The 1,153,433-nt window shown below is 47.4% G+C and overlaps 3 protein-coding genes and 1 long non-coding RNA gene across 7 annotated transcripts; 3 read left to right on the forward strand and 1 right to left on the reverse strand.

Annotated features, from left to right (window-relative positions):
- The first annotated feature begins 153,441 nt into the window (after positions 1-153,441).
- Positions 153,442-213,504, forward strand: LOC138488359 (uncharacterized). Its single transcript, XR_011274645.1, has 3 exons — positions 153,442-153,595; positions 208,089-208,135; positions 212,936-213,504. It is a non-coding gene; the product is annotated as an uncharacterized lncRNA (long non-coding RNA).
- A 201,517-nt stretch (positions 213,505-415,021) lies between these two features.
- Positions 415,022-922,916, forward strand: NUFIP2 (nuclear FMR1 interacting protein 2). Of its 3 annotated transcripts, none has more exons than XM_069615277.1 (4): positions 415,022-415,241; positions 555,723-557,417; positions 768,537-768,569; positions 911,033-922,916. In XM_069615277.1, exons 1-4 carry the CDS (start codon positions 415,124-415,126, stop codon positions 911,083-911,085), a joined length of 1,899 nt encoding a protein of 632 aa, XP_069471378.1. In that variant the 5' UTR covers positions 415,022-415,123; the 3' UTR covers positions 911,086-922,916. The 3 variants fall into 3 exon arrangements, with proteins under 3 accessions (XP_069471378.1, XP_069471379.1, XP_069471380.1); XM_069615278.1 differs by lacking the exon at positions 415,022-415,241 and adding an exon at positions 417,952-418,266; XM_069615279.1 differs by lacking the exon at positions 415,022-415,241 and adding an exon at positions 417,952-418,255.
- Positions 922,917-1,044,029: 121,113 nt separating this feature from the next.
- CRYBA1 (crystallin beta A1) lies at positions 1,044,030-1,073,260 on the reverse strand. Of its 2 annotated transcripts, none has more exons than XM_069615281.1 (6): positions 1,063,363-1,063,402; positions 1,059,990-1,060,054; positions 1,057,313-1,057,431; positions 1,055,661-1,055,802; positions 1,053,458-1,053,600; positions 1,044,030-1,044,376 (listed from the first exon to the last, which is right to left on the reverse strand). In XM_069615281.1, the coding sequence occupies exons 2-6, from the start codon at positions 1,060,032-1,060,034 to the stop codon at positions 1,044,229-1,044,231; spliced, it is 597 nt and encodes a 198-aa protein (XP_069471382.1). In that variant the 5' UTR covers positions 1,060,035-1,060,054; positions 1,063,363-1,063,402; the 3' UTR covers positions 1,044,030-1,044,228. The 2 variants fall into 2 exon arrangements, with proteins under 2 accessions (XP_069471382.1, XP_069471381.1); XM_069615280.1 differs by lacking the exon at positions 1,063,363-1,063,402 and adding an exon at positions 1,073,111-1,073,260 and having other exon boundaries at positions 1,044,157-1,044,376.
- Positions 1,046,292-1,094,304, forward strand: LOC138488363 (beta-crystallin B1-like). Its single transcript, XM_069615282.1, has 6 exons — positions 1,046,292-1,046,431; positions 1,086,659-1,086,732; positions 1,088,941-1,089,059; positions 1,089,657-1,089,789; positions 1,090,762-1,090,904; positions 1,093,299-1,094,304. Exons 2-6 carry the CDS (start codon positions 1,086,667-1,086,669, stop codon positions 1,093,465-1,093,467), a joined length of 630 nt encoding a protein of 209 aa, XP_069471383.1. The 5' UTR covers positions 1,046,292-1,046,431; positions 1,086,659-1,086,666; the 3' UTR covers positions 1,093,468-1,094,304.
- The last annotated feature ends 59,129 nt before the right edge of the window (positions 1,094,305-1,153,433 follow it).

Genomic DNA, 1,153,433 nt, shown 5'->3' on the forward strand with positions numbered 1-1,153,433 from the left:
TGGGAGAGAACTGCCCCTACTGCCACGTCAGACGCATCGGCCTCTACAACAAACGGTTGTTTGACATTGGGATGTTGAAGTACCGGAGCTGAAGTAAAGGCTTCCTTGAGAGTCTCAAATGAATTCTGTGCTTCGGGATTCCATTGAAATGGATGCTTATTGCTTGTTAAAGCAGTAAGTGGAGCCACAATGCTAGAGAAATGCCTGATGAATCGCCGATAAAAGTTTGCGAACCCCAAAAAAGACTGCAAAGCTTTTAGTGTACCTGGGACGGGCCATTCCAATACAGCCTTGACCTTGGTTTGGCTCATCTGAACACCCTGGTTAGTAATGTCATAGCCCAGGAATTCAACTGAAGTAGTATGAAAAATGCACTTCTCTAGTTTTGCGTATAGATTATTCTTACGCAGACGTTGTAGTACCTCAGTAACATGTTGAAGGTGTAGTTCAAGAGAAGGGGAATATATCAAGATATCGTCTAAATAGACGATCACAAACCGATCAATCATGTCCTGAAAAACGTCATTGATGAAATGTTGAAATGTGGCAGGGGCATTACATAGCCCAAACGGCATGACCAAATATTCAAAGAGGCCGTATCTGGTTTTGAATGCCGTCTTCCATTCGTCCCCCTCTCTTATCCTCACTAGATTATAGGCACCCCTGAGGTCCAATTTGGTGTATATCACTGAAGAGCCTAGCTGGTCCAAAAGTACTGAAATCAGTGGTATGGGATACTGATTCCGTATTGTGACTGCATTCAGGTCCCGATAATCTATACATGGTCTCAGGTCCCCCTCTTTTTTCGGAACAAAGAACAGGGGAGATGCAGCAGGAGAACGGGAGGGGCGAATGAAACCAGAAGCCAAAGCCTTGTCCAAATAGTCCTTTAAAACTGCATCTTCCTTTAAAGTAAGAGAGTAAATCCTCCCAGAGGGGATCCTAGCTCCCTCCTTAAGGTCTATGGGACAGTCATAAATACGATGAGGCGGTAACTTTTCTGCCTCACCTTTGTCAAAGACATCTGCGAAAGACTTGTATTCTGGGGGTAAAACAGTATTGACAATACCACCTACCATTGAAACAGATTCCAATAAGGCTTGACAGGGGTTGTTTTTCTCTTGAGTCGTTGGGCCACACTGTCCTGAACAATAAGTTGAGGTAAACGAGACAGACCCTGCAACCCAATCAACCAAGGGGTTATGGAGCCGAAGCCAAGGTAGGCCCAGAATTAGTTGAAATTGAGGTGCAGTAATGACATCAAATGAAATGACTTCGCTATGACAACCGTCTATGAGTAAATTCAGGGGCACTGTCGACTCCGTTACCAACCCTGAGAGTAATGTGGTACCATCAACTGCGTTGACCACCTCGGGTTGTTCCTTTGGTACTAGGGGAATGTTCCAGTCTTTCACATACTGGAGATCAACATAATTTCCGGTAGCCCCAGAATCCAAAACCGCTTCAGAGGACCAGGTTTCGCCGTCCGGGGAAGCAACACGACCTTAATAGTGAAAGGAACTGAGAATTTGGAGCCCGGAAGATCAATGCTCGACATAGGGGCTCCCTCTATTGTCGGGCTTTGGAGTTTCCCGACTTCGCAGGTTTCTTGGGACAGAGACTCAAAAAATGACCAGAAGAACCCCAATAAAAGCATAACTTGTTCCTTTTACGCTTCTCCCTTTCTTCGCTGGATAATGGTCCTCTTATCGCCCCTATTTGCATGGGTTCCCCATTGCCTGAAGCCGAACTTGTCAGACTAACAGGGACCGGGGGTAAAATCCTCTTTTCCCCCTTCCTTTCCGCTTTACGGGCATCGATCTGAAGAACTAGATCCAAAAAGTCAGGAAAGGAGACGGGGACCACAGGTACCGTAGCAATGACATCCTTGAGGGTATCCGACAAACCCTTATAAAATAAGGCTGCCTTCTTCTCGTCTGGCCAGTTGGTTTCAGCAACCAATTGGTTAAACTTAGCCAGATACGTCAATAGAGTAGAATCGCCTTGATGTAAATTCAATAACTCCAAATCAGTTGCCTGAGATTTGTATCGGGTGTCAAAAACTCTGGTAAGCGCCTCTATGAGAGCATCACAGTCAAATAACAAATGACTACCTTGCTCCAAGAGAGGATTCGCCCAGACGGCAGCAGTACCCCCTAGGTTAGATAATATAAAAGCGGCCTTAGTGGTTGAATCGGGAAATGATGTTGGTCTACAAAGTAAATGCAGTCTGCATTGATTGATGAACGTTCTGAAGGTTTTTGGATCGCCCAAGAAACGTTCAGGAGGAGCCAACGGGAATTGTGTCATAACTACCGGAACCGGGTCTGCCCTGGCCTGAGCACCGGCCGTACCAGACCCGGAAGCCACTGCGACTGATGGAGGTTCAATGGCGCTAACCCTTAATCCCGCTTGAATATCATCAATACGGCGATGAGTAGCATCATGGGCGGTTTGCATGTCAGCACGTAAATCAGCCACTTATTGAACCAAGGTAGCCAAAGGATCATTGGCTGTGTCCATTTTATGGCTTCTGATTCTGTCAGAGCACTGAACCTTAACAGGGTAAAGCTCCTGGTGACCGAAGAGAAGCTGTTGAACCCGTAGTGCAGTGGTATATTCTTCCCACCAATGTAACACTCAGTTGTATATAAAAACAGTCTGAGCGGTCAATTGGTTGAAAGATGTTTGAAGGATGAACAGGACCCTCTGGAACTCCTGATGACTGCAGGTTCCTTCCCGATGAATGGTAATTTCGCAAGATAGACTGAAAACTCACTAATTGTCAGTAGGGTAAGGTATGGTACATCCCAACAAGAAAATGACAACAGATTGGAAGTAGACAGCCTCTGTAAAGATAGCAAAAGAACCAATAACTGGAAAATGAACGGGAAATAAGGACTCTTACTTGTATATCCGTGAGACGGGAAGCAACGAGGAAAGTAGGATGAATTTGATCTCCCCGGATCCACAGAAGAGTCCGAAATGAGCCCAGACTCACGGAGTTGAAGAAATCCTCAGTCCGGTGCAAGACCTATCCCCGCCGGCACGCGTACGCCTAGAGAGAAGAATCCCAGAGTGCTACAGGCAGTCTCTAGTCCAGCACTCGTATCCTATTCCCGCCGGCACGCGTACGCCTAGGATGAAGGATCCAAGAGTTCCGGGTCAGAATCAGGTAATCAGACAAAACTAGCATAAGACAAGAATCGAAGTCAAAAGGAAGTCCGGGTCGTAGCAGGAGTTCGTAGCTGAAGTTCGAAGCAGAAGTACCGAGGGCAAGACAAGAGCAAAATCCAATAGACAGGCCAGAGGTCAAGAAGAGACAAGATCCAAAATAGCAAGCGCCACTGTAGTAATCCAAGGAAAACAATCAGAAGCACCGAAACAGCAAACTGGGCGGACTTAAGATTGCGTGACCACAACGCGGGAGTCACGTGACCGGGAAACCGGAGCAACACGTGACTGTAGACGTAGTACTGGCCATCGTCGCCATGGCAACCCCCAATGCCTTCGAAACAAGCCTTTAGAGGAATAGAAGCGCTTGTTGCTGTTCCTAGCTATTTTGACTCCCGTAAGTCTGTCGGGTAAGCGGGAACGTGTAGTAGGAATTGGCGTTCTGACAAAGGGTTTATGTCTTTACTGCGCCTCTGATTCTCACCTGTTGAGGGATTGTCCTGAGGTTCCTCCACGACGTCGGGGAAACGACGGACCCCGGTCTTAGAAGGAGCCGCTTACCGGGGTTCAGTCAAAGGCTCACCTTGTGCACAAACATCAGGAGAGGACTCTCGCCTCATGGTTCTTCAAGCAACCATATCCAAGAAGAACCAACAAAAAAAAATGTTTTAGCCCTTATTGACAGTGGAGCTGCAGGAAACTTCATTGATATTCATTGGGCCAAACAAGAAGGCATCCATCTTGTGGATAAACCGGAAGAACAGAAGGTAGAAGGTGTGGATGGCCGTCCGTTAAGTTCTGGACCCATTGTTCAGGCTACAGTGGACCTTCGGCTTTGTATCTCCCATCATCATGAAACCCTCACTTTTGATGTTATAAGAGCAGCTCACTTCCCAATCATTCTGGGAATTCCGTGGCTTCGGAGACACAACCCGACGATCAACTGGTCTCTTAACACCCTGAAATTTGAATCCGAGTACTGTGATCAACGATGCGGAGTTTTCCGAAGCGAGGTTTCCAACAAGATGAAAGAAGCTGTGGTGACTTTTCCGTCCTTCTCATCAGATTCACTTTCAGTCCATAATATCCATTCTATCTTCCAAGAGTTTGTCGACGTATTCGAAGACAAGTTACCTAAAACTTTGCCTCCACACAGACCCGAGGACTGTGCAATTGACATTCTGCCTGGCTCTTCGGTCCCATTTGGACGCATGTTTTCTTTAACCATTCCTGAAAAACAAGCACTAAGAGAGTATTTAGACCAAAACCTTCCAAACGGTCTCATCCGACCATCTAAGTCTCCAGCTGGGGCGTCTCTATTTTTCATTTCCAAGAAAGATTCAAAAGAATTACGTCCTTGTATTGACTATAGGGGCCTGAATAAGATCACAGTGAAGGATCGCTACCCAATGCCTCTAATAAGGGATATATTGGAAGCCGTAGAAGGATCACGCTTGTTCAGCAAACTTGACCTCAGAGGTGCCTACCACCTTCTCAGGATTAAAGAAGGGGACAAATGGAAGACGGCGTTCCGTACTTCCTTTGGACTGTACGAATACCGGGTGATGCCCTTCGGCCTAGTCAACGCCCCGGCAGCCTTTCAGAGGTTTATGGACCACCTTTTTGCTGACCTTCTATTTGTCTCAGTTATTATATACTTAGATGACATCCTGGTTTTTTCGCGAAACCCTCACCAACATCAGGCTCATCTCACGGAGGTCATGCAGCGATTAAGACGTCATCAGCTGTTTGCAAAACCGGAGAAATGTCTCATTGCAGTATCTTCAGTACCCTATCTAGGTTTTATACTATCCAAACAAGGAGTTGAGATGGATCCCAAGAAGGTTTCCGCAATTCTTGCCTGGCCCTCTCCTTGCAATGTGAAAGAGGTACAAGCCTTTTTAGGTCTTTCCAATTTTAACAGGAGATTTATCGCCAACTTCTCGGAGCAGGTACTACCTATTACAGCCTTATTAAAGAAAGATGTTCGGTTCGAATGGAATTCTTTAGCTGAACAGGCATTCTGCGGGCTTAAGCAAGCCTTTTGTTCTGCACCCATCCTGAAACAACCCGATCAGAGTCGACCTTTTATTGTTGAGACTGATGCCTGTGCTGGAGCCCTAGGAGCCGTGATTAAGCAAGAACATAATGGAGTGGAACATCCGATCGCATATCTCTCTCGCACTCTATGTCCTAGCGAGATCAATTACTCCGTAATTGAAAAGGAATTGTTGGCCATTAAACAAGCCTGCTCTGAATGGAGACATCTCCTCCAAGGATCAAGACATCAGTTTGAGATACGCACCGATCACAGTAATCTCAAGGTGCTTCAAAACATGGAGTGCAGGAATCCCCGCCAAGCCCGATGGGCATACTTCTTTGCTCAATATGATTTTTACATAACATACCTTCCAGGAAGTAAGAATATCCTAGCCGACAGTTTATCTCGCAGTCCCAACACCTTCAATAATCCACCTTTTGAAGGCGAGGTGTTGTTTCCCAGAGTCCGTTTTATACAGGTCATTTCAAAATTTTTGATAGACGTCAAGAAGGCCTCTCCAGAAGCCCTACTTCCGCTTCCCAGAAGCCTATCAAGCCGATTAACTACCAAAGAAGATCTATGGTTTTACCAGGGGAGACTTTTCATTCCAGACGCTAGGTTACGAGCACTAATCCTGTATTGGGGTCACGATTCTAAGATAGCGGGACACAGGGGTGTCACCGCCACATCCGAACTCATAAGTCGGATGTTCTGGTGGCCGAAAATGCTTACTGACATCAAACTTTATGTACATTCCTGCCCTATCTGTGCCAGAAGTAAGGGATCCACATCTAAACCGGCGGGTTTGTTACATCAACCAAGACTACCTTTGACTCCATGGTCTCATGTCTCTACTGATTTTGTGGTGGATCTTCCCAGGTCAAAGGGATTCACAGCGATCATGGTCACAATCGACAGTTTCAGCACGATGTGCCATTTTTCTCCCTTAAAGGGGATTCCCTCTGCTCCCGAGATGGCACAAGTGTTTTTGAGAGATGTGGTACGTCTCCATGGTCTACCAGAAACGATCCTGTCAGACAGAGGTTCACAATTTACCTCAGCATTTTGGAAGACTTTATGTGCTCTTTTAGGAGTAGAACAAGCTCTTACTTCCGGATACCATCCTCAGTCCAATGGCCAAACAGAGCGACTCAACGCAACCATGGAACAATATCTGCGTTGCTTCGCCAATGAACAACAGGACAATTGGGCATCTCTCCTCCCCATGGCAGAATTTTCGTACAATAACACTGTTCATTCTGCTATCAAGATGTCGCCGTTTTTCTGTGTTTTTGGTCGTCATCCTCGTTCTTTCCCTTTGAGTAACATCCCCAGTTCTTCTATACCTTCGGTGGACTCTCTTCTGGATGATATTGCTAGGATACAAAAGAATTCCATCACTAATTTACAGGAAAGTCGTCTCCGATATAAGCTCCAAGCAGATGCTCACCGCACTCAGACTCCAGGATGGCAAGTGGGAGATAAGGTATGGCTATCAACAAGATACTTACCTAGATGGACTCATCCCTCCAAGTTGAGCCCCAAATTTTTGGGTCCCTTCCCCATCACGGCCCGCATCAATCCGGTGGCTTTTCGACTGAGACTGCCTTCTCAGCTAGGCAGAGTTCACCCAGTCTTTCATTCCTCCTTGTTAAAGACCTATCTCCCGGATCCCCACCATCGGAAGGTCTGAAAGTTGCAAAATAAGAAACCGGAGCCAGAAGTCTATGAGGTGGAACGTATTCTGGACTCTCGTTACCATAGAGGTAGACTACAGTACTTGGTGCATTGGAAAGGATACTCTCACGCGGAAGACTCTTGGGAACCCGTAACCAACATCTCCGCCCAGATGTCTACGACAGTTCGATGCCCTTCACCCAGGCAAACCCGGGCCCGTCGCCCCAAGAAGGGGACATACTGTCATGAAAGGAGGTTCATGGAAGATGTGGTCCCGGTGGAAACTCCGCTAATCCTGTTTCTATCTCTCTGCAACTATGTATCTCTTCCCCTTTAAATGCAGGGAAACCACGCCCCCTCAGGGCGTTGCAACTGTGTTGGGGTTTTCTCGCTCTGTGGTTCTCTCGTAGTTCCAGCCCTCCTTCGTTTCTTCCTGAAAGCCATCCGTAGCGTTCCTTCCAGAGCTCATTTCTTCCTGCCTATCTGTCTACTGTTATTACCTTTATCTGCATGCAGTAATTCGAGGGTTTCTCACATTGTTTACTTTCACTTTCAGTCGCGGCGCTCGCAGCTTTTCTTACTCCGCCTCTTTCTGTCCCTTTTGATTACCTTACCTTCCTTACAGGAGTTCCCAGGTATCCTGACCACTTTGCTCCCGTTTCGGTGCCTTCATTCTGGGGGTAATAAGTTTCCCACTTGTAGGGGCTTCTTTTTTACACGTTAGTACGGTGACCTTATGCGCTTGTACCATTCTCTCTTTCTTAAACCAACTTAACCTCCTTCTATCTTTTCCCCCTGATATTTTCCTTGGTTTCCTTTCTCCTTCTATTTTTCCACCGAAGTTTCATCTTCCTGTTTCTGGTACTCTTCCGCCTTCCATTTTTTCTTCAGAACCACAATTCCCAGTTTGCATCTTGCCTTCAGAGTTTCGTATCTTCTTCGTCCGCTGGACCTCCATCACATCAGCCTTCAGGATCAGAATTGCAGAAAGAAAAGTTACTTTTCAACTTACCTGATTTATTCAAGTCATTCTACTGGATCGGACAAGCCATCACCTCCACACCTTCTTGCCATTCCATCTATAGGGGTTTTTTGTGCCACAGGCTTTTTCCCCTCTGTGGTCTGCACAGGGGGATTGTCATTTCTGTCTGTGACTGTTACTCAGCACGACAATTGTGGCGAGCTCCCGGAACAGACCTTACCTCTTCACAAAAAAAGGAACGCCTGATCTCTCGGCAACGACTCTTTCCGGATCCGACCTCTCCTCCGGCGAATCGGATCTCGAAGCACAGGTGAGCCCCACTTTTGATGGCAGCCTGCTCATAAAGCTGCACTATACATCCTCCTTGAGGCCGAAACACCTTTGTGTCGATGATATCACCATTTGAACTGTGCACATTTGAAGCATTGTTAATGTTCTTTTTGTATATATGTCCATTGATGTGGGTTTATGTTTATTCTTGTGACTGCACAATTGAAATGATCAACCAATAGTAGCAGTTATCTGTTGTTGTTATTGCATTGAGATCCAGCCTGTCTTACTGGATCATACCTATATGTATTGTTTTTTCTAAACATCTCTGGGTGCTCTATCCCCACCAATGTTATCCAGATGTCATTAAATACATTTTGTGAAGAATAATGCAGTAAGAAGTGACTGTTATATTTGCTAAAATATGCAATATGTGACCTCTCACCCTGAAGTTTTTGTTAATTGGAGATAAAGGTGGCCTTTGGAAAAATGGATGGTTGGAGGATAGGTTGAAAGAGAAGGAGAAAGAGACGAGTTGTGGGGCTCTGGTCTTGGACTCAATATTGTCACTATAACTAAACTAACTATAGCTAAAGAAGTAATTATGTCACAAAGTCCCCTGCCAAGGTTTGGTAACCACTGGCTGGGTGACCCAAGGAGCTAGGCACCTCCCCAAGACTACAGATGATGGACTCACATGTCATCATCCCACAGTCCCCGCTGATTGGCAGGGGTCTACTGCACAGCAAAGCACCCTCCCAACTCTTCTCTAACTGAGACTCAATTTGAGGAACTCATTAAAACCCCTTACCACCCAATGGAATCCAGATCCGCTCTAGAGGCCCATTAAACCGTGAGCTCAGCATGGGCAGGACCCCTGTGAGCCCAAGAAGCAGTAAACCCATTTTTCACATATTCTGTTGGATTCAAGGAGCCATGCGGTCCATGGATCCGCTTATAAAGTCCACGTGTCTACGAACTTGGCAACATGCCTTGAACAATGCACGGAACCTAGAAACAGTTCTAAAATACCTCTAGAACTAGTTTATTGTGCTTACCTGCTGAGCAGCAGCACATCAGCTTTCCCTTTGTAGAGGCAGCTCTCACAGCCCCACCGCATATATACAGACATTTTAAAATTACTGTCAAGGCTCTGATAGATTTAGACCAGACCCTTCAGCATTTGTCTGACCATTAGCAGGCGAAAGCTTAGCCAATCACAACCCTCACACAGCTTCAGACCCTTACTTTGAGTCCCACCCAAGAGGTGTGGGGGAATGTTACTACATAACTCAGGCAGCTGTTACGCTCACCTGGTCTCTGCAGAGGTCTTGGGGCACGGTTGCACCCTCCCAGGAGTTAGCTCACCCCCGTCCGGTCTTTCCCTCTGTGAATAAGTTGTAAGCGGTGTAATTGGTGACACTGCTACTGCGTGGATATGAGAAAATGTGAGTGCTGATCAGTGATCACTGATCAGTGATTATTGTGCCGCTCAAACCCTTCTACCCAAGGTGCGATTTCTGTGGGCATGTACCGGCGCATAGGGCTCACCTGTTAATTATTGTTCGTAAGCTCTCTGTCCTGCTACTTCTGGCAGGGGCGCTTGTCGATGGGATCTAGTTCCTTCACTGATCCCTGGTAAGTAATAGTCCAGTCGAGCTACGACTATGCTTCTCCTCTTGTCTCTTTCACTTTCTGTTTTCTCTTTGCCTCTTCTCTTTTTCTGTCTTGGTATTATTGCTCTCAATATTGCTGTTAATTCCTGACTAACGTTTCTCTTCTGTTTTCTTCCCAATAGATAGAAATGCGGTTCAAAAGCAGCCGTGGGGGAGCGGAACGCCGCCAGGAAGAAGATGGTTGAAACTGCAATGTTGACAACAGGTGAGTTATGGTTTAAGGGCAAGCGCAAGGTTCGGTGGTAGCGCAACCTTAAACTGAATGTCTTTTAAGTGTCTAAACTTGCCTTTTGTTTTTACTTGCAGGTGTTGCTGTCGCTGGCGAGGCGTGTGTTGCGGTGCCAAGATGAAGATTTCAGCGTCCCAGAAGATGTAAAGATGAGCTGTGGTGCCAGGATGAAGATGTCGGCGTTCCGGAAGGCTTGAAGATGAACTGCAGTGTAAAGAAGAAGATGTCAGTGTTTCGGAAGCTTTGGAGAAGAATGTCAGGTTCAATGAAGATGTGCATCAGTGAGAGCAGGTTCCCCAGTTGGTAAGTATGAAAGCTGGAAGCAGGATTTCCAAAGGTAAGTTTAATCCCAGGCGGCGGTGTGCGTTACGCTGCATGGAAGGGCAGAATAACGCGAAGCGTCTGCCTCAGGGATCGGGGCAGCTTATATAGCTGTGATCGTGGGCACGCCCACTAGGCCTGGCTTGCCTGCCACACCCTGCCACTCCCAGAGAGTCAGCACGTGCAAGGCAATCCAATAGCAGCAGCAGCCCCACCCAAGAGTACACGTGGGGCTGCTTTAGTGATGAAAGTTCCCATGTTAAATTCACCTTGCACCCAAAATAAGGTGTTATGTCCCAAAATAAAAGCATTCTTGTCCCAAATAAATGTTCTTGGTTATTGTTATTCATGAGCCTGGCGCCAAAGGCACCAGGACTGTGCACATCCGGGGCCCCTGTGTATGTGGCCCTTGCATGTTTGCGTTCTTGGCCCGATGACCATGACAGCAGCCCAGTCCAGTGATGTCAGTGACAGCAGCAGGAAGCTGTTCTCTGGAGAAGCCTGGAGAATGGAGACTGCTGGAGAGTAGAGAGGCTGGACAAACCTTGGAGAAGAATAGAGACCGGAGAGAGCTGAAAAGGAGGGCTGGCGGTGTGGCATCAGGAAAAAGGAAGAAGTTAGAACCACCAGAGAACAGGAAGTGTCGAGAGTTAAGGGAGTGTGTGAGGAGGGAGTTATATCAGAGGGATGGAGGGAAGAAACAGAAGCAAACTTCAAAGTTGAGTGGAAGGTGGTAATAAGAACAGAGAGAAGGTGGCAGGAAGTCAAATCTAGAATGAACCTGAAGGAGGTTAAAAGAACTGAGGGAAGGATGGAGGGAGTAAAATCATGAGTGGAAGGTAATGAGAGGAGAGGAAATTAGTGTGGAAGTAAAACTGGGGGTGGGGTAGAAGGAGGTAATAAAAGCAGACGAGAGCAGGGTGGAACTAAAATCCAGAGTGGAGTATGTAAGGAACTTATGTTGGCAACAGTAAAGACAGACGCAAGTGATCACAGTTCAAGGGTATTTATTGAATCGTATATGTAGGGTGGTAAAAACGCAAACTAAACCGAAATCTAAGATGGAAACGACCATCAACTAATAACAACCCATTCTTAGTGGCGTTTTGTCAAAATAAAAGGGCCTATACTAAAAAAAAACGATTGCCAATCCTTACAACTAAATACAAAAAGAGTGTGGAATAGTGTTCACAAGAAAGAAAGAAGTGTTCACAAATGATAAATCAGGATGTGGAAGCTGAGGGTCTACGTTCCCAATGTTTTGAGCACAGGACAAGGCGGGACTCCTGAGCACAGCACACTCTCGAGCTTTCCCAGCACGAGATAACAGTTCCGTTCTCAGATATCAGGCTCTTCGGTGGTTAAGTCTCTTTTCTACAAAACGTCTCTTGCCTCCGAGGACCTGATGTGTTAAAAAAAATAAGCAACAAAAAGTTCCTTTCTAATGTACGTTGGGTGGTGTTCCTTCTCCCTGTTCCCTTCTCAACTGTTTGCCTCCCTTCGTTGGGTTCACTACAGCATTTACCCATGTCGTGGCCACCTGGATGACAGATCACCGAGGACTAGTATATGAGACACCTTCAGGCAGGGGTGTTGCTAGGGGGGGCTAAGGGGGCTATAGCCCCTAATCTTTTGGTTGTAGCCCCGGATAGAATCTCAGGAGCTACAGCCACAAGACTAGCTAGCCCCCAGTCCCAACAGTTCCGATATCAGCTTAGCCCCGGGTCTTTTCCAGACCTAGCAACTCCCCTGCCTTCAGGTGTCTCATAAGTGGAAGGATGCAATAAGAGCAGAGGAAAGAAAGGAGGCAGTAAAACCCAGATTGTATACAAAGGAAGGAGTAGCATCAGAAGACAGGAGGGAGAAAGTAAAACCCAGAGTGGAGTGGAAGGTGGTGGTAGTAACCAGGAGGAGCTGAGGTGGTGGTATGAGTTAAAGAGAAGGTGGGCGAGGAGGTGGCAAGACCACGTGGGAAGAAGGCATTAAGATCAAGAGAGAAAGTGGAGGCAACAAGAACAGGCCATGGTAGAAGGAAGGGGAATGTGAAGGACAGGAGAAGGAGGTGGGTAATAGCAGAGTGAGAAAGATATTTCTTCAGATGGGTCGAGTTGAAGTTAGGAAGAGGAGAGTCCAGAGGAGGTGCCATATGTTGATGGGTGATGGAGGGGCAAAGAGAGATATAGGGAAAAGAGATTGAGCCTTTGTCAAACTATTGGTTCTAGAGGCTAAGGGTATGATTAAGATCAATCAGCCAGAAGCAGGAGGTTCAAGTGTGCCAGGTCAAACCTAGAAAAGTCTAAAAGGCAGGAGCAGGTTCCATTGGGGGACCAAAGATCAAGTGCTAGTGATGAGCTGGGAAGAATAGACTCCTGAACCGTATTACTGATAGCACTGCCTCCCGGCTTTAACACTTGTGATGAATCAAGAGTGTTCGTCCCTTCTCCCCAAGGATGTGCCAACCCCTTTGAGGCTAGGGAGGTGAGCCTGCTCTGAAAGACTCTTCCTAGGGATCTGGGCAAGTGGGACCTCACTGGGAGTAACTCCCCCTTAGGGCACAAGGACTCTCAATTCCACAAGGAACTCCCTAGACCAAACATCCTGTCTGCATATATCGGACTGAGCAACAAACAACGTTCCCACAGTGGGGGAACTCCCGTCCCCTGCACACTATCAATTGCTAAGATAGCCAAAACATTATATGAATGGTAATCAGTTCAAAGGACTTGTGGACAATTCAGCATACACAGTTCAAAATGATTTTATGCTGTAGTTATGTACATCACACATCATTATATAACATTAGTTGTCTTTTCACCGCTTCAACTTAGTCATGAATCCTGCAATGTTCATTAATTTCTTCTTCTTTTATTATTGCAATGGCCAACTCGTTTCGAGCTATCAAGCTCTTCATCAGGGGATCAACATTACTTCAAAATAATCTTCGTAAATCTCAATACCATCTCGGCTGTCTGAGCCATGTGGGTGGTTGTACAATAAGATCCTTCTATCCACAAGCTGTCCTTCTTGAATAGGTGCACGGTGGAGTCCTATCTATCAAGGATCATCAATACGCTTTGACATCATATCGAATGCACACGTTTTCAATGTTTGTCAAGCTTTTCCAGGCACTGTGTGCTTGTCTGCGGTTTGACTCCACGTACATGGCTGTGGAGATGTGTGAAACACGGTCGTGCACTCCTGCTTCAGTTATCTTGTGGAGTCTAACTGTTCCGTGTATAGCCCTCGGAGTGCAGAGCCTCTAATATGTGGCTCCCATTAGTTGTCTATACTTGTTGCTATGGCGATCACGTTGCATATATGGGACTGCCTTCTATGATGAATGATGGATCCTCCTATTTGCATTCAGACATTGTTGAATCAAACCAACCATACAAAGGAAAAGAAGATATCTGCGGAGCCCATGACTTTCAGGGAGGAAAAGAACACCAAGTAGAGATGCCGGAGGGCTGGCTATACCAGCAATGGGAAATCCGTTGGATGAACGGGGAAAGAAGACCTGTACAAAGTGGTGGGTTGACCATGTCGTACCATGGTGGACAAGATGTCCGTCTAATGGCGCCGAGACCACACAGCAGCAAGGAGCGCTGACAGGCCCACCCGCCCACACCCATAGACGGCAACATCCTGCAGTGAAGCCAAGAATGAGACATTGGCATGGTCTGAGATCAAGACACAAGAAGGCAAGGTCGATTACCCGAGTGGGTGCTGACACTGCGATGTTCCCCTGCAGAAACAATGGTACCAGACAGAATGGGAGAAGTGGGAGGCCACCGGGGCAGCATGATGTGAGGAGAGAAGCTCTGAAGGTGAAATAGAAACTATAAACCAGTATAGTTGGGGATATGTGAAACCATTGAAGAATGTGGCAAATAAGTGTGTTTGGAAAACTGAAAAAAGTGGACACAAATACCCTGGGAAGAAGGAAAGGCCACGAGGAACTCAGGGTTGAAAAGGGGAGAGAACACTCCATAAAAAAGTGCATTACGTGTTGTAGAATAAGACTGTCAAGTGACATGAATATTAAGAGGAATAGTCCAGTAGAGAGAATCTAGGAGAGATGGATTCCTGATCTGGATAAAGTCATAGGAAAACCAAGAAAGGGATGAAACTCCAGAAAGTGAGAGACATAAAATCAAAGGCAAGAACGTGAGAGACAGTCTCAAGGAAAACCGCTATAAGCATTAGTTTAAAGAGGATATAGTACCCAGATCTATTTGGGAGGAACCACAAGAGTTCATGAACCTGAGAGAGGGCCAAAGAAGACCATCAAAAGAAAACGTAGTTCTAAATAGAGACCAATTTTGAGTTGTTCAAGTTACGGGTAGGGTCAGTTAGAGATAGGTTTGGAGTGGTGGCATTTGCTTTGGACTTCCTGATGACAGACAACCACCTTTGGTTATTTCAGTTAGGCTGGAAAATCCCCTTTAGCAATAGGGAAACATAGTTATTTTTTCTATAATTTGATTAAACCATCATTGACATGCCCAAAGTATGTGCGACTCCTCCTTCCGACCCATCACAGCTCTGCCAACGCCATAAGCAAAACCTAACTTTGAACCTTGACTTGGCAACCTTTGTTTGCTTAATTTATTATTTTACTTCACGGCTAAACCACCACCCACATCATCTGAGGTGTGTTCTGTTGTACTGCTTACTACCTGCCAGCTGCTGTCTCACTCTTTTCTCCTGACAGCTAGTCCTCACCAGCCCTCCTCCCACTAAAAAGAAACCCAACCTGCACATTTATCCCTGTTCACCTGCTTTATCCATTTTCACTATCAATGTTCAGGGCACAAAGCTTAGTCATTCAAACAAAATGCACAGCACCAGAAGTACAGTTGAACAAGATTTATTGGAGTATTTAAAAGTTTGGGTAAAAGAGAACATGTAAAGAGGAGAACTAAGACTAAAATATTTCTCAGATCTCTCCACCTCTGGGATTTATTGTGGCTCCTTCCCATCTGTGAGGGGTCAGAAATGAGAGGTGGACACAAAGTTGTAATGTTTTTAACATTCGCCATTTTTATTAAACGGATTTGGATGAAAGGCCTATCTGTCCCTATCCCAAAAAGAGTGTCTCTGCCTGTGAAACTAAACCTAAAGCAAGCTGACCTTGTGTCCAAAATATATCTGACCCCCAGACTAACATACACAACCAAAAGGTGCAAGGCAAATGTGTCATGGCCATTGGGCAAGGGCCCAGGCCTTCCTCACCCTCAGGGTCGAAATGGACCCAGTGGACCCTATGGCGCCAGGCTCATAGAAAAGTGTGCTTTGCACACTCGGTGCCTAAGGCACGTGCCTCAGGGCATGGCCATAGAACATCATTGGGAGGCACGTGCAAGAATCCCTGGGAGTGTCGAGGTGGAGCCACAAGGCGGGGCCAAAGGGAGGGGCCAGAGCGAGCCTATTTAAGGCCAGACCAACCACATGCCCCTGCTTCGTGTTATTCTGCTTTGCAGCGTGACGCTTACTGCTGTTCCTCAGCTCGGTTCCTGTTACTCCACCTCTGAAGACCATCTTACTTGAAGCCTGCAACTCCATCGCGGAAGGCGCAACTTACCAGATATCAGCCGCTCCATCGCTGAAGGCGCATCTTACCTTACTCCAGCCTCTCCATCGCTGAAGGCGCACCTTACCTGATTTCAGCCGCTCCATCGCTGAAGGCGCATCCTACCTTATCCCAGCCCCTCCATCGCTGAAGGCGCACCTTACCTGATTTCAACCGCTCCATCGTTGTGCGCGCACTCTACCTGCTTTCCATCACCATCGGAGTCGGAGCCTTTCCTCACCCGATACGGAAGTCCAGCTATGCAGAGCTCCTCTTCTTTTCTTCATCTTTGCGGTATCTTCATCCGGGGCCACAGAACGGCCTTCGGGCATCCAGACTCTGCTCCACGCCGCCAGACCGCTCCTGCAAGGGAAAAAGAACACAACAGGTTAGAAATCTTATAAATAACGAACACTTGGCCGCTCCATACCTGAGTTTAGAACTCCATTATAACGGTCAACTTACCTGCTGACTTGAGAGCTCCATCATCCTCAAGGGAATCCCCGGAACCACTCCACGATTCCAATCTACCATCTTCACACCTATTGGGAAGAGAAGTGACATTGCAAGAATTATTTTATTATTTTACAATCAAGGCAAAAGACTCACTGCCAAAGACATTATAATAAACGAACAATAATCACAACAAAAGACTTACCTTCCAAGTGGATTGGTCGCAGCCGGTCCACTCTACGCGCCTCTGCTGAAGGAAGCAGGACGGAGAGCTCAGCATTACAAAACAACAGGTGCGCTTGCATGGGAAAACTCTTGCGCACTACATTTTGGCACGAAAGGGTCGAGGGAATTCACGACACACCCACGCCATTCTCATTGCCTCTCATCTTCTCCCAGGGGCAACACCAGCATCCAGAACAGTCTACACCGCAGCAGCAGGGGAAGATAGCCAATACAGGGGAACCAAGTCGAGGGAGGGCTCCAACCGTGCCCCCGCAGAGACCAGGTGAGCGTAGCAAAATGTTTCTGTTTCCAACTCAACAAAAGTATGTAAACGTTCAAAGTTCTAATTCCAACAAAGCAATCCTTGTGTCCAAGAGTTGGTTTCTTTCCCCTGAACTAATTCAGGAAAACTGTTGAAATTGTTTGCTTCCAACAATGTTCTATTCAAGTCAGTGAAAATGTCTATTTCACAAAATACTTTCCTCAGATTAGCAGAGCAAATGTCTCTTTCAAAGAATACTTTCTCAAGATGGCAAAACAAATATATTTTCATAGGACACTTTCTCAAGATGGCAAAACAAATGTCTTTTCCATAGAACACTTTCTCATGATGACCAAACTGTTTAACTTCAACAATTGCTTCATGATAATGTATCTCTTTCACATAACTGTCCAAAATCATGATTTCATGGTATATTCTCCTGCCTGCAATTTTCCAACTGTATCTCTAGATATCCTAGTGTACTCTCCTGCCAGGCATTTTTCAATGTGTATTGTGGAGAATCCTGTGGACCCCCCACTAAAACCCTGCCTAAAATCTCCTAAAGTCTCCTCCCAGGTGGACAGAAAAGGGCAGACGCTCCCTGATCCCAATCCTGGCGGCCCTGTACTGCGGGAGGATCACCTGGATGGAGACAACGCCCAGGGCGGTGGGGTGATTTCACATGGTGAGACACGGTACTTTTCCCTGGAGAGGGACACTTTTGTTACAGGGTTAAAGGAGAAATTGGCATATTATCAATGTAAAATATCTCAACCGCCAGATAAAGATAGGGAGGTAAACTCCCAGGGTATTACCCAACTAAGTGCCATATTGGAAGAACCAATATTTTTCCTCCCAAAAATATATCCTATATATATGAGGGTCTGCACCTAAAACCAATTAACTCAGCTGAGGGGCATAAAAGGTTGCTGCAGGAGGGAGTCACAGAGAGAAGCATGAGCAGGAGCAGGAAGGACGGCAGTAGGAGAAGAAACAGAACTGGAGGCTGGCAGTTTGCAAGGAAGTGTGACCATGGAAGGGATGCTTGAGCAAAGAACAAGCGCATGCTTATCCTCAGCGGGCTTCGAGTTAGTCCTGTGCTCACAAACACTGTATGGCTGTGGCTGCATTGGAAGAGACTGGAGAAAGCTGTCAGTCTTTCCTGGTGCACCTAATTGTCGTGTATGCAGAGCTGAAGTCCTGTGTTTCACCTGAGGTCCGTGTGCAGAACCAAGCTGAGGGAAGCTGGAGAGTGGGAGACTCTCTTTTAATGAGGCCCGATCCAAAAAACACTTGTGCTGAGAAGAGGTGTGGATCCTGAGAGTGTAAATGAAATACCATACTCCAAAGCAGCAGAAACTCCTTGCCGGTAACTGTAACCACTGAAATTCATTTGCATCGAAGGTAAAGCGAATTAACTAATTCGTAGTGGTTGGAAGTCTAATCAAACAAAGGGAAATGTATCACATGCTTATCCTGCAATAACTGAACTGCTTGTGTGTGAAGAAAGTCTTTCTTTTCCCGTTGTTAATATAAAATCATTGACCGGTGTGAGACATGCATAGTATCAAGAGAGACACAGACTCAAAGAGGTTAATTTCATAACCTTTATTTACTCAAGTTCCTAGGTTGGTGTAATGCCTACTGGCCCTAACTCTAAAATGGTGGTTCCCTTAACTGATGTTTCTAAAGTCTGTCCATGTGTGATAGTCCAAAGTAAAAGTATTTCTGTGTCCAAACCTATGCTTGCCCTCACTCCCTACAAACATGTGATAGGAGGTCTTTAAAAAGGAAAAACAGTGGCTCAGCAAAAATAGGAAACCAAGGTGGGTTTCAGGTGGTCTTCTTACAAACTGTAGCCTGGTCATTGTCACATAAATTGAGTGCAATCAAAAAGGGCTGTTCTTAAGACCTTCTCCACACCCTTGCAATATTATCTAATACTTTCAGTGTCTTTGATTCCTTGGGGCTCCCTTCCATAAGCTTCAACTTGTTCAAATTCCAAACACCACAAAGGAAATATAACAGTTCCTATAGAAGCTTTTCAGGATTCCCTTCCCTAAGCTTCAATCTTTTCAACACTGAAAAACAATTAGGGCCTCATTACGATTTTGGCGGTAGCCATACTGCCAAAATTGGGTCCGGGTTCCCAGAATGGGGAATTACCGGGCCATTCTGAGTTTGGAGGGCCCGGTAATTCCTCCCTCCAGGAACCCGGGCCTGGACCTTCCCCATTCCCATTTCAGCCCCCACAGTTCTGAATGGGAATGGGGGAGGGAGCTAACAACGGGCCGATTACGACCGGCCAGTTGTAAGCTCCCTCTTCCCCTCGTGGGACCCGCTCTGCACGTCTGGTGAAACCAGACGTGCAGAGCGGGTCCCACGAGGGGACCTCGTAATGTGGTGGAATGGTGTGGCACCCGTTAACCCATTCCGCCACTCTTGTAATGAGGCCCTTAGTCTCCAACTTGATCAGGCCTCTCAGGTTCCCTCAGGTTACTTTCCTCAAGCTCAGGCCCCTTTTCAGTTTCCAACACAACTTCAGTTCTGTCAGCATGTGCTTTTCTTTTCTTTAAATGTCACAAAAACAATAGGTATTCTTCCACTTTGTTAGGCAACTCAGGGTTCCCTTCCCCAACCTTAGGTGCCTCTTGGTTTCACACACAAGTTCAGCTTGTCAGCATGTACATTTCCTTTTTTATTTACAATTCTTTCACACACACACACTTCACTTGTGGGGTACAATCAGAGACTTTCTAAACCACTTGGTTCTTTGCGCCTCCTAGGCGTGACCACTCCGATCTGTAACCCCCCTCACTTTATTCCTTTTAAACATTTCACCTTCAGGTGCTTCCTGCACCCCTTCCTGGTCTCCTTTGCTTCTTTCCTGTGCACACCTGCACCTTCCTTCTGCTGTTCCTTACTTGTGCACATTTGAACTTTCCTTTTACTGTTCCTTCTTTTCACCATGCACACTTGCACCTGTACAGGAGGGCGCAGAGTCCTCTGACGGGCCCATAGGTCAGAGCACACTCTCTAGTAGCTGTAAAACAAGATAGCTGCACCGTGAGGAGGTTGGGGTGCAGGATTCACATACTCCAACACAATTCAATAAGGACAACTCAATGGATCAGCACAGAGACTGTTAAGTTCAAAAGGGTTTATTTTATGCCACTGCTGACACACTGCACACCTATCCCCGGTAGTCAAGTTGCCTCACTCAACCACCACCCCAGCATTACACAGAGCTCATTTTATAGCAAAATGTGAGGGAGCAATCTGCCCCCACCTTTTCCTGCACAGTCCTAAGCAACTTCATTGTTAAACATTAGCTCATTGGGCAATTATTTTTAATTGGACTAGCCCTTCAGAATGAAATGCACTCTAGCATGTATTCCTGACTCTTCTTCGGTGCTCTGTTCAATTTATAATTTGTGCAGCTGGATTCTTCAGATAAGGTTTTCAGACACGGCCTAATTAAAAGTCTAGGTTCTGCCCATTCATCAAGTTTCTGACAGTTTACCACCCTTGAATGTTTCAACTTTAAAATGATCTCATTCTACACTTTCTGCTCATTTTAGCCACATTTTCAGTACATGCATTTTCATTAAAGGCATTTAGCCCAGGCGATTTTCTGTCTATATACAGAAAATGTTATTGTCTATTCTGTGCCTTGCCACCCTACTACATCATGGTAATGACATGTTTCTACCTTATAAATACGATGCTTTTTTGAATACTTGTATATACTAACATTATGAATACCAATTTCACATAATTACAACATCATATTAACCCGTACGACATTCCCTGCTTAGTTTTAAGTGGGGGGGGGGGCTCCACTTCATTCAGCTGTTGATTCAATATATATTTAATTTGGGTCCTCCATTACACTCCCTCGTCTTGAAAGTTCAGTTCTTTGTAAAACAACAACTTTAAACATATTTGATGTCTATTTCTCCTCAATATTTATCTAAACACATCTTAACACAATCTTCTACTTTGGCACTTACTAAAGTATTGTCATTCTTAAAACAAACATGTGTGTGTCATCTCCTTCCATGTAAGCCCTACTTCCTGTAATTGTGTGCCTTTAATCTAACTGTATGCCTTGGACGATTCACAGCCATTGTGAGACTCGAGAGGTTTGGTCAAGCTTTGAGGTAACCCCTTAGCCCATTGTCCCTTCGTATTCCACACCTTGTCTGCAACTCCCACCCCAACAAATTATAGTCTCTCCTTGATCACCTTCTCCTGCCCATGCATATTGTTTTCACTTTGTCCTTCCCTCTTTTCCGCACTCTTTCCTTTTCTGTATCTTCGGTTGTAGTTGTCATGAGTTTGGCGTTAGTGGACCGTCTGCGTCCCATAGCCTTTTCCTTTCCATTGTGCTGTTTTCACAGTCTGTCTCCCAGGTTCTTTTGATGCTTAGACCAGAAGCCCATTGTTTTTTTAATTTCACAAGAAGTTCACTTTTTTCCAGAGTGTTTCCCTTTCAAAAGGGTTAATTATTCAATAGGTTCACAAGAGGGGACTGTTTAGCATGGGGATGCAGGGTTGGGAGAGTCTTTTTTGCAGATGCACTTCAGCGTCGGGCTTTCACTGGGTTCCTCTACGACCTCACTCTCTCCTCACGCGGTTCAACGTTAATTTCCCAAGGCATACAGGACCCTCAACGTGTAACTGTAATAAAAACAGAATGAGTTTCTTTTGTAAAATAAACAGGTCTCTACTATTTAACACATTTCATGTGGGCATTTGCAAGGGGTCAGGATTTCTTCCCGACTTTAACCCCCTTCTTCCTTTTCTGCTAGCAAAAAATACTCTCTGGGTCATTCTCCCCTATTCGTTGGTGCACATAAACAACTATTTTCCAACCACCCCACAGGGATACTTAATGTCAGCTTGGTTCTTTGCTCAGCTTAGCTGCATTCTTCCAGGTTAGAAGTAAATTCTTGCTGGTTAGCTGCACATACTTCCTCAGCTTTGCTGACATTCTTCCTATTCCTTTATTGCCGTTAGTTGGACCATGGTCTATGCTTGTGCTTTGTGTTCCTCGTAGGGAGATAAAACAGAGACGTTTCGCTGCACACCGTCCCTGTCTAACTTGATCTAGCCTACCGCTGTCTTCTAAGACTATGGCACCAATTTTTACTACGTGCCTCCATCTTTATTGTTCCCATTAATGTTTGCCTTTTCGAATGCTTGCATACCTCTATCATATCAATCCTTTTGACATTATGAACATGAAAAATGATTACTCACCTTCAATTTTACTTCTGTTTTCTGTGGGTGTCTGAAATGGCCATATTGACATCTATTTCTCTACTCTTTCCACACCTGATTATACCTATCTTGGGGAAAACAGCTAACTTTTGAAGACCTTGTGTCTCTTACTCCCTTTTTCCTGTTACTCACCTGGATCCTCTTACCTTTAGTGTTGATCAATTGCGTGCCCACGTCCGTTTGGCGTGAACTAGTACTTACATTTTTCTTTTTCTCCCTAGTTTAAGGCCATGCAGACAATTTCTTGTGCTTTCACGCAAGAGGTCCATAACTTGTCTGTAAAATAAATCAAAATTGTTACTGGCATTCACAAGTTGTTTTGCTTACTTCACCATATTTACTTTAAAATGGTTTGTGCGGGTTTCCTTCGTTTAATTGACCCAATTTTATCAGCCATACTTCTTTTCTTGGTCTTCATGGTCTCCTGATGTTTTTTATTGCCCAACGCTCCTTTTATTTTTCTGTTAGCCAGGAAACCTCATAAGTTCTATTTGTTTTCCACTTTTTGCTTTTTTTTTGCTTTATGCTTTTGAGTGTATCCCTTATCCTTTCATTCATTTGCCCAATTGTTCCCATTTCTCAATTTTCCCTTTATTCATTTTTTATTCAAGATAACCCCTCATTTTCAGTATTTCCTGATTTATTTATTTATTTATTTCTGTGACCAATCCTTTTGCGCTTCCTCACCTCTTCTCTGACCCTATCTTCTTCCTTTACTCTTTATCTCTACATTCATTTTTCCTTTGAACTTCCTCATCCCTTCTTTCACGTACCTTTTGCTTTTCTTCTAACCTTTGCTGCTTCTGTCTATCACGTTCATTGGCTGCTCTCTGGTTTGCGATCGAGCTGCCTTTCTTGCTCTTCGCGATAAAGCTGTTCTCGCCTTAGCCTAACTTTCCTTCTTATCCTTCTGTCCCTTAACTCCTCTTTCTTCTTCCTCTGTGCCTCATCTAACTTCTCTTTAGGCCTCTCATCATCACTTTCTTTCCCATCGAGTTTCAATGAGATTTGTTCTCCCATCCATTGGTCCTTTGTAAATGCTATCTCATCAGTTCTGTCTTCACTTTCTTTCCTGTTCTTTCCCTCTCTCCCCTTGTTGAGAGAGGCCCTTGTCTGTTCCTGATCCCCTCCTTCATTAACGCATCATTGTGTCTCCCCTTGTCCCTTGGCTAGGGATGTGAGATTCCTGTCTTTAACCTTCCCTTGATTTTTGCTACTATTGTATGAAGGTGACTCATAAGCAGAGTTACTATACCCTGTGGCTGCTTTTAGCTCTCTTTAATAGGTAGAGTCCCTCAGGCTTACTTCCCTCAGTTCCTGTTTCAGGCGGGGCAGGCGTTGCTGCAGGTGTCTCACCCCCCTTAGTGCATATATATATATATTTTTGGTTTTATTATTTTTTTTTCCCAAGCTGCTGGAGGCTCTTCCTCCTTTCCTTGTTCTTATATTTTTACAATTTGAGAACAGCATAGCGTTTTCTAACTTATTTGCTTCTATGTGCGGCATGCAACTAAGTTGCCATGCGTTGTAAGATGGCTTTAGGTGAAGACTCAAGTTGTGGCCGTGGCATAACCATCTTGTGGGCGGTACCTTTAACCCACTCCTCCACTTGGAGTAATGTTTTCCGGGCTTAACTCTGTTTATAACGATATACTTATGTGAGTCCAACACTCCCATTACTACGAGCGAGCACCAAATACTGCAAGCTCCAATCCAGTCTCTTCCCGCCAAATTATTTATACCGCCAATTTACTCAACATCAATCTGTGTGCGATTCCTTCTCAACTATGGAATTGCATAAAACCCTTACTTGATTTCAACCAACAAGGAGACAAAATTCCTTACATGTGACATACAATAGGACATGTATAACAGACACTTGACAGACTAGACAAACACCTGCTGGACACACATATACCTGCTAATTAATACCCCAACATGGGGTGTAAACGAACCCCATTTGTGCCGTCTTTAATCGTCACCGTAGCCTAGTCGTCCCCCCTCTGTGGGCTCTGAGTTCACATTTCTTCTGACAACTCTTTAGAGCGCAGGAACAAGGCGAATCCATACGTTTTTATCTCAGGTGCCCCCCTGGTAATCCTTATGTTTTTATCTCAGGTGCCCCCCTGGTAATCCTTACGTTTTTATCTCAGGTGCCCCCCTGGTAATCCTTACATTTTTATCTCAGGTGCCCCCCTGGTAATCCTTACGTTTTTCTCTCGGGTGCCCTCCCCCCCCCGGAATCCTTGCATTTTTATCTCAGGTGCCCCCCTGGTAATCCTTACGTTTTTCTCTCATGTGCCCCCCCGGAATCCTTACGTTTTTCTCTCGGGTGCCCCCCGGAATCCTTACTTGAACCCCTACGGTCCTTCATGATTCTTATTTCTTTCTGCTTGCTCTTTTATTTATTTGCCATATTTCCCTATTTTATGGCTGCCTGTATTTTCCTGGAGGCCATCTGTTTCTACCTCGTGTCTACAAATGTTCATAATTCGCAGCCTGCGCCTGAATTTCTAAAAATATGTCATTATTTCTCTGCCAGGTCATACCGCTGGCTATATTCATTATGCTGCAAAAATACTAAGATTTTTTACTTCTCACTCACCCAATCTCATTGGCCTTCTGCCAAGTACATGCCTTCAAAATTGCTTGTGTTTAACTAAGGCATGCCCTAAATAATCATGCTTTCCTTGGTAGCCACAACACTGTCATCATGCTTTCCCGCTTTGTCATTCAAGTCTTTCTTCATTCATCTAATTCCTACGATACCAGAATCTCAACCGCCCGTCTCAAACCAAAAGTTTTTCCCTATTTAATAAAAATGTTCTCCACTCCGGCTAACAAGGCCTCAAAAATGGAAACTACCACCCCTGGTATGACTCCATGCAGACTGTCCTACCAGTCACGGTGGAGCTCCTAGGAAAAGCCTTTAGCAGCACCCCAAAAACCCCCTTCACTACATGTGTGCTATCCCCACAATTCCCCAAAAGCAGGTCACAGATGATCCAGTAACCTCTTTTAATTTCAGGGGGCATTCTAAGTCAAAAATGATAGAACGCATGAATGGCAATGGACCATTCAGCTACAGGGCAGTGCCTGCTCCTGCCTGCACGTTGATTTAAAACCCCATGTAAAATCACTTGCTCCTCATCTCATGAAGTTTATCACTACCTCTTTTAATTCTAACACAACTTCTGTAGCTGTAAAATAACACTTGCTCATGCCATGTTAAATGCTACACTCTGTTTATTGAAATTTATCGTTAGAGTGCCATTGCAGGGACGTAATTTGGGGGTCGCGGCTGCAGCCCCTGAGGTATCCCTTGTTGCACCGCGGTCTCCTTTTCTACCCTAAAATAAAAAATGTTTAAAACTTTTCATACAGATATGTCATCAGAGGTCACGGGTCATGAGATGTCGCTTCCGCTACCGCTATCCTTTCGGTGGGACGACGTCCCTGTGTCATTACTTCCCTTTCAATATCATATATGATAATGCCTCTGGCCCTTTGCTTTCCCCGCCATACTTAAGGAAACCCTGCTCATTCATTTCTCGTGTCCTTATCAGTGTTAAATTGTATTACTACACTGCCATCTTTGCAGGCATCTCACAAAAATCCTCACAGGCTCTAAAAGTGCAGAGTGCCGCAGTATGCAACTCTCAGTATTCTTTGAAAGAATACACATGACTTTGCGCCAGATGAGCTGCTCACTGGCTATCCATGGAGGAAAGTCTACTTTTTGACAGTCACAAATGTAAGTCTTACACAGCACTGGCATATTTAACTGATGCTGCTGCTAGGGTCAGTTCAGCCCAGTGGTGGCTGGTGACTTTGGAAGTTGGTGAGACATACACATCTTGGTGGGAATTTGGGAGCGAGCTAGGCCACCTCACACCAGTCAGTGTGCCGGTAGCTTCTCCCTCTGCAAGGCATTTGGAAGAATGGCTTCCAAGATGTGCAATTTACTGTCCAAGCCCACAGAAATATGACATCACAAATCCTGGCCTAATTATGAGTCTAAACAGCCTGGAATCCACTGAAATGTCGGCAATGGTTTTTTCCCAGCTCATGGAGCATCTGGACTGGACTAATGTGAAGGCATTAACAAATAATGCATACAAATACAATTTTCTAAAATAAAGCACCTAAACTGGGAACACTGTGCCCCTGTCATACAACGCACATACACAATAGACTTAACTAAAAGTTCACGTATCAGAAATACAAAGCAATATCTGAGCCAAGGTGTCTGCAACCAAAGGGTATGAAAGCCACGTGTCCAAACAGCACACCATTGAGTGACATGTATGAGGCTGGTGGCATTCACAGATATGCACAGACACACACTCTGCCCTTTAAAGGATCTCTGCTAGACCAGAAAGGGGTTGAGAGCGAGGAGACAGCTAAATTAGACTATGACCTCCATTCTCTAGCTCCTTCAAAGCCACGCAAAGCCACGCATGCTATAGCAAGCAACATTCATACACTGATTGCCATATTCCATTTGCCTAAGTTGCTGGCAGTCCTGCATGTATGTGCCACTGGGACTGCTGGCACACTGACCCAGCCAATGGGCCTCATTACAACTCAGGCGTTAAGGGTTAACGCCACCGTTAACCCTTAACGCCTGATTCTGATTTTAACGCCTGCTTTTAGCAGGCGTTAAAATCCATGGTGCTAACCTGCCATGGTGCTAATTACGCCACCGTAATTTACGGCGGCGTAATTAGCGCCTTCCCCACTCCCATTATGCCCTATGGGGCAAAAATGGGAATGGGGAAGGGAAAATGGGAAATGGGGATTTACCGCCCACTCACCTTGGAATGGGGCGGTAAATCCGCCATCCACCATGGTGTAAACGGAGTTTACACCATGGTGGTAAAGTTGGTGCACTTAGCACCAAGGTTGTAATGAGGCCCAATATCTTCTGTGATGCTCAGCCAGGGTCAGGTTGCCTACCTGCACCAGGCTTGTAGCCACCCCACAATATAAAGAAATAGAAATGGAGCTAAGACCTGTTTCATTGTCATCACTGGTTCCCTATTGGGTGTGCAGGATGGTCATACACAGCCTTGAATTCCCCTCCCCATGGAAGGATTAAAATCCCAGTTTAACAAGTCGATTAGAAGCGCTCACCCTGCAACCTTAGCGGTTAAAATTCACCACTACTGCTAGCATTCTGTTTCCATACAGCACTTAACAATACATACACACACGTCGCTGCAGGGCCTACCTAGGTGAGAAGCTTTTCCGACATGCAATGCGAGAGGCAAGCATTTCTTAAACCCTGCGCTACTCCCCAGTGCTCTTGCTGATGGACTCCTTGTTACCCACTGCTGTCCCCATTAACCAAAGGGGTGAATGCCACAGAGCTATGCTCCCCCGTCTTGTCCCCAAATCATGGAATGCTTTTTCTAGTGAACTTGGCGCAGAACCATCCCTTCTCATTTCTCGCAAAATTCTCATCCCTGTTTTGGTTACCTACCTCTATCAGTTCCCCCAGCAGTGTCTGTACTTATTCCCCTTTTGCTAAATTAACCACTATGTTGTGTTTTACTTAATATACTCTATCCAGTGTGAGCTTAACATGCAGCTCATTCATAGTAACTTCAATATAAATCTATTTGTCCTATAACCACAGGCGATGCTTCATCACGCAGCCCCTTGTGTATGCCTTTTACTGTAATCTGCAAGCCCCTTCCTTTTAATAACACCACAATGCCTACAAGCTTCTGCATGCTCCATGCTACTAGGATTCGCTCATTCCTTGCCAGACGTCAGTAGACCCCAGAGACGTTTTTATTGGAGGGCACATGGGGTGGCTGCCTAGGGCCCCCCAAGATGCTGCCTGGTCTAAAGCAACATTCCAGTTTACATTAGGCTTAAATAGCACATGCCAGGAAAATTTGATTGCATGCTGCTGAGGCTCCAAACCCATTGCCTGTCGATTTTGACAAGTACATTCTGCCTTGTTCAATTAAAACATGCAATGCCTTTCGTTTTCATTGTGGAATATATAGTTTGGGTAACACGACCTTTGTAGTGTTACTTCCCCTCTGTGGGAATGTTGCTGATCGTGTGCATTAGCCAAAGTTGAAATCCATATTCATCCACGGAGGTTCAGAAGTTGTCTCAGTGTGTTAAGCACTTATTGTAGGGATATGTGTTCATGTGAAGGATCCGAAGGGCACATCCCAGTGAGGCTGGCTGAGCCGTTTTTAAATCTGAAGTTCACAAATATACCTGCACAATTACTTGGGTTTGCAGCACAAGCGGCGCGATTAGCAGCACTGTTCCTGCACCAGATAGGGGTTAAAATTAGTTTGCTCAGCTGGGCATTCTTAAAACCTAAGCAGTCCCTTAAAAGATGTGCATAGAATATCTGTCCAAGCGGCAAACAAGTATGCACATTTGAGACTGTGCAGCAAAAGTGTTCATGCTTGTATCCTGGCTATGCCAGCAGACGGCACAGTGATCCTGGTCAAATCATATAGGATCCCTTGCATTACTGTGCTGTTTTCTGCGAGGTTTTACCTACTTGCATGCTGGAACTTCCCTTGATAATTGAGAACTGATGCTAAAATCATTCCCATGTTGTGTAGCCCCCGTCTGTAATATTTTGGGTTCTGGAATTGTCAGGTTTGGAAATACGGGTTGCGTACTCTTGCAAGTCAGTTTTATAACATTAGATTGTTTTAGTTCATGTTGAGAGCTGGAAGAGAAAGTGCTCAACTGCTTGGAATTGCAATATTGGCACAAAACCCAGCTTCACCCCTTAAATGCTGTGAGATCCTGGGCATCTCATTTAATCTTTTATACATTTTAAATGCTTGTCTTAAATGCTGCACGGCCGCATAGTATGTCTCACAGAGAGTAATGCCTCTAGGCAATACTGAATGTTCCAAGACAGATGCCTCTCATAAGCCGGGTGAGACGCGCACAGGCTATCAGAAAACAAATGCATTTCTTTGCCAAAACTCATTGGCACCACGCAAAGATGTCTTTTTGCCCATGCCTGTTCATACTTATCAGCATGCATCACTCTTGTTGGCCCTACGGACCCTTCTTGTCAGTATTATTTTCAAAAAATACATGCAATGTATAAGACGCATTCACTCGAGCGTTTTCCAGATCACTGAAATAGCCTAACAATTACATCGGCTGTCAGCCTGTCTTTTTTCATACAGCTTTGCAAGGCAGGGTCATTTGCCGGGCAGTGTTTATCTCAAAAACTGTCTTTGCACATTCCTTTTTTGACAAATCACTGCTTACTTTTGTGGGCCATAAAGCAAGCATGTTTTTATTTCTCTTGTCGCGCTCTTAACGCACGAAAACAGCACTTCCCTAAATCACTATAACTCAGTCATTTTAATGCGAAAATCCATTGTTCTTAGCACGATTTATCAGTTATGTTGTCTTCTACGAGGACATCACACATTTAACTCCATAGCTGCTGGTTTGAAACAAAATATGTTTGCTTAAAGTGTACCAGCTTTTTTACACTTTGCACATGCTATTTAACTCTTTTTGGGCTACAATCACCACAAATGTGTGTGCTTTAAACTATAATATCTGATCACCTATTTTAATGCAATTTTTCGCAATTTCCAAACCTTGGCTTGACGCCAATTTTTTAATTTAGCTTAAAATATCATTTTTATACTAGTTCCAATATTTTTACAGTGCACATTCAGTTATGCCCTAAGATAAATCACATGATCAGCCGTAACATACAACAATTAGGCAACATAACGTGACATGTCAAAATCAGACACGATCTGGTCGGCTGCATTCAAGCCCCTCATGAATATTTTACTCTTGTTATTGATTTTTAAATGCAGTTAATGTTTTTGGTTTGTTCCCAAATCTTGACTGCCATTATTCTTTTTCCCTGTGTCCCTGTCTCTGTCGGCTAGGGCAGCTTTCACTCACCTTTTGTTCTTCTGCCGACCCTTGCGATCACTGCCTTCTTCAGGTTTTCGTCTGGTCTGCTGCCCGTAGAAATGGAAATGGATTTGTTCATAAATACGGGCTCCTTCAGGTCCCGTCTGCAGTCTCAATTACACTACCAATGTCTACGGGGAGCTTCACAGTCTAATCAGCCCGAAATGGCGAAGGACTCGTGATTTTGCCAAAGACCTAAAGTTACTTTGTGTCAACGGCCATTAAGTGCCTTATTTTAATCAATAGTTGATGGTCAAGAACCATCCTCTTTGCTACCAAATGTACAGGAGGGCGCAGAGTCCTCTGGCGGGCCCATGGGTCAGAGCACACCCTCTAGTACCTGTAAAACAAGATAGCTGCACCTTGAGGAGGTTGGGGTGCAGGATTCACATACTCCAACACAATTCAATAAGGACAACTAAATGGATCAGCACAGAGACTGTTAAGTTCAAAAGGGTTTATTTCATGCCACTGCTGACACACTGCACACCTATCCCCGGTAGTCAAGTTCCCTCACTCAACCACCACCCCAGCATTACACAGAGCTCATTCTATAGCAAAATGTGAGGGAGAAATCTGTCCCCCCACATTTTCCTGCACAATCTTAAGCAACTTCATCGTTAAACATTAGCTCATTGGGCAATTATTTTTAATTGGACTAACCCTTCAGAATGAAATACGCTCTAGCATGTATTCCTGACTCTTCTTCGGTGCTCTGTTCAATTTATAATTTGTGCCGCTGGATTCTTCAGATAAGGTTTTCAGACACGGCCTAATTAAAAGTCTAGGTTCTGCCCATTCGTCAAGTTTCTGACAGCTTACCACCCTTGAATGTTTCAACTTTAAAATGATCTCATTCTACACTTTCTGCTCATTTTAGCCACATTTTCAGCACATGCATTTTCATTAAAGGCATTTAGCCCAGGCGATTTTCTGTCTATGTACAGAAAATGTTATTGTCCATTCTGTGCCTTGCCATCCTACCACATCATGGTAATGACATGTTTCTACCTTATAAATACGATGTTTTTTTGAATACTTGTATATACTAACATTATGAATACCAATTTCACATAATTACAACATCATATTAACACGTACGACTTTCTCTGCTTAGGTTTAAGTGGGGGGGGCTCCACTTCATTCAGCTGTTGATTCAATATATATTTAATTTGGGTCCTCCATTACACACTTTCCTGGCATACTTTCTTTTCCTTAATGTGCACCCTTGAACCTGTCTGTTTCTTTCTCATGCTTCATGCACACTTGTCACTCTACACGCTTTGCACTCTGTTAATGTCTGTCCATCACATTACTTCTGTTATGGGCTGCTTGCACAACTTCATATGCCTTTCTTTCACTTTGCTTCTGTTGCTTACATCATTTCATACTCTTTCTGTCCTTCGTACACTTTTTCCCCCTTTCTGCTCCATCCCACTTTAAACTGTCTTTCTCCCGCTCTGCTTCAGTCAAACGCACGCTCCTGAGTTTCTCTCTCTTTAACTCACCAAGCAGCGTCACATTGACAAGCAGTCCCTCAGGATGCACAGGGTTGAGGTCAGGGTCTCACCACCTGCCCGTCAGACACCCTTGGGACCGGCACTCGTCCCAAGGGAATGAGCATTGCACCAAACGCCACCAGTAGGATACAGGCTGTCGAACTCCAGCTACTTGGAGGCACGGCTCCCTCGCCACATGGCAACCTCTAACAAACACCGGGCTAGCGTCTCGGCATGCCATTCTCCTCCAAGCTTCACTCCTTCCTGCTGCTCTCTGCTTCTTGGCTTCTCCGGTCTGGACAGCATTCCCAGCTCGCTCAATTACTTGTAAAAAAACACACCTTTAATAGTTGAACAAACAATCAAGTGGAGTCAGGTGTGAATGGTCATTATTAAATGCCTGACCCTGCCTGACATTATTAGTGGGACAACTTGAGTTCTTTCTATAGTAGGTCTCCCTTATTTCCCCCATGTTGTTTCTATGGGTAATCTTCACTACTCTTAGTTGCCTCATCCTCGGCTCAGTATTTGTTGGAAATGGGAGGGGGATATGGGGTGAGATTGAAAATACCCCTTGAAGGCTGAGGGAGAGTGGGTTGGGGAATTACCGGTAATGGGGGAATACTAGGCCTTGCCCTTGGGTATCCTCCTCCCAATCCCTTCTGACCCTCCACTCAGGCAATCCTCCCTCACTTGTCCAGCCTCAGGGTCAGGATCCAAAAGCAATGGCCCTTACCTGGCCACCTGAATGGAAGATCCTGAGGGAGTAGGTGGGACAATACGGTCAGGTTTTTCACACCGGAGAAGTCGTGGGTCTCCTATTAACAGGGAGAATGGCAGCAGTAATGATCTCAAAAGCCGTCGCAGACTTTCCGATTTGGTTACAAGAAAATATCACTTCAGAGAGGCCTCATATGCAATATTTTGTTTCCACATCATTGTTAAAGACGAATGCTGTCTTCATTAAAGGGAACGCAAGTTGAAGTTTACCATCAAGAAGCAATCGTGTGTACCAAAATTTGATTTTGAAGTGAACCTTAACTCTTGTAACATCCTACATTCAAGTGTTGCAGAAGTTGTTCAACTCAGAAGTACAACAAGCTTTGCCCAAGCCAGTACACAGAACTTTCCAAAGAGGAAACCAGCCAAAGTAAGAACTGAAGCTCATTGTCTTGAAGTTGTTGAAGCTGAAACTACCACAGGGTCCTCTGATACAAGGATGACAAAGTCATATAACACTGGGAGAGTGGCATTGCAATGTTGGGGTACACCCTGGAGACACAGAAATACATATGAAGTTGGGTAAGGGAGCTGGATGCTCGTAATAATAAATAATTACTGTAAAGCTGACCCTGTGACAGTTAGAAGCTGAAGCAGATTCTGTGGTAGCTACAAGACTTAGAGGAAAGGCAAATGGGCTTCCTTTTCTGGTAGGAGTGGAAATGAGAGTGCCTTGCCAACCTGTAAATGTTAAAGAGTCTTGTTTAAGTTGCCTAAAAATATTCCCACAATATCAAGCTGTAGCAGCAGAAGTTAAATTGTGCTTGTCTAAAATCTTGTCAGAGCTGTCCTGTCACAAGTTGAAGAAGTTGAAGCAGAAGCAGTCTGTGGGGCAGAGACACCTGCTCTCACAGTCACACTGAGAAAAGGAAGTTGTCACAGGGAGAGCAACTTTCGTAAAAGAAGCATCTTCACAGATTCCATTCAAGACACTGCAGAAACTAAAGTTGTTATTAAAGTGGAAGTGGCATTTCTGTTTTTTAACATTATCCAGGATTACCATTGGTGCTGTTTCTTCGTGGAACTTTGAAAAGGTAGCTTTTCATCCAGAGAAGAAGAAACTGTTACCTGTGGAATTTTGTTTGAGTGACTTTTTTTTTATTTCTTTGGAACTTTTCAAGAATTTATCTGAGACTTTGTTTTTCTGTGGAAGAAATTGACTTTGGACATTTCTGGGGGAGCGGAATCCGCCCAGAACAAGTAGAAGTCAACCAAGGCCTTAATTGTTTGGTAATATTTTATTTATGTTGTTATTGCTTTACTTGGATTGTTTGGTTGTTTAGTGTGAGGGTTAGTTTTGTGTATGCTAGGAGGTTTTCCCTTAGATCGTAACATAGGTAGGGAATTCCCTGGTAGAGTAGGTTTAGTTAGGTTTATTTATTGTTTCTTTTCGAAATAAAATGTCAAACCTTGAGAAAACTAAACTCAGTTTTGAACCTCATATTTGTGACCCCGAACAGTATCTTTCCCTTTTCCTCTACTTTGTCAATTCCTGGTGTAATCTCCTGCCAGGAATTGCCCCCTTCTGTTTCTCGCAGATCCCCTGGTTTACTATCCTGCCAGGTATCTCTTTCCAAAAAGGGCTCACTGCCTGATGCGTAGCTTTCACCGGGTCCTTTCTGCAATGTTCACTTTCCTTTAAAACAGTTGACTTCTTCACTGGTTATACATTGTTGACTCCAGGTATCACTGCTCCAACTTCCCCCTTAGTGATACCCCACATATGAGGGTTTGTTCAAGTTCTGTCTGTCAACTTCTTTCTTAATATCTTTTGGCTTTTAGCATTGCGTGTTCCAAGTTTCTCCAAATTGAAATCTCATATCAGGAGACTTGTACAACTTTTGCCCTTTAGTTTCTTCTTTAGTGTCTCTTAGCTTATGGCAATGCGGGTTCCAAATTTACCCAAATTAACATCTCATATAAGGAGAATTGTACCACTTTTACCCTTCAATTCTACTTGGACGATATTCAAATTAATGACCAAAGTGTTCATTAACTTCTTGGCACATCCCGGGCCCCCCAACTCTTCTGGGTTGACTCACCGGTGTAAATTGCAGCTGCAGCAAAGGGTTTTTGTTGGGCAGGCTTCCCCTGTCAGTTCTCTCTGGTTCCTGCGTCAGCTTTTCACTGCTTCGTCGATGGAACCATTGCCACTCCAAGGGACTGCATCTCCTCTGGACCCGCAGTGACCGTCTCACTTCATGCGGTCCCTCCAGGGCACCTGCTATGCCTGTTTCAGAGTTCCTCTCCTCCAGTCTGCTATGCTTCCATGCAGTTGATGTTAAGCATTTTCTTCTTCCTGCTCTGTGAATCTGCCTCTCTCTCTGGGTTCAGAGACATCTTTATGGGAGGGCAAAAGGGGCACTTGCCCTGGGCCCCCACCATGGAGGGGGCCCCAAGAAGAAGTCTTATTTATTTTTTTTAAGTCAGTTTCCCCAAGTCAACAAAATTAAGTATTACACATGAGGATTTTCTATGTTGTGCTGCTATGGCTAAACCTATTTTCTGTCTGTTGTTGACAAGCACATTTTGTTCTGATCTTTTCTTCCTCTAATGCTGTGTTCACTGTGGTATACATAGTTTGCTTGGCACAACACCTGTAGCATTCTCACCTTTCATTAAATTGATCATGTGCAATAGCCAAAGTTGAAATACATATTGATAAATGTGAGTGCCCCGATGGTTCAGAGGATAGCTCAGTGTGTTAAGCACTCATTGCAGAGATCTGTGTTCATATGCAACATTACAATACCAAATTCCAGCAAGGCCGACTCAGTGTTTCGAATGTATGAAGTTGTTAAGCCTGCATGTATATGTACTTTGTTATATAGCACTCCAGGTGTTATCATCACCAATGTACCTGTTCTAGATAGCAGTTGCTATATAACCTAACATAGTGTCAGTATGGTGAAGGTCTAGAAATTGGTTTGCTTAGATGAGGAGTTGTAAAACCTGGGTAGGCACCTCCATTGATGACAATAAAGTGTTAGAGGTGTTTATGTATCCGAATTCCAGACTGTGAAACCAAAGCGCTCATGCTTGGATTCTGGCTTTACCAGCAGATGATACAGTGATCCTGGACAAATCTCATATCACTGACAGTACTGTACTGCCTTCTATGAAAAGGTTTGGTTCTCATATACTGTTGGCATTGTTTGGCCAATTACCTGATCTTTCCTATCATGTAGGCCATTTGATTGGAAGGAGTTCTAGACAGACGAGAGAAGACCAGATATTGCAGGCTTCTTACAAGCATATTTTAAGGTCTGCTTATGTGACAAAAAACGGTTTGCTTTTTTGTACAATTCAAAGGTTTAAATACCATTGCACACGCCTGTGTTTGGGGTGTATTTAAAGCTTTCAATACAAAAGAGAAACCTATCTGAAATCTTTTAAGATCTCATCCATTAGTATGCTGGTATTTATATACTTTCCTTGATGATGGAGACAATGAAGCTAGAATCATTCCCATTTTGCATAATATGTTTCTATAACGTTTTGTTTTGTAAATTGTTAATATTGGGTTATGTGATTTTCATATTTTCCAAGTCAGTTCTGTAAAATGGGTTTATTTTAGTTTAAGATAAAAACTAGAAAATAAATTGGGAAAGAGCAGAAATTGCAGAGTAGGTACGAATCCCAGCTTCACCTCTTAATGAATGTGAGATCCTGGGTATCTCATTTAATCTTGTATTTCCTTACCTGTCAAAATTGCAAGCCCCTAAACCTTTTAAAATTGTCAGCCCTTCAGAGTGATTTCGTTCTCAGGGTATGATCTTTAAAAAAGACTCACCCATGGTTTCACTGGCCATATATGGAGTTTTTTTCTCTATAATGATAGTGCACATTGATATATGACACACCACAGCCACCTGTTCCTTTGCTCTCGAATGGCAACACTGCTTGAAAACCATGTCCCACTTCTAATTTCAGTCTGTCTGGATACAGACACCTTCCTGGTATCTTCAAATCGTCATCCACTCTCTATGCTATGATATGTGTAGTTTTATCCTTGCTTCCCTTGGTCGCCTGTATCCATGCTTGAGCACTTTTGCTGTCTCTGAGGCAGCTAATCTGAGACAATTCTGGATTATGTGTACTTTTGTAATAACATCTGTGTCCTGCAGTTATACTATGTCCATTATACCTTCCACGTGGCTGCTATTGATGAAATGTTTGCTTTACCTATGCTTGAACAAGAGGACCCTCGTTGGAGACTGCTAATGTTGCCTTTGACATGCTACTTGTGATTCACTCTGATTACAACAAGAATGAAGAGGGTAAGATATCTGAATGGGAGTTTACCATGCTTATTTTGATCTCTGTGATGCAGCATATCAAGATATGGGTTGTTATCGTGATACGGGGTGCGGCACACTAGATATTCCTTATCCATGAATACCTTTGGTCTCTTGGAGGGGGGCCCAGATGTGTCCGTGCCCCGGGCCCGCGAAGTTCTTAAAATGGCCCTGTCTGGCTTTGCTTCCCACTGCACACTCTCTGCAGCTCTCCTTCTCTCTTCTCCTCCTACCTGCTTGCAGATTATTTTCAAGTTTCAATGTCCCACGCAGCTGATTGTGAACCTGACAACTAGACAGCATATTGTTCTTGGGATCACATTCATTCCATATTGACTTCTTGCTCCATGTCTTCATCTCAGTACTTGAGGTGTTCTGGGACTTGGAGTCCAAAAGATTTTTAGATAGTTTTAAGTTACATTGTTGGACTCTTTCATTTACATCACAACCATCATAAACATTAGATGTTAAATGTGTTTTAGATGTGTTAGATACATATAAAGAGTAAATAGATTTCTGTTTAGTTGAAGTGGATTTCAGGGCTTTACCACTGAAGAGTTTGGAATAATAACAACAAATTCTGGGATTAAAGAATTTTCTTCACTGGATAGGGAAGAATACAGCATCCCTCCTATTGGAACCACCACTTCTCCCCGATAGCCATCTCCTCCCACGTGATCCACCCCCCTGGATACCACCCCAAGGGTCAGGATCAGGGAGCGACTGCCTTTCCCTGGTCCCACAGAAGGATATTTTAAACTAGGGATCAGTGATGACTCCACAGGATTCATCACACATCACTCACAGACTTGGCATGATGCATGTCCTTTTTTCTTTCACAGGTTCAAAGTGATGCTCTCTCACTAGATCTGTGTCAACATTATGGGTATGAGTCAGTCTCTCAAGTGCCCAGAATCATAGGCAGACAGAAGATCACCCATGAACCTCCATTGGTATTCACATAGGCCTCTCAGCACCTCCCTTTCCCAGGGTCCTGCCTCACCACAGCACTTTCTCACTAGATGACCCGCCATATTCTTGTACCTATGGGCTTTTCTCTCCTCCATTCTACTCCTCTTCTCTGGGCACTGGCTTCACACACCGCTCCTTGATGCCCCACCACATACACTTTCACCCACCCTTCCCAGGGTTATTGTTTTTAAACTTAGGGTTCACTTCCATACCCACTATCTCCTCAGCTTCCTCTGGGCCAGACATTACCTGCTGTTCTCTTAGGCTCTTACTCTCCTCCTCTTTTCTCGAGAATGGATTTTCCTCCTCTTACCCTGTACTTTCCTCGCTCCCTGTACTCCTCTTTTCTCCAGCTCCTGATGTTCCTCCTCTCCTCCCCTGAATTCTCATCTGCCTCCTCCTCTTCTCTCTTCCCACCCACCTCTTCTTCTTTCTTCCAGCACCAGATGTTTGTCCTTTCCACCTCTGCTTTCCTTTTACCCATCTCCTCCTTTCTCCAACAGCTGATATTTCACCTCTTCCCTCCTCTGCTTCTGCCCTGCTCTCTCTCTTCAATTCTATCTCCCAACCGACTTGAAAACTTTAAACCCACAGCATTCTGTGTTTCCCCTACCCTTTTATGTAACATTAGCACCGCCATTGGGAACGCTCCTCCTCATAATGGGTGCGGGTGACTGATTTGTGCCAGAATTGTTGGATACATTAGGTTTCCATTCTGGGCTTCTCTCTTGCTTGTCTCTGCTTTGTGTGATGAATCAGCAATGATTCCCCCAGAAAACCTGGCCCGGGACCCTTGTCATGTGGCCAGGGAAAGGCAGACAATTTCTAATTCAGATCCTGGGGGGGGTGTTCTGCGGGAGGGTCACATGAGGGGGGAAGCAGGTCAGGAGGAATGTGAAAACCCCTTGTTCAACTTTCCCCAGAACCCCTCCCTTCTAATGACTTATTGTAAAACAGAAGAAGTAAGAAAAGATAATTTTGTCATAAGGGACTTCAATTCCCACAATTTTCTAAGTAGTGGAACGAAGAAGAGGGCTATACATGTACAATGTTGCAGGAGTGTTCAGATTGTTAGCTCAGATGACCCACACCTGAGAGAGACTGAGAGGCTTAAAAGGCCCCCTCAGGTGCAGGCCATTAGCAAAGGCAAGAAGCAGAAGCAGTGTGATTTGTGTAGGCAGCCAAGGCAGAAGCTGGAGTAGAGTGAAGATGCCCCAACCACTGTTCGGCAGATATCAGCTACTGGTCCTGAGTGGGTCTGTGTCTCCCGAAACCTGAAGGGCAGAGATTGCGCAGCGGGAAGCGTGCAATAGGGAAGCTTGCCCTCTGGAGACCTGTTCTGCAGAGGCTTGCGCAGTTGGAAGCAAAAGCGAAGAGAAGCTTTCCTTCCCAGGAGGCTGTCTCCGGTGGCTAGCATGCACCAGAGGGCCTCAAGGCTGTCTCCAGTAGCTTGCGTGCACTTGATGGCCTCAGGTGCAAGTGGAGCTCCTATTGCAGGTGACGCAGGTGACGTCTAACTAAAAGAAGCGGTTTGACGGTTGACAGGTCGCGAAGCAGAAGTCCTGCGAGGAGATTGGAAGCTCACACCTTACCCAGTGAGTTCACAAGCTGGTAGTGACCCTGGAGCACCCCGCACACGCTTGCGTGTTCAAGGCAGGTGTTCAACAAGTAAGCAGCACACGCATATGAGTGAAAGCGGTTCTAAAAGTAATTATGAATACCAAACTATTTAAAAGCAGCAAAAGCCTTATGTAACCTGTGAGGAAGGCATGGTATCAAGCAGTAGACACGTACACAATGGATAAACGTTTGAAAACCTTTATTTATGAATTTGGTTGGGTTGGTGGAACTCCTAACTTGCCTTAACTCTAAAATGGGAGTAATCTCGACCATTAAACAATAATAAATACGTCCAAGTCAGTCTGGTGAAAATAAAAGCCCTATTCTAAGAAAGCCTAACCTTTCCCTCCTTCTCAAGATAACAAATGTGTTCAGGGAATACAAAAAGGAAAATAGTGCATCCAAATTAAATATCAGAATGGCTTGAGCGCCAACTTCCTTCCCCAGGTTCAACCACACAGGGTCTAGAGATTTTCTCAATAAACAAAGGGTAGGTGGATGGCACAGTCCTGTCAGTCTTGCACACTGTGGGCCTCATTACGAGTATGGAGGTAGCCATGGTGCTATTAGCACCATGGCTACCCCCATACCGCATACTCGGGTCCGGTTTCTCGGTATGGGGACTTACCGGGTCATTCCAACCTTGGAGGACACGGTAAGTCCTCATTCTGAAAACCATTACCCATTCCCATTTGAGCACCCATAGGGCTCAATGGGAATGGGGAAGGAGCTAATAACGGGCCTGCAAATAGCAGGCCCGTTATTAGCTCCCTGGACGCTTAGCGGCTCCCGCTAAGGGCGGCTGGTAAAACCAGCCAGCCTTAGTGAAACCCGCTAAGGGACCTCGGAATGCGGCAGTAAGGGGTTAACGGCACCGGCATCCTTACTGGTGCCGGTAACCCCTTATCGCCGCACTCGTAATGAGGCCCTTTGACTTACTGGTATAGTTCAACAGTTCAATCTCAGGCTTTTAACTCTTGGTAGTTCAATCACTTCCTTAGGCTTCAGCCGCCTTACCATCAAATCTTAGTTCATATGCTTTAAATTTCTCACAGTTCTGCACAGGCTTCCCTCTGCCAGGCTCAAGCCTGTCTTTTCGTGGGGGTTGCCTTTCCCCAATTTTATCCAAGATATCTTTCACTATCAAAGACCTTTGCCCTCCTGGCATATTCCACAATTCACATATTTAATTTTCCTCTTATTCAACTTTCTTTCATTTAACCGCTCTCGTGGTTCTGCTTTTCGAACACTCAAGGCTTCCCGAAAGCTTGGAAATATCATCTGGCTTACTCTTGATCCTTTCAATTGTTGATCAGCCCGTTGATTCAACTCCCACAGCCTGGTTCGCATCAGCCTCGGAAGAGCTGTTCCTTCACGTACCCAGCCTCGCTCAAAGTGTGCTTGTGTGTGCACCCTTTTATTTTCACATGTAGTCTTAATAAGTGGCAAGTGTACATTATCAGAGCTAAACACTTAACTCTGCCTGGCCTCATTACAGGAACAAGGCCACTGCAAGTCAGGGGAGGTAATCCTTCTGACCTCATTCCTCATCTTCCTTGGTGCAGTACTTTTGTCAAAACAAAGTGGGGAAGAATTATGGGAGTTGTAGTTTCCCACAAAATAAAAAGGGATAGAGTTAGATGGGTTGTGGACAAAGGGGGATACCATGTCTCACCATTGGGTGTTTCTTCCAAACTCTCTGAGGATCCCCTACACAGGTGATCCTCCCTCCCTTGTGCACCCCCAGGGTCGGGATCCAAAAGCGCAAAAGCAATAGCCTTTCCCTGGCCATCGGAGTAAGGGATCCCCGTGGACTAGGTTGTGAAACATCCTCTTGTTTTTCACAAGCCTTATATAGCAAAACCAAATGACTGTAACATTAAACGTGTGAGTTTGTGGGATTCCCAGCAACCCGATGGGGCGATATTGTTAAGAACTAATACCTACAAGCATTGCCCAAGCCAAGAGAGACTAAAATCAAGGCAAATACAATCCAGCAGATATTGCCAACGGTAGAAGGGGCTATTGAAAGGTCCATATTTGTGGAACCTGTTGCCCATACTTTGTACAACATATAGTAAAAGCTGGTATATATTCACATTGCCAAAGCCAAGGGAGAAGCAGAATAAGACCCCATCCTTGTCAGTACTTAGTCACTTGTGCAGTGGGAAACAAGAGTGGCAAAAAAGCTGCCCTCCCGGAAAAGGGTATTCAGAAGCAGAGGAGCATTATTTACAGAAGAGTATTAAAGAGCACCAATGTGAATCTTGTTTTCCCTGGAGAGTTGATAATGTTTGAAGCTACAAAGCTGTCAAGCTATTGTGAACCTCTTGTCGGGCACTTGTTATTGTGAAATGCTGTTCGGGCAGGGAAGTATACACGGATGGCAAACCTTTGGAGGAGTAGGCCTGGCATGGGAGTAAACCAAGTGTGAACTGAGGTAGTAGGCCTGGCATGGAAGTAAACCAGGAAGTGCTATGAAGTGATCCTGACAAAGACAATTTATGTTGTGTGTGGTGCTGAAGGAAGAACTATGCAAAGCTGTTACAAAGAAGGTATATTTCTTTAGAATGTATCAGTTGTGGCAAATAATCCTGACCAAGACAAATATTGTTGCTATTGATGAGCGGAGAAAATTTCCTTTATCTAATGAGGATACATCGTAATTCAGGGAAGAGGAAGAGCCTTCTATTTTCTTTGTTGAATCACTGCAGTGTTAGAACTTTCTGTTGACAATTGGAAGTTGCAAAGAACTGTGCTGGAACTTTGTTGCCAATCATGATTTCCTTACTTTCTTTTTTTGGAACTGTTAAGCAGAGTTCTACTTAAATCTGTCAAAGGGGGAATTTGCCCAGGTTATAAGGAGAGACTGTGGTTAAATTAGGAACTCAATTATTATAATATTTTGTTGTCTTTGAACTGCCATTCATTTCCTTATTTATTTATTGTATACATAAGTCTTAGGGACACATATCCTTTGGTAGAGAGTTTCCTTTAGTTTATTTTAGGTAGGAAAATCCCTGTCAGGGTAGGGATCGTGAGGCGTTTATCCAAATTTCTAATTGAATAAAATGGCGTTTGTTGAAAGAACTTCGCAAAGTTGTCCACCTCACATTTCCGACCCCTCACATCTGCTAGCACTAGTATAACTCCCTTCTCTCCTGCGTACCAAGTCTTAATATAGGCCATCCACCATATTTCATTTTCAGACTGTGGTGTGGGAAAAGTCTGCAGTGCAGGTACATAGCAGCTTGCATATCTCTCGCTCCCTTGGCTCCGATCCAGGCCTGGCCTAAAAGGATCTTTCTGGCTTCTATGGCACTTAGCATAGCACCTCGGGGAATAAAGATGCAGAGAATACTACCTTTCCTGGCAGCCTGTAGCGGCATCAGCAGTCAATTTACGTGATAAGCACCTGATAGGCCATAAAGACCGCATATGGAAACTAAGGCACAATAACCATATACTAAAATGACACGTCAGACGCAAGGTTCATTTTCCAAACAAGTCTGGTTTATTTCAAAGTATTCTCAGTCGGCCGACTGGGTCTCAATGCCTCACGACGTGTGTTCCCAAACACTGTGAGATGCGAGAGAGAGCGAACAGCGCTCAAGCAGCAATATATATACATTAGACATATCCTTTGTTAAGGCAATTTGATCCGCCCTCATAGATGTCATAGAGGCTAGGGTTCAGTGATTGACAATTATGACAATTGTGACACGTTATGACAAGTCTTCATTCAGCCTAAACATAGTTATTTTAGCAAAGGCAGCAAAAACAGCTTTCTGTTATGAGGAACATGGAGCTCTGGCTCGGCAAGGATATCGTGTTCTTAGCAGGGAAATATTCCTTACTACGTTATCTGTGTGTTTCGGCTCATGAGCTAAGGGTCAGATAGTTCTGAAGCAGAAAATACCACTCTCCGCGAAGGAGCACCGTTAAGAGAATATAATTCATGTTTAACTACATTTTACGACAGCACTTGCAAGACAAACCAGCACCTGGACTACTGATTAGATGCGGCTTCTGCTCGACTTCAAGGACTTAGTGAGAGAGAAAAACAATGTATTTCTGCACAGTTTGACATTCCTGTCTGTGTGAGTATTTCAGCGTTCAAGCCGTGGCCTCTAAAACATAAAATACATTTGCAAAGCGTTTTGACAAAAAAGAAAAAAGCAAATGGCCGACATTTCAGAAAATGGACGCCCTTTGGTTACATTGACGATTCTAGGATTGCGATCTTTGTCACATGATGCGATTGGCTTCTGGCTAACATATTATACATATCATTCGAGTATAGGGTTGCTTTTTTGGTCTAACACGCCGGTCACGTATTTATCTACTGTCGCGTTAATAATGAGAAGCGGAACATGGAAGCACTTCTCAATATTCCGACATTCGCCCGCGAGCACTGTTCTGTCAATTTTCTTAATTTTTCTTGTTGGGATTCACTGCTGACCCTGGCTTACCTTCTGGTCTGATCTTTGGATCTTCCCTGTTGAATTTTGTGCATGATCTTGTTGTGGACGAATAACCCACAGACTCTTCAGGGAGATTGGTGAGTGCATTTAATGGCAATCGCAAAGTAGCATACAGAAACTTCATAGGACAGAGAACCAATGACTGTACCCACCTTCCTGGTTGTGCAGGGTTTTTATATAGTAAAACACACACATTATTCTATAGAAGGGGAGGTTCAGGCATCTCATGGTATTAACAAGCAACAATGTTTCAGCACAATATTCATGGTTCTCAGAATACGGAAGACATTCTATGCTACATTTGAGTAATTCTGCAGTGCAAGCTACTTTCATGGTTCTCACACAGTTCAAACTGAGGCGTTCTGCCTACTGTTGCTAATCCCATACCTGCTGAAGGCAGTTCCTCTTGGTGAGCTGGCACTCTAAAACACACTTAGTTGTGCCAAATAGGAAATAAATCAGAAGTGAGGACTATAGAAGCGGGAAGCATCTTGCAATACTCTATGAGTGTCTCTTCAGTAGGACATGAGCACAATGGCATAGGTCAATACAGTTATGGCAATATGGCAACGATTAACATAGCTGTTGTAAATGACTACGTCTGTTCAGCAAACAGATTATTGAGCACATAACAAAAATGTAAATTTCTGCCACGAAAACCCCCTCCTATGACACCTTTACTCCAGTCCCATCGATTATACCTTTGAGGGAACACACTGCGCATATCATGACAGTGTACTTATTCAGTGGTATTCAAGTACAGTATTTTAGTCATAGAGGTTTTCTGGCACTAAGTATGAATAAGTTTGTAAAACCATTTACCAATCATCATGCAGTAATATAAACTTAGGAGCAGAATCATCATAATGAGAATTATCAGCGCAATTGAGGTTCTTAGGTATCACAGAATGTTTGTGACCCAGGATGAGATCGCCCAACCTTTATCGTAATTTTCATGAAGGGCATTTATAATGTGGCGGATGTGGGTAACAATACCAGTAGTGTTTCAGGTGTCATTTGGAATGTACATGAAACATTACGTCTTTACAATTGAACACACACCACACACCTCTTTTGGATGATAAGACAGTATTGTGCAAGGTCAGAAGAAGGAGACAGTCTCTGAACTTCCATATTGAACAAATTCTTTATTTTAAAGAAAATGAAAAATGCCTGACTATTCCCAGGCCATGGGGTTTCCCTGCCTAACCAAACTAAATAGGGTGCTGGTCAGTCGCCGGTGAGTCCAAAACAAAGTCTGCCTACTGTCCAAAAACAAATCTAACCTGACCCCTACCACTATCAGAACAACTAACGCACAGGGGAATGACTCCCTTTCGCTGTAAACTGCTTTCTCAGCACATTCCGTTAGTAACTGTCACACCGCTTCCTAGACCGCGGACACACCATTCCGCTCGCCCCTCCTTGTCTACCCATTCCCGCACTCCCCGACACTCGTGCTTTATGCTCCCCACTCACGTCGCACACAGCAGGGCACGGCATGACAGGTTTGGGGTAACGGGTGTTTATCGCCCTTCACGGCGGTGGCAGGTCAACTGGAGGCTCCGTCATCTCAGGAACTCACATCCCTTGCGGAGGCCGGCGCTTCCCGGCGCTTCACGGATCACGTGACTTCTGTTGCCTAGCAGCATGGCAACGCTTTCGGTTCGCATCACACGTGACTCTACGTACGACCCTTCCGAGGATAAAAGGAGTCTGTGAACCGAGGGCGTTGCTTCACAGCTGCCTTGTTTTGGATCACGTGACGTTCTCTCTTCGTTCAAGGACCTGCTCTGATTCTGACCTCGGCTCGCTCCACGGATTGCTCCTTCTCAGCCCTTCAAGTACTTTTGGATTTGCCTGTTACCGACCCACGCCGACCCACGCTTGCTCCACGGATTCCTCTTGCCTACCCCTTCAAGTACTTTTGGATTTGCCTGTTACCGACCCACGCTTGCTCCACGGACTCCACTTGCTTAACCCTTCACTGGCTAGGGCCTCAGTCCTACAAATAGGTGGTTTACCTGTTCTACCCTACAGCTTGTTCCAGCTACAGCTAGGAGACCCACGCCTTGACCCAAGACCTCACAGGTATTCAGGTATTTTGGGGTTATGCACATAAAAGTATTCGGGCCCTGTTTCTTTACTTAACCACTGTACCTTTCCTTACAGCGCTCAAGGGGTTCTTCCGGCTGTTCCCGCGTCCTGGTTTTCCGGACTTCCACCTGTGGCCTTAATATTCACACTGACGATATTTCTGAACCGTCAGGGTGTTTCTTGGGGACAGAGGGGTTGTTCATACTCTACACGACCAACGAACTTCGTAACAGACTGTGAAGCCTTTTTTTGGTCGTCCAGAGTATGAATCCCTCCGCCGGGGATCCAGTGACCGCCTTGTTACAAGCAGTGGCGGCCCTTAGGACCGACATGACTACCGCCACGGCAGCAATACACCACCGTCTGGATGCCCTTCAAAGCACACATTTTCCTTTACCCACGGATGCTGAATTCGGTGACACAGTCCCCTCAGACCAACCAGCCCCGGTTATGGCTCCTGCACCCACTCCCATACTGCTTCCTACGCCTGTTCCCCTTGCTGCCCCCGAACGTTACCAGGGGGACCCTCGGAAGTATCGTACTTTCATTAATCAATGTAAGTTACACTTCTTGTGTAGACCCTTAGCGTTCCCCGATTCCGTTACAAAGGCCGCATTTCTTCTATCCCATTTGTCTGGGGTAGCGGCCACCTGGGCCAATCCGATGCTAGAGAACGACCATCCCGCCCTCTATGACTTCGATCTTCTTGTATCAGAGATGGCCAAAGTCTTTGATACACGATATAAAGCCCACTCCAGAGACCTCGAACTCCTAGATCTAACACAAGGCAAACAAACTTTGATAGAGTACATTGCTAAGTATAACCAACTCGCTGCTGAGACATCCTGGCCAGAGGAGAAAAAAGCAATCGTATTCTATCGTGGCCTATGCAACTCCATGAAAGATGCTCTCTCAGTGGTTCCTGCCCTTCCCTCGGTATTCTCGGATTTGGTGGATCTTGCGTTACAAGTAGACGCAAGGAGATCCGAGAGAAGGGCCGAAACATCTTTTTCTGCCCACTCTGGACATCCCATATCCACCGCCCCTGTTGAACCCATGCAAATAGGAGGTGTCCGTAGTCCGATAACCCTATCCGAACGAGAACGCCGGAGAAATGACAATGCCTGCTTTTATTGCGGGTTAAACGGACACTTTGTAAGGGAATGTCCCAGACGCCCCAAGAACAAAGCATCGGGTTTTCCGAGGGCTCGCCCATGATACAGGGGGCACCGGCGAGCCTATCTTTGACCCCCTCCGAACCTGCCTTTGGCCCTGTCAGACCGATAGTGGTCCATGCCCTGCTAAAACCCACTGGGGAGATCAAACACATAGTCCATATTGTGATCGATTCTGGGGCCACTGGTTGTTTCATCGATATTTCCCTGGCCCATCGTCTCAACCTGCCCCTGGTTAGGAAGGAACATCCAGAACCAGTACATGCTGTGGACGGTACTTCGCTATCTTCCGGCCCGATCAGGTTCCAAACTGCTCCTATGGAAGTAGTGATTCAAAACACCCATAGAGAAACCCTGGTGTTTGATTTGATTAATACACCACTGTTCGGCATCATACTGGGAATCCCATGGTTACGGCAACATAATCCATTGATCGATTGGGGCAACGGACAGGTCACGTTCGAGTCAGAGGTGTGTCAACATTTCTGTCTCGTCGACACAGATTCACTGTCCACTCCTGCCTCGATTCTTGGTGCCATGGCCGCCACCCATCTCAACGACACAGTTTCGGACCCTGTGCCTTCACACACTGTGGGGGCTGTCACAGCCAACATACCTGCGGCCTATCACGATTTTCACATGGTGTTCGATAAAGCCACTGCTGAGGGCCTTCCCCCTCATAGACCGTACGATTGTCCGATTGACCTGGTTCCGGATGCTCCTATTCCCAGGGGTAGGATTTATTCGTTGTCACGGTCAGAGGAGCAAGCCCTTAAGGATTACATACAGAAAGCTCTGGAGTTGGGTCATATACGTCCTTCTTGTTCTCCAGCTGCTAGTCCGATCTTCTTTGTGCCGAAAAAGGAGGGTGATCTCCGTCCATGTGTGGACTACAGACGGCTAAATGCCATCACTGTAAAAAACAGGTACCCTCTTCCGCTCATATCCACGCTACTGGACAGGTTGACTAAAGCATCCGTTTTTACCAAGCTGGACCTCAGAGGGGCGTACAATCTGTTTCGTATGCGGCTTGGGGATGAGTGGAAGACGGCGTTTTGCTCCCGACAGGGTTTATTCGAATACACTGTAATGCCCTTCGGGCTTTGTAATGCTCCTGCCACGTTCCAACGTTTTGTCAATGACGTATTCTCGGACATCCTGGATACGTTCGTGGTGGTTTATCTGGATGATATACTGATCTATTCATCCTCCCTGGAGGAACACGTCGGGCATGTTAGGGAAGTGCTCTCACGCCTTAAGGCTAATGCCTTGTTTGCCAAACCTGAAAAATGTCTATTTCATTCCAAGGAAGTGGAGTTTCTGGGCTTTCACATATCCCCTGGAGGCCTGTCCATGAATTTATCTAAGGTCCATGCCGTCACTGAATGGCCGACTCCCGTTACTCTGAAACAACTCCAGTCTTTTCTCGGCTTCGCGAATTTTTACCGGCGATTCATCGTCGGCTTCTCTTCTATTGTTTCTCCACTGACCGCTCTGACCAGTCCCCTGGTCCCGTTCACTTGGACCTCCACTCATCAGAAGGCTTTTGAGGAACTCAAGGCCAGGTTCGTGTCCGCCCCTGTTTTGCAGCATCCTGATCCCGATCTCCCCTACGTTCTGGAGGCAGATGCCTCCTCGTTTGCTCTAGGCGCAGTGTTGTCTCAACCATGCCCGACCACGGGTTGTCTTCATCCAGTGGCCTATCACTCACGTAAGTTCTCGGTGGCTGAATCACACTATACGGTAACCGAAAAAGAGTTATTGGCCATCAAGGATGCTTTACAAACGTGGCGTCATCATCTCATGGGAGCAAAACATCAGACAGTGGTATATACGGACCACAAAAACCTACAGGACCTGGCCTCTCTAAAATGTGCAAACAGCAGACAGGTGCGTTGGCATTTGTTTTTTGCCGCATTCGATTTTGTGGTCAAGCACAGACCAGGACGCATTCATGGCAAGGCTGATGCCTTATCCCGTTCTCCCGGAGGGGAGTCCTTGTCCGTGTACCCCGACACACTGCTAGGCAAGGGCCATGTCATCTGTACATGTACTCCATCCCCCACCATGCTTATTGACATCAGGCGTTGGGTTTCCCAGAACCCTCAGGCACTCAACGAATGGGACATTGCCCTTCACGAGGGGTTACCTTTTATTCACGATAAATTGTTCCTTCCTACGTGTGACGTACGCAACCAGGCGTTAACATGGTCACACGATGCTGCGGTAAACGGCCATCCCGGGCAACAGCGTACTCTGGACCTATTGCAACGCTGGTGCTGGTGGCCTTCCATGAGAAAAGATGTCGAACATTACGTTAACACTTGTTCCATATGTGCCCAATGTAAAACACGCAAAGGACGGCCTTTAGGGCTACTCTTACCACTACCCGTACCTCCCAGACCATGGCACACCGTCTCGATGGATCTCATCACTGACCTACCCCGCAAACAGGGCTACGATACCATATGGGTTATTGTCGATTCGTACACCAAAATGGCCCACTTTATCCCCTGTACTGGTATACCATCTGCTCCAGCCCTGGCTCGCTTATTCTTCAGATCTGTCTTCTGTCTCTTTGGTTTGCCACAGGTCATCATATCAGACCGTGGGTCACAATTCACGTCCTGTTTCTGGCGCGCTCTCACCAGACTTCTGGGGATCGATGCTCGCTTCTCTTCGGCTTATCACCCCGAAAGCGACGGGCAGACCGAGCGGGTAAATCAGGCTCTGGAGCAGTATTTGCGGTGTTTGTCCCTCCAGTACCAGGACTCTTGGCCCAAACTACTGTATATTGCTGAATTTGCATATAACAACTCCCGTCATTCGACCACTGGTTTCTCGCCCTTTTATGCTCTATACGGGCAGCATCCACGTGCCCTTCCACTTCCTGATTTTCCCTCTGCTACTCCCGCTGCTAATGACTGTGTTCGTGATCTGGCCGGTGTCCATGCACAGACCTTGGTCCATCTCCGTGAGGCCCAATCAGTTATGAAGACGAAGGCTGACCGCAAACGGGCTGCAGCCCCGGAGTATCGGGTGGGTGACCGGGTGTGGCTTTCAACCAGGCATTTGCGGATCCCTGGTTGTCGCAAGTTGTTGCCTCGTTTTGTGGGCCCTTATAGGATCTCCAGGATCTTGAATCCCGTGGCTCTCAAGCTTTCGGTTCCCCTTTCTTGGAGGATTCACCCGGTCTTCCATACTTCTCTCCTGAAACCTTACCTTGCTCCTACCCGTGTCCTGGTCCCGCCCGCTCCTGTCTCGGTGGCTTCTCAGGATGTTTATGAGGTCAGTGCCATCCTTGGGTCCCGTTTCCATCGGGGTCGGCTTCAATACCTGGTGGACTGGCTGGGCTATGGTCCCGAGGATCGCTCTTGGGTTCTCTCCCGGGATGTCCAGGCTCCGCTTCTGGTTTCTCGTTTTCATAGGGACAACCCTGCTAGCCCACGGGGTCGTGGGCCTTTGCGGGGGGATTCTGTCACACCGCTTCCTAGACCGCGGACACACCATTCCGCTCGCCCCTCCTTGTCTACCCATTCCCGCACTCCCCGACACTCGTGCTTTATGCTCCCCACTCACGTCGCACACAGCAGGGCACGGCATGACAGGTTTGGGGTAACGGGTGTTTATCGCCCTTCACGGCGGTGGCAGGTCAACTGGAGGCTCCGTCATCTCAGGAACTCACATCCCTTGCGGAGGCCGGCGCTTCCCGGCGCTTCACGGATCACGTGACTTCTGTTGCCTAGCAGCATGGCAACGCTTTCGGTTCGCATCACACGTGACTCTACGTACGACCCTTCCGAGGATAAAAGGAGTCTGTGAACCGAGGGCGTTGCTTCACAGCTGCCTTGTTTTGGATCACGTGACGTTCTCTCTTCGTTCAAGGACCTGCTCTGATTCTGACCTCGGCTCGCTCCACGGATAGCTCCTTCTCAGCCCTTCAAGTACTTTTGGATTTGCCTGTTACCGACCCACGCCGACCCACGCTTGCTCCACGGATTCCTCTTGCCTACCCCTTCAAGTACTTTTGGATTTGCCTGTTACCGACCCACGCTTGCTCCACGGATTCCTCTTGCCTACCCCTTCAAGTACTTTTGGATTTGCCTGTTACCGACCCACGCTTGCTCCACGGATTCCTCTTGCCTCCCCCTTCAAGTACTTTGGATTTGCCTGTTACCGACCCACGCTTGCTCCACGGACTCCACTTGCTTAACCCTTCACTGGCTAGGGCCTCAGTCCTACAAATAGGTGGTTTACCTGTTCTACCCTACAGCTTGTTCCAGCTACAGCTAGGAGACCCACGCCTTGACCCAAGACCTCACAGGTATTCAGGTATTTTGGGGTTATGCACATAAAAGTATTCGGGCCCTGTTTCTTTACTTAACCACTGTACCTTTCCTTACAGCGCTCAAGGGGTTCTTCCGGCTGTTCCCGCGTCCTGGTTTTCCGGACTTCCACCTGTGGCCTTAATATTCACACTGACGATATTTCTGAACCGTCAGGGTGTTTCTTGGGGACAGAGGGGTTGTTCATACTCTACACGACCAACGAACTTCGTAACAGTAACAGAATCTTAGGTAGTTCTTGGTTATCACTTTTATCAAATCGTAAAGTTCAGACTGTTGGCTGTTCCACTTTTCTTTTCCTCTCCTGTCTTGTTCTCTCATAATCATGTTCCTTTGGTTCTCTCTTTTCCTCTTGTGACCTCTTGTTACACAAACTTGAGAGTCTCTCTTGTTTCAATGTCCAATCCTTATCTAATATAGGACAGCCAGCACTGTTTCAATTACAAATCTCACTCTTCTCTAACCCTTCTATGTCACTGGGACGAGTATGACTAGCCCAGTAATGATTTCCACTCTTCCTCCAAACTTGTACCTCACTGGGACAAGTATGAGTAGTCCAGAGATGATTCTCACTCTTCTTCCATCCTTGTACCTCGCTGGGGCGAGTATGAGTATCCCAGTAATGATTCTCACTCTTCTTCCAAACGAGCACCTCACTGGTACGAGGATGAGGTAGCCCAGTGATCGTTTTCACTCCTCTACAACCCTTATAACTCACTGTAATGAGTATGAGTATCCCAGTAATGATTCTTACTCTTCTTCCAAACGTGTGCCTCACTGGGAATAGGAAGAACACCCCAGTGATGACTCTCACTCTTCTTCCATCCTCGTTTCTCATTGTGACGAGTATGAGTATTCCACTGGTTATTTCTGATGCCCTACACGGGTCTCCCGCTCTCCCCGTTACCTTTCGGACTTGGGGATCGCATCACCAGGCCTGCAGTTCGAATAGGGCTTGTTTCTTGTCTTGTCAGGACGGCGTCTTCGCTAGTCTCTCTCTCTCTCCTCTTTCAACACGCTCTGTGGTGCCTGTAGGTAAGTGGTCTTGGCATCCTGGAGGCACCCCCTTGTATCTTCAGTCATGCCACCACTTCTCATTAGGTCCCTCCTGGGACCTTGTTTCAGTCCATCAGTCGCTCGCCACCTAAGCATCTTGGAGTGCAACTCAGCCCTTCCTTCCAGCATTGGAAATTGTGCTTCCCTGTTTCTTTCAGCTACACTCCAAAAGCTGATTTGGAACTCACAGGCTTCTCTCTCTCATGCTTCTCCTCCTCCCAGATTTATGATGCTGCACTGGGACTTCCCCAGAGTAATGTTAAAGTCTCTCTTCTGCACTCGGTATTACTCTAGTGGTTTTCCTCGTCTCAGTACCACCTAAGTAATTTTCTTCAGGTTTACTTAAGGGTTCAATATCACAATAACAAATGTCCACTGATTGTTCCTGCATTCTTCGAATATGGTTTGCCAACAGTGGTGTATAGGTGGATTGGGCAGAGAGTTCCTCATCAGAACAGGAGTTCTCCTCCCCAAAGGGAAGTCTCTCCGGTGAGGTCCCACTTGCCACTATCCCTAGGGAGGGTATCGTATAGGGGGCTCACCTCCTTAGCCTCACAGGGAAAGACCCCCGCTCCCCTGAGGAAAAGTGACTGAATCCAAGATTCATCACAGTGTCCAGTGCCATTCAGTTCTGGAGGACCTTTGTCCAGGTGGCCACTTGTTCATGGGATAGGAAGGTCAGGGATGTTTCTGTGCCATTTGCAATATCCTCAGTTAGGTGTGACAGTTGGGGCAATTGGATGCTTAGAAACACAATTTCTTGCTGGATAAGTGCCTTACAAATGCCGAGTCACAATAAATAAATAAATTGATCCTGGTTCAGTTTAACCCCGGGGGCAGGAATGAGATAACCCATCCCTGTGTCAAAGCCTTCCCACCTGAGCTCCTCTTTTGTCGTGAATGGGACAGGAATTTGTGGGCGTGCCGAATGGCAGGCAGAACATAACCCATGTAATGACTTACTCTCCAGGTAACGGGTAACCAAGGACATGCTTTGTCTACACAGATGAAATGAGTCTTGTGATATGTGGCATACCCGGATTGGGGGAAGAGAAATCTGGGGTTAAGGTAAACGTGACATTCTTGATGACTATTTTTGAAAAAAAGATTTAACCCTATCGTGCCCCTTCTTTTTCTTTTTACTGAACACTTCAGAGAATTATAGAAAATGTATTTTTTGGCAAACAAACTTCGTTTATTCACCTTTCATGCCTTACAAAAAATATTCCATTCTCAAATCTAGGTCTCCAGATTTCAGGAATGGTAATTTTAATTCCATGTGTCAAGATTCATCGAAGGAAATAATAGTTCATATAGGGAACAAATGTTTGGTTAAAGTAGAAAGATGGGCATCATTACAACCGTGCCGGTCCGAAAACAACGGTGCCGGTAAGCTTACTGGCACTGTCGTTTCCGGACCGGCAAAGCACAAGTCAGCGGCCGGGTTGCCTTTCTGCCCACCAGGTCTGCCCTGGCGGAAGGAACCGCACCCGTCCGCAGACTTTCATGGAAGCAACGGCACCGTTATTAACGGCACCAGTGCTTCCATGGTCCCCATTCTCATTGAGTCCTATCGAACTCAATGGGAATGGGGTCTAACAATTACTGCCGCCTGACGTACCAGACTATCTGCTGCTGTAATGCCCCCGTGTTTCTGGAAAGTCAGGTGGTGGTAAATCATCATGAGTCCGGCGGCAGCCTGCCAAATTTACCGGCACGGCTGCCACCGGACTCGTAATGAGGCCTGTTGTCTTATCAGTCTCTTGTTAAAGAGTCAAAATACCCCTCAAAGGGTACTACTATATGGGGTGTCCAGAAAACAGTAAGTAATTGTCAGAGAAATGCACAATATCTGAGGGTTTAAGTGACTTATCCAGCAATAAATTCTGGCAAAAGTAACCATAGTACCAGAGTCACAGAAACACTAAGGTCATTAGAATGAAGAGAATGACTAGTAAGGGATACCAGCATGGTGCGAATCCAACTGGAAATGGCTTATCAACAGATGCAACCCATCATTTTTGCCACTGAACTCCCATTGTTGCAAATTGGACAGGTTCAAGTGTGAGTGGCTGGTCACACAAACACCATTATTAAGGTTACCGACCCTGAGGAGGACCTCTCCAGTGCTGTAGTGTGTATTTTCTTAGCACTGTGTTCTGAGGGCCATTGGGGTCAAGTGTTGGATTCATCTATGACGAGTGGGAGACCAAAGTGGTGTATGAATTCAGCTAACAGTTTCTTTGCAACAGTGAAAGCATCAGCTTTCTTATAAGGGTAGGCTTCAGTCTAACCTGAGAAAACATAAAGTAAAAGAAGACAATATTCAAAGTTCATACATCCGGAGAATTGTATAAAGTCATTCTGTATGTTCAGGAACAGACTTTCCGGTACCGGACCTGCAGACAGCTTTGTTTTCAACGCTCGGCCCACATTTTGTGATAAGTATACAGTGCAGTTTTCACAATAGGCGTCAGCCTTCACAGCAAAGGTGGGGACATACCACTTGTGTCTCACACAGAGAGTCATAGCTCTTTTACCTGAATTTGCAATGGAATGTGCCAATTGAGCTAGGTAGGGCAGGAGGGCTTTGGGTGCCACCAGGTGGCCGTCTGGGAAACGCCAAAGAGAATCGTTATCCAATTTACAATTTCGACAGGACCAGCACTCTTTTTCCGGCTCATGTGCTAGATCTTGGAGCACAGCCAGGCAGGAAAGGGAAGCAATCAGTGTCTGTTGGACTGAAATACAAACAAGCATTTCATTAGAGTCAATGTTTTGTCTATAGCAGTAAAGCACTGTGAAGGATTGTGCCATTGGCACCTGACTATAGCCACAGTTCACAGCAGTTGCAGGGCATGTAAAACAGCAGACAAATATTTTCCATTGGAAATGGGTGCACCTGTCGAGGTTAGTATAGCGGGATTTGGTATAAATAGTAGCCGACTTATCTTTTGCTAAGATGCAGGCTTCAGTGAGAGCCACAAGTTCAGCTATAGTTTACAATAAGCTTTAAGGACTGTCTAGGGAGTACACACAGAATACCCTAATGAAAGTCCGCCCTCCACCTGACTGTGGAGACATGATCCATCTACAAAGAGTATCATTTCCGGGTTATGCAATGGAATGTACTTTAAATCAGTTTGTGGGGAAAGTAAAGTTTCAACAACCAGCAGACAATCATGGAGACCCCCGTCTTGCAGGGATGGCAAGAAGGAAGCAGAGTTTAAAACAATAGCAGCTGAAATGTGCCATTTTTCACACTTGGGTTGTCAGGAATCTGACACATGCTGTGTCTTTCCTTTGAGTAAAAGCTCTAACAATGAATGAGGTACAGCAACTGTGACAGGATGCCCTAAGATTAATAGATCTGCCTTTTCAATCAATAATGCAGATGCTGCAACAGCGCGCATATGAGCTGGTAAACAGCAGCCAACGGGTACAAGACCCCACTGTGATATGACATGTGCTGGTGCTTATCCCCGTGCAGCTGAGTTAACACTCCTTGGGCAAACCCATCATGTTCATCACAATACAACAGAAAGAGATTCTGATAATCTGGTAGCCCTAACAACAGTGCTGATGAGATCTCTTGCTTTATGGTGACAAAGGCATTTTCGGCTTACTGGGACCATGGAAGGGGCTCAGAGTCCGAAATGTGCGTGATAACCTGGAGGGCTTAACTATGGTGGCATACCCTGGTATCCGTTGCCTACAGTAACTGACCATTCCAAGAAATTGCATCCTTCGCTTTCTAGTCCTGGGTTTAGGGACCTGTTGAATCGCCTTAATGCAATCATGGGACATTTCTCTGGCCTGAATAGTGATGCCGAGGTAATTCACCAGTGAAATGAAGTCCATTCGTTCATTGTCAAACTCCACAGCAACATGTCTGCAGCACCTGTATCAGAATTTGCTTGTCAAGAAACCTGCGGGCTAGAAGGGAGGTTCTTGTGTGCTGCTGCTCAGCTAACCTTCCCACGTGCGCCAGCATATTCGGCTCACTGTTCTGCCAACTGGGTGACATTAAGGGGTGCAGCAGAAGAAAGGGCCGAAGGAGGGCAGACAGCATCGCTCCCTCCCTCTGGATCCGCCCCTTCAAGACAGCATTGTAAACTGTACTCTGGCTGCTAGTCGGATGGAAGTTTTATTTCAAGGTCCTTTGTATCGCCGAATGGACCTTATACTGTAGAGGGATGGAATACATGCAACAAAAGATCATACTTTCTGAACCGAAATGGAGGCTAAGATCTAGCAATGCTTCTTTCCTGATGGTGTCACATCACAACAAGTAACCTTAGAGAGGCAACTCATTCACAGTTTTGACCCACAAACTGTGGGCCTCAATACCTAAAGGAACACACACATTTCAAGACCTTTCGCATTTGGAGAGTGCTCAAGCCCTGGTTTTTCACAAGACCCAAGGAAAACACAGACGGTTGCCACCCAAACATGAAGGCAAACAGTAGCACTGAAGTCCATCTCAAATGGCTAACCCCACGCAAGGACTCTCAACCCATGTACACAGGTGTAGCATCACATTTTTAAAGTGCCCTATGACTACAACAAGACCACAAAGACATCTCATACAAACAGGACGCTGATTTATTGCAACACCAAATCAAATAATCAGCCAACACAATTCAACAAAGGGAACCAAAACCTTGACCCCCAGGAATGCAACAGGCTACACCAAACCAAAGTGTCCTATAGCCCTGGTGACCATTCCAGACAGGCCTAGTTTTAGTCTATCGCCCACCTACAGACTCTAGGACAGACTCGTGGGGAAGTGGACCCTATCTTGGCTCTGACATGACCATTGACTAGAAGTTAAAGTCTAACTCTCGTATTAGTAAACTAATCGACACCAGGGTTGCTCTTCATCAGCCCACTGCAGAGACCCAGTACCCATCATCCAGCTCATACACCACACTACCCTTAAAATATAACGAGCATCTTCTCAAACCCAACACGGACATCCCCACCTTGACCTTCACACCACACACTGGCATCAGGAAGCACGACCACTCTGAGAATCCCAACCTTGCAAACACACATCATCACAGTTGCCATGGTAAATTGATGCTTACTTGCAAACAGAGCACACTTTCTCCCAACACTTGCAACACGACTTTTGCAACAGAAGCTTGTTCGCCTCCTGTGGTCCCACTAAAAACCCCTCTAAGTCCCTTTTATTACGAAAACCAAAGAGAGGTAGAGCTGCTACTGACCAGGTTTGTCCCCAATATTTGTCAATAAATGAAACAACTGTATCATGACATTGGGAAACCTGGTGTTGTAGGTACTAATAGGTGAGATGTCTGAGTTTGTGACCCATGGGATTGTCCAGAAAGAAAAGGAGGGTTGAACAAGGAAACTCACATACAACAATGATTGTGAATAAACGTGATTTGTATTAAAATTAGAACCATTCAAAAAAGAGAAAGAAAGCATTTATGAACAACTTACATATGACAAAATCCAATAGTTTTAGCATGAATAAATAATTAAATCAAAGATTAAAGCTTTTCTTCAGTACATAGGTAAATTTGAAGTCCTGACCCTGTGACCAAATCCAATAGTCATGGCATAAGTAAATAATGAAATCAAAAATTAAAGTTTTGCTTCAGTACATGAGTAAGTTTGGAGTACTAACCATGCACTGTACAGGCTTTTTTGGTGCTTGCTAGATACAAAATACATAGCCCGTAAGGAAGAGGTACACAAATGATTCTAAGTGTACGTCATGACCCATGTGTGACACATGTGGAGATCAACTTGTGTTCAATGAAATAGCTTATATTCAATAAAGCATCTCATATTACAGGTGCCAACGTGACAGGGGGAACGTGGTCAGATTCTCGGTATCGAGTACTGGCCTGACAATAGGTAGTTCATAGACCCCAAAGGCACTTATTGGTGCAAATGTCTCCCTTGCACATGGTACACATTTCAGCGGAAGAGTTATCCAACTCCAAATACATCAGTCGAATAAGTATTTTTCTACAAGAACCGCCTTCATCAGGGAAAATGGGTGGCCCCTGCAGTAACAAAATCAAAAACAAGAAAAGAGTAATAAATAAGAGATTCTTGTGTATCAACACCTTAGTTCTTTCTGGACATAACTGGGTTAGATAGTACCCACAACGGTGTTGTGCATGGGGAACCGTATAGTCGGTTCTGTTAAAAAACACTAAATAAAGTGGAAGGCACAGTAATGCAGTAACAAGGGTGCAAGTACATGCTATTGAATTTACATGTGGTGGTGGAAAAACATGCCTGACTCACCACTGAAACCTTGTCATGAATCTCGCTGTGAGGCAGGCTCCCTGGACAGGTCGGACCAAACAGTCAGCACTGTTTTGTCGCTGAATGTGATCAAGTGTGGCTGGTCCTAGTCCATACACGCGAGTAGCCAAACAGCTGGCTTGCTCTGAAATGGAGGCAAGGAAAGAATCAAAATAGGCACGTTGGCACTATGTGTAGTTCTGGTCACAGGTGGGTGCAGTCGGAGCTCAGTTAGAACCGCGGGCTATATTGAGAACCCTGCACCCGCAGGGTCATAGTGAAAGTCTCGTCTAGAGAGAGCCTATATGACCCCTGCTTTTAAAAAACCAATCATTTTAGCATATAAATGTACCTTGGCTCGAAAGTAGATGGCTCCTTGGAAATGGATGCCAATCACAGGGAGCGGTGAGGCGGAACCATGCCGTCAACGTGTCCGGAGTGGAGCTCTAGAAGCTGAACGGCGGTATCCCGTGTATCCTGTTGTTGAGGGCAAAAAATAGAACAGGACATGCCTCTGAATATTCAGATGGAATATAGTCAGATAGATAGTACTAGGCTGGAAAACAGAGTGCCAATGTTACCTGGGACATACTCCGTGAAGCACTGTTCTCGTTGTGCTCTCTGGACGGGAGTGTCTGTTCACAGGCGCACGTACGTTGTACTTTAGCGGGTGTCTGTTGGCCGGCGGCGGCTGCATCCCTGGCATATGTCGTTCGGGAGGGTGTGTGTGTTTAAAGGCCAATGGGAGCGCGCCACGTGTGAATGCCGGATTGGTTGCCGCCACAGGAATGCGGAACCAAGTGCATAAAGAACGTAGAGCCAGTGGGGGCGGAGTCCCCCATTCATGCAGGCCCTGGACGTCCTGTGGGAAAGAAGGATCTGGGAAGGTAAGGGGAACACGGCCTGTTGAAATTGTGCCCCCGCGGTGAGGTACCACGTAACGTTATGGTGCTTCGGCGGGGATGACGGTGCCGTGACTCCGAGCCTCCATCAGTGAGATGGAGACGGTGGGTGTGCGAAGACGGACCAATCGTGGCGGACCTAAACTACACCCGATTGGAAGTCCGTGCCGAGAGGGCACGGACTAGAAGCTGCATGAGTCTCAATGTAAAGCAACAAGCATATGTTGTGAAACAACAAAGAGTGTTAGTGAATTGTGGTAGTCGAAAGAAAATAAGCCCCAGTGTATTACGAAAGTGGAGGAGGGATCCTCACATTCTATGGTCGGCATGCTGTGTGCCGATTTGTCCCATCCCCAGGCTCGATCCTATTCGTTGCAGAGTGAAAGCCCACCTGAGGGCTGCAACACAAGAATGGGCGGAGACCCTCTTTGACATTTGGAGGTGACGGACGTACTCACGGAAGGTGAATAACACATATTGGTGGGGCCTGCAAGGAACTAATAACTCTCATTAAGATGGAAAGATTTGTTGTTCGTTGAGGCCCTATTTCACCGAATCTAATCTGTGAATCCATCTACATTCTAGGCTCAACAGTCGTCCTTGAATATTGGGAACATCCCGCACTCTTTCAAGAACCCACCATCTAATGTCTTGTGTGGTGTGTTTTTTATCCAAATAATGTTGTACCAAGGGGGATGTAAGGTTTTTGCACCTGATCCGTGACCGATGTTCTGAGATCCGTGTGCCTACGTTGCGCATGGTTTGCCCTACGTACCGGAGTTTGCAGGGCATTCTATGCAATAAACCACTTGGTTAGTCTTGCAATTGGAAATATCGTTAAGAAGCCAGGTTTTTTGTCCCACTTGGAATTGTTGTGTTTTTTATTACGAGACACAAAGCACCAAGAGGGCAAAAAGCAGATGCTCTGCTATATAACACCCAATAACAAAACATAACGTAACGTAACATAAAGTTCTTGATACTAACACACCCATATGCTAACTGTGCGCTTCTAGTGAAAAGCTCTCTGTACTAATCCAACACAAAGTTCTCTTTACCAATCGAATCGGAACGTTTCCTGTAATCCAATAGGAAGCGTTTGTTATTAATTCAACTAGAACCTCTTTTGTTAACCCGAAGGGACTTTCTATAGGCGAAACCATGTGTTAACTATCTGCACAAAAACAAGAGGAAACACTTTGAACCAATTCAATGTGAGGCTCTGCTCCAGCCGTGTGTAACCCATCCAGTGCTGAATTCTTTATGCCTATTGCCTTTTAACGGTGGGACTATAAATCCCAGAATTCAAAGAAAAAAACAGAACTGAAATGACTATACCCGTCTAACAGGATCTAGTTGTGAGCTCTGACCCTGTACTAAGCCAGCAGCAACCTCTCCATACGAATCCACCATGAAAATCTCCAGGTTATCCTAGATGTACTCCGGTCAGCAATGCAAGAGGCTGAAAACGCCATTCAAAAGCCCCCTGCATCCATCTCCTCTCCATGTGGATCTAGCGCCTGTGACAATCCCACGCGTCAAGCGTTCGTCTCTTGCTCGTTAGAGTAAGTGCATTGTGCAGGAGACAAAAGGTGCAGATGTGCAATTCTTCATCGAATGCAGATATTACAAGGCCTCTAATTAGCAAAAAGAAAAGTCCGTTTTTGCTAAATTGGTCCAGCTGTGGAGTGTATGGGAGCGGTAATCAGCACCATAACAATTTCCTGTGACAAGGTTAGTGTTTTTTTCATTTTGATTTAAATGCTGATAAGCTGTAGTTGGCTCTCTGGTGCTTTCATTTTTCAATTGGAAGACACGTGTTCTGCTGTTTCCAAATCTCCAGGCCTTCTTGTGATGAAGTGACTACTGCTCTGAACAAGCCCAGGGATGTTTAGTGGCTAAAGCAAATGCTCGGCCCCACACTACTACTAAAGCAGAAGTGATCCCAATCAGAAAGGTGAAACAGGCAAAGCCTGACAGGTATACAAAACCCGTTTGCCTCCTTTGGTGACGTGAGCAGAGAGCAGGTACTGCAGTGGTGTGAGCTGGTACAGATGCAACACACACAATTGTATGGTGGTACCAAAATAAAAGAGTATTTAACCAAGGATCTATAAAAATAGGAACTTTAATAAAACTAACAATGAACATAGCTAACTAAAAACATTAAAGACTCGCCCCTGTAAAGGAAACACAGAGAATCCATACATTGAGATTGAGGGCAAAGACGGCACTCTGGGTGAAGAAAGGGGGTGCAGGCAATTGCTTTGAGCAGCAAATGTTAAAGGTACTTGCACAGACACAAGGTGGGGCTTATAAATCACTAGGGCCCTTTCAGGCAAACTAGAGAGACACGTCGCACATTCCCAGTGGTGAGTAGGCATACAAAATGGGGCTCTTTGGCGATTAAGTCGATGTTCAAGAGAGGCTGAGTCGATGGTTTCCAACAGGGTGAGTCAGCATTTGGTCAAGTTAAGACGATACTTCCACTTGGTCGAGTTGGCATTCAAGATGGGTGAGTTGATAGCCTTCAGCAAGTTGAGTCTCCCTTCTAGTCGAGTCAGGACGGTGCTTCTGTTGGGTGGAGTCGGCGCTCGGGATGCAGCAAGTTGGGTGATTCCACAGCGGCTAGCCGGTGGTCGAGTCGCAGTAGCGATGCCCTTCACTGGGTTGTGTCAGTGTCTAGATTGCTCAAAGGAGCAGGTAAGTGTTTATACATTATTTGAGTGCCAAAAGCAGCAACACATGACCTGTAGCGGTTTGAAGTGAGTCGAGTACAGACCAGCCAGCTCAAAAGTGTCTTGCGGCAGTAAAAGGTTCTAAGCTACTTCTGGAACTCTGAGTTACTGCAATGACCAGTCCAGGGTATCCAGGGGCAAGATGAAGCCTTTGTTCCACACTTCCACTCTAGGAAGATTCTCTTCCTAGAGTGGAAGTGCTAGCACCTGTTGGGGTCCTTCACCTCCAGTGAGCCAGAATCATGGTTCCTTTGCACGATGTGATGGATCGAGGGTTTCAGTTACTTCTCCCCAGGAGGGTGCCTTTCAATTCAATTCAATTTAGCTTTGTTCGGCATTGCCATAAAAGCACATCACACTGCATCATTCATAAAACGCAATACAGAAGAAGACATCAAATTACACATGGATAAAACATTCACAATACAAAGAATAAAAGTGATTTGTACAGTCAAGCAATTATCAAATTCAGATACGCAATTAATATAACACAGTTAATCCCTTACAAGAATAAAAACAGTGCACAAGTCAAATCCAGAGTTCTTTAAGGACTTCTATAATTATAACAAGCCTTTCCTTGTGAGGCTAGGGAGGTGAGCCCGCTACACAACATTCATCCTAGGGGTGAGGGTAAGTGGGACCTCACAGGAAGAGACCCCCCTACTGGGGACAAGAACTCCCTTTCCATCACACTCAGAAACCCACTAAGGCAATATCGGTTGAAAGAAAACCAGAATCCTCCTTCATCTGCTATTGCTTCACCTGTGCAGTAGGTAAGTATCTGCCTGATACTGAGACGAGTAAAAACCTAGGAGTAAGAAAGAATACATAATTGCCTGACACTGGGACGAGGAATCCCAAAGGAGTTATGTTAACCCTAACTTTGACACAAAGAAAGGACAGCTACTGAAAACTGAAGAAGCCCCAGAGCAGCATCATAAAAGTAAGAGGAGCAATAGAACCAGCGTGAGAGACCCGGGAGTTTCGAACCAGCTGGATGGAAGCTGGTAATCTGGAGAGAGCGGTGTTCCCTGCGCAGACTAACAGCTGGAATCAAGAAGTGCCTGAGCCACACTGTACGAGGGGCAGACCCGAGGAATTTTGCCAAACTAATAACCGTCCCTGGAGGGACATTGGAGAAACAAGCACAGAGGAGAGAAGCTGTGGCTGGGGAGTGTCTGAGCCGCAATAGGACACTGAGAGTGTACCTAGCTGGTGTTGGCTGGGAAGGATAAGGCAAGACAACACCTTTCCATGCCGAGACCACACTGGGACAAAGACACTGAAACGTGTTAGAGCGAGGAGACGACGCAAACGCAGCAGCCATTCTGACGAACCATGGAGGAACGCCAAAGGCAAGTGCCGACCCGGTGAGACAGCACTATTACACTACAGGTAACAGGGAGAGCGGGAGAGCTGGGGGACAAGACACACATAACAAGAGGCAGAATAATATGCCTCATAATAGTAACGGAAGCGAATATAAAGATTCAAGTAAGTCTACTTGTCAGAGTGAATGTGAACACCTTAAGAAGAGTGAGAAACATAAAGGAACTCAACCTACTTGTCCCAGTGATTTTAAATACCTTAAGAAGAGTGAGAATCACAAAGGGACTCAGCCCACTCATCTGAGTAAATGTGAATACATTGAGAAGAGTGAGAATCATACATGTCCCAGTGAGTGTGCATCTACTAAGAAGAGTGAGAATTACACATGGAAGCGTTATACTCGTCCCAGTGATTGTATAAATAATAAGAAGAGTGAGAACTGTTCAGAAACTCAACCTACTTGTCCCGGTGAATGGAAAGCTTATAAAAGAAGTGAAACTGGTCACTAGGTACATCACACAGAAACCAGTGTGAAGACAAGTATACAACAAGGGATAATAAGCAATAATCAAGGTACTACGAAATTGGAGGAACTGGTGTCAGGAAAAGAACAGTTTCCAACAATAGTGGGAGGAGCAGAGTTGTCACGCTATATTATGCAGCACAAGCAAGACAGGGATCTTTTTCTCTTGCAATGGGTGTGTGCACAATCAAACCACCTTTAATTATTACAATCACAAAATGTTTTTTTAAGGAGGCCTCCAACCCGTCTCGCACCTAACCTCCACCAGCACCCTTTGTCTCAATAGACCAAGAACCAGGCCGGTGTGTTGTCAATGAACACTTTATTAATTTATTATTTTAATATTCAATCAGAACAAAATATGACAGCAGCCACTAATGAGGTGGCAACACAATGCACAGGTTTCTAAAACATCACCAGATTACGATAGACTTTAATGCCACACCAAATTTCTGTTGTGAAAAGCAATGCAAAATAATTTCTCTAAACCAATTGCAGGAAGGTTAAGCTCTCTTCCCTGATACAATGGAAAACTTTGTTTTTCTATGATTCAATACTACTACCATGGGACAGTGCACACGGGTATTTTGGGCTGCTTACACTAGAGAACAAATAGGGCTTCAAAACAGACTAGCTAGCACACATAGGAAATTCGATTTTAACACAGGCAGCACATGAGAAATAAAAGTCAAAAATAAAAGGGAACATAATTTGAATCCGAGATCCGGGTATGATAGAAACAGAAGGATTGAGTTGGAAAAGCAAGATTTAGAAAAACAAAAATGCAAATCATGCTGGGTTTTACTGGGGCTGGAAGTGACAGGCAAGCTCAAAACCATAAAATAAAGGAAAGGCAATGCTAAATCCAAGCTCAGAACATGATAGGGGAAGGGAAATACTTTAGGAAAATCACTGTTTAAAGGATGAAAAGAAATATATGGAAAACGAAATTGTAAATCACACTGAATTTGGCAGGAACTGAAAATGACAAGCAAGCTCAAAACCATCAAAATGTAAGAAACTGCAATGCTAAATCCGAGCTCAGAAAATGATAGAGGAAGAAGGATTGAATAGGAAAATCACCTTTTAAAGGAGGAAGCAAATGTTCTGGAAAAACAAAATTACAAATCGCATTAATTTTAGCTGGAGCTGAAAATGACACACACGCTTTCAACAAGGGGAACGGCACATAGGAACCATAGTTCTTAGTGAAAATGACAGGGGCAACTCACAGGGATGTTTTGGGCAAAGAGATTCTCACAGTGGGAACAACATTTTGGGTTTATTATGACAGATGCAAATGGGGATTTGTTTTTAGACACACAATTTACACAAGGACAAATTCGATTTTAGCTCATAATGGGAATAACAGTTTTGGGGCAACACTTTAAGGACTATCACCATTAAATAACCTCACTGGGCACAAGATGGTTGATTTCGAATTGCAACAATCTTGCTCTGTGAATTTCAATGGGGGAATTAATTGATTTACTAAGCAAAATACTAGGGAAATAACTTACTTAACCATGCAAACAGACAAAGGACTTTTCAGGGGAAAGAGAACTATGATCAACAGATAAACAAGGGATGATTTTGTTCCATAGGAAAAATGACTTAAATGCACAGACAAACACAGTATTTGTCAAGGGGAGAGTTGCCAAATTGCACAGACAAATAAAAATACTTTTCAATAGAAAAATGACTAAATTTCACCAACAGAATAGAGGATTTTTCCTTATGGACACTCTAGGCTAGTGCTTACATAGATAGGACTTGTTTAATCTATGGCTGGGGAGATCTATACTTACAGAAGAAAAGGAGTGTTGGCAGAGTGTTGGCAGTTGTGTATGTGGCATGTTATTCTGCTGACCCTCCAAACAACTTTACTGATTGATTTCCCTGGAGTCACTGTTTTCCGTGCAGAGCCAACGTAACGCTGCTGGAGCTAGTGTTTGCTGTGCAGAGTCAGTGTTATGCTGCTGGAGCAGTGTTTCTTCAAGTTCCATTACAAGTCGGAGGTGCTTAATCCACAAACACTCCACTCCCAAAGTGGAGCGTCGCAGAGTGTTGGCAGAGTGTTTGCAGAGAGTGCAGCGAGGTGCATGGAACCCCATGCAGCTGTGGACTGTAATCAAATACAGAGGACCCGGAGCCAAGCGCGCGTGGCCTAGACTGAAAGTCCGAGGAATGAAGAAGATGACGATGCCCAGCCTAGGCAAGCAACTTCAACAGATCAGCACGCCAGTAAGAAAGGTATTGTTTTGTGAGCCATCCCCACCTAGAACCGCCTGAACGCCCTCCTCTGTTACACAAGTCGGATTGCGGCCGGGGCTGAAATCTCATTTACCTGCTACGCCGTCCTTAGATGGTAGCTGTAAAAAGGCTGAAAAATAAAGCATCCAGAAAAGGACGGACGCACGCGCCAACCGGAGTAGCCCAAAGGCATGTGATACAACTGAGTAGCTAAATGGGGCAGTGGCACTAGAGTCCCAAGACATGTTTGAAAAACCAAATGAAGATCAATTGATAAATCAAAGAGATCCTCCACACACGTGGAAGGTAGTAGGGATCGAAAAGGGAGCAAATTGCACAGAGAACATATCAAACGAGGCCAGAGGTATGCAAGACAGTCCTGGAGAGACCGAAATAGAGGACATTGACCAAATGGTGTGGGAAGGTGCCCAGGACCAACAAATATCGGGAGAAAAAAAAACCTTCACCGAAATTACAATCAAAAATGCATGCCAAATGGTTGAGATCAAGCCCTGCAAAAAGAACGGTTGGAGCAATTACAAAAAAGAGAAGTAAATCAATGATAGAGGGAAAGACGCATAAATGGCATTTTAGAGAAAAAGAGCCATGAACGTTCCAAAACCAAGAGAACGCACTGCAAAGGAAGAGCAATGAAGAAAGTCGAGCAAATGGAAATCAAGAAAATGCTTGGCTTGATATATCAGATCTGGATTTACTAGGCAGCGTAAACCAGAAGGGTCTGAAAAATGATCTGATCCCTCTGTCGGTGCTGGAAAAACCGCAAACAGAGCTGCCAAGTAAAGAATTGGAGAAGGTTTGCCTATCAATGGATGGGTCCCAGAGTGCCAACTCGGCCTGGAAGATACCTGCTTCAAAAGAACGGAGCTCAGCAGTTGAATCGCTGGAGAAGCAGAACAAAAGCAGAACAGCTGAAGAGTCCCAGAGTATTGAGAGAGGGGCGAAGATAGCTGACCGAAAAGAGAAGAGCACAACAGACAAAATGCTGGAAATACAAAATAGTAGCAATATGAAGAAATTGCTAGCAAATACACAATTAGGAGAAGAAAGGGAGGACGTGGATATAGCCCAACTACTAAGGCAGCGGAATGTGTTGAATACGATGTCCAAATCGCCAAAGGCATCACAGAATTTACTGTCAGAAAGACAGCTGGGTACCTTGCGGCCTATGGAATGTATGGAAGGCCGGTGCCCTAGTAGAGGAGAGAAAAGAGTGATTGAGCAAGTGGTTGGAGAACAACGCTGGAGTGAAGAGACAATCTAAAAAAAACATGAAAAAGGTGACAAAGATGAGGAAAGAAGGGCAGATTATTCTCAGCCTATGCTTGGATTGAGGAAGAAACAACAAAGAAAGAAAAGACGTTCCCCAACACCAGATGGGCATTAGGGGAGCTTGTCATAAATCTAAAGGATGAAAGAGACCTAGAGTGTGAGACCGCCTCTAGTGATATAAGAAAATTAAGAGAATGATTAGTCAAAAGATAGAATAGAGTAGGAGCGTGCCCCTTGTCAAAAGAACAGTGCGCGGGGCCCAATCACAACTTAGAAGATCACTGTGCTAAACTGCAAGCTGCTCTTAGCTCAATGATGTGAATTACCCTATCACCTTTTCTTAAGTTATATGAAGCCCTAAATTAAAATTATAGAGACCACGCTACACTTATGGCTCTGATGCAATCCAAGTTAATCTTCATCGAATCCCATATGGAAGCGGTGCCAGAAAAAAAGAGCAAAAGAAAAGGAAGCTGAGGAGATTATCATCAAAACTTTGATTGACCTCATAGAAGATGCAAGGGAGGATACAAAATCCTTCCTGACATGCTTCAGAGACACTATACGTCTGATGAAATCCCAAGAGGCGGGGGAAAATAAAATAAATGATGTAGCATTGGGAAAGCCAGCAGAGGCGAAAAAAGTGCCCAGTGATGAAGAAACATCGATGGCCGGCCCAAACTTGAAGAGGGTAGGGCCGACAGACAATCAGCAACCCACATGCAAGAGTGTAATAGAGGCTGGACCCTTTATTGATAGGAATGATATCAAATAAATACAAACTCACACCGAAATTACAGGGAAATGTAATTAAGGAGCATTGACTTCTGCAGTTGCTGTAAAAGCAAAAGAAAGCATAGAATATCTGAAGGCTAAACCCGACTTGCACCTCAAGAAAACTGCCAGACTTCCACAATGTGGGAAAACAAGCCGGTTTCCCATCTTTTTTTTTTAAACTCTTTATTAACATTTTACATAACACCCCAAAGTTCCAGTATGCCCCCTCCCCCCTCCTCTCTTCTCCCTCCCCTTTCTTCCCTAACACAGTCAAACTTTAATATTGATAACAACAACAACTCCCCAACCCCTACCTCCCCTTCCCCTTTCCAGAGTCCGGTCCCATCCCAGTTTCCCATCTTTGCAATTCAAGGACCAAAAGAAAAAAAAAAACACGGAGGAAAAAGGAAATGGCAAAAGCGAAATTAGCGGAAAATGCTTCAGAAAAGTATTGAAAAGTAAAGGACCTCTAGAGATGAGTCCCAGCAGCCTCAACAAGCACAAGAGAACAGTAGTTGCAGCATCCACTTCCACTGCAACGGCGCAACCTAATCAGGGAGGCTCCGGATCCAAAGGAATGGCAGTGACAAATCCAAAATCTGCAAAGATTAAAAACAGATCGCTAAGAAGTCAAAGAGAAGATTCTGACTGGGAGGATGATCCATTACTACAGTTGTCAATTTATGAGGATAATGGGTCGGACATAGATGAAGCCTCTGAAGTGACTGTTTGTTCAACGTAAGATGAAGTAGAAGTGCCGACAGAGGCTGTAAAGATTAAGGACTCAGTAGAATTTGGAACCCTAATAGAAAATAGGGCTTTACTTGGACAAAAAGCAAGTATATCTGCTAAACAAGCAAGTGTATCCACTAAACAAGCCAATATGATGGAAATCCTGGCGGAACGATCAAGACAAAATAGACAGCCATGCCTAGGAAGAAAAGAGCCTGGGAATAAAAACAAAAGGCGGATATCATCGAGGCAAAAACAGCAAGAAGGGAAGCTTAATAGAGACAGAGAAGAAGAAAGGAGCGGAGACCCCAAAGTTCTGCTGGAAAGAGTGCTAAAGGCAAATGATGGCCTGCTATTAAATAGTGCTAATATAATGGGACTCTTGCACAACATTCCACAGTTGAGAGTAATCGAACCAAAGGACATCTAAATTGTGGATTTTTGCAACGAGGACGAAAACGATACAGTCTGCTTGCACTTGACTTCCCATGCAGTAAGATCATTGATGTTAAATGCAACGGATGACATGAGAGTCTTGGGATTTGATTTAAAAGAAAAAGTAGAGCCGGAGAAAGAAGCAAAAAGACTGAGAGAAAAAGAGCAGAAAGAAAGAGGTCGAACCAAAGAAAGTGTTGTTCAACAGTCAGATGAGGAGTCCTCAAAACCTTACAGATACTCTCCAAGCAATTGTCAGGCCCAGGGGCATTGAAGATCACAATAAATGGAAGAAAGGGGGAAAACAATACCATCAGCCTTGGATACAGGGAACCTAGAATGTAGAATATCAAAAGAAAAAATCCTGGGATTGGTTGGCCAGAACATTCACTTCACCCGACAGAAAATAGACTGACTGCCATGTTATACAAAGGAAGATGAAGATAGGATCTTGGAGCTCCAGAGGGTTTGTGCACTTGTTCCAACATATAGACTCTTGATTAATTGCATTAGACGTGCTGTGTTTGCAGAAAACCTGGTTACTAGAGATGCCTTACTTACATGGATACACAGGTTTCGTGAATAAAGCAATAAAAGGAAACTCTGGAAGATCAACCTCGGGTCTCCTTACCCGGGTTAAGAACAACAGAGATAAGAAAGTGATTAGAGTGCTTCACCCTAACCACTTGATACAAATTATTCTAATTAAATCACAGGCATTGAAAAACACAAAAGAAGGGTCTGTGGCTATCTTCAACCTGTATTGGAATGCTAAAGCTGCAGGTGGGAAGTGATTTCTAGACTTGATCACAAAATGGATTGACGTGCTAAGAGCTGAGTTGTATAAACCCAAAATAATCATATGCGGCAATCTGAATATTGATGGTCTGACAAATAATCTTGAGACAAAAAATAAAAGTCAGCCAGTAAAAATCCAAAGGAGTCGGAAATGGCTAGAAGAAGTGGAGTGTAGAGGACTGCACATAGCGAATGGTCAAGTAAAAGGAGACCTGCTAGGAGCTAAAACATGGTACTCGGGAAGCCATAGTGCAATGCTAGATTACTACTTTGTTGATGAAGTAACTTTCTATAGAGCGACTACATTAAACATTCTAGCTACAGAACTCAGCGATCATCGGCCAGTGATATTATCTTCAATGTGGCCAACGTGCAAATCTTGTGATTCAAAGAAAGCGAACTGCTGGGGATTTAAAGTACGGCATGAGAATAGAGGAAATCGAGGAAAGATTGATGCAAGATCGATCCCAGCATTATCTGAGAGCCTGACAGCTTGGCAGGCCAGACCTGAAAAAGAATTGGAGTATGACTCCGGCTTGATCATTTTTAAAGAAAGCCTTGGAGACCCAGTAAAAGGCACCATAAAGAGAAACACCTTCATGATGCAGAAGTAGCCGAATAAAACGCCAGCTATTCAAGGATATGAGATCATTAAAAACACTACCACTCATCCCAAGGAGACATTTCTGGACCCTTCTCAACTGAAAGGAGAGTGACACAGGAGAGTGCCAACTAAATCCTATTCAAGAAAGAACGTGGGTGGAACATTTTGAAGAACTGTATAGGCAAAAATAAACTAAAGTACCGAAGAAGGATGAAATGCCTCTAAAATCTGTACCATGGGCCATTAACATCGCCGGAGAGGAAATAAGAAACATCATTGCCAAAGCCAGCTCATCAAGAGCCCCAGGGCCATATGGGCTGTCAAATTGTACACTTAAACTAGCGCCCGATTTATGGACGGATTTCGATCTAGAATTATTTTGTCAAATTACACAACAAAGGCAAACCCCTGCTTCCTGGAAAAAGACGATAGTCATACAAATTTATAAAAAAGGGGACAGAAGCAGCCCTAACAACTATCGTCCAATCTCCTTATTAGATTATTTAGGAAAACATTTAGCTGCTATTCTGAAAAGTTTGAAAGAGTGCATACTGAAAACTGAAAACTTTGATCCAAGGCAAGCTGGCTTCGTCAACAACGTTGACTGTGGCCCGAATCTCCTCCTGATCAGTCTCATAAAAAGAGAAATCTTAAAAGCAAAAGAGAAATTGTACGTGGTATGTATTGATGTGGAGGCAGCATTTGACTGTGTGGAAAGAGAAAAGTTGTGGTTAAAATTGAAAGATAAAGGTTGCCCTGATGTAATCATAGTCCCAATAATGGAGCTGTATAGAGGAACAAACTTACAAATACGGCTACATCCAAGGGGAAACCTATCAAAGGAAATTGAAAATAGTAGAGGGCTGAAGCAAGGATGCCCTCTGGCTGCAATCCTCTATAACTTCTTCATAAACGACATGAAGGAGATTTTGGAACCACCAAGAGATTGTTCACCTAAGATAAATAGATCTGCAGTAGGGCACCTGCTATATGCAGATGACTTAGTCCTGCTGGACCTCACACCAGTTGGGTTCCAGAGAAAGTTGGACGCTCTACAGGTATATGTCGAAAGAAATGGCCTAAAAAATAATATTAGCAAATCAGAAATACTGGTGATAAAAAATCCAAGAGGCAAGGAAAAAAGATATTTCCATTGGACACTTGGCTCAGACAGGCTAACTACAACAACATTGACGCGATCCCTAGGAATTATGATCAGCACAGATCAAGGTGATATTGCATAGAGAGAAAGTCTACTGGCAAAAACAACACAGATGACAGCTCTAGGGATGGTCATAAGAAAAAAATATGGTACATTTTCCCTGCAACCTTTGATTACCTTCTACAATTTAAAGGTCGTACCAACGCTCACATATGCTGGTGAAGCAAGTTTGAATTTTCCGAAAGATTTCTTGGAAAAACTGGAAAACAAATTCTGGAAGCAAATCTTGAGGCTCCCAAACGGAGTCCCAATAGGAGTGGTTAGGCACAAGCTTGGCCTTTATTCACTAAAGGTTTGAATTTAATGGCGATCGTTAATGACCTTTCGGAACATAATAGGCAGAGTGCCCTCCCAATATCGGATTATCAAGATCAGGGAAGAAGGTATGCCTTTCTGGCGCTTAAATCAGTGGAGAGATACATGCCAGGAGATATTATCTAAATTGGGATTATCAGTCAAAACTCGGTATGACAACCCAAAGACAGTAAAAGAAGCCTTACTAGCAGAAGACTGGGCAGCCTCAGAAGCAAAGCGGGCGGTGTCAAAAAACCATTCATTGTCCAGGCTGATCACAAGCATGCCAGGCACTACTCCAGAGTACCTTAAGAAATTTCCCTGCCCGAAGTATCCAGAGTGGATTCTGAGATTTCGTTTAAACATACTAAGAACCAACAAAGTGCTTTTTAAGTATGGTCTTATAAAAGACGATAAATGCTGATACTGCCAGAATCAAGGGTAATCTCTTCGTGATTTGACACTGTTCTGTCGGAACCTAAGAAAAGAAAGAACAGCCATGTTTCTCTAGAGTGCAGTAACGAGAGGCTTTGGCCAGTTTCTGGAATCGATATTTGGAAACAAAAGAGCGCAAGAAGAAACCCTTAACTAATCCAAATTTAAAAAGTGCTGGAGAACCAGGGACTTTTTACCCTAAAAGACGAACCCAAAGAACGGTGTGATGGCACCAAGAGATAAAATAATGTGGACTAATATGATTCAGAAATGGGAGGGTTAAAGGGGAGGGTGATTATGAATAACCGAAATGGACTGAGAACGGGTTTTGATGATGTTGGTGGTGGGGTTATGATCTATGGGGGATCTCGAGCTTGAATGTAATAGCATTTCTTGGCTTAGCAACTTCGGAGGATTTCAACAAATGCAAAAGATTGTATAATAACTATGTGCGTAATAATACAAATAAAAAAACAGAAGAAAAGTACTCTATAGTCATCAATGGCGCTAGTTCTCTACTGCCAGGACCATCAACAGGGTCAGTCAAGGCCTCCCAACCAGTTACTCCAGGTCCCTGCTTGACTCCAGGATTAGGCCCAATTTCAGCAAGTATAGCTCCAGATCTCCTGTCAGCTGCACAGCTCAGATTTTTTAGAGAGAATCTACAGTTGAGGAGGAGTAACCTATTTATATGCCAAATGACATCACTGCTGTGTCATCCTCCTCGCACAACTGATTGGGCAGTGATCAAGGGTTCCTCCCCCTCCATAAACCGGTAGGCACAGTGAAAGTAGGCGTGATTTGAGCAGTCAGGGGAGGATACCCCATCAATCATATGACACAGGCATAGGGTTGGATCTGGCTTTTGTACCTAGAAATCTCACATTTTGAAAAATACCCTTTCTCATCAGATTACGCCATAGATGCCTGCATATTCAGACATTACATTTTTTTGTGAATTGCATTAACCTTGTTTGATGACTGTGCGACATATTGCGGCGAAGCTACCATATTTTCTTGTTTACGCCCAAACTACATTACTGAAAAATATAGCATTCGGTGGGCAGAGTACCTATCAGCTACTTCACCTTTTCTCAAATGTTTATGATTGTCAGATGTATACAGAGAACACAATTAATATTTGTTTGATAACTTTTGATATTTTGGTGTCACCAAAATCGTTTTGGACCCACCGGAAGCAGCTCACTGACAGCTTTACATAAATCCGAACATGAAAAATGTACGATTAATTTCCCGAGTTATTCCAAAAATTGCATATCTCCCCTTGTGTGCAATGGGTCTAAAGCTCTGCCTTCACTCTTGCCCCTCTGTAATCAGAGATCTGGTTCTTAGTCAAGAGGGACCCTTTTGTTCAGGTTAGCCTACAGCTTCAAAGGCTAATAGCTAAATTTAAGACGGCCTGATTGCTTTCGTCGTAAAACATGAAGATCCACAGAACGCCTCAGCTCATTCCCATGGTAACACAGCTTAGGAAGGCTGGTTTCACACCTGGGGTTCATTTCTAGGAAGTGAGACTTAAGAGTTGCCTTTTTCCAGCATTTTACATTTGATCCAACTTTAGCTAATCCACACAATCTAACATGTAAACCCTTGCAACAGTACTTTCCTTAAACAGTGATTACAGAAGGCAACATAATACGTTTAAAAACTTTAGCTGTACATTTGAATACTTAAAGTGTTCATTTTTAAAACCCAATTGCAATGTCACTGGGGTTAGTTTTAGCCGTGAAACCTTTCATGCTGTTATAGTTCCACATTTCCTTGTAGATTCTGGTTACTTAAAAGATTCTCTGTGATGGGCTCATGATAAACAAAATTACAGTTCCTTGATGGCATTCCTGCACATATTTTGAAGAGCAGTTCTTTAATTGAAAATGGGAAGGAAAAACTGATTTTTGAAGACAATCATTCTTGTTACAGTAAAAACCCCAGCCTGTTGTGCAGGCTTGCACACATTTTGGCCCTTTCATTTAAATGCTGGACGTTGACAATTTTGTCAAGGGGGTCTCATCCTTTCCAGACCTTCCTCAACAGTATCATGGGGTCTTCCCCTCATGTGTAGCAAGGAATATTTTCAGGCATCCCCATGCTTAAATGCCTACATTTGCTCCTTGGTGTTTGGGCAAGGGCCTCATTTTACATGTACTCCAGCGCAGGCCTTTTGCTGAAGGGCATATCTCCCCCTCTGACTCTGGCCTATAGTTATGGCACTTTAGCGCTATTTCAACCCACAAGAGTAAATATTCAGAGATCAGACGCCTAGAGAGAGAAACCTGAGAGCTAAAACAGAACTAAAGAAAGAGGTGTGGAGAAATCCCTTGAAAGTACTCAATGAACTGGTATAAGAAATAGCAAGAAGTTGTGTGAAGATCCTATATTGAGAAATATGTGCTGGCAAAGCAACCTCAGGTGAAGGGAGTCATTCTCCTGGTTTTAAGTTATTTAGCATTAGTAGTAGGTCAGTAAGGATTAGCTTTTGGATGGAGGACAGACTTACTTTGGACTTTAGACCAGACGACGAGCACCCTAGTTTAGTTGTGTTAGGTAGGGAAGCCCTTAGAATAGGGAAAGGAAGGCATTTTTCTATTGTTTTCAATAAACAACCTTCAAAATGGAAGATATTGGTCTGCCTCCTTCTTCTGACCTACCACAACAGGCTGCAGAGAGGCCTTGGTTCTCAGCAGTTTCACCCTAAATGTGCCATCGGGATGGGTAGGGAGAAGAGCGTTCCTCTTTCTTGGAGATTTCTGTATTCATCTCTATAGCAGAGGAATTTGGAATATACTGTAGCTGCAACAGGGCTCCAGGAGAATCCTTCTTGTCTTGAAGTCCAAAGACATCAACTAAAGCTAGTGTTTACCCCCCAACTCCCTTATAAAGGCAAGTGGTTTGGTCAGCAGCAAGCCTATCATCACGGATCCCATCCAGGTTGCGGTAGCAAGTGTCCTTTGCCTTCTGATGTCATACCCAGAGTGAGATAGTGGTTTGTCTGCAGGAAGTGGGAAGGAGGCAGGACGTTTGGGAAGGCCCAGTAAAATCCAAGATAGTGGCACACCTCCATGGACTAAAACTTTCCTCTGGACGGCTCTAAATTGAGCCCTTTATCTGTCTGCCAACATGAAAAGGACTCCAGTAATCAGAGCACCGGTGTGAGAGGGCCTTTGCCATGTTAGGAATCTCTTTGAAGCACCGGTTCCCAAGGGACCTACCAAGGAGGATTCCCATTTCCTAGAGGAAGGTGTCAACCTCCTCAGGGTAATCAAAAGAGAATCTTCTTGAGCAGGGTCCCACATTGTTGCTGTGGGTACACCCTTGCCAGACAACTAGCACACAGCCAGGTCTATCATGAGTGGGTCACCTCACTGACAATAATATGATATCAAAATGCTTCTGGCTTCATAATTGTGTAATCTCAGTAGCTACCATGTCATAATCAGACATAGCTTATTTCTTTAGAGATTAACTTGTCACCATGCTGCTGGGGTACTGTAAGAAATCAGGTGTAAGACTTGGACACAGAGGCATTGTGATGGTTGCTATAGAGTTTTATTTAAATAAAGAGAGGTTTGGAGAAAGACCTATATCACCCTATTGCTACAAGGGGTTTCCCTCAAGCGAAACTAAAGGATGTCAGTGTCAGAATGTCCAAAAGTAAAGAGTTCTCTGCCCTGTGTCCAAATTCTTAACCTGGCCCTTACATGCTAAACTCAAAATTAAGTGTAAAGGGCAAAAGTCCTCATTACGAGTTTGGTGGTATTTCGGAAGTAAATCCACTGAGATAACACCAAACGGATTTACAGTTACCACCACTTGGACCCGTGGAATTACCACAGGATGACAAGTGGTTGTAGGTGGTGTAAATCCCCATTTTCTGGAGTCCAAAGGACTTAATTGGGGATTTTTGGTGGAATCACCACTGTTGGAATTACCCTGGGGTAATTCTGCCAATCTTTGGAGGAAAAGTGGAGGATTCACCCCCAGCATTATGTTGGAGGTACATCCTCCACTTTTTCTCCAAAAATAATTGGAATTACCACTCAGTAATTCCACCTGTGGTAATTCTGCTAAAACGTCTAATTTGGCGGTGCAGAGAAAATTGAGGCAACTGAATTAGCAAATTGAGTGGTATCCTGGCAGTAAATGCACTGGAATACCACTCAACTGAATTATCATTACCACCACTTGGTCAGGTGGAATTACTGCTGGATTACAAGTAGTGGTGGCAGTGTAATTCCCCATTTATTTTGGGTCCATTGGACTAAATGGAGCTCATAATTTGGCATAGTGGTAAATTTGGCATAGTGGTGAGTTACAGCCAATTCAGGTAGTGGCTGCCCTTCCATGGCCATATGGGAGGAGAGTTTCCCCAGAGAGGGAGTGAGGCCATCGCCATATTCACCACATACCCTTACGTCACTGGTTTCTTCTACACCTATTGGAAAATGGGAAGGGTAATCCACATTAACTTGATATTTTCCTTTCCTGTGTTCTATACTAAAACAATAGGGCTGTAGGTCTAAAATCAGCACATGACTCTAGCATTTGTGTCTTTCTGGAGACGAATCCATATTAAAGGAGAGTGATCTGTTATCAACCGGAACTTCCTGCCTGTAAGGTAGTACATAAGTAAGACACAGCCTATTTTATAGCTAGGGCCTAGAGTTCAGTTAGGGCATAGTTTCTCGCCTGTGGGAGGAGCTTCCAGCTAATAATAATAATAGGATGTTCAGGGAGGATAGCTCAGTGGCAACATGCTCGCCTTGGAAGCAAGACAACACAGAGCAACACAGGTTTGATCTCCGGGTCTGTGCTTAGAAACCTCTGTGTATTAAGCATGTTATAAATAACCAATCATATCATATCAATCATATCATATCACATCATATCAATGCCGTTATATTCATGGGAGAGAACTGCCCCTAACCCAACATTGGATGCGGCTGTGTGTAATATGAACTCCTTGTTGAAGTTTGCTACTTTTAGGACTGCCTCACTACAAAGGATCTGCTTGGGTGTGTTAAAACAAGCTTGGTCTTTCTGATTCCACTTAGGGGTTTGGGGTCAACAGTTTTAAATTTGTCAGTAAAGCAAGCTGTAATAGAAGAGTGAGAATACATCTTCTATAATACCCCACTAACCCCAGAAAAGCTCTCAGATCCCTTTTTGTCTTTGGGGTTGGGGTTTCTTGGACAGCTTTTACATTTTCTGTTTGCGGTTGTACAAGACCATTTCCAACAAAGAACCGCAAGTACTTTACTGCAGAGTGGGCAAGGTGGCCCTTTTTCAGGTTTGCAGTAAGTTTTGGCTTTCTCAGGGCCGTTGTTATTTGATAAAGATGGCACATGTGTTAATTCCAAGTCTTACTATAGATGACTATGTCATCCAAATATGCTCCACAAAATGCTGAATATGGACGAAGAATTTGATCCATGAGCCTCTGGAATGTGGCGGGTGCCCCATGAAGCCTGAAAGGTACTACCTTGAACTGAAACAGTCCCACAAGGATGGCTGGATTCACTGGTACGTGCCAATAGCCCTTTGTCAGATCAATCGTGGACAGGTAAACAGCAGATCCCAATCGATGCATCAAGTCATCATCCCTTGACATGGGCTCATTGTCAAATTGATACACTGCATTTATCTTCTAAAAATCAAAGCAAAATCTCCACGATTGATCAAGCTTTGCGACAAGGACGATTGGAGAGGACCAGGGACTTTGTGATGGTTCTATAGTATCTGAGGCTAAAATCTTCTCCACTTCCTTTATGACTAGCTACCTTCTGGTCTTGGGAATTCTAAAGGCTTTCAGGTTAACAATTGTCCCTGGGGTGTACACATTTAATGAAAAACCCCTTTCACTCTTCCTGGCACATGACTGAAAACATAGGAAATTGCTTGCTCTAGTAGGTCGTGGAGGTCTTTTTTTGATTCTGTGGAAGACTTGGAGGAATTAGGCTGTTCTCTGCCAGTCCTTCAGTTAGAAGGCTAACCATTACCACAGTTGTGGATGCTACCGGGTCCTCACTCCATTCTTTTAACAGGTTAATGTGATATGTTTGTGTCTTAGCCCGTCTATCCGGCTGAGAGACCCGGTAGTTACAAGGACCTATCTGTTCTAAGACTTCATAGGGTCCCTGCCATCTCAACAGCATTTTGTCTTAAGAAGTTGGTAACAACACAAGCACTGTCTGTCCCACAAAACAAGTTGTAAGGTTGGCATTTTGATCATTAATACATTTCTTTTGTTCTTGGGTTTTGACCAACTCGGAGTGGACTATAGATCTTACAGTTGCCATGTGCTCTTTCAGACATTGGGTAGTCTGACAGAGGGGTAATAAAGCGTCTTCTCTTTCCTCCCACGTCTCCATCAACATGTCTTGGACATCCCGTGGCTCCTGTGAGGTGTCAGAAATGTGAGGCAGACAACTTTGTGAAGGTTTTTCAAAAGATGCCATTTTATTAACTCAAAAGGCAAAATAAATGCCTCACTATCCCTACCCTGACAGGGGTTTTTCTGCCTAAAATAAACTAAGGAAAACACTCTAACAAAATGGGTTTCTGTCCCTCACACGTGTACATTCACCAACTCAACAAGGTAATACATGGCTGTTCAAAAGCAACAAAATATAACAGTTAATTTTACAATATGGTAACCGTCTCTCCTTATAATATGGGTGAATACCCCAGATTCAAGCAGGATCCTGTTCAACAGTTTCAAAAGAATACAGAAAAAAGTCCAACACAGTTCTTTGTGATACCAACTTGATAACAAAAGTTCCAACACTTATAGATTGTTCAACAAAGGTTCCTTCTCTTTCACTTGTAATTGTAAGAACTCAAACAACCATCTTCACTAAAACCAAGAACACTTCCTTAGTTCATCAACATCAACATAAATCTTCTTGGACAGGGTTGTTCTGTAACAACATATTTGTTTAGAAACACTTATATACTTCTGCAGCAGTTTATATAAAACTTTCTTCAGCAATGAAAGTTTGTCAGGATGATTTGTTAACACCACTTCAACAGCTTCCACCTCGTTTACTTCCATGCCAGGCATACTACTTCAAAGTTCTCTGTTCGGTATACTCCCCTACTCGAGCAGCATAAAGTGTTATTACAATCTCTGATCTGGTATACTCCCCTGTCATGTCAGTAAATTACAAACAACAAGTGACTCTGTGGTGGAGATCAGCTTACAACAACGTTGCAATGTCTCCTGCTTTACAACACCAGGTTTTAAGCAATTCTTCATGGAAAACAAGTTTCACATCGGTGTTCTTTATTACACTTTTGTGCCTTCCAAAACCTCTGCAAGTTGGGCTGCTCTCCTTCTGAATAACCTTTACCAGAAGGGCAACCTTCTGGTAAAGGTTGACTTCTTCATCATCCAAACACTGACAATGCTATGGTCTTATTGTGTTTATTCCATGGTTTTGGCAACATGGGTTTATATCACCATCTGTTAAGCACTTCTTTAAACACGGGCAATAAGCTTTACAAAACCTGGGACTTCCATTTGTCCCCTTCTGACTTTAGCAATGTGTGTTGGTTTTAAATTGCTATGCTTTAAATTTATTTTGGCTTGGGTAATGCTAGTTTGTATTGGATTCTGAAATTATGACCCCTTCTTGTTACTGGTTTTCAAATAAACTTTCGTGCTGAATGTTACAGTCAATTGATATTACAAAATAATGTTTTCTCTGCTTTCTGTCAGTTCAATATTCAAAGTTGCCTCCTTTCGTGTTTCCCTCTCTAAGGCAATTGTTTTCTGATGTTAAAGTACATGCTACAAGCACGCGAGCGGTCACAGATCTCTCTGGTGTCACAGCAGCTTGGTGAACTCACCGGGTATGATGTGCGTGTCTGTTTCCCTCGCTTCTCCCATGTCTTATGCCACAGCTGCTCCTTGCTGTCAGGCAATCTGCTGCTTCTAGTCTCCCGCTGCCCGCACAACTCGCATACAGAGATTCCTCTGCTCCGAAGGCTCTACAGTGCTCGCATGCCACAGGAAACAGCCTTGTTAAGGGGGAAGCTTCTCAAACCTTTGCTTCCTGCTGCGCAGCCTCTGCAGTCCAGGTCTCCAGGGGACAAGCTTCCTTCTCCGACGCTTCCCGCTGTGCGACCTCTTTAATTAAGGCTCATGGAGGTAAAGTCCCTCTCAGGACCGGCTGCTTCTTGACACTTGACAACTTCTCTCTCCTCCGGTTTCTGCTTCTGCTGCAACGTAGAGAGTTCACAACTCATCCACCTAAGACTACTGCTCTCCTCATTCTTCCTACTGATGGCCTGCACCTCAGAGGGCCTTTTATGTCACGAATGCTGGCAGCTGGCGAGTCTGGCGGAGGTGGAAACTCGGACGCCATTAGAATGTTCTGCCACGTTTTCCCTGAAATGCTACACTGCGGTCTAGTCTTTTTCCAACATGGCCGCCATCAGATATATAACCTTCATTCACTCAACGGATCAGCGCGTTGCAACTGTGCTTTCACGTGTTGCGTGCGCTCTATTCTCTTGTAAATCAGTAGTCCTTGTTTCACCTTCCTCCCTTTTTCCTCCCTCTTCCATTTCCTTGCTCTAGCCTATCAGTTGTTCTTGCCGCTTCCTCCTGGATCCTCTCCTTCTTTTTTGTTTTCCTTGCTTGTGTATCTATTACCATCATCACTTCCATCTTGGAGTACCTTCCGGAGAAGAATACCTCTCATCGGATCCGCCTATTCGACAGCCTTCTTCAAATCATCGTGGGGTTTTTTATGCCTTCGTTGCTTTTTCCCCGGAAATATATCTGGCTGTCGCGGAGAGGAGTCACTGTGAATTTCTCTATATAGAGTCACAGTGGCTTCCTTTCGAGGCAGACCGTATCTGCTCACAAAGAAGAAGACTTCAGCACGGCAATCCCGAAGAAATAAGCTAAACTATTCTACCTCATCAGGTGAGGAGGAGGAAGGGTTTTTGGGGCTGTGCAGTAATTCTAGCAGTGAAGAGGATATAGCAGATTCTGAGATCAATCCGGTAAAAGATTCTGCTAGTCTTGACAGCTTGCAACGCCAAAGTGAAGACATGGCCACACCTCAGCAGTTACAAGAGCTGGTAGCAGCAGTTCAGACCCTCCAGGTTGAGGTCCAGACACTCAAGACCGATAACGCGGCTCTCCAGCATAGAGTAGCCGCTAGAGAACAACAGTCTACAGATCTACCCCCTTTACCCCTGGTGTCAGGGAAGTTTGATGGCTCCAAAAGGAAGGTAAAGGAATTTCTTGAAGCCTGCAATATACATTTTACGTTCAGACAAAATGCCTTCTCCACGGACCATGCTAAGGTGGGTTTTATGATTACACACTTAACCGGAAACGCCTTGGCATGGGCAACCCCGTTGGTATCCCAGTCCGATCCAGTCCTACAAGATTACACTGCCTTTAACGACCTTCTGAAACAGACCTTCTTTCGGACGGAATGTGCCCACATAGCCTGTGAGGATTTGCTGGATGTTCGTCAAGGTAACTCCGATTTACTCACCTACATTTCAAAAAATTGGCTACTGAGGCGGGTTGGCAAGAACAAGCCCAGTATACGATTTTCCACAGGGGATTGCGAGAAGAGCTTAAAGACGATCTTGCCAGGATTCCTCGCCCTGATACCTTCTCGGATCTACTAGCGGCAGTTCTACGAATTGATTTCCGTTTAACTGAACGAAAGAACGAAAGGAAGAAGAGTCGTAGTTCAACCTCATTCTCAGACACCCACACTCCTGCCTCCTCACCTGCTACTAGGAATGCCCGAGAGGAACTCATGCAAATCAGTACTACCAGATCTCCTTTGACCGCAGAAGAGAAGAAGAGGAGACGAGCTGAAAATCTTTGTTTGTATTGCGGTTCAGCGAATCATCTATTGAGAGATTGCCCGGATGTGCCTCCAAGAAGGTCGGGAAACGAACGCCCTCGGTAGTTGGTGGGACAGACTACCGAGGGGCTCTCCCTTGTTCCTACACTACTCTTTCAGTAACCTCAGCAAAGTCATCCGAAGATCAGCGACTAATGGTATTAGGAATCAGACTTTGTTTCAGAGATAAGGAAATCGATACTCAGGCACTATTGGATTGCGGAGCCGGAGGTAACTTTCTGGACACCCTGTGGGCAGATAAGGTGGGTTTACTCAGAATTGCCAAGAAAGAAGATCAGAAGGTGGAAGGTGTGGATGGTACTCCCTTATGTTCAGGGCTCATAACCCACACCACCGAGATGGTCCAAGTCTCTATTCAGCAACACAAGGAGCAGTTACAGTTTGACATTATCTGTGTTGCGCATTTTCCTGTCATCTTGGATATCGGTTGGCTTCGGAAACACAATCCTACTGTGGATTGGACTAACAATCTATTGAGCTTTCACTCCGAGTACTGTCAAAGGGAGTGTTTACCAGAACCATCACATGAAACTGTTAAAACGGTGAGCCCTACAGAGAAGGGTTCCTTTCATTGTATTCCAGGATGTTTTTTCTGAATATTCGGAAGTATTTCAGGAACAGGTACCCATTGCACTTCCTCCGCATAGACCTGAGGACTGTGGTATTGACCTGGTCCCTCAGGCCTTGGTTCCTTTCGGACGGATGTATCCTCTATCTTTATCAGAAAAGGCAGTACTCAGGCGTTACCTCGATGACAATTTAGCAAATGGTTTTATCGGTTCTTCTAAATCACCTGCAGGAGCCTCATTGTTTTTTATCCCTAAGCGAGACAGCAAGGAGTTGAGGCCATGCATGGACTACAGAGGTCTTAACAAAGTAACCATCAAGGACCGATACCCGATGCCCATCATATCTGAAATTTTGGAAGCAGTCCAAGGCTCAGTAGTCTTCACTAAGCTCGATCTACGGAATGCCTACCATTTACTTCGGATCAGAGCAGGAGATGAATGGAAGACGGCATTCCGCACACCTTATGGCCTGTTTGAATATCGATGCCGTTTGGCCTGGTTAATGCACCCTCAATCTTCCAAAGATTCATGGACCGTTTCATGCACGGCAATCCCGAAGAAAGAAGCTAAACTATTCTACCTCATCAGGTGAGGAGGAGGAAGGGTTTTTGGGGCTGTGCAGTAATTCTAGCAGTGAAGAGAATATAGCAGATTCTGAGATCAATCCGGTAAAAGATTCTGCTAGTCTTGACATTTTAAGCCTCCCAGTTTCTATTAACAAGCTTCACTTTGCAGTTTTGTTCCTCTTCAGCCCCCTTCTTCGTCCCAGTACTTCGGAATTATGGGACTTTTGGGACTTGGTGTTAATAATGGAAGAATTAGTTTTTCTAACTTCTATTTTGCAATAGGCCTTTAAAGGTTTGGGGAATATAAAAGTTGGAAAGGCGAGAAGCCTAGGGAGGATTGGAGGGTCTTCCAGATGGCAAATAGAGCCCAAGGAATCAAAACGTCCAAATTCCTCCAGTCTGCTTCCAGCAATTGTACAAGAACACTCTTCAGGGTTTTGTTTGAATGCTCGACTAATCTGTCAGTCTGTGGATAGTACTGAGGTTCAAAGCATTTTAATTTGTAAAACTTGTTTCACCTCCACCATTAACTTACTCATGAATTGGTCCCTAGATCCGTGAGGATCTCTTTAGGGAAACCAACTATAGAGAAAAAAGGTATGAAATGTTTTAGGATCTGCTGTTGCTTCTTAAAGATGTACTGATTCTCTAACTCAGATGTTTCAAGAGGTTCCACTATGTCCATACCAATACAGGAGAAGGGTTGTGAGGGGTCAGAAATGTGAGGGGGACAACTTTCAGATGATTTATCAACCAATGCCATTTTATTAAACTCAAAATGTCAACCAAACACATCACTTGCCGAACTCTAATGGGGACTTCCCTGCCTAAATAAACTTAGGGAAATATTCTAACATAACATTTCTGGCCCTCACACGTGTACATAAACACAAACAAGAAACTATAGGGCAATTAATAATGTCAGTATTTATAGTCACAGCATTTCCACAGTCTCTGATTGTAACCTGAGCAAATTCCCCTTCCCCAGGTTTTAAGTCAAAGTAACTTCTGTGGATGAATACAAAACAGCAAGGAAATCCGGGGTTGAAACAGAGTTCCAACACAGTTCTTGACAAAGTCAGGATGTTAAAGAAAAAACTCCCACTACTCCACAGTACAACATAGAAAGGATGTCTCTCTTCAGGAAATATAGGTAGTTTAAAGTTTCTTAAACAGTACCAAAGGGATTCCTGGTCAGGATGATTTCTGTTGAAACCTAAATGCTTCACAAAATACAAGTATGTTGAAATTGTCTTCTCTGCATAGTGCTGCTCCCTCAGCACCATGAAACAAAAACAACGTCTTCTGTTTGGGGAATGCCACAATGTTTCTTTTTTAGCACCATAAACACCATTGCCATCTCTTTACAGTGTTTCCCTCTCAGCACCATGAAACAAAGAATCTTTACAGTAAATTCAACCTCTGCCAGAGTGGTCCACACTCACTCCTCTACTTCCACTTCTGTCTGGTCCACTCTCCTGCCAGACCCAAGTCCTACAACGACACATCATGTAATTTTGCTTCTCTGCTTCACAGTGTTTCAATTGTACTGCTTCTAAAGTCTCAGTGCCACTGATACTTCTAATGTTTATCACTTCTTTAACTTTAAACAGCTTTAAACAACTCTTCACAACTTTGTAGCAAAGACAAGAATTATACCAATTCCCCTTTAACTCTGCCAGACAGGCAATTTGAGCCTCATCACAAGTCCGGCAGTAACCCTTAAAAGCAGCAGTAATGGTATTAGCATTACCAATACCGCTCTGTCGGATCATGAGCCGGCACAAATAGCACTGACTCAAAAGCAGCCGGCCCTTTTTACGGCAGCGCTATTGCAGCTGGACAAACGTGATGCAAACACAGCCGCATTACAAGTTCATGTTCGGCGCAATTAACTCTGAAAACTGGCGCTAATACCACCAAAAACATGGTGCAGTTACCTCCAGCTTCTAACTGGAAGTAACTGAACACAGGTGCCTGAAAGGAAGCCACAGGTGAACACACTCTACCCCATAGGGTTATATAAGGCACACCCCTACCCCAAACACTGTTTCCAACACCATGCTGCCACTAGCCACTATGAGCTGGGACAGGCAGCTGCTCATGCTGCACCTGGAAGTATAGAGGCAGGACAACCAGGCCAGGGCACAGGCAGTACAGGGTGTGTGGGGATGGGGGGTGGAGGAGGAGAGCTATAAAGAGGAGCGCTGTAAGGATCTCATGGTTGGTGGCAACAGTGAAGACAGACACAAGTGATCACAGTTCAAGGGTGTTTATTACTATATAATGGTTGAAATAAATGCTGAATCTAACCCTAAATCTAAGATGGGAACAAGCTGCGACCATCAAATAATAATAAGGCAGTTCTAGTGGCATCTTGTCGAATAAAAAGGGCCTATACTAAAAAAAACTATTGCCAATTCTTACAGCTAAGTTACAAAATAGTGTGGGATAATGTTCTCCAGAATAGAAAGAAGTGTTCACCAAATAATAAGTCAGGATGGTATGGCTGGGTCTCCCTTACCCACATTTGTAGCACAGGAAAAGGCAGGTCCTTTAAGCACAGCACACTCCTGTGCCTCGCCAGCACGAGGTAACAGTTCCATTTGACAACGCCAGAACCTTCTGGGGCCAAGTCTCTTTTCCTGCAAAAGTCTCTTGCCTTAGAAGGCCGGCTGTACCAAAACAATAAACAAAAGTTCCTTTGGCAATCTTTTCACCTTGGGCAACTGCTCCTCACCGCTTGAATCCCCCTCAGCCGGGCTCTGATCCTTCTTGCAATGTCAGCCTCCCTCAATCGGGTTTACTACAGCCTTTCACTCATGAACGCATTGCTTGACAATCTCAGTATCCTTTGTACCAACTGCCCATTGTGGACATCCCTCAGCCAGGTTCACACTTGTCAGTTCACAATTCTCTATTCGCAGGCATCCATCTGTCGGGTTCACATTTGCCACAGTTCAACAAAAAAAACGTTTGTGTGTCGAAGACTTTCCAGTGTACAAGAGGTTTTGCTCAACCCTCCTAGGATCACTTTGTCACTTTACACTAGCCTCTCCTAAGGCTTCAGTCAGAGTCCTTCGAATAAGCGCCCACAATGCCTGACCACTCTGCTTCTGATCCTTTTCCTTGGGTTACTTTAAAGGTCAATTACAGGGATTCTTTGTTCAAACAAGGTTGCTGCCTGCAACCTTGGGCCCAGCACAGTTTGGTTTCACTATCTGCCTTCTCCGTCTCACCGGCTGTGCTGAACTGTTGGAGTCTCTTGTCTCGGGAGTCAAGGACGGCACCACAGTGACAAGCGCTTCTCCCCGTTTTGACTATCAGCACGGGAGGGCCCTGTGTGCCATTAACATCTGTCACAAAACACGCCAGCTGGACTTCCCGGTCTTATGATTTCCCTTTTGGAGGCTTTGCGGGTCATAGATGAAAAGGGCAAGGGTTATTCCCTCCTCGTCGTCCTTCCAGGTCTCTCTCACATTTCTTCTCCTTTTGAACTCACTGGCCCGGAATGACTGGTTCCTTGTGCGTTCGGCCTTTTATCAAAGTGTGCTGTAGTGCTACGCCTTTTATCCCTGTGAGGAAGGAAAAGGCCCGTCAGGAGTGCGTAGTTTTTGTCAATTGCCTGACTCTGCCTGAACCTTGTGTTGGAACATGTCAGGTAAATGGCTCAGGTGTTAGTCCGTTGTCTGTCACAGTTTAGGAAAGTGTTCGTGTTGGAAAAGGGGGATATAATTTCTAAATATCCTACGGGGTAGGATGGGGAAAAGTTGTTATAGGGAAGGGGGTACTGCGTATCACGGGTTTGTGTCCCACTTCCGATCCCCGAGGACCCCTCACCCAGGTGATCCTCCCGCATCGGTCCACCCCCAGGAACTGGATCCAATAGCAATGGCTGTGTTCTGGCCACCTGGATGAAAGATGTCCGGGGACTACCGGGTGTGGCACCTTCAGGTTTCTCACAGTTCCCTTCCCCAAGAAGTCAGTTCTTCCAGCTTCAAACCAGCTTCAAAACCTATAATTAGTTCAAATCTCTTGGCTTTCAAAAACAGTTCCATTCCAACTTTATAATCCTTCAGGCTTTTCAAGAGTTCACACTGTTCACCCATTACAGGTCACGCAACCGATAACCCTTTGGCACTCTGTTATCCTTCTGTATTCTATGGGTTTTGTTACCAACACAGTTGTCCTCGCTCTGCACCTGTGCCATGGATTTACATTCACTTCTGATTCTCCTTGCCAGTCTCTTGGCTTTGCCACAACGTGTTTTCCACACAACTCACTGTGTGGTGTTCAACCTCGTCCACAACCTTGCTTTCACAGTATTCATAAGTGCTCATCACTAGCTTTTCACTCTGTTCATAAATATTCATCATTTGCTTTTATTTTATTTATTTATTTTATTTTGCATTTGGAAGGTGCATATACAGCAAGAAATTGTGTTTCAAAGCGCCCACGGGGCAAAGGGAGGGAACTTGGGAGCAAGGCAAGAGAATGCAATGATGGACAGGATAGAGGAGGTCGTACTAGGCCTTGTGAGCATTCAGACCGTGCAAGTGCCAAGAGAGAGAAGCAATAAAGTGCCAGGGAGTGGGTTGCCGAGAGCCAGTAAGTGCCTGGCAGCGGTCACATAGTAAAAGTGGTAGCCTGCCAATAGTGCAATCCTGTGAGTGAACACAGGCCAGTGGGGGCCCAAGCGCAAGTGCTGGGAGCAGGTGGAGGCTGCAGGTGATTGGGAGGACGGCCAGGACACAGAAGGGCACATAAGGGCCCAGGCCACCAATCTCAGCGACTGATGGGTTTAGAATGGGAGGGGGAGAGGGAAGGAGGAGGTGAAGAGGAAAGTCTTCAGGCGCTTCTAGAATTTGAGGAGATTCGGCTCAAGACAGAGAGAGAGGGGGAGGCTGTTCCAGAGGAGGGAGCAAGCCGAGGAAAGAGATCAGACCCCAGCTTGCTGTTTAGAGAAGCACTTGACAAACACAGAGTTAGAGCCAGAGGAATGCAGAGGTCTGGATGGAGAGTATTTGGTGAGACAAAGTTGTAGATAACGTGGTTGCTGGCCCCAGACAGCCTTATGGATAATGCAGAGGGATTTGAATTTGATCCTTGCAGCAACCGGGAGCCAGTGGAGAGATTTCAGGACTGGAGAGATACGGTGCCTGGGCTTGAGGCCAAGGATAAGTCTTGCAGCCCTATTTTGGATAAGCTGAAGGGGGCGGAGAGAGGAAGAGGGTAGATTAGGGAAGAGGCTGTTGCACTAGTCCAGCCTAGAGAGTACCAGGGCTATCGAGACATTGAGCTTCCGTGTAAAGGTGAGGAAAGGAAGGATGCCTCTGAGGAGCTGGAGTTGGAAATGGACCTTCTTGGCAAGGTCCACGATGTGAGAGAGGAAAGAGAGAGAGGAGTCGAAAATGCCTCCAAGGTTTCTAGCTTCAGATTAGGGAGAGGGGGGGGGGGCATAGAGAGTGGTCAGAGTGAGGGAGGAAAGTGGGAGCAGGGGTGCCGATACGAAGGATCTCAGTCTTGCTGGCATTGAAGCAAAGATCATTAGAGGCCCACCAGGACTGGATAGCAAATAGGCAGTTAGGAATGGTAGAGGAGATAGCGCGAGGGTCAGAGGGAAGTTTGAAGAAGAGTTGGGGTCTCATCTGCGTAACACTGGAAGTGAGGGGAGAAAGTGGAAATAAGGTGAGTGAGTGGCGCGGGGAAGACGTTAAAGAGCCAGGGTGAGAATCTGGAGCCCTGGGGGATGCCACAGTGGAGATAGAAGTGGGAGAGGAGAAAGAGCCCAAGAGAACCTGGGAGGGATGGTCAGTGAAGAAGGCGGTGAGCCAGTCCAGTGCCCGCTCTGAGATGCCAAGGGAATCATGGAGCCGTTTTATGAGGATGGAGTGGATGATCATATCAAATGCAGAGGAGAGATCAAGTAGAATGAGAACAGCAGGAGAGTTAGAGTCCAGCGATACAAGCAATTCTTCACAGGTGTTCAGGAGAGCAGTTTTCATGCCTCTGGATGCATGGAATACAGATTGATGGTCGCGTAGGCAACCAACCAGCTCAGTATGCTAGGTCCATTTTGCGAAGACATGTTTTTCCAGTTTTCCAAGGAAGGCATTTATAGAGATGGTGTGATAGTTAGCCGGACATGAGGGGTTGGCGGAAGGCTTTTTTAGGAGGGTGCACACAAGAGAGTATTTCAGGGAAGAGTGGAAAGATCTGGTAGCAAGAGAGTGATTCCAAATATCAGCAAGTGCAGGGGCAAGGGAGCCAATGTTGTCCTTAATAGTTGTGGAATAACAGGAGGGACCTGTTTGGAGGAGACCTTAATAGAGCGGGCAACCCTAGAGACCTCATCTGCTGTGAAAGGAGAGAAGGAGGAGAGGAAGGCTGAGGGAGGATGGGAGGCCAGCGGTGGCAGGGCTGGTGGGAGGCAGGGGGAAAAAGGGGAGGAGAGAGGGCTCAGGATGTCCTGAGTTTCTGCAGTGAAGTGGTTAGCCAATGCAGTGCAGAGGGCCTGAGAAGGAAGAGGTGTGGTGGAGACTGCATAAGGATTCACTAGTTCCTTGCAGATTTTAAAGAGTTCAGCCATGTTGTTGAATGCACCAGAGATGCAAGCTTGGATGTGGGCCCTCTTCTTGGAGCAAATGGAGAGACAATATTGCCTTTGGAGAAAGCGACGAGCCAGTTTGTCAGAGGATGAGCTTGAGGTCTGCCACTTCCGTTCCACAGCTCTGTACTTGCGCTTTAGGGCTTCTAGATTGGAGTCGTACCAAGTGTTACGGTTGGTGGAATGTTTCAGGTGGATCCTCATGATGGGGGTAAGGATGTCACGAGTGTTGGTGATGGAGAGATGGAGGTTGCTGAGAGCAACATTAGAGGTAGAGTATGCAGTGGGAGGAGAAGGGGGGATGATGGTGGATGCAAAGGCAGTAGCTGATACTCGTTTCATCGGGCGGATGTCTGAGAACGAGGTTGGCAGAGCTGGGGAAGGTGAGGTTAGGGGGCTGAGAGGGCCCAGGTGAGAGGAGAGGAGGGAGTGGTCTGACCAGGAGAGCGGGGAGGCCAGAGGGGGGAGAGCAGAAGATCAGTGTAGATAATGGCATTTAGAGTGTGTCCAGCCGAGTGGGTAGGACCAGAGGGGAGAATGGAGAGGGAGAGTGAGGTACAAAGGTCACGTGATTGTGGAGTCAAGGTGAATGTTGAAGTCACCGAGGAGAAGGAGTTTAGAGGTAGATTTCACAAGAGAGGAGGAGAAATCAGGCCATTCTGAGAGGAACAGAGTGATAGAGCCAGGTGATTGTTAGATAGTGGCAATGGTCAAGGAGATAGTCGAAGAGAATACCAGCTTTAAAAGAGATGGCCAGCTTTAAGTGCTCATCACTTGCTTTTTCATGTAGCTCATATGTTCATCATAACTAGTTCGGTATTCAATATCACTTTTTCATAACTTTCCTTTAGTTCGGTATTCAATATCACTTGTGTCACCTTTAAATGCATTCATAAGAACTTGCAGCTGGTTGGACATTAAAAACCCTTCGATCTCGGTTCCATGATCAATTGTCACAGGTTTCAGTTTGTTCTGCATTACCATATGCCCTTTTGCAGCCCCAGGTGCGCCCCGGGATGAGTGTCACCTTTATTGCACTCACCGGTATGCGGTCGCTCCTCCGGGTATCCTCACTCTCTCTTCTTTCTGGATTCCTTTTCATTCCATGTACACTTTTCGGGAGCCCGGTGGCCAGTGCTCGCCTTCTTTGAACCTCGCTGCTTTCTGTAGGTGTCTCCGGTCTTCCCTCGCAGGCACTACCAGTGGCCTCTAATGCTTGGGTGCCTACAGTGCCCCACAGCTCCGGCTGTGGGCACAAGGCAAAGGAAATTGCCGGTATCTCAACCCTCTCATAGTCTGCTCAGGCCCAGGCGTCCCTTTCTCCGTCTGCAAGAAGCCGGCATCCTTCCCGTTAGCCGCGTCCTGGCCAACGGGAAGGATGCCGGGTTCTTGCCGCGTCCTGGCCTGCTCCACCGTCAGCCGCGTCCTGGCCTCCAGGTAGTTTTCTCCTCCTCTGTTGGTGGTCCCACCTTTTATGCACCTGTGACCAGTTAACTGGTTGCAGGTTCAAGGCCTTGGTTTCATTTGCCTGGCCATAATTAATCCTTTCACTGGGTATACCTGATTCTTGCAATGGTATTCCTCTGTGGGCCTCTTCCTCGTCTCAGTACCAGAGTGGTGTGAATGAATGGAAGTGTGCACAACTCCTAGCCGCCTCTTCCTTGTCCCAATTTTAAAGGGAAATGGTTGTGTGTAGGAAAGAGGAAATGACTTTCGGTTGGAGGGTAGGGTTCATTCTTACAAGGGAAAGGGGGATACCATGTCTCACCCAAAGGCAACCTCTCCCCACTACCCAAGCTCACTCTACCCAGATGTTCCTCCCTCGCATCTTCACCCCCAGGGTTATATCCAAGAGAGATTGCCTTTCACTGGCTACCTGAGAGGATGATACAGGGGGAGTAGAAGTGAGGGTGCTGTCCTCGGGAGCAGGCATCCAGACATTTATTGAGACCCCAGCAGCCCCGGCTGGGCGCTATCTGGGTTCAGTCCTGGTGCCTTAGGCACCAGGCTCATAATAGACATCAGTCCTGGCGCCATAGGCGCCAGGCTCATAGACATTACTTACCTCCTGCAGACCATGCTGCAAATGAATCAAAGCCCACGTGAGGCCTGGATGGGACTATTTTATTACAGGGACTATTTTTTACTCGGGTGTGGTTCTGGGGAACTTCTTACCTGGAACTACTTTGCAGGCTATTTAAACCACGCCCGAACAGCAGCCCATGCTTCGCGTTATTCTGCACTTCAGCAGCGTGACGCTCACCGTGCCTGCAGCATCCAGTCCTCAGCCACGCCCGCCTCGAACCTGGACACCAACCTAGAAGAGAGAGAAATAAGAACAAGAACTTACCTTTTAATCTTCATCTGTTCCCGAATTCGCCGCACTTCAGAATTGGAAAAGACACGTCGGAAATAAAAGCATTGCATCGCTAGCTGGTGCGCCGCGCCATACTTACCAATCTGCATCTCCCCGGTTCAGCGCTGCAGCCATCACTTCATCAAGGCATCCGTGGAACCTGGAAGGAACAAAGAGAACAAGGTGAGCCGGGTGCCAACAAAGACAATCAAAGCAACCATATTATACTCACCAGAGTTACCTCTCCCCTAGGCATCTTTCATCGGCGTACCACCTCTTTAACGCCGCACCTGTGGGAGGAAAGAACACTTGTTAAAGACATTTATTTCGCTTTTACCGGACAACGCTGGGTAATACAGACTCTTACCCACGCGCAACCGCAGCACTTCAGGTGAACTCTTATCGGATTAAGCTGCAATACAAAAGGGATAAAAACGAGTGAATAACAGACAATTGAACTCTATAAACATTATACTTACGGCACCTTGCCATTTACCACAGAGTCCAACACGTCTGTAACTCGCCCAAACTCTTCAAACCAGTGAAACAACTGGGATTCTACACGCCCCTGCGCTCGGTGCAGGATGGAGAGCTCATCATTACAAACAATATGGTGAGACAGCAAAAGGGGAATATCGGGCTGCTTAGAGGGAACGAATTAAACAAGTGTTTCCTTGCATCCACTGGGTGGCTAATTCCCCTCCTCCTGCTTTTAGGAAACTACTTTTACGAATCAAGCAGACGAAGCTAGGAAGGCCGGTCCAGTCAGCCGTCTCTGCACTACGAATAACGCTGGTGGAGACCTTAGCAGTCCAGTTCCGACCAACGCCCCCGTGGGAATCAGGTGAGCGTTACAGGTGCCCTGAGGTTCATCACACTTATAGGTCTTGGGGAAAGGTTTTCCCTTTTCTTCATAGGAGGATGAAAAGATGCATGACAATAGGCCATGAGGGTCTTAGATATGGGAGGGTTATCTTCAAAAGGGAAATGGGGATACCATGTCTCACCCCTTGAAGCCATGACATCTCCCTGGCGGTTGTCTCCCCCCATGTGATCCTGCCTTATATAGCCGCCGCAGGGTCAGGATCAGGTAGCGGCTGCAGTCCCCCAGATTGAAAGATGTCAAGAATGGAATTTGCCTCGAGGTAGCTCTGGAGCTGTACAGTTACAGCTTTTTCCAGAATCTTTGATGGCCAAGGCAAAGTTGTAGTTGCTTGGTATACACTCCTGCCAGGGCTTCTTGTATCATCGCACTTGTAATTGCCTGGTATATGCTCCTGCCAGGGCTTCTTGTATTCACACACTTACAATTGCCTGATATACTCTCCTGCCAGGGCTTCTTGTATTCACACACTTGCAATTGCCTGATATACTCTCCTGCCAGGACTTCTATTCGTACGGGTTCTCTGCCCTCTCCCGAAGTTGCACATGTACTTTGTTTGATAATGTATCTTCTAATATATTATCTTATTCGGGTTTCCCACATGTTTGCACTGTGTACATTGTGATGAATCCTACAGAGTCCTCACAGAAACCCTGCCTAAAGTCTACTCCCAGGTGACCAGGGAAAGGCGACCGCTATCTAATACTAACCCTGGGGGTGGCATTAGCCAGGAGGATCACCTGGGAGGAGAACGGCCCCAAGGGAATAGGATGGCTCAGTTAGGAGAGATGCAGTATTTATCGTCTTCAGAAGGGGAGATTTCCATAATGCCAGAATATTTAACGGCTTGCTGTCAGAGTAAGGCTTCCCTTCTCAAAACTACCTGCCTTGTTAGTAGTGAAAACCGTTGTGATCAGCATGAGAATAATATATATGGGAATCAGAGCATGAAAACCATGGCTTCTGATAAATATGATTCTCCCTTAAGTTTAAACCAATCATTAATCCCTCCAAAATCCTACCCTAAAGGTGTGTTTAATAAACAGAGTCAATTAAATAAAGTTGATGACTGTATTTGTGATACAAACAGAAACCAGAACATTGGGGACTTCAAGTCCCACAATGCTGTAAGTACTGTGGCGAGGAAGAGGGACTCAGAGGCATCAAACTGCAATATGCAGTTTAGTGGTTTTAATGACCCACACCTGAGGGGGACTTTTGAATATTTAAGCCCCCTTAGGTGCAGGCCATTTGAACAAAAGGATGAAGCAGCAGCAGAAGTTGTCAGCCGCAGTTGCAGCAGCAGAAGCAGTGGAACGAAGATGCCAGAGCCGCCCCTATTTCTGAAGCAGAGTATGGTCATGAGAGGGTCTTCAGTGCTGAAAACCTGAACTGAAGAGGCTGCACAGCTGGAAGCAGTGTCCAAGCAGGCTATCCCGTGAGAGATCAAAACTCTCTTTATCGTGGACCTGGTCCCGTTGGCTGGCGAGCACCGGAGTGCAGTAGGAGCAAGACAGGATCCATTCCCAAGTGGCGTGGGCTGCAGTAACGCAACCAAAGTGGTTAAACATTCAGGAAAGCACAGAAGATGCAGCGGCAGTGGTTCAAGTAGATATGTGTGGAGAAACTGGTGAATTGGCCTATGCTAGTTGTGAGAAACGGTGTCTTCCTAGCTAGTCCCCGGGGATCTGTCATCCAGGTGGCCAGGACACGGCCATCGCTATTGGATCCAGTTCCTGGCAGTGGACCAGTGAGGGAGGATCACCTGGATGGGGGGTCCTTGGGGAGTGGGACACCGACGGGTGAGAGGCCGTATCCTCCTTCTTTCAACACCTTTTCCCCATCCTACCACGTAGGATATTCCAAAATACTGCCCCCACCCCTTTTCTGACACAAACACTTTCGCACAACACGAAAGACAACGTACTAACACTAGAGCCGTTTACCTGACATTTCCCAATACAAGGGTCAGGCAAAGTCAGGCAATTGACCAGAATCCCACACACCTGACTGCCCTTTCCCTTCCCCATAGGGATAAAAGGTGGAGCACGAGAGCACAGGTCGAGCAAGACAGAACGCATGACGCGAGAGCTAACTCAGTACGGCAGTTCAAGAGGAGGAGAAACAAGGCGCATACCGAGAGGGTGACAAGAAAAGGAGCAACCTTGCCCTTTCTGACCGAGGCCCGTGAAACCTCTGCAGAAAGAATCATAAGATAGCCAGCGTGTGTTGCAGCAGATGTTAACGGTACACAAGACCCTCCTCTGCTGATTACCAAGCCTGGGAGAGACAATTGTCTCTGTGGTGCCTACCTTACTCCAAAGGCAAAGAAAGCCAAGCGGGTCATCACAACCGGTGAGTCGAGGGGAAAGTCGATAGAAAACGGAACTGTGTTGAACGAAAAGTGGCAAGCGGCTAATTTGAACTGTGAAAGGCTTAAAGAAATATTAATTAAAAAAGGGGGAAAACCAGCAACAGAGAAGCCCGGCACCAGGAGGGTGCTCACGCAGGAAACTCTGGGTGATTACCCGATGGTAGAAACTACCGTAGCCAGAAGGCCTTAGGAAAAGGCAAAGGGGGTCAACGTGGTCATACGGGGGTCTTGTAAAATCCTCTGTACAGTCAAAAGTCTTTGGCCAACAGATTTGTGTGAATGGAAGGGAAGTGAGTACCGCATGACAAGAAAGGAATGAGAAAGGTTTGAATGACAAGTTGACAGGAGTGAACCCGACCGAGGGATGTCCACAGTGAACTGTTTAGCAATAGTTGGCAAGAGTGAACCCGGCAGAGGGAGGCCGACAAAAAGGTGCTAAGCCTGGGGAGGTGTTTAAAAAGACATTTAGATCCGTGAGCGCAAGAAGGAGTCTAAGACCAGAGGATGTGGATTGTCCCCCTTGGCATTAGGAACCAAGCCCCATGGAGGGAGATCCCAGGGTGAAAATTCATCGCCCAATTCCACTTTTGTTGAACACATCAGGCCCTCTAAGGAAAGAGTCTTTTGATTGAAAGGAAACGTATCCATCAAATAACCTGATACGTGAAGCTGGGAAAGCTCGAGCATGTACTGTGCTCAGGAGATCCACTTTATCCCGTGATCAAAATGTGGGGAAGGGGGACCCCTGGCAAACACATCCTGACTTATTATTTGTGAACACTTCTTTCTTTATGGGAAACTCTATCCCACATTTATTTTGTAATTATTTGTAAGGATTTGGCAATAGGTTTTTTAGCATAGGCCTTTTACTTTGACAAGATGCCACAAGGACTGCCTTATTTTTCATTTGATGGTCAAAGATTGCTTCCATGTTAGATTTAGGTTTAGTTTAGGCATTTTTCCACCCTGCATTTACAGTTTAATAAACACCCTTGAACTGTGATCACTTGTGTCTGTCTTTACTGTTGCCACCATGAGTTCCTTACATAGGTAACCCCGAAACGCTCTGTAGTCGAACGATGCCCGCAAAACAATATTATGAATATCGAACTAATGCAAAGAAGTTACATGAACTTTATACTCACTTTAAAGGAAAGCCAGAACCAAAATGTTACAATTTCTATTGCCAAGACCAAGAGGGAGCAATATTAAAGCAAGATAAAGACCCGCATTGCCAAAGTAAAGAGGGGGCAATACTGAAGGAAAACTATAACCACCATTGCCAAAGAAAAGAGGGGGGCAATACTTCAGTTGAGAATTTTAATATTGTTGGAACTGAAAGACTTTCTAAAAGCGTGAAGCAAGCCTTGCCACAGAGTACTTGTAGCAGTGTTATGAGTTTTTGTACTGGCAGGCGAGTATACCAGGATAGGGATTGTTAGCGGTAGTCCTGGCAGGTTAGTGGACCAGGAAGAAGACATTGAAGTACTGCATTGTGGTTGAAGTGCCATGTGAATGATTTTTGGAGTAAGAACTTTATGAATAGAACTTGGCTATTGTGTGGAACCCGAGGGCATCCTCACTTCTACTCCCCTATTGTCCTCCTCTCAAGTGGCCAGGGAAAGGCAATCGTTCTTGGATCCCGACCCAGGGGGTGGAGATGTGAGGGAGGATCGCCTAGTTAGAGGGAACTTAGTGAGTGGGGAGAGGGTGTCTTTGGGTGAGACATGGTATCCCCCTTTCCCTTGTAAAAAGGAAACCTATAGTCCCCCTGCCTTTATAGGCTATCAGTCTTTGGCCCTTTCTGTTTGGCCCTTTCTGTCACCTATAATTGTCCCATAGCCATTTCCTTTTAAGACTGGGATGAGGAAGAAGCAACTGGGAGTAATGCAAACTTCCATTCATTCACACTGCTTTGGTACTGAGATGTGGAAGAGGGCTGTGGAGGAGTACTGTTGTAAAAGTCAGGCATGTCCAGCTAAATGGCTTAATTATGGTCAGGCAAATAAAGTGAAGGACCTGCACCTGAAGCAACTTAACAGGTCCCATGTGCATAAAATGAGTGACCACCCAGCAGCTAGAGAGAACGATCCTGGAGAGAACCATCATGGGGTGAGCCATCCAGGAAAGAACGCAGCATCCTGAGGCGGAGAAGGCTTGAGAGGAACCAGCCTGGAGCAAAGCCCGGTTGAGAAGGAGTGCAGAAAGGATGACCGGGCCAGCGCAGGCTGTGAGAAGGTTATGATGCATGCTGTCCCCTTTGCCCAGTGTTCACAGCAAGAGCTGAGTGACACCGAAGGTCCCCGACCTCTGCAGGTCACTGGTAGCCTCCGCTAAGGAAGAGCGGGGCTACGTGCAGCAGAAACCGAGGACGGCGAGCGATGCTCGCAGGAGCTCACGTGAGGAACAGGCGGAGCTGAAAGAAGCGGAGAAGCCGAATCGACAGGCCCACAGTTAGTGTAAAAGAAGGGACCAGTCATACCGGGGCGCTCCAGTGCTGGAAAGAGGCATATTGGAATAGCGAACAAACTAAGAATCATTACAATTGCTATGGAAGATTGAATCCAATGTTGTTAAATGCTGAACAAGCTGCAAGATGTAGAGGTACTTTTAAGAGTGCTAAGAGCATTACTGAATACTGGATAAAGCTGAAAAGGGTCATAAGTACATTTGAGACCTGCAAGCATTATTGAATGCTGGATAAAGATGCAAAGTATTAGAAGTACTTTTGTGAATGCTACAAGAATTGTTGAATACCAAACTAACTGAAAGGTGTGATGAGCTTATGTGAATACAGCACGAGATCAAAGAAAGTGATGAACACTTCTGAGCAAAGTGAAAGCAAGGTGGTGTAAAAAGGTGAACACTACGGAATGAGTTATGTTAAATACACGTTGTGGCAAAGCCAAGAGAATGCCAAGGAGAATCTGAAATCAGTGTTGATTGATATATCTGAAGAATACAGAAGCATAACAAAGTGCCAAGGGTTATCAGTTGCATGACATGGAATGGGTGGTCCGTGTGGTCCGACAACTGTGCCTAGACCGAGTGAGCCCTATTTGAGCCAAGGAAAGCAAATGTGAAGAAGCTTGCATCTGCCACAGTTACTTGTGCGTGAGAAATACAGAGAGAGAAAAAAGAACCGTTGTGAACTGTTGAAAAGCCTGAATGGTTAAGGAGTTGAATTGGAATTTTTTTGTAAGTCAAGAGACTTGAACTGGTTGTTGTTTTAAACCTGGCCTCTTGGGGAAGGAAACCCTGGGACATTGTGAACTGTGTTGAACTCTTGGGGAAGGAAACCCGAGGCCTTTTTGGAATTGTTCTGAACTTGGGGAAGGGAAGCTGAACTGAAGCCACGAGCTGGAAGAAGCTCAGAACTTTGTTTTGACCACTATTTCTTTTGATGCTGACATCCTTAGACATTATATGTGTTTAGTTGTGAGAGCAAGTATCAGTTTTGGACGCAGACAGACTTTTAAATTGAACTTACTGACACAGACTATCCTTAGCTTTCTTTATGTAGAGAAATCCCACCTTAGCATAGGGCAAGTTAGGCTTTACTCCATTCTGACATTTAAGAAAAATAAAACATTTACTTAAAAAGTTGAATCTGTTGTCTGTGTCTTACTTCATGATGCCTTCACACTATACAAAAGAAAAACATTCCTATTTGGAACTTTTATTGGAAATCCTGCTTTTGAGCCTGGGGAAGGGGATCTGACCCCGACTGCAAGGATATAAAGTTATCAAGTTCATGTTGAGTATAGCTGCTAATTCTGTTTAATATGAAGTGCAATATTCTACCGTTATACATTGAATGTATGTATAAGTGTAAGGGACAGATTCCTTTTATTAGAGTGTTTTCCTTTAGTCTTGTTTTGGTAGGTAGGGAAGTCCTCTTTAGGTTAGGGATAGCGAGGTGTTTGTCACACCCTTTTGAGTTAATAATATATCTACTTGTGACAAACCTTTACCAAATTGTCTTGCTCGCATTTCTGACCCCTCACAACATTCCCATAATTATAAAGGTTTTGTTCGTAGTTCAATTCCCCCTTTAACAACAAGTCATTGGGCCTCATTACAAATCAGGCGGTCCGGAAATAACGGTGGCGATAAACCCGCCGCCACCGTTGTTTCCGGACCGCCTGATCCCGACTCCTGCAGGCGGGAGGTGATGTTCCGGCCAGGTTTGACCTGGTGGGTTTAACACCGCCCGCCTGCAGGCGGACGAGGAAACACCGGCAGCATTACGAGATGCTGCCGGTGTTTCCATGATCCCAATTCCCATTGAGTCCTACAGGACTCAATGGGAATGGGGATTAACACCATTCCGCCTTCGTGATTCCCGGAAAACCGGGGTTGTAATGCCCCAGTAATTCCGGGAATCACGGAGGCGGAATGGTAATACAAGTCTCGCGGTAACCAGGTGGATTTACCAGCTCGGTTACCGCCGGACTCGTAATGAGGCCCATTGTGTTCTTTCTTGCTTTGTGGCTTTATTTACAAGTACTTTCATTTGGTGTGGCTGCTGAAATGCTGCAGTGTCTCCACTGTCTCTGGGTGGCCTCAACAGCTCTAGTTGGTGTTCCTGGATTCTCCCGGGGTCAGCCGGTGAAGTGTTTCTGTCTGCTTCCTTCACACGTTCACTTCGTCTTGGTTTTACCACCTCTTGCAGCTTCCACTTGACACATCTGCTTCTTTCCAGGCTCTGTTAAGTGGAGTACTGCTCTCTGTCACCTGCAAATGCCCAGGAGTCTCTCGTCCACTCCTAAGGTTCCCACAGTATGTTGTTCTCATGCAGCAGCTTCTTTCTCCTTGGTCGGTCAACCGCCTGGTTCCACCATGCCGGTCTCAGCCCTTCAGTACTTCAATTCTCTCCCACCAGAAGCAGACATTCATTTTCTTCCTCTACTCTTTAAATTTCCCAGGCACAGGTGTATGCGAGCAACAACTAGAGCGCTCACTGGGCTTGTGGTCTCCTTTGCTCTGCATTGCTCGATCCTTCTTCCTCGTCCCAGTATTTTTGTAATTCTGGTAATGGAAGACAATTTTTTACAATTGCCTTGAAAACCCTGGATAAATATTCTCAATGGTTTTCAATGACAAGTTAGTCCTGGATGATTGATAGGTGGAACTGCAGAAGGCAGTTTCATACATTTCACAAGGCAGACCAAAATTGGAAGGTTGGCCATGGGTCTTGGGGAAAGGTTTTCCCTGTTCTTCATCGGAGGATAAATAGATGCATGACAATAGGCCATGAGGGTCTTAGATATGGGAGGATTATCTTCAAGGAGAAACAGGGGATACCACGTCTCACCCGATGAAGCCATTACATCTCCCTGGAGGTTGTCTCCCCCCATGTGATGCTCGCTCATATAGCCACCACCAGGTTCAGGATCAGGTAGCGATTGCCGTCCCCTGGCCACATGGGAGGAGTTCACCGCCGGGGTATCAGTGATGACTCCACCAGATTTATCACAGGAGACACTATAATAAAATTAATAAATATACGTTGTTAGAATGCCTACTGAACTGGGAAGCGGCCGAAGACTTAGGCCTCATCGAGTTCATATACAAAATATCCACAGCTGATGAGATCCACGCCCTGCTCGCCAAGCACCCAAAAATGTTACAGGGCATTGGATGTCTAAAAGGGCGACTAGTGAAACTCTACACAGCTACATCGGTCCAACTCAAGCCGGTGAAGCACAGAAGAACTCCATTCCACATGAGAGAGCTGGTAGCCAAAGAACTACACAACCTTGAGAAAGCTGGCATCATAGCAAAGGTAACAGGACCTACATCATGGGGGGTCTCCTCCATGGTGGTTACATACAAACCCAAGCAACCAGGGAAAGTGAAAGTATGCGCCTCCCCAACAGAGTGGTTATCAGGGAATGACACGTCACTCCCATGCTCGATAAGATCATCGCAGATCTAACAGGCTCACAGGCATTCTCAAAGCTTGACCTCAATGCGGGATATCACCAGCTGAAGCTAGACAAACAATCCAGATATATCACCACCTTCTCAACACACCTCGGATTACGGAGGTACAAACGCTTACATTTTGGCATCTCCTCTGCAGCTGAAGTGTTCCAAAAAGGTATCCAAACAGTACTAGAACGGCTTCCTGGGTTTCTAAACATCAGCGATGACATCCTGATATTCGCCACAGACAAGACCAAGCACCTCTTGCTACTAGAAGCAGTAATGGATCGGCTGGATGACGCAGGCCTCTCTCTTCACAGCGACAAGTGCAAATTCATGAAAGAGGAACTCATGTTCTTTGAATATGTGTTCAACAGCAGCTGAGTATTAGCGGACCCTATCAAAGTCACAGACATCAAAGCAGCATTGCCCCCCACAGCACCCACAGAGGTCAGGAATTTCTTAGGCTTGGCGACCGACTGCAGTCGATTAATTAACAATCTGGTCACCTTCTCTGACGCCCTCCATGAAATAACAAAAGCAAACGCGAAGTGGGCGTGGGACAACCAATGCCAAGAAACATCACAGACTACTTGGGGGCAGAGACCACAATGGCACACTACGACACCACACTGAAAATGGAACTGTATGTAGACACCAGCGGAGTGGGGTCAGGGGACATACTGTTGCAAAAGTCCCCAACAGGAGTCGTGAAGCCAATTGCCTATGCCTCCAGAGCCTTCCCCCCAACCAAACAAAGATATTCTCACATAGAGAAGGAGGCAGTCGCAGTATTGTGGGGATGCTGCCATTTCCACCTATACCTTTACGGGTGGAAGTTCACCGCATACACTGACCACAAACTACTAATTCCCATCTTCACAGGGTCAGCACCACACCCTCCTGCAAGGATAATGAAGTGGCTCCTACACCTGCAGCAATACGAATTCGATCTGGAATACCAAATCGGGGCTGATAACCCCACCGACTTCCTCTCACATCACCCACGACCAGCCACCACAGCAGAGGCCCAGGTGGTCGCAGAACGGAAGAGCACATTTGTCAGGTGGTCCATCCCACAAAGCCAAAGGCCATCAGCCTCACTGACATTACAGAAGCAACCCTCCAGGATCAGTGCTGCAAACTTACAAAGAACGCAATACTGTTGGGAGATTGGAATTACTTCCTAAACAACAATCAGAACTGCATGAAAAAATGCCTGAGATTTCCTGACAGGCATGTACACAGCTCACCACAAACTCTCAATAACACCCGAGGGTCCTCCCAGACAGCCTACAGGACACAATCATCACCCTCTCACACAAGGGCCACCAAGGCATTGTCTACACCCAATCCAGGTTAATGAGCAGAGTTTGGTTCCCAGACATAGACGGAAAAGTGGACGAACTTGTATCCTCCTACCTCCCCTACCAAACAGCGGGGACAACCCCAAGGCTGGAGCCCATCTGCTCCTTACCAAGAGGAAAATCCTGATGTGAATCGATAAGTGGAGATTTCTGCACATTTCAGGAAGGCCTATACCTGTTAGTCGCCATTGACAACTACTCAAGGTACCCCGAAGTGGAAGAAGTGACATCAACAGCTGCCGAAGCAGTACTTGCCACCTTAGAAAAGATATTCGCTACCCATGTTCTTTCCCTATCAATGGTCCACCCTTCCAGGGGAAAGAGTTCAAAAGGTATCTAGAGGATCTACAAATACACCATCACTGCAGAACACCCCGCTGACCCTAAGCGAATGGGGACGCCAAGAGGTTCATGTCAACAATAGACAAGGTTCTGCGAATCGCAAAGATACAAGAAGCCCCATGGAAAATTGATCTATACCGGGTTCTGAGAAACTACCGGCTTCCCCCACATGCATCCACAGGCACCTCCTCCTCTGACCCCATGTAGAGCACAGTGCTGCAGTCATCCATACCTCACCACAGATCCATCCACGACAAGTACCATCAACGATCAGCAAGTCCAATCCAAATTGGTCAGTTCAAATGAGCGCATGAGCATCAAGAGACATGCCAAGAAGGCAAGGTTTTGAGCAGGGGACCTCGTGATAGTACTCAACAATGCCAGCAGGACCAAACTAACACTGCCATTTGACATCAGCCCCTGGACAGTAGTAGAGAAACCAGGCACCCATGTAAAAGCACGTTGAAGCACGTAAGTGATAGCTAGGTATGCATTGTGGTTCAAGTGGTTGCCGAAGTGAGTGTGGACTGAGGAAGCAGGGCACACCATCCAAAGAAAGTGAGGGTCAAGTAACACACATGGAGCTAACCGGAGATGAAGGGATAACACACTGAGAAAAAAACAAGGGAACAGGGGACACCGCAAGAACATAGAGGGAATTGCCCCCAGAAGAAGCCAGGCCTACGAGAGAACCAACCAGACACCATGATGGGTACTCGCCGAGAGGAGCTCCAGCACCGTCGATGAGACTAAGGGCCTCATTACACGGTAGGCGGTGGACCAAGGTGCTATTAGCACCTTGGTCCATGCCGGTAAAATACCGGCACCGCCTTGGCGGAAAGGGGATTTACCGCCCCATTCCAAGGTTGGAGGGGCGGTAAACCCCCTTTCCGCCATTGCCCTTCCCCATTCCCATTTCTGCCCCATAGGGCTCTATGGGAATGGGGAAGGCGCTAATTACGGCACCGCAATTTTGCGGTGCCGTAATTAGCTCCGAGGTCCCTTAGCGGGTTGGATATTAACGCCTGCAAGAAGCAGGCGTTAAATCCTCCAACCCGCAAAGGGACCTCGTAGTACGGCGGTAAGGGTTAACGGTCACCGTTGCCATTAACGGTGACTGTTAACCCTTACCGCCGTCCGTGTAATGAGGCCCTAAGAGATGAAATAGGGCTTCATTATGAGTTGGGTGGTATCTGTGCAGGTTTACCGCCCAGATACCACCAAACTGTATTAACCTTACCGCCACTTGGTCTGGCGGTATTACCGACGGATTGCAAGTGGCAGCAACGGTTGTAAATACCGATTACATGGAGTCACATTGGACTCAATGGGGGGATTTGCTATTATTACCATGCCGGTAATACTAGCGATTTAGGAATTTTATCGGTAAGGAGCCTGACTAACCTTCAGCTCTTGGCTGGAGGTAATTCAGGTGCCACACCAGCAAATTTGTAGTTGGCGGTGCAGTAACGCGCCGGTAAACGTTATTACCGGCACATTATTACTGCACTGACCAACTTGTATTGCGTCCTGTACTGTAGTGCCAGCATGTCAGGTGACATGGGCACGCATTGTTGCTGGAGGGTTATGTGATCCAAGTTGGTGAGGCTGCGCATCGCACAGCAATAAAGTTAGTTATCCCCTGGCAACCTAATATGTGGGTGTCTCATTATTCCTGTGCGCGTTAATGGGGGCGCGCATAGCCCCAGGTTATAACCTAACATTGGTGACGAAGGGGAACCGCCGTACCTGCGCTAGCGGTTCTTTACCCTGTCACGTCACACAGAGTCCACCAGCAGGGAGGCCTGCTCGCCAACACAGTGGCGCTTCACAGGCCGGCGTCCCGTAACCTGCTGGCACGTCACAAAGGAAGCTCTGGCGCTGCTTGGCCCACCGAGGGAAGCAGTGTGCATCTGCTGTCTAGCCGGAGACCCCCGGAGGAAGACCAGCAAATTGCAACAAGTGCCGCTGAAGTGATATCAACGTGCATAATCAGGAAAGTAGCCCAACAGCACACCCGCTGCATGTGCTGGGTCTCACAGCAAGCAGGGGAAGTGTCGGTTCACACAAAACAAGGCGGTAAGCAAACATAGCAGCCCTCTATACAACAAGGAAAGGTGTTTTGGAAGCTATCGAGAGCCAGCAACCTAGTGGATGTATATGGGCAGGATTGCAGTGGAATACAGAACTTCCGCCCAAGGGAAGAGAGCAAAAAAGTACCTGCTTCAAGTGCAGACAACACACAGGTGGAACAAGAAAGAAAGTGCAAATATTATAAAGGAACCCTAATCCACCCATCAAACAAGGGGAAGCAGGTTCCGGCGCCCACAGGGTGGCAGCGCCCCAGAAAGTAGTCGGCTGATTAGTGGCCAAAGGCATTTTGAGAGTCTTCCACGCCAAATCACTGGCAACAAGATGGGTGAGCCAGCGTCTGACCCAGCCCCAGTAGCACTAGCACATCAAGTGAGGTACTCATTGCCCATACTGACACTGCTCCCATTCGATATGACAGACAACTCCAACCTGAGCCCCAGGTAGTCATGATGGATGAAAGGATCTTTTGTTCAGGTGGCCAGGGCACGGCCTTCACCTTTTGAACCAGACCCTGGGGGTGGACCACTGCGGGAGGATCACCTGGACAGGGGGTCCTTGGGGACTGCAGGTGGAATGCCCTCAGGACCTCAAGAGAGACGTGATATTCCCCCCTTTCTGACACACCCCTACCTGACACCCCCTCAGTCTACATAGGATATGTTAAACCCAATTTCCCCATAATTACCAGAAGACACTATGAGCCTCATTATGAGTGTGCCGGTCCGGTAACAATGGTGCCGGTAAGCGTACCGGCACCGTTGTTACTGGACCGGCACACTCTGAGTTTTGTGAGTGGCTGCCGTCCCGCCTGCCAGGTCAGAGCTGGCGAGCAGGACGGCAGCCGCTCATAGACTTTGACGGAAGCACCGGCACTGTTGCACACAGTGCAGGTGCTTCCATTCCCCGCATTCCTATTTAGTCCTGTGAGGAGTAACATTTTCCGGCACCTGACTTCACGGACTTCTGGGGCTGTAATGCCCCGGTGATTCCGTGAAGTCAGGCGCTGGAAAAAATGACAACACTGGCGCAGCCTGCTGGTTTTACTGGCACAGCTACCGCCAGAGTTGCAATGAGGCCTATGACTCCCCCCACCCTTTTCTATACAAACACTGAGATGAAGAAGAGAGGGATTGCGAGAATTAAGCTCACTGAGAAGAAACACACTCAGACACAGAAAACAGACTCTTCCATTTTGACAACAAGCTGTTCCCTTAACAAGGACCGACAAGGTCAGACCTCCCTTGACAATCAGTCTCACCTGAGACCTATTAAGCCTCCCCCTCACTATAAAAGGCAGAGCAGAAAGACACACTCTCCGCGGGCTGGGGATGCTGGATGGTGCACGGAAGCCATAGGGAGAAAATTCTAGCTGTAGAGACCCTGGAAGGCTTGGAGGAAGAAGGACTGCCTGATTGCGGGGCCTGCAAGTATAGGGGAGGCTGCAGTGTGGAAAGGGAACTGCACCTCCAGGAAGCCAAACCAGGGGCAGCTTGGGTTACCTGGCGGTGCCCACACCAGAACTCGTCCCCTGGGCAAAACAGGCAAGCCCAGGCCTTTGAGGGGCAGGTGGCGAGACCCTAATCTCAACAAGAATCCCCACAAACTCCTGCAGCTCCCAAAAACGCTAGAGTGCCATAAGGAGGAGCTAGCAAAGTGGGAGCAAAATTAGAATGAAGGATTCTGGGACTGGAAGTCCAACGTCATTGATTTTGTGAATTATGATTTTTTAAGAGGGGTCTGAGTCCAGCTGAGGGAGACCATCTGTGAACATTTGTAGGGGTCCGAGCCTGACTGAGGGAGACCTGTGTGTGAACTTTAAGGATGAGGTCCAAGCCTGATCGAGGAAGACCCCTAGAGAAAACTAGGAAACTAAATTGTGCTTCAAGGACGAAAGCAACCCTCCTGGGTGAATGGCAGAGTTGGGGAGGTGAGGCCAAGCCTGTGGTATTAACCTCGTCTCGTAGAAAACTGCAGAGTCGCACACATCCAGTGAGTTGGCAAGTGACCTGAGAGACCGGTATGTATTAAAGAAGGTTGAACTTTGTGCTGTTAGTCTAAGCGGTCCTGCGGAGGTCTGTAAAGAAAGCCACGCACATTCGAAAGTCTTTGACACCCGAAAGTGGCCTGAGCCCAGCTGAGGGAGACCCAAAGTGTAATACAGCTTGCCGAACGGAGCACCCTTACAAGTCTTGTTGAACATTGTTTGAAGAGGTCTGAGCTCGACAGAGGAGGACCTATGTGAATTTTGTTTTGAGGTCTGAGCCTGATAGAGGGGGACCAAAGTGAACTTTTGAACTTTGAAAGGTCCGAGCCTGGCTGAGGGAGACTGGCGTGAACTTTGTGTTTTGAAACGGTTTGAGCCCAACAGAGGGAGACCGGTGTGAACTTATTGTTGAATTATCTAGGCGGGCCTCAATCCACGTTATGAACTGCCTTTAATTTTGAAGAACCTGAGCCAGAGTGTGTCATCATGTCTATGGGGACTGCCTTTCCCGTGCTGTCCAACGTGGGGAGGAGTGCTGACTTAACCACATTAATTATTTTTATTTTTGCACATTATTCCTTTTGCATACACATTTCTTCCCACACACATTTTGTTACATTAGAGTAACGGTTGGCATTAGGTTTTTTTAGCATAGGCCATCTTGTTTTGACAGACTCCACTAGGACTGTGTTATTTATTATTTGTTACTGGTGGAGCATGCGCTCATCCTAGACGTAGGGCAAGATGGGCATTCTTGCAACCAGAATCCATTAAGATCCAATGCCTTACACCTAGGATCAGGACAAAAATCAAACAACTGTAGTTTTCTCCAGGGTAATTCTAACTCTCTTTACCTAGAGGAAAAACCATATACTTCGGCCCCTTTTTCCATTAATGGGGTAAAATCTATGGAACCCCCATTTTCCAACTACTCAAGAGACTCCCTTTATAAAACATGGATTTGCTTTCATCCACTAACCCCTCAGGCAACTCCTCCTGAAAGAAAGGTGGTAGATGGTATTATATACCATATTTTATCCCCTCAAGTGTATGTGATACCAGGGAGAGATAACATCTTGATCTCTGTGAGTTTACAGGTAAACCTTGCCACTAGTTTAGCCATCTATGTAGTGCCCCCCAGGAAAAGAGACCTGAAAATACTACCCCTTCTTTCTTGTGGAGATGAGCTGAGGTTTGTGTTGCTCAACTTTTCTTCTGCTCCTACAAATATACATAGAGGTGAGATACTGGGAATCTTGTACATGAGAGTGTGTAGGAACTGTGAGAAACCAGAAGGTGTCTTACCCGCTAGTCCCCTTGGATCTCTCCATCAGGTGGCCAGGGCACAGCGATTGCCTTTGTATCCAGACCCTGGGGGTGGGCCAGTGCACGAGAAATACCTCGGTGAGGGGTCTTCGGGGAGTGGGACACCGGATGGCGACATGCAGTATCCCTCCCCCTTTAGCACCTTTTTCCCATCCTACCAGATAGGATACATTACAATGGGCAGGTGATTACATGTCTTATATCGAAATATTTTATATTGAAAGCTTTTATAGTGAATGCAATTTTTTTTGGGCCGGGGGTGGTTTCCAACCCCTAAAAACCAACTCTGACTGTTTCCCAAAAATATTTAACCCTTTATCCACACCCCGAAATGCATTCACTATAAAGGTTTTCAATGTAAACAATTCGATATATGGGCATTCATTATAAACACTGTATAAATGGTCAAGCAAGGTCAGGCAATTACTGGTGATTACTCACACCTGACTTCCATTAAGCTTCTCCACCCAGATAAAAGGCGGAGCAGGAAAGCACACTCTGAGCGAGGGAAAGCACACGAAGGAACAGCAGTTTTGAATCAGCAGCTTCACCATGGGAGAAAGAAGGCAAACCACAAAGTGTTCGCAAGGAGGGAAATACCCTTGACCTTTTCGGCAAGAAACCGTTACTTTCAAGAAACCTTCTACAGTGAAAGCATAAGGCCAGGAAACCAGACTGAAGAATCCTGCATTGTGTTTTGGAGATATCGGAGGTACTCCCGTGTAATTGACCTAGGAGAGGAGGAGCAGCAGCAGCTGTGGGATCGTCCATGGCCCCAAGAACAAAGTAGCGCCAGAGAGATCAACACAGCCGGTGAGTTGGGGAGACCTATGCAAGACTGCTCTGTGTTTAAGTCAAGGTTGCAAGCGGCAACATTGTATAACGAGAGCAGGAACGAACATTGGTTTTTTTTTATAACATATACAATGGGGGTCATTCCGAGGTTGGAGGTAAGGGATTACCGGCACCTGTAAGGGCACCAATGGCGGTAATCTCTTACCTCCGTATTCCGAGTTCCCTTTCCGGGTCCCTCTTTACCTCCTGCTTTCAGCAGGAGTAAATTACGGGACCCGCAAAGTGACCTTGGAGTAAATTACGGCACCGTAATTTACGGTGCCGTAATTACCTCCTTCCCCATTCCCATTGAGCCCTATGGGGGCAGAAATGGGGATGGGGAAGGGCTATGGTGAATGGGGAATTACCGGTCCATCCAACCTTGGAATGGACCGGTAATTACTCCATTCACCATGCCGGTATTCCATGGAGTAAATAGCTCCATGGTTGCTAACCATGGAGCTATTTACTCCATGGTGTAGTCCTAACTCGGAATGAGGGCCAATAACATGTAAACATACAAACATACAACTGTGCATACATGTGTTAGAGCTACATGAGGGACTGCTGCATATATGTGGACCAATGTAGAAACACAAGTGAGGATAGAAATGCAGGAGACATTAACCATATCAAGTGTCCATTGACATTTCACGTTCAGTTCCTTCAGGTGAATAGAGATATTAATGTCATAGCTATTACGCCCAGAGGCGGCGAGGGTGCTATTCTTCGAGCTGGATTAATTCAGATTGTACGGATCTCACAACATTAATTCCCACTTTCCCCATATTTTGTCTGCTTTGCCCGGGCACCCTCTTGCTTGGTAAACACGTCGTTCCATTAGGATAATTGCGTCTATGTCTGATTTCCATTGATCATACTGTGGAGTGATTTCAGAGCCCCATAGCTGCGCTATGTTTCTTTTTGCTATACCAGTGGACGTTGAAATTAGTAGCTTTTCATAGCGCGATAGGTCCTGTTCCGCGTCCACACCCAGGAGAAGGAGTTTGGGGTCAGTAGGGATTGGACGGCCTAAGACTCTGAAGAGTCTATCGCAGCAGCTTCGCCAGAAGTGTTGTACTTGTGTCCATTGCCATAGAATGTGATAGAATGTCCCCTCTTCTTGCTTGCAAACTAAGCATTTTGAGTCAGATATCGTGCTCCACCTGTATAGCGCCACTCGGGGCTAATATATTCTGTGAAGTATTTTCAGCTGAATGAGTCTGATTCTTGCCGAGATCGCTGTTTCCCTGGGGTACATCAGGATCTCAATCCAGTCTTCGGGTAGTATCGGGCCCACGTCCCCCTTAGATTTCAGTTTCAGGCTCGACAGCTCTTTTGTGGCAAGCGAGGAGATAGCGTTATACATGGTGGATGCGATCTTGGCTTTCACACTGTCGATAACTATATTTCTCTCTATAGGTGTGCACTCGGGCATTTCCAGCAGGCGGGCTCTCTGTTCCATTAGTGCATGATGTAGCTGATTGTAGTGGAAACTTTCAGTGGGAGGAAGACTGTATGTAGTTGAGATTTCAGCAAACGGGGTTATTTGGTTATTTGCATATATTTGTTTGATGGTATGGATATCAGCTGCTGCCCAAGCTGACCATTTAGGGAGATTGTCGAGACCTACAAGATGGGCGTTGTTCCAGATGGGCTGGACAGGGCTGAGAGTGTTGTCCCAACCTATGTACTTATGAGTATCTCTCCATATTTGGGCTGTGTGAGCTATAATCGTACCCCCAGGATGACGGTTCACACTAGTGTATAGACTTTCGATCGGGGTCATTTCATATCGGGCAGCAATTTCAGCCTGTATGTGGAGGAGTTTTGGGTTCCCGTGCAGGATGTCATTTATTGTCGCCATCTGCGACGCCCAGTAGTAAGCCTGAATATTCGGGAGCCCTATTCCCCCCTCCCAGACCGAGCGTTGGAGGGTTCTAAGAGCTATTCTCAGGTGTTTCCCTCCCCATAGGAGCCTATGTGTTGTTGTGTCTATCATATGGAACTCTATGGCGGGAATACTGAGAGGGGCGTTCTGGAGGATGTAGAGGAATCGGGGCAAGGCCAGCATTTTGAAGAGTGCAGTGGCAGTGATGCCCAGTGAACTATGTCTTGCGTGTATCTTTTTATCAGGGGATGTAGGTTTTGGGTTACATAGTTGTCTAGATTATTTTCTATTAGGATGCCAAGATATCAGAACTGTGTGGGTTCTATACGATATGGGGAGCCGAATGGCGGGATGCAATCTATCCCTTTAACTGGAAAGAGCACTGATTTCAACCAGTTGAGTCTTAGTCCGCTAAAGACTCCATAATCTACCGGTATTTGGGTTACTACGGGGCAGGAGACCGCCGGATCTCCCAGGTACCCTAGAAGGTCATCGGCATACAAGGACACCTTGTCCCCCCACTCTGAGTTCCAGTGGAAGCCAGCACCACGTGGATGTGCTCCGTAGGATGACTGCTAGTGGTTCTATTATTAATGCAAATAGCATAGCCGAAAGTGGGCAGCCTTGCCTGGTACCCTTTCCCAATGGGAATACTCGCGAAGGCCAGTCGTTCACCCTTACCTCTGCCAGTGGGCAGTTATAGAGGAGTTGGACCCATTTTTATAAAGGAATCACCAAATTGGATCTTCCTCATGATCGGCCATAAAGCCTCCCAGTAGACTGAATCAAAGGCCTTCTCAAAGTCTATGGCCAGTAATGCTAACGATTGTTGTAGCACATGTGCTCGCTCTAGTGCCAGATGGAGTCTACGAATGTTCATTCTCGTCGACCTTTGGGGCATGAAGCCACACTGATCAGTGTCGTAATGACAGCTTGGAGTCTATTTGCTAGTACTTTGGCCAAGATTTTGGCTTTGCTGTTGATTAGGGATATGGGCCTATATGAGCTGCACTCATCCGGGAGTTTGCCTTTTTTGGGGATCACTATTATGGTGGCCTTCCGGAGGTCTGGTGGGAGCTTACCCTTTGTTAGGGAGTGCTCGAACATGTTGAGCATCTGCGTGGATATGTCCAGATGGTTCAGTTTTTCAGATATCGATCGGGAACCCGTTGGGTCCTGGAGTCTTGCCTGTTTGTAGCTGGGAGATGGCCGCAGATATTTCATCCACTGTTATTTTGTTATCTAACATAGTGGCCTGTTCCGTGGTGAGTATTGGGAGATCAGAGTTGTCGAGCATGTCACTGGCTGGTGTGGTGGTTGGGGGCTTGTAGAGATTTTCGTAGAAATTCGCAAATCACTCTGCTATCTCCGCATCAGTGAAGACTGGTTCTGTGCTCGCTGTCTTAATACATTTCACCTTTCGTTGCCCCTCTTCTCGTCTCTTCAGCCATGCGAGCATTTTCCCAGCTTTTTCCCCCGTTTCATAAAGGCGTGCCTTCATGGCGCGATGCGCCTTTTGGGCGCAGTCAAGCAATAGGTTGTGAAGTTTCTTTTGCGCTAGCGTTAGCGCTCGATTCGTCTCAGGGGTATCGTTGGCAAAGTGCTCTGCTTCCCTGGTCACAACCTCTTTTTCAGCTGACTTGATCAGTTCACAGTGTGCTTTTTTCTTTGCTGACGTCCACAAAATGATTTCGCCTCTCAGGACTGACTTGTAGGCTTCCCATAGCATGGTGGGGTCCTTGACCGAGCCTGAATTTAGCTCATAGTAATTGGAAGTGGCTGTCTCTATCTTCTCCTCTATCTCTGGGAACCCCAGGTAGTAGGAGTTCAGTCGCCATGTAGGTGGGGGACACGGCCTCTCTGTTTCTAATTCCAGGATCAGCGGGGAATGATCCGAGATACCCCGTGGGAGGAAGGATGCGTTGCATATTTTGTGCACATTCTGGTTTGGCAGGAAGAAATAGTCTATTCTGGACATGGAGGCGTGCACTCCAGAGTGGAAGGAATATTCCTGCACATTCTTGTGTATGTCCTGCCATGCATCTCGTAGCCCCAGTGCAGACGCAAATGCCGCCAGCTTGGTGGTGGCGGCGGGATTTCTTGCCCTCAAGTGTGAGCAATCTGAGACATTGTTCATGACTTTGTTGAAGTCCCCTCCCATCACCCATGTATCTGCAGCATTTTCTGCTAGGATGGGTGTAATGTCTGCTAAGAGAGCAATGAGTAGAGATGGGGGGGACGATATTGCCAAGATCGCCAGGGTTTGATTCCAGAGTGTTGCCTGGATGTGTACATAGTGGCCACCTTTGTCTTGTGTGGTGTGCGTGATTTCCATAGGGAGCCTTTTATGGATGAGAATCAGCACTCCTTTCACACCCATGGAGAAGCCTGCATGTACAGCTGTGCGGTAGTTGGACCTTTGGAAGAACTTGCATGAGGTCCCCGCCAGATGGGTTTCGGTCAGGAGAACTATGTCTGGGGAGTGGCGATTCAAGTATTGTAGTATCAGCCTTCTCTTGATGCTGGAGCCTATCCCATTGACATTCCATGTCATAAGCGTTAGGCGTCTAGTATTTGGAGCTGCTTCAGGTGTCATCTGGTGTGTAAAGTATAGTCTCACAGGTGTGTTTCTTTGGATGCTTTTGCAGCGAAATGTCGGCATGGGCCATGTTCATGTTGCTCTTAACACCATTGTATGCTAAACTTTGTAGACAAAAGTTGCTTCCAACTCCCGCCTCCCTACACTCCACCCCCAAGTGAAGCATCTGTCGACCCAACATAACACGTGAACAGTTGAACTTTACAGCACCTCCGTGTGGTGCTGGAGATTAAGTTTTGGTCCAGGGTGCGGGTGTTTGGTTAGCCACCGGCCTGGTTGTGCTCTGTGATTAGACTGTTATAGGGAGCAAGAGCTCTGTAACGTTACATATCCTGGTGACTCTATCATTTTGCTCAAAGCTGCTCTTACTTTATACATCTTTCTGCTGCAGATTTTCTGGTTGTGGTTGCTGCTGCCGTTCCGGTTCCGGCGGCTGCTCTGGGCGAGGACTATTGCGTTCCCTCCTCTTTCTCCCCTCGGTGTTCCAGACCCCTTCTATGTGTCGCTCAGCCCAGCTCCACGCTTCTCTAGGGTCAGTGAAGCGCACGGTTGTGCCCTTGTGGAATATCTTGAGTTGGGCAGGGAAGATTAGCCCATATTTGACACCAATTGAGTGCAAACGTTTCTTAAGCGAATCAAATGACTGACGCGCTTTCTGTACCTCCCTGGTGAAGTCAGGGAAAAAGGCTTTCCTTGATCCGTTAAATGTGACCGTGCCTTTCGATCTCGCCAATTGGAGAACAGTGTTCCTGTCCATATAGTTCAGAAATCTGGCGATGACTGTGCGTGGTGGAGCTCCTGGTGTAACCTTGCCGGTTGGGATACGGTGGGCTCGCTCGATAGAGAAGAACCTGGAGAATGACTCCACGTCATAGGTGTTCGCCAGCCATTGTTCGAGAAACAGTTCCATGCATTCCCCTTCTGCTTTTTCAGGAAGGCCGATTATACGGATATTGTTGCGTCTGGATCTGCCTTCACTGTCATCAGCTCTTGCTTCCAGGGTTTTAATGCGCGCTAGCATGCTCGACACTTGCCCATTCACTCCTCGGAAGCCATCTTCGGTTTCTGAGATTCGTGTCTCCGCTTCTCCCATAGGGGAGGTCAGCTTTTGTAGGTCGAGGCGCAACAAGGACACGTCCGCGCCAATTCTGTCCATCTTTTTTTCCATTGAGGTCCCGGACCTGGCAATGGCGCTCATTATGTCTCTGAGGGAGATATTTTCTTCCGCCTGATCTAGATCGGCCGATGAAAGCCTCTCTGGTGAGCGAGGTGCCGGTGTAGATGCATATTGATCAATTCTACTCTGTGTAGATGCTTTCCTGGGCTTATCTTTACCCATTTTTGCTTATGAGGATGTTGGTGCAGGAAGCTGGTGTTCAGCCCCAAAGGGGGGGGTGGGAGTGCTGGCCGATAGGATAGGACGCTGTTGCTGGGGTATTGGTGATGGTTGCAGTGGCGCTTGGCGTGGTGTGAACGGTAATTACTTATATCCGTGCTAACTTTGTGTGCACCGTTCCCTCAATGTCCGTTAGCCATACAGCCAACAGCCGCGACTCTCGCCCTGCGAAACAGTCCGGCACAGGTGGGCAGCAGTATGAGTTGTGATTTATTGCGGAGGCCTTATGTCGTGCACGGGAGCCCTTTGGTTCTCTCCCTTGCTGCCAGGTTCCTGAGTTGGTCGGCAATTCGTGGAGGCAAGATATCACGGGTATGGCCCCGCCGGAGTGTCTCTAACACACGTTATGCTCCAATGGGTGCTTCTCCCCGAGGGAGCGGGCAGTTCCTGATGCTGTAAAGTGGGATTGCTGTGGGCTATATTAGTTGATCTGGAGGGGTTATGCACAATCACACGTGTTGCTTCACTGCGCGGCTCACGTGTCCGGCATCGACGCTGTGGTGGGGCCTTTTGGGTTACCCCCTGGTGTTGTCGGTGGACTGCTCCTCTTTAGTGTTGCTGGATTGTCTGTTGGGCACTTGGATGGTAAAGCAGTATCCAACCCCAGTCACAGGCGAGAACCGGTGAAATTCAGGACCCCAACTGGAGGGCCACCAATTGTAGGGGAAGGAGGGGGGCCAGCTCTCCCTATCCCACCATCTCCCACTCCTTACTGCTGTGTTACACGCCTTGGAGTTGGGTTGTTGGATCAGCGTTTCCGTATGCAGGGGGTTCAATGCAGGTGCTCTACGCCATGCGGTGTGCCCGCTGTCACGCTGCGGATCCTCCTCGGTTGCTGGCTCTCAGTGCGCACCACTACAGAGTCCACCTGGGCTCTCCTTCCCCCTCTCGCTCGCAGAGGGGAAGGTCCGCAGGACAAGGGCGCCCCTCCTCAGCCCAAGTGCCGTCACTCCGATCTCCACTCTCCAAGTCTGCGCCGGGCTCGCAGACTTAGTGTGTCCTCGCCGACTGGGGCGCTCTCACAGCGGTTGTCAGCAGGGCCAGCACACACCTCGGGGGAACGGGCAGAGCTCATCCTCGGCTGTCGCACAGCTCCTCCGCAAGGATTAGTACACTGGTCGCGAAGCCTCTGCCTCACATGAGCTCGCAGTCTCCGCGGCTGGCGTCCGGCTACACTTCAGGGGCTCGCTCTCTTCTGCTGCGGTCGCTGACTATTGCACACACGCAGCGGCCATCTTGGCAACGCATTCGTTTCGGGTCCCTTGACTTTCACTCGCTCGGGACACCGATCCACGCTCCGATTTCACGCCGTTTCAGTGCGGTTCAGTGCAGCAGAGTTTCATACGCCGATGAGATAATTTGGGGCTTGTCACAGACACGTTTTATGGAAGATTCATTACAGGAAAAGGCCAGTGCATGGGAGCAGCAAAGCTCACGTCCTCATTGTTCGGCTGCTGGCCACGCCCCCCGGAACGAACATTGTTAAACGCGTGTGATGAAAGACGCGAGTAGAGCTAAACTATTAATGAATGCTTGAACTTGAGAAGGAAAGATTCGATACCATTGACAGAGTGGTCCGGCACCACGAATGTGCTCAATCGAAGGTCTCTGTAAAGTATCAAGCCAAGAAGTGAGAAATTAAAGTAGAGGATTCATACAAACATTGTATGAGTGAATCGAAGTAGTCCTGCGATGTTTTAAGCAAAACCCATTGCACATTCAAATGTTTTCGATTTTGATATCAACAGGAAAATGTCGAAAGTAAAATGTTATGGTCCAAGCCCGAACGATGGAGACCAAATGTGAATATTGTGCTAAAGGGATCCAAGCCCGAACGAAGGAGATCCATGGTCCGAGCCCGAACGAGGGAGACCAAGAGTTAACATTGTGGTATAAAGGGGTCCAAGCCTAAAGGAGGGAGACCCATAATGAACATTGAAAGCAAGGACTTGTGCATGGGAAAATCCTGAGAAGAATGGAACTTTGATATTTGTTTGCAATTTTTCTCAAAATGAATACCAGTAGAAACTGAACATTATTTGTGACCATCAGGGTAAGTGCCAAGCAGGCCTTTTATTCAGTACCACGGTGTTATACCATCACTATTTTCTTATGGGCCGCTCTAACTCTCGTCCCTTTATCATGTGATCCACAGGTCATTTTAAGACGCAAGCATTGGTAAGTCTGAGTCATGATTTCCTAGCACCTCATTATATACTGAGCACTTTCCTCCTCACATAGCAACTAAAAACATTCAAGATGACAGTCCAAAGTTCTTCTCACCATAATGCTAAAGGTATTTATCACATGTGGCACCAGGACACTTCACTTCCAACTAGTCAACATATCGATTTGGGGCTTTTGGGTGCTTCTTCGGCGCCACCCTTCTTCGTAAGGGGAACATAACTGATTACTTATGGCCCCAGCCCATAATAGTTAACGCATACTTTAGACTCCAAAAAATTGTCAACAGTTGAAATATGCTGTTTGTCGAATTTATAATTTATGTTTTTTATCCCAGTGTCTTTGTTTGCTTTTCTTTCCCTCCCCTTCTATAACCTTGACCATGGTATGTATTGATCATTTCTATATACGCAATGCTATTGTTTTATACCATAGTATGACTGATTTCACTTGATTACTGTCTAACTGTCAGCTTTGAAAAAGACTCAGTGTTGAAACACGTGTTGGCTGAACCGTTCCGTCCGTCAAGTATACAACAATAAACCAAGCTTTGTGTTGATCAAATATACAATTAATGTAATCATAATTACTACTGAGGCTAGCGCGATCAACCAGAACCAACCTGCCAATCCTCTGCAGTAAGAAAGAGGCTTTGCTAGAAGGCCCTAAACCTGCGTTCTGAACTGTTTCCTCATGGCCACAAAGCCAGAGTGTGTGAGGCTCGACGTGCCGCCTTGTCCCGTGCTGAAAACATGGGGAAGGGGAAGCTAAGTGCTCAACTATCCTGACATATTATCCTTTCCTTTTTGCATACACAATTGCCTTTTGTATTTAGAAATAAGAATTGGCAATAGATGTATTTGTATAGGCCCTTTTATTTTGACAAAGACTCCACTAGGACTGCAATATTATTATTTGATGGTCGTGGCTTGCTCCCATCCTTAGATTTAGGTTTAGAGAGGCGTTCTACCAACCCACTGATGTTTGATAAGCACCCTTGAACTGTGATCACTTGTGTCTGTTTTTGTCACGATCCACTTCCTAAAACTCCCCTGGCAGGTCCATGGGCCAGGAGGGGTCTCGGCTCAGGCCCCCAACAAGCTTAGGCATCCTTTGCCTAGGCCCTTTGGGCGCCAGACTCATACTTAATGAAGACTTGTGCTTGGGGACTACTTTATTTCAGTGCCAGTCAACATGGAGGTATCCACATAGCTTGGCTCCTTGGAACCAAGCTATGCGGTATAGTGTTTTGGGTGTGGTAGCCTGGGGACTATTTTACCTGGACTACTTTCTTGATGCTATTTAAACCACACCCGACTTGGATAACACGCTTCGCGTTACTTTGCAATCCTGCAACGTGACGCTCATGGTGTTCAGCTGCATCTGCGAACCTCGGAAGAACAGCATCTGAAAAACAAAAGGACATTGTTAATAGCAGCAGCTTACCTATGATTCCACAGCAAGCTGCCCTCCGCTCCTGCAACCAGCATCCAAGGAACACCGAGCCTCCCGGACTGTCGGATCTGCAAAAAGGAGAGAAAAAGGACATTAGACATTTTACAATTGTGCTGGCAGCTTACCTCACGAGTCGCCCATTGACCAGCATCGCCTTGGGACTTCTTGCTTCGGGTGAGCACCGCAACCTACGGGGACAAAAGACAACAGGTTAGCAAAGGCAAGGCATCATAGCGCTGTGCAAAGCTCCTAGTTACCGCATCAAGGCGCTCTCGAAGCACCATCACCTGCCGGCGAGTCTCAATTCAGCCGACTTTCCACAGCGAACTTCCACGCACCCCAGTTGCCCAGTCTTGAACATTGCCCACCTGTTTTCCAGGCAGAACTTCTCTGCTGATTATACCTGGGAGCGGCTGAGAAGGGCACCACAGTACCCACAGCTGAGTGGTGTCCCCGTGGATACCAGGTGAGCGTAACAGAACACAAAGCCTGCCAAACCAATCCACCTGGCCGCCATGGAAACATCAGAATTAGACCAATTGGCCCAGTTATTGGGAGAACTTCGTGCCGAGGTTCACTCTGCCAGACAGGAGACTAAAGCTCTCCGGAGAGACTTATTGGTGACTAAAGAGCGTACCAAAGATATCAGCAGGCAAGTCTTGCAATCACAAGCGGGTCAGACGCCTCTACCTGGGAACAACCCACCGATGCAAAATCCTGGCATGTCATCCACTGTCTCTACTCCGGTACAAGTTGTGTTACCAAGTACAGTTCCTTTGGCACCACTGGAGAGGTTTGCTGGTGATCCATGAAAATACGCAGCTTTCATGAATCAGTGTCGCATTCATTTTCTTTGCAGGCCGGGAGCATTCCCAAATGACCAAGCCCGAGGAGCCTTTGTTTTATCATATCTAAGTGGCAGCGCCGGAGATTGGTCGGTACCATTGGTGTCCCATGATGATTCTTTGTTACATAACTTTGTGGACTTTCAGAGGGAAATGGAAAAATCTTTGCTCGCCATACCCGACAAAAAGCTGTGGAGAATGAACTCCTTTCCCTCCAACAGGGGAATCAGGATTTGTTAACGTACATCGCTACTTTCAACCGATTGGTTGCTGAAGCTAGGTGGCCTGAAAACAAAAGAACCATGTTCTTTCATCGGGGCTTACGAGGCGAATTAAAAGACGTCCTAGCTCAAGTGGTTAATCCTCCCAGAGATTGTTCTGACTTCATAGACTTGGTTGTGCAACTGTTCCACCGGTTGCAAGACTGAGAAGCAGACCGTTCTAAAATGGACCCTCGGCTAGTGTATGTTCGACCTAGAGACAATGTAACTCAGGTGCAAGAAAACACTGTGGAGCCCATGCAAATCGGAGGGGTATGACCCCCGCTAACAAAACAAGAGCGAGATAAAAGGAAACAACAACAACTATGTCTGTACTGCGGGAAGTCAGGGCATTTCCTGAAGGAATGCCCAGTGAAACCTCTGAGGAAGATCGTTGGAGCCACGGAAAAAGATGAAGAGAAGGAGTGTCAGTCGGGAAACTACCCAGCTCGGCAAACATAGAGGTCAGTTTGTCGAATGAGGGAAAAGAGCCACCGACCTCACACTTTGCAATTCCGGTGATCTTAATTAATAACCAACGGTCGTCAAGAATGCATGCCATTGAAGCATACATCGACAGCGGAGCAGTGGGGAATTATATAGATCAGGATCTGGCTACAGAGATGGGGCTTCCCCTGTGTTCCAAGTCGACTACAGACAAGGTAACCACGGTGGATGGGACAGAAATCGCTTCCGGACCCGTAACCCAGCGCACAGCCGAGATAACCTTGCTGTGTCAGGGCGGACATCGGGAACTTATTTCGTTCGATCTCATCCAGGCACCTCAATTCCGGCTCATACTAGGGATGCCATGGTTAGTTGCTCACAACCCTTTGATCGACTGGCGGGCAAGAAAATTAACCTTTCCCAGCGACTGCTCTCCGGCCTGTTATTACCAAGAATAGAAACCTGCTTTCAGTATCTCTACGACTCCTGAAGTGGCAACTTTGGGAGTGACTAGTACCTTGCTTGAGGAATACCACGATTTCCAGGATGTATTCCAGAAGGACCAAGCAAACACGCTGCCACCGCACAAGCCCTATGACTGCCAGATCGACCTAGTTCCCGGGGCTCAAGTTCCTTGCGGCTCAATCTATGCTCTCACGGAACCCGAAAACCTTCATCTGAAGGCTTATTTAGACCAGTACCTCGCAAATGGATTCATTCGCCCATCCAAGTCCCCTGCAGCTAGTCCTTTGTTCTTCGTACTGAAAAAAGAAGGGGACTTAAGAACATGTATTGACTACCGGGCATTAAACCAGATCACTGTAAAGAACCGTTACCCCTTGTCGCTCATTCCAGAAATGCTGGACCAGGTCAAAGATGCCCAAATTTACACCAAACTGGACCTTCGAGGAGCATTCCACCTGGTGCGGGTCAGAAGCAGAGACGAATGGAAAACTGCTTTCCGCACCAAGTATGGTTTGTTCAAATATCAAGTCATGCCCTTTGGGTTATGCAACGCGCCTGCAGCGTTTCAGTATTTCATGAATGACGTTTTGAGAGAGTTAATTGATGTTTGCACCCTAGTGTACATAGATGATATTTTAGTGTACTCAACTTCAAAACAGGATCATATCAAGTACGTCCGTTCCGTCCTCTCCAAGCTCTGGGAACATCGTTTATATGCAAAGCTGGAGAAGTGCTTTTTTCACGTCACCGAAGTTGAGTTTCTGGGTTTTATTCTTACTCCAGGAGGCATCAGAATGGACCTGCATAAAGTGGACGCCGTTTTGAAATGGCCATCACCAACATCAGTAAAAGGGGTACAGAGCATGCTGGGCTCTGCAAACTTCTATCGCCGGTTCATACCAGACTTCTCACATGTCGTACACCCGATCACCATATTGCTAATAAAAAATAACAAAAAATGTGCCTGGACCGAAGAAGCCGAGAAAGCTTTTCAGGAACTCAAGAAAAGGTTTACCTCTGCGCCAATCCTGCGACATCCTCGCCCAGATCTTCCTTATATCGTGGAAACAGACGCTTCCAGCATAGCGATGGGAGCTGTCCTCTCACAAAGAGACCCAGTAACAGGCCAACTACATCCAGTGGCCTTTTGGTCGAAGAAATTCTCTCCCCCGGAGTTGAATTATGCCATCACGGACAAAGAACTCTTAGCGATCAAATCCGCCTTTAAGGCCTGGCAGCACTACCATCTGGGGGCTAGACACACCATTAGAGTTATCACGGACCACCGAAACCTGCAATACCTTAAGACAGCTAAGGCCCAGTCTTCACGCCAATTGCGGTGGGCCCTTTTCTTCGCCGAATACGACTATGTCATCACTTTTCGAACAGGGGTCAAGAATGGAAAAGCTGACGCACTCTCTCGTACAGGCACTGATGACTGGGTATATACGCCCCCAGATCCAGTCCCCATCATACCGGAAGACAAGCTCTTGGGCCTCACTATGGCCTTAAACCAAGTTGAACTGAGAGATAAGATTCAACAAACCATGAACCCGGATGCCTTCCTCGCATGGCAAGCGCAAGGAGAACAATATTCCATCAAAGATCACTTACCCTTTTTTAAGGATCGGTTGTATGTACCCACCAAAGACTTACAACAACAAATTGTTTCAGGTTATCATGATTCCCTGATCGAAGGGCACCCTGGAATCACCAAGACCCTAGCCAAGGTAAAACAGAATTTCTGGTGGCCTGTCTGGCGTAAAGATGTCATCCAATATGTTCAGTCCTGCGGAGTCTGTGCGCAAAGCAAGTCGCAAAAACAAAAACCATCCGGTCTTCTGCAACCTTTGGATATTCCTCCCGCTCCTTGGCACACTCTTTCCCTCGACTTCATCACTGACCTACCTCCCAGTCAAGGGTTTAACACCATCCTGGTAGTCGTGGACTTGTTCTCAAAGATGGCACACTTTATTCCACTCAAAGGCCTCCCTGACGCACCCACCCTAGCCAAAGTGTTCCTGGATGGTATTGTAAAACTACATGGCTTCCCATCAGTCCTGATCTCCGATTGAGGTAGCCAGTTCATCTCCAACTTCTGGAAAAAATGTTGTGCAATGGCACAAATTGACGTCCGGCTATCCAGTAGCCATCACCCCCAAACGGACGGTCAAACCGAGAGGACCAACCAGACCCTCGAACAATACCTACAGTGCATGTTACACCATGAACTAAGAGACTGGAAAGATTTGTTATGGATAGCCGAGTATGCATATAACTCCTTGCACTCCAGTACTGGACAAACATCATTTTATACCCTTTATGGTAGACACCCACGTACCTCAGAAGTAGATGTCCCAACAAGTTTGCAAATGCCAGCAGTAAAACTCTTCACCCCAACATCACTCAGGCTTTCAAAAAGGCCAAAGAACATCTTATTTTTGCCAAAGAAAAACAAAAGCAATTTTCCGATCAACACCGGAAAAAGGCCCCAGACTATCAGGTAGGAGACAAGGTTTGGCTGGCTGCCAAGTTTGTACCCATCAAGGGAACCCAGACTTTTCAACCCAGATACTTAGGACCTTACACCATTAAGGCAATTATCAATCCAGCGCCCGTCAAACTAGACTTACCACCTAACCTACAGATTCACCCAGTATTTCATGTGTCCCTATTAAAACCAATGCAGCATGGTACACGGATTGGGACACCACCAAAACCCATACTTATTGACGGAGAACCAGAATTCGAAGTCAGAAGTATCTTGGATTCCAAGTATTCGAGGGGAAGGCTATACTACCTAGTTGATTGGAAAGGATTTGGACCCCAAGACAGATCCTGGGAACCCTGTGAAAACATCCATGCACCACGTCTGATCAGAACATATCATCGCAACTTTCCAACTAAACCAGGGCCGGACAGAGGGAACACCTTGAGAGGGGCCTTGGGGGGGAGTGCTGTCACGATCCACTTCCTAAAATCCCCGGCAGGTCCATGGGCCAGGAGGAGTCTCGGCTCGGGCCCCAACAAGCTTAGGCATCCTTTGCCTAGGCCCTCTTGGGGCCAGTCCTGGAGCCTTTGGCACCAGGCTCATACTTAATGAAGACTTGTGCTTGACTACTTTATTTCAGTGCCAGTCAACATGGAGGCATCCCCATAGCTTGGCTCCTTGGAACCAAGCTATGCGGTATAGGGTTTTCGGTGTGGTAGCCTAGGGACTATTTTACCTGGACTACTTTCTTGATGCTATTGAAACCACACCCGACTTGGATAACACTCTTCGCGTTACTTTGCAATCCTGCAACGGACGCTCATCGTGTTCAGCTGCATCTGCGAACCTCGGAAGAACAGCATCTGAAAAACAAAAGGACATCGTTAATAGCAGCAGCTTTCCTGTGATTCCACGGCAAGCTGCCCTCCGCTCCTGCAACCAGCATCCAAGGAACATTGAGCCTCCCGAACCGTCGGGTCTGCAAAAAGGAGAGAAAAAGGACATTAGATATTTTACAATTGTGCCGGCAGCTTACCTCACGAGTCGCCCATCGACCAGCATCGACTTGGGACTTCTTGCTCCGGGTGAGCACTGCAACCTACGGGAACAAAAGACAACAGGTTAGCAAAGGCAAGGCACCATGGCGCTGCACGTAGCGCCTAGTTACCGCATCAAGGCGCTCTCGAAGCACCATCACCTGCCGGTGAGTCCCAATTCAGCCAACGTTCCACAGCAAACTTCCGCGCACCTAAGGAGAGAGAAAAGACATTATTTAAATCCAAGAAAGGCATACAGTATAACAGTAATAAGACCTACCTGAAAGACTCTAAAGGACCAGCATCAGTGAAGTAACTAGATCGCACTTGCCCACAAAGGACAACGCGCCCCTGCCAAGAAGGCAGGACGGAGAGCACGCCAAAACCCATAACAAGGTGAGGAAAGGTCCGGGGAGGGGCTGCGGGCATAGTGGGTGTTGGGAGGCTCTTACCCCAGTTGCCCAGTCTTGAATATCGCCCACCTGGTTTGGTTTTCCAGGCAGAACTTCTCCGCTGATTATACCTGGGAGCGGCTGAGAAGGGCACCAGAGTCCCCACAGCTGGGTGGCGTCCCTGTGGATACCAGGTGAGCGTAACAGTTTTCACTGTTTGATACCATGCCTTTGTTACAGAACCCCTATCTAAAAGAACAACTGAAAGCCCAAATATTCTGAATTGGCCCCAGACTGAAAATCCGAATGGGTTCACAGAAACAGGTGAGACGTTTTCCCCACCTGGGAGGGATACAATTCAGGAATCAACAATCTTGTCAGATCACTCCTATCTTCCAAAGACCTAGAACCTTTATGGCAGGAGTTGGAAGGTCTTATGGAAACCCGTCCTTTTAAAACGCAGGAATATAAACCCCTTTCCTTAGAAACATCTCTTAAGGATTTGACAGAAATAGGGCATAACAACATGGCTAATATATGTTTTAACCACCTGATAGAAAAGGACAGGCAAGGTCAGGCCTCCCTTTACAATCAGTCTCACCTGAGACCTAATATGCCTCCCTCTCACTATAAAAGGCAGAGTGAAAGCTACACTCTGAGTGAGCTGGGGATGCTGGATGGTGCAGGGAAACCAGAGGCAGAGAATTCCAGCCTGAGAGACCCTGGCAGTCCTGGAGGAAGGACTGCCTGATTGCTGGGCCTGTGAGTACAGGGGAGGCTGTAGTGTGGAAAGCCAAACCAGGGGCAGCTGGTGTTACTTGGCGGTGCTTACACCAGAACTCCTCCCCTGGCAAGTGGCGAGACCCTGACCTCAACAAGAATCTCCATAAACTCCTGCAGCACCCAAAACCGCCAAAGTGCTAAAAGGTGAGCTAGTGAAGTGGGGGCAAAATCAGAATGAAGGGTTCTCGGACTGGAAGTCCAAAGACATTTATTTTGTGAATTAAGATTTATTAAGAGGGGTCCGAGCCGGGTAAGGGAGACCCATCTGTGAACTTTTGAAGGGGTCCCAGCCCGACTGAGGGAGACACATCTGTGAACTTTTGCAGGGGTCCGAGCCCGGCTGAGGTAGACCCATGTGTGAACTTTAAGGAGGGGGTCTGAGCCCAATCGAGGGAGACCCCTGGAGAAAACAGGGAAACTGAATTGTGCTTCAAGGACGTCAGCGACCCTCACGGGTGAACGGCAGAGTTGGGCAGGTGAGGCCAAGCCTGTGGTGTTAACCTTGACTCGTAGAAAACTGCAGAAACAAGAACGAAGACGCACCCATCCGGTGAGTTGGCAAGTGACCTCGGAGACCGGCCTGTGTTAAAGAAAGTTGAACTATGTGCTGTTAGTCAAAGTGGTCCTGCGGAGGTCTGTAATGAAAGCCACGCACCTTAGAAAGTCTTCGACACCTGAAAGTGGTCTGAACCCCGCTGAGGGAGACCCAAAGTGCAATAAAGCTTGGGGAAGGGAGCCCCCTTGCAAGTCTTCTTGAACATTGTTTCAAGAGGTCTGAGCCTGACATAGGGGGACTTATGTGAATTTCGTTTTGAGGTCTGAGCCCAACAAAGGGGGACCAATGTAAACTTTTGTACTTTGAAAGTTCCAAGCCTGACTGAGGGAGACCGGTGTGAACTTTTTGTTGAATTATATATTTGAACTGGAAAGAAAGACTCTTTAGCTTGGAAGGCAAGGTGGGCCTCAATCCTTGTTATAAACTTCCTTTAATTTTGAAGAACCTGATCCAGAGTCTGTCATCCTGTTTAAGGAGACCTCCTTTCCCCATGCTGTCCAACATGGGGAGGAACATTGGTTCTTTATAGTTTTGCACATTATTCCTTTTGCATACACATTTTCTCCTACACACATTTTGTTACATTAGAGAAAGGGATGGCATTAGGTTTTGTTAGCATAGGCCATCTTGTTTTGACAGACTCCACTAGGACCGTGTTATTTATTATTTTATGGTCAAACGTGGTTCCATCATAGACATAGGGCAAGATAGGCATTCTTCTAACCCGTTTTCGAGAACAATACAAACGTATCTTTTGTGTCTGTCTTGCTTTTGATTCCATGCTTCCCTTACAATAGGTGCCATACAAATGTCCACTAAAATAAAATTAAAAAATTGAACGCAACCCTGCAGCCGATAGTAAGCTCTTCAAGGCACTTGTGCGATCGAGTGATATGCTGTCTGTGTTTCCCTCTGCACTGATTCTCAAGGGAGACCGGATCATCCTCCCGGCATCCTTGCGCCAAAAGGCGGTGAACATAGCACATGAAGGCCACAGGGGAATTGTATCAACCAAATGCATGCTCCGAAGAAAATGCTCTGAAGAAAGGTGTGGTTCCCCAGGACGGACCGTATCATCGAGAGCACCCTTCGTGCTTGTCACATTTGCGTCAGCCTGCAACCATAGACATCCCCTGAACCCCTGCGTGTGATACCACTCCCAGATGGGGTGTGGTAAGAAGTGGGCATCTCCTTCTTCGGTCTACTCAGGTCAGGAGACTATATACTGGTGGTCCTCTACGAATATTCACAATACCCCAAGAATGAAATCCTGCAGCACAGAGTGGCCACTGCAGTGATTACAGTGCTAGACCGGATCTTCTCGTCATATGGCATTCTGAAAGAACTGAAGTCAGACAATGGGCCCCCTTTCACCAGCCACAGGAAGGTTACGCCGCTGTGGCCCTAGGGAAATGGAACAGTCAAGATGTTCATGACCAACATCAAGAGAGCCATCAGAATATTGTTTGTTTCTTGGCCCTTGACCATCACCAGCAGGCATGGCACCATGATCACAGCTGAGCGAGCTGACAAGAGAGTGACGAGAAATGCCTCCTTCTTCAGGAAGCTACATCGAGAGCCCCTGGGCGATGACCCAGGATGGAGTGCGAACGACAGCACTGCTCCAGAAGAGTAAGGATACACAGGAGACGAAGAGGAGTCAGATGTGGAGAGAAATATCAACCCAGAAGAGGGACCAATGGAAGAGCCTCTATGTCTTAAAGCTGATGGCAGACCTCAGAGAGTCATCCGACATTTTGTGGGAAGATGTACTGTAGTGCCAGCATGTGAGGTGACATGGGCATGCATTGTTGCTGTCTGGTCATGTGACCCGAGTTGGTGAGGCTGTGCCTTGCACAGAAATAAAGTTAGTTATCCCCTGGCAACTTAATGTTTGGGTGTTGTTGTCAAGTTCCCCCAACCACCAGGTGAGTCCCCAGCACCCCTGGGAACAGATGAGACGCACACAGCCTTATGCTGCTGGGCTCCAGGCGCGCTCTGCCGGAGCGGGCGCGGGAACACCCGTTTATTAACTGCACACAACAGAGTTACATCACTCTGTTGTGTGGCATAGAGTGATACAATACATTCCTCCCTTTGTATAGGGGTTAAACATAATGCAACACTATGACATGTAACGTCCATAACCAACAGTAACTGTAACACAGTTCTCTTTTGAGCTGGATGTTTTCATTCAGGCATAACATAGTCATTAAAGCAAGGTGGCCTCCTCTTCCCTTCACGTAGAGGGTATCTCTGAGTTCCTCCCCCTCTTGACTGCCCCTCACTTACTGGACTGGGGCTGATTGGGTCTGGGGCCCATCCTTGACCTGCATCACCTCCACTGTCCCAGGTGTCTGCCTCCTCCCTTACCTCCTCCGATGGCTGGCCTTCCCCCACTCTCCTGAAGAAACTAGAGTTCCTGGTTACTGTCCCTCGTCCATCTGTCGCAGTGAGCAAGGACCCATTCACTCTGACCACGTCCATGGGGTGTGGTTCATAGTTGAGGGACAGGTTCCCTTCTAGGCATCTGCTTCTCACCAGCACCTTGTCTCCAACCAACAGATCATGGGGTTGCAGGCTTCTTCTTGTGTTGTCCTGCTAATTTCACACTCTTCTTTCCTCAAATACTCTTGCGTCGTCATTCTCTCCTGGGATTCTCCCCACAGTCTCAGGAATAAGGCCTCTCGGCACCATTTGAACAGTGCTTCTGCTGGGACTACTCCCGTTGAGCTGTCCGAACAGTGCTTCCAGCAGGACTACTCCCGTCGAGCTGTGCAGTGTCGACCGATTTTCCCGTAGAAACTGGTAGAGCACTCACTGGAGGCACTGTCCCTGCCCTTGGGCAATCCTGAATACCTTATTAAGTATGTGCATGAAGCACTCTGCTTCCCCCTTGGCCCTGGGCCATACCGAGGATAATCTCTGATGCGCTATGCCACATTCGGTTAGAAAATCCACAAAATACTCCCCTTGGACGGTTGGGCCATTGTCAGAGCACACCTCTCTTGGGAACCCATGTGTTGCGAACACTGTCTCCATCACCGGTAGTAAGTGATCAAACTACGTGGAGCCCACCAGCTCTACCTCCAGATACCATGGGCGATCGCTCCTTGGCATTGACTCAATGTAAGGTTCCCTTTGCACCGGCCGCCGCCTGGCACCACATGCATTTCCGAAAAAAGTCCCCCATGTATCCTTCCAGGCTTGGGAACCATACCTTTCACCTCAGTCTGGCTTCCGTCTTGGCCGAGCACTGGTGTCCGTGGTGGGCCAGTCCGATCACTCGCGAAACCAATGTGAGCGGGTTCACTATTTTGTTCCTTCTCAGCAGGAGACCGTCCTCTGTAAAAGACAGCTCATGGTGCACTTTCCATAGTTGCTCCGGCTCCATCAAGGCCTCCTACACTTTTTTGTAGTGCCCCATTAGGATGGTTTTCCACTCCCATGACTGCGTTGCTGCGTGTATGAGTTCAAAACACCCGTCTTGATTGGATGCCTCCGCTATCTCCCATACCGACAATGAGACAGGCGTGGCTGACTCAACTACTAGGCACACATGTTCATCAGCTTCTATAATGTCATGATCACGGCAAAGGTTCCTAAAATTGCTTCCAAAAAGAATTGGTCTTCAATCTACCATTCGTGGATGTTGGGAAAAGGCAACTCAGGGAAGTGTTAGGCATGGGTAGTACATCTTGACACTCAACAGGGCTGCCTGGGTTATGCTGGTAGCGTGCGCAGTGTAGGTCTAGTTATTTTCTCTCTCCTCCTATTTAAGCCCCTCCCCTCGAGCATTCCCTGCTTCGCGTTCGGAAAGAATCCAGTCAACGCTTACCGCTGTCCAGCTTTAGGTCCTGTCACGTTTCAGCGCCACCAGCCACCCTTCCTTTTCTGTCATTTTTGTTCCCTCTGCTCCCGTTATTTGTTTCCCCGGAGTTCCCTGAAATTCCTACAATTCCAGTCACAGAATTTACCACAGTAGGGTCTTGGAACTCTAGTCACGTAATTCTTCCCTGTCACTCAGTTAGCCCCGTCACTTTCCAGACACAGAGCGGCTTCCATGGTTCAAGGGTTTCAGTCAGGATATTTCGCAAGTATCTTTTATTTCCCTGAAGTGTTATGGTTTTCCATGGTATTGTGAAGTTCTGTGTTACGTTGTCATTTTTATCTAAGCGCAGGTTGCGCGCAATGTAATGGAGCCGCTTTTACGCTTCATTAGTTATTGAGCTTTTCTTAGCTTTTGGTTTTAGTTGGTATGTGTTCTTCACACATTGTTTGCAACAAGCTTTTGATGACGCATTTTGCTATTTTCAAAGGCTTGCACGCTCAGTGGTTGTGAGCGTTTTCCTGAGGTAAATTCGTTTTCCTGTGGTGGTTCCACGAAAGTGTGTGTGTAGAAATTTTCCTCATATCTATGGTACTTCCAACTCAGCAATCTTTCCCAGCCCTATTCACCGGTGGGGGTCCCTTGGATTGACCACTAGTTTCAGCTACTTCAGTTTAGGCACAGTCGTCTAGGGTTCACACTCTTCCCAGTTCATTTGAATTTTCGTAATAACGTCCTTCCTTGTCACCATAGTTAGCGCCATTTCCCTTCTTCAGAACCAGCGCCCCTGCACCAATGCAGGATGGAGAGCTAACAACATAAATTCCCAAGGTAATGAGAAAAGCTGAAGAATGACATTAGTGTTTTGGATCAGTTTAACTTCATTGTAGCGCTAGTCAAAATTCTTATAATTCTCTTGTGTTTGTTCTAGGAACCTTTTATGGTATGTTGAAGGGAGTTTTGGAAGCACACTAATTGAGAAAAGCTGTGTTACGTAGTTCCATCGTGAGTGTCCCCGCAGAGTCCAGGTAAGCGTTACAGAACGCGAAGCCGCTGAAACATACTCTGCCTGGACATCATGGGAACTCCTGAGGTTGATCAGTTGGTCCATTTGTTGGGGGAATTGAGAGCGGAAGTGCATGCAGCACGTTCCGAAACTAATGCTCTGAGGAAAGAATTAGTGGTAAACAGGGATAGAACTGAGGAATTGGCCCGCCAAGTATTACAGTCACAAGCTGGTCAGGTTCCGTTGCCTTCTGGGAACCCCCAGGTTTCAGCCCCAATTGCACCATCAGTACCTGTCCAAGTAATCGTGCCAGGAAATATTCCCTTGGCCCCCCCAGAGCGCTTTTTTGGGGATCCAAAAAGGTTTGCAGTGTTTCTAAATCAGTGCAGGCTACACTTCTTATGCAGGCCGGGAACGTTTCCCACAGACCAATCTAAAGTGGCCTTTGTGTTGTCTTACATTGGGGGGTACGCGGCTGATTGGGCAGTTCCTCTTGTCAATAGAGATGATCCGGTGTTGAGAAATTTTCAAGACTTCCAACGTGAACTGGAAAAGCTTTTTGCTCGCCACACCCAAGGTCAAGCATTAGATAATGAATTGCTGTCACTTCGACAGGGTAACCAAGAATTGCTAGCATATGTAGCCACCTTCAATAGATTAGTTGCAGAAACCAATTGGCCTTCAGAGAAAAGAACCACCTTGTTTTACCGTGGGTTGCAGAGTGAACTTAAGGATGTCCTAGCACAAGTGGTGAACCCACCAGAAGGAATTGCCGAATTCATAGACTTAACCATCCAGTTGGATCACAGACTTCAAGATCGAAGAATGGATCGAGGTCGCCCAGAGAGTCGGGCATATTTTGTTCGCCCCAAGGAAACCTCTGGAAGGGTGTCGTCAGAAAACCATGCTGAACCTATGCAACTGGGTGTCATTCGTGGTCCAATCTCCCAAGCTGAAAGGGAAAAGAGGCGGCAGCAACAGCTCTGTTTGTACTGCGGAAAAGCTGGTCATTTCCTGAAGGACTGTCCTGTGAAACCTTCACGAAAACCCCTGGGCGGTGTTAGTCAGGAGAAGAAGGAGCAAACTCCGGAAAACTTAAGTGCCCGACAAGCATAGAGGTCAGCTTGTCGAGCGTGAAGAAGGTTTCGGCGACCTCACACTTTGCGATTCCAGTCATCCTATTCAGTCGGGATTGTCCTACAAAAAAATTCACGCTAAACGCTTACATTGATTGTGGGGCCATCGGCAACTATATGGATTTAAACCTGGCAAGCAGATTGGGCATTCCGTTAACTGATAAATTGGAAGCAGAAAATGTTTCTGGAGTGGATGGTACTCCCCTTGTGTCAGGTCCAGTTACACAACGCACTAACGATATCATAATGCTCTGCCAGGGGAAACACAAGGAGGAGATTTCCTTTGACCTTATTCAGGCGCCACAATTCCAGATCATCCTAGGAATTCCCTGGGTAGAAAGACATAATCCTGTCATTGATTGGCGTGCAAGGACTGTGGTGTTTAGTTCAGAGTGTCAAGAAACTTGTGATGGGACAGAACATGTTAAGGAAAAGGAACTACCGCCGAACACTCCAGAAATCACATTGGGTCTCATCGGTTTGTTGCCCTATGAATATCAACGGTTCCAGGATGTTTTTCAGGAGGAGAAGCAAGCTGAAGTCCTGCCCCCTCATAGACCTTATGATTGCCAAATAGATTTGGTTCCAGGAGCCCAACTCCCGTGTCATCGAATCTATGCATTAACTGAAAAGGAAAACCTCAATTTGAGAACGTATCTGGACCAGTATTTAGCCAATGGATTTATTCGACCATCCAAATTCCCAGCAGCATCGCCTTTGTTCTTCGTGCCAAAAAAGGAAGGGGACCTGAGAACCTGCAATCGATTACAGGGCCCTAAATCAAATCACTATAAAGAACCGATACCCCTTGCCTCTAATTTCCACGTTGCTGGACCAGGTGAAAGGAGCTAGGATCTTCACCAAACTTGACCTTCGTGGGGCATATCATCTCGTTCGCATTAAACCTGGAGATGAATGGAAGACTGCCTTTCGCACACGTTATGGGCTCTTCGAATATCAGGTTATGCCTTTTGGATTATGTAATGCTCCAGCAGCATTTCAGTCATTCATGAATGACATTTTTCGGGAGCTTCTGGATATCTGTGTTGTGATATATGTTGATGACATCCTGATTTTTTCTGCCGACCCCCGGGAACATGTCAAACATGTAACTTCAGTTCTTCAAATCCTCAAGGAAAACTTCTTGTATGTAAAATTGGAGAAATGTCACTTTCATGTTCCAGAGGTAGAATTTTTGGGATTCATATTGTCATCGGAAGGGGTGAAAATGGACAACAGAAAGGTTGACGCAATTCTATCCTGGCCAGCTCCAACATCAGTTAAAGGAGTCCAAAGTTTTTTGGGGTTCGCTAACTTTTACCGACGATTTGTTACTGATTTTTCTCAGCTGGTTCATCCTATCACGTCGTTGCTGCGAAAGAATAAGACCTTTGCTTGGACAAATGAGGCTGGTGAGGCCTTCCAGAAACTGAAAGAGAAATTCACTGCAGCCCCGGTCCTTCGACATCCTAAATTGGATCTTCTCTTTGTGGTAGAGACCGATGCATCCAACGTCGCCATGGGCGCATCTTGTCACAGCGTGATCCTATCTCGCACGAATTACATCCTGTGGCCTTTTGGTCAAAAAAGTTCTCAGCAGCGGAACTGAATTATACAGTCACCGATAAGGAATTGTTGGCGATAAAGTGTGCACTGAAGGAATGGAGACATTATCTGCTGGGGGCTAGACACACCGTTACCATTTTCACAGACCATCGGAATCTGCAGTACTTGCATTCGGCAAAGGCACAATCTTCGCGACAGTTGAGATGGGCTCTTTTCTTTGCTGAGTACGATTTTGTTATCACATTTCGGCCTGGTATCCGTAATGGAAAGGCCGACGCTCTGTCCCGAATTGGTAAAGGAGAAGAAGCTTACAGTGCCACAACTCCGGTGGAGATAATTCCAGTTGAAAAGGTGGTTGGAGTCATGGATGTTGCAGATTCTTTATTTGAAGAATTGAGGGTTGAAATCAAAGTCAATATCAGTGCAGCAGAGTTGCAAAAATGGGCATCTGAGAAGGAACATTGCTATGTGCAGGAAGAATTGCCCTTTTTTAAGGGGCGACTTTTCTTGCCAACTAAAAAGCTACGAGAGCAAGTGATTGAAGACTACCACAGTGCACTAATGGAAGGACATCCGGGAGTCACTAAAACCTTGGAAAGAGTCAAGAGATCGTATTGGTGGCCAACTTGGCGTAAGGACGTAATTCAATTCATCAAGACCTGTGGAGTTTGTGCTCAAAATAAATCGCAGAAAAAGAAACCTGCTGGTCTTCTCAAACCATTGGAGATTCCGCCTCTTCCTTGGCACACACTCTCCCTAGATTTTATTACAGACTTACCCAATAGTGAAGGATTTGACACCATCCTGGTGGTGGTGGATCTATTTTACAAAATGGCACACTTTGTGGCATTGAAGGGATTGCCTACTGCGTCGGTTCTAGCCAAGGTATTTTTGGAAAACATCATAAGGCTGCATGGCTTTCCTTCCATTGTGGTGTCTGATCGGGGAAGCCAATTTGTCTCTGAATTCTGGAAAAGATGTTGCAAGATGGTTCAGATGGAGATACGTTTGTCCACAAGTTATCACCCACAAACTGATGGACAAACGGAACGCACAAATCAAACGTTGGAACAGTACCTCAGGTGCATGCTTCACCAAACTGACGACTCTTGGCAAAAAATATTGTGGATTGCAGAATATGCCTACAATAATTCTGTACACTCCTCGACTGGATTAAGCCCATTCTTCACTGTGTATGTGTCATGATCCCTGCTTCCAAGGGGTCAGGACTTGCCCCACGACCTTGGAAGCAGGCCCATAACTCTGATCCCAGGGACCAGCCAGTCCCGATTGGGACCTTTTGGACCTTGTCCTGGCGTCAGTGGCGCCAGGCTCATGATGGTGACCGGTCCCGGCACTGGAAGTGCCGGGCTCATATCTCATATTAGGTAAGAGTGCTTGGTGGACCTACCTGTAGCAGACCATGCTGCTTACTTACCAGCTAACTGGTCTCCTGATCCTTCTCTGCCTGGGACTACTTTTCTGTCTGGGTGGAGCAGGAGCCACTCCCTGGAAGCAGAACACAGGAACTCTTCTAGAAATCTGGAACTCTTTTCTTACCTGGGCGGGGCCGTGGAAGAAGACGCCTAAGCACTACAGAAGGCTATTTAAATCACACCCGATTGATTTCACGTGCTTCGCGTTATTCTGCATCTGCAGCAGGACGCTCACCGTGTCAGCTCCAGGAAACTTCCAGCTCCAGATCCTGTGAATACGAAATAACCTGCTGGGATCCAACCTTCAGTCTACTTCAGTCTTCTGCAGCTCCTGCAAGACAAGGGCACAGGTTAGGCTAAAGCAAAGGCAGCGAATCTACTTACCAAATCCAACGGCAACATCCGAAGCACCTTTTTCTGCCTTTCTCTTCCGGCATCCGACATCTGCAAAGAGAAAGAACATCGGTCAGTAATATTTAACTACAGAGCCTGCTTACCTGTGTTACGCCCATTCCAACTCAGCTCGCGCTGCATTCCGGCACCTGAAAGGCAAGATACTTCGGTTAGTGACGCTTAGTTACAAGACTGCTCACCTGTGTTACGTTTGCTTCCAATCTGTTCGCGCGGCTCCTCGGCACCTGCAAAGACAAAAGAGACATTACGGTGCATTCTACAGCGCTAGAACAGTCTTTCTACTTACGTGCCATTAGAAGGATAATCTTCATCGCCACAGCATCTGAAAAGGGAAAAGACATAGGCCCTCATTACAACTCAGGCGTTAAGGGTTAACGCCACCGTTAACCCTTAACGCCTGATTCCCACCTTAACGCCTGCTTTTTGCAGGCGTTAAGTTCCATGGTGCTAAGGCACCTTGGTGCTAATTACGGCACCGTAATTTACGGTGCCGTAATTAGCGCCTTCCCCACTCCCATTATGCCCTATGGGGCAAAAATGGGAATGGGGAAGGGAAAATGGGAAATGGGGATTTACCGCCCCACTCACCTTGTAATGGGGCGGTAAATCCGCCATCCACCATGGTGTAAACATAGTTTACACCATGGTGGTAAAGTTGGTGCACTTAGCACCTCAGTTGTAATGAGGGCCATAGACTTTAAAGACTTAAGACTTTTGAAAGAGAAGAGAACAATCTAAAAGGAACTTTATTACTTACAAGGCACGCTCGTGCATTAACGGCGTCTTCGCTCTCAGCAAATCCTCTGCTTTCAAGAGGCAGAGCTCGCATCCAGTGAAGCAACTGGACCCAGCGCCCCTGCACAAGACGCAGGATGGAGAGCCCGGCAATTACCTATATACGGTAAGCGCAATATCAACCCAGTTCCACGGGGAAAGAAAGGGCGAGAGGGGCAAGGAACTTTCCAAACCTTCCAAACACTAATACCTTGGTTTACCCTTGCAGACATCTCACTCTCCAGCTTAAACTGTCGGTGGGAAGGGGGCCCAGTCCGGGAGCAAAACGAACCCTGCGCCTAACACTGAAGACAGTATCCTCGCCAGATCAAGACCTGCGCCTCCGGGGGAACCAGGTGAGCGTTACAGAACGCGAAGCCTTACCACATAATTCCCGCCCAGGCGCAATGGAAACCTCAGACACAGACCAGTTGGCCCAATTACTCGGGGAGTTGAGGGCGGAAGTACACGCTGCACGTCAGGAAACAAATGCCCTAAGGAGGGAGCTAGTGGTCTCCAAAGAGCGAACAGACGATTTGGCTAGACAATTGCTGCAAGCCCAAGCTGGACAAACTCCTCTACCAACCCCAAGTGGGGGCCACGCTCCTCCAGCTTCCTCGAATCCGGTGCAAATCAATCTACCAGGAAATATACCTTTGGCTCCGCCCGAACGCTTTTCAGGTGATCCGAAAAGGTTTGCTGTGTTCTTCAATCAATGTCGCTTGCACTTTTTGTGCAGACCCGCCGCTTTTCCAACGGACCAGGCTAAAGTGGCCTTCGTGCTCTCTTATCTCAGTGGCAGTGCCGCAGATTGGTCTGTTCCTTTAGTGTCTCAAGATGACCCCATTCTCCATAACTTCCAGGACTTCCAAGCCAGTATGGAGAAACTGTTCGCAAGGCACTATCAGGGACAGGCCTTGGACAATAAACTTCTTTCACTACGACAGGGCAATCAAGATCTTCTGACTTATATTGCATCATTTAACAGACTAGTGGTGGAAACCGGATGGCCGGAGGATAAGAGGATCACACTGTTTTACAGAGGTCTGCGCGGGGAATTAAAAGACGTTCTGGCTCAAGTGGTAAATCCTCCACAAGACTGTTCCGAATATATCGATCTGGTAGTGCAATTGGATCATCGTCTACAGAATTGGAAAGCCGATCGATCCAGATTTGAAACCCGACTTTTTTCAAGGCCACAAAGTTCTACGAAAGGAACCGATTCTGTGGAACCCATGCAAATAGGGGGTGTAAAAGGACCTTTAACCCAAAAGGAGAGAGAAAGGAGCAGACAACTGCAATTATGCCTCTATTGCGGAAATTCAGGGCACTTTCTTCGAGATTGTCCAGTGAAGCCCAAGAAGAAGATAGTAGGGGCGTCTGATAAAGGTACCGCGAATTCTGAGCTGGGAAACGACCTCGCCCGGCAAGTGTAGAGGTCCGCTTGCCGAGCGTTAAAACCAGTTCTTTGACCTCGCATTTCATCATGCCCATGGTCCTCGTGAGTCCTGAACAACCTAAGCGTATGCATGCCATTAAAGCATACATTGATAGTGGCGCAATCGGGAATTACTTGGACTGTGAACTGGCCGCCAGGATGAATCTATCTCTTTGTCCAAAGACGGTGAAAGACGTCATTACCACCGTGGATGGGACGGAAATAGCTTCCGGACCCGTAACTCACACCACCATGGAAGTAACGTTAGTAAGCCAAGATGGGCATCAAGAGAAGATCGTGTTTGATGTGATCAAGGCCCCGCAGTTTCAATTCATCTTGGGCGTTCCTTGGTTGGAGAAACACAATCCTCAAATTGATTGGCGAGCAAAGACAATCCGGTTTCCAGAATGCGCTTCTACCTGCTACCCTCAGCCCTCCACCAAACTAGCTGCAACTGTTTCTGAGAGTCCACAACTGCCTCCTGAATACCAGGAATTCCAAGATGTCTTTCGGAAAGACCAAGCTAATTCTTTGCCTCCCCACAGATCATACGACTGTCAGATAGACCTGATTCCCGGATCCACTCCTCCGTGCAGTCGGATTTATGCCCTTACTGAACCTGAAAATCTCCACCTAAGGCAATATTTAGACCAGTACCTAGCTAATGGATTCATCCGTCCTTCGAAGTCCCCGGCCTCCTCAGCTCTGTTCTTCGTACCAAAAAAGGAGGGAGACTTAAGAACGTGTATAGACTACCGTGCCCTGAACCAGATTACAATTAAGAACAGGTATCCATTGCCATTGATCCCAGAACTACTTGACCAAGTCAAAAACGCCTGCATATATACTAAGTTGGACCTCAGAGGAGCCTACCATTTGGTGCGAATAAAGGAGGGCGATGAATGGAAGACGGCCTTTCGTACCAAGAATGGACTGTTCGAGGATCAAGTGATGCCTTTCGGGTTGTGTAACACACCGGCCGCATTCCAGTTCTTTATGAATGACGTGCTCCGTGAACTCATTGATGTGTGTGTAGTTGTATATATTGACGACATTCTGGTTTATTCGTCCTCTGAGGCAGAACACCAAAAACACGTCACCGCAGTACTGGAGAGGCTCCGCAAACACAAACTTTTTGCAAAATTAGAGAAGTGCGTCTTTCATGTCACTGAGGTCGAATTTTTGGGATTTATTTTGTCACATAACGGAGTTCACATGGACTCGAGGAAAGTAGACGCAATCATCAAGTGGCCCTCACCAACATCTGTAAAAGGGGTTCAAAGTATGTTGGGCTTCGCCAACTTCTATCGCAGGTTTATTCCAGACTTCTCTCGGGTAGTCCAACCCATTACAGCTCTCCTCAGAAAAAACAAACGCTTTGAATGGTCTACCGAGGCAGAACAAGCCTTTCAGGAGCTAAAGACTAAATTTACCTCCGCCCTGATTTTAAAACATCCCCGCCCGGAACTACCTTACATCGTCGAGACCGATGCCTCCAGCCTTGCTATGGGAGCAGTGCTTTCACAAAGAGATCCAGAAACCAACCAGTTGCACCCCGTGGTGTTTTGGTCTCGCAAATTATCAGCCCCAGAAATCAGTTACACCATTACCAATAAGGAACTGTTGGCTATTAAGTCCGCCTTTAAGGCCTGGCGGCATTATCTCCTAGGAGCCCGACACACAGTCACTGTCATTACTGACCATCGTAATCTACAGTATCTTAAATCAGCCAAAGCTCAATCCTCCAGACAACTTCGCTGGGCATTATTTTTTGCCGAATTTGATTTTATAATCACCTACCGACCAGGCAATAAGAATGGTAAAGCGGATGCCCTCTCTCGAACTGGAGTAGATGAACACATGGTTAACCCTGAGCTCGTACCTATTATTCCTGAACAAAGAATCCTGGGTCTGATCGGCATGCAATCCATTGAAGAAATTGAAGCCCAGGTTAAACAACTTGTAACTCCAACAGACATACAAAAATGGCAGCTTCAGGGGGAAGACTTCACAGTAAAGAACGACTTATTATACTTCAAGGAACGACTTTATCTACCCTGTACCAGCTTACAAAATCAAGTCATCTCTGGTTATCACAACTCCTTAATGGAAGGACACCCCGGTATGGCCAAGACCTCGGAAAAGGTCAAGCGTCACTTTTGGTGGCCATCTTGGAGAAAAGACATCAGAAACTTTGTCATGTCCTGTGGAGTGTGCGCCCAGAACAAGAGTCCTGAGGAAAAACCAGCAGGCCTCTTACAACCAATTGAAATCCCACCTCATCCCTGGCATACCCTTTCCATGGACTTTATCACCGACTTACCTCCCTGTTCCGGATACAATACAATCCTGGTAATCATAGACTTATTTTCAAAAATGGCACATTTCATCCCACTAAAGGGGTTACCGTCAGCAGCAATCCTGGCTCGAGAATTTCTTGAAAACATTGTTCGGATGCATGGCTTTCCTTCAGTTTTAATCTCAGACAGAGGAAGTCAATTCATCTCCCACTTCTGGCGGAGTTGCTGTCGGTTGGCTCAAATTGATGTGAGGCTTTCCACCAGTCACCACCCACAAACCGATGGTCAGACCGAAAGGACCAATCAGACTTTGGAACAGTACCTACGCTGCATGCTGCAACAGACAGGAGGAACTTGGGAAGACATCCTTTGGATAGCCGAGTACGCTTACAATAACTCAGTCCACTCTGGAACCGGAAAGACCCCGTTTTTTCTTTTGTATGGTAATCATCCTCGAACCTCTAACCTGGATCCACCTCAGGATCTTGGAACACCAGCAGTTGACCACCTACATTCAACCATCACCCAAGCCTTCAAGGAAGCTACTACCCACCTTCAAAGGGCCAAGGAACAATACAAGAAAGGAGCAGATCAACATCGAAAGGAAGCCCCTCAATACCAAATAGGAGATCAAGTCTGGTTATCCACCAAATATTTACCCCTAAAGGGACCACGCACCTTTAACCCAAGATACCTGGGACCCTACTCTGTCACTGCCATAATAAATCCAGTAGCGGTCAAGTTGGATTTACCCCCTCGCATGAAAATGCACCCAGTCTTCCATGTTTCACTACTAAAACCTGTTCAACCAGAAACCCGATTGACTAAATCTCCTGAACCTATCCTAGTCGACGGAGAACTTGAGTTTGAAATCAAAAATATCCTGGATTCCAAGATCTCCAAATCAAAACTACACTACCTGATTGACTGGAAGAGCTATGGCCCCCAAGAAAGATCTTGGGAACCTGCAGAACATGTACATGCACCCCGACTAATCAAGAAATTTCATCGGACATTTCCTAACAAACCAAGACCTCTGGAGAAGTCAACCTTGGGAGGGGCCTTGAGGGGGGGTGCTGTCATGATCCCTGCTTCCAAGGGGTCAGGACTTGCCCCACGACCTTGGAAGCAGGCCCATAACTCTGATCCCAGGGACCAGCCAGTCCCGATTGGGACCTTTTGGACCTTGTCCTGGCGTCAGTGGCGCCAGGCTCATGATGGTGACCGGTCCCGGCACTGGAAGCGCCGGGCTCATATCTCATATTAGGTAAGAGTACTTGGTGGACCTACCTGTAGCAGACCATGCTGCTTACTTACCAGCTAACTGGTCTCCTGATCCTTCTCTGCCTGGGACTACTTTTCTGTCTGGGTGGAGCAGGAGCCACTCCCTGGAAGCAGAACACAGGAACTCTTCTAGAAATCTGGAACTCTTTTCTTACCTGGGTGGGGCCGTGGAAGAAGACGCCTAAGCACTACAGAAGGCTATTTAAATCACACCCGATTGATTTCAGGTGCTTCGCGTTATTCTGCATCTGCAGCAGGACGCTCACTGTGTCAGCTCCAGGAAACCTCCAGCTCCAGATCCTGTGAATACGAAATAACCTGCTGGGATCCAACCTTCAGTCTTCTTCAGTCTTCTGCAGCTCCTGCAAGACAAGGGCACAGGTTAGGCTAAAGCAAAGGCAGCGAATCTACTTACCAAATCCAACGGCAACATCCGAAGCGCCTTTTTCTGCCTTTCTCTTCCGGCATCCGACATCTGCAAAGAGAAAGAACATTGGTCAGTAATATTTAACTACAGAGCCTGCTTACCTGTGTTACGCCCATTCCAACTCAGCTCGCGCTGCATTCCGGCACCTGCAAGGCAAGATACTTCAGTTAGTAACGCTTAGTTACAAGACTGCTCACCTGTGTTACGTTTGCTTCCAATCTGTTCGCGCGGCTCCTCGGCACCTGCAAAGACAAAAGAGACATTACGGTGCATTCTACAGCGCTAGAACAGTCTTTCTACTTACGTGCCATTAGAAGGATAATCTTCATCGCCACAGCATCTGAAAAGGGAAAAGACATAGACTTTAAAGACTTAAGACTTTTGAAAGAGAAGAGAACAATCTAAAAGGAACTTTATTACTTACAAGGCACGCTCGTGCATTAACGGCGTCTTCGCTCTCAGCAAATCCTCTGCTATCAAGAGGCAGAGCTCGCATCCAGTGAAGCAACTGGACCCAGCGCCCCTGCACAAGACGCAGGATGGAGAGCCCGGCAATTACCTATATAAGGTAAGCGCAATATCAACCCAGTTCCATGGGGAAAGAAAGGGCGAGAGGGGCAAGGAACTTTCCAAACCTTCCAAACACTAATACCTTGGTTTACCCTTGCAGACATCTCACTCTCCAGCTTAAACTGTCGGTGGGAAGGGGGCCCAGTCCGGGAGCGAAACGAACCCTGCGCCTAACACTGAAGACAGTATCCTCGCCAGATCAAGACCTGCGCCTCCGGGGGAACCAGGTGAGTGTTACAGTATGGTAGACATCCACGAACCTCGGTTCATGATCCACCTGAATCTCTGGAAATGCCAGCTATAAAGACTCTGCATGACAATATAGTAACCGCTGTTCACCTAGCCAGAAAACAGTTGTACTTGGCAAAGACTGCTCAGAAGAAGTTCGCTGATCAAAAGCGAAGAGACTCCCCAGAATACAAGGTGGGAGACTCAGTGTGGCTGGCTACAAGGAATCTGAGGTTGAAGGGATCCAGGAAATTTCTTCCTAGATTTTTGGGTCCTTTTACCATTGAGAAGGCCATCAACCCAGTGGCTATGAAATTGACACTCCCTAAACACATGAAAATTCATTTGGTATTCCATGTGTCCTTATTGCAAGCTGTAAGTCCAAATACTCAAATTCAGGGTCCACCGGCTCCTGTAATTGTGGAAGGTGACCAACCAGAGTATGAGGTTAAGGCTATCTTGGACTCTAAGATGGTTCGCAGAAAATTGTATTACCTGGTGGACTGGAAGGGTTATGGGCCGCAGGATAGAACCTGGGAACCCCTTGAAAACATTCACGCTCCCCGATTAATTAAATCCTTCCATTTGAATAATCCTAGCAAACCAAAGGGAGAAGGTTTCACCTTAGGAGGGGCCTTGGGGGGGAATACTGTCATGATCACGGCAAAGGTTCCTAAAATTGCTTCCAAAAAGAATTGGTCTTCAATCTACCATTCGTGGATGTTGGGAAAAGGCAACTCAGGGAAATGTTAGGCATGGGTAGTACATCTTGACACTCAACAGGGCTGCCTGGGTTATGCTGGTAGCGTGTGCAGTGTAGGTCTAGTTGTTTTCTCTCTCCTCCTATTTAAGCCCCTCGCCTCGAGCATTCCCTGCTTCGCGTTCGGAAAGAATCCAGTCAACGCTTACCGCTGTCCAGCTTTAGGTCCTGTCACGTTTCAGCGCCACCAGCCACCCTTCCTTTTCTGTCATTTTTGTTCCCTCTGCTCCCGTTATTTGTTTCCCCGGAGTTCCCTGAAATTCCTACAATTCCAGTCACAGAATTTACCACAGTAGTGTCTTGGAACTCTAGTCACGGAATTCTTCCCTGTCACTCAGTTAGCCCCATCACTTTCCAGACACAGAGCGGCTTCCATGGTTCAAGGGTTTCAGTCAGGATATTTCGCAAGTATCTTTTATTTCCCTGAAGTGTTATGGTTTTCCATGGTATTGTGAAGTTCTGTGTTACGTTGTAATTTTTATCTAAGCGCAGGTTGCGCGCAATGTAATGGAGCCGCTTTTACGCTTCATTAGTTATTGAGCTTTTCTTAGCTTTTGGTTTTAGTTGGTATGTGTTCTTCACACATTGTTTGCAACAAGCTTTTGATGACGCATTTTGCTATTTTCAAAGGCTTGCACGCTCAGTGGTTGTGAGCGTTTTCCTGAGGTAAATTTGTTTTCCTGTGGTGGTTCCACGAAAGTGTGTGTGTATAAATTTTCCTCACATTTATGGTACTTCCAACTCAGCAATCTTTCCCAGCCCTATTCACCGGTGGGGGTCCCTTGGATTGACCACTAGTTTCAGCTACTTCAGTTTAGGCACAGTCGTCTAGGGTTCACACTCTTCCCAGTTCATTTGAATTTTCGTAATAACGTCCTTCCTTGTCACCATAGTTAGCGCCATTTCCCTTCTTCAGAACCAGCACCCCTGCACCAATGCAGGATGGAGAGCTAACAACATAAATTCCCAAGGTAATGAGAAAAGCTGAAGAATGACATTAGTGTTTTGGATTAGTTTAACTTCATTGTAGCGCTAGTCAAAATTCTTAGAATTCTCTTGTGTTTGTTCTAGGAACCTTTTATGGTATGTTGAAGGGAGTTTTGGAAGCACACTAATTGAGAAAAGCTGTGTTACGTAGTTCCATCGGGAGTGTCCCCGCAGAGTCCAGGTAAGCGTTACATATAACTTCCTTGGGTGCATTATCTTCGCACACGACCGGCTGCTGCGACAGGAAGTCTGCCGCATTGTGTGACCATGGAGATGCGTTAGCTTCACTCCGTACTCCAAAAGGGCAAGCATCCATCGTTCAATGCGCGGCTGAGGCTTTGGATAGGTCCCTGCCATCTCTCCCATCTCCACTTTGACCATTGCCACCATTTTCCGGCCTCCAGGTGCCACCACCCTGTTCCTCTCTGAATGGGCTGACTTCTGCTCCTCCTTACTTTCCTCCACCTCCAACCTACTCCTACTGGGTGACTCCCCAGGCTCTGCATCCACTCTCTTCACTGACCTCTGCACCTCGCTTTCCCTCCTCATTCTCACTTCTGGGCCCACCCACTCAGCTGGACACACTCTGGATGCCCTCATTCACTCTGACCTCTCTCTCCCCCCCCCAACTAGTCACCCAACTCTCCTAGTCTGATCATTCTCTCCTCTCCTCCCACTTGAGTCTACTTGGCCCCCTGACTGCCCTCCCGAAAGTTCCACCAACCTCTTTCGCTAACATCCACCCGATGAAATTAGTGTCTGCAGCTGCTTTCGCTTCCACCTTCATCTTCCCTCACCTCCCCCACCTCTGACTCTACCTCCGATTCTGCCCTCAGCAACCTCCACCTTTCCAACACCAATACTCTTGACATCCTTGCCCCAGTCATGAGTATCCACATGAAACCTGCCTCTAAGTGTAACACCTGGAACGATACCGACCTTGCGGCCCTGAAACACAAGTGCAGGGCAGCAGGACGGAAGTGGCAAACCTCAGGCTCATTCTCTGACAAACTGGCCTGCCGCCTGCTCCAAAGGCAACACAGACACTCCATCTGTGCCAAGAAAAGTGCCCACATTCAGGCGCAGGTTTCCGGTGCATCCGATAACACAGCAGAACTTTTCAAGATTTGCAGGGAACTAGCCAACCCCTCCTCAGTCTCTTTCTCCCCTGCACCATCCCAGGCCCTCTGCAATGTACTAGCCTCATACTTTGCCTCCAAAGCACTGGACATCCTTACCACCCTGGCTACACAACCCGTCCCTCACCCCCTCACCCCTGCAACCCCCTCCCTCCTCTGTCCTCATTCTCCTCCTTCACCCATGTCACACCTGAAGAAGTTACCAGAGTTGTCCGCTCCATGAAGGCCTCTTCTAAGCAGGTTTCCCTCTGCTCATCCAGGACCATCAAGGATAACATTGTCTCTCTTTTGCCTGCTCTTGCTGATTTCTGCAATCACTCTTTGTCACAGGATCTTTCCCCTCCTCCCTTAAGCACTCAATTGTGTGCCCATTCCTGAAAAAACCTTCATCTGATCCTACCTGTCCTGCCATTTACCGCCCCAACTCCATCACCCCCTTCCTGGGGAAACTGCTGGAGAAGATGGTTCCGCCCCAACTCACATACTGAACTTGTTGGTGGTCTCAAGGACCATCAATCTGGATTCCGAGCATTCAGGGGCACGGAAACTGCTCTTCTGAACACCCGCGAAGAACTGCTGTCCAGCTGTCTTTATTGTTCTCACTCTTTCCTCTGCCTTTGACACAGTCAACCATTCCATCTTCATACCAAGGCTCGACAATACCCTTGGTATCTCGGAACAGGCACAGGACTGGCTGACATTGTTCCTTACTGACCGCTCTTCCCAGGTCATCCTGGGCACCTTCTCCTCTCCTAACACCCTCTCCACCTGTGGTGTTCCCCAGGGTTCTATCCTCTCCCCCTAGCTATTTAACATCTACCTTGCTCTGCTTGCACGCTTCATCTCCTCCTTCTCTTCCAACTTCCAGTGTTACGCAGATGACACACAGCTCTTTTTCAAACTCCCCTCTGACCCCTTTTCAATCTCCATCATCCCAGACTGCCTATCTGCCATCCAGTCCTGGTGTACCGCCAACGATCTCTGCCTCAACCCCTGTAAAACTGAGATCCTTCCCATCTGGACCCCTGCTCCCTCCTTCTTCCCTTCACTCTGGCCTTCCTCTTGGGGCTCTCCCCCTGTGCTCTCTTCTGAAGTCAGAAACCTTGGCGCATCTTCGACTCCTCTCTCTCCTTCCTCCCTCTCACTCAGGACATTGCCAAGAAGTCTCACTTTCAGCTCTTTCTTCTCAAAGGAATTCTCCCTTTTCTCACTTTCCACAGAGGCTCAATGTGACCCAAGCCCTGGTTCTCTCTTGGCTTGACTATTGCAATAGCTTCCTCCTGAATCTTCTACTCTGCGACCCCTGCAACTAATCCAGAACAGGGCAGCAAGAGTTATCCTTGGCCTTAAGCCCGGGGACTACATCTCTCCTGCACTAAAAGGTCTTCAATGGCTCCCGGTTGCTGGTCAGATTAAATTCAAATCCCTATGCATCATCCACAAGGCGGCCTGGGCCCGGGGGCCACACTATCTTCAACGTTATTTTACTATATTCTCTCCCTCTAGACCTCTACGCTCCTCTGGCTCCAACACTCTGTGTGTAAAGCGTTTTGCTAAACAGAGGCAGGTGGTCCTTCACTTTCCTCAGATTGGAGAGCACCCGGGCACCCTGCAATTCACCCACAATGTCATCTACCGTAGGGATCAAATGTCTCTCCCGTTTGATGGCCTGTTTTGGGATCCTCATGTCCACTCATATGCGTGCTGCTCCCACCTGCTTCGGTTTCCGTACCGCCACTATCGGGGACACCCAGTGAGTCAGCCAACCACTTTTTCAATTATGTCCAGCTCAACTAGATGGCCAAGCTCTTTGTCCACCTGCTCCCTTAAATGGAATGGTATCCTGCAGTATTTCAGTGCTACTGGGCGGACGGACCCATCAATGTGCAGTTTCACTGTGTCCCCTTTCAACATCCCCACCCCATCAAAAATATCCTTGAACCTTTCAAGCACTGTGTTGATGTCCTCTGCATATAATCCATATGCAAAATGTACGATGCCTAGGGCCTCTGACACTGTGTAATTGACAAGGTGGGTCCTGGGAGTCCCTCTGCCAGACATTAGTCCTGGTTACGAGGGACTTACCCAGAGTCTTTAGCTCACTATCTTTCACAGAGAAGAAATGTCCTAAACATATCAGTCTTTGTCCTGCCCTGGGGCAGTCCAGCACAAAAATGCTAGGCAATTCTCCTCTGAACAAGAGTACCAACAGCATCCCCAGACACAAGGAGAATTGCCTAGCATTTCGGTGCTGGACTGCCCCAGGGCAGGACAAAGACTGATATGTTTAGGAAATTTCTTCTATGTGAAAGATAGTGAGCTAAAGACTCTGGGTAAGTCCCTCGTAACCAGGACTAATGTCTGGCAGAGGGACTCCCAGGACCCCCCTTGTCAATTTGCATATTTAAGTAACTTTGGGTCTCACCCTAAGTTACTTGGGGAATCCAGACGTGGACCCCTTGCTCACTATTCTTAGAAAGGCACAGCTCCTCCCTACTGATGAGGTCCAACCAGACCGAAACACGTGTCTGGGGATGCTGTTGGTACTCTTGTTCAGAGGAGAATTGCCTAGCATTTCGGTGCTGGACTGCCCCAGGGCAGGACAAAGACTGATATGTTTAGGAAATTTCTTCTCTGTGAAAGATAGTGAGCTAAAGACTCTGGGTAAGTCCCTCGTAACCAGGACTAATGTCTGGCAGAGGGACTCCCAGGACCCCCCTTGTCAATTTGCATATTTAAGTAACTTTGGGTCTCACCCTAAGTTACTAGGGGAATCCAGACGTGGACCCCTTGCTCTATTCTTAGATAGGCACAGCTCCTCCCTACTGATGAGGTCCAACCAGACCGAAACACGTGTCTGGGGATGCTGTTGGTACTCTTGTTCAGAGAATTGCCTAGCATTTCGGTGCTGGACTGCCCCAGGGCAGGACAAAGACTGATATGTTTAGGAAATGTCTTCTCTGTGAAAGATAGTGAGCTAAAGACTCTGGGTAAGTCCCTCGTAACCAGGACTAATGTCTGGCAGAGGGACTCCCAGGACCCCCCTTGTCAATTTGCATATTTAAGTAACTTTGGGTCTCACCCTAAGTTACTAGGGGAATCCAGACGTGGACCCCTTGCTCACTATTCTTAGAGGCACAGCTCCTCCCTACTGATGAGGTCCAACCAGACCGAAACACGTGTCTGGGAATGCTGTTGGTACTCTTGTTCAGAGGAGAATTGCCTAGCATTTCGGTGCTTGACTGCCCCAAGGCAGGACAAAGACTGATATGTTTAGGAAATTTCTTCTCTGTGAAAGATAGTGAGCTAAAGACTCTGGGTAAGTCCCTCCTAACCAGGACTAATGTCTGGCAGAGGGACTCCCAGGACCCCCCTTGTCAATTTGTATATTTAAGTAACTTTGGGTCTCACCCTAAGTTAATAGGGGAATCCAGACGTGGACCCCTTGCTCACTATTCTTAGAGAGGCACAGCTTCTCCCTACTGATGAGGTCCAACCAGACCGAAACACGTGTCTGGGGATGCTGTTGGTACTCTTGTTCAGAGGAGAATTGCCTAGCATTTCGGTGCTGGACTGCCCCAGGGCAGGACAAAGACTGATATGTTTAGGAAATTTCTTCTCTGTGAAAGATAGTGAGCTAAAGACTCTGGGTAAGTCCCTCGTAACCAGGACTAATGTCTGGCAGAGGGACTCCCAGGACCCCCCTTGTCAATTTGCATATTTAAGTAACTTTGGGTCTCACCCTAAGTTACTAGGGGAATCCAGACGTGGACCCCTTGCTCTATTCTTAGATAGGCACAGCTCCTCCCTACTGATGAGGTCCAACCAGACCGAAACACGTGTCTGGGGATGCTGTTGGTACTCTTGTTCAGAGGAGAATTGCCTAGCATTTCGGTGCTGGACTGCCCCAGGGCAGGACAAAGACTGATATGTTTAGGAAATTTCTTCTCTGTGAAAGATAGTGAGCTAAAGACTCTGGGTAAGTCCCTCGTAACCAGGACTAATGTCTGGCAGAGGGACTCCCAGGACCCCCCTTGTCAATTTGCATATTTAAGTAACTTTGGGTCTCACCCTAAGTTACTAGGGGAATCCAGACGTGGACCCCTTGCTCACTATTCTTAGAGGCACAGCTCCTCCCTACTGATGAGGTCCAACCAGACCGAAACACGTGTCTGGGAATGCTGTTGGTACTCTTGTTCAGAGGAGAATTGCCTAGCATTTCGGTGCTTGACTGCCCCAAGGCAGGACAAAGACTGATATGTTTAGGAAATTTCTTCTCTGTGAAAGATAGTGAGCTAAAGACTCTGGGTAAGTCCCTCCTAACCAGGACTAATGTCTGGCAGAGGGACTCCCAGGACCCCCCTTGTCAATTTGTATATTTAAGTAACTTTGGGTCTCACCCTAAGTTAATAGGGGAATCCAGACGTGGACCCCTTGCTCACTATTCTTAGAGAGGCACAGCTTCTCCCTACTGATGAGGTCCAACCAGACTGAAACACGTGTCTGGGGATGCTGTTGGTACTCTTGTTCAGAGGAGAATTGCCTAGCATTTCGGTGCTGGACTGCCCCAGGGCAGGACAAAGACTGATATGTTTAGGAAATTTCTTCTCTGTGAAAGATAGTGAGCTAAAGACTCTGGGTAAGTCCCTCGTAACCAGGACTAATGTCTGGCAGAGGGACTCCCAGGACCCCCCTTGTCAATTTGCATATTTAAGTAACTTTGGGTCTCACCCTAAGTTACTAGGGGAATCCAGACGTGGACCCCTTGCTCTATTCTTAGATAGGCACAGCTCCTCCCTACTGATGAGGTCCAACCAGACCGAAACACGTGTCTGGGGATGCTGTTGGTACTCTTGTTCAGAGGAGAATTGCCTAGCATTTCGGTGCTGGACTGCCCCAGGGCAGGACAAAGACTGATATGTTTAGGAAATTTCTTCTCTGTGAAAGATAGTGAGCTAAAGACTCTGGGTAAGTCCCTCGTAACCAGGACTAATGTCTGGCAGAGGGACTCCCAGGACCCCCCTTGTCAATTTGCATATTTAAGTAACTTTGGGTCTCACCCTAAGTTACTAGGGGAATCCAGACGTGGACCCCTTGCTCACTATTCTTAGAGGCACAGCTCCTCCCTACTGATGAGGTCCAACCAGACCGAAACACGTGTCTGGGAATGCTGTTGGTACTCTTGTTCAGAGGAGAATTGCCTAGCATTTCGGTGCTTGACTGCCCCAAGGCAGGACAAAGACTGATATGTTTAGGAAATTTCTTCTCTGTGAAAGATAGTGAGCTAAAGACTCTGGGTAAGTCCCTCCTAACCAGGACTAATGTCTGGCAGAGGGACTCCCAGGACCCCCCTTGTCAATTTGTATATTTAAGTAACTTTGGGTCTCACCCTAAGTTAATAGGGGAATCCAGACGTGGACCCCTTGCTCACTATTCTTAGAGAGGCACAGCTTCTCCCTACTGATGAGGTCCAACCAGACCGAAACACGTGTCTGGGGATGCTGTTGGTACTCTTGTTCAGAGGAGAATTGCCTAGCATTTCCGTGCTGGACTGCCCCAGGGCAGGACAAAGACTGATATGTTTAGGAAATTTCTTCTCTGTGAAAGATAGTGAGCTAAAGACTCCCAGGACCCCCCTTGTCAATTTGCAAATGATGGAGAAGTCCATAAAATGTGTCCAGCAATTGCTCATCCTTTTGTTTCACTGCACACATTACAAAACGCTTGTAGTTTGCGAGTGGCATGAAATGCTCCCTGAGACAGTCCTTCGCCGCTTGATACGTGTTATCTGCTGGTATTAGCATCGTGAAAATGCGGTTTACTTCCGGTCCTGCTGCGTATATCAGCATTGATAACTTTGCGTCATCGTTGGTTTCCACTGTGGCCCTAAAATACATTTCCAACCTGTTGATTCACATATGCCATCTGGGTCCTAGGCCAGACAGAGTTCCTGATGTGTTGAATGTGGGCATGGGGGCTAATGAGCCTTGTTGTCTTGGTGTTGTGGCCACTTTCGACAGGTCCAGGGCCTGCTTGTATCATGCCTGCTGCCGCCATCACACCATCTTTGTTGTCTCCCATACTGCCACTCCTTTCAAATGGCAGTGGTACTCCGTTTTGAGTGCACAGACACCTATATCTGAACAGAGGCCACAACTCTGGGACAATTGTGGGTATGTTTCCACACCTTGAACCCACAGGCACACCCGTTTTGTCAGAGGCCGCCACTTAGGGCAGAAAACGACCACCAGGCAGTTCCATGTGTTAAAATTGTGGCAAAAATTGTTGTTTACACACAAAAAAGGCTTCGGTTTTGCTGCCACAATACATGTAATGGATGTGGGGGACACCCCCCCGCAAACCATTATACCATTTAAGGTGAGCGGGAGATACCCCCATTCCCCTTAAATTGTATAATGGGTACAACTTTGCTGGGCCTAGCCATTGTGATTTTTTTTCAGAAGACTTTTTTCAAGCGATTTTATTACTTCACACCCAGCAGGCGCTACTCTGGTCACTCTGGGAATCTTCCTCTGGAAGCCCTCCTCATGAGTACACGTGCCTTTCTTTCCCTCTCTTTTTTTCCCCTTAAAACTCAGAAAGTCATTGTCTGACACTTCACACCCCTTCCTTAATGGTCCAGTTTGCCGCTCTGGCAGTTCCAAAAATTACCCATGGGTACACAAGCACTCTGTAGCAGAGCCGCCACCCTGGGAAGTTGCATTAGTGAGATAGGCCTTACCGCAAAGTTCGTGCTCGGCAGGCACAAAGGAAAGCATTCACTGTCATCCACCACAAATGGAATGGACCGTCTGCTTCCTTTCCCCTGGCGGGCGCGTGCATCGAAGCGGGCAGAACGCTCGTCGCCAATGTTGTCAGGTGCCCCCAACCACCATGTGAGCTCCAGCACTCCCACGCTACAGGTGTCTAATGTATTCCTGCACTTTTTATATTGGTGCTGATAGTGTCAAGTTATAACCTGACAAGGACCAATGTTTGTTAACACAGTGTTAAGAAGTGTGTCAAGGCTGTTTGTAGCAAGACATTTTTGTTTAATTGGAAACCTTAATAAATACGGCGTGACCCACTAGTTCCGGGTCAGATGGCGATCCGAGCACGCCACAATACAGCGTATGTCTCCGGCTCTCCTTGTTGCCGCCGCGGTACTGGGCCTTGTGAGAGTCACGCGAGCGCGACGGCACTGTTCGCCGCCGTGCATGCGCAGAATAAAGTGGGAAGACCTGTGAGCGCGGAACCCGTTCGAAGCAGACCTGTGTCTTCCGTACAGGTACGAGAGGCCAAGGCTGTTAATGGGGGTACCAGGGGCACATTGAGAAGCTTCACAGGCCCGACTAGCCCCTGCGCAGTACAGCGCAGGATCGTCCTCCCTTCAGAGCGCGCTCTCAGTTCACCCCAGCAAAGTCCTGCTGGCCAACCTAACGCACCTAGGTTACAAGCAATTCAATCCATCCTTATACTTTTTTCTTCATTAAAATTGTCACATACGTGTAATGAGGAGGGGCGAAAGGCACTCCTACTCTCTGACGTGTCGCTGCCACCTGCACTGAATTCACATGATGCATAGCTAAAGTATATATGACAGGAGTTCGGAGGAGAGCTAGAGATAGAGATAAACACACATGATTCATCTATCCATAAATATGAATTGTCTGCTGTGCGAAACAGAAAACCAAGCAGGAAGCCTTTGGACTCTTCAGCTGTGTATCAGCCCCGGCTTGGCAAAAATACTGCTGACGTTGCCCAATCTGTTTCCAGCAGCGGTGGGAGGAGAAATAGGGGCGGGGCACGTAGGTGGAGGCAAAATAAAGGGGCGGTGTAGGAAGGATCGGATCCCACCCACAGAACAAGAAACTCCCTCCCCAATATAAATACGATTGTTTTTGTATCTCCTGCAAATTCACTCTGCTATAGCTGCAATCCCGCTTAGAGGCCGTTTTTAGCACTCTCGGAAATAACCCTTCATAGATGACAAATGGTCCCGTGATATGTGTCACGGTCCCCACCTTCCCTTAATATGAGCAAGGGACCGAACATCGTGGGAGCCCGACCCCTCCGCATGGCGAATAGTGAATTTACAGCGCATTTGTCCGAGGGAATTCGAAAAAAGCCACAGAATATACAGGAAAAAGCCACAGAATCTACAGGCAAAAGCCATAGAAGAATCTACAGGTAGCACTGAAAATAGGACATTTCAGAAACCGTCTCTGTCTTCTTCTCTCCGCCTGCAGCAGTCTGGTTTGGACTGTGTAATAACGAGACCTCCACAGGTAAGTTATTTAAGCCTTTATTATCAAACCCGAACGCCGTACATATCTCTTCCCTGCTCCTTTCACTCTCCCTCCACCAACTGTCCCCCCCGAACCTTAACCCCTCAACATTCTATAGTAGAACCTTAGATAAGAGCTCGCGGAAGCACGAGCAACTACTACACATCTCCCCCTGTAAACCTCCATAATGAACATTCATTAATTATGAACATAGGTAAGGTAAGGTAGGACAGAAAGAATCCTTAATATGCAATAAGAGGCATATTTGTCTATATGGAACATTGATAATGATTACAGTCCAAGCATTAATCATCTGCAAATTCTAAAACAAAATCCTTGTATTTGGCTGGAATATTCTTTATACGGTTTGGGCGATTATTCACTTGATTGGAGGACTCCGCAAGAACAGAGTTTCCACACTGTCCCCTTCCGTGTGGAACTATGCTTGCATTATCTGATGCAAGCACTGACAACTCCTCTGCAACCCTTACATCCACACCAGTCAAACCAAAAGCACCTTTATCAGAATCACACTCAGAATGTACATCCATCCCTTTAGCATCATGAGCTCCTTCTAATGGCACAACATCATCACTTTCCGAGGCAGACGCCTGCCTCCTACCATGCCCCACCCGAGCATCCTCCCCAACCAGCACAGCCATATCCTTATCCCTCTCTAGGGGAACCACATCCTCAGAGGCATAATCTGGATCAACTCTTATTGTATCCCCACCTCCCTCACAACACGGTTCCTTAGTCCCCGCCAGCTTTCCCTTAACAAGGACCACCCTCCTCAAACTCCATCTGGTACCATCTTGCAATTTAACGTATCCATGACCTACTTTGGTCACAATTTTTGGTTCCATAAATTTGGACAAACCCTTTGCTACAAATCTTGGATTTTTCACCACTACAAGATCACCAATTTGTACACGCAGGGGTTTCTTTTTTTTAAGCTGAGATTCCCAAAAACTGGATTGTTTAACACGCACCTTGTCCAGAACCTCCTGCATGTTGATGCGACTTTGTACACCACCCCCAAGAGCGGCCACCCTTAGTTTAGATCCTGGTTTTCTCCCTCTCATTAACTCAAAAGGAGACACTCCAGTAAAGGAAGAAGGGGTAACCCTATAGGCTTTTAGAGCTTCAGTCACCACACTGCACCACGGCAAACCATTTGCGATGGCCAACTGAACTGCCCCCTTCACAAACCTGTTCATCCGTTCAACTAATCCATTGGCCTCTGGATTGTACAAAGCCACTTTATGGTGACGAATTCCTAGTTTGGAGAAGAACTCTTGCATGGTGACTGATACAAATTGGGGACCATTATCTGAGACTATTCCAGCCGGAACCCCTTCCCTGTCAAACACTGCTGACAAGAAGTCAATCACCTTCTCAGTGGTGACCGAGGACAAGGCCGTGGCCTCCACCCACCTAGAGGTATAGTCCACTAACACCACAAAATATCTGAAACCTCCACCCAAGGTGTCCATGGGACCCATAATATCTACTGCCACTTTTGACCACACCTCTTGCGGCACTTCCACAGGCTGTACGGGTTGGGGCGACGTTGTCTTACTTTTATCACTGACTGAACAAGCCATGCAATCCTTAACTACCTTCTCAACCTCCTCATCCATCTTGGGCCACCAATACCCTTCTCTCAGCCTTCTTTTCGTCATGGATCTCCCGAGATGCCCTTCATGAGCCAACTCCACCAACTTGGCCTTAAGAGATTCAGGTGGTATTAACCTGGTACCCCTGGCAATGCCCCACGGACCTTCAGACAACTCTGTCCATACTTGTCCGAACGACTTGTCCAATTCATCCTTGCCTGCACCTGTAGTAAGAGCAGTCTTGATTTTGTTCAACACAGGGTCCATCGCACATTCTCTACCCCATTCCTGCTCATTTACTGCCGGAAACACTTTGGCCACCAACACATATTCATCACTCATCACAGCCTGTTTTGAGTTTTCCGCACTTACATCATGCCGGGGAAAACGAGATAGACCATCTGCAACCATATTTTTACTGCCAGGTAAGTATTCCACCTTAAAATTATACTCATTCATGTCCGCCATCCAGCGCATCACTCTAGACGATGCCTGGAACAAACCCTTAGATGTCAAAACATGCACTAGGGGTTTATGATCGGTGCGTAATGTGTATTCTACTCCCCACAAGAATGTTCTAAAATGTTTGGATGCCCAGACAGCTGCCAAGGCCTCCCTCTCTATGACAGCATATCTACGTTCTGCTTCACTAAGAACCCTAGATGCAAAAGCAATGGGGCGATACGATCCATCAAAACACTGTTCAAGAACTGCCCCTACACCATACTCACTAGCATCCACTGTCAAAACCGTCTTCCTAGATGGAGAAAAGGAAGCTAACGATGGAGCCTGGTCCACTTGAGCCTTCAAGCCTTCAAATTCTAGCTGGCATGCCCCTGACCACTCAAAATGTACGCCCTTTTTGAGCAACGCTCTCATGGCCACAGTCTTGTCGGAGTACGTGGGAATAAACCTACTATAATATTCGGCCAATCCCAAAAACGACCGTAATTGGTCCTTACTGGTGGGTGGAGATACTTCACATAACGCCTTCACCAACTCAGCCTTGGGATGTATCCCCTTGGCATCCAGGGTGTGTCCTAAATAAGTCACACTCTCCACCCCTATCTTACACTTACTTAATTTGACCGTCAAACCACTCTTCTCCAAAATGCCCAAAACTCGTAGAATCCTTTCATTGTGTTCCTCACGAGACCTGCCCCACACCAAGATATCGTCCTGGAAATATTCCACACCATCCACCCCGCAAAACAACTTTTGCATCACCCGCTGGAAAACAGCGGAGGCGGATGCCAAACCAAATGGCATACGCCGGAAACGGAAAGCTCCAAATGGCGTAATGAACGATGTAAGAGGTCGTGATTCAATGTGCAAATCCACCTGGTGATAGGCAGATGACAAATCTAAGGTGGAGAAACAAGATGCCCCTCGCACAAGTGAAAGCATTTCCTGTATATTCGGTAAGGGATGCCTGTCTATCCAGATACTTGAATTCAAATCTCTTAGGTCAACACACATCCTCATACCACCATCATTTTTACGTGCCAATACAACCGGGGCTAACCACTCTGATGACTCTACCTCCTCTATTACACCAGCCTCCATCAGCTTTTTAAGTTCTGTCTGAAGACTTTCACGTGCCATGATTGGTACACGCCTAACTCTGTGCACAACGGGAACGGCATTCCTCTTGAGCACGATCTTGTGTGAGAAACCCCGCAACTTGCCCAGGACGGAGGAGAAAACTGATGGAAATTTCTTTTGGAGATTATCGGCTGACACCACACTTCCCTCACGCAAACTACCTTCTCTTTCCTTGCTTACGCACAAAACCGGGACAGCTTTGCCAGGTCGAATCTCCATCTCTAGAGCAGCCTGCTCCTCCCACCCAATAACCGGATCGCCCTTACAAGCTACATACAGTTTTCCTCTGGCTTTTCTGCCATGAAATTCAATTTCAACCCACTCATATCCCAATACTTTAATTGGAACACGGCCATACGCACAAGGATTAATATCAGACGGGTTAAGACTAGACACCTCCTTATGGAACTTAGATTTATACATCTCAGGAGATATCATAGTGTATGGAGAACCCGTGTCAACCAACACACTGAGTGGAACTCCATTCACATTAAGAGTAGCCCACGCACTTTTTCCCGACGGTCCCACACTCAACAGTGCACCTTCTTTTGGAAGCAAATCCGCCCTAGCAGAAGGACTAACATATCCTACAACAGTTACATTGTTATCATCTTCTTCGGGGTCCACCATCCGCACCACTTCCTTCCGTGGTATAGCCTTACACATGCGGGCAAAATGTCCTCTTCCCTTGCACTTTCTGCACACAACGGCAGAAGCAGGACATTCCCTTGCACCCGCAATATGACCCCTCCAACCGCATTTCTTGCAGAATTCTCTGCTATTCGGCGTGACTCTTTGATCCTTGTCCCTGGTTCGACTTTCTTCATTTTTGCGTGGCTGAACCATGTGTACAATGTCCGCCTTTTCCGTCACTTCTTTGACACTCTTCCTTGACTCCTCCAGGGCACGGGCTATTTCAATTACTTTCTCCAACGGAGGATCCTTCTCTGTCCACAACCTCTCCCTAACCTTCGAGTCACTAGTTCTCATCATGATCTGGTCACGAATGTATTCTTCTGCCATGCCCGTGAACTTACAAGTAGAAATGAGGGTGCGCAGTGCCGTCACATACGAATCAATGTTCTCGCCAGAACCTTGTGCCCTTGAAAAGAAATGATACCTCTCAAGCACAATGTTTGCTCTTTTGCCAAAACGTGTCTCAAGTTTTTTTAGAGCAGTCTCAAATGCCAAAATCACTGCCTGCCCCCCTTCACCATCTCCTTCTCCTGAAGACAAAGCCATAACATCCTGGCCCGGAAGGTGTCTGAACACCCTTAAACCCTCCGTACCAAGGCAATTGAGTAGGGTCGCTTCCTTGTCATCATCAGACATTCTGGAACCCCCTGACGCTCTCAGATATACTTTGAAAGTGTCCACCCAAAGCTCCCATGCAATGGGGGGCTCCCCCGGATTGGGGAGGAAGGCCGGAGGAGGACGTGCATTGCTGCGCTGCATAGTCACTGGATCCGACATAGCCACTGACTGAGGTCTATGCTATGAAACACCTGAACTCTCTGCGCTCTTCCGTGAATAACAATGTTTAAGTAACTTGTTCAACACGGCAGACTAGCAAGATGATTATTCCACCTTCACATATGCACAATACTGTTAAAGGCAGGCTCCAGTCACTTCCCTCCTCTATATTTTGTAGCAAATAGAAAGCACAGTATCTCAATGCCAGCACACAAGTAGTTAACTCTCCTCTCCTTGCAGTTCGAGTAATATAGACACACCCACCCTTGAACAGGAAGCCTTCCGTTAACTTCCTATGTGGTGGGCGGAGCCGAACAACAGGGCATCCGTGTATAATTTGCGTCTTCACAGCTACGAAGAACGCCGGACTCTGCCCCCTCCCAGGGTCCTCCTCTCACCTGTGCTGCTCCCTAGTATTATTGTGCACCGCACGGCACTGTCGCACCCCGCCACAAGCCGCACTCGACCTCTTCCGGGAGCGCGGCTCGGCAGGATTTAAGCTTGACAGCGGCCGCACAGCCGTGAACACGGCTGCACTCTTTGCGGTGTGCCGCGCTCGACCTCCTCCGAGAGCGCGGCCCGGCAGGATCCTCTGCTAGTGGCAGCGGCCGCTCAGCCGTAGCACGGCTGAACTCCTTGCCGTGTGCTGCGCTCGACCTCCTCCGGGAGCGCGGCTCGGCCGGCCGCTGAAGGCAAGTAGCGTTGGCCCAGCTGACACTTTTCACGCCGGGGCCCGCGCTCGACCTCGTCCGGGAGCGCAGCCCAGAAATCAGCTGAGGTACCGGATGATGTGTACGGCTGGCAAGGCGCGTGGGTCGGGTTTGAAGATCCTCGTCGCCAGTGTAATAACGAGACCTCCACAGGTAAGTTATTTAAGCCTTTATTATCAAACCCGAACGCCGTACATATCTCTTCCCTGCTCCTTTCACTCTCCCTCCACCAACTGTCCCCCCCGAACCTTAACCCCTCAACATTCTATAGTAGAACCTTAGATAAGAGCTCGCGGAAGCACGAGCAACTACTACAGACTGCTCACTCAACATTAACCGAAATTCAACATGTGTCGGCGCTGGATTTTCTCGGATCCGACAAAACCCGTCTCGCGTGCTCTCGGAAAATCCGTTTTCATCCTTCGAGGGTTGCTGCCGTAGGCGGGACTCGAAAATCAAGCGGTCAGAACAAAGGTCAAAAGATTTACCCACTACGCCACTTAAACGTTTTTTAGGATACGTCTTCATATGATGATATGATTGTACTATGCAGAAAATATTGAAGTACGTTTTGTAAGTTTAAAAGGTGTGCACCTTTTATAGTTTTCTTGCAATCTTATAGGAAACACTCCTCTTCTATTGGGTTATTTTCTAGGTGTTAATAAATGAAGGTCCTGAAATGGAAATGTTTGTTTATGGAAGGTGAATAGAGTAGGAGGGGCTGGTTAAAAAAAATCTCCTGCTAACACCAACACCCATATCTCCATCGGCACCAGGCACGTTTGGAGATGTGTGGGGGTCCATTTTCAACATGAGGGTTGTGGTACCCCTGCTTATGCTTAGAGCGAAAACAGTCTGAGGCACCGCTGTGGTGCATATAATGGCGACAAAGATAAGGTTAATAGCGTTGATTATCACAATGGCATCAGCCAGCAGGGTTCTTAAACTATAAATGGCCACTGAAGTGGCGGGTGTGGAGGAGCCAGTGTTAGAAGGCAACAAGGTGATAACACTTCAGTATATCCCGTGTGGAGGGTGGAAGGGCTTCAGGAAACGCAGCTTGTAATGCGAGCGCTGCAAAGTGCCCAATTTTAGCCCCAGAACGAAAATAGAGAAACTAATATATTGCTGTTCTACAAGACTGCTGACTGGCAACATGGGGCAGTTGCTGACTCACACCCCTGGGGCTCGAGGCCCCTTTCATTTAAAAAGGTCGAAAGGCCCTGTCTCCCTGATCGGCACCACCTTAACCCCGCACACTTTTTGGTGGGATCCCGCAGTTAATCATTTCCTTTTCCAGCACTGTCTGCTGTGGATCTTGATACAGCTCAGCACAACTCTGTTACACACAGTACAGTTCATGTGCATGGTTTAAATGCCAATAGTGTTTTACCATTCGCCTCCAGCAACATTGATACGGAACACAGATCATGTAGAGTCAGAAACCGAAAACTGTAAACATCTCTATTGGAGCAAAGCAAGGTTCCTGACCCTACTGATAAAGAACTAAGATGGTACCTGACCTATTTGCCCCCCTCTCTTAGTGTCTATGGTCATAAGGTCAGGCAGACATGGCTTATTAGCCAAGAGCAGTCTGCATTCTGGCACTTATAGGTAAATACTGATAATGGACAAATGCAATCTGCAAGTCCCAGTGGTGGAAATTGAAAACATTTAAAGGGGGATCCGACAAGGACTGGGGTGGGGGTGGCGTTTGGAGGAGGTGGTGGCATTCTGAGGAGGCAGAGTTCAAAAGGGACAGAGCTGGCAGTTGTAGTCCGCTCAGAGAAAATGTTCAAAATAATATTTTTTAAATGGTGCAATTTCTTTCATGCTGCTAGTGTCCAAACTCTGCACTGTACATGAATTCCACTTTAAATCACTTCCATGGCAGTGGTGCACCCAACATTTGTTTTCATTGTCACTTAAATCACTTTGGGATGCCATCAGCCAGAAAAAAATACCTGGAAGGTGAGATTTTACTATAACTATAATGGTAAAGAATAAAAGGTGTTCACATTTTAAACCCAGCAATCTATAGTGCAATATTACCTGGAAAACAAAATCTAAATATGAGACATGTGCTTTGATTACAATTGTATGTGGTCTTGTGGGTAAGCGTCAACACTGAAAACGCTTAAGCAAGCTTGCCAGCCTAAATAAAAAACTTACAACATCGGACAAGGAGTTCGATGAGGAATCGACCAAAAAAGGCTCACATGCAATTCAAGAAATCCCTGACCAGGACAATCGTTCTGGAAAACAAATCATGTGTATTGATGTGGAAGATGATTTTATGGATACCTCCACCTACACAATGACAGGTTACGCGGACAATAATTGTTCTGAAGGTACAGATGTTGAACACGAGCAATCAGAGATTTGTATTGGCCATCAGGAAGACGCGGGGAAAAACGTAGATCGAAAACCGGCATCAGAACAAGTAATGTCTAAAAGACACAGAACCTTTGATAATGCTAATACTAATACACAAAACAAAGTAGCCACCCACGCCGCCTTGTAGATCAAATTCCCTAACATTGAGATCTCAGCAAAAGGGGAACAGACTTCAAGTTCAGCTCTGGTGTTCTTAACGCTGGAAGAGAAAAGAAAAGTGGATCAGTATCAGAACAAGAAGACGGGCAGGAAATGCTCTAATCAATGATGGGATGAACACACTGAACAATGGGGCTTCAAAGCCAACTGAGAAGTACATGAAGGCACAGTGAAATCAGCAAACAAACCAACGCTGTTTAGGGAAAACATAGTTATTAGCATAAAAAGAAACTCAGAGACCGACGGGGCACGAACCATCATCTATCATCAATCTGACACCTCGGACTACATGAGGAATTGCCAGCCGGAGCTAGCCAAATTTGGTCTTATTAGTAAAAAAATCATAGATAACGAAAGGCAACAGTTATATTGGAAGAAATGTCCAAGCTTGACCACGGATTGGCTCCCAAGATGCGTCAAACCTCGACCTTTAGAACTTTAGAACAGAAGCGGAAGGAACTCCTGAATAGAGGAAGCCACATTGCGATGAAAATCATCACAAATACAACGAATGCGAAAGACCTAAGGCCTCTCCAAAAGAAGAACAAAGAGAATCCTCTGAATAAAGGCTGCACCTGCTCCTGGAGCGAATCCTACATATCAATGATGGCCGAATACTGAATAGAGCAAATGTCCTATAATTATTACATCAGATTCCAAAATTACGATTGATCACAGCCATGAATTTGAAAAGAATCGAATTTCTGGAAGAAGCAAGGCTCTACAAGGTGTTCATCTCCTTGTCTTCCAATTCAGCTAAACAATTATTGCTCGACGAAGCACTGCCGCAGTTACCAATGGGTTTCGATTTAACGGAGCCCATTTTGTTTGCAACAAGAGTCAACCAGGAATACGACACCCAAGACAAAGTATCTTCTTTAAAGCAGGTCAACACCTGCGACAGGACTAGGAAATCGAGCACATCCTTCATTAAACAAGCACACAAGGAGACTCTATCTGAAGTAAAACTCAACACGACAGTATTTCCACTAACTACTTCAGTTGATCATCATCAGAGGGCTCGGGGGCAACTTAATGCTAAGGAGAGCAGGAGCCCCCTTTAAGATAATGAGAACTGGACTTGATTGACAGAGGCGATAACAGTGAAAAGTAAGAGATCATAACTGAGCACCCAGACCAAACCTATGGACTATGTAATGGGCAGTTTGAATACAAGAGGATTCGAGCATTTTTTTGGGAAGAGCGACATAATCTTTGATGCATATGACTTGATTTGCCTAAGAGAAGTCCCGATTTTAGAAGGATATGCCACCTACCTCAATGCAGCAGTCAAAGGTTTGAAAGGCAGGCCCTTGTCAAGTCTGCTAATAGCACTTAAACATGAGGCTGGACTAAAAGTATTGATAGTGGAAAACATTAGCCCGTAAATTCAAGCTTTGACACTGGAGGTGAACAGGGCAGAACCTACCGAATCAAGAGCACTGATAGTGCTCAACTTGTATTGGAACACGACAGCACCGTAGGCAGGCCAATTTTCATCCACAATAATAGACTTCATAGACAAAGCTGTTGAGACATGGATAGACCCAATTGTAATAATATGTAGTGATTTAAATATCCATTGTTTTGATCAAAGACATTTTCTAATAAAGAACTCTGAGACTAAAGCGACACTGGCTGAAAAAAGAGGCCTAGCATGGATGGAGAAATTAATCTTACCTAACATTGATATTCTGAATGGTCACATCAAGGGTGACATCCCTGCAAAGAACACATGGAAAAGAGGGCCGTGATGAAAGATTCTTGACTATATTTTTACATCAAGGAATACACTCGCTCAGGTGAAGACCCTAGAAATTATACACACTAGGTTGAATGACCACATCATCTTGAAGCTAGCTGCTTCTGCTTTATACTTGGGCCCCAACAAGACACATCCTTTGAACCTAGGTGTGACTGCAGGAAGAAATAAACTGATCATCTACCCGGAGAGGATAGAACAACTGACTAACAGGTTAATGGCTTACATCAAACAGGAAACGGGCGACCCAGAAGAACCGGTAATAGATTATTCCAAGATGCTGATGGATTTTGCCGAATTTAGAACATTTGGCCCTAGAAGATCCTTTTTACACAAGCATACCCAGGGACGTCATTTGGGGGTTGCTGGGGGTCGCACCTGCAACCCCAGAGCTCTCTCTTGCTACCCCTGTGGTCTCCCTGGCTACCCCTAAAAAAAAAAAAACGAAAAAAGAACTTTAAAATAAATGTTTTAATTGAAGCTCCTGGGCATTGGCCAGTGCCATGTGGCTCGTTGTTTCTGGAGAGGATGGCTTTCTTGTTCAGGCCTCTTAAAAAAAAAAGATGGGGGTCCACAAGTGTAACACTTTGCACCAGACCTGCAGATGAACTGGTCTGCTGTTAAATTTCACTTACGAGTTTAATGGTGTCCACTACAGAGTGTAATTTGATTTCTGACTTTGAGTACGTTCATACATGTAATTGCTCATTTTACTATAACCAGTAAGATAGCTATAGCCTGTAAAATAGCTCAGTGGGATTAGCGCTTGCTGCTGCAATATGTGAGTGATTTGCAGGTTTGAATCCCAGCAAGGTCAATTCAGCCTTTCAACCTTCTGAGGTTGATAAATGAGTGCCAACACAGGTTGGGTGATATTGTATGCATATTTGTTCTAGATAAAGGGCTTATCATTTAACCTTGGACGTCTGCTTGAATTCATAGTAATTTGATAATCTGGGCCTCTACACACTGATATTAACAAAACATATTCTGATCCATTCTTGTATGAAATGTATATCGCATTACAGTGATATCGTAAACATATTTTTCGTAGTGTACTTAGGGACAATGCTATATGACGCCACTTCCTGTTTTGTCAAGGGGTGAAACGCTGTGTTCCGTTGCTTACCGTGAAGTCACTTCGGGTGGGGTCAAATGACATCACTTCCCATGATGTTATCAGAGGTCAAGAATCAGGTGATGGCACTCCCGCTACCCCTGGCATTTTGGTGAAATGACGTCCCTGTGCATACCTTTTGACGAAGAAATGGCAAGGAAAAAAAAGGTCGCTAACCAGTGCGGATCCTCAACAGGAGTAGGTTGTTGGACAAGCAGCTCCGGATAAGGAGTTTAAAACAACGGCACCACAATTGGGTGCGATCACGGAAGTGTTGGATGTTGCGGCAAGACTCTGAAACAATGCTTAAAAATTTAGCGTCTAAAAACACCAGCGAAATCTGGCAGACATTTAACGTCATAAATGAGCCTCAGCAGGCTTAATCAACAAATGCGGTCACTGCTAGTGATTGGGTTGATCACTTCACATCACTATTTGCAAGTACCGACGCAGACAAGCTGCAAACTGTAACTTCGAGTGGAGATGCATGGTCCTTCCCCACTGAGAAAGAAGGCATCCTCCTGATGATCCAGAAAGCAAGCAACTCGAGGGCTCTGGGTCTGGATGGTATGACCAATGCCATGTTGAAAAAGATCCGGTACTATGGTCAACCTTCCTGTGGGAAATGTTTAACAACATAAAAAAGACCAGAAGAGTACCGCTGTCATGGTAATCCTCAGTGGTTGTACCAATGTTCAAGAAGGGGGATAGGGCAGACCCTAAACACTACTGTCCTATTGCCCTCCTGGACGTAGCAGGGAAGATCTTTGCAACAATGATCTTAAAGGGGCTTCAAAACTGCAATGGGTGGCAGTCTAGCTTTGCAAAAGGAATGGGCGTAGCTCTAAACATCTTTATTATTAACACCTTAAAAGCGAGAATGATGGAGAAAAAAGACAAATCTATTTGGCTTTCATAGATTTTTTTTTTAAATTTAATTTCATCAGTTCATTACACTTTTGAAATGAGAAAAAAAAGGAAGAAATAAAAAACAAAAATAATTTACATCATCTCTATTAGATTTCAGTTTTCCTAATTTCTCAACCTCTTTTCCAATTCTTTCAGATAAAAAGTTAGTGCAAATGTCACTTGTTTGTTTCCTCCTTCATTCAGTAAACTCCAAACATCCTCCATACTTTGGCAAGTCCTCAATATGCTCACTTTCTCAAAGGAAGACAGTCTCAAGTCCTGAAGTTTTACACAGTATACGACCAGATGTTTTAATGATTCTATGGCTGTCCCACAGAAAAGACATTGATCCCTGTCTTTGTGGATGTTTTTCCAGATCGTCATTATTTCTTTAGTACAATAAAGATTCAACCGAAACCTCATGAATGTTCTTCTCTTAACATTAGAAGGAAACTTCTCCAGGTAATTTGGCAATTTATTGCACTCTCTGGCTTTGAAAGGAGCATCTTTCATGCATCTATGCTTCTGTCTTTGCTCCGCTGTTTCGTACCAGTCTTGATTCCATAGCTTCCGTTTGATTTTATTAGGGTTTTGAATCAGCGTTTCAATATCAGAAGCCAGAAAGTCTACAATTTCCACAGTTTTCTTTCTATTGCTCAAAGATGGAGTTTGTTCTTTGATGGCATGTAGGTTCAAGTATTTGGAACTGCGGTAAGGAGTCTGCACCCATGATCTTCTGATACAGAACCAAAGTATTGCACTGGATTCTGGCATTTATCGAGAGCATACCAAGTTCATATCTGAGACAGGCAATCGGCACACCTTTCGGCAGTTGGAGAATCTTTGTAAAAAAGGCGTTCTCACACCAAGACCAGATTTTGTATGTGCAGCCTAGCATGGTTTCTGGTCCAAAGATAAGAGATGGAATCACTTTGGCTTGATAGAATTCCATTACTGGCTTTAGACTAAATTTGCTGTATTTTCGGTGAAAGACTGCACCTTGGGCAGCCAGTATTCTGCACTTGCGTCTTATTCTTTGTATCATCGGTTCATCTGTAACGTTTGAGTTAATCATTACCCCCAAGTATTGCACTTGCTTAACACACTTGGTAGGATCATTTCCGATGTGCCACTTGAATCGCTTTTAGGTTGTTTCGCCTCAGGTTTTGCAAAATCAAAATCTCTGTTTTACTCGGGTTGATTACCAATCCATTTTTTTCAGTGTATATTTTAAGGGCAGTTAGTTTTCACTGCAGACCGATAGGTGTTAGATCCAACAGTACCATATCGTCTGCATAAACCACATGCCCTAATTCTCTCCCGTTTATATTAGGAGGGAAGGATCGAATTTCTGATAGATCATTGTCTACATCAGAGATTAACCGGTTGAACAAGGTCGCACCCAGGGGGCAACCTTGTTTTACTCCCCTTGTGGTCTAAATCGCTGTAGAAAGCAAACCAGCAGGGTTCAATATGATCCTAATTGATGTGTCGGAGTGAAGGCCATAAATAGCCGTAATGAGGTTATTTGGGCAGGTATAGAGCGCCAGTATTTGCCATAATATTTGTCGGTCTACACTGTCAAATGCATATGCTAAATCGACAAAGGCTACGTATATCTTAGTGTTCTTCTTATTGCTTCCATCTTTAGCATATTTAGCATCAGCAGGTTAAGAGAACACCCTATTCCTTTTACAAACCCTGTTTGTCTGATGTCATATTTCTTTGTTTCCTTTGTCCATAATACCAGTTGATTTAGGATCTGTGTAGAAAATATCTTGCCAACCACATCGAGCAATGCTATAGGTATAAAGTTTCTTGGCAGTGCTCGATCTCCTTTTTTCAATAGGGGGAGAATAATGCTCTTCTTCCAGGAGTTAGGAACTCTCTTGTTCTTTTGAATGGTCAGGAAGAGATCATAGCAGAATTTCGCCCATAATTCAGGATGTTGCTTAAGGAGAAAGTTAAATAGCCCGTCGTGCCCCAGGGCTCTAGAGGAGCTTAGGTCTTCTATGTTCTTTAAGATATCTTCTTCTGTGATTTTCAGATCCCATTCCTTCGTTTCGTCAGGTTGTTTATATTCACACTGGGTTTGTTTAGAAAATAACTTGGTAAAATGAGTAGTCCATTGTGATTCTGACACTAGACTTGACAAAAGCGCTCTTTGAGGTGCCCGATGTTATTTATGACTGCCCAAAGGTTGCTTAAGTTCCTGTTTGTCATTAGTTTTAGCATCTCCTCAGCATCGTCTTGTAACATGTTATGTTTATGCGTCTTTAACCATCTTTTGTATTACTTTTTACATTCATTGAATTCAATCCAACAGTTTTTTTTTTTTGTTTTTTTTTTTTTTTTTTTACATTTATAAAGCGCTCACACAGCCCGCAGGCATCGAGGCGCTGTTACAGGAATTGTTAGTTTTTCTTAGTTGTGATTTTTCTTTGTCTTAGTTACGTATTTATAACGCGCTTAAACACTCGGAGGTTTCTAAGCGCGGACCCGGGGATCGAACCTGTTGTTGCTTTGTGTCGTCTTGCTTCCAAGACGCGCACGCTGCCGCTGTGCTATCCTCCCGGTTTTTCCTTCCTTCTTTAGTAGTCTTTTAAGTTTCTGTGTGTCACGTTTTTTGGACTATTTTTGATCATACTTGTGAAGATGCTTAAAGGTAGGCTTTTTAGATCCACTGACATTCTCAGTATATTGTTCGAGTAATGAGGTTTAATCGTCTACATCATCAGAGCCATCTATATGGGCCCTTCTAAAGAGTTTATAATTTTTGAGATTTTTTTATTGTCCACACGGATTCTATGTCTTCCTGGGTCGACGATAAGTGGAATATTCCAGAAATCGTCTTCGGTACGTTGGTATGCATTTGACGTTGCAATTACCAGGTTATGGTCACTTTGTTTCATCTCAATAATGTTTAAGGCTATTGTTTGTCTAATAATTGATTCTGAGACATACATATAATCCAAAATGGATTTGTTCTTTCCATGACTCCAAGTATAATGAGGTGGTGTATGCCCATTCACGTTCTCATTCAAAAGTAAACATTTTCTTGCGTCCATTTCTTCGACCCATGCTAATTTAATAAGATAAGGATTGTTGCAGGTTTCAACAATATTACTCTTTTTGCTGTCAGTCAAGTGAAGAGAAGTCATATTTAAATCACTGCATAATATTATCTGTGCTCCCTTCTCTTCACTTTCCATAGAATCAATTAAGTTACATATCTGATCTAAAAATTTAGATTCATCCGACGCACTGTGTTGCCACTATATGTTTAGGATAAAGATCCTTTCCCCGTGATGAGCCTCATCTTTCCCAATTTCAATTTGTGATACCTGTATGTATGGTGAGAGGTTTTTGGAAGAGATTAGGTACATGTTTTACCCATTCTTAACTAACATTAACAAACCAGCTTTTGGTCTTCCTTTATTTTGTTTTATAGCTGGATTAAAGGCTACTTCATGATTAATTGCAATCGGTCTTGTTAACATCCAATTTTTTTGTAGACAAACTATATCTTCGTTTTTAGTGTGAACAGCATTCAGGTTTTTTGAGCTTTTGTTTAGATTTGTCCCTTCGGCTCGAAAGGTGATCTTGATCTCTTCAGGTACAGTTGTTCTTTCGGACACATCATTGGAAATATTTCGTTTTTCTCATGATTATTATATACCTTCTCGGGTAGAATTCGTTTTTCAGAGGAGTCAACTTGTGTAGTCATCTCAAGGTGTTCATCACCACCTTTAGAGAATCCATTTGTCAAGCTTCCATGACTCGTTTCAGGTTCGGTTCTGCGTTCATCAAGCCACTCAGCAAGATCAAATCCTAATGAGTTTAAATCCAAACTGTTGTTTAATAGCAGATCTCGAACAATTCTTGAGTGAATATGTAATTTCACCAGGTCCATTGTGTTCTCTTTAACAAATTCAACAGTTTGGATATCCTCAGAGGCAATAGATTGTAATTGAGGTATATGTTTAAACAGTTGCAGTACATTTCTGCGATTCAAGATCAACTCATCCTTTCCGCTCAAAACTCTTTCTAACGTTAAACAGTAATTTGATTTACATTTCTATTTTAAGGGAACTTGTTGGATCTTTTGCATCCGGGCATGCTTATGTAAATCAATTTTTCTTTAATCAAACCGTGAGGAAACACCTGATGTGTCCGCAATTTCATTTGAAATCAGAAAATTACGTCGATCTGTCATCAGTCGGTTTGGATCTTCTTTCCCTGTGTGTTTATCATCCGTGCCTATACTTGAAAAGCCTAATTGTTTTTTCATTCCTGTGCAGGCTAACCGCTCACTTAAGGTCAGATATACAGGAGCAGCAGGCCCTTCGTCGACAAGGCTTTTACTTAAGCTACTTTCTGGAGGTAAAAGCTTAACAATTTCACATACTTGCATGGGCCGAATTCCTAAATCACTTGGAGGTCTATCATTTGTATTTTCGGCTTCTGGAAGAGGACCAACCCTCGGACCAGGCTTTCCCGGCTCGCCAGGCAACAGATGTTTTTGAGCAACGTCCTCGTGTTCTGTGTTCGTGAGTAGAGAGGTTTACTAGTAGGTCAATCATACCTGCTTCCGCTGCTTCTTGATCTTCTATTTCAATTATTTCTTCAGTATTTGATTCAATAGAGTTTATTTTTTTTCTCAACTTACTCTGCTTTGATTTTGGTGTTTTGGACAGATTCATTATCCATTTTAGTCTGCAGCAGAGCATTTAAAGTTTTCACGTTCCTCAAGAATTTACAGGTTCCTCTTGGCTGGATATTTTTCCGTCACTGGATGTTTTTAGATTTCTTTGGTTGTTTCCCACGAGTTTTCTTTCCTGCTACGTTGCTCACAGTGTTTGCTTCCAGACCAACTTTTTCAAAAATTGAGAAGTTATTTTTGTTTTTTTCTATTGAATAAGTTGGAAGACTCTCTGGAGGAACTTTAGCATTTTCGGGCAAATAAGGTAGACCCTCGGCTTGTGCAGAGGTCGAAGGCAGACTTTCAGGGTTGTGGTCAAATAATGCGTTTCGAATGGGTATAGCATCTCCCACACTTAACCTCTTTTGGGCCGTTAGTTTTTCCCCATCTAAGTCGACGTCCAGTGCTTCTACTCCAAATTCATCCTTTTGCACTTCAGTGTCTGCCACAACCGTTTTTTCAGCAAAGACCATATCACTCAGTGGATTTTCACGTTGATGTGTATCCACACTCTCAATTACAACACTTCTTTGTGTTTTTTCTTTGCCTCGTTTTCGTCCATCTCTCCTTCTCTATTCGCGTATTTAGTGGCCGTTGCTTGTTGATTTTTCATCATTGATACAGTTTCCCTCGCAACCTCTGCCAATAGACGTTTATCATCTGCAGTAGTTTTTAGTTGCTCTTTTATAATTTCCATAAAAGTTTCGTGAGTCTTAACATCATTTTTAATTTGGGACTTTAGCCCTTTCATTTCAGCTTCGCAGTTAACCATTTTGGTGTTAAGTAGCGCCAATAACGTGTTCTGATGATGTCCAGTTTCATTGAGCTGCTCGTATAATTTAATCAAAGGAGCCACTGTTATTGACAAGGCCGTAGTCAAATTTGGTCGCAATTCATTGATCATCTGTTTAACCAAATTGAAGCACTGTTGTCTGCATTCATGCTGATCATCTTTTAGATGGGGTGGCAGTCTAGTATAGTTCCTTCGTGCTTTATGGTTTTCTCTTTGCATGTCAGTTGAATCACTTGTTGAATCTATTTCAAAGCCACTGGTTTCCGAGCTATTACAACCTCCATGATTTAGCACAATTTTAGGTCTATGAATGGTCTTCTTGTTTAATATACATTTTTGTTCAGTACATAGTCGTTTTTGAGAGCAGAGGATCCTGACGTTAGGACTATTCTCTAGCCTCCTTTGTTTAAGCTGTTGATATTGATTTCCTTGACTCGTACAATCATCTGGTACCAGAGAGTTTTTCATAATGCCAGCATCAATGGAATTATTAGAAGATATCGGGTAAGGGTTGATTTCTGGTTGCACTTGGGACATATTTTTGTTCTGCCAGGTCGAGGAGATTGATTGATAATTCTCAAGTCCTCTATCAATTTGTCCGCTACAACAATAGAGTCCCTGCTCCTAGTCAGGGTTTTGTCGACTGTGAACTTATTGGGACCAGATATTATTTTTGAGTCATTTGTCGGCACTTTTAGTTTGAACATTTTCTCAAAAATATCCAGTCTGACTTTTTCAAATATCTCGTCCGGAATTGAAGCAGCATCGAGATCTGGGTTTGGCATCTGTTCCTTTGTTCTCAGCATACTTTCTCGAGATGCCAGGGTTTTGTAAATGGTGCTTTCGTCATTTACGAATACATTTACTTTGTTTTGTTGATCAACAGCATGCTGGGCAAGAAATGTTAATGAGCACATTTTGCTGTTATTGACCTTGCGACCGTTTAGGGCGTCAGGGATCAGGTTACAAGCTGGCGCAGTTTCAAGGGCGTTGTCAAAGACAGAGTCGAGAACGTCGCCAGTTCGTGTTCCAGTTAATTTTATGTTACATGTGGCATCATTTTGCTCCACCAATAAAGTAACATTGTCCTCAGAAGAGCTGCACTCGTAACAACTTAGTTGATTATCAGCAATTTTAGCATCACAAGACCGTTTATTGATCCGCACTGGCCCACACCCTCCACCGGCCGTTTCACTTACTTGTGACTGACGTTTTTTCTTTTTTGATTTTTTGCATAAAAGGCTGCGTTCTCATATTTGCTGCGTTGTGGCGTTGAAGGGCGCAGCAGGGTCGTCGCAGATAATCTCTGAGCAGCCTCTGGTGGAGTATTGTGCGCGGCTATCGCAGCTGGCAGCGCACTCAGCGAATACAGCAAACACTCCCACGCACTCCGTGACGCTCTTCGTCCAGAAGGGAGTTTTTATAGAATTAATGGAGATAGAAAACAGCTCTACAAGTCCACAGCAATCCGGTAGTAGAACGAGGATAGGGACAAACGTAGCAAACACTCCCACGCACTCCGCGCACCGCACACATAGATTTGGCGCAAGCCTTTGACACACAACTTTGGGCAAAATTGAAAAGCTTGGGATGCCATCAGGACATCATGGAAGTAGTTAAAGATTAAAAAAATTGTTTTATTAGTTTGTTACAAACTTTTAAAAATAGAATTAACATTTTGAGTAACATTTCATGTACCTTGTTTACCCAAAGTATATTCCCTCAACCAATTCCAACCTATGTTAACCACTTCATTTCATTTGCAGATTGTTTGTGGCTTTCGCTAGGAGCTTGGATATTTGGTCCAAGTACATAGTTAATGCAAATGTTAACTTAATGTCTGTTCCATTGCAGCTTAGTTGCCACCATTCTGCTCCATTTAGTGACAGTCTTTTTCCTATTAGTCCCAAGTGTCTCGTTCTCAGTGATCTTAAAGCGGTGCAGAACAGTGTTATATGTTTTAATGTTTCCGCTCCCTTGTCGCAGAACCTGCACTCATTATCCTTGAAGGGATTCAATTTTCGCATTTCCAAGATCTCCTTCATCGGAAATAAATTAAAGCGAAATTTCATATATAAAATTCAATGATGTTTATTTGGATTCTTCTCCAGGTATTTCGGTAATATATTCATAGCTTTTGATTCATTACATATGTTTTTCACCAGTTTGCATTGGGATCTTTGATCCGAACTAGCCGTCCAGTATCTTAGCCACAGCTTTTTCTTTACGGCTTTTGGATTGAGTTGTAACATTTCATTGTCTGTGCTGAGTTCCGACAGGATTTCATTACAGCGTTCGGACCATTCTTTCAGAATCGGTTCATATCTAGTGTCACTGTGATGTCGCAGGATGGTAAATGTCGGGAGTATATCGTCTATCGCCGTTTTTCTGTATAGAGATAGCCCCAATTCATATTTTATGCTTATTTTCAGCACGCACCTTGGTAGATGCACTACTGCTCTCCAAAAACTTTACTCCAAGTTGTCCATAATATCCAAGCACATCCCAGGGCACAGTCTGCTCCATGAATTAAGCCAGGAACCACCTTTTGTTGGTAGAAATCTATGACGGCTCTCAATGAGAATTTACAGTATTTTTTTATAAATGATCTGTCCTTGTGCTGTTAATTGTTTGTTTTTTGCTTTGATACTTTCGACCCAGAGAGCATCATTGATGCTGGAATTGATCATCATTCCTAGATATCTTGTCGATTTCACACACCTCAATGTTTCTTTTCTAGACACCATTGAATTTTGTTTTTGTTGTTCCTGTTTCCCTTTAAATGTTGTAATATTAGGATTCCCGATTTTGCGGCATTGATCTTTAAGCCACTGATTTCCCCATATTTTTCAAGAAGATGTAATTTACATTGCAAGCCAATTGGTGTTGCATCTAGCAGCACAAGATCGTCTGTGTTCATCATGCATCCCAGATGTTCTCCATTCATTTTTGGCGGAAATGCATTGACGTTTTCTGAGGTCTCACCGATGTCCGATATGAAAAGGTTGAAAAGGAGGGAGGCTAATGGACATCCCTGTTCGACCCCTCTAAAAGATTTAATCGGCACTGACAAAGTGCCAGCTTGATCAAGACGTATTTTGATATCGGTGTTGGAGTGTAATTTTTTAATTGCCATGATGAAGCCTATTGGGCAAATCCATTTCATTCGCTTTGACCATAGACGTTCCCTATCACCACTGTCAAAAGCATGAGCTAGATCTATGAATGCTAGATATATTTTAGTTCTTTGTCGAATTACTTTCATTTTTAACAGGTTGATTAGAAGTAGATTTAGCCCACCTCCAACTCCCTTTATGAACCCTGTTTATCGTGGGTCGTAGTTTTGCATAGCTTTAAACCATGTTATAATTTTTGACTAGATCTGTGATGCAAATATTTTGCCCAAAACATCGAGAAGTGCAATCGGGCGATAATTTCTCAGTTCGGTTCTCATCCCTTTCTTAAAAATCAGAACAACAATTGCACTTCTCCAAATGTCGGGATTTCTTTCTCTGCTGTTATTGGAGTGAAGAGTGACATACAACTCGGCCCACTCATCAGGGTTGTCCTTCAGCATTTCATTGGTAATGCCATCAGGGCCCGGAGCTCTCGATGAGCGGATGTTTTTGGTTTTCATTAGAATGTCCTCTTTATCAAAAGAGATGTCCCACTTGTCTATGGGAGGTAAAGCTGGAGTTTTTGAGTGACCTGTTTTTTTGTCGCTATAGTGACTCATCCACTGATTTTCAGACACCATATTACTCTAGATGGCTTGTTGTAGGGCACTTGTGTTGTTGATCAGTTTCCAGAAATCTCGCAAATTCTTGTTTGTCATCATGTCTTCCGCATCATTTGTATACTTTTATTTTTGTTTTTTCTTCATCACATTTTTTTTTCTGTGTTTTGCATCTTTTCAATTGATCTAATTTCTTTTTGCAGTTCTCTTTTCCTTTCTGCTATTTCTTGGTCAAATGCGTGTTTTATTTGGAAGCCACACCTTTGTCCTCCTTGCTGTGTTTCCGCATATTCGTCAAGCCACCACACAGTATGATGTTGAATTTCACATCTAAGCATCTAATACGATCGATTATCATCCTTATTTGATCGATGTAACTGACTATACCAGTTGCTTTATGTTGCCAAAAAAGGTTCAAGATGTTAATTTGATTACTGTTTACGTTGTTTTCCCGAAGATTTTCAATAAATGTGAGTTGGATGTACAGGCTTGGGTTGTTGGTACTGATGACGCGAAGCTCTTCTGTTTTTTTAAAGTGAGAAGATCTGCCATGGGATGCCCTTTTTGTCCTTTTATTGCAGGATTCATTGTTATTTCATATCCTTCTGCAATTGGTAATTCAGATAACCACGTTTCCTGCAAAGAGAGTATGTCAAATCGGTTAAAGTTACACGTGTTGTTGTCAAACAGATGAGAAAATCCACAGGTATTCCAAGACCCGACTAGTTGTGTTGATGAATGATGACAATCTTGATGTTAACTATTGCTGTCTAGGCACAAAGCTCCAGCTAGCCAACTCCAGTTGTTTTCTTTCCTTGCACTTGTCGCTAGATCATCTTCGGGGGTATTTCTCGATTTGTCATTGTTGTGGCAATTGAACGTTATTTTTAGTATATCTTCATGACGCTCACAGTTGTTGCTTTTCATCATCACACTTTTTGTGACTTTCAAATAGCTATGATTTGCCGCCTTTGATGTTGAGCTCCACCTTTGGTGCTCCTTGACAATCAGGATCTGTCCACTCTTCTCTTTCCTTGTTATTTCTTCTTTTCTTTCACTATTGTTGTTCACTGGTTTGCTCTTGGTTGAGTATCTTCGATCTTCTATATTGTCAAATCCAAGAGGTAGGAGAGATGGAGCCGCTTCCATCAGTAGATCACGATTCAGTCTCGACTGTATATGCAATTGTACAGAATCATATAGATGTTCTTCCGTGAATTCAACGATTGCAATGTCGTCCGAGTCAATGGCTCTTAGTGATGGCACATGGTGCAATAGCCGTAGCAAATTTTTTCTGTTAAGGATCAAACCATCATTAACCACAAACATCTGTTCCAACTATAGACGGTAGTTAGTTAGTGGTTTTTGACCTATCCTGTTTTTGTTAGTCAAGATCTTTCGGCTTCTTTGCTCCCCCAGCTACGCATCAACGTAGGCATTATTATTACTCGGCGGATGAGGATCCGGGGATGATATTTGGCTTTGTTTCGGACAACTTATATTGCATGACTGGTCAGCTCTAGGCTGCCTGTCATTTAGTATTGGGTAATATTGCCCGATTGACTCCTTAGGCCACTTTTCAGAATTCATAGCTGCTATTTTTGCCCTCTTTTCTTCAAGTGTGTAAAAATTCAGAGGTGCATGTTTTTGTTCTTCTTAATGGTTATTGAACTTCATGCGACGCTTTGTTCCGCCATGTTGTTTTGGTACCAACATGGTTTTAAAGATTTATACTCAAGAACATCATTAAAAGTTAGAATCAATCCTCACAGAAAAGGGACTGAAAATGTTCTCTTGCGCCAGCCTTGTTCAACGTGTTAATTTCGGATGTAGAGGACGCCTTAAAGAACGTCAGAAGCTTTCCTCTGAAATTGGGAAAAGACCACCTGGGGAGACTGCTTTACGCGGATGATCTGGTCCTAATAAACCAAACCCAAATTGGTCTTCAAAGACAGCTAGACACGCTCCAAGCATATGTTGGGCAAAATGGCCTTAGAATCAACACAAAGAAGCCAGGAATGATGACACTGAACTCTACGTGCAATTGCGAAAGCAGCAAACATGCTTGGTTTCCAAATAGCCAAAAGTTAATTGAGATCAACTCATGGACTTAGCTGGGAATGTGCCTGAATATAAGTATAAAAGACGCTCCCAGGGAGGCAACGCCGCGAAGCAAAGCTAAGAATTTAGCCACCCAAGCACGCACCATACTGAAAGGCTATTGTGGTTTTTCAATTCAACTTGTGATATAATTCTACCGCATGAAGGTGGTATCCATCCTTGCCTATGGAGCAGAGGCCTTTTCTGCATTACCGGTGGAAGTTTGGCCGGTTTTGGAAGAGCTATTCTGGAAACGGGTGCTACACCTACCGAGAAGCACACCAATCCAGGCTATAAGGATGGAATTGGGACTAATTTCTTTGTATGCAACGGTAGTCTGGAAGTCTTTAGCCTTATACCGCAAATGTATACTTACAAACCCACTGGGAGGCTTTAAAATCTTGCCGGAAGCTATCAACGAAAAAACTGAAACAATATTGTAAAAATGGAAGTATATCTGCTCGTCAATTCTATCTAACCTGGGAACAACAGAGGTAACCCTACTTAATAATCCTGCATGGGTAAAATGGAAGCTATGGACAGAAGACTGGATCATGGCGCAAGAGGAAAAACTGAGGTACAAATTGTACAGAAAGGTGTTGGGAAATTAAGTTCGAACACTGGGCGCCATACCACTGACTGGGGGGTGGACACGCCATCATTATTATTTCTGTCACTTTCGCAAATTGCTACAGATATTGCAATATTTATGGTAAATGGGATAAATGTAAGATGTAGGTTACTTTGTGTAGAGGTGATACATTTGTATATTTCCATGTGCGCAGAAACATAACGAAGAAACATTGTCACACGGAGGGCCCCTCCCCACTCAGGTGAAGCAGGCTATCAATATGTGCATGTGGAGTTTGGCTGTATGAATGACGGTCATGAGAGGAGATCATAACAGGTGTAAAATGCACACATAATGGTATACATGTATGGGAAGTATTTTTCGAATTAAGTAAAACGTATGAAATATATGAGGTGTGGTTGCTCTGTGTATCATGGGTCTCCGTATTGTGGATTATTAGAAGGGTGTTTTCGCAATCATGGCAAATCCCCGTCAGCAGTCAGGGATCAGGTTTTGTAAGTTGGTCAATGGGGTGGATGTGGTCAGTTTGCAGATGGCTCAAGTGCTGGAGGGCAAAGGGAAGATATGATCTATGGTAAACAGGAGAGCTCATTGCTGTAAGGGATAGGCATCTTGTGAACCCCCTTAGGCAGTTGGACCAGGTGGCTACTCCCACGGCACTTGCGGAGATCAGTAGTAATACATTTCAGGAGAGCGAGTGTGTTGTCAGAGAGTGGGCGCAACTCATGTGGATAGGAAAGGTCAGTAGTCATAAGAATTGGACACCGAACAGTTTTGGGCAATGCGGTTAGCAAACACAAATAGGTCAAAAGGGAATCTACGTGTCTTTCTCTCATCTTCATGTGCTTAGTTATTTTTAGGGCAGGTCCATGTGTGTCATTAATAGGAATTCTGTTATTGTGTGACTAAGAGGCAAGGCTGCCACCAAATATGGAGAGGTTTTAGGGAAGGGGTGTGTGGAAAATGTAAACCTTGTAATTATACATTTTTAGGGATTGTGTTATAATGTATGTGTCCAATGAACTGTGTGGGTTTTAGATTTCTCTCTAAAGGGCAACCAATCATGTTTTGGGGGATGCCTTTCTAACGGTATCTGGGGGAGTGTATTAACGGTTGCAAACTGTATATTATATGTGCTCTTTGTGTGGTTCATGTATACCAGGCTTAGTGTGACTATTAGATGTCATTTAAGCCCCTCCCCCGGCCGTTTATACAATAAACTTGCTTTTTGGACAAAAGGCACACTTACTAATTCTAGAGGTGGGCCTAATTTGGGTAAAGGGTAGGAGCTAAAGTGCCAACGCCTACAAAGGCGTGCCCTGAAGCCCGCAGTCTTAATACGATACCTAAATACTTAGCAACATTTCCAAACAAGGATTACCGTGCTCAGTTTATGCGATTTCTGTTGAATTTATATCCCACAAGGGAAATTCTGGAAGTATGATCAAGAAAGACTGGGTCTGATGTGACATGTCGCGTGTAAGTACAAGAACTCCAAGGAATCCATGTGTCATCTTGTGTTGTTTTGCACGGCCTTGACAGTAATTAGGATCAATTTACTGGAGAAATTCATTAAGGAACAACCATCAGCATTAGTAAACCAGTGGTGGACTATGCTGGTTCAGGGTGACAGGGATTCCCTGACATTGATGATTTTTTTTAAGGAGATTTTTAAAATCAAAATAGACAGCATGAAAGGAACAGAACAAAGACTAACTACTCCTAAAATACTGTCTTTTTCTTTTTTGTATTAGGAGATTTCGAAATATAGGGGAAAAGGGTATTTGTGTATATTGGCAAAGTCTTTCTTTTATAGTCAAATGCTGAATACAAAATAAATAGAAAAAGAATAGAATGAGTTGTAAAACTAAGAGTCATGTTATTGGACTTAATGAAGGGGTGGAGTGACATAATGTCCATATATCTCAGACATTGGTCCTCAGCTGAGATGTAAGATGGGTCACGTGTTCAACGCAATAATGTATACTATGTGCAACTATGTAAGGATGTTTTCTCCAATTCATTAGTTGGTGTTTATTATGTATGCATTTATGCTGATATGAACATCCTATGTTAAGTCTCCTTTTGTGAACTGTGATATTCTACACAGCTGACTCGTTGTTTAGTGTGATGGATCTTAATTACATTCATTGTCATCTTGCCCATAGGGGTGTGTACCTTTTTAAGATTTAACAAACATCTAACGCAGCAATATGTCCTTTCTGGTTGGCAGTGGGGTCTCCCGTTTTTAAGGTGGATTGACTATTTTGGGACCACTAGTGACAAGGACTTGCCTTGTGCAGCGTGGGTTCTCTCGTATCACGACACGGGTATTATGGTTGATCGGCGTGTGCTGTTTTTACACATGGGCATGACGCGAAGAGGAGACGTCCTGTCAGCACCAGTTGGAATAGGCTTTATAATGTACTGTGTGCATGCAGCTACTATGAAGACAATGGTTCTAGTGTGTTGCCCTAAATAAAGTTGTGCATTCCTTTTTTTCCCGTGCAAAGTTGTCTGCCATAAATTTCTATACTCCTTAGAGACCGTATTAGCTTTAGTCTGTCTTTTGTGTCAGTGATCCTTTACAGTTTTGTGCCAAGGTATGCAAATAGTCTGCTACCTGTGTTTTGACAACCGGACTCGGGAACCTGTCGCTTTCTGGAGGAAATGAGATCTCCCAACCCGGTAAGAAGTTCTTATGTTGTAGGTTGGTTGCATTTTGAGCATGTTGGAAGTTTGTTATGTCGGCTTCTGATTGGTACACGTATGGTGTAAGGCATGAGGTAGGACGCAGGGGTGTGGTTTTCTCTCGTTATGGGTACACCGTTCTTTCATATAACCCTTATTGGTGCTGAGAGATGGGTGAGAGCAGTTTTTTTTCATCTCTTTAACAACAAACTGGTTATTTCTTGATTTTCTCACCTAGCTGCAGTTGGATGACCCTTGGGGCATTCCATACTGATGCCGAGATTGCTGGTGTAGATATTCTCAATTGTGGAATAGACACGCACATAGGAGTGGCTTTGATCGTGTAAAGGTATGCCACTACAGTAATAAGTATGCCAGACCTATGTGATCTCTATGCCTTCTTGACTATCGGAGTAATTATTAAAAGTAGATGAATGTGGAAATCCCTGTGTTGGTAGTGAGTAGGTATTATGTGTTGTGTGTCTTTTGCAGCGGGTTGCAGTGGCCATTGTGAGGCCGGCTTTCAATTAATAAGTCCTATTTAATAGGATTGGAAATTAATTGATCCAGTGATATGGTGTTACCATGCACAACAAGCAGGTACCTTTGTTGAACGTGAAGTTTTTGTGTTTGTGCAGAAACAATGACCAGATGAGATTCAATAATGTTTTTCATTGAAGTATATAAATTAATTGTTTCTGGTGTGTAGTAGTAGTAATTGTTTATTTTCTTTTCCTCTTTTATGGTCGTGTTTGATATTTGGGACATATTGATAGAAGGGTTTTTCCCCGTCTTCAATAAATGTGACCGACAACCCACTGACTATGCAAGAATCAGATGCTTCATTAAACCGCTCCCGATGAATGTCCAACCAATGTGGTGCTAGGGACAGAAACATGTTGTGCAGACAATTGTGATCACACAAATGGGACTAGTAGGGATTTATCACCTGTTCTGTTGTGGTAAATGGTATGGTTTTAGGTTTGTGTAATTGTCATTGGGCCTCATTACGGGTCTGGCGGTAGCCATGCCTGTAACAAAGGCACGGCTGCCCTCGGGACCGTGATTTTACCGGCACCCGCGAATGGGCAATTACCGAGTCATGCCTATGTCGGCAGGCCTGGTAATTGCCCATTCGCGGGTGCCGGCAATAAGGGACTCCCCATCCCCATTCGGCGCCATAGGGCTGAATGGGAATGGGGAGCTCGGATGCACCGGCACCGTTCGTAACGGTGCCGGTGCACCAATGAGTTGTGCTTACAGGTGCCGCTCTGCCTGCCAGGTGGGACCTGGCGGGCAGAGGGAGACCCGCGAGCACAACTTGTAGTATGGCGGTACGGTAGCAACGGTGCCGGTATCTTATTATTAATTCCTTGTGGGTGTTGTTGTTTTTATAGAACTGTTTTAGATTTATGTCTAAGAATGTACATGCATTTGTAATAAAATTTGTATTTTTACGTACATGCTAGTGGGTCAATTTTTTCAGGAACTTACTATGCGTTTAAAATGAGAATCAGTAACCAGTTTGAGCTGAACACGGTACCTTCCTTTCTCCTCTTTGTGCATGTTTAATCTGTCGACCCCAGGCAGTAGAGTAAGGTGACCTGTTTTACTGGTCAACTTTTGGAACCGAAAGTACCTGGATTTTATTGATAGGGAGTTTAGCTACAGGGTACTTCAGGCATCCCCATGTACACCCTCAACTTCTCTTTTCCCTGTTTCCTTCCTCCCTCTAGGTAACAACTCAGGGCATATTGCCGACTTCTCACACCCATTATCTAACTGTGCCCAGATAAACCTTTGTTCTTTAGTAGCCGGGACCCGATAGGTGGATTTATTCCCTACCCACATGTATTGATTTGTTCGGCCAGACAGCATGTTAAAGCCTACGGGTGGGCGGTTTGGAATGGGGACCTTCACTTCTTTCTGGTGGCTTATTGCGGGAGGCCTGTCAGAGTCTTCTTCTTTCTCTTGGGTCATTTTGATTTTGCACCCATACCCTGGATATCCAACTTAAGGGTCCTCTGTTAATGTAGGGCGACTACATATGTCTGCGCACTCTAAGGCCTCATCCAGACACCTGTCCCTTTCTTCAACAGATCTCTCTATTTTATGGCCGGTTGGCTAGGGAGAGGGTACAGTATTTAGGGACAATGTCTGGTAAGAGGTCCAAAATCCCTACAGGAACAGCACTTTTGACATGGTGCAGGGGTTGGGGGCACACTGGATGGCATATCTCCCTTTTTGACTCTTATCATTATAGCATCTGAACTACTATCTTTTTAAAAAAGAAATGTATTGGGATTTCAAAGTTACAGAACAGAAACAAAATCAACATTTCCCCTCTCAATCCCGCCCAACCCCTCCCTTTCCCTTGAACCCCTTTTCCCCCAGCCCCCTCCCTTGTACACAGGATGACAGATCTTTTATTGAGTTCAGATTATGCCCAGTATTCGTAAGTTCTGCAGACAGTATTGTTCCATGTAGTCTCCATGCACAGAATTCAGAATCAAGGCCCATTCATATGAAAACTTGTCTTGTTCCCCTTGAACCGAGTAGGTGACCCGTTCCAGAGATACAAAACTCCACAGTTTATGGTACCAGTCCGTAATGTGTGGAGGGGCCGCATATTTCCAATTCTGAGCCAGAATCAAAAGGGCAACCAATTGAAGAATAAAAAAAGTATTTCTCTTATACCTACTTTGGCCATAGTAAATTGTCCTGTTGTGCCATTCCTAACAGGATTTCCCCTAAGAGTCTCTCTGATTTAAAAACAAACATTTCCTTCATATTCGCCTGGACCTCCCTCTAGAATTGAGACAGTTAAGGACGTGACTACCAAACATTTAACCAATTCCCTCTCCCCCTGCATTCCCGCCAACAAGAGGCTGAGGCAGATGGAGCAATCTTATGTAAACGTTTCTGGGAATAATGCCATTGGAACATTAATTTGAACCCCTAATCTGTATGGATCTAGTCATTTGTGGAATATCTGACCATAATCGGGACCATGTTTCATTTGTTGGTATACACCGCAGGGTTTTTGCCAAAGCCTGTTGATACGTAAGATCACTAGTCAGGGGTTTCTCTATTGGAAATGTATAAAGTTTAGATATCAGGTGTTTATCCCCTGTATTTGAAGTTAAGAATTGTTCAAATGGTGTGAGTGATCTTAAGGCCGCTGATGTATTAGATGGAGCCACCAACCAGTGGTGAACTTGAAAATACTTGAACCGCTGACTCTCCTGGAGGGCAAGTTCCTCTTTACACAGAGCAAAAGATTTAATATCTTGCCTGAGGAATATATCCCAGAACTTGGTACAGCTCGCTTTTTTCCATTCAGAAAAGGAATTAACAAGTAGTCCTGGGGTAAATTACGGATTCACAAACAGAGGGGTAAAGGGGGAGGGAATTAGGGAATGTGATGTTGCTTAATTGACTGATCGCATATTTCCTCCACTAGTCTAGCAATCTCGCTTAAGTGTATGTTGCACAGTCTATCTTTCCTAGGCATCCACAGTTTCTTTCCCATTCTAGCCCCCACTATAGCTCTTTCCATGTGACTCCATCTCCTATTGGGCCCATCTCCAAACCATTCCTTTATCACTCACAGCTATGCAGCTCAATAATATTCTCTAAAAAGAGGGAGTCCTAATCCTCCCCTATTTGGGGGGGAGCATTAATGTTTTCAGTGCAACCCAGGGAGGTTTGTTATTCCATATGAAGTTAGATATTGTTTTATGTAGTGTACGAAAAAAAGCGGAGGGAACACGAATCAGGAGGGCCTGGAACAATAGAATACTTAGGTAGATTTACCATCTTGATTGAATTAATATGTCAAAGCCATGAAACCATGAGCGGGCACCAGGATTGAAGAAGATTCTGAATCTCTGCCAACAGCAGGTGGAAGTTAGCAGAATACAGTTCCCGAAGTGATTGTGTGATGTTTACTCCCAACACCCGAATACCTTTCGGTCTCCAATAAAGCTGTGACGCTTCCTTTGCTTTAGACACTTTGCTTTGTGTGAGCACAAGATTTAAGATTTCAGACTTTGTAATATTAATTTTGAGACCTGAAATTTTGCCAAACCTTTCTAGTTGAGCAGGTAATGAAGTTCCCAGTTTACTAATCGCCAAAAGCATATCATCTACGTATGCCATCAATTTATGAGTATCACATCCAAAAGATATGCCTTGTATTGTGTTCGATTGACAGAGCTGCGACAATAGAGATTCTAAGTGTATAGTATAAAGAAGAGGTGAAAGGGGGCACCCTTGTTTCGTTCCTCTGCGGAGGGAAACCTGTGAGGATAGGTGACCATTTATAAGCAGTCTGGCCGAAAGGGTTCACATAATTAGCTCGTACCACTGCTAGAACCCCATTGTGGTTAAGGTGTTAAACAAGAATGACCACTGCACACGGGCGAATGCTTTTTCAGCGTCTAATAACATCAGTACAGCCCGTCCCTCTTCTTTGCCGCCTTTTCAATAAGATGAAAGATTCACCGGATGTTATCATGGGTTTGTCTCCGTCTGATCGGGATGGATGAGATTGGGCATGATGGCTTCTAGTGGATTAGCGACGATTTTTGTATATATTTTTGCATCGGTATTCATGAGACTATTTTACTGGGTCCTTCCCTGGTTTTGGAATTCAAATTATTTTGGCCTCTTCGATTGAGTTTGTTATTTTGCCACTCTTAGCAAAGAAATTATATAGGTCAGTCAATTTCGGGACTACAGTTGATCAGAACTTTTTTTAAAAGGAGGCAACATACCCATCTGGTCCTGGCAACTTATTTATAGGAAGGTTAGCTATTATGTACATCACTTCCTCGCGGGTAATATCATTGTCTAAAATGACTCTGACTGCTTCTGAAATGTTCTCCAATTAAGTTGATAGCAAGTTGTTTTTTTGTAACACCTGATCTGGGGAGTCTGATTTATATAGGGCTGAGTAAAATGCTTGGAATTGAGTTATGATTTCTTACGTCAATGTTACTCTCTTTTCTTGTGTGTCTTCCACCCCCTGTATTGTTTCAGCTGCAATTTGCTGTTTTAATTGTCTAGCTAACATTCTATCCACCTTATTTGCCTTCATATATACCCTCTGCTTTAAATAAAGTAAGCTTTTTTCTGCTGGTTTGATGCGTATCAAGTCTTCTTTTCCCCTTGCGCTTCGGTATTGCCTTTGGAGAGCTAGTGATTTGTCTACCTTCATTTGTTTTAAAATCTCCCTTACCCCCTCTCCAGATCCATTTTGAATTTGCGCCTAAGCTTCCCCCTGTGCGCTTGTATTGCACTAAGTTCCTCCCTAAGGGTCGCTTTAAACGCATCCCAAATCTATATCATTGTATAGGACCTGATCTGTCAGTATCTCTTTCGGGAATTTCCAGCTCCAAAGTGTGGGAATAACTTTCGGGAAATGGAGATCAATTGTCAGGGGGGCAGGATCTGAAATAGTGATAGTGTGGGTATCACTTTGTACCGCCCTACCTATCAGTCTAACTGAGGCCCAAAAATAGTCAATCCTTGAAAATAATTTGGGAACATGAGAATAATAAGTATATGCCCTTTTGTCTCCTTTCAAGGTAAGCCAAATATCTTAAAGAGTCAACTGGTCACGTTTCTGTCTTAACGCTAAGGCAGGTGGTGGTCGAGCACATTTGGTAATAGAGCTTCTGTCTCGTACTGGGTCCCATCCGGTGTTTAGATCCCCCACCAGAATCACTTCACCCTGAGTAAATGTTTCCAAACTAGCCAATGATGTCTTCAAAAAGCACTCTTGACCAGTGTGTGGGGCATATAAAGAAACCAAAGTTAGGATCAGTGGTCCCATCTGTACTAAAAGAAAGAGGAACCGTCCCCTTTATCAGCTAGTACTGTCATAATAGAGACCTGCGTGCCCGATCTAAAAGCTATCAATACCCCCAATGTCTTGCCCTTCACAGTGGCCTGCCCCAGTATCGGAAATTGTTTTAATTTTAACTTATATCAGTCTTGACACCTGATATGCATTTCCTGTAGGGCAATAAGATAAGGCTGATATGTGCTTAATAGTCGTTCCAGTTTCCTTCTCTTAACAGGGTATTAGCCCCCTAATATTAAGTGTTAAATACTGAAAAACTACATTTTACGAAACCGCCACCTTGGAGATACATCCTATAACTGAACATTATGAGCCTCAGAATCCCATCCCGTGTACAGTTCCTTCCCCTCAAACCATCCCCCTCAACTCCCAACTTGTTACCCCACTCCTTCCCCCAACATAACCCCAACAGCTTTCCCTTCCCCCTGGTGTAGATCATCCTTGCTGCTCTCTCCTCGCACTCCATCCTCAGAGATGTGCCACCTCCTAAAGCAGGTGTCAGGACTTGCAGAACCTCCCCGTTCCCTCTCCTCACCTGAATCTTCAATGGTGTCTTCGTAGGTCTCAGAGTTCTTCTTTCTCAGGGTCCTTTTGGTTTCCTTTTTCTGGTGTAACTAGGGGCAAGCTTCCTCGGAGGCCACCGTGACCCACAGTGAACAAGGTCAGGGGGAACCCCAAAGAGCAAGCTCCCAAAAAGTCCAGGGAAAAAGCCTTTAAGGCAGAAAAAACCCTGTAGAGTTCTTTGGCAGAATGTGACTTTGAAATCTGTGGTTTATCCGGCTTGTGCTAGAGAGTTGTTTATATGGGAGATTGGCGGCACAGAACAGCGTAGGTAATTGATCCTTCTTCCCTTAGTAAATAATGATACAATCCTTGTGAAGAATACGGACAGTAAACAGGAAGAGGATACCAGGAATCTGCAGTCCCCTGGACCACTCGACCTTCAACAAGGTGAAGAACAAGGACCTTGTAAGGATGGGGAAGGGACCTTATGTATGGGGTAAGAATGGCAGTCCCCAATGAGAGAGAACAGAGTGTTTCCAGAGAAAGGAGTAAACAGGAAAAGTAGCGTGCGTAAATAGAACCACACTGTCCGAAAGAAGAGAGAGAAAAAAGGAAGCCGTAAGCCAGAGACTAGGCAAAGACAGGTAGAAAGTAAGAAGTCTCCTTCAGAGGTAGCGGTAGAAAGGAAAAAGGAAAACAAAGTCAGAGCAGATAAAGAACGTACCGGTGAGCGGTGACTGCAACCCTCGACCTCAGAAAACAATGGCCGATGGTACAACAGAAAGAAAAGGAAAAAAATGTAAGAAAGGTGGAAAGGTGATAGCGACCCAGAAGGAGCACAGAGAAGGCATACGGAAACGGGTTAGAAAACGAAAGCAAAAGGTAAAGCGAAAGCAAATAGCAGCAAAAAGCCAAAATAGAATCTGCACAGGACGGACAGGAAAAGGCGATAGAGGTAGAACAAAAGAGCACGAAAAGAGAGAGTTAGAGAGAAACTGATGTAGCAAAATAGCTGGTACAACAAAACATAGTACTGGCAGAGCGCAGGTCCAAAAACGGATACAACGCACCGGGTACTCAGAAATGACCGCATAAATAGCAGCAGCAGCCATCAGGGAGAACATTAGACCGCACAAAGCGGTTCTAGCGAACACTGTTACACAGTCTCCACCGATTCCAGCCCTTCCACGGCCGGAGCATGTCAGTATGCCTCCTTCTTATCAGACCCCCATCCGGCTTGGCCAGATACAGTCTATGGAACTGCTGAACCAATCTGGGTGCATGGACATGCTTGGCAGGTTCCCATGTTCTCTCGGAAGTTGAATATCCCTTCCAGTGCACAAGGTATTGCAGTACCCCACGCCTGTATCGTGAATCAACAAGTCTAGCAAACTCGTACTCTTCTGGATCTTGATTCACTGTTGTCCTGGGTAAAGGGAGCCTTCGTTTGTATGGGTCAACCACATATGTCTTGAGAAGAGAAGCGTGGAACACTGGGTGCCCTCTCTTTAAAGAATTAGGCAGTTCCAATCTGAAGGCAACAGGATTGACCTTGGAGGAGATGGAAAAAGGGCCAATGTAGTGGGAAGAAAACTTCCTGCAACGCACCCATCGAGGCAAATATTTTGTGGACAGCCATACCAAGGTGCTTGCCTTCCAATCCGGGTTGGGTCTGCTGTCACGATCCACCATTATCTTGTAAGTCCTCCGGCTCTCCTCATGGGATCCCAAGGCTTTCTTGTGTACAAGTCTGAGGTTGGTGAGAAGGCCATCCACCGTTGGGGAATTGGTAGGTGTGAAGCCTCTCCAAGGTAGATATTGTGGATTGTATCCAAAAGTACAAAAAAAGGACTCATGTTGATGGCCGAGTGTCTGGTATTATTATATGCAAATTCTGCCATAGGAAGATATTCCGCACAATCATCCTGTTCAATATTACAAAACATCTGAGATACTGCTCCAGATTAGCATTTAGGCGTTCCATCTGCCCGTTGGTCTGGGGATGGTATCCCGACGATAACGCTCTGTGAATACCCATCTGTTCACAAAGGGAGGCCCAAAATTTGGAAGTGAATTGGGTACCACGATCGGAAATTATCGTTCAGGGATACCATGTAACCTCGCCACGTCTCGGAGAAAGACCTTGGGGGTATCAGGAGCAAAGGTACGCCCTGGGGAGCCAAAGAGTGTGCCAGTTTGCTGTATGAATCAACTGTCACCGTTATTGCAGTACAGTTCTTGGAAGAGGGCAAATCCACGATGAAAACAGTGGATACGTGTTCCCATGGTCCCGAAGGCATACCTCCCTGTTGCAGGAGTCAAATAGGTTTCTGTCTGTATACCTTGTTCGAAGCACAGATAGGACATGTCTTGACATAGTCTTTAACATCCCTACTCATTGAAGGCCAGCAAAACCTCCTAGAGAGCAAGTCCAAAGCGGCCTTCTGACCCTTGTGACCAGACATCGGGGAATCATGGCAATAGTTCAATGCTTGTGTCTGTAGACGAAGAGAATTTAAGTAGAGTGCCTGCTTATGAAACAGCAGTCCGTCACTCTATAATAAGTCATGGGGAAGAGAACCCTTCTTACAATTCTTGGTGGTGATCTGTACCTCTTGGAGAAATGGAACAATCAATGCCAGGAAACTTTGGTTTTGTAACAGGGGATTGTTACCTGTATACGTGCCAGGGTATTCCCCCAGACTCCGGGACAGGGCATTTTCTACCACATTCTTAGAGCCCGGAATGTAGGTGATGTTAAAATCAAAGTGGGAAAAATAGTACGCCCACCTAGCATGCCTGGAGTTTCGACATTCCATCTGTTGTAGAACCTTTATGTTGTGATGGTCTGTTTGGACCAAAAAAGGGTGAGCTGCTCCCTGCAGTAAGTGGTGCCACTCCTTGCAAGCTGTTGAATAGCCAGGAGCTCCTTCTCTAGGACAGAGTAATTTATCTCACTGGGGGTTAGCGTGCGAGAGTAGTAGGCAATGGGGTGTTCAACCCCCTCTCTCTCCTGAATGAGAACCGCACCTAGAGCGCCTCCGGAAACGTCTCCTTCAACTATGAAAGGTTGAGTTTGATCAGGCTGTAGCAGCACCAGAGCAGTAGTAAACAAGGTTTTTAACTTCTGAAATGCTGTCTGCGGTGCAGAGGAGAATTCAAACACCAACCCCTTCTTGAGCAGAGCTGTGATTGGCAGGACTACTTCCGAGAAGTTAGGTATGAAGCACTTATAAAAGTTAGCCAGGCCCAGGAATTTCTGTATCTCCTTAATGGTAGTGGGTTGTTTCCAGTCGAGAATGGCCTTCACCTTTTTCGGATCCATTTTGACACCTTCTGGGGTGAGTATGAACTCCAAGTATGCTACCCTAGATGCCTCAAAATGGTTTGGCATACAAATAGTGTTTCTGTAGTAGTGAAAGAACCTTTTTGACCAGTCTGCGATGTTTGTCTAACGAAGAACAGAAGATCAAAATGTCATCAAGGTAGACCACCATGGACAAAAATAAGAGATCAGCAAAGATTTTGTCAACAAATCTTTGGAAGACTGCTGGGGCGTTGACCAGCCCAAAGGGCATTACCCGATATTCATAAAGCCCTAATGGTGTTCTAAAGGCAGTCTTCCATTAATTTCCCTTCCTGATTCGTAGCAGTTGGTACTCTACTCGGAGGTCCAATTTAGTGAAGAACTTAGATCCCTGTACAGCTTCCAGTATGTTCCTAATGAGGGGCATAGGATAACGATCCCTTATTGTCAGTTGATTGAGTCCTCTGTAATCGATACAAGGCCTCAATTCTGATGAGCTCTTTTTATTGATGAAAAACAAGGAGGCTCCTCCGGGAGGCTTGGATTCTCTGATGAGGCCGTTCTGGAGGTTGGCCTTGAGATATTCCTTGAGAGCTTCCTTCTCAGGAATGGAAAGAGGGAACATTCTACCAAATGGTATTTGTGCGTCTTCATGGAGGTTGATACAGCAATCCTCTGTTCGATGAGGAGGCAAAAGACGGGGTAGTTTGTCTTCAAAGACTTCTGAGTAGACTTGGTAATGAACAGGCACTGATGAGACGGTCATCTTTGGGAGATCGATCTGCTCACTCGGTATGAAAGAAGTTTCAGAGACCCCGAAGCATTTCTGAGTGCAGTAGGTGGATGCAAAGCGAAGAGTGTTAGCCTTCCAGAATACCCAGTATAACTGGGAAGTGAGCAGCTCTTATGACGTCGAAGACCAGTGGTCGAAGTGTACGAAAAGAAGTAGTGGAGCTATGTTTCCTGCCGGTCTTCCCCACTTTCCACAAACCCCATCGCTGCGCCCCCTCCCTCACACAGTCTAAACCCCCAAACAAACACACCTATTATTTAAGGGAATGTTCAGTGCAGGGCACTGAAGTGCAAGCTTCAACTTCTTCCTACACTTTTATTTTAAAATTAAACCGTTCCGGAATGTTTTCTATTCAAAATAAAAATATAGGAACAGTCAAACTGAAAAATAAAAAGTATAGGAGCACCACTCCTGACCGCTCCTGGCCACTTCGACCTCTGTTGAAGACTAACATCTCTGTGTGTTCTCCCAAAAATACCTGAATCGGGGAGGTTTCCAGCACAATAGGCCCTGTGGACAAAGGTGTTCCGTCCACTCCTTCAACCGGAATGGGTTTCTTCTTTTCCTGAAGTGGAATCTTATTCTCCTTAGCACAAGTGATGTCCACAAAGTTTCCAGCCGCTCCACAGTCTAACATGGGCTAAGGTCTTGAGAACCATAGCAGGAGAAACCCCAACTAGAATTGTAAACACCATCAGACGGCTATCTCTGCCTTCTTCTATGTTGTTGCAGTGGGCTGAGCGCTCATTCCTGTTACCTCGCCTGCATAGGAACGGGTTTGAGCGTTTCCCTGATGCCGGAGTGGGACCCCAGGGCAGGATCGAAGCAGATGTTTATCGGAACCACAGTAGGGAGATAGACCCTTCTCTCATCTTCTCTTTCTCTCCTCAGGTGACAAAGGTCCTCTAGTGGCTCCTATCTGCATCGACTCCTCTGTTATTCCTCGGTCTCTTGGGACTTGAGGTGAGGAGGGTAACGGGAGGTAGTAGAAACCTCTTCTTCTCTCTTGTCGTCTTTCGTTCAGTCGGAATTCAATCTGCAAGGCCGCTGTAGCTAATTCTTGGAAAGTGTTTGGACAGGGTATAGGTGCTAGTTCGTCCTTAATATCATCATGTAGGCCCCTGCGAAACAGGGTCTGCTGGGCAGAGTTGGCCCATCCTGATTGGGATGATAATTTCTGGAACTGAGAGACGTATGTCTAAATGTCTTGAGTACCTTGACGAATATCAACCACGGCCTCGAAGGAGGAGTACTGCACCTCAAGACAATTAAACTGGGTCTTAAAGTTCTGTACAAACTGAAGATAGTTGGTCAAAGACGGATCCGCATTAGTGACTAGAGGGGTTACCCAGGAAAGTGCATTACCCACTAAATTAGCCACCAAAAATCCCACCTTGGACCTGCCAGTCTCGTAAGCTCTTGGTCGGAAAGAGAAAAACACTTGACAGGCATCCAGAAACTCTTCGAGTAGCTTAGAGTTACCATCCTATTTCCCGAAAGGGAACGGAAGTGGAGGGAGATCGCCTCGAGTGTCCTCTTGAAGGGCTACCTGTTTATGTAGAACCACATTTTCAGTCTTCAGAGTCTGTACCTCCACACGGAGCCCTTGGAAGGCATTAACTAGCTCCTGATACTGTTCCAGGGAAGCCATAGATTCCGATGGGCATTGTATTCTGTCAGGACTTGCCTAACCTCCCAGTTCCCTCTCCTCACCTGAATCTTCAATGATGTCTTTGTAGGTCTCAGAGTTTTTCTTTCTCTTGGTCCTTTTGGTTTCTTTGGAGTTCTTCTCCTTTTACTGGTGTAAATAGGGGTGAGCTCCATCGGAGGCCACTGTGACCCGCAGTGAAACAAGGTCAGGGGAACCCCCAAGGAGCAAGCTCCCAAAAAAGTCCAGGGAAAAAGCATTTAAGGCAGAAAAAACAATGTAGATTTCTTTAGCAGAACGTGACTGTAAAATCTGTGGTTTGTCCTGCTTGTGCAAGAGAGGAGTTTATATGGGAGATTGGCGGCACAGAACAGCATAGGTAAATAATCCTTCTTCCCTTAGTAAATGATGATACAATTCTTTTGAAGAATACGGACAGTGAACAGGAAGATTACACCGGAATCTGCAGTGCCCTGGATCACTCGACCTTCAACAAGGTCAAGAACAAGGACGTTGTAAGGTTGGGGTAGAGCCGCCTTATGTATGGAGCAAGAATGGCAGTCCCCAAGGAGACAGAGCGGAGTATTTCCAGAGAAAGGAGTAAACAGGGAAAGTAGCGTGCGTAGATTGACCCACACTGTCCGAAAGAAGAGAGAGAGAGAAAAAAGGAAGCAATAAGCCGGAGGCTAGGCAAAGACAGGTAGAAAGTAAGAAGTCCCTTTAAGGGGTAGCGGTAGAAAAGAAAAAGGAAAACAAAGTCGGAGCAGATAAAGAACGTACCGGTGAGCGGTAACCGCAACCCTCAACCTCAGAAAACAGCGGCCGACTGTACAACAGAAAGAAAAGGAAAAAAGGTAAGAAAGGGGGAAAGTTGATAGCGACACAGAAGGAACACAGAGAAGGCAAACGGAAGCAGTTTAGAAAACAAAAACAAAAGGTAAAATAAAAGCGAATAGCTTTCAAAAAGCCGAAATAGAATCTGGACAGGACGCACAGGAACAGGTGATAGAGGAAGAACAGAAGAGTTAAGGAGAGCACGAAAAGAGAGAGAAACTGACGAAGCAAAATAGCTGGTATAACAAAATGTAGTACTGGCAGGGCGCAGGCCCAAAATCAGATACAACGCGCCCGGTACTCGGAAATGACCAGATAAATAGCAGCGGCGGCCATCATGGTAGAAGACTAGACCCCACAAAGCGGTTCTAGCGAACACTGTTACACAGTCTCCACCGATTCCAGCACTTGCACGGCCGGAGCACGACACCAGGGATATGTGCAGGGTATACTAAAATCCCCTGTGTAGCTCTTTTATGGGTTCCAAGATGAATTTCTATTGTGCCCCAGCGTAACTAATATCTTTCCTGATCGGAGATAATGTACCTTATTACACTTTATTGCTTCCATCCCAAATGGGTTAAGGTCTTCTTAATCCTTCAGCGTGCTGGAGTTTGCTTCTCTGTAAGGGAGGGTCTCTTTTGGGCTTTTGTTCGAGTCCATTGTACAGTTGACCATTCCCAAAGTCGCGTGCTTTGGAGGGCATATACCCTATTCTTCCTGGTCTAGGAGCAAAATACGGGCCCCTCCTCCTTAGTTGTAATACAATACTGTTTGCACTGCCAAGTAAATAGAAGGACAAATGAGAAGGTCCATCTATATAGTATCTTCTGTGTTTGCAAATATTGCAGGATCTCTTGCATGTCTTTTTTTTTTTTTTTGTAGTGTAAGTGGGGAGAGATCCTGGTACAATTGAATATCGTTTCCATTAATTGTGATCTGCGTCGTTTTTCTGGATTCCCGTAACAGTTGTTCCTTTAGGGGTAGCATGCCAATGCCACCAAGGTGTCTCTTGGTCGGGCGGCCGGGTCCTGGCGCTTCGGTCCAACTCTGTGGATCTTATCTTTAGGAATTGGTACCTCCGCTTCCATGTTCAGTAGATCTTTGAAGACTCCCGTAACTTCCTCTCTCAGGGCTGAATCATTAATTGACTAGAATATTTTGTATGCAAATGTTGGACCTTCTCGATCTATTCTCCAGATCCTCACACCGCAACTCGACATTGTATGTTATTCGTGCCAATTGTTCAAGGAGCTCATCTGACTGTGTGGATTCCTATGCCCAGTCCTGTACTGCTTTTTCATTAATATCTGTTCTTTCTTCAAGAGATGTAATGTATTTTATGTCGTATATCAACTAAGGCAGATTTGAATTGTGTAGTAAAGATATCAAATTGCAGTTGTAAAGAAGTACAAAGTTTGTCCTGAAATACTCAAACATTGTTCCACATCTTCTTTTGAAGCTGCCATGTTGATCTCTGTACTGTCCGTCTGTTCCTCTGGCAATTCACTTGTGTGTGTTGGATGTCTCTGGGCCCCACACAATCTAAGCCAGCAGATTCTAATGGGATTGAAACAGTTTTGCTACCTTGTATAAGCGCCTAACAAGTGACTAATACATAAATAAATCAATTCTCTTTGCGGGTGGATGAGAAGCACTCTTTTCTTTTCTCCTCAGCCCCTGGCATTGACCAAATGCACCCCTGGAGCTGGACCTACTATTAGGTAAATGTTATAGATAGGTGCTTTCCTTATTTTTCAACTGCACACTGAAGCTCAAGCCTTCCAGGAAATGTCATATATGGCTAATATGAAAGGGAGTGCATGCCAATTGTCAAACAGTATCGCAGCATATCAGCCCGTAATATGCTACCTCCTCCAGCCATACGTTAACGTTAGCAATGAATTTCACTCTCTAACATAGGAAGATTTGCCCGAATGCCCTGTGTGGATTGCCTTGGTCTTGTTGGTTCAGCATGGATGATACCAGTCGCTCTATGAATTAAAATGATCCTTTCCACAGATATGACCCATGCATAACTGTTCTCACTGTGGGTATGCGTTTTATTGTAACCCTCCTGTGTCAACCATTAGCCCTCCTATCAGGCTCACCACAAATCTGGGTATAATCTAGCTACTGGACATGCCACTTGTAACTGAGTCCATTGCTGCACTAGTTCCCGTTACTGTTGTAAAGTGACTTCCAGGCTTCTTGGGATTACTTATATGTTTATTACAAGTACTTAAGTCACAGTTACATGAAGTTATATACATAAGTGGACAGGCCATAACACTGGCTCCCATCACCCAGGCTGGGGAGCTCTAACTGGCTGGGTGTGGAATCCTTGGGTAAACATTCCGACATTCACAAGGCAACACTCCAACATGACATCACCAGCTTTCACATGCAGAGACAAGCACATCACAACACATCTCCTTCCTTTACTGATTCACACTGCACCCACACAGATACATCAAATAGACACAACATATCTCCCTTCTTCTCAAACGTCAACACACACGGACAAGCACACCACAGCATATTCCCCTTCTTTCCACAACCATCATCAGCATGGGGAATATCAATTCTTAGGTACACTCTCACTACATCTGTAGGCCACTAACCCTACACACCCACCTACACCTTCAAGAATCTGGGGTGATATCTCCAATCGCACTGGTGGATATGCTACCTCCAAATACTCTAGCAGATTCGCTACACGCTACCTCAAAATACTCTTGCGGAGGCGCTACCTCCAATCACACTGGCGGAGGTGCTACCTCCAATTACTCAGGCAGAGGCGCTACCTCCAAATACACTGGCAGGGCGCTACCAAATGACACAAGCAGAAGCGCTACCTACACATACTCTGGCAGGGCCCTACCTCCAATTACTCAGGTGGAGGTGCTACCTCCAACTACACTGGGGCCCTGGCGGGGTGCTACCAAATGACACAAGCAGAAGCACTACCTACACATACTCTGGTGGAGGCGCTACCTCCAATTACTCGGGCAGAGGCGCTACCTCCAAATACTCTGGCAGGGCACTACCAAATGACACAAGCAGAAGCGCTACCTACACATACTCTGGCGGGGACCTACCCTCAAATACTCTGGCATAGGTGCTACTTCCAATTACACTGGCAGAGGTACTACCTCCAAATAAAATACACTGGCAGAGGCGCTACCTCTAATCACACTGGCGGAGGCACTACCTCCAAATACACTGGCAGAGGCTCTACCTCTAATCACACTGGTGGAGGCGCTACCTCCAAATACTCAGGCGGAGGTGCAACCTCCAATGATACTGGCGGAGGCACTCCCTCCAATCACACTGGCGGAGACGCTACCTCCAATCACACTGGCGGAGGTGCTGCCTCCAACTACTCTGGTGGAGGCGCTACCTCCTATTACACTGGCGGAGGCGCTACCTCCAAATACACTGGCGGAGGCACCACCTCCAATTACACAGGCCGAGGCACTACCTCCAAATACTCTGGCGGAGTCACTACCTCCAATCACACTGGCAGAGGCACTACCTCCAACTACTCTGGCGAAGGCGCTACCTCCTATTACTCTGGCAGAGGCGCTACCTCCAATTACTCTGGCGTAGGCGTTACCTCCAAAAATACTTTCATGCTCCTCATGTGGGAGCCGCTACCTCCACTATAGTCACGGAGGCGCTACCTCCTCACTTCATTGTAGCACATCCACAGGCTACACACACTATGGGTGCTGCCCCATTTCACATCTTCTCTGACTCACTCTCGCTCTCACCTCACTTCACCCATTACACTATTTCATAACATCCCAAACCTTGCATCTCTCAAAAACCTGCCTTTTAATGGAGAATGGTACTACGCATTAATTTCCTAATCTACACACATAAAGCCACACTGGAACAATGAGGGAACATGAATGCATCTTATTATGGAGTGATGAAACTCACATAAATCCTCACTGTTATGCTTGGAAATGCTACCTCCCAACTCACATAAATTCTCACTGCTATGCTTGAAAGGGAAGTAGAGTATGCTTGGAGGCGCTACCTCCCAGCACCACCTATGGTATTCCGCAACTCCTGTGGTATTCCTAACCACACACACCTCTAACATACCCAAATGGTCACGCAGGCTCTCCACCTTTACCCTGCACAACTGGATGTACTACCATCCAGACAGCTGTGGCACACTCACCACATTTTTCTAGTGTAATGGCGGCGCTACCACCCATACAGCTGTGGTTTCACTCAACCACACTCATACTTACATATACACTGGAGTCGCTACCTCCAAACCCGTGTGGCACTTTCACCCACATACAATACATATTCTGGGTGCTACCCAACACTCGACCACTTTGACGCTTAGCAAAACACATGTTTTACCCATGTGCACCCATTGAGTCACATAAAACAACATTTTGCATTACCATTTTGCAAAAATTAAAATCCCTAATAATTCATGTTGCACAATATATATATACTTCTTTTCTCACCATTAAAGCAATAGCAAACTATATAATTACATTTCCTAAAATCCATGGACAGTTTATGTACCACCCTGCATCTTTGTGGCACTCACCCACAATCACTATGATACACTATGTTCTTGCACCTCTGTGGCAATCACCCACCCATACACTTGTGTCTACACTGCCTAACAACTCAACTTCATAGTGACATTTGCGTACACAGCCCTTATGGCGTAACCAAGAAATATGCACATTTATTCCTACATGTCTATGTTGGCTGCAGTCTACCCTGCAATCCCTCAATGGTTACTCTAACCTCTATCACACCCTGCTACTGACTTGCACACATCTAGGCATATTGTGCATGTTCAGAATGTCCAAATGAGTCCTTTTGAACCTGAAATTCCTCAAATGTGTTAAATCTAATAAATGTAACTTTTAACCTCACTTCCTGCACGCATATATCCACACAAAAACTTCTCATGCACCTCCCATGCTTGTCAATCCTTAACCTGTAACAAAACTCTGTTGGTACCACAAACTTAATGCATACGCATATTGTGCATGTTCAGAATGTCCAAATGAGTCCTTTTGAACCTAAAATTCCTCAAATGTGTTAAATCCAATACATTTTAGATCTGAACCTCAATTCCTGCACGCATATATCCACACACAAACTTCTCGTGCACCTCCCATGCTTGTCAATCCTTAATCTGTTACAAAACTAGGTTGGTAACACAAACTTAATGCAAAAACAGTTAAAGGATACACGTTGCTGCTCCTGAATGTCCAATGTTATCTTCTGAAAGACCAGATTCGTGACCATCATAATCACTTAAACATAAAATGATACACTGCAACCATTACTTCAAATGCGGTCCTTGTGCCTCCTCTGCAGTCGCAGCACCTTGATGCACCATAACCCAAATTTGCCGCATTCCCTTCACCAGGAACGACATTCATGACAACAATAATGACATCCTTGGCAATTCCTATAGTGGAATTCGGATTTCCTACTGTGCTCTTATTCCTGTCTGATTTTCCGACTCACCGACGTGCTCAGCAGTGCTCTACATCTCTCAGCCGGATAATACCCATAAAATCGTAGGCACACTGTGAAGATGATTCGTAAGGGGGTCTCTCCTCTCACCCCACAACGCTCTTAGGCTTATTCACTCATTTTACGGCCCAATGCCTTCAGCTCTCCTCTTCCTGTGCACGGCAATGCATGTTGCAGGGTTCTTTCCTCATAACATCGTTTATTTTATTCTTCATCCTGCCTCGGTTAATGGCTTCGGCTACCGGCTGGAATCTGGCATGGTGAGTGCATTTTAATATGAACATAATGCTTGAATCTGGCGTTCTATGGCATCGCCGACTCCCTTAAACCAGCTGTGATGTCACCAGTCACACTTCTGCCTCGGGGCAATGCTGATCTTCATAAGCCAAACGTCACTCATGCCACGTACCTCGACCCAGCATATGTCACCCTTCAACTTCAATATTTTCAAACGGTTCACTGCATCCAAAACACGATCCGCTTTTGATCCTTGAAAACAAAGTGGCACGCAGGCAGTTTTCCCTGCATCCCTTTCCCTGAACATACGCTACCAGACTAGCGCTGCCTGGGTCTAATCTTTAGTTCACATTGCGCTTGGGACATGCAGAGCCAGTACTCGCTGCTCACTCCAGACTGTCACTTCAAAATCTTCCCTAACATGGTAGTGGCTCATTGGGGAACCCCTTAGCTCACTGTCCGTAGTCTCACATCCTTCTCCAAGTCCCACTTATGAACTCAAAGCAGACTTACACTCCTACATGGGAGGAAGCTTACTGGGCCTCATACTTTCCCCAAAGCTTACTTTTGGTTTCATATGAGGGTAAACAGCATCACATCCCTGTGCTGCTTGACTGGGGAATGATACTTTGACTGGTGAATGGAAGCATCACTGCAGAGCTTTCTTCTTCACCCCTCAGTACTTCACACTTGCAATGCAACCTCTGACAGGCGACAGCTTCGCCCAGCACGCCATACACCAGGAACACCTTCCTACCACAAAGAGTTGCTGCTGGTCATGGCATTAGCTGTCTTCTCTTGCCCGCAGCTCCTTAGCTCCTCCCTCTCTCATGGGAGTCATCTTCACTACGAGCTTTGTTTAATCTACAGGTTTCTTAAACTAATGGGGTGGGATTCCTTCTTCAGTTTAAGGGACCAGGTGTCATTTTAAGCTTCCTTTTATCTTCACTTAACAGACAACACTTCTGGTTTTACTTTAACAGGCTTCACTTCTTCACACAGATTTCTCAATCTTATAGGCCTAGCTCCCTTCTTGAGCTTCCCTTCAAGGCCCTGCTCCTCTCTTCAGCCCCAGGACCCAGCTCTCCCTCCATTTTATGGGCAGCTGATCCTTCCTGTATAGGGCTTCCTTCCTCCCTTTTGGTGCCCTGGGTGATGGGTCTTACTTGTGTTTCGGGGCAGTGTTGTCCTTCTTGTCCACCTTCTTCCTGCACCCCCAGCAGCAGGCTTCTTCCACTTTCTTCAGTTTCCTGCTCGCATGTTCTTCTTTTTAAAACCACCTCGTCGCCAATGTTGTAAAGTGACTTTCAGGCTACTTGGGATTACTTATATGTTTATTACAAGTACTTAAGTCACAGTTACATGAAGTTATATACATAAGTGGACAGGCCATAACACTGGCTCCCATCACCCAGGCTGGGGAGCTCTAACTGGCTGGGTGTGGAATCCTTGGGTAAACATTCCGACATTCACAAGGCAACACTCCAACATGGCATCACCAGCTTTCACATGCAGAGACAAGCACATCACAACACATCTCCTTCCTTTACTGATAAACATTACAAACACACTCAGGCACGATATAACAGTTACCTTACGGCGTTGTTGGAGCATATGGTAGCCCAGGCGTGGCGCTTCCACATTCCTTCTCCCAGGTGTCGGCTTCTGCCTGCTCTCATTGCGCCAGGCTTGGATCGGCTGAGATGGGGCAAAAAGTGGAGATTTTTAACCGCAGTAGTTTTGCGGGATCCTCACCCCCTCTGCACAGGTTACCGATCTCCCGGGGGTCACATAACGATACGGGCTGCAAAATGGGGAAAGTGGGAGACGCTCCCCAAGTCTGTACTGCAGGAGCGCACCCGTTGCCAATGGGGTCAGTAGAGCCTGTCAGGGACTCGGCAAAATATAGGGTAATGTCCTAATTGAAGATTTCTTGTCCCGCTGCGGTGCATGGAATCAGGCTCCTCCAAGGGATGCCAAAGTCTCTCCTTGCTGACTCAGAGACAGGGCGGGGACTGCTGCCTCTCCGTCCGCTGTCAGAGCGTTTGAGAGCAGTGCGTAGCTTGCCTCAGGGCCACTCCTCCCCTAATCCATCCCGCCGATCCCCTCCAGGGGCAAGCCTAACCTCCACTGTCGTCAATTATGCCAGGTACAAGTTTTGCATGCTTATTTCTGCCTTAAGAAGCTTCTCAATCACAGGTATAGGCTTCCGATGTGGCATGGAGATCAAAGTGCAGTGCCTTCAATACTTGGTGGCCATCTTGGATATCCTGAACTATTTTTTAATACTTCTTCCTTATGAAGATCTAGGGCCACGGACCCCTGCACATGTTCCCTTTTAGGCATCAAGGAGCTATTATTACTGGGTGAAGATATGTAGGTTTAGTTTACTACCAGTCGATTTCCTGCAGGGAATCCAAAATCTTCCCATGAGAGATCTGGTTCATCCAATGGAACGAGAGAATAGCCAGGCGGTATCTTTCTCTTGTCGTATAGGGGCTTATGGTTTGTGGGGCCTTGCAGGCCCTCCGGTTTATTTGTTAGAAGGGAGGGTGTTAAGGAGCTAGAGGAGGAGGGGCGGGGGGTGGAAAGCCAGTTGGGCTTTCTCCTCAGGATATGGAGTGGTATTTTCAGTTCTTCCAAATTCTAAGGGAGTTTCTATTCCAGAGATGTTAAGAAACTAGTAGGGTAGTCCTCCTCCCATACAGACTATATTTCTTGGTCAGGTCACAACCAACATTGGAATCTAGGTCCCTTCACTGGATGGAACTAGGTGAAAAAAAAGTTGATTAAAAGTTCAAGAGAACAAATATGATTTCCTCTCTATTGGTCAAGAGGTAGTAGTTTGCGCCCTCTTTTATGGTCCCTTCCCCAGGTGGCATAATATAAATGGAAACATGGGCAGCAAGGTTTACCTGTAGCTCTAAGGAGATGATTTTATCCCGGCCAGGAACTCAATACTCACTAGGGCAAAAAAGATTACTGGTACTTGCCTCTACAGCTTTTCTTACAGAGAGGATGGTCTTGGAAGTTAAGGGGAGGAAGGCAATGTTTTTGAAGTTTAGGTGTATGTGGGGTTGAAGGCTTTTTCAATTGACCCTGTTCTTGTGGTCCTAAGTCACTACAGTAGAACTGGTCGTTTTCGTTTTCTGGGATATAGGACCTACTGTTGGAAAATATGGTATTGGCCTATTCTTTCCCAGGTGTCTTCTTCCCAGGAGTAGTGATCCCTTGATCCATCTTGTCTGTTAGGTGGGTCCCCCAGTTTGTGTCAACGAGGCCACATCCCACTGCTGACACCATATGTGAGGGATCAGAATAATGACTCGGACACAGTGTTGACACGTTTCTTGACAAAGGCTTTTTTTTAATAATAAAGGGGTGGGAACTGCCTCTCTATCCCTAGCGCTAAGAGGGGTTTCCGTGCCTCAAAGGAAACTAGTGAAACCGTCAGGAAGTCCGTAACTAAAGGTTTCTCACTGTCATGTCCAAAACCTATCACTGTCCCTAACACTATTTGTTTACCAAAAACTGTGCACAGATAGTCTTCAAAATAAGAAGGGTTTGTGATTTTCCCAGACCACGGAACAGTTCCCAGCCTCGCTGGTAATAAGGTGATAAACAAATAATGCTTCATAAACCAAGTTCCCCAAAAGAAAAGATCTATAACTTGTTGGTTTGCTTACCCCAGGGGTAAGTACTTCCTTCCCCTGGAGCAGGTCTAACAGTGCCAGGGGGGACAATCCTCTTCCCCTTGTCTTCTCCACATTGGGCTTAATGGGTAACCCCCTCCTCTCAGCTCCCTATTCCCATGTGCTTCAGCTGTTTGTCGAATTTGGTGCATCTTGTGGTACACTTGGTTTACTCTAGTGCCAAGTATACCAGTTATGTTACTATTCACTGGGATGAGGAAGAACACTGATTTTCCCTTTGAATGGTTCTCTGGTAATTGCTTAGTGGGTAATTGCCACAATATTTTACTGGAGTTTATCAAACCCCCATAAATCTTAGGAAACACAGCCTCTTATTTCCGACAGTCACTCCCCGCCTGGCCTGTACCATATTTCCTGGTCCCTCTGATCATAGTGCTTTCAGCTGGCGCTTGAAGAATGGAGTGGGCACGTCTTTGATGTATCTGTTCTTGCTGACTCTCACACCAATCGGCAAAGCTTTACCTGGAAGGACGCTCCTTCCACAGGTCATGAACGCCACCTGTGTTCAAGTACCAGCCTTCTGCCTTTCTCATATGTTGCAAGCTGGTCCAGTTATGAAAGCTGCCTGCATTCAGACACCTGCCTTCTGCTCTTCACATATGTGGCAAGCTGGTCGGGTTATGAATGTGGTTTGCATTCAGATGCCAGCCTTCTGTCTTTTTCCGGTATTGCAGATCGGTTGCAAGCCTTTCAATTTCATTGACTTTGCGTTCTACTTTCCTTGTTCGCCTCTCACTACTTCTCCATCAACTTCTCAATTCCAGACCACTGCTGCTACTTTCCTACTTCACACTACTATGACTGCTGCTACTACTGCGTATGTAGTTTTGTCCTTCTTCCCTTTTTATCTGATGAGCATTTTCAGTCTCTGGACAACTAGACCGTTGTTGGTACTTCCTCCTTGCATCTGTGCAGGGCCTCCTCATTACAGTTGAAGTATAGGTTTGCACCATAGAATCTTAATGATTCTTCTTCCTCACCGTAATGCACATCCGGGTAATGGAGTGTAGTTTGTCTAGGAACAAGTAGATAGAAGTTATAGGGTCTTTAACACAACCCCCTATTTCCATATTTAGGGAAGGGCTTCCTAGAGAAGGAAAACGGGCGATATCGCCAGATTCGTCACAAAATGAAAATCTGAAAATAATGTATTCCGTTTAAAAACTGCTATGTGTGGTATAATTGTATAATTGAATTGACCTGGAGGAGGTCATAGATTTAGGCAGCTAACTGGTGCTTTCTGTGTTCCCCCGGAATGAAAATGTCCATTTGCATTTCTTAACACAGAAACATTATGAACTTCTTGTCCAGGACAATATTCCCTTAAATGATCCATGATTTATAGATCACTCATACTTCAAAAGCTTAGCAGAGCTTTTAAAGTACAAGTGATTTATACACCATGGCTCATTTAAGGGACTATTTCGTTTGACAAGGCGTTCGTAATGGTTCTGTGTTGTGATGGAATTTGCTCTGCATGCTAGAGTGTACAGAGCAGATTTGCCGAGGGACAAAGATGCCTCCCTCTGTGTGTTAACGAGGGAGTCCCTCCCTCTGTGAAGCTGAGGGCTCGGTAAAGCCTTCTTAGGGCTGAAGCAGGCTTGGTCTGAGATCCGGGGAGACATCTGATGCCGGATCTCAGATCTGTCAAGTCCTCCTAAATGTTGCTGGCTTGATATCAAAGACTAACTGATGGTGTCACAAATGGAGCCACGTGGCAGTTAAAATCCTAAGACACTTTGGATTCTGGGATTTGTGCTTTCACTTCCCATTATATAATCATGATCTGAAAAATCTTAGTATGCAAAGTGCTGTTTGGCAGAGGAAAACATAATTGTGTTGAACTTCGTGACACATACTTTTGTTGAATTTCTCAACTCACACATTGGGCCTCATTACGAGTTTGGAGGCAGCCATGGAGGCAGCCATGGAGCTATTAGCTCCATGGCTGCCTCCAAACTGGGCTCCATTACCGGGTTCCTGCAATGAGGAATAACCGGGTCATTCCGACATAGGAGGACCCGGTAATTCCTCCTTGCAGGAACCATTCCCCATTCCCATTTGAGTCCCCCATAGGGCTCAATGGGAATGGGGAGGGAGGTAACAACGGGCACATTACAAGTGTCCCGTTGTTACCTCCCTCTTCCCTTCGCGGGACCCGGAAAAGACGTCTGGTTTTACCAGACGTCTGATCCGGATCCCGCAAAGGGAACCTTGTAATCAGCCCTGACGGAATGAAGGGGGCCGGTCCTGTATCGGCCCCCTTCATTCCGTCAGCGCTAGGGTCGTAATGAGGCCCATTATCAGATCGAGACAACATAAAATGAATCCTATCATTAGAGGAGAATACTGAAATAAAACCTTTAGGCTCATATATGAATGAGATTTAAAATAGTTTCAAATAAAATCTAACTTCTTAACACCATTACCAAAAGAAAATGAGATTGATACTTTATTTAATTTGGTGTCACAGAAAATATTTTTAGACTCAATGATAACTAGTTCAGGAAACATCCCTTCATCACATATAATTTAACAAACAAGTCATTTAGATCATTAACATCTTTATGCTCTGATTCAAAGCAGATCTTCAAAAAGGCTGATAAAAGTGGCACTATTGTGATTTTTGGCAGAAAAGACCCTATTGACATTGGAATGAATCACTTACAAAATGAAGTTGATAACAAGATTATTACACACAATCCATGGAAAAATTAAGCGCAGCAAACTATTGAAAAATAAACTGGACCAGTGAGGGCCTTATTAGTAAATATTATACTAAACAAATTATTGTCAAAAACCTAAGCATTCCTGTCATTTATTTCTTGCCGTAAATACATAAGACATATGAGACAGTACTGCTACTAAGGCCAATTGTAAATGGGATAGGTTCTATATTTGACCCAGTATCAGAATGTATTGATTAATTTACTAATGCCATGTTGACAACTTTATCATCATTTGTCAGAGATAGTATGGATATTCTCAAACAACCAGATGGACTACCATGGAAATCACATTACAGTCTTATGTCCTTAGATGTTGTTTCATTATATACATACATTCATCATTTCTCTTCCTTACAAGCAATAGATTTTTAATAATAAGTCAACATCATTTTTTTCCAGAAAAATAATGTTAATGGGTTTGGTGAAACATACTTCAAACAATTTTTTCACATTTCGCAAAAAACATTTCAACAACTAAAAGGGGTTGCAATGGGCTCAAAATGATCATGATCAGTGGGTAATCTCTTTTTGGGATTTCTTGAAGAAACATAAATGTGCACATATCAAACTGGTAACATCATTAAGCGGTTGAGAATTATTGATGACATTTTAATGGCACGGGGAGGAACTGAAAAGGATTTGTTGAGTTACTTTGAATTTCTGAATGCAAACATACGTGAAAAGTAATATACATTATTCTATGATAAAGAAAAGATAGCTTTTCCGGATCTTAACATTTGCATTTATGAGGAACGTATTGAAACACGCACGTATTGTAAACCTACAGAAGCAAATACAATACTTCTTGCCTCGAGCTGCCCGAAAGCAAGTACAATTAGGAACATTCTGCTAGGAGAATTTATAGAAACAACAATGAAATTGTTGCAACACTGATTTGTACAGTGAACAATGTGAAATACTAACAAAAAGAATCAAAGATGGAGAATACAGACCAGTGAGGGCCTTATTAGTAAAATTAGTAGCATTTCTTGAACAGTGACAGACAAAAGAAATAGAAATAGTTTGTTGACTTTGAAAAAACATAAAGGCACAGAGGGATACAGCTATGTTCCTTACAAAATACAACTCATATTGTTTAAAAGTGTACAATTTAATTCAGAAACATTGGACTATTTTATTATCTGACCAAGATTTGACAAGGCGATGGGATGGAAAATACACCTAGAGTGGGTTGTAAGAAGGCAAAACATATACTATTAAAGGGTTTAAGAGATGAATATAGTAGAAAATAATATTAAAAACATTATAACATCCAAAAGAGGATTTTTCAAATGTGTAAGTGATAGCTTATGCAAATTTGCATATAATAATATAAAATGTTATGTAGTCAATATTGAACTAATTTCAACAGCAAGTATGTGATATAAGTAATCAAATGATTATGCAAAAAGATATCTATTGGAAGTAAAATCAGATCTTTGAAAAACAGAATTCATGAATAACTTAGAGGAATAAGTATACTGCACGAGAAACAAGCCCTAGCAGTGCATTGGAAATAGGAACACTCAAAAGACAAACAGGAAGAATTGACATTTTGCGGCATTCATAAGATGTTGCCACATCCACAAAGAGTTGATTGATCTTGCACTTTCGCCCAACTGTATATGGTCTTCAGAAAGACTATGAACTGAACTAATTTCTAATATATGGTGGGATGAATTTGTCACCTCTCCCCAAGAGGGATTCACCACCTGTGGTACTAGGGAGGTGAGCATGCTATGCTTAACACCCCACAGGGAACAGGGTAAATGGAATCCCTCTGAAGGAGACTCCAGCTTAGATGACGGGGAAATCAATCCCAGAGAGAGACTTAAGTCACCATCTTTAACCCCCACAAACTATTACCTTTATGGGTTGGGGTATACAGTACTAAGATGTTTGAGAACACTTAAACAATGACTGACTCTGCTTCTGATCCAAACTTCATTTCATCCTCTTTAGGGAAAACGGAACAACTGAAAAATGAGCCTCCAGAAGTCACAAATCAGGTGAGGAACCAATGAGGAAGAAGTATCCACGCAGCCCACAGAGTTTAATTACTATAAGGTGCCCATAGACAGACGAGACGCTCCGAGAGTGAAATGTGGCCTGGCAGGTGGGAAACCAGAGCCTTGGCGTGTGGAAGCATGAGCAAGAACAGAGTACCTCACCAGGCCAAGGCAGAGCCTGAAGGAGGAACCGTTCACAAGCTCCTGCACTGAGTAAGGAGGAACCAGGAGTGGATACCTGCTGCTGTGAAGCCCAGTTGAAGAGTCACATAAGTAGCTTTGCAGTGAGATGAGAGTCTGTCAGCCTACATAGCCCTCCTAGGAAGCACTGCTTGTCATATACAGGTGTGCAGTGGCTTCTGAGGAAGGAGAGGTGGGAGGCAAGGCCAAAGGAAGGAGCCCCAGAGTGGAGGGGACAAAGGAGAGAAGCCCCAGAGTGGAGAGTGAAATTGAAAGATGTCCCATTGTGGGGAAAAGGCCAAGAAGCTACAGGGTGGGGAGTGTGAGAAACCAGAAGGTGTCTCACCCACTAGTCCCCTGGGATTTGTCATGCAGATGGCCAGGACACGGCCATCACTTTCGGATCTAAGACCTGGGCTGGGGGTGGACCAGTGTGGGAGGATCACCTGGGTGAGGGGTCTTTGGGGTGTGGGAGTGGGAAACCATATGGTGAGATTCAGTATCCCCTTCCCTATAACGCTGTTAACCCTTTCTCCCAGGTAGGATATTTTGGAACTCTACCCACCCCCTTTTACAACACAAGCACTTTCACACAGACAGCCCGCTATGAGAGAAAACAGACTAACACCCGAGCCGTCTACCTGACATGTCCCAATACAATGGCCAGGCGAGGTCGGGCAATTACTGACCATCACACAAACCTGACTTCATTAAGCTTCTCCACATAGATAAAAGGCGGAGCTCGAGAGCACACTCAGGTCGAGGCAAAGCACATGAGGAAACAGCAGTTTCGAGACGGCAGCTGAACAAGAGAAGAAAAACAGCAAAACAGAAGGGGATCGCAAGGAGGGAGGTTCCCTTGACCTTTTCGACAAGTAACCGTTACTTTCCTGAACCCCCGAGAATAGAAAGCATAAGACCAGGAAACCAGTCTGAAGAATCCTGCATTGTGTGTCGGAGATACCCGGGGCCCTCCCACTGCAACAATCAAAGTGGGGAGAAGGAAGAGTTGCTGTGGTACCGACCTTGGCTCCAAGAACAAAGCAGAGTCCGTGAAATCAACACAGCCGGTGAGTTGGGGAGACCAATACAAGACCGGTCTGTGTTGAAGCCAAGGTTGCAAACAGCAACATTGTATGTTGATGTGGCAGGATTGCTGTGGTATGCAAGATTGCTATGCTATGTTATGCAGGGTTGCTATGCTATGCATGATTACGATGCTATACTATGATATGCAGGATTGCTATACAATACTATGTTATGCAGTGCAATGCTATCCTACTAGGCTCTCCCATACAGTTAGGCCTCAGACCCTCCATGTCACCTCCCTCGGCCTACTCTACACGACACCCCAGACAGGCCCAAACCCCTCCTATGGCAAAGGACACATCAGACCTTCCCTTCCGCTTATTCTTTACAAGTTTAGCATTAGCCTCATAAATGGGAGATATCAGAAGGGGTTTCTGCGAATGCCGCTTATTCATAATACAACACGATGTCCCCGCAGGACTGCGTCACAAGGTCACAAGAAAGATGTTGATAGTTCTTGCCAACTGTCTGTAATGTCGTGCCGAGTAACACCCCCATTGTGATAGTACAGCAACATATTAGTGTTTGCCTATGATATGCTATGTAAACCTGCAGTAGGGTGGGGGCACTGGAGAGAGCCCTTTGTGCCGGCTGCCCAAACACTTGCCTGCTGCATGCTGTTTTTCCCTGCTGATAACTCTGTATGCGGTGTATTTGCGATATAAATACATGAAGCTTGATTTACCACCCGGCTGTCTGATCTCCTTATTTGCTGCAAACTGAGGCTGGCTGAGGAGGCCTTATCTTGGCCACCACAGAAATGGTGCTGTGATCTCTGGTCAGGATTGTGCAGGAATTTTTCTAGGGGCTGCCATTGACCATCACCGCCGGCCGACTACATTAGGTCCTCATCATATTGAGCATGCTGTTAAGAAGCATGGACATACCTGTAATCTGCCAAGATGCCAAACTCAGTGGTGTGATTGGGAGGTGGCCTCTGGAAAAAAATTCTGTCGCAGAGCACGACCGTGAACCTGTTTTGATTTTCCTCAGACGGAGTGGTAAATATCAACCTTCTGCTTATGGCACTGTGTTTTCTCGGCACTGCATGTTATTGTGACTAAAGTTGTTTTGCCATGTCATTTTATTCTCTCTCGCTCCTTACACGCCCTGATGTTTTGTGTGGAGTAATTGTATTTGATAGCAGCACGGCAGAGAGTTTCAGGTCTGTTGAGTGCATTCATCGTGTTTGTCTGTCTGTGGTCTGTCTGTCTGTTGTGGGTTTCTAGGTGCTAGATGCTGGCTTCGGTGTAGAGAATAAATGGAATAACTAAGATCGAGTGCTGCAAGCTATCTTGGCAATAAGAATTTGTTTTTTTTTTGATTAGCCATTTACTGAGAGATAAATAGTGTTAGAAGTTTGTGTACAGTTTATGGCAGGCAAATAGAGAAACAGATAGTGCCCCATAGGATAGCAGAGCTGTGCCCCTGCATTTGCTCAGGACCCCCTCCTCCCTGTAGCAGTGCGACACAATCCGAATGCGGAAAGTGCCAGCACAGCTCAACATCAAACCCAAATGTATAATGTTGTGAGTTTAATGTTTTCGCAAATGTTCTCGACAAACATAAAACAAAGATAAAGTCAAGCTCTGGACTACAGAAAGCAGGAGAGGTGTCGTTTTTATTTTTTAAAAGGGCCTTTCTGACGAACAATGATTCTATTGTATAATGTAATGTCTGTCTATTTGTCTTGTTCTGTGTAAGAATAAAGGAAGTGTTGCTGGTTGTAAACTGTTCAATTTGGTGTCGCTTGTTACACTGGCTGTTTGGATTATAACTTGGTCATGTTAGGTTTAACTGTTTATGTTGCAGTTCGTCTTGCTGCTCACACTGTTTGAAGACAATGTTTAGATACTGATTGCATTTTCTTGTGATTTAGGAAAGGGGCTGTGTGCTGTCATGGTTGATTTCCGGTTTTGGAGCTAGTGAGACATGATGTTGTCTCCTTTTTAAGTGGGTTGAGAGTCACTGAGCCTGTGGTATATGTTTCTATTCACATAAACACGGTTGGTGGCTAGGTGTGGGGGTGGGGGTCCAGAAATCATTTTAATGCTTGTTGGGTTGCATAAGGCCCTCTGAAATAAGAGACTTTGAATGGCAAAGAGACTTTGGCACAGAAGGCCCTGATGTTGTGGTTTTGAACTGCATCCTCGTGCTAGAGAAGCTAGAGAGTGTGCTAAGCTTGAGTGTGCCGCCTTCTCCCATGCTGAATATATGAAACGAGGGGGTGTCCTACCACTTAACATTTAAAACATTTAATTATTCAAGGATGTCAAAAGGTTCTTTGGAAAACATATTAGCTTTAAACAATTTGCTCTTGTCACCCAGTCTCAGAGCTATTTCGAGTTTACAGGATCAGTCTGCAAGCATACAAGGAAACATGTTGTTTGTTTCCAAACAGCTTTCTTTTAATTGGCTGTTTATTGACTTTTCACTTTTTTACTTTTTACTTTGTCTTTTCTATATAGAACACAAATACAGTGCAATAAATGTACAGACTGTCATGTTTCTCAATACAAACATACATATATACACACAAATATTCAGTGAAAACCAGACAATACCATATAAAGTGCAAAGACCATCAATTCAAGTTGAATATGGTCTAAAGTGGGCATTATTCATATTTACAAACCTAAAATCCACCAGAGCTAATTAATCTTGCTCTGATTAAGCAATTCGGTGACACAGGGCCTATGCATGTGTCCTTGTTAAAAACCTAACGTAGGTTGAGCAATCAGAATGTGAGAGATGACCAATCCATTGGTCTACACCTGAGGGGTGCGCCATTGGTGTCTAGTGGACTCCTCAGCATCAAAAGGTGCTTAGTCCAATGGCGCTTCAGCGCTTGGTGCAAGCGCCTTCTTCGGGGCCTTGGGTAGTGTCTCACTTGGGTGTGTCCTAGACACCTTGCTGTGACAAACCTGTAGTGGACCAATTTCTGTGTCTGCCTCTTAGAGGGCTGCTGTTTGTGGTGCATTAATGTGTTAGATGCGTCACTGTTCTTTCTTGTTCAATCTTCCCTTGGCCATGGTAAGGCGTTCTTATTGTGGCATCTTCCCAGTGGGGATGTGCAAGGATGCAAGAACTGCTGTTTTGCTAGTAGTCGGCACAAGAAGGATTCATTTCTCTTTTCTGGCACAGGTGGATACTGGAGCGTGTGCTTGGGAGTTCTGTGAGTAGCTCTACTTTCCGATGGATTCGGCGTGCTGAAAACATGGGGACGAGAAGCCAACAGCTTGAATATTCTGACATATCATTTCTTGAACACTTTTCTTTTTGCATAACACTGTTTCCCACAACATTTGTTTTTCAAAGTGAGGATTGGCAATAGGTTTATTAGTATAGGCCCTTTTATTTTGACAGACTCTATTAGGACTGCGTTATTATTATTTGATGGTCGTAGCTTGCTCACATCTTTAGATTTAGAATTAGATTGACATTTTTCAAACCAATTGAAGTTCAATGAACACCCTTGAACTGTGATCACTTGTGTCTGTCTTACTGTTTGATACCATGCCTTCCTTGCAGGAGAGACAGAGCAAACATCCCAGAGTGGGGAAATGATACAGAGAGAAGCTCAGAGTGGGTGAAAGAACTGAGGAGCCCAGAGTGGGAAATGAGCAGGAGCGAGCCCCAGACTGGGAGAGGAAGACACCGAAAGAACCCCTGACTGTGGGAAGGAGAAACAGGAAAGTCTTCCCAAAAGAAGAGGAATGATGAGACACTTAAGTTTAAGCAGAACCAGAGATATGCAGCTTGAAACCCAAGATCGCATTCCATCTGTATGTTTTGGACTGGGAACATATGCAAGGGCCTGTGGTAAAGTGATGCAAGGGTGGGGATCAGAAACAAGCAGACATCCCTTTCCTTTGGGCGAGGCTCAAAAGTATGTTTTATATTTTATTTTGAGCAGTAGGGAGCGAGGCAGGTTAGAATAGGATTTCTGGACAGAGGACTTCATTTGTTTCACCATCTTGAAACCTTGACAAGCACCTGATTTTACCTTCATTTGTAAAGACTAGGACTTAGTATCACGAAGTAATTGAAAGATTAGGTGTTTTGAATCAAAAGAGGAAATAAACCTTTTTTGAAAATCATTCCTTCTTGGCCATCTCCTGATTCTGGCCTAGCAGACAGGGTGTATTTATTTATAATATGAAAATGTTTGGTAGACTAAAAAACAATATTTAGCAAGAAAAAGAAAGTAATAATGTTATGTAATGGTGTATTGATGTATACCGCACACATCTACCATTTGCATGGTCATCAGGTGCTCACATGGCTCTGTAAAAAAGTGGGTGGGGTAGGTTATTGATGAAGGAGGGATAGGATAGAGGTTGTGCTCTTATGTTGGTGCTTGCAGAACCAGGAGAAACTGGCAGCTGTGTGTGTCAGCTTTCAGAGTGTGCTGGGATTGTGTGCACTGAGTTTAATGTGTCTAGAGGTGCAACGCCTAGTGTCTGGCTTGTCTGTTTGCAGCAGTTGTTCTTTTGGCGGATGTGTGGGTTGTGTTATGTGTGTAGTTAAACCTGGCCCTTTAGGGAGTGTATGGTATGTGGGGGGAATGCTGGAGAGAAGCAGGTAGCAGGGGTGTGTGGAGAATCTGAAGGATAACCCACTAAACCCTGCCTAAAGTCTCCTCCCATGTGGCTAGGAGAGGGCAGACACTTTTTAATCCTCAGGGTCAGGCAATTAACACTAGGGATCTGCACCTGAAGCCAATTGCCTCACCTGGGAATCATAAAAGGCTGCAGCAGGAAGTGGAAGTAGAAACAAGCTGGAGCAAGAGCTGAAAGGTTGGCAGCAGTAGCAGAAGAAGGAGCAGAGCCCGAGGCTGGCAGTTTGCTAGGAAGTGTGAACACAGAAGGAACGGTGGATGGCGAGAAGAGCAGATTTCACCTGCAGAATGGGTTGGTCCTGTGCTCACAAACCTTGTTTGGCTGTGGCTGCAGTGGAAGAGACTGGGAGAAACTAGCAGTTTTTCCAGGTCCACCTAGTTGCTGTGAATGCAGAGTGGAGGTCGTGCATCCCTCCGAGGCCCGTTTGCAGAAGCAAACCGAGGCAAGCTGGTGAAAGGAAGACTCTCCATTGTCAAGGACGGATCTGAGACACCCATGCTGCAGAGCAGAGGGGTGTGAGTCCCAAGAATGCCTGTAGCAGTAGCAGCAGAAGAAAGAAAGTCAGGAAGTGGAAACGGCTTGCAACCGTTGGGACTTTGGAGACAGTGAGTGAAGCTTCATACTCCATATCACAAGAAACTCCTTGCCGGTAACTGTAACCAGCTGAATTAATACTCACATGTAAGCAGGAGCTAATAAAGTCGTGGTAAGTAATTATAACAAAGGGAATTGTATCACTTACTTATTCAGCACAAGTTAGTGTTTGCATAGAAAGAAAACCTTTCTTTTCCCATTGTTGCTTTTAAACTATTCATAAAGTGGTTGTGTGTCTCCTATTAAAAGGGAGACATTGCTGGTAATCATTTAAAAAGTAGTAGCTGACTTTTCCAAAGTGTTGCAAGACTGTTTAACATCAAAGAAAGGTTCAGTGGAAGAAATGGTGTTTCCCAATCCACGTTAAAGCAGAACATTGCATGAACAAAACGGAACGTAAGTCTAAGTGGAAGTTCAGCATCAAAGATAGGTTGCGTGTACCTAAATTCATTTTTATAGTGGAACTTGACTCTTGTAACATTCAGAGGGAATACTAAGTACTTGCAGAAGTTGCTGAAGTCACTAGAAGACAAAGCAAGTAGACAGTTCATTTGTAAGGTGAAATCAGCCCAATTAAGATCTAAACACAGATGCTTGGAAGTTGTTGAAGCTGTTATAAACCTAGAGTCCTCTGATACAAGGGTAACACGGTTATTCAAGGCTTGAAGAGTGGCAATACAGCTTTGGGGTAACTACTGGAAACAAGAAGGTGTGCATAGAGCTGGGGAAGGGAGCTGGGTGCTTGTTAAAAGAGCTAATCAACAATCTGTGAAGCTGAGAATATTGAAGCTGAGATAGAGAAGCAGTCTAGAAGCCAAGACAGATGTTGTGGTAGCTGTAAGACAGACAAAGCGGCAAAGACGCTGCCCTTTTTTATGGCATAGTAAGGAAGGGTGCCTTGCCTACCTGTAGAGGTTGAAGAGTTTTGTTTTAAGTTGCCTAATACATGTTCAAAGTATGAAGTTGCAGTAGAACTGTGGCTGACTATACTTTTGTCAGAACATTTTTATTTGAATGTAATTAAAGCAGTAGTAGATTGTGAAGCATAGGAGCCTGCTTTCAAAATATCATTTTCAGAAGGGAGTTGCCAACGAGAAAGCAACCCCTTAGAAGAAGTATCCTGACAAGTTATATTAAAGACGCTGCAGAGGTTACAAAAGCAGAGTTGTTGTTAAAGCAGAAGTGGTACTTTTGTTTTGAACTTTATCCATTCTATCCTGGAAGGAGGTTACCAAGGATTACCATTGGTGCTTTTTTTTGTGGAACATGGAAAGGGAACTTTTTAACAAACGAAGAAGGAACTATTACGAGAGGATTTTTGTTTGAGTGAACTTTTGTTTCTTTGGAACCTTTCACAAACTGATCTAAGACTTTATTTTTCCTTGAGAGAAATTGATTTTGGACATTCCTGGGGAACGAGATGTACACAGGACAAGTAGAAGTCATACATGACACTGTTTATTTGGTAATCTTTAATTTATGTTGTTTATGTTTTGTGTTAACTGTTTTGTTGTTTAGTGTGAGGGCCAGTTTTGTGTATGCTAGGAGATGTTCCCTAAGATTCCCTAAGATTCTAGACTAGGTACGGAATTCCCTAGTAAAGTAGGCTTAGTTAGGTTCTATTTACATTTTCTGTATAAAATAAAATGTCCAATACTATGAAAACTGCAAGCAGTTTATGCCTCGTTTTACTTATCCCTCACATATTGTGTCAAATGGGATTCAAACTGGGGACCCACTACGAACATAGCAGATATAAGCCTTACCAATGGTCTATGTGAAAGTAAGGAGAATAATATTAATTCTCCCAGTGTAGGGTTCCAATCATATCCCTTTTATAATTGAGGAAGGATTTAAAACAGTCAAACTCTCTGTTAGTGGACTGGAACCCCAGTAAAGACAGGACAAACACGTTCTCGGATGGGGTTTGTTTTGTAACACCTAACCAACCAGGCTATTCTTACCACTAGGAAACATGTGGAGGGTAACACTTACAATCACTTCCATGTATTGACTAGGAAGACGAACAGGAGCAATCTTTAAACGACACCATGCAGGAGCAAACGGAAGAATCCCCCACGAGAGTGTGTACCATCATTTCAACACCGATTCCAAGCTAAGCATGGAAGGGGAATACGAACAATTGTAACAAAGACACATACAGCTTTCGAACGATTGCCGAAAGGAGGGCAATAATAGAAGCAAAGAAAATAAACTTAATGGAAAACTTATTACCGAAACAAAGGCCTATACTCCCAAGAATGCAAAAATGAATTAGAAGAACTCACTAAGATGCAAGGAAAAGAAAAGCGAAAAGCAGATATTGAGGAGGAGTGGAGGAATGGAATTCACATCCCTCAATACACAAACGCCAGAAAAAAACAAAAAAGTGTGCTCAAATTACTGCTTACTGTTGGAACGCATACTACCAACTGATGATGGGCTTGTCCTAAACGGAATAAATGCAGCGCATTTTTTCTATCATGCACCACACTTGAGACCGATCTCATCAAATGATATTTAAAAAGTTGAATTCATTGAAGAAACAACGCATGACCGTGTCTTATTACACATTCAGTCAAGGACAATATGTGACACGATTCTTAATGCAGTGTCTGACGTTAACCCATTGGGATTTTACATACTGGAAGTCAACGTAGCTGAGAAAGTGGCTGAATATCAAAACAAACCAATTTGGAATGGAAAAAATGGTCTTCATCCCAAATCTAAAATGGGAAGGCTATCAAGAGACAGTGCTTCTTCAGACAATGCTGAGACAAAGCGGGCACGTGTTGTGGAGAACATAGAGGTGATAAAATGCAGACCCCAAGAGGAAGTCCCATGTACGCAAAAGCAAATAAAAATCACGTTTGCATGTAACAATAAAGATGGGAAAGTGATCAAAAACGAACAAGATCGCACTAATGGAAATGGAGCGGATGTCAATTGGAGCTGGATTGCAGGTGTGCTGAATGCTAATAATAACAGCTAATGTCCACAGAAATTAGCAAAATTAACGTTGCAGATGGGCCCCTGGAACACTCAGGGTTTTGCCCATCTGTTTCATACCACAACCCAAAAATTGAGATCTTTGGATATACTATGTCTACAAGAGACATGGCTCGCTACATTGCAGAATGTTGAAGGGTACCAAATAACTATAAATCAAGCCATACAATGAAAAAAGGGTCACCCGATGGCAGGCCTGATTACTCTAATTAAGAAAAAAGTGGATGTCAGGTATTGAATATACACAACCATTCCCCATATATAAAAGCAACCACAATTGAAATATCGACATACATGAGGGAAATGGGGCAAAAACTGCTTTTTCAAAATGTGTATAGGCAACATCAGGCATCCAAAGCACTGACTTTCGTAGATGAGATATGTGAGATAATTAATAACATCATGTCCGCAGAGACGAGACCAAACATCATCCTGTGTGGAGACTTGAAGATGGAGTGTGTCAAGCTGGAGCCTGACAAAAAGAACATAGCAGAAAAAAACAAATGCCTAAATCAAACTAGGGCCTTTTGGATGGAAGAAATGGAGGCCAGGGATATGTCGCTACTAAATGGGAACACGGTAGGAGACATCCCGCCACGGGAAACCTGGGAAATAGGCGATCAAAAATATGTCCTTGATAATTTTTTTGTCTCTGAAATAATTGCCCAGAAAATTAGCAGGCTTTGTGTTATCAGCATGACCCAGAGCAATCAAAATCTTGTGAAAATTACTCTTCTTGAAACAACAATGGGCCTCATTACAAGGTTGGCGCTCCGGTAATAATGGTACCGGTAAGGCAATACCGGCATCCATTACCGGGCTGTTGTATTAGGACCCTAGATGCTGGTACTACCGGCATCGACAGGGACCCGCTGTGGCCGTGCACCAGCATACCGGCATGTGCACGAGCCCATGCCAGTAACACTGGCATGCCGCAAGGATGAGGACATTACGAGTCGCACGGACATGCACATACCGGCATCCAGATGCCGCTAAGAAGGGCCACCATGATGCCGGCAATACCGGCATTGCGGATCACTCGCAAATAGCAAACTGATGTGTTCTCAACTGCTACAGGTGCACACAATCAACACAGGTGGAGGCAATGGAGCCTGGCCCTGGACAAAAGGAGCACACCCACACACCACACCCCTTCCAAGACCAAAACTATTCCACTTGCAATTGCGATACTGGAGCTGGAGGACATGCCTACACTGCTACTCCTTGAGCAGGCAGTACAGCAGGTATTACAGAGGAGACACAGGAGGAGAAGGAGGGTGAGACTGCCCCAGCATATCCCACCAGTGCAGGCAGTGGTTCCCTGCAGGCAGCCACCAATCCCTCGCCTAAGGGCCAGTCCATTCAACTTAACCCCAGCACAGATCGATACCCTGTACCGCCTGGACAGGGACACCTTCACCACCATAGTGCATCTAATACATGAAGACTTGGTCAGCCTGATCAACATCCGCACCGCCATCCCCCCTCTGCTGAAGGTGGTGTCTGTGCTCCACTTCCTGGCCACAGGCACCTACTAGCACACAGTGGTGCAGCTGCATGGCATCTTGCAACCATGTTTCTCCGGTGTGCTAAACCAAGTGCTGGATACACTCCTAAAGCACGCAAGGGCCCACATATCCCTACCATGGACAGAACAGGAGGTGAATGACACCAAAATAGCATTTCATGCACTGGCAGGCATGCCCAATGTCATTGGTGGCCTCAACTGCACCCAGGTGGTGTTGGTAGTCCTGCATGCCATGGAAATGGTGTACCACATTTGGAAGCTATACCACTCCATCAATGTGCAGATGGTGTGTGACGCAAGCAAGATGATAACATATTGCTGTGCCAGATACCCAGGATCCATGCATGATGCAATGGTGCTGCGGAACTCCCCGCTACCCCACTATATGGAACAAGATGCTGCACGACATGCCTGGCTGCTGGGTGAGTCTGCCCTCTGGGCCATGGGAGTGTATCGTGGGGGGGGCATGCATATGCAACCTGTCTGCCCACTGGGCCATGGGAATGTCCTCAAACAACGTGCCCATAATCATACAAATATGATGCATGACACAGAAAATGGAGGCCGACATAATTGGCCCGCACACCAATGTGGAAAAGTCTGACTCATAATCAGCGCACACCCCTGAATCTGTCCACTGGACATCACCTGCCCGTATCCACAGCACCACAATGCACCATCATGCAGTCACAGAGCTGAATACACCTAACCGCATTGAAGCACCTTGCAGGTCATGTTTGCATGAGTGCGCAGTATGATATCCCCCTCAGGGAAATCCCCTGTCACTGCCCCTCCCCAACAGTAACACTGCATAAAACCATGGCAACATGTGCAGATGAATATAAATGGGAAAACACATGTGACAAGGATGCCTCAAATTGGAGCCATTAAGTATTGAACAACACCTACATGGGTGCGAATGGTGGGGGAATCACCCACAGCACATGAGTACCAGCATGAAAGGCGATACCCTGCAACATCCTAGGAACACATCCCTACACTGGGGGACCCTACCAACATTCATATTGTCCACTTGTGACTAGAGTGAAGATGTCAAGGGACACGTGCTTGGCCTCAACAATTATCCACAAGCATGATAGACTATAAAGCTGTGTCACGTAGTGCATTAGCCAAATGCATCAAACATTGCCCAACATGTATTTAGTCTCATCCCCTGCCCACACAACCCTCACATGTGACTACATCGTGGACCTCGTCATTCCATCTGGGTGGTTGGTGATTCCAATGTCAAGGCCCCTAAGTTGTGTACGTCACCCAAGACCAGCACCATGGAGTGCCAAGTTGTGTACAGGGAAGATAGTTGCGCAGATGTCAAGTCAATAGCGGCCATTCACGATATACTGCATATAAGCATGAACAATGTACAGGCTGAGCACAAATGAAACAGAAGGAATACCCTTAGACATACCTTATTGTGCTCCCATGCAGGTGATGCTGGCTATCCCCCGAAGCCGTGGCTCCTCACCCCTGTCAGGAATCCGCAGAACAGGCACAAAGAGGACTACAATCGTGCCCATACACGCACTTGTGTGGTCATAGAGCAGACCTTTGGCCTGCTGAAGGCACGGTTTCGCTGCCTCAGCATATCGGGTGGCACACTCATTTACGTTCCTGAGAAGGTGGGCAAGATCATCATGGTATGTGCCATGCTGCACAACATGTGCATCCGGCGGAATGTCCCTCTGCCACCTGACATGGAGCAGCCACCACCAGGTGAAGATGAAGATGAGGAAGGAGAAGATGTTGCATATCGGCCAGGCCACGATGCACATGAGCGACGTGCTGTGCGCCAATCATTGATAAACCATACTTTCTAAAGCACTGTTATGCAGAGGGTGACATGGATGTGGGACCCTGCGCACTGTGACAGGGTGGGTTTGGGGATGAATTCACACTGTACACTGTCATTCAATAAATTGACACAGGCTGAATAAGCAATGTCCAGTCATGAGATTTTTCTAACACAACAGGTGTATTGTGCAGATTGAATTCACAACATGTATGTACCCTCCACGTCCCACACATCCCCAACACCCCCTCACACTCCCTGCCCACTCCCTCCAACACACCCACATACCCCCTACCACCAACACCCCCACACAACCCCTCCGCCCTCCCCCCGCACACCACCACATACCCCTTCCCCCCCCCTACCCCCCAACACTCCCACACACACCCTCCCCTCCAACACCCCCCCACATCAGGTGCACAACATGTGTCCAGATGCACAGCCAGTGAATGCATGCATGGTTCCCTTGCTACTGCCAGCCCCTCTTTGGAGGTGTGGGTTGTATATTACTGTGCCGCATGCTGAGCAGGGATCTGCGCACAGGGCTGGTCTGCGTGGAGCTGGCAGGCGTGGTAGCCGACAAAGTAGATGGCTGTGGCACAGATGCCGCTGGATGCCGCTGCTCCACAGTGTTTGCCATTCTCGATAGGATCTGGGCCACAGTGGCTAAAGCCTTATGGACCCGCCTGGAATTCCTTTTAATCGCTCTTATGATGGCCACAGTGTTGTCCCTCATTGCACAGCGTGTTGCCTCACCATCGGCAACATATTGATTGACGAGTCTGTGCATCTCCTGTTGCCGGCCCTCCATCCTTGAGAGATGTCCCTCAAGGTCCCTTATTGCGGTGGAGGTGGATGGTTCCTTGGCCGGTGTTGATGTGGCCAATGCGGGGCTGTCCTCTGATGTAGGCCACTCAGCATTTCTGTCCTCGCCTTCAGGCTTGTGCTGAGGGGTACCCTGTGGGGTGACCTGTGAGATGTCCTGTGGGCTGGGCGTAGGTACAATGTGCCCCGACAAGAAGCTCCCTTCATGGGTGGCCTCTTCATGGCCCTCGTCCTCATCCCCACTATGTGGTGCGCATGCAGCTATCTCCTCAACAGAGCTATTGGCTGCCGACGGTGAGCCGTCAAGCTCGGTCTCCAGAGATGTGGCCTCGTCCTGTGAGACATGTGTCTCCTGGGGTGCAGGGGCAGGTGTTTGCTTGTCATGTGTTGGCGGCGCTGCAGCTGGTTGGGCACTGGTGTGTCCCTTGTGTGGCACTTGGATTAGTAGTGTGCCCCTGGATGTGGATGGCCTGGTGCCATCGTCCCGATCACTGGGCGTTTTGGCTGGTGTCCTGGGCTGTGCACCAGCATCATGCCTGTCGCTGTCTGCCTCCTTGCCTGTGGGGGACAGAGAGAGGTAGGCCATCAGTGATCGGAGTACTTGCATCATGCTTGCATTGGTGTTTCTGCAGTTTGTGCCATGTGGCTCGTTGCATGCTTGTTGTTGTGGCGGACAGGGTGCGTGCAAGATTGGGGGTGGTGGTCTTGGCATCTCTCAGCTGTTGACATGTTGGGCATGGTGTCTGCTGTGTGGCCTACAGGTGTGTTGTGGCTTGCGTGCTTGGTGACATGTGCTGTTATTCTGTGTTTCAGGTGTGTATTAGGCATAAGAGCGGCATGCAGCATGCAATTTGATGTGACAGTGGTGCGGCCAGCATAGACAGGTATGTATGAATGTGTGTATGATAAGCCATCTAGTAGTTCTCATCAGATTCACTTTTTTAGGACAACATTGTAATGTGGATGTCATGTGTTTGTGGGGACTTGTGTTGTGTGCACAGGGTCACTCACCTTCATGAGCCGTTGATGGGACTCCATACTCCGCTCTGCCTACTCCTTCGATGCCCTCCATATCAATAGTGGAGCTGCACGTCTCTTCCCACCTTGTCAACTTTATGGGGGAATGTGCCCCGCCGCCTGTTTCCAGTCCCTGGCTGCGATTGGCTGACAGAATGTTTCGTACTCGCAGGCGCAGGTCGTCCCACCACTTTTTGCAGTCCCTAACGGTGCGTGTGGTGGTGCCAACCGCACTGACCTTTTGTGCTAACTCCTCCCATATCTGTTTGTTCCTTAGCTGTGCTGGATGCCTCAGGTCAGCACAGAATACAACGTCGGCCTGCTCCACTAGGGTATCGGCCAACATGTTTAGCTCCTGGTCGCTGAATCTTGGTTTACCCAGGCAAGCTGCGGCTTTCTTGGTTGCCTTCAACATCTTCTTCAAAGTGTGTTTGGAATTTAGGCTGTACAGGTCCTGTCTGCAGGGGATTGCAATGGATGTGTTTTTGAAGATGGCCGCTGGAGCATTTCCCGTTCCTGCACGATGAATTTACTTCCGGTTTTCGGTAATTACAGACCCGGTATTAATGCTAATCTTATTAGCGGTACCGTTATTTAGGGGATGATGATGATGGAGGAGGAGGTATCAGCACATTTCAAGATGCCGCTATCAGGTGATTTGTGGGTCCTTCCCGGCATACCGGTACGTCCGTTACCGGCATGCCGGTACGCGCGTGCACAAGGACTCATAATCAGCCGCAGTTTACCCCGACACGTTCATACCGGCATGCCGGTAATGCCTGATTTTTAGCTCCAAACTCGTAATGAGGCCCAATGACATCCTCAGCAATATGGAAGCAACCTGTGAATGCAGAATCCGGTAGAACTAGACTGAGAATGGATTTCATTAAGGTGAACAACATCCCGAGAGCCCTACAAGAAGAAATGAATAAGGAACATTGTGATAAAATCGATTACTGTGGTCTGTTAGAACAATATACATACATTTTTCGAGGAACAGGCAATCTAAGGTTTAGAAAGCGTCATGTGCACGGCATTGAAATTGTGAAAAAGAAGCGAGAACCCAAAAAAAAAATCAGACTACTCATGAATACAAACAACGAAAATCTCTTTGTAGAGATAAATAAAGCCAATATGAAGTACACAAATTGGATAACCTCTTACAAATTCACATTGGAACAGCGAGATGCAGAAATGATGCTGGGTAGTTTGTCCCCAAAAAACTTAAGGGAGTTCTGGGCAATTCTTAAGACATAGATGCCGCGCAGCAATCCATACTGTGCAACATGGTATCAGAGACTCAGTGGATTGCTCATTGCACCAACCTGTTTATGAAGGAAGGGGCCATTGAAGAACCCTGGCTCCCTCGTTTGGATCAGTGGGACATTTGTATCAGCAAAGAGGATATTTTGAAGATCATGCAAATTAGCTCCTCTAGGGCTCCCATCCCTGATGGCCTAACCAACAAAATGCTAAAACAAAATCCTAAAGAGTAGGCCAATTTCTGTGATCTATTATTTGGAATAATACTGAAAGATCGTGTGATACCAACGTCGTGGAAGAGCACTATCATACCACCTATATTTAAAAAGGGCCAATTACACTCCTAGACGTTGTAGGAAAAATATTTGCCACTCAATTGCAATCTCATCTAGCAGCGTGGATTAAAACGTCCCTCACTTTTCATCTGAGACAAACGGACTTTGTTAAGAGCATAGGATGTGGCCTACATCTTTTGCATATCAATCTTTTCAAAATTGAAGCAATTAAACAAGGAACAAAAATCTACCTTGCTTTCATTGACATGGCCCACGTCTTTGAGAGTGTCGACGGAGAACTCCTATGGACAAAGTTAAGGCATTGGAAGTGTCCTGTAAGCCTGATCATGGCAAGCAAAGAACTGCACTTAAAATTCGCCTTGACCAAAAAGGAACCCTGTCCACCCCTATAAAAACATTTAGAGTTGTGAAGCAGGAATGTCAGTTGGCTTCTATGTTATTCAATCTGTTCATATCTGATATTGGGGAAATGTTGGGAAGTGTGACTGTGTTTGCTCCAAAAATCAACGGAAATCATCTGAGTTGGATGCTATATGCAGAAACTATCTTCCCCGGAGAAATGTGTCGATGCAAATGGCCTAAAGATAAACCCTGCTAAATCTGAAATTCTAATTCTGCAGAACCTCAAAGGTAGAAAAGGGGCAAGTAAAAAAGGGAGCTGGCCTAGATTGTGGAAGGTGAGTCGATTTATTAAGTCTCCTGGAGTGAGACTTTTGCACGCTAGTTGACGCAGCAGGTACAGTTTGATCACAAGAGAATATTGGTATACTCTGCCTGGAGTCGGGAAGATAGCTGTGGAGTTTTGTGTGGTTTGGGAGTAACAGGCTATTACAGTGTGCGCACAGTATTTGATTGTTCAGCACTACCTTGTTTAGGTTGGTGACGTTACCCATAGGGTTGTATAAAGAACACGGAGAGCCTGAAACGGTGAGGAGCTAGTATTGTATTTGGGATTGGCAGACGAGGTGAACAAGCGGCAGTGCACGGAAGGTGCATGAGCAAGATTGTGGGTGTGCCTGAGGAGGCAGTGATTGTGAAGGAGGGGTGGTGTAGGGAGCACCCCTGATATGGAGCAAGAGAGGCTGGTAGAAACTGAACAGTGTTGCCATTATGTTGTACCTTTCACCCTGAGCAGCGGGCTATCGAAACCCTCGAACTGAGGTCAGGTAAAGGCACGAAAAGATGTATATGGGGAAAAGGGAGAAGATTTGCAAGAATAGCATAGAATGGTCCAAAAGTACAGAGGGAAAGTTAACTAAACCATGGATACCTTGTTGAAGTTTCTACAAAGATGTGCAAAAATCACTACTGACACACAAACAGAGTACCTTTAAAGAAGTTAATAAAACGCATGGCCATATTCGAGTTGTAGCGCATGTTTCAGGAGGGCGAGCTGGATGCAGCACGGTGTGAGTGAATGCTGAGCCACTGGAGTTGAAGGAGCCAGGGGCTCATCCCTCTGCTCCTCCCCATGTCCCTCTGAGTGTAGTATCAGATGGCACAGACAATGAGCAAGGGATGAACCCGATGCGAGAATTAAGGGCAGCAAAGTGGTACTCAAACCCGACATATAAGCTACCACCATATAGGAAGGAGAAGGGTCAGAGAGGCGCAGGCCAGCAAGCTGGAGATCGAGAGGCGAGCAGCGAGGCGCAGAGGGGTGCGAAGGAGGGGCTCGGGAGCATAGCCACAAACGAGTGGATAGGAGGACAGATACTCTTGAAGCTGAAAGGAAACAAGATGGAGAGGCAGAGGGATGACTGTTATGCTCACCTGATATCCCCAGGGGCGTCTGGAAGGCTCTGAGATCTGGAACCCTGGATGCGTAGTTGCCCAATGCTGAATAATGAATCTGCAATTACAGAAGGGAGGATTTGTGATAACTGTCTCTAATGGGTGAATCTCCCACCTCCCTCTGACCGATTCACTTCCGACTGGGTTCTTTTCTCACCTTGGTTATATCTAGGGTGAGCTATCCGTCCTGCGTTTCTTGTGCAGGGGCGCTTGACGTTTGTTGGCGAGCTGCCTGAGTTGCTTCACTGGTGCAGTACGCCTTCCTTGGGCCCAGGCCTGCTGTGACCCCGAATCTGCTGGTAGGCAGGTAGGTTTGTTAATTGTAAGTCTTTGTTCTCTTTATGGTGGGAATTCGTTAATGTCTTTGGGCCTCATTACACGTTGTGCGGTATAAATTGGCAATTACCGGCATGGCGCAATTAGCGTGTCCGCCCTCACAAGAGGCCGCCAATTGCGTGTCATTACGAGCTCGCGGGCACGAGCATAGCGCCATGCCGGTAATGACCTTACCGCCATGCCGCAAAAGTCCCCAAAAAGTCCCTTAACGGCATTGTCGAAAGCGCTGATAGCACTTCCGACCTGCCGCCACATGCAAATAGCGGTCACCGCCATTAGCGGTCATCGCCATTAGCGGAACCGGAAATAGCGTCATCGCACAGGAACGGGAAAGAGCACGGCGGCCATCTTTAAAAACACAATCCATTGCCATCCTCCTTATCCAGGACACCTTACCAGGAAACCCGAACAAAACTCCTTCCAGGACAGCCTAAAGATGCCCAATGCCGTGGAAAAATCTACAGAGCGGCAACGCAAGGAGAAATTCTGCAAGGAGGAGCTTGTAATGCTGACTGAGACACTGGCGGCAAATGCACAGGTGGTCTTCTCCAACGACCGTCCTGAAGAAGGCCATCTGGGCAGAGGTAGCCGCCAAGGTCAGCATGGTAGGCACCACCACCCGCACAGTTAAAGACTGCTGCAAGAGGTGGGACGACCTCCGGCTACGCGTGAGGAACATCCTGGCCATAAACCGCAACCTGCCTACAGGCACAGGAGGAGGCAGCGAATCGCCTATTAAGCTCCGTGAGTGGGAGGAGACCTGTGCATCCACAATCGGAGTGGAATGCATAGAGGGAGTAGGAGAAATGGAGCATGGCGTGCCCACTTCGGCCGATGGAGGTGAGTGTATGCATCCAACAATGCACAGTGAAGTGTGATGGCCCCCCAATCATGTGTCCATATGAATGTTGTGGATCCAGCCACCAACAGACATGCATGCATCACCAAATATCCGTTCAACCCAGATCCATTTATGCATGACCCACCCAACATCCCCATTACCTGCATTACCTGCATCCACACTAAAGAGCCCCAAATGCATAGAACGTCATGACGTAATCATTCAGCATAAGGCAGGTCGACCCATGAATGATCCTACAGGATCACGCACAGAAACAGATGAGCCACGCACTGCGACACCTGCTCCCACATCCAGCAAAAAAGCCAGGAGGGATGCCACAGGGGACACCGCCACATCCTCAAGGGGAACCATGAGGAGTGACCATGACCAGAGGGACAAAGGCAGCAGGGGCACCAGTTCAACACAGCCAGAGGCCATGCCTGCTGCCGTCGCGGCACCCACGGGAGTGTGTCTCCCAGCAAGTGAAGGCAGCATTGAGGGAATGCACTCTGCTGCCACAAGTTCAACGGGTGAGGCAGCAGCCACTGCCCCACTTTCGGATGAGGAGGAGGCACCTGGCATTGTGGATCTAAGCCAGAGCCCCAGACCAACACGCTCCATACTGGCAAGCCCGAGGTTGTCTACAGGTCCGGGTAGCCAAGGAGGGTCACCCACCCCCACCCTTGAAGGGTCATGGAGCTCCCAGGTATTCTCACCTGAGGCCAGTGCCATGGAACAAGGCGCATCAGCTATCCCACCAGCACCCACCATGCAACATGACCTCACAGCCATCATTCAGAGGCAGACGGAGATCACTGGCCTAGTAGGGCAGCATGTGGTTGAGGTAGGCCATCTAGGGAGGACCTCGGTATTTTTGCACAGCGGACAAGGGAGGGCATGGAGGCATGCACCAACAGGATCTGCAACGAAATGGGCCAGCTCAGGCAGGCCATGCACCGTATAGCAGACGCAATTGAGCACCGATGCCCACTCACAACCCAGGATGAACCGGCCACCACCTCCTCTGGGAGTTCCCGGCAAACTAGCCCCCTACCCCGGTCTCTGCGCAACCTGAGGAGCACCACATCACAACCACCAAATGGCGGGGCAAGAACTGACAATTAGGGCAAGGACTAGGTGCAACATGTTGAGAAGGACACGTTCACACCATGAGGGTCACATGGGAGTGTTGTGGGGGGAGGGAGGTAGGGGTGTTTTTGGGTGTGTTGTGGGCGTAGGGGGGTAGGGGTGTTTTTGGGAGTGTTGTGAGGGGAGGGGGAGGGGTGTTTTTGGGAGTGTTGTGGGGGGAGGGGGGTAGGGGTGGTTTTGGGAGTGTTGTGGGGGGAGGGGGGAATGGTGTTTTTGGGAGTGTTGTGGGGGGAGGGGGGTAGGGGTGTTTTCACAGTTGGGGCCATGCACTTATTGTTGTCTTTTGCTCACAATACACTGTTGATAACTTTACACTGGCTTGGTATTCATCATTGTGTGTGTGTACTGTATTGGGGAGATGATTCTTTGTGGGACTGACCACATGTATCAGGGCAGTAATACCCATCTTTATGCATAATGGTCATACCTTGGATGTCATGGAATCTGATACATCAGATGCTGACGCACATCGTGTCCCTCCTGGACATTGCCACTTGCATGTCCCTACGGGCCTTTTCGGCCATCCTCATCACCATCCACATCATCCTCATCTTGCGGTTGCATGTCAGGTGACATAGGCACATTCCGTCTGATGTAAATTTAGTCCTGCATCACACATGCCATGGTTGTCTTCGGCACTTTGTCATGGCCGTACAGGAAGGCTTTGACCGGCACGCTTAGGGACCGGTGCTGTGTGTTGTAGAGGCCAGATGCCTGGTCCATCACAGCGCTGGTATGGCTATGTGCAATTTTCTTGTCCTCATCCTGCTGGTTCTGTGGTATTTCTGGGTTCCCTGCTGGTGCTTGCTGCGCCTGTCTTGCCCTACTCCTACTCGTACTCCTCCTTCGTCTCCTCTGTGCTGCCTGTTGTTGATGCTGCCGCACTGCAATCATATCCTCCAGCCCATGTAATGCGGAAGCATTTTTGTGTAGGAAGGGGTGTGGTGTGCCCTTTTGTGCTGCCACAGTCTCCATCTCCTACACCTGTGGCAGGTGGACACACTGCTCAGGTCTCTTAACGGGTGGTTCGCGATGCCAGCATTAGCACCATGCCGCTAGGGGGTTTTGGGGTCCTTTCCATGCCGCAATTGCCATGTCCGCCTACCTTGTGATGGGATGCTATTATCGCCATGCCGCTATTTCCGGCCTGGGGGTCGCGCGCCCACGGACTTGCCGCTATTAGTGCCACCGTACTTAACGATGGTGCTAATAGCGGCAAGTCCAGGTCGTAATTGGATAGGAAATTTAGCGTTACCGGTGTTCAATTTCCGGTAACGTTATTTCCTTACCGCCGTCCGTGTTGTGAGACCCTTTATCTCCTTCCTATCGGGTGCGAAGGTCTTGATGCTGGCGTGCCGGATGGAGAGGCACGTTTCTAGGTAAGAGAAAGTGCGAAGTGCAGCGCCTTTATTGTCTTTTGAAGCTAACCTGTGTTTTCTTTCTCTTCTCCTCACAGGCCACTGTGGTGCTGTGAGTGGGTGAGAGCGCGATGAAAAACAGGCCCCCGGAATCCGTTAAGGTAGTACAGCGCTGTGCGGTTGTTTAATATTGAAAGCGAACCTGAATATGTCTCTTTTCCTTTGCAGATGTTGCTGTGGTGCTCCGGATGGAAGCATGGCATAGTGCAATGGAATTCAGGTAAGAGTGATGGATTTCGATGTTTTGGAATGTTTTGGAATGTTCGAACAGCAGCTGTGGTAGCATTTCGCCGGAAGTCCTTAAGCTAGTACTCACAGGTCAGTGATGTTTCTTCTTCTCTCGGTTTCCACAGATTGCAGCCCAGTTCAGATGCTAAGTGCTGGATGGTGTTTTCTCAGGTAAAACAGAATAACCTTGTTCTTGGAGGATTACGGGAAGATGCTGAAGACCAGGAGCTGGACATGGTGTCACGCTGCTGGTTGCAGAATAACATGAATCATGTTCTGCAGTCAGGGTGTGGTTTATATAGCCCAGGTAAAGTAGTACCAGGGAAAGTAGTTCAAGGCCTGCCACACCCAAAACACTAGACCGCATGGCTTAGTTCTTAGAACTAGACTGTGTGGGTGCTTCCATGTTGGATTTAAAGGCCCATGTACATAAATGGGACCTAGTTTGAGCAGCCCTTCCTTCCTACATATGAGCCTGGTGCCAAAGGTGTCAGGACTGGCTCCAGGAACCCTTTTGCAGTGGTTTTAAGGCCCTGAGGGTTCTGGTGGGAGCCTGCTTGTGGCACAACTTGTGCCCCCTCACAGTGGTCATGACATGACTAAGGCAATGGAGGGTCTGAAGAGAAGCAGCGAAGCATCAGAATGGGAAGAGATAATGAACAAAGAGGACAGGAAGGAGGGTGAACAGGAGGAGAAATTAGAACATGAGGACAGGGAGTGAAGAGAAGCTGGAGAGGGAGGATACGGAACAAAGGAAGGAGGAGGATAAGATGCGAATAGAAAGGGAGCGGGAGGAGAGGTTCGAAAGAGACCTTAAGGAAAGGAAGAGAGAAGAAAGGGAGCAGCGGGACAGAAGAACATGGGAAGTGGACGAGATCGGGAGGCGAAGGGAAGTAGTAGAGAGGGAAAAACACAAGTTGGCTGAGAGGGAACAGAGGAGGTTACAGATGGATAGACTGGCAAGGGAACAAGCATGCAGGGAGGAGGATGAGCGAGCAATAAGGGCAGTAAAGACACAAGGAACCATAGACAGGGGAAATGACAGACTTGAGAGGAAAGACGAACAAAACCAGATAGCACTAGGTCACGGGGCAGAAGCACAATGGAGAGGGACGGAGCAGGCCTAGGGGCCTGGGGGGGAAGCAGGTACGACTTGAGGGACATCGACCTCAGCACGAAGCTTAACACAGACTTGACATTGAGGGGACTGAGCTTCGTAGATGATTTTTGTATCAAAATGGACACAGTGCCTGATAATGAGTACAGGAACAGTGAGGATAAATGGGGGGAGCAGTTCCGACCTCAGTCAACAGGGATGGGGACAGACAATTGGGTGTCATTGGAGTTTAGGACTCACACAGGGCGAGAAGGAGGGGGCATCTCAAATGAGCAGGCAGGACTGGCAACCGATTTACAGACCCTACATGACACCACTACATATATTGATAGACTTAGAGGCCTCCCAGGACAAAGGAAAGTGGAGACAGCCATGGCTTGTTCAAGGGTACGGTTGACAAGGAGATATGACGACAGTACCATAGTACACATACTAAAGCTGATAGATGTATGCGCAGGCATCGAGTGCGAGAGAGGGGACCGACAGGTCAGACTGACTAGGAGAATGCATGAGGAGGAGGTGGGGTTCACAGAAATGCCCTTATTAGAGAGAGGAGGGGTCCAACTTCAGTATAAACCATGGAAGCATGCAGACAAGGAGAATGTGAAGTGTAGAATACCATCGTTGAGTGCAGGGGCTGGGAAGTAGATATATGAGATGGAGAAAATGTCAGCAGGAAATAGGTTAGCAGTGGGGGACCTAAAGGAACTATTAGTGTAAATATTAGGGGATGCTTCTGATGACGTATGGAAAAGGGTGGGGTTCCCGGGGGGATGACACAAAACACGGCACACAATGGTTCGTCGTTTGCAAACTGCAGAGCAGCTGTATGGCAAGCAATAAGGACACAATACCCAGACACATCAGACATTGGGGTGATTATGTCCCAGAAAATGACAGAAGACGAAGACCGCATGCAGTACATTCAGGAGATTCAAGAGCTTTAGTGCCCTGAAACTCGAGAGCCGTGGGACAAAAACATTAGCAATATTCTATCACATACTAATGCAGGGGCTACCAGAGCCCGTCCAGAAAAGTATGTGGAAATTGGTAGGAATGGAAGCAAAGTGGTGGCCAGAAATACAACTCACGATAGTTCACCATTGTAGGCTATGGTAGGAGAAGATTAAGAAAAAGGCAGAGGAAAGGAGAATAGACCAAGTGAAACTAGTACAGAAAAAACGATCGAAGTACGCAATGGTAGGGGCGGTTTTAACCAGCCTCACCCCACTTGGACAGCAGCCGCAGCAGCAGCAACAACCACAACTGTTCGCACCGCCCATGGGGGTGTGGGTTCATGGGGTGGGCGGCCCACAGCAAGGGTTCTGTGGAAGGGGAGGCCAACAGAGAGGGCATGGACTTGGGCCACAGATGCATCTCAACCAAGGGGACTTTCCAGGAGGGTTTCTGAGATATGGGCAACAGATGCTCCAGAACCCATGGGATTTTTTGGGGGGGGGGTTTCCAAGGGAAAGGGAGGGAGCCACCACAGTGCTGGACGCGTGGGCAGTTAGGACACATTTAAGAGCATGTAGGTACAGGGGGATGCAACAAAACTGGGGGTGCAGGGCCAGCAGCCCTATCAAGGTCAAGGAGACTAGGATGATTAATAAACACAGGACCAACAACAGCAAGGACAGGTGCAAGGCACACATCGGCAGACACCACTAACACCATTACAAGCGCCAAAGCACTAATGCAGGTACCACAGATGCCAGCACTGATACCACAGTATTTGCAAGCACCACCGATATGAGGGAACACACAGCAATTAGCACAGATACAGAACAATGATGCAGCAGCACACGTGGACTCAATGGTGACAGTTCCCGTCAGACAACTGGGAGGAGTTACCATGGTGGGAAACAACCCCTTTACAGGAAATGGAATGTCCTTATATCCTCAATAGGACAGCCCACAGACGAACTTGATGTGTCCCATTCTGTCGATCACACCCAACCCTGCAGAGGAACCTCACATAGGGGTGGCGATAGGTGATAAAACGTTTTCCTTTCTTGTTGACACAGGGGCAACTAGGTCCTGCCTTAGGGAAGGAGCATATACATTGTCAGGCGATGCCGTGAACACTCAATGATTCTCTGGGGCTCGGAAAGTGGTTCCTTTCACAGACAATATCCCCCTTTCTATAAGAGATCAGTCTGTCTCTGCCCTTACTTTACTCTCGACAGACACCTGTAAACATACTGGGACGAGACATTATGAGCAGACTGAACATGACAATTACATTCACAGACAAGGGAATAGTGTGCTCCACACCAGGAATACACATGCTCAATGTAAGACAGATTGTTGAAGCCTATTGTGGATGCACGTTATAGAGGGGGGTACCAGTGGACACAGAAATGTTCCAGTATGGAACTGACATAGCCATTGCATGGCTTCTGGGAATTGCATGAAAGGTGTGTCGAGTTCCAAACAAATACTGATCCAGGCCTGAGTTACCAATGGACGAGGAGGCAGAAACAATAGTGCCAACAGAAATAGAAGCAGTGGTGGCAAGAGAGGATTGATAACAGTGCATGCGATGGATGACACGGCACAGCATGGAGAGCAAGTGATCGCAGTAGCAGAGGGGTGCAGATTGACCACAGTGACAGACGAAAAGGGAAGAGAGACTAGATATAGAGATGGTGTTCAACATGAGTGTGACATGCTGGTTACAAATAAACTCTAGGGAGGTACCACAGAGGATGGCAATGGTACTGGAAGCGCCACCCCCATTCTGGGAGGAGGACATGGCCAAGGTCCCCAGCACCCTATGGACCACCAGTCCCTATGATGTGGGTCACATTAAGAGCAAAGGGGGAGTGAAGATCAAGCTGAAACTCAAAATCAAGCTCTTACCAAGAGTAAAACAGTACCCCTAACTAAAGAAGCAGATGAGGGCATTCATGAGACAATCACAGCCCTGATTGAGAGAGGCCTTCTTGTACCATCAGAGTCTCCATGCAATACCGCAGTGTACACATTGAGGAAGGCGAGGGGCGGGTCTTGGGGTTTCATACAGGATTTAAGGCCTCTTAACCATATTGTAGAAGTAGAATATCCCTTAGTTGCAAACCCAGCAACAATATTGTGCAGCATTCCAGTGGAAGCTGCCTGCTTCATGGTCATTGATTTGAATAATGCATTCTTCTCAGTACCACTACACACCCAGACTCGCAAGATTTGACCAGCTTTATGTATAGAAAACAGAAGTGGAAACATACAAGGCTTCCTCAGGGGTATTTCGAGTCACCATCTATCTTTAACAGAGGATACAGATGGACTTGAGCAATATACAGATGGAGAGCACAGTTTTGCAGTACGTAGATGACATTTTGATTTGCAGCACGACAGAAGACCGATGTAGCAAGGACTCAGTACACATGCTGACCGTTTTGGCTGACAAAGGATACAAGTACTGTTAGATGGACAATATCCCAAAATGGCCGACAGATCACCCCAGAGAGAGCACAGACAATACGCAAAACACCTAAGCACACAACAGTGAGGGAAATGCAATAGTTCTTAGGATTATGCAACTACTGCAGAGCATGGGTCTTTGATTGACTACAGCACATACACGAGGCCCCTACTGGGTGCTCTGAAGGAGGCGCATAAAGGGAACAAAACGCTGACATGGAGCACAGAGATGAGTGAGGTATTTGACATGCTGAAAGAGGCAATAAGCACAGCACCAGTGCCAGGGAGCGCAGACTACAAAAAGGAAGTGACAGTGTAGTGATGTAGGCAGTACTGACACAAAAGACAAGTATGGGACACAAGTCAATATCCTATTACAGTGGGAAACTCGACCCAGTAATTAGAAGACACTATCAGTGCGAACAGGTTTTGGCAGCTGCCTCGTTTGCAGTGGATAAGTCAGCAGCAATAACCATGGGGTACACCACTCTCTCTGTGGAGCACGCCCTCTTCGCTATACTGCAGAAGCCCAAGAGCATCTGGATATGAGGTGATACTGTCGAATGTAGGACTGAAGATAGTGAGATACAGGATTGTTAACCCAGCAGTATTTCTAGCACATGTCTTACAGGTTGGAGACTATGCACACAACTGTACAGCAAACATAGAAATGTTCAGTGACACTCCGAGGTAGAGGAGGATGCACTTGAGGGTGGAGAAATGCTCTACATTGATGGGTCTTTGACAATTGATCAGACAGATGGGGTCAGGCATACAGGTACTTCAGTAGTAAGACTGACGGAAAATGGGACAAGCAAAGTAGTAGACAGTGTGTGACTACCATCCCATTACTCAGCACAAACAGCAGAACTAGCGGCCCTAATACTAGCACTGGAACACAGCATAGAGAAGGAGGTGACAATATACTCCGACTCTGCCTATGTGACGTCCACGGTACATTCTGTACTGTCACGATGGCTCAGGAGAGCGTTCAGAAGGGTGGACGGGACCCCAGTACACCATGCACTTGTATTGGGCAGATTGATTGAAGTAATTGCTGGTCCAAGGAAGATAGCAATAGTGAAGTGCCAAGCACACACTAAAGGGAAAACGAAGCAGCAGACTTTGTGGCAAAGTGTGCAGCATGTTTTGGAGAGCCATGGGAAGTAGAAGGAGCTCCAAATGGGTGAGAGTGCACCAGGAATATGGTACTTAAGGAAGGGCACAATAAACTGCCAGCCGCACAGATCATGGAATTGCAGGGAGCTGCACCCAGGGAAGAGAAGGAATTGTGGACCAGGAGGGGATGCACAATGTCTCTGACAGATGCCCTAGGGTGACAGGATAACACAGGGAAAGTGGTGATGCCACTAGCATTAATTAACACTGTGTTGACACAATTGCATTATCCAACACACACGGGGAAGGAGGTTATTGCTACACGCATTGGGGAAACATGGTTCTGTCCTAACTTGGCAGAACACGTGGCTGAATTTGTGAGTTACTGCTTGGTTTGCCAGCCGTTTACAGCAGGGCATACTCTGAGAGTTGTGAGAGGAGCTATACCGGGGCCAGTAGGCCCATTGCACCATTTACATATGGATTATGAAGTGTTCTCAAGATGGGGCGTGTGTGAGGTCCTGCGGTCTGACAATGGCCCTCACTTTGCCAATGAAATGTTCCAGCACATCACAGCGCTGCTGGGCATTCAACACAATCGAATGGGGTGTGTAAATACCTGAATGGCCTCCTGAAGGAGTGCATAGCCAAAACACAGCAGAACACAAGAAAGAATTGGCTCTACTGCTTACCTCTCGCCTTGTTTGCATTGTGCAATAAGCCTGGTTCTGACCACCATTTAACGCCCCACGAGGTGGTGATGGGACGGCACATGCATCTCCCACTGGATCCTCCCACAAGAGCACTGAAACACTGTGAGAATAGTACAGATGTGTTAGGACAGGAGATGAATGACTACATCACTTCTTTTAGCTCTCGCCAGATACAATGACACTGGGGAGGTCCAGAATACAGCAAAGAGAGCAACTGCAACAGTGCACCACAAGACTCTGGATTTAAAAACCATGTGAGTATGGGGATCATCGTCCTCATGAGGAATTTTCTCTGCCGCTGGAATGCGCCCGATTCACAGGTATGCATACCGTTGAGAAGGTGGCCGACTGTAGGGGAAGCAGGTCTGGAACCACCTGGCAGACACCAAGCCATACAAAGCAGCAGCCTCACCTGACAACAAGGTCACCTTGACCACCAGGGCCAACGTCAGCACCTAGGAGAGCTACAAGTGTGTTCTGAACTTACACCACCAGGAGTAGGACATCCAATGGTCGCGCACTCGCGGGCAACAGATTTAGGGACAGGACTGCTTATAGCTCTAGAGTGAGGGCACCATGTCTGTTTATTATTTTTCTTTTCCACACATAACCAACGTGAAAGCGGATGTAATTGTTGATGAATGCCCATGTTGCCCTCGGTTCATCACGCATATACTTTCTCAAACCAATTTGTCCATGCTGTGAGCGGAGATCCAGCAGATTCCGAGCTTGATACCCCAATCATACTATCTTGCCTTTATAGAATATTTGCCCCAAGCATACCCGCAGCTTGAGCATGGCAATTCCCCTCTCCTTGCCACACTGAGAGACCCATTAGTAAGAAAAGTGTGGGAAGAAGTGTTTGCATTCACCATAAGTGATTACCTAGTGCGCTTTTTGATTAGCAGAAAATCCCAGATGTGCTTTTAAAAATAGGTAAAAAATCTTAACTGGCCCAACACTTTCAAATTGAACACTCCCTGTTCAGCTCATGAGACACAACCAGGTGTATCTGCAGGGATGCCTACTATTTAGCACAGGAATTTATTTTGCAACTCCTCCAGGCCATGACAGTTTGAACCACCCTAGATGTCGATGCCATCAAAATCATGCAACAGACCTTTGCCTTATATACCTCCAGGCACTTCTCCAATCAGAATGCCTCAAACTTGAAATAAATGTGTAAAAAGCCCTTTAATCATCAATGATGCCTTTTCAGCTGTCTTCTTAAAATGATTGACGCAAGCACTTCTCTTTGAGAAGAGTAGACTCAAATAAACATGAGACTGCCCCCACATCTGTACATTAATTTAATAATTAGTTACAAGGTTTCACCCTTTTCATGAACACCATCGTTTTTGTTTTTATCATTTTTAATTTCAAACTATAGTAACTTGTGTTAAGCAGGCCCTGTTGGAGACCTGCCGGGGGCAAGTCCAAAATAGCTGTGTCTTCTGCATGAGGAAGCATGCTATAAAATGCCCCCTTCAGAGAGGGTGGATTAACTCTCCTATGCGAAGTACTAGAATCAACATCCAAAAGGAATCAATCGGGGCAAACTGACATCCCTGCTTTTCACCTTCAACTGTGGTGGAAAACACTGTGTAATGTTCCCCTTCATGTATATCGGACAGATTCTGAGATGTCTGCGTATCACGGTTGGAGATGACTTAACAAATCATCAGTGACCTGTAAGGGTGAAGAAGTAGGGCTCGGAGCACAGTGGGCTCATGTTAATTGGCATTCCCTTTTATTAAAGTAAAAGGGTGGGGGGTGTTTGGGAAACTCCTGCCTTTCCCTAAAGCTGAGAGGGGTTTCCCCACCTCCACCAAAACTAAGGAAACTGTCAGGATGTTTTTGTCTAAAGTAAATAGTCCACTTTCACAAGTCCAGTGTCTATTTCCATCCCTCACACTATTGACTAAACTTTAAAAAACAAACGTTCTTCTTAATTCAGAAGAATAGGTTCTAGATCCAATCAAAGAGTTCCAAATAACAAAGGTTCCAAACCCAAACTTCATGAATGTAAAACAAAGTTACATAAAGTTCTTAGATATTTCTCTGTTACACAAACTTTGCAACAACCATGGGCAATGACTCCCTTGTCCTGGTTCCTTCTCTTGGCAATGCTCTATTTCTTGAAACAACCAGGGGCAATGACTCCCTTGCCCTTGTTCCTTCTCTTATAGGTCCCACATCTCTGCTTCTCTCTCTTTCCGCTTGGGCCAATTTGGTTCACTTCCCTGCCAAGTATGGTCCTTAGTAAATTGCTCTGTGGTTTCCCTTCTTCTCATGGGATTGGGTCCCAGACCCCTCTTTATGGTCAGGAACTCGGAGCCCTTTTCTCACAAGTACCACCACGAGGAAAAGGACTCACGCTGCTTTCGTTTGGTGGGGCCCAGACGATTCTCTTCAAGCGGGACAGACCTGGTTCATGTGCTTGCCAGGTCTTGTGACTATGAAGATGCTGACTGCACCTTCTTAGTTTCCCACCAGCCAGCCTGAGCACTCCCCTACCTCTATGGAGCCTTGTAGTGGACTCTGGTCTGCCAAGGAACACTGCAGTGTCAATCTTTCCATGGGCAGCGCGGTTTTCCCTTCACATGCTTCCCAGTCTTCAGGAACATCGGGAGCTTCTCTGCCAGCTCGCCTTCTGGTCCTTCCACTCTGGACTGGCCCTGGTCCTTCCAGCTCCCCTTTTGGCATCCTGATGTGCTTTCTTGCAACTTCCTGCACTGTGCTGGCTCCTGCAGCTTCTCCATGGAGGACTAGACAACTTCTTCCTAAGTCTCTCTTCTTTTTCTACTCTACATTGACCAATGAGCAGTCAGCAACAACTAGACTGCTCATTGTGGTTCTTAGGAGTACTCATACTGCCTCTGTGCCTCCTCTTCATCCCAGTACTTATTCCAAGTTGTCTAGTATACTCATGTTGGTTCCGCGGGGCACTCTACCTTCCTCCATGCATCTTCTTCGTCTCAGTGGTTGTAAATAGTATATCTTTCATGTCTTTCCCATTCTTCCTCGTCTCAGTATTTCTACCCTTCATCTCCCTTGGGTCAGTTGTGCTCTTCTTAGTCCCAGTACTTTCTAGGGAAATGGCAGGGCGACTATAGCTCATGAGCCAATTATGGAAGGGGTTTCTCTTAGGGTTATAGGAAGGGGGGCACTAGGGGCTAGGGTCTGGTGACTGGCACGCATACTGCTTTCTCAAGGGTGGGTCTTCCCAAGTCCCATGAGGGGTTTCTCCTCCCATGTGATACTCTCCCTGTGCACCAACCCCAGGGGAACTATTGTACTGAGCATGCACCGTCCTGGCCCCATGGGAATGGCCTTCCCCCTGGGGGAGAAGGGTCAACATCCACAGATTTGTCACAGTCCCCAATAAAATGTAAATTATGCCACACTATGTTTCTATCAATCAAATGCCACCGACATCCACCCTGGAGGCCTATGGACTCCATCACTGGGGACAAACACCAGCAAACCACCATTCGGAATCCGGCAGTGATACCACCAGACAAAGTGGCGGTAGCTGTACCGTTGAGATGCCACCAAACTCATAAAGAGCCCCAATGTTCTAATTTGTGTTGCAATCATTTGACAGCCAACTGTGCGCTGATATGTTCCATCAAATAAATTGATGTTGCTCACCATTTTATTTGATATACCAATTTTGCTCATTTCGCACAAAAGGTTGGGGACCCCTGCCCTATGCCATGAGTGCCTCCAGAACGTTCATAGCAACAGAAATATCTGCAGCAAGAGCACAATGCTTAATGTACCTCTCAATGGTGACAACTCGAGGAAGGTTCCAGGGGAAGACAGCAACATTGAGATGGATGTCCAGAGCAACATTCCCATATGAGGACAATTACATAAAAACCTTAGGCATGATGAACAATTATTAGCAGCTAGATGAAGCTATGGAGTACATAACTGATGGGCCTGACAAAGGAGAAACAAAGACTTATCACCCTGAAGGAACTACTGTGTCCATGGTGAAGAGTGAGGGAGACAGGAGGAGAGCCTGGTACCTGGGAAAGACCACAGATACTAGTGTTTGGCCACGTGTACACAGAAGATGGATGGAAGGATGGAGTGGAAGGGAGCAAAGCACAGACACTAGCACAATCACCAGTGAACAAGGTACAAGAAGAAAATGACAAATGCCTGAAAAAATGGGATGCGAGCGCCAAGCTACTGACATGAGTGGAGAATGAAGCTGGACCATTGCCGATAATACCCCTGAAGACACCAGTAATGTGCTATCAGAACAATGGGGAAGTTGAAGTTGGCAAAAATGTTGGATGCAGAAGCATTGAACAAGACACAACTATGCAGGAAGGAACAGCAGTCCTGATGGACCACTACTGGGCGTTCGGATCAAAGGCATACAAAAACCTGCCAGTCTACTGGGGAGTAGTTTGCACACCGGGACATATCAATATGCAGTCCTTAGTGGTGCCCCACAAGGATGTGAAACTTGATAGCTTCCTGAAGATGGATAATAACAACAGAAAGAAGAGGTTGGCCGAAGTGGTGCCAACAGCCAAGGCAGAGAAGCCAGCTGGATTGAGCAGAGTAAAGAGAGGAGGACATTACTTCTCAGAAGCATCTGAAACAGCACTAGATAAAATACTAGCAGAACATAGGCTGTTCAGCAGGACACAAAGGTTTTTTGCATCAATAATACCATCTGTACAGACGTACATGAATGCAAAGTGGCTACAGATCACCCGCTGGGAACTGATGGTGACTATCAATTCCACAGTGAATGGGTTCAATGGAATAAAGAAAGAGCTCCGAGCAATATGTTTGGTGGCGCTCCAGAATAGATACGTTCTGGATCTGCTCACAGCCATGGAAGGCGGAGTTTGCTCAAAAATAGAGAGTTCCTGTTGCACATTCATATCTGCCAACGATGAAGACAACGGTCCGAGCCCGACAGAGGGAGACTCGAAGTGAAATAAGCTTGGAGAAGTTAGCCCCCCTTGCACGTTTGTGTTGAACTTTTATCGTGAGAGGTCTGAGCTCGACAGAGGGGCATCTATGAGAACTGTATGCTGAGAGGTCTGAGCCTGACAGAGGGGGACCTACGAGAAATGTATGGTGAGAAGTCTGAGCCTGACAGAGGGGGACCTACGAGAACTGTTTGGTGAAAGGTCTGAGCCTGACAGAGGGGGAAATTTGTGAACTTTTTGGTTGAAACATTATTTTAGAAGTGAAGAAAGAGACTTTAACGTGGAAGGCCAGACGGGCCTGGTCCACATTCTGGAAATGTTTATTGTGTTGGAAACTGAGCCAGAGTGTGTCATCCTGCTTACAGGGACAGCTTTACTCCTTGAGGTCTAACATGCAGAGGAGAGCTGGTTCAACCACATTTAATCATTTGAACACTGATTTTTCCTTTTACATACATTTCTACTTTTTACATTTTTTTGTACAAGAGATAGGGCAGGCATTAGGTTTTAGTTAGCATAGGCCATTTTGATTTGACAGACTCCACTGGGACTGCATTACTTATTATTTGATGGGCATGACCACTCCTATGTTAGTTATAGGGCAAAGTAGGAGTTTCTCCAACCCCAACAATGTCAATAAATGTTTAACAAATTGTACCCATTGGGCCTCATTATGACTTTGGTGGTAGCCGTGCCAGTAAAAACAGCAGGCTGCCGCCGGAGTCATGTTTTTTTATCTGGCGCCTGGCAATAGGGAATAACCAGGGCATTACAGCCCCGGCAGTCCCTACGGCCAGTCGCTGGGAAAAGAAACTCCCCATTCCCATTCGAGTCCCATTGGACTCAATGGGAATGGGGAGGACGGATGCACCGGCACTGTGTGCAACAGTGCAGGTGCATCCATCAAGGTCTGTGAGCGGGTGCCGCTCCGCCCGCCTGGCCAGACCTGGCAGGCAGAAAGGCACCCGCTCACAGAACTCGGAGTATGCCACTCCGGTAACAATGGTGCCAGTAGCTTAACGGCACCCTTGTTAGAGCGACCAGCACACTCCTAATGAGGCCCATTGTGTCAGTGTCATACTTGTGACACAATGTCTCCCCTACACCAGCCAAGAGTACTTCCAATCTGGTGCCTCTATTAATGGGAGACGAGTAGAAGGGAGAGGGTACAGAGACCATAAGTGCAGTCCATAGGTCAGGGGATGGAGCAACAAAGAGGATGTCTGTGACAGTCTGCCTGGAAGAAGCGTTGGCATAGGTGTCAGCAATGGGCAGGCCTGGGTTGAAAACCAGGAGATTTTTTAAAAACTTTTTTCCTTCCAGACTGCGAGAGGGGGGGATAGGTGATAGAGTGGCAGTTGGAGTAAATAGGAGAGATGGAGAGGCGCATGGATGGAGAGAGAGAGCAGAGATATAGAGGGAGACCAGGGTGGGAGAGGAGAGCTGCACAGGCATGATTAACTCACCAGCCAGCCTAGTAGTAGACAGATGACGTAAGAAAGAAGCATACCAGCAACATTTTCGTGCTCTTGAGGGCCGCACGGGCAGTCAGCCCACCTTCCAACTGAAGCAGATGCACAGATGCAGCAGGTGAGGGCATTAGGAACTAAAGTCAATGCTGCCAAGGGCTAGTGAGGCGTTTATCCAACTAGGTGGCCTAGCAGCAAGACAGATTGCAGACACGTCAGTAGCATGAGACGTCCCAGGTCACTGAAAACAGGGTTGGTAGCTTGATGCAAGGAGAGTCTCACTAATTGGATGGATGGGCGGTAGCAAGGCCTTCCTGGGTTTCAGAAGTGGAGAGCACCATCAGGAGCTTATGTGGAACCAGCAGAGTATATACTGGAACACTTGCATCCTATGAGCAATCCCGGGCAGTTTGTAGAGGGACTCCTTGGAAAGGACCAGTGGCCCCCACTGGCAGGAATGATGAGGCACCCGGTAGGGCCAGATCCCATCCTATTTTAACAGCAATACATGGGGCCTCTTCACTCGGAGGACTGCTGAGGAGCAGGGCCGCACCCACAGGGATCCTGGGGGCGCAGGTAGGGTGTCCACCAACATAAAGATCACTATGCCTCCAGGCATCCCTGCACAGCGCATGATAGGGTCCCCCACTGCCAATCCTCAAACAGCTCAGTAGTAACAGCAAGCAATCTGCTACTACGCTCCAGTCTGACCCCCAGGGCCTCAAGTTGTGGGCGCAGGGCACTTCCCAGGACTGAAAGGCTGAGAGGAGACTCAGACCACCCTGCAAGGGTCCGGTTGCGTGGATGGCGTCCAAGAGACTGCCTCAATGCAACTGCGACCTCCCTCTTCCAGTCCCTAGAGCCATGGGTAGATCAGGATATTTTATGACAGAGTGGCCGCGCCATTTGACACTATTTCTTTTAGGCCCTTCCTTTCTGGCCCGTGAACCATTGCTGGAATATTTTGCACATATAGGTATTGCCAGTGGATTCTTATGTACTTTTGCAGTGTGTTCGACATTCCACGATGGCCACTGGGTTATCACCACAGTCCTCTTTCTATGCCCATCCAGTTCTCAGAACCTACAGATGAGCCACTAAAAATCAATATTCTAATATTCTAAATTTATTTTTGCTGATTTAGGTAACCCGGACCAGCACCGAACTCCATGGGCTCCCAGTCACATCCAGGCGACGCAGGAGGTCGAATTTCATGGGTGAAGTTAACGATAATACTGGCATGTGTGTTTGAGCACTGGTGTACTCTCCTCTCCACTGAGGCTGCTCCCATTGCCTTTAATAGTATGCAGCATACATTGACGAGTGCCGGGACACCTTGAACCGTAGTGCGAGCAGTGTTCGGTTTTGCATTCCACAACAGCAGCATGCTTTTCCAGGATCGTGGTCCGGCCTGCCTCGACACTCCTTGCAGTGCTTTCAGTGTGTGGGGCTCTCGAGCGCAGAGCTCTCATTGCCTGTTTTGTGTACACTGCCCCGTCCACAGCAAAGGATTCTCTAAGTGAAGTATTTTCAGCATCTAGCGCGTTTGTTCATATCTTGATCTCCTTCTAAGAATGGAAGGGTAAACTTCAATGGTGTAATCCCACAAAGTGTTATATCCGGACAACAGGTTGTTTTAACCCCACAATCGTATATCCTCCCCAATGCCCTAGGTATACCAAAATGAATGAGAGAAATGTGGTCTTTTCTATCTGTTCTGCCTCTAAAAAGGTTAAACCCTACAATCCCTCTTCTAACAAAATCAGGGGAAGTACAATCATTGTTAAAAAAATAATAAAGAACCGAATTTCCTTATAATGGACTACATATCCCAGAATCCCTCTGGGACTGTGACGAAGAAGATTGCTGAAAAGGCATGTAGAAGTAAAGGACAGGCATGCAGGTCCAACAGCCTTTGGCAGGGTCAGGCAATTAACAGTAAAGGTCTTCCCCTGAAGCCAATTGTCTCACCTGGGAAGCATAAAGGGCTGCAGCAGAAAGGAGCAGTAGAAAGAAGCTTTAGCAGGAGCTGGAAGGTCAGCAGCAGTAGCAGAAGAGGATGAGGCTGCCAGTCCACTAGGAAGTGTGACCACAGAAGGGACACATGGAGCGAGAGAAGAGCAGATTTCACCTGCAGGCTATTAGTTGGTCCTGTGCTTACAAACCCTGTTTGGCTGTGGCTGCATTGGAAGAGACTGGGAGAAACTAGCAGTCTTTCCAGGTGTGCCTAATTGCTGTGAATGCAGAGCTAAAGTCATGCATCCACCCGAGGCCTGTGTGTAGAAGCAAGCTGAGGGAAGCTGGAGAAAGGAAGACTCTCCATTGTCGAGGCCGGATCTGAGACACCCGCACTGTAGAGGGGTGTGGGTCTCAAGAGTGCCTGTAGCAGTAGATGTGTAAAAATACAGCCTTTGGGCAGCTACTGGCGCCCTGTGTTGTTAGTGTATAATAAAAAAGGATAAATAATGATAAGCAATAGATTCTTGTTGATGTTGTCTTGCCGGCAGCTCAGAATCCAAAAATACAGTCCCCCTTAGGCTGCCCAGGGGTTAGATAATCAAAATAATACAACAATACTGTATTGTTTGGTATGGCGCCTTTTTATTGAACATTCATATTATTCACTGCAATAAAATGTCTTGCAGTTAATTTCCACTTTGGTCTAAATTGATTATATCCTAAATACTCTCTTTAGGATTTTATTATGTCCTTAGAAATTTCAATTCTAATTGTGTACTTAATGTCCACTTCTGATGTCCACTTTTAGTTGTATCCTAAATATCCTCTTTAGAATTTATACGTGGCCTAAATGTCCTTGATTAGGTTGTGTCCTTACAATTTGGTTGTATCCTTGTTGTCCTCTGTTGTCCTCGACACGTGTTTCCCCGTCTTTTTATCTGTCGGTTCTTCAGGAGGATCTTTGTATAGTTGTTTCTTTCCCCAATTAATCTGTTTGCGTTTCGTTATCTTTATATTGACCATATGTCCTTATCAAAAATATTTTGTTTAAATATGGTTCTTCTTTAGATTGGAAATCACTATAACAACTAAGAGGCCGATTCATGGAATAATTAGCGCGGCGCAAGTGGGCAAAAACGTGCGAATCGCAGTGGAATAGCGAAAATCGCAGTGCAAGTGCGAAAATCGCACGAAAAGCAGCGCACGTCGATTCATGGAAGGCCGTGCGCGAGAAAACCAGCGGATGTGCGATAAAAAAGTGCGCGGCGCACGTTGGCGCACGTTGGCGCACAGGCCATCTAACAGCGTGCGCCAGGTCACAGCGAAAATCGCACAGGCCACAGCGAAATTCGCACATAGCGCGGCGCACGCAATAAAAGTAGGCGGAACACGGGCGTAACACTCGGAATGGGGAACAACTTGCCAAAACGTGGGCGTCACGGGGGAAGTACAGGGCACAAGTGCGCGGAACGCCCACACGCTCGCCTACAACACGTATTCATGGAATAGAATAGGGGAAAAAAGCGCACTCTCAAACCAGCGCACAGGCACAAACACGACCGCCACAAGAAAGGAGGCGGTAGCGTCTCTGCGGCTGTAAGAAATGTGCGCCAAAAGGTGCGCCAACAAATAGCACCTATATACTGCCATGATGAATGTCCCATACTGTGGCCCTCCAGGAAAAATGACGTGCAAAGGGGTACCCACAAACACGGACACCCGCTGACAAAAAATACGTGTGCATGTATACCGGGGTGCGCGGGAAGTGTCACACGCGATTTGCAGGGTACGTGCATCACAGGGGTTCGCGTGAAGTTATTCACGCGATCGGGCCTGGGGGAGCGGGCTACGTGTATATCAGGGGTTCGCGTGAAGTTCCTCACGCGATCGGGCCTGGGGGAGCGGGCTACGTGTATTACAGGGGTTCGCGTGAAGTTCCTCACGCGATCGGGCCTGGGGGAGCGGGCTACGTGTATTACAGGGGTTCGCGTGAAGTTCCTCACGCGATCGGGCCTGGGGGAGCGGGCTACGTGTATTACAGGGGTTCGCGTGAAGTTCCTCACGCGATCGGGCCTGGGGGAGCGGGCTACGTGTATTACAGGGGTTCGCGTGAAGTTCCTCACGCGATCGGGCCTGGGGGAGCGGGCTACGTGTATTTCAGGGGTTCGTGTGAAGTTCCACACGCGATCGGGCCTGGGGGAGCGGGCTACGTGTATTACAGGGGTTCGCGTGAAGTTCCTCACGCGATCGGGCCTGGGGGAGCGTGCTACGTGTATTTCAGGGGTTCGCGTGAAGTTTCACACGCGAATAGCCTGGGCGCGTGAATTTGAGGGGTGCGCGGGAAGTCCCACACGCGATCGGGCCTGGGGGAGCGGGCTACGTGTATTACAGGGGTTCGCGTGAAGTTCCTCACGCGATCGGGCCTGGGGGAGCGTGCTACGTGTATTTCAGGGGTTCGCGTGAAGTTTCACACGCGAATAGCCTGGGCGCGTGAATTTGAGGGGTGCGCGGGAAGTTCCTCACGCGATCGGGCCTGGGGGAGCGGGCTACGTGTATTACAGGGGTTCGCGGGAAGTTCCACACGCGAATAGCCTGGGCGCGTGTATTTCAGGGGTGCGCGGGAAGTTCCACACGCGAATAGCCTGGGCGCGTGTATTTCAGGGGTGCGCGGGAAGTTCCACACGCGAATAGCCTGGGCGCGTGTATTTCAGGGGTTCGCGGGAAGTTCCACACGCGAATAGCCTGGGCGCGTGAATTTGAGGGGTGCGCGGGAAGTTCCACACGCGAATAGCCTGGGCGCGTGTATTTCAGGGGTTCGCGGGAAGTTCCACACGCGAATAGCCTGGGCGCGTGTATTTCAGGGGTGCGCGGGAAGTTCCACACGCGAATAGCCTGGGCGCGTGTATTTCAGGGGTATGCGGGAAGTTCCACACGCGAATAGCCTGGGTGCGTGTATTTCAGGGGTGCGCGGGAAGTTCCACACGCGAATAGCCTGGGCGCGTGTATTTCAGGGGTGCGCGGGAAGTTTTACACGCGAATAGCCTGGGCGCGTGTATTTCAGGGGTGCGCGGGAAGTTCTACACACGAATAGCCTGGGCGCGTGTATTTCAGGGGTGCGCGGGAAGTTTTACACGCGATTTCTGCACGGTACGTGTATTTCAGGGGTGCCGGGGAGTCCCACATGTGATTTGACAGTGTGGGTCCTCCCAGGTGTACCCTGTACACCCTCCATGGCCCCTGCAGGCAGCCCACACCACAGGGGACTACCCTGCATCCCTGGTCATGTCCCGCAGGCAGCCCACCCAACATGGGCATGCCCCCCAGCAAAGGCACATGTCTCCTTGAACTAATGAACACCAACACATGTCCCCTTGCACCCCCACCCCCCACCACTGTGGGGCACATGCCAGCAGTCCCCCACCCATGTCCAACTCATGTCCCCCACCACCCCCACCCCCCAGCACTGTGGGGCACCTGCCAGTAGGCCCCCACCCATGTCCAACTCATGTCTCCCACCACCCCCACCCCCCAGCCACCAGGGTCACCCTCCACCAGGGCCCCACTCATGTCTCCCACCACCCCCACCCCCCAGCACTGTGGGGCACCTGCCAGCAGGCCCCCACCCATGTCCAACTCATGTCTCCCACCACCCCCACCCCCCAGCACTGTGGGGCACCTGCCAGTAGGCCCCCACCCATGTCCAACTCATGTCTCCCACCACCCCCACCCCCCAGCCACCAGGGTCACCCTCCACCAGGGCCCCACTCATGTCTCCCACCACCCCCACCCCCCAGCACTGTGGGGCACCTGCCAGCAGGCCCCCACCCATGTCCAACTCATGTCTCCCACCACCCCCACCCCCCAGCACTGTGGGGCACCTGCCAGTAGGCCCCCACCCATGTCCAACTCATGTCTCCCACCACCCCCACCCCCCAGCACTGTGGGGCACCTGCCAGTAGGCCCCCACCCATGTCCAACTCATGTCTCCCACCACCCCCACCCCCCAGCCACCAGGGTCACCCTCCACCAGGGCCCCACTCATGTCTCCCACCACCCCCACCCCCCAGCACTGTGGGGCACCTGCCAGCAGGCCCCCACCCATGTCCAACTCATGTCTCCCACCACCCCCACCCCCCAGCAGTGCAGGGTCACCCTCCACCAGGCCCCCACTCATGTCCCCTATCACCCCCACCCCCCAGCCACCAGGGTCACCCTCCACCAGGCCCCCACTCATGTCTCCCATCACCCCCACACCCCAGCAGTGCAGGGTCACCCTCCACCAGGCCCCCACTCATGTCTCCCACCACCCCCACCCCCCAGCCACCAGGGGCACCCTCCACCAGGCCCCCACTCATGTCACCCACCACCCCCACCCCCCAGCCACCAGGGGCAGCCTCCACCAGGCCCCCACTCATGTCTCCCACCACCCCCACCCCCCAGCAGTGCAGGCTCAACCTCCACCAGGCCCCCACTCATGTCCCCCTGCACCCCCACCCCCCTGCCACCATGTGCAGCCCCCACCAGGTCCTCACAATCCCCAATCATGTGCGTAATGGTCAGCCTCCACAGCCAAAAAGCCCTACCAAGTAACCCATTCACCCACATGGAAATGGAAATCACATGTTACACCCCCAATGTACATGAAGCAAATGAACCCATGTCCGTCACACACATATTTTCAAATTGAATGGGAAAACACACAACATGACATGCATGAAACCAATGAGATGAAACCACACAGTGAACAATGGAAAAAAAAATGTATTGAAAAAAATACAAATGCCAAAGAAAGAAAACTAACTACAATGTAAATGTGAAAAAAGAAGCTGCATGTCCGCATAAAAACACAAAACTAGAAAATCAAATCAAAAAAATTATGTCCAAAGTGAAATGTAAAAACTCTCCATGCATCAAAGAACTATGTACAAAAATAACTAGGGTCCATCATCACAACTGAACTAAGGAAACCTCCTAAAAAACCTACCTAAATATCAACTATATACAAAAAGTGGAGCAGTGTCCGTCGACTCCAAATAATAATAAGAACGAAAGGAAACCTAAAACTAAAGAACTATATACAAAGGCGGCGGGCAAGTCCAGCGGCTCACTCTGTGGTGTTCCGGGCCAGGGCATCATCGAACTCCTGTTCGATGTCCCGGAGGCGGTCCAGTTCCATGGCCCCGAGGGTCCGCAGGGACGACGCCGTGTCCTCCTCCAACCCCCTGCGGATTGCCTCGAGGCACTCGGCCCGCCTCAGGGCCCTCCGCATGGAGTTCTCCGCCCTGACCATTGTGAGCCGCGCCTCTTCCGCCCGCCGCCGCTCCGCACCTATGGCGTGGCCCAACCGCTGCCACACGGAAGACACTCTCTGTCCTGGGTCCTCCTGCCCTCCGGCCGATGCCTGCCCCTCCGATGTCGAAGGCCCCGAGCCTTCATGGCTCCCACCATCTTGCTGCTGCTGCTGCTCTGCCTCTGCCCGTGCACTGCCTCCTGCTGCCTGCACATCCTCCGCCGGCTGGGGTGCACCTGTTGATGTGGCCACCCCTGCTGGACGTCCGACTCCCGACTGTGGCAGGGATGCCTCCTCCACCAGCCTGGCCGCACTGTCAGAGGCAGCTCCACAGGGCACCCAGGTGACTGATGGGTGGGAAGATGGCACAGAGGACGACTGGCGCGTAGGGGGTCCAGTTGAGGAGGGGGTCGGAGCAAGCCCCATCAGACAGCGGAATCCGGCCTGGGTGACCTGTCCCAGCAGGCTGACGTGGTCAACGAGCCATTCGAGATGACGTGCAGTCTCTCCATGAAAAGACTGCAGGTCACCTCGCATGGCCCGTTGACGCAACGCCACACCAGCCAGGACAGGCTCAACCCGGACCTGGATGGCCACGTCCGCAGGCAGAGGAAGGCCAGTTGACGTCAGCTCATCCCCTGCCTGAAAACGGGTCTGGACGTAGGCATCCCTGCTGGTGCAAGATGATGCAGGGACAGGATCGGGGACAGGATTGCACACAGGCACCTCCGCGGCCGCCTGTGCTGCCTCCTGTCCCTGGTCCTGCACTGCACCACTAGCACCAGTGGGATCCCCACCTCCAGACCCTGTCTCTGGTGCTTGCGCGGCCCCCTCCTCCACCAAACCCCCCACCAACCTGGATGACTCCGTGCCATCTTCCCCTGTTGGGCCCTGTGGGGTCCCAGCTGCCCCTTCTGCTGCCGAGGAGTCCAACTGCAACCTCCGCCTCTTGGACCTCCCCCCAGCAGCTGCGGCCTGGGACGCGGCACCGGACTCCTCACTCCCCGACGAGATGACAACACGGGAGGGGAGCCGGGCCTTGCGTCTCCGGCTGGCGGTCGGATCCCCGCCGCTGTGCTCCACAGCACCTTCTCCGCCCTCTTCATCAGTTGACGCTGCAGACAGGGAGAAACAAAACACAGGCATCAGGGCACTGTACAATGGACACATACACGCATGACAGTTGCACATGAGTGGCATTGGCAAACCTCAGACATGTCATCACAATCCCCAACACACATGTCATTGCAACTGGCACACATGAGCCATACCACAGCCATATCGCAACTGCCACCACCATCCCTACACATACAACAGCATCAGCAGCCAAAGGGGAGCCATACATCACATGCAACACAGGAAGTGCACCACACATGTACACACACCACCACACTTGCATGCATGTCTACACCTCTGCCAAGTGTCGCACTGTTCAGACGGGCATCCATGTCACATCTGCCAATCAGGCTTCCACATACCGCTGTCACATGCATCCATGTAGCATCACTGTTGCACCTTTGACAAATACACACACATGCACATGTACACAGTGCTCATACATGCAGCCGAAAACAACATACATGCCTGACATCACAGACATGTCTACTTACATACACATTCATCCAAACATGTGTGCACGCACAACTGCATTTGCCATGCAAGCCCACACACACAAGCACCATCCATGTCTCACACATTACAGCCCTCGCATGTGTCAGCCCCACGGCCCTGTACACCCCCACCCATACTCCACCCCATACAAACAGATGTGCAACCGGCACAATGGGGAATGATCACCACACGCCCTGCTCACAACCAGGATGCATGTACACTCACCGCTCGACTCCAGACGGCTCTGCTTCTCTAGGACCTGGACGTGGAGCGCTGGGGATATGCGTTCCAGGACCCCCATCTGTTCTTCCGACAAGTGGCCCCGGCGCCCCTTGGCATCCGCTGCCTTCAAGAGGCGCCGGGCCTTGTTCAGGGTCCTGGACCTGAAGTCCTCCCAGCGCTTCCTGACATGTTGTAAGTCCCGGACTGCCACCCCCTCCGCGTTGATGGCAGTCACGATGTCAGTCCAGATCCGAGTCCGTCCTTCCTTGTCGGCGCGGGAACTTCCAAAGAGGGCATCATACTGCCCCAGGACTTGCTCCACCAGGACACCAACTTCGGTGGCACTGAAGCTGGTGCCCCTCTGCCTCTCTGGCCGGGGGTTGTCAGTGGTCACAGATGGTGTTAGCCCCGACATGACAACCCCAGAGGCAGGAGTGGGTGGGCAACTGGGTCCTGGGGCTGGGCTGTGGAGCGATGGAATTCCAGTCGGGAGTCTTCTGTTCCAGCAGGGGTGGTCACAGCAACAGCACCCCTGGCTGATGTGCAGGCAGCAAATGGCAGTGCACGTGGGCAGCAGGCAGTCAGGCAGCAGCAGATAGCAGGTGGGAGCGTGCTCGGGGCTCTGGGGGGCAGTAACTCGGCCTTCTGGGCAGGAGCGTGGTCTCCCGTGTGCTCACGCGTGGCCAGCTTGGTACGGAGTGAATTGGCACGTGAAAATCCTGCACGTCAGCGTGAAAACCGAGGAAAGGCCCTTAGCGCGTAAGCGCGTCAGCACGCATACGCGATTCCATTGGACCAAAGGCCCTCAGCGCGTAGGCGCGTCTGTGACGTGACCCGCACGGGTGTTTCCCACACAGCACGTGATGACAGAGCACACGTGGAAAGACTGCACGTCAGAGTCTCATCGCGTGTAATTGGACAAAAGTGCGTGTACACGCGATTGGCCTATGTACGTGTATATGAGGTGTGCGCGGACACTTACACACGCAAGTACGTCAGCGCACCTGTATCCCGGTGTACGGCCATTTCCACCAATCACACGCAATGAGACTCTGACGTGCAGTCTTTCCATGTGTGCTCTGTCATCACGTGCTGTGTGGGAAACACCCGTGCGGGTCACGTCACAGACGCGCCTACGCGCTGAGGGCCTTTGGTCCAATGGAATCGCGTATGCGTGCTGACGCGCTTACGCGCTAAGGGCCTTTCCTCGGTTTTCACGCTGACGTGCAGGATTTTCACGTGCCAATTCACTCCGTACCAAGCTGGCCACGCGTGAGCACACGGGAGACCACGCTCCTGCCCAGAAGGCCGAATTACTGCCCCCCAGAGCCCCGAGCACGCTCCCACCTGCTATCTGCTGCTGCCTGACTGCCTGCTGCCCACGTGCACTGCCATTTGCTGCCTGCACATCAGCCAGGGGTGCTGTTGCTGTGACCACCCCTGCTGGAACAGAAGACTCCCGACTGGAATTCCATCGCTCCACAGCCCAGCCCCAGGACCCAGTTGCCCACCCACTCCTGCCTCTGGGGTTGTCATGTCGGGGCTAACACCATCTGTGACCACTGACAACCCCCGGCCAGAGAGGCAGAGGGGCACCAGCTTCAGTGCCACCGAAGTTGGTGTCCTGGTGGAGCAAGTCCTGGGGCAGTATGATGCCCTCTTTGGAAGTTCCCGCGCCGACAAGGAAGGACGGACTCGGATCTGGACTGACATCGTGACTGCCATCAACGCGGAGGGGGTGGCAGTCCGGGACTTACAACATGTCAGGAAGCGCTGGGAGGACTTCAGGTCCAGGACCCTGAACAAGGCCCGGCGCCTCTTGAAGGCAGCGGATGCCAAGGGGCGCCGGGGCCACTTGTCGGAAGAACAGATGGGGGTCCTGGAACGCATATCCCCAGCGCTCCACGTCCAGGTCCTAGAGAAGCAGAGCCGTCTGGAGTCGAGCGGTGAGTGTACATGCATCCTGGTTGTGAGCAGGGCGTGTGGTGATCATTCCCCATTGTGCCGGTTGCACATCTGTTTGTATGGGGTGGAGTATGGGTGGGGGTGTACAGGGCCGTGGGGCTGACACATGCGAGGGCTGTAATGTGTGAGACATGGATGGTGCTTGTGTGTGTGGGCTTGCATGGCAAATGCAGTTGTGCGTGCACACATGTTTGGATGAATGTGTATGTAAGTAGACATGTCCGTGATGTCAGGCATGTATGTTGTTTTCGGCTGCATGTATGAGCACTGTGTACATGTGCATGTGTGTGTATTTGTCAAAGGTGCAACAGTGATGCTACATGGATGCATGTGACAGCGGTATGTGGAAGCCTGATTGGCAGATGTGACATGGATGCCCGTCTGAACAGTGCGACACTTGGCAGAGGTGTAGACATGCATGCAAGTGTGGTGGTGTGTGTACATGTGTGGTGCACTTCCTGTGTTGCATGTGATGTATGGCTCCCCTTTGGCTGCTGATGCTGTTGTATGTGTAGGGATGGTGGTGGCAGTTGCGATATGGCTGTGGTATGGCTCATGTGTGCCAGTTGCAATGACATGTGTGTTGGGGATTGTGATGACATGTCTGAGGTTTGCCAATGCCACTCATGTGCAACTGTCATGCGTGTATGTGTCCATTGTACAGTGCCCTGATGCCTGTGTTTTGTTTCTCCCTGTCTGCAGCGTCAACTGATGAAGAGGGCGGAGAAGGTGCTGTGGAGCACAGCGGCGGGGATCCGACCGCCAGCCGGAGACGCAAGGCCCGGCTCCCCTCCCGTGTTGTCATCTCGTCGGGGAGTGAGGAGTCCGGTGCCGCGTCCCAGGCCGCAGCTGCCGGGGGGAGGTCCAAGAGGCGGAGGTTGCAGTTGGACTCCTCGGCAGCAGAAGGGGCAGCTGGGACCCCACAGGGCCCAACAGGGGAAGATGGCACGGAGTCATCCAGGTTGGTGGGGGGTCTGGTGGAGGAGGAGGCCGTGCAAGCACCAGAGACGGGGTCTGGAGGTGGGTATCCCACTGGTGCTAGTGGTGCAGTCCAGGACCAGGGACAGGAGGCAGCACAGGCGGCCGCGGAGGTGCCTGTGTGCAATCCTGTCCCCGATCCTGTCCCTGCATCATCTTGCACCAGCAGGGATGCCTATGTCCAGACCCGTTTTCAGGCAGGGGATGAGCTGACGTCAACTGGCCTTCCTCTGCCTGCGGACGTGGCTATCCAGGTCCGGGTTGAGCCTGTCCTGGCTGGTGTGGCGTTGCGTCAACGGGCCATGCGAGGTGACCTGCAGTCTTTTCATGGAGAGACTGCACGTCATCTCGAATGGCTCGTTGACCACGTCAGCCTGCTGGGACAGGTCACCCAGACCGGATTCCTCCGTCTGATGGGGCTTGTTCCGACCCCCTCCTCAACTGGACCCCCTACGCGCCAGTCGTCCTCGGTGCCATCTTCCCACCCATCAGTCACCTGGGTGCCCTGTGGAGCTGCCTCTGACAGTGCGGCCAGGCTGGTGGAGGAGGCATCCCTGCCACAGTCGGGAGTCGGACGTCCAGCAGGGGTGGCCACATCAACAACTGCACCCCAGCCGGCGGAGGATGTGCAGGCAGCAGGAGGCAGTGCACGGGCAGAGGCAGAGCAGCAGCAGCAGCAAGATGGTGGGAGCCATGAAGGCTCGGGGCCTTCGACATCGGAGGGGCAGGCATCGGCCGGAGGGCAGGAGGACCCAGGACAGAGAGTGTCTTCCGTGTGGCAGCGGTTGGGCCACGCCATAGGTGCGGAGCGGCGGCGGGCGGAAGAGGCGCGGCTCACAATGGTCAGGGCGGAGAACTCCATGCGGAGGGCCCTGAGGCGGGCCGAGTGCCTCGAGGCAATCCGCAGGGGGTTGGAGGAGGACACGGCGTCGTCCCTGCGGACCCTCGGGGCCATGGAACTGGACCGCCTCCGGGACATCGAACAGGAGTTCGATGATGCCCTGGCCCGGAACACCACAGAGTGAGCCGCTGGACTTGCCCGCCGCCTTTGTATATAGTTCTTTAGTTTTAGGTTTCCTTTGTTTTTTCTTATGATTTGGAGTCGACGGACACTGCTCCACTTTTTGTATATAGTTGATATTTAGGTAGGTTTTTTAGGAGGTTTCCTTAGTTCTGTTGTGATGATGGACCCTTGTTATTTTTGTACATAGTTCTTTGTTGCACGGAGAGTTTTGACATTTGACTTTGGACAAAATTTTTTGGATTAGATTTTCTAGTTTTGTGTTTTTATGCGGACATGCAGCTTCTTTTTTCACATTTACATTGTAGTTAGTTTTCTTTCTTTAGCATTCGTATTTTTTTCTAATACATTTTTTTTTACATTGTTCACTGTGTGGTTTCATCTCATTGGTTTCATGCATGTCATGTTGTGTGTTTTCCCATTCAATTGGAAAATATGTGTGTGACGGACATGGGTTCATTTGCTTCATGAACATTGGGGGTGTAACATGTGATTTCCATTTCCATGTGGGTGAATGGGTTACTTGGTAGGGCTTTTTGGCTGTGGAGGCTGACCATTACGCACATTGTGAGGACCTGGTGGGGGCTGCACATGGTGGCAGGGGGGTGGGGGTGGTGGGAGACATGAGTGGGGGCCTGGTGGAGGGTGCCCCTGCACTGCTGGGGGGTGGGGGTGGTGGGAGACATGAGTGGGGGCCTGGTGGAGGGTGACCCTGGTGGCTGGGGGGTGGGGGTGGTGGGAGACATGAGTGGGGGCCTGGTGGAGGGTGACCCTGGTGGCTGGGGGTGGGGGTGGTGGGAGACATGAGTGGGGGCCTGGTGGAGGGTGCCCCTGCACTGCTGGGGGGTGGGGGTGGTGGGAGACATGAGTGGGGGCCTGGTGGAGGGTGACCCTGGTGGCTGGGGGGTGGGGGTGGTGGGAGACATGAGTGGGGGCCTGGTGGAGGGTGACCCTGGTGGCTGGGGGGTGGGGGTGGTGGGAGACATGAGTGGGGGCCTGGTGGAGGGTGCCCCTGGTGGCGGGGGGGTGGGGGTGGTGGGAGACATGAGTGGGGGCCTGGTGGAGGGTGCCCCTGCACTGCTGGGGGGTGGGGGTGGTGGGAGACATGAGTGGGGGCCTGGTGGAGGGTGACCCTGGTGGCTGGGGGGTGGGGGTGGTGGGAGACATGAGTGGGGGCCTGGTGGAGGGTGACCCTGGTGGCTGGGGGGTGGGGGTGGTGGGAGACATGAGTGGGGGCCTGGTGGAGGGTGCCCCTGCACTGCTGGGGGGTGGGGGTGGTGGGAGACATGAGTGGGGGCCTGGTGGAGGGTGCCCCTGGTGGCGGGGGGGTGGGGGTGGTGGGAGACATGAGTGGGGGCCTGGTGGAGGGTGCCCCTGGTGGCGGGGGGGTGGGGGTGATAGGGGACATGAGTGGGGGCCTGGTGGAGGCTGCCCCTGCACTGCTGGGGGGTGGGGGTGGTGGGAGACATGAGTGGGGGCCTGGTGGAGGGTGCCCCTGGTGGCTGGGGGGTGGGGGTGGTGGGAGACATGAGTGGGGGCCTGGTGGAGGGTGACCCTGGTGGCTGGGGGGTGGGGGTGGTGGGAGACATGAGTGGGGGCCTGGTGGAGGGTGCCCCTGGTGGCGGGGGGGTGGGGGTGCTAGGGGACATGAGTGGGGGCCTGGTGGAGGCTGCCCCTGCACTGCTGGGGGGTGGGGGTGGTGGGAGACATGAGTGGGGGCCTGGTGGAGGGTGACCCTGGTGGCTGGGGGGTGGGGGTGGTGGGAGACATGAGTGGGGGCCTGGTGGAGGGTGACCCTGGTGGCTGGGGGGTGGGGGTGGTGGGAGACATGAGTGGGGGCCTGGTGGAGGGTGCCCCTGCACTGCTGGGGGGTGGGGGTGGTGGGAGACATGAGTGGGGGCCTGGTGGAGGCTGCCCCTGCACTGCTGGGGGGTGGGGGTGGTGGGAGACATGAGTGGGGGCCTGGTGGAGGGTGCCCCTGCACTGCTGGGGGGTGGGGGTGGTGGGAGACATGAGTGGGGGCCTGGTGGAGGGTGACCCTGGTGGCTGGGGGGTGGGGGTGGTGGGAGACATGAGTGGGGGCCTGGTGGAGGGTGACCCTGGTGGCTGGGGGGTGGGGGTGGTGGGAGACATGAGTGGGGGCCTGGTGGAGGGTGCCCCTGGTGGCGGGGGGGTGGGGGTGGTGGGAGACATGAGTGGGGGCCTGGTGGAGGGTGCCCCTGCACTGCTGGGGGGTGGGGGTGGTGGGAGACATGAGTGGGGGCCTGGTGGAGGGTGACCCTGGTGGCTGGGGGGTGGGGGTGGTGGGAGACATGAGTGGGGGCCTGGTGGAGGGTGACCCTGGTGGCTGGGGGGTGGGGGTGGTGGGAGACATGAGTGGGGGCCTGGTGGAGGGTGCCCCTGGTGGCAGGGGGGTGGGGGTGGTGGGAGACATGAGTGGGGGCCTGGTGGAGGGTGCCCCTGGTGGCTGGGGGGGTGGGGGTGGTGGGAGACATGAGTGGGGGCCTGTTGGAGGGTGATCCTGGTGGCTGGGGGGTGGGGGTGGTGGGAGACATGAGTGGGGGCCTGGTGGAGGGTGCCCCTGGTGGCGGGGGGGGTGGGGGTGATAGGGGACATGAGTGGGGGCCTGGTGGAGGCTGCCCCTGCACTGCTGGGGGGTGGGGGTGGTGGGAGACATGAGTGGGGGTCTGGTGGAGGGTGCCCCTGGTGGCGGGTGGGTGGGGGTGGTGGGAGACATGAGTGGGGGCCTGGTGGAGGGTGCCCCTGCACTGCTGGGGGGTGGGGGTGGTGGGAGACATGAGTGGGGGCCTGGTGGAGGGTGACCCTGGTGGCTGGGGGGTGGGGGTGGTGGGAGACATGAGTGGGGGCCTGGTGGAGGGTGACCCTGGTGGCTGGGGGGTGGGGGTGGTGGGAGACATGAGTGGGGGCCTGGTGGAGGCTGCCCCTGCACTGCTGGGGGGTGGGGGTGGTGGGAGACATGAGTGGGGGCCTGGTGGAGGGTGACCCTGGTGGCTGGGGGGTGGGGGTGGTGGGAGACATGAGTGGGGGCCTGGTGGAGGGTGACCCTGGTGGCTGGGGGGTGGGGGTGGTGGGTGACATGAGTGGGGGCCTGGTGGAGGGTGACCCTGGTGGCTGGGGGGTGGGGGTGGTGGGTGACATGAGTGGGGGCCTGGTGGAGGCTGCCCCTGCACTGCTGGGGGGTGGGGGTGGTGGGAGACATGAGTGGGGGCCTGGTGGAGGGTGTCCCTGGTGGCTGGGGGGTGGGGGTGGTGGGTGACATGAGTGGGGGCCTGGTGGAGGCTGCCCCTGCACTGCTGGGGGGTGGGGGTGCAGGGGGACATGAGCAGGTGTGCAGGGTAGTCCCCTGTTTTGTGGGCTGCCTGCAGGGGCTGTGGAGGGTGTACAGGGAACACCTGTGAGGACCCACCCAGACTAATTGCGTGTGATCATTCCCACATACCCCTGTAATACACGTACCCTGGCCAATCGCGTGTGCTAATTCCCACGCACCCCTGTAATACACGTACCTGGCCAAATCGCATGTGAGAATTCCCGCGCACCCCTGTAATACACGTACCCAGCCGAATCGCGTGTAGAACTTCCCGTGTACCCCTGTAATACACGTACCCAGCCAAATCGCGTGTGATAATTCCCACATACCCCTGTAATACACGTACCCTGGCCAATCGCGTGTACAACTTCCCACGCACCCCTGTAATACACGTACCAAGCCAAATTGCGTGTGATAATTCCCACGCACCCCTGTAATACACGTACCTGGCCAAATCGCATGTGAGAATTCCCGCGCACCCCTGTAATACACGTACCCAGCCGAATCGCGTGTAGAACTTCCCGTGTACCCCTGTAATACACCTACCCAGCCAAATCGCGTGTGATAATTCCCGCGCACCCCTGGAATACACGTACCCAGCCAAATCGCGTGTGATAATTCCCGCGCACCCCTGGAATACACGTACCCAGCCAAATCGCGTGTGATAATTCCCGCGCACCCCTGTAATATACGTACCCAGCCAAATCGCGTGTGATAATTCCTGCGTACCCCTGTGATACACGTGCCCTGGCTAATCGCGTGTAAAACTTCACGCGTACCCCTGATATGCACGTTACCCGCTTTGCGTTCCTTGTTTGGCAGCCCTGTGGACTGGTCCAGGGTTAGCGCTGCCCTTTGCGATGATTTAGCGATTTTGATGGCTTTTCCTTGCGCGAGGGCGTTCTTGGGGGCGTTACAGGTGCTGCTGCAGGGTCGCTGCGATACTCTGCGCCACGGCTGGTTTGGGAGCCTGAAATCCATGAATACGCTGTGCGCGGAAATCGGTTTTAGCGCACGTGCCTGGCGCAGTCAATCGCACGCGGACACTCTGCGCCAGCCGCTTGCGACACTTTTCTGCGAAATTCTATGAATTACCCTGTCTATGCGTTGTTTCTTGTTGTGAAATTGCCTGGAATTGCCTGTAAAAGAAAAATCCCTGCGTCACTAGTTGTATTTCCTTTTTAACACTCTGTATTTAACATTGTAACTGGACATAGTTATTTGAATGAGAGTGCTTATAGGCCATCCTTTGTTTCTGCAACACTCCACTTTTTGTTTGTAGCAGTAGTAGCAGAAGAAAGAAAGTCAGGAAGTGGAAACGGCCTGCAACCGTTGTGACTTTGGAGCCGGTGAGTGAAGCTCTCTACTCCAATTCATAAGAAACTCCATGATGGTAACTGTAACCAGCTTGTCCAAATTAGCAGATCCTTTCTCACCTGATTCTTCGCTTGACAGTTCTTCAGATGGTTCGTCCGGAGGGAGTGAGGCACCCTTCTTCCGTGAAGATCTCTGGACCTTGAAGAGGTAGGTCTACCTCAAGATGAAGCCACTATGCCCACTGTTAAACAGCCTAGGCAAGAGACTTCTCCCAATGGATAAACCAAAAAGAAGGGAAAAAGCCTTTTTAGCAGAAAAAATCCCTTCTGCAGCAGTCCGTTGTAGAGCGAGACTTCCGATAGTATAGTTGAATGCTGATTCTGAGGTAAACGTCTGTAGTAAAGGTAGCCCAATGACTTCCAACGAAAGGAGAGCTCTCAATTGGCTACATTATCAAGTAGAGTGCTATCTTGGATGCATGGAGAGGGCGAAGGCAAGCGACAACAAAGGGGAAGGGAGGAGAAGAGCAAGAGGCAAAAGCCACAGGGTGCTGAGGCGGAACGAGCCAACACTTGAAAACGAGACAGTGTGGCAGTACGATGGTATGGAGGAAATACTTGAGCCGACAGAAGAGGTAAAAGCAAGGTAGAGCGAGAGACAGTGAGTGAAGGATACATGAAGGAAAAAAACGGTGTCTTATCCTAAAGTCAAGAACGGGGTTGCAACACGCAATGCAAGTGCCAAACGCTGAATACATAGAATGACAGTTGACATGTTGGAAAAAAGCTAGACTGGGGATGGACTTTCCAGTTACAGCCTGATGGAACATTAATGGCGTCTTATGCACCAACGCTTCCAGACCTCCCTGTAAGGGTGAATGGTGACACAGCTGAATTAATACTTGCATGTAATCAGGAGCAAGTAAATTTGTTCGCAGTCGTGGTAAGTAATTATAACAAAGGGAATTGTATCACTTACTTATTCACCACAAGTTAGTGCTTGCGTAGAAAGAAAAACTTTCTTTTCCCATTGTTGCCTTTAAACTATTACCAAAGTGGTAATGTGTCTTCTATTAAGAGGGAGAACATTGCCGGTAATCATTCAAGAAGTAGTAGCTGACTTTACCGAATTGTTACAAGACTGCTTAACATCCAAGAAAAGTTGTGTGTAAGAAACTGTGTTTCCCAATCCATGTTAAAGCAGAACGCTGTATGAACAAAAGGGAAGGTAAGTCATGAGGAGAACACGCATTACCCAAGCTAGTAGACCGATTTCTGTCTAAGGTGAAACCAGCCCAACTATGATCTAAACACATATGCTTGGAAGTTGTGGAAGTTGTTATAAACCAAGATCCTCTGATGCAAGGGTGAGAAGGTTATGCAAGGCTGGAAGAGTGGGAATGCAGCTATGGGGGTAACTACTGGAAACAATAAGGTGTGCATAAAGCTGGGGAAGGGAGCTGGGTGCTTGTTAAAAGAACTAATTAACAATCTGTGAAGCTGAGACTGTTGATGCTGATAGAGAAAAATAGTCTAGAAGCCAAGACAAATTGTTGTGGTAGCTTTAAGACAGACAGAAGAGGCAAAGAGGCTGCCATTTCTTATGGCCTAGGAAGGAAGAGTGCCTTGCCTACCTGTAGAGGTTGAAGAGTCTTGTCTAAGTTGCCTAATACATTTTTGAAGTATCGAGTTGCAGTAGAACTGTAGTTGTCTATACTTTTTTTAGATTTTATTAATGTTAATTAATTAATTAATTTTATTAATGTAGTTGAAGCAGTAGTAGACTGCAACGCTGCTTTCACATTATCATTTGCAGAAGGGAATTGCCAAGGAGAAAGCAACCCCCTTAGAAGAAGCATCCTGACATGTTATATCACAGTTGTTGCAGAGGTTACAAAAGAAGAGTTGTTGTTAAAGCAGAAGTGGTACTTTTGTTTTGAATTGTATCCATTCTATCCTGGAAGGAGGTTACCAAGGATTACCCTTGGTGCTGTTTACTTTGTGGTACCTGGAAAGGGACATTTTCAACAAATGAAGAAGGAACTGTTACCAGTGGATTTTGGTTGGAGTGAACTTTTCTTTCTTTGGAACTTTTCAAGAACTGATTTAGGACTTTATCTTTCTTTGGGAGAAATTGACTTTGGACATTCCTGGGGAATGAGATCTACCCAGGACAAGTAGAAGTCCCCCAAGACACTGGTTATTTGGTAATCTTTAATTTATGTTGTTTATATTTTGCATTGACTGTTTTGGGGTTCAGTGTGAGGGCCAGTTTTTGTGAGGGCCAGTTTTGTGTATGCTAGGAGATTTTCCATAAGAGCCTAAACTAGTTAGGGAATTCCCTGGTATGGCTTAGTAAGGTTTTATTTGCATTTTCTGTTTAAAATAAAATGTCAAATACTGAGAAAACTACAAGCAGTTGTCCGCCTCAAATTTTTGACTCCCCTCCCAGGTGGTTAGTTGTTAGTACAGTGTGGTGGTTTTATTTTATTATTTTTTTTATTTACCTGATTCAATTTACAAGAAATGTTTACAAGAGACAGTATTTTTCCTGACCCCTCCTCCATTACTAGAAAAAGTTCCTTAAAAGAGATTAGCAAGGCTTAGTCCAAATCTCCCATTCAAGTCTTAGTTGCAGTCTTGAAGCATTAAGTTCATGAAGAATTGGCAGACCGCTATCACGTAGTAGGTATTGTCTCCCTCAAATAAGTGGTGGTGGTTTTATTGTTGTTCCCATGATCCATACTGTCCCCTGATAGACTTGGGTTCGAGGTAAGAGTTGTGGAAGGTGCCCGTTTTTATGCTAGTCTCGCTAATTCCAAAAGCCCAGTCTTTAGTCATTTTCTGAAGATTAGGTGATCTTCTGTCGTTCTTATTTCCTTTGGGATTGAGTTCCATAGTTTGGCTATCAAATGGGAAAATGCAGTTCCTCCGAATTTCCTTTTCATGTAGTGTTTTGTTTTTTGATTTGGAGGTCATCGCTCGATCTTAGGTTTTTTCCTGGTTGTTAGTGGTTGATTTTGGCTTTGAGGAATTTGGTTCCTTGTCCGTGTAGGCCTTTGTGAGCGATGCAAAGGCCTTTGAAGTTAATGTGTTTTTTTACTGGCCGGTGTGATGTGGTATCTTCTGTTTAATCTCAGGAATAGTCTTGCTTCAGTGTTTTGGATGTATTGGAGTTTTTTTGTGAGACGTTCTGGCATTCCAACGTAGAGGCTGTTTGCATAGTCTATTCTTGATAGAACCAAGGAGATGAGTGTGAGGTTTTAATGTGGGAAAGAAAGGTAGGGGAGTATCCCTCTGATTAGTCACAGGAGCTTGAAGCTTTTCTTCATTATTGTGTTGGCATGTGGTTCTAGTGAGAGTCTGTTGTCATGAGTATTCCAGGGTTTTTTATCACAGCGGGTGCCTCCAGTTGTGTTCTCATGCATGGTGACCAGTTCAGATGTGTGTGTGTTGCATTATCCTCTGTGGGGGAGATCATTATTTCTGTTTTGCTCGGGTTTAGTTTGAGATTGGTGATGGTTATCCACGTGTATATGCCTGTGAGGCATTTGTTGAGGGTGTTTTTTGGGCCTTGGGTTGAGGTTATCTTCAAGATGAGTTGGGTATCATCCGCCTAGTTTAGGCAGTCAGCCTGTGTGTTTGAATGAGTTTCATTAGGTGGGACATTTCGCTGTTGAAGAGGAGCGGGAGAGGATAGATCCTTGTGGTAAGCCGCAGGTGATGTTTCGGGTGTTGTAAATACCGGTAAGTAGGTTTTTCCCTTTCAGATGGTGAGGAAAGATTTTAGCCATTGCAGAACACAGTCTTTTATGCAGCATTCCTCTAGTCTCTGGATTAATGCGGGAGAAAACAGAAGGTATTTAAGTTTGGCTATCTCAATTCATAATAACAAATAAATGTTGTTATAATGTGCTAAATTTGCATTTTAAGTAATACATATTGTAATATCTATCTTTTGTGCTTGTCAGAAAAAGCAGATGAGCATTGAAGATCTAATGAGAAAAATCATAAATCAAATTTTTCCCCCTAGATTAGTAGCGATATCGGCAAAGATGGTGCCAAAAATGAACCACTTACCAATTTAATTAAAAGAAAGATTTAAATTGATAAATAATAAAAAGACACAATGACAGATTTTTTCATTAATGGTCTTGATATAATTTTTCAAAATTTAAAATATATACTAAGTTAGTGCCTGTTTTTTGAACATACGCAACTACAAAGTGGAAGGTGTCACTGCACTTGAAAGGGGAAATAAATGTTGAAAGAATTAGTCTGTTTTCTATTTCTTGTATTGAAAAAATGATATAAGCCAATTTCAAGATGGCATTTAAGTTCAACAGAAAACCAGAAACAAGTGGTTACTATGCCACATTCAAGAGAAGACAACAGGAAAGAACGATTGATGCAAAACATGCTATTTTACAAGTTCATAACAGGCAATTAAAGGAGGTTGTAATAGAAATGAGATAAACACATTACATGCAATTAATAGACACGCAGCAACTGCCATTGTTTATCAATTTGCTCTACTTTTTGATTTTCTGCTACAGCAAATAACAATTAACACGTTCATATGACAAGAAACAAGATTAAACAATAACAACGTGGATTAACAATATGCATATTTGAAGAAGATTAAATAAATATAGTATTCAATAGGGAAATGCAATTTTAAGTATTTTTGAAACAGAACAATAATTAAACAATATAAGCTTACTTACTGTTTTAAGACCATTTTTATTTGTACTTTGATAGGATACGACAACATTATAAAAAGGTGACTAATTGCCATTACCAAGAGCACCATGAAGCCTTAGTGCAAGCAGTAAGAAAGGTAAATGAATAGACGGGAACATATAAAGGAAACGTTATTACAAAATAATGCTGCTTAGTCGACATTGTGGAATAATTGATATTAAATTACAAGTAGAAAACACCAAACATTGAACCACTTGTAAAACTGAATAGATTTATGTTTATACAAAAATCGGATTGATGTTTAATTTTCTAAATTATTTTAATGTTTTTTATTTTTTGAATTTATTTATTTATCCTTTTCAATCCATCAAATACATAGAGTATACAACATAAATAACAAAATGTAATACAAGCAAAAAGGGAAGGGGAAAGTAAGCAGTAAAGTGGAGAAACTTTCTAAAGCGTTGCATAGCAAACATTTCAAAACATCTCAACTTGTTGTAATAAAGCATAACATCTGAGTCGTAGCCTACATACTTGTCTCTTACCAAAACAGTACACGAACACACAACACGAGAAAAAACAGGACAGACAAAATGAGTAAACACTAGCTTCAAAAGGGTAGAAGGGTGAGCCAAACCAACAGATCATCATTCTTACATACATTATAAGAATCCACAACAGCAAGAGTTTAAGCATATACGTCATTGAAATGTCCCCAAATTAATTGATGGTCTTTAACCAAATTCTTTTTGGCATATGGAACCTTTTCCCTAGTAACCAACTGTACCATGCTCTAAAGCCAGTCCTCAAATTGGGGCTTCCCATTGGATTTCAATGTATTCAGAACTTGTTTCTTAGCCAGTAATAATGCTTTGCATGTCTGATTTTTGGCTTCAGCAGACAACTTTAAACCATTTGGGAACAAGCCCAAAACACACAATAGTGGAGTACGTGGCAGCACTGACTGAGTTACAAACTTCATTCTGTGAAAGGACATGTTCCCAATACTGAAAAACTTGCACTCAAGAGCAAAACCTATGGATATTGGTTCCTGAATCCTTTTTGCAGTTCCAGCAAATAACCAATGGTGAGAGTTTACATACTTTCATCTGCCATGGAAACCAATACAAACAGACAATAATCCTCTGCTGCATACAGCGTAGATCCAGGTCCAGCTTGAATTTATTCAGGCTTTCACATATTATCGACCAGCCAGATTCAGATATCTGTACATTTATTTCAGACTCCCAAATGTTTCGCTGCGGCCTCTCCAAGGGTGCTTTAGAGAGTACAGAAAGTAGCTGGTAACCAACAGATGCACAGTGAGGACAGTTCTTCAACATGACATATAGCCCAGGAGGGTCCAGGATTTTGGCATTTAATGAACGAAGGATGGATGTCAAAGCTCCTTGTAGCACAACATACTTTGACTTTTCAGAATTATATAGTATATATTTAAATTTCAAGAAGCCAAAGTCCTATACTGTGATAACCTCCAGGAAATGCTTCAGCTTCCAAATATCTGCATGCTGCCATGTACGCCAGTTCTGCATCTTATTATCAACTGTAATGGCTGGATTCATCCAACTGCATGACTCCAAGGATAGCAACATTTTTGAATGAACTATGGGGCTAACTTATTTCCATTCAGAAACCACATGCAATACTGTAGGGGAGGTTTTGTCAAGTTGATAGTCCAAATTAAGAAGGCAATCCAAAGGTACAGGTGACAATGACTCCTTTTCCACACACAAACACGCATAGGGGCAGTCTCGGAGTCATTGTTATCCAGGGATGTAGATTCCTTAAGGAGAAAGCAGCATGATATTTCCTCACATCAGGAAAATCAAATCCCCCTTCTTCTACTGAGAGCAAGAGGGTGGACATTGGAATTTTTGGGAAAGCTCCGCTGCCCCATAAAAAGTCCCTGAATACCATCTTAATTTCCTGTAATAGGGACTGCGAAATAGGAAGATGCAAAATACTGAACAGATATAAGATCTTAATCGTGCCAACTTTCCCCCATATTGTAAGGTTGATCCTAGACCATCTCTTACAGCCTAAAATCATGTCCTAAGTTTGATACAGGCTTTATTTTCCAACATATGACTAGTATCCCTAGAAACATTAATACCTAAGTGTACAAATCGATCTCTGTCTCTAGCGCAGTGGAACTCATTTCTAGGAACTTTACACTGATAAGTGCCACATTTAATATCCCAAATGTTATCACTCTATCTAATTGCTGCCTCCAAAAGTTCTATAAATATATATACATATATAAATATATTAAAAAGAGAGGAGATAGAGGGCATCCCTGACGGGCTCCACCATGTATGTTAAAGACAGCAGACTTAGCCCCATTCACTAAATTCTGGGCTTTTGCCCTACTATACAGTGGGTGAAAGAATTGCATAACAACAGAGCCAAAGCAAAGATGTTCCAACATAAACCTAAATCAGACCACACGATCAAAATCTTTTTCTGCACCTATGCTCACTGCCCTTAATGGTTCATGCATATCCTAATACAGATGAATGACATCTATAACCTCTCGCATATTATCATAACTATAACAGCCTTGCATGAAACCAGTCTAATTTGGTTTAATTAAAATTAAACCCAATCTGCTCGCAATTGTTTTTGCCAAAAGCTTAACATCCACATTAAGCAAAGATGTGGGCCTATAATTCACACACTTAGTACTATCTCTCCCTGGTTTGGGGATTAAAGCCAATTGCATGGACTCCGGTAGAATACCCCGCACTATGATTGCTAAATAGACGTCCAACAAAATAGGGCATAGTAGGTCACTAAATTCACAGTAAAACTCTATTAGGAACGTGTTATGCCGTCCATGGGTTATGCCCCGCAGACAGATACCTCTAGTACTCCTGTTCCTTCACCCTCTGCCCACGTGTCCCCAACCCCTCATGCAGCACAGCAGCGGCGGCAGGTTGTTCGGCACAGGAAGGGCACCTGGAGACAGCCTGTTGGCTATGGATGCACTAACCTGTTAAGCTCATCACAGCAGTAGCGATTACCCTGGCGCCTCACAGCTGGCCGGCGGAGCCGCCGATTCCTCCCGCCACTTCGTCACGTGTCTAGGAACCCGGCAGTATGTTGATACTTTGGGTCACGTGACAAGGAAGAGTGCAGGATCGCACGCAATCACCTGACTCTCCTCTGCCCATTCAAAAGCTGCGAGGGAACGCTCATTCAGTGCTTCACAGCTGTTTCATTCAAGCACTGTTTGGCGTTTCCCTGGTGTTACGATCACGGTACTGAAATACGGTCTGTTTTCCAGGATTTTCTTTGTTAAACCCTTGGTCATCGTATTGCTCCGCTGTCAGGACCTTTTGGACTGTTTTTTGGACTCCTTTTGGATTACCCTTGACTTCGACGTACACGGCTGATTTTTGACCTCCAAACTCTTCACGGATTGATTACGGACCCTCGACTTTGCTACTCTTGAACGTCTCATCCCCGCCCACGCAGGTTTTGCGGTGCAACTCCATCTGCATTACCACCCAGTGCGACATCTTCCCTGCCGCTGCCAGTCACGCCCCGCTGCTGCAAGGAACACCTTCCATCCTATTCGTGCTACTTAGGACCCAGGCTCCTCCACCTTGGTAAGACCCTTTTTATTAAGTTCCATTCTGCTCTCATTGGTCCGCTTGTCATAGTACTTAACCATTGCTTGCCTTACAGCGGTTGGGGGGTCTCCGATGTTCCTGGTTCCTGGCATTTCCGGCATTCAAATACCTGTGGCCTCAAAGATCTCTCAGGGAGTTGTTTTGTATCTCCCTGTGTGGTACTTGGGGACAGAGGCCCCATAATCTTCACGGCCATCAAGTCATAACAGACTGTGAAGCCTATTGGTCGTCCGGATTATGGAGGCATCAGCCAGGGACCCTGTGGCCGCTTTGGTGCAAGCTGTCACCACCCTGAGAGCAGACATGGCTGCAGCTACAACGGCGATTCATCATCGCCTTGACTCTCTCCAAAGTGCTCGCCATCCTTTACCATCTGATGCTGAGTTGGGGGATACCACACCTCTGACCCCTGGCCCCTCTGCTGCTCCTTCAGTCATCACACCAGTGATAGCTCCCACCCCCTTTCCATTGGCACCCCTGAGAGGTTCCAAGGAGATACCAGGAAGTTTTGTACATTCTTGAATCAATGCAAACTTCACTTTCTTTGTAGACCCCTAGCATTTCCTGATTCAACCACTAAAGCTGCATTCATGCTTTGCCATTTGTCCGGCATAGCCGCCACCTAGGCAAATCCACTACTTGAAAATGACCATCCGGCTCTTTATGATTTCGATCTCCTGGTCAATGAAATGTCCAAGATTTTTGACACCAGGCATAAGGCTCAATCCAGAGATTTAGAGTTAATTGATCTTTCTCAAGGAAAACACACTCTGAGAAAGTACATAACACGCTTCAACCAACTAGCGGCAGAAACTTCATGGCCCAAAAACAAAAAGGCTGTGGTGTTTTACAGGGGGTTAAGTAGCTCCATGAAAGATGCCTTAGCAGTGGTACCGTCTCTTCCGGCTTTGTATCCTGATCTGGTCTACCTGGCACTTTAGGTAGACGCTCAACACACCGAACAAAAGGCAGAAGCCGGATTTGCTAATACACAAGTTCCGATATCATCTGACCTATCTAGCGAACCCATGCAAGTGGGTGGAATACGCAGCCCTATCACTATGTCCGAACGGGAAAGACAGAGAACGGATAACGCCTGCTTTTATTGTGGTCTTAATGGGCACTATGTTAAGGACTGTCCATGATGCCCAAAACATAAAAGTCAGGGTTTTCCGACTGCTTGTCCCTGAATAAGGGAGCCAGGGCGAGCTCTCTCCAGTCCCCCTCTCACTTCTCTCCTGCATTCGGACCCATCAGGCCAGTCATAGTCCATGTTTTGTTAAAACCCGCTCCTGGTACCATAAACCCTGTTCAGATTGTCATTGATTCTGGGGCCACGGGCTGTTTCATCAACATACAAATAGCCAAGGCTTTGAACCTCCCATTGGTCACCAAGGAATGCCGGAACCTGAGCAGGCAGTAGATGGTACTGCTCTTGCCTCTGGCCCTATCTGGCAACAGACTGCTCCACTAGAAGTAGTCATCCAGGATACACACAAAGAAACACTCACATTTGATCTCATAACCACTCCTCAGTTTGGTGCCATTCTCGGTGTTCCTTGGTTGAAAAAGCATAACCCGCTGATCAGTTGGGGCACCGGCCATGTCCATTTCGAATCTGAGGTATGCCAGCACTATTGTCTTGTTGAGAGCGAGGACTCGGTTGTTACGCCAGCTAGGGCATTGGGTGCAGTGGCACGTCTGACCTTATCGGTGGGTGATGACAGTCAGCCATCCACTTCACACGTGGTCGGTGCCGTACACGCTAACATACCCTCCGTCTATCACGATTTTCAGACAGTCTTTGATAAAGGAACAGCAGAGGGATTACCACCGCACAGACCATACGATTGTCCCATAGATCTGGTCCCGGATGCTCCGATCCCCATGGGATGCATCTACTCTCTTTCACTTTCTGAGGATCAGGCTCTGAAAGATTATGTACAAGAGGCGCTACGCCTGGGCCATATTCGGCCTTCCACCTCACCTGCCGTATGCCCTATTTTTTTGTCCCAAAGAAAGAGGGGAATCTACGCCCTTGTGTGGACTACAGACGCTTGAACTCCATTACAGTTAAGAATAGATACCCGATACCACTAATTTCTCCACTCTTGGACCGATTAACACATGCCTCTATATATACCAAACTAGACCTCTGGGGGGCCTATAATCTAATCTGTAAAGGGGACGAGTGAAAGACAGCGTTTTGCACCCGACAGGGTTTGTATGAATACCTGGTAATGCCCTTCGTGTTGTGCAACGCCCCTGCTACTTTCCAGCGATTTATGGATGAAATATTTGGGGACATCCTGGACACCTGTGTAGTAGTCTATTTGGACAATATCCTGATCTTTTCCTCCTCTATGGAGGAACACGTCCTTCATGTTCGAGAAGTATTGTCCCGTCTGTGCAAGAACGCGCTGATTGCTAAACCAGAGAAATGCCAATTCCACTCAAAAGAGGTCGAGTTTCTAGGCTTCCACATATCACCTGGAGGGTTTACCATGAACCAGTCCAAGGTGCGTGCTGTCTTATAGTGGCCGGTCCCGACATGTCTGAAGTCCCTGCAGTCCTTCCTCGGATTCGCCAACTTCTACCGGCGCTTCATCCGTGGGTTTTCCTCTGTAGTGGCCCCACTAACAACACTAACCAGTCCACAGGTCCTGTTTGCCAAGCCGCTTTCAATTCATTGAAGGCCGCCTTTACTTCTGCTCCAGTCCTTCAACACCTGGACCCGGAGTTGCCCTTTGTGGTTGAAGCAGACGCTTCATCCTTTGCGTTAGGAGCAGTGCTTTCACAACCCTGCCCGACGTCTGGCCGACTACACCCAGTGGCATACCACTCACGCAAGTTCACCTCTACTGAGTCCCATTATACAGCTACGGAGAAGGAACTTCTGGCGATCAAAGACGCATTTTAGGTATGGATGCACCATCTGTTGGGCGCTAGGCATCAAGTCCTTGTCTATACTGATCACCGTAATTTGCAGGACCTTGCATCCCTCAAATGCGTTAACAGTTGGCAGGTGCGCTGGCATCTATTCTTCGTGGCCCACGACTTTTTGGTTAAACACCGACCTGGTACATCTCATGGCAAAGCAGATGTTTTATCCCGTTCTCCTGGGGGGGTGTCACTTCCGGTCTTTCGAGAGACAGTGCTCGATCACAGTCACGTAGTTTGCATATGCACGCCTTCGCAACCCCTATTGACAGCCATACGCCTCTGGGTTTCCCAACACCCCCAGCAGTTATCAGAATGGGATGCCGTTTACCAGGATGGCCTACCATTTGTTCACAAGAAACTGTTTATACCCAAGAGTCACAAACGAAACCTGTCATGATGCCTAATCCCGGGCATCCAGACCAGGCCCATCAGTCCCGGGAGCAGGCATCCAGATGCTTAGAAAAAGCCCAGCAGCCCCGGCCAGGGGCTATCTGGGTACAGTCCTGGCGCCATAGGCACCAGGCTCATAGAAGGGGTCAGTCCTGGCACCATAGGCGCCAGGCTCATATGCTTACATTTACCTCATGCAGACCAGGCTGCTAAGAATCCAAGCCAACGTGAAGCCTCAAGGGAACTACTTTACTTCAGGGACTATTTTCTTACTCGGGTGTGGTCTTGGGGGAACTTCTTACCTGGGACTACTTTGAAGGCTATTTAAACCACGCCCGAAGAGCAGCACACGCTTCGCGTTATTCTGCTTCCAGCAGTGTAACGCTCACCGTGCCTGCAAGTCAGCCTCCAGCCTTCTGCCACGCCCGCCCCGAGTCTGGAGCTCCTAGAAAGAAGGAGGAACGATTAAAAAAAGAACATTACTTCTATTTCTCACCTGATTCCGGATCCATCGCGCCTTCAAACAAGGAAAGAGACGTTAATACTATACGCTTAGCATCGCCCGCTGTAGCGCCGCGCTATTCTCACCAGCCTTTGCAGCACCTCCACGATCCGCCGCAGTCTCCATCACATCTTTGCCGAACTCTGGCACTTAAGGGGGACAAAAGAACAGCAAGGTGAGCCGAGAGAATAAACAAAGGCAATCTCTGTTACCACCAGAGACTTACCTGATTTTACCGCCAGAGGCATTATTCATCAAGACGTCATAATTTCTCACGTCGCACCTCTAAAGCAACAGATTAAACACAGGTATCATTTACCGGACAGTGTTGGGTAATACAGACTCTTACCTGAACGCTACCAGCTGCCACGAGGCAATCTTCTCTTGGGTCAAGCTGCAAGATAAAAGGAAACGGACAACAGTGAACAGCAGACATTTTTGAACTCTTACGAACTATATACATACGGTTCCTCGCCAGGGACCTCAGAGTCCATACTGGTCTAGAACTCTCCCAACTCCTTCGGACCAGTGAAGTAACTGGTTATCTACACGCCCCTGCATTCCACGCAGGATGGAGAGCTCATCTTTTTTAAACATAAGGTGAGACTATGAAAGGAGATATCGGAGGTGATAAGTGTGAAGAACAGTGGGGTGTTATCACTCAAATCCACGGGTGGCTAATTCCCTTTCTCCACTTTCAGGAAAATACTTCTACGTATCAAGCAGACGAAATTAGGCGGGCCAGTCCGATCTGTCATCTCTGCACTACGCGTCATGTTGTTGGAGACCGCAGCTGTCCAGTTCCGATCAACACCCCTGTGGGAGGCAGGTGAGCGTAACAGAACGCGAAGCCACCCTACAAATTCCCACCCGGGCGTTATGGAGACCTCTGAAACTGACCAACTGGCCCAATTATTAGGGGAACTTAGGGCTGAAGTACATTCCGCCCGCCAAGAAACTAATGCCTTCAGGAGAGAACTGATTGTATTGTATCAAAGGAGCGCACTGATGACCATGCCAGACAACTACTGCAAAGCCAGGCTGGGCAAACACCCCTACCTGGACTCGGGGGAAACCCAACTCCTGTTTCATCAAGCAACCCTGTGCAAGTAATTCTACCACAAACTATTCCTTTAGCTCCACCCGAACGCTTTGCTGGGGACCCCAAAAGGTTTGCCGTGTTTATGAACCAATGCCGCCTGCACTTTTTATGCAGACCTGGAGCCTTTCCAAACGACCAAGCCAAAGTAGCCTTTGTACTATCATACCTCAGTGGCAGCGCAGCTGATTGGTCAATTCCACTAGTCAACCAGGATGACCCTCTTCTTCGGGATTTTCAGGGTTTTCAAATGAGCATGGAAAGACTATTCACCCGACATTCACAGGGACAGGCCCTGGATAATGAACCCTTGTCCCTGCAACAGGGTAACCAGGATCTGCTAACCTATATCTCTACCTTCAATAGGTTGGTGGTGGAAACCGGATGGCCCGAGGTAAAACGAATTACATTATTCCATCGTGGGCTGCGAGGAGAACCCAAAGATGTTTTGGCTCAAGTTGTGAACCCACCTCAGGATTGCGGTGAATACATAGACTTAGTGGTCCAGATAGATCACTGACTTCAGAATAGAAAGGCTGATCGAGCTAGTTTGGAGAATCGAGTGTTGGTTAAACCCAACGTTACCCCCAAAGGAACAGATGCACCAGAACCCATGCAGATCGGGGGGGGGGTTAAAGGACCTTTACCTCAGAAGGAAAGAGAAGAAAGACAGCAATTGCACTTGTGTCTGTACTGTGGAAACTCGGGACATTTTCTACGGGATTGCCCGGTAAAACCACCCAAAAAGGTGGTAGGAGTTGCGGACAAAAGCCATACAGAGTCTGATTCGGGAAACGACCATGCACAACAAGCGTAGAGGTCCGCTTGCCGAGCTTAATGAAGGACACTCAGACCTCGCATCTAATCATACCAATGGTCCTTAAAGATCTAAAGCAGTCATCACGTATGCACGTAGTAAGGGCGTACATTGATAGTGGGGCCATAGGAAACTACATGGACCACGTACTGGCTTCAAGGATGAACCTATCTCTTTGCAAAAGGACCACTACAGACGTCATCACTACCGTCGATGGAACTGAAATTGCCTCTGGGCCACTAACTCATTCCACTACAGAGATGACACTGTTGGGTCAAGGTGGGCATCGAGAAAGTATTGTGTTTTGACCTAATCAAGGCTCTGCAATTCCAAATAATTCTGGGAATGCCATGTTGGAAACACATAATCCTTGTATCGAATGGCGAGAGAAGAGAGTAACCTTCCGAGATTGTGCACACACCTGTTACCCGGAAAAAACCTTGAACCAAGGCCTGGCCACAGTCACTTATCCAGTCGTGCAGTTACCTCAGGAATATCAAGAATTCCAGGATGTTTTTCAGAAAGAACAGGCAAACACGTTACCACCTCACAGATCTTACGATTGTCAAATCGATCTCTTACCCGGTGCACAACCCCCATTCAGCAGGATCTACGCCCTTACGGAGCCCGAAAACCTTCACCTACGGCAATACTTAGACCAATGCCTTGCTAATGGCTTCATTCGCCCATCCAAGTCTCCTGCATCTTCAGCTCTATTCTTCGTGCCTAAAAAGGAAGGTGACCTTAGAACGTGTATAGATTACCGTGCATTAAACCAAATTACGGTAAAAAAACGATACCCATTGCCTCTGATCCCCGAATTATTGGACCAAGTTAAGTATGCTTGTATCTACACTAAGTTAGATCTCCGAGGGGCATATCATCTGGTACGTGTGAAGAAAGGCGATGAATGGAAGACTGTCTTTCACACCAAGTACGGATTATTCGAATATCAGGTGATGTCTTACGGGTTCTGCAATGCACCTGCAGCCTTCCAGTATTTTATGAACAATGTCTTTCGTGAACTCATTGACGTCTGTGTTGTCGTATACATAGACAATATTCTAGTGTACTCCTCCTCAAAATCAGACCATGTTAAGCACGTTCGTGCAGTCCTTGAGAAATTACGCCAGCACAAGTTATATGCAAAATTAGAAAAATGTGTCTTTCACTCTACAGAAGTCGAATTTCTTGGATTTATCCTGACCCCAAAAGGAGTCCGAATGGACTCTCAGAAGGTGGACGCCATTCTCAAATGGTCATCACCCAGTTCGGTCAAAGGGGTACAAAGCATGCTTGGCTTCGCTAATTTCTACCGAAGATTTATCCCTGAATTCTCACATATTGTACATCCCATCACAGCACTCTTGCAAAAGAACAAGCGCTTCTTGTGGACCGAAGAAGCTGAAAGAGCCTTCCAAGATCTAAAATTGAAATTCACGTCTGCACCTGTCTTAAAGCACCCACGCCCCGAGCTTCCATACGTAGTTGAAACGGATGCTTCCAGTTTAGCCATGGGAGCTGTCCTGCCTCAGAAGGATCCTGAAACCGGCCGACTTCATCCAGTAGCATTCTGGTCCAGAAAATTCTCACTGCCCGAATTAAACTATGCAGTAACTGATAAAGAGTTATTGGCCATACAATCTGCCTTCAAGGCTTGGCGGCATTATCTTCTTGGCGCCAGGCATACCATCACTGTAATCACCGATCACAGGAATTTGCAATATTTGAAGACAGCCAAGGCCCAATCATCACGTCAACTTAGGTGGGCATTATTCTTTGCAGAACTCGATTTCGTGATCGACCAGGTTGTAAAAATGGCAAGGCAGATGCCTTATCCCGAATAGGAATGGGAGAAGCATACTCGAACCCAGAACCGGAACCTATAATTTCAGAAGAAAGAATTCTTGGCATAACTACTCTACAGACTCTAGAAGATATTCTTCTAAAAATCAAGCAACTTTTCGATCCAGCAGCCTTACAGGTCTGGGTAAAGGAAGGCCAAGATTATTCAGTCACCAATGACCTACCTTACTATCAAGGTCGTCTATTCATACCACACAAGGAACTATAAGAATTGGTTATCTCCAATTATCACAATGCGCTGATTGAAGGACATCCAGGAGTCGCAAAAACTGAAGCTAAAATTAAGAAAAAATGTTGGTGTCCCACCTGGCGAAAAGACGTAAAGTCATTTGTGCTATCTTGTGGGATCTGTGCCCAAAACAAAAGCCTGAAGAAAAGACCAGCCGGTCTTTTACAACCTTTGGATATTCCACCTACACCATGGCACACTTTGGTCCTAGACTTCATTACTGATCTGCCTCCATGTAGTGGATTTAACACCATTCTAGTTGTAGTGGATCTTTTTTCCAAGATGGCCCACTTTATTCCTTTGAAGGGATTACCTTCCGCTTCAATTTTGGCCAAGGAATTTCTTGAAAATATTGTTCGACTACATGGATTCCCTTCCATATTGGTCTCAGACCGAGGTAGTCAATTCATTTCGCAATTTTGGAGGAAATGCTGTCAATTAGCGCAAATCGACGTGAGGTTATCTACCAGTCACCATCCCCAGACCGATGGTCAGACGGAGAGAACCAACCAGACTCTTGAGCAATACCTACGTTGCATGCTACACCAAACCGAAGGCAATTGGAAGGATATTTTGTGGATTTCCGAATACGCATACAACAACTCTGTACATTCAGGAACCGGACAAAGCCCCTTTTATACCATATATGGGCATCATCCTCGAACTTCAGAACTCGATTCGCCCCAACACCTAGAAATGCCTGCGATGAATCATCTGCACTCTACTATTACACAAGCCTTCAAGGAGGCAACAGAACATTTAAGACAAGCAAAAGAAAAATACAAAAAAAAAGCTGACCAACATAGGAGTGATGCCCCACAATACCAGATTGGCGATCAAGTTTGGCTGGCTACAAAACACATACCCCTAAAAGGAACTCGGACCTTTAATCCTAGATATTTGGAACCTTACACTATTAAGGCCATTATCAACCCGGTGGCCGTCAAATTGGAATTACCTTCTAATATGCAAATCCATCCCGTCTTTCATGTCTCACTTCTGAAACCAGTTCAACCCGGGACAAGATTAACCAAACCACCTGACCCCATCCTAATAGATGGGGAACCCGAATTTGAAGTGAAAAATATCTTGGACTCTAAGATAGTGAACTCAAGACTTTTTTATTTAATTGACTGGAAAGGTTACGAACCACAAGAAAGGTCATGGGAGCCTAGTGACCACGTTCATGCACCTCGATTGGTGAAAAGATTCCATTGAAACTTCCCAGACAAACCACGGCCAAGAGGAAGAACGACTTTAGGAGGGGCTTTGGGTGGGAGTGCTGTCATGATGCCTACCACCGGGCATCCGGACCAGGCCCATCAGTCCCGGGAGCAGGCATCCAGATGCTTAGAAAAAGCCCAGCAGCCCCGGCTAGGGGCTATCTGGGTACAGTCCTGGCACAGAAGGCACCAGGCTCATAGAAGGGGTCTGTCCTGGCGCCATAGGCGCCAGGCCAATATGCTTACACTTACCTCATGCAGACCATGCTGCTAAGAATCCAAGCCAACGTGAAGCCTGAAGGGAACTACTTTACTTCAGGGACTATTTTCTTACTCGGGTGTGGTCTCGGGGGAACTTCGTACCTGGCACTACTTTGATGGCTATTTAAACCACGCCCGAAGAGCAGCACACGCTTCGCGTTATTCTGCATCCAGCAGCGTAAAGCTCACCGTGCCTGCAAGTCAGCCTCCAGCCTTCTGCCACCCCGCCTCGAGTCTGGAGCTCCTAGAATCAAGGAGAAAAGATTAGAACAAGAACATTACTTCTACTTCTCACCTGATTCCGGATCCATCGTGCCTTCAAACAAGGAAAGAGACGTTAATTCTATATGCGTCGCATCACCCGCTGTAGCACCACGCTATTCTCACCAGCCATCGCAGCACCTCCACGATCCGCTGCAGTCTCCATCACATCTTCGCCGAACTCCGGCACCTAAGGGGGACAGAAGAACAGCAAGGTGAGCAGAGAGAATAAACAAAGGCAATCTCTGTTACCACCATAGAGTTACCTGATTTTACCGCTGGAGGCATTTTTCATCTTCATGGTCCATCTCATCTGTAAAAGGAGGGAAAGCAACAGATTAAACACAGGTATCATTTACCGGACAGTGTTGGGTAATACAGACTCTTACATGAACGCTACCAGCTGCCATAAGGCAATCTTCTCTTGGGTCAAGCTGCAAGATAAAAGGAATCGGACAAGAGTGAATATCAGACATTTTTGAACTCTTACGAACTATATACTTACGGTTCCTCACCAGGGACCTCAGAGTCAGTATTGGTCTGGAACTCTCCTAACTCCTTCGGACCAGTGAAGTAACTGGATGGAGAGCTCATCTTTTATAAACATAAGGTGAGACTATGAAAGTAGATATCAGAGGTGATTAGTGGGAAGAACAGTGGGGTGTTATCACTGAAATCCACGGGTGGCTAATTCCCTTTCTCCACTTTCAGGAAAATACTTCTACGGGTCAAGCAGACGAAATTAGGCGGGCCAGTCCAATCTGTCATCTCTGCACTACGTGTCACGTTGGTAGAGACCGCAGCTGTCCAGTTCTGATCAATGCCCCTGTGGGTGCCAGGTGAGCGTAACAAACCTAGCCATGGAGTGGTCTCATGACGCTGTCATCCATGGTCACCCTGGGCAACAGCGTACTCTGGATCTACTCAAACGCTGGTGCTGGTGGCCTTCGATGCGGCGTGATGTGTAGAGAACTATGTCAATACATGTTCGGTATGCGCCCAATGCAAACCACGTAGAGGTCACCCTTTGGGACTCCTTCAGCCCTTGCCTATACCTCCAAGACCCTGGCATACCCTCACAATGGATTTTGTGACCGATCTTCCCCGAACACAAGGCTATGACACGGTGTGGCTTGTGGTGGATACATACACGAAAATGGGCCGCTTTATACCTTGATCTGGGATTCCCTCTGCACCAACGTTGGCAGGCCTTTTCTTTAAGTCCGTATTTTGTTTATTTGGGCTCCCTACGGTTCTGATATCCGATAGGGGCTCGCAATTCACGTCCCGCTTCTGGCGAGCACTCAGCAAGCTGCTGGGTATTGACGCCTGGTTATCCTCTGCTTACCATCCGGTAACTGATGGCCAGACGGAAAGGGTGAACCAAGACATGGAGCAGTACTTACGATGTCTGTCGTTGCAACATCAGAAGATATGGGTTAGTTTGTTACATCTTGCTGAATTTGCACATAACAACACACTGCATTCCTCCACTGGCTTCTCCCTTTTTACTCTTTCTATGGCCAACACCCTCGAACACTACCCATCCCTGACTTCACATCCTCATATACCCCTGCTGCTACTTCCTGTGTTTGTGACTTAGCCACTGTCCATGCCCAGACTCTTGCTCATCTGCAGGAAGCCCAGGCTTCCATGAAAGCATCAGCCGACAAAAGGCGGGTCGCGGTGCCCGAGTATCGTGTGGGAGACCGCGTTTGGTTATCCTCACGTCACCTGCACATACCAGGGTGTCGCAAACTCCTCCCTAAATTTGTTGGCCCTTTCCGGGTGTCCAGGGTCCTGAATCCCGTTGTTTACTGCCTTTCCCTTCCTTCGAATTGGCATATCCACCCTGTGTTTCACACCTCCCTGCTCAAACTGTGTCCTGGTCCTACCCGCCTGGGTTCTCCCCCTGCTCCTGTGGCTGTGGTCGACCCTGATGAGTATGAGGTTGGGGGCATATTGGGCTCTCGTTTTTTCAGGGGTAAGCTACAGTTGGCTGGATTACGGTCCTGAGGATCACTCCTGGGTTCCAGCCCGGGATGTTCATGCTCCTCGGCTGGTTGCCCAGTTTCAAAGGGATTCGCCTGCTAGCCCACGGGGTTGTGGGCCTTTGGGGGGGGCTCTGTTATGCCGTCCATGGGTCATGCCCCGCAGACAGATACCTCTAGTACTCCTGTTCCTTCACCCTCTGCCCACGTGTCCCCAATCCCTCATGCAACACGGCAGCGGCGGTAAGGGTTGTTCGGCACAGGAAGGGCACCTGGAGACAGCCTGTTGGCTATGGACGCACTAACCTGTTTCGCTCGTCACAGCAGTGGCGATTACCCTGGCGCCTCGCAGCTGGCCTGCGGAGCCGCCAATTCCTCCCGCCACATCGTCACGTGTCCAGGAACCCGGCAGTATGTTGATACTTTGGGTCACGTGACAAGGAAGCGGGCAGGGCCGCGCGCGATCACCTGACTCTCCTCTGCACATTCAAAAGCTGCGAGGGAACGTTAATTCAGTGCTTCACATCTGTTTCATTCAAGCACTGTTTGCCGTTTTCCTGGTGTTACGATCACGGTACTGAACTACGGTCTGTTTTCCTGGATTTTCTTTGTTAAACCCTTGGTCATCGTATTGCTCCGCTGTCGAGGCCTTTTAGACTGTTTTTTTGAACTCCTTTTGGATTACCCTTGGCTTCGACGTACACGGCTGATTTTTGACCTCGGAACTCTTCACGGATTGATTACAGACCCTCGACTTTGCTACTCTTGAACATCTCATCCCAGCCCACGCAGGTATTGCGGTGCAACTCCATCTGCATTGCCACCCAGTGCGACATCTTCCTTGCCGCTGCCAGTCACACCCTGCTGCTGCACGGAACACCTTCCATCCTATTCGTGCTACTTAGGACCCAGGCTCCTCCACCTTGGTAAAACACTTTTTATTAAATTCCATTCTGCTCTCATTGGTCCGCTTGTCATAGTACTTAACCATTGCTTGTCTTACAGCGGTTGGGGGGTCTCTGGTGTTCCTGGTTCCTGGCCTCAAAGGTCGCTCAGGGAGTTGTTTTGTATCTCCCTGTGTGGTACTTGGGGACAGAGACCCCATAATCTTCACGACCATCAAGTCATAACAGAACGTGGCAGGCCCAAGACCTTTCTTCCTTGGGTTATTCTTAATTTCTCTTAAGAGTTCTTGGCTAGACTTTGCACCTAAGGATTCTATTTCATTGTCCTGCAATACTGGCAAATTAATGCCTTGTATAAACTCTAATTATTCTGCTTCTGTGCCCGACCCCTCAGCCCTTTACAACTCCTCATAAAAGGTCCTGAATGCCTCTATAATATCCTCATTTTTAGTCAACACTGCAGTATCATCAGTGACAATGGACATGATATTCTTACTCGCCTCTAACATTTTGAGTCATTTTGTTAGCCAATAATGACCTCACTTTCTCATCATACTCCCAGTAGAATTACGAAACATAAAACAATCCTCTCTCTGCTTTTTCAGTCAACCAACCACCTCATTGCTGTCTAGCCAGAAGAACCCTCTCCCTCTGAACATCTAATGGGTTTTCCGATTAGTCTTTTTCTGCTTCCCCTTAGGCACTCACTAATTCCTCTTCTTCATGAGCTATAATCGTTTTAATATGAGAAAAAGGGTCAAGTATCTTCCCACTAAGGGTGCACTTCACTGCCTCCCAAAAAACAAAAATGTCTTCGACCAAATGTTTATTTTCATTTGTTTTTAGTAAAGAGGAGCTTAGTAATTACATAGATGATTCAGTTTCTGACAAAATATGTTTTCCTTTTTGCTCTTTTTTAGCTTTTTTGAGATATGAAAATAAATATGTATTGATAAGAAGTGGATGATATTTCATATGTCCCTGAAGAAAAGTGACCGAGGATTGGTTGGAAATTAATATAAAACCCATTTTGTGAAACACATGTGGGCCTAAAATTCACAAAGAAAATTGTAACTTTAAATTCACAATGAGAAGTGTAACCAAACAAAACATTTGTTTCTTTCCTTGGAAGAGAAGAACACTGAATGAATTGTGTTGGTTGTTTTTGTTCAAATGAAAACATAGGAATTAAAACAGCAGAGAGTTGAAAGTTTAAATGTGCCCTGTGTTTTTTGTTTGTTTAATAATTAAAAAAGACACACGCAGGTCAGGTGTTTAAGGCACATTATTATTTTCTGCATATTATTATTTTTTGTAGGTCATGAATCAGTACAACCTATGTGCCTAAACAAAAGCATTATCGATAATCACAGAATTTCAGAGAACTAACCCTTAAGACCACCTGCGAAACATACACATTGTATACTCTCAGGATAGGCTACTGCGATGAGTATAGAAATGTCACCACTATTTGCCCTGGGAGAGCCTCTCCCCATATGCCAGGGAAGGACCGCCACTACCTGATCGCAACCCTGTGGGTGGCTGCCCGAGGGGGGATCATGTGGGGGAGACAATCCTAATGGGAGTAACTCGCTAGATGAAATGCGGTATTCCCTGCAGTCAAAAGACCTTAAACCACTGTCCAATAACGCTAAGAGCAACCCCTTCACTAATAGACTCATACATTGTACCCCTCTTATCATTCCCATAAAAAGTACCGGGACGAGGAAGAATAAGAGTCACCTCAATGAAGATCACTTTCTCAGTACTGAGACAAGAAAGAGATGAAGAGCAACAATTATCATTCCTAATGAGAACCACTATCAGCGGTCTAGTGTTTCCCCAAATTCTATTGGCCAGAGCCAATATAAATGCAAGCAAAGACTCAAGAAGTGTGAGCAGAGCCTCACTGGGCAAACCGTGTGGAAGGAGTGAAGGCAGCCCAGGGAAGCCAAAAGAGGGAAGACCAGAACATTTACGTGAGACTGGCCCAGCAGAAGGAGACGGGGCTGCCCAGCTGACGAGAAGAGCTGGGGCTCAAAGTCTGCTGAAACAGCACAGACCCCAGGAGAGACTGGTCCAGCAGAAGGAGAGATAACCAGCCAGCTGAGAAGGAAAGCTGGGGCTCACAGATTACTGAGTTCTCTAGGCTGACAATAGAGCTCATTCCCTTACCCAGCTGGGCTGATGCCCGTTAGAGACTACAGAGAGAAGGAGAAGGAGATAGCCAGCCAGCTGAGGAGGAAAGCTGGGCCTCCCAGTCTACTTAGTTCACGAGACTAGAAGGAGAGTTTGTATTATTACCCTGCAGGGGCGAGACCCATTAGAAACTACAGAGAGAAGGAGAGGGAGAAGCATAAGCAACAGGGGGAGATGTAAACGTGGGTTTGACTGCCAGTCTGCAACTTAGCTGAACACCACATGGGGGGAATATGAGCTGCGGCAGACAGCAGAGGGCCCAACCCGACCTCACCAAAGAAAGGAGGAGGTGCTGACAGTTTACTGCGAGCAACGGCAATGCTGCAGGAACCGGAGGAGAGCGGCACAGTGGCAAGACTGCCCTTAGCCGGGCACCCACAGAGCCAATTCTACGAAGCAGACGGAAAAGAGACGCCATCAGAGGCAACGGGTAAGCCATGGGGAAGTGAGCGGGTTACCGGGTGGCCAGCGCACTGATAAAATACACAAGGGGAATCTCGTAACTAGTAAGAAACGCAAAATACATGAAGTGGAAGACAAAGCCTGTGAGAGGCAAAGGGAAGAAACTATCCCCTTTGGCATTGTGCTCATTTGTCAAAGACAAGTGACATGTTGAGCAGGTTAGTGAACCCTGTCTGTCAAACGTCAGGGGAAGGGAGGTATTTTCCCCTGATACTACAAAACGTTGCATGTTTCAGATCTAAAAGTCCTGGCAGGATACCAGGTGAAAACAAATGTGTCTGTTGTATAAACTGTGAAATGAAAAGCCATTTATGAACCATAATGATGGGGTTCAAAGGAAAATCATGTTTGGAAACCTTGAGCTATGTTTGTGACATATTAACAGAAGAGTATTAACAGAAGAAGTTAAAGGAAAACAGTAACATTGTGACCTGTGAACACAGGTATATCACGAGAAGGAACGGTCCTTGGGGAGAAAGGTACCTTTGAAACTAGAAGTAAAGAGAAATCTTGGGGAAGGGAGCAAGATCCTAAAGCCATGTGAACACTCTAAGGGAAGAGAGCAAGTGCTCTTGGAAACTTGGTGATTCTTTTGAAACTGGATGTTAAATGCAAAGAACCTAGGGAAGGAGGTTCACCCTAGAACTGTGAACTTTTGTCCATGAGGAAACATCTTTTTGTTGGATTTTGAACTCTTATGTTGAATCGAGAGAAACACCGGGAACTGTTACTTTTGAAAAGACACCACCGTGAAGAAGAATCCAAGGGAAGTACCTTGAAAGACTTTTTGTTAAATTTGTACATTTTTCATTTTTGAATATTTCTAAAGTACTTAAGGCCAAAGACATTACCATTTTCACCTTAGAATTATTATTTTTTTTTTTAAATGTGAGGGTCATAATAGTACTTTGCACATGGGACGATTTTGTTCTGGACATTCTGACACTGAGATATCTTTAGTTTTGATTTTGGGCAGGGAAACACCTCTAGAGCAGGGACAGAGAGGCATTTCCCCACCCACTTTTCATTTAAATAAAAGGCTTTAGCCAAAACCATGTCTAACTTGTGTTTGCGTTTCATTTTTTACTCCTCACACTACATTCACATATTTCCAAATTAGACATTGCATAACCAGCTCTAAAGTCAAAAAGGCTGAATCCAGAGAAGCCACCAAATTAGAAAATCTCTTCATTATGGTTTACCCGCCCAGAAAATTACCTTTTGTAATCTTCTTCTCCACTCGCTACAATCCCACACACCCTTATGTGGCCAGATGGCAAGAAGATTTGGGCAGGTATCGAGTTGGAGGCACATCCTCACCTGGAGTCCTGATTTACATGGAAGTGCTGTAAGTAAGACTTGGATACTTAAAGACAATAGATCATATACAGTCCTCACCTGAGTTGAAAATGAGTTTAGGAATTCTATCTGTGTGTTTCTTTTTATAGAAGTTGAGAGGCAGTTTGTGAGCGACCTCCTGTAATCATTTGGAAGTCGTGTGTCACCAAAATCTACGATTTGGTGAGGCTTGTGGAAGTTATCACCACAATTCAGAAGGTATGTCAAGTAAGATATTTACCTCACACCCCTTTTTTGGATCAGGGTGATGATGTTTGTAGTCTATTTAATAGACACAAAACTACCATACAAGTTAGTAATACACGCTGTTTCTATCCAACAGGTGTCAATTTTTTAGCTATATCCAGAGCGACTAGAAAGTGCCAGGAAAGAGATACAATCCACCTTCAGATACAAACACATACCATCTGTACCCCTGATGAATGTCCCACAGTAATACGTGCTCTTAGGACAGAAACTTGTACAAGTTGGGTTATTGAGGAAATACTAATAAAACTGATATTGAAAAGAAATTTCTTCAGTGTGGAGTCCCACACGGAGTCAATGTAAAAATCAGCAGATTTAACCCGATTTTTTGGGATTGTTATGTGTTGTAAAGTTGAGTCTTTTTTTATGTTTTATATCTTGTGTGTTGGATGATGAATTTTATGTAATATGATCATTTTAAGAGTGTTATAATGAATTAAATAAAGACATGTTTTAAAGGAATATACGGATTTACGTGTAGGTGCAATTCCTGTGGATATATTGTGCGTCATGTTTTACACCTTCTTTTATATACTACCAAGAAGATTTGGGCACCTTGATAGATGATCAGGTATGGCATACTTTTTGGTCTAGAGCAGAGTTGTCCAACTCCAAGCCTTGTGGGCCGGAAACATGTTGGAGTTTCAGGATGCCTCTCATTAATATTCATGAGAAAAGTGTGCATACAATGATTCTAAATGTATGCACATTTCCTCTCATGAATATTGAGGGATATCCTAAAAACCAATCTGGATTCCGGGCCTGGAGTTGGACAACCCTGGTCTAGAGCCATACAATTTTCAGCATGCTTCCAAATAAGGGAAACATCTTCAAGTTATGCTTTTGTTGGTATCTCATGCTGTATTGCTCTCCTCTAAAAAGTGCACGGAACTACCATAAATCACCAGTGCAATTATAGAGCAAATACTTCAATCCAAAAACAGACACAATAATTCACAGCCACGCACACTTTAGAAGATAATCAGCTCTTTACGGCTATTTATTCAAAGCTTACAGGTACATAGAAATAACCCGTACAACTCACATGGGCATAGATCACAGAAAACAAAAAGAAGTCAAAGAAAGAAATACATCACCGTGGGCGTAGCTTAATGGAACTTCATCTCGCCAAAAGCGGCTGAAAGACCCCGATAACAGCCAGGCCAAGAGCACAACAACCCACAGGAGTGTCGGACCGAAGCGTCCCCCCTCCGACTGAAGTCTTTGTGCTTATCCCGTCTGACCGTTGAGGGCTTCCGCATATATGCCCTCCTCAACAAGGGGTGGCAACTTCTCGAACCTTCTGGCAATGTGCTTGCGCATTGATGGGTGACCGTTGGTTGCCAGCTGGGTCAACCGACAGTAACCTCAAGGAGCAAAGCACGTCTCTCTCCTAAACGCCCCGGGAAACAATTCCATAACTCGTCTCAAAACCTTGGCACAGGCATAGTAGACCAAAACAAACTTCGCTATCAGGTACCAGCCGGCACCTGCGGATCTTAGCTTTCTCAGCGCCGTGTCCTTGGCTGGGAAGGCTTGCATTCCAAGCCCATCAGCGAATAACGTTGAAAACATGTTGTTTCGCAAAGCAAGTGTAGCTTTCCACTGAGGCATGGATAAATATCCATCATGGCTCTGAGTGCTCCCAGAATGCACTGCGCACCAGCGCCATGTTTTAGCTCAACCATCACACATGCCTACAAGGCTGACCAAATATTACCAAATATACTTTCTTTCTGCTGGAGATGCTCACTGGTACAAGTGACACTCTTTCATAGTTTGTGGAATTGCTGCATAATCAAATTGCTTTAGAAGGAGATTTTGTCCCATATTAAGAAGAGTAGGGGAGTGGACCTCCCTCTAGATCCATTAATGAATCTTCTTGGAAACGTGTCCTCCAATGTTCTTAGAAATGATTGAGTTGAAGCTCAACATGGATTACCCATGTCCTTGTTGCGGCCCGCATCACTATAGCCTGAGGACTTGGCTGTTTGCATACCTGCACATGGCACTATGCTTATACTATACTCTAAACTCTTTATCTTCTAAATTTTGGGTGTGTAACTGGTACTCTGTAACAGCGCCTTGATGCCTATGAGCTTAGCACGGTTTATAAATGAAATAAATAAATAAATAATTGGAAGGCCCATAAAGAAGAATTAAAACCACACTAGCAATTCATCAGCCATGATGAAGAGTGAGATGCCTAAATACCTTGAGCCTTGAGGGCCATTAGTTAATCTTGTGCTAAGCAATGACTATCATACTATTCATTATAAATCTATGTTATTGCTAGCCTTCTCACTTACCTGTTTGCATCTAATTCATCAGTTCTGTAGATTAACTTTCCTATGTCCTTAGAACGTTGAAATGTGTGACCATTCAGGATCAATTAGCGGAATCGTGATAATACTGTTGTGACATCATTTGATGGTGCGTTTCTTTTTTATCTAACCTCTTCAACGATGCATTAGGGTGTTAATGCAGAATGCTATTTAAGGTAATGAGCATGCCTGTTCTTGAGGCTCATTAACTTAGAGACAGTGTTTCGAATTGGTCGAGCTAGGTTGATGGCATTTTATTAAATAGGACATGTTGCATCACAAAAAGTCACAGCCAACATTTATTTTTAAATCAGTAAGTGTAAGATTCCCGCAATTAAAAATAGTTCTAATGCATATAAAAATATCGGATTTAGTAGCCAACTCTATATTAACTAGTGAGCTGCCAAGCAGAGCCATCATTGACTAGGGGAACTGCCTTTAAATGCCCTGAAAGCTTCAAATGCCCGGATACTGCCATAATATGCTACGTGTGGCCATGCGTACCTAGGTAGTGCACTGTTATGCCCTGCTTAGCCTCATATGCCAAATTTAGGCATCATATTTAAGGTACAGCATCACATGCAGAGTTGCTGCCACCTGCAGTGAGTTACAAAAACTCCCTACCTTACTATATAAGTGGGGCAAGCAGCTAGGGACTATATTGGCCCGGCCGTTTCCAGATGTGCCTCCCAGAGGGTGAAGGGGGTGGATCCCACAGGCTCACCACCCCACAAAGGCACAATGCTGTTCTCATGAAGGGGCCCCTGATCCATGATTCCCAAGATCCTAGTGGAATGTGAAGAGTTGCTCCACATCAAGTTCGCTCCAACTCTCAGGTAACGTTAAACAGTGATATATTAGCCCAACCAGAACATAACACTTCCCCACTCTGCCTATTAATATCACTATTGGAAGGAAAGGTATGCTCACCAAAGAAGCTGACGCGATATCTGGGGATGCAAGCATAGATTCTGTGTTGGAAAATTAACATAAAAACTAGGTTACAATGACTGTGGTCCTCGCGGTTGAGTGGCTCTGCATTCAAACGCTGGGACTTGCCACCTGGAGCGTGCAGAGAACTGCAGACACCATGCTGGAGCAGAAACAGTTCCAAAATTGCGGCAACGCTCTGACCCCCACTTATAGGCGAAGGTGGCACAGGTGAGGGAAATCTCTGTATTAAGCAAATCAAAGCTAATCCATTGGGAAGATTCAAATAGATATTAGAGAAAATTGAAGCGAAAGACTGATCTCAAATAATAGAATGGAAAAACGACGGCTCCAGCCAATCCCAAGGGCCCATACAACTGCAAATAAAAAAACATAAGTGCTGAGGAGGAATAGGAGAATAAGCTGGGAGGGAAGCAGATGCTCTTTCCATTCTTCCTGGATACATGGGGACCGTGCTACATGGAAGAATGTAGCCCTTGCCTTGGACAACCTACAGCAGCAAATGTCTTGAGGGCTCACTCAGTGCCAAACATACCGGAGCTCATAATGAATGGAGAAAGGTAGCCCTAGTGGATGGCTCTGTACCAAGAAGATGGGCGCCTGAAGGAAGGAGCTTCCGGACTGACCCGCCGCAGGAAATGGACACTTAAACCTATTCGACAAAAGGCCTGGGAGGGGCCTATTGAAGTTGAAGCTGAGAAACCGCAGATCTGGGAGAGACCTATTGAAGTTGAAGCTGAGAACCCCAAGATCTGGAAGAGACCTATTGAAGTTGAAGCTGAAAATCCCCAGATCTTGGAGAAACCTATTGAATTTGAAGCTGTGAAACCCCAGATCTGGGAGAGACCTATTGAAGTTGAAGCTGAAAATCCCCAGATCTTGGAGAAACCTATTGAATTTGAAGCTGAGAACCCCCAGATCTGGGAGAGACCTATTGAAGTTGAAGCTGAGAAACCCAATGTCTGGGGGAGACCTATTGTGAATGCTGAGAGACCCAGGGTTGTGGAGAGCCGACACACATGCAGAATGTTTTGGTGAACACTGTCTGTTTGAAGAAACCAGAGCCTGAGGGAGAGCCTACAAGAAGCAACCTGGTACCTGTGAGAGGCCTCCAGAGAGCAGTTTAAAGTAGGAAGACTGAAGAGAGTCCAGACTGTGAGTAAACCCTGAAAGAGCCTTTCCGGAAGGAATTGTTTTGCTTTAGTATCTTAGTGCTGGGCATTTCAGATTAGGATTGATTGACTCTTTTGTTGGCTTAATCTTGAAACATTTTGTGTTTGAAGTTAGGCTAGAGAGGACTTGTTAAGATTAAATGGAGACTTGCGGTTGGCCACATCATTCAACTTTTCTTTATAGATTTGGGTGTAGCACCGAGGGACAAGGGGCCTCACTATAAATTGGGCATTATCCCAGCAGTAAATCTGCTGCAATACCACCCAATGCAATTACCGTTACTGCCACTTAGTCCGGCAGTATTACTGCCAGGTAACAAGTGGCGGGGTAAGTCTCCATTTTATTTTTAGTACGTAGGACTCAATGGGATATTTTCAGCGCAATCAACGTGGCGGTTATTGCGCTGTGGTAATTGTGCCGAAAAAAAGGTGAATCCTCCAACTTTCTGCCAAATTCATAGTTGAGCGGTGCGGTACTGCGGCGGTAACACTATTACCGCCACATTGTTACTGCACCGGCCAACCTACAGTGAGGCCCGAAGATTTGTAAGAGTGAGATTGGGAATTTATGTGTTTCAACATTGACTTCCAAAGGTGTTGGGCATGTGGAGCAAATCCCACTTTACGTTGTCCCATCTTGACACTGTTTAATACAGATGGTTTTTAATCATGTGTAGTTTATTCCCAAAATCCTTTAGGCATTTGGGCCAACCCTTCCCCTTAAAAACATTATTAAACGGGTACCATTGGTCGGCATTAGCACCTCATATTACAACAATTGTAATCTTGTTTGCCAAGACACAGCCTTGTGCCACAGGAATGGCCCACGAGCAGAGATTACTTTAACTCAAATGGTCCCATTGACAAGAATATCAAAAAGGGCCCAGGGTGGACCATGTGCAGAAGGTGGCCAAGTGATTTGTGTATGTTTGTAGATAGGCAGATTCTGGGTGGGTTGGAGTGTGACAATGATGACTTTTAAATGATTCCGTTCATTTTTTTTTAGTTCAAAACAAACAAACGATTCTAGATGGTCCAATTTCAGGTGATGTGCCCAATATCACACGTTGTCAAGAGGAGTCAGAATTTTAGCTAACTTATTTGGCTCCAAAATTCTCCAGTTTAGCCAGTAGACCACTTTTCGATTCTTCCCATCATTTACGACAACATATATTATATAATGCTTCTTGCATTATAATCTGTCAAGAGTAGAACCAGGTGTCTCTGTTCAATAAGATGCTTTTTAAAGCACTCCAACGCATGCTAAATCAACCCGATAATATGAAAGAAATCTACATAGAAACGAGTTCGGTAAAATAAGTATGATTAAATGTGTTTTCTGCATAACATATTGAAAATAACACATATTACGGTTAGCCAACTTAATGGTATTAATATATCAACTTCAGATGGATGAAATGCCGAGTTGCCCAGGCTGTAATTAAAGCCTGTGACGGGATGTAGTATGAACACAGTTGCAAGCAGTGAGCACTTCCCTCACGGAGCCTTCTACACACTGTATAAACCTGTTTATTTTTGAAAAGTACAACAGTACAGAGAAAAAAGTGCGTTATGCATGTCACAATTTAGGATCATACATAACATATGAAAGGTCACACTTCCGCAAACTGCAAACATGGAAATATCACAAGCACAAGGGAGCTGCACTGGCGTCCCATCTCAGCCTGAACCCTGTTTAAGACTGCCTGCAGTACCCATAAGGCCACTACCACTCGCACACCTCCATATCTAGCTGTACATGGGTAGGCTCGAGGCGAAACTGGTGAGAAAGGAGAAATAAAACATGGCACTGGCCTTCTCTTGCAGGTCAACTGCAACATCATGCGGTGGCAATGCAGACCATGTCACTGCTCTTAAAGTTCAGGAAGAAACTCGTGTCAGTACCTAGGTGCCACCTAGGCTCCTTGAATCCTACCCCCATGACCTGACATCCTATGCCACATATATGAACTTCGTCACATATGTGAACTTCGTGACATGTACAGCGAGCGCTCTGTTGCTTCATAGCTAGGTTTATGCAATGCAAAACCACACATGCAGATACAAAGGTACACACATACTTCCATGCAAAATTAGATTGACTTACCCAGGTTCCTAGTTCTGGCTGGCATAAATCACTTTTTGACGTTTAGGCGAATGGACCAGAGTTCACAGAGACAGTGCCCGAGGTAGGGGATTGCCTTCCCTTCCTTACAATTCCAAATCTAGCCCATTGATTTGCTGGAGCCCCAAAGGCTTCTTGTTTACTCCTCCAATCTTAAACGATCACATCCAAAGACCTGCATCTCTAATCTGCTCCCTCTACGCAGAGGTCATACAACTCTTGGCCTGCTGTTCACCTCTGCAGACATACCAAGGGAGGGAACTATGGCGCTCTGTGGACCAAGCGATACCACCACCAGCTCTGTGATGCAGCCCCTGGAGTTACACTTCAGGTGCCCCGCCATGAATAAATAGTACAATCACCCCTTCATGAAGATATCCCTAGTGTAGCCTACCAGAGAGGGTTGGTGTTTTTGGGAAAGCCACCGTGAGAAACTCCGCTTTAAGACATGTTTGGACAGAATACACTTGTTCTGGCCCACTCTGGGAGTCTGCTCTTGTAGCTACAGAATGCACCGCAGTCGACCACATTCTGAAGCAGTAAAAACCAGCACAAACACGATTAGTGAGCAAATGCTATCACTCTAGGCACTGGCAGCCAGAAGGCGGGGCCATCTTACTGCAATGGTGCCTGAGCCAGACCCCAAGATAATGGATACCCTATGTGAGTACGCAGGGCAGGAGCCTAAGTCCAATTTCGTTTTTAAGAAGCACATAACACTCGACTACATGAGGAGAAAAGGGACACACACACATAGGAAGTGGGTGAAACCACATAGCCCAGCTATATTACACGCCCCCGCGCTTATTGGAAAACTGACCCACCAATCCCAAGTCTTAATGGAACAATTGGTGCCAAATCCTCAACATAAAAAAGAAACACAGACAACTAGACTGCGTGGCAGTAAGGGCAGCTTTCCAGCTTGTTGGCATAAGAGCCATGCGACAAGCAAGAGAAGCAGGGAGGAGAGCAGGAGACGGCCAAGCCGAGTAAGACATACTTTGAGAGAGTTGAGAAGTAGAAGGTGGCTGCGCCAAATAAACCACACTGTGCGAGACTTGACACCTGCAGGAGAGACTAGAGCAAGGAGCCCGCTGGAGGTCTTGACCCTGTAACTGGCAAGAAGCAGAAGAAACTGCAGACGAATTGAAAGAGAAACAGCCACCATTGGTACTCCAGCACAAACCCTGTCGGAAGCTGTAAAGCCGCCAGAACTGAAAGGACGTTTCGTAATCTTGAGAATCTAAGAGGTGTGTGTGGTTATAATGTTCAGCCTGCCAAGAACCCATGTAAATGGGCGAAAATCCTACCCAAAAACAACCCTATGGCAAGAGGAGAACACTGCATGGTCTTGTCCCAGGAAGCGCTAAAGGAGAGCCCGAGCGCAAGAGATCAGAGGCGTTGCTAAGGGGATGGGGGGCTGAGGGGGCTATAGCCCCAGATCTTTTGGTTGTACCCCCGGATAGAAGCTCAGGCGCTACAACCAAAATGCTAGCTAGCCCCGAGTCTCACCAGTCCTGACATTAGCTTAGCCCCTGAATTTTACAGACCTAGCAACACCCCTGCGAGAGAGATCATCTGAATGTTCTTTCTCTGGAAGCAGAGGCATTGCTAGGGGGGAAGAGGGGGCTTTAGCCCCGGATCTTTTGGTTGTATCCCCGGATGGAGGCTCAGGGGCTACAACCAAAAGGCTAGCTAGCCCCGAGTCCCGACAGTCCCAACATTAGTTAACCCCCGGATCTTTTCAACACCCCTGCCTGGAAGGATTGTGTTACACAGCTAGGGAGCCATGGAGGACAGCTCATCTTCTGGATGTCTTTCAAGGCCAAGTAAAGAAGTGTGCTTGGGCACTGTAAGGGGCAAGTAGTAAGAGTCGGACACAATATTAACTTTTGTGCTTGAAATAACACTTTTAATGTCAAAACAATAAGAGGGATTGGGGAAAACCTACCTGTCCCAATGTCTATGAAAGGTTTCCCGCCTCAACAAAGCTAATGAATGTCTGTGTCAAGATGTTTAACAAATAAAGTGTCCTCCGTCCTGTGTCAAAAACTCTAAACTGACCCTTACATGCTAAACTGAACAGAGGTGCAAATGGGCTTTCCTCGGAGATGTACACATATAGCTTGTTCTTAAAGTTCAAAGTTCTAAGGTGCACAAAAGGAAAAAGGAAATACTGTTCCACCACGAAACAGAGGTTCCCCCCTTCCCCTATGTTTCTCCTGGTTTCTTTCAATCAGTCTGGTACTTCTGATGTAGCCAATAATGTGCCAATGTTTTTCAAGGAGAGGACTCCATCCTTGAATATTTCTTCTTATGCACGTTATTTTACAGTATTAACGATGGCTTGGGAGGGATCATCTCCACCCGTGAACCCCTTTAACCTTCACTGAATCGAAAATCTTCATTGTTCTTTAAACTATTCACCTTTTCTCTCTCTTATACTTGTTCCTCTCTCAAGGCGTATTTATTTATTTATTGGATATTTGTAAGGTGCCTATACAACAAATAGCGTTTCAAGGTTCCACAAGATAAAAAGAGGGGGGCAAGGGAGAAAGATAACAATAACGCCCTACTAGGCCTTGTGACATTCGGATCATGCAAGTGCACTAACACAAAGTGCGAAGGAGAGTGGGGGGTGTGAGTCTGCGTGAAATGCAAATTGCTAGGGTGGGAAGGGAAGTGAAGGGTAAAGAGAAGAGAGTGCAAAAGAAGGCTGAGGGTGGAGGTGGGGAAGAGGGTCAAAGGGGCTAGGCGAGTGCTAAGGGGATGGCAGGAGGGCAATTCCAGGGACTGAACGGAGTGCAGGGGGTGAGGGTCCACATGCTAAGTGCGAGGAGGGGTGTGGACTGGGTGGGGTGCGCCTCGTGCCATGTACAACTCAGAAGGAACCAGGCAGCCATTCAGTGGTGGATGGGGGTGTTACTAGGGAGGGGCAGAAGGAAGGAAGAAGAGAAAAGGAGGGTCTTGAGGAACTTCTGGAACTTGAGGAGATCCAGCTCAAGCCTGAGAGGGGCAGGGAGAACATTCCAGAGGAAGGCTCCTGCATAGAAGAGAGATCCACCCCCCACTTTCTGCTTAGAGAAACGTCTGGTATGCAGAGAGTTGGAGATAGAGGACCAAAGGGCTCTAGCAGGGGGGTATTTAGGTAGAGAGAGTTGGATGTAGTGGGGTCCCAGGCCCCAGAATGCATTGTGGATGATGCAGATAGTCTTGAACTTGATCCTAGCAACAACCGGGTGCCAGTGGAGAGATTTTAGGGCTGGAGAGATGAGGTCCCTGGGCTTGAGGCCAATGATAAGTCTCACAGTCCTATTCTGGATTAGTTGAAGGAGGCGAAGTGAGGAAGAAGGAAGATTGACGAAGAGGCTGTTGCAGTAGTCCAGGCTTCCCCCTGCATTGCTATTCCCAAACCTCAGCTTTCTTCACTCATATTTCTAAAGCTGGTTTACTTCCCTGCCAGGGTTCCACTGTTTTGTTTCTTCTCTTGAGACTTTGGTTCCTTAAAGGGATAAGGCTCTTCTCTTTCTGCTTAGTTTCTTTGGTTTTATCTCTGGAATTCTTTAAAGGGCCATGAATCATCTCTTGTCTGTTACACACGTTCACATACAAGGGTTTTGACCTCTGAGCTTGCTCAATCCTTCTTCCTTTCCCTGGTATACTCTCCTGCCAGGGTATTGTTCCTGGTTCCTTAAAAAAAAGGGGGTGACCTTCCCCTTTTCTGCTTTATCCTTGTTACCCCTGGTTTACTCGCCTGCCAGGGTGCCATCACTTTCTTGCTTGGGTGTGAGCCCTAGACTCACTGGTTGCCTGGTTTACTAACCTGCAAGGGCGTCTCTGCTCTTTGTTTCACTTTCTCTTTTCTCTATCATGGGGTCTGGCATGGATTCACATGCTCATGAATATTCCCCCTCGTCAGGCTGGGAATCCTCGGCAAAAGAAAAAATCAGTTTCAGTTTAATTTCTGAACTGCCTTTCTCCTAATAACCAATCGCTGGTCTCGGGGTCATACTGCCCCCAGCCAATGACTGCCCTCTACCTAAGCCCCTCCTCTGGCAGCCATCTTTAGATTTTTACGGCATGTTCACGTGTTGGGAGTCCTCATGCTTAGCTCTCAAGCTTTTACTGCATATTGTGTTTTTTCAAAGAGTTTACTCTTATTTTTTCGGTCAAATCGAGCCTCAAGCTCCGTCGATTCATCTTCCAATTAACGGGGATCCGTTTTGGAAATCTCTACGCCCCTCAAGGGCGAATTTTCGTCTAATTCACTTCTTGGAGAATTCCAGAAGATCTGTGAGGCCTACCCCGTGTGGACATGGCCAAACACAAAGGAGACTCGACGCCCGTTGGATCCAAGCTGTTTAGGATCTGCCCATGATGTGGACTACAGAATGTCTTCAAGGAGGATTAGCACTCCCTGTGCCTCTACTGCCTGCACTCCGACAAGTCGCACGTGGAGGAGGACTGTGCTTTCTGCAAGGTCATGTCCATCCGTACCATGAAGGACCGTCGCAAACGGCTCACTGACTGGCTGGAGGTGAAGAGCCCGGTGGCAGGTGAGCCCAAGAAGAAGTCTGAGCTGTCTTCTAATACCTTTGAGGGTGCTCCGGCGATGGGGACCCCAACATAAGGCAAAGCACCGCGAGTCCGTGGGCACCAGGAGTGCTGTTGTTACGGGCTCCATGGCTGACAGGCCGGGCACAGCATCGCCGACACCGTCAACCACGAGCCAACGCTCCAGCTCGACGAAGAGGAAGTCAGAAAACCCGGGTAAGCTTCGGGAGAAGCCCCGATCGACCCTGGTGGAGAAAGCCAAGAGTGAGCAAGGTGGTGACCCTCTCCTCACGGTGAAGGCCTCAAACGCGCCAAAGGCCATGTAGGCCCAGATTCACCTAAGGCTTCGATTGAGGAAGTGGCAGCGTCCCTGGCGAAACCCACAGATGCGGCCCCAGTGGAGATGACCTCAAAGCCAAGAGTTTCCCTGCCCTCCCGGAGGGAATCGTCTTTCCTGCCCATCGAAAAGACCCCTGTGAAGCCACTTGCCGAGAAGAAGGTGGGGGCGCAATAGTCCTACCGGACTCAGATATCTCCTCCGAGGATGAGCTGTCGGGCCTCAAGTCAGTCTTGGACAAGAGATTCATCGAGGTCAGGTCCTACGGGAAGGACCCAGACGAGGCGGACGTGGACAGCAAAGGGAGAGCCGACGAGGAACGGCAGATTGACAAGGAACCAGAGGACACCACGCCGCTGCCGACGCTCCCGTCGCAACCGCTGCAACCATCGATGGACAGGTCGGAGGACATCTTGCTAGCCCTGCACACCCTGTGTTCAGAAATAAGGACAAGGATGCCTTTGCCTCCGGTGGGACGATCTAGCGGTGCCTGGACCGTCGGGAAGCCGTTCACCCAACTGGAGGCGAGTCCATCTGCCCACACCCTTCCATCCTTCACCTCCATCCCCTCCTCCGAGGGATGAGACAGAGACAGAGATGGCGATGACAGGGACTGACGACGGCGGCGTTGACAGAACATAGCTCCCGCCGCCCCCACCCCGGGCTTCTCCTCCCGACGAAATTGGCTCGTTTCACGCCATGGTCGCTAGGGCATCAGAGCTTTTTCAGCCAAGAGGAAGACTATGCTCTCGGTCCAGCTGTTGGGCAACATCTGGGACGAGGGGCTGGCCCTCCTGAAGAACCCATTCTCGGCCCCGGCGAAGAGAGACCAGTACGAGAAGAAGTACCGGGTCCCAGACTCGGCACCAATGTGCCTCAGAGCGCAGCCGTCTCTGGACTCAGTGGTCTCTGCGGCTGACAAGAAGAAATCTGCTGGGACGACGGCATCGATTTCCACTTCCCCGCTGGACAGCGAGGGGAAGAAGCTGGATACCATGGGACATCGTGTCATTTCGTCGGCGGCGACGACCATTAAGGCGGCCAATGCTCTCGCTATCGTGGCACGCTACGATAGAGAGCTGTGGTTTAACATCGCCCCCCTCCTGGACTTCCTCCCAGACAAGAAGAGGGCAGAGGCCCTTGAAATCTTACAAGAAGGCGAGGTGGCTTCGGACCATGTCATTACGCTGACACCGGCTTCCACCAGACGGGCAACAACATTTGCCTTCGCCGGCATGGCTGGCTCAGGGCCACCGACTTCCGTCAGGACATTCAGATGAGGGAACTGGACATGCCATTCGACAGGAACAACTTGTTTGGCAATGCAGTAGATGAGCCACTGCAGCCCATCAAGGCAGACACCGAGACAGCCCGTGCCTTGGGCACGCTCCATCAACGGCAGCCGTCCTTTCAGCCCTCTGGAGGCAAGTCACAAGGTGCCTCCAAAGGATTCGGCGGCAGCTCTTCCTCATACCATCAGGCAGCCCATTCTTCATCGCAGGAAGCCTATAGAGGCCGCAACAAGGCTGGCGGACATCGTCGTTGTCGCCAAGGGGCCCAAGGCGGTAAGGCCTCGGTGAAACAGGACTGAAACAGCTGTGAGCACCTCTGTGGGAGGCCAGCTGGCGAACTTCGTCGGCGCGTGGAAATCCATCTCCACCGACCGTTGGGTGCTGGATGCCCTGGCCCATGAGCATGCTCTGGAGTTCCAAAGGAAGTGTTCCTGCTTTCCACCTGTGGCCAGGAAAGAAAACCACATTCCTCAACTACTTCCGGAGGTATGAGCAATGCTAAAGAAGGGCACGATAGAGCTCATCCTAAAGAGGCTCCGTATACTTGTGGTACTTCCTCGTTCGAAAGAAGACCAGCAGCTGGCGGCCCATCCTAGATCTCCGACCACCTCAACAAATACATAAAATCCCAGAAATTCTGGATGGTCAACCTTCAGCACGTGCTGGGACAGCTGGAAGAAGGGGACTTCTTGTCGTCGCTGGACCTGGAGGATGTCTACTTCCACATCCCCATTCACAAGGGGCAGTGAAAGTTTCTGTGCTTTGTAGTCCAAGGACGGCACTACCAGTTCAGGGCCCTAACCTTCGGTCTGAAGTCGGCCCCAAGGGTCTTCACCAAGTACCTGACACCGGTGGTGGCGCGGCTGCGCCTGGACGGGATCTACGTCTACGCCTGTATGGACGATTGGCTCATCCGAGCAAAGTCAAAGGCACTCTCCCTCGAACACACAGCGAGGACCGCCCGCCTGCTCACGGAACTGGGGTTCTCGAGAAACTATGCGAAGTCCTGCTTGGAGCCATCTCAGGACGCCCAGTTCCTGGGAGCCAGACTCAACAAGGTGGCGCACCTAGCTACACCGTCACAGGACAGGATAAAAGCCATGAAGGTTGCCACGGTGAGGTCCATCAAGTCATTGCTCGGCATGATGTTGTCATGCATCTACCTCGTTCGGCTGTGCAGACTGCGGATGCGGCCGCTGCAGGAGTTCCTCGACACCCGTTGGATGCAGGCGACGGGAAGCTTTGAGGACAGGATCGCCCTCAACGAGACATTCCGTCAGCCGATTCTATGGTGGGGGGTCAGCACACATCTAGTGACAGGCACGGACTTCCAGACCCCGGCACATCAGGAGACGGTGACAATGGACACCTCCCTGGAGGGATGGGGCGCACACACTGGAAATCTCCACGCAAAAGGCCTTTGGCTCCCGGAGGAGAAGTCGTTGCACATCAACGTACTGGAGCTACGGGCTGTGTTTTGGGCCCTCAAGTCATTCCTTCAGTCCCTCAAGGGCGAGGTGGTGCAGGTCTTCACCGACAAAACCACGACAATGTTCTACATTCAGAAGCAGGGGGGCACCAGATCCCCTGCCCTCTCAAAGTCCAACGAGGCACAGGACCTATGGCACTGGGCCGTCGCCCAAAGGATGTTCCTGGTACCCTTTCATCTGGCAGGAGTGAAGAACACCATCGCCGACTCACTCAGCAGGAGCTGCACTCTTGCCACGAGTGGGAACTTTGGCAGGATTAGGTGGACCTACTGTTTTGACGATGGGGCAATCCCCAGATCGATCTGTTTGCGACGGCGACGAACACCAAGTGCCGGAGGTTCGCCAGCAGGTTTCCCGGGCTGGGGAGCATGGGGGATGCGTTCTCATTCCCCTGGGACGGCCTGTTTCTCTATGCGTTCCCACCATTGGCGTTACTCCTACGACTCATCAGTCAACTCAGACGGTCCCGGTGCAGGATGATCCTCATCGCACAGGCGTGGCTGAGGCAGATATAGAACCCGGACCTTCTGGACTAGTCAGCGTACCCTCCAGTCAAGCTTCTGGCAGACGCATATCTTCTCGTCAGGGAAGGAGGCGCGATCCTGCACCATGACCCGTCATCACTGAACCTGCAGGCTTGGCTCCTGCAGCGCTAGAATTTTGGAGCATACAAGATCCCAGCGGACTGCAAGGAGGTGCTTGCCAAGGCCAGGGTTTCTTCGACTCTTAAGTGCTACTGACGTAAATGGAAGAGGTTCACCGTCTGGTGCCGTGCACAGAAGATAAACCCTCTACAGATTTCGGCCCCTCAAGTGCTGCCGTACTTGCTGTCGCTGGCCAAGGCGGGTCTGGTGCACGCCTGTATCAAGATCCATCTGGCGGCTATCTCCCGCTACACCAGAACTCTGGGACGATCATCACTGTGGTCGCATCGCTTGGTTATGGAGTTCATGAAAGGACTTTTCTGCTCATTCCTGCCAGTGAAGGCTCCGGCCCCGGCATGGGAGCGCAATGCGGTGCTGACTAGGTTCATGGGTCCCCCGTTTGAGCCTCTGCATTTTGCACCTCTGAAATTCCTGTTGTGGAAGCCGGCGTTCCTGGTGGCCATCACCTCCGTACGACGAGTGGGAGAGATTCAGGCCCTCTCCTGTAAGCCTCCGTACTGGACTTTCCACGTAACGAGGGTCGTGCTTAGGACGCACCCCTCCTTCATGCCCAAGGTGCTGTCGGACTTCCATCTCAACGAGCCCTTGCTGTTTTCTTCCGTCACCTTCATCGCCGGCTGAGAGAACTTTGCACTCGCTGGATGTGGTTAGAGCGCTGAAGTTCTACGTGGACCGCACAAAGAGTTTTCGGAAGACGTCACAGCTGTTTGTGAACTTTGGCCCTGTGAACCAGGCGAAGTCCCTCTCCAAGGCCTCCATTTCCAGTTGGCTCTCCGGCTGCATCACACATTGTCACCGGTTGGCAAATCGACCATTGCCTGGCCATCGGAGAGCCCATTCGACCAGAAGGATCGCTGCAACTACGGCGTTCCTGTCTGGTGTGCCCCTGCTGGACATCTGCAGGGCTGCTACGTGGAGGTCGACGCACACCTTCATGAGATTCTACTGCGTCGACTGGGATTCCAGGGAGGAGTCCAGAGTCGGCCAAGCAGTGCTGTGCAACCTGTTCACTTGAAGGTATGTCGAGCCTTGCCACCTCCCGTGGTTGTGCATGCGTGTACTGCTATGTATTCCGTTATTCATGAGCATTTGAATTCATGCCAGACCCCATGCTGGAGAAGGAACAAGTTACTTACCTGTAACTGTTGTTCTCCAGCATGCGTCTGGCATGGATTCACATGCGAACCCTCCCGCCTAACCCTCTGCGGCTCTTCTCTTGATCCTACTGCCCCTTTACGTGCTACCAAATCTGATGATGGCTGCCAGAGGAGGGGCTTAGGTAGAGGGCAGTCATTGTCTGGGGGCAGTATGACCCAGAGACCAGTGATTGGTGATTAGGAGAAAGACAGTTCAGAAACAAAACTGAAACTGATTTTTTCTTTTACCGAGGATTCCCAGCCTGATGATGGGGAATATTCATGAGCATGTGAATCCATGCCAGACCCATGCTAGAGACCAACAGTTACAGGTAAGTTACTTGTTCCTTATCCACCTTACAACAATGTTCCAATGACCCATTCTTACTTCCATCGCCTTTATCTCAGCTTTTGCCTTTAACACTGTTTGTACAATGATTTCACTGTCTTCGCTCAGATTATTTCTCTCAACAGTGTTCATGTCAGAAATACTTGCACTGCTTTCACTTGGGCTCTTTCTCTCAACAAAGTTTGTATTGGTAGTACTTGCACTGCCTTTACTTGGGTTCTTTCTCTCAACAATGTTCGTATTGCTATTACTTTGCACTGCCTTCACTTAGGCTTGTTCCTTTAACAATTCTCATATTAGTAAAATTCACTCTGCATTTACTTAGGCTTATTCCTTCAACAATGTTCGTATTTGTAATATTCACTCTGCCTTTACTATAGCTTGTTCCTTCAACTATGTTAATATTCACTCTTGAGCTCTCTGGTGTAGTACGTAGTAGATGGCATTCAATCAGATGCTCCCTGGTAACCCTCTCACTCTCTCTGGGCTTAGTGGTTATGGATGGCGTCTTCATCACTCCTTGTGTTTCCCAGGCGTCTGCGCTCCCGGTCCATTGACTGTTCTTGCATCCAGCGAGTTGTACGCTTCCCACCTCACCTTCTTCTGACTTTAGCAGAAGCAGCTGCCCATTGTCAAAAAGTGGCGAACTTCTCCCAGTCTGGCTCCTCTGCACACCGTGCCTGTTGGCTTCAGCACTGCGCTCTACAGCTTGTTTGCCTGTTTCTGTATCTTTGGTTCTGCAGAATTTGCTTCACCTGTATCCTTTTTAAATGTCGCACTCTTTCTCTGCAGTTTCCAATGAATAGAACGTAGCGTTGGCTTACTGTGTTTATTCATCCTCATTACTCCATCCCTCTTCCTCGTCTCAGTACAATAAAAGGGGAGCCGGGAAGTAAATGAGGCTCTGGGCTAGAAAAGACCTGGGAACTCAGGGTCTTTGTTACAATAAGCCATATACGAATGTTGCATTGGCACATGGTTGTCACTAAACGTCATGACAGAAGAGTTGTCTTGACTCAGTCTTCTCCTGTGTCCCTGGAGCTCGTCCTCTCCCTTGTGGTCCTCCTGCAGACAACCACCCCCAGGGTCAGAGTCAGGCAGCTTCTGCCTTTCCCTGGCCACATAAGAGAGGCTCCCTTTTAGGGAATAAGTGACAAGGTTGTCAGATTCGTCACAGCACTTAAAACATCCTTAGACTGCAAGTGCATTGAAGGACGGTTTCCTGGGTGCTGACACCCAAGAACTGTGTGTGGATAAGGCTAGGGTCTCACACCGGGCTGAGGACATTATGCCCTCTTAACCTAAGATTCTTTCACTTAATTTGATTTGTTATTCCATGCTGTCTCAGTTACCTGTGAATCTCAATATTGTGTTGGTTAGATAATCCTCTAGATCCTGCAGGAGTTTCTCTTACCTTACCCTGACCCTAGGACTCTGTCTAGTAGGAACTGTGATGAATCCTGCGAAATCCTCACTGACACCCTACCTGAAGTCTCCTTCCAGGTGGCCAAGGGAAGGCAGCAGCTGCCTGATCCTATCCCTGGGGGTGGTAGTAGCCGGGAGGATCACCTGGGAGGAGAAATGTCCCAAGGGTTTAGGAGGCTTCTGCTAGGAGAGACCCAGTATTTATCTTCTTCAGAAGATAAGCTTTCCATGATGCCAGAATATTTAATGGCTTGCTGTCAAAGTAAGCTCTCCCTTCCTAAACCTACCCACCTTGGTGGTAATGAAAACTATAGCGATCAACATAGAAATCAGACCATTAACATCTTGATTTCTGATAAAGGTGTATTTAATACACATAGTGAACTAAGTTAAGTTGAAGGCTGTATTTGTGATATACACACTGCAGACTTCAAGTCACAAAATGCCCTAAATACTGGGACGAGGAAGAGGAGCTCAGAGGCCAAAAACTGCAAAGCGCAGTCTAGTGGTTCTAATGACCCACAACCGAGTTGGACTTTTGAATACATAAAGCCTCTTCAGGTGCAGGTCACTAGAACAGGAAGGTGGAAGAGTTGCCAGTCAAAGTTGCAGTTTCAGAAGCAGAGGACAGAAGGCGCCACAAACGCTGCTGTTGTTAATACACAGTCTGGTCCCGAGAGGGTCTTCAGTGCAGAGAATCTGAATTGCAGAGGTCGCGCAGCGGGACATGGTAAATGGAAAAGCTGTCCCGTGAGAGAGAGAAGCTCTCATTATATGGTTCCTGATCCCAGTGGCTGGCGAGCACCTCCGAGCAGGAGGAGGGTATTTGGTCATTGCATCTAATGCCATTGCATCTAATGCCATGCCATCGAAATTTTTTCCATCTAAAACATTTCCATCGAATGCATATTTTTGGGGGGCAAAGGGTTGATTTTTGTTTAGGTGCAGTATAAAGGGTAAAAAACAGGGGTTAGGGGGGAAAAATGTTATGCAAATGCATTTGATGCAAATTTTTTAGATGGGGAAAAATGTTATGCAAATGCATGTTGATGCAAGGAAATCGATGCAATGACCATAAACCAGGAGGTGCAATGCAGGTTCCTTTCCCAAGCGGCGCAGGCCGTGGCAATGCGACCAAAGTGTTCAGAAGAGCACAGAAGAGACAGCAATATCATCTCGAGCGGACACATGTGGAAAAGCCAGTGAGTTTGACTAAGATAGGAAACCCTGGAACGCTCCATAGTTGAACGCTGGCCGCTGAATACTATTTTTAATGCCGAACTAATGTAAGAAAGTTACCTGAACAAAATACTCAAGTGAAAAGAAAGCCAAAAAATAAATGTTACAATTTCGATTGCCTAGATTAAAAGGAGGCAATAGTGAACGTTTTTAAAGACTTACATTCCTGGGAGCAATTTCAAAGGAAAGCAATAACAACCGTTGCCAAAGTAAAGACGGGGTAATACTTTGGGAAACTAAGAACCCGCATTGGCAAGATAACCAGAAAACAATTACAGGGAAATTGTAACTATTATTCCCAGAGAAAGGAGGAGGCAATATTTAATCCTTACACCAACCAGCATTGCCAAAGCCAAGGAATGGCAAATGTGGCAAGGAGATATTATCTACAGTTGTTTTATGTGGAATAAAGAGTGTCAGGAGAGAAACCTTCTTTGTAAGAAGTATCAAGGAAGAGAGGAATATAACCTGCATTGCCTGTGGCAAATAAATCAGTGGAACCACCAATGTGTATTGTGTCCTTACAGAAGAAACTGTGAACCTTAATGTTGTTTAAAGCCAAGAACAAATATAGTGTTGAAGAAAGCCTTACCAAAAAGTTCTGGTAGTAGAGTTAGGAGTTTATAGTCCTGGCAGGGGAGTACACAGGACAGGGATTGTTAGTGTTAGTCCTGGCAGGTTAGTGGACCAGGAAGAAGATACTAAGGGGCTGTAGTGTGTTTAAAGGTTACAAAAGAAAGCAGGGGTCAAGTCCTAAAAATGAAAGTGGGGGGACTCATTAACAAATGCAATGGGATGTGACATCGCCAGAAATGAGCATATCAAGATGAAATATGCACATTTAATTAAATTGGGTTTGCATAACCACCCAAATTTCACAGGACGAATGGCATTTGCCTTTCATAAAATCAAACACAAACAAAACCAAGAGAGGATATTTTCTTCTAATAGTGTTTTTGAAAACGTTAAAAGGTGCCAATACAAATGTTTTCCCTCGAACTTGCAGTTCCGAAATGAGATATTACAGTTTTTTGTTATTTTTAATATTTTTCATCAGGTCATATAGGGCAGAGGTGAGGTGTCCGGGGCCTGCAAACCTGACGACTGCGATTGATCCCTGTTTTTTTTTTCTTCATTAATTCAAATAAGACATTAAATGATTCTCATTTTAGCTGGGGGGGCTGAGTCCACCTTTTTTTAAAAAGTGGGTGGACTCCCTCCACCCGTGTGTACCCTCGACTTGAGCCCTGAAGGAAAGAAAGTAGCAAGACCACCGTGGTCTTTGATGGAATGTGGTAAAAACCATTTGGATACAAATGTTGTTGTGAAGTCAGAACAGTTGTGAAAGGTTGTTGTCTAAGAAGAAAGCATTCTGACAAATCATTATTATAAATCAAGAAGAAGTGGCAATCAGAAATTGCAGCTTAAGATAAAGACTATTCTTGACAGGTGAGGACAAAGGCAGTGCATATGGCAAGGGAAATGTGCACAAAATCACACAGTGAATAGCTTTGAGTCAAATAATATGCACACAGGAACCAAGAGTCAGGTATACTAAAACCCAGGAGTGCATATAGAGTGTGATAATAATACTAATATATAAAAAAAGGATGTGGGGTAAGCACTTTGAAGCTCCTTATGACGGCAAGGAAAGTCGGCAAGCTCATTACCCACAATTGCTGTTACAGGTACTAACAGCACTAAGCCCACGTAGAGGGCAAGCAATGACGGGATCTGTGAGCTAACACTCTTGATGGTATTGAATAAGGGAACTTAAAAACAGTACTCATGAGGACGAGAAATACCACTTGAATGTCAGCAAGACCACGAACCCTGTTGATCAAAAAGGGACCCAGAAAGCTACGACAGCAATGGGAGGATAACTAAATACATAAGACTCAAGACAAGGGGCAAGTAGGAATAGTGATTACAGAATAGTGAGGAAAACATAGGCATTCACACAGGAGCTGGCTGCAACAGCACACTACACCTAATAATCAATGGGAAAGAAATGCAAAGTGCAAGGGAAACATGGAATGGATTCCAAGAGAAAGTAAAGGAACAGGAGCAGGGAAAAACAAAATTACGAAGGCAAACTTCCCCCCGCCCATCCAAGGAAAAAGGCAGGAAGCTAAATCCAAAGAAGAAAGACTAAAGCATCAAGGTTTACAGCAGCAAAGGACAAAGTCAAAGAAATATAGAACACAGACAAACTGGGCTACATCAAAGGGGAAAGCACTGAGAAATGCTGCCTGCAAACAGAGGTAGACAGAAAGGGAATCTGGGAAGCAGAAATCAATTAAGCACATAAATCCGAAATCCAGGGATAAGGAACAAGAAATAGAAACTTGGAACTAGGCACAAAGCTAAGAACCAGGAACAAGGGATGAGTCACAAACAGGAACACTGCATCAATGACCAGCGCTGGACTGAAGCAAACTGAGGCTTTTAAGACTGCTTAACGAGCACACGCCTCAGGTGTGCTGCTTGCTGCACCTGCAGCCACAGGTGTTGCCTATCCTCCACCCAGCCTTGTCCTGCATGGGTAGAGATGAAGCTGTGGGCCAATCATTCTAGGAAGCATAGTCATTTGATTAAAGCAGCAAAAACCTGGAATGGATCCGGAAGGGAAGTAGCTTGGAAAATAAGGATTTAGCGCTCCCAATTCATCACAGCACTGTAGCATAAAGTTCGGAAGGAAAGTCCAGTAGGGAATAAACCCCAAATCATGCCCCCAAGTAGTGGGAACGGGAGCAAAGTGAGCAAATCGTGACAGTATACCCCCTCCCACGGCTGTCTTCTGGTGCCCGTCACCCGAACAAGGCATCTTTTTTCCATGATAGGAGTGCTTTTTTTCGTTTGAGGCGGCACTGATGGAAATGGTGGCCTGTGGGCAAAGGCAGATGGACTGGAATGCATAGAATCAGGTTGCAGTCTAGAAGAGTCATAGGCAGGCTTCTGGAAAGGAAGATACTCATGGGTTGAAGAAAGGCATGAAGAACTTGCAGGATCTGAAGAAGAGTTAGAAGGCCCAGGAAACTCAGTCACTGGGAGCGGACACTTATAAGTCCTTGAGGAGGAAGGCAGGCGTGTGCAACATGCATTAGACAATGGTAGAAGCTCTGTTTGCTTTTCTGCCGAGAGCGGACATGCGCAAAGTGAGGAAATTGCAGGTATGCTGGCAAAAGTCTCAAACTCTGATGCTGCATATTCGGGAGGCTCTGATATTAAAGTCAAGCAGTTGGGAGAAGCGTCTTGTGTACAAGGCAGGCACTCTGGTGATCCCCCTGAAGCATAAGAAGGGCAGGCTGGACGTTCATCAACAGTATATGTTTGGGATTTGGAGCAGAAGAAAATGCAGCCGAATCTGACGGTGTAGACAGATATTCCTCTGATATTGGCAGCAAGGCTAAGCAGGATACAGGTGTCTCATGAACTGAAGGCCGACAAGTGGTAGGCTCTGGGACTGAAGACATGCACCTAGGATGGACTGCCGGAGGCTCTATGGCTGAAGAGTGATATGCTGGATGAGTTGCTGTAGCTGAAGCCAGGCATGCCAGAGGAAATATTGAGGCTGAAGGCATGCAAGCCGGAGTCATTTCGGTAGCAGAAGACAAACATGTCAAGGTCTTTGGGACTGACCACGTGCATGGTGGAGGCTCTTGAGTAAATGGTGGACATGGCAGTGGTTCATTGATTGAAGACACGTGTGCCAAAGATGACGGCAGAGCTGTGAACTGGATCATAGAAGAGTCAATGGTTGCCGGAGGACAGACTGAAGTCTCAGAAGTCGACATACACATTTGTGGCTCAGGAATGGAAGGCACCTTTAGGGCAGTAGATTCCTTGGCACCAGTAACAAAAGACTGGGCAGTACCCTTGCAGCCCCTTTCCTTAGTGGATGACACAGAGTCTCTTTCTTTGTAGAAGTCAAATTCAACCGGAGGAATCACCATAGTAAAGTCTCTGTTAATCAGGATTTCGTCAATTGTCCATTCATCTGTCTTAGCTTCTGAAAGTGGCAGATTAACAATCAACATTTCAGGAATCGCCTGCCAAGTTTTTGGTTCTGTATACTGTGGAATGAGTCCATCAGAACATGAAATCTGTACTGTCTCTGACTGTTCGTTGTGACCAAAATTGGCAGAAGGAAGAGTGAACACATAGGTAGCATTGTTTTCCACATCAGCTTGAACATTTACTTCAGTCTCAGCAGCTGGATCAAGAGCAGAGCCTAAGCCTACTGTAGTGACTGATTCTGTGTATGCCACCATTGTGGATTTTGTTTGGAAATCGTGGAAGCTTGCATGTGTGCAAGCTCAGGGTTATGACGAGCTGCTACACTGGAAATCTTGGGTAAAGGAGTGGCTTGTAAATCTTCAGCTAAATGCAATCCCTGACAAACAGCAGGACATTTGTCAGAACCTGTGCCCTGATTAGGCGCTGTGCTAGAAGAAAGACTTTCACTCCCAATAGATCTTACATATTGACAGGTATCATGGTTTACTAAAGTCTGTGCACTCAGGGACTGAACAATATTCACTTCATCAACATCAACGGATAAAGTCTGAGGTGTATTCAATAAAGACTGTAAGGTTTTATTCTCCTCTTGTAAAGAAATGAATTCTTGTCTTAACTCCTCAAGCTTAGCCTTTAGCATGCCCTGCATTAACTATGCATCACTATCAGTAGGCATAGTGGGAGGCATGGTGGCATCAGGCTGGATCCTGCACTAGCAATCTGGATGTGCACCGATTGTACATTGTCATTTACTGCTTGCAGGTTCTGTGACTTATTCTTTCTCTTGGCCTGTGTTTCCCTTAAGCAAACAATTGACATCAGACGTCTTGGCATTAGGGACTACAGTATGTACTTGTGCAGAGGAGTGTGCTATAGACTGAGGGTAGAAAACAGAAATTATGCAAGGAACCCCTCCATTCTTTATGTTTGTATCATGGAACTGTTCAATCTGAGGTGAAGCATAACTGGAATCATGGGGTTCAACAACAGAGGTACTCTTGTGTAATAAGCCTAACAGTGAATTATTTTCTGCTGCTAAGGCTTGTGCTGACATAGAATCTGGGTCAGAATAAAAGACAGAACTAGGATCAGGCAATGTAAGATGGGCCATCCTGTGGGAAAAATACTCTGCACGTAAATGCCCATTAGTGACAAGGAGTTCATTTATATCAGGACTAGTGATTTGATTGTCACAGGTAAATGTAGGGGAAACTTTCTGTATAAACTTGTTACAGGATTTGCTGCCTTTCTTTCTTAAATGTGTCATATTCAATGGGAATAGTGTGCTGGTCATTCTATCAGGTGAGGACAAAAGGCAGTGAATATGGCAAGGGAAATGTGCACAAAATCACACAGTTAATAGCAGGAAGCTAAATCTAAAGAGGAAAGACTAAAGCATCAAGGTTTACAGCAGCAAAGAACAAAGTCAAAGAAATATAGAACACAGACAAACTGGGCTGCATCAAAGGGAAAAGCACTGAGAAATGCTGCCTGCAAACAGAGGAAGACAGAAAGGGAATCTAGGAAGCAGAAATCAATTAAGCACATACATTCGAAATCCAGGGATAATGAACAAGAAATAGAAACTTGGAACTAGGCAAAAAGCTAAGAACCAGGGACAAGGGACAAGGGAAAAACAGGAACACTGCATCAATGACCAGCGCTGGACTGAAGCAAAGTGAGGCTTTTAAGGCTGCTTAACGAGCACACACCTCAGGTGTGCTGCTTGCTGCACCTGCAGCCACAGGTGTTGCCTATCCTCCACCCAGCCTTGTCTGCCAAATACCTAGAATGGATCCGGAAGGGAAGTAGCTTGGAAAATAAGGATTTTGCGCTCCCAATTCGTCACAGCACTGTAGCATAAGGTTCAGAAGGAAAGTCCAGTAGGGAATAAACCCCAAATCATGCCCCCAAGTGGTGGGAACGGGGCCGAAGGGAGCGAATCGTGACAATTCTTTCGTTTTGTGAGATCTTTTGTGAGAACTTGGTTAAATGTCAACCAAATGACTTTTGAGGTACGAAGAACTTTGTGAGTAGAACTTGGCTATCTACGATGAACTTTATTCTTTGGAACTTTTGTTGAAAATCCTACTTTGAACCTGTGGAAGGAAATCCGACTTGAGTAACAACAATATATTGGTATCAGGTTCAAATGGATTATAATTGTTGTTTATGTTAAACTTGACAAGCCATTTCTAACCCTTATGAGTTAATGTATGTATAAGTATGTATAATTACAGTATTTTTCTTCAGCTTCCTTTTGATAGGCAGGAAGTCCTCTTTAGGTTAGGGATAGTGAGGTGTTTGTCACATCCTTTTGAGTTAATAAAATGACTAATTGTGAAAAATCTTTACCAAGTTGTCCGCCTCACATTTCTGACCCTCACAGAACCCAGCATGTCATTGGGAACATTGAACCAGAGTGACCAGTTCCATCGCTGGGAGGGAGTTGTAATGGGGGGCACTCTACGACACTGGGTTTATCCCTGTAAAGACAGTAGCTAGACTATTGCTATATGTTGTCTGATGAGAGAGCCTTTTGTTTCACCCTCCGTCCTGGTAGGGAAGCAATCCTTTATTTATTGTACACTCCTCCTTTCCATTCCAACAACCCACATTGTTAAAGAAAGAATGAACAGCTATATCTTAGTTCAGTTTGCCTCATGAGTGAGTGGTCTGCTTATGCTGCCTCCTGACAGTGAGAGAATGCCATCTGTGACGTGTGAGCTCCAAGGTGTAAACTTGTTGCTTTTCCAAACAATCCCGCTTTCCACATATGCTGTGTAGTTAAAAAGGTGCTGTCACTGGTTAATCATGAGCTAGTTCCTGGCCTATGGTGTGCATAATTGGATCACTGGCAGCCATATAATGGATACATGTAAACATCTGCTGCGTACAGTTCAAATTCAACTCAGCAGTTGGAGAGCGAAATACCAATCCTCCAGAAGCAACGTTTGATATAGCCTCAATTTTCAGATGAAAAGGTCTGGTGTTGGGGCAGAGTGCATTGGCTAAGAAAACAGCAGAGATGTCTTTATGGGAGGGCAAAAGGGGCACTTGCCCCAAGCCCCCACCTTGGAGGGGGCCCCACAACGCTGTCTGATCTTAAGAAGTCAGTTCACATTGTTTACCAAAGTTAATAGCACACATCAGGATATTTTATGGTATGCTGTTTATGGCATGCTGCTGAAGCTCTAAAGACAAACTATTGGCTCTTTGTTGTTGACAAGTACATTTTGCCCTGATCCATTCATCCTGTAATGCTTTCTGTGTTCACTGTAGTATACATAGTTTCTGCGTTTGCTACGGCACAACTATTGTAGCATTCTCACCTTTCCGTGGGGATTATATTGATCATGTGCAATAACCAACGTTGAAATGTATATTAATAAATGTAAGTGCTGCGATGGATCAGAAGATATCTCAGTGTGTTAAGCACTCATTGCAGAAATCTGTGTCAAGATTATAAATATCAAATTACAGCAAGGTCAGCTCAGCCTTTCCTATGTCTGAAGTTAATAAACCTACATGTGTGTGTATTTGGTTTTGCAGCACAGTAGAAACCCGGTGAAGGGATATGCCAGGTAGTAGAAGTTGCAAGCGCTGAAGAGTGGTACTATTAGAAAACAACATGTTGATTTGTGACATTTGGGGAAGAATTGTGAAATCTGATTGAAGGAAAGTTACAATTGTTTCTGCTATTATTATTGAAGCAGACCATTGTGACCAAACTATTTGTTGTTGCCAAAAATGTGAAATAGTTCTTATTCCAGGAGGAGTGAGAGCTTATGACATTTTCATTATACTTTGGGAGAGCTCTTATTCCAGGAAGAGTGAGAGCTTATGACTTTTTCAAGATACTTTGGAACAGTTCTTATTCCAGGAGGAGTGAGAGCTTATGACTTTGTCATGCTATTTCATTGAAGTAACAGAACTTTGTGTTAAAACGTATTTCCTTGTTTGTTCTCTGAACTGTGACAAAAACCCTTATTTGGATCTGGGGAAGGGAAGTTCATCCGGGCCACGACAATAGACTGATCATATTGTGTATCAGGTTATGTGTTATATATGTGTTGAACTGAATTGCCATATTACTCCTTTTTGCTTTGATATAAGTGTGAGGGTTAGATATCCCTTAGTTCGAGTGTTCCCTTTAGTTACTATAAGCAGGGAAATCCACATCAGGGTAGGGATAGTGAGGTGTTTATTCAACCTGTTTATTTAATAAAATGACAAAAGTTGAAAACTCTCTACGAAGTTGTCCACCTCACATTTCTGACCCCTCACATAAATCATTATTGCTGATGCAAATATATTGTGAACTGTTGTGGAACCATCCTGACAAACGCAATGTTGTTGATACAGACTAACTGTGGAAGTGTTCTTGTTTTCTAAGAAGAAGTTTTGTGCAACTGTCTGCTGTAAGTGGAGAGATAAAGACTTGTTGAACATTTTTAACTGTTGGTCTAAGTCCAAGTGAGAGACTTTTGGAGCAAGCAGAACTTCAACATTAGAATGTTATTGCAAGACAGAACTTTCTTAATTTTGAACTGTTGCCTGAAATTCCTGTTTGAATCTGGGGAAAAGGAATTCACCCAGGTTACAAGTGGAACAGTTATCGGGTTTATGTTGAACATAACTGTTATTTCTTTTATATTTAAATTGCCATATATTAGCTTGTTAAGTTTGTTGTATGTATAAGTGTAAGGGACAGATTCCTTTTCTTAGAGTGTTTCCTTCAGTTTATTCTGATAGGCAGGGAAATCTTCATCAGGATAGGGATAGTGAGGCATTTGTCAAGCCCTTTTTCCGTTAATAAAATGGTATCTTATGAAAAACCTCAACCAAGTTGGCCGCTTCACATATCTGACCCCTCACAGTCAGAATAGAACTTTCGAAACAAGGATGGTTTTGATTTTGACATCTTGACACAGACTGATCCTTAGTTATTGGTTTTAGGTAGGGCAATTCTTCTCTGAGCAGGGTCAATGAGCAGTGGTCGAAGTGTACGAAAATAAGTAGTGGAACTATGTTCCCTGCTAACCTGCACTCACTCCCTGCAAACCCCATCACCACGCCCCCTCTCACACAATACACATCCCAAACACTTGTACCTGCTGTTTAAGGGAACGTTCAGTGCAATGCACTGAAAGTGCAAGTTTCAACTTCCTCCTACACTTTTATTTTAAAACGAAACCATTCTGGAACGGTTTCTTTTTAAAATAAAAGTATAGGAGCAGTAAAAGATAATAAAAAAAGTAGAGGAGCACCGCTCCCGACCGCTCCCGCTCACTTCGACCACTGTCAATGAGGCCTTTTCCCAACCCTTTTGTTATCAATAAAGGTCTTTATTTCATGAAACGACGATTACGTCCATTCTGGACTTTGTGGTCCAGGATGCACCAAGGTCTGAACTCCGTGTTACTTCCAACATGGCCGTCTCTTTCGAAACACTGCTTACCAGCCTTTGCGCATTACGTGAAACTTTCTACTAAACAGCCACGCCCCTGCGGCTCTGCGCGTCTCAACGCTACTGCTTGGAGTAGTCAGACATGTGTTGCCGGAGTCCGCTCAGCGCTTCCTTTCTAGTCCTTGTTCCCAATTCCCTGATTATATTTTTCCTGTTCGTTCCCTTTCCTTAACCTCCTACTTCCGTGCTTCCATCCTGGATCCTTCTGTACTTGGTCCTACAATACTCCCGTACCTCCGAGTCAGGACATTGTTCCCTTCCTGGTTCCCGATCCTGGATGTTTGAACGTTACCCAGTACCGGACATTGCAAACCTCACGCTGGAATCCGAAGACTCGCACACGGGCCTGTATAAATCCCAGACCGTGCGAAAGAAGGAAGTCACTTCCAAGAAGGTCGCAAGTAAAGAAAGACAGGTGAGAAGGGAGAGACTTGTGACACTTTAACCAAAAACATGGCAACCTTGTGTCAGGCTTTCATTCCGTACTTGTCACAGAAGGGAATAATTTCCCCGATGGAAATTAATATTATGTCCGTCTGAAACCTTTGCTGGATTTGAACTTTTTTGTGGAACTTTGGTTATTTGAACACATTAAGAAAACAAGAGACAGTACCCTTTTCACCTTAGAGATACTTTAGAGTGTGAGGGCCAGAGTAGGAGTATGGACACAGGACTGACTCTTTGTTTGGACATCTTGACACTGACAGACTCATTACTTTTTGGTTGAGGGGGGGACATTCATCTTAGATTAGGGATAGTGAGGCATTTTCCAACCCTCAGTTTTTTAAATAAAGGTTTGCAGCCACAGACATGTCTCCTATGTGTCTGTGTTTCATTCCTGGCTCCTCACAAGGGGTTTGGCCATTTATTGGTTTTCAAGATGTTTGGTGGACTCATGAAAGATCGGACATGGGCCAACGCTATGCTGGGTTGTTCGCATCCCACTCTGACACCATATGTAAGGGTGTCGAAGAAGCATGCTGACACAAGGGTGGCATTTTGGTTGGCAAATACATTTATTGAAAAGGAAAAGAAACCCTTGCTATCTCTATCTTCTATCTCCCTGCCTCAAACTAATACTAAAAGGGTCTGTCAGAATGTCACTCGAAATTAGTCTCCACCATCCTATGTCATAACCTACTTCTATCTCTCCCACTACAACTACAGTCAACAGAAAGTACCTTCGCCAGAAGAATGACTCCTTTCTCCTGGTGTTGGGTGATATTCCAAGCAATGTTCTTTAGCAAAATGATGGAATGTTTTTTGGCAAACGGATACCAGGGGAATGACTCCCTTACCTGGCTTGTGGTTCCAACAAACCTGTGCACCAGTGAGTTTCGGAACCAGGAGAATTACTCCCTTCGCCTGGACTGTGGGTGCCACACACTAATATAGTTCACACAAAAGCCAGGGGGAATGACTCCCTTTACCTGGCATCTCTTGATCAATAAGGCTTTCAATTTCTTCAATTTTCAGAACTAGGTGAATGACTCCCCTCTCCTGGTATTGGCAAAGTCCCAAATCCTTTCCGGAGCCTCACTGGAATTTTCCCTGCCACTGCAACAATGATGCTTTCCTCAGGTTTTAGTATACTTCAGTAGGGGTCTCAGACCCTTCTCTGGTGGTCAGTGGGCTTGTTGATGCAACTGCAATGAGGAAGTTCTCCTCTGATACTTAATTCACTTGGATTAGGGTCCCATACCTTTCTCTGGTTGTCAGTGGGTTTGCTGCTGCCACTGTGACAAGGAAGTCCTCCTCTGATGCTTGACATGCTTGTCCTGGGGTCCCAGACCCTTCGCTCGTGGTCAGTGCTCTTATTGTTGACACTGCAATGAGGACGTTCTCCTGGGATGCTCAATGCGCTTGTCTTGTGGTCCCAGACACTTCTCTAGCGGTCAGTGGTCTTTTTGTTGTCACTGCAACGAGTACGTTCTCTTTGGATGCTCAATGTGTCCTTCCCAAAGGGCCAACAGAGAGTCTCTTCAGCCTTCCTCTCTTCACCCCTGTGCCCTCTCTGGGTCTCTCGTACCTCCTGTTACCTTCTTTGGGACTTCAGTACGACACCTGAGCTTCCTGAGAGTTGGGTGCATCTCTCTGCCTTTTATCAGGCTTCTCTCCTTGGCTTCTGCAGCATTGCGGCTGCTCTGCGCTCTACCGGTCTGCTCGGCTCTCTCTTCCTGCTTCGTGTTCAGGTACACTCAAGCTGGACCCACAGAGAACTCAGTCAGCCCTTCACCAGCATCCTCTGCTCTTCGGGATCCCTAGTCAGCAGACAGGGTTTGAAACGCCCGCTCTGGATTGTTTCCAAACCTGCTGCCTCTCACTGCTGGTCTTGACAAAGTCTTCAGTCCTTCTATTCTTATACAATATTGCCACTCTGTTAGAAACCAGAGGGTGTCCCCGGGGATCTCTCTCTCAAGTGGCCAGGGCACAGCCATCGCCTTTGGATCCAGACCCCGATGGTGGACCAGTGCGGGAGGATCAGCTGGTTGAGGGGTCTTCGGGGAGTGGGGATGAGACAGTCGATGGTGAGACACGGTATTTCCCCTTATTTTATATTTCCAACATATCCTATTTTTTTGGATTTACCAAAGTTCCAACTCCGCCGCCCCCTTTTTGCACAAACACTGGACCGAGGAAGAGGGTGACTGAGAGCAACAACCTTAGCTTTCACCCATCATACTGGACCAGTCCCACTAATTGGGTCAGGCAATGTCAGGCACTTGATTCTAAGTGTATACACCTGATACCAATTAGCTCTCCTCACACGAATAAAAGGCAGAACCCAGAGACACACTCTGAGCAAGGCAGAACACGAGTATGTGCAGAACTTCCAGGACGAAGGCAAACCTACTGGAGCAGAGAGACGTACCAAGGGGCAAGAGTAGCAGGTAGAAAATCCCAAAGTTCCCTGCCAGAGGTCGTTGCTTTCGACAGGCCACGGAAAATACATGGAGAAGCCCAGGCCCCATAAGTGAAGACTGCATTGTGTTTCAAGGACACCAGCAACTCTCCTGGGTGAACGGCAGAGTTGGAGAGGCAAGGCCAAGCCTGTAGTACTAACCTTGAGTCGTGAAGTGGATATCGCAAAACCAAGAAAGAGACTGTGAGAAACCTGAAGTGTTTCTCCCAGGCTATTCCCAGGGATCCTTTGTTCATGTGGCCAGGGGAGGGCCATCGCTCTTGAATCCCAACCCTGGGGGCGGATGCCGGATGGAGCATCGCCCTTGCGTGAGACATGGCTTTTCTCCTGTTCCAATAAACTGACATCCCCTCAGTTGTCATGGTATATTGTCAGCAGAGTCCCATCATACCTCAGTACCTTTCTGTAAGAAAACGGAGAAAATGACCAGAGAAATTAAAACTCAATAGAAAATCCATTTACCCATCATAATACAGTTACCCTTTTCATCCTGACAAAAACCTACATGGTTTTTCCATGATCTCCAAAAAAACCTACAACTCCCATAATCACTACTTCCATTCTAGAAGACCAACTACTGGGATGAAGAGGAGGCAGATGGGAGTCATGAGGATTACCCATAGGAATCAATGGGGAATGGATTCCTATGGGCAGTTTCCATGTTGTCCCGATAATGAGGTCAAGCAGAGTCAGGCAGGGAGGGACAACTACTCACACCTGACTCCAATCAATTCTTTCAAAGAGTATAAAGGTCAGCCATCCAGGCAGACTCTGAGCGAGCAGGCATGTCATGGTTCATGGTTTGGGACAAAGGAAATTGGCTTCATCTTGTGCAGGAAAACCGGGTAGCAGAATGAACATAGGCCGTTTTCACTATACCGCTATTAAGTGAACTTTCCCTTTAAGCAAAACCCTTCGTAGTGGCCGGCTGATGGACAGATGGCGGTTTTCATGGAAATAGTGGCGTCCGTGCGCTTGGGTCGGATCCAAAGTGTCACGTGATCTGGTCCTTATACGTGCCGTTCCAGAGGGAAACATCGCTTCTGAACTTTCCCAGTATGGCTTATTGTTGTCTTGGAATCTTTCGTTGCCGACCTTATTGTCTTTTGCCTTTGGATTTTGCCTACGTTTTGCCCTTGTCGGACTTGTTGCCTGGTTACTGCTAACGTACTGGTATTTTTGAATTCGGAACGTCCACTACCTGCCTTTGCCTTTTCCCTTAACTTGTGCCTTACCTGCTTTTCGGTTCTTGTTACTCCAAGTACTTCTTTTGTTTCCTGGTTTCCTGATGTCCCTCAACTTTGTGATAGCAGCCGAACATTGATTTTCTAGTATTCAGAAATACTGCAAACGTGCGCACCGAGGGAGCAACTTTTCTGTTTGCTGGAACTATTCTGAGGACGCGAACGCGCACGCCGAGGGAGTTGTTTTTTCTTTTCTTTGGCCTTTCTCCTAGCACGCGTACGCACGCACCGAAGGAGCAACCTTTCTTTACTTCTTTTCCATCTGAGGAAACGCGAACGCGCGCTTCGAGGGAGACTCTTGGTTACTGTTTACCTTACAACTATAATACTGCTTTTGGTTCACCGTAGTCTACATCATCCATATTTGGTTTACATGGTTCTTCACCTGTTTTGATTCTTGTCTTTGGATTCACAGGTAAGATTCACTCCTACTTTTTACATTTAGTATATTCAGGTGAAACGACATTGCTGATACCTTGTTTTGATTATTTAGATTCAATACTGCCTGGCTCTCTGTTCCACTATTCTGAGTCAAGTCAATCGTCTAGTACAGGTTAGGAAGGATTTGGATATTCTTTGTTTTGCACTATTATTCAATATTGTCATTAATAGTGCGTTTTCCTTGATTTTCAGCCTGGTGTTCCGTGGGATCCATATTCCAATCAATTTGTCCTTCTGTACGTATAATTAAGACGTCCAGAGGGTTCGATTGGTGGGAAGCACAAATATTCTTCACTATGTTTCAAGTAAAGAAGAAGTATTTTCATGGTTCTCTGATTTGCATGATAGATTCAAAAGCCATACAATGGATCCCACTGAAGCTTTGGCGAATATACTCCAGTTAATGGCTGAGCTACGCACTGATATGGTTACGGCACATGATGCCATGCAAAACCGTATTACTGAACTTCAAACCAGTATGCATCAACCAAGTATGTCAGTAGCACAGGAGGCAACTTCTGATGCTCAAGCTCAGTCGTCCAGACAAGATGTTGCTCCTGTCTATGTGACCTCGCAATTCTCATTAGCTCTGCCAGAGAGATTCCATGGGGATCCTAAAACATTTAGTACCTTCCTCAATCAATGGTGGTTAAATTTTTTATGTAGGCCGGGCTCTTTTCCTGATTCCACTACCAAAGCAGCGTTTCTATTGTCACATTTGGGTGGCACTGCAGCGGCTTGGCTTAATCCCTCGTTGGAGTAGGGCATTGATCTATGATTGCGATGCATTGATAGAGGCAATGAGCAAAGTTTTTGATACTCTGTACAATTCACAGACTTTGGCGCTAGAGTTGTAGAGTCTAAAACAGGGTGATGCAACACTCTTATCTTGCTAGATTCAATTAATTGGCAGCCGAGACAGGATGGCCTGATGACAGGAAGGCCACCTTGTTTTACAAAGGCTTATCAGATTCATTGAAAGACACCCTTGCTCTGGTACCGGTCGTTCCTACAACCTTTCCAGAACTTCTAGATTTGGTTCTACAAATAGACACCTGCAAAGAAGAGCGTTGAGGAGAAAAGAGGGCTCTGCTATCTGGTTCCCTGGCTGTTCCTGTCACCTCTACACTGGCTCCCGAACCCATGCAAATAGGGGCTGCAGTTCGAGGTCCGTTGTCTGCAGAGGAACGGGAGAATCGGAAAAAGAATAATTTGTGTTTCTACTGTGGTTCTTTAGAACATCAGTTGAAAGCATGTCCCAAGAAACCAGTCAGGAAGCAGGGAAACGCGAAAGCCCGTCAATGAATGGAATCCCATTGTCGGTTAATGGTTCTTTAGAGGAGTCCCATGATCTCGGACCATTTACCTTGGCTGTGTCTTTGGTCTCCCCTCCGGGTGTGGTTATTCCGCTTATCGCGGTTCTGGGTTCTGGGGCTACTGGTAATTATATAGATCACAACTATGCCAAAGAATTGGGTTTACATATTATTACCAAGAAAGACCCTGAACAGGTTAATGCTGTGGATGGCACAACGTTACTGTCAGGTCTGGTGGTGGAAAGAACCATCGACTTGTACATGGAAACACCTTCAGGTCACTCCAAGTCTGTTTACTTTGATCTCATTGCTGCACCTCAGTATAAACTTATCCTTGGACTATGATGGTTTTGGAAACATAATCCTTCAATAGATTGGGGTACCGGACTTGTGGAATTTGTTTCTGAATATTGCGAAAATCATTGTTTTTTGTCTCAAGGAGCAGTTTTGACTCCATGTAAATCAGTTTTGGACACCACTTCTACTACAGGTGCTGTAATTAAGAGTTCTGTGCCTTCTGAATATCAAGAATTCCTAGATGTGTTTGATATTGGTGGGGCGAACATTTTACCACCCCACAGACCATGACTGTCCTTTTGATCTCATCCCAGGGGCACAGATACCTTCTGGTAGGATATATTCTTTGACACAAAAGGAAGACCAAGTCCTCAAGGAATACATTGATAAATCTCTAAAGTCTGGGTTTGTTAGACCCTCACAGTCTCCTGGAGCTTCAACATTATTTTTTGTCCCTAAGAAATAGGGGGATTTACATCCATGCATAGATTACAGGGCTCTCAACGCAATCACAATACGGAACCAATATCCTATTCCGTTAATATCGGTGTTACTCGACCAGTTGGGTTCAGCAGTGATTTTCACTAAGTTAGACCTCTTTGGTGCATATAATTTGGTTCACATGCAGAAAGGGGACAAGTGGAAAACGGCCTTCAAAACCCGATATGGTCTATTTGAGTATCGAGTGATGCCATTCGGACTATGTAATGCCCCAGCCACTTTTCAATATTTTATCAACGATATCTTCAGCGACATGTTAGATCAATTCTTGGTTGTTTACTTAGACAACATTCTAATCTATTCATCTTCTTACAAGCTTCATGTGTCTCATGTAACCATGGTTCATCTTTATGCCAAGAAACAAAAGTGCATTTTCCATGTATCAGAGGTAGAATTTCTTGGTTATGAAATAACCAGCAAGGGGGTGCAGATGAGCGACACCAAGGTTAAGGCTGTCCTGGAATGGCCAATCCCTACCACTGTGAAGGCGCTTCAATCTTTTTTGGGTTTCGCTAACTTCTACAGGTGCTTTATACAGAACTTTTCCACCATAGCTGCACCTCTAACTGCTCTCACCAGTAGTAAAAGGGGGTTTAAATGGAGTGGGGAGGCTTCTAAGGCCTTTTCAGCGCTTAAGACGGCATTTACTACCGCTCCTGTTTTACAACATCCAAACCCCATGCTTCCATTCATTGTGGAAGCAGATGCTTCAGATATCGCCTTGGGAGCCATTCTTTCATATACATGTCCGGATGCTAGCGGCTTACACCCGGTCGCTTATCATTCCAGAACATTGGTGTCCCATGAACATAATTACACCATTACCGAAAAGGGACTTCTGGCTGTCAGGGATGCCTTTTTGGTGTGGAGACATCATTTACTAGGAACAGCACTACCAGTCCAAGTTTACACTGATCACCGCAATGTTTTGGCTCTTCAGTCGGTTAAGTGTACAACAGCACGACATGTCAGATGGCATGAGTTTTTGTCTATGTTTAATTTTGTGATAATGTATCACCCTGGGTCTTTGCATATTAAAGCCAACACTTTATCACATAGGTATCCTGATGCCACTGCAACTAGACCAAATGAGCCTTTGATGCTACCGCACCAGGTCATCTGTAGTTGTACCTTGCAACCCACCTTGCGTACTGATCTTCAGGATTGGGTGAAATCTTCTCCGTCGGTGATCCAGAACCGAAAGTTAGACGTAATACATTCTATTCCTTATGTTAAGGGGCTAGTCTATTTGCCTAAAATGAGAATTCGGAACAAAGCCATCAAGTGGTGTCATGATTCCCTGATTGCAGCTCAACCAGTTATCAAGAAAACATTAGATCTCTTACAATGCTGTGTTGGTGGCCATCGATGTTAAAGGATATCACCAGCTACATATCTGCTTGTGCTATTTCTGCATAGTGCAAGAGTCTGCCTGGGAAACCAGTTGGTCTACTACAACCTGTGCCTATTCATGATCATCCCTGGTCCATGATATCCATGGATTTTGTAATGGAATTACCTGTATTGATGGTTATGACACCATATGGGTCGTGGTTGACTCTCTCACAATGGCCTTGTTTGTTCCCTGTCATGGTCTTCCGTCTGCTCCAATTCTAGCTGACCTTTTTATCAAGAATGTATTCTGGCGCTTTGGCCTCCCATCTATTATCATTACCGACAGTGGTTCTCAATTCACATCTCATTTCTGGCGCTCTCTTGCTAAATCATTCGGTATTGATGATCGATTTTCTAGTGCATACCATCCACAAACTGATGGTCAAACAGAACGGCTTAATTCTACCATGGAACAATATCTAAAGTGTCTCACACTGCAGTATCAAAAATCTTGGCTTTCCGTCCTGCCCATGGCAGAATTTGCGTATAATAACTCTCTTCATTCAGCGACTCAATCTTCCCTGTTTTTTGCTCTTTACGGGAGACATCCAAGGTCGTTACCCATTTCTCCTGTGGTATCCGGTTACAGTCCAGCAACTACATCTTGCATTAACAACATCCTGGATGTTCAAAAGGCAATTAAGCAGCATTGTCTTGAGGCTCAAGTGCGCTACAAAAAATATGCTGATAAGCTTTGTTCTGCTGCACCTCTATACACAGTTGACTCTAAGGTCTGGTTATCGGCTAAGAACCTTTGCATTCCTGGACGTAGGGTCCTGCTTCTACGCTATGTAGGTCCTTTAGCTGTTTCTGCCATATTGAATCCGGTGGTTGTCTGCCTGAAGCTTCCGGATGAATGGAAAATTCATCCGGTTTTTCATGTCTCTCTTCTCAAACCCGTTCATCCTGGCACTTCATTGGCAAAGCATCCTGCCCCGATTATGGTTCAGGGGGATGAGGAGTATGAGGTTAGCAAGATTCTAGATACTAAAGTTACTCGGGGTATTCAGCGGTAACTGGTGGATTGGAAGGGATATGGGCCGGAGGACAGGACCTGGGAGCCGGTTGGGAACATTCATGCCCCTCGTCTTATTGCCAGGTTCTGGGCGTCCCGGCGGGAGCTCTCTTTGTGGAAGGGTATTGTTATAGTTCATGGATTGGGACAAAGAAAATTGGCTTCCTCTTGTGCAGGAAAACCGTGTAGCAGAATGAACCTAGGCCGTTTTCACTATACCGCTATTATGCGTACTTTCCCTTTAAGCAAAACTCTTCGTAGCGGCCGGCTGATGGACAGATGGTGGTTTCCATGGAAACAGTGGCATCTGTTACGCTTGGGTCGGATCCGATGTGTCACGTGATCTGGTCCTTATTTGTGGCGTTCCAGAGGGAAACAGCGCTTCTGAACTTTCCCAGTACGCCTTACTGTTGTCTTGGAATCTTTCGTTGCCGACCTTATTGCCTTTTGCCTTTGGATTTTGCCTACGTTTTGCCCTTGTCAGACTTGTTGCCTGGTTACTGCTGAGCTACTGGTATTTTTGAATTTGGAATGTCCACTACCTGCCTTTGCCTTTTCCCTTAACTTGCGCCTTACCTGCTTTTCGGTTCTTGTTATTCCAAGTACTTCTTTTGTTTCCTGGTTTCCTGCTGTCCCTGAACTTTGTGATAGCAGCTGGACATCGATTTTCTAGTGTTCAGAAATACCGCAAACGTGGGCACCGAGGGAGCAACTTTTCTGTTTGCTGGAACTATTCTGAGGACGCAAACGCACGCACCGAGGGAGTCGTTTTTTCTTTTCTTTGGCCTTTCTCCTAGGACGCAAACGTGCGCACTGAGGGAGCAACTTTTCTTTAATTCTTTTCCATCTGAGGAAATGTAATGCGCGCTTCGAGGGAGACTCTTGGTTACTATTTACCTTACAACTATAATACTGCCTTTGGTTCACCGCAGTCTACATCATCCATATTTGGTTTACATGGTTCTTCACCTGTTTTGATTCTTGTCTTCGGATTCACGGGTAAGATCCACTCCTACTTTTTACATTTTGTATATTCAGGTGAAACGACCTTGCTGATACCTTGCCTTGATTATTTAGATTCAGCACTGCCTGGCTCTCTGTTCCACTATTCTGAGTCAAGTCAATCGTCCAGTACAGGTTAGGAAGGATATGGATATTCTTTGTTTTACACTATTGTTCAATATTGTCATTATCAGTGTGTTTTCCTTCTTTTCAGCCTGGTGTTCCGTGGGATCCATATTCCAATCAATTTGTCCTTCTGTACGTATAATTAAGACGTCTGATTGCTAGGAAGCACAAATATTCTTCACTCCGTGTCAAATAACACGGAAGAAGTATTTTCATGGTTCTCTGATTTGCATGATAAGGGGATCCTTAGGGGACCGTGATGACCAGAAGGAGAAGTCAGCAGCTGGGAGAACCTTGGGAAGCCAGAAGGGGGGACGGACTGCCGAGACACTGAAGCCTGGGAGTACAAAGGGAGCTGGAATGTGGCAGGGGAGCCGTACCCCAGGGAACCAAAACACCAGCTAAACTATTCTGGTAGTGTTTAAATCAGTGCTTGCTCCCTGGGTGAGTTCCAGAAACCCAGGTAGTTGAGGGGCAGGTGCTGGGACCCTGGCCACAAGTGAATACCCATTGAGGACCCGCTACCACCTCACCACCGAGGGTAAAAGATGGAGATCCTATGACTCTAGGGAAGCTAAGGCGGGATAACCTGTTGTGTCAAGAACTTTGTTTAAATCCCATAACTGTCTATAACTGGTGAAGTGGGAACAAAACCGCGAAAGTGCATTCTCCGGAAAAGCAAAGCTGTGAGACAGAGTGGTCCGGCACGCGTGTGTGCCCAATCAAAGGTCTCTGTAAGGTATCCAGCTGAGAAGTGGCAGAAGTGAAAGTTGAAGAGTTGTAAAGAATTGTAAAGCGAAATGGTCCTGCGACGGGTCAAGCAAAATCCCACGCACAGTTGAAAGTCTACGATTCTAGTGTCAAAAGGGATCTGAGCCCGGAAGAGGGGGATCCATGGTCCGAGCCCAGGTGAGGGAGACCAAATTGTGAACATTGTCTGAAAAGGGATCTGAGCCCGGATGAGGAAGATCCATGGTCCGAACCCAGATGAGGGAGACGAGTTGTGAATTTTGACATTGTAGAAAAGGGGTCTGAGCCTGGACGAGGGGGACTCATAATCCGAGACTGAAGCAGGGAGACCAATCGTGAATTTATGAATGTGAGAATCTTTAAGATGCAAAGGAACTTTTGTGTTTTGTTAGCTAAATCAGATCCTCTGCAGTAAGAGACTTTGAATGGAAAAGAGACTTTGGCACAGAAGGTCCTGATACTGAGATATTGATACCCACGTGATTTTAGTCTTTGTTTTAAATCATCAGAGTTTGTTATACAGTCCTCATTTCTGGAACAATTCCTTTCGATTCTGAGAAATTGTCCATACAGTAAATTATCCTTGAGACTAGGAGGGTGAAAACTCTCAAAGTGCAACAGTGTGTTTTTATCTGTGGGTTTGCGATATATATAAGTGTGAATCATACCATTTACATTTTCTTGAGATTCCAATCAAGGAGGACAACTGAATTCTGGTTGCAGGTTATTGTAAATTTAAGGTGTAGATCACAATCATTAAGCCATGTTTTGAAACCAACTAACTGTTGCGCGGAGTCTCTCCAAATCATAACATCATCGATGTACCGATACCAACCACATATGAACTTACGAAAAGGGTTCAACTCAAAGTACAAGAATGTGACTTCAAAGTTATCTGCATACAGGTTTGCAATGTCAGGTGCAAACATGGTGCCCATACTCGTGCCTTGTACCTGTTTGAATAGTCTATCCACAAAAAGGGAAAAGATTCTCTGAGGGCCAAATAAATGCACTCTAAAATGAAATCTGTAGGGACTTTATTGATCGTATTAATATGTAAGTCCAAACAATTCTTCAACGCTTGTAAACTTGTAGTTTGAGGAATACTGGTGTATAATGCCTCAACGTCAAAAGTCACTAAAATGTCTGGCTGCTCAAACTTTATGTTTGAAAGAATATTGATGATTTCAATAAGTGTCTTTAATATATGATTGCATCTTAGAGGTAAACGGCCTTAGAAAAAAGTCTGCGCACAGTGACAAAGGTTCTAACACAGAATCGATTGAAGATACAACCGGTCTACCCGGAGGATGCACACTGGGCCTCATTATGACTCTGGCGTTAGCCGTGCCAGTAAATACTGGCACTGCTGCCGCCACACTCATGAATTTTCCGGCACCCAGCAATGGGCAATTACCGGGGCATTACAGCCCCGGCAGACCTGGTAATTGCCCATTGCCGGGCACCAGTAAACATTACTCCCCATTCCCATTTGAGTCCTTTTGGACTCAATGGGGAGGACGGATGCACCGGCACCATTCATGAATGGTGCTGGTGCATCTGTCATGCGGAAGCCATGGAAACTATGGCACAGATGGAGGCATCAGCACAGAACCAGATGTTGAGCCGCGGTCTGGTCCTCACCCAACATGGCCACCGCGACTATACCGGCGCAACGCACCATGGGAATGGTGCGTTGTATTCATCTCTCTAGGATCCCACTCCTGCGTCCTGCAGTTCCTGTTGTTTTGCTACTACGTTAGTTCCCTTACTCATCGGTTCTCTGCCGATCCTCCCTTTGTTCTATTCTTAGTACTTCCTCCTGTTTCTAGAGCCCGCTCAATTTTTGATCTTGCTGATCTCTCTTTCAGACTTTCCGTTTCCCAATCTTCCCCAGACGCACCCTCTTCTGCGTCTCAGCCTCCTCCTTTCCCCGACCTTCAGGCTACTCTACTTTCACTTACCCATTACTTTCGGGCTGTTCGTTTTGAGTGCCTTTCTAACTGTTCCTGCACATCTCTCAGCCTTCCGGCTTTTACTCATTCTTATCGCTGCTCTTAACTGCTCTGTCAGCTCGTTTTCTCTTTGCTTCATTTTTACGGTTGTTAGTCTCTTCTTTGTCTATCATTCTTTCCTCTCATTTTCTTGTTTCATATCGGCTTACCTGTTCCCACTAGAGCTCTTGCTGACACTTTGTTTTTCACATGGAAGACTTCTGTTCCTGGGGTTCCCAAGCCTTTTTCAGATCTGTTTAAATGTTTTTTTAGGAACTCCTTGTGTGTGTTGGTGTTTCCCAACTCACCCTTCGGATTTCTCTGCACACCGACACTCTCTGGACAATAGTTCTATGTTTGGATTCCGAAGGTTTGCTTCTACAGGAACTTCTTTATAATGGAACATTCCTCCATCAGTATCTAAGGAAAGTTGTGATGTACAGATACCACATTTTTTTGGTGTTTTGAGGCTTTTTCCCTGGTTTGAGGCTGGCTCCCCGGGGTTCCATTTGGTCTGGGTTTGAATCCCTGTCAGGTGGCCTCCGGGTGAGCCAGACCTTATTTAGATGACAAAAAGGAGAAGAAGAGTGAAGAAAAGAAGACCAAGGAAAGCAAGAAGTCAAGGCGAAAGGAACTATCGGAGACCTGAGGCAGCTCATCAGAAGAAAGAGGTGAGGAGGAGGCTAGGGAGGGTACCCCGGAGTTTGACAAACACAACAGTATCCGTCGAGGTCTACAAGCGTGTGTCATTCTGCCGAAAGGCATTGCTGTTCCGGAAACAATGGTACCGGCAAAATTCCCGTTACCGTAGTTTCCGGACCGGCAAACTCGTAATGAGGCACACTGTCTTTATGTACCCTAGGGAGGATGTAGAATGCTTGGGTGGTAGGATGCAATGCATTAATACATTGTTTTTTCTTCCTCTTCTAGCCAACCCTCTGCTACTGCATGTCTAGTATGGCTAGCAATCTCTGCTTGTAGTCGAGGAGTAGTGTCAGTATTGAGTCTACAGTAGTGATTATGATTACACAATAATCGCATAGCCTCATTCCTGTAATCACTGCGCATACATAAGACTATACCCCCACCCTTGCCTGCCGGCTTAATAACAAAATTGGGGTTATTCTCCAGTTTACTCACTGCTTCTCGCTCTTTTTTGTGAGATTATCCCTAGTGTGATTTCTAGTGGATAACAAAATGTCAACTTCTTTCAAGATTTTATTCTCAAAGGTTATAATTTCGGGGCAGATAGGGACAGGGGGTATAAAAGTAGACAGGGTTTTAGGCCCGTAACACTGCCACCTTTGCCATCCGTACTGTCCCAAAAGAAATAATTTCATCTAAGATCAGCCACAGTGTGAAATGAGTTGGCAAGGGAGGTGAGACAAACCTTAAAGGGGTAGTTTGGTCAGAAATATTATGGGTCCAATGGATCGGGCATGTATTTCAGAGCAGACATTGATCGTGCTTAAAAAGAATGCCAATGCAATTTACCCAAGTTTTTCTCACTTTAACACGTTCGAAAACGATGGCTTGGGTACAACCATCTTGTGCTACTCTTATCCGTTGATCTATCGCCCTAAGTCCAAGTGCCCTTGCGGCATTGATTCGGTTCGCCCAACTCTAACGCTGACATCACTAGACGCTCATGCCCCATTTCACAACACCAATGCACGTTTCATGTCAACGTCCTCTGTGCGCAAACTATTGACGTGTCTCCATGGAAATGCCAAGACGACTCGTTTCTCAAGGTGTAAACAAACCCTTTCTGAGCACACAACGTTGGACTTTCTCTTTCCTTCGTGTCAGTGTATTACTTTTCGAGCTTTCCTGACTTGTTTCTGCTCTGTTCAACTCTCTGTCAAGTACGACACACTGAAAACAGATACTTATATGGCCTAAAATCAATTAACCCAGTAGTTGCTTTTCATTTCTTATATTATGTACAGAGGTCTTTGCCAAACCATATTTAAACATGAGTCCATGGGAATTTTTACAGTTTGTGACTATTAACCTTGCCTTTTTACGATGTGCTTTTGTGATATTGGCTGTTTCTTTGCTTGTCTTTCTTTAACATTCAATGTTAATGGTAAATCTCTTTTTTTGCTTTACACAATCAAGGGTTTTATTTGCCTCTCTGTTGATTCTTTGCTTCTACACTATTCAGGAACTATGGCAACAATTCACAGAAGACGAGATCCTTGTAAGAGAAAATAATCAAGACAATGTGGAATCAGATGAAAGTCATGAGGATCAATCGTTGGAGCCTGAACCCAGTCGCCTGGAACACGTTTCCACTAAGTGTACCTGCCACTGTTGTGAGCATTTGCCTACTCTATTGAAGAACTGCTGTTGCAGAGAAATTTCTGGCTGCTTGGCCTACATTGCCGAAGGAGGCACATCGCTGCTGCACGTTACCGAGCTGCATGACTTTAGGGCTGCCTACCTTACAAGATCCGTGCTGTGAATGATGATGGTCCTTATGCACCTACTTCGAGCTACAGTTCGCCCTCGTAATCCAAGTAACGAGTAAGTTCATTCTATATATGTTATTCTTTTGACAGGTAACATAATATGTTGTTCATCCAAATCAAAATCACTGTCGCGAGAATGTTTCTGTAAATTGAAAAACTTACCACTTTAGATTGATCATCCGAACAGTTATGTTTTTTTCACTTGGAAGTATCTCCCAAACTTTTATTTCTTTAATGTGCGTTCACATTTGTAACTGATCCATACTTGACATCGCAATTACTGTCACGTTGTATGAAAAGGTACTTTTTCAATCAAAACAATGCCATACATTTGACAAGGTAATGCAAATAAAAAAAGTTCAATTATTGGGTTCATGCCAGTAAACTATGTCTGTATCTCTTACACAGGTGGTACATGCTTGTGGTTTGTCACGCGTTTACATTGTGTATTCATGAAAGACTGGGATTTTGCATCCAAAGAGTGATACCTGCCTTTGTGGTCTGAGCTATTCGTGCTGAACTTGTGATGAATTCCCCAGTTACAGTGGACAATACTGTGGAGATATGCAGGCAGTACTTCGACTGCAGGAGTATAATTGGTTGTGTCATTGACATCCACCTTACCAAACTAAATACAAAAAAAAAAAATTCAAGCTGAACAGTTGTGAGAAAAGTTTTGTAAGTCCACTACACATCAAAACATATAAGAGTATTGTGTATTGGCCTATCGCACTCGCCTCATCCACCCACCCCCACCTCCCCTCCAGTATCAATGGCAGTGCGCACCTGTGGCTGTGCGCTCGCAAAGAGCCTGGATACCTCAAAGGCATCTTCCGCACTGCAACCATTGTCCACATGGCCACCATAGACCTGGTGTCTCCAGACTCCCCCTTGAAGACCCCATCCCTGCAATCAACATATGTATGTGTCCCTTGAACATTGTTCTGGGCCTATCATTATTCTCGCCCCATCCTTATCCATCCCCCCTCCAATATCAATGGTATTTCACACCTGTGACCGTGTGCTTGCAAGGGGGCTGGGTGGATGGGAAGGCTCAAGGTACCGAATACCATTGAACCCGTAGGCCCTTTAAGAAAGGTAGCAGTATATGGGATGGATGGGGATGCAGATTTTACTCTTACACCAATAATAAAACTGACTCAGGAAGTTGGCAAAGCATAGCTGTTTTTTTTGCAATTGTCTAAAACAGGGAGTACAACGGACATTCGCTCAAATGTCTCTAGAGAATTCTCAAATCATTTCATAACAAATGACACTTATATAGTAAAAATGTGTCAGCTTTGACATCATACAACGTGGCAAAATACGAAAACCTACTTGGGGTTGTGATGGGCTTAAAGGGACATCTAGGTATGCTTTCTATGGGGGATAGGATTGTGATTGGGTTCTTAAGGTCAGATAGACAGCTATGACCACATCTAGTGCAAGTCATCTTTGCCATCATGAGATACACGGCATTTCATTGGCTTTCAAGCTATAGGGCTCTTTGCTATGTGGTCCCCTATGAATGGTTGGCACGTTTACACCCGTCTGGAAAATTCCACTCGCTAGCAGCATGCAAGCTGGTACCCTAGGTGCTTGTGGGTTGGACTTGACCATGCCTCACCACCCAATTAGCTCATCATCACTCCTGCTGTCTGCCATTCAAATTGTCTTTGAACTCGTCCTTGCAAAGTATTACTATGCCTGAGAATAGAAGGGAGTGTGAGCATGATCTTATCTTCAAGTCTCAGTGTAGCTTGCCCAAAGTCTATTTTCATCTACACCATGTGACAGGAGACCAGTGTTTGAGCTCTTTCTTTCGTATTGAACACTATTAAATTAATAAAAACCTGGCACTTCTAGTGTTTTTCCATTACACCTCAACGGGCTTGCATCGCTTCTCACGTTAATTGTATCTTCTCGAAGAGATAACCAGTTTCTTGGCTGCCCCAACCCTCAACACCGGGCCAGACAACCTTTCTCGAATCTTCCCTAATCGTCGGCTGGTTTCTTCTACTGCACCACACTTTCAGCAACTTCTGTTCATGGGGTCCTAGTTGATATACATATATATATATTGGTGGCATCGCCTGAAGTCTATTCACTATGTATAGCGAGCCTTATGATTATTTAGTCTACTTGTGTTCACAATTACAAAACGGCTTGCATTTTCTTCAGTGCTCTCCGCACGTGCAACCTTCATTCCGCACATGAAAAGTTGTTCAATTCTTCACTTCACCATCAAATTCTATAAGGTCTACATACTCCCTTCATTGGCATTTCTTCTGGGTGTGCCATTTCAGCTTCATGTGACGTCACCAGTTTTTCTTTCATTCATCTTCACACTTCTTCCGGAACCTCCTTTAAAAGACAGTCATTTCTCTGCGGGTACATCATATAGGGCTTTCTCAATGGATACCTTGTTTCATTGATTATTCGTGGTATAGGGAACATTATTGGTGTCGTGCATGTTGCAATTTCTGGCTTCCAACATATAGGAATAATGGGGGCAGGATTTCCGGTAGAGGCACTTGGCTCCTCCTCTCCACTACTGTCATGCCTTCCCAAGCCCCTGTCTCCATTTCCTTCCTTGCTGCAGCCCGGGCGCTCTCGTGGACTGCGGTCCTCTTCTGCTTGGTCTGTGTTGGCGCCCTGCCCCTCGTGGCATTCCTGGCGCCTCTACCCCCGTCTGTCCTGGGGTTTGCCTTGGCGCCTGTGGGGGCGCAAGTGTGCCCTCTGGCTTCGCGGGCACACAGGGAAGCCGATGCTCCACAACAAAGGGTCACATGAACCGTCTAGCGGTCACATGACCCGGAAGAAATGTAAGAAATGGGCATGTGACCAGGCGGGCAGTCACGTGACCCAGAAAGACATATAAAAAGAGTGCCAGTTTGCTCCTCAGTGCTTCTCAGCTGTTTTTCAGCGGCTAGTGGCTATTCTTGGATCCTTTTGTTGGATTTCACAGATTTTTTACCCTGCTTTGAATACCTAGGATTGCCTCTTGGACTTGCCCCCTGAACCTTATATTCTGGAACTGTTTTTTGACCCTTGGACTGCCTTTCTGGACTGCTGCCTGGATTAACCTTTGGATTTGTTTGCCTTGGGACTATTGGATTGTGACTCCTGGTACTATTCTGGTACTACCATATTCACGGTTTCCCTGGATTCAAGTGCTCCGCCAATCATAGCAACCTTGACTGCCTTCCCGGATCCTGCTGTCCACTCCTTTAGGTGGGAACAGTTCGGTCCCACGTTAGCACCAGTTATCCGTGGGGTAGGTATTGCTTATGATCCTATTTGCCTTTATTAATTGTGGTACTATAATATTTGCATTCTAACCCCTGCCTTTCCTTTCAGCCACCCGGGACTCGGTGCCTCCTGTTCCTGCCTTTACTCTGCGGCCCCAATAACCGAACAGTGAGTAGTATAACTCTTCTCTGATTGGTACTTGGGGGCGGAGGCATTATAATCTACGTAGACCTCAAGTCATAACAACTACCCCCTCTGGTTGATTCATCGACCACTTTCCCATCAGTCTTCACATCTAGACATACTCGTCTGAAAAAGTGCTTTTTTGGAGTCCATCTTCATTACTCCTTTCAAAGATCCTGCTGATTTGACATGTTCATCAACACTCCAGGTCATGAGACTATATTGTCCATTCGGGCTGCAGTAGACCCATCTTCCGAGATACTTCTTGTGGTTTCTCGGATACAGGAACTTTGTTCCCTCACGTGCTAGAATGCTTGCTTCTATATACTTTCTGATTTCTTCATCTGTCAGCTCTTTGGGTCCAAACCCTGACGAGACAACAATCATAATGTCCATTCCTACTGCTTTCTTTGCTGTCTTCGTGCACTGTTTGATTATTATTCTGATCACACAGAATCCAAACATGATCATCACCAACAATACTTCGAGAAATTTGAAGATAATCGCCATCTATTATGGAACCCATGAGAAGCTTGATGCAAATCAGCTGTCATCTGCAATATCTTCTACTTAGTCTTCCATCTTGATGTTCAGATTCGTCAGCATCGTTATGGCCTCTGTCAAAGTCCCATTCTCGTCATTGTGGTATGAATGTGCAATATCATTCTCTGAGTTTGGCACAAACCCCTCCATCCATAGCTGTAATCCTGTCCAGGACGTATCTATTCTGCAGGGTCATCAGTCTTATGGATCTCAGTACTTACTTGATTGCGTTGAATCCCTTTTATAGTAGTGTTGATTGTCTGCAGGAGCTCCCATCTGGTAATCTGTAACCATTTGGCATTTGCCATCGTCTGGATCCCTGGCATGAAGATTGTCACGAATACTGCCAAAGTCTGATGGAACAACCTGTGTTCATATGGAATAGAATCAAAGGCTTCTATCGATTTAGCTGAAAAGTAGTTCTCCCTCTTTGTTCGATTGAGAAATTCAACTGATCTCCTCTTCTTTAGGTGAGCATCTGCTTTTGAGAACTCTCCAATACTCAAGTCACTCTTTGGAATCACCAATGCTGGAACACGGACAATCACTATAGAATAGAGACAGCACCAGTCCTTGGGCAACTAGATATAAGCTCTGGATCGGCAGGCCCAGTAGTGGTCCATTATCACTACTGTCCCATCCTTCATTCCTGGTATATCAAAAATTCGGCCGTACTGCTGATTCACTCCAAACTTTCTTGTGCCATAGTTTCTGAAGCACAGCTCTGCAGGAGCCAGAGACACTATCTGCAATGGGCCTCCTGTCACGATCCATGTGCCTGACCCCCTCAGGTATAAAAGCCCCCTGGCAGCAGTGGGGCTAAAGCCCCTCACACTGCCCCAAGGGCCTTAAAACTCCAACAGAAACATACATGGAGTCAGTCCTGGCACCTTTGGCGCCAGGCTCATTATCAGGAATAAAGCAATACCAGATATGGACCTTAATCCAACATGGAGGCCTATTACACAGCTAAGTTCTTTAGAACCAAGCCATGCGGTCTAGTGTTTTGGGTGTGGCTGGGCCTGGAACCTCGTGGCCTGGAACTACTTTACCTGGGCTATTTAAACCACACCCAAACAGCAGAACACGCTTCACGTTATTCTGCACTCCTGCAGCGTAACGCTCACCGTGTCCAGCTCCTGCTCATCTGCTTCTCCAGGGGCCCGATCCTGAAGCCCTAGATCCAGATTCCATTAATAACCTTGAAGAACAAGAACAGCATTATCAAGCAAGAACACTTACCTGTGAAGTAACCGGTCTTGAATACATCCTTCGCTTCACTTACCTCGCCCATCTCCGGAGTTCGCCACAACCTGCAAAAGTAAAGAAACAAGGACAGCATCAATAACAATTCTTACCTAGGCAAGCAGCGAGTCCTGGCAGCACCCTGCGCTTATCTTACCTCGCCCATCTCCGGGTTTCACTGCAACCTGCAAGGGAGAAGGAACAAGGTCAGCATTAACAAAGCACTTACTTGGGCAAGCAGCGCTTCGATCGATCATCACTCCGGAACATCACTGCAACCTGTACAAAGAAAAGAGGTTAGCAATTAACACCAATAAACAGCGCAGCGCTCCGCGCATCAATAACTCACCGTGATCTTCGCCATATGTGCGGGAACTCTGAGATCGCAACTATCCCTGTGAAAACAAAAAGAGATATTGTTAGGGAACAGTGTAGTGGAGCAAGATGCCGAGAAGACACAGAAAACAGAGGGAAAGAAAGAGATAGAATAAAGACAGAAAAGACTTTATAACTCACCTGGAAGACAGCAAGCAGAGTTGAAGTCACAGCCGGTCTGGACTCGAAATAAGGGCACACGGACCAGTGAAGCAATTAGGTCCATGGAACGCCCACACAAACCACGCGCCCCTGCACAGAGACGCGGGACGGAGAGTTCAATGCACAAAAACCTAAGGTGAGCAATAACCCCAAGGGAGGAGATTTGGACCAGAGAGAGGTGGGAGTCCACCCATCACAGAACCAGTATCTTAACCTTCCATTCTCCTGTTATAGGTGCTACCCAACATCTGGCACATAACCAAGCAGAGAGGGGTCCGGGATAGCGCTTAGGCCTCCATCCAGTATCGTGTGGCACCCCGTGGATACCAGGTGAGCGTAACACCTCCTTTATCATGAACCCTTGTCAGCAATTTTGCAATCTTCAGCCACTCATCCTTGCAGTCACTCTCTGCAGTATTGATCATGGGCTCATAGTATCCGTAAGTGTTGGCGCCTTGCACACAATCAGGCCTACCTCACATCCATCTGGAGAAAGCACCGTTCCCTTGATTTGCAGCTGACCTCTCTCCTTACATCTTCATATTTCTTCATAATTCTTTCCTTGACAATCAAGCGTTTTGTTTATTTCCCATCAGATTCCTGCTCCATTCATTCCAGGCTGTTCATATCTTATCAAGTGGTCTCTGGTGTGGATTCTCTCTCTTGTCTTCAAATCTTGCACATAATCATCTTCTTCTGGAGATGTCTTCTCGGTCACCCATACCAAGGATGCTGTTCGACCATGGAACTGGCCACTCATATGGCAAAGTGCAAGGTAGATCAGGCAGTGTGCTTTCTGGGCTGCTCCTTCTATAGCTATGAATATCTTAAAATTCCCCATGGCATAAGGTATGAGAGCACAAACATAGCAACTCTCCTTAGATGTTCTCTCTCCCACCTTTTACATATGCTGATACCACATGTTATTCTCCAAATGTGCTGTACTGTCTAGATAATTATTTAACACATAATCGTCTTCCCTTTTGCTTCTGCTGTGTCTCCCTCTTTCAAGGAAGGTGCGTGCATAATGTTCATGAAGTACATCAATAGGGGTCCTTCCTACAGGGGACTCATAGGAACACATGTCAGAGAAATGGATGACATTACATGTGTCACTGGTATAGGGATAATCACAAATGGTCTTGGCCTTTCAGTAATAGATACATTTGTGAGAGTCACTGGAGTATGAAGAACCAAAGGGACTTCTACCTTGCTTGACCAATGAAGTAGGCAGTATGGATTAGCAAAATCAGGAAAACAATAATAAATGTTGAGCATGCAAATATTATGCACCAATACATTAACCCCCACCATTTACGATTCTCCTCACATCATTGAGTTTGCTTACTTTCCAAAACGGTACCATTCTCGACAGTCCTTATTGTGCCTGTGTACTGCTTTAAGGAAGGAAAAACTATTTTTAATCAGGCAGCCTTGTTAAATGATCAGGTATCGCCATAAGCAGCCTCCTAATTGCAGGGCAATTTTTCAGATCTTGCAGAAAAACACGTATATTAGTACTACGCCCAACAAGATCAGGATAAGCTCAAAGTATGTAAACAAAGACAGTGAGAAGTAGTCTATGGGCATCAGCATCTGACAGGACCATCTGAATTAACCAACAAATAAAAACTCAGTGAGGAATGAATCTGGAAACTGCTCACGTTTCCAGTTGTCAAACTTGAACTCCAGGTTTGGCATATTTAGAAAGTCAAAACTTTCTAAAGTCCCATTCAAAGATTCCTGTGACTCAAGAACTTTGTTTTGCACTCCTGCTATAATATCTATTAAGAGTGTCCAGGTGAGCTACAGTCCAAATGCACACTTGCATGTATTTAATCAGCAAACTTGGCGTCCTTCATCCTCGTCATTGATCAAGTCTGCATGTGCTATATTTCTTCTACGTTTGGGGGTGCACCGTAAGGCTTTACGTCATTTTTGTGATATGATATGGTATGATATGGTAGGTTATTTATAACGCACTTAATACCCAGAGGTTTCTAAGCATGGACCCGGGGATCGCACCTGCGTTGCTCTGTGTTGTCTTGCTTCCATGGTGAGCACGTTGCCGCTGAGCTCTCAGGCACGTCTTTCTTGGACTTTTACTGCTCTGTAGTAATGTTCTCAACAATATAGGGACCACTAAAACGGGGCTCGTGCCACTTCCTTGTGAAGTTACACACTAGGACTGAATCTCTGACAAATAGTTTAGTTACAGGAAGTCATTCTTGAAGTCTGGTTGCTTAATGGTCTTCATCTGTGTCCTGAGATCGACCCCCCCTTATGCTTGAGTTGATCTGAAATGACAGAGATACTAGCAGTCATACATGTCAAAAAAGCATGTAACTCATTTCCTAACATTTCTGCAATCTTCTGGGCATCACTTCTGCTCCTCGATGGAGGAGACAAAGGCGTTCTCATTTGCCTCCCCTTCACTAACTCATTGGGCCTCATTACGAGTTGTCCGGTAAAACCGGGTTCATTAGCGGCATGCCGGAATGAGCGGGTCCGTGCTCGTATGAACCCGCTAATAGCGGGTGATTACGAGTGCGCGAGCACGCGCGTCCCCCCATGCCGGTAGTGGCAATACCGCCATGCCGCTTAAGGGCCTCCAACCCCCCTATACCGGCATTGCGGGCCCCGCCCATAGCGGTACCGCCTCATACCATCCCCTAAATACCGGCATGGTAATACCGGCATGGTAATACCGTGTTTGTCAAAAAACGGACCCGGAAATTACGTCATCGCGCAGGAACGGGAAACGGGCCAGCGGCCATCTTTAAAAACACAATCCATTGGCATCCTCCATAACGACCAGCCGATACTCGGAGAGCACAGTGGAAATCCATAGAGGATGTCAAAGGCTACCAGGAAGACCACCCCCCGGCTGCGTAAATAGCGTTACTCAGACGCAGAGCTCACCATATTAGCGGACACTCTAGCTGCACATGCGGACACAATACAATCCCACGACAAGACGCGGGAGGTGCAGCAACAAAAGAGGCAAATCTGGCAGGAGGTAGCCCGCAGGGTATCAGCCGTAGGTCCCACCCCACGCAGTGTGGGGGACTGCAGGAAGCGGTGGGATGACCTCCGGTTGAGGGTACGCAATATCATGGCCACCAATCGGAGGGAGGCCATGGCCACAGGCGGGGATGCCCACCCACCTGCCAAATTGATGCCCTGGGAGGAGACGGCCAGCAGATTCATCAGTCCTGAGTCCATCGAGGGATTATGCGAGATGGAGACGGGTGCGGCATCAACGGCGGAAGGAGGTGAGTGACCCTGCAGATCCCTGTAGGGGAGACCATGAAGTAGCACAAGTGAAGTGGTAGAGTGTCTAGGCAAGGCAATGCATGTCCCAACACCCACATGACCATACCCAAATACAGATGGCGGGCCAAACGCTGCCACACTGAAATGCATGCTGAGTGCCCATCCCTTAACCAACACACAGCCAACACACCTGGAGCTTCCCCATGTGATACTTCACACAAACCCAAAATCAAAGGCATGCCACCTGCCATGCAGTGAATGCTTACATGCCCTCTCTGAATACCCTGCATGACACACCTGTAAGACATGAAAGCATGATCAAATGAATAAGAACAGCACCGCCACTGCCATGTCACACCATCACTGATGCCCTGCATCTCTTCCCCCCCCAGGCACTGATGAGGAAGAAGCAACCCAGGAGACAACTGCGAGGGCACCCACCTCACACCGTAAGAAGAGGGCAACCACCACCTCCGCTGGAGACAAGCAGGCCACACCCACACCTGTCCAAGGGGAGTCCCTGGAAGCACCTGCCTCCACTGGGGAAGAACTTGATGACAGTGTGGAGCCTGAGGGAGACACCGAGGTGACATGCCCGGCCACCCCGAACCCGTGCCCAACCCCTCACCCCAACACCTGCAGTCACCCACCTGCAGTGAAGTTGATCCCTGCCTTCGTGACTGTGACCTACCCACCTCTGAGGAGACCAGTCCCGAAAATGCCATCCACGTGACTGCACAACCCACCACTCCAGCCCCCTCCAGAACCCTGGAGACACGATTGTCGATGGTGGCGGCCCAACAGGAGGCCATGTTAGACCTACTCCGCCAGTACATAGCGGACGGGGAGGAAACCAGGCGGGGTATTGCCACAGCAATTGCAGGGTCCACAGCGGCCATCAAAGCAAACACAGCCGCTATCAATGCATCGGCTCGGCTAATGAGGGACTGCCTGGGGGCGGTGGCACAGGTGCTGACCTCAATGCTGCTTCATATGCAGTGGCCACGGCTTGCAGGAGGTGTGGAACCTGCCAGCGAATCACCTACTACCTCCACACCAGCTTCATCTGTCCCCACCAGCCCAGTGCGCCACACACGTAGGAGTGCAAGGCACACTGAAATGCCGCCTCTGGAAAGGAAGAAGTCCCGGAAGTAGTGTGGGGGGACAATGGTAGTGGGACACAAGGTTGGGGGTGAAGGGGTGCATCTTGTGGAGTCTATTGGGGGTGTTGGGTTTTTTGGGGGGGTCAGGGAGTTTGTTGGAGGGGTTCAGGGAGTTTGTTGGGGGAGTCTGGGAGGGGGGAGTGGGCACATTTTTGCTGTTGTAAATAATACACACGTTGTGATAAGAAAAATCCATGGCTGGACATTGTTATTTTTGTGTGCATCCATTTAATGTGTTACGGTGTTCAGTGCCCAACTGCCAACATTCCCTGTGTGCATGTCCACATTGGCCCAGTGTCTGACTGACACAGGTCTTTCATAGTCCCTGTGTTTCAGAAGTATTTGTGAATTAGTGCTTGGCGTACAGCATGGCCATCACGTACTGGCAGGGGGGCTACTTCACCTCCGTCTCCATCCTCATCATCCTCACCCAGCCCATGCATGTCAATGTCAGGTGGCAGTGGTACATTTCTCCGGACGCACATGTTGTGCAGCATGACACAGGCCTTGGTGATCTTTGCCACCTTCTCAGGCCTATATAGGAGTGCCCCACCAGACCTGCTGAGGCAGCGGAACCGCCCCTTCAACAGGCCAAAGGTCTGCTCAATCACAACACGGGTACGGGTGTGCACACGATTGTACTCCTCGCCATGGCTGTTCTGCGGGTTACGCACAGGGCTGAGTAGCCACTGCCTGAAGGGATATCCTCCATCACCTGCAAGCAGATTCAAATAGGTGTGTGTCACTCTAAACTGCCACATTCAGGGAGCACAGTCATGGCGGCAGCTATTTGGTGTGGGCATGCACATGTCCCTGTAAGCATGAAAAAATGTTATCTAGGTGCAATCTATACTGTCATGAGGTGTGGTAGTCTGGATGGCGTTCAATAGATGATGCAGGGTGTAATCATGCATGCTGAGGCAGATATGCTGTGGTAGTGCAACAATGTTTTGACTCCAATTCATGCTGTTCATTATTTACTATGCATGGTCACACTGCCCACATTGCCACATTTGCCATCCTGTTCATTCATGCATTGCTTGCCATCACCATGGTGGCCTGGTTGTGCCTCTTACTTGTTCTCATCGATATGCATTATTTGTGATATGTAGCCCAGTGAAGTGTCATGTACCGTTTGACTGGTTCAGGTCAGGAGTGTTTGGCTCTGCATGCATTCTCCAATCACCAGCTATTCCCACCCAGGTGCAGTATTCCCCCCCTTATGCATCCCCACACATCAGTACCCCAAAGCACTGCCATGGGACGGTTGTGCAACTCACCAAGCAGCCAGGCACGTGGTCCGGCATGTCGCTCCATGTGATGGGGTAGCATGGAATTACCCAGTAACATGGCATCATGTGTTGATCCAGGAAATCTGGCGCAGCAATGGGTGATGATCTTCCTGGAGTCACATACCATTTGCACATTGATGGAGTGGTATTGTTTGCGATTGCGGTACACGGCTTTTATGGCATGGGGGACTACCAATTCCACATGGGTGCAGTCGATGGCACCGACACAATTGGGCATGCCTGCCAGTGCATGGGAGTCTACTTTGGTTTCGGCTATCTCCTGAGAGGTCCGTGGTAGGGATATGTGGGTGCTTGCGTGCTTCAGGAGGACATCCAGCACTTGGTTCACCATGCGTGAAAATAGTGGTTGTGAAATGCCATGCAGCTGGCCCACTGTGTGTTGGTAGGTGCATGTGGCCAGGAAGTGTAGCACAGACACCACCTTTAGTAGTGGGGGGATGGCAGTGCGTATTCCTATGTGGCTGGCAATGTCGCTCTGTATCATGTCCACTATCGTGGTGATGGTGTCACGGTCCAACCGGTACAGGGTGTGGATCTGCTCAGGGGTTAGGTTGAATGGGCTGGGTCTGGTGTGAGGGATTGGTGGCTGCCTACTAGGCACTGGTGGCTGCGCTGGTGGTAATTGCTGGCCCTGTCTCACCCTCCTTCTCCTCCTGCGTCTCCTCTGTGCTGCCTGTTGTTGTTTCTGTAGTTGTTGTTGTTGCTGCTGTAGTTGTTGTTGTTGTTGCTGTTGTTGCTGTAGTTGTAGCAGTATAGGCATGTCCTCCAGTGCCATGATTGCAACTGCTAGTGTTAGCATTTTGGTGTAGGAAGGGGTGTGGTGTGTAGGTGTGCTCCTTTTGTAATGGGCCACTCTACATTGCCTACACCTGTGGGGGGGTTGTGGGGTGTGGGTGTGCTCAATTTATACTGGCACAGCCTCCATTGACTCCACCTGTGGGGATTGTGTGCACCTGTGGCAGCTGCCTTATATCCTGCTTGCTGTTTGCGGGTGGTCTGAGATGTCTGCATGGCCGGCATCGCGATGCCGGTATTTGCATGTATGCGTGGTTTGGAATTACCCCCTATTACCGGCATGCCGGTATTTGCTCCCTGAAGGTGCGTGTGAACGCGCCTATGCCGCTATTAGCGGCTCCGTTGTTTAGTGTGTCGCTAATACCGGGTATGCGGGTCGGAATGCAATGTGACGGTAAACGATGCCGGTATTACCACACCGGCATCATTTTTGCCTTACCGGCATACCTCGTAATGAGGCCCATTGAGTGTGAGGTGGTAGTCCGACTCAGGCTGATTCGTTAATGCATATAATGCAAGGGACAGGCAATACAGCCATCCCTTCTTCAATGTCAATTTCAAATTTTCAATTCTCTCCTTAAGGAGACTGTTGAGTCTCTCACATAGCCTGTTCACTTGCGGGTGATAAGCAGAGAAAACATATGTTTTATATTAAGCAATAGGCTAATCTATTCAAATACTTCATTAACAAAATGGGGCCCCATTGTCAGATCTCAGCACCTCACATACTCCCCATCTGGGAAAGACTTCTTGGACTAAAGACTTTGCCGAGCAAGTGGCATCAGGGTTTGTACAAGGATCTGCTTCAATCCACCTAGAAAAGGGACACACCACCACTATCATATACCTGTATCCACTACATACTTGCAGCATAGCAACATAGTCTATATGTAAATGCTGAAAAGGACCGTTTGGTGAAGGAATCACTCTTCTGATTGTTTGCAGTGTATGCCCGGTAATAAACTTTTGACATACGATGCAATTTACTACATAAAATGCAACATGTTCTAACAAGTAGGGTACAAACCAGTCCTCTGCAATAGCTGCTGCAAGGCTTTCTCTAGTTACATGCGCGGGATAGTGCAGCTGTTTAAGCGCTACCCTTAACGAGGCTGCAGGCATCACCAGCTTTCCAGTGCTGTCCTGTCACCACAATGCTTCCGAGCGTGATAAAGAACACCCTCTCTGTTTCCATAATTCTTGCTCTTCCTGTGGTACACCACCTTGAACCTCCATCAACTGTGTTCTTGATAAATGATTAAACCCTTAATTTACAATCATAATTGTGACTACATTCTTTTTTACATCTCGAGTATCAAAATTTGAAATATCTGCTGAATATTATTTATTTGCATTTTTAAAGTGCTCACACAGCCCAGGGGCATCGAGGTGCTGTTACAGATTGTTATATTTGTTTTTGTCTTTGTTGCATATTTATAACGCGCTTAAATACCCAAAGGTTTCAAAGCACGGACCCTGGGATCGAACCTGTGTTGCTTCGTGTCGTCTTGCTTCCAAGGTGAACACGTTGCTGCTGAGCTATCCTCCCGGGACAATATGCAACCCTGTTGGCTTCTTCGTCTGCGGCTTCGTTCCCCCAAGAGATTAAGTCAGTTTGTTTAGTATGCTCTGTGCATTTAACTATTGCAATGGCTACTGGGAGTTGTAGTGCCTTGACAAGCCTGTCCAATAATGCTGCGTGTAGCACTGGAGTGCCGTCCGCTCGGAGGTAGCCCCTCCTTTTCCAACGCGCTAGCCCTGCGTGCATGGTTGATGTCACAGAGGCAGAGTCAATGTACATCGTTACTTCCTGCCCTGCGTGTTTCTCGAGCGCGACAATGAGCGCCACCAATTCTGCTGCTTGCCTTGAAAATTGAGACGGTAGTCTTGCACTTGCTACAACCACAAATTCCCTGTTTCCTCTATGCCTCACCACGGCAGCACATGAACGCCTTTCCCCATCTGTTTGATCAATTTTTGAAGACCCCCTCAATAAAGAGAATATCCTCTCTGATAATGTATTTTCCTTTATGCGTGCAATGTCGTCATAGAACTCCTCATAGTTAGCACAATCGTGCACATGCTCACTCTCTTCCACAGGCTCAGCTACAAACGTGGTGGGGTTCACTATTTTACACCTACTACACCTAACTATTTTGATTTCTGGATTCGATACAACTTCCTCATAAGCAAAAGCCCTCTGATATATAATGTATTCCTGGAGTGGAACACACTATGCCCCGATTGGTAAAAGAAATCGTCATATTTAAATTCGTAATTAAATCTTCCTAGAATGTTAACCGCCGTGATCCTTGAATACAGTAATGGAACAGACATGTCACACTCTCCTATGGAGACTGGTAATTCATCAATAAAAAGAACTCGACTCGTAGCTCCGGAGAAACCTTGCGCATTCATGGCACTTCCTGACATTGGGTATTTTCCTTCTTGTATACATGAACGAGTAGCCCCACTACTAAAAAAGAAAATGATTTGCCTCATATTGTCACATCAACCCATGGTTCCTCTTGGGAGTCTGGTGTCACTGATAATACTGAACACATCAAGTCGCCCTGTCATGCTGTCACTACCTTCACGAACACAGACTCGGATTCACCCCCAGGGTTCAGCTCCTCATCGACTCCATGTGTCTGCTGGCCGTGCCACAACCCCCGCCCATACCTTGCATCAAAACGGGCTTAGTTCACCATGCCGGAGACCGTGTCCATTGCGGTTCCGGCCACGATCCTATTGGCGGTTGCCCTGGTGACTTCAGGATGCCTGGAGAGTGTCTGCAGTGACACGTGTTCAGCGTAGGCTGTCACATGATCTGTTGCCAGGGCAATCCGCATAAATACAGCTATAACGCTACAGATGCCGCCTCTCAGCTGTTGTCGCTGGCCGGCAAGTGGCGTTCTTGGTTGTTTCTTTATCTTGTTTTTTGGATTTTTGTGGTTTTTTCGATTATTGGCTTTGAACTCTGGAATTGCTTACGGGTTTCCCTTCTAACTCGTTGGAATTCTCCTCATTTGACCCCGGACTGCATTTTGGACTCTGGATTGCCCTCTTTCCACCACACCTTGTAACTGGGAACTGTGTGATATCCCGGAGCTGTTCTCTCCTCCGCCTCTTACCTGCCTGCAATCACCAGCACTCACGCAGGTCGCTGGAGCTAGGTTCCCACTTCCTTGCGCCACATAGGGTGGGGAAGCATCTCCTGCCCCTCAGAAGTTTTGCTCATGCTCCCAGCTTCTGGGTCATCTCCGGTCTCCCATTAGGTAGGTAAAGAAGGAATTGGGTACTTGTATGATCATTATATGTCTTGCTGTGATACTTGTCCTGTTTCCTTTTCAGCCAACTGGAGACCAGGTGCAGTTGTTCCAGCCACCTGTGGCCCCAAAGATCGGCTAGCGAGTTGTCTCGTCCTCCCTGGCTGGTACTTGGGGACAGAGGTACATAGTCCATGCCATATCCACGTCTTGACAGTTGTCCTGTTGTGGATACATACTTATCCCGGTACCCGTGAAAGGACTAACTCCTACCACAGTGACACCCCCCAATCTAGGTTTCAGTAGCTGTCCCGTATTTGCATTCTGCTGTATTGTATCTGCATGGGTGCGTGCTGTGACTGCCCTTGTGGCGGATTCAATGGTGCTTGTTGTGGCTGCAATGCCTGTTGCATTTGTGGCGCTTGTTCTTGATATAGTGGGCCTCATTATAATTCTGCCGGTAACCCTGCGGGTTCTACCGGTGGGTTGCTGCCGGACTTGCAAGATTTCCCAGCAACTGGCTTGCCGGTAACACCAGGGGATTACAACCACAATGTTCCGGTAAATCCGGCGCTGGTGAATTGTAAATCCCCATCCCCATTTGAGTTCCATAGGACTCAATGGGAATGGGGACCATGGAAGCACCGCGCCATTAATAACAGTGCCGGTGCTTCCGTGAAACTCTACAGGAGGTGCTGATCCGCCTGCCAGGTCTGACCCTGGTGGGTGGGACGGCACCTGCCTGCAGAGTTGTACTGTGCCAGTCCAGTAACAACGGTGCCGGCGGGTTTACCGAAACCGTGTTTACTGTACGGGCACAGTCATAATGAGGTCCACTATCTTATCTTGGGCAAACCCGTCCCTAACTTGTGTGCTATATGCTGGAGGATAAGCTGTCACCCCTCTTGAGAATTGCCCATTCCGTACATACCCTTGGCTTCCACATGTGCGCGCAATGTGCCCTGTCATCCCTCATGTCCAACATATAGAAGGAGCTCTTCTGATTTGCCCCCCGTGATTAAATCCTCCTTGCATATTCTGATTATCATTCTGCATATTCGGAAACCTATATTGGTTATACTGGAAACCACCCCTTCCTCTGTAGCCCATTCCTCTGCCTGGCAGCATAAACTCATTCCCTCCTTGATGCATTTCGTGTTGATTATTTCGCCTGTGATGCACACACTGCTTGTTGCATTCCCAATCCTTCTCCACTTGGCAGTACCACCCCTTCTATGGCATACTTTGAGAATTAATTCTGAACTAACTTGGCTTCCTCAAGTTTTCTAGCACCTTCCTTCATCTTATTTTTCTCTTGTAACAGCCGGCCGTGATGCGCTATAGTCAACTATATCTCTGCCCATGGCTTCGCTTCCATTCCCACTAATTTCTTGACCTGTCTCTGTACTTGTTGTGGTAATCCCCAACACAAAATGTGGTAGAACACTGCCACTGATTTCCCCCACAGCTCCCTCGTTTCAAGAGTCCCCCATTCCTGAATACTTTGAATATAAGCAAACAGATCTTCGTCATCTTTCATTTTACATGCCAAAATTGCACCCATATCTGACGTATCAGGATACTGTACCCTGAGTGCCCTCCAAACATCTGCTCTTCAATTGTTAAATGGTACTCTATCATGCGCTGTGTTCTGTGCTGTGACACTTGAATATCCTGCTCACGTCCAATGTCATCAGCCCTTTCCCCAAGAATGGCTGCTAAGAGACCCTTAATGATATATTATGATATGATATGATATGGCATTTATAATGTGCCTATACACAAATGTTTCAAGGCGTTAATATATTTCCCCCTGTCATTTTCTCTAGCTCATGAATCCTTTTCCCCGCACCTATCATTAAACTGGGAAGTTAACATCTTAAGTTAATCAAATATCCATTTGTGGGCATGGAATATACTGTGGTCTTCCCCCTCCTTGCTCCAATACAGGGAACTGCGTAAACCCGAATCTGCAATCAGCTCCCATTGTTTGCCTATCCATAGTGGGGACAATGGTTCCTGATCGCCTTCTACCTGGCAATGACCTCAGCCTACTCACATATGGTGGTGACTCTTCCTTCTCGCTATGTGATCATCCTTATGGTCACTCTGGATACTCTTTAGGATCTGGCGTCCTATCTAACAACACCTCTTTCTGGTCATTTAGAAAAAACCTGAAAACACTACTTTTCAGATCTGACCTACAACATTAGATACCTCATTTCCTTGACAAGGATAAGAAATGCAACAATCAGGAAATGTAATAACAGGTAAATATATACGTATAAGTGAACTGTTAGAAATCTTGAACCTTGCACAGAAAGGGAAATTTACTGTTTATGATATTTTTTGTACCGTAATGCCTGTTATCTAAGCTTGTAACCATATCCTAAGTTTTGTTTTTTCTAGCGCCTAGCTGCCTATTGGCTTTGCGCGCTTTACAAATGCATACATAAATAAATCCTTAGGCTGCTCTAGATCAGACCATCTCACTTCCTTGTCTGTTTGCAGACATCCCTTGGGACCGCATGCACTTCCTCCCTGGTCCCCATGGAAGGTTTCTCTCTCTTCGTCTGACATATCTAGTCCCCAGCTAGTATGGCTTTCGTCCCCTTCACTCTTATTTAAAGTCAGCCTGTCTAAGGACAAGGCGCTGTGGTCGACACTAAACGGGTCTCTTTCCTCGCTATGTGATTGGAGGACCAGGGACTGGTCTCCCTTCCCTCGGCTTTCCAATTTGCTACTTTCTCTTAAGTCTTGATAGACTTTATAGATCCTCTCCCCGATGCTTCCTATGTCAAATTTCTCCTCTAGGGTTACCCTAGATGGTCCTGATGTTGCTCCGCGTGACGGGAGGAACTCCTCTATATTGCCCCATGATATTACTGAACTCGGTTGCATCAACTCTTTCTGAATGCAATCAATATCAAGTTCCCTTTGCCTCCTTGTTCGCTCTGTTTCTTCGTCTAATTCTCTTGGCTTTCTCGCTTCCCATCTAACTCTTTCCTCTTCTTGTCTTTTCTCTTCCCTTCTTTCATTTGCTCTACACTCTTCTTCTTCCCTTTGTCTTTGTTGTATTCTTTTATCCCTTGAGTTATGTGCTTCCTCCTCTTCTCTCTTCTTTTCTTGCCTATCTCGTTCTTTGATTGCTCTCTTTCTATTGTCATATTTACTTTGCTCCTCTGCCCTTTCCTCTTTCTTTTGCTGTTTTTCCTGCTACATTTGTCCTTGTTTCTGCCTGCTCTTTCTCTTGTGCTCATCTTATTTCAATCTTTTCTCTCATTCCCTATTTTTCTATCCTGTTTGTCTTGATCTTCCCTTTGCCTAACTTCCTCGATACTCTTCTCATCGAGCTTGAGCAATATCTGTCCACCCATCCATTCATTCATTCTGCACGAGCGTTACCTCATCAGCTTTATCCTTTTCCCCTTTCCATCTCTTAATCTCTCAATATATCTCTGTTGATATATTCGCTTGCTCACTCTTTTCTTCCCTGTTTTGAATGACCTTAAAGGTTTCATCCTTCCTTTTAGTCTCTTTTGGATTATCATCACTGCTATAGGCATGCAGTTCAAATATCAGATTACTACATCTGTCGCTGAGCTTAGTTCCTTCAATGGATACAATCCTACATCTTCTGTACTATCGCTGTTTACTTCGGGCGAGGTAAGGGAAGCAGAAGGCTAAACACCTTCCTCCCTACACTGATTAAGCATCCAATCCTGAGGAGGAGGATCCTCCCGCTTCTCCTAGTACATCTTCCAGAGTTCTAAAATAACTAGTCTCTTCTCCAATTTTTTTCCCTGTGTGCGCAGCATGCAAGTATGTGGTCATGTGTTGCAAAACCGATTTTGACAGCATTCCCTCTTGTGACCATGGCATGAATATTTTATCTGCTGTGCCCTTTACCCATTACGCACTATACTGTTTAAGCTGAGGCGCGTGTTTTGGCAGCGTTTTGCACAGATGCATCAGTAAAATCCCCATTGTGACAAGTCTCAATTGACTATCAACTACCGTTACTTAAACAGATACGTTTCAGAAAAACAACAAATATGAACGTGCTACAACCTCCGCCACTCAAAACCTCTACTTCTCAATTATCTCAATCGATCTTTTCAGTTGGCGCCGACAATGACCTAAAGTAGATACAAACTTTTTATCTCTGCTCTAACCTCACAGTTTATTCTTGTTGCTCTTCGACACCTCTTTTAAATTACAAAATACACAGACAGACTAGTCGATTTTTCACATATTGACCACGGTTCTCCTATTCTTCTAGCTCCTAAATTACCCCAATTGGAGTTTGAGTCATTCCCTATCATAAACCTTTTTATGTGCCGCCTATTTACCCCCTTGGGGCTTTGAAATGACTCCTTCTAGACCTGCCTTGAGGTTGGAAACCAAGCTCTAAAAACGCTCCTCATTCAAACGCTCCTCGTTATATACTAGACAAACCCCTGTTACTTTTCTACATTACCACAATCGCATCCCCTTATTTTGCCAGTCCCCTCAATCTACTCACCATTCGCTCTTCAGCTCGAGGCCTTCAGTATTGTCTGCCCTCCTCCAAACGACCACCGTTGTCTTCATTCCGCTCAGCGCTTGTGGAAACCAGAAGGGATTTTGTCAAAGAGGGACCCATCCCACCTGTATCAATCTTCTTGAAAGCTTTCTATATCGCCTGCTCTCCACACAAAACTTTGCAATCTTCCGGCTAGATGACGGAGGGTCTCAAATTGTCCAAAACACTAGAAACCTACTGGTGGATGGGCATTTTAACCATCCCCCCTCTGCTACCACCTGAACCTGTAGGCCCTTTCAGCAAGGTAGCGCTATATGGGATGGATGGGGATGCAGATTTTACTCTTACACCAATAATAAGACCGACTCAGGAAGTTGGCAAAACATAGAGTACAACAGACATCAATGGATGTTCGCTCAAATCTCTCTCGAGAATTCTCAAAGCATTTTATAAAAAATTACATTTATATAATAAATCTTTGTCACCCTTGATGTCTTACTACGTGGCAAAATAAGAGAACCCACTTGGGGTTGTGATAGGCTTAAGGGGAACATCTAGGTATACATTCTATTGGGATAGGATTCTGATTGGTTCTCTAAGGTCAGGTGGAAAAGCTATGCCCACCCAAAGTGCAAGTCATCTTTTTTTTTGTAAATATTGTTTATTAGTTTCATAACAAACAAACAGTGCACCTTAACATGGTGCAAGTGCAAGTCATCTTTGCCATCACGAAATACACGTTTCATTGGCTTTCAAACAATAGGGCTCTTTGCTATGTGGCCCTCTACGATTGGTTGCCATGTTTGCACCCTTTTGGAATATTCCACTCGCTGGCAGCACGCAAGCTGCTACCCCAGGTGCTTGTGGTTTGAACTTGACCATGCTTCCCCACCCAATTAGCCCATCATCCATCATCACTCCTGCTGTCTGCCATTCAAATTGTCTTTGAACTCAGCATTATAAACCGGCTTGCATTTTCTTCAGTGCTCTCCGCACGTGCAATCTTCATTCCGCACATGAAATGTTGTTCAATTCTTCACTTCACCATCAGATTCTAAAAGGTCGACATACTCTCTTCATTGGCATCTCTTCTGGGTGCGTCATTTCAGCTGCATGTGACGTCACCAGTCTTTTCTTTCATTCATCTTCACACTTCTTCCGGAACCTCCTTTAAAAGACTGTCATTTCTCTGCAGGTGCATCATATAGGGCTTTCTCAACGGATACCTTGTTTCAAGGATTCTTCTCTGTATAGGGACCATTATTGGCGTTGTGCATGTCACAATTTCTGACTTCCAACATATAGGAAGACTGGGGGTGGGCTTGCAGTAGAGGCACTTGGCTCCTCACCTACACCATGTGCCCCCCAAAGGCATCTTCCACACTGCGACAATTGTCCACATGGCCACCGCAGAGCTGGTGTCTCCAGACTCCCCTTTGAAGACCCCGTCCCTGCAATCAACATACGTATAAGCCCCTTGAGCATTGCTCCGGGCCTATTGCGCTTGCCCCATCCTCATCAATCCCCCCTCTAGTATCAATGACACTTTCCACCTGTGACCATCCGCTCGCAAGGGGGCTGGGTGGATGGGAAGGCCCATGGTGCTGTAAGGAAGGAATGGTATCACACAGTGAAGACAGACACAAGTGATCACAGTTCAAGGGTGTTTATTGAACTTCAATGGGTTGGTTGAACGCTTTTCTAATCCCAAATCTAAGGATGGGAGCAAGCCACGACCATCAAATAATTATAACGCAGTCCTAGTGGAGTCTCTGTCAATAAAAAAGGGCCTATACTAATAAACCTATTGCCAATACTTACTTCTTTTTTTTTAAAACTTTATTTATTAAGTTTGACAAGACAACGGAGGAGTGAGCGGTACATAACGCTTGGCAGTTACATATCCATAATATACAGATGAAATATGGGATCAACAAACAGGTGAGCTGGCTGAACATCACTTGACAATTAAATCTCACATGTAAAACAATAATCATTGCATCAATTCAGGTAGGGACACGTGTGGGAGAAGGAAGTACAGAGGATCCATTGGGCCTCATTACACGGGTTGGAGGGGCGGTAAATCCCCCTTCCGCCATTGCCCTTCCCCATTCCCATTTCTGCCCCATAGGGCTCTATGGGAATGGGGAAGGCGCTAATTACGGCACCGCAATTTTGCGGTGCCGTAATTAGCTCCGAGGTCCCTTAGCTGGTTGGTTTTTAACGCCTTCAAGAAGCAGGCGTTAATTCCTCCAACCCGCAAAGGGACCTCGTAGTACGGCGGTAAGGGTTAACGGTCACCGTTGCCATTAACGGTGACCGTTAACCCTTACCGCCGTCCGTGTAATGAGGCCCATTGTCTTTGTTCATTGAAGTAGAGGCAATATAAGAGCGAAACACGGACCAGATGTTCCTAGGCTTGGACAGCAGTGGCTGCCAGTCTGACCAGGCTTCTTCCGTGTCCAAGGCCCAGGTCACGGCTTTGAGCCATTGTGTATGTGTAGGCGCTCTGGGACGGAGCCAGCATAATAGAATACAGTGCACTGCGAGAAGCATGCAGAGCCCCGCCTGTTTTTTGGAGTCCCTACCTAGCCCAGGAAGCTCATGAAAGAGACACAGCCGCGGAGACGGAGTGATAGTGTAATCAAGAACTTCAGACACAGTATAAATGATCTCCTGCCAGAATTGAGTCAGGCGTGGGCTGGACCAAATCATATGTATGTATGTATGTAGCATTTTCAGATCCACACCTAGAACATCTGGGGGAGTAGTCCTGTGACATGCAATGCAATCTAATCGGGGTGTAGTGGTACTTATGTAGGACTTTGAATTGAATTAGTTTAAAGTGGGAGTTAAATGATACATTATGGGTACGGGCACTCATACGATTCTTGCATTGATCCGTCATTTCCACCTTCAGATCCTCTGCCCATGAGCGCTTAAGTTTGTCAAACAAAGGAGTAGCTTTGGCCTACAGTAAAGCATACAGTCTGGAGACATTTCCCTTGGAAGCATTGGCATTAAGAATTTCAGCAAGTACAGGGTCATCAAGGGGTTTAGTGGGGAAATTAGGATATCTCAGCTTAAGGAATCTTCGAAAGCCAGAGTATTGCATCCAGACAGATGGCTTCCGTCGTAAAGCCTCAGACAGGTCTGGCCACTCAAGGAAGTTTCCTTGGTCAAAAATGTCCTGGATAGTTTCAAAGCCCCTAGCAGCCCAGTGGCGTATTACAGATGAGGCAATACAGGACGCTTCTGGGAGGAAGTTCCATAGATGCAGGCTGCTGTGAAAGGGGTAAGAGACATTGGTTAACTTCCATATTTTAGAAAGAGCCAGGGACGCGCTGTCTACAGGGTCAAGTGAGTCATGCCCTAGACCTAGGGGAGAAAGAACCAGGGAACAGATGTCCCATCCCTTGTCCGCAAGACGCTCGAGCCTAATATGAGGAGTGGGGTTTGCAATGCTAAACCAATGCAACACAAATTGTGCCTGTGTAACCATCCAATATCTACCAAAATCGGGAGCGCCAAAGCCGCCACTACCCATGGGGTTGGTTAATGTGCCTAGTTTAAGGCGGACTGCGCCAGAGTGCCACAGAAATTTGTTGATTGTGTGGTTCAGTGTTTGAGATAAATCATTGCCGGGCCACAAGGGCAGGTTGAGAAATCGATATAGGAGTTGGGGGAGCACAATCATTTTCAGAATACTGACTTTTCCCGCAAAGGAAATTGGGTGCCTCGCCAGCCCAGACACTTCATAGTGTGTGCCGCCAGGTATTTATGATAATTTTCCTCAAACACTAAATCAAATTGGCGTGTGACCTCTACCCCGAGGTAGGTAAACCTGGATTGTGACCAGGTGAACCCCATAGGGTCAAAAGGGGGAAGCGTGACCTCAGTTAGTGGGAATAAAGTCGATTTGGTACAGTTTACCTTCAGACCCGACAACCGTCCAAAGTGGACATCATCTTCAAGGATAGGGGCAAGGTTGTCCGCTGGGTAACGGATAAAGAGTAAAGCCTCATCGGCGTATAAGGAGATAATGTCCAGATGCCCCGACAATCTCAGATCCCTCTGTGCATAAACCTGTTGCATCATATCCGCAAATGGTTCTATGGCTATGGCAAAGATTAAAGGGGAGAAGGGACAGCCCTGTCTTGTACCTCTGGCTATTCGAAAGATGGGTGAACATCGGTCCTCAGTGCGGACCCTGGCCATTGGATCAGAGTAGAGCAATTCAACCCAGGACCGAAAACAGGGTTCAAAGTTGTACTTCTTGAGAACTCGCCAGAGGTAATTCCACGAGACAGAATCAAATGCCTTCTTCATGTCGAGGGTAGCTGCCACTGCCTGGGTGTTCGGATCAATTTGACTGATAATATTAAACAAATGTCGCAAATTAAGGGAAGTGGAGCGCCCAGGAATAAATATTATAGCCTAGCAGAGAGAGGGAGGCAATGTACCCACCTCGTAGGCCTCTTCACATAGCACCTGCAGTTGAGGGACCAGGTGGGATTTATATTGTTTGTAATATTTGACCGGGAGGCCGACGAACCTGGGGCTTTGCCTGAAGCTAGGGAGTCAATGGCATTTGATATTTCTTCAGCCGTAATTGGTACATCGAGGCAGCTACTGGTCTCGTCAAAGAGAATGGAAAGGAGAAGACTGTCTAAGTATGCGTCAACCTCAATTGTAGGGACGCTATCTGCATTCGAATAAAGGGACTCATAGACAGAAAGGAATTCCACATTTATGTCTTGCGGCGATAGGGCTAAGGTGCAGTCGGGTCTCTCTATAGCCGGGATATGTGAAGAACCAGTCTTCTGGCGGATGAGTCTAGCCAATACACAGCCAGGTCACTCTCCTTCCCGATATCCTCGAGCAAGGCGGGGTTATCGATATATTTCCTCTCCCGCTGCGCGGAACGTGTCCAGTTCTGTACCAATAACAGCTAGAATATCAGGGGTCTGCAGTAGGGCGTATTGGGACTCAAGGGCAGACAATGCTGTCTCACTCTTGAGGATGTCTCTCCGGATCACTCCAAGTATCCCATTTTCCTTGGATATAGCTATGCCTCTAATGTACGCTTTAAATGATTCCCAGGGGTGGCCTGTGTGCGGACTGAGCCCGTATTTAGTGCAAAATAGTCATCCATGACGGTATCAAGTTCAGCCCTAAAGGCTGTGTCAAGTAGGGACTGTGGCTTCATTTTCCACAATCGTGTTTTGTTGTAATCTGGACCCTAACTTAGGGATATGCTCACCGGGGAATGGTCAGAGTGAGTCCAAGGGAGAATTGACAGATGTGTGATGTTTCTAATAAGTATGTCTGTTATTAGCCATGTATCAATCCTTGAATGTGAATCATGTACCGAAGAGTAAAAGGAATATGTCAGAGAATCAGGGTACACTAGTCTCCAAGCATCAGAGACCACCAGCTGGGGCTGAACTTCAAGGATAATTTTGGCCGCTTTGGAGAGTTGGCAGGGCCTGGAGCCCGATCTGTCAAACCGCACGTCTAATATTTATTTAAAACCCCACCAGAAAGGATTTGGTACAAGGGGGAACCTGGCAAGGAGAGAGGCCAGGTGCACATAGAACTCAGGGTCATATACGTTGAGTCCGTATATGTTTAGTAGCACAACCTTTTTGTTCTGCAAGATACCATAGAGCAGCACATATCTACCCTGGGGGTCCACGTGAGATACCTTGTGTTGAAAGTTGACACTCCTGTGAATCAGGATCATGACTCCCCGATTTTGGTTGAGTAATCAGTGTAATTTCTTTGTGGTCCACATACCTTAGCAAACCTCTCGCAGCCCTCAGAACAAGCGTGCGTCTCTTGTGAAAAGAGTGTTTTGACACCATGTCGTTCAGCATATAGCTGTAAACTCTGCATTTTTCTGTAATTACCTAGTCCCCGTACATTCCAACTCATGTAGACCAGATTGTTATCAGCCATTAGTGTATATAGTGAACAAATGTATTGTAAAATACTGGATCAGCAGCCAGAGGTCTGGGTTCCGGACCCAGCAATTATGTCTCTTACTGGATTGAGCACACCTTTGCATAAACTCACACTCTACTACTTCCTTGCATGTCAAGCATTTTTCAACATAACTCCCCTCTCTTCCAACCCCCAACCACATCCCTCCCCCAACCAGAGGAATGAAAACCCAATTCTCATTTAACAAAACCCAAAACAACGGCATCAACACCTAGGGGCCTGCACACTGGCCTGGTGGCAATGCCCAGAGCTGGGAACAATTTAAGGATTTTCATGGTGCTTATTGCAAGTGGTGGAAAAGACAGGTAGCCAAGAAAGCCTTTCGTTCCTGTTGGACAGACACCGAAAAATCTGGGTAAAGGTGGATTCTGGAGGATCCTAAGAAGAGTTCTCCTTTAGCTCTCGCCCTGAGTAGTGAATCTCGATAACAATAATTTAAGACCTTCGCAATGATGGGGCACAGGGGTGCTCCCGGCTTTGGTTTCGCCATCAGGGCGCGGTGGGCCCTTTCCAAAGCTTTCACCACAATTTGCAATTGAGAGTCTAGTAGCGTATGTAGAGTTTGCTCGATAATGTTTTCCATGGTTCCCTTGATTCTGTCCTCAGGGACCCCAATAATGCGAAGTTTGTTATGTCTGGAGCGTGATTCAAAGATCCTCGTTCTTCTTAGTCACCTCAAGGACCTGTCTGGAAAGTGTGGAGACTTCCGCCACTCAAAACCTCTACTTCTCAATTATCTCAATCGATCTTTTCAGTTGGCGCCAGGGTAGCCAAGTCATCCTCTGCAGGGCCCACCCTCGTCTCGACATCTGTGACTCGGTTGTCAGTTTTTTCCATGTGGGCCTTGATTGACAATATGGTTTCATTCATATCGTTGAGCTCGATATGATATGATGATATGATAGTTTATTTATATAGCGCCTATACACAATGTGTTTCAAAGCACTTCAAGGCAAGGGAGGGAACAAGGGAAAATACAATGGCCCTCATTACGACCCTGGCGGAAATCGACTGACCGGAGCGCCACAGCGTAAATAGCGTTTCCGCCATTGCACGAAGAAGCAAAGTGCGGCCCATTCCGACCCATCGGGCACGAGCACCACGGCATGGCGGAAGTGCAAAGTCCGCGATGGCGGAAATGACCCCAAAACGGCCCACACCGCCGCCGTACGGCGCCCCAGGTGCAATACCGCCACCCCTCTCAGCGGTCACCGCAGTGTGCGCCTACCGGAAAGTACGGTGGCCGGAAATATACGGAAACGGAAGTTAAAACATGGGGCCGGAACGGGAAACATCCCGGCGTACACCTATAAATACACTAAAACCACACAACCACTAAAATCACTACCCTGAAACACACCCCAACCCGTCAACCACCCTAGCGAAACCAAGAATAATGGGAAAAGCAGCGAAGAAAGCGTGCGACCGCAAGCGGCAGGTCCACTTCTCCCGTGAGGAACTCACCGTGCTAACAGAGACCCTCCAGGAGAATGCTGCCGTCGTCTTCTGCACGCAAATGACCAGGACGGCACTTGCAAACAAGAAGGCCATATGGGCTCTGGTGGCACAGCGGGTAAGTGCGGTGGGGACCGCACCCCGCACCCCACAGCAATGCCGCAAGCGATGGGACGACCTGCGGATACGCGTCCGCAGCATACTCTCTGCCAACCGCAACATTGCCACAGCCACCGGGGGAGGTCCTGAATCACCCATCAAGTTGACCCCCTGGGAAGAAATCTGTGCCTCCACCATCGGAATGGAGAGCATAGAGGGAGTCGGAGGGATGGAGAAAGGAGTGCAGACATCCGAAGATACAGGTAGGTGGGCCAGGAAAAACAATGCCAAATCCACACAGTCCATCCATGTGAAGTACCATGCGTCCACATAGTGCAACAGAAACACATGTCCAGGAGAACGTCCACACACATCGGCCTGATAGCGCACGTTAAAACCCACAATAAATACATAAATAATTAAAAACCCCTAATACACGCACTACACGTGCAGCAGGCACACCCTAACTGCAGGCTGCCAAACAACTGCACCCTCACTCCACACACAAATCAAAGCACCTCCAAGGCCCCGACCCAAATCACCCTCAGGTACCACCCCAATGCATGTGATACAATGCCATTCCAATTCCCACAGACCCATTAATAACCCTCGCCCTCCTTTACTCCACCACAGGGTCCGATCCAAACGACGAGCATCAGGACACCCCTACCAGCACACCTGCAAAGAGGGCCAAGAACAACGGCCAGAGACCCTCCACCTCAGCTGCACGCATCAAGACACGGCAGCAGCACAAATCAGGTGGCAGCACAGAGGAGGGAACATCAACAGGCACCCCAGCAGCCAGCATGCCCACAACACCACCACCACAGGTCCCCCCAATGGATGCCACAGAAGGCACTGCCTCCGGTGGCAGCAGCACCATAGGTGACACCCCATTGATGGCAGCATGCTCCGACACAGAAAACGGGGATGCCGAAGTCAGATCCATCCATGACCTGTCCCAATCCCCCTGTCTGTCCCATCCCGTACAACATGAGGATACCACGCAGGGGCACCCACAAGACGACGACTGGCCATCCCCCACAAGCCCTGTGGCAAGGCAACATGAGGTCAACAGCCCCTCTGTGACACCCCCGCAAATGGCCTTGGCCCAGCAGAGGCAACAGTCCCTCGACCAGTTGATCGAACAACAGCAGCAACTGGCCACGCTCCTCAAGGACCATGCTGATGAATGTGGGGGCACTAAGGCAGACATAGAAACATCAACTGAGACACTTAGGGCACAAATCGAGAGTAGCACCGAGAGCCTGAGAGTCCAAATGGAGAGAAGCACCGAGAGCCTCAGGGGGGAACTGCATGCGACGGCCAAGGACGTATGTGCCGAACTTGCCGCAGTGCGCCGTGTGCTCACTGAGCTCTCGCAAACCCTTAGGGACATGCATGGACGTGAGCAGGCAGACACATCATCCGTTGCAAGCTCCGTCCAGGGCAGCCCCCAACGTAGATCTGGAAGGAACCTGCGCTCCACAGGCAGGGGTGCCCCTGATACCCGCAGAGGGGGCTTGCAATAGCGACAGCCCACTGACAATGAGCATCTTTGGACACTGGTGTTCGGGGGGGAGGTAGGGGGGTGGAGGGGGTGTGTTGGGCTCACTTGGGTGGCGGGTCGATAGGGTGTTCAACATGACATCACATATGCCATAAAAAGTGCACGATCAACCAATTAGATGTGTGGACATTGATCTTTGTGTACTAGGCCATCATAGGCGTACAGTCCATATTGTGCATGTCCCAGACACACGCAGTGCCACGAGTCCCGTGTCCATGTATCAGCCACCAGGCGTGAGTGCTAGAAGCATACATCAATGAGATGCTGACGAATGTCACGGGCCTCCGGTGACTCGCAGACTCCATGAGGTGCTGCCACATCCCCACCCTCATCATGACCATCATCAGGTGCTTGCAGTTCTGCGTCAGGGGGCATGGGCACATTTCTACGTACGCACATGTTGTGGAGCATGACACATGCCATCACCATCTTTGCAACCTTCTCATGGCGGTACAGGAGTGCCCCGCCAGACCTGCTGAGGCAGCGGAAACGGCCCTTCAGTAGGCCGAATGCCTGTTCTATGACTACACGGGTACGTGAGTGGGCATGGTTGTAGTCCTCCTCATGCTGGTCCCGTGGGTTCCGGACTGGTGTGAGGAGCCATCTCTTCAGTGGATATCCAGCATCACCTGTATGTGGACGAGAAACGTATGATGTGGAATGCCATTGATACGTACGCACACCCCCCCCCCCCCTTCCTGCCAGGTCATTGCCAATTCACATACCCCACATCATCATGCATGTAATGAGACTCACCGAGTAGCCAGGATCTGTTCCCTGCGTGTCGCTCCATGTAGCGTGGTATTGTAGAGTTCCTCAAGACCATAGAATCATGGGTTGATCCAGGGAATCGGGCACAACAATGTGTAATGATCCTGTTGGAGTCACACACCATTTGTACATTCAGAGAATTAAATTGTTTTCGGTTGCGGTACTGGGCCTCCATGGCATGTGGGACGACCAACTCCACATGGGTGCAGTCGATGGCACCAATGCAACCCGGTATGCCGCCAAGTGCATGGAATCCCACTTTCGTGTTTGTAATTTCCTGCTCCGAGCGTGGTAGGGAGATGTAGTCGTCTGCGTGCTGCAGGAGGGCATCGAGCACTTGCAATAGTGTCCGTGAGAACAGTGGCTGAGAAATGCCATGCAACTGTCCGACTGTGTGCTGGTAGGTGCCTGTGGCCAGGAAGTGGAGTACAGACACCACCTTCAGTAGGGGTGGGATGGCGGTTGGGCTATCTATCATGCTGACAAGGTCAGCCTGTGTCATGTCCACAATGGCGGCTATAGTGTCCCGGTCCAAACGGTAGAGGGTGTGGATCTGCTCAGCAGTGAGGTTGAACGGATGTGCTCGGAGGCGTGGGATTGCGGGCTGCCTGCGTGGTGGTAGTGGCTGTGCTGGTGGGCCTTGCTGGCCCTGCCTTGCCCTCCTCCTCCTCCTGCGTCTCCTCCGTGCGGCCGGTTGTAGTTGGTGTTCGTCTTCCTCTTGGAGTTGGAGCACTTGCAGTGCTATCAGGTCCCCCAGGGCCAACATCGCGAGTCCTGCCGGTAGCATTTCGGTGTGGTCGTGGGAGGAGACTGGCTGTGCAATTCATGTGTTTTCAGGCTGTATGGCCTCCACCTGTGGTGATTCATTCCACCTGTGCAAACTGCCCTCCCCTTTGGCCGAGCACGTCACGCGCACAACGCTGCAATTCGGGGAATGGTATCTTGCTATTGCTATCATGTATTTGTACCCGATGGGCGTGTTGGATTGGTTGTTATGTTCATTCGGCTATGGTCCCATTGTTTCCCATTCTATCTGTGCAGTCGCGAACAGACTTGTGAAGGGTCAGTGGAACGTAGTACTCGAGTAACGGTGGGCCCTCATGCATCACTGTACCGAGTTGCAACGACGGGCGGGGCGTCCCATTCGTGGGTGAAGGCAGTTGCCATTTTCACACACAGCCGCACTCGATGGAATAATTAGTGATTTCAAACGGCCACAGATGCCTTTTCGACGTGATGTTGCAAATGAGGAATTCGAAGGGCGGCGCTTTCGGTTATCAGCTGGCGGCGAGGAGATGCCCACAGGTCTGACTGCAAATATAACGTTCTATTGTTCAATGTCCTTGAGACAGGGCCCATGGCGAGGGTGCAATGATTGATATGAATAGTTTGGGATGCGCATTAGCGACGTGGGCGATGAGGCCGGACGTTCCCAAATACATGTTACTTCACAACACTGGAATTACGGGCTGGGGCACTGTGGATATTGCAGGCTGCATAACGCACAGACTCAATGGATGTTTCTAATGTCATGTGAGTAATTATTCAGGCGTTTTGATCCCGGGATGAGGGAATGATGAATGGATGCATGGGCAGGTGATTTGATACAGAGTTTGCCATGTACAGGGCTTCTTGGGATATATCCGCCTCCCCTACGCTATGTGATGCAGGCCTGCCATAGTGGGACCATCGTCTATCTGGCCTTGTTGAGCCCTCCCTGTCTCGAGGCGCCCTCAGACACTTGTGTCCATGCACGTTGACATTCCCATCTGATGGATTCTGTTTTGACAGACGCATGCACAGGTACACTCGTTTGTGATGGTGTTTGCACCTCGATATAGATGTTAATGAGTCGCAAGTGGTTTTGGGGTGGTGATGATCCTTTTGAGTGGGCTAGCATGCATATGGCTGTGGATTTCGTGTGATCATTGAAGTGAGTTGTTCGAATGTAGTTCTGATGGCCATTCTGTTCTTTTTCTTTTCTTTTGGTTGACCGGTATCTCCTCCCCTTTTGCCACTGCCATCTGTATGCCACTCCTGCAGATGGATTTTACTCCCGACACCTGCTGCTTCGTGTTAATCGGTGGAGCAGCATTACGATCTTATGGGACGATCGCCAATGGCCCACATGCCCTTACGCAGTACTGGTGTCTCGGAGCAACATTTCGGCCTTTCAGCTGGACTAGTGCCTCCCCATTGGGACAGCCCTGCGGTTCTGTGCGCTTCCATGTTGCCTTTTCGTACGTGAATGTGGCTCTGTGTACCATGGGGGTACAGGGCGACACACAAGTAGTGGCTGGTCATTTCTTGCGGATGCAGCCCACAATGGTGATTAGTGTTTTGGAGTTCATGGCCTGATGGCTGTATGGGCTTGGTGTCTTTGATGTGCATAAATTGCTATTCTGATTTGGCCCGTGTAGCGTTTTTCTTTGCAAGTGATGTGGCATATGCCTATTTGGGGGGCGATGTATTGTGAGGGGATCTGCATTGGGTTCCAGCTTCGGGGTTTAGTTGCGTGGTACTGTACTGGGCGCGTTTGCCTGCTAAGCCCGTGAGGTCAGGGATGGGGGCTGCCTATATGACAGTTTGAATGTTGTCATGCTCAGGGGCGGGGGATTGGGTTTTGTGTAACAGATGCCGGTCAGCCAGGTGGACTGGTGGAATGATGTGATTTTCGGAATGTTGCTGGTCACAGGTGCCTGTGTTTGCGTGCGTTTCTTGGTGGGGGACTGTGGTCATGTCCATTGGGATGGCTTCTGTATTCGTGCCATCTGTGACCTGCAGCTCCCATTGGCCCCTCTTGTGTTGCTTTTGTTCGTTGGCATGCATGGGTGCTTTGTGCATTACAATGGTTGCATTGTGACTTCATTGCACCTACCGGGAGTTGTACTTTGTGGGCAGGGAGCGGTGTACAGGCACTCAGTGGGGCCGTTTACGGTTGATTCGCGATGCCGTACTTCTCGCCATGGCGGAATGGTACATTCCGCCATGCCTGATGGCGTTAGGTACATGTCCGCTAGGGTCGGAATTGGCGTACCGTTGCACCATGGTGGTGTTTGCAGTTTGGCATGGCGCGCGCGCGTGCTTGGTGCAGTTAGCGTTGGCGTTCACTACGGTGTCGCTAGTGGCTTCGTACTTTGCGGTGACGGGTCATAGTCGCACCGAGCGCTATTCGATGGCGGTATTGCATTTCCGCCATCGTTTTTCGATTTCCGCCAGGGTCGTAATGAGGGCCAATGACATTCTTACAGGCCATGAACAGTAAGGATGTGAAATTAACTATTGTACTTGGCCTGACAACATTTCAGATAGTGCAAGAGCTAAGACATAGATAAGGAAGGGAGGGGGAGAGTGGGAAGGAAATTGAAACAGACAGGCGACTACCGTACTAGGCCTGACGACATTTCTGAGAGAGCCGGAGAAAAACAAAAGGTGAGGGAGAGGGGTGCAGAAAGGTAGGGGAGGAACAAAACACGCGACTATCATACTAGGCCTGGCGACATTTCAGATAGTGCTGGAGGGGCAGTGGGAAGGAAAAAAACAGTAAGGGGAGGGTGGAGGAGACAGGCGAGGTTGCTCTCATACTAGGTCTAGGGACAATTCTGATAGAGTAAGTGCACAGAAGAAAGTAAGGGGAGGAGATAGGAAAAGAGAGAAGGGAAAGGAGGAGATGGTGAAACCAGAATTTATCAGGAAAGACTTCTGCAGAAGTAGGCTTTACGAGGGAAGGGGGGGAACAGGAAGTGAAGGGTAGTGAAACCTTCCCGCATAAATTCCATCATCTTCTGCAACTCCGGAGAAGTCAGGAAGTGCTGATGTGGTAGGTTCTGGCTCCGGGCTATCATCAGTAGGTTTAGAAGGTGTTTTTGTAAACATGTTGACAGAGCTTTGTTTTTTGCCGGTTCCTTTCGTCATGGTCTCAGCAGGGTTTTCCGTCGATGACCGGTCAGCATAAGAGGAGTATAGGTGACTCCACAGAGCAATTCCTTTGACCTAGCCAGAAAACAGTGACTATTGGGTGACTTGGGACAAGCTACACGTAGCCAGTGGCTTCAGGGCAGTGCATCAATTACTAGCTTCAATGCTATAAGTGGATGTGAGCTCAATGTTGCAATGAGTTTCAGCTCAGGCCTTCGGTCAGGGGCTTGGGGTCTGAAGGTTCTGTGCGCAGGTCCTGTATAAGAGCTCAGCGAGAGGGACTTTGAAGGGGAAGATGTGCTGCGTTTCACAGCACCATCAAGTATGTCTAAGGTTGAGAGCCGGATGGAAACGTATTTCTTGAATGAATCAGGTGAAGTGGGCAGATTTGAATCTAATTATGCGAAAACTGAGATGCATTGTAGATGGTCTCTCAATAACAACAAGTCACTTAAGTTGGCATAGACCTTCAGAAACGTACGGGGGCGATAGTGCAACACACTTCACTGCCTAATGACTTTAGTAGGCACGCTTACTTTTGAGCAGGTCTGGTTTCATCATAAACAAGACACGTGCAACAAGCCCACGTTTTGCTGGGTGGTGGCCTATGGGGCTGACCAAATCAGTACTCCTTCCCTCGTGAAACTTCGATGGAGTTCCTGTGGGAGTCTGCTTTAATTTGCAGGTTTGTGTAATGGTGTGTGGTATCCTGGGGGTGGACCTCCTCACATTACCAGTCCACACTCTCATTCATGCAATAAGGAGCAGACTCAGGAGCTGGGGTGCAACACCTCTTTACTTCACTATTCACAATAACGAACTGCCGTTTGAGCGGTAACCCCGCCCCTTTACAACACGTGGGACGGAGCCCACTAAACTATAACAATAAACAGAGGACTCATCCTCTTGTCAACTGGACAGTGATGACACCACACCCTCCCGTCACTAAACATTTAGTTACGCCCTCAATCCATTTCTTCGATGAGGCGATGATGTTTCTTTCTTGTTCTCTGTGGTCGATAATCCACTCCTGCAGATGGCTCTGCCCCTGTCTCGGGTGCCATGTCGTTTCCAGAGTCTTCCCTGTCTCCCTCATATGGAGCGTCCCACTGAGAGAATGTGTCATTTATGCTTGGGTCACCTGCATACTGGGTGCCAGGCATCCATCTGAAGTGGGAGGAGTTTCTGGTTATGGACCAGCGATCCCCTTCCGCGGTGATGAGTGATCCTTTCTTCTTGACGATGATGAGTGGCTCCTCATTGAAAGGAGCTACATTCTTGCGCTGTTGAGATTGTCGTACCACTACCATGTCCCCTGGAGCCCTGGTGCCAGGTCACTTCTTTTGGCCCTACGAGTGACGTCGGCAGTTTGTTTCATGTTTTCTTTCATGAGAGTGTCTCTTATCCTCATTTCACCGTCATCCTCATATTGATCTTCATCGGCAGCTACATGAGGTAGTCGCGTTCTGATCATTCGCCCGAACATCACTTCTGATGGTGACTTCCCAGTGGTGCTGTGCGGGGTATTCCTGTAGTCTCGCGTGAGTTGGCATAGCAGTTTTTCAACAGGTTCTCCTGTGAGGCGCGCAATTTGTGTTGTGCGCTTAATGCTACTCATGAATCTTTCTACTGTACCGTTTGCCTGCGGCCACAAAGGTGTTACTTTTCTGTGGCGAAAACCCATGTATTCTGCGAATCTCTGGAAGTCTTGTCCAGTGAATGGAGGTCTGTTGTCGGATTTGACTACTTTGGGTATTCCGTAGGTTGCGAACATTCGATCCAGTGCTGGGATGGTGTGATGTGCGGAGGTGGACGGGACTATCTGCAGGTCGGGATATCGTGAGTATTCGTTCACAGCTACTAATATGTATTCACCCCCTTCCATGGGCCCAAAATGGTTGATGGCTATTTCTTCCCAGGTTCCTTCAGGCAACGCGGTCATGCTTAGCGGTTCAGGGAATGTGTACGGCTTTATGATGGCACAGGTGGGACAGTTCTTCAGTAGTTCTTCCACGGATGTGTCCAGTTGGGGAAACCAAAGTTTTTGTCTTAGCATCCTTTTTGTGGATACAATGCCCCTGTGTCCTTCGTGTGCTATTTCTAGAACCTTCTGTCGTAAACTTCTCGGGATTACGAGCTTAGTCTCTTTTAGAAGTAGCCCTTCCTCTGACTTTGCAAGTTCTTCTTTGACAGCCAGGAAGCATGTGATGTCTTGTTTGGCGTCATCATTCATTGTTTCGCAAATCTGCTTTGCGTGTTTCCATCTCCCTGTTTCTAGGCATTTTAGGATGATTTGTATTCCTTGGTCGGTGTTAGATTCACGTGTGATTTGCTCCATGTCGAGCCCTTGTGGTGTGCAGCTGTGGATAACGTATCTTATATACTGATCAGCAATGGATGGTTCTGGTCCACCTTGTTCTCTAGGATGGCGGAAGAGAAAATCTGCAGGGTTCTGTTCTTTCCCCGGCCGGTGTATGATGGTGAATTGGTATTCCTGTAGTCGAAGTGCCCACCTGGCTATTCTTGGTGGCATTTTTGCCTGAGGATTGCCATATATGAAGGTGAGTGCCTGGTGGTCTGTTATTACTATGAAGGGTTTTCCATATAGGAAGAGGTGAAAGTGTTCGCAGGCCCATGCGACCGCTAGTCCTTCTTTCTCTGCTTGAGAGTAGGCCTGCTCCGTTTTGGAGAGGCTCCGACTGGCGTAGGACACTATGTGTTTCCCGCTTCCCTCTTTGTCATCCAACTGCGTGAGAATGGCGCCTAAGCCTACAGGACTGGCGTCAACAATGAGTTCTATGGTCTTTTTTGGGTCGAAATATGCCATGTTTCGGGCATCATAAATGCGGTCTTTAATGATTTTTAATGCTTCTTGGCATTTAGGTGACCATGTAAATTCGGTGTTAGTCTTGGTGAGAGCTCTGAGGGGCTCACTGATGGATGCGAAGTCTCGTATGTATCTGGTGCAATAGCTTGCAAGTCCTAGGAAGGATCGGAGATCTGAGGTCGTCGCGGGTGGTTCAGCTTCATGGAGCGCGCTAACTTTCTCTGGTTCAGGTGTCATGCCCTTCTCCGAAAATATGTGTCCAAAGAACCTGAGTGTCTTCTTGCGAAATTCACACTTTTCTTTGTTGAGTGTTAGTTGGGCTTCTTCTAGGGCCATGCAGACTCTCATTAACGTGCCATCATGTTGTTCTTGAGTTTGACCGAAGACTAAGATGTCGTTGCTATAGTTCAAGCAGTTGGGCACGTGTTTGATGACATTGTGAATTTCTGCTTGGAAGATTTCTGCCACGGAGGATACTCCAAAACTATGCCGCTTGTAGCGAAATAGCCCTAGTTGAGTGGCAAAAGTTGTAATATATCGGGAGTTTTTGTTGAGCTCCAACTGGTGGTAGCCTTTATTTAGGTCTAATTTGGAGAATATTGTCGCTCCATTCATGAGGTGCACCATGTCTGTTATTCGAGGAGCTTGATGTCGTTGCCTCAGGATGGCTTCATTTGGTCTCCTCATGTCTAAACATATCCGGATATCAGGGGAGTCTCTCTTGGGCACCGGCACTATGGGTGAGACCCATGGTGTGGGGCCTTCCGCTGGCTCAATGATGTCTGCCTCGAGTAGCTTGGTCAGTTCATTTTGAACTTGCTGTTGAATGTCGATGGGGATACCCCTATAGTGTTGTGCTACTGGGGGGATGCTGGTGTCGATGTGAAGTTCGATCTGTTTACCCATTAGTTTGCCAAGGCCTTTGAATAATGCAGGGAAAACTTGGTCGATGCTTGCCGTTGGGTCTAAGTATTTGTCCACCATGAGACGGTACAATATGTGAATGAGTCCCATCTCTATGGCAGAATACATCCGCTTTCCGTGGCGGCCTCTAGCACGTGCATGGGGATGTTTTTTTCATGTTCCTTGTAACGGCATGATGCCATGAAGAACCCTTTGCATGCCAGTGGTGTTTTTGAGCGTAGGGATAGATGAGGGCTCATGCTGGCTGCAGGTGAGGGGCGTTTGGTATGCTTTTATATACTTCCTCACTGATCACGTTCACGGTAGCTCCCGTGTCTATCAAGAATTCGGCAGCTGTTTGATTGATTTGCATTCTTAGTATTGGGCTGTGTTCTTTTGCCGTGTTGTTTCCAAGGGCGTATAGATATCCCTTTTTCCGCAGTGTTTCTTGGTGTATCTTCGGTCTGTGGGTTCCCTCTTCTGATGATGCACCTGACACGCTGTCTGACTGTGACTGTTCTATGAGGCACCGCACATATCTCCTGGGTCTTCTCCTTGTCTTGGATGGTGTGGTTTTGTTCTCCCTCCAGTCTCTCTTCTCTTGCCTTCTTTCCGGTTGTTCATTATGGTGTCTGTGCCGCCCTTGTTCGTGGAGTTGGTGCGCTGCCCTATAATGTTGGGTGGGCTGGCTCTGCTCTGGTTCAGTTGTATATTTTCCACTTCTTCCCTCATTTTGCTGCGAAATATCAAGCATACAGCCTTGTAGTGGTTGTCACCACCAAATGTGGAGCATGTCTGGCCCATGGCGGGGCATGTTCCTTCATGCGGGTATTCGTGTCCACATCGGTAGCAGAAGGGGTCACTGTTGGTTCTCGCTGGTCCTTCCAACTTGTTTATGCTTTCATGCTTGCCGTGTGTGATCTTTATGTCATCCAGGCCTTCCACTTGCGCCACGAGGGCAGCGTCTGATTGTGCCAGATGCAGGATTTCCTCTAGGTTTCTCGTCTGTTGTATTAACCGTTTCCGAAAATCTGCGCTTTTGCACCCCACTATGATCTGCGACCTCAGGGCCTCCTCATTGCAGTAATTGTTGAAGTCACAGTGTTTAATTTTTACTCTTAGTCTCATGACAAATGCGTCTGTGGATCTGCCTTTGTTCTGCTTGCTGGTGTGGAATACGTGTCGTTCATAGTCTGTTTGTGTGGGGCGTGAAATATTCTGTGAGCGTTTTAGCTTGGCGTAAGTGTCTATGGTGTTTTCCGGTATTTCATCAAGGATGTCACGCACGTTGGAACCTACGGCATGGTTTAATAGGTTTAACTTTTGTTCATCCTCTAGTGGTCCGGCCGCTTTTAGGCATACTTCAAAGTCTCTCAGCCATCTTTTCCATCTCAATCCAATGGTGCCTGTGTCGGTGAGGTCAAAGTTTGCTGGTAATTGGGCTAGGAGGCTGTCCGTCATCTTTCTGTGCTCTAGTCTGGCTGGGGTTACTGGGACTGTAAGTGACTCCCCTTCCGAGCCACTCATGAGTTGATTCTAGCTGCTTTCTTGCCTCTTTTGCACTGAGGTGTGCTTTCTTGACGTGGCGAGGCCTGTGTGGCCTGCTGTCTTGTGTGCCGCAGTTCTTGGATGCCAAAAGGGCACTGTGTCGCGTGTTGGCGGGCCCGTGCGGCCTGAGGTCTTGTTGTGGGAGCCTGCACTCCTTTTCCCGTGTTTTATTTATTTATTTTTTTATTGAGCTTTTGGCGCTGGGGAGGGCGCTCCACGTGTTGCGCTGCGTGCCTGGGGCCTAGTCTTGCTCGCGTTGGGGCGCTTCAGCTTACCCTTTTCTGTGCGTGGGGAAAGCAGTGGGAGGACCGTGCTTTCGCTGCTCCTTTCGACGTTCCTTGTCAGTCGTTGCCGTTGGTGGGAGGCCAGTGCTCCTCGACCGCCCGGTGATGCGCTGGAGTTTTCCTTTTCCAGCCATTGCCGTTGGCGGGAGGCCAGTGCTCCTCGACCGCCCGGAGGTGTGCGCAGGGAGCCGCTGCTCCACCCGCGGGTGATTTGAAGGTGCGCCTGCCGGCGTTGTTGCCGTCGGCGGGAGAGGTTTTCCCTCTTTCCCGCCCGGATTGATGTCACACGGGGAGCTGCTGCGACTGCTCCACCCGCAGAAGGTGCGCGTTGAAACCTCTTTGAGGCCCGCCCGGAGCTCTTTTCTTCAGTGGGGAGCCTTCTCACTCCGGCCCACTGTCTCCGGGAGCCTTCAACCGGGAGAAAATCCCACGCTCCAGTGGTGCCTGCTTGCGCGCCACGAGCGCTTGGATTTGAGGTGGCGGGCACGGTGGAGAAGCGTGCCCGCCTCGTCGCCAATGTGGTATCCTGGGGGTGGACCTCCTCATGCTACCAGTCCGCACTCTCATTCATGCAATAAGGAGCCGACTCAGGAGCTGGGGTGCAACACCTCTTTACTTCACTATTCGCAATAACGAACTGCCGTTTGAGCGGTAACCCCGCCCCTTTGCAACACTTGGGACGCAGCCCACTAAACTATAACAATAAACAGAGGACTCATCCTCTTGTCAACTGGACAGTGAAGACACCACATGGTGGTATTACAGAAGTAGTATTATTAACTCCAGTTGGTCCTGGCTGTGCCCGTCTGGACTGTGTCCTCCCACGTAGTGCGGAGGGTGCGAAGATACCTCTGACCTCTGGGTGGCAAGATGATATTAGCGGGGGCCGCGCACCCCCAGATGGCAGACAGTAGGAAACAGGGTGTTCGAACCAGAAAGAGAGTGTGTACACACGGACTGCTAACGTTCGGGACGAGGATGTAGGTGTGCGTCTGCGGGAATAAGGCCAGGATAGAAACAGGTGAGTCAGCCGTGGTATCGTCGATTCATGGAGAACGTACTCAATTAATGTCCGCGGGGCGAATCGGGTGTAAACCGCCGCGGAGCACATTGCTGTAGCCCAATGGCAGCCCAAGGACTCACCGTGCTGTAGCATGCAGGGCATCCTTGCCCATGCAAATATCGTAATGTTGTGTCCTCCTTCTCGCCAGCTCAATGGGGGTAGGATCAGGGTTCCTGCCATTAGCACGGGCAATTCGTCCCTGGTGTCGGCACCTACTCCCCCGGCTACGGGCAGGATGGGCCGCCGTAATGTGAGCAGCCTGTCGCTCATAGTATGACCCTTGGCGTTGGTCCAGGTCCGGCTACTATCTGAGTGGCACAAGGGGAGGCAGCAGTGCCCAAAGTGTAGTGCAATGGTCACCCACTAGCCCTCCAGGGGTGGGGGCCAGTTGCTGCTTCCCGGCGGCTATCAGGAGAGCCGAGAGCACATAGTTGCTATGCCCCTCCCCCACAGCAGGCCCCGCAGCTGCAGCGTATCTGCCCGCAGAGGACCGACGCCACCAGAATCAAGAGCTGGATCAAAGCAGTGCCGCCTCCCGGTAGCCCCAAATAAGCAATATCTTCAGCTCAAAGCTGAGTTGAGATCCGGAAGTTGGATGATAGTTGAAGGAGAATGTAAGAGTAATCCACCAGTCTATTTTCCAGTAAAGTCGGATGTGGTCACTAGCCCAGAGCTTCCTCTTTAGGCAGCCATACTCTTCCAAGCATAACAGCGCCCCCTGCCAATCCTTACTTCTAAATATAAACAGTGTGGGAAAACGATGTATGCAAAAGGAAAATGTTCAAGAAACAATATGTAAGGCTAGATGAGCAGTTGTCTTCCCTTCCCCACGTTTTCAGCAGGGGACAAGGTGGCACTCTTGAGCTTCGCACACACTCTGGCTTCCCTCCAAAATATAGGTATCTAGGCCTTCTGTCCTTTCCAATGAAAGTCTCTTATTGCAGAGTGTCTGGTGTATCAAAGTTCCTTTCTTATCAGGATTTTCACATTCATAAGTTCACAATTGGTCTCCCTCGATTGGGCTCAGACCACTTTAAACACTTCACAATTGGCCTCCCTCGATCGGCTCAGATCAATTTAAACATAAGTTCACGATTGGTCTCCCTCAGTCGGGCTCGGACCACGGTCTACCTCAATCGGGATCGGACTTTATAATCTTGCTTTCCTTTTGTTATTAAAGTTTGAAAACTTTCAATTGTGCAATGTATTTTTCTTAAACCATTGCAGGATCACTTTGATTCAATCCATTCATTTTGTTCACTTTATCACTTTTGTTCCTGCCACTTCTGGGCTGTGTACAAACACAGAGACCTTCGATTGAGCCCACCGGCGGTGCTGGACCACTCTTTTACTTTGTCTCATACCTTCTCTAATTCACATTACAAGTTCAAACATCCATCGGCAATTGAGCTTTACTCACTTCTTTCATCAGAAAGAATATTCTTCACTCTTGTGCTTTTCATACAATGTTGCTGCTTGCAACCTTGGCTTCCAGACAGACTGGTCTTGCATCGGTCTCCCCAACTCACTGGCTGTGTTGCTTTCTCTCGTGCTGCTTTGATCCTGGGGCCAAGAACGGCACCATGGCGACTGCATCTCCTAACCAACTTGCCTAGTCATGCAGGAGGGCCCCCGGTATCTCTGACACACAATGCAAGATTCTTCAGTCTGGTTTCAGGCAAGTAATGGTTTCTCTGCGGAAAAGTCAAGGTTATCTCCCTCAGATAAAGGTGTTACAGGGGGAGGGATACCGCGTCTTGCTATCGGGTGTCCCACTTCCACTCCCCGAAGACCCCTCAGCCAGGTGAACCTCCCACACTGGTCCACCTACAGGGTCTGGATCCAAAGGTGATGGCCGTGCCCTAGCCACCTGAGAGAGAGACCCCCGGGACTAGCGGGCAAGACACCTTCTGGTTTCTCACAGTACCGAACACTATGTATACCTCAAAGGCATCTTCCGCACTGTGACCGTTGTCCACACAGCCCCCCTGTCCTGCAATCAACATATATATGCATCCTGTGAACATTGCTTCGGGACTATCGCGCTCGTCCCATCCTCGACCATCCCACCTCCAGTATCAATGGCAGTTTGCACCTGTGACCGTGCGCTCGCAAGGGGGCTGAGTGGATGGGAAGGCTCAAGGTGGCAAACACCATGTACACCTCAAAAGCATCTTCCGCACTGTGACCATTGTTAACATGGCCACCGCAGACCCAGTGTCCCCAGATTCCGATTTGAAGACCTCCTCCCTGCAATCAACATATGTATGTGTCCCTTGAACATTGCTCCGGATCTATCGCGCTCACCCCATCCTCATCAATCACCCCTCCAGAATCAATGGCAGTTCACATCTGTGGGCTTGCGCTCACAGGGGCCTGCACTGGTGGGAATGACAAGGTCATGGTCTTGTGGGTGCGAACAAACAAGTCAGACATTCACATACACACCCACTTCAGTAAGCCTTTATAAAGACTTTCGAAGTTACCAAGAGAACATCTTTGAAATCGACAACGGATATTGGCATCCCTCCACTTCTTACCTGGCTCGCTGAATCCGCTCATCTGTTTTCCCAAGTAACCGTTAGTCATCTTTTAGTGTCATTTTTTGTATTGACAACGATCTCCACTAGGATACTTTCTATTGCTTTATACTCCAATGTATACCGTATTCTCACTTTATTTTATTTAAAAACTCTACAGTATTATCAATGGGCCTATGCATTTTTATCTCTGTAATTAGCACATAACATTACAGAGTATTGTTTTTAAATATACATTTTAGTAGTGCATTTTTTCAATGTCCTTTCAGTGCCATTTTATATAAAGTCAATTTATTTTTTTATTATCAGAGGGATGGGATGCTTGGTTTACTCACTGTGATACTTTTTTAATACTAGTAATTGTTTATATTTAACAGATCATATGGGCAAATGAACAATGCCTTCTTGTATCGTTTTCGGTTGCAGTAATACCAGCCATGCTAAAAGTGATAGTACATACCTTCATGTTTTTCCAAAGAATTTAAATTTAATAACAAAATGGCACTTGAACTGCAGATTTCCAGTGTCCGAAATTGAAAGCACAGCCAAGTATGTCTTGGATGACGTGAGGGGCAATAGATTCTGTGTATAAAGTATGCAATTATCAGAAAATGTGTACGAGCAATCACAGTACACCAAAATGCATCGCCCCAGAGTACTTCGAAAACTGCTGCCCAATGCAGTTCCAACTGAATTTTAGCACACACTGACCCATGTGAGTAGTGGACGGTAAATGTTTTAATGTATTTTACCATTTTCTAGGTTTGCATGTATAATATGTCTTTGAAGTGAACACTCATATGGAAATTGTATGTGGGCAGGTAACATAAATAACAGTTTTCAGTTTTTGGGGAATAATTCCATTGATATTTCATTGCATGTCTTTCCTTCTTGACACAATCTTCTTTGGTTTATACATTTCTAACTTTAGATTACTTTGTGAGATACTCAAATAGCTCCGAGCAATGGGGGCCTTACCAAACACACACCCCCATCGTGCTTTTTAAAAATGAAGCCGTTTTTTGGGGTAAATTACCATGCCTGTCTTTATGTAGACCGCACAAATGGAAGTACAGACCGTTACATGGAGGAAACCACAGACACACCCAACTTCCAAATGGTGAGGCCAAGCCACTTGCCCACAAACATCTTTTTTTTGTTTTTGATGTGGTCTAAGTTATAATACCAATGTACATGTTCTAACAAACAATGTACTGATTATGTGCATCGATTAAAGTTCCAGGATGCTACATCGGCCACTATTCCGGAGTCAACAGCGACCTCACTCACATTGCAAGTACATTTTTTAGAATAATCCTTCAGATGCGACTTCAAAAAATATGTATTTGTTCATGTTCCACCTAAAACATGATTATTGTTATGTGTAATGTTACCTTTTAGGCTCCTTTGTCAATACCAACCTTTTTAATGTCATTTTTATTTTGCTTTTGCATCTTTCTTATTTCAATTACCATTAGTACCCAGCGAGGGACTATCAGATTGCAAGAATACATCTGGATTGGCCCTCACCAGGGCTTTACTCGACTGGGAATCCCTTTACCGATGTTCTTTTCCTTTGTCCCCAGCAGGGGGTCAGTGGGGTGGTGGGAGCCCTGAAAATGTTCCTTGTTTCGCCAATACATATGGACATATCGGAAGTATCACAAATAGAAACAACTAAAGCATCTTCACCACTAATTGGTGATTGTGCTCATGATGAGGACTTCACTCTTCCTAGTTTTGAGAACGTATCCACCTCAATGGAATTGCAATCCAGTGTACCGCTGGACGATTGGCTACGAAAGGAACCAAAATACATTGTATTAAACTGCTGCCTGACCGGGATCATGAAAATGGTTAAATGTGATCATAAATTGCGTGGGAGGATTTGTGGGGAGCCATTGGTGGAGTTTACTCATGTAGTTAAAGGTGCCAACACGCAGTACAGAACAAGGGTAGCTGTGTACACCACCATAACTCATTTTCATAATCTGCTCAACCTATACTTGGAAATGTGCCTGCTGGAAATGTACTTTGTTCATCTGCATTGCTTTTTAAAGAAAAGTTCAGTACACTTTCAAGTTTTCCTAACATCTTGGGACTCCAGTTCCTTTAAAAAACCCAATACTACTAATAGCAGAAGGATTTCTTGTTCCCCGCTATTAGCCAGGCATGGCATGGACACTTGAACAGTTGTGAATGGACAAAAGGCTCTGGCTTGGGGGCGATGGACAGTGTGACAGTCCTATTTTTTCTCCTAAATACTTCACTTACCACTTCCAAGACGTGGAAACCAAAATAATTGTGAGTTTGGTGGTTGTGCAAGTAACTGAATGTTGCCATGGAAAAATATAGTTTCATTAAATCCATTCAACTTATGCAATTGAGAGGAATGCACATAAGAGCTGATGTCCACTGACAGACAAGTGTCAATTGCCAAGGCCATGCGAGAACAGTTCTCAGACATAAAGCATCAATATAATGTATGTTACATCACAAAATCCATTTTGAAAGAAATTACAGCTGCTGGAAAAAAGGCCACAGAAAACATTTTAAATTGGTCACAGTTTGTAAGCAACCATTTTTGGTGGAGCTCAAGAACTTGTCATGTGTGATATTCTGCTTGAAAAATGGTGTTCAGTGATGCACCATTGTTCTAACGTACACTTTCGTAAGAAAACAAACATTTCTATGAATGTGTACATGGACCATTGAGCAAGGATCAGGAGCGTAAGAAAAGGCGGTTGGTTACATGCATCCCTCTTCCCACAGCACTTGAGAAGATTGTTTTTAACAAAACGCTTTCAAGAGACATGAGGGGATTCACCGAATTGTGCCAGACCAGAGATTTGGAGGTGTTCCACCACAATATGTACCTAAAGTACAGGCCTAAAGTGTTACTTTTTCACATAGACAGTATGGAGGCCAGAACAAGAATGAATGTACTAGGACACAACAAGATCATTGAAAGGGAACAAGCAAAAACTGCAGGAATTTTCTGGATGCCTCGTTACAACAAGGAGTTTACCAAAAGAAGCAAACAGTGGGTGGCAAAGCCAATCTATCAGCAGAGGGTTTTGAATTTGTGACAGGTCTGATATTGAATGTGCTGGCCATGGAAATGCATGGAATTGATCCAGATTTTCTTTCTAGGGCCCAGACTGTGCCGTGTAACATTGCAAAAGAGGTTTGCCCTCCCAAACTTGAACTTGTTGGAAGGCTGACTTCAAGATTTACATGATGTGTGGCTCTCTTTACAATGTTTAACAAAGGTAGTTTCAAGCTTTTGCACAGTGCCTGCAAGCTGTTTTCATGGTACATAAAATTAAATAATATGTGACTTGAGATGTAAGGATACAAAATTCGCTTTTTAATGAATTACTGTTTGTGAAGTAATGTCACTAGATCAGCATAAACATTTCTAATGCTGGACTGTTAATTTCCAGTATTTCATTTGAATGATCTCTGTTTCAATGCCAGCAAGACTGAGAACCTTTCTATTAGGACTGCTGTTTGTGCTTTCCACAGTTCACTCTGGCCACCCTCCCTGGGCTCTCCTCCCTCCCCTTCATTTCAAGCCAGAAACCTTGGAGTCATCTTCGAATTCTCTCTCTCTTTCCTTCCTCACATCCTGGACCTTCTACACACTATGGACGGTATCTGCAACCCTACAGTCCCCTGCCTACATGCACTTAGAGCCGGCCACCCTGGCCGCACTTACTCGAGCTTGCTTATTGCACTCTCCCCTTCTCTCCCCCTGGTACTTCTCCTCTCCTTTCCCCTTGCACTTGCATGATCTGAATGACACAAGTCCTAGTAAGATCGCTTTTTCTGTTCCCCTTTGTCTTCCCCTTCCTTGTCTTGTCGCGCCTAGAAACACCTGTGTAAAGGCACACCATAAATGACTTATCATATCATACCATTGTTGTTTTCTTCCCTGGCCCCCCACACTTTTTTGGTCTGGTGGCGACTTGAAACACCATTTTTGGTGTAAGCGCTTCACAAATAACCAATAAATAAATCAATGAAGTCTGAACACGCTGGAAATTAGAATCCATGATAAGTGGCTGCAGATTGCAATAGACCAAAGGTTTATGTGCCAGAGTGTTAGCCAACATTGAAAGAACGGGTGAAGGAATATGTATTGCCAATGTGCATTATGAACATGCGCCTGTGGTCTTTACACATTTACATCTTACTATGGAGGACGACATGTGGAGGACAACAAGGTACGCCTGCATCAATGCAGAAATCGACAAAGCTACACAGAGATCTACACAGACGCTAGCACGCCTATACTGACATCTGCCTCCTTCTTGAAGACTTTGATTTCAACGTCCTCGTTCATGCCAGCTGTGTCACTGCTTTTGACTCCCTCCTCAATGAGGTCTACAAGATCCTATCCAAGCCTCGACCCAACCAATCTGGCGGTGGAGTAGCCCTGATCTCCCGTGTTGGTCCCTACCTCTCTCATACCCACCCAGCGATATTCCTCCTTTGAAAGCCTTGTCTGCAAGCTGGGTGTTTCTCCAATTCTCTCTCTCTCTCCCTTGTCACTATGTGCAGACCCCCTGACTCTGTGTCTGTTTTCCTTTCTGAATGGGATGACTTCACAACCTCTCCTTGGACTTCTGCCTCCAAACTACTCCTTGTTGACTTCAACATATACCTCGACTACACTCTTCCCTGATCCCTGTACCTCTCTCTCCCTCACTATTATCCCTTCAGGCCCCTGCCATTCTGCCGGACAAACTCTGATGCCTTTGTGGTTGCTTCAGGGATCAAATTCAAGACCCTTTGCATCATCTACAAGGATGTCTGGGGCGTGGGAACCCACTACCTGCAGCTCTCTCTCACAAACTACTCTCCTTCACAATACCTACGATGCTTTCGCTCCAACTCTCTGCTGGGAAAACACTTCTCCAAGCAGAGAGCTGGAAGCAGATCACTATTGACATATAGGGAAATCTCACCTCAGGTCATCTTTGAACGAAAACGTAAACGTAGTGGGAACAGGCACGTTGATACCGTTAAAATGGAAGTAAATATTGTCATATGTGGTTTACTTGAAATATTTCGTTGTTTTTCAGTACACTGATCGCCACTTATCGTGTTCATTTTTGTGGCATGTGTTAGCAAACACTAAACTGACTCAGCCATACTGTGAACACTAGATGACAAATTCCATTGGTATGTGTCCTTGAATATACCGCACTGAGAATTTGAAGGACCACATGTGTCTAAAAACCACAAGGAAATAAGATTCACTGTATTGAAAGCTCACGCCGGAAAGTTTCCATTTAAGAAAACTGCTTTCGAAGTGGTTGGTCCTCCAACACATCGGAAGAATGGAATTTCAAAACACAGTGTAAGCAAGATTTTAAATAATATTTATGGGGATGCAGTGTTTATATCGAATATTTTATATAGAATTAACATATATCATATTTTATGAAGAAAAATGTAGGGGTGGGGTAAAGGGTTACATATTTTTAGGAAACCGTGGGAGTTGGTTTTTAGGGGTGGCAAATGGGAGTTTGGGGGGACTCTAGTGCATTATCTATAACATTTTTTGTTATAAAATATTCTATATATGTTCATTCTTTATAAAAATGTTGGCATAAAGACATGAAACCATATTTATGCAAGTGTGGATGGAAAGTGTGCTGTGTTCTACATGATGAACGTTGTGACGGATGAATGTTCAATTTGACGCAAACAATAGACATTGTATGTGTTAATTGTAACTTAAATTCATAGGCAACATAAGAATGCACTGTGTATATTCAATTATAAAGTGGGTACTGAAATACGTTTTTGCATTTTCGATTTTACATAGTTATATGAACGCGATGTGTGCCTGTCATGGGTACAGCCTACCGGCCGACGGCTTCTTTAACAGTATTTGGTTAATAATCATCAACAACGCATCTGTGATAATGATCATCTGGGACAATCTGTCCTTTCGCGGTTACAGTAACAAGGAGCAACATGGCAGTTTATAGTTTCTAGAAAGGTGCGGTTGTGAAAGTGTTGCATTTACACCAAAAATTAGAATGATGCGAAGTTTGCTAGCTATAAACTGTGCTCCAAAAAGTTAACCAAGTTTTCGTGGACTTAATTAACTATTTTCAGCCTTGTGTCAAAACGAAAACTACTCATTATACTCCTGGCTATTGTTGTGGATGTGTGTGTTTAAGTTCCTAGTTGTGCATTAGATGACGTTGGTAATGACAGGGTACGTTTGGCTATGCTGCCCATTACCTTCATTGAAATAGGTGGAGCTCATCCTGAGCGTCAAGTGATGTCAGCATTAGGGGCGGGCAAACCAAATCAGTGCTGCGAGGGCACTTGAATTTAGGGCGATAGATCAACGGATAAGAATAGCACAAGATGGCGGTATCTGAGCCGTCATTTTCACATGTGTTAAAGTGAGAAAAACTCAGGTAAATTGCATTGGAATTTTTTTAATAACGATCCGTGTATGCTCTGAAAGACATTCCCAATCCATTGGGCCAATAACATTTCTGACCGAACTACCCCTTTAAACCTTTGTTCAAAACACTGATCTCATCCAGGGAAAATTTGTAGTATGGAAGATTGAAAATAGGGGCTATCAATCTTGTTCCTGCCTGCTGTTCTGTTGCCTTGTTCCCCTTGTGAGTACTGTCTCCTGTTCCTGCCCCTCTTCCCCACTCCACCTTGAAAAACCTCTTGCGGTTGAGCACTATGTGCATTCGAGTTGGAAGGGGTATCATCTCTATGGGCCTCATTCTGAGTCGGGCGGTAAGGGTTAACGGGCACCGGTAACGAGACCGGTGCCGTTAAACCCTTACCGCCCTATTCCGAGTTCCCTTTGCGGGTTGGAACTTAACACCTGCTTTTTGCAGGCGTTAAAAAACCAACCCGCAAAGGGACCTTGGAGCCAATTACGGCACCGTAATTTACGGTGCCGTAATTAGCACCTTCCCCATTCCCATTGAGCCCTATTGGGCAAAAATGGGAATGGGGAAGGGCCCATGGTGAATGGGGAATTACCGACCCCGCCAACCTTGGAATGGGGTGGTAATTCCGCCATTCACCATGGCGGAGTCGGAGAGATAACGGCGTCAACCAAGGCGTTAATAGCGCCTTGGTTAACGCCAGGCTCAGAATGAGACCCTATGTGATTCAGAGTGACTCCCACTAGATGTATTAGATGTTTCAGAGAACGTGGCATATTTTTTTCCAGGGCCGACACTCCAGTTTTATTAAAATGTTGGGTTATCAATGAAAACCTGCTGAATGTTTCTGGCTTGCAGTCCTTCTGGTATTGCACCCGTTTAAGATATTCAAGCATTAATTTGCAGTTAAGTTCAGTGCGAAGCAGCTTCTTTTTCTTTTGTATGAACAAGTCTAAATCATTGGAAGTGAGACTTGTAGGAGGCTCTCTTACAAGACTATTGACATATATCACACATGTAAACTATTTCCTTATTTTCATTTACTGTTATTTGACACACCAAAACAGGTTTATTTTTTGTAAATTCTGACATTTTCCTCACATCATACATGAACAATACTTTTGTCAGACAATGTATAACAACCAGGTGTATCTTTTCACACAGTTTCTTTTATTGTGAGTTTAAGTCTTCAAACTATATTCAGAAAACCCACGGCACATTGTTTTGCCCTTCCGGTGAATAGCATTCTGATATTTGTAGTCTTCCATTCAAAATGAGGTAAATAACGCTATGAATTGTATTCTTTTAGTTTCACATATTTCTATACAGATTAATACATTTGAAAGAGTAGTTTACTATAGTGTACTTTTGAAGCCATCTTTATGAAACAGTATTGTTGAAAACAAATACTGAGGGGGGGCAAGCAGGGGAAAATAAGAACTGCAAGTGAGTCGTGAGGATTTGCCAAGTAAGTGGGAAGAAAAGTTAATGGACTGGAGTGTTAGGGAGAATTCTCTGTTTAGGCTGAATTTCCTATGCTAGTGAGTCCCCCAGCAGCTTTGCTGGATTTTTGGGGTTTATTTTTTTCTCCTGCCAAGAGTGAGACTCTTTTACCCTCACTCATGGACATGATTTGACATGATTTGAGTGTGTTTCTTTGAATCTAGATGTGTTTAATGGGCTGGTGGCAGTGGATACTACTTTTTATATTCAACCTCGAATATTTTCCTATGGGATTTCCCATTGTTTTAGGCTACTATCTTTATTTAATTATTTAAGGTAGCCTCGAACATACCGCCGGTTTATTTAATTAATATTAAATATTAATATTAAATCTCCGGTTGGTATTTTTTGCCAAAACTTGATTCTAAAATGGCGTTTGTGTTCTCTTCTGTGTCGAGCCCTTTGTTCCACTTTTTGGCGGGCTTCTCCACAGAAGCCCTCCAAAGTGGTGCCACTATGTCTGGGGTACTTAGGAGGGGTGGAGGGGAATTTAGGCACCCTGGACTGAGTTGCCTAGGCAACTCAAGTCGCACTGCGTCCTGATTGGCCCAAGTGGTGAGCCGGCCGGCTCACCACTTAGCATGTTTGAGTGACAGCTAGGCTGAGTGAATGGGGGTTTGCTGCATACAAGCAGGGCTTGGGGACTGGAACGTCAGAAGTCGCCACAGGACCTAAGAATCTGACGAGGGAGAAGCTGAGCCGACCTGCCACGACACCATGACCGGTGGAGCCCTGCTGGACCGTCTCACCACTTTTCCCAACGACAGAGGAGATCTCCCGCCGGAGAGTCTTCTTCCTTTGACTGGTGGGGATAACCAGTTTCACCGTCTTTAAGCTTTCCCGACGTAGCTCGTGGCCGCCTTGCCCGTGCTAAGCACCCCGGCAACCGGGATACCACGTTTTACCACGACCGCGAGATAAAGGTACCACCTTTTACCGGAAAATCCAGCGGCTGGTTTCTGCCCTGGTAGTGCAACGACCTGCATCTTTCCTCCACGTCGAGATCTTCTCTTCCCCTGGATGACGTTGCAACTTGCAACCACTACCAGGAACAACTGCCACCGCTGGAGGATCTTTCCCACTTAAGGTACCGTGTCCCGCCGGGCTTCCCTTGCAACCGACTGTATGGGGTAGATTTAGCCCCTGGCTTTCGAACCTGGGTTAGCCAGGGACACCTTGGCTAAACTTTTCTAAGCCCCTCTAAACTCTTTTCTGAACCCTCTGCAAGACTTTCTAAGCCTAGTGTAACTGTGTGATCTTGGGCACATTTGTGCTCTGCTCTCTCTAAGAGTGGGCCCAGCCTTTGGACTTTGGCTCACCAGTGACTTTTTGCTCTCTGCCTTGCTAATAGTGTTCCTGAATCGTAGAGTGGTGTAATCCTGCATATTCTGTCTTTTTCCCTCCCTTTTTCACAACCTTAGTAGAGTGCAATCTAGTTAAGCGTTCACCTATGTATGAAAATAAGTGGTGTCTTACTGTGATTTTCTAATAAGGGAAAAAGGGGTGTATATATCATAATAGTAACTGTGTTTAGAATATTTTACAATAAGAGTGCTGGAGTGTTTCAACTGTGTGTTTATAAATAAATAATTATATACTTTGATACCAAAGCTCTGGTCAGTGTTTGCTTGTATTATTGTATCTGAGTGCCTATTGAGTATATTTTGCATACTGCCTAACTCTTCTTGAGGGAAGTCTGACTGCTCAGCCACAGCTACCAGGTAAATCTGGGTGGTACAGACTGCTACCAAGTGGGTTTACTGCTAACACCTGTAGTCTTAAATCTTTTGCAGTGGTCCCTAAGGGAACTGCACAGGTTTCTGCCTAACATGGAGAGATTGTTTTCATTGGCATGTGCTAATTTTAACATTTGGTGTCCTGTGAAATTGCTTACTCTCACTGCCTCAAGACTTAACCAGTACATAGGCTCTACTTCAATCACACTATAAGGCAATCTTTCAGTAGATGCACATTGCCCTGCCTCCCCAGGCCCAATCCCTGCCCTGTAATACTTGGAAACAGCAGGAGACATAGGAATGCAGCTAAATGTTTTGAAAAAAGAAATAAGCATTGCCCGGATAGTAATTTCTTTTGACATGAAAAATAATCTTTATTCGTAGCTTGGGAATTAAACGCATACTGTATTTTGGACAAAATGGCCAAATATATACACCATAAAAATAAAAGCAATTAGGAAGCTGCTACAAAAGCTACATTTGACTTAAGTTAGCAAAACACAATCATATGTTTTGCACTGCAGTCCACAGTCGGGGTTGTTTTCAAGGCAAAATTGCAAGATTGGTTACAAACAAAATAGCTAGGAAGATGCTAAAATAGAACCTGAGTTGCAGATTGCTTATACATCCAGCCTATCCACTTAACCAAAGTGAGTGGTCTAGACAAATTGTGTTTTAGGATATTGACACATGTTATAATAACAGTGGACATTCATATACTGTACAGCACAAAGTGTCTCTCTTGGCCACTTCTTTAAAGGTTATGTAGTGTCCTATTTCTATTCCTCTTGTTGGGAGATGTGTCTCCTTTCTACTGTCATTGTTTGTGAGTTGTAGCTCACGTGTTGGACACACTCGCTCCGCATACGTACAAGGAGCTACGCCGGAGACATGTGGATGGTTCGGGTCCCCGGCGAGAACTGCCGCACGAGCCGTGTTTATTAACACTGCGCATGCGTGAGCCTTGTTCTGGCTCACGCATGCGCCCAACAGCGTATTACTACGCAACATCCCTCCTTTTACCCCCAAAACAGAAAACATGAACAAACATAGAATTAACAGTGCACAATTACAACTTAAACTGTTAGTGTATCACTGATCACGAAGCAGGGTCCATAAGGAAGTCTTGGAACCTCTGCGGCGGCCTGCGCCCCGCCTGGCTCGGGTACCTGCGTGCTTCATCCTGAGGAACATCGGGCGTCCCTTGAGTCTCGGGCGGTTCATCGTGTCTCAGTGTTGACTCGGCATTCTGCTCCGGGTCGGGTGTGACTGTCTCCTCCGAGCCCGCAGTTCTGATGCGCTTGAAGAAGGACACGTTCCTGGTGACAGTCCCTCGTGCATTGGCGGCGGTGACCATAGACCCTTTGACGTGCGTCACCCCGAGTGGCTGCGTCTCATATGGTAGTGACAACTTTTCTTCCGGCCTTCTGTTTCACACTAGCACGGTGTCACCCACGGCAATGTCTTTGTCTGGGAGCCTCCTCCTGGTGGTCTCTTTTTCATTCTGAGTGGCTCTCTCCGCTTGCACCTGCTCGTTATTGATCTCTCCCGGATGTCGACCTTCGATTTCTGTTAACAATCCTCTTGGCACCCGTTTGAAGAGCTCCTCCGCCGGGGCGACCCCAGTGGACTGATGCGGGGTCGAGCGGTACTCTCGGAGAAATTCGAACAGGTTACGTCTTAGATCTTCCCCTCCATTCATTGATATGCGGAACACCTTGTTGAGCGTTCGCATGAATCGCTCTACCTCCCCATTTGCTCTTGGCCAGAGGGGTGTGACCTTGCAATGTTTTATCCCTCTTTTTTCATAGTAGGTTGCAAACTGCTGCCCTTTTAACGGGACACCGTTGTCCGAGCACAACTCCCTTGGAAACCCATGCGTGGCAAACATTTTCTCCAACGCCATGATGGTGTGTTCACTGGCTGTGGACTCGACCAGCTCAACTTCGGGATATCGTGACCACTGATCGGTCACCACCAGAAAGTACATTCCCCGGCATGTGGACCCAAAATCGGCATGTACCGTCCCCCATGGCTGGTCACTCCTTACCATTGCTTGGATTGGCGGCCCTCTTTCCACCGGACTCGCAGCTTGGCAGGGAATGCAGTTCCTCACAAACTCCTCCACTCTGCTTTCCAGCTCCGGGAACCAGACCTTTAATCTCAGACGATCTTTCATCTTGGCCATCCCCTGGTGGCCATTATGGGCGAGATGTAGGACTTTGTCAACTAATGTTCTCGGGATCACAATCTGGTGACCCCTCAGCAGGAGGCCGTCATCCGCCACCGTCAGCTCGTGCCACGCCTTCCAGAGGGCTTGCAGGTCCTTTTGAGCCCCTATGATCCTCCTGGAGTTGTCTTGCAGGACCTCACGCCACTCCCCACTCGCTATCGCCTGTCTGATTTTGGTGAACGTTTCGTCCCTGTTGGATTCCTCTGCAATTACCTGGCGGGCTAGGGCAATGGGCAGCGCAGATTCAACAGCCAGGTGTACGGCCTCTACGCAGTCGGCCACTTCAATGGAGTCTCGGAGCCTCCCGAGCCCGGGTGGCGTGACAGATAGTCTGCCGGGTTAAGTGTTCCTGGGCGTTACAGTAGTTTGACCCCGTACTCCATTAGCGAGAGCATCCATCGTTCAATGCGAGGTGGTGGTTTGGACGAGGTCCCTGATAGAATTGGGATTAGGGGCTTGTGATCCGTCACCACGACAACCGGTTTCCCCAGAATGTAAATACGGAAATATTTGCACCCCCACAGTATGGCCAAGGCCTCCCGCTCGATCTGAGAGTATCTCCTCTCTGTCTCGGTGAGGGCTTTGCTGGCATAAGCGATGGGCCTCATGGTTCCTTGATTGTCCGCCTGCATAAGAACTGCTCCCAGGCCCACGGGGCTGGCGTCGACCACAATTTCAGACTCCCGGTCCGAGTTGAAATAAGCCATGGTCTCTTGCCCTGATAGGGCGCTCTTAATGTCATTGAACGCCCGCTGCTCTTTTCCACTCCAGTTCCATGCGACGTCATTCCTGGGGAGCGCTCTTAAGGGCTCCGATAGCGAGGCTAGGTCACGGATGAAGCGACCGCAATAGTTCACCATCCCCAGGAAGCTTCTAATCTCCACTGGAGATGTCGGTGGAGCGGCTTCACGGATGTCCTTCACTTTCTCTGGATCAGGGGAGATCCCTCCAGCATGGAAAACAAAACCAAAGAACTCCAACCTGTCTTTCAGAAACTCACACTTTTCTTTGTGTAGTGTTAGACCTAGAGTGCGCAGCCTTTCCAGGGTGTTCTCTAGGCGCATCAGATGTTCTGCCTCCGATCGGGCAAAGACCAGGATGTCGTCCGACATGTTGATCACTCCCTTGAGTCCTGACAGAGCTCCCCTGATGGCATTTTGGAAGACTTCTGCCGCAGACGAGACTCCAAAACTGAGCCGCTTGTATTGATATAACCCCTCATGAGTCGTGAAGGTCGTAATGTATCTGGACTCGGGGTGTAACTCTAACTGGTGATATCCAGATCGTAGGTCCAGTTTTGAGAATACTTTCGCTCCCTGGAGTTCCCCGACGATATCATCTAAGGTGGGCGTGATGTGGCGTTCCCTCTTGATGGCTACATTGGGTAGCCTCATGTCCACGCAGATGCGCACCGCGCCTGGCTGTTTAGGCTTCGGGGCCACTACAATTGGGGAGACCCAGGAGGTGGGGCCTTCCACCCTTTCGATGATGTCTCGGTCAATCAGGGACTGCAACTCTTTCTCCACCTGTGCTCTCAGATGGAACGGGATACGGTGGTGTTTGAGAGCTGTTGGTCTCACCGACCCGTCTATGTGGAGGCGTATTGGATCAGCTTTCAGTTTTCCGATGCCATTGAAGATTGTCTCGAACCGTTGCAGTAGGTTTTCCAGGTCGGCACAGTACACCGCAAATGAGAAGTGGACAATGTTTAGCGCTTCAGCGGCGGCGCAACTTAGGAGTGAGTGTGGGCTCACACTTGTGACGAAGAATCTTGCTTTGATTCTGGTCTGTCCATGAGTCACTGGTGCTACAAATACCCCCTGGATGGGGAGCGGAGTGTGTCCACCAAAAGCATATATGCGTGCCGTGGATTCTGCCAACCCTGGTGGGCCAGGCAACGCGTTGTAATGTTCAGTCGCTAGCTCACAGACAGACGCTCCAGTGTCTATCAGGACCGGCGTGGGTGTTTCCCCAATGTTCACTGTGCATGTGGGCTGGCGCCGTTTCCCTGGGCCTTTGGCGATACTGGAGATGAAGAAGATTTCGTCCTCCTCTTCCTCTTCTTCTGCGATGTTCAAATCTTGCATGCCCTGTTCAATGGACGACACCCCCCCGTATCCTCCTAGAGGTGCCTCGGCCAACTCTCTCCGGACCTCTTGACGCTGCGACTGGTGTCGTTGCCCTGCACACTCTCGCATAGTGTCCCGGAGTGCCACATCTGCCGCAGGTTCTTGATTTGGCGGGGCACTCGCCTACATGTGGCAGGTCATATCCGCAGTATTGGCATGAAGGAGCATTGCTGTGACCTGTGGGTGGGTCTCCACCTCTTGGCGCCCATCTTGCCTTCCCTGGTGCATAGCGACCGACTGCAAAAGCTTCTTCCTCCTTCTTTGCATGAGTAGCTGCGTCCATCTTTGCCCCCCTGGCATCAGCCAGTTCATACGCTCTCCCCATGCCTAGGATTTGTTGTAGGGTTAGCCCAGGCTCTCTCAAAACCTGCCTACGCAGTTTTCCGGAGCTGCACCCTTGCAGCAACTGGTTACGAAACATCTCTTCTTCGTTACCCCATCTACAGGAGCTTGCTAGGTGTCGGAGTCACGCACAGAGCTTGTCCAATGATTCATCTTCTCGCTGCTTCTCCGCGCACATGACAAACCTGTCAAAGTCTACGTTTGCCATGGGGAGGAAGTAATCCCTGAGTGCTTGTTTCACTGCAACGTAGGTGGCCACAGGGATGGTCAGCGAGTCATAGATCTTGTATACCTCCACCCCTGCCGAGTATACCATGATGGCGATCTTCTCTGCATCTTCCGTGACCCCCGAGGCCATGAAAAACATTTCTAGCCGTTTCACCCACAGGAGCCATTTTGGACCCAGCTTAGATGGAGGGCCTGTGGTATCAAATTCAGGCATGGGGCTTAGCGTGCTGTTCATCCTGTGTGGGATGGGGCAATTGCACCATCTAGGTCATCTTCTTCCCCCATCTTGGTGAATAGCACTCACCGGTACTTGCTGGACACCTTCTGTGGCTGCTAGGCTGGTGTGCTGAGTCCCCTTGCTCTTCCTGCACCCTTTTCTCCTCCTGGTCACCTGTGCCACAGCCCTGTAAATGTAAGGGCTGTGGAATTTCCAAAAATTGCTGCTGGGCAAAGCAAAAGTGCAAGTGGCGCACGAGCACCCTCACGGGCCGCTACCACTGCCTTTCACTTGTTGACCAAGATGGCCGCCGGCCATACGCGTGGACTCGTGTGGACGCGAGTCAACGTTCTTCTCCTAGAACGTTGCCGGAGCAGAGGATGGCTCCCACGCCGTCCTCGTCGCCAGTGTTGAGTGTCATGGGGGCGTTGGGAGGCCCACGCAGTCACACACACACTCGCTCTGCATACGTACAAGGAGCTACGCCGGAGACATGTGGATGGTTTTGGTCCCCGGCGCGAACTGCCGCACGGGCCGTGTTTATTAACACTGCGCATGCGTGAGCCTCGTTCTGGCTCACGCATGCGCCCAACAGCGTATTACTACGCAACATTCACATTGTCTCTGTGACTTCATTGCCTCCAAAATATTTCTGCCTTTGAATTACCTTGTATGGATGCGTGTTTGAAACATAACAATGGCGACGAAGATTATGCAATCGACCGGAGTCGTTTCATGTGCTGCTTCATGTCAGAGGAAAGTAAGACTCTCAACGTTCCGACCCACTGCGTGTGGCAAACAGCCCATCCACAGTGCGCTCCAGCCCTCTCGTTCACCTTGCTGATTGTGGCGCCCCGCTGTAATAACTCCCGATGACCACACCACCACGGAGGAAAGCAGCAACAAATTAATTATTGCATGTGCACACATTCAGCACCAAAAGCACATTACAAAGTACACGCGCTCAGCGCGTATCACACAAAACAACTGCACTGCCACGGAGCAAACCACGTGCACATTAAACTGCTAAGAGCACGTGTTCACGAGACAAATCACACGTGCAAAGGCTCGAGTATATTACCAACCAAGCAGTTTAAAGGCCCACCATCTCCACAGTCTTCCAGATGCCCAACAACAGGCTCCAAGGGGCCAGATTCATCAGTAATTTGATGATGAACCATGCCAGATTGCAGAAGACACCACCTGCCGTCTTAATTTTGAGTTTTCCACAGCTACACCAACTACACCAACACAAAGTGGTTTCCACCCTGCACAGCCCCAGAGCAGGAACCTACAGTGCATCATTGCTGCAATATTACAAAGTAAGAATTTCATAATTAAAGAGACCTCACCAACATCCGGAAATGAGGCAGACAGCAGCTCCGAAAACACTCAGTTTAGCTCTACACCCCACGCCCCCGCTCTCAGAAAAGAGTGTGGTACTGACTCATTACAGCTTCAAGCCATGCAACATTTCGACATCTCGGACACCAGCAGTCTGGGGCCCAGATGGACCAGATGGCTCAAGGAGCTAAAGATATATATCGATGCGACAGGGGTCCGGGAAGAACGCTGTCTAAGAGAAATGCACTCACTTGGCCCGGTGGTAAGAGACATTGGGCCTCATTACAACCTGCCAGTCCGGGACCGTGCAAAATCCGTGATGGCGGTAAAAACGTTTCCGTGTCCGCAAGGGTGCGGAAAAACCGCCCGATTACACGCTGTCGGTCGCGCGCACCACACGGACTCGGAAACGTTGTTACCGCCGTCACGGAATACCCCACGGAAATGGAAATAACGAAGCCACAAGTGGCGCAAAACCCGTTTCCGCCTCCGCCGCCACGGACACGGAACCGGAAATACCATGATCGCCAAAACAGGAAACAGAGAGGCGGCCATCATATAAAAGCACAATCCATTGCCATCCGGAGCCAGCACAAGCACAATCCTGACTCTGAGAAGCCAAAAGGGACCACCAGCATGTCTGCCAGGATTCCTGCTCAGAGGCAGCGCAAACAGCGCTTCAGCGAGGCGGAGCTAACCGTCTTGGTGGAGCACATTGTGGACAATGCTGAGATGCTGTTCAGCGCCGACCAACGGCGTGCCACACAGCAGCGGAGGAAGGAGGTGTGGGCCGAAGCTGCACGCAAGTGCACCGTTGTGGGCGTGGCAGTGAGGAGCGTGAAGGACTGCCACAAGCGTTGGGACGACCTGAGGCTGAGGGTACGCAACCTCATTTCCACGCACCGCCAACGCAGCAGTGGGACAGGCGGAGGACCCCCTTCCCCACTGAGGCTGCAAGCATGGGAGGAGCGTTGCAGCAGCGTCCTCCACCTAGAGGGAATCCATGGGATTGGGCAGGCTGAGGCAGGAGTGAGCCCACCTGCAGATGCCGGTAAGTGCCCAAACATGAATGCCACATGTAAATATGCAGTTGTGAGTACTGGGCCAAAGGACCCATTAACAACCCCCCCCCCAGGCAGTGCATGTGTGGGCCAAAGGACCCATTTACAATCCCCCCCCCCCAGGCAGTGCATGTGTGGGCCAAAGGACCCATTAACAACCCCCCCCCAGGCAGTGCATGTGTGGGCCAAAGGACCCATTAACAATCCCCCCCCCCAGGCAGTGCATGTGTGGGCCAAAGGACCCATTAACAATCCCCCCCCCCCAGGCAGTGCATGTGTGGGCCAAAGGACCCATTAACAATCCCCCCGCCCCCAGGCAGTGCATGTGTGGGCCAAAGGACCCATTATGATCCGTATGGCAACCAATATCACTGAATGCAGACACCAGCAATCAGATGCATGTGACTAACACTATTCAATGTACAATCTTAATGACGCATGTGATGCACCCATCTGCCACCACAACAACACTAATTGCATGCCCTTTGTGTCCCCAGAGCCGTTTCAAGTGACAGTGATACTGCACAACAGGCCAGCCAATCAGCATCGGCAAGTACACTAGCCACCGCCACCACACAGGAGGATGCTGCCGGCAGTTCTGCACCTCTGGCCACATTACCAGCCACTACAGATGTGCAGCACACCACCACCACCACCAACATCCCCACCATCTCCACACTGGCTGAGTCCAGACAGGTGCCACAGGAACCTATCATGGCCACCCAACACAACACCGAAGGCAGCAGCACTGCAGAGGGGGCGGCCTGCAGTGATAACAGTGCCCCGCAAGAGCACTCGGAAACGGGGCCACAGGGGGAGATGCCCACATTGGAAGACCTGGGCTCCTTCCATGAGCTGGGGTTCAGCCCCACTTCACTGGGGAGTCCCATGAGGTCGCCCACCCCATCCATGGCCGAACTGAATGCCCGCATGCAGCGGATGGAGGACCAGCAGGCTACCCTCACCCAGCTGGTGGAGAGGCAGCTAGAGGAATCCAGGCTGCAGAGGGAGAGCTACAGCGCCTCAGTGCGTCGCCTGTCGAGGTCCATTGGACGCTTTGCGAGCACCATAGTGACCCTTGCACGCCATGTGCGGGCGGGCAATGACCACACCTCCAGGCTTGTGGAGGCCATGTTGGTTGGCCAACAGGCAAATCTGGCACGGATGCCCTCAATCCCTGATTCTGGCCAATCAAACACTACCACCCCATCCAGCTCCACTACTGCCAGTCCAAGGAGGCGCTCGAGTAGGCTAACGGGTCCCTTGGGCAAGGTTGCACAGAAGCGCACACGGAAGTGATGGCATGTGTGTGGGGCAGTGCAGGACACATGTGGACTACAAGGGTGTGAGAGGGGTGGTCACGTTTGGGTGGTGGGGTAGGTAGTTTTGGGGGTTTGGACAATGGGCTCTGGGTGGGGGTGGGCACGTTTGGGTGGTGGGTGGCCCCGGGTGTACAGCTTCCCTAACCAATGCACCTTCTTCCCTGTTGTTATTACATCAATACATCACCATTTCAAATCAAGACATACATGTGTGGACATTGATCATTTATTTTGCAGTGCAACTATTAATTCATTGTCGTCACCATGTTTGTGCATTACTGTGAATGTGCTGTGACTCAAAAGTAAATGCGAATCAGGGCATCCCGTGCTCTCTGGCCATCATGTGCACCCCCAGGGGGAGGCGGTGCCATCCCATCCCCATCTCCATCTCCATCCCCATCTCCATCCCCATCCCCATCCCCATCTCCATCCCCATCCCCATCCCCATCTTCCTCATCTGCGTCTGGTGGCATTGGGATGTTCCTGCGCAGGCATATATTGTGCAGCATGGCACATACCAGCGTGATTTTGCCCGTCTTCACTGGGCTGTACAGCAGTGATCCGCCAGATCTGCTCAGACAGCGGAAACGGGCCTTCAGCAGTCCAAATGTCCTCTCAATCATTCCACGTGTGCGGATATGTGCCCTATTGTATGCCTCTTCATGCCTGTTCCTTGGTCTCCGTACAGGTGTCATCATCCATGGCGTGAGTGCATATCCCGCATCACCTACATGGGATGTAGATGGGGGAACATGTCAGTGTTTGTGGCATCATGTCCTCATCTGCTGCTGTGCATTCTTGTATCATCATTCATTCATGCATATGAACCATGCAGTGTCTGGAGGTATGTTTTGGCCATCACGAGGAATGTCGCTGACTGCATATGGGCCTACACATTAACTTGCATGTTTGCTGTGCCCTGCGGGTGACATTTGATTGTGTGCATGTCATGGTGCAGTGCTGTCCACACATGGCAGAGTGACTCCACTGTACGGAAGTAGTAAATACACGTCGTATCATTTACACGCCTCTCGTGCTTTTTGGGGCAGTGTTTCAATTGAGGGTGGGTGTCTGCAGTGGCACAGGGTTCATGGGACAGTGACGGGATTGGCTGTGGCAGCGTGTGCACGGGCACATTGTGGTGCCCTGTCATGTCTTCCTTCATGATGTTTGGCATCCGCTGTGTATTTGGTAGATGGAAGGGGGGTGATGCATGTGCGGTCACAGCGGCACACTCACAATGCTCATTGGCCTGGACACACACACACCACTCCGACAGGGTTGTAGCATCGTCAGCTGTACTCACCCAATAGCCATGTGCTTTGTCCGGCATAGCGTTCCATGTACCGTGGCAACGTGGAATTCCGCAGTACCATTGAGTCATGTGATGAGCCTGGGAAACGTGCGCAGCAGTGTGTAATCAGTTGCATGGCATCACAAACCATCTGGACATTCAAAGAGTGATACTGTTTCCTATTGCGGAACACCGCCTCAATTGCATGTGGTACTGTCAGCTCGACGTGGGTGCAGTCAACTGCGCCTATGCAATTTGGCATGCCTGCTATGGCATGGAAGGCCAACTTGGTGGCAATGACCTCGGGGAGGGTGCGGGGTAGGGCTATGTGTTCCGACACATGGCGCAACAGGGCATCCAGTACCTGTACCAGGACTTTTGAGAAACACGGTTGTGATATGCCGTGCAGCTCACCAACCGTGTGTTGATAGGTGCCAGTGCCAAGGAAATGCAGAACTGAGACAACCTTCAAGAGGGGGGGGATGGCGGTGGGGGTGTCAATTAGGCTGCTGATGTTGTCCTCAATCATGGCGGTGATGTGCATGATTGTTGCACGGTCCAGCCGGTATAGGGTGTGGATCTGTCCTGGGGTGAGGTTCCAGGGTGAGGCCCTGATGCGTGGTATTGGTGGCTGGCGGCGGGGTCGGGCTGGCTGGGCAATGGGGTTTGCCATAGCTGCAGGGTTGGCTGGTTGCCGCCTGCGCCTCCTCCGCCTACGCCTCCTCCTCTGCGCCATTGCTGCCACCATGTGCAGTACTGCCTGTTGGTTGAGTAGGCCCAGTCCCAGTGCTACTAGCCCTGCTGCCTGCATGGTTCTGTGTTGTGTTGGGCTGGGTGTGGCCCTTTTGTAGGCTCCCAGTGGCCTGCTAGGTCCAGCTGGGCTGATTTGGTGCACCTGTGCCCTGATTCAGTTCAGCCGGCAGTGTATAACGCCATGTTCGCGGTGGCGGCGGTTCCGCCACCGTGATCACGGTATTTCCGCCATTTTTTTCCCGGTATTTCCGTGTCCGCGCTAGTTGTGATGCTCACGGTGTTTCGTGTTGCCGGTAACGGAGGGGTTTCCGTGCAGGCGGAATTAAGGGGAACCCTATTTCCGCGGTGGCGGTTTAGGGTGGTGCTATTACCGGGGCCGCGGGTCATGATTGCGCGGACATGCAAACGGTGCCGGTATGGTTTTACCGGCAGTGTTAATTCCGGACCGGAGTACTTGTAATGAGGCCCATTGTATTTGAAATGCCAGAAAATAATATGGACACATTTCAGGGCGTAATTGACTCACTGAATAATTATTTTGCACCTCTTAGAAACGTAGACTATGAGAGACATATATTCCATACAACTACCCAAGATAAACGGGAAAACATGGACAATTTTGTGATGAGACTGAGAAAACGAGCGAAATATTGTGACTTCGAAAGATACTCAACAGAAGAAGCACTCAAGTCACAGGCTGCGAGTCTACTGAATTCCGAAATAAATAGCTTCGAAGGAGCAGAACCTTGGATGAAATTCTCCAACTAGCCAGAGCAGACTCTGCACTATCATTACAGAGTCACTCAGCAATATTAAAATAACCCAGTCTGCATCATCAACAACCATATGCCCCATTTGCATGCCAGAAGTTGCAGCAGAGCAGAAGAAGTGCTACAGATGTGAATACAGATTCCCACATGTCGGTCTGTGCCCTGCAATAGGCCATTACTCTGACAAATGTGGGGGCGAGAACCATTTCCAATCCGTCTGCAAGAACATTAGATTATTTCAACCAACAGGTATACACCATAAAAGTAAAAGCAATTAGGAAGCTGCTGCAAAAGCAACATTTGACTTAAGTTAACAAAACACAATCATATATTTTGCACTGCATTCCACAGTTAGTGTTGTTTTCAAGCCAAAATTGCAAGAATGTTACAAACAAAATGTCTACCAGCTACATCTAGGAAGATGCATAAAATAAAGCCTGAGTTGGTTGTACATCCAGCATATCCACTTAGCTGTTGCGTAGTACGTACGCAGTGTGCGCATGCGCGAGACACGTTCCGGGCCGCGCATGCGCATTGTTAATAAAGGAGGTCCCAGATGGCAGTTGCAGCAGGACCCCATACCAGCAACACGCACCCTGTGTGTTCCTCCGTGTGCATGCGTGTGAGAGTGTGTATGCCTGCGGGGGGACTGGGGGTCATTCGCTACCTGTAACACTGGCGACGAGGAACGGCGACGGCGGGGAACGAGGCATTGCTCCGGCTACTGCCGAGTCAAAGAAAGTGTTTTCCTTCCCCATGCGGTCGCGAACCTACGCACTTGGCCGGCGGCCAACTTGGAAGACACACGGATTACAGCGGTTGCGGCCCACACGGGGGCTCATGCGCCGGCTGTGATCCAAGACATTTGCTACAATTTTTGGACACTCCATGTGTCATGAACTTCAGATCATGTCCCTTTTGGACTTCCTGGTCCTTGTCTCAACGGGGCGCACATTCCATACTACTTCCAACATAGCCGTCCAGCGCTCATGCCCTTGCTCGCTCCATGCGCTGAACGTGGCGTGATCTATTTATAGACCACGCCTTCCATGGCTCCGCGCGTCTCAATGCTATTGTAGAGTAGCCTCAAACGTGTGTTCATAGCTTGCGGTATTGCTTCCTTGTCCCAGTGCTATTACCCGCTCCTGACCCTTTCCCCCTTCCTGATTCCGAGCATTACTAGCTTTTCCCAGACTCCCGGATTCCTGGACTCCGCGCTGCCGGAACTAAACGCAACCTGGAACCAGACGAGACTCGAGCAGCGCTGTTCAAGACCAGGAGCGTTCGCAAGAAGGCAGCGATCGAAGACACCGGCAAAAACTGTACCCAGGTGAGAAGGGGGGAACTCCTTGACAGTTTGAGACGCCACCCGATCAAACCTAAAAACGAGATGGAAGCCTCTGTGCAGGACTTAATGTGACGCATGCAAGAATTATCAACGGAGGTCCAAAATCTTAAGGCGGAAAACTCTGCGCTCAAACAATTGGTCTTATCCTGGGATTCTGCTACAAAGGAGGATGCCCTGTTGGGCGGTATTGTTGACAAGTATGATGGTTCGGCAAAAACACTTTGCGGATTCCTGGATTCGTGCCTGGTCCACTTTACCTTTAAGCCCTATTATTTCTCTTCTCCTAGGGCTAAGGTGGGTTTCATCATATCCCACCTTTCCGGCAACACCGTAACTTGGGCAACACCCCTTGTTTACTCCGGCGATGCCCTCCTAGACGACTATGATGGGTTCATACAGGCCTTAAAGTCATGTTTGACCGTCCAGAGCAGGTCTATACTGCCCAAGAACGCTTGCTGGACTTTCAACAGGGCTCCCAAGATATGCTCACTAATGTGACCAGATTTAAACAATTGGCTAAGGAAGCAGACTGGTCCTCTGAGGATAGTTTTACCCTGTTCAGGAGAGGCGTGAACGATGAGATCAAGGATGAACTGGCTAAAGTGGCCCGACCAAATTCATTCCAAGCACTAATGGACCTGGCCTTGCAAATAGACTTTCGCATCCAGGAAAGGAAGGCTGAAAGGAAGAAATCCAAGGGAAACCCACTCAAGACTTCCTTTGAGAGCACAGCCAGAACGGACGTAAACCCAAGTCCAGCCCAAGAACCTGAACCCATGCAAATTGGAGCCTTTCGTGGACCCATATCACCTCAAGAAAGGTTGAGAAGGATCCATATGGGTTTGTGTATGTATTGTGCTTCAGACAAACATTTGGTCAGGGAATGTCCTCTGGCACCTCCTCGGCGTTCGGGAAACGCCAGCTCCCGATCTTAAATGGAGCAGAGATTCGGGAGAGAGATGTTTTCTCCACATCAATTCCATCCTTGAACTCTCCTGGACAAAACAGACTGGTCACTCTCCAGGCATTTCTTTCACCTTCGAAGAATAGGATCTGCCCTATTCTGGCCTCGGTTGACTGTGAAGCTATGGGAACCTTCATAGATCAGGAATGGGTTGTCAGTCATCAAATCCCATATGTGGCACGAAGCACCATGCAGCCTGTGGAAGCCATTGATGGAAGACCCCTTAGTTCAGGGCCCATAAGCCTACAGACCAAGGAAATCCAGCTCTCAATAAACCACCATCAAGAGCTAATCAGATTCGATATCATTAAGTCCGCCCACTACCCCATGGTATTGGGTATGCCCTGGTTACAAAAACACAATCTGTATATAACCTGGACAGCAGGATCATTATTCCTAGGCTCTGAGTTTTGTATGCTCATTGTCTATCCCTGGAAGTTCCTTTAACACCCCCTGAGGAACCACCTAAGGAGCAAGAAACCCCACTCATGGTTTCCAATATAATACAGGTCCCGGAGGCCTCCCAAGGATTTGCTGATGTCTTTTCCACTGCCATAGTCCAGGCTTTAACTCCACACAGACCCGAAGACTGCGCAATTGAAACGGAACCCTCGGCAGTGATCCCTTTCGGTAGGATGTTTATCCTTTCCGAACCTGAGAAAAAGGCCCTCAAAGAATATCTGCATACAAACCTTGAAAATGGTACCATAAGACCTTCAAAGTCACCAGCAGGCGCATCATTGTTCTTTGTTCCTAAGAAAGACACCCAGGAACTTAGACCTTGCCTCGATTATCGTGGCCTAAATCAATGCACTCTTAAGGACCAATACCCACTACCCTTGATATCGGATATCCTGGAGGCAGTGAGGGGTGCAGTATTATTCACCAAATTGGATCTCAGGGGTGCCTACCATTTGATCCGTATCCAGGAAGGTGACTGGTGGAAGACCGCCTTTAGAACACCCTTTGGCCACTCCAAGTACCTGGTCATGCCCTTTGGACTAGCCAATGCCCCAGCAGTATTCCAACGTTTTATGGATAGGGTGTTCTCTGATATGTTGTTTCTCTTCATCATTGTCTATCTGGACGACATATTGATTTTTTCCAAGGACCCTCTGAAGCATGAAGGACATGTTAAGGCAGTTCTACAAAGACTCCGGGAACATCACCTCTTAGCCAAGCCTGAAAAATGTTTGTTTCACGTTACCTCTGTGCACTATCTGGGATTTATCCTTAGTCCAGAGGGGATTGGCATGGACCCTTCAAAAGTAAAGGCCATTCACGCCTGCCCTACTCCCACGTCCGTGAAACAAATCCAATCCTTCCTAGGACTAGCCAATTTCTACCGAAAGTTCATAGCCACCTTTTCCGAAATTGTACAACCTATAGTGGCTCTGCTAAAGAAGGATACCCCATTTGTCTGGTCAACATTACAAGAAACTGCATTCCAGCATTTGAAGACCGAGTTCACACAAGCTCCCATTTTGGCTCAACCTGATACAACTCGACCCTTTTTAGTGAAAACGGATGCCTCTAATTACGCTATAGGAGCAGTGTTGAAGCAGAAGATGGAGGACGATTTGGAACACCCCATTGCTTATCTTTCAAGAACCTTAACTCCGAGTGAAACATACTACTCGGTCCTGGAAAAGGAACTCTTAGCCATTCGCCAAGCCTTCACTGAATGGCGACACCTACTTCTGGGAGTCAGACATCCTGTCCAAGTCCGTACTGATCGTAGAAACCTTCAGATTCTACAGTCACTGGAGTGCAGGAACAGTCAGGCACGTTGGGCCTACTTTTTTACCCAGTATCAGTTCCACATTACTCATGTCCCTGGATCACAGAACCTGATCGCTGACGCCTTGTCTCCCCGTCCTGATTACGTGACCAGTGAAGATAAGGCATTTCCTAAAATGTTTTCTCCCACGATCTTCGTAGCCCAAGCAGTTGATCTCCTGGAAGAAGTCTGATCGCAAACCCAATCCTCGGAAATATGGAAGGACATTTCAACAAGAAATCACTGGAAATTAAGAGCCAAGGAAGGCTACTTATTCAAGGACAGTGGACTGATCATTCCTACACGGAAATTACAGCAAAAAATAATAAACCTTTGTCATGACACACTCCATTCCGGACACTGAGGTATCACCAACACCCACCGTCTTATACAGAGACAGTTCTGGTGGCCTAAAATGAAGTCTGACGTACAGCAATACATCCAGGCTTGTATAACCTGTGCCCAAAATAAACGTGATAACAAAAGACCGGCGGGTCTTCTTCTGCAGCCCACTCTACCCTCTAAACCATGGGAAATCATTGCTACAGACTTCATAGTGGAGTTACCACCTTCCCGAGGCTATACTACTATCATGGTCACCATAGATTTGTTTACCCATATGGCCCATTTTAGGCCACTGATGAAACTAACCTCCTCTTCAGAGCTAGCTGGAATATTTCTGGAACACATATTCCGACTACATGGGCTTCCTTCCAAGATCATATCTGACCGGGGTCCACAATACATTTCACAATTCTGGAAACACCTCTGTTGGGTACTAGGTGTCAGGGTGCAGGCATTGGGTTTGTGTAGAGGGGAGCCTGGAGTGAGCTGTGGATGTGGTCCACACATGGGGAAACACAAAAAAACCCAGCGCAAACGGATATTGCCTTATAGAAGGCTTCTGTGCCCTCTTTGCAGGAACAAAGGCCTACAAACTCCATTTCCCAGCAGGCCCTGGGCTGGAAACTACAAAACCCCACCCGCGTTGGGTGGAGCACATCCGCGCATGCGGGCGTGCATGTTAGCACGGGGCTTGTGCTTGAACTTCCGAACGAAGAGGATGTGTTCACCGCAGCTCCGAGGAAGGGGACACACGCGAGGGGCCACACCCCAGCCAGCCATCACCCGGGCCCCTCATACGCCTGAGATAAGTACCGCAAGCGCAGGGGAGCAGCTTCAGCACATGCTGGGAAACACGCGCTTGGGCAGCAAAGCCGCGTTCAGGGGCGAACAGTCAGGAAACTCCCACGCGAAGCGGGGCACACGCAAGGGGGCACCGCCCAGACTCATGAAGTCCCCTTGTTCGGCAAAAGATAAGTGCAGCATGTAGTTGTCATATCCCACAGAAGGAGATGGTCGTTGTGGCGCCGTTGGTCCCAATCACGGGTGGCGGCCATTGTTTCTCCCAAGATGGCGACGTCATCCGATTGCAGTATTCCAGCCTTGCAAGGGATGCTTACAACCTTTGCTCCACCCCCTCAGCAAGGATCTGGTTATCTTGCGGCAGGCACAACGCTCGAGTGCGTTGCTACTCTTCCCAGTCAGTGCTTCGTAAGTTCGTCTCTAGGCTTATACTCTTACTAAACTGCGCATTACACCTTGCTAATACCTTCCACTGTTTCTGTCTTTTAGAAGCTTTCTTATCACACTCCAAGGGCAGAGATTCCGCCTCATAACCTCGGCTTTCGAGTGTTAGAACGGCTCGAGACAGATCCTTTTCATTCCACCTGTCACCGCTTGCCTCAATCTGGACACATCGCATACATTGATTCATTTCCCAACTGCGGAATTCAGAAGGTTTTTTCTTTGCATCACAATCCGAATCTGCCGTCAGGTACCTTTCTCCCCGTCTCAATTGTTCCTTTGGCATTTCAGAAAGGTCAACCTGTTTTCTAAAGTCAGGTCTTTCTTGTTTCCCTTACACACCCTATTAGATTCCCAAAGTTACATCACGAGATCCACTAGTTCAGATACTCTGTGTTTAACAGAAGGACTTCATACACATGCAATCCTGAGACTTTATAGGACACCATCTCCTTTATAAAGGGTAACTATTTGGCAACTAATATTTTACTTCCACTCTGTCTTTCAGTCCAACTTACCATTCTCTAATTGTTACTTTCGTTATTTTCCTTGTGGTATTTGTATCCAGTCTCCTGGAATTGTGTCAGAGATTCGCCCTAACCTGCTCTACAGAGAAGACGTCCATCAGCTGAGGCGATCAGGGTTTTCTTCCCCAGAGGGTTTCCCTGGGGAGTTCATTCCTTCCTGGTGCAATTGAGCACGGGTTAGGAAAAGATTCCCCCGGGGAACTTCTCATATTCAACACATTCGAGCTACTGGATCAGGTCAGTGGGTGCATGTTTATGGGGAACCATTATTATTCCTGGAAATTGTATACTCAAAATAGTATTTTACAGTAGTAGCCATCAATCCAAATCTAAGACCCGCGCAAGACCCGCACCGAAGCGCAGCGATCCCACGAGCAGTGCATATTATTTGCATGCATAATTAGCCATGTGCGCCATCTAAGGGAACCGCAACTGGGAACACGGCGTGACTTGTACTGAAGTCGCACTGCGCCACGTGCGGTTAGCGGCACGTTTATTATTTAATCTACATGTGCATATTAACACGTGGATCAGTGTGAACTGCGGAGCCACGTGCGGCTTAACCGCATATCAGGGCTAAACCCATTCAAGGGGGCATACAAGTTAGAAAGTGGCAACTTGGAGATGAGTGGGGGTGCATGAAGGAATGTCATTTACCCACTGGATGCATCTGTTGTGTGTGTGAGGAAACACCCACAAGGTAATAACTCATAACTCTTTTTGCAGCATTTATCTGCTCCGGAGACCGGACCTGAGAGTGTGCAGGCAGGAGGCCAGCACTCAAAAACAGAGATAAGTCCTTTTGCTCTAATTGCCTCATTGATGACAGACTGTAATGTGGGCATGTAATGTATATGCTGGTTTAGATATGCATGTTTAATTGTTAGTTTGTATTTACCCAAACTCCCCCAGTCCTGTCCACCTTCCCTCTCCTAACCCTTTTTCCGGTTATCCTGAAAACCTGTTCCTGTCCAACCAACGATTCCCTAACCCTCTTTCCCCGCCGGGGTCTCGGAGGTCTGTGTAAACTGTGACTTGCAGGCACCCAGACCGCGGAGGGGGTGGTTGGTTCGTACCACTCCTGCGCTTGAAGATTGGAGCCTGACAGAAGCACAAGACCAAGTGTAACAAGCGACCGAGTGGTGTGAACCAGCCTGTCATGGAGGAGCTTACTAAGGTCTTGCAGGGCCTCCAGGCTGAGCTTTCTGCCACCAGACAGGATTACGCTGTGTTAGCTACGCAAGTGTGCAGTTTAGCTGCACAAACAGCCCCCCTCCCTGCGGAGCCTACGCTCCCTACGCCCGTACAAGTCCAGGTTACTCCTGAACCTGTAGTACCCTTAGCTTCACCTGAAAGGTATGCGGGAGACCCCCAGAAATACCAGACCTTCATGACCCAATGCCAGCAGCACTTCCTTACGAAACCAGCAGCCTTCCGAACCATTCAAGCCCGGACCGCTTTTGTAATTTCTTATCTAACTGGGGACGCTGCAGCTTGGGCAAACCATTTAGTGCATAGGGATGATGGAGTGTTGTACGACTGGGATGAATTCCAGCTGGAATTCGGCAAGATCTTCAACCGGAAGGCAGCCGCCACGTGTAGGGACAGAGAATTGCTTACCTTACGTCAAGGTAGCAAGGAACTGGTGACCTATGTCACACAGTTTAATAGGTTGGTCGCTGAAGCTGAGTGGCCACGTGAAAAGCAAATGTCTCTCTTTTACCTAGGGTTACGTGACGAACTAAGGAGCCACCGGCAATTTCGTTGATATCGCGTATGCTAACAAGCTGGGACTACCTTTGTGTAGTAAATCTACTCCGGAATCCGTCAAGACGGTCGATGGCACCAAATTATGTTCTGGACCCGTCATCCAAAGCACACAAGTAGTAACCTTGCGTTGTCAGCAAAATAATCTGGAAGACATCCAGTTTGATTTGATTGCAGCACCACAATTCGGGATTATTTTGGGCCTCCCTTGGTTTTACAAACACAATCCCAAGATAGTGTGGTCAGAAAACAAGGTGTAACGCTTACCTGGACTCTGCGGGGACACTCACGATGGAACTACGTAACACCGTTCTTCTCAATTGGTGTAGCTCCCAATCCTCCCTTCAACCATACAAATATGCGTTCCTAGGATAAACACAAGAGATTTCTAAGAATTTTGATTAGCTCTTCTATGGAGTTTTAAACTAATTCTACACTCTCATATAACACTTCAGCTTTTCTAATTACCTTAGGAATTTATGTTGTTAGCTCTCCATCCTGCATCTGTGCAGGGGCGCTTGTTCTGAAGAGGGGAGATGGTGCTGACTAATGTCGCTAGGAAGGAAATTTTAACTAATGTTCAATAAACTAAAAAGGTACAGCGCACAAATAATCACTCAACAGATAAGAGTGTGAAACCAAGATAACTGCGCCGGACTGAAGTGACTGGAATTAGGACTGGGAAATTTTGGAGTACCTAAAGTGTGAGAGGAATTTCTACACCCACGCATTCATGGGCACCACAACCGTAAAACGAATATACCTCAGGAAACACGCTCACACAATATGTAAAGAACACACGCCAAACTAAGATCCAAAGCTAAGGAACACTCAGTAGCTAATGAAGCGCCAACCCAGCTCTATACGTGACGCGCAACAAATGCTCAGTGACTGATTAACAACGCAACACTGAACCTCACAATATCATAGGAAAGATATGTTGCTTCAGAGGATAAGAGCAAAGATACTTGCGAAAAATTTCTGACAGGAAACTCTTGAATCATGGAAGTAGTTCTGTGACTGGAAAAAGAATGGGCTAAAGGAGTGACCGGAATGAAGTCTGTGACGAGAGTTCCAAACGCTGACTGTGGAAGATACTATGACTGGAAATTACAGGAATTGCAGGGAACTCAGGGAAACAATAATGGGCTGAAAAGGGGACCAAAATGACTGAAAGGGAAGTGTAACTAGTGGCGCTGGAACGTGACAGGACCTAAAGCTGGACAGTGGCAAGCGTTGACTGGATTCTTTCCGAACGCGAAGCAAGGAATGCTCGAGGGGAGGGGCTTAAATAGAAGGAGCGAGAAAACAACTAGACCTACACTGCGCACTCTATCATCATAAACCAGGCAGCCCTGTTGAGTGTTGGGAAGTACTGCCCATGCCTAACACTGCCCTGAGCTGCTTTTTCTTAACATCCACGAATGGTAGATTGAAGACCAATTCTTTTTGGACGCAATTGTAGGAACTTTTGCTGTGATCATGACAGTATTCCCCCCCAAGGCCCCTCCTACGGTGAAACCTTCTCCCCCTGGCTTGCTAGGATTATTCAGATGAAAGGATTTAATTAATCGGGGAGCGTGAATGTTTTCGAGGGGTTCCCAAGTTCTATCCTGCGGCCCATAACCCTTCCAGTCCACCAAGTAATGCAATTTTCTGCGAACAACCTTAGAGTCCAAGATAGCCTTTACCTCGTACTCTGGTTGGTCACCCTCCACAATTACAGGAGCCGGTGGACCCTGGATTCGGGTATTTGGACTTACAGCCTTCAATAAAGACACATGGAACACTGAATGAATTTTCATGTTTTTGGGGAGTGTTAATTTCATGGCCACCGGGTTGATGATCTTCTCAATGGTAAAAGGACCCAAGAATCTTGGAAGAAATTTCCTGGATCCTCTCAACCTCAGATTCCTTGTAGCCAACCACACTGAGTCTCCCACCTTGTATTCCGGGGAGTCTCTTCGCTTTTGATCAGCAAACTTCTTCTGAGCGGTCTTCGCCAAGTACAACTGTTTTCTGGCTAGGTGAACAGCGGTTATAATGTTGTCATGCAGTGTCTTTATAGCAGGCATTTCCAGAGATTCAGGTGGATCATGAACCGAGGTTCGTGGATCCCGACCATATACAGTGAAGAATGGACTTAATCCTGTTGAGGAGTGTACGGAATTATTGTAGGCATATTCTGCAATCCACAATATTTTCTGCCAAGAGTCGTCAGTTTGATGAAGCATGCACCTGAGGTACTGTTCCAACGTTTGATTTGTGCGTTCTGTTTGCCCATCGGTTTGTGGGTGATAACTAGTGGACAAACGGATCTCCATCTGAGTCATCTTGCAACATCTTTTCCAGAATTCAGAGACAAATTGACTTCCCCGATCAGACACCACAATGGAAGGAAATCCATGCAGCCTTACAATGTTTTCCAAAAATACCTTGGCTAGGACTGACGCAGTAGGCAATCCTTTCAATGCCACAAAGTGTGCCATCTTAGAAAATAGATCCACCACCACCAGGATGGTGTCAAATCCTTCACAGTTGGGTAAGTCTGTAATAAAATCTAGGGAGAGTGTATGCCAAGGAAGAGGCGGAACTTCCAATGGTTTGAGAAGACCGGCAGGTTTCATTTTCTGCGTTTTATTTTGAGCACAAACTCCACAGGTCTTGATGAATTGAATTACATCCTTACGCCAGGTTGGCCACCAATACGATCTCTTGACTCTTTCTAAGGTTTTAGTGACTCCCGGATGTCCTTCCATTAGAGCACTATGGTAGTCTATAATCACTTGCTCTCGTAGCTTTTGAGTTGGCAAGAATAGTCGCCCCTTATAAAAGGGCAATTCGTTCTGTACATAACAATGTTCCTTTTCGGATTCCCATTTTTGCAATTCTGCTGTACTGATATTGGCTTTGATTTCAACTCTCAATTTTTCAAATAAGGAATCTGTAACATCCATGACTCCAAGCACCTTTTCAACTGGAATTATCTCCACCGGAGTTGTGGCACTGTAAGCTTCTTCTCCCTTACCAATTCGGGACAGAGCGTCGGCCTTTCCATTACGGATACCAGGTCGAAATGTGATAACAAAGTCGTACTCAGCAAAGAAAAGAGCCCATCTCAACTGACGCGAAGATTGTGCCTTTGCCGAACGCAAGTACTGCAGATTCCGATGATCTGTGAAAATGGTAACTGTGTGCCTAGCCCCAAGCAGATAATGTCTCCATTCCTTCAATGCACACTTGATCGCCAACAACTCCTTATCGGTGACTGTATAATTCAATTCCGCTGCTGAGAACTTTTTTGACCAAAAGGCCACTGGGTGTAATTTGTGCGAGATAGGATCACGCTGCGACAAGACTGCGCCCATGGCGACATTGGATGCGTCGGTCTCTACCACAAAGGGAAGATCCAATTTAGGATGTTGAAGGACAGGAGCTGCAGTGAATTTCTCTTTCAGTTTCTGGAAGGCCTCACCAGCCTCATTTGTCCAAGCAAAAGTCTTATTCTTCCGCAGCAACGACGTGATAGGATGAACCAGCTGAGAAAAATCAGACACAAATCGTCGGTAAAAAGTTAGCGAACCCCAAAAAACTTTGGACTCCTTTAACTGATGTTGGAGCTGGCCAGGATAGAATTGCGTCAACCTTTCTGTTGTCCATTTTCACTCCTTCCGAAGACAATATGAATCCCAAAAATTCCACCTCTGGAACATGGAAGTGACATTTCTCCAATTTTACATACAAGAGGTTTTCCTTGAGGATTTGGAGAACCGAAGTTACGTGTTTGACATGTTCCCGGGGGTCGGCAGAAAAAATCAGGATGTCATCCACATATATCACAACACAGATATCCAGAAGCTCCCGAAAAATGTCATTCATGAATGACTGAAAGGCTGCTGGCGCGTTACATAACCCAAAGGGCATAACCTGATACTCGAAAAGTCCATAACGTGTGCGAAAGGCAGTCTTCCATTCATCTCCAGGTTTAATGCGAATGAGATGGTATGCCCCACGAAGGTCTAGTTTGGTGAAGATCCTGGCTCCTTTCATCTGGTCCAGCAAGGTGGAAATCAGAGGCAAGGGGTATCGGTTCTTTATAGTGATTTGATTTAGGGCCCTGTAATCGATGCAGGTTCTTAGGTCTCCTTCCTTTTTGGGCACGAAGAACAAAGGCGATGCTGCTGGGGACTTGGATGGTCGAATAAATCCATTGGCCAAATACTGATCCAGATACTTTTTCAAATGGAGGTTTTCCTTTTCAGTTAATGCATAAATTCGATGGCACAGAAGTTGGGCTCCTGGAACCAGATCTATTTGGCAATCATAAGGTCTATGAGGGGGCAGGACTTCAGCTTGCTTCTCCTCCTGAAAAACATCCTGGAATCGTTGATATTCATAGGGCAACAACCCGATGAGACCCAACGTGACTTCTGGAGTGTTCGGCGGTAGTTTCTTTTCCTGAACATGATCTGTCCCAGTACAAGTTTCTTTACACTCTGAACCAAACACCACAGTTCTTGCACGCCAATCAATGACTGGATTATGTCTTTCTAGCCAAGGAATTCCTAGGATGATCTGGAACTGTGGCGCCTGAATAAGGTCAAAGGAAATCTCCTCCTTGTGTTCCCCCAGACAGAGCATTATGATATTGTTAGTGCGTTGTGTAACTGGACCTGACACAAGGGGAGTGCCATCCACTCCAGAAACATTTTCTGCTTCCAACTTATCAGTTAACGGGATGCCCAATCTGCTTGCCAGGTTTAAATCCATATAGTTGCCGATGGCCCCACAATCAATGTAAGCGTTTAGCGTGAATTTTTTTGTAGGACAATCCTGACTGAATAGGATAACTGGAATCACAAAGTGTGAGGTCGCCGAAACCTTCTTCACGCTCGACAAGCTGACCTCTATGCTTGTCGGGCACTTAAGTTTTACAGAGTTTGCTCCTTCTTTTCCTGACTAACACCGCCCAGGGGTTTTCGTGAACGTTTCACAGGACAGTCCTTCAGGAAATGACCAGCCTTCCCGCAGTACAAACAGAGCTGGTGCTGTCGCCTTTTTTCTCTCTCAGCTTGGGAGATAGGACCACGAATGACACCCAGTTGCATAGGTTCGGCATGGTTTTCTGACGACACCCTTCCAGAAGTTTCCTTGGGGCGAACAAAATATGCCCGACTCTCTGGGCGACCTCGATCCATTCTCCGATCTTGAAGTCGGTGATCCAACTGGATGGTTAAGTCTATGAATTCGGCAATTCCTTCTGGCGGGTTCACCACTTGTGCTAGGACATCCTTCAGCTCACCCCGCAACCCACGGTAAAACAATGTAATTCTTTTCTCTGAGGGCCAATTGGTTTCTGCAACAAGTCTATTGAAAGTGGCTACATATGCTAGCAGATCTTGATTACCCTGTCTAAGTGACAACAATTCATTATCTAATGCTTGTCCTTGGGTGTGGCGGGCAAAAAGTTTTTCTAGTTCACATTGGAAGTTTTGAAAGTTTCTCAACACAGGATCATCTCTATTGACAAGAGGAACTGCCCAGTCAGCAGCATACCCACCCAGGTAAGACAACACAAAGGCCACCTTAGATTGGTCTGTGGGAAACGTTCCCGGCCTGCATAAGAAATGTAGCCTGCATTTATTTAAAAACACTGCAAATCTTTTTGGGTCTCCAAAAAAGCGTTCTGGGGGGCCAAGGGAATATTTCCTGGTACGATTACTTGGACAGGGACTGATGGTGCAATTGGGGCTGAAACTTGGGGGTTACCAGAAGGCAACGGAACCTGACCAGTTTGTGACTGCAATAATTGACGGGCCAACTCCTCAGTTCTATCCCTGTTTACCACTAACTCTTTCCTCAGAGCATTCGTTTCGGAACGTGCTGCATGCACTTCCGCTCTCAATTCTCCCAACAATTGGGCCAACAGATCAACCTCAGGAGTTCCCATGATGTCCAGGCAGAGTATGTTTCAAACGGCTTCGCGTTCTGTAACGCTTACCTGGACTCTGCGGGGACACTCATGATGGAACTACGTAACACCGTTCTTCTCAATTGGTGTAGCTCCCAATCCTCCCTTCAACCATACAAATATGCGTTCCTAGGATAAACACAAGAGATTTCTAAGAATTTTGATTAGCTCTTCTATGGAGTTTTAAACTAATTCTACACTCTCATATAACACTTCAGCTTTTCTAATTACCTTAGGAATTTATGTTGTTATCTCTCCATCCTGCATCTGTGCAGGGGCGCTTGTTCTGAAGAGGGGAGATGGTGCTGACTAATGTCGCTAGGAAGGAAATTTTAACTAATGTTCAATAAACTAAAAAGGTACAGCGCACAAATAATCACTCAACAGATAAGAGTGTGAAACCAAGATAACTGCGCCGGACTGAAGTGACTGGAATTAGGACTGGGAAATTTTGGAGTACCTAAAGTGTGAGAGGAATTTCTACACCCACGCATTCATGGGCACCACAACCGTAAAACGAATTTACCTCAGGAAACACGCTCACACAATATGTAAAGAACACACGCCAAACTAAGATCCAAAGCTAAGGAACACTCAGTAGCTAATGAAGCGCCAACCCAGCTCTATACGTGACGCGCAACAAATGCTCAGTGACTGATTAACAACGCAACACTGAACCTCACAATATCATAGGAAAGATATGTTGCTTCAGAGGATAAGAGCAAAGATACTTGCGAAAAATTTCTGACAGGAAACTCTTGAATCATGGAAGTAGTTCTGTGACTGGAAAAAGAAGGGGCTAAAGGAGTGACCGGAATGAAGTCTGTGACGAGAGTTCCAAACGCTGACTGTGGAAGATACTATGACTGGAAATTACAGGAATTGCAGGGAACTCAGGGAAACAATAATGGGCTGAAAAGGGGACCAAAATGACTGAAAGGGAAGTGTAACTAGTGGCGCTGGAACGTGACAGGACCTAAAGCTGGACAGCGGCAAGCGTTGACTGGATTCTTTCCGAACGCGAAGCAAGGAATGCTCGAGGGGAGGGGCTTAAATAGGAGGAGCGAGAAAACAACTAGACCTACACTGCGCGCTCTATCAGCATAAACCAGGCAGCCCTGTTGAGTGTTGGGAAGTACTGCCCAGGCCTAACACTGCCCTGAGCTGCTTTTTCTTAACATCCACGAATGGTAGATTGAAGACCAATTCTTTTTGGACGCAATTGTAGGAACTTTTGCTGTGATCATGACACAAGGTGAGTTTTTCATCAGAATTCTGCCTCGCACAGTGCATGAAATCCGAAATAAAACCATGTATAGCCTCAATGGAATCCTTAGACTTGAGTGCCTTACCCGCCGAGTATGGGGAATATGCCGATGTGTTTAGCAAACAAGCGGCGGAAACCCTGCCGCCTCACCGTCCATTTGATTGCCGAATTGACCTAGAGCCAGGAGCAGTCTTACCCTGCCGTACGGTGTATGCGCTCACTGAAGATGAAACAAAACATCTAAAGGAATATATAGACACTAACCTACGAAGCAGGTTCATTAGACACTCTAATTCCCCAGTCTCCTTGCCACTATTCTTCATACCGAAGAAGACCGGAGACTTAAGAACGTGTATCGATTATCGCGGAGTTAATCGTATCACCATCAAGAATCGGTACCCATTACCGTTAATTCCAGTCTTACTGGATCAAGTGCGGAAGGCAACCATATACACCAAACTAGATCTCCGAGGGGCATATCACCTGGTACGAGTACGGGCTGGGGACGAATGGAAACACGGCGTGACTTGTACTGAAGTCGCACTGCGCCACGTGCGGCTAGCGGCACGTTTATTATTTAATCTATGTGTGCATATTAACACGTGGATCAGTGTGAACTGCCGAGCCACGTGCGGCTTAACCGCATATCAGGGCTAAACCCATTCAAGGGGGCATACAAGTTAGAACGTGGCAACTTGGAGATGAGTGGGGGTGCATGAAGTAATGCCATTTACCCATTGGATGCATCTGTTGTGTGTGTGAGGAAACACCCACAAGGTAAAAACTCATAACTCTCTTTGCAGCATTTATCTGCTCCGGAGACCGGACCTGAGAGTGCGCAGGCAGGAGGCCAGCTCTCAAAAACAGAGATAAGTCCTTTTGCTCTAATTGCCTCATTGATGACAGACTGTAATGTGGGCATGTAATGTATATTCTGGTTTGGGTATGCATGTTTAATTGTTAGTTTGTATTTACCCAAACTCCCCCAGTCCTGTCCACCTTCCCTCTCCTAACCCTTTTTCCGGTTATCCTGAAAACCTGTTCCTGTCCAACCAACGATTCCCTAACCCTCTTTCCCCGCCGGGGTCTCGGAGGTCTGTGTAAGGCGTGACTTGCAGGCACCCAGACCGCAGAGGGGGTGGTTGTTTTGTACCACTCCTGCGCTTGAAGATTGGAGCCTGACACTAGGAATCCAACATGCCCTCTCTTCAGGATATCACCCCCAAACCAATGGAGCCACAGAACGTGCAAATCAGACCCTTGAACAATATCTCCGATGTTTCGCCACCAAGGTCCAGGATGACTGGTCTCTCCTGATACCCATTGCGGAATTCGCTTACAACAACTCCGAACATTCAGCGCTACAGACCAGCCCTTTTTATTGTAGTTAGGGGTTCCATCCATCCGTTTTACCCTCGGTTCTTCCTTACCCTACACCAGTACCTACTGTCGACTCCTGGATCGAAACTCTTATCAACATTCATCGGGAGGCTAAAGAACACTTAGAGAAAGCCAGATTACAGACCAAGAGGTATGCGGATTCCAAGAGAAGACTAGGTCCTTCCTATACAGTCGGTGATCGAGTGTGGTTGTCATCAAAACTACTCCCCCCACACTTGCGACCAAACAAGCTGGCTCCCCGCTACTTTGGTCCATTTCACATCAAGGAGATTATCAATCCTGTCTCATATCGAATCAAGCTACCTGACTCCTGGAAAATAATTCATCCAGTTTTTCACACATCCCTATTGAAGCCCTGCATCCAATCCTCTCGACGATCGAGTAGAGCTTCTCCTCTTATGGTTGACAACCAACTGGAATATGAGGTGTCCTGGATTTGTGACTCCAGGTATAAGCGGTGCCATCTTCAATACCTAGTGGAGTGGAAAGGATATCCTCCTAGCGAAAGGACCTGGGAACCTGTTTCAAATATCAAGGCTCCTCGGTTACTCAGAAGATTTCACCTAATACACCCGGGCAAACCTGCAGGAAAAGGCCTTCGGAGGAGGCATGCTGTCATGAACTTCAGATCACACCCCTTTTGGACTTCCTGGTCCTTGTCTCAATGGGGCTTACATTCCGTACTACTTCCAACATGGCCGACCAGCGCTGAAGCCCTTGCTCGCTTCATGTGCTGAACGCAGCGTGATCTATTTATAGACCACGCCTTCCGCGTCTCCGCGCGTCTCAATGCTATTGTAGAGTAGCCTCAGACGTGTGTTCGTAGCTCGCGGTATTGTTTCCTTGTCCCAGTGCTATTACCCGCTCCTAACCCTTTCCCCCTTCCTGATTCCGAGCATTACTAGCTTTCCCCAGACTCCCAGATTCCTGGACTCCGCGCTCCTGGAACTAAATGCAACCTGGAACCAGACGAGACTCGAGCAGCGCTGTTCAAGACCAGGAGCGTTCGCAAGAAGGCAGCGATCGAAGACACCGGCAAACACCGTACCCAGGTGAGAAGGGGGGAACTCCTTGACACCATGGCCCTGTTTGGATAAAAGGGCCGTGCAAGTGGTCGAAATGTACACAAAGAAGTAGTGGAACAATGTTCCTTGCTGGACCGCACCCACACCCCAAAAACCCCATCCCCCTTCCTACACACAATACAAACCTCCAAACACATGCACCTGCTGCTTAAGGAAACGTTCAGTGCGATCCAGTGAAAGTGCAAGTTTCAACTTCTGCCTACATGTTTATTTTTAAACGAAACCATTCCAGAGCAGTTTATTTTTAAAATAAAAGTATAGGAACGGTAAAACTTCATTGAAAAAAGTAGAGGAGCACTGCTCCCAACCGCTCCCGCTCACTTCGACCACTGGGCCGTGGTTCAAAAAATAAAACAAGGAGAAAAGGCTGAAGGCGAAACTTACACCTACTGCAGGCCCACCACACCTCCATCCTGTGCCTTTTGGTGCCTGGGCACCCATCCGGGACTCTTGAAGGTCAGTGCAGGGAGTCCAGAGCTAGTTCAACGGAGATACCCTCAGCCCAGTCACCACCATGGGTGAGGAGGAGGAAGAGGGAGCCCCCGCGCCAATCCCACGCAGATTGCACAGTACCCTGGCACCCATGCCTGAATTTGATACCACAGGCCCACCATCTAAGCTGGGACCGAAGTGGCTACTGTGGTTGAAGAAGCTAGGAATGTTTCTCACAGGCTTCAGGGGAGATGGATGATGATGCGAAGGTGGCCACAATGGTATATTCAGCTGGCATGGATGTCCACAGGATTTATGACCCGCTAAACCTTCAGGTGGTCACCTATGATGTGGTGAAACAGGCCCACCAGGACCATTTCCTCCCCATGGCGAATGTCGATTTCTACAGATTTGTGATGTGTGCGGAGAAGCAACAAGGAGATGAGTCCTTGGACCAGTTCTGTGCACAGCGGAGGCACCTCGCAAGCACCTGCAGGTGGGTGAATGAGGAGGAGATGGTGCGGAACCAGCTGATTCAGGGGTGAAGCTCTAGGAAGCTGAGAAGGCAGGTGCTAAGGGAGCCAGGCCTGACGCTGCCGCAAATCCTTGACACTGGGAGAGCGTATGAACTGGCGGAGTCTAGAGGTGCGAAAATGGACACAGCTATGCATCCTGGGAAGAGTGAGGACGCCTTTGCCATAGGGCGCTAAGCCCCAGGTAGGGCGCGCTGGGCCCCCAGAAGGGTGGACAGCCCCTCTGCGCCTGGAACTCCGCAGCTCTGTCTGTACTGTGGATATGACGTGCCTCATGCTGGCGAATGCCCGGCAAAGACTAGAGTCTGTGGACGGTGCGGCACACCAGGACACTTTGTGAGAGTCTGCAGGGCCTCGACCCCAGTGGCCGCGTCAAGGGGGCCAGCAGGGTCAGGCGGGGTTAATGCCCGGTGCGTGAGGGGTGTGTCGTCGATTGAGCAAGGTGTGCTAGATCTGGACATCGCCGAGGAGGAAGAGGAGGAAATCTTTTTCATCTCGAGTATCGCCACAGGGTCAAGGCAGAGCAGGCAACCGACGTGCACAGTGAACAATGGTGATGTGCCCACCCCCGTCTTGATCGATACAGGGGCATAGGTCTGCGTGCTGGCTGCTGAACACTATGAGGCTCTCCCAGGTCCTCCCAAGATGGAAGTGTCCAAAGCCTGGATATATTCCTTAGGGGGGGGGACACGCCACTGCCGATTCAGGGAGTTTTTGTAGCTCCGGTGTCACATGGGCTCAATGAGATCAAGGCGAGATTCTTTGTGACAAGTGTGAGCCCGCACTCCCTACTAAGTTGTGCTGCTTCCGAAGCCCTCGACAATGTACACTTCACGCTGGCGGTGTACCACAGACATTGATCGCCTGCTGTAGCGGTTCGAAAGCATCTTTCAAGGGGTTGGAAATCTGAAGGGCGATCCCATCAGACTCCACATTGACGTGTCCATGAGGCCGATGGCCCTCAAGCACCGGAGAATCCCCTTCCACCTGAGGGCGCAGGTGGAGAAAGAACTTCAGACACTCATCGACTTGGACATTATCGAGCGAGTGGAGGGTCAACACTGTGGGTCTCACCCATAGTGGTGGCGCCAAAGCCGCAGAGACACTGAGAGCACCTTGAGAGGAGTCCAGAAGGTACCCAAGCCGCAAGGGGCGACAACCCCCGCATAGGTTCCAGGACTTCATCATGGAACCGGTCTCTTAGGAGGTCAAGAACTGTTTCTGTTCCCCGGTTGTGACTGTTATTTGTTGATGTTGGAGTTGTTCATTCTTTGGGGGGAAAAGGAGGGATGTTGCGTAGTACGTACGCAGTGTGCGCATGAGCGAGCCTCGTTCTGGCCCCTGCATGCGCGCTGTTAATAAAGGAGGTCCCGGACGGCAGTTGCAGCCGGGACCCCGTACCAGCAACACGCGTCCCGTGTGTTCCTCCGTGTGAGTGTGTGTATGCCTGCGGGAGGGTCTGGGGGTCACTAGCCAGCTGTAACATTAGCCAAAGTGAGTGGAACAGACAAATCGTGTTTTATGATATTGACAACTGTTATAATAACAGTGGACATTCATATACTGGACAGCACAAAGTGTGTCTCTTGGACACTTCTTTAAAGGTTACTTCCCATGATGCCCTCGAGTATTAAACACTCATTCTGTGACATCATTTTCTGTGATGTTATTTTATAGCATATGCAAAGTAGCACCCCCCCCCCCCCCTTTCCTAGGGCCAGCCCTGTGCACTGGCCATGTCTGCATACATGCTTTGTTTGAGATAAAAGGGCTATCCTACATAGCGCGTGACCGTGGGGGTCTTAAACACGTGTAATGTTGCAGTTGTTTTCTCCGCTCCGTAGTGTAAAGTCCGTCCCAGACACAACACTGTTACAGGCTGCCACTGCCCCAGTGCACAGCCTCTGGGATGGCGCCATGCTGCTGACGTCGAGGCCCAACCCCGAGGTTGTATGGGGAGGGTACTAGGACTACCCAGTCTGGGAGGCCTCCTATGAGGATGCTCTGGCGGACTAGGGGAAGTCCCAGGAAGGGGATACACTGCGGAGACTGTTCCTGTAACAGGGCAGGGGCGGGCTAAGGGGGGAGGTGTCAAACGAGGGGCGTTGGAAAGGGGTGGGCCCTGACTGGAGGAGCGCCCCCTTGACTGCTGCCGGGGCAGAGAATCTTTCCAGAATCCCGCAGCCTCTATTCAAGGCCGGCGGAAGGAGCCGGACCCCCCCCATGGAGGAGCAGCACCGAGCCCCCCCGCAGCACCACAGTTACCAGCAGCTGCATGGAGCCCGGGCCCTGCGGGGGGGGCACAGTCAGCCCCCGGGGGGGACCTACCGTAGGAGAGCAGGTGAGTACACGGGCAGGAGCTCCTCCGAATAGCCTTACCTAAATAGGGCCCCGAAGAGCTTGCTGGAGAAATAAACCTGCTCCCTGGAAAGGAAGGAGGCCGGGTATTGCGGGCACAGACACGGCTGCATCGAGCCGCCAACATGGCAAGGAGTCTGGGCCCAGTTGGTGAAGGAAGGAGGTGATAATGTGCTATCCTTAAAGGCGTCGAGGATGTGCAAGCATATATGGTAAAGAAAAGTCGGCCGGGTGGGGTGGTAGATGGAGTTCTTAGATTGGGCAGAACCTGGATATATTGGTTAATGTCATATTGGAACTGTTGTAATTTCAGGGGCTCTTTGGGAAGTGGGAGAACGAAGGGCGGGGAGGGGAACGGAGCGGGCAGGTCATTGCGTCTCGGGCATAATGAGAATTTGTAGATGAGAGGTGTCCAGAAACTAGTGGCATTAAGGACCCCAGCATGGGTCCTCGGACTAGAGGGAAAACCGGGGCCCCACGATAAGGAGGAGCGATTTTGGGCAAACTGGTATATTAACCGGAGGGGAATCCTGTAGCTGTACGGATCAGAGTCTTGGGGGTGTAATCGGTGACTTGGCAAGAGTTGGGTAGTATGGGTTTTCAGGCAAATCATTGACGCGGCATTATGCATATATGAACAGAATTGTGGGGTGAGGGCTTACCCGAGGTAAAAGCATTAGGCAATTAGATGGGGGTGGGGGGCGTTGTAACCCGGCTGAGTCACGACCATTGAATAAATAACAATAAACAAGTGGATACTAGGAAACTGACAGATGACACCCATACTGTGATCCCCAGAGGACATGGGCCAATAGCTAGAGCCTCAGGAAGGGTAATTTAGACCTTTAGTACAGTCATATACTATATAGATTAGAATTAAGGCCATCTAATTCCGTTTTTACTGCACAAATACAGAAGGAAATCAATCTTTCTGTCTGTATTTATCAAAACGGAAAAACGGCTATTTCTTCTTTTTTCTACATTTACTGGCAGCAGTGTGTAAACGCTGTAAGAAAAATGATTTAAAATCGCTGACAACCTATATCTTGGATCAGCAGGAACCACAATTCGTCATGGGGTAAAATGAAGATGACAATCATGTAGAATAATCCAGTTCCATTTGTTTTTTATTTATTTTTTGTACATTTTATTTACAAACTCATAAAATCACATACATCTGTATACATTCCACAATACATTAAAAAACCCCAAATTACTCAAACGTTTACATAGCAACTATATACATTACAAACCCCAACCAAATTCTCAGCAATTCCCAGTCACCACCCAACAGCCCCTATATACACATATACATTACCAAATGTGTCCTGTGTTGCTGCCTGCGTTTTAATTTTTTCTTCGCTTGAGTAATGCAGAAAAATACTAGTTGCAATTATGTTTGTATATGAAAAATAATAAACGTGGGAAAATGTATATGGATAAATACCGACTGAAAAATAAATACCATGAAACTGGGTGCCTTATTTATATTGTAAATTGCCTCATGGCACTATTACCCAACTCTCTGCTGCTCGTTTTTCCTACCCCCAAAGGACGAAAGGTTGAGCCGACCAGCCAGCAACGAGACCTGCGACCACGTGTGTTCCACACACATCCCTGCAGAGAATACGACAGCACACTGAACTATCTCAATTGGAAAATTGCAACTGTGGTCAAATGGCAGCAATGTGGGGTTGTATGACGTGAATTGCCATTGGTTTATCGTGGGAAGCAGGTGGAGCAGACAGTGGTTACTGGTTTAACGGGACAATCACCATGGCACTATGGGGTGGGTTTTACCTGGGTACAGGGGCGATAGCAACTGGTTAAGAAACCTTCTACGATTCGGAGTTTATACAAAAGGTGTTGATTGTAATAAGGGTACAGCTGCATCTTTATGTATGTGTGTGTGTGGGGAGAGGTAAAGGGGCGTTAGGAGGGTATTAGTTGTCCAGCGTGATAAGATATGTTGTTATACCTTGGGGTGCTATGGCTAAGCACCGTAACGGGAGGCCAAAGAATGAAGTAATAAGCAGTGTCCAGAAAAGAGGCATAGGGAGAAAGAAGGTGTATCCGCGGCAAAGGTGGGCACAAAGCCAAGCGTGTCATTCGACAAAGTGATAGATAACCTGGGGTCATTGGCTCGAGTGGAGAACACAATGTAACAAAGTGGACTAAACCGGGCGCTACTTAAGCGAGGGACGCAGAACATGCATGCTAAATTGGCCTAATCCATTCTGGTATTACTCCCGTCCTGGTTTTAATTATGTATCTTGGGCACGTAGACCTGCATTACTGACCAGTGGCAAAGGAACACTCAGTATTAAATGGGTACGAGACTACAGCAGGCTATTCGGCGAGAAAAACCAACGAGGTGTTGCTTGCCCTTTAAGTGGATAAGAGCTGTTAACTGGAAGCGGGTGAGCGATTCGTAGGTTATGGCAGATATCAGCAAGGACTGGAGTGCTACACGTGAAAAGTGTAGGTGTCAAATTCAGCCCAAGGCGCTTCATGGACGTGCCTGGGTAAACGCCTCGCTTGTTTCCGTGGAGCGAGTTGCTTCGGCCTTGGGCTCTACTCTCTCGCATGTCGCCGGCCGGTGTTTGTGAAGGGAGGAGGAGGGGTGTATCCTTCTGTGCACTGTGTGTGTGCCACTTCCTGTCCGCCATGTTATACATTCCGATTCCTGTCAGAGCTCGGGCTGGCCTATCAGGCAGCGGAAGGGAGGGAGGCAGTGCAACCGCTTCTCCTCCACCTCCCTGTAATACACGGCGTTCCGTCCGCCTTGGCCTCCTGTCAGCTGTGAGACGTTTAGGAGCAGCAGGGTGGCGCGTACGCACTGAGAAAACAACGGACCATTAACGACACATGCAAATACCCCCCCGCCGGGTCCCGTAACGCGACCAGGGCCTGCTGGCCGCCTGCGTGGACCATCGCGGGAGATGTAGCCTAATCGGCTACTTCAAGCTTCGACCCTCTCTAGTGGCGCAGGCTGTCGTAAGTTTGAGGTGACGAGCCATTGCACCGCACCCCCCTAGCCTGCCCCCGTTGGGACGGGGAGGGAGGGAGGGAGGAGGCAGGGGTGATGGGAGAGAGGCACTGTTTGTCAGGAAGCTAGGTTACACAAAGTGAAAGGTAATTTATAGCCAGGGAGTGTAGGGCGAACGTGCCAGGAATGTGGCGTGATGTAAAATAATGTTGTCGGTCCCAATTTTGTAATGTTTTTTATTTGATAACTGCAGACATTAGACAGTTTTATTGACAAATTACATATTCCCCCAGTTCAGTTATAAGTCAACCCTCCCCGCAAAAGCCATTACCGCTCAATAAAGGCTGACTGCCCTTCTAGTTGATGGACGGTGCCCATGTTTCGGCAAGTGTTGGCGTTTTGTCTCTGATTTCATAACAGTATCACCAGTCTCCAGTATAAATGTAATTGGCAACACGTCTTCGTTCGCCACAGGTGGCTCACGGTGATAGAAGGTACCTACTTCATTTAGGGGTCCAGGTAACGACAGTTTTTTCGCATCCCAGTCGTAAACTAGATTGACGAAATACAGGTTTTCTCAAAACAACATTGCTTTTTAAAAATCGCGGCATCTGATTTTGTTTTCATTACTGCGATTGCTTAATCCCCTACTCTGGTTTTAATCAAATCAGAAAGGGGCACTGACATTTATTTTACCACCATGAGTAAATTGCACGTTTCTGTGGGTAACCCGTAGAGCGCAGTTTGTTTGGAAGGAAGGCCAGAGTGGTTACTTTTGTTGCGTGTCGCTGCATGAACCGTTTCAATTAACAGTTGCCCTCATGCAGGATTGTCAAGTGAATATTTCCTTTGATTTAGCTCTCCTTTCATGCATTCTGTTTATAACCTTACCTCCAAGTTAATTATCTCCCAAAAACGTACATTTCACCATTCCACAACTGGGACCTAGCAGGTGGCTATTTAGGTGGGGGCACCCGTGGTAACATTCTACTCTCCCTAGTTCTTTTTCCCTTTGTGTCCAAGGTATTTATTCACCATGAGCAGTCTACTCTGGGCTCTGTAGATTTTGACAACTGGCTGGTAATTCCAGTTTTTTCAATCTTGTACTGTCCGGTTACTATAACCCTTACCTTTCATTCCTCCTTACTTAAAGAGTACACTGGAGCATAACTTGAGCTTTCCTTGCAACCATGCACTAACTAATTTCGGTACTTTAACGCTCAAGAAACTTATGTTTATGGGTTATGACTGTTCTCGAGAGCACTTAGGGAGCTTTCTTCCTGATCTTTGTTCGCTAATGCCACAAAAACGCCAATCCTTCCTTCCTTTCATCCTGCTGCTGGATATTATAACTCTCTCAGGTTTGTCTAAAATCTGCTCTCACTTTACTACTGTTAACTTTTCCACTCCTTCAGACTAAGGTCTGGAAACCCCTAGCAGTGCCACAGTACACCACACTTCAGTCAAGCCTCAGCGTTGTAAGATCACTATGTTGTCGACTGATGCAGTGTGAAAGCTAAGTAACATAACATAACATTGATCCATTCCTTTTGTTGCTGGCGACCATAGCTCCTATAAAGGTGCTTACGGGTGTTTCTGTTTGAGATTGCAGGATCTACTAAACACTGCGTTAAGTTGGAGATATAATGAGTGATGTTTAAATGCTTTGTCATATACTGGGTATTACAGGGAGTGGAAGGCTGGTATGCATTGTGTTGGGCAGGGATGTTGAAGCTCAGATGTACTGCAAGGCGTACATTCGTTTTCAAAAATTGATTGCCAGAATTTGCTAATTAAGATGTTCTTTGTTAGCAAACAAACCCATTTGATTAGCAATGTTGTACTAATATTTTGAATGTAACAAGAAATTATTTGTATCCAAGATATAAAATGAGCCGCAGTATAGCATTTTTGTCTACCATTGAAGTAAGACAATAAAGAGACGAGGCAAGCCATGCAAATACTTTACAATTCGGGTAGAACTGCAGGTTGAGTAACTATTTTCTCAACCTAAGAGAAATTCACTCATCCCACGGCAAAGGATGATACAATTTAAATGTACTTTCTCCAAAACGGTTGTCACCACAAACCCACTTTGTTTGGTGCTCTACTGCTAACCAGAGGCCAGCCATGCATAGTGAAACTTTTATTAGTCATTTACTGCAAAGTTAAATGTACTTTAAGCATCCCCTATACTCGCACGTCATAAAATCTACTGTACTTTGAGAGAGGGTGAGTAGACTTTGCAAGCCCTGGATGAGTGTCTGTAAAATGTAAAAAGTGAACTTCACGAATGGACACAAATACATAGATGTAATAGGCTCTGAAAACTAGCTCTCTCGCGCATGTGCCAATGTATATTGCAATTGTAATCGTAGAGCATAGAGAGCTCTGAAGGCTAGCTACAGTGTATGGTACTGCAGTAGATCTGTAGATGTACAGTACTGACTGATTGGAACTGTTAATCACTATTTTCCGTAAACATCTAGTTTATTTTGTACAATCATGATATAAGAGGAAAGAAAGTAATAATAGGTGCAATATAGTTTGCGGGCAACTCACTCTCAGGGTAGCTGAAATAAAGCAACGGGGTGATGAAACAGAATGTCAGATTATGGGATCTGTTTGCCAAATGCTGGTCTGGGTTGTGACTTGATTGCCTGTGATGAAGCTTGATTCCTACCCCCTCCCTCCACCTAAGTTGAGGCTGTGGAAAGTGGACACAGTCAGTACATATGTTTTATGATAATACGCACCCCAGGAGGTGACTTAGTGCTAGAGACAACCTTCCTGAGTGTTTGTGGCCATTAGCATAATTTAACCAATGCAGCCAGGAAAAGTGTGAAGTTTTTTTAGACTCAGAGACACCATTCTAATGCATTACTCATAAATATGCAATTGACAATGAGGGTAGTAGGTTCATATATTTTTAATATCACACCTATCTTCTACACGCTCTAATTTGCGTTGCACATGCGATAACCGAAGCAACTAAAAAATAGCACATTACCATACAAATGAAAAGGACTGCTATGTGAGCAAAAAGCATGGTTTACATTAATCTAGAAAAGAACAAGTGATCATTTTAGTTTAGCAGCTTGAGTGACCTGGGATTTATACTCTTTTGAGCTATGCCATGAATTAAGATACCAAACACCTTTAGTCTCTAAATGCACACAGCAAGACTCCACATTTAACTCAAGCTTTCAGAGCAAGATGTGCTGCACATGAACCCACCACGACTTCCTGTCCAGCTGGGCCTGCTTATCTCTCTCCCTTTCGCCTCTGTTCTAGGATCTGCGACAGATCTCTCGCCAGCCCCCACGACTTGAGTCTGCGGATTGCTGCGTGAACCTCCTTCCTTCCCTCCCTCCCTTAATCCAGCTTGTTTTTTAAATGTAACACAGGTATCCGACCTATGCGTCACATCTGCCATTTGGGAGGTAAACGCTTGCTGCTTAGAGTGTTCCCTTGTCTGTTGAACATACAACATTCCTATGTGCAAACTTATAAGAGACAGGTGTGGTCTGTGTCCACTGGTTGTCTCCACTACAGTAACTGGGCTTCCGTTCAGTGAATGGGTAAAGTGTATCAATTGTTTCCACACAACTTCCAACTCCATTATATTAACTGGGCTTTTTAAGGGGTAATGCATGTCGCTTGCTTCCACACACTCTTAACTGTGCGCGCGTATTTTGGTGTCTATTGGTGCTTACTGTCCTTGGACTGCTTATCAGATGGTAAAAATAGTGTAAAAAGCATCTCCCGACCATGCTACGTGCCGTTTAAGAAAGGAAGTTGCACTTGCGGGTTAGCTTTCTATGCTGGAGGGGGAAGCTATGATTTCCTGGCCTCTTGCAACATATATTTTCTAAAGCAAATGTCTGCATGTGCTTCTTTTCACAAGCACTTGCATATGTGGAAGCGTGTGCATTGTATTCAACCAACACGTGCAGCCACTTGCTATTGCTATTAACTGTTTCATCTGTAAAGTCGCCTGATATGTGAACAACTGTCTTACCAGGCTTGTTGTCCGTAATCCATAACAGTTGGGTATCCCTGACAACTGGAAGGACCCGTGTGGACATCCACTCAATTATTGTTTTGCTGTATACTGTTTTACTGGTTGTGTTTATATATAAATGATGATTCATCTAATAGTTCATAAGTTTTCTCAAAAGGTAGTCTTTATTCTTGAAACAAGAGATAGGCGTGTGGCAAACAATGTCCAATGAATTTTGGTCAATTATGACCATCTTCAGGGATTGTTCAAAAAATAAAGATAAAACAAATGCACTAAACATTTTAATGCTGAACTTTAGAAAAAGAATTTAGTTAATGGGTTTCACTCCATATTTGGTTAGTAAATCCACTAATGTTACAATAGCCTTTTAGATTCCTATGTTGTCATAAGGTAGTCACAGTGCTATTATGTAAAGATAGCAGTGCGTTTTATACCTTAGTCTGTGCAGGTGAATGGGTTGAAACAAGTCCTAATCCTGGCAGGATTTTTGGATCAAAGTATATCAATATTATAGTGGTTGCCCCAATACATTTTAGAAGAAGTCAATCATTTCAAGGTTTTACTTTACACAGCAAAATCTTAACTTATTCTGTAAAGATTCCGACAGCAGGGCACCGACTCGTAGAGAAGCGCAAGATCATGACCCTGCTTGTTTATATATGTGAAAAATGGGTCCGGCATGCATTGCGCGATGACGTCATCGAGCGCCGGTGGCCATTTTATAATCGGTTACATTTCGTGTTTGCGTTTACTGTTCACATTGCCATTCTTATACTGTACTAATGATGGGTTGATGGTCCAATAAGGGCATTCTGGTGTGTGTATTTAATCATTGCATTATTAACACATTAAGTGAAATATTTTTGAGACAATTGACAGAAAGATAAATGAATAGAAAAATTCAGGCAGTCGTGAGTGTATCAAATACATTAGGTTTGGAACTGCTAGATAAATTGACAAAATAATTTATAAATGAAACAATGGGGCAGTCATGAGTTCATCAAATGCTGGAGAAGTTGGAAAAGTTCTTCATGGTGTCTAATAATAATAATAATATACCATAGCGGAACGAGCTACGGCATTCTTCTGAGATATTCAAAGTTTGTTGCATGATGTAATAATAGTTGTTAGATCAGCCCATGAGATGAGCACCAGTTGCACAGATGTATGCAACCAACAGGTCGTAGAACTAGGCTTGCTATGCGGTCATGTGCATTTCCAAAAGTCTTCGCATCATCAGTATGACATCTTCCCCAACAAAATGAAATTTAGAGGAAACTATGGGATTTAGATGCACTAATCTACACTTGGAACAGGAAGTGAAAGGTTCTAATCTACCAGCATTTTAGATTTACAGAATTATTTTAGGGACCGGGGAAGACTATATGTGCAGGCAATGGTGGCAATGAAGTATCATAGTCTTGAGGTTGCTGTATGAAACAGGATGTTGAGTGGTTGTGGGCTTTGCTAGAAGCAAGAGGCTGGGATGTGCTGTGCTAGGGTTTCCCAAAGTGATACTCTAATGTGAGATGTGCGAGGCCAGATCTATAGTGGGGAACCCAGATCTATGAGGGCGGTTGCAAAAAGTGGGAAGCTTGTGGTCCTCGAAGCTGAAGGGTGGGCAAAAGAGATCATCATGTTGTACTAGGTAGCATACACGTGAGAGGCTTTGATGAAGTCTGGGCAAAACCGGAAGTCACAAGTTTGGTGACTGTTGGAGACAACCAGAGGCTGTGATTTGCAATAGTGGTGTAAAAAGAAAGTCAAGATAATTCTTATTAATGCACAAAGCAAGGGGGGTTGATTGGGCAGTACTGAAGCTAGGATTTTTGTACAGGGTTGTGTGTAAAAGTGGAACTTAGTGCTTTATTATATTGCGTGAGCAAGCCAGCTCAGCCTATGCAGCGCAATGTCACAGGAACCAGACTGATGGTGTGGGAAGAAGAGGCCAGTTAGTATTCTGATTGTGGTGCACGCAGCAAGAGCCTGAAATGGGATTTGGTTGGAAGGAGATGGTAGTCTTGTTCAAGGAGGAGTTAATGGATGCAAGAATGCCACACCTGTGCCCTCCCCAATTTATGACTGTTTCGATTCACAATATTGATACATGGGTGGTTTTTGTAATGCCAACCATTACCTGAGGCCCGCACATCTTTGGGGTAAGTCCTAGAAATTAGTTTGCTCCAATGTTCATGAAAATGGCACCAGAAGTTCTTGTTTGTTTGTTAAAGAGTTAATGTGGTTGTGGGTTTCAGCATTCAGAAGTGCACTCTGTTGAAGCTCGAGATTTTTGTATCTCTTTATGTTTAGACATGGGGCATTTTTTTTCCTCCTACCACATCATTGAAAGTATGTATTTACTTTAGGGAAAATATCTTTGCTGCAGCATTTTGAGTCTTCACACTCCTTTAACTAAGGGGATGGGCTACATTTTAGGATAAAAACTTCACACTAAAAACCTGTCTCCCACGGCTATAATGAGCCATTCTTGCTAAACCAGTTTAGGTTTTCTACAGTTTATTTGCTCTTTATCCTGAGTGTCTGTCTTTCTTCATAACAGTAGCTATGATCTGCCAATATGCTTTTTTTTTAACCTTTTTTGTATTTGCTGAACATGGAGCCTAGTTCCTCCACTAGTGTTCCACGATCATTGGGTCTTAATCATGGGTTATATAGGCTCTTTTCTGGGAGCTTTTTCTTGTAATGGAAGGACTGGATCACTCGCTATTGGCATGGAGGCAATATCCACGAGGACCCCTTGGTTTCTGACTTTTTTCCTAATTCCGATTTCCTGGAAAAGTTTGCAAGCAACTAATGTTTTCCTTATTTGTATCCAAATCAAATTTTACAATTTAATTTCCTGTTATGCTTTTATCCACACCTTTTTATAATTGGCACTTGAAACTTTCTGCCTTTTTCGATTACTTTCCCTTACCAGTTACCCAAAGGAGAATGCCACATTCCATTCCTAGTTTCTAGATGCAAACTTCAATATTTTACATCACTGTTCAATTACCACTTTTGCGTTGCCTCCCAAGTATAGGTTCTCCGTAACTGTATATATTTTAATTGCTCCTCAATGAGTGTGCATCCCAATCTAGTTTTCTATCCTCAACCTCACAAATGAATGCTGATGTGTACATTCAAAAAGCAAGAGCAGAAGGTCACACAGATAAATGCACAATTAATTACAATATAATCTACTCAGATAGGTGTAGGGAGGAGAGTAGGGTCAATCAGGTATTTAGTTATACAAGTAAAAAAAGAGGGGTGAGGCGCGCACTCCAATTCCTGGCCAATATACTATCTGAGAAAAGAAAAAGAATAAATGGGTTAAATCCCAGTGTCCAATTCACTGGGTTAGATCCCAATTTTTGCAAAAATATTCACAGGGTTAGATCCCTTATACTGCATTGGTACTGCTGTTCGCCTATTTAGTTATACAATCCTATTTTATTATCAAAATTTACAATGGAATTAAATAATTCACACTAACATCGTAAAATTTATATAAACATAGAAAATTCTAAAAGCAAACCTGTTGTACACTGCTAAACATAATTCATACACTTTTTAGATCTGAAACCGTGTGCAATAATCAATATAAAGATGCTAACATAAAGTGCTTAGTGCCAACTACAAGTAGCTTGACCACAATTGCAAGATATCATCTTAAACGTAGTTTTGATGAAAATTCATCTAGTTCAATCTAGAGAACTGACAATCGTCTTCCTCAGGGCACAAAAAGGTGACATCCAAAGTTAGACAAACCACATGAGAAAAAAGTGCATACAAATGCAAATTGACATCTGGGTCCTGTAATATCACATTAAATGTATCATTTGCTGACTTGATTAATCTTATAAGGGCTGTGACTTCCATCCAAATGCTGTGAATGAGCCTCTTCTCTTTGTCTTGCCAGCGTCCTTGCACAAGCACGGGCCACCATTCTTCCTTTATATTTCGGGCACCTTAATGCCGCACCATATGACCCTTGAATATACCTGTACTAAACATCCGACGGATAGTAGCTTGGCAACATGACCTTTTGGAAAATTCCAGCTAATACCCCTTTATAAGATGAATAATCGTTATCATCTTTGTCCCATTGGACTGCGAGAATGAAGCAATTGATCTTTTCACCCTTTATGGACCAATTAAGATGTTCAGGTCTTCAATCAAGTCAGCAACTAATACATTTAATGTGATATTACAGGACGCGGATGTATACTTGCATTTGTATGCACTTTTTTCTCATGTGGTTTGTCTAACATTGGATTTCACTTTTTTGTGCCCCGAGGAAGACCATTATCAGTTCTCTAGATTGAACTAGATCCATTTTCGTCTAAACATATGTTTAAGATCTCATCTTGCAGTTGTGGTCAAGATACTTGTAGTTGGCACAAAGCACTTTATTAGCATCTTAATATTGATTATTGCACACTGTTTCAGATATAAAAAGTGTATGAATTATGTTTAGCATTGTACACGTTTGCTTTTAGAATGTTCTATGTTGATATACATTTTGTGAATGATTTTCTATTCCATTGTGAATTTTTATAATAAAATATGATTGTATAACTAAATACCTAAAGAGCCTACTTTCCTCCTTACACCTACCTGAGACGATTATATTCTAATTAATTGTGCATTTATATGTGTGACCCTCTGCTCTTGCTTTTTGGATGTACTTGTTTCCACGGTTGAGGGGACACCCATCCTTTTGAACTTTATTTAATGCTGACATGTACAACAGTGCTACATTACATCAGTTGGTTAATTTGTCCGAAGAAACCTTGTTCAACCCTATTAGACTTTGTCCTTAAATATGAAGTCAACAATGGTACAGACAGTAAACTAACCCTTTGTATACTTATTGCCTCCTCATCAGTAGATGCAGCTGGTGGAATATGTGAAAAATGGGAGTACTCTTTTCTCTCAAACAGGTAATTGACAATGCATTATGTCCTGTCGTGTTGAAATTTAAAACTCGCCAGCAATGGTTAACAAATTACATGGTGTTGCAGCAAATTGCATACTACTTCAATTCCATGTTCTGGATTATGAAAGAATGCAGTTCGGTGAGGGTTGGATAGCCAAGCATTTTCATTTTTAACATAAAATGATGCAGGTAAAGGGAGGTCTGCTGACCCCATTTCCATAAATGCTCCATGCCAAATGTATAGTGAAAACATTTTTCTTTGCTGGGAGAGTCTACAGACACCCTATGCCCCAGCCATGCAGTAGCACAGATGGTTAATATGCCACATGTACATTCCTGACGGCTGCAAGAACACAAAGTTCCTACAAGCAGGTGTTTTCGTAATATTCTGCATCTGATACAATTTAATTGTATGCCTTTGTCAGTCTTGTGCCACGTACATCTGCATATATATATATATATAAAGTCCATGCCTGGTTGTGGTTACTAGAGCATACCATTTTACAATCGCAGACATGTGTTATTGTATTAGTTTCTGGCTTGGATGTCTTCACTGTAGCCATGGGGCAGTGGCCAGGAAGCTGCTGCATTTGATCTCCAGAGGCTGGATCACACTTTCTTCAAGGCCACAGGCACTCCCCCCAGGAAGTTCCCAGGGAACCAGTGCTTCAAAGGTGCAGTCACACCAGGTTGCTGACCACTGTGGTCCCGTTGACATCCTCTGGCATAGAAAGTGTCGGAGTTGGAGTAACCAGGACGGAGAGATGGGTTGAGACCAGGGTTCCACCATCTTGGTTTCCGTTAAAGCGCTCTACAACATTTTGCCCACCCCCATTTCCTTCAGGACAAGGCACTCTCGGTATGATGTCAGAATGCAAATGGCACTTGTTAAAGCAGCATGTACAGCAGCATGGATTGCACCCTTTACAGAAGGCTGCTTTGGACCAATCCCCTGTGACCTGAAGGAAGAAGCAACCCCCTTTTTGATTTATCTTTAACTTATACAGGCACCCGACGGTTTCACTGTAACTCTGTTGCGAGTACAGTCTATTTCAAAGTCCTCTGCCATAGAAGGTAAAGACAGTATGCATCAAAGGAGGAGGTGTGATCTGGCCCCTTTCATCTCCATGGAACGTTGGGGGTTGATAGTTGTGGACCAAGGCCTCTGCTGGCTACACTGGAACCAGTACCCTATTCGCTGGAGGTGAAGGATCCCTTGTAGCTGCCAGCAACCTACTTGGAGTTGGAGTGCAGAACTGAGAACTCTCTCAAGACCTTAGAGTGGGCCTCCCAGCAAACCCAGAACTGCTCTAGGTGCGATTCCTGCACTGAACAGATTGTAGGCGACACCGACCAGGACATCTCTTGCCTGTTCCAAGCTGCTTCGTGCCATGTGTAGTTGCTGCTTGGACCGCACCGCATGTTGCATCCAGTTTATTAGCTCACAAATCCAGCGCCCGACCGCTGCCTCAGAAAGCTCCTAGAAGCATGGCTCAATGCTGTTGAGCCCTCAAAGGCAAGAATCCAATGGTATCTTGAAGAGGTTCTGCCCCCAAGTCCACTTGAGGCTATAGTGACTTTTAAGCCAAACATTTCTACAGTATCCTATCCTTGAACTATTGACATTTTTGCCAAGTCTCCTGCCTGAATACCACTGCTCATCAACCCAGATTGCCCTTTTATACAAAGTTCTGCATTCTGTTTCTTTTACAAGGGTGGGTTTTTAGTCGGTTTGTTGCACCGATTGATTTTTAAAAATCTATATCTTTTTAAATATCTATATTTTCATATAACCTTTCTTGGACATTTTTATTTTGGAATTCCTGTTTTAAAGCTATTTGGGTTGCTGCTGCTATCAGCTCACCCCCCCCTCCTCAAGGTGTAGCTGGCACTAACAAGAGGCAAAGGAACTTTACCTGTCGGACTGTTTAACCTTTGAAGGGATTACTGCTGTTTTTGATGGCATGACTGGTTCGAAATTGAGGGGAGCTATTTAGCTCTGGCTTGTGGCTTAGAAGAGCCTGGTTAGCTTGACACCAACAGCTACCATGCGCTACATTTGGCTCCCAAGGCCAAGCAATGGCATAAAAACACACCTATGTGGAATTAACTCTGTGTTTGGGATAATCAATAAATAATCATTAGGATACATCCATCTGACAATTTTAAGCTTAAGGAGTAATGAATAACAAAGTTGTGATTGCCTCTTATGTGAACGTTAGATTTTCCAAATGCGATGTACTAGCTCTTGGATCTCCAGTGGTAGCTCCTGGTCACTGGTTAATGCTCGATACCCAGGAGCTGCTTTTAGCTCCTGCTTATCAATTTTTAATTTCGATCCTTGGCGTGTGGTTGAGTAGGCAGTTTTTAGCCACTGCTCTTCCCAGTACCTCTGAAAAACAGTAATCCTTTTTGTCACGTGGATGAACCTTAAGGTCTATGTACAGTGAATGACCTTTCAGCTTTAATTGGACCAAGATTAGTTTTCTGCGGTCACCGATCTTTGTTGGCTGGCAGTGCTATCCTTTCCCAAAGAAATCCCCTAATATTTACTCATTCTTTAACTTCTTCATGCACACCAATGAAATCATCACTATCCTTGTCAGCGCCGGTCCTAGAAATCTTGTCATTTTGCTATTGTAATTGCTCCTATCTCGTTGTTGCAACAATGTTCATAACAGCTACACGAATTTCATACGTTCTTACTGGGCAAACCATGCAAGGCAACCAGCCTATTGGAACGGCCTCCACCAATGGATTTGCTCTCCTCCTTACCCCGAATGTGGTGTTCATTGCCATAAACAACATAGCATTTGTTACACGCAGGTTATCAGTGAAAGGACTACTGTTTTTTGCAGGATTACAGGCCTGACTAGTGGATACAGCTCATACTAACTAGCAGTGATCCCAAACATAATGGTGAAATGGTACAGCTCGACAGGTAGACCTCCTTTTCCTCGTATGGTAACGTGGGCAGGATATACTCTTGATAAGAGATGCGATTTAGCAAAGAAGCATCTAAAAGAGTAACATTTGTGTGGTACCAAAGTAGAAGAATGTCCAACCAAGGCACAATTAAAAATAAATGTGAATAGCACTAAATAAATGCAAATGCACTAATCAAAAACACTCTTCCCACTTCTGTGATAGAAGACACATAATCTGCAGACTTTGTAAAGAAAGGACCCCTCTAGGTCTGAAGACTGGGTGGTGCGTGGGCAATATTTTCTGCAGCAATGTCAAGTTCAATGAAGTCCTTTAAAAAGGTAGGAGGTGGATTCTTAAAGACAGTCAGGGCGACAAAACCACTTACTTTTCCCCTTTAGGCTTGTTTTGAGTCCTGAACAGCGTTGTGACAGGCTTCTTGGTGCTTTTCCTCAGTTCGGGGTTGGGAAAGTCGGCGGTCGAGAAGGATCAAAACGCAATGTAATCAGTCAGCTCTGGGTGCCTGCAGTGACTCGGACTCGTTGTTTGAAGCTGTACGAAAGCAGATGAACAGTGCTCTGAGCTAATTCTTGTCTTCTGGTTGCATGGGCACCCTTTCTAGGCCCTCAAGGGGCTACGACGATCGTTATTCTGCACTCCCCAACCAGTATGGTTGCACTCCCCAACCAGTATGGTTGCCAGAGAGGACATGCAGGGGCAGTCTCATCCAGTGAGCATGTTCCTGGTACTAGTGATCTTGATTTGCAGCAGGCCCTGTCCAAAGAGCAGGTCACCCAAAAAGGTTCCTCTGGGATGGCTGCGGAAAAGGGCTTGCACCTTTCTTGGAAGCCTTTATCTTGACCTTCTGTTGAAGAGAAATTTGGGGCTGACTAGGCCACAGGCCTCCAGATAAGGTGCATACTAGTCCTTTTTACGGATGAATATTTTGTAAATACGACAGCTTTATTATTTTCCTGTGTACATTTACACACAGGTTTAGAGCAGAGGGCAGTGCAAAGGTCAGGTTACTTGACAGAACCCAGAAGGCTTCTTTTGATTTGTATCTACATAGATGTAATTGAAAGCCACCTCTGAAACAGAGTATTTCTCTGAAGCCTTTAAAAAAAAAAAAAAAAAAAACTGCACACTGTGATAAAAGGAATGGTTTCTTTCCATTCAGCTTCAGAAGCACTGTGCATAGTTTCCTAGAATTTTAGGATTGTATAATTAATAAGATGGAAAACGAAGTTACAATTGAGAATTAATATTTTGGTGCAAATTATGCTTTTTTTTTCAGTGAAAGCAAACCAGTATTGCACAATTGTATCTTTCAGAGTTCCGGTGCTATGTGCATAATCATGCAGAGGCAGATCATTTTTACACTATAGTTTTTGCACACGTCGGCTGGATGTTACATACATTTTACTCTCTTGCAAAGAAGAAAAGTCATTTTTACTCTCTTAAAATCACATTTACTCTCAAAGTTTAAAAATAGGGAGTAAAATACTCCCACCTCCAAAATCTTATCTGGAGCACTGCTAGGCCACCAATAAAGCACTCGGTGTAGTCCAAAGATGACTTAACAGAAAGGGGGGGGCATAAATGGGATATCTACCACATCAGAATGGTCCAAGTCTTGCTCTCTAAGGAGGTTCAGTCTTTTTTCTGGTGAGGCCAGTACCTGAGTGCACTGTCTACAGCCAGTAGGGACTGGGCTTGGGAAGTGTGGATACCCTGGGAGATTCCAAGATGGTTGCACCCTTTTGTGGCCTGGTACTCCTCTCCTGGCTACTGCATCTCCTTTCTCTCCTGTGTGCCCTGTATCCCAAAGTCTGTTGTAATTGCCACCCTGGCTTAAGCTCTTCATTGTTCTGGATGTACTCCACTTTGAAGCTGTGGTTCCCAGCCTCAGCCCTGGGGCGATTTTCCTGTCCTCTGGAGAATGTGACAAACCTTCCCATAGAATTTCAGGCTCCCTGGGCTGGGCCTAAATGGTTGTTTTGGGTGAAACCAGTCTAAGTCACTAACCACCACGCTGACAATAGAATGACACCAACAGGTTGTGACCAGTATGAACTTAAGCTCCCAGTAGGGGTGTACTGAATAGTACATTTACTATTCAGCCGAATACCGAATAGTTGGCTTAAGTATTCGGGCAGAGCCGAATAGTGAGGCGAACAGTGGTTTACTACTAGAAATGTGCCAATATATGGATAACAAGCCAAAACCGTTTGCTTTGCAAATGCTTGTTTTAACAGGACTTCAGTGAAGGACATGTATAGTACTTATAAATAGACCATAGCTGTAACTAAGCTTTAGAAGGGGAGTTTTATTATTGCTTGCTTTCATTGTCTAACACGAAATCTGGTAGGGAACTGGGGCTGTGTAGAAGTTTTCAGTCGCAAACATTCCATCACAACTCCAATGACCCCACGGTCTCTCCAGGATACCTGACAGTTGAGGTCTTGTGGTCCGTTCCAAACCCACTGCAGGAGTGGATTTGTTGCAGGGGTCCCGGCAGGACTTTAGTGTATACAAAGAGCAAATATGATGAAGGTGGACTTTTACATGCTCTGAGAATGGAAAGCCAACTATCCAGAATCGTGACAGATTTTATAAATTTGCTGATCTATACAAGCCGCACATTGACAGAAGTTGTAGTCTCGTATTTCTAACGGGGGAAAACAAAACTGCACAAGTACTGGAATGCAAGAAAGTAGGCATTGAAAAAGTCAATATCTTAACTTGTGCAGAGGCACTGTTTTCTGTGTTGCCACCTATAAACATCTTATGTCTATGGCCCTTGGTCGCCGGTTAAATGTTGCGGGCGGGTCTTGCTGTCTTCTCGCCGCCACTGGTGTTTTGAGCCTGGGGGTGAGGAGGATTCTGGTTGTCTGCTCTCCAGGGATGTTTGGGTAAAGTCTGGTGGCATTGTGCTTCTCATGGTCTCTGGCCCCACGTGTGTATGCAAGCTCTGCTGAGGGTCTCTGGGCTCTGTTCAGGTCTCTTTATTTTCTGGCCTTCCATTTGTACCAGCTCACAGCATGTGCAAATACTTTGAGAGCCAACATAAAGAGTTAAATACGCGTGGAAACATCTTGACCTTTACTCTTTTGACACGCCCTGCCCTACCTGCATCGAACTCTGTCCTTTACATCGGCATTGTTCTCTAGGATCTAGAAATCGCCAACAGGCACGTTACGTAATGTCAACAAAAAAATATGCTTAATGTTCGGGATAATTCTGTGGAACGTTACCACTCATTTAAACCCCCGCCTCCACTAGTAAACCTTTTTATGGGGTTCAATCATTTTATATTATCATGCTCATGTTAATTCATTTCTGATCCTATATGTTTTAATACAATGGAGTGCTAGTCGAGGCTTTTCTCGTGTGTGTGTGTGTTCTTCACAGCTGCACACACAAACTAAATGTGATAACTGTCATATATGGTTTAAAATAGAAGCCTTGACGCTGGGCGCCTTGTCTTGAAACAAGTGGGGATATAGGGAGTCGAGGTAGACGGGTAATTCAAAGGATAAGAGCATCTTGCAGTGGGAAACTCATTACTGATTTGAAAGCATCGGCGCTGTTGCTTTCATTATGTGTGCATATCGATGTCTCGCTCTGTCTGTGGGAAGGGTGGCTCTGTGTGCCGCTTGCTCTGTGCGCAGTTGGCGGCTCAGCGGCAGGCCGCTGCAGGTCCAGGCCCGGATCAAGCCCTGTTGCTGGTACTGAGGAAGCAGCCGAAGGATGCTGGAGCCAATGGAGACTGGGCAGGTGGGCGCATGCCTCCTACGATTAGTAACCGTGCTAATGGAGAGTGGTGTGCCTGCATCCTAGGAAGCGTGCGGGCACGACCAGAGATAGCGCTCCAGTTTCTCTCACCTTCCTGTGGCTACGGATCTGTGCCCGCAACTTGCCACTGAAGGTGAGAAACGTCACTTTGCCTTCGTCTGCCCACAGAGGCATAGTAATGTCTCACTTTCTATAATAAGGGGCATTCTATGCTAGGGTGTGACTTTGTCCGAATACTTACTCAAAGCAAAATTCGCTACACACCTTGTTCCCAGACACCACCATGTTAGTATACATGGCATATGTTTAATTTGCCACTATTTAAATCTGCTCTGGGAAAACCTAGTTATAGAATTATTTGTTTCGGAGGCCCACGGTTAAAATACAAAAAAGGTCCTGGGAAGGTGAAACTCTGGTTTCACTAGGCTGTTTTCGGGAATGGCAATCACTCTGAAACTGGCATTTTAGCAAACTACAAGGCGGCTGGTGAGCGGTGTCTGTAGCCCAGCTCAGAAGATGGGCAATCGTGCACTATACCTTTCAGCATGGGGTACTATGAAAGTGGGATCTAATTAGCAGAACTCCTTTTCAGAGATTGATTTCCTGCATCATTTCATATTAAAAATCAGAAAAGCTCTTCTATTCGTCAACAATAGTATTTTTAATCTTAAACAAAAGTTTAGCTAGGTGAACCCTTTTTTTTTTTTTTTTTTCTTTTTGAAATTTTTGGAGCGGTCTAGATCGCTGTGGCTTGTGTTGCTACAATATTTCTCCCTCCTAATGTCTCTTGATTTGCCTATACACTTCTGAATGCCTTGTTTTATTTGGACAGTCATCTCTTTTAGGGGTCTTGCCTTTTAGTCCTAACAGGCAGGTTTTATACATCTATGTTTCAGGGATGTTTCAACATCAATTTCTCAGTCTCTGTAGACTTTAACCTCAACTTCCATCAGGCAACTTCTTTGTCAATTCCTCAATGTCTCTAGGAATGTTTCCTTCACATCCTGGCATGCAATGCTTCTCTGCACACTGTTGCTCTATTTCTCTAGATACTTCATCTACTAGACCCCCCCCCTCCATCCCCATGCAGTTTCACTATGTGCAATTGTCATTGTGTCTAATAACTTTAATTAGAAGTTCTACCATCTTAGACTGTATTAATTGCTTTCTTCAGTCATGTCTCTGGGGCCAGCCTTCAATTTATGCTGTGCGCTTCCAACTGGTTCCCTTGGAAATTGGTCATCTGCTTTTCGGGGAGGGTGTATGACTTGCTCTTTACGGCAGTGCGGCCCATTGTCTGGCATTCTCAGGCTCTAATTGTCATGGCTAATTGGCTTGGCCCTTCCGCAGCTTGCTCGCAGTACTCTGCATGATGGCCAGTTCAGGACTTCAGGACATCCACTCGCCTCGCATTCTCCTCTGTCCCCTTCACTCTGTTTTGTTCTTCTAGATCTAGATCAATGGATTTTGGGCTTGTCACATGTCTTAAGACTTCTGTTTCTGCTGCAATCTTTAGGGAACTTCACGATAACTGCAAGATCTAGCCTTCATATATACTTAACACTATAGTATCACGCCGATGTGCTGCTCTGAAGATATTTTTAGCGAAAACGTTTTTTGGAATAAGTCTTAGCATTTAACTTTTCAAAGTGGGAACACATACAGTGTTGAATTTCTTATACGTCTGTAAAATTGGAAATTTTTAAGGGATTACCCTGTCATCTATGTTTAACGACATGTGTTGGTGTAAAGCTACTCCTTTTAAATACAAAATCATGGATACCTTCAGTAACTTATAATGCTGTAAGTCCTAGGTCTTGACTTGTTTCTGGAGGCAAGATAAAGGTTGTGAAATCACAATTATATGGGGTTTTGCTGAGTTATTGTTAAAGTACTTTAAGTATGGTCCTGCTGAGACCTGAAAATCTTGGTTGGTCAGACAGGAGGGAACATTACATGTGCCTTGTATTTTTATAGTGCTCGGGTTACTGAAACCAAATTTGTGTCTCACAATTTGTGCAATGTTAAAAAGTGGATTGTTTCAGGTTGTGTACTGAACAAACGTGTCTACCATAGGTTTTAGATGTTCCACCATTCATGGTGCTATTTTGGGTCAGTGTTGCTCTGGTCTGACCACCACAACCATAAGACCTGCTAGAGACATGTCATCCACTACAGCTAATGCCTTAATGCAGGGAGTTTTCTGTGATGTGTGTCGCTTCATTTCTTTTTCTTCATGTAGAACTTAAGGCTGATATTTAGCTTGTTTCTTTGCTGATTAAGCTTGGTTTGTAAAATCTTGGAATTGTATACCTTTGTTTTTGCATGACTCCAAATGGAGAAACATTAGCCGCCAGTGCACCTGTTGGGCAAGGGCGACAGATAAAGAAGACTGGTAGTTAGAAGGAGAAAGGCCCGTTTCTGTCATTTTAGCAACTGTTTTATTGAAATAATAAGTAAAAAGACTGACAAGACTGAACTATGCCTAATTTATTGATTTCCCTGCCTAACCAAATTAACGAGGGTGCTTGTTGTCTGTTGTGAAAGTCCAAAATAAACAGTCTGTCCTCTGTTCAAACAAATTTATACTGACTCCCGCTAAAGCGAAACCGCAAAAGACCAGGAGAATGGCCCCCTTCGCCAGGATAGGCCTCCCCAGTCTTAGTAGATAATTAATTCTCCGATACGCTTTGGTTTACTCTTCAGTTTCTCAAGGGGACTTTTCCCCAATCTTTGGTTCCCTTTTGTCAACTTCTCGGGTTTCTTGGCTTCGGAATCTCTTACTATGTTTTTCTGCAAATGTCTAATTATGATACTTTTAGGGAAGTAAGATCCCTCTTTACTTCATTCCTGTTCTGTGTTCCTCCGGTTCTTTGATTCTTCAATAATAAAATCTCTCATATCCGGCTGCTCCTTTTCTGGGTTACCAATTTCCTGGGGCATGTATAGTAAACCCAATAGTTATTCTTAGTGTCTTGGTCACTTTGTCTCTTGTTAAGATTAGTGCATTAGGTTTCCTAATGCTTCTGTCCTAGTGCTGCTTTCCTTTGTCTCTAGGGCAAATTGGATGAGTCATGTGATGGGTTTCACCCTCCTTATTACTGTACCTTCCACTGGGACGAGTATGCTGGTTTAATGAATAAATCTCACTCCTTTTTAATATCTGGCCCTTCACTGGGATGAGTTGGCTGAGACCCAGAGGATTCTCACTCTTCTTCATACTGAGCCTTTCACTGGGACGAGTAGGCTGTTGGTGCTCTTTATCCACGTGTTCCCTCCTGGGTCTCCTGCCATCCCCATTACCTCGGTTCCATCTGGTTGGCATCACCGGGCCTGCATACAGGATAGGTACTGCTCTGGGAGTTGGGATAACTTTGGCTTTACCTTCAACTTGTTCTCCTTGTCCGTGGGGCTAGTGCTACAGTGGTCTTGGCGCTGTTGACAGACTGAACAGTTCACTCACGACTGGCTTTCTCTTGGGTGGTTTCTTCCCCGGTCGTCTTCTCTTTTGGTGCCCCTTACACACTCACCAGCTGATTTTTCCTCCCGTTGGAGGATCTCCCGTTCTTCCTCAGCATCCACGACACTGCTGATTTGAAACTCCAAGTTTCACATTTCTTCAACTGTAGTCCTTCTTCCCTTTGTATATTCCACTGTTGGGTCCTCCCCAGTGGAGAAGTATAGTCCGTCTCTCGTAGTTGAGCATTCTCCATTACTCGCTCCTTTTTCTTCATCACATTACTGCGGGTTTCCAACCACTGAGCGATCGGTAGTACTCGCTTACCCCTCCATCGTATTTTTAGCAAAGTTTCCTTCATTTCGGATTTGTGGTTTTATGGTACAGTGGCTTGGTCTGAGCTGGTTTCCTGTAGCCCTGATGCTACTGTTGGTCCAAGATAAAGGATTTTAGAGAGTTCCTCTGCGAAACTGTAGTCCTTGTCCCCAAGAGGGGAGTGTCTCCCTGCAAGGTTCTCTTTGCCGCCACCACTAGGGAAAATATTGCATAGTGTAGGCTCACATTCCCGGCCTCGCAAGGAAAGGCTTGCCTCCGGTGAAAAGTGACTGAATCCCGCAATCAGTGCTCCAGATAAGATTTTGAGGTGGGAGTATTTTACACATGATTTTTCAAATTAGAAAGTAAATGCAATTTCAAGTGAGTAAAAAGGAGTTTTCTCCTCTGCAAGAGTAAAACGTATCCAACACATATACCCATTGCATACGTAAAATCAGACCCGTAGACCAAAAGAGTTGCAGATCAAAGTTGTCTGGCTTGTGTAGAGCCCTTCTCTCCACAAGAAAAAGGCACATCCCATCTGAGCACATAGTAACAGCACATCACTCCACTTGATAATGGCATATATATCCTCCCTGAACATAGTAGCTACACATCTCTTGACACATACTAACGAGTACGACACTTACTCTGTGCACATGGTAAAGGCACATCTCCTTTCAGCATTTTCAGAGATGTGCTGTTAGCACTTGAAGAGCAAATTTGTGTCATTTGCATGTGTGACTTGGACATTTACACACTGCGCATGCTAACGGCACATGTCTATGCATATGCCAATTGCAGACATTGTTTTCACATATTGATAGAACACGCTCTGTTTAGCCAGCCTGATATTTGCACACGTTGGCAGGACATATCTCTACCCATAGTGACCTCAAATTTCTTCTCTGCGCATGCTATTGGCACATCTCTTCTCGTCTGCTAATGGTGCATCTTCTCTGCAGACATACTAGTGGGACAGCTTTGTACGTGCATGCTAACTGCGCGCATGTGGACAGAGCAGATGTGCATGCTAACACACCTTCTCTACACACATGCTAAGGACACATACCCTAGCTGCACATGCTAACTGCACATTCCATTTCTGCACATACAAACTGAACCTCCTGTGCAGCGACGGGATGTGCAGTTAGCATGTGCAAACCCCACATCCTGTCTCTGCACATCTCGGCTCTGCATGCTAACTGCACTTCTGTCCATACTAATGGCACATTTCTTCTTGGCACGTGCAAATGACACATCTTTACTAAGTACGTACTAGGGTACATTTCTTCTCTGCGAGTGCTAACGTAGCATCTCCTGCCCATTCTATAATAGCAAATGTCCTCTCTGCCACTCTTAATGGCAGGGCTCCCTTCTGCACAGGCTAATGTTGGCAAAGCACATGCTAACGTTGCATCCAAAGAAAGGGTGGAAAGCTAACGGGCAGGGGGGCGGCCTGCACTTCCCAAGTTCCAATTACGTGGAGGGCTGATGTAGCCTTGATGGGTGTGGCGCAGACGGAGGACCACAGAGGAGTCGCTTCTTTCTTACAAGAAATGCAATAGTGAAGAATGACATGTCACACAAGTTACTATCTGTGCTGGAAGTGGACAAAATGTACTGGGGCCAAATGTGTACCCGATTTTCCCACACCCCTTTCCTTATTCAACCTGATTACCGAGGTAAGTCACTTTGTGTGCATGTGTAGTTGGTGTGCAACCATCTCTGAAGAGTTTGAAAGGGAAGTTCCCCTTCCCAACCACTTTACGAATGAGTGCACAGCACCATTTACAAACATCTTGATTTAAAAAAAAACTAATGGTTTACATGAGACAATAAAAGAGAGCTCATCCACCAGTCCAAGACTTCCAAGATCTACCATAGTACCTACCAAAAGTACTCCTTTGCAGAGTGTATGCACAAAGAAAAGCAAGCATTGTATGCCCAGTATATAAAAAGGGTTATGATATGATATGATAAGGCATTTGTAACGCGCCTATACACAAGTGTTTCAAGGCGCGACGAGGCAGGGGGGGAACAAGGGGAGACAGACAACGATCTTACTAGGCCAGGTGTCATTCAGATTGCGCAAGTGCAAGGGTAGAGGGGAAGGGAAAAGTGCATGGGGGGAAAGGGAGAGGGGAAAGTGCAGTACAGGGTTATAAGCATACAGCATACAGGATAAATAACAAGGGCCAGCTGGTGGCAAGTGCGAGGTAAGTGCAGACAAGTGCTGGGAAGGAGGGCTGTATGGATACAGACACAGTCCCGTAGTGCAGGGGTTGCCGTGGAGGCAGTGCAGGGGAGAGTGGCTGGGCCGAGAACGGTGAATGGCCCAGTTGCAGATTCAGTGCAGTTTCAGTAGTATTAGCAGGGGAGAGGGGGAGAGAAAGCGGAGGCAAAGAGGAAGGTTTTGAGGTGCTTCCGGAACCGGAGGTGTTTCTCCTCAAGTTTCAGGGAGGTAGGAAGGCTGTTCCAGAGGGAGGCCCCTGCAGTGGAAAGAGATCTGCCCCCAACTCGTTGTTTGGAGAAGCGGCTGACCCTGAGGGAGTTGGAGGCGGATGAGCGAAGAGCTCGAGAAGGAAGATATTTAGGAAGAGAGAGTTGAAGGTATTTTGGCCCAAGGCCCCAGACGGCCTTGTGGACAATGCAGAGGGTTTTGAACTTGATCCTCGCAGTCACTGGGAGCCAGTGTAGTGATTTCAGTCCTGGAGAGATACGGTCCCTGGGCTTGAGGCCAAGGACAAGTCTTGCAGTCCTGTTCTGGATGAGTTGCAAAGGGCGGAGAGTAGAGGCGGGCAGATTAAGATAGAGGCTGTTACAGTAGTCCAGCTTAGAGAGAACCGGGGCTCTAGAGACAGTGAGCTTCTGGGGGAAGGAGAGGAAAGGAAGGATACCTCTGAGGAGGTGTAGCTGGTAGTGTGACTTCTTAGATACGTCGGATATGTGAGGAGAGAAGGAGAGTGTGGAGTCGAAGATGACCCCAAGGCTTTTTGCCTTGCAGGTAGGAGTAGGAAGAGGGCCCAGAGAGGCCGGCCAGAGAGCAGCAGGGAAGGAGGGAGTGGGAGTGCCGATGAGTAGAATCTCAGTCTTACTGGCATTAAGGCAGAGGTCGTTGGCGGCACACCATTCCTGGATAGCAGAAAGACAGTCGGAGATGAGGGAAGGAGAAGAGGAGGCCGAGGGTAGCCTGAAAATGAGTTGGGTATCATCCGCATAGCACTGAAAGTAGGGGCAGAGAGCGGCGACGTGGTGGGCGAGAAGTGCCAGATACTGGTTGAACAGCCAGGGAGAGAGGTTAGATCCCTGGGGGACACCACAGGTAGAGAAGAAGATGTCAGAGAGGAAATACCCCAGTTGGACCTGGGAGGGTCGATTTGAGAGGAAAGAGGTCGGCCACGCCAGAGCCTGACCAGTGATACCGAGGTTATCACGGAGACGGTTGAGCAGGATGGTATGGTTGACAGTATCAAAGGCAGAAGAGAGATCAAGCAAAATGAGAACACATGGAATGTTAGAGTCAAGGTTCGAGAGCAGGTCCTCACGGATGTTCAGGAGAGCAGTTTCCGTGCTTCTGGCAGCTCTGAAGCCAGACTGATGGTCATGAAGACTACCAACACATTCAGCATGGAGATTAAGCTGGGAGATGGCCAGTTTCTCCAGGAGCTTGCCCAGGAAGGGAGTGATAGAGATTGGGCGATAGTTAGCTGGGCAGGAAGGGTCGGAAGAGGGTTTCTTAAGAATGGGGTGCACAAGGGAGTGCTTGAGAGGGGATGGGAAGACTCCAGAGGCGAAGGAGTGATTGCAGAAGTCAGCAAGGGCAGGAGCCAAGGAGTCAATGTGGTCCTTGATAGTTTTGGAGGAACAGGGGTGGACCTGTTTTGATGAGACTTTCATAGATCGGACTTGTCTTGAAACCTCGTCAGCAGAAAAAAGGGGAAAGGAAGAGAAGGAGAGAGGAGGGGTGGCTGCAGAAGAGCCAGAGGAAGGGCAGGGAATAGAGGGGGGGAGATTATAGGAGGAGAGTGAGGACAGGATGTCCTGAGTTTTTGAAATGAAGTGAGAGGCCAGTGCCGTGCAGAGGGCCTGGGAGGGGACAGGAGAGGTAGAGACTACAGCAGGGTTGGCCAGCTCCTTGCAGATTTTAAAGAGTTCGGCCGAATTGTTAGATGCCGCAGAGATGCGGGCTTGGATAAGGGCTCTCTTCTTGGTGAGAACGGAGAGCCGGTATTGCCTTTGGAGCAGGCGACGGGCCAGTTTGTCAGAGGATGAACATGAAGCACGCCATTTCCTCTCTGCCACCCTGCACTTGCGCTTAAGTGTGACGAGATCCGAGTCATACCAGGAGTTACATTTGGCTTTGGGCTTCAGGCGGATTCTCATGACAGGGGCAAGGATATCAAGAGTATCAGATATAGCGGAGTGGAGAGTGGAGAGGGCTGTGTCAGGGTGGGAGTCAGCCGAAGGGGGAGGAGGGGGCAAGAAGGTGGCAGCGAAAGCCTCAACTGACATGCGCTTCATGGGTCGGATGACCGAGAAGGAAGGTGGCAGTGATGGGGGTGGCTTTGCCTGTGGGGTAGGGAGGGTGAGGTGGGAGGAGAGGAGAAAGTGATCGCTCCAGGAGAGAGGAGTGGAGAGAGGGACAGAGAGGGGAAGGTCAGAGGAGATCAGGGCATCAAGAGTGTGCCCTGCAGAATGAGTCGGCCCAGACGGGAGAATAGAGTGAGAGAGAGTCGCAGAGGTTGCAAAAGAGTCCAGAGGGGGGACAGGAGGCATCCAGGTGGATGTTGAAGTCTCCAAGAAAGAGGAGTTGAGTGGTTGAGGACAGGAGTGAGGAGGAGAGGTCCGCCCACTCGGAGAGGAAGGAGGAAATTTGACCAGGTAGCCGATAGATAGTAGCCACGGTAAGGGAATGGCTAGGAGAGAGAGAGAGAGTCGGCAGACAAGACATTCAAAAGAGGAGTAGGTCTGCATGGGAGTAACAGTAGCAGGGATCCACTCAGGGAAGATAAGGGCCACACCTCCCCCTGCACGGTTGGGCCTGGGCACAGAGAGGATCTTGTAACCGTCGGGTAGGAGTGTGTCAAAGCTGGTGACAGAGCTGGCCGTGAACCATGTCTCAGTGAGACCGAGTACGTCAAGGTCAAGTTCCTCAAGAAGGCGGCAGATATCAGAGGAATGTTTGACGGCAGAGCGAGAGTTAAGAGTGGCAATGTGGAGAAGTTTGCCATCTTTGAAGGACTTCCGGGGAGGGGTACAGATCAGAGGTACGCCCTGCGGAGGTGAAGAAGGAGCATGAGGGGGGGGTGGGGAGGGAGGGAAGAGGCAAGTTAGTCGAGGACAGAGGAGGGGGCACAGCAGGAGAGGAGAGGAAGTTGATGAGGCGTGGGAAGCGTCTATCGAAGAGGTGAAGGTTGGCCTGGGGGCCTTGGACCAAGACGGTCCCATTAGCATAGACATTAATGATGGCCTTAGAGGAGTGGAAGGAAGCCAAGAGGACATCCCAACGGGTGCCACCATTAATGGGGGAAGAGGAGAAAGGAGAGAGCACAGAGACCATATGAAGGGTCCATAAATCGGGAGAAGGCACGAAAAAGAGGATGTCAGTGAGAGTTTCCTTGGAGGAGGCACTAGTGTAGGTGTCAGCGATAGGGAGGCCTGGGTTGGAGACCAGGTTTTCCTTTTTAAACTTTCTCCTACCAGATTTAGTGAGGAGAGCAGGATAGTCAATGGAGAAGCAGTTAGAAAAGATTGGTGAGATAGAGAGCACCATAGAATAGGAGGGAGTGGGTCGGGGAAGACAGGACAAGCGCAAGTGGATAGGAAGAGAGCGGCAGGCGTTCGTTTACCACAAATTCAGAACACAGTAAGGGGTATCAGGTACACAGTGGAGAGGCCACCTAAGTTTGAAAATCCTGCAGAGGGAGAAAAACCCTAGTTTACCACAAATTTGGAACACAAAGAAGTGTAGCCACACTGCGAGGAAGTGAACAGGTAGGGGTGGGGTGGGCTGGGGGAGCAGGTGGAGCTCACAAGATGAAGCGGTGGAATGGCCCTGGCGTCCCCTGCGGACACCTGCAGACACACCGGGAGCCGCAAAGGAGGGAGCCGCCCTTTGCCTAAGGGGGCCCTTAGCCGCTGGGGCTGCCGGGCAGGGGCTGCCCTGGTAGCACCAGTAAGAGGAGGAGGAGACACGGGCCAGCAGCCAATCAGGGGGGAGCTGGGAGGATTGGAGGCGGGAGGGAGGGAGGGGACCAAGGAGAAACACGGAAGGGGAGGGAGGGGGGCTGGGGAGAACACACGGGGAAAAACAATGGCAGCAGCCCAAGAATTGGCAGAAAAACAGACGGCCCACGGAGGGCTCAATACCTTATCTGGGGGCCTGCAGTCACCGGCTCTGCCTGATGGAAGTGGCGAGCGCGGTGGACTGCAGGCAGCCTAGCCTCGACAACACACGAGCCGGCAGCAAATCAGGGGGGAGCTGGGAGGATTGGAGGCGGGAGGGAGGGAGGGGGACCAAGGAGAAACACGGAAGGGGAGGGAGGGGGGCTGGGGAGAACACACGGGGAAAGAGACAATGTAGAAAGTGTTTTATGCCATGGGGGGGGGGGAAAGCTTAAGTGATTTTACAAAAAACAAATATTACTTATGACTGGTGTGACTACCAAAAAATTCAAACCGAGTACAAGGTCCCCTTATTACATTGCAGAGCATCACCTCGAGAACGATAACATAAAATATTTCAGCGAAAAATATAGATGGGGTGAAGGGGGGAGCTTGGATCGGAGTATACATTAAGGTGGGGACAGAGTGAGGGGGAGAGGGTGGGTCTCCCCCGCTTTTGATTTCGCTGAAATTCGTTGGAAAAATATCTATGCAGTGATGATGCGATGTAATCACATAGATCCTCATAGAAAATATTTGCAGTTGTAATAATGACTAATGGATGTGGGCACCACTAATGGTGCCAACATGATTTTAATTAAGAACAATACCCAACTGTATGGAGCACTGTAGCAAAAAACTACTGTAGGCAATAGAGCAGAAACAGATGGATCCACAGATAAAATGGGAGAGACCGTCTGGTACTGCATGCTCACCCCTAGGTCAAACAAGACCTCCTTTACATATTGTTCAACAATATAATCGAGATTCTGGTGAAAAAGGTGCCAGTCAAACAGTGATGGTGTGTTAATATAAACACACATGTATTTTGGACGAGGTCAGTTGTCTGGGCGAAATTATATTAATTTAACAGTAATCATTCCGCAGCTCATTCAAATATAATGTAGAATGAATTGTGCATGAAATGCTCCTTTCTATGTCCTGCTTGTTCGTTTGAGGGTTTTAGAGGAACAAGATCTTTCTAGGTGCTTGAAAGAGTGCCTAGTCTGCAATTCAACTATCAGAATATCTTCTCATCCTGTATGTGTATTGTATGTATGTGTATATATCACACATACATAGTTGGATCCTATATTGATCACCCATCCGAAGACCTTGTTTTCCCACCGCCCTCAGCCATTGGACCGGAACTTGTCCAAAATGCATTGGCTTTGTGAACATATACATCTGTATTCCTCGCTATGCACCTGTTTTTTTATATTCAAACATTAACTTACCATAACATTGAGTATTCGATACAATTAAGCAGGTCTAGTTTGACCTAGGGGTGAGCACGCAGTACCAGGGGGGGTCTCTTCTGGTTTCTGTGGAATTAAAAGGGATAGCCGAAAACATGCCAACAGGAGTACATGTGCCATTTAAAAAAAAAAAAAAATTAAAAAAAAGTAATTCAACGACCAGGAGAAACATGCCTCTGATGATTGGTGTAAGGATGATAATTGCATCAGAATTATGGCACCACAGAAAATTATGATCACCAGGGTTCGAAATGGAGGGGTGCTATTTAGCTGCTGCTTCTAGCCCAGCAGAGCCTGGTTAACCTAAAACCAACAGCTACCAGGAGCTAATCTTGGCTCCCCAGGACAATTGATGCCTTACAACATGCATATGTGACATTAACATTGAGTATTTAAGAAAGCTCATAAAGAATAATTGGTGCACATCTAGTACACGTATTGAACATAATGAATTATACAAAAGGCACAAAAAGTTACTGTGCATCTCTTGTGGAAGTGAGGTTTGCGGTGTGCTTGGTACTTCGTCCTGGTTACACAGCAGTAGCTCATACCTACTGGGGCAATGCCAGACGCCCAGGATCTGGTTTTAGCTCCTTCTCATTGAATCTTAATTTCGAACCTTGATCACAATTCTTGGGCCTCTTTTTACTATCCACCTTATCTTGTCCTGTGAGTGGGACAACTTACCCAAATCCAGCCTTACAGCTAAGAGGCATATGCACCATCAATTTTACTCCCTAAAAGCAGGAAAATCTGCACAATGAAAACGGTGAATTTATAGAAGCCTACCCCCTGCTTCTTCCAACAAACCTCCACCGATTTTCTTTCCAATCAATGACCAGCAGAGGAGTGGCATAGAAGAAACTATAATAAGATCACTTCCCGATCTGAAGAGGAATTTTAAGGGGAAAACTAATCAGCATGAAGTATCCCTACTGGCAAAGCTAATTACTACTTGAATCCCTGAAAAATAGTTTAATTCCAAGTAAGCTTATCAGAACCCTGCTTGTAACCCTGACGTAGGAAGTGAAATGACTGGGAACATAATAGTTTTTGTTTTGCCAACACTTTGTCTTCCGCCTAGAGAACATTCCACTAGAGCCTTGCTGAAGTTTCTTAGGGAGCCCCATTGACAGTAACATATATTTGCCATTTAAAATAATGGCAGCAATGCTCAGCGGTACAACGGATTGAGTGCCTTCATCTTTATCTATGGACCCTTCTTCTGAAATTAACTTATCAGTTATACAAGCTGCATGGGGATGCTAGAGGCAATAACATAGAAAACATGATTATATTGGAAAGCTCTCAGCAGTTGAGAATAGAAACTTAAGGTGCAGTTTCCTAGACTGTTACTAGACTTCCCCATCCTTTAACAAATAGACACATGTCCTGCGCTGTACAGCTGGAACGTCTGACTTGGTTTTTGGAAGTTGCTGATTTGTTCTTCACTCCAAAGGAGTGTTCTCCTGTGCCCTTCGGCCCACACACCACCTTGGAACCTGTGCTAACCTTCAATACTAGTTCACAGGGCTCTGTAAAAAGTGAGGGATTGAAGCAGTGAAACACTCACTGGGATAATTGCAGTCTAGGGAGAATAGCTCAGGGGCAACGTGCTCGCCTTGGAAGCAAGACAAAGCAACACGGGTTCGATTTCCCCCAGGTCCGCGCTTAGAAACCTTTGGGTATTAAGCACGTTATAAATATCATACCCACAATACCATGCATGCAAAACATATTTAAAGCCCCAATATGACAGTATGTACAGTTTCAGAAAACTTCATGAATCTGCATAATTATTTTCAAGTGTACACAATTGTTTTCAACATACCACACCTGTATTTTATTATTGTATTGGTCATTTGTATTGCGCCTATACACAACTGTTTCCAGCCGCCACAAGACAAGTGGGGGAAGGGGAAAATAACAGTAACGGACGTACTAGGTCTTGTGACTTTTTTAACTTTCGTTTTTATTAGCATTTGTTAAGGGTACAAGACAGAACAGTGTTATTTTCAATTTCAAAACCACATAATTAACATTTTTAGTCCCCACCCTACCCCACCACTCTCCCTCCCTGTATCCTCACAGGTAGCTCACACACATCCATTTGCCCTGTGTACTAGAACCCCTCCCCAAACCCCATCTCAAAAACATGTCAAATAGTGCGACTGCTCTTTTTACCCAAGTCTCAGAGGAGCTGTTCTTTTTTGTGTCTCCACTGGCCTGCATCAGCTCCTTCCGAGGTTACCCCCTGCCCCCACCCCTCCAACACCACAACTGCTCAAGTGCCTATGTGACCTGTTGGGTTCTCTCCTTCCAGCCCCCATTTCAGCATTAGCCTCTCCACTCCGCACAGAACTCACTCAGCCTTTCATGCACTATCGCCGTCAATTTCTCCATCTCCATCATGCTGTGTACCTTTCCCTCCCAAACTTCTTTTGATGGTATTGTTTCATTCTTCCAGCTCTGTGCTATGGCCAGTCTCCCCACTCTCAGCATTGCTTCCCACATCCTAGGGAGTCTTTATTCCTCCCTGTCCTATGCCGGGACCCCCAAGAGTATTTGCAACCTGACTCCAGTTACCTCCTCCATTCAGCTCAGCACCTCCATCCAAAACTACACCATGGAGCACTGCCACCACAAATGGGCTAGAGATCCCCGCTGCACACATTTCCTGGGGCACATTGGAGAGTCCCTATGCCACCCCATCAACATCTTGAAATTATGCTCCACCGTGGAGGTGAACAAATCGCCCTGGAAGGCCACCTTGTAGATTCGTGCCCATAACTCCTCCGGGATCTCCTCCCCAGCCACAGGTCCTCCCAATACCTCTGAAATGTTTGCCTCCCCTCCAAGCAGGCTTCGGTCATTGCTTTATATAGTTTAGACAAGATAACCCTTTTTGTGTCAGACGTCTACAACCTTCTCCATGGCAGTAAGCCCTTTGAGCCTCCCCACTTTGGATCCGTTAATAGGCCCTTGATGCGGAAGTACTCAAACACTGAAACCACATCTTTCCCAGTGCCTTCCGGATGGACTCCAGGTCCAAAAAGACCCCAACCTTAAACAGTTGTCCCCCGTCTGACCATTTCTGCGAGCATGCAAACCCCTGCCGTCCGAATTGAAATAGGGTTCCCCACACTGAGGACATTGGGAGGGCAACTTTGAAAAACTGCGGTTACCCTTGTTGTCACGCCATACAGACTAAAACACCCCCAAGGTAGGGTGAGACCTGAGACGCTTCAGGATGGCCCCAGAAGTAGTCCCTCGCCTTCAACGGATGAACTGCCAGATCTTCCAAATAGGTCCAATAGGCCCCCAGATAATCCCTCATATGCTCAAGCATCGCTCTCAGCTGTGCAGCCTTATGGTACAGTCACATGTCAGGGAACCCAAATCCTCCCCTGTCCCTTGGGAGCGTTGGTTGCCATTTTTACCCTTGTTGTCTTATTACCCCAGATAAATCTATGGAGTTCTCCTATGACTTGTGAAAGAACCTCTCTGGGAGCTGCTCGGGATGGCTGTAAATAAGTAACAGCATTCGGGGGAGTACATTCATCTTAATAGATGCCATTTGTCCGTACCAGGTCAGTATAAGATGGTCCCATCTTTTCTGATCTGCCATTAGCCGTGTACGCAATGGGGCCTAGTTAGCAGACACCAGCTCCTCTAAGACCCTAGTCACGTGAATGCCCAGATACCTTATGCCCTTGTCATCAACTCTCATGCCCTGGTATCACTTCTTGAAATTGAGAAGGGGACTGTGCTTAAGAATCGGCATGATTTCCGTACATTCATTTTAAGCCCTGAGAGGCTGTCCTGTTCTGTGATCTGTGTCATGAGGGCTGAAAGTGAAAGCTGGATATCGCTGAGGTATCCCAGCATGTCATCCACGAAAAGCGATGGCTTACACTCAATCTCCCCACCTCCTATGACCGTGATCTGCCCATTAGAACGGATCTCAATCGACAGCAGCTCCATCGTTTAGGGATATGGTAGCGGGGAGCAGGGGCACCCCTGTCTTGTTCCTCTGGTCAACCTGAAGTCCTCAGAGTCCCCCATTGACACTGACTGTAGCTCTAGGCTTATTATAGAGCTCAGCAACCCATGTTGAGAAGTTCGGACCGAATCCCATCTTCTCCAGAACCTTCAATTGCCATTCGACTCTAAAACCCTTCTTAAGAGTCTAGCGACACCAAACGAGCGTCCAGGTCGCCATCCTGGGCACCATGGATCAAATCTATAGACTTTCGATTGTTGATCGAGTCCTGTCTCCCTCTGACGAAGCCCACCTGGTCTCCATGTACCAATTTTGGTCCCCCCCCCCATAATCTCATTCCCAGGATTTTCGTTAGAATCTTACATCACTGTAAAGGAGCGAGATGGGTCTATAGGAGGAGCATATACTTGGGTCCTTCCCCTCTTTCGGGATAGCTATTACTGTTGCCATCAACATTGTTCAGGGTAAGGCTCCACCCGCCCCGCAGACATGCGTTATACACCTTCACTAAGCATGGGGCCAACGGTGACCTGAACAGCTTATAAATATTGATGATGAACCCATCTTACCCCAGGGCTGTTCCTGCCTTCATACCCTTAATGGGCATCACGACTTACTCCACACTTATAGGGCATTCAAGGTTCTCCATTCCATCCTGGGGAAGCCCTGGAATGGGTATTTCCCTCAGGAAAGCATCTATTTGTGACTCCTCCACTTTGCATTCGGACACATTGAGGTTGCTGTAGTAACTTTGCAAACTCGTTTCCAATGCCCTTGGGGTTGAAGACGGTTCCAACCCCCTCACCCCTTATTGCCCCAATCATTCCCCACTTCCTCTCTTCCCTCAATCTCCATGCCAGAATCTTGTCCCTTTTATTCCCCCCTCTCATGGTATTTCTGTTTCAGGAACAGAAGCTTCTTTTCCCTGTCTTTGGTCATAATGGCCTTCAACTGTTTTGTTTCCCTGGGGCACCCCCAGCTGTATCTGCGCTATCTTGTGCCGTAGTTGGCTCTCCTTCATCGGCCTCCTCCTTTTTTTTTTCTTTCTTCTTTTTGGAGCCTATCATGATCAGCACCTCGGATTGTAGCCTTGAAGCCCTTCCACACAGATTAGATTTGGACCTCCCATGTATCATTAAGGGAAAAATAGTCCTACAGTTCCGTGAGAAGCTCCTGTTGTACTTCCTTATCTTTTAGTAGGAAATCGTTACATCTCCGGCTCCCCCTCGAGTCACCTCCCCACTCCATGTCAAGCGAGATCACAACCATATTGTGATCACACCATGGAATTGGGGCGACCTTTTCAGGGTTGCATCCATCAAGATCAGGTCAATGCGCGAGTTTGAATTGTAGACCGCCGAGATAAAATGTACAGCCTAGCCCCTTCCGTGGGGGGGTGTGAGGGAATCAACCCGGCCCAAAACCTCATTTATTCTAAAGCGTTCCGACACCCTTGCCCTCACCGCTGGCCCTTACCCCATTCTCCTGCAATCCTTCTCTGGGTCTAGCACCAAGTCCCCTCCAATCTTCAACTGACTTTTTTTGCAAACTCAATCAGTTTGTCCTGGACTCCCTTCTCAAAAGTCACCTTAAGCCACATTTGGTGCATAGACCGTACCCAGTGTGAAGCGGGTGTTAAAGCACACACCCTTTACAAACACATACCTCCAGTGGTATCGGCAAGAACCGACTCCACAACAAATCCTAAACTGGCTGAGATCAGAATCGCCACCCCATGCCGTTTCCCCACATCGGAAGCCATGATCACTTCTCCTACCTCCCGGGATCACAGTTGGGGCTCTTTTCCACTAGGTCAATACGTTCCTGGAGGCACGCCAAATCAAATTTTGCCCGCTTAATTTCATGGAGCACCATCAGTCTCTTATTTGGAGAGTTGAGGCCTTGTGTATTGAGGGAGCCAACGCTCATCTCAACCGATTCAGACATTACTCCACCGCCGTTCCACCACATGACTCCAACCCTCTGCCCCCACCCCCGAGACATTTCCCTCGATGGGCTTTCATCTCTGGAGCCCATGGAACCTGTAATAAAACATGAAACATTGCACACTGAACTTTGCAAAACACTCCCAACTCCTCCTGCCCGCCCCCTCGACCCTCCCTTACCCCCCACTCTGCAGCATCCAATCCCACCCAGGTCTGTTACCTTAGACTGGATCAAATCACCAGTTGTCGTCCTGAACCCAGGACCTGCTATTAATTGAGCACTTTTCTCTGAGCCCCCATCTCCAAATACACCAAGTCTCTCCCCCCACCCCCTCTACTGGTCAGACCTCCTCTCTTCCCCCTCTGACATCCTGCCCCACGGGACCCACCACTCGTTCCTTACATAGCAAAATACCCCAGGGACATCTCTCTCCAGTGTACTCATCCGTTTCCCCTGGAGGAGTGTTGAGTTTTCTGAATTTCCGTGACTTTGGGATCTTGTCTATTCTTCAATTAGCCACTGCTGCATGCTCCTTCCATCACGTCACCCGGGCTCCTTGGAGGGGGGGGGGGTGTCCCATGAGTTTGGTGATCACCCTTTGAATGTCATCTTCAGTTATCAGTCTGTAGGAGTAGCCCTTGTGTTCAAAGGATATTGAGAAGGGGAGGCCCCATCGGTATCTCACTCCCTTGTCAGTGAGACATTTCATCAGGGGATCGCATTACTACCTTCTAGCCAAAGTAAAGGCCGACAGTTCCTGGTAGATGGCCATCTTTTGCGGACCCATAGGTCACTGGACCCGCCTTCCTCGCCTTTTCAACTATCTTTATCTTTTCAGGGAAGTAGGTGAACCTTGCCAATACAGTTCTTGGTCCCCCAGCTCCACTCCCTGCTCGGTGCGCTTGGTCTATCGTGGGCTCATCGATCGCATTTGAGCCAAACCGGATTCTCAGTACTCCATGATTGCCCTCTTTATATCTCCCTCGGTTTCTCCCTCTGTTTCCGAGAACCTGAAAGGTTGTTCCTTCGTTCCCAGTTTTCCATTTTTAATTTCACTTTGGTCTCTCCTTTCCAATTCGAGAGCCTCATGTCCATCTGTGTTTTTCAAAGAATCAGGTGAAGTTTGATTGTTGTTCAAGCTGTGAACCCTCATATCGATGGAGTCCATTCTCATCGATATTATCTAGCCCGAGGCCCAGAGCCGAGCGCACCCCTCCACCCCCCCGGATTTCCTCCATTAGTGCGGCTATGTCCTTCTTGGTAGACTCTGAATCCTCCTCCATAGCTCTGGCCTGGGTGGGCTGGGTCTGGGGTGCACCGGCTGCAGGGGATTGAAGTTCGAACCTCTCCAAGGCGTTTTTCCAGCTCATTGATTTTCAGGCTCCCTGTTTTCTCGGTAGCCCCCTCGATGTCCTGCCCGCCTTGCTCTTTCCCAAACCGTTGTTCAGGTTTGGCATTGCACCTTTCTGCTCTTGGTCCCTGCACACCCCACCACATTCTGGCGGGTAAGGTCCAGGGAGGGCAGGTCTGGGCCTCTCTCTTCTTTCTGTAGTTGGCCCCCCTCTTCTTTCTGTAGTTGGCCCCCCTCTTGTGTGGCTCGGAGGCTCTTGTTCTCCCTCAGGGGTCTTTGTTGTGGCAACTTATCCCCCTAGCTTCTAGCAACTCGAGCGTCTCCCCTCCTTATCCCCCGGCACTCTCCTGCGGCAGACATTGGGTGGGTTGTGGGGAAGCAGGCACGCACCCCTCTTCCAACTGAGGGGGCCCTCACCTCTCCACCTGTGTCCTATTCTAATCCCACCTGTCCCTGCTGTTGTCTTCCTTTAGAGTAGAGTGCAGGACCGGGCTGCTCCCAATTTGCCTTTAGTTCAGTGGGGCCTTGATGACTGCCCCAGGTCTCAAACTCCCCTGGGCCCTTTTCACCCTGCTCAGCCGTGGCCCCTTACCTCTTCTCGTTCTCCTCCTCTTCCCCACGCACCAGTCCTCTATCTCCTGGGGCGAGATGCCTCTTGGTGGGGGTCCTCCAGTCCCACCTCGCTTTAGGTCTCACAGGTGTACTCCCATGTCTTTTAAGCCTACCCAAGTGGCGTCCTCTCCTTGCTTTGCTGCCTTTCTCCTCACAGGGCTCGGGTGGTGTCTGCCAGGGCCCCCTGTCCGTTTCACCCACTCTTGTCTCCACTCATATTGTCCCGGTCTCCTCACGGCAGGTTGCAGTGCCTCCTTCCCAACTGTGGTCACTGTTTATATGGAGCACCTCTTGGTCACCTCACCATTGGGGTTACTCCCTCGCTCCGCGCTCCTCTTTCTGCTATTGGGCCACTGACACTGCCATGCCGGCGTGTCTCCAGCTCTGACCCCCCTGTGCTTTGTTCCCTGAGGATCTTGGGTGCAGACAGGCTGAGCATTATCGGGGTCGGCTCCCTTCCCTCTTCACCTTCCCTCCTCCTGGGGGCTCGCATCACCACAACGTCCTTACTGGCGTCTCTGGAGACTCCTTTCCTTGGTCTTGCTTGGCCTCACTCCCCTCTCTATCATTGGGTATGCTGCCTCCTGTCCCCAATGCCTCTGCCCTTCGTTGTAGTTCCTCCTTTTGGGGGGGGGGACTTTGCTAGGCAGGCATAGACTCGGGGGACCTCACCTAGTTGCTGCCCTGAATGGGCTCTACGTAGCCTTCCACTTTAGAACAGTGGTGCGCTGTATCCCTGCTGGGTGGGCCCACGCCTCTCATCTCCCTCTGGGGGTCCCAACCTACCTCCGTGCCTCAGTGGGGGGACACTGTCCTCTCCCCTCTTCTTCTCTCCCCACCGGAGTCCGCTGCTGCTGGGGGAGAAACAGGGGTGGGGGAGGTGTGGGAATGCAGACTCTAACCCTTCAGGGCCTCCTCACTGTCACAGTCCCAGCGGTGTTTCGTCGCTGCATTATTTTCTCCTCTTTCCCCCTGGCTCGATCCGCTCCGTTGTTGGACCGGAGTGGGATCAGGGATCTTGAGGACCACCTTATCCTGTAAGACACTGGTCGGGGCTGGGGTCTGTGGAGCTCACTCCACTTTTCAGGCCGTCTGGACTAGATCGACGCGCTCAAGCTGCTTCCATGAGCGCGCCCCCTGGTGGCCTCCTTGTTCCATTTTTACCATGGAAGTGTAGAGATGCATCAGTGCAGGGATGAAAAGAGGAGTTGGAGGGGGAAGGAGGGTGTGGGGTAGGAGTGGGAAGGGGAAGGAGGGTGAGGGGGTAGAAGTGCATGTGTGGGGGACCAAGGAGGGGCTGAGCAAGTGCTAAGGGGAGCAACCATGGGCAAAGTGCAAAGGTGAGAGGGAAAACCAGTGCGATGGACAGTGGGAGACCAGATTCAGACTAGTCGGGGAAGGCTGCCCAAGGGCAAGTGCTGGGGAGACTAATCAAGGGGGTGGCCTGGCCCCAGTAAGACTCAGAAGGGACCAGTCGCAGCAGCAGAGGGATATTAAGGAGGGGGGAGAAGAGGAAAGCCTTGAGAAGATTCCAGAATTTGAGAAGATCCGGCTCAAGTCTGAGGGGCGGGGACAGGGAGGGGAATCCAGAGGGAGGCTGCTGCCGAGGAAAGAGATCTACCTCCCACTCTCTGCTTGGAGAAACATCTGACCTGTAGAGAGTTAGAGCTGGAGGACTGAAGAACTAGAGGTATTTGGGGAGAGCGAGTTGAATGTAGAGGTCCCAGGCCCCAAACATCCTTGTGGATAATGCAGAGGGTCTTGAATTTGAGCCTTACGGTGACCATGATCCGGTAGAGAGAGTTTTGGGTTGGAGAGATGCAGTCCCCTGGCTTGTGGCCACGGATAAGTCTTGCAGCGCTATTCTGGATTAGTTGAAGCGAGCGAAGGGAGGCAAGAGGCAGAATGAGGAAGAGGCTGTTAGAGTAGTCCAGCCTAGAGCGAACCGAACCAGAGCTCTGGAGACATTGAGCTTCTGGGGGAAGGTGAGGAAAGGGAGAATGCCTCCGAGGAGGTGGAGCTGAGGTGGACTCCTTGGCAAGGTCTGTGATGTGCTGAGAGAGAGTGACGAGTCAAAGATGACCACAAGGTTTTTTGCTACACAAGAGGAGAGGGTGAGGGGCCCCCAGGAGGGAGGCCGTATGTCGAGTAGGATTATACCAGTGCTCAATCAAACCGTTCTTGTATAGCACTGTTTTACCACATAATTTGTTATATTTTATGCCCAATGGAACTATGCTTATTACACAATCTGCAAGTTTTCAATCTAGTTATCTGAATATCTGCTGCCCTTATACTATATACGAGTAATGCCAGACCTAGTCAATTCATTTATCCCTTACAGGCCAAGTAAATGATATTACAATGTTGCTCTCCACTTATGGGATCATGTTAGCAATGCTAAAGTAGGAGACGCCGAGCATGACCTTTACCTGCTCAAAGTTCTTAGAGGGAACATTTATTTTAGTTTTATAATTCGTAACTTGCAAGGGGGCCTGCAAGTTATCATAATAGTATGGTGTTGGGGGCCCTGGATCCACCTGATCCGTATTGTGCCAAATGGGAGTCACCCTCGTCCTTGTCAGCCCTTGGCTTTGGCTGAAACAACCAAGAAGGTACCAAACTCTGGAGGCCGGTGGAGACGCAAGTGGGAGGGGAGCGGGGAGAAGCTAGGAAGAAGTGGGCCTATTGCTATGAGCCCTGGAGGCAGAAAAGCCACAGATAATGGTGAGGTTGCGTAGAATCCCCCAGAGAGTTTGAAATGGATGGGGAAGAAAACGGCGATTAAAAAGGTCAAAGCCTAAATGATATAGCAAGATGCTGTAAGAGTCCTGTGACCAATGGCGATACAAGCTGCTGAGAAATATAAGGCCAGCAAGCCGAAACCCCAGTTGGCCTTAGTGTGGATAGAATTGGCCCTGCTTTCTTTGTAGTAGTATCAAGAATTCTTCAGCCACACCTCAGTGGCCCAAATATTTTGTCTGTCGCCATTTAACGTGGTCCATAGCCCTCTCTGCTGAGACCTCTGGCATAGAACATGTCCGCTGACTCAGAGAGGGGAAAAAGTACTCCTTGATCAACTTCTGTGTGACTAAACACCCTGCATGAATTATTTACCTTCAACCGCAGTGTTGCAGCACCTGTAAATGTGTATGTAGTTCAGGGAGTGGAATCATGTGGTGGTTGACTTCTGCTTCTATTGCCATTGTATATCTTGAGCAAGGGCTTAGCTTCCAGAAGCAGTGGAGGGTTCTACAATGGGAGGGAAGAACATAGTGAGGGGAAGCAGAGAAAAGGGTATCGGGGGGGATGGGGGCTAACCGGGGATGACTGGCAATTGGCAGCAAAGGCTCTACATGCAACTAGGGGAGGAAACTGTGGGAAGCAGATCACCAACTCTAAGGTAAGGTGGGAAGTGGAGGGTGTGTGGACCTAAGAGTTTGGGAGTATCCATTCATTGAAAAAGGAGATTCTGAGCTCTGAACTGTAGAAGCAATGGGGCGAGTGATGGGGTAGGAGGATCCCGATCTTGGAGCGTAGAAAGAAGCCCTGTTTTTTTTCTTTCTGCACTGGCAGAGTTAGTCTGCACATGTCCTTCTGGTGGATCACAGTCCTCTGGAAATGCTGAGTTTCTCAGTGAGTTAGCTTGGGGACTGATAGCCTTATAAATGATGCAACAGGATTTGAAGATGTATGGGCTTGCAGCAGGAGCCAGTGCAGTACGAGGAGGGTTGGGGGTGATGTTGAATTTGTAAAGTCCTTTGAGTCTTACTGCAGCATGCAGGGCTCATCTCTGGGGTGCCAAAGTAGTTGCCGGAAAGTGTTTAATCGCCCCCTCCAGGTGGCAGAGGACCATGGCTTGGACAGCAGATTGGAAGATAGTTTTCCGGGATGGAATGCTTGATTTGTTCATAGCAGAGAAGGTCTGTACCAAGCGGTTTGTGTCTTCCATGCCATGAGCTGTTTGAAGGTGAGTTGTCTGTTGATGTTGTACCAAAGGGACTTGGCGCAAGTGGCCAGCTGGGTTGTGAACCGCTCGAGGTTCATAGCAGAGAGCCAGGACTGGATGTCCTGCTGTTCAGTGTAGGTAAGCAATGGACATCCAGGTCCGGATCATTGTGAGGCAGGCCTTAGCTTGTTGATGTCTTTGTTGGAGGATTTCTTGAGGTAGGGCTGCGTGTCATCTGCATATAGGTCTATGTTGTGTGGAATGAGGGGGTTTCCCAGTGGTTTCATGTAAAGATTGAAGATCACTGGGAACATGATGGATCCTTGTGCGACTCCACAAGTGATGGGTAGAGTTGGTGAGTGTACTCTAGAAGAGCATGATTAGCATTAAATCAATGGCTAACAGGCTATATGTTTTAGTTTCCAGGCCAGGTTTGGAGGTGATTCAAATGGAGAGCAATGAGTGGGATGACTTGACGGGGCATACCCCTTTTGTGTGTTGCGGAACAGGTGCTTTATGGCATATCAATAAATACATTTAAGGATGAATTGGGCAGATATAATGGGGAAAAAAGTAACAAGTTGGTGATCATGTGGAATCTTGTTTGTCAAGCTATGTACTGTTTTTTCAATTGCATCGAATTACCGTCTGCTTACAGTGATACCATGGAGTTGCCAATCATTCCTGCCCACCAAATCTTTTTCGATGCTTCATTTTTTTTGTGGCATGTTACATAAGCTTCGCATATTTCTCTGTTAATCCCAAGTTCATGTAACCTCCCCCCTGTTTGTTTCAGTAATTGATATTAAATGTTGCCAAAGTGTGAATCTTTTGAAATGGTCCTTCAGAAGTACATAAATGTTCTAAATTTAGCGTGTTTACTGATAGCGAACCTTCTACAGTTTTTAATCTGAATTTTGTATCTTCAGTCTTTTCAAGGTGCATTCCAGCTATTTTTGTCACTTTTCAAGAATGTTTGTTAATCAGCAGTGTTCCACACATTCACATTGCTCCGTGTTTAAATCACGTTATATTATTCAGAGACCTTGTCTTTGATACCAATCACTGCGTGTTTTTTGTTCTAACCTTTCTCTTTCACATTCACCTAAGGTAATAGTGTTGTATACAATGTTTCATGTAGTTATTGGTCCTTAAGCTATCACCATTGTATCCTGGAGATCAGAGCCCTAATCCCAATTTCTTCAATTGATCAACACTGTTGGACAAATCGTTTTCTACTGCTTTCTCGCTTTTCTCTTATTTGCCAAAAATGTGCAGTGCTTACAAACACAATAAATTACATTGTTGTGCGATGGAAAGAGAATTGGATGTATGTACAGACTATGGGTAATTGTGAAAAGGATTGTGGGTGCGTGTTTCTGTCCCGTGTCCTCGGACACATCCTGCCCTGCTTCTCTCCCTAAGACTCTTTCCTCCCGAGTGGCTGTGGTCACTTTACATCTATGGCTGGGAGTTCAGCTGCTTAGGTTTTGGAGAACTACTGTAAACTGTATCGCAGTTATTCATAAAAATACACTGCGTATCTCCCATCTCAATCTGCTTGAATCGGGAGGTGAATCACAAGTAGGGCAATTTACAATTGAGTTATCCCCAAACTCAGATGGATCACACAGGGAATTCCTGGAAGGTCTGGACCTCTTTTTAACCACCCCTGGCAGTAAATGTGTAGAAATATTATTACTGGGGGATTGGTATCTGTCTGGATGACCGCAATCACCCGGGCTCCATGGAGCTCTGGCATATTTAAAAAAATTGTGACCTTTGGGAAAAACATCCACTGATAACAAAGGTCATTGCTTTGACCTGATTATAGTAAGAGGTTTGTACCTCTCTCCTAGTTATACTGATCCACTGGTCAGATCATACTGTGCAAATATTCCTAATAGCTGCCAAACTGAAGAATACTTGAGGTCCTAACGAGGATACCAGGATACTGACACCTCAGTTGATAATGCACTACCTAGTGAGGATTCCTTCCTAACTGGAACTAAGGTTATGGATACCATACGCTCTAGTGTTGCACCTAGGAAACCTGTGAGAAAGAGGATTTCTAAGCCTTGGTTTACGCAGAATTTGATTCTGCTGCGCAAACAAGTTAGCCTGACAGGGTGCAAATGGCAAAAACACTACTCTGAAGAAAATAGTATTAAAGGTAAAACAGCACCCTTGGTCTATAAAAAGGCAATTCTTGAGGCCAAACTAGTTCCTACATAAAGAAATTAGTGACACAGGTAATTGTTCAAGGGAGCATTTTTTGATTATATCAAAATTCCATCATCCCAATAAGCATCACTCGTCCATTACACCATCTTTGGCACTGGCCAATGCCTTTTTAATAGTTTTTTTGAAGGAAATAATTGCTGCAATTAAAAAATATTGCAGCCATGAACCAGACTCAATTTACCTCGTTACAATTGAGCATGGACCTAGATTGTGGTGGACATGACCGAGTTAGTCTCTGAGCTCCCAAAGCAGTTTAATTTCCATCATCTGACTGAAAATAATATATGTACGCTGACAAACTCTGAAATCAACTGTTTGTTCCCACTTCCTGCAGACGTAGCTAAGTGGATGGCTGAGGAAATTGCTCCATTTTTTACCACTTTTGTTAATAAATCATTAGATCAAGGATCAGTATCTCAGAGGCTTAAATACACCATACTAACACCTCTACAAAAAAAACCTAACCTGGACCCTCTTGTTCTCTAGCATTATCGCCCCATTGCTGGCCTTCCCTGGCCAGGAAAGATTCTGGAAAAAGTGGTGACACAACAGCTGCAGACTTTCGTTGAAGATTCACTTCTAGATTCCTTGCAGTCTGGGCTCGCCCAAAATGTGGTACGGAGACAGCTTTGTTGGCGGTCTATGATGAACTGTTGAGGGTGGCTGATCAGGGCAAGCTTTCACTTTTAGTGATGCTTGACCCGTCAGCCGCCGTTGATCCAGTTAATCATGCAATCCTCCTAGACCGACTGAGATCAGTTGGTTGATTTTCAGAGCACACCATTCGGAGGTTCAGATCCTTCTGGGAGAAACGCCCACAGTGTGTTAGACTGGGAGCCTTTACTTCAGACCCCAGTACTATAGGATGTGGAGTCCCACAGGGGCCGTCGCCATCGCCACTTCTCTTTAGTTTGTATCTTCGACTTTTGATGGCAATCTTGAGACTTTGCAGAATGAGCTTCCAATCTTAGGCAGATGACACTCAGATTTTCATTACAACTGATAATGCAGAGGAAACTTTTGCCAAGATCAGTGAATGTGTCCAGGAGATTAACGAGTGGATGGCTTCCAATCAACTTCAATTGAAAGCTGCAATAAAATATTTTATCTTGTTTGGTCCTATCAGCTCTCTACCACAATGAAAAAAGTCATTTCCCCACTTATTGGGAGTTGAACCTAAATTCTCTGCTGGGCTGCGAAAGCCAGGTTGGAGCTAAGGTGAAAGCAATTTTGCATTCTTTGAGACTTTTTCTGCAGACTCTTCCGTATATTCCGGAAGAGGATCAAATCTTTTGGTGGTGGCAGCACTTACATATGGCTACTTAGATTACTGTAACAGCCAACCGTTGGGCATTCCAAAAAAAAAAACCTACGGCCCAGAATGCAGCAGTTGGGCTGATCTGCGGATTAAACAAAACTTCCCATGTTTCTCCTTCACATCGATTACTCCACTGACTAGCAGTTGAGGATCGAATTAAGTTTAAGGTAGCATGTCTAGTATGCAAGTATCTGAACAACTTAGCACCTGACTTCTTGGAGGATAAGCTTAAGGAATATCAGCCGTCCAGATGTCTACGTTCAAGGGATCAAGCTTTGCTGGTTATGCCTGCATCTACATTTGTATCAAGAGGGAATGGACGATTTGCGGTGTTCGGCCTCAGACTCTGGAACAGTGTACCTAGGGAAATTAGGACTCTTGATTCTCCAAGTTCTGCAAGGCCCTAAAAACGTTTGTTAAATAAAGTTTCAGCTATCTTCGGGCCTGCTGGAAACTGTTTGGCTTTTAGGATGGCATGCAGGGTATCTACATATTTCTGGTAATTTGTCTCTGTTGCTGTCCTCTGCGTCATTATACGGTTTAGTTTCGAGCGCATTACAAATTAATCAAAATATTGGGCACAAGGTCACCCAGAAATCTGCTTTGCAGCTTTGAGCCAGTTGCCAAGATTTGGAAGCAGTTTTCTGTTAGAGAAGCTACTTCCCCAAGGCAAGTTTGAGGGGTTGAGCTCTGGCCTGTCTGACACAAAAAAAGGTTGCTTTACCTCTTGCACGCTGTAGTTAGCAATGTAGAGACAGCTGCCAAGAACATGTTGGTTGGGGTGGAAGTTTGGTGACGGCTCAACATGGAACTAAACGAGTGTGCTCTACCGTGGTGACCTGGTACCTGCTGCTTGTGCTGACAAGAAAAATACATTTAGTCGTTTCTTCATTTCTACTACCTTGTTGCTTCAAAATCGCCCCTACAACGCAGAGTGTGCAAACAAGTGTGGTCTGCCGTGCCCTCGGTCTGTTGCAGTCAGAAGACAAGGTAGGTACAAGCTTTGCCCAAGACCGTAAGATTAATAATGAACCGTGAGGACTGTGCAGCGGGGGACACGCCTTGCCGAAGAGCTACATTGTGCTCAGTGTTGGATCACGCTTTAATAGTGATCATTGATTAGTGGGGAACGCAGACCAATGATGGATGTTTCGGACACTGGAGCGATTCCCCTATACTCCTAGTAAGCTACGCTTACTAAGCGAGACCATGCTGCCAAAGCTAATGACGTCATGCAACCAAGGTAAATTGAGAAATACGGCGGTCCTGACAAGAGGACCATTACTTGCTTTGTGGTGAACTGACTTCTGTGCGCTCTCTTGAAAGTGCCCCTGGGTGTCTGCGCTAGTGTATATATGATAAAGTCAAACATCAGAACGCCGAAGCCTGTGAAAACTTGTAACACTGGGGGCGCTAGACAACCCGGCTAACGGCCAACGCAAGGAAGTTGGCATCCAATTGATTGAATTAAATGACGAACTGGGGGGGGGGCACTAGCATGTAATTCACTAATTTAACAGCGGAACCACATTTGATAGCGAGCAACCCCAGTATGCCTCAAAAAACGACTCTAGGCATAGATTGAGACTGACAATGGTGATTGGGGCGACCACGAGCCCATCTATGATTCCGGGTAAAATAAGAAATGGAATCTTTGAGACACCGCTTTTAAGCTCTGAAAGCCCTGAAGGTTCAGAGACGCTTAATGGAGTTAATCGGGGAAAACAACTCCCAACTGGAGCAACAAGGAGACGGTTAGTCCGTTGACTAGAACAGCCGTCCCGGGTGAGGAAATAAAGCAGGCGAGTTTAAGATTTTCAAACTATGGCAGTACTGTGGCCGAGGTTGAGGCAGAGCACTCAGACAGTACAGCTTGGACGAGGAAAGAAGCTCGGCCCTCACCCGCTCAAAAACGGCAATTACAACTAGTGCCTATAATATCGCAGAGCTTGTAGATGAGCTATTGTGGAAAGAACGGTTCTTCTACAAAGGTCTGTCTTTGAATTAAAAAGCACACCTTAGATGCAATAAAGAGATGTTGTGTGCAGGTCGAGTCCGTGGAATGGTTGAAGAGATTGCAGATCTGGAGTTGCTTGAATCAACTCTGCAGTTACAGTTGGCAATTTTTGCAGACACAGGTTCGTTTTTCAAAGATGTGGTAAGACCTTCAACTATGCCATTACTGCTACCTACTGACCTCCATCTTAAAAAAAAAAAATAAAACAAAAAAAAAAAGTAGTAATAGTAAAGGATGGTCAGATTATCCAGCTGTCTAATATATTACTTGGGAAGAGTAGCTATTTATTGCTGACTTCTCTCAAGGAGATTGCAAAGTTTACCAAAGCTATGGATGTTAACTTGAATTCCTCACAAGCTTTGACCAACACCTTTCTTCTAAATAAGAACGAAGCATTAGGCATGAGGCCAGCAGTAATTTGTTTGGTGAGGGATCCGGAAGAAACAGCAAGCCGGTGTGAGGGGGTGGGATGTGTAGCACCACTGGGGCTTCGACTGATACCCCCGCCTTCAAGTCTTCATCCAGAGGCCATTGTTAAAATGACAGTAAATCGGGTGCCTGAGATTGGAGAAGCAGGTGATGGCCTCAACCAGGACGTGGACAATTTAATTATGGTGGCTTCACCAATTGATGAATCAATTGTAAAAGACTACCCCATCTTTTCAAGGAAATAGATGGGGAAACGGGTGCCAAAGCAAACGCAATTGCTTACCAAGAAAAATCTAAATAACAGGAAGAAAATGAAGTCCAACAATTCGAGACAATGTTTGAGTAACCTAAATGTACGCCCCTGGGGAAAAAAAATATCTATGAAATAGAAACCACCACAGGATAAGCACAGAAAGACTTCTGAGCCGTGGTTGGATGAGGATGATCCTGCAGACTGAAGTATTTTGGTGACCACTGGGGATGAGGAATCGCCTACGACTTTGAAGTTTTTTTGATGAACTTGTCAATTTATCCAACTGTGGAACAACTGATGGCTGTGAAAAATCAGACTGAGCCAGAAATGGAAGTAAAGGTAATGGGCGTCCAACTTCATAAAGAGGGAGCATTGTAAGTGTCTAACACAGAATCGAGCAACCGTGAGTGACTAAGAGACCGGTGCAAGTGGAGGAAGAGAGCAACGATATGGATCATCGCAGGCCTTCACCTTTTCCAACTATGGAGCAAAAGCACCAGAAGTTGGCGAGGACTGACTTATCATGGAGTGAAACTGCATTAATGGAGCGGACACCTCCTGATCAAGGAAATAAAGATGCTGACCTTGACAGAGACCTAGCCTTACCCTTTTTAACAATGCAGCAGAAATGCAGGGCTACAGGGGTGATTGGCTCAACACATAATAAAACAGAGTTAAAAATAAATGAGGCGGATTCCAAAATTGCCGCCGACACTAGGTAGATGTGCTGGCAGTTGCTCCTGGTCCCTGTGGATTAACCCCGGAGCAAATGGTTGGATTACACTCACCCCCGCCCCCCCCTTCACCCTCCCCCCACTCCGCCCGCAAGGTGACCGAGAGCAGAGAGGGGACAGCAGGAACAGCATTCTAGGCGACCATCACCAGTCGAACCCATGGAGAAGTGATGAGAGAGTGGTGCCCCAGGAGAATCTCCCGGAGGCGCTGGAGGAGGAGCACCCATCCGTCTGGGCCCCCCCCCCCGCTGGCAAAACAAAGCAGTGGGGACGAGGTTGGTCCGGGGTGGCAAGCATGGCGAGCAAGAAGGGCAGGATCAGCGCGGACAGTACCGATGAAGGAGCACCCAGCAAGCGAAGGCAGGAGGACCATGGCTGACTGGTTCTGGCAGCTCGCCCTCACAGGAGAAGAGAGGAAAGTGGTGGAGGCTTCCCAGGAGCTGAACGGTCCGGCACCCTGGCGAGTTAGAGTGGACAGAGCAGCAGTAGAAAGACCGCGCCAGCAGGTGAGGAGGGGGGACTGGGGCAACGGCAAGCCCTGGGCACTACATAGCCCTGAGCGGGTGGGGGAAGCAGACCCGGGACACCAAAAGCACAGGCAGGGGACAAAGGCAGCAGCGCGGAGCGGAAGGGGCACGACAAAGACACCCTAACATTCCAACGGACCCCAAGCGAGACAGGAGCAGGGCCACCAGAAAGTGGAGTGGTCACCCACACAAGGGAGGGGGGGCACACGTCCAGCCCCTCCACGAGGTGAGGAAAAACTAGACCTAGCACCCGGCTACCCTCACCCGCATACATCATCGCTCTAAGGTGTGTGTGTGTCATGATCTCTGCTTCCAAAAGGTCAGGGTTTTCCCAACTCCCTTGGAAGCAGATCCATAACCCAGGTTCCGAGGGCCAACCAGTCCCAATTGGGACCTTTTGGACCCAGTCCTGGCGCCAGTGGCACCAGGCTCATAAATGTGCCCAGTCCCAGCGCTGGAAGCGCCGGGCTCATGATGCTTGGGTGGACTTACCTGCAGCAGACCATGCTGCTTACTTGCCTGCCAGCTGAGCCTCTGATCCTCTTCTGTTTGGAACTACTTTTCCTGTTGGGTGGGGCAGGAGCCACTCCCTAGATTCAGAACACTGGAACTCTTCTGGAAAGCAGGAACTCTTTTCTTACCTAGGCGTGGCTGTGGAAGGAGACACCTAAGCACTACAGGAGGCTATTTAAACCACACCCGGTGGATGAATCTTGCTTTGCGTTATTCTGCATCCTCTGCAGCAGAACGCTCATCGTGTCTTCTGCATCGGATCCTGGGCCTAAGGAAAAAGGCTTACCATCCTGAATCCAGTCTTCAGCAACACCTATAAAGACAAGAAAGAACAGGTTAGCATTCCGGCATCTGAAAGACAAAGGCTTACCTACTCTTCGTGCGCTCCGGAGGTCTTCACACTGCATTCCGGCATCTGAAAGACAAAAGCTTACCGACTCTTCGCACGCTCCGGAGGCCTTCGGCGCTGCATCCTGCATCTGAAAGACAAAACAAGGTGCGTTTAAAGACATTGGGGAACTTTGATACTCACGTGCCATTACTCCTTTCCACATCAACCCCAGTGGGTATTCCGGCACCCTGCAGCCGCTCCGAACTCGTACCTGCAAAATAAAAGACAGTTAGAGCGCATCGTGAAGCAGGCAACAAGCGCTTACTTACGTGCTTCCAAGCGCTTCTATTCATCATACGGACTCCATCTTCAACTCACTTCAGCCCGTCATCCGCCATCGCCGGAACCTGCAAAACAAGAGACATCATTGCTAAAGACTTTAAAGACAATAGAATTACTCGAAACTTACCGTTCGTGCAGTAAACGACGGACAGCAGTCCTCTGAAGTCAAGAGGCCTGCGCTACCGATCCAGTGAAGAAACTGGTTACAGCACCCTGCCCCGAGGCAGATGGAGAGCTCGGCATTCACTTACCTAAGGTGAGAGCGTTAACCTTTGGGGGTCTACAGGAGAGCAAAAAAGGGAAGAGATAGGGACACCCCAATAACCCCAGTTCATTAATCCCATATTTTCTGTCTGCAGACATCTTACTCTTGAAGTCAGGCATACAGTGCACAGAGGTCCAGCCCAAAGAGCCAACCGGGTGCTACACATCACCTTTGAAGATACGGTAGTCGCCCAGTCAAGACCGGCGCCTCTGCGAGAATCAGGTGAGCGTTACAGTGTGTGTGTGCACACGGGCAGGAAAGGCCCACAAACAGTCACTCACAGGTGAACAAGAAAGGGGGGGGACAAGGAGGCCCAGCACGAAGGCACCGACCAATGGTGAGGAAGGAAGGCAAAAAGGCTGGAAACACGAGACAGAGGTCCAAGTCCGCCAAAGCGAAGGCCTCTAAATAGGCGGCGACAGCAGGGGACACGCTGGGCACTATCCCCACCTTTTTGGGGCCTGGCAGAAGGGAGCTGACCTGACAAAGAGCACCAAAAAGCGCTAGACTAAGTGGGGGTGGTGTTTGATGAGACTGAGCCCCCAGGACCCAAATCAAGACAGGACCTCCGTAACAACATGATGTCCCTCCACGACACTAACGAAAGCATTCCAGGAACATTTTCATTTAATGAGAGCGGACCTTAACATAGCTGAAACAGAAATAAGACCGGTGGTTGGCCAACTGGGGGAAAGGACGTATCTCATGGAGAAAGGGCTTCAAGAGATTGACAGGGACACATGGCACAGGGGGAAGCAATAGAGCATCTCCAGGTGGCCACACAAAACCTGGAACTGCAGATGGCAGGACACAGCACCGCTTGAGAAGAATCAAAAACCTCCCTGAAGCGGTCTTAAAAGTGGCGGCCCAGAGAATCTTCGCTGACCTCCTGGGAGGCACTACCCCGGAAAATATCAAACTGGACAGAATCCACCGCACAAGCAGGCTAGCCCAGAGTCCCAATGGCAGATCAACGGACGTGCTGGCAGCGTTCACGAGATGCGCGCCGGAGGAAGCGGTTCTGAGAGCCACTAGGGCGCAGGAGCCAGTCCTATACAAAGGCATTACAATTGCCCTCTTCTAGGACCTGGCAGGAAACATGCTGCTCAAAAGAAGACAGATGTGGCCTGGTGGTAAGAGAACTGGCCAGCAAAGGAATCCACTAGAAATTGACTTTCCCTTTCTGTCTGGTATTCAAATGGGAATGGGGTCCAAAGACGCATTGCATCCATGTGGGAGAGAGAAGACCTTCTGCAATAGGACAGGACACTGGGCCCTCATGAGGACCACCTACCCCAGATGGAGAACCGGTTGATGCCATGAATATGGGAATGGATAACAGAGGGAGAACGACGCAGACGCAGATGGAGACCCGGCCTATTGGGCTCACAGCCCAAACCGGGGGAGAGGGGAAATCGGGGGCTGAGAGAAGGAAGGATGGGGAATAGCGATTGAAGATGATCGGTAACCTGACCAAATTTAAAAGGGGTGGTGGACAGTGAAGTCTTGGAAAGGGCAATGGGAGCGCCGGAGGACGTTCCATCTTCGTTTCAGTTGGGGCCATAGCGCCCGGGGGGTGAGAGGAAGGGGGGTGTCATCCCCCGAGTTGGGGGTTGGGAGCTGGACACAGGGAAGGAGCGGAGGGGCGGAAGCATGGGACTGGGGTGGTGGGGTCAAGAGGGTGGGACATGGGGGCACTCAAGACATTTGAAATCCGAGCAACGAGGAGCAAACAGAAGGGGCAGTGAGTGGGGGAAGGGACGGAGTAAGGCAGGGAATAGGAGAAGGGAGCAGCACCAGGAGCAGTGGGGAGAGGACCCTCCTGGGAGGGTAACAGTTCAAGTGGTCCACGCATAATCTGAGAGGCCTCAACTCCCCTCTCAAAAGGTAAAAACTGAGACTCTTCACGAGGAAATAACTTCCTGACGTATTAGCGATCCAGGAGACCCACCTTCAGAAAAAGGAGACCTGGTTAAGATTGAGGGGCTACTCGAATGTTTGTCAGGCATGATACCCAATTACGAAATGCACAGTGGCACTAGCCATAAGGGACGGGGTAGACTTTAGGTTCAAAGCTTGCCGGACAGATAAAGGGGGGAGATATATAATCATGTTGGAGGAATACAGGGGGATGACCTACACACTGGCGTCCATCTATGCCCCCAATGTGGGGCAAGAGGGGTTTTTTGAGGGAAGTGTTGGAGGTTCTCGAGGGATTCGCCCAAGGCAACATGATACTGATGGGCGACTTCAATGTAGCATGGTCTAGGGAACTTGACAGAAGTAAGGGGGAGAGGAGTAATTACAGAGGGGCAGTGGCATCGGTCCTATTGAAAGTCAGGTTTTAGGCCCTCAGGCTCCGGGACATATAGAGGGGGAATAAGGAGGGATTCACTTTTTCCCCCCCAAAGTACATAAGACACAATCTCGCATTGACTACGTATGGGTGTCGGCCCCCTTATAGGGTGCAGTCTCGGGTATTGAGGTGGGCCCACTGGGGATTGCGGGCCACGTATTGGTCACAATGGACTTACAGCTGTTTAGGCGTAAACCCGGGATATGGGGATGGAAGGTGCCGGCAGAGCTCCTGCGGGGACCCTGTCGTTAGGGAAGAGCTGGAGGGGAAGATCAAAGAGTTGTTTGCCCTCAACAAAGCCTCAGATACGAGGTAAAGCGTTTGTTGGGACGTATTTAAAGCTGCGATCAGAGGGTTGTTTATCAGCCTAAATGCTCAAATGGACAGACCATCTAGAGGCCGAAGTGGAGGTCAGTAGAATACAGGCCAAGAGTACACCATCTAGTAAAATTTCGAGGGAATATTGACAAGCAGTAGACCAACTCAATAATCGAAGGACCAAAAAAGCTGAAAGGTTGTTATTTGTCCGCCAGAAATTCTACGTCAAAGCCGATAGGCTAATGGCAAGACTCCTTAGGGGGGCATCTGCCAAATATAACATCACAGCTATAATAGATGACCAAAGGTCTCGCCACATTCTCACAGAAAATTCAGTAGATCTTTGTTAACTACTATAAGGAGCTATACAGGTCCCAAAACCCACCACAGGGAGCACAGGTCAACTTTCTGGGAAGGATTCACTTCCCTGAAATAGGAGAGGATGAAAACAAGTACCGGAGGGTGATAAGGCCTCGGGACCCAATGACTGCACAGCTAACTACTAAAAGACATTTGCAGGAGTATTGGTCACACAACCGACTACCCTCTTTAACCGATCAGGCAGAATCTCGGCGTCAATGGAGGAGATGAAAATCACTCTCCTCTGCAACATTAGGGGGAATACTGCCACCGCTGATCCACCCGGATAAGTCTGGCTTTGTACAGGTGAGGCAGACATTCGACAACATAAGACCGGTATTGCACCTAGTGGAAAAGACAAATAAATCGTCTCTGCAGTCTTATTATCTCTTGAGTCCTAGAAGGTTTTTGACCTAGCGGAATGGCCTTTTTTATTTCGGGTGATTGAAAGGATGGGGTTGTGGGGGTGGGGGTCAACTTCCTGCAAATGGTCCAGGCAAACTGTCTTCCCTCGGAGCGTCAACTGGTCAATGACCAGTAGTATTCAACTAAGCTTTGGAACCAAGCAGGCGTGCCCTCTATCACCCCAGTTATATGCAATATACTTAGAATAATTGGTGGAACTATTTAGGGAATCGGAAGAAGTGCACGGGATACCATTTGGGGAAATACAGCACAAGGTAGCAGCCTTTGACGACAACATGCTCCTAACTGGCACATCAAGGGAATCGCTGAGGGCAAGCAGGGAAATCCTAGCAGACTTCGGGTGGCCTCGGGCCTCAAGATGAACGTAACCAAATCGCAGCTGCTGAAACTCAGTTGGGGACAGGGAGGTGGAGGGGCTGAAAGCAGAATCTGGAGCCATGGGGCGATAAAATACTTAGGAATAAAGATTACTTCAAATTTGGCGGACTGGTACGCGGCCAATTACTTGCGCATTCTGGCAGCCACTAAAGCGGATCTCCTAAAATGGAAGGCGCTTAGGATTTCCTGGATGGGCAGGATAGCGGTGGTGAAGATGGTGACCCTACCTAGACACTACCTATTTCAGGCACTCCCGGTGCCAATCCCAAACAAATTCTTTGGTGAGCTCAGGAAAGCAACAAGTGACTTCATATGTGAGGGCAAGAGAGCTTGGGTCAGTCGGGCATTACTGACGTGCCCGAGGTGGGAAGGAGAGATGGCGCTATCGAATTTCAGACTGTACTATGAGGTGTCCCAAATGTGGATCATAGGAGAATGGTTCACAGTGGGTGAGAATGGATCCGGCACAACCTGGAGGCAGCGCTGTGGCCTCCACGGCAGCACAGGCCGAAGCGTATGTACATGAGAATTATTACTAAACTAGTAACTAACACATGGGACAGACTAGCAGGGAAATACAAGACCACGATATTTCCATCCCACTTAACTCCCATATTCAACAACCCTGACTTTTGTCCTGGGACAGAGGCAGTTGCCTGTTAAAAAAAAAAAGAAATTACCAGAGGGGTGTGTGCAGAAAACTGAGACATATTCCAGGCAACGGCTATTAGGCCATTCACGGATGTAAACAGTGCTACTGTCATGCATGCTGGACGTGGTTCTACTTCTTACGCTCATAGAACAGCTAGACCGGTCTATTCCAAATGGCGGTTGTTCGATACATTGCCGGGAAAACGACATCTGCACTTTTCACGTCGCTAAATTCACGTGTATTCTGCTTCGTCACGTGAACTACGGCATTACGTATATAAGTAGCGTGGAAACTTCACTCGCTGCTTCTGATCGAATCATTTGGCGTTGTGTAGCTGAACCGCCGATCTGCGTCCTTGCAGTTTTCCTCAGCTGCTTCTTGGGCCTTCTATAGCGTGTATTCCGCCACACGCTGATTCCTGGAGCTGTTTGTTCGCGTGTAATTCCACACGCACACGTTGTCTTCAAGCGCTGCTGGCCTGGGCTGCGTGAATCCTGTTCGCGTGCAAATATACAAGAGCATGCTGTCTTCAAGCGCGGCTGGCCTGGGCTGGGTGAATCCTGTTCGCGTGCAAATCTACAAGAGCACGCTGTCTTCAGGCACGGCTGGCCTGGACTGCGTGAATCCTGTTCGCGTGTAATTCCACACGCACACGTTGTCTTAAAGCACTGCTGGCCTGGGCTGCGTGAATCCTGTTCGCGTGCAAATCCACAAGCGCACGTTGTCTTCAAGCGCGGCTGGCCTGGACTGCGTGAATCCTGTTCGCGTGTAATTCCACACACACACGTTGTCTTCAAGCGCTGCTAGCCTGGATTGCGTGAATCCTGTTCGCGTGTAATTCCACACGCGAACACTATTTTCTTCGCGGCTGTTCAGAACCGCGTGTACTTTGTTTATTCCACAAAAGGGCGCTATTTCTAACTCCTGCACCTGTGATATTAACAGGTGGGGTTATTCATTTCTATACTTTTCTCTACGTGGGAAGGAAGCTTTTCAAGGACTGTTGGAAGGTGACAGTGAACAGTACATTGGACGCTATCCTGTGGTGCATCAACCCGGTATCTAGCGTGAGCCTCGTTCCGTTCGGGATAAGTCTCCCTTACTAATCTTCCCTTCCTTGTCGTTTGTTCTACTTCTGGATTTTCCTCAAGAGACTTCTGCTGGATTCTTCTATCCTAGGCATAAGGTCAGTGTGTGAATTAATGCCAAATACTGTTCTATTATAGAGAGTCAATTTGGGGCAGTTTCTTATGATACTTTATTTTGTTCTAGGCTGACTTCCTATACCTCACCCACGCCCTTTCCAGTGATCCATCTCTCTGCCTGTTTTACCAGTCAGAGAGTTGTATCATTTGGAAGGTCTAAACTTGACTTCACAACCATCAAATCGTGTGAACAGGGATCCGGAAGACCCTACCATCTGTATCCTTTTGAGTACTGTATCCTTTTCAGTCAATACTTTGGTGCTTTATGACAGCTTTGGGGTGGGTGAAATAGAAAGACACAGGTGCTTGCAGTTGCAGCATTGGCTCCTAGACCCAAAGGTCAAAAAGGCGGCCAGCCGCCAATTTATCCTGTTCGAAAAATTCCCAGTGGCCCAGGATGGCGCCAAGGGGGTGTATCTCTAGTTTGTACAAAATCTTAGACAAGACTATCCCTTGAGCTGCATAGCCTTGCATGGAAAGGTGGGAGGGAACCAAGGGGAGAGACCTCACAAGGGAAGGGTGGGAGAGACTATGGAAAAGGATACCCAAGGTAGCCAAAGCAACCCTGTTACAGGAATGTTGATAGAAGTTGCTCTACAAGTGGCACTTTACACCGGCCCAACTCCACAAGATATATCTTGGGGCCTCACAGGAATGTTGGAAGTGCTGCGGTGGGGAGGGCACGTGGTCACACATATGGTGGAGATGCCCTAAACTGGAGCGCTTCTAGAGGGAGGTACAGGAGGACCAGGCCCAGGCCTTTGGGGACAAGGAGACTGTACCCCCGTAGAAAATTCTACAGTGTTGGATGGAGTAACGGAGGCAGGGGAGAGGTGGGGCCGCAGAAAGGCAACGGTGATAACTCTGGCTGCCATGCTGCTAATTGGTCAGTGGTGGAAGGGCGAGGCCGTCCCCACGCTCCCAACAATGGTACTGGAAGGTTTGAGACTGTGGCGCTGGAATGGGCAACATACGCAATTAACTATATTTTACTGCACTTCTACAGAGACTCTGGGGTGGGGGGAGGTCCTAACCTTTCTAAGGGAGTATTTCAGAGGACAATAGTGCCCCCAACATCTGAAATTATTGGACTTGTGCTGAAATGGTTCAGCAAGCGTTTGGCCCCTATCGATATGCGCCCGTGCAGTCCCTAGGGGTGAGGGGGTAGATGGAAGGGTGGGGGGGATTATGTTTCAGATTTTTGGTTTGTTGAAAACCAATAAAGTGTTTTTTAAAAATCAGGCTGAACCATTAACGGATTTACAATCTGTGATGTTTTTTCGAAGATGTCTAATACAAATTATCAATGTGTAAACCTTGAAAGACCGTTTTCTAAGGGAAACGGTTTAATATTGAATCGACATAATGTGTAGAGCCTATTTCGTTGTATTCTGAAATTGTTTCATTGAAACAAGTGATATCTAACTGGTTGAGTTCCCAAAAGACAGCCGTTGGACAGGCTTTTATTATACCTATCCTCTAGTTTGGTGAAAAGGATTTTAGAGGAAGCTGAGGGTTTACTCCCACTGGCATTTGACTTGAAAGAAATAACCCCAATATTTGAGGAAAACTGGGGTGACCATGGTTTTAACGAAGACTGTGGAAATAGAAAGGTTCAGGGAAGATCGCCAGACCAATGCGGGGAAGGTGGAATATCCTTAATCTTGCAGACTTGTTGTTTTAGTGGACGTGATGGCTTGTAAGTAAAGCGAGAATTCCATTTCCCATTTGTAATTACTGTGGGGGGGCAAGGGGTCCAGAGTAAAGTTGTGTATGAGGAGCATGCATGGCAATCACTTGAGGGAAGACTGCATTAAATAAAAGGGGAAATTAAATAAAAGGGGAAATTAACAGCAGGTCTCTAATGAGCTGAGTTGAGTCAGACTAGCGTCTTGGAATACAAGAGGGTTTAGGCACCTTTTTTCTGAGGGGGGAGTTGCCTTTTAAGTCTCTTACAATGTTGTGCCTCCAAGAGACTTGGTTGCGAGAAGTACCAGTACTCGATGGCACTCTTATCGATTTGAACCCTGCTTTTAAGGGCATAAAGGGTAGGCCATATTCGGGCCTTCTCATAGCCCAAAGATCAGGATTAATTTGGAAATGGTTGAGGTAAAACTGGGGAATCAATACATACAAAATACGAGAAGGTTGCTCAACACAAAACTCCTGTATTTTGGGGGACGTTGCTTGGAGCTATGGTGGTTGGAGCGGCTTTGTGAGAGCTCCCGGCCCAAGCCACGCAATGAACTGTACTGCAGCGGTAAAACTATCAGATTCACAGTGCAATGAGACTGATCAGCTTGTGGAGGTCTGAGGCATTCTATGAGCCAATCCCGACCTGTATGCTCCCCTGAATCGGGAGTTTTCAGTGGAGAGACGGCTCTGCAGCGCATCCTGCTAACAAAGCAAATATTTATGAGCCGGAGTGGGACTCTAACCCCCCGCCCACACCTGCACCTACGCTGAACAACGCTCACTGCAATAGAAGGACTTATCCTACAAAAAGCAAAGAGAGTGGGGGAAGAATGGGGAAACAAATGGACATTTCGACATTGTCAACTCCTTCCACGGAAAAGTAAACGGGGAGGGGGAGTGGGGGTGGCGAAGCAATGACTCCAGGAATGAACCCAGAATCTGACGTAGTACACCTCTACAGTAACCAAAACAGATTTCAAGAACTGCTGTTGGCCATAGCCAAAGAGTATCGGAAGGGCCCAGAGGAGGTGATGAGCAAAATCACGTTGCTAGACAAACGAGTGGGTGAAATGGAAAACAGAACAGATTGAAACTACACTATACGAGCAAAACTTCAAAATTGGGGATGGAGTGGATAGAATCACGGCGCTGGAGGCCAGGTGTGAAGCCTTGGAACTCAACGGGAAGATGCAGAAAACTGCTCCTGGTGCAACATCTGCCTAGGGGGCACTCCAACATCAGTCGCAGATGCGGATTCAGAACTCTTCACTCGGGACTTGTTCTGCTTCATTTGAACCCTACCAGACGAGGCTCTGCTTGAACTCGACAGGGTGCACAGAACAAGGTCAAAGCAGGGGTCGGCTGTCCCTCCGGACGTCCTGGCTAGGATGCACTTCTATAAAGTTAAGGAAGAAATAATGCGAGCATCAAGAAGCTTAACACGCATTCAATTTAGGGACGACTCTATTTCCCTATACCAGGATCTAGCAGCAACTACGCTCTTTAAGAGAAAAGCCTTAAAGCCAAATACAGAATGGCTAATGGTGAATAAAAATACCATACCGATGAGGTTTCCTCCCACTGCCCTAAAGCTCTCATGGAAGGGCAAATCCTGGCTAATCCATATCCCAAAGGAGGCAGAGAGGTTCCTGAATCTGGAGGCAGATGAAGAAAGCGTCGGAAAGGACACGGCTCGCTTCAGAGATATGTCAAAAGACTCCGCAAATTCCTGGACCCGAGTGGACAGACAGCGCAGGATCAAGGGACCACCACTAAAAAGCTAGAGGACCAACAAAGACGGACAGGGGTGAGACCCCTAGAACTCATACAACCACACACTCAAAAGTCACGGATCCAGTATTCAACCAAATATTGTGCTTTTTACCCGCAAACTTAGCAATAACACATCAGGCAAGATTTGCAGTGTCGCCAGAGGAACCTCTGCTTGTCAAGTTATGCCGACCCAGGCTCACAGAATTGAGAAGCCCATGGAAGCGGACTCCCTAGGCACCATATGAAGCAAGACTGAAAACGCCATACGCAAGTACTGAGATTTACCAAAGTTCGCAAGAGGCACCGTTTGCCTCCAAGATTGTCGGTTGTGGCGGCCCTGCCGGATACTCTACGGGTCGAGGGCTGGACCCGACAACCTGGTTTTTCGGGAAGGGGGCTGAGGGTTGGGACAAGGGGAGTTATAAGGGGAGATCGGGTGAAAACGGCAAAAACAAGCTACTACTAATCACGAGAGGTCAAAGGACAACTAACAAAGATAACCTTACACATACCAAACCATGAGCACAGAACATTGGGGCCAACAAAGAAAAAATATAGGGAACCCCCATGATGACGGACTCCAGTAGAGAGCTCACTATAATGACATGGAATGTGCAGGGGCTGAACTTTCCAGGAAAAAGAAAATCAGTTGCTAACCCGGCTTTCCACAGACGTTGTTTGTCTACAGGAAACCGATCTCCTAGAGGCGGATGAGAAACTCATTAACTTCAACCAGTACACTAGGAGATACTTTGCCACAGCGAGAAAAGGGGGGGGTAGCCCTGTTGATTGGTCGAAGTCCCTCTCACACGAATCACAGTTTAGAGACACAGCGGGGAGATACTTCCTGGTTATGGGACTCCGTATGGAACAACCAATCACTATAGCATTTATATACTGTCCGAACAACACACAAGACCACTTCCTTTGTAACATCATCCCAATTATAACCACATTCGCTGAAGGACACTTACTAATGTGGGCGACCTGAACCTAACCCCTAACCCATATAACGACAAACCGCTACCGCTCACCAGGGAAGACTTCACCTGAGCAATCGGGCTAACCGAATTTTCACGGGAGATGGGAACAGTGGACACCTGGAGGTTTGCCAACGAGGGAGCATACAATTACACATTCTACTCACATGTACACAAGGGGTTCTTCAGGTTATATCTACTCCTAATGTCTAGCATCCTCTTCTCCCATGCATTGAGGACATACAGATTGGCCATAGAGCATTATCGGACCACGCCCCAGTAATAGCCTGTCTACGAGTTCAAGGCCTTCCAGATCCTCCGCAAATATTTGGGAAACTACAAGACCATATTCTATTAGATACAACAATCTGCAGGGAACTATCTGAATAACTCACTTATTATTTCAGGGAAAATGCAGCAAGGGCTACCTCAGAGGTATGGTCTTTGATGCAATGAAGCAAGTTGTGAGAGGGGTCGCAATAAATTGCACTGCCACACATAGAAGTAGGAAGCAATTACAACAGACTAGATTGGAGGAAAGAGTCGCAGTGCTGGAGTAAAGCTTTAAAGACGGCAATCCACCAAACTAGGCAGAGAGCTCAAAAAAGCAAGCGCCTCCCTGGAAATGCATCTGGCAGATATATCAGCGAGAGCACTGGCATACACTAGACGGCATTACTACATAAGGAGCAATAAGGCAAATTGTCTACTAGTCTAGAAATTAAGAAAGCTACACACCTGTAATAACATCCACATTCTTCATGATCCTGACGGTAGGCCCTGCTTCACAGAGAAAGACAAACTAGAGGTCATGGTAGAACACCACTGGGAAATTATGTCTGGTACCCCAACTGATAAGGCAGCGCAGACCAAGTATCTTTGAAAACACTCCTAAGGTAACTGCCCAACCCCACCTGGACCCCCTGGAGATCCCAATCACTGCAGACGAGATAACAGAGATAATAAAGTCTCTAAAAAAAAAAACAGCCCCAGGCCCTGACACTCTCGGCGGCATTTTATAGGAAATTTGCTCACATTTTAGCCCCCCCAACTGGCAGCACTATTCAACACATTTCTCTCCACAGGCAGCATCAGCCCCTCAATGGAGGAATCTCGAACAGTCCTCATCCCAAATCCAGGAAAGGACCCTCAATTATGTGGGTCATACAGACCCATTACTCTAATGGATAACGACGCCAGCATATTCTAAAAAAGGTTTTAGCATGCAGATTGGCAAAAATTCTCCCAGACTTAATCCACCCAGACCAAACTTGCTTCATCCCAGGCCGCAATACGCAGGACAACATTAAACCATTAGACGCACCCTATACATAATAGAAAACGCAAATAAGAACGGGGAGGAATTGGCTGTCCTGTCACTCGACGCACACAAGGCGTTCGATCTTCTAGACTGGGGATATTTAAAGGAAACATTAGTCTACTTTGGATATGGCCGAACTTCACGAAATGGTCTCTGGCAAACTACCAACACCCTAACACATTTCTAAGAATTAACAGCACCAGATCACCCAAAATTATCTTCACACGAGGTACACGGCAGGGATGCCCCCTTTCACCGCTAATATTTGCATTCTCTATGGAGTCATTTGCTAGTAGAATTTGAAATAACCTACGAATACACAGGGTGGAGGTTAAGGGCAGCATGTACAAAGCAGCCTTGTATGTGGATGACGTCCTTATCACCAGAACCCAGGTCGACTAATCCATGGCAAGAGATTGAGGCAATCGGCAAAGCATCAGGATTCAGGGTGAACTACACCAAGTCGGTAGCCCTAGGTGTAAACCTCTCATTAAAGCAGAGGGAAGCACTGGCAAGTAGACACCCTGTCCCATGGACAAAATCTCAGATCAGCTACCTGCGAGTCAAGATTCCAAACAGAACAGATGGAACATAATGAATAAACTTCCCATCGTTATTTAGAGAACTGAGCAAAGACCTGGATCACTGGTTCAAGCAAGAAGTCTCATGGTTGGTGAGAGTCGCAGCCCTGAAAATGATCTTGGTTCCGAGAGTGAACTATCAATGCCTAGCCCTCCCAACCTCTATCCCAGAGAGGGATCTACAGAAGCTGCAAACGAAAATGCTGAAGTTTTTTGTGGGACGGGAAAAAAACGCGAATAACTAAGTCACGCTTCAAGGAAACTGTTCGGGTTGCCTAGGGGTCCCGGACATCGCTAGATATTCCCTCGCAGCACAGCTCTCGCAGGTCTTCACATGGCAGTTTGCTACCAATCAACCTTGCTGGAAAAAACTTGACGAGGATTGGAGCCATGCTCCACTATCATTGCTACCTCACCTCACCATGCCCCCGGGATCCCCTGATGCTGGACCATTAGCTACCAACAGAACTAGAGTTGAATGTTGGATAAAGGTAGCCTGCAGATGGGGTTGCAAGAGCACTGTGGGACCCCTAACCCAATCTGGAACAATCCGGACTACTCCCTTTGAACTGCCTCTGAACGGATTTGATAAGTGGAAGGTGGGCGGACTGAACCAGGTAGCAGACTTTCTTGTCAACTGAACCCCACTAACATTCGTAGAGTGTAAAAAAGATATTCCTGGTATCAGAAACTGAAAGATTCCGTTCTGCGCAACTAAGGCACTAACTGACCAACAGCAGCATAAAAACACATGGGGGCAGGGCGTTAACAGCATTAGAACGCACCTTAACCGCAAATGCCCCTAAAATGCAAGCTATAAACCCTATATAAACTATTAGACAAAACAGACCCCAGAAAAAAGGAAAAATAAATGCAAAAATGGGAGAAAGATATAGGAACAGAACTGAATCCGGAGGACTGGGGCCGAATCTGGGCCAGAACGCATAAGAGCTCAAAATGTATCAACAAAAAAGGAGCGATTGAAGTATGCTATAGATGGTACTTAACCCAGAAATCCTTAACAAGAGCAATCCAGCAATCCCAGGACAGTGTTGGCGAGGCTGCCCGCATACAGGTACCCTATTTGACCTACTCTGGTCATGTCCGAAATCTACAAGATTCTGGAAAGAGATACTGGCGCAGATGGGGCTGACAATACCATGGCACCCGGGTATAGTACTGCTGGGGGACACACGCGATGGGGAAATTTCTGCTGTCTGGTCGATTGGCAGAACTATGCACTCAGCTAATCACAGCAGCAAAGATCTCCATAGCTATGCTCTGGAAGCACCCTGAAGGCACGGCAATCCCCATGTGGTGGACAAAGTTCTGGGGCACAGTGAAAGGCACAGCCTTCCGCAACGCAAACGCAAGCAGATTCCACAGCGTTTGGCCGCCCTTCTTGGATTATGTGTAACAATTTGCGGGTGTGGCTCGGCGACCCACTTCCCTCCGGTGGATGGCGAAGCACGACTAAAGGGAGACCCTGGAACCAATGTGCCATGAAGCAGCCAACAAAATAAAGAATCCAGAATAGAAAAGAGCCCGGACCCAGCACACTCCATTTCGGCTTGAGCCCTGAAAACGCTACAACAAGAGTCTATTAATCTACAACTGTCCCAATATTTACTACCCATGTTTATTCGCGACGCTGCTGTTCCCGACCTTCCCGATGTTATTTTCATTATGTTGTAACATTGTTAATTCGTTTACTTTCTTTTTTTCTGCTCTTTCTTGTTTTGTTTTTACCACATGCTGAACATTTAATAAAAAGATAGGTTGAAAAAAACTAATGCATTTGGTATGTAATATGTAACATCTGTTGGAACCAAAGGGCATCGGTGATGAAGAATTTACTGAAACTTTGGTCGATACCATAAATGAATGTTGTGAAAATACGCGTGATCCTATTATCATCTGTGGGGATTTTAATATACCGGATTTGGGATTGATAATTAAGAGGAATGGGGAAAGAGGTCAAACTGAATAGTCTTATCAAAAGAAGACTATTGTGGGTGGAGAAGCCACAAGAAGAAACCTCTATATATTAAATGGATTAGCAGAGGGGGACATTCCAAGTTGTCCAACTTGGAAAAGTGGAAGTAAGAGGGCCATAATTGATATTTTTTTGAGCAAGATTATTTTACCAGTTGTGACAAGATTTGAAGTGATGCCTACTAAGGCAAGAGATCGCAACAATACTTCAAGTGCCCTGTGATATGCAAACAGTGGTTATTACAAGGACCTGTGCGGTAAACCTTGAGGTTACCCAAGGCTGTAACCGGTTTAGAATGAATGCAAGATGCATAGTTGAATTACATGAAAGGTTACTAGGCAGCAAAGTAGAATCTGCAAATACAAATAATCCTACTATTGACTATGTATGATTTTTTTTTAATTTTTATTTTTTTTTATCGATTTTTGTGTGCTCCTTGGGAGTGACCAGGAAGAAAGAAGTTTTTAATAAACATACCTATAATACTGTTGTAGGACAAGAAAAATGGGCTCTTAGAGCAGATTTAAAGCGGATAAAACAGGTTTGGGTTCAATGAAATGGTGCTTTTGAAAAAAACAGTGCCAAAAGTAGAATAACTGGGTGAGAGTTAATAAATGGAGCAGTGAACAGAATGATGCTGAGAGCATGTCAAAAATCCAGAAGAAATTGAACAAAATATGGCAGTTTAGTCGGTGGTACACCGAAATTAAGCCTTTCAATGAAATGTGGTTTCGGAATCAACTTGGCTGGAGCATTTTTCTAGACTGTTTGCAATGCCTGATGAAACCAAAGAGCCCTATTGTGATGCAAGAGTGGTGGATTTAAATGTGATTTCTGTAAAATGGTCCATGTCACCACATTTCCAATTCCCCCTGCCTGTGCTAGAGTCTCACATGCAAGCATTCATCCCCATTCACCCACCCACACAGCTTGTCTCTCAATTAGTAAGCGCATACCCAGAGCATTGCCCATGCAGAACATTCCCACTGCATTCTTGTTCACACGGGCAGTCACACACATACATATGCACCATACTCCTACGTCCGGTCCCCTTTTCTCCATACGTGTGACATTCTGTCCTTCAAGACGGGATCGGAGCACTTTTGTTAAAAAGCATCAAACATTTTATTTTTGTCCTTTTATTTATACCCGGGACATGGCATGTGGCTATAACCCAGCCCTCCCGAGCTCCGCATCGCCCTTCAGTCCTTTTCTCTGCGCGGTCGTGGCTGGACGCACTAGCATTACCAGGAATTTTGTCTTTTTATTCCCTTTGTCCTTCCTTCCTGCTCCGGTTCCACGGTCATCTAGTCCTCCGCCTATGCCGGAGCGTCTTGGATTCGTGTCCTGTTCTTCATGCGAATGTTTCGCGACGGCGGATCCCCACTCTTTGCCTAGAGTTTCTAGGCCCGGAACATCATTGGGACTCGTGTTTTTATTGTGATTCCCTCTCCATCTGGGCACTCCAGTGTCATCTTCTTCGGTCGGAGGAGGGGTTTAAACACGTTCCTCCACCGCATTTTTAGCTCTTCATCGATGAGGAGAAGAAACGCCCAGTAAGTTCTTAACTTTTTCTGGGGACTCCTTTCCGGAGTCTTCCAGGACAAAGAGGGGCTTGAGTTGCTCTGTTACCAGGAGCATCCCTGATGCACACCGGAGGTTCCTCCGAGGGTTCACGCAGTGGACATGTCAAAACTGGACATTATACTGAAGTTCCCCGTTTGGGTGTTAAAGTCCAGCCTAGTTCTTCTGTGGCTCTGGATACAGGGATTCGCCCTGAGGTTTGCATTTCTGGAGCTTTCCACACTGAGTTGCGTCTCGAGGCCCCTCTTGAGGGAGCTACACTTCCGGGTTCTAGCCTGAGGTTCCCCTTCTTGGGGCTAAATCCAGTGACAGCAGAGTTGAGGGATCCTCTTTGAGAGTCCTGTTGGTGAGGTACATTCCTCAACCTTCCCACGCTCAGGGTCGTGGTGGTACCATCTCTGTCGAGGGGGCAAAGAAGGCGGTCACATACCTCAGGCCTTCGAGTACCGGCTCTGCCGAGATCCTCCATTGGAGGCTAATTTTGGGGCAATTCCTAGTATGTCCAGTAAACTCCCTATATCTGCCAGTACCGGCTCGGCCGAGGATCCTTGTTTCAAGGCTAAAATGTCAAATAACACCCTGACTCCCCTGAGGAGACTGTTGCCTCACCTTTGGCTGTGACGCAGTTCGCCTCGGGTGTTGACAAAATGGCGGCTCAACCTCCACGGTTCACGGTGGCCATTTTCTCTACCACTCTTAACCCAACGTTCACTACGGCTGGTGCTGGGGGTATTCCTTTTGTTTTTTTCCACACCATGTGGATAACAAAAACCTGTTTCGCCCTTCAGTGGATTGGCACGCTCGGGCACCGCTGCCTCATACAGTTTTGCTCCCTCCTGGTTCCGCACCCCTGATCTATGTAGGCCCAGCTGGTGCAGGACCTTCCTGGCAGCCATCCTCATTGCGTTCATGGGGGTGTGCCCCTTCCGAGTGGCCTCTGCCCACTCCAGCGCCTAGACCTTTGTCTGAGGATGTGTTTGTTTGGAAAATTTCAGGCGCTCGTGCAATCTGATCCCATGAGGGAGTACTTTAAGGGTCTTTTCAGGGAAATGTATCTTGAACCTCCTGTGCTGCTTTCTGCCACGGCTGTTCCTTCGCAGGCCCTGGTACTGCCACCTCTTCCATCTCTACCTGCTGTACTTCCTCCATCACTTCCTCCTCTGCCTCCACTATTCCTGATAGAAGAAACATCAGGTGTACTGCTAGACAACACAGTCCTGAGGCACCACGTGCAGCGGATCAGTGTCCTGCTCCCGCTTCACTGGATGAGGGCCAGGCGGACCAGGGCAGCTATGAACAGCCCCTCTATCGGAGCATTTCAAGACCGGGTGCTAGATATGATGGCTTTGCTTAATATTCCAGTGCTCGAGGCACCCGCTCCACAGGAAGGGGTGCTTTCTGGAGCCTATACTCTATCGCAGCAGAAGCACACTGGCCTCTTCCTCCAGAAGGACATCTTGGCTGAAAAAGAGGATTGACGCTCGATTCAAGCTTTACGCCTGGGAAGATATAGCCTTGTCGGCTTGTCTGCTCCGATCGTTTATGGTGCTGGCAGCAGCCACCCTCCAGTCCAAACCGGCCTCTACATCCTCTGCTGCAGTGGCCCAAATCCTCTCCAAGGAGGACAAAGTTCTCAATGCCATTGGCAAGAAATTCTTTGCCAATTCGACGCTCCAACTTCGTCAGGCTAACACCAAACTCATCCTGGCAGCGGCCAATGTCAGGCTGTGGTGGGAGCTAGATGATTTGCAGGAATGGTTAACTGTGGATAGGCTAGAGGAAAAAAGCCGGTTTGTCGGATGCCAGAGTGTTGGCACAGGATCTACTGGAGGCTGCGGCTCACCACAGGGCCTTATGGTAGGGGTTGACGTTTCCCGCCAAGCGTAGCTCCATGCAACGAAGTCCTCAAAGGAAGTGCTGGACCTTCTTTTTAATGGTAAGGAGTTGTTCCATTCCTCCACAGATGAGGAACTCTCAAAGACTAAGGCGAGTACTCAAACTGAAAAGTCTTTATCGGTCCTGGTGAAAGCTCCAGCTAAAGCCCCTTATACACATAGGTCAGGGTCCCAAACTCTGTCCTTCTCTGGGTTCAGGGGGTTTCAGGATCACCGTGCGTGCTGATCTGAAGCTCGGGTTGCCGTAAGCACTAATGGCAAGGTGCCAGTTTTTCTCTCGGCCAGCAGCCTCCTCTCCAGCGACAGGTAGTGTCCCTGCCGACCAATCATCTAAATGATAACTTTTATCGGTCGCACGAGATTCCAGTGGGAGGATGAATTCCGTCTCATCTGGAGGCGTGGCACACAATCACCTAAAACAGATGGGTTTTGTCTATCGCTCGGGCGGTCTTCCGCTTGCTCTTACCCCACCCTTCAACCCTCCCTTCCAGCAGACCGGGTCGCCCTCCCTCAGAGCCAAGGTACAGAAACTTCTAGACCTCGGAGCTGTGGAGCCTGTTCTTCTCGGGGATCAAGGTGGGGGCTACTACTCCATCGGTTCACAGTTCCCAAACCCAACCAGGCTGCTTTGCGCACAATCCTCTATCTTTCCCAGTTCAATCTATCTCTTCCAAGAGAAATTCAAGATGATCACGTCTTGCCAAATAAAGTTCTCTGTTCGGAAGGGCGATTGGATCAGTGTAGTAGACCTCCAGGATGCATACATACACATTCTGACCTGGAGTCCGCATCGGAAATATCTGCGTTTCTCCCTGGGAGAGGAACACTTCCAGTTCTGTGTGCTCCCTTTTGGTCTCAGCTTGGCGAGGTGCACCGGAGACTCCTCCCAGGGCCCCTGCAGCAGGTCTGCCAAAACCAGATCTTCTACTGAGGTTCCCTGTTTGGAGGCTAAGGTTGGGCCCGGTTCTTCTGGGGCTCGGGATACAAGGGTTCATCCTGAGGCTTCTACATCCGGAGCTAACCGCACTGAGTCTTGGCTTGAGGCCCCCCTCGAGGTGTCTATACGCACCAGGGTTAAACCTGAGATTCCCCTTCTTGGGGCTTAATCTGGCGCCAACAGAATTGAGGGTCCCTCATTGAGGGTCTTGGCTGTAAGGTATATCCCCTCAGCCTTCCCACACGCATGTTGTGGTGGTAACAGTTCTGTTGAGGGGGCAAAGAAGGCGGTCACGGACCACAAGCCTTTCAGTACCGGCTCTGCTGAGGATCCTCCACTAGAGGCTAATTCTGGGGCAGTCCTTAAGGTATCAAGTAAACACCCTAGATCTGCCTGTACTGGCACTGCCGAGGTTTCTTGTTTCAAGGCTAAAATGGCACACAAGGCCCCTTGCTCCCCCGGGGACACTATTGCCTCCCTTGCTCCTATGATGCAGTTCGCCTCAGGTGTTGACAAAATGGTGGCCCAACCTCCGTGGACCACGGTGGCCATTTTGAATACCTCCCTTACAGCAACAGTATAGTTCGTGTTCACACAGACAATTCGGTGGCGATGTTTTACATCAACAAGCAGGGCGGCACCAAGTTTCCTCTCCTTGTGGATCTTGCCATACAAATTTGGGACTGGGCCATCCAGCACAATGTTTGGCTCCAGCCTGTACACATCCTGGGTCACATCAATGTGGACGCAGATTCACTCAGTCGCCAGTAGTTACGAGTGGGAGATGAACAGCAATGTCTTCCAACATTTTCCATCAATGGGGCACTCCAGAGGTGGACCTCTTTGCAGCTTCTTCAAACTAACTTCCTCTTGATGCGTCCAGGGACGGGCTCAGAACGTCCTCCCTGCTTTTCCTCCATTGCCTCTAATCCATCGGTCCCTCTGAAAGCTCAGGAGCACATTGAACTGCACTCTCCTGTTCATGGCTGCTTGGTGGCCGGCCAGATTATGTTTTTGGAACTACAGCATCTGTCGGTACCTTACGATCAGATTGCTGCAGATTCCCGACCTGCTTAACCAGAGCAATCACCAGATGTGGAACCCTTCCCTACAATCGTCCAGCTTGGCGGCCTGGTGCCAGAGTTCAGATCGTTAGCAGTTTGATCTGTCCGAAGACAATATTGCATTATCAAAGCAGCCAGGAAGCCTTTTATGAGGGCTCAGTACAGGAGCAAATGGCTCCGTTTTGCCATTGGTGTTTAGCTAAACAGCTCGATGCCAGGCAAGCTTCGGTCGGCCCCATTCTATCTTTGTGTCTCATCTGGCCGCTTATGACTTCGATGTTCTGTCTTGCAGAACTTGCTTATCGGCTATTGCGGCCTCCCGGTCCGCGAACAGCTGTTTCTTTTCATTGACTAATACAGTCATCAAAATTAATTTTTGCGGGTCTTCATCTCTTCTGCCGTTGCGCACCCCTCATCCCAAATGGGATTTGAATGTGGTCCTCACCGTGTTATGCCATAAGCCATTTGAACCCATGGCCACTACCGATCTAGAGTACCTTTCTTGGAAGGTTGCCTTTCTGATGGCAATAACATGGGCAAGACGAGTAAGTGAGCTCCAAGCTCTTTCCGTGGAACATCCGTTTCTCACTTTCCACAGGGATAAGGTTGTGTTTCGCACTCGTCCTTCATTCCTGCCTAAGGTCATTAATGATTTTTCATTTGAACCAATCCATCTCTTTACCTTTCTTCTTTCATAACCCGGCATCTGATGCCGAGAGAGTTTTTACACAACTTGGACGTCAGGTGTACCCTGAAGTTTTACCTCGTTAGAACATGTGAACTCAGAAGCTCCTCACAACTGTCACATTCGGAGACCCACATTCAGAGACCCGAAAGGGAAACCAGCTTCCAAAGCAACTATCTCCCACTGGATTGCCTCATTTATTTCTGAAGCCTATAGCATTCAAGGCCTTCACCACCGAAGAGCAGCCAAGCACATCTAGTCGGTGGCAAAGCGGCTGCTGTTGCCTTCCAAAAGTATGTCCCTTGGGAGTCCATCGCCAAGGCAGGTTTGTGGGCCTCCGCATCGACTTCACCTGAGCTCCAGGTCTGATGCCCAGTTTGGCCAGGCTGTTCTTTAGAACTTATTCCAGTAAAGGGGTTTTTCCATCCAACCGTACTACCTATCGTGTGCTTGGGAATCGCCCTCAAGTAGGAAAGGGGACGGGTCCTAGGAGTATAACAAAATTACTCACTGTAGTGACTACCATACTCCTAGTACATAGTCCCCTTTCCTCGATACGGCCGTCTGCCGTCCCCTCTAATAAGTATGCTCTATTATTGCTTGAATGGTCTGAGACCTGGCAATAGAAAATGACTGAAGGGCGATGCGCGGAGAGGAGCTCAGGAGGGCGGGGATACGGCCATGTGCAGTGGCCCTGCGTAAAAATAAAAGGACAAACGTGAAAATGTTGATGCTTTTTTACAAAAGTGCTCGGTCCCGCCCCGAAGGACGGCATCTCCCAAAAGTATGGAGGAAAGGGGACTATGTACTAGGAGTAAGGTAGTCCCTACGGTGAGTAACTGTTATTTACACTCCACCCTTTCTCTTCCATATACATACATACCCTTGCATACAAACATGCTGTGGCGGGTCAGAAGGAGTCTGACACAACGCAGACATTTTTAAGTGTTTTATTTTAAATAGAAAAGGCCTAACTTGCCATATGGCTATAGGGAATTACCTATATAACTAAATTAAACTAAGGTGCTAGTTTGTCTTCAGGAAGTCGAACTCAATCCAATCTGACCAGACCACTAATAATACTAATTAGAACACCCTAGTGGTGTTTCTGGGAAGCTGATTGGTCAATCTGCGGGCTATACGCACTGATATAGCCCGCAGATTGATTACAGCTCGTAAATCGGGTGTTTGCAAAGCAAGCCGCTTCAACGTTGTATTCTGCAACGTTGAAGCTGCTTGCTTTGGTGTATTTGAAGGTGTTCATATACACCACATTGGTGTATATGAACGCTTTCACATACATCAAAGCAAGCGGCTTCAACGTTGAATTCTGCAACGTTGAAGCTGCTTACTTTGGTGTATATGAATGTGTTCCTATACACCCATGTTCTCGGCAGCATTTTTGTAAAATAGCGAATATTACGTTATTTTACAAAAATGCTGCTGAGATTTCAGGATTGCGCCCGTTATGACAAAAACGGGCACAATCCTGAAGGTGCACTGTCGTGCACTACGAGGACCCCAGGCCCACTTGAAAGTACTGGTGGAGCCTGGGTGTACTGATTTGCCGCAGTGAATCCTGCTTTTTAGCACATTCACTGCGCCAAGTTCAGAATGGGGCCCTGAGGGTGTTCTAATAGCTTTATAGACTTGCAGCTCGGGTCGTACCGGGCGTTATGGTCCCTCATAACTCTGTCTTCAGGGCCCCTAACGCCTGGTACGGCCCTCGCTGCAGGTTTATAAAGCTATATTAATCTGGGCCCAAAAGAATCACTTTTCTGATGGCTTCCTCTTTGCCTTTTTGTTTTGTGGCTTCTCTCGGTCGTTTGGTTTCATACAAATCTGTAATAGTTAAATGTCTCTTGTATTAAAAGAATACTCCCTATGATGATCTCCTCTGGTAACGAAATGCATTTCATGAGCTCCTGTAGCTATTCCACACTATTCGTGGGTCGTATTTTCCTGAACAAACAACCTTTAATATATTGTTTGAATTTAGTCTCTTAAACACTTTCACTCTAGGCTGTTCTTTTTACTTATTGGCTTTGAGTTCCGCACCTCTGATATGGCTTTAGCAAGTTCATTTTTTCTTGGTATACTTCACTTTGCTTTCCTAACATGCAATACGTTTCACAATTTTTTTAAAGGATTTCCCCACTCTTAAACAATTGTCTCTCTTGAAATTGCTTCTTGGGGGTTTCTCTCTCTTCCCCCAATAGTTGGTTTGACTTTCTTAATGCTTTTTCCTACTTTAGGCTTTTGAATATCTCCTCAGATATTTGTTTTTGCTCACTCGTTCTTCCGTTAATACATGTCACAATCATAGTCTTTGCTTTAATTATTTGTCCTCCCAGTGGCGGCCCACTCCTCCAGTACACCCCTGGACCTGCATCGAACTTGGGTGACTTTGTGGGAGTTGGCTCATGTTTGGGTAGGTCAATTTCCTCTTTGCTTTTGTTTCTCGGTTGCTCCGGCCTCTGCTTCTCTGTAGCTTGTCATGTTCCAACTGTGGCTGGTGGAAGCTTTCCTCGTTTCATATCATCCAGGTTTCGTGATGGAGTGCTCCAGGCCTACCACGGCATCTCTGATCACGCCACCTTTTTGGATGGTTCCATGATTCCGTCCGGACAATGGTTCTCCTGCTGTCTGCTCATTTCCTTCCCTGCTCCGTGGCTGCACCCTCCGACTCTCCTTGCCGTTCTGACATAAGGGGGCTTCCCCTGTGTACTGCGCACGCTCCTCGGTTTGGGCCTCTTCGTCTAGTTTTCATAGCCATTTCTTCTTACACTGATATATCCTTTAGTTTAAGATAAAGTGTTGGTTTCCACATTACCTACAGCCAAACAGAAGGAGGGCAGTGTTTTGGATGCAAGGCAGTCCCATGTATGCAGATGGTGTCCTGCATGGGGACTTCGCTTTGGGAATGGGAGTCCTTGTTCCTTAAGGGGGAGTCTAACTTGTCCAGACCCTGGCCTGGGGGGGTTAGGGGGTTGTCACCTCCTTGGCCTCAAAAGGGGTGGATCCCCCATGGCGAGATGTGACGAATACTCCTGATTCGCCACAATGCATAAATATGGGACACAGTCTTACGCACGCAGAACATACTTGCAATAAAGCCTTTTTTTTTTCTTCTTTACCCGATTCCCGAGTCATGGCAGCTCCAAGGGACTGTATGCTCCTCTCCAGGCCTCTGCTCCATCTCCATGCAGACAGAAAGCCGGGAGAGAATGCTGGTTCCAAACATGCATGGCAGAGCCAGTGTGCCGTCATCTCGTGCCTCAACTGCTGCTCACGAGTCATGCACTCTGAACCTTAGAAAGAAATCATGACTTTCTAATGTCAGAGTGCTTTGGGGAACCCCCCTCTTTCCCCAAGGATGCCCAAATCAATAAATAGACGTTAAAATCACTTGTTCAGGAAAAAGGGACATAACACCCAAAGAGGACCTTTTAGGGGTTTCTGCAGTTTCTCCCAGATTTCCTGTGTATAGAATGTGGCCACTTGCGGCTTAGGGATTAATGGGAGTGTTCTCTTTGACATTGGATGAACACAATGAGGTAGTGCACAGCGGTTCCAAATCCGTACCTAAGGTGCCAAACTGCGTCTGCATATAAATTTCTTATTGCTGTGAATGTCTCATTTGACCGAGCTATCCTAACTAATTAAATTCTCTTCTGCTTCATTCCAGTGCTATATTTGCTAATGTACTATATACAAAGAAGGGGGATTACTCCTCCTCTCTTCTCCACCCAAGGCTAATCTGGTATGGTTTGGGGTGAGGGAGACTTGAGTGACTTTTTTAAAACATTTTTTATCCCTTGGCACTCATTCTGCACATAGGCAATTGTCCTACCACTATCACTTCTATACTGCCCCAGCCTTGGTCTGACCACTACCTGATATCCTTTATGCTAGAGGTCACACCTCCCACGAATACTAGCAGTATAGCACCCGCCGTTCCCACTAGAAACAAAAGAAATATTACGCCTGAAAATCTTATCCCCCTAATCCTTCCTACACTGAACTCTATCTCAGACCAGACTGACCCATCCATCATGGTAGAAATGCGCAATAAAGTGATGCTTGCATCTCTTGACGTCATTGCACCTTTGAAGATTAGAAAGAGCAAACCCTGCAAACACCTAAACACATGGTTCTCGCCACATCCGAAAGCGATTAGACAAGAGAAACGTCTAAGTGAAAAAAATCTGGAGATCAGACCCTTCAGACCTTAAAAAGAAAAACTTAAATAAACTAGCCGCCCTCTACAAAAACAAAATTATCCTAGCCAAACAAACCTCCTACAACGCCCGTATCTCCCAGGCCAAATCAAATACCAAAGAACTGTTCACCATCCTCAAAGAGGTAGAACCCCCAATTGAAGCTCCTGACTCCTGTCTTAAGGACAAAAATTGGTGTACAAGTATACAAAACTGGCCAGCAAGATAACTCTTCAGGTGAAGATTAACAATAAAAGACACCCTCACTGCCTCGAGGACTGGTACTGATGCCACTATCTCCAAGATTGGCACGAATACCACTCCACTACTTCAGACTACCCCAACTCCACCCACACCACTGACCCCCTGCTTCCACTTTCACAAAGTCTCCATCAAAGAAGTCAAAGTTATTCTTACCCTCAAACCATCTATTTGTCATGGTGACCCATGTCCAGCTCAAATCATAAAAGAAGCTGCCCGTGAACTTTCCCCCCTCCTTAAAAAACAAACCCTTCACCCATCTATCCTCACTAATTACTGTCCCATAACTACAGTGCCATTCCTACTCAATCTTGGATAAAATCTAGCATCATCTGGAACAAAACCACCTATTAGGAGTTCGACAGTCTGGCTCCAGACCACAACATGGTACTGAGACTGCGCTCATAGACCAAGGCACAAATAGACGCACTGAGAGACGAAGGCAAGACAGCACTCTTGCTACGCCTCGATCTCTCAGCCGCGTTTGACCTGGTAGACCACTTGATACTCTGCAACCACTTGTACTCCGCGGCCTGTTTCTCTCAGGAGGCAGTCGCCTGGATCCAGTCCTTCCTTGATAACAGGACAATGCGAGTCTTCTCTCCTCTCGCAGCAGCGGACCCCACACCCATATCGTGCGGGGTACCCCAGGGCTCCTGCGTATCTCCTACTCCGTACAACATCTTCACAAAGCCCCTTTTCGATGATCTAGATGGTCTAGGTATTGCCTACACGAATTACGCCGATGATGCACAGCTCCTCATCCTGCTGACGGGAGATTATGACAAGGATTTGGCCTTTGTGAACAGAGTATACCTCATCATCCAGGCATGGATGGCCTCTCATCGTCTATGCCTGAATGATGACAAAACAGAACTCCTCATTCTAGGTACCCTGTCCAACATCAAAAAACTAGGTCCAAACTACTCATCATTCATAACTGACAACAACAGCATCACTGTGGCTAAGGTAGTCAAAACCCTCGGCTTCTACATAGATTCCACGCTCACCTTCGGCAAACAAGTAAATGCTATGGCCTCGGCTACATCCTACGCTTGCAAGCTAATCAGAGCAGCCAAGCCTTTCCTCTCACCTAACTGCATCACTTTAGATAGAGCCCTCATCCTATCCAAATTGGACTATTGCAATGCCTTCTATATAGGCAGCAACAAATACATTACGTCCAAAATTCATACCCTTCACAACAATGCCTTAAGAGCTGCCCTAAGCTTCCCTAAAAATGCCCATATATCTGACCTCAGGAGATCTGTCAATTGGCCCTCTACGAAAGACAAGATCTTCCTTAAAACTGCATCTCTGACACATAAATGCCTCAACCAATCAGCCCCACAATACCTATCAGCTAGATTCACTAGACAAACAGCCTTCTGCCCCCTGAAAATAGTCAACCTTCTATTAGTACCCAGATTTAAGCGTACTAAATCCGGTGGGAGTAGTTTCCCTGTTAAAGCAGCACAATACTGGAACTCCCTCCCCCCTGCCCTAAGGGAAGATTTACCCTACCTACAATTTAGATCTAGCCTCATTAACTGGCTAAAAGAACATGACGTCTAACATTGCCTCACCTACAACTTCCTAGCCTTTTTGTATATTTGTGACCTCACTGCTTATGTTATTTACATGTGTTTCACACTTATTCTTTGTATTTATTGTATAATACCTATCCACCTGCCTGTTGTTCATGCATACAGCATTGTAACCAGAGCTGTACTTATTATTCATGTCCACTGTGTAACATATGCTTAACAACCCTCTTTATGCCTTCGCGCCCTAATAGCTTTGGGTCTGGTGCGCAATATAAATAATAAAACAAACAAAAGCCAGATCCTGGCTTTGTAACCCTTGTCAGCTGGCTCAACTTTACCATAACTGCCTCTTGCTATCATTAGGGGGGAGGGTGGGTGATTATCTGGTTAGTAGCCACCACAACCCCTACGTACACTTGAGCACACCAAGGTCATCACAGATTCACAACATGGCTTAACATAGTCACCACCACACTAGTAATTGCCTCCATGAAAGGCCTTCTGGGCAATCTGGGAAGTGCTAATTCCTTCTCTTGATTTTAAATTGTTTTCTGGTCAAAATGTATATATCTACACCAACAATCACTATGATTGACCCTTTATCTTAATTTCCCTTCATGTTGTGAGTTATGTCTGTACGCTTTTGTCTCCCTGACCTTTCCCACTCGGCCCCTTTTCCTGCTCTCTTTGGCCTGGTTTAACCCCCCCCCCCCCCCCCACAGCCAATCGTCTGGCTGCCACCCTGGGCATGTTCATAATTTGCCTTATCTGCACATTGCTCAGTACTTAAAGATTATTATGGTGTAATGTGTACAGTTAAAAGACTAATAACATAATCACTTGAGACCTGCAGGTAGTTTTCTTTTCTCTCTGTTGAGTGGAGCGATGTGAAGGTTGCCAGTTCAGTGGGATGGAGGGTCTATTTGGTCTGTTTGTCATCTACAAGCTCTTGGTTGAGACATGGGTTAAGGTCAAGCCGTGCTTTTATTGTATGGCATGGAGAGTTAGAAAATGATTTGCAATTTATCTCCATAGTTGTACAATGTGAGGCCATGTTCTTTCAGTTTCCTCTGTGTAGGCTGGAGCCATGTAGATTCAGAAGAGGAGAGATGGGTTTATCCTTGTACTCGACAGATGATGTTGCATGCAGTAAATCGAAAAAGGAGTAGACGGTATTTATTTCCTTTTGGTGAGAAATAACGTTATCCAACATAATGCTGGCTTGGCTAGGCTGGTTTCTTTTAGACTTTTGTTGGGGATGGTGTGACTGACCGTGTCAAATGCTACTGAGATGAATAGTAAGCCGAGTGCACAGTTTGTCCGGGTCTGTACTGATTCTCTGGTCATCCCATATAGACCTATAGTGTTTGTTCGGTATATTTCTGTAGTCCACTAGTTATAGGATGCTTTTTGTTTCCACATGGTTCAAGATCTAGCTGTAGAATTATTACTGCATCTGGCCAGATGAGGTATATTGAAGATGGACAATAATTAGTTGGATTTTCAGGTTTCCTGTGGTGGTTAGATGCAATTTGTCTTGAAGGTTAGAGGATCCACTCCTTGCTCCGTGGATCCATTAATTAGTAATGTAATGTATGTATGCCGATTTGATGGCCTCTTAGCGTAAAGTGTAGAGTTGGCTAGGGGGAAAGGTGTTGATGGGTGCAGGCCAGAATTAGTCCAGTATGATGTTCTCTTGGTGATGGGTTTGCAGGGTTTCTCTCAGTGATGGGGCGAGGGTGTATGATCTTGGTGATGGGTGTATATGATCTTGGTGATGGGTGGGGTTTCAGTGATGGGTGGGGCTTGTATGTCTTGGTGATGGGGTGGTGTCTCTTGGCGATGGGCAGTTAAATGTTGTGGGGATGTGCAGGGAGAGCTCTCAATGGGTCTCCTGTAGCTAGTGTGGGTGTGGTTGGGGGTACGAAACAGGATAACTGGTACGTATTAACATGTCTGGGGGATATCCACCTGGCGACAAGCTGGTTTAATAATTGCCACTAATGTAGAACATTTTCATTATGTTGAATCTGAAGCTTCTCACCGTGTGGGTCTGCTAGTTGTGTCACTGCCTACTGTTTGCTCCTGTCTCCGGTTTGCTTGCTTATGATCTAGGGTCTGTGATCACCATGCCTTTGTTGGTAAGGTGGCTGGAGATGACTAGTGCGCAACTCTTGCGACTGAATAGAAGTGTTTTTGCACATGGTTGTTCTTCAGTTTAATAATCAACCTGAACGGCTCCTTTTGTGGGTAGGCTGTGGGTCTCAAGTGTTTAACATAGTGAGATTCAGAGTACTAAGGACTGCTGCGCTGTAGTGTGTTTTTTCTTCTTACATTTTTTGAGTGTGTTAAAGTCTTGTGTGCTCTATTCGGTGGATTGAAGTGCGCTGTGGGGCGGGGGGGGTTCCAGTGCATTTACAATCCAATACTATATATAGAGATTTTTTTCTTTTGGAACAGCAAGGTACGTTCTTTGCCATGCCCATGGAGGCACACAAGTATGCGCAGAGACTGACTGTTGCGGCTGGGAGACGGAAGATGCAGGCGTCTCGGGTTTTTTGGAGTTTTGTGTGTGTGATGGGGTGGAGGGGGATGTTTGTGGCTGGAAAGGGGGGGGACGGTGGAGCGGGTAAATGTTAGTACATATCTTTTTTTTTTTAAATTTATTTTTTATTGTATATAATCAAATTTTGATTTTTACAAAGCCGCTTTGATTTCTATGAATTTCTGAAGATTACTGAAGACTGTCTTTGTGGAGAAATAAATTGACCGGAGTAATTTCTGTTCTATCCAGCTTTTACGTCTCTGATTCATGAATCATGTGCTTTCATTTTGTCAAAAGTGATTGTCAGAAGTTTTGTTGTCGCAATAGTCCAATTTGTCTTTCCTCCCGACATTAATCTGTTCCACCACACCTCTTCTTCTAAAACTGAAGCTGGCAACCCAAGAGGTGAGAGATAGGTACTTCTTTCATGACTGAGCGCCTTACAATGCAGCAACAGGTGCTTCAGATTTTCAGGTTCCTCCGCTGATCGACGCAATCTGCATTCTTTAGACACCGACTGGAGTCTAATGCATAGAATTTCGCGTGTGGGCATTAAGTTCAAACGGGCTCTCAGAAATGTCCTCATTAGTTTTTTTATCCGGATATTTTAAACGATATGGCAGAGGAACTTTTAGCTGATTAAATGTTGGAGGCAGGTGTGTGGCCAATTTGTTAGCTTGGGCCTTTGCAATCCAGTCCATTAGGTCCATTTTTCTTTCGATTCTTTGCAGATTACCGACCTCCTCTTCGGTGCAGGCTACTTCTTCCAATTTTGTTTTTTGCTTTAGCAAGCATTTCTTTAAAATACTGGTGCGGCCGGTTGAAATTTCTGCGGCTATCAGTTTGTATATTGGAAGAGTGTCCGGAAGGATGATTTTTCTGTAAATTTGCATAGAATTCTGTTCGACAGATGCCAGTAAAGACTGAAGGCCCAAATCCCGCCTGATATTTGCAATGGCCGCCGAGTTTGGTAAGCCCAAAACTGAGCGCCAGAGCAAGCCTTCGAGTTTGGCCCAGATTGAGGTTGGCATTGACAGGGTCGCGCCCATTCCGTAAGTTTGCGCCGGGACAACTTTGCCTCTGTAGATTTGAATTACAGGCTCCAACGAAAATTTGACATATCTTTTGTCGATGGATCTCATCTGGGGTGCTAAGTTCCTGGTTTTGCCCCAGAGAGTAGATTGCATGCATGTTTCTTGTGTTGAGCTGTCCATCATAACCCCCAGATATTAGTAGTGTTCGACAATTTCAATCTTGGTGTTCTCCAAAAACCATCCTTTGTTGCGGCTCTTCACAGAATGGTTTTTCGCCAGGATCATGAGTTTTGTTTTAGATTTCTTAATTTCCAAGTTGTTTGCTTTTATGTATTTTGACAAGTTGGTCAGTTGGCGCTGTAGTCCAATTTCAGTTTGGTCTAACAAAATTAGATCATCTGCGTATAGGAGGCGAGATATGTTTGTATTGCCTATTTTCGGTGGGAAGGCTCGAACTGAAATTTCAGTGTCCTTGAAGTCGCCGAGGAAGCTGATGAAAAGTGCCGGGGCTAAGGGGCACCCTTGTTTCACCCCCTCCCCCACCCCCTCTCTGCTGGAATCTCTTCAGATAGCGTTCCTTGGTTGTTGAGTCTTACTCAAAGTTTGTTAGCTGTGTGAAGTGCTTTGATTGGATCTAATATTTCAGTAGGGCATTTCCATTTATGCAGTTTCGACCAAAGCAGACGCCTATCCACTCTATCAAAGGCTTGAGAAAGGTCTATGAAGGCCAGGAACACCGGAGGAGAGCCCTGCTTTACCTTGGCTTTAATTAGGTTTAGCATCAAGATGTTTGCCGAAATTTTGAGAAAGCCCATCTGAAAAGGATCGTGAGCTGAGAATGCCTTTGCCCAAGTTTGGAACTTTTTTAACAGAAGAGTTGCGAATATTTTGTCAATGTCTAGCAGGGCTATTGGCCTGTAATTCTGTGGATCTTCCCTGTTACCGCGTTTGAATAGCGGGACAATGATCGAGTGGGTCCAAGATGTTGTAATGGTTCTGAGCAGTTCACAGTGCTGGAATATGATGCTTGTGAACTGGCCCAGGCTTCCGGGTGTTGCTTGAGATCGATGTTGCTCAGGCCGTCGGGACCCGGGGCTCTCGAGGATTTCAGGTGTTTGATGACATTGATAATGTCTTCTTCCTCTGAGAGGATGGACCATCTTTCGCTGGGCTTTTCTAGCTGGCTTTCGAGCTGGCCCTTTGGAGGTGCGAACACGTTTTTGAAGAACATTGTCCTTCGTGACCGAGTTTACCAGTTCGCTTTCCTGTCTGGTCGTTGCCGATTTAATAAGGGCCCAGAAGTCACTCAATTTCTTGGTGCTCTGTATCCTGAGCATTTTTTCTGCATCGTTTTGGTACAGATTCAATAGCCAAGTTTTGTAGCTATTGACTTCCGCTAAGCAATCCTTCTTGTTCAAGTCAGTTTGTTCAGTACAAGCAAGATATAAATAAAATATATCATATCGGAGAAGAAAGGGGGAGGTAAAAAATTGGGGCGTCAGTTTTGAAAACATTATTCTTGTTAATCATTGCGTTAGCACAATTTCAAAAATGTAATGGCCAGCCTGCTATACATTATATACATTATTTAATGCAACCCTTTGGTGTATATTAAATATTCAGGATTGTAGTGAAAGTGCTGAGTCAAACATTCTCAGGTGTTAACCATAGTCTTTCACTCCACAAACATCATGCAGTACACTGAAAAAGCCCACTGAAACCTGGCATATGCTTTTGCGGTCTGTGCACCTGCTAATGTGAAAGCATTCCAATTATGCCATTTGTACCCGAGTGGTATGTCTTTAAAATAGGCTACTTGTGATAACCTATGTATGAGCATGGTGCATAGAAGTCCCATAATGGTATACCACTGACTTATGTTATGAATACAACTAACATTACTTGATAAGATGTACATTTTGAGGAAAAGGTACTGCAATATTTTAAACTTACTCACTCAGCAAAATGGTTTCTCCATACTGTTTAGCTATGCCTTCATTTGCACTGTTTCCACATTGGATTCCCCTAGAAGTATAGATGCCCAATTTTAGTCATTCTTATATCGATCACTCTGTATCAATGCACATGAAACATGGGGAATGCATGCACCAAATGTTGTATGTGTAGAAAACAGCATGTTCTGACTCCCTTAGATGGATCCCCGGGATGGGACTTTATGGTAAAAAAGGACTAGGGGTGTAAATATTTTTGAAGGCATGGCACCGATCTGCTGCTGCCAATGCCAATGTGGACTTTTGACTAAGAAGAATTAGGGTACTTCGGGGAAAGGTTGCCAGCAAATGGGACCTAAGGAAATTAAATTACTTCAGTAGGAGACTTATCAAAAATGGGAAGATTATGGTGGGCAGAAAGAAATGAGGGAAGCCCAAAAAAAGTCATTCAGAAAAAGGTAAGGTTAGAATATACGATCAAAAGAAGTTAAGAGCACTGGGAAAGGGATGATGGAGAAATAATCATGCAAGGGAAAAAAGACTTATGTTGTCCATAGGCCACAGACCGAGGCTTCTGTACCCTTCGAGTAATCGGAGGCAGACCCCTAGTTGGAACATTTATTAACTAAACAACCTCTTCTGCCTCATTATAATATGGATGATATGATGGACACAATTTGGCAAAGATTACAAGGGACCCTCTACTCTGGTTCCGTACCTCCAGAAACTCGGGCATACATTGAATCATGGTTTGGAAGAAGGGATTAGGGCAGGAATGAAGGGACCAGCCCTTGCCTCTAAAGTCATAAACTCGGTCCCTAAGGGCAAATACCATTGCGCATGAGTTATCTGGACATGTTTGAGAAATATAAAAAAATATAATGGCAGTTAGAAGGGGGTCTCTTGAGGAGTGGTCTTTGCCAGAGTGTGAGGATAATAGACTGCACGAGCTTTAACTTAAATTAATTGGGATGCTACCAGGGAGTTCAAATCTTACTTGAGTGGATCGCAAATGCTCAACCCGTCTCCACTCATCAGGCCCCTATGAGGGAAGTTCTGGGGTTTAGCCCAGACCTTCCGACTCGCCATGCATCATGGAATGGAATGGGATGGAGCTGTTGTCTTTTACCAAAGATTTTCCTGATATCAGACAGAACCCTAAACGGTGGTCTAAACGGACTCAAAATTATATGCACAGGCCCATTAACGTTACGGGATATTGACCAACTTATTTCATGCATATTCCCTCCTGACATATGGAGACTGTGTAGGAAACAGAATAATGAAGAACCATCAATCAAGTGGGAGGCTTTGGAGAAGAAGGAAAAAGTGAATTTTAGAGGGCAAGGCAATTGCTTGACATATTGGCCCTACCCGGTGCTGTTATAAAAAGAATTGAGCAAATAGTCCCCCAAAAACAAATGCACTGGGATAACGACCTGTAGACAGGACAAAGGCGAGTCGGTAGAAAAGTACTTTACAAGGAAGGAAGCGGTTGTCTCCTCTTCAGCATGGGGTCTGGCATGGATTCACATGCTCATGAATATTCCCTGTTGTCATGCTGGGAATCCTCGGTAAAGAAAAAATCACTATCAGTTTCTTTTCTGATCTGTCTTTCTTAGTAGTAACCAATCACTGATCTCTGGGTCATACTGCCCCCAGCCAATGACTGCCCTCTCCCTAAGCCCCTCCCCTGGCAGCCATCCTCCGATGTTTACCGCACGTTCAAGTGTTGGGAGTCCTCGTGCTTTAGCTCTCGAGCTTTTACTTCGTTTTCGTGCTTTTTCAGGAGAACTTTCTCATTTTTTCGGTTTTATCGAACCTCAAGCTCCACCGTTTCTACTTCTGATAACGGGGACCCGTTTCGGAATTCTTCTACGCCCCTCAAGGGTGACGTTTTCGTCGAGTTTCGCTTCTTGGAGGATTCCAGAAGATCTGTGGCCTACCTCAACGGACGTGGCCCAGGACAAGGGAAGCTCGATGACCGGATCCAAGCTGCCCAGGATGCGGATTGCAAAATGTTTTCAAGGAGGATGAGCATTCGAGGTGTCTCGACTGCCTTCATGAGGACTAGATGCACGTGGAGAAGGACTGTGCGTTCTGAAAGAACCTGTTGGAACGGACCAAGCAAGATCGTTGTTCCTGCCTCGCCGCCTGGCTGGAGAAGGGCACAGCAGGTGAGAAGGCGAAGAAAAAGTCTGAGCGGTCTTGGAAGTCCTGTGAGGGCGTCCCGGCGAAGGGGGCCCAACAGAAGGCCAAGCACAGCGAGTCCGCGGGCACCAGGAGCGCCGAAAGGTTGGGCTCCTAGGCTGCCAGGCAGGGCGCGACTTCCCGACACGATCAACCACGAGTCCGAGAACCCGGGTAAGCTTCTGGAGAGGCCCCTGTCGATCTTGAAGGGAGCCAAGGAGGAGCGAGGCTATGACCCTCCTCCCAAAGCGAAGGCCCAGGACGCACCTAAGGTGGTGAGGGCCTTGATCCAAGCGGCAAAGGACTCTATCGAGGTTGTCGCAGCGACCCTGGCGAAGCCGGCAGAGGCTACGCCAGTGGAGGCGGCCTCGGGGCCCAGAGTTTCCCTGCCACCGCAGAGTGAATCCTCTTTCCAGACCATCGTTAAGACCTCCGTGAAGACCCCGGTGGAAAAAGAGGGGGGGTGGTGGCCATTACGGACTCGGATTCAGCCTCCGAGGAGGATCCGGTGGAAACCGTGAAAGGCCTCAACGAGAGGTTCGAGAAAGTTCGATCCCAGGGGAAGGTTCCCGCTGATGTGATCGAAGATAGCGACGATGAGGGCCCAGTGAAGCAGCCATCCCGTCCGTCACAGCCATTACCCGAGCCCCAGGATAGCTCGGCGGCCATTTTGTTGGCGATCCAATCCTTATGTACTGAGATAAGCACGATGTTTCCACGGACCCCGACGGAGGATCCAGGACCGTCTGGAAGCCCTCCGAACAAGTGGAGGAGAATCCACCCCGCGCCGCCCTTCGTGCCTGCGAGGGCTGTGGACCCCTCATCCCCCTCGCCGGACCCTCGGGAGGATACGGCGATGGATTCCGCGACGGGGACGGACGACGATGGCGGCAATTATACAACGGACATCCCGTCATCACCCCCTCTTGGGCATCTCCGCCTGACGAAATTGGCTCTTTTCACGCCATGATAGCCAGGGCGTCCGAGCTCTTCCAGCTCTGCCCTGAGGAACAGAAAAAGGAAGATTTTCTTTACCAACGACGAGAGGCCAAGAGAAAGACGGTCCTCGTGGTGCCGTTGCTCGACGACATCTGGGACGAGGGGGTGGCTATCCTGAAGAACCCTTCCACAACACCCGCCAAAAGGGACAGGTACGAGAAGTACCGGGTCCCCGATGCCGCCCTCTTGTGCCTCAGGCCCCAGCCCACGTCGGACTCTGTTGTCTCGGCAGCGGCCAAGAAGAAAGCAGCAGGTGCGGCGGCTTCAACTTCCACTTCCCCGCCGGACAGCGAGGGCAAGAAGTTGGACTCCATGGGACGACGAGTCATCTCGTCGGCGGCGACGACGATTAAGGCGACCAATGCCTTAGCGATTGTGGCCCGTTACGACAGGGAGCTTTGGTTCAAGATAGCTCCTCTGCTAGACTTCCTACCGAACGACAAGAGGGCGGAGGCCCTACAGATTCTGAAGGAAGGCGAGGTGGCGTCGGATCACGCCGTAACGGTGGCAACGGACATTGCCGATACCGGATTTCGCCAACTGGGCAACAGGGTTTGCCTCGGACGACGAGGATGGCTCAAGGCGACAGACTTTCGCCAGGACGTCCAGACCAGAGTGTTGGACATGCCGTTCGACGGCAACAACCTGTTTGGAAAGACGGTGGATGAGTCCCTCCAGGCCATCAAGACAGACACGGAAACAGCCCGAGCCCTAGGAGTCCTTCAGCAACGGCGGCCCTTTCAGAGCTCCGGAGGCAGACGGGGAGCCTCCAAGGGATCCAGCGGTGACTCTTCTACTTACCGCCAAGCAGCCCGCTCCTCGTCCCAGGAGACCTACAGAGGCTGCGGCAAGCAAGGAGGGTCTCGTCGGCAAGGAGGCCAAGGCGGCAAGGCCTCTTCCAAGCAGGACTGAACCGGCTGTAATGTCGGGCCCCACCGAAGCACCCCGGTGGGAGGCCGGCTGACGAAGGTTGTCAGCGTGTGGGAGTCCATCTCCACCGACCGTTGGGTGCTGGACACCCTGGCCCGCGGACACTCACTAGAATTTCAAAAGAAAAGTCCTCGCGTTCCTCCCGTGGCCAGGAAGGAGAATCCCGTCCCTCAACTGCTTAAGGGCGTTGCTCAAGAAAGGTGCCATCTAGCTTGTCCCCAAGAGGCTCCAGGGCTCTGGAGTATACTCAAGATACTTCCTCGTCAGAAAGAAGACAGGCGGTTGGCACCCCATCCTGGACCTGCGTCGGTTGAACAAGTACATCAAAGCACAGAAATTCAGGATGGTCACCCTCCAGCACGTGCTGGGACAGCTGGAGGATGGTGACTTCCTATCGTCACTGGACCTGGAGGATGCTTACTTCCACATCCCCATTCTTAAAGGACACACAGTTCCTCAGATTCGTAGTCCAGGGGCGTCACTACCAATTCAGAGCCCTGCCGTTCAGATTAAAGTCGGCACCCAGGGTGTTCACCAAGTGCCTTGCACCTCTGGCGGCGCGGCTGCGCCTGCAAGGGATCCACGTCTACCCCTACCTGGACGACTGGCTAATCTGTGCAAGGTCAACAGAACTCGCCGTCGAACACACAGTGAGGACCGTCCGCCTGCTCACGGAGCTGGGAATCGCCATCAACTGGTCCCGTTGCAGGTGGCACTGTTTCTGGGAGCAAAGCTCGATACAGTGTAGCGATTGGCAACTCCGGAAGAAAGGACGAAAGCCATTTTGGGCAAGGTGCAGCGCCTGTTAGCCACGGATGTGGCCAGAGTGAAGTCCATCAAGTCCCTCCTCGGGATGATGTCCTCCTGCATCTACCTTGTGCCCCTTTGCAGACTTCTGATGCGTCTGCTACAAGAGTTCCTCGACTCCCGCTGGATTCAAGCGGCAGGCAGCTTCAAAGACAGGATCCCGCTCGACGAGGAGTTCCGTCGGGCGATTCAATGTGGGGGTGCCTGTGCGCACCTCACGGCAGGCATGGACTTTCAGACCCCGGCGTATCAGGAGGCGGTAACGACGGAGGCCTCCCTGGAGGGATGGGGGGCCCACACCAGAGATCTCCACGCAAAAGGCCTCTGGCTCCCGGAGGAGAGGTCTTTCCACATCAACATCCTGGAGCTACGAGCCGTGTTCTGGGCGCTCAAATCGTTCCTTCCGTCCCCCAAGGACAAAGTGGTGAGGATCTTCACCGACAACACCACCACGATGTTTTACATCCGGAAGCAGAGAGGCACCAGATCCCCAACCCTATCCAAGGAGGCCCAGGATCTGTGGCACTGGGCCGTCGCCCAGGGGATGTTTCTAGCTCCCTTCCACCTGGCATGAATAAAAAACACCATTGCCGACTCACTCAGCAGGGAGCTGCGCTCGTGCCATGAGTGGGAATTACACCAGGACCAGGTGGATCGGCTCTTTCCATCATGGGGCAAACCCCAGATCGACCTGTTCGCGACGGCGATGAACTCCAAGTGCCAGAGGTTCGCCAGCAGGTTCGCACAGCCGAGGAGCATGGGCGATGCTTTCTCGTTCCCTTGGGACGGCCTGTTCCTGTACGCTTCCCCCCCCCCCATTGCCGTTGCTGCTCCGTCTCATCAACCAGCTCAAGAGGTCCAGGTGCAGAATGATCCTCGTCGCACCGGCGTGGCCGAGACAGATCTGGTTCCCGGACCTTCTGGACTTGTCAGCGTCCCCACCTATCAAGCTGGCGATGGACGCGGATCTTCTCTCCAGAGAAGGAGGCGCCATTCTTAATCACGGCCAGAGTCGCTGAACTTGCAGGCTTGACTCCTGCACCACTACAGTTTGGAGGATACGATATCCCGGCTGACTGCAGAGAGGTTCTTGCAAATGCCAGGGCGTCCTCGACTCTCAAAGGCTATGGACCTAAGTGGAAGAGGTTCTCTGTCTGGTGCCGTGCACAGAAGATTAAACCTTTGCGAATTACGGCCCCTCAAGTACTGCCGTACCTACTGTCGCTGGCCAAAGCTCGACTGGCTCACACCTCCATCAAGATACATCTGGCGGCCATTTCCCGATTACACCAGAACTACAGGACGGGCGTCCTTGTGGTCTCATCACCTGGTGAAGGAATTTATGAAGGGACTATTCCGATCGTTCCTGCCGGTGAAGGCCCCTGCCCCGGCGTGGGAGCTCAACGTGGTGCTGACCAGGTTCATGGGGGGGGGGCGGGGCCCATTCGAGCCTATGCATTCGGCACCGTTGAAGTTCATGTCGTGGAAGACAGCATTTCTCGTGGCCATCACCTCCGCACGACGAGTGGGAGAGATCCAGGCCCTATCCTGCAAGCCTCCATACTAGACTTCACGACACGAGGGTGGTGCTGAGGACGCACCCCTCCTTTATGCACAAGGTGCCGTCGGACCTCCACCTCAACGAGCCCTTGGTGTTGCCAGCTTTCTTCTCGTCGCCTTCGTCTCCGGCCGAGAGGACTTTGCACTCGCTGGATGTGGCTAGAGCGCTGAAGTTATACGTGGACCGCACAAATAGTTTGCGGAAGACATCACAGCTGTTTGTGAATTTTGGACCTGTGAATCAAGGGAAGGCTCTCTCGAAGGCTTCCATTTCCAGATGGCTCTCCGGCTGCATCATGTACTGTCCCTGGTTGGAAAACCGACCGCTGCCCGGTCGTCCGAGAGCCCATTCGACCAGAGCGATCACTGCTACCACGGCGTTCCTGTCTGGTGTGCCCCTGCTGGACATCTGCAGGGCTGCTACGTGGAGATCGAAGCACACCTTCACAAGATTCTACTGCGTCGATCGGGACACCAGGGAGGAGTCCAGGGTCGGCTAAGCAGTGCTGCGCAACCTGTTCGCTTAAGGTGAGCCTGGTGAGGAGGTAAGAGATGCTTAATGTTGAGTTGTTGTATTGCTTAATGTTGAGCCTGTTGAAATCTCCCGTGGTTGTGCATGTGTATACTGCTATGTATTCTTATATTCATGAGCATGTGAATCCATGCCAGACCCCATGCTGGAGAAGGAACAAGTTACTTACCTGTAACTGTTGTTCTCCAGCATGGGTCTGGCATGGATTCACATGCAAACCCTCCCTCCTTTCCCTCTGCGGCTCTTCACTTGGTCATACTGCCACTTTACGTGCTACCAAATCTGAGGATGGCTGCCAGGGGAGGGGCTTAGGGAGAGGGCAGACATTGGCTGGGGGCAGTATGACCCAGGGATCAGTGATTGGTTACTACTAAGAAAGACAGATCAGAAACAAAACTGATACTGATTTTTTCTTTACTGAGGATTCCGAGCCTGACGGGGAATATTCATGATCATGTGAATCCATGCCAGACCCATGCTTGAGAACAGTTACAGGTAAGTAACTTGTTCCTTACAGTATTCTGGATCTAGGTACCATAAAAGGACAAAACGTCTTTTTGTTCAGTTTGCGCAAGGACTGATCCCACACTTGAAAATGACATACAAACATATGAATCAACAAGGCTCATGCAGACTGCGACTCAAATTTTGACTATGGCCAGATATTATGTGCATAGGCACACAAGAAAAGGGTGAAAAGGAAATGAAATTACAAGATTTAAAGACAAAAGTATTAATGCAGCAAGCATTTCCTGAACGAGGCCGAGAGAGAGGTATTTCACATGGAAGATGAATGTTGGGAGGAATCTATAGAGGGAGCTCTTTTCCAGCATACAGGGGAGGTATAGTGGATGCCATTATTGCAAGAGCCTAGATCATTGGATTCTGCAATGTCCCACGCCTCCAAGGGAAAGAGGAAGGTCTGTGGTGACGAGGAATAGTAAGAGGAAGCAAAAGTTAGTTTGGTAACAATGCAGAAAACCAGGGCCAAGGACAGCCCAATTGTTTTGATCCAAGGCTGGGACAGCAGTATTCTGCCAGGGACTACTATGAATACCAGCCATATCTAGATTATTATGCAACATGGGGTTGCCCAGGAGAGGGAAAAGGTAGACTACAAATACCCATTGATCTCACAGGTCCATAATGAGAACTTTGCATTGCCAAAAAGAAGCAGAAGTTTCTCTTAGATACAGGAGGAAACCATGCCTCAATTTCCCACAAGCTAGTGCCTTCAATACCTGGGGACATTCAGACCTCCATGCGATTTTCTAATGATCCAGTCCTTCGTCCAGGATCTTAGCCCATTCACTTTCAGATGGGTCCCATTTCCTGCATGGCTCTGTTCTAACCGATAAATGTGCTTCACGTTTTTTGAGCATGGACTTATTGAAATGCTTGCATGCAAACATTTGCTGTTTGCCGGATGGCGTCAACATAGTTGCTCTGCTGAATCTGCCACTAAATGTATGTTTCCACCACTAACACTTTACCACCCAAACTTGAGAAAGTGGATAAAAGGGTGTTGGCATCAGGTAAAAATGATGTAGAATGTATGGCGGTAGACCATTCAAATTCACATTGGACCAATTCCATACTAACAAGGATATCCCAATACAAAATATCACAAAGAATTAATAGGGCTAAGGGGAGTGAATAATGATTTACTGGCTAAAGGGATCGTTAAAGAAATAGCAGGGAGCCCATGTAACGGACCTATTTTGTCAATTCAGAAAAAGCGGGATGGCAAGGAAGGCTCACTTATTGAATGGAGAAAGGTGGCACAGTTGCGCGCTATAAATTAAATTGTGGTTTCCCAGTTGTTCCAAATATGACATCACTTTACTATGGTTCCTCACTCCGCACAATACTTCACGGTTGTGGACTTAAAGAATGTATTTTTTAGCATTCCAATACATGAAGACAGACAGTACCTTTTTGCCTTTAACATAGACGGTTGCTCTTGCACATTTTGTAGAGCACCCCAAGAATACATGGAGAGCCCATACATTTACAGCCCGTCATTAAAACATAATTGGACACTTTTACCCCATCTCCAGGCATTGTGCTATTGCAGTACGTTGATGACCTACTTATAGCGGCAGATAAGATACCAAGGAAAGGTGTGTGTGTGTGGACTGCATCACATGCCTGCTAGAGGTTTTAGCTCTCCAGGGACACAAGGTTTCCCCAATAAGCTACAATTATGTCAGCAGCAGGTCACTTATATAGGTCATTTACTTACTAAGGGAGAGAAAAGATTGCACCCTCAACCGATACAAATGATACTTAAGATGCCCGTACCCAGCACACAGCAAGAGGTTCAAGGATTTTTGGAGATGACATCATTCTGTAGACCATGAATTCCAAACATTTCTTTGTTAGCTAAGCCCTTACTGGAACATACTACTAACACTACTCCTGTACCTCTCCCCTGGACTTCGTCTCATCAGGAAAGCTTTGAGGCACTCAAATCTGCACTATGTAACTCTCCTGCTTTAGGAATACCAGACTAAACTAAATCCTTTTCTGTGTTTGTGCATGAGCAAAAAGGGTGTGCCTTGTTCCCACTAACTTGGCCACAAGGGGAGAAAAATAGGCTGTGCCAATTCTTTGCCCACCCTAGACCCAGTGGCTAAAGGGTTCCCAAATTGCCTAAAGGGGGTAGCAGCTGCTGCCACCATTTCTGTGAAACAAGCAGAAACCATGGTAATGGGCTGTGTTAATCTGCTGTAGAAAACACTAACACAACATTTAACTAATGCACGCCTCACTAGGTATGAGTTGGCCCTGTTCTGACCCAGCATTACTTGGTGAAGATGTAATACCCTTACCCCTGCCAGCTTGTTGTCATTCCCTTCTGATGACCTTGATGTCTTGCATGATTGTATACCAATAACAGACAAGGTGACTGGTTGAATTGACTGATGATCCTTTAGAAAAGCCTGATGGCATTTTCTGATGGCTCGTCCACCGCAGCCTATGCCAGAACTACATTAAAAACAACTGTGGAAAACCTGTAAAATACCTCCGCATTCAGCACAAACCACTGAAATTATAGCGCCAACCAGAGCATGTGATCTAAGCTCTGGACTTGCAGTGAACATTTACACTGATAGCCAGTATGCATTTGGGGTTGCCCATAATTTTGGGAGGCTCTGGATGGAATGCGTTTTCTTACCTCCCATGGAACCATAATTCAACATGGCGAACGTTTTCACTAATTGCTCAATTCACTAGCCTTGCCATTATCAAATGTAGCGCACGTAAGAAAATAGCTGATCTCAAACGCAATGCGTTGCAATTGCAAAGACAACTGCCCAAACCCCTTACTCTCTCACTTATGCCTCCTGTCCATGCATAACAGACATCCCCTTTTGAGAATGCATTTGACATGATTCAGTATCCAAGCAAATGCTACCTGTCAGGAATTGAAACAGTGGGAAAAGATGCAGTTTTTGAGGATGGGTGTTGGGTGGACACGGGGAAAAAAGGGGAGATGGATGTTGCCAAACAAATATGTACCCATGATATCCTCAGTCGCCCATGCAGTGTTTCACATAGGGGCGAATGGTATGATGCATTTATTAATTACACTTTGGAGTAAATCAAATGTTTGTAAAGCAGCAATAGCATTTTGTAAAATTGTATCACATGTGCCACACAGAATGTTGCTAAGGCACAAGAAGCACCAATGAGTCATTTTGGTCCCACAGATTTCCCATTCAAAACACTAAGTCAACTTTATAGAGTTTCCTCCATGTCAGAAATACAAATGTTTTGCTAATTGTCTGTATGTTCAGTAAATGGGTAGAGATATTTCCCTTGAGCGAACACCGCACAGAGTACATCCAAAACCCTTGTTAAGGAATATTTTCCAAGATATGGTCTGCCCCGCTCAATATGGAGCGATAATGGGGCTCTTTTTGTGAATAAAACAATGGACCAGGCAAAGGTTTCATACAATATATCACCAACAGGCGGCAGCTTTAGTGGAACGCTGTAATGCCACACTAAGAATAAATTATCCAAAATGTGTGCAAGTAGCAACCTAAGCTGGGTGGACGCCTTACATTTAGCTTTACTTTCTATTACAATTCTTGTGCATTCTGGAATAGGGTTGTCTTCCTATGAAGTTGTGGGCTGCCCAGTCAATATGTGGGGCTTGCCTTACCCAAAGAAACTGATGTGTCCTATTGTATGCTGATTGACTATTGTAAGGAGCTTACTAAAGTGTTGTCCATTATTCATAAACCGGTCAAGGACTGCCGGCCACAGCACCTGGAAGGGCCTGGACACTATTGTCCTACGAGACTGGAATTTTACGAAGTACATTCAACGTACATCTGGTCTGCAACCCAGGTGGAAAGGGTCGGTGCAGGTGCTCCTGGCAACACAGATGGCAGTGAAGTGTGATAGATATCAATGCTGGATCCATGCCAGTCATTTGAAGAAAGCACCCCTACCCTTCCTGCTGCACAAGCAATCTAAGGAGTGTGCTACTGCACCACAGTTTTATTTCTTCTGCAGAAATGCCCGCTTGGAAAAAGGAACTTGGTTTGCTTTCTCCAGCCACAGTGTGCCCCAATGACGTTGGACCAACAGAGGTTCCCCCTATAATCTTAGACCAAGAAAACTTCAATGAAACTGTTAATGAAAAAATATTTGGGAAAACTCTCCGGAGCAAGCAGCTACCGTGGTTGTCAAAACCACCAACTTTAAAGGACTACCTGGGGATGTGGTAATTTGGGCACTCCATAAATATATTTGCCGCCTCCATGGATACACTGACCATACCATGCCTCTGCATTGTTTTTCTCCAGACAAGACAATTGCCCTACAAATATGAAGTATTACACACTGACGGAAAATGGTATTGCTGAAGATTGTGCCTTCTTTTTTCTTGTTTTTGGAGCCTGCTTGGCGCATTTGTATTATGTGATATGCATTTGCCCCCTTTGAGAAACCCTACACCTGTATCCTTTCCTAATGTTGCTATGGCAACTTTACCCGCTGACCAGCATTACTGCAACAGTTGCCCCTCCCGTTCTTTGCTTCATGTTATGCTTTACACGTGGCTATATTACGTATAGAAACTATACTATATTTAAAGGAGTATCCAATGGAATAACATCGGCTATGCTTCCAGTTCTCCCTCCTCCTCTTTGTATGCTCAATTACAATTGCAAGTGCTGCACAAAGGAACCTGTGAGTTTGTTACTCTCTCAAATGCTGCTTTCCCTTTGTCAGATATTTACTCCTTTTTTGTTTCCCTTCCTGTGACTGCGGCAGCCCCGGTTCCACCTACTACAGAGCTATTGGATAATAATCCTCATTCATGTTCTATCCCTTCGCTGCATCTCGGGGCCTCCAACATAATAGGCGCCATTTGTATTGAGAACAATGGCTCTAAATTACTATGATATAGTGCCAACTGCAACATGACATTCACCATTCCTAGAGATGACACTGATGTTCCCTTTTATGTTGGAGACTTGATGTATTTCATTTGTAGGCTTAATGCTTACACTTGGCTACCTCCACATTGGAGTGGCCGTTGCCCTTTAGGATTTGTATTTCCAGTCATATCTATTAGACCCCCTGTTGACAACCAAACCAGGCATTGCAGAACTATTATACAGGACGATACTGGTGCACAAATATTTGTCTATCTCCTTAAGGCCATCATCCCCTGGTTTGGCTTTGCCATAAACTCTAGGGACATCCATCACCTGGCAAGATTGTTAGAAGCAACTATTAATGACACCATTGGAATATTGAGTAATATCACTGTAGAGTTACAGGTGGTATGCCTTGTGGCCCTGCAAAATAGGTTGGTTTAAAGGGCGGCGTATGCAAATTCCTACGGGCAGATTGCCCGTGTATGTGCCTGATACCTCCACTTCTGTTCGCGAAGCAATAAAGAAGCTGCATGGTATTGCCGAACAAGCCCACGTGCCCACTGGCACATGGGATCTTACCACCTCGGTTTGGTCCATCAGGTCTTTTGGCTGGAATATTGGTGTTTTCATAATGATTGTCCTCTTATTTTTCTTAGGGGCTTGTTTTCTCCTACATTGTCTACTTGTTGGCTCCCAGACACTTGTCCGGTTGCTCAAACTTCACATTTCATCTGTATCGGTTAGTAATGTATTGATAATGCAAGATGTAGCTTTTTGTTCACCATGCCAGTGATTTATCTTCCAAGGACCATGTGTTGTGTACATGTCATGCTAACACAGCTGAAAAAATGGAAAACAATGTATTTAAGGAGCAAAAGGTTGTAAGTAAATCAGCGAGCACTAGCGAAACATATGTTGTCTCTGCTAGAGTGCCTTGTTTGATGCTAAATAAATGTATCTGTGACTATGTAAAACCTTTAGGAGGGGCTCACAGCCATATGCCAATTTGCACCTGGTTGGGTTCATCCAGAAGCAAAGTGCTAGACTGGATCTTGATTGTGTTAAAGGTGGAAAGCCACGTAAGTTTAAGGGATGTGGAATGATTCCATTGATGTATGAGGACCAAAGAAGCACATTTCATCTATGTCCTGTTAAGCTGGAACCCCTTTATAGAGTTTTTCTTTTCTCACACAGCGGTCACGTGGTGTCGAATGCATATTTGGAAAGACCCCTTATCCCAACAAAAAAACAGAAAACCACGAATAGACATTGACTGTCTGCCTACTCCAACCCAAACAGCTCCATTGACCTATTCCGATCAGTCGTACCAATAGAAAAGTGCCACCAGAAGGCGCTCTAATATTGCCTGAATATATGAATTTGCATGAATTGATAAGTGGTATTCTGTATGGATAACTAAAATATAGCTTATCTTTACTTGCCATAACATAACCCAATTGTGAATTACTTTTTTCTTAAAAATATTTTACTCCCCAATTTAATCGACCGAATAAAATCCTCTGTCGAAATCTTACCTGGAGCCTTACCGTTGGGCATCTGCTTTCTTCTTTACGTAAGTGGGAGTGGTTGTAAGTATTGTAGATATTTGTGTGGGGTCTCCTATGACTGTCATGTTGGGACGACTCCTACTGGTTTAGTTTCTAGCTTACTGATTGTGCCTTTAGATGTTTATGCCACTGCATTTGGTGGGTGTTCCACTAGGGGAGAGTGCTGGATGAAGGGATGTGGTGTGTAGAGGTGCGCGAGCAGAGAAAAAGGAGTGAGTGTGTGAGGGGGTTGGAAAGAGGTGGGGGAGAGTGGCGAGAGTAGATGGGGTTGGTATAGAGTGTTGCGATAGGGGAGAATGTAGCAAGAAAGTGTTGCGCAGTGAAGTGCGGGGAAGATCCGTGGGTACACTGAGGGGGACTGGGCACTGATTATCAAGATTGAAGCGAGGGGCTGGAGAGAGAAGCAAGGAGTGTGTGGAGTTGCAGAAGCAAGCAATTGGACCAGGGGATGCTCTGGATTGCGCCTTACCCTATGTCAGGGTGACCTGGCGAGGAGGGTGTAGGGCAGTAGGTGGACCAGAGAATTAACCAGTGACAGCAGGTATCTGCTTTTCCTTTAAAAATGTACCCCATGCTTTTAGAGAAATGCTGAATAGGTGGGGAAATGGGATTTATCCCAACTAAGGCTTGGATTTTTGCACAGTAAGAAGAGTTCAGCTTCTAAAAGATTCAGGACCACTGGAACTGAACGGAATCTGTCTCTTTAGTTGGTATCACCAATTTTTTGGATTGTATTACTGAGGCAATTGATTACTTTTGACATATTTTAAATTGTTTCTGCTTTTCAGATGAATACCTCCTTCCGTGATCTTGTGCAAGGGTTGTGCTTGCATCATTTTAGAAGGAATAAAAGGAGGACCCAGTTAACTTTCAAGAAGTCTGCATGTTTCACTTCGGTTAATTGGGACCCGTCCGTTATATCACTTGTGTCTTGAAAACGTATACGCTTTCTTAGCAAATGCATGCACATTTTGGAAATTCTGATTTTGCATACACTAGCACACCAGCAAAGGACGACATTGCTCGGAATATGAATACAATATGTTTGATGAAGGGCATTGTAAAGATTTGGTCTCATTGCAGATGTATTCTATATGTATTAATGACTTCTGCTAAGGAAAGATATTACTTTTGTTCTTTGATTTGGGATTCTGGCAATGTTTTCCACAATCTCTGAAGGGCTGTCCTATCTGATATTTCCCCTGCAATACTCACCAGAGTTATTGGCTTGTGTTCTTGAACGTATTTGCTATGAAGTTTATTTTTAGTTCTCCAATAGTTGGCAGTGTAGTTGAGGAAAGAATACGTGAAGCAAAATCTTTTGCTAAAGATGTCGTCAATTGCAAGCGGCAACCATGCACTCTGGAGCTAAAGTGCCCAGTGCTGATGTGCCCCATTATGCTCCTAATATAATGTAGACCTATCTTCGCAATTCATATAAGAATTTTAAAATGAAACCATTGGAGGTGCCAGGCTATTGGTTACTTTTTGATCTTTTTCAGTGAAAAAGAATCTGACTTTACATACATTGTAACAGTTGTTCAGAAATTCTAACTTTATGCAGAAAATGGATCTAATTCCTTTTGGCTAAAATATATTGGACTAACTTTAGTTTGCTGCAAACCTTTCTTTTTGTGGCTCTGAAATCCAGTGACTGTTTATTTTGAGTGTTGTAATTCTGGCCTTGTTCACAAATGGAGTTCCTCTTATGGCTGGTCTCGGGAACAAGGTGCATTTGATGCCAGGTCAGCAAGTTCCAAATCCACAAGAAATCAATTCTTTGATGAATATTTAGATCTACACTTAGGAATGGGAGTATTGACGCGTTTCTGCCTCTCACTGATTAGAGAAAGCAGTGATGTACCAAGGACATTAAGAGGACATAGGATTTCCACTTTTGGAGGGCAGAAATTATCGACAAAACTCTTTTGTAATTGGTATGGAAATGATCCGGACGACAATGTTTGGATGTATTGGAACATACATTCTGAAAAGCAAGATGAAGATCCTACATCCGGGCACTTGAAATATGAATATGGGGGTGACTCAATTTGGGCTACAGTCTTTGGTATGTATGATCTTGTTTGTTTAAATTGTAAATATGGACGTACAGAGACACCCCCACATACTTGGACTAATGGGACCAGCTTTTAATTTCTTGATTATGTATTTCTTGACAACCTTTATAATTGTTGTGGGGTTGTATTGGCGGTAGTCGCTGCACTTGGTGAACATGCCCTTTTATTCTGGACACAAATGTTATGCACTATTGGACATGTCAATTTCCGCAATGATGGTTTTCTCAAATATACAGGGAAATCACATCATACAGAGCCGTAGAACGTTATTAAGATTAGTTTTATTTATACTAATAGCATTTTTCTGCTCAATAGGTTCTCAATGCATCAATGGGTCCTTTCAGGCCTGATGCTCTTTCCTGGGAAGCATTTATTGGAGTCAGAACTCTCCAAAAAAATACCAATTGTTTATATATTGTTATCTATCGTGCAAAAAAGTCTTACGGAAAAAAATTGTTCAGATTAATCATGACCCTAGTCACTCCTGGCCAAATAAGAAGCCAATGAAGGGCATGCAGCCACACAAAATAGAAATTGGCTTAACATTCATAAACATTACACTCTAAGCACTAATTGGAAATTCCTTTTTGGGCTTTTAAAAACTTATGACGAAAAGAAGTTTTGGGCCATGGTCGCAAACTTCGTCAATTCAAAGTCTAATCTTGAGCTAAATCCCATAGGCGAAGCTGACCGGGTCATGGCTATAAGGTATCTATATTTTACCCTTGACTGCCACTGCACAGTTGACTTATCATATCAACCGGATTCTCATTTCCTAGAGGGTTTTGAGCAAGACCATATAATTCTGATCATTAAATCTTTAAACCATTCTCGTGCTCGATTCTCTTGCAAATGCTGTAATAAGATAATCACTTATTTTGGGTCTATGTTATGGAACAACTCTTTTGGAAAATATTAAGCGGGTTCGATCCCTACTAGTTGGCGAAGGTCAATATTCAAAAAGGGAAATTGTGAAAGCCCCCAAAATTATTGGCAATGTTAGATGCTAGGCAAATTTATTTTCACATTATATTACTAAAGAAATGGACTAAATAGGTGACAATTGGATTGCTAGCCCCATTTCAAACAGGCTTTTGTAAAATGCACAGTAATATTAGTGCCCTTGAATTTATCATTTCGTCCTGTAAAGGCAGGGCAAAATACAGGTTTTATCTTTGTTTCATTGACTTTAGTAAGGCGTTTGACACTGTTTCCAGACCCCTGCTCTCGACTAGATGGAGAAATTGGGGCATTGACCTTTCTCTAATCAATTTCTTGATTACCTTATACACGACACTACAGTGGTGGTACGTGTGAATCAAGAGGGTGAGATCCGGCTTGAAATCACAACTAATACCGGTGTTAAGCAGGGCTGTGTTTTTGCCCCTCTGTTCTACGACCTTGATATTGGGCCTGCTATTTGCTTGAAACATTCTTCCTCGTATCAGTGCCGCATCAGATTGGATACGCTGACGACACCATATTGATGGCTCGATCTCCCACTGGACTGCAACATTCACTAGAAGCCTTATCGACATATTCTCTGGAAAATAATCTTAAAGTAAATGTGCCTAAAATGAAAGTTATGATAATCGGTGGTAAAACTAAGAAATCCACTTTCCAATGGCGTTTGATAACTCGCCTTTGGAAGTAGTGGATACGTATATATATTTAGGCTTTCTGGTTTGTGACTCTTCCCCTCCCCCCATCTCCCAGATTCCTATGGCAACCACGTTCATTTTAAAATATTAAAGAAATGGCTTCTATTAAGACGTTTCGTCTGCAAGAATGGTGGTAATAATATTGAGGGTTTAATTTCAATATATCAGAAAAGTATACTTTCAGGAATTTTATATGGACTCTCTGTGCTACCTGCATCTATGATTAATTTGATGGGGAAACTTGAAGGCCTCTTTTTTGTGTTCTATATTGGGAGTTCCAAGCTCTGTTTAAGTAGAGGCTCTTCGATGTGAGTTGGGAGTCCCCTCTACAAGTTTGTGACGTCAGCATAAATATGCTGATTAGGTATCTGCAAGATCGTTATACTCATGATAGTAAGAATGAGTTTCTTACACAATTGAGTCATACGACAAGCCTCACTTAACACAACTCAGTCTATCCATTGATGATTTGATTTTAGTTCCTAACAGGGAAATAGTTATTAAAAACAAAACTAGAAACTCTGATATATGTGCTCTCATGGACAGATTGGCTAAATTGAAATTGTATGTAGAATATCGTATGCAAAATTTTTCGCTACAATCTTCCCTGTTATCTAAATTTATACTTGCCACAAATACATAGATTTCTCACCTATCTGCGGTTCAATATATTGCCCACTCTCGAGCATACCGGTTGGTGAAAAAAAAAAAGAAAAGCTGCCTCGAAGTGAGAGGAAACGCTGATTTTGCAAGATGGATGTTACTCGACAACTTCTGACGAAATGCGTTATGTTGAAATCTTGCTTCTTAAAAGACTATTCTAAATAAATCTATTCACAATTACGACTCGGTTGAAGGTGATCTGTTTTGGAGCTGCTTATATGGTGCAGAGTCAACTGTGATCATTGCAGCAGCATTTTATGTTTGGGGGGGGGGGAAAGCCTTGTCCTTGATTGCTATGCTGTGAGTGCCTTCGTAATTATTGGTATTAATCTTGATTTTATCCTTTTCTAGTAGATAATCAGTTTTCTTAATTGTATTGCGATTATTGTTGAGCTATTGCCAAATGAAATTATACATGATCTGCTTTTGTTTTAAGCTGTGTTGGAAGCGGCTGTGCCTTACGTGCCAGCGCGGCTTGACACGCTCCATACAATCGCTCAGGGTTCCTTTCTCTAACTCCCACTTCTACTCCCATCGCGTTTTGATGTTCAGAGGCTTTTGGAGCGGGCACGAGTGGTGGGACTGGTTAGCAGTGGCAGAGGAAGGCAAGGCAAGAAAGGGGAGGCGAGCGTTGCCATGCTGTGCACACTATCCTATTCTTTCGTGTCTACTTGGGGGTGTGGGGAGGCTTGGAGATCGCTTGCCCAATGTGTCACCAAATGCCTGCCGTGCAGACCTGTGAACTTGGGTTCGGGAGCTGGTGAGGCCTGAGCCACTGGTTGTGTTGTGGGGGCAGCTGACGCTTGTGCCCAGTGTCCTGTGCTAGTATAGGTTTTTGCTCTGTGTTGTGCTTTTGTGCAGTAAGCCCTGTCCACAGCCCTGCCCACAGGAGCTTACTCGCAGGAGTTCTGTTGGGCTTGTGCTCACACTGCATGTATTTTATATCGGTGTATGTACTATGCTGCACCCATATTGACCATATTGGCTTTTAAGACGTGTCTGCTGCTGGCATACTCCACTATTTAAAACTATTCTAGTCCACCAGTGAAATCTCCAGTAGGGATGTCACGGTATTAGTTTTATGACGGTATTATAACCTTCTTGCCAAATGACGGTATATCATGGTTATCACGGTATAGCAGGTGGAATTAACCAATCTTAAATATTTTCTAAAAGGTCATAAATTGTCAGATTTATCACCACAAACAAAACCAGGCACCCAGGGCCAGAATTGGGCTTTTCAACATACATTCCACTGAAATGCCACCCCTTGCTTCCACCAAACACAAACACACGTGTGGAGAGGAGGAGGAGGGGGTCGGGGGGGCCTGCTGCGACTGGCAAAGCAAACTGAATAGCTTTTCTTAAGTGGTCATTTTGGCTTTTAGCTCCCCCACTGGCTACTGGTGAAGATGAACATGTTGCCATCTTTATAGCCTGCATGCCACAGATCAACGGAGGCTGATGGTAGTATAAGCTTGTGCGCATATACACACACACACACACACACACACGCACACTCTTTTTATGTTACGGCCATTAGTTTCCTTGCGGGCCAAAAGGTGTTCATGTAATCACGGACATGTTACCCTTTGGTATGGCAGCAGGGAATACCCACAGAGATGAGTGAATTTCGCAGCGTGACTTATATGTAAATTCAATGATAGAACCAGGGAAATCCCCCATTGTCATATTTTTAGCAAACATCCATTATAAATATATAAACCCCAAAGCCGCCAACCCAAGGTAAACAGTTTCCCTTTCTTGGCACTGTATTCTTCCTATTGCTAACATACTGATTTTGTGTCGGGCACGTGTGGTTTATGGAATGTCATTAAAAACTGCTCCAACTGAAACTACTTGGCAGATGGCACATCCAACAGTGCAAGACCAAGACTGCGCAGCACTTGCTTACTGCAGCCTTTCCGAATCAGATTGAAAAGCACACTTCAAGGTATGAACGGTATACCGGTATAAACAATGTGACGGTTATTATTGTTCAATTGAGTGGTTCACGGTATCTTTAACGGTATACCGTTCTACGTTACATCCCTAATCTCCAGTGGGTCCCAACCTTAAATCATGAAAGAACTCGGCATGCGCACATATTGCCTGAGCAGTGCTCGCGTCACACATGGCAAGCGAGACCGCAGCCCAACCAGGAATCATGGCTCCAAAAGAGGAGCCACTTGCTCAAAGAAGGGGCGGTGTCAAGGATATCAATGGTAATACATCTGCACTTCATAAACAGCCTAACAAACAACCCAAAATCAGTTTCTGGAAGTGGGCAAGGTGGCTCCCCTAGTGTTAGGAAAGATTGCCCTTGCAATTTTCCCTCCATTTATAGACCCCCCAACCTTTTGCTTTTGTTTGGTTAACCTAACCTGACTTCCTTCAGCTGCGCTCCTATGGGCTTTTGCTCGTCTTTTTTGGGGAAACTGATACGTCCTTCAGACGGTCAGTATTGGGAAACTGTTTGTTAGCCTTTGACTATGTTGCCATTTCTTGGTAACGTTTTATCTGTGCCAAGTACCTTGCCGTACCGCGCATGGGGGACCCTTTTGTTTTATGTCCCTAGACAATAGGACGAACTGGTGGCAGCGGTCTACTTTTATAGTATTTTTAATACTTTTTAACAAACCATATTGCGCTTATCGCGTTTGGCTCAAGACTGTGGCCAGTGGCGACAATGGTCGTGCCACAAAGTCTTTTGTTTTGTCCTTTTGGCTGTTCTGTCCCTTTGCCTTCCCCCAGGTTGATCCGACCGGGGAATTTCTTATTTGGGCATGCAGCCTCCCGTGAAAACCGCATCTTTTGCGGGCTCCTGCATATCATGTGTATTAGCGCCCAGGAAGATGGTTCGGACTGTCTCGTCCCAATCGGCACTAATGGTGCCAGTATGTCTGGTATACTTGAATGACTGGAACCACTGTGGGCCATGAATGCAATATCTCATATTTGAGCGCACAACAAATCTTGGATAAGAGAAGGGGCTTTGCACCCATTCCAGATCGATCACCTGAAGTTCACACCGAACTGCAGAAGGAGCCAAGTATCCTGAAATGCTAAAGCAGACCCGTGGAATGTTTGGCACCCTGAGCCTGCTGTTGTCCTGTCGGACCCCTGTTTTTGCATCGATCACTGAAGGTCTGCAAGGGCGCTTCGACCATTTCGAGTAGTGGGTGCAACTACTCTTGGCATCTCCTGATAACCCTTCAATAGAGCCTCTTTGGAAGTGTTCCTGGGCCATCCAGTGAACTGACCAGTTTGAACCTTGGGTATCGCCTAGGAGCGCCGCCGTCCTGAGTTCACACTCGAAACTTAAGGAATCGCCAGCTTGTGGTCATGGGCCCTCTCCTGCCAAATTTCATAATCCTAGCTCCTCTGGGTCACGATTTAAGAGTGCGCCACGCCACAAGCATTTGCGGTCCCTGTGTTGCCCCTTGCTGTGGTGATAGTGGTTGTAGGAGCTTTGCCTGCCTGGACCCTGAGACCTGCTGCACTGGAACTGTCCTTTTTTTCTTTGAGAGGTAAGAAAAGGCTGCTGTCCGGCCACGGACGATCGTCCCATCCTGCAGCCGATGAGAGCCAGAGCGCCATGTAACTTCAGGGGTTGAACCTACAACTGACCTGGCAAAGTTTGGCCCGGACTGTGTGGAGTGTCGTTGAGTACTTGCCTCACTTACCGGTGCCCCCCTGGCACAGCCATTGTTCTTTATGCACAAGATTCCCTAAAAATATGCTTGCCTTAGCTGGGCTAGCCTGCGCTCCTAGCTATTCCCAAAGAAAGTTGCTCTGCCTGCAAGGGTAGACCCTCCTCGAATAGTAGGACACGGTTCTTCATCACCTCAAGCCCGTTCCTGAAATGATGCAGCTCCCTGAAGAGGATTGGCTTTCGTTCATAACGCACGATTGAACGCACTATTGAGTATAAGGCTCCCCACTTCGTAGGTCTGGACTGCTTAAGTTGGGGATCGACTCTGAAGAATTGCCTAATAGTATATTTGTGTTAACTTACCCTTCTGTTGCAGGTTGTGGTTGTGTTTTGCCCTTTACCGCATTAAGAGAAACGTAATTTTATGTATGGTAAATGGTGAAAGGCATCTGTGGTAACTGTTTGATATTACTTTGGTGTAATTGTGTTTAATTATTAAGGCCTACAATCTATATGTATATTTTTATATACACTTGTTTAAGTGTTTTCTGTGGAGTTTTACTGGGTGTGCTCATTGTGGGCTTCCAATCACTCTTGCCCCCTCCTGAGACGGTCACTTGACCGCCTACCAAGCTACCGTGATTAGTCTGGCTTTTCCAGACGGTTCCCCTGTTGCACTAAACTAGGGCGGCCTCCTAAACTTCGAAATGCATCGTAACACCTGGTGTTTGACTTACTCTACGCGTCTGCTGACTCAAGGCTTCTGGTTACCAACGTGGATTTAAATGACTCTGCACCTTCTTTTCTAATTGATGATGGTTCATTATTATAAATGTGCTACAGCCTCCACCAACATTTTTTGGGTAATTCCCTACAGCACTGCGAGAATATAATTGGCTTAAATTCGATATCGGGCCTGAATTTGAAGTTTGTTTTACCTAGTACAGAAGTTTCATTTGAAGAACCTGCCCTGGAGGATCAACAGGGGGCAGCGAGCGAAGAGGCTAGCAAAATCTTAGGCTTGGAGACGACTACCGCATCCACCTGGACTCAGCAATTGCAATGAAGAAGCTGGATGCCCTTTTGACTCTGTACACTAAATTGGTCTATGAACAGCTGCAACTGAAAGACATTATAGCAAAAGTGGTGGATGTGATCTTGGCCTCTAATCCAGAGCACCTCCAAAGGCGGAACAGTTGATTGTGGAAGTGCCAGTATCAGCGACTCTGGATGACCCTACTGAAACTTTGGCAACCCAGGTTTATCCCCAGTGACTTGCAACAGCCTAACCTGTAACGACATTTTAATGCAGAGCAACCTTTGACTGGTAGCACAAAGGCCCAAGATTTGAACTTGGTGATAGTAATGGCAGAATCAGAGGAGCACGTATAAGCTGCACTACAGATGGAACAGTCACTGATGGACAGTCCGTGAAAGAAGCATAGAAAGAATAACCTCCCTCCCAAGCGTTACTGTGATCAATCATTTGAAGGCTTCTCCTTCCTCTATGCCTGTTGTAAATGCTCCCCAGTCCCACGCTGCTCTGCCGGAGTGCACTTTGGTCACTAGGGACCAGGGGGATGGCAACTCCAGGCAGGTAGCTTTGCATGGGCCCTTTGTTAAACGCCCTCGCCGCCCAACCCCATTACAGCTGACCCTTTAGTGCAAAGATTGGACAGCAGGCCCATAACCAATATAATGCAGGCTCAAATTGTTCCTGGGAGCTCCCGTGAAATTACAGCAGTGTCAGTTTGCTCGAAAGAAATGAGGTAAGCTCTTCCATCTTGCACTCCCTGTCCGAGTTTCCCTCCTCCAACTTAGCGTCTGGAATTTACCTCCTGTGACTATGGGAAGATGGTTTTTGGGAATCTCGTAAAAATTGAGGAACTTTGCCCAAAGGCCAATAGCCCGTTTCTGAACAGATCGTGTTTTGTTAGATCTTTGGAAACATCTTCTGGGACTCTCAGCCATTTCTAGTGCAGTCATTTTGCGCGTTGAACTCCCGAATTGGCTCAGTACCACGAATTGGGTTTTAATTGTCTTCCCCCACTGTGTCTTCCTTATTATTCTTGTGCAGGGACATATTGTTTAATTGTGACTTTCGGCTGACTGTCTGTGACCAGCAACTAGCAAGGGCCCATGAGGCAGTTAACCCCAGGGGACCTTTGTATATCTCATCCTCTCATAATTGTGTTGCTGGTCATGCGGCCATTAGGTCAAATTTGTTGCCCGGGGCGCACATGTTTTTACCAATGACTGTAGGCCCATTTGGTCCCACAGGGTGGGGTGGGGGGGGGTTTTGTGGGCATTTACTTTTGTCATTTGTAAGCGCCTAAACCCTGTGGCATCAAGGTGCTGATGCATTCCATGATGTATAGAAATTGCCATAGCACAAAGTTTGATTGTGCTCCTCCGTTAGGTGGGTTAAGTGCTCCCAACCCTGTTCAACTATCCCAAACTCTTTTGCCGGAACACTTTGATCACAAACGTGTGACGTCGTGGAACATCAATGGTATCCTTAAGCACATGGAGGATTAGGAGTGGCTGGATTTGGTGCGCCCCATGATCTGATGGCCATACAGGAGACGTGGTAGTTCACGGCACATGATCTGCAGGGATATGCCTCTTTCCATATACCAGTGGTAAATGGAAGGAAAGGGCGTCCTAGGGGTGGTCTGATTTGCTGGGTTAATGCGAGTCTATTGTTATCAATTCACATGTGCCCCATTGTCTCTGACGTAATGGAAATTGAAATGTTTTTCCTGATGGGTCGTGGCTTGTGTGTATTACGTTTATAACCGCTAAGCTACCCCCTCCACCCCCAATAATTTTCTTTTGTTACTGCTGGAGGGAAGAATAACTAGCTGGGAGGAGTGGGGGGGGGGGGGGCAGTCATGATCTTAAAATCTCCAATTTGAACCGCTTGGGTGTCGTGGGAGGGCTTCAGGAAGATGACCTCAGATGGTGTGTTGGAGAATTGGTGGTGGACCACCCTAAGAGGTCACATAGATTTGCAAGTGCTGCAGCAAGCTTGTTTATGGCGCTAGGCCTTTAGGGCATATAATGGCCGTTTCCAAGACGATCCGCCAGCGAGCGATCGTATGTATGCTAATTGTAGTCTATTATACATCTTGGTAAATGTGGAAGCCTGGAACCATTTGCAGGACTTTAGGGTACTGAGGCTGGAAAGTGACTATAAACCCATAGTAGCTTTGACATAAACCCACTTCAACTGAGCCAAGAGGTGAAGTGAGGTGCTCCGTCAAGTGGCATACGCTGGACCTAGAAATGATAGTACCAGGTATTTATGCAACTATCCTGCCGTTATTGGAGTCTTTCTGTCTTGGGGAGGGGTCCAATGCAGATTATTTGCTGCAAGCATACAAAAGCATTGTGAGCTTCCTGGGGAAACAGTTTGAGCAAACATTGGCCCGTTGCTGGCCGTAGGGCCAGGAATATTACACCTTGGTACGATGGGACAATCTTCTCCAGTCCCAAGTCTGGGGATGCCAAATGTTTTTGGCATCATGTTAACGCAAGGAATCGCACAGTGAATTTCCCAGCACAGCACACCATTTCTAAGGCGGTCTGGGTCTTGCATTTTGGAACTATATTTGTGGAGAGGGGGGGGAGAGGGCAGAGTTCAATGGTCTGAGATTGGAGGTTGCCCGTATAGGCCAGGCGAGAAGGTTACTGCTCCATTGGTGCTGTTGATGCATATTAAGGTAGCCTTACTGCCCCAGACAAGATGATCATATGGCTCCCTCGCTTGTGCAAGCTTTTTAATGCCCTCTTGGTTGCAAACAATGTGTCCCTCTCTCTTGGACCCAAGCAATCCTTGTGTCTATATTTAAAAAGGGTGACAGTGGTTACCTGGCTAATTACCGGCCCATCTCCCTCCTCGTTGTTGGGGGGGGCGGGGCAAGGTGTTTGCAAAGGCGGTCCTGGGCCCCCTGGAGGCCAGGTACTAGGAGGCGAGGGCTGTGCATCACCTCCAGGCTGGTTTCCAGCACGGTGTCACTCAGCATGGTCGATCAGGTCGTGTGGCTTTCCCTGTTAGTTCAGAAGTACACTATGTTAAAATCTATGAATATCTATGCAGTCTTCGTGGATCTGAAGATAGCTTTTGTCAGCGTACCAAGGCAGGCCTGTCGGCCGTACTGTCAAACTTGGGTTTGCCATCGGGCACTTTGGGTGCAATCTAGTCATTGTATTACAACAATGAAGCAGCGATTAGGAATTCAACTGATGGTTGAGTCTCCTCCAGAGTAATAATAGAGGCTGGAGTCAGGCAGGGATGTGTTCTTGCCCCGATCTTATTTTGTCTTATCAATAGTGATTGAGCTGCTGTTGGCCAAACAGATAGATGCTCCACTCTTGGCACTGGAGAGAATCCCCATCCTCTTATTCGCAGATGATGCAGTGTTGCTCTCTCACCCCAAGTGGGTTATGCAAGCAACTGGCTATTTTTGAGGGGTTTGTGTGGATCATGGACTTGAAAATTATTTAAAGAAAATTCAGTCCATTGTGTTCAGAAAATCCCAGGCTAAGAAGTCTCCTCACTTGAAAGTGGCTTTGAGTGGTGGCCTCATTGAGCAGGTCACGAGTTTCGATTATTTGGGGGTTCGTCTGATGGCCAATTGTGCCTGGAGGGACCAGGTGAAGCAGGCTGCTCTATTGCTGGCCAGGAACTGTGCAGCTATATCTAGATTTACACAGACCCATGGGACTGGTCTGTGCAAACTTGTAAATTGGTAGGACCCAGGCAAGGCAGGCAGGTAGCTCTTTTTGGAGCCGAGCTGTGGAGTACTTGCAATTTAGCAGGTCTTCGGGCCGTGGAGCAGACATTCCTCAAATCAATATTGGGGCTTCCGGTGAATTCGCCAAATGTCCCGGTACTGTGGAACTTGGGCTTGCAGTCCATTGCACTCACTTCTCGGATGAGGCTGGTGTTCATCTGGGCTAAATTGTGGTCCAATGGCAAATTGGTCCACTTTAGGAGGGTTGTCGGAGATGTCTTAAATTGCTCAAGTGGCCAAAGTTTGCACTGGTTTCGGGTTATATGCAGGGAGCTGTTTGTGGTGGGCACGGAACGGCATTGGTTGCAGCCCGATTCTATCCCACGGAACTTCAAAGCATTGTTTAAGAAGGCCGTAAGGGACAGATGGGAGAGAGTCACCAGAGTGAATCTTGTGCATTCAGCTAGGTTAGCACCCTATTTGGCTAGGAAATTAACCCGTGGGTTTGAACGGTATCTTGGTGATACGCCATCTAAACAAATGAGGACCTTGTACATGAAGATGCGCATTGGTATTTAGCCTTTGGCCACTCTCACACATCTGGAATGCATCTCATTCGGCCATCTGCCCATTTTGCCCCAGCGAAGTCGAAAGCATTGAGTTTTTTGTTTTCTTATGCCCAGCATATAAGCATGCCAGGAGGGAATATTTGGTACCTCTAGTTATGCTTTCTAATAGGAACAAGGCATCACTAGTGCTGCATTTTTGTTTGCCGCGCGATCCCAAGGTGCTGTTTGGCATGGGGCATATTTTGTTGCTGGCATGGAGAAAGCGCCTCCAGCATTTAACTGTAGCAGGGTCGGATTTATGAGTATTTAGCGCATGGTGGGCTATTTTTATCTTTTTAATGTGTACCTTTTTTTTATCCTTGGTGTATTTTTGTATTTTATCCTTGGTTATTTTATTGTATCTTTTCTGTTATTTATTTGTCATTTTTATGACCTATCATTTGTTGAAATAAAGTATTGATTCATTGGTTTTAATTAAGGAAATGTAGATTTATATTCTTCTACTTGATTACACGTGCAAAGGTTTGTTTGTAACCAATAGCGCATACATAAAGGCAACAAAAAAATTACTTGTTTAACTATTTGTCGTCCCCATTTTGTAATGCTTGTGATTCAATTCGAAAGTTGGGTCCACTACTTGAATGGTCCACTATGATTTGTAGTGCACGTGCCAGACTTGTGCTATCGTTTTGAATGGTGCAGATGCAGTGAACAAAACGCAGATAAAGAATGCCAGTGCTTTCCACCACACCTGCTCCATTTTGATAAGCGTGGGACGTGGAACTAATGTTACCAGCAAAGCAGATCGTGATCTACTGGTTTGATTTCACTGCATTTTCTTTCCCTCACGCTCACCATTCTGTAGACCGGTGGACTCTGTTATGGGGTCAAGATGCTCAAAATGATGTACAGCAAAATGATTATTTAACTGACATTATTTACCTGCTTGCTTGGGTTTTGAAGCTGAAACATAATTTCGGTGACCAAACGACTTGGTCTACCAGAGACCCTGACTTTTAGATTCAGATTCTTAAATCTTATCGAGGAATTGCACATGTTCCCCACAGACTTACTCAAAGGGTCATATATGCAAAATCGGCCGTGGCAGAATGACATTGACCCGTATTTAATCATAAGGTTGTAGAACGTTACATGTATATTGGAATTTTCTCTGCTAACGAAAAGTATGGTTTGTGCGCATTCGAGATTTTTAGATCCGTATATTCAGCTTGTGCTAAGGATAATGGCGAAGTTAAAATCTGGAAACTGTCTCTTCAGCAGTAAAAAAGGCAGGCGATGTCTAGACGCACTTCAACGTTGCATGCATGCTTAATGTCTTTCCTCTATCAAGCCACTTAAGCAGTGTTTTTTGTTTGGGGGAAGAGCCAATAATAATCGAATGCTACCTTTTTGGCATTGTTGCAGAATGTTGCCGTCGCCACGTTTGGGCAGCGAGTTTGCACAGGAAAGAATAAAGAAGCAAGCCAGTGCTTGGGAGTTGTTCTGGCCCTCTTTAGGGTGTTCTAATTGTTTGTGCCTTTGTCCCTCCAAAAGGGGGATGCTTATCATCGGATTATGGGTTTGGGCTATACAGTATGCCTGCTGGCCGCCAAACTAACAATTTGTAAGCACAAGGACGCAGCTCAGTGTAACTAAAATGCATTTGTATTATCCCTGCACAACTTGGTGTGCTGAATGTCCCCAAGAAAAAAGAATCTGCAGTGCAAATAATGGTACAGACTGGTAATTAAGGGTAGCAGCTGAACAATGGTGCGAGTACCAGAGCATATATGAGCAGTAGCTGACAAATGCCTAGCTATGCACAAACCGTCACTGCTCATAATCAAATCACTTGGTTAAGACATTTTTATTACACCAGTAGCACATTTACAGTTGCAAATAAGGCATTAACTCTTAGAAGACTGCTTTGAAATATCACTGGCAGGCACTTCGAGCACAGGTTAGATGTTGCTGCTTCATAAGGCTAGCTCAGAGATTCCAAGAGGAAATGTTTTGTTGGGGGGAAACCTAGAAAATGGGCGGTCATGTCCATGGGGGTTAGCACAGCTGTGGCAAGTGAATGGGTGGTTTACTAACCAGTCTCCCCATGGTAGTTCCCTCCCTAGCCCAAGCGCCCCAAAACCCTAAGATGGTTACAATAGATCAGTAACTCCTACTTCCTAACTGGCTGGTTTGGGGGAGGCGGAGGAGAGAGGCTATGGGCAAATGTCCTTTCTCCGTACCTCTGGGACCAATCTCGGTGACTCCTAACCTGGGACCCAGGATAGGAATGTTGTCAAGAAGAGGTGCCTTCTGCTCACCCAATTTTATTTGGTTGTATTAATTGCCCTGATGTTCTATCCTTCCTCTCTGTTCCTTCGACTCTGTTCCCTTCATCCCACTGTCCTTGGCCTCTTCCTTACTCCTGCTCTCCTCTGCTCCCTACTAGCCGCCTCCTTTCCACTTTACTACTCTCTCCTCTACCCTGCTACACCTCTTCCCGCTGCAGGTTTCCCACTGTTCCTGCTACCCACACCTTCTCACTCAGTGGGAAGGTGGGATAAAGGAGGGTCAGTCACTCCCATTTACCCCCTTCTCTCCGTGTATTAGCTTCACCTTGCATTCTCTCACAACCAAGTACCACTTTCTGGCACCAACAAATACCGCACCTTGCACATGCTTTCAGCAATCCTCCACACTTCTCTGCACCGTCCTCCACTGGGTATTTTTGGTCCTCCTTCTGCCCTTGACTCAACCCGAAAAACCCACTGCTTCCTGTTTTCTGTGCCCTTTTCACCACCCTCCATCCCATCTCTGTTGGTTAATTTCTCTCACTGATTCCCTCTGCCAACCGCAGGCTTCCTTCTCTTCCGCAGGGGCCGGGTTCTAGATATGAAAACGCATATAATGGGCTGTAAGCCCTGCCCACTTTTCCTTTGCTGATTGTTGGCACTTGTGAATAGTGTCTCATTCATGGCTTATGTCCATGTTTGTATAGTGGCCGAACAGAGTGTTTGACATTCCGGTTTGATATAGGGATCTGACTGAAGCTAAGACCAATCTTAAGTTTGCTTTTTGCGTAGAGCGTCTGGAGTGTCTGGCTGATCTGCGGACTGCTCTGTGATCCTGTTTGCAAGTAGAAACAGTTTTATAGTCTGCCTCGCGTAGAGGGATTGGTTTACCAGTTTGTGCAGTGTGTTCCGCAATACTATAGTTCTTTGCTGGCGCTCTCCCAGTAGGTTGCTCGCTCTCTTCCACCGCCAGACCTTTTGGATGATGTACAGCAACGGGAAACATAGAAACTGGCTGCCAGCGCTGTAGATAATAGGCAAGAAAAAAATAGTGCTCAGTTCAGTCATGAAGGCAGAGGTAGAAGGGACAACATTAGGGCCTTCACAACTTCTACATCCTTCCTTTTGGGGTGTTGGGAAAGATTTCCCCTTCAGACAAGTTTCTCTCCATATTATATGGACCCCCAAACGTTTTGCTTTTGACCTGTCCAGACTTATAAAGTTTGCTCTTTTTCTCATGGGGACTTCTACTTTTTACCTACTCTGGTAATTTTTTAACATTGCACACATCTTTCAATGCAGTGCAGTGGGGTTACTTTTGTATCAGTGTAGCCTTTTTAACTAATGTATTTTTTGCTACTATTAAATGTGCCTAAAGACAATCTGGTGGCAGCAGATATATCTGTACAATTTTTGCTATATTTCTAGTTGGCACAGTCTCGTTCACCATGTTTGGCTACTAACACTAACAGTGGCTAGTGTCCTAAAATGGCTGTGCCATGAGATTTTTTGCTTGTTCTTCGGCCATTTTATTTTCTGGCCTTCCCAGGTCAGGAAATCCCTACTATGGTCATGCATTTGACCGGGAAGGCTGCTGCTTTCACTGGTTAGTGAATGCCATTTGTGTGTGGACCCAGGAAGTGGGTTGGGACAGTTTGGTCCCAATGCACGAACTGGAGCCGGTAAGTCTGCGTTTATGAGTAAAACCCACAGTGGTCCCTAATTGAACCACTGCTGGCTGAGTGAGTGGTGCAGATCCTTGCTATTGGAGAGCTGAGAGCGCTCACCTGAATTTAGGATAAGAGGAGTCCTGCAGCCATCTTGGTAGATCAACAGTGGAGACAAGCGTCCTGTGTAGACGTGCAGCTGACTGAAGACCCGTGGGCGACTCCTACAGAGGCCTGGCAACCTTTTCTTGAACTGTCCTGATGAGGGCCTGCTGGACTACCTGATCTAAGGTGGTCCTCTTCAGCACTTCGACCCTTGAATTGGTGGGACCAACCAGTCTGTCTTCTTGCGTTCCTGCAGCTTTGAGCTTTAGGAATTGTCCCTGGACCATCTGGTGGACCGACCAGCTCTGAAGTGTTGCCGTTCCGCATTTTTGTCTGGAACTTCGGTGACCGCCAGCTAGTCCTACAAGTCTCCTTACTGCTAAGTTTCAGCTTCCTAGCATCCATGAATCCTGTCCTGAGGGCTGTTTTCGTTTGTGACTGGAGAGAATCCTGCTGTCGCCCATCTGCGGAGTTGCTGCAACCGGCTTCCTTCCGTTTGGTTGAGTGTCCAGAAGAGGCTTGCATAGGTGCCTGTTGCATTTCTTCATCAGAAAGGGTTGCACTCAGCTCCTGGACCTGACCGGAATCTTTCTTGCACCGCAGCACCTAAGAATCTTCTACTGGATACAACGGCGGGAAACCGATCTCCAGTGACTCAGTTGACCTGCCAAGTCACTTGGTAAAATCGGAGTAAGGGTGGTGAGCTATTGCAATAGTTACATCCACCCCTATTTCCCCTATAATAAACTTTGTGAATTTACTTTAATTTTTTTTCCATTCCCTCACTTTTTGTTATTTAGATTATTACCTGTTCTAAGAGATAGGAAAAAGGTATCTTAACTTACCTTGGAAATCCCTGAAGTCTTCTGGAACATTTTTCACCACCACAAAAATTCTTCCTTACTTTGTCCCCTCTCCTAAGGGAAAGTTGTGACTCGTGTGCACATGGCTCCCTTCAACATAGGGCTTGAACTGAAAGTCAGGGCGTTAATTTTTGTGAACTGGTTTTCCTTACTGCATAATAACTTAACTTCCTTTCTGGCGTTTAAGTCAATTGAATGAATTGCTACAAACCAAAGGTGACAGTATATATGTTTTATAACTGAGTGTTGTGCGATAGTATTAGCTGCTTGATTCATTTTGCTAGTGTTTTGGAGTGTAAACCGAATCAGTGTGTAATTCGCTGTGTGGACTGTTTGCAAACCCACTCGCCGTTCCTGAGGCAAAGCCTTGACCGCTCTCCATGCTTACCTTGATTTTTGGCTAACCTCAGAGTTTCCCTATTCACTATAACTAGGGTGGCTTTCTGAAACGTGTCCACCAGGCCAGATTTTAGAAATCCAATGTAACATGGGGTAAGACTGGCTTCGGTAAAGACCTTGGTAGGTCCAGGTTGCGAGATCCCCATCTCCTCTTGACAGTTAGGTGCCTGACTCTGTTACACAGGATATATTTCTTAAGAGTAGTGGCTAGATTATTCAGAAGGAAATTCACCATTTTTTTTTAAAACTTAATTTTATTGTTTTTTTTTTCAAACAGACTACAGCTAATACATCCAGAAAGAACAATCATAACATAAAGGCAAGTACTGCTGTTACACAGAGAACGCGGTTAGGATTCAGTTTCATATTACAACATTTTTGTATTCTCTTCCATCCATAGATAACTCTGCTCTACAGCGTCAATAGAGAGTAACCACTCTTCTTCCGTCCCCCCCCACCCCCCCAAGACTTGATGATATGCCGCCAAGGGATGTGCTGTCTAGTATTGAGTGGATTGGTTGACAGGTTTGTCGGACTTTGAGGCCTACCTTGCACGGGAGGTCATCATGATGTTGCACTGCCCATGTTATAGGTCATTCGTTAGGTGTTAGTGGGCTATTCCCGGCATATACTTATTGACAAACTCCAACCATAAAATGTCACATTGCGTAGCTTTCCCGTGTATAGCTGCCGTGATTTTTTCCATGATGCACATGCAGGAGGTGACATTAACCCATTCTTTTTCTGTGGGGTCTACAGGGGATTTCCATTTCATGGTTAATAGGGCCCTTGCGGCTAACAGTGGTCCAGCTAAATCCGTGACCCTTCTCAAGTCATCGTAGATTTTCTCGAATCGAAATTAACAATTTTAAACTCTGTTTTACTATGGGAGATGTAATGTTTAACTGGTAGGTTACACAAATAAATTGGCTTCTCCAGCATGGGGTCTGGCATGGATTCACATGCTCATGAATATTCCCAGTCGTCAGGCCGGGAATCCTCGGTAAAGAAAGTCAGTATCAGTATCAGTTTCGTTTCTGATCTGTCTTTCTTAGTAGTAACCAATCACTGATCTCTGGGTCATACTGCCCCCAGCCAGTCGCTGCCCTCTACCTAAGCCCCTCCCCTGGCAGCCATCCTCAGATTTTTAGCACACGTTCAAGTGTTGGGAGTCCTCATGTTTTAGCTCTCGAGCTTTTACTGAGTTTTCGCTCTTTTTCAGGAGATTTTTCTCTTTTTTTCAGTTAATCGAGCCTCAAGCTCCACCGTTTCTACTTCCGATAACGGGGGCCCGTTTCGGAATTCTTCTACGTCCCTCAAGGGTGAAGTTTTCGTCGAGTTACGCTTCTTGGAGGATTCCAGAAGATCTGTGGCCTACCTCAACGGACATGGCCCAGGACAAGGGAAGCTCGACGCCCCTGGATCCAAGCTGTTCAGGAGCTGCCCAGGATGCGGATTGCAAAATGTTTTCAAGGAGGACAAGAATTCGAGATGTCTCTACTGCCTTCATGAGGACAAGACGCACGTGGAGCACTGTGCGTTCTGCAAGAACCTGTCGAACGGACCAAGCAAAATCGTCGTTCCCGCCTCGCCGCCTGGCTGGAGAAGGGCATAGCAGGTGAGAAGGCAAAGAAAAAGTCTGAGCGGTCTTCTAAGTCCTGTGAGGGCGCCCCGGCGACGGGGCCCAACACAAGGCCAAGCACCGCGAGTCCGCGGGCACCGGGCGCGCCGAAAGGTTGGGCTCCTCGGCTGCCAGGCAGGGCACGACTTCCCCGGCACGATCAACCACGAGCCAGCGCTCTGGTTCGGGGAAGAGGAAGTCTGAGAACCCGGGTAAGCTTCTGGAGAGGCCCTGGTCGATCTCGAAGGGAGCCGAGGGGGAGCGAGGCGATGACCCTCACCCCAAAGTGAAGGCCCAGGACGCACCTAAGGTGGTGAGGGCCTTGATCCACCCGGCAAAGGCCTCTATCGAGGTTGTCGCAGCGGCCCTGGCGAAGCTGGCATAGGCTACGCCAGTGGAGGTGGCCTCGGGGCCCAGAGTTTCCCGGCCGCCACGGAGGGAATCCTCTTTCCAGACCATCGTTAAGACCCCCGTGAAGACCCTGGCGGAAAAAGAGGGGGGGGGGGCCGGTGGCCATTATGGACTCTGATTCAGCCTCCGAGGAGGATCCGGTGGAAACCGTGAAAGGCCTCAACGAGAGGTTCATAGGCCTTAACGAGAGGTTCGAGAAGGTTCGATCCCAGGGGACGGTTCCCGCTGATGTGATCGAAGATATCGACGACGAGGGCCCAGCGGAGCAGCCATCCCGTCCGTCGCAGCCATTACCCGAGCCCCAGGATAGCTCGGTGGCCATTTTGTTGGCGATCCAATCCTTATGTACTGAGATAAGGACGAGGTTACCATGGACTCCGACGGAGGATCCAGACCCAGGCCCGTCGGGAAGCCCTCCGAACAAGCAGAGGAGAGTCCACCCCGCTCTGCCCTTTGTGCCCGTGAGGCCTGTGGACCCCTCATCCCCCTCGCCGGACCCTAGAGAGGATATGGCGACGGATACAGCGACGGGGACGGACGACGGCGGCGATGACCCAACGGACATCCCGTCATCAACCCCCCCCTCGGGCTTCTCCACCCGACAAAATTGGCTCTTTTCACACCATGATAACCAGGGCATCCGAGCTCTTCCAGCTCTTCCCTGAGGAACAGAAAAAGGAAGGGTTTCTTTACCAACAACGAGAGGCCAAGAGAAAGACTGTCCTCGCAGTGCCGTTGCTCGACATCTGGGACGAGGGGCTGGCTATCCTCAAGAACCCTTCCACGACACCCGCCAAGAGGGACCGGTACGAGAAGTAGTACCGGGTCCCCGATGTCGCCCTCTTGTGCCTCAGGGCCCAGCCCACGCCAGACTCTGTCGTCTCGGCAGCGGCCAAGAAGAAAGCAGCCGGTGCGGTGGCTTCAACTTCCACTTCCCAGCTGGACAGCAAGGGCAAGAAGTTGGACTCCATGGGACGACGAGTCATCTCGTCGGCGGCGACGACGATTAAGGCGGCCATTGCCTTAGCGATTGTGGCCCGTTACGACAAGGAGCTTTGGTTCAAGATGGCTCTTCTGCTAGACTTCCTACCGGACGACAAGAGGGCGGAGGCCCTACAGATTCTGCAGGAAGGAGAGGTGGCGTCGGATCACAACATAATGGTGGCAACGGACATTGCCGATACCAGATTTCGCCAACTGGGCAACGGGGTTTGCCTCAGACGACGAGGATGGCTCAAGGCGACCGACTTTCGCCAGGACGTTCAGACCAGAGTTTTGGACATGCCGTTCGACGGCAACAACCTGTTTGGAAAGACGGTGGATGAGTCCCTTCAGGCCATCAAGACAGACTCAGAAACGGCCCGAGCCCTAGGAGTCCTTCAGCAACGGCGGCCCTTTCGGAGCTCTGGAGGCAGACGGGGAGCCTCCAAGGGATGGAGGACTTTCCTTTATCATCGACAGACAATTCTGCTAGTAAACCTCAAAACACAATACAAGTTGCACTAGTAAACACCCATATAGTGCTAGGCACACCCACTGAACTTCATTGCCCACAATCCCTTTGTCACTGCACCAACAAATCATTCTGAGCATGACTCCTCCGCAAACGCTCACACACAAGCCCATGGATACGTTCACCCTACAGTGAAAAAAAAGTTATGCTGCCTATATTCTCTCTCGTGATTCCTCGGGGGGGGAGGGAGTTCATATGCTTTGCTGGTTACACCATGCAGCAAGAATGCACTACTCTCTGCTAACTGCAATGAAGCGTACTCCCAACCCATCCCAAGCGTCTCCAAATATACAATTAAGCTGATAAACACTCTGCTGCCCAAAGCCCACCCTACTCTCCACAGACTTCTTCAGCTACCCGCGCTGCATAATCAACCCCTCCTACCTATGTCCTCCACCCTACCACCAGCAGCTAACCCCTCTCTACCTACACTGGTATGGAATACCTTATGGTCTGCTACTATGCAACCCGTGGCACACCCCCAGGCTCCTATCACAAACTCTCTCACACTTTGCCTTTCCCAAACACTCGTTCCAACACCAACTGGTCCCATGACCTCTTACAATGAGTCGGCCAGGTACCATCAACCTAGCTTGCTCAGCAAAGCCTCACTACAGGAACTAAACACCCTAAGAAGCCCACTGTTACCACATGTGTTGTCCGTGACATCCACTACTACCCCAACTACAAATGCAACTAGCCTACCACCCATAATGCCAGAAACTATGCTCCATTGACCAGCCAAACCTTGAAATTGCCCTCACTCGCAAGACCAGCTCTGTCGGATGTTCACCACTCCACACCATCCCACCACGTTCACTAGCCATTAAATGCCCCATCGCAATCATCCCAAATGTAAGCTTGATTCCCATTAACACCATGAAACCACATCCCCCACTGTGCCCATACGCACACTGTAATTACTTGACCTAGACTGACTTCACAGTGTATTGCTCCATCTATGAGCACACCTACCACACACCCCTCCTTACCCGCCATACCACCACGTACCTACAAAAGGCCTGCACCGCCAAACCCAACACCTAGCCAATACAAGACAGAGTAATCTCACTCGAACACCCCAGTTGCTCGTCAGAGCTGCCTACACACAATACAACACACTACATATTCTACTCATTCACATACCACTGCACACACATACTTCACCAGCACTGTCGACTCACATGCCACAGCTACAGCCCTAAGACACCTCCTTCCACTCCACCTCCTTGACACTTCCACACCCACTTGCCAACCTACCCCCCTACACAGTCAAACACTAATTCCAATACCCCCATGCACACAGCCCTGAATTCGCATACCCAGCCAAAGTCCATACCGCAACACTCACCATCCACCCTACCACACAACAACCACACCCCGGTACACACTTACCTACCTTCTCACAACCATCTAATGCCACCACAGTTGCCTCCCTAGGCACCACTAGACTCCTACGCCTCAGATCACGCCTTACACCACCCCACCACCTACACAACTGTTTCTCATCCACACCACACACCCTTCAACCATCCAAAACCCTCCCCACTCCACCCCCACTAAGCCCCTAGCATGTGCCCTCATAACCGCCTGCTCTATTGGTGCACATGCCACCCCCTCCCAATTACTCCAAACTCTGCACTTACCGACCTGCCAACCACAGCGGTGAAGTTGCCATCATCTCCGAAACCTCCCTCCCTATCAGATCCCCCCCCCCTCCTCACTGGATCTTACTAACCAAGATCAACCCTAGCCCTCAAACCACTATGAACGTCCTACTGCTCTACTGCCAGCCCAACACCTCTGGCTGCTCCTTGGTAACTTCCATCTCGGATTCGGTGACCCAGCCGATCACCTGACATTGGCACTCACATGAACGCTCCAATAGATGAACTTCATACAAGTCCTACAAGCACCCACCCACATCAAAGGCTGCACGCTTAACTGGATCCAATCCCTTAACAGCCCCTCCAAAATCTTAGACATCAATCCTGTGCCCTGGACAGACCACTACCTGATCTTATTCACCCTAGACATCCATGTCACCACTGAGAAATCCACTGCCACCCACCAACCCATCACCTCTAGACACACAGAAAAACGTATCAAGGAACTCCTAGAACCCACCATTCGGACCGCCCTCAAAACATGCTCTGATAACAACCCAGAAGCCATGCTCTCAGCTTATAACACTGCCTTGAGCCACACCTTGGATCTTCACGCCTCTCTCAAAACAACCACTCGGAAAAACACCACCACCACAACTGGTTCACGGAAGACCTTGCTAATCGCTGCAAAACCAAGCAACCTAAAGAACATATCTGGTGGAAAAAAAACTCCCCGAGCAACTAAGATGTCTTCAGCATCTGCGCCACCTCCTATAAACTTGCCATCAACACCAAAGCCAGCATCTACAATACCTGCATCTTAGAAGCCCAGTCCAACACAAGAGATATTCAAATTCCTGAAAGAGCTGGAAACCCCAGTCCCACCTGTCTCAACCTTTCCCAAAGACGAAGCATGGTCCACACTGGAACAATCCACCCTAGCCAACAAATTCCAGAACCTTAGATATAAACATACTCTAAGCACAGATCATTACCACGCTACATCCTCCCCACCCACACCCACCATGCCCCCTTCCAATTCACCCCCATCACCACAGCAGAAACTATTATCATCATCCAACACCTCAAAGCCTCCAACTGCACCGGTAACCTCTGCCCCGCACGCATCATCAAACTCTGTGCCGAGCCCCTGGCCCCAACCAACACTAAAAGTATCAATGCCTTCTTGAGCACTTACACCATACCTACCTCCATTAAGGAAGCCTGGGTCAAATCACTGCTGAAAAAACCCTCCCTTGATCCCACTCTCCGCACCAACTACAGCCCCATCACTACAGTCCCATTCCTCTTGAAAAAACTTCCAAACCTACCTCGAAACCCACTCCCTACTCAGTCTACGCCAATCCGCTTTAGACCTAGACCTACCACGGTATCCGCCCTCCTTGATCACAAGATACAACTTGACCTCATTTGCGACAAGGGAGACCTCTCCTTGCTCATGCTACTCGATCTCTCGGCAGCCTTCGATCTCGTATACCATGATATCCTCTGTCGCTGCCTCACCACCTTCAACTTCTCCCAAAAAGCAGCCAAATGGGTCACATCCTTCCGGAGCAACCTAACTTTTAAGGTCTTTGCCGGCATGGAAGCAGAAGACCCCATCCCAGCGTCCTGTGGTGTCCCACAGGGATCCTGCGTCTCACCCACATTCTACAACATGTACTCTAAGGACCTGTTTGAATGCCTTGACAACCTCAATATCCCTTTGCTGATGACACTCAATATTCTTTAAAGTATCTGCCCACTTATGACCGCGATTGTGCAAACATCAATCACATCTACATCATCATTCAGGCATGGATGGCAAACCAACACCTTTGCCTTAATGATGATAAAACCGAACTACTCATTGTCTGATTCCCCCACCACCTCAAACATGTTGATGCTGATATGATAAGATATGATGAGGCATTTGTAACGCGCCTATACACAAGTGTTTCAAGGCGCGACCAAAGGCTGCTTACTCCTGCATCGACGTAAACCGCATCCCTGTCTCCCCTCATGTGAAAACACTAGAAGTCTCCCTAGATGCAGAACTCAACCTGAACAAACACATGAAAGCAATGATGACCTCCGCTGCATACTCGCCAAATGCCTCAATCGCTCTAGAACATTCCTCACCCCTAGCAACTGCCTCACTCTTGCTAGAGCAACCGTCAGCAGCAAACTGGACTACTGCAATGCCATCTTAGTAGGGATGGCCAACAAGAATCTCAATAAACTACAACTCAAACAGAACAACGCTCTCAGAGCAGTTTGGGGCATCAAACGCTCTGAGCACATCTCCCAAATCAGACACAAAGCTCACTGGCTTCTCATCAAAGCACACATTTATTTTAAAATACTCTCCAGCACTCACCGCTGCCTCTTCAACTACTGTTGAAACCGAAACCCTTGGACCGTACTACTGTATGTAATCTAGCGATGTGATAGCTCCGGGTCCTGGACACGTATAACAAATGAAATAAATAAATGTTTCATTTGTTGTGTAATTTGGCAGTTTTATTTGTCTTAAAAAAATATGTATATATACACGCAGAAGAGATCAAACGTTGAGACCTTTTTGTAGAGAACAAACAAAATGCATTTTGGATGATTAATACTCTTGTAATATTAGCACTCCCTTCTGGAATATGCTATATGAAGGGAAATAGAACTCGATTGGCTGGGAAATGGTACACAACTAATTTTTTGCAAGGTTGAATTCTTTCTAATTACATTTTACTAAATTGCTACTATGTAAAGTTTTTCTGATCCGAAAGCAGTTTGTGGCTAATTCAAGTGGTAAATTTAGCAGCATAAAAAAAAGATTGTGGCACAAACCTTTTTTATTTATTGTAGCATTTCTTTGGGCAAATTTGCTTGACTTGAAGGTGTAAGATTGGCACATTTCAGGAACCAGGCAGTGTGCAAGACTACAAGAGCCAGGTTGTCATTATTTGTACCTTTTTATGTATTTAATAGGAAGAATCCCAGATGCCCCTGGCTTGACAGAATAGTTGTTTTGCGCTACCTTTTTGGTTTAATGTGCATGCCTATTTAATATTAACTGTATTGATCATGATCTGTTGTAATGGTGAAAAAATTCCCCTTGTTCTCCAATCTGCCAAATACCCCCACACCTCTCTCACCAATTCCCCAACACAAGGTACACTCACAAAGCTCTCACTCTGTCATGCAAATACTTGCATGCTCTGTCACACTGCAAAGTCCCAGTTTGCACTCCCCTGGCCCTTCCACACTCCAAATCATACTCGCACCTTACGCGCCCCAATTCCTCCCGCAGTCTACAGCCCTTCATTCTTTCTTGCTACTTCTGCATCTTACATCCTTTCTCCCAATTGCACTGTTCCCTCATCCTTTCTTCCAATCTGCAGCTCACTACCTCTTTCCGGCCCACACTCACTCTGCTTTCTTGCCTGCTGCTCCCCCTCTTTCTGGTCTGCCGCTTAGTGTCAGGTTTCTGGCCCACCTCACCAGTATCCTTTGCTCTTCCACACCGATTCCGTCTCTGACCCACCCCTCTTCTTTCCTGCCTATCACTCCCTATTTGACCCATCACTCTCTGCTTTTCCTCTTTTATTGTGACTTGTTTCATTTTTTTTTTTTAAATATAGATTTTGGCCCAGATCTTCCAAAAATGGGGCATCTAAAAATAGAGCAAAGGATATGCATGCTACGTTTAGATAACTCATTTTTGGAAATTAGAAAGTCGCCTTATTCTCAAAGGTGATCTGCGCAGTAACAAGGGGGTGAGCTGCAGCGCTAACTATGTGCCGGCCAGCCACCTTCAGTACATTAGTGTCAGAAGCGCTCTTGACAATGCCCCATATGCTCCCAGTTCTTTTTACTGTGCCCTAAGGGGCCTGCCACTGTAAAATGTGATCCAAAAAAAGTATTTCGAAAGGTAAGTGACACAGTAGCGTTTCATACCTCGGCTATCGCAATAAAATCTTTTTAAAAAGTTGCTTGACTGGGTCAGGAAAAACCCTGCACACTCCCAACCCCGCCCATGCGCATATCCAACTTATCTCTCCGTCTTGTGGGACGGGACCGGAGCACTTTGTAAAAAGCATCCAAAACGTTTTGCAAAAATGTGTCCTTCCTCTTTCTTGCGCGGGGCCTGGCACACGGCCGTAACCCCGCCCACCTTGGCTCTGCCCCGCGCATAGCCCATCAGTCCTTTTCTCCGCTCGATCGGGACTGGACGCACTTGCATCCGCGGAAGATTTTTCTTCCCTTTTTCCTCTCTGGCTCTCGCTAGCGATCGTGTACTAGTCTGTCTGTCATTCAAACTAGACTTTCCTGATTGTTCATCGTGTCACCGATGCTTTGCAAGGGTGGATCCCCATCCTCTTTGTTTAGAGTGCTTGGGTCCGGATCACCGTTGGGGACTCCTGTTTCTACTGTGATTCCCTTTTAGTCCGGGCTCTTCAACGTCAGTTGGAGCGATGGGAGGAGGTGTTCTGACAAACTCCCCCTTCGCATTTTCAGGATTTTATCGACAAAAAGAAGCAGCGCCCGGTAAGTTCTTTACTTTTCAGAGCACCACGGCCGGGAGATACCTTTCTGGGGTCTTCGAGAGCCAGGAGGGGCGTTGATCGCTCTGTCACCGGGGATTGTCCCGGGGTGCCAGTGGGGCCTAATCAATTTTACTGGAGTTTTCTCCGAGGGTCTCCGTAAGGGGCCTGTGAATAATGGAGTACGCTCCGAGGCCCCTCCTGTGGGGGCTGCTTGTAGACCCAGTTCTACTGAGTCGTGGGGTATCGGAGCTCACTCTGAGGGCTCTCTTTCGGCTTCCCTCAAAAATAAGACCAGGGTGCGCCCCAAGGCCTTGGTTGGGTTTGGAGTTACCGAACGGATGTTCGAGGCCCATGCTAGTAACGCTGTTACCAGACCAGGGTCCGAGGTCCCTCGTGCAGAGGCTAAAGTTACCAACTCTTCTGAGAGGTCTGTTAAGACCTTATTGGTGAAGGCTGTTTCTTTTTTTTAATTTTTTTTATTGTTTGATTCAAAAATGAAACTTTACAAATCATTGCAATAAATTCATTGCTTTAAAAAATGCAAAAAAGCAATTAACTATACATTTTCAATTCATTTCCATTTTTCCCTAGTCAACAAAAGTTAAAACTTCAATACAATTAGTTCAAAATGAAACTTTACAATTCATAACAATATTTTCCTTGTCTTAAAAAGAAGAAAAAAAGAAGAAAAAAAACAGTATACATTTTTTCTATTCATTTTCATATTTCCATAAACAACAAAAAGCTAAAACTTCAGTTCAATTAGTTCATTCAGTACAGAAATATCTTTAATTATTTCCTTGAAAAAATTGGTAAGATTAATAAGCAACTTAGAACTATTCCACCACATACACCTATTACGTAGTGCAAATTTTGATAATTCAATATCAGAATATAGATAATTTCCTAGATGTCTAGATCTTAGTACATCATAATATTTACAAAAAAATCACCAGATGTTTCAGCGATTCAGTAGTACCTTCTATATGGCAAAATCTACAATCTACACTTTGGGCACTAGACTGGGAACCTTTATCAAAGCTGTTTCTCACCGTTCCCGCTCTTGCGGCGACGCCAGATCTGTTGAGAGGGCAAAGAAGGACATCTTCTTTTACCGGCAGCGCCGAGGTCCTTCCTGGTAAAGCTAATTTGGCAGTTGGTATGTCGCAGAAACATTCCAGGCCTCATAGTGCCGGCTCTGCCGAGGTTCCTTATGTTAAGGCTAAACTTAAGACCCCAGATCCACCGACGGGGACCCCTGCCTCACTTCCTCACGTGCCGCAGTTCCCTTCAGGTGAGGACAAAATGGCGGCCCTTCCCGCCACAACCGTGGCGACCATTTTTGGTGCTTCTCATACAACTACGCCATCGGCCTCAGATGTAGGGCTTAGCTCAGTGGATGAACATAGGGTTTCTTGTGCGCATCCTGATCTGCCAGTCTGATTGGAACGCTCAGATGCCCCTTTGGCACAATGTTTCGTTGCCTGCGGGTTGGCACCTTTTGATTTTCGTGGATATGTCGGGTGATGGGCCTTTGTGGCAACCTTCCCCGTTACGTCCCTGGAATTATCCTCCTCATGAGAGGCCTCCTCCGTTCCAAAGCAGTCCTCGGAGGAAGCCTTTTTCGGCAAATTTCAGACACTTATGCGTACCGATCCCATGAGGGAATATTTCAAAGGGCTTTTCAGAGAAATATGTCCACCTCCGGCTCCGCCTGTTCCTCCGGTGGTTCCGTCGGCACCCCCTTTACCTACGGTGCCTTCTCCTACTGTCCCGCACTTGCCTCCATTGTCCCCTGTGGACAAGGCAGCCCTGACACGGCTCAGCAGGACACTGACCTGTCGGATGACGTGCAGGGCAAACAGGATGACAAGGACCTGCCGCGCTCGATTAGAGCTTTTCATGACCGGGTACTGGACATGATGTGCTTCTTGGATGTTCCGGTGCCCAAGGCACCCGCTCCGCAGGAGGGCGTGCTTTCTGGGGCATTCACCCCGTCTCCTCTGGAGCGTACCGGCCTGTTCTTGCAGAAGGACGTTCTAGCCGAGGTCCGTAGGGTCTGGGAAAAGCCACACTCTGGACTTTTTGTCAATAAGAAAATTGATGAGCGATACAGGCTGCATTCTTCCGAAGAGGTGGCCCTGTCGTCTTGTCCGCCCCCTTCCTCCACAGTGGTGGCTGCCGCCACTTTACAGTCCAGGCCTGCTGCGTCCTCTTCTATGACGGCTACTCAGGTTCCGAGGAAGGAGGACCAGCTCCTTGACTCCCTTGGGAGGAAGATTTTCACCAACTCGGCCTTGCAGCTCCGGCAGGCCAATGCCGAACTGGTGTTAGCGGGGGCTAATATGCGGATGTGTAAAGGTCTGTCGGAGTTTGAGGAGTTCATCCCGGTCGAGAAGCTGGAAGACTTTAAAGCGGGGTTATCCGATGCCAGGGTCTTGGCCCAGGATCTCCTGGAGGCTGCGGCTCATCACATAGACACCTCGGCTCGGGGCCTCATGCTGGGGGTAGATACCTGGCGTCAGGCGTGGCTGCATGCCACCAAATTGTCGAAGGAAGTACAGGACAAGGTGTTAGACCTTCCGTTTGATGGTAAGGAGCTCTTTCATTCTACAACAGATGTAGAGCTAACCAAGACGAAGGATAGCACCCAGACAGCGAAGTCCTTGTCGGTCCTTGTTAAGACTCCTTTTAAGGCACAGAGGTCATTGTCGCAAAGTCGACCCTCCTCTGGCTTTAGGGGCTTCCTAGACCGGAAATCCCGCAGAGTGGATTCCCCTTTGGGGAATAACCGCCGGAGGGCAACAACGGACTCGGTTTTTCTCCCGCTCCTCAGCCTCCTCCTCTGGTTCAGGTGGCAACTCCACTGAACAACCTGCAAAATGAGAGTTCTCAACGCTCGCACGAGACCCCGGTGGGAGGACGCATTGTGTCTCATTGGGAGGCGTGGAAGACCATCACCGAAGACAGATGGGTCTTGTCAGTTGCTCAGGCGGGCTTCTGCTTACCCCTACCCCACCTTCCAACCCTCCTTTTCAGCTGTCGGGCTCGCCCTCCCTCAAAGCCGAGGTTCAGAAACTTGGGAAGCGCTTCTACTACCGGCTGTTTACGGTACCCAAACAGGCTGGCTTGCGCACCATCCTAGACCTTTCCCAGTTCAATCTTTTCCTACCCCAAGAGAAATTCAAGATGATCACGCCCGGCCAGATACGATCCTCCTTGCAGATTGGCTCAGCGTGGTGGATCTTCAGGATGCGTACATGCATATCCTGATTTGGAATCCACACAAGAGATATCTCTGTTTCTCTTTGGGAGAGCAGCACTTCCAGTTTCGAGTGCTTCCTTTTGGCCTCAGCTCTGCGCCGCGTGTCTTCACGAAGATGTCGGTGATTGCGGCCTATCTTCGTCTGCAGGGTATCCATGTATATCCGTATTTGGACGACTGGCTCTTACGCAGTCCTTGCCCGTTGAAAGCAGCGTGCAATCTTCAGTCTCCTTCAGCTCCTGTTCCATCTTGGACTGTCGGTGAACTGGAGGAAATCTTCCATGACAGTCTCGCAGGACTTGATTTGCCTGGGTTTTCGCTGGAACACGATCGACTGCAAAGTGTACCTGACCGGGGACAAAATGTCAGTTTGCGCAGTCGGAGAGCATGTCGGCATGGTGGTTCCAGAGGCTTCTGGGCCTCATGGCCTTATGCGTGTTGGCTCTTCCTCTTGCTCATCTCAAAATGAGGCAGACTCAGGTGGCTCTTCGTCGCTCTTGGCGTCAGGCTGTGGACCTGGATTCCAAGTTGATAATGATTCCGGCTTCCATGAGAGTGGACCTGGAGTGGTAGTCATCTCAGAGCAACCTGTTGGTGGGTGCAGGGTTCCAGGACCCAGCCCCTGATGATCACAACAGACTCCTCCCTTCTGGCGTGGGGTGCGAAGTTGGATCCTCTTCAGGTCTCGGATCTCTGGTCGCCTCAGGACAAGCGCCTTCACATAAATCTTTTAAAGCTTCTGGCGATCTTCCGAACGCTCAGGGCGTTCAGACCGATCATAGCCAACAAGGTGGTCCGCATAGGCAAGGACAATATGATGCTGATGTATTACATCAACAAGCAGGGGGAACCAAGTCTCCTCCTCTCGTGGACCTGTCCATCCAGATTTGGGAGTGGGCTGTGCTTCATGGTGTTTGACTGCTTGCAGTGCACATCCCGGGCCAGCTGAATGTTACAGCGGATGCCTTCAGCTGGCGAACAGTGGTCAGCTACGAGTGGGAGTTGAAGGCGTAGGTCCTCTCATGGATTTTCTTGCATTGGGGCACACCGGAAGTGGACCTCTTCGCTACAGAGGTAAACAAGAAGCTTCTTCAGCATGCCTCCAGAGGGTGGCTGGGAGCCTCCTCTCTGGGGGATGCCCTCGAGATTCCATGGCATAACATGAAATCTTACGCCTTCCCGCCCCTGCCTCTAGTTTACCGAGCAATCTGGAAGCTGAAGAACTCGGTGAACTGTTCCCTTCTACTCATAGCCCCGTGGTGGCCCACCAGGTTTTGGTTCTCAGAACTTCAACACATGTTGATGTATCCGCCGATCAGTTTACCAGTGACTCCCGATCTTCATCATGGGGAATAGCAGCTGTGGCACCCCTCCCCACAATCGCTCAGCTTGGCAGCATGGTGCCTGAGTTCAAGTCTATAGAACATCTTAACTTTTCTGCGGATAACATGCATATTATCTAGGCAGCCAGGAAACCCTCGACTAGGTCCCAGTACAGAAGTAAATGGCTCAGGTTCTGTCATTGGTGTTTGGATAAATAGTTGGACCCAAGGCGTCTACAATTGACACGGTTTTGTCCTTTGTATCCTTCTTAGCAGAGTCGGGTGTGCATGTTCTGTCTTGCAGAACTTACCTTTCAGCGGTTGCCACTTACCTTTCTACGGACCAATGCTCTTACTCTGAGTAATCCAGTGGTTAAGAGGCATTTTGCAGGCTTGACACGCCTCTATCCTCCAATTCGTAGTACGCACCCGTCGTGGGATCTAAATGTAGTCCTGACGGCGCTGTGTCATAAGCCTTTCGAGCCATTGGCCACGGTGGCCCTCAAGTACCTGTCCTCGAAAGTGTCCTTTTTGGTCGCTGTTACGTCAGCAAGGCGGGTGAGTGAGCTCCAGGCCTTGTCAGTGGAGCATCTCCTTTTGGTCTTTCACAAGGATAAGGTAGTCCTACAGACGAATCCTGCGTTCCTGCCGAAGGTGGTATCTGATTTCCATCTGAATCAGTTGATCTCCCTGCCTGTCTTTTTTCCGAACTCTACCTCAGAGGCTGAAAGGGTTCTGCATTGTCTCGATATCAGAAGGGCGGAACAAGTTACTTACCTGTAACTGTTGTTCTCCAGCATGGGTCTGGCATGGATTCACATGCTCATGAATATTCCCCGTCGTCAGGCTGGGAATCCTCGGTAAAGAAAAAACCAGTATCAGTTTCGTTTCTGATCGGTCTTTCGCAGTAATAACCAATTACTGGTCTCTGCGTCATACTGACCACAGCCAATGACTGCCCTCTACCTAAGCACCGCCTCTGGCAGCCATCTTCAGATTTGGAAGCACGTGAAGTGGCAGTATGACCAAGTGAAGAGCCGCAGAGGGGTAGGCGGGAGGGTTCGCATGTGAATCCATGCCAGACCCATGCTGGAGAACAACAGTTTCAGGTAAGTAACTTGTTCCTTCTCCAGCATGGGGTCTGGCATGGATTCACATGCTCATGAATAAAGAATACATAGCAGTACACACATGCACAACCACGGGAGGTGGCAAAGGCTCAACATTAAGCATTGCATCAAACTCAACATTAAGCATCTTGCCTCCTCACCAGGCTCACCTCAGGCGAACAGGTTGCGCAGCACTGCTTGGCCGACCCTGGACTCCTCCCTGGAATCCCGATCGACGCAGTAGAACTTCGTGAAGGTGTGCATCGACCTCCACATAGCAGCCCTGCATATGTCCAGCAGGGGCACACCAGACAGGAACGCCGTGGTAGCTGGGATCGCTCTGGTGGAATGGGCTCTCGGACGGCCAGGCAGCGGTCGGTTTGCCAACCGATGACAGTACATGATACAGCCGGAGAGCCATCTGGAAATGGAAGCCTTCGAGAGAGCCTTCCCCTGATTAACCGGTCCAAAGTTCACAAAGAGTTGTGACGTCTTCCGAAAACACTTTGTGCGGTCCACGTAGAACTTCAGCGCTCTAGCCACATCCAGCGAGTGCAAAGTCCTCTCAGCCGGTGACGAAGGCGACGGGAAGAATACAGGCAACACCAAGGGTTCGTTGAGATAGAAGTCCGACGGTACCTTGGGCATGAAGGAGGGGTGCGTCCTGAGCACTACCCTTGTGTCGTGAAAAGTCAAGTACGGGGCCTTGCAGGAAAGGGCCTGGATCTCTCCCACCCGTCGTGCGGCGGTGATGGCCACAAGAAACGCTGTTTTCCACGACAGAAACTTCAACGGGGCCGAGTGCAGAGGCTCGAACGGAGGTCCCATGAGCTTGGTCAGCACCACGTTGAGCTCCCACGCCGGGGCCGGAGCCTTCACCGACGGGAACGATCTGAACAGTCCCTTCATGAACTCTTTCACCAGACGATACCACAAGGACGTCCGCCCCGTGGTTCTGGTGTATCGGGAGATCGCAGCAAGATGAATCTTGATGGACGCGTGTGCCAGTCCAGCTTTGGCCAGCGTCCGCAGGTACGGCAGTACTTGGGGAGCCGTAATCCGTAGAGGGTTAATCTTCTGTGCGTGGCACCAGACAGAGAACCTCTTCCATTTGTGTCCGTAGCATTTAAGAGTCGAGGACGCCCTGGCCTGTGCAAGAACCTCTCTGCAGTCGGCCGGTATGTCGTATCCTCCAAACTCTAGCGCTGCAGGAGCCAGGCCTGCAAGTTCAGCGATTTCGGGTCGTGGTGGAGGATGGCGCCTCCTTCCCTGGAGAGCAGATCCGCGTCCACCGGCAGCTTGATTGGCGGGGACGCTGACAAGTCCAGAAGGTCCGGGAACCATATCTGCCTCGGCCACGCAGGTGCGACGAGGATCATCCTGCACCGTGACCTCTTGAGCTGGTTGACGAGCCGGATTAGCAGTGGCAAAGGAGGGAACGCGTAGAGGAACAGGCCATCCCAGGGGAACGAGAAAGCATCGCCCATGCTCCTCGCCTGGGGAAACCTGCTGGCGAACCTCCGGCACTTGGAGTTCGTCGCCGTTGCGAACAGGTCGATCTGGGGTGTGCCCCACCGTCGGAAGAGGCGATCCACTAGATCCTGCCGTAGTTCCCACTCGTGGCATGAGCGCAGCTCCCTGCTGAGTGAGTCGGCGATGGTGTTTTTTATCCCTGCCAGATGAAACGGCACCAGAAACATCCCTTGGGCGACTGCCCAATGCCACAGGTCCTGCGCCTCCTTGGACAGTGCTGGGGACCTGGTTCCGCCCTGTTTCCTGATGTAAAACATGGTGGTGGTGTTGTCGGTGAAGATCCTCACCACCTTGCCCTTGAGGGACGGAAGGAAGGACCTGAGGGCCCAAAACACTGCACGGAGCTCCAGGACGTTGATATGTAGGGATTTCTCCGTCGGGAGCCAAAGGCCTCTTGAGTGCAGATTTTCGGTGTGCGCTCCCCACTCTTCCAGGGAGGCATCCGTGGTCACTGTCTCCTGGTGGGCTGGGGTCTGGAAGTCCATGCCCGCCGTCAGATGCGCGCGGGTGCCCCACCACCGGATCGCTCGTCGGAAACTCTCGTCGAGTGTGATCCTTTCCTCGAAGCTGCCCCTCGTTTGGATCCTGCGCGCGTCCAGGAACTCCTGCAACGGGCGCATCCGGAGCCTGCACATGGGAATGAGATAGATGCAGGAAGACATCATTCCGAGGAGGGACTTGATGGACCTCACCTTGGCCGCGTCGGCCACCAACATCCGCTGCACCTTGCCCAGGATGGTCCTGGTTCTCTCCTCCGACGGGGAGGCCAGAAGGGACACTGTGTTGAGCCTCGCTCCCAGAAACAGAGCGTCTTGCGCGGGCACCAGGTGGGATTTGGCATAGTTCACGGAGAATCCCAAGTCTGTGAGAAGTTGGACGGTCCTTGCCGTGTGAACCACGGCGAGCTCCCTTGTCTTGGCTCGGATGAGCCAGTCGTCCAGGTAGGGGTAGACGTGGATCCCTGCGCGGCGCAGCTGCGCCGCCACCGGTGCGAGGCACTTGGTGAACACCCTGGGTGCCGACCGTAGTCCGAAGGGGAGGGCTTTGAACTGGTAATGACGCCCTTGGACCACAAACCTGAGGAATTTTCGGTGCCCCTTTAGGATGGGAATATGGAAGTAGGCATCCTCCAAATCCAACGACGACAGGAAGTCTCCTTCCTCCAGCTGACCCAGGACGTGCTGGGGGGTGACCATCCGGAACTTTTGCGCCTTGATGAACTTGTTCAGACGTCGCAGGTCCAGGATAGGGCGCCATCCCCCCGTCTTCTTCTTCACGAGGAAGTATCTCGAGTAAACTCCGGAGCCCAGAAGCCTCTTTGGGACGAGTTCGATGGCGCCCTTCCTGAGCATCGCCTTTACCGCTAGGAGAAGTTGAGGGACGTGAAATACTTTCCTGGCCACGGGGGGGGGGACGCGCAGACACTTTCTTTGAAACTCGAGCGCGTGGCCCCGGGCCAAGGTGTCCAGCACCCAACGGTCGGTGGAGATGGACTCCCACACGCTGACGAAGCTCGCCAGCCGGCCTCCCACCGGGGTGCTTCGGTGGGGGCCCGACCCCACGGCCGGTTCAATCTTGCTTCGACGAGGCTTTGCCGCCTTGACCTCCTTGGCGACGACGGCGGGGTCCGCCAGACTTGCCTCGTCCTCTGTAGGCCTCCTGAGACGACGAGCGGGCCGCTTGACGGTAGGAGGAGAAACCGCCACCGGAACCTTTGGAGGCGCCCTTGCCTCCGCTGCTCCGAAAGGGCGTCAGTCGTTGCAGAACTCCAAGGGCCCGGGCCGTCTCGGTGTCCGCTTTAATGGCCTGAAGGGAATCGTCCACTGATTTCCCAAACAGGTTGTTCCCATCGAAGGGCATGTCCAGGACTCTGGTCTGAACGTCTTGATGGAAGTCCGTAGCCTTGAGCCATCCACGCCGCCTAAGGCAAACGCCGTTGCCCAACTGGCGGAACCCAGTGTCGGCGATGTCCGTCGCAATGTTAATGGCGTGGTCCGAAGCCACCTCACCTTCCTGCAGGATCTCCAGGGCTTCAGCCCTCTTGTCGTCCGGCAAGAAGTCCAGCAGGGGAGCCAGTTTGTACCAGAGCTCCCTGTCGTATCGGGCCACGATAGCCAAGGCGTTGGCAGCTTTAATCGTCGTCGCTGCAGACGAGATGACTCTGCGTCCCATAGCGTCCAATTTCTTTCCCTCGCCGTCCGGTGGGGAAGTCGATGTGGAGGCCGCACCCCCCCCCGCTTTTTTCCTGGCCGCCGCGGAGACGACGGAGTCCGGGGTAGGCTGCGCCCGGAGGCACAGGGGGGCCGTGTCCGGGACCCGGTACTTTTTCTCGTACCGGTCTCTTCTAGCTGGCGTTGTGGAAGGGTTCTTGAGGAGGGCGAGGCCCTCATCCCAAATGTCGTCCAATAGAGGCACTGCGAGGACCGTCTTCCTCTTGGCCTCGCGCCGCTGATAAAGGAAACCTTCCTTCTTCTTCTCCTCAGGGCAGAGTTGGAAAAGCTCGGATGCCCTGGTGATCATGGAGTGGAACGATCCAATCTCGTCGGGAGGAGAAGCCCTGGTGGGAGGCGACGACGGTACATCCTCGTCGTATACCTCGTCGTCTGTACCCGTCGCTGCCGTGTCAGTCCCCGTATCATCCCCTCGGGTGGACGGGGAGGAGGGCTGGAAGGGGCGCGACGGCTGAAAAGGAGGAGGAGGGTGGATCCTTCTTTTCTTGGTAGGGGGAACCCCAGAAGGTCCCGGTTCTGGGTCCCCCGACGGGAGAGGTTCCGTCGGCAACGGTAGTCTCGTCCTTATCTCTGAGCATAAGGACTGTATAGCCAACAAAATGGCCGCCGAGCTGTCTCGCGGCGCTGGCAGAGGGGAATCCGACGGGCGATCTTCTTCCACGCCGAGGCCGTGGCTTAAGACCTCGACCAGCTCCTCCTCCGAGGGTGAGGCCGAATCTACGACGACGCCCGGCCCCCCCTTTTTCTTCCCCACGGGGGATTTCACGGGGGGTCCTATCGATGGGCACAAAAGAGGACTCCCTCCGAGGTGGCAGGGAGACTCTGAGCCCCGAGGTCGCCACCACTGGTGTAGCCTCCACAGGCTGAGCCAGGGCCGCCGCGACAGTTTCAATAGAGGGCTTGGCCGGATGGATTAAGGCCTTCACCACCTTAGGTGCGCTCACCGCCTTATCCTTGAGGGGGGGACAGTGCCTCGCTCCCCCTCCGCCTTCGAGCTCGACCGGGGCCTCTCCAGGAGCCTCGCCGGGTGCTCGGCCTTCCTCTTACCCAACCCAGAGCGTTGGCTCGTGGTTGATGGTGAGGGGAGGGTGCGCCCAGCCTGGCGCCCGTAGAGCCCGACCGTTCGGCGCTCCCGGTGCCAGCGGACTCGCGGTGCTTGGCCTTATGTTGGACCCCCGTCGCCGGGGCGTCCTCAAAGGTCTTAGAAGACCACTCGGATTTCATCCTCTTCTTCTCGCCGGACGGGCTCTTCCCTTCCAGCTAGTTGGCGAGACGTTGATGGCGGTCCTTCATGGTCCGCTCCGACATGTTGCCGCAAAACGCACAGTCCTTCTCCACGTGCGTCTTGTCCTCATGTAGGCAGTAAAGGTAAAAAGAGTGTTCGTCCTCCTTGAAGACGTTCTGCAGCTGGCATCCAGGGCAGACCCTGAACAGCTTTCCGGGCGTCGAGCTTCCCTTCTCCTGGGCCATGACCGGGCCTGAGAAACTTCTGGAGTCCTCCAAAAGCGTAGCTCGACGAGATCTTCACCCTTGTGGGGCGCAGACGAATCCGACACGGGTCCCCGTTGATCGGATGGAGAGTCGGTGGAGCTTGAGGCTCTTTTGACCGAAAAAACGAAGTTTTTGAGAAAAAACGTGAAAAAAATTACCACTAACGCTCGAGAGCAATAGCACGAGGATCCCAACACATGAACGTGCGGTAAAAATCTGAAGATGGCTGCCAGAGGCAGTGCTTAGGTAGAGGGCAGTCATTGGCTGTGGTCAGTATGACGCAGAGACCAGTGATTGGTTATTACTACGAAAGACAGATCAGAAACGAAACTGATACTGGTTTTTTCTTTACCAAGGATTCCCAGCCTGACGACGGGGAATATTCATGAGCATGTGAATCCATGCCAGACCCCATGCTGGAGAATCTTAAGTTCTATCTAGATAGAACATCCGAGCTTAGGAGTTCTTCTCAACTGTTTGTGACTTTTGGTAACCCTCAGGGTAAGCAGACATCTAAGGCGACTATTTCCCGGTGGATCGCCGCCTGCATTACGGAGTCTTTCACCGTCCAAGGGCTGAAGCCTCCTAAGGGTATTCATGCAAACCTGGTGCGGGGCAAGGCAGCTGGGGTTGCTTTTCAGAAATATGTCCCCTGGTAGTCCATCACTAGGGCAGCTACTTGGGCCTCCCCATCTCCTTTTTGTAAGCATTATTGTCTTGACAGGAGTTAAAGAGCTGATGCTCAGTTCGGTCAGGCTGTGCTGAAGAACCTTTTGCAGTAAGGGGTATTTCCATCCACCCGTAGTTCCTGTAAGGAGTGCTTGGGACTCTCCCATAAGTATGGCGGAAAGGGGACGGGACGTAGGAGTATAACCAGGTTACTCACCATAGTGACCACCTTACTCCTAGTCCATAGTCCTCTCTCTTCCATACGCCCGCCCGCCGTCCCCTTTTAATAAGGTTTCTCTGTTATTGCTAATAGGTCTCTGACCTGGCGATAGAAAAGGACTGATGGGTGATGCGTGGGGCGGAGCCAAGGTAGGCGGGGTTACGGCCGCGTGCCGGGCCCCGCACAAGAAAGAGGAAGGACAACATTTTGGGAAAATTTGGATGCTTTTTACAAAGTGCTGTGGTCCCGTCCCACAAGACGGAGAGATGTCCCATAAGTATGGAGGAAAGGGGACTAAGGACTAGGAGTAAGGTGGTCACTACGGTGAGTAACCTGGCTAATCTTGGCCATCCCATATGGGAAGAGTGATTCTGTTCTCATTGGTCTGAAGAAGACTAATGGTCCATTAGTTAAACTTATTTAACATACTCCAGGATTTTGTTGTTTACGTGGCTCTCCAAGATTTAAGTCTGGTAGGGTATGCTAGACATGGTCTGCAGTTAATTGGGTTGCCTGCTTTTCCTGCTTCGTTCTTCAGTAGCAGTTTTGTAAGCTTTTGGTGCTATCACTGTTACCAGTGATTGATTAATCAATGGTTGGAAGTCGAAGTGTGGGTGGTTTCTTCGGGGAGTAGGTTTTTGTAGGTGTCTGGGGGATCCTGTCTTATTGCCCTCCTCTACTAGCTTGTTGAAGGTTTCTTCAGAGATTATGATTTTTTTTTATTTCTTGAGGTTATCTGTTTTCCTAAATTCGGTAGGTAGTTTGTTGTATTTGAGGAGCTTTTGTCAATGACCTGTTAATTATTGTTTATTTTGGTCCTGAGATGGTGTGCAATGTTGTTGCACATTTTTTGGGAGGGTGTGAGCATATTGCTGTTTTCTAATTTTCTTATTTCTTTGTTTTGTTTCTTTCTGTGGGTTTGTTGCAGATTGCATTCTTTCGGCGTAGTGAGATCTTAGCTTTTAACATTGCTGCTTTGTGCAGGCGGCTTGGTTGTTAGTACTTCATTGTCAGATTGACTGTAAAGTTTTGTCCATGCTTTTAACTTTTGAGAGGTTTTCTTTAATGTTCACAGCCATCTTGCTGCTTTCATTTTTTTTTCTTTGCGACTGGTTTAAAGGTTTTTACAGGCATCAATTGCTTTAGAGTTTTAAAACGTTTTTTAAAAAATGTTTTATTCAGGTATGAGGTTTCTTTTTTCAAATATCTGCCATCAATTGGTTCAACAGGTCAATGTCTAGTTTTGGATTTTCCATCAATTGTTCTGAGTATTTCCAGTTTCTCTCGTTTGTGTTAGCTAGATTTGTGTTTGGAGCCATTGCGGGTGTTGGAAGTTGGAATTTTAATAGTAAACTGTATCATGCAGTGGTTGCTCCTTAGGACTGCTATCAGAGGGACAGTAGTGGCAATTCCATCCCTGCGGAAGATTGCGTCGAGAGGGTGCCCAGCCTTGTGGGTGGCTCAGTTGACGATTTGCTTCAGATGAAGGATTGCCAGATGAGAGCGGAGGTTTGATGTTTGATTTTCTCTGTGCTTTACACTACACCTGAGGTTGTCTACCTGCGTCTCTCTTCTTGTTGTCCCTCGTGTTTCTTGTCCATTTTATAGGTGGAGTGATATCGTACAATATAAGATGTCTTGGGCCTCTTTTGGAAAAAAGGATGTTGGTGGAGGTTCAGCAGTGTTGTGAGACTGGGAAGGAAATTGTTATGGTTTATCTTGGGATTAGTACTAACTTTCTTGCTCGGTTTTCACGCCTTATCGGTTTCTTTATTGTATTGTGGCACTTTCTTTTGAGTTGGCATGGCGGTGTTTCCCAGTTGTGTCACTTTGGTTGTTTATCGGTAGAAGGGTGGTGGTGTTGAAGTGGTCAAGTTTGTGAAGAGAAGAATATTTTCTGTGCTTTATTTGCTGTTTTTGGATTGCTCTGCTGCTGGGCACGTAATTGGCGGGAGGGCGACCTCGGAGGTGATCCGCGAATTTGGGTTTGGTGTGCGACTCCCAAGAACAGACCATCTTTAATTTGAAGCCAGTTGAATGTAGTCTATGTTCGGGGGCAAAAGTTCAAGTTGGAAGCTACTAGCCATCCATAACGTCACTCGCCAGGCCACTGACCATGTCACAATAAGAAAAACTGGAATACACCCACTAGTAGATCACTATGTTCTGTTCCATGACTTATTGTAAAGCCTCCCTCTACACTGCTTGAACGTCTTGGGCAAGGCATTATTAAAATTTGAGGGTTTTGGGGACTTTCAGGGATACGTCGTTTGGGCTAGCCATAGCTTTTGCAGTAATGAATAAATGTAAAAACTTGTTTTAAGGCGTTGTTCAGCTCTTATTTTGCTTGTGCATGTACAATCTGTTACTCGCTATGTCCCTCTGCCCCATCCGGGCCAAATCAAAGGGAGACCTGAATTTTACACACATAGAAAGGGGGGAGGGGTTGGTCAGTGACCTCAAGAATGGCTTAGTTTGTAAATCTAAGCAACCAAAATGGGAATGGTGCTTATTTTGTGCATCTTTCTGGAGCGTGTTCTACTAGTTGGTGTTTGCACCCTGAAGATCGTGTTCTGGAATTATTTTTTTCTTGGGGGTGGGTTGAGGGTTAAATCTTAATTTTTGAATATTAGGCGGTATTTAAGCACCACCTGTAACCTGGAACTACTGTGTTGGAGTAGAGCTAGAAGGGAGATGACCTATGAGGGGGACACACAACTTTTGGTATTTTGGCTGTTTGTCCACTCATTGAATGCTAATGGTCTTGCTAATCCCTGAGGCCATTCCTTCCCATTGCCTGCCCCTGCCTTGCCAAAAGGCATGCTTCTGAGATTTCTTTCAGCCAGAGATATCAAGTAGTAACATCAAACTTTAGCCTGTCAGTGTTATTTCTAAGCAGTTTGCTGAAAATGAATGGCTTACTTGCAGGTAACCATGGATTTAATTGGTACATGTGTGCATAAATAACGTGTCACATGCTTGAATATATTGAAGTTCTCAGTCCACTAATCACTTTGCGCGATAGACACACAAGGCATTTGCACATAACTACATTGCGGCCCTTGGTAAAAAGTTTTAATATAATAATTCTGAATGTGCAGGAAGGTTCCATTGTAGTAATTAGTGCAACGTGCCAGAGGAAGTAATGCCCTATAAGACAGTGGTCTTCAAACTGTGGGGCTGGCCCGCCTAAGGGGGGTGGGGGGCAAAGGATGTCTGCGGGAGGAGCTGCGGGGGGGAGGGGGAGGCTCTTCAAAAAGGGAGTACAGGGACTGCTTTTAATATAACATAAAAGCAGATGGGGTATCTGGGTTGGGGGCCCGTAGCAACATTTTTACTCCAGGGTGGGGGGGGATCAGCATAAAACAGTTTGAACACCATTTAAGGCACAACTTTTTCATTGTAGCTCGTTTTGTTTTTCTGAGAGTAGTTAATTATATATTTATTTTATCTTTTTGAATACCTAGATGTAGTTGTCCTGTTTGTCTTGAGCATCGGTTTCCTGCGAAAGTGCTAGCATTTGAAACTATTGTATTGTTCTCTTCTGCTTCTAGGTTATGGTGAACTGAATGGAAATGTGGGAGAACGGGAGGCTCCCTTGAGACGTACGCCCTGCGAGGATTCTCAGCATTTGCTAGCTGGCCACTGTTCAAACGGTAGCCAGCAACATGTAGGCTCCAGCTACAGCGCCAAGGAGACTGCTCAAGCCAGTGGCCCTATTGTGGGGAGAGGGCTGATAAAAGCAAAAAATGTAATGCAGAAAACCTTTGTGGACAAAAAAAATGTGAAAGCTTTTGAAAATAAGCCAAAGGATATTCTTATTGTTGGTAAAGCTGAGCAGTTGCCCATACCAAACGGTGTTGTAACACACAATTCTAGGTTAGTTGCAAACGGCTGTTCAGGCCAAACTGTTGACAACGATGGCAGTGGATCTGAGAACGGCTACAGCACCCCCAAGAAACGCCAAGGCCGATGCAGTAGCCAGGATCTGGACCTGCTGCAGGACCGGGTAATGCAGCTGGAAGCTGTTGCCCTTGCTGTAGCGAAGGACCAAGCGGATTTAAAATCTGAACTCCTGTTACAGCCTGAGGGGATCCAGATTGCTTACACAAAAGCTGCCTGGAGAAACGAGTCTGGATCCGGAGAATCTGTTCGTGGAAAGCCTGCTTCTACAGAGCTACAAAGAAAAAACTCTGAAGGCAAACCCATCTTAAGCAAAAAGGTGGACGAGAGACTCAAAAGCAAGCCTGTGACAGCTTCTTCTGCTGCTTCAAAAGACGATTCGTGGACTCTTTTCAAACCTCCCCCTGTGTTCCCTGTGGACAATAGTAGTGCAAAAATAGTTCCGAAGATAAGTTATGCAAGCAAAGTGAAGGAGAATCTCAACAAAGCAGCCCAAACCCAGTCTGTTTTTCTGTGTTCATCTTCCACTGTGGAGGCTCCTGGGCAAACTTCGAGCCGCCTGACCCACGTGCCCATGTCTGCCATGAAATCTGTCACTTCAACAAGTTTTTCCAATGGGCCTATCTTGGCAGGGTCGGACGGTACTAGTTATACCACAGGCAACCAGCCTCTTCCAGCCAGTACTGCCAGTACTGTGTTACCATCTCAATTGGAGGTGGTGAGCAGCGACCCCAGCAAAACTGTAGTAGTCGTTGAACAAAAGCCCAATCTTTTCATCTATCCTTCTATTATGCAAACTGGACTTGTGGGAATGACACCTGCAGACCACTGTGGCCATACCAATCAGCAGAGCTTGGGGGAGATTTTCCAGAACCAGTGGGGGTTATCCTTCATCAATGAGCCAAGTGCTGGCCCAGAGTCCAATACGGTGCAAGCTCCAGAGGAGCTGGACCTCACATTTCAGGAGGAGTATGCTGATCTATTATCACATAGTGCTGAAAAAGTTTCCCCTGAAGGGGAACGAGCGGTTTTTCCCAAAGCCTATGAACTCGACAAACGGACTAGCCCTACTGTGCTGAGCAGCCTCCTGAAGTCAGGGGTCACAAGCCTGGGGGCTGTGTTGGCTCATGAACCACGCCATATAGGTGAACTTCAGAAAGCAGATTCTGGTAGCCAGGACGTTTTAGAATTTCTTTCCAAGGACTATGAAATAGATTCCCTCCGGGCTTCTCCGACGAACATTTTGTTAACCTCAGCCAAAGAACAGCACTGCCCAGAAATCCTAGAGAAAAAACATAGCTGGGGTTCCTTTGACCAGAGAGCTGCTATCATTTACCACACTAGAGGTAATGGAGAGTTTTTTTATTCTTATGGGGAGGGAGGGCAAGTTGCAACTGTTCTCCTTTTAACTGTGCATTTGAAGTCTTTTCATAATTTTGTGCTCCGAATCTTTGTTTACAGAGTGTTTTTAAATTGGAGATGTTCCTGTTTGTTCCGGCCAAAACATTGGGCTCGCATTTTCAATCTCCAAGATTCTCATTAAAGTGTATTTGATGCAGTTATATTTCTCTTGTTTTTGTCCCGACACTGATGGTCAAGATCGTGATATATGCAATTTATTTTAAATTAATGTTTTCCCTTGTTGAGTCTTCTTTAACCTGCTTTTTATTGTCCATGACGCCACAGAAATGTAAAGGTGCTATGACTAAGCTTTTGGTTTCATCAGTCACTTGGCGCCAGAAGTTCGCTGGTATGAATATTGTTATCGCCTCAACTTGGGCGGAGCAAAAGGTAGTACTTGTTCAAGAACAGTATTGCAGTTTTTTTAAATGCCATTCATCTTAAACTTACTGGTCTCTTCCCCTTTGCACCTGCTTAGTAATCTGTTATTTGGTTTTATTAATTGTGTAAAACTTGGTGGTTAGAACTCATCCACATAGCTTTCTGGAAAGACTTCTTAAGTTTCACAAATGACAGAATGCTGTAACTTTGCGCCCAACCCTTTGTCTTTTGTTTGATTTTTTTTTTAACTTGAACCAATAACTTTTCACAGATCTGGCTTTTGATTGAATGAAACTTTTTATTTTTCAAGATTCAGTTTTTCAATTTCCAAAAGTAAATTTCTCAGTTAAACTTCAACATGTGTTTCTGTCTTTGATTCAGCTGACAGTTCTTCATGTGGAAAACCCCAGAAGCCTAACACACGGCTTACTAATTTCCATTACACTTTTGTGCTTTAAATTCGGTTTTCAAAGTGGTTGGCAAATTGGCAATTGTAACAGGCCAATGAACAGGATTTTCAAAGAGAGCCTTGATAGTTTGTTACTTTATTTGTATGCAAATGTTTCTCTTTTACGTGTGGATCGCGGCATGCTAACCTGAAGACTTCTTACCCTTAATGAATATAATATTTTTTTGATCGCTGCGTTTCAAGGGCATGCATTTGTCGATTTATTTTTACTGTCTCAGAATCAAAACGCAATTTATAGGAAGGTCTTCAAAACATGTACTTTGAGCACTTCATTAATATTTCGAAATGATAAAATAATTTGTAGATTTTGATGAAAGGTAGCATTAAGTTTGTTATACCAAATAGAGCGCAGTGCAATTTGTTTGTTTCTGATCGCCAGCAGGGACTTACTTTTCGAACATGGATAAACAGATTTGCAAGGATTGTGTTCATGTTAGTTTTCCACAAATGTATTTTTATTCTGCAGTTGAAGGTCTCTTGCTATACTTGGAAAGATAGCCCAACAGGCCTCAAACTCTTTAAAAATCTTCACTTATTTTATCTACTCGACCTAGGAGTAACGTACTTGACCAATGAGGATGACTATTTTCTTTTGATAAGAACGTGCTTGTTTTGTAAAGAAACGTATGCAGCACCACAAATGTGCCTTTTCATTTACTAAGAATAATTTACACAGCCATACAAATTGCAAATTAAACGGAAGTAGTATTTAATTGCTGTATTCTGACTTAACTTTAATGGTTTTCTTGCACCTTGATGATTATGGCTGTAACTTGTCAGCATATAGGGATTGCTAATGTGCATGGTTGACTGTTTGGAAGGTCTCGGAATTTGAAGCACTGCTAATGTACATGTATAGCAGCTTGTATGGTCTGCTAATGTGGACATCTGCATGTCCTTATGGAGTCCCAATGTTATCTCTTAATATGTACAGTCAATTTGTAGGGCTCCCATTTTACAGGTGCAATTGTATAAAGTTGCTAGTTTAAATGGTATTCTAATGGTGTCAAACGCCCGCTCCATCATCGCCTATGGGACAAGTGGAAACGAGTCCACCATTGAGATGTGCCATCACGTTTGTTTCTAGACCGACAGCCGTGGTCTAGTTTCCAAGATGGCTGCCACAAGGAACAAGACCGGCTTCCTTCCGCAACGGGTCGCGTTGCAACTGCCCTGGATTCTCTCATTCGTTGCCACGTTGCGTCACTTCTCTTGGCTTTGATAAGCCCATTATCCTAGGTCCCTTTGACCCCTTGTGCCTCCGGCTCCGCCTGTTCTCTTCTGTTTCCTTCTTTCCTTCACCCCCTTTCCTGTGGGGCCTCTTCTCTCAGCTAGCCCACCTGGCTCCCTTAAGCCTCCAGCTGTTCCTTACTGGGCTTCCCGCCCACTCCGCCTCTCTCCTGATCGGAATCTCTGCTCACTCTCCCTTACTCACCATGGGTTTAACTGCTGGGTTCCAGCCAGCATTGCTCATGTGGCCTAGCAGTTCGGGCTGGACTGCCCCTTTTGGGGTGGGGCCAAGCCTGATTTGCATATGGTCTTTCCCTTCTGTAATGGCTTGGCAGGCGAAGAACGGTGGTCTGGAGGGTTGCCCAGAGCATTGCCAGTGGTTAAGATTAAGTCTAAACCTTCCAGCCATCACCTCTTTGTTTTTGCTATGTCACCCCGAGTGGGACGGGTATGCCCAGACGTGGGTCCCGTGCCTGCTGGGCCTAGAGACCCAAGCTACGCCTCACTGATGAGCCCCAACAAGGGCGAAACATGTTTGGGGATGCTTGTGGTCTCGTGCAGAAGGGATGTGGCCTAGCAGTTCGGGCTGGACTGCCCCTTTTGGGGTGGGGCCAAGCCTGATTTGCATATGGTCTTTCCCTTCTGTAATGGCTTGGCAGACGAAGAACGGTGGTCTGGAGGGTTGCCCAGAGCATTGCCAGTGTTAAGATTAAGTCTAAACCTTCCAGCCATCACCTCTTTGTTTTTGCTATGTCACCCCGAGTGGGACGGGTATGCCCAGACGTGGGTCCCGTGCCTGCTGGGCCTAGAGACCCAAGCTACGCCTCACTGATGAGCCCCAACAAGGGCGAAACATGTTTGGGGATGCTTGTGGTCTCGTGCAGAAGGGATGTGGCTTAGCAGTTCGGGCTGGACTGCCCCTTTTGGGGTGGGGCCAAGCCTGATTTGCATATGGTCTTTCCCTTCTGTAATGGCTTGGCAGGCGAAGAACGGTGGTCTGGAGGGTTGCCCAGAGCATTGCCAGTGGTTAAGATTCAGTCTAAATCTTCCAGCCATCACCTCTTTGTTTTTGCTTTTTCCTCGGCAGAGGACTTCTCCTTCAACAGACTCTGGTCCGTATACTTGGAGCTCTTCTCCTGGGGCTCCGACATTGCGATCTACACTTAATTTGCAGTCAACATATCTGCCGAATCACAGGACATCTGCGTATCGGAGAAAGACCTCTAATCCTCCAATGACCGTCCCAGGGGTTTGTCCTTTCTGGCTGCTGCAGGACCGGGGCCACTGGTCTTCTGATTCTTTAACCGACCAGAGTAGCGTCGTCCCGTGGCAGGCCATATCTACATAAAAAGAAATATCATCTCAAAACTAAAGGAGGAAGGAACTATCCAGTACAGGAAGACCCAAATGCAGGTGAGGAGTGGGATCTGAGTCCTGAGAGCAACAGTGACACTGATAAAAGGGCTGGCACCCTGTTTTAGGGACTGCTAATGCACATAGTCACCAGTGTATCGGAGATGCTTTTGTCCCAGGCAGCCAGTTTCTTAGCTGACAGATTTTAAAGGTTTCTATTGTCAGGCCTACCAGTTGAGCAAGGGGAAATAACATGCGACAGACTGTCTACAACAGCAGCTAACCTCTAAGCTGCAAGTTTACAGGGGCTCTCAATGTCCAGCAATGCCTGCAGGGTCTGGGGGTTTGTGGTACTGTGAATTTATCAGAGCGCATAATGGTCAAGGCTATCTGCTTCCAGGGGCTGCTAATGCGCAAGCAATGTTGGCAGTAATTGCATAGAGCTCTGTTTGTACAGTGAACATATAGGTGAGCACAGACGACTGGGTGAGCAGAGGATGGGGTGAGCAGAGGATGAGGACCATGGAGTGGAGTGAGAAAAAGGAGTTGAGGAGAGGTGCTGAAGGAGAATGAGTGACCAGAGGGAGAAGAGTGGATGTGGACAAAGGCAAGTGGATGGGTTCCATGTGTTAATATCCCCGCAAAAATATTGCCATATTTTTGCGGCGATACTGACCCCTGGACCCTGCATGGGACACCCCTGGAACCTCCCCATTATTTTAAAATGTGCGCGGGACACCCCCGCAGTCCTTGCTCCCACAAATTATCCCTCCAAAAATGTTGCATATGGCGAGACAAACGGCCATTTGTACGGCAATATTTTTGGTGGGGATATTTTGTGGGGATACCAGTGGTTGGAGATGGAAAGGGAGCATAGAGTAAGTAGAGACGGGGAGCATGGATCGATCATGACAGAGGGGACAATGTTAAATTGGACGCAGGGTAAAAGGGCATGCTATGGGAGAATGTTTACATGGAGAGGGGTGAAGTTAAGAAGAGAAAGAGACAGAAGTAACGAACGGAAAGCCATGAGCCTGAGGGGATGGAGATGGACTAAAGAGTACACAGGTTAGAAAGAGGAGTCCGATTGAGAATACAGATGTAGGACAGAGTGAACCTTCACACATTGAAAGATGCATATGTGTAAATGCAAAGACCTAGAAGTTAGAGTTTAGGAATGTTCAGAAGGAGAAGAGAACAAGGGACGAGTGTAACTGGGACTAGAGAGGGAACAAGGGAAGGGGCTAACTGGAGGGAGATAAACTGAGAGAAGACAGAAAATGGGGGGGGGGGGAAACACATCTATAAGGTTATCTAACTGGGTTTGCACACATGGGTTTGCCAGTGCTGTTGGCATGCCTATCCATCACTGAATGAAAGGGGACCTTAAAATGCAGATGCATGTATTGTACCAACAGTGTAAGATAAAGTTGCCTTGTTGACACTTGGGCTATACCTGTATTGTGTGACAGTAGTAAGTGCAGCATGGGTGTGTATGCTCTTAGAGTGAAGCTTCCACTTATGAGGTCTGCTAGTCTAGTTCTCTGCAAAAGAAGCTGATAAAGGTAAGGTGTTTTTTTAAATGCACCTGAGCTGCTAGAGCATTTCACCCTCCAAAAATAAGTCATATTATTGGAGAATCCAGATTTAGCATAAATACTTTCAACTACAAAACCACCATTTCACAGTCAGTGCACAGACGTTCTTTGGCTCCCTAAATAACCGATCCCTCCCACCCTCTACTCCTCTCCCTCAGGTTAAAACACTCGCAAGGCAAAAAGGTAAATAGTGCTCAGCTGGATTTCACCCAGCACTTCAAAGGCACTGAACCCAACTCAAGGGACGAAGCATTTCCGTGCACCAGAGTATTTAAGCACACCCACAAGTCACTTCATATATAATATTTTAGTGCCTACCTAATCTTTCAATTATTGTAGTGAATTGCTTCTGCATGTCCACCGCAACAACAAACACATAAACGGCACCAACAGCACAACAGGTCTATCATCGATCCATTACTTGCACCAAAGTTCAGCGCACGTGTATACCGAACTGAAACTGCCAACAGGACGCCACCTCTCACTATTCTACTCCCTCGTCCCCTTAACCTGCCTTCTAGTTTGCAGATCCGCCTGAGCGCCTGGGGACCAACTCGTTGGTGACAGTGCGCGGTACAAATACCTTTATTTAACACGGTCTGCTGCCATCTAGTGGTCGGTAAGAAAAAAGGAAGCAACAATCCTGCTCTGGGAATGCTCGCGTTCAAGGTCGAGGTTTATGTAAATGCTACACGCCCATCCTAAAAATAGCCCTACTGTGCGAGCTAATTTAGCGAGCCCTGCCCAATAAAATCATAGCCCAGATGGTGTCTGCTATTCAGCTTTGCCATAGTACATACATGTGCTGGATGTTATGCAGCACATACTAGCTGTAATGCTTCGGAGAACTGTGCAAACGCAGAGATGGTAGTAGAAAACACGAGGACATAATATTCATAATATTAAGAGTAATGTTGGAAGAAAGTGGAGCACTGGTATGGTATACAGAGGATTGCAGGGTGGGGAATTTGGGGAGAGGTTACAGTTTAGGATGGAAAGCAGACCGTCTTCATTAATGTTTTGGTTAACAGCAGTTGTGCTCCTGTTGAAGCCTTAAGTGCCCCACAATCTGAGCTTCCTAGCACAGAGGAACTGTGTTTATACGTTTGTCCTAGCTTGCTTTCTTCTGCTAGCAGAAAGGTTCCCTACTAGAGGGAGAACAACTAAATTGGTATTTTTCGGGGTAATCTCTACAGGAATCTGCACGCTTTAAATCATCATCACTTCACCATTTTTCAATAGATTTTAGTTTGATAAAGCCGGCAAAGAAGCACTTACTCTTCTGGTGCTCCACTGCATAAGCAAGTAGGTGCCAAGTTGTTATGGTAAAGTGGTGATTCGCTGCAGGACTGGTCTACGTAGGTGGGCTTAACATTGAAGTAAGCAGGCCATTAGAGGTATGGGAAATGGGAGGAGCATCAGTATGAAAATTCCAGAGGGACCTGATTAAGGACTGTTGGAATTTCCTAATGAGTTAGGAAAGGGGACATACGTTCACGTTTCAGGACATAATGAAACCTCCTCATCCAGGTCCTCTTGACTTAATGTTTGGAGCTTTTCTTAAAGTAAAGAAAAGTTACCTGAATCTAATGGTAGTTTGCAAGTGGAGGTAACCTCGGTTCTATAACATGTCCAAACTTATTTTTTAAAATCTATATCACAATAACTTTTTAAAGCAATTGGAATAATCTTGTGTTTGATTACCTTTCCTCTAACTTTTGCAAGTTACTTTCTATGGGAACGAGACTGAACTTTTCCTGTCCAGCATGAACATGTTTTCCTTTTATTCTATTGTAAAGCTGGGTGCGTGTAGTCTATGGCCCTGTCCTTCCAGGCACCCCTCTTGGTTTTGCCCATCAGTCCTTTTTATATTCATACTCTGTTGGATTGGACAGATTTCTGGCATGCAGCTTTTGCTCAGTCTTTTGCCATAATTTCTTATATATTTTTCACAATGTATTTGGCTTTTTGGGCATTGCATCTCTGATTATGTTGGGCCAATACAATTTGTGTTTTTTTTTCAGTTAAGAGCGCAGATTTTGCGTGGCTCACTCGCACTGCTTCAGCCTGCAACACTGGGATTCTTACTTTTGCTGGGGAGCATCTTTGTTGTAGATGTCACTTGGAGGCTCCATTGCTTCTGCGCCTCATTCAAGTGGGGGCAACCCACCGTTTTTTTAGGAGGTTGCCAAGCTTCTAGAGTGGAGAGCAACCTGGCAGACATGTGCACTGGTCGAGACCTCTCCCAAGTCATCTTTCACCACCCCTCTGAAAGGTACAAACTAACGCTGGCTTGGATTAGTTTGGCTCCTCGCCAGGTGTATTCGATCTGCGTGGTGGATGTGCTTTTAAAGGCATGGTCCAGTAAAAATTGTTATTGTCCCTACGGGTCGGCCATGTTTTTTTAAGCCTAAGTGGCTCGATTTTAGAAAACTTTCCTATGGACCTTACCCGAGTTTTCGTCCATTAAACGCACGCGAAAACAGGCACCAGGGAGCCGCCATTGTGTGATAATCCTATCACTTGGCGCATCGCCCTGGCTGACCTGCTTCTGCGGCACTAAATTACATCCCCCGCCCCTGAGCCTCACATTATCAAAACATTCATATTCCCCGCCTCTCTCCGTGACGTTACTGTGCTGCGTAGGCAAACGCGCCCGCTCGTCTTCTACGCGACTCCACACAGAACCTGGAAACCAACACAGACCATCTCACAACACAGCGTGCCACAATTCGGAATATGAAACTGTACTTTAAAATCAAACAGCAACACGGTACATTTGGTAAAGTACATTTATTTGACATTAAATGTTTAGAGCAGAGGTCGCCAAACAGTCGATCGCGGGCGACTAGTAGCTCGCCTGAGCCTTTTCAGTCGCCCGCGCTGAAGATACCAAAAAATAAACATTTATCCTAAGTTATATTATTTAATGGTGATTTTTGCAGCCATGTTCCGTGTTCAGGATCAGAACCCTAGTCAGAACCCTAGTCGGCCCAATTGCAGGCAGAGAGCTTGGCTACTGTGCCACTTGGAACTGCTTGTAAATCCACTGACAAATGTCAGTATCACGTTATGCTTCTGCAGGCCGCCTGTAGTACCACAGTTGACCTTGTGCGCTCCCACGACAGTCTTTCTTAAGCAAGCTGCTCTTGTTTGCCAGAGATGTTGGAGGGGCTGGGGCAGGATCAGGATCAGGATCATTGTGACCACGCAATGAAAATATCACAGTAGCACTGCTGCTCGCCTGGAAATGTTCAAAATAATATTTTAAAAAATGGTGCAATTTCTTTCCAAATTCCACACCGTACATTTCCACTTTAAATCACTTCCATGACACAAGTACACCCACTTTTAGTACATTAAGCAATCCATAGACACGCTGTACCGTAGAAGCCTACCAGGGTAGTTCAGCAAGTTGACAGACCGATGCTGAGATGTTATATATTCAAAACTACAGGTTGTGAATCGTATGACTTTTTGCAATGCATTATAAACAAAGTGCTATACAATGTGTTTGGCCAGGGTATGGGTGGGCTGGTTGCTTGCTTATATTCAGGGCTGAGGTGAGGATATTTCTGCCCCTGTGAAAATCAAAAGTTGGCACCCATGAACCCACAGTTTAATTTCCTAAAAACTGCTGTCAGCATAACAGAAGCATTTGTGATTAACCAGTTTGACAAGCATATAACATCTTTATAAATATAACTTGTGCTAAAACACAGAGGGGCACACAAATAATAATTATGTGTTATTTATATAGCGCCTTAATCCAAAGCGCTTTACAGAGCACATATTTACATGCAATATCACCCAACTGAAATTGGTACGTGTATCGACCTCAGAAGGATGAACGGCTGAGTTGGCCTTGCCGGGATTTTAACCTGCGACCTGCAGATCACGCTCAGATAGCAGCAGCGAGCGCTCAACCTGCTGAGCTATCTTACCCGCAAATAACAGAGTATGTGTGGTGTCTGACAAAAAAATAACATTTCAAAGACAACTTTTGAACGCAAGCAACATTTTTCAATTTGGAAATTACTTTTTTTTTTATTTGGAAAATAATAGTGTGCCTAGCATGTAAAAAGCCTGCTTTAAACGCAAAGGAAGGGGCACAAAAATTACAGGATATTTGTATGGTAGTCCAACAAATATCTGTCTTTTGAGACAGCTACTAATAAATAATAATGCAACAAAGAGGTTTTTGAAGTTCTTAATATATTCGTGAAGGCATAGGTTATTCCATCTGTTTATAGAGGGGACATAATCGAGCCAAAAAAAATTGGTAAAAATTCCGAGGCTTATAAATATCCCCACCCCGATATCGTCCGCTAGTAGCTCTCCACTGTTGCCATCCACTACAAGTAGCTCTAGCTAACGTAAAGGTTGGAGACCCATGGTTTAGAGAATATTCAGCAATTGCCATATGAACTCCGAAAGCCATTTATTTTCTTTTATCTGTATCCGCAAATCCGGATAAGTTTATATTGAGTCACGCGCTGTTCCTTTATGGTACACAGGGTGTTGCTTTTCGTTAAAAGAAGCACTTTGGAAGCACGGTGAACCGCAAGGCTGTTCCATCAACTAGGCACTAGTCCACTGTAAAGGTTGATATGTTGCGTCTAGCCACTAGTACAACGTAAGGGCATGTGGGCCCTTGGCGATCGTCCCATAATATGGTTAACGTGCTCCAGTTGTTCACACGAAGCTGCAGGTGTCTATTGAAGAATCCATCTGCCGGTGTCTCAAACCGATGACCGTAGCAGAAGGGGAGCAAATACCTGTTATGAAAACAAAAAAATTATAATTAGTCTCGCCAGCCGATCCTCATTAATATTACTCATTTTATGTATTACGGTCGATCAGAAACTATTTGCTTGCAAGGATAGTTCAATGGAGTATGTTCGGCTCTAAAATCAATGCGAAAAGTAACGAAATAAACCGAGGCCAACACACAATGAGAAACAACAGTCTACAAGCGTGTGGAATAATATGATATGGCATTTGTAACGCGCCTATACACAAGTGTTTCAAGGCGCGACGAGGCAGGGGGGAACAAGGGCAGACCGACAACGATCCTACTAGGCCAGGTGTCTTTCATATCGCGCATGGGGAAGGGGAGAGGGGGGTACAGGTGCTGTACATGGTTAGTAGAACAAGATAAATAATAGGGCCAGCTGGTGGCAAGTGCAAGGTAAATGCCGGGAGAAGGGGCTGAAGGATACAGACAGTCCTGTAGTGCAGGTAGGCAGTGCAGGGAAAAGTGGCTGGGCCAAGGACTGAGATCGGTGAGACCAGTGGACCTGCATGCCCATGTGCCCACTACAAACACGTTTTCCTTGCTTTTCCTAGCTCTTCATTCATTCATTTATTCATGCATCCATTCATTAATTCTTCATTCCGGTATAAAAGCGTCAAAAGATTTACTCACGTTATATTTGAAATTTCCATTGTGTCTCTGCGTAATGCAGTCTGTAAATCGGACCGTGCTCTTGAAAACGATTTTTCGTATACTGAACTAAAATGAAACTCGGTCTAGTTTCTGAATTTTCTGCCTTATCGTCTCTTACGTTATTGCGCACCCCCTTCAAATGAAGTTCTTTCGGCATGGTCCCTGTCTCAAGGTCAAAAAACAATAGACCCTTATACTTCCAGTGCGACTTGTGGGCCTCTTCTGGGCGCAAGCTGAAAATCAAAGCCGCTGTCCTTCGCATTATTTATTTGCAACATCCCGTAGTAAAGGCATCTGTGAGAACTTGAAGTTTAGAATCCCTCTATGTAGTGCGCCACAATGTGCAAATGCGAACTGGCTTCTCTCCCAAATGCCACGGCCCGCTTGGCGCGTTCTAAGGCCCCCAATTTTGTCTCCGTGGTCTGCGAGCTTTGCAGCCCAAATGGAGACATACTTTCCCTGACTTTCCGCCAAAAATTAAAAGTACCACAGGAGGTGAGATTTATTGTTGGTTTGTTTTATTATTTGCAATACGCAAGCCTCCCCTCCGTTAACAGTGCTGTGCATAGGCCGACATCTAGTGGAAGCTGCGGAGTATTACAGTTTGTTTTTCGAAACTCGAAACTGGGCGTCGACACAGGGTGTGCCAGTAATACTATCCCTAGTGTGACGTCCACTGTACCCAAGATCCCTCACGCGTCTAGGATCCTCAGATTGTTTTCTTTCCGCCATACTGGTCGGAAGCATTTTGCGGAGTCCCCTGGCCTTAGCCATACTTTTGCTAAAATATTAATTTATTTACATCCTTCCCCATCCCAATGTCGAACTTCGACACTCGACGCCGGCTGGAGAAGAAATCGACCGTCGGCTGCTGCACAACGGATTTGGGCCTCGGAAGGCCTCTGGCCTCGGCCCGGGCCTCGGAAGGCCTCTGGCCTCGGCCCAGGCCTTGGAAGGCCTCTGGCCTCGGCCCTGCAAGTAGGGAGAGTGGGGGGTTTGACATACTCTACATTCTTGGTATATAGGTACACCTTATACATTTCCTACACTTAACAGCCCGCTGCCTCAAGGTGCGTATGGAAGGTACCCCTTTTCAATTCTGCCCCAAGTGCAATCGCAAATACCCTTGGGTCGACGGGCACGCCACGTGCAATCTCTGCTTACCGAGGGACCACCCCGAAGCGAACTGCAGAGCGTGTAGTAGGTTTAAACCTACGACACTTAAGGACCGTTTGACGACGCGTTGGGCCCACCACGCCAGGCAGGCAGCCATGGCAGCGGAGGGGGCCTTGAGCGACGGCAGCGATGCCGTACTTTCGGACGGCGAGGGCATTATGGCGTCGAAAGACAGCCGAGCGCAGGTCCCCGACCTCGGAAGGTCGTCCGGCAGGGTGGCTATGGGGAAGACCCCCAGCGACACAAGCGCTTCACACACCACACACACTAAACACACAAAGTTCAACTGAGACTCGACGATGTCGAGTTCTCGGAAAGAGGCACAAACAGAACGGTCCGACTCGGTGTCCTCTGGGCGTTCACGATCGAGATCGCCTCATGACTCCAGGCAATCATCCACTCTTGCCAAGAGTGCTTCGCTCCCTAGGCTAACAGAAGTTCGATCGTCGGAGGACGAAGACGACTTCCACCCCCAGGCCGCGCTCCAGGAGTCAGAGCCCGCAGACAAGATCAGTGAGGCCCCACGCTCGAAGGACAAGGACTCTACCCCCAATCCTCGACGCAGGCGTCGAAAACTTCCAGAGCCACAAAAGGACAGGGAAAACATTTTTCCACTCGCGGGGAGGGAGGAAAACAGCAGAAGAAGCAGCCTTTGCACTCTTCCACACCTGTGAAACACACCACTCCCCCTAAACAGTCAGACAAGACCAGGTCTGCTGAATTGTCTAAAAGCAAATCTACTCAAGATAAATCCCCGAGACTTGCTGAGAGTCATTCCCAGTTCCAAAAAATGGTCGAGTGAAGACCTAGATAGGGTCATGTCAACAATGTCTTTTTTGGCTGACTTTTATGATAAAAATCCAGACCATTTCCTTTAGTTGATCCACAAGGGGCCACACCCTCAGGCTCTAACGATCCTATCCCCCGAGTAAGAAACCCTGGTTTGAGACACCAATGAGGTTTACAGACCCCTTTAAGGTACAACCATACTCACGACCATACTCAATGTATCAAGGAGAGGCTTCCTTTGGTGAGGACCAAGAATTTGGCATGGTAGAAGAGCAAACCGGGACGGGCTACTATGGGGATGAGGACCAAGAAGAGGAAGAGGAAGACCCTGAAACCTACAGAGTAGTTTCCCCGGTAGAAAACTAAGCCCCGGTTACCGACTCCCCTGTCAATAACCAACCCCTCCTAAACGAGGTTCTCGCACGTGCAGCAGAACATTTCCATATTGACACCCACGGTGTCCAGGAGGAGAGGGACTTCGCCGAGGAGTTAGTGGGAGAAAAGAGGCCTGTTGCCCAGACCATCCCTATCCTGAAGTCCATTCAGCGAAGAATAGACCCATCCCTGGTGAACCCGAACCTCACCAGACCAGTCAATCCCAGGGTTGGAAAACTTTTCAGGGCAGCCCAATCTGACCCTCTCTATATAAGAGGACATCTGAAGCCAGACTCCCTAGTTGTCACTAACACTCGTAAGAGGCCTGGAACACCCTTGTCATCGTCCGAAGCACCTCCCGACAAGGCGAGCAAAAAACTATATGGTTTCGGCAGGAAAGTAGCCTCAATGTCCGCCTACCAAGCAAGGATTGCAAACTCCACCACCCTGTTGGCCAGCTACAACTGCCATCAGTGGGAAGAAGTCGTGGCACTCATAGCCTCTGCTCCGGAACCCTTAAAATGCCAATTAGCTTGGATTTCTGCAGAGGGTAGAGCCGTGTTTGGTTGCATTTTGAAAGCAACCTTTGATGCCGCGGACAACGCAGGCAGATTGATAGCAGAAGGCACTGTTATCAAGAGACATGCGTGGTTACGGCAGTCTGGTTTTAAAGCAGAAACCCAGGCATCATTGTTGGACAAACCGGTGGAAGCCGATCTGTTTGGTAAGGCGGTCGAGGACGCACTCAAGAATGCCAAGGACGAATACGAGACACTCAAGTCCCTTGGCCAGTTAACCAATAACCCCCCCCCCCCAACCAGAGAGGGAATAGTAATTTTCGTCGCCCACGCGGCCAAAATTCCCAAAGAGGATCTAACTATTCCCAGGGGCAGGATACACAGTGGAACAACAGCCACCAGTCTACCCAGGGTTACGGCAGGGGTAATAGGAGAAGTTGTGCTAAAGGCAGAGGCAGCCCCAGCAAAGGAGGCGGCACGCCTCCACCAAAGCAGCGACGCTCAGTTCAGGGTCCCTTCTCACGCAACCCCAGTAGGGGGACGCATTTCCAACTTCACCCAGGCTTGGGAAGGGATCACATCAGACAGATGGGTGCTGTCAACAGTATCCACAGGGTACTGTATTGAACTACTGCAGCGTCCCCGGAACCATCCCCCACGACAAAGAGTACACTCTTTAGAACATCAGAAGATTCTCCTCGAGGAGATCGCCATTCTGCTAGAAAAGGACGCGATAGAACTCGTCCCGGGACACCAGGTAAACAAGGGCATTTATTCAACTTACTTCCTTGTGCCAAAGAAAGATTTGACAATGCGCCCAGTATTGGACTTACGGCCTGCCAACAAGTATGTCAAGCCCCAAAAGTTTCGTATGACTACGCTACAAGAGGTAATCCCCCTCCTAAAAAAGGGGGATTACATGGCAACCTTGGATATGAAAGATGCTTATTTTCATATTTCCATGTTCCCAGCGGACAGAAGGTACTTGCGCTTCAAGGTGGACAGTCGGTACTACCAATTCAAGGTACTGCCCTTCGGGATAGCTTTCATCAAGGGTATTCACCAAGGTACTGGCGGTGGCGGCTGCACACCTACGCAGGGAGGCAATCCCGGGGTAACCTTATCTGGACGACTGGCTCATAACGGGGGAAATTCCAGTAATTTGCAGGACAAACATTCAAAGGACTATCGACCTCCTCCACGAGTTATGCTTCTCAATCAACGAGAAAAAGTCAAGCCTGGTGCCAGGCACCTCCAAACAGTTCCTAGGAGCAATCCTAGATACTCAAGAGGGGTTGACCTTTCCTTCAGAGGAAAGAATTCGGAATATACTACTGCAAATACCGCATTATCAGTCCGGTCACCAAATAACGGTACGCAAAGCAATGCGTTTAATTGGGCATGATGGCGTCATGTATTTACCTGGTCCCCCACACGCGCCTGCGCATGCGTCCCATGCAGGAATGGTTGGCGAAACAGTGGTCTCAGGCAAGTGGTCAGTGGGACGATCTAGTGGTCGTTTCGCCAACACAAGTACAAAGCCTTCACTGGTGGACAAGAGAGAATCTTGCACAGGGAAAACCCTTTTACGATCCCGAAGTACAGGCAGTAGTCACTACCGATGCATGTCTGACGGGGTGGGGGGCTCACCATCTCCACCACACAGCTCAGGGTCTCTGGTCTCCCTCAGTGGCCAAGAACCACATCAACCTGATAGAGCTTCTGGCAGTATTCGGAGCGCTTCAAGCGTTCGAGCCTCACCTACTAAACCCGTCAGTGCAAATCTGGACGGACAGAACAGCCATCTTGTACCTGACAAGCAAGGAGGGACTCGTTCGCCAAATCTGTCCAAGCTTGCCCAGAAAATCTGGATATGGGCACTCAGACGGAACATCTTCCTTTCATCACAACATGTTCCAGGGGAGCTCAATTCCGTAGCGGATGCTCTGAGCAGAGACTCCCTCCCAGAGGAACACGAATGGGTTCTACACAGAGAGGTCGTAGAAGATATCTTCTCTCAGTGGGGTTACCCCACTATAGACTTATTCGCCACAAGCGAAAACAAACAATGCCCAGGATTTGCATCCAGGTTTCCCCAACCAGACTCCCAGGGGAACACCCTATGGATGAACTGGTCAGGGATGTTTGCGTACGCTTTGCCACCAACTCCTCTCATCAGGAAGGTGGTGAACAAGATGAACAGAGTGTCGATGACACTCGTCCTAGTTGCTCCCATGCGGGCAAGACAACCGTGGTTCCCACACCTACGCAGGATGGCGGTGTGCGAGCCCATCAAACTTCCAGCCTGGTACAACCTACTGTCCCAGCACAAAGGTCAAACAGTGCATCAGGAACCCAACTCAATGAACCTGGCAGCATGGCTCCTGAGGTCATAGAGTTTGGACATCTCAATTTACCACAGAGGTGTATGGACATCCTAAAAGAATCTAGGAAACCAAACACAAGGCACTGTTACTTTGACAAGTGGAAGAGGTTTGTTATCGGGTGCCAGAGCAGACCAATCAACCCTGTTGATTGCACTCCTTCCACTATTGTTACATACATGCTCCACCTGCTAGATGCAGGATTGGTTTTTAACTCGCTGAAAGTACACCTGGCAGCCCTGTCGGCGTACACCACTTCCCATAGCAAGGTCTCGTGGTGGAAAGTATCAGTAGTTAAAGCCTTCATGGAAGGAGTAAAGAGACTTCACCCTCCTATTTCAAACCCACCACCAGGGTGGGACCTTAATGTGGTGCTAGCCTAGCTCATGAGACCCCCTTTCGAGCCCATGCATAAAAGTAGTCTTAAACACCCGACTTATAAAACGGCCTTCTTAGTAGCTATTACTTCTATAAGAAGAGTCAGTGAAATTCAGGCTCTATCAATGCAGGATCCTTTCTTTACTGTCCATAAAGACAAACTGGTTTTACGCACACACCCTAGGTTCTCACCTAAGTTTATATCTAAATTCCACGTAAACCAGTCCATCGAGCTGCTGTCATGATGCCTGCTCCCGGGGAGCCGGTTCAAGCCCTGCGTCCCCGAAAGCAGACATCCAGTCCCCAAGGAAGGACCCAGCAACCCCATATAGGGGCCCTTTGGACAGTGTCCTGGCGCCTATGGCGCCAGGTTAATTAAAGACATCAGTCCTGGCGCCATAGGCGCCAGGCTCATTATGGAAGTGCTTGGGTGCACTTACCTGATGCAGACCATGCTGCAGGATCCCGGCCTCCTTGAGGCCTGAAAGGAACTACTTTACTTGTGGGACTAATTTACCATCCGGGCGTGGTCGGGGAAGGATACATACCTGGAACTTCTTCCAAGGCTATTTAAACCCCACCCGAACAGCCACACGTGCTTCGCGTTGTTCTGCACCTAGCAGCTGGACGCTCACCGTGTCTGCTCCTGCATCCTGACTTCTGCCACGCCTGCCAGCATCCTGGATCACCTGCAAAGGAAGAGAAGAAGAGAACAGAAGAAGGAAAAGTCTTTACCTGCTAAATCCGCATCCCGGAGACATCTCGCCAACAATCCTGAAAATGAAGACTTTTATTTTAAAGCTCATCGCGTCGATCGCTGCAGCGCCGCATTCCACTCACCTTTACAGGGCGCCTCCATGTTCAGCAGCGATCATCCGGATTCGCAGTCACGCCCCAGCGCCTAGGGAGAAAAAGACCAGAACAAAAGGTGAGAGAGAGAAGGGAATAAGGAAAGCTAAATCTCCATGTTAAGACTTACCTGTTGATTCATTCCCTCTTCATTTCAGGTCCGCGCCGCATCCTGGCATTTCCAGACCCCGGCCCCTAAGGGGAAAAAGAGACATCAGCGTTAATGAGCGAATGAAAAGACATTACCAAAAAACGCTCATTAAAGACTTACCTGATTTCTGCAAGGATTTCACCTCTCATCTCGGGTCGGTGCCTGTTCCCCGGCATTCCGTATCCCGGCCCCTATGGGGAAAAATACACTAGCATTAGTACATTAATGCATGGACACAAGGGGAACCTCTTATCAAAAAACTTACCTGGAAGCCAAGCAAGTTTGGTTCTCACCAATCCGAAAATCCAGTGAAGTAACTGGATACCAACGCGCCCCTGCATCAGAAGCAGGATGGAGAGCTCGTCCTTCCAGACCCTAAGGTGAGACGCTACAAGGAATCACAGAAGGGTTTCGAGGAGGGTGAGAGGGGAAAGTGGGAGGCTGATTGCATTAACCCGCAGACAGTTAATCCCCTATTTTCGCCTATAGAAGGATACTTCTGCGAGCCAGACAAGCCAGATTTGGGGGCCCGGTCCAGTCCGTCTTCCGAACCCTGCGCATCACCCTAGAAGAGGTCACAGCAGCGCGAACCAGGCCAGCACCTCTGTGGGAGTCAGGTGAGCGTTACAGCTTCCGGCTTTCTTCCAGGACCCTCAAAGCTCGGCTGAGGTGAAACTACACACCCTAGATGTGCGTAGGTCGGTCCTCTACTATGTAAATAAGACCAGACCGCTAAGAAAAATAGATCAACTGTTTGTCTCCGTAGCTACAGGCAGAGAGGGGGATCGCGTCTCTAAAGGTGCCATCTTGAAGTGGATTATTAACTGTATACAGCTGTGTTACTCACTCTCTGAAAGAACTCTGCCTTTCACGCCAAGAGCCCACTCTACTAGAGGCATTGGGGCCACTCTGGCTTTCATTGCAAATGTACCCCTTGACACCATTTGCAAAGCAGCTACTTGGAGCTCTATTCACACTTTTACTCAGCATTACTGCATTGACACCCATTCCAAGGCAGATACACAAGTGGGACAAGCGGTTCTAAGACACTTATTTGCTCATGACCCTTCTCACATCCCACCTCCTTCTTCAGGTACTGCTCGCTAATCTATGCACAGCATGTAATCTAAACACATTCCATAAGCCTCAGAAGGGATACATTACTCACCGTAATCGTATTTCTGATGCTTGTATCTACTTGGATTCACATGCGACCCACCCTTCCTCCCCTCTGAGAGAAGGCGCATGGTTGCTTGTAGTCTTACCTTTCTGTCTATCTGCTTGGATTATCTGTACTCGCGCTACTCCTCATGCTACCTCATGTCAGAAAAATACAATCTGAGGATCCTAGACGCGTGAGGGATCTTGGGTCAGTGGACGTCACACTAGGGATAGTATTACTGGCACGCTCTGTGTCGATGCCCATTTTCGAGTTTCGAAAAACAAACTGTAATACTCCGCAGCTTCCACTAGATGTCGGCCTATGCACAGCATGTGAATCTAAGCAGATACAAGCATCAGAAATACGATTACGGTGAGTAATGTATCCCATATATGAGGTGAATAGAGAGAATTCAAAGATGACACCCCGGCTTGTTCGCCACCGATGATGGTGAAGGTAGGGGTTAGGGTTACAGGTACACTGTACAATAACATTTATTTACAAAAAGACAATCGTATTGCAATTATTTAAACCAGGATTTGTACTTCACAACCAGCTGTGCTTCTGGTGGACATGGCACAGTTGCAATGTTCGGTGGCAATGGATCACTGCTCTGCACAGAAACTACCAAAATTCCATATCTGTGTTTCTCTAACACAGCAACAATAAGGCCTTTCACAAAGTCGAACTGCATTTCATCATAGACTGGTTTGATCACCGATTGCTTACTTCGTTTTGAAAACACCTTAGTGTAGCGAGGCATCCTTACTTTACCCCTAGTCCTAGATTGTTCACGTCCGACATTGCTGTTATGGGCCAAGACCGCTAGTAGAGTGCGATGTTTCATGCCCCGAAAGCTAAAATGCAAGCGCTTTGGCCTGTACTTTAGGCACATATTGTGGAACACTTCCAAATCTCCTGTGTGACAGAATTATGTCAGTCCTCTCAAATCTCTTGATAGTTTTGTCAATCTTCTCAATGGCTTTGTGTGCCGGTGAAGATGGAATCAACCACTTCTTCTTCCTTGCCTCCTCTGGGGACAAAGGGTCATGTTCACATTGGTGGAAATGGAGGTTTTCTGACCAGCGGTGAACGTTGGTACAGTGGTGCATCAGTGACCGCCATTTTTCAAGTAGTATTTCCACTGACCCTTCACAAGTTTCTGAGCTCCATCAAAGATGGTTGGTGATAGACTGGGACCACTGCAAAATACTTTCAAAACCTTTTTTTTTTCCTGCAGCTGCGATTTTCTTACTGATTGATTTAGCAAGATGCCATACGTCAAATTGATGATTAATAAGCGGGAACTGCTCTCTGATTGTCTTGGCAATTGAAACATGTCTGTCCGTGGCTATGAGGTCGATGTGCATTCCACTTGATTGTAGATATTCCACAGATTTTATAAATCCTAGTTTCTCCATGGCCACTGAGGATGTACATTGTGTTACCTGCACAACCACCGAACTCACAATTTTCTTACTATCCATGTCCTGAAAGTGGTAGGTGCAGTACTTGGTCGAAAATCCAGGGCCGTTGCACTGTCCATCGCCGGCTAGCCTGAAACGTTTCCCTTCGAATGTACTTGCTAGAGACAATTGTTCAATTTTCCAAGCATCACTAATGGCCGGAAACAGATAATCACGTTGGTATATGTAGTACAGCGATTTAGAAATGAAATGGAGTCCCACAAACTGAAAGAAAGCCTCTAACTTTCTAAAACTGAAGCCACTAAAAAGTGATGCAGCTGCACACAGTCGATTGCCTGCTGGCATTTTGCCCAGCATCGTTTGTGCAGACCATGAGAACCTATGATTTAATCGACAGGCGGCATTTATTTTGACGTTTCTGCCTTTTATTTGACGAGTTACATTAATCAATGGCTTCCCACATACTTTCCCTCTAACTGAATGCCCACATTTCAGCATACTTATAATTTCCATCAAACAACTGTCGAATACAATGTATTTGCTCTCTTTCATTAGACTGTCATCCTGCGTCAACGTTGTTTCGGCCTGTGACGTTGCAGAGATTTCAACACATTGGAAAGTAATATCGCTGCTACCAAGTTCTGATGCGTCTATGGATGCTCCGGCTGGTTCATTCTCTGTCATTTCGACATATGCTACTTCAACATTGATGGGAGAACACAACAATGTCATGTTTTTGAGTGGCAATTTTTTGGCGGGTGTAGATTGTGTGAATTGATCTGCAACTACCTCAGAGGTGTGCGGTCGCACTGTAGCAATGGTCCAATGCAACTTTGCTGTATTCTCCAAACACAGTTAATTCATGTTCTGGCCATTGGACAATCGCATCTCGAGCCTGAACACGCCTCGCCTCAATTAATAGTTCCTCCATAGTGTACATGGTCTGGCAAGCAACATCTCTCATTTGCTTCACTGTCTGTGTATGTATAGTTCTGACATCCACGGGTAACTAGAGGAGAGATTGGAAAAGGGATGTTCAGTTTAAACACAAGATAAAGTGTAGTCCAATTGACTGGAAAAAAACATACAATAGTCCCCAGCACAAATATTTTTGTAAAGTTTTTTTTTTTTTAAATATATTTTTATTTTATCTCAAACAAACAACATTACAACGAAACATAAATAAAACACTTCAAACAACAAAACCAAACAAACAAAAAGTAAGGCACTGCAATCCCCATCCCTCCCCCCTATGAGCCTGTAGAGTGTCCGCCATCAGTGTCCGTTCCGTGCGGTGGGGCCTCATCGCTCTCAAGTCCAGCCGAGGCCGATCCCGCACCAAACAGCTCAGCTAACAATAACTTCCATGCCATGAGAGAGCCTATTTCTTCCTCATCCCTGGCCATACTGCCATCTTGCCACGCTGTCGTTTCGGCATCTGCCCGTTTTTGGAGATCCCGCCACCAGACCTCCACTCGCGGCTTGTGACATTTCTTCCACTCCATGGCTATCCTACGTTTGGCAAGCACATAGGCCAGATCTTTAAGTTTCTCAACATGTCGAAGCTTACGCGCCCTGGAATACCCTCCCAGCAGACAAGCCCAAGCCGAATCCACCTTAAGTGTGATACCCCTCCCTGCCAGCCTCCGCGCCACTTCACCCCAGTAAGTTGCAATCACTGGGCACGCCCAGAACATATGTATCATGTCCGCATTCTCTTCGTTAAACTTGGGGCACGCCTGGCGCCCACTACCTAGAAATTTGGAAATTCTAAGGGGGGTCATATATGCCCTGTGCGTAATATAGAGCTGTATCTGCTTGAACCTGGCGTTCCTCGATACCTTTTTGTGGTACCCCAGGGCGCGCTCCCACATCCCATCCGACATCGGGGCCCCCCATCTCCGCTTCCCACTCCAGTCTCAGGTGCCCCAAATCCTTCCCAACCTTCGTCATAAACATCTCGTACAACCTAGAGACCTCGTTTCCACCCGCTGATGCGTCATACATTGTCTCCAGCGTGGCATCCGGTTCATCGGCCAAAGTAGTTTCGGGCCACGTGCTCTGGACCTCCCGGACCACCCTATGATATGTTACATATTGACCCCTGTGTAGCCCCGACCCTGCCTCCAGTTCATCGAACTCCATCAGGGTCCCATCCTGCCAGATGTCGCCCATAGTGATCAATCCTACTGACTCCCAATACGTCCGGATAATAGTTCTCAGCTGCCCGTCCTCCTTTGCCAGGGCGATCAGAGGCAACTGCGGCATACACGGCAAGGGGTCACCCATCATCCGACAGGCACGCCGCCATATATTCCTGCCAAGGGCTAGCATCTTAGGACGCTCTTTTAAAGTTATTAACTGTTTGTGACCTTTTTTTGTTTTTTTTTTCTTTGCAACTTTTTTGACTCGACCTTCAACATCCGCACGCTGTAGCTCCGATTCGTTTCCGCATGTCCTCCCTTCCTCTTGGCTGCAACGACTATATTTTCTGTATCCGCATAGACAGCACGGAATGAGGCTCCATCGTCTCCCTGAAACATAGTACTTTCATTACTATGTATCAAAATATTGTTAGCATAAAACGCACGTGAGGACGAACACACAGGTACATCTCAATAGCCAAAAACGATTTAAACATTGTGTGCAACAATCAAACGACAAGTATTCGACCAGTGATGATCTATTTCGATAGAACTGTCCTTATCTATACCTCTGGCTCTACATGGACTGCCATGAATGTTTGTATTGGAGAGGAGGCATCAGCATCTCCCTGAAACAAAGTACTTGCATTAGTATGGTTTTCAATATTGGAAAAATAACACACACGCTTGGGGTCGAACGCACAGGTACATATAAAGAGATAACCACAAATGATGCATTGTCTAAAAGAATCAAGGAAAATCTAAATATGATCACATTTCATCGAGTTATTTCTCCGATTTATTTACATCTGCATCATCTAAATGGGATGTTGTGATTGTAGTGGAAGCTCCGTCGTCTCCCTGAAACATAGCACTTGCGTTAATAGGGAAGAAAGTATAGCAAATGGAATCACGTTATATGATCATGCATGATGGAGCTGTCAGTATCCATACCTCGTGCTGCTGAAGAATATCTATGAATGTTGCAAATGTAGTGCGCACTTCCGAAAGCTGTTGCACCGATTCGTATACGCATGGTCCCGCTTCCACTTCCTCTGGAATTACTTGAATGTCAGGCTCCGCATCAAGTGCAGGGGTTGACGCTCCATCAACTGCCTGAAACATAGTACTGCCATTAGTGAGGATTACAATAGTGAAAACATAACACACACCTGGGGTCGACAGCACAGGTACATATCAACGGCTAACCACGAATGAAACATTGTGTAGAACAATCAAACAACAAGAATTCCAGCTCTGATGATGACGCGCGATGGAGCTGTCAGTATCCATACCTCCTGCTGGTGAAGAACAACTAGAAATGTTGTAGATGTGGCGGACGCTTCAGCATCTCCCTGAAAGACAGTACTTATATTAGTATGGATAACACTAATTATAACTGAAAACAAACACCAGTGGACGATAACTAAGGTGTATATCAATTAGAAAGCACTAACCAAACATTCGGTAAAATAATAAAACGATAGAATAAAACTATTACTTGACATGCATAAAACAAGTCTGTAGTGGATTAGCCTAGTAAGATTACCTGATACGCGCTAGAAGTGGTTGATAACTGCGACCACGTCAAGGATGTAGAATGTTCTTTCTTCAGATTCAAGGGATAGTCAAGAAGTTGTAAAAGTAGATTAATGATTGATAATGAAATGCCAATATTAAAAATAGCCATGTAAGGCGACAGAATACTTGTGAAATGCTAAATACAGCACAGTTTCCTGTTCCCATATATTTACTTTTCGTTTGTGGGTTATGAAATCGAAAAAGAATAGATTGATAAATGTCATTATTCAAAAAGCTATACACTCATATCAATATCGAAATTATTACAAGGGATATAACACCTACAATATCAATTAATCCAATCGGCTACCTACACACTACCGCAAGGCCTAAAGCTAAATCCGGACACTTGACTCACCGGTGGCGGAATGTGGACGAATAGAGTGAGAATAGCGTTTTCGAGCAATTTCCGTGTCGTTTGCCGTTTATTCTTCTTTGTTACCCAAGATGTTGTGTACATGTCCCAAGGAAAAGTGCCGGCTGCAGATGTGGTATCGATCACCCCTCTTGTCCTGTAAGACTTGTTGGACTCTACTTTCCAGCTCATCCAGTGGATATCCGCAATGTCTGACCCATTCTCTTATTCGATCAACAGTTTCCGGGAATACATGCATTGTAGTGCCTTCAGATTTCGCATGGGTCTTCGTAGGGCAACCGCTAATCGAACAGGCAGGCATTGTTGATAAATCTGAAAAGTAAATATCGACATTATTATACAATCTTCATGAATAAAGATTTGATACAAAAGTAAATGAATCATACAATGATCAATGCAAGGTTTGTTTTGGTCGCCGGAACTATACCAGTTCATTATGTGCGGCTTAGTATTTGCATAAGTTGCAGAAATGTATAAATGATGTGACTAAAATCTGAACATGTGACTCGTCCCTTGGATGTTCTGTCTTGCACGAGAAGGAAACATACTTACATTATAGACTGGACCCCCGAAGGATGCAATTCGATAACAATAGACAAAGATGAAAATAAATAGATCTATTGATAGCATAGCAATGGAAACTCAAGTCAATAGCAATGAGACCAATGAACATAGCACTATTGTGCCTGGCTGGAGACACGGGGTCTGAGGAGGCCATGTGAGCGATGGCCCCTGGGCGTGCGATACCTTTTGAAGTGTACATGCTGTTTGGCACCTTGGCCGTTCGCGCCCCAGACAGCCCCACATGCCAGCGCTCGTCCACGGGTGCGAACTGCCTTTGATAGTATATCGTTGCTTATCAATAACAAACACCACATACCGGAGATTCTTGTGAGCACAGACCCACACTTCAATCGGTGTATTATAGTGGTCAAGACCCTTAACCTAAGGCCTGTATAATCCAATGGTAATTGTTAGTATAGATATATGTGTGACTTTTATAGAGACATAACCTACTGAAAGACTTTGAACAAGTGTTATTTAGTGCATGCATTATCGAAAATATGTTATGTTAGCTTAGATAGATAGTGACCACCCTGCTTCACAGCGACCAGCCCTTCACCCATTCGGAGCACAGATGTCTGACGTCCATCCTTGAATGGAGACACACTTGATTCATTTAAAAAATCGAAACAGTTGTTAAAATATATGTGGTGTTTTATTTTATATCTTATTTTCATGACACAAAAATACAAGACTTTAAAGATTATACAGGTCAGGTTGCAGCAGAGCGAGAGAAAATCCCCTGTACTGACCGCTGTCACTCGGGAACGTTTCTCTTATGGCACGAACGGCGCAGGCGGGTATCACTCTTCGAACGCGGTGTCCAAGCCTCCCGTGGAGCCACCATGTAAAGGAACGATAGGCCACCAGCCTGTACCACCTGTGAAAAGGAATGAAACAAACTGTTTTTAAATGACCAAGATAAGTTTAATAAACGTTTGTTGTCAATGACAATTCTTGTAACTAATGGCATTCTGCACGGACAAATGCTATCTAGACAATGCACACTATTGAACGACTTTCATGCGTTACTATGATATGAATATATAACTTTGGATATAGTAGAAGAACATGAAATAGGAGTGGCATGACAAGCAGAGTATACTTACTCGTTACTCGGATTACGAGGACGAACAGTTGCGCGAAGTTCGTGCATAAGCACCATCATTATTCTCAACACGGCCCGTGTGAGGCAGGCTGCCCTGAAGACTGGCAGCTCGGTGATGCATTGCGGTCGTGGCTCGCCTTCCGAAATGTAGGCCAGGCATCCCGAGTTTTCTCGGCAGCAGCAGTTATCGTCCTCGGTTGGCATTAGCTCGCACCGATTGCATGTGCACCAGGTGGAGACGCCGTCCATGCGACTAGGCCCAGGCTCTTCATCTGTTGAATCGTCCTCCCAACTGCTGTCCGAATCCCCATCGTTTTCGCGTGCTTCCCTTTCCAGTAGTTCCTCCTCGGTATACTCGGGCTCATACATGTAGGGCATTATTGTAGCTATTGTGTGGTAAACAAAGTAAAATAATTTACAGAGATGGTACAGGTGTTCACACGGGCTACAAGCGGCGAAGGGAGCTGACCAGAGCACAGAAACGAGTCACAGAATACTGAAAGTAACACAGAGAGAGGAATGGAATCGAAAATCTGCTGCTGTGTGTTGGGAAACGGTCTGTTTATACTTATTGTGGAAAGAGGCGTCCTGCCATTTCCATGGCGGCACGTCATTAGCTGAGGCGCATCGATTGTTGACAGGAGACGTGCTTTGGCGTTGGGAAATGGGCGGTACGAGTCTGCTGATGACATGCTCAGGGGCGGGGGATTTGATTTAGTGCCGCAGAAGCAGGTCAGTCAGGGCGATGCGGCAAGTAATAGGATTATCACAAAATGGCGGCTCCCTGGTGCCTGTTTTCGCGTGCGTTTAATGGACGAAAACTCGGGTAAGGTCCATAGGAAAGTTTTGTAAAATCGAGCCACTTAGGCTTAAAAAAACATGGCCGACCCGTGGGGATAAAAATATTTACTGGACCATGCCTTTAATTAATGCTTGCCATGTCATTCCAATATGGAAGTTGGAGCGATTTTTACTCAGCCATCGGGAATTTCAGTACTGAATGCTATACTTTGGACTCAGTTCAGCACTACACGTTTTTACAAAAATAATGGCACTGGCTGGTGGTTTCTCATCTGCATTTAAGTTGTCTTAATCTATCTTTATTGAGATGATTTGTCAGTACAAGCTTTTATTCAACAGGCCTCACAAGCTGCCTTGCGGCTTAGTTTTAACCTGGGTCTTTCCTGCAAACTTGAAGTCCACTTTGAAGACATCTGAAGACCAGACCATTATTGGCTTCTATTGAAAAACCTGGGTGTTTTCGAACTCTAGTGTGAAAGGAAAAACTGCTCCAATAGCGAGTTCCTCTGTCTTTGATCAACAAGAAACCCAAGTCCCCGGGGCATACCCTCACAGGAGGGTATTTTTACTTAACTTCTTCCCTTGGTTGAAATTTTAAAATACCTTTTTGTATATCATTCTAGTAAGTGTTTCATGCTATTGATGGCTACTTGGTGGTTTGAACACACCCTCCTTTCAATTTGAGGATTCTCTTGAAATTCCACCTTCTCCGGGACACTGCAATTACCACTTTTCTTTATGAATTACACTTTGGAGGCCCAGAGGAGCGCTCCAAAATGTGGATGTTGGGATAGCTGTCAAGTTTAACCTAGATATGATGTCCTTTTTCTCATAGAGCTTCTTGTTTTAGGGCATCTCCAGCTAAATGGGCATGTAAAGCCAGTACCTTCTGCTGGGTGGTACCTTGCACAGTGGAGTTCTACTTTGTACACACTCTTCCAAAAAGCCTTCATGCTCGTATGGTGAAGGCCCTAGCATTACCAATATTCCTATTTTTCATATCACTCTCTGTCTCCTGCCTTGACTCAGCTAAGCGCTCCTACTACTCTAACCTTCTCCACTCACAGGCCTCTCACCCTCGTTGAATATTCCAAACCCTCTCTCGCCTCCTCTCCCCTCCAACTCCTGATCCCTCTGCCAACTCTTCTCTCTCTCCCTCTGACTTTGCAAACTTTTTCTCATCCAAAATTCAATCCCTATGCCAAAATATCCCCCCCACCTCCTCCCTTACCACCACTTGCACTTCCAACTTCCCTGCCTCCACATTCAACCACTCTGCTTCCATGTCAATCTTCTCTCCTGTCACTCCATCTTGCGTCTCCCTTCTCCTGTCCAAATCCCACCCTACTGCTGCCCCCTCTGATCCCCTCCCCACCTCTCTCATTCCTAAAATCTACCCCAACCTCATCCCCTACCTAAGCTCTTTCTTTAATACTTGCCTTTCCTCTGCCACCTTTCCTTCTACATTCAAACACGCCACTATTATTCCCATTCTGAAGAAACCCTCTGCTAACCCTCTTCTCACTTCTAACTTTCGCCCAATCTCGCTTCTCCCCTTCCTATCTATGCTCCTTGAGCGCTTTGCCTATTCTCAACTCTCAGCTTTCGTAACAACTCACTCTCTCCTACCTCCCTCTCAATCTGGATTCTGCCCTAAACACTCCACAGAGACAGCCCATACTTCCGTGCTCAATTCCCTCCTTACTGCTCGTTACGCTAAGCAATCTTCTATCCTCCTTGACCTGTACGCTGCCTTTGATACCGTTGATCACGCCTTACTCCTCAGTAGCCTTTCCTCTTGGCTTCAAAGGCTCTGTCCTCACTTGGCTTTCTCCTTACCCATCTAATTGCTCCTACACTGTCGCCTGGGGTGGCCGCACCTCATCCAGCATCCCATTGGACTTCGATGTCCCCCAAGGCTCGGTACTATGCCCTTTTCTTGTCTCTCTTTATACCTCCCTGCTCGCTCCCGTCATCTCTTCCTTCGGCATTTCCCACCACTTCTATGCTGATGACACCCAACTCTTTCTCTCCTTCTCCTCCTCTTCTGACCTTCATCATTCCCTATCTTCCTGCCTTACAGATATACAAAACTGGATGTCATCCCATTGTCTCTCCCTCAACACAGACAAAACGGAAGTCCTCTTCTTTCCTTCTAACACTCTTTCCCCTACCCTTCCTCCATCTATCCACCCCCCCCCCCCCTTCCTATCTCCCTAGCTCCACCTCTGCTCGCAACCTTGGCATCCACCTAGACTACTCCCTTTCCTTCTCCCATCACATTTCTCTCACCTCTCGTTCCTGTCGTCACCACCTCTACAACATCTGCCAGATCAGGTCCTCCCTCACTTTCCACGCTTCTAAACTCTTAATCTCTTCACTCATCTTCTCCCGACTCTTCTACTGTTCTTCTCTCCTCTTTGGACTCCCTGCCTCTCATCTGACCCCCCTCAAGTCCATCTACCACTCCTCTATTCGAACTCTGCCTCCTCGGCCCTCGTGACTCTATTTCCTCCTCACTTTCTCAACTCGGCTGGCTTCCCTTCCCCATCCAACTTAAATATCAATTTCTCTGCTTGGTGTTCAAATCTCTACATGACCTTGCTCCCCCTATCTCTCTTCTCTCCTCTCCTTCTATACTCCCTCTCGCTCTCTCCGCTCCACTGATCTCTTTCTACTTACTGTACCCCCGTCTCCTTGTGCTGCTTCTCGCTTCCGCTCCTTTCAGCTTCTAGCCCCCATACATTGGAACGCCTTACCTCTCTCTATCCGCTCCACCCCCACTTACACCTCCTTCCGCACCTCCTTGAAAGCCCTTCTCCACCCCCCTTGACCCCTTACCTTTTCTCCTCCCTTCTTCCCCATACCTCCCCTTCCCTTCCTCACAGCCACTCTTATATCACATAACTGAATTTTATCCCCTTCCCTTCTCTCCCTTCCTTCTCACTTTCCCTCATCTCCAATATCCAAGGAAATGGTTCTACATATTGTTAAGCTGGTTTGTCCCATGTTTGTTAACTTGCTTCTCCATTATTATATCTTGTTGTTTTATTGTAAAGCGCTTTGGTGTAAAGCGCTATATAAAATTAATAAACATAAACATTACCAGTTGCTCAGAGATCATACCTATGGGATTTTATTGCCGATTTCAGCTGGTTTGGTATCTTAATCAGTTTTTTTGAAAAATTACTGTTGTAACATCTACTCTAGGACCACAAAAGTGATGGGTGGAAGGTTTTGAATGAATCTGTACCACTGGCGTTGCTCTGGGCAACCTTCCACACCACCGTTTTTTTAGTTGGTCTGCGCCATTGCAAAATGGGTCCACCCATATGCAAATCAGTCTGGTACTGCCACTAATGGTGGAAACCCAGCCCGAACTGCTAGGCCAGGGGGTGGGACCAAGCCTGATTTGCATATGGTCTTTCCCCTTTTGTAATGGCTTGGCAGGGGAAGAACGATGGTCTGGAGAGTTGCCCAGAGCGATGCCAGAGGTTAAGATTAATTCTAAACCCTCCAGCCATCACCTCTTTTGTTTTGTTAACATCTACTCTAGGGCCAACACTTGTCTGGTCAGACAATTTCGCTTCATCTCTTTTTGCTAGGCTGAGTTCCACTTTCCTCTCAGGCTAGTAGACTTTAGCATTGGAATCTCCTAAATGTATGTAGGAAAGACTATGGACTTGGAGTAAAGTAGTTCCTCTGGTGAGTAACTTTGTTTTTTAAAAGCTGAACTAGTTGCTTCTGCATAGCAACAAATGCCTCTGCCCATTTTAATATTTGTGGCAGCATTCATTTCCAAGCACGGATGCCATACTCTGCGTGTCATTTCTGGTTAGAAAGGCAGTGTTGCTTATGAACCAGAAATGAATAATCTGACTGGAGAAATACTGATGTACATGGCTCGAAATTAAGATTGGATTATCAGGAGCTATAATCATCTCCAGCATTAACCAGTGTCGAGGAACTACCACCGGGGAACGAGGACCTAGTACATAGCGTTGCACAAATGTAACCTCCATGTGCAATGTAAACCTATTTCGAAGGGATTGTGTCCTCCGACGTATTCCTTATCTTTGATAATACGTTTACAGCTTGCTGGCCTCGGAAATTTTTTCTGTAGAGGGTGCTGCGCGTCGACGTCCGCCGAGTCGATGTCCCTCGACGGCCACCGCATCGGCGCTGACGTCATCATGCCCATAAAAAGCCACGTGCTGCGTCCGTTGCTCAGTTCCGTTTTTCCGCGCTTCGTGGGGCCTCGGAACGTCGTTGCTCAGTTCAGTCAGGATAACTAACTATATCTACTCGAATATACCTTATCGTTCTCGTTGGCTTCTTCATTGGAACCGACGACGCCGCAATCCGGCTTCAAGAAATGTCGAGACTGCGGTAAAAAAAAATTCGATAACAGATCCACACAGGATCTGCTTGTGGTGCTTGGGATCTGAGCACCATTGTTCGGAGTGTGAGGACTGCATGTCCATGACGGCGAAAGCCTTGAAGGAGCGCAAGGGGAAGTTCGAGAGAGGTAAGTCAGTCAAAACCTCCTCGAAAGTTTAGTCGGCTGAGTCGAGGCAATCGTCTCCTCGCCGTCGAACATTCCCATTCTAGATCTCGAAGTAGCTCCCACCATTCGTCGGCATCAAGACACTCAAAAAAGAGACGTCGCAGGTCCCCTTCCTCGTCTTCTGTGTCCCCAGAAAGGGTCTCCTGTCCCACTAAACACAGTTCTCAAGCTGAGTGGGAGGAATTCAGAAAGAAAATGTTAAGCGTTTTCGAGAATGCGGCCTCAACCCCCTCGAAGACAGCTGAGGGTGATACCCCGGGTGAAAACCCCAAAAAAATCAAAACGCCGCGAGTCGCAGCACCCGGCGAATCGTTCCACCAAAGGGCGCCATGAGCCATCGGGTAAGAAGGCACAATCTTCGCCGTCGTCGAAGATTCCTTCGACGCACGGATTGGCGCCATCGACGCCGTTGTCGAAGGGTTCCTCGACGCATCGGTCGATCGACTCGACGCCGATGAAAGAGAGGACCAAGGCCACTCCACAGCCAATGGTGATTCCAAGGGCCTTCGGCACGACGCCGAGACCGTCGTCGATGCCCTCGAGTAGGATCCCGATCCTCTCGAGTTCTTCGAGACCCCTTCCAGTTTTTTTCGACGCCGTTCTCGGCGCCTTCGAAGCCTGTTACGTCTGCTTCGACGACATCGACGTTTTCTCGCCCAATAACGATGAGTTTGGCTCCTTCTGCCTTAGAGATGGGTTTTACACCATTTCAGAGGTCAGAGTACCCTGGACTATCTTCAATTTATGAAGAGGGGGAAGATTCTGACCAGGAAACATTCGGGTTACAGAGGACCACACTGCCTATTTCAGAGGATTTCACCTCTGAGGAAAGAAGGCTGAAGGACCTACAGGAGTCACTACATGAGGCAAGTGGGCTGGACACTTCCCCAGAAGTGGAATTTGTTAAGCCAGACCCAGGGGAACATGCCGAAACACCCTATAGAACCCTGATGGCAAGAATTATTGAATTTATGGTTTGGTCTGCGCCTTCACCTGTTTTTAAACAGGATGACCTAACAGATATATTAGACAAAGGCCCAAAGGAGGACCCGGTGATCCCCTTCCATGCAGCCTCACAAAGGAAAATTGCATCTAATTGGGGAAACTCCTGAAGTTATCCCTGCGGTCAATAAAAGATTTTCAGCCAAGTATGGGGTAGCGGCTGCTGACCCTGAATACTTATCAAAACACCCGACCCCAGAGAGCCTGATGGTTCAAGCGGCAACTTCATCTAGCAGTAGGACCGCTTACCCTACTGTCCCACAGGATAGAGATGACAAGACGTAAAACTCTATGGCGAAGAAAGTCTTCTCTGCCTGTAGTATAGCGTTGAAGTCGATCAACGCCACCTGTACGCTCGCCAGGTTCAGTCGCACACTAGGGGAGTGTGCTTCATCAGCGGCTGACTGCATACCCGAAGGAGAGGAAAAGGAAGCCTTCCTTAACATTATTAAAGATGGCAAAGATGTCATGTGCGAATTACTTCAAACTGGCATCGATTCCGCTGACAGTATCAGCAGGGCCATGGCGGCAAGTACAACAATCCGCAGGCATGTGTGGTTGCGAAAGTCGGGCTTTGCTCCAGATGTACAGGCCAGACTTTTGAATATGCCCTTTGACGGCTCTTCATTATTCGGGAAAAAGGCTGATGACAGTCTGGAAAAGTTACAGACTTCTAAAGCAGCAGCAAAATCTTTAGGAGCTGCTATCTGCCAAACTCCTTTTCTCCCCTCAGGAACCTCTGTGAGAGGAAAGTCCTTTCGCTATTCCGCATTCGGGAAAGGCAGAGGACAGCCGGCTCAAAGAGGCCAAAGGAGATCCACCCGAGGTGGACGGGTCAAAACTATTAAGACCGCAGCAGCAGCAGGTGCCTCTTTACCCTCGGCATCTGCATCAGCTGCCTCCAAACCACTCTGAGGCCTTCCCAAACAATACACCTGTAGGGGGCAGGTTAACTCACCATCTGACGGAATGACAGGCTATAACGTCAGATGCTTGGGCATTGGAGACAGTTGCCCATGGTTACTGCCTACCCTTTCTACACATTCCTCAGTCATCCACCGAGGAACAGCTCTCTAAAAGTTGCAGATCCGCTCCTCTTTCAGGAAATTATAGACCTGCTAGAGAAAGGTGCCATAGAGCCAGTACCTGTAGCGGACAGGAACAAGGGCTGGTAGTCTTTCCCCCTCCTCCTCCCCCCCTCTACTTTCTCATACCAAAGAAGGACGGAGGACTGAGACCCATCCTGGACTTACGAGAATTGAACAAGTTCCTCAGGAAGGACCAGTTCAAGATGGTAACTCTCTCTCAGATCCTTCAAGCCCTCCATCTCCAGGACTGGCTGGTATCTCTGGACCTCCAGGATGCTTATTTCCATGTGCCAATCCATCTCAAACACAGGAAATCCCTGAGGTTCGCAATTGGCGGCTCTCATTATCAATTTCGAGTTCTGCCATTTGGGCTGACCTCCGCTCCGAGGGTCTTCACCAAGCTAATGTCGGTAGTGGCTGCAAGTCTAAGGAGGGAAGGGATTCACGCCTACCCCTATCTGGACGATTGGCTGATCAGGGCTGTATCTTCGGAACATGCCCAGGCCCAGCTAGATTATGTCTGCCACTTCCTTCACAGACTGGGCTTCTACCTCAATTTAAAGAAGTCACAGATGATACCATCACAGAGACTCCAGTTCATTGGAGCGGTCCTGGACACTTCCCTGGGAAAAGCCTCGCCACCAGAGGTGAGGGCTCAAGATGTTCTGCAGATGGTCACCAAGTTTCAAAATGCCCAAGTCTCCCAGCCTTCGACTTTTTTAGGTTACTAGGCCTCATGCCATCCTGCATCTTCCTTGTGCCAGTGTCTCGCCTGAGAATGAGATCTCTTCAGTGGGCACTGAGAACTCAGTGGTCGCAATTCTCAGGGTGAATGACAGACCTCCTTCAGGTTCCGGACAAGGTGGCTCAAGACCTTCAGTGGTGGGCCTGCCAGGAAAACCTCTTGAAGGGAGAACTGTTTTGGCAACCATGGCCGGAGATAACAGTAGTCACAGATGCCCCACTCACGGGGTGGGGCCCCATACCAACGACTTGACCATCAGTGGTCGTTGGTCTCCATCGGATTCCAGACTACATATCAATCTGTTAGAGCTGAGAGCAATCAGACTAGCGCGGAAGGCTTTTCTGCCATATGTACAGGGGAAAAATGTCCTGATAATGACAGACAACACAGTGGCCATGCACTACCTCAACAAAAGAGGAGGCGTAGGATCACTGCCACTGTGCAGAGAGGCAATGCAGCTCTGGTTTTGGGCAATTCAAGAAGGAATGTATCGGCAGTTCACCTAGCCGGAGAGAAGAACTTGACGGCGGACGCTCTGAGCAGACCGGGCCCAGTCTCCCACGAGTGGGAACTACCTCAGGAAGTCCTTCAGGAGATCTTTGCCCTTTGGGGAACCCTTAAGTGGATCTGTTCGCCACCAGTACCAACAGGAAGTGCGATCTGTTTTGTTCAAGGGAATTTCCCCCGAGAGGAGCTCTAGGGGACGCTTCCGTAGTGGACTGGGAGTTTCCACTTCTGTGTGCGTTTCGACCAGTCCCTGTCATTCCTCAAATGATCAGGAGGTTGAGAAGATTCAGGAGGACCATGATCCTAATTGCCCCAGACTGGGCCAGGAGAATGTGGTACCCGGACCTTCTGGACATGTCAATCTTCCCTCCAATTCGTCTTCCACTCAAGGAGAATCTTCTCTCACAGAAGGGAGGTCAGGTTCTCCATCCAGACATCAGAACCCTCAATCGTCACACTTGGCTTCTGAAAGGTTGTGATATAAGGATTGGGACCTCCCTGATGACGTCATGGAGGTGTTGCTTGCGGCCAGAAGGTCAGCAACAAAGTCTTTATACCGCTGCCGTTGGAACAAATTTTGCAGCTGGTGTAAAGAAGAGAATATCGACCCCTTTTCATGTGGTACACCAACGGTGTTATCCTTTCTACTCGGCAAATTCAGGTCTTCAAGTTGGCACTATCAAGGGCTATCTCGCAGCGCTATCGATCTTCAAGCGCACTGCAGAGGAGCCATCGTATTTCAAATTACCCTTAGTAGTACAATTTCTAAAGGGATTAACTAATGTCTATCCTCCAAGACCGTTCCAGGTTCCTTTATGGGACTTAAATTTAGTCTGAAATTTCCTGATGGGTACTCCTTTCGAACATCTCCACTCTTGTTCGCTAAGATTTCTCACCCTTTAAAACTGTCTTATTAGTGGCTTTAACATCTGCTAGAAGGATGAGCGAATTACAAGCTCTATGTTGTAAACCCCCTCATACAATTTTTCATAAAGACAAAGTTGTCCTACAGGTGAAGCCTAATTTCCTCCCAAATGTGGTTTCTGAATTCCACATAACTCAGAAAATTATCTTACCTTCATTCTATCCGCCTCCCCATCCGGGGAAAGAGGAAGAAAGGCTACATGGGCTGGACCTAAGGTGGGCTTTAAGCTTTTACATCCGCAGACTTGCTAGGATTAGGCAAGCAGACCAATTGTTCGTAGGATACTCAGGGCACAAATTGGGACTACTGATAACAAAGCAAACTATTTCCAGATGGATTATTTTGGCCATTCTGTAATGTTACAAACTAGCAGTAAAAGAGCCTCCTCAAAATCTTAGGGCTCATTCAACCAGGGGTATCGCAGCCTCCTCGGCCCTCCAAAGAGGGGTTCCGGTTCGAGACATATGTGCGGCTGCCACATGGTCGTCCGCACATACCTTCACAAGATTTTACAACCTGGATTCCTCCTCTAGTGAAGAGACTAGGTTTGGCAAAGCCGTATTACATTCTGTTGATTCCTAAAGGGAATCGTGGCGTTTTACTCCCATCTCCAATTACACACCACTGCTATGGGAGTCTGTCAAAGATAAGGAATATGTCGGAAGACACAATCCCTTCGAAGAACAAGTTACTTCTTTCCTGGTAATGTTCTTTCGATGGGATGTTCCTCCGACGTATTCCTTATCGCCCCTCCCATCCATCCCCGCAGTAATACTTCCCTTGTGGTTGCAGCTTACTCTCCTTCAAGGTCAATAACCAGTTCATGTAAAACAACTGTTAACGTCAAAACGGAACTGAGCAATGGACGCTGCGCGAGTCTATTTATACATGTGATGATGTCGGCGCTGACACGGAGGCTGTCGAGGGAAATCGGCTCGAGGGACGTCGACGCGCAGCGCCCTCTACTGAAAAAAATTTCCGAGGCCAGCAAGCTGGGAGATGATCTATCAAATATAAGGAATACGTCGGAGGAACATCCCATCGAAAGAACATTACCAGGTAAGAAGTAACTTGTTCTTCTCTTGGAATGAACCATCTACAACTGACAATATTGCCAACTAATTGCTTTCCTTAATTGAAAAGGAAGAGCACATGTTACCCCAATATCAAACTCACTTTATATTCTTCTGTTAAGGTCCTTATGGGTAGACCTTGGGGTTAGTGGACGCAGTTTGCCATCATATCTACTGTAGAGAGGTCATAAGCGCACCTCACCAGGTGATGAACCCATACACATATTTATCTAAACTTTAGTTTGGGTTGATTATTTTATACCTGTAAAGCTGGAATCCCTATTAGTCTTACAATTTGTAAAAAGTGTTTTCTTCCAGTCTTATGTGTTTGTTTTCTTAATGTGTCATCCTTTCTGAAGCCAATCTTTAGATCTAGGAAGCTTTGAACAAAGCAGATTTTCACATGCAAATGTTTTTTTTTTTTTATTGGTTCCAATGACTGGCTGGGTGAAAAAGAGTTAAACAATGTGTTGCATCTCTGCTTAGATAATGGTAGTTTGTCATTTCAGACAATGGTAACTGCACTGAGGGCTCCGAATAGAAAAGCTGCATGCTATTTACCCAGACTTTGTCTGCACGTAGGATACCAAAGTTGCACTGTAAAGCCAATTAACTAGTTTGCCATTTGTTTTAATATTTAGACTAGATGAGTCCATCAAATTACTTTTCAAAGAGGTTTCACTTAGGGATCTCCATGTTGGGTAAACTATGCCAGATTCTGTATTGATTTAAAGCAGGGATCAGGACCCTTTTGGGCTCGCCCAGAGGTTTTGGGCTACAACTCCCACCATCCCTATCCAGGATTGTCAATGATGAGGAATTATGGGAGTCCTAGCCCAAAATATCTTGGGGCACAGTTTGCAAACCCCTGATGTAAAGTAAATGATTTGTGGTATATTTTTCATCAGTCAAAGCCTCTGTAAGGACATTTCCACCTTTTTATATTATAAAAGGTTGAATTGGCCCAATTTAAGATTTGTGTGGTGCAACAGCAAGGCCTCCTATTAATATGGAGAGATTGGAATGCACATTATGCAGATTATTTAAATTGTATCTTTTTGCAACAAAACAAAGGGTAGCGTTTTTCTTATTAAATAGCGCATCTTCCTGCTCTCTGCCATGTGACGGGCATGCTGCAATATTAGCAGAGTTGGTGTCAGATGGCAGGGATTTCAGGGATTTAACTCTCAAAGTAATACATCTCTTCTTTGTGGTTTCCTCCCCATTTGAAACCTTTTGTTCAGTTGATCAAACTTTGCAAGCTCTCTGCCTGCATACCGTGGCGGAAGATTGCGAAGTAGAACAAGTTACTTTCTTACCTGGTAACGTTCTTTCGATGGGATGGTCCGACGACGTATTCCATATCTATGACATGTAATCACCACAGCTGTGCTGCTTCGGAAACTTTTCGGCGTCTGCGTCCTGCGTCGATGACGTCGATGCGCCGTCGTCGAGGACCTCCTCCGACGTCATCCGATGTGATAAGTAGGACGCACGACGCCCATAGCCTCAGTTGTAGTTTTTTCCCCCAGAACTTGTGACATAAGTAAACTGCCAGTCAGACACAAAGCCTTGCGGAACGTAAGCTGCAATCGCAAAAGAAATTCTGCAGCGGGGAAGGCAGGGCGGGAGCGATATGGAATACGTCGTCGGACCATCCCATCGAAAGAACGTTACCAGGTAAGAAAGTAACTTGTTCTTCGAGGGGATTGGGTCCTCCGACGTATTCCATATCTATGACAGACTCCCAAAGCAGTACCAAAGCAAGGAGGAGGGAAAGAATTTAGAATCAAAATGTAGAATAGCCAATCAACTAGCAGAGCAAAGGACCGCCTTGCCAAAGGCCAGATCCTGTGCTCGGATGGAATCGAGGGAATAGTGACGTACAAATGTATGTACTGAAGCCCAGGTGGCTGCATCACAGATGTTGCGAATAGGAACACCCCTCTGCAGGGCAGTAGACGCAGCCATACCCCTGGTAGAATGGGCCCGCAAGCCAGCCGGTGGGTCCTTACCCGCCAAGCGGTAGCACTCCGAGATGGCCAAAATAATCCAGCGAGACAAAGTCTGTTTCGTCACAGCTTGCCCCAAACGCTTTCCAGCGTAACCAATAAAGAGTTGATCATCCACTCTGACCCGGGACATGCGTGAAACATAAAAGCTTAAAGCTCTCCTAGGATCAAGCCTATGGAGCCTCTCCTCTTCCTTACCAGGATGCGGAGGAGGATAGAATGCCGGAAGAACAACCTTCTGGGCCAAATGAAATTCCGTCACTACCTTCGGAAGAAAAGGACGACGAACTCTAAGGACAACCCTGTCCTTGTGAAATACAGTGAAGGGAGGCTTAACTGAAAGTGCCTGTAACTCACTCACTCTGCGAGCGGAAGTAACCGCAACTAAAAACACAGTTTTCAGAGTTAACAGCCTCAAAGGGCAAGAATGTAAAGGCTCAAACGGAGCACCCATAAGAAACTTAAGAACAAGGTTTAAATCCCAACCGGGCACCAGGAAAGGTGACGGAGGGAACACATTAGTGAGCCCTTTCAGGAACTGTGAAATCAAAGGGATTTTAAAGTAAGAACACTCTTCAGACGAGCACTTAAAGATGGACAGCGCCGCCAGGTAACCCTTAACGGTACCCACTTGCAAGCCCCTGTGGGCCAAAGAAAGTAAAAAGGACAGAACCATGGGGATGTCACATGCAAAAGGATCCACATTCTGAACTCTGCACCAGTCGCAGAACTTACGGCAACGGTACAGAGACTTTGTTGCTGGCCTTCGGGCCAAAAGCAACACCTCCATCATGTCCTCAGGGAGGTCCCAATCCTTATACCTCAACCTTTCAGAAGCCAAGCATGAAGGTTGAGGGATCTGACCTCTGGATGGAGAACCTGACCCCCCTCCCGTGAGAGCAGATCGTCTTGGTAGGGAAGACGACGTGGAGGGCAGATGGATAAGTCGAGAAGGTCCGGGTACCATGTCCTCCGAGCCCACGCCGGGGCAATGAGGATCATCCGGGAACCGAACCTCCGTAACCTCCGCAGCACTTGCGGGATGACGGGGACTGGAGGAAACGCGTACAGCAGCGGGAAGGACCACTCCACCACAAACGCGTCTCCTAAGGCTCCTTTTGGAGGAAATTCCCGCGAGCAAAACCTTTCGCACTTCCGGTTGACACGGGAGGCGAAGAGATCCACTTGAGGGGTCCCCCAAAGGGCGAAGATCTCCAGGAGAATCTCCTGAGCCAACTCCCACTCGTGAGAGATCGCGCTCTGCCTGCTCAGAGCGTCCGCCGTCACGTTTTCGGCTCCGGCCAGATGAACTGCCGAGATCGAAACTTCCTGCTGGATGGCCCAGAACTCGAGCTGCATCGCCTCCCTGCACAGAGGAAGTGACCCTGCCCCCCCCTTTTTGTTGAGGTAGTGCATGGCCACTGTGTTGTCCGTCAGGATCAGGACATTCTTCCCTTGCACAGACGGCAGAAAAGCCTTCAGGGCTAGCCTGACGGCCCTCAGCTCCAACAGATTGATATGGAGTCTGGACTCCGACGCAGACCAACGACCGCTGACTGTCAGCCCGTTGGCATGAGCTCCCCATCCCGTGAGGGATGCATCCGTCACGATCGTCACCTCCGGCCAGGGAAGCCAAAATGGAGCCCCCCTCATCAAGTTGCCTTCGACGACCCACCACAGAAGGTCCCGGGCGACCGAGGGCGGCACCTGAATCGAGTCCGACATCCTACCGGAGGACTGCGACCATTGCGTCTTGAGTGCCCACTGCAAAGATCTCATCCGCAGGCGAGCCTCTGGCACCAGAAGAATGCAGGATGCCATGAGGCCGAGCAACCTCAAGAACTCTAACGCTGGGAGCGTCTGGGCATGCTGAAACTTGTGCACCATCTGCTGAATGTGAAGAGCCCTCACCTGGGGAGGAAAACACAGCCCCAGGGAAGTGTCGAGCACTGCTCCGATGTACTGGAGCCGCTGTGTTGGCGTCAAATGGGACTTCTTTAAATTGAGGGAGAAGCCTAGCCTGTGAAGGGAGCGACAGGTGACCGACAGATGATCCAGGACTTGCTCGGGAGAGCTCCCCCTGATCAACCAATCGTCCAGGTAGGGGTAGACGTGAATCCCCCCTTGCCTGAGATGCGCTGCCACCACCACCATGAGCTTGGTGAAAACCCTCGGGGCGGAGGTCAATCCGAACGGCAGGACCCAAAACTGAAAGTGCGAGTCGCCAACCGCGAACCTCAGGTACTTCTTGTGCTTGGGATGGATCGGCACATGGAAGTAAGCATCCTTGAGGTCGAGTGACACCAACCAGTCCTGAAGCTGAAGGGCCTGGAGGACTTGAGAGAGAGAGAGTAGCCATCTTGAACTTGTCCTTCCTGAGGAGTTTGTTCAAACCGCGCAAGTCCATGATGGGTCTCAATCCCCCGTCTTTCTTCGAAACCAAAAAATAAGGGGAATACCATCCCTTGTTCCTCTCCGCTACAGGCACCAGTTCTATGGCGCCTTTCTCCAGCAGGGCTTGAATTTCCTGCGCAAGGAGCGGATCCGGACTCTGCAAAGAGAGGTTCCCCGGTGGATTGTCGCGAGGCCTGTGCCGAAAGGGAAGACAGTAGCCGTGGGTTATGATCTCCAGAACCCACACATCTGAAGTAATGGCTTGCCACTCTACAAGATGCTGCGCCAGCCTTCCCCCAACCGGCGAACCATGGGACATGGCCTCACGACTGAGTGGGAGCGGCTGCGGCGTTACCTGAGGGCAAAGAGGCAACTGCCCGAGCGGCCTTGGCACCACGGGTACCCTGTCCACCTCTGGTACCCCTGCGTTGGCCTCTTTGACTGCCAGCTCCTCTCGCTTTACTGAAGGATGAGTAATAGCGAAAGGAACCACCCTTCCACTGCTGTCCCCTAGGACAAAAAGGCGGAGGTTGGCGAACTGCAGCGCCCAACGACTTTGCTGCAGCTTTTGAGGTCTGCAACCTCTCAAGGCTCTCGTCAGCCTTGCTGCCAAAAAGGTGTTCACCGTCAAAGGGCATGTTGAGGAGCCGGGACTGCACATCAGGAGCAAACCCCGACTTCCGCAACCACGCAAACCTGCGTATCACGGTGCTCGCCGCCATGGACCTACTGACGCATTCAGCTAAGTCCAAACCCGACTGAACGGACTCACACATGGCATCCTTACCATCCTGGACCATAGCAAGGAAACCATCCCGTTCGTCCCCTTCGGGAATATGTTCAGCCGCTAACGCAACACAGTTCCACAGAGTGTGCGTGAAACGCGACAAGGCACAAATGGAGTTGGCCGCCTGAAGCGCCATACCACCAGAAGAAAACACTTTCTTCGCCCAGCCATCAAAACGTTTGTCGTCCCTATCGGGAGGGATGGTAGGGTACGACGCCTGCTTCGCCGGGGCCGTGGCCGCCTGCACCACCAAACTCTCCGGAGTGGGGTGCCTGGTCAAGTAGCAGGGGTCGCCACTGGCTGGACGGTATTTTCGCGACAAGGATCTGCCCACCGCCGGGAGACTCTCCGGAGCAGTCCAAGCCGCCGCCACCCTTCTCTGTAAAGCCATATGGAACGGCAGAACCGGGTCAGTTGGGGGACCAACATCAAGGATGTCTGTCAGATCATCCTGCACAAATTCCCCTGGGGGACCAGACCATCCCAAGTACTCAGAAACCCTAGCCATAAGGCGCCGGTACGAGGAATCAGCATGAGAGCCAGGCTCAGGCCTACAAAACTCCACCTCCGGAGGGGTGTCCAGTCCACTGGCATCATGCAGTGACTGTCTCAACTCGTCAAACTGACTATGGCCCAAGACAATTTCATCCGGAACCTGACTAGGAACCAGGCCATCAGAATCCTCATCCGCCTCTGAAATATAGTCCAGGTGGCGAAAAGAAGGCACTCGAGAGTGCTTGTTCTTAACCAGAGCCTTCCTAGGGGGTCCACCCGTGCCCTGGGGTACCTCCGGCACGAAAGGCGTCGATGGCGTCGAGCGAATCGGCGCCAGCGTCGAGAGAACCGGCATCAGCGCCGAGAGGATCGGCGTCGAGGAAATCGGCGTCGACGTCAGATGCAGCGCCTCCAGAATCGGCGGCGTCGACACAGCCCTCGAGGCCGGAGCCCCGAGTGTGTCCCTCGACGACCTGAGCGTCGACGGCATCGACGACTTCCTCGGAGCCAGAGCCTCGAGAAAGCCTCTCGACGCCACAGACGTCGATGCCTTCTTCGAAGACCTCACAGGTGCACACGGTCTCGAACGCGTCGAGGACCGGGACCTGGAACGGGTACGTCGAGAACGAGTCCCCTTGTCCGAACGGGACCTCTCCCGTGACTCGTACCGACCACTCTTGCGAGCGGTGTCTCTTGACCTCACACGACCGACCCCACTCGGGGGCGCGGACGGCTGAGTACCCTGCGACTCAAGAATCGCCAGCATCTTCTTCCCGAAGGAAGCCCATTCCTCCGGCGTCGCATGGCTGGAGGGGTAAGCAACGTGCCGGGCAGAGCCCTCCGAAGAGGACCTGGAAGACGACCGGTGTCGGCGCTTCCGAGAATGCCTCGAAGAGGCTGAGGAGTGGCGAGACCGACTCCTAGAAGGAGACCCACGAGACTTCAAACGACGACACGGAGAGTCACCCCTCGAATCATCCGTCGAAAGCCCCGCAGACTTCGACTTCCGGGGCTTGGACACCCGACCTACCGACAACTTCTTCTTACGCTCGCGTAAGGCTTTGGACGTGAGCGACTGGCAGTCGATACAGTCATCCGTGTCGTGGGCCTCCCGAGGCACCAGAGGCAGGCGTCGTGCGAGTCCGTCACCGACATCTTGGACCCACACTCCCCGCACTTCTTGAAACCCGGACGCGGGGTCGAAGATGAAGTAGACATCTTCAGAAGGATTTTCACAAACGAACAGGTTCGAAGAACCGAGAAGAACAGAACTCCAAAGAGTCGAGGCGTTTAAACCGAGAAACACGTAGCAACACGTTCGCGGAAAAAACGGAACTGAGGCTATGGGCGTCGTGCGTCCTACTTATCACATCGGATGACGTCGGACGTCGGAGGAGGTCCTCGACGACGGCGCATCGACGTCATCGACGCAGGACGCAGACGCCGAAAAGTTTCTGAAGCAGCACAGCTGTGGTGATTACATGTCATAGATATGGAATACGTCGGAGGACCCAATCCCCTCGAACATAATATTCTGGTAATATGGGTATTTGTGCTGTTTGTTTCTAGTCTAGAAACACTGCATTTATATTCACTATTTCAATCTCATGGGTTCATTCCGAGATGTAATTATGGGACTTCTAAATTGCAAACCTAGCTCGAACTCAACAGGGCTCTGTACAAAGGATGCTGACCCCGGGGGTTACAAGTAGGGTGCATGGGTGGGTGAACTTGGAAGACCGCTGCAACTACAAAACTGGTCAGGGGGGAAGGAGGGTTGAGTGGAGCGATTGGCAAGATATCATGACCTTCCTGAAGTGTAGGGTGGCCACTGTTGGATGACCAGTGATGAGGGCTACCAAATCAGTCTAGGTTTAACAAAGTAAACTTTCCTTTTTAATCGGTTTCCACCCCACTGTGACTTAGTGGTCTTAGTTTTTGCATGAATATTAATGTCAACTTTTTGCTTGTATATCCTGAAAGACATACAATTCCTCATTTGTGTTGTTGGTGTGAGGTGGCTTCAAAAATATGTTGCTAGGAGTGGGGGCGGGGAACTGGAGAGTTAGCCCGCCTCTGAGAACAGAGGAAAAAGGATTTAAATATTTGGGGGTTTTCCTTCAATAAAACGAAAACCTTTTTGGAGGGTTCAGTCTTGAGCCGGCAATACCGAGATTTGAATGAGATACGAAACAGTGGACGACCCTCCCTAGTTAATTGATGGAAAGGGTGGGCATGTACAAAAATGGTGACCGTTCCTTTGACTTTTGTAGCTAATTCAGCACTTCCCGAGGGCAATAAAAGCGGGTGAATTTGACAGGATAGACATGACGCTCTGGGAATTCTTATGGGCACAAAAGACTGTGAGCGTCAAACTAGACACACTGTACAACTCAAACTGGAAAGGTGGATTGGGGCTCCCGAACCTTAGGTTATACTATTGGGTGTCACAACTGGCCATAGCAAATTAATGGGTATACCTAGAGGGAAAGGACGCCTTAGTGGGCGCAGAACTGGCGTTGTTGGGAAGGAGCTGTTAGGAAAATATTCTGTATGGGAAAGACCTGGGCCTAACTGTACCATCGATCACAAGATGGTGGGTATTGCATGGACTCAAGGTTATAGATACTTTGGATGGGGCAAACGGCTTACTTTTTCTGCCAGGTTATGGGAAAATAGATTAATTGAAGGGATTCAACATCTGAGGTCGGGGAAGGGGCCGTCGGAAATTAAAGGGAATTGCAACAGTGGGGGACATGACAGGGACTTCACACATTAGATCCTTCAAGGATCTGAGAGAGGAATGGGACGAAATCCCACAGGCTTCCTAGGGGACTGAAGTTGAGATGGGAGAGGGATCTGGGGGCCATGGGCGACGAGGAGGAGTAGAGGGGTGTACTCTCCAACACCCTAGGGAGGCAGCAATAGCAGCCAGGCTGCGATTGATCCATTTCAAGTACTTGTATAGTTAACTTTAGGGAGAGATTGAGGCTGATGGTGAAAGGAGAGAATGCTGCATGACCTAAATGCAACACAAATAGGGGCACTTTCTATCCCGTGATCTGGGACTGGCCAGTGTTAAAGAAATACTGGGGAAGGTGCAAAGGGAGGCAGAAGGAATACTTGGAAGGCTAGTGCCATTGTACCCTAGAGCTGCACTGCAGGGAATATAGTCGTAAATGGAAGTGGACAGATATAATAAGCAATTCTTAAACATAGCATGTATACTAGCTGTTGTAAAGTGACTTCCAGGCTTCTTGGGATTACTTATGTTTATTACAAGTACTTAAGTCACAGTTACATGAAGTTATATACATAAGTGGACAGGACATAACACTGGCTCCCATCACCCAGGCTGGGGAGCTCTAACTGGCTGGGTGTGGAATCCTTGGGTAAACATTCCGACATTCACAAGGCAACACTCCACATGACATCACCAGCTTTCACATGCACATCACAACACATCTCCTTCCTTTACTGATAAACATTACAAACACACTCAGGCACGATATAACACATCTTCCTTTACTGATTCACACTGCACCCAAACAGATACATCAAATAGACACAACATATCTCCTTTCTTCTCAAACGTCAACACACACAAGCACACCACAGCATATTCCCCTCCTTTCCACATCCATCACCAGCATGGGGAATATCAATTCTTAGGGACACTCTCCCTACTTCTGTAGGCCACTAACCCTACACACCCACCTACACCTTCAAGCATCTGGGGTGATATCTCCAATCGCACTGGTGGATACGCTACCTCCAAATACTGTAGCAGATTCGCTACACGCTACCTAAAAATACTCTTGCGGAGGAGCTACCTCCAATCACACTGGCAGAGGCGCTACCTCCAATTACTCAGGCAGAGGCGCTACCTCCAAATACTCTGGCAGGGCGCTACCAAATGACACAAGCAGAAGCGCTACCTACACATACTCTGGCGGGGCCCTACCCCCCAATTACACAGGCGGAGGCGCTACCTTCAATTACTCAGGCGGATGTGCTACCTCCAATTACACTGGGGCCCTGGCGGGGCGCTACCCAATTACACTGGCGGAGGCGCTACCTCCAAATACTCTGGCGGAGGCGTTACTTCCAATTACACTGGCAGAGGCGCTACCTCCAAATACTCTGGCGGAGGCGCTACTTCCAATTACACTGGCGGAGGCGCTACCTCCAAATACTCAGGCGGAGGCGCCACCTCCAATGACTCTGGCGGAGGCGCTCCCTCCAAATACTCTGGCGGAGACGCTACCTCCAATCACACTGGCGGAGGTGCTACCTTCAACTACTCTGGTGGAGGTGCTACCTCCTATTACACTGGCGGAGGCGCTGCCTCCAAATACACTGGCAGAGGCTCCACCTCCAACTTCACTGGTGGAGGCACTACCTCCAAATACTCTGGCAGAGGCACTACCTCCAATTATTCTGGCGGAGGCGCTACCTCCAAAAATACTTTCATGCTCCTCATGTGGGAGGCGCTACCTCCACTGTACTCACGGAAGTGCTACCTCCACTATAGTCACGGAGGCGCTACCTCCTCACTTCATTGTAGCACATCCACAGGCTACACACACTATGGGTGCTGCCCCATTTCACATCTTCTCTGACTCTTGCTCTCACCTCACTTCACCCATTACACTATTTCATAACATCTCAAACCTCGCAACTCTCTAAAACCTGCCTTTTAATGGAGAGTGGTACTCCGCATTAATCTCCTAATCTACACACATAAAGCCACACTGGAACAATGAGGGAACATGAATGCATCTTATTATGGAGCGATGAAAACTCACATAAATCCTCACTGTTATGCTTGTAAATGTTACCTCCCAACTCACATACATTCTCACTACAATGCTTGAAAGGGAAGTAGAGTATGCTTGGAGGTGCTACCTCCCAGCAACACCTGTGGTATTCCACAACTCCTGTAGTATTCCTAACCACACACACCTCTAACATAACCAAATGGGCACGCAGGCTCACCACCTTTACCCTGCACAACTGGATGTACTACCGTCCAGACCGCTGTGGCACACTCACCACATTTTTCTAGTTTAATGGCGCCGCTACCACCCATACAGCTGTGGTTTCACTCAACCACACTCATACTTACATATGCACTGGAGTCGCTACCTCCAAACCTGTGTGGCACTTTCACCCACATACAATACATATTCTGGGTGCTACCTTGATCCCAATGGTGAGGAACAGGTTTTCAATGTGGTCTACCCTCCTGAGTCCAGAGGTAAAATACCCAAATGTGAAATGATAATGAAATACCCCGAAGTATTTAGGGAAAAGGTAGGATGTATTAAGGGTATGGTTCATAAAATCGTGATAAGGGAATGAAGTAAGCCCCCCAGGCTGCAGGATTAGAAGTTTGTCTGCAGGTCCAGAGGAGCCGAAGGAAGGAAGATCGGATGTTCAGAAGGCAGCCGTTTAGGTCGCTGTCGACCACTGTGTAAGCCGCGGTTTTTCGCTTATGGAAAAGTGAAACACATCTGCTCACGGGCGCAGGTGGGCGCCGGCACCGTTCGTTTCCAGGACTGCATTGCAGAAGAAGGTCCTGAAAGCGGTGAGGAATAACCCTGCACTACGCGGACCAAACCGCGACGCAGGAGACTCTCTGAGACCCCATTCCGGAGGGTATATGCAAAGCGGAATCCACGGAATCGACGGCGGCTGCAAAGGCGAGTTTCGGCTACTCCCGAGTGTGCAGTAAGAGGTGCTCCTCTTCCTCATCATGTGGAAGCGGCGTGATTTAAAGCAGAGGCAGGCCCCTCAGATCGAAGGCTACTGATAGGGCCAGGAAGGGAATCCACCACTCCCCTCTGTCACGTGGTTGCAACGTAGAAGACAAGGAAATGCGATCCCTCAACGCGGCCTTGGCGCTGAGCTGCTTTCAAGCTTGACGTGATAATTGCTGTCTGGGAAAAGAGTTTTTAAATTTGCCCAGGGCCCTTGCGGGAAGGCAAATTAGGCTTGGATCACACAGGTACCACAGGTGAGGAACGGCACATTACCTGGGTGTCAACTGGCCATACGAATATTCAATTACAGGGTGCCTTATTGTTCATGAGGATTTGGATAATAGAAACATTCCAAGAATATGTTACTGTAACCCTGCTCAATATTGTATCTTAGCATCTTGGGAGCGACTTACCTGCTGATATACGTACTATTGTGAAAGAAAAGGGATAGAAACAATGGCACTATCTGGGCTTCCAGGTCCACAGGTGTTCATGCCCTCACCAGGTTCCCCAAGAATTAAATGGGTGCCTTGGAAAAGGGGTTTTCTGCATTACGTTAAGGCTACATGCGGAAATGGCATGTCTGTTGAGCGGAAAGTAGCAATGTTGATGCATTTTCTGGGTTATGAAGGGCAGAGGATATACGATGCGTTGCCCGACATTTCGGAATTGGATATGGAAGAGGGTGTAAATGACTTTGATCTTGCTCTGATCAAACTTGATAAACATTTTGAGGCTAAGACAAGTACGGTGTTAGAAAGATATCATTTTGGTATGAGATGCCAACATGAGGGAGAATCTGTTGAGGACTATATAACTGCCGTGAGACATTTATCTTTACATTGTAAATTTGGGAGTGGTTTAGATGAACACATAAGGGATCAGTTTATGATACACTGTGCAAATGATAAGATACGTGAAGAAGTCTGGTTGAAAGATGATCCTAATTTAGATGAAGTTATCAGCATTGCAAAGAAAATTGAACACACACTACAATGTGTGGCAAAGCTGTCTGTAAAGGAAAATAAGTCGGCGGTAGGAACTGAAGTGTTAAGGGTGAGTGATAAGAAAGAAAAGAAGAAACAGAAAGTTAGACCCAATAGGCGTTATGATAATAACCAAATGAAGGGTGGGGGAGCTGAACAGACTAATAAACGTGCCCAGAAGGATAGTTTCCAATTCAATGCTAAGAGTGAAGATAGACTATGTTTTCGTTGTGGGAGTGCACGCCACCTATCAACATCTCCCATATGTCCTGGGAGGCGTGCCAATTGTAATATATGCAAGAAGTGGGGTCATTTCGAGAATTGTTGCAAGAACTATCGAATAGGAACAGATACTAAAAGAACACTTCTTGTTGAAGAATATGATGGTCCATCCTCAGAGGAGGCGGATATTTCAGAAAATGAAATTGTCACGGTCCATATGGTAAAATGTTTAGAAACTGATGAATGTGAGCATCCTTCAGCATGGGTAGAGGTGAATGGTCATTATGTTAAGATGCTTGCTGACTCGTGTTCTAAAATCACTCTAATGTCCAAAATAGTTTTTGAAAATGTGATTGGAGGTGCCATTGAACAGTTGCGCCCGTCTGACAAAAACCCAGGGGGTTATAATGGTGATAAAATAGAGATATTAGGATGTTGTGACGCCGAATTCAAATTCAAAGGGAGAGTAACGCACGGAAGAATATATGTGACAAAGAGAGGAGAAACATTGTTGGGTTGGAGGGAACAGAGAGGGTTAAAAATCAAGTTAGATCCCAATGGTGAGGAACAGGTTTTCAATGTGGTCTACCCTCCTGAGTCCAGAGGTAAAATACCCAAATGTGAAATGATAATGAAATACCCCGAAGTATTTAGGGAAAAGGTAAGATGTATTAAGGGTATGGTTCATAAGATCGTGATAAGGGAAGGAAGTAAGCCTGTTGCCTCAAAGCTTAGGCAGTTACGCCTGTCAATGCGGGAAGCAGTACGGGATGAATTAAGAAAGCTTGAGAAGGAAGGTATTATTGAGCCGGCCAAGGCAGTAGAGTGGATATCTCCAGTAGTGGTGGTAAAGAAGGGAAGTGGCGATTTGAGGGTGTGCATCGATTTGAGAGAACTTAATCGGTGTGTTGTGGCAGATCGCCATCCATTACCTAATATGGGTGAGCTTTTAAGTAGGATTGGGGATGCTAAGTGGTTTGCAAAACTTGACATGGCAAGTGCTTATCATCAAATTGGTTTGGATAATGAGTCTCGCAAGTTAACCGCTTTCATTACGTATGAGGGCATATACCAATTCAAACGCATGCCATTTGGATTGTTATCGGCTTCCTCAGTGTTCCAGAAGGTGATGGACAAATTACTAAAGGAAGTTAATGGAGTCTGGTGTTTTCAAGATGATGTGCTGATTTGTGGGAAGGATGAAGAAGAATTGAGATGTAGAATTGATATGGTTCTAAGAATATTCAAGTCAAGGGGAATAACTTTGAGGAGCGAGAAGTGTGTTTTCATGACTCAGGTGGTAGAGTATTTGGGTCAGGAGATATCTGAACAGGGTCTCAGACCTAAAAAGAATTTAGTGGAGTCTATTGTGAGAACGCAGCCACCAAAGAACAAAGCCGAGTTAAGGTCATTTTTAGGTACTCTTGAATTTTATCATCGATTCGTGGAGAATTATGCTGATTGCATAAGAAATTTAAGGGGAATGCTAAGGAAAGGTGTTGAATTTGTATGGAGCAATGAATGTGAGAGAGAATTTGAGGACATAAAGAAGAAAATAGATATGGCAAAACCTTTATCCATGTTTGACACCAGGAAGAAAACAATGTTATCTGTAGATGCCAGTGACACTGGCATAGGAGTAGTTATGGTACAACCAGCTTTTGATGGGAAGGAAATGGTGGTGATGCATGCATCCCGCATGCTAAAGGGTGCAGAATTGAATTACTCTGTGCTAGAAAAAGAAGCTCTGGCGTGCCACTGGGGAATTGAGAAAATGAAAAATTTTGTCTGGGGACAAGAATTTGTCCTGAGAACAGATCATAGACCGCTCAAGTCGATTTTTGAAAATAAGGGACTTGACAAGGTATCAAGGAGAGTGGATGGATGGGTAACAAGACTACAGTGTCATAAGTTTATAATCAAGGTGGTTGCGGGTAAAGAAAATGTCAAGGCGGATCATGCCTCAAGAGTGAAAATTGAAGATAATGTGATTGATAATGACAGAACCATTTATGGTGAAAATGAGATGGTGTTTGCGACAGTGGAGGTCATAATACAGAAACAGGAATGGATTCAAGCTTTAAAGTCCAGTGAGGTGTGGAGATGGATTATGACTTTTATAGAAAGTGAATGGCCAGAGAAAAGACTATTGTCGAGTGAAGAAAGGTCAATGTGGGAGGTGAGAAGTGAATTATCATCAAAGGGAGAGTAACGCACGGAAGAATATATGTTACAAAGAGAGGAGAAACATTGTTGGGTTGGAGGGAACAGAGAGGGTTAAAAATCAAGTTAGATCCCAATGGTGAGGAACAGGTTTTCAATGTGGTCTACCCTCCTGAGTCCAGAGGTAAAATACCCAAATGTGAAATGATAATGAAATGACCCCACTTCTTGCATATATTACAATTGGCACGCCTCCCAGGACATATGGGAGATGTTGATAGGTGGCGTGCACTCCCACAACGAAAACATAGTCCATCTTCCCTCTTAGCATTGAATTGGAAACTATCCTTCTGGGCACGTTTATTAGTCTGTTCAGCTCCCCCACCCTTCATTTGGTTATTATCATAACGCCTATTGGGTCTAACTTTCAAGAGTGTCCCTAAGAATTGATATTCCCCATGCTGGTGATGGATGTGGAAAGGAGGGGAATATGCTGTGGTGTGCTTGTCTGTGTGTGTTGACGTTTGAGAAGAAAGGAGATATGTTGTGTCTATTTGATGTATCTGTTTGGGTGCAGTGTGAATTAGTAAAGGAAGATGTGTTATATCGTGCCTGAGTGTGTTTGTAATGTTTATCAGTAAAGGAAGGAGATGTGTTGTGATGTGCATGTGAAAGCTGGTGATGTCATGTGGAGTGTTGCCTTGTGAATGTCGGAATGTTTACCCAAGGATTCCACACCCAGCCAGTTAGAGCTCCCCAGCCTGGGTGATGGGAGCCAGTGTTATGTCCTGTCCACTTATGTATATAACTTCATGTAACTGTGACTTAAGTACTTGTAATAAACATATAAGTAATCCCAAGAAGCCTGGAAGTCACTTCAAAATCTTCCCTAACATTGTAGTGGCTCGTTGAGGAACTCCTCAGCTCACTGTCCACAGTCTCACATCCTTCTCCAAGTCCCACTTATGAACTCAAAGCAGACTTACACTCCTACACGGGAGAATGCTTACTGGGCTTCATACTTTCCCCAAATCTTACTTTCGGTTTCATATGAGGGTAAACAGCATCACATCCCTGCGCTGCATGACTGGGGAATGATACTTTGACTGGTGAATGGAAACATCACTACAGAGCATTCTTCTTCACACCTCAGTACTTCACACTTGCAATGCAACCTCTGACAGGCGACAGCTTCACCCAGCACGCCATACCCCAGGAACACCTTCCTACCACAAAGAGATGCTGCTGGTCATGGCATCAGCTGTCTTCTCTTGCCCGCAGCTCCTTAGCTCCTCCCTCTCTCATGGGAGTCATCTTCACTACGAGCTTTGTTTAATCTACAGGTTTCTTAAACTAATGGGGTGGGATTCCTTCTTCAGTTTAAGGGCCCAGATATCATTTTAAGCTTCCTTTTATCTTCACTTAACAGACAACACTGCTGGTTTTACTTTAACAGGCTTGACTTCTTCACACAGATTTCTCAATCTTAAAGGCCTAGCTCCCTTCTTGAGCTTCCCTTAAAGGCCATGCTCCTCTCTTCAGCCCCAGGACCCAGCTCTCCCTCCACCTTATGGGTAGCTTATCCTTCCTATATAGAGCTTCCTTCCTCCCTTTTGGTGCCCTGGGTGATGGGTCTTACTTGTGTTTTGGGGCAGTGTTGTCCTTCTTTTCCAACTTCTTCCTGCACCCCCAGCAGCAGGCTTCTTCCACTTTCTTCAGTTTCTTGCTCGCATGTTCTTCTTTTTAAGACCACCTCGTCGACAATGTTGTAAAGTGACTTCCAGGCTTCTTGGGATTACTTATATGTTTATTACAAGTACTTAAGTCACAGTTACATGAAGTTATATACATAAGTGGACAGGACATAACACTGGCTCCCATCACCCAGGCTGGGGAGCTCTAACTGGCTGGGTGTGGAATCCTTGGGTAAACATTCCGACATTCACAAGGCAACACTCCACATGACATCACCAGCTTTCACATGCACATCACAACACTAGCCAAGAGAGGAATAGCACAAATGTGTATCAGAACTGTGCCCCCCCCCAACTATAGAGGCTTGGCGGACTGCTAAGGATGCCATAAAACGATGGGACCAGCTGGTATGCCGGAGCAGAGGCTGCCCACAACACATGAGAAGATCTGGGGGGGATGGGAAAGAGTAGAGGGTCAGATAGTAGACTTGGGGCAGGAGGTTTGGTATGGGAAGGAGAGGAGCGGGAGAGGATTATGGCGGGCAGGCATACAGTGGGGAGGAACACACCAAACAGGAGCAGAGAGTGAAACAACATTGTTGGGAGGAGGGGCTGTGGGCATTGGGACATAGAGAATGCAATGTAATTAATTTGTCTGTACTAATTGGCCGCGGTAATGTCCGTTTAAAAAAAATAAAATAACAGTTTAGTAAACAGATGTTGCTGAATAATATCAACTTACAGTCTGTGACATCCATCTGGATTCTCTAAATGTCGGGAATCTACTGTTTCGCTATTACTAGTGGTGCCAAACCTTGGTTGAAAAGCAGGAGAATCTGGCAATCCTGCTTAATTTCCAAACTGTGCAGTAGAGGGCCAACCATTGGTGCTCACCTTTTGCAGATGATGCAACGTAGCCAGATTCTTGTGCAGCAGTATCTCCTTCTGCGTAGGGCATCACATTGGTAATACCGCCATACTCAAAATAATTTTAAGTGTCAGTTTGTGGTCCCTTTCCTGCAGAAAATGATATTTAACAAGAGAAAAGCTGCACCAGTCGTGGCTCCCCTCGACAAAAGCGAACCACCTAATGTTTGTTAAGGAATTGGGATGATGAATAGTGCTGTCCTAGTCTTGCCCAACCTTTATTGAAACATATTTGATTCTTTTATTGCGAAATGGATTTGTCCACACTGCCTTTGTACGTTTGAGTGTTGCAAGCTCCTCGACGTGCAGCAATATGGAAATCATAAATTAGATAATGCAGACTGGTGCCTTCCCTTTGGATTGAGGCTTCGTGTTTTACCATCCATGTTCCTCTGGTAGTCAAGCAACGTAAATGGCATAAAAAAAAACTCCTGCTTAAACTATCACTGGACTGTCAAGAGTTTCACAGTATTTTGTGACTTTACTGTTAACCTATTTATGTATTTAACTCGGGGGTAAAAATGTGAAGGTGCAAGGTACTAACCAGCCATGAAGTCACTCGCCACCTTCGCTCTCCACATACACAGAACACACAATTTGTTTACTCCCCAAGAGTCAATCGCTAGCCAATGGGCAGTGGCGAGTGCAAATTTAGCACTCTGATTTAAATGATTGTGTAGCACAAACAACAAAAGGGGGAAAACACGAAACGCCGGGTGAAGAGGGGGGGGAGACCAAGGAAAGCAGAGGGATAGAATGAATGTCCGTTGCGTCAAACGTTCATCTTTGTAAGTTGAAGAGACAAGTTGTCAAGAAACAAGGGAGGAGAGAATATCAACATTCTCCAGCATTGGATGTTTCATAGATTCAGATGCTTGGAATATTTCCCCGTTGTCGGATCGGGAATCCTCAGTGATTTAAAATAATTATTAATAATTAAATATATACATTATTTTCATAGAAAAAATGAATGCAGATTGTCCATTATGGCCAAAGAGGCATTCACTTGTGTAATCCCTCCACCTCAATGTGATCTTTTTATGACCCTAACCAATGAGGTGGCCGGGCTCAAGTTCCACCCCAGGCAGCCATCTTCAGATTTTTCACTGCAGTCTAACGGACCGAGAGGAATCCCCCAGCTCCCTGAGCTTTTTGTTTTTTCTAACCTTAACTGTTTCAAACTATTTTTCAAAATGTATTCCATTTTGATCTCCTGATCAAGTACTATTACTGTGTATTTCTGGGACCAGAAAACACAACATTTTGACCTATTTTCGTCGAGTGAAAGAACACTTCACAACAAGGAGATACCAACTGCCAAAAGCCTTCTCTGTTCAGGGACTGCACCAGATGCAAGAAGAAACTTGTTTATATGAGGGACCCTCATGAGCAGTGCTTCTACTGCCTTTATCCTCATGAGATCCACGAATGCGACATGTGCAAGACCTTCAGCAACAAAACCTTGCCGGACAGGCACAGGAGACTCTCACTACACCTTGAGTCTAAGGGCACTCTTCTGATAAGGAATCTGTCAAGACAACTCCTGTCCCATCGATGAAACCATCTGAGAGGCAAACTTCAAAGAGAAGGGGCTCTTCAGTGGAACGGATTACTTCCCCATCTCATAATAGCAAATGAAAGGTGGAGATGATTGCCCTCACACCTTCTTTGAGCTCTGGGGACCAGAAGAAACGTCATTCTGAGGACAAAACTACCTGTAAGGTAAGGCAGTGTTTTCTAAAAACTAATCCGGGGGACAATCGTCTGCGAAACCGCCATCTACGAGCGGCACCAGTGATAAGGGCTCATCGACAACCAGACCGTCGACAAAGCCGAAGGCGTCCAGTGACTCTTCCAACCTCGTCATTGGCGAGTAAGTCCTTGTCGAAATCGTCATCCACAAAGCAATCGTAGATGAAGGACACTCATCATTCGTGAAGCTTTCGGGTTCATCACTCGTCGACAAAGCAATCAACCTCATAGACTAAGCCTTCTTCGACGAAACCGTCCACGAAGCAATCGGTGTCATTGACGGAACCATCGACAAAACCAACCATGATATCTCCCACATCGAGAGATGAAAACCAGACCGAGACGCTGTCCACGGACATCCCAGTTATACCATCCAATGATGATAACACTGATAAACCAATGGGCATTTACACTCAAGAGTTTTCACGAGGAACTAATAGTAACTCGGTTGTCTTCCTTAAGAGAGATGGCAGAGCTGTCAGACGACAGTTTACAGGAAGTTCTTTTCTGACAGTGAATTCATGTGCGAACAACCTATTCTCACCCCTAAAGAGAATAGACCACCCTGGCACCCCACTACGGAGGAGCACACAGATCCATACGACCCAGCACTCATGGAGTCAATGCAAAGAATTGATGAATTCAACAGGTGCCGGAGACAGAGGACTTTGTCTCCCACCCCAGGGGACGCAAGATCTCCTCAGAGACAAATTGCCTCATCATAGCACGCCGAGAAGCTCTCCTCCGGAAGCAGTCCTAAAAAAGACTGCGTTTCACCTGAACCTACTCAGATTTAGGAGCAGGACACGCAGTGCTTCACTGACGAGAGTCTCTCCACCAAGGTCTTCACCTAGACCAAGACCACGCTCACCTACAAGGGATCCTACGGTAGGGCCATCAACCGCTTTGGTCTCAGACTGGCAGGAGGACTCTTCTAGCAGTTTCTCAGACCTTGAAAAAGGGGAGATTACCCAAAGCGAATGGGACGATTAGGTAAAGGAGAAATCCAGGAAAAGGGATTCTCCAGGAGAGACTTTGCCACCTGACGATTTGGTACCGTTCCATACAATTATCGGCAAGGCGGTGGATTTTTTCATGTTATGTCGAAAGGAAGTCGGTTTTATATGAACATAGGGATAAACATAGAAGAATGATCACCACTATCCCTCGTTTTCATACCATATGGGACACAGGAGCAAAGACATTAGCTACACCTCTGGCCACACCTGCTCTCATCTCACGGCCAGAAAAGGAATCCAGAGCCCTGGACACCGCGCCACTATGCCTAAGAGGGCATACAAAGCCAGATTTTGTAATCAGTGGCAGCCAGAAAGAAGTTAGCTACCCAGTCATCTCCTTTGTCAGCCCTTTTTGACAAAGATGGACGAAAATTAGAAGCTATGGGCAGGAAGGTTCTTGCCAACTTCTCTTACCATCAGGGCGGCCAACACTCTGACCACGACTGTGTCTTGACCGCAAACTATGGCTTTGCATGCCTAAGCTATCCAAGAGGCTAGGGCTTTCATATCGGATGGTGAAGCTGCATCCGATCATATGATTGACGTAGTGGTAGACTTAGCTGAATCAGGTTTTCGTCAAATGGCCCATGGTACGGCCCTAAGAAGACAAGCCTGGATGAAAGCAACAAACTTGAGGCTGGAGGTCCAAGCTCTGAGACTGGATATGCCCTTCGATGGACACAATCTTTTTGGCAATAAGATTGATGACCATCTCAAAGGAATTAAAGTGGACACTGATGCAGCTCGAGCTATCGGCTCTTTTAAGGATAGGGACAAGGAGCGCAGATCCTTTCGACCTTTTCGAGGATCATCATTCAAGTACAGAAGTTTTAACATTCCAGCCTACAGTCAAAAGTAACAGGGCAATGCCTTTCAAGATAACAGATACCATCAGTCGACAGCCAGGTACAACAAAAGGGGGAGATGTAGTTCTGACCAGGCCAAAACACAAAACAAACCAAAACTGACAACTCCTATCTTCCCCACCCACATCCCCCCCCCGCAGACGGAAGAATAATCCGCTATTACCAACACCGGCTGACGATAACATTGGACACGTGGGTTTTGCAAGTGGTTCGCGAGGGTCACACTATCGAATTTCTGGAACAATCCTCATCCCTTGCTCCCATTCCATGCAAGGTACAACTCATGAAACACATGAAAATGGAAATCCGCAAGTTGCTTCAAAAAGCAGCCATAGAACTGGTTCCAGGAAAAAAAATTGGAGGAGGTTTCTGCTCCCGTTTTTTCCTTGCGAGAAAAAAAGAACGTCCAGTGGAGACCAATATTTGATTTAAGGGCGCTCAACAAATTGATCAAGCGCATCAAATTCAAGATAAGTCTTCCCATGGTTAAACAAACACGACTTTCTAGCCACTCTGGAATTGGAAGACTCCTACTTTCATGTTCCCATCCACCCCGCTCACAGAAGGTTCCTCAGATTTGCAATAGGGGAGTCACATTTTCAATGCCGTGTCTCCCATTCGGACTAAGGTCAACAACAAGAGTCTTTAACAAGTGCCTGGCACCAGTGGCAAGTTCATTCTAACTCGCAACCTCGGCGATCACTAAAATTATGAACCTTCTGAAAGGACTAGGTCTCTCAATAAACTAAATCAAATCCTGTCCAATATCTGGCAGCAGACAGAATTTCAGCAATACTGCAATTGACCTCATGATTTCACGACCACGTAACAGCCACGGTACGCTCTTTCAAATCACTCCTGCGCACAATGTCCTCATGTATATTTCTCATACCAAATTGCAGATTATGCATTTTGACAATACAGGAGACCCTGGACCGCCAATGGAGACAAGCACTCGGGTATTGGGATCATATCATCCAGCTTCTAACAACCTTCCTCTAAACACTCCAATGGTAGAGCACACCGAGCTTCGACGTTAACGGTTCTCCTCAGAACAGATGCATCGCTATGAGATTGGGGGGCGCACCTGGGCAGATCTGCAAACAAAGGGCATGTGGTCAGGCCAGGAGTCCCAACTATATGTCAATGTGCTGGAACTCAGAACAATATGCTGGGCACTGAAACCTTCCTGTCTGTACTAGCAGGGCAGGTAGTAACAATCCAGACAACACAACCTCCATGCATTATACCAACAAGCAGGGAGGGACAACATCTCTGTTGTCCCAGGAAGTGCAGAGGCTATGGACCTGGGCACTACAACACAAAGTTCAGATGAAAGCAGAACATCTACCGGGAGTGGACAATGTCTTAGCAGACAAGCTTAGCAGAGACTACACAGCATCCCACAAATGGGAACTGGACATAGCAGGGGCTCAACGGATATTCCGCGAGTGGGGACATCCGGAGATCGACATCTTGGCCACCAAGGGCAACAGGAAATGCCACATGTTTGCCTCCAAATATCTAGAACATCTGTCCCTAGGGGGTGCCTTCTCAGTAAACTGGACAGGCAAGTTTCTGTATGCTTTTCCGCTGATTCCTCTGATAACGCGAGTACTTCGCAGATTGAAGGAACAAACGTGCAAAATGATACTAATGGCACCGGAATGGGCACATCCAGTTTGGTACCCAACCCTCGAGCACTTGTCCCAGTGTTCTCCAATTCACCTCAGAGCTCACCTGAAACTTTCGACACAGCAGAATCACAAGGTTCTCCACCACGACCCAGCGAGTCTGTCACCCAAGGTGTGTTTCCTGAGCAGCGAAAACTAGCTAATCTGGCTCTCCGTCCAGAATGCTGGGACATAATCAAGGCCTCTAGGGCTCCATCCACACGGACCACATACATCCGGAAATGGACTTGTTTCACTGAATGGTGTTCGACCTCACTGGGTAACCCACTCACTACATCAGTGGAACAAGTGCTACCATACCTCTTACACCTAGCTAATGCAGGGCTCTCCCTGGCTTCTATTAAGGTGCATTTATCCGCTATATCGGCCTACACGACAAATCCAAATCGACCATTTTTACTCACCAACCCGGCTATTCAAATATCTCTTAAAGGGTTGCATACTTTTTCACAGACCCCTGCGCTGGTACCTTCTGGGAGCCTGAACACGGTACTGGCGGGATTCGTGGAATCATCATATGAGCCCATTCATAGGTGTGACATGACATTTTTATCCTGCAAAACTGCCTTCCTAGTAGCCATAACGGCAGCCAGGAGGATCAGCGAACTGCAAGCCTTTTCATCACAACCTCCTTTCACCATGTTTCATAGGGACCTCGTCATCAGAATGCATCCTAAGTTCCTACCCAAGGTGCTGCCGGATATGTCACCCTCTGAGCGTATCGTGCTCCTGACTTTTTAGAACTACACGTCTAATGTAGAAAGATCTCTGCACTCAGTAGACGTAGCGCGAGCCTCAAACTTTACATACAAAGGACCAAGGAGTTCCGCCCCTCCTCTACAAGGCTTTTCATAGCATTCTCTGGTCGCACAAAAGGACAGCATATCTTGAAACAGTCTTGCACGTTGGGTGACAATGCATTAGTCACTGCCAACAGTCTAAAAGCGATCCACTCGCCAGATCGCCTTCAGCTCACTCCACCAGGGGAAGAGCAGCTTCGGTCGAGTTTCACGCAGGAGTACCGATAAAGGACATCTGCAGAGCCGCGACTTGAAGCACACTGCACACATTCGCTGAGCATTACTGCTTGGCTGTAGGTGCCTACAGGGAATCGGCGGTCGGACAGGCGGTCCTCCGCAGCCTCTTTGTGTAAGATAGGAGCAGCCTTTTCACTCCTTTTCCCTAGTAAATGTGACCTATTTGAGTTGCTGTATGCTAGGTTCACTGAAGACTCCTTCAGGATGTATAGTAATGTGGGCATGCTTAACTGCTTGGTATTCTATTCAAGCATCTGAATCTATGAAAGATCCAATGCTGGAGAAGTCTTAGTTACTTACATGCAACTGTATTTCTCCAACATTGGTATCTTTCATAGATTCACATGCACCCACCCGCCTCCCCTGAGAGGCTGCTCCAAGGCCCGGCAGTCATCATACATGTAGTCTACTCACGGCTCAAAATCTGAAGATGGCTGCCTCGGGCAGAACTTAAGCCCTGCCACCTCATTGGTTAGGGTCATAAAGGACCAAAGTGAGGTTGAGGGGATTACACAAGTGAATGCCTCATTGGCCATAATGGACGATCTACATTCATTTTTTTTAAATGGAAATTATGTGTATATATATAATTATTAATAATTATTTTAGATCACTGAGGATTCCCCGTCTGACGATGGGGGAATATTCCAAGCATGTGAATCTATGAAAGATATCAATACTGGAAACAAACAGTTACAGGTAAGTAACCAAGACCTCTCCCCCGAACCACAGAAGCAGAATAGATGGACCCTCCCATTGTGGTTGGCACGGGCACCTGATTAGAAAACAGGGAACCACGTGGCAGCCAATGGGGGGTGTGGGGATGAGAGAGATATTAGGGAGAGGTTGTGGATAGGTATGCGGAGATAAGGAAAATTGGAAAGAGGAAATGATTAGTGTAGTTGTATTGGGTTGTGGGAATTTTGTGGAAAAAACACAACACATGAATTAACACCCCTGTTCTACTCTCCAAATCTCTGCATACATCAGTCCTAGAACCCCCAAGCCTGAACACTCCTACCGAAACCTGTATTCTGCTACAATGCTTGTGAAGCAGGTATAATATGGGCCTTATTACAGCATAAAGGACATAACATAGAAGCATATCACATGGAAGTTAATGCAACATAAGCACATGCAACATATACCCTTTGGCAGCATGGTATATAGACAGGGACGTGGTAGCAAGCAGAATGGCACAAAGAAGGGGGTATTCCCCTTTCATGAAAAAACAAGACGCATGGCCCTTTGGGTGAGCAAAGCAAGCAGGATGTGACATTACATTCAGGGTTCCCTATTATGCAGCCCATGGTGCAAGACCCCTTTCTCTGCATATAATACATGTAATTTCCTGACACTATCTCTCCGGTATTGCATTCAGAGTGACCCTCGTAACGTGCACTCTTTTACAATGGTAATAGTTTTACTTGCACATTAGAGTTCAAGAACACAGTTCCGTAAGGTGAAATGGAGCGAGTGCGAGCCGCCTTGCTTCCTATCTAGCAGTAGTGCGAGCGGCGCACATTCATTTGTTTCAGCTTTCCCCACGCCATAGCAAAACAGTGGCCCAACGCTTAATCTGTGTGTCCGGGAGCCCCCGCGGTGCGACCCGAAGAATGAAGGCTCAACACTAGTCGGCCCACTCCTGATCACTGCTGTGGCCCGGGCTTCAAAGAATGCAGCATTCCCCCGGCGTCCCTCAAAATGCTTTAATCAAACCACTGTGACCGCCCGTGCTGGAAGCCCACAATAATCCGCACCCGAGCACAGCATTAAGTAAGCCTTTTAATCATAATCAGCTGGTGTGAAGTGCAAAGGCCAGAACTACACGCTATTCCTCAGGTTGCTGGGTAATGTAGTTTTTACACGTTCTTAGTCACTTCACATATACGGCATGCTTTTTCCTGCCCCAGCCCCAATTCCTGTGATCACCTCCTCTCCCAGGGCTCCTCCCAGGATCGCGCATGTGAAACTGTTGCACAAATCTGGGAGTGTGCACGGCACTTGCCGGCTCCCACAGTCTTCAGGGCCATAACCCGACCATTGAATCAAACACCACAATACTTGTTGACTTCTTCTTGAATCCAAGATTCGTTTAACCTCCTATTCCTCTTGGCCGTTCTTCATAATCGCTGGAAGTCTTTGTGTACGCATACCAGGAGCTGCAGATTTAAGCAATGGCATATGGAATACTGGGTGTATTTTAAAGTATGTAGGTAATCGTAATTTTACAGCTACTGAAGATACACTGCACAATCTCATAGGGTCCAATAAATTGGGGTACAAATTTACGTGGTACCACAAGTGGCATATTACGGATTCACAACCATACCCTGTCCCCCACCTTATACTTAGGAGCATCTTGTTGTCGCCTCTTGTCTGGCTGTCTTTTGTAGGCTGCTTTTGCTTGTTCTAAATTAGATTCTTTTCCGCTGGATGTCCAGAAGCAACTGTTTCTTTACTTGCAACACCGGAATCGGCTCTACATCGGTAAAATCCCAGGTAGCATGTTTAGTTCATGTCCATACAGACATTAATTTGGTGCCATACCAAGCGATGCATGTTCCGTATTGTTGTACGGGAATTCAGCCAACCACAAAGCTCGTACCCGTGACTAAATCCCATCTCCCAAGTAACAGCGTAAATACTGCTCAAGATTTTGGTTGACCCTCTGTCTGCCCATCCGTCTGCAGATGAAGGCCTAGAAGGCACGACAAAATATGGAGGTAAACTGGGCCCGACTGTCACACAATACTTCGGGGAAGTCCATGTAACCTGACAATATGTTATAGAAATAATTCTGCCAGTTGCCCTGCGCCTGGAATACCCCTACACAGCCCAAGTTTTGCCTGTTTGGAGAGATAATCTTCCACCACCCAAATCGTGTCATACTGATCATCAGGAGGAAGATCAGTGATGAAGTCCATAGAAATGTGTGTGCAAGCCCTTTCGGGAGTTGGGAAAAGCTGGAGCAACCCCATCTTACTAGAATGATCCGCTTTGTTGCAAACGCACGTCTCAGCCCAGTTCTTCTGTGGCTCTGGATACCAGGGTTTGCCCTGAGGTCTCCATTTCTTGAGCTTTCCACACCGTGTCGCGACTTGAGGCTCCTCTTGAGGGAACTAAACATACTAGGTTCCATCCCGAGGTTCCCCTTCTTAGGGCTAAATCTATTACCGGCTGAATGGAGGGGTCCTCTTTGAGGGTACTGGTGGTGAGGTATATTCCTTAACCTTCCCACGCTCAGGGGTGGTGTTGTACCAGTTCTGTCGAGCGGGCAAAGAAAGCGGTCATGCACCACAGGCCTTCGAGTACCGGCTCTGCCGAGGTTCCTCCACTGTAGGATAATTCGAGGGGATTGGGTCCTCCGACGTATTCCTTATCTATGACAGGTAATGTCCACAGCTGTGCTGCTTCGGAAAATCTTTGGCTCCTGCGTCGATGCACCGTCCCAGAGGACCTCCTCCGACGGCCGACGTTACCCGATGTGATAAGTAGGATGCATGATGCCCATAGCCTCAGTTCCGTTTTTTTCCGCGAACGTGTTCCCTTCGTGAATCTCGGTACGCCTCGACTCGTTGGAGTTTGCTGTTTTCTATTCTCGGTTCGTTGAACCTGTTTGGTTGGTTGTGAAGACCTGTTCGTGGCGATGTCTTTCTCATCTTCGACCCCGCGTCCGGGCTTCAAGAACTGCGACGCCTGCCTCTGGTGCCTCGGGGAGGCCCACGATACTGCCGACTGCCAGTCGCTCACTGCAAAGGCCTTGCGGGAACGCAAGAAGAAGCTGTCGGTAGGCCGGGTGTCTAAGCCCCGGAAGTCGAGGTCTGCAGGGCTTTTGACCGATGACTCGAGGGGGTGACTCTCCGCGTCATCGTCGGAAGTCCGGTGGGTCTCCTTCCAGGAGTCAGTCTCGCCACTCCTCCGCCTCTTCTAGGCATTCCAGGAAGCGCCGGCATAGGTCACCTTCCACGTCCTCTTCCGAGGACTCCGCCCGTCGGCAGGTCGCTTATCCCTCCATGCAAGCGACACTGGAGGAATGGGCTTCCTTCGGGAAGCAGATGCTAGTTCTGGAATCGCAAGGCACCGGTCCGTGTACTCCTCCGAGTGGGGTCGGTCGGCATCGGTCGAGACACCTCCCGTACGCCTTCGGGCTCGGGTGGTCGGCACGGCTCGCGGGAGAGGTCCCGCTCGGACAAGGGTAGCCGTTCTCGCCATGCCAGGTCCCGGTCCTTGACGCGCTCGAGACCGCGTGATCCTGTGCCGTCTTCGAAGATGACGTCGACGCCTGTGGCGCCGAGGTTGTCGATGATTTATCTCGAGGTTCCGTCTCCGAGGGGGCGTCGATGCCGTCGGCGCCCAGGTTGTCGAGAGACACGTTCGGAGCTCCGGCTTCGAGGACTGTGTCGACGCCGATTCGCTCGACGTCGACGCCTTTTCTGTCGGCGCCGACTCGTTCGGCGCCCTCAATGCCTTTTCTGTCGACGCCGGCGCCTTTCGAGGCGGTGGTGTCGGAGGGGCCCCGTGGCACGGGGTTTGCCCCTAGAAAGGCTATGGCTAAGGTCCAGCACTGCTTTGGTCCGCAGAGGTCTTTCTCTTCCCGCCTGGAGTACATTTCAGAGGGCGATGAAGGCTCTGATGGTGACCTGGTTCGGGTTCCGGTTCCAGATGACCTTATCTCGGGCCATAGCCAGTTTGATGACCTGAGGAAGTCGCTGCATGATGCCAGTGGACTGGACACCTCTCCGGAGGTGGAGTTTTGTCGGCCGGAGCCTGGCACTCAATGCCGATTCTTCATATCGGCGCCTTATGTCTCGGGTTACCGAGTACTTGGGTTGGTCAGCTCCCCCAGGGGAGTTCGTGCAGGATGATCTCACGGACATCCTTGATCTCGGTCCACCCATTGACCCGGTTTTGCCTTTTCATATGGCTCTGCAGAGAAGGGTGGCGGCGGCTTGGACTGCTCCGGGGAGTCTCCCGGCAGTGGGCAAGTCTTTGTCGCGAAAATACCGTCCAGCCAGTAGCGACCCCTGATACTTGTCTAGGCACCCCACCCCGGAGAGTTTGGTGGTGCAGGTGGCTACGGGCCCGGCAAAGCAGGCGTCGTATCCTACCATCCCTCCGGATAGGGACGATAAACGTTTTGACGGCTGAGCGAAGAAAGTGTTTTCTTCGGGGGGTATGGCGCTTCAGGCGGCCAACTCCATATGTGCCTTGTCTCGTTTCACGCACACTCTGTGGAACTGTGTTGCATTAGCGGCTGATCATATTCCCGAAGGGGACGAACGGGATGGGTTTCTTGCTATGGTTCAGGATTGCAAGGATGTTATGTGTGAGGCCGTTCAGTCGGGTTTCTACTTGGCGGATTGTGTCAGCCGGTCCATGGCGGCGAGCACCGTAATGCCCACGTTTGCGTGGTTGCGGAAGTCTGGGTTGGCTCCTGATGTGCAGTCCCGGCCCCTCAACATGCATTTTGACGGTGAACACCTTTTTGGCAGCAAGGCTGATGAGAGCCTTGAGAGGTTGCAGACCTCCAAAGCTGCAGCGAAATCGTTGGGTGCTACAATTCGCCAACCTCCGCCTTTTCATCCTAGGGGACAGCAATGGAGGGGAGGTTCCTTTCGCTATTACTCGTCCTTCAGTAAAGCGAGAGGAGCTAGCAGTCAAAGAGGCCATCGTAAAGAGGCCAGAGGTGGAAACAAAGGTACTCGAGGTGCCGAGGCCGCCCGGGCAGTTTCCTCTTTGCCCTCAGGCAACGCCGCAGCTGCTACCACTCAGTCAGGAGGCCAGGTCCCATGGTTTGCCGGTTGGGGGAAGCCTGGCGCAGCATCTTGTAGAGTGGCGTGCCATTACTTCGGATGTGTGGGTTCTGGAGATCATAACCCACGGCTACTGTCTTCCTTTTCGGCAGAGGCCTCACGACAATCCACCATGGAACCTCTCTTTGCGGAGTCCGGATCCGCTCCTTGTGCAGGAAATTCAAGCCCTGCTGGAGAAAGGCACCATAGAACTGGTGCCTGTAGCGGAGAGGAACAAGGGATCGTATTCCCCTTATTTTTTGATTTCAAAGAAAGACTGGGGATTGAGACCCATCATGGACTTGCGCGGTTTGAACAAACTCCTCAGGAAGGGCAAGTTCAAGATGGTGACTTTCTCAAGTCCTCCAGGCCCTTCAACTTCAGGACTGGTTGGTGTCTCTCGACCTCAAGGATGCTTGCTTCCATGTGCCGATCCATCCCAAGCACATGAAGTACCTGAGGTTCGCGGTTGGCGACTCGCACTTTCAGTTTCAGGTCCTGCCGTTCGGATTTACCTCCGCCCCGAGGGTTTTCAACAAGCTCATGGTGGTGGTGGCAGCGCATCCCAGGAAAGGGGGTATTCACGGCTACCCCTACCTGGACGATTGGTTGATCAGGGGGAGCTCTCCTGAGCAAGTCCTAGATCCTCTGTCCGTCACCTGCCACTCCCTTCATAGGCTGGGCTTCTCCCTCAATTTAAAGAAGTCCCATTTGACACCAACGCAGCAGCTCCAGTACATCGGAGCAGTGCTCAACACGTCCCCGGGGCAGTGTTTTCCTCCTCAGGTGAGGGCTCTTCACATTCAGCAGATGGTGCACAAGTTTCAGTTTGCCCAGAATCTCCCAGCGTCCGAGTTCTTGAGACTGCTCGGCCTCATGGCATCCTGCATTCTTCTGGTGCCAGAGGCTCATCTGCGGATGAGATCTTTGCAGTGGGCACTCAAGCTCCAGTGGTCTCAGTCCTCCGGCAGGCTGTGGGACCCTGTTCAGGTGCCGCCCTCGGTAGCCCGGGACCTTCTGTGGTGGGCCGTCGAGGGCAATCTGATGAAGGGGGCCCCATTTTGGCTGCCCTGGCCGGAGGTGACGATCGCATCCCTCACGGGATGGGGAGCTCATGCCAACGAGTTGACAGTCAGCGGTCGTTGGTCTCCGTCGGAGTCCAGACTCCATATCAATCTGTTGGAGCTGAGGGCCGTCAGGCTAGCCCTGAAGGCTTTTCTGCCGACTGTGCGCGGGAAGAGTGCCCTGATTCTGACGGACAACACGGTGGCCATGCGCTACCTCAACAAAAAGGTGGGGGGGGCGGGGTCACTTCCGCTGTGCAGGGAGGCGATGCAGCTCGAGTTCTGGGCCATCCAGCAGGAAGTTTCGATCTCGGCGGTTCATCTGGCCGGAGATGACAACGAGACGGCGGACGCTCTGAGCAGGCAGAGCATGATCTCTCACGAGTGGGAGCTGGCTCAGGAGATTCTCCTGGAGATCTTCGCCCTTTGGGGGACCCCTCAAGTGGATCTCTTCGCCTCTTTGTCAACCGGAAGTGCGAAAGGTTTTGCTCGTGGGAATTTCTTCCAAAAGGAGCCTTAGGAGACGCGTGCGTGGTGGAGTGGTCATTCCCACTGCTGTACGCGTTTCCTCCAGTCCCCGTCATCCCGCAAGTGCTGCGGAGGTTACGGAGGTTCGGTTCCCGGATGATCCTCATTGCTCCGGCGTGGGCCCGGAGGACGTGGTACCCGGACCTTCTAGACTTGTCCATCTGCCCTCCACGTCGTCTTCCCTACCGATACGATCTGCTCTCATGGGAGGGGGGTCAGGTTCTCCATCCAAAGGTCAGATCCCTCAATCTTCACGCTTGGCTTCTGAAAGGTTAAGGTATAAGGATTGGGACCTCCCTGAAGACGTGATGGAGGTGTTGCTCTCGGCCAGGCGGCCGGCAACAAAGTCTCTGTACCGTTGCCGTGGGAGAAAGTTCTGCGACTGGTGCAGAGTTCAGAATGTGGATCCTTTTGAATGCGACATTCCCATGGTTTTGTCTTTTTTGCTTTCTTTGGCCCACAGGGGCTTGCAAGTGGGGACCATTAAAGGTTACCTGGCGGCGCTGTCCATATTTAAGCGCTCGTCTGAAGAGTGTTCCTATTTTAAGATTCCTTTAATTTCAGTTTTTGAAAGGGCTCACTAATGTGTTCCCTACGTCACCTTTTTTGGTGCCAGGTTGGGATTTGAACCTTGTTCTTAAGTTTCTTATGGGTGCTCCGTTTGAGCCTTTACATTCTTGCCCTTTGAGGCTGTTGACTCTGAAAACTGTTTTTGGTTGCGGTTACTTCAGCTCGCAGAGTGAGTGAGTTACAGGCACTTTCAGTTAAGCCACCCTTCACTGTGTTTCACAAGGACAGGGTTGTCCTTAGAGTTCGTCCTTCTTTTCTTCCGAAGGTAGTTTCGGATTTTCATTTGAGCCAGAAGGTTGTTCTTCCGGCATTCTATCCTCCTCCACATCCTGGTAAGGAAGAGGAGAGGCTCCATAGGCTTAATCCTTGGAGAGCGTTGAGCTTTTATATTTCACGCATGTCCCGGGTCAGAGTGGACGATCAACTTTTCATTGGTTACGCTGGAAAGCGTTTGGGGCAAGCTGTGACGAAACCGACTTTGTCTCGTTGGATTATTTTGGCTATCTCCGAGTGTTACCGCTTGACGGGTAAGGACCCTCCGGCTGGCTTGCGGGCCCATTCTACCAGAGGAGTGGCTGCGTCTACTGCCCTGCAGAGGGGAGTTCCTATACGTCACATCTGTGATGCAGCCACCTGGGCTTCAGTACATACTTTTGTACGTCACTACTCCCTCGATTCCATCAGAGGGCAAGATCTGGCCTTTGGCAAGGCAGTTCTCTATTCCGCAATTTGGTTGGGCATGCTAAATTTGTATTCTAAATTCTTTCCCACCTCCTTGCTTGGTACTGCTTTGGGAGTCTGTCGTAGATATGGAATACGTCGGAGGACCCAATCTCCTCGAAGAACAAGTTACTTTCTTACCTGGTAACGTTCTATCGATGGGATGGTCCGACGTATTCCATATCACTCCCTCCCTGCCTTCCCCGTTGCAGAATTTCTTTTGCGATTGCAGCTTGCGTTCCACAAGGCCTTGTGTGTCTGACTGGCAGAAAACTGGTGGCACACGTTCTGGGAAAAAACGATAACTAAGGCTATGGGCGTCGTGCGTCCTACTTCTCACATCGGGTGACGTCGGCTGTCGGAGGAGGTCCTCGGGGACGGCGCATCGACGTCATCGACGCAGACGCCAAAGATTTTCCGAAGCTGCACAGCTGTGGACATTACCTGTCATAGATATGGAATACATTGTCGGACCATCCCATCAAAAGAACGTTACCAGGAAAGAAAGTAATTTGTTCTTCTAGGGCAAGTCTTAGGGTGTCCAGTAAACACCCTAGATCTGCCAGTACTGATTTGGCAGAGGATCCTTGTTTCAAGGCAAAGATGTCACATAAGACCCCTGACTCCCCTGAGGAGACTGTTGCCTCACTTTCTCCTATGACGCAGTTCACCTCAGGTGTCGACAAATTGGCGGCTCAACCTCCATTGGTCCACAGTGGCCATTTTGACTACCTCTTACAGCAACGTTAACTACGGCTGGTGCTGGGGGGATTCCTTTTGAGGCTGAGCTGCCTTTTCCACGCTATGTGGATAACAAAAAACCCCTTCCTCCCTTTAGTTGATTGGCATGCTCGGGTACCGCTGCCTCATACAGTTTCTCTCCCTCCTGGTTCCGCACCCCTGATCTATGTAGACCCAATTGGTGTTGGACCCTCCTGGCAACTGTCCTCATTGCATTCATGGGGTTATGCCCCTCCCGAACGGCCTCTGCCCATTCCAGTGGCTAAACCTTCGTCTGAGCATGCGTTTTTTTTTTGGGAAATTCAGAAACTCATGCTTTCTGATCCCGTGAGGGTGTACTTTAAGGGTCTTTTTAGGGAAATGTATCCTGGGCCTCCTGTACCGCCTCCTCCTCCAGCTGATCCTCTGCAAGGTCCGGTGGTGCCACCTCCTCCGCCTCTTCCTGCTGGACCTCATCCACCACTTCCTCCTCTGCCTCCGCTTTCCCAAATAGAAAAAATGCTGGGTGCTCCGCTAAACAGCACTTTAAGGCCTGAGGGGCACGTGCAGCAGATCAGTCTTCTGCCCCCACTTCACTGGATGAAGGCCAGGCGGACAAGGACCGTGATGAACAGCCCCTCTCTATTAGAGCATTTCATGACTGGGTGCTGGATATGATGGCCCTGCTTAATATTCCAGTTCCCAAGGCCCCCCGCTCCTCAAGAGGGGGGTGCTTTCTGGGGCCTTTACTCTACCTCCTCAGGGGCTCACTGGCCTGTTCCTCCAGAAGGACGTGCATGGCTGAGGCTTGTAAAGTCTGGGAAAAGCCCCATTACGGGCCGCATCTCAACAAGAGGATTGACGCTTGATACAAGCTTCATGCCTCGGAAGATATAGCCTTGTCGGCTTGCCCGCTGCCATCGTCAACGGTATTGGCACAATTCAAGCCGGCCTCTACATCCTCCACTGCAGCCGCCCAAACCTCTCCAAGGAGGAAAAACCTCTTGATACCATTGGCAAAGTCTTTTCCAATTCGGCGCTCCAACTTCGTCAGGCTAACACTGAGCTGATCCTGGCAGCAGCCAATATCAACCTGTGGAGCGAGCTGGCCGATTTCCAGGAATGTGTTACCACGGATAGGTTAGAAGACTTCAAAGCCGGTTTGTCGGATGCCAGAGTGTTGGCACAGGATCTACTGGAGGCTGCTGCACGCCACGTTGATACCACCACTCTATGCCTTTTGGTCGGGTTTGACATCTCCTGCCAAGCATGGCTCCATGCTACGAAGTTCTCAAAGGAAGTGCAAGACAAGGTGCTGGACCTTCCTTTTGGTGGTAAGGAGTGGTTCCATTCCTCCACAGACGAGGAACTCATGAAGACTAAGGTGAGTACTCAAACAGCCAAGTCTTTATCGATCCTCGCAAAAGCTCCAGCCAAGACCCCTTTTACTCAGAGGTAAGGGTCCAAAACTTGGTCCTTCTCTGGGTTCAGGGGTTTTCAAGATTGCCGTGCGTGCCGATCTGAAGCTCCGGTTGGCGGGCCCTGCCGCAGGTGGCAGAGGCAAGGTGGTCAGTTTTTCTCAGGCCCGACGAATCATGCAAATTATATTTTTTGTCGGTCGCACGAGACTCCGGTGCGAGAACGAATCTTGTCTCATCTGGTGGCGTGGCAGACCCTCACTGAAGATCGATGGGTTTTGTCTGTGGCATGGGTGAGCCTCTGCTTGTTTCCAGCAGATTGGGGCACCCTCCCTCAGAGCCAAGGTACAGAAACTTCTAGACCTCAGAGTGGTGGCGCCTGTTCCCCTCAGGGAGCAAGGGGAGGGCTACTACTCCTGTCTGTTCAGTGCCCAAACCCAACCAGGCTGGCCTGCGCATTATCCTCTGTTTCCCAGTTCAATCTATCTCTTCCCAAAGAGAAATTCAAGATGATCATGCCTTGCCAAATAAAGTCCTCTCTTCAGAAGGGCGATTGGCTCTGTGTGGTATACCTCCAGGATACATACTTGCACATTCTGATTGGGAGTCAGCATTGGAAATATCTGCGGTTCTCTGTGGGAGCGGCACATTTCCAGTTTTGTGTACTCCCTTTTGGTCTCAGCTCGCACTGCATGTCTTTACGAAGATGTCAGTCATTGCATCTTTCCTGAGACTGCAGGGGGGGTCATGTATATCCATACTTGGGCGATTGGCTCCTGCGCAATCCTTGCCCACAGACGGCCTTGACCAATCTTCAGTCTCTCCTTCAGCTCCTGTTCCATCTTGGGCTGTCGGTGAACTGGCAGAAATTGTCCAGGACTGTCGCTCAAGACCTGATTTTCCTGAGTTTCTGTTGGAATACACTCGGTGCAAAGGTGTTCCTAACGGCGGACAGGATTGCGGACCTGTCGACCATGTGTCAGCTCTTCCTCCAGTCCTCGCGCATGATGACCTGGTGGTTCCAAAGACTTCTGGGTCTCGTCGCCTCTTGCGTGCTAGCTCTGCTTCTTGCATGTCTGAAGATGAGGCACACTCAGCTAGCTCTTCGGAGCTGCTGGTCACAGGCATCGGACTTGTATTCCAAGATAATTCCAGTTCTATCCTGCATGACAGCAGATCTACAGTGGTGTTCCTCGACCAACAACCTTTCAGTGGGGGCCCTCTTCTAGGAGCCCTGCCCACAAGTGACGATTACCACTGACTCCACCCTTCTGGGGTGGGGAGCAACGCTGCATCACCTCGAAGTATTCGACCTGTGGACGCCTCGGGACAGGCAGTTTCATATCAATTATCTGGAACTCCTGGCTGTGTTCCTGGCGTTCAAAGCTTTTCAACCGTCTCTCACCAACAGGGTAGTCCGTATTTGCACAGACAATTCTGTGGTGATGTTTTACATCAACAAGCAGGGTGGCACCAAGTCACCTCTCCTTGTGGACCTGCCCATACAAATTTGGAACTGGGCCATTCAGCACAGGTTCTGGCTCCAGGCGGTACACATCCTGGGTCATATCAATGCAACTGCAGTCTGACTCAGCCGTCAGTCAGCAGCCAGTTACGAGTGGGAAATGAACATCAATGCGCTCCAACATTTTCAACCAATGAGGCACTCCAGAGGTGAACCTCTTTGCAACTTCTACAAACAGGAAACTTACTCTTTATGCATCCAGGGACGGATTTGGAGCGTCCTCCCTGGGAGACTCCCTTGAGATTCTGTGGGATAACATTGACACTGATTCATCGGTCATTCTGCAAGTTCAGGACTGCATTTAACTGCACGCTCCTGTTCATAGCTCCTTGGTGGCCCGCCAGATTCTGGTTTTCAGAACTTCAGCATCTGTCGATTCTTCCCCCGATCAGATTGCTGCTGATACCCAACCTTTTTCACCAGAGCGATCACCAGCTATGGCACCTCTCTTCAATCATTCAGCTTGTTGGCCTGGTGCCTGAGTTCAGATATTTAGCGCAGTTTAATAAGTCCGAAGGCAATATGCACATTATCCAAGAGGCCAGGAAGCCTTCTCGGAGTACCCAATATAGGAGCAAATGGCTCTGTTTTTGCCACTGGTGCTTAGTTAAGCAGCTCGACCTCAGACAGGCTACGGTCAACACCGCTCTATCCTTTGTGTCTCACCTGGCATCTTCTGGCCTCCATGTTCTGTCTTATTTATCCGCCATTGTTCCTTCTCCTTGACTAATCCAGTCATCAAAAGGCATTTTGTGGGACTCTTATCTCTTCCCGCTGGGACGCACACCTCATCCCAAATGGGATTTAAATATGGTCCTCACTGCTCTATGCCATAAGCAGTTTGAACCCATGGCCACTACTGATCTTAAGTACCTTTCTCGGAAGGTTGCTTTTCTGATTGCCATAACATCTGAAAGGCGAGTAAGCGACCTCCAAGCGCTTTCTCTGGAACATCCGTTCCTCACTTTCCTCAAGGATAAGGTTGTGCTCCACACTTATTTCCTTCGTAAGGTGGTTTCTCTGACTTTCATTTGAACCATTCTATCTCCTTAACAGTCTTCTTCCCGAACCTGGCATCTGATGCAGAGTTATACACATTTTGGACGTCAGACGAGTCCTCAAGTTTTACCTCGAAAGAAAAAAGGAACTCGGAAGCGCCTCACAACTATTTGTTGCGTTCGGCGACCCTAAAGGGAAACCGGCTTCCAAAGCATCCATTTCCTGTTGGATTTCCTCATGCATTTCAGAGGACTATAAGATCCAAGGCCTCAAACCACCTAAGGGCATCCATGCTTATCTAGTCCGCAGCAGACTTCCAAAAGTATGTTCCTTGGGAGTCCATCGCCAAGGCGGCTATGTGGGCCTCCCCATCAGCTTTCTGCAAACATTACTGCTTAGACCTGAGCTCCAGGGCTGATGCCCAATTTGGCCAAGCTGTCCTCAAAAACTTGTTTCAGTGAAGGGATTTTCCATCCACCCTTACTACCTCTGGTTGTGCTTGGGAATATCCTACAAGTATGGAGGAAAGGGGACGGGACGTAGGAATATAACTAAGTTACTCACTGTAGTGACTATCTTACTTCTAGTCCATAGTCCCCGTTCCTCCATCACTGGCCTGCCGTATCCTCTATTATTGCTTTAATGGTCTCAGACCTGGCGATAGAAAAGGATTGAAGGGCAAGGCTCAGGAGGGCAGGGTTACGGCCATGTGCTGTGGCCCCAGGTAAAAATAAAAGGACAACAAAAAAAGATTGTTTTAAGTGCTCCGGTCCCATCCCGAAGGACGTAATGTTCTACAAGTATGGAGGAAAGGGGACTATGGACTTGGGAGCAAGAAAGTCACTACGGTGACTAACTTTATTTGTACCGGGCCAAAAAGTCACCAGAAAGTCACTCATTAATGTTTTGTGACCATCGCAGTTGCCTTGGGTTAAGAGTTTGGGCAGTTTTAAAGTATTGCAAATTTTTATGGTCTGTCACTACAACAACCTGATGCGTGGCACCCATCAAATAATGCCACCATTCCAGAAAGGCAGCCCAAATAGCTAACAATTCTTTGTCTGTAATAGAATAATTTAGCTCAAAGTTTGTGAGTTTACGGGAATAGAAAGCCACCGGATGCCAGGTACCCTCCTCCTCTTTCTGCAACAACAGTGCCGCCACAGCCACACTAGATGTATCCGTCTCAACCTGAAAAGGCTTCCCCGGATCTGGATGTTTCAAGACTGATGCCATTGTAAAAGCTTCCTTCAACTCTTTAAACGCCCGCTCAGCTTCCTCATTCCACCTAAAACCTGTGGCCTTCCTCAGTAACTTAGTTGTTGGGGTCACAATCTGAGAAAAATTAGAAATGAACCTTCAGTAAAAGTTGGCTAATCCCAAGAAGGATTGGATGTCCTTTATACATTGAGTAGCAGGCCACTCAGTGGCTGCCTGCACCTTTTTTCTTGTCCATGTTCATGCCTGTAAGGGTCAAAATGAACCCCAAGAATTCAACCTTTATTGCGAAAAACGCACATTTCTCCAATTTTACATATAATTGATATTCCTGCAACCTTTTAAGTACAGCTCTCACATGTTCTACATGTTGTTCCTTTTGACGATGAATACATTGGAATGTCAACGAAATACACGATGACAAACACATCAGTGAACATGCTCAACACCTTCTGCATGAAATATTGGAAAGCGTTGGTGGCATACACAATCCGAAAGGCATAACAAGGTATTCAAATAACCCAAATTTAGTTCTGAAGGCTGTTTTCCGCTTGTCCCTTTGTTTCACCTGTATCCAATGATAGACACCCCCCCCCCCCCAAATCCAATTTGGTATAGAACACTGCTGCTTTGACTTGGTCTACTAATGCAGCAATTGAGGGCAGTGGATAACTGTTAATGGTTACCTTATTCAATACTCGATAGTCAATGCAAGTCCTGAGCGTTCCTTCTTTCTTGGGCACGAAAAATAAGGGCGAGTATACTGGTGAAGTGGAGTGCCTAATAAAACCCTTTTCCAGCATCTCAGCCAAATACCCGCTCAAGTTTGATTATCTGCTTCAATTAGAGCGTATATCCTGCTACATGGCAACTTAGCCCCAGGTTCTAAATCAATCTCACAATCATAAGGTCGCTGAGTGGGCAACCTCTCAGCCCCACCCTTATCAAAAACACCAGCAAACTCCATATACTGGGACGGAATTCCCATCCCCAACACCCCTACCACCTGCAGTGTTTGGGTCTTATCTGCCAAAACCATGGCAGCCTGTTTCTCCCTCCGTATGCCTCCTGCATTCTTGTGTCTCAAAAAACACTTCCCGAGTTGCCCAATCAATCCGTAGATTATGCTGGACTAACCATGGCATTCCTAATATGAGTCCAAACTGCGGGCCGCTATTACATCACACACAATTTCTTCAACATGCCTTGATCCACACCTCATTCATAATGTTGGTTTGCTGTTGCATGGGCCCTGCAATTAACAGCGAACCGTCCATAGATTGCACTCCTTCCACCTGTTGCTTGTCCTGTAAATTAACAAGGGGGGGGTCCTGGGAGTCCCTCTGCCAGACATTATTCCTGGTTATGAGAGCCTTAACCATATTCTTTAGCTCACTATCTTTCACAGAGGAGAAATACCCAAAACATATCAGTCTTTGTCCTGCCCTGGTGCAGTCCAGCACCGAAATGCTAGGCAATTTCCCTCTGAACAAGACTACCAACAGCAACCCCAGACACGTGTTTTGGTTTGGTTGGACCTCATCAGTAGGGTGGAGCTGTGCCTCTCTAAGAATAGTGACCAAGGGGTCCACGTCTGGATTCCCCTAGTAACTTGGGGTGAGATCCAAAGCTACTTAAATTATGCAAGTTAACAAGGGGGGGTTCTGGGAGTCTCTGCCAGACATTAGTCCTGAGAGCCTTACCCACATTCTTTAGCTCACTATCTTTCACAGCATGACGAAGACTGATATGTGTTGGATATTTCGAAGGGATTGTGTCCTCCGACGTATTCCTCATCTTATATATCCTTCCAGCTCTGCTGGCCTCGGAACATTTTTTCTCCAGAGGGCGCTGCGCGTCGACGTCCCTCGAGTCGATGTCCTTAGACAGCCGCCGTATCGACGCTCGACGTCATCCTGCCTATAAAGGCCACGCGCAGCGTCCGTTGCTCAGTTCTGTTTTTCCGCGCTACTCGGTGCCTCGGAATACCGTTGCTCAGTTCTTAGTCAGATAATCCTATTTACCTCGAGTTATTCGATCCGTACTCGATGGCTTCCTCGTCGGAACCGACAACTCCTCGATCCGGCTTCAAAAAATGTCGAGATTGTGGGAAAAAGATGTCGTTGACCGATCCTCACAGAAATTGTCTGTGGTGCTTGGGAGCCGAACACCATTGTTCGGAGTGCGAGGACTGTATGTCCATGACAGCTAAGGCCCTGAAGGAGCGTAGGGGGAAGCTGGAGAAAGGTAAGACTTTTAAAGCTTCTTCTTCGTCAACAAAGTCGAGACATTCGTCTCCTCGTCACCATTCGCGCTCCAGGTCTCAAAGTGGGTCTCATCACTCCTCGAGATCAAAGCACTCGAAGAGGAGACGTCGAAGATCCCCTTCTCCGTCTTCCTCTTCCTCTGTTTCGCCAAAAAGAATCCCTTGCCCCACGAAACATAGTTCCCGGGCTGAATGGGAGGAATTCAGAAAAAATATGATGAGCGTCTTCGAGAAAGCGGCCTCGACCCCCTCGAAGACTGCCGAGAGCGATGCTCTGGTCGAAAGACCCGAAGGTCAAAAACGCTGCGAGTCGCAGTACCCGGCGAAAGAAACCTCTCGAGCGCGTCTCGAACCCTCGAGTAGGACTATGACCTCCAAACCTTCCTTGAAGGTTCCGTCGACGCCGTCGACTAAGGTTCCGTCGAGGTCGATGTCTTCGACGCCGTTGTCGAAGGGACCTTCGACACACGGGTCTGTCGACTCGACGCCGGCCTCGACGCCGAGAAAAGTCACGGTGACCACACATCCAGTGACGATCCCCAGGCCCTCGACGTCGATGGCATCGATATTGTCGAGTAGAATTCCAATTCTGTCGAGGTCCTCGAGGCCTCCACCTCTGTTTTCGACGCCACGCTCGAAGCCTTCGGCGTCGACGACATCGACGCTTTCGAGGCCAATAATGACAAGTTCGGCACCCTCTGCCTTGGAAATGGGATTTACTCCCTTTATGAGTTCAGAACAATTGAGAACTATATCCTCAATTTTAGAAGAGGGTGATTTGTCTGAACAAGACACATTTGAGTTACAGGGACCTGTAACCCCAGTTAGAGAGGAATTTTCCTCTGAAGAGCGCAGATTAAAGGATCTTCATGATTCTTTACATGAGGCAAGTGGGTTAGACACTTCCCCTGAGGTGGATTTTGCTAAGCCAGACCCGGGGGAGCATGCTGAAACCCCCTACAGAGCCTTAATGGCCAGGATTACAGAGTTCATGGGGTGGTCTACACCTTCACAATCTTTCCAGCAAGATGACCTCACGGATATTCTTGACAAAGGCCCACAAGAGGATCCAGTGGTGCCTTTTCATAAAGCTCTTCAGAGAAAGATCATGACAAACTGGGAGACCCCAGATGTAATACCAGCAGTAAATAAAAAACTGTCTGCAAAGTACAGGGTATCTTCCACAGACCCAGAGTTCTTGTCTAAACATCCATCCCCAGAAAGTCTGGTGGTACAAGCAGCATCCTCTACCGATGTCAAGACGGCTTATCCTACAGTCCCACAGGACAGGGACGATAAAAAATATGATGCTATGGCAAAGAAAGTCTGTTCAGCATGTAGCATGGCGTTAAAGTCTGTTAATGCTACTTGCACCCTTGCTAGGTTCAGCCATACACTTTGGGAGTGTGCTTCTACAGCGGCTGACTGAATCCCGAAGGGAGAAGAAAGGGATGCGTTCCTGAATATTATACAGGACGGTAAAGACGCTATGTGCGAGTCCCTCCAGACGGGCATTGATTCGGCTGACAGTATCAGCAGAGCAATGGCGGCAAGTACATCAACCAGGAGATTTGCTTGGTTGAGAAAGTCGGGTTTTGCCCCAGATGTGCAAGCCAGGCTCTTGAACATGCCATTTGATGGCTCTTCTTTGTTCGGGAAAAAGGCGGATGACAGTTTAGAGAAACTGCAAACTTCAAAAGCAGCAGCAAAATCCCTAGGAGCTGCAATCCGTCAGACTCCTTTTCGTCCCACAGGAACCTCTGCGAGGGGCAAGTCCTTTCGCTTCTACTCCGCATTCGGAAGAGGTAGAGGACGACCGGCTCAAAGGCGTCAAAGAAGAACTACCCGAGGTGGACAGGGTAGATATTCTAAAGCCGCAGCAACAGCAGGTGCCTCTTTACCATCGGCATCTGCATCAGCCGCCCCAAAACCACTCTGAGGACTCCCCTCACAGGACACCTGTAGGAGGCAGGTTGACTCAACATCTGACGGTATGGCAGGCTATCACGTCAGATGCTTGGGCATTGGAAACAGTCGCCCAAGGTTACTGCCTGCCTTTCCTACGTATACCTCCGAGTCATCCACCGGGGATCAGCTCTCGGAAGGCTCCAGATCCGCTCCTCTTGCAGGAAATTTTGGACCTGCTAGAGAAAGTTGCCATAGAACCGGTACCTGTAGCGGAGAGGAACAAGGGCTGGTACTCCCCTTACTTTCTCATTCCAAAGAAAGACGGAGGACTGAGACCCATCTTGGACTTGCGAGAATTGAACAAATTCCTCAGGAAAGACAAATTCAAGATGGTCACTCTTTCTCAGATCCTCCAGGCCCTTCAGTTTCAGGACTGGTTGGTATCTCTGGACCTTCAGGACGCTTATTTCCATGTGCCTATCCATCTCAAACACAGGAAATACCTGAGGTTCGCAATTGCCAACTCTCACTATCAATTTCGAGTACTGCCATTTGGGCTGACCTCCGCCCCGAGGGTCTTTACCAAGTTAATGTCGGTAGTGGCTGCAAGTCTAAGGAGGGAAGGGATTCACGTCTACCCCTACCTGGACGATTGGCTGATCAGGGCTGTTTCTCCGGAGCAAGCTCAGATCCAGCTGAATCACGTGTGCTACTTCCTTCACAAACTGGGCTTCTCCCTCAATTTAAAGAAGTCTCAAATGATACCATCGCAGAGACTCCAGTTCATAGGAGCGAACCTGGATACTTCCCTGGGAAAAGCCTCGCCACCAGAGGTGAGGCTCAAGATATTCTACAGATGGTTACCAAGTTCCAACATGCCCAACGTCTCCCAGCCTTCGACTTTTTGAGGTTGCTAGACCTCATGGCATCCTGCATTTTCCTTGTGCCGAGGCTCGCCTGAGAATGAGATCCCTCCAGTGGGCACTGAGGACTCAGTGGTCACAATTCTCAGGGAGAATGACAGATCTTCTTCAGGTTCCCGGCAGGGTGGCTCGAGACCTTCAGTGGTGGGCCTGTCAGGAGAACATTCTGAAAGGAGAACAGTTTTGGCAACCCTGGCCGGAGATAACAGTAGTCACGGATGCCTCACTCACGGGGTGGGGAGCCCACGCCAACGACTTGACCATCAGTGGTCGTTGGTCTCCATCGGAGTCCAGACTACACATCAACCTGTTAGAGCTGAGAGCCATCAGACTTGCGTTGAAGGCTTTCCTGCCAGCTGTACAAGGGAAGAACGTCCTGATAATGACGGACAACACGGTGGCCATGCATTACCTCAACAAAAGAGGAGGCGTAGGATCACTACCCCTGTGCAGAGAGGCGATGCAGCTCTGGTTTTGGGCAATCCAAGAAGGAATCTCTCTATCGGCAGTTCACCTAGCCGGAGAGAAGAACTTGACAGCGGATGCTCTGAGCAGGCAGAACACAGTCTCCCACGAGTGGGAGCTAGCTCAGGAAGTCCTTCAAGAGATCTTCGCCCTTTGGGGAACCCCTCAAGTAGATCTGTTCGCCACCAGCCTAAACAGGAAATGCGACCTGTTCGGCTCAAGGGAATTTCCTCCGAGAGGAGCTCTGGGAGACGCGTTCATAGTGGACTGGGAGTTTCCGCTTCTGTACGCGTTCCCACCGGTCCCTGTCATTCCTCAAATGATCAGGAGGTTGAGAAGATTCCGGCGAACCATGATCCTAATTGCCCCGGATTGGGCCAGGAGAACGTGGTACCCGGACCTTCTAGACTTGTCCATCTGCCCTCCAATTCGACTTCCGCTCAGAGAGAACCTACTCTCACAGAAGGGAGGTCAGGTTCTCCATCCCGACATCAAAACCCTCAACCTTCACGCTTGGCTTCTGAACGGCTGAGGTACAAGGATTGGGACCTCCCTGATGATGTTATGGAGGTGTTGCTTTCGGCAAGGAGGCCAGCAACAAAGTCTTTATACCGCTGCCGTTGGAACAGATTTTGCAGCTGGTGTAGAGAACAGAATATCGACCCATTTTCATGTGGTACACCAATGGTTTTGTCCTTCCTACTATATTTGGCAAATTCAGGCCTTCAAGTTGGCACCATTAAGGGCTATCTCGCAGCGCTATCTATCTTTAAGCGTACTGCGGAGGAACCATCCTATTTCAAATTACCCTTGGTAATACAGTTTCTAAAGGGGTTAACCAATGTTTATCCCCCAAGACCATTCCAAGTTCCCCTATGGGATTTAAACTTAGTACTAACTTTCCTGATGGGTACACCTTTCGAACCTCTCCATTCTTGTTCGTTAAGATTCCTTACCCTTAAGACTGTTTTATTAATAGTACTTACATCTGCTAGAAGGGTGAGCGAATTACAAGCTCTTTCTTGTAAACCCCCTCATACAATCTTTCACAAAGACAAAGTTGTGCTGCAAGTGAAGCCTAATTTCCTCCCAAAGGTAGTTTCTGAATTCCATATCTCTCAGAAGATTACCCTACCATCTTTCTATCCTCCTCCTCACCCGGGGAAAGAGGAAGAGAGGTTAGAGACTAGACCCTAGGAGGGTTTTAAGTTTTTACATTAGTAGACTAGCCAGGATAAGACAGGCAGACCAGCTGTTTGTAGGTTACGCAGGACACAAGCTGGGGTTACCAATAACTAAGCAGACCATTTCCAGATGGATCATTCTAGCCATTCTGGAATGTTATAAACTGGCAGGGAAAGCGCCCCCTCAAAACCTTAGGGCTCATTCGACCAGAGGTATTGCAGCTTCATCGGCCCTCAAAAGAGGCGTGCCGATTAAAGACATATGTGCGGCCGCTACATGGTCGTCTGTCCATACCTTTACACGTTTTTACAATCTGGATTCCTCCTCTAGTCAAGAGACTAGGTTTGGAAGGGCTGTACTGCATTCTATTCATCAATAGAAGACAGCGTGAAGTCAGTACTCCCTCCTCCGAATATAGAATACTGCTATGGGAGCCTATCTAAGATGAGGAATACGTCGGAGGACACAATCCTTTCGAAGAACAAGTTACTTCTTACCTTGTAACGTTCTTTCGACGGGATGTTCCTCCGACGTATTCCTCATCGACCCTCCCATCCATCCCCGCAGTTCTACTTCCCTTGTTGTTGCAGCTTACGCTCCTTCAGGGTGATTAGTCTAGTCCAGACAGTAATACTGTGGGCTACAAAACGGAACTGAGCAACGGACGCTGCGCGCGGCCTTTATAGGCAGGATGACGTCGAGCGTCGATACGGCGGCTGTCGAAGGACATCGACTCGAGGGACGTCGACGCGCAGCGCTCTCTGGAGAAAAAATTTTCCGAGGCCAGCAGAGCTGGAAGGATATATAAGATGAGGAATACGTCGGAGGAACATCCCGTCGAAAGAACGTTACAAGGTAAGAAGTAACTTGTTCTTCTCCTCCGTGAAAGATAGTGAGCTAAAGACTCTGGGTAAGTCTCTTGTAACCAGGACTGTCTGGCAGAGGGACTCCCAGGACCCCGCTTGTTAATTTGCTTGTCATGTAAAGGCAACCCTGATTGTTCTGCCAAATGTATCTATAAAATTCACTCTAGCCCCAGAGTCTACAGTTGCTCAAACCACCTGCTTAGTTGAGGCAAAATATAACATCACCAAAATGTACAAGTGTGAGTTCTTGCTTCCTACAGTATTTGCTACCCAATCGGGGAACCTTCCTTCGGACGGGCTGGACACCTAAGTTCCCTTAAGGCCGCCAGCCCAATCCTTTTCCCGACTCCTCTTTGTTTTGAACCCCCCCGATCCCTTTTTAGGGGTATTGGGACAAGTCTGAATATAATGCCCGGGTTGCCCACAATGCATGCACAGATTTAGTCTTGTGCAGTTACTTCTCAGCTACCGACATGGGCCCTCCCACATTCCCAATCTGCATTGGTTCTCCATCTTCACTCCTACTTCCCCTACCCTTATCCAACCTGGCAAAGGGTAAGACCTCTGGTTTCTTTGTGTCCCCTTTGCTTTTATTCATGCGACGGTCGAACCTTAAAGCCAAGTAAATCATGGCAGTGCAGGTACTAGATTGAGGCTCCACCTGTGCAATTGCATCCTTCTCCTCCTCCCTCAAACCTTGATAGAACAGCACTGTCTGTTTGGTCTCTGGCCAATCTGTCTCAATTACCAAGCTGTTAAACTGGGTCACGTACGTAACCAAATTGCGTGTCCCGTGCCTTAGATCCATTAACTCTTTGTCCTGGGCCAAAGACACCTCACGTCGGTCAAACAACCTTCCAAACTGTGCCAAAAATCCTTCCCAGTTATACAATAACAGATCATCCTTCTGTACGAGGGGCATCGCCCATGCAGCAGCATACCCTGCAAAATAAGAAATTACCGACGCTGTCCTGGCCTGAATGGTCTCAAAAGCTGCTGGCGTGCACAAGAAATGTAATCTACATTCAGTCGAAACATCATATATTTTCGGGGACCTCCTGCAAACCTTTCTGGTGCTGCCAACGACACTGCTTGGTGGTTGTACAATAGCGGTAGAGGACCTGCCTACTGAGGGACCGGCTGTGGCTGTTTCCAATGGAGTACCTTGTTCCACCAACCCCTGCACTTGAGCTCTGAAAGTGTTAGATTCCTGTCTCACATGAGCTAATTCGATCTGAATGTCTTGTAATGCCTTTAGCACTTCGTCTAAACTCAGAGTTTTTGACTCCATTTGGCCTGGGTGGTTCAATTACCCCGAAATCGGGGGCACATTTTTCTGTCAAGAACTAAGGGAGGAGAGAATATCGACACTTTTCCACCGAACCACAGAAGCCGAATAGATCGACCCTCCCACCATGGTTGGCACGGGCCCCTGATTAGAAAACAGGGAACCATGTGGCAGCCAATGGGGGGGGGTTGGGAAGGGAGAGGTTGTGGATAAGTAGGGGGAGATGAGGAAAACTCTAAAGAGGAAATAGGGTAGCGTAGTTGGATAGGGTTGGGGGAATTTTGGGGAAAAAACAACACATGAATTGACACTCCTGTCCTACTCTCACAAACCTCTGCATATATCAATCCTAGAACCCCAAACCTGAACACTCCTACCTAAACCTGTATTCTGCTACAATGCTTGTGGAGCACATACAATATGGACCTTATTACAGCATAAAGGATATAACCTGGAAGCATAACACATGGAAGTTAATGCAACATAAGCACATGGAACATAGACCCTTTGGCAGCGTGGAATATAGACATGGACTTCGTAGCAAGCAGCATGGCACAAACAAGGGGGTATTCCCCTTTCATGAAAAAACAAGACACATGCCCTTTGGGCAAGCAAAGCGAGCAGGACGTGTCATTACATTCAGGAGTTCTCCATTATGCAGCCCATAGAGCAAGACCCCTTTCTATGCATGCCATTTCCTGACACTATCTCTCCGGTATTGCATTCAGTGTGTCCACTCTTTAGCAATGGTAATAGCTTTACTTGCACATTAAAGTTAAATAACTCAGTTCTGTAAGGTGAAACTGAGTGAGTGCGAGCCGCTGTGCATCCTGACTAGCAGTAGTGCGAGCAGTGCACATTCATTAGTTCCAGCCTTCCCCTACCATAGCAAAACAGTGGCTCAACACTTATCTGTGTCTCTGGGAGCCCCGCGGGGCAACCTGGACCCAAAGAATGAAGGCTGAACATTCGCCGAGCCGCTCCTGATCACCGCTGTGGCCCAGGCTTCAAAGAACGCAGCATTCCTCTGGCGTCCCTCACATCCGCAAAATGTTTCAAACAAACCGCTGTGACTGCCTGTGCTCGAAACCCACAATAATCTGCACCTGAGCACGGGCTGCCAGCGCATTAAGTAACGCTTTAATCCTAATCAGCTGGTGTGAACCGCGAAGGCCAGAACTATACGCCACTCCCCCGGCTGCTGGGTAATGTCGCTTTTACACATTCTTAGTCACTTCACATAGCACGCTTTTTCCTGCCCCAGCCCCAATTCCTGACATTACCTCCTCTCCCAGGGCTCCTCCTAGGACCTGCCTTATCAGGATGACACAGGTGAAACTGTTGCAGCAATCTGGGAGTGTGTATGGCACTTGCCGGCTTCCACAAACAGTCTTCAGAGCCATAACCCGACCATTGAATCAAATACCACAATACTTGCTGCCTTATGATTTAATCCAAGATTTGTTTAACCTCCTTCCTCTTGGCTGTTCTTCATAATCGCTGGGGGTCTTTGCGTACGCATACCAGGAGCTTTCTACATGCTATTCCCCAGGCTGCTGAGTAATGTAGTTTGTACACGTTCTTGGTCATTTCACATAGACGGCACACTTTTTTCTGCCCCAACCCCAATACTTGACACAAGTCTTAGTAATATTTTGGAACTGAGCAAGAATTTGACAGTTCTAGTGTCGGGCGGGGAGGACGACACATTTGAAAACCTTCTACCACCTCTACTCGAAGAAGTGGCAGTTGATCTGCAGAGCAAAATGCGTTTGTAGGGTGGAATAGCTGGATCATGTATTAGAAATGGAAGCAAGTAGAATTGTTATGGCAATAGGTGGTCTGTATTTTATTTTTATTTTTCAGGGTTTTTTAAATTTTTTTGCTGGGAGCCAGTGACTATCTCTGTATGAGGGAGGAAGAATGCAGTATCTAAATAGACAATTAGACTGTAAACAATGATTTGTGACATTTGGAGCTTTTTAAACTGACAGTTCGAGAGATTGCCGTATAGGGTGTTGATGTAGTGAGGATGTGACTTGACAAGGACCCTGCAACTTCAGCCTGGTTTGCCGGAGGTATGTAGTGGAGGATTTTTATCTAGAGCTGTAAGTTGACAAATGCAAGATTTAACTACTCCTACTTGAGAGTTCATGCTTAGGGTGTCGTTCTAGAAGGCAGCCAGATTTCTTGCTTTAGTGGATATGGTGATGTCAGCCCAAGAAGGTGGTTGGGGGGGGGGGAGGGCTAACATTATTAGATGTTTGGGGTAAAGGTGTATTTCCATTGCGAAATGTTCCTAATGGCACTCGATTAGAAGTCTGTAACTAGGCTATATGCTGCCTGTAAGAAGTATCATAGAGAATCAGAAACCTCACCTGTCCCTCCTAACCCCTCCACCTCCCCACTCGATGGGTAATGTGTTTGGTAGACCAAAGCTTACTGGCTATCTAATTTCCAAAAGTGGCCTAGTTTGTAAGTTGTAAGCTTTCACACACAACCTAATTGTGTGATTTAAAGGAAATCATGAACTTTCAGCCCTGTAATAAGTTTGTACAGCCTTTGACAAATCAATTGAGTTGGAAGCACTAGTTAAATTCTGGCAAATATTGAAAGCAGTAACACTTTTCAGGACGGACCAAGTGCACTATCCTACGTCAAAAATGTCATGTGTAACTTGTGAACTACATCTCTTTCCATGCAGTTTTAAATAATTAGTACACAGAACATGCATTCCCACTCAGCTGACAAATGTGTCATTACTTTAAGGCTACACTTCATTGCTTTGTCAATGCATGTAACTGATGTACTGGTATTGCTCCTCTTTTTTATGAACTGCACTCCAAATGTTTGGTAGTGATCATAAAGGTTGGCTTCCCATCATTAAATTACTAGTGCCATGAATATTCAGAATAACATCATGCAAAAGGACTGCAGTCGACAGAATCTGATAAATTACCATAATATAACCTAACTGTTGTCATCACACACTAGGACTGAATAGGCAGTGGACTGTGCCTTTTTAAAATGAAGGATTATGCGCATCAGTGAGATTTTCAAAACTAAAAACAGTTGCCACTTGAAGGTAAGAAAGACACTTGATTTCGAGTGGATTGTGTCCTCCAACGTATTCCTCATCTTAGATGTATTCCATCCAGCTTTGCTGCTCTTCGGAAATTTTTTCGGCAGAGGGCACTGTGCGTCAATGTCATCGAGTCGATGGTCCCTCGAAGGCCTCCACCGAGGGTGACGTCATTGGGTGTATAAGTAGCACGCGCAGCGCCCGTTGGCTTCAGTTCCGTTTTTCCACAGTTGCGTTGCTTCGGACATTCGGCGCGCCTCGAGTTCTGTGAAGAAATATAATATGACAAGAAGAAATTATGTCCTAGTCATCGACGCTGACCACGACCCCGAGATCGGGTTTTAAGAAATGCAAGTCGTGCGGCCCAAAAATGTCGATCATGGACCCGCACCACGAGTGTTTGTGGTGCCTCGGAGAAGGCCACGACATGGAGGCCTGTTCGAAGTGTCAGGCGATGACGGGGAAGGCCTTACGAGAAAGGAGAGGAAAGCTACAGGTAGGTCGGAAGGATGGAAAAGCCTCTAGCGTCGAGTCGAGACCTCATGAGGAAAACTACGCCATAGGTCTCCCTCCACCTCGTCCACCTCGTCGTCAGACGAGTCTCCGAAAAAAATGAAATGCCCCATGAAACATTAGTCTTCCGAAGAGTGGGAAGCATTCAGGGTCAAAATGATGGAGGTGTTTGAGAAGGCGAAGGCTCGGTCCGCGCCTTCTTCGGAAGCATGCCGGGAGCGTCATCGCTCCGACACTTGCGCGCCCTCGAGCCCGGGTGATTGTAAAAGGAAGGATTGGGAACCTTCCAGGATGCCGAGCGGTAAACGCTCGAGTCGAGTCGACTGCTCAAGGTCACCGACGCCGTCTGAGACCTGTCACAACTCGAAGGGAAAATCGTCAGACTGCCTCGACGCCCTCGAAGCAGACCCTGTCGATGACCACTATGTCGTCGACGCCGTTGTTAGGCAGAAAGCTGTGCAGTTCCCTGCAAAAGATTTAAGACTGCAGGTGTTTGGCAGTAAACCCACTTGGTAGCAGTCTGTACCACACAGATTCACTTGGTAGCTGTGGCTGAGCAGTCAGACTTCCCTCAAGAAGAGTTAGGCAGTATGCAGAGTATACACAATAGGTACAGAGACACAGTAGCACAAACAAACACTGACCAGAGCTTTGGTGTAAGAGTATAATACTTTATAGCACTCGCAGCTGCAACAAATGGGTCTCCTTCCCTTGGCGCTGATCCTACACTAAGTAAGATCTCACCCAAACCATCCCGCAAAAGCTTCCTCAGCATGCATATGGATATCCTATCTCCTGGCCCCGGGCATTCGATTGAGGACATTCCCTCGTCACCCTCTGACAATTCCATACTAGCCCCAGTCGTACTCGCAGCGTTCGAAAAACATGTGCGGCTCTCAGTTGGACCTTCCACTCCAGTCACTTACCCTAGTTGCAAGAGAGCGGATGTGCATATTCATTGCAAAGATGTGGTACACATGGAGGATATAAACATCTCTCCAGCACCTCCTTTGCATGAATCTAAACCCTCCAACTTTCCTGTTTCTAGTTCTTGGCCTTCCTCCCCAACCCGAGCACCAAGTGGTACTACAAAATCTGAAATAGACCCATTGTACTCGCTTGCTAAAAAGGTGTCAAATCACCCAGTGGGTGATTTGACATCTTAGAACCCACTGAGGACATGCAATCCCTTGAAGCATCCTACCCCATATTAACGAGAATACTGAATCTATTGGATCGTGGCCATGAGTACACGCATTACGAATTGAGGGACTGCAAATCAGCGTTGACAGAAATCCTATTAAAAATTAATAAATTGGAGGGTTTCATATTTGCGGACAGTCTTGGACGAGCACCAGAGGAGCAGAAACCGTTGAAAATGGACGCACCTCAAAATATCTCTGTGACTACGCAAACAGATGAACCAGCTGCCCCCCTGAATGAATCTAAAATCACGAATGTTCCCTGTGTTACCTATGCATTCCCGCAATCATTTGCGCAAACTGTGATTGCTCCAAGACCTGACACCTCCTGCCACATTCTCACGCATGCCCAACTATGTATGGAAGTTGCTTCACATGCTGAGAAGCTGGAACAGGTGCTATTTTTCTTACAACATGGCCCTGGGGAAGAGAAATTGGGGGAATTCTTTTGGCTCTACGGAGGGGGGTCAGGTGTTCCACCCGGACAGCCCCTCAGCACTAATCAAACTATTTGAGAACAATGACCAAATTGATTCTGTTCCTGATAGCATTCTACCTGCAGTTGCTGAAAGTCCCACCCCCCCGGTACAGCGTTCCTTTATTTCAAGGAGGGAGAAAATACTTTTTTTCCACGCCTTGAAAAGGAAAGCAGATCATAAAAAAGAGCGACCCAAATTTCTAAAGAGGAACCTGTTGTCCACGTAAAAGCAAATGAAAAAACTAAAAAAAAAAATGGCAAAGAGCAACGTACCTCCACCAGCAACCGATCCAGAAATGAGAAAATCACTGAAAATGGCATGGATCCTAGGGAAACTCTCTCTAATAAAAACTACAAAAAATTCCCACTTCAGAAGGCGCAGGCCCTTACTGATGAGAAAGTGCACTCATCGTCTTGGACCCAACTACCTGCTTTTTTAAAATCTGTTGACAATAAAATCACTCAAATAGGAAAGGTACTAGGAATAGCATCCACCAAAAGTGAGAAGGAGCTGGACATGGAGCCAGCTTCTAGGGCTATCTTAGTAAACGATGACCGTCACCAGCCTCACCATCCAGGGAATCCGATCAAGTCTAGCAAAAAGCTTCCACTCATGCAAGACTTAAAGGGAGTGGGAGAAAAGCAGCGGGACACATCTCCGGTACATTCTGGGGAGGACTTTGAAACGACGGGGGAATTGCCCAAACAGTCCATTACGATTATAAGATGGGAAATCATCTCGGAAAAGAATGGCATAAAGCGACTCAATCGATCTGCACTGTTGCAGGCCTTTGGTCGTATTCCTGGTCTGCGCACTCTCCACACGACCGATATTGAGTGGATTACCCTGCCGCCTATTCAGAACCATCGTATGGTGTGCAAGGTGCAATCGGCCATAATTACCAACCTCCTCTTGCAATATACGGAAGAGTTGCGTTCTATCGGCCTGATGCCGTACCCCTTTGATTCTATTGATGATGCCATCTCGTTTAATGAAACTCCTTTAGTGCATACTCCAGAACATCTGCCAAATTTAGCCTCTGGTGTTGCACAGAGTGGGGTAAATGCAGAAGACATTGCCCAATTAGTAGGCTTATCCAATACTAGCAAGGACTGGTCATGTTTAGCCGCCCTACACCACACTCTAAACCCTGCTGTGAATAATACTCCCCACTAACCAGGCATCTTCCTTATCCATTCTGTCTTGGAACTTGTGTGGTTTTAATAATTTAAAGCAGTGGTTTAGTAATGCACATGTAGGTATGGAATGTGACATTGTTATGCCAGGAAACTATGTGCGACCACAAATTATTGTTCCCTGGATACACTGTCATACAAACAAAAGCGAAACGAGGCACATATGGTAGGCCGTACGGTGGACTAGCAATATGCTTAAACGCCAACCTAAATAAATGCACTTGTGTTAGACGTCTATAATGCAATTGCAATGTTGGCCGTACTGATCTTACTTAAGGGTAAACAGTCCACTCCATTTTTTATTGTATGTGTAGATCACAATCCTGTAACTCTCAACCTAACATTTGCCTTTCAAGAGTTGGATAACCTATTTGACGAAGTTTTATCAGTGCATCCTACCTGTGATATCATATTAGGAGGGGATTTCATTGCGTATTGTATGAAAATAAATTCTAATCTCGTTAATTGTGGGGATACTCAGCAAGTAGGACACAGAGGTTGTTTGTGGAAAGAGTACTTGGAATCCTGGGAACTAGACATTCTCCCTTTTGAAACTAGCGATGGGTGTTTTACTTGGAGGAGAGGTGGCAGTTCCACTTGCATTGACTATTTTGCCATATCTCGGGGCTTGCAGTCGCACTCAAATAACATCAAAATCTTTGATCCTGGCTATAGTGACCATTACATGATTCATTTGAACCTGCAGTTAGATGTGGCATTATTAGTCAAGGACCATCAGCAAGGGCTGCTAGAAGGGGATCGACATGGATTATCAATTCGATGGGCAACCAGACTTTGTGATAATGTAAGTGACATGATTTCTGCACGCCTCATATTCTATTACAGCTCGCACCATCATAGAATATCCCCAAATCTAGAACTTGATGGTTTATCCAGAATAACAACTGGGGTAATAAACTCGCTGCAGTCAAATAGTCTGCACCCGCCCGTAGGTTACACCACTCTAAATTCCAACTTTATTCTTGAAGCCAAAAGATCTAAGAATGCGGCTCTCCGTGAAATTCGTATAACTTCTCCCACTTGGGGGGTTTTACTGTTGGAAAAAAAAGGTTCTTGAACATCTATCGAAACAAATGCAGAGATCATAAGCACTTCATTCTCAATCAGGTAAATCAGAAAATGTTTGGTACTCTCTGCCACAGGGATAGACGATCCACATGGGCTTTGCTCAGGGCGGGAACTACTGCACTCCCCACTGACCAGTCTTCCATGATCTCTGCACAGGTCTGGAAGACTTTCTTTGAAAATAAATTTGCCCTCCCCGCAGCCTTTGTAAAAATAAAGTATAAATGGACCAGCCTAGCCGTTGCATCTTTCCCATTATGGGAAATGTCTAGTATAGAGACCACGATTACCAGATTAAAATACTCGAAAGCAGCGGGCCCCGATGGAATTCCACCTTGTGTACTCAAACGGAATTCAGCTATGTGGGCTCAGATATTTAAGAAACTTTTTGATAATATTCTAGTAAGCGCCGATTACCCCCCCCCCCCTTCTTGGCTAAATTCCATCATTGTGCCGATTATATAACAAGGGAGTAAGGTCTGAGCCAGGTAATTTTCGACCGATTGCGCTAATTGATACTGCTGCGAAAGTTTTTGCTAGCCTGCTTTTGGGTGAATTACAAGCGGTCATTGGGCAGCTTAGGATTTTATCCAGATATCAAATTGGATTCCAGGCAAGCATGGGTACTCCCCTTAATGCAACTATTATGGCGCACCTACTAGCGAAAACCAAAATACGGGATTCTGGTCCACTTTACACGGCTTCAATAGACCTTACTTCCGCCTTTGACTGTGTCATTCGTGCATTACTTTGGAAAAAAATGGCCGCCATGAATATACCTGAGTATATAATACAGTTGATATCTAAGCTTCATGCAAACACCACCTACTTGGTAAGAGTAAACAAAGAAGGTGCAACAACGTATCCGATAAAGATCGATGTTGGTGTAAAGCAAGGATGCAACCTAGCGGCCACGCGATTTAATCTCTACTTATGTGGTATTAACGACATTTGGAATGAAGAGATTTCTTATCCGGCAAGGCTTGGCCATTTAAAAATACAATGGCTAGCCTTTGCCGATGATATGGTAATCTTCGATCGTACACCCAAAGGCCTGCAAATTAAATTAGACTTGTTTGCCTCCTATTGTCAGACCCACAACTTAAAATGCAATGTGGAAAAATCTCACGTTGTTGTATTTGGGAATTTTAAGAGGAAAAACATCACTGCAAGTGGAGAATTGGAAACTATCCTATAATTATAGTGCCTGCCATCCGCTATCTTGGTTACATAATATCTGATTCCAATTCCTTGGTAATGTGGAAGGAGATATTACAAAAGAAAACGGCTCCCCTTTCCACCCAAATGCGGATGGTTTACGTAAAGTTCTGCAAATTCTCACTGTTGCCATTACTGCAATTCTACATCTTGAAAGTGGAATCTGTGCTCCTGTTCGCAGTGGATATGTGCCTTGTGAATATTAACAGCTAGCTTGACCAACTACAAGGGCGCATATGGAGGGGAGCATTGCGGTTGGCCCAACCCACTCCTAATGTGATAATAAGGCAGGAACTTGGTCTAACTGCTTTGTCCGCACGTCGGAACTGGCGCCTAGTCTTTAACTTTGCCAGAATGCTACATCCTCCAGATAATTGTCTGTACGAAGATCTAGGACAACTAATGGTCGCCTCTGAACGATCCTCCATCACGATCTACTACTTAAAAATGGTCCAGCTATTGGACGAAATTGCACTTGAACCAGCAGATTTAGAATGTAGACCAAATCATGTGAAATTGCGTATTATTGAGCATGACTGGTGCAAAACTTTAAACCGAATAGCTGAACTTAAAGGATACAAGGAAGCAGCCCTTTTCTGCTCTCCAAGACGTCCACACAACCATATGTAATCCAGTTTCCCTGTAATAAAGCCAGAGAAATTTATTTTCGTTTCAAAATGAACCAATCCCTAACTTTAGAAAGAATTGATAGCTGGAGCCCTCATCTGAAAGCAGTTGGGGAGTTGGGTTGTAGGTTCTGTAATGATGGCTCTATTAAGGAAACGCTGAAACATCTAGTTATATTTTGTCCACATTTTGAGACTACACGTATTTTAACAATTGCAACAGTGTGTGTACTCTCTGAAGCAACCAGGGAATGGCTTTGGCTAACCTGTATGTGGGGGGCTAGAACGAGTTTCATATTGTCTTTGTGTAGACTCTTAACAATCATTAATCATGAACTTGAAAATATGTTCCAAAAGATGAAAGGGGCTGAGTAGCTGCTGTTGTAACTAACATTCCTTTTCCATTGCCTGTTGCCCACAAATGTTGCCTGCCTGCTGTTATAGCTGTTAGATGTCAGGGATTGGCAAGTGTTGTTTCCTTCTGATATGTGCTCAAAAAGAGGTTCGGCTATGCCCATGCTATCCGGCAGCTGTTTTAACAAATTGAAAAATTACATTTAAGTCTAAACTGAAGGACCAACAATAGTGTTTTATACCACCTTTATTTCCTAAAAATATGCACATACCAAGATGGCAAAACATCGGCCATATGGTGAACATCAAATCAATGATTTTTGAATTGTTTATTATATAATTTATATTAAATTGTATGTAGCAGGTAAAGGTATAGCTATGCAGGAAGAAAAACTGTTTTTCAGAACATTTTAATTGTATAATATGAAGAAACGATTAATGTATAAAAGTTGTAAAAGTTTGTTGATCGAACTAATAAACAACGGTTTGAATAAAAAAAAAGTATATAATTTATTTAAAGACACACTTGGGATTTACACTAGCAAAAACGAGGTAAGTAAATTCAGCACACAGTCACTATCATATATATACAATCCTATTCACTTATTAGAGAAGTCTTAGTGAGTAACACCACTTTTTTTCAGACAGTGGTGAGCGCTTAACATAAGATGACACTCTAATAAGTTATAAAGAAAGGGAGGGAAAAAGGCAGAGTTAAGGAAGCACACAAGTTTCAATACTTTTAAAAGATCCACAGTAAGGCAGGATAGGCAGAGTTCCACTGGAGAGCCAGGAAGTCGATTGCAAGGCCCGCTCTTGGTGAGAGCAAGCAGAAGGGGTCCAGATTCACACAGTGGGGTTATGCCCAAAGAGTCTTGTAGATATTTCGCACAAAAAGGATGAAATTAAAGTCAGGAAAAGTTAGCTAGGTTGTCCTGGTTGTCCCAGGCTAGCCCAGGTTAGAAAGTCGAGGCTTTACAGTCACCCCGAACGATCTGTCGCAAGGGAAGCCAGGCGGGACACAATACCTTAAGTAGGAAGCTCCAGCGGGGGCAGTTGTTCCTGGCAGCAGGTGCAAGTCAGCGTTTCGTCCAGAGGAAGAAGAGGTCTTGCCGTGGAGGAAAGATGAAGGTCGTTGCACTGCCAGGGAAGAAACCAGCCACGGAGTTCTTCAGTTAAAAGGTACTACCCTTCTCTTTGCGGTAGTGGTAAACCGTGGTATTCCGGTTGCCGGGGTGCTTGGCAAAGGCAAGGCGGCTACAAGATGCTCCAGGAAAGTGAAAAGAAGGCAAAACTGGTTATCCCCACCAGTCAAAAGAAGAAGACTCTCCGGACTGGAGATCTCCTCTGTCGTCGGGAAAAGTGGTGAGACGGTTCAGCAGGGCTCCACCGATGGTGTCGTCGTTGCAAGTAGGCTCAGCTTCTCCCTCATCGGATTCTTGGGTCCTGTGGCGACTTTTGAAGTTCCAGTCCCCAAAGCCCTGCTTTTATGCAGCACACCCCCATTCACTCAGCCTAGCTGTCAATCAAACATGGTAAGTGGTGAGCCGGCCGGCTTACCACTTGGGCCAACCACACAAGAGTGCGATTTGAGTTACCAACGTAACTCAGTCCAGGGTGCCTAAACCCCCTCCCCCCACCGCCTGTGGTACCCAGACAGAGTGGCACCACTTTTGGAGGCTTCTGTGGAGAAGCCCGCCAAAAAGTGGAACAAAGGGCACGACTTGGGTTGGAGTCACAGAAGAGAACACAAACGCCATTTTAGAATCGAGTTCTGGCAAAAAATACCAACCAGTGAATAATATTAATTAAATAAACCGGTGGTATGTTCGAGGCTATAAGAATTAAATAATGTTGGTAGCCTCGAACAATGGGAAAATCCCATAGAGATATATTCGCGGTCGAATATAAAAAAGTAGTATCCACTGCCACCAGTCAAAACTCGATCAGGGGGGACGGAGACGTGCCCCCTCAACAGACCACGGGGCAATCGAATTGCCCCGACCAGTACGTCCACAATATGATGGTTTGTACTGGTTTCTGTTCATAATTTGGGACTAGTAAAGCCAATGGTGACTTTACATGCCCTGGGAGACAGTAGTCAGTCCCAGGGTATGGAGTCTATGTTGGGGGGGTTGCAACGACACCCCTGGGTTATTGCACGGAGGGTGCTGTGTAACCCACATTAAAAACACATGAGGCCCTATGAAGTAAAAGACCCCATAGCCCATAAAACACATTGAAAGATAAAGGAACACCTCAAATCATGTCTAAGAGTGGGAGTAAAAGAGTTTCACTCTTAGCAGGAGAGAAAAAATAAACCCCAAAAATCCAGCAAAGCTGCTAGGTTTGGGAAATTAGCCTTACAGAGAATTCTCCCTAACAGCCGTCGACGCCTTTATCGACGTAGACGCCGAAACCTTTGGCGACAAAGGCTCCAACCAAGCCAGGGCAGCCAGAAAATGGAGAAAGTTACAAAACATGTATTTTCTTCAGAACCTGGTACTACACCTCTTCCTCCTCCGCTCTCAGAGAAGGTTTTCAAGACTCTCCCTAGGAAGGAGTTTTTCAAATCCTTGACCTCAATTTTTGAGGAACAGGAGAGATCCGAGGAGGAAGATGTACCTTTTGGACTGGAATATGGCACCCCAAATGTCCCAGAATGCTTGATCTTAGAGGAAAGCAGAATGAGGGACTTGGTGGAGTCTTTACATAATGCAAGTGGCCTTGACACTTCTCCTGAGAATGACTTTGGTAGAGCAGATCCAGGAGAGTATGCCAATCCATCTTACCGGCAGTTAATGACCAAGGTGGTAGATTACTTGGGATGGGCTAGACCACCAGCCCAATTCGTCCAAGACGATTTAAGACATATTGGACCATGGTCCCATTGAAGACCCAGTACTACCTTTTCATGTAGCCTTACAAAACAGGGTGGCCAAGAATGGGAAACTCCGGATTCTATTCCTCTGGTAAATAAATCCCTTGCATCAAAATACCGCCCAGCCAGTAGCGACCCCGGCTGTCTGTCAAAACATCCAACTCCCGAGAGTCTGGTCATACAGGCAGCCACAGATTCCAACAAACTTGCGTACCCATCTATCCCTCCAGACTGTCAGGCACTCTGGTCCACGGCTCAGGAGCGACGCAATACCAACCACCCCCGCTATGGTCGCAGAGCCTGCAAGTCAAGCTTACACAGGCGACCTGGACCAGAGCAGGGAAGGAGGGTTAGGATCTCGATGGTTGGATGGGTTTGGGGGAGTTTAGGGAAACCGGATTGAGGGTTGGGTAGAGGTTGTGGGTAGGAAGTGGGGTTTCTAGGGAAAAGGTTGATTATTGCACATTTTAGCTGTACTTGGTACAAAGTAGCAATTTGCTTCAAAGCCACTTTGTTAGTCAGGCCCCCTCTCTCATCACCCTCTCTAGTCTAACCCATGCACATTGATTAGCCCACTACTAAACTGTTTTTATTCCAGCATGCAAACTTAGCTCTGGCTTTCAGTGTCCAGTCCGTAGTTGAGCTGTCAAGTCCTGAGGCAGGTCCGTAGAGTTTCACAGGTGGTCCAAGCTAAAAGAAATAACACATATTAACGTTTGGTTCCAGGGATTCTGTTAACACTCTCTCTCGTTCACACACACTCAAACCATTCAACGTTCACTTGCACCCATCCGTGCCCTACATCGAGTGTGGATGGCTATGCCTAGTCTTGGCCACCCTTTTCGGGGTGTTTTCCAGTATTTAAAGCGATTGCCAGCGTTTGTGTTCCCACAGTGGCTTTCCTTCAGGCCGCCGCGGGCAATTGCCATGTGTATTTTCGCCTCAAGTGCGCCTTGCTTTCCAGGTCCCAAGAGGCGGGAACACACCAAAGTTTTGGTGCGGTTATCTCCAAAAACTTTCGCTTCCCCACTACAATACAGGCGCGATATGGCGGCGCGCGAATAACACGCCCACTTATCTCTTTGAACAGGCGCAGGGGCTAGGAATGGGCGATCAAAGGCCCCATGCACTTCTCCCCCGATCCCTCTGATTCCCAAGAAGATGGTAGGAACTAATCTGTGCGAGCGAGGGGCCGGGCTGCTTCTCCGGTGGGGCTGGGCCCCTCGCGAGTAGTTTTTGCCGGAGCTGCGATTCGTACATCCTCTCTCCCTGAAGTCTCGAGCGCAAGCCCCGTGCCTCGAGGCTTGCGCATGCGCGTTGATGAGCAACACCCGGCCGGGCTTCTGATTAGTCCATAGCGACCTCTGGCATGCTGGGAACTGTAGTTCAGAAGCAGCTTTCGCTGGAAAATGTAGTTTTTTAGGGCTGCTTTTCTACAAAAGGGGCAAAGCAGTCTTTTAAATGGATGCAGCTTCCTAGAAACCTTCCTTATGCCCTGTCTAAGCATCACTACCCCCGCTACGCCCCTCTGAGCCCCCTGACTTGTTCTAACTTCGGCTTTCCCCCTGACACAGACAGGGACGATAAGCGTGTGGATGGTTGAGCACGGAAGGTATTTTCAGCCGGGAGCATGGCATTAAAATCTGCCAACTCCACATGTGCCTTTGCAAAATTTTCGTACACTCTGTGGGAGTGCATCGCAACGGTGGCGGAGCACATACCAGAAGGGGAAGAAAGGGAAGGTTTCCTAGCCATTGTTCGAGATGGAAAGGAGGCCATGTAGGAATCCCTTCAATCTGGATTGGACACTGCGGATAGTGTAAGCAGGTCCATGGGCACTAGCACGGTAATGCGCAGGTTTGCGTGGTTACGGAAGTCGGGTTGTGCACCGGACGTACAGAACCGCCTTCTGAACATGCCTTTTGACGGGTTTCACCTTTTTGGCAACAAGGCTGACGAGAGCCTTGAGAGGTTGCAGACCTCAAAAGCAGCGGCCAAATCTTTAGGAGCTGCTATTAGGCAACCTCAGCCTTTTCGTGCGCAAGGGCAATCATGGAGGGGACGATCCTATTGTTATTACACCTAATATGGAAAGACGAGAGGAATGGCCAGTCAAAGGGGCCAAAGAAAGGCCACTCGTGGTGGACGAGGAAAACATGCTAAGCCAGTTCCAGCTGCAGCCTCTTTGCCATCAGCAGCTGCAACATCCGCACAAAACCACTTTGAGGACTTGCACCACAAAACACTTGTAGGAGGCAGGCTGTCGCAGCATCTGCAAGAATGGTGAGCTATTACTTCAGATGTTTGGGCTCTAGAAATAATAGCCCAAGGCTACTGCCTTCCTTTTCTAAAGCAACCTCAAAGCAATCCACCAGGGAGACACCCGTTGAAGTTTTCACACCCGCTCCTACAGCAGGAAGTTCTAACCCTGCTGGAGAAAGGTGCTATAGAACCAGTACCTGCAGCGGAGAGGAACAAGGGTTGGTACTCCCCCGTGTTTTTTGATCCCCAAAAAGGGCGGAGGACTGAGACCCATCTTGGACTTGGGGAAACTTGAACAAGTTCCTCAGGAAAGACAAATTCAAGATGGTTACCCTTTCTCAGATCCTTCAGGCCCTTCAACTCCAGGACTGGTTGGTGTCATTGGACCTCCAGGATGCTTATTTTCATGTGCCGATTCATCTCAAACACAGAAAATACCTGACGTTTGTAGTTGGCGACTCACTGTCAGTTTCGAGTCCTGCCATTCGGGTTGACCTCCGTCCGAGGGTCTTCACCAAGTTAATGGTAGTGGTGGCAGTGCACCTCAGGAGAGGGGGAATCATGTCTACCCCTACCTGGACGATTGGTTGATCAGAGCGCGCTCTGCCGAGGAAAGAACTGGATCATCTGAAAGTCACCTGCCACTTCCTCCACAAACTGTGCTTCTCCCTCAATTTAAAGAAGACTCAAATGACACCTTCCCAACAGCTTCAGTACATAGGCGCTGTACTAGACACATCCTTGGGAAAGAGCTCGCCTCCCAAGACGAGGGCTCAAGACATTCTTCAGATGGTTTCCAAATTCCAAAATATTCAGGCTTACGACTTTTTAAGGTTACGCGGCCTCATGGAATCCTGCATCTTTCTGGTGCCAGAGGCACGCTTGAGGATGAGATCTCTTAAATGGGCCCTAAAGACTCAGTGGTCCCAATTCTCGGGTCATATGACAGATCTTCTTCAGATTCCGAACAAGGTCAGACAAGACCTTCTATGGTGGACCTGTACAGAGAACATCCTAAAAGGAGAACCTTTTTGGCAACCATGGCCGGAGATCACAGTAGTGACGGACGCCTCACTCCTGGGGTGGGGAACACATGCCAACGATTTGACAATCAGCGGTCGTTGGGCTCCATCGGAGTCCAAACTACATATCAACCTTTTAGAGCTGAGGGCAATCAGACTAGCGCTGAAGGCCTTCTTGACATCTGTCAGGGAAAGGAATGTCCTGATAATGACGGACAACACAGTGGCCCTGCACTACCTAAACAAAAGAGGTGTGGGGTCACTACCCCTGTGCAGAGACGCAATGCAGCTCTGGTATTGGGCGATTCAGGAGGGAATCTCTTTAACGGCAATTCATCTAGCCGGGGAAGAGAATATGATGGCAGATGCTCTGAGCAGGCAGAGCACGGTGTCCCACAAATGGGAATTGGCTCAGGAAGTCATTAAAGAGATCTTCGCCCTTTGGGAAACCCCTCAGGTAGACCTATTCGCAACCAGTACCAACCGAAAATGCGAAAGGTATTGCTCAAGGGAATTTCCCCCGAGAGGAGGCCTGGGGAGGAGGTTCGTGGTGGATTGGAATTTCCCACTATTGTACGCATTCCCTCCGATTCTTGTCATTCCTCAGGTCATCAGGAGGCTGAGACGCTTCGGGAACCGCATGATCCTAATTGCTCCGGATTGGGCCAGGAGAACGTGGTATCCGGACCTTCTAGATATGTCCATCTGTCCTCCAGTACGTCTTCCTCAGAGAGAGAACCTTCTCTCCCAAATGGAAGGTCAGGTTCTCCACCCAGAGGTCAGAACACTCCACCTTCATGCTTGGTATCTGAAAGGTTGAGATACAGGGATTGGAACCTTCCAGATGTTATGGAGGTGTTGCTTTCGGCAAGAAGGCCAGCAACAAAGTCTCTATGCCATTGGAAAAGGTTTTGCAACTGGTGCAGGGAAAAGAATGTCGATCCTTTTCTATGTTCTATTCCAGAAGTACTATCTTTCCTTCTGACCCTAGCACATAGAGGTCTGAATATCGGAACAATAAAAGGTTACCTAGCGGCGCTTTCCATTTTCAAGCGCTCATCGGAAGAATGCTCCTACTTCAAAATTCCTTTGATAACACAATTCTTAAAATGTCTCACTAATGTGTTTCCTCCTCACCCATTTCAAGTACCGATTTGGGAACTTAAATTAGTCCTAACATTCTTAATGTGTGCCCCTTTTGAGCCTATGCACACGTGTCCATTAAGATTACTAACATGGAAAACGGCCTTTTTAGTTGCTCTAACATCTGCAAGAAGAGTGAGCGAATTGCAGGCACTGTCTTCTGGGCCACCCTATACTGTGTTCCATACGGACAGAGTTGTATTGAGGGTTAAACCATCATTTTTACCAAAGGTAATATCTGATTTTCATTTAAGTCAGAAAATTGTTTTACCCTCATTCTATCCTCCACCTCATCCTTCTAAGGAGGAAGAAAGATTACACAGACTGGATCCAAAAAGAGCTTTAAGCTTTTGCATCTCTAGACTTTCTAGACTTGGAGTGGACAACCGGTTAGTTGTTTATAGGCTACACAGGAAGGAAACTGGGTCAATCGGTAACAAAACGGCCAATTTCACGCTGGATCGTGCTTTGCATTTCAGAATGCTACAGACTAGCACAAGAAGGGTTAAGGGCTCATTCCACCAGAGGCATCGCCTCTTCCACGGCCCTTCAAAGAGGTGTCCCAATAAGGTCCATTTGCTAAGCAGCAACTTGGTCTTCACTTCACACCTTCTCAAAATTCTATAGCCTGGATGCTTCCCAGTCTAGGGAGCTGACTTTTGGAAAAGCAGTGCTTTATTCTGCCATCTAAGGGCATTGGTGGGGGAAAAAATGTGACCCCTCCTCCAGAGAAAGTATGCAAAATACTGCTTTGGGAGTCTATCTAAGATGAGGAATACGTTGGAGGACACAATCCACTCGAAGTGGTAACTACTTACCAACTGGTAACGTTCTTTCGATTGGATGTTCCTCAAACGTATTCCTCATCTCAGATGTATTCCATCCAGCTTTGCTGCTCTTCGGAAATTTTTTCGGCAGAGGGCGCCGATGTCGAATCGATGGACCCTCGAAGGCCTCTGTCGAGGGTGGTGTCATCGGGTGTATAAGTAGCACGCGCTGCACCCGTTGGCCTCAGTTCTGTTTTTCACCTCTGTGATCTTGTACTGTGTAGATTGTGGCGGCAGACAGGTATCAGCCTTGCGAGATTTGAGATGGCAATAACACAGAAAAAATCTACAGAGGGGTAGGCTGGGAGGGCGATGAATACGTTGGAGGAACATCCAATCGAAAGAACGTTACCAGTTGGTAAGTAACTTGTTCTGCTGCAAATTCGAGGCCTGCATATGACCGCTTATATCTTCACTAGATTCCTCTTAACATAGATGTGTAACCAACTTCTCTGCCGTTAATCACTTTCGCCATGCTTCCACCCCTCAATTTCTAGTGCAAGAATCTGTTTCTTCTCGGAATGAATGAATCTGAAATGTAAAATGTCTGCAATCAAGTGCGTTTCTGGCAGAAATTCTCATCAATATTTGCTTTCATGATAAAGCTTAGAACATTGGTTTGTTAAATATATTTACTCCTATGTCCCGTCCCCTTTCCTCCATACTTATTGGACATTCCTCCGTCCTGTGGGACAGGACCGGAGCACTTTGTAAAAGCTTCAAAATTTGGTGTTTGGGTCCTGACCACCGGTGGGACTTGTGTTTTTACTGCGATTCCCTTTCGGGCTGGGTGCTTCAACGTCGGTTAGATCGGTGGGAGGAGGTGTTTCAGCGCGCTACGGCTACGCCTTTCCAATTCTTCATCGAAGAGAAGAAGAATCGCCCGGTAAGTTCCTTACTTTTTAGGATACCCCGGCCGGGGGACTCCTTCCCAGGGTCTTCCCGGTCTGGGAGAAGGGTCAACGGCTCTGTTACCGGGGCTTGCTTGAGGTGCCGTCTGGGCCTAAAAAGTGTACCAGAGTTTTCTCCGAGGGTCTCTGTAAGGGGCATGTTCACACTGGATTACATTGCGAGGCCCCTCCTGTGCGGGCTGTTTGTAGACCCAGTTCTTCTGAGTCGTGGGGTACCGGAGCTCGCTCCGAGGCCTCCTTGATTGGAGCTTCCTTTAAATGTACCGCGGTGCGCCCTAAGGCCTCGGTTGGGGTTGTTGATACCAAATGGAAGTTTGAGGCCCGGCGTGAAGAGGCTTCTACCGGACTCTGGTCCGAGGTCCCTCATTTAGAGGCTAAGGTGACCAACAGTTCGGTGTTACTCATCGTTCCTGCTCTTGCGGTGACTCCAGAACTGTTGAGGGGGCAAGGAGTGAGGTTTTCGAACTGTAATTCCTCCTTTACCGGCAGTGCCGAGGTCCTTCCTGCAAAGGCTAGTTCGGCTATTAGCATGTCACAAAAACATCCTTGGCCACACAGTACCGGCTCGGCCAAGGTTCCTTGTGTAAAGGCTAAAATGAAGACCACCTGTGGGGACCCCTGCCTCACTTCCACACGTGTCGCAGTTCTCCTCGGGTGCTGACAAAATGGCAGCTGATCCCGCCAAGACCACGGCGGGCATTTTGGATACATCCCTTACAACTACGCCATCAGCTTTAGGTGTAGGGGTTGTTTCTGTAGGTGAACATCGGTTTCCTTGTGCACATCCGTTTCATCCAGTTTATGACTGGAACGCCCAGATGCCCCTTCCGCACAATGTCTTGCTGCCTGCGGCATCGGCGCCCTTGATTTATGTGGACACCTCTGGGGATGGGCCTTCTTGGCAACCCTCTCCCCTGCGTCCCTGGAATTATTCCCCTCATGAGAGGCCTCCTCCGGCCGCCCTGAAATCGTCGGCGGAGGACGCTTTTTTTGGCAAGTTTCAAAAACGTATGTGTTCCGACCCCATGAAGGAGTACTTTCGAGGGTTGTTTAGGGAGATATGCCCGTCTGTGCAGTCGGTTCCACCTGCTTCTCCATTGATTACGCCGGGGCCTCCCCTTACTCTTCCAACCTTGCCTCCGTTGTCCCCAGTGGACAAGGTCGTTTTGGTGCCCGATGTGGTGCAGCCTGATCCGGACCTGTCGAACGACGCTCAGGGTGATCAGAGCAGCGAAGACCAGCCCCGCTCCATCAGAGCCTTCCACGACCGGGTGCTGGACATGTGTCTGTTGGATGTTCCAGTACCTGAGGCACCCACTCCGCAGGAGGGCGTGCTTTCGGGGGCGTTCACCTTGTCTCCTTCGGAGCGTACCGGCTTGTTCTTGCAGAAGGACGTTTTGGCCGAGGTCCGTAGAGTCTGGGAGAAACCACACTCTGGACTGTTCGTCAACTAGAAAATTGACACGCGCTAAAGGCTTCATTCTTCGGAAGAGCTGGCCTTAGCGTCATGTCCACCCCCCTCCTCCGCGGTAGTGGCTGCGGCCCCTTTGCAATCCAGGCCTGCGGCATCCTCTTCTACGACGGCTACACAGGTCATGGGCAAAGAGGATAAACTTGATTCACTTGGGAGGAACATTTTTGCTAACTCAGCCCTGTAATTGCGTCAAACCAATGCAGAACTGGTGTTGGCGGGGGCGAATATGAAAATGTGGAAAGGTCTGTCGGAGTTTGAGGAGTTCATCCCTGCTGAAAAGCTTGAGGACTTCAAGGCGGGGTTGTTGGATGCCAGGGTTCTGGCTCAGGATCTGCTGGAGGCTGCGGCGCGTCATGTTGGCCCTTCGGCCCAGGGCCTTACGCTTGGAGTGGATACCCCTCGCCAGGCTTGGCTGCGCGCCACCAAGTTCTCTAGGGAGGTGCAGGACAAGGTTTTGGACCTGCCGTTTAATGGCAAGGAGCTCTTTCATTCTTCAACAGATGTGGAGCTGACCAAAACAAAGGATAGCACCCAGACCGCTAAGTCCTTGTCTGTCCTGGTAAAACCACCTTTTAGGTCACAGAGAGGAATGTCAGTCCCGGCCCTCCTCTGGTTTCAGGGGTTTTCTAGATCGAAAATCCTGCAGAGTCAATACCCCTTTGGGAAATTGCCGCCAGAGGCAGTAATGGAGTCTGCTTTTCTCCAGCTCCTCAGCCGCCTCCTCAGGTTTAGGTGGTGCGGCCACCGAAAAACCAGCTAAATGAGGGTTCTCTGCGTTCGCACTAGACCCCGGTGGGAGGATGCATTGCATCTCATTAGGAGGCGTGGCAGACCATCACCGAGGACGGTGAGTCTTGTCAGTCGCTCGGGCGGGATTCCGCTTCCCCCTTCCCCACCCATCAATTCTCCTTTCCAGCAGTCGGGGTCGCCTTCTCTGAGCCGAGATTCAGAAGTTACTGGATCTCAGGGCTGTGGAACTCATTCCGCTAGGGGAACGAGAGAAGGACTTCTACTCCCGACTGTTTACGGTGCCCAAATCCAACCAGGCTGGCCTGCGCACCATTGAAGACCCTTCCGAGTTCAATCTTTCCCTACCCCAAGAGAAATTCAAGATGATCACGCCTGGTCAGATAAAGTCCTCTTTACAGAAAGTCCATTGGCTCAGCGTGGTGGACCTTCAGGATGCGTATATGCATTTTCTCATCTGGAATCCACACCAAAGAGACCTGCGTTTCTCTGTGGGAGAGGAGCATTTCCGGTTCCGATTGCTTCCTTTAGACTTCTGCTTGGCACCGCGTGACTTTACGAAGATGTCGGTGATTGCAACTTATCTTCGTCTGCATGGTATCCATGTGTATCTGTATTTGGACGATTGGCCGTTACGCAGCCCTCGCCCGTTGAAAGACACCTGCAATCTTCAGTCTCTCCTCCAGCTCCTGTTCCACCTTGGGCTGTCAGTGAACTGGCGGATATCTTCCACGACTGTTTCTCAGGACTTGATTTTCCTGGGTTTTCGCTGGAACATGATCGACTGCAGAGTTTACCTGACCAGGGACAGAATTGCGGATCCGTTGGCCACATGTCCGATGTTTGCGCAGTCTGAGAGCATGTCGGCCTGGTGGTTCCAGAGGCTTGTGGGCCTCATGGCCTTGTGCGTATTGACTCTTCCTCTTGCTCGACTCAAGATGAGGCGGACGCAAACGGCTCTTCGGAATTCTTGGCGTCAGGCTGTTGATCCAGACTCCAAGATGATCTTGATTCCGGCTTCCATGAGAGCGGACCTGGGGTGGTGGTTGTCATTTAGCAACCTGTCGGTGGGTGCAGGGTTTCAAGACCCCGCTCAATGGTGACGGTTACAACGGACTCCTCCCTTCTGGGGTGAGGTGCGACGTATCTTCTACAGGTCTAGGACCTCTGGTCGCCCCAAGACAAGCTCCTTCATATAAATCATCTGGAGCTTCTGGCGATTTTCCTAGTGCTCAAGGCGTCATTGCCAACAAAGTGGTCCATGTCCGCACAGACAATGTGGTGTTAATGTATTACATCAAAAAGCAGGGGGGGCACCAAGTCTCCTCCTCTTGTGGATCTGTCCATCCTGATTTGGGAGTGGGCTGTTTTTGTCATGGTGTCTGGCTGGTAGCAGTACACTTGAACGTCACGGCAGATGTCCATGTACAGCTGAACGTCACGGCAGATGCCCTCAGTCGGCGGATAATGGTCAGCTACTAGTGGGAATTGAAGGCAGAGGTCCTCTCTCGGATATTCCTGTGTTGGGGCACTCCAGAAGTGGACCTCTTTGCAACATCGGCAAACAAGAAACTTCTTCTGTTTGCCTCCAGAAATGGTCTGGGAACCTCCTCTCTGGGGGACTCTCTCGAGATTCCTTGGCACAACATGAGGGCCTATGCTTTCCTGCCTCTGCCTCTGATTCATCGGACGATTTGCAAGCTGAGCAACACAGTGAACTGTTCTTTTCTGCTCATAGCCCCGTGGTGGCCAGCCAGGTTCTGGTTCTCAGAACTTCAACACCTGTCAGTGTGTGCACCGATCAGGCTTCCGGTGATTCCCGATCTGCTTCACCAGGGGGATCGGCAGCTGTGGCACCCCTGACCACAATCATTCAGCTTGGCGGCATGGTGTCTGAGTTCAGGTCTTTAGTGCATCTCAATCTGTCTGCTGACAACATGCGCATTATCCAGGCAGCCAGGAAGCCCTCGACAAGGTCCCAGTATAGAAGCAAATGGCTTTGGTTCTGTCATTGGTGCTTAGACAAGCAGCTGGACCCCAGGGTGGCAACGATTGACACAGTGCTGTCCTTCATGTCTCACCTAGCAGAATCGGGCATTCATGTTCTGTCACGCAGAACTTATCTTTCGGTGGTAGCCGCCTATCTATCCACGGACCAGTGCTCTTGTTCACTGTCAAATCCACTGATTAAGAGACACTTCATGGGTTTGACGCATCTTTACCCTCCGGTTTACAAGCCGCACCCAACGTGGGATCTGAATGTGGTCCTTACGGCGGCGTGCCATAAGCCGTTCGAATCAATGGCCACGGTGGACCCTAAGCACCTTTCGTGGAAGGTGTCTCTTTTGGTTGCTGTTACTTCAGTGAGGCGTGTGAGTGAGCTCCAAGCTTTGTCGGTGGAGCATCCCTTCTTGGTTTTCCACAACGATAAGGTGGTCCTACGGACAAATCCTTCTTTCCTGCCAAAGGTGGTCTCTGATTTCCATCCGAATCAGTCCATCTCCCTGCTGGTCTTCTTTCCATATCCAGCTTCAGAAGTGGAAAGGGTTCTGTGTTGTTTAGATGTTAGAAGGGCTCTTAAGTTCTATCTGGACAGAACATCTGAATTTAGGAGCTCTTGTCAACTATTGGTGACCTTTGGTAATCCACAAGGTAGATAGGCTTCTAAGGCGACTATCTCCAGATGGATCGCTGCCTGTATCACAGAGTCTTACACTGTCCAAGGTCTGCAGCCTCCAAGGAATTCATGCACACCTGGTGCAGGACAAGGCAGCTGCAGTTGCCTTTCAGAAATATGTCCTCTGGGAGACCATCGCAAAAACGGCTACATGGGCCCTCCCCATCAGCGTTTTGTAAACGTTGTCTGGATCTGAGCTCCAGATCTGGCGCTCAGCTTGGCCAGGCTGTGCCGAAGAACCTTTTTCAGTAAGGGGTTTTCCATCCACCCGTAGTTCCTGTTCCTGTGAGGAGTGCTTGAGAATCTCCAATAAGTATGGAGGAAAGGCGGACGGGACGTAGGAGTATAACCAGGTTACTCACCGTAGTGACCACCATACTCATAGTCCATAGTCCCCTTTCCTCCATGCACCTGCCCGCCGACCCCTCTAATAAGGTTCCTCTATTATTGCCCAAAAGGTCTCTGACCTGGCGATAGAAAAGGACTGATGGGCGATGCGTGGGACAGAGCTAAGATGTGTGGTGTTATGGCCGCATGCAGTACCCCGCGTAAAATAGAGGAAGGACTAACATTTGTGCAAAATTTTGATGCTTTTACAAAGTGCTCCGGTCCCGTCCCACAGAACGGAGGAATGTCCCATAAGTATGGAGGAAAGGGGACCATGGACTAAGAGTAAGGTGGTCACTACGGGGCCTAGCCTGGTTAACTTGCTATTCTACTGTATTCCACCCTTGCAGGACCTTGAAATTGTGCTCCATATCGGCGGTGAATAGGTTCCTGTGGAAGGCAATTTTGAATATTCTGGACCAGGAGTCCTCTGAAATCTCCTCTCCCGCCAGATCATTCCAGAGCTTACGAAAGTTTCTCCTTCCCTGGAGGTCGTACGTCTTGAGGATTTTATACATGCAAGATACCACCCCCTTCCTCAAGGTAGCCGTATCTATGAGCTTCTCAAAAGGCGTTAACCGTCTACTCGGGTTGGGACCCCATGACTGGTCACATAGAATGCCCTTTAGGCGGAGGTACTCAAAGATGGATAGGGATCCCTGGCCAAGCGCGTCCCTTAGTTCCTCATAAGGCAGGAATTCACCCTCCCTCAACATCTGCCCCGCCCACTCCAATCCCTTATCCGCCCAGGCTTGGGAGGACCTAAACCCTTTACTACCCAGGTTGAGGGGGTGGCCCCAGAGGGAGGTCATCGTGGACGGCCTTGTAGTGAGGTGCGCTGTCTCAGGCCCTTCCTTCCAAATGTCCCAGAGAACCCCCAAGGTCGGGTGGGATTTCAAATGACTCGGGATTGTTCTTCGTGGAGCCCACAAAAGGTTGCGGACCTTCAGAGGGTGGGTGTCCATATCCTCCAGGTACGACCAGTACGTCCCCATCCCTTCCTTCATGTGTGCAAGAGTACCCGCAGCTGGGCAGCACGGAAGTACAGGTGGAAGTCCGGCAACCCAAATCCCCCTCCCTCGGCAGCGAAAGCGTGGTCTTCCTGGTCCTCAGGGTTTTTCCCTGCCATATGAAGTCCTGGGTAGCGTTCTGTAGAACCCTGAAAGCCTGCTCTGGGACGTTGGTCGGAAGGGCTGTAAAAAGGTATGAGTCGTGGCAGTATGTTCATTTTAACCGCCGTCATCCTGCCATACCAAGAGAGGATCATCGTCCCCCACCTCCTGAGATCTGATGTGATCCCTGTTATTATGGGGTCGTAGTTCGCAGTAGCCAGTTTAGTTAGATCCTGTGTGAGGAGAACCCCCCAGGTATCGTATTTCAGCCTTCACTATTTCAATCCCGTGAAGCCTGTCTAGGGGGTCTAGCACCGGGTCCCGGGGTCTCATAGGGAGCAGGACTGATTTCGAGGCGTTGACTTTCAGGCCTGAGAAGCGTCCAAACTCAGTCACCAGGTCCAGCAGAGGGGGGAGAGAGGAGCTAGGGTCTACCAGGTAGACCAGAATGTCATCTGCAAATAGGGAGAGTTTAAATTCCACCTCCCCCCTGTTGATCCCCTCAATTCCTGGATGTGATCTGATCGCTATAGCCAAGGCCTCTATCGCGAGGATGTATATCAGAGGGGAGAGGGGGCACCCCTGTCTTGTCCCTCGAGAGAGGGGGAAGGCATCGGTCAACTCTCCATTCACTTGGACTCTTGCAGTGGGAGCTCTGTCAAGGGCCGATACCTAGCTCATAATGTGGGCCCCGAAACCCATCTTCCTCAGGAGGAGATCCATATACCTCCATTCGACCCTGTCGAATGCTTTCTCCGAGCCTAAGGAGAGGACACTGGCGTTAATCTCCGACTGTTGCGCGAAGTGGAATAGATCTATGGTCTTACGTATGTTATCTGAACCCTGCCTCCCCCTGATGAAGCCCACCTGATCCCTATGGGCTAGCTTCGGCAGTATTCCCTCCATTCGCCTCCCCACCACCTTGGTCAGAATCTTAACGTCGATATTTAGCAATGATATGGGGCGGTAAGATGCACACTCTGCGGGGTCCCTCCCCTCCTTAGGTAACACCGCGATGATGGCCCCCATCATGGATTCGGGGAGAGCTTCCCCCTCTAGCACGGAGTTGAAAACCCTCACCAAGTAGGGGATTAAGGAGGATCGGAATCTTTTGTAAAATTAAACGGAAAACCCGTCATCCCCGGGGGAGGTTCCCACTTTCATCCCACCTATCGCCTTGTCCACCTCTTCCTCGGGTTACTGGCCCCTCCAGACCCTCGGACATCTCCCTAGACAAAGCAGGGAGTTGTATTGATTTCAAGAAATCTTGTATCGGTGCAGTTCCCCCGTCGTATTCGGATGAATACAGGGTCTCATAATATCGGCGAAAGGCCTCTCCAATATGGGAAGACTCGCAACCCGGGGTTCCCTGAGCGTCCCTCACTTCCCTCACCATTCTGCTCCTCTGGACCTCCCTCAGCTTCCAGGCCAGGATCCTGTCTGTTTTGTCCCCTTTTTCATAATACTTTTGCTTGACCATCTGAAGACATCTCTCCGTTTTGTGGAGAAGTTCTTTAGCTGGAGCCTGTAATCCTCCAGGGCGGCCATACGGTTGCGCTCCGGCTTCGGTCCGGGGAGCCCCCTGGCTGGAGTTGGGCGATTTTTTTTATTTATTTATTTATCCCCCCCCCGCAGGGTCTTCTCCTGTGCCTCTCTCCTCCTTTTTACCCGTGCACCCTTTTGGATAAGAACACCCCGTAGAGTCGCCTTAAAGGCGTTCCAAAGCGTGTGTGTGTGCCCACTTCCCCATTGTCGTTTAGCTCAAAGAATTCTGTTATGGCGTCAGCACTCTCTTGGGCGTGAACCTCGTCCTTTAATAAGGCATTGTTGCATTTCCAACGGCCTCTGCGTTCTTTCGCCATCCCCACGATATTGTGACCACCACCATGTCATGGTCCGACCAGGGTACCGGATCGACCCTGTAGCCTGCAACATACGTGCAAAGGGCTTTGTCCACCAAAATGTAATCTATCCTTGAAAACAAGGCATGGATGGCCTAGTAATATGTAAAAGAGGGGATTCCTGTTCTGGAGGACGGATTTGAGTCTACTTGGCCCAGCTCTTCATTCAACCTCCGGAAGGTTCGCGCCGTGGACTCATCCGCGGGTCTGGGCGCCTGGGGGCCCACCCGCTTCCTATCCAAAGATGGGGTCCAGCACCATATTGAAATCCCCCCCTACCACCAATATGCCCCGTACAAATAGCTTAAGCTTCTCCTTTACCTCCTCCCAGAATTGGGCCTGGCCATCATTTGGACCATACACCACTGCCAGGGGGGGGGATCCTTGTAAGGTGCCCCTCACCAATAGAAAACGGCCCTCAGGGGGTCCTGCAGGGTAGCTTCGCTAGTGAAGCGGACACCCCTGGCGACCAGGATAGCCATCCCTCTTTTCTTCCCCTTGTGGAATGCATGGAAAACCTCCCCTATGCCCCCCCTCTCATTTTGGGTTCCTTCCCCCGCGCCCAGTGTGTCTCTTGCAAAAACAGCAGGTCTAACTTTGCCCTCCTGAATTCTCGGCAAACCAGGGACCTCTTGGTGGGGGTGTTCAAGCCCTGCACATTCAGGGTGCCCACTCCCAGGGCCGGATGGCAATCAGCCATAATCTAGGTCACCAGATCTTTTGGGCACCTGCTTAGCATCACTATTCCCTTTTCGCTCCCTTAGTCTCACTGTTTTGACATTATTTGGACCTTCCCCCAACTCTTCCCTAAACCCCTTCCCCAACAATAAACCCCCAACTAACTTTGTCACCCCCTCCCCGGCGTCCAGCCAATTAGTTCCGCCATTCCTGGCATTAGGCCGGACCACCAGACTACCCTTCCCAGTCGGGCACTCGTATCCAAGCTCTTTGTTATGAGCCCCCCCGCCCCCTCTGTTTCTTCCCCGCCGTTGCCCCATCTTATTTGCTGCTCTGGGGGAATCTTTATTCATCCGGATCATCATTGCGTCGGATCCCGCCCCTCAAGTGGACGAGTCACCCCCATCCACAGTCCTCTGAGTCCTTGCGCTACCCCTCCCTCACAGACGGTGGGGTATTTAGCTTCCTGTATTTTCTCGAGCCGGTTTTCCTCCTCCTGGACCCAGGACGGTCCGAGGCCCCCTCCCCGATCGCAGCCGGGCCCACCGGCCCTCTTCTGGGGGTAGGCTCCGTCACATAATCCTGAATGGCCCCTTTTATGTCCTCTTCTGTAGTTGACGTCCGTTGGCCCATGTATTCGAAGGTCAAGGAGAATGGGTACCCCCATCTGTAGCGCACCCCTTTATCCTTCAACAGTTGCGTGAGGGGGCGGCACATTCTCTGCTTCGCCAAGGTGTAGGGGGAGAGGTCTTGAAATATTGAGATCTCTGCGTTGTTGTAGGAAATCACCCCCGCTTGCCTTGCCTCCTCCAAAACCTTTGCCTTATCTGTATAATAGTGAAATTGCGCGAGGATCGAGCGGGGGCCCCCCGCCCTTCCGCCCGCTCTGTGCACACGATCAAATGTCAGCTACATGGTCATCTCTTCAGTGAAAAGGAGGGTGATTATGTCTCGCACCACACGGATTAAGTCTCTCTCCGTTTCCCCCTCCCCCTCCACCTCGGGACCCCCAAAAAGTCTAAGATTGTTCCTCCTTTCCCTATTTTCGTAGTCGTCAATTTGTCTGTCCCTTTCCTCGTCCCTCTTTTCCAGGGCCGCCAGCCGCATATCCATTAGCACCTCCAGACTGATTGGTCTCCACCTGCAAGAGTCTGTCTTCCACCTTGTCCACCCTGTTGTCCATTTTTTCCAGTTTCTGTGCAATGTCTGATCGCATATCCCGGATCTCCTGGAGTATGGTTGCAAATCCCCTCTCCATGGCTGCTGAGGAATGCGTCGGGGCTTCCGAATGGACCATGCTTCCGTGGTTTATGGGGGTCCTCGTTGTTGTCACCAGCCCCCTCGTAGCGAAAGGTTTACAGGGTCTCCCGCCAGTTCATACGGGCATTTCACGTATCTGCTTGCCTCACACCCGGGTCTTTCTCCTTGTCCTGTTAAATCCTGGGGGACTGCAGGCGGGCACACGCCCTGCGAACTAACGCAGGGGCCTCCACTTGCCAGATGTGAGCGCCAGTTGATTCTGTTGGCGGCGTTGCTCCTCGGTTTCTCGGGAGGAGGGGTCGTGGGGTGGAAGCCCTCCAGGTCTTCGACCTTTGTCGCCATCCTCTGTCTCCTCCTCAGGCACAGGCCTCTTTCACTGGGGGGGGAGGGAGGGGCACCCCCCCTCCCCGGGTGTCGCCTCGTCTCCGGCCCTGCTGTGCTGCACTGGCCCAGGGCTGGCCTCCCACGGTACGGGGGTCGCCGTCACTGGGCTGCTCTGGATTCCCCTCCACTGGTCGGCGGGGTCCACCCCAGGCTCGTCCCGCCGCCACCAGTTCTCCTCACCGGGGGGGTTTGTGGGACACACGCCCAGGCTCTACTGCTATGGGAGCCCCGTCTGCGGTGCTTCTGTCCGCTCACGGGCCCGCTCTGAGGCACGTCCTTGTCTTGCTTCGGGACCGATGTCCCAGGTCTCCGTGTCTTCCCGCGGTGGCGGGCGGAGGGCTATCCGCGTGGGCTCACCACTCCGATGAGAGTGCCCCGCCCTGCCGGGCAACGCCCACTCTCGCGGGTCCGCGGCCGCGGGGATCGCCCTTTCAGGCCCTCCCTTCGCTCCGTCACCTTGGCCCGTGAAGCCCGTTCTCCGGCTTCCCGTTGCCCCCGAAGTCCGCTCTTTCGAGCAAAGGCGGCTCGGGGCGGGGTCCAGCAACCGATCCGACACTGCGTTGTCGCCGGGCAGATCCGGGGGGGGGGGGGCTCAATCCCCTGCAACTGCCCGAGTCGGCGGGAGAGCAACACTCAGGCTGCCATCATCTGCGCGCCCCCTGGTGGCCTCCCCCTGAAGGCCTATTTTAAGGATTCGTTTAAGGAAATGTATTCTAAGTTGGCTGAACCGGTCCCTGCCCCAGCAATCCTAATGCTGGTCCTGGTAACTCTGTCTCTGCCACCTCTTCCGGTGGGACCTCTTCCCCGACCACTGCGTCCTCTGTCCCCTGTGGAAAAAGACTCTGGTTGCTCTGCAAAACAATCCTTCAGGACCTGAGTTGCCATGTGCGGCAGACCAGCCATCTGCTCCCGCCTCATTGGATGAAGACCAGGCGAACCAGGACAGCGACGACCCGCCCGCTCTATTAGGGCTTTTCACGACCGGATGCCGGATATGATGGCGCTGCTAGACATTCCAATACCCGAGTCCCCAGATCCACAGGAGGGGGGTACTTTCTGGAGCCTTCACCTTGTCGGCACAGGCGCACACCGGCCTGTTTCTACAGAAAGGCGTTCTGGCCGAGGCCTGTAAGGCATGGGAAAAACCTCATATCGGGCAGCACCTAAACAGAAAAATTGATGCTTGCTAAAAGCTTCACGCGTCTGATGACATATCTTTGTCTTTATGCCCGCTCCGTTCATCAACTGTGGTGGCAGCAGCTATGCTCCTGTCAAAGCTGGCCTCTACATCTTCCACTGCAGCGTCCCAAATCCTTTCCAAGGAGGACAAACTTCTGGACGCTATTGTGGAAAATGGTATTTTCCAATTCAGCTCTTTAACTGCGTCGGGCTAATACTGAAGTTATCCTGGCCACTGCCAATGTGAAGCTTTGGAAAGAGCCAGCCGAGTTCCAGGAATGTATTCTTCTTTATAGGCTCGAAGACTTAAAGGGCAGCTTATCTGATGCCTGGTTTACGGCACAAGATCTACTTGAGGCTGTGGCCCATCACTTAGACACTTCAGGCTCAAGGCCTTCTGGTCGGGGTTGACCTCTCCCACCAAGCATGGCTGCATGCTGTGAAGTTTTCTAAGAGTCCAGTACAAGGTGCTTGAGCTCCCTTTCAAGGGTAAGGAACTCTTCCACGGACAAGGAACTTACGAAGACCAAGGCTAGCACTCAAACTGCCAAGTCATTTTCGGTCCTTGCGAAAACTCAAGCAAAGACACCTTACTCTCTCAGGTCGGGGACCCAACCAAGGTCCTTCTCTGGGTTCAGTGGCTTTTAGGACCATGGTGCTCGCCGAACAGATGCAGCTGGTGGGCTCCGCCGTAAACAGTAATGGCAAGGTGGCCAGTTTTTCTCTCGGCCAACAGCCTCCTCGTCTGGAACGGGTGGTCCCCCCTGCTGGTCGCATGAGACTCCGGTGGGAGGCATGGCAGACTATCATCGAAGACCGATGGGATTCTTCAATCGATTGGGCAGGCTCCTGCTTGAAACCCCCCCCACCGTTCAATCGTCCCTTCCAGCAGACAGGGTCACCCTCCCTCCGAGCCAAGGTTCAAAAGTTTCTAGACCTCAGAGCAGTGGAACCTGTTACCCCTTGGCGAGCAAGGGAATGGCTACTACTCCCGTCTGTTTACAGTGCCCAACTAAGCTGGCCTGCGCACTATCAACCTTTCCAAGTTCAATCTTTTTCTCCCTCAAGAGAAATTCAAGATGATTACGCCCTGCAAGATAAAGTCCTCTCTCCGGAATGGCGATTGGCTCAGCGTGGTAGACCTTCAGGAGGAATACAAGCATAATCTGATATGGAGCCCGCATCGAAAATGCCTGCAGTTCTCCGTGGGAGCAGTTTGTGTGCTTCTGTTTGGTCTCAGCTTGGCACCGTGTGTCTCTACGAAGATGTTGGTCATCGCAGCATTCCTCAGACTGCAGGGGGTTCATGTATATCCATACTTGGATGATCGGCTCCCGCAGTCCTTGCCCACAGACTGCTAAAGCCAATCTACAGTCGCTCCTTCAGCTCCTGTTCCATCTTGGGCTGTTGGTGAACTGGCAGAAATCATCCATGACTGTTTCTCAAGGCCTGATCTTTCTAGGTTTCCGTTGGGATACCGTCGGTGCCAGAGTGGTCCTGACAGAGGACAGGATTGCAGACCTGTTTACCACGTGCCAGCACTTCCTCCAGTTCTCACATGACTGCTTGGTGGTTCCAGAGGCTCCTGGGCCTCATTGCTTCTTGCCTGTTAGCTCTACTTCTTGCGCGCCTGCAGATGAGACGCTCTCAGCTTGCCCTTCGGAGCAGCTGGTCCCAGGCTATGATTCAAGTCCCATCCTGCATGATGGCGGATCTTCAGTGGTGTTCGTCCGCCAGCAACCTTTCAGTGGGGACCTCCTTCCAGGAGCCCTGCCCACAAGTAATGGTTACCACTGACTCCTCCCTTCTGGGGTGGGGAGCGACATTGCGTCACCTCGAGGTGTAGGGTTTGTGGAAACCTTAAGACAGGTGGTTCCATATCACTGCCTGGAGAACCTGGCAGTTTTTTCTGGTGCTCATGGCTTTTCAACCAACAGTGTGGTTTGAATTTGCATGGACAATTCCGTAGCAATGCTCTACATCAACAAACCGGGGGGGGCCACCAAGTCTCCTCTCTTGCTGGACTTTGCTATACGAGTGGGAGATGAACACTGATGTTCTCATCAAGATTTTTTAGCAATGAGGTACTCGAGAGGTGGACCTCTTTGCAACATCATCAAACAGGAAACTTCCTCTTCATGCATCCTGGGACAAGCTCAGAGTGCCTTGCTTGGGGGCCAACCTTGAGATCCTGTGGGATAACATGAAAGCTTATGCCTTCCCTCCATGACCACTGAATCGTCAGTCACTTTGCAAACTCGGGAGCGCATAGAACTGCACTCATGGCTCCTTGGTGGCCGGCCAGGTTCTGGTTTTCGGAACTGCAGCACTGGTCAGTGTTTTTCCCCCGATCAGGTTGCCGCAGATTCCCAACTTCCTTGACCACTGCAATCACCAGCTCTGGCACACCTCCCTGCAATTGTTCAGCCTGGCGGCCTGGAGCCCGAGTTTCGATTTTTTTTTTGCACAGGTCAACCTGTCAGAAGACGGACGTATAATTTAGGCAGCCAGGAAGCCTTGTGCAAGGGCTCAATACAGGAGCAAATGGCTCTGCTTTTGCCACTGGTGTCTAGCCAAAGAGCTCGATCCCAGGCATGCTTCGATCGACACTGTTCTGTCCTTTTTGTATCTGACCTTGCAGCCACTGGCATACATGTCTTGTCATGCAGGACGTATTTGTCCAACATTGCGGCCTACCGCTCTACTGGCCGCCATCTTCAGATTTTTACCGCACGCTTCAGTGTTTGGAGTCTTGAGTTTGCTCTAAGTGCTATTTGTATGTTTTTGTTTTGTTTTTGACGGAATCATTCTTATTTTTGTTTTAAAGAAGCCTGTGTGTCTTTTCTTCATCTGCCAACTGCAGGAATGCGTCTTCGGTGAAGTTTTGCGCCCCTCAAGGACGAAGATCGTCGAAGATCTACAAGGCCCTTGGGCCTACTTCGTGCGCTCCGACCATGATGGAGGAGGAGGGAGGGTCCGTCCCTCTTCAGGCCCTGCACCAAATGCGGGCTGCGGAACGTGTTTGTGAGGGATAAGCACTTGCAATGCCTCTACTGCCTGCACCCAGACCACAAAGAGGTAGATTGCGAGATATGCCTCGGTTTCTCCAAAAAGACAAGTAAGGACAGGGGTAGGCTGGATTCATGGCTTAACGCCAAGGCCTCTGACCCGTGCTCCGAACAGGCTCAAGCCTCACCCAGGACTGGACTGTCCGAGGAGCGGTCTTCTAAGATCATTGAGAGTGCCTCATCCATGGGGGCCCAAGATGAGGCCAAGAGCCGCAAGTCCGAGTCCACCGGGTTGGCAGCGGAAGCGAGCCCCCAGGTGGATAGGGTGCGATCAGCATCACCTTCCGCCTCTATTGCCAGCTGACAATCAACCTCCTCTTCGAAGAGGAAGTCGTCTTCCCAGGCTAAACTTTGTGATATATCCGAGAAGCCGCGGACGGAGGAGAAGGCCGAACAGCCCAAGCAGGCTCAACTAGCACTGGCTAAGACCTCGTCAGCGACTTCGACTGCTGCGCCCACGACCGCTAAGGGCACTGATCCTGCAAAGGTAGCTCCCACCGCTCAGATGGTGTCCCTACCCCCAGGGGGGGGAAGGGAGTGGATGAGGACCACCCTAAACAGCCCTCCCAGGTAATCGACCAATCCAATCCATGGAGGTCTCGTCTACAGACGACAAAGATCAGGAGTCCTTGCATATGGTCCACACGGACTTTGACAAGGACGACGACAGCGCAGTGCCTAGTTTTCCTCTACTGCCATCTCAGCCGAGGGACATTTCCTTGGATGTTGACTCTACACATCTTGGTGTCGGAGATCCAGTTGAGGATGCCTCCGGCACCTGTGGTTCCCCAGGTCCCTGATAACCACCAGCGAAGAAGAAGCGTCATCCGATGCCCACATTTCAACCTCTGCCACCATGTCTGGGTCTCTTCTCCCCCGGGGACGGATATGGCCACGATGACAGATGATGATATCGTTGCAGTAGACAGTGATTCTCCACATTTGGATGCTCCACATAGGGTGACCCCACTGGATGAGGTGGGATCGTTCCACTCCATGAGCTCCAGAGCCTCTAAGCTATTCCAGCTGGTGCCTGAGGAAACCAAAATGGAGGGCTTCTTGTACCAGAGGCGCGGTGCCAAGAGGAAGACTATCATGGCAGTGCCCCTTCTGGATGATATATGGGATGAGGGCCTGGAGCTCATGAAGAACCCTTGCACAGCTCAATCCAAAGGGGATGGGGTAAAGGTGTTACAGGGAAGGTGATAACGTGTCTCGCTATCCAGTGTCCCACTTCCACTCCCCTAAGACCCCTCTCCCAGCTGATCCTCCTGCACTGGTCCACCCCAGAAAGTGGATCCAAAAGTGATAGCCGTATCCTGGCCACCTGGAGGACAGATCCCCAGGGACTAGCTGGTGAGACACCTTCAGGTTTCTCAGAGCTATATAATCCTTCAAGTACACACTATTTAGTTTAGGGCAAGTGGTTAGGATATGTCGGGTAGTCTCTACTGACGAATTGCATAGTCAGCAAAGTCTGTCTTTGTATGGGATCCCAATCCAACTAACAGTGTGCTCCTGTGTCGGGAGAATATTGAACCGCAGTTAAGTGATACATTTTCTCAGCTGCCTAGAACACAATTTAGTAAGGTATGCGCATGGTAAGTAAGGGTGAAAACATTGCCTGCTAGACATTACATCATTTTTTGTTGTTGTGGAGATGACTGAAAATGCTATGTGCATCCAAGACTTTATTTTTAAGCATCATCAGTGCATTGGGGAGGTTAAGCAGTTCTTCTATAGATAATCCTAAAATACTCAAATGATTTATTACAGTAGCCCGAAGTTCTTGTTGAAATGGGTTGGGGTTCACAATGGTATTAATTAGCAATTAAGCCCATCAATTGTTCTGCCGACAATTGGGGAGAATATAAAGAAAGTGTCACCCATCGACCCTACCCAGTGGTTGAGCTGGCTCAACTCTGAACCTATCCTTGTGAGCACCCCGACCTGCATCGGCGAATGCTGACCTCAAACCGCTCTGAGCTACTGCATTCACGTTGACTTGATTCCAACTTGCTGCTTGGCCCAACATGATTTGCAGCAACCGAACTGAGCTCGACCCACTTGCACAACTGCTCGAAGCCTGGTTCAACTCTGTTAAACTGCCAAAGAGCTGCTAAGGGTACTATTGGCTCATAACTGTTCCCCTCTTCCATTTTAGGCCCTAAAGATGGGCTAGGTCATGTGTGTACATTATTCATCTAAAGATATATCCTTTTAAAAGAACAATGTGTCTGTTGAATTGCCTTTCACCCCCTGTGTTCTACTCCGAGTTCTGCATTTCTTTCTTTGCATGTTCTCCATGTCCACAAGGGTGGATTTTGTACAGTGTTTTTCTATTTAGGTATTCTTGCAGCTGGTGTGTTTAAAGTACATACATTTGAATAAAACCTTGATTAGACAGTCTTTATTTTGGACTGTTATGCTTTGCTGTTTAGGTTGCTGCTGAATCATATTCACACCCCTTTGTATGTAATGTAATGCGATTTACAAAGCGCAGAAACCATGGGTGCTAACCAAACCAGTAAGGGGAGGGAACAGATGAAAACCGCGGAGAACAGACCCTTCTGAGTTCAAAACAAGAATCTTGAGTGCTCTGCAGAATTGGAGATGGTCTGGAATCTCTCTTAGAGGGCCTGGCAGGGAGGTCCTTAGCACCGGAGCGAGCACTGAGAAAGAGCGTACTCCAGCTCGAGCCTTACAGAACCGGGATACCACCAGCAAATTTGCAGAGGAGGGTCGAACAGCCTCGGAGAGTAGGGAATTAGTTTAGACTGGAGGAAGGAGGGTCCTACACTGAAACAAGCCTGATGAACAATACAAAGTATCTTAAATGTAATCCAGCTCCTCATTGGAAGCCAATGAAGCTTGATCAGCAAATGTGAGGTAGAGGACCGGAAAGGTGCATTAAGGGCTAAGCAGGCAGCAGCGTTTTGGAGGACTTGAAGGTGATGGATCAAGAAGTCAGATTGACCTAGATAGATCCCATTGCAGTAGTCAGTGCCCATAATAGAGGCAATGAATCACGATGGCCGCAGCTGCAGAGGCACAAAAGCAAGCACTTTTCTAAGCAGTCGGAGTTTATGAAAACTCGCCCTGCAGACTGCTGCAATCTGACCTTCTCACTTCACCTCAAAGCTATTCACCGAGAGACTGGGAGCGGGACAGGGACCCAAAGAGTCCAGCCAAAAATCAGTGCCACAAAGTGTGCGACTCAGGGGGGCGACTACCATGATCTCAGTTTTGTCACCGTTCAGCCAGTTCTGAGACGTCCAATGGTCGTTCTCAAAAAGACAAGATTTAAGCTTAGTAGGTGGATCAGAGGCCAAAGCATTATGTTTGAAAATTTCATCGGCGTAGGTATAGAAACGTATGCCGAAAGACTCAATCAAATTAGCGAGCAGACAGAGATAAAGATTAAAAAGCAGAGGCAACCAGGAGGAGCCCTGAGGCACCCCACACTGATTTTGAGTTGGCCTGCAAAGAAACCTGAAAGAGACAGTCTGCATACAGCCCATGAGAAAAGAGGAGAACCGGGCCAGGACTGAGCCAGACGGTGCTGCCTTTTCCAGGCGCTAGAGGGGGATGGAATGGTCAATGGTGTCGAATGCTGCAGAGAGGTCAAGGAGAATCAAAACTCCCACCTCCCCGCAGTCCCAGGCCACAGCCAAATCGTCTAGGATCGAGACCATGATCGATTCCGTACCCATAAGAGGCCTGAAACTGGACTGAAAAGGGTGAAGCCTCTCATTGGTCTCTAAGAACATAGAAAACTGGGCGTCGCAATAGCTTCCATCAGCTTTATCATTGCTGGAAATTGTGAGAAATTGGGCAATAGCTCGCAGGGGCCAGAGGATCCAAAGAGGGCAACTTCAAGCGTGGGACAACTATGGCATATTTCAAGGGAGCTGGAATAACCCCACTCTCAAAGAAGTGTCGAAGCGCCACAGTAAAAACTGAAATAGCATCTACAGGCAATAATTGCAGCAGATAAATTTAGTTTGCACAAAGCCGACAGTATAACCTCAGAAACGGGGTCAAAGCAAGAGAAGCTTTCGTGTTTGAGAAAGGTTTGGATACAAAGCTGGGCGGACCCCAGCCTAGATCACATAATCAATGTTGTGGTTTTTTTTCAATTTTCTCTGCGAAGAAAAAACGGATTGCTTCAGTTACTCAAGAGTGTAAAGTAGCAGACTGAGCTGAAGCTGGGATGAATAGCTCTTTAGTCACTCTAAACAGTTCACGTAAAGTGCAGGACGAGGTAGTAATGCGGTCAGCATAATGTTGAGATTTAGCAGATTTGACTGCTAGTTTATATTGATTAGAAATCTCTATATATTCAGCTTTAGCAGATGCCTTATAAGCCATGCGCCATTTACGCTTGGCTCTACGACACTTCTGCTTGAGAGCTTTCAGGTCCAGCAAAAACCAGGGGGCACACGGTTTAGGACGGCAATTACCCTTCTTAAGAGGTGCCACTGCATCGGCCGTGACAGACCAAGCAGATATTATTGCTCCACATGCATCCTCTTTACTGCCTACCCGAGCCGTCGGGATACTTTACTTCAGAGCAACCATCAATTGGTTAGCAGAGACCTTGGCCCAATTGCAGCGAAGACCATAAGCTTTATCTCTCTGGGCCAATTTTCCACAAGGCAGTATAGTCCTCCTTCGGCCCATGTTACCTCAAAAGGTGAAGGGGGTCTATCTCTTAACTGTCTGTTTTACCTTTGATTTGGGATCACTGTTGGTTTGCAGTAGTGTGAGGGCAGAGTAATTGGTTGCACTACTACGGACCCTTGTACTCCTACAAAACAGAAGTCGTTTAGTCATTTGTACAATTAGTAAAGCTGTACATTCAATCTGTGCGTGTCTTATACAACTCCTATCATGAAAACTCACATTAAAGTAAAGTTTAACTTTGTGATGTTTTGTATATGTATGAGACATAGGAGTTTTACATTTCATACATCTGAGCAATTTACATCAACTGCACATCTCATTCATGAAGCTCATCAAAGTCGATGCTGACTTTGGATTTTCGCATGTATAGTAGTGTACATGTGCACAATTTACATCTTTCATGTGCGTGTACAGTTTTTGTAAAAGATGCACATTCATTCTGTTCTGCGCCTGCGTGATATATATTTCGGAGGCTTGTGGAATCCGCTTAGATCGCATGCTATGCATAGGCCGACATCTAGTGGATGCTGTGGAGTATTACAGTTTTTGAAACAAGAAAAGGGACGTCGACAGGGCGCGCCATTAATACTACCCCTAGAGTGATGTCCACTGTACCCATGGTCCTTCACACATCGAGGTCCCTCAGATTGTTTTATTCCTCCACTATCATCGTCGGACGCTAAAACGCAGAGTTCCTTTTTGGCAAACGCCATTGATTAACAACGTAATTGGAGCTAGTTACTCTTTGTGTCCTTTACATTACCGAGCTTCGACAATCACCTTAGACAACAGTTACAAGGACAAACGTCGTCTAATGCAGAACTTGCCTCGACAACACCCCGTCTGCCTTGGAAGGCCACTCCGGGCCTCGGCGCAGACAGTAGGGAGAGGTGGGTGTGGTCATAGCTTAGGCTACTAACAGAATGTATATTTCCCATTTCACCCTCTATAGTCGCCAAGCTGCTTTTCCAACCAATCATGGAAAATGCACTGTTTAAATTTTGCCCCAATTGTAACCAAAAATTTCCCTGGAAGGACAAGCACTGGGTATGCAACCTCTGCCTTCCGAGGGATCACGACAAGGGCCACTGTAGAGCTTGTCAACCTTTCAAATCCAAGACCCTAAAGGACTGAAAAACAAAACGCTGGGCCCAGCACGCCATGTAGGCTGAGGCCGCCACAGAGGGTGCATCCAGCGACGGCAGCATCAGCGTCTTTTTGGAAAGGCAATAGGGAACCTACGGATTCCCATGTTCTGGTCCGACCCCATCAGACAGGCCGGTGGTGCTGTTACGGAGACGCTTTCCAGCGACAATAGCACACACAAGTCATCCCACACAAAGCACATACCCCAAGGCCAGAAGTCGACGATAACAGTCTACACAGCCGCACACTGCATCTAGGGTTAGGTCCACTAGCTCCCTGTGTCTGGGCACTCGAGATCACGTTTGCCTCACGACAGGCCCCAAACGTCACGAGAGAAAGGCGACGCGGACGCCATGCCCAATACAGCAGCTGAAAAGCGAGCATCGGAAGACGCGGCTCCGGCTCTCCCGTCCGCCGAAATTCGACAATCCTCATTTAATGGTGAAAATGGCAAAAAACACGCAGACTTCGAAAATTTCCCATCTGGTGCAAAAACATGTCCCAGAGACAGTCCTTGAAGGGAGAACTTCGAAAAAACACGCTTCGAAGAGTCACCATTCCCATAGGGAGAAAGTGAGTGCATCACATAAGGAGAAAGAGGGTACTATAGCTGCTCCAGCATTACCCCCACTCCGGTAACTATACCAAGTTCCACACAATGGTCTGCTGAGGATATTGATGGTGATGAGAGGCATGTCCTTTATGGCAGATTATTTTGAGAAAAATCCCCAGGCACTAGAAAGCATACTAAACACGCCACCAACTAGTGGCGCCACATCTTCACAAACCCCAGCAAAATGGGCACGTCCAGACATCATTCAAGTTACCCCTTAGCAAGACCCAGACCATTTTGATCTCTGTGATCCCAATACAGACTCTGAGGAGCAAGATACCCGAGGGGAGGTAGATCATTACTATGATGCGGATGAAGAAGTTTACATTTTACCCTCTCCTCACGTAGACCCGCCGGTGGCAGACTCACTGATGGACAACCAACTTCAATTTAATGACCTGCTAATGAAAGCAGCAGGGCATTTCCAAATTCAAACACTGGAAACACAATTGGACAAGGATTTTGTATAGGACAGATTGGTGGGCAATAAGGCTGTAACACAATTTATACACGTTCTACAATCAATACAGAGAAGAATTTAACCCTCTCTAGAAACTCCAAATCAAACATTGGCGGTAAACCCGTGGATTGAGAAAATGTTCTAACGTGCACCCAGAGATCCCCTTAACATCTGGGGTCAACTAAAACCAGATTCACTGGTGGTTACTACGACAAGGAAAAGGGCAGGAACACCTCCAGCTTCATCAGAAGCACCCCTTGATAAAGATAGCAAAAAGATTCACACTCTGGGAGGAAAGCGGCCACCTCAGCAGCTTTTCAAACAAGAATTCCCAACAATAGCACCTTGCTGACAAGTTACAACTGCCACAAGTGGGAGGAGATTGCAACTTTAATGGCCTCAGCCCCAGAAAGTCCCAGCTGTCCCTCGCAGTAGCGGAAGGAAAGGCGTTGTCTAGCTTCATCCTAAAAAATAACTTTGATGCAGCAGATTATGCTGGTAGAATCATCGCTGAAGGGACACTCATAAAACGCCATGCATGGCTACACCAATCCGGTTTTAAATTGTAAATGCAGGTAATGCTCCTCAATATGCCGATCGAACCTATGTCCTATTCGGCAAAGCGGTTGAGGATGCGTTGGAGTGCTAAGGAAGAGTATGACACTCTAAAGTCTTTAGGCCAGCTCATTAATAAACCATCAGGCCAAAGAGGCGGCAACAATTTTCGTCGCTTCAGGGGACATTTGCAGTGGGGTTCCTGATGCAGCCAAAATCAGGGCTCATCCTGGGGTTCCAATCAAGGACAAGCCTCTCAAGGCTTCCAATGAGGCCAGCGTAGATCTCACGGCCGTCGGAGTTCCTCCACTTCCAGAGGTGGAGTAACACCTCTAAAGCAATGACCACCTGCTTCAGGTCCACTAGAAGGGCGTATAACACAGTTCACCCATGCATGTGAGGGAATCGCCTTGGACAAGTGGGTGCTATCAACCGTGGCAGGTGGTTATTGCGTAGAATTACTGCAGCAACCCTCCAACCATCCCCTGCATCAAAGATCCACCACATTAGAGGAGCAGTGCATCCTTCCAAAAGAAGTTGCAACGCTGCTGCTAAAGGACACCATCGAAATCGTTCTTGCGAAACCAGGTAAACAAGGGTATCTATTCAACCTACTTCCTTGTGCCAAAGAAAGATCGAACAATGCGCCCAGTATTAGACCTGTACCATGCAAACACCTATGTCAAGCCACATAAATTCTGCATGACAACGCTACAGGGGGGCAACATGGCAACCTTGGATATGAAAGATGCCTATTTTCATATTTAAATGTTCCCAGCGCACAGAATATTCTTGCATTTCAAGATGGCAAACCAGCACTACCAATTCAAGGTGATACCTTTTGGAATAGCGTCTGTTCCAAGGGTAATCACCAAGGTACTAGCGGTGGTGGCAGTGCACCTACGCTAGGAAGCAATCACAATGTACCCCTAGGTGGATGACTGGCTGATAACAGGGGAGTCACCCCAAGTTTGCAGGCAGAATACTCAAAGAACAGTAAACCTTTCCAATTGGGTTTACCATTAAATGATTAAAAAAAATCAAGCCTTATACCAAACGAGACCAAACCGTTCCTAGGAGCTGTCATGAAAACAGAAGGCGGCATAGTCTTTCCTTGAAAGGAAAGAATCCTAAACGTACTGCTGCAAATACCTCAGTTTCAAGCCCGTCACCAGAAAAGTGTACGCAAAGCTATGCGTTTGCTCGGCATGATGGCATCTTGCATTTACCTGGTCTCACACGCACGACTGCATGTGCGCCAAATGCAGGAGTGGTTGGCTAAACGGTGGTCTCAGGCAAGTGGTCAGTGGAATGATCTACTGGTCGTTTTGCCAACACTAGTACAAGCCCTTCGCTGGTGGACAAAGGAGAATCTGTTAAAGGGAAAACCCTTCCACGATCTGGCGGTGCAAGCGATGGTCACACAGACGCATCACTTTCCGGATAGGGCGGCACATCACCTTCATCTCACAGCACAAGGTCTGTGGACTCGCAGCACACAACCATATAAACATGCTGGAACCTTTAGCAGTATATTCAAAGCGCTTCAAGCCTTCGAGGCACAGCTGACAAATTGGTACAGATCCTTTCAGACAGCACCACTGCAATGTTCTTTATCAACAAGCAGGGGGGCACACATTCCCCAAATCTGTCCAGGCTAGCACAGAAAATATGGAAATGGGCACTCAAACGGGGATGTTCTAACTTCCCAACATGTTCCAGGGGAACTCAACAGACTAGTGGACATGCTAAGCAGAGATCCACCACCAGAAGATCATGAGTGGCGACTCGACGCGAGCGTCCTGAATGTCATTTTCTCGCAGTGGGGTTACCGCACGCTAGACTTATTCGCTACAAAACAAAACCAGCAATGCCCAGACATTCCGTCCAGGTTTCCGCAACCTGACTCCAGGAAAAACACCCTATGGATGAGTTGGTCAGGGAAATTTGCATACGCTTCCCCCCACCCCTCCAACTCCACTAATGAACAGGGTGATGAACAGGATGGTGAACAAGATTCACAGAGAACAAATGACGGTTATCCTAGTTGCTCCCGTGTGGGCGAGACAACCCTGGTATCCACATCTGCGCAAACTGGTGATGCGTGATCCCATCAAACTCCCGTACCAGACCAATTTGCTATCCCAGCACCGAGGGGCAACATTACACCCTCAACCTCACTCAGTGAACTTGGCAGCATGGTGCCGGAGGTCATATTTTGGACATCTTAATTTACCACAAAGGTGTATGGATGTCCTCAAGGAAGCATGTAAACCAAACACCTGACACTGTCATTTCGACACGTGGAGGAGATTTGTAAATAAACAAACCTCATAGAATGTACTCCATCCCATAAACTTCATTATATACTCCACTTGATAGACTCTGGGTTAGTTTTAACCTCTATAAAGGTACACCTGGAGGCTTTATCAGCATACACCACCTTGCACAATAAAGTATCATGGTGGAAAGTTCCCGTCATTAAGGCATTTATGGAGGGAGTTAAGGGACTACACCCTCTTATTTCAAACCCACCGCCAGGCTGGGATCTCAGCTTAGTACTTGCAATGCTCATGGGACCCCCCTTTGAGCGTATGCATGAGTCCAGTCTTAAACACCTCACATATGACTGCTTTCTTGGTGGCTATAACCTCCATAAGAGTCAGTGAACTTCATGCTTTGTCAGTGCATGACCCCTTCTTTGTCATCCATAAGGACACATTGGTTTTAAGAACACACCCTTGGTTTTCACCTAATTTTATCTCCAAATTTCAAATAAACCAATCCATTGAGCTACCAGCCTTCTTTCAGAACCCAACTAGCTCAGCTGAGAAGAAACTCCATACACTATATGTAACGAGGGCAGTCCTTTACTATGTAAACAAAACCCGACTGCTCAGAAAAACAAACCAACTGTTTGTCTCGGTAGCACTAGGCAGAGCAGGAGACCGCATTTCCAAAAATGCCATCTCTAGATGGATAGTCTGATGCATACAGCTCTGCTACTCATTATCAAGCAAAACTCTGCCTTTCACACGAAGAGCTCACCCCACAACGGGTGCAGGAGCTACTTTGGCCTTTATCGCAAACGTCCCTCTGGACACCATTTTCAAAGCAGCTACATGGAGCTCAGTACACACTTTCACCCAGCGCTACTGCATTGGCACTCATTCTAAATCAGATACCCAGCTGGGACAAGCAGTTCTAAAAAATCTTTCGAATGGATTGTCCTCAAACGCATTCCACATCTTTGACATGTAATGTCCACACTGTGCACTTCGTAAACTTTTTCGGCAGAGGGCGTCCTGTGTCGGGTCCATGTCCCTCGAAGGCCTCCGTCGAGGGCGATGTCACAAGATGTTATAGGATGCACGGCGCCCATAGCCTCAGTTGTGTTTTTTTACGGGAACGTGTTAACTTTGTGAGACTCGGCGTTCCTCGTGTGTTTTTCTTCGTAGAAGAGGTCTTTCTCTTTGACCCCTCCGACTCCGCGGTCTGGCTTAAAGACCTGCTGGGACTGCAAGTCGAAGATGTCGCTCACTGACCCCCACCACGTTTGTTTGTGGTGCCTGGGTGAGTCGCATAACACCGACTGCTTGAAATGCCAGTCGCTGACTGCCAAGGCCTTGCAGAAGGGGAAGCTCCAGGTAGGTAGGGGCTCGAACCCTGTTATGTCTCATGCTTCCAAGTCCAAGGGGGTTTCCACTGACGACTTGAGGGGTGACTCTCCGCATTAGGATTCCCGCGGATCTCGGTCCCGGAGTGGTTCCTGCCACTAGTGTACCTCGTCCCGGCACTCGAAGCGCCTTCACCGGTCGCTTTCCCCGTCCTCAGAGGATGGTTCCTCGAGGAAGGTTACGTGCCTTACGAAGTCCTAGACTCCGGAGGAATGGGCAGCGTTTTAAGAAATCCATGATGGCGTTTTTTCAATCGGAGGACACCGGTCCGGTCGCGCCTTCTGACGAAGCCAGCCAGGATCAGTCTTGTTCCGTGGCTCGCACGCTTTCAGGCTCGGGTTCGCGACGCGACACACATCAGGAGCCGTCGAGGTCCCGTATGGACAAGGAATCCAAAGGTCGCAAGAGACGTGTCTCTAGGTCTCGGTCCTCGTCCCCAGCAAGACCGCAGAAACCTATTGAGGGCATGGGGCCAGCGTTGACTTGTTCGGCGCCGTGTCCTTCCGATTCGGACATTGACGTCTTGCTGTCGTATCAGCCCATGGCGCCATCGGCACCTGTGTCAATGTCAACGCCGAAGTCTTCGGCAATTCCGACGTCTAGGTTATTGACGCTCTAGACTTCGAAGCCTTCAATGCTATCGGCGCCTTCGGGGATTTATTTCTCAATTTGCCGTCAGAGTACCAGAATATCGTGGATCCTCCAAGGAAGGCTCTGTCTAAGTCTGTGAGGCTGGTTTTGGCCTCCAGGCCTTCCTCTGTCTCCAGACCTGGGTTTCAACTCCCTCTGGATGATATTTATGAAGAGGAGGAAAGGTCTAAGGTTGAGGAACCTGGTGACCTTGATGATCCACTTTTTTTGGCGACAGTCAATTGGAGGAGTTGAGCTAGACCCTCCATGATGCAAGTGGGCTGGACGCTTCACCGCTAGTGGAGTTTGGTAGACCTGAGCCTGGGGCTCATGCAGAGTCTACTTATATGAGACTCATGGTGCAAGTCTCGGAGTATCTGGGCTGGTCTAGTCCTCCTAAAGACTTTGTGCAGGATGATCTCACGTCATCTTGGATCAAGGTCCTTCCTCTGACCCTGTTTTGCCATTTCATCTTGCCTTGCAGAAAAGGGTGGCAGCTGCTTGGCAGTCCCCGGAATCTCTTCCGGCTGTTAATAAGTCTTTGACCAAGAAATATCGCCCTTCTGTTAGCAACCCCAGCTATCTATCTACTCACCCCACTCCCGAGAGTTTGGTGGTTCAGGCGGCTACGACCACTTCGAGGCAGGCAGCGATTTGAAGGTTGGTCCCGGAAGCTATTTTCTGCTGGGAGCATGGCCCTGAAATCGGCCAACTCCACGTGGGCCTTGGCAAGGTTTTCACACACTCTGTGGAATTGTTACTTTGGCGGCTGAGGATATTCCCTAGTGGGAAGAAAGGGATGGGTTCCTTGCTCTCGTGCAGGATGGCAAGGATGCCATATGTGAATCCCTTCAGTTGGGTTTGGATACGGCCGACAGTGTTAGTCGATCCATGACTGCGAGCACCATTATACGCAGATTTGTGTGGTTGTGGAAGTCGGGGTTTGCTCCGGATGTGTAGGCACGTCTTCTCAACATGCCCTTTGATGGCGCACATTTGAGAGGTTGCAGACCTCAAAAGACCTGAAATCTGTAAGCGCTGCGCTGCGTCAACCTCCAACTTTTCGTCCTAAGGGACAGCAGTGGAGGGGAGGTTCCTTTTGTTACTACTCCTCCTTTGGTAGAACGAGAGGGGCCAGCGAAAGAGTACCCGTGGTGGTCGGGGAAATCGTGGTGCCAAAGCCGCACAGGCTGCTTGCTTTGCCTTGAGGCACTGTCGCAGCCGCTTCCAAACAGTTGTGAGGCCATGTCCCATGGTTCGCCGGTTAGGGGCAGACTGTCTCAGCATCTCGAAGAATGGCGTGCCATTACTTCAGATGCGTGGGTTCTGGATACCATTGCCCACGGCTACTGCCTTCCCTTCCTTCAGCGGTCTCATGACAATCCACCCGGGAAACTCTTTGAAGCTTCCGGATCCGGTCCTTGCGCAGGAAATTTTGAGCCTGCTGGAGAAAGGCGATATAGAATTGGTGCCTGTAGCAGAAAGGAACAAGGGATGGTATTCCCCTTATTTTTTGATCCCAAAGACGGACGGGGGTTTGGACCCATCATGGACTTGTGTTGGTTGAACAAACTTCTCAGAAAGGACCGGTTCAAGATGATCACTTTCTCAAGTCCCCCAGGCCCTTCAACTTCAGGATTGGTTGGTGTCTCTGGACCTCCAGGATGCTTACTTCCATGTGCTGATCCATCCCTGTGCATAGGAAGTACCGGAGGTTTGCGGCTGGTGACTCGCATTTTGTTTCGGGTCTTGCCGTTCGGATTGAGGGGGTGGGTGGGATTCACGTCTACCCCTACCTGGACTGACCGATCCGGGCGTGCTCTCCCAAGCTAGCGTTGGATCATCTCAGTGTCACCTGCTGCACCCTTCACAGGCTGGGATTCTCCCTGAATTTCAAGAAGTCGCACCTGACACCTTCCACACAGCTCCAGTACATCAGGACTGTGTTGGACACGTCCTTGAGGAAGTGTTTGCCTCCCAGGGTAAGGGTTCATCACATTGTGCAGATGGTGGATAAGTTTCAACATGCCCAGAGTCTCCCATGTTTTGAATTCTTAAGGTTGCTCGGCCTCATGGCATCCTGCATTTTTCTGGTGCCAGAGGCCAGGCTGCGGATGAGATCCCTGCAGTGGGCGATCAAGATGCAGTGGTCCCAGTTCTCCGGCAGGATGGCGGATCCTGTTCAGATTCTACTCTTGCTCTCCCAGGATCTTCTCTGGTGGGCCAACGAAGGGAACCTAATGAGGGGGGAACCGTTTTGGCAACTGTTGCCAGAGGTGACTGTAGTGACGGATGCTTCCCTCACAGGATGGGGCCCTCATGCCAATGACTTGACCGCCAGCAGTCGGTCTCCGAGTCCAGATGCCACATCAGTTTGTTGGAGCTGAGGGCCATCAGGCTAGCCCTGAAGTCATTTCTGCCCTCTGTATGGGGGACGAGTGTTCTGATCATGACAGACAACACAGTGGCCATGGATTGCCTCAACAAAAAGGGGGCGGTGGGTCGGGTCACTTGCGTTGTGCAGAGAGGCAATGCAGCTCTGGTTCTGGGCTATCCAGCAGGAAATGTCGATCTCGGCAGTTCATCTGGCTGGAGATGACAATGCGGCGGCGAACGCTCGGAGCAGGCAGAGCGCTGTCTCCCACAAGTGGGAGTTGGATCAGGAAGTCCTTTGGGAGATCTTCGCCCTTTGGGGAACCCCGCAAGTGGATCTCTTTGCCACCAGTGTAAACCGAAAGTGCGAGAGATTCTGCTCAAGGGAATTTCCTCCAAGAGGAGCCTTAGGAGACACGTTCGTGGTGGATTGGTCATTCCCACTGCTGTACGCGTTTCCTCCAGTCCCCTTAATTCCTCAAGTGTTGCGGAGGTTCGGTTCCCACATGATCCTCATTGCTCCGGATTGGGCCAGGAGAGCGTGATACCCGGACCTTCTGGAAATGTCCATCTGCCCTCCACACTGTCTTCCCCACTGAGAGATCTGCTCTAGCGTGAGGAGGGTGTGTGGGGGGGGGGTGTGGGGTCAGGTTCTCCATCAAGAGGTCAAGACTCTCAAGCTTCACGCTTGGTATCTGAAAGGTTGAGGTAGAAGGATTGGGACCTCCCAGATGATGTGATGGAGGTGTTGCTTTCGGCCAGGCGGCCTGCAACAAAATCCCTGTACCGTTGGCAGAAGTGCTGATACTGGTGCAGAGATCACAATGTTGATCCTTTTCAGTGCTTCATTCCTATGGTTTTGTCTTTCTTACTTTCTTTGGCCCACAGGGGCCTTCAAATAGGTACCATTAAAGGTTACCTGGCGGCGCTGTCTATCTTTAGGCGCTCGCCTGAAGAATGTTATTATTTTATGATTCCTTTGATTAAAGGACTGACTAATGTATTCCCTCCGCCCCCTTTCCAGGTGCTGGTTTGGGATTTAAATTTGGTTTTGAAATTTCTCATGGGTGCTCTGTTTGAACCTTTGCACTCTTGTACTTTGAAATTACTGTCCTTAAAGACTGTGTTCTTGGTTGCGGTTACTTCCGCCCGCAGTGTGAGTGAATTGCAGGCACTTTCATCTAAGGCACCCTTTACTGTGTTTCACAAGGACAAGGTTGTACAGAGTACCCCCTTTCTTTCTACCTAAGGTAGTTTCTGAATAGCATTTGAGTCAAAAGGTGGTTCTTCCATCTTTCTACCCTCCTCCTCATCCTGGTAAGGAAGAAGAGCGACTCCATCGGTTGGATCCTAGGAGAGCTCTGAGCTTTTACATTTCTAGGATGTCCAGGGTCAGAATGGACGATCAACTCTTTGTAGGATATACTGGACACTGGTTGGGCCAGGCTGTTACTAAACAGACCTTGTCCAGGTGGATTATCCTCACCATTATGGAATGTTATCATTGGCAGGTAAGGACCCACCTGATGGGTTGAGAGCTCATTCCACTAGGGGCGTGGCTACTTCCACCTCCCTCCAGCAGGGTGTTCCTATTAGGAATATTTGTAATGCTGCTACATGGGCTTCCATCCACACCGTATTCCCTGATTCAATCCAGGGTCAGGATATGGGACAGCAATGTTCTTTATTCCGCAATGTGATTGGGTACTCTAAATTCTTTTCCCTCCTTCATTTACTGGTACTGCTTTGGGAGTCTGTCAAAGAGGTGGAATGGGTTGGAGGACACGATCCATTCGAAGAACACGTTACTTACCAACTGGTAACGTTCTTTCGACTGGATGTTCCTCCAACGTATTCCACATCGCCCTCCCAGCCTGCCCCTCAATTTCCTATGCGATTGCAGCTTCCGTTTTCCGGAAGGCTAAGTGCAGTTCAGCAGGCATCAGACTGGTGCCACATGTTCTGGGGGAAAAGTTTAAACTGAGGCTACGGTTGCCGTGCGTCCTATTTATAACCTCCTGTGACGTCGCCCTCGACGCAGGCCTTCGAGAGGCATGGACCCGACGCCATCGTCGCAGGCTGCCCTCTGCCGAAAAAGTTTCAGAAGTGCACAGCTGTGGACATTACATATCGAAGATGTGGAATGCGTTGGAGGAAATCCAGTCGAAAGTACGTTACCAGTTGGTAAGTAACTTGTTCATTTGCCCCTGGACCTTCTCACAACCCATCACCTTCTCCTAACACTGCTCACTAATCAATGCATAGCATGTTATCGAAGCAGATTCCACAAGCCTCAGAAGGAATGTATTACTCACCGTAATCATATTTCTGATGCTTGTATCTGCTTGGATTCACATGAGCCCACCCTTCCTCACCTGTAGAGTAGAAGGTGCATAGATGTTCTATCTGATCTTATCTGATACACATCTTCAATACATCTGTACTCTCACTACACTTCATGCATTCTCATGTCAGAAACAAAACAATCTGAGGGACCGCAACGCGTGAAGGACCAGGGGTACAGTGGACGTCACACTAGGTACAGTATTAATGGCATGCCCTGTCGACGTCCCTTTTCGAGTTTGAAAACAACTGTAATACTCTGCAGCATCCACTAGATGTCGGCCTAAGCATTACATGTGAATTTAAGCAGATAAAAGCATCAGAAATATGATTACAGTGAGTAATGTATCCCATATCTGAGGCTTGTGGGAGCTGTTTAGATCACATGCTGTGCATAGGCCGACATGTAGTGGAAGCTGCAGAGTATTACAGTTGTTTTCGAAACTCGAAAAGGGATGTCGACAGGGCGTGCCAGTAATACTGTCCCTAGTGTGATGTCCACTGTACCCATGATCCCTCATGCGTGTAGGTCCCCCAGATTGTCTTTTTCCGCCATACTAGTCTGACGCATGTGTGCAAGTTCCTTTTGGCATTAAGCCTTTATCTGCTTTCAATTACGTTAGATTTCTTCCTATCCTTTGTCCACCGAACGCCGAAGAACGCCACCGGTGAGGATCGGAGAGACTTCCGTCGGAGACTGCCGCAACGGACCCTAGGTCTTGGAAGGCCTCGCCGGGCCTTGGCCCAGTCAGTAGGGAGAATGGGGAGAGGTCCTATAGATTATATTCCCCCCTTCCTACATATTATTCGCCCAGCTACCATACTTTGACCATATGGAGAGTACTCCATTTAAATTTTGCCCCAAATATAACAGAGTTCTCTTGGGTAGATAAACACTAAACTTGTAATATGTCTCCCTCAAGACCATATTGAGGCATCTTGTCGGGCCTGTAGGCTCTTCAAGCCTAAAACCCTAAAGGACCGCTCCACGAAGCGTTCGGCCCACTACGCCAGACAGCTCGAAGCCATGGACGTAGAGGGCACTTTCAGTGATGGCAGCAACGCTGCCGAATTGGACGGTGAGTGTGATGGCGAGGGTGACTGGGCAGCTTCACCTACCCAGGCGCAGGCCCCCGCCCCGGCGGCCATGTTGTGGGGACCACACCCGGTGGCACGAGCGCAACATGTATATCCACCACCAAACACATTAGCCCAGTCCGGGACTCGACACGCGTATCGAGTGATCAGCAACGGTCGACCCCACGGGAGCGGTCTACCGAATCCCTGTCCTGTGGGCTTTCCCGCTCGCGGGTTGCCTCACAACAGGGCGTGCTGTCCTTGGACGGAAAAGGTGTCACCCATAAAACTACCATCAAGACCCGGTCGTCTGACGTTGCCGTGTCCCAATCCACTTCCGAGACTAGACGCTCCGTGTCTGATCCCGCCTCCAAAAGTCGACACGCTGTGTCGGACCATGCAGAAGGCCCCAAAAAGTCTGGAAAAACTACTTCTGGAAATAGGGGAGGGGGTAAACACCATAAAAAGTCCTCTAAAGATCCCCCACACTCCTAAAGAGAAGCATGGGGATGACAAGGCTGCAAAAAGATCTAAAGAAACTCAGCCTGCCCCTAAAACCAAGGTTACACCTCCCACAGATGTGGACATGGGCTTCACCCCTCAAGCTGTTATACCAAGCTCCAAGGAATGGAGCTCTGCAGATATAGACAGAGTAATGAAGAGGATGACCTTTATGGCCAACTTTTATGAAAAAGATCCAAATTATTTTAAGTTATATGAGCACCCCTCCCACCTCAGCTCCATCTGATTCCAAAGCCACACCTGTGTCTCCTCAACCTCCTCTTTAGAGGTCTCGCACTGAGACCCCCTTTCAGGGCTTAGTCATAGAACCCTTTGTTGTGGAGCCTTATGACCCCACTTCCTACCATGAAGGCACTGACCCTCAATTTGATGAGGAACAGGAGGCTGAAGATGATGCAGATGCTTACACCTTAGACTCCTCAATTCCTAAGGACCCTCCTGTAAATGATTCTCCAGTCGATAACCAACCCCTCCTTAATGAGGTGTTGGCCAAGACTGCTGAACACGTCCAAATCGATATTCAGGAAGTTCAAGAGGACACTAATTTCGCAGAGCAAATCCTGGGGGACAAGAAGGCAGTAACTCAGTCCATCCCGCTGCTAAAATCTATTCAGCGCAGGATTCAGCCATCTCTACAAATCCCTAACCTCACACGTGCAGTAAATACACGTGTCAAGGCTATTTTGTGCCTCTCCCTCTGACGGTGGTCGGTCATTTTTTCGAAAAAATGTCGAGAAAAAAAAGTCGAATTCCGTTTTTTAAAATTATATATTTATTTTGGGGTTCGGGATAAAAAAAATGGGCAAAACAAAAAAAAAATTCTAAAAAAGGAGGTTGGGGGGGGGAAATGACTTTCGACATTATTGGTTTCGACATTATGACTATAAACACCCTCTGACCCTTTATATATTAGGGGACAACTAAAACCAGATTCCCTAGTTGTCACCACAACGAGGAAGAGAGTGGGCACCCCACGTGCTTCCTCAGAGGTTCCCCCGGATAAAGAAAGCAAGAGAATTTATGGCCTAGGTAGGAAAGGCGCCTTCTCTGCGGCTTATCGGGCTAGGATAGCCTTCAGGGCCACCCTCTTGGTGAGCTAGAATTGCTACAAGTGGGAGGAAGTTTCTGCTTTACTCTCCTCTGCACTAGAACCGTTAAAAACCCAGTTAGCAGAAGTGGCAGTCGAGGGGAAGTGGGGGGGCAGTGTCTGGCTGCCTCCTTAAGACTAACTTCGACGTGGCTGATAATGCCGGTAGAATAATCGCTGAGGGTATGATCATTCGAAGGCATGCATGGCTGAGACAATCAGGATTTAAGCCTGAAACTCGGGCAACACTGATAGACATGCCGGTCGAGCCTAACGTATTATTCGGCAAAGCTGTCAAAGATGCCCTCAAAACGGCGGAAGAGGAGTATGACACTTAAAATCCCTTGGTCAACTCATTAAACAAACCCTCTGGACAGAGGGGAAGCGGTACTTTTGGCTGCTTTCGAGGCCAAAATTCCCAAAGAGGGTCTAGCTTTAGCCAAAATCAGAGCTCATCGTGGGGGAATATCCAATCAGTCTTCCCAGGGCTACCCGAGAGGGCAGCGCAGGGGTCGTGGGCGGGGAAGAGGCAGCCCCGCTAGAGGTAGTACGCCACCTTCCGAACAGTGACGTTGCGCTTCAGTTCTCCTCCCATGCTTCCCCACTAGGGGGGGGCGCATTACCAACTTCACCCACGCATGGGAGGGAATCACCTCAGACAAATGGGTGCTGCCCACAGTATCCGGTAGCTACTGCCTAGAATTACTCAACTGCCCCCACGACCACCCTCCACAGCAAAAAGGACACTCTCAGGAACACCAGCGGATCCTCCTCGAGGAGATTGCCACTCTGCTGTTGAAGGACGCCATAGAGGTCGCCCCGGGCCAACCAGGTAAACATGGGTATTTATTAAACCTACTTCCTTGTGCCAAAGAAAGATCTCACAATGTGCCCAGTATTAGATTTGCGCCCTGCAAACAAGTATGTCAAGCCAAATAAATTCTGCATGACTACGCTACAAGAGGTAATTCCCCTACTAAAAAGGGGGTATTCTTGGCAACACTGGAGATGAAAGATGCCTGTTTTCATAGTTCAATGTTCCCAGCGCACAGAAGATTCTTGCGTTTCAAAATGGCGAACCAGCACTACCAATTGCAGGTGCTGCCCTTCGGAATAGCCTCGGCTCCAAGGGTGTTCACCAAGGTACTGGTGGTGGTGGCAGAGCACCTGCGCAGGGAGGCAATCCCAGTGTACCCTTACTGGACGACTTGCTCATTACACGGGTGTTCCCCCTAATTTGCAGAAAAAACATCCAAAGAAACATCAACCTCCTCTTTCAATTGGGCTTATCCATCAACGAGAACAAGTGAAGCCTGGTGCCAAGCACCTCGAAACAGTTCCTAGGAGCTGTCCTAAATATTCAAGAGTTGTTGGCCTTTCCTTCAGAGGAAAGAATTCAAAATGTGTTGCTGCAAATTCCTCAATATCAAGCCGGTCGCCAAATAAGGGTGCGCACAGCAATGCGTTTGCTAGGTATGATGGCGTCTTGAATTTACCTGGTTCCCCACGCGCGCCTGCGACCCATGCTGGAGTAGTTGGAGAAACAGTGGTCTCAGGAAAGTGGCCAGTGGGACAATCTAGTGCTCGTTTCGCCAACACTAGTACAGAATCTTCACTGGTGGACGTGAGAGAATCTAACCAAAGGGAAACCCTTCTACGACCCATAGGTTCAGGCCGTCGTCGCAACAGACGCCTCCTTAACAGGGTGGGGAGCTCACTGCCTTCACCACATAGCTCAGGGTCTCGGGTCTCTGGTCTCGCAAGGTTGCTCAGAACCACATCAATCTGCTGGAACTTCTTGCAGTATTCAGAGCGCCTCGGGCATTCGAACTCCTCTTATCGAACCAGTCAGTGCAGGTCCTTACAGACGGCACAACTGCAATGTTTTACATAAACAAACAGGAGGGCACTTGTTCTCAAAATCTGTCCAGGCTTGCCCAACAAATTTGGAAATGGGCACTCAAATGGAAGATTTACCTGTCATCCCAACATGTTCCAGGGAAACTCAACTCGCTAGCAGAATCTCTGAGCAGAGATCCCCTTCCAGAGGAACACGAATGGCGACTACACAAAGACATTGTAGAACACCTCTTCGCTCAGTGGGGTTTCCCCACAATAGACCTATTCGCCACAAGCGAAAACATTCAATGCCCAGACTTCGTGTCCAGGTTCCCCAGCCAGGCTCCAAGGGGGAACGCTCTATGGATGAACTGGTCAGGGATGTTTGCCTACGCTTTTCCACCAACCCCTCTCATGAGGAAAGTGGTGAACAAGATGCACACGGAACCGATTACGCTTATCCTAGTTGCTCCTATGTGGGCAAGACAACCATGGTATCCACATCTGCGCAAACTGGCAATGTGCAATCCCATCAAACTCCCGTGCCAGTACAACTTACTCACGAGGGACTAACCGTGCACCTGCAGCCGCACTCCATGAACTTGGCAGCATGGCTCCTGAGGTCATGGAGTTCGAACATCTCAATCTGCCACAGAGATGCATGGATATCTTGGAAGAAATAAGAAAAACAAACACTAGGCACTGTTACTTTGACAAATGGAGAAAATTCGTAATTTGGTGCCAGACTAAGCAAATCAACCACATAGAATGTACTCTATCCCACATTCTAACTTATATGCTCCATTTGCTAGATGCAGGGTTAGTTTTTAACTCCCTAAAGGTCCACCTAGCGGCTTTGTCAGCCTACACGAACTCTCATAATAAGGTCTCATGGTGGAAAGTACCGTCAAAGCATTTATGGAAGGAGTAAAGAGACTCCACCCTCCCTTTTCTAACCCGCCGCCATGGTGGGACCTCAATGTGGTACTCGCTAAGCTCATGGGACCCCCCTTCGAGCCTATGCCCAAGTCTAGTCTCAAACACCTGACTTATAAGACTGCCTTCTTAGTGGCTATCACTTCCATAAGAAGGGTTAGTGAAATACAAGCATTGTCAGTGCAGGATCCTTTCGTTGTTGTTACGGAGGATTCTCTTCTAGGACTAATTTCCCTTCCATATAGAGTCCCCCAGCAGCTTTGCTGGATTTGAAGGGTTTATTTCTTTCTCCTGCTAAGAGTGAGACTCTTTTCCCCACTCTTAGACAGATTGCTGATGTGTGTTTTAGGCTAATTTTGTGTTTATGGTCTATGGGGTTTTTCTCACCCTCATAGGTATCATCTTTTTACATGTGTGTTACACAGCACCCTCAGTGCAGTAACCCAGGGGTGTCAGTGACCCCCAAACATAGACACCCTACCCTGGGACTGACTACGGTCTCCCAGGGCATGTAAAGTCCCCATTGACTTTACTAGTCAATACTTATGAACAAAACCAGTACAACCCATCTTACTATGGAAGTACTGTAAAAGGGTTAATAGTTTTTCCCCAGTGTTCCTTTTCGAGAGGGTACCGTCCAGTCCCTCTCCAAAGTTTCTGGCTGGTGGCAGTGGTTACTACCATAAATATTCGACCACAAATATTTCCCTGTGGGATTTTCCCATTGTTTGAGGCTACCACTTTTACTGACAGCCTCTAACAAACCGCCGGTTTATTTTATTATTAACTTTAACCCAGTGCGTGTGTTTTTTTTTTGCCAGAAGTTTAAGAATATTTCTTTCTTGTCTTTCTCTGAAATCCTAACCCAGGTTGGGGATCCTTTGTTCGTCCTCTCTCGGCGTCACTGAGTCCGGGGTAGACAGGATGTGTGGGAGGGGGAATAGGTACCCTGGACAGGGTTGCCTAAGCAACCCAAGTCACACTCTCCCTGATAGGCTGGGGGGTTCTCCTGCCGGGAGAGCCACACCACTGTGTGAGTGACAGCTAGGCTGTTTGAAAGGTGGACTTACTGCATAAAAGCAGGGTCCTGAGGACTGGAGGACAAGACGTTGCCACTGGAACTAAAAACCCGAAGTGGAGAGAAGCTGAAGACATATGCAACGACTGAACCGCCGGTGAAGCCCTGCTGCAGATCCTCACCACTTTTCTCCAATGACTCGAAGATCTTTGCCTGCAAGAGTCTTCTTCCCTTGAGCTGGTGGGGCCAACCAGTTCACCAATCGCCTTCCAGGACCTGCCTTGGTTGAATCCTCAGTGCCCTGCACTTGGAGACCGGATAGCCAGGCACCCGTCCCCCACGACCGCGTTTTAAAGGAGCGTACCCTTTATCCGTTTTGGCAGCACCGTGGCTGGCTTCATCCCTGGGCAGTGCAGTAACTCGAACCTTCTTCCACAACGAAAGCCTCTCTTCCTCTGCTGGATCTCCCGAACTGCTGGAAATACTGCCACCGCAGGTGCCTCTTCCACTTTCAAGGCACATTGGTCCGCCAGGCCTCCCGTTTCGTTTGGTACTGCTAAAGGTGTTTTAAATACTTTACTTTCCTACTGGGTTGGCCGCCCCTATCATCTAACATTATCTTTTACCTTCTGCAACTGCCTTTTCAAATCGTTAAAGACTTGACTGCAGCTACTAGAACATTTTGATCTTGGGCACTTTGCCTTCTACTACTGACTCAGGCACAGGCCCATTGACTCTGGCTAAATCTGTTACAACGGCCTTCTCTAGATTGCTTCTCACCTAGAAATGTGTTGGTCCACCTAACTCTTATAACCACATTTTTTCTTCCCTCCTTTTTTTAATATTGTGAAGTGCCATTTTGCCTGGCTTTCACCTAAGTATTGCTTATGTTGAAGTACTGCCTTGCCTAACTTGTTCACAATCTACTTGGGAAGTGTTGCTGGTGTGTTACAGAGTCTAAAACTATATAACTTGTCCTTTCCATCCCTCTTGAGAAATTGTTAGAGTGCCATTTCTGCTTGGTTTATACTGTGCCGTTTTGCTCAGTTTTCACTCTCGCTCAAACACTTGTCTACAATTTAAATAGGGAGTTGTGTATACTTTTCTTGGCTGTTTTAAATTGCTTGATAATAGTAATTGGTGTGTTGACTTAAGAGTGTGTTTTATATATATATATATATCTTTTTAATACAAAGCTTTGGTCAGTGTTTCCTTGCTCCATACTACTGAAGCCCTATTGTGTAAACCCTGAATACTGATCTCCCTCTTGAGATAAGTCTGACTGCTCAGCCACGGCTACCAACTAAATCTGTGTGGTACAGACTGATACCAAAGGGGATTTATTGCACATACCTGTAGTCCTAATCTTCTGTAGTGCTCCCTAAGGGAACTGCATAGGATTCTGCCTAACAGTTGTACACAAGGACAAGCTGGTTTTACGTACTCACCCTAGGTTCTCACCTAAATTCATCTACACATTTCCCGTAAACCAGTCAATTGAGCTACCAGCTTTCTTCCAGGAACCCAACAACTCCGCTCAGGTAAAACTCCACACACTAGATGTGAGGAGTACAGTCCTCTACTACATACCCCGCTAAGAAAAACAGATCAAGTGTTTGTCTCCATAGCACCAGGCAGAGAAGGTGACCGCATTTCTAAGAATGCCATCTCTAGGTAGATAGTCAGATGTATCCAACTGTGCTATTCCCTATCGGATAAAACACTGCCTTTTACACCCAGGGCTCACTCGAAAAGAGGTACAGGAGCCACTCTGGCTTTCATTGCAAATGTCCCCTTAGACAGTATTTTCAAGGCAGCTCCAGCTCTGTACATACTTTCACTCAGCTCTACTGCATTGGCACTCATTCCAAGACAGATACAGAAGTGGGGCAAGCGGTTCTAAGTCATGTATTCACTCATGAACCTTCTCACAGCCCACTGCCATCCACTGCTCGCTAATCTATGCAGAGCATGTGATCTAAGCCGATTCCACAATCCTCAGAAGGGATACATTACTCACCGTAATCGTATTTCTGAGGCTTGTATCTGCTTAGATTCACATGTGACCCACCCTTTCACCCCTTGGAGAGTTGGCACATGGATGCCTTTGAGCTTGTTCTGATAAGTATCTGCTTGGATACAACTGCACTCGCGCTACACCTCATGATACCTCATGTCAGAAAAATACAATCTGAGGGACCTACACGTGTGAGGGATCGTGGGTACAGTGGACATCACACTAGGGATAGTATTACTGGCACGCCCTGTCGACATCACTTTTCGAGTTTCGAAAACAACAACTGTAATACTCTGCAGCTTCCACTAGATGTCTGCCTATGTACAGCATGTGAATATATATATATATATATATATATATATATATATATATATATATATATATCCCTTCAGTCCTTTTCTCCGCACGGGCGGGACTGGATGCACTTGCATCACTGGTAGTTTTTTTTTTTTTTCTCTGGTTGTCCTTCCTTCTTGCTCGGTTTCCACAGTCATCTAGTCTTCAGTCTATGCTGGAACTTCTGAGATTTGTGTCCTGTTCTTCATGCAAACATCGTTTTGCAGGGGTGGATCTTCATCCCGTTTGTCTGGAGTGTCTAGGCCCGGAACATCGATGGGACTTGTGTCTTTATTAAGACTCCCTGCCCGTCCGGCCACTCCAGCGTCTTCTTCGTTGGCAGGTAGTGTTGCAATGCGTTCCTCCACCGCATTTACAGCTCTTCATTGACGAGAAGAAGAAACACCTGGTTAGTTCTTTAATTTTTAAGGCATCCCGGCCAGGGGGCTCCTTTCCGGGGTCTTCCGGGACCGGAGGGGCTTGTGTAGCTCTTCTACCGGGGACATCCCTGAGGTTTCCCACAAGGAGCCTAATGGGCACACCGCAGCATCCTCCTGGGCTCCTGTAGTGGGCCTGCCAAAACCAGACTTTCTGCCGAGGTTCCCCTTTTTGGGGCCAGTTCTGCCCAATTCTTCTGCGGCTCTGGATACTGGGGTTTGCCCATAGGTCTCCATTTCTGGAGCTTTCCATATCGAGTCATTACTTGAGTCCCCTATTAAGGGAGCTTTACGTCCCAGGTTAAAAACCAAGGTGGTTCTTCTTGGGGATAAATCCAGTACCAGCAGAATCGAGGGACCTTCTTTGAAGGTCTTGTCGGTGAGGTGTATTCCTCACCCTTCCCACGCTCAGCATGCGGGTACCGATTCTGGTGAGGGGGGCAAGGAAGGCAGTCACGCACCACAGGTGTTCGAGTACCAGCTCTGCCGAGGTTCCTCCACTGGAGGCTAATTCTGGGACAGTATCGAGGATGTCCAGTAAACATCCTAGATTGGACAATACCGGCTCAGCTGAGGATGCTTGTTTCAAGGCTAAAATGCTGCTGAAGACCCCGGTTTCCCCTGAGGACAGTTGCCTCACTTTCTCCTGTGACGCAGTTCTCCTCAGGTGTCGACAAAATGGTGGCTCAATCTCCCCAATCCATGGTGGCCATTTTGGATACCTCTCTTACACCAACGTTCACGACAGCTGGTGCTGGGAGCATTCCTTTTGGGGCTGAGCAGTTTTTCCATGCCATGTGACAAGAACCAGTTCTGCTCTTCTACACATTGGCGTTCTCGGGCACCACTGTCTGCTACAGTCTCTCTTCCCCCTGGTTCCACACCACTGATTTACATGGAGCCAGCCTGCGGTGGGCATACTTTAAGGGCCTTTTTAAGGAGCTGTACCCCAGTCCTCCGGTACCACCTTCGGCCCCGGTTGATCCTACGCAGGTCCCGGTGGTGGTCTACATGTCGAACCTCATCCAGCACTTCCTCCTCTGCCTCCGCTATCCCAGATAGAGAAAACATCATGTGCGCCTCGAGTCAACACGTCAAAACCTGAGGCATCGCATGCAGTGGATCAGCCTCCTGTTCCTGCTTCACCGGATGAGGGCCAGGACACAGTTGAACAGCCCTGCTCCATCAGAGCATTCCATGACTGTGTTAGGGAGAATTCTGTTTAGGCTGCATTTCTTAACCTAGTGAGTCCCCCAGCAGCTTTGCTGGATTTTTGGGGTTTATTTTTTTCTCCTGCCAAGAGTTGAGACTCTTTTACCCTCAATCTTGGACATGATTTCAGTGGATTCCTTTGACTCTAGATGTGTTTAATGGGCTATGGGGTCTTTTACTACATAGGGCTTAATGTGTTTTTGTGATGTGTGTTACACAGCACCCTCAGTGCAGTAACACCGGGGTGTCATAGTGACCCCCCAGTATAGACTCCATTCCCTGGGACTGACTACTGTCTCCCAGGGCATGTAAAGTCACCATTGACTTTACTAGTCTTGAATTCTGAGCAGAACCAGTACAAACCATCATATTGTGGACGTACTGGCCTGGGCAATTCGATTGCCCCGGGGTCTGTTAGTTGAGGGGGCACGTCTCCGTCCCCCCTGATCGAGTTTTGGCTGGTGGCAGTGGATACTACTTTTTATATTCAACCGCGAATATTTCTCTATGGGATTTTCCCATTGTTCGAGGCTACTATCTTTATTTAATTACGATAGCCTCGAACATACCGCCGGTTTATTTAATTATTATTCATTCTCCGGTTGGTATTTTTTGCCAAAACTCGGTTCTAAAATGGCATTTGTGTTCTCTTCTGTGACTCCAACCCAAGTCGAGCCCTTTGTTCCATTTATTTTGGCGGGCTTCTCCACAGAAGCCCTCCAAACTGGTGCCACTCTGTCTGGGGTACTTAGGAGGGGTGGAGGGGGATTTAGGCACCCTGGACTGAGTTGCCTAGGCAACTGAAGTCGCACTCCGTCCTGATTGGCCCAAGTGGTGAACCGGCCGGCTCACCACTTAGCATGTTTGAGTGACAGCTAGGCTGAGTGAATGGGGGTTTTCTGCATAAAAGCAGGACTTTGGGGACTGGAACTTCAGAATTCGCCACAGGACCTAAGAATCCGACGAGGGAGAAGCTGAGCCGACCTGCTACGACGACACCACCGGTGGAGCCTTGCTGAACCGTCTCACCACTTTTCCCAACGACAGAGGAGATCTCCTGCCGGAGAGTCTTCTTCCTTTGACTGGTGGGGATAACCAGTTTCACCGTCTTTTCACCTTCCCGACGCATCTCGTGGCCGCCTTGCCTGTGCCAAGCACCCCGGTAACCGGAATACCACGTTTTACCACGACCGCAAAATAAAGGGTAATACCTTTAACCGGAAAACTCTGCGGCTGGTTTCTTCCCTGGCAGTGCAACGACCTTCATCTTTCCTCCAAGTCGAGATCCTCTCTTCCTCTGGACGTTGCAGAGACTTGCACCCGCTGCCAGGAACAACTGCCACCGCTGGAGGATCCTTCCCACTTAAGGTACCGTGTTCCGCCTGACTTCCCTTGCCACCGACTGTACGGGGTAGATTTAGCCCCTGGCTTTCGAACCTGGGTTAGCCAGGGACACCCTGGCTAAACTTTTCTGAGCCTCTCTAAACTCTTTTCGAACTCTCTGCAAGACTTTCAAAGCCTAGTGTAACTGTGTGATCTTGGGCGCATTTGTGCTCTGCTCTCTAAGAGTGGGCCCACCCTATGGACTTTGGCTCACCAGTGACTTTTGCTCTTCTGCCTTGCTAAAGGTGTTCCTAAATCTTAGAGTGGTGTATCTTCACATATTCTGTCTTTTTCCCTCCCTTTTACATGAACTTATTGGAGTGCCATCTGTAGTTAAGCGCTCACCTCTGTCTGGAAATAAGTGTTGTTAACTAAGACTTGTCTGATAAGGAATAAGGGTTGTATATATCATAATAGTAACTGTTTTTAGAGTGTTTTACTATAAGAGTGCTGGAGTGTTTCAAACAGTGTGTTTTTAAATAAATAATGATATACTTTGATACCAAAGCTCTGGTCAGTGTTTGCTTGTGCTATTGTGTCTGTGTACCTTTTGTGTATACTTTACATACTGCCTAACTCTTCTTGAGGGAAGTCTGACTGCTCAGCCACAGCTACCAGGTAAATCTGGGTGGTACAGACTGCTACCAAGTGGGTTTACTGCTAACACCTGTAGTCCTAAATCTTTTGCAGTGTTCCCAAAGGGAACTGCACAGGTTTCTGCTGAACAGACTGGGTACTGGATATGATGAACTTGCTTGATATCCCAGTACTCTGCTCCCCAGGAGAGTGTGCTTTCGGGAGCCTTCATCCTATTGCTGCAGGAGCGCACCGGACTGTTCCTCCAGAAGGAAGTCTTGGCTGAGGCCCGTAAGGTCTGGGACAAACCCCAGGCTGGGCTGCATCTCAACAAAAGGATCGATGCTCGATACAAGCTTCACGCCTCAGATATAGCCTTGTTGGCTTGTCCACTCCCATCGTCCACAGTAGTGGCAGCTGCCACTCTCCAGTCCAAGCCAGTATCTGCATCCTCCACTGCAGCGGCCCAAATCCTCTCCAAGGAGGATACACTTCTTGACACCATTGGCAAAGTCTTTTCCCATTCTGCGCTCCAACTTCGTCAAGTTAACACCAAGCTCATCCTGGCAGCAGCCAATCTTAGGCTGTGGAAGGAGCAAGCTGATTTCCAGGAGTGTATCCCTACGGACAGGCTAGACGACTTAAAAGCCGGTTTGTCGGATGCCAAAGGGTTGGCATAGGATCTACTGGAACCTGCAGCACACCCCGTAGATGCCTCGGCTCGAAGCGTTATTGTGGCGGTCGACATCTCCCGCCAAGCGTGGCTTCATACGTCAAAGTTTTCAAAAGAAGCGCAGGACAAAGTTCTAGACCTTCCTTTTGATGGCAAGGAGTTGTTCCATTCCTCCACAGATGAGGAGCTCACAAAGACAAAAAGGGTACTCAAACCGCCAAGTCTTTATTGTTCCTGGCGAAAGCTCCAGCTATGGCCTCTTATACACAGAGGTCAGGGTCCCAAACTCGGTCCTTCTCTGGGTTCAGGGGGTTTCAGGATCGCTGTGCACACCCGTCTGAAGCCCTGGTTGGCGGGCCCCGTCATAAGCAACAGTGCCAAGGGGGGCATTTTTCTCTCGGCCATCAGCCTCCTCTCCAGGGTCAGGTAGTCTCCTGGCTGACAAATCAGCCAAATTATCTTTCGAAGGGATTGTGTCCTCGGATGTATTCCTTATCTATGATATTTGTATCTCCAGCTTGCTGGCCTCGGAATTTTTTTTCCCAGTAGAGGGCGCTGTGCGTCGACGTCTGTCGAGTAGGTGCTCCTCGACGGCCACCGTATCGACGCCGACGTCATCATGCCTATAAATGGCCACACGCAGCGTCCGTTGCTCAGTTCCGTTTTTCAGCGCTTCGTGTGCCTCGGAATACGGTTGCTCAGTTCATCAGTCGATATATATTCATATTTCCTCGAGAAAACCGACTCGTACTCGATGGCTTCCTCCTCCGACCCGACGACTCCTCGGTCCGGTTTCAAAAAATGCTGAGACTGTGGGAAGAAAATGTCGTTGACGGATCCTCACAGGATCTGTTTGTGGTGTCTGGGAATCGAACACCAGTGTGAGGAATGCCTATCCATGACGGCGAAAGCCTTGAAGGAGCGTAAGGGGAAGCTCGAGAGAGGTAAGTCAATTTTAACTTCCTCGAAAGTTTCCGCGGTAGAGTCGAGACATTCGTCTCCTCACCGTCAAACATTCAAGGTCTCGAAGTGGCTCCCACCACTCGTCGAGGACTAGACACTCGAAAAAAAGACGAAGAAGATCCCCTTTATCGTCTTCTAGTTCCCCTGAAAGAGTAAATTGCCCCACAAAACACAGCTCTCAAGCTGAGTGGGAGGAATTCAGAAAAAAGATGCTAAGCGTCTTCGAGAAAGCGGCCTCGTCCCCCTCGAAGTCAGCTGAGGGTGATACCCCGGGTGAAAAGCCCAAAAAATCTAAACGCCGCGAGTCGAAGCACCCGGCGAAAGAGTCGACCCGAAAGCGCCATGAGCCATCGGGAAGTAAAGCATCTTCGCCATCGCCGAAAGCCCCTTCGAAGCATAGATCCGCGCTATCGACGCCGTTATCGAAGGGTTCTTCGACGCATCCGTCGATCGAGTCGACGCCGACATCGACACCGATAAAAGAAAAACCCATGGCTACTCCACAGCCAACGGTTACACCGAGAGCCTCTGACACGACGTCGAACGTCGTCGACATCCTCGAGCAGGATTCCGATCCTCTCGAGTTCTTCGAGGCCTCTTCCAGTTTTCTCGACGCCTTTGTCGGCGCCTTCGAGGATTTTTACATCGCCGTCGACGACATCGACCTTTTCAAGGCCACTGTTGATGGCTTCCTCTGCCTTAGAGATGGGTTTTATACCATTTCACAGACCAGAGCATCCCCCCTTAACTTCAATTTTTGAAGAAAGGGAAGATTCTGATCAAGAAAGGCCTTTTGGGCTGCAGAGGACCACATTACCTGAACCAGAGACTTTTGCCACTGAGGAAAGAAGGTTGAAAGACCTTCAGGATGCATTACAAGAAGCAAGTGGCCTAGACACTTCCCCAGAAGTGGAATTTGTCAAACCAGACCCAGGGGAACATGCTGATACCCCTTATAGAACCCTAATGTCAAGAATTATGGAGTTCATGGGTTGGTCTGCGCCTTCACCTGTTTTTCTACAGGATGACCTCACAGATATTCTGGATAAAGGTCCACAGGAGGATCCTGTGGTTCCCTTTCATTCTGCTTTACAAAGAAAGATTTTAACTAACTGGGAAACGCCTGAAGTTGTCCCTGCGGTTAACAAGAAGTTGTCAGCGAAATATAGGGTATCTGCTGCTGACCCTGAATACCTATCTAAGCACCCTACTCCAGAGAGTCTTGTGGTCCCGGCTGCAACTTCATCAGGCAGTACTTCTGCTTACCCCACTGCTCCTCAGGATAGGGATGATAAAAAATATGATGCCATGGCTAAGAAAGTCTTCTCAGCCTGTAGCATGGCTTTAAAATCTATTAATGCAACTTGTACGCTCGCTAGGTTCAGCCACACTCTTTGGGAGTGTGCTTCATCGGCGGCTGACTGCATACCGGAAGGAGAAGAAAGGGACGCATTTTAAAATATCATCAGAGATGGTAAAGATGCAATGTGTGAGTCCCTTCAAACTGGCATTGATTCTGCTGACCGTATCAGCAGGGCCATGGCGGCAAGTACCACAATCCGCAGGCATGCGTGGTTGAGAAAGTCCGGCTTTGCTTCTGACGTACAGGCCAGACTCTTAAATATGCCCTTTGACGGTTCTTCCCTATTTGGTAAAAAGGCGGATGACAGTTTGGAAAAACTACAAACATCTAAAGCAGCAGCCAAGTCACTAGGAGCTGCAATCCGACAAACTAATTTTCGTCCCTCAGGATCCTCTTGGAGAGGAAGGTCCTTTCGCTATTATTCCTCATATGGAAGAGGCAGAGGACGGCCGACTCAAAGAGGCCAAGGAAAATTTACCCGTGGTGGACGGGGTAAAGGAAAGAAAGCCGCAGGTGCAGGAGCCGCTTTACCTTCGGCAACTGCATCAGCCGCTCCCAAACCACTCTGAGGTCTCCCATCACAAGACACCTGTAGGGGCAGGTTAACTCGCCATCTGACAGAATGGCAGGCTATTACGTCAGATGCTTCGGCATTGGAGACAGTTGCCCAAGGTTACTGCCTGCCTTTTCTACGCATCCCTCAGAGACATCCACCGGGGAACAGCTCTCTGAAAGTGCCGGATCCGCTCCTCTTGCAGGAAGTTGTAGACCTCCTAGAGAAAGGTGCCATAGAACCGGTACCTGTAGCGGACAGGAACAAGGGCTGGTACTCCCCCTCCTTCCTCATACCAAAGGAAGACGGAGGACTGAGACCCATCCTGGACTTACGAGAATTGAACAAGTTCCTCAGGAAGGACAAGTTCAAGATGGTAACTCTCTCTCAGATCCTTCAGGCCCTCCAGCTTCAGGACTGGTTGGTATCTCTGGACCTTCAGGATGCTTATTTCCATGTGCCAATCCATCCCAAGCACAGGAAGTACCTGAGGTTCGCAATTGGCAACTCTCATTATCAATTTCGAGTTCTGCCATTTGGGCTGACCTCCGCCCGAGGGTCTTCACCAAGCTAATGTCGGTTGTGGCTGCAAGTCTAAGGAGGGAAGGGATTCACGTCTACCCCTACCTGGACGATTGGTTGATCAGAGCAGTTTCTTCGGATCAAGCTCGGATCCAACTAGATTATGTCTGCCACTCCCTTCACAGGCTGGGCTTCTCCCTCAATTTAAAGAAGTCACAGATGATACTATCACAGAGACTCCAGTTCATTGGAGCAATCCTGGACACGTCCCTGGGAAAAGCCTCGCCACCAGAGGTGAGGGCTCAAGATATTCTGCAGATGGTGACCAGGTTTCAAAATGCCCAACGTCTCCCAGCCTATGACTTTTTGAGGTTGCTAGGCCTCATGGCATCCTGCATATCCCTTGTGCCAGAGGCTCGCCTGAGAATGAGATCCCTTCAGTGGGCACTGAGGACTCGGTGGTCCCAATTCTCAGGGAGGATGACAGATCTCCTCCGGATTCTGGACAAGGTAGCCCACGACCTTCAATGTTGGGCCTCTCCAGAGAACATCTTGAAAGGAGAACTGTTTTGGCAACCATGGCCGGAGATAAGTAGTCACAGACGCCTCACTCACGGGGTGGGGAGCCCATGCCAACGTCTTGACCATCAGCGGTCGTTGGTCTCCATCGGAGTCCAGACTACACATCAACCTGTTGGAGCTGAGAGCCATCAGACTGGCACTGAAGGCTTTTCTGCCGTCTGTACGGGGGAGAAACGTCCTGATAATGACGGACAATACAGTGGCCATGCACTACCTCAACAAAAGAGGAGGCGTAGGGTCACTGCCACTGTGCAGAGAGGCGATGCAGCTCTGGTTTTGGGCAATTCAGGAAAGAATCTCTCTATCGGCAATTCACCTAGCCGGAGAGAAGAACTTGACAGACGCTCTAAGCAGGCAGAACACAGTCTCCCACGAATGGGAGATAGCTCAGGAAGTCCTTCAAGAGATCTTCGCCCTTTGGTAGACCCCTCAAGTGGATCGGTTTGCCACCAGTATCAACAGGAAGTGCGACAGATTTTGCTCAAGGGAATTTCCCCCGAGAGGAGCTCTAGGAGAAACGTTCGTAGTGGACTGGGAGTTCCCACTTCTGTACGCGTTTCCTCCGGTCCCTGTCATTCCTCAAATGATCAGGAGGTTGAGAAGGTTTCGGAACACCATGATCCTAATTGCCCCGGATTGGGCCAGGAGAACGTAGTACCCGGACCTTCTGGACATGTCCATCTGTCCTCCAATTCGTCTATCGTACAGAGAGGATCTTCTCTCGCAGAAGGGAGGTCAGGTTCTCCATCCAGCCATCAAGACCCTCAACCTTCACGCTTGGTATCTGAAAGATGGAGGTATTGCTTTCGGCCAGAAGACCAGCAACTAAGACTCTATACCGCTGCCGTTGGAATACATTTTGCAGCTAGTGCAGAGAAAAGAAAATCGAACCCTTTTCATGTGGTACACCTGCGGCGTTATCCTTCTTACTTTATTTGGCAAATTCGGGCCTTCAAATTGGCACTATTAAGGGCTATCTCGCAGCGCTATCGATCTTTAAGCGCACTGCGGAGGAGCCATTGTATTTCAAAATTCCATTGGTAATACAATACCTGAAAGGTCTAAACAATGTTTACCCTCCAAGACCATTCCAAGTTCCCTTATGGGACTTAAATCTAGTTTAACACTTCCTAAAGGGTGCTCCCTTTGAACCACTCCACTCTTGTTCATTGAAGTTTCTCACCCTCAAAACTGTTTTATTGGTAGCATTAACATCTGCTAGAAGGGTTAGCGAGATACAAGCCCTGTCTTGTAAACCTCCTCATACAACTTTTCACAAGGACAAAGTAGTGCTACAGGTGAAGCCTAACTTCCTCCCAAAGGTAGTTTCGAAATTTCACATTACTCAGAAGATTACTTTACCTTCATTCTATCCTCCTCCCCATCCCGGGAAAGAGGAAGAGAGACTACACAGGTTGGACCCTAAGCGAGCCTTTAGTTTTTATATCAGTAGACTTGCTAAAATTAGACAAGCAGATCAACTCTTTGTAGGTTATGCAGGTCATAAGTTAGGATTACCAATAACCAAACAAACCATATCCAGATGGATTATTTTAGCCATTCTGGAATGCTACAAACTTGCAGGGAAAGAGCCCCCTCAAAATCTAAGGGCTCATTCGACCAGGGGTATCGCAGCATCCTCAGCTCTTCAAAGAGGGGTACCAATTAGAGACATATGTGCGGCTGCCACATGGTCGTCCGCACATACCTTTACCAAATTTTATAGCCTGGATTCCTCCTCTAGTCAAGAGACTAGATTTGGCAAAGCTGTGTTCCATTCTGTTCATTCTTAAAGGGTAATATGGCATCTCTTACTCCCGCCTCCAATCACATACCACTGCTATGGGAGTCTATCATAGATAAGGAATACGTAGGAGGACACAATCCCTTCGAAGAACAATTTACTTCTTACCTTGTAACATTCTTTCGATGGGATGTTCCTCCGACGTATTCCTTATCGCCCCTCCCATCCATCCTCCCAGTAACATTTCCCTTGTGGTTGCAGCTTACGCTCCTTCAAGGGTAGTAACCATTCATACAACAACTACTTTACTCTACAAAACGGAACTAAGCAACGGACGCTGCACGTGGCCATTTATAGGCATGATGATGTTGGCGTCAATATGGTGGCCGTTGAGGAGCACCTACTCGACGGACGTCGACGCACAGCGCCCTCTACTGGGAAAAAAATTTCCGAGGCCAGCTAGCTGGAGATACAAATATCATAGATATGGAATACGTCGGAGGAACATCCCATCGAAAGAACGTTACAAGGTAAGAAGTAACTTGTTCTTTTGTTGGTCCCCACAAGATGTTGGGAGGACGAATCTCGTCTCATCTGGAGGCGTGGCAGACAATCTCCGAGCGGGATCAGATTGTCGCTTGCTCCTCTCCCATGCCCCACCCTTCAACCCTCCCTTCCAGCAGACTGTGTCACCCTCCCTCAAAGCCGAGGTACAGAAACTTCTATACCTCAGAGCAGTGGAGCCTGTTCTCCCCCCCCGCCCCCCCTTTCAGGGAGCAAGGGGGAGGGCTAATGCTCCAGTCTGTTCACAGAGCCCAAACCCAACCAGGCTGGCCTGCGCACTATCCTCGATCGTTCCCAGTTCAATCTATCTCTTCCCCAAGAGAAATTCAAGATGATCACGCCTTGCCAAATAAAGTCCTCTCTTCGGAAGGGCGATTGGCTCAGTGTGGTAGACCTCGAGGATGCATACATGCACATTCTGATTTGGAGCCGGCATCGAAAATATTCGCGGTTTTCCAGGAGAGCAGAACACTTCCAGTTTTGTGTGCTCCCTTTTGGTCTCAGCGAAGCGCACCGGAGACTTCTCCGAGGGCCCCCGCAGCAGGTCTGCGAAAACCGGATCTTCTTCTGAGGTTACCCTTTTGGGAGATAAGGTTGGGCCCAGTTCTTCTGTGGCTCTGGATACCAGGGTTTGCCCTGAGGCTTCCGCCTCTGGAGCGAACCACACACACTCTCTCCTCGATGCCCCTCTCGAGGTGGCTATACGTACCGTGGTTAAACCGGAGGTTCCCCTTCTTGGGGCTAAATCGGACACCAGCAGAATTGAGGGTCCCTCATAGACGGTCTTGGCTGTAGGGTATATCCCTCAGCCTTCCCATTTGCACGACTGTGGTGATAGCAGTACTGTTGAAGGGGTGGGGGGTAAAGAAGGCGATCATGCACCACAGGCCTTCCAGTACCTGCTCTGCCAAGGATCCTCCACTAGAGGCTAATTCTGGGCCAGTCCCTAAAGCGTCGAGTAAACGCCTGAGATCTGCTAGTATCGGCTCTGCCGAGGTTCCTTGTTTCAAGGCTAAGCTGGCACACAAGGCCCCTGACTCCCCTGAGGAGACTATTGCCTCACTTGCTCCTGTGACTGTTTGTCTCAGGTGTTGACAAAATGGACCACAGCAGCCATTTTGAATACCTTCCTTACTGCAACAGTGTAGTTCGTGTTCGCACAGACAATTTAGTGGCGATGTTTACATCAACAAGCAGGGCTGCACCAAGTCTCCTCTCCTTGTGGATCTTGCTATACAAATTTGGGACTGGGCCATCGAGCACAATGTTTGGCTCCAGGCTGTACAAATCCGGGTCACATCAATGTGGCTGCAGTTTAAATTAGTCCTCAGCAGTTACAAGATGAACAGCAATGTCCTCTCCAACAATTTCCATCAATAGGGCACTCCAGGGGTGGACCTCTTTGCAACTTCTTCAAACAAGAAAACAAACTTCCTCTTTATGCGTCCAGGGACGGGCTCGGAGTGTCCTCCCTGGGGGACGACCTCGATCTTGTGGAACAACAGGAAAGCTTATGCTTTTCCTCCATTGCCTCTGATCCATCAGTCACTCTGCAGGCTCAGGAGCACATCGAACTGCACTCTTGTTCATGGCTCCTTGGTAGGCAGTCAGATTTTGGTTTTCGAACTACAGCATCTGTCGGTACTTCCCCAATCAGATTGCCGCAGATTCCCGACCTGCTTCACCAGAACAATCACCAGGTGTGGCACCCCTCCCCACAATCGTTCAGCTTGGCGGCCTGGTGCCTGAGTTCCGATTGTTAGCAGAGTTCGATCTGTCCAAAGGCAACATGCGCATTATCCAAGCAGCCAGGAAGCCTTCTACGAGGGCTCAGTACAGGAGCAAATGGCTCCCATTTTGCCATTGGTATTTAGCTAAACAGCTCGATCCCAGGCAAGCTTCGGTCAACACAGTTCTATCATTTGTGTCTTATCTGGCCATTTCTGGCATCCATGTTCTGTCATGCAGAACTTACTTATCCACTATTACGGCCTACCTGTCCACGGACAACTGTTCCTTTTCATTGACCAATCCAGTCATAAAAAGACATTTTGCGGGTCGCGGTGGGTACCCCACAACCCAATTGGGGTCTAATGTGGTCCTCACTGCGTTATGCCTTAAGCCATTTGAACCCATGGCCACTACCGATCTTAAGTACCTCTCTTGGAAGGTTGCTTTTCTGATCACAATAACATCGGAAAGGCGAGTAAGCAAGCTCCAAGCTCCTCACTTTCCATCGGGATAAGGTTGTGCTTCGCACTCATCCTGCCTTCCTGCCTGAGGTGGTTACTGATTTTCATTTGAATCAATCGATCGCCTTAACTGTCTTTTTCCTAACCCGGCATCTGATGCTGAGAGAGTTTTACACAAATTGGACGTCAGGAGAGCCCTAAAATGTTCCCTCCATAGAACAAGTGAACTTGGGGTCTCCTCACAACTCTTTGTCACATTTGGAGACTCGAAGGGGAAACCGGCTTCCAAAACAACTATCTCCTGATGGATTGCCTCCTGTATTTCATAGGCCTATAGCATTCAAGGCCTTCAACCTCTGAAAGGCATCCATGCTCATCTTGTACGTGGCAAAGCGGCTGCTGTTGCCTTCCAAAGGTATGTTCCTTGGGAAACCATTGCCAAGGCGGCTACGTGGGCTTCCCCTCAGGTTTTTGTAAGCATTACTTCTTGGACTGGAGCTCCAGGGCCGATGCCCGATTCGGCCAGGCTTTTCTTAAGAACCTATTCCAGTAAAGAGGTTTTTCCATCCACCCGTATTACGTGTGAGGTGTGCTTGGGAATCTCCCACACCTATGGATGAAAGGAGACGGGACGTAGGAGTATAACAAAGTTACTCACCGTATTGACTAACTTACTCCTAGTCCATAGTCTCCTTACTCCTATGTCCCGTCACCTTTTCTCCATACTTATGGGACATTCCTCCATCCAGTGGGATGGGACCGGAGCACTTTGTAAAAGCATCAAAATGTTGCAAAAATGTTAGTCCTTCCCCTCTTTCTACGCGGGGTACTGCACGCGGCTGTGACACCACCTCCTTAGCTCCGCATCGCCAATCAGTCCTTTTCTCCACTAGTTCGAGACTGGACGTACTTAGCATCTGCAGAAGTTTTCTTCTTTTTTTTCCTCCTCTCTGGCTCTCCCTAGCGTTCGCGTTATAGTCCGTTTATACTTTTTTCAGCTAGACTTCCCAAATTGCTCTTCCTGTCAGCGACACTTCGCTAGGGCGGATCCCCATCCTCTGTGTTTAGAGTGTCTGGGTCCCGATCACCGTTGGGACTCATGTTTTTATTGCGATTCCCTTTTGGTCCGGGCACTTCAACGTTGGTTAGAGCGGTGGGAGGAGAGGCTTCAGCGCGCTCCTCCTACGCATTTTCAATCCTTCATCGACGAAAAGAAGAAACGCCTGGTAAGTTCCTTACTTTTTAGGGCACCCCGGCCGGGGGACTCCTTCCCGGGGTCTTCCCGGTCTGGGAGGAGCGTCAACAGCTCCGTTATCAGGGCTTGCCCTGGGGTGCCCTCTGGGCCTAAAATGTGTATCAGAGTTTTCTCTGAGGGTCTCTGTAAGGGGCCTGTGGACACCGGAGTACAATCCGAGGCCCCTCCTGTGGGGGCTATTTGTAGACCTAGTTCTACTGAGTCGTGGGGTACCGGAGCTTGCTCCCAGGCCTCCTTAATTGGAGCTTCCATCAAAAGTACTGCGGTGCGCCCGAGGCCTCTGCTGGATTGGTTGATACTGAACGGAAGTTCGAGGCCCGCCGTGAAGAGGCTTCTACCGGGTTTGGGTCCGAGGTCCCTCGTTTAGAGGCTAAGATGACCATCAGTTCTGAGAGGCCTGTTAAGGCCTTGTCGGTGAAAGATGTTCCTTACCGTTCCCGCTCTTGCAGTGACTCCAGAACTGTTGAGGGGGCAAGGAGTGAGGTTTTGAACCGTAATTCCTCCTTTACCGGCAGTGGCTAGCTTGGCTATTGGCATGTCGCAGAAACATCCCAGGCCGCACAGTACCGGCTCGGCCGAGGTTCCTTGTGTAAAGGCTAAAATGAAGACCCCTGACCCACCGGTGGGGACCCCTGCCTCACTTCCACACGTGTCGCAGTTCTCCTCAGGTGCCGACAAAATGACGGCTGTTCCCGCCAACACCATGGTGGCCATTTTGGATGCATCCCTTACAACTTCGCCTCAGGTGTAGGGATTGGTTCCATAGGTGAACATCGGTTTACTTGTGCACATCAGTTTCATCCAGTTTATGACTGGAACGCCCGGATTCCCCTTCCGCACAATATTTCGCTGCCTGCGGGTTCGGCAACCTTGATTTTTGTGGACACTTCTGGGGATGGGCCTTCTTGGCAACCCTCTCCCCTGCGTCCCTGGAATTATCCTCTTCGAGAGGCCTCCTCTGGCTGCTCCAAAGCCGTCGCTGGAGGATGCCTTTTTTGGCAAGTTTCAAGTACTTATGCTTTCCTACCACATGAGAGAGTATTTCAAGGGTCTGTTTAGGGAGATATGACCGCCTGCGCCAGCGGTTTCACCTGTGGTTCCACCGGCGCCTCCTTTGCCTGTGGGGCCTCCCTCTACACTTCCGCCCTTGCCACCGTTGTCGCCAGTGCACAAGGTTGTTGTGGTGCCTGATGTGATTCAGCAAGACCCTGACCTGTCAGATGATGCGCAGGGCGATCAGGACAGTGAGGACCAGCTCCGCTCCATTGGAGCCTTTCATGACCGGGTACTGGACATGATGTGTTTGTTGGATGTCCCAGAGGCACCCGCTCCGCAGGATGGTGTGCTTTTGGGGGTGTTCACCTTGTCTCCTTTGGAGCGTACCGGTCTGTTACAGAAGGACTTTTTAGCCGAGGTCCATAGAGTCTGGGAGAAGCCGCACTCTGGACTGTTCGTCAATAAGAAAATTGCTGCACGTTACAGGCTGCATTCTTCGGAAGAGACGGCCTTAGCATCTTGTCCACCCCTCTCTTCCACGGTGGTGGCTGCGGCCACCTTGAAGTCCAGGCCTGCAGCATCCTCTTCTACGACGGCTACTCAGGTCCTGGGGAAAGAGGACAAGCTCCTCGACTCCCTTGGGAGAATGATTTTTTTTCTAACTTGGCTCTGCAGCAGCTACGGCAGGCTAACGCAGAACTGGTGTTAGCGGGGGGAATATGAAGATGTGGAAATGTCTATCGGAGTTCATTCCTCTCTAGAAAATGGAGGACTTTAAGGCGGGACTGTCGGATGCCAGGGTCCTGGCCCAGGATCTGACACTTCGGCCCGGGGCCTTATGCTTGGAGTTGATACCTCTTGCCAGGCTTGGCTACATGCCACCAAGTTCTCCAAGGAGGTGCAGGACAAGGTTTTGGACCTGCTGTTTGACATCAAGGAGCTTTTTCATTCCTCAACGGATGTGGAGCTGACCAAAACTAAGGATAGCACCCAGACCGCCAAGTCCTTGTCTGTCCTGGTGAAACCGCCTTTTAGGACCGGAAATCCCGCAGAGCGGACACCCCTTTGGGAAATTCCTGCCGGAGGCAGAAAAAGACTGTTTTTCTTCCATTCCTTAGCCTCCTCCTCAGGTGGTAACACCACCGAAAAACCTGCGAAATTAGGGTTCTCCACGCTCGCACGAGACCCCGGTGGGAGGACGCATTGTCTCATTGGGAGGCGTGGCAGACCATCACCAACGTCCGGTGGGTCTTGTCAGTCGCTCTGGCGGGCTTCCGCTTACCCTTACCCCACCAGTCTACCTTCCTTTTTAGCAGTCTGGGTAGCCCTCCCTCAGCTGAGATTCAGAAGTTGCTGGACCTCAGAGCAGTGCAACCCGATCCCCTAGGGGAATGAGGGTAGGGCTTCTACTCCTGGCTGTTTACGGGGTCCAAACCCAACCATGCTGGCCTGCGCACCATCTTAGACATTTCCCAGTTCAATCTTTTGCTACCCCAAGAGAAATTCAAGATGATCACGCCTGGCCAGATAAAGTCCTCTTTGCAGATGGGCGATTGGCTCAGCGTGGTGCACCTTCAGGATGCGTACATGCATATACTGATTTGGAATCCACACAGGAGATAGCTTTATTTATCTGTGGGAGAGGAGCATTTCCAGTTCTGAGTGCTTCCTTTTGGCCTCAGCTCGGCACCACAGGTCTTTACGAAGATGATGTCGGTGATTGAAGTTTATCTTGGTCTGCAGGGTATCCATATGTATCCGTATTTAAACGATTGGCTCTTACACAGCTCTTGCCCGCTGAAAGCGGCGTGCAATCTTCAGTCTCTCTTCCAGCTCCTGTTCCATCTCGGGCTGTCGGTGAACTGGCGGAAATCTTCCATGACGGTCTCCAAGGACTTGATATTCCTGGGTTTTTGCTGGAACTCGATGGACTGCACAGTTTACCTGACGGGGTACAGAATGGCGGATCTGTTCGCCACGCGTCAGATGTTTGTGCAGTCGTAGACCATGTCAGCCTGGTGGTTCCAGAGGCTTCTGGGCCTCATGGCCTCGTGTGTTTTGGCTCTACCTCTCACTCGTTTCAAGATGAGGCAGACTCAGATGGCTCTTAGTTCTTGGCATCAGGCTGTGGATCCGGAATCCAAGTTGATATTGATTCTGGCTTCTATGCGACTGGACCTGGAGTGGTCTCTGGCTGGTAGCAGTACACATCCCGGGTCAGCCGAACGTTACGGCAGATGCCCTCAGTCGGCAGACAATGGTCAGCTACGAATGGGGACTGAAGGCGGAGATCCTCTTATGGATTTTCCTGCGTTGGGGCACTCCGGAGGTGGAACTCTTTGCAACGTCGGCAAACAAACTTCTGCTGTATGCCTCCAGAAATGGTCCGAGAGCCTCCTCTCTGGGGGATGCTCTCGAGATTCCTTGGCACAACATAAGGGCCTATGCTTTCCCGCCTCTGCCTCTGATTGATCGAACCATTTGCAAGCTGAAGAACACGGTGAACTTTTCGCTTCTGCTCATAGCCCCGTGGTGGCCGTCCAGGTTCTGGTTCTACGAACTTCAACACCTGTCAGTTTGTGTGCACTGATCAGGCTACCGGTGAGTCCTGATCTGCTTCACCAGGGGGGATCAACAGCTGTGGCACCCCTCCCCACGATCCTTCAGCTTGGTGGCATGGTGCTTGCGTTCAGGTCCTTAGAACATCTCAACCTGTCTGCTGATAACATACACATTATCCAGGCAGCCAGGAAGCCCTCGACGTCTCAGTATAGAAGCAAATGGCTTAGGTTCTGTCATTGGTGCTTAGACAAGCAGCTGTACCCAAGGGAGGCTACGATTGACACTGTGCTGTCCTTCGTATCTCACCTAGCAGAGTCAGGCATTCACGTTCTGTCATGCAGAACTTATCTTTCGGCGGTAGCCGCCTACCTATCCACGGACCAATGCTCTTATTCTGTCTAATCCAGTGATTAGGAGGCATTTTGCAGGTTTGATGCACCTTTATCCCCCGGTTCGCAAACCGCACCCGACGTGGGATCTGAATGTGGTCTTTAGGGTGTTGTGCCATAAACCGTTCAAACCAATGGCCATGGTGGACCTTAAGTACCTTTCGTGGAAGGTGTCTATTTTGGTTGCCGTTACTTCAGCGAGGTGTGTGAGCTCCAAGCTTTGTCGGTGGAGCATCCCTTCTTAGTTTTCCACCAGGATAAGGTGGTTCTACGGACAAATCCTTCTTTCCTGCCAAAGGTGGTCGCTGATTTCCATCTGAATCAGTCAAACTCCCTGCCGGTCTTCTTTCCAAACCCTGCTTCAGAAGCAGAAAGGGTTCTGCATTGTTTGGATGTTAGAAGGGGTCTTAAGTTCCATCTAGACAGAACATTGGAATTTAGGAGCTCTTCTCAACTATTGGTGACCTTTGGTAATCCACAAGGTAGGCAGGCCTCTAAAGGCGCCTATCTCCAGATGGATCGCTGCTTGCATTAAGGAGTCTTACACTGTCCAAGGATTGCATCCTCCTAAAGGAATTCATGCACACCTGGTGCGGGGCAAGGCAGTTGCCTTTCAGAAGTATGTCCCATGGGAGACCATCGCAAAAGCAGCTACATGGGCCTCCCCGTCGGCATTTTGTAAACATTGTCTTGACCTGAGCTCCAGATCTGATGCTCAGATCGGCCAGGTTGTGCTGAAGAACCTGTTTCAGTAAAGGGTTTTCCACCCGCCCTATGAGGAGTGCTTGGGAATCTCCCGTAAGTATGGAGGAAAGGGGACGGGACGTAGGAGTATAACCAGGTTACTCACCGTAGTGACCACCTTACTCCTAGTCCATAGTCCCCTTTCCTCCATACTCCCGCCCGCCGTCCCCTCGAATAAGGTTCCTCTGTTACTGCTTAAAGGTCTCTGACCTGTCGATGGAAAGGGACTGATGGGTGATGTGCGGGGTGAAGCTAAGATGGGCGAAGTCACGGCCGCATGCAGTAACCCGCATAGAAAGAGAGGAAGGACTATAAATTAGAAGTGCTCCGGTCCCGTCCCACAGGACCGAGGAATGTACCAGAAGTATGGAGGAAAGGGGACCATGGACTAGGTGTAAGGTGGTCACTACTGTGAGTAACCTGGTTATTTCTCCATATGCTCGACCGCCATCCCCTCTAAAAAGTATCCTCCATTATTGCTTAAATGGTCTCACATCAGGACCTAGGTCAAGGCACTTAATACCATAGCATGCAAGGCTCTCAAGACCCTGGCACATACACAGACCCAGAAGACGAAGGCGACACAGTGAACTTAGACCAATATTATGACTGATGACTGTATACGTCATTCAGTCCCCAGACCGTGGCTGACTCCCCGGTAGACAACCAGTTGCAATATAATGACCTGCTCCTAAAGGCTGCAGAGCACTTCAAAATAGACACCCAAGAAGCCAAAGTCGACAAAGACTTTGTAGACATGATTGGGGACCCAAAAATCAGCAACTCAATTTATCCCCCGGTTAGAATCGGTACAGAGGAGCATTCAGCCCTTTCTGCTTACACCCAATTTGACAAGGGCAGTCATCAACCCGCACAGTCGAGAAGATGTTCAGACCAGCCCCCTCATGCCCCTTATACATTAGGGGGCAGTTAAAGCCTGACTCTTTAGTTACCACTACAACAAAGAGGGCGGGAACCCCTCTGGCCTCTGCCAAAGCCCCTCCTGAAAAGGATAAGAAAATCTACACCCTGGGCAGGAAGGTAGCTGCCTCTGCAGCCCATCAAACAAAGATAGCTAATATCATAATGACTTAGACCTCTGTGCTGTGACTGAGACATGAGGCTCAGAGACAGCTGGCCCTAGCCTTAATCTAGCTATTCCGGCAGGGTATGTCATGATACGCAAGGGCAGAAAGGAAGGCAGAGGGGGTGGTGTTGCCTTTATCCTATCAATATGGGAAATCCCAGGCTTCATTATGAATGATATAGATTCCCTATATATAAAAATTGGTATGAATGCAGAATCAACTGTTAAACTTTCTTCTTCTTCATCGGCCCCCTCGATGAAGGCTAGATGGGTGGATGCACTTAACCTTGTGTTACCCTGACTCAAACCTCTTATACGGTTTATTATCTTGGGTGACGTAAATCACTGGTTAGGGGATGCTGATATTCAAGAATTAGAATTACAGAATTAGTCGATCTAGGCTTTACTCAGTAAGTGACTGAACCATGTACTCGGACATACTCTTGACTCGGTAACACTTAATACCCCCCTGTCACAATGTTTCTATTACCCCTTGTCCATAATCAGATCACGTATTTATACATTTCTGACTTTTTGCACACTTTCCAGTGAAATTAAGTAATCCAGCCAAAGGCCATATTTTGTCAAGGAATTTGAAACTCCTTACTCTGGACAATATAATGTCTTTACTGGACAGTAGTATCAGTTTCCCTTTAAGCATATCGATTCAAGATATGTCTTCAGGGTTGGCCCTTAGCTTGGCTGGTATATCCAACACATTAGCACCACTAAAATAAAAAAATAATAAAGGAACATTGAAATTAAAAGTCTACCATGGTTTACGGTTGAAATTAGAAAACTAAAAGCTTTAACTCTTAAGGCTTTTTTCTCCTGGAAAGCAGGGCCCTCCCCAGCCCTTTTGCAATCCTACAAAATCTTGATTAAATACTACAAAACTGCAATCTTGGAAGCTAAGCAGAATTTCCATAACCAGCTTTCTTTCAAAAACCTTAAAGCTCAGCTGAGAAAAAAAACTCTGTACACTAGATGTTAGGAGGGCGGTCCTTTACTATTTAAACAAGACAAGCCCGCTAAGGAAAACATACCAACTGTTTATCTCCATAGCACCTGGCAGGATATGTGAACATGTTTCAAAAATCGCCATCTCCAAATGGATAGTGAAATGCATACAGCACTGCTACTCTGTCAAATAACTCTGTTTTTCACACCAAGAGCTCACTCTATCAGGGGGACAAGAGCGACCTTGGCCTTTATTGCAAACGTCCCGCTGGCCGCCATTTACAAATCAGCTACATGGAGCTCTAATGATACTTTTACTCGGCACTAGTGCATTGACACGCTTTCTAAAGCAGATTCATGGGTGGGACAAGCGGTGCTAAAACATCTATTTGCTGCTGTACCTTCCCACAACCCACCAACTTCTCCAGACACTGCTCGCTGTAGCATGTGATCTAAACAGATTCCACAAGCCTCATAAGTGATACAAGCATCAGAAATATGATTATGGTGTATAATGTATCTGCTTAGATCCACATGCGCCCACCTTTCCTACCCTCTGTAGTAGAAGGCACCTAAAATGATCCTCCTCAACACACGTTCATTAGTAAAGCATGCACAGGACTTGCATGACCTCATACTGAGCAGTAAGGCAGATATCCTCTGTGTCACAGAAACATGGATTCAGGATACCAGTGGCCCTGCCCCGCCCGGTTATACTTCCTTCAGTGCAAACCGCGTGGAGGAGTGGCTATTATTGCTAAATCCAATTTAGGACTGTTTCCATTAACCACTTCCTGCTCGGACTGTGAAATATTACATCTCAAAATGACCCCCTCCACGCACGTCTACGTAAACATCAACATCTATCGCCCTCCCTGTAATATGACAACATTTTCACTAAGAAATCGCCACCAATTTATTAACGACATTGTTGGCCCCAACTAATCCACACTATTTCTGGGGGGGGCAAAGTGGCGATTGCCCTGGAAACGGCACTATCAAACAGCAACCACAAAGTTAACAACTCCGATCCCACCAGGACTAACAACCACATCCTAGACTGGGTAGTGACCAGGAATCTCACAATTGACAACATTCTTACTTTACCGTGTATTTGGTCTGACCATTCTGAGATCAGTTTCTCGCTAGAACTCCCCACTCCTCTGATCAGATCCTCCAACCCTGTGAAATACATCACTGGGCGCAAATTTCCAAAAAGTTTGCCCTTCTGACTTGCAGCTTTGCATGGATACCATCATGTCTCACTCGCCTCCCGAGGATCATGTGGACAAACTGTTGTTAACCTTCAATGGCACCTTTAGCAAGATGCTGGATAACATTGCCCCTGAGAAATCCAAACTGGTTGGGGGCAACCCAAGAAACCAGAAATGGTACACCCCCCGAGCTTGAGGCACTAAAAAGAAGAAATGAATGCTGGAACGATGGTTAAAGCACCCATCGGATGCTACTCATAAGGAGTGGAAAAAGGATAAAATAAACAGACTACTTACCGTGGCGATGAAGAAAAACATCTATAATGCCCAGAGCCAAACTGCCTCCAACTCAACGGGCAAACTTTTTTTTTTTTTTAAATATTTTATTGATTTTATATTTTAGAAAAACACATAACACAATACAACTGTTAATTATTTACAGAAACCACAAAAGAAAATACGAGAAAGGAAAAAGAAAGAGAAAAAAAAAAAGGGAAAACTCCCCCCACCCCCCATCAAGCCAGAGCCGGCTCCCTTGTATCCTCAGTCGGGGCACCGTCAGGAGAAACATTGTCCGTAGGCACATCTTCAGAATTCTCAGTCGTCCAAGCCCTGTTGTGGGTTGGTCATAGAGGCCACCAATTGTCGCCAGGCCAGCAAGGGCCCTATCTCCTCCTCGCCCCCTCTAGTGACCGCTTCAAACCAGACCACGGATTCAGCCTCCGCCCACCTCATAATGTCCGCCCACCATAGTTCCACTCTCGGCCTGCTAGCCGATTTCCAGTTTATGGCAATCCTGCGTTTGGCCAGAACATATGCCAGGTCCCTCAGCTTGCTCAGGTGCCTAAAGTGTCTGGGCCTGGGGAAGATCCCAAGCATACATGACCCGGCAGATCCCACGTCCAACACCACTCTCCCACTTGCGAGCTTCATCTTGACCTCCTCCCAAAATCTATACACTTCCAGGCAGGCCCAAAACATATGTAGCAACCCAGCTTCCACCTCCCCACACCTGGGGCATTTTTGAGTAATCGAGCCTCCGAACCGTGCGATCCTCTGGGGAGTCAGGTAGGCCCTGTGAGTAATGTAGAACTGGAGTTGTTGGAGCCGTGCATTTCTGGACACCTTTTTATGATATCCCAGGACCCTCTTCCACTGACCCTCCGTCATGAGTTCACCCATCTCCTCTTCCCATTCATGCCTCAGTTGGGCAACTCTTTCCCAGCCTTCGTTCTGAGGAGTTCGTATATTCGTGATATTTCATGCCCACCCTCTGAGACATCATACATAGTTTCAAGGGTGGCAACAGGATCATCTGCCAGTGCCGTCTCCGGCCATCTCTTTCTTACACGTTTTACTAGCCTAGCATGGGTGATGTACTGGCCTCTGTGCACCCCCGTCTCATCCTGCAACTTTTGAAAGTCCAGCGCCTCCCCCTCTCTCCATATGTCCCCAAGCGTGGCCAGGCCCACCGGCTCCCAATGCCTGCGGACAGAGTGAAACAGTTGGGTGTCGTTTTCGCACAGGGCCACCAGCGGGACCTGCCAAGATAGTGGTTCTGACTCCCCCATCAATTTCCATGTTCTGTGCCAGACCTCCCATCCCAACCTCAATAGCCACCCTCTTCCCGTCAGTTTATTCCTTTGTAGCCACACCACCTCTCTCAGGAAATATGGGGCCGCATCATCACGCAGCAACCTAGATTCCGCCGAATCTTCATCAGACAACCACCTGGCCACATACAACAAACGGGCAAACTTTTTGAGATCCTTAAAGCCCTTGAAAAAGCAAGTCTCAGAGGTCCCTTTTCAAAGCAACAGACCTAGACTGCTACTGTACCAGTGAGGCCTTCCAGAATAAATTCACTACCGCTAGGGACCGAAAATGGACTAGCCCATGGTACCGACAGTCATGCAGCAGGGATCCCCCATGACCAGACATAAAAAGCGGGGGTCACTGAGTTTTTCTCTTTCTCTCCCATTTCACAGGAAGCCACGACTAAAATGCTATCTTCACTGCATCCAACTTCCTGTGCATTCAATCTCATGCTCCCTAAACTAATACTTTAGCATAAAGATCTGTTCGCACCTATTTTCACAGTTTATAAATGCCTCCTTTTAGAGACTACCACGTGCCAAGGGGACTTGAGAAAGTTACTGTAACACCGGTCATTAAGAAACCAAACCTGGATCCCATGGACCCTTGTAATCTTAGGCCCATTACAAAGTCAATTTCTATTGAAGATACTTGATAAGGCAGCCACGGTCCAACTACAAGCCTTCCCAGAATCAAACAAAAATCTGCACAGCGGACAATCAGGCTTCCGAACCTCATTTAGCAGAGAGATAGCACTGGTGGACCTCCAATCCCACCTGCTGACACTTCTGGAGAAAGGAGAGGCCAGGATGCTTATCCTTTCAGACTTGTTGGCGGCATTCGATCTCGTGGACCACGAGCATCTGATCCAGTGCCTACGACATCAGGGTGCCTGCTCCCCAGCCGCAGCGTACTGGATCCAGTCTTTCCTGCCCAAACGCAAATTCAAGATCCAATGGGGCACCGCCTTCTCCCCTACCTCCATCATAGTGTGGTGTTCCCCAGGGGGCTTCCATCTGCGCCTGCCAATTGAACTTGTACATCAGATCTCTATGTACTCTCCTAGAAGAGATGGGTGTGTTTTTCACAAACTACCCAGATGACACGCAGCTGGACATCGAGCTGACCGGGGATCACGCCATTGGCTCAGGGATCCTAGATAACCTATCTGATGCCATTGAGAGATGGATGTCCACAAATTGGCCCTGTCTCAACGGAAACAAAACAGCGCTTATCGTCTTCTGTTCTCCTCTGACCCTTTCCAAACTTGATCCATCATATGATCACTTCATGATTCAAGGCAACATCATCAAGACACACTAAGGTTAAAACCCTCTGGGTTTTTCTGGAGGCGTTTTAAACTCTGACTCCCATGTGCAATTCCTCTGTAGGATGTGCAATTACCACCTCAGACGTCTGAGATCCATTCAGCCCTTCCTTAACAAACAGAATGCAGTTACGGTAGCATGAGCCACAATACTGTCCAGGCTGGACTATGTAACGCACTACTTGGCAGATCTTCAAAATCAACATTCGGGCCATTTTGGTCATCCAAAACAATGTGGTCGGCATTGCATTGAAAATTCCTAGGAAATCCCATATTTCAAACTTCAGGAGAAATCTACATTAGCTCCCGGTGCAGGTACCCATCCATTTTAAAATTAGTATGCTTTCACACCATTCACTCTTTGGCAAAGCCCTGGAATACATCAAAGCCCAGATCCCCCTCTACAACCCAAGAGGACACTAAGCTCCTCCAGCTGCATGCAGTTGCAAAGAGTGAGATACTCCAGATCTAGACATCTGGGTAGCTCTTACTCTTACGTCCCGTCCCCTTGCCGCCATACTGCATGGGCGTCCCTTCCAGGAGACCGGAGACTGAACCTTTTTCACCAGAAGAAAACGTCCTCCCCTTTAAATCTAGAGGTGTGCGGCTCTGGGAGCATGCGCTGACCTGACTCTGCTCTCTGGCGCCACAATTCATGCCCCTTTTCTTTTCCACGTCGACGGGAACGGGCCGAATTCACCAGCGTTCCTGGGTTTGGGTTCGGCCATGTAATTCCACACGCAGATACTTCTTCTCTTCGTCACTTTTTTTTGTCTTTTTATCATTCAGGTACTCTGTCCTCAGGCATCGCGCTCCTCCCCTGCACATGTCGACTTCATCAGGGTTCAGCAGTTGTCCATCCTGCGACAGGCTCTTTCCAACTAAAGACCCCCACGCCCTATGCCTATGTTGCCTTGACCCAGACCGCGGCTGGCAAGCTTGTACCGCGTGCAACGCGCTTTCCTCGGTCTCTGAAGAACAGACTAGCTCTTCCAGTGATCGCCTTTAAAGGACCTAAAGGACTTCGTCTCATCGATCCAAGCCCAAGCACCCTTCCCAAGGACTCACCCACGTGGGTGGGACCGCGCAGTTCCTCATACCGGCACGAGTGTCAAGGCTACATCAGCTACCGGCCGACAGGCCGAGGGGGTTCAGTGAATCTTCCCGGTGACAGTGCTGAGGGACCGTAAGGTTCTTTTACTGGGTCTTCACCCAAGGGGCCACGCCCTAGTATCGGCAACATGTCCTATGGGGCGCCTATACACGGTTCTACCAGCAAATCTGCCGAGGGCAAAGCGTGTACCAGGCCCCGGCCTGAGGAACAGGGTTGGCCCCATGATCCACACTTAAGAGTCGTGGACGGGCCAGTGCCCAGTGAGCTGAGCAACACGACGCAGGCACGTGGAAGGCAGCTCGACAAAATGGCCACTTTTCCAGATATTCATGACATCTGCCAGATACCGCACCAAGGCAGGGAGCAGGTGGAGGAACGTCTGTCAAGGTGGGACTGGTGTCGACCAAGTATGTGGCCTACAGCCTACCGTTCTCCAGCATGGGGTCTGGTATGGATTCACATGCTCATGAATATTCCCCGTCGTCAGGCCGGGAATCCTCGGTATAGAAAAAAAATCAGTATCAGTTTTGTTTCTGATCTGTCTTTCTTAGTAGTAACCAATCACTGGTCTCTGGGTCATACTGCTCCCAGCCAATGACTGCCCTCTCCCTAAGCCCCACCTCTGGCAGCCATCCTCAGATTTTTACCGCACGTTCAAGTGTTGGGAGTCCTCGTGCTGTAGCTCTCGAGCTTTTGCTGCGTTTTAGCGCTTTTGCAGGAGATTTTTCTCATTTTTCGGTTAAATAGAGCCTCAAGCTCCACCGTTTCTACATCCTATCAACGGGGATCCGTTTCGGAGTCTTCTACGCCCCTCAAGGGTGAAGTTTTTATCGAGTTAAGCTTTTGGAGGATTCCAGAAGTTCCGAGGCCTACCCCGGACATGGCCCAGGAGAAAGGAAGCTCGACGCCCAGATAGCTGTTCAGGACCTGCCCTGGATGCCAGCTTCAGAATGTTTACAAGGAGGACGAGCAGTCGTTATGCCTCTGTCTCCATGAGGACAAGACGCACATGGAGAAGGACTGTGCGTTTTGTGGGAACATGTCGGAGCGGACCATGAAGGATCGCCACCTCCGTCTCGCCAACTGGCTGGAAGGGAAGAGCCCGTCAGGCGAGAAGAAGAAAAAGAAGTCAGAGCGGTCTTCAAAGATCTGTGAGGGCGCCCCTGCGACGGGGGCCCAACAAAAGGCTAAGCACCGCGAATCGGCGGGCACCGGGAGCGCCAAACGGTCGGGCTCCTTGGCTGCCAGGCAGGGCGCATCCTCCCCGGCGCCATCAACCGCGAGCCAACGCTCTGGCTCAGGTAAGAGGAAGTCCGAGAACCCGGCGAAGCTTCTGGAGAGGCCCGGTCGATCTTGAAGATTCCGGCAGAGGGGGAGCGAGGCTCGGACCCTCCCCCCCATTCCCCCAAGGTGAAGACCCCAGGCGCCCAGAAGGTGACGATGGCCTCAATTCACCCTGCTAAGACCTCGATTGAGGATGTCGCCGTGGCCCTGGCTCAGCCTGTGGAGGCTACACCAGTGGAGGCACCCTCAGGACCCAGAGTCTCCCTGCCACCGCAGAGGGAGTCATCTTTCAGGCCCATTGAGAAGACCCCCACGAAGTCCTTGTTGGAAAAGGTGGGGGAGGGGCTGGTGGCCATCGTGGATACGGACACGACCTCTGAAGAAGAGCTCATTGAAGTCGTGGAAGAGGCCCAGCCCATCGGGAGGGATCCCGACGAGGGCGATGACGAGAGCGACGGTGTCGCCGACGAGGCTCCTCAAGAGCCCTCGTGCCTGTCGTTTCCGGTGCCGCAGGACACTTCGGCGGCCATTTTGTCAGTGATTCAGTCCTTATGTTCGGAGACGAGGACAAGGTTGCCCCTTCCCCCGACGGAGGTACCTGAGCCAGACCCGACGGGGGAACCGGAGCCAGGACCTTCAGAAAGTCCACTGCAAAAGAGGAGGATGACGCATCCTACGCCACCTCTCCCACCTCTGCAGCCTGCTCTGCCTTCCCCCCAGTCTACTACCCACGGGGATGATACAGGCACAGACACGGCTACGACAGGTACAGATGAAGACGGAGGCGACGACGGGACGTGTCCCCCGTCGCCCCCTGCTCGGGCGTCCCCGCCCGACGAGATTGGATCCTTTCATGCCAAGATTTTCAGGGCAACCGAGCTTTTCCAGCTCTGCCCAGAAGAGAAGGAAGGGTTCCTTTACCAACGGCGTGAGGCTAAAAGGAAGACGGTCCTCGCCGTACAGCTTCTTGATGACATCTGGGATGAGGGGCTCGCCCTCCTCAAGAACCCTGCCACGGCGCCGGCAAAGAGGGACCGGTACGAGAAGTACCGGGTCCCCGTCGCTGCCCCCTTGTGCCTTCGGGCACAACCTACCCCGGATTCGGTCGTCTCTGGGGGAAAGCTGGGGGAGCATCGGCCTTAACATCAACTTCCCCGCCGGACGGCGAGGGCAGGAAGTTGGACACGATGGGACCACGGATCATCTCATCCGCAGCGACGACTATCAAGGCGGCCAACACCCTGGCTATCGTAGTCCGCTACGACTGGGAGTTGTGGTTCAAAATCGCCCCTCTGTTAGACTTCCTTCCGGACACCAAAAGGGCTGAGGCCCTTGAAATCCTACAGGAGGGTGAGATTGCTTCGGACCACGCCATCACGGTGGCAACGGACATCGCCGACACCGGTTTCCATCAGTTGGGCAATGGCGTTTGCTTGAGACGACGAGGATGGCTCAAGGCCACGGATTTCCGCCAGGACGTACAAACCAAGGTTTTGGACATGCCCTTCGACGGGAACAACCTGTTTAGGAAGGCGGTTGATGAGTCCCTTCAGGCCATTAAGACAGACACAGAGACTGCCCGGGCACTGGGAGTGCTCCAACAACGACGGCCGTCCATTCGGAGCTCCGGAGGCAGACAAGGTGCCTCCAAGGGATCCTGCAGTGGCTCCTCCACGTACTGCCAAGCGGCAAGATCTTCGTCCCAGGAAGCCTACAGGGGATGCGGAAAGTCAGGTGGTGCCTATCGTCGACAGGGAGGCCTCCAAACAAGATTGAACCGACCGTGAGGTCGGGCCCCCGCTGAAGCACCCCGGTGGGAGGCCGGCTGGCGAGGTTCGTCAGCGTGTGGGAGTCCATCTCCACCAACCGTTGGGTGCTGGACGCCCTGGCCCAAGGGCACGCCCTCGAGTTTCAGAAGAAGTGCCCTCACGTTCCAACCGTGGCCAGGAAGGAAAATCACGTCCCTCAACTACTGTTCGAATTAAGGGGGATGGTCAAGAAGGGTGCCATCGAGCTTGTCCCAAAGAGGCTTCGGGGCTCCGGAGTTTACTCAAGGTAATTCCTCGTAAAAAAGAAGACGGGGGGATGGCGCCCAATCCTGGAACTACGACGACTGAACAAGTACATCAAGGCGCAGACGATTTCCTGTCGTCGTTGGACTCGGAGAATGCGTACTTCCACATCCCCATTCTAAAAAGACACCGAAAGTTCCTCAGGTTCGTGGTCCAAGGGCGGCACTACCAGTTCAAGGCCCTCCCGTTCGGATTGAAGTCGGCACCCAGGGTGTTCACCAAGTGCCTCGCACCGGTGGCGGCGCGGCTGCGCCTACAGGGGATCCACGTCTACCCCTACCTGGACGACTGGCTCATCCGGGCAAGGACGAGGGAGCTCGCCGTGGAGCACACTGCAAAGACCGTCCAGCTGCTCACGGACATGGGATTCTCCATCAACTTTCCAAATTCCCACCTGGTTCCGTCGCAAGTCACCCTGTTTCTGGGAGCCAAGCTCGACACAGTGGCGCGGCTGGCCTCGACGTCGGAGGAAAGGACCAGGACCATTCTGGGCAAGGTGCAGCGTCTGCTGGCCACGGACATGGCCAGGGTAAGATGTCGTCCTGCATTTATCTGGTGCGCCTTTGCAGGCTTCGCATGCGCCCCTTACAAGACTTCCTCGACGCCCGCTGGGTTTAGTCGACGGGCAGCTTCGAGGACAGGATCCCTCAACGAGACGTTCCGTCAGGCGATCCGGTGGTGGGGTACCCGCTCCCATCTGTCGGCGGGCACGGACTTTCAGATCCCAGCTCACCATGTGACAGTGACGACGGACGCCTCCCTGGAAGGTTGGGAGCGCAGTCCGGAGATCTTCACGCGAGAGGCCAACATTTTGGAGCTTCGCGCAGTGTTCTGTGCCCTCAGGTCCTTTCTTCCGTCCCTCAAGGGCAAGGTGCTGAGGATCTTCACCGTCAACACCACCACGATGTTCTACATCCGGAAACAGGGCTGAACCAGCTCCACGGCCCTATCCAAGGAAGCCCAGGATCTGTGGCATTGGGCCGTCGCCCAACAGATGTTTCTGGTGCCTCTTCATCTGGCAGGAATAAAAAAACGCGATCGCCGACTCACTCAGCAGGGAGCTGCGCTCATGCGACGAGTGGGAACTACGCCAGGATCAAGTGGATCGACTCTTCCGACCATGGGGCGAACCCCAAATCGATCTCTTCGCGACGGCGACAAATTCCAAGTGCCGGAGGTTCGCCAGAAGTTTGCCCCAGCCGAGGAGCATGGGTGATGCTTTCTCGTTCCTCTGGGACGGCCTATTTCTTTATGCATTCCCTCCGCTGCCGTTGCTGCTCCGGCTCATCAACCAGCTCAAGAGGTCCCGGTGCAGGATGATCCTTGTTGCACCGGCGTGGCCGAGACAGATCTGGTTCCCGGACTTGTCAATGTCCACACCAGTCAAGCTGCTGACGAACGCAGACCTTCTCTCCAGAGAAGGAGGCGCCATTCTTCACCACAACCCAGAGTCGCTGAACTTGCAGGCCTGGCTCCTGCAGCACTAGAGTTTGGAGGGTACGACATCCCGGCCGACTGCAGAAAGGTTCTTGCAAAGGCCAGGGCGTCCTCAACTCTCAAGTGCTATGGACATAAATGGAAGAGGTTTTCTGTCTGGTGCCGTGCACAGAAGATTAACCCCCTGCGGATTACGGCCCCTCAGGTACTGCCGTACCTACTGTCGCTGGCCAAAGCTGGACTGGCTCACGCCTCCATCAAAATACATCTGGCTGCAATCTCCCGATATACCAGGACTACGGGACGGGCGTCCTTGTGGTCTCATCGCCTGGTGAAAGAATTCATGAAGGGACTATTCCGATCATTCCCGCCGGTGAAGGCTCCTGCCCTGGCGTGGGAGCTTAATGTGGTGCTGACCAGGCTCATGGGGGCCCCATTCGAGCCTATGCATTTGGCGCCTCTGAAGTTCCTGTCATGGAAGACAGCTTTCCTCGTGGCCATCACCTCCGCACAACGAGTGGGAGAGATCCAGGCCATATCTTGCAAGCCTCCATACTTGACTTTTCATGACACGAGGGTGGTGCTGAGGACGCACCCCTCCTTTATGCCCAAGGTGCCGTCGGACTTCCACCTCAACGAGCCCTTGGTGTTGCCAGTTTTCTTCCCGTCGCCTTCGTCGCTGGCGGAGAGGACTTTGCACTCGCTGGATGTAGCTAGAGCGTTGAAGTTCTACGTGCACCGCACGAAGAGTTTTCGGAAGACGTCACAGCTGTTTGTGAACTTTGGGACTGTGAATCAAGGGAAGGCTCTCTCGAAGACTTCCATTTCCAGATGGCTCTCCGGCTGCATCATGCACTGTCAGCGGTTGGCAAACCGACCGCTGCCCGGCCGTCCGAGAGCCCATTCGACCAGAGCGATCGCTTCTATCACGGTGTTCCTGTCTGGTGTGCCCCTGCTAGACATCTGCAGGGCTGCGACGTGGAGGTCGACGCACACCTTCACAAGATTCGACTGCGTCGATCGGGACTCCAGGGAGGAGTCCAGGGTCGGCCAAGCAGTGCTGCGCAACCTGTTCGCCTAAGGTGAGCCTGGTGAGGAGGTAAGAGATGCTTAATGTTGAGTTGTTGTATCGCTTAATGTTGAGCCTGTTGCCACCTCCCGTGGTTGTGCATGTGTTTACTGCTATGTATTCTCTTATTCATGTGAATCCATGCCAGACCCCATGCTGGAGAAGGAACAAGTTACTTACCTGTAACTGTTCTCCATTATGGGTCTGGCATGGATTCACATGCTAACCCTCCCGCCTACCCCTCTGCGGCTCTTCTCTTGGTCATACTGCCACTTTACGTGCTCCCAAATCTGAGGATGGCTGCCAGAGGCGGGGTATAGGGAGAGGGCAGTCATTGGCTGGGGGCAGTATGACCCAGAGACCAGTGACTGGTTACTACTAAGAAAGACCGATCAGAAATGAAACTGATACTGATTTTTTTCAAGTTGGGACAGCAACTCTTTTGGCGGAGAGCCGGTTGCTTGTTGAGAGCCAGGCATTGGAGCAAGTCTCAGCCTCCCAGAGAGCCTTAGACTTTTACTCCAGGATTTTTGCCATTCAGAAAAAGAACCAGGCGGGCTTAAGAGTTGTGCTGGACTTTTCCTCAATCAACCTCTCCTTACCTCTCCAAAAATTCAAGATGGTTACGCCAGCTTTGATAGCAGAGACATTGTGCAAGGGAGACTGGATGTGCACCCAGGATCTGAAGGACGCATACTTACACATCCCGATTTGGCAGCCTCCTCGTTCTTTTCTACAGGGTCTTTGCCAGGCTGATGATCACAGTGGTGACCCTCCTCAGGTCGCAGGGCCACCACATTTACCCATACCTCGACGACTGGCTTGTCAGGGGCACATCTCCAGAAGTGGATCACCACACTTCCCACAATCTTATGAACACACTGCATGAGCTGGGTTTTTCACTCAATCTCAAGAAGTCGCAGCTGCAGCCTATCAGGAGCCTGACCTTCTTGGGCCTCATTTGAAACACGTGCTCTGAGAACGTTTTTTCATCGGAGGACAAGATCATGGTCATCAAGAGTGCCACGACGCACATCCTCAGCAGAGAAGTGACCTTGGCCTGGTGGTAACAACACCTACTGGGTCTCATGGCAGCAGTCCTTTTGGCCGTCCCCCACATTTTTGCAGCATCTTGGAACCCGGAGCGAGGCTCACCATCAGAATTGATCAACATTCCTCTGTCGCTTCACCAAGACCTCAAATGGTGGTCCAGGGACTGCAACCTGCGGATGGGCAAGCCTTTCCGGCAACCTACCCCACAGATAACCATCACCACAGACTCCTCTCTCAAGGGTTGGAGGGGCCACCCTGGACAACCACTGCGTCCATGGCTCCTGGACCCGGCAGGAGCAGTAGTACCACATCAATTGGCTGGAACTGAGGGCCATCTGGTTGGCTCTCAAAGCCTTCCTTCCAGTTATCAAGGGCAAGGTCGTCCTCATTCAGACGGACAACTCGACCAGCATGTTCTATGTCAACAAGCAGGGAGGTACCAGATTTCTCCCCCTCCCCCCTCACTATGCAGACTGGCAGTCAGCACGTGGGAATGGGCCCTGGAGAACAACATATACATCACGCCCATAAACCTGCCGGGGGAATCCAACCTGGTGGCAGACAGGCTCAGCAGACTGGGAGCAGACACTAGTGCTCCAGGAGATCTTCTACAAATGGGGTCCACCCCCAGGTGGACCTCTTTGCCTACTGGGTCAAGAGGAAGTGCCAACTTTTCGCCTCCTGGCAGGGTCAGGCCTCGGGCTCCCTGGGCAATGCATTCCAGATTCGGTGGGACGGAATGACAAGATATGCCTTCGCACCCACACCACTGAAACACGGGGTGATATGCAAGATCAAGAAGTCTCGCCACCTCAGCATCAGTCTAATAGCACAGTGGTGGCCAGCCAGGCCATGGTTCTTCGAGCTGCTCAGCCTCTCGGAGTGGCCTCCCATTCGCCTTCCGACAGGCCCTGCACATCTTCTGCCGCAGGAGGGGGACGGGGTCATCCACCCTGCTCCACAGACACTAGACCTCACAGCGTGGTTCCTGAACAGGTCACACTAGATCACCTCAGCCTTTCCCAGGATAATCTGGAGATCATACAGGGCACGAGGATCAAGTCTACCAGGGCAAGTGGACCAGGTTCTGCCATTGGGTAGACTCTAAGGGTATCGACCCCCTGGCATGTACCCTGGACGACGTACTCTCCTTCTCAGCGCACCTCGCCCACTCGGGCATGCAGGTAGACACCTGCCACACCTACCTGGCAGCCATTGGGGCTTACAGAAACTCCTCTTCAACCCGATTGTCAAACATTTGACGGGCCTCGCCAGTCTCTACCCACCCATCAAGAGGCTGCACCCCATGTGGGACCTCAACATAGTTTTGCGTGCCCTGGCGCACAAACCATTTGAACCAATGGTGTCCACGGACATCAGGCTGGTCACCATTAACACCGCCTTACTAGTCATCCTCCGCTCGCAGAATCCGTGAAATACAGGCGCTGGTTGCCCCAGAGACACATACTACTTTTCACAGGGATAAAATATTCCTGAAGACACACCATCTGAACGAAGAAATTGTGCTGCCTATGTTTTTTGCTGAGCCCAAAGACGAGGTACAGAGTCCTGCGTTGCCTTGATGTCGGGCATGCCCTGAAATTCTACTTCAACAGGACCAAGGGCTTCCGCAAGTCAGACACACTTTTCGTCAACTTCGGGGGATCAAGACCATGGTATCAGGCCTCCAATACCTCCATAGCCTATTCTGATGGTCTCAGCCATCAGAGAAGCTTACGAGGGACAGCATAAGCCACTGCCGGCCAACATGCACACACACGCAGTCAGAGCCAAGGCAACGGACATCGCTTTCCAGTAGGCTGTCGCCTGGCAGGTTATAAGTAGGGTGGCCACATGGGCCACCCCTTCGGCTTTCTGCAAGCATTACTGTTTGGATGCTGGCTCTAGATCAGACACGGCCTTCGGACAGGCGGTTCTTAGAAACCTGTTTAAGGAGGGTCTCCTCTCCCCCCTCGGGCTACACTCAGTTGTAATCGCCCATGTAGTATGGAGAAAAGGTGATGGGAGGTAATAGTAATTATAAGTTAGTCACCGTAGTGACTAACGTACTTAGTCCCCTTTCCTCCCATACGTCTCACCATCCTCCCCCTAATAAAACTGGTGTCATTATGTAATGTTAATCTATTGTCGATGCGTCTATGGGCACTGAGGTGTGGCGCCGGAGGGCGGAGTCAGGGCAGCGCATGCTCCCAGGGCCGCATCCCCAAACTCCTGTAGATTTAAAGGGAGGAAGATTTTTTTCTGCTGAAAAAGGTTGTCTCCCGTCCCTTAGAAGGGTAGCCCATGCAGTATGGAGGAAAGGGAACTAAGGGCTAAGAGTACGTTAGTCGCTACATTGAGTAACTTGTAATTTTCCAGCCATCGCCGCCTCCCTTTTGGAATACACTACCTATGAATATCGAGCTATGGATATTCAAGAAAACACTGAAAACACATCTTTTTGGCTAATTTTTTCCCCCTCTCTGTTCTCTCCCACGAAAGCTACACTGTGGTTTAACTTAATCTGAATCCATTGTCCCGTCCTACTTGTTCGTCTTGGTGTTTATTTGTGGTGCCCTGATGCCTACGGGCTGTCGGCATGGTTTAAGCAAATAAATAAATAGATGTTTCAAAGGGATTGTTTCCTCTGACGTATTCCTTATCTTTGTTATCCACTCCAGCTTGCTGGCCTCAGATTTTTTTTTCAGTAGATGGTGCTGCGCTTCGACATCCTTCGAGTCGGTGTCCCTCGACAGCCTCCGTATCGGCGCCAACGTCATCATGAGTATAAATAGACTCACACAGCGTCCGTTGCTCAGTTCCGTTTTTCTGCACTTTGTGGGCCTCGGAAATGTAACGCTCGGTTCCTTTCTTCAGAAAAACCTTCTTATTCTTCGAAGATTATTACCATTACACAATGGCTTCTTCATCTGAACCATCGACTCCACGGTCTGGTTTCAAGAAATGTCGTGATTGTGGGAAGAAAATGTCGTTAACTGATCCTCACAGGATCTGTTTGTGGTGCCTGGGATCGGAGCACCACTGTTCGGAATGTGAGGACTGTATGTCCATGACAGTGAAAACCTTGAAGGAGTGTAAGGGGAAGTTAGAAAGAGGTAAGGACCTTAAAACTTCTACTCCCTCGAAAGTTTCTCAGGCTGAGTTGACATTCGTCTCCTCGTCGACAAAAGAAACATTCCCTTTCAAGATCTTGAAGCGGTTCTCATCAGTCTTCGAGATGAAAAGACTCTGAGAAGAGGCGTCGTAGATCTCCCTCTCCCTCTTCTTCTTCCTCTACTTCCCCAGAAAGGGTTACCTACCCCACTAAACACAGCTCTCCGGCTAAATGGGAGGAATTCTGTAAAAAAATGCTTAGTCTTCGAGAAAGCGGCCTTGACCCCCTCAGAGACGTCTAAAGGTGATAACCTGGGTGAAAGACCCGAAAAAACAAAACGCTGCGAGTCGTTGAACCCGGCGAGAGAAAGTACTCGGGAGCATCATGAACCCTCGAGTAAAAGCAATAAGACAGCGTCATCGCCGCCGTCAAAGATTCCTTCGACTCACAAATCTGCGTCATCGACGACTTTTGTCGAAGGGCCCTTCGACGCATAAATCTGTTTCATCGACGCCGTCTTCGACGCCAATGTCTACCCCGATTAAAAGATAAACCTACAACTGTCACTGTCACAGGCAGTAAAGGTGTCGAAAGCTCTGACCATGACGTCGAGGATGCCATCAACAATCTCGACGCTGAGTAAGATTCTGATCCTCTCGAGTGCATCGAGGTTTTTTCAAACTTTTTCTATGCCTTTTTCAGGATTGTCGAAGCCTACGATGTCCACGTCGACAAGCTCGACGTTTTCTCAGGCAGTGACAACAAATTTAGCTCCTCTAGAAATAGATTTTAAACCATATCCTAGGTCTGACTACTTTAGAGCCTTGTCCTCTCTCTATATATAAGGAAAGGGAGGATTCCGACAATTGTTTGCAAAGGACTACAATAACCATGCCAGAGGAATTAATCTCTGAGGAGAACAGGTTAAAAGACCTTCAAGAGTCTCTACATGTGGCAAGTGGTTTAGATACTTCTCCAGAAGTATAGTTTGCTAAACCTGACCCTGGAGAGCATGCTGAGACTACTTATAGGATTCTGATGGCCAGATTAATTGAATTCAAGGAGTGGACTACACCTACACCTTCTTTTCAGCAGGATGACGTTACTGATATTTTAGATAAAGGTCCACAGGAGGATCCTGTTCCTTTTCATACTGCTCTGCAAAGAAGAATATCTGCTAATTGCCAAACTCCTGAAGTTATCCCTGCAGTAAACAAAAAACTTTCTTTTAAATACAGAGTATCCGCTTCAGATCCTGAATATCTGAGCAAGCATCCAACTCCAGAGAGTTTAGTTGTACAAGCAGTGACTTCATCTAACAGTAAGTCGGCATACCCTACTATTCCACAGTACAGGGATGATAAAAGATTTGATGTCATGTCCAAAAAAGTATTTTCGGCATGTAGCATGGTGCTTGCCTATCAACGCCACTTGCACGCTAGCAAGATTCAGCCACACACTTTGGGAGGAAAGGGATGCATTCTTAAACGTCATCAGGGATTGAAAGGATGCAATGTGCGAGTCCCTCCAAACAGGCATTGATTCTGCTGACAGCATCTGCAGGGCCATGGTGGCAAGTACCACAATCCGCAGATTTGCGTGGTTGCGGAAGTCTGGTTTTGCTCCAGATGTACAAGCCAGACTTCTGAACATGCCCTTTGACGGCACTTCTTTATTTGGAAAGAAGGCTGATGACAGCCTGGAGAGATTACAAACATCCAAGGCAGCAGCAAAATCCCTTGGGGCTGCAATCCGGCAGACTCCAAATCGCCCTTCAGGAGCTTCCTGAAGGAGTAGGCCCTTTCGCTTTTACTCCGCATACGGAAGAGGCAAGGACCGCCAGCTCAACGGGGCCAGAAAAGATTCACCCCTGGTGGACGGGTCAAAGGTACAAAAGCTGCAGCAGCAGGTGCCACTTTACCCTCGGCATCTGCGTCAGCCGCTTCTAAACCCCTGAGGTCTCCCCTCACAAGACACCAGTAGGGGGCAGGTTAACTCAACATCTGGCAGAATGGCAGGCTATTGCGTCAGATGCTTGGGCATTGGAGACAGTTGCCCAAGGTTATTGCCTGCCCTTCCTACACACTCCTCAGTCATCCACCGGGGAACAACTCTTTGAAGCTTCCAGACCCGCTCCTTATGCAGGAGATTTTAGACCTGCTAGAGAAGGGTGCCATAGAACCGGTACCCGTAGCGGAGAGGAACAAGGGTTGTTATTCCCCCTACTTCCTAGTACCAAAGAAAGACAGAGGACTGAGACCCATCTTGGACTTGCGAGAATTGAACAAATTCCTCAGGAAAGACAAGTTCAAGATGGTAACCCTTTCTCAGATCCTTCAGGCCCTCCAGCTTCATGACTGGTTGGTTTCTCTAGACCTTCAGGATGCTTATTTCCATGTGCCAATCCATCTCAAACACAGGAAATACCTGAGGTTCGCAATTGGCAACTCTTATTATCAATTTAGAGTTCTGCCATTTGGGCTGACCTCCGCCCGAGGGTCTTCACCAAGCTAATGTCGGTAGTGGCTGTGAGTCTAAGGAGGGAAGGGATCCACGTCTACCCCTACCTGGACGATTGGCTGTATCTTCGGAACAAGCTCAGATCCAGCTAGATTATGTCTGCCACTTCCTCCAGAAACTGGGCTTCTCCCTCAGTTTAAAGAAGTCACAGATGATACCTTCACAGAGACTCCAGTTCATTGGAGCGGTCATGGACACTTCCCTGGGAAAAGCCTCGCCACTTGAGGGGAGGGCTCAAGATATTCTGCAGATGGTCAACAAGTTTCAAAATGCCCAACGTCTCCCAGCCTTCGATGTTTTGAGGTTGCTAGGCCTCATGGCATCCTGCATCTTCCTTGTGCTAGAGGCTCGCCTGAGAATGAGATCTCTTCAGTGGGCGCTGAGAACTCAGTGGTCGCAATTCTCAGGGAGAATGACAGATCTCCTCCGGATTCCGGACAAGGTAGCCTGCGACCTTCAATGGTGGGCCTATCCAGAGAACGTTTTGAAAGGAGAACTGTTTTGGCAACCATGGCCAGAGATAACAGTAGTCACGGATGCCTCACTCACGGGTGGGGAACCCATGCCAACTTGACCATCATCGGTCGTTGGTCACCATCGGAGTCCAAACTACACATCAACCTGTTAGAGCTGAGAGCAATCAGACTAGCGTTGAAAGCTTTTCTGCCATCAGTACAGGGAAAGAATGTCCTGATATTGACGGACAACACAGTGGCCATGCACTACCTCAACAAAAGAGGCGTAGGGTCACTGCCACTGTGCAGAGAGGCAATGCAGCTCTGGTTTTGGGCAATTCAAGAAGGAATCTCTATCGGCAGCTCACCTAGCCGGAGAGAAGAACTTGACGGCAGATGCTGTTAGGGAGAATTCTCTGTTTAGGCTGAATTTCCTAACCTAGTGAGTCCCTCAGCAGCTTTGATGGATTTTTGGGGTTTATTTTATTCTCCTGCCAAGAGTGAGACTCTCTTACCCTCACTCTTGGACATGATTTGAGTGTGTTCCTTTGACTCTAGATGTGTTAATGGGCTATAGGGTCTTTTTCTCCATAGGGCTTCATGTGTTTTTGTGATTTGTGTTACACAGCACCCTCAGTGCAGTAACACAGGGGTGTCATAGTGACCCCCCAGTATAGACTCCATACCCTGGGACTGACTACTGTCTCCCAGGGCATGCAAAGTCACCATTGACTTTACTAGTCTTGAATTCTGAATAGAACCAGTACAAACCATCATATTGTGGACGTACTGTCTTGGGCAATTCGATTGCCCCGGGGTCTGTTAGTCGAGGGGGCAGGCTCCGTCCCCTCTGATCGAGTTTTGGCTGGTGGCAGTGGATACTACTTTTTATATTCAACCGCGAATATTTCTCTATGGGATTTTCCCATTGTTCGAGGCTACTATTTTTATTTATTTAATTACGATAGCCTCGAACATACCGCTGGTTTATTTATTATTAATTCTCCAGTTGGTATTTTTTGCCAAAATTCGGTTCTAAAATGGCGTTTGTGTTCTCTTCTGTGACTCCAACCCAAGTCGAGCCCTTTGTTCCACTTTTTTGGCGGGCTTCTCCACAGAAGCCCTCCAAAGTGGTGCCACTCTGTCAGGGGTACTTGGGAGGGGTGGAGGGGGATTTAGGCACCCTGGACTGAGTTGCCTAGGCAACTCAAGTCGCACTCCGTCCTGATTGTCCCAATTGGTGAGCCGGCCGGCTCACCACTTAGCATGTTTGAGTGACAGCTAGGCTGAGTGAATGGGGGTTTTCTGCATAAAAGCAGGGCTTTGGGGACTGGAACTTCAGAAGTCGCCACAGGACCTAAGAATCCGACGAGGGAGAAGCTGAGCCGACCGGCTACGACGACACCACCGGTGGAGCCCTGCTGAACCGTCTCACCACTTTTCCAAATGACAGAGGAGATCTCCTGCCGGAGAGTCTTCTTCCTTTGACTGGTGGGGATAACCAGTTTCACCGTCTTTTCGCCTTCCCGACGCATCTCGTGGCCGCCTTGCCTGTGCCAAGCACCCCGGCAACCGGAATACCACGTTTTACCACGACCGCGAAATAAAGGGTAATACCTTTAACCCGAAAACTCTGCGGCTGGTTTCTTCCCAGGCAGTGCAACGACCTTCATCTTTCCTCCAAGTCGAGATCTTCTCTTCCTCTAGACGACACCGAGACTTGCACCCGCTGCCAGGAACAACTGCCACCGCTGGAGGATCCTTCCCACTTAAGGTACCGTGTTCCACCTGGCTTCCCTTGCCACCGACTGTACGGGGTAAATTTAGCCCCCGGCTTTCGAACCTGGGTTAGCCTGGGACACCCTGGCTAAACATTTCTGAGCCTCTCTAAACTCTTTTCGAACTCTCTGCAAGACTTTCAAAGCCTAGTGTAACTGTGTGATCTTGGGCGCATTTATTCTCTGCTCTCTAAGAGTGGGCCCAGCCTATGGACTTTGGCTCACAAGTAACTTTTGCTCTTCTGCCTTGCTAAAAGTGTTCCTAAATCTTAGAGTGGTGTATCTTCACATATTCTGTCTTTTTCCCTCCCTTCTTCATGAACTTATTGGAGTGCCATCTATAGTTAAGCGCTCACCTCTGTCTGGAAATAAGTGGTGTTAACTAAGACTTGTCTGATAAAGAATAAGGGTTGTATATATTATAATAGTAACTGTGTTTAGAGTGTTTTACAATAAGAGTGCTGGAGTGTTTCAAACAGTGTGTTTTTAAATAAATAATTATATACTTGGATACCAAATCTCTGGTCAGTGTTTGTTTGTGCTATTGTGTCTGAGTGCCTATTGTGTATACTTTGCATACTGCCTAACGCTTCTTGAGGGAAGTCTGACTGCTCAGCCACAGCTACCAGGTAAATCTGGGTGGTACAGACTGCTACCAAGTGGGTTTACTGCTAACACCTGTAGTCCTAAATTTTTTGCAGTGTTCCCAAAGGGAACTGCACAGGTTTCTGCCCAACAGATGCTCTGAACAGGCAGAGCACAGTCTCCCACGAGTGGGAGCTAGCTCAGGAAGTCCTTCAAGAAATCTTCACCCTTTGGGGAACCCCTCAAGTGGATCTGTTCGCCACTAGCATCAACAGGAAGTGCAATCAGTTTTGTTCAAGGGAATTTTCCCCGAGAGCAGCTCTAGGGGACGCGTTCGTAGTGGACTGGGAGTTTCCACTTCTGTACGCGTTTCCTCCAGTCCCTGTCATTCCTCAAATGATCAGGAGGTTGAGAAGCTTCTGGAAAGCCACGATACTAATAGCCCCGGATTGGGCCAGGAGAACGTGGTACCCGGACCTTCTAGACATGTGACATGTCCATCTGTCCTCTGATTTGTCTTCCGCAAAGAGAGGATCTTCTCTCGCAGAAGGGAGGTCAGGTTTTCCATCCAGACATCAGAACCCTCAACCTTCACGCTTGGTTCCTGAAAGGTTGTGATACAAGGATTGGGATCTCCCGGATGACGTGATGGAGGTGTTGCTTTCAGCAAGAAGGCCAGCAACAAAGACTTCATACTGCTGCCGTTGGAACAAATTTTGCAGCTGGTGTAGAGAAAAGAATATTGAACCCTTTTCATGCAATACACCAATGGTGCTATCTTTCTTGCTTTACTTAGCAAATTCAGGTCCTCAAATTGGTACGATTAAGGGCTACCTTGCAGCGCTGCCTATGTTTAAGCGTACTGCTGAGGAGCCTTCATATTTCAAACTACCCGTAGTAATCCAATTTCTGAAAGGATTAACAAATGTCTATCCACCAAAACCTTTTCAGGTTCCTTTGTGGGACCTAAATCTAGTCTTAAAGTTTCTAATGGGTACTCCTTTAGAACCACTTAATTCTTGTTCACTAAAGTTTCTCACTCTTAAAACAGTCTTTCTAGTGGCCTTAACCTCTGCTAGAAGAGTGAGCGAATTACAAGCTCTGTCTTGCAAACCTCCTCATACAATCTTTCATAAAGACAAGGTTTTCTTACAAGTGAAGCCCAATTTTCTCCCAAAGGTGGTCTCTGAATTCCATATTACTCAGAAAATAACCTTACCTTCGTTCTATCCTCCTCCCCATCCAGGGAAAGAGGAAGAGAGATTACACAGGCTGGATCCAAGGTGTGCCTTGAGTTTTTATATTCGCAGACTTGCTAGGATAAGGCAAGCAGACCAATTGTTTGTAGGATATGCAGGACACAAATTGGGATTGCCAATCACAAAACCGACCATTTCAGGATGGATCATTTTAACCATTCTAGAATGCTACAAAGGAAAAGAACCCCCACAACATTTTAGGGCTCATTCAACCAGGGGTATCGCAGCCTCTTCGGCTCTCCAAAGAGAGGTCCCAATTAAAGATATATGTGCGGCTGCCACATGCTCGTCCACACATACTTTTACCAAATTTTACAGCCTGGAATCCTCCTCTAGCCAGGAGACAAGATTTGGGAAAGCTGTGTTGCATTCTGTACATCTTTAAAGGGAAATATTTCATCTTTACTCGCACCTCCTCTTTATACTACTGCTATGGGAGTCTATCAAAGATAAGGAATACACCGGAGGACACAATCCCTTTGAAGAACAAGTTACTTACCAAACTGGAAACGTTTTTTCGATGGGATGTTCCTCCGACATATTCCTTATCGCCCCTCACATCCATCCCCGCAGTAAAACTTTCCTTGTAGTTGCAGCTTACACTCCTTCAAGGTTACTAACCAGTTAATGCAAAGCAAATCTGAACTTCAAAACGGAACTGAGCAACGGACAAGTCTATTTATACTCATGATGACATCAGCGCCCATACGGAGGCCGCCAAGGGACACCGACTCGAAGGACGTCGATGCGCAGCGCCCTCTACTGAAAGAAAATTCCGAGGCCAGCAAGCTGGAATGGATAACATCAAAGATAAGGAATAAGTCAGAGGAACATCCCATCGAAAGAACGTTACCAGTTTGGTAAGTAACTTGTTCTTCTCTGGCTTTATCTGCTATCTGGTTTATCGCATCTGTACTTGCGCTACACTTCATGCTACCTCATGTCATAAACAAAACAATCTTAGTGACCTTGACGCATGAAGGTCCATGGGTACAGTAGATGTCACACTAGGGATAATATTACTGGCACGCTCAGTCAGCGTCCCTTTTCGAGTTTCAAAAACAAATGTAATACTCTGCAGCTACCAGAGTTTGCTCCAAATAAGGTTGTCCATAATTGTTCCAGTTCTGTGCTCTCGAGACTGTTTACCAGTGAGCTGTAGCCTCTTGTGTATTGTGGTTTTAAGGCCAGGCACCCAGCCAGCACATTTCGGCAAGTTTCAATGTCTATTTGGCACCATCTACCTAGTCTGTCTGTCAGTGGAATGCCTTGCCAGGAATCATGATATTCTCTGGTTGGCAAGATATTTGGCCTGAGATGCAGTATGAAGCGTCTCAGATCTTTGGAGCATGGCTTTTTGAGATGCATACTTGTGCAGTTGGAATTGAAAGCTTGGTGCGAATACTCATTGTATCTTCGCTTCCCGGCAAGATCGTCAATACCCTGGATCCTGTCCCATGTCGTGATCTTTTTCTTGGGTATATTTTCTGTATCGGTAGCGTAAGAGAAATAAGACAGTGGTATATTCAGATAATTAATGCTGACTATCACGAGTTGCCTGAATTCTTGGAAAGGCTGAATCCATTCCAAGATGGCCACTCTTGCTTCTGAAGCCTCTCCTCTTCTGTGCTTCCTTCACCTGACATGAGAAGACTGATGATTGGCTCGCCCACCCTACTTCTCCACCCATCAGTTGCCGGGAGGCGCAAGCCGGCCCTTCCGGGAAAGGCCCTGAGGGCAAGGCCAACAACTGTCTAGAGACTGTCCTGAGCTGACCAGAGCCCAGGGCCATACCCCCTGCTCGTTTCTTATGAGGTTGTGAGTAATCCACATTTGTCTTACCTACTCCACCTGCGCCCCTTACCTTGTCCACTCAACCTGCTCCCTTTATTACCTTACTGGCATCTGCTATGTGTCCCAGTCACTGCATTGGACGTTACAGTTGCTTAAAACATTTGCAACAGTGCGCCACCTTTAGTCGGACCTATGTACTCTACATTCTGGTAGACGTCTCTACTATCTCCTCTCCTCATAGACAAATCACATTTATGTTCATTATTAATGCATTTGAACTTGTGCCTTTCTGCATTTTAATCTACTGCCTTTTTGGCTCCCTCTGCTAAAATCGAATCTAGGTATCTGTACACTAATACACTGCTACCGCGGTTACTGCTGCCTTACTTTCTGTGCACGCCACTGCATCTACGGTGGTCATTGTTATTATTGTTTAACATTGTGTGCAATTGCCTATGACAGCACCTCTACCTCAACCACCCTTTTTGTAGATCTGGTAGGCATCTGCTTTTAGACTGTATTAGGCCAACATGCTGTTAGGCTCACCTGGCTCCCACATGGGCGTCGGTTAGACCCGGACAGCTGCGGTCTCCACCCACGTGATGTGTAGTGCAGCGATGACTGACTGGATCTGCCCTCCTAATCTTGTCTGCTTAACCCGTAGAAATATTCTCCTGCAAGTGGAGAGATTGATTTAGCCACGTGTGGATTCAAGTGATGGCACCCTCACAGTCCTCCCCAACTAATCACCTCCGAAATGCCCTCACAGCAATCTCACCTTACATTCTTGAAAGATGAGCTCTCCATTCTGCGTGGATTTGCAGGGGCGCGTCGATTCCAGTTACTTCACTGGTTTGAAGGCTCGGGAGAGTTCCGGAGAGTATTGACTCTGAGGTTCCTGGTGCGGACCAGTAAGTATTCAGTTCATAGAGTTCAATATGTCCGATGTTCTCTTGTTCCCCCTTCCTTTCTTGTCTTGCAGCTGGCTCGTGAAAAGATGCTCTTGTGGCAGCTGGTGGCGCTCAGGTAAGAGTCTGTATTACCCGGCGCTGTCCGGTAAATGTTGCACGAGGAAAAGGTGTTGTTTTGTCTCTCTTTACAGATGCGGCACGTGAAAATATGGAGTGTCACAAAAGGATGCCTCCGGTGGTAAATCAGGTAAGTCTATGGTGGTAAGAATTATATTTGTCGGTTCCCTCTGCTCACCTTGTGGTTTTCTTTTGTCTCCTAGGTGCCGAAGTTCGGCGAAGAAATGGAGGCAGCGCCGACCCGAAGGATGCTGTGAAGACTGGTGAGTATGGCACGGCGCTGCAGCTGGAGGTGCGGCGCGTGCAGAAATGATGTTCTTTACAGGTCCGGAGACAAGATGGATCCAGAATCAGGTGTTTGTTTTCTAACCTTGTCCCTTTCTTTCCTCTTTGTTTTAGGAGCTCCGGATTTGAGGCGGGCGTGGCAGAAGACTAGATGCAGGCTGCAGGCACGGAGAGTGTTACGCTGCTGGATGCAGAATAGCGCGAAGCGTGTGTTGCTGGTCGGGTGTGGTTTAAATAGCCTCAAAAGTAGTCCCAGGTAAGAAGTCCCTAGAACCACACCCGAGTAAAAAATAGTCCCTGTAGAAAAATAGTCCCTTTCAGGCTTCATGTTGGATTGGAGTCATTTGGAGCATGATCTGCGTGAGGTGAGTAATGACTGAGCCTGGCACCTTAGGTGCCAGGACTGATTCCGAATATGAGCCTGGCGCCTATGGCGCCAGGACTGAACCCAGATAGCCCCTAGCCGGGGCTGCTGATGTTTTATTAAATGTCTAGATGCCTGCTCCCGGGGCTGATGGGCTTGGTCCGGATGCCTGGGGGTAGGCATCATGACATATGCCCTCCACCCTCACTACTCCATTTGCAAGAATACTGAAAACAAATTTAGAAAGATTTTTGCTGAGAACCTTTTTCATTTCTATGAGTGAACCCCATGTTAAAAAGAAATTTGTTTTTAAATCTGAAGCAGTCCAGGAATATTTGTTTACATTCCCCACGTGGGGGCTGGTGCTTCCAAAATTTACTTTGATAAATGGCCTAAAGAACACTCCTGCTCCCAGGGTTGGTTGAAGGATTTTTTATTGAACTGTTCAGCAGAGCACTCAAGCTGTCCCTCACTCCCTTGCCTAGACAAAGTGTTTTTCCTTGCGGCCAAGGCATCAATTTGGTGCATAGAGCGATTACCCTTTTCTGTTTTAATATCTCACTGGCTGTCAGCGAGGACTGTAGCAAGCCAGAAGGACATGGTTTCCATGCAACTTTATTTAACGTAAAAGAAAAACACCTCACCATACTACTAAAGGGGAATTCCCTTCCCATCAAAACTAACCTAAGATGCTAGTCCGTCTTCAAAAGAAAATATAGTCCTAGGTCCAAACATATACACTAAACTGGCCCTACAACTTAGAAAAATGTAAAAGACAATTAGCTAGAGTAATCTATACTCTGGGTTGTCCATCACAATCGCTCTCTGGTTATCCGTAATTAGCAGTTGTCCTTATTTAGCAGTTCTTGGCAGTCTATGAAAGTTCAAGTTTCCCAAGTTCAAGAGTAAAGTCTTAAGTTCTTGCAAAAATAAACACCTCAATTTCTTTAGGTGGAGGGATATTTCTCTGATCCCGCTTCCCTACTTGCACAGGCTCTCCCCTTTTGGGTCCAGTGTTTGATGCCTTATGGCTCTCCTCGTATCTGTTCTTCGTTTTTCTTTTTTTTTGGGCCTGTTTGGCTCTTGTGGGTTCCTGTGACCCTTATCAGGCCTTTCAAATTCTTAAAAAATCCCACTAGATCTGCAGGGCGAGTTCCTTAGTTTACATACTCGATCTAAGAGAAATGCACTTGCCCGCCATGGTGACTGGTGACAAAATATTTACCAGCGCTTTTTGTAAAATGGTACATGTCGCCATAAGCGCATTTAATATTTGGTGCAATGCTGTCAAGCATGCACAGTGGAACATGTATTTGCCATTTACTGCAAACAAAGTCCTATTTAACTGGCAGATTTAGAAAGAGGCTGTTGCAACAGTCCAGCCTAGATAGGACCAGGGCTCTGGAGATGGTGAGCTTCTGGGGGAAAGTGAGAAAAGGCAGAATACCTCTGACGAGGTGCAGCTGAATAGTGTGCCTTCTTGGAGACGTCGTAGATGTGAGGAGAGGGTGGAGCCGAAGATGACACCAGGATTCTTAACCTCACAGGAAGGAGCAGGAAAAGGGCCCAGGACGGGTGGCCGGAGAGAGCAGAAAGGAGGAAGCAGGTGTCCCGACGAGGAGGATATCAGTCTTACTGCCATTAAGGCAGAGATCATTTGCGGCCTACCATTCCTGAATTGCCACCAGACAGTCTGGTATGAGAGAAGGAGCAGAGGTGCCTGAAGGAGAGCTGGGTGTCATCTGCCTAACACAGAGTTGGAGCAGAATGTTTTGATGCAGTGGGCAAGAGGTGCCAGATAGTGGTGGAAAAGCCAGGGAGAAAGGTCCGACCCTTGGGGAACACCACAAGTAAGAACGAGTCAGACTAGAGGTGCCTTAAATGGGGTTTTCGGGCATTCCGTTAAGAGATGCTCAAGAGTCTCAATTACACCCCCTTCTCTACAATACCTGAATATCTGATTTTCTATAGGAATGCCAGATTGGACCCCCTGCACCTCCATGGTAGGAAAGAGGTTAAGGAAAAGTCTTAAGAAGGACCTCCTCCATTTGGGACAGGGGAATTTGATGTAAGGCTCCACCTTATTAATAGGGTTTTTCTTGTCGAGTCATATTATGATGTAAAGAATACTTCATAATACTATCTCATGTATTACTCCAATCCTGCTCCCATTAGAGCATTCTTTACCTTGAGGGGGTCAGAATGAAGGTCACATTTGACAGATTTATATGCAGTAGCACACTGGCGGTTCGAGCCAGCCCTTTCGGGTGGCTAAGAATGTGGCCATTTATTTTCTTAACGCCTCCGCCTACCTACTTACTTTATTTCGGCACCAAGTACTGCAGCGGCTCCTTCCCCTCCATGGAAGGGGAAGAGGGGCCCTGCGTTCCCTTTCCATAGCGTCCATTTTAAGACAGTATTTTCAGTCATTGAACGGGACTCTTTGGTAGCCCGGGGTGCTAATGACAATAAGCCCCTGTTCCAAGTGCTGAAACGGGGGCAACGGCTCAGAGCCCTCGTTAATGACCCTTGCTTCACTGTGGCTGTTAACTTGTGCTGCTGGGCCGTTTCCCCCCGATCCAGCGCTTGGAGCAGGGGCTTAACGCCACACTAAAAGTAATTTACATTCTTTTATCCAATTTGATAAACGGAGAACTATTGTTTTTCATCAAGATATTTAATTAAGCCAAGTGGGATTTTATTTTTTTAGGGGCTTGGAGGGGGGGATCCAAAATGTTCACATAGAAAGATAAGGTTCTGCATTTAATCAGGGACCCCATTGAGAGGAGGCCAAGCTCATATCTGATGGTAGGAGTTGGTACACAGTTTGGCAATCCCAGCCCTTCCATCGTTTGCCAATCTGCCTCCTTGTTGTTAGGGGATATGTTATATAGCAATGCTGCAGTTACTTTAGCTCTATAGTACTTCACTAAAGGAAGTAGGGAGAAACAGCCTTATTTAGAATTTAACCTTCTTATTTGAGCTATAAATATACCCCTGTTATTTTTTTTCTCTAAATGCATATTTGTCTGAGGATGATTGTATTTGGAGAACCGTACATATGTATATTCTACTACGTCCATCCCTTTTCCATTAATCTTCCACTTTTAAGCTAATTTCTTCTTATTAGTGTGAGTCATTTTTTTTGATGTTTGGGGATTGATGACAAGTCATGTTTCTTAATATGAATGGCCAAAGCATCCAGACTATGCTGAAGACCTATCAGAGTCTGATCAAAAATGACTTGGTCGTCAGCGTAGGCAAGATGGTGAACAGCCAGGGTACGAATGCATAGTGGAAAAACCTTTCCCCTGAGATTAAGCTCCGGAAATTCAGAAAATTCTACAGGGATGAAAAAGACTATCTGAATGATAGAGTATATACCTATCAGCCAAAATATGATGGGGACCAATCACAAATTGTTACACCGACGGTGTCCCCTGTAACTTTGGATGCAGATTCAGAATCTGAAACAATAGAAGTTCCTAGTGATCAAGAACCAACTTCTGCAGTCGAATCATCACGACATCACAGAAGAGGTTTTCATGCTGAAATAAAGAGATACAAAAAGGGCAACCTAACCACTTAAAACCCTATAAAGTACGATTTCAAAAGAATGTCCCTTTAGGACCAAAAACCGGGACTACTCCAACAACTTCAGAGGAGGAAGAGGAGCTAGGAGGAGAGGAAGAGAGAAATAAAAGCAAGAGTCACCAGATCCAGCCTCAAGAACGCCAGACCAAAACCAATACTCAAAACCTAGTTATTAACTTACCTGACAAACGCCTCTCACAACAACAAATATCAGTGTTCAGCTATGGCCTCTCGTTTGCACCTAGTGCTACGTCAAATATGATTGAAGTACAAATTGATCTTTACAAATTTACCAGAAAACTCAAACTAAAGAAATTCTTTCATAATAAACCCATCACCTTCAGACCATCAGAAAATCTACCATTGATCAGTTCAAAAAAGCATACAAGAAATAGAAAATATACATGTACTTTCAAGTCTATTGGGAGAAGAATCTAAAACTTTAAGTGATATACAAAAGGAACTTGGAATCCACCAACGTAACTTGGACTTAAAAGAACATAGGAACAGGTCCACATTTTGCCTCCAATCAGTGGAGATAATGTAATTGAGACATTCTATAAAACTATTACCAAGGAAATCCATAAACACACTGATGGTTCCCAATCTGAATACAGCAGCAAAAACCTTACAAAATGGAACGATGTGCACTACAAGAAATATGTGAAGACAGTACTATTCTAATCAAAGAAGCAGACAAAGGGGGCAACATTGTCATCCTAAACAGAACTGATTATATTAAAATGGCAATGGAACACTTGTCAACCCCCGGCTGTTACAGGAAACTGGCAAGCAATCCGACAGTTCAAACAGTGCAGGATCTTCAGTCGATGTTACAATATTGGTATAATCGGGGGCTATTATCCGATGACGAAAAGGTTTTTCTAATGGTATCTAAACCACTAATGCCTACAATTTATTTTCTGCCAAAAGTGCATAAACCATATCTTGACCTACCAGCTGTTAGACCTATGAGTGGACAAGGAGGGGCCACGGAAGCACTAGCTGATTATATTGACAGCAGTATAAAAAACCTGGTACCTATCATTCCTGCGTACCTAAAAGACACTAATCATACTCTGCAGATTTTATCAAATATTACTTGGAATCCAACATATTTGGTCACACTTGATGTTACAGCCTTGTACACATCTATCATTCATAATCTAGCTTTGGAAACACTGGATTTTAGTTTCAGAACTTTTTCAGCCTCGCACTACACACATTTGCAATTGCTTAAAAACTTTCTAGACTTTACCCTAACGCACAATCAGTTCATTTTTAACGGTGATTACTATTCCCAGACCAAGAGTATAGCCATGGGGGAAAAATATGCCCTTTCTTTGGCAAACCTTTTTATGGCGTACTTTGAGGACAAATATATCTTCACCAATAACCCTTTCAAACATCACATTATTACCTGGAAAAGGTATATTGATGATGTTTTAGCAATCTGGTAAGGAAGTAGGGAGGACTTCGAGAAATTCTCTATCTTAATGACAATACCTTTGGCATTCAATTCACAGCACATATGGATGCAGATGAAATCGTGTTCCGAGATTTAAAATTAAATATTGTGTTGAACACCATCCAGACTTGCACACATAGAAAGGCAACTGCAGTCAACTCTATTCTTCATGCTACCAGTAGCCACAGACGAAGTGTCATACGAAATATACCAAGAGGTGAATTCCTCAGATCCAAAAGAAATTGCAGTCAAGAAGCTACATATAACACAGAATGTAAGTCAATTGGCAACAGATTTCAAGAAGGAGGGTACCCAAATAAACTTATTAGACAAACCACTGAATCTCTGAAAACAGTTGATAGAACCAATTTATTGGAAGACCAGGCTAAATCAAACCAAACCACTTATCCTACGAACGTTAGTTTTATTACTAAATGTTCTCAAAACAGCAAATTCTTGTACTATATATTACAAAAACACTGGCACATATTAGTTCTAGATCTCGACCTGACTAACTATCTTGCAGAACGACCAAATATTACATTCACAAAAGCTACTACCTTGAAGAACCTCTTGACTCCCTCTTTTCTGAAACCTGAGCCAATTAGACAGGATAATTGGCTCACTGCCAGTGCCAAACCCTCAGGGTTTCACAAATGTGGCTCATGTAACTTCTGGCAGTATGCATTAGCACCAAATAAGGAGCTTATTTGTCATGGAGGACTTAAAGTCGCAATCCGAGATTTTATGAATTGTCGGTCTAAATTTGTAATTTACGGCATTCAGTGTGTGTGTAAGAAAATGTACATTGGTAGTACAATCCGGGAAGTACGGTTCCGGATTCGCAAACATTTGAGCAATCTCAGCAGTCAAGACATCGGACTTCCGCTAGCCGTCCATTGGCAAAAATTTCACCAGTTGGACAACGCCAAAGACATCAAATGTATTGGACTTCAACAGATTAAACCACATCTGAGAGGTGGTGACAGAGTTAATGCTACGACAACAAGAAGCCAGGCTAATTTGCAAATTACGTTGTCTTTCGCTTGGCTTGAATCAGGAGCATGAGCTCAATGTGTTTTTATAAGGACCACAATCGTTTTTCTTTGTTGGAACACACAAGCCAACTAGCTAATTATGAGATTTTGCTAATTTGGGTGTCTGTATGGAGAGCTTATGCTATACACCCAATCTAGAGATGTTCACGTGATTTACATCTCTTTAGTGCCCAAAATGGCGTGATCATATACTATAATTAGGAGCAATATGCATGTTACACAGTCAGCAGTTTTTGTTCACAGTAGTAATGGTATTGTTGGCTTGAGGTAGATCATGGATTACGTCTGCATTAATACAGTGCTTTAAATAACTAAGATAATCTACACATCAGTTATGATGTACAGGTTTATGTATCACGCCGCAGGGTTTACAAATAACCACTCACGTAACCTCTGCAAAACAGAGCTGGTTCCATCATTACACGTGCACGCATCTTTACAGTTAGGCCCAAACCCCCTTTTTTTTCTCTTCATAAGTATGTCACTGTACTAATGCGCACATAATCAATTGTCTTGGAATATGTCATTTCCATTATTCTAGAATTACGTTGACCTAAAATGCTACGATTCGTTCTTTTTTGTTGAGCACACAACCACCAACAACCTGGGTTGCCCGGTAATGGGATCACGTGACACGTCACCTGACCGGCTCCTGTGTCTCGTTGCTTAGTTACCGCATTTGTTGCCGATGCAGCTCCATTGCCCAACGGCGTTCACAGGGTATGTAATTAACCACCCAATGAACCTCCTCTGCAAAACAGAGCCGGTTCTATCATTACACGAGTCCGCATCTTTACACTTTGGACAAACCATTTTCCCTTCATAAATATACTCGCGCACATAATCAATTGCCTTTGAAATATGTCATTTCCATTATCCTAGAATTACGTTGACATAAAATACTACGATTCGTTCTCTTTTGTTGAGCACTGCCCTTCTGGACAACCTCTGGGTTGCCTGGCAACGGGGATCACATGACACATCACCTGACCGGGTCCTGTGTCTTGTTGCTTAGTTACCGCATTTGCTGCCGATGCAGCTCCATTGCCCGACAACGTTCGTCATTGTGCATGTGCTTTTGACATACTTTCCGGTGAGTGAATAATCTTTTCATTTGGATCGCACGATGCCAAGGCTATTTAAATATGCCTGGTAGGACTGACGTTTGATACTTTTGTTTGGGGAATGATCGTTCTTCTCCTGCTCTATTTTTCAATTACTTTTAGATTACGGCCACAAAATCCCGAGAGGATAACCTGCCTCATACTACCGAACAAGTAAAGCAGTCGCCAGTTACTATACACCCAAAATACTACTCAGGTTAAAACCATACAACCTTTAAAAGCCACAACATATTTAATCACTGATGCAAATAATTTGCAATAGATGAGCGAAATGGTTATCCCGACTGTTTTTTCCGTTTTTTAGTTGCCAAACCAACAAATAACCATAGTCTGGATATTTGAAGAATCACCATAAATTTTGCGAAATCAATCACTCTCATAGGTAATTATAACCCTCTTTTATCCATCTACGTGAACTGAAACCTGCTGAACTCCTAGTGCCCAACTGACAGATTGGAATATAACTTGTGTGACTAGCACTACTATTAAATAAGTCATCCATCATATCTTGCCTAAATAACAGCGTCAATCTGAACAATCTAAGTTGCAATTTCATAATACTGAGCATGAAAAAATTAGACCCATCTAACGATGCCTTTGCCTCTTTTGTCTCTGTTTGTTCTTTTCCCTCTCCGGCCCCCCTTTATGTCTCCCTATCTTCCATTTTTAGGAAAAAAGGAAGAAATAACTCAAAATGTTCGCAAACAAGTGATTGTTTAATGGCTGGGACACAATGTACATGGATATTGCATGATTATTATTATTTTGTCATACGCCCTGAGGACTACCTTTTTTTAGGTTGTAAATACAGCAAGTATGTAATGACAACCTGTATGGAAAATAATACAAAGTGTAAAAACTTATCTTGAGTCAAGTAGTCTTTTCAGTATTCTATTAAGCTGATTACATATTAAGAACCAATTGAATGGCTAAATGCATAAAGTTAAATGGATAGCAGAGTGCAGCCTATGTGGTCAGTATTTTCTCTTGCGTAGTGGAAAAGTTTTTGAGATGCTCACCCAAGTCTGACAGATACAGATAGTGCCTTGTCGGAGTCCCCTAAAGTTGTTAACATCCCCATACTTGTGACCTTTCCCGCAGAGGTGAACTTTAACGTTGATATCTTTGTGGATATCCAAGAATTTCCAGAATAGTCAGGGACCTGCCAGTTCATCAGTTTGTTACAGAGAAGTTGCCTGCTTAACCAGTTGAATGCCGAAGAGAGATCTATAAATGCCATGTATAGTAGTCTCTCCTTGCTCCTTCTAATTCCCAACAGCGTGAGCAGGAATTGGTTAAGTTGGGTACCCAGACCCCGTCGGAAATCTGCCTGATGTCCACCCTTCTTGTCTCAATAACCCATGCATTAAGGGCCCTAAGAATGACTGTTGAAAATATTTAGCTACTTGCGCCCAAAAGGGCCATCAGACGATAAAGTGAGGACAGCCTATCGCCATTCTTAAAGATTGGAATAAGGAAGGAAGTTTTCCATGAAACTGGTATGATCTTGGTTTTCAATATATTCATATTAATACAGAGTTCTTATTCTTCTTAGCTACCACCTTCGGAATGCAAAGGCCATTCTCTTCTAGCTTTGTTAGGAGCTTGAATAGATAAGGAGAGTTTCAACAGGAGCCAAATCACTTACAGAATTGTCAGTATTAATGGTTGAGGAGGGCTTCCACCTCTTCAGTGGGACCGTCTTTTTGGGCACGTGACACCTTTTTAGAGGGCCACGGTTGCCCATGGGATTCCTGTTTTTATCTGTTACAAGATGTGAACAATGTACTGTAGCTGCCCCAGCATGACCTTAAAGTACCTAAAATGTTATGTTTAGTTTAAAAGCTTAATTCAATGATTAAACCATTTGAAGATCAGATTTTCCTTTTTATAATCATTTTAGTCAACTATGTCCATATGATAGTAAACTGGAATCCTCTGTCTGCTCCAAGCTGTATCACTTTGCAGCCCCCTGAGAGGGTCAATGGTGCTGACAAAATGTGTAGCTTCATTATAATGGGTTTTGATACTCACTCGTAAACGAAATGTCCATCTCCAAAGGGACCATGCAATCAGTCATAGTTCATCCATAAGCCTTGGCTCCTACAGTCTTGATGTTCGTGTTTTTTTCAGGATGACTTCCCCTGTCACATTCATAGTGATGAATATATAGGGCTAAACCTGTTCCTTCCTATCTTGGTGCACCACTCTTATCAAGTTTTATCATGCTTTGTAAATTTAGTTATTTTTGTAGATCCGTAATGCCCAGTTTTTGATTGGTCGCACTGCCTCAGCATGTGCATTAATCATGCTTTGGATATTTCAGGTTCACATGAAAGCTGCTTGCCTTGATTAAAACACAGTAGCAGGCCTGGTGGCTGTCTGTTTAAAGACAAATTCCCCCTACGGGAATTGTCATCAATGTTGAGGGTTCTTTTCTGCAGGAGATTGTGGCATGCTGGAGTGAGGACTCGGAGGTGGCCTTTTGGCTGGAGTCTTTTATTAAATTAATAAAACAAAGCCTACATTTATCTAACTGTGAAAGGGAATCCCTACTCAAAGACAAGATAACTAAGGTGCGTGTCATCCAGATATATGTCCATCACACTTAGCCCTAACACTAAGAACAAATCATAAAGAGGCCCAGGAGAATGACTCTTCTCCTGGCAACAATAAAAAAAAATTGCCTCATAGGCCCATGTACAGCGTTCCAAGAAGTGAGTTCTTCAACATTAGAAACTCCCTTCTCCTGGTTCAGTTTACTTCTTGAAGCTCTCTGAGTGCCCCTATAGGTTATACAATCCTGGTATCTTTCAACAAATCCCAAGCATGATCAGTAATGTCCTTGGAGTCACTGGGACTAGGGAGATTACTTATGAGGTACAATACACTTCTTTTCACCAGTAGCCTTACTGCTGCCACTGGGACAAGGGAGAGTGTCCTCCTCTCACCACCCCTGGCTCCCCACTGGGTCTCCTGTGCCTCCCTTTACATTCTTGTGGACTGCAGCCCGTCAACTGTTCTTCCCGGGATTGGGATCCATGTCAGTGACTTCCTTGGCTTCTCTCCTCCACTTCTGCTGTTCCACGTCTTCTCTGTGGTACTCTGCTCTTCAGTGTTGGTGTAGTTATTGGATCAAACTGTCCACCTGTTTCAGGTACTGCCACTGCTTCTTTCAAGACTCGCAGTGGAGTCTGCTCCTGCTAGACCCATGAAGGACTCCCTTGACCTGCTGCCGACGTCCACGGCAGAGCCTTTCTTCCGGTCCTTTCTCGTAGTTTAAAACTCCTGGGCTCTCCAGGTTGCACACATGGCTCTTTCCCTGGTTAGTGCTTCATCTCTTAAGATATAGCATTAGATGTTACAGAAAGAAGGGAAGAATTGTCACAATAGCAGATCGTATTGTCAGATGGATTCTCAAGGGTTAGACGGTCAGGGGGTTTCGCCATGGAACGGGAGCACTTGCCCCCATGAGGGGGAGCCTCTCCCTGTGGGGCCCTCCCACATTTTATCACCCCTAGGGGGAATATTGGGTAGCAGCCTCACCTCCTTGGCCTCACTGGGAAGGGCTCTCTCCCCCCACCACCTATCCCTACCCCGGGGAGAAGTGACATGATCCCATGATTCGTCACAAGATGCAAGACCAAGAAGTTGTGAAGTTAGTTAAGGGTGGGCTGTAGGGAGGGTGTGAAGTGATGGAATTGGAAGAGATTAAGGGACGAGCACAGAGATGGGTCTAAATGACTAACATTGTGAGAGAGACTAAGGCTGCCACACATGGGCATGTGCTGTGGGAGGCACATAGAGGTATGTCATTGACGGAGGAAAGTGAATTCTCAACAGGGTTGCTTAATATTCTGGAGGTACATGCTTAGTACTAGCCTATTTTTACTATATTTTCATATTTAGAAGGTGAAACGGACCCACTATTGGCAACAATTTGAAATGTTATACTTCAGCAAATTTTATAGTATTGCTGGTATGAGAATTTCCAAAATGGGTTGTAGCCCAGTGTCATTATGTATTTGTTAAAGTATACTATTCAAGCCCATTTAACCCCCCCCCCCCCGCTCTCGACATCCTGCCCTTTGTAGAATAGCTGACGATGCTCCTACTTATTAAGCTTATACCCAAAAAGAGTACAGATAGTTGTTATGGTCACGTGCAATGCATAGCTTACTGGAGTCTGTTGAATGAGTCTAAAACATGCTAATAGTGGTATACTGTTTGGATCTGTCGAAGTGTAGTGATGTACAGTTAAAAGGTGTATTAGCAAGCCTCACAATGTCAGTCTTCTTCTAAGAACCAGCTGCTGAAGAGCATCTTTAACATTGATATGCAAAATTTCACTGAATCTTCACAGCACTCAGTACATCCAACCACAGCACAGAAATTACAACACACAGCATATGCAACAGACAAACCTGCAACTACAAAAATGCCCTGTACCCCAATTTACCATACATTGAGTGGCTACTGCATGAAACGCATGACCGCCAACAAAAGGGTCACTCACCCCTGTAGTCTTTGCGCCCAAACTACAGCAGTCTTACAGGTTTGCATCAGTGAATCATTCAACCTATACACACACACATCTGACACAACAGATTGTTGCTTAACCTACAAGGGTGTTTTTGCACTTCACACACAAAATAGTGCTCAACCAACACTGGTATCAGCAACATTTGTAGCAGTGCTGCGACAATACTGATGTGTGCGTTTTGAACTGCAGGACCTAACTGTGCTGTGACACTACATGCTAAATCTCTTCTACTGAACATTAGATGCATGCAGTGTACGCATGTTAAGTACTTGAAAGTCTGTGTTAATAAGTCAAGGACCTCTTTAGTAAGGACATACTAAACCATGTACAGTGACGATGAGGTAGACCTGGCCAGAAATGTCTGCAAAGTGCTGCAGATATTGCCCAGTCAATCACCCCAATGTTCATATGTTGAGATCAGCATTGTAAAATAGGGTACCTCAGGTATCATCTTTAAACAAAAGGTAGCTAGGCCAGTGAGCAAGGCATTGCCACCTTCCTCCAGAGTTGATTTAACTGTAAAGCAACTCTGTACACTGTGAGAAACCTAAGGGTATTCTCCCAAGTAGACCTCAGGAACCCCTTAGTCAGGTGGCCAGGGAAGGGCTTCCACTCTCAGATCCCAACCCTGGGGGTGGACGAGTGAGCAAGGATCACTTGGGCAAGGGAGTCCGGGGTAATGCTTGGGGTGGGGGGGTGAGAGTGGGGATTGCCCCATGTGAGACGCGGTACTATACTGGAGAAAGGGACGAGGAAGACTAAGCCCTCAAGGCTTTTGTGGGCTGTAGCAATTAGACCTCCCTTCGACCCAAGAATCTCCTTTTCTTGAATCCACCATCCCCTCCGCATCTGGTGAATCCATTAGACACCCTGTTGCTCTTAGAAACCACATTCCCCAGAATACCCGTTTCCTGCCTGAAAACTCTCAGTCATTCTTCTTCACGTCTCCTTGATTATTCTTTCCAGAACACCCAATTTACCTTGACAAAACCCTTACAATCCCATCCCTCTTACCATTTCCTGCGTTCCCAACCTGCTCAGACAAAACACTATTGGTCCCATAGACCACCCCCCCACCCCCACTGTTCATTTTTTGACTCGAATCCTGCTCATTCTCGTTTTTGCACACACCCTACAAATCTCACCCTTCCGAACATACCCAAACCCCTAGCAAGAGAATTATAATCCCATCCTACCATGTAGGATATATTCCTACGTCCCTCCCCTTTCCTCCATACTTGTGGGACATTCCCGTCCTTCAGGACGGGACCAGAGCACTTTAAAGCATCCACAAATTTACTTTTTTGTCCTTTTTATTTTTACGCGGGGCCACCGCATGTGACCGTAGCCCCACCTTCCTGATCACCGCCCCACGCATAGCCCTTCAGTCCATTTCTCCACGCGGTAGGGATCAGACGCACTTGCATCACAGGGAATATTTTTCTTTTTGTTCCCTTGTCTTTAATTTCTTGCTCTGGTTCCAGTCATCTTTCTTCCGTCTATGCCAGAGCATCTGGGATTGGTGTTCTGTTTATCGTTACAAATGTCGTTTCGTGAGGGCGCATCCCCACTCTCTTTGGCTGGAGTCCTTGGGCCCGGAACGCCATTGGGACTCGTGCTTCTAATGGGACTCCCTCTAGGTCAGGGCACTGCAGCATCTGTTTACCAGGTGGGAGCAGGTGTTTCAACGCGTTCCTCCACCACATTTACAGCAGTTCATTGAAGAAAAAAGGAAACAGCCGGTAAGTTGGTTTCTTTTTAAGGCACCCCAGCCAGGGGACTCCTTACTGGGGTCTTCTAGGTCCGGGAGGGTCTCAAGCGACTCTGTTACCGGGGATCTCCCTGAGGTGTCCCGAAAAGGATCTAACCGGTCCTCCGGAGTTTCCTCCGAGGACCCCTGCAAAAAACAGATTTGCATCTGAGGTTTCCCCCTTTGGGGGCTAAAGTTAGGCCCAGTATCTCTGGGGCTGTTTTCACCAGGGTCAGCCCCAAGGTTTCCACATCTGGAACTAAGTGTACCGTGTCTCGGCTCGAGGTCCCTGTCAAGGTGACTAAACATACCAGGGTTATCCCAGAGGTTCCCCTTCTTGGGGCTATAGCTCTAAGACCAGCAAGATTGAGGGGTCCCCTTTGAGGGTGCTGGCTTCAGGGGGTGACTCCAAGCCTTCCCACACTCAGACCTGTGGTGGAACCGATCCTGCTGAGGGGGCAAAGAAGCCAGTTAAACACCTTAAGTCTGCTAGCACCGGCTCTGCTGAGGTTCTTTGTCACAGGGCTAAAATGGAACATAGGTCCCCTGACTCCCCTGTGGCGACCACGGCCTCACTTAAACCTGTGACGCAGTTCGCTTCAGGCGTTAACAAATTGGCAGTCCGACCCCTGTATTGGCGGACTTTTTGACTATGTCTCTTAATCCAACTTTCACCACGGCTGGCACTGAGGGGCCTGTTATTGGGGCAGAGCAGCCTTTTCCACGTTTTATGGATAACAAGAACCCGTGCCGCCATCCAATGGATTGGCGTGCTCGGACTTCGCTACCACACACAGTCTCGCTCCCTCTTACGTCTGCGCCTTTGATTTACGTGGATCCAGTTGGTGAAGGCACATCGTGGCAACCATCCTCTTTGCGATCCTGGGGTTATGCCCCTTCCGAGTGACCTCTACCCACTCCAGCGCCTAGACCCTCGTTTGAGGATGCATTTTTTTTTTTGGGCAAGTTTCAGATGCTCATGCATTCTTATCCCATGAAGGCATTCCTTAAGGATTTATTTAACGAAATGTACCCTGAGCCACCTGCTCCGGCAATCCCTATGCAGGTCCCGGTAGTGCCGCCACCTCCACCACTTCCTGTCAGGCATCCTCCTCCTCCTCCTTCACTTTCTCATGTGGAAAAGAGTCATGTTGCAGTCAACCGTGCCGTCTGGGCCTAAGGTGTCACGTGCGGAGGATCAGACTTCTGCTCCCGCCTCATTAGATGAGGATCAGGCGGACCAGGACAGCGATAAGCTGCCCCGCTCTATTAGAGACTTTCACGACCGGGTTCTGGATATGATGGCACTACTATACATCCCAATACCCGAGCTCCTGGCTCCACAAGAAGGGCTACTTTCTGGAGCCTTTACTCTGTCGACACAGGAGCGCACTGGCCTGTTCCTTCAGAAGGACGTCCTGGCCGAGGCCCGTAACTTGTAGGAAAAACTTAATTTCGTGCAACACCTAAACAAAAAGACGCTCGCTAGAAGCTACACACGGCTGAAGACCCAGCCTTGTCTGCATGTCCATTTCACACCCCTCATCGACGTTGGCAGCAGCTACGCTCCAGTCGAAGCCGGCCTGTACATCCTCCACTGCAGCATCTCAGATCCTTTCCAAGGAAGACGCCATTGGGGAAAACAGTATTTTCTAATTCGGCTCTTCAGCAGTGCTGGTCACTACTGAGCTTATCCTGGTGGCTGTGAATGTCAAGTTGTGGAAGGAGCTCGCCGAATTTCAGTATTGTATTCTTCCTTATAGTCTCAAAGACTTTAAGGGCGGCTTGTCTGATGCCAGAGTTCTGGCACAGTATCTACTGGAGGTCGCGACCCATCATGTAGACACCTATGCTCTGGGCCTTCTGGTCGGAGTAGACCTCTCCCGCCAAGTGTGGCTGCATGCTACAAAGTTTTCGAAGGAAGTTCAGGACAAGGTGCTTGATCTCCCCTTCGAGGGTAAGGAACTGTTCCACTCCTCCATTGATGAGGAACTCGCCAAGACAAGCACCCAAACTACCAAGTCATTGTCGGTCCTTGCCAAAACACCAGCAAAGGCCCCTCATACTCAGAGGTCGGGGTCTCAAACAAGGTCCTTCTCTGGTTTCAGAGGCTTTCAGGACTGTCGGGCAGAGGCTCCGACTGGTGGGCCTCGCTGTAAACAGCAAAGGGAAGGTGGCTGGTTTTTCTCATGTCGCACAAGACTCCAGTGGGAGGACGAATTTCGTCTCATCTGGAGGCGTGGCAGACCATCACAGACCGATAGGTTTGGTCAGTCGCCAGGTCGGGCTTCCACTTTCCCCTACCCCTTTCCCCACCCTCTCACTCTCCACTCTAGCAGACTGGGGCGCCCTCACTCAGAGTTGAGGTACAGAAGCTTCTAGACCTCAGAGGAGTTGAACCTATTCCCTTGCAGGAGCAAGGGGAGGGCTACTACTCCATCTGTTTAGTGCCTAAACACAACAAGGCTGGCCTGCACACTATCCTCAACCTTTCCAAGTTCAATCTCTTTCTACCCCAAAAGAAATTCAAGATGATCACGCCTAGCCAGATAAGATCCTCCCTCCGGAAGGGCGTTTGGCTCAGCGTACTAGACCTTCAATATGCCTATATGCATATTCTGAACTGGAGCCGCATCGAAAATATCTGCGGTTCTCTGTGGAAACGGAACACTTCCAGTATCGTGTGCTTCTGTTTGGTTTCAGCTCAGCACTGTGTGTCTTTACAAAGATGTTGTTCATTGCAGTATTCCTCAGACTGCAGGGAGATCATGTATATCCATACTTGGACGATTTGCTCCTGTGCAGTCCGTACCCACGGGCCGCTATGGCCAATCTTAAGTCACTCCTTTAGCTCCTGTTCCATCTTGGCCTGTTGGTGAACTGGCAGAAATCGTTGAGGACGGTCGCTCAAGACCTGATCTTTCTGGGTTTCTGTTGGGATACCATCAGTACCAGAGTGTTCCTGATGGAGAACAGGATTGCGGACCTTTCAACATGCCAGATCTTCATGCAGTCCCCCCACATGTCGGCATGGTGGTTCCAGAGATTCCTGGGCCTCATGGCCTCTTGCGTGTTAGCTCTTCCTCTTACATGCCTGAAAATGAGGCGCACTCAGATTGCTCTTTGGAGCTGCTGGTCCCAGGCTATGGATCTGGACTCCAAGATCATTCCAGTCCCATCCTGCATGACGGCGGATCTTCAATGGTGGTCTTCCGCCAACAACCTTTCAGTGGGGACCTCCTTTCAGGACCCCTGACCACAAGCAATGGTTACGACAGACTCCTCCATCCTGGGGTGAGCAGCTACGATGTGTCACTTCGAGGTGTACTATTTGTGGATGCCTCTAGACATGCGGTCCCATATCAATTACCTAGAGCTGGCAGTTTTTCTGGTGCTTAAGGCTTTTCAACTCTATCACCATCAGTGTAGTTTGAATTCGCACTGCCAATTCCGTAGCGATGTTCTACATCAACAAATAGGGGGGCACTAAGTCTCCTCCTCTGGTGGACCTAGCAATCCAAATTTGGAATTGGGGTATCCAATTGGCTTTAAGATGTGCACATTCCAGGTCCCATCAATATGATTAAGCAACAAAGTGTCCATATTCCATGGGCACTTGTGTCCCTCGTACACCTCAGTTTACTGAAATACATTTTCAGTCAATATTTTAGAACAAATTTGTTTCCTGTTCAGTTGTATAGTCAAAATAAGTGAGAGCAACATTTATGAATATTTACGATATACCCTATTAGATAGTTTATTTACAATGTATAGACTTTTGATGCATCTTTTTTGTATTATTGGACTGTATCCCACATACTAATTGATCAATTCAAATATAATATTTTACATCACTTTGTATACCATTCAATGCATCAATACAAATGTTTTTAACAAAAAATAAAGGTAAAGTAAAGGACAGCTCGACGCGTTGCCGAGAGAGGGCTCTCCTTCAGGAGCCAAAGTTATCTTATGTCTTCAATTTTCAAATTGGATTCTCGTTTCTTAAATGCGTGTTCTTTACGAATCACTGGTACAGTTGCGCAGTCTTTAGATTGACCTCACAAATTGCCTTCGAAATTTCCTCCATTGTTATTAAAGATGACCGACATATACTGATGTGATGCTGGTAAGGAATGTTGAACTTATTCACAGAAATTACTCTTGGTGTCTCTCATTCAGATGAATTCAGACCCAAAGTTGTTTCATTTCGAGTGTTAAATAAACATTAGTTCACAAGGCATAAATTAGTTTTCAAAAATTGATTAGCAGAGTTTGCCAATTAAATCTTTTTTGATTAGCAAAAATACCCATTTGATTAGCAATTTTGTACTAATTTTTAATGTCACCAGAAGTTATTTGTACCCAAGACATGAAATGGGCAAAAATATAGCCGTTTTGCATACCGCTGAAATAAGACATTAGTGAGATGAGTCAGGCCTTGTAAATTCTTCAGCTAGACCTGCAGGTCTGGTAACTTAGTTTACCTATTCAACCGAAGAGAAATGCACTCTACCCAAAGCAACGGAGGACAACAAATTTAAATTGTGATTTCTGTAAAATGGTGCATGTCACTACAAAGCCATTTCATGTTCGGAACACTGCTGCTACCCAGAGGCTGCCATGCACAGTGAAACCTTTGACATTTACTGCAAAGTAAATTTTAAATAAAAGTTTCAAACATCTCTTGCAAATGCTACTCGCCCTTCATAAAATCCACTTGACTATGAGAGTGGGTGAAAAGACTGTGCCAGCCTTAGATGAGTGTGTGTAAAATGTAGGTTAGCTGCATGAATGGACACAAATACATAAGATATAAAAGGCTCTGAAAACAGTTTGACCGGCTGTCTCCTACAGGTTGCAATATATAATACCATCATAATCCTAAAGCAAAGCAAGCACAGAAGGCCAACTACAGTGTTTGGTATTGCAGTAGATCTGTAGATGTACAGACTGGATGGAACTAGTGATCACTACTTTGCATAAGCATCTAGTTTGCATAGTGTATTCGTTATGGAAGAGGCAAGAAAGTTACTTAGCAGAGTGGATTGCATAGCGGGCAGAGAACTGAGCAAACTAGGTGGAATATTGTAGTTTGTGGTCATCTCACTTTTAGGGTACCTGGTATAAAGCAACAGGGTGATTAGATAGAATGTCAATGAGTATGGGTTCACTCATGGGAGCACTAGTTGCAAGATGTATTCAACCTGTAATTTACAGAACTAGGTTTGCCATCAAAAGCATTTGATCATGTTATCATGTACATTTTCAAAAGTTTTCACTTGTCAATATGATGCATCTTCCCCAACAATTGTAGTTGACACTGTGAAATTTAGAACACTAACCTAAACTTTACTGTAGATGCAGTGTTTTACAGTATCAATACTGTAATTATGCATTATAAGAGGAATCGAATTGCAAGATTCCTTTAAAATAAAATATATAAAGTTGACACACAGTGGTCTTAACCAGACAGGATATTGAAAGCTTAATAAAAGTATCATCCCGATTATTTCTGGTTTACAAATATTTAAAAAAATAAATTCTTACCTAGCACTCCCACACATGCCTTTGGCACTTAAAAGTGGAGGAGATGATTACTGCTGCACTTTCTCTCCATTAGTACTTGTGAACAGAGAAAGCGAGCACTGAGGATGAGAGAGGAAAGCAGAGCGAGCTGTGATTTAATAGAAGAAGGCAACTTAAATAGCTAACTTTGCTGCACAAGTGCCCATTTGATTAGCAAGCCTACAGAATTGCATAGCAAATTGCTATGCAACACTGCTTATTTTATGCTGTGGTTCCAGTGCTGTTCCCTCTGGGTATATCCCCTTTGTCTGCTCATCAGTTGCCGGTGCTGCCTGTGTCCATAATTACTGTGTAGAATTCCGAAAGATCACGGTTTTACGGCACAAACCAATTCCCAGTGGTCATTCACTGGCTAATCCAGTCATTAAGAGACACTTTGCAGGTCTTAATCTTTTTCCGCTGTTTCGGGCACCTCATCCCAAATGGGATATGAATGTGGTCCTCACTGCTTTGTCATAAGCCTTTTGAACCCATGGCCAGTACCGAACTCGAGTACCTTTCTTGGAAGGTGGCCTTTTTGATTGCGGTAACATCTGCAAGACGAATAAGTGAGCTTCAAGCGCTCTGTCGAACATCTGTTCCTAACTTTCCACAAGGATAAGGGTGTGCCCCGCAGTCACTCACCATGCCTTCCTAAAGTGGTTTCTGAATTCCATTTAAACCACTCTATCTTTACCGGTCTTCTTCCTGAACCCGGTCTCCGATGCAGAGAGGGTTCTACACAACCTAGACGTCAGATGAACTCTGAAGTTTTACCTTCACAGAACAAGCCAACTCTGAAGCTCTTCACAACTGTTTCCCTTTTGGTAACCCAAAAGGGAAACCAGCCTTGACCGCATCCATTTCTCGTTGGTTTGCTTCATGTTTTTCCGACATGTTTTTCCGAGACCTACACGATTCAAGGCCATCAACTACCAAAGGGCATTAGTGCACATCTGGTCCGTGTCAAAGCAGCTTCTGTTCCCTTCCAAAGATACGTCCCTTGGGAGTTCATTGCCAAGGCGACTACGTGGGCCTCCCCATCAGCTTTCTGCAGACATTGGTGTCTTGACCTAAGCACCGGGGCTCAGGCCCAATTTGCCCAAGCAGTTCTTAAGTATTTGTTCCAATATGGGACATTTCCAACCACCCATAATACATATGGTCAGTGCTTGGGAATCTCCCACAAGTATGGAGGAAAGGGGGCAGGACGTAGGAGTTTGACAGTTACTCACCGTAGTGACTACATTACTCCTAGTCCATAGTCCCCTTTCCTCCATACGCCCGCCTGCCGTCCCCGCTAATAAGTACCGTTTATTGTTGTTAAATGGTCCTGGATCTGGTGATAGAAATGGACTGAAGGGCGATGCACTGGGCGGAGCTCAGGAAGGCGGGCTACGGTCACGTGCAGTGGTCCTGCCTAAAAATAAAAGGACAGAAGTTTATTTTTTGGTGCTTTAAAGTGCTCCGGTCCTGTCTCAAAGAACGAAATGTCCCACAAGTATGGAGGAAAGGGCACTATGGACTAGGAGTAAGGTAGTCGCTACAGCGAGTAACTTTGTCATTCCAAAAACGCTGCACCTCCCACCCCCCTTCCCGACACACACTTTCGCCCAACACCGAAGACAACGGACTAACACCAGAGCGGTTTTCCCGACATGTCCCAATACAAGGTTTGGACAAAGTCTGGCAATTGACCAGAAACACACACACCTGACAGCCCTTTCCCTTCCCCACAAGGATAAAAGGTGGCACACAAAAGCACAGAGAGCAAGGTAGACCACATGACATGAGAGCTGACTCAGCACGGTAGTTCAAGAGGAGGTGAAAGACGGCGAATACCGAGAGGGTGACAAGGCGAGAAGTGACCTTGTCCTTTCCAATCAAGGCCCGTGAAACATACGCTAATGGAAACATAAGACCATGAACAAAAGCCAGCGTGTCTTTCAGCAGATTTCTATGGTACGCGAGACCCTCCTCTGCCAATAACCAAGCTGGGGAAGGACGCTGGTCTCGTTGATACCAATTTTGACTCCAAAGATAAAGAAAGGCAAGCGGATCATCACAGCTGGTGAGTTGAGGGGAGAATCAATAAGAAACCAAACTGTTTTACAAAAAGTAGCCAACAGCAAATTTGATCTTTGAAAGGTTTAAAGATACGATTGAGGAACGAGGGGGGGGGTGGACTGAAAACGGAGGAGGCCAGCACCACATAGGTGCTCAAGCAGGAAACTGGTCAATTACCCGATGGTAGAAACTATCAGGACTAGAAGCCCTTGGGAGGAGACGAAAAGGGGTCAAAGTGGTGATACAGCGGTCTTGTAAAATCCTCTGTACCGTCAAAACTCTTTGACCTACAAATTATTGTGACGCTAAGGGAAATTAATCCAGCGTGGTGAAATGAACGTATGAGCAGTGTGTTAAAAGTTGGCAAGAAGTGAACCCGGTGGAGGGATGCTAGCAAGACAGGACGAAGTTTAATGTCCCATAGTGAACTGTTTGGTAAAGGTTGGCAAGAGTGAACCCGGGGGAGGGATGCTAACAAAAAGGGACGAAGTGCAAAGTTCCAAAGTACAGGGAACTGTTTGTTTGAAGTTGGTGAAAGTGAACCAGGAAGAGGGAATCCGACAATTGGAGACGAAGCCTGAAGTACTGTGTAAACGTACAGTCAGTACAACCAATGCAGATCACAAGAATGCTACCGGAACAGTTGACATCTTTCCAACCCAGCCTCTGAAATGGACAATGTGTCTTTAGACCTGTAGACTGCATTACAGCTCACTTGTTCACTCCAACAGTACATACAGTCGAATATAGAAGGTGCCTGGTCAGGAAGTAGTTGCTGATGGATTGACTGTCAAATTATGCGTTGTGTGATTCTCTATTAGAACTCTAGTGCCAGGATGAACTTTTTTCTGGAGCTGTCTTTAGATATGACCGGCTCCTGTCATGGCAAGTAGTAATGCCCAGAGTCAATTGCTCCCACCTACTCACACGTTGTTACAATGGCTGCTTTGGGCAGTAAAGTGCCCTGTCTTAATTACCTCTGTTTTGCCAGAATCTAAAAGTGTTCTGTACAAATGGCAGAGCAGAGATTTATTTTCTTTCTTAATTGGAATTTATAGTACTGTTAGGGAGAAAGTTTGTATTTTTACTATACATATTTGCTGTTGGTCTGTAATGTCTTTAAAATAAGTCTGTGGTGTTGATTGTTCGCCTTTCATTTTTAAGCCGATTTACACCTTTGCTTACATGCAGTGTGTGCCGGAAGCAGGTATCATTTCCTTTTGTCTTAAAAACGATCTGACAGCTGTTTAAAATCACCAACACCATTGAGCTGGAGCAGACTCCTATATTCGAATGTTTCAATTCTCGCAGAAAAAGTGATTGTTGTGATACACTTTAATATTTGTTTTCTTACTTTACAGAAATGGAAACTATTTGGCATCTACAGAAACAAGGTAAGCACTTTGCGCTTATCCTGGCAACATCTTGGAACATGCGATTTAGTGTGCTTGATGTCTGACTTTTTTAACATTGGTGTCTAGCTGGCTTGGTATGCTATATAGTGCTGTAGCACTGCCACCTGTCCAGTTTAGCAAACGGAGACCGTAAATTATATTGATCCACCCCTCAATGTGGTGGGTCGAATAAAGGGGACATGTTCATACATATCTAAACACCATAATAAGGAACAGAAATGCCACAAGCGAATTTACTCACAAGAAATATGTACAAACAGTGAGAATAACCCACATGACCGACCCTATAGAAAATTAATCTCATATATGCTACAGGGAAGATGAACTATAATCATGCGGAACTGAGGGATGGTAGATGGGCATTTGCACTTCAGGACACAAACATAAAGTGAAAGGTGTGAGCAGTTAGTTGCGTTCTCCCCAGATCCCACCGACCCTGAATAAAAGTTCTGGGTCCGTCCTTTGAGTGAAAACTAGTCTGCTTTGCCAGACCTCTGTGGTTGAACGCACAGACTGATTTCACATGGAGTATCCCCAACCACTTCTGGTTCCAGGTACGAAGTGGCAGACTGTCCCCAACAAGAAGTTAAGGCACTGTGCTGCATCTTGTTCCTTGTGAAAAGAACAGATGGGTCTTGAGAAGGTAAAGCGTTATACACAGCCACATTTTAGTTTCTGGGAGGTGCCTGTAGCAGACTGGTGTAGAGAACCATGTTCATGGTTCTTTCTTTTTGGTTCTCAACCATCTGTCCAGTCGTCTGATGACTCGGGTGGGCTCTGGCGTCCACGCGCGACAGATATTCAGGCAGGTTTAACCCGCTTTAAACTTTCTTCTGCCTTCTTTCGCCCCCTTTTTCTTGTGTCATAGGCATGTTGAGGGGACATCTCCTTGCAGTTACATAAAGGAAGCATGGGCACTCCATAACAAGGCAACCCTCTTCCACAGGCTTTGCATGTGTCACTACCTTATATGGTACAGAAACGGTTTGGCAGATTGTCTGACCTTTTACAGAAAAAAACAAAGAGAAAACCTTGCCTTCCCTATGCTCGGTCCTCTATTGATCTGGACAATTCTTGGCTCTGTCATTCCACCCACATTCTTGAACAAACCTAGCTCTGGATTGGGGGTTTATGACATCACCCCCTGTTGCAGAAGCCTCACGGTCACAGTTAATTTTCTCACCAGAACCAGTTATTTCCCAACCAAGATCCTGCAAGCAGTCCGGTTAAATCTGAGCAATCCTGGTGCACACACAGGGTTCATACTCTTCAGCTTGAAAATGTAGCCGAGACAACTCCAGATAAGAATATGCTTGGACAGGTGTGGGATTGCTATTGCCTTCGCTCATTATGGCTAATGCTCCTTTGTTGATTTTAATTTTGGTCTTATGCTTGAGGTTTTTAAATTTGTTAAAATATGAATGTGGACTTCATGTTTTTAAAATGGTGGTTCTTTCACAATATGCTTGTTTTTAAACAATTGGATTTTTTTTATTCCCTTTCATTTGTGCTAGAGAGCATTTCATTCCGGTTTAAAAAAAAAATCAGCATTTGAGGCATCCATTGTTTACATCTCAGCTTCAGAAACCAACATTTTTCTTATTGGTGTGATCTTCCTTAATATCCCATGCAAAGTCAGAACCCACAAATGAAATCTGATCAAATTTTAAGATTCTAGTGTTCACACCTTTTGTGCCTCTAAAAGAAATGGGTTCTAGAGATACTGATTCGGTGACATTTACTGGATCCACATAAACTACTCCCCACAGTACTCGAGGAAAAGCTGCTTTCGCATACCTGGATATACACAGAGTGAGAAGAAACTTTCTGTTCTTGCATAGTAAAAATTGGTGTAGGAAACAAGAGCACGCGGTTCCATGTGTTAATATCCCCACAAAAATATCGCCATACAAGAATGGCGCTGTTTTTCTTGCAGCAGTAATAACCCATGAACCTGCAGGGGACACCCCAGCAACCCCCATATTTTTTTAAAGGGACTGGGAGACATCCACGGAACATCCGCTCTCATTTACCCCATAAATGATCCCCATAGTGTTGCATATGCCGTTTCCCAGCGACCACTTGTGTATAGGTGCGTTATAAATGCCATAGCATATCATATATATGGCAACATTATTTATGGGGATAATATTACCTAATACCGAGCACACAAGTTAGACCAAAGACTTATCGTCTGTTGTCACTAGCTCGCACATACAGGAAGACATTACTTATGGGATCAATAGAAATGTTTCCTTTTGAAGATCAAATCGTTGATACAGCCACAAAGAATGGTACCGTAGGGTGGCAATACCAGACAAATTCCAGGAACAATTAGCTTGGAGAGAGAAACAGAAAACTAGCAGCCTTGTTTGGCCATGTGAGAACACACAGTAGCCTGTGACATTGATACTTGAGGGAACCAATGTAGATGCCTTGACAAAGGAATTATCTGTGTGTGCAGCAGACAGTAGGCAACAAAAAGGCGTAAGTAACAGTATTGCAGAGAAGCAATGCATGTTTGGGCTTTACGGCAGACCAGCAGCACGTCTGTGTTCTTTGGCATGTGGTGAGTGTGGACATGAGCAACACTAGTACCAGGATGTGCATTACAGACCATTTCAGCCTACCACTGGGACACCAGCAGACAATCCAGGCTGAACGAACGATTAACTTTTCACACCTTGGCACCTCTAGCTGTGATGTCTGGCGTCATTATGGTCCAGTGAAAGAAACAAAGTATTAGAAGCAGCAAAGATAAATGTGCATGGTAATTTCTTCCCCTGTCGGTGATCGGGCATCTGGTTCCTGCTGTTCCTTGGAGTAGCTCTCTGCCTGGCCGCTGCCTTAGAGCCGGAGCTGGACCGGGGCGCTTTCTCTTTGATAAGCGGTAAGCAGAGTAAGCGTGTTTTGGTTCTGATTGCTCTGAGCAGTTGAGCAGTTATCGAATTGCTGGATTTCTAGATATTTTGTTTGTTCCACACTTAGAAATCTAAAAGCACCTTCTATAGCCTGACAGGAGACTCTGGGGTTAATACCTTTTGATCCTGTCAGCTAAGTCAGGCACTCCTGTAGTCTTCTTAACAAAAAGTACTAAATCTGCAAGAGGGACTAGTAGCTTCTGCTTTTCTTTTTATTTATTTACTTCTTGACTCACTGGCGACAACCTCTGGCACGTGGGCGCCCATGCATTTTTCTTCTTGGTGTGTTACTTCCTCTGTTAAGTGGAAAGTGTGGCTGTCAGATTGGCTGAATGCCATTGAAGCAAGCTGTTTTTTTTTCTTTTTCTCCCGTACTACCTCCTGTTGTCTTTGGAGTAAACCTGACTCCGAAAGTAACTAACAATAGTTTGCTTATTTTCTTTGCCTATATTCTGATTTCAGGACACTGCTGAATAAGTAGTAGTCGGGGCAGTGACTCTTTTGGTTTTTGCCCTTCCCTTTACCCTTATACGGGGGTGGATTGCCTTTCAAAACTGACAAGAAAATTAAGAATGGCTACAACCTTAGAAGCTCCGTTGTGGACTAAACCCCAATTAAAAAAACAGAATACCCTCAATGATTTTTCCGTGGTTGCAGTAGGAGTTTCATCTTTTAGACCATATAAAAACGGGGAGGGGGGTTGCGTTTTTCCACCTCGGAGTGCCTTCTACGTAAGTGACCTCCAGATAACAACTACTTCTGGATTGAGTCTAAATAGCGGATGTTTGCTAAATAATGCTTCCACTCCGGTTAATCCTATCCCGAAAGGCGTACTGTGCTCAGATCGTAATTATACTTTAACGGCTACCACTATGAAGACTGCTATTGGAAATGTTTTCCCTTGTGCCATCATCCCAGTGAATAACTCCCCTCCGGAGTGTTTACCCAAGGAAACAATTCGGGCATCTAGTCCTATGCCAGTTGAAATAGAGAAAGAGAAAGCTCGAGTAACTGGATTGGATGGACCCTACGAGTTGAATGAATTGTCAGTCCTGTGGGAAGAAGTCCAAGGTGCCAAAAAAGGGTCTGCAGAAACTTTAGGTTCTCAAGTTGATGTCCTTACTAAACCTCTCGCACCAGTAAAGACAAATGACCAGGGTTTGGGCTCCAACTCTATAGTAGCCCTACATTTTGTTTTGAGCTCCCTGGTAAAAGTTTTTGAAAGTATTAAATCAGAGGTACAGCAACACTCGGGAATCCTTCCTGAAGTTACAAAAGAGTTGGAAGTCAGTTTATAGTCAATGGTCTCCTTAAAATCGGCAGTCAATGATTTAAAGTCAGAAACAACTTCACTACTGTCCACTCAGCTGCAGATTCAATCGGTAAAAATGGACTCTGTCCAATCTGCGGTCCGCCTTCCAAAGGGAGATGGAGATCTTCCAATGTATTATTCCGGAAGTAATTAAGTTGAATGCTCACCCTAGGTGCGCCACTTGTAATCCAGATCTGGTTCCGAGTATCCCAATGCCTGATGTGGATGACACGCCGCTCTCTGCTTTCATGATGGAACAATTTATCTGGCTAGCTCAGCTAGCTGAGGGCTATTTATACTATGGCCGTGATGATGAAAGTTTAATAATGGTGGAACCATCTACTAAAAATACAGCTCAAAAGATAGTCTAAGAAATCTAATGAAAAACAAAGAACAAAGGAAAAGTCAGTAGAAAGCTGCTATTGTTGCCCTTAAGGTAATAGCTCGAGAATCTATTAACCCTGTGAAACAAAAAAATGGTGGCGTTAAAACGAATCAGCCTACTAAAGTCTTGAAAGGAAATATTCCAATGCTTTCTGACAAGGGGTGCGTTAAAGACCTGAAGCGCTCTGGAGGGGAAAAAGTAAAAGAAACTGGTATCTCTAGGAGACCTAGTATTTGATTCTAGTGCGAAATAATCTTTAAAAAAGAGAGCCTCAGTGGGAAGTCAAACTGACATTTTTGAGCCTCCAAGGAAAATTGACCCAATTTTCCTAAAAATAAAAAAAACAAGAAAAGTTAATCTCTCTGAAAATGAGAATTGCCCCTATTTTTCTTAAAGCGTCACTAGCTTCAAAAGCTTTGCCTTCCCTACCTGGGGCTCATGCCTTACCCCAGCTTGTGGTCGTGGTCTTGAATAAGCTACCCCGACGGTTACGTCCTATAATTTGTTATCCAAGCATAAAGTGAAGGGGGGGGGCTCTAATGGGGGAAAAAAAACTTGGTTACCCTCCCGCAAACATTGTTGACAGTTAATGCGGCTAATACCCAACTGGGGAACAAAGGGTCACTGGATAATCATTTAGGGCTTACAATCCATCTTTCGAACTTATCGAAGTCTCTAAAAGAACTTCAACCTGTAAATCGCTCAAGAGTTCTGAAGGAAATGAGCACCATGCCAGCCCTGAAGTTCATATCTACTGCGGATATCATGCAATTGAGCTTCCCTTGTTACCCAGATGTTAACATCGCCAAACTGCAAATGAATTCCATATTGGCTTTGGAGACAATGTTGGGGGCGGAAGCGGAAGCAGAAGCAGATTGGTCCACAAAGGGCTTTCTTATTTCCACGATGGCCCCTGAAGCAGATACGTTAAGGGCAGTCCAGGGGGCTTTGAATCAACTTTCTAATGCACAACCAAACTATGAAAATCTGACTTTGGCAGGTTCTAAAATCTGGGAATGTGTTCAGAAATCTTTTCCCAGATTTGTCTTGAACTAGGATTTTTTTTTTTTGTTTGTTTTAAAATTAACCTTTCACAATCAACAGTCGTATTTCCACAGTACACATATAGGAAAACATGCAATTTAACATCAGATAAAATTGACAGTTAAATGATTACAAAAATGATTAAGAACCGTAAAAAGAACATTTTTACAATGACTAATTAAAAGTGATAAACTAGGATTACCCCAACAGAAACTCTAACAATGGATATTGTGAGATGCTTATCATGGAATACGAGAGGCACCAGTTCGATCTTGGTTGATGTTAAACATATTATTGTCCATAATTTTCATCTAATTGCTTTTCAGGAGACTTTATGCTCAGATATCCTGAATGTAGAGGGTTTTTCTACCTATCGGCAAAAGGCCCTTAAAGGATCAAAGGGTCGTCAGAGTAGTGGTTTGGTTGTACTATGTAGCAATGTGATCTTTACTGCATCTACCCTTCTTTCGAATGAGGAAAATGGTATTTTTGTTGTCCAAATGGAAAAAAGTGATCCGGAATAGACTTCCAATTGGATTTTGTTTAATCTGATGCCTCCCAGCTGGCTGACTTTTTGTGAACTTTGTCAGACCTTCTGGTAGATTTTTCCTTTCAATTTCCTGATGACCATATTATTGTAATGGGTGATTTCAACTCCCAATGTGTTGGCACACAAATTGATACCCAATCCGTTAGAACAAAAAACTCTAATGGTTATGTATGGTGCAATTCTATGGCATCCTGGGACCTGTTTATGTTGAATGGCAATATCAGGGGTGACATTCCCAGTAGATATACTTGGCAGCGAGACTCCAAATACTACACCATTGATTATTTTTTTCTCTGTAAACCACTCTTTGATGCCTGCTTGGAATTTCGAATCATAGAGGGCAATATCGATGATCACAATATGTTGTAAGCAACGATTAAGCTACCCCAAAAAAAAGCAGGTGCATGTTTTCTCTGAAGTCTTGTAAGTAAATGCAGGTAACCGTGTGGTTAAGTTTGAGAGAGGTGGTCATATTCTCACAGACCAACTACAGTCAGCCTTAAATGACCTCTCTCCTCTGCACAATTGGGTATGATTTGTCAACCCCTAAGGTTTGGTGACTTCCTTTGGAATTTAACCCCCTTCCCCAACCTATCTGGGCAAAGCAGCTGCATGAAGCCCCACAAATATTCCTTTGATATTAAAACTCAAGCAAAGACTTCTCCTAAAAAAAAATAGAAAAAATAAATACAAAATTTTAAACTAAGGGATCCCCATCTCTTGGAGTTTGAATTAAAAGCACTAAACTCACAAAGAAACTAGCTACGATCGCAGACGTTTACGAGAGAACAAAGAAAATGCGAGGAAATGCTGTCTGCAAAAAACTCTAGACATTTTTGGTTGATTGTGGGGTCGTTGAGGGGGGTCCACTTGTGATCAGCAAGAAACGATCATACAGGAGTCCACCTGGATTAAACATTTCTCTGGTCTATACGGCTCACCAGGACTCCAGGTTACCAGGACTCCAGGTTACCAAGCCAGTATGACCTACCAAGTGGTCCCTAAATTACACCTGTGAGGATATTGAAATTTTAATTTAAAAATCTTCCTCCTCAAGGGCGGCTGGGCCTAACGGCCTGAGTAATGCTGTTCTAAAGTTGAATCCAGTACTATGGTCAAAGATGTTAAAGGCCCTGTTTGACAACGTTATACTCTCAAGGCTTCCCCCTGACTCATGTAGAAAGTCAATTGTTATTCCTATTTATAAAAAGGGAGATAGGCTGATAATCTGAGGGAATTAGTCTATTTCCATTCTAGATGCCGATGGGAAGATCTTTTCCGGCCTTATATCATCGGAATTAGAGGGCCATGGGTATCATCCCGAATCAGCAGACTGGCCTTAGGAGGGGACTTTCCATCTCCTTGAACACACTCCTTTTGGGCTGTTTGTGTTCCGATTCCCTGGATAAAGGTAGTTCTCCCTTGTACGTTGCCTGGTTTGACCTCTCGCAGGCCTTTGATTTCATCAATAGGAATAGAATGTGGACAAAGCTAAATCTGTGGGAGATCCCAGACTCGTTACTTTCGATCTTAGTGGATTTGCATGAAGGATCCTCGCTAAGAGTCCGGTTGTCCAAACTGGGGGTTCTGTCCCAATCCATTCGGATAGAAAGGGAGGTGCACCAAGGTTGTCGGTTAGCAGCTCTTCTTTTTATTCTTTATTGGATTTAGGGGAATGGCTGGGGAAATCGGGTCTAGCGGCTCCTAGATTTGGTAATTTGAAGATGAAATGGTTTGCGAAGCTGGAGACATTGTTGTCTTTGATCGGACGCAAGTCGGACTGCAGCGCTTACTCAGTGCTCTGATGGAATACGCAAAAGTTAATGAATTAAAAATCAATCCCAAAAAGTCAAAGATTGTCTTTAAACACCCTTTGAGGAAGATTAAACACTTTGTTTGGCAGCTAGACAACTCAGGAGTTTCTCCATCTAAGGAGCTGATCTATCTGGGCTCCAAAATTACTGCTTTTCCTAGTAGGTGTGATTTTCTCTCCGCTGTAGACCTAAAGGTAGTCTGCTTGGTCTCTCAGATGAAGAAAATCTGCCTACCGTATTATATATTTTCACTCCTCCCGTTAGTAAAATTTGATGTTGGGAAGGTGTTCCGAGTACTTACTTTTGGTATAGAATGTAATCTGCTTGCCTACCATGCTGACTGGGATAAGATGGAAAGTAACATTGGGAAGAAGTCCTTGGGGCTCCCAGATTGTGCCCCGGTTGCCTGCTTAAGATTCGAGCTTGGTCTTATCTCCCTGAAAAATTGGCTGGAATGGAAATGGATTTCATGTCACAGACTGATTCTAGCCCCCCCATAATCATTGCTCTAAGGTACTCGCTGTCGCTATGATGAAATCATGTAATCTCTTATTAAATACTCTGAGGTCTAGATGTCTTGAATTACTTACCCTGTCTGACTCAGATGCAGATTCCCTTGTTCAAAATCCTTTCAAACAAAGGAAAGCATACATCGGATGGATTGAATAAGAACTATGGATAAAATGAGGAGTGCTAAACTCTCTTCATCCCCCGCGACAATTGATAAACCAAGGTCTCTTTTGCCGCAATATCTGAAGAAATCCTCAGATGCGAGAACACGGGTGGATTTCCTAAGACGTAGACTTAACTTACTGCCAACCTTGGAAATCCTCCATGTTAGTTTTGATGATCTCTATCCCACTAACATATGTGATAAGTTCAGTGCTAATGTAATCCAGTCAATTTGTCATCTTTTGACTGTGTGTGCTGGGACCTGGCTGTTGAATTTCGAGGTTCAAGCGTTTTATGCATGATTCTAACTCTTCTTTCAGACAGCTTCTGGTATCAATTAATATCTGGTAATGAAGTGTTTCTTACGTTTGAGGTTGTTTTAGTTCTAAAACAACTTAACTTATTAGGTATTGGGGGAATCTGGAATGCTTGGCCAATAACCTGAGCAATCTTGTTTTATTTTTTTATTAATTCATTATTATTTTTACGCTGTTTTTTTTGTTGGTTTTTTTTGGTTGTTACATGTATGTATATTTATGTATCTGTTTGTGATTTCATTTTATACTATGTAAAGTCATCATTCTTTTGGCTAGTGCACAATAAAAAAAAAAAATTAAAAAAAAGTGTCAGGCTTTGGAGTTGTGGTACTCAGACCATATTTGAGGCTTTTGGGCATTTTTCACTTGTACTGCGTTTGCCTTTAAATCCTATGTTCCCAGCATCGGCCTTCGGATGGGTAGAGTAGTGAAGGAAAAAAAACGGTTTTGGAAGCGAAAAGCCACTAGCTCTTCCTAGACGTATTCTAGTTTGGACCACAGTGTAGTCTGGCTGTGGAACTGGAATGTTGAAGGGCATACGCAACGGTTGATTTACCAATTGGTCATGGGGGGCACTTTGAGTTGGTGCTGATAAGGAGAGCGTTGGCTTAGATCAGTCTTGTTTTCTGACATATTTCGGAAGGTCTCATTTTAATATTTGAGTTCAATTTATTTTTCTGATCCGCTAGAATGTTTGTTATGGGCATAATGCAAAACCTGTTTACAGCATGTAAAATTAGGCCTTCTATGATAAATAAACTGAGAATTAAGTTCTTCAACATTATTTGTAGTGCTGTACTGATCGTTCGTATTGGCACTTGGCTCTTGTATTGCGAAACCTATATAAACGGGTAACCCAGATAGGACAACATGGCTAGCCATTGAAGAAAAGGAACAGAACATCCACCCCCACTTTTTTGATGTGTGAGGTAAAAGGGTAAACCACTCTCATAAGGGTTAGATTGGCCAGAGGGCAACAAGTCTTCCATTTGTAAGGGTGTCCCTAATTACGCTCACACCATAATGAATACACCCCTCTAGGGAAATGGGGCAAAACAGCGATCTTGTAAAGATAACAAGTTTTAATCTCACAAAATGAGGGTGGTAGCAAAGGATTCTGCTGCCTGAACGGCTGTCTCCTGCCCCTCTCCCGTTCTTTCTGCCAAAGTGGTTTCAGGCAGAGGTTTATATAGGCCTGGCTTGCTGTGGTGGTCACTGGATCATGGCTTCACCCCAATCCATCCTTTTTCCATAATGGGGATGCTCCAAAGCCGCCTTTCTTCGTTGTCAGCGGTTTTGTCAGGACATGCTGTTCTACATTTTGCTAGCTATGCAAAAACACACTCGCTCATGCTTTCCTCCATTTTGATAACTTTGCAAAAACGCACTGCAACTCTGCAGACTTTGAAGCCTAGCCCAAGGGAAACTAAACTTTATGTACGAACAATTTTCATTCATTCTATCCATATTTCACTCCTCCTGCTAACGTTATCTGGGTTCTGTTCTTTTTCCTTAATACTTATAATTTATCCCATTCTGCATTTTGCCGCACAAATAGAGTCCTAGTTTTAACGCGCATGGACTCTTGATGGACAGTGGACACCTGGTGAATCTGTTCGTGCTGGCCATGGTGACGAACACCACACACTTAAGCGCCTGTGGTCTATTTTAGATCCCGCATTCCTTTTGGGAAGAAGGGGGAGCTTGACTCCTCTATTGAACTAAGATTTTACAATGCCTAGGATCTTACATTACACATCTATCCAGCTAATAGTTAAAAGTGCGTTATATTTAGATAATAACTACCTTCTTCAGTGCTTGTCTGTGTATGTGATTATATTTGCATGAGAGAGCCTTCGCAGTCTGTCCCCCAACATACCCCCCGCCCCCCAAGTCCATTATAGCACCTTAAAGAGGTGTTGCTTAACTCTAAAGCGCTCGGGGTTTCGGGAGGACCCTGGTTCCTTCCCAACACCCCCCCCCCTTTCGTTACTTCTACATTAAAAAACTCAGCTTCGTGGTTTATTGCATGGAAAGGTGCATTAGAACCCCCTGTTGATGCCATAATCAACAGCACTATTAGGTACTACATTGACACATTGGAGAACCAATTGGCATGTGCAGAAGAGAACCAAGAAGAACATAACGGGCACCAGTTTTTGTTTACTGCTGCCGCCAGCCATGACGGGACCCAATCAAAGGCAAGTGATAGTCAATCCGTGTTCTGAACTCCACCTACTCTTGCGTCCTGTCCCCTTTCCTCCATACTGCATGGGTGTCCCTTCCTAGGGACGGGAGACAGAACCTTTTTCACCAGTGAAAACCTTCTTCACCTTTAAATTTAGAGGTGTGCGGGGGTGCGGCCCTGGTAGCATGCGCTACCTTGACTCTGCCCTCCAGCGCCACACATCAGTCCCCTTTTCCGCATCGACGGGAACGGGTCAAATTCACCAGCGCAAATGGGTTTGGCTTCGCCTATGTATTTCCGTGTGCGGATACTTCTTCTCTTCTGTCTTTGTCTTTTATCATTCAGGTACTCGGTCCTCAGGCGCCACCATCCTCCCCGGCGCATGTCCACTTCAGCCGGTTTCAGCAGGTGTCCATCCTGCGACTGGCTCCTTCCGTCTTCAGACTACCCACGCCCTCTGCCTACGTTGCCTTGGCCCAGACCACGGTTGGCAATACTGTTCCTCTGCCATCCAGGAGTGGTGTGCCGCCAATGACCTCTGCCTTAATGCCAGTAAGACGGAGATTCTACTCATCGGCACACCCGCTCCCTCCTTCCCTGCAGCTCTCTGGCCGGCCTCCCTTGGCTCTCTTCCTGCTCCCACCTACGAGGCTAAAAACCTCAGGGTCATCTTCGACTCCACACTGCTTCTCTCCTCACATCTCTGACGTCTCTAAGAAGTCGCACTACCAGCTGCAACTCCTCAGAGGTATTCTTCCTTTCCTCTCCTTCCCCCAGAAGCTCAATGTCTCCAGAGCCGTGGTTCTCTCTAAGCTGGACTATTTTAACAGCCTCTATCTAAATCTGCCTGCCTCTACTCTCCGCCCTCTGCAACTTATCCAGAACAAGACTGCAACACTTGTCCTAGGCCTCAAGCCCAGGGATCATATCTCTCCAGGACTAAAATCTCTGCACTGGTTCCTAGTGTCTGCGAGGGTCAAGTTCAAAACCCTCTGCATTGCCCACAAGGCCCTCTGGGGCCGCAATACTTCCAACTCTCTTCCTAAATATCTTCCTTCTTGAGCTCTTCGCTCATCTGCAGCCAACTCCCTCAGGGTCAGTCGCTTCTCCAAGCAACGAGTTGGTGGTAGATCTCTCTTTGGCAGGAGCCTCCCTCTGGAACAGCCTTCCTGCCTCCCTGAAACTTGTGGAGAACCATCCACGGTTCCGCAAGCACCTCAAAACCTTCCTCTTTGCCTCTGCTTGCTCCCTGTATCTCCCCTGCTGAACTCCTGGCAGAAACTGTACTGGTTACCTGGCCACCCTTTCTGATTCTCGGGCCCTGCTAGTTGCCCTCCTGCGCTGCCTCCCTGGCACCCCCTGCACCGGGAGACTGTTTTCTGTATCCCTACGGTCCCCCTACCAGCACTTATATCTGCACTTACCGTGCACTGCCACCAGTGGCCGTTTTTATTTATCTTATTTATTCAATTATCCCATGTACTGCACTTCCCCTCTCCCTTCCCCCACACACTTTTCCCTTTTCCCCTCCCCTGCACTTGCACGATCTGAATGACACCTGGCCTAGTAGGATCGTTGTTCTATCCTCCCCTTTGTTCCCCACCTTTGCCTCGTCGCATCTTGAAACACTTGTGTGTAGACGCGTTTTACAAATGCCACATCATATCATGTTCGGCGTGTGACTCGCTGTCTTTGAAGGTGCTGAAGAACAGACTACCCAGGTGGAGCAAGCTCTTCCAGATGTCGACCCCAGAGGATCTTAAGAACTTCGCAAACCAGGCCAAAGGTAGGGCTGATATTTCCAGCGCATCCAACAAGGGAGACTCCTTCCCAGGGTCTCCCCCGCGCCAGAGGGACCGTCCAGGTCCTTCGACCAGCACATGCACCGAGGCTGCTGCAGCTACCGGCTTTCGGGTCGAGGGATCCTCGGATCCTCCCGGGTGCAGTGTTGAGGGACCGGTAGGTTCTTGTACCAGATCTACACCCTAGGGGCTCCACCCTTTTTCCGGTACCATGCTATGCCCTAACACCAGCAATACGTCCGAGGTGGCTATGCCATAATACCAGAAATACGTTCAAGGGGGCGCCTAAACGCAGCTCTACTGAGGCCTGAGGAGCAGGGTAGGCCTTGTGATCCACAAGTAAGTGTCTTGGACGAGGCCGGGCCGAGCACCACGTGGCAGGCAGCTCGACGAATTGGCCACCGCTCCAGAAAGAAGCACCCATCCAACGCCATTCCAGGAATTCGGCAAAGAACGAGTGTCCAGGTGGGACAGGCCTCAACCAGGTACGTGGCCTACAGTCTACCCCATTTGTGCAGGGCAGCTTTCCTTTGCGTCCATATGGACAGGGTATGGAGCGGCTCCAGCAGCCCCCCCGCTACCCTGTCGGCAGCCCCTGCCACATCTTTGGCCAGTGAGGAGGTGCTCTTCGAGAAGTTCATCGGCTTCATGAGGTCTCCTCAGATGGGGGTTATCATCAAAGGGTTATCATCAAAGACGCCAATTAGGGAAGTCATCCCCCCAGGCTAGCGGCACCACCGACTCCTCCATCGGGCTCCCAGGCCCTGGTGCAGCCACCTCCTCCGGCTGCACAGCCAACTCTGCAACATCCACTGCCTCCTCAGCCTCTGGCTACGGTCCCTTTACAACAGGATCCTCCAGATCCACAGGATGCGGACGAGGATGAGGATCCGGGCACGCCATCCTCAGCAAGGGCCTTCCACAAACGTCTTGCTGGCCTGGCGGAGTACCTGGGCCTCCCCAACCCGAGGTCGAACAGCCGGCAGAGGGGGTTCTGGCTGAAGTCCTCACGTGACACCCCTCTGCCAACACAGGGATTCCACTGCAAACCGATAGTCTCTCTGGCCAAGAAGGGTTGGCTCAAGCCCCACTCGGTCCAGCCGGACAATCGACCCCTGGATGCCAAGTACGGGCAGATGGAGGGGGATACTCTTGCTCTCGACCTATCCTCAGCCACACTCCTCAGTGATTGCTGCGGCATCACTATACTCAGTCATCCTCCACCTCCTCCTCTGCAGCGCTGCTAGGCAAGGAGGAGATCTTGGAGGCGTACGGCAAGAAAATATACTCCAACGCATCCTTGCACCTTCGTCAGGCCAACGCAGATGCCAAAGGTTATGGCGGGAAATTGCGTATTTCCTCCCGGAACTCCCCAACCAGTGCCAGTAACGCTTTAAGGCTGGGCTAGCTGGGCTAGCTGAAGCCAAGCTCGTCGCACATGACCTCATGGAATCCACAGTGGCTCCTATCGATACCTCAGGCCATGCCATCTGCATTGCCTCGGACATGAGAACTGCCAGGCTCCGGGCAACCCGGATGTCCAGGAGCGCATTCTAGATGTACTGTTCGAGGTTGGGGGGGACATCTTCCACTCCTCCACTCCTCCACGGACGAAGAGCTGGATAAAAAGAACAGCTCACAAACGGCAAAGTCTCTATCCATCCTTACAAAAACCGCACCCAAATTGTACACTCAATCTCAGCAGTGGTTGGAAAAGGGTTGTACATATGGAGTGTTCTGTGACTTCTAGGAACGCAGATCCAGGCAGCCGGATCGCTCGCCGTATCGGAACCGGCACAAACCACAAAAGGGGGGGGGATAAGGGCTTTTTCCAGTCTCCCTCCTCAGCATCCGAGGGAAAGAGAAGGCATGACGTGCCCCTTCGGGTCCACGTGTCTCCGGTGGGGGGCAGGCTTGCTCTCCTGCACATTTCTGGTGTCAGAATCCACAGGGTACTGCCTTCCTATCCCAGCCTCTCCTCCCCTCCCCTCCACTCCCACAGGTTGGGACAGCAACTCTTTTGGCAGAGATCCAGTCGCTCGTAGAGAGCCAGGCAGTGGAGGAAGTTCCAGCCTCCCAGCGAGGCTTTGGCTTTTACTCCAGGATTTTCACCATTCAGAAGAACCAGGCAGGCCTAAGAGTTGTGCTGGACCTTTCCACCCTCAACCTCTCCCTACCCCTGCAAAAATTCAAGATGGTTACGCCAGCTTTGATAGCAGAGACATTGGACAAGGGAGACTGGATGAACTCACTGGACCTGAAGGATGCGTACCTACACGTCCCGATTTGGCAGCCCCATCGTTCTTTCCTACTGTTCATGATCATGGACTTCCATTTTCAATACAAAGTCCTTCCATTTGGCCTCAACTCAGCCCACTGGGTCTTTACAAGACTCATGAACGCTGTGGCTGCCCTCCTCAGAGCGCAGGGCCTCCACATCTACCCATACCTCGACGACTGGCTCGTCAGGGTTACATCTCCGGAAGCAGTTCTCCACTCTGCCCATGCCCTCATGAACACACTGCACGATCTGGGCTTATCGCTTAGCCTTAAGAAATCACAGCAGCAATCTATGCAGACTGACATTCCTGGGAATCATTTGAGACACGTGCTCCGAGAGGGTCTTCCTGTCGGAGGACAAAATCTCAGCCATCAAGAGGGCCACTGCCCACTTGCTCAGCAGAGAGGTGACCTCTGCATGGTGGTACCAACATCTCCTGAGTCTACTGGCAGTGGTCCTATTAGCCGTGCCACGCACAAGACCAAGGATGAGAAGGATTCAGCTGCACTTCGCGGCCTCTGGAATCAGTAGCGGGGCTCGCAATCGGAGATCATCAACGTTCCTCCATCTCTCCACTTGGACCTAACCTGGTGGTCCATGGACGGCAACCTACAGACGAGCAAGCCCTTTCGGCCGCCATATCCGCAGGCCACCATCACCACAGACTCCTCGCTCGAAGGCTAGGGAGCCAACCTGGACGATCTCTGTCCACGGCACCTGGAGTCGACAGGAGCAGGAATACCACATCAATTGTTTGGAACTGAACGCCATCTGGCTAGCGCTCAGTGCATTCCTACCACTTCTCAAGGGCAAGGTTGTCCTCATCCAGACGGACCACTCGCCCAGTATGTACTACGTCAACAAGCAGGGAGGCACCAGATCCCCTCCTCTGTGCAGACTGGCGATCAGCATGTGGGAATGGCCCCTGGAAAACATTCACCTTTATTTACTTCTCAGCAGTCCACCTCCCGGGGGAATCCAACCTCGAAGTGGACAGGCTCAGCAGTCTTGGAGCGGACAATTACGAGTGGCTGCTAAATGACCTTGTTATTCAGAAGAGCTTCAACAGGTGGGGTCACCCCCTCATGGATCTCTTTGCCACCTGGCAGCACAAGAAGTGTCCCCAGTTCGCATCCTGGCAAGGTCAGGATCCTGGGTCTCTAGGCGGCGCATTTCAGCTCCAGTGGACCAGCATGAAAGCCTACGCCTTTCCGCCCACTCCTCTGATCCACAGGGTAATTTGCAAGATAAAGGAGTCTTGCCGACTCCTTATCATCCTGATAACTCCATGGTGGCCGGCCCGGCCATGGCTTTCGGAGCTACTCGGCCTCCTGCAGGTGCCCCGATACACTTTCCGACGGGCCCAGCACATCATCTGGTGCAGCTGGGGTGGCAGAATCATCCACCCTGTGCCAGGGAAACTAGCCCTCACAGCGTGGTACCTGAACAGGTAACCCTTCGCCACCTTAGCCTCTCATAGGCCAATCTGGAGATCATGCAGGGCGCCAGAGCAAAGCCACCAGGGCCCAGTACAAAAGAAAATGGACCAGATTCTGCCACTGGTAAGGGAATTGACCCCTTGGCTTGCACGTTGGACAACATGCTCTCGTTTTCGGCTCACCTTGTTTATTCAGGCGTACAGGTGGACACCTGCCGCACATACCTTGCAACCATCGGGGCTTACAAGAACTCAGAAGAAGGCATATTTTCCTCCTCCAACCCTATCGTCAAACATCTGACGGGTCTTGCTAGGCTCTACCTGCCCGTCAAGAGACCGCACCTGGTGTGGGACCTTAACATCGTCATTGGCGCCCTAGCGCACAAACCATTCGAGCCAATTTTGTCCGTGGACATCAGGCTGGTCACCATCAAGACGGCCTTACTAGTCGCTCATACCGAGGCTTGCAGAGTCAGCGAGATCCAGGCGCTGGTCGCCTCTGAACCATATACCACTTTTCACAAGGACAAGGTAGTTATGCGGACGCACGCGGCATTTCTGCCCAAGGTTCCATCTGCGTTCCACTTGAACAACAAAATAGTCCTTCCTACGTTCTTTCCTGATCCCAAGGACAAAGCCCAGAGAGTGCTGTACTGCCTGGATGTCAGGCGTGCCCTAAAATTCTACTTGGACAGGACCAAGGCCTTCCGCAAGTCGGACGTCCTATTTGTCACTTTCAGAGACTCGAGGCCAGGCTATCAGGCCTCTAAGGCTTCCATATCCCACTGGATGGTCTCTGCCATCAAGGAAGCATACGAGGGTCTGCACAAGCCACTTCCGGCCAACATACATGCAGGGCCAAGGTAACGGCCATCGCATTCCAGCGCCATGTCCCTTGGCAGGTCATAAGCAGGGCGGCCACTTGGGCCTCTCCCTCTGCTTTCTGTTAGCATTACTATTTGGATGCCAGCTCTAGATCTGAGGCGGCCTTCGGACAGGCGGTTCTCAGAAACCTGTTTGTTTAAGGAGGGACTCCTCTCCACCCTGGGGCTACATTCAGTTGTAATCGCCCATACAGTATGGAGGAAAGGGGACAGGACGTAAGAGTAATTATAAGTTACTCACCGTAGTGAATAATGTACTCTTAGTCTATAGTCCCCTTTCCTCCATACTTCCCACCAACCTCCCCCCTAATAATACTGGGGTCTATTAGGCAATGTTAAATCACGCGTCAATGTGGACTGAGGTGTGGCGCAGGAGGGCGGAGTCAGGGCAGCGCATGCTCCCTGGGCCGTACCCCTGCGCGCGCCTCTAAATCTAAAAGGTGAAAAAGGTTCCATCTCCCGTCCCTTGGAAGGGACGCCCATACCGTATGGAGGAAAGGGGACTGTGGACTAAGAGTATGTTAGTCACTACAGTGAGTAACTTCTCATTTTTCTAATAATCCTGGATATTTTTTTATCACAAGTATGCAATCCTCTCTGCACTCTTTTATTGAACCTAGTTAGCTGTACGCTTGCATCTTTGAAACTGCTTGGATTCACACGATATATATGCATAGACTGTCATCTATTGGTTTTTGCTGATTATTGCATCATGTGGTGTTTTTGAACTTGAATAGTGTTTCGACAGGGACTTTCCTGTAACACTATTCATAACATGTGTACAGTTACGCATGCTCCTTTACGCAACGTCCTCCGTTGTTTTTCTTTTCTGCCATCGGGTTGGACGAAATCAGTTAAAAATAAATGGATGTTGATTCAGCGACACAAACGCTTCTCGGCATTGTCTTCTGGAGACCGGTTAAACAAGATATCAATGACTTTTGTGATGCCGAAAGGCAACCAGTCGGTTGAACCGGGGGAATTTCTAACACAAAGCAGGCACATAAGAATGCCTTAACTCCCAGAATGCGTGCCACATTCTGGAATAAAGCACTGTGCCACATATACGATGCATATGGTGATCAGAATTTAAAAAAATTTAAATTAAAAAAAAAACGGGACAGGCTATAGTTAAAAGTAGGACTAAAGTAAACGCAAATAAAACTGTAGCCATACTTCTATGTCACTGGTCTGTTGCAGGTGGGGGGTGGGGGTGCTCACAGGCACATTCCTCTCATTGGAGGAGGGCAGCCGGGGTGGGAAGCCAATGGGGGTGTGAAAAGCATTCACACCCCCATTCACGCCCAGTTAGAACCGTGCTGGACCAGATTTGGGGATTTTGAAACCTGGTCCCAGGAAAAACTGGGACCGTAGCCACCCACCCTTCCAATCCGGGACAGGGTTTATAAAATTAAAAAACTCCTTGGACCGAGGGCAATGTCCTGGGACTGCCACGGGAAAACCGCAACTTCTGCTCACCCTAGCGATGCATTCACCAAAAACAGGGCGAGTTTCCTGTGGCAGAGTTGGGATATGCCTGCTTTAAAAGAGTTACCGAAAAGCGACACAAAGAGGGAACAGTTTCCCTGCAGCCTGTCCCCAGCTCCGAAGAGCGGACATAGTCTCGCTGTGGCGATACAAAGGCTGCAAATATAAAAAATGTGCAACTGTAGTAGAGCATAAATGATTGAACTCTCAAATCTAAAATGGTGGAAACATTTGTCCCAATCAGCTCCAAAACAGTGACATACTGAGTCAAATAAGTGCCAGAGCATAAAAACACACACCTCAAAGGAAGAGTCAAATAAAAAAACGAACTCCTTCAAAATCAACCTCATTAAAGATCCCAAAGCATCACTCACAACCCAAATAGTAACTGAGGTGGAGGACAGCTTATCTAATGTAATGCAAAAGAAAGGCTTATTAGATTCAAACTTAGAGGAACAACTCACACCCTCTACAGGTGAATGGGCCAAAGAAAGTTTTTGGGAGAACAATGGATAATGTCCTCCTTTATGGATTTTATTGAAAATCATCCTATCAAAATAAAACAGGTTTTCTATAAAAAAAAAGTGGCCCAAGTAACAGTTCTAAAGTATGTGACAAATCCAGAGTATGTCCCCCACAACCGCCCTCCCCCAGTGTGAGCCAGCCCCTTTGAGACTAGGGAGGTGGGCTTGCTACAGTTAACATCCCCTAGGGGACAGGGCAAGGGGATCCCACTGGGGGGTGTCACACCACCCACTCCTTCAGCCATCACCCACACACCCGTAGGGAGTGGGAAATCTCCAGACAGGGATATGTTCTCTCTCTTGGTCACCCCAAAAACTAATACAATTGTTGGCTGTGTGGGAGCTGAAATGTATAATAATCAATAGCTTCCTGTTGTACGACTGGTTTGGTTACTGACCTCAGTTATCCACAATCCTCGCCTAATGAGTCACCTGGAGGAGCATCAGATGAAGAGCCAATCCAAAGTGGCGAGAGAGAGAAGCAGACCGAGTTTAGGAGAGGTGCGAGATGTCCTTGTGGGAAATGTGGCAAGACAGAGGGAGAGAGTAGGCTAGGTGTTGCGTCTCGACAGGAAGCTGGCCCTCTTGAGAGGTTGCAGCACCTGCCAAGCAAGGATCTGGTTGGGCCCAGCCGAGAGGAGAGCGAGCACCTACCGAGAGATCGGCGTGCAAGGAAGCAGCCACCAGAGTCCCGCCGGATGCCAGTGATAAACTAAAGTCAGCTATGCCTGATGCGGATCCCAGTTGAGTTGCCTAAGCGGCTCTGCATCAGACTGACTCATCGTCCCTCCTGGGGCACTGCCCAGAAGTCAAAGGTATGCAATGGCTCTGGGGAAATGCAAGGAGGGTGGAAAAGGCCAAAGCAAGGAGAATACCAAGCAACTCCAACGTGGGGTGAGCCCAAAAAGGCTCCAAGTCAGGGTGGGAGCCAAGAAGCCCCACAGCGGGGAGAATACCAAGATTCCCTATGCTGCAATGAGCCCAATGAGTTACCAAAATGGGAAGAATACCGAGAAGCCCTATGACGGTCATCCTACTCATTGGATGACAGCACACGATTTATGGAAACTTCTATACACAGAGGGTGGAAAGTGCTTTGAATCGGCCCAAGAAAGTCTTCTCCCTTGTACGGCATTGTCATCTAGAACTGACATGCCAGTGGGTGTTATAAATCACCAGTCTTTTCACAGTGGTCTGTCTGACTTTATCAAAAAAGGTCAGCAGTAAACGTGACCAGATTAGACTGTCTGGTCAGTCTGCTGACCCAGTTGTCCAATCAGTCCCCCTTGTGACCCCTGATGAGTTGTTGTCATCCGCAGAAGTCCTGACTGGCGGATTCTTCCGCGTTGGGGATGGATGCGCAGAGGTAGGACATTTTAGTCCCTTCTTTGTATCCTTGTCACTCTAGTAGCGCGGTGCCGCTGGGAGTATAAATTCCCTCCTGTCCCAGCAGACATCGCGTTGCAACCCTCTCGGATGCTCTCTGCTTCTGGGTTCCCTCGCTCCTTTCTGCTGTCGCTCTTGTTCCTCGTATTGTCAGCAGTGTTTCCTGGCTTTGCCTTCCTTAGCGAAGCTCTCTCTCCTCTCCCTCTTGCCGCCTCTCGGGTGGTTCTATATCCTTTGCTTTTGGCGGTTCCGTTCCCGCAGACATGGCTCTGCCCTCCTTTCTCTCGCTTTTTGCTTCTTTGGACTCCTTGTCCCTCTCAACCTTCCTTTGACTTGGCTGGCTGGGCTCCTCTGTGTTCCGTCCAACCCTTGGACTCTCCACACCTTAACCGGCGGAGCTCTCAAACCTCCGACAGCATTCAGCAGATCCTCATTTCTGTTCCCGCAGATCCACGTTTCAGCAAAGCATCTTCCGCCTTACCAGCTACCTCGCATTTCAGTCTGTGCTCCATCTTCCCTTCAAAAGAATAGAGGAGTCTACTAGTCATCAAGGGTTTTTCCCCACTGGGGTTTTCCCTTATTCCGGCTTGGTTCCGGAAGGGAGGTCCCGGGACAACTGTCCATCAGCGGTCACTGTGGCCTCCCTCTGTGACGAGCACGCTCACCGGAAGGAGAGAGACTACCTAGCCCGAAGACATCTACAAGACAAAGGCAACGATTCCTGCAGTTCAGATGAGGAGAGTGTGAAGGAAGGGGGCGAGAAAGGAGTCCGGGTACGGAACGTATCACAGTTGTGGTCTACCTTTCCTTCTTTCTTGACCGACACCCTGAGTCACTAAATGTGTCAAATCTCTGTCTCCCCTGGCTGCTATTCCTTTAGGGACTCTGCAGGAAATGATGCTGCAAATTGCTCCTTGGATTACTCAGGCAGTTCATTTCGCCTGCTTTTCGGCTGTAATCCAATGAATTTGAAGCAGTCTCATCATCCCCGTTCTGAAAAAGCCCTCTCTAGATCTCTCTGAGCTCGTTAATTTTCATCTCTTCTCCCACCTCCCTTTCTTTATGAGGTTTTTGGAATTGCGGATTTCTCCTCTACTCTCCTTTTCTGGAACATTCTAAATTCAATCCCTTCCAGTCTGGCTTCCGCCCTGGTCGAGGCATGGAGAGTATACTTGTCTCAGTTCTTGACAGTCTAAACCGATTGGTAGATCAGGGTCAGCCTGGGGTTTGGGGCACTGATTCTTTTAGACCTGTCAGCGACATTTGACAGTGTACCATCTGGTGCTGCTCAAACGCCTCACCATGCCGGCCTCTCGGGACAAGTCCTCTCCTGGTTTGCGCCCATCCTGACAGACGCAAGTTAACCATTAGCTCTCCTTTTTTTTCTGCTTCAACCTATTTCTTGTGGATTCACCTGGGCTCTGCCGTGTCTCTCTTTAATATCTACATTCAGCCTCTTGTTCTGCTCATCTACTGCCACAGCTTCCGGTGCTACTCCTATGCTGATGACAGGCAAATTATCATCCAGCTTAACTTGGCTCAGCTGGACACAGCGTCTCAACTTAGGGGCTGTCTGGCAGCGGTGGGTAGTTGGATGGGCAGCAAGTGGCTGAAGCTAAATGGAGACAAGACAGAGTTACTGGCGATTGGCTCCTCTCACTGTCAGCGTATAACCCCTCTCCTCCTCTTCCAGCTTGGTCCTCTGCCTTCTGGCCTTCCAAGCTTGGTTCTTGCCACTCACCAGAGTCGGAGGTAAAGAACTTGGGTTTTAAGTTCCTGGCATCTCCATCTACCTCAGCCCAGGTCAGTTCTATTTGTGAAAGACTGGTTTCTTCCAACTGAGGGTCCTTCTTAAGGTCCTGCCTTTTTTTCCCCCCGGACACGTGTTTCGGTTGTCGATAATGGACTTCAAAAGTCATGTCCATTCAGTACAGCAACCTTCGTCAGGACACGAACAGGAAACTCAATAAGTCACATTTCACACCGTAGGGTGAGCCACACCACCTATAAAAACATAAATAAAACCTATTGTAAACTTACTGTCATCCCCTTATTCTCATAACACTAAATGTGATAACACGTGATTTTGAATAGTAATCACATTATCTGACTCACCTCCATCTCTGTTATGGGGGAAGAGCAGATATAATGGATAAATCCTATTAGAATAGGTTTCGGGACTGGACTTAATTATGTAAGACATCCTGGCGACTAGTACCCTTTTATGTTTCTCCTTTGTAGAATAGGGCACAGAATCTCAGGGTTAGCTAGGGCCCGGTTTTCGTTTAAGAATACAAAAACATTCAGAAAGTATGCCGCTGTGTCAGTCTCCTGATTCTGACCTACCACAAATGCTCGATATTAAGCATGAGGTAAACTTTATAAAACAAGAATTTTTCAGAGGAAGATGTAACTAATGAGGAGGATCAGGCTATAGAACCAGAGGACTACACAGCTCAATAACCAGACGTGGTGGATCCACCAGTAACCTCTACGTCCCACAGAGGATCTGTGTCAGCATAATCTGTTGTGTAGGGCTGCACAGAAACTTGGCATCAATGCCAGTGAGTCAGACCTGAACAGCAACTTCATTGAAGATGCAGTGAAAATGTAAGCAGTAGCTCAGTAAATCCCCCCCCGCACCACATGTTAACACCAGGGAAACTGAGAAGTAGCCCATTTATTACTCCTTCGTCCCATCCCTTTTCCTCCATACTTATCTGTGTCTGTCCTAGGGGACTGGGCAGAGCTCTTTCTTTGCAAAGGATGAAAAAAGTTTCCCTTTAAATGTGTTGCGCGATAGGTGCTGTAGCGTGGGATTGGCTAGCCCTGCTGACCTTGGCAGCACTAGTCTGTCCTTTTCTCCACGCTGACTGGACCTCTGGTTAATGGTTACTGTACAATTGTTTTCTTTTTTCTTTTTCATGTTTTTGACTATGCACCGCTGCCCACAAACATTGATCAGTATATGTATGACTGGGTTTCATGTCTTGCTCATCCTGTGGTAAGCACTACTCGGCGGATTCCCACAGGCTCTGTTTGAAGTGTCTGGGCTCTAAACATAGGTGGTTAGACATAGACGGTTAGGTCGTTGGTGCAGTGTCTTCTACAGGTTTCCTCCATCGCTTATCACAGAGCTCGTCATTTTGAAGAAGGCAAGAATCTGGGTAAGTTCTCAGTACCACGTGATAGCGGGAGGGATGCAAGTCCTACTGCAGCTAGCCACTGCTCTGCCAGGGCATTCCCCAAGGCCTTTTAGGTTTACACCTGTGCTTGCACTAAGGTCCCCTTCGAGACCTCTTACAGAAGTTTGCTCCAAGGCCTCACCGGCTTTGTTGCCAAAGGATCCCTCTGGATCTGGAACGAAGACTGACAGACCCGAGGTGACTCCTCAGCATCAGAAGCCTACTGGGTTCAGTGATCCTGAAGGTAGTCTACCTTCTGGAGCTCGTTCCAAGGGCTTAAAGGACACTACCTGGGCTTGCCACTAGGGCCCTAAGCGCATTTTAGATCAAGGTTTGTGCCAAGCAAATGTCTACGCATCTCAACCAAAGTGCAAGATTCAGGCCATACCTCTCATACGCCCAGCACAATTTATCTTAAGGTGCATGTATTGGCCGATAAAACACAAAAGGCCTCCACAAGTACCTTACATGGATCCAAGGAGCAAGGTACCAGCACCCACAAAATGGCAGGCAGACATCGGGAGAAACCGAGAAGGCATTCAGGCCCTATCTGAGGTATTCTTTGCCCAGACACTCGGGAACCTCATACAGCCACCATTATGCTACTGTCGGTGAGCAGAAAGGCCTTTGTAAGGGTAGATTGTTGCTCCCCAAATGTCTACATTTTCCTTGGACAAGCCGAGGCCTTCATTTCAGTTGTTTGCATCCACCCGCCCACCCCCGCTCCTCCAAGGCATCCGATTTGATACCCATTGTCTACATCATCTTCGACGCCTTATTTTCTAAATGGACCACAACTTCAGCATCTACCTCAGTTGATTTTTTTTTTTTTGATTTTTTTTCGAGGGGTTCCAATGCTTAATGCATTCAGAGTTTATGGTCGGCTTCTTTAAAAGTCTTACAAACTAGGTTATTCCACAGGTGGTTTTCGGTCTACCCACTCAGCCCATCCAATCTTCCACTTTTGGAATGCCTCTTAAGGAAGTGCCTCTGTCTGTTCCTATTGCTGCTCCCCCTGATCCCATATCTCTGCCTTCAACACCCACTGTGCCAGCAATGCGGAATACCTCTGCAGGCTCTGCTCTGACAGACCCTTCTCCACTAACAGATGTCCAGGTAGAGGAGTAGGATGAATCCTCTTTATCAGCTAAACCTTTCCATAAGCACATGTGCAGAGTCTAGGATTTCTTTACCATGCCCTTTCCGGAAGAGAAGAGCATGGCATTCTGTCAGGTGTGCTATCCTTAGTTAGGGTAGACAAATAAGGAATTCCAATACAGAAGGATATCTTGGCTGAAGCAAAATAAGCGTTGGAAGACTGCTCACTCTACTTCAGCAATCAGTAGGAGAATCGAGGCTAGATGTCACTGGTTACAGTCTGAGGAATGTATTCTGCCACAAAATCCACAACTTCAATCCTCAGCGGTGGCAACCACCCTTTTTTCCAGAACCCCGGCTTCTACGTATTTTGGAACACACTCAATCCCTTCTTTCCAAGGAGAAAATGATCGTGGAGGCGTATGGAAAGAAAATGTATTCCAACAGCATACTATGTGTGTCAGGCTAATGATCTATCAACAACAGTTAATGAGCGTTTATGACTGGAGATTTCTGACTTGCAACAATGCCTTCCACTTGAGAGTAGCCGCTTTCAAGTCCAGTTTGGTGGTGGTGAAGCTGGTCGCTCAAGGCCTCAGAATCTTCAGTGAATCAAATACACTGCCACTAGAGCAATTTGTGCAGGCGTAGGCATGCGCCTAACATCCTTGAAAAGGGCTGCATGCTCTAATAAAAATGTGCAGGAAAAGATCCTAGATCTTTCCTTTTGAAGGTACTGATTTTTGTATTTATCCACGGACAAAGAATCAAACAAGGTTTTACTCTTACAGCCAAGCCACGTATGGTATTATCCAAGGCACTTCAAATAAAACTTTCCTTCATAGAGGCAATCTCTAACAGATTTCATGTCTAAGAGTATTGGGGGATTTTGTGGTTATCATGACAGAAATAATAGGCACCCTGATAGATCCCCAAGCTCCCAAAGACGCAAGCAGCAGAGATCCACTAATAAGGGAACCTTCTCCTCTGCAGAGCCCAAAAAACGATTGTGGTCACCCAGATCCACCCATGGCCGGTTGGTGTCAAGATTTTCCATTACCATCAGGGCTGACATACCATTTTGAAGGATTTGTGGATGCTTTGTCCTGCTCCAGAGTTATTGTCTTTCAATTCTTCCAATTCCCCTTCTCCCACCTCTTCACCAGGTCGGCTGAGCTGTAGTATGGAGATTTCTAACCTTCTGCTGATATGAGTGATAGAGGAAATCCTACCCCCCTTTGCAAAAGAGGAAGTGGGTTTCATCCTGGCCTCTTTACCATTCTGAAAAAGAACCAGGCAAGCCTCAGGACTGTATTAGATATTTAATTCTTAAATCTCTTCCTACCCTTGCAAATTCAAGATGGTTATGCCAGCGCTATTGCAAAATGCACGCTTATGGGGAGACTGGCAGTGGATCTGAAGGGTGCTTACCTACATGTGCCAATTCTTTCAGCACACAAGTAGGTCCTACAATTGGTAATCCCTTTGAGTACTAGGTTCTTGTCTGAAAGTGGCTGCAAGAGTTTTTACGAAGCAAATTTGTCCGGTTGCAGCCCACTTTGCGAATTCACAGGATGCACACTTATCCATATCTAGAATACTGGCTTGTTGGGGTAGAGATTTTTCAACGAGCACAGACTTTGCTCCAGCTTCTCGTCAACCTATTGTAAAAACTGGGTCTTTCTGTCAACAAAGTCTTGCCTAAATCCAACCCAGAATATCAGATTTACAGGCATTTGTTGGGGCTAAAGCTTAGGGAACATTTCCCCAAAATTAGAAAGGATTCTGGACATCAAACTGAGTGGGAAACCTCACACTTAAGGAGTCATCCAGAGACTTGAACATGGTGGTTGTTTCAACGTCTTCTGGGCCTTATGGTGGCTTTCATCTTATCCGTGCCTGAGACGCCATCAACTGGATCTGGCATGCTGATGGAACCAGGAGGTGAACAAAAAGTCTAACGGATCTTTAATCCCTCTAGAAAAGTCACACCTGCTTTTGTGGAATGACGTGAACAATTTGCAGATTGGGGTTCTTTTTCAGGAGCCTCCTTGAGTATGCACTATAAAGTCGGAATCGTATGTCTGGTTGTGGTTTGACCCTCTAACAACTGCAAATTAAATCTTATTTGACCGACGGCTGTGTTTTGTGTCAACAAGCAGCGGGGAACAAGGTACCCTCCCCTTTGCGAGTTTGCTGGGCAGATCTAGGAGTGGGCCATTAATCAGATCTCAATACAAGTAATTCCTTGGTCGGGCAACCTCATTGCGATAGCAGACTGGCTCGGCCGCCTATCCCACTCCAAACATGAGTGGGAGCTGAAGAGCTCAGTCGTTCAGATTTTCTAGCCGTAGGAATTCCCCCCGTGTGGATTTATTCACAACTGTGCAGAACTGCTAATGTCAGCTTTTAGCATCCCTGATGGGTCAGGGTTTGAGGTCTCTGGGTGATGATCTTCAGAACTCCTAGTATCACGAGACCTTCTATACATTTACTCCTCTCCAGCTTATTCTGAGGGTTCTATTCAAACTGCAGCTCCATCCACTGCTCTGTGATTTAAATGGGTTGGAATTGTCCATCCTTCATTCGGTACTCTGATCTTATGAGGACTCGTTTTTGCGCTACTTGCTTGTGCAATTCTTAGATCCACGGAAAGAATGCTTAGACAATATCCTATCTTTTCTGTACAACTTCGCTCTACTGGGGTCAAGGTCCAATCATGCAGGTCATATCAGTCTGCGATTCAAGCATAGCTACTATCCCAGCGTCTCCCTATCTCGATAACCCGCCCTTTTATAAGAAACCATTTCAAGGGCCTTCTGCATCCTCCAGTGGCAAGTGGCCCTATCGCATAAGCAGTTTGAACCGATGGCCACTGCAAACATTTCTTGGAAAATAGCTTTGTGTTCAACTAAACACAAAGCTACTTTGTATACTTTGTGTACTTGTGGAGTAACTACTTCTCCTCTTAGGATTGGTGAAATTCAAGCTCTGCTTCAGAGCCCACTACAGTTTTTTTTATAAAGGTAAAAAGTGCTTAGAACTTCTTTCTTGCCCAAGATTCTCGTCTTTCACATAAATAAAGCAATAGTTGTTCCTACCTTTATTTACTCTCCTCAAACCAAAGGTGAAGAGACCTTATAATTTTTGGATGTGAGGCACTCCCTTTTTGGAATTTGTGAAATCTTTAGAGAAGTTTGTGGCCTTTGCGTGTCGGCATCCACACAAGCTTCTAAAGCAACAATTGCATGCTGGATTGTCTCTTGTATTGTAGAGGCTTTCAGACTCAAAAGAAAACGGTTCCTGGGGTTTGCAGGCACGCGGTGTTGGAGCAAAGAATACAGCCATCGCTTTTCAGAGATCTGTCCCATGGGACGTTAACAGCAAGGCTGCGACTTGGGCTTCTCTGTCTGCCTTTTGCTGGCATTACTGTATGGACACAGCTGCCAGGTCCAACGTTTGTTTGGGCAGGCATTCTTGCAAAATGTATTTAGATTTATACTCCAGCCTCCCAGGAAGGTCTTAATGCTGGTCATTCTCCTTAGGTATGGGGGAAAAGGGGAAGGGGTGTAGGAGTAAGAAAATGTTACTGACCCTGGTTGCTCCGGGACTCCTAGTCCAAAGTCCTCTTTCCTCCATGCCCCCACACCTCCAACAAATAGATATATAGTTCAGGTGACCGTCTAGTGGTTCCAAGCACTGACTGGTGTTGGTGGGGTCCACAGAGCTAGCCACGCCCATGCTGCCGGGCACCACAAATGTATTTAAAGGGAAACATATTTTTTCACGCTGTGAAAAAAGGCTAAGGTCCTATCCCCTTGAAAGGACACCCAGAGGTAGGGAGGAAAGGGGAGAATGGACGGAGTACAGAAGTCACTACGGTGAGTAACATTTTGTTAATCATGCCTATGTTAACTAAAGTGTGAACAAATATAAACCACCCCCTAGTGACCCATTGTACATCAAAGGTCTGCTATACCCCTATTTGTTAGTGTCTGACTACTTGCAAGAGGGATGCAGTACTCCTCTATCAACCGAAGAATTACCCCTAGATAAAGAACAAAAGAAATCTATGCACACGGGAGGAAAGTGTCCACATTGTCCGTTTACCAGGCCTGGATGGCAAATGCCACTGCGCTTATGGCGAGAGAACAAATTACTCATGTTCTTTTGGAAGAATTATTCTTTATTATTTTACACAGATACACAGATACACAGGCGCATTTGGACGACTTCCTTAAAGTGCCAGAACACTTACATCAAGCCATGATGAGTAAGGTTATAAACAAGGGTAAACCTGGGAAAACAATCTGCCAACATAGTTATTAAGAACTCCCTAGATGCTGCTGACACGGCCAGCAGGCTTATTGCTGAAGCCACAGTTAAGTCATGCATGGTTGCAGGGTTCACGTTTCAGTGCCAGAAACCCGGGCAATGCTGCTAGACATACCCATAGAAGAAACGCTGCTTTTTGCCAAAAGCAGTAGCCGATGCGCTTGAAAAAGCCAAGAAAGAGCACAAGACCATTGACACTCTCGGCCAACTGTCAAGTAAGCCTATTCAGCGTAGGGGTTCTTTTTCAGGTTGTAAAGCTTTTTTTTTGTCCACAACCTTCTAGCCAGGGGACATCACAAGCCACATACATGGCTACCACTAGCTCATGGTATGACAGCCCAGCTTTCAACCATACACCCACTTTTTATAGACCTGGAAGAGGGTGCAGTAAAATCCAAACTCCCAGAGAAGTAGCCTCTGCCACAAAGCAGTGGCTCGCGTGTACAGGTTCCCTCCCATGTTGTACCAGTTGAGGCTGCATCTTCATTCACCACATGGGAGGGAATAACTTTGAGAATTGAATGTTGTCCATGGTTATTGCATAAAGTTCCTGTAAACTCTGTGCAGTCATCCACCGAGACACAGAAACCTACCGCCAGAGCACTACCTGCTATTCCAAGAGGAAGTGCAGACCTTACTGATAGAGAGCCATTGGTCAAGACCAGGTGAAGGGAATGTACTGTCTAGACTTACTAGTTCCCAGAAAAGACAAAGACCAATTTTAGACCTAAGACCGGCAAATGAGTATGTCAAACCTCAGAATGACCACACAACAGATTACCCTCCTCAAAAAAGGGGAGTACATGGCTATGCTAGACATGTTAGATGCATACTTTCTTTAGCTCGATGTTGCCATGTCATCAAAGAGCCTACAATTCAAAATGAGTCGCATGTGTTTTTACTTCAAGGTACTTACTTTTAGAAGGGCTTCGGCACCTTGTGTATTTACCAAGGTGCTCGGAGTAGTGGCAGCTCCCTTGCGGCACAGAATTCAGGTCTACCATTCTGTAGAAGATTGGCTTCTAACCAGGATCAGAGCAAAAAACAATTCCATTTACATCCACACAGGAGACTGTCAATCTCTTACACGAATCAGGTTTTTTGTTCAACGCAACAAAATCCACCCTGTCCCCAGGTTGAAACAAAGTTTCAAGGTGCAATCCTGGACATGAAACTAGCCATTGGGTAACATTCGCAAGAAAAGGTGCAGGCCTTGCTAGCGTAAATCCCAGGATACTTTACCGTCCATCGGATAACAGTCAGGAAAGTATTGAAATTGAATCCCGCGCAGGACAAGGGCATTGCGTAAAGCGCCGCTGGTGGCACTTCTCAACTGGAGCTGTGGTGTGCGTTTCAAGCCCTGCCTCTTTTCCACAAAACCTGCAGCTCAAAGCCCAGCAGGTGAAGCCCTCGCAGGACAAGGGGGCGGTGTTGGGCACTGCTGGTGTTCGGCGTAGAGGTGCTTCGCTCCTGCTGTACAATCCGGCTGGAAAATCTGGTGTCCCGCATTTTTACTTTGCTCGTATTAACTGTCTGGCTGGAAAGGGACATAGTTAGTTTGTCCACTGCCACTGCGTGGCAGTTGTCTGGAGATTCCTCTGTCCCTTAGACCACGCTCCGACCTAAGATTCATGCTTGTAGTGTGTTGTGTACCCTTATAAGCATTTTATTTTTGCCATTCAGTATCGCTTGACATTCTACCTGCTACCATCTACACGCTGTGGGCTTGCAATAGAAAACCCCTCTGCCACGCCTGCTACAAAGATTTGATAATTGGTGACCAGCTGCACTCTGTACTTCAGAATGCTTCCAAGCAATGTTAGTGCTAGATTGAGCTACCAGTTAGTTCACCTGTGCCTAGTAATGCCTCTTGTATCTGTACATTCTACAGCATGGGGTCTTGCATGGATTCACATGCTCATGAATGTTCCCAGTCAGTTATGTTATGTTAATTGTTCTTATAAAGTGCACGTACGTCCTAGGGCATCTTGGCGCTGAGCAGAGGCGGATGGCCCCGAACAGACCGATCAAGGAGAGCCTCAGAAGAGAAGGGTCTTCAGGGTCCGCCGGAAGGCCAGATGGTTGGAAGTCGCACGCAGTGCCCATGGCAATTGGCTCCATGCAATGGCAGCAGCCACAGAGAAGAGACGGCCGCCGGTCCTGGTCGTCTAACACGGGGGACAGATAATAGTAGGGCAGCCTGGGACCCGATGGGGCGAGCAGGAACATAGTGGACACATTTCTCATGAAGGTATTCAGCTCCTAGCCTGTAAAAGGCACGATGCATGAGGCAAATGGATTTAAACAATATTAGTTTCTCAATCGGGAGCCAGTGCAGTTGTTTCAGGAGCGGTGGCATATGCGTACGTGCCAGGGGGCGGAGGACTGTTCTGGCCGCCACAGTCTGAAGCATTTGTACACAGTTAATTAGGTAGCGTGGTTGGCCGAGGCATAGTGAGTTGCAGTAATCAGCAGTACTAAGGACCAATACTGCTACCACTGGGGCATGACAGTGACCAGTAATGAAAGTAAGGACCTTCCGCAGGGTGCGCAACGTAAAATGACCGGATTTGCAGACTGCACCCACTTGCTCGGTCATAGCCAGGGAGGATGAAAACTTAACTCCCAGATTTCAAACTACGGGGGACGTAGAGGGGAACGAGCCAAAAGAAGTAAACCAAAAATCAGGGGTCCAGTAGATAAGTGGACTGGTTGTTCCCGCCACAAGGACCTCGGTTTTGCTGCCATTAGGTTTAAGAGAATTATTTGCCATCCAGGCACCCAAATCCTCAAGGCAGCTCATGAGCCCAGTTGCAGTCTCGGGGCGCGAGAGATATAGGTGAACCAAGATCTGTGTATCGTTCGCATAGGAGTAAAAGCGGAAACCATGAGACATGATAAGAAGAGGGCGAATGTAGATGTTAAAGAAAATGGGCGAGAGCGCAGATCCTTGTGGAACTCCACAGAACAGTGAGATGGATTCAGAGCAAAAAGGGGGCAGGAAGACTGACTGGGACCGGTCAGCCAGGAATGCTGCGAACCAGTTCAGAACCTGGCCTCCAAGGCCCGCGCTCGCCAAACGGGATATCGGAATAGAGTGATCTACCGTGTCGAACACGGCCGATAGGTCGAGCAAGAGGAGAGCTCCCACCCTGCCTTGATCAACTAGGCGGATGAGGTCATCAAATACAGAGTTCAGAACTGATTCAGGTCCTCTCCCTGGACTGAAGCCAGACTGAAAGAAATCCAGATGTTTCCATGAAGAATAACAGGAGGGGGAGACCAGGGCTTCAAGCACCTTCATCAAAGAGGGGAGAAGGGAGATGGCACAGAAGTTAGCCAGCACAGCTGGGTCCAGAGAAGGCTTCTTCAAAAACGGAAGCACACGGGCATGCTTCAGAGAGCTGGGAATCAGCCCCTCTTTAAAGAACAAATGTATTACTGAGGTGATATGAGTGATCAGATCTCTACAGATGTCTTTGAGCACATCCAGTGGCACAGCATCTGCAGGTGACGCTGATTTGAGACCATGGATTGCTTTAGAGATGTCCTGCTCAGAAAAGACAGGAGAGCCATGGGGTCAGGCTGGGAATCCTCGGTAAAAACTAAGCAGTTTAGCTTTAAACTGTTTCTCCTCTATAGCCTATCAGTATCTTTTGGGTCATTTTGCCCTTAGCCAATGATGCTCGTCCTCCTAAGCGCCATCCCTGGTGACCATCATCAGATTTTGACCAGACGTTTCTAGTGTTGGGAGTCCTTGTGCGTCGCTCCTCAAAATTCCTAGGTTTTTCCTGTTTTTGGAAGATATCTTCCATCTCTTATTCATTAAATATCACGCTGTGATGACCAACAGAAGGTTCCTGTTGTCGAAGACTTTTCAATCCACTGTAGGATCTTCAACCCGTGGTGCCAACATGCCCAGTCTTTGGCCTACACCTCGACCATGACTGATGCCACGAAGAAAAGCCTCTTCAGGGCATGTGAAAGGTACGGCCTGAACATCTTCATCAAGGACCGGTTCCGCAAATGCCTTTTATTGAACAGATGCTCGATCTGCCAATCCTTTTCATTGAAGACCAAGAAGGATCGCAACCAGAGGTTCGTGGCTTGGATTGAGGAATGGGGCAGGCCTCTGACATGACATACAGGTGCAGTCATTCCTCTTTCAGGACCAGCAGGTCCCATGAGCCTACTCCCTCAAGTAAATGGTTGAGATCCTTTGAGGATGCCTCCTGTGAAGATCCAAAAGAAGGTGAAATCCCACACTCCATCTGCGTCCTCATCAATGGTCTCTGCGGCTGCTGGACCAGTTCCTGGAAAAGGTTGTCGCTGTTATAATCTCTTTCGACTGTTGGCCTACCGACTGGTGGCTTACCTCAGTGCGTGAGGAAATCGCTGACACCTTCCAATCACAGATTGGCGAAGAGCAGATTTCTAAGGACCTATGACCCACTCCGTTGTCAACAGGGGCCCCGTTCACCACAACTTGGTCCTCGAGGCCCGTTGCACCGTCCACGACCACCCCTAGACAAAGTAAAAACAAGTTTTCTTTGACAACAAGTTTGTCAGCGACCGTCATCTTTACCTCATGAACTGTCACCACGCCCAGGGTCTCTCTGCCTCCCAGATCCCCATCAAAGATCCAGTCAATGACGGCTCCCATTCTGGATCTGTGGGCTCCTGTCATAGCCTCTTATTTTCCAAAAGGGCTTTGGCCTGCTGAGACGTGCCTCTGGATTTCCTGCCCAAGCCCCCCAAAAGCTGTGCCTCTGGCTCCTATGGTGTCCCCCAAAAGGCCCCAAACCATCTACACCAGTTCTGTGGAGGAGCAGCCAGAAGATATTTATTCGGATGAAGAAGGGGACCATGAGGAACTTGACCCCATTCTTCCTATGCCTTACTGGGGGAGGGGGGTTACCAACCCGTAGGCCTTCCCAGCCATTTAGCCCTCCAAGAAGCTCAACCCCCGGATCCTCCTCCTGGACCGGTTACACGGCTCCTGCACCAGGGGCCTTGTCTCTGGACTTCCTAACTACCCTGCATACATTGGTGGCGGCGATTCAGCATCCGCTGCCCCTGTCCCAGGTCCAGCCAAGAGTCCTTAAAGTCCTCCTCGGCATCAACAGACACTGCCTCATAATGCACCAGCTACATGTAAGCCAGTGATAGGGGCTCGGCCCCCCCTGGCAGAAGAGCCAGTTCACAGCGACACTGGCACCCCAGTACCAGCACTCACACTAGTGAGTGTGACAACTACGTTCCCATGGATGGGGAACCCCCCCGGATGTTGATGAGTCCGCCAGGGCCTCGCTCCCGGAAGAAATTGGCTCCTTCCACTCCATAATACCGAGAGCTGCCAAACTCTTCAACCTGGTGTTAGAAGAGGAGGAATTCCTTTATCTGCGGGAATCTGCTAAAACCACCATCATATCGGTCCCTTTGTTGGACGACCTATGGGAGGATGGCTTGGCAGTCGCTCCAAAACCACGCCTGTCAAGCGTAACTGGCTGGAGAAGAAATAACGGGTTCTGGATTCTGCTCTTTGAGTCTCAGCCCTAGTTAGATTTGGTGTCAGCCTCCGCCACGAAGAGGTCATCCAACCCCTCCATGGTGCCTCCAGACCAGGAAAGCGAGAGGCTTGATGCTGCTGGCAAACACATTACCAAAGCAGCCTCCTCCACTAAGGCAGCCAACGCCCTTCCCATCCTGTTCAGGTAAGACTGGGAGCTGTGGTGCAAGCTGGGGCCCATCTTGACTTCCTCTTTGATAAAAAGGCTGAAGGCTTTGCCCTATTTTGAGTAAGGAGAAGTAGCTTTGGAACAGGCCATCACTGTCGCGCTCGAAATAGCTGACTCAGTCGTCCTCCAAATGGGGAATGATGTGGCCCTCCGACGCCAAGGCTGGTCAAAGGCCACCCATTTCTGCAGAGACGTGCAGACCAAAGTCTTTGACATACGGTTCGATGGGGACAACCTGTTTGGGAATGTGGTAGAGGACACGCTCCAGGCCATCAAGACTGACACAGAGATAGCATGCTCTCTGGGGATCCTGCAACAGAGAAAATGGTCCTTGTGTTCGCTAAACGGTAGAAACTCCAGATCGTCCGAGGGGTAATCCACCACCTTATCGTCAGGGGTTGCTCCCAGGCCTATGGCAATATGCAGATGCCCAAGCAGGCCTGAACCGGCCCAGGACCCGCACCCCAGTGGGAGGCCAAATATCAAACTTTGACGATCAGTGGCAAAATATCTCCACAGACAAAAGGGTGCTGGATGTTCTTCAGCAGGAGCACGCTTTAGAATTTCAAGTCTGGTGCGCCCGCATTCCTCCTGTTGTGTGACAAGAATTACACATAACACAGCTGCTGCAGGAGGTTCATGCCATGCTACGCAAAGGGGCAATAGAACCAGTCCCTCAGCACCACCGGGGCTCTGGAGCGCACTCCAGATACTTTCTGGTGAGGAAATAGTCCGCGGGTGGCGACCAATCCTAGACTTGCAACGCCTCAGGTTCCTAAAATCCCCAAAGTTCAGGATGGTCACGTTGCAGCACGTGCCACCAGCTGGAGGAAGGGGATTTTCTGTTAACTCTCGACCTGGAGTACGTGTACGTCCACATACCCATACATCGCAAACACTGGAAGTTCCTGCACTTTGTTGTCCAGGGAGAGCATTACCAATTCAAGGCCCTTCCCTTCAGCCTGGAATCTGCTCAGAAGGTATTCACTAAATGCTTGGCTAGCAATTAATCTACGGCACAAGGGAATCCACGTCTACCATTACCTGGACGATTGGCTCATCCGGTCCCACTCCCACGCCCTGGAAACCCAGCACATAGCAGAGACCATCCAACGTCTGACTTCGCTTGGATTCTCAAACTATCCGAAGTCCTGTGTAGTGCCATCTCAGAATGCACTTTCCCAGCGCGCCCGTGTCTATGGGGACTCCCTCAGAAGAGCAGGTGAAGCCCATCCTGGAAAAATGTCTGGCGGCTCTCGACTGCGTCTGTTGCAGCAGTCCCCCTCCACGGCTGGATGCCAGGTGGCAGCAGGTCACTGGCACATGGACAGACCAGATTTCCCTCAATTGGGTATACCCCAATGGTGGTCAGTACCTCATACAATGAGCTCCCTTCCAGATCCCTCCCTCCGTACCAGGCTACAGTCACAACCAAAATCGTCTCTGGAGGTTTGGGGAGTCCACACAGGACATTTTCACACCAGAGGACTGAGGCTCCTGGAGGAAACTGAGTTACCCATAAACGTCCTGAAACTGCAGGATGTCTTCTGGGCCCTTAAGTCGTTCCAGCATCAGCTGCAGGGAAAGGTTGTACGGATCTAAACAGACAACACCACCGCCATCTTTTTACATCGGGAAACTGGGTGGGACAGGCTCCCATGCTCTCTACCTGGAATCCCAGTCTCAATGGCACTGTGCCATTCTTCAACGCATGTTTCTTGTCCCATTTCACCTGGCAGGCATCAAGAACACCATTGCGGACTCTTGCAGTAGGGAGTTAATGTCTTCCACTGAGTGGGAATCAGCAAGTGTCGTACCTATTCAGCGAGTGGGGTATTCCTCAGATTGACCATTTCACGACAGCTGCCAACTCCAAGTGTCAGATGTTTGCTAGCAGATATCCTCTGCCGAGGAGTCTGGGGGATGCCTTCTCGCTCCCCTGGGAGGGCTATTCCTTTACACCTTCCCACCAATTCCACTTCTGCTATGTGATCAGCACACTCCGAGGTTGCTATTGTAGGATGATCATCATCGTGCTGGCGTGGCTGAGGCAAATCTGGTACTCTGACCTTCTCCATCTGTCGGTGGTTCCGGCCATAAAACTGCCTCCACTTTCCGACTTTCTGCACTACGACCCGGCATCACTGAGCCTCACGGCTTCGCTCCTGCAGCCTTAGAATTTGAACACTACTTGCTGCCCTTGGAATGCAAGAAGATCCTGGCCAAGGCCATCTATGTTGACTTCCTACAACGACAAGTGGAAGCAATTTACAGTGTGGTGCCGGGTGCAGAAAATTGTGCTGCTGCGCCTTACTACTCCGCAGCTCCTCCCGTACCTGCTCACGCTGGTCTTGCCCATGCATCTATCGAGGTCCACCTGGCCGCCGTATCCCAGTACAAACATGCTCTGGGCAAACTCACCCTGTGGTCACATAGGCTCGTTAAGGATTTCTGTCTCTAAAGCACTTTCCCGCTGGTGAAGGCTCCTGCCCAGCTTGGGAACTGAATGTGGTCCTGTCTAAGCTCCTGGGCCCTCCGTTGGAACCAATGCATCGTGCCCCTTTGAAGTTTGTCGTGGAAAACTGCTTTTCTGGTGGCTATCGTCTCGGCCAAGCGGTTGCAGAGATGCAAGCCCTTTTGTAAGCAGCTGTATTTGTCCTTTCACGCCACTAAAGTGCTTCTGCAAACTCATCCTGCTTTCAAGCCGAACGTTCAGTCAGACTTTCCCAACATGGCTAGGTTCTACCAGTTTTCTTCACAAACCCGTCTTCGCCTTATGAAAGGGTGTTGCATTCGCTGGACTTTGCTCGTGCCGTGAAGGTTCTATCTGGCACGCACAAAAGACTTTTGGAAGATGTCTCATTTGTTTGTCAATTTTGGAACTGTGGGACACAAAAAGGGGCCCTGTCTAAGGCATCCATATGTAGATGTATAATGCATTCCCATAGTTTGACCAACAGACTGCTTCCAGTGCGGCCAAGAGCCCACTCCACCACATCCATTGTAGCGATGACAGCTTTTCTCTCTGGTGTTCTCCCTGCTCGACATCTGCAGGGCTGCCACGTGGAGGCCGACCCACACCTTCAAGAAATTCTACTGTCTCGACAGGGTTTCCAGGGAGGAGTCCCAGGTCGGTCAAACACTGCTACACAACCTGTTTGTTTGAGGTGAGTCTGTTCCAGGGTTAAGTGTATTGCTTCTGTGAGCCTTGCCACCTCCCATGGTTGTGTCTAGCTGCTGCTGTGTAATCGTATTCATGAGCATGTGAATCCATGCAAGACCCCATCCTGGAGACTGAACAAGTTACTGACCTGTAACTCTTGTCATCCAGCATGGGCCTTGCATGGATTCACATTTTAACCCTCCCTTGTTCCCCCTCTCTGGCTCTTCTTGCTTCATACTGCCACTTTACGTGCGCTACCAAATCGGACGATGGCCACCAGGGGTTTAGCATAGGCAAACGAGTGTCATTGGCCAGGGCAGTATGACCCAAAGGACACAAATCGGCTATAGCGGAGATTAGCAGTTCAGTTTAAGGCTACATTGCTTGATTTCTTTTTACAGAAGATTCACAACCATGAGCATGTGCCTCCATGCAAGACCCCTTCAGGTATGTAACTTGTTCCTTTTCTTTTACTGGAGAAAGTGGCTATGCTGGTTAAGGGGTTAATGGAGCTTTGGGCCAAATACCCCACACACAAGTAGTGCGGGGCAAGGGGGGATTTGGGCTCGGATGGACCAGGCAGCCACTCAGACAATTTTTGTGCTCGATCCTGCTTTGCTTGACCTTTTCACCTTTTTTATCGTGTTCATTGATTTGTTTTATTGTTGGGCTCATGATTTATAGAATCTATTAAGCTTTAGACTCTTGTTTCCTTTTTTATTCTATCTAGCAAATTGGGGGTCTACTTTGTTCCTATTCTTGAGAAAACGTGCTATGTGTCCACTGTGCTCTTCTCCTACAACTCGGGCTGCATTAAAAGCAAGCAGAAGCATGGTCCATTCACCACCTTCTTCAGCCCCAACAAAACACCAATCCAATTTTTCAAAAGGTCATATCTCCTGTTCTCATTAATAGTAAAGAAGCAGCCGTTTAGTAACCTATGATAGCCCATCAGTGCTTTCGTGCTTAATGTCATTGAAGGGGTACTTTCTCCCGAAGACCCAGCACTTTTCTTACACAACTCTGGACCATATATTTCCGCCGTCTGACACAGCTGAATATCTTGTTTTGTGGAGCCTAGCGTTTGGGAACGAACAACTGGCAGCAGCACGGTTCCTCTGTTGATATAACAAAATACCAACAGAGGAACCGCGCTGCTGCCTGCTGTTGGTCCTGAAGAAGGTGGTGAATTCAATGCCACTGAAACTGGTCGACCTGTATCTTTGATATCCTTTTGGCAAATGCTTTAGGGGTACCTGATGGTGCTTTTGTTTTTATGGGCATTGTAGCTTATGGTTTAATAGAAATGAACAGTTAATTTATGGACAAATTAGATGGTTGCACACTGAGGGTGGGTAAAATAAAGTAAAAATCCCTCCCTAAATGCAAGATGGTTCTGCCCTGCGACTATTACCCTTTGTGTGTTTTTAGGTTTGTGTTTTTTAAAAAATATTTCTCGCACCCTTCTGTCAAGGGCTGGGTGAATGGATCATGCTATCTGCTTGCTACTAATGCAGTCTGCGTTGTAGGAGACCATGCATTTATGATGCTTGTTTGATTCATTATTCAAGTTTAGTCGAGGGATATAGTCCTCTTCTTCTATCCCTGTTAGACAGGCCCTAGGGTCGTTTTTGCTCCCAGGGAGAGTTAATCTCTTCTTTGAGGGACAGTGACAATTTAGTTATGTTTGAATAAAAACATTAAAATTGTTTGTACACTTGTCGCCCAATTGCTACTGTTGATGTCTGCATTTTAAAAGTTTTATAAACATTTATAAAACTCTGGTCCAAACAGTCTATGGTGAACTATGCAAAGCATGTGAGACTCAAACAGTGCAAGCTGCAAAAATATAGTTTCAGGTAATGCTACCCTTATTTTCTTTAAAGAGAAATATAAATTGTATTTATCCTTTTTTTAAAAAATCTGTTTTGGATTTATTCTTTTATTTTTTATTGTGGTCTCGTGCAACATTTTGAGCATGCCACACCAAGGCACCTATTGCTTAAATAGGGTAGGCAGAGGTCAGTTGAGAGGGAAGATTGATGCATTTTCTCCAGCATTGCGTCTTTCATAGATACACATGCTGTTTGAATATTCCCCGTCAGGCTGGGTATCGTTGGTAACATTAAAGCAGTTAACATTAAAATGTAATAACTGCTGTCACTTTAGCTCTGTCATTTTGGGTCATATTGCCTCACAGCCAATTGACAGCTCTGCTTTTGCTCGACCCTCAAACGCCATCTTTGGGTTTTTTACCACATGATCAGTGTTGGCAACCCTGAGAATAATCTCTCCATTCTTCGAGGATTTGTTCATTGTTTATTCATTTTTTCGACTGTTTCATCGACTCTTCTATATGCCTGGAACTTCCTCCACCCATCAGTGATGTTCCACCTTCTTGATACAAATTATGTCAAGAAAGCTATGGCTGACAACAGGAAGAAGAGCCTGTGCTACTTGTCACTTGAAGAATGTTTCTGTAGGGGGTCTTTACAATGACTGCATCGACTGTTTATCCTGACAGTGAGATCAGCGTCTGTTCCATATGTAGACCGTTCTCCAGCAAAACACTTCCACAGTCACTGGAGGTTGGTGACTTGGTTAGACAGTGATGCTGGAGCCTCGGATATAGCCTCTGTCCATAGCCATTGTTCCCTCAGGCAGGGTACCAGGTCAAGGTCCCATAATGACTCTTCCCTTGCCAAGAGAGCTAAAAAAGAACCTACGAACCAAGCCCAGGCTGCCACCTCATTGACAACGTGAATGTTCACGTCGGTGACTGCATCACATAAGTTGTCTTTGTCAATGAAGCCACAGTCTAAGTCTTCTACTCTGCACTCTTCTTCGCCAAAGAAGCACTAGTCGACACCTCCTGCTGGCCCATCTGACAACTTCATCAACAAACCTGCCGACGAGACCTAAGTAGGTGAAGTCTTTGTTTATGGCCCCATCTACAGTCCTGTTGACGCCCATTCCAACAACTCAGTTGACTGTGCACTGTATTCCATCGATGTCTGTGACCACCATGACCAACCTCAGCCACACAAATGTGCGTTCTGCTTTGTTGACCGCTCGGAGTGGTTTCCCAGTCTGGGGATTCAGACTCTGCGCTTTCCTCCTTGCCAAGGTCTACATGTACACACCAGCTTTTTACACTTGCTCCATATGTCCCTTTTGCTGTGCTCGGGCATTCTATGGTCCCTCCTAAGGATATATTGAAACCTGTCAGTGAGATGGATTTTGAAGGTCTGGAAGATGTTTTCTGATGACACCTATGCACATGTACCAACAACTACACTAGCGACTATGCCACCCCTATGAGCTATTCCTGCTCCCGCTGGGCCATCAGTAAGGCAGGATCCCACTCAGCCACAATCTTGTGACCTTTCTTTAGGCCACTTGTCCACTCTGCAGAGTCTGGTCTCGGAATAGCAGCTTTGCCTTCACAACAGGATCTTCCTGCTGACCGGTTGCCTGCTCCTCCTCCTCCTACTGGACACACCTCACACACCCATACACCTGCACTTCCTCCTCCTCCTCCTACCAACCATACAGATATTGACTCAGATGTTCTCTCAAGGTGTAGTGTCCGCTCACACACATACATTGGACGAGTTTGATAATGTTGGCCAAGAGGATAAGCCTGAGAATCCCCCGCTCAGGTTCTCCCCCTGATGAGATTGGTTCCTTCATCTGTAACTCCAGGACTGCTAAATTGTTAGATCTCATCTCAGAAGAGCAAAATAAGTGTTTCTTGTACCAACAGAGGAAGCAAAAAGGAAGTCTGCCGTGGTTATACCAGTCCTTGAGGACAGGACACTTAGGAAGACTGTTGCCCATGATAAATAGTTTTTCTGACCCTCCCAAGAAGGACAGATATAAAAAGTACAAGGCAACTGATTCTGCACCTAAGTGTCTATGGATGCAACCCAGTCCAGACTGTGTGGTGTTGGTTGCAACCCAAAAGAGTTCTGTTAATCCGTCCTCTCCCTGCTCAGTTCTGCCAGGCAAGGAAGGCAAACAACTTGATTCCTTCAGAAAACGTATCTTCATTGCTATGACCACCACTAGGGCAGTTAATGCTATGGCTTTCCTGTCCTGGTATGACTGGGAGTTATGGTATAAATTCCCCATTCCACCCCCCTTACTGTGGAGTTCCCCAAGGGTCTGTCATTGTTCTACTTATCTTCACTCTCTCTCTATACTTCAGCTCTTGCCCCCCCTCCCCCGATTTCCTCTTGCAGCTTCTCTTATCAACTCTTCGCTGATAACACTCTGATCTTCTTCTCCTTTCACTCCTTATCCGATGAGCTGAAATTTCCAACTGGCTCTCTGCCATCCACTATTGGATGGCCTCTCTCTCGCTCATGCTCCACTCCACTCGGCCTGAGGTGTTGTACTACCCATGCAAATAGGCTATCTCTTCCTCTCCTCCTCTTCTTCTCTCCTGACTACATTCATTACTTTGCTTCTGCTCGTAACCATGGTGTCTTCCTCGACCCAACACAACTTCTAGCACATCTCCATACCTGCCACTGCAGCAAAGTTTTTGAAAAATCTGTAATCTTTATTTCAATACTGCTAAACAGCTAATCCCCACTTTAGTCATTTCTAGATCTGGCTACTGTGCTAATCTCCTCTATGGCCTTCTCAACTGTGCTTTTTCACCTCTGGACAAAGTCCTCCACTTGGCAGCCCACACACTTTTTCAAGCTTGCAACGCTAAGCTTTCTTGCTTTAGTTCAACCTCTGCCTGTCGCCAGATTGGCTGGCTATCTATGAAGCAAAAGGCTTAGTGTAAACCTCTCCTCATCTTCAAAACTATCCATGGACTCTGCTCACCCTACCCTTCTCCTCATCTCACTGCCTACGGTTATACTTGCTCTTGAAGATCCTTAGCTCACCTCTTTACCGCTGTTCGAACCTCTTGGCTCTGTCTCATTTACGCTCTCTCTCCTCGCTTCCCTACTTGGAATGTTCTTCACCCTCTTCGTACTATTCAAACTCTACCATTTTATTTGAATCCAACCTCAAAGCTCTCCTTTCTGAAGAACAGTTTCCTAGTAGTCTACGCTACTGCATCACCCTATTTTCCACTCTCCCTACCATTCATGGACAACGCTAGAGCGCTTTTCCTTCACCACTACATACTTAACTCGGCATTTTCTCCACCATCCCGTTCCTATGTCATTCTGTCCTGCACTCGTCCCTGGTTTTTGTTTCCTCATTCCCCTGCAACATCATCTTTGAGGACCCATGGCCTCCGCTCTCTTATCAATGTTAAATTATGTAAGCCTTTTTGTGCCAAAAGCCAAATGCATGGCTTTCCCTGTGATTTTTAATAATAAGCAACCTTATTCTTCTGGATGACGAGAAGTACAAAGCTTTTGTCGTCCTTCATGAAGGGGAGGCTGCTTCGTAGCACACTATTTCTGTAGCAGTTGGTATTGCAGACAGATGGGTAAATGGCGCAGGTCTGCCGACCAGGATGGCTCGGGTTAATTAATTTCAGTCCAGAAGTCCAGTTGAAGGTGGTGGATATGCCCTTAGATGAGGAGAACCAGTTCGGCAATAAGGTTGATTAGACGCTTCGAGCCATCAAAGTGGACACTGATACCGCCTGGGGCCAATCCACCAAGCAGACCTGACCAGGCTGTGATGCCCCTTCTCGCCCCAGTGGGAGAGGGCACATCTCCAAGTTCACCCAACAGTGGCATTACAACACCATGGACGAAATGGGTGTTGCTGTTAATCCAGCAGGGACACATGACGGAATTCATTTGGTGTCCACCCTCTGTGCCTCCCTTGTCACAGGTCGAAAAGCACTTGCCATTACTGTTACGCAAAGTTCAGTCCCTCCTCTCCAAGGTGGCGATGGAATGTGGCACATTTAATCGAGGCCAAGGGGTTTACTTTAAATACTTTCTCATAAAGTAGTCCAGGGCTGGAGACCCATTCTTGATCTGCATCACCTCTACAACTTCTTGCAGTCTGACCTTCAGGATGGTTATGAATGTAAGCGTCTCCCAAAAACGCACCTCCCCCCACCCCCTTAGTGAGAGGAAATAACGGACACACCCCAGGAGGGAATGAGACAAAGACCAAGTGCGGGTGAGATCAAAGGGTTTTTTATCTAAACCAATATAGGGCATGCAAAGGACTCTGCAAACTCTGAGAGCGCTCTGTCTGACAATAGCAAAGACAGTCCTACTTATTATAAAACTACGTCACACATGACACAAGCTATAGGGGGCACATAGTCTTAGGGATTGGGTGGTGATGGCTAGGTGGTATATATTGTATACAGTTGCTGCGCCAGGTTTGGCAGACGTCCGTGCGGTGCCACGCGGGGTGGATGGGTCAGCTGGGCTCATCGGGGTGGAGTGCTGGGCTGGACATGACTTGTTGTGATAAGTGGCGACTCTGATACTTTGCCCTTGTGGCCAAACATTCACATTCATTCATCATGCTATACAATTTCGGTTGTCTTGTAACTCTTGTAATACATTGACCTCAGATCGAGAATGAGACAGGGACATTGATATATAATAGGAAGTACCCCAATACATCTGTTGTAAGGACACCTTAGGTTCAAACACGTTAATCCCATGGGTCCATGTGTGGGGTCAAGGGCACAGGAGGGGTTACTTGATTGTCCGGTCGGTGAGGGATGGTATTACGATCTGTTGGTACAGGTGTGGGCACCCCCCCCCCCCCCCCCCCTTCGAGGGCCATTAACTTGGGGTGAATGGGGATACCAATGGGCCGTGGGGACATGTAACCGGTGCCCGGAAGACAGTGGTATTTAGGATCAGGTAGCTCGTAATTCATAGTCAGGCTGTGGCGGCCTCTGACATGGGGGAGGTGGATGCTTGAAGCGGGTCCAGCGAGATTGGGAGGGGAGGCGAAGCTGTGCTGTTCGAACACCAGCTATCCCCGCGAACCTGGGAGGGAGGAGGGGGGAGACGACCTTGCAACTCTGAGCCTGTCTCCCTGCACAGGGCAGCACATCGAACCATTGGCAAGGGGCGGGTGACAACACTTGGGGGCTTCCGGGTTGTGCACATATATTTACTTTAGTAAGAATATAAGCTGGGTGACTTTGTCATTTAGCACAATATTTCATAATAGTAGTTGTCATACGAACATGAGGTAGTGTTAGATTGGTTGGTGTGCAACAGAGGGCAAAGCATATTATACCATGATACAGTCTGGCTCCAGTCCCTTGATGGGCCTATATGCATTTCAGCGATTCATTATTACATTATGTACAGGAGCTGTCAAAAAGCTATCACATCATATGGCCACTCTTCTACACAATAGCAGCAAACGTTAGTCAACGCGACAAATATCACAACAATGGTTACCATACAATACAAGGTGCCTAGGGGTTGGGCGGGGGTAAGAGGCGCCCCACAGTCCAACTTTGGGGGCTTGGTACAGGGACAGGGCAAGCAGGATTGGGCTGGTTTCAGTTACTTCCTAATGAGCCCGGTCATGGCTGGGGCAATGATGTACTGCGGAAGGTTAAACGATAGTGTTTATTTTGTTGTTTGTCCGTGTCTGGTTGCTCGTGAGAACGAGCTCTCGGTGGATCTACCATGAGGTGGAGGCCGGGGGAAGTGCAGGCCTCTCTGAGCGCAGTCAAGCAAGGGTCAGGCTGTAGCTTACTGTGTGCAAGTTGTTCTGCCTGTGTTAGGTTTTAGCGCCTTTGACAAAATGGAGTTGTCTAGTACAAAATGGTGTCTGTGTTGTGCCATATATGTGGACGTGCAGCCTCACGTGTCCATCTGCAGCCACCTCGCCTCCCGGGCCCTGGGGCGTGGGGGCTGCCGACGAGTCATGGGTAGGAGATGTAGGCTAGAGGGGGTCCTATTGACCTACCCTCCCCTAAATTTACCCTAGAGCTACAAGACTCCTACTGACATGTCTCAATTCATCTAAGTCATCAACGGTTCAGTCACCAGACAGCACTTCAAGTTTATGGCCTTGCCCTTCGAACACTCTTCTCTGAGGGTCTTTACCAAATGCCTACCCCTGGTGGCATGTCATCACCGTTGTTCGGGGGTTCACTTTTACCTGTACCTCTGACTGGCTATTTCAGGCAGTCTTTCTACCCCTCTCTCTTTGTAATACAGAGACCACAATCCATTGCGTGACATTGCTGGGGTTCTCTGTTAACTATGCAAAATCCGGCTTGACCCCTTCTCAACATGCTCTGTTCTTGGCAGCTCGACTGGACACGCTAGCTTGCATAGCTACCCCATTGGAGGGCACAGTGAAAACCATTCTTCAAAGATTCTACTGCTATCGCAAAAGATGTCTGCGCCAGTCCGCAACCTGAAATTCCTGCAGGGGATGACATCCTGCATTCCCTGACCCAGCACTGCAGGTTTCAGATGAGTCCTCTCCAGGAGTTGCTTGATGGAAACGGGTTTCCGACTCTATGGAGGGATCCTGTTGATGCACACCTTCCATGACGCTCTGCTCCAATCGTACCCAGGGACACCCTTTCGTCTGCCGGATCAGGTCAGTCACAATGGATGCATCTCTGGGGGGCTGGGGTCACCACACAGGCCATCTCCCTGCCAGAGGGTCTGTAGTCCCAGGAGGAAAAAGAGTTGCAGATTAATGTTCTGGAATTGCGTTCTATGTTCTGGGCCATAAAGTCCTAAGGGCCGGGTGGTCCTGGTGTTTACCGACAACACAACCACAATGTTTTACATCTGCTTGCAAGGCAGCTTCCATTCCTAGGTTCTGTCGACAGCCTTCAGCCCTGACGACTTGGGCTCTAGCCCACACTCCCTTCCTCATTCCATTTTACCTGTCAGGAATACAGAACAATGGCAGATTCCATTAGCAGAGGGCTGAAATCCTGCCACAAGTGGGAACTTCTGGGAGACCAAGTTTGCTGCATCTTCCGCAGGTGCGCAACTTTTGACCTCTTTACTACCAAGGTAAACGAGAAATGCATGTATCTTGTCCGCAGATTCATCAGGCATGGAGCAAAGGGAACGCCATCCCGTTCCATTGGATGGGATGCTCCTGTATGTATTTCCACCAATCCCTCATCATGCAAGTGATCGTTTTCAGACGGAATCTTTGCAAACTGATATTGGTGGCCCCAGCTTGGCCGAACCAATTCTGCGTCTCGGATCTCAGCCTTTCGTTCATTTAGCCCATTAGGCTGCCACTGCTAGTCAACCTGTTGTCCAGAAACCAAGGAGCTCATTCTACGAGGGCTGTTGCAGCTACGGCGGCTTCCTTTTCTGGTGCTGGCCTGACAATATCCTTCTAAGTGGATATCAGTGCATACCTTCCCAAGGTTTTACTGTGTCGACAGAGATTCGACCAGGTAGATGCTACGCAACCTGTTTGGGTGAGGCGTTTCAAGTCAGCTTTGCTTCCATTGTTTGTATTGTGTGCACTGCTTTATAGCCTATTCAAACAGCATATGAATCCATGAAAGATTCAATGCTGGAGGAGGAACAAGTTACTTACCTGTTCTCCAGCATTACTATCTTACTTATTCACATGCGGCTCTCCCACCAGATCGGCTTTAACATGTGCTTGCCAAAATCTTAAGTTGGCCTCTGGGGCTGGAGCAAAGGGACACCTGTCACTTAACCATGGGACAAAGTTAGTCAAAATGATGTTCATAGAGCACTAAAGTGCCAGCAATTTTTAAACTGCTTTAATGTTACCGCGGGGCCCGACGGCTGATAATATTCAAACAGCATGTTAATATACCAATGCTGGAGAGCAGGATTTAAAGGTAAGTAACTTATTCCATACAGATCATGACTCCACAGGTGACTCATGTATATTGTACAATAAACCGAACATGTGCATGCATAGCAGGAGTGACGACAGGCTTAGTTATCCAAAGCAAGGTGGCCATCAGCCTACACAAGTCAGCCTGAGAGTTCAGTGGAATACAGTACTATGATTCAGAAGAGGGCTGAGTTCATAAGGTGAGGATGAGTGTCTATGGTCCGAGGTTTGGCAAAGCAGCCAAGATTTGATGTTTTTTTGTCGTTGGGTTGCTACCTTCAGAAAGGGGCAGGCTGTTACAAGGTCCTGGGGCTTTGGTGGGCCATCTTTTTCCCTTCTGTGTGGATTTTCTTTTTGATTACTTGTGTAATGTTCAGCATTTATAATCCGCTAAATCACCATGGTAGGGGGTCTCGGAGCATCAAGGCTTAACTAGATGTTTGCATATTGTTATCTAGACCAGTCTGCATTGGAAGAGGAAAACTGATAGGTGTGTTGTGGGAGGGGAAAGATTACACGACTAGGGATTCCAGCAGAGGTGAGGCAGATCAATGGGGAGGGCTGATTTTGAGATGTTATGGGTGCTTGTTGATTCGGTCAAACGTGGATCCAGAGTGGAGAAAATGTAGAGGGTGAATACAGAGATGCCTGTAGGGAGCAGGGAATGTTTACTTGAAGACATTTACAGAAATAATTGTAGGGTATGGGTGTGTGAGAGAGGGACTTGATGTGCTTAAGTCAACCACCAACCAACAAACATGGAGGCATTTTGTTGTCCCAGAAAGCATTTAATTTTTCTGACAAACTCGAGAATAATAATTCTGGGCCGCCAAGCCTCGAGGCCAACAGTGGCCAAGTCAAGAACAGTGCGATATGTGAATGAAAACATGAGAGTTCTGAGGTGGGGTGTGTGTTCTTTGAGGCGAGGAAGGACTGCAACAAGTTATTTGGTATGGTGGGCCGAAGTCATTTAGTGCTTTTGTGGGTAAATCCTACATTGTAGAGGGTGGTCCTGTGTTTCAGTCGGAGCCATTGGCAGACGTACAACCTTCGCAATGTGGGTTTTTTTTTTTAACACTGTAGACACCAATCAGACAACATGGTTCTGGATGAGGTTTGAATTTTTTGATCTTTAACATGGGCTTCCAGTCGACATGCTATTGGGTAAGTCTAAATGTGGTAGCATCATTGCTCTGTTAAGTCTCTTACACTGCGTGGGCTTAATTAATGGTCCTATTATTCAGGTGGTGGGGCTGGAATTGGGCCTTTTTGCAAATGTTATTAACTTGAGGTTCAAAGGAAAGGGTGGAGTAAAAAAATTACCCCTCAACTCTTTGATCATGGGGGTGGGGTAACGGGGTTAGTGCTTAGAACCACTTGAATAATGTGGTGGGAGGGGCAAACTTCTTGAAGCCATAGATAATTTTAGTTGAATCCACATTGATCTGGAAACAGCCCTCACAGATCTGATAATCTAAAATTCATAGGCATTGCAAGAAAAATTGGTATGGGTTGAGAAGGTTGGACAGTGGGTTCAGGCATTGACTATGCAGAGTCTTGCAGGCCACAGGAAGAGATGGGATCAAATAGGAATTGACAATTTGGCTTGATGGAAGATGTCTTTCAAAAACGTGTGTAACCGACTGGTGGCGTGGCCCCCTAAGCTGAAGTGCGCTAGGAGGATGTTGGCAGGATATCCTATTTGGTTGTGTCAATGGCTGTAGATACATCAAACTGTGTCAAGTCAGCAGGATGGGCGTCAACATCTGGGAGCAAGTTCTTTCTAGAGTCAACTAGTCAGAGCTTGGTGCCACTTGAGGGCCTGAAACCTTTGTGGCATAGTGGAGCACTTAAGATTTCAAGTTATTTGTGCGAATACCGCTAGCCCACGTTTTTGGTCTCTTTCGACAGGTTGGTGATCGGTTGGTAGTTGACTGGAAAAGTTGGGTCGGCATTGGCTTTCTTCAAAATTGGAGGTGAAAGGCCCTAATCACCCCTAAGGGAAACCACTGATTGACTAGATGCTCAGGGTCATAATGGTGGGGGCCATTGAATGCTTCTGTTTTAAATAGGATGCGGGGCCTGGGGCACGCTGGGTGCCTGATGCTCTCAGGTTGTTATCCTGAGATTGTCATCACTAGTGAGATGTGTTGTTTGCCTCAGGGTTACCTCATCAATGCCTGACGAGACTTTTTTGGACATGCTTTGGGGTAAGTTGAGGGGAAATGAGGATAAGAGGATGTCGGTGCAAAGCTGTGTGTGCTACGGCGGCCTAGAAAGCAGTGGTGGAATGTGTTGAAGGTGAATGGCGTATCCGGCTTCTTTAGTTGAGGGTACAAGTTGAGGGTACAAGTGTTGGCTAGTGATTGATTGATTGCTTGATATTGTAGATTTTCTTAATGCTAAAGCCTGGTTGGGAAGGCATTGGGTTCCATCTGAGATCTTCAAGAGTGACAATTTCCCTGAATGTTCATATTTTCTTTTTATGTTGGTTTCCTCAGGATATTCCAGATTAGTATTTCTGTGGTCTGCTGCAGTAGAGTTGGCCTTTCTCTTAAAGCAACTTCTCCCAGGTTCTCCAAGACTTTCAGCTTACTCACAAGTTAACAAATTCGCTATTGAAACATTTGCCAGAGGGTTTGTGGCATTTAAGTGGCTAGCACACAGAGTGGTTTAGGGATTTCCATTTGTAGGTTGTAGAAGATAATCACTCTAGTTCATGTCCCTCAAGTAAAGGGTTAATGATTCGATTTTGGTATTGTTTTCAGTTAATGCTTTTTAATGTAAATTACAGCATATAGGGAATCGCCTGAAAGAAATTTCGCGATTTAATGATCCACTGTTTGTAAGCGCTCCTACAGCCATGTCCAATTTGATATTTTGTTCGACTCTTTTTTTGTAAAGTATCCCAAGCTCACCAGGCCTGCTTTTGATTATTCTCCTCCATTTTTTGAATCTTCATTTATAATCCTAAACACTAAAGTAGCTCAGTCCTTGAACAGCTTCCCCAAACAAGCCTTGGAAGATAAAAACCTCTTTTGCTTGTATTTCAGCTAGCAATTGTACATTCATTTCTTTGTAAATTATGTATTTTTATGGACTTCAGTTATTATAAAAGCAGGTGTAAGGTGTGATGGTCTGCTTCTCCAGCTTGGGGTCTGGCATGGGTTCACATGCTCATGAATATTCCCCGTCGTCAGGCTAAGAATCCTCGGTAAAGAAAAAATCAGTTTGTTTTGTTTCTCAATTGTCTTTCTACTAATCAATCGCTGATCTCTGGGTCATACTGCCCCCAGCCAATGACTGCCCTCTACCTAAGCCCCTCTTCTGGCAGCCATCTTCAGATTTTTACTGCACGTTCAAGTGTTGGGAGTCCTCGTGCTGTAGCTCTCGAGCTTTTACTGCGTATTGCGTTTATCAAAGAGTTTATCAAAGAGTTTACTCTTATTTTTTTCGGTCTATTTGAGCCTCAAACTCCACCAATTCTTCGTCTGATCAACGGGGACCCCTTTTGGAATTTTTCTACGCCCCTCAAGGGCGGATTTTCGTCGAGTTACACTTCTTGGAGGATTCCAGAAGACCTTTGAGGCCTATCCCGATTCGGACATGGCCCAGAACAAAGGAGATTCGACACCTTCTGGATCCAAACTGTTCAGGAACAGCCCAGGATGTGGACTCCAGAATGTCTTCAAGGAAGATGAGCACCCCCGGTGCCTCTACTGCCTTCATGCCGACATGTCGCATGTGGAGGAGGACTGTGCGTTCTGTAAGAACATGTCCGTCCAGACAATGAAGGACCGTCGTATTTGGCTCACCAACTGGCTGGAGGCAGCAGCAGGTGAGAAGAAGTCAGAGCGGTCTTCTAAGACCTTTGAGGGCGCTCCTGTGACCCAACAAAAGGCAAAGCACCAGGAGCGCCTTTGGTTTGGGCTCCTCGGCTGTCAGGCAGGGCGCGATGTCACTGACACCATCATCCATGAGCCAACGGTCTGGCTTGGGGTAAAAGGAAGTCTGAGAACCTGAGTAAACTTCGGGAGAAGTCCCGGTCGATCCCAACGGAGAAAGCCAAGGGGGGGCCAGGTGGTGACCCTCCCCCAAAGGTGAAGGCCTCAGACGCGCCCAAGGTCGTGAAGGCTCTGATCCACCCGGTGAAGGCCTCGATTGAAGGAGTCCTGGCGGCCCTGGCAAAGCCTGTGGAGGCTACCCCAGTGGAGACTACTTCCGGGCCTAGAGTTTCCCTGCCACCTCGGAGGGAATCATCTTTCCAGCCTATCGAGAGACCCCCGGGACAAGAAAGAGGGGGGTGGGCGGTAGCCATAACGGACACAGATACCACCTACGAGGATGAGCTGGCTGGAGTCAAAAAGATCCTGGACAAAAGGTTCGAGGAAGTCCGGTCCTACGGGAGGAATGCAGACGAGGCGGATGTGGAGAGCAATGGTGGAGCCGACGAGGAGCCGCGGCCCATGGAGGAAACTGAGGAGCCCGCGCCCCAGCCGTCGCTCCCATCGCAACCGATGCCTACGCCACAGGACAATTCACGTGCAATCTTGATGGCCTTGCAGACCCTGTGTACGGAGATAAGGACAAGGTTGCCCTTACCCCCAGTGGACAATCCAGCGGCTCCTGGACCGTCAGGAGCCCACCAAACAAGCAGAGGCGAATCCATCCTCCCCCTCCCTTCCATCCTTCACCGCCATCCCCTCCACTGAGGGATGAGACGGGAACGGAAATGACGGGGACGGATGACGACTGGGACGGATGACGGTGGTGACGACGGGATGGATCTCCCATCACGCCCTGCCTGTGCCTCCCTCCCGACGAAATTTGCTCGTTTCAGGCCATGATCGCCAGGGTATCAGAGCTTTTCCAGCTATGCCCCGAAGAGCAGAAGGAAGGTTTCCTGTACCAATGACGGGAGGCCAAGAGGAAGACCGTCCTCTCAGTCCTGTTACTGGACGACATCTGGGACGAAGGACTGGCACTGCTGAAGAACCCGTCCATGGCTCCAGCGAAGAGGGACAGGTACGAGAAGTACCAGGTCCCACACTCCACCCCTATGTGCTTCATGGCACAGCTGTCCCCGAATTTGGTGGTCTCCGCGGCGGCCAAGAAGAAATCTGCAGGGGCGACGGCATCAACTTCCACTTCCCCACCGTACGGTGAGGGGGAAGAAGCTGGACGCCATGGGATGACGGGTCATCTCGTCTGCAGCGATGACCATCAAAGCGCCCAACGCCCTCGCGATTGTGGCACTCTACGACGGGGAGCTGCGTTTCAAGATCGCTCCCCTCCTGGACTTCCTCCCAGACAACAAGAGGGCAGAAGCCCTTGAAATCCTGCAGGAAGGCGAGGTGGCTTCAGACCACGCCATCACGGTGGCCACAGACATCGCCGACACAGGCTTTCGCCAGATGGGCAACAGCATTTGCCTTTGCTGGTGCGGTTGGCTCAAGGCCACCGATTTCCATCAGGACACGCAGACCAGGGTACTGGACATGCCCTTAGACGGGAACAACCTGTTCGGCAAGGCAGTGGAAGAGTCACTGCAGGCCATCAAGGCGGACACCGAGACGGCCCGGGCCATGGGCTCTCTCCACGACGGCCGTCCTTTGGACCCCCAGAGGCAAGTCTCAAGGTGCCTCCAAAGGATTCGGTGGCAGTTCCTCGTCGTACCGCCAAGCAGCCCGCTCCTTGTCGCAGGAAGCCTACAGAGGCCGCAGTAAGGCTGGAGGACACCGTTGTCATCGCCAAGGAGGCCAAGGTGGCAAGGCCTTGGCGAAGCAAGACTAAACCGGCTGTGACGTCGGGCCCCCACCCGAGCACCCTGGTGGGAGGCCGGCTGGCGAATTTCATCAGCGGGTGGAGTCCATCTCCACTGACCGTTGGGTGCTAGATGCCCTGGCCCACGGGCGCACACTGGAGTTCCAAAGAAAGTGTCCCCTTCTTTCACCCGTGGCCAGGAAGGAAAACCATGTGCCACAGCTGCTTCTGGAGGTACGAGCAATGCTGAAAAAGGGCGCAATAGAACTCGTCCCGAAGAGGCTCCTGGGCTCCGGAGTATACTCGTGGTACTTCCTCATCCGAAAGAAGACCGGCGGCTGGTGGCCCATCCTAGACCTTCGCCGCCTCAACAAATACCAAGTACCAGAAATTCCGGATGGTCACCCTTCAGCATGTACTGGGACAGCTGGAGGGGGGCGACTTCCTGTAGTCACTGGACTTGGAGGATGCCTACTTCCACATCCCCATACACAAAGGACCTCGAAAGTTCCTACGATTCGTGGTCCAAGGGCGACACTACCAGATCAAGGCCCTGCCCTATGGGTTGAAGTCGGCGACGAGAGTCAAGTGCCTGGCACCAGTGGCGGCGTGGCTGAGCGTGCAGGGGATCCACATTTACCCCTACCTGGAAGATTAGCTCATTCGAGCAAAGTCAAGAGAACTCGCCGTCGATCACACAGCGAAGACCGTCCGACTGCTCACAGATCTGGGATTCTCCTTCAACTTCGCAAAATCCCACTTGGTACTGTTGCAAGACACCCTGTTCCTAGGAGCCAGACTCGACACACTGGCACGGTTAGTTTCACAGTCGGAGGAAAGGACGAAGGCCATCCTGGGCAAGGTACAACGGCTGTTGACCATGGAAGTGGCCAGGGTGAGGTCCATCAGGTCCCTGCTCTGCATGATGTCATTGTGCAGCTACCTCGTGCGTCTATGCAGGTTGCGGATGCGGCTACTGCAGGAGTTCCTTGACGCCTGTTGGATGCAAGCAGCAGGCAGTTTCTAAGACAAGATCTCCCTCAACAAGACGTTGCGTTAAGCGATCCGGTGTTGGGGCTCCTGCGCGCACCTCGCGGTGGGCATTGACTTACAGACCCCAGCGCATCTGGCAACGGTGATGACGGACGCCTCCCTGGAAGTATGGGGAGCGCACACTGGAGATCTCCACGCAAGAGGCCTTTGGCTCCTGGAGGAGAGGTCCCTGCACATCAACGTCCTGTAGCTCTGGACCGTGTTCTGGGCCCTCCGGTCTTTCCTTCCGTCCCTCAACGCCAAAGTGGTATGGATCTTCACCGACAACACCACCACAATGTTCTACATCCGGAAGCAGGGGGCACCACATTCCCCCGCCCTATCCAAGGAAGCACAGGATCTGTGGCACTGGGTCATCGCCCAGGTGATGTTCCTGGTACCTTATCATCTGGCAGGAGTGAAAAACATTGCTGCCAACTCACTCAGCAGGGAGCTGCCCTCTTGCCACGAGTGGGAGCTTTGGCAGGATTAAGTGGATCTCCTATTTCGACGATGGGGCATTCCCCAGATCGACCTGTTCGCAACGGCTGCCAACGCCAAGTGACAGAGGTTTGCAGGCAGGTTTCCCCAGCCGGGGAGCATGGGCAATGCATTCTCCTTCCCCTGGGACGGCCTGTTCCTGTATGCGTTCCCACCGTTGCCGTTGCTTCTGCGACTCGTCAGTCAACTCAGACGGTCCCGGTGCAGGATGATCTTAGTCGCACCGGCGTGGCTGAGACAGATATGGTTCCCGGACCTTCTGCACTTGTCAGCGTCCTCCCTCCCTCCGGCCCCCCCGCTCAAGTCAAACTGCTGACGGACGCGGATCTTCTTGCTAGAGAAGGAGGCACCATCCTACATCACGACCCAGGATCTCTGAACCTACGGACCTGGCTCCTGCAGCACTAGAGTTTGGAGGCTACAATATCCTGGCAGACTGCAAGGATGTACTTGCAAAGGAAGAGGTTCTCTGTCTGGTGCCGTGCACAGAAGATCAACCCTCTACGGATTACGGCCCCTCAAGTGCTACCGTACTTGATGTCGCTGGCCAAGGTGGGACTGGCACATGCCACCATCAAGATCCATCTGGCGGCTATCTCCCGGTACACCAGAACTGTGGGACGGTCGTCGCTGTGGTCTCACCGCCTGGTGAAGGAGTTCATGAAAGGACTGTTCCGCTCGTTCCCACTGATGAAGGCTCTGGCCCCGGCGTGGAAGCTCAACGTGGTGCTGACCACGCTCATGGGTCCCCCATTTGAGCCCTTGCATTCGGCACCGCTGAAGTTCCTATCGTGGAAGACTGCGTTTCTTGTGGCCATCACCTCCGCATGACGAGTGGGAGAGATCCAAGCCCTCTCCTGCAAACCTCTAATCCTGACATTCCATGAGACGAGGGTAGTGATAAGGACTCATCCCTCCTTCATGCCCAAGGTGCCGTCGGACTTCCATCTCTGAGCCCTTGGTGGTACCTGTTTTCTTCCCGTTGCCTTCATCGCCGGCTGAGAGGACTTTGCACTCACTGGATGTGGCTAGAGCGCTGAAGTTCAACGTGGACCGCACAGTTTTTCGAAGACATCACAACTGTTTGTGAACTTTGGCCCTGTGAACCAAGTGAAGGCCCTCTCTAAGGCTTCCGTTTCCAGATGGCTCTCAGGCTGCATCACGCACGGTCACCGGTTGGCAAACCAACCGTTGCCTGGCCATCCAACCAGAGAGATTGCTGCTACTGCGGCGTACCTGTCTGGTGTGCCCCTGCTGGACATCTCTAGGGCTGCTACGTGGAGGTGGACGCACACTTTCACAAGATTTTACTGCGTCGACCGGGATTATAGTGAGTCCAGAGTCGGCCAGGCAGTGCTGCGCAACCTGTTCGCTTGAAGGTGAGCCTGGTGAGGAGGTAAGCGATGCTTAATGTTGAGTTGTTGAAATGCTTAATGTTGAGCCTTGCCACCTTCCGTAGTTGTGCATGTGTGTACTGCTATGTATTCTTGTATTCATGAGTATGCCAATCCATTCCAGACCCCATTCTGGAGAATGAACAAGTTACTTACCTGTAACTGTTCTCCAGCATGGGTCTGGCATGGATTTACATGTGAAACCTCCCTCCAACCCCTCTGTGGCTCTTCTCTTGGGCCTACTGCCACTTTATGTGCTACCAAATCTGAAGATGGCTGCTAGAGGAGGGGCTTAGGTAGGGGGTGGTCATTGGCTGGGGGCAGTATGGCCGAGAGACCAGTGATTGGTTATTAGTAGAAAGACAGTTCAGAAAAGAAACTGAAACCGATTTTTTCTTTACCGAGGATTCCCAGCCTGACTGGGAATATTCATGAGCATGTGAATCCATGCCAGACCCATGCTGGAGAACAGTTACAGGTAAGTAACTTTTCTTATATTTTTATTCCGGAGTGAAAAACCGAAACCGATGACATATATTCACTGTGTTGTACACAAACTACATACATATGCCTCTTCAAGAAACAAAACTACATAATGTGCTGCTTTGACAGTTAGCTTTCCATTATTTGTGTCACATAAGTGATGGGATTGATGATCACTTCTTTTGTCATACTTTCCGCTCATTTCAAGGGTTATTTCCCTCTGTTTTGTCATTATGCCTCTTTTGTTGACCAAGCAAAACATGTTTCAGTTGGATTATCTAGTCTTTCCGACCCTCTTCTTTTTTTTCTTTTCACCTCTCAGTCTTGACGTTGCTGAGGTGCTGTATATGCTGCTGTTAGATGACTCAACGGGACGAGCATGACATTCACATGTATTGTTTGCCTGAGGACACCACTTTGATGACTGACAAAACTATTGGGCCATGTCTTGGAGGAGGTCGGGGGGGTTGGGGGGGAGGAAGTGAGGTGAAACTGGTGTAGATGAGGCTGAGCATGCTGAGACATACCAGATAGCAATGTTTTTGCTTTTTAGTACCATCCACGAAGTCAAAGGTTTAGAGACGCATCTTTCTAGTCGGCTCATACCTCTCTGGTGACCGTGTGGCCAACGTCAAGGCTATCTCGTTGGTCTTTATTCCCCACATCGGGAAGCTTCTTTTTCGAAGTTAGTCACCTATTTGTAATTGGTTATTTATAGTGCGCTTAATATCCAGAGATTTCAAACCGCTGACCTGGAGATCGAACCTGTCTTGCTCTGCATTGTCTTGCTTCCAAGACGAGCGCGTTGCCCCCGAGCTATCCTCCTAAACTCAAAGGTCTAGCCCATTGTCTGCAGAGACTCCTTTGCCTGGACCAGCTTGTCATGTACCTTTTCATCCTGTGGGCATCACATTCTCTTCTGCCATCAGTTCAAGAGCTACACCAACAAAGTGTAAAAGAAGAAAATGTTAGTGCTCTGACAAGGGTACCACTTCCTTGAAGAACAGGATACCTCCTTGACTAATACTTTTCACTAAGCAGGGCCACACCGGCCTCCTAGTTGTTGCCACTCCTCCAAGAAAGTCCACAGAGTTATTTGGTCTCCGAGTAGCAATACTTTTAAGCTCAACGTTCTCAAGACTTTGGCTACAAAGTCTGTAATCTTTGATACCCTGTAGGAGTGATCACACAAGACAATGCGAGTGTGACTATTTCCTAGTATTAAGGAGTCCAACAACCCAGCCTTTGGTAGCTAGTAAATCAAGACAGAACAAGGTCATCGAGGATAGGTGAAAAAAAGATGGAAAAGCCAGGTACTTCTATATAGATGGCCATAAGAGAACCCAGATGAACAGATGCAGGAGGCATCCCATCCTAAAATTCTGCCAGCTATGAAATGGGAACTAAATGTGCCCTGGAAAGGACCTGGGTGATGTCAGAAGAAGGTCGCAGCTAGATGCTAGCTAAGTGTAGAAGATGTGTGTAGAATCAATTAATTCCAAACCCTGTTGTGGTCAGGTGGGCACAACCGAGAAGTGAAGAAACTCTCACCAACCATTACTGTCAGAACTGGACTTCTGCATGGAGGCAAAAATGCTCACCATCCCAAAACTAAATCGGAGATGTTGATTTACCAAGCTGATAATCCAGGTTTATTACCCTTTGCTGTCTGACCCAACATTTCCTTTCTTTACTGCCCACCCATTAACCCAGCTGCCTCCTTACTCTTGTTTTTTGTTTAAGTTATTATAATGCAAAGATTTAAATGTAATTGTATGCGATGCTTACAAAGGCTGAAATGTAGGTTAAAATGGAATGGAGACCACAATCTGCCTTTTGTTTGGTTTAAGGCTGGTGCTGTTTCAGTTTTTCTTAACTCCAATGGAAAGCGTTTCCATTTTTCCATCCAACAAATCGGCACCAACGGATCGAGCAGAGGCTAGAAGACTATTATCTGCAAGAAGGCATGGAGCAGACTAAAAATCTTTACAACCCTGTGATAAACCTTTTATATATCTGGTGAACACCTTGCACATGATTTGTGGCAGAATAAGAGCAGTAATTTGCTTGCAGCCACTCGGGTGGCAAGATAATAGTTTACGCCATTGGCTCCTCAGCTGAGTTTACTGATCTCCACAAAGGGTTGTGGTCCTGACCTCTTCCTCAAGCACCACTCCTAGCTGAGACTGGTCTCACTAATATCCAACATCAAGGAACAAATCTGAGGCCTTCTTGTAAGTGTCTTCTCTTTTGGACTGTTAGTTGATGAAAACATGATCTGATATTATAAAGTCCAGAAGTCTGGATAAGCATTTTCATAGTCCACTGCGGAGAGGTGTATCATTTGGCAGTTACTCTTTGCAGAGGGTTTCACTTCCTCAATGTCATGACACCTGGAAGGTCAAAGTCCTCAATTCCAAGGAAGGCCGCAAACCTGGTGGAGCAAAACATTCTGGCTTGGCGGAAAAGGTAGCCCACAATAGGTCACTTGATTTTACTCTGCCATGCTTTCGCAGTGCACCCATATAGGATGTAGCATCATAGAGCGTTCCCCGGGGCGGGCAAATCGATCCAATGACGTGCGCCTGCTCAGTATTGTTAAGCAGGGAACTTATCTAAAATTCTAGAAAATACCCCCAAACTATGTAACCAAACAATATTTCTGATGTTTGTTAATCTGCTTAGAATCACATGCTGTGCATAGGTCCGACATCCAGTGGTCACTGCGGAGTATTGCATTTTGTTTTTCGTAGTCGAAAAGGGACGTCGACAAGGCGTGTCTGAAATACTATCCCTATAGTGACGTGCGTTGTACCCACAATCCCTCACGCGTCGAGGTCCCTCAGATTGTTTTTTTCCGCCCAGCTACTGGTCGCCTTTACGCAGAGCTCCTCGAGAGACATTGCAGATTTCATCTCCTCGACCTTTGGTCGTTTTCCTATTTAATATATAACACATCGATCCCTCCCTCGACGCAGTTGTGAAGCTGTCTCCGCCGAGCAAGATCTTCGACGGAGGGGACGAGCGGAGGAGATCCTTCGGCGTTGCCGAACACGTGGCCTGGCCTCGCAGGCCATATACAGTAGGGAGAGTGGGGTCGTGGGACATCTCTGGTTCTTTTCTGAGAATGCCTTTCCTTTTCCCCTTCCTTTCCCTTGGGGTCGTTATCACGATTTATTGCCTCGGCTATGGAGAGGACACCCTTTAGGTTTTGCCCGCGTTGCAAGGGCAAGTTTACTTGGAAGGACAAGCGTTCACGGTGTAACCGCTGCTTGCCCCTCGATCACAAAGAGGAGGGTTGCACGGCTTGTCGGCTTCTTAAGCCAAAGACTCTAAAAGACCGTAGGGTCAAGAGGTGGGCGGCCTACGCTATGTCGAAGGCCGATTCTTCACCCGCCGCTGCTACCACCGACGGTGACGAGGAACGTGATAACACGACCTCCGCTACGGAAGTCGTAGACCCCTCTAAAGAGCGCTTGTGCTCTTTGTCTGTCCCGGCCCCGACGGGCTCGGCTCACGCCCTGCTTATGGGGATGAACACCCCGGCGACACTGACGCGCACGATACCACACATAAGCACACAACCCATGGCTCTTCTTCGTCGTAGACGAAGAAAGCATCAGAGCCCAAGGAGACGCAGGTTCCACTGGCGGCCTCCTCGGACTGTTCAGGTTCGAAGCCCCTCACGCAGCCGCGACCAGCGACTGGGCTTTCGGCAAATAAGGGCGCCGCCCCCAAACCATCGGCCGGCGCTCACCAGCAGAGAGCGCACGCCGCCGTAGAACGATCGACACCTGTAACGTCGAAACCACAGCCCTCCGCTGACAAACGAGTCGCAGAGAGCTTGGCGAGGATCGTTGTAGCCGACGCCCAGAAGCGTACGCCGAAAGACACGTCGAGCGCTACGCAAAGGTCGAAAGACACGCCGAAAAAGCCCGAAGAAAGACAGGGACTACCCCCTTCAGTCGGGGGGACCCCCAGCACACCGGAAGGCTTTTCGGAAGGCGAAGGGACACTTTCCTCGACGTTATGGGAGAGGTTGAGCGGTTTCGGCTAGATAACACTAATTTTCCCCCGCTAGACCGCACAGGGGTACCCCATGAAACCATGGAAAGGCTCCATCTCTGCATGGAGAGAATGGAGATGTTTATGAAGACCCAGAACCCTCCCACTCCCAAGAGAACAAGAGAAGGGCCTCAGGAGGGCCCCAGGGCCAAATATCCGAGACTATTCAATCCCCAGCAGGACACAGCCTCAGATTTCCATAATGTGTATGACCTCACTGGTGAGGAACAATACTTGGAGGAGGAGGATGAATTTGTGAACGATGAAGAGGGACAGAACCAGGAGGAAGGTCTGCAAGACAGCCCAGACATGGTAGGAGAAGGCTTCGGAGAAAATCCAGAAGGACCTTCTCATCCCTGGCAATCCCCATCAGTATATTCAGACACTGATGTCCTGAACCTAAATCCTCCTGACAATTCACCTGTTAGAAACACGTCTCCCATTGACGATCAGCCCGCATTCAATGCCCTGTTGCGCAGAGCAGCAGCACATTTTGAACTGGACACTGGGGAGATCTCTCCTGAAATAGACTTTGTGGAAAAAGTAATTAAGGAGAAACCCCCAGTCAGCCAGACCATTCCCCTCCTCGCTTCAGTGAAGAGAAGAATCATCCCTTCACTATCCACACCCGCACTAATCAGAGGAGTTAATCCAAGAATTGAAAAACTTTTCACTCCTTCACCCTCAGACCCGCTGTACATCAGGGGACATTCCATTCCGGATTCCCTTGTAATAACTAATACAAGGAAGAGGGCAGGGGTGCCGCTGTCCACCAGCGAGGCACCACCTGACAAGGAGGGCAAGAGGTTATATGCCCTTGCAAAAAGAGTCACATCCTCGGCTGCCTTTTCGGCAAGAATTGCGAACAACAATTCTTTGCTAGCTAGCTACGTGGACGCGCAGTGGGCCAAACTGAGCAAAGACGCTGAAGAAGCGCCAGAACCACTACGTACACGCCTGCTATCAACTATTGGCGAAGGAACCCAGGTCAACCAGAGTATTGTAAAGAACTCTCTGGATGCTGCAGAGACAGTGGGATGTTCCCTGGTTCAGGGAATACTCCTAAAACGCCATGTATGGCTGCGCAACTCAGGGTTCAAACCGGAAACACAGGCGTCTTTAATAAATAAACCTGTTGAAGACTCAAACCTCTTCGGGAAAGCGGTGGATGAGGCTCTGGAGATGGCTAAAAAAGAGTTTGATACCATCAAAACTCTTGACCAGATCTCTAAGCCCACTACCAGACGCGGCTATGGCAACAAACGCTTTTTTCGTGGCCAACGCCAACAGCAGAATCAGCAGCAACGATACCCTGCCACCAATTACCAGACCAATAGTGGGCAGTACAGCCAAAGAGGCCAGCACCGTGGCAAATGGAGAGGTCGGGTGTCCACCCCCAGAGGCTCCCAAGCCCCCAACAACACCAAGTGACGCGAAGATTCGCGTCCCCTCCCATGCAACACCGGTCGGGGGCCGGATAACATCCTTTCTTCCAGCATGGGAGGGAATAACGTCAGACCGCTGGGTACTTTCCACTGTAGCCCACGGATACTGCATCGAATTCAACGGTTCCCCAACATACAGACCCCCGAGGGGACGACGCATGACACCAGAACACCTTGCCATCCTTCAAGAAGTACAACTACTGCTGGAAAAAGGAGCCATAGAGGTCGCGCCTCTATCTCAGGTAACGGAAGGTATTTATTCAGTGTACTTCCTTGTACCCAAAAAGGATCTAACCATGCGCCCTGTATTAGATCTGCGCCCAGCGAACAAGTTTATCAAACCCCAGAAGTTTCGTATGGTGACCTTACAGGAAGTGATCCCACTGCTATCACAGGGAGATTACATGACAACATTGGACATGAAAGATGCATACTTTCATATTTTAATGTTGCCAGCGCACAGAAGATACCTCAGGTTCATGATAGAGGGCAAACACTACCAGTTCAGAGTGCTACCCTTCGGCATAGCATCGGCACCAAGGGTATTCACGAAGGTACTGGCAGTGGCAGCGGCCCACCTGTGCAGGTTGTTCATCCCAGTTTACCCTTACCTCGACGACTGGCTCATAACAGGGGATTCTTACGAAACATGCTTCTCCAATACCCAAAAGACTGTAGACCTTTTGTTCCAGTCGGCTTCTCCATCAACGAAAAGAAGTCCAGCCTAGACCCCAGCCAAATCAAACAATTTCTAGGGGCTCTAATTCAAACAAAGGACGGCCTCGTCTTCCCCTCCAACGAGAGGGTCCAAAACATGCTGTTTCAGATCCCTCAATATGTGACCGGTCGAGAGGTGACGGTACGCAAAGCAATGCGCTTGCTAGGCATGATGGCGTTGTGTATTTATTTGGTACCTCACGCGCGCCTGCGCATGCGCCCTATGCAAGAGTGGCTCAACAGCCAGTGGTGTCAGGCCAGCGGACTATGGGACGATCTAGTGGTGGTCTCGCAGGCCTTGGTTCTCTCGCTACGGTGGTGGACAAAGGAAAACCTGGAAAGAGGGAAACCCTTAGCCACACCCATGGCGGAAGCCACTCTAACCACAGACGCATCCCTCACAGGATGGGGGGCTCACCTATCCATCAGACTGCTCACGGAGTGTGGACTCCGAACGTAGCTTCCAAACACATAAATCTACTAGCTGTGTTCAAGGCGCTAAAAGCCTTCCAGGAACACCTACAAGGCAAGACTGTGTTGGTCCTTACAGACAGCACCACCGCCATGTACTACATCAACAAGCAGGGGGGCACCCACTCTCCAGGACTGTCCAAACTGGCCCAAAATATATGGAAGTGGGCTCTCAAACAGAACATGTTCCTACTGTCACAACATGTACCAGGGGAACTCAATCTGCTGGCAGACAAACTCAGCAGAGATTTCCCCCTGCCCGAAGAGTACGAATGGCGACTGCACGAAGACATAGTCTTCGACGTCTTCACACAATGGGGATTCCCAAAAATAGACCTGTTCGCAACCCTGGAGAACTCACAATGCCAAAGTTACGCCTCCAGGTACCCCCAGAACCAATCCAAGGGGAACGGTCTGTCGATGCAATGGTCAGGGAAATTTGTTTACGCTTTTCCCCCCGACTCCCCTTCTCAACAAGGTGGTGCACAAGATGCACCAGGAACAAGTGACCATGATACTGGTGGCCCCAATGTGGGCCCGACAGCCATGGTTCGCTCACTTAATGGAGATGTCTCTATCTCCCCCAGTGAAACTCCCCTGCCCGTACAACATGCTGTCACAAGACAAGGGCAGGACTCTGCATCCATGCCCCCAGAACATGAACTTAGCAGCTTGGCTCCTGAGATCATAGAATTCGGACATCTACAGCTCCCGCAGAGATGCATGGACATCCTCAGGGAAGCCAGAAAACCTAACACGCGCCACTGCTATTCTAGCAAGTGGAAGAGATTTGTCATCTGGTGCAGAGGAAAAAGCATCAACCCGATTGACTGCTCTCCCACACACATTGTTCTATACCTGACCCACTTATTGGATTCAGGTCTAGTGTTCAATTCCATTAAAGTCCACCTAGCGGCACTTTCTGCATACACCACTTCCCAACTCAGTGTCGTGGTGGAAGATCCCTGTTATAAAGGCCTTCATGGAGGGAGTAAAGAGAATACACCCCCCGATAGCTGACCCAGCTCCCGGATGGGACCTTAACGTGGTACTTACCAGACTCATGGGCTCACCATTCGAACCCATGCACAAAGCATCTCTTAACACCTCACGCTTAAGACTGCTTTTCTAATAGTTATCACCTCCATCAGGAGAGTAAGTGAACTACAGGCTCTTTCTGTTCTAGACCCCTTTGTTACAGTTGAGAGATAAGGTGGTTCTACGCACGCACCCAAGGTTTGCTCCGAAATTCATCTCGAAATTCCACGTAAACCAGTCTATAGAACTGCCAACGTTCTTTCAAAATCCTTCCAACTTGGGAGAAAAAACTCTGCACACACTAGATGTGCGCAGAGCGGTCATGTTCTACATGGAAAGAACCAGACCACTGAGGAAGACTAATCAGTTCTTTGTCTCGGTGGCAGCAGGAAGAGAAGGGGATGCAGTTTCAAAGTCCACTATTTCTAGATGGATTGTTCAATGCATCACTCTCTGCTATACACTTGCTAAGAGAGAACTGCCCTTTAAGCCAAGAGCACACTCTACTCGAGGCACGGGGGCGTCAATAGCATTCATTGCAAATGTTCCCCTTGAGCCCATCTGCAAAGCGGCTACCTGGAGTTCTGTGCACACCTTTACAAAACACTACTGTCTAGATGCACACTCGAGATCGGACTCCCAGGTGGGACAGGCAGTATTAAGACATCTTTTCTCTACTGTTCCTTCTCATAACCCACCGCCAACTCCGGGTACTGCTCACTAGTCTATGCACAGCATGTGATTCTAAGCAGATTAACAAACATCAGAAGACGATGCATTACTTACCGTAAAAGCATTTCTGATGGTTGTATCTGCTTAGATTCACATTCGCCCACTCTTCCTCCCCGCTCGGATGGAAGGAACATAGACTTCCTTTTATATCTCTCTTTTCTGTACTCACTCACGTCTAGAAGGCTCCCTCAGGGCAGAAAAATACAAACAGAGGGACCTCAACGCGTGAGGGATTGTGGGTACAACGCACTCACTATAGGGATAGTATTTCAGACACGCCTTGTCGACGTCCCTTTTCGACTGCGAAAAACAAAATGCAATACTCCGCAGTGACCACTGGATGTCGGACATATGCACAGCATGTGAATCTAAGCAGATACAACCATCAGAAATGCTTTTACGGTAAGTAATGCATTGTCATATCCATACAACCTATTCCTTGGCAACTGAGGAGTACACTAGAGATTTCTTCTGTTCCAGAAAAAGATGTAAACTGACTTTAGACCTATTTGGATCTCAGAAAGAAAAACTCGGTAGGCTTGTACAAACTTGTGGATCTGTTCAAAGGGGATCTTTACCCATCAAGAAAATCGAAGGGATTTTATAAGGTTTGTCACAGGCCACCACCATAACCAGTTGCAAACTACTTTCAGTGTGAAAACTGCTCCACTGACATTCTCAACAGTCATGCCACACATGTTCTTTTTGAGGGGGAAAAAGGCTTCATCTAGCTCTACTTAAATGATTGGCTAATCAAAGCTCAGCGCACTGCTTTCTCTAGATTTACCCATAATTTTACTTTGATGGTTCTGTGATGATTTGCTTGCTCTCGTGACTTCTCCCTAGAGGGGAGCCCCTTCCCATGACGGAGGGAGGTGAGACTGCTAACAGATGGTCTAATACCCACTCTTTCCACTGGGAGGATGATGACCATCTGGGGTATAGCCCTTATGAGAACATCACACCTCCACATAACGTAACCTCTCCTTCTGCTAACCACCTTGTAGACAGTAGACCAATGTACTAGACAGTTTCAAGGTTCTGGAAAGTACTGTGACAAAGAACATTGGGAACAGAGGTAATCCAAGTACTTGGATGAAGTGGGACACAGGAACATTGAATATCAATACCAAGAAGGAACTGCAGTAGTATAGACTTACGTTGAGGCGTGTTTCCTTTCATGCCATAAAAACAAATGGACTATCAGAGGGAAGCCAACCAGGATGAGGGAACTTGAGCAGAAAGACGCAGAGAAGGCCAGAATGTAGCAAAGAGCAGTCTGCTCCCAGAGTTAAGTGGCCAATGGGACTCCTTTGCCTCACAGCTTCAGACGGTAACGGGAAGCTGGCAGACGGTGACGCGAACGCTAGAGGCAGCGTCCATAGCTTTGTTCGAAGGTCTGGGCAGGAGATGCATGACGTGAAGGCACCAAGACCGAGAGATGCCCGCGCAGCACCCTGAGTAGGAAAGAGACCACAGGAAGAACCGACCGTGCATCCCAGGAACATGCAAAGTAACTGGAGTGGTGTGGAGACTGGTAGGGGCTGGAAGGTACAGGAGGCAAAAACCATGTACGGACATAACTTGCATGACTATTCACCTTGTGTCACTACTTGGCAAGCAAGGCAGCCAAGGGGACACAAGAAGAAGGGGAGAGAAACTGGGGTCATGGACCCCAAACCAACGGAGTGATAGGAGTCATCTTCCTCGTGGCAGTATTTGGCAGGTAAGTGAACCACGTGGGCCCAATCAAGAAAAGCCTGGGTCGCGGATCCTTCTAACACTCACAGTTGGGTGTTGCCAGTATGCAAACCTAATGAAGGGAAGACCAGGGGAAGGAAGTCATTCCTCATACTTGTAAGAGATTTTTTTGATGATTACCAGGAGAAGAGAGTCGTTCTCCTGGTAACGCGACCCGAGAGGAATGTCCCACAGTCCTGGGGAAGGGAGTCATTCTCCTGGGCTAATTTGAGACTGAATGCCAGGAGGTGGGCAACATTATTCTGACCTACAAAGTAAACTTTGTGTGGAACTTTGTGACAATGGAACAGAGTCATTCCTGTGGGCTATTTGATACTGAAATGCCAGGAGAAGGGGGGCATTCTCCTGACCCAAAAAGTTAATATTGTTTGGAACGTTGTGACCTGGGGAGGGGCGTCATTCTCCTGATCCATCAAGGAAACTTTGTGTAGAACTTTGATCATAACCCAGGATAAGGGAGACATTCTCCTGGGACCAGAACAGTACTGCTTCATTCTTTAGTTTATAGTGTATGGGACATAAGTAAGGTTTTCTTGTCACAGGACGGTGGAGGATTTTACTTTGAAGAACATTCCGATAGGCACCTTAGATCTTTAGTTGAGGCAGGGAAACCCCTTTTAGGAATAGGGAAAGAGAGGTTGTCTCTTGCTTTATTGGATGAAAGTATTTAGCCCCAAACATGCCATGTTTGTTCTGCACCCTTACAGTTCTCTCAAATCCTTTGTGAACTGAGTCAGTTCTGATTGTTACTGATTTTGATAAGTGTGGCATGAGACACTCCACAAAGTTATCTTATTCCCAGGGACGTGTGATACCAGTTTTTTCCCCAGGTTTGTATCGTTTTGGTTGGATGATGCCAGTCTTTCCCCCATGAGCCAATGATGGCAGTAGTTTCTCGCTTATGCACCCCAAACAGCATCATATAATTTTCCAGGTATTTAGGCGAGAATCAAAATTTAGAGTATACTTTTCTGGCTGGCCGTCCTTTATGATCAAATCTTTGATGCACAGACATTAGGTAATCTTCAGGTTTGTTGGGGTGGGTGTGAACATGGACACAAAGCCCATTTCCATTGGCTTCTTATGTTTTCAAGGACAATGGTATTGGAGATGTGCTTTTGCTACATGAATAGCAGCAAGTTATTGAGTGAGCCAGCTAACTATGTACTGCGAAGGCATCATGAAGCAGACACCGATAACAGGTTCAAGTTTGGTCAACAATGTTTTATTGACCCTAAATTTGGGGTTTGTTAAAGCCGAACTTGCACTATACTAAGGTGGGATTTTCCTACCTAAATAAACTAAGGATTGATTTTGTCAGGAAGTCCAAAGCAAAAGTCTGTGTCCAAAACCTATACTTGCCCTCACATCCAACTGTATACAATGTGTAGGGATGTCAGCAACAAAATAAAGTGTTCAAAGCAAAGTTCAAAGCTTCTTCGCGCTCTTGGCTTGTAATCGACTTCCCTTCCCCAAGTTTACAATAGTTCAATATACATAGGGGTTCTCTTCCCCAAGAGTTCAAATCTTAGCTTTTCAAAACCACACATTCGAATGGATTGTCCTCCTACGTATTCCTCATCTTAGATATATCCTTAGTAAAATAGGTATGCAAAAGCATGCAAAAAGATCCAGGTCATTGCGCCTTTAAAGGCGCAATGTCCTGGATCTTTTTGCATGCTTTTGCATACCTATTTTACAATTTTTTATGGGTTTCTCTGTGGCTCACCGTCGTTCCAGTAACCTGCGACAGATCAATAAATGTGAGGAACAGAGGGGTGATTCCTGTCCCCAGTTTTGATTTGGTCAAAACCATCTTTTGTCTTACAATTAATGTTGACCGAGTCGCCCAACAGACCAGCTGTCACTCTAAGCCCAGCACTTTTGTTTTTAGATATATTCTTACCTCCAGCTTTACTGCTTCAAAAAAAATGTTCTCTCTCTCCACCCGAGGCCACTCCCCTCGAGGCTGCGGCGTCGAAGTCCCTCGACGGGATCCGTCGGGCCCCAGCATCCGCTGTATAAATGCCTCGAGCGCGCCCATTGGCCTCAGGTCCGTTTTTCCGTTGGCTTCACTTTGGATTGTTACAAACGGCGCTTCAGTTTTCGTGAGAAAAATGTCGTCTTCATCGAACCCTTCCACACCAAAGACGGGATTCAAGAAATGCCAAAAATGTGGAAAGAAAATGTTGTTGACTGATCCACATAAAAATTGCCTCTGGTGCCTCGGTGCCGACCACCATATTGATGACTGCGGTTCTTGTCAGTCGATTACTCATAAGGCCTTAAAAGAACGAAGAGGTAAACTGTCGATGGGGAGGGTTCATCGAAGTCTTCTTCGAAGGGGGAGAAAAGACTCGACCAAGTCTTCGGTAAAACACCATAAAAAATATAGGTTGAGGAGCAGATCAGGGAAGTCTTCGTCCTCCAAAAAGAAAAAAAATACGACTGCATCGATCTCCCTCTTCTTCTTGCTCGATGTCATCTGAGGAAGTGATAATATGCCCTTCAAGACATGACTCCCCGAGGAAATGGGAAGCATTTAGAGCTTCTATGTTGAAAATTTTTGAGAACGCAGCCCAGACCCCCTCATAAAAGTCTAAAGAATACCATGCCCCTGCTCACAAGAAACTTAACAGGGAAGATCTAAAACAAGGAAATCCAACAAGAAATTGTCGAGGGCATTATCCAGGGACTCTTCCCGGGCACCTTTTGAAAAAAACCTCTGGTGCATAAATCGGAGGTGGAAAGAGACAAAAAGCTACCTCAACAATATCGAAGGTTGTTGCTACAACATCGACGTCATTGATGTTTTTGTCGACGCCCATGCCTATACCAATGGAAAAACCTATACCACCTGAAAAGGTTTTTCATCCTGAAAGGAGACATGATTTTTTTAGGACCATGTCATCCATATATGAGGGAGAGTCATCAGCAGATGAAGAGGTTTCTTCTGCTGGTGTTAAAGTCGGCACCCTGAGGCGTTAGTTGACCCTCAATCTAAGATACAAGATTTACATGAATGCTTGCAATCAGCAAGTGGTCTGGGTACCTCTCCAGAACACGAATTCGAAAAACCAGACCCAGCAGAACATGCTGATGTGGGCTACAGAAAATTAATGAGTAGAGTCACTGAATTCATGGGATGGGGTAGAAATGTACCTGTCTATTAAGATGATGACATGACTGATATTCTTTCAGGAGGACCTAAGCAAGACCCCATACTTCCCTTTCATATAGCCCTACACAGGAGGGTTCATTCTGCATGGGAACATCCTGAAGCCATTCCAGCAAAGTTTGTGTCAAAATATAGACCCGGTAATTCTGACCCAGAGTACTTCAGCAAACACCCATCTCCAGAAAGTCTGGTAGTTCAGGCAGCTACCTCTACTAGAAATGCTGCATACCCTACAATTCCCATGGCTAGGGATGATAAAAAGGTTGATGCATGGTCCAGGAAGATTTTTACGTCGGGGAGCATGGCTTTAAAATCCACTTATGTAACTTGCACCCTTGCAAGTTTTGCATATACCCTGTGGGACTGCATGTCAGTGGCAGCTGAACACATTCCAGAAGGTGAGGAATGTGATGGGTTTCTAGCCATAATAATGGATGGAAATGAGGCTTCAGGAGAATGCATTGAATCAGGTTTGGACACAGCTGACAGTATCAGTAGGTCCATGGTGGCTAGCATAGTGCTACCTAGATTTGCGCGGCTAAGAAAGTCTGGTTTTGCACCGGATGTGCAATCCAGGCTTCATAATATGCCATTTGGCGGCTCGAGGTTGTTTGGCAGCAAGGCGGATCAACGTTTGGAGAAGCTGCAGACCTCCAAAGCAGCGGCAAAATCACTCAGTGCCGCTATAAGACAACCTCAACAACGCCCCTATACAGGCTCATCTTTCTGGACGGGACGTCCCTTTCGTTTTTATACCTCAATTGGAAGAGGAAGAGGACAGGCCAGTCAGAGAGGCCAAAGAAAATTTCCTCGGGGGCGAGGAAAAGGTTCTAGACCTGCCCCAGCAGCGGCATCTGTCCCTTCAGCTGCTGCTGCAGCTGCCGCAAAACCACTGAGGTTTGACCCACAAGACGCCAGTGGGAGGCAGGATCTCACAGCATCTGGAAGAATGGCGGGGCATTACTTCAGATGTTTGGGCACTAGAAACAGTATCCCAAGGTTACTGCCTTCCTTTTCAAAAGAAACCTCGGAATCACCCACCGAGGTACAACCCTGTCAAACATCCGTATCCGCTCATGTTGCAGGAAGTCTTAACCCTGCTACAGAAAGGTGCACTAGAACATGTACCTGTAGCGGAGAGGAACAAGGGTTGGTATTCCCCATATTTCTTCATTCCAAAGAAAGACTGAGGACTGAGACCCACCTTGGACTTCAGAAACTTGAACAAGTTCCTAAGGAAGGACAAGTTCAAGATGGTCACACTTTCTCAGATCCTTCAGGCTCTCCATCTCCAGGATTGGTTGGTATCATTGGACCTTCAGGATGCTTACTTTCATGTGCCAATCCATCTCAAGCACAGAAAGTACCTGAGGTTTGCGATTGGCAATTCTCACTATCAGTTTTGAGTTCTGTATTCGGGTTGACCTCCGCCCTAAGAGTATTCACCAAGTTGATGGCGGTAGTGGCAGCGAGTCTCAGGAGAGGGGGGATTCATGTATACCCCTATCTGGACGATTGGATGATCAGGGCACGTTCTCCAGAACAAGCCCAGGATCATCTGTCCAAGACTTGTCACTTCCTTCTCAAACTAGGGTTTTCTCTGAATTAAAAAAAAAAAGTTAAACATGATACCATCACAGAAACTCCAGTTTATTGGAGCAGTCCTGGATACTTGCTCGGGCAAAGCCTCGCCTCCCGAAGAGAGAGCTCACCACATTCTGCAGATGGTAACAAAATTCCAGAATGCCCAGTATCTACCGGCCTTTGATTTTCTCAGGTTGCTCGGCCTGATGGCATCCTGCATTTATCTGGTGCCAAAAGCCAGATTGAGAATGAGATCCCTTCAATGGGCTCTCTGGATTCAATGGTCCCCATTCTTAGGGGAAATGTCAGATCTATTGCAGGTTCCAGCCAAAGTAGCACAGGATCTACAATGGTGGGCTTGCAAAAATCATATCCTCGGGAGAATCTTATTGGCAAACACGGCTGGAGATAACAGTAGTAACAGTCACCTCACTCACATGGTGGGGAGCTCACACCAACGGGTTGACAATCAGCGGTCTTGGTCTCCATCGGAGTCCAAACTACACAACCTTTTGGAGCTAAGGGGCGATCAGACTAGCGCTGAAGGCCTTCCTGCCCTCTGTACGGGGAAAGAATGTCCTGATAATGACGGACAACACAGTGGCCATGTACTACCTCAACAAAAGAGGAGGAGTGGGGTCACTACCACTGTGCAGAGAGGCAATGCAGCTCTGGTTTTGGGCAATACAAGAAGGGATCTCTCTATCGGCAGTTCATTTAGCTGGAGAGCAAAACACAGCGGCGGGTGCTCTGAGCAGGCAGAGCAGTCTCCCACTAGTGGGAGCTAGCTCAGGAAGTCATTCAAGAGATATTTGCCCTTTGGGAACCCCCCCCCCCCAAGTGGATCTGTTCGGGACCGGTACCAACCGGAGGTGCAAACCGTACTGCTCAAGGGAATTGTCCCCCGAGAGGAGCTCTAGGGGACGCGTTTGTGGTGGATTGGGAGTTTACACTTCTATACGCATTCCCGCCAGTCCCTGTGATCCCTCAAGTAATAAGGAGGTTGAGGAAGTTCAGGAAAACCATTATCCTAATTGCCCCGGATTGGGCCAGGAGAACGTGGTACCCGGACCTCCTGGACATGTCCATCTGCCCTCCAATACGTCGTCCAAAAATAGGATCTTCTCTCGCGAGAGGAAGGTCATTTTCTCCATCCGGAGGTCAAAACACTCAACCTTCACGCATGGCTTCTGAGAGGTTGAGATATAAGGGTTGAGATATAAGGATTGGGATCTTCCGGATGACGTCATGGAGATTTTGCTTTTGTCCAGAAGGCCAGCAACCAAATCTCTGTATGTGTGTCGTTGGAACAAGTTCAGTAACTGGTGCAGGGAAAAGAATGTGGACCCATTTCAATGTAATATTCCCTCAATATTATCTTTTCTATTACACTTAGCTAATCGGGGGATCCAGGTTGGTACGATAAAGGGGTACTTAGCAGCACTGTCCATTTTTAAGCACTCCTCAGAGGAAGAATCTTATTTTAAGATACCTTTTAATAATTCAGTTCTTAAAAGGTCTAAATAATGTGGTTCCACCAATACCTTTTCAAGTTCCTGTGTGGGATTTAAACTTAGTTCTGAAATTCCTCACATGCATTCAATTTGAGCCTTTACACTCTTGTCCACTAAGGCTCCTTACTTTGAAAACAATACTTCGAAGGGATTGTGTCCTCCGACGTATTCCTCATCTTAGATATATATCCTTCCAGCTCTGCTGGCCTCGGAAAATTTTTTCTCCAGAGGGCGCTGCGCGTCGACGTCCCTCGAGTCGATGTCCTGCGACAGCCGCCGTATCGACGCTCGACGTCATCCTGCCTATAAAGGCCGCGCGCAGCGTCCGTTGCTCAGTTCCGTTTTTCCGCGCTACTCGGTGCCTCGGAATACCGTTGCTCAGTTCTTAGTCAGATAATCCTATTTTCCTCGAGTTATTCGATCCGTACTCAATGGCTTCCTCCCGACAACTCCTCGATCCGGCTTCAAAAAATGTCGAGATTGTGGGAAAAAGATGTCGTTGACCGATCCTCACAGAAATGGTCTGTGGTGCTTGGGAGCCGAACACCATTGTTCGGAGTGCAAGGACTGTATGTCCATGACAGCTAAGGCCCTGAAGGAGCGTAGGGGGAAGCTGGAGAAAGGCAAAACTTTTAAAGCTTCTTCTTCGTCGACGAAGTCGAGACATTCGTCTCCTCGTCACCATTTGCGCTCCAGGTCTCGGAGTGGGTCTCATCACTCCTCGAGATCGAAGCACTCGAAGAGGAGACGTCTAAGATCCCCTTCTCCGTCTTCCTCTTCCTCTGTTTCGCCAAAAAGAATCCCTTGCCCCACGAAACATAGTTCCCGGGCTGAATGGGAGGAATTCAGAAAAAATATGATGAGCGTCTTCGAGAAAGCGGCCTCGACCCCCTCGAAGACTGCCGAGAGCGATGCTCTGGTCGAAAGACCCGAAGGTCAAAAACGCCGCGAGTCGCAGTACCCGGCGAAAGAAACCTCTCGAGCGTGTCTAGAACCCTCGAGTAGGACTATGACCTCCAAACCTTCCTCGAAGGTTCCGTCGACGACGAAGGTTCCGTCGACGTCGATGTCTTCGACGCCGTTGTCGAAAGGACCTTCGACACACGGGTCTGTCGACTCGACGCCGGCGCCGAGAAAAGTCACGGTGACCACACATCCAGTGACGATCCCCAGGCCCTCGACGTTGATGGCGTCGATATTGTCGAGTAGAATTCCAATTCTGTCGAGGTCCTCGAGGCCTCCACCTCTGTTTTCGACGCCACGCTCGAAGCCTTTGGCGTCGACGACATCGACGTTTTCGAGGCCAATAATGACAAGTTCGGCACCCTCTGCCTTGGAAATGGGATTTACTCCCTTTATGAGTTCAGAACAATTGAGAACTATATCCTCAATTTTAGAAGAGGGTGATTTGTCTGAACAAGACACATTTGAGTTACAGGGACCTGTAACCCCAGTTGGAGAGGAATTTTCCTCTGAAGAGCGCAGATTAAAGGATCTTCATGATTCTTTACATGAGGCAAGTGGGTTAGACACTTCCCCTGAGGTGGATTTTGCTAAGCCAGACCCGGGGGAGCATGCTGAAACCCCCTACAGAGCCTTAATGGCCAGGATTACAGAGTTCATGGGGTGGTCTACACCTTTACAATCTTTCCAGCAAGATGACCTCACGGATATTCTTGACAAAGGCTCACAAGAGGATCCAGTGGTGCCCTTTCATAAAGCTCTTCAGAGAAAGATCATGACAAACTGGGAAACCCCAGATGTAATACCAGCAGTAAATAAAAAACTGTCTGCAAAGTACAGGGTATCTTCCACAGACCCAGAGTTCTTGTCTAAACATCCATCCCCAGAAAGTCTGGTGGTACAAGCAGCATCCTCTATCGATGTCAAGACGGCTTATCCTACAGTCCCACAGGACAGGGACGATAAAAAATATGATGCTATGGCAAAGAAAGTCTTTTCAGCATGTAGCATGGCGTTAAAGTCTGTTAATGCTACTTGCACCCTTGCTAGGTTCAGCCATACACTTTGGGAGTGTGCTTCTACAGCGGCTGACTGCATCCCGGAGGGAGAAGAAAGGGATGCGTTCCTGAATATTATACAGGACGGTAAAGACGCTATGTGCGAATCCCTCCATACGGGCATTGATTCGGCTGACAGTATCAGCAGAGCAATGGCGGCAAGTACATCAACCAGGAGGTTCGCTTGGTTGAGAAAGTCGGGTTTTGCCCCAGATGTGCAAGCCAGGCTCTTGAACATGCCATTTGATGGCTCTTCTTTGTTCGGGAAAAAGGCGGATGACAGTTTAGAGAAACTGCAAACTTCAAAAGCAGCAGCAAAATCCCTAGGAGCTGCAATCCATCAGACTCCTTTTCGTCCCACAGGAACTTCTGCGAGGGGCAAGTCCTTTCGCTTCTACTCCGCATTCGGAAGAGGTAGAGGACGACCGGCTCAAAGGGATCAAAGAAGAACTACCCGAGGCGGACGGGGTAGATATTCTAAAGCCGCAGCAACAGCAGGTGCCTCTTTACCATCGGCATCTGCATCAGCCGCCCCAAAACCACTCTGAGGACTCCCCTCACAGGACACCTGTAGGAGGCAGGTTGACTCAACATCTGACGGTATGGCAGGCTATCACGTCAGATGCTTGGGCATTGGAAACAGTCGCCCAAGGTTACTGCCTGCCTTTCCTATGTATACCTCCGAGTCATCCACCGGGGATCAGCTCTCGGAAGGCTCCAGATCCGCTCCTCTTGCAGGAAATTTTGGACCTGCTAGAGAAAGGTGCCATAGAACCGGTACCTGTAGCGGAGAGGAACAAGGGCTGGTACTCCCCTTACTTTCTCATTCCGAAGAAAGACGGAGGACTGAGACCCATCTTGGACTTGCGAGAATTTAACAAATTCCTCAGGAAAGACAAATTCAAGATGGTCACTCTTTCTCAGATCCTCCAGGCCCTTCAGTTTCAGGACTGGTTGGTATCTCTGGACCTTCAGGACGCTTATTTCCATGTGCCTATCCATCTCAAACACAGGAAATACCTGAGGTTCGCAATTGGCAACTCTCACTATCAATTTCGAGTACTGCCATTTGGGCTGACCTCCACCCCGAGGGTCTTCACCAAGTTAATGTCGGTAGTGGCTGTGAGTCTAAGGAGGGAAGGGATTCACGTCTACCCCTACCTGGACGATTGGCTGATCAGGGCTGTTTCTCCGGAGCAAGCTCAGATCCAGCTAAATCACGTGTGCTACTCCCTTCACAAACTGGGCTTCTCCCTCAATTTAAAGCAGTCTCAAATGATACCATCGCAGAGACTCCAGTTCATAGGAGCGATCCTGGATACTTCCCTGGGTAAAGCCTCGCCACCAGAGGTGAGGGCTCAAGATATTCTACAGATGGTTACCAAGTTCCAACATGCCCAACGTCTCCCAGCCTTCGACTTTTTGAGGTTGCTAGGCCTCATGGCATCCTGCATTTTCCTTGTGCCAGAGACTCGCCTGAGAATGAGATCCCTCCAGTGGGCACTGAGATCTCAGTGGTCACAATTCTCAGGGAGTATGACAGATCTTCTTCAGGTTCCCGGTAGGGTGGCTCGAGACCTTCAGTGGTGGGCCTGTCAGGAGAACATTCTGAAAGGAGAACAGTTTTGGCAACACTGGCCGGAGATAACAGTAGTCACGGATGCCTCACTCACGGGGTGGGGAGCCCACGCCAACGACTTGACCATCAGCGGTCGTTGGTCTCCATCGGAGTCCAGACTACACATCAACCTGTTAGAGCTGAGAGCCATCAGACTTGCGTTGAAGGCTTTCCTGCCAGCTGTACAAGGGAAGAACGTCCTGATAATGACGGACAACACGGTGGCCATGCATTACCTCAACAAAAGAGGAGGCGTAGGATCACTACCCCTGTGCAGAGAGGCGATGCAGCTCTGGTTTTGGGCAATCCAAGAAGGAATCTCTCTATCGGCAGTTCACCTAGCCGGAGAGAAGAACTTGACAGCGGACGCTCTGAGCAGGCAGAACACAGTCTCCCACGAGTTGGAGCTAGCTCAGGAAGTCCTTCAAGAGATCTTCGCCCTTTGGGGAACCCCTCAGGTAGATCTGTTCGCCACCAGCCTAAACAGGAAATGCGACCTGTTCTGCTCAAGGGAATTTCCTCCGAGAGCAGCTCTGGGAGACGCGTTCATAGTGGACTGGGAGTTTCCGCTTCTGTACGCGTTCCCACCGGTCCCTGTCATTCCTCAAATGATCAGGAGGTTGAGAAGATTCCGGCGAACCATGATCCTAATTGCCCCGGATTGGGCCAGGAGAACGTGGTACCTGGACCTTCTACACTTGTCCATCTGCCCTCCAATTCGACTTCCGCTCAGAGAGAACCTACTCTCACAGAAGGGAGGTCAGGTTCTCCAACCTGACATCAAAACCCTCAACCTTCACGCTTGGCTTCTGAACGGCTGAGGTACAAGGATTGGGACCTCCCTGATGATATGGAGGTGTTGCTTTCGGCAAGGAGGCCAGCAACAAAGTCTTTATACCGCTGCCGTTGGAACAGATTTTGCAGCTGGTGTAGAGAACAGAATATCGACCCATTTTCATGTGGTACACCAATGGTTTTGTCCTTCCTACTATATTTGGCAAATTCAGGCCTTCAAGTTGGCACCATTAAGGGCTATCTCGCAGCGCTATCTATCTTTAAGCGTACTGCGGAGGAACCATCCTATTTCAAATTACCCTTGGTAATACAGTTTCTAAAGGGGTTAACCAATGTTTATCCCCCAAGACCATTCCAAGTTCCCCTATGGGATTTAAACTTAGTACTAACTTTCCTGATGGGTACACCTTTCGAACCTCTCCATTCTTGTTCGTTAAGATTCCTCACCCTTAAGACTGTTTTATTAATAGCACTTACATCTGCTAGAAGGGTGAGCGAATTACAAGCTCTTTCTTGTAAACCCCCTCATACAATCTTTCACAAAGACAAAGTTGTGCTGCAAGTGAAGCCTAATTTCCTCCCAAAGTTAGTTTCTGAATTCCATATCTCTCAGAAGATTACCCTACCATCTTTCTATCCTCCTCCTCACCCGGGGAAAGAGGAAGAGAGGTTACAGAGACTAGACCCTAGGAGGGTTTTAAGTTTTTACATTAGTAGACTAGCCAGGATAAGACAGGCAGACCAGCTGTTTGTAGGTTACGCAGGTCACAAGCTGGGTTACCAATAACTAAGCAGACCATTTCCAGATGGATCATTCTAGCCATTCTGGAATGTTATAAACTGGCAGGGAAAGCACCCCCTCAAAACCTTAGGGCTCATTCGACCAGAGGTATTGCAGCTTCATCGGCCCTCAAAAGAGGCGTGCCGATTAAAGACATCTGTGCGGCCGCTACATGGTCGTCTGTCCATACCTTTACACGTTTTTACAATCAGGATTCCTCCTCTAGTCAAGAGACTAGGTTTGGAAGGGCTGTACTGCATTCTATTCATCAATAGAAGACAGCGTGAAGTCAGTACTCCCTCCTCCGAATATAGAATACTGCTATGGGAGCCTATCTAAGATGAGGAATACGTCGGAGGACACAATCCCTTCGAAGAACAAGTTACTTCTTACCTTGTAACGTTCTTTCGACGGGATGTTCCTCCGACGTATTCCTCATCGACCCTCCCATCCATCCCCGCAGTTCTACTTCCCTTGTTGTTGCAGCTTACGCTCCTTCAGGGTGATTAGTCTAGTCCAGATAGTAATACTGTGGGCTACAAAACGGAACTGAGCAACGGACGCTGCGCGCGGCCTTTATAGGCAGGATGACGTCGAGCGTCGATACGGCGGCTGTCGAAGGACATCGACTCGAGGGACGTCGACGCGCAGCGCCCTCTGGAGAAAAAATTTCCGAGGCCAGCAGAGCTGGAAGGATATATATCTAAGATGAGGAATACGTCGGAGGAACATCCCGTCGAAAAAACGTTACAAGGTAAGAAGTAACTTGTTCTTCTTGTAGCATTGACATCCGCCCGCAGGGTAAGTGAGTTACAGGTGATTTCTAGTGGGCCTCCTCACACCATCTTTTATAAAGACAAAGTAGTCCTTAGAGTAAAACCATTTTTTTTGCCAAAAATTGTTTCAGATTTTCACCTTTCACAAAAAAAACAATTCCTACTTTCTACCCTCCTCCTCACACAAGTAAGGAAGAGGATTGGCTACATAGACTAGATCCCAGAAGAGCTCTTAGCTTCTATATTTCCAGATTGGCAAAAATACGTCAGTGTGATCAACTTTTTGTGGGGTACACTCGCCACAAATTGGGACTTGCTCTAACTAAACATCCATTATCTAGATGGATAATTTCGGCTATAACACAATGTTATAGATTGGCTGGGAAAGAACCACCAGATGGACTGAGGGCTCATTCGACCAGGGGTATGGCAACTATGACAGCACTAAAAAGGTGTGTCCCTGTACAAGATATTTGTCCAGCAGCCACATGGTCATCCATGCATACGTTTATAATACATTATGCTCTAGACACGACGACTTCTCAAGGAAGTCTGTTTGCTAAATCTGTACTCCATTCTGTACATGACTAGAACAATTCTGTACTTCTCCAGCATGGGGTCTGGCATGGATTCACATGCTCATGAATATTCCCCGTCGTCAGGCTGGGAATCCTCGGTAAAGAAAAAAAAAACAGTATCAGTTTCGTTTCTGATCTGTCTTTCGTAGTAATAACCAATCACTGGTTTCTGCGTCATACTGACCACAGCCAATGACTGCCCTCTACCTAAGCACCGCCTCTGGCAGCCATCTTCAGATTTTTACTGCACGTTCATGTGTTGGGATCCTCGTGCTATTGCTCTCGAGCGTTAGTGCTATTTTTTTTCACGTTTTTTCTCAAAAACTTCGTTTTTTCAGTCAAAAGAGCCTCAAGCTCCACCGACTCTCCATCCGATCAACGGGGACCCGTGTCGGATTCGTCTGCGCCCCTCAAGGGTGAAGATTTCGTCGAGCTACGCTTTTGGAGGACTCCAGAAGTTTCTCAGGCCCGGTCATGGCCCAGGAGAAGGGAAGCTCGACGCCCGGAAAGCTGTTCAGGGTCTGCCCTGGATGCCAGCTGCAGAACGTCTTCAAGGAGGACGAACACTCTTTTTGTCTTTACTGCCTACATGAGGACAAGACGCACGTGGAGAAGGACTGTGCGTTTTGCGGCAACATGTCGGAGCGGGGAGGCCACCAGGGGGCGCACAGGCAATGGCTGCCTGATCGCATCGCTCCCGCCGGATCCGGTCTGTCAGAGGGTATTGAGCCCCCCCCTGTGACCCCCCCGGAGCCCCACCCGCATTTTCCAGTCGATTGACTCCCCGGGCACCCCCGCAGCGAAAGAACGGAGTCTGCGGACCCCGGGAAGCCCGAGATCGAGTCCCGTGTGAGCCGCGGGAAGGCAAGATACGCGGCCCGCCCCGCCGCAGAACCAGCAGGGCAGTGCAGCCTTCCGGCGTATCTCCGGACGACACGCGGCAGAGGCGGGCGGAGTGCAAGCCACCCCCGACTGGAGCCGGAGACCAGTGCTGGGAGCGGGGAGCGGAGACGGGACGACGCGGTCCCAGAGCAAACCCCCGTCGGGGTGCGCCGGAGCCCCTCTCGCGCCTCCGGGCCCGGCCACTGCGGAGGACGGGCTCCCCCTCCCCCGCCGATGCTGAGGATCCGCAGGCGGCGGGAGCGGGCCCCCATGGGGAGGCTGTGGATTCGTGCCGGGGATCGGAGGTGAGGGGGGTGCGCTCGAGCACCGGCCCCCCTCCTGCCTCTAGCTGCTACCCGGGTGAGTGGCCCCCACCGCCGAGGGACGGTGGGGCGAGTGCCCGCCCGGAAGGATCCCCCCCCCACTGTGGGGATCAATCCTAAGTGTAAGGGGAACAGGGGGACAGGAGCTGCAGCCCCCCCGTCGAGGGTCCCAGGGCTCGGGCCCGCGGGGGGAAAAAAAAAAGGGAAAAAATAAAAAAAAAAAGAAGAAAGGACGGGCCCCGGCTGGCCACAGTGACCCCGATATAGGGTGTGAGGCCCCCGCCGGGCGACAGTGGGGCGTGTGCCCGCCCTCAGTGAGGTGAAGCCTGCTCCCCGAGGCACGGGGCCAATCTCACGGAAGCGCCTGCGGCCCGTGCCGGGGAAGCCTTTCCCCTCCCCCGAGGGGGGCGCAAAAGGCGGACCCCCTGCCCTCGGGTCATACACCGGATGAGCTGGAGAGAGACTTTGCAGGGGTACCGCTTTCAAGAAGCCAAGAGGGGCAACAACGGTTTGGGCCTCAAAAGAACCATGGCCCAGTCGGAGGATGCGGCTCCCCCCCCGTCAGCTATGGAGAGGGGCTTCGCCTCAATCCTACAAGAAATCAGGGACATGCGCTCTGACATAGCCCAAAAACTCGAGAAAATGGACCAGAGGGTGGAAAAGGTCGAAGACAGATTACTCCAGGTTGAGACCAATCAATCCTCATCAGTGACCCAAGACATACAATTTAAGGTGAGGCTGGAGGCCCTGGAAAAGAGAGAAGGGGAGAGAGCCCGACAGATGGACGATTTTGAGAATAGGGAGAGAAGGAATAACCTCAGAATCTTCGGGGTGCCGGAGTTGGAAGGAGAGACAGAGAGGGACGTCATCAGAGCAGTGCGGGACATCATCACCCTCCTATTCGCCGAAGAGATGACCACAGAACCTACGTTCAACAGGGTACATAGGGCGGGGGGCAGACCGGGGGGCCCCCGGTCGATACTGGTCAGGTTCCACTACTACTCGGAGAAAATGAAGGTGCTGGAGGAAGCCAGGAAGGCCAGAAATATCACCTACAACAATGCTCAGGTCTCAATATTCCAAGACCTTTCCGCCTACACGCTAGCCAAGCGGAGAATGTGTCGCCCGCTCACGCAGTTACTCAAGGAGAAGGGAGTACGATACAGATGGGGCTACCCCTTCTCCCTGACTTTAGAATACATGGGCCAAAGAACTACCCTGGTTACTGAAGAGGACATCCGGGGAGCCCTGCTGGAGTATGCGACGGACACGAATGACCGGAGGGGCCCGTCGGGGCCGGAGAGTGCAGGACCTAGTGGACCCGGCCCGTCGGGGGAAAGGAGGAGGCGAACCGGCGCACGAAAGTTCAGAAAAATGAATACGCCTTCACCGGCTAAAGACGGGGAGAGGAGAGACCCGGATGACTAGGAAAGGGATCGCTGCACACAGGTTGGGACAGCTCAGTCAGGTGCATGTGGGTGTACCGATTCCTACGCCCCGACGAACAGCAAGTATACGGGATGTATTGAAGGGGTGGGGCCCTGGGGGGCCTGGGGGGCTCAGGAGGAACAGCTTCCAAAACGATCGGCCCGGCCAGGGGAGCGGGCTGGTGGTTCGGCCAAAAGCCAGATATGGCGGGACAACTTGGCTGGACGCCGGGGAGGGGGGAGGGGGTTAACGCGGGAGTTGGGGGGTTTCAGTTTGGGGGGGGGGTCCGGGGGGCAGTTGGGGAATAGTTACAGGCCCCCCGGAAGGGGTGGGGAGGGGGGGGGGTGCAAAGGATCCAACCATGGGAGTATCCAAACATAGGTGGTGTAGGTGAGCCGACACGGAGAGCGGAGCCGCTAGATGACGGCTGAGGGTCTGCCGGCCCTGGGGGTGGGCACTCTCAATGTACGGGGCCTGAACACCCCCACGAAGAGGTCCCTGGTCACTAGAGAATTCAGAAGGGCCGGTCTTGATATCCTCTTCCTGCAAGAGACTCACTGGGCAAGAGGAAAGGAACCCACGATGAGGGGGGGAGGTATAGGAGAGGTGTTCTGCGTGTCCCACAGGTCCAAGAAGAGGGGGGTGGCCATCCTTCTGGGGAGAAACTTGGGCTTTGTAAAAGAGGAAATAGTGAAAGACCCGGAAGGCCGATTCCTGCTGGTGCGAGGATCCCTACAGGGCTCACCGCTCACCCTGGCGGGGATTTACGGTCCCAATGAGGGCCAGGCCCAGTTTTGGGAGCGAGTGGCGGAGAAACTCAAGCTCTTTGTCCGGGGGGGGTTGGTGGTGGGCGGTGATTTCAACATGGTAATCGACCCCGACTTAGACAGAAGGCGTGTTGGCCCTCAGCTCTCCAGGCCCACGGATGTCCACATGGCCCGGTCCTTCCGGAAGGTTAACGCAGAGCTGGGCTTGGTGGACACACTCCCCTCCCCCGGAACGGGTTCTCCTTCCTACACATATTATTCGTCCACCCACTCGTCCTTTTCTAGAATTGACTACATTCTGGTGGACGAGTCCCTGCACTCGTATGTCTCGGGCCACAAAGTCGACCCCGTCCCCTGGTCGGACCACGACCTGGTTCGAACCACCATTGCAAGGGGCTGGCTAAGTGACCGCAGAGGGAGATGGAGATGTAACGATTCCCTGCTGAAAGATGAGGTCCGTGCCCAGGAGGTGCTAGAGGCTATTACGGAATTCTTTGAATTTAATGACAATGGCGAGGTGGGCCCACACACCCTATGGGACGCCTTCAAGGCCACAATAAGGGGCTCTCTCATTAAAATGAGCGCTCAGGCCAAAAGAGTGAGGGAAGCCCAGGAGAAAGCCCTGAGGGGGAAAATTGCCCAACTGCAACCGGTGGGGCCCCGAGCGGCCCCCTTGGATCACGGTCGGCTCGAATCACTAGCCGACTATCGGCACCAGCTGCGAGACCTCCTCCTACACAAAACGGAGCGAGGCCTCCAACTGGTCAAGCAGAAGTATTACGAAAAGGGGGACAAAGCGGACAGAATCCTAGCCTGGAAACTGAGGGAGGTCCAGAGGGAAAGAATGGTAAAGGCAGTGAGGAGTGAGGAGGGGACCATGGGCCATGACACTCCCCACATAGGAGAGGCCTTCCGGAGATATTATGAAAAACTCTATACCTCGGAATGTGACGGGCGGGACGAGGAGATAGAGGGGTTTCTCAACTCGGTCCGGATACCGGCCCTGTCCGGGGAGATGGCCGAGGGACTGGAGGGGCTGGTGACCGAGGAGGAGGTGGGCAATGCTATTAGCGGGATGAAGGCGGGGACCTCCCCTGGGGAAGATGGCTTCACAGTGTCCTTCTATAAACGGTACCGCTCTACTCTGGCCCCACACTTAGCAAAGGTTTTCAATGCAGTATTGGAGGGGGGGACGGGGACCCTCCCGGACTCCATGATGGAGGCCATAATTGTCGTCCTTCCCAAGGAAGGAAAGGACCCCACTGATTGTTCCTCATATCGCCCTATATCTCTACTAAACATTGATGTCAAGGTCCTTGCCAAAATCATTGGGAAACGGATGGAGAAGATTCTGCCGTCACTGATCCATGGAGACCAGGTGGGGTTTGTAAGGGGTAGGCAGGGCTCAGACAACATCCGTAAAACTATAAACTTGATCCACCACGCCCAGAACTCCGATCTTGACGCGAGCCTCCTCTCTCTGGACTCGGAGAAAGCGTTCGACCGGGTCGAATGGCGATATATGGAGCTACTCCTCCAGAGAATGGGATTCGGTGCACACATCAGGGGTTGGGTGACGGCTCTTTACAGAGCTCCGAAGGCCAGGGTACAAGTGAACTGCAGGCTGTCGGACCCCTTCTTCCTCTCTCGGGGCACGAGACAGGGTTGTCCACTGTCCCCCCTGTTGTATATCCTTACGATGGAACCCTTGGCCATAGCGGTGAGGTCGCACCCGGAGATCAGAGGGATAATGAGGGGGGAGGTGGAATTCAAGCTCTCCCTGTTCGCCGATGACATCCTGGCGTACCTGGTGGACCCCGGAGCCTCCCTCCCCCCCCTCCTGTCCCTGGTGAAAGCATTTGGGCACTTCTCGGGGCTAAAAATTAACGCTTCCAAATCGGTCCTTCTCCCCATGCGGGTAAACGATCCGGCTCTGGACCCCGTGGGAACTTTTCATGGGATCACAGTGGGCAGGGTTTCTATACGCTACCTGGGAGTCCTCCTCACCAGAGACTTATCCCAACTGTCCCCCGCTAACTATGACCCGGCCCTGGCTAGCATTACCAGGGACCTCAGGAGGTGGAGCTCTATGATCTTGTCTTGGTACGGCCGCATGACGGCAGTAAAGATGAACGTGCTGCCGCGCCTGCTGTATCTCTTTACCTCTCTCCCATCCAACATTCCCGACCACCTCATGAGGACACTACAGAATGCGGTCCGAGAGTTTATCTGGCAGGGTAGGACCCCGAGGACTGCGAGGGCGGTCTTGACCTTGCCGAGGGAGGAGGGAGGGTTCGGCTTGCCTGACTTCCAGCTCTATTTCCGAGCCGCCCAGTTGCGAGTCCTCCTGGAGCACATGAGGGAGGGGATGGGCACCTACTGGTCTTACCTGGAGGACATGGACGCTCACCCCCTCAAGGTACGCGATCATCTCTGGGCGCCACACAAGTTCATCCCGAACAGATTGAAATCCCATCCCACCTTGGGCGTCCTTTGGGCAGTCTGGAGGGAGGGCCCCCAGACGGCGCACCTAACGACGTGGCCATCCCCAATGTCCTCTCTCTGGGGACACCCGTTCAGATTAGGTGACAGGGGTTTTTCCAAGGCACAGGCATGGTCTGATTCGGGTCTGGAGTGGGTGGGACAGCTGTTCCGGGAGGGGGAATTCCTGCCCTATGAGGACCTAAGGGACGCCATTGGGCGGGGGTCTCTTTCCGTGTTTGAGTATCTACGCTTGAAGGGAATCCTCGGCGACCAATCATGGGGAGAGAACTTGAGGAGGCAGTTGACCCCCTTTGAGAAGTTCCTTGATATGGCGACCTCAAGAAAGGGAGCCGTCTCCGGAATGTATAGAATCCTCAACACTGTGAATTTGGTAGAACGGAGGGGCTTTCGCTCATATTGGAACGATCTCGCAGGGGAGGTGATTTCGGAAGACGCTTGGGCAAGGATCTTCAAAATTGCTTTTCACGGTAATTTGTACACGGCAGATATGGAACATAACTTTAAGATCCTGCAGGGATGGCACAGGGACCCTGTGAAACTGTCTAAAATGTTTACGGCGGTGTCCCCCGATTGCCCGAGGGGCTGCGGCCAGAGGGGCTCACGAGGCCACATGTGGTGGCACTGCCCGAAGGTGCAAGCATACTGGGCAGAGGTGAGGGGCTGGATGGCTGAGGTCACAGAGGAACTGCTTCCCCAGGACCCCCTGACGGTGCTGTTGGGCCTCCCGCCAGAGACCTCGGACCTCTACAGGTACCCCAGAATGTGGGAAACGATGCTACGGGCGGGGAGAGTGGCATTGGCACAGAAATGGAAGAGCCCGGAGACCCCGTCCAAGGCTGACTGGCTAAAGAAATTGAAAAACTTGTTTTTAATGGACAAACTAACGGCCATGGTGAACAATGATTCTGGGTCATTCCTTGAAAATTGGCAGGGGGTAAGGGAGGCCTGGGGATGGGATGTGCACTGATGCCTGAGGGGGGGCCGAGCGGGGCTCGGGGGGACTAAGCCGAAAGACTGTACCATAAAGTACCAGGGACCCCATGGACGGAATGGGCGCCCACGGCCCGGGGACATTCGGTCGGCCGTCGGCCACCAGAGAATGCCGACGCTCACACTCACTACCAAAGTAATGGACGCAAAAGAAAAGTCCAAATCTCCCTATGTCATGGTTCGAGTTGGTAAAACGAGGGGTGGGGGGAGGAGGGTTTGAAGGGGGGGGCGGTTGGGTGGGGGGGGGGGGAGTTTGCTGGGCAAGTGCATCGTGAACAACTGAGGATTACAAACACTGCCTGCTTGTTATATTCTTTAAAATGCCAATAAAACCAAAGTTTAAAAAAAAACATGTCGGAGCGGACCATGAAGGACCGCCATCAACGTCTCGCCAACTGGCTGGAAGGGAAGAGCCCGTCCGGCGAGAAGAAGAGGAAATCCGAGCGGTCTTCTAAGACCTTTGAGGACGCCCCGGTGACGGGGGTCCAACATAAGGCCAAGCACCGCGAGTCCGCTGGCACCGAGAGCGCCGAACGGTCGGGCTCTACGGGCGCCAGGCCGGGGGCACCCTCCCCGTCACCATCAACCACGAGCCAACGCTCTGGGTCGGGTAAGAGGAAGGCCGAGCACCCGGCGAGGCTCCTGGAGAGGCCCCGGTCGAGCTCGAAGACGGAGGGTGAGCGAGGCAGTGTCCCCCCCCCCCTCAAGGATAAGGCGGTGAGCGCACCTAAGGTGGTGAAGGCCTTAATCCATCCGGCCAAGCCCTCTATCGAAACTGTCGCGGCGGCCCTGGCTCAGCCTGTGGAGGCTACACCAGTGGTGGCGACCTCGGGGCTCAGTCTCCCTGCCACCTCGGAGGGAGTCCTCTTTTGTGCCCATCGATAGGACCCCCGTGAAATCCCCCGTGGGGAAGAAAAAGGGGGGGCAGGGCGTCGTCGTAGATTCGGCCTCAACCTCGGAGGAGGAGCTGGTCGAGGTCTTAAGCCACGGCCTCGGCGTGGAAGAAGACCGGCCCGTCGGGATGGATCCCGACGCAGGTGACGACGACATCGTCGAGGGTGCCGATGGGGCCCCTGATCGCCCGTCGGATTCCCCTCTGCCAGCGCCGCGAGACAACTCGGCGGCCATTTTGTTGGCCATACAGTCCTTATGCTCAGAGATAAGGACGAGACTACCGTTGCCGACGGAACCTCTCCCGTCGGGGGACCCAGAACCGGGACCTTCTGGGGTTCCCCCTACCAAGAAAAGAAGGATCCACCCTCCGCCTCCTTTTCAGCCGTCGCGCCCCTTCCAGCCCTCCTCCCCGTCCACCCGAGGGGATGATACGGGGACTGACACGGCAGCGACGGGTACGGACGACGAGGTATACGACGAGGATGTACCGTCGTCGCCTCCCACCAGGGCTTCTCCGCCCGACGAGATTGGATCGTTCCACTCCATGATCGCCAGGGCATCCGAGCTTTTCCAACTCTGCCCTGAGGAGAAGAAGAAGGAAGGTTTCCTTTATCAGCGGCGCGAGGCCAAGAGGAAGACGGTCCTCGCAGTGCCTCTGTTGGACGACATTTGGGATGAGGGCCTCACCCTCCTCAAGAACCCTTCCACGACGCCAGCTAGAAGAGACCGGTACGAGAAAAAGTACCGGGTCCCGGACACGGCCCCCCTGTGCCTCCGGGCGCAGCCTACCCCGGACTCCGTCGTCTCCGCGGCGGCCAGGAAAAAAGCGGGGGGGGGTGCGGCCTCCACATCGACTTCCCCACCGGACGGCGAGGGAAAGAAATTGGACGCTATGGGACGCAGAGTCATCTCGTCTGCAGCGACGACGATTAAAGCGGCCAACGCCTTGGCTATCCTGGCCCGCTACGACAGGGAGCTCTGGTACAAACTGGCTCCCCTGCTGGACTTCTTGCCGGACGACAAGAGGGAAGAGGCCCTGGAGATCCTGCAGGAAGGTGAGGTGGCTTCGGACCACGCCATTACCGTTGCGACGGACATCGCCGACACTGGGTTCCGCCAGTTGGGCAACGGCGTTTGCCTTAGGCGGCGTGGATGGCTCAAGGCTACGGACTTCCGTCAAGACGTTCAGACCAGAGTCCTGGACATGCCCTTCGATGGGAACAACCTGTTTGGTAAAACAGTGGACGATTCCCTTCAGGCCATTAAAGCGGACACCGAGACGACCCGGGCCCTTGGAGTTCTGCAACAACGACGGACGCCCTTTCGGAGCAGCGGAGGCAAGGGCGCCTCCAAAGGTTCCGGCGGCGGTTTCTCCACCTACCGTCAAGCGGCCCGCTCGTCGTCTCAGGAGGCCTACAGAGGACGAGGCAAGTCTGGCGGACCCCGCCGTCGTCGCCAAGGAGGTCAAGGCGGCAAAGCCTCGTCGAAGCAGGATTGAACCGGCCGTGGGGTCGGGCCCCCACCGAAGCACCCCGGTGGGAGGCCGGCTGGCGAGTTTCGTCAGCGTGTGGGAGTCCATCTCCACCGACTGTTGGGTGCTGGACGCCTTGGCCCGGGGCCACGCGCTCGAGTTTCAAAGAAGGTGCCCGCACGTCCCCCCCCCCGTGGCCAGGAAAGAACTTCACGTCCCTCAACTTCTCCTGGAGGTAAAGGCGATGCTCAGGAAGGGCGCCATCGAACTCGTCCCAAAGAGGCTTCGGGGCTCCGGAGTTTACTCGAGATACTTCCTCGTGAAGAAGAAGACGGGGGGATGGCGCCCCATCCTGGACCTGCGACGTCTGAACAAGTTCATCAAGGCGCAAAAGTTCCGGATGGTCACCCTCCAGCACGTCTTGGGTCAGCTGGAGGAAGGAGACCTCCTGTCGTCGTTGGATTTGGAGGATGCCTACTTCCATATTCCCATCCTAAAGGGGCACCAAAAATTCCTCCGGTTTGTGGTCCAAGGGCGTCATTACCAGTTCAAAGCCCTCCCCTTCGGACTACGGTCAGCACCCAGGGTGTTCACCAAGTGCCTCGCACCGGTGGCGGCGGAGCTGCGCCGCGAAGGGATCCACGTCTACCCCTACCTGGACGACTGGCTCATCCGAGCCAAGACGAGGGAGCTCGCCGTGGTTCACACGGCAAGGACCGTCCAACTTCTCACGGACTTGGGATTCTCCGTGAACTACGCCAAATCCCACCTGTTACCCGCGCAAGACGCTCTGTTTCTGGGAGCGAGGCTCAACACAGTGTCCCTTCTGGCCTCCCCGTCGGAGGAGAGGACCAGGACCATCCTGGGCAAGGTGCAGCGGATGTTGGTGGCCGACGCGGCCAAGGTGAGGTCCATCAAGTCCCTCCTCGGAATGATGTCTTCCTGCATCTACCTCATTCCCATGTGCAGGCTCCGGATGCGCCCGTTGCAGGAGTTCCTGGACGCGCGCTGGATCCAAACGACGGGCATCTTTGAGGAAAGGATCACACTCGATGAGAGTTTCCGACGAGCGATCCGGTGGTGGGGCACCCGCGCGCATCTGACGGCGGGCATGGACTTCCAGACCCCAGCCCACCAGGAGACAGTGACCACGGATGCCCCCCTGGAAGGGTGGGGAGCGCACTCCGAAAATCTGCACGCAAGAGGCCTTTGGCTCCTGACGGAGAAATCCCTACATATCAACGTCCTGGAGCTCCGTGCAGTGTTTTGGGCCCTCAGGTCCTTCCTTCCGTCCCTCAAGGGCAAGGTGGTGAGGATCTTCACCGACAACACCACCACCATGTTTTACATCAGGAAACAGGGCGGAACCAGGTCCCCAGCACTGTCCAAGGAGGCGCAGGACCTGTGGCATTGGGCAGTCGCCCAAGGGATGTTTCTGGTGCCGTTTCATCTGGCAGGGATAAAAAACACCATCGCCGACTCACTCAGCAGGGAGCTGTGCTCGTGCCACGAGTGGGAACTACGGCAGGATCTAGTGGATCGCCTCTTCCGACGGTGGGGCACACCCCAGATCGACCTGTTCGCAACGGCGACGAACTCCAAGTGCCGGAGGTTCGCCAGCAGGTTTCCCTAGGCGAGGAGCATGGGCGATGCTTTCTCGTTCCCCTGGGAGGGCCTGTTCCTCTACGCGTTCCCTCCTTTGCCACTGCTAATCCGGCTCGTCAACCAGCTCAAGAGGTCACGGTGCAGGATGATCCTCGTCGCACCTGCGTGGCCGAGGCAGATATGGTTCCCGGACCTTCTGGACTTGTCAGCGTCCCCACCAATCAAGCTGCCGGTGGACGCGGATCTGCTCTCCAGGGAAGGAGGTGCCATCCTCCACCACGACCCGAAATCGCTGAACTTGCAGGCCTGGCTCCTGCAGCGCTAGAGTTTGGAGGATACGACATACCGGCCGACTGCAGAGAGGTTCTTGCAAAGGCCAGGGCGTCCTCGACTCTTAAATGCTACGGACACAAATGGAAGAGGTTTTCTGTCTGGTGCCACGCACAGAAGATTAACCCTCTACGGATTACGGCTCCCCAGGTACTGCCGTACCTGCTGACGCTGGCCAAAGCTGGACCGGCACACGCGTCCATCAAGATTCATCTTGCTGCGATCTCCCGATACACCAGAACCACGGGCCGGTCGTCCCTGTGGTCTCATCGTCTGGTGAAAGAGTTCATGAAGGGACTGTTCAGATCGTTCCCGCCGGTGAAGGCGCCGGCCCCGGCGTGGGAGCTCAACGTGGTGCTGACCAAGCTCATGGGACCTCCGTTCGAGCCTCTGCACTCGGCCCCGTTGAAGTTTCTGTCGTGGAAAACAGCGTTTCTTGTGGCCATCACCTCTGCACGACGGGTGGGAGAGATCCAGGCCCTTTCCTGCAAGGCCCCGTACTTGACTTTTCACGACACGAGGGTAGTGCTCAGGACGCACCCCTCCTTCATGCCCAAGGTACCGTCGGACTTCCATCTCAACGAACCCTTGGTGTTGCCTGTGTTCTTCCCGTCGCCTTCGTCGCCGGCTGAGAGGACTTTGCACTCGCTGGATGTGGCTAGAGCGCTGAAGTTCTACGTGGACCGCACAAAGTGTTTTCGGAAGACGTCACAACTCTTTGTGAACTTTGGACCTGTCAATCAGGGGAAGGCTCTCTCGAAGGCTTCCATTTCCAGATGGCTCTCCGGCTGTATCATGTACTGTCATCGGTTGGCAAACCGACCGCTGCCTGGCCGTCCGAGAGCCCATTCCACCAGAGCGATCGCAGCTACCACGGCGTTCCTTTCTGGTGTGCCCCTGCTGGACATATGCAGGGCTGCTACGTGGAGGTCGACGCACACCTTCACGAAATTCTACTGCGTCGATCGGGATTCCAAGGAGGAGTCCAGGGTCGGCCAAGCAGTGCTGCGCAACCTGTTCGCCTGAGGTGAGCCTGGTGAGGAGGTAAGATGCTTAATGTTGAGTTTGATGTGATGCTTAATGTTGAGCCTTTGCCACCTCCCGTGGTTGTGCATGTGTGTACTGCTATGTATTCTTTATTCATGAGCATGTGAATCCATGCCAGACCCCATGCTGGAGAAGGAACAAGTTACTTACCTGTAACTGTTGTTCTCCAGCATGGGTCTGGCATGGATTCACATGCGAACCCTCCCGCCTACCCCTCTGCGGCTCTTCACTTGGTCATACTGCCACTTCACGTGCTTCCAAATCTGAAGATGGCTGCCAGAGGCGGTGCTTACGTAGAGGGCAGTCATTGGCTGTGGTCAGTATGACGCAGAGACCAGTGATTGGTTATTACTACGAAAGACAGATCAGAAATGAAACTGATACTGTTTTTTTTTTCTTTACCGAGGATTCCCAGCCTGACGACGGGGAATATTCATGAGCATGTGAATCCATGCCAGACCCATGCTGGAGAACAACAGTTACAGGTAAGTAACTTGTTCCTTCCACCTCCAATACAAAACTGCTTTTGGAGTCTATGGATGATGAGGAATACGTGGGAGGACACAATTCATTTGAAGAACAAGTTACTTGCCAACTGTAACGTTCTTTCGATTGGATGTTCCTCCCACGTATTCCTCATCGACTCTCCCAGCCAACCCCACAGTACAGTTTACGTATTTTACACTCAAAATTATTTTACGGCTTGGGTCAAAAGAGACACACCCTTCAACTATAATCATGGGCTACAATATACGAAAAAACAAAACTGAGGCCAACGGGCGCGCTCGAGGCATTTATGCAGCGGATGACGTCTGTGCTCCACGGATGCGCGGAGGGACATCGATGCCGCTGCCTCGAGGGGAGTGCCCTCTGGTGGAGAGAGTGAAAACATTTTCAGAAGCAGCAAAGCTGAAGGTAAGGATGTATCGAAGATGAGGAATATGTGGGAGGAACATCCAATCGAAAGAACGTTACAGTTGGTAAGTAACTTGTTTATTCCCTGGGACACTTCCCAGCTTTTATGATGTCACTTTTTTCACCAGTTCATATAGGCAGTTCAAATTCTTAGCTTCAAAACCACACAAAAGGCTGTTGTGAAACTAAAGCTTCGTTATAGATGTCGGTGGCTTTTTCATACAGGGGTGCTCTCGGTCTAGGTGCAGTTGTCGGACCACACGGTTCACCCATGACAGGTCACGCAACCAGTACCGCTTCTTGGCTCGTTTTCAATCAACTCTTTGCCACTGCTTCAACTTGACAGTGATGCTTGATTCATTCAACCGTGTCGCACTCTCCGGACACTGTCATGGCTTGTTTGGCCACTATGCATTTGGCACACTTTCTTGCATTCTCCCAGCTCAGGCCAATGCTTGTACATTTTCCTTGAACTTTCTTGGCTTTGGCCAATGCTGGTTTTATCATTATCCTATAATACAGTTGCTTGTATCAGGCAGATTCTCAAACTTTCTTTCACTCTGCTCAATGTTCAAGAATGCTTAATGCTTAACACTTGCATCCGCTCTGTTTGGTATTCAAAATTACTTGTAATTGTTTTCAGTTCAGATATTTAAAAGTACTGGTAACTGCTTTGTTCACTTTAATCCATGTTCTTTGCCTGCTTTTCATACATACCTGCCAGCCCAGGGTTCCCCCTTAGTTCATTCACCAGTTGGCTCTTACGGCTCATACTCGAGGTCCTCAACCACCATAGGTTATCTTTTTCCCGCGCGGTACCTCGCTCTCCCCCAGTGGCTTCCTTTGGCTCTGCTCACCCAGCAATGCTCCACCTGCAGCTTGGGATCTGTACGACTGCTTCGTTCGGTCGTGCCGACCTCCATCTTGCTGTCTGCCATTGTCTTTCAGCGTCCTTCAGCTCTGCTTCCTGCTGCATTAAACTATGCACCCATGAACGGGTCTTGAGCGCTCCGCTTGCCACACCGCTGATCCAGGGAGGTCTGTCTGCACACCGCAGTCCATAGCAAAACTTGCACAGCTGACTCCATTTCCAAAAGTATGTTGGCTTTTAAAGTTCCTGCAACCATAAGAGTCCAGAAAAGACTAGGCAGCTCCCCATCAGAACAGTAGTCCTGCCTTACATGTGATGGCCTCCTCCTCATCCCAGTACACAGTTGAGGCTGACGTTTCTGTATTAACACAATGACGCTGATTATGTAACTGTATTAATAAAATTGAGGATATGTCTTCCTAATTAGCCTCTTCCTCGTCCGAGTGTCAAACTGGTGTTTCTTGGGAAATTTAAGGGAAGGACAGAGAAACGGCTGACCATAGCCTACAAAGGCTTGAGGGATAGAGGATTCATTATGAAAAGGAAATGGGGGATACCATGTCACACCTAAGGACATCCGCTCTCCAAGTCTCCTCCACCCAGGTGATCCTCCCTTGCATATCAACCCCAGGGTGTCAGTATCCAAGTGTGATGGCCTTTGCCTGGCTGCCCTAGAAGAGGGTCCCCGGGGGGGAGAAGTGAGGACTCCTTCGGGTTCCTCACATATCCTTCCCCTATGTAGGCTGGGCCTAGATGTTTCATGGGGAAATCTGGAAAGGAAGTCTGTTTCCCTGACCTCAACCCTCTGGTATTCCACTGTGAATCAGTATGTTTGAAGGTCCAAGAACCATTTCGCTGGTTTATCCACACTGGAGGAGAATGATCAGTAACTAGTCTGAATCTAGAGGAGAATGATCAGTAACTAGTCTGAATTTGCGTCCCAGCAAGTAATATTTCAAATGGAGTATGGCCCACATCATTGCAAGGGCCTTGAGTTCAATAACTGAATAATTTTCTCTGGGAAGTAGCTTACTGCTGATTGAGAGTATGGGGTGTTCCGGTCAGCCGTGATCCTGAGAGAGGACAGCTCCTAATCCCACTAAAGTTTGAGGAATCCACTCCTTTGAAATGGGTCTCTGACACAGGGTTTCCTTCAGTGTGGTGTAACATGTTTGATCTTATTCATTCCACCTGATCTTTTGGGGCTCAGCAATTTTCAGATTATCTGTAAATCTTGCGGCCTTACTTGAGAAATTAGGGATAAACCGCAGTAGTAGCCCATTAGTCCTGAAAGGGCTCTATGGTCTTTTTTTAGTCTTGGTGTGGGGCTATTGAGAACCGCTTTTCACTTTCTCCTGTTGGGGCTGCACGGCGCCATTCCCCACAGAAAAGCCTAAATATCTGACTGCCGATTGAGACAATTTATATTTTTTGGATTGGATGTTAAGCCTGTCTTTCTGAAGACTTGCATGATGGAATATAGGTGATAGATGTGGTCTTCCCAGGTTTTACTGCCTAAAGCAATGTCATCTATATAGGCCCCATAAAAATCAGAATATGGTTGTAAAATCTTATCCATTAACCGTTGGAAAGTTGTGGGGGGGAAGGGGCCCATGTAGTCCGAATGGGAGGACCTTATAATGGAACAAACATATGGGTGTGCCAAATGCAGTTTGTTAGGACCATATAACGGAATCTGCCAATATCCCTTTGTGAGGTCTATGGTAGAGAGATGGACAGTCTTACCCAGCCAGTCAATCAGATTATCAATGCCTGGCATCTGGTACACATCAAAAGCAGATATGGCATTGACTTTCCTGTATCTTTATCTTGGCCATCTGTTCTAAGATGGCTTTCTTGATCTCTATGTACGCTGGATCGCCATAGGGATTTGAATTTTGATAAGCCTGTTGTCATTTTCCTGATCAAAGAAGAGCAATTGATTAGTTGCAGCTCTCTTCCGGCCATGCTGTACTGCAAGCAACCCTTTCAAAGTTGACAACAAAAGGAATTGGGTTTTCATATGATTGAAGCGTAACATTTGGATGTGCACGAGATGAGGTTATAGCCACAGCCAGGTGACTAATGTCTAGCTGTTGATTTTTTTTGGGGGAGCTATTTGCCTTTCCTTGCGAGTCTTCATGGTCTCTTCTAGCTCTCTTAACCCTCTGCCAAGACTTACACGTGTACTCCGAAGGTGGTGGAATAGCCTAAAGACCTTCCAGTGGGTTGGGGTGGAAGGGCAGTAACATTCACAGCTTCTCCTTGGTCACCATGATCACAAGTGCCCAAACCAGCAAGCTGAAGGTTAGGGGTGTAGCTGTTCAAGATACAAAAGAATATTGGGCTGATCCCTCCTCCATGGACCAATCCCCCTCTTCCTTGCGGTCTACATTTTAGAACTGCAACATAGAAGCAGCGTGCCTTTACAGAACAATCTATATAAATAAAAATGTAAATGGTTGTTTGTTCAAAATCTTAAATCTCCGAAAGTTCTTCACCGATTGCTTTGAAATTTTGACACAAAATTGCATTTGAATAGGCACGTGTTTTTATATATCTACTATACATAAATGTCACACCTGTGACAGGTAACACATGCTTTTTCTGAAAAACAGCGCCATCTGTTGGACGTTAAAAACAGCTTCAGATCTGCTTCATGCTCAACAGAATGAAAGCGACAGGGTGAGAGTGGCTGAAAGACGTCAACGAGAAACAGCAGGTCAGCGTCAAACACGACTCTGTGCTGCGCAATCACACGATTACAATCGCCATGTATTCTGGTACAACCCAGCTGATGATTATAGTTTGAGCCGGCATGTTCTCCTCAGTACCATGACTGAAGTGTGTCCTTATTGCAAAGCTCTGAAATTTAATGGAGAAACAAAAGGAACGTGTTGCGCCGCCGGGAAAATTAAACGGCCTCAACTTGGAGAGCCGCCAGAGCCATTAAAAACTTTGCTTGCCTGATATACCGCCGAATCAAAGCATTTCCTATCTAACATCAGGAAATACAACTCATGCTTCCAAATGACGCACAGAAATCGTAACCGCTCAATTCATGCCAACTTGCGTTTGCAATCACCATCAACAAAGCTCAAGGCTTATCGTTAGAATTGTGCGGTTTACATCTAGACACGGATTGCTTCTCACATCGACAATTATATTGTATGCCCACTAGCATTGTGAAATTAAACATATTAGAAACGTGCACTTTCTCATTTCTTTCTTTTCCATTTAACCAGACTGAGCCACAGCAACGCGTGGCCGGGGACAGCTAGTTACTAATAAAAGTATAAAAGACCACAGCATCAGCCTAGTACATTATCTCACAGTAATGCAGAACTTCTTAAAGGAAACCTTTTCTATGTGTGTCCTTCTGGCTCTGCATTGTTATTGAGCAGGTGTTTTTATGTAGCTATCGGTTTTCCTGATCGCTCTTTGCTGTAGTTACAGCTCATGAGTTTGGTGGTGGAACATTGTCATATTCATTGCATCCCACCTTTTACCAAGTATTTGTGGATTTCTTCTAATGAACACCTGAGACTGCATTAGTAATTAAAAACCCATTTTGGAGGTTGTCTGGAGCTCTCGGCTTTGACTCTTCGTATGTATATTTATCCTTCTTAGTCTTTTCAGCCTCATTAGTTGTGATCTGGAGTTTTAACATATACTTTCCGCGTCCTGGAAGTGCATTCGAAAGTGCAACGTCTGTTTGACTGGTCGTGTTGCTTTGGTTCTGCTCCTTTTCCCTGGACTTGACGACGGCAAGAGGAAGCAACGTGTACATATAGTTCCAAGATGCAATATTTTTCCTTGCTGTCACTTTCTCAATAAAGGCATTTCTTTTGAGTTCCTGTGGGGAGTGTTTTCCCTTTTCAGGTTCTTAATGTCTGCGTACTTTACTTTCAGGTTCCTGCATACATTAGCTTTCCTTTCATTCTCTTTTTCAGTGGGTCTTATGAACTTTAGTTCTAAATTCTAACTTTATTGGGGACTAACATGGACAAGAGTACCAACAGCAACCCCATTCACATTTTTCAGCCTTGTTGAGCATCAGTGAGGTGAAGCTGTGCCTCTCTAAGAACAGTGAGCAAGGGGTTGTGTGGTACTCTTGTTCAGAGGAGAATTGCCTGGCATTTTGGTGCTGGTCTGCTCCTGGGCAGGACAAAGACTGATATGCGGGGACATTTCTTCTCTGTGAAAAGAACAGTGAGCTAAAGACTTGGTTGAGACTCTCCCAGGTGCCATCCACCCAAGAACAAGTCAATGGGTTGTGTTTGTTCTGGTACAGTTTCCTAGACCCCTCTCTGTTTTGCATTACTGAAGTACACTTTGTTACATTGCAGCACGTTTTGAGGTGTTGTGGTCACGTTGGTCCTCTGTGATCACCAGGATGAACAAACTGACCATTCCCCCTCTTGCTCCACCTTTCTGGTGCAAGATGTGCAGAGCCTCTTTTCAATGGAGTTGGTGGAAGTTGCTCCCCCAGGAAAAGGGCGTAGGTTTTGATTCAAGGCTCTTTGCAGTCCCAAAGAACACCAGGCAGGCTTGCGGTGGTGCTCAATGTTTCTCCCTCTAAAGTTCTTCCTGCCTTAAGAACAATTCAAAATGACCATGTGTGCGCACATTTGCATGCCCCTCGTTAATGGGGATTTTGTTGTGTTCACTGGACCTGAAGAGGCTTATTTTCATGGACCGATTTGCCCTCAAAATCAGATCTCTTTCCCTAGCAGGAAAGCCACAGTCATTAATAGTGCTAACCTTTGGTCTCAACTTTGGTCTTTCTCCATCTGACTTCGCTAACTACTTCTTCTATGAAAGAAAAACGTGTTCTCTTCGTCAAAAGATTATCTGCTCTCCTTCTTACTCCCTTCTTTGTCTTCCCCCTCGACTTTCATGTCTGAATTCTCTCCTATCTCTCCATCTGACATTTCTCTCCTCCTCTCTAAATCCCACCCCTCTGCCACCCCCTCTGATCCCATTCCTTCCATTCTTATTCCTAAGGTTTACCCCCTACTCATCATCTATCTAACTTCCTTCTTCAACACTTGTTTTTCTACGGCTACCTTCCCTACTGCCTTCAAGCATGCCACTACTATCCTTATCCTTAAGAAGCCTTCTGCCAATCCCCTTATTGTCTAACTTTTGCCCTATATCACTTTTACCTTTCCTCTCTAAGCTACTCGAACGCCTTGCCTATTCTCAACTCTCGACCTTTATCTCTAACCTCTCTCTCCTTCCCCCCCCCTCTCAATCTGGCTTCTGTCCCAAACACTCCACTGACTCTGCCCTCACCTAAGCAACCCTCAATCTTTGTCCTTCTTGACCTCTCCGCTGCTTTTGATATTATCGATCAACCCTTACTTCTCAATGCTCTTTCCTCCTTTGGCTTCAAAGACTCAGTTCTTAATTGGCTCTCCTCTTACCTCTCCAACCGCTCATTCGCCGTCTCTTGGGGTGGTCAAACCTCCTCCACCTTCCCTCTAACGTAATGTGTTCCACAAGGTTCCGTCCTCCGACCCTTCTTATTCTCCCTCTATACTTCACTTCTCGCTCCTCAACTCCTTTTTTGGAATTTCTCACCATTTCTATGCTGATGACACTCAACTGTTCCTCTCCTTCTCTTACTTCACCCCTGACCTTCATCTCAAACTCTCCTCCTGTCTCACTGCCATTTAAAATTGGATGTCATCACATTTTCTCTTTCAATACAGACAAAACTGAAGTACTTTCATTCCCTTCCAACACACTTCCTCCTCCCTCCCCCCTTCTTCCATTCTCTTCTCCCCTGCCGATCTTCCTATTTCTGCCCATGCGAGGAATCTACGAATCTACTTTTACTCTTCCCTGTCCTTCACTTACCACATTTCCCTCACTACTCGCTCTTGTCGCTATCACCTCTTTAATATCCATAAAGTCCGCTCTTCCCTTACTTTCCATGCTACTGAACTCCTAATCTCTTCACTCATCTTTTCTCGTCTTTTCTACTGTTCTATCTTTTTCGGTCTCCCCTCTTCCCATCTTGCCCCTCTTAAATCCCTTTACCACTCTGCCATTGGCACCCTCTGTCTTCTCTCTCCCTATGATTCCATCTCCAATTCACTTACCAACCTAGGCTGGCTTCCCTTCCACTCCCAACTTAAATACCACTTCCTTTGTCTCATTTTTAAGTCTCTTTGTGACCTTGCCCCTCCTTACCTCTCCTCTTGTGGAAACAGAAAAATATGAGGCCGGGAAGCCCAAAAGAAACGCACCAACACAGGTTACACAGAACATACAAGTGCTTTATTTAAAAGCTACAACAGTTACCAAAGTCAATTGACAAACGGATAGCTATTCGGCTCTCAGAGTAACGTAACGAACTTCAACGAAGGTTCGATGCATTAGTGAGAGAGACCGTACATTGGAATACTTGGGCTTTTTATACTCTTTATCCGGCCCTTGGCCAACCCCCCTCACGGGTTAACTATTCTAGGAGTCGGGCCCATGGGTTCTTTGCCAGGTCAATCCTATAATTTATGCATTTTGATTAGTTTCGCTGATATAGTTATACATTTATACATAGGTCAACAGTAGGACAAGGTCTCAGTTCGCGACCCTGACAAGTGCCTGCAGTCATATTAATTATTCGTGTGTATGGAGGTCACAACGGCCAGAATCTTACTCAGAATGTCATTCGGCCTCCATTTTGATGTTCAGGGTGACTTCCATGTTACAAGAGAACCTAAAATGGCGGCTTAATCCAAGATGGCGACTTACATTACTTTCTCTAAGGTCAAGACCTTGCCGTGGAGTTTGTTCGCATATGATGTTTTTAGACAACTTGGCGTAGGCCAATACACCCTCCTTTTGGCCTATGCCAAGTGCTAATATCATTTCTAATACTTCTGTAAATAACGCCATGCATTGTCGTCCATACATCCTGAATCATAATCTGTAATGTCTATAGCCATTAGGTCGTTCATCAGAACCTCTTGTAACACAAACTCTTTAGATGCTGTGTCTGGGGCATACATTTTGTGCCCTACTGTGCTCACCGCTTGAGCACAACATCCCCCTAGCATTGCACATATACTAGGTAGACATTGGAAACAGCAACAAAGGAATAGCAGGATTCCCAAAATAACCAGGATAACAGAAAGCACCTTCCAACCCCAGGATCGTAGAGAATCCCAGAACCAGGCGCTAATATTCCAATCTCCCACATGAACATGCACCTCAGAACTAAGGATGTGCAAGTTCTGAATTGCTTTGAAAGTTGTCGGTGAGGAATCTGGTACGAAAACACAGCAAGCGGACCCCACTAATTTGCATACCCCACGACGTTCTGCCAGGATGACATCTAATGCCATCCGATTTTGGAGCGCTACCAATCTTATTGCCTTTTGTTCTAGTGTCATATTGTAGAGTATATCCGTGGTCCGGTTGATGGTTCTCTCCAGTACTCTTGCTAGCCCCCTAATGTTTTCAGAGTTTGCTATCTGTCCCCAAAATGGCACAACTTATTTCGCTATATCTCCCAATACTTGCCCAGGCGTATCTACGTTCTAGTCCCGTCGTGGGCGAGCCTTAGAAACTTCCGATGGTCTAGCTATAAATACCCTAGGTAACAGGATTCCTAAATAACAGGTTCCCTGCCAATCCTTGGGCAACCAGGGAAATGCTGAACTACCACAAATGAAATAAACAGGCCCCCCTACATACAGAGGCCTGTTCTCCCCGGTCAAATTTACAATGTTCACGCAACCTTCAAAATCTCCCATTGGCCGAGTGCCATTTCTTTGTACACAAAAGGGGACTGAATCGGGGCTATCATTAATAGAGTTGGAAGGGGGCACAGCGTCCTTATTGCCTATCGGAGCCATTTTAAAGGAAATTAGAGTTTGGAAAGGAAGAGAGAGTTTATCAGATGGCCTAATAGAAGCAACATTGGGTCTACTTCTATTTGCGAAAAGCAAGCATCCAAGGGGAGTCAATTCACGTTTCTCGAAATCATTTAAATTAGTTCCATCAAAGTTCCCTGAGATGCTATCATTCCAACGGCCAAAGAATAGTGCTCTAAGAGAAGCATAGCAAGCAGTCGTTAAAGGTAAAGGGTGAATATACCATCCTAGCCCCTTGTTCCCATGTTGCGGTAATTGGGTGCAAATCCAGCAATTACTCTTAGTAATGAATGCCACGCATGCCATTTTTAATATCATTAAAGTGTTGTTATGATACTTTCGTCTATGCTGGGAGTCTCTAGGTGACGGGATGTTAGGGTGTACAGAGGGAGTCAAAGCAGTTGGTACAATCTCAATTGGCAGTAGAGGTTTTAGAGGGTAATTTCTTCGAAATACCAAAGTCCCACAGCAGTAATTACACAAATTCCGATTATTATTAGCAAAACACAGCAATACGTTTTCGGGGCCCAGGCACATTGTTCGTTGTCCGAGTTGGTCACCCCCTTATTTAAGTCCAATGCGGGGAGCAGCGGTGGAGGTGGCAGGCATCGTAGTTTCTCAGTCGACGACCCCAATGTTCGTTGCTGGCAACACTACGGTCGCGCGACTTCTTAGTCCTTCCCAACCCTAGCCAGCAGAATCCCTTTTTTTCCTTTTTGTTCGAAAGGAACTTTCTTTTACAAGAGAAAACTTTTAATCACTTCTTCTTTCCAAATGCACGGAAAGACCTGTGCCGTAGTTCTATTTTCTTCGTCGAAGGTCGTACCTGGTGGTACCCAGAACTGTTTGATCCGGAAACAAGGTAACGTCACTTCCTGAGGGAAGCGACATATCGGAGGCGACGGAAGTCGCAGAACTTGAAACAATTTTTCCCAGAAGTGACTTTTTCAAAGAGTGCAGAGACGAAATGGGCTGTTCCCCAAGCTCCACGGGCTCAGAGAAATTCTCTGACGCACTCACAGTGCTGTTTGCTACTCCAGGATCAGAGATTGTAGCATCAGCAAGGGGTTCTGCTTCTTTAACGTGTGTCGTCGGATGAGGAAGTTTCTTGACATGCGTCGTGTGGATCCAATGCTTCTTCCCAGCCACCCGCACTGCTGTTTGGGTGACCAACAGTACCTGATCGGGTCCCCTCCAGCGAGGAGCGAGACAGGAGGACCTTTCGTAGGCCTTCACTAGGTCCCAACTTCCAGGCTGAATATCGTGTCCTGGGCCCGTAAACCGTACAGGTAAAGCTGATTGGACCTGATGGTAAATGAGATACAGATTCTTAGTCAACTGGTTGCAGTAGTCTACAAGCAATACATTGTCAACCTCCCTCAATGCTTTAGGCTTCGGAAGACCCCAAATGTTAGCAGGTCTCCCCATCACTATCTCAAATGGAGAGAGCCCAGTCTTAGTTTGAGGTGTGGTACGCATGGCTAACAATACAATAGGTAAGGCATCTGGCCATTTTAGTTTGGTGTCGGCACATGTTTTTGCAAGCTTATTCTTTAGGATGCCATTATGTCTCTCTACCAACCCAGCACTTTGAGGATGTCTAGCTGATTGAAATCGTTTTTCAATGTGTAACGCTCTGCAAAATTACTGCTGCAACAAAATGGGGACCATTGTCCGACCAAATTACCCTTGGAAGCCCAAATCGTGGAAAGAATTCTTTTACCATAGTCTTTGCAGTGGTCATGGCAGTAGCATCTTTAACGGGGAAAGCCTCGACCCATTTACTAAAAGCACAAATAATCACAAGAACATATTTTAGATTGTTGCACCGTTCCATATCAATAAAATCAAAGTGGATGACCTCGAAGGGAACAGAAGGGGGCCCAAAGCTTCCCCTTGGAGTTACTGTCCCCTTCCCCACATTGTGCTGTAAGCAAATCATACAATTCTGAACATGGCGCTGTGCAATCTTCGAAATTTTATCATTCACCCATACTTGTTCTAACATTTTCGTGATCTGCTGGGCACACACATGCGTAGGACCGTGTGCCATCGTAACCATTGCCAGCGCATATGAATCAGGGAGCAACCATTTTCCTTCAGACGTATCCTCCCAACACCCATCATCATCCAGTTTCCCCATTCCTTCGGCCCACCTTTTCGATTCTTCTATTGTGGCATCGGTTTGGATATCTCGCACAGACCGGATACCCTCATCCATTACATAGGCATCTTTTGTTTCCCTTAGAGCATACATGTCTGCGCTAAGGTCTGTGGCCGTTTGCCTGGCTATCTGGTCAGCAAAAGCGTTCCCTTTTCCCACATCATCTATGACTTTACGATGTGCTGCACATTTCATGATCGCTAACTGCCTAGGGAGTGAGAGTGCCGAGAGCAATTGCACTATCAGGGGACCATGCTGAATCTTGGTCCCATGTGAGGTTAGGAACCCTCTTTCCGATCAGAGCCTCCCAAAGTTGTGAGCCACCCCAAAGGCGTACTGGCTATCAGTATATATGTTAACTGTATGCCCTTCGGAGAGTTCACAAGCTCGGGTCAACGCTATAATCTCTACGGCCTGCGCGGAGTTATGCGGAATTCTCTTAGTTTCAACAACCGTACTCAACGTAGTAACTGCATAGGCAGCTGTAGATGTACCATCTGGGAGTTTGAAGCAGGAGCCATCACAAAACAGCTCCCCTTCTGCATTGCCCAAAGGAGTATCTATAAGATCTATCCTGCCCTTCGTTTCCTGTTCAGTGGTATACAGGCAGTCATGTAATTCTTCGTCACCGCAAACAGTATTTTGCGGGAAAGGTAGAAGTTCAGCCGGATTAAGAACACAACACCTCTTAATTTGAATGTGAGGGGCAAACAGAATTAATTCATACCTAGTCAGTCGTGCAGAGGTGAGGTGTTGCGTTTGGGTTTTATTCAATAGGACATCTACAGAGTGAGATACTATCAAAATTAAATCATGGCCTAGGACCATTCCCTCACTCTGTTTTACAGACGCGGCAGCAGCAGCGACAGCTCGCAAACATCTTGGCAAAGCGCATGCGACAGGATCAAGGGCGGAGGAGTAGTAGCCGCACGGCCTATTCTTCCCTCCGTGTTCCTGCGTTAACACAGCCAAAGCACATCCATCACATTCATGCACAAACACCACAAAGGCCTTGTCATAATTTGGAGTACCCAGAACCGGTGCAGAGCATAACGCGGTTTTGAGAAGCTCAAATGATCATTGATGATCCGATTTCCATGGCAGTGGCAGAGAAATGCCCTTCTTCGTCAAAGCCAACATCGGTTTTATCACTAGTGAAAAGTTCAGGATCCACAACCTACAGTAAGAAGCCATACTTATTAAGGCTCTGACTTCCTTCTGTGTATTTGGAACAGACATGCCAGAAATGAGTTTTATTCTTTCAGGTGTCAATCTTCTCCCCTCCTTTGACAGGAGGTAGCCTAAATAGGCGACCTCCTGACAACAATATTGAAATTTCTTGAGCGAAGCTTTATGACCGTTTTCGGCCAGATGAATAAGTAACAATACAGTGCCCTCCTTACAAGCACTTTCAGAATCTGCAGCCAAAAGCAAATCATCGACATACTGAAGTAGTGTACAAGTAGGTGGCAATTCGAGGGTGTCAAGCTGCTCTTTCAAAGCTCTACTATAAATGCTTGGACTTTCAGTATACCCTTCAGGTACCCGAGTAAATGTAAATGTACGTCCTCCCAAGGTGAACACGAACAAATATCTACTCTCCTTGTGTATAGGAATGCTAAAGAAAGCATTCTTTAAATCCACAACACTAAAGTGCGTAGCTGTAGCAGGGATCATTGTTAGTATCGTTGTTACATCAGGCACAATTGGAAATTGTGGGGCGACAACTTTGTTAATAGCACGAAGATCAATTATAAAACGGTATGGGATTGCATTGTCGCCTTTCTTGTATACAGGCAAAATCGGGCTTTTACATAAACTACCTGCCATCTCTTCAATCACCCCTCGATGCACAAAATCGGAGACAATGCACTTCAAAGCACGCTCGCCCTCAACTGATATTTTATATTGCGGAATGCGTGGTAATTTTACTCCATGTTTCAAAACTATTTTAACAGGCTCAATCTGTAGTACCCCGACATCATTGTCGTCAACCGCCCATAAACATTCCGGGACAACACTAAACTCAGGAGGCAATGGTCGAGTCAGAAACTGGGAAGTTGATGTGGTGAAACAGTCAGTCGTACTCCATCAGAGGAACAATGAATTACTGCATTCAGTTTCTTCAACAAATTTAACCCCAGCAAATTCTCTCCACAGTTCGAAGTCAGAAGGAAGGGACAATGGTCCGTAGAGGGACCCAAAGAAACAGACACCGGCGAAGAAACCGGACAAACAATTGGTATACCAGAAAACCCTACAGAAACATTTGTTTGCCCTGACAGTGGAATGTTTGGAACCCGGGAATGATCAATGGAGCACTTCTGTGCTCCAGTGTCTATCAAAAACTGATGTTTCCTATTCCCCACTAACAATTCGACGTAGGGACCTTTCTGATTAACGCGAATAGGTGAAGGTTCCAAACCTTGCTTCGGGCAGTCCTAACGAAACAAAATGTCATCGGAAGGAAGCTTTTCAGAAAGGTAGGCAGCAGAAGAGTGATCAAATATGTTTCTCGTGTCCACATTCGAAGTCTGATTTTCCCGTGGGAAAGGTTGCTGAGGATCTTGCGAAAACTGACCTCTATCAGGGCCCCCCGCTCCCGGGCAACCTCTAGGTCGTCTACCCATACTCCCAAATGCATTGTTTGACCTCTGGCGAAGGACGGGGCACTGTGCTCACCAATGACCTTCCTGGCGGCAATAGGCAAATTGATTAATATTCACAGAACCCAAAGGAGCGTTTCCTTTTGGGACATACTGACCTCTGGTCTGTGACGTACCTCCTCTGGAATTTCAAACAATTTGTTGTAACAATACTTTAGTCTTCAAATCTCCTTTCCTCTTCTCTATTTTCTCTTTTTCATTATTCACACGGTTCTCATAATACTGCGCCATGTGCAAAACTTCAGATTGGGATTTCGCCTGCCAAGCGCTCTCAGAGGACATAATCTGTGACTGGTTGTCGGACAACAACCCACGTACAAATTTGTCCACAAACAACCTTTTCCCAGACTCTGTGCCCAAGTCCTGTCCACTGAAATCAGAGAATACCTGTTCGAATCTATTAAAGAACTCGGAGGCACCTTCAGTTTTCCCTTGAACACGCCGTAAGCTTGTCCCAAATAATTATTTTCTCAGGAATTATGGTTTTCAATTTTGCGACAATTCTATCAGGCAAAGTAAGTATTACCTGAGGTGGTTTCTCACCAGCTGGTCTTTCCCCATCCTAACCCTGGCACATCGTCTATTGTTCGAACCTGCTTCCATAAATCTACGGGCAGGAGTACAGGGAATAGCAAGTCAATGTCACTTAAGGTGAACAAAGAGGACTGCAAAACGGACTCTATCTCTTTGTAAAACCCTGTCGGGTTTTTCCTGATATCGGGAATCGATTGTCTAATAGTGTTCACTTCCTGTCGTGAAAACGGGACGTGAACAAAATGCGATACATAGTGTGCAGGGATGTCCACAGCGGGTGCACCAGTCCCAGCGTTAGCGGGAATCTCAACCTTAGGCACAAATGTCGGAAGAACCTCTCATAGGCAGCTGGGATATAGGTAACTCCGACCGCTTACTAAGCAACAGAGCCAGGTCGAGCGCTAAGGCAGTCGAAGTGTCGGGCGAAAAAACCCTTTTACAAATTCTCAATAACTCTACAGGACAAATAACCTTCTTCCTTACACATTCTTCCTGCAGGTACTGTACCATTACCTGAATCACCTTCTTCTGCATTTCTACTGTATACTGACTATACGTGTCATATACTTCATCAGGCGGTATCGATGAATCCGAGATCCATCGAATCGCATCTTTGGTACAAATTCGTACTTCCTCAGGTGCCGATCTACGACACGGAAGGAACCGTTTCTGCACATACATACTGTCTTCATCATCCTCATCTCGTGATTTCTCAAAGTCTCTCCTATACTCAAATAATCTCTCAACATGACCATGTACTTTCTCCTCTGTGTCCCTCGAAAGTGCTGAAGTATTTAGATCCCTCACCCCTTGTGGGAGATCCGAATTTTGTAATCTACCCCACATTACACATAAATGAGTCCCCAAACCTTCGATAAAAACATTTTCCTCGGGAAAATTGTTCATATTTGATAATGTGGAAAAAACGTTAAATTGATCACCTTTCTCTATACAGTGCTTAGCCCATGCAAATAATTCCTGTTTCTTGTCTGCAGAAACAGTATTTCGAGTGACAATCTTCGACCCCGCACCCCGATCAACTTCAGTCAATACAGAACCACTCGGGAGCAGAGGTGCGGGCAAATTCAATGGGGGTGCAACGGTGGGCATAAGAGGAAGGGGTGGTGCAATAGGTGGAGGAACAACAACTAGAGGAATAGGAACAATAGGTTGCACAGGGGGAACAGGAATAACAGCAGGAATAACAGCAGGAAAGGGCAGAGCACCCGGGAGAGGATCATACGGAGGTGGCGCGGAGGCACCAGGCCTGCGTTCGTTTAACAATTTTTCTATAAATTCTTCGGAAACATGGAAATCTTTAGAGGGATACATTTTCTGGATACCTAGGGAGAAAGCCCTATTGTCATGATGCCTGCCCCCGGGAAGCCAGACCAGGCCCAGCAACCCCGGAAGCAGGCATCATGCCATTTGGAGAATGCCCAAAAACCCCAGTTAGGGGCTGTTTGGGTGCAGTCCTGGCGCCTGTGGCGCCAGGCTCATAAGGATAAAGTTAGTCCTGGCGCCATGGGCGCCAGGCTCATTACAGAAAACGTACCTAATGCAGACCATGCTGCATACTCACCTGGTGCAGACCATGCTGCACGAAGTCACAAGCCAAATGGGGCTTAGGAAGGACTATTTTACTTAAGGGACTACTTTTTTCTCGGGTGGGGGCTGTGGAAGAATACTTACCTGTGACTTCTTCCTAGGCTATTTAAACCACACCTGAACAGCCACACGTGCTTCGCGTTATTCTGCATTCAGCAGCGTAACGCTCACTGTGCCTCCAGCATCTTCCAGTATTCAGCCACGCCCGCTTCAGTCCTGGACCACCTGGAAACGAAAAGAAAGGAGAAGAGGTTCAAACTTGAAACCTTACCTGAATTCTTGATCCATCGCGCCGTCGATCCTGAAGGAGTCATCGCACGCGCATCGTCACGCACCTCGCAGCGCCGCGCTGTACTCACCATCCAGTGCAGCTTTTCCTCACTCCATCGCAGTCTCTGCATTTCCAAACCGCTCTCCGATACCTAAGGGGACAAGAAAAGCCAGGTGAGCACGGGAATGCAAAAGGGCAATACAAGTTACCCCCAAAGACTTACCGGATTACCACGGGGGGTACACACCTCATCTCGGGTCGGCGCAGTTAACTGCATCACCGCCAACCCCGGCCCCTAAGGGGAAACCACTGGACATTACAAGCTACCCCCTAAAGACTTACCTGATTTACCGCAGGGGGTACTCACCTCATATCGGGTCAGCGCAGTTAACTGCATCATCGCCGTACCCCGGCCCCTAAGGGGAAAACCACTATAGACTTACCTGACTCTCACCAACTGCCCTTTGGACTCTTCGTGGTGGTTAAGTCGGCAACCTACAAGGAATCGGAAAGAGTGAAGATCAGACATTTGAACTCTTACAAACTATTGGATCCTAGAGTCACTACTGGAACTCACCAATTCCTCCACGCCAGTGAAGTAACTGGTCGTCTACGCGCCCCTGCGCTCGATGCAAGATGGAGAGCCCACCTTTCTAAACCATCAGGTGAAAACAAGAGGGAACATCGGGAGTGGTCAGTGGGCAGACCACGGGAGTGGAAGGTGGGTTAACGCTCGAATTACGGGAGGTTAATTCCCTTTCTCCATTGCAGAAAGATATTCATACGAGCCGACAAACGAAGTAAGCGGGGGTGTCCAGTCAGTCATCGCGGCTCTACGTGGCACCAGGCCGGTCCAGATCGACGTCCCCGTGGGAACCAGGTGAGCGTAACACCTATCCATATTTTTGACTGACTCTGAATGTTTTCCCTTATCATATAACAACGCCTTTTCTGCATTTGTTTTATGACAGCGTGCATGTTTATCCCTTGTTTTAAGCTGCTGCAACGCTTCTTTTTTCCAATTCTGCAAAACGTCAAATGCTGCAGGTCAGGCCTTCTTTTTTTGTCAAGACCGATTCTAGGTATTCAATACGAAGGGATCTCGAAACTACCATTGATTGGCCACTGAAATTCGGAGGCATGTCTGGTTTGTCTGTGCCAAATATCATTAAGTACTATACTTCCAATGCCATACTTACAGTACATAGTACCTGCCGGCGACCCCTCCTGTGGTGCCGGGCGGCTAAATTCCAAAGATTGTCGATCACTGCGGAACAGACCCCTAAAGCAGCTAGACCATTTCCCAGACATTTCACAATAAATTGGTGTTACCTGGTCAATAATTGTGTCTGCAGATACAATACGCCAAATTCAAATTGTCAGGGTTAAATTAAGAGCCGGGTCACGACTGCACCTGACCAAACCTAAGGAGGACCGTACGGTTTACCAAAGAACTTACCTAACAAATTTTACCTTGTGTTTGGTGGTTTCGACAAATGTGCCCGCCTCAAAAATGGACCCTCGTCAAGATGCCGTGTCAGACCACACGATTATCGTCCAAGGATCGGATCGTGCAGCGCTGCTGAGGTATTGCGTCTCGTTCGGTCGGGCCCGCAGTATCACATCGTCCGATCCCGGTTCGATAGTCTGCGTCAACCTTCAATGATCCAGCATCAATCTTGAGGGTCCCTATTCGGGCGCCAACTGTGGAAACAGAAAAATATGAGGCCGGGAAGCCCAAAAGAAACACACCAACACAGGTTACAAAGAACATACAAGTGCTTTATTTAAAAGCTACAACAGTTACCAAAGTCAATTGACAAACGGATAGCTATTCGGCTCTCAGAGTAACGTAACGAACTTCAACGAAGGTTCGATGCATTAGTGAGAGAGACCGTAAATTGGAATACTTGGACTTTTTATACTCTTTATCCAGCCCTTGGCCAACCCCCCTCGCGGGTTAACTATTCTAGGAGTCGGGCCCATGGGTTCCTTGCCAGGTCAATCCTATAATTTATGCATTTTGATTAGTTTCGCTGATATAGTTGTACATTTACACATAGGTCAACAGTAGGACAAGGTCTCAGTTCGCGAACCCGACAAGTGGCCTGCAGGCATATTAATTATTTGTTTGTACGGAGGTCACAACGGCCAGAATCTTACTCAGAATGTCATTCGGCCTCCATTTTGTTGTTCAAGGTGACTTCCATGTTACAAGAGAACCTAAAATGGCGGCTTAATCCAAGATGGCGACTTACATTACTTTCTCTAAGGTCAAGACCTTGCCGTGGAGTTTGTTCGCATATGATGTTTTTAGACAACTTGGCGTAGGCCAATACACATACAATTGTTGCGATAGGAGGCATAATATTGTTTCAATTCCGACACTCTCTTCTCTCTTTATATACCCCCTCGCTCTCTACGCTCCGCTGATCACGTTTTACTTTGCCCCCCGTGCCGCCTCCTCGTTTCCACTCATTCCAACTCCTTGCCCACTTACATTGGAACTCGCTCCCTTTCTCTTTTTTTTTTTAACTTCTGTTTATTAGGTTTACAATACAGAAGTTTTACATAGGATCAAACTAACATTGCAGTATTCATTTTCAAATGAAAGTCATGAGCAAACCATTTAAACCAAATCCAATAATAAAATCAACCATGCAAAACATATCTAAATGAACCTCGCTAAATATTATACCTAATACACATAAACTACCACAAAGACAAAACCAAGGCAGCATGGAAATCGTGCAGTCTTACACATGCAAAGCTGGCTCAAGGCCACCAACTTCCAGCTGGAAGTCCAAGCAAAGGTGGTGGACATGCCTTTAATGCAGTAGACTTATTTGGCAAGAAATTGGACACTTTACAAACCATCAAGACTAACACAGAGGTGGCACATTCTCTCGCACACTGCAGCAACACTGCTAGTCCTTTCAGTCGAGGAAGACCGTTTCTCCAGTACATCAAGTGATTACCAGCTCTCTTACCTCTTAGATCATATCTGCCCCATCATACTTGACGGTGGACAACTGTAGATCGAAGTCCCAATCTTAAAGGAGGAAACCAGTGCTGCTGCAGATCCTCGCACACCAGGATCCGGACAAAAAAACAGGCCTGACCAGTCTTGGACACATCCCCACACTTTCATACCGTAGTGTGGGAGACTCACCACGGACAGATGGGTGTACTCTTACGTCCCATCCCCTTTTCTCCATACTGCATGGGCGTCACTTCCTATAGACAGGAAATGGAAACATTTTTAACAGAAAAACCTTCTTCCCCTTTAAATTTAGAGGCGCGTGGGGGTTTCGGTCCTGGGAGCATGCGCTACCCTGACTCCGCCCACCGGTGCCACAACTCAGTCCCCTTTTCCGAATCGACGGCAACGGGCAGATTTTCACCAGCGCTCCTGGTTTTGGCCCTGCCATGTAATTCCACCCGGTCTTCCCCGGATTCTTCTTCTATCTTTTTTTTATATCTGTCATTTAGGTACTTGGTCCTCCGACATCACGCTCCTTCCCGGGGCATGTCGAGTTTAGTGGGCTTCAGCAGGAGTCCAGCCTGCAAGGGGCTCTTTCCTACGTACGACTCCCATGCTCTTTGCCTCCGCTGCCTTGGCCCCGACCACGGCTGGGATGGTTGTACCACGTGCAATGCGTTGACTCCACGTGCACTGAAGAACACGCTAGCTAGGTGGAGGGAGCTCTTCGAGACGTTGCCTCCAGAGGACTTGAAGAACTTTGTCAGACAGAGATCAAGGCCCAAAGGAGGGCCATTATTTTCCATTGCACACTGTAAGGGCGACTCGTTCCTGAGGAAACATCTGAGCGGGAGGATCCTCTCGGTTTCTGGTACCAGCACACACACCGAGGCTAGTTTAGCTACCGCCTTCATGGCCAAGGGGACATCAGATCCTTCCAGACAGTGCTGAGGGGACCGCAAGGTTCTTCTACCGGGTATACACTTGAGGGGCTACGCCCTAGTAGCGGCTCAATGTCCGAGGGGGCGCCTGCATGCAGCACTATTGGTGACACTTCCGAGGGCAATACACCTTCCAGGCCTGGGTCTGAGGTGCAGGGTAGGTCTCTCGCTCCTCCACCAAAAGTCTTGGAGGAGGCCGGGCCCAGGGAGCCATGCACCATGACTTTGGCACGTGGCACGCAGCTCGACAAAATGGGCGCCATGCCAGACATGACCGCTCGTCCGATGCCACTCCTAGACCCAACAGCAATGCTGTGTGTTTGGATGTGATTGTGTATAAATACATGAAAGGACCAAATATATGATCTTTCACCTTGATCACTTTTGATTTAGCAATGTATACCCGCCTGGGTTCATTGGGGCCTAGCCAGGTGCCCTGTTTTGAAATTACTCCTAGGAACAGAGCGGACGGGTGAACGAGTTTCAAGATGGGACTGGTGTCAACCAGGTACGTGGCCTACAGTTTATCCATCAGCAGCGCAGGGTAGGTTTCCCCTGCAACCTAGACAAAGTGTGCTACGGCCCCAGAAGCTCCCACCCACTCAGTCAAAATCACCTGCCACCTCTTCGGCCTCCGAAGACAAGTTCTTTGAAAGGTTCCTGGCGCTGATGCGAACCCCCCAGATGGGGGCCATCCTGCGCAATGCGGTCAGGGACTTGTTCCCTCTGGTCACACCAGTCATTCTTCCCATGGCTCTGGCGCCACAGGCCCCAGTGCAGCATTACATTATATTACATTACGGTATTTGTGGAGCACACTGTAGACCCACAGGCATGAAGGCGCTGAATGATGGACATACACATGAACAGTTAACAGAGAAAACAACATTGAACAGAGAAAGCTAGCTCTTGAGAGTTCAGACAATGATGGTATTTTTATCTAAACGGAAGGGTTTTAAGCGCTCTTTTAAAAGCAGTTGGGGAACTCTGGAATCTGAGTTCTTTTGGAAGATTGTTCCATAGTTTTGGAGCTATTGAAAAGATGGCTCCCTTCTCTACTTTGATGGTTCTACATCTGGATTGAGTGAGCAAATTTTGTCCATTAGACCTCAGAGCCCTGCCAGTCGGTTTTTCTATGATAAAGGTCTGCAAATATGCAGGCATAGTGCCTAGCCTGCACTTGTAAGTGATGGTCAGAAGCCTAAATGCTATGTGTGCTTCAATAGGTAACCAGTGTAGAGAACGCCTGGCAGACGAAACGTGGTCTTTTCTGGAGGGACCCAAGACTACTCTTACGGCTCTGTTTTGTAACATTTGTAGCCTGTGTAATTTGCCATTACTAATACCAGATAGTATACTACCACAATAGTCCATCTTCGCACCAATAATGGCCCAGGCGAAGACCTCTGCACTAGTTTGAGAGATTAGCTGTTTAAGGTGGCGTAGTAATTTAATGTAATAAGCAGAGGCTGTGACAATGCTTGAAATGTGGGGTTCCATGGTTAAAGATTGATCAAGCATTACTCCTAGAAGTTTTAATTTTGTAACAGGGGTGATTAAGTCAGTTCTTAGTCTAAACAGACAATAATTGATGTCTAATTTTTTTATAGCATCAGAGCTCCCCACAAGCATAAGTTCTGTTTTACTTTTGTTGAGGGCTAGGTTATTATTGAGCATCCAGCTATCTATGATGGTAAAACGTTCCTTTTCATCCTGCTCATGGTTACCTGAAAGTGGAACGACACATTGTGTCATCTGCATAATTACAAGACATGACACCTTCCTTATCAAGTTCAGAAAAGAATGGTGTCATAAATAAGTTGTAAATGCATGGTGATGTACTTGCTCCCTGAGGTACCCCAAAGAGCATTGGGATGGGCGAGGCTTCTGCTATGTCCGAACAGACTCTACTTACTCTATTTGCCAAAAAGGAGGCAATCCAAGAGACAGCAATAGGAGAAAAGTTGGCGACATCTACAAGTCTATGCTTCAAGACGGAGTGATCGACTAAGTTGAAAGCAGTGGATTGATCCAACGAGACTAGCAGGGACAGTGCACCTTTATCTAATCTCTTGAGTAGGTTGGATTTTAATTCAAGCAGTAAAGTTTCAGTCCCGAAACCCTGTCTGAAACCAGAGTTGGTGTTCATTAAGGATGGAATATAGACTTGGGTCTATATTCCATCCGAAATTTGTCTGTATGCAACTTTATCCAGGATCTTTAACAGAAAGGGTGTGTCTGAAATAGGGCGATAGTTGTGAGGATTATCCCTGGCTAGTCTGGTTTTCTTTAGAATGAGTGAAATCATGGTATGTTTGAGATCGGGGAACTACCCCTTTGTGCAAGGATTTCTTAATGAATTTGCATATTGCTTTTAATAGGGGAGGGTGGGCAAGTCTTTATTAGTGAGGCACAGGCATCACCTTTGCAATGGCAAGGTTTTCATTTCTCAATATCATCCTGAAGAATCTCCTCTGTGATGGGATGAAATTTGAATTGGGGAATGATCTGTTGGCTTCAAGTGGTTTTTGAGGCTCACAAGGGGGGGTAGCTTTTGAGGTCTTTTTCCTATCCCACATGCCAGCCACAATTCCCAAACGTTTGTTGTACATGCCCTTCTGAATGTTGTTACACCAGACTACATCACAGATTTCCTATTGATCAGCTGGTAAAGGAACAGACTCTTGTTGTTTTAAGATCTTGAAGATTTCCTTAGATATGGCATTTTCTATTCTTTGGTTGTGTAATTTTTTGTTTAGCGTCAAGAATGGCAGTTTTATAACCCTTTTCGTAAGTTTTTATAGAATGGTAAGTGGATAGAGGTCTGCTGATTTCCATACGTAGAAGGCCTTTAGTACTTTGGCCTTGAGTATTCTTAAGTCTGTAGAGAACCAGGGTTGGCTTTTTTTCTCAGAGTTCTTCTGTTTTTTAGGTTTTAGGGTTGCTACATTTTCAGATATCCTGTGAATGTTGTGAGAAAGATTTGCTGACATCATTGATATGGTAGAGTCCGGGTGAAAATGTACAGTAAGGTCCAGTAGAGGTGTGATCTTGTCCGCAGCAAGATGTTTCCTGTTGCGTGACAGCTTGTGACAGATGGAAATGTTTCCGAGCTTAATAGGAAATGGGACTCTTATGAAAAAATGTATTAGTGCATGGTCTGACCAAGGGCATGGGTTAATGGTCAGGTCCTAACATAAGATATTGGTAGTGGCAATCCAATCTAGTGTGTCCCCTAAGATGCGAGTAGGTTCTGTAACGTGTTGTTCAAATCCTATTTCTAAAAGGGTCTTTTGTACCTGTAATGCTTGTGGGTCTTTGGAATCACCAAGCCAATTGTTAAAATCGCCCATTATCACGAAATATGATGGGGGTTTGAGTCGTAGAAGCACCAGGTTGATAAGAGCTTCTATCCAGCTCTCCTTTAATGAAGGTGGCCGATATGGAAGAATAAAGGTAACTGTAGACTGCGTTCATACCTATCTTAATGTATAGCGAGTCAAGTTCTCTGACTATCACTCCCGGAACTTCCCATATTGATAGGGTGTCTTTTAGGATGAAGGCTACCCCGCCCCCTCCTCTAGCTTCTTGTCTATCCTTACGTTTCATAATGTACCCCTTTCGTCCCGCAGCCTCTGAACTCCAGGTTTCTGAGTAGCACAAATATCTATATTATTGTGCTCTATGTAGTTTGTGACCTCTAAAGCGTGTTTCACAAGGGAAACTGTGTGGAGCAACGCGCATCGTAAGAGATACTGGGGAGATTGGGGGCATTGGACTGCAACGCAAGTTAGTATTAAAGGTTCAGCAGTAATCATATTCACGGTTTACTGTACAGTATTATCTGTAAGACTGGGGATTAGGGACTTGTTTAGAATGTTGCAAAAAATCGAATTGGGGTGTTAATATTTTTGTTAAGTGTGCAATCACTGCAGGTGTGGTGTCGAGTATCTGCTGTGTGTGACCAACCATATTGCCTGGAATTGATAAGTGTGTCGGGGCCTGATCAGTACTCCCGTGTGTTGAACCCGCTGCCCCTGCCGGCTCCTTCGATTCCGGCTCCCCTGCCTCTCATAGTAGAGGCGGTTCCACACCAGCCTCCGGCTAGGGTCTCCACACTGCAGCCCACGGCGCCAAGCACCCCCACCCCCCACTCCAGACCAGCCGAACACTCTGGTGGACACAGACTAGGAGAAGGATCCTGAAACGCTGTAGTCGGCAAAGGCCTTCCTAGACAGGCTTGCAGGTTTGGCAGAATATTTGGGCCTTCCTCAACCCGAGGTAGAGCAGCCCAAGGAGGGGATTGGGGGGGGGGGGGCCTTGGCAGGAGTCCTCACCCTAAGACCCCCTACCAAGACTGGTATCCCAATGCAAAAGGCTGTTGTGGCTCTGGCCAAGAAAGGGTAACTCAAGCCACACTCGGCCCAACCTGTCAATCGGCGCCTCAATGCCAAGTATAGATGGATGGAGGGGGATACACTCATGTTGTTGGCGCACCCCCAGCCGCATTCTTTGGTGATTGCTGCAACGTCACTCTACTCTAAGCCTCAGTTGTCCTTGGCCACCTAGTCCTCGGCGCTGCTAGGCAAGGAGGAGAAGATCTTGCAGGCGTATGGGAAGAAGCTGTACTCCAACGCCTCCCTGCATCAGGCCAATGCTGATGCCATGCTGGCAGCCGCTAACCAAAGGCTTTGGCGGGAAATAGCGGACTTCCTTCTGGAACTTCCGGTGCAGAGCCAGGCACGCTTCAAGGTCTAGGGGAAGCCAAGCTGGTAGCCTGTCCAGAGGTATCAATGTGGGCCACGGTGGACTCATGATGTCCTGCTCTATTTGCATCGCAACGTACAATGGATGGCCTGGCTACAGGCTGCTAAGTTTAACCCTGATGTCCAGGATCGCATATTGGACCTTCCATTCGAGGGTAGTGACCTCTTTCACTCTACCACTGATGAGGAATTACATAAAAACAACAGCTCACAAACTGCAAAGTCTTTATCCTGACGAAGACCACGCCCAAGGCGTACACCCAGTCGCATCAACGCTCCAACAAGGGGCAGGCGTTTGGTGGGTTCCGGGGCTTCCGGGAACGGATGTCTAGACAACCTGACCGCTCGCGGAGGTCTAGGCAACCTGACTGCACTTCCTTACCAGAGCAGTGACCTCGGCCTGGTGGTACCAGCACTTATTGGGTATCATGGCAGCGGTTCTATTGGCCGTGCCGCTCACGAGACTCAGGATGAGGAGGTTACAGCTGCACTTCGCATTCTCATAGAATCAGGAGAAGGGCCCCCAAGTGGAGCAGGTCAGCATACCTCCTTCTCTGCACTCGGACCTGAGATGTTGGTCCAGGGACCACAACAAGCGGATGGGCAAGCCCTTCCAGCAGGTGGCCTGCACGTCACCATCACTACGGACTCGTCCCTAGAAGGCTGGGGAGCTACTTTGGACAGCCACTGCATCCATGGAGTATTCACACGGCAGGAGTCGCACATCAACTGGCTGGAACTCGAGGCCATCTGTCTAGCTCTCGGAGCTTTCCTTCTGCTCATTGGGGGCAAGACCGTCCTCATCCAGACCGACAACTCCACCAGCATGTACTATGCCAACAAGCAGGGGTGTCCCGGGTCCCCTCTGCTGGGCAGCCTAGCGGTCAGCATGTGGGAATGGGCCCTGGAGAACAAAATCTAATTCATGGCCGTTCACCTCCTGGGGGAGGCCAACTTGGAAGAGGACAGGCTCAGCAGACTCGGAGCAGACCATTACGAACGGCAATTAAACGGCCAGGTACTGCTGGGGGTCTTCAACAAATGGGGGCACCCTCAAGTGGATCCGTTTGCCTTTTGGAAGAACAAAAGTGCCATTAGTTCGCGTCTTGGCAGGGCCCTGGCTCCCTGGGCGACGCATTACAGATACAGTGGGACGGCATGACGGCCTATGCCTTTCCTACCACACCCCTGGTCCACAGAGTAATTCACAAGATAAAGGAAGCATGTCACCTCAGCATCATCTTGAAGGCTCCTTGTTAGCCGGTGAGACTGTGGTTCTCCAAATTGCTCAGCCTCCCGGACAGACCACCCATTCACCTTCCGCTGGGTCCAGCACTTCTCCTGTCTCAGCAGGGGTGCGGGGTCCAGCACCTCTCCTGTACCAGCAGGGGGTGTCCTGTCAATTGGTCGACTGCAATTTGGTCGACTGCAATTTGGTCGACACCATTTGGTCGAATGCCAAATGGTTGAATTTTTTTTTTATATATATATATATGTGTTTTGTGGGTTTTCGTGTGGGGAAAAAAAATAAAAAAGAAAAAAAAGGGGGTTGGGGGGGGGGAGACCCCCCCCAAAAAAACAAAAAAATGGGTAAAAAAAAAAAATTCGACCATTTGACTGGTAACCCCAGCAGGGGGCAGGGTCCTCCACCCCACACCTCAGAAGTTAGCCCTTGCAGCGTGATTCCTGAGCAGGTCACCCTCAGTCACCTGAGCCCATCACTGGCTAACCTGGAGATCATTCAGGGTGCCAGGAACACTGCTACCAGGAGCCAATATAAGAGTAAATGGAGCAGGTTCTGTCACTGGGCGGACTCCAAGGAGATCGATTCCCCCCACCCACCAACCCCTTACGTGCACGCTGGACTATGTGCTCTCCTTCTCGGCACATCTTGCGCACTCAGGCTTGTAGGTGGACACATGCTGCACCTATTTGGCAGCCACAGGGGCCTACAGAAACTCTGAGGAAGAGGTAGTCTCCTCTTCCTACCCGATAGTCGAACATCTGGCGGACTTGTCTAGGCTTTACCCGCCCATCAAGAAGCCACACCCTGTGTGGGACCTCAATACGGTGTTAAGCGTTTTGGTGAACAAACCATTCGAGCCAATGGCATGCGTGGACATCCGGCTGGTCACCATTAAGACAGCTTTGCTAGTGGGACTCGCCTCCACTCAGAGTCAGTGAGATCCAGGCTCTGATGGCCTCAGAACCCTATACCACTTTCCACACGGATAAGGTAGTCCCGCGGACTCACCTGGCATTCTTACCCAAGATACCCTCAGCTTTCCATCTAAACGAGGAAATGGTCTTACCTACGTTCTTCACTGACCCCAAGGACGAGGATGTCAGACGCGCTCTGAAATTCTATCTGGACAGGACCAAGGGCTTCTGCAAATCGGACTCACTTTTTATCACCTTTGGGGGCTCAAGACCTGGTTATCAAGCATCCAAGGCGTCTATTGCACAGGGGATGGTTGCGGCCATCAAAGAGGACTATGAGGGGCAGCACAATGCGCTGCCAGCCAGCATGCATGCTCACGCCGTCAGAGCCAAGGCCACGGCCATCGCATTCCAGCAGTAGGTTCCGAGGCAAGTCATAAGCAGGGCGGGCACCTAGGTAACCCTTTCGGCTTTCTGTAAGCATTACTGTTTGAAGGCTGGCTTTAAGTCAGACGCGGCCTTCGGACAGTTGGTTCTAAGGAACTTGTTTGCTTAAGGAGGGTCTCATCTCCACCCTGGGGCTACATTCAGTTGTAAATCGCCCATGCAGTATGGAGGAAAGGGGACAGGACATAAGAATAATTATAGGTTACTCACCGTAGTGACTAACTTATTTAGTCCTTGGTCCCCTTTTCTCCATGCGTCCCACCATCCAGCCCCCCTAATAATGCTGGTGACGTTAGGCAATGTTCATTATTATCGACGCGTCAATTGGGACTGAGGTGTGGCGCTGGTGGGCGGAATCAGGGTAGCGCATGCTCCTAAGGCCGCACCCCTGTGTGCCTCTAAATTTAAAGGGGAAGGTTTTTCTGGTGAAAAAGGTTGTCTACTGTCCCTAGGATGGGACGCACAGTTATTCACTACGGTGAGTAACTTATAATTTATCCCTCTTCCAGCAGGGTCTCATGGTAGAGTTTGTCAAGACAATTCTCACAATTACCACCATTTCTCACTTGCAAAGGGTAGAGAAGCATGAAACCTTACTACTACAAAAAGCACAAAATAAATCCTGAATTTGTGGAAGACGAGGGAAAAGCCATTAGTGGAAGACTGGTTACATGATGATCAGATTCTATCAGAGTTTGGCAAAATGTTGTTTTCATAAACTGGATCGGGAAGCCCTTCATTTGGAACTTTGGGCGCCCTTTAATAATGTGTATGGAACATAGGGAATTAGTTCATTTTGAGATTAGTTTACTCAATAGTGTAAATTCTGGGTGGATTGCGTAATTTGGTATGTGTTTGTGTATGCATGTGGAGTTTATTTCTTATCATGTTTGGGATGATTGTTTGAATTTCTTTTGTTAAATATTGGATTTTATTAATTTAACATTGTAAAACCTTCTTTTAAAAATGTAAATGAACAGTTTAAAAAAAAAAAACAACAATGGCTCCTGTCAAAGGGAGCCATTGAACACGTCCCATGGAGTCAATGCAGACGGACTGTATTCCAAATACTTCTTTAGTAAAAAAAAGAAATCTGGAGGCTAGAACCCCATCCTACAGGATGGTGACCCTACAGCACAAGGCATATATTAGTTTTGAAAAATTGATTAGCAGAGATTGCTAATCAAAATTGTATTGACTCGCAAACCGACCCACTTGATTATAAATGTTATACTAATATTGTTAATGTCACCAAAAATGCACTCAACCGATAGCCATGTGTGACAACACATTTAAATGAGATTTCTGTAAAATGGTACATGCCACTATAAACCCACTTTATGTTTGGCACATTGCTGCCAGCCAGAGGCTACCCATGCACAGTGGAACGCTTATTTTAAATTTACTGCAAAGTAAATGTTAAATCAGTTTCAAACATCCCTTTCAAATGGTACGTGCCCTTCATAAAATCTACTCGACTATGTAAGTGGGTAAAAAGACTTTGCGAGCCCTGGTGGAGTGTCTGTAAAATGTGAAAGGTTAGCTGCATGCATGGACACAAACAGATATGATAAAAAGGCTCTGAAAACAGTTCAGCCAGCTGTCTCTTGCAGATGCTAGTATGCAATACAATCAAAGCAAAGCAAGCCCTGAGGGCTAACTGCAGTGCATGGTAGTGCAGTAGGTGTACTGACTGGATGGAACTATTGATCATGAATTTGCATAAAAATCTAGCTAGCTTTGTGTATTCATTGTGTAAGAGGAAAGAAAGTAAGAGACTAAGCAAAGTAGCTGGAGTAGCAAGCAGAAAACGGGGCAAATTAGGCGGAATATTGTAGTTTGTGGCCATCTCACTTTCATGGTAGCTGAAATAAAGCAACAGGGTTATGTTAGAATGCCAAGGAGTATGGGATCAGCTCAGTTTTTTTTTTTTTTATTGTTGTATGATTAGTTTACATAAAACCTTATACAACATAAAGTGCATTACAAACAAATAAGAAAAAATACATTTCATTATATGAGCAGGTATACAAATATCTATATATAAAAAGATTTCAACGCATGTATCAGCCTTTAAAATCGTTCCCAGACATAAAATCAAATTCCATACGCATTATATACAGTTTACATTTCATATACCGTAGATCATTCCATATACCATAGATCCACTCTAGTCTCTACTCATCGAATTCCTTATTTTTTGCTTCCAGTTCCTCCTGAATATGAAGTAGGAATGAATTCAATGCGAGGATTAGGGAGATATTTGCACCCCACATGCAGCGACTCCAGAACAGATTCTTCAATATTTCCCAATCCCCATCAAATCTATCTGTAAAGTAGAGAGATCTTTTATTCCCAAAATGGGTGCATGTAAGGAGAAGGTGCCTAAGTGTTTCTATCCTGTCAGTCGCTCCACAAAATCGACATGAGAGACTTTTAGAATATTCATTCGACCCTTTTTCTTTATGGGTCCAATGGTAAATTCTTTCTAGGGTGGGCATCTGGTTTAGTCTAAAACGCATAAATGTGGTTCTCGCCTTCTGGCAAGGAAATCTTTGAATATATAGAGGAATCGATTCCATTGCATGCAAAAATTTAGCATACTCCTTGTAGGTAACATGGGACTCTATATCATTTACTGTGTCTACCCAGTCTGACCTAAATAAAGATTTTTTAACTAATCCCGGTCGTTGAATCAGATCGTCTAAACAAAGTCCCAGCGATTCCAACAAAGAAAACATTCTATCGCTAAAACTCTTGATAGATAGTACAGCCCCCGTTTTGACTACCTTATTCACCAACTCATATAAGGTGTTTATCGGAGGATCATGTATTTTTCTAAAAGAAGAGAGCTGCCTCCACAAGTATCTGGCTTTAAGTGATATGACACATAACTCGTGCCGAATAATGGAATTGGGGACTGCCCTAGAAAGGCCCATTACTTCCTTCCACAGTTTCCCCTGGATCACATTTAGGTAGGAACTCAAGTCCTTTGTACAAATGTCCACACCGTACAAAAGAACCGGTTCACATTTCGCAAGATAGAAGCGTCTAATAGGCAGGAGCAAAAATTTACAAACTTTTGCCCTCAGAAATTTCATCTGTGTCTTTAGTTTAGCTGTTTTATCCCCAAAATTCAATTTCCACCTCTTTAGGCTTGATTGGTTGGAGAAATTATAACCTAGATAGGTTATGGCCTGAACCTGTTCCACCGAATTATCTCCCATCTTCCAGATACATGGTTTGACAACTCTCTTCCTAGAAATTACAATCGTTCGGGATTTCGAAGCGTTGGGGGAAAGATTATTCGCCAGTGCATATTGGTAAAAAATATCCATCCTTCTGCGAAGGCCTGTCTGGGTACGATCAAAAAGGATAAAGTCATCTGCAAAGGCCATCCACTCGATAGCCAAGCTACCCAACCTGACCGGAGCAATGGAAGGGCCCTGCCACATGTCCTCCACATCACTAACGTACAGGTTAAAGAGCGTGGGTGCAAGGGAGCAGCCCTGCTTGACCCCAACCTCCGTATCAACAGCGTCGGAAAGGGAACCTTCTTGTGATAAACGTACCCTGACGGAGGTATTTCTATGTAAAAGAGCCAAGATTTGGACAATCTTGCGTGGAACATTCATAGCTAACAATTTTGTCCACAATCTTGCTCTAATAACCCCATCAAAGGGAATAGAGAGGTCCAGGGAAGCCATGTATACATCTCCCATTTTAGTTTGATGAACTGTATCTCTTAAATGAGCCAAAATCATCCCATTCAGGTCGGTTCCCAAGCCCTCTCTGAAACCAACCTGGAATTTACTATAGCAAGCCTTCCCTCTAATAACCTTGTTAAGGTCCCTCAAAAGCAAAATACCAAATACTTTGCTCGCTGCATCTAACAGTGCTATAGGCCTGTAATTCTGTGGATTAAGGGCGTCCCCTTTTTTATAGATGGGGATTATGATGCTCTGCGACCAGGTTTTAGGGATGGTATGATATTTAAATACATCATCGAATATGGGTTTGAGTAACTTAGCCCACATTACCGGGGCCGACTTTATAACAAAAGGGGGAATGCCATCTGGGCCCGGTGCTCTAGAAGATTTAAGCTTATTGATGGCCCATTTAATATCCTCTATATCCCACAGACACTCACCTACAACCGAAGGGCCTAAGTTCACATCCTGTTCCCTAGAGAGATTAGAGGGTAGAGCGAACTTTACCTTATAGAAGAGAGTCCACACATCCGCTTGAATGGGGCAGTCTAATTTATCTTTAGCAGGCGTGAGTATAGAATTAATGGTAGACCAAAATTTGACATCTCTGCCCTTGCATAGATTATACATCATCAGTTGGTGTGTTTCGTGATAATGATCCATTCTCAGAGACTTGATAAAGTTTTTGTGTTTCTGAATTATTTTTTTCTTTCTCAGCCTAAGTTCCGTGAAAGGAATAGACACTTTGTTCAAGGCTTTGATTTCCCTATATTTAGTACGCTTGGCGTTTTGAATTCTGGGATCAGCCGCCCGCACCCTCGGTTTCGGCACCCCCAGATCTCTGGCTACACTAATTTTATAGACACATGACAATATAATATTATAGTAGGAACCTCCCAACTCAATGTCATCCCCCCTAATAATTTGAAGCTGCACCTTGGACAAATTTTCCAACACCAGGTTATTAAATTTCTTAATTATTTTCTTATTCCAAGTTACCCTTCTCCCATTGTTTCCCACCTCTAAACCCTGCAACATGGGATTGATATAAATACCCATGTCGGGGATGAAGAGAGAAAAACATAAGGGAACATGATCACTGTACTCGACCTCCATAAGTGACAGTTTTCCACAAGCTTGCTTCCAGCCATTAGATACATAGAAGAAATCAATTCTAGAGCTATTACTTCCTCTTTTCCAAGTATATGTAGGAAGATTCCAATCTAAGGCATGGTCTAAAAGACCCAAATCCCAATTATCCAAATAATTATCCCAACTTATACCTCTTTTAACAGTCGTACTAAGATGTCTAGGTAATACCCCTCTTTCGTTGAGCACCGCACCGTCGGCACAAGCTGAATTAAAATCCCCTCCCAAAAAATGCGATTTCCAAACCCTTTCTCAAACCAACTTCCCAAGATCATATCTAGAGAGTCCTCCACTTCCTCAATGTCTACTTTTAGCGGATTCCAATAGAGATTCAAGAGGAGTATCGGCTCTACATTATTCTCCCTTGAAAGCATAATAGCCAGAAGCCAGTTACTCCTAAATATCACCTCACCTCGGAACCCCAAATTACGATCGATGGCAATAATCAGACCTCCACTGGGTCTGCCCAGCTGACCCCTAGTAGGTACTGAAGAAAAAGTATAGAAGCCTTCTATGTGCATATCCGACAGCATCATAGTTTCCTGTAAGAAATAGATACGGGGGCGTACATAATTTTCCCTTTTATTCAGAAACGTATTGAGATGTGTTCCCCCACAAGAATTCCAAGAGATCACCTCAATCTCTATATAGTTAGGAACACCCCTTATCTTGTCTAAATGTTTCCAAGGTTTTGAGTGCCGGTTGAAGCCATGACCAATCCTGATTATTATTCAGGAGGCATGAAATCAGTGCCAACCCTGGACCCAAATTTTCTAATTTATTATTATCAAGTTGAGTAGTTTGTTTATTTTGAATATTATTCGGTTCCTTATATTCAAGAAAGTTGTTGGCCTCTTTATTATCTACTAATGAGAGTAGATCGTAGCCCAAAGAATTAAGGTTTTTTTCTTGGGCACGGACCATATCTGCTACCATCACTGAATGAAAACAACTTACCATTCTGTGATTATTACAGTTAGGAAGAGATATGGCATCTATATTGCCTGTTGTTATAGCTCGTAGCACAGGGATCTTTTTAAACAGATTTAAGAGATGGGTTCTGTTCAAGTTAACCTGTGAGTCTGTTATATCCCTCCCAAACAATTCAGTCGGCCCCTTTACGGGTTGGGTAATATTACTTATAACTGGCAATGTTTCTTGGGAAACCGTAGGGAGTTTGACTTGTTGTGTGCCTACGGATGTTCTGGCGTGTTTGGTGCTAATTATTGTGCCAAAAGCTGTCATCTGTGTTTGTTTGGTTTGAATGAGCTCAAGGCCCCGTTTCAGCAAGTTATTCTTTTCTTTATTTGGGGGTATAGTAGTTTCCCCACTAGCCACCAGGCCTTTATTATTCAACACGCCCTGAACTGGACTCTCTTCCTTATGAGCATCCTTGGGACCCCCCCTAACTTCCCTCTCTTCCTGGAGCGGGGTGTTTCTAATTCCTTTAAGGTTGGCATTTCTACCTTTTAATTTTTGTGTTGGGCATGTTTTTGCTTTTTTTAATTATCCTACCCTGCTTTTTAGATTTTTTTACATCTACCCACTGGGGATTGGGGCACCTCATTTATATTATGGTTGGAAATATTCACCGGGACTATTCCATCATTGTTACTCTTTGCCTCCAATTCCAGCTCTTGATTTAATGATTTTTTCTCTCCGTTTGGTCTTATGTTTACTTTTTAGCCCTTTTATTGGTGTAGTGTATTGAGGAGATCTTGTATCTTCACTACTGATGTTCAAGGGTTCTACGTCATTAATAGATACACTCGTGTGCATCTGTGCACTGAGGTATCCAACTCCTGTTTTTCGGAGCACCCTTCAGTTGCCATCATTATGACATCTACAAGGGTAGAAGGACTGTCGGGAGAAACCATTTTCTTTCCGTAATTATTATTGTTGTCCTCATTATCTCTTTGGCCCTGGGAATCAAGTTCCCCTAGCTCTTTCTTCGATGAAGTAGGACGGTCTCCTGTAAGCATAACTTCCAACAAAGTGGTAATTTTTGCATCCATGGTAGTTAATCTTATGTCCTGATCCTTTCTAAATGTGTCACATCGACTCTGTTCTTTAATAATTTGTTCATTCATGGACTTGCCCTCTACTATTCCCTCCAAAAATGCCAGACGAGACACCAGCTGATTGAAAGCCGCTTGTTGCCCTATCATAGAGCCAGCAATAGTCTCTTGAGACTCCCCCAGCGTTTTCAAGGCCAAATTTAGACTAATATGTAAGTTCGATAGGAGTGGTAACAAATAATCACCTCTCTCCTTCCTACTTAAACCAGATGTTTCTTGTTTATCTTCCTCTACTACATGGTTTTCTCGTAGAAATTGCTGAGGATCCGTTGCTTTGTCTTCCATTTCCACTATGTAATCCTCCCATTTGTCAGTTTGAGTAGAGGCTATTTTATTGTATGTAGACGAATTGTCTGTTTCTGTGGTCGATTTAACCAGAGATTGTTGCGTACCCACTAGTTGATTCCCAGTTATATAGTTGTTTTCATCACATGGGTGTGAGTTAGAAGGCGCACCCTCTGATAGACTCTTTGCCACCTTTCCACTACGCACAGATCTACCTACTGGTATCTCTAAATCCACAATTTCTTTAAGCAAAACACCCGTAGCATCTGCCATAGTAAAAAAAGAGTCATCTAAATCGCTTTTCCCAATAGGTTGATTGGGGTTATACTTAGGGCGACTAGAAGTCCCTTTAGAATGAACCCCCCCATCATTTAGCTTAAGGGTTTCTAACCTTGGAGAATTTAGGGAAGACTGCACCTTATCCTTATTCTCCTTTCCAAAAATGAATGTAGCTGGCGAAATATGCGAAAATTGCATGAATCCGGATGGGTTTATACCCTTCCAAGTTAACGATTCTAAACCTTCTCCAGCTTGTATTTTACCATTCAAAATCCTCCTCTGAAGAGGGGGGTAGAAGCGTGGTAGCGAACTACCCTTTTAGTATCAATAAAACTTTGTTGGAGGCATTCTTCATCTGTAAGGTCCTGTCTAAAGTCTGGAATATCCCTATGAACCCCATTAAATACAGAATCTGCTAACTCCATATCCCCATTGCTACGAACTACAACATCGGACACTACGGGGTCGGTAGAAGAGGAGACCCTCTGACCCCCTTCAGCACTAAAAATGCAATTTTCTTTAGTCTTACCCACAGCTAAAATAGGGTTAGGCATATTTCCAGTAGAATTTATGTACACAGGTGCCTCACTCTGCATCCCGGAGCCAGGTTGAACCTCTACTATTATAGGTGCTTGATTCTCAACAGTTTCAAATCCACTTCTAAGTGCGGGCATGAGGGGAGAACAGCTCGCAGCCTCTAGGTATTAATGATAATATCTCCGAAATGGCTATGAGCAAAATCAATGAAAATAATAGCTGGGAACAAAAGATATGCGGTTTAAAAGAGTATATAGTGCTTATCAATTACTTTTAAAATTAGTGCCACAAATACTTTTTTTTTTTTTATACGAATGAATTTATATGTAGTATAATAGCATCACCTTGGGAACGCCCGATGGCTTGAGGAGCAGCAAGAGTCCGTCTCTCCTCCCCAGTGTCCAGCTAAGAGCAACAGTTGACCCCTGTTACTTCTTAGTGAGTAAGGCCCAGCAGGAATTCCTGCGCCACCCCGCGCCAAACAGCAGCAAAACAGTGCAGCTAAAGATAGACTGCACCGCCCTTTACTCCGCGGACGGGCTTAACGCCGCAAGGGTGGTTTGGTCTGGACTATGAGGCTGCACAAAGTCACGTGATTGCCCACGTGATCGCCGGTTGGCTCCGCCTCCTCGCGGAAGCGAGCGTGCCTCGGCAAGAGCCCTCCGTGGCTCGCAGTGCCAAGGATAATGTTTCCACAGTTGAACGTTCTTTCAGGCAAAGGCAGCTCTCTCCTCCAACAACAGAATACACCGCAAGGGCGATTTGGTCTGGACTATGAGGCTGCACAAAGTCACGTGATTGCCCACGTGATCGCCGGTTGGCTCCGCCTCCTCCCGGAAGCGAGCGTGCCTCGGCAAGAGCCCTCCGTGGCTCGCAGTGCCAAGGATAATGTTTCCACAGTTGAACGTTCTTTCAGGCAAAGGCAGCTCTCTCCTCCAACTCAGTTTGAGCACCAACCAGTTGCACAGATGTATGCAACCAGGCGGTCACAGAACTAGGTTTGTCGTCAAAAGAATTTGATTTTTGATTATGTACATTTTTAACTTGACTCGTCAATGATGCATCTTCCCCAACAAAAGGAAATATAGTTGACACTGTGAGATTTCGATACACAAGCCTAACATTTGCTGTAAAGCATGGAGATGATTCAGTGTGTTACAGTATCAATTCTGTAATTATGCATTATGTAAAAACTTACATTTTTAGGAAGGTAATTGCATGGCTGTCTTTCAAAAAAAAAGTTGCCATATACATGTGTTTGGCAGACAGGATATAGTTGGCTTAATAAAAGTATCACTAAAAGTATCACCCTGATTACTTCTGGTGTGCAATTATTTGAAAAATAAATTATTGCCTACGACTCCCACACAGGCCTTTTGCACATAAGAGTGGAGGAGAGGACTACTAGTGCACTTCCTCTCCATTATAACTTAGTGTTAAAGAGGGTGAAGAGAGAGCACTGAGGGCAAAGAGGAATGCAGGGCGAGTTGTGCTTTCATTGAACAGGGTATTTTAAATAGCTAGCTTTTCTACACAAGTGTCAATTTGCTTAGCAAACCTAAAGAATTGCATAGCAAATTACTATGCGACACTGCTTATTTTATGCCTTGCCGCATGTCTTCTCTGCTTCAAGAAGATTTCCTTGCATCTGTAGATCTAGAGGATGTGTATTTCCACATCCCTATTCACCGGAAACACTGCAGCTAACTGCGCTTCAGTGACAGGTCGCTATTTTCAGTCTCAGGTGCTGCCCCTCCAATCTGCAGTCAGCCCGAGGGTGTTCACCAAATGCCTATACCCAGTGGTTGCACCCCTTAATTCATGCACGTATGTCTGCCCTTATCACGAAGACTGTCTGGTGCAGGCGGATTCCCTTCCCCTGGCTACCTGCCATAGTGCAAGGACTAGTGGGACACGCCGCTCTCCTTCAAGCGTCCCTTCACTGCGTCCTCTCTCATCCCTGACTGACTGCTATTCAGGCATGATGTGCTGCCAATGACCTCTGCCTTAATGCCAGTAAGACTGAGATCCTTCTCATTGGGAGCCCATTTCTCTCCTTCCCTCCGGTCCCCCCTATGGGTCACCTCCCCTAACACTATTTTGAGGCAAAAAACATTGTCATCTTTGACTCCTCTCTCTCTCTCCTCACATCGTGGACTTTGCTAAGAAGGCCCACTACCAACTTCACCTCCTGAGACATTCTCCCTTTCCTCACCTTTCCCCAGAAACTCAAGGTCTGCAGAGCCCTGGTTCTCTCTAGGCTGGACTGCTGCACAGCCTCTTCCTCTATCCTCCCTTCACCCCCTTCAAGTAATCCAGAATAGGACTGCAAGACTTATCCTTTGCCGTAAGCCCAGGAACTGCATCTCCCCAGCCCTAATATCTCTCCACTGTCTCCCAGTTGCTGCAACGATCAAGTTCAAGACCCTTTGCATCATCCACAAGGCTTTCTGGGGCCTGGGACCCTGCTAAATCCAACTCCCTCTCCTTAAATACCTCCCTGCTATAGACCCCTATCGTCTTCTAGCTCCAACTTTCTGCAGATCAGACGCTTCTATAAGCAGAGAGTGAGTGGTAGATTTCTCCTGCACAAGAGCTGCCCCCTGGAATGGTCTCCCAGCCCCTCTCAGGCTTCAGCCAGATCTCCTTAAGTTCCAGAAGATCTTCAAAACCCTACTTTTCTCTTCTTCCTTCCCTATCCCCCCTCCCTGGCTAGCGCCCCTGTCTGCCTCTGTGATTGGCTGTATGTGCTTCCCTCTGGCACCAGCCCCCACCGCCCAGTCCACCCCCCTCCTTGCACTTAGCATGTGGACCATCACCTCCTGTACCCTATGCAATCGCTGGCACCTGCGCACCTGGCCTCCCCTTAGTACTCACCTAGCCCCTGCACCCCCCTTCTCAACCCTCACCTTTCACATGCACTCTTCTCTTTACCCTGCACTCCCCTTCCCACCCTAGCACTACACATTTTGTACAAACTGGCACTCCCCCGCTTCCCCTTGCACTTGGTGTTACTGCACTTTCACGATCCGAATGTTGCAAAGCCTAGTAGGACAGTTATTGTTTTTGTTTCTCACTTGTTCCCCTGCCACCCCTTTTTTTGTCTTGGAGTGTCTTGAAACACCATTTATTGTATTGGCGCCTTACAAATATCAAATTAATAAATAAAATAAATTCACTGCTTAGTCGCTAGGACTTTCCAGAATTGGATCTTTCATAGATTCACAAGCTGTGTATTCCCTGGTGTCAGGCTGGGAATCCTTGGTTACTTTTTATTTTTTTTTACCTGGCTTAAAGCAAAGAAAACTTTCCATTTTATAGGCTGTCACCCTCTTTATGGGTGCTTTTTGTACCAACCAATGGAACATCGAGTAGTTGGAACCTTAGATACGTACACCTCCCTCTTCCTCTGTCCCACTGATGGGAGTCCTTGTATTTTCTCCTCTGATGAAAAATCTTCAATGAAAAGAAAAACAGTTTAGAAAATATTTTTGGTGGGAAAGGAAAATTGTTTATTCGTGTTAACACGTCTACAAGAAGTCTTGTCTTTTATACAGATAAGTGGGGATGGAAGGCAAAAAGAAAGCCTTGTTTAATGCCTGTGGCCTTAATGTCTTTGAGGGAGACGGGAACACAGACTGTGTATCTACTGTTTGTACCCTAACCACACAGCAGAGCAGTGTAAGATGTGCAAGTGGTTTAGTTCTAAAACCCGAAAGACTGGAATCGTCGCCTTGTCTGCTGGCTCCATGAGGGAAACTACCCAGAGCCCAACTACCCCTCCGACGGGGAGCCCACAAGGAGTATGACCATCCTAAAGGATAAATGACCACACTTTAAAGAGAGCAAGATCAGAAGAAAGACTACTTAATTAACACAAGCACCATGACACCCACGACTGTGATTAGTCATCTGGCTGGGAAGTCTTGTCAAAGGAAGCAAGGTCTTTGATGCCTATTAAACTCCTTTGTCTTCAGGCAAACTGTCCATGAGCCCGTTGTCAAAATCTATGGACAAAAAGGTGAAAAAACCTTCACGGTGTAGCCGACAAGCCAAGCGAAGATGGTTCTATCGTAGAGAAAATATAAATCAAAGGTCTGGTCGACTGCGACCACATCGTTGATGACGACATCCACTTCGTAGATGACATCGTCAAGTAAGCATAAGCTTACGAAGGCTCCCGCGATGGATCTAACCAAACCAGTCTTGTCGTCGGGCACGCAACATCGGTAAAATTGTTGACGCCTCTTTTGACAAGTCACCACTCGCTAGGTAAACCTAGGTCAACGCCGGAACTAGATCCCGCATCGTCCACTTAAATGGCTGCAGACCACATCGATGAAACAAACCACGGCCCAAGTTAGCACCTCTTTCTGCGGCAGATACAAGGCCTCAAACAAAAAGTAAGTCATTTTGGATTTGGATCTGCGCAATCTGAAAAAGTTCATAAAGAAGCAAACATTCACCATGGTAAAGCTACAGCAGGCCATAAAAGCAGTGCAGCCCCATGAATATCTGGGTTCCGTAGACCTCCAGGACACATGCGTCCATATACCGATTCACCCAAGGGCACCGGAATTATTTATGCTTTGTGGTACAAGGTACCCATTACCAATTTTGATTATTGCCATACGGCGTAAAGTCAGTCCCTGTATGTTCACCAAGTGTCTCGCTCCAATAGCCATGTGCCTTTTGAAGGGAGGGCCACCATTTCTACCCCTATTGGGATGACTGGTTGGTGCAAGCACCCACGGTGGCCGGGGTGCAGCACTCCACGAACCGTGCAGCTACTCGAAGACCTGGGATCTGCCATAAATTACAAGTGCTTACTTCTGCCGTCCAAGAACTTGTTTTTTCTCGGCGTGTATTTCTCCATGGAAGATTCAAACGTACGGCCATCAACGGGGATACACTAGTCTCTCTGATTCCCAACCTTCGGGCCAAGACAATGGCTAACAGTGTTCCACTGCGTGCGGCTCCTGGGAACCATGGTGGTGTGTATCCCGCTGATATCAAACTGCAGGCTCCATATGCGGCCCCTGCAGGAATTGATTGCATCAAATTGGTCCCAAATTTCAGGAACATGGGGAGACTGGGTACATGTCTGAGCCAAACTGGCCCAGTAACTCCAGTGGTGGGCAAAGGGACACAACATCACAAAAGGCAATCCATTTCAGGATCCACCATATCGCAAGATGCTAATCACTGATACTTCCATGTTGTGCTGGGGAGCCCACATTGACCCGCTCCATGTCAGAGAGCAGTGGACCTCCAAGGAGAAAAGACTCCACATCAACATGCTGCAGCTGAGGGCAGTGAGATGGGTGCTGAAATCCTTCCTGCCGAAACTAAAGGGGCAATCGGTCAGGATCCTGACCGACAATACTACAACAGTGTGTTACCTCTGTAAGCTGGAGGACACGAGGTCCAGGACTCTGTCCCTAGAGGCAGAGTGCTTTTGGCACAGGGCAATACCATACAACATCTCTCTGCAGGCGTTCTAACTGCCAGGTGTCCAGAACCAGGTGGCAGATGTCTTAAGCAGGCAAGCAACTCAGACTTTGAATGGGAACTCAACGACAGCCAGCTGCAGCTGTTATTTCAGAAGTGGTGTCACCCATCTGTAGACCTATTTGCCACCAGTTGCAACAAAACATTTGACATCCGGACCCTGCAACAGGGATCGATGGACACATTCTCCTTTCCACAGAACAACCTATTTGCCTGTGCGTTCCCTCCGTTCCCAGTCATATTCTGGGCAGTACAAGGGCTCATCTGTGCCAAGTGATCCTCATCACTTCTAACTGGCCATGCCAGATGTGTCACCCAGACCTGCTCCAACTCCCAGTGGGTCAACCAATACTGCTGTGCAATCACCCGGAAATAATTTTGCAAGACCTCTAAAAAAAATCTTGCATCACGATCCGCAGTCCCTAAAATTGATAGTGGCTCCTGATTTTGCAGAATTCGGATGTCTCTGATTCCTCTGAACGGCAAGGACGTTTCTTGGCAGCCAGGGCCCCTGCCACCAATAAGTCTTATAACCTGAAAGGTTCTGTGCTTGGCATGAAAAACACAGTCCACAGCTGCTCCAGGTACAACCGGTTAAGCTGCTGCCATACCTTCTCTACATACTTTCTCAACTTGCTGTTCTGGCTCATTAACTGGAGGTGAACTTCCAGCGATGGCTTCTAGGTGGCGCTGTGGAATGTGTCTTGGCTCAAATGAACTTTCCTACTTTCACATTTCCGTTGAAAGGTTTTTTTTTCCAAACCTTTTTAAACCGACCATAAATATCCCTTCTTCCCATGCCCTTATTTCTTTCAGTTTACTTGGTGTCTTTACTAGTACCTGGGAGACCTTTTGAAGCATAGTTTTCTTATCAATTTGTCCTGTACACCTTTCATAAGGAGCTGGCATAATATCCCATGTCCAAAGTATTCTATAACCTGTCGCAAGGCTAAGAGTTCAACTTCTCCTGTGCTTTAATTGCACTGCATCTTTTCTCTCTATCTCTCTCTCTCTTAATGGTAGGTAAACTATCATTGTATAAGGCAATCAATGAGCAACATACATAGGTTAAATATCTTTTTACAACCCATGTAATTTGTATTTGTATAAGCAGACACGTGCCCTGTGGATGTCTTTAAGGACTCCATTGAGGTTCTTGCACCCTGGATGACCAGGCTTCTCCAGCATGGCGTCTGGCTTGGATTCACATGCTCATGAATATTCCCCGTCGTCAGGCGGGGAATCCTCTGCAAAGAAAACATCAGTTTCGTTTCTGACTAGTCTTTCTACTAGAAACCAATCACTGGTCTCTGGGTCATACTGCCCCCAGCCAATGACTGCCCTCTACCTTAGCCCCTCCTCTGGCAGCCATCTTCAGATTTTTACCGCACGTTCAAGTGTTAGGAGTCCTCGTGCTGTAGCTCTCGAGCTTTTATTGCATTTTGTGTTTTTTCAAAGCGTTTACTCTTATATTTTCGGTCAATCGAGCCTCAAGCTCCACCGTTTTCACTTCGATCAACGGGGATCCATTCTTGGAATTTTCTACACCCCTCGAGGGCATTTTTTCATCGTGTTTCCACTTCTCTGAGGATTCCAGAAGACCCTTGAGGCCTACCCCGCGTGGACATGGCCCAGGACAAGGGAAGCATGATGCCTGTTGGAGCCAAGCTGTTCACAAGCTGCCCTGGATGCGGGCTTCAGAAAGTCTGAGGATGAGCACTCTCGGTGTGTCTACTCCCTTCACGACGACAAATCGCACGTGGAGAAGGACTGTGCGTTTTGTAAGAACATGTCCGAACGGACGATGAAGGATCGTCGTACTCGACTCGCCAACTGGCTGAGGGGAAGAGCCCAGCAGCGGGTGAGAAGAAATCCGAGTGGTCTTCTAAGACCTTTGAGGGTGCTCTGGCGACGGGGACCCCACAAAAGGCTAAGCACCGCGAGTCCGTGGGCACCAGGAGCGCTGATCGGTCGGGTTTCTCGGCTGCCAGGCAGGGCGCATTGTCAGCGACGCCATCAACCACGAACCAGCGCTTTGGTCCCGGTCGATCCCGATGGATTCAGCCGAGAGGGAGCGACGCAGTGACACTCCCCCCAAGGTTGAAGGCTTCGGGCACGCCCAAGGTCGTGAAGGCCCTGATTCACCCTGCTAAGGCCTCGATTGAGGGAGTCGTGGCGGCCCTGGCGAAACCTGCAGAGGCTTCCCCAGTGGAGACTACTTCAGGGGCTAGAGTTTCCCTGCCACCCTGGAGGGAATCCTCTTTTCTGCCTATTGAGAAGACCCCTGTGAAACCTCAGCAGGGAAAAGAAGGGGGATGGGGGGGCGCGATAGCCTTAACGGACACGGATACCACCTCTGAGGATGAGTTGGCGAGCGTCCAAAGGATCCTGGACAAGTTGTTAGAGGAATCCAGGGCCCACGAAGGATCCTGACGAGGCCGACAAGGAGAGCAACGAGGGGGCCGACGAGGAAGATGGGACCGCAGACGACCCTGCGCCCCAACCATCGGTCCCGTTGCAGCGGTACCCTTAAGGCAGGACAACTCAGGAGCTATCCTGATGGCGATACAGAACCTGTGCATGGAGATAAGGACAAGGATGCCCTTACCCCCCACTGACGACCCAGCGGGGCCTGGTCCATCGAGGAGCCCACCTAGCAAGCGGAGACAAGTCCATCCTCCTCCCCCTTTCCAGCCTTCACCCCCATCCCCTTCTCCGAGGGATGAGACTGGAACGGAGACGGCAACGACCGTGACGGACGATGGTGGTGACGACAGAAGGGACCTCCTTTCACCACCTCTTCGGGCTCTCTCTCCCCGACGAAATTGGCTCCTTCCACGCCATGATCACCAGGGCATCTGAGCTCTTCCAGCTCGACCCCGAAGAACAGAAGAAGGAAGGTTTCCTCTACCAACGGCGGAGGAAGACTGTCCTCTCAATCCCATTACTGGATGTCATCTGGGATGAGGGGCTGGTGCTCCTGAAGAACCCATCCACGGCTCCTGCTAGGAGGGACCGGTACAAGAAGTAGTACTGGGGCCCCGATGTGTCTCGGGGCACAGCCGTCCCCGGATTCGGTGGTCTCTGTGGCGGCCAAGAAGAAAGCGGCGGGGGCAACGGCGTCAACTTCAACATCCCCACCGGACGTCGAGGGGAAGAAGCTGGATGCCATGGGACGACAGGTCATCTCGTCGGCGGCAACGGCAATCAAGGCGGCCAAAGTCCTCGCGATCGTGGCACGCTACGACAGCGAGCTGTGGTTCAAGATCACTCTCCTGCCAGACTTTCTCCCGGACGACAAGAGGGCTGAGGCACTGGAGATCCTACAGGAAGGCGAGGTGGCTTCGGCCCACGCCATCACGGTGGCCATGGACTTTGCCGACACCAGCTTTCGTCAGATGGGCAACAGCGTTGGCCTTCGCCGGCGTGGTTGGCTCAAGGCCACCAACTTATGTCAGGACGTGCATACCAGGGTTCTGGACATGCCCTTCGACGGGAACAACCTGTTCGACAAGACAGTGGGCGAGTCACTGCAGGCCATCAAGGCGGACACCGAGACAGCTCGGGCCTTGGGTGTTCTTCGACAGCGACAGCCGTCCTTTCGGAGCTCCGGAGGCAAACAAGGTGCCTCCAAAGGATCCTGCGGCGGTGCATCTACCTTGTGCGTCTATGCAGGCTGCGTATGTGACCCCCTACAGGAGTTCCTTGATGCTTGTTGGAGACCAGCTGACGAACGGCAAGTGAGGAGGTTCGCCAGCAGGTTTCCCCAGCCAGGGAGCATGGCCGATGCCTTCTCATTCCCCTGGGACGGCCTGTTCCTGTATGCGTTTCCCCCGTTGCCATTGCTGCTACGACTCATCAGTCAACTCAGACGGTCTTGGTGCAGGATGATCCTCGTCGCACCGGCATGGCCGAGGCAGATCTGGTTCCCTGACCTTCTGGACATGTTAGCGTCCCCTCCGGTGAAAAATCCGACGGATGCAGATCTTCTCGCCAGGGAAGGAGGAGCCATCCTCCATCACGACCCAGGATCGTTAAACCTGCAAGCCTGGCTCCTGCAGCACTAGAGTTTGAAGGGTACGATATCTCAGCGGACTGCAGGGAGGTACTTGGAAAGGCCAGGGCTTCCTCGATCCTCAACTGCTATGGACACAAATCGAAGAGGTTCTGTCTGGTGCCGTGCAGAGAAGATTAACCTTCTACGGATTACGGCCCCTCAAGTGCTGCCATACTTGCTATCGCTGGCCAATGCGGGGCTGGCACATGCCTCCATTAAGATCCATCTGACAGCTATCTCCCGCTACACCAGAACTCCGGGTCGATCATCTCTGTGGTCCCGTTCCCGCCGGTGAAGGCCCCGGCATGGGGGCTCAACGTGGTGCTGGCCAGAGTCATGGGGCCGCCATTCGAGCCTCTGCAGGCGGCACCGTTGAAGTTCTTGTCATGGAAGACAGTGTTTCTTGTGGCCATCACCTCCGCACAGTGAGTCGGAGAGATCCAGGCCCTCTCGTGTAAACCACCGTACCTGACATTCCACAAGACAAGGGTAGTGCTGAGGACCCACCCCTCCTTCATGCCCAAGGTGCCGTCAGACTTCCATCTCAATGAGCCCTTGGTGCTACCTGTTTTCTTTCTGTCGCCTTTGTCACCGGCTGAGAGGACTTTGCACTCGCTGGATGTGACTAGAGCGCTGAAGTTCTACGTGGACCGCACGAAGGACCTTCGCAAGACACCCCAGCTGTTTGTGAAGTTTGTACCTGTGAACTAAGGGAAGGCTTCCATTTCCAGATGGCTCTCCGGCTGCATCATGCACTGTCACCGGTTGGCAAACCGACAGTTGCCCGGCTGTCCGAGAGCCCATTCAACCAGAGCGATCGTTGCTACCACGGCGTTCTTGTCTGGTGTGCCCCTGCAGGACATCTGGAAGGCTGCTATGTGGAGGTCGATGCACACCTTCACGAGATTCTACTGCGTCGACCGGGATTCCAGGGAGGAGTCCAAAGTCGGCCACACAGTGCTGCGCAACCTGTACGCCTGAAGGTGGGCCTGGTGAGGAGGTAAGAGATGCTTAATGTTGAGCCTTGCCACCTCCCGTGGTTGTGCATGTGTGTACTGCTATGTATTCTTGTATTCATGAGCATGTGCATCCATGCCAGACCCCATGCTGGAGAACAAGGTATTTACCTGCAACTGTTGTTCTCCAGCATGGGTCTTGCATGGATTCACATGCAAACCCTCCCTCCTACCCCTCTGCGGCTCTTCTCTTGGTCCTGCGGCCACTTTATGTGCTACCAAATCTGAAGATGGCTGCCAGAGGAGGGGCTTAGGTAGAGGGGAGTCATTGGTTGGGGACAGTATGACCCAGAGACCAGTGATTGGTTACGAGTAGACAGTCAGTTCAGAAACTAAACTGATTTTTTCTTTACTAAGGATTCCCAGCCTGACGACGGGGAATATTCATGAGCATGTGAATCCATGCCGGACCCATGCTGGAGAACAGTTACAGGTAAGTAACTTGTTCCTTATTAACCTCTCTTTCGACAAAGGTGTGGTCTTTGCTCCCTCAAGGAGGGGTGGATCATGCTGTTTTTGAAAAAACGTAGTCTTGATCCTCAGGTCCCGGATAACTGTCGTCCTATCACGAATATGCCTTTTATCCTAAAGATCATGGATAAAATGGCATATTGTCAGCCGCAAAAACAAGATCAGGATTCTCGGCACACGCCAATCGGGGTTCAGGGCTCAGCAAAGGATAGAAACCGCCATGCTGGACCTTAAATCCACCTTGGCCCTGCAGGGTAGATAATGGTCATCCCACCCCGCTGATGCTCCTGGACCTCTCGGCAGCCTTTGATTTGGTGGACCATCCGCTCCTGGTAACACGCTTAAGGGAGGTTGCCAACTGTTCTCCATTGGCCTGCCAATGGATTTCATCCTTTCTTGGGCCCCATACTGTTCGTGTGGCTGTTTGGGAAGAGAGCTCTGACCTCGTATCCCAAACCTGTGGAGTTCCACAGGGGTCCTGCCTCTCCCCAACACTGTTTAACATCTATATCCACCCACTGCTCGACCTGCTGGACGCACTGAGGGCTCGGTATACCAACTACGCTGAAGATAACCAGGTCCTCCAGCTGAGCGGGAATTATGTGCAGTACTTGGCCGCTATTAATACCATGTACAAAGTCATCCAGGACGGGATGGCCACCAACTAAAATGTAAAAAGATTGAGCTTCTAATGGTGGCTTCTAAAGTCCACTTGGCTTCTAAGGTCCACTTAGATCCTACCTACGTTTTAACAATTGCCTCTAACATCATCGCTGTATTGAAGAAGGTGAAGACGTTGGGAGTCATCTTGGATGAGGAACTCTCTAAGCGTCCCCATGTAGCCTTCATCCGTTCTTCCTGTAGCCTGATTACCAAACGAATCAATTGTATTAGTCCATTTCTCTCATTTAACAACTTCGTCCTGCCCACCACTGCTTTATTCGACTCTATGCTCGACTATTGTAATAGTCTCCTTGGTGGTACGCTGCAAGCCAATATTCATGCCCTGCAGGTCGCACAAAACAATGCGCTCCATGCAATTCGGGGTCTTCCCAAATGTGCCCATGTCTCTGAGGCCAGAAGGTCACTTCACTGGCTACCTGTGAGGCTGGGGATCACCCATAAGATCAAGACCCTGTCCTGTAAACATCAAAGAAATGTGTGCCCTGGCTACCAAAATAACAGAATAAAACCTAATGCAGGAGGTAGGTAGTTTCGATCCGCCGCTTATCCTACACTCATCAAACCTAGATACAAATTGGTGCACTTTGGGGAGTACCATCTTTGATGTCCAAGCCCCTCTGCTTTGTAATCTCCTTCCAGGACATACAAGTGCGATCAATAGTTTAGCCCGTTTTTAGAAAAGAAATGAAGACCCTCCTCTTCAATCAGAACCCTGAATGATGCTTGCCTGTCCCTTCATAACTCCTGCTGACCCTTGATAACTTTGTTTTGTCTTTTTTTCTGCTCTGTGTTGCGCTCTGAGGCCTATGGGCGAGTGGCGCTTTATGAAAAAGTGAAAGAAATAAATATAATCTTTTGCAGCCTCTTTGGTACGCCATTATCTGTGAATTAACAATATTTGCTACGACAAGAATATGTGTACTGTAAAAAAACAGGTAACGACATTGTAGAGCAAAGAGTGTTTGTCCTAAAAGGAAAACCTAGTTTGCGTACACCAGACATGGTATTAGTCTGTCGCAGGCTCTTGTCACACGTTTAGTAGATGTCTTCAAGTCCATTTAGATATATTGAAGGTGCTACCTCCCAACCATGTCGATTTGTGTTAAGTTTGTTTGTGCCTCATCTTTCCCAAATTTCTCATGCTCCTCTGTCTGTATAGAACTACACGATGAGGCAGAATAGGTTGATACGTAGATCGTTAAGAGTTCACAACTGTGGATTCCTCCTACAGAAGGCACAAGATGGCTACGGTTTCTCAGTGAAGCGTTTACGAATCTAAGTGTCCCTTCCAAACCATATTGTTATTCTGGACCCTGGTACCTCCTGCCTGTGCTTCACACCTACATCCCTCTCGTTGCCAATTGCAATACCAACCCCTCCTTTCTTTACTGGCAGAAGCATGTGAAACAAGGCCACCAACGTGGAAAAGGTGCGCCATAGAGGACCTCTTGACATCACATATGTATAGCCTCACACTGTCCATTTGGTGATACCTCTGCTGATTAAGCTGTTCAGATCCATCTTTTTTTACGAGTTTGTCATCAATCTGAGTAAATGTGGTCAATTTCTAGTAACACCGACTAAAATGCTTTACTTTTATAAATGGTCTTTTTCTTTTGTCATTGATATTATTTTTTTTAAATACTGAATGTTTTCCATTTTCAGATCCCAAAAGGATAATTATTTACAATGAAGCCATGGACCATGCTGCACACTGACGGCCTTCACGCACTTAAAGCCTGTCAAATTCTCCACTCTGCAGGGTCTGAGCTGTTGGATTCCCTGCATCTGATGAACCGTTCAATGCCCTGGAAGAGCCAGAAAAAAGAATGATGGGATTATAATATATATATATATATATATATATATATATATATATATATATATATATATATATATATATATATATATATATATATATATATATATATACACATACATACACACTTATATATATCTATACATAGTTATTTAATTAAAGGTTGTCCGAAATTGATTTTAGATTCAAAAAAGAATCGAAGAATTTTCCTGCGGACTATGAAAATGGTACTGTGACTTCTCAAACTCTATTGCCGCCCCCTCCCAAAATGTCTTTGCCATACACTTCCATTTGTTTTAAAAGCATTGTGTGTAACGAAGACCTGGCCCGCAACATGGTTTTAATGGCCTCTGCAATCCTGGAACGCATCCCCATGCCACAGAGCAAGATTATCACCAACTTCAGGGACTTTATATCTTGTTCTTTGGCTATACTAACACAGAGGAGAGGGAAATTGGGACGATTTTAACAGGTCCTCCTTTGGTTAGTGTGTTACTCAGAAGAATGCTAATTCCTCTGAAAGGGAATTATTTAACTTTGCTGTCCTATTTTCGATCCTTTTTTTCCCCTCCATACACCAGTGCCACTGGCGTGTCTTTAACAAAAAAGAAGCTGCCAGTAATCTGGAAAAGTGCATATAGATTGTCTGAAAGGCCTGCAAGCATGTAGGGGTGATTTAACGTACAGTGCTTGGCAAGTATCAATAGAAATACAAACCAAAACACGAGAGCACTCCAGATCTCTCTAGGCATTTAATATATTTCAAAGACTAGCATATGTATGTAAATCCATAAGTGCAACCCCCTCACATGTTCTTGTATTGTAAATTGAGAGCAGTAAATAATACTGCTACTTCACGGTAGGTGTTGCATTGCTCACTGTATATTTTTGTTTTGCTAACTTATCTGTTTCCCTCATCTTCTCTTTGGCAAACCTTTTGAATGGCAGTGTTCATGACCTTTCACAAAGTATCTTCTGACTGCCTGTTCTCTTTGAAGTTATTTAATTTGATTAGATTTTAATTTTAAAAATCGAATTTAAACGAGAGGTTTTTGCCACTTGTGTTCTGTTCAGCAGGTGGTGGTTCTGAGAAGGATGCAATGAGCGATTTTCTTGGCCAACAGGACTTTATTTTCAAAGTATTGTGTTGCTTTCATGTGTTTAAAGCCCAAATTATTTGCGCAAGGTGTGTGCTGTTTTGCCCTTACTGATACTTACTGTATTCGCATTTGTCTAGTGATGAAAGCTGTGTTGGCATATACGATGATGGTGGTGGTTGCAGTACGTAAGACTGGATCAAACTCCAGAGCAGAAGGACCATCATTGTTTGGTATACTGTCTGGTGATGGGGCTGAAATGGCAATTTAGCCTCTGCGCCATCGCTTTCTGGTTTTAAGAGCTGTCCACTCCACTTTGCATAAGAAGACAATTAAACTGTTTAAGTAGTAATTCAAGTACAGTTATTTGTACATTTTGTTAAAAACCTTTAATTTCCCCAAAAGCACACAACTACGCGACACCCAAGAGCATTCTTGGCCAAGGTATACATCTGTCATTAAGACTTTAGTGAACTTCCATTTTGATGTAATTCAGTCTTTTTTCAAAAATGTATTTCCTACAACAGAAAGTAGAAAGATCCTCTGCTCAGCCCCACTTTTGTGTGCTTTGGTGAATTGTGTGTAATATTCAGATACTTCAGCTTTCGTGTCTGCAAGGGTATTTATCGTGTTGTATGTGATTACCTCTTTATTCTTGTGACGATGTTGCTTCTCAGAGTTGCTGCCACCTAAAGGCACTTAGTAAATCTAGTAGGTGCGATGCAGCCCATTACCCAAAGTACACCAGGGAAGTTTTAAGGCTCTGAGCAGAAGCTTTGTCAAATGCCTGGATTAAAATAATTTCAAAGTTAACGGTGCAGGTCTATCGACCCTTCCTGCGTTGTTCAAATATCTGTCTGTTAGACAACAGGAGTTTGCTTTTGTGGGTCTTCTCCATTTGTACCATGCCCCAAGATGCAGTTGTTTCTGGCATGAGTCAATATATGGCTGCTGCTTTCCTGTTTTCCTCCTTTTCAGAATGAATTATTATATAGCTAGTATGTCCCTTGGGGTATCTGATTTTCTAGATCATAATCCCTATGAAGAGCGTCTTTTGGATACTATGCCTATTGCACGTTCACATACATTTTGGATTCGAATTGAACAGCTGAAACCATACTAACCATGCTGAATGCAAATAGTTATCAGACTTTTCCAGCGTTATTGACAATGGGCAGATTTTTTATTTGACGTACTGAAGCTAATTGCTTTTCTCACCAGAGCCCTGTGAAACTGCAACATGTTAGTTCTGTCCTATTTTCTGTTAAATCTTTTAAAGGGAGGTGGTGTCCTTTGTTGGACCCAGGTTATTGTATCCTCTCTCCTTAATCCGCACGGTTGGAAAAAATAAATCCTAGGCCTTCACACTTTTTGACAATTATGTTTAAGGACTTTTCAGGTTTTGTGTGCTCACTATCTCTTTACCATTCGTCCATATATTTTTCGATGGGTGTCCTAGTTTACCTTTATAGTGTTCAGAACCAGAGCATAACAAGAACCCCTGCTCTGAACAAGATTGCAGACCTCGATATGTTGTAAAGCCATTACCTCCCTAGCCCAGAGACCCAAATACCAAGTTGAGATGGGGGGGTAATGATTCTATTCTGGGTATTGTGACCCTGTTGGCTTCTGCCACCCGCAGTTGACTTCATTATAAAGGGCATGGGTTCCAGAAGATGGCATCAAGCAAGTACTCTTCTCGTTTCCTGTAGTGGTGAAAATGCCTCTCAATTTGAAGTCTTGTGTGAAAGATGCAGGCTTTTGTGATCAAGGTGTTTCTACTTTAGCATTGGGAGTACCTGGTGCGTTGCCTTGATGCTCAGCCAGGCGGTGCTCCAGGTTATCCAAAATAAATGTCTTAGGATTCTGTTGATGATGAAACCTGGGGTGCTTCATTTTATTCCAAACCAGAGTGCATGTTTTCCGGGTGGTATCATTTCAGTTATGCTTTAAGCTTTGCCTACAGCACTAAAATCCCTAAATTCTGTTAAGAATTTGTCATGATTCCTAGGATTTCTTGCTGCCCACTCCCCCAGTCCAGTCCGTGAAGGTACCCCTTATGTTGGATGTAAAAGTATTGTGGATGCTCATATGTTGTAGATGACATTTTATTGTAAGAGGAAACAGTATTTTCAGAACGGATGCTTAAATGGCTCTTTGAATGGCATTGCAAAACGTTTGTGCCTTTGGTTTACCACAGAATTTGCTGCAGCAGATAGCATGCTAACGAAACCTCATAGGCTATGGTGGGACCTGAGAGGGTGCCAAACTCTTACGGTTATACCTAGCACAGGTTGGGATAAGAAATGTTGCAATCGCTATGCCCAGTCCCTTTTCGTGGTTGAGGGGGGCGGAGGGTGATTTCTTGAAATTCGAATTCTAAGAGACAAGGCCATAATTTGCACAGGAGTCCTTCCCCCTCAATTTACATTTTTGTGTACCTACTTTCCCCCATAATTAGTTGTGATTTTTATTATGGCTGCTGTCCTGAAATAGGCTTATGATTACTGCCCTCTGCTTCTTGCCTCCCAGCATACCCTGGCTTCGCCACTAATAGAACTGACAAATTAGGGGTCTTTAATGTTTAGATTCTGTTCCCAAAGAAAATGCCCTTTTCCATTTTTTGACCAAAAGGATCATGCATTCTTTAAATTGGTTGCGCTGGTTGTAAATTGGGGCGGGAACTCTACAACATTGCCTGCTGTATTTGTGGCCCCGTCCGATAATTTGAGGTCGCCCTGGGGGGGGTTTTCTTTTTCCAGGACGGATTCCAAGCCGACCAGTCTCCTTCTACAGTTAGGCGCTCCTCCTTTTGAAAGTTGCATAATTTGGAAGGGAACTTGCATTGCTTTTTGAAACATTTCCATTTTTCAAATGCAGCGTCTACTTCGGTAATCCTCACCCATGTTGCACAAGGACAGAGAAAATGGTTTGGATCCACGCCCCTTAGATGAGACTTCCCCTTAGATGAGACTTTACCGTGAATTACCGATTCCATCATGGTCTTAGGTGCAGGTTGGAAATAATCAAAATGTGGTATATTTTTTTTTTTTCCAAGGTGCCATGCATTTGAAGGCATGTCTTTGGGAAGGACGGGAATAGACTTGCACATTCTTTTTATGAGGGTTTTATTAAAGCCCCTTTGTTAGGTTTTTAGTCTGGTTGTTTGCTTAACTTATGTTGCCTCATTTTAGTTTTATCGATGTTTATCATAGGCTGCATTAGAAAGTTAACCCTAAATAATACATACATGTTTCTGCTTACAGAAAAACTGCCATGTTGACCACATGGGTTTTTATGATAGTGCTACAGAATGCTTTTTAAAAAATCTTTTCATACCATTGCTTAATTCTTAATGGCGGTGTTACGGTATATTACTACATATATGTTGAATGTGCAACCCTCTTGCTTTGCATTATGCATGAAAAATGATGTTTAACATCCCTTTTGTAACTCTTGAGGCCTATGGCATTAGCAACATCTCTAGTTTGCGTAGACATGACATCATGAGTTCCAGACATCTGACCTGGCATTGTCAGGTTGACTTTTTCTTGTTGGCATTTCAGAATGAAACTCAAACGAATTTAAGTCCGTTTTTGAGTAGCTAGGCCATGTGTTGCAGGCTGCGTTCTTGTTGTATAGCAGTTAATAAACCATCATCCAATTGAAGACCACTTTCTTTAGTCCATGCTTGGAAGAATACACTATTATGAAATTGCAGGCTGACCCCTGGAACCAATATTTGAAGTCCATATTTGAGTGAAGGATTTGTGCCGATTCCCATTTTCTTTACATTTTGGTAGTCCGTTTGACAATGCTTAGGCTATTTCTTTTGTGCTCCTTATGTTTTTCTCTTTAAATAGCATGAGAATATTCCATGGAGTCATTTTTATTCAAAATGCTCATCATTGAATCTGAAGTGGAAGTTTGAACTAAAGTTACCCATTTTGCCCCATCATGTGGTCCTTTTCAGTGTACAATGGGGAGTGGCCAAGACAGGTAGCCCTACCACTTGCACTTACTCTGTTTACCAAATTGTGAGTGAAATGTCTTATACTTTACGATTTCAAATACTTCTCGTATGTATGCGTTGTATTCCATGGCCCAAATAGTATTTTGTAAAAGAATGCTTTTAGCTGTTCATTCTGCTTGCCATATGTTGGTGGTTTTCTATTCCATCTGCTGTTGGTTGAGGGTAAAATGGCATGGCTATTGGGGTATTCGCACTCGTCCTTTGATTAGCAATGAATAATATGCTGGTGCTTAAAGCCTAGAAATCAGCTGTAAAGGCAACATTTGGTTGAAGGTTTGTGCACTAATTTGGGTGTTTTGTCAATGTTGTCATAGAGTTGTGTCCTGACTGGTTTGCTTTTGCAAGTTATGTAAGCTTCCAGCACACTTTCAAAACTACTATCTGTGGGGAAGGCTACACTGGTAGATGTGTAAAGTCATATTGGAGAATACCACGCCCAAGAGCATCATAGTCTCTTTTGCAGGAAACAGCACATGTTTAGAGAAACTTATTTCAGGGTTCTGCTTGGGACTTTAAACTCAGAACTGCCTCTTTTCATTTCGTTCGTGTTCTTGGTCAGTCATTTTGAAAAATATGTTTAATCTTGGAGTGTATGGGTAACACATTTTTGGTTGGATCCATGCCTTCTTTACTGGCTGACCCCTCCATTTTAAAAAGAAATCTACTCTGAGCATTGTTTTAGTTTCCAATCTGCAGATACTGTTTTCTCGTGTAAACCTGCACAATTGAGAACGATGCACGTAATAGGGCATAGATGTGTGGACATTTATTTAGAAACCCTTTTAGTGCCCGGTAGGCAGTGCTTTCAGTGGGCCGGGCCCCAGCAGTCTCCAAAAAGTAGGGCTGATCTGGGGCCCGCCGATCCCACCATACCGGGACACATTATCCTGCCACGGCTGTAGCCGAGATGGGAGATGCGCCCGCCATTTTAAAGGCAGGCAGCTGTGCGATTGACAGAAGTGCAAACCAGCCACAGGTCACAAGAGAAAGTTATGGTCCCTTTGTTTCCCCTCCCAAGGTCACTGACCCTCAGCGCACCTGGAGGCTCTGATCTAATCTTCGGATTATATCACTGAGCCCGGGGTTCGCAGAGGGTCAAAGACGCCTCAGGCTTGGTGATCTATCTGCTCTGCAGAGCAGATCACAGATCACCGTGCTCGGGGCGTCTTTGTCGGTTGGCAAAGCTTTATAAAAGATGGCTTGAATTGTGTACTTTTCAAGCCATCTTTTATGAAGCTTTGTCGACGGAACAAAGACACTTCAGATTTTGTTGGCCCTCAAAGCTTTTTAAAAGATGGCTTAAATTGTGTACGTTTCAAGCCATCTTTTATAAACCGAGAAATATGTTACATATTTCTAGGTTTATAAACGATGGCTTGAAAAGTACACCAACCGTTGTAAGGTACACATACAAATATATAAATGCTTAAATGCATTTATATATTTGTTTGCGCACCTTACTACAGTTTGTTCACTTGTCAAGCTGTGCCAAAATGGAAGTCACACCCCAAAATGAGCCCCCCTCAATTTCTTACCCCACTTAAAGCACTGCCGGTGAGTGTACATGTGCATTCTAATAGAGTGGGCTGATGGGATCACATTTCATGTAACACCCGGGGGACTTCCATTTTTATGCTCTGTGCCCTATACCTTGTTCCATGCCTGTAAGGAGGACTTTGGGCATAGGATGGGATATCTGCCCCCACATCCACTTGCCTAGAAAAAAGGACCTAAAAAATATGCATACTGTCGTAGCTTGTAAATATTTATAAGGCAGTAATGTCAAATTTGAAAGATACAAGCCCAACTCTTCAAACATAGACATAGAAATAATGAGGTACAAGGTGAAAGGCCAGTATGTAAACCTATTGCCAATTCCTACCAAATTTTTGTTTTTAGAGCTTGAGAAAATGTATGAAGCGTGCCTGGCACATGTGCGTAGGGTATCCGTAGAAATAACCGAATGGAAAAATAACAAAGGAGAAATTACTGAGTTTTTTTGGGCAAATTATTTTGAAATGTTTGTATTTTTTTGTAAAAAATAGGTGGGGTGAGGTAAAGGTAGGGGGAAGTTGGGGGCATTGTGGGGGGGTCCCAACCCCACATTGTTAAAAGAAAAAAGTGCAAAAAAGCCAAAGTAATTTTTTCGTTTTTCGAACAAAATAAATTCAATAATTGCTCATTCGTTTTTTTTATTTTTGGTTATTTCATGGACAGCCACGTGTGTAGACCTCATCAATAATATAAAAACACAAGTTCATATTAAAACACCTCTAACCCAGAATACAATCTGCCCATGTCATTGTCTTATTGTAATCTTAGTGGCAAAATAATCACATAGCAACATCCACAGAATAGCCCACAAGCGATGTCCTTTGGTCCCACCAGCAAGCTTCTATTTAACATCCAAGTAGCTTGGGGGGGGAAATCCAATTACCTTTGTTGATGAAGCGGGCAGTAGCAAACACTGTGGTGTTATGGGCAACTTCCTAGAATCGACCACCAAGGCAAGAGCAGGGAACATGCCTTCCAAGGCGCAAGGGTACATCATGGGAAGGCTGATCCAAGACTTGGGTTACAGTGTCCATTTAAGGGATAACTACAAAATAGACCAAGGTGTGAAAATTGTGGGGAAAAATATGTACCCATGAATTGACCAAATGGAGTGCAGATGAAACTTGGCAACAGTCTAAATGGAGTAATCAAGTTTGAGAAGTGGGGAAAACCAGGAACTTGGCAATGTCTTCACAATTATTTTTATTTTTTATTTTTTTTAAAGTTGCCCATTTAGCCCTTGATCCCCTGGAAGACATGCTCCACCTCAGGAAGATCTTTAACCCCTTCCACATACAGGCACTGTTAAATATCAGTTGTGTACTGTTGGACTCGGATTTGTCCTACCTTCTAATTATGCCTCCCAGTAGCTGCACATATATATTTGTGACATGACAGGGACGGGATTGAACCACAGGTTTATCAAATGGTTGTGCTTCAGAGAAATTGAAGGCACATGGAAATGTGTAGTAATGATCTCCGATCCCTCCCCCGAGCAGTGGTTGATTTAAACTGTAGGATACAGGTTGGATGTAATGTGTATACGGATTTCTCTTGCAAAAATAGATGTTTAATAGTGCAAGTTGTTAAGTTACAAAGGCTAAGTACTACATATGGCTGCTGTGACCGCTCTGAGAAGCACACTTTTCCTCCATTTAGCACATGCAAAATGTGAACTTGTCATTGATAGACATGAACAATGGTTTCACGTTTTGCACTTTGAGTGAGGGAGTTGTCCTAAACTAGAGTTGTTTTATTTCCGTCAAGGGTACCAAAATGATTTTACAAAAATGTTTCTTTAGTCTAAGGTAAGAGGAGTGAGCAAACACCAAGTACTGTCGCTTCTACTTTGAAATGTAGCTTTTCCCCAAGATGCATCCGTTATTTTTGAAAAGCTCTCGAGAGCACAGATATCTTACCATTTCCAACTGGGACACCTTTTTCCCCAGACACATTTAATTAGAAGCGAATGCTAGTTGACTACTAGCCTGTGTGTACACCAGACGGCTGGTTCTGGCAGATTTGAGATTAAGAATGCATGGCTTTTGGAGTAGAATTTCTCTCACTTTTTCAGCTGATTCTCTCACTGAAAAATGATTTTAGATCTGCCTTCCTGCTGTTGGAATTCTTTTTTGCGCCTTCTGGATGTGCCTGTGCCACAAAGTTTGTTTTGAGCACAGGAATTTTTCAGAATTGCAGCTTTCATGGTTGCGTTAATTGTAGCATGTGTAAGAATTAAGGGATGGGGTGCTAAAAATAATTTATAAAAACAAACTATTTTAAACTAAGATTCTTATTCAGGATAGAATCTGGGCATACGTGCCACGGTACTGCCCATTTTCTTACTGGTGGAAAAAGGTCAAATTGTATTAGCAACACAGGAAATAATAATATAACCTCAAACGTTACTGCAGTCCGCGTCTTGCAAACATGAACATTGTGCAATGTTGTTTGTTGATTGTTTTACCTCAATCTTTTGTGTGTGAGGGGGGGGTGGTGAGACTACTGCTTTAGCTCTCGACATGGATTATAGTACCCATTTCTTCAGAGACCAGCTAAAACCGGTGAACATACACATGACCCTCTGAACTTGACTATGTCTATGTAAAACATGTGCACGCCTGGCACAACTTTTTTTACTTTTCTGGCCGGTTTTGCATATGGACCTCAAAATCCCCAATTCAATGCCAGCCTTTTGGTGAGGGTTGAATGTCCATGGTCCCCGTATTATGCCTGATTAAAATTGTGCATGCAAAAGTTTTATTACACCCAGAGGCTACCAACATGTATGGCTCCCAATCCCTTCATTCTAATTAAAACTGCATGTGGACAAACTCCTTCGTCTCAGTCATTTCCATACATGGCTATGAATGTATCCTTCCTATACACAAGTGACCCCCAGTTCTTTAACTTTGCCCATTATTTGTGATGTATATTGTCTATTCTTCTGCATCCCATGGCCAACTCAGTTGATACATGCCTTGCCCAACTTTTCTTTTATGGCAAGATCAGGGCATGCACAGTTATGGTTTGTGGATGTGTTGACAAGTTGAATAGTTTGCTCATCTTTAGGCACATAAAAGTAGTTCATGAATATTTATTTTTAGTAAACTCTAATTCAGGACCGAAGGAATTCTTGGAGGGGAGCTGTTGTGCCCACTACAAACACTGTACTTGTGAAAAACAGATTACCCATAAATGAATGGCCTCTTTGAATGCCAAAACAACTGCTTAAGTTGGTTTGCAATTCAAAAGGGAAAATTACATTTAGTCCATCCAAATATAGGCTTGCTCTTAAAAATGCAAAGTCAACTGTGATCTCATGCTGCCTCCATTGGCAGTGGCATTACAGCCTTGTTGTACTTGCTTCGTTGCATTTATAGTACTCTACCATGCCTTGCAACCGCCACAGCACCAGGAAGAGGGTAATGGGAAGGTGGTCAGGCTGGCATAGATGCATCAATGTTTTTGTGGCATTGACTTTTTTGCACCCATTAGCTGACAAGTAAATCAAAATCTGCAATATCTTTAAAGTGAAACCCTAGGCTGGTTCTTTTTAGTCTGAATCAATGATGTTGTACTGGTGTTCGTACTTGGTGGTTCTCTAGGTTTGACACCAGTGTCTGCCTTTGCTTGAATCTGTGTGCAGGCCGGTCATTGGTGCTCCATCCAATCACCCCTTCATAGAGCGCCTAATGGATAGTAGAAGTTAGTTTGGCCACATCATGTCCTAGTAAATTGCACACTGCAATTTTTACACAATTTCTCTTCTGGGTCATGACCTTGAATTTCTTTTTTAAATGTAGTCCACCGCAGGACCAGGTACTTGTTAGATTTAATATCTAAACAATTCAGTACATTTGATCACAAGGAAGATCTACAAGAGAATTCAAACAGATTTGTTTACCATGTTGCCTTTTGCTCCTTATATTCAGTTTGGAGTTAGGGAGATTAGAGATACTATTGCAAAATCACTTACCTCTTGTAAAATTCAAGGGTAGTTAGTTGCATAAATATGACTCGTGCTTCACTGTGCTGTTCCAGGCGACCTTTCATGTTCTGTTTCTGTGAACCGAGTAAGCTGTTTCCAGAGAGCAGGTTGATTGGGGGGAAGGGGAGGGAGAGGCTGTTAATGTAAAATAAATCTGTATGAATGTCTCCATGTATTAGACTTTGCCCTTTCTCACTACTCACAGCCCGAGTTTCTTTAAAATCCTGATTCGTGTAGCCACCATCGAAAAGCTAAAAATGTACACATTTTCCACAGAACAGTACTTTTAAGCTGCCTGAATGTTAAATGAGTTATGTAGTCCAGTTTGCTTCCTATAAAGAGCGGCAATTGCCATTTGATATCACGGCTTGACGACTATTTTATAGTGCTCCTAATTTGAGTGCAGTTCTTCTAGCTGCAAGTTTGTACATTAAAATTAAGCGCGTGTTTTTTGGGGCTGCAGCAAGTGGAGTGTAACAAAATGTAAGCTCTGCACACATGGATCTTTTGTTGGAGCATTTCAGTCATGCAACATTCACACTTCTTCCTGAACTGAGTTCATCCTACTGCATTGACGGTGCTTGTCATATTAACCATTTTTACATCAAGTTCATAATGACTTGCTCAAAATGTGTTAAAGAGCGTGTCAAACTGAACACCATTAATTCTGCTAGGCGCCTTAAATTGAGAAAAAAATGAAGTGTTGCGAGTTGTTTTCCTTCTGTTTGCTCATTGAAAAGGCTACCTCCCTGATGCATGGGTATGTTTTTATGTTGTCATTTAAACCCTGAACGTTTCATCTCCGTGGCGATGATGCCAAAAGTCCTTGTCATACCACTGAGAATGTCAATGCCGTGGGGCATGTGCCACTCTCTGTTGTCTAACCTGCTAATGTGCTTCTTTACTAATTCAGTCAGCACTGCAGGAGAATCTTTTACTCTCCGTTCTCAGTGCTGTTTTGTAACGTTAACCTTTCTTCTGCACATGTCTGCAATCTATTCGGAAGTCCTTAATTCTTAACTGAGCACTTATTAAAAACAATTCTTATGACCAAATCTGTCTCCTTTAGTAGTTCTTCATGTCTCTAATTGTTGAAATGTATTGTGCCATCACTGGTTAGGCAGTACCAACCCGCAGTTGTGCATTCATGATACTGCACAAAGGCCTGTAAAATAACTCCCCAGCAAATCTTTTCTTACCACGGTTGCCCTTTTCCCACCGTTTCGCCCTTTTCCCATTCTCATGCTATTTTGGATTCTTAGGTCTGGTACATCATAACTTGAGCATTGTGAAATTGTAAAGTTAGGTGAATGTCCGAATGATTGGTCCATCTGCCTCCCATTTATTTTCTGTTGCACATCATTTGGCCGAGAAGTATATCATCTGTGTTGAGCTTATTATTTTTTTTCCCTATGAAATGTCTTTTAGAATTTCTCCCTTCTAGGCTGCAAGTTCTGGTCCACCTTTTTTTCATAAGTCTGATCTACAGTTCTGCCAGTCGTTTGGTCTGGAGCACCGTTAGCCTAATTACGACCTGTGATGAACGATCTGATAAGGCAGTACAGGCTCACAAGTAGCAAAAGTGTTTTTTTTTTTTTTTTTACAGGCCGGTACTGCAGATCACCTTTAATTGCCCCAGAAGGAAGTTTTCAAGAAAACAGTTTAAAGGATCGTCATTGCTGTGAAGAGTATTTTTTAATTAAGCAATATGACCCGAGCGGCGGGGGCATTACCGACTCAGGTAATGCCCCGGGCCCATAGTTGTAGTTAACGAAGGCCCCGGGGCATTACCTGAGTCGGTAATGCCCCGGACGCGAGGGTCATATTGCTATTAGTACCCTGGCCCGCAATATATGCGTGACCGGGGCACTAAAAGCATTTTTTTTCTGTCCCGAAAAGCCGCAGCGTTTCGGGACAGAAAAAAAAACAAGGCCGACCAGGAAAATGGCCGCCGGGAAAGGGAAAACGGGAGTCCGTTTTCTCTTTCCATTGCGGCCTTCGGGAGCGGAGTCGCTGGGAACACAAGTGTTCCCAGCGCATCCGCTCCCGAAAAGAAAAAAAAAGCAGAAGGTAAGTGGGGTTGGGCGGGAGGGAGGGGAGAGAAAAAAAAGAAACGTACCTGCGTCCCCGGCAGGGGAAGATGTAAGCCTCCAGCTGTGTGGAGTCTCCACACTGCTGGAGGCTGCCATCGTCCCCCACCAGGGACACAGGAGCAAGAAGGTAAGTGGGGTGGGGTAGGGAGGAAGGAGGGGGAGGCAAAAAAAAAGCTTACTTGAGTCCCCAGCGGGGGGCGAAGGCAGCTTCTCAGCCGTGGGGAGGCTCACAGTGGGGATGGCCCCGCTTCGAGCCTCCTCATTGGCTGAGGGGCTGCCACGCCCCCCTGCCAAGGATAAGGCAGCTGGAATCCCGGCCGAGAATCAAAGGATTCTCGGCCGGGTAAGGACCCGGCGAGAGCCAAGCAGAATGCGTGTTGCATTCCGCTTGACTCCCGCCGGGTACTAATAGTGATTATAATGTGACAAATAAAAATCGAAATAGGAAGAAACAGCACATTGTATAACCCACAGCTTTGCGGAGAAGCGTCACACGGACAGAAATAAACATCCATTCTAATGTATTGTCCTCCAACGGATTTCTCATCTTAGATGTGTTTGTATCCTGCTTTGCAGTTTTGGAAATGTTTTCTACAGTAGCGGGTGCTGCGCATCATCGTCTATGTCCCTCGACTGTTAAAATTTCCGCCTCCAAACGTGACGATGGTACTATGAATAGCATGCACCGCTCCCTCAGTTCCATTTTTCTGCATGCACAGCATACTCTCTGAACTGTTTGATTTGACTCAGTGATTCTTTTCAACTAACGCAATTCTTTTTCTCCAGCATGGAGTCTGGCATGGATTCACATGCTCATGAATATCCCCCGTCGTCAGGCTGGGAATCCTCGGTAAAGAAAAATCAGTATCAGTTTCGTTTCTGATCTGTCTTTCGTAGTAGTAACCAATCACTGATCTCTGCGTCATACTGACCACAGCCAATGACTGCCATCTCCCTAAGCCCCGCCTCTGGCAGCCATCTTCAGATTTCTACCGCACGTTCAAGTGTTGGGCTCCTCGTGCTATTGCTCTCGAGCTTTAGTGCTTTTTTCGCGCTTTTTCTTAGGAAAATTTTCTCTTTTCCGGTCAAAAGAGCCTCAAGCTCCACCGTTTCTTTATTCGATCAACGGGGACCCGTGTCGGATTCTTCTACGCCCCTCAAGGATGCTTTTGGAGGACACCAGAAGTTTCTCAGGCCCATCTCTATCATGGCCCAGGAGAAGGGAAGTTCGACGCCCGGAAAGCTGTTCAGGGTCTGCCCTGGATGCCAGCTTCAGAATGTCTTTAAGGAGGACGAACACTCCCTTTGCCTCTACTGCCTGCATGAGGACAAGACGCACGAGGCGAAGGACTGTGCGTTTTGCGGCAATATGTCGGAGCGGACCATGAAGGACCGCCATCTGCGTCTCGCCAACTGGCTGGAAGGGAATAGCCCGTCGGGCGAGAAGAAGTCCGAGCGGTCTTCTAAGACCTTTGAGGGCGCCCCGGCGACGGGGGTCCAACAGAAGGCCAAGCACCGCGAGTCCGCTGGCACCGGGAGAGCCGAACGGTCGGGCTCTACGGGCGCCAGGCAGGGTGCATCCTCCCCGGCGCCAGCAACCACGAGCCAACGCTCTGGCTCGGGTAAGAGGAAGGCCGAGCACCCGGCGAAGCTCCTGGAGAGACCCCGGTCGAGCTCGAAGGCCCCATCGGAGGGGGAGCGAGGCGGTGACGCTCCCCCCAAGGAGAAGGCGGTGAGCGCAACTAAGGTGGTGAAAGCCTTGATCCACCCGGCCAAGGCCTCTATCGAGACAGTCGCGGCGGCCCTGGCTCAGCCTGTGGAGACTACACCAGTGGTGGCGACCTCGGGGCCCAGAGTCTCCCTGCCACCGCGGAGGGAGTCCTCTTTCATGCCCATCGACAGGACCCCCGTGAAACCTCAGACGGAGAAGAAAAAGGTTGTCGTGGATTCGGCCTCAACCTCTGAGGAGGAACTGATCGAAGTCTTAAGCCACGGCATTGGCGTGGAAGAAGACCAGCCCGTCGGGAGGGACCCCGACGTAGGAGACAACGAGAACGTCGAGGGTGCCGACGGGGCTCCTGACCGCCCGTCGGAATCGCCTCAACCAGTGCCGCAAGACAACTCGTCAGCCATTTTGTTGGCTATACAGTCCTTCTGCTCGGAGATAAGGACGAGATTGCCGTTACCACCAACGGAGGAACCTCTCCCGACGGGGGACCCGGAGCCAGGCCCTTTTGGGAGCCCTCCTCCTAAGAGAAGAAGGATTCATCCTCCACCTCCTTTTCAACCATCGCGCCCTGCTCAGCCCTCCTCCCCGTCCATGTCCCGTGGAGATGATACGGGGACTGACACGGCCGCGACGGGCACAGACGACAAGGTTTACGACGAGGATCTCCCGTTGTCACCTCCTCCCCGGGCTTCCCCGCCCAACGAGATTGGATCGTTTCATGCCATGATCGCCAGGGCATCCAAGCTTTTCCAGCTCTGCCCGGAAGAGAAGGAAGGTTTCCTTTATCAACGACGCAAGACCAAGAGGAAGATGGTCCTCGCTGTACCTCTACTGGACGATATCTGGGATGAGGGTCTCGCCCTCCTCAAGAACCCATCCACAACGCCTGTGAGAAGGGATCGGTACGAGAAAAAGTACCGGGTCCCGGACGCGGCCCCCTTGTGCCTTCGGGCACAGCCGCCCCCGGACTCGGTCGTCTCTGCGGCGGCCAGGAAGAAAGCGGGTGGGGCCTCGGCCTCTACGTCAACCTCCCGAGGGCGAGGGAAAGAAATTGGACACGATGGGACGCAAAGTCATCTCATCGGCAGCGACGACGATTAAGGCTGCCAATGCCTTGGCTATCGTAGCGCGCTACGACAGGGAGTTGTGGTACAAAATCGCCCCCCTGCTGGACTTCTTACCAGACGACAAGAGGGCGGAGGCCCTAGAGATCTTGCAGGAAGGAGAAGTGGCGTCGGACCACGCCATTACGATGGCGATGGACATTGCTGACACTGGATTTCGCCAGTTGGGCAACGGCGTGTGCCTTAGACGGCGTGGATGGCTCAAGGCAACTGACTTCCGTCAGGACGTGCAGACCAGAGTATTGGACATGCCGTTCGACGGGAGCAACCTGTTTGGGAAAACAGTGGACGATTCCCTACAAGCCATCAAGACGGAGACAGCCCGGGCTCTTGGTGTTCTCCAGCAACGACGGCCGCCCTTTCGGAGCAGCAGAGGCTAGCAGGGTGCCTCCAAAGTTTCCGGCGGCGGATTTTCCACCTATCGTCAAGCGGCCCGTTCATCGTCACAGGAAGCCTACAGGGGACGAGACAAGTCGGGCGAACCCCGCCGTCGTCGCCAAGGAGGACAAGGCGGCAAAGCCTCGTCGAAGCAGGACTGAACCGGCCGTGGGGTCGGGCCCCCACTGAAGCACTCCGGTGGGAGGCCGGCTGGCGAGCTTCGTCAGCGTGTGGGAGTCCATCTCCACCGACCGTTGGGTGCTGGACGCCCTGGCCCAGGGTCACGCGCTCGGGTTTCTGAAGTGGCCGCGCATCCCCCCCGTGGCCAGGAAGGAACCTCACGTCCCTCAACTTCTCTTGGAGGTAAAGGCGATGCTCAAGAAAGGCTCTATCAAGCTCGTCCCAAAGAGGCTTCGGGGCTCCGGAGTTTACTCAAGATACTTCCTCGTGAAGAAGAAGACGGGAGGATGGCGTCCCATCCTGGACCTACGACGACTGAACAAATTCATCAAGGCACTGAAGTTCCGGATGGTCACCCTCCAGCACGTCCTGGGTCAACTGGAGGAGGGCGATTTCCTGTCGTCGTTGGATTTGGAGGATGCCTACTTCCATATCCCCATCCTAAAGGGATACCGAACGTTTCTAAGATTTGTGGTCCAAGGGCGTCACTACCAATTCAGAGCCCTTCCCTTCGGATTGAGGTCGGCAACCAGGGTGTTCACCAAGTGCCTCGCACCGGTGGCGGCGCGGCTGCACCTGGAGGGGATCCACGTCTACCCCTACCTGGACGACTGACTCATCCGAGCAAAGACAAAGGAGCTCGCCGCAGAGCACACGGCGAGGACCGTCCAACTACTCACAGACCTGGGATTCTCCATAAACTACGCCAAGTCCCACCTGGTGCCCGCGCAAGACGCACTGTTTCTGGGAGCGAAGCTCGACACAGTGGCGCTTCTGGCCTCTCCGTCGGAGGAAAGGACGAGGGTCATCTTGGGCAAGGTGCATCGGATGCTGGTTGCGGACGCGGCCAGGGTGAGGTCCATCAAGTCCCTCCTCGGAATGATGTCTTCTTGCATTTATCTCATCCGCCTGTGCGAGCTTCGGATGCGCCCGTTACAGGAGTTCCTGGACGCTCGCTGGATCCAGACGACGGGCAGCTTCGAGGACAGGATCAACTCGACGAGAGCTTCCGACGAGTGATCCGGTGGTGGGGCACCCGCGCGCATCTGACGGCGGGCATGGACTTCCAGACCCCGGGCCACCAGAAGACAGTGACCACGGATGCCTCCCTGGAAGGGTGGGGAGCGCACACCGAAAATCTGCACGCGAGGGGCCTTTGGCTGCCGACGGAGAAGTCCCTTCATATCAACGTCCTGGAACTCCGTGCAGTGTTTTGGGCCCTCAGGTCCTTTCTTCCGTCCCTCAAGGGCAATGTGGTGAGGATCTTCACCGACAACACCACCACCATGTTCTACATCAGGAAGCAGGGCAGTACCAGATCCCCAGCCCTGTCCAAGGAGGCTCAGGATCTGTGGCATTGGGCCGTAGTCCAAGGGATGTTTCTGGTGCCGTTTCATCTGGCAGGGATAAAAAACACCATCGCCGACTCGCTCAGCAGAGAGCTCCGCTTGTGCCACGAGTGGGAACTACGACAGGATCTAGTGGACCGCCTCTTCCGACGGTGGGGCACACCCCAGATCGATCTGTTTGCGACGGCGACAAACTCCAAGTGCCGGAGGTTCGCCAGCAGGTTCCCCCAGCCGAGAAGCATGGCCAATGCTTTCTCGTTCCCCTGGGAGGGCCTGTTCCTATATGCGTTCCCTCCATTGCCGCTGCTGATCCGGCTCATCAACCAGCTCAAGAGGTCACGGTGCAGGATGATCCTCGTTGCACCTGTGTGATATGGTTTCCGGACCTTCTGGACTTGTCAGCGTCCCCGTCGAGTCCCCGTCAATCAAGCTGCCAGTGGACGCGGATCTTCTTTCCAGGGACGCACCCCTCCTTCATGCCCAAGGTGCCATCAGACTTCCACCTCAACGAACCCTTGGTGTTGCCTGTTTTCTTCCCGTCGCCTTTGTCGCCGGCTGAAAGGACTTTGCACTCGCTGGATGTGGCTAGAGCGCTGAAGTTCTACGTGGACCGCACGAAGTGTTTTCGGAAGACGTCACAGCTTTTTGTGAACTTTGGTCTTGTCAATCAGGGGAAGACTCTCTCGAAGGCTTCCATTTCCAGATGGCTCTCCGGCTGTATCATGTACTGTCATCAGTTGGCAAACCGACCGCTGCCTGGCTGTCCGAGAGCCCATTCCACCAGAGCGATCGCAGCTACCACGGCGTTACGATCTGGTGTGCCCTTGCTGGACATCTGCAGGGCTGCTACGTGGAGGTCGACTCACACCTTCACGAAATTTTACTGCGTCGATTTGGATTCCAGGGAGGAGTCCAGGGTCGGCCAAGCAGTGCTGCGCAACCTGTTCGCCTAAGGTGAGCCTGATGAGGAGGCAAGAATTGCTTAATGTTGAGTTTTGGATGTAATGCTTAATGTTGAGCCTTTGCCACCTCCCGTGGTTGTGCATGTGTGTACTGCTGTGTATTCTTTTATTCATGAGCATGTGAATCCATGCCAGACCCCATGCGGGAGAAGGAACAAGTTACTTACCTGTAACTGTTGTTCTCCAGCATGGGTCTGGCATGGATTCACATGCGAACCCTCCCGCCTACCCCTCTGCGGCTCTTCACTTGGTCATACTGCCGCTTCACGTGCTACCAAATCTGAAGATGGCTGCCAGAGGCGGGGCTTAGGGAGATGGCAGTCATTGGCTGTGGTCAGTATGACGCAGAGATCAGTGATTGGTTACTACTACGAAAGACAGATCAGAAACGAAACTGATACTGATTTTTCTTTACCGAGGATTCCCAGCCTGACGGGGAATATTCATGAGCATGTGAATCCATGCCAGACCCATGCTGGAGAACAACAGTTACAGGTAAGTAACTTGTTCCTTGTGATTTATCACGTCTATGCCGAAAACAGGCGAAGGACATGAATTGATTGCTGTGCCTGCTAATCGATGACCCCTTGAAGGGGAGAAGGGCGAAAATCACCCTAGGTCAGTCGGTTTCAAAGTCTCCATCTTCCACAGCTTAGGAGAGAAAATCTTCAGAAGGTAGACGTTCCACCGGAGACAAGTTTCCAGAAAGGCCCACAAAACGCTCAAAGCATTCGAAGCGATCGGGATCCATGAGCGATTCCGGTCCCTCTTCGTCATCACGGAAGAAGTCTAAGAAACAATGCCATAGCTCGTCATCTTCAGATTCCTCGTCCGACAACTGCCAAAAAGACCACCTTGGGTGGCAGAATGGGACATTTTCTGTGAGAAAATGGACGGAATCCTAAGTGTTTTCTCCTGGTCACCCGAAAGAGCCGAAAAAAGCTACTGATCCCACTGTATCTTCCAAAACCAGTATGGAATTGTTTAAGGTTTCCACCCGTGTACCCATAAGCCAGATTATGAAGACCATAGAGATGGCGTCTCGAGTAGCGTCTACCATGTCAACTGCTGAGATAAAATCGAAGCTAAAAGCTACTGCGACTTCTTCCACAAAGGAGTCGCATAGTCCTTCAACGTCTTCATCAGTCTGTTCTGACATTCAAGCCCCGATCTAAGATGGATTTTATTCTAATTCTTTGGATCCATCTTGGAAGATACCCTTTGGATATGGACATTTTGGAACGCCTAATGTTGCAAAAGACTTGACCTTGCATCAATCTTGTCTAGAAGACTTAGCTACTTGTCTAAAGGAAGCGAGTGGCCTGGTTACCTCCCCATAGGTTTAAGTTAACACTTCAAATGTCCATCAAATGTCCATTCTCACCTAAATGCAGTCTATAGAACAGTCATGAACAAAGTGATTGAATATTTGGGTTGGGGCGTCCTGCCCAACCCAAATATTGATCTCACAAACATCTTAGATAGAGGTCCTCCGAAGCAGCTTATGCTGCCCTTCCATACAGCACTAAAAAATCATTTTGTAAACCTCGAAAAAACCAGACGCCATGAAGGCTGTGAACAAGGATTTGGTGAAAAAGTACAGGCCTTCTGTGGACCCCAAATTTCTTACCAGTCACCCAACACCAGACCTTTTGATGGTACTGGCTTCTACCTACACCTCAAAGGTCTCTTAACAGCCTATCCCATGGATGGGGATAAGAAATATAATGCACTATCAAAAAGTGTATTCTCTGCTGGAAGCCTGCCATTAAAATCCATTGATTCATCTTGTGCTCTGGTGAAATACTTGTGCAATACATTGTGGAATGTAATTCCCCAAGTCACAGAAAACCTTCCTGAAGGTGAGATTCAAGATGGGGGTCAATAAACTCAATGATGGTAAAGAGGCCTCTTGTCATTCCCTTCAGTCAGGCCTAGGTGCATCCGACTGCATTGACATTCTAGTCCCATTTGATTCTAATAAATCAAATGGGACTCAAACTTTTTGTCCTAATAGAATTTTTCACCTCCTTGGCGCTTCTTTACCTATGTTCTGCTTCTATTAGCGTAATGATGTTGCCTGCAGTGGTCTGCTCTGGAGCATAACTTTTTGTCCTATCAGACAGATTCAATAAAAACTGCTGGAAACTTACACATTATTCAGTGAAAACAATTAATTTGGAAGAAAGTTGATATATTGGCCTGGAAGAAGACCTGTGTTCTGTAAGGTTGAAATGTGTGTTGGCAGGAGCATACTAATCACTGATTGAAATTAAATACAGATCTGAATGTTAAGAATCTATAGATTAAGGAAAGGACTGATTAATGGTCCATGCACAGTGGTGAACCAATACCTTGTTTGTTGTGTTACCGTTTGTTAGGCTGATTGAGGGACTCTGGGTCTGGATTGGCAAACCTTGCAGCAACTACGTTTTTGGGTTGAATACGAGAGCAATATTTTGTTTGCCCATCTGAGTAGCCGTCCCCGAAACCTCAGTGTTTGAGGGCGAAGTTTTCTTCTTTTACCTTTGATTCTGGTTCCTGCAGACCTGAGGCCATCGAGGCAACCGGCTCCTCAGAAGCTCTTCTGGGTCAACCTTGGAGGGGCGATAAAGTTCCTTGTCAGCCCCAGGGGGCAAGATATAGTCGTGTTCTACCTCCAAGAGTCAGTCGTTAGCACGAACCAGCACGACTACCAGCCCTGTTGCTGAGGGCACACAGACTAGCAGAGACACCTCCAAGGTCATGAGTGAGGGTGATTTGACTACCAGGCAGCAGGCCGAGGGCTCAAGGCCTACCAGAGACATCTCAAAGGTCGATGCTTCTTTCAGGTTCGAGGGCCAAGGAACATCCTCCCATATCTGAGCCAGCATGCAGCACAGGGCCTTCACCTCCTTCCACACAAGGCGTGTCGCAAAGCCCCAAGATGGTGCATAAGCATGTGGTGGAGCATGCTAGACTGGCTGCAATCTTTGATTTGGATCAGGGTCTACCCGGTCCTCCGCTCAATGAGTGCGCCATGCAAGAAGGTTCCAGTTCCCTTCCCACAGGAAGTGGCGGCAGACTTTATGGTACAGTTGGTTGGTCTCCGCAGGGTTTCATCTACCCATCTCAGCCTTACAGCTACACACCTCAGGCGCTTCAATCGGGAACGGACACCCAGTGCTGCTGAGTGCCGGCCCCCTCGAGATCTAGCAACTTGCGAGAATCGCTTCTTCGAGGGCTTCCTCCGCCTCATGGGTTGCCATCATATGACTGGGCTCCTCAAGGATATGGTGAAGGAAGTGAACCGACAAGTTGTACCTACTAGGCTTCCACCTCTGGGCCCTCCTCCACTGCCTGTTCCCTCCTCCAGTCCAGGCCCTTTCTGGTTTTGCAGACCCCCTCCTCCTCATGTACTACCAACGCCTCCCCCCCTCAGCCTTTGGATCTTTCCTCTGGTCCTGATCAGGGGGGAACCAACTGGTACCTGTGTCCTAGGACCGGGGTCCACTGTTTGGGGAAAAAAGGGTGTGAAGGCGATGCTCCGGATGAACCCTCGCCTCTGTAAATGCCTTTCAAGACCACCTTCAGGACCTTGCAGAGTTCTTGGGGGTGTGGGGGGGGGGGTCCCCCAGCCACATGCCCCCTTCATCCCCCCAAACGCCCCAGGCGTTGGGAGTGCTAGCAGAGGTTTTGGCCAAGCGCATCATGAGCCGTCCAGCATTCACCTCCCCTCCAGAAAGATGCCCTACAGGTGGCAAGAAAAGTCTGGGAGAAGCCCAGAGCCAACACCCAGATGAACAAGAAATTAGACCTCAGATTCAAGCTGGTAGAGGAGCCAGTCCTCCTGGCCTCTCCAGTGGACCGTCCGCAAGTTATGCACGTCGGTTTCCTACAATCTGATCCTTGCCCTGCACTGGCCATAGATGGCTTGGTACTCAGATATTCTGCATTTGTTCTCTGAGACTGGTCCACCTTCCGATACACAGCAGGGCTTGCTGACGCAGCAGGGCCAGGCAGTGGAGCACCCAGACCCGGCCAGATTAGATTGGCCCTAGCGTCCTTGTTCCTGACCAGCTGAAACTCCACCCTCCTCCATTCTCTGAGGGCAACTGGGACATCATTCAGGAAGCCCTCTGTGCGGGCCCAGTACAACAGCAAGTGGACATGGTTCTGCCACTGGGCTTGTGGCAAGGGGCTTGAACCCCCTTACCTGTTCCCTGGATGACGTGCTGGCTTTTTCTGCACATCTGGCTAGTTCTTAGTCCAGATCGACACCTGCCCACACCTATCTCGCAGCCATTAGGGCCTACAACAATTCCCCAGAGAAGTTTTTCAGCGACCAACCCGCTGGTTAAGGTCCACCTCAAGGGGTTGTCCAGGCCTTTTTCTCGGGTGCACAGGCCTCATTCGGTCTGAGACCAACCTCAATGTTGTTCTTGCACCTTGCAGCGCATGCCATTTGTACCGATGGACTCGGTGGACATCAGGCTGGTGACTTTAAGGGCATTTCAGAGCGGTATACAGTCATGGGCTAAGCTGTTCCCAAGGGCATTCATGTCCATGCGCTCAGAGCGAAGGCCACAGCAGTTGTGTTTCAAAAACATGCTTCCTGGGTTGTCGTCAGCAGGGCGGCTACTTGGGCCACTCTTTTGGCGTTCTGTAAGCACTATTCCCGTAAGCACTATTCCCTGGATGCCAGCTCCAGGCGAGATTCAGAGTTCGGTCAGGCAGTTCTGAAGACATTTGTTGCTTTGTTTTAAATGAGGCAGGTTGTCATGGCTCCACCCTATAGTCTCGTTTGGTGGAATCACCCATGTGGATGGAGGAAAGGGGATGGGACATACAAGTAATTAAAATTGCTCACCGTAGTGACTAGAGTACTCCTAGTCCCCTTTCCTCCATATGTCGCACCCACCTTCCCCTGCTTGTATGCCAGGGACTTAAGTATTCAGTATAGCCACATATTAAAGCATCTGATCTGTTAAAAATGGGACTGAGGTGAGGTGGTGTTCCCACGCCCATGGCTTTGCCCCGCAAGATGGACTAAATTTAAAGGGGGAAGCTCACTGTTTCACTGCCAAAGGTTCCGGTACCATCTCCGTGTTGGGGGATGCCCCACAAGGATGGAGGAAAGTGGACCCAGGACTACAAGTACTTTAGTCACTATGGTGAGTAACTTTTAATTCGAAGGGATTGTGTCCTCCGACGTATTCCTTATCTTTGATAATACGTTTCCAGCTTGCTGGTCTCGGAATTTTTTTCTGCAGAGGGTGCTGCGCGTCGACGTCCGCTGAGTCGATGTCCCTCGACGGCCACCATATCGGCGCCGACGTCACCATACCCATAAATAGCCATGCGTGGCGTCCGTTGCTCAGTTCCGTTTTTCCGCGCTTCGTGGGGCCTCGGAACATCGTTGCTCAGTTCAGTCAGATAATCTACATCTACTCAAATATACCAACTTGTTCTCGATGGCATCTTCATCGGAACCGACAACGCCGCAATCCGGCTTCAAGAAATGTCAAGACTGCGGTAAAGAAATGTCGATAACGGATCCACACAGGATCTGCTTGTGGTGCTTGGGAGCCGATCACCATTGTTCGGAGTGTGAGGACTGCATGTCCATGACGGCGAAAGCCTTGAAGGAGCGCAAGGGGAAGCTCGAGAGAGGTAAGTCAGTCAAAACCTCCTGGAAAGTTTCTTCGGCTGAGTCGAGGCATTCGTCTCTTCGCCGTCGCAAACATTCCCATTCTAGATCTCGAAGTAGCTCTTACCATTCGTCGAGATCAAGACACTCAAAGAAGAGACGTCGAAGATCCCCTTCCTCGTCTTCTGTTTCCCCAGAAACGGTCTCCGGCCCCACAAAACACAGCTCTCAGGCTGAGTGGGAGGAATTCAGGAAGAAAATGTTAAGCGTCTTCGAGAAAGCGGCCTCAACTCCCAAGACAGCTGAGGGTGATACCCCAGGTGAAAAACCCAAAAAATCCAAACGCCGCGAGTCGCAGCACCCAGCAAAACATTCCATCCGAGAGCGCCATGGGCCATCGGGTAAGAAGGCACCGTCTTCGTCGTCGAAGATTCCTTCGACTCATGGATCGGCGCCATCATCGCCGTTGTCGAAGGGTTCTTCGACGCATCGGTTGATCGACTCGACGCCGATGAAAGAGAAGACCACGGCTACTCCACAGCCAACGGTGATTCCAAGAGCCTCCGGCACGACGCACAGACCGTCGTCGACATCCTCGAGTAGGATCCCGATCCTCTCGAGTTCTTCGAGGCCTCTTCCAGTTTTCTCGACGCCGTTCTTGGCGGCTTCAAAGCCTGTCACATCGCGTCGACGACATCGACGTTTTCTCGCCCAATAATGACGAGTTTGGTTCCTTCTGCCTTAGAAATGGGTTTTGTACCATTTCAGAGGTAAGAGTACCCTGGATTATCTTCAATTTATGAAGAAGGGGAAGATTCTGACCAGGAAACCTTCGGGTTGCAGAGGACCACACTACCTGTTTCGGAGGATTTCACCTCTGAGGAAAGAAGGTTGAAAGACCTACAGGAGTCATTACATGAGGCAAGTGGGCTGGACTCTTCCCCAGAAGTGGATTTTGTTAAGCCAGACCCAGGGGAACATGCCAAAACACCCTATAGAACCCTGATGGCAAGAATTATTGAATTCATGGGTTGGTCTGTGCCTTCGCCTGTTTTTCTACAGGATGACCTGACAGATATATTAGACAAAGGTCCACAGGAGGATCCTGTGGTCCTCTTCCATGCAGCCTTACAAAGAAAGATTACATCTAATTGGGGAAACTCCTGAAGTTATCCCTGCTGTCAATAAAAGATTATCAGCCAAGTATAGGGTAGCTGCAGCTGACCCTGAATACTTATCGAAACACCCAACTCCAGAGAGCCTGGTGGTCCAAGCGGCAACTTCATCAAGCAGCAGGACCGCTTACCCTACTGTCCCACAGGATAGAGATGACAAGAGGTACGATTCTATGGCAGAGAAAGTCTTCTCGGCTTGTAGTATGGTGTTGAAGTCCATCAACGCCACCTGTACGCTCGCCAGGTTCAGTCACACACTGTGGGAGTGTGCTTCATCAGCGGCTGACTGCATACCCGAAGGAGAGGAAAAGGAAGCCTTCCTTAACATTATTAAAGATGGCAAAGATGCCATGTGCGAGTCACTTCATACTGGCATCGATTCTGCTGACAGTATCAGCAGGGCCATGGCGGCTAGTACAACAATCCGCAGGCATGCGTGGTTGCGAAAGTCTGGCTTTGCTCCAGATTTACAGGCCAGACTTTTGAATATGCCCTTTGACGGCTCTTCATTATTCGGAAAAAAGGCTGATGACAGTCTGGAAAAGTTACAGACATCTAAAGCAGCAGCAAAATCTTTAGGAGCTGCTATCTTTTCGCCCCTCAGGAACCTCTGGAAGAGGAAAGTCCTTTCGCTATTCCGCATTCGGGAAAGGCAGAGGACAGCCGGCTCAAGAAGGCCAAAGGAGATCCACCCGAGGTGGACGGGTCAAAAGTACTAAGACCGCAGCAGCAGCAGGTTCCTCTTTACCCTTGGCATCTGCATCAGCTGCCCCCAAACCACTCTGAGGCCTTCGCACACAAGACACCTTTAGGGGGCAGGTTAACTCACCATCTGACGGAATGGCAGGCTATTGTGTCATTGGAGACAGTTGCCCAGGGTTACTGCCTACCCTTCATCCACCGGGGAACAGCTCTCTAAAAGTTCCAAATCCGCTCCTCTTGCAGAAAATTATAGACCTGCTAGAGAAAGGTGCCATAGAACCGGTGCCTGTAGTGGACAGGAACAAGGGCTGGTACTCCCCCCTACTTTCTCATACCAAAGAAGGACAGAGGACTGAGAACCATCCTGGACTTACGAGAATTGAACAAGTTCCTCAGAAAGGACACGTTCAAGATGGTAACTCTCTCTCAGATCCTTCAGGCCCTGCAGCTCCTGGACTGGCTGGTATCTCTGGACCTTCAGGATGCTTATTTCCATGTGCCAATCCATCTCAAACACAGGAAATACCTGAGGTTCGCAATTGGCGACTCTCATTATCAATTTCGAGTTCTGCCATTTGGGCTGACCTCCGCCCCGAGGGTCTTCACCAAGCTAATGTCGGTAGTGGCTGTGAGTCTAAGGAGGGAAGGGATCCACGTCTACCCCTACCTGGACGATTGGCTGATCAGGGCTGTATCTTCGGAACAAGCTCAGACCAAGCTAGATTATGTCTGCCACTTCCTTCACAAACTGGGCTTCTCCCTCAATTTAAAGAAGTCACAGATGATACCTTCACAGAGACTCCAGTTCATTGGAGCGGTCATGGACACTTCCCTGGGAAAAGCATTGCCACCAGAGGTGAGGGCTCAAGATATTCTGCAGATGGTCAACAAGTTTCAAAATGCCCAACGTCTCCCAGCTTTCGATGTTTTGAGGTTGCTAGGCCTCATGGCATCCTGCATCTTCCTTGTGCCAGAGGCTCGCATGAGAATGAGATCTCTTCAGTGGGCACTGAGAACTCAGTGGTCGCAATTCTCAGGGAGAATGACCGATCTCCTCCGGATTCCGGACAAGGTAGCCTGCGACCTTCAATGGTGGGCCTATCCAGGGAACGTCTTGAAAGGAGAACTGTTTTGGCAACCATGGCCGGAGATAACAGTAATCACAGACGCCTCACTCATGGGGTGGGGAGCCCATGCGAACGACTTGACCATCAGCGGTCGTTGGTCTCCATTGGAGTCCAGACTATACATCAACCTATTGGAGCTGAGAGCGATCAGACTAGCGCTGAAAGCTTTCCTGCCATCAGTACAGGGGAGAAATGTCCTGATAATGACGGACAACACAGTGGCCATGCCCTACCACAACAAAAGAGGAGGCTAGGGTCACTGCCACTGTGCAGAGAGGCAATGCAGCTCTGGTTTTGGGCAATTCGGGAATGAATCTCTCTATCGGCAGTCCACCCAGCCGAAGAGAAGAACTTGACAGCGGACGCTCTGAGCAGGCAGAGCACAGTCTCCCACGAGTGGGAGCTCGCTCAGGAAGTCCTTCAAGAGATCTTCGCCCTTTGGGGAACCCTCGGGTGGATCTGTTCGCCACAAGCACCAACAGGAAGTGCTATCCGTTCTGTTCAAGGGAATTTCCCCCGAGAGGAGCTCTAGGAGACGCGCTCGTAGTGGACTGGGAGTTTCCACTCCTTTACGGATTTCCACCAGTCCCTGTTAATCCTCAAATGATCAGGAGGTTGAGAAGATTCCAGAAAGCCGTGATCCTAATTGCCCCGGACTGGGCCAGGAGAACGTGGTACCCGGACCTTGTAGATATGTCCATCTGCCCTCCAATCCGTCTCCCACTCAAAGAGAATCTTCTCTCGCAGAAGGGAGGTCAGGTTCTCCATCCAGACATCAGAACCCACAACCTTCATGCTTGGCTTCTGAAAGGGTGAGGTACAAGGATTGGGATCTCCCTGATGACGTCATGGAGGTGTTGCTTTCGGACAGAAGGCCAGCAACAAAGTCTTTATACCGCTGCCGTTGAAACACATTTAGCAGCTGGTGTAGAGAAGGGAATATCGACCCTTTTTCATGTGGTACACCAACAGTGTTATCGTTTCTACTCTACGTGGCAAACTCAGGCCTTCAAGTTGGCACTGTAAAAGGCTATCTCGCAGCGCTTTCAATCTTCAAGTGCACTGCGGAGGAAAAATTGTATTTCAAACTACCTCTAGTGATACAATCTCTCAAAGGATTAACTAATGTTTATCCTCCAAAACCATTCCAAGTTCCCTTATGGGACTTAAATTTAGTCTTAAACTTCCTAATGGGCACTCCATTCGAACCACTTCACTCTTGTTCGGTGAGATTTCTCACGCTTAAAACTGTCCTATTGGTAGCACTAATATCTGCTAGGAGGGTGAGCGAGCTACAAGCTCTCTCCTGTAAACCCCCACATACAATTTTCCACAAAGACAAAGTTGTCCTACAGGTGAAGCCTAATTTCCTCCCAAAGGTGGTTTCTGAATTTCAAATTACTCAGAAAATTACCTTACCTTCGTTCTACCCTCCTCCGGATCCGGGGAAAGAGGAAGAAAGGCTACATAGGCTGGACCCAAGGGGAGCTCAAAGTTTTTACATTAGCAGAATGGCAAGGATCAGGCAAACAGACCAACTGTTTGTAGGATACTCAGGTCACAAGTTGGGATTACCCATAACAAAACAAACCATTTCCAGGTGGATTATTTTGGCCACTCTGGAATGTTACAAACTGGCAGGGAAAGAGCCACCCCAAAATCTTAGGGCTCATTCAACCAGGGGTATCGCAGCCTCTTCGGCCCTCCAAAGAGGGGTACCGGTCAGAGACATATGTGCGGCTGCCACATGGTCGTCCGCACATACATTCACAAGATTTTGCAACCTGGATTCCTCCAATAGTCAAGAGACCAGATTTGGAAAAGCTGTATTACATTCGGTCCATTCCTAAAAGGATACATGACATTCTTACTTCCACTTCCAATTACATGCCACTGCTATGGGGAGTCTATCAAAGATCAGGAATATGTCAGAGGACACAATCCCTTTGAAGAACAAGTTACTTCTTACCTTGTAACGTTCCTTCGACGGGATGTTCCTCCGACGTGTTCCTTATCGCCCCTCCCATCCATCCCCGCAGTAATACTTCCCTTGTGGTTGCAGCTTACGCTCCTTAAAGGTCAATAACCAATTCAGGCATGACTCTTCTTATGCTACAAAATGGAACTGAGCAACAGACGCCGCGCGTGGCTATTTATGGGCATGGTGACGTTGGTGCTGATACGGTGGCCGTCGAGGCACATCGACTCGGCAGACGTCGACGCGCAGCGCCCTCTGCAGAAAAAATTTCCGAGGCCAGCAAGCTGGAAACGTATTATCAAAGATAAGGAATACGTCGGAGGAACATCCCGTCGAAAGAACGCTACAAGGTAAGAAGTAACCTGTTCTTTTCTAGACATGTACATCTGTCATCAATTTAGTCCCCCCCGCCCCCCTAGAGCAGTGGTCTTCAAATTTGTTTGGCCTGGGCCCCTCTGAGCAAACGTTGGACAGGCTGGGCCCCTACAAAATGCCAAATGCACAATATGTACAAATGGCTATGAACTATCGCGCACCATCACTGCACCCTACTCCAAGTATAGTCCATGGGCTCCCCCACCTGCTCCCACCAGTCGCTGGGCTCCCTGATCCCACTCGTAGCCAGTCCTTGGGCTCTCCCCACCCCATCACAGACACTGGGCCCGCCACTATCCCAGTGCTCCCATCCCCAACATAGTCTGAAGGCCAGTGGGAGCTGGTGAATTTTTTACGTGGAGGGACATAAATATTTACTACAAGAATGCCATAGCGACTGAGCCCACTGAGGGAGCCCGAACTAAACAATGGAGGTTCGTGGGGGATTTTCCACCCGTGATTTCTTTTTTAAATAATGGGTTAAAATATTGCATTTGAGAGCATAAATGGGTAAAAATCCAAACAGTTTGCAATTGGTGCTGGGGGCCAAGGGGGAAAGTATGGTATTTTTGACTGGACATCTATGATTGATATCCAGCACAAAAATGCCATCCCTGTCCCCTGAGCTCCACAGCGCCTCAGGAGAGCTGATTTTGGCAGGTGGGCAGGGGGATTGTTGTACAACCCTCCTCCCCACCCCCACCCCCGCACACTCCCCCCGACTTTCCAAAATCTGCTCAACAGACAAAAAACACACACACACACCCCTCACCATACACTCGCTCATAACACAAGCATCCATGCATCCATACACATTTAAATATAAAATAAATGAACATAAATGTACCTTCTGCGCTTGGATAATGAAATGCCCTGCTGCAGGGTGCTCTGTCCGTATGTGCGAGGAGGCGCAGGAGCTCCCCCTTGCACATGCAGTGCCCCAGTCAGCATTTCCAATGAGCTATGCAAGGCTGGCAAAGCAAAACTCCCCCAGCGTTGCATGGCTTAGTGAGCATATGCGGCTGGGAAACTGAACTGTCAAGGGGAAAGTGTTTCCCTTTGACAGTTTAGCCAGCCCAGGAGCACTCCCTCAGCTGGAAAAAGCAGCTAAGGGAGTGCTCATTGTTTCACTGGGCTGGCTCCTTGGCTCCTCCCTAATAGGTGAGGGGGGCCACTGGGTGGATGCCCCCTTGCCCATTATGGGGGAGGTGGCAGGCTCGGCCTGGCCTATAGGGTGATGCCCGTACCAAAAATGCTAGTGTAGCCCAGTCAAACTGGGCCTCTTTTTTTGCCAATGAGGGCCAGATTGAGTTACTTCATTGTTCATCTAATAGTTTTGACCGGTTTATAGTGACTATTTTGAATTACATTTGGTCGAAAGTCAAAATGTTGAAAAAATAATGTTGGAAATATTTTTTTCAAATGTCTGGTTTTTGTTCGAAATGGGGGGGTTCCCCCCAAGCCCTCTTTTCTTTTTTAACCTTTTTTTTTTACTTGCGGAACCCAAAAAAAACATGTAAATAAAAAAAATTAAGCATTAGAAAAAAGAAATTTGTACATTTTTTTTTTTTTGGACATTTTTGTCATTCGACCAAATGTCGATATTTTAACTGGATACCGTTTTGACCATTATTGCTGAATAAATATTCTTTAAATATCACAATTGGCTTACATTTGAACAAAAATAACCACCCCCTTGGGTGCTATTCTGTGACTAAAGGAATGAATATCCGTTCGAGGGGATTGGGTCCTCCGACGTATTCCATATCTATGACAGTTATCACCACAGCTGTGCTGCTTCGGAAAATCTTTCTGCGTCCTGACCATGTGAACCGCCCCTACCCATTTCCTACAATCTAAACGTTTTTCTTTCCTTTCATGCTGGGCGCGCCCCACAGTTGAAGACCTCTGCCCTCGAGAGTGGATCTACTCTTGCAAGAGGGAGAGTGTATTCTCCATCCAGTAGTCAGAACATGGTACCTTACGCCTCGTTTCTGAGAGGCTAAGTTACAAAGGTTGGAACCTCCTGGAATACATTATGGAGGTGTTGCTTTCAGCTAGAAGACCAGCAATAAAAGCTCTATACTGCTGCCGTTGGAACAGGTTTTGCAGCTGGTTTAGAGCTAAAGACCTAGTTCCTTACTCTTGCAATACACCTGCAGTGCTATCTTTTTTACTGCACCTAGCCCACCAAGGACTGCGGGTGTTAAGGGAAACTTGGTAGTGCGGTTTTAAATGCGTGCTGGAACAAGGCTCTTACTTTAAGATGCGAGTTGTCACAAAATTCTTCAAAGGACTGACAAATACTTTACCAACGTTGTCTGGTTCCATCCTAGGATTTGAACTTGGTACTTATATTTTTAACGGGAGCTCCATTTAAACTTCTCCATTCTTGTCCTCTCAGGTTATTAACCTTGAAAAACATATTTTTTTGTAGCCATCACTTCTGCTTGCAGAGTGAGTTAGCTACAAGTCTTATCATGCAAACCTCCATTTACTATATTCTCTTAGGAGAAGGTAGTTCTGAGGGTTCTTCCCGCATTCCTTTCCGAGGTGATGACTGATTTTCAATTGACACAGAAGATAATGCTACCAGCTTGTTATCCGCCTCCTCACCCTTCTAAGGATGAAGAGAGGTTGCACAGACGTGACCTGAAAAGGGCTCTTAGCTTTTACTTTTCTAAAATGGCAAATGTCAGCCAGGATGCCCAACAATTTATTGGTTACACAGGCAACAAGTTAGGCTAAGCAGTAACTAAACAAAATCTGTCATGTTGAAACATCCTATGCATTTTGGAGTGCTATTCCATTGCTGGAAAAGATGTTCCTGAAAATATAAGGGCCCATTCCACTGGGGGAGTGGCAACCACTTCGACTCTCCAAAGAGGTGTACCGGTGCAGGGCACTTGCAATGCTGCAACTTGTTCCTCACTCTATGCTTTGTCAAACTAGTGCTGCTTGGACACACTGTCTGGCCAAGAGCATTGCTTTGGAGAAGTGGTTCGGCACAATATTGTGGGTGAATCCAAGTTGTACAAAAATCCACTTCTCCCACCACCTCTGCAAAATTGATAATGGATTCTTATCGAACATGAGGAATCTGTGGAAGGACACAATCTATTAGAAGAACCAATTACTTATGCCTGGTAATGTTCTTATTGATGGATGTTCCTCCCACAGATTCCTCATTGCCCTCCCACCCTACTTGTCTGACTGTTGGTGAATTTCTTTTATTACTTCACTCTTTCAACGCCCATGTGATGGCTGAGCAGAAAGAGGGGGGGGCAGTAATTGAGGGCACATTGCATGGTATTTATACTGTCTATGTCCTGTCCAGACGTGGAAATGGTAACCGTTGAGTGACATAGACAATGCTGCACAGCGACTCCTGCTGCTGAACATTTTTCAGAGACTTTTTCAGAGACTGCAAAGCAGGTTCTCCAGCGTGGGGTCTGGTGTGGATTCACATGCTCATGAATATTCCCTGTCGTCAGGCTGGGAATCCTCAGTAAAGAACAGTCAGTTTCGTTTCTGAACTGTCTTTCTAATACTAACCAATCACTGGTCTCTGGGTCATACTGCCTCCAGTCAATGGCTGCCCTCTACCTAAGCCCCTCTTCTGGCAGCCATCTTCAGATTTTTACCGCACGTTCAAGTGTTGGGAGTCCTCGTGCTATAGCTCTTGAGCTTTTACTGCATTTTGCATTTTTTTCAAAGAGTTTACGCTTATTTTTTTCGGTCTATTTGAGCCTCAAGCTCCACCGATTCTTCGTCCGATCAACGGAGACCCTTTTCGGAATTTTTCTACGCCCCTCAAGGATGGATTTTCGTCGAGTTTTTACTTCTTGGAGGGTTCCGGAAGATCTTTGAGGCCTACCCCGCGTGGACATGGCCCAGGACAAAGGAAACATGACGCCTATTGGATCCAAGCTGTTCATGGAGCTGCCCTGTATGCGGATTACAGAATATGTTCAAGGAAGATGAGCACTCTTGGGGTGTCTACTGCATCTACTACCTTCACGACGACAAATCGCATGTGGAGAAGGACTGTGCGTTTTGTAAGAACATGTCCGAACGGACATTGAAGGACCGTCCGACCTGACTCACTTACTGGCTGGAAGGGAAGAACCCAGCAGCAGGTGAGAAGAAGTCCAAACGGTCTTCTAAGACCTTTGAGTGTGCCCCGGAGGCGGCCAAGGTCATGAAGGCCCTGATTCACCCGGTGAAGGCCTCTATTGAAGTAGTGGTGGCGGCCCTGCAGAGGCTACACCAGTGAAATCGACTTCTGGGCCTAGAGTTTCCCTGCCACCCCAAAGGAAATCATCTTTTCAACCTATCGAGGACCCCTGTGAAACCCTGGGACAAGGAGGGGGGGCACGGTAGCCATAACGGACATGGTTACCACCTCCGAAGATGAGCTGGCCGGCGTATAAAAGATCCTGGACAAGAAGTTCGAGGAAGTCCGGTCCTACGGGAGGGATCCCGACGAGGCGGACGTAGAGAGCGACGGTGGAGCCGACAAACCGCGGGCCGTGGAGGATACGGAGGATCCCACGCCCCAGCCGTTGCAACCGATGCCTATGCCACTCTGTGTACAGAGATAAGGACGAGGTTACCCTTACCACCAGCGGACGATCCAGCGGTGCCTGGACCATCGGGGAGCCCACCGAACAAGCAGAGGCCAATCCACCCCCCCCCTCCCACCACCACCACCACCTTTACAGCCTTCACCTTCTTCCCCTCCGAGGGATGAGACCGGAACCGAGACGGCGACTACGGGGATGGACGATGGTGATGACGATGGGACGGATCTCCCATCACCCCTGCTCGGGCCTCCCCTCCCGACGAAATTGGCTCCTTTCATGCCATGATTACCAGGGCATTAGAGCTTTTCCAGCTTTGTCCCAAAGAGCTGAAGAAGGAAGGTTTCCTCTACCAGCGACGGGAGGCCAAGAGGAAGACAGTCTTTTCAGTCCCTTTGCTGGACGACATCTGGGACGAGGGACTTTCGTTACTCAAGAACCTGTCCACGGCTCCTGCGAAGAGGGACCGGTATGAGAAGTAGTACCGGGCCCTGCACTCCGGCCTGATGTGTCTCAGAGCTCATCCGTCCCCGTGCTCAGTGGTCTCCGCGGCGGCCAAGAAGAAGTCAGCAGGGGCGATGGCATCAACTTCCAATTCCCCACCGGATGGCAAGGGGAAGAAGCTGGACGCCATGCGACGACGAGTCATCTTGTCGGCGACGACCATCAAAGTGGCCAACGCTCTTGCGATCGTGGCACTCTACGACAGGGAGCTGTGGTTCAAAATCGCTCCCCTCCTGGATTTCCTACCAGACAAGAGGGCGGAGGCCCTTGAAATCCTACAGGAAGGAGAGGTGGCGTCAGACCACGCCATCACAGTGGCCACGAACATCGCCAACACCGGATTTCAACAGACGGGCAACAGCGTTTGCCTTCGCCGGCGTGGTTGGCTCAAGGCCACTGATTTCTGTCAGGGCATTCAGACCAGGGTACTGGACATGCACTTCGACGGGAACAACCGTTCGGCAAGGTAGTGGACGAGTCACTGCAGGCCATCAAGGCGGATTCCGAGACGGCCCGGACCTTGGGTTCTCTCCATCAACGGTGGCCGCCCTTTCAGACCCCCGGAGGCAAGTCTCAAGGTGCCTCCAAAGGATTTGCTGGTGGCCCCTCTTTGTACCGCCAAGTGGACCGCTCATCGTCGCAGGAGTCCTACAGAGGCCGCAGCAAGGCCAGAGGACATCATTGTTGCCAAGGAGGAGAAGTCGCCAAGGCCTCGGCGAAGCAAGATTGAACCAGCCGTGACGTCGGGCCCCCACCCAAGCACCCCAGTGGGAGGCCGGCTGGCGAAATTCGTCAGCATGTGGGTCCATCTCCACCAACCTTTGGGTGCTGAATGCGCTGGCCCACGGGCACACTCTGACATTCCAAAGAAAGTGTCCCTGTCTACCTCCAGTGGTCAGGAAGGAAAACCACGTGCCACAGCTACTTCTAGAGGTACGAGCAATGCTAAAAAAAAAGGGAGCGATAGAACTCGTCCTGAAGAGGCTCCTGGGCTCTGGAGTGTACTTGCGGTACTTCCTCGCCCGAAAGAAAACCGGCGTTGGTGACCCATCCTGGACCATCGTCTAAACAAATACATCAAGTCCCTGAAATTCCAGATGGTGACCATTAAACACGTGCTGGGACAGCTGGAGGAAGGCGACTTCCTATCATCGCTTGTTTCGGAGGATGCCTACTTCCACATCCCCATACACAAAGGACATCGAAAGTTCCTATGGTTTGTGGTCCAGGGGCGACACTTCCAGTTCAAGGCCCTGCCCTTCGGATTGAAGTCGGCGCCCAGGGTCTTCACCAAGTGCCTGGCACCGGCAGCGGTGCGGCTGCACCTGCGAGGGATCCACGTTTACCCCTACCTGGACGATTGGCTCATCTGAGCAAAGACAAGGGAACTCGCCGTCGATCACACAGTGAAGGCCGTCTGTCACAGATCTGGGATTCTCGATCAACTTCGCGAAATCCCACTTGGTACCGTCACATGACGCCCTGTTCCTGGGAGCCAGATTTGACACAGTGGCACGATTGGCTTTGCCGTCGGAGGAAAGGACGAAGGCCATCCTGGGCAAGGTACAACAGCTGTTGACCATGGACATGGCCAGGGTGAGGTCCATCAAGTCCCTACTCAGCATGATGTCATCGTGCATCTACCTTGTGCTCCTGTGCAAGTTGTGGATGCGAGCACTGCAGGAATTCCTCGATGCCCGTTGGATGCAGGCAATGGGCAGTTTTGAAGACAAGATCTCCCTCAACGAGATGGTCCGCCAAGCAATCCGGTGGTGGGGCAACCGCACGCATCTAGCGGCTGGTATGGACTTCCAGACCCCGACACATCAGGAGACGGTGACGACGGACGCCTCCCTGGAAGGATGGGGAACGCACACCGGAGATCTCCACGCAAGAGGCCTTTGGCTCCGGGAGGAGAGGTCACTACACATCAACGTCCTGGAGCTCCAAGCCGTGTTCTGGGCCCTCAGGTCCTTCCTTCCATCCCTCAAGGGCAAGGTGGTGAGGGTCTTCACCGCCAACACCACCACGATGTTCTACATCCGGAAGCAAGGGGGCACCAGATCCCCAGCCCTATCCAAGGAAGCCCAGGACCTGTGGCAATAGGGCGTTGCCCAGGGGATGTTCCTGGTACCCTTCCACCTGGCAGGAGTAAAGTACACAGTCGCCGACTCGCTCAGCAGGGAGCTGCGCTCATGCCACGAGTGGGAACTACGGCAGGATCAAGTGGATCTGCTATTCTGACGATGGGACAGTCCCCAGATAGAGCTATTTGTGACGGCGATGAACGCCAAGTGCTGGAGGTTCGCCAGCAGGTTTCCCAGCCGGGGAGCATGGGCGATGCATTCTCCTTCCCCTGGGATGGCCTGTTCCTGTATGCGTTCCCACCGTTTCTGTTACTTCTGCGACTCATCAGTCAACTCGGAGGGTCCCGGTGCAGGATGATACTCGTCGCACTGGAGTGGCCGAGGCAGATATGGTTCCCAGACCTTCTGGACTTGTCAGCGTCCCCCCCAGTCAAACTGCCGATGGACGTGGATCTTCTCGCCAGGGAAGGAGGCGCGTCCTACATCACGACCCGGGATTGCAGAACCTGCAGGTCTGGCTCCTGCAGCACTAGAGTTCGGAGGCTACGATATCCCGGCGGATTACAAGGAGGTCCTTGCCAAGGCCATGGCGTCCTCGACTCTCAAGTGCTACAGTCATAAATGGAAGAGGTTCTCTGTCTGGGGCCATGCACAGAAGATCAACCATCTGCGGATTACGGCCCCTCAAGTGCTGCCTTACCTGCTATCGATGGCCAAGGCAGGGCTGGTACATGTCTCCATCAAGATCCATCTGGCGGCTATCTCCCGCTACACCAGAACTCCGGGGCGGTAGTTGCTGTGGTCTCACCGACTAGTGAAGGAGTTCATGAAAGGACTGTTCTGCTCATTCCCGCCGGTAAAGGCCCTGGTGTGGGAGCTCAACGTGGTGTTGACCAGGCTCATGGGCCCGCCATTCGAGCCTCTGCATTCGGTACCGTTGACATTTCTATCATGGAAAACAGCATTTCTTGTGGCCATGACCTGCGCACGACTAGTGGGAGAGATCCAGGCCCTCTCCTGTAAACCTCCATACCTGACATTCCACAAGAAGAGGGTTGGGCTGAGGACGCACTGCTCCTTCATGCCCAAGGTGCCGTCGGACTTCCATCTCAACGAGCCCTTGGTCTTACCTATTTTCTTCTCGTCGCCTTTGTCGCCGGCTGAGAGGACTTAGAACTGGCTGGATGTGGCTAGAGCGCTGAAGTTCTACGTGGACCGCACAAAGAGTTTTCAGAAGACATCACACCTGTTTGTGAATTTTGGACCTGTGAACCAGGGGAAGGCCCTCTCGAAGGCTTCCATTTCCAGATGGCTCTCTGGCTGCATAATGCACTGTCACCGGTTGGCAAACCGACCGTTGCCCGGCCGTCCGAAAGCCCATTCAACCAGAGCGATCGCTCCTACCACGGCATTCCTGTCTGTTGTATCCCTGCTGGACATATGCAGGGCTGCTACGTGGAGGTCGACGCACACCTTCATGAGATTGTACTGCATCGACCGGGATTCCAGGGAGGAGTCCAGAATCGGCCAGGCAGTGCTGCGCAACCTGTTCGCTTGAAGGTGAGCCTGGTGAGAAGGTAAGAGATGCTTAATGTTGAGTTGTTGAAATGCTTAATGTTGAGCCTTGCCACCTCCCGTGGCTGTGCATGTGTACTGCTATGTATTCTTGTATTCATGCGCATGTGAATCTATGCCAGACCCCATGCTGGAGAAGGAACAAGTTACTTACCTGTAACTGTTGTTCTTCAGCATGGGTCTGGCATGGATTCACATGCGAACCCTCCCTCTAACCCCTCTGCGGCTCTTCTCTTGGTCCTACTGCCACTTTTCGTGCTACCAAATCTGAAGATGGCTGCCAGCGGAGGGGCTTAGGTAGAGGGCAGTCATTGGCTGGGGCCAGTATGACCCAGAGACCAGTGATTGGTTACTAGTAGAAAGACAGTTCTGAAACTAAACTGATTTTTCTTTACCGAGGATTCCCAGCCTGATGACGGGGAATATTCATGAGCATGTGAATCCATGCCAGACCCATGCTGGAGAACAACAGTTAGAGGTAAGTAACTTGTTCCATATCCAGGATGAGGAATCTGTGGGTGGAACATTCATCATAAAGAACATTACCTTGGGTTAGTAATTTGCTGTTCTTGCAGTGAAAGAAAAGTTCAACTGAATGGGTATGTCATATGACCAATTAGTCTCTTAATGTATATAGCATTAAAATGATGAAGTGAAGGAATTAATGTAACCTTCCCTTTTTCAGTTGGTATGTGTACATTTCTGTTTGGACTAATCCCATTGCATTTGATTTGTGATATCTAGTTTCTCTTGAACTTGTTTGCATTATGTAAAAAGGATGTGAAGAAATTAAAGAGTCATGTAATGGCTCATTTTGTGCTCATGTGATGCAGAAAAGCTTCAAATGCGGTCTTGAGGATACAATAATGGAAATGTATTGCTACGTGTAGTTAAAAACTGCACTGGCTCCCACTGCAAGCTTGTATCGGCTTCAAATTCTGCTGCATCATCTACAAGGATGTTACCCTGAAGTCATCAAGCAACCTCGCTGAGGAACTCAGCAGGCCTGCTACCCTCCACAAGTAAGGACTTTTTAAGCTTGAACTCTGCCGGTGTATGAAGAAAAGAACCAGAAGACTGTCCTTCTCTATCTATACTCACAGACTCCGGAACTTGATCCCTGTCAACATCAGGCTTGATCCCCCCCCCCCCTCTTTGCTTTTACAGATAAGGAAAGCGCTTCAGACCCTCCTCTTCAAGGAATGGCTCCCCCTGAACACCTAGGTTCACACACGCCTTCAATTCCCCACCCTGTGCTAGACTGGGGAATCTGCTCCCCACTGTTTCTTCCCCTGGATATTTGTACACCCATTGCTGCCAAATTGCCTGCCTGGTTAGCTCCCAGTTTCTCTGCTTCCGTAACTGTGTTTCTGCCCCATAATTGTAAAGAGTGCTGTTGCTTCGCAAAGCCCTGTTCATGTTCAATAAATATTGTGATAAAAATAATTATTACTACAAACTGCGAGATTGTGGAAAGACATTTGTTAAAAATATATGGACTTGTCATATCACCCAACTTGTCTTGTAATGTGTCTGATATGTATTCCTGCTATCATCACTCAGATTTAACCTTTCTTGTTTCTGCTGATTATATGGATATTTCTATTTGGACTAATCCCGTTGTAGTCGCATTTGCTCCATAATATGTAAGGTCTCTCTTCACCTTGTTCATATTATGTAAATGGGATGTGAGAAGCGACTAGAAGGGCTATTTGAGGTCACATGAGCCAAAATGGCTTGGATGGTGGACTTTATACGATAGTGTATTGATGTGAATTAAGATGTCATTGCAGCCATTGACTGCAGGGGCTTCTAGAATGATCAGGTCAGGTGATTCATGAACAGGGCACATCTGCCGCAACAATGGTCTTTCCAGCCCATCTTTGGGAACCGAGCTGTGAAAGGGAGACGCCCTCCCTAATTAGAATTGTCTCTCGGTTTTATGGTATTTATTTTTTTCTACATTTGCATTTATCCAAATTTAGTTTCTTGCCATTTTATCTGTATTTATTTTTTGCACTGCAAAATAAATGAAGTGCACCTGGTATGTTTTCACCCTTGTAAAAAAAATTGATATTCGCAATTGAATGATTGCAATGGGAAACACACATAGCTAGACTCCTGCAGATGATGGCAAGTGCCATTTTCACCTTCTACGGAACAGGGGCTCTGTTAGGAAAGATTTCATAATTGTATGTAATTTTCCCTCCATGTGTACACAGGTTTTTTTTGCTGCTGTTTAGACACCATTGACTGACTTTGCCAGAGAGGCACAGCCTTCACCTGCACTTTTCTGGGCTTGCGCTCACTTTTATGGGGAAACTGACATGCCCTTAAGACAGTCAGTACTGGGACACTTTGTTTCCCTTAGTCCAATTTCCATGTTGCAACTTTTGTGCAACATGTAATAAGTGTGCAATGTATCTTACCATACAGCACACTTGGTCTATAGTCATTTTCCCAAGGCCCTAGATACTCTCAGTAGACTTTTTATGAACTGTGCAGATGTGTCATGGACAGGACTGGTGGCAGCTATCTTTTTGCATTATTTTTAACCCTTTCCTGCCATGTTAACGGTGTTAACTGCATTTGGCACAAATAGGTGGCCTGGCTCCAAAATAGCCATGTCACAAGGTTCTTTGTCCTGTCCTTTGGCCATCTTGCCCCTTCACCTTCCCCAGGTCGCGTCAACCCGGGTCAGTCCTTATTTGGTCATGCACTTGTGTGTGTGTGTGCCTCCAGGATGTGGGCTGGAACGTCTGAGTCCAATACACATCCTGGGTGCCAGAGAGTCTGAAGTGCCCTGAATGACTGGTACCACCGTGGTCCGTGATTGGTCCTCGTGTGGAGTGTGTGTTTGTGAGAGATCTCCCATTGGGTCCTCTTCATTTTGGCGCAAAGGGAACTTTGGATAAGAGGAGGCCAAAAACACCCCTACCATGTCGATCTCCTGAGTTCTCACTGAACAAAGGATAGGATCCAAGTATCCTGCAACTACGAAGCCGAGTCGAGGAACTGCCGGTGACCTGCTGGAAGGTTTTGCACCCTGAGCCCGCTGTCGTCCCGTGAGACCCCTCTGCTTCTGGTCGTCCTAGAAGGTCTGCGAAGACGCTCTGACCCATTGGAATAGTGTGACCAACCATTCTCTGCACCTTCACCAAAATCTGCAAGTAAGCTTTCTCGGAAGTGTCCCTGGGCCAACCAGTGGGCTGACCAGCTTACGGAGGACCTTGGCTCTGTTTCTGCCGTCGTTTCGAGGAGGCCCTAGAAACTTTGTATACTGCTAGCTCTGTGTCCCTGGCACCCTCACACTGAATTTCGTACACTTAGCATTCCCAGGTCTAAAGTGGGATGAGTGCGCCAAGACCGGAGTAAACATGGTTACTGTGTTGCTCTGCCGCAGAAATGTCTTTTGCAAGTACGCTGCATTTGTGACCCTCTTGCCCCTAAAGCCTGCTACAGTGAAACTGGGTCGATTCATCCACCCCAAGCAGAGAAATCACCACTGTCCCGTTTGGGAATCATCGCTGTAACTCAAGAACTGAAAGTCGGAGAGACGTCCTTTTTGTTGCGTTCGAACCTGCAACCCGAGTGGACTGAGCAGGTGAAGTTTGGGTCCAACCAAGTGCGCCCAGGACTGGTGAGTACTTACAACACTACCCAATGGCCCCTGGTGCCAAGCGCCCCTTTTACGCACAAGTGGCCCCTGGGGGGTCCCTCTCCTTTCCACTACTAGTGCAAACTGGCAACTCCATCCTGCTCTCTGGAACTGGCTCTGCCTCCAAGTGGAGGTCCTCCCTGAATAGTGGGAACTTGTTCTTCGCCTCATCCACCTTCCTGAGCTGCTAGAGACCCCTGAAGAAACCCTATTTTGTCCATTGGAACAACCGTGTGCGCTTGCATTGCATGTACTATTGAGCAGAAGGCTCCTCTCTTCTTAAGGCTTGGACTGCCTCTTAGGTGTGTTGTCGATGTCAAAAGTGGTCTAAAGACTATCTGCACTGCCTGTTTCTGTCCCATCCATGTTGTCGACATATTTCGTGCATTTAACTCTTTAGACCACAATGGTCTTGTATATACATTGTATTGATAGTGTTGTGTTGGTTTACTTAGTGTTACTGTGATTCTTTTGCTATGGTCTGTTACAAAGGCCTTGTAATAAATGTGTCTATATTTTTATATAACACCTTTCTGGAGTAATTTGTAAGTGTCCTTGCTTTGTGTGCTCATTAAGGTCCTTGAGTCACCCTCACCCCTCCTGAGACCTAGGCTTGACCGCCTGCCATAGCTACCCTGATTGGTCTGGCTTGTCCAGAGGTTACCCTGTTCCAAGAAACTAGACTGGCCTTCTGAACCTCTGTCCCCAGGTCGGAGTTCAGAAGTCCATCTCAACAGGTTCTTTACATCAAATGGGGCATCCATAGGGTGGGACCCATCCAAATCGAAGCACGTTTCATTCACATCTTTTGCAGAAGTGTCCGCACTTACAGATAATGTTGACTTTTTCTCTCTTATAAACTTGGCCATTCATACATCTGGATTACAACAGATCAAATTTCATGTATACCTCCTTTCATGTACATATAGACATCTTTTTGTTTAAAAGCACATATTTATTGGCATTCAAACTGAACTTGCACATCAAGCAACACTCCATTTTCACCTTCGAAACAAATGGATTCTCTTACAAATCAAATTGAGGATTCTGTGATTACGGTTACTGCTGCCTTGGCCACATATCTGAAACTATGCAACTACTTTTAAGGTAAATCCCCAGATATCTTCATACTGTGCACCTCCTTTGCATGCGTGACTGCACAGCGAGAGACCAAAAAAGCAGGGATTTCATTTTTTCCCAGTTTTTACAAATAAATACTGATAAGCAACAGATTGATTTCCACGTGAATGTATATGTAAAAACCTAAATGATGGAACTTTTATTAAAGTTAAGGTTTAATTTCTGGAATGATTTTAGGATCGTATGAGCAACAAGTTCAGATCAAGCCTCATAAAGGTGGAAATCTGGTGGGAGAATCTGGTTGTTAGGGGGACAAAGCTGTCTCGGACTTTGATACCCTTCAAGGTTTTTGTGAGCTTGGTTTCTCAGCTTATTCTTAATGCATAAACCCCAATCTTGTTTGAGTTAAACCTATATGGAGGATGAACGTGTTAATTATTTAGTTTGAATAAATGGTTTTACAATCTGCTGCGTCAGAGTGGTTGCAGAAGAATCAGGCGAACCTACAGCCTGTCAATTTAAAGATGATCTCCCCTAGTTTGAACATTAATGTCATTAAGTATGAAAGATTTAGAAGGCTCCCTAAGGTCTCTACATCATTTAAGGCCACAACAGCGGTTTACAACATGTCTCCTCCTGCTCATAAAATAACACCATCTTTTAATCTGCCACCGTTTGAGGTAGAGGACCACACAGCTGCGAGCCAGTAGGGAGGCGAACCAGGGTCCTCTAATTTTCTTTTGGCTTTAGCCAAGTCCATGGAGCACCCTAATAGAGCCTACCAAGAGCCCGGAGGCATCTTGTGGCTGTACACAAAGTTAGCAATGGTGTGAAGATGAGACTATATAATAATCAGGGAAGTTTAAATGGGGAAGGCTTGATGAGTTTCCAGAAGATCAACAGGCCCTTCTCTGTTTGTAGCAAATAGGAAATAGTACCATTTTATTTTTCTTGCTTCAGGCACAGAGAATGAAATACCTCAAAATCTCTATCTAGGAAGAAACTTGTATGGTGTTCTCAAAGTGAGATCTTGGAAGACATTCATGGATATTAGATTGCAAGGCTTTATGAAGTAGGCATCTGCCTTTAAGAATTATTTGCTTCATTGGAAGCTAATGGAAGGAGAGCAGGCCATGGGAGATCTCGACATTCTTTAATTTGAGCCTCGTTCGTATTGCAGTGTTTTGTACTGTTGGTAGATGTGAGAGCAAATTAACTGATGGTCTTAAGTAGATGCTGTTATTAAAGAGTAACTCAGTCGAGTCGAAGGAGTTCATTGCCAGTGCAGAAAAGTAATCATCAAATGGGAAAAACAGGACTTGGAAACCAATACAGCCTGACTCTTCTGTTTGTACATAGGCCAAACAAATCGGGCCGTAAAGTGTCTGGTCTTTCTAATGCAAAAGGTGGTACAGTCTGGGGTATGCAGCATGAATGCCAGAACTCAATGGGTGGGAACTCAACTCTGTTCCTTCCCTTCTTGGAAGTCCCTGAGAGAGGCAGGATCTCTAACCAACAGGTTTACAAGCTGGAGTGGAATCCACAATCCCTTCCTGACTACCTGACGGCTGAAAGGAGAAAGAGGCAATTTATAATATGTCCCAATAATGCTAACCCGGTCTTCTGCTTTAAGGAGTGTCCTTACCAGAGCCTGTCTCCCTGCTATGGGATCACATGGGCCAAGTGGAACATGAGCTGGACATCTGCTTGGCTATCCTGTATTAAGTACAGCGTCGCATTCATACCAGAGGAACCTGTACTCTGCCCTTCCCTCTCTGACTCCCTGTTCATCTGACCTCGGTAGAGGTGAACTGATTTTTGAAGGTGTAAGCACAAGGATGGTGAGGGGAACTTAGCTACTTACCATCTGTAGGGACAACAAGACACCATGTACCATATAAAACACAAAGCCTTGCCTAATGCAGTCAAGAGCGGAAGTGGGACTGCAGCAGGTGTCACTGGAAGAGGTGGTAAGCAAGAAGGGGCAGTGGTAGTACGAGGGAAGGAAATCTGAAAGCACGACTGAACCTAGACTAATCCCTGCATCCGGGCTATGGTATGGAGCATTCGGAGTGTGGTGCTGCACTGTCTACTATGTACAGATGGAAATTAAATGGGGATTGAGAAATGTGACGAATCAAGGGAATTCGTCCCTCCTTCCCAAGGGGGAGACCTCCCCTTTGAGGCTAGGGAGGTGAGCCCAATCCACAAGGCCTGCCGCAGGGGTCTGGGTAAGCAGGACTTCACTGAGAGAGACTTCCCCTTAGGAGACAAGGACTCACGTTTCTCTAAGGAACTCCCTAAACCACAGCGGTGTCTCGTCACTAATGGGTGAGGGGGCGTCGACCCACTGGGTCTTCGCTCCATCTCGCACATTATGGGGGAGCCAGCCCAGTGAAACTCTGAGCGCTCCCTCAGCTGTTTTTATTTTTTGTTTAGCTTAGAGCACTCTGAACTGTCAAAGGGAAACATTGCTTCCCTTTGACAGTTGCAGTTCCCCAGTTGCGCAAGCTCAAAGAGCCATGCAAGGCTGGGGGTGTTTTTCTTACCCATCCGTGCATTGCTCATTGGGAATTGCATGTTAGTATGTGCAAGGGGGTGCTCATGTGCCTCCTCTTACATACAGACTGAGCAGGATGAAGTGGGGTGTCTGCTCACGCAAGCTTGGGCAAGGAACCAGGATGCTGCCTGTTCATGCTAGCAGGCGCTGCAGAGGAAACTTCAGGACACGCGGCAGAAGGTAAGTTTATGTTCATGTATTTTTTATTTAAATTATGTGTATGGATGCACGCATGCTTATGTTGTTAGATGAATGTATGATGATGGCTGCTGGTGTGAATGAGAGAGTGCTTGCTGTATGTTTTGTAAATGTATGTGTATGTTCATTTATTATTTAAATGTGTATGGATGCATGTATGCTTATGTGTGAGTGCACGATGGAAGCTAGTGTGAATGAGTGCTTGCTGTGTGCATATTTTGTAAATGTGCGTGTATGTTTATTTATTTAAATAGGTGTATGGATGCGTGTATGCATGTGTTATGAGTGCATGATGATGGGTGCTTGTGTGAATGAGGGAGTGCTTGGTGTGTCTGCTTCTGTCCGTTGAGCTGATTTTGGTACAACAGTCATTTTTAAAAAATGTCTTTTTTTTATTTTATTTTTTTTAATTTGTTTTGGCTCAAGTAGCCTTTACAAAAATAAAACCAAAAAGACAAACAATATTACAGATTATTTCACATTTTTACAAACTTAAAACAGTCCTTTTCTTTACCAAAAACCTTGCCACTTTTCAAGTACCATCAAGGTGCCTATTATTGTGATGATCTATTTCCTGAATTTTTCAAATTAAATGACGATTTCACAATTTTGTAACACCTGTAAAGCAGTCAATGACAGAGCAGCGTTTGTGCCAGTGACCAGTCTGTCCCAAAAAAAAGTCTGATATAATGTCTTCCTCTCTGCGCACAAAGTTTTTAAAAAGTCTTAAACGATGTGTCCATGAACCTTCACAGTCCATTAATAGATGTTTTAGTGTTTGCTTGTCAGGGTTTATGCAGATGATACACAATTTTTTTGCTTTAGTCCCTTGTTTTCGCTTTTCTAATATTGCCCCGCAATGAATCAGATTTAATCTAATTCTGAGAAGATTTGAGCAGAGCTTTCTATTAGGGAACTTCATTAGATAACTCGAAAGACAACCAAGCTTTTTTTCCCCCATCAAAAAAGTACTTTGGAATGGGTCCGATCTGACATTTCTTATCATCCAATCCAAAAGTTCCAACTTTCTTTTGATTTTAAGTGGGTTTTAAATCAAAGAGTCCACATCAAGCTCTATTTCTGACAGTGCCTTCGAAAGTTTTCCCCCCAATATGAACAAAAGCGAAGACTTACCCTGTAATCTTAGGGACCGTAAATCTCCATAAAGGGTTGTCTCCTTGCCCATAATAATTTCTCGAAACAGGGAAATCAGTTTCCAATCTGCCATGCACTTTAGTAACCTCAAACCCACCTCAAATCTCAAACTATTTATGGTTGTGCAGCTTGGAAGACCCAGAGCTCTTTTCCAAAGTCGACCCTCGTACGTTTCCCAGTTTGCTGCCCAAAGGCCCGGTTTGGCTTCCAGGCCATAGAGTATCACTGGTACCACTTTTGCTAGATAATGCTTAACTAAGGGTAGAATGGAAAATTTACAAAATGTGTAATTCAATTTAACCATTTGGGATCCAGCTTGTTATTTTATCCATTAACTCAGAGTCTGTCTTGTATTGGGCTGGGTGCGCATGTATATTGTAACCCAGATATTTTATGGATTCCACAACTCTGATGTATTCGCCCCCCAGTTTCCAATTGCTGTGTTTGGCCTTTGTCAGTGGATGTTTAGAAATAAGAATGTTTGATTTAGCAGGGTTTACTGTAAGTCTGTTTATTACAGTGTACTCATTCAGTCTCGTTAACAGATGTTGCAGACAGATTGGTGTCCTGTCGAGAAGCACTATATCATCTGCATAGGCCAGCCAACAGATCTTCCTCCCATTTAAAGTGCGACTGACCAATGCAGCAGACTCTAGAAAAGCTCCCATGTCTGCCAGAAACAGATTAAAGAAGAGTGGGGCTCCTAGGCACCCTTGTCTAACCCTTCTGTTTACCTCTATTAGTTTTGATAAGTGCCCTGTTACATCTAGGTGGACTCTTAGGTTTGTAGACTTATGTAGTTCCACTAGGATTGATAGTAACGTTTCTGGCATTCCCCACCTTCTCAATTTTTGCCAGAGTAGTGCTCTTTCAATTTGGTCGAAAGCCTTCGATAGGTCGATCCAAGCTCCATATAGTGGGGGCGAGTTTTTGTTCTCTGTTTGTTCGTTCAATACATTTAGGATTAGACCATTGAGTGACGTCGAATGACCCTTCTGAAATCCTGTTTGAAAGCATGATAAAACTTCAAAATCTTCTACCCACTTAGGAGAAGTGACATGAATATTTTGCTTTCAATGTCAAGCAGCGCTATCGGTCTATAATTTGCTGCTGCGCGCCGATCACCTTTTTTAAAAAATGGTATTAACAGTGCCGTTTTCCAAGCAGTTGGAAATTCTCGTTTTTAAGGATTTCCCCGAAGAGACAGGATACCATCTTCGACCAAAGTTCGGGCTCTTTTTTGAGTGTCTGATAAGTCAGTCCATTTAATCCTGAGGCTTTAGATGTTGAGTTAATTATGATCTCATAAATGTCTTCTTCATTGATGTTGAGTTGCCGCGGTGTTTCTGGGATGGTCGAGAAAAGGCAAGTACTCTCACTCTTATAGGTCTCAGTTAGATATTTGACCCAATCTTCTTCAGAGACCAGATTGCAGAGAGAGTTGCCTGTTCCTCCCTCAAATTAATTTAGTGCTTCCCAGAAGTTTTTGCTGTTATTTTCTCTTAGCATATTGAGTATCTGTTCCCCGTCTGCTTGCATCCAGATTTCCCTTTGCGAGATTGACCATGATTTATAGTTTTTTCTCTTTTTATTTCTATTTTTAATTGTTCCACCGGATATTCTATTTTCTTGATTTCTCGCAGTGCTTTCCTATGATCTCTTTTTCTTTTTTGGGTTGTTTCATCGACGTCGTGAAGATGTTTTTGTTTGGCTCTCCCTGCTAGGTCTTCAGGAGCCTGTGTTAACCGTAGGAATTTGTTAATTTTTTGCGGGTTGCATTCCACTTTCCGGATAGACCCGGGCATCTCTTTTAGTCGCTTGTTTGGCTTCACTCCCTCATTCCTATACTTTCTAATTCTGACTTTTCCCTTTTTTCCTTCCAGATACTGCAGTGCTCTTTCTGATTTTATTGCTAGTATGTTTTGGAATGTTAGTTTGAGTCTGGTATGGTCACTGCCCCCGTCCCGTTTAAGAACAAGAAGGCAGGGTGAGGCATGTAGATTTTTAGAGACAAAGATAAAATCTAGAGCAGAGGATGTTTGCCCTCTATGCCATGTTGTGTAAGTGCCTTGATCACTCTCTTGTAAGGCTGTTAACCATTTCAAGGTCCCATCGTTCCATAAAATCTTGCCACAGTTTGCCCCTGCTTGTCTTCCCCGCATTTGTTTGTTTTTCCTCACCCTTTTGTGTGTATAGACAGTTTGAGTTAAAATCTCCTGCCAAAATGATGTTGCTAGAGGTTGAGTTCAATTTCACTGCTTCGAGTAACAAACCCAAATTTTCCAGAAAGATGTCCATTGTTGAGCCGGCGGGGTTCCAATAAATATTTTTCATAACCAAAGTTGTAGCTTTCCCTTGTGTATATGTATTTGCTATGCATGCATGAAAACCTATTTTATTTTTCCCAATTTCTACTATGTTCTTAAATATCTGATTCTTAAGTGCTATAAGTAATCCCCTTGATGGACGCCCCAATGGTTTTTGTGATGCTGATAAGCAGAAGACTGTATATCTTTCTATACTCAGTGGGTTCACCAACCAGGCTTCTTGTAGTAAGATAACATCGCCCAGGTTGAAAAGATGATCCCTCATTTCTTTTGCTCTTATTGAGTTGGAGGCTCGCGAGTTCTAGCTGAACACATTTAAGTAATCTTTTCTAAAGTTGCTACGTGCCCAGCCCTAACTTCTGCAGCAATTGCGTAAGGATCTCTGGAAGAGGTGTAAGGGTATTTTCTTTTAGGCTTGATTCTTTCGCTCTGCTTTCCTCTCTTATCAGATTCCGTTCATTCACAAATTCCCTTCCCTTGTTTATTCATGTTGGTACATTGTGCTGTTTGATGATAACGTTTCTCTCTGACTCATTACATGAGACTTCTAACCCATATGATTCTAACTCTACTGATTCTTGTAGCAAGATGTCTTTTGCATCCTCTGATGTTAGGACCAGCTCCACCAGGAAGGGATCTTGTGACATTGGAAATTTGACACTTTCTATGTCTTCTGACGATAAACATTGAAGATTTTTCACTTTCTTTATCATGCTCAAGATTACTGCCCAGCTTAGTGATTTATGATGCCCTGTGTTTGAACGTAATCTTAACCAGACTCTTTGGATGGCATTTTTTTTAAAATGGTCTTGATTCATATATTCGCTGGTTTTTTAAACTGACTGTGTTTTCAAGCTGGTGTCATCCCGCTTGCCTGGGCTGTTTAATTTAACCGATTTTCCTTCCTCATTTTGAATATTATTGTCGGTGATGACGTTTATTTTTGTTTTGTTCAAGGATAGAGCAATGATTGAATTTTTCAAAACATCACTCGGTTCCTTGCCGATCTTCTGACTATTTTTTTCAAAAATAGGGGCTATTTTTATATTGTGTGTGTCCGGCCCTGTTGCAATGCAAACCGAGCAGTTACTCTTTTTTGCTGCTTCTTTTTTCTGAAAAATTGGGGCCCACTTTATTGCTTTTATATCAGCATTTCTTTGAGGGTCCCCTAATAGTTCTTTGTTTGTTTGTTGTTTTCCTTGAGTAGTTAGATCTTTCATGCTGCTCTCCTCATTTTTCGTCCTTGAATCATTGTCCTCCTCTCCCTTATTCTCAGTTTGTAAACCTATGCTTGCCTTCGTAATTGCTACTGCTTCTTTGGGCTTGTTAGTTTCCTTTCTTGAACATTTGGGAGGTCTTTTTATTTTGTTTCTCAGTTCTCTTCTCTTGGTTAGTTTTGCTTTTCCCCAAATGAGTTTGTAATTTTCCAATGTCGCTTATTTGGGAATCCTGCTCATCACTTTTCGCAGACTGTTTAAGATTTATCTGCGCGTTTGATCTTTCCTTTGCTTTCCTAGAAGACTTGGTTTCTTTCCATTTTTTTTGTTTACCTTTCTTGGTTTTGGGGAGTACTATCATTGACCTTTCTCTTCTTGCTAGGGGTTTTCTTGTCTTTCTCCTGCCTCTTGATGTCTGGTCGTTCGGGTACTGCCAGTCTTGGTGTGTCTGTTTGTTTCTCCTTTGCCTTTTCTGGCTGTGTTTCTTGCACCCCTTCTCCGATGTCCAATTCTCCTTCTCCAGCGTTTGCCATTCTTCAAAATTCTTCCAACACAGAGTCTGAAAGTGGTGAGTCATCTCATGAGTATTCTCGAGTTTTTTCCTTATTTCCCTCTGTTGGGTTTATTTTCCAGTTTCCTTTCAATAAACAAAGCACCTCTCCTAACTGTTCGTTGTTTTGTTTTTCCATTTGACTTTTCTCTTTGACTTTGCTTGTATGGAGGTGATGTCTAGGCCTTCTTTTTACCATTTCCAGGTTTAAATCCCGGAGCAGCTTAGACATATTAGTGTTGGTTGCAGTTACGAGGCTGACTAAAGACGAATCACACAATGCTATTTCTTTTGTCATCTCCAGGAGTGTCCCATTTTGAGCATGCACCTCCATTTTTAGCATCTCGAAAACTGAGACCAATGAACTGAGAACAAAGTTTAATGCTTTCAATGTATCTGGGTTTGAGTCGGTTTTTGTTTTGTGATCTTCCTGATGATCTATGTCTCTTACCTTCTGTGGTTCGTCCTGTGTTTTCCGGTAGTTGTCTATAAGAACTGATGTTAGCACAACTTCTTCCCCTTCATTTGGTAAGTTGGTTTCGTTCCCCTATTTTGCTGGTGAAAAGGGGATTTCCGTGCTAGAACGTGGGGTATGAGGTTGACTCGGGTTTTCCCACAGGATGATTGATTCTCCTTCAACATCATTATGGCTTTTGTGTCGTTTTTGTACCAAAGTGGTTTTCAATTTGTTGTTGTATTCTCTTTGTTGTTGTTGTTGTGTATTCGAGTCCCCGTTTCCATTTGTTGATAATTGCAGTACTGAGGTTCTTTTCTTTATGACTGCCGGCTAAGTGGACCGATAATTCTTCCATGTGTACTTGAGCATGGATTTGCTGAGGGTTATTAAGGTTCAAATTGTCATGATTTAGAGTGTTGGCCGTAATATCTGGTTCCTGGCTTCCACTCAGATATGACCCATCCCCTTCTGGCTCCATGTCTTTTGTACTGCAAAGTTTCATTTGAAGACTCTGATTACAGTTGCGGGCGTGATTTTCTTTTAAATTTGTCAGTTTTGAGGTCTGAGTTGATTGTAGTTAATCAGCTGTTTTGTAATGCGAGTGGGATCAAAGGAGTTCTCCCCGCAGTCTCCCGCTCACCAAATACTTGATAGTTTTGTTAATAACAGCAATGTTGGTTGTGCTGTTAGTTATGCTGCTTTCTTTCCCTTTTCTTAGTTGAAAGTTACAGTGTTGATCAAAATTTGAATAGCCTCCCTGGCACAATAGAGATGGTAGTTTCTGGCTGCTCAATCTCACGGGGTATACAGGGTATGCAGCTAGTCCCTGGCCCAGCGAACCTTTTTGCGCTGGGGCGCAAGCGTCTCCCGGAGGACCACGGGTGAAGGAGGAATCCCGAGTGCCTCTCCCCCGTTTGCTCCTTTCAATCTAGGTGCCGCCCCCTCCCAACTGCCAGGAGAAGTACAGGAGAGGTGCAGGTTCTGTCGGTTCACTCGGGACCCAATGCCCAAGGAAGCTGCCAGGACAAGGGCAAAGGTGGAGCAAAGGTAGGTGGGGTAGATAGGGCTCACTGTTCATGGGCTAGCTGTTTATCCCGTCACCTTGTCTTGCCTCTGCAAACCTCTGTTGTAGCTCCGCAGCTCCTCCTATCTTAGTTGCGCAATCCCTCTCCCCACTGGCCAAAATCCGCTCTCCTTACGAGGTGCTGTGGGGGACAGGGATGGTATTTTTTTGACTGGACATCTAGTAAAGAAAAATACCATACCTTTACCCCTTGGACCCCCAAGTGCCTTGCATACACAATCAATCGCATTTATTGTGTGCATGTGTTCGGTGCTGTGGAGCCCAGGCGATGGGCATGGTATTTGTTTACTGGACATCTATGACGGATGTCTAGTAAAAAGCACCATACCTGCCCCTCTGGTATGGTATTTTTTTGACTAGGCCTCTATGATGGATGTCCAGTAAAAATAAAAAAAAATTCCAGGCCTGCTCCCTGGAATCCCAGTGCCTGGCATACGCACATAACCGTATTGATTGCGCTTGTGTGAGGAACCCAGTGACCCAGGGGACAGGCATATAATATTTCTTTTACTGGGCATCTGTGATATATGTCCAGTAAAGAAAATAGCATGCCTGGCCCCCCCTGCGTCCCCCAGCACCTTGCATACACACAATCCCATTCATTGTGTGAGGCACTGGGGTGCAGGGGGCAGACATTGCATTTTTTACTGGGTATGCTCTGTAAAGCATGCCAGCCGAGTCCGCTGTGATTCCTAGCACCTCACATGCAATGTCATGCCTTGACTGCTAAGCCCGCCAAGCACCTTGCATGCACACATAATTGATTATCTGTGGAAGTGAGGTACTGAAGGGCAATAGGGGAAGGGATGCCATGTATTAATGAGCATCTGATAGATGCCCAGAAACAAATGTGGGCATGGCAGTTTTTAGTGAACATCTATGCCCAGTAAAAAATGCCTTGGCTGTACCCTGGGTCCCCAGCTCCTGACACACATCTGCCTGCTTCCCCCTCCCCGCCCCCAGCACCTCGCCCTCACAAATAATCACATTAATGTAATTCTGTTTACAAGGCGGGGCGTACCATGGAGCAGGCATGGTATTTTTTTTACTGGGCATGATTGATAAAGCAAGCATGATGAATGTTATTACGAAGCAAGACTGGCATTTATATGAACCATTGTAGCCATTTCTTACTGTGGCCTGACATTTTCTATTGGGTATATTTGATAAAGCAAGCAAGATCAGTGGTATTTTATTTATTGAACATTTGTATGGCGCCTATACAGCAGAAAGTGTTTCCAGGCACCAAAGACTAAGGGGGAAGGGAACAGAGGAGGATAAAAACAACGGTCCTACTAGTCCTTGTGACATGCGTAACGTGCAAGTGCAGCAAACAGGAAGTGCAGGGGAGGGGGAGCCAGGGGCTGGGTAGTGTTAGGTTGGTCTGGAAGGCAAGTGCTATCGGGTGAGGGTCAGGTAGTGCGAGGACAGGGTGGATCTGACTCTGTAGGGTGATCAGGGAAAGGTGCCTGATGGCAAGTGCAGAGTGCTGAGGCAGACTGGTTGAGGGGGTCTGTGGCCCCTGTTGACTCGGAGGGGACCAGGCAACCAGTCTTGTCAGTGGGGGTGGGGGCATTAGCAAGGAAGGGGGAGAGGGGAGGAGGAGAAGAGGAAGGTCTTGAGAAGCTTCCATAACTTAGAGATCCGGTTCAAGTGTGAGAGGGGCGGGGTGGCAGTTACAGAGGGAGGCTCCTGCTGAAGGAGATTTACCTCCCACTCTCTGCTTGGAGAAATGACTGACCTGCAGAGAGTTAGAGCTGTAGGACCGAAGGACTCTAGCAGGGCGATATTAAGTGAGAGAAAGTTGAATGTAGCGTGGTCTCAGCCCCAAAAAGCCTTGTGGTTGAAGCAGAGGGTCTTGAATTTGATTCTTGCATTCACTGGGAGCCAGTGGAGAGCTTTTAAGGCTGGAGAGATGCAGTCCGTGGGCTGATGCCAAGGATAAGTATTGCAGTCTTATTCTGGATTTGTTGAAGAGGTCGACAGGAGAAAAGAGACGGATTAAGGGGGCTGTTACAGTAATCCACCTTGAATAGAATCAAAGCTCTAGAGGCTTTGATATTCTGGGGGTAGATGAGGAAAGCGAGAATGCCCCCAGAAGAGATTAAGCTGATATTGAGCCTCCTTGACAGGGTCAGTGATATGAGGTGAGAAGGAGAGAGAAAGGAGTTGTAGATGACCCCTAGGTTTTTAGCCTCACAAGAGGATGAGGGGAGAGGGTCTGAGAAAAGGAGGAAGGAAGAGGGTGAGGGGAGTACCAATGAGAAGAATTGTGGTTTTACTGGCATTAAGACAGATTATTAGCAGCACACCATACCTGAATAGTGATCAATCTGGAATGAGAGAGGAGGTCGAGGTGGGAAGCTTAAAGGAGAGCCGAGTGTCATCTGCATAACGCTGGAAGTGAGGTGAGAAGGTGGAGATCAAGTGGGCGGCAGGAGCAACCCTGAGGGATGCTGCAGGTAGAGAGTGAGGTAGAGGAGAGATCAGGGCCCATTTAAACCTGGGAGGGCCGATTTTAAAAGGCAAGAGGAGGTCATCCAAGCCAGCGCTACATCTGTGATGCCCCGAGTATCAAGGAGGGGGTGGCATGATTGACTGTGTTGAAGGCAGTGGACCGATCAAGGAGGATGAGAACAGAGGGAGAGTTGGAGTCAAGGTTTGAGAGCAGGTCTTCACGGGTGTTGAGGAGAACAGTTTCCGTGCTTCTGGCTGTTCTGAAGATAGACTGGTGATCGTGAAGACAGGCAACAGATTCTGTGTGACGGATTAGTTGGGGAAATGACTAACTTCGCAAAAGCTTTGCCCAAGAAAGGGGGTAGTGGAAATAGGGCAGTAGTTCTCTGGGTAGGAAGGCTTTGCAGATGGCTTTTCATGGAGGTGATGCACAAGGGAGTGCTTGAGAGGTGATCGGAAGTTCAGGTGTGTTATTGGTGGCCCAATAGATGCAGAATTGTATATGGGGCCACTTCTTGGACCGGATGGACAGTCTGTAATGCCTTTGGAGGAGGCGACGGGCCAGTTTTTTAGGGGATGTGCGCAAAGCCAAACACTTCCGTTCTGCAACTCTGCACTTGCTTTTCAGTGAGGCTAGGTTGGATTTATACCAACTGTTGCACTTGGAGACAGGCTTCATGATTAATCCTTATGGCAGGGGCAGGGAAAATTGTGGTATGAGATTTTGTGTTGATCATCTTTGGTAAAGCAAGCATGAGTGTTATTATGAAGCAAGACTGGCATTTTAGTGCATCCAGTTTGGACAGGTGTTCATACTTTGACATGCATTTTTAATGGTCAAGCCAACTGGAGTATGTTTTTTAGGGGGGGATGCTGCCATATATTAGTAGAACAAACATTGATATGTTTTCTTAAGTATCAGTACTGGCATTATGTGCAAACCAAACATGAGTATGTTCTTATTTGAGAGGGTATAATGGTGCAGTTAGCTTGGAAATGTATGGACACAGCCAGTGTGAAAATGTTCGATACTAACACATATCGTGGGAAAAGACATCATGAAAATGTTTTGAAAAATGTTCATGTGCACTGTTGGTGACTTGCATCTACTGGCTTTTTTCATAGATTATCCTGCAAAACCAATTGCAAACTGTTTGGCTTTTTACCCAATTTTTCTAAAAAGTATGCTCTAAAATGCACCATTTAAACCTGTTATTTAAAGAAAATTCTTGGACTAGAATCCCCCAGAACACCCCTTGATTGGTGCGGGCTCCTGGTCTATGCTCTCGGTCGCTGTGGCATATATGGGACAAATATTTACACCCATCCAATAAAGAAATTCACCAGCCGCCAATGCCAGCCCATTCTGCTTGATGGCATACATGGGATTGTTTGAGATGCAGAACAGCAAGAAAAATCAAGACTCCACAGAAGACAGTTACCATGTACCATGATTATCAAGGAAAAGAAATTATCTCTTTAAGGATAAACCCTGACTTCACTGGGACAAGGATGTTTAAAGACAAGGACATGCTGAGATCAGAGAGAGAATCAATCATATGGCAGCCGGGGAGGCTCTTGAGCAATGTAATACAAGGAGGAGGTGGAGCCAACGAAAGCCGCAGCGCACACAGAGTTCAGAGCTGCTCTGAACTAGAGTACCAGATGCTGGGGAGCCAGCGTATTGAATCAGCGAGAAACTGAGGGTGTGAGAAGCCAAGAACTGTTGATGGTGTGAACATAAATAGGTTGTGGTGGGCAGGCGGCCCAACCAACTACGCGAACACCAACCCGCGGAGACATCTCCGCGGCACCGCCGGTTTCCAGGAGGAACACTAGACCATTGCATGAAGGGAAAATGAGCAGATGCCGACAGAATTCAAGTGAAAAGGAAGGTCCTGAATTGGGACCCAGAGAAGTTCCCCTATGTAACGCTCACCTGATTCCCGCAGAGGCGCCGGTCTTGACTGGGTGAATGCCGTATCTTCAAAGGTGATGTGTAACACACGGTTGGCTCTTTGGGCTGGACCTCTGTGCACTGTATGTCTGACTCGAAGAGTAAGATGTCTGCAGATAGAAAATATGGGATTAATGAACTGGGGTTATTGGGTGCCTCTCTCCTCTTCCCTTTCTCTTCTCCTGTAGAACCCCAAAGGTTAACGCCCTCACCTTAGGTAAGTGAACGCCGAGCTCTCCATCTGCCTTGGGGCAGGGTGCCGTACCCAGTTTCTTCACTGGATAAGGGTGCAGGCCTCTTGACCTCAGAGGACTGCTGTCCGTCGTTAACTGCACGAACGGTAAATTCTGGGCACTTCAAATGTCTTAAAAGTCTTTTGTAATGATATCTCTTGTTTTGCAGGGTTCCGGCGATGGCGTGCTGATGAGAGTTGAGGATCGAACCCGCGTGAGGAATAGAAGCGCCTGGAAGCACGTAAGTAAGCGCTTGTAGCCTGCTTCACGATGCGCACTAACTGTCCCTTTTATCTTGCAGGTACAAGTTCGGAGCTTTAGAGAAGCTGAAGGGTGCTGGAATACCCACTGGATTCGGCGTGGGAAGGAGTAATGGCACGTGAGTAATAAAGTTGCCCAATGTCTTTAAACGCACCTTCTTTTGTCTTTCAGATGCGGGATGCAGCGCCGAAGGCCTCCGGAGCGTGCGAAGAGCTGGTAAGCTTTTGTCTTTCAGATGCCGGAATGCAGCGCGAGGCGTTGGTGACAGCCGATGGACCAGGTAAGAGATGCGCTGCCACTGAAGACTGTAGTGCTAACCTGTTCTTTCTTTGTCTTTACAGGTGCTGCTGAAGACTGGATTCCAGGATGGTAAGCCTTTGTTCCCTTAGGCCCAGGATCAGAAGCAGAAGACACGATGAGCGTTCTGCTGCAGAGAATGCAGAATAACACAAAGCAAGATTCATCCATCGGGTGTGGTTTAAATAGCCTCCTGTAGTGCTTAGGTGTCGTCTTCCACAGCCACGCCTAGGTAAGAAAAGAGTTCCTGCTTTCCAGAAGAGTTCCAGTGTTCTGAACCTAGGGAGTGGCTCCTGCCCCACCCAACAGGAAAAGTAGTCCCAAACAGAAGACGATCAGGGGTTCAACTGGCAGGTAAGTAAGCAGCATGGTCTGCTGCAGGTAAGTCCACCCAAGCATTATGAGCCCGGCGCTTCCAGCGCTGGGACTGGGCATCTTTATGAGCCTGGTGCCACTGGCGCCAGGACAGGGTCCAAAAGGTCCCAATTGGGACTGGCTGGCACTCGGAACCGGGGTTATGGGTCTGCTTCCAAGGGAGTCGGGCAAGTCCTGATCTTTTGGAAGCAGAGATCATGACACCCTATGAGAAGAGAGATAACGGAGAGAACAGACAGGCCAAAAACAAAGTTGATTAATCCGAACTGGAACCGTATTAGAGGAAGCATGCTAGCTGAACCTTAGAAAGAGACAATTAATCAGTGGATAAAACTACCCTGGGAAGAGGGGGAACATCCCAACTCAAGATTTATCAAATGGAGGATAGTAGAAACAAGAGTCTAAAATAAGAGAAGGTGATGAACAAAAAACAAAAATAATACCAAGCTAAGGAGGGGGGGTGTTTGCATAGTAAGAGTCCTGAAGGAATACCCCCGCCAAGAGAAGATTATCATCCAAGGTCGTACCCGGCCAAAAGATGTGGTTTAAGGGCTAACCAAACTTCACAAATGAACCCTTGGAAAGTAATCCCACAAGAACAGAGAAGACCCAAAAACCTCATCCAAAAATTGCAAGCCGTGGTACAAAAAGTGGCTAAAGTATAGACAATTTAAAAATAAGATAATAAAAGAACTCTTTTAAAAAAAAAAAAGCAGAACCCTGCTTCCAACAGAGAAGGGGGATTTTCTCCTGGCTTTTGTTTGTTGTGAATAGTGGTAGGGTTAGATAGGATTCGTTTTTTGAAAGGAGACTTTCTTTTGATTTGAACATTTCCAGACGATTGATGAGCACCTTAGTTATATAGGTAGGGAACACCCCTTTGCTCTAGGGAGAGATAAGCCGCCTCATTATTTAATACATCTTGTGGAAATGTCTTCAGAGTGTCCGCATACTACTGGATGACAAGCAAAGGAACTGTTGACAGTGACCCTCGTGTGTGAGCGCGATACAAATAAAATATCTTGTCATATATATCATACCCTAATCAGTTTCCCTTTATCGCTGTAGTATTCCTAGACCATTTTCCATTTCCTTTCACATATCTCTTCCTCGGCTGTTATCTTGCAGTGTAGTGTCTATCCATAGAGCCTTAGTGTCTCCACACAAAAAGATATCCTTTTTGCTAACTGCCACTGCCCGGCTGGCCTTCTCACACATTTCCTATGCTTCACAAAAGGGTGAGGTACATGGTTTCAATGCTGCTTTAAAAGCAAAAACTCATTCGTATCAGGATGTATTCTCAAGTAATTTACATGCATTTTAATCTTGATGGACATCAAACATTCCTGCTCTCTTGCTGATGTAATGTCTCTGCTACTCTCTAGATTTGCCAATATTTATTTATTTGGATTTCTAAAGCGCCCGGAGGCATCGTGGCGCTGTTACAGTAAATTCACTTAACAGGTTCAGACAGATATTTCAGAGGCATTGGTACAGATTATTACGGATATTTCTTATGCCGTAATACAAGTGCAGTGACAGTGTTGATGGGGTGTTCCAAGGTTACACTGTTGGGGATTATGCATTGTGGCTGTGGATTAGTTAAATAGCTTGGTTTTTTGCACCTCTCTGAAGACTGTGAGGGATTCTTCATTTCTTAAACTGAGTGGGAGCGTGTTTCAGGCTTTAGGGGCTAAGACTTCAAAACTGGTGCCGCCAGCTTTGACTCTGTTGAATGTTGGGATTGATAGTAGGTGGGAGTATTGGTCCCTTTTTCATCTGTGGGCCGGCACCTGGTGAATTCTTTCTGATAGGTAGGCTGAGGCGGTCTGAGCAAGGCATTTGTGTGTGATCGTGAGGGCCTTGAACGTTATGCAATCTTTAATCGGGTGCCAGTGGGCATCTCTCCTTTCCAATATAGGAGTGTTTTTGATGTAGTTAAAAAACTGAAAGACCAAACTGTTGGATTATGTCCATCAGAGGATGGATTCAGAGATTAAAAAGTCGTGGTGATAATTCTGAGCCCCTGACACCCTGCAGCTGAATGGGTCAGATTCTGAAGAAAATCCTCTGTATTAGCTGTGTGCGATTAAAGATTGTACACATTTTAGGACTTCTCTAATTCACTGGCTCGCCAATCTGCAGCTGAACATATGGTGGTCGACAGTGTTTGAAAACTGCTGTCCGGTCTAACCGTATGAGTGCCCCGGTATACCTCCATTGACTTCTTCTCTCAGCTGATCTAGAATAACTGTGGTTACGAGTTCAGAACTACATGCAGGCCTAAAGCCAAAGTGGGCCTTGTTGAGTGTAGCGGAATGCTCTGCAAAGTTCTGTAGCGGAATTACTGCAACCCGTTAAAGTTGTTTGACCATATATGCCAGCTAGATCAGTTGAAGGTTTCTATTATCTGTCGGGTCTATGGATCATTTTACTGAAGCAGTCTCGCCACTGCTTGTTTCCAGTCTAAATTCCAAGTTTCAAATAATTGCTATTTTGTAATTGGCATGGAGTGGGGTGTGGCAGATTTGCTGAACAAAGTAGGACATGTCAGACTACCGTTCGTGTAGATGTTTGAATCTGTAATTAACCAAAATAAGTTTTGTTTGCTGTGTAAGGATGTTAATCTTTGGAATATATCTGAATGTTTAACATTGGGTTCTGACTTGCCCCTGATTTAACTACCCCCTCTGCCCCACCACAATCCCAGCCCAAAATCTGGGAGAAAAGCAGGTTGTTTTTAATATGAATGTTCTTAAGGGTGGTCAGCTAACTTTCAGTGCTGGGGAAGTCACCCACAGACTTCCACATAAATACAGACATCTTGTCTACAGAGAGGAAACTCAACCTATCTGTTATCTCCCTAATGTTAACATTGACAATGCACACAGACATCAATTTGCATAAATGCCAATCTGAATAAAGGTATAGCCCTCCCCAATATAAACATACACATTTTCATCTGATATTGAATTCAAAGAAAAAATAAAACCACTCTTAGAATAAATGTTACATTTATGCAATTCACTTTATGTTCACTGATCCTGTTGACAAGGGTGGTCATCGGAGAATAATATTGGAGCCACATATGACTTTTTTTTTTTTTATTCTAGGGCTGATTCAACCCTAAAATGTGGGACATTTATTTCGAATTTCAGCATGTTCAAGAATGTTTGGTATAGTTAACTTGGTTATGTGTTCTTAAGGTTTGGTTCCGGGCATAAGGTTTTATTTTGGAAAGTAAAATAGCTTGATGGATTTAAAGGGTCCGACTAGCATGAGATTATGAAAATGAGGTAGAAAAGGACTCTGCAAATTAACTGGAGTCTAGTTAAATCAGACTCCTTCTATTTGTGCACAGTATTATTCGGAAAACGAAGTTGGTTATTTAATGAAGGCGTTATTAATAAAGGAGAGGAAATAACCTCTTTACTGCTGCACTTTGAGGGCTCGAAAACTTTATTTTGTTTTTTTCTTTCTTGTAAAGTATTCCTTTCATAAGTCCAGAGGTCTAATTAGTCCCTGAGAATCTGAGAGTCGTGTTGCAAACCACAATTAAAAAAACAGATATTATTTCTTCTGAAAACCAGGGAATTTATTAATACTTGGCTACTGCCAGACTCGCATTCCTGTGCAATATTCTAGGACATTATATATGCTTCAAGAATTGTTCATTTTTAGGTTCTGCTTCCGTTAAGTGACATAGCTTGTAAACTGGATACACCAAAACCACCAAGGGGTTTGTGTCCACCATTTAAAAATCGAAATTAGGAGTTTTGTCTGCTAGTCCTAAATCCAACTAACTCCCTTGCCCTCTGTATTGTTTCTGTTTTGCTCCCTCGCACCACCCTCCCCCTTAGCTCTCGCTGCTTTTTCCCTGCCCTATTGTGTACTTGAAACACTTGTGTATAGGTGCGTTATAAATGCCATATCATACTTCCCTGTGCACTACCCCCTCCCTCCCCTCAGCCTGGTTGTGTGCCACGCCACACACTGAGCCTCCTCACAATGGTGCTCTCTATCTCAACTATCTTCTTTAACTGTTTCTTGGTCGCCTATCCTTCACCACTCACTAAGTCTGTCAGGCAGAAACTTAAGAACACACTTAGCTCCAAATCAGGCTGTTTTATCGCTGACACCCTACGTCATTGCTTCCGCTAGAGAGAGACTCACTGGCATCCTCTTTGTCATTCATTCTCGTGACCTATGGACGCTATATATGGTCTCTACTCGCGCCCTACTTTTCTTCACACATTATTGGTGGTAACTGCTGGAAGGTCCTCCTTGCCTTCTTCTCTACCTGCATCATAAATGTTTATCGAAATGGTACCATCTTGGTACAAGGGCCTCAACCCAACCTCCTTCTCTTTGATTGGCTCCTCCCTTGCCAACTTTCCACCTTCATCCTAACTGGCTCCCTTTCCATCTACCCCTACGACCTTCCTGGCTCTCTTGCCTGGTAGTACCACCCTGCTTCTCTCGCCCACACTCTGCACAGACAATCTAGTCAACCACCCCCACACTGGTGCCCTTGCCACCCACTGCTGACACATCTGGGGCTTCCTTGCACCCTGGGGCCCCTCCAGCACTTTTGCCTGTACTCTCCTCACTACCATCTTTGTCATCTTTGGCCCCTCTGTCTTCTCCTGCCACTATCTTGCAGGCACTTGCGCTGGTTATGGGGATGGAGGGGGATGGGGCGGATGGGGGCTCCATCCCCTTCACACCCTCTGGTAAATCTTTCAGAAATGGCAAATGGCTCCACATTGCCACGCTTAACTCTCGCTCTGCTGTCAAGCACTCCTCTGACATCTGCCACCTCCTTTAACACCTCGGCCTTGATGTTCTTGCTCTTTCCGAGACATGGTTTAAGGACAGCTCTGTTACAAGTTTTGACACACTTCTCCCTGATGGCTGCAAGATATTCTCTGAGCCCAGGCCCAACAGGCCAGGAGGGGGAGTAGTCTTGATCTTCCCTGAGTGGATCCCTGGTTCCATCATTCCCACTCAGCCCTATTCTTAACTTTGAATGCCTGGTCTGCAGGATCTCTCCTTCTCGCCTGTCTCCTCTCTTACTCTGGCCACCTTCTATCGGCTGCCAAGCCAGTCCACGTGCTTCCTCTCGGAATGGGCTGACCTGGCATTATCTTTCCTTTTCTCCCCCCCCCCAACTCCTCCTGCTTGGGGATCTTAACATCCATCTTGACTCTCCTGACTCAACCTCACTCTTTTTCTCTTTCTCTCACTCCCCCTCTACCCCCCAGCCCCTTCTGGTCCAATGCACAGTGCTGGCCACACCTTGGATGCTCTCATCTCCACAGACATACCTCTCTCTACCTCACTTTCCTGGACTGATCCCTCTCTTCTCACTTGAAGCTTGCTCCACCTTTAACACTGGCACACTCTGCATTGCCTCCCACCTTCAAGGTCACTCGACCCCTGAAAAAGAGTGTCAGTGGCTGCCTTTCACCTTTCCATTTCCAACACTCGACATCCTGCCCCTCTAATGAGGGTTCGACTGAAGCCTGCCAAAAAGTGAAACTCTTGGTATGACTCTGATTTAGCTGACCTTAAACGCAAGCGCAGGGCATCGGAACGGAAATGGAGATCTTTAAGTGCACCCGCTGACATACTGGCCTGCCGCCTTCTGTAAAGGCAATACAGACTCTGCATCCGGTCCAAGAAAAGAGTCCATATTCAATGCTGCATCTTTGCGGCATCTAACAACATGGCTGAACTCTTCAAAGTCTGCAAGGATCTAGCCAACCCTTCTGCAGCCTCATCCTCTACTGCGCCCTTTGCTCGGCCCAGGCTGCACACTTCACTGCCAAAACGAAGGACAGCCTCTACTCTCTCCCCTCCGCACCCACTCATGCACCAGCATCCCTTGGTTGCCCCCTCCCCTCCCTCTCGTCTCTCCTTCCTCGCCACTGTCACACCTGAGGAGGTTTCCAGACACGTCCGGTCTATGAAAGCCTCTTCTAACAGGTGGACCGCTGCCCCTTCAAAACCATCGAGGACAACATTGACTCTCTCTCTGGCCTTGGCAGACGTTTGCAACCTCTCCTTTGCCACTGGAATTTTCCCAACTTTGCTGAAGCATTCTTGTGCACCCTCTGCTCAAACAAGCCTCTGCCGACCCTTCCAATCCAGCAAACTGTCACCCAATCTCTGTCACCCCTTTCTTGGAGAAGCTGGCTATCTCTCAGATTGCCCTCCCCACCAAATCTGATGGCTGTCTCCTTGTCCATCAGTTGGACTTTAGAGCATCCAGAGGCACGGAAACAGCTCTTCTGAACACCTGCTCTCAAATCTTGATTCTAACTCTCCCCCTGTCCTCATCTTTCTGGACCTCTCTTCTGCTTTTGATATGGTAAACCACAACATCCTGATCTCCCGTCTGCTTGATACGCTTACCATCAGAGAGCAGACCCTGTGCTACTCCAAGACACAACAGCTAAAAAATAGATCAATTGTGTATCATTGTTTTTTATGAAGATTAATTGTATTTTGATGTGTAATTTTATTCAGTGTTTTGTATGAAATCTGTTTATGGAAATAATTGTGGATGAAAGTATTAGGATAGATTAGTTACTCGATAGGTGTGAATGAGTTGTCATTTTTTCCTTCGTGTCTTTTTTCTTTGGTTGGTCATATCTGTTAATCCACATATATTTAATTGTTGCTCCTCTAACTAATTGATGTTTTTTTAGTCTAATGATGTATCAAATTAAATATTTTTTATATGTTTTTTTGTAATTAAATCCTTTGGAACCTCCTTTCAGAAAATGGCTACTGGTTCACTATGCTGGTAGGCATTGTCTTGTATGTATAACTCTTCAAACCTCGCAACATTCGGTTTCTCTATCCTTATCTCTCTCCTGGTTTCTTGGGGTGCTCTCTCACCCAGTATGTTTTGTTTCTCTGTTTGGAAGTGTAGAAGATGGTTCTACACTTAGTCCTAACAACAACTCCTAGGGTTTCGCAGTGCCTGCCCAGCCCCCCTTCCGCATAGCCTCTCACTCGGTCTGCAAGGGTCCCGCTCCATGGCAACAATGGCAAGCTTCTCTGGCTTCCCCTGGGATCTCACGTCTGGTCTCGGCGGCTCCTCCACGCTGGTTCCTTGCCATACGCAGGGTCTCACCTGGACCACTTGGATTACTTCCTTCCCGTTTCCGGATGTCGTGTTTCCAAACTTTCAGGTGTACCCTCGGTCTGGTTAGCATTCTTGGGTGCCGATTTTCTCGCAGAGTCTGGGTCTGCAGTGCGTCCTCCCTGTGCAGCTTTGCTCCCCAGCCCGATGCTTCTCTGGAGCTGGACTGGCCCGGAGAAGAGTCCTTTGTTGGTTTTTATGTTAAGCAATCTTTAGAATCCCGGACAGCTAGGATGTTTATCTTGGTTCCGCATAGGGCTCTTCATTGCCCTGTTCTTCTTTGTGTCAGTACTTCTGGAGCCATCTACTCTCACTGTTTCAGGGCTACTTGCATGCAGTACCTAACAGAGGAAAGAGGAGACCTAGAGGGTGGAGGTGCTTGTGCTCTATCTGTGTTGTTGGGTGAGCAATGCATGGCAGCAAGGTTGTCAACATACCACGTTCTCCCTTGATAGTCTTCTCTTCTCCCACGGAGGTGCTCCCCTGCCATGAGATCCTCCCTCTGAGTTCCACCCCAAGGGGGACTATTGGGTAGTGGCCTCACCTCCCTGGCCCCATGAGAAGAGTCCCCATCTGGGGGAGGAGTGACGACATCAAGGGATTCATCACAATAGCCAACAAACCCCATCAGTGCACCATGATTTGACGCAGCAATTTTGGATTGGTCAGAGCCTGATCTAGGATCACTTTACATACTGCCTTCTGCCAGATTCCTCCACTTTGCTCTTATGTATTTTGCCTTGTAAAGAAGGGGATGTATTCGCTATGAGTCAGCCATTCCTACAGCAATTCCGTTCAAAGATCAAATTTGAATGAACTGTCTTTACGTTATGATTTCTTGTATGGACTGTGCTTTTAATGAGCATATATATATTCAGAATTGCAAGAAAATTCAGAAGCTTTCTTAAAGTTTCTGTAGCTGCAAGGGTTTTTAAAATGTGAATTTATTAATAAGTGATTCATATTAATAATTTTATGTGCATGTGTTCTGGGCTGCTTTACTGAAATCACATCTACTCTTGGTTATTGAATTGATCAACGGATTAAAAGGTTAGAATTTAAATGCCCTTCGTTCCAAGTCTGCATTACAAGTTTTGCTGGAGTTTTGAAATGAACAGAAATATATCCTTACAATAAAAGTTTCCTTTAATCGGGTGCTTTTTATGACGTAGACAGTAATGGATGATGCCTTATTGATCCGCTAGGTGAAGGTTTAGGGTTTTATGTATACATCTTTTCCTCTGAAGTGGCCATTAATGGCTGGCTACGCTTCCTGAACTCTAGCATTTAGCTCTGTTGTCTTGACATTTTTAAACAATGCCTTTTGTTCTGAGTACACACATGTGCCCATTGATCTGTGATAATGGGTTAGCCACTGATTTGTGGGGAGATATGTTTTACAGAAAACACACACCTGCATTCCTTGTCTTGACACCTGTTTCAGCACGCTTGGGTTTAACTAGAGAATAACTAATTCAACTATTTCAAAGGTACATGTAAATGGGGAGACAATGCTTTGCCACCCACCCTCCTACATTTTCAACAGGAAAGCAAGGATCCTTTAGAAAAGGGTCACCAAATACTGTAAGAGATAATGTTACAAAATGACTGCTCATCTCAGGAGTACAGGGATGAGTAATTTATATAATTCCTACAACACCACATTTCTAATAAACCAAGCAGTGTTCCCAATCATAAAAGTGAAACTATCTCAGCATGAAAGGTATACTTCCTTTGACTCTTTTTGGTAACTTGGCCGGGCCGGGCGCAGGCTATACACTTCAGGAGGGTTGTGAGTTGGCAGAGAAACTGTCTAAACAAAAATAGTGCTATGGTACCAAAATAAAGGGGTGGCCAACCAAGGTTCTATAAAAATGATACTTTAGAATAATCATACAGACACACTAATCAAAAACACCAATGCACACACACACACACCTGTAAGAGAAGACATAGAATATACAGATGGCATAATTAAAGGGACACTCTGGGTATGAAGATGGGTGCATGGGCAATACCGAAGACCAGAAAAGGTCTTTTAAAAAGGTAGTGGGTGGGTTCTTAATCCTCATCTCGTGCCCTTTTATGCAATCTTGGGGACAGAAACACTTCAAAAGGCTTCAATGTTTGGTCTTGGGGTTCAAAAGTATTTGGCCAGGCTCTTGGTGCCTCTTTAGTTAAGTCTACATCGAGACAAGACGAGTTGATGGCTTCCAGCAGGTATAGTCAGTGTTAAGATAGGTTGAGACGATTTCCAGTGGGTCGAATTGGCGTCAAAACTGGTGGGCCAATGGCTTCCGCTCAGTTGAGATAGTGAGATGATTGACTCCACTGGGTTGAGTCAGTGTTGAGACAGAATGATACGTTTGCTTGTAGCGGGTTGATTTGGCACACTAGACGAGGAAGTCAATGGATTTTACTAGGCTGAATCAGTCGCATGGTGAAACAAGATAATTTCTTCCAGTAGGTTGTCGGCATTTGAGATGGGCGAGTCAGTGCTGAGACTGATTGAAAGGCGGTGAATATCAAAGGCCGCTCTGGTTTGCTGCGGCTTGAAAAGCAACTCCAAGCAGTTGCGCCAGCTTGGTGAGCCAATCGGAGCACTCAGACTGTGCCCAAACTGGTTCTTGGGGATCCCGTGTAGAGTCCGCAGGGACAAGGTAGAAATTTGAACTGCACGTCACTGCCAGGCAGGTTGTTGGAGGGTTGTCACCTGCAGTGATCAGGTTCCTGGGTAGCGGTAGTCTCAGCTTGCCTCAGGCTTTGTCCACTTAGCAGATCACCTGAAATGTTTCTCTGGTATGGTTAAGGTAAAAGGCTTTCCCTTATCTTGGACATCTTTGTCTGGACCTCTTTGGAAGGGGAGGGACTTTATATCAGACTGTACTCTAAACAAAGTTCCTTGTGAAATCATTCTTCAGTAATCCAAGCGTGACTTAGCCAAGGGGGTGGGCTAATGCTGCGCGTGGAGCCTACCTCCGAAGGCGCTTATGTACCCGCTCTGTCGTTCAACCAGGCCACCAACCGCCGACTTCGGTCTTTAAGAGTCTTCTGGGAGAAGCCCTTACATTTGTCGCACTTGTCTGCCGAGTGGTGAGGGTGTAGACAATATATACAGTCCATATGGCCATCCCCCTCATACACTTTCTTTAGCCCGCATGTAGCGCACGGGCGGAAAGAGCTTTTCCAGACTTTAGGAAAAACGCAACGAACAAAGTAGTCAAAATAGTAGAAGACGCAAGGTGATCCCACTACTTTGGAAGATGGTTGAAATCTGAAGGGAGCTGCGGGCGGGGCATTTATACCGCTACGTCCTATTGGGGCATGCGTAAGCAGCCCAAAACGACGTGGATAGGACGCAAAAGTGTCAACATTTTTTCCTATGAAAAACGGCTTTATAAGTGTACCGAGGATTCCCAGTCTGACGACGGGGAATATTCTAAGCATGTGAATCCATGAAAGATACCAATGCTGCAGAAATGGAGTTACAGGTAAGAAACTATTCCCTTCTTCAGTAATCCAAACGTGACTTAGCCAAGGGGGTGGGCTAACCCCCATAAATAGGCAATCTGCACTGCTAATTGGCTCTCTTTTAGCCTTCTATAAGCGTCCCAATCATGGCTGCTTTACCTCTGCCTAGCGATGTCAGATCCATAGTGCTTTGCAGGAAGTGGGGTGAGGATACAAGAATTGTGAGAGCCCTAGAAAATCCCAAGCTGATGTTAAACCTCTTGCTGGAAAGCTCTCTTGCAGGCCACTCTTCTCCAGTCATTGTGAAAGAGTAGCTGTTAATTACCACCCTTGTGTGGGCTATCACTTGTCCTGACACACGTTACCTTTCAAGTGGTGGTTTTCAGCTAACCCCTGTGGAGATTTCTTGTCTTCTGGTGGATGTGGCAAGCCTTCCCGGTGACATTGTTAGTGGTTGTTGCTTCTTATGCCGGTCTCAAATTGTTTTGGGTGTATCCCATTTCCCAGATGTTGATACATGTAAGGCCCCATCATGTTATTGTCAGCTTGATTGTTAATGACTCACTCACTAATAGGTTTTGAATCAAGAGTACCCTGGAAACCTTCCTGGTAGTTCAATGTTCGGTGATATTCTTTGAACAGTTAGTGGACGTATTTATTTCATTAAAAAGCTGAGTCTCCTTGTACAATCTTTTAATATGTCTACATTTCATTTTGCTATATGCTGAAGGCATGTGAAGTATAGGCAATACATTTTGGGCCCAAGGGTGCAGCATGCATATTTTTCTTCTTTTGCAAAGAGCTCTGAAACCTCCTACAACACATCTGCCAACAGGGTCTGGGAGCACACAATTATAGAATTTAATGTAGGATCAGAAATGTCTACAGTTCAAGGCAGACCCTGACTGCTGGATCTTGGTTCCATCAGCTGTTGAAAGGAATGCACATGTCTCTTTGTAACTGCCAAGATGCCAAACTACAAGACAGTTGCTGAGATGTCAGTAGACTGGCTCAGCAGTTACATGTTTACACTATACATTTCAGCAGAGGGCATTATTTAAGTGGGTTCTGATTAGCAGATCTCACTCCCAGAGACAGATTTACTTGCATTGTTTTATATTTAAAAATCAAAAAAGCTCCTGCTATTCTTTCCTCACAGATGGTATTCTGCAAAAATAACTTCAGCATAATCCGCGTGAATCCCGATTCAGCACAGATGGGGCTCCCTGGTATCTGTCAAAGTGGGAGCAATGTGGGTAGGGTGATCTTTCCAAATGTGCTGAACTCTGCCACGCTAAACAAGATAATGTGACAACGTAGAGCTCGCTATACAGATCTGAAAGTCCCTAAAGTATAATACATTTCAGGGAGAAATAGGGTAGCTGCACCTTGCTCTTCTTGCACATGTGTACAATCAACTGTGGGAGAAAACCAAAAAGAGGCACTGAGCCTAGGCCATTAAATATTTCTCAAAACCAGGAGTTGCTTACCTTTCCGGTTGATATGGCATTGTGAGAAGCTCCCACTTGACCCTGGCATTGCCTTCTGACCACAAAAAAATCTCAGACTGCAAACCGTACGAAAAATAGGACTGGGGAAGTTGAACCAGCGCATGTAAGAATAGGTTTAAAAAAACAAGGAAGAATCACCACCTTGAGACTCAAAATACAACCAATTAATGAAAATGGTATGTAAGCCCACCTAGAAATTAATTGCTTTAGGCTTTCGAGTATTGAGCCCAAGTTGGAATGTTTCTGTTGCTGGGTGTCAGTACATATATTAACTCTCAGGTATTGGATCTGATCTTGCTCCATATAGCATCCTGCAGCCCCCCTGCCTCCCCTCTCCCCCATGCCATAGCAGCTGATGTAAAAGGGGACATCGCCAATCACTTTGACTTGAGAAAGTAGCGGCATTAGACGCCGGGACGTTTATCAGCAATATAACAGACAATCCCAAATGAAAGTGATACCGTCTCCCAAGACTTGTTATTAGCTTGATCCATGCATTGTGAGCAGGCGATTTAAGGAATAGAAAAAGAAAAAAGTATCAGGTCATTTGACCACGATTACACACCTACCTCAACAATTAGGAGTTTTTGAAAATGCGGGTATCAGACGCTTAGAACATTTGCTCGTCTTGCCTTGGAAAAGACATTTCATTGTTAAAACACGTGTCAGCAGACTTATACTAGGCTTGAACAGAGGAACTCAATACAAGAATTTATGAAAATTATTCTGTTTGCATTCAGTTTATTCATTTGCCTCAAGACTGTTATCAAACTGTTGTATTTCCTAACTTTTGTAATAGCAGCGCATTGAACTAGTGGAACTACCCTTTGTTTGTCTTGTTTCCATGTAGTAGGCCTGAGGTACCTACCAGTTCCACTGTAATGCAGCAGCTAGTTTTGCTTTTTTAAAAACGTTTCCTTTACATACTATTTAACCGAGCGCTACTGACACCTGGCACACCGCAAACTTACTATAGTTTTCACTTTGACTTGAAGACTTTCATTGTCCTAAAAATCAATTGCATCCTGTATTATAGGGAATTAGATTGTCATTGACCAAGCACTTGACAAACAGTATGTCGGCATATAGGGATATTTCCTTCTTATGGGAATATAATTGGTTTCCTGACATTCGTGAATTTTCTCTGCTTGTGACCCCAATGCCAGTGCAAAGAGCAAGTGAGACCGCCGACACCCTTGTTAAGTACCACATTCCAATAAAAACTCTCCTAATAGATGGTCATTTGTACACACTGGCCACAGGGACTTGGTATAGAAGACTGCTATCCGAGAGCCCAATCTACCAAGTACTGCAAAATGCCATTCAGTGAGTGACCGTGTATGAGCGCCTCTGGAAGATCTTTCCTATATTTTAGAACCTGGCCCACACATGGTGGATGACAAGTTTCCCTCCGACACCCTGGGACAGTAAACCTTCCAGACAAATTGGCATTCTTTCATAACAGAATATTTTGTTGGTGCGCATAGAGAATTGGCCGACTTTAAACTGGATAAAAGGGAGGAAAATAACTTCAATCTGCTGCCATTATTGCGTACAATGCCCTTACCCATTTTAGCTAGCTCTTACACAGTGAATTCTGCTCAGCTAGCATGTCTTATTTCCTCTTTCACGTGTCTGAAATAGGGATATCTAAATCTAGAGCAAATCTCAGATATGCTCTTGCATCCATTGAAATGTATTTAGTGGGGTGATTATCATGGGAGGACTTGTGAGGTTATTATGAAGATAGACAGGTTGCCTCTTTTACCACTCTGGCCACCAATAGAGTAGCCTTCCAGGTGCACCTACGTGGTATACTAATGACTGTAAGCAATGAGAAAGTGCTCTTTTAAAAGCCCTGAAGTACTCTGCAAGCTACCTTAATGCAGTCGTAGTTTGCAGGCACAACTATAAAATGGCCATTTGTAACAGATTGTGCCCTTGAACGGATGCCTCAACTTTGATATTTCCATATCCTGCTTTGCATTCTTGGAAAAGAAATTCGATAGCAGAGGGTGCTGTGTGGCATCAAGTTGATGTCCCTCGAGGCAAATTCATCACTCTGCTGCAATCACATGCTCTGAAGATGTAAGACTCTTATTTCTGTCACCAAGCTGGACATTTTCCATTTTAAATTTGGTCTACTTGGATTGGTTTAAATAGAATGACGAACTGTGGGTTCCAGTATTTTTGAGATTCTTTAATGTGTCTGCTTTGGTGTGTCCTTTCCTCCAGCATTGGATCTTTCATAGAGTCACATGCTGTGAATATTCCCCGTCGCAGGCTGGGTATCCTCAGTAAAATAGAGCAGTTTAAATTAAATGGAACCTTCCTATCATCATCGTTTTGGGTGATACTGCCCACAGTCAATAGGAAATGCTACTTTAGCTCCTCCCCTGTCGGCCATCTTCTGATTTTTTTTTTTTACCGCACATTAGTGTTGGGAGTCCTCAGAAATCTTATTCAACAATTTTCTTTGATTTATATAACATAAATTTGTTATTTCAACTAGAAAGTATTTTTTTTTTTGTTAGACGACCGGCAACGGCGTTCCAACGAGACCTCCGTCCAACGTTAATGCCGCCGGTTAACGTCGAAGACGAATCAACTATGCAGTTGGGCCTACCTCATGGCGGAATCCACGAGAAAGTACCTGTTCAGGGCGTGTGCCCGGTGTGGGCTGAAGAACGTTTATGTGGAGGATCACCACGAGAAATGCCTCTATTGCCTTCACCTTTGTCTGCAACATGTCATCATTACTGCGAGAACTACCAGTCTTTCTCGTCCGAGACGCTGAAGAACCGTCACAGCCGTCTCGTCGCTTGGCTGGAAGACGCCAGCGAGGCCTCTGACTCCGCTTCGTTACAAGTCATTCCTTGTTACGGCATGGCAGAACGGCCCAACAAACCACCTCAAGTAAGAGGTACAGATCGCAGGATGACCAAGCCATAAGTTAAAAAAGGCAGAAAGAAGCCTCGGGCGATGACTCGAGGTCGTATCAGAAATACCGGCCCTCCATGAAGGTCGGTGCCCAGGGAGAGGCAGGGCGGGAAAAGGACCGAAGCCCATTCCATCGACCCAAGGAAGCCTCTACCTCGAGGTCCAGCTCCAAGCCTGGTGAGCATTCCTCTTCGACCTTATGACAGTCGGCTACAAGGCTGCCTTCGTTGCACTCCCGGTCATCTACACCAAAGTCATCGACCGCAGCTTCCCTGTAGGCATCAAAGTCCATGGACTTGTCATCATCAATGACAAAATCCTCTACTTTGCAGTAGTCTACGAAACTGTCGACACCAGGACCGTCATCGAACAAGAGGACAAAACCATCATCGACCTCAACTGCTGCAAACACGAGCGATTTGTCAACCATATTGTCGTCGACAACACCGTCAACGAGTCAAAAATCTCGCCAGTCCATTGTCACCACAGCTGTTGGTCCTGATTCCAGCACCAACACAGCAGAAGCACAGCCAGAATGTCCAAGAACTGTGTTTCCAAACCTGGGCGTGGCTCTATTACCAGGTGGCCTCGTAGTCCCAGAACTGAGTCTTTCACAATCAGAAGAGGAGGAAGCTGTTGTGTTACAGCTGCCATCTTCCCCTAGGGCACTGCCACCAAGGAGTCCACCTCGGGGTGAAGCAAACCTCATTAGACAACTATCTTTGAACCCCTTGCCATCAGATGGGGTGGTACAGCCACTACAACCTTTGCTCCAATTAGATCCTATGCTGTCAACAGCAGTCCAGCATCAGCAACCGTGCCCTCAAAGGAGCGTATCATTGGACTTTTTGTCAACACTGACAACATTGGTGGCGACATTGCATGCACTGCCATTGAGACCACCAGTTGTCGATCCCAAAGGGCAGTTGCCAGCTAAGGCCCCAGGACCCTCCAGAGAGGGGTACGAGATTCCTCGCCTCCCACCGCCAAAACCGCAAAGACACCGGTCAGTACTGGAGTTACTGACAGATGAGGGAGCGGACACAGAGCCTGAAGAGGTTGCGTCCTCCACTCATTCCATCAAACAGATGAGTTTGATGACTTCATCACTGCGGATGTTGAGCCAGATGAGGTGCCTCTCGGGGATTCTCCCCCTGATGAAGTAGGGATTTCCATGGGCTCATGTCTAGGGCATCCACAATGTCCGGCTTAGCACCGTAGGAGCAAATAAAGGAGAGCATGTTATATCAACGCAGAGAACAGCCCAGGAAGTCCATCATGGCAATACTTCTACTGGAGGACATCTGAGAAGACAGCCTGGTTGCCATGGCACACCTGCATCTGCGCTTCCAAAGAAGGATTGTTTCGACAAAAAGTACAGGGATCCAGACTACGCTGCTGCCCGTCTCTGCACACAGCCCATCCCAGATTCCGTAGTTTCTGCGGCAGCCAGGAAGAGGATGGCCAACCCACCTTCATCCTGCTGAGCGCACCCAGACAAGGAGGGCAAACTCCTTGACACCTTCGGCAAGAGAATCATCATGACAGCTGCCACTACTATCAAGGCGGTGAACGCTATGGCCATACTCGCCCACTATGATCGCGAGTTATGGTACAAGTTGGGGCCCCTGTTGGAATTCTTGCCCGAGGACAAGAAACAAGAGGCACTGGACATTCTCCATGAGGGCGAGATTGCATCTACCCATGCCATCACTGTCTCTGTCGACATCCCCGACACAGGTTATCGCCAGATGGGTAATGGAGTGGCCCTATGCCAAAAAGGTTGGCTTAAAGCCACAAACCTTCGACCAGATGTCCAATCCCGGGTTACAGACATGCCTTTTGATGGCACAGCCTTGTTTGGGAAGAAGGTGGATTAGACATAAAGACAGAGGCTTAAACCGCCTCCACCCTGGGCACATTACAACACAAGCGCCAGTCCTTTTGTTCAGGGAAAGGGTGTTATAATCCAACTTTGTGAGACAACTGCAGTACGTACCAGTCGTCCTCGTCCTACAAGAGTCCTTATTCATCAGGGGATCAGTACAGTCCGCAAACCCAGTCCTACAAGGGTTCCAAGCGACGCTGAGGCTCCTCCCAGCCTAGGGGCCAGTCCGGCAAGCAAGCATGACTGGCCGAGAGCCGGGGCCTCCCACTTCAGCACCCCAGTAAGCGGGTCGTCTATCAAACATTGTCGATGAATGGGCTCGAGTAACATCCGACAAATGGGTGCTCTCCCTCCTCAATTGGGGGCACTCGCTGGAGTTCATAAAGTACCCTCCAGACATTCCTTCTGTACGAAGACCAGAAAGATAGCAGCTCCTCCTGATCCAGGTAGTGCAGTCTCTGCTACGAAAGGACGCTGTGGAAAAGGTCCCCAAGAAGGAGATGCAGAAAGGGGTGTATTCCTGCTACTTCCTGGTAAGAAAAAAAGGCTTGCTGACCAAACCAGGGGGCTGGAGACCAATTCTATACTTAAGGGTGCTCATCAGGTTTCTGAAAGCACAAACCTTTTGCATGGTAACATTGCAACAAGTACTCTCCGAGCTGCAGCAGGGGGACTTCCTAGCGTCCCTCGACCTCTAAAACGCATATGTCCACATTCCTATTCGCCCTTCACACCAGCGCTACCTTTGTTCGTTGGTGGCAGGAAAGCACGATCATTTTAAGGCTCTTCCTTTCAGGCTCAGATCGCCACCTCTGGAATTCACCAAATGCCTTCCACCAGTGGTGACTCACCTACGTGGGAGAGGAGTCTACGTCTACCCATAATTAGACGACTGATTGATAAGAGCCCCCTCCTACTCTCTTGCGGAGCCAAACACTGCTGTCACGATCCAATGTCTTCAACAACTGGGATTCTCCATCAACTTCCCCAAGTCGCAGCTAGCCCACTCTCAGAGGGCACTGTACCTCGGGACACTGCTAGACACCAGCACTTGCAGAGCCAGGCCCTCGGACGAGAGAGTGGCAGCCCTTCTGCAGAAGGTGCACTGCCTCAGCAAAACCTAGTCAACCACAGTCCGCGCTACAAGTCTTTGCTGGGGATGTTGTCTTCATGCATCCTACTAGTCACCAACTGCAGACTACACATGAGACCAGTGCAAGAATTCTTGGATGTCAGATGGGTCCAAGCTTCAGGCACCTGTGACGACCGCATTACGCAGACTTCAGCCTTCAGGAAAGGCCTGCTTTGGTGGTCAGTGAGGGAACACATCCTGCAAGGTGCCCTCTTTAGGCTCCCGGACCAACAGAACACTGTCACTTTGGACGCTTCCCTGGATGGCTGCGGAGCCCACTGTCAAGACCAGCACAACAGGGGTTTGTGGTCAGAGTCAGAGAAGACCCAGCACATCAACCTGCTTGAGCTATGGGCGATATTCTGGGCACTGATGTCTTTCCTCTTGCTTGGAGGGAAAGTGGTTCGGATTTACACAGACAACACAACGTCCATGTTTTACATCCGCAAGTGTGGGGGGGGGGACCAGGTCTCCACAGCTTTCCAGGGAGGCCCAATTACTCTGGCATTGGCCCCTGCGACAAAACATGCTCCTGATTCCCCTCTATCTACCGGGAATCCACTACACTCGGACGGGCTCCCTCAGCAGGGAGTTGCGCTCTTGTCACGAATGGAAGTTGCACGAAGACCTTAGGAGTGGGGCACCCCAGAGATCAACCTGTTTGCCACATGCGACAACAGCCGCTGCAAGATCTTTGCCAGCCGGTTTCCTCACCTGGACAGTTTGGGGGATCCCTTTGAGTTCCCATGGGAGGGGACATTTCTGTGTGCTTTTCCCAGCCATTTCCTCTCGTACCGCTAGTCCTACAAACATTTAAACCGTATCAGTGCGGACTGATATTAGTGGCACCTGCGTGGTCAAGACAGTATTGATACTCTGAGCTCCTGGCTCTTTCAGTGACCGCTCAAATCAGGCTGCGCCTGCACCAGTCGCTCTTGTCCAGGAACCAGGGAATGGTTCTGCACCACAACCCGGCCTCTCTCAATCGGATGGCCTGGCTCCTGCATTCCTAGAATTTGGTACCCTGTCCCTCCCGCAGGCTTGCCAAGAGGTGCTGGCTAAAGCAAGGGCCCCAGCCACTCTGAAATGCTACAAGAGCAAGTGAAAGTGTTTCCAGGTGTGGTGCAGAAAACATCACCTGCGTCCCCAGACCATCAGGGCAGATGAACTGCTGCTGTATCGCTTGTCACTGACGGATTCAGGTTTGACACACTCTTCCATTAGAGTGCCTCTGGCCGCAATCTCCAGATACTGCTGGTCCTCGGGAAAACCTTCCCTCTGGTCTCATCGGCTAGTGAATGAATTCCTATGGAGGACTGTTTCGTTCATTCCCTCCAGTCTGCTGCCCTGAGAACTCAACATACTGCTCACAAGGCTTATGAGACCCCCTTTTGAGCCCATGCACCAGGCGTCCATCAAACATCTGTTGTGTAAGACAGCTTTTTTGGTGGAAATTACTTTGGTGGGACGAGTGGGAGAGATACAAGCGTTTTCTTCAAAACCGCCTTATTTGATGTTCCACAAAGACAAGGCTGTATTGCGAACTAATCCAAAGTTCATACCGCAGGTACCTTCATCCTTCACCAGCAGGTGGTGTTGCCAGTGTTCTTTGGCTCTCCTGCATCTCTGGCAGAGTGCACCCTGCACACACTGGATGTGGTGCTTGCCCTCAAATACTATGTGGCCCACACAAAGTCATTCAGTTTAACTGATCAACTGGTTGTCGCATTTGAACCTACAGGCAAGGTTGTCTCCAAAATCTTTGATTGCTAGATGGATTGCGGCCTGCATCTAATTCTGCCACCAGCAGGCGGGCAGTCCACTCCTGGGAAGACCCTGGGTGCATTCCACTAGAGCAGTGGCCGCTATCACTGCATTTCTCTCCGGAATCCCGCTGCCAGACATCTGCTGCGCAGCCACCTGGAGATCGGTACACACATTCAGAGGAGTCTAGAGTCGGCCAGGCAGTTCTACGAAACCTGTTTGCATAAATTTGGTAAGGCTTCTCTGTTAAGTGATACAGGGAGCTCCTCCACCCTTGTGTATTGGTCATTTTCACTGCTTTGTGATCTGTTCACAGCATGTAAATCTATGAAAGCTCCAATGCTGGAGAAGGAACAAGTTGCTTACCTGTAACTCCTGTTCTCCAGCATTCGTATCTTTCATAGATTCACATGCAACCATCCCTCTGTCCCCTCATGGCTCATCATTTGGCTCTAACTGCCACTCGTGTGCGCTTGCCAAATCTGAAGATGGCAGACAGGGGAGGTGCTAAGGCAGTATTTCCTATTGGCTGTGGGCAGTGCTCAATTTGTAAAAAAAAGTGCCAGTGCCCAAAAAATATTGGCCCCGTAATGCCGGGTGCGGCACCGCCCTCAGCACGGGCGCGCCGGCTGTGCCAGTTCAGTGCTAGACCTACCTAGATTGGCCCACCACCAGCCCATCACACTGCTGCTGCTCCATGTCACATGTTTGGCACTGTAGCAAATGCTGGCACAGACTAGTAGTAAATACGCAACTAAGATATGCTCCTCCTGTAACTGCGCCTCGATGCCCCCGGGCTGTGTGAGCGCTTTAAAAATGCAAATAAATAAAAAAGCATTCTGTTTCAGTCACTGTTGACCTGTATTTGTCTCTACCCCTTCTGCCCCATCTGGCAGTCTGTTAAAGTACACCAAGTATTGTTAATCGGTTACCTCCAGGAAGAGCACCCTCCCTCAGCCTGTTCTTCAGTCACCTCATCCAGGTGTTTTGTGTAATCAATTTACTCACAAGCCCTTATCAGTCATCACATCTCATAAATGCATCCCCCTTCACCCTTCCTTCAAGCATGAGCATGGTGTTGTATAACTTCGAAAAAGTCATTTCTGCAAGACATTGTTGTGAAATCAACAGCCTGTGCTACTTCTGCTTTAGGGCCTCTTTCCACCTTAACACATATTAAAAAACTAAATATGTTTTGTCACCCAATATTCAGAAGCCAGAGGGTGATGCATATTCGGATACCTCCTTCCCACTGACATGTTCTTGACATACTTCATTAAACTGCGGGGTGTAACAGACACCCACCTCCCTATCTGAGGATTCCTATCTGAGGATTGCATGTGCTCTCATTCGGAGTACATGTTCGGAGCGTATTGTACCCCGGTTAAGGGGCCACATCTGTTGTATAAACCACACATCAAGATAGAAAACATGCGCTGGAATTATGTAAAAAAAATGACAGCAAAAGACGGTTGAGAATTATACACAAATACTCAACTAGTGCTTTTATTTATGATGACAGATTAGTGGGCACGTGCACCATGTTTATCCCCGTCTAGTTTCCATGTATGTATCTTTAAGGCTGAAATGGCATTTCAGAAGTTCGTCTTTGCATGGGCTTTTCTCGCGAAGTGCAGCCGGTTCGGTTTCGGCCCAATACGTGCACCGTTCCGGGTCGCCTCGATGAAGCTTGTTTGTCAACTAATGAGGCCGATAACATTAAAAGGAAGAATGGAAACACCCAGGCAAACATTCACAGTTCATGTTTTGCTTAGATGAATGCTATCCAGGGTCAGACTGGGGCATACAATTGTCTCGAGTCGGGCTCGGCACCAATGAAAAGGTGGCCAAAGTTGCAAACGACAATTCATTCCTTTTGTGACAGACACTAGTGGGACGACACTGCCGCCCATGCCCCGCCCGGTCCTGGGCTTTGTCCTGCCTTGCCTCAATCACTTAGGCTACCTTCCGTGGGGCCCCCACCGCCACGGCCATGCTGAGCCTGATGATGACAAAAATAGGTGCGCAGCGGCCCCAAAGATTTTAAAAGAAAAAATGAATATTTGGGCAGATGGGGCCCATCACTTTCGAAGTGATGGGCCACAGCCGCCACTCAAAATAAGTTATTTCTTTTAAAACCTACCTTCCGTGGAGCAGGGCCGCGGCCACCGGCCCCACGGAAGGTCAGGTTTTCAAAGAAAAAGGTAAAAAAACATACTTTTGGGCTCAATCCACGGGCCCGGCTGCCCGCGGCAGAGTCATCTGACTCAGTCTGCGGCAGCCGGCAGCCCCTGGTCACAGAAGTTGGCATGGGCCTAGCACTGACTGCAGTCAGCAGCACACTGCACAAAGGTCACACAGACAGAAGCCCGGGCTCAGGCTGCACCGCACGCAACAAGTGACTTACCTGCTTTGCCGGCTGGGACTTGGTCTCCTGTCGGGGCCTCAGGGTAGAGGTGCGGGGGGCAGGTGCGCACACTGGCACCCGCACAAATGAAAAAGCAGGCAGAGGGGGCCCCAGGAAGCAACTAGGCCGCACCACGCAGTGCAGCAGGGCAGGCTCTCTCTCTCACAAGTCGGGACCAACGATGCCACGCCTCAACACCTTCACTTCACAGTAACTCGTGAAATGAAGGTGGCGCCGCACTGCCTCCTGTGGCAACAACATCACTGGCTCAGAAGAACAGCCAATAAAAACTGCACATTCTGTGTTACTATACAGAATGTATCAAATACTGCATAATAACAACAGAATGGTAGTTTTCATTGGCTGTTTGTAACAGTTTGTTGTTCATTGCTATTGCTGGCCCCTCCCAGGCCCAGCCAGCCATGGCCTGCAACCTGCAAGCACGAGAGAGATCGAGATCAGAATGACAAATCCCAATTATTTATAATTGAAGCAAAGCGAATTGGAAGAACAAACAAAGCAATGGCACGTATGAGTTCCGGTGCCCAAAAAAGAGTGCCGGTGTTGGGCACTGGCAACCACCCCCACAAATTAAGCACTGGCTGTGGGCAGTATGATCCAAAACGATGACGATAGAGCACTGAAGTGACTGAAGATTCAGTTTAATTTAAACAGCTCTATTTTACAGAGGATTCCCAGCATGACGACAGGGAATATTCACAGCATGTGAATCTATGAAAGATACAAATGCTGGAGAACAAGAGTTACAGACATTTTTGATTTGTTTCAATGCCTTTTCTGCATCAAGTGTAACCACTGCCATCAAAATCTCGGCGTGTAGGAAGTGCAACTGAACACTTGATATGCTTGATCAGACAAAACTAGCGTTTACCTCAGCAGGAAGAGTTGAGCTACAACCTGTTGAATATTAATTATCAATATTAATTTGAAGAAATTGGTCTTTCCGATTACTGATGGTTGTGATTTGCCCTGTTTGATGAGTAGTTAATAGGATCCTCGCTATTGGTTGCTGCAAGTGACTCCCTCCCAATAGCTTTTTCCTACATACTCTAAACATGAGAAAGGAGAGTGTCAACCTAGGTCTTATAAAACTCAGCCACCTCACCATTGGGGCCAGGAGGACTCCCTACCCGCCATACCCTCAATTGCTAAATTGATCTTTTGCTGTGTAAGTGAAGCATTCAGTTGTCCCTTATGCTTCTTGCATATCAAAAAAGTACGTATAGAATCAGCACTTGGATCAAGTTTAGAAGAGTAAAGGTTTCTATAATGGGATGGATATGCTTTATACATTTTATTGTCCCTACAGGCAATGAAGTCAACTGGAGGTTCAATTTCGGATACACTAGTGTACCCAAGTGCACCATTAACTTGCCAGGCCAATGTTCTACTGGGCTGCCCCCCCCCCCAGCCCCTGCATCCCCCTTACCATATCGGCTTGTCTTAGCCTCACTGGCCTGAAACCCCCTCTCTGCTGCGTGATGGAACGAATGCTGAGCGTGTCGAATTTCGAGGAGGACAGGCAGACCCAAATGAATATAAGCCTCCTTGAGGGCAAGAAGCGAGTACTCTGCTTGATAAAGATCATTTCAAATTGCATTTCCCCAGCTATGCGCAGTCCCCGAAGAAATGCTTCAAATGCATCCCAAAACACTGATAGTGATTCAACCAATTTTGGTTAATGGGGAAGAATTCAATTTTGTGCTTGGGGATAGATCTGCAAAAGGCTGGTTAAGATATTGATGCAGACTTAAACTGCCAGCCCATCTACACATACAGAGAGGTGGGATGCACAATTCTGAGAAATATCAGGGAATAATTGATCAATGTTCTTTTGAATATACAGGAATCTTGGCTCCAGTGGGTGGACTGGCAATTTTTTTTAAAAAGTCAATGCAGGTAGGGGCATCATGCACTGGGGCATAAAAAGAAAATCCCTCTTCGCCCTTTTGGACTTCGCTCCAGATGTACACTAAATTATTCATAGGAATGACATTGTGTATTTCCTTGTGTCAGGGCCTGCTTATCTCGTAGCTGTAGTTTGTTGCTGCAATGTGCAATTTGCCACGAACCAGAAAGGAGGTACTTCCCCTGTACCCACTATGAAGGTAGGCAACAGAAAGCACCTACCCCTGGTCAACAGCGAGAAGGAAATGGAGACATGGATTGTCTTGTGTCTGTACAGGAAGTGATCGTCTCTGTAATTAAAGAAGAGGTGTTACTAGATTGCTATGGACCTGGGTCACCCTCCCCTCTGTTCAGGTACATTATTCCCTTTTAGGAAAGGCACTTGCAGTAGTGCTGTGAACACCAGGCGTGCAGGTGGACACCTACCACATATACCTCGCAGCCATTCGGGCTTTCAGGAACTCGGAGGAAGGCATTTTCTCCTCCTCCAACCCTATTGTCAAGAAACATCTGACGGGACTTGCAAGGCTCTACCCTCCCGTCAAGAGACCGCACCCGGTGTGGGACCATAACATAGTCTTGGGCGCCCAGGCGCACAAACCGTTCGAGCCAATGGCATCTGTGGACATCACGCTGGTCACCATCAAGATGGCCTTACTAGTCGGCCTCGGTTCGTAGAGTCAGTGAAATCCAGGCGCTGGCCGCCTCGGACCCATATACTACCTTTCACAAGGACAAGGTAGTCCTACGGACACACCCGGCATTTCTGCCCAAGGTTCCGTCTGCTTTCCACTTGAACGGAGAAATAGTCCTTCCTATGTTTTTTCCCGATCCCAAGGAAGAAGCATAGAGAGTGCTGCACTGCCTGGATGTCATGCGTGCCCTGAAATTCTACTTGGACAGGACCAAGGGCTTCCACAAATCGGAAGCCCTGTTTGTCACTTTTGGAGGCTCAAGACCAGGCTATAAGTCCTCTAAGGCTTTCATATCCCGCTGGATTGTCTCTGCCATCAAAGAAGCGTATGAGGGCCAGCACAAGCTGCTCCCGGCCAACATGCATGCCCACACAGTCAGGGCCAAGGCAACTGCCATCACATTCCAGCGCCATGTCCCTTGGCAAGCCATAAGCAGGGCAGCCACTTGGGCCTCTCCCTCGGCTTTCTGCAAGCATTACTGCTTGGATACTGGCTCTAGATCTGATGCAGCTTTCAGACAGGCGGTTCTCAGGAACCTACTTGCTTAAGGAGGGTCTCCTCTCCACCCTGGGGCTACAATCAGTAGTAATCGCCCATACAGTATGGAGGAAAGGGGACGGGATGTAAGAGTAATTATAAGTTACTCACCGTAGTGACTAACGTACTCTTAGTCCATAGTCCCCTTTCCTCCATACGTCCCACCAACCTCCCCCCTAATAATACTGGTGTCAATAGGCAATGTTAAATCTATTGACGACGCGTCAATGGGGACTGAGGTGTGGCGGCAGAGTCAGGACAGCGCATGCTCCCTGGGCCGCACCCCTGTGCGCCTCTAAATTTAAAGGGGAAGAAGGTTTTTTCTGGTGAAAAAGGTTCCGTCCCCGTCCCTTGGAAGGGACGCCCATACAGTATGGAGGAAAGGGGACTATGGACTAAGAGTACGTTAGTCACTATGGTGAGTAATTTATAATTCCCTATCACCTATCAACCTTGCCTCTCCTACTCTGAAACTAAACTCCTCACTGCCGCATCAACTGAACATTGCATTCTGTAACTCTGTCTGTTCGCAAAAAGACTTCCTTCATCGCTCACTACTTTCACTAGCTCTCCTCCCCTTGATATCCTTGCTATCACTAACACCTGGATCTGTCCCTTTGATGCTGCTACCTTGGTAGTCCTTCATGACTCCAACCTTTCCTCCTCTCACTCTCTTCGACTGACAAAGTCAGTGACGTCAGGCACCTATTTTCTTTCCACCTTAACATCTCACACCCCTTGCCACATCCCCATCTACCTCCTTTGATTGTACGCACTCCACTCAGTTTCCATCGATCGCCCTTCTGGCCCCACTGGGCCATTCCTTTTAATGATCAGCTCCTTGATTCTCTCTCCCCATCACCTCATTCTCTTAGGCGACTTTAACCTACCTTCTCCTAACACTGCACAAATTTGACATTCAATCTTTTCTCAATGAACAAGCTATCCACTCTATTCATAACCTACACACTCTCTCTGCAGGCAACTCTCTTAACTGCCTGTTCATCTCCAGCTGTCCCCCAGTAACTAACACTACTGTCACGCCATCTCTTTTGGACCTCTCCATGGTATCCACCCCCATTATCTTTCCTCCCTCTAACCTTTCCTCCCCACCTACCACTCCCATTTCCAAGAGAATATGTAAACCCTCTGCTATTCCTCACTTCCTCTCTGACCTTCAACTCTTATTCTCCTCCTCTTCAGATCCTTCCTCCACTAACACTGCTTTGTACACCTTCCAGTCCCTACTTCACGACTCCACTTCTCGCTTCCCACTGCTAACCTTCACCCCTAAATCCCAGTGTCCTCTACCTTGTGTCTCCTCATTCATAAGCCCTTCACCGCACTGACACGTGATGATTCCTGCGCAGATGGAAGTGCCCCCACTCTAATGAGGACTTGCAACTATATCTCTCTCTGCCCCTGACTCATGTCTTCTTTTGATAGGGCTAAAAGGGATTTCTACCGTTCCCTCGTTGACGTGCACTGAGGCCATCCTCGCCGACTCCAAGGCACCCTAAACACACTACTTCTAAACCCACAACTGTTAACTCTATTCTTTCACCTAGTGACTTTGCTGAATAATTTGCTTCCAAAATCACAGAATTTCTCCTCTTCCCTCCTCCTACTTTCTTCAGTCCACGTACCCTAACATCTTTCACTGCCTCTATCTCACATTTCAGTCATATCAGCACTGAGGAAGTCCTTGCACTGCTGATGAACTCTAACCCCTCTTGTGCCCCATAAGATCCTCTTACGCCTCATCTTTTCAAAGCTATTACCTCTCTAGTGGCCTCTCATCTTGCTTATCTGTTCAACCTGTCCTTGGACTCCACCTGCTTTCCCTCTACTTTCAAAATGACCATGGTGATCAGTCTCCTGAAAAAGGAAGGTGCTGATCCAAACCTGCCGACCAACCTTTGATCTGTGTCATTTCTTGCTTACTACTTTAAGGTGTTTGAAAGAGTTATGTTCAACTGCCTTACTAACTTTCTTGACATGCACAACCTTCTTGACCCACTCCAAACTAGTTTCCGCTTCTTCCATTCCACTGAAACTGTTCTCATGAATGTCTCCAACTTTATTGTCTCTGCTAAACATTCCAACCTATCCTCTATCCTAATCCTCCTAGACGTATCTGCTGCCTTTGATACTGTCAATCACTCTGATATCCTCGTTACTCTCACTGCTTGGGATTCGTGATCAAGCGCTTGCCTGGATCAAGTCCTACCTACTACCTTGTCAATTCTCTGTTTCCTGGAGGAACAACACCTCTCATCTGACTACTTTTACTGTCTTGGGTCCCCTCTTGTTCTCACTGTACACTTCTGCTCATGGAGCACTTATCCCCTCCTTCGGGTTATCGTACCAACTCTTTGTAGATGACACCCATATCTTTTTCTCCTTTCCTGAACTCTCCACTGACATATGTACCAACATTTCTGTTCCATACAGGATGGCCTCACACTCTTATGTTGAACTCTTTCAAAACAGCGGTGCTTTTCTTTCCTGCCAAATCCTATCTTCCCCTCCTCTGCCTATCCAGTTCCTACCTTGCACTTTTCCGTACTCCTCTTCAGCTAGAAACCTTGGTGTCATCTATGACCATTTACACACATTCTCTATCTTCATCTCTAAAACTGCAACCATGGCTCGCCTCAACCTCCTAGATATCAGGAAAATCAGGCACCTCATTCCCTTTAAAACCACCAACCATTTCCTTCTGTAAACTAGACTACTGTGCCAGTATCCTCTTTGTTCTTCCAAACTATGCTTTCTGGCCCCTTGACAAGATTATTAACTTTTCTACCAGGACTCTCTTTGAACTAACTTGCTTCACCCATACGTCCTCTGATCGCCAGCAGGATGGCTGCCTAGGCAAAACAGGCCAGATTCTTATTTCTCATACTAGTGCATGAATCCATCCACAGTAAGGCACCACTGTATATCTCAACCCCTACAAACCCACTTGCAACCTTCGCTCTGTCTCCACCACCACTCTTGTGGCACCTCTCCCACCCTGTGCTTCCACTCTTTCACTCTAATTGCTCTGCTTACTTGGAACTTCCTCCCCTCTGCAATTCGAAACATGGTCCACATCGATGTTTTGAAAAGCAAACTGAAAGTCCACCTCCTCACTTCTGAGCTATCCTCTTGACTCACCTCTCCAATCTTTTTATTTTCTTTGATATTTTTTATTGATTTTATAGCTAGATATTACAATAAACATTTCAACAAACCCCTCCACCATCCCCTCCGCCCCCTCCCTATACTCTCCCACTCCCCCCTGGGTGGCAGACCTCTTCCTTGAGTTCAACTTTTACTGTTCTTTTGCTCCAGCTACAGTATGTTCAGGATACAGATCTTGTGTGGGCTCCATTGTAGAATGTAATCGCTCTGCAGATATGCCAGGATGGTGCCCCAGTTTGCCTGGAATTCTTCTGGAGTCCCCTGGATTTTATGTCATCCATTCCAGCGAGATGAAGTTCCAAACTTTCTGAAGCCATTGTATTTGTGTTGAGGGATCTTTCTGTTTCCAGAGTTGTGCTATTGTTAGCCAGGCCGCAATGATTAGCAACATTACACGTTTCTACTGCTTTTTAGTGTGTGTTCTCTGTGCCGGGTTCCAGATGCCTGCCATCCAAACCCTTTCCTCTAGGGCCTTTGTTCTGTGCACCATTTTCCCTACTTGTTCTTTTATATCCTTCCAGAAGTTAGTTATGGGTGGGCAGCTCCACCACATGTGTTTCCAGTCGCAAAGTTGCTGGCAGCCACACCAGCAGTTTGCATTGGAGGTGGTATATATGGTATGCAATCTTTCGGAGGTAAGATGCCATTGGAGAATTATTTTTTTTGCCATTTTTCTCTCAGTTGTATAGACCGCGCAAGTTTCGGAATTTTATGCCATACATCTACCCATTGGTTTTGTGGTATTTGCTCTCCCAGCGTCCTCTCCCACTTCTTCATGTAGTTCCATTGCACCTCTTCTCCTTGCTCATTCAGGAGATTGTACAGATTCGATACTAGGCTGTGGGACCCTGAGTTTGTCGTCATGAATGTTTCAAGTTTTGTCAGCCGCCTTGTGGCAGCCTCCCTAATTGCTGGGGTCGCCAGTCAGTGTGTCAGTTGAAGGTGATGATACACGTCCAATGGTTTTCGTCCCACCTCCTGGAGGCATTCTTGGAATGTCATGATTGCTGACTCCTTGTACATATCTCGAATTTTGGTGCATCCTGCTTGTTTCCAGCTGGTGAAAGCGTTGCGGTTCATCCCTGGTTGGAAGTCTGGATTACCAAACATCGGTGTGAAGGGTGACTGGTATGTCGTCAGCTTTCCTTGTTTGACCGATGTGCCCCATGCATCCAAACCTGCCCCCAAGACTTCGCTGATTTTGGTGTTCTGGTGCCTATATCTCTTGTCTCTCCAGAGTAGGTTTGAAAGAGGAGAGCCGGCCACTGCCTCGTCTTGTTTCGCCCAAATGTGTAGGGAGGTGTGTGCCACCCATTCCTTTATTACTCGTATTTGTGCGGCTTCATAGTATTTCCTGAAATGGGGCAGTGCCAGTCCACCCTCTAGTTTCTGCGCTGTTAACATCGTCATAGCTACTCTTGGCTTCTTGTTTTGCTATATGTAGGCCGATACCAGCCTGTTTAATGACCTGAAAGATGTTTTCGGGAACTTTATCGGGAGCGCCTGGAAATGGTAGAGGAGCTTTGGTAGGATGGTCATTTTTACCGCTGCCATCCTGCCCCACCATGAAATGTTGAGAGGGTTCCATTTCTCTAGGGTCGCTTTCAGCTGGGTTAGTAGGCTCGGGAAGTTTGCTGCGTATAATTGTGTCATTGATTATGTCAATTTAATTCCTAGATAGGTAATATTGTTTGATGCTATTTTCATACTGGTTTTGCAGGACAGTTCCTCGAGTTCCTTGGGGTCCATTGTCAACTTCAGTATGTCTGACTTGTGTCTGTTGATTTTGAGTCCGGAGATGGTGCCAAATATGTCTAGTTCCCAGAGCAGTGCTGGGAGGGATTGGTCCGGGTTTGTCATGGCCACGAGCATATCATCTGCAAAGGCCATTGTTTTATGCTCTTCCCCTCCCATCTGGATGCCCTGGATCCGACTTGGCATACATATTTTCGTGAGCAGGGGTTCCAGGTACAGAGCGCAATTGAGGGACGATAATGGACATCCTTGTTTGGCACCTCTGGTTAGCGCCACACTGGGTGACAGGAGGCCATTTATTGAGTTCCCATCATGGCCTTGATCATTTGCATGTAAGCTTGCCCGAGGCCCATGCGTTCCATCGTGGAGAAGAGTTGTGTCCATTCGACTCTGTTGAATGCTTTTTCTGGGTCTAACGCCACTAGTATTGCCTGTGTTCGTGCCTTCTGCTTTTTCTATAAGGTGGCATACCCTTCTCGTGTTGTCCGCTGTCTGCTTCTTTGGGATAAAACCAGCTTGGTCTGGGGCAACCAATGATGTTAGGTGAGCAGAGAGTTTGTCCGCCAGTATCTCAGTGTATAGCCTGGCGTCCAGATTGATTAGCGCAATTGGGCAATATGACCCTGGTAGGTTCGGATCCTTTCCTGGTTTGGGAAATATCACCAACTTTGCCTCGTTCATTGAGGGTGTTATGTTGCCTTGTGACTTAAAGCTGTTGTATAGTTTTGTCAGTCTTGGGACCAGTGATTCTTGGAATGTCCTGTAAAAGACCTCAGTGTACCAGTCTTGTCCCGGGGCTTTGTTCTTAGGCAGGTTCTTGATTGCCTGGATAATCTCCTACGGTTGGATGTCCTCCTCTAGTGATCATTTGCTTTCTTTGGATAATTGGGTTAGTACCATGTATTCGAGGTATTTCTTCTGCTCCTCTTCGCTCAGGCTCTCTGACTGGTATAGGGTCCGGTAATACATCCTCATGATCGCTCCCATTTCTTCGTTGGTTATTTTAGTATCACCTTGTGGATTTTTTAACTTCATTGTCATCTTTCGCCCCTTCTCTCGGAGTTGTCGTGCCAGGAGTTTATCCGATTTGTTGGCCGACAAGTAATACCTCTGCTTCATTCTCAGTAGGGATAATTCCGCTTTTCGTGTCTGGAGCAGCCCCAGTTGGCCTTGGATGTGCTTTAAGGCGAGTTTCGTTTTCTTGGAGGGATTGTTCTCGAGCTCCCTTCTGGTGTCCGCCAGCTTCTCCTCTGGATCTGTTTCCCATTGTGCGAGCTGTTTCTCTTCTTGCCTTCATTGCTATTATTTCTCCCTGAAGGACTGCTTTGAACGCATCCCACACTATCCCATGGGGGGTCTCTCCTGTGTCGTTCTCTTTGAAGTAGGTGTCTATTTTCCCTTTGATCGTGCCCACTATCACATCATCTCGCAAAATCTGTGCCAAGAATCTCCAGGACCACTTATGCCCTCTCGTGCTCCGAATGTTGAATGAGGTTATTATCGGGCCATGGTCGGAGAACGTGCCGACTTCAATCTCTGTGACCCTCCCGACCAGGGCCATTGATGCCCACATGTAGTCAATTGTCGATTGTGAGTTATATATGTGGGAGTAATATGTGAATACGTGCTGTTGCCCTTTTTTTGCACGCCATAGGTCATGGAGGGACAATGTTTCAAACGCCTTCTTGGTTGTCTTTGAGGGTGTGTTTGCTTCCGAGTGAGCTTTGAGGCTTCTGTCAAGTTAGGGGTCCACGTCACATTTAGGTCCCCAACCAGGATAATGTCCCCGGTTGCATATTCTTTGAGCGCCTCTAAGGTGCTTTTAAGAAATCCCTCCTGTCCTGTGTTGGGGCATATATTGAAGTGAGCATCAAGTGTTTTCATTCCAGTATCACATTTACAAACATATCTCTTCCCTCGTTGTTCGCTCGATAGTTCTGTACTTGCGCCTGCAGGCTATCCTTTATGACTATTAGGACTCCTGCTCTCTTCCCCTCCACATTGGACTGATAGATGTGCGAGGCCCCTCTGATTCTAGTCTTGTTTTTCTCGTGCTTTTTTTTGTGCGTTTCTTGACACATGATGTCCGCTTTCATTCTTCAGGCTTATCTTTCCAGTTTTGCTCTCTTAGTCGGAGTGTTCATCCCCCTGATCTTCTGCAGTAAGATCTTTATCCAGTCCATATCATTCTTGCCCATGTCTGTTCCATTCCATTGAACCCTCCTGTCTCTTCCTATTGATCCTTCCTGTTCCTTTATCTTGCTTCATCGCTGCCATCATTTCCAGGAAGGACTTCCTTATGTTCAGCAATTTGGTTGTAAAGTCTAGTAATATATGGATGGTGTCTGCCTTATGCTGCATCACACATTTTTCTCTGTCCAATTGCACTGTATTGCCGCTGTGTCTAAAATTAAGCAATCTAGCAGTGATGTGCCGAAGTGGAGCAACAGGCACGGTTTTAGGAGCAAGAGATATGGAAACACGTACCGCCAGAAATATTGTTGAAAAGCTGGACCCATCAAACAAATTATCCACCTATTGCTTTACAGATGTTTCCATAGGCCAGTCTTAGTAGATTTCACTCAACCCAATTATTGACATTGTTTTCCAGCATTGGGTCTTTCATAGAGCCACATGCTGTTTTGAACATTCTCCAGCATTGGATCTTTCATGGATTCACATGCTTAGAATATTCCCCGTCGTCAGGCTGGGAATCTCCGGTACATTATATAGACCTTTTCCCGTAGGAAAACTTTTTCGACGCTTATGCATCCTATCCACCTCGTTTTGTATCATGCGTGCCCCTACCGTCAGGACGTCATGATATAAATACAGGCCCCGCCCCCGCGCTCCATCAGTTTTCAACCGTCTTTCAAAGTTGTGGGATCCCCGTGTTTACTACTAGTGGAAACTAGTTTGTTTTTTCTGTTTCGCTTCGGCGACGTTCAAATTCTGGAGAATGATGTCTGGAAAAGCGTTATTCCGCCCTTGTGCAACATGTGGCCTCAAAAAAGTTTATGAAGGAGATGGCCACATGGACTGTATCTACTGTCTCCACCCGCACCACACGGCGGATACATGTGAAAAATGCCAGGGTTTCTCCCAAAAAACTCTTAAGGACCGTAAAAGAAGGCTGGTCGACTGGCTTAATGACGGAGCGGGTGCCTACCCGGCTTCGGAAGTGGGCTCCACGGCCTCCAGGAGCAAGTCGGAGCCTCCATCGAAAAAGGTACGGCCAGCGGAAATTCGCACTGAGGACAAGCATAAGGGGAAGCATGCTGGATCTTCCTCATCACATAAAAAGCCCTCCTCCTCCTCATCATCTAAGATGGAGAGGCTAGCGCTGTCAAAATCCTCCTCAGGGGACCGTCCCAGGTCTTCCATGAGTCGAGATGCTTCAGCCGGGAAGTCGGCTTCGAAATCGACGACGAAGTCTAAGGGCTCGACGACGACTTGCTCGTCGACCTCGGTGTCAATGACGATGCCTATTACCGTTCAGGCAGCAGCGGTTGGGATTCCTTCGTCGACGGAGACTCAGTCTATGGCTTGGCTGCCAGAGGTCTATGACCCGATCCCCCCTGAGGTCTTACTGCAGCCTGACACGGCCTGCTCGGCGGAAGGAGAAGGTGCCATGGTTCTGCAGCCATCGGATTTAGGCTTACGGCCTTCCACGTCGGCGACGACGACGAGTGCGAGTGGGGGTATGGTACCTATATCATCCACGTTACTGACCCCCAGACGGTTTTGTCTCTGGATGTGCTTAATACTCTTCAAAAGCTCCTGCAGCGGCTGGATACGCAGTTCCCTCAACCTGGGACGTCATCGTCACTTTTTTCTGTACCTTCCGTCGACGAGCAAACTTGTACGGCTCGCTCGACGACTAAACACCCATCGGCTCCCCAGGCGGTAAAAGATCGTCCTCGAGCTCAGGAGGAGGGTGAGTTGTCGGAGTCCGACTCTATACTGGGTGACTCGGGGTCAGACATCTCCCTGTCACCGTCGAGGGACCCAACATGGAGTTCGGATGTAGAGGTAGAGTCTACGAGGAGCCAGACACAGCCATCTCCCCCGGATGATGTGGGAGCCTTCCATGCAATGATGGGAAAAGCTTGTTCCGAGTTCGGCTTGATTCCTGAGGAGCAGAAGAAAGACTGTTTCCTTTTTGACCATATGGGTCATAGGAGAAAATCGGTATTTGCCATCCCAATTCTGGACCACGTGTGGCAAGAAGGTCTCAAGACGATGCGCCATCCGTTCTCGGAGCCAGCTATAAAGGGACGGATCGAGAAAAAGTTTAAAGCTCCGGAGTCCACTCCAAAATGTCTAACATCACAGCCTCTGTCTGACTCGGTGGTGTCGGCGGCAGCGGCTAGGAAGGCCAGGGTACAGCAAAAATGTTCAACGCCACCGGAAAGCGAGGCTAGGAGGCAGGACGACTTTGGAAAAAAGGTGCTCTCGGTCGGAGCGACGACAGTAAGAGCAGCCAATTCCTTAGCGATCGTGTCACGATATGATAGAGAAATGTGGCACAAACTAGCCCCTATCCTAGAACACCTGCCAGACGAACACCGGAAAGCAGCTATGTTACTGGTGCGTGATGGCGAAGAGGCCTCGAACCACGCAATTAATATCGCAGTTGACCTAGCAGAGTCTGGCTTCAAACAAATCAACCATGGAGTAGTGCTTCGTCGACAAGCGTGGCTCAAATGTACTACTTTCCGTCCTGAAGTCCAGTACAAAGTCCTTGACATGCCATGTGAAGGGGAACACCTGTTTGGCGAAAAGGTTGATGAAGCGTTGAAGGGGATGAAAGAAGACACGGATACTGCTAGGTCCCTCGGCGCCCTTCAAACGGGTAGAAACTTTCGCTCTTTTCGCCCCTTTAGGGGTGCTTCTGGAAACTCCCGCTTTGGAGCCTCGAGGGACCGTGGATTTAACAGACCCTTGTACTCTTCACAAGGGTTCAGACGAGCGTCCCAGTCGGCACGTAGAAGCAGGGACTATCAAGCCTCCAGGCGGCGAGGCTCGGGTCCGTCGTCGACGAAGAACAAGCAAACCAGCAACCAATGACGGCCTTCGGAACGTCCTGGGGGGTCGAGTCTCTCATCACTTCGACCGATGGAAATGCATCACCACAGATCGGTGGGTTCTAGACACGATTCGCATGGGTCATGCGCTACAATTCAAAGACAAGCCTCCGCGTCTTCCGCCTTTATTCTCGACACAGCCCCACCTCCGAATCCTACGACAAGAGGCGGCGCTTATGTTGCGAAAAGGGGCGGTAGAGAGAGTTCCTGTGGCACAGGAAGGACAAGGAGTTTATTCCCGGTTCTTTGTTGTCAAGAAGCCAAACGGCAAATGGAGGCCCATTCTCGACCTGAGGGTACCCAACAAGTGGCTAAAGAGCCTAAAATTCAAAATGCTAAAGCTCCAAGAGGTTATCAGGTCGGTGCAACCCATGGATTATCTATCGTCACTAGACCTTCAAGATGCTTATTTTCACATCCCAATACGCCCACGACACAGGAGATATTTAAGGTTCGTCGTCGGGAGAAAGCATTTTCAGTTAAAGGTCCTCCCGTTCGGGCTCAAGTCCTCCCCCAGGACGTTCACCAAGTGCTTGGCCCCTATAGCGGCCCATTTAAGGAAGGATGGTCACCATGTCTATCCATATCTAGACGACTGGCTGGTCAGAGGTTCGTCCAAGGAACAAACACGAGACAGTCTAAGGGCCACAATGTCCCTCTTACAGGAACTGGGCTTCGCAATAAACTTCAACAAGTCCTCCGTAGAGCCTTCGAGGACCTTGGTCTTTCTAGGAGCGGAGTTTCATACACACACAAGCCTGGTGAGACCATCCAGCGAAAGAATTCAGAAACTTCAAAGCAAGGCGTCGGAATGGAGGGGCGGTACCAAGGTTTCAGTGCGCAAGTACATGTCCCTGCTAGGGACCATGTCGTCCTGCATTCCGTTGATAAACAACTGCCGTCTGTTTATGAGACCTTGCCAGGAATTTCTAGCGGACCGTTGGGCGCAGAGCCGAGGTCGCTGGTCCGACAGACTGGTCGTCGGCGAACAACTAGTTCAAGCACTCTGCTGGTGGAGAGTGTCTACTCATCTAACGAAAGGAATGCCTCTACTGGAACCGGAGTTCCAAAAGACGGTGGTGACGGATGCATCGTTGAGCGGATGGGGAGCTCATCTGGATACGTTACAGGTACAAGGCCAGTGGTCGTTGCAGGAGTCCTCCCTGCATATCAACCTGCTAGAACTGAGAGCAGTGCGATGGGCTCTGAAATCTTTTCTTCCTCAACTGAGGGACTCGGTGGTGCGTGTCATGACAGACAACACCACTACGATGTTCTACTTGAGGAAACAAGGAGGGACACGTTCCAGGTCCCTATCGACGGAGGAACAGAAAATCTGGCACTGGGCCCTGCAACACAACATGAAAATCTTAGCGTTCCACCTACCAGGCGTGAGAAACGTGGAAGCCGATGCCCTCAGCAGAGAAATGAACGAAGTTCACGAATGGGTGCTGAACGACCAACAACTACAACAAGTATTCAAGAAATGGGGACACCCTTCCATAGACTTGTTTGCGACGAAGAACAACAAGAAATGCCATCAGTACGCAAGCAGATGGCCTCAGCAGGGCTCACTGGGGGATGCATTCTCCTTCCCATGGACGAACAAATTCCTGTACGCATTCCCTCCATTTCCCCTTGTCCGGAGGACGTTGCAATGGATCCTCAGGTACCCATGTCGGGTAATTCTGGTGGCCCCGTACTGGGCCAGACAGGTGTGGTTTTCAGACCTGCTACACTTAACGGTGGCGGAACCTATGAGATTCCAGAGGACCCCCGACCTTCTGTCTCGACAGGAGGGTGTCGTTTGGCATCACGACCCGGACAGCCTCAAGTTGACGGCCTGGCTCCTGACTTCGCCGAATTTGGTCGGCTAACGATTCCGGAGGACTGTCGGCGTATCCTGCAAGCGGCAAGAGCACCTTCCACAAACGCCTCATACGCGTACAAATGGAGAAGTTTCTGTCAATGGTGCGAGGATCAACCAGGTTTGGCCCCGCAATCGATTAAGCCGGAACAGCTCCTTCCATACTTGCTGTTCTTAGCTCAAAAGGGCCTGTCGGTATCGTCAATAAAAGTACACCTAGCAGCCATTTCCAGGTTTACTCGTCAACGGCATTCGGCACCATTGTTCAGCGACCGCCTGATTAAGCACTTCCTTAAAGGCCTCTTTCGGAGTTACCCTCCAGAGAAGAAATTTCCGCTGGAGTGGAGCCTCAATCTGGTCTTAACGTCTCTTATGAAGCCTCCTTTTGAGCCAATGTCATCATCGTCTCTAAAGTTTTTGTCGTGGAAATTGGCCTTCCTGGTGGCCATCACTTCAGCCCGACGTATTTCAGAAGTTCAGGCTCTAATGGTAGACCCACCATACTTACGATTTTTCAAGAACAAGGTAGTCCTAGCCACTAACCCACAGTTCATACCAAAGGCTCCTTCGGTGTTCCATAAACACTCCTCTATTGTGTTGCCTACGTTTTTTCCAGAGCCATGCTCGGGAGCGGAGCGCATGTTACACACATTGGATGTAAAAAGGGCTCTCAAGTTTTATCTTCATCGTACGCAACCGTTCAGAGAAACGAGACAGCTGTTCGTGGCCTATGGTTTGGGTGCGAGAGGAAAAGCCATTTCAAAGCAAGGACTGTCAAGATGGGTGTCATCTACCATTTCGTACTGCCATTCCAAGGCAGGGAAACCTCTTCTACGACGGCCAAGAGCTCATTCAACTAGAGCAGCGGCATCGTCGACGGCACTGTGGGCCGGAATCCCTCTGGGGGACATCTGCATGGCGGCTACCTGGGCGGCTACACACACCTTTACCCGCCATTACTACCTGTCGCAGCAACATGCCGAAGATACCCGGATGGGACAGGCGGTGCTCCGACACCTATTCCAATAAGGTAAGCCCCGGCTGAGGGGTTGCATCCTGTGGAATTTATGACTGTATGTGGGTCGTTTTCCTATGTTAACGTTTTCTAATGTATACATGATCATAGGGAACGGGCTTTGCGAAGAAAGTATATGGGTTTGCATGCACGCCTCCTCTTTGGGGGTGGTACTGCTATGTAATCTATTCTAAGCATGTGAATCCATGAAAGATCCAATGCTGGAGAAGGGAATAGTTTCTGACCTGTAACTCCATTTCTCCAGCATTGGTATCTTTCATGGATTCACATGCGCCCACCTGCCTCCCCTGAACATGCAAACCGGTTCCCCCACTACTTTGGGGGCCGAAATCTGAGGGAGCGCGGGGGCGGGGCCTGTATTTATATCATGACGTCCTGACGGTAGGGGCACGCATGATACAAAATGAGGTGGATAGGACGCATAAGCGTCGAAAAAGTTTTCCTACGGGAAAAGGTCTATATAATGTACCGGGGATTCCCAGCCTGACGACGGGGAATATTCTAAGCATGTGAATCCATGAAAGATACCAATGCTGGAGAAATGGAGTTACAGGTAAGAAACTATTCCCTTCCCTGTCGTCAGGCTGGGAATCCTCTTTAATGCTAAAGCAGTTTGCCTTTAAATTTGTAAAACTGCTTATCCCTACAGTGCTCTATCAGCGTCATTCTGGATCATATTGCCCACAGCCAGTTAGACGGGTCTCCTTGCGCTCAACCACTGGATTCCAACTTCAGATATTTTACCTTTGGGAGTCGTTGAAAAATCTCTCTACAATCATTTCATGATTTTGTCTACATTTCTTCATTTTTCTCTTTGAGATCTACACCGTTTGGTACAGGATCGTTTCCCTCATGGGCAGGGATGGAAATCCAGTCTATTCTGTCGCGCCTGGGGTCGCTGTCCCGCTTCCTACCGTCAAGGCGTTTGAAAGTCCATTGACTGAGACTCCATGGCAGACGCTCAGAAGAAAATCCTGTTCAAAGCCTGCTCGACTTGTCACCTCATGAACTTGTACGTCGAGGAGCTTCATGAGGAGTGCCCATATTGTCTGTATCCGGACCATGACCTGAATGACTGTTCCACCTGGCAGTCGTTATCCAAGACTTGCATCTCCACAGGAGGTTAGTCGCATGGTTGGATGAAGGTGCCGGGGCCTCTGACTTCGCTTCTGTCTGCAATTATGCTTCTGCAAGGCATAGCAGGTCCTTGAGCGTACTCCCTTGTCGAAAAGGTTGAGGTTGCATGAAGAATCTTACTGAGGGATGAGAGTAAAAAAAGGGACATGATCAGCATGCTCGTACTACTCCATTGATGTCCTTGTCTATGACTACATAGACTACGGTCGCTTCGGTGACGGGTACTACATCCAAACCATCCTCTTCAACGTCTCGGGAGGATAGCTCAGCTGCAACATGCTCGCCTTGGAAGCAAGACGACATGGAGCAACACAGGCTTGCTCCCCGGGTCCATGCTAAGAAAGCTCTGGGTATTAAGCGCGTTATAAATAACATATATCGTAGCACTTTCCGTCTGAGAAGAGATGCTCATCCACGGTGTCTACGACTGCTTCATCCACGCTTTCCTCGTTGAGGACCCATGGGAGCTCCAAGTCCGCTCTGCCAGCGGTGCCTAATCCTCCTTGTCTGCCACCAAGACTGTGATGTCTCTGTCAACGTCCCTAAAATGGGTTGCACAGGATTGAGTCTTCATCAGTGCTGTTGTTGCTCTCTAGGCTGACCTACACGCAGCCACTTTTCTCAGTGATTCAATATAAACCACCTGCCGTCCCCTGCTATGGGCCCCTCTGAAGAACATTTGAAACATGGGTATGAATCGGACTTGGACATTCAGGAAGGAGTCTTTTCAGTCGACAACGACGATGTACATCCACCTCCTAACATGCCCCCCACACGTGCACTCTTGGCACCCGCAGAGCTACCTGTTGACATGTCCCTGTTCAGCAGGAGCCATCTCTCATTTCAGATTCTAAGACATCGCAGAAGACTCCTGCTCATCCAGAAACCCTTTCACGTCCTATGCTATCCTCTACTCCTTTGGGCTCACGTTATTTCTCCATGTATATCTTATCCACGCTGCAGACACTCATCTGTGAGCTGCAACAATGTCTTGCTGCTCCACCTGTACCTCCTCCTCCAGGACCTCGAGTTTTTCCTGTGAAAGAAGACATATTTACGCCACTGCCATCAGATCGCCCATCCTGGTTACCGGTTCCTCCTCTGCCATTCAACCTCATGGATACGGATTCAGATGTCGATTCTCCTACCGATGGCTCTCCTCAAACCAACTCGACTGATACCAGGGGTGGCGAGCCTGCAGATCTGTCTTCCAGGGATTCTCCCCTGATGAAGTTGGCTCTGTTCATGCGCTCATGTCTCGGGCAGTGAAATTATTTGATCTTCCTTCGGAGGAGCAAAAAAGGAAGGTTTCCTTTATCAAAGGCATGAATCTACCAGAAAGTCTGTAGAGGCCAACCCTGCACTGGATATATTTGGGAAGATAGCTTTCTGGTGCTGAGGAATCCATTCACTACACCACCCGAGAAAGATTTCTTCGAGAAGAACAACAAGGCTCCGGAATCTGCTCCAAAATATCTCTGTACCCAACCTAGCCTGGATTCTGTCCCAGCAGCTGCATGCATTCTCCCAGCCAACCCTCCTTCTCCTTGCATGGTACCGCCCGACAAGAAAGGCAAGCAGCTGGATGCTTTTGCTAAGTGCTAATTTCCACTGCTTCTACCACCATCAAGGTGGCCAACACTATGGAGATCCTCAACTGCAATGGCCAGGAGCTCTGGTATAAGCTAGACCCTATCCTGGACTTTCTATCAGATGACAAGGGGGAGGAGGTGCTGGCACTTCTACAGGAAGGCGAAGCAGTATCGGATGATGTAGTTTACATCATGAGCACAGGTTTCTGACAAATGGGCAACTGAACTGTGCTGCGCCGTTAGAGTTGGCTCAAGGAACCAACTTTCACCCTGAAGTGCAGTCCAGGGTTGTGGACATGCTGTTCGACAGTGTTGACCTTTCCGGCAAGAAGGTGGATGAGAGCTTTCAAGCCATCAAGGCTGATAAAGACACCTCTCGTTCTGTAGTAACCCTACACTGACCTCAGTGATTTTCATATAACAAATCCTGCTTTTCTATGACATTGCGGCACTACAGACCCTCTTATCGCTCACAGACATCTCGTTCTGGCGACACACAGGAGGGTTACAAGGGTAAATCCCAGGCCTGTAATGGAAACCAGCGTTGACGCAGTTCTTATGCCAGAGGCCAGGATCCAAACAAGCCTGACCAGGCCCCAGCTGTCATGATCTCTGCTTCCAAAAGGTCAGGGTTTTCCCAACTCCCTTGGAAGCAGATCCATAACCCAGGTTCCGAGTGCCAACCAGTCCCAATTGGGACCTTTTGGACCCAGTCCTGGCGCCAGTGGCACATAGGCTCATAAATATGCCCAGTCCCAGCGCTGGAAGCGCCGGGCTCATAATGCTTGGGTGGACTTACCTGCAGCAGACCATGCTGCTTACTTGCCTGCCAGTTGAGCCTCTGATCCTCTTCTGTTTGGAACTACTTTTCCTGTTGGGTGGGGCAGGAGCCACTCCCTAGGTTCAGAACACTGGAACTCTTCTGGAAAGCAGGAACTCTTTTCTTACCTAGGCGTGGCTGTGGAAGGAGACACCTAAGCACTACAGGAGGCTATTTAAACCACACCCGATGGATGAATCTTGCTTTGCGTTATTCTGCATCCTCTGCAGCAGAACGCTCATCGTGTCTTCTACATCTGATCCTGGGCCTAAGGAAAAAGGCTTACCATCCTGAATCCAGTCTTCAGCAACACCTATAAAGACAAGAAAGAACAGGTTAGCATTACGGTCTTCAGTGACAGCGTTTCACTTACCTGGTCCATCGGCTGTCACCAACGCCTCGCGCTGCATTCCGGCATCTGAAAGACAAAAGCTTACCAACTCTTCGCACGCTCCGGAGGCCTTCGGCGCTGCATCCCGCATCTGAAAGACAAAACAAGGTGCGTTTAAAGACATTGGGGAACTTTAATACTCACGTGCCATTACTCCTTTCCACATCTAACCCAGTGGGTATTCCGGCACCCTGCAGCCGCTCCGAACTTGTACCTGCAAAATAAAGAGACAGTTAGAGCGCATCGTGAAGCAGGCAACAAGCGCTTACTTACGTGCTTCCTGGCGCTTCTATTCATCACACGGGCTCCATCTTCAACTCACTTCAGCCCGTCATTCGCCATCGCCGGAACCCTGCAAAACAAGAGACATCATTACTAAAGACTTTTAAAGACATTAGAATTACTCGAAACTTACCGTTCGTGCAGTAAACGACGGACAGCAGTCCTCTGAAGTTAAGAGGCCTGCTCCCCTTATCCAGTGAAGAAACTGGTTACAGCACCCTGCCCCGAGGCAGATGGAGAGCACGGCGTTCACTTACCTAAGACATCTTACCCTTCGAGTCAGACATACAGTGCACAGAGGTCCAGCCCAAAGAGCCAGCCGTGTGTTACACATCACCTTTGAAGATACGGTATACGCCCAGTCAAGACCGGCTCCTCTACGGGAATCAGGTGAGCGTTACACCAGCCCCCCCCACTTCTACACCCCAGTGTGGGGGCAGCTCACCAACTTCCTCATGATGTGGGTGTCCATCACCACACAGGAATGGGTGTTCTCCATCATTCGACAGGGCCACATTCTCGAGTTCATCGGACGTCTACCCTCCATCCCTCCCGTTTGAAAGGCCATAAAGTACCTACGTTGTTCCTACAGGAGGTGCAATCCCTCCTTTCCAAGGGAGTGATCAAGTCCATCCCAACTTCGTCTGCAGGGCACAGGAGTATACTCCAGATACTTTCTGGTAAAGAAACCATTGGGAAGTGAGAGGCCCATTCTCGATCTGCGCAGGCTCAACACATTTCTCTGGTCTGAATTTTCACATGGTGACGCTCCAGCATATCTTGAGTTGGTTGCAAGAAGATTTCCTCCACTCGCTATACTTGGTGGACGCATACTTCCATATCTCAATCCATTGACGACACATCAGTTTCTTTTGCTTCAAGCTAGCAGGAAAGCACTACCAGTTCAAAGACCTGTCCATTAGCCAGAAATCAGGCCATGAGTGTTCACCAAGAGTCTCGCTCCAGTCCCAGCCCACCTCTGTCAATCAGGGAGTCACGTATTTCCATAGGTGGATGACTGGTTGGTGAGGCCTCCATCGTTGCTGCTAGCAATACGATATAGAGAAGAGAAAATCCTCTGCATAACGTCACAAGGATTCTTGGTGAACTATGCAAAGTCTTGCTTGATTCCATCACAGAACATGCTGCTCTTGGGGTCACGCCTAATCACGCTCTTGTGTGTCGCCACACCATCTGAGGAGAGGATGAAGTCCATGCTGGCGAAGGTCCTCCCACTGTCGTGCCTACCAGTTGCTTCAGTCCGCAATCTCAAGTCCCTACTGGGAATGATGCCATCTTGCATCCTGTTGATTCCACACTGCAGACTCCGGATGAGACCACTTCAGGAGCTCCTGGATGATTGTTGGCAACAGATTTTGGGTCCTGGCAAGACCAGATTCACCCGATGTTTCCCTTCCACGACACTCTCCATTGGTGGACTATTCATCCCCATCTTACTCACGGGGCGCCCTTTCACCTCCCAAGGCGTGAAGTCACGGTCATGACAGATGCATCCACTAGAGGGCTGGGGAACCCACACGGGTTGGTTCCAAGCCAGAGACGTCTGGACGCCCGACAAAAAGAAACTCCAGATCAATATCCTGGAGCTACGAACTGTGTTCTGAGCCCTGAAGTCCTTCAGACCTCAACTTCAAAACAGGATTGTTCACGTCTTCACAGACAACACAACAACCATGTTTTATATTTGCAAGAAGGAGGACACTTCCACCTGCTTTAATCTGCCACCATGCTTATCAAGGTATACCTGAAGATGATCAACTTTACAGATATGTGCATTCATCTTTGTATCAAGTGATAGCCTGCCTTGAGGTCCGAAAACATTGCCTTAATGCCAGCCTCTGAGGTGTTACATGTTGATGTGTGTTGCTTATTTAACCAAGTTTCAAAGGACTCTAGAACTGCAACATTAGGCCCTTTTCGCCCCACTCATCCACCGAACTGGAAAGTTTATTCTGGAATGATGCTGTCTACTTTTCCGTTAGTCCACTTCATTGATAATAGGGGGGCAGAAAAGGACGCTGGAGGCTGCCAAGCAAATCCACTCCCAAGGGAAGATAGACACAGTCAATTCTCAAAATGGAGCAGGTATCACAATTGCTTAATCACTTGGCTCTTTGGTTTAAAAACAGTAACGAACATCAGCATACATGCCTTCCATCTGCCTCACTGATGAGCGAACACATTTATTTATTACATTTATTATATGCCCAGACCCTGAGGTATCACGGCACAAAGAACAGAAAATGGTGCAGTCCCCCACCCACACAAGCAAAGCAGCCGCAGGCCAGTGGAACAAGGATGCCGCTTTCTGGAATCTGCGGCTGCCCGGTCCAGAGCCCAGCCAACCATGCTGGGCTACACCACTCCCTCCCGGGACAGCGCTACTATGCACTTGCCCCTACACCGTAGACATAGCTGTTCCTCCTCCGGGAATCGCCTGCTCTGTAGCTCATCTTATCTCCCAAGATAGTGGCAGCAGGTGGGTCAGGCAAAAGCACTGTGCTTGGGCCAATGACCACAGTCAATTGGCTGGCTCAACCAGGCTGTTGGGTCCTCCTCAAGGCTTTGTCTGCCTCAGCGTTCACCAAGCCTTCCCTCAAGCACTGGACCCAGTCTGGGTAACTCCCTAGATCCCAGTAACCCTCAACACACTACCGTTTTCATGAAGGAGGAGGTTTCTGGGCGAAAGGAGCCTAAAGCCCAGAGTGTCTTAGTGAGCTCAGAGGTATTCCAATATCATTGTTGTACACATGAGTGCCCCCTCTAAGAAAACATCAGTGTCTCAAGCTAAAGTATCATATAGCTGTGAGAAAGCAACGTTTGCTGTTACCACCAGAGGTGAATCCAAGGTACTCGTCAGTAGGTATTGGATTGCCTGTTATGAAGGTTCTGAAATTGTCACTGGAGCTTACAACAAGGTTTCTATTAGACCTCTCTTTTCCAGAAGACTGCAGCTTCTGAAGCTGGAGTCGAAAAATCACAGCATCCTTCACATAAACGCTTCAGATGATACCAAAAAACTCTTGCACCAAGAACAATCTTAGAATTCAGGTTCTGGTATTGAGCCTAAACAGAAAGTAGAGAAAATTGGAAAGACATTGTAGATTATGATAGTTTAAACCATACCTGCAATGTCTGAGGTTTTAGGAAAGACATCCTCATCTCCATCTCCAAAGACAACCCTTCTTACATTTGGTACCCAGTTGTTTCATTAAAATGTTGTATAACTAACGGTGAGCTTACTAGACTCACCAGAATGAGCCACAACTCACACTGTTGACTCAACAAAAGGACCTTCAAAAACGTAGAGAGTTTCAGCACAACCTGACAGCTTCAGTAAGCTCTGGGTTTGACATTACCTCTCCAGGAATGCACACTGCTATACCCTTGGATGTGTCGTCCTACACACCATAAGAGTTGTATCCCAACCCCATTAAGACCCTTTCAGGTATCTAGCTTTTGAGACCTGCCCCCATCTCCACATTTTGCTTTTTAGCCCGAGGTTTGTTCATACTTACCGAGACCATAATCTTTACAAATACATTTGTTTGAGTCATTGCACACATTAATGATGTCAGCATGGCTGGCTAATTAATTGATGCTCTTAATAAATAAACTGAATCGTATTCCCCGTTTCCCAGCTGTACCTTTACCAATCCACCAACCCGCTCCCATACAGCCTCTACAATACCAATATTGACTCGAGCAGGGATTTCTACTTCTGGTTTTTGATGACAGATGACTACAGTTTTTGGATTATCTTAAACCACATATCTACCCTTGCCTGGACTTCTGTGTTTGGAAGACTTTAAATTCCATAGAGATCTTCCACAAGTTTCAGACTATTATACACTTTCATTTGAGCTGGGGTTCCCCATGACCACCAACATTATAGGGACATGTATCATTCAGAAATAGTGTTTTTGCCAGTTATCTTTTTGGCAAATAAGAAAGGAAGGACTTCTCATAAGAACGTCACAGCAATACACAAGATCTCTTGTCCTCTATGATCAGACTTCATACAATTCAAATTAAAAGAATTACTAGTCTTCGTGGCTTACTGTGTTCAGGTGGGTACATTGCACCCGGCTGAGACTAGCACAGTTGCATTTGGTAAAAATTCATCTCATACGCTGCATTGTCAAATGTGCATTATTCCTCTTGGGAAGTGAGCAAAGACCATTTTATGGTGGTGCCAGGCTTTCTATCCCCATTGAGGAGTTCATTTCGTTCAGTCACATCCAATGATTTAAATAACAGTGAACTTGTCAGAATTCTGCTAGATGGGGGTACGGAGGAAGGGAGGGGTGACCTTAGGGGCCAAAGACAATCATTTGGCATCTGTGAACTGAAAGTTGTATCCAAGAAAAACCAAATCTTTCCTTCCCCCAAATTCTGGACAAGGTGCTGATCTTCACAAGCATTTCATCTTTGTCTCTTGACCATTCCGATTTGGAAGTGTGTAATTAATTCCGCTCCCAGATGGTAACATGAATAAGTGGACTTCTTGACCAGACCAAAGTACACTCCCCACGAATGATAGCATCCTGACTCTGCAACCAGTTTGTGTCTGAATGCAACTGTTCCACATTGTGGATGAAATTTGGAAGGAGATGCTTGCTTCCTGGGTTCCTTTTGACAGTAGCCTTTTTTGTGTTTCCCTCAATTCCTTTCACACACAAGCTATTACAAACACTGTAGAATCCATGCAACTGCACAGTGATTCAGTGTCTCATTAGTGGAACAGAATGCACTGTCTTTTGAATTCTCATTGGTTGACTTGCTTCAAACAAGGATGTTCTCAATTCTTTTTTTGTAGCTCCTTTGTTAAGGACAGGCAAGGTGGAGGAGGCTTGGTCCTCTAATACTCCCTTTAGCTGCTTTCAATATCAGTTTGGTTCCTTTGATTTGACTTTAAAATATACTCTCCTTCTACAGATAATGTTAAAAGTACTTCCGGGTTCAGTCACTGTTGGGTCTTGCTGCTCACAGCCATGTGGTACCATGTTCTCATGAACATCGCAAATTTTAGGTTAATCTACTGTGAGGAAGTCCCATGGTGGTGACTGGGTTATGGGACTGGGGCTACCCTGAGGGCCTTGAAATGCAGGCCCAAGAGGAGGCACGCAGGGAATACCCCAGACTCCCCAGTTCACCACCAGCCTCTGAGTAAATGATGGCTTCCAAGATCCCTATGGACCACAGGACTGCTAGTTATGGACACATTAGGGCTGCCAAAGAAGATTTGACCTCAAGGCCTACTTTGCACAGGGGATAAGCAGAACAGAAAGGCACCTGCCAGTACGTAAGATAAAGTGGGAGAGCAGGCGCACATCTATTCTCCAATAGGCTCCACCTCATACATGGTGAGGGTCACGGGCAAACCAGGGCCTCCATAGGTCAAGACCTTACTCGTATCTGGTGTAGCCTAAACAACCTTATAGCCCCTGTCCATTTCATGGAACAACATGCTCTCCGGAAGGACTTATCTTTTAAACGTTCTGAATGACAAGCTGCGAGTAATAAGCACATGGACCACAGCATTGTGCCTGCTAAATCTAAGCAATGACAGCTAACTTTTTATGGCAAAGGAACTTATTTGATGGACAATGCAAATGGGCAATGCAAATACCTGGTTGTTGCCTGTCTGTGAATCACAGGTTGCTTTGAGTTACACAGTGAAATGTTCATAACCTGGTTTGAGAAGAGATTGAGCTGCCTGTGCAAATGTGCCTTCAAGCCCTGAAATGTAGTGTTTTTGGGAACCAGTGGGGAGTGTGGAAGCAAAGGATTGCCCACTGATTACCAACACAAATGCAAACCTCCTCATATCGTCACCGACTCCATATGCAGTACAGAGGCACTCAAGTTAGCAGCCTGCATTCCTAAGCCTTGGGTTGTGTTTCAGTGCTGTAGCATGCACAGCAACGAGAAAACGTAGGTGAGTTTGCATTTGCCCAGGGAGTGATCCAACCACTGCGCTCGCTCTCAATGAAACACCGGCTCATGTCAATTACACTATTGCAAGGCCAGCAGGAGGGCCTACTAGAGTATGAAAGTGGTCAGTTAGCCAGGAGTTGGAGGACAAGTCTAGTGCATGGAGGTGTGGAGAGTAAGAGAAGTGAACAATTGGTTAAGGCTGGTGGTGGAGCAGGTAGGTGGTTGAGAGTCTGATGGGCAGCAAGGTGAGATGTGTTGTAGGGAGGCTGAGAGGAGCTATAAGGAGGCGGAAGCAAGACAATTCTGGAACAATGGAGGAGGGGAGATAAAGGGTGAGGAACTACAAAGAGAAGGCTGGAAAAACAGTGATGAAGTGAGTGGAAGCAAATGAGGGTGGGGCATAGTAAGGAGGTGGTAGAAATACATCAAGGTAAAATGAAATAGAGGAGGACAATGAGGCCAAGATCAGCCACAAGGAGATGGCGGAGGCAAGAATACTTAAAATAAAATGAGGCGTAGAGAAGATGGTGGAGAAAAGTCTTAAGGAGGTGAGAAGGACCTGCAGAGAGATGGAGACTTATCTCAAAAGGTAGCGGCTAAAGTGGAGGAAAGCACTGGATCAAGGAGGTCAAGAGTAGAACAAAGCTTTCCTCAGGGAGGAAAGGAAGAGGGAGGAGAAGACGAAACCTTAGCAAAGGGGAAGATTTAAGGGTAATGAGGTGCCAAGGACTGGGGCAGTAAGCTAGAGGGGTGGTTGAGTCTGTGGCAGGTTTTTAAATCATCACCAAGGGAGCTACGTCTAACAACCCCTAGGCCCACCACAGCACCACAATCTTTAGGCTCTTAAAGAGTATGACTACTAGGCCACATTTATATGACGCAAGGAAGCCGGGGTGGTGGTGCCATTTTTGCTGCAGGAGAAGAACAACATCCAGACAGCTTGTACCAAAGTCAAGCAATCAACTTCAACAGCCAAGAAGTATGTTTTGGGCACGTAAAGCCTCGAAAGACTTTAGTCATTTTACCCGCTATATGGCAAAGGGAAAGAGTGCAGGACTGATGACAAAGCTTCTATAGACAATCAGTGAATTGTTTATCGATTTATTGACTGAACTAATTCATTTGCTTTTCTTTTTTTCTTTCAGAAAGACCCTTGAGCCTTAGAGCTTTGCTTCAAGTAGTCCACTGAACCCTGGGCCGTGACGGCACACAACTCTCCCTTCATAACTTGTTTACTCCTTGTTCCCAGTTTATACTTAAGTCTCTGCTTTCCAATGCTACAGTGGCAATAAATAATACAGCTAAAATACCCAGGATTCTAATTCTAAATTTAAAAACTACAGTTCCCTATATTGAACTACTATTCACATAATGTTGTGCTGCCTTGCACAGCACCCATCTTGTATTCTTATTACATAAACAAGCCACATAAACAGGCCTCATTAAAGCCTCCTTGTTCTGCAACATGTTTTCTACTTTGATGTCCATCTTGTTTTGGATTGTGCTGTTTTCTTGGATCCTGATCATGGCTTTTCCTTGAAGACTTCCTTCTGGATATTCTCTTCTGGTTTGGTATTTCATATGTATACTTTTTGATTGGTCTCCGAACTGTGTCCAGGATCCCCTGTATCATACATTGGTGTGGAGATTAGTTAAGATAGCCTTTTTTATGTCTGGTTATTGAACACTTGTGCCGCTTGTTGGACATTTTCCATCCAGGTTGAACTTTTGATATCCTTTTACCATCTGGTACACTCCGGTAACCTATGAATAGTAACCTTAATACTTAATTTCCAGAAGACTATGAAAAACGCCCCTTTCTGGTATTCTTCCACAAACTAACAAGAACATTTCCTCCTAAACCTCTATCCATCCTATAATGTAAAAACTATAATCTACTTTTCTGTCTCGCAAGCCTTAAGGAGAAAAACAACACAAAACTAATTGCACGTGGAAATAATGTGACATATCTTATTTAATCTATATCAAAGAGCTTATTAATTCATCAGGGCATCAGAGACAAAAATGGCACATGAACATGGAGACTGTTTTAGTATAATATGTCAAAAAAGATTTTTTTTATAAACGATAACACCAAAAAGTTATTTTTTTTAAAACAGTAAACATTATATAGACAGAAAAGCATGTTTTCAAAAGTATCCAATAGCCATACAAATCAGACCGTATCATATACAACTACAGAGTATAAACAGAGAGCAACAAAAGAGAAAAAAAGGAACAATGAAGCCCATTGTAAAAAAACATTTACAAAACTTAAAATCAAATAATAATTGAGACCAAATAGTCACAATTGCCTGAATGGCCGGTTTATAGTGATAAAATCGAAAAATAAAATCTCGAAAAAAAAAGGTCGACAAAAAAAAGTTGCATTTTTTTTTATGCCGTTTTTTAATCCCGGACCCCAAAATAAATATATAATTTAAAAAAGAGTAATTCGACTTTTTTTTCGAGATTTTTTTTTCGACCTTATTGTCATTCGAGATTTTTTTTTCGAGATTTTGACCGACCACCTGAATGGCCATCTAACTAAACTATGCTCTTTTTGGAACCAGTCGTACATTTGAACAAATTCATTTGAACTCTTATCATAAATTATTCCATATGTGAGAGCTCACTTATACTAGCAACATGGCAGCCGGTTTTGACTGTAGAGGCTCGTCTTTATTGTAAATCGGCCAGGCCTTCTCTAGGGGAGCAGTTACCTGTGTGTTGTCATCGAATTCATGTGCATGGCATTTAAGGACCAGTCTAGATGGAAAAACAGACCATACATGTTCATGAATAAGTTCAATCATATATTTACACCAAGGGAGTAGTGTACATCATGTTGCTACAGTACTCTGAGGGGGACAATTATTAAGAAAGAACGTTTAGAGCATTAGGCTTTCTTCTTTCAAGAACCCAAGCAGTCTACTATAAGCTTGTTTTGAAATTGCATTGCAAGAAGATGGGATATTTATTAGTTGGCATTGACTAGTTAGTTTGTTATATTATTCATTAGTAGGCAGTCACCTCCAATTACAAATGCTCATGTTCAATGTAACTTTTTTAAATTACAATAATCAAACATTACTTACGATAGCTACCATTGTATAGTGCTTATTCTTCATCATAGGATACACTGTTATTGCTTAAGCCTCACATTCCATATTTTAACAATAGAAGAAATATCACACCACATATTTGAATTAATATTTATGTGGGATCACATTTTGTTATACAGTTTGTGTATATCCTGACACTATAGTTATCACCGGTGTTATGGAAAAGCATTAAATATGAATGTATTAAATATTCAGAATAGCACACTACTAGAAGGGAAAAGATAGTTTGTAAAACCGCAGGTCTTCATACAAAACAGATTTTGTAAGCAGACAAGCACAGTCCTGCATACAATAAAAGGGGCTTGTTTTCGTTAAACAGTACTGAGATATAGCCAATGTTTTTGAGTTTTGGATCCCACAAGCTGATTATTCTCATGAAATAGGGTTCCTGCATTTAGTACTCCTCTTCCAAAGGGTACATCCAGCTAGTATCATTAAGCATAAGCAAAAGACAAGAGGTTCATTAATCAAAGGAGGGACCATAAATTGTCACTTTATTGTAGGCCTACTGCACATTAGGCTTGCCTGATTAATGTGAGCCTTGTAGTGTACCATAAAACCATCCCTAGCACCAGAACTCAATCATTAGTGCAGGACCACATCGATAGGACGCAAGGTGCCAATCTGGAACCAATAGCCTCCCTTGATTGAAATTGCCAGCCACAAAGCAAATAAAGTGTATACGCCGCCTTTTGGCGTGCACATTTGCACTCCACCGTGCAAATTTGCAAAAGTTGGTGGTGGTAAACTGCCTACGTGTATGTCTAAATGTAAGGGCATCCCGCCGCCAAATAACATCTGGGAGCAAAATTAGTTTAATTGTGTTTCTAACTTTGGCCAATCTGGCCCTATCTTGTCCGCCGGGAGATATTACGATCAAGATAGTAGCAGGTTAAGACCAGCCCCTTTTTGCCATGCGTAGCTGCCATGTTGGAAGAATAGCAACCACTGGTGTAGCTTGCCCAGTTCGTATTAGTGTGCCTCATGGTGGCAATAGCCAAATTAAGTGATATTTTGTTAGCACAGCTCCTTCTCAAGTCTCGGAGGCACAGGGGTTATGCTCCAGAACAGGTCTGTGCTGGGGAGTTCCAATCAGCAAATCAGGCGTCCATGACGGCTTTCCACTCATTCTGCTGCTTATCTCTCTGTTTGCCAGTTCGGAGATTCTGATGCTAAAATGTAGATAGCATTTGCCCCTGATGGGGTTGTGCTCTCTGCTCGTCTCTCTGTATTGCTGTGGCATTGACTCTGGTCCTAGAAAAGAGAGGTACAACTTTACCAGCATTTCTGTTGAGGCATGGGTTAATGCAACTGGGTACTGCCCATGTATGAACTGGCACTTGGGGAGATGGTTGGAATTGGGTCCCTCTCAACTGCCACCACCCCCTCTGGTCTGATGATTCTAAAATGTGAATCCAAAGGGATTTGTAAAACCGGTCAGCCATGTTGGATTCCCAGTGCATAGTGCCAGTTTTATGTTTTTCTTGTTGAGCCGGCTTTTCTTCAATTTAAGAAATTTGAACCTAACTGTCCAGTCCATTGACAGTGGCTCACTTCAGCTGAGGCAAAAGTATTATGATCTCATACATCAAACATTTCTTGCAACTGAATCAAAATGTGGTTATGAATGTGTCCACAAAAAATGGGGGCCAATAGATTGACATACACGCTTGGGGATAAAGCAGGCTGACGCGAGATACGGCAGAGCAGGCTGCTTCTGGGAGCCAGTTGAAAGGGAGCTGGGGGCGAGACTCGGCAAGAGGAGAATGAAGCCAGCAAACACACCGAAGTATGCATGAAGGTGAGACAACAGCAAAAACTTAATGCTAATGCATTTTTGGGTTTTTAACAAACTCAGACTTGTGGTGTATTGACCTGGGAAGCAGGCGAGCATGGGGGTGAAGCGCTGGCAGCCAACACAAACACAACTGCACACCGGGGAGGTTAAATGATAACTGCTTTATACGTGTGCCTGGCGCGCTCAGGTTAACTGGGGTCAGCTGACCCTTGTCCACGCACCGCTGTGCCCCTTGTCCGGTAGCTACGTGCGATGCTACATCTCCCCCAAAAATAACATCATCCTACCCCATTTCCTCGATCCATCGTCTGGGTTTTCGGACGATGTGGCAGGGTCTAGTGTTGCCAAGGAATGTGGTATTGTTTTCCTCTGGGACATCTTCGACGGAGTTGCTCTTCCCTTTTTGATTCATCTTTGTCCGCTGAGTAACCGGACGTCTCTCTCACATAGTCCTGCTCTTCACTCCATGCCTGACATGTGGGTTGCTATTGCATGCCTTTCTGAAAAACAAGCTGTTCCTTGTTACTTTCCATCCTTCTCTTTTTGCTGTTACCATGGATCCTTTGACATGGGTGATGGTCATGGGCAGTGGGTCAAAAGGTAGAATATCGGGCCGGCCATACTAGAACCTGTTTTCTGACTGCCAAGTCTGCAGCCCGTGCCCTCCTCCTTTTGTCTGCACATGTTTTAATTCTTTCCTTTGCTCGGTCGTCCGTCCCTCCTTACTTCTTTCGTGCCTTCATTCTCCTGTGTCACTTGATCTTACTGAGGCAATCACGAAAGCACAGGGTGGCCAAACATCAATTCAGCCGGGCATGTTCCTGTGAAGTCATGCAGAGTTTTGCGATAGTCCCTTAGGAGTTGGCATAAAGCTTGTTCGATTGGCATGTGTGTGGTGTGATGGTTGCTATGCGTATGGCCCTCTTGACATTCACCATGAAGCAATCTACAACCCGTTCACCTGGGGCCGGAGAGGAGTGACCTTGCGGTGTTGTTGTATCAATTTGCTGTCTGTGGGCCTCATTACATGGTAGGCGGTAACCATGGCGCTATTAGCGACATGGTTGCCGCCGGTATTTTACCGTGTCCGCCTTGGTGGATGGCGGAATTACCGCCCTACTCCAAGGTGAGCGGGGGCGGTAATTCCCCATTCACCAAGGCACTTCCCCATTCCCATTTTTGCCCCCATAGGGCATAATGGGAATGGGAAAGGCGCTAATTACGGTACCGCAAATTGCGGTACCGTAATTAGCTCCAAGGTCCCTTTGCGTCAACCTACTTTAACGGTTGGTAAAACCAGCCGTTAACGTCGGGTCCCGCAAAGGGAACTCGTAGTAAGGCGGTAAGGGTTTACCAGTACCGGTGCCCTTACCGGTACCGGTAAACCCTTACCGCCTAATTTGTAATGAGGCCCTGTATGCTTATTAGTTATATCAGCCATACATAGCCCTTTTTCTTTGATTTTTTCTCTGGCATTGATGATTATCCCTTCAAAACGCAGCCTGTACTGCTCATGTATCTTGAAATGTAGGAAGAACAGAGATTTGAAGAGCTTTTGTTTTTTTCAAGAGGTTTAAGTGTATCAAAGAGTTTTCTAGAACTGTTCACTGCTTGTTTTACTTAATGGTTGTAGTAGTTCTTTTTGCTATCTATGACTTTTTCTTTGTAGATTTTATCTGCCTTTTTCCACACCTCTTTATTTTCTTCAGATTGGGGTGTGAGCGAGGTTGACTCCAATTTCCGCTTATTCCGTTTTCAAGCACTCAGGACCGGACTGAACCATTTTTGCTGGCCAGGTTTATCTCTGACCAATCTGGTTGTGAGTGGGGCTGCCTTGTCCAGCTCCTTTTCATATGAGCAAACAAGGTGTTCAACTGAATCCGTGTTAGATCTTTCGGTCATAATGATGTTTAGACAGGGTGAGAGATCTTTGGAGTCAATCCTTTTGAAGTTCCAACTATTAACTAATTTATACGGGTTAGGTAGTTAAACATGGCCTTCTGGGAGTTGTATATGAAAGTCAACAATATAATGATTGGACCAAATGCATGGCCATGTTTGGTCTATCTTGGCTGTAAGATTTCTAGTGGTCACCCTATCTAAAATATGATTTTTGTCAGTAGTGGGTTCATTGTTTATAACCTGAAAGATTATGCTGTTCAGGGCTCTTCCTAAATCCACTGCTTCCCTATCTAATATTTCTCCCTTGCAGTGGTTCTCATCGCCAAGGAAAAGTGTGTCCCGGTTTGGGCCCTCCAAAGAGTTCAGGATTTGAGTGATTTCTTTGTTAAAATTGGCCATTACTGATGGTGGCCTGCATATCAGGACCAGTTTGAAGCAGTTGTTGGGATTTGGTTCATTTTAACAAGCAGAATTTCACAGCCCTGATAGGATAGAGGAAGCAAACAGGCCAAGATTGTTTTTTTGCAATTATTGCTACGCCACCTCCTAGTCCTGTTTCCCTGTTTTATCAAAAGATGGAGTAACCGGGGGGTACTGCTAGGCTGATTTGTTGGCCGCTAGTGTCTCTAATCCATGTTTCAGTAAAACACAAAATATCCAGGTTTTTATCAGTTATCAGACTGTGGATATCACAGGCATGGTTATTCAGGGTGAGAAGTGCTATTGTCAGTGTAGCTCCTGACATGATTTTAGGATTGGCGTTGCCTTCGCTAGCAGATTCCTGTTGCTGATGGCCTAAAGTGATTGTATCCTTGGGACTGTCTATTAGGACCATCCTCATGTATGCAGTATTAATGGTGCAACAAGAGGTTATAGCTTGTTTCGCTATCCTATATGGTGACCGTCCCTCTATGCACAGAATATCTGAGCCTTTGATAATAGTTGGAGGCATGCGGTAGGATTTAATAGTTGGCAGAGGTGACAGCCTGAAGGCTCAGAGGGTCAAGAGGTGCGTTGTTAATATTATTGGTGCCCGTGTTGCCTACCAGACCCTGAAGGTTGTTAATGGCATCCATTTTAGTCCATTTCAATATATTTATAAGAGCGATACGATTTGCTCTAAGTGTAGCCAGGGATAGAGATTCTCCTGCTAGATATCCCATTTCTTAGACGCTATGTGAGGTACATTTACAGGAGCCTGGAGGAGTGGCGAGAGTAGAATACTAGGACGCTGAAAACATTGATAACCTGCGAAGATCGTCTGGTCGCAGAAGCGCTGGTGCTGAAGCGCCCGACGTTTCCTCAAATGCAACCGTAGGGATTGTGTGGAAATGTAGTCACCGCTTGGAGCGCATATCCATTAATCCCAATGAGAGTGCTTTTCTCTCTGCGTGAGCATTCACAAATAACAGTATCGCCACAACAAACGCAACAGATCAAAAACATTTGAGCAAGGATGCAGGATCCAATATGGAAAGCAATTTGTTATAGGAATGTTGCAGGAATAAACAAAGCAAGGTGCTTAAGCTAAATTACTGCTATCTTGGCAAAAGGGGCAAATAACCGGGAGATTATTAATAAATCAGAAAACAATAGAGCTAATTGTTTACTTAAGACCCGAGGGATCCGTAGGATAGACTGCATACAAAGAAGTCCTGTGAAGGAAAAGTTGAATTACAATTGCATTGAAACCCTAACTCTCAGAGAAAAAGACACTACATCAGAACTCTCAGAATCCTGTGGGAAGAATCGAGCAATCATTATTTAAAGGAGATAGAAAGACTATCAATCCTGTCAGGGAGTTGCAACAACTAACACAAAGGATCACGAGAGACTATTTGGGAATTGCATACTAATCTGAAAAGAGAAAGAAGAGAAGACAAGTGCAGATGCATGACCAAAAGCAGAAGGGAGTCATTCTCCTGTCCTTAGTTTATTACAAAAGTGGTAGGGTCAGTTAGGGTCATTTTGGACAGCAAACTGTTTTTCTATGGACATTTATCAACAACTAATGAGCACCTTAGTAAAATAGGTAGGGAAGCCTGGTAGTGATCGGAAAATATAGGCATTCTTTTTTCTTTAATAAAAACATGCTACAAATGTCCTCAGTGTCCGCATCCTTCTTCTGATCCGCTGCAGTGCCTAAAGACAAGCTGGTGGCAGCAATCATATTTTGCCAATTTTTGCATTATTTCTAGTGTGCACATTCGCGATTACTGTGTATGGTTACTGAGCGTGGCTAGTGCCCTAAATTGACCATGCCACAAGATTTTTGCTTGTTCCTTGGATATAGTGTTTTTTGGCCTTCTTCCTGCCTTGCCAGGTCAGGAGATCCCATATAAGGTCATGCACTTGCACGGGAAAGCTGCTGCTTTCGCAGGCTAATGATGCCTTTCTGTGTGTGGCACAGGAAGTGGGTGGGACTGTCTGGTCCCATCTCTCATCCATAGTGCCTGAACGTCTATGTGTGTGGCATGAGTGAAACCCACAGTGCTCCCAGATTGCACCACTGCTGGCTGTGTGAATGGTGCAGATCCTTACCATTGGTGGGCTTGGACTTGATTCCAGGCAGAATCATGGATAACAAGAGGACTCCTGCAGCCATTTCTTGAGACCAGCATCAGAGCCAGGTATCCTGTGTAGCAGATCATCCAACTGAAGATGCGTTTATGACTCCCAAAGAGGCCCAGTATCCCTTCCTGAATTTGGCCCTGAAGCCCTAGTGGACTGCCTGATCTGTGAAGGGCTTCAACCCTTCGACTGGTGAGACCAACCAGTGTCAACGGATTCTCGAGGACCTATCCATCCTGAGCCTTCGGAAGTGACCCTGGACCACCTGCTGGTCTGAACAGCTCTCCATTGAGCTACCTCGCTAGAACCATTGCTGTTCTGCGTTCATCGCTGGAATGTTGGTAGTCGCCACCTTGTTGTGTAAGTCACCTTCCTGCCGAATTTCAGCTTCCCAGCTTCAAGGGATCCTGCTCTGTAAAGTCCTCTTCAACCGCGGCCGGAAGGACGCCTGCTGTCACTTATGTGAGGTGGCCATCACTGGAACTCACCTTCCCCATCTGGTGAAGTGTCCTGAAGAGGTCTGCATCACTGATTTCTGTATTTCTTCCTTGCCATGGGTTGCACTCTGCTCCTGGAACCAACCAGAATAATCCATGCACCCGCAGCTCCTGGGCACTTCTCACTGGAACCAACCAACAGTGGAAAAACCCACCTCCAGCTACCCCCAGTCAACACATCTTGTCCTCTGGGTAAAATTGGAGTGGGGGGTAAGTAAACGCCCTGCTCGCCTTAGCATAAATCTTAGAATAAACTTTTGTTATTCCATTCCATCCCTTTTGGGTGGTTGTATACGAATTGTTCGAGTTACAATTGCTCGAATTACAATTGACCTTTTCACAATTGACCGAAATTGTGAAGGTCAATTGTAACATATATGCAGGGGGAAACCCAGCAACCCCCCACCCAACGCCAAACCCCCAAAACACCATATATATATATATATATATATTCGGTCAATTGTGACCCTTTAAAATCGGTCAATTGTTCATTCGAACAATTGTAAACGAACAATTTGGGTAATACTTTTTGATCATCGGGTCTAAAAGCATCTGTGCCTGAAATGTAGGAACATTATTTTACTTACCAGGAACTATGTTTAATATCTTCTCTGGAACATTTCACCAACACAAGAACTCGACTTACACCAGTCCCCTTTTTCAGAGAAGAAGCTTTGTGACTCTTGGCACAAGGGCTCACTCTTCATAGGGATTGGACTTCTAAAGTTAGGGTATATCTTGTGACTTCTTTCCATCATACTGCATCACTTACTTACCTTTCTTTTGTTGAATAGGTTAGTGAATGCATTCATAAGAATTTATGGTGACTGTATATGTTTATAATTTAGTGTTGTGTAATATGATCACCTGCATGTTTCATTTCCTAGTGTGTGTTTTGGGCCTAGAATAAATATAGTATTTTTGTACTTAACTGTCTAAGTTGAATTATTGTATGCTTCATTGTTTGGACTTATTGTGAACCCCGAACCCAACTCACACTCTCCTGAGAATAGCATTGACTGCTCTCCTCTGCTACCTTGGTTTTGGCTAACTTCTCAGAGTTGTCCTGTTCACTATAACATGCATGGCCTCCTAAAATCTGTCCACCTGGCCAGATTCTAGAAATCCATCTCAACAAGTTAAGCAATATATGTATAGAAGCAGATGGGTTTTAGTGTGTGGCCATCAATCATAGCGGCTATAGACACTTTGTCGAAGCAAAAGGGTTATTGAGATTTTCTTTTTTTCGAGTCTCTGGCCAATGGCTTAAAACACATTCCCAGCATTACGTACAGTTAAGCTAATGTTGATTTGTGAATTTTAAACCAATGTTGTGATTGAGGCCACAAGCAAAAATGAATATGGGCACATTGCAGAAACAGAATTGTTCTGCAAGATTAGAATGCTGCCCTATAACATATTTTGGAATACATTGTAAGGATTACATGGCTGTTAAACTAAGCACGATGTTGTGTCATCTTTATCAGATGTCATGAAGAAGACAAAATTGACTAATGGAACTTCAATTGTATTAGAGAGATGTAGACGAAACTAAAATATATGTATTTAATAAATATTTTAAATATAAAATCAAGTCGTGTTTTTGGAGACTTTCAATGTCATTTGTCAGTGTAATATATGACCTCAAGTCATAAGATTCCATATGATATGCTACAGGTCAGTGAAAGGAAATGCAAGATAGACTGAGGTGTAATTTAATTTGTTTCATTTACCTACATTTAGCTAAATGGATGTCATTTCAAACCATGGTTTAAACAAATGCATGCTTTTTGAATTTATAAAATAATTGCTTCCCTTATTTTATATTTGCCATGAAGATGAATTTTGCAATTGCCCATATTTGTGACAAGCGTAAGGAAAAAATAGCTTTGGGTAATACCCAATCACAGATTTCAGTATGTGTCAAATATGCCTATGTCTTAATCAGACACATCTTAGTATCTGGTGAGGAGTCTACCCTGGAACAAGACTTTAATGGCTGCCAGGTGATGGACTTCAGGTCAACTAAGGCTTGTCCAAGTAACCCAGTCAAGGAGCTAATAATACACTGTAGGAGAGACTACAGGGCTGCTATTAAAATAGAAAAAAGGAATTGGTGGACATATCTTGGAATTCCTTGTCGGAAGCCTCTCTTGTGAACATCGGGAGGCCGTTTTGGGAAATTGTGACTACAGGACCATTTTAAAAGTATTGGGCAGGAGACCAGCTTGTGCTTTGTCAGCAGAGATATGAGTGGAACATTTTACAGAGTTATATGTAACCACCATCTCTTTTCTTTGCAGAACGATACTGAGAAAATAGGGACCTCATGTCATACTATACATATTAACCCAGAAGTGCATAGTATTACTAATTTGAGCTTCTCGTCGTAATACATGTTGAAATGCATCTATCTTCAAAAGTCTGGCAAAGCCCTTCGATCTGATAGAGTACATACAGGATTGTGTACACATGATCCACCTTTTTGGTTTGTTATTTTGTACTCCATGTTTAATGCTATGCTTGAATGATATATTCCCGAGGTCATGGACGGATGCTCTGTTGCTCCCAATTTAAATACAAGGCAATAATGCTTCCCCAGCATATCCTCATATATCCTTATTGGACATCTAGTAAAAATGTTCTTAATTCCCAACATGTACTATCGGACTACCAACTGGGTTTCCAAGAAGGATTAAGTGCTGCAAACCAGGCCTTAAACCTATATCTGATTCTCGCCAATTCCCTATATATCAAGGAGGAACCGGTGTCTGTCTCATTCATGGACCTTTCCACTGCCTTTGACTCTGTTAATAGAGCAAGGCTTTGGCAGGTCCTTCTGCAGCAGGATACACCAGAGAATAGGATATAGGTGGAACTGCATAGAAATAACAGGGCCACTGTTTGATTAAGGCGCTCAGAGGCTTGTACCCTGTGGTTTGAAATTAAAAGGGGAGTCCAGCAGGGGTGTGTTGTAGCACCCCTAATGTTCTCATTGTACACCAACAACCTAGAAAGCGCTCTACTCGATGGACAGGTGTATCTGCCCTGCCTTGCCCATGCAGGTGATGTGGCCCAGATTGCCATGACCCTGTGCTCATTCTAATCCCTGATCAACAGATATGTATGTTTTATGGCCCCCCTAGACCTGAAAGTTAATTTGGCCAAGTTGGTGGTCGTCAGTTTCACTCTGAAAAGAAACATAATAGGGGATTTATTCAAACTACCGGGTTGAATAACATTACCCCTGAAAAGATAGTTTTACTTATGTAGTGGTGATTATTTGGAAAAACCCTTGGGTGCTTTGATCACTTAAACATGAAGTTGACAGAGATTTGTGGGATATATTTACCCACTCAGCAGTACTTCCCCACATCACCAAGCTACGCATCTGCAGTCACCAGCCAAATGGCTGCTCTGGCTGCTGTGAGCACCATGGCTTCAAAACTGTGTTGTGCTTCGACAAAAAGATGGCTGCACCATCTTGCCAAGCACATATTGGGCAGGATGGAACAAGGGGGCACACTGAGGGAGCTTGCCAGTGTGTTCTTACATATACAAAAGAAATAGGGTGAAAAAGCAGCGCTGCTTTGCTGCCAGCCCCAAAGTCCCCATTGAAAAGGGGGTATTTTACCTTAAAATTATGCTGCTCTGACGTTATTCTTATCTGTTCTTCCTCAAACTACTGTTATTAATAAGGCCCTGCCATGCCCATTCATATCCCCATTGTGCTTCAGCAAAACCAAGTATGACCCCTGAATGACAGGCTCTGTCAAACCAAATCTGACAAAAATCAACAAAGAAACTTCATTTTCCGACACACGGCAAAAGCTTCACTTTTCAAGTTACAAAGTGTCAATGATCAGTAATTCAAAGAAACTTCAGCACTGGGCTATGTCAATTTCAGTGCATAGGTCGTTCAAATAAACTACTGCCTTCAAGAAAATAACTATGGCTGCAAAACAGTGTGGGAATCCAGATGCAAAGTAAATAAAAAAACGAATTTGAAAGCAAAGTGCTAGCAGCTTACACCACATGTGTAAAAAAGGGCATTGCAAACTAAAGAAGAAAAATGCTTGTTTGAGAGTACTAGGTTGAACAAAAACGTCTTCTTGCCTAGCAATGTGAAAGGGGATTGTACTGTGAAAATACACTGTGTGAAATGGTTCTATTTAGCAGGTTTTCCTCCAATTCAGACAAAAATAAATACAATTAAATCAAACTTCAGTGGCTGCAGGGGGGGGATGTCAGCCAAAAACAGGTTTCTGCTGAGAGGATGACAGAAATCAAAGGGGCCCTCTCAGTAGATACTAACACCCCAGTCATAATTACTAGGTTGGACAGAATCTGGTCTGGGCTGAGCCCTCTACAATGGAATTTCCAGGACACTGAAGTGCGAAGTGGAGAAGGGGCAATAAACCTTCAATTAAGCTGGGAAACCCCCACCATACTCTGGCGCAAATGACAGTTGGTGGTAGCTGAAGAGGAAACGAAATGGTCCAGTGCAGGACAAAGGACCACCCATCTGTTTCCAGAGACTATTTTATAAATACACTTTAAATATGTTTATCTTTGCAGCAGGACTTTGCAAAAATATGAAAATTTAGCGGTTGAAATGTGATTTTTGTGGCTTTCAAATAAGAGGTCTTGGCTGTCAATAGCATGTATGGGGCACGAACGCCGGAAGAATGTGAATCATGGGGAAAGGACATATGATGAAACGTTAAAAATTAACAGAAATAGGCCCTATGATAGTATGCATGCACGTGTAAAGTTACAGAATGTTAGGCCGAACATTTCACACTGAAAATGACCAAAGATTATTAAACGTACAAAACAATGTCTCACAGATTGCAGAGTTGGACTGCAATGGTGTGCATAAAATATGTAACATGTTTATGAAATTTGCTAAGAGACTTCAACTGTATAAATGTACCATTTGTAGCAAAATCAGATTTTAGCTAAATTAACTGTGGGAGGTTTTTGAACATTGTAAAACTAACATAATAAATCTGACATCCTGCCCTTTAGATCCTACCAGCTGAGAGTGAGGTGGGGACTAGCACACCTGACCAATCCAGTGGGTTAGAGGTATGTTTAGCTAAACCTGCCCACCCATATACTCTATGATGTCACTATGCATTATAAATAAGAGTCCATGACAGGACTCTAGACAGACACTCTTTCTGAAGTTCCTGCGCTGCATTCCTGATCTCCATTTATCTAGCTGATTCCAGATTTTCCCTACAAGGCCAAAGCATTGCTGACCCTACTCCAGAGCCCACTGCAAAACCCAAGCATAGCTTATTCCTACTCCAGCAAGGCCATTGATCCAGAAAAAAAAACACTAATATTCCAATAACAAAAAGGGGAAAGCGGTGGTACCTTTTGCATCCTGTTATCAGACCTGCTTGCTGCCCATTAACTGCTTGCCCACTGACTGCATCCAGCGGTACCTGTGCCATCCAGTGACCCAAATTGCCCAGCTGATCGCTACCCGGTGACCAGACCTTGCCCAGCTGACCTTTGCCAGGCGCACTGCCGTGTGGTGACCAGACCCTGTTGACTGTCCAAAAATCCCAAAACTAAAAAGTGGACTGTGAGTATAATCCCCACCCCATATAAACACCTAGCCTACCTTGTCTTGCCCTTGTCCTTTTTCCACTTTCTAAGTTGTCATATTTATACCCGGGTAACTTGTTGAAACTGTTAGAATTATCCTCGTATCCTGTCCTTAATGTTTAAGTGCTAGCGCCATTTCTTTTCAATTTTGTCTTGTAAATTATAATCCCTTAGTTATATTTGCAGTAATCAAAATAATTTCCATATATTTTATTGTTGGGGTTGAGCAATGGGGGACAAGGTAGACCTCGCGAATCAACCTTGGAGCTTACTGTGATCCTCTTTAACAATATAGTCTGGATAATTTCGTTTTAAGTAACCTTTGCATTTCTTTTAAACCCAAGGTTTTCATTGTATCTGGTCTATTTTCCTAAAACTGAACCCCATTCCACCCCGAAAATCTCATCCAAATCTTAAGCTACTACCGTCCATTCACTTCTGTATTCTCCCTGTGATATACATCTATCCCATAGCCCAAAGACCGAACTCCAAATCAGAGTATTTCACTCGTTTTTCAAAGAAACAGTTTTTTGACATTTTAAACGGGAATTGGGTAAATTGCAACTTTCCAATGTGTCATTCGGCTGCAGCATGTTTTAACTTCCACTCATTTTTTAATTGTATGCTTCTGGTTGATCCATTGCCTTGTGATTGCTAGTGTTTGTGCATTGTTGCCTTAGTGAGAAATCATATTTACTTCAAAGTTTTAACCGCATATTAATTATTTATTTGCCATTTCCGAGTGTCATTTCATGCTATTGCAAAGGGTTTAAAAAGGGTTTTCACCTCCTAGTTTGTGAGTGAAGGTCGGATTTTGATTCGGTTTCTCCCCCTTATTCCTGAGTACCTGCTGCATCTATCCACTCGGAATTTGATTAATTGTGGGTTGAGGGAACATTGCAGGGGGAAATCTTAACTTGGGTGCTATCTCTCCTAATTCAAAAAAGTGCTCCTATTTATGTGTGATGTGTAAATGTTCTACTAGAAGGTTAACCAAGTGCATTTCTTCCATTTTCGTTGTTATTATCACCCCATTGGTGATTGCTGCCCCATATTAAAAATTGTATCATTTGAATTTTAAAAATAAATAAAATATTGCCTATTCACCAACCGGCCTGGTTTGTGGTCCATTGTGATCCAGGGTATTTGAAAAAGGGGGTGTGATACGAGTTGTGTACCATCTCAAATTGAATTCGCATAGAAGAAAAAGGCATCGCAGTTGTGCGCTACATACTAGGCTGAGACCAAGGTATGTGTCGCCCGATTAAAATCCTTAACAAATTATTGTGGCCGTCAACAAATTTAGTGTGAGATTTAAGCGGCAAGCAGTTACAACACTAATGACTATTTACACTGCCCAGGCTAAAGCTATTGAAATGTAAGGAGCTGAGGTATGGCGCTTTGTTGCACCACTTAAACTACAGGTAATTGAATATCAATTTTGCCAGAGGACCCTGGCGCTACCCACCTGTACACCTGGTTTTAAAATATATTCTGAACGAGGCATAAACCCCAATCTCGGAGCTTTGGGATAGTGGCCTGCTTAAAATCTGGCTGTACTCCCATTCAAACGATAGCAATAAAGCTATACTGACAAACCTCATTCTAGATCATATTTTGATTGAACCCAGAGTGAAAAAGGTCCCTTGGTGTAATCACGTCCTGAATACTCTGTTCACTACTCATGCTGTGACTTTGTGGGGCACTAGCTCTATGTTTACAAAAAGGGAAATAAAACAGTTAATTCTGAAACTTGGAGCAGATAACAGAGAGAGGATCCAGGGCCTGGCATAGATACTGAAGGAAATATTGCAGTGTTCAAATCTATATCTATTAAAGGAGTACAGCCTTAATTAACTTTCACTGTGGCGAAGTGTGACTGTTGGGCAGTGACCAGGCTTCGGTTTAATCTACTCCCCATAAATTCATGGCTTTCCTGTTGGAACAAGCAGGAGAGAGAACAGAACAGTTACTTTCTTCCACCACCCGCAACAAGGTTGAGTCTCGTTTACATTTTGCACTTATCTGCCCAAGTTATTGAAATAGATGGCTCAATACCTGATGCCATTTCTGAAGCAAGGTAATAGTATAAAGTGCCTTTTCCGATTTAAAACTTTTGGTATCCTCTGATGATCCTGGGATGTTTATCTCGTTAAGTAACTATTTAAGAAAAGAACTTCAATACTGCTCAAATCTGCTGAAGTCTGTGACATGAATTGTGTTATTTAATATGTGATGTCCCATTTATGTTTATCTTATATTTGTATCTGATTTTCCCTATGTTTACACTTTGAATTGGTTTTTGCAATTTGAATAATATATTGTACAATACAGGGGCTCTCGCCCTGAGGATCCCCAGGAAAGGGGCTAATGTTTCTGGGGCGTTCCCTAAAGACCACTTTGAGGGGCTTATTCAGATACCAGTCCAGCCGAGGTTCCCTGGTTCGCGTATAAATATGCCAGGAGATCTCTCTCGTTCTCATAAATTGTTGAAAATGAATGATCCTGTAGGTTGTTGTGCCGATTCGCTTATCACTTGATGTGCTTTGCATTCTGAAGTAAACTGCGTTGAGAATGGCCATGTGTGACTGGATCACATACCCCGTAGCAGACGTTTGTTGCAGTGCAAATGTCCCAGAAACCATGCAGTCTAGGGTTGAGGACCAGTGTTCTACGACTGCATTGATGTTTTGCTGATCTCAGGCAACCGTCTCATGTGTGAAGGTGCTGAAATCCGGGGAAAGGGTGGGGTGTCCAAATGCTATATAGCCAGTGATGTCCTGAGGGTCCTAACAAGTGACTATGCAACATTTGGTGCAGATTGGTGCAACAGTGTGTAACTGTATAAGGAACAACGCTTCGCCCAAGCCACAAATCCACAACCGAATTTAGGGTTTCGGTGAAATCTGTGGAAAGTGGTGGGGTGTCCAAATGTCATGTTTCCAGTAATGTCCAGAGGGTCCTAACATGTAACTTTTCTAAATCTGGTCCAGATTGGTGAAAAGGTGTGGAATTGTATAAGCAAGGAGCTTGGTGCCCACAATCCACGAAAAGACATGGAAAGGGGGAGTGTTACCACACTCTGGGAGGGACAGTGCTCGCTGTCACTGCTTTAAATGGGATAGGAAATCGAGGGGGGCTCTAATGTGTAATGATGCAATACTTGGCGGCAGAGCCTAAAAAGCGCCTCGTGCACCCTCTAATCTCTAGTAGCTAATTAAGCTTTAACAGAGGAGTGGCCTGTGTAATTAAGGGAGTAACCTAACAGAGCCAATCAAGCTTACATATGTGCATCGAAAGGACAAACATTCTGGTTTAAAAGATGTATTTAAATATGGTTAATGTGTGTAAAAATGTAGCCCAAAATAAATATATTCAAATACGAAACCGAACATCAAATCAAAAGGTATCAGTACGGCATGCAATCCCACTTGTTCCTCTGAAAGAAATCCCTCATTCATGCCCAGCCCTGACCCACTTAAAGACCTGCTCTCTGCAGATGAATATTTACGCAGGGCTAATAATGCCCGAATTTCTTATGTTAATGAGTCGCCCCTAGCAAAAAGAAACCTACAACACACCTCTTTGAAACATTCACATTGATCACTCCAGTGGTTTTGAAACAATAAACACACAATCCGCGGTGCCTGTATAAAGTAAGTTTGGCAATAGTCAAATTCCAAATTGTATCCCTGTAAGACAAATTGGAATTGCACTATTTCCACTGTCACTGTAAGGAAATTAGGCCCGCTCTGTGGAGAAAACGCTGCAATGCTAGTAATTCCAATGTACAGAGGCAGAACTACTACTCTGTGCCCACCACCGAATTTTATTTCCTAATCCTTCCCTTCCCTTCCCAATCTCCACCCCACCCTTAGGGGCGCACAGCTGGATATTCAGTCATAACTTATTTCTAATGTTACTGCTAACCAAGGTTGGTTTGGTTCACTCGCTTAGCAGTATTAGTTTGCTTAACATGCTTACTTTAGGTAATTTAGTACTTTTTTTAGTTTTACTTAACTAACTTACCACGAGGTTAGTGGGTAGGTTCGCTCTGTGACGATAGTTGGCTCAGCTGCTGGCCTGGCTCGTCTTTCCGGTTCAGAGACTGTAGCTCACAGCAAACACGCCTCCCCGTGAGCCCTCAAATGGCATTGGCAATCAAACAGCCAATAGATTTTTTATGTCTGTGTGACTGACACAGCCAGAGCCAGCAAACGGAAACTAATCTACTTAACTCTGTGCAGTTTACACCTCTGGCGCCCTGCCAGCCACTACATCCCTATCTATACAGAGTCCTTAGTGCTCTGGCAGATTTCACAATGAGAAAAGTGCATGGCATGGGACACGCCCCTGCACCTGTGCACCTCATGCCCTCATGCTGGTGCGGCAGGTCAGAATCCAACAATGGAAGAGGTATCGCAGGACGGGAGACCACCTGAACTGAACAAGAGGAAGTAAGCTGACCCGCAGGGGCCATAACGGCCGCCTCCAGCTTAGAGCAGCGCCGCTGACTCACAGGTATGCAGCAGTTCCTGAGAAGCCGTTGAAAGGTGGTGAGGCCGCATTGAAGCCCACATGGAGCTATCGATTTGACTACCCAGGAAGGGGGTGGAACCAACAACCATCCAAACCGGGGTGCGTAGGCCCAAAGCCACATGGGGCTACCAATCCCAATATCCCATAAGGGAGTGAAAGGAACGATGGACCAAATGGGTTGAGCAGGCCCAAATGTTAAACCTCAGCGCCTGCATCGACGGGCTCATAGGAAGATTGCTGCCCTCCACAGGGATGTACGCTGTTGTGCAGCCCCGTTTTACTCACACTGGCAGCTGCCCTGGAAAATAGTTGCTGCAGCACACCCAGCGGCAATTATGGACCCCAATTCCCATGATTCCTGAGGGTATCAGACCTGAGCCTCATTTTCGTCTGGTTCCGCCTCTTCCTGAACTTAAACCTTGGTGCCGAGCTGAACGCTGCTTCTGATTGAAGTTGCAGCGGTTGTTTGAATGTCCGTCTTCTGCCTTTCAGACCTGTTTTCGGCGTGAATCAGACCTTGCTTACCCTATTGGATTCCGATTGTCCTGATTCCTGAAAGACTTTGGGCCTCATTCCGAGGTTGGTGGTAGTCATGGCGCTATTTGCACCATGACTGCCACCAATAACTGTACCGTGTCTGGTTTGGTGCAATGGGGACTTACCAGTCTAGTTAGACCTTGGCGGGACCTGTAAGTCCCCATTTGCCAAACCATTCCCATTTGAGCCCCCATAGGACTCAATGGGAATGGGGAGGGTGCAAATAACGGGCCGGCGTATGCCAAGCCCGTTATTTGCGCCCAGGTCCCTTAACGGGTACCGTCCTTAACACCTGGTCAGACCAGGCATTAAGGAAGGGACCCGGTAAGGGACCTCATAGTAGGGTGGTAAGGGATTACTGGCACTGGTCTCCTTACCGGTGCCCGGTATCCCTTACCGCCCTACTCGGAATGAGGCCCTTTGTCTCCGTTCGTGTTCCGACCACTCTTTGTCCCCGGACTGCTCTGCTTGTTGATTCGGTATTCTGCTGCCTGTTTTGTGCACCAGATCCTGCATACGTTTCCAGGACTGGTTTTCCTGCTTCTTTTCATTTTGCCTGCACATCGGAAACAGCATTGTTGACTCCTCGTCCTCTGACTGCTGTTTTACGCTGCGCGGGTCCTTCAGTGCCTTTTGGTGTTCATCCAACTCCTTCCGATTGCCCACAGCACGTTGGCATACGGAACACCCGCTGTTGAAGACTGTTACACCGGTATGTTTTCTTGCTCTGACTATAATGCTCAGTGCACTCTACTTTTGCCCAGTTTCACCATCTGTGGCCACGTTACCCACTTGCTGTTTGTTAAGACTCTCTAGCAAATTACCTACCTGCATCCATACAAGCTTCTGCTATCAAGTCACCCATTTGCTGATAATACCTGCTGCATTAGGACATTTAATCCCGATTGGACTTCCGTTTCCTCACCTTTAGTGCACACAAGGACGCTTAGCTGATAGTTCACCACCCCGGCCCTATTGTACCCCTCGTTCCGCCCGGGTTTAGTTTCCTTACTAACTTACCTGTTTGTTGTTTTGTACTTCTGTTGTCTTTCCTTCTTGGATGACTATCAGCCATTTGGTAAGGAGCCTTTTTGATCATCTGTAAACCCTTTTCTGTTAGACATCCATAGTCAGAATAGCTTCCTTCATTTATAGGTGGTGTTCCAGCATTTTGCCTCAATACAAGGAGAGGGCGTTGCTCAGGGGAGAGGATTTGGATAAAGGGCATACCCGTTACTCCCAGTTACTTACCTCTTGTTCTTCCATTACAGCTGGTTCCGTGGCGGTGCGCTCTCCCCGCTCTTTTAAGCGATCAGTCTCGTTGTCTGGTTCTAACCAGCAAAGAGTCATATCGTTGAAAAGAACTTGTTCCCTCACTGAGAGGAGGCTCGGTTGGAGGCTCCAAACCGGGCTCTTCAATCAACTACCCAGATCTGTACAGTCCTGGTCTCCGGTTTGGCATACTCCCCGTCTGGTGAGTAACACCAAAGCCCAGATTGGGCTAACAATCTGAATAACCCAGAAGGGTGTGGAACAGGTGATTGACCAGACAGGGCTGAGCAGGCCTGAAGCCCACATGGGGCTAACAAACGAAATTCCCCAGAAATGGGTGGAAGAAACCACCAACCACATTTGACTGAGAAAGCCTGAGGCCCACACGGGGCTAACGAGTTGAATAACCCAGGAGGGCAAAATAACAAACTTTGTTTTTGTTGGATCAATCTCCTCCCATAGGGAGACTACATCCTAGGAGAAGATAAACTAGAAACTGTATGGACTACCTGACAAGGACATTGCTTTGTCCCATAGGAGAAACTGAGAGACATTTATTTTGTTTGGAACTGTTCTACGATGTCGAGGAGTGCAAAGAAACTGCAAGAACTCTGGGTGGATCGGTCAGAAAACCATACGCCACTTAAGTTAACCAAGGGGTAGTAAATCTATCCTAAACTGAAGCTTAGAATCTCTTTGTGTCTTTCTTTATATAGTGGCACGATAGTTGGTAGGTAAGCGTAGGTTCGGACAGAGGACTGAATTTATTTGTCTGACACCCTGATGAGCACCCGTTTTGTTGTTTTCTAACTAGGGTATCCATCATTAGAGTAGGGTTTACAGAAGGTTTCATTTCTTTCTTTAATAAAGGATGCTGGTCAAACATGTCCTCTTGTCCGTCTCCTATCTCTGACTTACCATAAGAGGTAAGGCATTGCTACTTGCCAGAACATCTGCAAGACACAATCCATACAATTATTATCAGGCTTCAAACTAGTTTACAAGTCTACTAATAATGCACTCCCTCATTTTACACCAGCAGTGAAGCTACGGTGGCGTGACTACAGCGGGTCCTCAGTTTACACCAGCAGGGAAGCTACGGTTGGCATGATTTCAGCGGGTCCTCAGTTTACACCAGCAGTGAAGCTACGGGTGGCGTGACTTCAGCGTGTCCTCAGTTTACACCAGGAGTGAAGCTATGGGTGGCGTGACTTCAGCGGGTCCTGCAGCAGTGATCGAAGTGAGCGGGAGCTGTCAGGAGTGGTGTTCCAGTACTTTATCTTTTTCTGTTTACCATTCCTCTACTTTTTGCACCAATTTTCACCAGTCTATATAGAGGATTTGCCCATTCATGTCCCTGTGCAAGTGTAAAGTTGCAATAGGAGCCTTGGTTACTGGTCACTTATACTATGGCAATGCCCCGGCCGCAACACTTGTCTCATGTTGCACTACGCTTCCGCCTACCCTCTCCCCTGTCGAGACCACAGTTCCACTACCTTTTTGGCACACTTCTACCACTGTCCTGCAGTGTGTTGGTTTGTAGTGAATGTCTCTAGGGAATGGCTATAAAATCCTCTTTGGTGAAGGTGGGAAAGCACTGCGTTCTCTGTGATAGAGGAGAGCAGGTTCCCAGATAATGGCATTCGGTGAGAGCGTGCCAATTAGATAAAGTACGGAGAGAGGCATGCAAAAGACCTCAAGAGCTAAGCACCGAAACACAGGAGACGGATCACCCAGGACACTGTGTTCATGAAGTGCAGGTGATGTACGTGCAGGAGGCTCGCCTAACCGTAAGCGCGGTTGTCACTGTGATGTGATATGCGCGAAGAGTCACCTTGTCAGGTCAGCACATAGGCCTTCTGAGCAGGGGCACCGACTTCTGATTTTCCCTGGGGGGGTGCCAGAGCCGAAAATAAAAAGTCCCATTGCACTGAACACAACCATACCTATACAGCACAACAGACCGCACACACTTCACAACACCACAACAACGGAAAAACAAACCACACATAGCCTTGCCCAACAGCACATGGCGGCTACCACTCGAAAAACACACCTATGCTCAGTGAACGTTGTCAACCGAAATGAAGCTGCCAACCGCACATCACAGCTCTCTTGCTGTTTTCTCCCGGTCAGTCCTACTAACTTACCTGCCTCCCCCTTGCTTTACAGATCCGCCAGAGCGCCAACAGACCATGCAGTTGGAAACAGTGTGCGGTATAAGAGCCGTTAACATAACATAACATGGAAAGTATAGGGACTCTTATGCAAATGGCCTTTCCAGGTATGCAAATGGACTTTCTTGGGGGGGGGGGTCCAGGACCACCCCACGTACTCTGCACCCCTGCCACTGAGGCACATATGGTCAGGCCGGTGAGAGAGGGAATTCTGGTGCAGAGCCGGGCAAAGAGGAATGGAGGGGCACAAAGGAAAGGCAGGGAAACCCAAACAAGGTGATCCAGAGCACAGAATGCCCTTGAAGGAAATTGTCCAAAACCATGCTGAAGCACGACATCCGAGAGTGACCATGCCTGAAGGATACCCTTGACAAGCACTGACTCTAAAATTAACTTGTGGTCGCCATGCCCAGAAGTGTTATTTGTGTTTCCTGTTACTCGTTCTGCCATTTGCAAGTGGTGTTTACATTATCGCTTTCAGCCTGAAACTGGCTGTATGTGGTAGATCGCTCTCCCTTTTCCATCTTTCGTGGATCCTCCCTCTCTTCCCTTTATATCTGTCTACCAGATTCCATGCTTGCTGTTCATGAACCTGACAGCTCTGCCAGCTTCACTGCTGTACTAATCGTCACCGTACCCTTGGTGGCTCTCACCCATTTACTGTTGCCCCGCCTCCTTACCCTCCCTCCACCTGCAGCGATCCACACTTTTCATTGCTCCTACCACTGCTCCTCCATTTTATTGACAGCTTCTGCTGCTGCTCCTTCATTTTCTTTGGGGGGGTTCCGACCACCGTTTTCCTGCCACCCTGAACTATCGCACTCTCTTCCGACCAACAATATGTCACACAGCAGCCACTTCCTGGTTTGTGCCGCACATGTGCACATAATGACACTGTCATTACCTCTTTTTCGCGAAGGAAGATTTGTAATTTAGTACAAAGGTTTCCAGTTGAATTGGAATGTTCAAACTCATGACCAAACATAGTTTGCTGTATGCTGTAGAACAACCACTAAACCTTATCCATTCATCCTGACCCTTTCTGTTTGTCGACTGGCACCAAGGGGCGTGCCGGGCACTATGCTCCAGAGTATGGCCAATAGACCTAGTGAACCTGAGTGAGATCTGTAGACTTATTAGGTTAGAACCCCCAACACTCTACTGATACCCCATCCTAATGGTTCCATGTAATAATGTCCCAGCAAAATGTCTCTTGACGAAAATGTTGCTGCTTTTTGCAGAGACAGGGCCTCATTACGAGTATGGAGTTAGCTATGGTGCTATTAGCTCCAATACCGGGTTCCTTCAATGGGGAATTACCGGGTCATTCCAACATTGGAGGACCCGGTAATTCCTCCTTGAAGGAAGCATTCCCATTTGAGCCCCCATAGGGGTGGGGAGGGAGGTAATAACGGGCACATTACAAATGGCCCATTATTAGCTCCCTCGTCCCCTCGCGGGACCCAGAAATGACGTCTGGTTTTACCAGACGTCTGTTCCGGGTCCCGCAAAGGGAACCTCGTAATAGGCGCTCCCGTAATGAAGGGTGCCTGTCCCGTACCAGCACCCTTCATTACGGGAGGAGCGCCAGGGTCGTAATGAGGCCCATTATTACATTGAACATATAGGGGTCACTCCCGCAACACCCACATTTTTTTTTTTAACAAGGGGAGCAAGGGACATCCCTGCAACCCGTCCCCATACATAATGTCACCATATATAATGTTGCCAATGGCTTTTCCCGGGGACATTATTACCTGATTCCATCCTAATATTGTTTTCTTACATTGTTCTCAGAGAAGAGCATCCTGTTTATTTGTGAAAATCCCTGTTTTCCACCTAGAACTTTATTCTAAACCCTTCAAATCAATGTTTTGAAACATACTTCTGCATCAAACCCTTAAGTGCTAAAGACGAGTATGCTCGTCCTATTTATATAGACTTGCATAGAGCTCAGCATTTATTGAAGGACCTACTGTAACCCTCTATTGTAATTGCAATTGGTTATTTATAACGCGCATAATACCCAGAGGTTTCTAAGCACGGACCCGGGGATCGAACCTCTGTTGCTCCGCGTCGTCTTGCTTCCAAGGTGAGCACGTTGCCCCTGAACTATCCTCCCGAGACCCTACGAGCGTAAAAGAATAGATCGGAGCAGTTCGATTTTTCAGTGCTGTTTATTGATGCTTCGCAGGCATTGTCAATTTGTCAGCACCATCCTGGAAGCTTTCACAGTACAAGAAAGGAATCTCTCGCATTTCAACATTGAATTTCAGAGTTCGCTAGCACCCGATGGTCCCGGTAGAGCCCTCCGCTCCGACGGGTGTAGGCGTAGTTGGTGGTGTGCAGGGCATCGGGGCCGCACCTTTACTGCTGAACACGTCGGATAGACTGGATCTGGAAGGTTTGAGCATGGGAGCCCCACTCGCGCCAGTGCTTGTATTCTCCGGCATGGTGGTCGCTCTCCAAGGTGTACTGGTAGCCGCGGTAGCCAGGATACTGGTAGCAAACCCAGCTGGAAGAGCAGAAGTTAGATCCATTACGGAGGGCTTGTAACATGTCAGTCTATAGAAGTTACATTTCTGCACCATCATTCAAAAGAAGACACAAGGTAGATTGAGCTCAACTTTATTTCAATCGACAGACTACAGACACTTATCTAAAGTAGCAGAGGTGGCTTAACCCGCTTTTCCAACAGCCCAGAGGTGTGGCATGCTCTCCCATAGAATTTGAGATGCCAGAAGAACAACCTACTGTTCATGAAAGTTCTTTAAAAAACTATTTTCCATAAAAGAAACCTGCTCTGCATGGTTGTATACTAATTGACCTTTTCACAATTGACCTCGGGAGAATTGACCTAATTTAAAAGGTCAATTTGGACATATATGCGGGGGGAAACACCCCGCAAGCCCCCACCCAATACAAAAACCCCTGGCAAACCCCCACCCAATCCCCTTATATCATTTATAATCCAAAAACAACCCAATACATATATTAAATAACTAAAATAATATAAAGGTCAATTGTGCAGAAGGTCAATTAGGACCACTATAATTAGGTCAATTAGGACAAAAAGTCAATTGTAAAAGGTCAATTTGGGTAATAACCTCTGCACAACTGGACTGAATGAGTGCAAATTAAACTCTAATCGGTAGATCTCCGCATGCCCCCCCCCCCCCAAGGATATGGGATTCCTAACCCCAAGGCAATCAAGGGGAACTCAACAATACCAAGGACTTCCAGAAGCTCTGACAATCAGCCACTGTTTAGGGTCTTTCCGATCCAGGGTCTGACCCTTCTTTCACTTACATTAGTAAAGCCACCTGGGGTATCTGGCACAGGACTGCAGGGTCTCGGCTCTGAATGATACCCTCGCTCTGGATCCCCCACCCCCACCGGATCCCACTTCCACCACCTAATCAGTGACCGGCAGATGTGACGCAACAAATCCCCACCCTTCGTCTTCCTTAATACTTTGAAGTGGTTCATTCTGCATGCAAGCCTGTATAATACATCATAAATAAATAAAAGCTGACTCATGGACCAAAAAGAAAAAGAAACACTGTGGGCCTGATCACGAGTTGGGTGGTAGCCCTTAAATGCGGCAGTAACACTGTTACTGCCGCATTTAAGGGTCCACCCAATCTTCAGTCTGGCATCTTTACCGCGACACGCCGGAAAAATGCCCATTTTCGGCTCTGTTACCGCCAGCAGTATTACTGCATGGTAATTGCGCCAAACATTCCCCATGAACAAACCCAATGGGGAATGGGGAGTAACAGCGCTCAACCCGTGATCCGGCGGTAATACCGCTGGACGGGTGGGCGCTAACGCAAATAAAGTTGGGTGGTATCCCAGGCGGGATACCCCCCAAATGTGATCAGACATACGGTATTATGCCAAAGTAAGACGAAATGCATTCCCTTCTCTACGCAAATGCCATGACAATAAAATGCGCTGTCAGACCTCATGTTTTTATTAAAAAAACATATGAACCATTAAGGTAATGTCTCCTTAAAAACTCTTGCACACTTGACTTAAAGATGCTAGCCAGGTTGTGAGCACTACCTCCGAAGCAAGTGTGTTCTGATTTGTAATTGGTCAACATCCTGTCTATGGACATTGACCGACTCAGTTTCCTTCCTTTCTGCTTTGGTGGGTGGCCGTGGGATGCCTGGACTGCCCTGCAGATAAGCAGGCGCCCGCCTAACCCTTGAGTGGACGCGTTGATGAACTTAGTGAGTGCAATGTAAGGGGGCTGTCAGGTGAGACACTTTTCTTCCTCATTCACGCAAACCCAACAAGAAGAGAGGTTCTTCGGTAAGCAATTTAAGCCCCTGGGGAAATCTGGTGGCCATTAAGGTGCCCGCTGCTCAGGAAGGCAAGTTTGGATGGATGACATTTGCAAATGATGCCTAGAGACTAATAGAGTCTGCTTAATTATGTCCATAATTCCTCTCTATTTCAGGGGCACCTCAAAGGGAGGACTTGAGGGCAACTGGAAGAGCAGACCCAGAGCATTGAAGTTTCCATGGGACCTGTACAGTGATACCCACCATCACTTGAGAAGGTGATTTTCATCAGAAGGGGTTATCACCTATTGAACAGGTGTTTTGTGGGCATTTGGGAGCTTAGAGGATGCCAGGGGCCCCAGCCTAGACCACTGGGTGCACTGATGCACACTGTCTCTGGCTGCCTCACTCTTCTTGTCTTGGCATTTTAGCATGCTTCTTGGTCTCTTGGGCGCTTAGAAGTGGCCCTAGGGTGCTATTTCACAGCTATATTAAACATCTCACCCCTCAAAGGAAAAATGGTTCAGCCTCTCGTTATTTCTCAATTTCCCAATATGCCTTTCACCGTTGTTACTGTCAGGACAGGCACTCTTCCAATGGCAAAGTTTAGTTTCAAAACCTGTACTCTGTACACCCAGCTTGCCTTTTAAAAGCCCACATCTCGAAGTGGTCACGTTTTGTGATTTTATATGCTGAGTGTTATATGGTGAGGTGGCAGCGTGTGAGAATGTTACGATCTACATATTGTGATGATACCCCGAACTGAACACATGGCATCTCTTACAGCAGAGTTACATTCCTTTGGGAGTTAAATTCCTCCCCCTAACTCTGTTCTGCTTATATCTTCCCGGCTCTCTGTCACGATTAACTCCCCTTTTAAATATCATGAATAGTTTGTCTTCAACCCCTGCACCCCCTGTTCTCCACAATATTGGTTGAAGCCTTGCTGTTGGCGTTACAGCTCACAAATCATACATGTGCGCCGATTCCACCTGCCTAATAAATTCATGCATCTTTGTGAAACACTTTATATTCGGGTGAGTCCCGTTTCCAAACACTCCCAATCCATCCTTAAGGAACTAAGGGGGGAAGGGCACAAGTTTAGTTTGGGAAAGGTTGACTTAGGGCAGTGATCTTCTGGTTTCAAAGCCGGTGTCTCACCGTTGGCAGACACCTCCAAGAAGGCAATACAACGCTGCCTTTAAGAAACATTTCCTTCCAAGAGGAAAAAGACTTTCCTGAGAGAGGAGCGGCAAGCCTCGCAGAATACCCCCACTTCATCAGCTGCCTGCAAAGGCTGAGGCCATACAGGGAGGGGGACCAGAGACCGCAAGAAGGGCCAGCAATACCGAAGGCGCCATGCCCAAGGGCACCGGCTGCATGAGCTTCCCAAAATCGAGGTCCAAAATGTGCTGACCCTCCCTGGTGGCTTGAAATGCAGCCCCATGTGGTCAAAATAAATCCATGTAACTTCTTAGTGTCAAACCAAAGGGGTTTCCTAACAGGCAAGACACTAGTGATATGATATGGCATTTATAACGCGCCTATACACAAGTATTTGAAGACGCAACGAGGCAAGGGAGGGGAACAGAGGGAAGACGGAGACAATGATCTTACTAGGCCAGGTGACACTGAGATCACGCAAGTGCATATTCAAAAATATTCCCATTGTTTGAACCTCAAATCCCAAAGTGCATTGCTTTTTCAGGCAGTCTTCTTACATCTTATCTTAGAATAAAGCAATACGACATCTACGTCTCCAAAGGATGAAATCTATACGAGTGCAGGTAATTGAAACCCTGACTTGGTGAGCTTATTAGGGAAGAATCCTACTCTCACTGGATGTTTCGGCGATGGAGCTGTTGTAGCGCCTTCATCAGGACCAGATTTGCGTAGTGACTCTGTGTCGAAGAACAGACGTAGGAGTGGTCAACAATCAGTTATCTGGTGTCAGTAAATTACATATCGTAATTCAGAGATCTGTCTGATTAAATTACTGGCGGGGGCACCGACCTTTGGTTTTCCCTTGGGTGGGGGATGGCTGTGACAACAACAAAAAACTCCCCATTTTAAGTATAGGGACTTTAAAGTAGATGGCCTTTCCCTGGTGGCAGGGGAGTGGGGGGGCGGAGCACCCATGTACCCCCGGAGCCCCCGTATTACTGGTCAAGAAACCAACCTAATCATAAGAACCCTGTGTGGGGGGTCTGTGGGAACACACAGGGAATCGATTGCTGCTTTGTTGGTGCACTAGGCCCTCACTCCATCAGAACTATGAAGAGAAAAGACAAGGTGCCAGCACATTTCCTGGCAGAATACCTTAATTCTTTGCCTATCTGAAAGGGCAGGGCCTCTATTAAGATCAAGTGGCACGAGGCTGACAAAATGGCAGAAGTGCGCTAGACAAGGACACTTTACATTATACTCCATTAGGGAGCCCGGGAGTTGAGTCTAGCTATCACTACTTGTGAGAGTTAATGAGTCCTGTTTCTGTAAAATAGGATTTATAATAAAGGGCTACTAAATGTGAGAATGGAACACCCAATGGAGCACACATCAGAAAAGAACAAGTCGCCATGATTATCTGTGCACCACCTCCTTATCACCAGATTTCCCTCCCGCATTAAGACAAAAGAGGGGCCTGGGCAAGCTATCACTGGGGAACCCCACTTTATAGCTTCAGAGATTCCAGCAAAGGATCAGAATAATGCCACAATCCAAATATCGTGTTATTTCAAATGATATGATAGGTTATTTATAATGTGTTTAATACACAGAGAATTCTAAGCGCTGACCCGGGGATCGAACCTGTGTTGTTCTGTGTCCTTTTGCTTCCAAGGCGAGCACGTTGCCCCTAAACTATCCTCCCGAGACATGTGACTGTGTCTGCCAAATCCGGATATCTCTCAGAGATTAACTCCCATCACAGGCATGCTACGTCCTAGTTGGGGCTTGTCTGTGTGATGCAGTTGAGCTAATTTCAGAGTCAATCCGTGCAGGGTTAGGAAGGGGCAGGAGGTGTTGCTAGGTCTGGAAAAGTTCCGGGGCTACGCTAATGTCAGGACTGTCGGGACTCGGGGCTAGCTAGCCTTTTGGCCTTTTGGTTGTAGCCCCTGAGCTTCTATCCGGGTCTGCAACCAATGGACCGGGGGCTATAGCCCCTTCAGCCCCCTCCTCCACCAGCGACCCCTCTGGTAGGGGGAAACCTTAGGCAGTACCCAAAGAGGCTTTATCTGACACAGCCTCTATTAGATTTACCGCACATTTGCTCAGTCTTAGAAGCCCCCCTCTTACCAATCTCCAGGTGACCTCTGCCGAACTGGGTGCAGTTCTCCTGATGAGGCCACCAGAACTGGACACAGTACTTTAGATAAGGCCTTTCGAATTGTGTAAAATAGTCCGGGGAAAGCCTTCTGGAAACAAGTGCAATTCTTGAGATGTGCCCTCCAAAACTGGACACTGTCCTGCAAGAAAGCACCTCTGTGACTGGACACATTACTCCAGGTTAGGGCGCCATAACTGGACAAGACACTCCAGGTGAGGCCTTTGGGACTGGCAACAGCAAACCGAAAGAAGTGTCTGAGGTAACATGCGGTGATACAGATGTGGCCTCCAGCACAGGATGCAATGTTCCAGATGAGATATTTAGAAGTGATGGTAATATTGCATATGAGGGTTTTAGATTTTGGCAATACAACTGAATGGGTTTCTGGACCTGCACTCAATGCAACACGTGTGGTCTCCATGAGTGCATAGATTTCACAATATGTGGTCTTCAGAACTGGGTACAAGGCCCCAGATGTGGCCCTCGCAGCTAGGCATCACACTGTATGTAAAGATATTCAGAACAATATGTAATAACATAGAAAAGGGCTCCTGCATGTGTTACCTACAGATCTGAAGAACATACTCCTGATGAGGCCTCTAGAAATAGACACACTGTTCATTGTGAGGCCTCCCACACTGCTCATTATGCTTCAGACGAGGATCCGGAAATTGTTAAAATACTCTGGGTGAGGCATGCCAGTGGCACATCATCCTCAGGATGAAGCCCCCTGACATGTCCCAATACTCTATCTTAACAGCACATGATACTCCAGATATCGACCACGGAAATGGTCTCAGATGAATACCCAGAAATGGTAACAATATGATATGATATGGCATGTGTAACGCGCCTATACACAAGTGTTTCAAGGCGCGACGAGGCGGGGGGGGAAAGGGGAGACAGACAACGATCCTACTAGGCCAGGTGTCATTCAGATCGTGCAAGTGCAACGGTAGGGGGACTGGGAAAAGTGCAAGGGGAAGGGGAGAGGGGAAAGTGCAGTACATGGTTAGTAGAATACAAGATAAATAATAGGGCCAGCTGGTGGCAAGTGCAAGGAAAGTGCAGTACATGGTAAGTAGAATACAAGATAAATAATAGGGCCAGCTGGTGCCAAGTGCAAGGTAAGTGCTGGGAGAAGGGGCTGTAGGATACAGAGACAGTCCTGTAGTGCAGGTAGGCAGTGCAGGGAAGAGTGGCTGGGCCAAGGACCGAGATCGGTGAGTGGCCCAGTTGCGGATTCAGTGCAGGATCAGTGAGTTTAGCAAGGGAGAGAGGGAGGGAAAGCGGAGGCAAAGAGGAAGGTTTTGAGGTGCTTCCCGAACCGGAGATGGTTCTCCTCAAGTTTCAGGGAGGCAGGAAGGCTGTTCCAGAGGGAGGCCCCTGCTGCGGAGAGAGATCTACCCCCAGCTCATTGCTTGGAGAAGCGGCTGACCCTGAGGTAGTTGGAGGTGGATGAGCGAAGAGCTCGAGAAGGAAGATATTTAGGAAGAGAGAGTTGAAGGTATTTTGGCCCAAGGCCCCAGAAGGCCTTGTGGACAATGCAGAGGGTTTTGAACATAATCCTCGCAGCCACTGGGAGCCAGTGTAGCGATTTCAGTCCTGGAGCGATACGGTCCCTGGGCTTGAGGCCAAGGACAAGTCTCGCAGTCCTGTCCTGGATGAGTTGCAGAGGGCGGAGAGTAGAGGCAGGAAGATTTAGATAGAGGCTGTTACAGTAGTCCAACTTCGAGAGAACCAGGGCTCTGGAGACAGTGAGCTTCTGGGGGAAGGAAAGGAAGGATACCTCTGAGGAGGTGTAGTTGGTAGTGTGACTTCTTAGAGACGTCGGATATGTGAGGAGAGAAGGAGAGTGTGGAGTCGAAGATGACCCCAAGGTTTTTTGCCTTGCAGGAAGAGGGCCAAGGGAGGCCGGCCAGAGAGCTGCAGGGAAGGAGGGAGTGGGTGTGCCGATAAGTAGAATCTCAGTCTTACTGGCATTAAGGCAGAGGTCGTTGGCAGCACGCCATTCCTGGATAGCAGAAAGACAGTCAGAGATGAGGGAAGGGGAGTACACTAGGGGAGGCACCACACTGGCATATAATACTCCAGATGGATTCCCCAGAAATTGTAACAATACTCTAGGTGAAGTACCACAATGGTATATAATACTCCAGATGAAGACCCCAGAAATGGTAACAGTACTCAAGGGGAGGCACCACAATGGCATATAATACTATAGATGAAGATCCCATAAATTGTCACAATATATTATACTCCAAATGAAGACCCCAGAAATGAATGGTCACAATATTCTAGGTGAGGAATCCCCAACAGCACATAATACTTCAGATGAAGACCCCAGAAATGATAACAGTACTCTAGGTGAAGCACCACAATGGCATATAATACTCCAGATGAAGACCCCAGAAATTGTAACAGTACTCAAGGGGAGGCACCACAATGGCATTTAATACTGCAGATGAAGAGCCCAGAAATGGTCACAATATTCCAGGGGATGCATTCTCAATTATTTTATTTATATTTTATTTATTTTTAATTCTTGCAATGTGCCAACATGCCCGTAGGCCTTGTATATTATACTCCAAATGAAGACCCCAGAAATGACATGGTCACAATACTCTAGGTGAGGAATCCCCAACAGCACATAAAACTCCAAATGAAGACCTCGGAAATGGTAACAGTACTCTAGGGGAGAAACCACAACAACATATAATACTCCACATGAAGACCCCAGAAATGTTAATAGTACTCTAGAGGAGGCACCACAACAGCATATAATACTGCAGATAAATACCCCAGAAATGGTCACAATACTCTAGGGGAGGCACCACAACGACATATAATACTCCAGATGAAGACCCCAGAAATGGCCACAGTACTCTAGGGGAGGCAATCTCATTTGCATATTATACTCCAAATGAAGTCCTCAGAAATGAAATGGTAACACTACTCTAGGTGAGGAATCCCCAACAATACATAATACTCCAGATGAAGAGACCAGAAATTATAACAATCATCTAGGTGAGTCCCCACTCACCTTATAAATAATAGAATTACTTTTTGGGAGCTGCCACTGTGTTGTTAAAAAAAAGGTGTGATGGAGTTCTTAACATTATTTTAAAAATAAGGCCTGCCACCCCTTTCCTCACCACGCTTTCCTTCTTTCCTAGAACCTATTCATTTCATTTTAGGCAATATTACACCTTTTCAGAAAGTGTGATAGTTCCTTACATGATTTCAAAGGCTCTCAGTGTTATTATGAGTGTATTGCAGACCAGTTCAAGGCCTAGCCACTTTTCCACCAAACGACCGTCGTTTAGCTTTTATCATGATACAAATAACTGGCATGGTTGTAACCAGGGCTGGAAATGGAAATGATTTACTGTGGGATCCCACCACCAGTGGGCAGGGGGATTCTTCTCACTCCCCCTGCCCCCACCACATAAACCTTTTGCCTCTCAGAAGATTAATCATGAACACATGGATAATAACCCAGGAGAGGAGTCTTTCCTATAACGTGGCCAGCAAGCTATAAAAGGTGCACACCTTTTAAACAGAAAAAGCGTTATTTAAATATGTCTTGCTGAGTACCATCCTAGCAAGTGATATCACAGTTTTGCTGATCCCGCGTTCAAGTGGTCTTGTGGATAAGTTTCACACATCTGGGTCCAAGAGCCTGGATTAGAATCCTGTCTTTGGCACTGTTAAGTCCTAACACATTAAAGCACTTGCAGGGAGCAAATGGATTTTTTCCAGATCTATGATCCGGGGAGAAATGTGTTGCCAGATCGGGGGAGATCTGCCCAGATTCTAGCACTGGTCCTATAGCTCCCCGTTTGATTCTGCCCCCCGTTCTAGTTCAGGGCTTTCGATGATCCCGCTCTCGCACCCTACACCTCCTTGGGACATGGGACTCTCCTGCAAGTGACCCTGAGCCTGCGATCGTTTTTTGTAAATGGTGGAAGTCACTTACGCGCCGCACTGCACCTTCATTGAGCCAACTTCATTGTTGCACCAGCCCATGGCCTGCAGAGAGGGGTAGTCGTCACACATATCCCATTGGCGCCCAATGAAGTTCTCCTTCTCAAAGATCACCAGCTTGGATTCCTTGTGGTTCTGCAAGAGGGGGGGGGGGGGACAAAGAAAGCCCATGAAACACCTGGGTAGAGAGGAAGCGACTGGAGCCTGAACTCGAGAGATTGTGTGACATGCAACTGACTCTGACCCAGCAGCACTGGGCAGCCCGAATCTCGGCGTGGCTCAAAATCTCTACGACTGTCTGTGAGATTGGGCAAATTCACTTCTACATATTTTATGATATTTAGCACAGAATTTCACAACATTGACTGCATTTTGTAATATTTTTGTTAAAATATTGTCATCAGGAAATTTACATTTTTAAAAAAGTGTGAATTAAACTACCAGGATTTTATGAAAATTACTGGAAAAAACATTTTTTCCAGCAATTTTCATAAAATCTTGCTGCAGAATTCCTCAGCAGAGCCAGGGCAAATTCTTTACTGGGTTCCCCTTATTTTGCTGGGAATACATTCTGCAAAGTAAACGGATGCAGGATTTTTCCAGCTGTTTTAATTCAGTCAAAAGACACCAGGGTCGCCATTTTGATGTAAAGAAATTAAAATATATGGATTTCGTGTATTATACAATTTCTGAAGGCGTAGGTAACTGGCTATAGAATGTATTTTCAAAAATTAAAACAACGGTGATATAAGGTATATTTTATTTACAAAACCACAATTCATTTAAAAACCGGTAAGAAACAAAATACAATATAAATTAAGTAAAGTGAAGCCGAATTAAAAGAGACAAAAAAAGATAATGCCATCGATACCCTTGGGTTAGGTGCGCTATATAATAAATAAATAAAACCGGATACACTAGCCTAACAAAATAGGTTTTAACATATTTCGAAAAGACAACAGATTGGTAGCACAATGAATATCGGGAATAAAGAATTCCACAATCTTGGAGCAGCTGAAAAAGCATTCATTAGACTAAGTGGCTGGTCTACGCGTCATTGGGCCCGGAATAGAGGCAGAGGGCCCACCTCAATATCACTAGCGCCATCTAGCCTGACAACACCCGGGCTTGGATGAGTGGACAAAAATCAGAAGGAGGGATAGTAGGTCTCGTCGGCGGCCATAAAGCCAGGTGGTAGCGACAGGATTGGGCCAAGTTGGCCAAGCGAGATGTACGATTTAGAGCTGAAGCAAACGTAGTGATAAACTATGCTGGCTGGACTGGTGGGAGTTGTAGTCCAAAAGCATCTGTGGAGACAAAGGTTGCAGACCCCTGACGTACACTTTCTGGCATCCAAATGCCGGGGCCCCGCTCCCACCACAACATTGGTGGGACACAATATCCCTCTGCAGCCGCGAATGGAGATGCGTCCGTCATTAAGTCAGGCAAGGTGACAGAAGTACCAGCCAGCCACAGCTTTGCTGTGGCTGGCTGGCACTTCTGCCAGACACTGTAAATTCCTCTGGTGACCCCTTGCCCGCGGGGTCACCAGAGGAAATTACTGTGCCTTTGTTTCCCCACCCCCACCCCAGGTCGCCGAGGTGTCTTTAACCTTAACCTCGGCGCACCTGGGGATTCCTTGAAATATTTTGAGGTTTGAAGATGGCTTGAAAAGTGCACAACTCAAGCCATCTTTAATAAAGCTTTGCCAACGGAAAAAGACAACTCGTGTTTTGTCCGTCGTCAAAGCTATATAAAAGATGGATTGAATTGTGTACTTTTCAAGCCCTCTTTTATAAATTACTTTTCAAAAATCTTAAAAAAGATGGCTTGAAAAGTACCTAAACCGTAAGGTACGCACACAAATATATACATGTTATATATTTGTTTGCGTACCTTACTATGGTTTGTGTACTTTTTAGGCCGCGCCCATCCCACAAGCCACGCCCCAAATGAGCCCCCCCTCGATTTCTTACCCCACTTAAAGCCCCGGATGCTGTAAGCACAGACACGAGTATTACCCTCGAAAAATGGCACTCATTTTAAAGCTCTAGTAACGTTGGAAGGTCTAGTTTCACATCTCTGACCTGCAGTTTACTCAAACCTATGTGGTGGGTGCTCGTGAAAGCGAGATCAGATGCCAGCCTTTGAATTGGAGTGAGACTGGCATGCAGTGTGCCCCCGGAGGTACTTACAGCTGAGCAGACAGGGCGGAAGGACATTAGGCGCTCGATGTGGTAGGCGTTGCTGCCGCTCCAGGCGTTCCATCGTGGGTACTCCCCTCGCTCCAGGATGAACTGCTGGCCACAGAAGCTTGTGTGCTCATAGCCAACCCAACTGCAAGCAACAGAGAAGCAAAGATCACGGCTGGGCACGTTGATGGTGAAACACTGTCCACTCAAGAGATGGCGCCTTAGAAGGCGGGACTTCACAAGACCTGTAACCTGTGGCGTACCAAGCGGGGGCGGGAATGGGGGGCTTGGCTCTTTTAATAGTCAGACTGGGACATTTTGCATTTGGGACCCCTCTATTGTTGGGCACCCGCAGGGTGCCAAACGGTAGTGGTGTCCCACTGGCAGGACAATGAGGGTGCCCATTGGGCTCCTCCATTATCTGAGGGTGCCGAAACAGGAGAGATGTCCCTCTGCCAGGGCAACGTCCCGTGGTGATCCGGGCAGCAGAGTGGTGGTCCGAGGACCTGACACTTTGCTATGTGTCAACAGAGCACTGCAAAGGGAGCCATTAGGCACCGATTAGAGTGTGAGGGGTCTGTTAGCAGGGAATGTTGCCCCTTAAGAAATGTGAATGGGGGTGAGCAGAAGTGATAAGGGTACATAATGCTGCATGTTTTATGAAACAATGTCTATAGCTTTAAAACCCAAGAGGGATTTGTTAGGCTCACATTAATACTATTGTGACTTTGCATGCAGGTTCTGGAGACTAAAACTAAAGCCATACTCTTATTGCTCAACATATTGCTATGATGATGTTTGAAGTGGATAGTTTTTTATGAAATGTTAGTTTTGATATTTTGCACCACAAAGTAATTTGCCACTTGTCTTACTTAAATTAGGAGGTTTGCATATACTTTGCCCCACAGAGCTCTAATAGATGAGTTTCCTGCATCTGTAATGGTTCTGCAGTTTTATTTTTTTTGTTTATGTGGTTGTGTTAAAATGCCACCTGCCACTAATTTTACCAAAATGTTGATTGGGTGCGTGCAAATTATACCATATGGAATCGCCTGTACTGCATGGGGGCCTGGGGGGTGGGGGGGAGGGGTAAGCAGGACTTTTTTCGTGGCTCGATACTCCCCTTTCCCCACACTCTTGCAATGCTGGATACTCCCCTGCCTGTAACTGTGTGGACTGAACCCCTGAAATTCTGTAGATGTTGAACAATGTCACATTTCAGAAACATGCAAGGATGTGTTAGGTGATGCTATGAAAGCAGGTGTTGTGTGATGGGGTGTTTAAAAAAACAGTAGCATAGTCAGTCTGCCACTGGCCAGAAGGTACAGTGTAACACACAATGAAAGGCAACACTCTGGACTGAATGCAAAGCAAACCACTCTCTGGGGACCACTTCAGTTAGTTGCTCCTGATTCTGACCCAGTGGAAAAGCTTTGGAAGTGGAAACATGTTAAATAAACACAGGTTGCCGCAACGGGTTCTTGCGTCTTGCACGTGTCGCTTTCTCCCATTGGGAGGAAGCAACTTCAAGCAAGTTTACCGTGAACTTCGGTTTGTGGACATTTGGCCAAAGTCGACAGTCACATGACGGCGCCGTTCAGTGCCGTCAGTGGATTGAGCTACGCAGGTGAATGCGCGTGCGCCTTCCTACTTACGCTCCGCATTCCACCTTCAGGGACCGGATGTTGTCGAAGCTGCACGCCATGATGTTTGGGCAGGCGGCTGTGAACTCCATCCTCTTGCCCTGGAAGTTTTCCTGGTCATACACGGTGACCTGGAACACACAACGGAGCAAGAGTCTGACCATTGCCATCACTGGAGAGCCAAGTCACATTGCAAATCTTTGTGCCCACACAAATGAAATAGGTTATAAGGGGCGTACTGCATCACCTTCCTATGAGCAGGGCCGGCTTTAGGGCAGGGCCGCCGAGGCGACCGCCGGGGGGACGGGGGGCCATGAACCCCCCACCAAGCCAGCTCGGGGGAGTCTTTCAAGGTCTCCCCCAAGCTGGTGTAGTGGGAAAAGGTGCGGCAGGCACCCTATTGAAATGAAATGCACCCTGCTCTCGGGAGCGGGGAGCATTTAATAACAATAGGGCACTGATGCTTTTTCATCGGCGCCTATTGAAAAATGTGCCCCACGCGCATGACCAGGGGCGGGCTGGTGAAAGAGGGTGGGGGAAGTTTGTTTTGCTGCCTGGTGGGCTCACGCCGCTAAGGCCGGCCCTGCCTATTGGTATGGTGGACTACATTCCGTACTCTCCACTACTTACAATACCCATGCATGGACCAGCCTGCCTCTTAATACTGCCCCCACTGCTGCAGTTAATGCATTTGACTGGATCAGAGTATACTTAGAGACCTGGCTTTTGCATTCCCACGCCCTTGAATGCCGAGGATGGGGCCAGTGTGTCCCTAGTTTCCCAGATGTCTGTGCTCTTTCTTTTCTCTTAATGCCTGGACCTACCCAGCCTCTCCCTAGGGACCTAAACTTTGCCGATCTCTCTTCCATTAACAACACAGGAATGGACCAGTCGGACCCTTGTGACCCAGACTTCTGTGCTCCCCATTCCTTTAATCCCTTGGACTGGACCAACCTGCTCCTACAGGTCAACAGTTCCATGCTCCATATTCAGGGACATCCCTGGACCCAACCAGCCCGCCCTCTCTTCCCACTGACCTGGTGCTTTCTGGTCATCATCTTTAACACACATTGGCAATGCCAACAGTTTGGGCTTTTGTGTAGGCATGGGAAAGGCACTTGCCAGGCACTTCTGTAGTGGTATTAACTGGCTATGGGTGGTTGCTGCTGCAAAATGGTGCAAGTACCTAGGCATCTAGTAGCATTGCCTTGCAAATACCTAAAACTTATACACAAGCTAAAACTGTTGGCTTTGCCAATGCTTGTTTTCAACAGGACTTCAGTGAAGAACATGCAGAGTGCTTATAAATAGAGTGGCTGAAGCCAGACCAGGTTAAGACATTTTTTTATTACACACTAGTACTTTTATAGCTCAGTTTAAGTCAACTTTCAGAAGACTGCTTTGAAAAAACACTGACAGGACCTTTAACTGCAAATTTTGATGGTAAGGCTTAATTAAAGCGAACTGAAAGAGTTCCCTTAAGAAGGTCTTTTGGGAGGGGAGGGGCATGAACTGGGTGGGAATGTCCATATGGTTCAGCTTAGCCATGGGCACTCAATGCGTGGGCAAATAACCAATCGACACCTACACACTCTGTGCCCCTCCTCATTGGCCATTTCCCCTATCTGTGCTCTGATGCTATAGTTTCGGCTTGCCACCTAGTAGCCAAAACTAAAAACCAGATTCTGCACCTCGTCTGCAAAGTCTCAGTAAATGTAGTGCTCCTCTACCTTTATTAACAGGAACTGCGCCCCCCTGTGCCCCCTTTTTCTAGGCTCGGGCTGGCCTAGAGGTACAGCCAGTCCAAATCTGAGGGAGATGCAGAATTCGTATGAGCCCAGACTTTCAATATTCTTTGCAGATTTTGGAAATCGCATGCAGATCTGGCCTCATCAGGAGTTGTGCCGTAGCCCTTAAATGCGGCGTTAGTGGCATTACCGCCGCATCAAAGGGCTGGGCCTATCACGAGTCTGGCAGCTCTGAGCTGGGGATAAATACGCCGAAAAAATGCCAATTATCGGTGCAATTACCGCCTCAGTATTAGCGTACGGTAATTGTGCCGAAAATGCCCCATTGGGTCCATTGGACCCAATGGGGAATGGGGAGTTACTGCTACCGCCAAACCTGTGATCCGGCAGTAATACCGCCGGACCAGTTGGCGGTAGTGCTATTTGCCCAGGTCGGTCTACCACCGGGATACCGCCCAACTCGTGATGAGGTCCATTTGTACAGTTCCAGCCGATTTTCCCTCAGCACATTATCAGAAAGTTGTCCATAGATTTGGCTGCCGGACGTGTAGGGCACGGCGCGATGGGCTGCGCCAACAGTTGGACTTGGGCTAGTCTTTTGGGCTACTTGGTCATTGCACATTCTGCAACTGATCATATTGATCAATGTTACTGGCCTCATGTGCTCTCACACACACCAGAAGCTGCAAAACATTCTCAAAATGGGACTGCTCAAAAGGTTTGAGGGTCAGGGGATGGAGGTCTCCTTTCTTTCCTGCCCAGCCCGGCCCTGCCTCCTGGAGCTCTCAGGCCTTTGTGTCTAAGCCTCCACCGGAATCACTAGGTTTCACACCCAGCAGAGCCCCCGCCTGGTTAAGACAGAGGTGCCCAGGTGGGTCCACATTGTAATATTCCCAGTTGCCCACTCGTCGCATCATACAGCCGTGAACAGCAACTCGTACCTTCCAGGGTCCCAGGGGGACGGAGAGTGGGTTTGTCTGTGCCATTGTCCTAGGTGTTGGTTTGTCTGCATTGGGGGGAAAAAAACAAAACGTTCACATTCAATTAAAACTCCTCAAATGGTTATCACGTTCCCCTCACATCTCTAACCAATCACCGCTTGGCTACCCCCCCCCCCCCCAAACCCCTCCCCCCTGTCACGCCTTTTATCCCCTCGGTGGCACAGTCATTAAACTCAAATATTTCAGCAAATGAGCGAAGAAGGGCTCGCTTAGGGAGACTGGCAGCACAAGCAGTGCTAAGGGAGGGGATGGGATTAGAATTCTGCTGCAAGTGGACAGGGGCCGTTCCAGCGCACATCAATGATGTACATCTACAGCCAGAGAGGCACATGTGTCCCTTGTGTCACGAGCATATATAAAGCCCCCACGACTACTTGTTTGGGGAACCTCAGCCGATTAGTCATAGTATACGTCCTGCTCAGCCAAGGCCCTAAATTCGGACTGAACCAATTAGTCACTGACCAAGGCGGGTGTGTCTACTGGAATGCACTACTCATGCAGATAGGAATATGCAAATGAGAGTTTCATCCCAATTATTTTTAGTGTTTGCACATTTCGAGATATCACAGAATGCTCATTTTTTTTACTTGCCCACCATCCTCCTTTTAGCCCCATCCCTAGGTCTGGCTCCTTTAGTCCTCCCTCTATGATCGTTGTTGCTCTATCTGACTGCGACCTCCCTCTAGCTGCATTCTCGCCCTCCTTGAGTCCTCTCTCTCTTTCCTCATCCTTGGCCTCGAGTCCTCTCTCTCTTTCCTCGTTGTCAGGTCTGACTTCGTCAGTCCGCCTCCCTCTGTCCCCATCCATAGGCCTGACATCATTAGGCATACTTACTTTTGCCCTCGTCCTCTGTTCCTTTCCCTTGGACAAAAGCCTTGAGTTCGTTCCCCTTCCCCCTTCCCACCTCCCAATACCCTATTTGCATTAGGCCAACAGGGCTATGCTGGCACGGGCGGATGGCAGTTGCAGGCCAGAATAGTTGGCGAGCCCCAGCTTGCACACCCTATCCTCATCTTTAAGTACGCCTTTCCCAATGCCCCTCCATGCCAATCCCTAGATCTGATGCACACTCCCCATCCCTAGGCCTGGCGCCCTTAAGCCTCTCCTGATTCCCCCAACCACAGGGCTGACTCCCGTATTCCAAATCGATCACCATACTTCTCTCTGACTCCCTTAGACGTCCACCTTGATCCCTATTCCACCGTGAAAGTCTCTTTTTCCACATCTATCTTCACCCTTAGGCTGAACTCCCTTACTCCCCTCCCTCGATCTCCATCCCTGGGAATTACTCCCTCAGTCGTTTTCTTCCATGTCGATCCATAAACCGTAAATCCTCCCCCTTTAACCCTGTCCTTAGGAGAGATTTATTTATTTATTTTTACATGTATAGAGAGCACACACCCCACAGGCATCACGGCGCTGGTTACAGCGGTAGGGGGTGGGGGGTCGACCTTCTGTCTGAGACCCTCGCTATGAAGAAAAGAGGCCTGAAAATACCCAGGAATCAGCCGAGACAAGCACTCTCTAAACCATATTGTACATTCTATTGTTACTAAAACCTAAACGTTGTGCTATACAAATATTTTTAAAAAACTGTTTAAAGATTCTTTTGCTGGGGTTTTTGTTCGTTTTTTCAAAATGATTGTCTACCCCCATTCTCTTCTGGGATTGAAGTGTGAGACCCTCGTGTAGGCAAGTCATTGGGCCTCATTCCGAGGTTGGAGGACTACCTCCAATACCGGTACCGAGTCCGCCCTCGTTCAATGGGGACTTACCGGTCTATTCCGACCTTTGCGGGACCGGTAAGTCCCCATTGAAAAAGCCATTCCCCATTCCCATTTCTGCCCCCATAGGGCTCAATGGAAGGCGCTAATAATGGTACCGCAAATTGCGGTACCGTTATTAGCTCTGAAGTCTCTTAACGGGCCCCGTGCCTAACGCCTGGTTGGTAAAACCAGGCGTTAAGGAAGGGACCCGCTAAGGGACCTCGGAATAGGGCGAAAAGGGATTACCGGCACCAATGTCCTTAACGGTGCCCGGTATCCCTTTGCGCCCACCTCGTAATAAATCACTGTGTGCTTTTTTCGTGTTTAGCAAGGGGTGCTGGGAACTGTGCGTGGCTGAGTTGCCGAGTTTGTGTGGTGTAGGGCGCGCAGGGAGCCGATCTGCTTCCGGGAGCGTTGGATCCAGTGTTTATGAAAGGGGGATGGGGTGTCATGGCTACATTCCAACTTCCCACCTTCACCAAATTCTGCAATCCTGGCTAATTTCACCTTATGTCATGTACACCCGTTGTATTGGTGTGGAAACTTCGATTGCTTAGCAAAGACTGGACACCAGTAAAAGTAAACGTTTACAAAGGTGGCGGAATGCAGGTGCAGGGGTCATGGGCTGCCTGTCCATAGCTCTCAAGCCCCTCACACGCTGTCCATGCGCCTCAGGCGCCTCGCGTTCTGCCTGTGTTTCTGGAGCCGGGTTGTGGGAAGGGAAAGATGCAGTGTTTGGGAATATGGCCAGGAGAGGATAACTGAAACCATCTTATTTTTCAATCTAGCGCCCAGAAGGGAGGAGTGGGTGCTATTCCATTCTCCCAAACAGCATTAGAAGCGATTACACCCTCTCCACCTGGTAGGCCGCACTGGGAGCCATCCTACTCCCCCCATTGGGGTGATAGCTCTGGAGCCCTTCCTACTTTCTCCGCCAGGTGGCAGCAAGAGAGGTCATTCTACGCCCCCTCCCCAGGGGACAGCTTTGGAATCAGTTCTACGCTTCCCATCCACGGGACAGCATAGTAAACCATCCAACTCTTTGAAACAGGTGGCCGCATTGGAAGCCACGCTACTCTCCCCGCCAGGGGGCAGCATTAGAGCACATCTCAGTCTCCCACCTAGGGACCAGGATTGGGTGGCGTTATACCTGCTATCAGTACTGCAGGTCACCCTACCCTCCTAAAGAGGTGAACGCGTTAGAAGCCCTTCTCAACTCGCCCCACGCGGCTGACGACTTTAGAAACCTCTAGAACACCCTACTCTCCCGCCCAGTTGACATCAATGCAAGACTTCATACTTTCCCTGTCACAGCCCATGTGGCAGCATGGGAAGCCATCTTGCCCCCCATAAGGAGACAGACTTGGAAGCCCCCCTACTCTCCACACACCCGGGTGACAACACTGGAAGCCAGCCCGCGCTCTCGCCCAGAAGAGGGCGGCGGCAGCTGTCACCCCTCTGCCATGCCCGCCAGTCCAGTGGGCTCGAGAGAGAGAGAGAGAGAGAGAGAGAGAGTGCACGGCAGCTGGCACAGCTTGGACACTCACCTCGTTGGGTCTTCAGTACTGGCAGGTCCACGTAGCGCGTGTCGATGCTGTCACCACACCGGGCGCGACTTTATATAGACGAGCCCGGAGGGGCGTTAAAGCCCCCTGTCAGCACTCCGCATTCTTTACTATTGATCTGGGCTTAGCACGGGCACTGCACACAATGAAGCCTCCCTCTGCATGTGTGGGCCCCCGGGTAGTAGTGACGTCAGCTTTGGGACTGTCAGTGCACCCTTTTGAATAATGGTAGGGGCCCATTTGTGCAGTAGAAAGTTGAAAGAAATTCCAGCCATTTCACCCTAAACTTTTGTGCAGCACCAAATTCTGGGCCTCCTTATGAGTTTTGGCTTTGAGTGGAAGATTTACCTCCATCAAAACCCTGAAGGTAAATCTTGCCACTCAACGCCCAAAAATCTGCAGAATTGGTGGAATTTCCGCAGCGGTAATTCCACAAAAAAAAAGTCCCATTGGGTCCAATGGACCCAAAATAAATGAGGAATTATACCACTACCACCACTTGTAATCAGTTGGAAATGCTGCCTGATCAAGTGGAGGTAACAGTAGTTTGTTTTCCGTGGATTTACAGCAGAATTACCACCTAACTCGTAATGAGGCTCTTTGATTTTAGTGGGCAAAACCTGGCGGTATCTCCTCCATTTAACTGACAAAACCCGGAGGAAATACCGCAGGTGGAGTTACCACCATTTCTCCAAATAGCCTGGTAATTGCCCATTCTCGGGTGGCGGGCCCGGATGCGAGTTCCGGCAAGGCTACCTCCAACCTCGTAATGAGGCCCATGGAGCCATTTTTTTTTTGTAATAGATTACAAGCTGCATATTAGTGTTTTTAATCTGATCAGGTTCCAGTTCCACATGAATGATATGTATCAGCCATCGCAATATGTCTTGCCTTACTGCAGTGGTTCCCGAAATGTTTCCTGCTGAGCCCCCACTTGAGTAAAATATTGTTGCCGGGACCCCTCAAAGGCCAGAACTGCTTGTATTTTCTGTTAAAAGCACTGACAGGGCTCCCTTTTTAAACAGGCTCACCCCTCCCTCTGACACATCCCAGGCTCCTCTATGGGGGGGTCAGCCTCACAGTTTAGAGATCACTAGACGAGTGCGGGCAAAGCAACCAAGCATTAAAGGGGATGACAGTGCGGCCGTGCATTAGAAGGAATAAAATACCCCCTACCTTACATGAAAAAAGATATTGTAAGTCCCCCCAGAGTTATGTGACCTTATAAGGAAACCCGACTTTAGGCCTTCGTCCCCGGTTTGGTCATAGTGCTGGCTTTCACTATCCTTATAAATAAAGGTGGGGGCATTTTCTCCCACATATGTTGCATTCTGTTTCATAACATATGGTGTGTTCCGTTATGGTTTGTGTTTTTTTTCCCCAGCCCTCCTCTGCCCCATGTAATTTACCCTTCACTTCCCCTTGTTGTGGTTTGACGCTCACTTTCATCTAACTTGCCCCTCACACCTCTGTTGTGCCAGTGATCATGAGCTCAGTTTTAGCATTGTTCAGTGCAAGCCCGTTATCACCCATCCAGATTTGAATGAGATCATAGACGGTGATTATATTGCTAGTGCCTCATTACAAGTTTGCCGGTCCAGAAACATCGGTGCCGGTAAGATTACCGGCACCGTTGTTTCTGGACGGGCAAACTATGAGTCTGCTGGCAGGTGCTGTTTCACCCACAAGGTCTGACCCTGGCTGGCAGAACAGCACCCTCCAGCAGACTTTGACGCAAGCACCGGCACTGTTGCGCACAGTGCCGGTGCTTCCGACCTCCCCATTCCCATTGAGTCCTATCTGACTCGAATGGGAATGGGGAGTAACAATTGCTTCCGCCTGACTTACCGGACCGCCATGGCTGTAATGCCCCGATTATTCCGGCAAGTTAGGCGGCGGTAATTCATCACGAGTCCGCGGCAGCCTGCCGGTTTTACCGGCACGGCTACCGCCAGACTTGTAATGAGGCTCACTGTGTGTCATCGGCAGAGTTACCGTATGCTACACCTTCCGCATCCACCATTTCAAAGAGGGGCAGTACAAAGATGTTAAATAGGGTTGGCGACACGCAGTAGCCCTGAGGGAATCCGCATGTCATCAAACAATCATCTGCCACAGCCGCCTCCTGATAGAGTTCTGCTCTACGATCAGATAGAAAGGACTTGGTCAAGTTTACAGCATCAGGAGAAAAGGCCGAATAACTCAGTCTAGACAGGAGTATAGTATGGTCCACTAAGTCAAAAGCAGCTGCCAAATCCAAAAGCATCGAGTGCTGTGTTACCCTTTTCACAGAAGTGCAACGTGTTCGCCTTACGGTCCAACAGTGTGGACTCTGTGCTGTGGGCCCTCCTAAAGCCTGATTGCTCCTGACGTAGCCTGTCATGTGTGCCTAGAAAGTCTTGAATCTATAGGCAGGCTACCCTGTCTAGGATTTGCAGCAGAAAAATTGCGTTGGTGATCGGACGATAGTTTCCCACTGACATCAAAGACGTCGACAACCATCAAAGTCTTAGAGAATCATGAGGTTGAACAGTAGTTTAAATACGAGACCATTATATTTTGATGCTGTGGATGGAAACAGTCTGTACAGTACAGTGGACTATTTTCAATTAGATTAGTTTGTTTTGTCAAATTGACAAAGCAGGCACACTGGGCAACTTGTAGTGCCCACCCACCACAATACAGTGTGGGTGCCAGAGGGCTCTACCATCTGGCCAGCAATGGTCTCCAATTCGTTCTAGAGGAGACTTGTGATGGATGTCACAGGGAGTGTTTTGGCGATTGCCAACTCCATGCTAATGATTTGAACATCTATTAGAAATGAGTCAGATACCAAGATTCCATGGTCTGTGCATCACTCTTTAACTGGCATTGACTCCATAGCTGCCAGGGAGGCCTCAGGGCTTGTGTGACACCTTCAGCCAATCCTTTCTTTCAGTCAACAGCCCTTCACGCTGGGGGCTATCATCCCATATTTTTAACGGGAAAAGACAAAGTACTATGTCAAGGCTGACATCAAGCCACATCTAAACAAAAGGGCTGATGGTTGAATGTTTTAGAATTAATCCTAAACTCTGGTGTCGCCCTGGGAAACCCTTCAGACCATCGTTCTACAGCCTGCCAAGCCATGAAAATCAGGCTTGTTCCCACCCCAAAAGGGATAGTCCAACCCAAATTGCTTAGTCACACCCCTTCTGCACGAGACCACAAGAAACTCCAGATATGTTTCAGCTTCATCCGGCATCATCAGTGAAGTGTGACTTGGGTCTCTAGGCCCAGCAGACCCAGGACCCATGACTGGGCATGCCAGTCCCACTCGGCGTGCCTGTAGCTAGGCAAAAGAGGTGATGACTGGAAGGTTTAGAATTCATCTTAACCTCTGGCATTGATCTGGGAACCCTGCAGACCATTGCTCTTCAACCTGTCAAGCCATTCCAAAAAGGGGAAAGACATCAAGCCATGTGACAGGTATGCTATGTCCGGAATGCATGAGACATAGCTGGTTTGGCTGTAATGAGTCCAAGACAGAAATACCTCTATGAACGCAGAGAGGCTCACACAGACTTCACTCCAGAACGCTTGTTAGCACTACTGCCACATCTCCAGGACCTTCTGGACTAAGATTCAAGACTAACTCTCCCCTACCAACGTGCCCTCTTAAGACATAGCAGCTCTTGCCATCACCCACGAGTACACTAATGACCACGCAACTAACAGAATCCCTTAAGTGTGCAGTCTTTAATGTGAGATCTCTAGGCGCCTATGCAGTGGAAATACATGACCCCATCCTCAAGCTTGACCTAGATATCAGCCACCACAGAGCCCTGGCTCCATGACGCCTCTGGCCCTCTGCTTTTCTTGGCCATGCCACCTAACTATGCTATCTTTAGATCAGACCGACTAGATGCGATCAGAGCAGGAGTTGCCCTCATAGCTAAATCCTTGCTACAATTCAGGACCTGCCCCCTGCCCACCATCCCTGGGTATGTAATGCTACTCTTGAAGCTGACCACAAAGCCCCAAACCACATTCAACTTTCTCTTGATCTAGAGGGGCAACCCAACAGTCCGAGCCTCCCAGATCCCGACATAAAGGGTCGGACTGGGGCATAACATTTTCTCAGGCACCAATAAAAAAGTAGACCACAGTTGCAAATGTCAATTCATTCCTTTTGTGACAGACTGTTTTAGTGGTACACAAGGGGGAGGTTTTTGATCAAATGTGCTGCAAATTGTGCATTTCAAAGAATATTTACTCTGTAACAATGGTCAGAACTACTAGCTGCATGGTGAAGTAACTTATTACACTGGCCCAGATGGGCCAAAAAGGGGCCCACTTTGACCCAAAAAACTGGCCCAACTAGCATTTTGTGTTTTTGATTCAGGCATTGCCCTATTGCCCTATAGGCCAGTCCGAGCCTGTCGACATACCGCTCCTGATTAAGCACTTAATGAAACCATCTTCCAAATGCATCATATTGGGAGGCATAAATCTCGGATTTAATGATGCCACTGACCCTGAAGCAGCCACCTTATTAGCTGCTCTTAGTGACATGTGCTTCACCCAATTTATTACGACCCCCACCCACTTCAAAGGACGCATCATGGACTGGATACTTACGGCCAATGCCCATATTATCATCTCTGCCATTGATCTTGTACCCTGGGCCAACCACTTCATCCTCTGCTTTGATCTCTCCCTTAAGAAGCTCCACAAAATCGCTCCTGCACCACTGAACACCATACAAGTCCTCAACACACGCAAGTTGAAACACGAAGATCTTAAGCCATCTCTCCCTCAGCCCTCGACACTAACGCTCCAGTTCCTACACACGCTGCACAGGACTTGGTCACCCTATAGCACATGTGCCTGCTCCAGGCCCTTGACCTACATGCGCCAATCAAATCTAAAATGCCAGGACCCCATAAAGCCACTAACTCTTGGTTCTCCAATGAGCTTGTGTGCTTAAGCAGGGAAAAAAGATCCCTGGATCCCTGGAACAACTAAGCAAAAAAACTCTCCAAAGAGTGGCCTACAATTACAAGAAAGCGGTATTCACCTGCAAATCCAATAGCTACAATGAGGGAATTGCCAAGGCCAGCTCCAGTAGTAATGAAAACACCCATACCTCCTATCGTCAGTACACGCACCGATAAAGTCTGATGTACTACGATACAGGACACCCTCACTCATAAAATGGAGTCATTACTTGCTTAGATCAGTGCAAAAAAGGCCATACTCGCCAGCAAATTACCTGTGCACGTCCCTGACATCCCCCATAGTGGTGCCCCCACTACTAACACCCCCTTTTGCATTTAGCCAAGTCACAAAGGAGCAAGTAGTAGCTACCATTAGAACACTCAAACCCTCCAACTGTAAAGGCGACTCATGTCCTGACCATATCGTGAAGCTCTGTGCTCCCACCCTTACACCTAGCATCACCAAGTTTGCCATTGCATCTTTCTCTACAAGCATAGTAACCTCCACCATAAAATCTGCCTGGGCCACACCACAACTAAAAAAGCCTTCCCATGACCCATCTACCCCCACCAACTGCCACCCCATTAGCACTGTCCCGTTTCTACTTAAAATTCTGTAACGCCTAGCCTATGCACACAATTCAGCAGTTCTTAGAGAGCAACCACAGGGATTTTGTATTTGTATTTATTTATTTTATTAATTTTGCATTTGTTAGGCGCTTATACAGTAAGCCAGTTCTGTTTCAAAGCACCCACAGGGCAGCAGGGAGGGAACATGGGATTGAAAAACAACGAATACAGTGGAAGATAAAGACAAGCCTACTATGCCTTGTGAGTATTCAGATTGTGCAAGGGCAGCGAGAAGAGGAGAAGTGGGGGGTGGGGTTAGTGCTGGAATGTCCGTGCTCCTGGGTGAGTAGCAGATGAAGTGCATAGTAAGGTAAGTGCTATGCGGCCTGGGGCCGCATTGGGTAGAAAGTGCAAGCCTACAGGATTGGGACCAGTGGGTGCCGAGGCAACTGCTGAGAGGTAGACAAAGACTGGGGCGATTGGATATGGGAGGCCAGGTCCCTGAGGGATACATAAGGGCCCTGGCTACCAATCACTGCAACTGTGAGATTAACAGAGGACGGACGAAGAGAAGGAGGAGGTGAAGAGGAAAGTCTTGAGGAGCTTCTGAAATTTGAGGAAGTCCGGCTCAAGAAGTAGAGGGACGGGGAGGCTGTTCCATAAGATGGAGCCAGCTGAAGAAAGTGATCGGCCTCCGGCTTCTGTTTAGCGAAACCCTTTACACACAGATAGTTGGTGCCATAGGACAGCAGAGGTCTAGAGAGGTCATTTAGAGGACATATAGGGGTTGCCCGGGGCAAGGTCAACTCAGCCTTTCATCCTGCTGAGGTTGATAAATGAGTACCACACAGGTTGGGTGATATTGTATGTATATTTTTTCTCTATGAAGAGCTTAAGCGTAAGTGCTATATAATAACACATCATTATCATTTGTCAGTGAACGTCTGCATGCATTCACAGTAATTTGGTAATATGGGCCTATACGCACTAATATTAATGATACATATAGTGATCCATTCTTGCATGAAATGTATATCACTTTACAGTGGTATTGTAACCATATGTTTTTTGTAGTGTACTAGAAACAATGCTAAGTGAAGCCACTTCCTGTTTTGCCAAGGAGTGAAAGGTCATGTTCCATCCCTTTCTGTGATGCCACTTCAGGGTGGGGTCAAATGACATCACTTACTGTGAGGTCATCAGAGGTCAAGGGTCATGTGATGTCAGTTTCGCTACCCCTGGCATTTTGGTGAAATCACATCCCTGGGCAACCACCTGCTTGGCAAAAGGCAATCAGGCTTTCGCCCTAAGCATAGTAGAGAAACAGCCCTTCTTGACTTAAAAATACAAATGGATTTCATTCTGGATTCCAATAATCTAGCCATCCTCCTCCTGCTGGATCTCTCTGCAGCCTTTGACTTGGCCAATAACAATATCCTATGGCAACATCTCGACCAGTACTTCCATTTCTCTCTGGAGGCCACTTCGTGGCCAAATCATTTCTGAGTGGTCGGACCATGCAAGTGTTTGTAGGGGAGTCAGCTGCTGATGCCATCCCCGCCCCTCTGTGTTCAACAAGGGTTTTGTCTCTCGCCCACCCTCTACAACACCTATACAAAGCCACTTTACGATCTCCTCCACTCCAAAGGGATCAGTTACACTAATTCTGCAGACACATTCTCATCCCACTCACGGGTGATCACAGCACTGACCCCATCAAAATCAATACAGTATACAGAGCCATCCAAAACTGCCTGAGTTGCTCATCATTGGCTCCCGACACCGGATTAGACACTTGGACACCAGCTTCTCCTCCTTCTGTATCAACAGCACATCCATCCCGGTGTTGAAAAAAAACAGGGGTATACCTGGAAGCTGTGTTCTGCATGAGTAGACATATTAATGCCCTTGCACCATCCACTGCCTACACAGCCAGACTAATTTCCCTGAGTAGACAGTTCCTCTCGCCGAACAACTGCGTTACACTCGCACAAGCTCTGATCCTCTCGAGACTCGACGATTGCAAAGTACTCCTTATGGGCACCTCGACCGTCAACTTGTCCAAACTCCAACTACTCCAAAATAAAGCACTTCGCTCTGCCCTTAGCCTCAAACACTCGGACAGCATCTAAGCTACCAGACACGAATGCCATTGGCTCCTCATCAGAGCATGTGTGGAATTTAAAACCTTATTCATCACTCATCATTGCGTGCACAAGGAGGCCCCCCCAGTACCTCAACTGCATCACCCATATTGTCCCTTTTCATGCGCTCAGATCCAACTCTCGTATCTCACTGTTTACCCCCTGCTACCTTGGGGTAGGGCGTATACTGTTAGAGGAGTTGAAAGTACGTGGGAGTTAGAGTTAATAAAATTAGAGTCAGCCTTGCAAGGATCTGGAGTTAGACATGTTCAAAACGCAATGGAATTGCACTAGAATTTAACAGTAAAGTTCAGCATTTCTTTTGTTTAAATATGTATTTAATTTTTTCAAAATGGGAAATCAGACCGCTCCTAATGCAGGCGTTACACAAGTTCATATAAATTATTAGCACAAGGAGATCGTTATTGACCTCTCACCCAATCAGAAAATTCAGAACGCAGTCAATAACTACAGGTTTTGACGGTAATCTGAACATTCAAAATCCAACAGGCAAACGTCAATGCGTTTTCCAGGCAAGCTTTCTTTCAACAGCCAAATTTCCTTTCTAGAAGGACCTTTTTTAGCAGCAACATCCTACATAACCTACCAGAGAGAAAACTAAAATATGGGAATATGCTATCATATTCTAAATCTGCCTGTCATATGCTGCTTGTCATACGCTAAATCTGCCTGTCTCTACTCTTAGACCTTTACAACTTATCCAGAACAGGCCTGCGAGACTTGTCCTTGGCCTCAAGCCAAGGTATCGTATCTCTCCGGCTCTGAAATCTATTCACTGTCTCCCTGTGGCTGCAAGGATCAAGTTCAAGAACCTTTGCATTGTCCAAAAGGCTTTCTGGGGCCTGGGATTGCACTAACTCCAACTTTCTCATCTTAGACATCTTCCTTCTTGAGCTCTCCGCTCATCCACCTCCAACCCTCTGAGGGTCCGATGCTTCTCCAAGCAGAGAGTGGGGGGTAGATCTCTTTTCTCAGCTGGAGCATCCCTCTGGAACAGCTTCCCTGCCTCTCTCAAACTTGAGCAGACCCACCTCCAGTTCCGGGAACGCAACTCAAGACCTTACTTTTCACTTCCGCTTTCTCTCTTCCTCTCCCCCTGCTGGTGTACCTGACTGCTCTGCGCACTGGTCACCTGGCTACCCTCTGAACTTGGGCCCAGGCTCCTGCATGTCCAGTTGCCCTTGCACTGCCTCTGGGCCCTCCCAGCACTTAAGGGTCTGTATCTGCAACCCTACAGTCCCTTCTCACTGCACTTATGAGCCACCCTTTGGCAGCACTTATGAGTTACCTGCACTTCTCTTCCCCCTAGCACTACTCCCCTGCCTCTTCCCCGCACTTGCACGATCTGAATGACACAAGGCATAGAAAGATCATTGTTTTGTTCTCCTGTTTCCCCGTCCTTGTCTTGTTGTGCCTAGAAACACTTGTGTACAGGCACTTTAAAATTGACATATATCATAGCATATAATATTCTCATAGATAACACGTTTACGTTTACATGTCTGCTAATGCATGCTCATTGCTCATGTTAAACCTACCCCAGTTTAACCATGTTTGCAATTAACACACTTAACTTATGAAGACAACCTACTATTTTAACACTACAAAATAAAACCCCATTTGATGTACTAACTCAGTTGGTCTATTTACTTTACCCACTATTACATTAAAGTTGCTACTTCACCACCAAAACAGGTATTGCTACTACCACTATGTACTAATAGCCTTATAGACCTCGGGAGGGGTCCTTATCGCTTGGGATAATGACCCTTCTCCAACTTTTAGCCCTCATCCCGCAATAACCACCACTGCCTCGGTCTATATGGCTATAGTAATACTGTAAGTGAATAACTGTATAAACATTTGAATCCATCAATTTTTAAATGATAAAAGAAAACAAAGAGCGTTGGTTTGGCTGCTGGCTGTGTGCCCAATACCTGTACTTAGAGGGGGAGGAGCCAGACAGCCTAAAGACACCAGCGACTTTGCAGGAGTCAAGCGCAGTTGCTGCAGTACCTTGTTCGTCTCCGTTGAGTTGGCTGTTGGATCCTATATCTGTAAGGAGAGTAGGAGGAGCCAGAGTTCCTAGGTATGCCAGTGGTTTGGCGCAAGCCAAGCACAGTTGCTGCAGGACTTTGTTCATCTCCATTGGTTTGGCTGTTGGCTGTGTGTCCCATACCTGTACAGAGAGGAGGAGTAACAAGAGAGCCTAAGGAAAAGCCTATGAGGTAACAATATCTTGCCCACAGTTATACAGTATATGAACTGGGAATCTGGAAATGTTTTTTGGTCTCATTATAAACGTCTATGCCACCACAAAACAAGAGGAAATAAATATTTTAATGAACCAACTAGATCTGATCATGGAAGCGTGCCTAGCGCATGTGCTTGGCTTCTTAACTCTTTGTGGAGGTGACTTCAGTGCCAGGTGAAAAAGGAGTTATGGAAATGGAGCATTGCTCGACAATTTGTTTGACCTATTGCCAGATCTGATTATGCTGTAGGTCAGAGAGCACCCTGTGGTCACCCCTTTGTTTTGATTTTTTTTATCAACTTTAATATGGTAATGATGAATAGATGTGTCAGTTGGGACAATCCAGGTGAATTCATGTGTTTTGATAATACTAGTAAAATAAATGAATGACTACTTTTCCTCCACTGCCTTAATGGAAAGCTTGACTTTACTGATGGTTAGAATGAGTTCATATAGTGATCATGATTTTCTCTCTCTGACTATGGAATGCAACATCCAAATAACCCAAGACTAGTCTGGGTCTTGGTTGGTTAATATGAGCAGTAAAGGGAATACAATCACATGGCCGGATAGAAATGTTAAAGCATTCACTAGATATATGAATCTTATTATTACTAGCTGCAATGACTTCCTTGCCTGTTCCCGGGTGGATTTAGACATTCAAGAGTATTCAGGACAATTGCTCATAGGGACGCAGGGATTTGTATCAGAATGTATGAGAACCATTCCTCACGGTTATTCAGGTGAACATAAAGAATTGACCCTGTGATTAAGGCTAGAATAAAAATACTTAGAAAGGATTTGAAGAAACTACAAAACCTGTATCTTTCAGAGGCAGAATATACTAAATGAAAGAAATGTAAGTTACAGCAATATAAAAATTGGTTAAGATATCATAGACAGAACGTTTCTAGGAAACAATGGGTTAACGCCATTACTGCTAATGCGGCCAAAGATCCTTGCTTATTCTGGACCTTAATTAACAAAGACAACGGCCTGGGAAAATCTAGACAGATTATGCCCATCACAGAAGAAATTTGAATGCTTACATTAAAGACAATTTTCAGGTCTGGAAATGTGAGCAAACAATCTTTCCTTATGTATGCCACACCACTAAAGATGGCACAATCTTTTTTGAAATTATAGAGATTGTGTACATCCTAAAAAAGATTTTAAAAAATCTAGATCCCTGCGGCCTGATGGTTTAGAGAATATTACAGTTGCCCACCAGCCTGACATGTGATCTAAATTTGCTCTCCTTCCTTTCAATCAAATATTCCTAACAGGAGCAATTCCTCATTCCTGGAAAGAGGCATTTACTATTCCTATTTCTTTTTTAAAAGGCTCAATAGCAGATCCCTCTGTACATAGATGAATTGCTTTGATAGGTTCCCTGCTCATAAAAGAAGATCAGAAGTATATCTCCACTTGATGGGTTCCCTGAGCAATGCCTTTCCAACTTTGGGTCTGCGAAGGGTAAAGAGATGGGTGTCGACACACTACATATTAAATGATGTGAAAATTGACTTTTCGCAAAATCTGTTCTGCAATTCACAATCTGTTTATATTGAATTAATTTTCTAAAGATGCCTACATTAAGGAGGAATTGCCTTTGTTTGCGGCATTTATTAATTTTTCGCAGACTTTTGATGTGGTCTGTCGATGTTGCCTTCTCAAGAAATTAATTGAAGGGGGTTTACCTAATACCTTCGTTAAAATTAGATTAGATTAAATGTTCTGACAAGCACTGGCCTGAAATAAGGCTTTGTGCTGGCCCCCTGCTTTTTAACATCTATTTGGTGGACGTAGAGGAGTCCTGACAGGGGGTGCACACATTTCCTCCCAAAATGGGATTATTGTGTTTTCCATTTTCTGTATACGCGGGTGACATTGTTATTGTCGATCAGACACCAATTGACCTCCAGCGAGTCATAAAATGCATTGAAACTGTGTGCTGTAAACAATTGCTTCATTATTAACTCTGATAAATCTAAAATTAAGATTTGTTCAGCAAAGAAATCGTTGCAGTGGTCGTCCAATTCCAGCTGGTACCAAGTGGATCAGCCACTGGACGTAGCAGAAAATTTGAAATATCTCGCACTAGAGATAGTCATTGGAGCCTTTGACAGGAACCGCTGGGGAAGAGGGCAAAACAATCTTGGTGCTAGGAGCTTTGTTCCATAGTATTATTCAAAACATGTTTTTTTTAATCCTAATTTTAACTTTATTTAAACAGAAATGAATCCCGGATATTGCGTATGGGCTAGACCGTTCTGACCGTGAATATAGATGATGCCATGACTAAACTAGACGGTACATTCTGATGCTCTAGCCTTAGTCTTCCAAGAACCATTCCGATGCCTCTATGGATTGAGTTGGGATTGGTGTTACTAAAAACTGTTATTAAAATCAGGAGGGGAGCATGCTTAATAAAAATCATGCAAGCGATTAAGGGGCACATCCTATTTGTCCTTGGGCTTGCCATAACTCTAAAGGGCCAGAGACATCTTCGCATTGTTAAAGAAATGAATAAGCTGTTTTTTAAACCATAGGCTTTGTCTATAATGTAGTGATCTTGATGGAGTGACAAAAGCAAGACCGCAGCATTGGTTAAATAACTAGTCCTTAATAACAAGAAATAGATGAATACTGCGCGAATATAATACTTAACTAACCCGTTAAGGCTGCACTCAAAAATTCATCCGGCCCTTCCCTTATAAAGTACAAAGACACATATTCCTAATATTTAGTCTGGAGATCTTGGAAACATTGGCGGTGATGGGCCCTAGAAAGTGACGAGAATGGTGCGTATCTGTGGCCTTTGAATAACCAGTTGCTGACGGAAACAATCAAAAACATTTTTAGATTGCCCTGCAACTGCTTCTGACAGGAACGACTTTTTGGGGGAAATGTGTTCACGATGGTAAATCTTTGAACTTGGAGCATTTTTGGGCACATTATATGAATGGCATCAAACAAGCCTGATGCTCGCGCCAGCTTGATTCCGCCTTCAGATCCAATCAAGGTTGCACATGCAAACATTATTATGCACTTTTTTATTGGATTGTTTCTTATCTGCATATTTTTTATGTCATGTATTATACTATTGTTTTTTAATGTTGTTGTTTTGTAAGTGTATAAGGTTTTTTTTAAAATGGAAATACACTTAATAATAATGATTCAATGGACCAGAGGACTCTGGGACTGCTGTGTTTTTTATTTGTTTTATTTCTTTATTTGCATATGTTTAACACAATAACCTTTGCTAAAAGAAAAGAATCATAACATCATTTCATGTCATTCATTTTGATACAATACAAATAGTCACACAAATAAAAGTAAAAACATCTCATAATCATACTAAGACAAAGTGTAAAAAAATCATTTTGCTTCATCGGTACAGTGCAAATTTAAAAACTTTAAAACTGATATATTCAAAGATGGCTTACAGCTATTTAAAAAATCCTTGACCAGAACCACTGAGTGCTAAATATATTTTCATCTAAAGCAAATTTCCCAAAAAATGTACACATGTAAATTTGGGCACTCAGTTAAAAGATGTCGACTTGTTTCAATTTGCAAGGAACAATACCTACAGAGCTGCAAATTGCGTAAACTTCCTTGTCTGGCTCCCATTACCTCTCTGGTAGGTAGTAAGTTAAATTTGTACCGTAACATTTCGGATCGGTGGTTCCTTGACGGATGCTGCATAAGATAGCAGGGATTTTCATTAAATGCTCTCACTTCGTATGCTGAATGGTAAAATAGGTGGTACTCCATTGCCGTTTCTCCATTTTTGATCCAATCAAGCTCAAACAAGGTCCTTTTCTTGTCTATCCATGGAGAAAGCAGTCTCTCAAGGTCCAAGTCAAAATCAGCCAAAAGTTTCAGGCTTGATTGGAACTATTCAATCAAAACCCTAGAGACATTGCAAAATAGCAAGGAGCATAGTTCGAAAAGCACACCATTTTCTGGAGGAAGCAATAATGATCTTAAGAGTTGCAACCGCCTCCAGTCAACACCAGGGATGTCATTTAGGGGTCACCAGGGATCACACTTGCGACCCCCTTGGTCTTCCTTGCTTCCCCTGTGGTCTCCCTTGCTACCCCTGAAAAAAAGAAAACAATTACTTTTGTTTTTTTTGTTTTTTACAAATTGATGCTCCTGAGCTGTGGCCAATGTCATGTGGCTATTTGAGCTATTTGTCTTTCTGGAATTCCATTCAGTAATTGCTAGACTCATTAAAGGTTTATTTCAGGCACACTTAAGGGGGAGAGACATGGATTTAGTCTGTTCTTAAACACCTCAAATTCACAATGCAGAGAAAATCCTCCAAAAAGCATTTAGAGTAGAATAAGCATCAATTTCGGACTATGCATTTTGCTTTTCGCAAGTTGCAGTTATAGCATTTTTTTTCTGCCAATACATATGGTGATCCATTCTTGTATGAAATGTATATCACGTTACAGTAATATTGTAACCATATTTTTCATAGTGTACTTAGAAACAATGCTATGGGATGCCACTTCCTGTTTTGTGAAGGGGTAAACGGTTGTGTTCCATTGCTTCCCGTATGTCACTTTGGGGGTGGGGGGGTCAAATGGCATCACTTCCTGTGATGTCATCAGAGGTCAAGGGTCATATGATGTCACTTCCGCTACCCCTGGCATTTTGATGAAATGACGTCCATGGTCAACACGTGCGTGTTGTAAGACCAAGCCCAGCTCATGTCTAATGGCAAGCATGGGTGTTCCTTTAGGGATGGGAAGGAGCGATTTCTGCATTATTGACTCCACTCTTCCCCAAATATTCGGCAGTAAACCAGTTTCAGCTCTGTATAACAAGTGGGGGACAACTTTTTGGTGGTAAAACTTGATCATAGGGATTGCAGAAAACCTGCTAAACCTTCTGTCAAACGCCAGTAACTCTGACATATTCCTTCTTGTTTTCTTGAGCAACCGGTCATTATCCATTTGTTTCGATTTTTTGGAGCTGGTCTCAATACCCAGATATTTAAAGTTCTGGACAACTTCCAAGTGCTTCTTAGATGTACACTGGCTGAAATTTGGTTTCGTTTTTTCAACATAGTTTATCAATAAAACTTTTGATTTACTAACATTCAATTGCAGATCTAGAGAGATGCAAAATAAGTGCTGATCGCTGTCCAGGCTCTTTGAAGGCCAATAGGGGTTAGATCAAATCTGAGTAGCTGACTGGCAGGTTTCCTAATTTTGTTGGAAAATGTTAGATTTTCTTGAAAATGTTTCCATAGTCACTGATATACAGACTTAATAAAAAATGGCACCAAGACACATCCCTGGCGCCGCCCACAGCGACTATTAATCCACCTTGTATAGTTCCCTCTCTGACCAAGGTGTACCTTCACCTTGGTGTCGAGTGCATAGCAAACAAAACATCCACCAGTCTCAGGGATATCCCATCTCGATTAGTTTTACCCCAAGGCATTGGCGATTTACGCAAACACCTGTAAAATATCCCAAAACGCGCAGCAAACCTTTTTTTTTCCCGGATGGTCTGGGTTTGTAGGAGGTTAATCGGAAAACAATTATGAGCAGTATTTAAACCTCCTCGATATCCTGGGTGAAATGTATCAATACTGCCATTCGTATTTGCCCACTCCCGTAGGTTTTCCAAAATTATTGCCCCAAAGATCTTACTGGAAGCATCTAAAATGGAGATAGGGCAATAGTTTGATGGATTTTGCCTGTAGACTACTACAATATTTGCCCCTCTCCTCTCCGTGGGGGGAGGGGGGGAGAGCTCTCCATGAGGGGCCCATGAGGGTCGGAGTGCTCTCCCTGAGGGGCCCATGAGGGTGGGAGTGCTGTGGAATAAAAACAGTCTCAAGGATTGAAAAGTGCACTTCTTAGCAGAACTTATTTATGGTACAGTGCCATCATAACTGACATTAAACTGGAGCTCAGCAGAGAGGCCAAGGATTGCAGGTGTGTGGAATGTCTCTCCCACCTCTGTGTAGTTTGATGCACGCAGGATAGGTGGACAGTGTGGACCTCGGAGAGTAGAGGAATTTAACATCCACTGCTGTTAATAGTGACATTCAAACAGGCGCCTAGAGGTACCTTGGCTCACAGAGTGTGCACTGACTCACTCACACGCATTGTTGTTTCTCGTGCCTCACCCAAACATATTACTGCAAAGGCCGCTCTCCTTTTACAGTACACCACAGAAACATATATTCTGCGCTGGTAAACCATATTTAAAACCAGCCATAACACCTGTAGCAGCAGCGGGCAGGCCTGCTTCCGGGTGCTGCATTCTGGGTTCGGGGCTGAGGGCGTTTGTGGGGAGCCTGGGGCCCCCCGTTTGCACACTGTACGTGAGTAAAGCTCGCTGCCCGTGCCAGCAGTAAGGTCAGGAGACGGCGGCCACCAGGGCCTCTGGACTCAGCACTTTTTCGGCCCGTGGACACAAAGGGCAGATATGGGGCGCGTCGCTGGGCCTTTTGTGTTTTGCTGACAGGCCGAGTGCGCAGAAAACAAACCACGGGCGTCAGCTCCGGGCTGCAGTCAATGCCTTTGTCCCGGCATGGACCCCGGGGCCTGGGGCCCCCTTTTTGTCCTCCCACCCGAGAGCACCAGGCAAAGCTGGCGTGTAAGCAGCTTGGCGGGGTATAAAAAGGCTCGGTGTTTTTTTTTGGGGTATTATTTCCGTACTCTCCCTTACTCCGGTCGGTCGTGTCGAGCTGCACTTACTGTAAGTACTCTTCGGAGAAGTTTGATTTGGGGGAGAGAGTGGGGGGAGAAATTCTTGTATGAACAAAAAATACCGTTGTTTATTTGAAGTGGCAGTGGAGTAACTTTGCTGGACATTTTTAGGGGCTGGGGGGATACATGACATCTGAAGAAAAGGTGCCCCAGCCAAGTGAATGAGGACAAAATGGTGTGCCATAAAAGTTGGGGCGGGGGGGGGGGACAAACACCCCTGCCCCCCCTAAAATTACGGCCATGGACACTGGTATGCGTGTGTTGCTGATGGAGCGTGTGCACAGATGCTGGGGGCACCCCTGAGGCTCGAGGCCCCTTTCAGCTGAAAAGGTTGAAAGGACCTAGCGCCTTCTCTGATTCCATGCAACGTGTCTCATTTTCATTAAGCAGAGCAAAAAAACGCTGTTATCCGGGTGAAAACAGGTTAACCTGCTTTTTGCACACTTTGTATTGCACAGAAGTGTACATTCCTGCCGCACTGTAAGCTTGTGGTGGGCAATCACTATGGAATCTGCCTCCAGTTAGCAGTTGCGTAAAACAGGCGGATTCCATGGGAATACCGTGATTTTCTGCCAGGCTGAAAATCACCTTTCTTTGGAGGTGAAGTGGGAAGGGAGGTGGAATGCTAATCCGGTTCTGTACCCCCACTTCACCTGCAAACATGACTTAAATGCCCTGCAGCGCAAAAAGGCGTGTTAAAGCAGCCGTAACTGTAACGCCCGCTTTTAGCGCTGCTTTTTACACTCCTGGGCTTTGCATAACAAGCTCCCAGTGAGCAGGAACGAAAGGGGGGAACTCGTGGCAGGGAGTGTACGAGAGATGGAGTGACAGGTTGAGAGGGAGGGCGGGATTGGGAGCGAGAGAGATAGACAATGAGAGCGAGAGTGGAAGGGAGTGAGGGAGAGATGTGGGGAGAGTCAGCGAGAGGGCTGGAAAGGGCGAATGCTTGAGTTAGACATTGCGACAGAGATATTGTGAGTGAGGCAGACAATGAGAGAGAGAGACTAAGAGACTGAAGGAGAGTGGGAGGAGAGGTTTAGAGTGATTGTCGTGGAGAGAGAGAAGTAGTAATTGATGGTGCGTCACAGGTTCCAGGTTGCCCTGCAGTGTAGCCATACACCATAGAGATAACGCAATGCAAGCGTCCTAACGCGAGGGTACTGTGTGCATATTGTGGTGATTAGTGGTAGGGCTGTTATTCCTTGCATTTCGCCCTAGTATTGAACAGAGTAGAGACGTCCCGGGATAAAACAACAGACAGTATTGAAACCCCATTGGGACGGGAAACTAAACTCGGGGTGCCGCAAGGGAGTGCTTAGTGAACCATTTTCTGGGATCCTGCCAAAATAAAGATTAGACAAAATGTCGAAGCCCAAAATATCAAATTTCGATAGCCCCATTTTACCCCATGTATATGGGGGAGCGTGGTGGGCTAAGTTAATAAGAAAGGGAAATATTTACATAGGTCCCAATTTTCTGACGCTAGTTCTTCCGGGCCTTGCGGAAGCAAATGTGGACTTCGCGAAGAGTAGCGTACCTCCCCCTAAGATATGGCCCAATGGAACGCCAGTTAATACCACCACAGCAGCGCCTGACAAATGCCTTTCCCAGGCCTACTCAAAAGCCCAAAATGTTGGCGTTGCCAATGCTTATTTAATTTATAAACGGTTGGTGAATTTCAGTGCCATGGATATTCTGCAGTGAGGAATATGTGCAGTGGATATTCTGCAGTGAGGAAAATGTGCAGTGGATATTCTGCAGTGAGGAATATGCACAGTGGTATTCTGCAGTGAGGAATATATGCAGTGGATATTCTGCAGTGAGGAATTTGTGCAGTGGATATTCTGCAGTGAGGAATATGCACAGTGGTATTCTGCAGTGAGGAATATATTCAGTGGTATTCTGCAGTGAGGAATATGTGCAGTGGTATTCTGCAGTGAGGAATGTATCCTTTGGACATTCTGCAGTGAGGAATATGTGCAGTGAATATTCTGAAGTGAGGAATATGCGCAGTGGTATTCTGCAGTGAGGAATATATGCAGTGGATATTCTGCAGTGAGGAATATGTGCAGTGGTATTCTGCAGTGAGGAATATGTGCAGTGGTATTCTGCAGTGAGGAATATGCACAGGGGTATTCTGGGTATTCTGCAGTGAGGAATATGTGCAGCGGTATTCAGCAGTGAGGAATTTGTGCAATGGATATTCTGCAGTGAGGAATATGTGCAGTGGATATTCTGCAGTGATGAATATGTGCAGTGGATATTCTGCAGTGAGGAATATGCGCAGTGGTATTCTTCAGTGAGGAATAGTTGCAGTGGATATTCTGCATTGAGGAATATGTGCAGTGGATATTCTGCAGTGATGAATATGTGCAGAGGATATTCTGCAGTGAGGAATATGCACAGTGGTATTCTTCAGTGAGGAATAGGTGCCGTGGATATTCTGCAGTGAAGAATATGTGCAGTGGTATTCTGCAGTGAGGAATATGTGCAGTGGTATTCTGCAGTGAGGAATTTGTGCAATGGATATTCTGCAGTGAGGAATATGTGCAGTGGATATATTGTGCAGTGATGAATATGTGCAGTGGATATTCTGCAGTGAGGAATATGCGCAGTGGTATTCTTCAGTGAGGAATAGGTGCAGTGGATATTCTGCATTGAGGAATATGTGCAGTGGATATTCTGCAGTGATGAATATGTGCAGTGGATATTCTGCAGTGAGGAATATGCACAGTGGTATTCTTCAGTGAGGAATAGGTGCCGTGGATATTCTGCAGTGAAGAATATGTGCAGTGGTATTCTGCAGTGAGGAATATGTGCAGTGGTATTCTGCAGTGAGGAATATCCTACTAGACCTTTCAGCAGCCTTTGACTTGGTTGACCACAAAATTCTTTGCAACCACCTCTCTTCTGCTGCCCACTTCTCCCCCCCCTCCCCTGCTGTCATGTGGATTCAATCCTTCCTAGCTAACAGAACCATCAGGGGTTTTTCATCTGTGGCTGCAGCCGACCCCATTCCCATCACCTGTGGTGTCCCAAAAGGGTCCTGCATCTCCCCTACCCTCTATAACATCTTTACGAAGCCCCTTTTTGATAAACTGGACCATCTCGGTGTCACCTACACCAACTACGCAGATGACACCCAGATACTCCTCACCATCTCTGGCAACTACAACACTGACGCCACCAGGATTAACAAAATCTTCGCCATCATTCAGGCTTGGATGGCCACACATGGCCTCTGCCTGAATGATGAGAAGACTGAGCTCCTTCTAGTTGGGTCCCCTAATAATCTACAGAAACTCAGCCCCGACTATTCGAACTTCACCATAGATGGCAACATCATCCCAGTTGTGAAAAACGTGAAAACGTTAGGCTTCTACCTGGACGCCAATACCAACCTCACTAAACAAGTTAATATGACTGCCTCAGCCACCGCCTACACGGGGAAAATAATCAGGGCCTGTAGACCGTTTCTATCTACAAACAGTTGCCTCATTCTGGCGAGGGCCCTTGTACAATCAAAGCTTGACTACTGTAATAGCCTCTACCTTGGTGCCAACCAAGCTATAATCAAGAAACTTCAGATCCTCCAAAATAATGCGCTGAGAGCAGCACTAAATATTCCCAAGAGGGAGCACATCTCCCACACAAGAATATCTTGCAAATGGTTACCCATTCAGCAACAAATTGACCTAAAAACCCTTTGCCTCACCTACAAAGCCTTAAACCACCTAGCCCCCCAGTACCTGACTAACAAACTCACTCTTAAACCCAACACAAGAGTCACCAGATTATCCAATACCCTCAGCCTCATCGTGCCCAGATTCACCGCCAAAAGAGTGGGAGGCTCAAGCTTCACTGTCCTCGACCCTCAACTCTGGAACACCCTGCCACTGAATATTAAACTGGTCAAATCCTTCCAATTGTTCAGAAAACTAGCCATCAGCTGGCTTCTGGAGAAGGTAACCCTCAGATAGATTAAGCTTAGTTCTTATTGTTTATATTGTACATATTCTGAAATGCTTCTTACTACCTGCCTGTACATACTATATATGGCATATTTCCACCACAATTGTATAACTGTTTGTATACTGTAACCTTGTAACTTGTCCTTAAGCGCCCATTTACCCCTGGGTCTGGAGCGCTATACTAAATAAAAAAAAACAAACAAAAACAAAACAAAAAAACAAACAAAATCACTGAGCGCTGCTTTCAGACGTGGATTCAGTATTCCCAGCTGGCCCCAGAGTGGCAACGCTGAACGGTGATGGATGGAAAGTTGTAATTAGTCATAACCACTGGCAATTGCCCCAGTCAGCTTTCCACTCCATTGTTTGCAATCCCTCTGTGCCATTAAAAATCAGGACCAGCCATATACAAATCCCAACCCCCAGAAGGGGCAGCCCACCCACTATAGAGGGGCGCATCCTGCAGGGGGCAAGAACTGAACAATCGTACCCAAAGAATATTTACGAAAAAGACAAGAGCAGATCTAGCTAGGTAAGTCTGCTCTTGTCACGTGTTGTCCGGGGGAGTGAAGTGGGGGTGGCGCGATGTGCTGACACGACGCATGCACAGCTGTCAACCTGTCGCAATTGCAGTGTGGGTGCAGGGGGTCGTCTGACATCCAAATGCTGCTCCCAACGTCTAATTCCCGTTGAGAGGCATTCGGCGCAGGTTACTACAGGTGACTCCTTTTTTAAAAGGAACACGAGGTTAAAATGTGGCCTGGAGCCCCCAAGTGAAGGTCATGTGAGATCTATTCGTGCATATGCATTTGGGGTTCTGCACCGTGTCTGTTAAAGCCATGCACCCCCTCCTTTCCCGACACATACTCTGCTGTCTAGCCCCCCAGATACCGTTGCCTTGCTCAGTAACTCCCCTCATTGCTGCCCTGCACACGCATAGCCGGTCCCAAAAGCAAACGCCCTCCAACTGAGCCTCAAGGGGGCAGTCACCCCATCCGTCTCTGGTCACACCATGGAATGGGGGCCTAGGCCTGATCACTCTGGACTCGGAGCATTTCACTGCCTGTCCTTGAGCACCCAGGGCAGGGCGCCTTCCCCTGAACCCTGATTCCCTGGTCCCCTTAGAAATATCATCTGCCTAGGGAAAGGAAGGGGAGGTCCCCAGCACCCCCTCGCCCCCATCCCCCTCACTTCCGACCTGCTCCCAGGCCAATCTTTCCATCAGGGAGATTATGGGGTACTGGGCAAGCCGAAGATGCGCTGGGATGGACAGATAAAACGAGTTGGACGTTTGCAAGAATCGCCATGGGCTGGTCAAAATAAAAGTCACATTTGAGTGAATGCATCAATCCGAAATGACTGTTTTCTCCCGTCCTGTCTTTTTAATAAATATGTTAGCCTGACACACACTGTTCTATATATCTTCCGGGTACTAACGCCGGCAGAAGAACGCATGCGTAAAAAACTCAGGCAGCGGCCTTGTGTTTACCTCAGCAGGGTAACCAGGGAGGTCATGACGGTCGAGGGAAAGAGAGGGAGAAGGGGAGCAGGGATACCCCATGAAACAAAAAAGAAAAAGGGGAATCCTGTCGCTCTAACCTCCGGCATGCCCACCTAGAGGCGTTATACACATTTTATTTATTTCTTGTGCATTTGTATGACGCTTATACATCAAGTAAATTGTGTTTCAAAGCGTCCACAGGGCAAGGGGGAGGGAACATGGGCGTGAAAGGCAAATATAACAATGAAAGAGGGAGGCGGTCCTACTAGGCCTTGTGAGCGTTCAGAACGTGCAAGTGCAGAGACAGAGAGAAGGGACGAGGGAGTGGGGTGTTAGCGGGAGAGGTAAGTGCAGGGTGTGACACGAGGGAAGTGCGATGTGCGTAGTAGACATAGGCCCTTATTCACAGAACGTTTTCCAATAGGGGTTTTACCATTATAAAACACTTCTGTGAGTTAGGCCCATATCGATGGTTCATCCGATTATATAGGGGGCCATTTACTTGAACATACGGGGTGTTGGAAAGCAGCCACTAAAAGCATGGGCAGACATAATAAAGAGATCGCAGTGTTTTCATGTTTTCAAGACAGAAACTCGTGAAAAAGGCACTGAGCCTCATTACGACCCTGGCGGTAGCCGTGCCGGTAAAAATGGCACAGCTGCCGCCAGAGTCGTTTTTTTCCCGCCTCCTGGCAATGGGGAATTACCAGGGCATTACAGCCCCGGCGGTCCCAGTAATTCCCCATAGCCAGGCGCCGGAAAAAATTACTCCCAATTCCCATTGAGTCCAGGACTCAATGGGAACGGCTGGTCCGGCAACAACGGTGCCGGTAGTTCACTGGCACCGTTGTTACCGTACCAGCTTACTCATAATGAGGCCCAGAGACTTGTGTGCTGGGCTGGGAGCATGGGGATGGAGTGCATTGAGTTCTAATAGTCATTGGTGCAATGAGGGAATCGGGTGATGCCATCTAGTACAGTACTCATGCCACCGTTTTGCTATCATGATAGGAAGATTAACTGCAAACGCCCAGCAATGCCTCGCAAGACACATTCTTACACAAGGACTCACACTATTTTCTTCTTTGGCAGTGGTTGAAATGTCGCACACTGGAGCCCAGGGCAGCATCGGCAGCCATTCCGCCCCCGTCCAGCACAACTATAAGGTAAGCCCTCATGCCACGAAAGACCGGTGGGCCTGCATGGGTGGGCAGAAGAGGCGGCCTGGTCTTTTGGGAAATGTGTTTGTTTGGTACGGGTTACAGTCTTTTCATTGAAAGATTTTCCCATTGAAAGATTTTCCATTGAAAAATGTTCATTGAAACATTTTTCCATTGAAAAAATCTTTCAATGAATATTTTTCCATCGAAAATGTATGTATGTGTATTTTTTTGGGCTAAAGGGTTAAAGGGTTAAATGGTTACATTTGGACAACAGGGGTTTGGGGGGACCCCCAATGGTTACATTTGGACAACAGGGGTTTGAGGGGACCCCCCAATTAAAAAAAACAATGATTTTGGAAGGGGTGTTTTAAAGGGCGAAAAACAGGGGCTTGGGGGAACCCGCAATATATTATTTATTTATTTTTAAAAATCGTTATACAGGTTCTCGATGGAAAGTGGTATGAAACCACATTAGATGAAAAATAATTGTTGGAAAAAAATTGTTGAAAAATCTATTCAGTGAAAATAATTTGATGGAAAGACTAGTAACCGTTTGGTACTTGGCCAATTGCCACTCTAAGGCAGAGCGGTTGGGGCAGAGCCGCTCACTCACTGCAACCCTTCAGGCCATCCAGGTGCCGGCCCGGCAGCAAATCGGATTTCCTTATAGGTCAGTGTACCTCTAGTGGACAGCACTTATGTTTTATGATAATATCACTGTTGCTGATAGGGGGCTTCTCATCACCCCAAGGAGTTTATGTGCCATGTATGGTCATTCTCTCCCTTTGCTGCCCTCCTCATGCTCAGCTGTGAGCAAAAACACTGAGCCAATGGGCCAAGATCTGGGCCCTGAGTCCCCAATCCTCCCAAACCATTCAGTCGCTGTAGGTTTGGGCATCCTGTCCAAATTGCTCTGCCTGGTTAGATCGATTAAATTAAGCATTCGAGTAGGGCATGGTGACCTCCAGCCATTTGCATGGCTGCCTATGGGCATTATCTGTCTGTCTGTCCTTGAACCGGTCTCTTTCTGATCATGATTTTCCTCAGCCCTTATCAGGACTCGGGTCTGTCCCTCCTTGTTTAGGCCCCACCTTGACCTTACCCTCCCATAGCTGTTCCGTTCTTGGTTTCAGCCCTATTTGACTCCACCCTCTCCCCTTGATTTCTTTACACCCTATTTCCAACCATTTTTAGTTCCTTCATTGCACATCTCCCTGCCCCTTCCATCCTTGGTTCCATCCTTCCTTGTTCTGTCCCCCCCTTGGGTTCAGCTGTCCTTGGTTCCTTCCTTTTGTAGTTCCTTCTCTTCTTGGTTCCTTCCTCCCTTGATTATACTGTGCCCTTTTCTGCTCCCCTTCCTCCTCTCACCTTGATTGTTCTGCCCCACCTTGGGTTCGCCTCTCCCGTTCAACCACTCCTTGTTTTCTCTCTCCTCCCCACTCCAGGGTCCATCGCTTCTGTCTTCTATCACTTTTTGATGTTGTCTTTCCTTGACGGTTTTCCCAGTCCTCTTAGCTTCTTCACCCCATCTCCCGTTGACCCTTATGTGCCTTCTTCCATTACTCACTGACCCCTCCTCTCCCACACATGGTCTCCTTCTGAACCTTCTCTCTCCTCGACCCTGCCTCAGCACTAGCTCTCTGTTGACCCTATCTCCTTTCCCGAACCCATCACTACATGACTGTTTCTCCCCCTAGCTCCATCTCTGATTTACCCTGTCCCCCGCTGATCCATCACCCCTTGACCATTTCGGTCCCAGAATCCATCCTTCTCAATCCCCATCTTTGCCGGACCCAGTATCTCATTGAAGCTCCCATCTTTGTGACCTTTGCTCTTTGGTCCCGACTCACCCTGATGTTTCTTTTCCCAATCTGCAGCACTCTACTTGTCCCTGTCTTTCCTGAATCTTCATCTCTACTTGATCCTGCCTCTAACAGACCCATCTGTTCTTGACACCATCAGGTCCTGCCACAGTCTCTCCCTGATCCTGTGTTTTGCTGGCTTGGTCCCTCCAGGGCCTTCTCTTTTATTGGCCCAGTGTTTCCATGCCCCTGCCCTGCCTGGTCCTGTCTCTCTCTGGCAGCTCTTTCCTTGACTCATTTCTTCATGGCCATTGATAACCTGTTACTGACCCTTGCAATGATGTGGCTGAGCAAGGCTCCCTGGGTATCTGAAAGTGCCAGCATTGAGTGTCTTTATTTTCCACCCCAGGTGTTCTGCTATGAGTATGAAAACTTCCAGGGGAGAAAGACTGAGTTCACTGCTGAGTGCCGGAACATGAGTGACCGAGGCCTGGACCAGGTGAAGTCCATCCGTGTGGAGTGCGGCCCGTAAGTGTTTGTTTGGTGGACACCTATAGCTGACTGATGCCGACTGGACAATAGGACCATTGAAGGTTTGCCCTCTAGCCCCTGTTGCCCTAAGAAAAAGCCAGCCCAACATCAGGCAGAGGGTGTAAAACGCTGTTGCCTCTTGGTTGTCTGTTCAGGTTCGGCTCAGATATGTTTAAACTGAAGAAACCATACTATTCTTTCCTGCAGAAATGCTGGTCAGGGAAGTCATTATCAAATTGAATTTTAAGCCCACCTCTCCAGAGAATGAAAGAGCAGAGTGGCTGGGGTAGATTGAAAAATACTTATACTGCATTGATGGGTAGGAAGGGACAATGGGCCGAAGTTCTTTTTTTCCTAAACCAGAAGGTGGAACAAACTATATATAAATGAGCAGATTTAGGAAATAGGGGACAAAAAACAAACACATTTTGTGAGTTCAATTCTGAATGTATGTGACTAGTTCGAAAAATGAAGCACATTTTTGAGCACTGTTGCCAGTGCGGCTCGTTTGAAAGTCACTTGTCATTGGTTGATGGTCCAGTACCCCAAATCTTTCTTTTGTACTGAGTTGTGGTCTTTCATTTCGGTTCGTAGCTGGGTGGCTTTCGAGCAGAAGGATTTTGGGGGTGAGATGTTCATCTTGGAGAAAGGGGAATATCCTCGCTGGGATTCCTGGTCCAACAGCTTCCGGGCAGACAGGATCATGTCTCTACGACCTATCCGCATGGTAAGTCGCAGTACGCTGCATTTTCATCCAGTCCTTGCAGTGCGAAAGTCCTCATCGGGATGCAGGCGTTAATGCCGGAGGGAAAACCTTGAAGGTACCCAGATGCAGAAGCTTGATCGGTTTGCCGCGTCTTTCCGAACCAGACCTTTTTCTGGCATTGCCGCACAGTCTCAAAATGGAAGCCGCCGTAGGGCAGCTATTGAAACAAACAAGCAAAACAAACAAAGCCCCTCATCCTCACCTGCACAACCCTACATAAGCACCAACGCATTAGATCAAAGTCAGTATAATGCACTGATATTAGAAATCAACCTCTGCTCCAACTCATACATAGCCTCATACAGCTGAAGTGCGATCCCCGAGAAAGTCTGAACGCAACCCAACCTTGCACAACTCAACGCAACTCCACCCAACTCATTCTAACAGTCTTCACGAAAGACCTCATGACCCAACTGTCTACTTCCAGGCTCAGGCTGGCCTATAGGGCAATAGGGCAATGCTGGAACCAAAAACACTAAATACTAGTGTGTGCCAGGTTTTTTGGTCAAAGCGGGCCACTTTTTTGCCCACATTTTGCATCACATTTTATCAAAAAACTCCCCGTTGGCTACTATTCAAACAGTCTGTCAGACAAGGAATGAATAGCCATTTTCATCTGTGGGCCCCATTTTCATTGGTGCCCGTGAAAATGTAATGCCCCAGTCTGCCCCTGATAACTTCCCAATCCACAGTATTCAAAGAGGACAGCGAGAGCGCACCCATATAGTGCTTGGCTCCTCCAGTTGTTTTAAGCATTCTACAAATATCCTTAAATCACTATTCTGTATCATGTGACCTTCCTAGAGGAGGAGAGGGTCAAACAGCAAAAGGCACCACAAACACACAAGCGCGTGAACCAAAGTCAGGAGGAGGCGGTGCGGGTGTCAGTGCTGGGATTAATATGTACCACCTGCCTTCCACCCTGTGCCACAGGACAGCCAGGATTACAAGATCTGCATGTTCGAGGGTGCCAACTTTGAAGGCAGGAAGATGGAGGTCTGTGATGAGGATATTCCTAGCCTGTGGTCGTATGGCTTCCAGGATCGAGTGGCCAGCCTCCAAGTCCTCGGGGGAACGTAAGTTCTGCATTTTGTTTAGACAATGGGTTTGGGGCGGGTTGTCTTGACATTACCAGTTGGCTTGGGATTGGTAAAGTAGTAGGTGGGACATGTATTGATTTTTTTTGTATGTAAGATAATTTTTCTCAAAAGGCAACAAATCAGAGAGGCGCAATAGGGAAATATAACTGGGGGGCTTTGAGAATGAGAGAAGGGGCAACCGAATGGAAAACATGGCTGGACTGGCCTCTAGGGAACTGTGGAGATTTCCCAGTAGGCCTCTGCACCCGGGTCCTCTCTTATGGGGTATTTCCAAATGTTCCAATAGGAAAAGGGGTGGGCTTGCTGAAAATGTGTAATGCAGGGCCACTTTGAACATTATTTCCAGGGCTTCTTTTGGTTCCCAGTCCACCCCCGATGGGAAAGTTGGTTTGCCAACGTGCACCTATCTAAGCATTAACTATATATGGGCATAGATGGGTGGGCATACAGAGGGGGTCTCTTTCATAATGCCAGGACTACACTAAGGTCTTTACCAGAGACTACCTAGTGGCCAAGTTGGAGCTGGGGTGTTTGGGGTGAATGTGGCGGTTTAATTTTGCCAGCAGTTTAAACTCCATTTGGGCTTTCCCACTTTTATTTTCTTTTACCGGGAGGTATTCACTCTCTACTCTCTTGTCCCTTCCACCACCCCCGATCCAGGTGTGTTGCTAGGTCTGGAAAAGATCCAGGGTTACGCTAATTTTTGGACTGTCGGGACTCGGGGCTAACTGTCCTTTTGATTGTAGCCCCTGAGCTTCTATCCAGGCTACAACCAAAAGACCCCCCTCAACCCCCCCGCCCTAGCAACGCCTCTGCGCACTGTCTATTTCCCTTCCTGTTACCCCTCTCCATGGAATATCAGGGCTGGAATTTCCGCTGCTTGCCAGAACTAAAAATGGGAAAAGACTGAATTGTGCAAACGTTGGAGTGGTTTGGGGGACGCCTAGAGTGCACGGATAGGAGCAGGAGCAAGTATTTTCAAGGGATCAAAGAACTCTGTTAACATGTGATCAGGTGAAGGGACGATACGGGCTGAAGGAGCCATCTTGTTCAAATACAAAGGAAAGTAAGCCATCCTTTGACACCAGCATCAAGAACGTGTTGAGGGTTTAATGGGTTTTCTATAGCGTAAACACGTAAACATCACAGCCAGTTTGGTGTCTGGGGCGCTTTACGTGGTGCAACCAAGAGAACTGGCGCGTTAAACCCCCTAACCGCCGGGCTGTTATGCAAGTCTGTACGAACAGGACGTGCATACTACTTAAGGTTTACGTGCTACACTTTTGGGCTTTTGATAGGAGGAATGGTGTCCCGGGACGATAGCTCAGCAGCAACGTGCTCATCTTTGAAGCAAGATGACACGAAGCACACAGGTTCGATCCCCAGGTCTGCGCCTAGCAACCTCTGGGTATTTAAGCTTGTTATAAATACGCAACTAAAACAAAAAAAATATAATACACAACTAAAAAACAAATAATACCTGTAACAGCGCCTCGATTCCTCGATGCCCGCGGGCTGTGTGAGCGCTTTTAAAATAAAAAAATAAAAATGAAGTGGGGGTGACGTGGCTTCTCTGGGGCAGCAATAGGTTAAAGGACACACCAGGGAGGAAGCAGCCTCTGTAGCTTGGGAGCAGGAGGCGTGACTCTGGGGGCCGTAAAGCATCTGTACTGTGGTAAAAGTATACAGGCAAAGCCAGAGACCATGTAGTACATAGATCCAATGTAACAGCAGGCTTGGGGGAAAAAGCTGGCAACTACATAACCTCTAGATTGCAGGCTACAGAAATAGTGACCGTCCATGTATCTGAATTGTGGCAATAAGTAGGATCATTATTTCACCTGATTTTGTGTTTGGATCCTTTTGCAGCTATTTTTTATGCATCATTCTGGCTTCTACCTTTTTATCCTGAATTGCTTCCAAGTCTGATTTTTCTTTGGGCCCTTTTTGTTATTTGTCTTTTTAATTTGTCTATTTTTACTTTTGCTTCTTCTCCCTCACCTTCCCCCTTTTTACTCTTTCTTTGTTTCTTTTCTTGGCTTCCTCTGTTCTCCTCCCACCTTTTCTCATTGACTTCCGCTTCATTCACTATCTCATAGGCTAACCCTTTCTTTATTCCTCTCACTCCTAGCTTTTTTCTTGTTTTTCTTTTTGCTTTCCTTTTTTTAGATTGAGTTGTTTTGATATGTGCTCTACTCTAGGGATATAGTCTTTTGCATATAAAAGGTCTAGCCGTATATTTAGGCATACAATATCAGGCAACATTGCTTTTAAGCTGTACAGGGTCATGGTGCTAGGACAGGCGTGTGCCATGTTGATTCGCTGATGCCAGGTGCTGTATGTTGCCTAAATCTTCATTCTTTAACACAGGTGGGTCGGTTATCAGTATCCCGGATACAGAGGCTACCAGTATCTCATGGAGTTCGGACCCTACAAGCACTGGAACAACTGGGGTGCCAGCCAGCCCCAGATGCAGTCTATCCGGCGGGTGAAAGACAACCAGTGGTACCGACGAGGCAACTTCGAGAACATCAACTAGAGGAAGCCTATTGGGCGAAACCCAAGCGGTGACACAAAGGGACTTGTTTCTTTTCTTTTTTAAGCTTCATCATTTTGTCACGGTTCGGAAGCCGCAGATTTGAACTCAAACTTGGAAAGGAGGGAAGAAGATCGCCAACCACAATGCACCACTGCGCATAGGGTCGCAGCAAGACGTTCCTTACTGGGTGGGGCCACCACTGGAAGACGACACGAGGGGCTTGAGTGATTGGCTGGAGGCATTCAGGGTACTGTATGCGCTTGTTGGTTGGAGCTTGGAGAAAGGCACTGGTGCCCCATTCTAAGGTTCTAGGGAGAGGCGTTTTTGGACTGCCGTGTTTTGGTTGCCTCGTAGAATGCACCACCACTACTAACCTGTGCAACGGTGAGCAGACCTTTTACATCTTGCGCCCATCTCCCGCATCTATCTCCGCCAACCCTCCCAGGTGCCACCAACATGACCAGAACCTCTCTTGGCCCCCCGAGGAAGTGTCAGGAAAGAAGACGATGCTATCACGTGTCCCCTGCTACTGCCCTAAGACACCCCTTGAACACAGGATTTCCCTGGACACGGAAGCAGGTTTGGCACACATTTCCGGGGTAGATTGCAGAGGGAGAGCCCATGATCAGTTTCTCTTCCGAGGTCGGAGGTGGGAGCGGGGGTGGTGCTGGTTTTTTTTCTGTGTTTTTATTCTCAGGGATGAAGCCACCAGTGTGCACCCTCCTGTCCCCCGATTCCAAGTTCTGACTGCCTGTGTCCCTTTCACACACGTCCTCTATCCACCATTCCTGTCCAGCTCGCTACAGACATCGCTACAATAAAAAAGGAACACGTCTCTTATCATTGCTGTCACGTCTGCTCATTATCTGCAGTCTGCGTCCAGAACAGACAAAAGGGGGACTGCAAGAAGCGTGTCTGATGTTATGGGAATGATCTTAGTTGCAGGGGATGATACTTTCACTGGACCCAGAAAACAGACGAGCAGGACTCTGGCTTAGTTCACTAGAACTCAATTTGCCAAAACAGATTTAAAACCTGCCCTGCCACTGAAGCAGTGGCGATCATTTCAATGCCTTAATCTGTCCCTGGAGGGAGTGTGTGCTTGTTGATTGCACTGACTGAAGATGTATACATTGGGCCATGTGTCAGATTCAATGTTATTGTTTTTTTTTAATAACAGCTTAATACCTGAGTTTGGTTTCTAAGAAGGAATTCGAACCTCTGTGTGGTCTTGTTACCAAGACCAGCACCGTTGCCCCTGTGCTATCCTCCAGTCACCTGAGCGCATGCACAATGATCATGATATTAATGGCACTAACAAAGACCTGATTGGTTTAGGGGATCTACACTGTGCAGAGCTTCTGGATCTACACTATATCGGAACTACAATGTGCCTAACCTCTATCAATGGGAAATATTGCAATTGAATGTGAAGTAAAGCCCATGCACAAATACATGATCATAATGAATTGTATTTGTCAATACAGCATATCACCCCTTAGCAATTCACGTGAATGTGGTATTTTTAGACACCTGATTTTCGGAAAAGCACAGGTCACCTTATTGACCTTTGCATTTCCAGGGGACTCTTAAGCAGCATAACGGATGTGCTTGGTAGCCCATTTGCTTACAGTAATTTTGGGATCCTCTCCTGGCCTAAGGTATGATAGGCTCCCAGAGCCCCACATGCGTGTTTGGAGCTCATTTTAGAATGATGGGCCTTTAAAAGGTCTGTTATTGTGAAAGGCTTAAAAAAAAGATAAAATCACTTATATCCCTGTTTCGGGGCTAGTAAAGCAAGTAGCGCTGCTTCAGTTCACATTGCTGCTGCCCCACTTAAAACAAATGCGTGGGAGGATCAGAAATGTTCGTCTCGTGCATTGCACATTCCCCTGCACCTGTTTGAAAAGGCCCAGGCAGATACTTCTGTTTTCTGCGCATTGGAAACTGCTCCCCATTTGTGCATTCGGGATGTGCTTTCAAATTAACAGAAATCACCACTGATATGGGCAAAGGCGGTGAAAAGAGGAATTTGGGCTTGTGAATCTATGATGTACACGTTCAGATGCTTTATGTGAATTGACTGCTTTCAGAATGCCATTGGGGTTAGGCAAGATGTGTAAGAGTATCTTAAAACATGCACTGTATGTGCTCAACTAGGTCACAGTGGTTTATACCAGTAAGTTCTCTTAACTCACTACTCATACCATCACTTTCCTGGCGTATCATTTCCAGGATTCGAAAATCTAGGCATTGAGCCGAATTTGCGAATGTTAGCTGCGAGACATATAACCCACTAACCATAAACCTCAAATTTCTGCATACTTAACCTCACACAAAAACCCACACAACCACTTCTCGCACAGCAAACCGTACGCACTTCACCACACCGCAACAACAAACAACACATAAGCCGCACCAACAGCACACGACGACTGACATCGACCCGTACTCACACCCAAACTCAGCGCACAGTGAAAACCGAACTGAAGCTGCCAACAGGACACCACTTCTCTCACTTTCCTACTCCGTCTTCACCCTACTAACCCAACCCGCCTTCTCGTTTACAGAATGGCCTGAGTGCCTGGGGTGTAATCCCGATTGGTGACGGTGTGCGGTACAAATACCTTTAACATTTAACAACATTTCTATATAACCGAACAGCCTGCCTCTCGTTGGCCCTCAACGATCTGGAAAGTTATAGATTCAGAAATAAAGGTTGCTCATTTCATGGCCATGAAAATGGTAGTTTCGACGAGGACATTAGCTTATGCTTTCATTCAAAACATCTTTCACCATCATGGGTTTCTGCCAGGCCCGGCAGAGGGCAAAGTCTCTGCAGAGGCAGAATAACGCTGGTCCCACTATTCAACCATACATTCCAAAGGACAATATTATGCTGCCGCGGGCTCAGGGTAGTCCTTTGTGGGGAAATGAGAAGGAGAGGTATCACTGCTATCTTATCACGGTCATCTTGCTATCAAGTTGTCCCCAGAGACTGGAAAATTTGACGCGTCTTACACGCCTCCTATCTTGTATGAAATACCAATAAAATAAACACATAATGAGTCGATGTAGCAGAAGACAAACCACAAAGTTACTGTCGTGCCTACCATGAAAGTGTAACGACAATTCTCTTCCTGTTGCTTTGACTCTGGATCAAGTTCACATCCAACATGGGAACATCTGCAATGAACTGATTCAACGAGTGAAGGAACAAGAAATGAATGCAGGGTGCTCAGGTACCAAGCTGGAACACTTTGCTATGCTTGTCAACTAGGTGAAGAGCTTGAAGTCCAAAACGATAACAACATCCGGATTGGACATTTCTGTTAATTGTGAATCCAGGTGTGGTATTCTGGTTCGGAACAGCAATTCCTTGTCCAAACATCCAGGAAAATGTAAGAGCTTTGAAAATCACCTCTGCCCGCTTCAGAATTTTGATTGGGAAGCACGGGTGTCCGTTTGGTTGTGGTATACATAAACCTTTGCCCAAGATTGCATCCAAATCCCATGCAAATGGGCTAAAAGGGGCTTCAAGTTATTTTGAGTTTCGAGGCTTTCTTTGTATGTTTAAAGGTTTCAGGCCCACATTGAGGTGCTTTGGAGCATGTACAGTAGACCCTAAAGTTTTAACCTCTGGTTCATTTGAGGTGCAGAGTCCTCAAAGGGGCTCAGAGACAAGATGCATGCCTGAAGTTGTTTTTCCTTCAGACACCCTAATTTTGTGCCCACCAACATGCATTGGACCAACCATTATAACAACCTCCAGCAGACTACGCTAGGGTCATATTCTAGCACCGCAAAACTCCTTTTATCACCCATGGATGTTTGTGTCCATTGACCATGGGATGTCACCTTTGTTGGTGGCTGTGGTGCATTTGTTAGGAGAGTGCATATTATCAGAAAAAGAGGGTCTTGGTTGTGTTTGGGCATCGGTGGTCCTGACAGTTACCCCAAAATAATGCACAGGTCTAAGCAGCCAATGTATGTCCTAATGGTGGAAGATTATTCATCCACAGAACAATGGACAGTAAGAAAGAGCTAACGTTATAAAGGAGCAGTTGTTCTGCTGTTATTATATGAAAGAAAATTAATCACAAATAGCTAACTTTCCTCCCATCGGGTGAATGTGCTTACAACTACTCCATGCATGTAGCTATAGCCAATGCATCCTTTGTCCAAGGATGGTGCCTATAGACTTCTTTGGGACCTGCAAGGAACTACAATCTATTAATGTGGAAGAAGAGATACAAATGTTCTTTCAAGAGGTTTTCATTGGGTTGACAAGGCCAAGAGACATAAAACACAGAAGCACACCTACCTACAAGGAATATGCTAGGATTTAGTTGTTCACCCTTAATCTCTAGATCCTAAGAGGTTTCCAGTGGATGTAACTTTCCTTTATTAGACACTAATGAAATAGTCATTTTACAAGGTAAATTTAAAAGTGCAGCTCCCTGTCTATCTGCAGCTACAACCTGATTTGATGTTTACATTTATTTGAGAATTTATTAAGTGCAAACCGGGCAGACTAAAATGCATCTGGGCGTGAATATACACAGGGACAAAAAGATGGGATCAATTGTAAGAGCAGGACATTAGCAGAATAAATGCATTTTTAGGAAAAAGAAGTCAAGGGTCTACCTTGCAAATGGTCAAAAGTAGACTATTTAACATGTATGGGGTGAGTACTGAGCATCTGTCACCCCTGTATTTAAATATGAAATTTGGAATGTCCAGAAGAAAACTGTGCTCCCACCGGATAGGTCTTGATGGTCAGACAGGGAATATTATTTTTCCAAATAATTGGGGGCTAGGCCATGCAAGCACTAAAAATCTAAACACAGGATCTCAAAAGAAATCCTGCATTTAAGCAGGAGGTAGCGCAAAGATTGTTTGGAAAGTGTAACAGAATCTGGTTTAGACAGGCCGAATACAACGTTGACCATGGCATTCTGGACATGGTGGAGGCACTGTAATTGGTAGTCTTAGAAATTGCCATGGTTTAGCCTTATCTTCGATCCTGTCATGATTTCAAAATATGAAGGTTGTTAAATCTCAAAAGGTTGCAAGATCATAGCAATGCTTAGTGGATTGGAGAGGGTATGGCTCAGAAGACAGGGAGCAGACTCAAACCTCTCAGCAAAAGGCTCCTCGACTAAATGAGCCTCTAAGACTATAAGAGGGATCAATTTGTTAGGCGTGCCACAGGCGTAGAGTTACAAAGGTACATGCCTCTGGCATCATGATGACAGAGGAAATGCCAGAATGAGACAGAGGTACAGTTTTGACCCCTGAGATGCTTCTTTAAGTGTTCACCATGGAATATCAGCTGGCACTGGAACGTGACAGCCTTCACTCTAAGAGTGCTTCAATAAAGAGTAGGTGACATAAGCCCATCTGCTGCTGCGTTAGTCATTGGGGACATGCACCCTCAAATGCGGTAGCCATCCTGCAGCTGCATTACATGAGTCTTCTACAAAACATGTCCTTTTAGGCTCTTTCCAAGTCTTGTTGCCCATTTCGGGTCCCCGACACTCCCACCTCCTCATGTGACACAGCAAAGCTCTGAGGTTTGAGCTGGCGATTGGATGGGTGCACAGTCTCACTACCTGGGTTTAAGTCTCTCACACTAGAGGATAGTCTCACATGAGCACAGTATCTAGCTCATTGAGTCTGAGTAATCTACCTCAGAGCAATTTCACTCTTTGGAATGTGAACCTCATACTTAGAAGCACAGCCTAAGTCATGGGGCAGGAGTCTAACACTGAAGAGATAAATCCCACTCCTTGAGTGAGAGCATCAAACTCTGCACCACAGTCTCGCTACTTGCATGTTCATCTTGGAACACAGTCTCACCAGGGTTGGAAATTAAGGTTTGTGGAGCAGGAGCAAAGACCAACTGCTGGGTTTCGGGCATCACTGAGTAGGCATGAGCTACCACTGGGGAACCAGGGGCGAGTACCCAGCTAATTGCAAATCTAACTTCTACATGAGAAGTACACTTTTGCCCATCCATTAATTCATTGTGTTTAAATGTGTTCCAGTTGTGTTCTAATTCTTCCTTATTAACATTCTGAAATCCTCAGTTAATGTCACATATGCATGTTTGTAAGGCACCAGTTGACCTGGGAAGCCAGATGTAGCTCCTGGTAACTGTTGGTTGCAAGCTAACCACACTCTCCGGAGCTAGGACCAGGAGTTCAACAGCTCCCAGCAATTTCATACAGTCTCACTCATTCAATGTGAGTCTCACTCCTCAGAGCAGTTTTGTTAATTCTGTGTGAGTCTCATGTCCCAAAGCATAGCTGTGCTCATTAAGCGTGAATCTAACTCATGCGCGCACAGTCCCATAGTCTAGTAATTATCAGTCTATCAGTTACACTTACGTACAGATATGAAGGGAGCAGACGACATTAAGAGTCTGTTGGTGGCTTAGGTGAACGGCCACATTTTCAGAGTCTTTCTACAGGTCCAGTAAGATTGTTCAACTCGTAGGTGAGGTGGAAGAGCGTTCTATTGGTGAGCTGCCACAGAAGGGAAACTTGCACACCCACATTTGAACTTGGGTTGGACAAGCCTGTCAGAGTATATCAGTCTTACAGGTCTGGTAGGCTGGGCTTTCAGGGATCCTTGAGACAGGTAGAGCGGTTCGAACTAGACAGGCACTAATGTTAAGTTATGTAGAGTGGTCTTGTACAGTGCAACTGCCCCAATTTGGTGGCCTCTTAGTGCTAGTCTCATTCATCAGGCGCGACTCTCCTACCTTGAAGCACAGCCTCACTCCCTGTGCTCCTATTAGCCTTCTCAACAGTCTGAAAAAATCATCTGTTGCTAACTCACGAAAACTTGAATCTCTGCCTTCTGCTCAGCAAACCCAACTACTCTTTGGCTGTTCTGTCTACTCCTTCCTCCCTCTAGACAAAGTTCTCAACGTCGCGACCTGCACAGACCACAACCTACCCAGATCCTCTCCCACTTCTACCTACCGACATCAGGCTGGTTGGCTCCTCATGCACAACACCTCCCACTTCAAATTCCTTCTCCTAATCTACAAAGCCATCAATCGTCTTGCTCCTCAGTACTTGGCTGACTGTTTCTATGTCTACTCACTATAATGTTCCCCGGCTCCTCCTCTGCACTGTACCTCACTGCCCCTTCCCCCAGTGCATCCTCTTGCTTCCACTGTTTCCCCCTACTTGCCCACTCCATTGGAACCAGCTGCCAATCACAGTCAGAACCAGCAGTGCTGTTGATTGCTTCAAACATCAACCTACTCTTCACCTACTGTCCAAAGAGGAAGCTCCCCGTACCTGTTAGCGCATCCTCTACCTAACCCCACCACTTCCTCCGGTGCTGCATTATAATAATGTACTTTTGTACATTTGTACAGTACTCCTCTTTAGTTTGCAGCACCTGCCCCCTAGGTTCATGCTGTTTTTTGTTTTGCCCCAGGTCTAGGTCCAACTTTGTTCACACCCTCATAAACTAGCTCACCACCTGTGCTCATTTTTGTGCTATCCTACAGGCACCGTTTCGGGGAATGCCTCCACCATCTGTAAATGTGTTAATGTAAGCCATTTCGGATCGAAAATAGCATATCTGTCCTTCAAATAAATACAAATACAGGGTGGTGTGTGTGTGTGTGCGCCCGCGCATGTGCCTAAATTCCACACCTTGGACTGTATCGTCAGGGAGTGTGCATGTGTCTGTGAGAGACCTTGGGGAATACTCACTCATCGAGGACCAGTCTCATTACAGGAGAGAACTCGCTAAACTATTTAGTTTGTGTCTCATTACTCAGGGAAGAGTGTCATTGTTTGCACGTGAGTCTCATACCCCCGAGCACAGTCTTGGGCACTGAGTCTCACAGCTCGGAGCACATTATCACTGCTGGGAAAACCAAACAGTTTCATATGAGACTCACACCTCTAAGAACAGTTTGACTCATTGATGATGACTATCACACCTCAGGGAATAGTCACATTCATTGTGTCAGTCTCACACTTGGGAGCGCCATCTCTCTCGTCGGGTGCCAGCGCCCCACCACTCTCTTTCCTGTGTGCATGTTGTAAGCATTACAGCATGTTCAAATAGGTATACACAGTCCCTATCTATATAATGACATCTTACTCCACCGATGGGGATATCAATTTGTATAATACAATAAAGAGCAAGATGATACGTATTCTCTACTTACATCCAAACCCCTCTAATAGGACCCTCTGTGAGATTTTTCCCCCCTTGGAACTCATTAGTTTGCTCTGTTTTTTCCCTTACTTCTACAGGCCCGGAGGGTTTCTTTTTTCCTTTGAGGGTGCCTGAAACTACCCATTCAACACAGTGTTGAGGAGAATAGTGGATGTTTTAAATTTATCCCCTGAAGAATGTTCGCCTGAACGGGGCTGTGAAGAACAAAAACATGTTGGGATTGTTGTTGTTTTAATGACACATTGAGATTTTTTTTTTGTGTTTTGTTATGTGATATCTTCTGTGTCGTGCAAATAAGTAGAAATTGTGATTTATGTTTTAGTAATTGTTTTTTAGCGTTAGTTGCACTGTGTTAGGTGAGGGTAGTGTTTTATGCTTAAATTCAGTTGGAATATTTTGAATACATTTTATATATTTTTGCAAACTAATCATAGCACACGGTCCATTTGTTCAGGACTATTGGTAGTAAGCATTACAGCACCATCTTAATCCTTAGGTGGGAGTCTCGCCCTGCAGAGCGCCGTATGACACCTTGGACAACAGTCTTGTAGAGTGTGCACCGCACACCTCAGTGTAAATTGTGAATCAGTGGCTGCGTGTGTCGCATGCCTGCCTACATTTGAAAATCAAAAATCCTCAGATTTATGCCCCGCCCACAGACACAAAACTCCGCCCATTTTCACATGGCCCCGCTGACATGTCAAAAAGGTCAACTCTGTTGTAATGTGATGTGACGTCAGAAATTTGCAGTTCAAATTTAAATATGCATATTTCATTAAATTGTCTTTTCACAACCACCCAAATTGCATAGGACAAAAGCCATTCGACTTCTATAAAATCAACAAGTTAAAATGTTTTCATCCAAACTCCAAGAACCAATACAAAGATATTCCGTGAATTTTGCAGTACCGAAATTGGACATTTCACCTTAGTTGTTTTTCATCAGGTTATTTATTGCAGTGGTGAGTTATCCAGCCTGCAAACCTGATGGCTGTGGTTCAATGGGACTGGGTCCACGCTAAACCGGGCAAAAAGAACGAATGCAAAAGAAATGTGCGTTCGCAATGAAAGTCGGCAAAAAAGAATGAAAGGTGAATCAAAATAAACGCACGTTATTTTGCTTCACCTGCATTCTTTTTGCCAATGTGCTGGAAGCGTTACAGTCATTGCTGCAGAGACAAAGCCAAACTCTGGCAGGGGGCCGTGGTGGCGAAGTCCTGCAAGCATTAAAAAAAAACAATCAGTGAAAGCTGCCCCCCACCCCAACAACGGGCTCATAGGAGGCACATTTGCGCCCTTTCCGGGTCCGCGCAAACCTCCACCCGATTGGCTACCACCAGCAGTCTTTGCCAGCCAATCGGGTGGAGGATCTGACGGGACCGGAAAGAACACAAAAATTCCTGAGATTCCAGGGTCTTTCCCGGAGACCATGAGAAATTGTTAAAATTCCTGAGTCTCCAGGAAAAATCCGGAGGTTAGGCAGGTATGGACATCGTATGATAGCATAGAAAAAAAAGTGCACAGAATCGCTGCTGGCCAAGCTGGGGATCCAGCATGGCCTTTGCTAGTCTTGGTAGTATGACAGGTGCTCTTACTGTCACCCTCATTGCGAGTTTGGATGATTTGCCAGGAGTCACTTGCCCAACTCATTTACCACCTCAGAACTGAGGATAAATACTCCAGATTCCGAGGTGCTGTTATTCTGTGTTAAGGGGTCCTATAGGAATTCATTGAAGTTTGGAAGGAATGGCAGCCAGTGGTAATCCCGCCTGTGGTAATTTCCCCATGTTTTGGGAGGTAAAGTGGAGCCAATACCTTCAGCAAAGTGCCTGAGGTTTTTCCTTCAATTTACCTGCAAAGTGGGAACCAGGCAGTGCAGTAAAACTGTCAGTAATTACGTCAAAGCCACATTTCCATGCACATTTTTTCGTTGGAAAAATATTTGATGGAAAAACCCTAGATGGAACATTTTTCGATGGAAAGTCTGCATACCTGTTTTCCCCTGCACCTATAAACTCATAAAGAGGCTCAGTATATAGGGACTGTTACGCAGAAGGCCTTTCCCCTGTACGCAGATGGCCTTTCCTGGGGGGTTCCGGGCCCTGGGCACAGGAGCACCCGCGTACTCGGCGCCCCTGGTACTGTCCCATTTAAAGGATGGCAACCTTGCCAAGAAGTACAGGTCTTTTCCCATGAGCAGCATGGTTTTGCTGCTCTAAAGTGCTGGGACCCACCCGCTACAGGCATAACCCATGGTCGTGCGGCGCTTTACAAAAATGTAAATAAATAAATAAATAGCAGCCCTCCTAGAAGGTGCTATTATGGTGGCATTACAACCACAGACCTACTGTGCAGTGTCAATAATTTGCCATTAAAAGATTAACAGCCCCAATAACAAGAGCTGCTTATTTCCCTGTTCAAAGTATGACAGCACTGCCTCGAAAGGACGGCCATGGATTGTGTTATACCTCTGCTGAGAAGTGCTGCGACATTCCCCCTTCCACACTAGTGCACACTGTGCTTGATTGGGGGTGTAATGGCTGATATCAGACTACATGCTCAGGCAATTGTTGGCCTCTCTGCTGAGAGTAGCGGACGGTGGCAGCGTCCCCCTCACACACTATTTAACCCCAGGTCTCTGCCACTAGCAGTGCCTGCTTATCTGCCTATTTCTGTTTCTATTTAATGGAAAAGTGGCGCTATCCCCGAAATGGGCTCAAAGCGCTCTAGTGTCTACCAACAGAGAGGAAAAGGACACAGCCGACCCTATTATTAATCGTTGGGCAGTGATGGGGGTTAATCCCCGAACAGGAAGGTCTTTAACTTCTTTCTAAACTGCAGCAGTGCCACCAGGGCTTTAAGTGGGCTCGGGCCTGCTGGGTCTGAGCCCCGGCAGGCTCTGAAATCTCGTTTTGAGGCGGGGCCCTGTCAGGGCTCACAAATCTCCCCTGGCAGCCCCGGCCACTACATGACAAGGATTTTTTCGAAAGCCTGAAGCTCTCGCTTGTATGTGCGAGAGCTTCAGGCTTCAGAAAAAAATTCCTTTCATCCATAATGGTGCCGCCGCACCTGCAAGGCATCCCCCCGGCGCCACCATTATGGAGAGAAACGTGAGGCCACTGGAAGCAGATGCCTTGTTTTCTAAATCCTGAAACTCCCGCGTATTCGTGGGAGTTTCAGTCTTTAGGAAAAAGGCCTCCGCTTCCAGTGGCCTCACCCTTTCAGCCTTAATGGTGACGCTGCCCCTCCCCAGCTGGTGAGAGGCAGCGCCACCATTAAGGCTGAATAAACTAAGCACTGTCCCCTGCCAGGCAAGCCTATAGAAAATAAATGCAGAGATCAGCACCCTCTCTCCTACTGGGGAGAGGGTGCTGATCGCTACAAAAGGCTGCCTGTAGCCAATTGAGCCGGGCATCAAGGGGCGTGGCCTAATGAGCCAGCAGGTGACCGTCCGCCATTAGGCCACGCCCCCTTGACAAGCCCCAGCTTATTTTGGCACTGAGTGCCACAGAAAGGCTGCGCATCAGTTCTCTCCCATTTGACTTTCTGATTCTCGCCACCTGTCTCGTTCTCCCCGATCTCAGACAGTCTAGGTCTTTGACCCCTGTCTCTCAGTCCCCCTTTCCCGCTTCGTCCCTCTGTCTACAATGTCCTCTACATCTCCATCCTATGTGGCCCCTTTCTTCCTCCTCCAGCCGTTCTCTCTCTGTTGGTCTACTTTCTACGTCCCTTTCCCACTCCCACGCTCATCTTTTTCCAATGTCCTTATTCACTCATATCGCTTCCTCTCCTACTGTTACTGCCTCTTTGCATAAGATTAATAATTTCAGTTTTATTTATGAATGATTTTGAATGTAGTGTTCTTCTACTGGTGTAATAAAAATGCCTCAACCAGGTCTGCCTTTGCGACTCGATTTATAAGCACTATGCGTGTCCTTCACTGAAGTTGTGTTAAAAACAACCATTGGCAAAGCCAACAGTCTAGGCTTCTGTTTAAGTGTTAGGGCTTTGCCAGGCACTGCTATTATATGCACAGGTACTCGCACCATTTTGCAGCTGCTACCATTGATGACCAATTACTACCACTACAACAGTATCTGGCAAACACCTTCCACATGAATGCACAAAAAACAAAACTGTTGGCATTGCCACTGCTTGTTGTTTGTTTTACTTCCATGCTCTTTAGAGAATTGGCCCTTTTTGTGCTTCCTATATATGGTCGGAGAGTGCCCTCCGGTGGTAGTAAGATATACCTGCAGGTTTAGTGCAAAAATACGATTTATTTAGCAGGTGGGATTCCAGAAAGCTCAGATAGAATGAAGACTAGGAATGAGGGTGTAGCTGCAAGGAGTGGTCGAGCTGGGTCAGGTGACTCCTTGTCACCCTGACATCAACGTGTTCCACTTCTGCCCATTCATTTAACAAATACATGCATTCTCTGATGTGTAATCTTGTGTGACATTAATGGAACACATTGCCATCAAGCGCCCAAGACAAACACCTGTGGAAATCAAATCAAGGAATAGAACAGTGGTGTCTCAACTACTTTGGGCCATCTGGCCACACTAGGCAAGGACACTACAACAAAAGAGAGTTACTATAGAAGGGTTGTTCGGGCAATGTAAAGATCAGGCTGAGTCAAGAAAACTAGAGAGCGATGGAGTGCCTCTACTGATGCCCAGCTTCCAAGCGCTGTGCTAATTGCTCACAAAGTAATGAAACTGTCCCAAGAGGTGAGTGTGTAAACGGTGTAGGCCAATGCCTGGCTACCTACTGGTAATTCCACTACTACTAGTCATGCTGTTCTTCACCACTGACTGCAATTAAGAGGTGGTCCCATCTACAGCACAGAAACGATCAATACATTTCGCCCCACCATCCCCATGCTGTACAAGACTCACTCCTTCTCCCATAGTCCTTCTGAATTCTCCTTTACCAAAGGCTTGTGGGGTGATCCATGAATGGGTGGGAGAGGGGGAGCAGCGACTCTGACAATTCACCATTCAAAAATCCCATCATCGAGCAGCTGCCTGGAGAACTCTGGCCACAAAGCGGTGGGCATTTGTGGGGAAGGTACACAGTCAGAGAAAGGTAAAGGGTGTTATAAACTTTATTAACTTATGTGGAGCAGAGAGAGAGAGAGATGACTGAGGTGAACAGAGCTGGAGCCTCTCTCACCAACCATCATCCTTCGAACGTTCCGTGGCTTACGCAGGTCATGCAGGGCAAGACCAGCGCGGGCCAAAGATGTGACACATCTTCCTATTTTACATTAGCAAGTAACAACAGAACTTAAGTAGATTACATAGTTTTTAAACTTCACAGGTGGACCCCTCAATAGGGATCTTGACCTTCCTCTGTATTGCATCCCATGCTCATCACTACCTTCCTCTTGTACACCATCACTGCCATTACCTTCTATGGGATCCTCTGCAACAACAGGAATGCCCTTCTGCTCATTCTTTCTATGACCGTCCACCAACTCTTTTCATGATCCATACATTCCTTCCTCCCATGCACTTCTTCCACCTTGACCAGATGTAATCCTATTCACAGTCCATCTTTCCCCATTTTCCAAATGCACACATGAACCCCTACTCTTGCTCTCTCTTTTGGGACTTGAAAATCTTGACAACCTATAGACCGTTTTTCCTGGCAACTTTATTGTGACCCAATCTTCTTTTTTTATACCAATCATTTTGGCACCTCGTTTGTCATCAGGACACTTCTTCTGCTCACCCTGTTTAACTTCTACTCTCTCTCGTAACTCTCTTTGCGTTCCTGCATCCCACTTGTATTGTCTTCCTTCATCTCTCACCCATCCAGGATACAACCAACTGCAGGTCAATCTTTCCTGCATTCATTGGAAAGGAGAAACCTCTGATACACTGTGGGGAGTAGTTTGGTAAAACACAAGGAATTTAATCGTCTCTCTCTTGAAGTTCCAGTTATTCTGCACACACATCATCTGGACCAACTCCTTCAATCTCCTGTTAAATCTTTCGATCATACCAATAGATTGGGGGTGATACAAGGATGTACAACATGTTCTACATTATGTTCTCTCAAGAATTTCCCCATCTCTCACAATTTAAACAGTACTCTGTTGTCAGACACAATTTTCTTGGCAGCACCTTCATTCGCAAATAGTTTCTCTATAAGGATAATCACATACATAGTATTCACCTCCCTCATGGGTTGAACAACAGGCCACTTTGAGTAGTAATCCATCACGCACACTAAATATTTGCAATCTTCTGGCAATACTTGGAAAGGACCTGCTATATCTATAGCTATATTTATTCCTACAGTCCTGAAGGCAAATCCACTGGAATCATCGGACTCACTCTTGTAGTAAGGCCTTTGTCACTATGTTGACACGTAATGCATAATCCCCCAACATTTTCTTCCTCCAAAGCCATACTAGGCCACCAGAAGTCTGTTCTTATTCTTCTCTTGGTAGCTGAAATACCTAAATGGCCTTCATGCCTAACTCTGATTATTCTCGCTCTCATTGACTTGGGGGGAATCAGCACCTTAACCCTCACAACGCAATTACCTTGAACAGAAATTCCTCATTGAGCTTAAGTCACCTCTCAAAGCTCTCTCTGATGGCCAACCCTTGACATAATATTCCTTGGCCAGCCTTAATACTGCATCCTTCTTTCCTTCTTCACACCATACATCTCTTGAAATCGCCTTTTCACCAAGCCACACCACTTCAGTGTTCATGTGCTCTTCATCGTCTATCCATACCACTTCACAATCATCATCACTAATACCTTCAGAAACATCCATTGGTGATCTCGACAGACAATCAGCCTGCACATTATCCCTACCAGGAATGTATTGTATAGGTTTGTGCCACCTCCTGGTGCGAATACATGTAACAACAGCCTATGATCTGTTTTGCTCATAAATTCAGTTCCACACAAAAACATCCTAAAATGTTCCACTGCACTGCACAGGCTAGGTCCTTCTTTTCAATAACGAAAAATTTCCGTTCACTCTCAGATAATGTTCTAGATGTGTGTGCTACCACCGGTAACCACCCATTATCCTTCTGCGATATAGTAGCACCCAAGCCATAACTGCTCGCATCCACACCCAACACACATCTTTTCCCACTCTCAAAGTTTTTGAGTGGTAAAGCCACTTTAATTTCTTCTTTAAATTCTTGAAAAAAACATTTCTCTTCTACTTCAGTCCACTCAAACACTGTACCTTTTTGAAGTAATTTCTTCAAAGTTTCTGTTTGTCTGACAACGGTTCTACAAATCTCGAGTAAAATTCTGTTAACCCCAGAAATTACCTCAACCGTTCAACATTTACCGGAGCTGGTGCTCCTTGTATTGCATCAAATTACTTTATTTCGGCAAATTGCCATAAAAGAATAAAACAACATGTATAAATATAAATACAAACATTGACAATATACAAGTCTCAAAAACGTTATACAATTCCACAAATACTAAATTACAAATTCTGTGCATGCATGCCAATACATGGTTAAAAATACATCTTTTATCAATACAGAAAATACAGAAATAAATAAGAAACAACTGCATGGATTTAATAAAATCTTTTGCATCTCCAACCTATTTCCTTATTTTGCACTCAATCACATGTGTATACCCTCTTTGTTGGTGTGAGCTAGACCAGTATTGGGGACCCATCAACTAGAAATAAAGGATAGCACAAATGCCCTCCTGGGCAATGCTTGCCTTAAAAAAGATAAAAGCGACCAGCTCACAAACAAGTTTTTTTTGCCTAGAGAAGATATGACAAAGATGGTGGACATTGTGCAAATTGTCTGTCTCTAAAGACTTGAACCAGCTTTCTTGCTCTGATGTCCTTAAAGACTGGACAAAAAAGCACAAAATTCAAAGCATCCTCCACTGCCTCACAACCAAAGGGACACACTTTGCCCTCCCTGCCCCCTCACCATCGGGACAACGTAGATCTTATTGGAAGGCAATTAAATTGTGCTCGAGAAGAGGTTTCTCTCGCTGGGATTATTTGCTCAAAGTAGGTAGTTTTGTATGGCATCTATTTGAATAATTGCCAGATTTCTATTGGTGCCCTTCTGTATCTCCATATATTCTCTCTCAGTCCTAGAAATGGACAATGATTGATGCATGAGTTGGGTCGCAACAGCTTTGGTAATTAGCATAGGATTGATCAGGTGGTGTTCTGCATTCAGTTTTACCAGCCACCACCTTACCTGTGACAGCCATGGGACTTTCAGAGAACCATCCCTGGCTATCAATTTGTAATCAGAGAGTGTGTTACCCCAGATTTCGGATTTGCCCATAGTATGAGCAAGTGCAAGATTGGCTCCAACTCCATTTCATCGCCCAAGAACGGCATCCCTAGCACAGTATGGGCACCATAATTTGGAGCCAATTGAGGAAGGTCAAGGATGATTTTTAAAAAGTAGTTCTCAGAGATTTGGATGTTTCGTGTATTCCCATAGCCCCATATTGTGCAACTGTTTTTGCTTTACTTATATCCACCGTCTTTACCATTGCATCAATGTGATTTTGTTTTGGGTTGATGCCTTTCCCTGAAATGCAGTGTCCTAAATATTCTACTTCCTTCACACCAATATTGCATTTTTCACCTTTGAGGGTCATGCCATTACCTTCCAATACTGTTAAAACTTTCTTAAGAATACAGTTGTGGATTCCAAGATGGTGGCGGAGGAAGGAGGACGTATCTGAGCGTCGCTCCATCCCCCAACAGGGCCGCACCACCGAAACCCATCAAATAAGCGGAAAGACTCCCGCAACATTGCATGGAGTTGGAGGTACACAGGTGGTGGACCGCCATAGAAATTCCGAGACCGCCAGGAACTCTCAGCGTCCGAGACAACCTCCGTGGAGAGGGCTGCCCGCGCGGTCGGGAAAGCCTGGGGGACCAGCAGAACGGGCGCCGAACACTCCCTCGAGGTGCGCAGTGTGGTGTGTTTCGTGAGCCACCCCTCCCACCCCCTGTGCGACATCGGGAGGAGACCGGCTCACATCGAGGTCCGGACTAGCGAGGGGGAAAGAAGCGGAGGAGGACCCAGCCGGCCGCGGTGACCAGGAAGCAGGAGCACCCCCACCTTTCCCAAGCAGCAATTGGGGGAATACGAACCGAAGTCCGGCACAGGAGAGAATCGAGAATCGAGCCAGTAAGCGGAGGCGGGGAGTCCAGAGGAGATCCCCGGCGAGGAAGAGGCATCAGGAGAGAGCAGAGGATCGGGCCTGCCCACGCAGTTAAAACAGGTACGCGGCCCTGGGAAAAAAGACATACGCCACAAGAAACACCCTTGTTGCCATCAACTCGGCCGGGGAGGCCCGGACGTTCTGGGAGGAGAGAACCTATCCCTCCCCCGGGTCTGTAGTTAAAATCCCCACGGGCACTGGAAAATCACTGGAAAATCATGGAACAGAGAGGCATTGGGGCCCACATGGGGGGGCTACAACAAAGGCCAGGCAGACAACAGGGGGACATCCCAACGGCACCAGTCCAGAAGCGGCCACCGGGGGAAAGCAGGGAGACCCATAAAGCCTCTCCCAGAAATTGGACAACACGCTGGGAGATCCCTCAGGGACACCCAAACCCCTGCTCTATGGGGGTCCCCCTCAGGGGTTGAAAAGGAGCCCACAGGGCGCATACACTCAGGCTAACTGGCAAGACGACTTCCATAGGGATACGGGAGGCATAACAAAGAAGAATCCGTGAAGGACGCATACCACCCCCAGACGCTTCACCTTCCATATCAGAGGGCACGGCGGCGAACTAAGCACCTATAATTTCGAATATAGACAGCAGCACATATGTCAAAATCCAGGGGGAGGCCAGCGCAATCACATCTCCAAAACCCCCAGAAGAAGCAGGATCAGAGCCTCCCACAACTGTGGGGAATGGAACAAGCTACTCCCTCAATCTCTACAAGGAAAAAAACTCAAGAAGGATAACTCTTGAAAGCAACCACAGAAACACCAGACCCTGAAATGGCATCTAAAGAGGACATGAAAATGTAGTTTGGGGAATTTCAAACACAGTTCATGGCCAACACGGAGACGCAATTTGAATCCATGAAAAATGACATGAGAAAGGCAGTACAAGAATTAAGAACGGAAATTAGGAACTTGGGGGAAAGGACGGACACCCTGGAGAAAATCAACCAAAATCTGGATGAAGAGGCGCAACAATATGCTGAGGTCCAGGAACAACTGTTGAGATGGACCCACAATCTTGAAATACAGTGCGAGGACCTTGAAAATCGATCACGAAGGTCGAACATAAGAATAAAGAATATGGCGGAGTCAATAGAGGACAGGGACCTGAAAGATGCAGTTCAACAGGTCTTCAAAGAGATCCATCCTAGATGCAAAGGAAGAAGAAGAAGTGCCCATAGACAGAGTACATCGGGCGGGCCCAAAACGAGCAGGGGAACCGGGAGTACGGCCTAGAGATGTTTTGGTAGCCCTCTCCTCTTATTCCCAAAAAGAACTGATCCTGAGGAAAGCCAGGACAGTGGACCACATTAGAATGAACGGGGAGGAGGTACAGTTGTATCAGGACTTAGCACAGATCACATTACAAAAGCGCAGAGACATGGGCCCAGTTGTACGATACCTGATGACAAAGCAAAGAAGGTATAAATGGACATTCCCCTTCAGGCTGCTCTTCACATGGGAGGACAAACAAAGAAGGGTAACTACTTGCGAAGAAGGGAGACAAATATTGGGCATACCCGAACAAGAGGAAGATCCTCAAAGAAGGAGGAGAGACAACCAGACCTGGAATAGAGCAGACTCGCATTGGAAAGGCACGGAAAGGAAAGTGAAAGGTCCCCTGCCAAGAGATAGGTAACCATAAGGAAGACATCAGAAGGACCCATTAAAATTACACCGGAGTGAACAATTAACCCAACTCGACAACACTAGAGAAATAGGAGGAGAGTCTTCCAGAAACAAGAATCAGAGGTGCGGAGGAGGGGGAGGAGGGTACTTGGAATACTACTTGGAATCCAAAGGGTTTTAGAATACCCTACAAGTTATCCCTGAGAACAGTCGGGCATGGCGCGTATGGCGCAACGGCAGAGCGACTTTAGGAAATAGGGCCCATCTCAGGGTAGTTTTAGGGGGGTGGGGGGAACAGGGCAAGTTGGGGGTTGCCTTATAGGGGAGGGGGGAACACTGGGATTTATCGCTATACTCAAGAAACGCTCCAAGACACACATTCAGGAACTAACATCCTAGAACAAGATGGGGACTAAAATATTAACATATAACATTCGGGGGCTTAACACTCCAGTCAAACGGAAAAAAGTGGAGCATTTCCTGAAACAAGATAGATATGACATTGTCAAGCTCCAAGAAACACAAATAAGAACACAAGACAAGTCAAAGCTCCGAATGAAAGGTTATAACCAGATAATACAGGCAAACGCACAAGATAAAAAGGCAGGGGTCTTGATAGCCTTCAAAGACTCCATGAAGGTTCAGATCCTCCAAACAGAGGCAGACAAACAGGGGAGATATCTACTAGTGAACACGAAAATTGAAGGGCGTCCTCTAAAGTTTGCTGTTTTATATGCATCAAACACGGGTCAGGAGGGATTCCTTAAAGATACATTGGGAAAATTAGAACGATTTAGTGCTGGGAGGAGACCTGAATATAGCGTGGGACCCCAATCTTGACAGATCGGCCCCCAGACAGCAGGGGCAATGTTCCCCCTCGAAAGCCCTGAAACAAAAAATGTCCAATCTAACACTAGCAGACACGTGGAGGCATGTTAACACAGATCAACAAGGCTTCACATGTTACTCACATGTACACCAAACTATGTCAAGGATAGACTATCTGTGGGTCACGTCAGGCATTTTGGGGAAAATACGGAAGGTATAAATTGGTCCTATCACACTCTCCGATCATGCTCCCCTCTCGATGGAGATAATGATTATCCCACAACGCCCCGGTCTGTGGAAATGGCTACTCCCAGAGGAGATAGTCCGAGACCCAGTAATGGGAAACATTATCCGAGAACAAATCAATGAATACCTTAAAAATAATAATCTCCCAGACATATCAATAGAAACTCAATGGGAAGCTCTGAAGGCGGTCACCAGGGGACATATAATCGCTCTGAAAGCCCAAAGGGAGAAGCTTAACCTCCAATGGGAAAGGGAGCTGGAGACAAACATTAGTAAAATCCACGCAGAAATAATAAAGAATCCTACACGGAAGCTGCAAAGAACACTGAGACACGTACAAAGCCAGTTAGACCCCATTCGTACAAAAAAAGCACAAAGACACCTAATAAGATTGAAACATTGGTACTACATAAAGGATAACAGAGCGGATAAGCTCCTGGCCAGACAGCTGAAAGGGAAAAATCAAGATAAAACAGTAAAGGCACTACAGGACGAAAAAGGGATTAGGAGAACACAAACAACGGAAATTGGGGCCGTATTTGAGCAATTTAATTGGCAATTATTCTCGTCGGATCACCCTGACGCTACCCTCCAAAAGTCACATATAGATGGGGTTACACTTCCGACACTAACGGAGGAGGAGAGACAAACGCTAGATGAGGATATATCCCAAGAGGAGGTTATCAAAGCAATTAAAGAACTTCCCAGGAATAAGGCCCCGTGCCCGGACGGCTATACAACCCAATTTTATAAAAAGTACACCAATATATTAGCCCCGGTCCTAACGGATCTCTTTAACTCATTTAAAGAAAAAAATGATATCACCCCATCGATGAATGAGGCTAAAAATGCTGGTGATACACAAACAGGGAAAAGACCCAGAACTCCCGACATCATACCGCCCAATAGCATTGATAAACCTGGTTGCGAAGTTGTATATTAAAATTCTGGCCACAAGACCTTCGCATATACTCCCGAGGTTGGTCCATCAGGATCAGAATGGCTTTGTCCCCGGTACACAGACGCACGACAATATTAGGAGGGTCCTTCATATTGTGGAAGAAATAGGTATAACAAAAACCCCAGCGATAATACTGGCCTTGGATGCAGAAAAGGCTTTCGACCGAGTCGAGTGGTCGCTCCTTTTCCATACATTGAGGAAAATGGGGATGGGGGAGCCCTTCATTAAAATGATCAAAGCTAAATATACATCACCCACCATCAGCATTGCAGTGAATGGAGCCCTCTCCGAGAAAATTCTAATTGAGAGGGGGACGAAACAAGGATGCCCCTTGTCCCCCCTGTTATACGCCCTCTTTTTAGAACCCCTATTGTCGCGGATAAGAAGCAAAAAAGAAATAAAGGGCATAGACATGGGAGGTTCGGAACATAAAATAGCTGCATACGCAGATGTTATGCTAGTGATGCTGGGGGACCCGGAAAACTCCCTTCCTCTTCTCATGCAGGAAATAGAAACATTTGGCGCAGTGTCAGGTCTTAAGATTAACAGACAAAAATCAGAAACATTGATACTAGCGGGAGACTCTGAGCAGATTCGATCAATAGCAGAAAAACTGCATTTAAAAATTGCACAGCAGCGAGTCGAATATTTGGGAATTACCCTGACACACAAAATTCAGTATCTATACGCCCAAAACTACCCCTCGATGCTAAGACAAATAAAAAGGGACTTGGAGAAGTGGAATCCACTAGCAATAACATGGTGGGAGCGGATAACAGTGATTAAGATGACCATCCTTCCCAAACTCACATACCCGTTTCAAGCCCTACCAATAAGACTACCTCTGAAATTCTTTAAATCCCTAACGAAAGCGGTTACGGAATACATATGGCAGGGGAAAACACTGAGGGCCGCTAACACAGTTCTCACAGCTGCTAGAAAAGATGGGGGATGTGCACTACCCCACTTTAGGAAATATTATGAGGCAGCCCAACTCTGGATTTTGAAAGAATGGATACCGGATAACTCTGAGAAGCTGTGGGCAGCACAAGATAGGGCAGTAGCAACCACACCCACAAGACACCTGCTATGGCTGGGGAGGAAACATAGACATCCCAATTTACGAATAAGTGAGATCATGCAGTCGGCACTAGAAATATGGGACAAAGCCACAAAGAAGGGCACATTAACAAAAAACCCGCACCCTTCATGCCCCTATTTAAAAACCCTGAATTCCCACCAGCACTCGAGAAGAAGGCATATCTAAAAATGGGAGGAGGCAGGCTGCAAAATGGTGGGGGATATGCTCCAGGAAGGACAGATAAGAACATTTGAAGACTGTACCACACTATTGAACCTCAACTCCATAGATAGATATAGATATGATCAACTATACCACTGGCTAGATTCACCCGCAATACGAGAAGCTGCTGTGAGAGAATTAACCCCATTTGAAAAATATATTATGACAAACGATGGATCCAGGAAGCTGGTATCGAACATATACAGATTTATAAATTCTCTTGAGGAGGAAGTACAATGGCCATACATCAAGAGATGGGAAAAGACCTTAAGGAAAAAGATACCCAGGGAATGGTGGGAATACACATTGGAGCTGATACTCAAATCAACGAAAGCAATACATTCAAAAGAAATGTGGATGAAAATTCTCCTCCAATGGCATTACACGCAAGAAAGACTACACACCATGTACAGGGGTGTCTCCAAGGCATGTTGGAGGGATTGTGGGGGGGGGCAATTGGCAGCACAGATGGTGGGACTGCCCTAACCTACAACAATATTTGAGTTATGTTAAGGAGCACATGAAGTTAATGTTCCCAGACATGGGGTCCCGGGGGAGGAGGTGTGGCTATGTGGGATTTGGGACCCGAATGATAGAACCCTCACCAAAACTCAGAAAAGAAACTTTATGGGTCTGTTAATTGGAGTCTGGCTGGAAATAGCCCAAAAATGGAAGCAGAAACACCCACCAATGGCTTTAGACTGGCTAAGAAGAGTTTGGTCCCATATAACGATGGAACATATAACCTACAATCTTCAAGGGAACCATCTAAAATTCAAGGATGATTGGGCAGTGACCCTGGAATACTTACAAAGTGACTATATGGAACAGTGGTGCCCACACAAAATAAAGATATTAGACATGTTTAGATAAACTGTTGTAGAGACACTCGGAGTACGGAGCACGGTGAAGGACTATCCCGGTGGGGGAGGAGGGAGAGGAGGAGAAAGGGAGGGGGAGTTTGAATTTCTTTGTTGTAAAATCAATAAAAATATCTTTAAAAAAAAGAATACAGTTGTGCTCCTCCTCATTATTACCATAGACCAAAACATCATCCTGAAATGCCACCACGCCATGTAAACCCTTCGAGAGATTGAGCATAATTCTCTGGAACACAGAAGAGGCACTCATCAAACCAAACTACCTTCTTGTAAATTGATACAGGCCATTAGGTGTTATGAAAGCTGTCAATGGCTTTGAGTTTTTACGTAACACTTCACCTGATGATATGCACTTGTCATATCCAAACTGCTGAAAACTCTTGCCTCACCCAATAACATCAGCATCTCTTGCAGATTAGGTAGAGGATGACAATCAGCCACCACAAACTCATTCACATTTCTCAAATCCATGCATAATCTGATCCTTCATCAGATGTCCTTGTCCGAACCATCGCAGAAACACATTCTGCACACTCAATGGGTTCTATTATATCATCTGTTACCATTTCTTCTAATAGTAAATCCAAATCTTTCCTCACTGTAACGGGTACCTTTCGCACCTTGTCTCTCACAAGCACAGCACCCATCTTCAACCTTATCTCAGGCGCATATTTACTCAACAAGACCAACTCTTTCTTAAACAATGTTGGATAAGCATCAGGTATTCCTTTAGTATTTCCCACGCTGATGCACAAAACTTATTCGGCTTCCCCAGGATGCAACTTCATCTGTAACTCTCCTTGCTGAATCCATCCTAGAATGGGTGCAACAGATTCCGCCATATATACTTTAGCTCTCGTTATTCTGCCATGCTATTCAATGTCACAAAGCACATACCCCAAAATGTCAATTTTACCACCACTATATCCTCCTGGATTGAGGTCAGGTTTGAACATTTTACATTCCCCAAAAACATCCTTAAAGTCCTCCAACCCCAAAATGGCGTACTTCGAACATGAATCTGCCATTACTCTCTTCTTGTGTCCATCAAATGAGACCCAGCACTAAGGGCCTTCACGATCGTCCTGATCAAGACCTCCATTCACCATTAAAACATGATCAACTGCGCCATCTTCACTGCTGATGGCATTTCCTTCAATGTAACGCACGTTGTTCTTACGCCTCTCACAACACATCCTTGAGAAATGACCTTTGCAACCACAATTAGTCTTTCTCCAAGGCTGGACAGTTTTTGTTATTAGCGAGATGATCCTCCATCCCACACCTGATATGATAGGTTATTTATAACGTGCTTAATACTCAGAGTTTCTAGGCACGGACCCGGGGATCAAACCTCTGTTGCTCTGTGTCGTCTTGCTTCCATTGCGAGCACGTTGCCCCTGTACAATCTTCCCGAGACCTAAAGCAATGTCTCTTGTCGCTTCTAGGTTGGTGCACATATGAACTTTGCACATCCCTTCTTCCTCTTTGTATCACTTTCTTGACTGGCCCAATGGAAAACAAGTCATCTTTCTTCTCTCCTTCGAGCACTTGAATCCTTATCTCTGACACCTCTATGCTCATCGCTATCACTATTGAGGAATGTAAATCAGGATTGGCTCCTGTCCAAAGTCTCTCTCTAATCTTCTTGTTAAGCGCATTCATCAATATCTGATCCTGCAGCACTTGATTTGGAGTTATCTTCTCAAGTTCACACTTTGCAGCCAAACCTCTTAATGCTCCCACATAGTCCATCAATGCCTTCTCCAGGCATCAGTTTTCTTGAATAAAAATGTAACCGTTCAAGAACTACATTGGTTTTTTCTGCAAACTGTTCTTCTAGCCTTGACATCAATATACTAAATAGATCTGCATCTGCATCCTCTCCACCGGGAGGTGTTTCATGAGCCTCACTGCTTCCACTCCAATCACAGTTTTCACAATGATAGCTTTTCTTCACCATTCTGTGCATCTAAGTAAGCCTCTCCACAATTTCCATTTCATGCTGGGATTCCCTGGAGATGGTAAAAATGGTATAGGCGGTTGTACAACCATATTAAAGCCCCCCCCCACATATGCTCTTTCCTCCTCCATGTTATTTGAGTTATAATGTATTTCCTGTGTAGTAACTTCTTTCCTTATTTTATTTATTTATTTATTTTAAACATGAAGGCAACTCCTCAATACCCTCCTTCAGTTGCCCAGTGAATCCAAAAAATGAAGTAGGTGTTTTTTTCTTATTTATTTTGAAATTTTAGTCAGCCCCTCTGCCCCTCCAATATGCTCCTTACCGACCTTCAGGTGATACCTTTATATGATCCAGGTGTCCCCCAGTGCTCATAGGGTTAATGTTCCTGTCTGGATTTCCTCACAAAAGAAGAGGTGGATATTACATATGTCCAGCGCTGGTCATTGGGCTGGCTCTCACCGGATCCCTGATCCGGCATCAGATGTGGAGCTGGATGTCAGGATCCGGCCAGAGTCAGCCGTCGCGAGCCCCTGCTCTGCGCTGGGGAGAAAAAAAAGGAAAAAAAAGCACCCGCGAGCAAACTGTAACGACCTCTGGTGACCTCATACAAGAGGTCACAAGAGGAAGTTTCAGCCCTCAGCCAGGACCCGGTTTATTTATTCATGCAGTGTTTGTCAGACACATGGACCCAGGTTATTTATTTATGCACTGTTTGTCGGATACCTGTATCTGACAAACATTGCATAAATAAATCAATATACAGGTATCCGACAAACAGTGCATGAATAAATACCCCTATTAACATCACACACGATGCATAAATACCACACAATGCAGCCACACAACTGCTTTCAGAGGGGAGCTGCAGAGCGATGCTGGGTGTGCTTCAAGTAAAAGAAAACGTTGCTTATGGCCAACAGAAATCACCCTGTTTGAATAGTACCCAGGGGGAGTTTATTTTTTTAAAATAAAATGTGATGCTAATTGTGCATTTTAAAGAATATTTACTCAGCAACACTGGCCAAAACTATTATCCGCATAGTGAAGTAACTCATCACCAGTGCCATGGAAGTAGTTTAAAAGGAAATTGATATATAGTTTGGAAAAGAAGCAGCATGAAAGAAATAGTGCAGTTTTAAACTATTATTGTTGACATTTCCTTTAATCGGAGGTCAACTGTCAGCTCCGCCCCCCTTAACACTCCCCCCAAACTCCGCCCCCACCACGGCCCTTGTGGGATCCCCCACCAATTGTTTTCAATTTCCACCACTGCATATATCGGGGTGCAGAGCAACGTGTGAAAACACACAGCTCAGTTCTCTCCACTGACATGCCTTAGCTTCCCTGGAACTCGTCGCCACTTGTAGGGAAGATAAATAGATAAATTAAAGGCTGTTATGAACATTAATAACTTATTTTGAGCGGAGGGGGAGAGACGGCCGAGGCGAACAGAGCTGGAGCCTCTCTCGCCAACTGTCATCCTCCAAAACGTTCCGTGGCTCGTGCAAATCACGTGGGGCAAGACCAGCCCGACCCAAGGTCATGACAGTATTCTAACTATAAACAAAAAGACCTGTGTGACACATGGAAATATTACCCTTTGACCAGATGACAGGTGTGCAAACCTCTGCTATAGAAACACCCTTGACGTTCTGCTGTGAAGGGGGAGACTATGCCAAAGAATATGCCATAGATCAGGGGCAACGTGCTCACCTTGGAAGCAAGACGACACAGATCACCACAGGTTCGCTACCCGGGTCCGCGCTAGGAAACCTCTGGGTATTAAGCGCGTTATAAATCACCTATCATATCATAGCATAACACCCCTAATCCGTCCTTTTAGGGAACCAGAGAATGCTTTTCTCCCCTTCCCTGAAGACCCGGAAATAATGAACCAACTTCCAGATGTGAGGAAAGGACCTGTATTTGAAGATTCATTAGTACTGATGTCCTAGCATCAACGCAGTGATGTCCCACCTCTTTCTCTGAGGAAGAAACAGGGAAAATGCACCCAAACCAATGTCTTGAGATCCTTGAGATTTAGATATTTTCATAGGAAGAAAGGCAGCATCAAATTTCACCACTAACGAATTTAGGAAGATTCTTTAGAAAAGGACCAAGACATAAAAGTTCCCTAAATGTGCCAACCCTCCTGGTGCATGCCACAGACATTAGAAAGACAGAGACACGTTGTCATGAGAAAGCTGTTGTCTAGGTACTCCACAGGCCTCAAAGGATAAAGTTGCGAGTCTTGAAAGACCAAAGAGAGCTCCCACAATGGAATCTGTGATTTAAGGGGGGGAGGGGGCAAAGAATGGTGCGAGCCCTCAGTAATCTGTCAACTAGGAACTCATCCCTAGCCATGCTTACCCATCATTCCCAACAGCCCTTAACTGCCACCCACCAATCCCACAAAGAAGAAACAGCCAATCCCCAGGAGAACACACCCTGTAGAAACTGCGGAATAGCAGATGTATCACACACCACTGGGGAAATATTTGAGAACATCGATGATGAAAGGAACTCTTGTATCAAGGATACATTTTCAAGCTAGAAGGAGGAGGAGATTTCTGAATGGGATACTGAAAAGGAGCAGACACTGCAGGCTGCTGGAGGCTCTACTCCTGATCTTGGTGGTAGCTGCAAGGCTACTGGAGCTGAAAAAGAGAAGGTTTGTGTGGACGTGCTGTTGTCTGGCACCTACTTGCAACCTTGAGGACCTGATAAAAGACTGTCACAGGGTCAGGTCCTGGAGGGCAACCCTTGACTAGGCTTACTATTGAGTCAGCTTGAAAAGGGCCACTGATGGAGGGCACACATTCCTACCCAAGGAGATCCGTAGGACAAGCGGGAGAAAAACTGCTTGGTCTTGCCCTTGTACGTAGCGAGGGCCTGGATATTGACTAGGGACATTAGGTCTTCTTAGCGTATGTCTCCTTTCACTGCATTTGATTGCCGCCGTTGTCCTAAAGTAGGTGTTACGCTACGCAAAAAGAATAAAGGTGTTGTACAAATCCCTGTCTTTTGAGTGGTATACTGTCTCCGCTTCGTGGAATCTGGCATACATCATCCCGAGTCACTAGTTTCTCCTGCCTGGCCTTTTGACTCAGGGACACTCCTTGCCCACATGCAGCTTCTGTAAGGGTGCTTGTGTGCATACAGGAACCCACGAGGAGCGTAACCCTGTGTCCAGGGTGTCTTGCCTTGCCCTTGTTCTATGAGGATTTGCTAGTACCATGAATTTATAGAGGGAACCGTATATCATCATACTCTGGATCCTCTGAGTTAGGACTATGCCTCCGAGCTTCTGGAATGAGCAGACCTAAGCAATACCAGGCAAGTGACTGCAAGATCACAAAGTCTTCACAAGGCTCATAATGGGCCTCATTGCAACCCCGGTGTTCCGGGAAGTCAGGCACTGGTAAATTGTAAATCCCCATTCCCATTTGTGTCCCATAGGACTCAATGGGAATGGGGACCACGGAAGCACCTGCACTGTTAATAACGGTGCCGGTGCTTCCGTGAAACTCTGCAGGCGGGTGCCGTTCCGCCCGCCAGATCTGACCCTGGTGGGTGGGCCGCAGAGTCGTACTGTGCCAGTCCAGTAAGAACGGTGCCGGTAGGCCTACTGGCACCGTTGTTACCGGACTGGCACAGTCATAATGAGGCCCGATGTCTTTTCAATTAGCTTAAAAATGGCATCACAGATCATTACATGTCAACATAATACTAATCACTTTTCAAAGCAGAGAAACAAAGAAGCTGCTAGTAGTGTTGTGTTAAGCTTTTATACCGTGTCAAGTCACCACCACAGTAGTTCCAAAGAGGCCGATCCTTGTCCGTGGCGTATGGTGACCCTGCCTGGGTTGCTCCAGGCAGCAGTCAGCTTGAGGAATAATGAGAAAACTGAGGAAAGTAAGAGGAGAGAGTGGGAAGAGAAGGAGGACTTTTGGGAAAGATTGGGCAAAGGGAAGTACTTTGTGTAAGGATTGGTGAGTGCCGCTCCATGTTTTATGGATTGCCTTCTGCAGAAAGTTAGAGAATAGCTATGTGTTGAGCTAGAGCCCAGAAAGTTCTGGATGTAGTCTGATGGTTTGTATGTTTCTTTATGCCCGCATCTCTCTGAAATAAGATCCCCCCTACGACCTTAACGAAGGCCTGCCTAACATCAGTAAAACTGCATGGCTCTGACTTGACAGTAAGGGCCATGAAGACAGTACGTGCTTGATTTCTGTAGTAACAGGTTTTTCCCCTCGCCTCCAAGACCAAAATGCCCGGACCCTTGTCCATGGCCTTGTTCTTGGCCTTCCGTGTTGAGGTACTTGAACCAGTGCATGGGTGGAGCGTTAAATCCGAGGTCCCTAGTGCCCATAATGCCTATGTCGGGCATCTCTGTGCTAAACTGCCCATGCCTTTGTCCCTGGGCTTCCGGGATGAGGAATCATAGACAGCCTGTGGGCGGATTGGTAACCCCTAGGTCCTAGTGCCCATAATGCAAACGGAGAGGAGCTCGATTCCAAACTGCCTGCACCCTCGTCAGTCATGCAGGATCAGTAACTTGGCTAAAGTCAATTCAGAGCCATGAAGTCACCGTAGCAACCCCGGTTTTTCTATTGTCTTTAAAGATATCATCTGCCCTTCCACAGATGTGGGACCCACACAATTACTGGTACAGCTCAATCAAAGAGGGACATTACTTTGTCATGTGGCTTACATATTTTTAGCTGGACGTTGCTGAGCTGTGTTGGCTGATTGTTTCATTACTGGGGCCAGGATAATTTAGTTGTATTTCTATTTTTTCTTGAGTGAGGAAAATATTCGCCTGTGTGATGCAGAGCACACTCAGTGCACACCACTCACGCAACGGTTGAAATGTTTCAATTGTTCATTAATCAGAGAGCCAAACAAGCACCTGTAGATGCATATTTTTTTTTTTCTCACAGTCACAAACAAAATGGATTAAATATTGAAATAAAGCAGCTTCACATACAGAGGTGTCACGTGTAAGTTCCTTTATTCCTTCTTATCAAGTTAAATTAAGCTGTTACGAAGGAAGACCCACTGGCTCCCATGGCCCAGGCTTGATCTCTCTAACTGTCTGGGTTAGAACCTTTTCACGCAAACACTCTCTCACTCATACAACATTCTCACTGCTTTACATTGCTACATTAGAAGCAGGCCTTCACCAAGACAGTACAAAGTGTTAGCAAAACCGTTCATGTGGTCATCAATGTCTAGAAAGGACTGTCTCTCGTTCAGTGATGATCAGTGGTCTAGCTTTGTCCCTATTGAAGTAGATCAACGTGGCCTGTGTCAGTCCCCGACAGAAACAGGGATATTTTATATGCAGGTCCCGCTCTGCTTTTGTCTTGTTCGAATTGCTGGTGTCCATGGCTTCACACATCTTCTGTCAATGTGTTCATATTCTATAGAGGGCAGTTTATAGTCATCTAAAATTAGTTCCTAATGCAGATGTCCTTCTCATACAGTCTGATCGTCCAATTCTGGCAGAGCAACATCTGAATATTATGTTATGCCCATTTACGACTGTTATGATATAGCACATCAGGGATATAGCTAAAGAAAAGATTGTCGCTGATTGGGGCCAATTCACTGTGCGACAAAAATTACCTCATGAATTGTTTCGCAAACTCTTTGTAATGCCCTGATGAAGGGTCAATGCACAAAATGGTGGTAGGATAAAACAACTGAGACCATCTTGATCTTAAACGCAATTATTTCAACACATGTTTTAATTTTGTGAGTAACAAGCAATGCATCTGAGCAGGTCTAAAACTCAGTCATACTGAGTTGGGGAGGCGCAATAAAATGACTATACGTTAGTGATGACTCTTGATGGCCCGACTGAGACCTACACTCATTTATTTCACATTGCACTGTGTTGAATACTAATATGCATAACTTTATTAAAAATGGGTAGGTCTCTAAAAAAATAAACATTGCATACATATGTTTACACTTTGGATACCTTAACCTGTTGATTAATGGTGTATTAACACGCCCTACATTACCAAAGACTGGAATAAAACACCCGCGTAACAACTAACCAACTGGCACAAACCAAAACTAAGCAGCCCTGCCATGAAACTAATTAGGCTACTGAACGAGGAGACAGAGCACTCACAAACAATCCCAACAAACAGCCATACCCAGGATGGAATCACTAGTAATGGAAACCCAACAAACACCACACTGACTGGGACTCACAAAAGAATAGACAACAACCCACAAGGGAAAATAGACAAACTTCACTGCAGCTTACTCGACGTAAGATCTACGGCTAAACACAAAAACACAAAACAAATAGCGCTCTTTTCCTGACAGAAACATGCCTATCAGACAACTACAAAACTATTGCATACAAAACCATGTCAGACAACTTTATACTAATCCACGCCAACAGAGAAAACCGAAAAGGAGGCAGAATCACAATGGTACACAAAGAGCACATCTTCGCCACACCACTACCCTCAACGGACATAGAAGACTATGAATCACTCCTCATCAAGATTAAACTCAACACCCAAGTCAACATAGTGTTCCTTCTGATCTACAGGCCGCCGTACTACACCCAGAACTGTGCAACGAAACTCACTGCCTCCATCGCCAACCTTTCCACCTACCATGATAACCTAATCGTCCTGGGAGACGTCAACATCTGGTTTGAAAGAGAGAACAAAACCACAGAGAACTCACTCTGCGCCTTCCTGGGAACACTCCACATCAAGCAAATAGTAAAGAGATACACCCACAATGACAGACACACTATGGATGCAATCTTCTGCAGAGAAGGACTCTGCGCATCCGCCCCACCGATATCAATGGTATGCAGTGAACATTACCTGATACCAATCTCCATCAAACTTCAAACCTGCAAACTGCCAGGAAACGCAATGCTACACGCCACAAGGAAAAGAAACTGGGAGAGTCTTGACTCAGAATCCTTAGCAGATCTGCTGGGATCGTCTCAACCGAACACAGCAGAGCTGAACAGAATGAGCTCAGACTCAGCGGAAAAATACTCAACACCTGGATCACTGAGGCCGTAGACCAACTAGTACCGGCAAAACCATTCAAAGCCACAGCAAAAAAGATGGCAGCAAGGTAGTTCACTGAAAAGCTGAGCGAATAACAAAAATAAACTGAAAACTGAAAAAATTATGGAAAAACCATTGCAATAAACCGGACAAAATAAAATACCTGAGGCAACTCAGAATATACAAATCGGCAGTCCTCTAAGCAAAGAAAATCATACTACGCCCCAAGAATCCAATTGACAAGAACTCTGCAAAAATAACTCTTCAGAATCATCAAAGAGATCAAAAACCTTACATCCTGCAACAAAGGTGCCAAACACAAGCACTATATGACAACATCACCAACTACCTTAGAACAAAAATTGAAACAATCCAGCAGCCCAAGCCACGCAACTATAAACACAACCACAGAAACACTGACAACTGGCGATCCACCAACCACACCAAGACTTGTCTGAATTGAACCAATAGACAATAATGTTTTCTCCTCACTAATAAAGGACACCAAACCCGCCGGATTCCAAGCGACCCTTGTCCCATGGGCATCTACAAAGAAGTCCTCAACTGAAGCACCCCAGCATCACACTTCTGGCTTCTGATGAACCTATCCCTAAACACAGGAATAGTACCAAAATCATTCAAATCGGCTCACATCAAGCCACTGATAAAAAACTAAACGGAAAGGCCAGAAACCCCAATAATTACAGACCTGAATCCAACCTGCCCTACCCGGAAAAAATACTGGAGAATCATGTATACAAAATTCTACTTCGCAATGTAGACACAAACAGAATAAACAACCATTCAAAAGTCGGCTTCAGACCCATGAGAGGAACAGAATCAGCACCCCTAGCCATATGGGATGACTTAAAAATAAATGCAAACAACAGCACCCAATCTGCCCTCATACTACTGGATATATCAGCAGCGTTCCACACAATCAGTCACACAACACTAATTTAAAGACTGGAGAAATGCAGTGTAAATGGCTAAAATCATTCCTCACAAATCAAACTGAAAGAACCTACCTACTGCCTTTTACCTAAAATACCAAAAACATCTCCTGTAGGGGGCCATAAGGCTCCAGCTTCTCCCCTCTCCTTTTCAACATCTACATGTCCCCCCTGATGAAAATCATTCGAAACTACAGACTGACCGCTTATAAATACACTGATGACACACAACTCAAGACCCAAGCAACACCCTCAACAATTGCCTCACCGGCATACACAGATGAATGATAACAAACAACCTCAAATTAAACTCAGTCAAACAGAAATAATTATCTCTCCCCCAGAGGACAATGCAACCGACTCACAACTGGACCTGCTCCCTGGCACGGGACCCCAAACAGAGACATCGAACATGGTAAAAAGCCTAGGAATACTCATGGTCAACTGACTCTCACTGGAACTACAAGCCAACGCTATTACAAAGAAATGCTTATACCTCCTGAGACTACTTAAAGGGATGCTCCCCTACCTCTCCTTCCCGCATAGAACCCTCACACCCTTCTCCCTAGCATTACCAAGAATCAACTGTGCAAACAGCCTCTACCTTGAAAGGCCAGAACGGCTCACCAAAAGACTTCAATGCATCCAAAACACTGCCGCAAGAGACCACATCACACCGCTCTGAGAAGCCTACACTGGCTCCCAGTAAAAATGCATTAAATTCAAAGCCTTTGCACTGCCCACAACTCATTACATGGACAAGGAGACAAATGCCTCCAGGCAAAGATCAACCGCTACCAACCAGAGTAGTAGAAGGATCCCCCTTTTGTTTCCATCAAAATTATGACAGGTGACCATGCCCCCTATTTTCGGTCTTAGCCCTGCCCCTTTTGATATGCTTTGATATAAACTTAATATAAATTGGATATAAAAAGATATCAAAGATGATATCAAATGTATCTTTTTTTCGGAAGTGGGTATAATTGTATATCAATTGATATAAAATGTATATTTTATATAAAGTGGGTATACATTTTATATCATTTAATATAAGTGGCTATACATCTTATATCAAAATGCTGTAAAGCTGAGAGCATCCGGCGGCGGTGTTGTTTGGATGAGGGTTGAGGGCAAAGTGATCCCCGAAGACGGGGACTGTGAATCTAGGGTTTGGAGAGTGACGCAGTGATGATGTCGCTGAGGGGTTCCGCCCTGATGTGATAGAAAGCAGATATATGCATTTTATAGATGACGTCATGATTTTATAATTGGAATGACATGGGCTAGAGATGGCTATAGATTTGCTATAGATTTGCTATAAAATGATTGTACAACCCGGATATGTAGCCATTGTGGTAGGCCTGGTAAACACATGCGCTCTTTCAGCTTCCCAGGGGCTATTCAGAAACAATGATTGTGAACAGCTGCAGTTACGACGAGGGGAAAACACCCCCTGGAAGCCCTGGGGGCTCTGAGGATAGTTATACGCCTTGTCTAACGTGGGGGCGGGGGTGGTGAGTTGGAAGATACGCCAGATTTGATGGCGGAACGCAAGGCCGATGTGCTCTGTGAGAACATGCCTACACTCTCTGTCAGCAGCCAGCCGACACTCACTGTTATGATTATGGGGTGGTCTGTTGGGGATTGCATTCAATACATTCAGGAGCATGTGCCTATACCAGTTGCTAATCTGGATATGGTGACCTGGGATGGCAATGACGTGGTTCTGCAGCAGCCGCTGGGTGTGGCACTGGGGGGACCATCTGCAACCAAAGTGGGTTCTGAAGAGAGTGGATATGAATCTATGACTCTGCAGCAGGTGGCTTCGTCCTACTGGAGCATCAGGAAAAACAAGGGCCAAGCACCTTTGCTATCGGACGTCCTGTTTTCTGGTGGGTATATTTTAAAGCAAATGTTTTTATTTTGTAGGGCATAAGCGTTAGCTTTAGTTAAAACCATGTGTCTGTTTTGTTTACAGCCTCTAACCGATAAAGTGGATGGCATTGAAGCTGTAGCAGAGACTATCAATACTTACTGTATAATAAACAAGTTCATCCCTGTTCCTCTAAAACCATCAAGGACCACATTGGCACTCTCGCTCCAGCCCTTGCTGATTTTTGCAACCACTCCTTTGCCTCAGGATCCTTCCCCTCCACTCTGAAGTACTACCTTGTGCATCATATTCTAAAGAAACCTACAGCTGATCCTTCATGCCCGGCTAACTATTGCCCAATTTCCATTACTCCATTTCTGGGAAAACTCCTGGAAAAGCTTGCCATCTCCCAGCTTAACCTTCATTCTGATTCTGTTGGCTGTCTCCATGACCACCAGTCTGGCTTCAGAGCTGCCAGAAGCACAGAACCTCCTCTGCTGAACATCAGTGAAGATCTGCCCTTGACTCTAACATTCCCTCTGTCCTCATCCTGCTCGATCTCTCTTCTGCCTCTGACACGGTCAACCATACCATCCTGCTCAACCGTCTCCATGATAACTTGGGTATTACCGATCAGGCTCTGGCGTGGCTGACCTCTTTCCTCTCTGATCGAACCTCTCAGGTCATACTGGGGTCCTTCCTACCATCTATCTCCCTCTGCGCCTGTGGTCTTCCGCAGGGGTCTACCTCTCGCCCTGGCTTTTCACCAATACCTGGCAACCCTCGCCCACTGCATTGCCATTTACTGCTCAAATTTCCAGTTCTACGCTGACAGCACTCAACTCATTTTCAGGCTGCCCTCTGCACCTCCCCTCCCTCTTTCATCTCTGATTGCCTTACTGCATGGGTGCACAACTTACGGCCCGCGGGCCAGTTGCGGCCCGCCATGCTCTTTTGTCCGGCCCGTGAGGCACAAAGACTTTCCTAATGGAGGGCGGCCCGCGGCCACCCTCCATTAGGAAAGTCTTTGTTGTCTTCCGGGCCGGACAAAACACTGGCCCTCATTGGCTCAGCACACATGCACCATGTCGCTCCTACGAGCCACGTAATGCGTGTGTGCTGCACCAATGGAGGGCCAGCACTACGGCTGGCGTGGTCCCTAAGGCTTGATGCCGGAAGGCATTTCAGCCTTGGACCACGCCAGCCGTAGTACGATTCCAGCGTTCCAGCTTACCTGCCTTCCAGCACGTCTCCGGTAAGTGCTCTGTTTGTGTTTGTGTGTCGGGTTTGTTTTGCTTTATGTTTGTGTGTGTGTATGTTGAGATGCGGGGGTCGGGGGGTGTGTCGGATGTGTATGAATGTTTGTATTTGAATGTATTTTGTGTGTATGTTGAGATGCGGGGGTGGGGGGGTGTGTCGGATGTGTATGAATGTTTGTATTTTAATGTATTTTGTGTGTATGTTGAGATGCGGAGGTGGGGGGGTGTGTCGGATGTGTATGAATGTTTGTATTTGAATGTATTTTGTGTGTATGTTGAGATGCGGGGGTGGGGGGGTGTCGGATGTGTATGAATGTTTGTGTTTGAATGTATTTTGTGTGTATGTTGAGATGCGGGGATGGGGGTTCGGGTCTGTATGGGTGCTTGTTTGAGAGTGTGCTGATTTGGGGGGGTTGGAGGGTTCGGGTCTTTATGGGTGCATGTTTGTGTGTGTGCTGAGTTGGGGGTTCGTGTCTGTATGGGTGCATGCTTGAGAGTGTGTGCTGAGCTGGGGGGTGGGGGGTTTGGAGTTGGGGGCGTGGGGGGTTCGGGTCTTTATGGGTGCATGTTTGTGTGTGTGCTGAGTTGGGGGGTGGGGGTTCGGGTCTGTATGGGTGCATGCTTGAGTGTGTGTGCTGAGTTGGGGGTGGGGGTTTGGAGTTGGGGGGACGGGGGGTTCGGGTCTTTATGGGTGCATGTTTGTGTGTGTGCTGAGTTGGGGGGTGGGGGTTCGGGTCTGTATGGGTGCTTGTTTGAGAGTGTGCTGATTTGGGGGGGTGGGGGGTTCGGGTCTGTATGGGTGCATGTTTGTGTGTGTGTTGAGTTGGGGGGTGGGGGTTTTGGGCTCTGTATTGGTGATGGTTTGTGTGTGCTGATTTGGGGTGTGGGGGTTTGGTTGGGGGTGAGGGGGCCATGGGGTGGGGGGTTTGGTTGGGGGTGAGGAGGCCAAGGGGCATAGTGTTTGGTTGGGGGTGAGGGGGCCATGGGGCATAGTGTTTGGTTGGGGGTGAGGGCCATGGGGCATAGTGTTTGGTTGGGGGTGAGAGGGCCAGAGGGCATTGTGTTTGGTTTGGGTGTAAGGGGGACATGGGGCATAGTGTTTGGTTGGGGGTGAGTGACATGGTGCATAGTGTTTGGTTGGGGTTGAGGGGGACATGGGGCATAGTGTTTGGTTGGGGGTGAGTGACATGGGGCATAGTGTTTGGTTGGGGGTGAGGGGGACATGGGGCATAGTGTTTGGTTGGGGGTGAGTGCCATGGGGCATAGTGTTTGGTTGGGGGTGAGGGGGACATGGGGCATAGTGTTTGGTTGGGAGTGAGTGCCATAAGGGCATAGTGTTTGGTTGGGGGTGAGGGACATGGGGCATTGTGTTTGGTTGGGTGTAAGGGGGCCATAGGGCATAGTGTTTGGTTGGGGGTGAGACACATGGGGCATAGTGTTTGGTTGGGGGTGAGGGGAACATGGGGCATAGTGTTTGGTTGGGGGTGAGGGGGACATGGGGCATAGTGTTTGGTTGGGGGTGAGTGACATGGGGCATAGTGTTTGGTTGGGGTGAGGGGGCCATGGGGCATAGTGTTTGGTTGGGGGTAAGGGGGCCCTGGGGCATAGTGTTGCACTCCAAGAGTGAACCCAATAATAAAGCTAAAACAGGCACACTTAGGAAATATCCATTCTTCGCTTTTTGATGAAACCTGACTCAACAAAGGCCATACTCCTCTTGGGCAACCCAAAGAGCAAACTGTAGCAGTCCAAAATAACGGCATGTCCAATCTAGAGTCAAAAATTACAATTGAATAGGTACAAAGAAGAGTGCTCTAATGAAAACACACTGTTTCACCCCTTATTACCCTCTGCATTAAAGGAGAAAAAGAAAGAAACTCACTTTTTTTGTTGTTTGGAGAAAATAATAGTTTGTTTATCTATGCAGTTGAAAAAATCAACATAGAGTGAACAGTTCTCCAAACAACATAACATCACACGGTTTAATGAAACCAACCGTACAGGCTTATAGGATATATTTACAAACACATGGGGTGTTTCGGCCGTTTAGGTGGACCAATTATGGCCCAGCATATGTACGGCCTTCATCAGGACGAAGTGCTGCACGGGGTGGAATAGGTGCTGTGGATAATTATTTCCACTGGCACGAATTTCTAGTATTACGCCAGGCGTGGGAAGGATCTTAGTGTAATCCTCACTTGTGAGGATCTTGGAGTGGGTTGGACTCTGATTTTAAATATGCGGTCCTCGCGCGGAAACCTTTGTGCATGAATCACGAATAGCGGGCCAGTGGAGAGCGCTGTAGAAATGTGCTGACTCACTCCGGGGCTCGAAAGGGGCCTGGCGGCATAGCGCTATGCCGCCAGGCCCCTTTCGAGCCCCGGAGTGAGTCAGCACATTTCTACAGCGGCCGAAACACCTTGGTGTAGACGCACCCCGAACAACAGTGCATTGTCACTGTCCACTACCAATTGTCAATTCACAAACCCCTTTTTTTTCTGTTGTTGCTTACTTTGTCTAATTGTGTTGTTTTATACTGAAGTATATGAATCACCATAACAAACTATGTATTTTGATTGAGTTTGCGTTACTTACACGACTGTTGTGTCAAACTATGTGACCCCATGTGTTTGTAAATATATCCTATAAGCCTGTACGGTTGGTTTCATTAAACCGTGTGATGTTATGTTGTTTGGAGAACTGTTCACTCTATGTTGATTTTTTCAACTGCATAGATAAACAAACTATTATTTTCTCCAAACAACAAAAAAAGTGAGTTTCTTTCTTTTTCTCCTTTAATGCAGAGGGTAATAAGGGGTGAAACAGTGTGTTTTCATTAGAGCACTCTTCTTTGTACCTATTCAATTGTAATTTTTGTCTTAAAGTAACCCTCCTGGGTAGAATAGGTCCATAACCAGGAGCCCATTTTTTGAATCAATCTAGGGTCAATAAAATATATATAAGTTAATTAAACAGGCGAGATACAATAACTAAATAGAAATAAATTATAACAATGGAAAATGTGTAGTACAAAATGTAAGTTTGAAATGCAAATAAAAATTGTTACCCCTCAAAAACATTCTTTTTCCATGTGTTTAGTACAAATTGGGGTTTTAAGAAGCCTCCTTCCACGCCCCGCCTACCGCCCAGCCCACATTTACTTTTCGGCCCACTATAGCCCTCATATAAGGTACTTTCGGCCCTCTGTCAAAATCAGTTGTGCACGCATGCCTTACTGCTATTCAAGATTGGTGTTCCGCCAATGATCTTTGTCTGAATGCCAGCAAGACTGAGATCCTCCTAATCGGCACACCTTCTCCATCCTTTACCCTCACTCTTTGGCCGGCCTCCCTTGGCTCTCCTCCTACCCCCACCTGTGAGGCTAAGAACCTCAGGGTCATCTTTGATTCCACACTTTCCTTCTCCGCCCACATCTCTGATGTCTCTAAAAAGTCAAACTTCCTACTGCACCTCCTCAGAGGTACTCTGCCCTTCCTCTCCTTCCCCCAGAAGCTCACTGTCTCCCAAGCTTTGGTTCTCTCTAGGATGGACTATTGTAACAGCCTCTTTCAAAAATCTACCTGCCTCTACTCTCCGCCCTCTGCAACTAATCCAGAACAGGACTGCAAGACTTGTCCTTGGCCTCAAGACTTGGATCGTATCTGTCCAGCTCTGAAATTTCTCCATTGGCTCCCAGTGGATGCAAGGATTAAATTCAAACCCCTCTGCATTGTCCACAAGGCTTACTGGGGCCTGAGTCCAAAATACCTTCAGCTATCCCTCCGCAAATACCTCCTCTCTTGAGCTCCTTGCGCCTCTACCTCTAACTCCATCAGGGTCAGTCGTTTCTCAAAGAAACGAGCTGAGGGTAGATCTCTGTTTTCAGCTGGGGCCTCCCTCTGGAACAGCCTCCCTGCCACTCTAAAACTTGAGGAGAACCATCTCCGGTTCCAGAAGTACCTCAAGACCTTCCTCTTTGTTTCTGCCTTCGCCCTCCCTCTCCCCTGCTGATCTGTTCTCTCCTGGCATCGTGCTCCTGGCCACCCTCTGTCCTCCGGGCCCAGGTTCCTGCTCACCCTGCCACCATCCCACACTGCCTCTGGGCCACCCCTTGCACTGGGTTCTGTATATGTAACCATACAGGCCTCCCTTTTTCTTCCTGCACTTATCTGACATACCCTATCTGCTGCCTTCTACTCAGCACTTGCCACTTGCTGGCTGCACTAACAATTTTGTTGCTTTTATTATTTATTTAGTATTATTTATTCTGTTCTCCTTTTGCCTCGCACTTTCCACTTCTCCCCCCTTCGTTGCACTTTTCCCCTCCCCCCCCCGCACGTGCGCGTTCTCAATGTCACTGGGCCTAGTAAGATCGTTGTTTTTGTTCTCCCCTGTTCACCTCCCTTGCCTTGTTGTGTTCTGAAACACTTGTGAATGAGCGCGATAGAAATAAAATATCAATTCAATTCAATTCAATTTGCTGTTCAAACAAAATTGAAAATCCGGGGTTTGCAATAATAGCCAGTATAAGGCATGTGTTTTGCTAATGGAGACCGGTACCATTAAAGATGATACGGTCACATCGGCTGTGCAATGTGCCATACAGGGTTTTACGGCCATTGTGTTGAAAACGTGTTTAAAACAACACTTTCACAGATGGTGCTCAGGACATAAAATTGATGACCTCCGACAGGATGCTCACGAATGTTTGGAAATATCTTACACAGGTATTTGATACATTAAATATGTCACATGCTGAGCCCTAAATGCCTTGTAGAAATGATGCGAGTGATACAGTCGCTAACACAGCTAAGGGCTGGCGTAGGGATTGATCGATGCGTATCTAAAACATTGTGATCTATACAATCGGCGAATAATCTGCTTCTGAAAATGAAGCAGTTTAGACAGGGTTGTCCGATGTGTGTTCTAAGTAACGTTGAGAAAACAGTTCACAAGTGGGAGGATAAAGTATATCAAAAACAGTATGGTAGAGCAACGTGCATGGGGCCCAGTAAACTGACCTACAAGGATTTAGACTGTAGATGTTTTCGTATGTATTTGCTCATATTTACAGGAAATAAAAAATGAACATCTGCTGGAACTTTATCAATTTAATGTGAAACCCGCCATTGGATGTGTACAACGATTATGGCTCTACTTAGAGAGCATTTGAGTACTATATGTCCACGTCTGTTGTGTTATCTTGAAGTACCAACAGAGATATGAAGAGGGGAATGTAACAATCTTCTATGTTTTGAAAACATATGCGTCAACACCACCCACCCACTAATGGAAAACTACTGGCAAAATCTCCACAAAGGGGGTTTTGGCGATTTAAGGTCGCCGGTGGGGCCCTCATTACGATTGAAGATGGCCAACCTGCAACAGAGTTTTTGCTGCATTAAATGATAGTGGCTGTTTGACAGGGAACTTTATGAATTTTTGTCAACCATTTCTCTATTGTGTAGGTTTGCTTATCGACGCAGTGAAAGACCGTCTCACTATGAAGTCATTGCTGATACCGCAGATTTTGTAGCCGACAGGATCATCGTACAACATCTGATAACCCAAACTATTATGCATAGAATTTGAATAAAAATGGCTGTTTTAAATGCTAATAAAAATGTGTTTATAACACCTAATTGCGTCTTTATGTTCAGTGGTTATGTGCGGAACATGCCCAGGCATGAAGTTCTTAGAAATATATTAAGGCAAAGACAGGTATGGAAGGATGCTAAGAGGTTGTTGCATCATCTGTGAAAATAAAAAAGCCAGCATCTGGAACAAAAACAGAGTTCTAATCTGTGTCTTAAATTACAAACTGTGATTGTATTATTATCCACAGGTTGGGGTTCTGTCAAGCCCACCAATTTCAGGCCCATTTTTATAAGGAAGGCCTTTCATTCTCGATTGAAGGAGTCATTTGAGTCTCAAATGAAACACAAGGTCCTCTGGGCCCATCCACTAATCACATCCTGATCCAAGGATTCTTTCATTGACGCTTGCTTCTTCCACCATACCTTAGGTTTTTAGGACAATGCTTCTCGTATTGAGCAGCCTCTCTTGACTCGTGACCCATGCTTGATCAGTACCTTAATACACATTTTTCCCAAACCTGGAGGAAACAATCCTTAACTTGGGATCAAGAGTTTAATTCAAAATGTTGTTTCCCTCTCTTTGCTGATCCAGAGCATTTCACTTTCATTTTCTTTCTGGACACATTATCATTTTTTTTCTCAGAAAGTCTTTGCTAAACCCTTCTAAATGCATGTGGTTAAACCATTCCTAGGAATTCGTATGGGTTAGGTTAAACAGATTGAACGTGGGTTCTCTTATGTGGTTCATTATCCGGACCCAGATGTGGTTGGTGCTAAATATCTGTCATCATATGCTTCGACAGTCAATAAAAACTGAAATCAGTGGGTCTTCTGGTGTTGGCAACTCTCCTTCATTCATACCCTGGCAACAGGATTAGGGCCTGATCTGCTTAGCCCAGATAGCCTTCTTCCCTGCTGTCGGGGCGATCTGCAGAGAAATAAAATCACACGCCAAGGGTGCTCCCTATAGTGCCGCAGTCCTGCAACGCCTGGGCTGGAAATCCTCAGACATACCTTCCTGGCTGTCGATTGGCTGCCTCCTATTATTGGGTAGGTGTGATATAGGTTTGTTGCGGACATCCCACATTGCCAGGCGTCATATGATCTGGGCTCCTAGCCAGCCATTTAGTTACAGCCTCTGATAGATATTTCCCAAAACGTACTAACTGCACATTCATGAAATTAGCAATCACATTTTTAACACTGGGATCTACTGTAGCAGAAGCAGCAGAAGATATGGCTTCCCAAGTAATGGTGGCCAGATTCTGTTGCCAAGAGTCATCCTCTGATTCATGCCTGAGTCTGTCACGATGTGTCGCCTCCACATTTCTACAGGAAGTACTCTTCCTGGCCTAAAAAAGATAACACTGGCATTGCAGGCTTCTGCCAGCAAATGCAAGGTTCTTTCCTTTAATGACCTATGCGCCAGCAAAACGCGGAACCGTGAACTCAGCAGACAGTACCCAGGCCCCTGAGTAGTACTCAGCAGCGCAGGTGACAGCGATTTCCATGTTCCTACACAGGGGCCACTCTGTATCCCCCGAGAAATAAACATACCTGCTGCGTTTAAGCAAAAGGAGTCGACATAGTGCACCCGTGTTGCACTGACCACATATCCTGAGTCCTGTTCTAAATTAAGGTTATATGTACAGATCACTGCTAACAAACAAAATGTATCATAATATATATGCATGTTCAAATATTTCTCTGCAGGATTGAGGGCGACAAGAAAATAGGACTCACAAGGGATTGTTGTGCTGGATTGATGGAGACTCACAGGAGTGAGGGAGCAGCACAGGGGTTATGGTAGATGTAGTTTGCTTTTTCTCCTGGACATGCCATAGAATTCCCCTTTGCAAGAAAAAAAATAACTTGCCCATCCCTCCCAACTCGTAGCATTAGAGACCTCTTTAGAGGAATAGACACTGCCCCAAAATAAATATTACAGTCCTTCTGAGAAGTGCAATACTGTGCCAATTGATGTATTACATCATTGGAGACAATTTCCTTGGTTTTAAAAATGGGGAAATGCTGGGTGCTCGGAGACTTTAATAGGGAGACCCCCCTATTAAAGCACTACCTATAGCTGCTTGGAGGACATGGACTTCAATTACCAGAATATAGCTGACGAGGGAAATCTTGACAGCTATGGCTCTTGCAAGTTGGTTGGATCAGATGTTTGCACCCGTGAGAAAGTCAAGACAAGGGTCTTGCCTGGGGCCATTTCTATAGGATGTACAGTGACGCCAATGCGCAGCCGCCCACATTTCTCCAAACGACAAGATTTTTGGGCCATTGTCCGTTTCATGAGTACATAGGTAATCCATCCTTGCAGCCACATCGGGCAGTGAACAATGGAATCCCTACACAAACACATGACAGCTAACCATAGAAAGAGCCCAAGGACAGTTTCCCTGAAGGGGGCGGACTACCAATACATCTGCACCTCCCGCCCGAAGCTCCAAACCCCGGGTCATTCTCAGATGAACACGCCATTTCATAGGTGAGCATGAACACAGCGACTTTTCAGCGAGCCATCTTAATGAATTTTAGGGCACGGGGCATAGAACATTGTAGCCTCCACCCTCAAACCAAAAAGATGAAGATAGCCAAGATTCTTTGGTTGCACCCCCACCCCTTCTTACGATTGCAACTCATAGCTTGATAGGTTGGCCTGGCAGCGCAGAGCTTAGAATGAGCATTGGAACTCCCTTGAAGTTCTCTGACCCTGTTCATTCGGGCTGGAATGCGAATAATAAACAAATATCCTTTCAAGTGCAACATTAGATGTCCACAATGAGGGTACGTGTGTTCTAGCAAAGCCACAGGACACATTTTAACAATACCAGACACAAGGAAGGTATACAGGCTGCACTACAGATGCAAGACACAGATCAGTAGCCATATCAAAAGGTACACATAATCCAGGATAGATGCAGAACTCAGATGAGCAGTGTCACAGAATGTACACATACTCAAGCATGGACACAGAAGACAGACTGGAAGCAACTTGTTAGGTAAACATGCTATTAATAGATAGGAGCTACATGTTAGAAGTTAGCAGAAGGGTTCACACACCTGAGATTATAAAACCACGGTTTTCAAGTGGCGTTGCTATAAGTCAGCTAAGGAACGCATTGCCTTGTGCTCTGCAAAATGCCAATGGTCACTATGATTATATATGAAAAAACACTGGAGCCAGTTAAACCATAAGAAAGGATATTAGAAGCCAGTACCCTGAGAGCTAAATCCGTTTTAGGGTCTAAACATTTTAAAATATTGAAGGACTGGCAAATGTGACTATTTAGGCACATATGGGGCTCATTACGAGTATGGTGATGTGGGAAAAGAGTGGCTATAATACTGCCACCTTTCCCACACCGCCATACTAAGAGTTTGGCCCTGGAATGTGTGATTTACCTCCAGCATCATGCTCGCAGGTGACTCCTCCCATTTTCCACAAGAAAATCGGCAAAATACCCCCAATCCCCAATGGAGTCCCATGGATTCCAAATTAATGGGGACTACCACCGCCACGACCACTTGTAATCCGGTTGTAAATCCGCCGGACCAAGTGGCGGTAACAGTAATTCCGTTGGGCCGTATTCCAGCAGATTTACAGTCAGAATACCACCCAACTCGCAATGAGGCCCATTACATGAGGTGCCCTGGATCACACACTTTGAATAATTGGCGAAGATGGGATGGGAGCCCAGTCTGCATATTCTGTATTTGATCTCATACTTCCCAGTTTTTGTCAGAGCCAGATGCAAATATTTGCGAAAGTTTGACTTTTCTGAACTAAAAACAATAACCTATTTTGTTGACCTGATTTGTATAATACAAAAATCATGTGATAACTCAACATGGCAATATTAAAAAAGAAAGAAAAATCTGTATAGGTCAGGGCTGGTCCACCTATGGCTCTCCAGATGTGTTGGCCTGCAGCTCCTATGCTTCCTTGCCATTGACTACGCTTGCAAGGGATGATGGGTGCTGTAGTCCCAAACTTAGGGAGAGCCAAAGTTTGCAGATATCTGGTATAGATCCCAGTCTCTGGCTATGCAAAAGCAGAATGATTGAAGATTTATTTTCAAAATCATAAATGGAATTCTACAAGTACAAAATGCGAATGTCAGCAGAAAAAGAGCTCAACTGGGTTTTACTACTGTAAAGATTTGTGATGAATGAAGTGTTTCGAATAAAGCTGGTTTGTCTTTGATTTAAATAAATCCAAAAAACAGGTAAATTCACCTGCTTAATTAGTTTTGACAGATACTTGCAGATTAATAGTAATGATGTAAAGACCATTTGAAATTGCACCAAAAAAGGTTTTGAGTATCTAGCCCTGTGAATTTACTGTACCATACATTGTGTTGCCTTTTTACTTTTCTTTGAGGAATATATTGATCACATGCAATGACCAGAGTTGAAATACATGCCATGATGGGTTAGAAGATAGCTCAGTGTTGGGCACGTGCTGCAGAGATCTGTGTTCATATTACAGATCACAGTTCGAGATCCCGGCAAGGCACATTTGGCCCTTCTTCTAGTGCATCTCATCACTTGTGCCAAAACAATTAGCTGCCAAATCCACTAAGGGCATCTGAAAGGGTTCATCTTAAATGGGCCCATTCAGACGCCCTTTTTCACTCATTTGTGCATTTTCGCCAATCAGGGGGCATTTCTGTGCATTAGGAGAGATTAGAAGTGCATTCGAGGAGAGGATCATCAACTATCAAATTGAGAAATGCTTGGGGTGTAGCTTAGCGCATTGCTACTTTGACAGGAAGATCGTCACTGGTCTAGAAGGATATCTGGATGCGACTTAATCTTTTACTCTGAAGGTTTTGTACATCAAACTTAGTCTTGGTGCTGTACCCTTGGCTGCAGATGGAAAACTGGGATCAGTGATATGATATGATAGCTTATTTATAACGCTCTTATTACCCCGAGGTTTCGGAATAGGACGAAATTACCATGATTAATTTACCCACCCCACCAAAAGACCTAAAACACATACCAAACTACCAAAAGTTCAAACTTTTTGTGGCATGTGCTTAGGTCTTTTGGTGGGTCGGTCTAAAAAAATAAAAAAAAAGTCTTTGGGGGCTGCGGGGCTGTCCCCTACAGCACCCCCTCACTATACTATACAGTATAGTGTGTGGAGGTTGCGGGGTTAGCCCCTGCAGCTGCCCGAAAAATAATAATAATAAAAAAACAGAAAGTACCCTGCGGCACCGGTTCCCGATCACGGAAGTGAAAGGGAACCAGCGCCGCAGGGACACAGCGCGTCAGAAGTAAAGGTAAGTAGGGAGGTGGGAGTGTGTGTATGTTAGTATGGTTTTGGGGTTCATTTGTAATGGATGCTCACATGGGAAATGTACGAACATTTTGTACTGCGTATATTTCCCATGCAAACATTTCCGTTGCAGCTAATTTACCCGTGGACAAATCATGCAAATCTGAGGTTTCTAAGCACAGACCTGGGAATCGAACCTGTGTTGCTCCGTGTCGTCTTGCTTCCAAGGATAGTATGCTGCTGCTGCTGAGCTATCCTCCCGAGACAATAGACAGATCCCTCCATTCCCCTAATGGAAAGCCGACCTGATCTATTTCCTGTTCCTTTGTCCGTTGTGAGCAATGCTGAGGCCAACGTGGATTTTCTCAATGTGATGAGGTACTTCAGTGGCATCATCACCTCAGAAACCTGATTGTGATGCTCAGAACTCATCACCTCTGGGGATGCCTGGATCAGATGGAAATGCCCTTGAAGTGGTGCCAGCACCTTGGTAAACAGCCTTGGTGCAAATGTTAAGCCAAAAAGCAGCACAAAGAACTGATCATGTGGAATCCATGAAACAAATCTCAGGAATTGGGTGCCGGATGGATTCATTGGGAAATGAATGCATGCCACGATGAGAGCCAATGATACCAGATACGCCTATGAAATGACGGCCTGCTACAAACAACGTCAGTCTTGAATTTCGGGTCCAGTTTAATTTGAGCGACTGCATTGCCAGTGTGATACGCGCAGTCCAGCCACTACGTTGGCCGCCGTCTCTCTCTCTCCATTAAACTCATGACTCGGGTCACTCCCATACCCCACCTCTGGGGCAGGACTGGCTCAGGGAAATCCAATGGTAGTCCTCCTCCCCCAGGTCAAGAGGGGTCGATGTGCCCCTTTGAGAGGGTCAGAGGAGGGAACTGACCTAGCAGAGCTTGGACTGATGAAGGGTTTGCTGGGGAGAAGCAGAATGGGAGACTCAAGAAAATCTGCCTCTTCACTCCAATTTCCACTTTCCCCAGGTGGGAGGCCTGGAAGAATGAAAAGACGGACGGGCAGAGTCTAAAAGCTAGAGAAAGCAACCAAGCATTTAAAACAGGCCTCAACCATACACTCTACAGGATCTGAATGTAGGCATCCTGAGGTGGGAGTGGGGTCTTGTTAGACAAAGTCAGCACCAAAGAACCAATCTTCAAAATAGAGAGAAAGTCCTGATCATAACCCTGGAGAAGTAAAAGGCCGGAAAAGAAGCATTGACTCCCAAACTTGTCAGGATCCTGAAGAACTTGTCACAAGCAACAGGTTTTTCAATACCTCATCTGTGGTCAGAGCATGCCACTGTTTATCTTTGGGTACTCCATTGCTGTGGCCGAGCCTGCAGGAACAGGGCATGCGAGCCCTACGTGTCAAAGCGTGAATTGCAAATGATGCCTGTAGCAGTTGGGTGGCCAACTCTGGAAAATCCTCCCCTGACACAAAGCTTGGGAAACGCTGCCGCAGGCCGACGTGAAGGGCCAAAGTCTAGCCTCATCACAAGTTCGGCCGTCTACGGTAAAGGTGGTGGTAGCTGAATTACAACCCCTTTTACCACACTGCAGAAAAGGACCTGGCGCTAATTCTGCTGGCAGGAGTAGCCCCAGCAAAATTACTGCCAACATCGGACAGAGTTAGCCCCAGCGATAATTCCGCCGGCAGAATTACCACCAATATTGAAAAGGGTATTTCCGCTGTATCTTAAGTTGAAATGCTGCCGAAATACAATCAAAAATGAGCAGTCATTCTGGCGAAAACACAGTGTGGTTACCTCCACCTAAACGGTCGAAGTAAATTCATACAGGTGATGGAAATCAAGTCACAGGTGCACCCAATCCACTCAGGAGGAGTAAATACGACCTACACCTGACTCAACACACACTTTCCAACACCATGCTGCCACTAGCTGTCGCTAACTGGGACATGCAGCTCCTCCTGCTCCACATTGAGCTGCAGAGGCACGAACAGCAGCACGGGGCACAGGGTGCAGAGATGAGGACGAGGAGACGCCAATGAAGGCGAGGGCACATTCAACAGGTCAGGCACTCACCCTGGACATGAACTGATATTCACCTGATTACCATCTACCAGCAGAACAGGGAGACCATTGTAGAGCTACTCTGCTTGATCCAATGACGACATACAGAGCAGGATTAACATAGGAACTGCCTTACCCCTACTGCTGAAGCTTGTGTCGGTCCTTCATTTCCTTGCAAATGGCAGCTACTATCACACTGTGGACATGCTGCATGGCATGTCCCAGCCCACATTTTCATATGTGATTGTGCAGGAAGCACTCCTGCGCCATGCCCTCTGGCACATCTCCATGCCCACCACCCTGGCACAAATTAATGCACGTTTCTGCCCAGCAGCCCACCTGCCCAATATAATTGCCACTCTGGACTGCACCCATGTGATGTTGATCACCCCACAAGCATCCGAAGCAGTGTCATTCCATGAATGTCCAGGTCACCTGCAATGCTGACCTTGTGATCACACACTGCTCTGCCTGCTTCCCTGGTTCCACACACAATGCTATGGTCCTGTGGAACAACACACTGCCTGCATACATGGAGAGAATGAGGCCCACAGACATGGATACTGTGTGAGTGCAAGCACCATCACACAAACTGATCTCACAGTGCAATGCTATGTGAAAGGGGGTGACATTACCACAACTGATCAATGCATGCCTGTCAAAGCCCTCTACATGCAGGACCTGCCATCTCACCCTGCACATGACAGCCACCAGCCCACAGGACTAGGACATGCAGGACAATGCAGTAGTATGTCTGTGATGCATATTGCCCCAACAAGCAAGCAATACACACACAGAGGACTGCAGGAACCACAATGCAAGGGACATATACCTACACATTGAATGTCACAGCTCAACACTGCACAATGCAAAGGCAACACTGGCAGTTAGTAATGCCATGTAATCTGGTAACGATGTATGTTAAGCCATGATGGAAGGAACGCATACACCACAAACATGCACAAGAACAACAAATCACCCATCAGGACACATGCATGATAGCAACGTAATCTCCCAACACAGGCAGCATGCACTCTGCAATACCGCTCACAGACCATGAGAGTGATGACTGCTGGTTGAGAGCTGTGTGCATGGTGTAAAACGACAATGCGTGTGCTCCCCATAGTGAATGGCTCTGCGTCCAATAACTGGGATGGACAACCATGTTGTATGACATTACATGGAAAAAGCATGCACAGGGTCCATCAAAATGCCTTTAGAAAAGGCAACACATCCACAATGCAATGTGACTGACACCTGTGACCTTTCTTCTTGCAGGTCACTCTGGAAACCCCCAGCTACCATGTCTAATGACACCTGTGTGTAATCCACGTTTTTGGAGTCCACACATGACTGGAGGGGCCTTGATGTACAGGCCAGAGAAGGTTGGACAAATAACTCTTGCCTGTGCCATGCTGCACAACAGATGACTCAGGCAAAATGTCCACCTGCCCCTGATGAGGGCATGCCACCTCCAGAAGACAATGGCTCACTACCTGCAGGTGCAGTGCTGTGCCACAGTGAGCGGAAGGAGGGAAGGGATGGTTGTCTGATGTGGCAAGAACTAAATGAAAATTATTTCTGAACACATTTGTAATCTACCTGCTGCTCACCTTTGTATATAGCCATGTCTTGAATACATCACATTCACACAAAAGGGTTTTCTTCAAGTGAACTTGTATTTAATTGTGAAGTGTCAAAAACATACATCCTGTCACCCCTCCCCATCCACCTCCCCCATCTCCAACACACCATTGCCAACACCACTCCTCCCCCACCTCCCCCATACCCAACACATCATGTTAGGTGCATTTATTAAAGCGTAGCAAAGACCTGAGGGTATCTTGGTGATGATAATCCAAACATCAACCATTGGGCCACCACAAAGCCGAGGAGGGGGAAAGGACACGCCTAGTTATTAAACAAATAAAAACATCTTAAAGTGTTTCCTGAAGGACAAAAGGAAGGGAGTTCCAAAGAACTGCCGCCGCCACCGAGAAAGCCCGACCACCAACAGTGCTCCTAGACACGTGAGGAACACAGAGGAGCAGGAGGTCAGCTGAGTGAAGATTATGTCTAGGAGCATACTTGACAAACATCTCCTGAAGATACACAACCCCGGAGCCATAGTAGGTCTGTGCACAACGCAAAGAGATTTAAATTAGACTCTAGCTTCCAGAGGGAGCCAATGGAAGTCCCGTAACACCTGGGAGGTATGGGCACATTTAGGCAAGCCCTGGTGAGCTGCAGAATTTTGTAACACCTGCAGGCGTTAAGTCAGAAATGTAGGTTGAGAAAGAAACAAAGCATTACAATAATCCAGTGTACCAGATATGGGGGAAGAATCCACCTGGCTGCTCAGACTAACTGCAATGTAAGGCATGATTTTCCTTAATGTTGTAAGTTTCAAATGACCAGAGCTGCACCTTGCACTGATATACGGTATCTGCACTAATCTCTGGTATCATAGAGAGCGAGGAGGGGATCTTCACTCCCAGGTTCTGAACCATGAAAACCGGAGTAGGCAGGGGACCCCAAGAGACTGGCCAAAACTCCCTAGTACGCATAGAGAGGGCAGCTGGGGATTTCCCTAAAATCATTACTTCTGTCGTCTCAGAGTTAAGCTTGAGCCAATTGGCATTCTTCCAATTGCTTATGTCGGAAAGACAGTTGCTCAAGCGAGAAGACACCAGGTCATGGTCACGATCAATTTGGAGAATCAGCTTTATGTCATCGGCATACACATAAAAGCGCCAGCCATGCGCATAAATGAGTTTAGCTAACGGAAAGATGTAAATGTTGAATAATAAAGGTGAAATAGCCGACCCCTGTGGGACATCACAGGTGAGAGCGGTCGGAGCAGTGATAAAACGGTGGAGGGAGAACAATTGGGTCCAGTCGGCAAGGAAAGACCTGAAACAACAAAAAACTGCCTACAAATACCAATCTCCTCTAAACATTGACACAATATAGCATGGTCGATAGTGTCATGTTAAGATCTAACATAATAAACAGTCCTACACCTCCATGGTCAAGTATCAGAGACAAGTCGTCAATAACAGAGACCAGCGCTGACTCTGTTCCTATTGCTGGGCAAAAGCCGGACTGGAAAACATCAAGGACCGCCGACTGGTCTAATGAATCCCTCAGTTGTGGAGTAGTATCACCTCCAACACCTTCACAAGGAAGCCCAACAGGGAGAAGGGCCGAAAATTGGCTGGTACAGAAGGATCCAAGGAGGGTTTCTTCAAAAGAGGAGAGACCACAGCACACTTCAGCGCAGAAAAAACTTGACAAGGAGTCACAGAAAGCCTGCGAAGCGGGTATAGCTGAGGCAGCCGCCACAGGAGTAGTAAATTCACGGACTACAGTAAAACGTTCGATTCCCTGCACCAGAAACATGATTTGAAAATGTAAAATCTTGGCACCCTTGATAGCTTTATGATATTTGAGTCAAACTGTTTTTAAATGGGCTTTGCCATCCTATATATAAGCATGTCGCCAGTGGCTTTCAGCCTCGCTTATATTGAGGTTTAAGAGTACGAAGCTCAGAAGAAAACCAGGGGGAAGACCTTCTGGATGGCTTAGCATGTTTTTTTTCAGGTGCTAAGTCATCTGCTGCACCCACACAGGCATTCTGAAAGGCAGATAGCGGATACACATAAGATTCCCGCATGATTCTTCGATAACACTCAAGGACCGAGCAGGCAAAGTAGAGGGTTCAACCTGCCTCCAGCCCTGAGAAGGAAAGCAGAGTTCTTTTTATTAGAACAAGTAAAAGATACCAGAAATGCAAATGGAATAAAATGGTGGTCAGACCATTCCACTTGGAGAGCAGGGTAATGGTTACACTCCCAGTTTCCGAGAGGATGAAATTCAACGTATGACCATTTGAGTGGGTAGGGCCAGATACCATTTGCTCTAGGTGAATGTCAGACACTAGGGCCAAAAAGCTTGCAGCAAGCGTGTCAGACAGATCATCAACCCAGAGGTTGAAATCCCCAAGGACAATCAGTTGAGAATATTGTAATTGCATTGCTGCAACAAAATGTGAAAAAGCCACAGGGAAAACTGCATCATAGGATGGTGGACGATAAACCATTAATACGTAGATAGTCATAGCAGGGGGAAAAGGAGAGACGCACACTATCCCCAACACCTCTCCCCACCCGCCTCCCCATCCCCAACACCTCTCCCAGCCCACCTCCCCCACCCCCAAACCTCCTGCCCATCCACCTCCTTCAAACCCAACACACCATCCCCAACACCCCTTCCTACCCACCTGCCACATGCCCAAAACACTATCCCCAATTCCAATTACCACCCACCTCCCCTTCCCCAACTCCCCATCCGCAACGCCCCACCCCATCCAGCTCTGCAGCCCCAAAACACATCCCCAACACCCTTCCCCACCCGCCTCCCCCATCTCCAACATGTTCCCTCTAACCTCCCTTGGGCCAATGAAAATAGTGTTATGACATGTCACTTCCATGGCCTCTTGCGCTTGCCATCCTGCTCGGGCACTGTTAGAGTCAGATGGCGCAATGAGCACACTTTGGGGTGCTAGGCATTTACCCCTCTGTGGGGGTGATGAAGGTAAAGTGCTCGGATTCCTGGCCCCAGATGTACTGCAATGTCTGGAGCATGCATGAATGTAGTGACTTGGCAAAGGCCGACATGCCCTTGGTGTGCTCCCTCATCCTCTGCCCAACTGTGGTGATGTCAGCAGTTGAGTGGGAGAGTTGCTGGCACTGGTGGTCCAGGGACCTGGACATCCTGCTGGATGATCCCTGTACACTGTCCCTGATGGCCTGCAGGTGCTACACCTGCAGCCCTTCAAGGTTTTCTATGGACATCTGCCGCTGCTCCATGCCACCCGAGCCTCACCCAGGTTGCAGCTAGTGAGTGCTGTGGCACAGGTTGTGGACGCCGGAAAGGACCAGGACTGAAACAGGGCGACCTGAAGCCTGTGTGTTCCTCCTCTTGCTCATCTGGAGTGCCATTGGTACCCTTGACTGCCCCAGCCTGGTGATGCCTGTCCGACACAGGCGACAAGGAGGTTTCAGGGGGTGTAGGTGTCTGAATGGCACCATGTTGCACCGTTGGGATATTCACATTACCGTCCGAAGCCCATGTACGGCGATCATTCTGCCGGACTGAATTACTGTTACCGCCAACTGTGTGTGTGCGCTCCCGGCTATTTGTGATGTGGCAGTAATTCCGCCAGACACCACAGTGGTAACGATAATTCTGACAGGGGGAATTACCATCATCTCACCGCTGAACTCATGATGAGGCCCTACGTACTGTATTGGCAAGCCCACATATAGGAATTTGTCCATCAGAGAAAAGAAAATTAGATTCTCACAGGGGCCGGCTTTGGTGTGGCTGTCGCAGCTGCAGCAGCATGCTCAGTGCCTCCTGTAACATTTGCATAGTTGGTGGAGGGGCCACTGGGTGCAACCAGGGTATACAGTGCGCATGCATGTGCATGTTTCCTGTTGGCCTGCAATATTGATTGTTGTTGTGGTGGTGCAGGGGGTTAACTTTGCAACATCGACTGTCACAGCACACATGGGTGCTCTTCATGGTTACATGGCTTCACATGCACATTTCCCCCACAGTGCATGTGCATTAAAACATTATCCCATCTTCCCTAGCACATGCATGTAGTCACTGGGCCTTTGTACTGATTGCCTTGCCATGCGGTCTCCCATTCTCCTGCCCAATGTGCTCTTCTATGCTGGGGGACGCATGATTTTGGCCAGTGCATTCACTCGGGAGTGGGGACTGAAAGACTCACCGCCATCCCTGTGACTGCTTAATCCTCTATATCCCTTACATATGGAGCTGGCCTTCCCCTCCCACGGAGTCAGGGAGAGGGATTGCACGGTGCCACCTCTCTCGCCTGTGCCTGGCTATGAGGCTGTGAACCATGGCCTTAAGGTCATTCCACCTCTTACTGACGTGTGTACAGTCCTGTGGGACAATGCCCATTCTCACGACCTTGACCCTGATGGTGGCCCAAATGGCAGCCTTCCTCTGGCCAGAGGTCCTGCGCTGTCTGCTACCATACAGCTCCTCAGCGTGAGAGACAACCTCAGCCATCAGAACCTGGAGTCCAGCCACAGTGAATGTTTGTTTCTGCAGCCTCATCTCTGGCACCTTAGCTTTCCCCTTTTCCAGTAACGTGATTCTGGGAAGTCTTGTGTCTGGATGGCAACAGGAAATGGGAGATTCAGAGTGGATTGTACTTATCAAGATGGCCACCGCCAGGCTTCCTGTTCAGGAAAGGACTCTATTTCTGCCAGCGGTAATTCTGCCTGATGTAATTCCATCAGCTGTATTAGTGTCAAATATGCAGGCGGTAATACTGCTGAATCTGGATGGAATTACCGCCCGAAACCTATGTACGGTGGTAATTCCGCCAGCCTGAATTACTGTTACCGCCAACGGTGTGCGTGCTCCCGGTGACTTGTGATGCAGCGATAATTCCGCAGCGCACTACAGCGGTAACGGTAAATATGCCAGAGTGGAATCACTGCCGTATTACCACCGAACCTGTGATGAGGCCCTAAGTACTGTATCGGGAAGCCCACAGCTAAGAATGTGTCCATGATGTTACGAAGTAATGTGCGCATGCTCGGGCCGCAACGAGGCCGCGCATGCACTTTGAAATAAAGGGAGCCCGTGCTGTGAGTTGCAGCCCGGGACTCCGTAGCGAGCAGACCTGTCTCCGTGTGTTATTACAGGTACAAGGGCAGGGGGCCTAACTACGGAGGAGACCCGGGGCTCGCATTACTATTTAATAATAATAATTTAGCGTTTATATAGCACTACAAACCCTCAGGTATCTGAGCGCTGCTTATTAACCACGGTGTGTGGTGCTTATTTATCGACTCGGAAGGATGAAATGCTGAGTTTGGCCCTGCCAGGTTTCGAACCTGTGTTAGCAGGATCTGCACTAATGCCAAAGTGAATGCTCTACTCGCTGTGCCACTTGACCGGCACAGCGAGTAGAGCACTTTGATTTAACACTGGCGACGAGGTTGTGCCTGAGTGGGGAGAGAATTTCAGGATCAATCACTCGATTCCAGAACATATTCTCGGCGCTCACTAGACGTGTTACCCATGAGGTGCACGAGCGGCCGCCATTTTGTGTAAAACGGTAGCGGCCCCTCACGTGGTGCTCGTGTGCCGTATTTTACCATTTTTTAAACCTTCACAGCTGTTATTCACTAATGGCTGTGTTTTTATTCACAATTTTGGACAATTTTGGTCACATTTGATGTTGTGGTCCACTTCTGCAGCCACCATCAAGAACATCCTGCTGTGCGGTGGACACGTCTGGGTGTTTTGGAATTTTTGGAACACTCACAGACATCGTGTACTACAGGCTGTGTTCCTATTCACGATTGTGTGCTATTTTGGACAGTTATGAAGCTTTGGTCCACTTGCACACTGTTGTGGAGGGGTTCACACAGTACTGAGACCACACCGGATGAGAAACTTTCAAAGGGGTTTATTCAAGCAACAAGATAAAACAACCCCCAGCCTAGAAGCCAGCAACCGACTGACTCTCCAGAGCGTCTCCACCAACCACCCCACATTCCATATTCCAAAGCACAACATGTATACCTGGAGACTGTAGTCAGGAATGGAAGATTCCTAGAACCCCAAAGTCCCTTGAAGGTAAGGCTTACAGTAGAGATAAAGCAATCACAACTATTTACAATGAAATAGGTTCTGAAACACATATTTACATGGAGCGAACTTCATGGGCTGAGTCCTCTCCTAACACACATCCATCGTTAAGGACATCCTGCTGTGGGGTGGACAGTTAAGTGCTTAACTCTGCTGGAGATCTGCACAGAAGCCTATCGGGGGTCAATGTTTGTGGCACCTTTGCCCTGGAGCATTCCGTTGAAGGGTGAGCACCCCTCACACTGGACCTGTGTGGACAACTACGTTGCTGTTGCTGACTTGCGGCCTCTGGAAGCGTGAGAGGTGCCTGTGTGGTCTGCAGCCATGAACGAGAACGCAAACTGCTCGTGGGGCGCTGCTCCCTGTCAGACCTGTGCCTCGACAACAAGGCACGCAGGCACCCATGCTGGAATTTGACATGTTTGGACCTCCATCGAAGCCAGAATGTCAGAAGTGTGATATGACCTCCCACATTCCGGTGAATGCCCCCCAAAGACAAGGGTGTGTGGACAATGTAGCGCCGCCGGCAATTTTGCCAGAATGTGCCGGGTGGCCAACCCAGTAGCTGTCTCGACGGGCCAAAGTAGAGCAAACAGTGGAAGCCCACGCAAGCAGAAGAGCGTGGCCGCTGTTCGAGGAAGACCTCAAGGAGCTGAACACTGCGGAGGAGGAAGAAGAAGAAGAGGTATTCTTCATCTCGAACAATGATGCCATTGCGAAGAAGCGCCGACAGCCCATGTGTGAGGTTGACATTTGTGAGACTCTTACCCCAGTCCTCATAGACACGGGCGCGTCAGTATGCCTGATGGCCTTGCGACACTACCAGACACTGCCAGGACTGCCAGCGTTGGCCGAGTCCAAGGCCAAGATATACTCATTTGGGGGAGATCATCCACTTTCCCTCTGAGGGGTTTTCACAACATCAGTTAGGCATGCCAACTGATCCATCAAGGCCAAGTTCTTCGTGACCGATGTAAGCCTGCACTCGCTGCTGAGCTGCACAGAGTCAGAAGCCCTGGATATAGTGCACTTTGCACTATCCGTGTACCAGTCGGACATCCATGGCATCACTGAGTGGTTTGCAGGACTTTTTGACGGTGTGGGCAAGCTCAAAGGAGAACCGTAACGCCTGCACATTGATGAATCCGTGAGGCCGACAGCGCTCAAACACTGACGCATTCCTTTTCAGCTAAGGGCGCAGGTGGAACAAGAGCTTCAGGATCTCATTGACCTGGACATCATTGAGAGGGTGGAAAGCCCTACCCCGTGGGTGTCTCCCATAGTTGTGGCAGCGAAGCCCAAACAGCCTGGGACTGTGCGCATATGCGTGGACATGAGGTTGCCCAACCTGGCCATCAAAAAGGAAGCGACACCTGACCCCAAAGTTAGACAATGTGGTGGAGGAGCTGCAGGGTGCCAAGGTGTTCTCAAAGCTAGACCTGCGTTCAGGTTACCACCAGAATGAACTACATCCAGACTCCTGGTATATTACCACCTTTACCACCCACAACAGTCTGTATCAATACAAGAGGCTGAGTTTTGGAATATCCTCAGCCGCAGAAGTATTTCAAAATGTAATCAGGGGTGCCTTAGCCAGACTGGCCGGGCTTATCAATCTGAGTGATGACATCTTGGTATATGCCTCCACGGAAAGAGAACATTTTGCCAGGTTGGAGAAGGGGCTTTACAGGATTTGCGACCTCTGCCTAACCTTTCATCATGACAAATGCGAATTCTTGAAAAAGAGTATTGAATTATTTGGGTTCATTTTTCACGCTGAAGGGATTTCACCGGACCCCCAAAAGGTTAAGGACATTCAGGAGGCTAAGGCCCCAGACACTCCATCCGAGGTTCGCAGATTTCTGGGGATGGTTAACTACTGCGGTAGGTTCATCAAGAACCTTGCCTCCCTCTCTGAACCACTCTGGGCCCTCACCAAAAAGGACGCTGCCTGGACGTGGTCAGCGGTTGAGCAGAAGGCGTTCAACACCATCAAGGCGGCGCTCACTGGGAAGGAGACAATGGCATTCTTTGACCCCAAGAAGGAATCAGAAGTGGTCATGGATGCCAGCCCAGTGGGACTGGGGGCGGTACTTCTTCAGCCAGACCCTCAAGGGCAGATGCGACCCACAGCATATGCCAGCATGGCTCTCACAGATACTGAGCAACGGTATTCCCAGATAGAGAGGGAAGCACTGGCCATTTTGTTGGGCTGCAAGCATTTTTGGCTGTGCATACTGGGAAAGCCTGTTTCGGTTGTCACGGACCACAAGCCCCTGATTCCCATCATGACAGGGATGTCATCCAAACCGCCTCCGAGGATTGAGAGGTGTTTGCTGACCCTCAAGGAATATGGGGTCAAGCTGCAGTACAGGCCTGGCACGAACAACCCAGTGGACTATCTGTCCCGTCGTCCAAGAGGCCGTGATGCACAGACAGGACAGTCTGGAGGCGGCTGTGCTGAGGTGGTTCGGCAGGTGGTCGAGGCAGCCATGCCCATCGCACTGACACTGGAGGAGGTGGCGGGAGCCTCGCGAGCAGATGAGTGTTTCCAGCTGGTTCAGTCCGCCATGGGCAGTGGGCACTGGAAGAGGCTCCTTGCGGACCTGTCCTGAAGAGGAACGGAGGTGCAGCATGACCTGCAGGCGCTGTGGCGAGTGCGTCACGAACTATCAGCATCCGAAGAAGAGCTATTACTGAGGGGAAGGCAGATTGTGGTTCTGCAGGTGTTGGTGGGCCGTGTAGTGTAACTCGCTCATAGCGGCCACCAGGGTACGGCCAATACCAAAGCACGCCTGAGAGCCAAGGTCTGGTTCCCAGACCTGGAAAGAAGGGTGGATGAACACATACAACAGTGTGTCTGGTGTCAAGCAGCCGCCCCTGTGTCGAGGGAGCCCTGCATCAAT

Source organism: Ambystoma mexicanum, chromosome 9 (genome assembly GCF_040938575.1).
Source record: "Ambystoma mexicanum isolate Mex_15411 chromosome 9, UKY_AmexF1_1, whole genome shotgun sequence".
Classification (NCBI taxonomy): Eukaryota; Metazoa; Chordata; class Amphibia; order Caudata; family Ambystomatidae; genus Ambystoma; species Ambystoma mexicanum.

Excerpts from the sequence above, each read along its gene's own strand:
- NUFIP2 (XM_069615277.1), top strand. The coding sequence starts at position 415,124 with ATGGAGGAGCAGCACCGAGCCCCCCCGCAGCACCACAGTTACCAGCAG. Across the intron at positions 415,242-555,722 it reads GACCTACCGTAGGAGAGCAG|GTTATGGTGAACTGAATGGA; the intron begins GTGAGTACACGG and ends TTCTGCTTCTAG. Across the intron at positions 557,418-768,536 it reads TATCATTTACCACACTAGAG|AAATGGAAACTATTTGGCAT; the intron begins GTAATGGAGAGT and ends CTTACTTTACAG.
- LOC138488363 (XM_069615282.1), top strand. The coding sequence starts at position 1,086,667 with ATGTCGCACACTGGAGCCCAGGGCAGCATCGGCAGCCATTCCGCCCCC. Across the intron at positions 1,089,060-1,089,656 it reads ATCCGTGTGGAGTGCGGCCC|CTGGGTGGCTTTCGAGCAGA; the intron begins GTAAGTGTTTGT and ends TTCGGTTCGTAG. Across the intron at positions 1,089,790-1,090,761 it reads CTCTACGACCTATCCGCATG|GACAGCCAGGATTACAAGAT; the intron begins GTAAGTCGCAGT and ends CCTGTGCCACAG.
- CRYBA1 (XM_069615280.1), bottom strand. The coding sequence starts at position 1,073,243 with ATGGAGATGAACAAAGTCCTGCAGCAACTGTGCTTGGCTTGCGCCAAA. Across the intron at positions 1,060,055-1,073,110 it reads ACTCAACGGAGACGAACAAG|ACAAACCAACACCTAGGACA; the intron begins GTACTGCAGCAA and ends CCCCCAATGCAG. Across the intron at positions 1,044,377-1,053,457 it reads ATGAAGGTGCAGTGCGGCGC|CTGGGTTTGCTACCAGTATC; the intron begins GTAAGTGACTTC and ends CTGCTCTTCCAG.